We start from the raw sequence: 999,994 nt of genomic DNA, 5'->3' as shown, positions 1-999,994 counted from the left end.
CGACGGGTCGCTGCCGCTCTCTGCTGCCGTCGCCGCTCTCTGCGCCCCGGGCCTCGGTACCGCCTCCTCCCGGGCTGCCGCAGCTACCGCCGCCATCCTCCGGCTCACACTGCAGCTCGCGGGTGAGTGGGAGGCGCCCGCCCAGACTCCGCCGGGGCCACCTACCCTCCTCCCCCAGCCACCCAGCTGTTATTAACGGAGAAAGAGGAAAAACGGGTGGCGCGTGAGGGGAGGATGGAAGAGGAGAGGGAGGGGCGGCGCGCGCTTCCCGGCAACCGTCGCCGCACTCCCCCCTGCGAAGGAGGGGCGGAAGGGGGGAGGTTCTGGGCCACAAAGGTGGGGGTGCCCAGTGGGGGAGGAGGTTCCCCGGCCCTCGCACCGGAAGGCCGAGGAGCAGCGCGACTCCAAAGTGCACCCGGACTCGAGTGTTTGGGTCGCAGGCGGTGGCCCCACCCCCGCCCCCTCGCACCGCCCCGCGGATTGGCTTCCGCCGGCTGCGCCCCGCCTCTCCCGGCCGTGGCCTTCCCGCCCTGGCCCCGCCTCGCCAAGGTACAGCGGTGTGGTAGGTGCCGCCACCCGTGGACCCGGTGATGGACAGGTCCTCTGCCCCGCCTCCTCTTCCAGGGCGCGCCCCCTCCTCCACGGCGGGGCCTAAGCCGATTGGAGGGACGGAGCCCCTCGGGGCGCCAACCAAAAGGCGGCCCCTCCTCTCGCACGTGGCCTCGGGACCCTGGATTAGATCGAGTCTCCCAACTTCTGGTTTCCCCAGCTGGGGCTGAGAATGGCTGTGTCCTGGGTCCTGACCCTCCAGTTTGGGTGGGTGTTAACTTGCTGGTTGGTGTTACTCGGAGTGTGTTTTTTAAATAAAACAGAAGCTCAGCAATGTTGATGATAAAAGACTTAAGAAACGCAGAAACATAAGTAACAAAGAAGGCAGAAGTCAACTCTATCTTAATTAGACTTACCCATAAAACTGACCGTGGAGGAAGCGCAGTTGGAAGAACTAAAGATAATGCAGCCTGACCTTCAGTTGTGAGGCAAAAAGCGTGGGGGCAGAGAAATCACCTGATTTAGGAGATCTGGGGTCTCGGTCTGGGATGGATCAGAACTAAATTACGGTGCAATGAGCAAACTTTACCTTTCTGGACTTTAGTTTCCTGACCTAGGGCACCGACAGCTTTCAAATCCTGTAATTTCTCTAGGGGCACCTGGCTGGCTCAGTCAGTTGAGCTTGAGACTCCATCTCTGGGTTGGTGAATTCAAGCCCCACTTTGGGTGTAGAGATTACTTAATTAAATAATAAAAATAATAATAAAATCCTGTAATTTCTCTAAAGTGGAAGGTAGCAAAATTCTCATCGGTTCGTTTCTAAGTGTGATAGAGTATCTCGGTATCAGAGCATGGTCTGGATATACATTGTGAAAGTTCCTGAAGTGTCCACTCTGTGAAAATAATAGCAGCTGGTATTTTTGTACGAACTCCAAAAATAAATACCATCTTTTTTCCACGTTTGTAATGTCATTTATGTAATGATTTTCATCATTCAAGTATGAGAATTAAATTTTCAAAAAAAAGTAAAGAATATATGTATAGATATAGATGTATTGTGTGTATATATAAACATCTCAGAATGTATTTGTATGTATATGTTTATCAGTGGATTAGTGTGTGTGTGTGTGTGTATATATATATATAAATGGAAAAACAAATCTACTCAATGCGAACCTAAAAATTCTTTCATCCTGTTTATGGGCTTACTGAAACCATTGGTCACTTGGTAAGCAGAGAAAAATCTGAAAGGTTGAAGTGTTAACCAGAATGACAAGTTCTCATTCAAGAAGGTATTTAGTGATTTGATCTGATTTAACTTTTATTGAATGAGGCCTTCGGTGTAAAACTCTGGTTCAGCAGGAATATAGAAAAGCAACACACTATTATTTTTAAAAAAGGAATAAAGGACTTTTGCAAGTCTCTGAGGAGCTAACAATTGGTAAGTTAAAGGATTTCACAGTCCTCATTAGATACGAATTTTTTTTTCTCATTAGATATGAATTTTAAAAGTTTAGGTTACTATAATATGGAGCAAATGCCTTTCAGTAGTTAAAGCTATTAAATGAAAAGATTAATGATAAAAACTGTATGGCTCTTAGTCATCTTCAGATTTAATTACATTTTGCTTCATCACATCCAAACTTAGTTTTATTTTTAAATCATTTTTACTCGGATGGTAATTACACCTTAAAGCACTCAACATTTATTCCTAACTAGGAAAAAGAAATCCCCTGATAGCAACAGGCTTCTAACATTCACATCATCGACAACAGCTGGAATTTTACTTACGTCTGAACAATTGTTTGATTTATGTCCCTTCCTCACCAGACTAAATTCCCTGAGAGCATGGAAGGCGTATGTCTTGTTTTAGTTTTAGTTTTAGTTTTTGTTTTTTGCTTACCATTGGCAGTGCTTGGCACACAGTAGCCTCTAGGTAAGTATTTGTTGAATAACAAATACTTGAGTGGCCAGAAAGTCATTTATAGGCTGAATGTTGGACATAGGAGAATAGAAATTGAAGCTGATTATGAAGCTCATAAAATATGTGTTTTGTGTTAGTTGGTGTCAGGCGAAGCATTCGTCAAGACAAGCTAAGCTACACAGTGGAATCCAACTGCTAAACTTGAGGGCCATGATGCTGGGAAACCCCTTTGTGAGCTCACCTGGTCTGCTCTCTCATCTCCCTTCATACGGTTCCCCATCTGGGTGGCAATCTTGGGTTTCTCTTCAAGTGGTGGCTCAGGGACCCAGGCTCTTATGCAGTAGCTAAGCAGGCTCCCAGAATGCTCAGAGAGCCCTTCTCTAAATCCAGTGTACCTGACTGGCCAAAGCAAAAGGGCAGACATTGAGAGAAGTTTCAGCCAAATGTGGAAAGGTTTGCATTCCTTCTCCCCAGTATCCATGCTGGCAGACATCGGTCACATGTTCTAACTCAACTGGAAAGGGGTCAGGAAATGTGGTCTTATGTGTATACCCAGGGGGAAAAAAGGAAATATTTTGTCAAGCACATAGCAAGCATATCTTTGCCACACACAAGAACAGTTGCCTGTCAGATATCTAAGCTAGATATTAAATCTTAATGAAACACTATACAATAAAAGTTAAGTTAGATGAAAAATTTCTAGTGACAGTTACTATTATCAAGCCATCAAAATGTGGTAAAGAAAAACAAATTTTTTGTGTGCATGCAGATCAGCTAAATTCTATCTACTTTAAATTGTGTTTCTAGAAATACCATCTAACAGAACTCTTAATTTAGCCATGTAGATCAGTGATCCTCAAAGAACAGGCTCCAGATTAACAGTATCTGCATTGCCTGGGATCTTGTCAGAAAGACAGATTATGGGGTGTCTGGGTGGCCCAGTGGGTTAAGCCTCTGCCTTTAACTCGGGTCCTGATCTCAGGGTCTTGGGATGGAGCTCCGCACTGGGCTCTCTGCTCAGCAGGGAGCGTGCTTCCCCCCTCTCTCTGCCTGCCTCTCTGCCTACTTGTGATCCCTGTCTCTGTCAAATAAAATCTTTAAAAAAAAAAAAAAGGAAAGAAAGATTATCAGACCCCCACCCCAGACCTACTGAATCAAAAAGTGCTTGAATAAGCCCTCTACAGGGTTCTGATGCCCACTAATGTTTGAAAAACACTGATCTAGATAATCACTGGTTAGTTTAAAAAAAGAATACCATATTAAGATGTGATCATCATTTTTGATTAAATGTCCTCTCCATATGGATGTCCCCTGTGACCCCACTCCGATCACACCACCACAGACTAACTTCAGCATTCCCACTAAGTGTTATATTAATGCTTCCTTCTCAGCATTGATCATCCTGTTGATCTTGCTTGTTTGTCACTAAACAGTGCGGTCCAAGAGAGGCTTCACATCCATCCTATACCCCGGCCTAACACAGTGCTGACACCTCTGATGGACAAGAAATGATCTGTGAATGAATAAATGAATGAATGAATGAATGAATATTCCTACATGATTGTTTCTTGAAGGTCACGCATGACCTTATACTTATCCTCCTTGACATCTCCTATGTGGCATATGCCTTCTCCCCCTTTTCTCTCTGGGTAGGCCTTTTTGATTCTTTCCCCATGAGGACTCTGGAGTTAGAAAACCTTGGCTTGTAATGCTCTTTCCTTGGCCCTCTTCCTTCCCTCCTCACTCTCTCTCCAAACAGGAATCCACATTAAGCTGTCAATGTGTTTTATCATCAACCAAACAGATCTGGCTTCACATAAAATTTGTCTCTTCTTATTATACCCTACCAGTTCTTAAAAAATTCAAAGTGCTGTTTCATTTAAATCAGTACACATGGGTGTACATCCAAATCTAGAGCTGAAACAAGTTTTTTTTTAATTTTATTTATTTATTTGACAGAGAGAGATTACAAGTAGGCAGAGAGACAGGCAGAGAGAGAGAGAGGAGGAAGCAGGCTCCCTGCTGAGCAGAGAGCCCGATGCGGGACTTGATCCCAGGACCCTGAGATCATGACCTGAGCTAAAGGCAGCGGTTTAACCCACTGAGCCACCCAGGTGGCCCATTGAAACAAGTTTTATGAGCTCATAACCCATGCAACATGGGATGTACTCCACTTCCCCTTGTATTCCATTTCACTTTTGTGAAATGCTGGTCACTGCCTACTGAATTGATTTTACAACCCACTAATGGGTTGTAATCTGCAGTTTGACTACCGATGGTCTGAATCAGTGCTTTGACGCTTCAGTGCACCAAAGAATCATCTGCAGATCTTGTTTTTTTAATTATTTTTATTAACATATAATGTATTATTAGCCCCAGGGGTACAAGTCTGTGAATCATCAGGTTTACATACTTCACAGCACCCACCATAGAACATATGTCCCAATGTCCATCACCCAACCACCATGTCCCTACCCCTCCCACCGCCCAGCAACCCTCAGTTTTGCGAGATTAAGACTCTCTTATGATCTGTTGGAGATCTTGTTAAAGCAAACAGCCAGGCCCGACCCTTCATGATTCTCACTCCATAGATCAGGATCTGACCTTGAAAATTTGCATTATAAACTGCCCAGCGACCCTGGTGCCACAAGACCGCAGATGGTATTTGGAGAAGCACTGTTCTAAATGACATTTTCCCCTACACAATCAGAACTGTTCTTTTTCATGACCTCGTGACTCTTAAGTAACAGAGCCCCAGCTCTTTAAAATTTCTATCTATGAAGCTTTTTCAGATGCTCTATTTTTCTTCTTCCTCACATGATTATGTGGTGATAGTATGAGCCATGACTTCTGGGGTTCGAAGTTAGTTTGAGTTGTTAGAGCACTGCACAGTGACAACATGGGTAGCCGGAAACCTACACTGGAGCAGGTAAGTTAGTTGTGGGCTTGTCAGTAAGAATACCTGTCTGATGGGGCACCTAGCTGGCTTAGCTGGTAGAGCCTGTGCTATAGAGATTACTTAGAAAAATAAAAATCTTAAAGAAAAAAAAAAAAAAGGCCAAAAAAAATTTGACTGATGGGTTTGCTGTTACCCAGTTTGGATTTCAGTTGAGTCTCTTCCCTTTGGCACTTACTCTTTTGCATGCTTCTCTTCCCTCTCTTGCCCATTCCTTTTATTTATTATTTGTTTATTTTTAAAATTTTATTTATTTGACAGAGAGTAAGCACAAGTAGGCAGAGTGGCAGGCAGAGAGAGAGGGAGAAGCTGGCTCCCCACTGAGCAGAGAGCCGGATGCGGGGCTCGATCCCAGGACCCTGGGATCATGACCTGAGCCAAAGGCAGCCGCTTAACTGACTGAGCCACCCATGCACCCCCTACTCTTTTTATTTTATTTTATTTTATTTTAATTAAGTAAAACCTTAACATTTTAATTCCCATACAGTTAACATACAGTGCTGTATTAGTTTCAAGTACAACACAGTGATTCAACAATTCCATACATTACTCAGTGCTCATCAGGACCAGTGCCTTCCTTAATCCCCATCACCTATTTCGCTCATGCCTTACCCACCTCTCCTCTGGTGACCATCAGCTTGTTCTCTATAGTTAAGAGTCTGTTTCTTGGCTTCTCTCTCTCTCCCTCTCTCTCTCTCTTTCTATCTGGTTGTCTCTCTCTATTTTTCCTTTGCTCATTTGTTTCTTCAATTCCTACATATGAGTGAAATATGGTATTTGTCTTTCTCTGACTAATTTCATTTAGCGTTATACTCTCTAGCTCCATCCAGGTTGCAGCAAATGTCTTGCCTGCTCTTCTTATTTAAAAAAAATATATATATTTTTTAAAGATTTTATTTATTTATCAGAGTGAGAGGGGGAGAGAGCGAGCATAGGCAGACAGAATGGCAGGCAGAGGGAGAAGCAGGCTCCCTGCCGAGCAAGGAGCCCAATGTGGGACTCGATCCCAGGACGGTGGGATCATGACCTGAGCCGAAGGCAGCTGCTTAACCAACTGAGCCACCCAGGCGTCCCCCCAAAAATTTTTTAATAAGTAAATTCTACACCTGATATGGGGCTTGAACTCACAACCCCAAAATCTACAGTCATATGCTCTACCAACTGAGCCAGCCAGGTGCCCCTGACTTGCCCACTCTTTTAAAGCTGGCAGGGAAGAAGACCTAACACCCCATTTGTCCTCTCAGTAGGCCCCACAGCCTCCCAATAGGGTTCACAGTGCGGTCGGCACCAGACCTACACTTTTTGCAAAAGTCTCTGCCATCCCATGTTTCTTCTCATTATAGGATGTAAAAGATGACAATGGTTTTACACCCCCCCCCTTTTTTAGAGTTATACATTACCCAGTCTCTTTACCAAACTATAGGACTATTTGTATAATTATCTATTTTTTTTTAAAGATTTTATTTATTTATTTGACAGACAGAGATCACAAGTAAGCAGAGAGGCAGGCAGAGAGAGAGGGGGAAGCAGGTTCCCCGCCGAGCAGAGAGCCCGATGTGGGACTCGATCCCAGGACTCTGAGATCATGACCCGAGCTAAAGGCAGAGGCTTAATCCACTGAGCCACCCAGGCATCCCATAATTATCTATTTTTAAATAGGCCTTTTTCCTATTATTATATTTCCTTTCTTTAAAGAAATAAATGGACCATCTTAAATTTACCTTTTTAAAAAAAATTTTTTTAAAGATTTTATTTATTTATTTGAGAGAGAAAGGACAAACAGAAGGGACAGAGGGAGAGCAAGAAGCAGACTCCCCACTGAATGGGGAGCCCGAGGCAGAGCTCAATCCCAGGACCCTGAGATCAAACGCTTACCAAACAGAGCCACCCAGGTGACCCTAAAATTTATCTTAATATATCCTACAGAAAACCCTGTTTAGGATTTTAGTGGAGATTAGAAACTTATATCTTACATTCTTTTTTTTTTTTAAAGATTTTATTTATTTATTTGGCAGACAGAGATCACAGGTTGACAGAGAGGTGGGCAGAGAGAAAGGAGGAAGCAGGCTCCCCGCTGAGCAAAGAGCCTGACTTGGGGCTCGATCCTAGGACCCTGGGATCATGACCTGAGCCGAAGGCAGAGGCCCCAACCCACTGAGCCACCCAGGCGCCCCGTATCTTCCATTCTAATACCAAAGTTAGTTTAGAAAAATATTTAGGGATCACATTCTTGGGTAATTTTTCAGGGAATATCCATAATTTGTATAATGCCTTTAACACACTCTTACTTTTCTATCATGAGTAAGCCAAATTCTCTCTTCCCTCTACTCTCATGGACCTTTTAATCAATCATGCCTATTTTCCAAAGGATGGAGCCAATCGCTACCAGATTATAAGCACACCATGAAGTGGGTTAGCTCGAGCCAGGGTTAGGCCCTGGCTCTATCTAGTACTGGCTGTGGGATTTAGGGCAGATGGCTTAACCTGACTAAACTTGTTTCCTCTGTAAAATGCAGAGGATCATAAGAGCAGCCTCACAGAAGAGTTGTGAGTCTCAGATGACTCAGTCTATTTGAAAATGTTTGGAATGTGTTAATAGATACGTGAATTTTTATCTCACTGTCATTAGCTCTAGCAGGTTGTACTAATTTGCATACGATCTCTCGCACGTTGAGATATTGTAAGTATACTAATATTCACTGGAACTTATTTTACTACTTTGTGTAATTTTAATGCATTATTGACACTTAAGGCTTTATGGGTAATAACTGTTTAGTAGTAATTTACTAATAAGTACGTACATGACTAATCTTGACACTAAGACTTGTCATGTTAACAAACCTACATCTTTCCACCATGTGACAAATGGTTGTACATGCATATATATCTCTATGAAATTTAAAAAGAAATCATCATTGAGAGACCAGGGATTAACTATTTGAAATCTCTAACATTTAAATCTTTTTTTTTTTTTTTTTTTATTCTAGAGGGCAGTTAAATTACACGTTCACTAAGGAGACTTCAGGGTTCTGAATAGGACTGAATGTCTTATAAAAGCATTTCATGTTAATCAGTTGGTGACCAGATCCCTAAGCTATGTTAAACATAGATTCTGAATCATTTTCCTCTCTAAGTACAGCTTGAGACACAATGTCAGCCCCTATTTTTATTATCTAAAAATAACTTAATTCTTCCTTATCAAAATGGCATAGAGCAGTAATCAGAGATTAAATATTTATATGATGCTCTACTCTCCATCCACTTTGGCTTGCAAATGATATTTTTTAAAAAATCATTAGAAGCCCTTATTTTAAAACCCTTCATACAAAACAACCACAACTCATGCCGCTTTTCCTCCATTATGAAGAAATTGCTTGGGCTCCATACATAGTGTTTAAAAAGGAATCCCTGATCTTTATTAGGGACTTACTGTTGGAAAAAAAAAATATATATATATAGATAGATAGATAGATAGATAGATATCTATCTATATATATATAAAACATTGAGCAGAAAGGTGTGACCTGGGATCAGCACCAAGGGAATCTTGCTGGCCTACTGAAGTGAAGAAGAGCTTGGAGAAAAAATAGCTCTCTGCTACATAATGCATGGGACTCCGCCTCCAATGCATACGCCCTCTCATCCCTACTTCCTACCACTGCTTTAAATCACTATGGTTATACATGAATGATTAAAAAGTCTTATAAGACATCTTCCCTTACCCCCTCCTCCCACCACAGGTGGCCAAGAGCCCTTGTAAAAGGCCTTCCCCAGTAAAGGCAAGCTCCTTATTTTGGGCCTAAATTGCATAAGGCCCCCGAGTGTGGAAATTCTGTTTCTATTTTGTTTTTAATTCTCTACAGTGGCTGCTTGTAGAGCTCCCAGACAGTCTGTGCACAGAAGACATTCAGTAGCTGCTGGGGATCATGAGGGACAGCAGTGATAAGGCAGGTTCTGAATTACTACTGACTTAACAGGCTGTCGTGGCCACCGTTAAGCATGTGTGAATCACATTTGCTTTGGCCACAGGAGTCCATGCCCTAGGTGGCCTCTTCCCTTGGAGTTGCTACCAACTGATCTATGCTCCCAGGGTTGGCCAGGTTGGAAAGGGTAAGCTCATAATTGCAGGTCTAACTTTTCTGGGCCGCATGTGGAACACAAGAGCAACAAGACCCACCATTGAGCCTGCCCCACCCTCCGTTTCCCAGAAGCCAGATGGGCTCTCTGGGATACAGGTCTAAACAGGGCAGGTATTAGTACCTAGCCCTAGAACTGGGTCATCCCTGGTGCCTGGAGACATCAAGATACCTTGGGACCCATACTGGAGATCTCTTCATTCCTTAAACCAAAAGTCACTGGAAATCAGTCACAGTTTGGATCTCGTGGTTAACACGAGGCAGGCCAAGTTCAACCAAACAGGGTCCCTGCCTCCAGAAACCTTACAGCTTATAGTCAGGGGACACAGATACAAATGATGAGACGGTTCGAGGACAGTGCAGTAAATGCATGCTGGAGCGGAGTGCAGGGATGGGGGCTGGGTGAAGGACAAGAATGAGTTTCCAGAAGTGGTACCAAGCAGAGTCTTGAGAGAGAGAGAGAGAGTTGACTTACACAGCCACAGGTGTTCCTGGCTGAGGGGTCCAGGGAGAGCTTTGAGCTTCAAAAGCACTGCATGGAGTTCCTTCCAGCTGAAATGAAGAGTAGGAGGCTGGAAGGTGAGCTAATAACCCAGAAAAGTAGGTTGAGGCAGAGTCTAATAGGCTTGGTGTGCTGGGCTAAGAGGTTGGAATCATTCCAGAAGGCAAAAGGAACCTCACAAACAGGGAAGCAGCATGGTTGTATTTACAGTTTAGAAAGATAACTCAGGAAGTATTTTGGAGGATTTATTGATAGGAGGGACAAAAACAGAGTACAGTAGAAGACTGATGAGCCTGCTGATGTAGGGCAGATTCAAAAGCTATTAAGAGAGGAGCCTCCACAGCTCATGCAGACCAATTGGAGGTTGTACAACACTGAGAAGAAACAGTCAGGGATGACAGGGAAGCTTTCTGGTTCCTGCTAGCACTAGGTGGGAAATGTGGGGGAAAGATCAAGTTTGAGAAGGAGGGAGACCAAGTCAGCTTTGCAAGGTAGGACGAACCAGCCTTGAGGTCGTGGCAAGGCATGGGGCTCAGCTCTGTTGCCTTCAGATGCCCAATCCCATGTGGAATGTGCATGGGGGTATAAATGGGTTATTTCAGTCAGGTTCCTCAGAATCCTGGATTTCATCCTACACAACGCTCGTTAGTACTGGAGCCCTGTCTCCTGCCCTCTCTGTGTGTTCTCCCTGTGCTAACTGGGTGCCATTCCCAGGAGAGACATCCTGAAAATGAGGGGGAAGGAGGGGTCACAAGGGGCAGAAGAACTTGGGCTGTGCAGTCAGATTGGAGGGTGACCAAATATTAATGCTGGGTGTGGCAAATTTATTTTTCTACATTGTTAACATTCCATGAGCAAAGGAAATTTGGGGCTTGTTATTTTCCAACATAGTCTACGGTACAAACAGTGGTTTCCTATTACACTAAATAGGCTGTTAAAAAGTTCGTTATCTCAAACACTGCATCATATATTCTTTTTAAAATGATGACTATGTTAGGCAGAAAAATGCCCCCCCTAAAGATGTCCATGCCCTCATCCCTGGAGCCGGTGAGTACCTTACCTTACACGGCAAAAGGGACTTTGTGGGTGTGAAAAAATGAAGGAGCTTGAGATAGGGAGATTGTCCTGGATTATCTGAGTGGGCCTGATGTAATTACATACAATGAACGAGGAAGGAGAAGAGGCAGAGGCAGAGAAGGTGGAGGGTGGTAGGAAGAGGACCTGACTGGCCAGTGTTCACTTTGAAGACAGAAAGGGGCTGCAAGCCAAGGAATGCGAGTGGCTTCTAGAAACAGGAAAAGGCAAGGAAATGGATCCTCTCCAAGAGCTTTGAAGGCAGGGCACAGACCTGCTGACATAATGATTTAAACCCAGTTAGACCCATTTTTGGATTTCCAACCTCTATCTAGAACTCTTAAGATAATAGGTTTGTGCAGTTTTAAGCAACAAAGCTTGAGGTAACTAGTGATAGCAGCACAAGGAAAGGGATACAATGGCTGTTCTTTTAGACTCCAGAAGCCCCCTGACTACAAGCTGCCTCAAAACCAGGAAAAAATCGAATAAACGTGACCCTGAAATCCTTAAATGCTTATGTGGCTAATCATACATATTTTTTTCTTGGCTCCCTGCCCACTCTTAGCCATGGTAGCATAGGCTGTTGTGTCCTGGGGCCGGGCAATACAGGTACCCATGGCAGCATGCTGCTTCTACTTATTTTATTGTCTTTTTAAGATTTTATTTTTATGTAAGAAGGGCGCAGGTGGGGGGCCAGAGCAGAAGGAGAAGGACAAGCAGACTCTGGGCTGAACTGGGAGCCTGTTGTGGTGCTTGATCTCCCGACCCTGAAATCACGATCCTGAGATCATGACCTGAGTTGAAATCAAGAGTCTGTCACTTAACCGACTGAGCCACCCAGGCACTCCCCCCATGCTGCTTTTAAAGGACCCTACGTGGAACACAGCCCCGACTTCCCGTTACCTATCTCAACACAGCCTTGCAGACCCGCACCTAAATGCAAGCACTGAGATTAGATGGTCACGGTACTAAAAAGAGCAGCCCCGGATTCAGGGTTTTGTGTTTTAAAATACACAAGGAGAACTCGAGGAAGGTCCCTGCGTGAAGTCTGGTCCATCTCCCGCGGAGGAGAGAAGGTGGCCGCTGGGAAAGTCCACACTGACATCTAGTGATACAAAGCTGCACTGCCAAAGGCTGGAAACCCGAAGCCGTTTCCATCAGTGGGCTCCTCATTTCCGAGATGTGTCACCCCCCAGAGGGCTCAAGGCCCATTGCAGACAAGGGGATTCCAGCCGCCCTGAGGCCGGGTTAGGGGAGGGGGCAAGGCAGGTCAGGCATCTTTACACTTCCATGCAGGGGAGCAAAGTTTAGCCACTTGACACTTTGAGCTCTTAATTTTTGGGAAATGATTATTTCCATACATTGTAAAGCTAAAGATTTTACCTCAAAAAGCCTATCTGTGCTTCCAGTGGTTAGACACTTGAATCCCAAATGCGTTTCTAAGAGCACTTAAGTTTTCTAGGTTCACTGAACAGTTCTTTTGTCGGTGATGTCCTGAGCAAGAAATAACCTGCTTCGGGGATGGAACAAGAAGAGCAGGGGTGCTCTTCTTTGCCCTGAGAACTTTATCTGCATTCGGTTTTTATCAACTCTAAAGCCAAAAGCATGGAAGAAATGGCAAAGGATGCCTCTTCCATTTTCCCACTTTCCTTTGATGCGCATGGTAAAAATAAGTCAACAGATAAGATTTCTATTTCTTTCCTTAATGGGGGCAAAATTAGAAGCAAGGCTGGATTTTGAAGGCTGGTGCGCTAACCCAGGTGAAAGATGATGAGCGAGTTGTCCAACAATATGAATGTACTTAATGAGCTCTATAGTTAAAAATGTTCAAAATGATAAATTTTATGTACATTTTACCAGAATTAAAAAAAAAATAATGAGAGGTTGATTGAGTAACTGATTCAGTATCAGTAACGGTGGGAATGAAGAAGATTCAACAGGTCTAATCAAATGATTAGATGCAGATACATTTTCATATCATTCTCATGGACAAAACGTGCACATTAAGTACGGATGAACAAATATTAACTTCTAGCGCACTAGTGTCTGAAATACTGTTACAACCTTCTCGTTGAAACAAACAGACCTGAACATTATGAAATAATCAGATTTTACAACGATGTGTGTTTTTTCATGCATGTAGAGTATTCTCTTTTGTGACATGTTAATATCAAGCTTCAAGCAAATCATGCAGATGGGAAAATCAAACATGCTGCTCTAAAAACACACAGATTTAGCAGAGAAAAAGGCAAAAGAGAACAAAGGTACAGAGGTATCTTCTGATTCAGTTTTGACTGTCAAAAAGATGAGATGTAAAAGCATTACCAGAATTCAGTTGCTTCCTTGAGGTGAGGGAAAAAGGAAAAGATAAACAGGAAGGAACTTCATATATGACTTGTGCAAACAACAGATTCATAGATTTGGAAAAGATGATTTGTTACTTTTCAGAATTTGCAATATACTGGAATTGTGATTCACTGAAATTCTAGGGAGGAGTTAGAAAAGATCTTTAATTCCTTCAGTAAAACATAACATTTCAACTAAATGTTCAGATGTACATATATCTGGTTTCTCCAGCAATCTTTTTAACAGATGGCATACTACTAATAAATGTTGTTATTTCTTCATCCCTACTCCCCACCAATGAGTGGATTAAGAAGTGAAAAATACTGCCAAAACCAGTAATTAATGAGGGGAATGAAAGCTATGATTAGGATTTTATTTTAAAACTGTAGGTTTTTTTCTACTAAATTAAAATTAATTGATAATAACTGATGGGTTTCAGTAGGAAAAGAATTTACTCTGTAGCTTACGAAGAACTTAAAATGTACCACTCCCCCCAAAATTTACTTAAAGCCCCACCATACAGAAAATTTACTTTGTTTGATACACACAGACTTCAGAGAAACAAGAGTTTTGGAAAGCCAGGCCATTTCCTCTAAGATTTTGTTAACTTATTATTGGGGCGGGGAAGAGCAAGTGTCAGTAACCTTCAGTGACCAGTATTAGAATGAATGTGACTTACAGTCAAATTTGAAATGGTGATGGCTTGATAAATTGAGTAATTGAAACTGTCCTGTTTTTCACATTTAGTGTAATCAGGTTAATGGCTTTTATATAATTTTCCAAACTACTTAATGGATATATTTTAAAAAGATTTTATTTATTTATTTGAGGGGAGGGAGAGGGAGTGAGAGCACGAGAGAGAGAATGAGTGGGGGAGGGCAGAAGGAGAGGAAGAGGGACAAGTGGACTCCCCCTGCCCACAGCAGAGCTCAATCTCAGGACCCCAAGGTCATGACCTGAGCCAAAGTCAGACACTCAACTCACCGAGCCACCCAGGCGCCTCTTAATGGATGTTTTATTATTTAAAATAATTATCTTTCTAGTCAGACAAAATATAAAGATTCCAGATTTTCTGGATTCTTGTAACGATTTGTATCTGTTAGAGCAGGAAGAAGTTTCTATCTGTTGGAGCTGTAATTCTAGGCATTGATCAGACCAATGCCTATCTGCGATGATATATTCATAGAGATATAAGAAAAATTAGGACAGGACACCTGGGTGGCTCAGTCGTTAAGCGTCTGCCTTCGTCTCAGGTCATGATCCCAGGGTCCTGGAATCAAGCCCTGCATCCGGCTCTCTGCTTGGCCCGGAGCCTGCTTCTCCCTCTCACATTCCTCCTGCTTATGTACCCTCTCTCGCTGTGTCTCTCTGTCAAATAAATAAATAAAATCTTAAAAAAAAAAAAAAAAGAAACAAGAAAAATTAGGACAATGCAATAGTCGTTTTAAAAGAAAATCTATATGAAGCTAAATGTCTTCAAACAGTATGGTGATCCCTAAAAAATTTGAACATACAATTACTATATGACCCACCAAGTCCCACCTCTGGGTATATAGCCAAAAGAATAAAAAATACAGATACTGTATACCCATGTTCATAGCACCATTTTTCACAATAGTCAAAAGGTAGAAGCAACCTGTGTCCATCCTTGGATGATATATTAACATTGTATATACATACACTGGAATATTATTCAGACTTCAAAAGGAAAGAAATTCTGATACAGGCTACAACAGGAATGAAACTTGAGGATATTATAGGAAGGGAAATAAGCCAGTTGCAAATAGACAAATACTGTATGATTCCACTTGTATAAGGTTAACTAAAGTAGTAGCCAAATTCATAGAGACAGACCATAGAATGATGGGGCTGTGAGGAGGAGAGATGGTGAGTTGCTAATGGATAAAGAATTTCAGTTTTGTAAGAGGAAGAGTTTGGGAGATTGAATGCTGTTACCACTATGAACTCTACCTCAAATAAATAATGGCTAGGTAATACATTCTATGTTATGTATATTTACCATAATTAAAATTTTCTTTAAAGTTTCTTAGAGCTAAATGTATTCAATTTACAAGACTTTCCTTTATGTCCTTTCTATCCATCCTTATGATGATTGTAGATGTCAGTAGTTTGGGGGATTTGTTTTTTGTTTTGTTTTGTTTTTGTTTACTTCCTTACTTGATACAATAAACATTTGCATCCAAATATTGATTCCTAAACTGTTTGAATTTTTACTGGCCTGTGAAACCTAAAAGATGGGGAACCGTTGCTCAAGAGATCCATGGTTCTTACCTTTGTTTTTCCTGCCTGCCCCAATGCACTGGTGTGGATGATACACTTCCATCAACCAGAGCCTCCATAGGGCTTATTGTCTGGGGGAATTTGGGCCCCAAAGGGGCAGTAGGCATATCAGAATGGCTGGCAGTCACATATACTAGGCAAAGGCCCCATGAAGTTCTAATAGGGCTCTCTCCCCCTTCTAGGTTGCATTGACTCCTCCCCGAACCTAGCTAAACTGAGAATTCTTGCTCAGTAATATTCAGACATCTAGAATATTTAGTGGGGCTAGAGAGTACTTGGGCTCTTTATTTGCCTTCTCTACAGGGCTGCTTTAACCTCCCAGAAAATGGGTAGGACTTCCAGGGAAGGCAAATCCTTCTGAAATCTCCAACCAATACTATATATATATATATATAGAAGACTTTATTTATTTCTAACACTAGTCCTTCGCATGAATTTGAATACATTTTTCCTTACTCTCCCAGGCTAAGTTGTTTAGATATTCTGGCTCATTGTATCCTCAAGGAAAAATTGAAGTGATTAATTCAGGTCTTTCAAACTGCAGGTTATAACCCATTAATGGGGCAGGAGACAAATTCAGTTAAGCATGACCAGTATTTTTTTCTCTCTCTCTAATGAAAGAGAAATATATTGAAAGACTAGACAATATCACAGTGCATCACACAGAGTGAAGATAAACACTATTTCATGAAAATTTATATATATATTCTGGACTGAGACATAAAATGTTTCTCCTAAATAGAGCCATAGTCAAAAAGGTTAGAAAACCACTGGATTCATTAAATAATCTCTATAATCTATGATAGCTTAAAATTCTATCAACTCTCACTTTCATAGTGAACACCAAATTCTTCCTTCACTTCCACACCAGCTCCACCCCCCTCAACAAATCCTAGAGTTCCTATTTATCCTTGAGACGAATGTGGTGTCCTGTGAGCAATTTGCCTTGATTCCTTCATGCAGACTTAGATGTTGGGCCCTCCTCTGGGTCTCTCCTGGCTCTGGGATAATGATTGTCATCATGCTTATTCTACTCTATTGTAACTGTTTGCACATCTCCCCAGCAAACTGTGCCTACATTTAGTGAGGTCTGTTGCACGTAAGAGAAATGAGCGAAGGAAGGAACCCACAGCTGTATTTGCTTAAAAGAGTGATTCTCAGACCCATGATCCCATCAGAATCCCTGGGGAAGCTTTTTAAAAGCCCAGTACTCATACCACACCCAGACAATTAAACAGAATCACTGTCAGTGGAGCCTGAGCATCCGGGCTCTTCAAAGCTCCCCAGGGAGTCCAGCATGCAGGCAGGGCTGAGACCCACTGGACCTGGGGAATCTCATTACAATGCAGATCCTGATTCCCTCCATCTGGAGTGGGATTCAAGACTCTTTCTCTCTACTTCCTTCCTTCCTTTCTTTCTCCTAACTTTCTAGCCCTGTCTTCTTCCACTCTGTGCACCTGCCATCCCCCAAACATACAGACCGTCCCAAGCAGTTTCCCACCTTGTCCTCACTGTCCATGCTATTCGCCCTTCCTGAACGTCTTTTCCATTTGCCACTTATCAACTCCTCCTTAACCTTCACTGCCCAGCCAAAATGGCACCTCTTCCGGGAAACATCATATGCTGTTACCCTCAGCTCCACCCGTCAGAGCCTGCCTCTCCCCATCCCCCAGACCCCAGCCTGGGATCCTGCCGTGATTTGTTCCAACTATGAACTATGGGTTCTACTTTGAATTTGGTGCAACACCTGGCCCACTGCAGGTCTTCCAAGTGTTCTGAAAGAGAGGATTTAAAGAAGCATGATGCCAGGAGCATTTTCTCTGGCTCTGATTAGAATGAAGAGCTTTTATCTTCCATAGGGGACTTGCTAGAGAAAATCCAACATGTCAGATCCAAGCCCATTTCTTCATCTATAAAGTAATATAGAGAATAATTGCTGCTGCCCAAACCTACCCATGTGAACCCAGTAGGGTGATAAAAACAAGTCCTGCTGTTGAAGTGTAACATGTTGAAATAAAGAGGGAGATGAGCCTTCCATCTCCCTTCATCTGGCTCTCAGCCTAGGGCCTGTGGAGAGTGGGGGCAGGAGAAAATTCTGAGATTTGGCAGATGGCTAAAGGAGAATGTGCCTATGGGAGGTCAGAATGATTCATCCTGACTCGAATGAAACTAATCTGGAGAATAACCATTTATTGATCATGTACACATGTCAATTACTGTGCTACAAATTTTCCATGCCATTTCTTTATGTAAAGCCACCCTTGTAAGATGGATATTATGATTTCCCATTTTACATTTGAGGAATCTGAAGCTCAACGAGGTTAAGTTACTTGCCAAGGGCACAAAGCTAGTAAGTGAAGCCAGTACACATAATCTTAATATTAGCAATGCACATGTATGTGCCTGGGTCTTTAGGGAGCATGCTGCTTGGACCTTACAACTGCCTTCTGAGTTAACATACTCCATTATCAGATGGGAAAACCTTTAAGCAAATAGCCCAAGGTCACATGGCTGGTAAGAAATGGTGCCAGGCAATTTGCTCCAGAAACCTCACGCCTGGCCACTACCTTCGCTGTCTTTCAGGTCTGTTTGGTTTTATTATCTCGACTTCTATGCTGTCTGCTTCTCCCTCTCCTTCTATGGCTCCCCCTACATGTGCTCTCTCTGTCAAATAAATAAATAAATAAAATATTAAAAAATAAATTGGTTAAAAATTGAGATACAGTTCACAACCATAAAATTTGCCCTTTTAAAGTATTAAGAAAAGTCTTTTGGGGCACCTGGGTGGCTCAGTCAGTTAAAGCCTCTGCCTTCGGTTCAGGTCATGATCCTGGGATGGAGCCCCGCATTGGGCTCTCTGCTCGGCAGGGAGCCTGCTTCCCCCTCTCTCTCTGCCTGACTCTCTGCCTACTTGTGATCTCTGTCTGTCAAATAAAGAAATTTAAAAAAACTTAAAAAAAGAAAACCCCCTTTTTCCCTGCTCCTGGTCTGCTTCTGGAAAACACTCAGCCACTTTCTGTCTCTGTGGATTTGCCTGTTCTGGACACTTTATATAAACAGGAATCACAGAATATGTGACTTCTTGAATCTGGCTTCTTTCACTGAGCTTGATATCTTCAAGTTTCATCCATTTTGTAGCATTTAATACCACTTCAGTGCTTTTTATGGTTGAATAAGATTCCATTGTATGGATATATATATCTATATCTATATCTACATACATATGTAGATACAAGATACAGATATATATAAAACACATTTTGTTAATCAGTTGATGACATCTGGGTTGTTTTCACCTTTTGGGTATTATAAATAATGCGGCTATGAGCTACACCCTTTTGTGTGACACATGTTTTCAATTCTCTTAGGTATGTATCTAGAAATAGAATTTCTGGGTCTCACAATTACTCTCTAATTTTTTTGTTTGTTTAGTTCTTATTTCATAATCATGAACTTAACTCTGCAATCCAGCTAGATGTGACGGGAGGAAGGAAAATATGAAACCCGTAGAACAGCAGCAAGAGCACAAAGATTATAGGATATTTGGAGCAGGTAGGGGTGAGGGGGTACTCTCCTGAGCTGCAGAAGGAATGGTCTGGTAGTTAAGATAAAACGGAAGTCAGGTTTATTGGATTTGACCACAGTTAGCAATTGTGATCTTTTTTTTTTTTTTTTTTTTTTTTTAAGATTTTATTTATTTGACAGAGAGAGACACAGCAAGAGAAGGAGCACAAGCAGGGGGAGTGGTAGAGGAGGAAGCCTGTTTTCCCACAGAGCAGGAAACCCAATGTGGGGCTTGATCCCAGGATTCTGGGATCATGACCTGAGCTGAAAGCAGACATTTAACAACTGAGCCACCCAGGTGCCCTGAAAATATCATAAAATTTACAAACCTTTAGTTGGACTGAAAGAAGAAGAAGTTTACAAAAATCAGGACATTACTATCAGTCTCACAGGGAGTGCTTATGAACAACGGTAGACCACAATATAGATCAATTGGATCTTATCAAAACTAAAAATGTGCTTCAAAGGAGATGATTACAGTGGAAAGACAACCATGGAATGGGAGAAAATATTTGGAGATCCTGTGTCCTGGGAGACCTGCTCTCCAGGATACAAAAAATCCTTTTACAACTCAATGATAAGGCAAATAACCCAATTGCCCTCAGGGCCCAAGATTCATTCATCTTTGGTCTTACACACAGATCATGAATATTCGTTAAGTACACTTCTTTTAATAGACTTTTTCACTGTTTATAACAGCTAAGCTGTGGAGGCTTACAACACTGATATGCGGAAGTATTAGACACTGTGATGTCCTAACCGGGCCACAACCAAGTTACATCCAGATACAAGCCAAGACATCAAGATTTGGGGCTTGGAAAACACACTCTCGGCAAAATCACTTAAAGCCGCCATCACTCTGGACAAGGAAAAGCACTTCAAGCTCTGCTCCCGTGATTGTGAAAGTGAGACCCAGGGGACCTGGGAAAAATTCAGCTTCTTTATCTCTTGTTTGCTAACCACGTGTTCACACCAGGCTAGAAGTAAACAGCCTGAAGAAAGTGAAAGCAGGGAGACTGCCTCCGCACTGAGCTGCTGTAGCCCCTTCTCCTCCCAGTCATGGTTGGCCCCGGGGGGAAAGCACAGTCTAGAGACTCAGACCCTGGCAGCCTGGCTTCCACCTCACCACTCCAGAAAGTTCCAAAATGACAGATGCTCTCCTGTCCAGAATGATGTCAGTCTTCATTGCGCTCTACCTGTTTGAGGGTCTTGAGGGAGCGGACTGGTCCTCATTGCCCAAAACTGCTCCTTCTCTCACCTCCTGGGGCACTCTCTCTCCTGGTTTTCCTTCAACTGTGCTGACTCCATCTTACTTCTCTGGGCTCCCTTCTCCCACCAGCCCCTTGCAAGTGTACCCTAGGTTTCATATTTAATATTTTCTCCCTCCCTATCAGCTCTCCCTTGATAATTTTCAGCAACTTCTTCCTAGTATCATTCTTCTATAATAACCCAATTTCTGCTTATAATCTCCACCTGCAAGCTCCACACCTGGAGCCCTAACTGCTCACAGGGCACTGACATTGACAGCAAGACCTAGCAAGTATTTCCAACTCAATGTGTCTCCCCAAACCTGTTCCTCCTCTTGTCTTCCTTAGTCCTCATATCACCTCGCCTGGAAATGCCAAGTCATTAAATATTCTCTCTCTCTCTCTGTCCCCATACTTTCAGTCCACTATCTCTCTCTCTTTTTTAAAGATTTTACTTATTTATTTGTCAGAGTGAGCACAAGCAGAGAGAGCAGCAGGAAGATGGAGAAGCAGGCTCCCCACTGAGCAAGGAGCCCTGTGTGGGGCTCCATCACAGGACACTGGAATCATGACCTGAGCCAAAAGCAGACGCTTAACCATCTAAGTCACCCAGGTGCCCCATTATCTCAATTAAAAAAAAAAAAAAAAAAAAAAAAAAGACTTCATTAACACCATTAGGCTCTTGACCTCACCATTTTCTCCCAATTTATCTTATCAGTTTACTGCCTTCCCCATACAGATTGGTTGTCTCTACCTTTAGCTCTAGTATTCCCTCTGTCTAGACTGATGTCCTTTTCCCCACCTTGTTTGCTAGAGTAACTCCTATTCATCCTGCAAAACCACAGGCACTGCTTTCCTGCAGAAAGCCTTCCTGAACCCTCCAGAGTTCATTACTTCTTCCTTTGTATCCTCTCTGTCCCTCGTACACTCTTCTAGTATTTATCACACAGCTCTCATTTTTGTTTAGGAAATGAGCTCTTTGAGAGCAGGAATTGTATCTTAAAGATCATTGCCTCTAGGAGCCTAGAACAAATAGTTGCGATTAAGTAAAGGTTTATTGAATTGTAGTTCAAGTCCAAACTCTATTTCATGCTACATATGGCATAGGTAATAGTTTTTGTTTTGTTTCAAAAAGCAAGGAAGAGATGGGTTCTTCATCAGACAGTCTTTGGATTTATTGCTACAAAATGATTCCAACTAATTTTTCCCCAAGGATTTCAAAAGGGCTAAGATAACCTCAGCACTGAATCTCAACATTACAGGCATGCAAAGCACCATCTTACCAAGGGACTCTTTCTGGAAGGGCTGTCTTTATGCTGGGCCAGCAGGCATAGGCTTCACAGGTGAAACTTCTTCATAAAGGCAGCGACCAAAGAAAAATTAATTTCTGCTTTCACATTGTGCTTGTGGGATCTAGATGATTCTATGGAGCTGCTGCTAATATTTCGGTTCTTGTCAACTGACCTAGGAGAAACACACTGAAATTGATCCACACCAGCCCTCAGACCCATTTGTATAGGTCGCAGCAAAGATGAATTCTTGCCAAAATAAATGAGTGAAGAGCGCGTGCTCACTGAGCTGCATCCAAGATATAGTAATATTGTTTGTCTGAGATGTCCTCACTGTTCCTGGATAAAAACAGGGCAAATCTTAAAGCCCTGGCTCACTAGTAAGTAGCCGGACCCCTCCTAAGGTTGCATGTGGAATAACCAACATCACAGATACACTCCCCCGCCCCCCCATGTCAGCTTGACCCTCAGCCCCTTTTCCCCCTAGCCATTTTGACCATGAAAATACCTGGATGTTTGGGACTTCTCAGCAAATGCAAAGCTTACAAAGCTAACAGAGGTTTGGAAACACAGCCTGTCTGCAGGCAGTGAGAGAGGAGGTGGGTACTGGGGATAAAGGATAAAACAGGTTTCGGTTTTAAATGAGAGGAAACCACATTGTACCAAGACACGACAAAGACTCTGTGGAAGGCTAGTAAAAGATCCCCTGGAGAACAGATCTGCATGAGATGGCAGGAGAGGTTGTGTGTGTGTGTGTGTGTGTGTGTGTGTGCATGCGCACGCGCGCGTGCACCTGTGTGCTTACACAAGTAAGTGGGGTGAAAGGGGGTAAGAGTGTGTGAAGTGGGGTGAGAAAGATAGGGAAAAGAGAAGTGGGGGTAGGAGGATAGGGGATGAGAGAGAAGGCTCCTGTCATCTCAGGGAGCCAGCTGACTTCCCGCCATGTCAAGGGGCCATGCTTGCTGCTTGCTCCTTCTCCCTGTATGTGACCTTGTGAAAGGGAGTGAGTGAGTGGAGACAGTCCCAGGGGATCTCTAAAATGGAGACTGTTGGGCCTGAACTTGCCTCTCGCTACCTTTGAACCAGCTGGCCATCATGGGAAAGCAGATATAATAAAATGGGTGCATTCCAATGGATTTGAGTTGAAATGGAGTCGTCAGTCTACAAGGATCTTACTGTGCTGCGATGCCATGGTTCTCCATGATGAGCAGCAGGGCACTGGGGAACCTGGCAGGACTGACTGGCCAACTAGGTGCAGTGGTTCTCTAGCGGGCAGCCTTAATAGCCTGCCTTTTCTGAGGGACTGCTTGCCTAAGGCTGGTTAAGAGTAAGAGATGCAGACTGGATGAGAGGCCTCTTACAAGTTCCTTGAACTCCCAGTTTCAGGCTTATTACTGCACATGAGAATATCTAAAAAACCATCTCTGGCAGATAACAGGCCCTAAGCTGGGATTATTAAAAATGAGGTTTAGGAAGGAACCAGGTACAGTTAGGGCCGTTATGAGGACTAGGTCCAAGCAATTGGACATAACTTGATAGAAGACCCGTTTATAAGACAAATCTCCCTACCATGAAAAACCTGATTTTTAAAAGAATTTTATTTATTTGAGAGAGAGTACAGAAGTGGAGGAGAGGGACAGAGGGACAGAGGGAGAGGGAGAAGCAGACTCTCCACTGAACGAGGAGTCGGATATGGGGTTTGATCCCAGGACCCTGGGATCATGACCCCAAAGGCAGATGCTTAACCAGCTGAGCCACCCTGACATCCCCAATACTCTGACTTCTCGGGCCAGGTCATAAGAATGTCATGTGCTTAAAAAAAAAAAAAAAAAAGAAAGAAAGTCACGCTCTCCAACCTCATCCTTTTGAACCCCACTCACCATGCTGTCTGGAGGTCCACGCAGAGGACCACATGGAGAAGAACAGAGGCCCACTGCTCACAGCAAGTAGTCAGCCCAAGTGTGGCCACTGGGAGTGAGCCATATTGAAACTGGACCCTCTAGCCCCAGCTGAACTTCCTTTGCTTACTCTTCTCACAAAACTGAAACTAATTGTCCCCCTTCAGCCCTGACAAAATTATAGCTTTGTGAGCAAGTAAATTTTTACTGTTGTTTTAAGACAACAAGTTTGGGGGTGGTGTGTTAGACAGCCATTGATAACAGATACACGGCTTCATCACTACCACAAGGGAGACTCAATGCCTTTTTAACTTCTCTCTGGCATCCAACTGCTTTTCTCTCTCTGGGCCTCAGCTTTAGGGTCTGCCAAGAAAGTTCTGCAAGATTCAGTTAATCACTATCTTCCCTGCTGGCCCTTCTGTAGATAAACCGGCTTTCCCTCTGCAGCTCTCTGCCCCTGGCCCAGCTGCAGTCAGCCAGAAAGGTCACTGGGTAAGAGACCCATAGAAGAGAACCATAGGAATGGCTGGCACTTGAAGGCCTATCCTAGGCAGTTTAGGTCTTACTTAATATACATGTTTAGATACTGATCTTTTTTTTCTCCTTTAACTTTATAAGTCTTTGCAATGTTAACAGACACTTAACACAGCTTATAAAAATGATAGATTACTTCTCATTGATACATTATAATCTACTGAATCATTACCTTGGTGAACATTTAAGCTGTTTTTTAGCAATTCCCTTTCCTTTTTTCTTTTTCTTTCTTTCTTTCTTTCTTTCTTTCTTTTTCTTTCTAAGTAATGATGCAGTGAACATCTTTTCATATAAAGCTTTGTCTCCCTAAGAAAAATATATCTCCATGAATGAAAATGTAACATCAAAAGGATGAGTGTTTTTCAAGCCTCTTAAAATGTATTGCCAAATGATGTCTAGAAAGTTCAAATCCATTTATCTGCCTGCTAATGGTGTATAACTTAAACTATACCACATCCTGGCCAGCAGTGAGAATAACATTGTTTAAAAAATTATTATTTCAATGGTTTGAAAATGGCATTGAATCTTAACTCTGATCTGCACTTCTTTCATTAATGAAGTTGAACATTTTCTTCAAATGTGTATGTACCTCTTAAATTTCTTTTTCAGTGAGTTGTCAATATATATACATGAAGGTTCCTTCTCTGGGGCCTAGGAATGTTAATATAATTTAAACATATTTGCCCCAAGATTTTATCTCTTCTCCTCTCTCTATGGTGCCCCTCATTCTTCTTTTCCTTAATGTTTCATTGTGGTGTTTTTAACTATGATCTTTCTTGTTTTTTAATTTTCTGTAGCCCATCTTAAGGGATTCTAAGAAGAAACATTTTGTTCAACCCGGTTGGAATTTAGAGATCTCAGTTTAAAACTTTAACCATCCGCGAAGTGAAATCTCAGGGTTCAGCTGGCCTATCTCCCCTTGGACTGCATCATCAAATCTAGCACTGTGTCCTGTTGGATTATTTCAGGTTACATGTACATAAGAATCCAAAATTTTACTTTATTATTTTTTCTTTCCTTTTTTATTAGTCAGGGTTGTCTACAGAAACAGAACCTATAAGAACTATCTTTCTTTCCTTCTTTCCTTCCCTCCTCTCTCTCATCTACCTACCCGCCCACCTACCTACCAAGAGATTTATTGTAAGGAACTGGCTCACATGATTATGGAAACTGGTAAGTCTCAAGATCTCCATTTGGCAAGCTGGAGACTTGGGGCTGCTGATGGCAGTTCTAGTCCAAGTCTGAAGGCCTGAGAACCAGAAGAGCTAATGGCGTAGTTCCAGCCTGAATGCCAGTAGGCTTGACCAGCAGGAAAAGCCAGTGTTTCCGTTTGAATCCAAAGACAGCAAAAGACCAATGACCCAGCTTAAAGTCAATTAGGCAAGAGGAATTTCTTCTTCCTTGGGGGAGGATCAGCCTTTTTGTTCCAGCCAGTCCTTCAACTGATTGGATGAGGCCCACCCACATTAGGGAGGGCCATCTGCTTCACTCAGTCTACTGATTTAAACCTTAATGCATCCAGAAACAACCTCAAAGGCATGTGGAGAGTAACATTTGACCAAATACTTGAGCACACACTGAGGCCTAGTCAAGTTACACATAAAGTTAGCTATCATGCCTTCGAAAAAGTATATAAAAAAACCCATTAAGATAGCTATTATCAAAAAAGGAAGGAGGAACAAAAGGAGGAGGAGGAGAAAGAAAATAGTAATCTGTCTTTGAAGAGATTAGAGCTGTGGCCTATCCCTGGTCTGGAATGCAAAGTGGCAGCTGCTTTGGGCTCAACAGTATTGTGGTTCCTCAAAAACTTCCCAGAATTACTGTAGGATCCAGCAGTCCCACTTCTAGGTGTATACCCCAAAAGAATTGAATGCAGGGACTCAGATACTTGCGTGCCCACATTTATAGCAGCACTATCCTCAATAGCAAGTGAAAACAAACCAAGTGTCCATCAATAGATGAATGAATTTTATTTTATTTTATTTTTTATGTAATCTCTACACCCAACGTGGCACTTGAACTCACCACCCAGAGATAAAGAGTTGCATGCTCTACTGACTGAGCAAGCTAGGCACCCCAAGAGATGGACAAACTTTTGAAAAGCCCTAGAAAGGAATGAGATTCTGCTACACACTAGGCCATGGATGAACCCTAGAAATATGATAAATGAAATAAGCCAGACACAAAAGGGTAAATACTTAATCTCTCTGTGACCCAGTTTCCTCAATGATAGGTTAAGGATTATAATAGCACTAGTACCTTCCTCATAGGGCGGTTATTGTAGTTGAATGCATGTTAGGGGCCTGTGATATGTGTTTGCCACTATTGTTGCTGTTATTGATTATTCATTTAAGTAAGTAATTGAGGAAAGGGCTCCTGCTTTCTAGTGCTTATAGTAAATGATATTGATAATGGCTAACACTTAAATGAACACTTACTATGTTCCAGACACTGTGCTAGGTTACCTGGCATACATTGCCATTGGCTCTTCTCATTGAATGCCATGAAGTACGAACTATTATTACTCCCATTTTACAGCTGACAAAACTGAGGCTTAGAGAGATTCCAAAACTAGCCCAAGGTCACATTGCCAATATGTGGTGGGTTAGGATTTGGGGTCAGATGTGTTAGGATTTGAGGTCTATGTTACACTGATAACTCGACAAGCAGAAGTGTCTCAACATCACTTAACAGAATATAGGTTAAACAGCCCCAACTATCTTCCCCCATCCTAATGCTGTTTCCTCCCTGTATTTTTGCACCCAGTTAGTTCCTCAATGGCATTTTTCTACGATTAGCATTAGCAGTCAAACCACTCACTGTTTTTTTTTTTTTTCTCAAACTGCAAAATACTGATTTTTAAGATCACAATGATTTTTAAGATCTTTGCTCTCAACCCATATCATGGTTAATTTTACATGTCAACTTGACTGAATTAAGGGGTGCCCAGATAGCTGGTACAACATTATTTCTCCATGTGTCTGTGAGGGTGTTTCTGGAAGAGATTAGTATTTGTATCAGTAGACCAAGAAGATTGCCTTCACCACGCCAGTGGGCATCCTTCTATCCACTGAGGAACAGAATTGGACCAAAAGTCAAGGGAGGGAGGATTTGCTGTCTCTGCTTGAGCTGGGAAATCCATCTTCCCCTGCCCTAGCCTAATAGTGCTCCTGGTTCTGCAGTTTTCACACCTGGACTGAGTTATACCACTGTCTTTCCTCATTCTCCAGCTTGCAGACACAGCTTATGGGACTTCTCAGCCTTCAGATTCTCTACTTCTTAGAATATTCCCTCATACATATCCTATTGATTCTGTTTCTCTGGTGAATCTTGACTCAACCACCCCAGTACCACAAGCACACCAAACCAACCAACCAACCAACAAAACCCCCAAAAAGGCAAAGCACAAAACTTTGAGACCAAACTGTAAGGCAAACCTTTGGTGTTAGAAACTTTGGTCATTGGCAGTGAGTTGAGCGTCTAACTCTTGATTTCGGCTTAGGTCATGATCTCATGGTGGTGAGATAGAGCCTCCTGTCAGGCTCTGTGCTCAGCAGGGAGCCTGCTTGAGGTTCTTTCTTCCTCTCCTGCTGCCCCCTTCTTCCCCCAAATAAATAAATAAATCTTAAAAGAAAAAAAAGAAACTTTGGTTATTTACACTACCAAAGACTGGTGTATTCCAATGAAAACACACCTTCTAGAAATCTTGTAACAAGATTATTTAATATTTAAGGATGTTTGATTTTTATTTAAAAAAAAAAAAAAAAGGCCAAAAGCCAGGCTGTGGGCTGTGATAAGGAAGTGAGAGGAGTGCCTTACCAGTATCATTTCCTTTCCATTCAGCTGGACATAACTGGGGACATCAACACCAGGAAGGGATGCAGATGTTTCCAGAGAGCTCAGTTGTGGCGGAAGGTGCTGGTGGACTCCTGGCCATAATTCATTCATAATTCATATTCATCTACCATGTCTTCTGTGTAAAGCCCTATGGCAGATGTCATAAATCCTGCCACAGTCATGATGTACTCCAGGGGATCTGAGGGGGACAGTTGGTTCCAGGGCACGAGACAATCTGATGCACTCTGGACATCTGTGGCAAGCAGCATCAGTGACTACACAGGGAAAGCGATCTTACGGGGATTTCCCTGTTCAGAGTTTTTAGAGACATATGCTGAGTGGCATTTACTGCTCATTAGCCCAGATACCTCTGAGAGAGTCTGTGGAAACTACTATAAATCTCTTCTTCGAGCAGCATGCTGATAGCTATGTATATTCATGAGGACAAAGAAAAATCTCATACGTGTTTCTGAAGGGAGACATCAGCAAAAAGCCGGACAGTTCAAAACATAGCTGCCTGTCAGCTAGAGCCCAGCTAACGAGCATGCGACACACACACAACCCTTCTTGAGCCCTTGGCAGACATCAGTCATCAGTCACAGGAGAAGATCACTACTGAGATCATGATCTCTGAATCAGGTTCAGCTTCTGGCTCCAGGAGCCACTCCCTCTGCTTCAGCCCCAATTCTCCTAAAGAGAGTGCCAACCCAGTTAGTTGGGGACAGTGGGCGAAGTATTTTTACTTTGTGTTCCCTGCTCCTCCTCCCGCCACCTTGCCTCAGGTTCTAGCTCTCCTTTTTCAAGGCACCCTTTATGCCCTTCACTCTTGGTGACCCTCCATGGTCACAACTTGTCCAAGAGGCACTAGCACAGTTTCAGAGACATTTAGTATATTTAACAACGGGTGTGGCTCAGGTGCTGATCAACCAAAATGACCCCCTGCCCATGAACAACCATGAGGCTAGCCCTACACGTGGTACACGTCACCTTGGAGAAGCATGGCAGCCAGCCAGAACGCTGGCATTTTCAGGCAGCTTTTGAAAGATATCCTGACTTGTGTACTCAATAAAAACAGAACTGTCTAGAAATTCCAAAGGACTTCTGAATTAGTGCGACTGCTTAGTCCAGATTTATGGCCTTGTTGATTGGGTGCAGCACATTTCTTGTCCTTAGGACGAGAATGCTGAGGCCGTCCTCTTCTTGGACCTTTAGCATTCCTTGGTTACCACCCCTCCCCCACCTCAGCCCTCTGTAATTCTCCACAGCCAAGGAGTCTGCTCTTTGACCCATTTTTTTATGTTGAAACATGCCCAGAAAATGCTGGGTGCTTTGTGGAGGTTCTTGTAGTCCCCTCTCAGCATTTAGGAAAAAGAGATGCTGTCCTTTATTTCTGTCAGTTGAGAAGAAAAATAATAAAGAAGAAAACCTCCATCTAGTAAGTGAATAATTATAACCCCCTTGGATGAACTGTACCTTAGAAATGTTTCTCGGTGTATGCTCCTTGACTCTTCAGCCTGTACTTAGTATCCTGGTTTGTTTGTTAAAATGTTGATTCTAGGACCCCACTTCAGACCAGCTGAAGGAGAAACCTTCATGCAGGAGGGCCAGAACTCTACATTTTTAACTAAGGTCTGCAAACCCAAGGCTTCGAGATTTTTGGTCGCTCGGTCCAAAGACTTGCCTTTTTCTTGAACCCATATCTTCACAATGAAGTTGATAAAATTTGGAACATTTTCTTTTGTTGTCTTCATAGTAGAATTCAACCATGGATAAAACAAGGAATCAGATATGGAGATCAACACTGGCCTGCGTGTCACTGAATACAAAGCCAATTGCTGGTTGCTGCCATGGAGGGCAAATGAATCATTTGTTTTTAATGTCATGAAATCCAGCCAACATGGGTAATTCTTATCGACAGAGGGGGAATCAAGGATGGTCAAATCAGAGAGAATCAAGATGGTCCAAAAGAAAAGATAACCCAGAATCCACTTAGTGCTGGGGTACACTCAAAGACACCCTGTGACTTGGGCACTTGGTCTCACTTGGTGCCTGGCTTTGGGACACCTTCAGATTCTGTCACTCACTCTACAGACAGGAAATAGTCTTCAATTGATATCCAAAGTATATCCACCCAAAACAGACTCTTAACTATAAAGAACAAACTGACAGCACTGGGGAGGTGGGTGGGGAGATAAGTGAAATAGGTAAGGGGATTAAGAACACACTTATCTTTTTTTTTGTTGTTTTTAAAAGATTTTATTTATTTGAGAGAGAGAAAGCACAAGTGGGGGTGGGGAGAGGAGAAGGGCAGACCAGGAGGAGAAGGAGACTCCCTGCTGAGCAAGTAGCTGGACTTGACCCCACCCCAGGACCCTGGGATCAGGACCTGAGCCAAAGGCAGACACTTAACCAATGAGTAACCCAGGCGCTGCAAGAGTGCACTCATCTTGATGAGCACTATACTCTGATGAGTACAGAATTGCTGGATCACTGTATTATATACCTGAAACTAACATAACACTGTATATTAATTATACTGCAATTAAGAACAAGCATATTCTAGATTAATATATGTATCTTGTGGTTTTATTGTGGAAATGAAGCTAGTGAGGTAAAAAGACAATGGACTTTGGACTCAGACAAACTAAGTTCAAATTCAGATGCTGCTGGTTAACAGCTTGGGACCCTGATCAAGTGACTCGTCTTCTCTGAGCTTCAGATGTCACCTATTTTAAGTGGGCACAATACCTCCTCATAGAGTTACTAAGAAGATGTAATGCAATAATGGAAATGGAAGCACCAAACACAGTTTCTGACACACAGTTTACGCTCAGTAAATGTTACCATCCTTCCACTGAAGAAGCTAGGTAAATTTCCAAAGCTTAGTATTATCTCTGCTGGCCAAAGTAAGTTAATCATTGATGGACAAAACCGGGTCACAGAAGATCCAAGAAACAATAACAGGATTGTCCTTCAGCTCCATTTTTCCAAGCAGACTTTAAATCTATGGATGAGTACATTTTATGGATATATTAAAAACACCAATTTAATGCAAAAAATAAGAAGGAAATGTCCTCAGAGGAACAGCTGGCGATAATCTGTCCTTTCACACTTGCACACAGACACCCAATATGTTCTTCTGTATTTCTCTCATGGACTATAGATCGGACCCAATAGGACTTGGTTCTTGGGGGAGCCACCATTCTAGAAGTAACACCAAATCTGTCTTCTCATGACACAGTACTCCGTGAGTTAGCACCTTGCTCTAGAAATCTGTGGCACCCAGTAACAAAAGTGCCACAAATCCCTGACAAGGCTGCATTGTTGCGCTGCCTTGAGGTCACACCTCTCCATGGAATCGGCATGACCACAGTCACTATTTCCAACAGCCTTTGCCAAATCCCTTGGGATATAAGTAGAGGCAGGTACCCTTTCCATTTCACACGTGAAAAAGTTAAGACATAAAGGGGTTTGATGAGTTTTCTAATTCACATTTAGCCCTGAGAACAGGACGTGAAATCTATTTTAAAGCTGGAACAAATGTCCAGAGACCCAAGGGCAATCCCTCAGTCTTACGCACTCTGCAGGCGGGACAAATGGAACAAGTGGGACAGTAATCTGTCAGCATCAATCTGGGCAGCAAAAATGGCAGTAATGCCTTTTTGTATTCCCCAAAATAAGTATACTCCATAAGCCAATTGTTGAAAGAAAAGTTAACATGTGAGAGAACATGAATATTTATTTAGCGAATATAACAAAATTTTAGGAGCTGTCAAAATCACAAACATCACAAAATCTTAAAAAATATTCTTTGTGTATTATATAATACTGACATACTTCTATACTCTCCCCTTATTATTATTATTATTTTACAAGGGAGGGATTTGGGCAATACTGACGTCAGAAGAGTTGCGTTTTGTTGTGCCTGAGTTTTCGCGTCTGAGAGACCACCAAGGAGCCAAGCACTGATGCAATCACACGAGGGTTTATTTGACAAGCTTAAGCTTGGGCCCAAGTACAACTGACACAGCGGAGCAGGGACTTGGACCCCAAGCTTAGTTAAGGCAGGGGTATTTATGGGTTCCTGTTACTAAAGCAGGGTGGGGATTTCTGGAACGAAAGCAGGGTGGGGGGCTCTGAATTACAGCAGGGTGGGGCTTACTAAAGTAAAGTAGAGGGAAGTTCAGCCCTTGGGCACAGGGGTCTGAGATGGCTGCCAGAGCTAAGATGGCTGTACTTACGCTAAAGCTAAACCTGAGGTGGGATGGCCTTAATTTTCTCGGCCTCTCCACATTTAAATCAAGTTGTTCCTGTGTTCATTGAAGAGTGATATGGAACAGGGGGAGGTAATTTGTTGATAGAGGAAGAAAACCAAGGTCAAAGAGGCCGAGTGATGGGAGGTGGGGGGGATAGGGGAGATGGGGGTCTGCTAACGGGTTTACCAAGAGACAGGAGCAAGTCTTAATCTGATGTTCCTACCATTGTGCTTCATGTTCTAAGGGCTAGAGTACCAATCTGTTTGCCTAAATGAAAAGTAAAATGCTTTGGATTTATATAAAGAAAGTTTCACGGTGAGTCAAAGGCTTCCTGTTGACAAATAGTTGCCACCAAGCTGGTACATTTGAGGGTAGGATATTTGCTGCTGGTGGTGTCTCTCCAGCAAGAGCCAGGGAAGCACAGCAGATAGAGGTGAGAGGCAGGTCTTAGCTGTTCAAAAACATCTCTCTCCCATCAGCCTGTGCCCAGACATTTCCACCAGTTGTCTCGTCTTTGGGTTAAGACAGAGCTTTCATTCATTTGCTCGTCCATGCACTGAAGCCCTGTGTGGGATGTGTGGTGGTACAGAGCCCTCATAGAGTTCGTCATAGACTGGGAGAGATGGACAGGGAAGGGTTACAAACTGGTTGTCCTCCGTGGGGGTGATCTAAGAAGGAAAAGAGAAGAGCAAGGCCTCAGTTGGGAAGAGGGACTCTGAAGCGAGCCTGAAGGGTGGGAAGGAGTTAACTGAGGGCTGAGTGCGGGGGGAACTCTTCTGGGCCTTGGCAGCAGCACTGGCCATAGGCCAATGCCCAGGGCAGTTGAGAGCTTAGTGAGTTCCAGGAATAGTCCTTGAGGCTAAAGCAAATCATGTGAGAGGCCAAGTGGTAGAACTGAAATGGAGACTATAGTTGGGTCTGGGATCTTGATAATTCAAGACTGTTGCCTTACATGTCACAAAAGAAGCCACTGGATAAGTTGGGAACCAATGAACGTTATCAGGTTGGCTAGCTCAGTGAGAAAGTGACAAAGGACAGTCAGATCTGATGAGAGCCAGAGAAGGTCTGCTCTGGGAGGGACCCTCAGGAAGGAGCTCCATCCCACCATGTAGGTCAAGGCATTGGGTAGAGGTGGGTACAACAGGGGGCAGGAAAACTGACGGGGTGTCAGACCTCACCCAATGGCACCCCTGAGTCACTCCCTGACCTGTGGGCCTTGCTAAGCTTGCCTAATCAATCACACACCTGCACCAGGCCTGGCTCTGAGGTTGAATGAGAGCCACAGCATCTTGGAGCTAAAAGGACCAGGGTGATTGTGTGGTTCGGGTCATTCATTTTACAGCTTACAATTCTACAGCCCAATTCAGTTGAAGTGAAAGCCCAGAGAGGAGAGTGCAATCTGAGGGCGCTTCCCGAGTCCCACACCCTGTGCTGCCCCACCAGCCTGAGCCTTGTTCCTGAGCTTCTCCATACAGTCTGGATCAGCTCCCAGTGAAAATGGGTCATACACAATCCGAGGATAAGGGTACAAGTCATACTTGTTGGAATAAACGACTTCTGTGCATCCGAGCTTCCTGTAGTTTCTTTTCTAGGTACCATCGATTGAAAACTAGAGCAGACAACTTCAGTCCCACACTCCCATGAACTGGCGACTCATCCAGAGTCTTCTGAAGAATTGCTGTTTTGCCAGAGAAAAATGTTTTGGGTAGAGAATATTTACGGGAATGAAGTACACAAAATGCATCATTTGCCCATCAGAGAAGCTGAGTATGATCTGAAATGGGTTTCTATTGATAGAATTTATTATTGATAAGTTAAATACCTTGAGATCTACAGCATGTTCATTTAAGGAGTAGAAGAACAGACGAAGGTAGATAAAGGGGCAAATAATAGATTATTCCACTTCCTGACATTACATTGAAGAAAAACCCAATATTAAAAAAAATTTTTTAAAGATTTTATTTATTTATTTGACAGAGATCACAAGTAGGCAGAGAGGCAGGCAGAGAGAGAGAGAGGAGGAATCAAGCTCCCCGCTGAGCAGAGAGTCCGATGAGGGGCTCGATTCCAGGACCCCAGGGTCATGACCTGAGCCGAAGGCAGAGGCTTTAACTTACTAAACCACCCAGGCTCCCCTAATGTTAGAATTTTTAACATTGGGAAGCCTGAGTGGCTCAATTGGTTAAGTGTCTGCCTTTGGCTCAGGTCATGATCCTGGGTTCCTGGGGTTGAGCCCCACATCAGGCTCCTTGCTCATCAGGGAGCCTGCTTCTCCCTCTTCCTCTGCCTGCTGCTCTCCTTGCTTGTGCTCTCTCTCTCTCTCCCTCTCTCTGACAAATAAATAAATAAATAAATAAAATCTTAAAAAAAATTTTTTTTAATGTCAGGGTCCAACTCTCAGTTTTGGCTCAGGTCATAATCTCAGAGTTGTGGGATTGACTCCCGCGTCCAGCTCTGGGAGTCTCCTTGAGATTCTCTTCCTTCCTCTTCCCCTCCCCCACAAATAAATAAATCTTTTTAAAAAAGAATTTTTTAATGTCAAAACAAAGGACATGATCAATAACAACAGGATGGCAAGAATTAGTAAAATTAAAATTTTTGGCTCTGACTGTGTCTTTTAGAATTCTAAAGAACACCAGAAGGAGAAGGCATAAAAAGCATTTCCCTGAGAATATATGAATATACAGTGGGTGCGTGTGTGTTTGTGTGTGTGTGTGGGCACGCTGCCAATACATGAGCACAGGGCCATTTCCATGGCAACAGGGGAAAAAAAGTATGCCTTGCCATGAAGCAATCTTCCTAGATTCAGACACACTTAGAAAGATCCACGTACTGAAAGCTGTGGAAGAGATATTTTGAAATCAAAAGAAATACTATGCTAATATTCTTTGAGATGACCCCCAGGAGGTCAGGCTGGCATCCCTGCCTCCCCAGCCGTTCTCATGTGCTGGACCTGTCAGCCACCTCCAAGCAGAATCTGGGATATATTTTTAAACACATGGCACTCCATTTCCCCAAATCCAGCTTAGCTACAACATCCATCATGGTACCATCTACTGTAGCCCTTTTGAGTTCTCAAACCTGGCTGTGGAATAGAACAAAGATCTTATAGTCATTGTTGCTGAGAGCAAACTCACAGGTTCCTGTCTTATTAACGGTTTGTCACTAATTCCTCTGTTTGTGTGTGTGTGTGTAGTAATAGGAAGAGGGATACAAAGAATCATTACGAGGGTTTTTTTTTTTTAATCTGACTCTCCTGTTTTTTAAGATTTTATTTATTTGAGAGAAAGAGAGAGAGAGCGAGCGCCAGCATGAGTGGGATGAGGGGCAGAGAGATAAGCAGGTTCCCTGCCAAGCAGAGAGCCCTACTTGAGGCTCAATCCTGGGACTCCAGGATTATGACCTGAGCCAAAGGCAGATGTTCAACCAACTGAACCACCCAGGCTTCCCGGTCATCGGGTTTTTAAAAATGTGAGAAATTTGGCTGTATATCCAAAGTTCTTATAGCCATAGTCCTTGGTCTAGAATGTCTGACTTCCTTTCAAGATGGTTAAAAAGTAAGGGAACCTTAGTTTTCAGCCCTCCATTTTTATTCTTGGACATAGGGTTCACAAACTTTTCTTTTTCTTCTGATCTTACCTTTGAGTGTAAACAAAATTCAACATAAGAAAAAAATTGTCCGTTTGCCTTAAGTGAGCAAGCTAATGTCTGAGGCTCTGCCCAGCCAGGGGTGAGCTCTTAGCTTTCCCTCACAGATTTCTGGCAGCGCCTCCTTACTGAGCACCCCCCCTTTTTTTCTCTGATTAATTCTCACAAAGAATAATTGTGTTGTTTACTTACTTCATTTTCTTGTCTGTTGGTGGCTAGACCTTCCAAAAATAGTGGTCCTCATTAAATAAGAATGCTCTGAATATTTAAACATATTTGGAAGAGAATATGCCTCGACATTTATCCATAGTAGTTTTCTGATGGGAAACTTGAGTCATGCTTTCTTAACCTACAGTCTGATACTGGCTGTACAGTTTGCCCCCCACCCCCGGCAAAGCAGGAGAATAGGGATCTTCTAGGCTAGTTCCTGATGCTCAGAATTGAACCCAGCATCAGAACCCACTTTCTGGAGTGAGCTCCACTAAGAGTAATATTTTCTTAATAGGAGACCATTAAAGCATTTAATTGAGCAGAAAGCAAGATCTTCATTCAACTGTGACTATTAAAGATGGTAGGAACCTCAATAAAGAACAACATCGGGCTGAATTAGAAGACCGATCACTGGGTACACAAAGGTGAATGAGACAGCAGCGTGCCGACATGGAGGAGTCAACCAGAAAATATTGCTGGGGCTCATCCCCTACCCACACTCACTTGTGACATGAGATGGAGGGATGATCCCACAGCAGAACACTTCCTCTGCCTCATTCCCAGGGGATAAAAACACCAAGTCGAGGATGACTGCCTTCCTCACTATGTACAACTCACCTTCCTCTCCCGAGATAGGGATGCTCAGTACATCTGGCCACTTTTGTTTTCCAAGTTAGTATCTTAGAGATGAAACCTATAAGAAAAGTGAGGCCCAATCTCCTCTGAATTCTCAAAATCACAAGATGTTATAGTCCTAGGAATCAGGAACAGTTCACTAATAAGTGCATTCTTTTGCTTCCTATTCTCCTTTTATTTGAATTTCCCAGTGGATTAAAATAGTTAAGAGCTCAGCTTGGGAAACAAAGGAGAAACGGTTCCTAAAACACCGTCACTCTCTCTGCGGACTGCACTCATGGCACCATCACGAGGAGAAAGTCATAAATGACGTGGCTTTGCCAGCCAGACTGGCTACTTTGCATGAATACATTGACTTCAATGATATAAGGAACAAAAACAAAGACTTTATTATGTTCTGTAGGTTTACCATTTGGTACTTTCTGTTGGGTCATTAGGAGTGTAGTTCATTCCTAGCTGGCACTGTGGCTCAGTGCTTTTAAGTTGCCACTCAGGATCCCTGTGCTCTAGTCCTCTGTTATGAAAACAACTCTCTTTTCACCAGGTTTCAGATGGTCTAACGACTTGGTAGCCCTGCAGTGGGGCTCTGTGTCCAAAGCATGTGCAGAATCAGACCTCTGCTCGCCACTGCCAGCCGAATCCGCACATACTCTTACCTGATCACTGCAGTAGCCTCCCAGCCCGTCTCTCTGCCTCCACCCTTGCCCCCTTAGAATCCATTCTCAAACAGCAACCAGGGTGGTCCAGAAGTCGGAACAGGCTGTTCTTCTGCTCAGAGCTTGGCAGGCTTTCCACCTCACTCAAAGCGAAAGTCAGGCTGTACCATTGCTTAGGAGGCCCACCGTGACTTGGTTCCGCATTATACTGGGACACATCTCCTTTTGCTTTCCACGGTGCTCACTGCTGTGGCCACACGGCCTTCTTGCTGTTTGTTGAACACACCACACGTTTCCTGTTCCCTCTGCCTGAAATGCTCTTCCCCGTAAAAAGGCACGATTACTTCTCTCCCTTTCATGTTTATAGTTGAATGTCACCTTCTCAAGCACACCTCCCCCACCACCTTATTCACAAGTATATCCCGCCTCTTCACCGCCCTCCAGCACTCCTGGTCCCCTTGCCTGTGCCCTGAAGTTTCTTTTTCCCATAGAGCTGATCCCTTTTAATATATCACACGGTCTCCTTGAGCGTATCTTGTTTACTGGCTGCCTGCCCCACGAGGATGTAAGCTCCAGGAAGGGAGAGAGCTTTGTTCACCACGAAGCACAAAGAAGGAAAGGCCTGGCACACAGTGGGAACTCAGGAAATTTCTGCTGAATAGCCTCTAGAGCTATTTTTGACACACAGTGGGCCCTGCATAGTCACTTCTCATCTGCAAATTAGAGATGCTAACAGTCCCTCCCTGATGAGGTGCTTGTGGAAATTAAATGCGAAAATTCACAGCGTAACTCCCACAATGCTCAATACACCCGAGTCAGCAGTATTACGAAGTCATCTTCTTTTACTCCTCTTCCCCAGGACTGCAACTTCCAAGTCCCTTCGGATTCCCGGGAAGCAAAAACATACAGCTCCTCAGGTGAAAACACTTCGTAAGCCAGACGCCCGTCTGCCGATGTTAGGGATTCTGATGCCCAGAAGAATGGGCACCTAGCTGGATAGGCAAGCAGTGGTCAGTGACCGCCACCAACTCTCCGAAGTTTGATGGCAATTAGAGAAAGGTCTTAAGTCTTGGGGAAAAAATTACCCTGGCTCCCGTCAGTTGCTAGGATCCTTTCTGTGGCAGAGCCCCTTCCTTGGGGCAGCACAGAACAGAGGATTCCCCAGGACTGTATCTCAAAGCCCTCCTCTTTCCCATCCCTCCTCCTCTCCCAGGCTGCCAGAACCTTCCCTTGCAGGGAAAGCACATCCGTATTGCTATTGCGAGGAGTGAAATTTGCAGTCTGCCCTACCAGGTGGTTTCTGCCCCTGGGCTGTTACTATTCTCAAAGCATTAAACTGTCTGCAAGTCGGTTATTTACAGAGCCTCTCTCTTCCCAGAGCTGCTGATACGTGGCACACTTTCTCTCATCTGTCCCACCGAGACCCTTTGTTTGCTGACAGCCGCTGGCTTTCCTGGGCTCTTACCTCACCTGGCCCAGCCCTCTCCAAGCCCTAGAAGAAAGAGCCCTCACCCGACACACCAGGGATGAAAGACGATTTCTGCTCGGAGCTAGCAACCTTTCTCTGAGGTGGCATCACACCGAGACAGAAAAAGAAAGGCGCTGTTTCTTTCTCTAACTGGCTTTGTCTGAGGAGAAGTCGGTCTTTCAGACAGACTCCGGACACATTGCCACGGAGTTTTCCTCCCAGAGAAAGCATCTCCTAATTGGACAAAAGAGAGAAAGGAGCCAGCTGCTGTTTTCATGATTATTTAAATACCTATCCGCAGTCCAAAATGTCTCTTTGTTTCATTACCGTTGAAATGTGATTGCCATTACATTTTCTACTGGCCTCCTCTCCACGTAAACTTGGCGGGGGGGTGGGGGTGGGGGGGCAGGGAGAAAGAAATTCGTAAGGCACCCGTTCGGTTTCTCGATGTATTGTTTGCATCTAGACCTCAGCAGCCTGGAAATAGCCCAGCCTGGAATGTCAAACTGACAACGCTGTCTGTTTTCCTCCCCGCAAAATATCACTTTTAACACATCCATAAAGGCAAGCCAGATTGTGTGGGACCCAGGTTTCAGTAAAAAAAGACGGGAGGCTTGCTGGTTCAGTGGTGGGCAGCGGACATTAAGGAAAACTGCTTCTGGGAGGGTTCAGTTTAGAAAAGATTAAAAGAATTCATGAACGTGAAAAAAATTTTGTTCCAACCCTCTCTGCTGACAGTTGATGCTTGTGCCGGGGGCTGAGTATTATACACAATGATGTGTGCAGCATTTCACAGTTTTCAAACATTTCTCCCCCTACCCCGTATATGGTGGGACACTCCCAAGGACCCTGTGAGGGAGGTGAGGGCCAGTGTCTTATCCTCGTCCTATGGAGGAGGAAACTGGGTCTCCTAATGAGGGAAACTCACAAATGGTCACAGAACAGCAACCCACCCCCCTCCCCAGCACTGCAACCCCGCCCAGGGACTATTTCTACCTTGTGTTGGTGGCAGGTTTCTTCTTATCCCTTGAAGCCTGAATGAAACATCTCCCCTTCTCTGCAGCTTTTCCTGCTCCCTTCTGCTTGCCCCCACGCCACCCCCCCCAAAACTGCGAATTGATGTAACCAGTATCAGTGAGCAATCATCCTGCATGTCCCAAGCAGAGATGTGCTCTCTCCGGCCAGCCACGGGTCCTGTGGCAAGGAGTTTGCGGTCCATCTAGTAATAATGTCATATCTAACTCCTGGGGTCCCTGAGGGCTGTGAGAAATAGTATCCCCCTCTACTGGCCAAATTCCACACTCCCTGAGAAATAAATCAAAGAGTAACAGCAGATGATGCCCAACATGTATCATCTTTTCTTATGGACAAAAATGAAGTAGGAGAATGTGGCTCCGTGGGAGGGCTCTTGGGGGGTCCGTCACCTGAAACTCCAAACTGGCTGGCTCTCCCTCTACTGATTTGGTTGCAGAGCTGGCCTGGGAGGGTCTCCCCCCAGGGCCTCAGGATGGGCAGGAGCCTGCCCTGGAGCTCGGCTTCTTGCAAGGGGGGGCTCTCAAGGGGCAACAAGAGCTAAGCAGAGGATCCCACACCCAGTTGCTCTCCCGGATTTACCACTCCAGAGCAGATTGGGAAGCGAGAGGGCAGGTAAAGAGCATAATTCAGGGCAAAATCTCTGCTCAAGGGAGGCAGAGAAGGGGATGGGGTCCCTGTCTTAACTTTAATCTAACTTGTGCTCTCTCTGTGGGCTCGAACTCAGAACCAGAATGTGGAGAGGCTCCTGTTCTCCCAGCAGAGCTGGCTGTGGCTCCCTTGCATGGGGTCACGACCTCTGGGATGGCCCCTGCTGTGTGCTCCCCGTGTGTCTGTCTCCTCCATATCCTGAGAGATTCCACTGAGAGACCTTTTCTCTGGGCTACACCCAGTGCAAGGCCTGGCATTAAAGACAAGGCCCCATTAAAGCTTACTGAATGCACATCAACACGGTGACTCATCCCAGGCCACCCGAGAAGAAGGCCAGAGCCACACCCCTGACTCGTGGCCTGGTTCCCTTTTCGCCCTATGCTTTCTCAACGGTAGCTACACGGTGACACATAACCTCTCTTCCCCAGCCCAGACGGTAGGTGTCCATTCACAGCTCTCTCAGGAGCCTCCCCGGTGTAATCTGAAATCGGCCCCCACACATGGAGGGCAGAGAGGGACCAAAGAAAGAGGCAGGCCACTCTGGGTTGCAGGTGGCAGTTTTAACAAGCAAAGGGAACTCACATAGGAGGCTTGTCCTGGGTGGCGGCAAGGTGAATGACTCTCCGCACCTCCCCCGCCAGATCTTGAAAGTTTATATGGAGGCTTTAATTAGGTGCAGTCACGTGGACCAGGCAGGTGTTCTCAATACCACATCGTGGTCTTTGTGCTCCCGGAGGAGCCTCTGGGAGCGGGAAAGGCAAGCAAGCGGAAGTCATGTTCCCAGGACCAGGGAGGAGGCAAGGAGCCTCTGGGTCCGGCTTAGGGGCCGGTGGGCAATCATATCTTTGTGATGACATTTCCCGTCAGTGGGGGAGGGAGTAATAACACTAATAACAGCCAGTGCTTATGAGCGCCCCGCTGTGCCGCAGGCTCCCTGGCATTTGCACACACATACCTTGAGCTGGGTGCTAATGTACTCTCATCCTATGGGTGAGAAAACTCAAGCTCAGAGAGGTTGAGACACCAGCCCAGGGCCACACAGCTAGTAGTAACTCTCATTCAGTGATGTGCTCCCAGCCCTCACAGAATATGTTCAAGAATGTAATGAAAACAAAGCAACCCCAAGACTAAAAATTTGCCTACAGAAATATCAGGGATGTTCTCCATCATCCATCTCCACACAATGGTGGTACAGAGCTCCTCAAGGCTGGTCTGAAAAGCAGTACCAGCTATGACAGTCAAGAGCAGAATGGAGAGTAAACTTTGAAACCTTGACGGGTTTGGCAGCTTGACGGGGCTGCTGGTCCATGGGATCTTCACGGGCCTCATGGAGTAGGCTTCTTTCACGGAGCAGGGTGAGGCCATTTGGATATGAACTCCCACAATGAGTCACAAATGGCCTGAACTGTCTACTCATATTTGACTGTAAATTTTTTTAAAAGTTGCTTCTTTATCACCGTTTGCAAAGCCCCAACATCGTAGTGCTACTTTGGTTAGCTTGGGAGTGGATGAGAGAAAGAAAGTAGTGAGACAATAGCCAGGAGACTTCTGTCCAGTTCTCTTTGCTGATCATCAGGGTGACCCCTGGACAGCTTCCCCTCGGGCAGCTGTGAAGTGAGGGGCTTGGGTTAGAGCCTCTAGGAGGCCCCTCCTGTGCAGTGTCCTATTAAGCATGTTTGCTACCAGAGCAGATCTTTCTTTCTTTCTTTCTTTTTTTTTTTAGAATTTTAAAATTTTGTATTTATTGAGAGAGCATTCTTTTACATTTATATTCTATTATGCATGGGCATTTACACAGCAAAAGTAGGAAGAAGGAAAGAAGGAAGGAAAGAAAGAGAGAAAGAGAGAGGAAGGGAAGGAAGGAAGGAAGAAAAAAAAATTGGTTCAAGTATTTCTAAAATTTCCTATGCTGAGCCACCCCTAGTTCAGTATCCCTCCCTTCCATCTGCCCGGTATTACTGTTCTTCCTTCCGTCAAGGCTGTCATCTCTGCAGCATGGCTTAAAGACTGTGTCACCGTTGTCCCCAGGATTTTCTTCCATGCTGCTGCTGGTATAGCCGCACAGGCTCTGCAGTGACAATACATCACGACTACCACCCAGCCAGTGACGATGGGGACACACAATCTGACTTCAGCTAGATTGAGATATGAATAAAAATGTATCAATGTAGTTTGCTCACTATTCTTTGCCTTCTCCCATCTTTGCTGATAGCAGCACCAGGGCGGCAAAACCTGATCGAATCAGAGCAAATTTCTTTCTTTCTTTCTTTTTTTTTTTTTTTGGAGAGGGTGCCTGAGCTCTTGTGAGGGAGGTGGGGAGATGGAGACTCTAAAGCAGCCTCCATGCCCAGCACAGAGTCAGACATGGGGCTCAATCCCAGGACCCTGAGATCATGACTGGAGCTGAAATCAAGAGTCTGACACTTAACCAACTGAGCCACCCAGTCACCCATGAGAGCAAATCATTTTTTTTTAAAAAAATATTTTATTTATTTATTTGACACAGAGAAAGAGAGACCACAAGCAGGGGGAGAGGCAGAGGGAGAAGCAGGCTTCCTGCTGAGCAAGGAGCCCAATGTGGGGCTCCATCCTGGGATCACAACTTGAGCCAAAGGCAGACTCTTAAAGCGTAAGCCACCCAGGTACCCCTAGAGAGAGCAAATCATTTTTAATATCCTCCTCTATATAACAAAATGATTTTTAGCAATAATCCTATAGTCATCAGAAATTAGCACTCTCTCCTTGATCTGCTTTTAAATTTTAAAAACAAATACAAATTTAAAAGAACAATTTGACTTTAAAAGTTCCCTCCACTGTGGTGAGACATATCATGTATGAATGAAAATTTGCATCTGCCAAACAAAAATATCACACCTCTCAGTTCACAGTCTGTTAGCTGTTTTAATTTTCAATCCAAATAGAATTCCCAGAAATTGCACAGAATTGAAGTAACTCCAGCTCCCTTTCTTTGTCTCCAGAGGCCCTGAGATCTCACTGTTGACTCACCCATGGTTTACACGAAAGGCAGGGAAGGACTGGGGGCGGGCTGGTGGTTTGCAGACAATTTGAAGGGGGCTCTCGGGATCCCAAACAGCTAGGGCCGGAGTTGCGGGTGGGCATCAGAGCTGGGAATTCACCAGCGCAACACCATATTTATTCAAGGATCAGTAATAAAAACGCAGTCATGTGGAACTTGCTTATCTAATAGTAAAACTCCGCAGTAACTGTGGCCGTCCTCTAGAACTTGGGCAACATGTTGGGGTCTCAGGAGCCTGCTGGATCACTGACATTGTCTAGAAATGTTGGCCCCTGGTGATAATAAAGAGAAAATAAATTTTTAATTTTACTTGGGTTTTTTAAATAATTATTTTTTAAAAAATTCTCTATAGACAATGTACCCTCTTATTGCTTGAATCCAGGGCAGACCACCCTATCCCACTCTCACGCCTTACTATTTTTTTTTTTTTGAAGGTTTTATTTATTTATTTGACAGAGATCACAAGTAGGCAGAGAGGCAGGCAGAGAGAGGGGGGGGAAGCAGGATCCCTGCGGAGCAGAGAGCCTGATGTGGGGCTCGATCCCAGGACATGGGGATTGTGACCTGAGGGAAGGCAGAGGCTTTAACCCACCACTTTAACCCACCCAGGCGCTCCTCGGCGACTTACTCTTGATATGCTGCTGCTTCTGGCTTATTTTAGGGGATTGAAGACTACTTGGTTGGAAAGAGCTTTGACCACAAGGCCCTGACACTTCCAGTTCAATAGGTTTTAGTTCTGGGCCAAGAGAGAAAAAAGTGCGATTAATTAATAATAGTCAACACTTACTGCCTGTCTGCTTTGTGCCAGGTCCTATCTTTGGTTTCCTTCCAAGTACAGTTTATGAGATATGTTCTATTATTTCTACTTCCAAAGAGGGGAACTGAAGCTTAGAGAGACCGCCCAAGTTCCCCAAGGTCACACAGCAAGTAAGTGGTAGAGAATGAGTCTGGGCCCAACAGCCTGACCTAGGGCCCAGACTCGTGCTCTTGACCTTTAAACTCTACTGCCTCCTACCATGCACCCATCAAGCAAAAGACACCACACCACAGTGGAACACTAATCATTTTGGGGTATCTCTTTGGGACCAACAACTAGAAACACACTATCTTATTTAATCATCACAACAGCCCTGCAAGGAAGTATCTTGTGCGCCTTTGTACCCAGCATGACAATGACATTCAGCACGTTAATTGCTTTTGATTACAGAGTAAATGATGGAGCTGGTATTCAAGCCCTTCTGTGCTTTCTTTGTTTAGCTCACACTTGCTTCCTAAGGCACCCAATGCTCTCTGGTACATTGAACCAGAAATATACAGGCACACACACAATATGAGAATATCCCCATGCATAAGGACAAGGTGCTGGCAATCTAGTTGGAGGGCGAGGAACTTGACTTCCTAGCCTGCCTTGCAGCTAGGGTGGCACAGTCCAGGCCAGTGAGAGGTTAAGGGGAAGTCTGCTGGTGAGGGTGGGTGGGCTCTAGGAAGGCTTTTGCTCTCCTAATAAAAGGGACAAACTCAGCAGTTGGGGACGTCCTTTCATTCTTTCTTCCCTGAACACAGATCTGCAGCAGCCATTTTGGAACCATGAGGTACAAGCCAAAGGAAGCGCAAAGACAGCTGCCCTCATAGCACAGAGCGCCTGAACCAATACCACTGACCACCTGTCTCTACTTCTTGTGGGAGAAAAGCTCATAGTTATTTCAGCTGCTTCTTCTTCTTCTTCTTCTTCTTCTTCTTCTTCTTCTTCTTCTTCTTCTTCTTCTTTTTTTTAAAGATTTTATTTATTCATTTGACAGACAGAGAACACAAGTAGGCAGAGAGGCAGGCAGAGAGAGAGGAGGAAGCAGGCTCCCCGCTGAGCAGAGAGCCCGAGGCGGGGCTTGATCCCAGGACCCTGGTATCATGACCTGAGCCAAAGGCAGAGGCTTTAACCCACTGAGCCACCCAGGCGCCCCTATTTCAGCTTCTTTTAACCCCGTATTCTGTCACTTGCAGCCCGATATAACCCTAGCTGTTTTGGAAAGAAGTGAGTGGCCTCCCTTTCCTTATACCTGAGAGGTAAGCCTTTGATTTCTGTGCCTATTTGAACTGATTTTTCACCCTCGCCTTAAGAAAGACGGTATCCTGAATGTAATTTGAGATACCTTAAGAGTGCCTAACTGGCTCAGTTGGTAGAGCATGCGACTGTCTGTCTTGAGGTCATGGATTCAATCCCCACATTGTGGGTAGTAGTAGTTACTTAAAAACAAACAAACAAACAAACAAACAAACAAAAAACACATATCTTAAGGGCATCTGGTTGGCTCATGTCATGATCCCAGGGTCCTGGGATCAAACCCCACATGGGGCTCCCTGCTCAATGGGGAGCCTTCTTCTCCCTCTCCCTCTGCTTCACCCCTCCCTCCCTCCCACTCATGCTCTCTCTCTCTCTCTCTCAAATAAATAAATCATAGACATAAAAAAGAAAAATCATAAACATAAAAAAATGTCTTTTGGAAAAAAAAGACATCTTAGGGATGCCTGGGTGGCTCAGTTGGTTAAATGTCTGTCTTTGGCACAGGTCATGATCCTAGGGTCCTAGGATTGAGCCCTGCATCGGGCTCCCTGCTCAGTGGGGATCCTGCTTCTTCCTCTGCCTGCTCCCTTCCCTGCTTGGGCTCTCTCTCTCTCTCTCTCTCTCACTCTCTCTCTGTGACAAATAAGTAAATAAAATCTTTAAAAAATAAATAAATAAAATAAGAAAGAAATCTTGGTGCTGTGGGTATGACACTCTAAGTATCTCCTATGCCTGCTGCCCCTTCCGAGAGCAAGAATCGGTGGTTCTTCATGAATGAGTCCCATGATTTGGACCCTGATTCTCTAGCCAAAGCTGAGTTGACCCTGACTCTTGGAACTTCCCCGCAAGCACCCACCTGCAGGTCAGCAAGTGGCCCATGGGGGGCGTGGTATGCGAGCCCTCCAGCAAAGGTACTGTGTAGCTGCTGACCTACGCACCTATGAAACGGAAGTTGTGTTATGCGAGGCAGAAGCCATTAAGCAAGATGATCACAGACAACCAGCTACTACGAAGCAATGTGAATCAGGAACACATAGGAACCAAGAGGTAGTGAGAAGGAAAGTCAAAAAGTTATAGGGTAACAAGAGGAGAACCCTAACTATGGCACAGCCTTCAAGGTGGGAAGCCACCAATGGCTGCTAGTAAGGGAGTGGGAAGATGCAGGGTCTTTCCCCTGCTGACCTTCTAAAGCTCCGTGCATCATGGGAGCTGTTAGGATTGCTGACAGATCACTGACCATACTCCATGGCTGGTGAGGCTATGTCCTGTAGCTGACCTCCCCTATTTTTTTTTTTTTTTTTTTAAGATTTTATTTATTTATCAGAGAGAGAGAGGGGGAGAAAGCGAGCACAGGCAGAGAGAATGGCAGGCAGAGGCAGAGGGAGAAGCAGGCTCCCTGCTGAGCAAGGAGCCCGATGTGGGACTCGATCCCAGGATGCTGGGATCATGACCTGAGCCGAAGGCAGCTGCTTAACCAACTGAGCCACCCAGGCGTCCCTGACCTCCCCTATTTTGACAGAGCTAAAATAACCCTCCAGGAAGTCTGAAAGAGCTTAACCGATGTGTTGGCAACTCAGACCTCGGACCTCATCACCAGACCTCGGAGCGTGTTACACATACACCCGTGGTGCCCGGGGATTATAGGCAGGACGCCTGTGGGTCACATGTGGGCTGAGGGCCTGTGTTCCTTAGTCTCCAGTTACCTTAAGATGTGTGTGCTCAGGTCTTTAGACGGTGTGTGTGCGTGCTTAGGATCAGTCAGCCCCTACCCCGCTCTGATCCTGAGAGCTGCCCTACTTCACACACTTACATCACCTGCTTGACTCCCCTGGAGGCTCGTGAGTGGCAACTTCTGGCTGACGAGGCAGAGGGGTCACTCACACTGCCCAGAGGCTCTATGCGGCCCCCTTCCCCCTGCATCCGGAGACCTGTGTTCTCTAGGCAGGACAGGAAGCCGCTGCTTTCCCAGAATCTTCCTGGCTTCTAAGGAGAGAACGAGAGACCACGTGACTGGGCGTGGGCCTGTTGCCAGCCCCGCAGACCACAGAGCTGGCATCTTCTGTCACTTCATCAGCCACTCGCTTCTCTACCACAGTTTGTAACTCCTGTCGCCACTTCTAATCACATCCAGCACCACTTATCACGGCGGCTCTCATCTCTCCTGGCCTTCTGGGGCTTTCATCATGGCTGTCTTACAGGGTGTCCATGGGGTTGACCTTTGTGGTCTGAACCAATTAGTGGGTGCTTTTCCTTCAGCCCAGCGGGCCACAAATCCTGGCCCTGTGTGGTCCCACGGATGGTGGCTCCGCTTTGGGTGCTGGTGAGCTGGCCCTAGGGGGCTGTGCTTTACCATGCATCAGAGCCGTGACTGTTGTCTCAATGGCTTCTTGAGTCTAGAGGGATTCCAGGAGCCTGAGGGATCCAGAAAATGGGGGTAGTGCAGAGGCAGGACTCATCTCTGGAAATAACAGCCTGGGGAAGTGTTGGCAGGAGAGAGTACGGGAGACTGGTATCTGAGGTGGTCAACATGTTTTCCTCTCGGTGTGGGTTACTGCAGACAATGCAAGCATCACAAAGAACACCCCAGACTGCTGATGAGGCAGCCCAGGAGGAAGGTAGGGGATGGTGCACGGCCTGGCATCTGCACACAGGAGTGTGTTTGTGTGTCCATGTGCGGCTGTGCACGCTTACACGTGCATGTGTCTGTGTCTGTGTATGGGGACTAGTGCTGGGGAGCTGTGGAAAATCAAGTGAGGCAGGAAACAATCATGCAGGGTCTTAAAAGGTAGAGAAATCCATTGAGGATCACTGTAGTGGGTCGTTTTGAGCCACTGAAGGGGAGAGGGAATCAGGCCCAGATACCCACCTATGTGGTGACCCAGAGGCAAAGCAAGGAAATCATCCCAGGAGACTCAGAAGGAGATTCTGAGAAGCCTGGATCGTTGGCTCAATTTGAAGGAGCAAGTGGAGGAAGCCGTCAATGTTGATGCCAAAGTTTTGAGCTCAGGGGCATATTGGCACCGACCACAGAATGGAAAGTTTGAGAGAGCTGAAGAGAGAGAACAAATTCTGTTTTAGAAGTGACATTTCATCCTTCGGAAAGAGACCTTCCTTCCTCCTTTATTTACTTGGATGACTGAGTGGTTGCCGGAACAGCTTTGCTTCCGTCTGGAGGGTGATGGAGAAACCTGGGGAACAAGGACAGGCCTCTGTCTTACCCTCGTCTCCAGGTTTCTCAGCCAATAAGACAGCAGGACCAGAAGTTTCCACGAGACATCCACTGGCTGGTGGTCTCTCCGTGACAGCTCTGAACAGAATGAGATAGACATCAACCAGTTAGTCCAAGAGAGGAGCTCAGAAGCTCATTACTTGATATGACTTCAGAGGAACACCCACATTCTTTTGCTGACAAGCAGGCAGGAGCTGGATTTGGCCTCATCAGCACATTGGCAGGGAGCCATGCTGTTAAATGGAAACTGACCCATCACAGGAACAAAAGTGAAGGGCAAGTGATCATTCCACTCCACATTCCTTGCCATACACCCCATCCCTGCCCTCTGTATTCAGAACACTTTAAAACTTAACGTAGTGAGACCCCTTCATTGTTGGGAGGCTGTTTAAATTTCAGCTGGGAGTTTAGAAAACTTTCTGGATCCCAGGGTTCTAAATGGGGGCTTCCGTGGTGGGCAGTCATGCCCTTGAGTTTCAAACTGGCTGTGCATTTTAGGGCACAGATCCACAGCTGTCTACTGGGCCTGTATAATCCCCAATGTTAGCAGGTAAACCTTACTGTAACAAGACCACGGAGTTCATTCAGGAACAGTTAGCTTTTCTCTGCTGCCAGGCATTCTGGAAGTCTTAGATGGTCCCCATGGCATCCAGCTCAGTGAGCAGCTGTTTCATGCACTGTTTCGTGCACACAGAGCTAACCTGGAGCACCGGCTTTGCTTCTACCAGCAGCTCTAACCTGGGAAAACAAACTCACCTTTTTGAGTCTTGGTCTCCTTATCAGTAAAATGGGTGTTCTAATGCCTAGTTCAGAGTGTTGCTGTGATAAATACATTATATGTAAAGGATGTGTTAGTTATCCACTGCTGCATAACAAATTACCTCAAAAGGTAGTGGCTTCAAGCAACAATAAGCATTCCTTGTCTCCTAGTTTCTGTGGGTCAGGAATTTAGGAGTGGTTCTGGAGCTGGGTGGTTCTGGATGGAATTTTCTCAGACAGTTCAGCTGGATGGCAACTAGAACTGTAGTCATATGATGGTTAGAGCGGAGCTAGAGGAACTGCTTCGATTGCATTAGGCGGATAAGCTGGCACTTGGCAGGAGGTCTTGGCTCCTCTCCCTGAGGGCCTCTCTATAGGACGGCTTCTGTGTCCTTGGTGCATGGTGCTAGCTTCCCCCAGAGCAATCCAGCCAAGAGACCAAAGCAGAGGTTGCAATGACCTTTTATGACTTAGCCCCAGGAGTCGCATTTTGCCACCTCCCCTGTAGGCTATGGGTCACACGGGTCAGCTCTGATTCAGTATGGGAAGGGCCTCTACCAGCACATGCCTCCCAGGAAGCAAGGATCGCAGAGGGCTGCCTTAAAAGCTGGCGACCACAAGAGCTTACACAGCTCCTAGCTAAATTGCAGCTCCTAAGAGGATTATGATCCTCTGCTTGATATCCATTGCTCAAGAAAGAATGCTTCCTTTCCTTTGGCTCAGAAGAGCTGAGCATTGCGTTTCTACTCTCACATCTAGTGGCCCTCCAGTGCCATCCTTGGTGAAATCAGGAAGGGCAGCACCCCATGGCCCCCCCCAAGAGGGACCCTTAAAGATAAAACTCAGAAACATCGGCCTCTTCTTTTTCCTTCCCCATTTATATAATCAGAGTCCCTCACAGCACAGTCTTGATTTCTCTGATGATTTGAAAGCTGCAGCCAGTCGTGATCCGCGGGACGTAAGCAACTGCTGCAGCAGGAAAGATGCTGACTTGCACTTCCTGCTCCAGCTCCGCTAGGCAGAAAGCAGTGACCCATGTCACCCCTGAGACAAGAACAGGGGCTGTGCTAGAAACGGAAGTGTGCTGTTAAGGGGCAACTAAAGGAGTATTTATCAGCAGCAGCCCCAACTACCTGATAACCCTAAGCCACATATCACGGGGATTTTCCCTACATCCTTACAGCTGGCGTTACACATTCGGGGAGGCTCTGGTTGGCTGGTGATAGAATGGATGAGGACACCTCAGTGACAGAAGCTACCAGCTGTTTCCCAATGCCAGTTCTTCTTGGCTTCCACAGTTAGAGAAGCAATCTAGAGAGAACCCTCAATCATGAGCTGGGAGCAAGATATGCCAGAATGAAAATTATGTGGATTAGGCTCCCTTGACAAAGTTCTGTCTGATGGGATGTAAATGGAGGTCATATATGCAACTTCTGAAGAGGGAGCATGTATGTCTTCTCTTAATCTTTCCTTCTTGCTGGAATTTTGATGAAACTACTGGAGCCCCAGGACGTATTTTGGACCATGAGGTGACCTTGGGAACAGAAGTCACTTGTGGCAGAGCAAAAACATAGAAGAAACTTGGGTCCTTCATACCATAGAGCTCTCTTCCAAACTGGGCTGCCCGCCCAGAATATTAGAAAGAAACTTTTCATTAAAAAAAAAAAAAAAAAGGGGGCACCTGGGTGGCTCAGTGGGTTAAAGCCTCTGCCTTCGGCTCAGGTCATGATCTCAGGGGCCTGGGATCAAGCCCCACATCGGGCTCTCTGCTCAGCGGGGAGCCTGCTTCCCTTCCTCTCTCTCTGCCTACTTGTGATCTCTGTCTGTCAAATAAATAAAATCTTAAAAAAAATAAAAGAGTATTTGGCCTTAAAAAATTATATATATATAAAAAAATATATATATATCCTTTTTTTGTTGTTGTTACTTTATAACAAACCTAACCTCAACCAGCACAGCTTCCTATAGCAATGGCCATTAGTACAGTCCTTGCACATGATCTGCCACCAGACATGCATTTCCCTGCTGCAGAAAGTCTGCAGAAATCCAAGTAGGAACAGGATAAACCATCATTCATAGTTTCATGCAACATTTATTGAGCTCCATCTATTAGAGGCATGGCACCATGAGGGCTTCAAATGAATGGGTCTCAGTCCATGGAGCTCAACTACCAAAGTACATGGAGGAGGTCAAGCAGTTGTATACTCAGTTTGTTGTGAGTTTCTCCTCTATGCTGGGCCCTGTTACCACCACTTTGTTTTTTCATGCGTTTGCCCTTCAATTCTGTCTTTCATTCATTCAGCATTTACTCTAGGAGGAACTTGCACACATCCAGCATGGGGACAAGTGCTGGAATCACACTGATGCACTGAAGCAGAGGCGGTAGGTGTCCCTGTGAAGTTAGGAGTGGAGGGTGACACAGAGACAGGTGGGTATACTTTGGATTCCTTTGCCTCTAAAAAACTAAAATTGTGGGGCGCCTGGGTGGCTCAGTGGTTTAAAGCCTCTGCCTTTGGCTCCAGTCATGATCCCGGTGTCCTGGGATCGAGCCCTGCATCGGGTTCTCTGCTCAGCAGGGAGCCTGCTTCCTCCTCTCCCTGCCTGCCTCTCTGCCTACTTGTGATCTCTGTCTGTCAAATAAATAAATAAAATCTTTAAAAAAAAAAAACCTAAAATTGTAATAACATTTCTTATTTCAAATATGAGATCTATTCAATAAATGAACCAAAGAAAATAATCACATATAGTATAGGAACAAATATTACCAACATTTTGCCATTTTTCAAAATATAAATATACTTATATATCTTAATATAAATATATATATATATATATATATATATATATTTTACATTGGATTACTTTTTTTTCCTGATTTGTTTCACTTAATATTATATTGTGGCCATTTCAGCATGACAGTAAATATACTCCTATAGCAATATTTTGAGAGGTCCCACTGGACAGAGCTATGTAATTTCTGTAGTCCCCTAATGCTAGACATATAGGCAGGCCTTAGTTTTCACTATTATAAAGAGCTGCTATAATGGGTATTCCTATAACTAAAACTTTTATATACCTATGATTATTTCCTTGAAATAACTTCTTAAAAGTAGAATTGCTAGACTAAAATGTACATATAATTCTAAGAGTTTGGGTACAAATCTAACTGAACTTTAAGTGGTTAGGCAAATCCAGTCTCCTCCTAGCAGGCCAAGAGTTCCCCTGATTTTTTTTTTTATTTTTTTTTTTAATATAAGGACTTTGAGAGGACTCCCGTAACTTGATGAATCACATCTTCACATGAATCATTTTTCAGACTGTGTTCCTCCCCAGAGGAAAGAGCAGAGCCCCTGAAGAAGGCAGGAATCTGGCAAAGGGAACAGAGACATGGGCCAGGCCTGGAAACAGCAGCCTTAGCAGAAATCCTGCTCCAAGATGGGGCATGCCTGACACCTGCAGAATGTGCTTGGACCTGATAGAGATGCTCACTCCCAAGCAGAAGGCTCCAGTTCAACTTCCTGGTCCTGCTGGAGCAGTTCCCTCTGGTGAGGACGGCACCACTTTCCTCCCCTTCTCTGAGTTCATCTTCTCTCCCCTGTCCTGCTCACCCTCATTCTTCGCCATCTGATTATTATTTTCCAAAACAAAAAGAGCGTTACTGGATTTTCTATTTATAAAATGATATAAACCCTTTGAAGTGATTTTAAAGACCTCTAGAAAAGGAGAAAGAAAAAAATAAAAATCACCTCCAAATTTTGCTCTCTAGTGATACAACCACTGTTAATACATAGCTGAACATCCTTCCAGACGTCTCTCTGCATTATCTGATGCCTCGCGATTAGGGTTTAATCTTACCACAAATTTATGAGATGGGCAGCATTACCTTTCTTTTATAATTATGGGATCTGAAGTGTTAGACACATCAAGCTACTTGCTCAAGTTTATAGAACTGGTATGTGGGGAACTGGGATTTGACCTGACTCCTACTTACCCCAAAGCCTGGAAGTCTCAACCATTGTACAATTTCTCCAACTCTCCTGTTTTCCTCTTGCTGTAATACTTATTTGTGTAAATGGAGTCCCCTTACTTTCTTTTTTCTTTCACTCCAAAAGTGCTATGGGCAAAGATGTTGAGGCAGTGGGCTGTAAAGTTTAACCCTTAAGTGACTGCTTATTGAATCTGTGACTTAGGCCTCCTTAACCTCAGGCGATATTCCCCATCAGTAAAATGAGGATTCTCATACCTAACTTAAGGAGTGGTTAGGAGCATGGAACCACACCACGTATATAAAACACCTGCCATGCGGTCAACTCATTAAATAGCAATTCCCATTACCTTTGCGGGGAGAAATACGGATCACCATTTGAATGGCAGTTCATGATGATATTGTGGGGATGTAGTAAGATGTATTGGACACACATTAAATATGATCTTGTCTTGACAGGCATTATCTACCTTTGACCATTGTCTGGCTTGTCACTAACGGGCATCCCAACACATTCATCTTTGCACACTTGTCCAGTTGTCTCCTATGGATAAATTCCTAAAAGAAGAATGGGATCAAAGTGGATGGATAAGACGAGTTGACCTTGTAGCTGCGTTGTGCCCACTTACTTCAAGAGGGGGGTTCTTTGTGTGGGGAAATGGTTGCAGAGCAGTCTCCCCTCTGGTTTCTTGTTCTATCTTCTCTGCTGCCTGTGAGAGGCAGGGCACTTTCTGGAGACCTCTACCACCCAAATAACTCTGCTACAACTCTTCCTTCCTTCCTTCTCTGCTGCCTGTGAGAGGCAGGGCACTTTCTGGAGACCTCTACCACCCAAATAACTCTGCTACAACTCTTCCTTCCTTCCTTCCTTTCAGAGCCACCCAGACACCCCTTCTTCTCAAGCCCCAGACTGACATTTCCTATGTAAGTATTAAATATGCCTTTGTTCTCTCATGTTTGCAAATACTATGGAAAACTAAATACTTTTCTTTTGATTTTCACAGGCATTGCTGATCTCCTTGTGATACTGTTTATAAACATTTATTTTAGCGAGAGGAAGAGAGTGAGTGTACCGGAGGTGGGGGCTGGGGGGTGGGGAGTGGGGGGGGTGGCCCGCAGAGGGCAGCCTCCCCAGCGAGCCCAGAGCCCAAGGCGGGGCTGGATCTTCTGACCCTCAGATCAAGAGTTGGTCTCTCAATCAGACTGCATCACCCTGGTGCCCAGGACGTGTGACATTTTTAAAGAAGCCTGCACCTCAAAACCAGACTGGGTGAGTCAGAAGTGATGGGGAGTACCCAGGGCATTTGGGATGATTGGAAGTTGGATACTTGTGGATTTCCCTGTCTGTCCACAGCCCCACCCTCTGCTTCCCTGAAAAAACTTTCGGGCCACAGAAACTCAGCTCCTCCCATCTTAGATTTCGTCTACATCGGAGAGATATAAAGAGGTTCCAATTTTTTTTTTTAAATTCAGTTTTACTCTAAATTTCTCAAGGAAAGGAGCCAGGCAGGACTCCAGTTGGGGTGAAGCCGTAATCAGATCACCTGGATTCTCTGCCTCCAGAGAGACTGGGCTTTTCCAACAGTACGGTCCCCAGAGTTTCCGGTTTGGAGTTAAGCCCCTGGGACAATGCGTCACAGCGAAGCCCACCACACAGTTAGGCAGAGGACAGCCCTCTCTCTCTCTCTTTTTCAGTGTAGTTGCATCTGCGGTTTGTGTCAATTACAATAAGGCTCAAGCCATCCCACCTCGCAGCCAAACATTAACAAGGAGACAAGGAGGTAAGGTGGCAAGTCCATATTATTTTCATTTTTACACGTTGAAAAACTTTCAGAAATGCCGTGTAAGCTGTAACGGAAATCCCCACCATCCCTAACATTTCACCAGATTCAGAGTTTGCCAACTTCAGTGGAAAAGAGCAATGCATCGGGAAACCTGTGCTGGTCCCAGCGCTGGACGCTGGGCTGGGACAGTTCACTGGGCTCTGTTGTCCCCTCCCTCCCGATGGCCACATTACAAGCATTCTGCACCTAACTCTTGGAGTTCCCGCTGTAAGAACTGAAGTCCCAGGAACTTATCAGGGCAGGCCTGGTTTATCTGAATTGCCTGAGAAGATCTAAAAGGGAGGGGAAAGACTGATTTCCTTCAGCTCGCTGCTCGCATCATCCTCCTGAGCAGACACCATGCTAATTCTTCTTTGTCCAAGAAAACCAATCAGCATTTAAGTCCCGCCCCGCTCTCGCTCCAGCTCTGAAGTACCTCAGGGGAAGAAGATTCTATCCCACCCAGGTAATTCACTCCCCAGGTCAGAAATCCTCATTATCTGGGAGTTGTTTTCAAAGTCTACCCAGAGCCCCCTGCACTGCCAAGTGAATTAATTGCCTCTTATTTTGATCTCAGAGGAGATAAGGATTATCTCCTTCACCCTGGCCTGACCTTAAAGGCTGTTTAGATTCTTCCCCTACTGCTGTGTTTTCTTTTTTCTCTCCCGGGTGAAGGAAAAGCAAGAATTTACTGTAGATGCTGTTTAGAGGAATGTCCAGACTTTATCTTCTGTGCAGTTTAAAGATGATCCTGCAAGAACAGAGGTCTCAGAATGAGGCTGAGGATGGGCTCCTTGATGAGGGGAGTATTTGCCTGTTGCTGAAAAAGCCACAGACCACAAGGGCTCTTCCTGACGTTGATCACTGAATTGCCATCTAGTGCCCAGGAAAGAACCCGCGGAAGGCAGACAGGGGAAAACAGCGTTTCAGAGACAGTCACAGAGGCATCAGACCAGAGCTCTGAAAGGTCTCTTGCCACTATCCCAGCAGGGTTAGGGACTGAGCAATGCTCTGTGTTCCAGAATCTTCCTTTGAGAATGCTCTAATGGTCCTCAGCAAACAAGACTCAGGGATATATAGTACCACCCTCTGTATTTACAGAAAGAAAAATGCAAACATGCTCTTCTTCCTTTTTGCATCTACATGAATGAACTCTTTATCAAAGCTCAGGGTGGTTTTTTCCCGGTGAGGCTATATTATTGAAATAAGTTCTAGCACTGTGATTTCTACAGTGAGACATCTATTTTTGCTTTCCAGAACAGAAGGACTGCTTTCCATAAGGTGGGCCATTTTGAGTTTGAGGAGAAAATGGTGGGTTGGGAGACAGGCATGGGAAATTGCCACCTTCAAAGTCTAAGTTGGCATACACCAAGGACTTCCACAGCTCAGAAGCCCACTGGCCTCTAATCACTGCCGTAGAAATGCTTTCATTGTGGCTATTGTATATGAGGGCGAGTCCCCAAGCCCAGAGTCCCTGGCAAAGTCTTGGAATGCAGCCCACCTTCAGCTATGCCAGCCCTTCAGCACGTGGTCTTGGGCACTGGATCTGGGCACTAGGCCTGCTCTTGACATTAGTGGGGCCCAGAGCAACAGCACGACTGGAAGCCCCCAACACTCAGCCTGCCCTACCCCTTTTCCCACCCCTGGTTCCATCTTGCACTGACGCTCCAACCATGCCCTCACAAAAGGCTGCCTTCAGCCACAACCCAGGTCAATCAAAGAGCAGCCCATTGTTAGGAGGATGGATCTAGGGAAGAGATCCACAGAAACCTTGCAAATTATGTTCTAACGCTGCAGGCCATTCTGAGAGTCTGGATAACCAGAGCATGTTCTAGAATAGGGTTGGGAGTATGACTTCCAGGTGGCACATCCTCTTGGCCCCCCTGGTCTCTTTGCTCCACGGAGGAGGTACTGAGGCAGAGACGGTCTGAATAGGGCCTTCTAAAACTCACTGTACTTGCAAACTGTAGGCAAATTGCTTACACCATCTCTGACTCAAAGCCCCTATCTGTTAAATGGAAATAATAATAACACTTCTCTCACAGGCTGTTGTGAGCACTGGAACATTAGCAAATTCATACAAAGCACTTAGAACAGTGAGGGCTCTTAGGGAGCACTCGGTAAGTGACAGACTGTGTTCTAAGCAGGAAACCACACACCCCACAACGACATTCACATCCAGTCCCATTGAAATACTCTCACGGTGGCCTAGTTGCCACACACAGTACTCTAGACCAACTCCGTTCAATAGAAATATGATGCAAGTAAATAAGGAATTTTGAATTTCCTAGTAGTTGCCTTAAAAAAACAAGAAGAAATGGGCAAAATTAATCTTACAATATATTAAATTTAACCTGCTCTAAGATATTATCATTTCAACATGGAACCACAATGAAAGTTACTACTGAGATCTTTTATATTCTTTTTTTTCATAATAAAGCCTCAAAATTGTGTGTATCTTATACTCACAGCAGATGACAACTCGGACTGGCCATGTTTCACGTGCCCAGTAGCCACACGTGGCTCCCGGTCACCTTACTAGACCTGGAACTCTAGATCCTTGCTACTCCAAGCATGGCCTGCTAACCAGCTCCATTTGGGGGGCTCATTAGAAATGCAGAATCTTGGGGCCCTGGGTGGCTCAGTGGATTAAGCCTCTGCCTTCGGCCTAGGTCATGATCTTAGGGTCTTGGGATTGAGCCCCACATCGGGCTCTCTGTTCACCAGGGAGCCTGCTTCTCTCTCTCTCTCTGCCTACTTGTGATCTCTCTGTCAAATAAATAAATAAAATCTTAAAAAAAAAAAAAAAAGAAATAGTAATGCAGAATCTCACACCCCAGCCAGGCCCACCGAATGCAGATCTGCGTTTCACCCATACCCCCACGTGGTCTGCGTGCACAGTCAAGTTCGCATGGTTTTGCTGGTGAAAACAAACTGGGAGCTCATGGAGAACAGAAAGGGATTCTCCCCTCTTACCTTTCCTTCTTCGTGCCTCTTTTTCCCTGTGGCTTTCCAGCCCTGGCTCCCTCTGGGAGACCCCTCCAGAGAGCTTTAAAAATACGATACCTGGACTCAGCTCCAGAGATCTTGATTTAATTGGTCCACGGAGGAGCCCGGGCAGCAGGCTGAGTTAAAGAAGTTCCACAGGTGATACTAATACACAGCCTGGGCAGAGAGTCAGTCACAGGCTAGTCCAACACCCAACACTGGCCTCCTTCAGTCCTGCCACGTCATGGGGTAAATATGCCTGAGATTCTATCCTTGAGGGCTTCGCGGCAAGGCGGGTCGAGTAATGCAGCTTGTATAAACAGCCACAGCTCTGTAAAATGGCACAGGTAGTCCTCATTGTCCCACAGACTCCCAGGGATCCATGCCATATGTGAGAATAGTATCCCTCTGAGAAGCGAAGGCATGAATTCGCCCGCTGCTGTCCATTCCTCGCTACACCTGCTAGCTTAGCTAATTCCCCCAGCGTGACTGAAACCGGGGGGGGGGGGGATTGGGCATACACAATTCGTACATTTATTAAATAACTAACTGTCCTAATAAAAGTGCCCATGTTCAACATATGGATATTGTTTGGTCCCTTCCAGGAAACAGTTGTTTATTGATAAATAAACACATAGTTACTGAATCCCTACTGTGCCCGATCTAATGGGGCTGCAAAAATGTTTCCACATGGCAGAGACTACCTTCGAGGACCTCGTCACCTTGTGGGGACGGGGACAATCAAGTCCCATCTGTCCTTCAACTTTCTCCATCTGTAAAACTGGAAATAAAAGCTATAATCTTTATTCCCAGTACTTAGGATTAGCATTTTTTTAACCTTGAGAATTATGCTAGCTTCCTCAAGCCACCCAGTTTCTTCTCGCCAAAAAAAAAAAGCTTTCTGATGAGGCATAAATAAATGTAATTTTAAATCACTGGGGCCCAACTTGATAACGTTTCCCCACTGTTTTGGCATCCTGTATATTTACCATAATAATGAAACGGCCACAGACAGGAAACATTTTTCAGCATGTAAATCATGAACATGGAAAAGGAAGGCTTCCTGGTACTCTATTTCCTTCCAGAATGTGGGGGAGTGGGGAGCGGATGTGCACCTGTTCCCACGCTTCCATTTTCTTGGTGGGGGCTCAGGGAAAGGCAGACGAGGAGAGCAGAAGGGCAAAGGATCCCAGCTGCAACACAGCACACCATCACCTGTTCCTTGATGTCCCCCGCCCAGACGGCACTCCGGCATTCTTACTGTCACAGTGTGACTGCAGCTTGCAAAATCTATTTCGTAAAGCAGAGTCAAAAGACAGTGAGAAAGGCTAAGGGTAAGGAGGGAAATAGGAGAGACGATGGCTCTGAAAGGCTGCTGAGGGTACATGCAAGGACCGGTGAGACCCAAAAGACAGCCGAGGGAAGCCAGGTGCCTCATAAGCTGCCGAGGACCTATATTTTCTCTGGGAGCCCCTCGGCTGCCCCCACTGGAAACTGATGGGCTTTCTGCCCAAAGCAAGGAGTCTCATTTAAAGGACAAACCGATTTGACAGCACACCGGCCATTCTGTCGTGTTGCACTGAGTTTTTGCACGGCCACCTTCAGGAACCTTTTAACAGACGCCAGGTGGACAGCTGACAACCAAAGAGCCTCCCCTACAGAACCCATGGCTGGAGCTGGATGCAATTGGGGCCCTCCTGCAGCCTCTTCACCAAGCCCTCTGGCTCTAGCACGCAGCCAGGTGACAGGGACCCGGCAGGTGCCTCTGGGGCTCTGGCTTGCAATCGTTTATCACAGATCTGCTGCCCACACTTCACTCTGGGAATGCAGACAGCAGCTTGGCCCCTGAGATTGTAAATGCTGGCCTGTCATCGGCCGTCTTTCTGTGCTTATCATCAGGAGGGGCAGAGCTGACTTGCTAAATGGAGGTGGGCAGCCACACCGGGCAGTCTGGGAGCTGGCCGCCTGGCCGTGGTGTAGGCACACAGAGCTTGCTGAGCTGGGGTGTTTTAGAAGAAGGTGGCAGAAAAGGGAAATGGGAAGAGAGGGACTAAGAAGGAAGTCATTATGAAATAGAATCTGTCTGGGTTTGGAAGCCTGCGTGACAGCTCCAGGTAGAGAGGGAGCGAGCCTGTTATTAGGGCTGACAAACACAAAGGTGCCACATCACTCCAGGCAGCGCCGCTGTCCCCCCTCTAAAGCCCAGGGCAAGTGTTCCTGCATCAGGAGTGGCCCACGCAACCACAGAGAGATGAGGACAGACGCAGGATCTGCACTGTCAAGAGCGTGAGCTGAAGAGGCCTGACACGTCAGAACTGAATGAATGCAAAATGAAAGGATCAGGACGTTCATTATAAAGAAAATACAGCAACATAGCAGGAAATGTCGACAAATAAAGGAGAGAAAAAAAAAAAAAAAGAAAGAGAAAGAAAAGGAGAAAAGCTGCGGTATTCTACTTCGCTAATGAAGGCATGTTCATCTTGCAAAAGCTTTTCTAGCCTTGGCTACACATACACATTTTTACGAAATTTTCAGCGTGCTCTGAATTTCATACTGCTTTTCCCATTCGTCCTTGTCCATAAACACTTCCCAGTGTTCCTTCCTTTTCTTCTTATCAGTGGTAATTGCTATAGAAGATTCCACCTAATGGATATGCCCTAATTTACCAAAATATTCCTCCATTCTGTAAGTAGATGGCTCTCTGTTTAAAAATAGCTTTATTGAGGTATAATGGGTACATGATAAATTGTATAAGATTAAAGGGTACAGTTTGATAAGTTGGATGCATGTATCACCTGTGAAACCATCACCACAATCAATACAGAAATACATGTCTCTGCCCCCGAAGTTTCCTCCTGCCCCTTGGCAATGTCTGCCTCCCGTCTGAGTCATTTCTGTGTGATAGACTGTTATTCCGGTAGTTCTCAGTGCCTCTTATTTTCATATCCTGAGGTAGTCCGTCTCCTAGAATCTGGATGATCCTGTGATCTGTTTTGAACAATAGAATGTGGTGAAACTGACACCATGCTATGCTCATATCTAAGCCTTAGAATATACCAGCGATTCACGTTCTTGCGCACTTGAGATGTTTCTTCTCGGAACCCAGCCACCACACCGTGGGGGAAGCTCAAGCAACCACGTAGAGCAGATATCTGGTCTACCAATAACCAGGCCTTTGGTCCCTCTGGGCATACCGGTGCTCCAGTCCACACGACAGGAAGCATGGTAGCCCAGCTGTTGTAATAAATGATACATTATTGTAGTTTTGGCGCCAAGTTTGGAGTGACTCAGTTACACAATTGCCAGGAATTAAAACAGGCTGAGAACATTAGGGATTCTTGTTGGAATAGGCTCCCATTCTCTGAGAATGCCATGAGTTCAAGAGAGGTGAGGCAGGATTGTTCTCCAGCTCCATGTCACTCTCCAGTGATTACCTAGTTATTGCCTTCTTTACAGCTAAACTTGGCAATGGGCTTACATTTACTGTCCATCCTTCCTCACTTGGAGTTCACACCTAGAACTGAGTTTTCCATCTTATCACCCCTTGAAAATGCTCTCCCTGGGGTCAGCAAGGACCTCATGGTTGCTTCACCAAGCCACTGCTTTTCAGCCCTCACCTTATCTGACTTAGCAGCTGCATTTCTCTGCTAATCTGTGATTTGTCTTTTCCCTATGTGCACCGGATAGGATAAATATCGATTCAGCCACATTTAAGAGACCTAAAGGAATAGTTGCTTAGAAACTGTAGGATTTGGGGGCACCTGGGTGGCTCAGTGGGTTAAAGCCTCTGCCTTCAGCTCAGGTCACGATCCCAGAGTCCTGGGATCTAGCCCCGCATCAGGCTCTCTGCTCGGCAGGGAACCTGCCTCCTCCTCTCTCTCTGCCTGCCTCTCTGCCTACTTGTGATCTGTCTGTCAAATAAATAAATAAAATCTTTAAAAAAAAAACTGTAGGATTTTATTTCACTTTCATGCAAACACTGGACTCAGCATTTTGGCTCTGCTCTGAGACATTGTCAGAGGCCCAGGTTCTTTCCATCTTCTTGCTCCAAAATTCCTGGCTGTTTCACCTGTGTGCGTGGTCCAAGATGGCTCTTCACAACTGCTTCATTCCACCACTGGAAAAGGGGAAAATACAGAGGGGAGAACATGCCCCTTCTCTTTGGGTGAATCACCTATAGTTGCAAACAGCAATTTTTTTTTTTTAAGATTTTCACTTATTTATTTAACAGAGAGAGCAGAAGGCAGAGGGAGAGGGGAGCTCAGGACCCTGGGATCACGACCCGAGCCCCAGGCAGATGCCCAACCAACTGAGCCACTCAGGCGCCCACAAACAGCACTTCTATTGGGATCCTATTAACCTGAACATAGTCACGTGGTCATACCTAGCTACAATGGAGGCTGGGAGACGTAGACTTTTTTTTAAAGGATTTTATTTATTTATATGAGAGAAAGGGAGACAGAGTGAGAGAGAGCAAGAGAGAGCACAAGTGGGCTGAAGGGCAGAGGGAAAAGCAGACTCCCTGTCAAACAGGGAGCCAGATATAGGACTCAATCCCAGGACCCCGGAGTCATGAGCTGAGCAGAAGGCAGTTGCTTAACTGACTGAGCCACTCAGGCGCCTTTTTTTTTTTTCTTAAGATTTATTTATTCATTTTAGAGAGAGAGAGCACAAGGAGAAGGGACAGGGGGAGAGGGAGAGAGAAACTCAAGCAGACTCCACACTGAGCATGGAGCCTGATGTGGGGCTCAATCTCACAACCCTGAGATCATGACTTGAGCAGAAACCAAGAGTGGGATACCCAACCAACTGTGCAACTCAGTCATCCCTGAGAAATGTAGTCTTTTAGCTGGATGGCCATGAATCCTGTCAAAAATTCTACCACCATGGAAGAGAGAACAGATGTTGGGTCAACTAGCTTTCTGCCATACCCCTCTATGTGACTACTAAACCCAGTTTTCTTCTGTGTATTTAGGGACATATGATTTTTTTTTTAAAGATGGGATCATATCATATATGTGTTTTGGTAATCAGATCCCTCCCATTAGTGTATCATAAGAGTCTGTGTCAATAAATATACTCAAACAACATGACTTTTCATGTTGGATGGTAGATTCTCATAGGTATATGCCATAACACCCTTTATTAACCATTTAGGTCATCTCAGTTTGTCCTTTATGAGTAATATTAGGATGAAAATTCTTGTGACTTCCTTAAAATCAATTCCCTGATTTGGAAATGCTGGACCCAAAATTATTTTTAATATATATTCTCCTCCAGACATGGCTTTTCTTTAGTCTAATGCTCAATTTTTCAACAAGCCAGATTCAAGTGAAAGCCTTTTGTTAATTCAATTGATTCGATTTTTCTACCTTATTGAGGTATAATAACATATAATGAACTGCATCTTCTTAAAGTGTACACTCCTATGCCTCTTAATAGGAATACACACCTGTGAAGTCATTACCACTATCAAGACATAGAACATTTCCATCACCACTGAAAGTCTCCCCATGTTCCCTGTGGTACTTTCTTCCTCCACCCCAGGTACAGCATGCTGATCTGTCTTTTGTCACCACACACATTACTTACGTTTTCCAGAATTTTATATAAATGGCATTGTATAATCTGTACCCTTTTGCTTCTGGCTTCTTTGACTCAGCGTAGTGATAGTATAGATATCAGTAGTTTGTTCCTTTTTACTGTGAGCAGTGTTCCATTTCATAGATATGCCCTATTTTGTTTATCCATTCACCCACTGATGGACATTTACATCTTTGCCAGGTTTTAGTTCATATGAATAAAGCTGCTCTGAACATTTGTGTCCTCGTCTTTATGTGAGCATAGGTTTTTACTTCTCTTGTGCGACTACCTAGAAATGGAATGACAAGGTCACACAGCAAGTGCCTATTGAATTTTTCGAATTTTAAAAATATTTATTGATTAAATAGACTTTTTTAGAGCAGTTTTAGCAAAATTGAACAGAAAGAACCGAGCATTCTCATAGAACTCTACAGCCACACACCCACAGCCTCCCCCAAGATCAACATCCCTCCCTGGAGCGGTATATTTGTTGTAATTGATGAGCCTCCACTGATAGACCATTATCAACCAAAGTCTATCATTTACCCTATAGGTCATTCATAGTGGTGTACAGTCTATGAATTTTGACAAATGTATAATCCTATGTAGCCACTACTGTCCTATAAGAATCATTTCAGTGCCCTAAAAGTTCTCTGTGCTTTGCCTCTTTGCCCACCCCCCTCCCCACTCGCCTCTGACAATCACTGATCTTTTTACTGTCTCTACAGTTTTGCCTTTCCCAAAATCTCATATAGTTGGAGTTAGGCAGTATATACCTTATTCAGATTGGTTTCCTTCACTTAGTGATATGCCAGTAAGCTTCCTCCAGGTCTTTTCACAGCTTGATAACTCCTTCCTTTTCAGCACTGAATACTATTCCGTGGTCCGGATGTACCGCTGTTCATATATCCCCTCGCCTACTGAAAGACTTTTGGTTGCTTCCAAGTTTTGGCTACTACTGATAAAGAGGCCACAAAGATCTGTGTGCAGTGTCTGTCGTTTGATTTACAACCAAGGAGCACAACTGCTGGATCATATGGTAAGAGTATATTTAGTTGTGTAGGAAACTGCCAAGTGACCTTTTTTTTTTTTTTTTAAGGATTTTATTTATTTATTTGAGAGAGAGAGAGAGAGAGAGAAAGCACAAGCAGAGGGAGAGGCAGAGACAGAGAGAGAGACAAGCAATCTCTCTGGAGCAGAGAGTCCGACACAGGGCTCCATCCCAGGACCCTGGATCATAACCTAATCCAAAGGCAGATGCGTAACTGACTGAGCCCCCTCAGGCACCCTGCCAAGTGACCTTCTAAGATGGCTGTACCATTCTGCATTCTCCACAGCAGCAAACGGGAGTCCTGTTGCTCCACTCTTCACCAGGCAGCTGGTGTGGTCAGGGTCCTGGATTTTGGCCATTCTCACAGGTGTGCAGTGGTACCTTGCTTTGATTTGCAATTCCTTAATGACAAAAGATGTGGAGTATCTCTTCCTATGTTTACTGGCCATCTATATGTGTTCTTTGGGGCAGTGTCTTTTCAGGTTTTTCTGCTCAGTTTTTAATCAGGTTGTTTGTTTTCTTATTTTTTGAATTTTAAGAGTTCTTTGTATAAAAGTCCCTTTATCATCAGACATGTCTTTTGCAAATAGAACTGGGAGAAATCCCAGTTCTGGAGCTTGTCTTTTTAGTCTCTTAACAGTGTCTTTTGAAGAGTACAACTTTCTAATTTCCATAAGGTCCCGATGCGGGACTCCATACCAGGACGCTGGGATCATGACCTGAGTCGAAGGCAGCCGCTTAATGACTGAGCCTCCCAGGCGTCCCAGCTTCCAGATTTTAAAGAGAAGCTGGAAGGGCAGATTTTTATGGTTAATGTCTCAATTCTCTTTTAATACCAGCTAACTGAAAAAAATGAGTCCTGAGGGTCAGATGAGACCTGTCAAGGGCCACGCACAGCCTGCAGTCTTCCAGTTCACAACGTCTAGACTAGAGAATGGTTGGACGCAAGTTGAACCATCACACAGCATATGGTGGGTCAGGAATGCCAAGCTCAAAAGAACCACATCCTAGAAACTAGTATTTCAAGAAGCGGAATTAATTTTGGCAAAATAACATCATTAATCACACCGATCCATTTTAATTTCGTTGGGTCTTTTTAATTTGTAACCTTGCCTTTGGTTTTATATTTGTAAAGAATATATTTTTCAATATTTAGAAAGTGTCCTAATTAAAGTAATTCAGATCAACGGTGGGAATCTATAAGGTATCATTATTCTCAAGTCTGAGAAATCATGTCCAATCTTATCTAATCTTCAAATAAATCCTTAGGACTATGTATTATTATTTCTATTTTATAGATGAGAAAACTGAGACTTGAAGAGTTTCGGTGAGCTGCCCAAACTCACACAACTAGAATTGGAATTTGAACCCAGGCAGGGCTGTCTCCAAAGCCCATGACTTCAATGCTGACTCCCTAATTAACAGTGCTATATTTGTGAACAGTGTGTGTCTCTTCCACTTGAGTCCTCTTACCTTGATTTTGACCTTCCATTGCATTCTGCCCAACCAAATCTACACACCCTCAGAGTTTAGGGGTCCATGACCAGGAGAGGGGTCAAGACTTGAGCATCTGGGATTTGGGTCTTGGAGGGACCTAGAATTCCGAAGGCTTGGGAGGAATCTGGGATCAGAGCAGTTATCAACAACCTCTCAGTCTTCTTGGGTTTTATGGCCTTCGAATCTAATCACCATTTACAGTCCTGTTTTTATGGGTAAATATCATGAAAGTGCCGACAAACATTTGGAACCAACTGAATATAATCTAAACTGCTTATGTTCATATCAAGTCTGTTTGCTGAGAAGGTGATGTTTGTGTTCCTTATGAGTGGGTTAGCGTTCTCTCTGTCTGGCGTCCCACACTGTCTCCCAGCTCTGTCTGCCACTTCAGGAAGGGCCTGGAATCAGAAAGGATTAGTGGAGGCTCATCAGCACACGTGGGCAGTGGGACCGGAAAGACATGCCTGGCTAAGACATGAAACACTGCACAAGAAGAACCAGGAAGGAAATGCCATGAAATGTTAGTAGTGGCTGTCTCGAGGCTGGTAGCATTATGGGAGATTTACACCTGCTTCTTTATACTTTTCTACAACATCAATCCATTGTACTGCTGTTGAGAAGAAGAAAAATTATTTGGGGATGAAAGGAAAGGCACGATGACAGAACTCACTCCCGGCAGCAGGGAAGGAGCGCTCTTGCCGCACACAGCCATCTGTTACGTTTTCCTAAGTGTCCCCCAGTGTAAGAAGACAATAGGAGTCACAGATTGGATTTGGAGTAAAATTTGGACAATTGTGACGGCTGGAAGTGTTCCAAGGCACTTGTTAAAGATGTAGGCAGCGACATACTTCTTTGTTTCTTCTCCGTTGACTCCTCTCCATCTGAGCATTTATTCCTCCCTCCTCCCCCACCAAGCCTAGGCTCCCTCCCCGCTGCTGCCCCTGGCATGGGCTCTATACCTTTGTGGAGCTCTTCTCTAAGCCATAGGTGGCCAGAGCGTGAGCATCTGGGCCCCTCTTCGCTGACACAGGCCCTGCCTTGAAACCCTCTGCTGCAGTCAGTGGCTCCTCCCCTGAGTGTTAACGTAACTTTCCATTTAGGGGCCCACACCCCCCGATCCCCAAGATCTCAACCACCTGTTAGTACTCAGGCTGCAACCCCTCCCAGGCCTTCAAAGCCCCCATCTCACACTCTCAGGCTCCACCTGCTCCCTCCCACCCTTCTCAACTTTGGGTAACTCCCAGTCTTCCCTAGAAGGGTCCAGAATGATGAAATAGAGACCTGGGTGGGGTTGTCTTTTCCGCAACTTTTAAAACACAGAAAAGTCAATCATTCTCCATGGGACAGGTGGGCACAGAACTGAAGAACAGAAGCCTGGCTCTTTGCTGTGAAGGAAAGGGAGGGAAGTGTTTTATTCTTTTCCTCAGGAGTCCAAAGCAGCAAAATAAACCCCTAAATGTGTGTTACATGCGAACAAAATATGCAACTCAAGAAATTACTCCAACTGGGCACCTGGGTGGCTCAGTGGGTTAAGCCTGTGCCTTTAGCTCAGGTCATGATCTCAGGGTCCTGGGATCGAGGCCCGCATCGGGCTCGCTGCTCGGTGGGGAGCCTGCTTCCCCCTCTCTCTCTGCCTGCCTCTCTGCCTGCTTGTGATCTCTCTATATATAAAATAAATAAATAAATAAATCTTAAAAAAAAAAAAAAAAGAAAAGAAATTACTCCAACTACCAGGTGTGGGAGGGTGGGGAACTGCGAAGGGACCGTCCCCTCCTCCCAATGTACTCTCCAATGCTGCGTCCCTTCCACCGTTTTAACTGTGGTGGAATGCACATAAAATCACATTTACTGGGATGTCTGGGTGGCTCAGTGGGTTAAGCAGCTGCCTTCAGCTCAGGTCATGATCCCAGGGTCCTGGGATCAAGTCCCACAACGGGCTCCTTGCTCGGCAGGGAGCCTGCTTCTCCCTCTGCCTTTGCCTGCCTCTCTGTCTACCTGTGCTCGCTCACTCTCTCTCCCTCTGTCTCTGACAAATAAATAAATAAATTCTTAAAAAACAAACAAACAAAAACCCATCACATTTACTGTCTTCGTGTTAAAATGACGGTTCAGCAGCATGAAGCACATTCACATGGCCCAGCAACCGTTCACCAAAACTTTTTCATCTTCCCAACTGAATCTTTTGACCCATTAAACACTAACTCCCCATTTCTGCCTCCCCACAGCCTTTGGCCACCACCCTGCCACTGTTTGTCTCTATAACTTCAACTACCCTAAGTACTTCATAAAAGGGGAACTGTACAGTATTTGTCCTTTTGTGACTGGCTTATTTCATTTACAGGATGTTCTCAACATTCATCAGTGTTGCAGCATGGGTCAGAATGTCCTTCCTTTTTTAAGGCTGAATAGTATTCCACTGTACGTGTGTATCATATTTGGTTTGTCCATGTTTATCCATCAGCGGACATGGGATGCTTCCACCTTTTGGCTATTGTGAAAAATGCTGCTATGAATATTGAAATACAAATATCACTTCCAGTCTGTTTTCCGTTCTTTCTGCTTCAACAGCTTTTTCGAAGGTCCTATATGGACACAGCGGTTGTTAAGTCTATGTTGAAGATCATAGGGTAAAATTAATAGCAAGACACGGAGAAGCTGGCCCAAGTGGGACTTCTTTTGATGCTCACACCTCTGCTGACAGCAGCAGCCCAGTGAGCTTGCTCTGCCTCTGCCGTGAATTTCTCAGTGATTCTTCCAGGTAAATCACTGAAGGTAAGCAAATAAGAACACCAAGGAAAGATAACAAGCATTGGGGGCTTTCAATCTGTCCAGAAGTGGACTCAGGTGCCTTTTCCCAAACTTAAGTAATCTTGATGGATTCCTTTCTGAAAGTCAAGTCTTGACTAGGTGAGTCTCCGGGTCCCAGGCTGCCTCTCTGGCTTGTCACCATCTGAGCAGTGTGACCTCCATGAGAACAGGAGGAAAACCCACTGAGGCAGGGAAAAAGACACTAGCTATCTTTATGCCTTGGCTACTCCACCTCGAAGAGGGACATGACTTCAGTAAATGTCTCCAGACTTTTTTATCCCCCTCCCCCTTTTTTTAAATTAGCTCAGTCTGAAAACAAAACCAAAAACAACGTAAGTTCTTTTTGGTCAAACCAAATCATTATAACATTTTGAATAGCCTCAGCATTAACAAAAAACGAGACCAAGTTTGCTTTCATTTTTGTTTTTAAAGAACCAAATCGGGCGTCTGAAATCTGAAGGATTTAACTCACTGCAACCGTGCACAGGGGTTTCTGGACGGAGCTTTGCTTGGCACCAAACAACCAGGGCAAAGGGAGGGGGAGGGGATCTTGGAGCCAGACTGTAACATAGTTGCCACTTGGGAGGTCAGGTTAAAAGTTAGTTCAACTGGAATGTAAAAGATTACTTTCATATGAAGATAAACAGGAACATAGAAAGGAGGACAAAATTTCCATTCAGAAGATGAAGAGGCAACTGAAACTTGAAGCGAATCAGCTGGGTCATGAGCCCCAGGACTTGGGGATATGCATGCACTCTTGTTTGCACTTCTGGAAACTTCACTGAAAAACATTTGAGAAGGTACTAGATAGCCTTGACCCCTCTCTCAATGTCATGACTTCTCAGCTTCATTCATTTCAGTGTTAGCCAGTATGGTGGCCCATCACAAGCAAGCTCCAAATCGCCGTGATTCAACACAAAAAGGTTTACATTCTTGCTCACATCACATTCCAGTGAAGTGTGGTGTGGTATGACAGACTCTGCTCCATGTTGTCACTCAGTGACCCAGGCTCCTTCCATCTTGTGGCTCTGTTGTCTCCTAGGGTTTTCGAGTCCTCTGCTGGGTTCTCTACATCCAGCCAGCAGATCAACGAAGAGAGAGGGTGTGGAGGATCTCACAGAAGCTTTTGGGAGCCCGGCCTGGAAGTGGTATCCATCGCTCTACCCACATTTCATTGGCCAAGACTAGTCACATGGTCCCTACATGCAAGGGGGCTGGGAGATGTCATCTGGCAGTGCCCACAGGAGGAGCAGAGCATACAGATAATTGGCAGGACCAGCAGCTTCTATCTCGAATGAACTGGTTCATAGCTAGAGCATATAATGGCCCATTCACAAATCTACATCAGGTTCCTGGGCACTCTGTGGTTGTTTGTCACAGGCTCCTGTTCTCAAAGCTGCCAGGCCTCACAGGGGCCGTTTTCTGCATTGGGGGGAAAGCAGCCCTTCTCCTGTTCTGTGACATACATTTCACTGGGGCAGTGGGGAGAGGACTTAGCAGCTTTGCTGGGACATCCTGCCCTCACCCTCCACCTTACAATCTCACATATTGCAGATCTCTTTAGAAGAACAACTTCTCTAGCTTTTGTTGCTAATCTCTTAGAAGGGCTTCTCTCTTAGAAGGGCTCCCAGACTGTCTGAGGAACCAAAGAAAGGCACAGTCACTTGCATCCTGTCCCCTCACAAGGAACTCTCCAACACCAGGCACCACTTCTCTCTTGCAGTCAAATGCAGAGATTCCAGGCCACTTAAATCAACCAAAGATTTGGGTGCATCTGCTTCAGCACGCCGCCTTACAAACCAGGACAGGTCTGCAGTGCCTTGTTGAGGCTTAATTAGTCACCGAATTAATTATCTGTTATTTCCTCCGGTACAGATGGAGAAAAAAAATGAACGTCTGTGCGTGTGGCAAAATCAGAGAAGGTGGATTATAACTCTGAGACAGCATCCAGAGTAGCCTAAGCTTCAGGGCCGCACCATGATGGCTGCAGCCATTAGGAGCTGAGAACAAGGCAGGCTTGGCTCAGAGGACCAACGGGAAAGTGTGATCTTAGGGACATTCTTTAGGAATAAGCAGCCAGCCTGCTGATAGACGCCATGTGTCAGAGTCCTTGGCAAGGGCAATGCTATTGAATCTGAAGTTGTGTGGGCTTCTTTGAAAATACTGGTGTCAATCCAAGTCTTTTATTGCCACTGCATTTTGGTTTCCTTTTCTCTCTTATGTTTATATTTCTTATTGCCCACCCTAGTCCTGAATGGTTTACCTGCCACTTCACATACCAGCGACACAGATATTTTTAACCATAGTGAGGTCACATCCTAACATTATTAATAGCCCTTTTGTTAATTTTGAGTGAGAGGAAAAATTCTCCAGTTCTTTGTTTAGATCTTGATTGGATTTGAGTAGAAAAGTCATTTTTTTTTCTCCTTTAATAGTTATTAACCATCATATCATGCTGACATTTCTCTGGGGGCTTCAAATGATTTTGACAGAGTAGAGGATGGAGGGAACATCTACCCCCAGTTTTTCCCTCTTTCTCTCCTTGGCCTCTTATGGTCTTCCTTCCACACCACTTCTTCCAAAAGAAAGCTACCTCATGGGTTAGTCAAAGTTCACAATGGACCATTTCTGAAACACTGCCTAGAGTCTGCCTTCTTGCTCCATGGCAAATCTGTCATCCAGCAGTTTGTCCCTTTTCCTCACCTGTATAATGAAGCGTATGATTTATTACAAACTTGGACCAAGGCCGAATTTCTGTTCATGAAACCCTGTCGTCTTTGGATGAACTGTACTGTTTAAGGGCCAAGATTACAAGAAAACTCTGGCCTAGCAGCTCACAATGGTGGAAATTAGGAAATGCAGAAGAACTTTCTTCGACAGTGAACAGAAACATTTAGAACACCTAGCTTCTGAGCTGTTGTAGAGATGGCCTCCTTTTGTTCACAGTGCTAACATTTCCAAGCCTGGATCCTCATATATTTATTGAACGACTCGTCTTGAGATCAGTCCAATGCTCTTATTTCAGATCTGTCAAAATACTCCCTCTTCCAAGAAGTTCACTAAAATTAAGTGGAAGTGAAGTAATGATCTTCCTTCCTTCTTCTGCTGCCTTGGAACAGCCTCTCCTCTCACAGCACCAAAACTGGAACCAGCTATTTACTTCATCTCCAGATGGGTTCCTTTATCTATAAATGCATTACTGTAACATTTCCTAGAACACAAATGGCTGAAGACATCAGATAAAGCTGGCATAGGAGATATTTAAGAATAGAGACTTTGCCTTAGTCAACCTCATGTGTTCTATATAGCGCCCACTACCTGTAGGTGCTAAGCAATAGGTGGGTGAGTGAATTTAATAATAAATATGCCACTGGTTTTATCACCCCGAAAGACACCGAGATGCTTTGTATGCTCTCTACCATGTTTCCGGGTTATTGAAGACTATGCTTGTGTCTCAAAAAAGAAAGTATAGGGTGCCTATGTGGCTCAGTCGGTTAAGCGTCTGACTCTTGATTTGGGCTCAGGTCATGATCTCAGGGTCATGTGATCGAGCCCCGCATTGGGCTCCCTCCGTGCTGGACGTGGAGCCTGCTTAAGATTTTCTCTCTTTCTTCCTCTGCCCCTCCCTCCAAAAAAAAAAGGTATAAATAAAAGAAACAACTTGGACCTTGGGGACAGAGTCACAAAGCCAGACACATGAGCAGTGGCAATGATCCAGCCATTGATTTCTCCATATCTGGACATTTATGGGAATGATGAAATGCTGCCTTGACAGTGACTCCAAATTGATAGTGATTCCAAAGTGACTTAGTCACTTAGCTTCTACAAGGTAATCTTGTCTTCTAACCCCAAACCACAACGGTCAGAGCCACAGAACAAAATACCATAACAAGAGAAGTGCTCACAGCCACAGCATTTCTGAAAGCGTGTCCCACCCAGCCACAGTCTCAGGAGCTATCTGTGCCAGAAAGTGCTGGGGGGGGGGGGTCGGCAAGTGAATTGGCCAATATCACTATGCCCCCATCTCTGGCATTACAATGTACACTTGCATGTTAAAGACTCTGGGAAGTGGGTCTGCTAAATAGATTTGATCACAGAAACTTATTTTCATATAACATATGTCACTTTTGCACAGAACCCACTTTAAGAAAGACATTACCTCCTGAAGTTTCACTGATAGTGTTTTCATCCAGGTGGAGCATGGATCTGCAACCTGCAGTGTGTTTGTGCCAGAAATGGCATGCAAGGTCATTGGCTCCCAACACATTTTCCCTTATTTTACTGAAAGGTGACCCTGACCATCTGCCATAGGAGTTACATGTAGCTATATGCCCTGCAAGCAAGGCTTGGCAGGTAGACCAGAAAGACCTGAAAGTGGGTAACTTGATTGCATAGCCTTGCAGAGGCTGGCACCATGGGGTAGAGCTACTAGCCCCCAGCTTGGGTTTCACTCCTAGAGATGCAGTAATGTTTTGTTGGTCAGGGATAGAGTCGTGGCTGGTCACGTGGCTGCCCAGGAAACATATTTGACACTTAGGTCAGTGGCAGATCAGAGACCGGCATATTTCCTATGAATATTAGATTTGAGGGCATGTTCATGGAATGTGCTATTACTTTGAAATAGGTCTGCAGCCTAGCAGCCCAAGTGTGGAAATGTGCATAATATTTCTCTGCAAAATTAAAATAGTCTCAGGGGTTATTCAGGCTCTCATGGCAAAAATATGTACCACAAATTGGTACATGAGACAGGTTTCCTAATCTTGACTGCAGGAAGCTACAGCGCCCTATTCAATCATGGCATTGTGGTTTTCCTGGAGCTCTAGGGCCAGACCAAAGGGTTCTCTGTTGTGTTTCTCCCCTCCCCTCTGTCCCTCTATGGTGTGTCCCTTGCCCATTGGTCAGCCTAACACCCACCTTGCTTCAGAGATGGAGACTCTGCAAAAAGCTGAGATACTTGAAGAAGTCAGTTCTGGGCCTTTGATTGTCGAAAGCCCAAGTCTCAGGAGTAACAAGAAAAACCCAGGGTGTGAAAAATAGATTTGGAAGAAAAACTGATGAGGGGACATGGTTTACTCTCCTGATCCCCACTCCCTCATCCAAACTGGAGTTTTCCCAGTGGGAGAAGGAGAACAGATTGGAAGGAGTGGGAGGCAGCTGATGGGTCTTGGAGGCATGCTGTGCCCTGCTTTCTACTCCACACTGAGATTTAAAGAAGGCAAGGGAAGATGGAAGGATCTGGAAGGTGGGGGAGATTGGAGCGTGGAGATTTATGGAAGTGGCAAAATGGCAGAGAAGATGACTGCAAGCTTTACCAACCTCTCTGTGAGGGCCAGCAGTCCACCAGGTACCCAAGAGTGGCACTAAACTCCCACAGAGAGCAGGGACGGGAGGGAACACGGGGTAAGTCAGTGGTGAATCAACAACCAGAACATTAGACACGTGGACACAGGCACAGCTGGGACCCCTTAGGACCATATCAGCACCCTAGGGGTGAGGAGAAGAGACTATGGAAGGAGTTCAAACCTCTGACAATGTCACTGGGCCAGGCTGCTATTCCAGCATAAACTGTCATGTGACAAAGAAATCAACTCTCTCATTTAAGAGACTGTGATTTAGCCTGGCCTGTACTTGGAGAGCAGACTGGAGGGAGTGCCGCTGATGGCAGACAGACACAAGGGCACTGAGGAGGAAGCTGGCTAAGTGTATGGAAATGGACTGGGAGGCTGAGGGAGATGCCCAGGGTTAGCCAAGGGCCCAAGAGAATGCGCTCATCCATGCCTCCCTTCTTCTGTCTTTCACAATGGCATCCGGCACATTCTGGGGAAGGTTTTCTGCCTGTCTGCACTATTAGCCAAAACTCCTGCTTGTCAATGAAGAAAACCCCACCTTCAATGAACTAAAACAAAAAAGGGAATGTGTCAGTTTGTGTAACTGCAAAGTAAGACATCCATCCATCTCCGATGAGGTACTGCCGGGCCCAGGTGCTCAAGTCCTATAATCACACTCTTGCTCTGACTCTCTCTTGCCCGTGTTAAGAGTTTCTGTGAAATTCAATCTCCACTAACCCATCCCCCTGCTCCCTGACAGCAGATGGGGCTGAAACACCCCCCCCAACCCTCTAAACTCTGGGTCCTTCTGGTGATCGGCGCCATCTGAGCCTCCCTAGGGGCTACACCTGAAGTCACCTCACTGGCATAAAGTCACGTGTGATGGAAAGGAGCTCGTTATGAAACACAAAAGGCAGCCCCGTGATGAAGTTCCAAGGGTTTTGGAAACTCAACACAAGGAACCAGAGACGAAGGCCAAATACATGTCTTACCACACCACAAGAAGACCACGTTCGCGGCTGTATCCTATGCCTAGCACGATGGCTGGCCCAGTGCGCAAGTGGTCAGCATCTGCTTAGCGCAGGAGTGAGCTAACCAATGAATACATATTTCCTCTGACGTGTAGGATAAGCTTCCCTAGGAGCTGGGACGCCAGAGGCGAGCCACTTGGATAATTAATTGGAGCCCCTTAGATAATTAAAAATGGCTTGTGCCAGTCTTCTGGGAGAGCCCTGGGTGGATTTGGAAGTGTGTCTCTCCTCTCCACAAGAGAAGTAGGCTTTTGGTTGGCTCTCTGAATGGCTAGTCTTAATGCACTCCATGGGAAGCAGCTCTCTATAGGACAAAAGGGACAAAGGCCACCTTGTTTCCAGTTTCCAGGCCAGGTCTTCCCTCCTCCTCCTCCTGGGCAAGGGAGCCTCGGAAGGGGCTTCAAAGAGCTTGGGCTGGAACAGCTACAGGAACCTCTCTGAAGCAGACTCCTAGTAAATTAGCCACTGGAGAAAGACACCTGAACCCACCAGGAAAGCAGTCACATGACATTGCATAGTCCCAGTACTGAAGAGAACATTTATCCCCTGAAAAACAGATTCCCAGAATTATTAAAGTAGAAGGTAATCAATATAATTCCAGCTAGAGAATTCCTTTCAGGAGGTTGGGGGATGGGGGACAAATAACCCTATGAATGATTCTGTTCAGACAACTTCCCATCTGTTGTCTAAATTAAAAATAAAATAAAATAAAAAATAAAATATAGGCATGTTATTTCTGCTACTGCCATCCCAAAAGGCATGACAACCACCATAAATAAGAAACCTGAATCTTATTTCATTGACATTAATGTTCAAAGGATCATAAGTCAAAGCAGTATTCAAAGTATATGTAATTTGAATATATTTCCATCAAATAATGCAAATGCAAATGAAGGTGAAAAAACATGAAACACTTGAAAACATTCACATTTTCAGAGATGTCTTCTAAACATTAGAAATTTATCTTTAAAATGAAAAGGCAAAATATAACATATACTATGTGAATGCCAAAAGTTTCAATCAAAATTATTTCAATAAAATCACTTCAGAAAAATAAAACTGTTCAGGATTCTAGTGTTCCACGTCCATCAAGTTGCTAATGTAAGGATGCATCACATTTTACTCATGTTATATCAAGATCTATATAAACGAAAATCGTTTAAATGTAATATGGGCTAATGTGGCAAAATGTTCCCCAGTTGCCATGTGCATCTGCTGTAAATACCGTGCCAATCTGTGAAAACCCCCAGACCCAGAACCAGGAATTGAAACTCAAAGAGAAACAAGGATGCCCGGCTCCACCAGGAACTGGCCCTGGATTATGCAACAGCCTACTGCATCTATGCTCACTGAGAGGAAGGGCTTGACGCCTTGATCCCTTTGCCATTTCGGTTAGCTCAGTACTTATGCGCCTCTAATCCTCCCTGCTCTCCAAAGGCCTCTGTGCCCACCTGAGTCAGGAAGAGTAGAAGCCCTAAACCTTCCTGGCATCCAGATGTGGTCTTTTTTTGTGGACACAGTGCAGATGTGGAAGTCTGGGGTCTGAGACAGGATGGGGGGATGTTTGCAGGTATGGGTCGCACTCTGCCAGGTGCTGATCGGATTCCCAGGGAGAGAAGGCCCTAGTGCTCTTCAGTACATCTGTTTTTGTGTAGTTTGTGATACTGGGGCCCTCAAAAGCAGGGGTGGGCAAACCTTCTCTGTCTAGGGCCAGAGAGTAAATATTTTTGGCTTGGGTCTTTACTGAGATTACTCAAGTCTGCCATCACAATACAAAAACAGCCAAAGAGAGTTCGTAAATGAATGAGCGTGACTGTGTTCTAATAAAACGTTTTTGACCCAAACAGCCTGGATTTGGTCCAGTTTGCAGTCCTTTCTAACTAACACACGGGATTCTGAGCAGTGCCTCTCTTGTCTGGATCTAAAGGCAGCCTGACTGTTCCAGTCCCACAGTCTCAAGAATTTAAGCAGTCCTAAAGCAGAAGATTCTTTTTTTTTTTTTTTTTAAATTATTTCTTTATTTGACAGACACAAGTGGGCAGGCAGAGAGAGAGAGAGAGGAGGGAAGCAAGCTCCCCGCCGAGCAGAGAGCCCGACATGGGGCTCGGTCCTAGGACCCTGGGATCATGACCTGAGCCAAGGGCAGAGGTTTAACATACTGAGCCACCCAGGGCCCCAGCAGGGGATTCTTAAGAAATACGAAACCTTTGTGATCATCAGCTAAACCCACCTGGATTTTTATAGCCCCATGAAAGTGCTGGCCATGTAGCCATGTGACCTTGGGCAGGTCATTAAACCCCTCCCTCTCAGCTTCGTTCCTTCATCTGTAAAGTGATCAACTTGCACCATTCACCCTCTCAGAGCACCATGGAGGAGAAGGTCAAAACAACAGGGATGAGTAACACTTGGCAAAGTGTGTTGCAGTTTTCGAACTTTTTTTTGACCCTTATAAGACTCTTAGGAGGTCGTCAGTCCCAACCCCATTTTTACACGTATAGAAACTATGGGGCAAAGAGTATGTAAGTAACTTGCTAACGGACCCTCCCATAGAACCAGCAGAAACCAGATCTCAAAATCAAACATCTTCATTCCCAAGGTAGGGCCACTTTTGCCCCAACTCTGTGGGATCTCCATGTATATATTCAGTGCTATGTGAAACCAGTGCTGTTGGAAATATATATTTTTTTCATCTTAGACCATTGACTCTCTGGATTATAATTCTCCTAATATTTAAAACTTATTATCGACACTAGATGCTCTGTCACAATGTCCATGACACAGTTGAGTTATTACTGAACAAACACCATTTATACCTATATCTTGGGTTGTGCCAATAGGAACAGAAAACATGCCAATTTTATTTTCTCCCCATATGGGCTTTTTCACTGGGTTGCCAATGAGCGAGCTCATTGCCAATTCAGCGGTGATTATACAAGCCTTGCTTCCTCTATTAGCTTCCCCCCAAATGACTCTCACCTGCACAGGTGTCGTATGCCTGTGAGAAAAACATTCACGAAGCTCCTCCCCCAAACGGGGTTCTCCATTAGGCCTGATGCTGCCTCATTTACTCACCGGGGTTGCTTCCTGAGTGGTACACCCTTTGGGATTCTTCATTCCAAGCTAAAGTCCAGTCTCTTTCATTGGAATTACTGTTTGTCACATAGCTTTTGAAACTGGGCTGTTTGACTTCCAATGTCTGCAGATGCTTCATAGTTTACCTGTTTTTGTGCTAAGGGGCCATAATAAGATTTATGCCCATCCCTTATTAAACATTTGATTCTTTCTGACATTTTCAATCCCACGAGCTCTATACTCACATTTAACTGTTCCCTCACAATGGCTGCCCTTTCTCATACAGACTTGACAATTTTCATCTTATGGAGCTCCGCTCCACAGTAGCCACAGATCACATATGGTCATGAAAGTTTAAATTAGTTCGATTTGAAAATTTACTTTCTCTAGCCAAATTTCATTGTGCCAATGGCTATACTATCCTGGGCAGTACAGATATAGGCCTTTTTAATTATTGTAGAATGTTCTACTGAATGTTCTAGCGCTGTATGATGGATTTAGAAACTAATTTGGACAAACTTCATAACTGGTACAGATCCATTTGAAAACTTCTCTTGACCCACCTACTTTCTTCTTTTAAACCGCCCAGACTAACACTAAGACCAAGACTCTGGGAATCTCAGGGACCGACTGCTGATGACATATCATGTACTGTGCGTTGAACAAAGCCCTCACTATATACTCTCTCATTGAATCTTTATAATATGTTCATGGTGTTATCAAGATTTATTAGGAAACTGAGGCCCAGGGCCACATAGTAAGAGGCAGATTGGAGAGCTGACCGATGTCTTTCTGGTTTTAGAGCTCGAGTTCTCAAAAGCTCAGTGATACCAACTCCTCACCCTCATCTTCCTCTGCTCTCTACCCTGATGTGGGCCTGGCTAGGCAATCTAGGGATGGGGCCAAGGCCAAACGTCATGCTGGAGGGTGCCCCGCCAAAATCTAGGGCAGAGCAGGACATCAGCAGGCAGCATGAGGGTATCTGGGCTGGGGAGATGAGCCCAGGCTAATTTTATGTCAAAACGGAGGTAATGTCTTTATGACACAAGTACCGAGGCTTTTTACAACTGGCTACCTTTCCACTGGAGACACCCAAATAAGAAAAATCCCTAGTGAATCTTCTAGGATCAGTGAGTAAAATTTGACATTAACCAAAAGAACCGAATGTGTGGGGTGCTTCTTCTCATTACTCTTTTTCATTTTTTTTCTTTCTGAAAACACTTATTTCCTTGCACGGGCCCCAGGTGCCAGCTATCACCACAGTCTGTGTTTCACACATTTTCTCCCGGCCAGCGCTAGGAGAAGACTGGCCACGGCCACCCATTCCAAACAGTCCTTATGTCTGCCCTGAATGCTAACTTCCTACTTTGAAGCTTACATTTCATTTTGGTTTTAATGCAAACCAATATGCAGATGAGAGAGCCAGAAATTGTGTCTCTGGGAGGCAGCCTGGAGGTTTTCTTGAGCTCACTGTGAAAACCGTGTTTCACAACAGTCATGAATTTCTTATTAGCCTTTCTTTCCCAGCATTCCTTCTTCCCTTATACTTTTTCTTTCTTTCACATGATTCTTTGAAATTTGGCAGGCTAGCTATCAGGATTACTTATGCTATTACTTTTTTTTTTTAATAGGTCATAACTTTGCTGGAGTGAGCAAATCCAAATTGGGATAAGTTACAAAGAGTGTCCTCCCAAATAAGGCCCAGGATGCATAGCACATTTTCTTGCAATCAGTGTTACATGATCTCCAGGATTGGATGTGGCCTCCTCAAGTCTACTCTAGAAGGAAGGGTCCTGGATGACAGAATGAAGAACTGCAGAAACCTGCCTCCCAGAACCATGGTCTCTTGGACCTAAATATGGTGTTCCAGCTCCAATAATGAGACCATTCATTAAGCATCCACCTGGCAAATCAGACACATTGGGTAATTAGCAGTAATGAGTAAGAACACAAGAGCAGACCAGTTTAAAAACCCTCTGCCTATTAGTCACATTTGCAAGTTACCAATTACCAAATGCTAGCCAAATTTTGTCCATACTCAAGAATTCAAAAAAGATCTATTGAGAAGGCAGACTTTTGAGATCATGATGTCAGAGCTGGGCTGAACTGCATGGGTGAGTCAGAATGGAAATTAGTCACTAGGTCAACAGACAGAGTGAATAATATAAGATAATAAGAGTTGGAAGAGTCAGAACCAACGGGCTGAGACATAAAAGAATCATATGGCCAAAGCTAAATTTCAAGATTTCAAGACTTGGACAAAATAGTTACTAGACTTAATAATGCTGAGTGAGCTGTAGGTTCTGAGAATCACAGACCATGCCTCTTTTTACTTCCTGCTGTATCCCCAGCACCAAGTAGGACCCAGCATATTCAGTAAATTTTTGTAAATGAATGAAGTAATTAATCAATCAAGTGAACTTTGTCCTCTTTTGTCACCATACACCTCTCTTGGTCAAATATCTCCAGGATATCCTGAGAAGTTGGTAGCATTCCAGGTGCCTCAGGTGCCTGTGGTCTATTCTTCAAGCATTCCTGTTTTTTGTTTCATTTTTCTGCTTGCCCTCAAACCTCAAAGTATGCTGGAACCCTCCCTCTCAGAACCAGTTCATTTCATGAACTCCTTTGTACTGGGTCAATGAGTGAAAATAAATATATGGCAATAAGTGTGCCCATCCCCTCCTTATAGAACATTTTAATTTTAATGTTATGGTGAAGAGTAAGGACTTTGGAATCACACCTGGACTGGAATCGTCCACTCAATAGCTTTAAGACCTTGAGCAAGTTATTTAGATTCTCTAAGCCTTCATTTCCTCATCTATAAGTGGGGGTTATAAATAGCACAATCCCTACCTCACAGCCTACTTAGGAGCAGGAAGTAATACTATGCAAGTAAAGTGCCTAGCACAGTGCCTGTCCCATGGAAAGTGCACATGAAATCAGTGGGTTCTCCAAGCGTTGTCCCCAGACTCCGGCATCAGCATCCCAAGGAGCTGGTCACAACTGCAAATTCTCAGTCCCAGCCCAAAACAACGGAGTCAGAAACTCTGGGTGTGGGGCTCAATAACGTCTGTTTTAACAAGATTTCCAGGTGATTCTGACACAAGCTGACGTTTGAGAACCACCATGGTAAATGTCAGCAATAAATTATAATAATAATGTATTATATAACATTTAACATTTGTATTATAATGCACTGACATGACTAGTACTTTGACAGGGGCCATGTAAAATACTGCAGAGCAGTCATTTTCAAAGTCCCGGGAAGCTTAGGGAGATATGTGGGAGGCCGCCTCTGAGTCTCCAGGGACAGGTCACGGGCAAAGATCTAGGCTGTCCCCAGCCCTGCTCTGGCAAGGAACTTCACTTAATCAGCTTCATATACTTCGGTACCATCCACATTAAGTTTGCTGGACAAAAGGGTTCTGTTCTGAAATAAATCTGGAAAATCACCACCTCACCCCAAGTACCAATGGAAATCTGGCCAGCTATGGGGGAGATTCAGGGGACAAGGAGACTTTCCCCAGGCCTGTCACCCCATGGGGCAGAGACATTAAGTAAACACGTCCAAGGTCACCCGGCTAGTGCGGCTGGGACTAGAAGCCAGATCACCTGATACTGAGATTTATTCTCAATCTCCAAGAATGGCTGCTGGTCACGCTTGAGCAGATAACCTCGCCATGCAGGGCAATCACCTATGGGGGTACCGGGTGACCTCTGCAGGGACATTCAGATGATATTCTCGGGCTCCCCAGTAGAAGGCAGCTCGCCTATACTCCACCACATGCTTAGCACCAAGCCCAGGCCAACTGATCCGTTTCTTTCGAAATGAGTCACAGTCACAACAAATCAGAAAGTCCCCATTCAGAGGGGCTTTTCCCTTTTTGCTAAATCAGACAGGCAGGGAAGATGAAGTCAGCATACCCGGCATGCAGGGGTGGTGAGCTGAGAGTCTGAAGCTGAGTCCCAGTCTACTCCTTTAGACCTTGGTCAACTGCCTAACTGGCCAAACTTGCTACTTATTCTCCAAGGCAGACTTTGAAACTGAACTGGATGATATTGAGAGATCTTCATGCTCCCTGGAAGGGTAAATTAGATAAATATTTTGTCACTAACTGCAGTATTACTTATTCATTTATTACCCCATCCTACAATTGTTTAAGAAGCCCTTACTAGGTGGCAGATATCCTGCTAGGTATTGAGGCCACAGCTGTAAAGACAACATACCTGGTCCCCGCAATCACGGAGCCTGCAGTTGGGTGGGGACGGGAAGTTGCTGTTCATGGTACTGCACCGATCCCACAGAAGTACTGTTGTTAAGTATTTATGAGGTGCTCAGCACAGTACTAAGTGCTACACACCAATTATCTCACTGAATTCTCTCAACAGTCCGACGAAGTAGGAAGAATGATCTCCACATTACTGAAGAGGAAACTGGGGCTCAGAAATTTAAGGAGCTTGCCAAAGTGGAGGCCATGGCCACTGAGTGGCAGGATCTGATTTATAAGCCACACCCTTAGCCTCTATATCATAGATATGCGTATATGTATGTCCATATACAAGGAATATCTTTTGTTCGAGTGCCTGGAAGAATATCCATATATAGTGAGTTCTTTTTCTTTCTTTCTTTCCTTTTTTTTTTTTTTTTAAGTGATCTCTATGCCCAACATGTGCCTCAGACTCATGACTCCAAGATCAAGAGCTACATGCTCTCCCCACCAGGCCAGCCAGGAGTGAGTTCTTATAAAAGAACTTAGAGCCTTATAGTGAGTTCTTAATAAAGTGTTATTAATTAAATATACCCATCTAGGTCAAACTAGAGACAGAGGTCCCAGATGAGGAGATGAATAGGGGTGGTGGAAACCAAGTGACCCATTCTAGGGGACAGCGGCAATGGCGAGAGAGCCCCACCCAGCAGCAGCTTTAGAAGTAGGTGTGGGAGCAGAGGGGTGTGTGACTGTCATACGGGCTGCCAAGGAGCCACTGTGCGGCACACTGTCCCTGTCGGAAGTTTTCAGGGAGCGGCCGTATTGGTGGGGGAGCTGGGCAGAGAGGGCAGACACTAACCATCTCTCCCAGCTGTCACCACTGAGACCATGCTTGTCCTTCGGGGGCTGACTCAACACCCAGACTGAAACCTGTATGCACCAAGTGGCTTGGAAGAAGACGGCTCACAGAGAAGGCTGAGGATACAGGGCATACAGAGATTGTTTATCAGTGGTCTGAGGGTTCAGGACTGATTTGGAAGGGACCAACAATTGGATCAGCCATCTTTATAAGAGGGCACCACGTGCTCCTCTCTGCACGCCTTAAGCTACTCAGCTTTAAATTACACTTGGTTTCCGATAAGTATATTGATTTGAAACTCCCATTTCTCGCTTATTAAAATCAGGTTACACAGGTATCACTGACTGAGAGTTTCTAGTTGGTGGAGTCACACGTGCAAAGGGATGTTCGCATGACCTTTTTGTTCAGACCAAAGCAGGGAACAACCGTCAGGACCCAAGCGTGCAGAGGAAGAAGAACCCAAACATCAGGGGTTCACAGATCTGAGCCGCAACCTCAGGTGCTACTTCCTGCGGCGGCCTGACTCACATGTTCCCCAGCGATCCCCTTCCTGCCATGCTCCCTCCCCTTGGGTGTGGGCTGGCCTAGCAACTTTCTTCTTGGCAAGAGGAGAGAGCAAAGGCGATGGGATGCCACTTCTGAGGTTAGAAGAGATGACAGGCTCTGTCCTGCTAGAAGATTTATCGTGCCTGATGAAGGAAGCAGCCACATCGTACAGGCTCCCACGACAAGGAGCAGAGACTAGCCTCCAGCCCACAGCCAGCAAGGAGGCCCTCAGACCAACAGCTTTAGGCAACTGCATTCTGTCAACAACCACTGAGGATCTTGGAAGCAGATACTTGTCTGCTTGAGCTTTTGGGTGGAACCCCAGCCCTGGCTGATACTGATTGTAGCACAGGAGACCCCCTGAAGCAGAGGACCCCTTGAGGATGCACCCGGGTCTGGAAGCACGGGAACCGTGAAATAGTCCACATATGCTGTTTAAATGGCTAAGTCTGTGGCAATTTGTCACACAGCAATAGAATGTTAAGACACTTCTCTGGGGGGATTTGGACAGGTTATCTCCCCTCTTTAAACTTCAATTTTTTTTTTCTCATCTGTCAAGATGGCTGGGTTAAAAATAATAAAATAATGATGATTGATGATGATGATGATGATGATGATGATATGGCTGCCTTTGGGGAATTAAAGGAGAAACTGCAAAAAAAAAAAGTGCAAATCAGTGTTGACATCTGAGAGGGAAAAGCATCTGGGCTCTGCCTCAGCTGCATCTGGAGGACAGAGGTAAGAGCTGCGCAGGGAGTTTCTAAGTGGGAAGAGTGGGTGGGAAGGGCTTCCCTGCAGCTATGAAGCTTGGAGCTTGGGGAGCTAAAGCAGGATGTCAAGTGAAGGCAAAGTTGGGGACTCCAGAGACCAGCAAAAGAGTTCAACCAGACAGAGCCAGAGGTTTGAAGGAAAAGCAGGAAGCAGTGCTAACATGAAGACAGAGGGAGCCTTTCATAAGATGCCTGTGATGCCAGTGAGTGGGAAGAAGTAGTTAAGACACGGCAAGTGTTTAAATGCATAGCTGAAGTCAACTTGTGTGAAGGACAATGGAATCCAGGGCTTGGGTGCCCATTACCGTTGGGTCTGAGTGCCATCCCCTTATTGATGGAACTCCTCTCCACACCGCCTATAAATGCCAGGGGACTCCTCCTCGAATGTGATTCCCAAGCCCCCCACACATGAGACTCCTCTAGCTGACTGCCCGCTCAGCATCTCCCCTGGGATAACGGAGGGCATCTGAGATTTGACATGCCCAGATCTGAACTCCTGATTTCCAACTCTTCCTCAGAGCCCTGCTACATTGCTGCACGCCCATTTCAGTCCTGCTCTCTCCACTTTCTAGTGAACAGCGATGACCTCACATTGCATATTATAAAAGAGGCAAAAATCTAGATTTAACTTAAAAAAGTGAAAATTGGACATCTTCCTCCCTCCGTCCTGCTGTCCTCACTCCTCTCCCATCACATACATTCAAACTGTTTCTGCATCAGAATCTACAAGGCTACCTGTGGTCACCTGCCTGTGGCTTACTACCTTTCTGCAGCTGCCCAGCTAGACCCTTTCCTTCCCTTTTTAAAAAGAGAATATTACAAGCGATACCATAATGAACACCCATATCCATAGGCACAAGTATTTCTTCAGGACAGATTCCTTGAAGTGGGACTGCAAAGTCAAAGGGTTTACACAGAAAACATGTGGTGGAGACTGACAAACGATCCTTTAATGTGGTTGACACTCCCGCCACTGGTGAGTGACAGGGACTCTGTGTCCAGTGCTGGACGTTATCAATCTTTCGAAGACTTTCCAAGAAGGAACTCTTGTCTTAACTTACAGTTTCCCGATAACCAGAGCCTGAATACATTTTCAGGTGTTTATTGGCCATTTGTATTCGTTCTTCAGGGCATGGCCTCTCTACCATTCTGGGCTTGTTTTTCTATGGATTATTTATCCCAAATTACTAATGAAAGATCTGAGGACTGGAGAAAGTAAGTAGGTTGGCTTTAAGTCTCACAACTAGTAAGTGGCTGGGCTGGACTTGAGCTTGGCTTTGTCTCTCAAAAGGGCACATTCTCAACCACCAGGTCGCTTAGTCTGCTTCTTGGCTATGGTCAAGTTTAACGGATGATTGAAAGCCTGAAGGCTTCATGAGGACAGGAGTGTCACTCACTTGCAGACGGGTGGCCCTTCCTACTTCTGCCCGAAACTGGCTTGCTGTATGTGGCAGTTCCCAGGAGGTCCCCCGGGGAGGCTGTGGGGCTGCCTGGGTGACCACTGTGCCTGCTAGCCCAATATGGCCCTAGCCGCCCACTCTGCCACATTTAGCAATTACATTGCCCCTAAAGACACAGGCGGCCAGAAATGACAACCGCTGGCTTACTGCCATTTCCTCACTTAAGCCAACTGGAGCTAGACCATCCTTGGCTTTGGGTGCAATTCATTCTCCAAAACCCAAATCCAAGACGACTCTGGACCTGGCAGGGGTTCAGCTGCAAACGCGGAGAGCGAATGCATCAGCAGCTGCTGTCAAGGCCGCTGACACCATGCCAGGGCCACCAGGCCATTGTTTGTGGCAGAACAACGCCTTCTTTTGGTGGAGGAGGTTTGAAGCCCTGCCTTCCAGTATCTCAGCCGACTTCTCAGCGAGCCGGGAGCACCTCGGTGCCAGAGGAATGAATGCCTTCCCTAGAAACAGAAGTCCTCTGCAGGGTTGCTACGGGCTGACACCCTTAACAGGGTCCACACCACATTTATCCATCCTGCACAGGACCAGCTGCAGGCGTGGTGGGAAAGATAAGCTTGGCAGAGGGTGGGCAGAGGACCCCAGAGCCTGTGGCTGTCACCTACCAGTACCCGGGCGACCCCTCCTGAAGTGGGCTGCTATTACTGTCACGGGGAAACCAGGCAGCTTAGGAGTTTTTTTGACTGGCCAGTCCATGAACCGGATTTTTCAATCACTCTAGACTCATTGAGCCTCTTTAACCGGGATTCCAGGTGTGTCTTTGCGCACACATCACAGCGACTTTGGTGTTCCTTGAAGTCAACACAGATACTGCTGGACGAGAACAACGGGTGGAACCTGGTCCCAATGAGAACTCTGTTCTGCCACCCAGTGGCCCGACTTTGAGAAGGTGTCAGAGCTCGAATGCAACCCTCTCAGGGCAAAACCCCTGTCTCCATCTTTGAAAAGAGCAGGGAAACGACACTCAGTCTTCTGTGGGGTCTGAAGCAGAAGGCTCAGGTCTGTAGCCCGCTTGAAGGGCCCATGAGAGAGCAAGGCAGGCCTGTCATGGGAAGAATGTCAGAGCAGTCATGAGAAGGGAGATGGGAGGAGTAGGAAAGGCACCGGATGGAATTAAATGATGGGAAAAGAAAAATGGAAGCGAGAAACAAATAAGGTACAGCAAGGACACTGAGTCTCAAAGGCTGTTTGTGCCAATGACTTTCCTAGAATTAGTGGCCCGGCCCTGGTCGACAGGTCCTGTGAGGCCTTCACGGACCCACCCCATCTCCTTGGCGATTATGAAATCGTGGGGTCTAAGGGACGGTGGTGAGTACTTCTGGTAGATTTTTTTTTTTTAAAGACAGTGTTGGAAAAAGAAACCCTAGAGTTCCAGGGTTCCTGTGACTCTGAAAACGGGCGTTGGGGGGGTGGTTTCCACATGTGTTATTCTAGATGCAGAAACGTAGGTGACTTTATTCTAGAAACTGAGTGGGCTCCCTTGAGACTCGTATGGGGAGACTTCATCTCCAACGTGATGGTATTTGGAGGTGAGGTCTTTGGAACAGATTAGGTCGTGAGAGCAGAGCCCTCCTGAATGGGATTGGTGTGCTTACAGAAGACTCCAGAGAGCTCCCTCAACGCTTCTGCCATGTGAGGATATAAGAACCCAGAATCAGATCCTCACTAGACACTGAAGCTGCTGGTGCCTTGATCTTGGATCTCCAGAACTGTGAGAAAGAAATCTCCATTTTTTATAAGGCGCTCGGTCTATGGTATTCTGTCACAGAAGCCCAAATTCATTAAGACATTATGTTCTTTCCAGATTTTTTCTTCTGATTCATTTCTAGTTTCATACCGTTGTGGCTGGAAAAGTTACACGGTATGATTTCAATCTTCTCGAATATGATGATTAAGACTCTTTGGTGCGCCTGGGTGGCTCAGTGCCTTCGGCTCAGGTCATGATCTCAGGATCCTGGGATGGAGTCCCGCACCGAGCTCTCTGCTCAGCAGGGAGCCTGCCTCCTCCTCTCTCTCTCTCTCTTTCTGCCTGCCCCTCTGCCTACTTGTGATCTCTCTGCCAAATAAATAAATAAAATATTTTTAAAAAAAGAAAGTCTCTTTGACAGAGCAATGTCATACTGATTTCTCACCACTGCCTAGGAGGTCCATAGGGCATTTTTCTACTCCCAGGTTATCCTGCCGGAATGGGACAGTTTCTGAGTCTTCTTGGAGATGGTGTATAGGCATGCAGCCTTGGAAAGCACCAGAAAGTGGGTATCTTGCATCTTGATCAGCCTCTATCCTTGGTTAGAAATCGTGCAGAAAGCTTATGTTCTTGCTTTCCCACCAGGATGTGTCTATGGTTGCATCTGCTTTCTGACTTTCCTGTCTACTGATGACACTTCTTTGAAGGTTATTCAGGGATCATGGGGTTAGGGGCTCAGACACCTGTGACATCTACCCACTCCTGTTTCCATTCTCCAGGAAAATGCAGAGGTTTTGGAGATTTACCAACAACATTACCAACTCTTGAACACAAATTATTTCCCTGAGATCTAGGGACAAAGGCAGGTCCCCAAGACTCCTGTCTTGGGGGTTGTGTACCTCCATGCTTGCCACTCAATATATGAACGACTAAGAGCAGGTCAATCTCAGGGCAAAGCAGTCTCCCTATGTTCCTGAAAGGGTAGCATTTCTTTCTTGCCCCCATACCTAATTCATTCATTCATTCATTCATTCCACAAAGGCTTCATGAGAGCTTTCTACATGCCAGGACTGTGCTGAGCACAGGGAATGTAATGGAGAGCAGGATAGACAACAGCTTTGCCCTCATGTAGCTTATCGCCCAATGGGGCTGATAGGCAATAAATAAGTAAACTAAGAAATGAGAAGATAATGGCATACTTAAACAATGAAGTCTCCTGCCTTCTGTCCTCTCCTGAGAAGGATTACCTTCAGTTGACCAGCCTTATGGTACATTTATATCATGGAAAGTGTAGTTGAACTTCAAGGCGGGGGGCGGGGCTCTGATTCTTAACCATACTTGTCTCTTTACAATACTCCCATTTCTTTGCTGTGGGGCTGACAGCTGTGCAGAGGGCAGTGTAATCGTTTTTATCTGTAATAAAGCACTGTTGCCAAATACAACTTGGCCTCTGCCCATTATTGTTCCCTAAATGCCACAGAAGCAGCATGACGCCTTGTGACAAGAGACGAAGGCTTTGCAATCAGACTGAACTGGCTTCTATTCCTGGCTCCGCCACCACGTGAGCTTAGAGGAGTGGCTTTTTCCTCCAAGTCATGAGATTTTAATGGAGACAAATCTGTGGCATCTCTGTTCGGATTTTCTCTTTGTGGAATAAGATGTATTAGGACCACGAAAGGATTTTGCCCGGCACCTGGCAGCCAGGAACCGCCTGGTAGGTCCTGGCTCCGTCTTAATTCAGTGAATGATTCCTAGCCTGGAGGCCAGCTCAACCTCAGGGTTTCTCAAAGTGCGGTCCATGGACTCCCTGAGACAGCACCACCTGGAGTATTTGTCAACACACTCCTGTATGTGTCCATCAGAACCTGCGCATTTCACAGACTTGCCACTTAAGAGCCTGAAGTCGGAGACTGGCTCATCTACAGCTCTGACTGGTGGCCTAGGCTTTTGTTACTTTGAGGGTCAAGAGATCACTTTTTAATGGTCAACTCCAAGCATAATAGCTTTCACAATGTGGAGGCACCTGACGCACATGTCTTCAGTGAGGTACTTTCTGGATGGGAAAGGAGACTTCAGATCCCCCAGAACCTTGAGCCTTCCTGCTCTGGCCAAATCACCCCCACTCAGCGCGGTGCGGATCACCCCAGGGAGCCACCCACCACATTTCAGGAAGATGGCGAGTTCCAGCCTTTGCCATTTCTGGACAGATGGGTATGACAGGTAGGCCCTCCTGAAGCCTGTTCCAGAAGGGGCTGACAAGCCTCTCTGGGCTGAACACACGGGAAACATGTCAGGCTCACAAACAGGGTTAGAGGGTGACCTTGGGGAAGACTGGATGAAAGGTTATTCTGAGCCTGTCACACACAGGAACATCTAACTTTTTGGACTCGAGCTCCTCAGGAGAGTGGCTGGATTAAAAGATAAATAAAAACTGAAGGCCAGCTGTCACCAGGGCAGCACCCCCACACCCTGGCCTCAGCACCTCGTACCAGGAGCCTCAGGGCCAACGGTGGCAGACAGGGGCACGAAAATGGCCACCTTCATGGACACCATCTGGGCCTATCCCCAGGGAGTGGCAACCCAGCGTGTACTTGAAGCTCTGCAGGCTTAGCAGGAATGGCTGGGAGTTACAGCCAGAAAGGAGAACAGCGGGCGCCACTGAAGACAGGCTCTGGAAACATACAGGAGGCATTCCAAAGAACAGCCCAGAATAAGTGGGAGGAACCTCAGAAGGGCTGGGAATCCCTGAAGTCGGCATCAGCGCCTGAGAAAAGAGAATTTGTCTGTAGTCGTGATTCTCTGCTCAGCCCAGGCTGGTGCGGTTTGGGGAAAATGGGTGACATCAGTACAAGTGCAGAGGTTGGGAAACAAGATTAGTCACCCTGCCCAAGAGGATGAATTCCCTCATTTCTGCCTCCTTGTGACATCACTGTTCCAGAGGGCAGCACACTGTGGTGCCAGATGAAAAGTTCGATTTCGAGCTTGTTCACAAAAGTGCCATTGTCTTAAGACAGACCCAGAGATGGTGGTCATTGTGTTTCCCAGCAGCTGCTTGGCCCCGCTCCACATCTGGAACCCTCTCTCTCAGCCACAGGCAGGACCCTCCGCCCTGGGGCGAGGTGGGGAGACGGACTCCCAGAAGCCCCAGCATACCTGATACAGTGTCTGTTTTGTCAAAATCCTACCCGGACTCACCCACGCTAGCTTCCAAATGTGATTTTCACGAGCACGTGGCCCATTTTGTGTGTGTTCCTCCAGAGCTGAGGAGGACGGGGTCAGAGCAGGGTTTGAAGGACAGCTCGCGCAGTAGGCTTTCACGCATCCTGCAGAGGGCCCACCCCGGCTCTGAAGACAGCAGACTCCGTGGATGGATTTGACGAGTTCGTTAGCACTGAGTTAGAGCATGCTGTTGGCTTGCGTTTGGATGAGATGATTTTTCAAAAGCTTGAAGGCTACTTAGAAGATGCTTCCCACCCACCCTGAGGAGAGCCCTGGTGTTTGTTTCCAGCATGACGAGGGCTTTACCCCAAACCAGTCCTGTCGTCACCATTAACCCTTCTTCTACCCAGTTACGAGAGTGTGTTAGGAGCTGGCTGGAGTCAGAAAGAAAGAGTCTTCAAAAGAAGGGGCAATCAAGAGATCAGGACAGTTTAGCTCCATCACAAATTACAGCCCAGCTTGTCAGCCATGGCACTTGTTTGAACAACACCGTACAAGCGAGCAGGTGAATGGCACAGGCTAGGCAGCGGTCGTGTTTCATACACAGGTTGTCCTCTTAGTATGACTTGAAAGCTAAGGCCACTTGCAAGTACAAAGGACATGCTTCTGAAGACAGTGTTGCCTAGTAAGAACATGATCATACCCCCATATTAAATATAGATGGACTGCAAATTACCAAGAGCTCAATGTCAGGCGAGGTGGGGGAGAAGTGAACGGAGGGGGGTGGGTGGGGGCAGAGGCAGACCCCCACACAGCCCTCACGGGGTTGCACCCAATGAAGGGCGCATTTTACTTGAAATCCTATCGCAGTGTGAGATTTGGGGTGCAGCTGTCCCTCACATCCTCTCTAGTTATTAGATTTACGTTTCTGATAATAGGGAACACTGGAGTCAGAAACTGGGTCAACTCTGACAGTTCCCAGACCCGTTTTAAAGTTGATTCTCCACAACAGTTTGTATTTTTATCGCCCCTCACAATCCAAGGCCCAAAGTGGCCCCTAAAAATTCTGAGCAGAAGAAAGTACAGATTTAAAAGACCAAGGCCATATGGGAAGGAAGAGCCAGATCCAGAAAACCAGCTTGTCTTCGTTACCCTGTGACACAGTGCCCTTCTCTTTCTAAACCCATGCAGCCTCGTGTGCCTTGGCGAATTGATCTGTTTTAAGGATTTTTAAAAAATTAACTTATTTATTTGAGTGAGGGGGGACAGCAAGTACAAACAAGGCGGGGGCAGAGGGAGAGAAAGAGAGAATCTCCAGCAGACTCGACACTGAGCACAGAGCCGGACGCAGGTCTAGATCCCCTGATCCTGAGATCACGACCTGAGCCAAAACCGAGAGCTGGACACTTAACGACTGAGCCATCCAGATGTCCCTAAGGAGACCCACCTTTTCTGCTTTCCTTCCTTTCATCTGTGCATCATTTGGAAAATGCAGAAGCACTCCTCCTGGGGTATAGCATGCTCTCCCTGCAGCCACTCACCCACGAGGCCACACTGGCATGCCAAGACCACAGGTCCCCATCACAAGGGATCGATGTGATGACACCTGGGATCTCAGAACCAGGGAAAACAGGCTGAGCACCCGCGTTTCTTATGGGTTCTGACCTGGCCGGCTCTTCTCTTCCTGTGCCCGTGGAGGAAACGCATCTCAACAAGCCAACGAGCTTCAAAGCAAATTGATTTTGCCTTTGAAATGTGTTCTTTGATTGCCAGGCATTCCTTCTGTGCAAAACGGTGCTAAGACAAGCAGCAGTGGCAGGGGTGGAAGGGGCATATGCTACGGGCTTGGCATGGAGACTAGGGCTGGAGGGGGGGCTAGAAGCGTGCTGGGATGGCTTCAGGAGATACACAGAAGCTCGTGTCTCCAGTACGTGGTGGTGACTCGACTGACCAGTGTCAGATAGGAGGGAATGAGGAGAACTTTCTCCCTGCTCTCAGGTCCTGGCCTGAATACAGAGTGAATTGTACTCCTGGCTATTTCAGGGTAAGCTTGGGTGGAAGACCCTTCACGACCAGGAGTCTGTCATAGCCTGTTTTCTTAGTGGAGAAGTCTGTAATGGCCTCATAAAGGGCTGTTCGGGGGCAAGACCTAGGAAGAAGGGCACAGAAGGGGTGGGGGGCACACAGATTATTTCCACAGCCTCACCCTGCCTGGAGACTCTCTCATTTTACCAACAAACCTGTTGCTCCAGTTCTTCCGATCACCGATCACCTTCAGATCTTTGCAAGGACACGGATACTGGAAAAAAACGTATCAGTTATCATCCGAATCTGCTCGGCATGCCCAACCAGATCCTGGGCAAGGCAGAGACCTGCTGAACCGTTTTCTTGAATCTGTCCCTGGCACAGTAACCAGGCAGACGAATCGCCTTCATTGCACAGTGTTCAAGGGCAGGTCCCTGCTGTGCTGAACAAAAAGAGCCAGAGGCTTCACTGAAAGAAAGACCAACTCTGAGGATCCTATTCCCAGCAGAGTCGTTTACAAGGGCTCTGAAGCCAAAGCGCTCGGTTCGAATCCCAGCTCCCACACGGACTAGCGGTGTGATCTCCTGAATGTTGCTTAGCTTTTGTGTGCCTCAGTTTCCTCATCTGGAAAGGGGGCTATCAATTGTAACATCCACCTCACGTTGGAAGATGTGAGGAGTTAAAAGGAACTTAGTATCATGACGGGCACTTAGAAGGGGCTTTATGAAAATTTGTTAAAATAGGGTTTGTAGGTAATGGCATACACCCCAGGACATATTCAGCACAGTGGGCTTCATGACGAGATGAAGAGTCATCGGGCTGTTCTACACTTGCACAGAATATCACCGATCCTGGGGAGCAGGGTACCTTGGGCCTGGCCCACACCTATCAGTATCAAAAAGTGCCATTTTGAAATCTAATGATAGGCAGTGAGAAAGCTGTTAAGTTGCTAAGTGTTCAGATGTTCTTTGGGGGAGTCTGGTCTCCATTGTGCTTGTGACATGTGGCTTGCCCTTTCCACCAATGTCCCTTTTCAGCAAGTGGGTCCCAGCTCTGTCAAGTCACCCAGCAAAGTACGGTTGTCAACGCTGTCTGTCAGGTGGATTAGGCTGAACTCAATAGACAGGAATGATAAAACCCCTGAGCAGGAGAGACAGAGGGGAGGAAAGGCTTTCCTGTTCCTTGCTAGGCTAAAGAGAAACCCAGGGGCATCTCAGGGAGCCCCTGGCCTGCAGCAGTCCATGCAGCCTGAGCTGCTGCCACGTACTCCCACCGCTTCTCACGCACTGGGGCACCCCAGCCCCGGGAGGGTCCCACCAGTTTTTAGGGACTCCCAACAACCTGTTATGGCTGGATCTCCTACATATACTCAAACCCTTCCTTACCCAGCCCTGATCTGGGAGCCTCAGGACATCCGATGTGGGTGCCAAGCAGAAACCCGGGATCCCGGCACTGCCCACGGCATCCTGAAGTTTGATTGGAAGCTGCAGGGCTTGGCAGAGCCTGCTGGCTGGTAATAAGAAAGGCCCAGGCTGCCTAGGAACAGAAGAGCCTCTCCCCTTGCTCGAAGCAAAATGCAACGTGTGGTCCATCTCCTCTCTGGCATCTCCCCAGCCTTTCTCCAGGGAAGCTAAAGGCTAGGCTTCATCGATTGGTCAATAAGTCGTGTTTATTGAGCTGACAGTGTGTGCATACTAGGGTGTGGGAGCGGTAGAGGAAGATGGATGAGAAGGGGGGAAAAAAAACCCCAGAAACCCAAGACAAATGTTAGGATTTTCTATAAAGGTTAAGGACCCTACGCCTTCTCTCTCACGCACAGCCGGGCAGCTCACCCTCCTTCCTTCCCCTTGCTGGTGGCCTGCCGGCCCTCCTCTCCCAAAGGTTGCACCAAGAAATGGGCACTGGGATGACCCAGAACTAGAAAGCCCTTCTTTATGCAGTGCTGACCTCTAGAGGCTTCCAATTAAAAAGCATCCCAAAGGACCAACTTATTTTTACTGCTGGTTTCTCCATCTGTGCAGTTACCACATTTTCCTAGAAAACAAGAAGAAAATGTCTCTGGCTCCCTTAAATGTTACCTAACAGGAAATGCCTACCTCATTCTTAGGCTGCCTAACTACATCTCCCAGATTTATTATAAATGTCAATGTTTTCTGCTCCCAGAGGGGAAAAAAGGTGGGTCAGAGATAAGCAAAGTATTTCAAAGTTACTTTCCTACTGTGGCTCTGAGAGGAAAAGGACCCTGCCAGCTACGTCGGGAGGCATTTCTTAAGTTTCCAAAGTAACGGGTGGCCAGGCCCACTGCAGGGAAAGGAATGTTCGCTCACCCCAATTCGGAAGGGCATCAGGCAAAACTATGTGCCAGTCCCCCAAGACCCTGCATACAGGCACAAACCCGCTCACCCTAACCCCGGCACAGGATCCCAGCACTGGGTAGCGGCTATAGTTTCGTTTACTCTGTCTGACTTCAACCCCTTCGTGCCCACGATGAACACTAGAAACAATGATGCATCCCACCTGACCTGACTCTCCTATGGAAACAAAATTCATTTCTAAAGGAGATGAGATTGGTTGTAATATTCCTAAGCAAAACACCCCAGAGCTTCCTATTTTGTTATAGCTCTTTATTCCGTAACACTGATCACAAAGAGAAGTATAGGAAGTACAAAGAGATGTATGGTAGAAAGTACTCTGGGATGTCCGCATTTGGCTTAATATCCACCCACTATTTTGTCTGGGGCTTTTATTTCTAAAAGGGATCCTAGGGAAGATGGGATCAAAATCAGAAATAGTTTTGCCAATGTCAGCTGCCCAGCCCTGGTTTCGTGAGACAGAATTTTCCTTATAAACTTTGTTTTCCACCCTCTCTAACCCCACTAGCCAAGACAAGATACATTCCCACAATGCTAGTGCCTGGAGGGGACTTGGAAATGAGAGCGTACTCTGATTTTTACAGATGAGCGAACAAAGGTCGGGGGTGGGGAGAGCTGACATGCCAACGGCCACGCAGTGGTCAGGGAGGACACTGGGCTAGAATCATTTTCCCCAGCCAACAGATTCCAGAGTGATTCACTGCAAACGGGAAAATGTGGGTCTTTCTAACACCAGTCCCAGCACTTAGATAAAGGAGGCATGCTACATTTTATGAAGGTTATCTGTGCAAGGGATCAAATAACAGTAAAAAAGAAATACCCCCAGAAGAATGGCTTCGTCTGTGGAAGACCACGTCCCCACCCCACTGAAGCCAGAATCTTTGATGAGGGGGGCTCAGGCTTGCACACAGCCCACCACTCAGGTCCAATCTCTGACGAGAGCCTTGTCCCGAACCAAGAACCCCACCAATGAAGTTAGTGAGAGCGTGCGCGCGTGTGTGCACACACACACACACCCCTCTCCCTGCATCTGCTAAGGCAAACTCAAATCTCATCTCACAATCTCTGGAGACCTATTCATTTGGGGGAAAGAAGCTAGTTCTTAATCAAATAATAGGATTTACCACCTGATTTAGCCTTCAGATGCCACTGTTCACTGAAGAATAATCACCAGGAGGACAGTCATCGGGAAACAGTGTCCTGTTGTCACAGAGCTACCACAGCTTTCTAATTGGTGCCACAAAGTGCCTGTGGTGTCTCACCATGAGAGAAAAATCAGGGTCCTCATATATGCCCCTCAAGTACTGGCTTGAAGGAAAGCTGGAAAATCACTCACTACCAGCCACATCAACAGATACATCATGTCTTAAATTACTCACCCCTGAACCATGCCAGTGGTTTCCGTAATGACCTCCTTTCTCGCTCCCACCCCACCTGCCCCCCGGCTGCCCCCAGCAACCCCAGCCCCAACATCACCAACCACAGACCTGGCTGGTGATCCTCATTCTCTGTCCCTCCTTTCCCATGAGGTGTCCTCTGGACCAAACACCATGGAGGGAGTAAAAAAGAGGCAAACATCACCAGATTTGGAAGGCTCTTTAATAGCAAGCGTATGGTAATTACATTGGTAGATGAGGTCCTCACTCCCCGGGGAGGGAGGACGGAGCAGATGTGGACAGGGCTCACTTTCGGGCTTACACTGCTTGAGGCTTCTAGAACAAAGGGTAACAAGTCTTTTTGGCAACCCATTTCACAGTTTTGTCATTTACAAGAGATTTCTTGGAAAAGAAATATAAAGGCGAAGAAAACATACACACCCTGCAGGAAACATTTTTGCCTAAGGAAAAAAGAACCCCCAAACTGTTCCTTGATTTTGCTTCTCATGTAGATGGCTAAACTCTGCTCTCCTAGCCAAACGAAGACTGGCTCACAGATCATTCCCGATCTTCCCCGAGAACGGACAATTTGCTTTCTCCTCTAAAAAGGGGACAGGACTGTTGTATCTTTACCCACCTTGCTATCAGAAGGTACTCAGAGTGAAAAAACAACGCTTAAGAAACAAAAGCGATACAGAAGAACGAACCAGGGAAAGGCAGCTGTACAAAGAACAGACTATCTGCTTTCTCGGTGGGACTGAGTAACTTGAATACAGTTCTCAGTAAATGAAGTGTTTATTTTTACGTGGCCTGGCACACACTTTCGACAGCTTGGGTCTATTCAGCCACACAGTGCTGTAAAGAAGGTTTCTAACGTGTGATGCTCACAGTCCTCTATTTTTGTAATACAAATTTAAATAAAAATATCGACGACACCATCTTATGTAACAGTTTACCCAGGGGAACGTGAGCTATAGACATTTACCACGGACCCCACGTTGCCATGGACACCAGAGGCTACGGGCAGCCTGGCAAGTTTTAGATATTCTGAATAACATCTAAAAGGCTTCAGCCTTTCAGGTCATACCTGGTGTCACAAAACCAAGATAACTTGTTGGGTCTTTGTGGAAGAGGATTCATGTTTCATACCAAAAAAAAAAAAAAAAAAAATTGGGCTTCTCTGGTAATCTAAAGACTAAGTAATAGGCAGTGGCCCCTCTGTGGGGTTGACAGTCCTTCTAGGGAAGAAGGATCTGTGATGCACTTGAGTTTTAATTTTGTTATTTCCTCAACCCTGAAAAGTGGAGTAGGCGGGCTCTGCCCTCCAGCCCCTGGGGGCATTCCTGACCCATGGCCTCCTCCACACTGAGAGCAAGATCAAGTCCGGTTCACCTGCTGCCTGCCAGGTGATTGGAGCCTGCACATGTGGTTGCACTCTGGAAAGACAGGGTTCTCTGGCTAACAGCTGGTTTACTGAGGAAAACTCCACCATCTTTGTGGGACACCTGCTGTCTCCTTGGCTGCCGGGCATTTGCAAAGCTGCAAATCCATTCCCAACACAGGTCTTGCCTCTCAACACGCAGGCGGTTCCTTCGAGAATAGCTAGCTCCTAGTGGGATAGCCCTAAAAACAGTTTTCCTGTACCGTGCACAATACCTGTCTTCCAGCTTTTTCTTTATTATTATTATTTTTTTAAAGAATTAGACACTAACTCTCCCGTCCTTTCTCATCTCCTCCCACTGCAGATTAAGTCCTGCCTATTCCTCTCTGCCTCTTGAACCATGGAAAATCAGGTTTGTTCATATCCGTTTCCCAACTTGTGAATTTTAATATGCAAGGGAGATTTCTAAAATATAAATTCCAATGATGCTGGGAAGCGCAGCTCCCCGAGGTCCATACACTTTGTGCTCTTATGAGACAGACACAATCTTTAGAGATGTCATTGTGCTGAAGGAAAGGTTGCTATTTGTATGTGAAAAATGACAGTAGCTATGAGAGGAGAGAAATTTTTCACTTAAGGACCCTGGAAACCTAAATCTGGCACCAAGACGGGAGGATTCCTAAATAAGAGACTCTCATGTTCTAGTCATATAAAAAAAATCCAAAACACACAAAAAAACCCCAAAGTCCTATATGCTGCTATGAGCCTGTGAGGCATGAGTGTAACTGAGCCAGAGTGTGGCAGGCGTTGTGGGGGGGGGGGGGGTCCTACCTCCCTGCCTGGCTCCCTAACTCATTCTCTGGTTTCCCAAAGTGTGCTCAGTGTGACTGTCAGGCAGAGCCAGTGACTAGGTGGCCATAAGAAATATGTCTCTGTGATTCACTCAAACCCAGCATCAAGGTTTGGTAAGGTTATCACAGGCAGGATTTCACAGCTGGCCCACAGTGATCAATAAGCCATCAATCATCCTCTCCCCACAAAGTTCACACACACTCACATGCTCACGTGCTCACACACACACACACACACAGTCTCTCTCTTCTTTCTCTCTCCTGGACAACATGGCAAAAAGTCAAAGTATTCCTCTTTCACCCTCTCCTTGCTCTTCTTCATGCAAAATTTCCTCTCTCAGTTAAGTTAAACTCATTCCACTTCCAAAGCCGCAGTCTGTCGGGGCACAAGGGAAAGCCACGCCTTCAGCCGACAGAGCCTACACATTTGGGACAAGTACGTTTCTGTATCTCTGGGCCTGTGTCCTCCATCTAAGGGACCGGAAGTCATCAGCCCCTCAGACACTCATAGAACATCAGAAACCTATTCTAAGGTAGTCCTTGGCCAGCATTCTCAGGACAGCATCTCCGCAAGATCCAAAATGTATTTCTTTCTCCTTTCCCTAAAAGTGTCCTTGCCCATTGCTCTTAGCACACATACATACCATAAGGCAGTTAGGGAATGACAGTGGTGAAAGCAGAAGGGCAAACAGCCCTTCTTTCAGGCGAGTCAGGGGACTTGCCCAAGGTCACGTGGTCCCTGTTAGAGCCAGGGCTAGAATCCAGGTCTCTCTTCTAACTCCCGGGTCCATGCTCTTCCCACCGCACCAAACTAACTCTTCTTAAGTGTTTATCTGTTTGTGAAAGTCAGGAATTCATCTAACCACAGAACCTCTTCCTTAGCAAAGACGGCCGCCTGCCTTGCTGGCTGTCAGGGGGCGCTCTGCACCACGCGAGCTCTGACGCCACATGCACACCCCGGACTGTAAACCCGCAGCCGTGGGAGCCAGCACAGGCACATGCAGCAGCAAGGGCAGCTGGGGAGGGGCACAGTCAGAAAAAGGGAAGTTTTGGAGGAAACGGTTCCATCTGCTAATGCCTTCTGGGGTTTTGCCATGAAAATAAGTGACACACAGTACTGTTATTCTCAATTCCTGGGGCAGAACAAAGAGGAGATTTCTCCTCAGCCCACTGAATGGCTGAGTTGATCTCAGTTCTGTGTTTATAAATAGAACATTAACATAATAATACCAAAATGCATTTGGTCAAAGCCTAAACGCTTTTTCATAAAATACATTTTATATTAATGTCCATTCCATTCGCAAACATATGTAAATTGAGCTGCTAAGCCTCTATGTGTAAAATTCCAGTTTACCTTCCAATGGAGGAAGCTAGTCAAGATTCTTCACCTCAGTCAGTGGCAGAAGTCATTCTTTTAGCCTATTGTGTTAAAACAGAGGGTTACCAAACCCCAGCGCTATCTACAGAATGCAGCTCACAACTGCCTGCGCCCAGGTACTTAGTCAATGGGAAGACAGGCAAGGACAGAGCACAGAACATGTTCACCCACTGGAGGAAACATCAAGGTTTGTGCTGGGAATAGGCTACTCGGAAGGAAATTCATTTCACGTGAAATTAATCTTCCATACGCTTTTCCAAGAACAGAAAAAATGTGGGTACTGAAGCATGGAGGGAAACTGCTGTAGGGTTTTCCCCGTGACTTAAAACTGCAGTACCCTGTTCTACCACTAGCAGCCGCACTCTTCATGGCACCAGTCAATCAAACAGAAAATGGTGATAGAATCAGGTTAATACTGACAGGCCTGAGGCTATAGAAATAGACTCCTGGAAGCTCTGTGCTCGCTGCTGCTGCTTTTTTGTTGTTGTTGTTTTTTTTTTTTTTAAGTTCCAAACTATGACAACCTAACAGCCATGTGTGTGCATGTTAATAACATTTCCACCCCAGATGCTATGTTTGGTCAAGGGTTGTGAAAGAGGCATTCTGCTTTGAGAGATCCAGAAGGGTCCAAGAAAATGAATACTTTAAATAATTCCACGTAAGCATTACAAAGGATTTCCCCTGTAAGTATTTGTTGGCTAAGTGACAGCAGTGTTTCCAATTATTAAGTAGCTGTTTCTGGGAGTTGTCTTAGTATTTTGATCATTGAAACTTCCCATCTGAACCAAGCTAACCCACGACTGAAAGAGTCCCAATTTGATATCACTTTAAAAATTCACTTCTGTTAGGTCCGTCCAAGGACTTGATTATAGTTTTTTAAATAAATTATACAGTGGGATCCTTTTCTTGACCTTTTCTTTTTTAAGGAATAAAAGACAAATTAAGAAAGTAAAGAAAGATTCCATTATAAGTTTAAAAAAACTGTTTATCCTGGTTTATTTCCCCCATTAAATTTATCTATGGCTTCAAAGTTTAAGTGGCACTTGGATTCTGAATGTTTTCATGATTTAACAAGTTGCCATCTGGTTATAAAGACAGAATGTGAATGTTTCACTTCATATGTGGGACGGTTTATAGATATTTTAAAGAAATCAATCATTTATGTCACCCCATTGATATTTTCGACTATTAGATTTTAAAAGTGGCTTTGGAATTAGCATGTTTTAAAATAACTGAACATGCAAGTAATGCTTATACCAACCATGAACCCGCTGCTATCTATCCAGGTAACTCAGTAATGGCAGAACGCTTCAACAAAGGCTTCTCTGCCTCTCTTCCCTTCTTCGTCCAAAGCTAAGTGATTATCCTTTTCTGCTCTTGTATTTGCATTTGTGCAGTTTAATGACTAGATATTAAAATTCATGCTTTATAAGCAAATTCCTTCACTTATGGACACACTTAAAAAGTACATAAAAAGTGCAGACTGCATTTCTTCTCTGTCATGCTTTCCCTCAATAATGTCACCTGTGAGGACTCAAAACATATCCTTAATGCATTCAGAGTTCTCCACATTCGAGTCAGCAAATGGTAGTTCTTCAACACAAACTCAAGAGAGAACAGTCAGCCACAAAATGGACTCTAAATTCAAAATGGCAAAGGCTACCAAGACAACCCCATAAAAACCCACTGAAACGGGAGTAAAATTCAGGTCACTTCTGAGCAAAGCTCATCCCAGATATTTTGCGGTCAATAAAAAGGTACTTAGTTTGAATTTGGATGCTGGGAGTCAGACGTCCTGTTTCGAAGTGCTAATGCAAAAAATGCTAACCCAGGAGCACGCGACCCCACCTCAGGTACCAGGGGGTCCACTCTCCTCAGGTGGGAGCCCTCGGAAGGTTACTGCTGACTGACTCCCATTTGGGGGTGGTCCGCCTCTGGCTCCTCCTCTTCCACGTCTGCACTGTACTCTTCAAACGCATCATCGTCAGCATCCGGAAGCCCCAGTAACTAGAGGAGAGAGGAGAGTACAGTGTGAGCGCCAAATGGCCCAGGGGCAGGAAGAGAACCAAAGACATCTGATCCAAATTCATCAACATTTAACAGGACTCAGCACAGCAGCTACAGATTTCCCACTGGAGTCAACCATCCCTACAACCATGTTTATGAACATACTGGAAGGAAATGTCAGTCCTTCAATGGACTGGAGCCCAAAGGGCTAGGTTTTATTGGGGATCCTGGAGACTCTCTACTTCTAAGTATCAAAACATGGCACCACACACAACCAATGGAGAATAATATCGTATACACACACACACACACACACACCCCTGGATGTCAGCCATAATTCAATGAACATGCTGACTATTCCATCAAGACATAAAAAATCTACCCCCTCTATATTTTCTTTCCAAAAACCAAGTGCTGCTAGTATTTATAATGCACCTGTAAAAATGTAAAAAAGCTACTGAAAATTTTAATTTTCTTTCGTTAAATTATGGTGCATCTGTAAGATGGGATCTTATATACCTACTTAAAATAGTATTTTGAGTGACTTGATACAGAAACATGTACCTAAGTGTAAAAAGAGCATGGTGAAAATTGCATTTTCATTATGATACAGATTTTATTAAAGTTTATCCACAACTCCATGGCAAAAAAGACTTTGAATGAAATACATCCAAATTTTAAGAGTATTGTTTCAGGCAGTGTGGTTATGGGTAAGTTTTTTCCTTTTTATCTTTTTGCATTTTCCAAAGGCTCTATCATTATCTTTGGGGATATTCACAATAAATACCCAGGAAACATCTTTTCAAAGTACTGAATGGTCTTTGCTTGGAAACTAAGTGTCGTTTGCTGGGCCTGATCAGTATGAAAGAAAAGCCTTGGTGCTGGCAGGGAGCGGAGGCCTTGGCCACTCCTGGGCCCTGCCTGTGATCATCGTGCTTCTGTCCCACAGCTCCTCCCTCAGATTTAGTCTCCCGTGGCCATGACGTTCTCACATGGTGGCCCTGACGTTCTCACATGTTGGCCCTCTCGACTGGTCACTTTCAGGCAACTTGGCTGAATGGTGCCGGGATCCTAGCTAACTGGATGAAGCCACTACAGTAAGATGGACCATTCGGTTTGCTTTGCATTGCCTCCCTAATGCCCTGCGACCCTTCCCCTTCTTCCCATCCCAAATGCTGACAGGAGGAAACAGTAAGTCCCAGTCGAAAAAATGCTTTTCCAGTGAAGTTCTCCGACCCCAACTCCTGAGGGTCTCACAGAGCCCTGTGAACACACTCTGGACAAGATCATCTGCCAGGCCCTTGGTCATATTCTATGTGGGGCCTGGCAAGCCGGGCGTGACCAGCTGTAGACACACAAGCTTTCTCCTTTGAGCCCAGAGCACTGCAGCTGTCTCAACGGGCCACCACTGACTTGGAGGGGTGGGGCGAGAGAAGCACGTCTCCGCTATCCTGGAGTGGAGCGATCTGTGGAGCTATCTCGTGTATGCTTGGGGGAAGAGAGAAGCCCGTTTCTCCTCCTGCTGTCACCCTCTCACATAGCGGAACAAGCCCAAGATAACATTCGCCTCTAAAGAGAGAGAAAAGATGGCTACAGCGAACACAGATGGCAAGTATTTTGATGTCCCATTTTTTAGTTGAAGAGCTGCTTGGTGACACAGCGAGGTGAAAGTGTCAAATGAATGATGATATTTCAATTGCTGATAGAACAGAAATATCACGAGGTGCCTGGGTGGCTCAGTGGGTTAAAGCCTCTGCCTTCAGCTCAGGTCATGATCCTGGGGTCCTGCGATCGAGCCCCACATCGGACTCTCTCAGCGAGGAGCCTGCTTCCTCCTCTCTCTGCCTGCCTCTCTGCCTACTTGTGATCTCTGTCAGTCAAATAAATAAGAATCTTAAAAAAAAAAAAAACAAAAAAACAAAAACAGAAATATCATTGCCCCTACCAAGAACCTTAGAATTACCTAGATGCCAACAAAGGACACATTAATTCAAACAATAAATGTGACTCCTCACTGCACTAAGGGATACCCCTTAAAAGAGGAACAGCCAGTGGGTTCTCTCTCATTTAACAGATCTGACTGGTAGCCACTGCCTGGATTCCAAGGCTCAGTGGGAAAGACTGGTCAATTCGCCATGTGTCCATGGGTAAAGAAGGCACAGTCGAGGCACACATCTACACGTTTGCCATCTTGTCCTAAAGACACACACCACTGGTTATTCTTTTTCATAATACACTTGAGTGAATTACTGTTCACTCAGTAATTCAAACCCAGGCCCCAACCATAGGTACCCCTCAACACCCTTCCTCTCCTTGGCTTAGGGTGGTCTGTAGAAGAGGTTCCGGTGAGCCATGACCACTTCTCTTCCCCTTTCTCCTCTACCTAGCTCCCTGCCTTCCCTTTGACGAGAATCCAAAGCACATAGTTTTAGGTCTAGAGCATCTGCACAGGTGAGGCCTTTCCCTGGGATGTGACTTGTAGAACTGCTCACTCCCGACCCTTCCAGGAGGAAGAAAGAACATTAGCAGTTCTGACAGGCCTTCCCGACTTTCCAGGCACCCTTAATGCCGGGTCTACAGAGTCACTGAGAGGCTGTGCAGAAAAGGCACTGGACCCGGCATCCAGAAGCCAGGGCTCTAGTTGGGGACCGAGCCTCAGCATCCCTCTCTGTAAACTGGAGACCACGACACCTGCTCTATGTCCAGAGAAACTATGGAGATGAAATGAGAAATTGGGGCGTCCGGGTGGCTCAGTCGTTAGGCAGCTGCCTTTGGCTCAGGTCATGATCCCAGGGTCCTGTGATCGAGCCCCACATCGGGCTCCCTGCTCAGCAGGAAGCTTGCTTCTTCCTCTCCCACTCCCCCTGCTTGTGTTCCCTCTCTCTCTGTATCTCTCCCTGTCAAATAAATAAGTAAAATCTTTAAAAAAAAAAAAAAAAAAGAAAAAAACGAGAAAGTGAATGTTCCATGGGTGGCAAGTTGCAGAGCCTTATGTGAATTCGTGAGGTTAGATCCTGTTACCTTGGCTTCTCATTTTAAAATCCAGCAGTTCAGTTATTCAAGGGGACATGGTCTCCAGACCCTGCTTCTCCCTCTCCCTTCAGCTGTGCTTGATGTGGGACCAGCTCACTGTTAATCAGTATGACAAGAAGCAGGAAGAGAAGGAACTGAATTCCATTAGCCTCCTCACTTCATTCTCACACTCACAGTCAGCATGCCATTCCACAAAGCAATCTGGTCCTACTTCAGATTTAATAATGACAGTTAATATTGGTTACGTGACTATGTGTGAGGTACAGGGTTGGGCAGCCTTACATATATGAATTCTGTTAGTCCTCATTATAGCTGTCTGGGGTAGGTAATATCCTCCTATTACAGATAAGACCTAGAGGGGCTGAGTAAGTTGCACAGAGTCACCTAGTAAGTGTCAGAGTCAGAATTCAAACCCAGGCCATCAGATCACAGACAACAACATAAACTCCAGGCACCCAGGAGACTCCCTTCCAGCTGTCAGTGCTGCTCCTACAACTGGAAGCTTCAATATCTTCTACTGAGTAATACACCTTTTAAAAAATTCAACATTTATGAGTATATACAATTGGAAAAAGCACAGAGGAGAACAGGAAAAGCACTAGAACTATAATTTGCTTGGGATTGCAAAGAATACCATACAGAAAAGTAATAGTCCAGCATTCCCACCTCTGTCTCTAGTCGCATCTATGGCATGTTAAATCAACATTTAACTTCCAGATCTGTTTTTTGTTTGTCTTTGTTAAGTAGGCTCCACACCCAGTGTGGAGCCCAACATGGGGCTTGAACTCACAACCCTGAGATCAAAACCTGAGCTGAGATCAAGAGTCTGATGCTTGGGATGCCTGGGTGGCTCAGTAGGTTAAAGCCTCTGCCTTCAGCTCAGGTCATGGTCCCAGGGTCCTGGGATCAAGCCCCACGTCGGGCTTTCTGCTCAGGGGGGAGCCTGCTTCCCCGCCCCCTGCCTGCCTCTCTTCCTACTTGTGATCTCTGTCTGTCAAATAAATAAATAAAAATCTTAAAAAAAAAAAAAAGAGTCAGATACTTAACCAACTGAGCCACCCAGGTTCCCCTGGATCCAAATTTTTAACAGTCAAGAAGACATGCCAAATACAGGAATACAAACAGACTGGTAAGGACCCTGGGGTTCTTGCTTTTACGGGTGTGTATACGTTCCTTTTTTTTTTTTTTTTAAGATTTTATTTATTTATTTGACAGATCACAAGTAGGCAGAGAGGCAGGCAGAGGGGAGCAGGTTCCCTGCTGAGCAGAGAGCCCGATGCGGGGCTCAATCCCAGGACCCCAAGATCATGACCTGAGCCAAAGGCAGAGGCTTTAACCCTCTGAGCCACTCAGGTGCCCTGTGTATACGTTCTTATAAAGAAAGGGATACAGACCAAGAAATCTTATCTTGATACATTTAAATTAAATTGCTTTAACAGTCATAATCATTAATTCTGTTTGGTAAAATTTTTTCATTTGACCAGAAAAAAAAATTTTTATGCTAACCCTGAACAATAGTGTTGGCATTTCCAGGGGTTTGCTGTGCAAGAAGCTGCCTCTGGGCAACCCACAGTTTCACATAGGAACTTCTGGGACCCACCCACCTAAACAGGGTTGTACTTGAAGGGCAGAAATGCTAACACTTAAGCATTAAAGTTTCTTAGACCCAGGAGAGTATCAGTGATCTTCAGACTCAATCCAGGTCCTTTAGAAAGTGGGGTAAACTAGCTGAGGACAGATTTGGTTGGGATTTCCCATCTGCTGTCTCCAAAGGTGGCTCTCGTTCAGCATAGGGGGCTAGACTGTGTCTGTGGAAGAAAGGGAGAGGACATCTCTGCCTTGGAGGACACAGTCAATTAGCTAGGGGGCTTTTAGCAGGTGTCTTGTGGCTTCAGAGGTCCCTGGAAGCTCCTTCCAAAGGACTCCTTGGAGCACTTTACTGTAGGTGTGAGTCACCCAGAGATCTACTTACAATGTGGATTCTGATTCAGCTGGTCTCGGGTGGGACCAGAGATTCTGCATTTCTAAAAAGCTCCCCGGTGATGGAGATACTACTGGTCCAAAAACCATACTCTGAGTATTAAGTATTACCCTAAAGCTTTGGGGAACTTGCCACTGTTTACCTTAATGATCAATGACGCTGGGGGTACCAACAAACCTATAAGATTCTGGCCAGTCTGAAAAAAAGGAGAAAAAAGGGGTAGGTGGCAAGACAGAGATAAGACCCAAATGGGTAAGAGGCATAGGTACTCTCCTACCTTTGGGGGTCATCATATTTCCTAAAAAATACACACATTTGAAATTTCATACATGAGCAGAAAACAAAAGCTATGATAAGCTTGTCAACATTCAATGTCTTTTATTAAAACCCACAGGAGGACATAATCTTTTCTTATCAGACTTTCTGACCCACAGGTGGATTCTTTCTCCTCTCCCAGGGCCTTAACCAGACGATAAGAGTAGAAGCCAAGAACTGGACTTCTTCTGGGTCACAAAGGCCTTTTCTGTGGGGTTTAATCCCTCGCTCCTCACCCATTAGCCATAAACTGAAAATACGGATTTTGCTCAGGCCTGCAAGCTAGAGCTAGGGGAATTTCGCTGGTAGAAGCATCTCTGCTTTTTGAAATAAAAAACACGGAGTTGGAACGGCAACCTCAGGGAGGGGACCAGGGGTCAAAGAGAGCGAGAAAACCTGGGGAACCATGAGCTCTAACTCCAGGAAGGGCCATCAAAGCAACATCAACCCAACAGGACACAATGATGTCATAACAACAGATGCCTCGCGACCCTAAGGTCCACAGCGCTGGTAAGAGGAGGAGGAGTAATAGCCCAGGATAAAATAAAATAAAATAAAATAAAATAAAATAAAATAAAGCTTTGAGAGAAGCTGAAAGGGCAATGATAAGGTTTGACTTCACAGCTAAATTGGAAACGGTGAGCTCTTTTCTTGTGAACTGTTGTTGTTGTTTTGTTTTGTTTTTTTTAACCAGAGGAAGCCTGTCAGCTGTCAGTAAATAAGATATGAAAACACGGAGGAAAAAAACAAATGGCATGATCACCATTATTTAGATCCATCACCACTATTTTATTATCTACCTCAATCATCTGATGACCAGCAACTGTCAACCAAGGGCCACTGAAACAAGAAAAATAGAAGACTCCAGCATTTCTCCAATTAGCATTTATCAAGGCCCTTGATGGGTGTCTCTGAGGCCATTACTGGTTGCCGGACAGGGAGAAACCTGCCCGCTCACGGATGCCCATGCCAGCCTGCTTGGCGCTGTCATTTGCATATGGGTACTGTTTGGATAGGACATTCCAGTAGGGAAGTGGCCCAAGCCGGGAGGCCCCTGGAGGAGGAGCCGAAGGTGTGTCCCTCTGGGAAGGACGCTTCCCGCTGCATCCAGAGTCATGAATTCACCCAGGGAGCCAGAAATGGAGACGAACCTCAGCAGTGGGAACAGGCTTTGACGGTCCTTGATGTTCTTAGTCTGCTTCTGAAGCTCCACGTGAACCCTCCAGAGAGCAGAACAGGCATGACCTCCATTTTAAAGATGGGGACACTGAGGTCAAGCGACCTGCTAGAGGCCACAAAGGCAGGGGAGCCTGACAGCCCAGGGTAGAGCTGAGCCACCTCCCCCATCCCAGGGGGCATCTCTGAAGACTCGGAGCCACGGGGCCATGAGGAGCCCTTCTGGACTTCCTTCTTGGCCAGCTCTCCATCCCTCCTTGCCCATCTGGATCCTGCCATGTCTCCAGGTTTTACCTTCTCAGGAAGCCACTGCCTGGCACTTTGTTCCTCAGTGAGCCCACTCTCATCTGATATCCCCAGCCCTTCTTACACAGTGCGTAGACAATATAGGTTTGAAAAAAAAAAAATACAACACAGTTTCTGATGATGTCTTCTGTGACAACATTGAAAATCGAGGGACTACAGAAAAGAAAAAAAGTAAGAGCCATAACCCTATCGCCCAGAGGCTCTTTGCTCATAGGCCCCTCTAGGGGATGGGGGGGTGTTCCGTCCTCCCTGCGGAACCAGCTTCTACCCAGTGAGGTGCATGGTTACTGAAAGGATGTTTAGTATTTTGCCAAGACCAATGCTGATGAACTTATGCCTAGAATACCCCAATAAGACTTCCTCAAAAATCCCTTATCTTAGCTGGATGCTTCTGTTGAAATCATGTGCTGAAATCACATGTTGATAGCACGCGTTGAAATCACTTAGCAATTGTTTTCTCTCTCCAACAGAAATCTGAGAGTCCTGCAAAGGTTTCACTGAATCCTGCTTACTTCTCAATGGTGTTTTGCCTCGTGTCCTCACCCCATCCATATCCCTGCCAGCATTTATTTACTCAGTGCCCGTCCTGTGTAACATGTTGTACTAAGTACCCCACAAGAACCATATCACTTGATCCTCATAGATCCCTGAAGTAATATCATTAATAAACAGAGAAGTAACTTGGCTAAGGTCACACAGCCAGCACGTTCCTCAGTGGCCTACCCACAAAGCATGGGTTTCTCAACATGTAGTATCCTGAACCTACATAACCGGGTAGAGTCCATAAACAACACTCCGCGGTACGTGGTCACTAACATCCTCTTAGGAAATATTTCCCCAAAGTGGAGTAAGCACAGCAGGGAATGGAACTCCTTTGCTTGTTCTGCCCAGTATCTAGGAGACTGTCTGGATCGAAATAAGTGCTCTACCTTGTGACACATATGTTTTCATGACTATCTCTCCTACCAGCAAGTCAGCTCCTCGAGGGCGAGAGCTGGACACTGTATCCTGCTCCTCACTCTCCAAAGTTGTGTTTGGCAAACAGCAAATGATCAATATATTTTGTTGAAAATGTGACGAAGAAATAGAGAGAAAACAGGAGGAGTGAGATGGAGAAAACGAAAAAAATTTTTTGCTTTTCAGATCCAGAACAGATTTCTTGATGTGCTGGGGGAGGACTCTATGATACTGCCGGTTTTGGTGGTGGGGGACACACATGAGAGAAGGGGGACAAGCCCTGTGTGCAAAGTTGGGCTAGTCCTTGGACTGGGTCTTCTTCTTTAAAAAAAAAATTTATTTGAGAAAGAGAAAGAGAGAAGCAGGCTTCCCGTTGAGCAGGGAGCTGGATGCAGTACTCAGTCCCAGGACCTGAGCCAAAGGCAGCCACTTAATAAACTGAGCCACCCAGGGGCCTTGCTGTGTCTTATTTCTAAACGCAAAGCTCCTTTACAGGAAACTGATAAATAGCAACCGTGGGAAGGACCACATCTGTGAGTGGAGGGGAGAAGAGAAAGTTTCCTGTGGACATCCAGTAGCCCCTCGGTATAGTACATCACTCTCCTCGAATCACCCAACCTGGGACATGTCCTGGCTGATGGAAACCCAAAGCCCTGCATGTACTTCCTTTCCCTGATCCTGAGAAGGTACCTCCCACCTGCCTCTCCTTGAGGGGCAAAAAAGCCCAGGCACACATCAACTTTCCCACCAAAGGGGCGCTGTGCCAGGGCTTCCTCTCCTTGGAAGCACAGCCCTGCCTAGGATGTCAGGCTCTGCTTTAAAAGGGGACCCTGGAAGTCCGACATCAGATCAGGTCTGTGTGTCTCTGGGACACGCAGCAGCAAAATCAAAGAAAATGTTCAAATGACCCACTTGCATTCAGCTGCGCACCTGGATTTTCTTGGACCACATTTGTTTCTTTCCCTTTACAAGTGGCTGGCTGCCTGGTTGCCAAGATGCGGCCAGGTCTTCCTGGTAAAGAAAAACAGTAAAACGAGTTCTGGCGGGAGCTCGCCTTCTCCGGTGAGGCCAATTCTGCAGGAATTGTGTTTGTCATCCAGGAGAAGGGGCGCAGGAAGAAAACCAGGCGGCAGGCCACGAATGTAAGCCCTGTGAGAACACCAGCTGCATAGTGAATTTCACTGGCGAACAGATTTGTGGGATTTTTTTTTTTTTTTGGATTATTTATTTATTTATTTATTTGACAGAGAGAAATCACAAGTAGATGGAGAGGCAGGCAGAGAGAGAGGGAAGCAGGCTCCCTGCTGAGCAGAGAGCCCGATGCGGGACTCAATCCCAGGACCCTGAGACCATGACCTGAGCCGAAGGCAGTGGGCTTAACCCACTGAGCCACCCAGGCGCCCCTGTGGGTTTTTTTTTTTAGCTAATACTTGAGGGGGTCAAAATTTTTTTTTAATATTTTATTTATTTATTTGAGAGAGAGAGTGAGCAAGAGGGAGAAGGAGAGAGAATCTGAAGCCGAAACTCCTCTGAGTGCAGAGCCTGACCCCGCGAGGCTCCACCTCAAGGACAACAAGATCATGACCTGAGCCAAAGTCAAGTGGGATGCTTCATCGACTGAGCCAGCGAGGCACCCCTGGCGGGGGGGTTAATTTTTTAGAACATTTGACTACTTTCATATCTCTGCTTGGATGTCTAATAGGCATTTCTGACACTGGCATGCCAAACCAAGCTCCTGGTAGTATTGGTCATCTGCCCAATACAGCCTCCCCCTCCTCAGTAAAGGACAGCGCCATTCCCTTCACTGCAGGGGCAACGAACTCTGGTTGCCCTTGCCTTCTTTTTCTCCCTCCCCACTGTGGTCCGCCAGCAAGCCCAGAAGCGGACCCCTTCATTCCGCCATCGCTGTGACCCTCATCCTCTCACCTGTGTGACCCAACGGCCTCTGCCCTGGTCCTCCTGATCCCAGGAGGAGGAGGTCTTAACTGGTCAGGGAGGAGCTTTTCAAAATGTGAAGTTAGATACATCTGTGTTTTGGGGTTTTTTTGTTTGTTTGTTTTTAGATTTTATTTCTTTATTTGAGAGGAAAGGGAGCAGAGGAAAGGGCAGAGGGAGAAAGAGAAGCAGGCTCCCTGCTTGATCAAGGAGCCTGATGCGGGACTCGATCCCAGGACCCTGAGATCATGACCTGAGGCAAAGGCAGAGGCTTAACCCACTGAGCCACCCAGTCGGATCCTTCTGCACTCAAACTCCTCCGACGGCTCCCCATCACACCGGAGGAAAACCCAAACCCTTCTGTGCCCCACAAACTCCTGAACTTCCTTAGGTTCCTCTCTCGCTCCTCCCCAGCACCCCTCCACTTGTGCCACATCTGCCCCTCCTTGCTCCCTGACACTGATAGTCTCCTCCCCACCCCCTCCCACCCCCTTCCTGGCCTTTGTATTTGCTGTTGTCTCTACCTGGAAAGCTCTTCCCTGGATCTCCTCCTGATTCACACCTCAAGTTGTACTCAAATGTGAACTTAGTGAAGCTTCCTCTGGTTTCCTAATAAAAAATTCCGGTACCTCTGACACTTCTTACTTCCTTACCCTGACTTATCTATTTTTTTTCTCCTTGGCACTTATCACTAATACTTGATGTGCCGGACTTATCTACCTTGTCCCCACCCCGTCCACCACCACTAGAATATAAAGATAAGATTTCCATCTGTTGGAATTAAGTGTTAGGAAAAGCGTAGCCGGGTACTCGTAATATAAACAGAATGAATGAGGGATAGATCAGTACTTTGCAGTCATGAGTCTGTTCTGAATGAGCCAAGCAGGCTTAGAAAATTAAGTAGGAAAAAACGAATTGGCTGGACAAATGAAACAGATCAGAGAGAGTGAGAAAAGCTACTGAACTTCTATTCCTTGCAGTGGTGGATTGAGTGACTGGGACCAACTCTTCCTCAGAGAACTGAAAGTGCTGGATTAAATGTGAAAAATGCCTTCTTAAATATACTGAAGATGAAGAATCTTGAGAGGTAAACATAAAAAGCTGCTTTTGTCCTGAGGGCATCTGTTGACCTAGAAAGAAACAGCTAGAAACTTTATTGTGTTCCTGGCCTACTCTAAGAGCTCGGGGGACCAAAGTCAAACCCAACGTCTTCCAAAGGAGCAAGACCGTGATAAGCGATCCCCACTTGCAACTGAGATCCCAAAGACCTCTTACTGTCTGTTTGTATCCCTCCAAAATTCACGTGTTAAAATCCTAACCCTTGAGGAGACAGTATTAGGAGGTGGGGTCTTTGGGAGGTGATTAGGTCATGAATGTGGAGCCCACATGAATGGGATTGGTGCTCTTATGAAACAAGCCCCAGAGACCTCTCCTCCTTCCACCATGTGAGGTTACAGCGATAAAACAGCTGTCCATGAAGTGGGCCCTTCCTAGACACCTAATCGACTGTCACCTTGATCTTGGACTGCCTAGCCTCCACACCTGTGAGAAATCAATGTCTGTTGTTTAGAAGCTATTCAGTCTTTTATATTTTGTTACAGCAGCCTGAATGGACTAAGACAGCTCTCAGGACGAGGGTGAACGAGACGAAAGCAGATGTGCAGGCTGGCTTTTCATGATCTGGAGAATTCTAAGAACCATCAGTCTTAAATTGTTTGCAGGTGGTCTCAGGCTGATAGGCCCTCTGGAGCCCCAGCAGAAACAAATCAAAGTCCTCTCTGGAAGAAGTTACCATCATCTCAGGCCTCGATTCACTCCTAAATACCCATTTTCAAATACTGTAACCAGCACACAGAGATAATCCAATACACAAAGAAACCAGATACCAAGAATGAGAGCCGGTTGAAACAAAAGATAACAAAACAAGACTTACACACCTTAAAATATGGGAACGTCAGACATAGTCTCTTACACAACCATGCAATCGTGCCCACTTTGCTCAGAGCCCTGAAGGGCGAGCTTGAAAACAACAACAGAGAAGTAGATGCTCTTTTAAAAGATCTTAAAAAAATTCTAGAGCAAACATCATTGAAGGTGTAGAGAATTTATGGTGGACAGGGAACAGAACTCGGTGTGGGGGAGTGTCCTGACACCGGCCATGTGACTTCACCTTCCAGTAAAGATAAAGGGAAACAGGGAATCTTCAAAATAGGGGTGAGCAATTACTTTACCTGTTTTTCAACTAGAATGAAGACGAACTGCCAGCTCGCCCCGGATAGACAGATTCCTAAATCCTACATTGGGGCGTCAGAGGCGGTGGGGTGGGGGGTGGTGGGCAGAAAGCAAGCTCTCTAACAGAGAGTTTTTAAAAGAGAAAAGAATACAACCAGGATCCAATTTCATCCCTCTCCGTACCCACAGACACGGAGGCATGTCCCACGTATAGCCTTCCAACAGCTCCCCAGATAGAGGCCTCACTACCGTAAGAGAACCCCCACTGTGCTCCCAAGCATTCTGGCCTTACGTCTACCGGACAAAAGCAGGAATACTCAGAGGTCTCGTCAAGGCTCTGTCTGTTCCCCACCCTGTCAGAGATTCTCAACTCAAGTGATGCTAGAAATAACCATCATTCCTCCAGCAAACAGCTGTGTCACATCCCGTCTCCCCACTCCCTCCCCGCCCTCTCCCTCCTTCCACTAGCTGCTATCTTTAAGCCACAAAGCAGACCGAGAAAAACAATTAGTCACCCCAGGTTTTGCCCACTTTCCCCAGCATCCCTGTCCTCCCCAGCACAATCACAGCAGAAAACACGGTGGCTTTGCAAGCCAGGCAGGCACCTACAGGTCTGAAAGACTTGAAGACTTTTTCCAAGACTTCGTGAAGCGTCTTCTTGCCGCAGGAGGAGATGTAATCCTGGGCTAGCTGCAAGAAAGGCAGGCAGTCCTCGCTCTCGCTCCACACGTGCTACGTGCCCACAGGCGGGGCAGGGGGCGGAAGGAGAAAACAAAGACACACAGTCATTACCCTCGGTGTGAAATTCAAAAAGCCCAAAAGATTTTTTTTTTTTTTTTTTTAATGACATAAATTTGAAGGCCTCTGTTTCCCAGTAAAATTCCAACATTCATTCTCGATTTGCTTGTGTTGAAGGGGATGAGAAAATGCCTACCCCATAGAAAATCCCTGGGCTTTCCATCCATAATCTCACCTGCTTGGTGCGTCAGTGGATCTGTTCAGCCATAGCAAAAAAAAAAAAAAAAAAAAAAAAAAAAAAAAAAAAAAAAAGGCAGTGGAATCGCTAGTCCCCCACCCACGATTTCCACAGTCCTCCTTCTCAAGAGCTGGGTAAGGAGGGTTTTAAAGCAGCAGGGAGGAAAACCCGAGAGCCTGCCTGATCTTTAGATTTGCCTTCAGCTGTAGCTGAAAGATTAATTAAGCATAGTTTGTAACCACTAACTCGCAACAAGATATTCTTTACCCAGATGAGCCTGTGAGCAGGGGTGATGGTATATTTACTTCAAGACGAAATGAATTAAAACAGAATCAAACAAAAATGAAATGAATTTAGACGAAGACCCAGAAGAGCCATCGCCAGGTCACTGGGAATCAAAGGCTTTCTGAAAGCTACAAATGCCCCAAGAGGACATTGCTTCCCAATGGTGACATGCACCAAGAGGAGGCTGGTTTCAGGGTTTACTTTTTTCTCAAGGCTAGACAAGGTTTGGTGGGGTTTTTGTTTTGTTTTGTTTTGTTTTCCTGTGTGAGGGTATCTGTTTTAGCACCTCTTGAAGACTAGAGGAGACTCTCCCACATATATTCAAGGATCTGGAATAAGCCCAAGAAACAGGCTTGAGGGAATCCAAGTGCAGAAGCCCCCTGCTCTGTGTACCTGAGCTCAGGAGAGGCACTGGGCTACCAGGATAACATCAGGGTACCTGACCAAGAGTCCCTGTTTAGACGGGACAGATCCATGGCAGTACCCCATTGGTGGAAAAGCAAAGGGATGTGGGAGAGAGGAAGACATCTGGCCAATTAAAGCAAGAAGCAGCAACCAGGCAGCAGGAGAGAAGATGTTTTTGGAGAAATACTCCACATCAAGAACTTTGCTTCTTGGAAGCAAAAGCTTTGCTTCCTTCCATTAATACAATAATTAGGGCATCACCCCAGAAACTTCTATGTCAATCACTCGAGAAACATACATATTTCACCTCCTTCCTTCTCATTGCAGCATTTCTAAGAATGGGACCTAAACAGACTTTACATACCACTCAGATCCAAGAGACTTAACTAGGTGCTAATGGGCCCTCTTTCCGCCCCAATTATCTGTATTTAGTTGATGTAAAGGTCCATTTCTGACACCCACCGCTCTAATTCCAGAAGACTTCTGGAAGAACTTCTGCCCCAATGTAACGAAGAGAACTTCTAAATTCTCTAAATTTAGACAATAGCTCAAACACAATTCCTATTCATTAGAAACCCTTATAGTTGTTGAGCCACTGAAATGCCATTTAAGGAATAGTCTCTTACATTGCACAAAAGGGTAATAGTACAAAGTGCTTTTAGATCTGTTATCACACTTGATTCTCAAGCAGCAGGGACTCAGCAAGAACAATAAAGCCCGGCTTTCACATAAGTCTGCTCAGCACCCGTTTTCAGGCTCACATTTTTAAAAGTTCCAGCATGTTTCCAATTCTTACCCAGCTGAAAGATGGGATTAATATCTAGCACTGCACGAGAGAAAACTTCAATCCTGCCTTTCTTAGACTTGTAGAGATTAGAGAAAAAGTAAAAAGTTTCTCGGGCGCCTGGGTGGCTCAGAGGGTTAAGCCTCTGCCTTCGGCTCAGGTCATGATCTCAGGGTCCTGGGATCGAGTCCCCCATCGGGCTCTCTGCTCAGCGGGGAGACTGCTTCTTCCTCTCTCTCTCTCTGCCTGCCTCTCTGCCTACTTGTGATCTCTGTCTGTCAAATAAATAAATAAAATCTTTAAAAAAAAAAAAAAAAAAAAGTTTCTTAAGTGCCCAGCACAGTGCTGGGCTTTCCACCTACCCTGAGCTGAAGGGCAAGCACTCAGCAAATGAGACCCCCATGGTGACTTCACGGAGCACAGTACCCAAGGCAACCCGAGTTCTTGTTCATTCAGAAGTACAAGAACCTTGGGTATCTACTTTTGAAAACACATTTGGGCATTAAATTACAAAGTAAACTAAGGAAAGTTTATCACTCAGGCAACAGATGTGCATCGTATCCTCTACTGCGGAAATGAGACAGGTTCTCCACGTGTTTCTAAGGCATTCCTAACCTCGTGAGGAGAGTGTTCAGGCCACAATTTTCATTACTCCACTTCTGGAGTTGTTGATTTATGAATAGATTTTAGAGCAGGAACACTTACCACCTGCTAAAGGACCTTCTGTTCAGTCTGAGTCTCCTTCATTTGGTTGTCTAACTCTCGGTCACGTTGGTTTTGTGGTTTTGTGGTTTTGTGGGGCAGGAATGCCTGCCCCGATGATAACATGAAGGTGTGTGGGGTTTGGAATCAGACCCACTTGGGTGCCCGTGGCCACTTAAAGGACCTCCCCGATTTAATGCTAATTGTTTCGTACCCACCGTAGCTCATCACAAAAAGTATTCTGGTTTCTTTCTTTCTTTTTTTTTTTTTTTTTAATTATTTATTTATTTATTTGACAGAGAGAGATCACAAGTAGACAGAGAGGCAGGCAGAGAGAGAGAGGAGGAAGCAGGCTCCCTGCTGAGCAGAGAGCCCAATGCAGGACTTGATCCCAGGGTCCTGAGATCATGACCTGAGCCGAAGGCAGCGGCTTAACCCACTGAGCCACCCAGGCGCCCTGGTTTATTTCTTGAAATTGTTTCCTTCCAAAACGAATCAAGGCAGTCACTAAAGATCCATAAAAGACAAGGTAAGGGTCCGTAGTTGAGAAAATAAGGACAGAGGGAAAACAACGGAAGGAAAAGAATATAAAACCAAGTGAGGTAAACAGGCTTGGCCACTTGCTGAGGATGGGGACACAGACAGCCTCTCCAGCCTTCCACAGGCCTGTGCAGAGAAGGAAGTTCCATCAGCAGCCCGAGGCAGTGTCCCAGGATAAAACAGATGAGTTCTGCAGAACCAACAGGCAACAGGCTGAGGGTACAACGGTAATATCTTAGTGATGAGGGAGCAGGAGGCTGGCTGAGGACAAAGCAAAAGCTGGCGCCTTGCACCCCCTCTTCACCCGCTCCCCTCCATATGTGTAGCATTCCTCAGGCACCCCTGACTGCCATAAAACGATAAATAGTTAACTTGCAGGGATCGCAATCCTGCAGAAAAGGAATCTCCCTTGCTCTACAGATGTCCTAGAGACCTAAACAGGGAGGTTACCTTATCAACAGCACAAATTTCCAGAGGCAAATAACTCTCGGTTCCTGAAGCCCTAATGCCTCCCTCCCACCATAAACTGGAGGAGACTGAGGTAGAAGGGAATGTAAATGACAGCAGGATCATAATACCCCACCAAGAATCTCCCAACTATCTTGATGTTAATGCCTGACCTAAAGACGACATTGATCAAGCCATAAGGGCAAGGACTCCTCCCGGCACCTTGTAGGCCCTCCCTAACATGTGAGAACTCTATTGAAACCTCCCATTCCTTCACCACCTCCCCCCAACCGTGGGGTATATAACATGCCCACCTTCACAACCCAGGGCAGCAGCTCTTCCTGCCCACGGGTCCTGTCCCCGTGCTTTAATAAACCACCATTTTGCACCAACGACGTCTTAAGAATTCTTTCTTTAGTCATCGGCTCCGAACCTCCTCACCCCACCGAACCTGACTTAGGTTCTGGGGCCCGTTCCCAAACCAGGAGAGGGCCGACAGAATGTCTGGTGGCCAGGCTGATGCTCTTGAAAGCAGATTCTGGGGTCTAGTCTTAAAACAATGATAAATGGGTGATTGAAGAGCCACAGTCCTGCACCACCAGGCGTGTCCATAACGACTCCGGCTTGGAAATTCAACCAAACAGCCGCTTTTGGCCACGAAGAAATGGTAGCAGGGGCCATAGAACCTGTGGCTTTGAACAATGTAAAATAAATAAAAATAAAAATAAAAATCCTGCAAATAAAAATCCTGCTACAGAATGTACTGACATTCCCACCATGCAGTGAGGGCTAAGGCACCTTATAATAGGAGGAATGCCAAGGGAAGGATTCTGAAGGAGAGGACAGCAGTGGTCCTCAAAAGCTTCCATAAGCACCACAATACCTTCCCTTCTCATCCCCCAACTTATACACATACAAATGCTGGGGGTAGGGCCGAAAATCTACATTTCCAAAAGGCTTCCAGGTGATACTCATGCTTCTGGCTTTGGGCCCACACTTTGAGAACCACAACCAGAACTGAACTTTGACGAATCATATTTAGGGGCGGGGGATGAAAATTCCTGGCAAGAGCTTTATTTATTTATTTATTTATTGAGAGTTTTGATTTTAAAAAGGGCAGCTGCAGCTCTTCTTTCTGTCATTAAGTTGGACCACAGCTTATCATCAAAGTTTGTCCAGCCAAAGATATTGAGAACCATAGCATCTGCACACAGGAAAATGAGCACCTTTCTGTTTCCTATAGTAAAGATGAGAACATCCAGCTCATCCCAAAATGGTCTTAGACCAGTATGGTAATTCAATCCTACAAATATCTTTTTGACCACAGTCTGGGTGCTCTGACCATTCTAATGCTTGTGGGCAGGGTGCTTGGCTTCCTGGTGCTTAGGCGGGGGAGGGGGGGTGCTGGGGAGCAAAGAACACAGCTGCTTCTCCTCCCTGGACTCAGTTACTTGAGTCAAAGGTCATTGCCAGGGTCCTCCCTCCCACTATAGTACTGCCATGTGGGGTTTCTGCCATCATCAGTACCGGAAAGTCTATTTTGAGTTAGTGTGGCTTACCCCCAAACCGACTGCTGTCCCTTGAAGAGATGCTACAGGAGAAAAGCTACATGCCATCTCACACCACCCAACACACTTCTGCACAGGGAAGAGTGGGGCTGGCCATACCTATGACCTGCTCTTTGTGCCAACCATGGATACATTTTAGCAAGGAGGAAACTGAGGTTCAGAGAGGTTGAGCAACTTATCTGTGGTCAAACAGAGCAGGGGCAAAGCCAAGATATCCATGGAGGTGACCACATCTTCGACCTGAGCCTCAGCTCCTTCATGAGTCATAGAAAATAATAATATAGTATGGTTATCTACTAAGATTATAGGGGATCACCTGTAGACAGCCTCTCATTTAGCAGGAGCCCAGAGTGCTTCTTCCATCTGTTGAAATTCCTATTAGCATAACTTCACTGTCCTCAGGGTGACCACTTCACAAATATGCTAAGGACATACCCTTTCCCCTAAAGAATCTCTGTATGAATAATGCACAGCCATTGTGGAAAGCCTTACAGTTACCATGACCCCTCATTTAACCCCCACAATAATAATATAGGTACGATTATCTCCACTTGATGTAGGAGGAAATGGAGGGTGGAGTTTAAACTGGACAAGAAGGTGCTTTTTCTCCATTGTCCCATCACACGAGGTGATGCAATCTCATTTAGACAAGCTCTATTAGGTTGTTACTTGGTCACGTGGTTAAGAACAGAGACACGCCTAGAACAAAAATGGGGAAAATATATAGAGCTATATGTATACACACATGTATAAAATTAAATCACATGGTCCTTCTATAAATAGAGCCTTTTTTTCTTTAATAGTGTGACAACTGCTATCTTTGTGTTCATATTGAGGAGGGAATAAACTGCACAAAATCTTAGATCCAAACATGTTTTTGATGGGTTGGCAGGGAAAAAAATAGGACAATAAGGCAGCCCTCCCTTTCTCCAATCATGAGCACCCAGGCGCCAGGGAGCCGTGAGCCAGTACTCCTGGTTTAGAGCTGCTTTCTCCTGGCCTAGGACAAGGAGGGGAAGCAGCTGAGGTTGCCATGCCCAGGAGAGCACGCACACGAGCCCCTCTGTCTGGCTGGTCCCTTAGTGGATGCCAGCACCCCTCTCCTCCAGCTTGATGAAGCCCTCAGGACCTTCTGTGTTGGCAGAAGGGAGTGTGCCACCTGTCTGCGAGCTCTCGGTCCCTCCCTGTCAGACCTGTAGAGCCAGGCAGGGTTGGCTCTGTCCCTGATCACCCAATAAAGAGGGCGAAGGCAGCTTCATTTTCTTTCAGGAGCTGACCTTGTGCACTGTCCACAGAGACAGGCCTGAATCAGGGCAGCAGTGTGGAAGGGGATGGTATGAACAGGATGGCCTGTGAGATGAGAAGGGGAAACAGGAGCTGCCAAAGTGGAAGGAAAGTAAAGGGAAGCCCTGTTCCCCAGACCCTCTGGAGCTCTTGGCTTGACACTCTTCGTGGTGCAAATGACAGGCCTCTGGGCTTGAGCTCGAGTCCTGGCTATCATTTCTCAGTGGCATTATCCTGGACAAAATTCCTTCAACGGAGACTCGGTTTCCTCACCTAAAAAACGGGTATCATACCTAACTCATAGACTTTTTGCAATAAGAAGCCACCCTTGAACCTGCAGTCTGAATTGGATCTCTGGCTGTCACTCCTGGGATGCTATGTTTCCAGTATAGGGCTAGGGTTCAAGTGGCTCTACTATTTATTAGCTGTGGAAAAGTCAGTACACCTTGCTGTGTGTCAGTTTCTTCCTCTGTAAAATGGAGAAAATCACAGAGATGACCTTGCAGTATTACTAAGATTAAATAAGCACATATACACAAAGTACCTACTGCCTACATAAAAGTAGTACGGTGTCTGACACATAGTAATGGCACATAAGTGGTAATTACTGTTCTTTGAAGCCATCATTCTTAAAATTTAACATCTGCCTTCTTCACTATCATTCATTCCGAGCACCTATCATGGGTCTGACACTACACCAAGTTCTGGGATACAGTGACAAATAAGACAGACAAGGCCAATACTCTTAAGAACCTTAGAGCCTCATGGGGCCGGCAGAAAATAAATAAGAGAGTATCAAGTACTAATGAGTGCTATGACTTGAATAAAAGAGGGTGAGATGAAAGAATATGTGGTCAGGAAGGCTTTTCCCAGGCCTGAATGGCATAAAGGAGCTAGCCATGCAAAGATGTGGAGGAACAGTGTTCTGGGCAGAGTGGACAGCAAATGCAAAGGTCCTGAGGCAAGAATGAATGCAGCATGTCTGAGACCCAGAAAAGTCAGTGTGGCACAAACACAGTAAGCAAGGAAGAAGAATGGTCTAATAGTTGATCAGAAAGGTGGCAGAAGACAGATTGTGTGGGGGTTTGAAGCCATGGCAAGGGCTCAGGTTCTATGGTCAAAGTTATAGGAATTCAGTTTAGGTGAGATGGAGAGTCATAGGTCATGACCTGGATTATATTTTAAAAAGACCCAGACTGATTTCTATGTCCAGACGGCCAGAGAGTCACTAATAGCGCCACCCCTATTTGGGGCACTGTTCTAAACAAGCCTGCTGGGAACTAATGTCATCATTCCCCTGTTTAAGGATGTGGAAATCATGGCATGAAGGGATTAAAGAACTCACCCCAATACACACAGTTAGACATGGGAGCTGGGGGGGGGGGTTGACCCAGAAGCCTGGGCACCCCGACCAATGTGCCACACTGCCTCTTAGATGGGGAGAATGGCCCCAAGAAAGTGAGGGCAGAGATACTATTTACCTTCTAGGTAGCCCTGGCCTGATTCAAAGTAAGCCTCAATAACTGTTTGATGAGGGGCGCCTGGGTGACTCAGTGGGTTAAAGCCTCTGCCTTTGACTCAGGTCATGATCCCAGGGTCCTGGGATCGAGCTTCCTCCTCTCTCTCTGCCTCCTTGTGATCTCTATCTGTCAAATAAATAAATAAAATCTTTAAAAAAAAAATGTTTGATGAATAAATGAATGAGCGAATGAGTCACGTGAAAACACTTTGTAAATTGAGAAATGCTATGTAAATATTTTGTTAATAAACCCTTTGGGTTACGGGAGTTCCATTCATCTCAAATTTCTTCTAATGCTTAAAAGGATTTTCCTGGGGAAAGGAAAAGGACGGAGGTAGGACACTCACTTCATGCCTGAGTCCCTTTAACAAGAGGCAAAGGGCAGCTTGACAAACCTGGCCTGCGAAAGATCTGAGGAGAGATCTGGGCCAAGGAAACTCTGGTGGTTGGCATGTTGTCCATCATGGCCTCCAGAAACTTAAAGAATGTTCCAGTCTACCCAAGAAATTACTTTTTCCTTCCATCCACTTTCTTCCTTACCTATTTGATTTAATTGTTAGAGAGTGAACATGTTTAAGCATTTTACTCACACAGGTGGGAAAACATTTAATATTATGATTGCCTTGAAAAATTGTGATATACATAATGTTTCTCAACCATGGTTCTCCATGGAGTAATTCCTTTGGGAATCTCCTGCAGTTCTAGCAAGAAGGCTGTGTGGAGCTCTCCCCCATAACATCCAGAACCTTGAGTGATCTTGCTCTCTCACACAGTAAGGAGCTGGAAAGGCCACTGGCAGACTAGGGTTGGAAGGGATTCCCAAACTCTTAACGAGGCAGCCAGTTGGACACTGGTGCCCTTTCCAGTAGAACCCTGGGGTTTTCTCACATGTTTGCAATGGAGTAAATCCCTTTTTAATGATCTCTCATTTTCCCCAACAACAAATAACAATATTTTAACTGCAGTTAGCCCTGTTCTTACCTATATTTAGAGTTTACTTGCTCTTCACAAGTCCTCACGATGGAGGTGTTCTGATTAACCTCATTTTACAGGCGAGAAAATTGAGACTCTTAAAAAAGAAAGACAAGCTCTAAACTCGGGGGACGCCCAGGTCTCTGAAGGGCCTTTGCTGTTGCAAAGAGATGATTAGGTGTTTGATCTGTGGATCCCCTGGGTGCTGGTATCATGCCCATTTTTTTGATGTGTAAACTGAGCTCCCAGAAGGCATTTGACCAGAGTCACACAGGCAGAACTAAAATCTGGCTGTCACCCAAGGCCATCTCTCTTCTAGTATCGCACTTTGGGGCCCAGGTGTGTTCTTCTCCGAGGGGATATGGGGCGGGGGGGGGGGGTGCGGGGAGGGGCAGGGGCACGCCTTCCCGGCAAGCTGCACACAAGCCTTCACCACTCAGGTGCCAAAGAAGGGGATCGGGCTGTCTCTCTAACTCCACCACGAACTTGCCACGGGGTGCAGGGGCACCTTTGTCTCGCCCCACCTGAGGAGCCAGCGCCAGGCCGCGCCTCGGCGCCGCCCCACCTCGGTCCGCAGGGGTGGCGGCAGCGCCAGCTCCAGGCTCCAGCCGGCGACCACACGGTAACCCGAGCCCACAGCCGCCTCCATCTTACATTTGGGGACCATTATTTTTTCCCCCGCCCTTAAAAACACTTCATGGAGCGCCATCCTCGCCCATCCTCCGCACTTCCCACCCCAACTCCCCTGTCCGCCACATCTTAAACTGCCAGCCCCAAGATCCCAAGTGGGCGCAGGATACAAAGTGGAAGATGTGGACACCGCAGTTCCAGGTCCCGGTCCCTTCCAGCTCGGGGCGGGAGTGGGCTGGGATAAGGGGGATTTCCCCTCATCTGGAAAAGCCTGGGGGATGGGGGTGCTTCCCCAGGGCCTCGGCCGCCGCCTCCGCCAGACGGAACGCGCTCGGGCCCCGCACACCTCGCTGGAAGCTCACACAGGAGCAATGGAAGCACAGGAGGAGTGTTGGGAGGGATAGGCGTGCCCGCGCGCGCGCGTGAGTGTGTGTGTGTGTGTGTGTGCACGCGCGCGCGCACGCGCGTGTGCATTTTTAAGATCCGGGGTGTAATTCCGCAAAGAAGGTCCAGAAGATGGGGCATCGCTAGCGTGGACAGAGGCTTTGTGTCCAAACCCGCAGCGCAAGGGATCACACGGGGGCTGGGGCTCTCCCGGGCCGGCGCGGTGACTCGAGGAGTTGTGTCTGCGCATCGGGAGGAGAACGGGATTCCTCACCCCGACGGGACGCCCGGGTGGAGGAAGCTCGAGACTCCGGGCCCTGTGGGACAGTCCGTGCGCCCCGGCCCGGGCTGGTGAGCGGCGGGGACGCTCGGCAGAAGCTCCCAGCCAAGCATCAAGCACGGGCCGCAGGGTCGCGTCCCCGAAACAGCCCGCCCCAGTCCGGCTCCCCGGTCCTAAGGGCGCCCCTGCCCGCCTCCCTCCGCCCCTCCCGCCCCTGCAGAGCTGACACCGCCGCGCTGGGCCGGTTACGCCCCCACCCCGCGCCCACAGCCTCCCCGGCGTGCGGCAGCTCGGGCGCAGGGAGGCGGCCGCGCGTCCACTCCCGCGCGCTGCAGCCGTCCCTCCCCCGGCACTCACAAAATTGTCCCCGCAGCCGTTGTCCGGACACAGCACGTAAAAGGAGACGCCAGGGTCGGCGTAGAAATCCATCCTGCGCTCGGTCTCCTCTGTGGCGATGAGCTCGAAGGGCGTGTTGGAGCACCATTTCTCCGCAACGTCAGCCAGCTGCTGGAAATCCATCCTGGCCCGCCGCGCCCGCCGCTCGCTCAGCCTCCTCGCGCGCTGCCCGCCTCCCGCTCCCTCCGCCGCCCGCCCGCCCTCCTCTCTCCTCGGGCGCCCTCCTCCCGGGCGGCCAGCGCGCGGCTCCGCGGGCTCTCGGGCAGGCGGCGGGGCCGGGCGGCGCGGCTCCCTCCGGTCCCGGGGCTCCTCCCGGCGGGGACTGTTTACATGCTGTGTGTACGGGGTGGGCGGCGGCCTGGACCGCGCGGCGCCGCGCCCGGCTCCTCCCCGACCCGCCTCCCAGCCCGCCCCTCTCGGGCGGCGCGGTTTGCTGCGGGCGGACGGGCGGGGCGGGGCGGACTCCTCGGTTTGCCCCCACCACCTTTTTTCTTTCTTTCTTTCTTTCTTTCTTTTCTTTCTTTCTTTTTTTTATAAGCGAACCCAGAGCATCGGAGCATCCCGGAGTCCTCCGGAGCCCGGGACCACCCCGTCCCGTGACATCACGCGCCCCAGCCAATCACTGGAGGCTGAGACCCGCGCCGCGGTCCACTAGCCGGGTGACGTCACAGCGCGGACCCGAAATCCGCGACTTTCCAGTTTACAGTGAAGCTGGCAAAGCTCGTAGTCCTGTCTAGCGTTTATTCTTAGTTAGAAGGCCTCGTTGGGAAAAGTGTTTTTTTGAATGCCATTTAAGTGCAGGGGACGCCCACAGAATTGCAAATAACTTGTACCTTGTCTGAGGCTGGCGATGGAGGAGTTGAGAAAATCTAAGGGAAACGGAGCTTTTCTTTTTCGGAAATCAAAGCTCCCTCCTCCGATCGATGTAAAAAAAGATTATCCTAAATACATTTACTAGCCACTGATATAAGTATCCATTTTTTTAAAAGACTTTATTTATTTATTTGACAGACAGGGATCACAAGTAGGCAGAGAGGCAGGCAGAGAGAGAGGAGGAAGCCGACTCCCTGCTTGAGCAGAGAGCCCGATGCGGGGTTCGATCCCAGGACCCTGGGATCATGACCTGAGCCGAAGGCAGAGGCTTTAACCCACTGAGCCACCCAGGCGCTCCATGCCAGGCACCCCATGAGTATCCATTTGAAAGGAAGATGAAAGGTTTGGGGCGGGGGGGGGGGGAGAGTGTTCTTTTTTCTTTCTTTTTGTGCATGACCATAAAGCTGAATATTTCTTAGAAATAAGTCTCATAATTATTAACATTTAGATCATATTGTATAACTTAAAATGACCAACTAGTTTGGAAAGGAGAAAGTACATTTTAAAACAAGTGTACACAACCCCATGATTGCACCTGTTGAATGCTCACTAGTTGCCAGGAATGGGATAGGCATTGCCGGATTGCAAAAAATGCATTGGAAGAGCCCTCGCCCATAGGAACTGAATGCCTACTAGCAGAGACATGTTAAATAGCATTCATTCTACAAACATTCGATCAGCTTTTGTCTTTAAAGTTGATCTTTTGAACTGGGCACTGTGCTAGCCCTAGGGATATAAATATGAACAAAGTGTAGTTCCACCCTGAAAGGGATGACAGGCTAGCCAAGGGAAGCTCAGGACACCATCAAGCCTCTGAACACACCCTTTACTCAATAGAATGGGTGTGATTCTAGAAAATTGGTCTATTGCACATTTCAGGGATATGGATTCTTTTCCCCTTGATTTCCCTTACTAAATCACAGCTGCACAATGTCCACACCAGCCAACTATGGAAAGAGCCCAGATGTCCATCAACAGATAACAGATGAATGAATAAAGATGTGCTGTGCATATATATATATATATATATATATATATGAATAATATGCGGCCATGAAAAAATGAAACCTTGCCATTTGCACAAATATGGATGGAACTAAAGGGTGTTATGTTAAGTGAAGTAAGTCGTTCAGAGAAACACAGTTACCATATGATCTCACTGATATGTGGAATTTGAGAAACAAGACAGAGGAGCATAGGGGAAGAAAGGAAAAAAACGAAACAAAACCAGAAAGGGAGACAAACCATAAGAGACTCTTAATCTCAGGAAATAAAACGAGGGTTGCTGAAACGGAGTGGGTGGGAGAGACGGGCTGACTGGGCAATGGACATTGGGAAGGGTATGTACTATGGTGAGGGCTGTGAATTGTGTAAGACTGATGATTCACAGACCTGTACCCCTGAAACAAGTAATACATTATATAAAATAAATAAATAAATAATTTAAAAATGAAAATAAATAAATCACAGCTACATTCCCACACTGAAAGTAGAAACTCCCCTTAATCTTTTCGTAGAGGCAGAGGGCAGGATGGTGATCAGCACAAAGGCATTCTCAGCACTACCTTTTATCTTTTCCCTGATGGGAGCGCGTCTTCACCTGTAAGTTAATGCTCCCATGTAACCATTTCCTGACTTCAGAATTTCCCAATTCCTTTAAAACAATTTAGTTTAATGAACATTTATGGATCATCTATTGGGTACCACATACATGAGGCCCAATTTTTGCCACCAAGGAACTTACAGACTATAAAGTAGGCAGGGTTCTAAGTTGATCCCCAAGCTCCATGCCTGCTTAATATACACGTACCTTCTCCCAATTATTCAAACACTAATCTAGGTATTGCTGTGAGGGATTTTACAGATGTAAATAAGATTTCAAATCAATTGACCTTAAGATAGGGAGATTGTCCTTAGTGGGCCTGGCCTAATCAGGGGAGACATTAAAAGGGACTGGGCTTTTCCTGAAGAGAGATTCGAAGCATAAGGTAGATTCATCATCGGGAGATTCTCCACTAATGATGCTGGAGAAGGAAGGGGCCATCTGGCAAGCCAAATCCAGGAGCTGAGAGCAAACCCTGACCAACAGTCAGCAAGGAAATGAGACTTCACTCTTACGACTTCAAGAAACTCAATTCTGCCAATAACCTCAATGAGTTTGAAAGCTGGGTTCCTGCAGTCTCCAGAGGAGAAGTCAGCCTGACTGATACCATGATGTAAGCCTTGAGAGACCGTGAGCAGAGAATTCAGTTAGGTAGTGGCTTTGCCCGAAGTCCTGACTTAACAGACTTGTAAGCTAATAAATGGCAGCTTCTTAAGTTGTTTAATTTGCTATGTAGCATTAGAAAACGAATACACAAGACAATGGAGGAGGCACCTGAATAAAAAAAATTCAATATGCTCTTGTAAATGTTACAGAGTGTTGCTTGTTTTCCCTCATGTTTCTTAATACGGGCACCTCAGGATAAAGCAAGCTTCTGGTTCTGCCATTGAAAGCATTATATGCATTAGTCTGAAAGTTCCCAAAATGAAAAGATTCCTTAAATTTGAGTCTAAAATATATAGACTACAGGGCGCCTAGATGGCTCAGTCTGTTAAGCCTCTGCCTTCAGATCAGGTCATGATCCCAGGGTCCAGGGATTGAGCCCGGTGTGGTTCTCCCTGCTCAGCTGGGTATCTGTTTCCCCCTCTGCTACTCCCCCTGCTCATGCTCTCATGCGGTCTCTCTCTCTCTCTCTCTCTCTCACGCACACACAAAAATAAATAGATAAAATCTTTAAAAAAGATCTTTAAAAAAGATTTTATCTATTTATTTGACAGAGAGAGAGGGAGACAGCGAGAACAGGAACACAAGCAGGGGGAGTAGAAGGAAAGCAGGCTTCCAGCTGAGCAGGGAGCCAGATGCAGGGCTCGATCCCAGGACCCCAGGATCATGACCGGAGCCAAAGGCAGACACTTAATGACTGAGCCACCCAGGCACCCCTAAATAAATAAAATCTTTAAAAACATATATATAAAGTACATAGCTTTTCATGGAAAGGAAGGAATTTTAAAAATGTGTTTTTAAATCTATCTATAAAGTTTGTTATAAGTGATGGATGACCATAATTACAAAGTCATATTTATGTAACAAATATTTTTTGTCAGAAGATGAAAAATTCTCACGATGGAAAAATAGCATTCTCAGTGTAAAACAATTGCTTAATGAATTGAACACTGTTGGTTTCCTTAGAAAGTCATTGAGTGAGGGCACCTGGCTGGTTCAATCAGTGGAGCATGTGACTTGATCTTGCGGTTGTGAGTTCAAGCTCCACAGTGTGCATAGAGCTTATTTTAAAAAGAAAGAAAGAGAGAGAGAGAGAGAGAGAGAGAGAGAAAGAAAGCAAGAGAAAGGCACTGAGTTAAAGAGCAGAAACTTTGGAATTCTGGATTGATTCCCCCTGAGATTTTAAGTTTTATGGACATTTGCAACCTACTTAACTGCCTGGAGCCTCAATTTTCTCTTCTGAAAAATGGGGAATAGTGACAAAAGTATGTAAACCCCTTGTTCCAGAACGTGGCACACAGGAAGAACTCAGTAAATGCCATTATTACTTTAACTCTGCTTCTGGAAGAGGATTTGTAGGAAGATTGGTTGATGAATTTTTAAAAAGATTTTATTTATTTATCTGAGAGAGATAGAGCATGAGCATGGCGGAGGGGTAGAAGGAGAAGAAGAAGCAGACTCCCCGCAGAACAGGGAGCCTGACACAGGACTTGAACTCACAACCTTGAGATTGTACTGAGCCAAAATCAAGAGTCTGATGTTTAACCAAGCCACCCAGGTGGCCCTGGCTGATGAATTTTCAAAGTAAAATTCAGGAGTGACATGAGAGTGAGAAGCTAGTGAATACTGGTCATAGATGAAGGAAAACCTTATTCTTTCCAAGCACTTAGAACAGAATTTCTCAATAGCATCACTATGGGTATTTGGAGCTGGATAATTCTTTCTCATGGACAGTGGCCTTCTGTGTCATACAATATTCAGCAGCATCCCTGGCCTCTATCCGGAGATGCCAGCAACTTCTCCCCCACAGACCACCCCACCCCCAGCCTATGATAACCGAAAATGCCTCCAGACATCACCAAATGTTTCCTGGAGGGCACAACTGCCCCTTTTTGAGAACTACTGATTTAGAGAGGAACGTTTTGCACAAGGCTGAAGCAAGCATTATTATTAACTAACAGAAGGGGTGTGCATATAAAGCAGTGGAAATCAGTTCTGGAAGGTGCACCTACACAAGTCGCTTAAACCTCAGTTTCCCTCAACCAACTTGGAAAGTCAGTTGCTTGGACAGGAAGATGATAAATCACTCTGCTCCGTCCCGTCCCGACAGAGTCCTGGGAGGCCTCCCGTGTGGGGGTGTATTCACGCTCCAGGTACAGGACCGTGGTCTTTCCGGAACTCCAGCCAGATCTTTCATTAGGGCCTCGTGAAGCCCCCTCATTGTTCTCCCTCTAGAAACAGAAGGAAGGTGAAGAAAGCATATCCCCATTGGTGGGTGGAGAGTTGTGTAGCGCTCACTGCATGCAGATAAATGTTTCTCTTCTTTACGTGGAGCTTAGAGTTCAGCTTCAATCTCTGAACCCCTGTTTGTCTTTGGGAGATGTGTGCTGGTAAGACGAGAAGGCTTATGCAAACCCCATGCTGGCTGGAGGTCTCAGGAACCCAATCTGGAGTTGCCAAGCACACCCTAGATTCTCCTGCTCAAGCAGACTCTTCCACCTACCCCTGTTCTAAATCTTCTGTGGCTTTTACTCTAGTGTGAGTAAGGCTGACTTTGCCATATAATTCTACCTTCTCTTTCCTCCCGCAGTGTAAGTCCATTTAATGAGCCCTCCCCGCTAGCAAATATGCTTCATCCACTCAGCCTTTGGTTCTATGCTATAAGGAATCAGGCAGAGAGGGGAATGGGGCTGGTTGCCCATGTACCCTGGGAGCCCACGGTAGTCTCAGGGTATCCAGAGGAACAGTCGACCCCAAGGGCCAGAGGTGGTGGTCAGTAGACAAATGTGTGTGTGTCACCGCTGTAATGTGGGGGAGGTAAAGGAGCCCAGGATCTGGAAAAGCAACATCTGAGAGGGGGACACAGGAAGGATGAACTTATCCCCAATCTCTCCCAAGACACTCAGGAAAAGGGACACCTGGGCAGCAGGGTAGGGAGGAAGGAGGGTAGACATATGTGGGCCAAAGTCTGTTTCATTGCAACTAGAGTTTGAAAAAAAAAAAAAATTAAATTGGAAGATCACCCAAAATTAAAAATCTACATAAATGAGTCATTGTGACCCAAATATCCTGTCAGGCTCAGGAGAAAGATTTCTTCTAGCATTCCTGCCCTCTGGCCAGAAAAATTCATTCCAAATTTTTTTCTGAATCTGTCAATCTTAAATGTTTACCAAATCACGTTTTTTGTTGTTGTTGTTGTTCCTCTAAAAAGTGTGCATCTAAAATTTGAGGAAGCTCTGGGTCACACAATTTGGCTACATTTGCCTTCAGAACAAGTCTATCTGATCAAACTCACCTGGTAGATATTTTCCTTTATATATGTCAAAGAAGCAAATAGTTTGAGGTTATTTTTTAAGTTTTTTTCCCCCAAAACTTTCGATTTCAATACAAAACAAAAGAATTCAATATTCTATGTCGTTCAATCATTCCCCACCTTGCCCTTACCTTTAACTAAAATGTTTTCTCATACCCCCTATTTCTAAGCATTTGTGTTTTTCTTCAGTAAAACACACAGAACTTCCTTTTTGGCAATATCTCACTGGTGCTGCTGAGGGAGAAACACAGACTTTAAGGTGGCAAGACAGTTATTTTAACATTTTTCTCTTCTCCCTCTCTGATAAAGATTGTAGTTCTACTTCTATTTTGTCTGTTGAAGCTTGTTAGGACCCGTTAGATTAGATTATCTTCTACAGAGGGGTCCCAAGACCATTACTCCAGAGGTCCTATGAGGGTGTGGATTTCCTCTGGGAAAAGGCATGTATCCAGGTAATTTGCTAAGCCAGAAGCTGTTATCATCTTATCAGCAGACAGATCTCTTAGGAGATACAATGATCGGATGATGATCGCACGGTGCGCTGTGGCCCAGCCTGGCCTGGGAGGATGTGTGTGTCCTCAGCTACGATGCAGGGAAAGTAGCTGTTAAACAGAACGCCGCTGAGATCCATGATGCAGTGGAAAGTTTTGGGTGATCTCACTTCGTCACACATTACTATTTCATCTAGAAAATACATGGTTTGCGTTAGATGATTCCAGGTCTGAGAGTCTATAACTGCGTTTCATTAATTCAGAAAGAGTCAAGGTCTATTCTTTTGTTTTGGGACTCAGAACAAGATAGAGAAGTAGGTTCTAGCAAGCAGTCTTAGTCAATGGTCTTCTGTTCATCAATAACAGAAACTCATTCATACTAGTTTAGGCAACAGAATAAAATGTCAAGAGAACTTTGATAAAAATCCAGAGAATCCCACAGAACCCAAGGGCAGGAGTGTATCTCATGATAGCCCAGAACCAGGAACTGGAAAGCTACCAGGAACTATTAATTTCTCTCTTCCTCCCCAACCCACCACCTTCCTCCCTGCACAAGCAGGGGAGCAGGGGAGCAGCAAGGCAGAGGGAGAAGTAGGCTCCCCACTGAGCAAGGAGTCTGATGTGGGATTTGATCTCAGCACCCTGAACTCACGACCTGAGCTGAAGGCAGACACTTAACCGACTGAGCCACTCAGGAATCCTGATCCCTTCTTCTCTTTAAACGTTCACTTCTCCACTTCTGACATGTGGATGAGAATGGCTTTCCATGATTACTGCTTAGCACTTTCCATAACCCGCATTCACATGAAAGACAATCATTCATCTCCGAATGCCCACTGCAGTCTGCTTGCTTCACCTGGGGTCGGGTGTCCATTCATGGCCAGCAAAGTGGGGTTATCAATCACAGACAGGGTTGTCTCACGGAGACAGAGATACTCTCAATGAAAGGGGGTTATTGAGCTGGGAAGACACTCCCCAAAAGTATCTATTTCAACAGTCAGGGTAATTTTTTTTTTATACAGACAAGTGCAGGAAACAACCACTAAGAAAGAAGAACTTGACAAGAAATAACAAGTGTTGGTGCGGATGTGGAGAGAAGGGATGTGCGCATGCGTTGGTAGGAATGTAAATTGGTGCGGCCACCATGGAAAACAGTATGGAGGTTCCTTCAAAATTAAAAAGAGAACTGCCCTATGTACCTGGGTGGCTCAGTTGGTTAAGTGTCTGCCTTCAGCTGAGGTTATGATCCCAGAACCCTGGGATTGAGCCCCATGTGGGAGTCCCTGCTTAGGAGAGAGTCTGATTCTCCCTCCCCTTCTGCTGCTCCCCCTGCTTGTGCTCTCTTGCTTTCTCTGTCAAATAAATAAGTAAATAAAAACTTTAAAAAGAGAGAGAGAGAACATCCCTATGATCCAGCAATTCCACTTTTGAGTATTTATCGGAAAAGAAAAAAGCCCACCAAACACTAACTTGAAAAGCTACCTGCACCTCCATGTTCATTGCAGCGTTATCTATAATAGCCAGGAAGGCATGGAAGGAAACTGTGTCCCTTGATGGATGAATAGATAAAGAAGATGTGGTATATTATTCAGCCATAAAAAAAAAAAAGAAAATCTTGTCATTTGTGACAACATGGATAGTCCTTGCAGGCATTATGCTAAGTGAAATAAGTCATATAGAAAACGACAAATTCCATATGATCTCACTTATATGTGGAATCAATACCCCCTCCCCAAAACTGAACTCGTAGAGAACAGATCGGTGTTAGTCTGAGGCAGGGGCGGGGAAGTGGGTGAAATGGGTGAAGGTGATCAGAAGTGCAAACTTCCAGGGGCCCTGGAAGGGCTCAGTCCGCTGGGTGTCTGGGTCTGGATTTCCGCTCAGGTCATGATCTTAGGTGGTGGGATCAAGCCTCATGTCAGGGTTTGTGTTCAGCATGGAGTCTGCTTGTCTCTCTCTGCTCCTCCTCCCAGTCTCTCTCTAACTCTAAAATAAATAAGTAAATAAACAAATAAATAAAATCTTTAAAAAAAAAGGCAGTACAAACTTGCAGTTATGAAATAATTAGGTGCTGGGGATACAATGTACAACATGGTGACTACAATTAATAATACTGTATATTGTACACTTGAAAGTTGCTAAAACAATAGATCTTAAAGTTCTCATCACAAAAAAATTTGTAACTATGTGTGGTGATAGATGTTAACTAGACATACTGTGATGATCATTTTGCAATACATCCAAATATCAAATCATTATGTTATGTACTTGAAATTAATATAAGGTGATCTATCACTTATACCTTAATAATAAAAAAGAAGAAAAAAAAAGAACTTCCTAACTATAAAGCTTATAGGTAGATGAACATGATTAAACAATCTTCTTGGAGGGGGTGGGTTCACAGAGTATAAGAAACTGAACATGAGTCATAATTATAGCATTAAAAAAAACACAGTGGGAAGTGCAACCCAAAGTATTAACACATAAATAGTTTTAGGGTCTTGTAAGATTTATGTATATTTTTGGCAATGACATTACTGATATATCAACATATGGATCTGGTGGTATTTCTTTTCTGAACTCAATTAGAATAAGCAGGTGCACCAATTTCCAACAGCAGCTCCAGGCTCACATTTTCTGATTCTACCTCCTAGAAGAAAGACCATCTGATAGAATCCCCAGGGAGAACCACAAGGCATTTGACATTGACTTTCTCATCCCTGGTCATAGCTTTTACATTTCTCAATACAAAAATATAAATGTATATATTATGTATATAAAGAAATAAATCTGGACATTTCATGGAAATAGAATCAGAGAACATGTGGTCTTTTGTAGATAGCTTTTCTCAATTAGTACAGCATTTTTGTCCATGTTGTATCATGTATCCATACTACATGATTTTTTATGGCTGAATAATATTCCATAGTATACATAAATAAAACCATGTTTTGTTTATCGATTCCTCAGCCGATGGACATTTGGGATGTTTCCAGCTGTTATCTATTGTGAATAGTGGTGCTCTGGATATCTGTATGTGAGGGCACCTGGGTGGCTCAGTTAGTTAGGCATCTGCCTTCGGCTTGGGTCATAATCCTGGGGTTCAGGGATTGAGTTCCACATCCCAGGCTCCCTGCTCAGCGGAAAGCCTGCTTCTCTCTCACTCTGCCTGCTGTCCCCCCTGCCTGTGCTCTCCGACCCCCTCTCTCTCGTCAAATAAATGAATAAAAATCTTTTTAAAAAATATCCGTATGTGAGCTCTTATTTGAGCCCCTGTTTTCAGTTTTTTTGGGTGTGTACCTGGGTTGGGAGTGGAATTGCTGGGTCACATGGTAATCCTATGTTTAACTTATTAAGGAACTGCCAGACTATTTTCCACAGCGGCTGTACCGTTTTATACTCTCACCAGCAACGTATGAGGGTTCCAATTTCTCTACATCCTTGCCAATACTTATTACCCCCTCCCTTTTTTTTGAGTATAGTCATTCTAGTGAGTAAGAAGAGGTATCCATTGTGGTTTTGATTTGCGTTTCCCTATTACTTAGGTTCTTAGGGTTTTTTTGTTTTGTTTTGTTTTGTTTTGTTTTGTTTTGTTTTAATTGCACAGAGAAAAATGTTTGTTCTCAGAGGCATGGACTATTATCTTAGAGGTTTAAGAGTCTCAGAGTTGAGAATACAGTAGGTGATTAATCATTGCCTGTTGACAAACCTTTCATTCGGCAAACATTCACAAAGAGAGCCTGAGCTCTGTGTATCTGCTCAGCACCCATCAAAAAGAGTTATATTTAGCTTCAGGAGGTCAGCAGCTCAGAGCACATTCTAAAGGCTGTGAAAACAGGCCGGGAAGCTGGGAAATTCACACCTCACTGAGGAGCTGCAACGGAAGCTTTAGAACCTCTCTGATCCGTTGCACCAAATGGCTGCTGAACATGGGTTACAGTTAAAACAGGTATCTGCTGCTGTTTTCATCCCTCTTTTCATTTTTAATCAAATGGGTCTTGGCAGAAGCCTCTTAAGGCAGATGGGCGCCCACTTCCCAGAAGTGTTTGGTAGATAAATGCAAGCGGAACACTCCATGATGATAAGACTTCTGCTGTAACTGAAGGGTTGGGTACTCTCGTTAATGAGACTTTTAGTCCTGAGCAGTTACGACGTGCAAGACACTGTCCCATGCAGTTTATTAATAGCTGGGAATGTAATGCACAGCTCCCAGATGTCTTCTCAATCTTACTGACAGCCTTTCCCCCATTGTTGCCCTGGCGGTGTCTCGGTTCGCAGCTGAACTCTGCAACTGACCAGCGAGCAGATTTAACCTCAGTGAGCATCAGTTCCCTTATCTATAAACAGAAATAAAATGTCCATCTCCCAGGGCTGTTTTCAGGAGCGGCTAAGATAATCTGGTTAACGTACTGCAGTGGCCAGTACATGAAGAGAACACGTTGGTTCCCTTTGCCTTCTCTAGAAGTAGGGATGTTACGGATATTCTTCCTCTTATTTTATAGATGGGGAATGTGAGATATGAGCCTCACAGTGAATGAGAAGTCATCATCTTTTGGGGTGCCTTCTCAGCTCCCAACCATCTCTGGCTCCCCGGGGACTGAGGTCTGAATCAGGGTGATGGATCCCGTCAGTCATCCCTGTACTACTGGCCACTGCCCCTTGGGTCACTATTGATTGAATTGAGGGAGACAGACATGGGGCCAAAGTGGGCCATTCAGGTTCTTGTGCAAGAATTTGGAATTGAGACCAAGAGACATAAAGTTAGAGTCTCTATGTGACTAGAACCACCACATAATTTAAGATCAAGAGGCCACTGTATTCTGGCATATAGACGAGAGTATTGGAGACTGCTGATGCTCAAAGAGACAAGAAGGAAGTAGATATGCAGAGAGAGGCAGAATGGGAGCTGAGAAAGGACCTTGATGACTTGCCAGTTCCCATTTCTAGCCCTTTCTGAGTCCAGGTCACACTTGCCCCTTGAATTCCACGAGACGCCCACATGCATGCTTATCATCAATTCCCTCATTTTGCTCCTCAATGTTTGGGGGACAAGACTTTCATAGCTCACAAACTCAATGCACAAGCGATTGAACTTTATTTTCCTGTCACACAATTCCGTTTGAGCCCTCATTCCACCTGCTGGCAGAAAAGCAATCAGGAAGCTCCAGGTAGGCTCAGGCATTTGGGCATTTTCCATGCCTTTTCGCTTTCACTCAATTCAGGATCTTGTCACACATTTCTGGCTCTCCGTATTGTCACACCCCGGCTTCAGGGGAAGCATTTAGTCTGTGCCCATCCGGCTGGAGAGAGGTGTGGCTGAGACGTGATGAATTCCAGTCTTCCCCGCTCCCCCGCTCCCCATGTCCTGGCAGGCAGCCCTCTACCCACCTTCTTCTGTATGACCCCCCTCCACAGCTCTTCGGCCACTGACAGACGTTTTTGTGCCCCTTTTAGGAACTCACCAGCATTGGAGTCTTTTGCATATATATATATATTTTTTTTTAAATAAAAAGGTATTTTTTTACTTAAGTTTGGGCAATCTTTAATATGCAATTATTATTCTAAGTTCTTTCTAATATCTTGTTTACCACAAAGACTTTGTACACTGGTCTTTTTAGGGGACAGCATTTTGAAACCAGAAATGCTTTTTTCCCCCCTCATAAATCCTGGCTGTTGAAAATCAAACGTGTTGGGTTTTAAAACTACTGTTTCTACTGTAAATACTACAAATCTAACTTAGAACTAATTTAAGTTTTAAGAAGCTAATTTGGAACTGAAATCCATTTAGCGGGGACACGGCATAGAAGTGACTGAACTGGGGAGGGCCCAGGAAATGCTTATTTCTTCCTGCTGCATGAGTCTCAGTTGATTTCTTGATTGCTGGGAGGTGGAAACCCCAATCTCCCAAGAATGCTTTCCATCCTTTGACCCCGCCTGCCCCTTAGGACTTTCTCCTCATGTGCAGCCTGCCTTCCACAATCATGTCAGCTGGGGCATACATGCCAGGACGGCGGATGGAAAGGCTCCGCCAAACTTAGACCTGCATTTGCAAGGCCAAGTGGAACACAAGGCCGGGTCTCCCGAAACCAGAGTACTTTTGGAAGGAGAGGACAGGAATGGCATTCCATCAAGCATACTTGTCATTCCCCAACTTTGGGTTCAGGTCATCATTATACCCTGGCCCAGGGAGAGTCTGGCTAGTAATAAACAGCAACTGCGTTGGGGAGCCGCTTCGGACATTCCAGCCTTCACTGAGAGTAATTTCAACAGGAAACTTAGAAGGGGGGAGCTTCTAAGACTGGATGGCAACAAATATATTCAAATATAACTAGTTATTCAGAAGAGTCAAGGAAAATCAGTTCTGCGGGAGAGGTACGTTACCTTGCTTTAAATGCAAAGCATTTGTCAGTGGCATAAAGTGAATTAGGATTATAGGGCTCTTAAAGTAGGGATCCCGGTTTTCATTTCTAGGTGGAAGGCTATAAAAAAGTAAGTTTAGTGAATTTTAATGATATAATAAAAATATAATGCAATACCAGGTGAAAAAAAAGTAATAAACAGATGGACACATTTGACTATAGCTATGTAATATGAACATACGCACATATACATATATATCTATGTATATCTAACCACATGTGTTACATAGTGGTCACTCCTACATGATGGTATTATGAGTAGCTTACATTTTCCTCCTAACACTTTTTTTTTTTTTAAGATTTTATTTATTTATTTGAGAGAGAGAGAGAGAGAGAGAAAACTTAAGTGGGGTGGGTGAGGGGCAGAAGGAGCAGCAGACCCCCTGCTGAGCTGGGAGACTGATGCAGGACTTGATCCCAGGACCCTGAGATCATGAGCTGAGCTCAAGGCAGATGTTTAACTGACCGAGCCACCCAGCGCCCCTCTTCCTAACACTTTTATATATATGTCATTGATTTTTTATTATTCTTAGAAAATTAGGATTAACATCATATTTTTTGAAAGAGTGAAATGAAACTTCCAATTCTCATAAGATAAGATGAGAGGGGAAAAAAAAAATCTAAAAACTCTCCTGACACATTGGCTAGAAATGCTTGCTACCATACAGCAAACATTATTTGAAATGTGTGAATGAATTGGCAAGAGAGAAAGGAAGGCCATGCATATCAGCAACAAAGAGGAAAGCAAGGGCTAGGGTATGAGACGCTGCTGCAGGTGGTGCCGGGTGCAGGGTCCCTGAATAAAGCAGAGCAAAACAGCTCTTGGGAATACACCCCCTGTGGCCTGAGTTTTGGGTGTATCCCAAAACTGTAAACATGAGCTCACAAGCAATAATGGTGAGATGCAGAAGAAAATACCCTCCATAAGAGTCAGCAGAAACAATACATAACACACACCCACACACATGTATGTATGTATGCTCTCACTTCATTAAGTTAGTTATTAAGATAGGCTCTCAAATATCAGACACAAAACCCCAAACACAAGCTGTTCACACGAGACACACTTAAAATCTAATGACTCAGAAAGACTGAAAATAATGGAATGGCAGAAAAATTAGACCATAAATACATATTTTTTTAAAGATTTTATTTTATTTATTTGACAGAGAGAGATCACAAGTAGGCAGAGAGGCAGAGAGAGAGAGGAGGAAGCAGGCTCCCTGCTGAGCATAGAGCCCGATGCGGGACTCGATCCCAGGACCCTGAGATCATGACCTGAGCCGAAGGCAGCGGCTTAACCCACTGAGCCACCCAGGCGCCCCCATAAATACACATTTTTAAATGTGTAGCAGCACATGATCCAGTAGCCACAGCAGAAGCCAGAAGACAGTAAATTACGTAATTATGTTGATATCTGAGAAAAAAGATGACAATTTAAAAATTTTTAGGGGTAAGAAGATGCAAAATGAAAACACGACGAATTTTCCAGAAATACTCAAACATTCCCCTGTTCTAGGCACCAAATCACATAGCATAATTGCAAGACTGAGAAAGTAAAACAGACAAAGTCACACTCAGAATGTGGCAGACAAAAACAGAATAGGGAAGATCTGAACAACATAATTTACCTCACTCAGTGTGTACCAGAAAAGCTAAGGTGTTCTGGCTATAATGTACTACCATTTGAAATTAGCTAATGAAAAAATAACCCCTCAAAAAACACAAAAACTCATTTCTAAGGAGTTCATGCATCAAAGAAGAACCCTTAATGGAAGTGAGTCTGTACTCAGTATCAAAAGACAACGACAACAATACAGAGTCAAGCATATGGGATGGAGTCAAAGTAGGACTTGAGTTATTCACGGCCTTAACTGCATGTTAGAAAAGAAGAAAGCCTGGAAAACAGTAAGAGAAGTGTCCATTTTCCAATTATAAAACAAATATGGCAAACCCAGGAAAAGTAGAAGCTGGGAAATAATGCATAAATTCATATAGAAATAAATATAGGAATTAATAAGGTAGAAAACTAAGAAGGAAGAAGCAATAGAGAAAAACCACAAGACTAAAAAAAAAAAAAAAAAGTGAAAATAAGATGACCTAGAATAGCCAGAAATATCTTGAAAAAGAGTGAAATTGGAGGACTTAGACTTTCCAACCTCAAAATCTACGACAAAGCAACAGAAATCAAGACAGTGTGGCATTAATAAACTGTTACATTAATGGTTAACTGAATTTTGGCAAACATGCCAAGAAAACTTAATGGGGAATGAATAGTCTTTTCTACAAATGGTGCCGGGACAACTAGATATCCAAAAGCAAAAGGATGAAATTGGACCCCTGTCTCACATCATATATAAAAATTAACTCAAAATGGATTATACGTCTAAAACTATAATACCTTTAGAAGGAAACACAGGAGTAAATCTTCATGATCTTAGATACAATTAAAAAAGCCCAAGGAATAAAATAAAAAATTTGCTCAATTGGACTTCATCAGAATTAAAAAAAAATGTATGCTTCAAATTATATCATCAAAAAAGTGAAAAGACAACCCACAGACTATGAGAAAATATTTAAAACTCAGATACCTGAGGCGCCTGGATGGCTCAGTGGGTTAAGCCTCTGCCTTCGGCTCAGGTCATGATCTCATGGTCCTGGGATTGAGATCCGGATCTGGCTCTCTGCTCGGCAGGGAGCCTGCTTCCCCCCCACCCCCTGCCTGCCTGCCTCTCTGCTTAGTTGTGATCTCTCTCTCTGTGTCAAGTAGATAAATAAAATATTTAAAAAAAAAAAAAAAGCAATTCAGATATCTGAAAAGGGACTTGTATCCAGAATATACAAAGAACTCTTACAACTCAATAATATGAAAACAAATAACTCAAAAAATTGGGTAAAGGATTTGAATAAGACATTTCTCTTTTGAAGACCCACAAATGGCCAATAATCACTTGGTCAGGAGCTCAACATCATTAGTCATTAGGGAAATGCACATCAAAACCACAAGATACCACTTCACACCCATGAAAATATCTATAATAAAAATAAATATAATATAAATATAAATAAAAATAATATAATAAAAAGAAGACATCCAGGTAGTAACAAGTCCTGGTGAGAATGTGGAGAAATGTGAACCCTCACACACTGGTGGATTTAAAAAATGGTGAGACCACTTTAGGAAACAGTTTGACAGTTCCTCAAAATGTTAAACATGGAGTTACCATAGGACCAAACAGCTCTGCTCCTAGGTATACACCCAAGAGAAATGAAAACGTATGTGCCACACAAAGATGGGTACATGAATATTCACAGCAGCTTTATTCATAATAGCCCCAAATGGAAACAATCCAAATGTCCAACCACTGATGAATGGGCCAACAAAATGTATATCAATGCAACAGAATACTTCTCAGCAATAAAGCAGAATGAGATATTGACTTTCACTACAATACAGATGAACCTCAAGAACAGACTGTCAAAGACGCCAGTCATAAAAGACCGCAAAGTATATGATTCCATTTATACAAAAAGCCCAATATAGTAAAATTCATAGAGACAGAAAGCAGATCAGTGGTTGCCCAGGGTTGGAGGAGAGAGGAATGGGTAATGACTGCTTAGTGGGTACAGGGCTTCTTTTTTGGGGTGATGCATATGTTCTAAAGTTAGACTATGGTCGGGATGGTACAACTTTGTAAATATGATAAAAACCATTGAACTGTACACTTTAAATGGGTAAATTTTATGGTGTGTAAATTTTACCCAATACAATTGCATTTTGAAAAATTAAGTCAGATGACATTAAATGCAATGTGGTATTCCAGTTTGGGTCTTGGAACAGAAAAGAGGCATTAGTGAAAAAACTTGTAAAAGTCTGAATAATGTTTGTACTGTAATTAATAGCGTTGTACTAAGGTAATTGTACTGATGTTAAGTTCTTACCAAATGTTCATGGTTAGGTGAGTGGCTAACGTTAGGGAAGATGAGTTGAAGGTTAAACAGGAACTCTGGATTATCTCTGCAACTTTTCTGTAAATCTTAAATTACTCTAGAAGAAAAGTTAAAGACCCCCCCCCCCCATGGCAAACCTTTAGTGTACTTGATTCAGTGAGGCAGAGAGAAAGAGAGGAAGGGAGTGAGGAGGCACAGATAAACAATTAGAACTGACACATGGGATATAAATCACAAAACAGTGGAGATGTGATACCAAGGACATTACGTACCAATGCTGTGCAAGGTAGGTTCCTTCACGGTCACCACCTATCAGGTATCTGGTCTCAGGATGAATTCCACAATGTGACACAGTTTGAGATAAGGAACAGACTCTGTTGGGGGGAAATGACAACACAAGGGCCAGCAAGACAGACAAGGTATGTGGGTCCTCCTGTCACGGTAAGGAGTCATGTCAGGACCTGGGTGATGAGCTTGTCCATGGGAGGCAAACAGACTGCTCAGCAGAGTGACATTTAAAACAGTTGCTGAGAAAAACAGTTGCCCAGCACCTGGAGACCTGGGGGTGGGTGCTGTGGGAAGCCAAAGGAAGGGGGTGCCTCGTCCTGTGGGTAGCTGAATTTGGGTGCAGCCTCTCCCTCTAGGAGAAGGCAGGACCAGGACGAACCAGCTTCTTGTCCGGTCTACCCAGAACAAGCTCTCAGGGTCATTTGTGCACAATTCTACCTGATATTCCTAATCAGTAACTTGACAACACTCAAAAAATGCAGTTTTAAGAAAAATGTAACTTAATAAAACCATTCAAGAAGAAACAGAATTTCAGTTACATTTTAACTGGAATCAGAAGTTTTAAAATCCACCTACTTCCCTCAAAAAAAGAAAAAGAAAGGAAGGAAGGAAGGAAAAAAGAAAGAAAGAAAGAAAAGAAGGAAAGTAAGTAAAGAAAGAAGGAAAGAGAAAATAAAACCCATTAAGCTTAGAAGATTTTACCAGTCAGACCCAAACTTCAAAGGACATTTAATCATTATCTTAAACAAACTGTTCCAGTGAATTTAAAATGAGGGAACACTGCCCACTTCATTCTATGAAGTAAAAATAATCCTAATGGCAAAATTAGATAAGGACAGATTGAGAAACTAATTATTACAGGCTAATCTCACTTCTAAACAGAGATGCAAAAATCCTAAATAAAAACCTTAGTCAACTGAATCCAGAAATGCCTATTAAATAAAAATACATCATTACTAAGTTGGATTCATCCTAGGAATGCACAGATGGCTCAAATTAGAAAGTTTATTAGTGAGATTTACCATATTAACTGGTTAAAGGAGAAAACCATATGGTTATCTCAATAAATGTTGAAAACCTTTTAATAATATGGAACACTTTCATAATTAATATTCATAGCAAACTAGAAAAGGAGCTTCCTTAGCCTGGTAAATGGTAGCTACCAAAATTATAGCAATTTTCAAAATTATATAGCAAAAATCATATATAATAGTGAAATGTTGAAAGTATTCCCTTGGCTATCAGGGACACAATGATTTGTTCTACCATCACTTCTATTCAACATTGTACCAGAGTATTTCACTAGTGTGATAAGACAAGAAAAAGGAAATAAAAGCTATAAAGATTGGAAAGGAAACAATTTGAAAATAAAAAGAATCTACAAACTACTAGAAATAAGAGTTTATCAAGGTTGCTGACTGTAAAGCAGATATGTAAAATCAGCTATATTGCTATTCACCAGCAACACAAATTATAAAATGTGATTTTTTAATTTTATTTTTTAAAGATTTTAAAAAATATTTTATTTATTTATTTGACACACAGAGAGAGATCACAAGTAGGCAGAGAGGTAGGCAGAGAGAGGGGGAAGCAGGCTCCCTGCTGAGCAGAGAACCCGATGCGGGACTCGATCCCAGGACCCTGGGATCATGACCTGAGCCGAAGGCGGAGGCTCAACCCACCCAGCCACCCAGGCACCTTAAAATGTGACTTTTAAAAGAGATACATTTTTCAAGACAACAATAAAGTATAAGGTACCTAGGAATAAATATAACAAGAGATGTACAAGACTTTTATAAATAAAACTATAAAACTTTACTGAGGAATATTATAGAATAGCTAAACAGATGAAAATATAAACCATATTACTGATGGGGAGATGCAATTTTATAATAAGAGTAACAACTTGTCAACCCCTAAATTGGTCTAATAAATTTAGTATAATTATAGTAAACATTCCAACAAGGTATGTTTGAGAATGTGACAAGATGGTCCATAAATTCATACAGAAAATTAAAGGGTGAAAAATAATAAAAACTCTTTTTAAGAGAAAACACAAGAGGTGTGTGAGTGGAATGGAGGAAACGGATTCCAAACAGATAGCAATTTCTTTAAATAATAGTGCGGTATTGGCCCAGACAGAGACAATTAGGCAAATGGAATGGAACAGAGTCTAGAATTAAACTCATTTACATATGGCAGTAGTGGCATTTTACTTATAGGAAAAGGATAGCCCTAACGGTGCTGAGACAAGTGGCTGTCCACAAAGAAAAGACAAAATTAATCCACTGCATACACAAATAACTTCCAGACGGTTTAAAGACCTAAGGGTGAAAATGTATAAAATTATTGGGAAAAATATCACATGACATTTTAGTGACATTTGCATACAGAATTATTTTCTAGGCCAAACTAAATGTCCAAACCAAACCAAATTAGGGCAACAAGCCCTAATCATAAAGGAAACACTGATACATTTGATTATATTAAAACTAAAAACTTGTTTTATAACGAAAGTCATGAGATACAAAGTGAAAAGACAAGCCACTATCCAAGAGAAGATATTTACTGCTCATATAACCAGTATAATTAGAATTCAAAAGAAAAGCAACAATCCAAGAGAAAAATGATGACCAGTATCAATATCAGCGATACCCAGAGGGAAAACCCTGAATGGCCATGAACATAAGAGACCATGCTCACCACCACCCCCTTTTTACAGATTGATTGACTAAGATTTTATTTATTTCTTTGAGAGAAACGCAGGGAGGGAGGGAACACAAGCAGGGGGAATGGGAGGGGGAGCTTTCCCCGCTGAGCGGGGAGCCTGATGTGGGACTCGATCTCAGGACTCTGAGATCTTGACCTGGGCTGAAGGCAGACGCTCAACAACTGAACCACCCAGGTGCCACAGATAGTTAGTTAGTTGACAGCTAGGGGAGGGGCAGAAGGAGAAGGAGAGAATTCTCAAGCTGACTGGGTGTGGAGGGTGGAGGCCCGATATGGGGCTCACTCCCAGAACCATGAGATCATGGCCTGAGCTGAAACCAAGATGCTCAATCGACTGAGCCACCCAGGGGCTGAGTCACCCCCCTTTATTAATCCAGTTTGTATTTTCTCATTTGTGAGTTACCTGGTCAGATCCTTTGTAACTTTCCCTATGGTGTTTGTGTATTTCCTAACTGATATGTGGGAATACTTTGTTTTGAACTCCCTGTTTTGATCTGGCTACTCTACCTTGCAGTGTTGGCCCTGCTGTTTTTAACACTGTTAAAAACATGATTTTTACTTAATTTTTAAAATATGAACCTGGTTTACATACATTTATAATCAGTGCTTTTGTGTCATAAGAAATCTTGTATATCCCAAATTCACAAAGATATTGCCCTACGTTTCCTTGTAGAACCTTTAGACTTTTTACATTTATACTTACTTGATTATATGATCTACTTCGAATTATTTTTTACGGGTCCAGGTTCATTTATTCCCCATACAGATAGACATTTTTTCCTGTCAGCCTTTTGCTTAAAGATCTTCCTTTCACCACTGAATTACTTTGGTATTTTGACCGAAAATTATTTGACTGTATAATTAAAAATAATATTTTTTTGAACTCTCTCTTGTTCACGGATGTATATACCATACCATCTTGATTACTACATCTTTATAGAAAATCATGTAATTAGCTAATGTAAGTCCTCCAACCTGTTAACTTCCAAGATTGTTCGGTTATTCTAGGTCCTTAACATTTTCATATAAATATTAGGATTAGTTCATCACTTTCTACAAAATCCTACAGTGTTTTTTTTCTCCTAACAGTTTTGAGATAAAAACCAATTTACCAATTTAAAGTGTACAAGTTTAAAATGAAAGTATACAATCCAAATTATACAATTCACAAGAGATTTTTGACATATTACTTTATTTTTTTTTAATTTTGTCCAACTAATTTTTTTTATTATGTTATGTTAGTCACCATACAGTACATTGTTAGTTTTTGATGTAGTGTTCCATGATTCATTATCTGCGTATAATGCCCAGTGTTCCATGCAATACATGCCCTCCTTAATACCCATCTACCTTATTAATTTTTAAAGATGTGTAAAATAAATGTAACAGACTTGCCATTTTAATAGTTTTTAAGTAAACAATCAGCAGCATTAAGTACATTCACAACATAGTATGTACATCATCAATATCTAATTCTGGAGCATTTTCATCACCCTGAACAGAAATTCTCTAGCTGGTATGCAGTAACTCTCCATTTTTCCTCCTCCCAGACCATGGTAGTTTCTAATGGACTTTAACTCTCTATGAATTTGCTTATTCTAGATATTTCAAGTAAGTGTAACCATACAGTGTACATTCTTTGTATCTGGATTCTTTCTTCTTCTTCTTTTTTAAGATTTTATTTATTTTTTGACAGGGAGAGTGAGAAAGCACAGGGGGTGCAGTAGAAGGAGAGGAAACCAAGCAAGAAGGCTGCTGAGCCAAGATTCATCCCTGTGATAGGCTATCTCAGAACATCTTTTCTTTTTTATAGCTGAATAATCCACTCTTTTCATAGACATGCATTTTGTTTATCAATGGATCTGTTGATAGACACCTGGGTTACTTCTACGTTTTGGCTATTGTGAATAATCTGCAGTAAATATTGGCATATGAGTGCCTCTTCAAGGCCCTGCTTTCAACTCCCTTGGGTCTATGCTGGAGAGTAGAACTGCGGGGTCTTACCGCAGTTCTATGTTTAGCATTGGAGAAACTGCCAAGCTGTTTCCATAGTAGCTGCTCCGGTTTACATTTCCACCAGCATCGTACAGGTTCCAGTGTCTCGTATTCTCGCCAACACTTGTTATTTTCTGTTTTGTTTATCACGATCATCCTTCTAGTAGGTGTGAAGGGGGATCTCATGGTTGCTTCGATTCGCTTTTCTCTAATGACTAATGATGTGGAGCATCTTTTCATGGGCTTAACAGCCATTGTACACCTTCTTTGGAGAATTTCTCTTCTATTTTTAAATTGGATTATTAGTCCTTTTTGTTGTTGAGTTAGTGTTCTTTGTATTTTCTGGATATGAGTCCCTTGTCAGCTATAGGAATTATAAATATTTTCTCCCATTCTATAGTTTTTTTTTTCACTTTCTTGTCAATGTCTTTGACATACAAAAGTTTTAGATTTTGATGAAGCCCAATTTATCTCTTTGTTCTTTTGTTGCTTGTGCCTTTGGTATCATCCATGTGCTGGTATTTTTACTGGGATTGCATGGAATTTTTAGATGAATTTTGGAATAAATGACATTGTGATACTATGATTTAGAAAAAATTTATATTTGGTCTTCTGTTTCTGGCACAGAGATAATAAAGTCCATGGAATTTCCTAAAATTTAAGAGTGATACTGGCATTTTAATAACAAACTCCTTTCAACCATGCCTGATTTTATCTTAATGAGAGGACTTTGGGAAAGCACTTAAGGACAGGGGCTCCCTGCCAGGAGGCCAACTCCGTGTTAGAAGGCTGGAACTTTCAGTCCCTGCCCCTGATCTCCAGAAAGGCAAGAGGGGGTGGAGATGGAGTTCAATTACCAATGGCCAATGATTTCATCAGTGACAAAGCTCCATAAAAGACCCAAAAGGATGGGGTTCAGAGACCTTTTGCACTGAACACAAGGGAGTGCTGGGAGACGGTGCACTTGGAGAGGACACGGCAATCTTTGCACCAACCTGTGTACTTTGCCCTATGCTTCACTTCCACCTGGCTCTTCCCAAATGGTATCCTTTTATAATAAGCTGTTTAGTGTAAGCAGATGTTTCTCGAAGTTCTGTGACTCACTCTAGCAAACTAGTTAAACTCAAGAGGAAGGTTGTGGGAACCTCTGAGCTACAGCTGGACAGGTAATACAACCCAGACTTGTGAGTGCATCTGAAGGGGGTTTGGCAGTCCTATAGGACTGAGCCCTTACCTGGTGGAAACTGATGCTTCCTGTGGGTAGATAGTAGCAAAATTGAATTGTAGGACACCCAACTGCTGTTAGAGAATTGCTTGGTGGAGTGAAAAAAACAATAAACCAAAATATCAGAGACTTCCTATCGTTAGCAGATGTTCTAACCCAGGAACACGTTATACCTTTAAAAATTTTATTTGAGGTCTTAGATAGGTCTTATAATTTTCAGTGTAGGGGTTTGGTACAAATTTTATAAAATTTATTCCTGATTATCTTATAGATTTCATAATATATTAAATGGTATTATTTTTTACATTGCATTTTCTGTTTTTTGCTAGTATGTAGAAATAGAATTTCTTTTTCTGTACTGATCTTGTGTCCTACAAGCATCCTAAGTTTGGCTATTAACTCTACTAGTCTTTTTAGAGTTAGGGTTTTCTACATATATCACTTGCAGATGAAAGGCTTCATTTCTTCCTTTCCGAGCTGTATATGTTTTCTTTTCTTTCCTTACTGTATTGCTAGGAACTCAACTTCAATCATGACTAGGAGTGGTGTGCTGACCGCAAACATCCCTACCTTGTTCCTGATCTTGCCGCAAAGCCTTCCTTACCATATCCTTAGGTATAATGCCACCTAGTGTTACAAGTTGAATTGTGTCCCTCCAAAGGAGAGTTAAATTCTAATTCCTGGTACCTGTGAATGGGATTTCATTTGGAAATAGAGTCTTTGCAGATACACAAGCAAGTTAAGATGAGGTCATACAGAATAAGGGTGGGCCCTAAATCCAATGACTGGTGTTCTTACAAGGAGAGGGATTTGGAGACACAGGGAACAGACAGCCATGTGAAGATAGAAGTAGACATCGGAGTTACACTGCCACAAGCCAGGGCACTCCAAGGACCGCGGACAAGTATCCGAAGCCAGCAAGAGGTAAAGAACGAGTCTTCCCTAGAGCCTGGAGAGGGAGCATGGCCCACCTAAACCCTTGATTTGGGGCATCTAGCCTCCAGAACGGAGAGAAAAGTGACTGCCCTCTCAAGCTGCTATGTTTGTGGTGACTTGATACTGCTCTAGGGTAATGAATACACCTCATTTTGTAGCTGTGCGTGAACTTTTGGTTTTGCTGTCTCGTCATTCTGTTCTTACGTGGGAGTTCGGAGACTGAACTATTCTACTCCCATCTTCCCAGAATCTTTCTTCAAATCAGGGCCTTTAAATGGTTTAGGGTCCAGCCCATGGGCTCAACTTGGCGGATGTCCCACGTGTACTTGAAAAGAATGTGTATTCTGCAAACAGATGCTGTGTTCGGCACACATCCATAAGGTGAGTTTTGGCCAATAGTGTTTGTCTGGTCTCCAATCACTCACTCGCAACCAAAAGAATGCGAACTGACACACCATTCCTAGTCCCCAACTTCACGGCCAACCTCTCTAGGAAGCCTTTGTCCTATGCCCTCATCTAAAAAAGACGTACTTCTTGCCTTGGGCTCCTAAAGTCTTTTATTTATTTATTTATTTATTTCTTTTTAGTAAGCTCTATGCCCAACAGGGGCTTGAACTCACAACCCCTAGGTCAAGAGTCACACGCTCTACGGATGGAGCCGGCCAGGCGCCCTGTTTACACTGCTTGTGGAGCGTATATTATGTTCTTTTTTATGGCATAGTTATTCAAGAACACATCTTATCTCCATTCCTAGATTACAAATTCCTGGACAGCAGGACGTGGATCTGAGTCATGCCTGTCTGCAAGGCACCTATCACAATGCCTGCATACCCTGGGTATTCATTTGCTTGTAGCATTTTGGTTTTTTGCCCAGGCATGGAAACGCTTCTGCAGACATAAGTCAGTTTTACGATGTGGGGCCTGGCAGGGAGCTGTATGATTAGACAGAGATCGCTGTTTTGGTGTCTGATTAAGTACCTTATTTTCTAAAATGCAAGATTTTAAAAATAATATTCTTTTACTGGAAACTTCCTCTCCTGCTAATCCTGAATAAGATCAAATCAAATCAACAAAAAGGAACTTAAAAGAAGAAGCCTGAAGTGCAATATAAGTGATGGTGCTGATGAACAGTTTAAAGTTGTCCCTCCGGAGGACGTAATTTCCTCAGTGTCCAGGGGCATCTGGCGTGACCTTAGAAGGAAAAACGGACCTTCTCGAACCACTCCACCATCATCTCTGAACCAGAACTCGCCAGCACAGTGCCCTGTACTAGAAATACACTCTCCTCCACAACGCTCCTGACAACACCATCTCAGTTTTACAGATGAGGAAACCAGACTCAAGAGGCTAGATGGTTCTCTCAGATTCACTATCTGACATTCCTCATACAGTCCTGGGTAGTACAGAAGTATTCGTCACTCTCATTGGTATTTAGGAAGAGGGGAAAGCCTAACAGAAACCAGAGCCTCAACCGGCGTCCTGGTGCTGCAGCCGTACCAAATCCTTCGGACCGGATCGGACCCCCAGGCTGCCCCTGTTTTAGCATGATGCTCAATTTTCTTCTCTTAAACACAAAAGAACACATCCATATGTTCTGTGGAGGTGGAATGCTTCGGGAGAGAAGAATGGTTATCTGGCCAAAGGCAAAGGTCTCGGATTTATTTAAGTTTCTCAAGCTGGGGTGCCTGGGTGGCTCAGTGGGGAGCCTGTTTCTTCCACTCTCTCTGCCTACTTGTGATCTCTGTCTGTCGAATAAATAAACAAAAATCTTTAATTAAAAAAAAAAGAGTTTCTCGGGGCGCCTGGGTGGCTCAGTAGGTTAAGCCGCTGCATTTGGCTCAGGTCATGATCGCAGGGTCCTGGGATCGAGCCCCGCATCGGGCTCTCTGCTCAGCCGGGAGCCTGCTTCCTTCTCTCTCTCTCTGCCTGCCTCTCTGCCTGCTTGTGATCTCTCTCTGTCAAATAAGTAAATTAAAAAAAATCTTTAAAAAAAAAAAAGAGTTTCTCAAGCTTCTCTCAATTACAAGTGACAGAGGTTAATTCTAATTTGGGGAGGTGTTATTTGTTGGCTGGCCTCAGGCACAGTCTGATCCAGCACCCCACATTCTCTTTTGCTCTTGCTCTCCGCCATCTCTCTGCCATCTCTCAGCTCTGTTGCCCTCATCTCCTCCCAGTGCAGACCTCCTCCCAGCCCAGGGAGGGCAGGCTGGGGATGAGTCATTCTCGTGCTATCCCAGTTCGTAACCCGAGGGAAAAGGGACTGTCTTCATCAGTCTGGGCTGCTATTACCAAATGCCACAATCTGCGCGGCTCCAACAACAGACGTTTATTGATGCCAGCGCTGGAGGCCCAAGGTCGGGGTGCCACATGGCCCCTCTGCTGGCCTGGCCTAGCTCTACTGCCTAGCAATTTCACTCGGGTGGGGAAGGGGCTGACATTTTATGTCCAGACTCACAGAGGCACAAAGATAGAAACCGCTCAGCTCCTCTGATGGACTGCAGCCAAGGCATGTGCAGAATTCCTACGTTGCTGACACTTTCTGGCTTTCTCTCGTGAGAGTTACTGTCAGCCGCTCCAAATGGTCTTTTTCCATCTTCTCATTTGTTTCAGATGTACTGGGCGAGTCACTGGGTATCATCCTGGTGGTTAGTTTTTCCGGTTAGCCCCAAAAGAACACAACACTTACGAGTTGCATAAAACGGGAGTTTTAGATGAGTAAGATCTTGGTGTGCCTAAAGGGATAGCGGCTCATGAGTGAAAAATAACCCGTGCAAAAAAAGGAAGTGTGGTGAGATTGAGTTAAAAACTTAAAGTTATCTTGTTGGGCGTTATGAAGTAAATGTCATTACAAGGAGCAGCATACACCAGGCGTCCGTCTACACTACACAGTGCTTTTAAACTTGTCTTAAAAATACTTCCCCTTTATTTTAAAATAAAAAGCATGGTTCTCAAATAAAAATCAAGCAATATAATAAAGGACAAAAAGAGAGTAAAACAAAATCAATACCCAGCTAACAATAATCATCATGGAGTATATTTAGTTGGATATCATTTCTGACTTATTTTTTTACACAGATAGAAATAAAAGGATACAGGATCTTTTTATAAATACAGATGTATGCTCATTTTAATTTATCATGTTTATTTCTAATTACATTTATTTAAAAGAATAGCACTCAGCTAATTGGCTTGCATTTAAGACAAGAAACCAAAGTAAACTGAAGCAATTACTAAATTTAAATTTTTCCCCCAACAGCTATTTAAAAATCTATTCAAGCTTATTTTTTTTAAAGGTTACCAACAAAGAGATTAGTCGTATTTTTTCTTTTTTTAGACAGTATCAACTCTCTGCTATGAAAATAAGAGATTGACACTTATACTTCCCTTCGCCACCCCCAATTTATTATATTATTAGTTATACTATTATTTTTAAATTTTAGTTTATTAGTTATATTATATTATATTATATTATCAAGGCTTTTAATATGTGCAACCTGTATCATTCCCAGTTTGGTCTTGGTTCTTTATACAAATTCAGTGCTCACCACCAGCCTTTTTGCTACAAGCTCCTCCATTATTGAGTTATTTGGTTAGACTCTATCAAAAGGTTTCTTTAAGAAAGGTTTGCGGGGGATACCTGGGTGGATCAGTCAGTTAAGCATTTGCTTTCTGCTCCAGTCATGATCCCAATGATCCTAACCAAGGTCCTGGGATCGAGTCCCCCATCAGGCTCCATGCTCAGTGTGGAGCCTGCTTCTCCCTCTGCCTCTCCCTGAGTTCATGCTCGCTTGTGCACTCTCTCTTTCTCAAAAAAAAAAAAAAAAAAAAAGGGCTCACAGATGTTGTATTCCCTGAGCTCTTGTGTGCCTGAGTACTTGACATTGTATTTGACAACTTGGCTGGTGACCACATACTTAGTCACTCTTTTTCCTACTTAGAATTTTGGAGACACTTCTCTGTTACCTCTGGCACTGAATCTTGTGGTAAGAAGTTTAACACCCTTTGATGACTTGCTTTTTCAATTTTTTTCATTTTCTTCCATTCTTGAAGTTCATTAACTCCATCAGGTTATGTTTTGGAATCAAGGGCTTTCTGTCAGGTTTCCTAGAATACAGGACACTTTTTCAATCTGAAGACTCATTCCTTCATTTCAGGAGAACTTTCCTGAATTCTTTCAGTACTTTCTTCATGCCTTTTCTTGGTCACCAATTATGCATATACATGCTAGAGTAGCTTTGTCTTCCTACAATTATCCTCTCAAGAATTATTTTGGTCTTTGCAGCCCTCTCAAGCCTTTTCCCCTTTGTTTTCCCGTTTGCAACCATGCTTCTTGCTATTTCTAATTCACTTATTTGTTCTAGAATAGTGGTATTTTGGCCAAGTTGTTTTCTTAGCTCTGCAGTCTGCCTTTTTATATCATTCTGCTGTTTAATCAGCTCATATATCAGATCTTGTCTTATTGAATTCATGTTCTTTTGAATTCTTTTGAGAACACAGTACACCTGTAGGAACTTTTGTTTTTTAGGTTAGTTTTTCTTCCCAGTTGGTTTCATCTGTTCCCCCTACCACTCCTTTTGCTGGCTGTGTATTTATGTAGTCACCGGGTCGTTTTATTTACATTTGCTCACATGTAAGGTAGTAGCTCTGTTCAGACCACTCGTTTGCTTTGGTATACTGTTGGCATATTTCCATCTGTTGGCACACTTCCCATCTTATCTGACAACGATTTCTCTTCTGTGGGCTTCTGTTCTGTGTCCTTACTGGCATGAATGATAATCAAAGTCCTTAACAGCTGGCATGACACAGACAGTGAGCAAGCAGAACAGAGGTTAGCCACAGCTCTGGGGCAAGGGCCCCCTGAAGGCTCCGTAGTGGGCCATGTGTTAGTTCTTCAGTTGCCAGATTGCAAGGGGGTCTGGAGTTGGGGGGCTTCTTGTGAGAGGGGCTGCGGTGGCCAGAGCAGCGTGAAACACTTCAGGTAGTGGTCATTCCCCTCCTAGTATGGAAGTATGTTGATATTTTAATGACCAGGGCAGCCCACCAGGGTGGACCAGCCAAACCAACCTGCTTATCTGTGTCTGTGTCTGTATGAGGGAGAAGGGACGAGCTGTGAATACACATTTTTGTTGGGGGGATTGGACTCTGCTTTGTCTTCTGATACTAGCTTCAAGTCCTATCCCAGGGTAAATTCCGTATGGTGAGGAGGCAATCTACTGTATCACGGGACAGGAGACCATTGGGGTGTGGTTTTTTTCTCTTAATTCAGGGACGGGCTGCTTGTTCCTATCCTTTGTTTCACCCATCTTTCTCCAGCAACACCCCCTCCTCCCAACACATACACACACACATACACACATACACACACATACACGCCAGGCCCTCTCAGAGAAAGGAAGAGAGGTCTACTCATCCTGACCCAACTCTCCAATCAGTTTCTTTTCAAAATCTGAGATTTTAATGAGAATTCTAGATTTTGCAAATTCCCCCAATGGGGGTGGCAGGATTGGGAGCTCTTTTCATTCTTGCCAGGAAATCTGGTCTTTTTCTTTGGTGGTTGTCTTTTGAAGTTTAGGGCTTAATGACAAGGTTGGGTTCCTTCTGCTGGTGAAAAAAATATATATATATTTTATATATATATATATTTTCACCAGCAGAAGGAACAGAAAAAAAAAATATATATATATATATATATATTTTTCAAACTGATTTTCACCTTTAAAACTTCTTACTTATTTTGGTAGTTCATTTTGTCAGGTTCTAGGGGATAGAGATTCTGTGATGTGGCCTTAAAAAAAACCCAAAGCACAATTTTATTAATTTTTAAAAAGATTTAAAAAATTTTTTTAAGGCACCTGGGTACTCAGTTGGTTAAGCATCTAACTCTTGATTTTGGCTCAGGTCATGATCTCAGGGTCATGCAATTGAGCCCAGCGTTGGACTCTCTGTTCAGCAGGGAGTCTGCTCCAGATTCTTTCTCTCCCTCTTACTCTGCCCCTCCCCACTCTCAATCTAAAATAAATAAATAAATCTTTAAATTTTTTAAATCTAGGCTCCATGCCCAACATGGGGCTTAAACTCAGGGCTCTGAGATTAAGAGTTACATGCCCTACTGAGTGAGCCAGCCAGGTACCCCCACAAAGCACAATTTTAAACGTCTAAACCAGCAGCTCTGGGTTCTCAGTCTGGGCTGCAAATCAGAACACTGGGGAGATTTTACCAATACAAGTGACAAGCTGCATTTCAGAGCCAGATTAAAGTGATCAGGAGAAGCTTAGACATTGGTATTTTTTATTTTTTATTTTTTAATTTTCTAGTGATTTACTTAAACATACAAGCAAAGCTGAAAACCATGAGCTGGACTTTGCCTTCTAATTGTTCATAATTTGATACACATAAGCACCATTCAAAAAACATTTTTTTATCGGTATTAACAGAGGCAAAATGTAAAAACCACAAATTATTTATTCTCTGAGTGGTGAGGCACTCAGAGTATTTTTTGAGTAGCAAAGGAAGCAGGAAAGAAGAGATGTGCGTGGTTTTGCTTCAAATATTTTTTATCTAGCTGGATAATGGAACTAACACATCTGAAGGAACCAGGGAACACCCTGTGAGTTAATGCCCAACCTCTAAGACAGTTTTAGAATCCTCCCATGGGGAAGGCAGGCACTGGCGGGTGCTGGTGCTCTGACTTGGACAAGGTGAAGTTCATGATTTAGTGAGTAAGGGGCTACAACCAATAAGCAAAAACAGACATCAAAAAATTAGTCTAATTCCCCTGGAGTCATGCTTCCCATCCCTAAGCTCTAATTCATGCAGTATTGTTTACAAATATAGGAGGTGAAGAGGTGAAACTGATGGCTGGGATTTATTGTGTGGGGTAGTTTCTGAGGAGAGGTTCAGTCTGGGCTTTGAGGAAGGGCCCAGGGGAAAGGCACTCAAAGTTCAGGAACCTGAACCATGGCATGGAGTTATAGTTTTCAGATTTGGAAGGCAGTGGTAGATCAGTTGAAAGATCACCAAATTCAGAGGTCAAGGCTGTAGCCTTGGAGGCTGAGACAGGTCTTCATAACCAAGTAGGTGGAGAGAGTGGATTTGAGCAGGAGCTTGGGGCGTCAGAATTTCATGCCCAAGACTGGCATTACAGTGACACTACTGACTTAAATGGCAACGAAGTTTGGACCTGGGCTTTCAGAGGAAGGTAGGACATTCAAGGGTGGAAGATCAGGAGGCATGGGGTTCTTGTGGAGATAAGACCACAGCCCGGGTGAGTGACCTACACCTGAAGTGTAATTTAAGGATTGTCTACAAGGAAGCTGCTTGCTGGAGATGAATACATTTAGCATGTTTTCAGGAAAGGAAGTGAGAGCCAGGTCTCAATCAGGAGGAACCAGGCAGAAAGTCACCCCACGTGTCCCCGTGATTCACAAAACCCAGGGAAAGACTTGGTCAGTGACATGTAATGGTCAGGGGAAAGGTCGGGGGAATGTTGAACCCTGAAGCAAGATCTGACTTTTAAAACATCTAAAAACGTTATGACAACTTAGACTGTCAAATCAAAGCGAAAAGCCCTAAAAATTGGCCACACAGTGTTAGCAATGGTGTGACAATTCTGTACTCTGAAAAAGGAGATGTGATTCCCCAGCAAACTGCCCAAATGTGGTTTGTGTCCCCAGTGCTCTGATGTCAGACCATACGCACTCATCAATTCTCTATCCACCCAAACCACCCTGCTCCAAAGGCGGCATTTCATCTCCACTTTGTGCCTCTGGAAAGAAGGATGGTGACGGTGAGGGTCAGGGTGTGTGTGTGTGTGTGTGTGTGCGCATGAAAATGCACATACACATGTGACGTGTGCTTGTATAAAAGGTCTCAGACAGCTGATGGACACATGCGAATGTAAGAATAAATTAAAATATCACCTTTAGGATGGTACCAGTCCTAATTGCTCTTTTGGTTTCTCCATCACGGCCACTAAGCACAGATTTTCCAGGTGAACCCATGTTATTGCAGAACATTAGATCAGGCAGAAAATGCACCAGTATTCAGGTTCTAGAATGGCAAGCAGAAGAGGTGGCCTCTCTGTACATGGTCCCTCACGATCATGAGGCTGCTCTACTCTCCTACCCACTGGAACTCAGGACAGTCAAGCGTGGTCCCTTTTTGAACACACTTTGGTTCAACCTCCAGGAAGCTTCTCTTTTCATGGCTCCCAAGTACTCCAGAGTGGGGAGCTGAATGTGCTGCTCCTGGTAGATGGAGTGAAGGCAGGAGAGTGAGCAGGTCCTCCCACAGCCATCTCTGGCAGCACGGATGTTTAAGATTTCTAAGAACAAAGCCATTACAAAAAAGCTCCTAGAGTTCTGTGGGGGAACGTATCTATAACTTAGAACAAGCAGAGCTCGTACAGACTGCCTTCAGGTACGGACAGGCACTCACATTTTATACAGCAAGGAGGACAGTGGTGGTGGTTCTTCAATGAATGTCACTTTGTTTTTTCTTTAAGATTTGCCCATATTGGGTGTGGAACAAAGACACAGATGCTCATTATAATGACTGTTTCAAAGGACAGAAGCCCACCAGAGGCAGTGTAAGCAAAAGGGTTGGGGGCTGTGAGGTAAAGGTCCAGGTTTCCCCAGGGAAGGAATTGCAGGGCAGGAAACAGGCCTCCAGAAAGGAAAGCTGGCCTTCAGAGAAAGTCTGTGAGTGTCCTGGAGACTACACAGTTCCTCAGTGGGACCTGCTTCTCTTGCATGTGGCTCAAAATGGCCACTCCAGCCGACTTCTTGGGCTCAAGCACCTACCACACTTCACTTCTTCACTTTCTCCCCTTCCTTTCATCCGGTTTCCTCCACATCTAATTGTCTCGGCTCATGTATTTAAAGAGGTGGCCGGAGAGAAGGCCTCATGTGGGCGATACACGGGTGGACAGGGCAGCACCCCAATTCCAGCCACGCAGATCTATCTGCAGGTATCTTAACACCCACCGACAAGCACACAAGACAGAAAAAAACCCAACAGGTTCAACCCTACTTTGGCATCAAGTGATTTAGGCCCCAAAGTACCAACTACTGAATGTAAAATTAATCACAAAACCACGCAAATGTTATGTATAACAAATTCATCTTTCTCATCAACTGCATTTGTGGTTTCTCTGAAAACAGTTAAACCAGACCAAAGAACACAGCCACCATGAAAGGAGCTAGTCTTTCTAGAATAGGAACGTCCATGGCAATGCCATTAGTGGTCTTTTTGTGTTTCAAAATTAATTTTTGTTTAGGTTCCAACCAGCTTTTTAAAAAGATTTATTTATTTGAGTTACAGAGAAAGACAGAGAGAGAGAGAGAGAGAGAGAGAGAGAGAGATAGCAAGCAAGAGTGGGGGGAGGGGCAGAGGAGAGAAAATCCAAGCAGATTTCTGTTGCACAGAGCCTGACACGGGGCTTGATCCACAATCCTGAGATCATGACCTGAGCCGAAACCAAGAGTTGGACACTTAACTGACTGAGCCACCTAAGCGCTCAGTTTTAACCAGTTTTATATAGATTTTGGAGCAAGGCGGCTTGAGTTTGTAGCCTGATTCTCCTCCCTAACAGCTGTGGGGTCTTAGGCAAGGGGCTTCCCTCAGTCGGCACCTGAGTCTTCTCATCTATGATTTGAGGATAAAAACAGGACTGGCCTTACAGAGTGAGTAGGACGATTAAGTGTGTTAATATTGTAAAGGGCTTAAAATGACGCCCAGCAAACAGTATGCGTTCCACAAATGATACTTATCATTGGCGTATTCAATTAAGCAGAAATGCACACAAATGTCTTTAAGAGAAGCACTTGATAAAATACTTTAAAAATAAGTTTATTATAACTAACGAATATAAAATCTGACAGATGTTTTCAAATATTTTTGCCAAAAAAGTAAAACCCTCCCCACAAGATATAGAGTAAGGACTCGGACAGAGTTTTACATGAAAATTAAACATGAAATTCTCATTCACTGGTTGGTCCCCAATGGCTCCAATACATTATTCTAAATAAAAGCCCATTAAAATTAACAAACCAACAAACTACTTGACACTTGCTTTCTACTGTCATTATGCTGCTCATTCAAAATGCTTTAGGACAAGGACAGTTAACACAGACTGCATGTGACAGGTATTCAAAGTGCACAGATCTATGAGACCACAAACACTCGCGATAAGAATACTGGGGTTGGAATTCAACACTGACTTACAAAATTAATCCAAGGAAATCTATGTACATTGTAGCCTTTGGCATCTGGTCTAATGTTTTTCTTCTTTATAGAGACATCATTTTGTCCAATCTACTAACCAGATTAAGTCAACCTTAAATGCATGTCTCATCTGACACAGATTGTCCACAGCCAATTTCACGTGAGGTAGTTGGGCTGTTTACTGACATTCTAGTGAAACTGTCATGACACTAGGGACTCAGACACCAAACATGCCACGACACTGGCTCATTAGCCTTCTGGAAGCGACAGAATACTTCTATCACCCTTCTTGTCATCCCTGAATCCACACACACCTTTGGAGAGATACATACACAGGAGTCTGTGACCTCATCCGTTTTGCAAGGGGTGCCAGCCATCCCAGGGTAGTTGCTGTTTATAAAGTTCAGGGAAGAAACACTGACCACACTTTAAAACCTATGTACTAGAAAGAATGGTGCTTAAAACAAGCAGGATCTCTTTCTTGGGTTCTCATATAGCTTAGCAGAAAACACCTATTCATTCTGAAAGAGAAGTGATTAAAAAGCCATTAAAAACCAGAAAAATCTTGCAAACTTTTGCATTACAGAGTCGTAGTTTTTTTTTTTTGTTGTTGTTGTTCCTTTTAATGAAAGGCTATATAAAAACAGTGGGGGAGAAAGATCAATGCATGCGTCAACCATACCGCCACTGATCACTGAACCATGCCCTGGAGTGCCTTAGTGCAGCAGTGCAACAAGAAATCATGCAAATGGTCTCTGTACACACGACTACTGGCTGTGACGGGAGGGGACCAGGAGTGTTTACAGAGATGGTCTGGTGAACAGTATGTTCGTGGAATTGTTGAATGATCCCTAACAACCTTGTAATTGATAAGCAGTCTTAAAATACTGTTAGACAGCTACTGAATATCTTTTTATGTCATTATTATGAAAGCCCTGAGTAAGCAACTGCAGGTTACAAAGGGACGTCCAGAAGCAGAACGTATTTCCAAATAAAGCCCTCTATAGACACCTCACACGGACAGATTTACCATACACGCTGATGCTGATGTACAGACCATGCCACATCACAGAGAGCATCTGATGTCAGGCCCTCTACGACCAATCACATCAGTTAAGCTCACAGAATGATAGCATAAAATATACTTTACTTACAAATTCTAAATCTAAAAATGTAAAAAAGGTTGGTCATCTACCTTAAAAACAAAAACAAAAACACACATACACACAAAACATCAGAATAGGAAGCTGAAGAGTTGTAAAACCCAGGACTAAAACCAGAAGCAACTGATTTTAATCAATGATTCAGAAATGCACCATTAAGTAACCAACTGCTTGTGGGATGTAGTCGTTTAAATAGAAAAAACCATAAAAATAATTTTCTTTCTGAAAGTCGCCTCACATCACCTTATATTGTTCGTGACCGTCTGACTCACTGCTTAAATGACGTTTCTTCACATATATGACTTTCATCATCAGACTAAGTCTCCTTAATACGATGCCTCTTACTTAAGAAATACTGATTCCTACCATGCATTTTTCTTAGTTAAAAGCACTGTTGCGAAATGTAAAGTTGAAAGCACTAACTTTTGGGACATCTACATACGTCCAATTAAGAGTTAAAAAGAGAAGCCCAAATACTTTCCCAGCAGCGCTCAATGGAGGAGAGGGCATTTGCCGCACATGGTGCTACCTGCTTCCCAGCTACGTGTGGGAACGGAGGGTCTTTAGAGAAGCTCCCGAAGTCCAAGAGAGGAACAGAACCCGCACTTACTGACACCTCACCCTGGGCTAGGTCTGTACTGGGTGCCCCGCATACATGTTTGGGGATGCTGCGGGGGGGCTGGGGTGGAATAGCTAAGACGGGGCATGGATTTGGTGCTCGGATCTGGTGCTTGGAGGGGGCTCTGCAGGCAATCTTTCATAAGAGAAAACAGGGGAGGGAAGCAATGAGGCTGAATTCTGGAGTTCAGATACCCCTTTGTGTGCAAACTGACATTTGAGGAAGCTTTATGTTCAGAATGACATGCAAAGAATGATGACAAGGTGCCCCAAGCCACCACTTACACATCCTAATGAACACTGCCTTTCCAAGTCCAGTCCGTGGGGACGGAGATGTTCCACATCCTGAGAGCCCTGCTTCCAGAACCCCCTACAGGGCCGAATCAAGAGCTGACGAGAGAACCATCTCCACCTCAGAGTCATAAGTTGGTTTTGCCCCCAAAAGGTATCCCTCTCACTTAACATTTTTCATCAGGATTAGCTATCTATAACAAATCAAATTTACTTTCAAAGGACAAAAAACTTGCCATCGCTGAAAGGATTTTTGTTCCACTGGACAACTACACGTCGATCCCTCCTACATGTAAAGTCTGGCTTCTCCTGTGGGAAGAAGTGCGCATATGATGAAATTATGTCTTTGCAAGCACTTTGTAAGGATTATCCAAATGTTACTTATTAGCTTCTACTAATTCCTAGAAGACAAATTAACCTTTTTCTTCCAGATCTCTCTAAAGGTTACTCTAAAAAAGGACTCCTAAAAATGTTCCGAGGAACGAAAGCAAGGTGATTCCTCTGTCCACAGGCAGACTAGTGTTTTCATCTCCTCTCACTGTCTTGGGGGAAGAAAGCTGAGATGTTCCAGAAACCTTGGAGGATCATGCAGAAAAGGTCTTAACTATCTTTTCTCTTTGTTCCCATCTTAGGCGATACTGCAGATTAGTACTTGAACTAGAAGCTAATGCCATAGCTCCAGGAGGAAGCTCTGACTGTGCCAAACTTCAGGCCAAGTTGAATTTATCACCTGTATATCACCTAATCTAAGCTGTTATTTAGGACTCTCCAAGCTTTATACCTCTCAGGCAAACTGAACACACTCCAGCGAGGAATGTACCTATCAAAAACCTTTCTATAGGGGTGGGAAAAGAGGGAGTACAAAATATAACCTATTCAAGTTATTGAAGCTACCCTGATCTGGGTTCCCAAGGATCCTAGATAATACTAAACTCTTCTTCCCCAGAAAACGGAAGTCTATAAACCAAGGCAGTACCTAAATACATGTAAAAGGATGATGCCGAGCAGCTTGCTTTCTGTGTGTACCGGGAGCCTCGGTGGCCAATCTGCAGTGGTTTTGTGTGCCTGCCCCTTTTCTAAGAGCCCACAGAGTTTACTTGAGGTGATGGGGGGGCAGGATGTCTCCTGGGGACATCCTCTCCCAACAGTATAATGCCTAAAGTGTCCTCATTCAAGGTTCAAGCAAAGACTGGCTGTTTTTTTTCTTTTTTTCCTTTTAGAAGGCTAGGTCAAGGACAGGAAGTCTGAGTTATCCTCTAGTTCTGCCATCATACTCACACTAATCAGAGGATATCCACACTAACTACTCGTGGGAGTGGGGGGAAATGACATACCCCCCTCAGCAGTTGTCAACAGCAAGTGCTAAAATACAAAAGAATCAATATTATTTTAGCACTGTTTTCCCCAGCCTTAAAACATTCATTTTTCTAAGTTTAAGCATTTTCCAAAGGTCCTTAGTGAGTGGAGTACCTGTTTCATTAACCCGAGCTAAGTGAATGCCAATTTGTTTAAGGACAAACAAAAGACAAAATCAAAACCCCTCTCTATGTCAGTCTTTGCCTAAAGAGTGGGTTCTCTTTGCCCTAGGAAAAGTATCATCTTAGGGGCTGCTCAGGTAGCATTCACCTGCGTCCTTTGAAGGAACTCTGGGGCACTACCTCCTGCTGGAACTTTTCCTCTAGCTACTAGAAGGAAGCAGCCCCCGGTGGGGAAGCCACCGTGACTTCCCACCCATGCCCACTCTTGGCACCTTGGCCTACTAGAGATTCCTGGTATCACACACTTTTCAGGAGAATGCCTACCCAGGGTTGCTGGATCCAAGTTTAAATCCCACCTTTAAATCTGGACACAGTCCCAAAGCTTTTGAGATTGATGAGCAACTGTCTTAGGCTTGCTGTGTGCTACTGGCGGCTATACCAGGATTGATCATTTTGCACATTCGGAACTGTGGTCTCTGAATCTGATGCCGAAGCCTGCTAGCTGGGCGCTGAGACCAGTTCAATCAAGAAAACTGTGAGCAAACTTGCTCCATTTCTCGCTCTCCCTTTAACTATTGTATTTCAATGGAAATACAATTTCCATTTTTGGGGGAAAAAGGGACCTATCATTTAGTTCATGTGGAAGATGGGGAGTCCTGTGAACTAGAATTTAAACTAGAATTTAATCTTGGGGTTCTTCAACCCTGGGTGCAAAAGAATCACTATATTTTATTCAAATGCAGATTCCTAAGTCCCACCCCCGCTACTCTGGTCCTTCAGGTGGGGGTAAAGCCTGGAAATTTGCTTTCTTTTTTTTGAATTTTTAAATTTTTTTATAAACATATAATGATGGGGAATTTGCTTTTTGAAGAAGCATGTGATTTTGATGCAGAGGTGGTCCAGATCACACTCTGGAGTGACCCGCATCCCTCAACTTCCCAACCTTACTTCTGAAATGGACAATAAGCTTGGATGTCAGTTTCACTGTAATGTCCAAGTCAGATGATGCCTGGGAAAGCACGCTGGCAAAGCACTGAATAGGGGTCATCTCGGGTGACAAGCTGCGTCACTGCCATGCTGTCCTCCACCGTGGGGTTGGGTATAGGAGCTGCAGTCTCCCCTCAGATAAATAGGGATGGCGCTCCTTGTATCTTCCTCCTCCCATATGGACAGGCCCACACCAGTGCCGCGAACACCTGGACGACACAGGCTCTTCTTGCTGACAGAACCATGAAGAAGAGGATTCTCTGAATGTCTAGGAATACCAGACTCCACATTTCAATAGCTTCCACAAAGTGACTTAGCTTCCCCCCAGTTTTTAGTCTAAGTTGACTGAAGCACTGGCTATGTGTTGTAGTCCTTGATACAGTATTTGCTCATTTTCAGCTTGGGTTTGGGAGGCCCATTAGAACTAAAGGGTAAAAATAAAACACAATACCAACAAATTAATTTGTTAAATCTGCTCTTACACTTGCTGTTCAAGTCTAATATAACAGCTATGATTTGGTTTCCAGGAGGCCCTTTGAACTGAAATATATAGCACCTTGATTTTTAAACACACAAAAGACATATGCATTTAAAAAAATTATATATAAAAGCACTAGGCTTTGCCTCCTCTCCATCCCGAGGAAGGGGTTGGAGAGAGCTGAAGCTGCTGCTGGAAATTAAGCAGGGCAACAAAACACTTTAGCAGACTTTATTCCCTGAAGTTAGGAGGCGGCGCGGTCCTGCAGACGTCATACCACCTCGTCAGACTCCAGTCCGTGGACCTCGTATAAAGTGTCCAGGATCGCCAGCTGCTTTTCCATGGCGGGGAGGTAGAGGCTGAGGTCCCTCTGCATCCCAACACTGAAGGCTGCTTTCTGGTGGTCGCCTTCCTTTATGGTTAATGCGGCGACAAAGTCTTCATAGGATGGAGCTGCCCTCAGAGCTAACTGCAAAAGAGCTGCCCATGAGAATCTCGCTGCATGGCTCTCGCTATCGCCCAAGTGCACACATGCACACACACTCACACGTACACAGAGAGAGCACAGCAAGAGTAAAACAGCAGGAATACACCTTCCAATCCATGCATATTTCAAACACCAACACAACCGATTCTAAGGCTGGAAGAAGCAAGCGTATACTTGGGCCATCCTGGGGATGAACGACGCCAACAAATCAGGGAATGCTGAGAGAAAAAAGAGTTTGAGAAAAGCCCCCTCTTCATGCATGGTGTGATCCAGACTATTCTCTTTGCGTCCTCAGAATCCACCTGCATACATGTTGCTCCCACAGTCGTGTTCCCACGTGGCCAGGCTTCCTGGGCATCTCATTTGTGTCCCTCCTCCAGATAGACTTCTTTGCCTATCTCTCTTTCTCCCTGCATGGATAATATTTCCTCTGCACCCTTGAATCTTCTAAAACGGAAGGGAGCTCACATTTGTTGTTTGCCAGTGCACCAATGCTATGGCATATTTGGCCCCAGTTAATGTATAGAAGGACCCTGTGCAGTTGATATCCCCCTTTTACAGATGAACATTATACAGCTAATGACTGTCAGGACCAGGATCTGAACTTAGGAGCGACTCTGTGTTTTTCCACCACGTTGCCACACCAACCCACTTCCCTGATGGAACGACTCCTAGACTCTGGATAGCTCTCTTCCCTTTGTAGGCCAGCTCTCCCCTAAGCCTGCCCAAATCTGCTATCTGGGATCCACCGGACTGGCGCTGCTGACAGTGCTGGAGACTATGGAATCTTGAATTAATTACTCCACACTCTTTCTTAAGCTTCCTTATTCTTTAAAAGTCTTTGAGAATCGAGCCACACCCCCTTTTTGCAGCTGGAGAGTGCCTGGCATGATCTGGCAGTGGTCAAAGCACAGGCTTGGATGAAGGAGACCTGGACTTGAATCCCAAACTTTTGCCATGTTAGCCTGAGAAATTTAAACAAGCTCCTTAACCTCTTAAAACCTCCATTTCCTCATCTGTAGAAAGGGTTGGTATCAATTTTCTTATTTGAAAGATTAATGGAATATGTATCACATATTCAGCCCACTTTATGATATGTACCAAATACTCAAATAATGGCAGAAGTACACGGGAGAGAGCAGAGAATGAAAGGAAGGCGATTATGTAAAGAATAATATGACAAAATTTCCTAGAACTGAAGGATATCAGTCTTCAGATTTAAAGACCTACCCAGTGCTCAGCAAAATGAATGATAAAGACTAAAAGGAGAATATCATGAAATTTTAGAATGTAGCGATAAAGATCCTGGAAGCAGCCAGAAGGTGATTTGGGGGCAGTTTATATACAATGGAACAGGAACTAGAATGTCATTAGAGTCTACGGTAGCAACAGTAGAAGCTAAAGGACAACAGAGGAATGCCTTCAAAATTGAAAGAAAATTATTATTAACCTAGAATTCTTTTTTTTTTTTTTTAAGATTTTATTTATTTATTTGACAGAGAGAGATCACAAGTAGGCAGAGAGAGAGAGGAGGAAGCAGGCTCCCTGCTAAGCAGAGAGCCCGATGCGGGACTCGATCCCAGGACCCCGAGATCATGACCTGAGCCAAAGGCAGTGGCTTAACCCACTGAGCCACCCAGGCGCCCCTTAACCTAGAATTCTATACAAACCAAAGCATCACTCTAGAAAAGTGCAGAATAAAGACATTTTCAGGTATGTAAGAACTCAGAAGTTTAGCTCCCTTGTACCACTTCTAGGAAGCAACTAGAAGACACAACTAAAACAAGGGAGAGGATCAAGAAATAGGAAAGTAATAGAGCCTGGGAAGTTAGTGTGAGATAGAGATTCAGCACAGGAAAACTTGTAAAGGAGAGCTTAATGCATAGCAGTACAACAGGCCTGAAGAGCTAATTAAGATTGGCATTGAGTTTAGAAAGTTCTGGAAGGGAAGTCTTCAAGAAAAAAAAAAAAGCAACACAGATAACATTATACATCTATGGCATCTATGGGTTCCGAATGATGGTGATTTGAGAGATTTGATAACGCAGAGGAAAATACAAAACCTGTATAGGAAAAAAAGGCCCATAGAATTTTGGCTCATCTTCATCATGTTAACTTGTGATGTAATTACATTGAGAAGGTAGAGCCAGGGGAAGGGAGATAGTGATAGTGAGGTCAAAGAAAGCTAAATTCTAATAATAACAGAAAGTCAATCTTAATGACTAAAATGGGTAAGGCCAAAAAGAACAGCAAACATTGTTAGGATTTTGGAGGTACTGGAGAAACAGTCACAGTAGTTGAAAGTGGCAGCCTCGTTGGAGTGAATCTGGGAAGGTATGGACAGAAGGTAGGGACAGCTATTTTTTGTTAAAACCTTTTTGAGCTTTTTGATTAAAAAAACAAATTAAGCTCTCTGCACATGTATTTAGGTACAATATAATCTGTGAAAAGTTTTCTCAAAAAGTATTTCTCAAAGGTTCCTAGGGGTCTGTGATGTAGCCAAGTCTACTTGGGAACCAGTGATTGAACTCAACTGAGGAGGAAACCAAAAAGGTCAAACGACAAATGGTTAGGACGCATGCCAGAGTTAGAGCCTGGCCTGGGCTTCCATCCTGTGCACTGCAACCGTCCTGTGAATTACAACGGCCTGAAGATAAAAGTTCACTTTTTGGCTGGTAAATGACTCAAATTCCTGGAGTGAAAAAGATGTTTCCCTGAGCAACTGAAAGCAGTTAATGACTCTGCCCCCTGCTGATCACTTAGCACACTGGGAAACAGTATACTTTCTACAGTAGGAATGGCTTGCAGAATAACAGGAGAGGGGCTGGAAGGGCCAATCTAGCTCTTCTGTGAATATGGCTGTTGGCAAATGCTCAACCTAATCTATTTTCTTAGAAACCAGCAACTATTAAAAATTATTGGCAATAATATCAAGAGCCTTCAGAATGTTCTTCCTTTTTAACTTTCGGTTAAAGTTTCTTTGTCTATGACAGGGTAAGTAAGAGAACACACTTTGCAACTATGAGATTACTAATCGTACGTAAAGCACTTAAAACACAGCTGGTGCATGGTAAGTGCTCAAAATTCTAAGTTCTAATAGTTCTTGGTATTAGACATAACAATTCCACTTCTAGGAACCTATTTTTAGGAAATAAAGAGTTTTAGTAAAAAATGCATGTAAATGGATGCTGTTGTATTTGTAACAACAGACTTGGAAACAGCTTAAACTTCTAGCACAGAGGCCTGGCAAATAAATCATGGTACCTCCATACTAGGGAAATATTATCCAGTCACTAAAAATAATGATTTTCCAAGACGTTATGGCATTTAAAAATGGCCCATGATAGAATCTTTAAGTGGGGGGAAAATAATACAAAATTGTACTACGAGGTAAATATAAAAAAAGTACATACACATACAGAGTATGCAAAATAATTTTACAAATGTAACATGTAGGTATAAAAATATAAACACCTATAAAGAGATATATATTTAGATAAATATATAAAATTAAATAGAACAATATTAAAAGAATATGTCAATATATATAAAAATAAAAGCTAAGAAGGTAAAACACAAAAATGTTTAAAATGGTTATTATGGAGTGGTGAGACTATGGACATTTTAATTTTTTCTTTTATTCGTCCATGATTTCTATATTTTTTAAATGAGTTTACATTACTATATACTGGGGAAAATGCTATGAATTGAAAAGTCCTCTTAGAGACTCTTAAGGAAATAAACTCTTTAGGAAATAAAGAGTTTTAGTAAAAACTCTACACTTGCATTCTTGTAGGCAACATCTCTTGGATCATTACTATTTGAGGATTAAACTCTGACTTCTAGACCACAACAACAGCTACAACACCACATTTAAGTTTCTTGTGAATAGGGCCAGCCAAGCGGCAGCTCTGGTGAGGATTCTGACTGGCGCACGGAAGGCAAGTGTGACACTCTGCAGCTTCTTCTGCGCTGGCTCTGGCTGAGTGAGCGCCGGGGTGTGGAGCTAGTCATTGCCATGCCCTCAAAACACATCTCATGTCACTACAACTTACTTCTTCCACTGTCAATTCTTCCCCCGTTCTTTACCTATCCCCTAATAAATCATAACCTAAACAGTTCTCACTGCAGGCAAATAATGTCTCTTATCCTTTAAATTAGTGAAAGACATGTGCAAGGTTATTTCTACCTTATGACTGGCCACAGAACACTCACCTTGGGCGGTGTTTGCTAGTGTCCGCTACACAAGGCTCTACCTTTTCACAGCTGTACCTAAGGCTGACCTCTCCTGAGATGCTGGGAGAATCACAGAGCATTACTGCTGGCATAAAGGTGCCCTCTACGCCTGGTAAAAAAAAGCAGGCTAACTGTTTTGTGCAGGGGATACTTATGCCCAGGTGTGTGTCTTCTTAGGTCAACATGCTGGGAAGGAAGGAGGAGCAGGGTAACAGGAGCCAAAACAGGTGGAAGACAAACACATTCAACAATGAAACAAACAAACAAACAAAAAACTGAGTAAGAAGAGGTTTCAAAGAAGCCCTGGCTGCTGGCATGCCCAGTTGAGTTAATATTCAAAACCAAAATTTGACTAAGTGGAAGACAAAATCAATTTAAAACCCGAGAATTAACAGGACCAAATACAACGGGCAGCAGAGGGAGCTATGAGCTTGAAGGCACCACACGGGCCTCCCATCACTGCAGAATTTTCGGCAGCTTCCTGCTTATCTCTGCACTGATCAGAGAGGCAAACATAATCTTTGAAAGTCACAGGAGCTGGCCAGGGAAAAGCTTGCTTGCTAACAGTCTTTTCCAGTCTAAACATTTTTTATTGCCAACATTTCCATACAACAAAGACCTTCAGACTTAAATAGGCAACACTGTGTTCTTATTCTTGAAAACAAAGCAAAAGAAACGCCATGCACACGAAACAAACAAAACATCTTGCTGGGACCATCAGAACACTGGAAGGCAGGAGGATTACTTACCGCAAAAACTCCTCGAACCACCCAGCCGTGGTGTTGCCGTAATGTTTTACCATATGCGTTATCTTGAAAAGAAGAAAAACTCCATGAGCCCCGATTTCACCAGAATCTGATGTGCTATTTGTAGCACCTCCTTCCTCAAGTACATGGTAGCATGATCCTACTGGTACTACGAGCTGACGAGAAAAGTCTAATTAATAGATTATGTCCCCCCATTTTTTTTTTTAAAAGAAAAACAGACAATTCCACTCTTACCTTGTGTAAATGTATCTGTACTTCAGTTTATTACCACAGTGGGAAAAATTCCCTCCATATAAAAAAATGAGGGAAGAAATTTGGAGAAAAATACACTATAAGAATATAAAAATGCAGGTCTCTAAATGTCCATCCCTTAGCTGTCCTCTTGGTTTTCTTCTTTGTAACCTGATCTGAGTCTCTTCAATTCTAACATCCTATTCCAGGATGTCAAATGCTTGTCTTCGATGTCCCTGTGACCCTGGATATACAGTATTAAACCAAGAAACCTTTAAAACTACTGTCGAAAGAACAGCTTAAAGTTACTAAGCTAGTTGTAAAGTACTTGGTGAGACCTATTAATGTAACTCATTCATATTCTAGACTTTAAAGATAAAAACCTATAATTTTTGTTCCAATGTGTTTTAAAATGAGATTCAAAAACTGGCATATAGTAATTTTAATTACAAAAAAAAAATCTCAAGAACAAAATAACTGCATTTTATGCAAGGGATGTGTTCCTAAAGACTTTGAATAACACATGCAAAATTCAAAACCAATTTTTCCATAGGAAGAAATGCATTTTCTGGAGGCACAGATCTATATCACCACAGTGTACTTGTATCAATGCTCCATTTCTTTTCTTTTCTTTTTTTTTTTTTTTAAGATTTTGTTATAGAGAGAGCACAAGCAGGCAGAGTGGCAGGCAGAGGCAGAGAGAGAGAGAAGCAGGCTCCCTGCTGGACAAGGAGCCCGATGTGGGACTCGATCGATCCCAGGATGTCCAGATCATGACCCAAGCGGAAGGCAGCAGCTTAACCAACTGAGCCACCCAGGTGTCCCAATGCTCCATTTCATTTCTAAGTGGCACCTCCAGTGTTTACAGAGTGCTCATTCCTAAGTAATAACATAGGATATCACAGGGGTCATTTAACCTTCTTCATGCTTTATCACCTCTAAACTTTATTCCGGGGGTGCCTGGGTGGCTCAATCGGTTAAGCATCTGCCTTTGGCTCATGTCATGATCTCAGGGTCCTGGGATTGAACCCTGTGTTGGGTTCCCTGCTCAGTGGAAAGCCTTCTTCCCCCTCTCCATTTGCCTGCCTCCCCTGCTTATGTTCTCCCCCTGCCCTGTCAAAAAAATAATCTTTAAAAAAAAAAATTTATTCCGAACAAGATTTTCATGTCCTAGTTTTAGCACCAGTACAAGTGCCGCCACCATTCAATCAATGCTTAAGTGACATTATAATAGGATATGGAAATATTTCATATGATCACAAGAGCAGATGTTAAGATAATGGAAAAACAGACACCAAACCACAGCCACAAGTTTATGCAGTTAACAACAGTGAGGCTGACAGAATACTGCCGAAGGATGTCAGGTATCTGCATTTTATTGGCCTTGTGGCTGCAGCTTGAACACACTTTACAATTTACTCAAGCCCTCTAGCTTTTCTTATTCCCTCTAGCTAATTCTTGTTAAACTTTTCTTTTTAAAATTTGGATGAGGCTTTATTAATACTTTTAGCTTACCCCACTATCAATTGTACATAATTCAACTTTGCACAAAATATAATCTGTATTTTGTATAAAAGAAGACTACACATTTGAAATATAACAGATTTCTTTCGTTATCTAAGGTTTTAGGAATAGATGGAGATGCCAGCATCCAATAAGTTCAAGTATGGAGAAGACTCTTACAGACAGCCTAAAAGAGAGTTCAATTTCATTTTTTCTTAGGACAAAGCTCAAGGTTCAATTTCATATTTTCTTAGGAGAACAGTCTGAATAGACTTAGGGTGTGCTCATAATGTAAGTCGTCTAATGTTAAAATTTATCTGGTTGTCTAAGGGGAAAGATGGTATTAGGGACACTTAGGTGGTATAAGACCTTAGTGAAGAAAGGGTTGCCGGCCCACTAAGTGTACAGTGCAGATGGGCAGAAAATAGTAAGCACAGCCTCTGAGGTAAATCAGGAAGATGATCAGCTTTCCACCCATCCTTTCCAAGAAGCCATTTGGGCTGGCAACACACTGTACAGGTCATGGGTGCTCACTCATGAAGTGAGCCACAGAGATAAGATAGTGGGAATACTTTGTATTTCTTGTGATCTTTATCCAGGTGAAGTATTAAATGACATTTTAAATAAATAGATGGAATTCAATGACTTTAAAATCTGCTGGCGGACCTTCATGATGGAATGAGGGTCTATCACACACCCCATACTGTGCAAGGCAGGGGAGACCCTTGAGTGATTTAAAATCAGTCAGTCCACTGCCCTCAGGAAGCTCCTGGGCTTATAAGAGCCAGCCACTTAACAAAGTGGCGTTCTGTAAATGGATAACTGCTAGAGTAACAATGTGTATACAGTGCTTTCTGCAGGAATAAAACGACAGAAAGGAACCTAGCTTGCAGACATGCGGACAAAGAAGTCTCAAAGGCTGGGTAGGGCAGGGAGAAGGGTGGTGGCTGGGGCTACAGCCAGCAAGCACCAAGGAGCTGGGAGAGACGGGGGCATGCAGAGCAATGGGGAGTAGCTCACTGGGGCTGGGGCCAAGTGGTGAGGACCTTCATATGCCATGCCAAGGATTCTGAAATCCCTTCTGGAGACCCAGTGATATTTCTAAAAAATATAATACTTAACTGTTTTTTTCCTAATTTCACAAGTAATGCATGCTCATTGTTCAAAGTAAGGAAAACACAAAAAGGAGGGAACTAAAGAAACCTATAATCATGCCTCCTAGAGAGAGCCACAGTAGGCATTCTGGGGTTATATTCTCTTAGTCTTTTTTCCTCCACAGACTGTATCATGATCTAGCAGTCACGATCATTCTGACTGGGAACTGTGGTAGAAGTTCGGTATGCAGCAAATGCAGCCTTCTGGGTTCCTCAGTCCTCAGCTCCAAAGCATTCCTGGCTGGACACTCTGCCTCTTTACAAAGGCTCTGGATCCAGTGCTATTCCAGCCGCAGGACTCTACACTTTTCCTACACGTTGCTCTTTAAATTCACCTTTCAAAAAAGCCCAGAAACCCTTCTCTATGCCACCTTTTTTGGGAGAGCAGGAAAACGAAGGTGCTGTGAGTCTCAATAAGGCAGGCAGTCTGGTCTATGGAAGGGAGAATGTTTGTTCAGCAGCATGATCTGTGTCCTCCTGCCTGACCCTCCCAGAGGAAGCAGCCATTCCTTGCTGGGCCTGCACCTTGTCAGGGAAGAGTTTCGCCACGGTACAAAATGTGGGCCAACAAGTCTAACAGAAGAGGGAATCATTCAAGAAAATTTGCGCTGGGTCCTGACCCAGGTCCAGGAAGACCCCTCTTAATATTTAAAACCAACAAACGAGAGAAAACTCCTTAAAAACAAAAACAAAAACAAAACCACAAAAAAACGCAATTTGCCAGAAGTCCTTAGCTGACTCCTACAGCTTCAAATATCCCTGCCACATGAGGCTGCATTAAAATAAAATGAAGTCTAAGTGTGACCTATTTTAGTTACCTAGAGAAGATTAGATAATGAAATATATAAATCTTCAATGTAATATCCATTCTTACCATAATGCATGTTCTATAATCTGGAAGTATTTTTGGCCTCTGAAAGACATAAATGATTCCCTTCTCCCAGATCTTTGAGATGTGTCAGTTCCTTAGAGACTGAATCGAAATTTCTGAGTAGGAAGCTTGACAATCACCCTGCTCAATTCTCTTCCTTTTATAAAAGTAGAAACAGAAGACCCAGAGAGATGGTGACTTGGCTAAGGTCACAAAGCTAAAAACAATGAGAACCTGGGGTATTCTTTTCACATTAACCCATTCTAAAAAACCAATATTTACTCTTTGTGAGACAAAATAACAAAAAGGAAAAATGTCCCTTTTCCAGCAAGAATTAGAACCTTATTCTGTTAATGGAAACAACAGAAATGTGATTTCTTTATTGGTAACTCAGAAATGTGTTGACTGAGGTATATATGTATGTATGTATGTATGTATAAAAAAATTCTATTTTTAAGTAATCTCTACACCCAATGTGGGGCTAGAACCTACAACCCTGAGATCAAGAGTCACCTGCTCCACTGACTGAGCCAGCCAGGTGCCCCAGATATTTGCTGAGGTAGTTAGGGATTGATTATGCCTAAACCTGTTACAGTAAGTGAGAGAGAACAACTTTTCCATTACTGTTGATAGATAACTGTTCTCTCCAGGAACTGCATATATGACAGTGTTTCTCTATTGTCAATCTGTAATTGGTAAGAATCTGTCAAGTCACTTCAGGTTGTAGAGAAGACAAAGGAGAGATACAAATCTAAAAGAGAACTTAGGAAGTAGGTAAGCCTTAAGCAGGGAAAGGTGGAATCAGTCATTCACTGAGTTTATGAGATGATAATCACCTCAGCTCTTAATAAGCTATGCAGTCAGTCCTTGGCAAGAATTAGGAACCAGGAGAGGTTTGAAAGTGAATAAATATGAAAAATAATACTGGGTGAAAAATAATGTATGTAATGTTACACCAAGTATTTAAAAGTTTAAAGTATGTAGTACACTCCTAGATGCTATTTGTAGGTACATAAATGTATAGTAAAAGTATAAAAACGTGTATAATATAATAAAAAGCAAATTCAGGGTGAAGATCTTCTCTAGAGAATGGAAGGAGTAACGGGGTTAAGGGTGGTACATGGGTACAGTATTGAATTGTTTTACATATTTGGTCAAGTGGTAGATATTTGTTCAATGTGTGAAATATTTGTAATAAAACAACCAAAAAATCAACAACAACAACAAAAAAACTGAGCTAGCTAGGAAAGTACTGAATTCTTTAATAGTGACTAAGCTTCAGGTAAAATGAATTTTACGAAGAAAAGCCAAATCAATAAATCAATAACCAATGGACAGAAGTGAAGCAAGTACCCAGAGATGCCCTTTGCTAACTTTAGGCATTATCAAGATAAAAACATGTATTAGAAACCAAGTCTACCATTCAAGAAAGGCACATGTTGTGAATAGTTTAGGAGAGGGACTGACTTGATTCCTCTTCCACAGTATTTTCAGAATAACTAGACAAGTTATGATTTGTTTGTAAATATCAGGTCATGAGTTCTGACTTTAGCTCTCTACACAGCTCTCTTTGTCTTGGAAAGCTTTTTATATTAAATACATTTAACTGAGCATCTTATGATAAATTTTCCCATTTTGTGCTAGAGATCTTGGTTGGGTGAGTGTATGCTTACTGACACTGAGTAGAAAGTGCAGAGTGTGTAACACTAAGTACCGTGGTATATGAAAGGCCAGAGCAACTTTTCTGCCATCTGCTTACACAGAGGCTTTCCAAAAGTTCTTTCTGATGTGGCATCAGCTATAGGGTAGACCATTCAACATATCGGCCTTGTGGACCTAACTCTTCCCTCAGAATAAACTTTAGAGAATGCCATAGGACATTTAAGCGTTCACAGAAGCTCTTGACATGAGACCACTCAAAACAGTCCACTCTGACCATCATGATGGAAAATCCAAGTGATAGTTCAAATGCGAAAGGGGACAGTACATAAGGCTTCTTTCCAGATGCTGGAAAAACTCATTCTAGGTCACAGAACTTCAGTAATACAATGAATAAACCTATACTCTCCAGAGAGTTAATAGATGTCAAGGTTTCCATTGTGTCATTTAGGATTTTTTAAAAAAAGATTTTATTTATTTGACATAGATCACAAGTAGGTGGAGAGGCAGGAAGAGAGAGGAAGAAGCAGGCTCCTCGCTGAGCAGAGAGCCCAGTGAGGGGTTCGATCCCAGAACCCTGGGATCATGACCTAAGCCAAAGGTAGAGGCTTTAACCCACTGAACCACCCAGGCGCCCCTCATATAGGAATTTTTATATAACACCTGTCATTTTCAAGGCCACTAAGATAATATAAGTTTTATGAACATTTACCTCAAAACCTTTCTTAAGCAGTATTTTTAAATTTGGGAGGGCTAGTCAAGTTTTATCCTTAATTTATCCCCATTATCTGGTTTCTAAGTTAGGAAAATTTTTGTCACTGGAGAACTAGCTAATTGTCATGAAAAGGAGGCAAAATGAACTGATGCTGTGGCACTAATCTCAGTGCTTTTATTCCAGTTTATTCATTAGTCACTCAGAAGAATCAAAATTCCCAAATAATCAAAATGTAGCCTAGTGACAGGTTGGCTTCAACGTCCTTGCTCTATTGGCTGGGTGCCAAACCTTGACCTGGATTAAAATCACCTAAAACTTGCTAACATGGATGCTATGTCCCATCTCCAGGGAGTTTTTAGCCTCAGGTGCTGGGTGGGGCCTGGCAGCCTCTATTTCTAGTAAGCTTGCAGGTAACAACGGATGTTCTCCTTGGACCATTTTGAGAACCACTGTTCTTGAGATATAAGGAAGGTATCTATCCTCTCTAGACCTTAGTTTACTCACTGTCAAAAGGAGTATTTGGAAGATTAAATGAAATGTCACTCAAGAACCCAGTGTCATTGCTACACTGGGTGCTCTATAAATGGTAGTTGCTATTACAGTAACTCAAATTCAATTTTAGAACCTAAAACATGCAAGCTATTTGCCTTTATAAATATAGGTATAAACCCTTTCTTTTACCTACATTCCTAAACTCCCTCATTTTAGACAAGGTATCAGTTCTACTTATAAAAGCTATGACTTCAAAACGAGAAGAGAAGCTGTTGACCCAGAGAAATCTACATAGAGGAGCCTATGGGCTTTAAGTAGTTAATGTGTAAATATTTCTTATAAAGCTGTATTTGTTTGCACAGAGCTTGCTGTGTCCACAACTGGAGGGGGGGGGTGGTTAGGAGAACTTTTCTCTACACTGAACAGCAGCAGGAAATTCGCGACCCCTACAAGCAAAACTATGATTTAAGTCATGAAAACTTCTAAAATAATCCTGAACATCAGGATGAAACTCTCAAGTTTACAGTCCCTGTTTCCCTCCCATTGAAAATAGTGCTGAAGGGGGAAGAGAGAGAAGGAAAAGCTGAGACTGACTGTGCTTATTGTGATTTCGAAGCAGCATTTCCCCTTCTAGTCTCCTCTCTTCAGAAGGGTCCAGACTCCAAATCAAGCAAAAAGAAGATGAGAAAAAAGACAGAATTAGGAGCAGAGCTATGGCAGAAAGGGGATATCCTTAATTTCCTCCCTAGCTCCAGGGCTAAGCTTTCCTTTTTCACTTGTGTGTCCAGTAAGCAGCTGGTTCTATTCTGCCTCCACTCCAGGGGAGGGGTGAAGGATGTCAGCAGTCGCAGCCAGCTTGGGCCCTCACACAGACAGCCGTAACAGAGCAGAGCCCACCAGGCACACTGCTGAGTCCCAGAGCTTCTGTATTTCCTGGGGGTAAAGGAGCCTTCCTCCCTGTGTGACATTTCTCTAAGAACTTAATATGGAGAGAAATGTCTGGTTTGACCCCAGAGCTTTGTAAACTTCTCAATTCTAATTTGGGACCAATAAGCTCCATTTTCTGACCAGTTATCAACTTCTTATGTCAGGATAATGAAAATATAAACAAGAGAAGCTAACTTCTTCTTTTTTTTTTTTTAAAAAAATTTTATTTATTTATTTGACAGAGAGAGATCACAAGTAGGCAGAGAGGCAGGCAGAGAGAGAGAGGAGGAAGCAGGCTCCCCACTGAGCAGAGAGCCCGATGTGGGACTCGATCCCAGGACCCTGAGATCATGACCTGAGCCGAAGGCAGTGGCTTAACCCACTGAGCCACCCAGGCGCCCAAGAGAAGCTAACTTCTATTAAGTATTTATTATGTACCACTTTACTAATCTTTTTATGTGCATGAACCTATTTAATCTTTACAACAATGTTTTTAGGAAAACGGTATCATCATTCCCATTGTGTAGATGAGGAAACCAGAAACAGAAAGGGTAAGCAAGCTGCTTAAGGGCACAATGCTATCAATGGTGGAATCCAGAGAGCCCAAGATCTTAATCAGTCCACAAGTCATACAGTTCCATGATACTGATTAGGGGGCATGAATAATTACAGTGGAAATACTTCGAGTACAGAAATCAGGACATGTGGGAAGAGTACAACAGACTGTCCTAGAAATTCAGGGATGTATGAGAAGTCCAAAAAATACACAGCCCAGGGATGGTGTTGAAGACCTTTTGTGGGAGAAAGGAGGACTTTTTTTTTTAAGAGTCTATTTATTTGACAGAAAGAGAGATTCTGTGAGAGCATAATCAGGCAAGCAGGAGGAGCAGTAGCGGCAAGGAGAAGCAGATTCCTCACTGAGCAGAGTATGATGTGGGGCTCAGTCCCACTGAGCTGAAGGCAGACACTTAACTGACTGAGCTGCCCTGGGGCCTCAAAATGAAGAGTCTTGGGGCAGGGGGCTCAAAGTGACTCTGCTTCAGATCTTTTGTGGCCTTAGCATCTATTTTAATCTCTATGAATTTTGGATTCCTAACCTGCAAAAATGGACTGACATAAGGATTAAGTCGTCTAAATTCTTCATAAAGTGTTACAGAAAAAAGTTTTTATTGTTTCACAGCATACTGGCAAGTTTCTAGATAGGAAGGCCTAAAAAAGTCACATGGGGGCAGAATCCCTCAGGACTCATGGCTCAGAGGGAAGATTAACAGAAGGAACCAACAAAATGCTGCCGTGAATACTAGCTCCCTTTCCACAACAGAAGCATCTAATTCATTCATTTCATTATTTATAATCATGGCTATTTAGAGCTTGCGATGTCCTTCTCTACATCACAATAATATAGGACTTCAAAGTAATATGGAATTTCAATACCCACTCCTTATCCCTCATGCCTCAAGGCCCATGCTGGGAGAATTTCTTCTGGATGAAGAGTGAGAATTCAGCCATTCTATCAAGAGGACTATGAGGATGTTCCCAAGCTAATGTTTTCCAAAACTGATCTGACAGATCCAGGTACCTACCCACACCAGTGTTTACTAAGCACCTTACAGGGTTTCAGTCCCTGCATTATAAGATGCTGGAGATACAGAATGACCTCTGACCAAGGCCTTCATCCTGGTTTCAGCTCTACTGCTACAAACATGAGGCATTTGAGGAGTACATGATGATGACAACCACGACCCCCCCTTTATCTGACTCCAGAGCAAATTCCTAGGGTTCCCCAAAACCTACCTGTTAAGGTCTCTAAAACTAGCTTCTCTTGGGACATTGATTTTGGAGAACTGCACTGTATTTGAAGATTAATTTAGGAAGAGCTCACTTCTTAAAAATATAAGGCTTTCCTATTAAGAGATGGCTCTCCATTAATTTAGCTCTTCTTCAAGATATACTGATTTTTAATAAGTTAGATCTACATTACGAGGTCACAATCTCATAAGATTTTTTTTTTTAACGGAGCATATAAGAAACAAACAATAATAATAAAAAAGAAAAGAAACAAAATCCACCTCAGAGAAGCAGAAATTTCCTCTATACCCCGCCTCCTCCTCTAGGGGTCTCCATTCCATTTTGATGATTCAATGGAATCATCAAAATGTAAAGGATACTTACTCAAGGCTGTCTGGATATCCTTTTCTCCGTTTTTCACTTCTGTCAAAAATCCCTTCAAAAATTTGAGACCTCTAAAACAAAAAAGAGGAAGAAATATTTTCAAAGTTCACTTATATTGAATGGGAATAAAGAAATGGCAGATGTCAGTGTCCTCCTCAATATCTCGAATATAGCAGCAAACAGGTCAAGTCACATGGAATTCTTTTCTGACTTTCTTCCCCGTCATTTCCTTTTAGTTTACTCTACACCCTTCTCATCTGATCTACCTAAACAGTGGTTTCCAAAAAGTGGTCCTGGGACCAGTGGGAACTTGCTGGAAATGCTAGTTTTGAGGTCCCACTCCAGACTTACTGAGTCAGAAAGTCTGAGTCTGGAGTGGAGCAATCTGTATTCTTAAGAAAGCCCTTCAGGTGACTGGATGCTATCAAAGTTTGTGATCCACTGATTTAAAGAGAACCAGTCAATTCTATCATCCTTTAAGATTCCTATGTTACATATACTATTAATATTAACGGTGTTCATCAGAAGGGAGGAAAAGAAAGAGTTGGCGTTCTATTCATCAGGCCTTCTAGAGAAGGTTACTGGGTTGGATCCTCCACTCAGAAGTACTCTTTGTATAACAGAACACTTTTTGCTGGTAGCATTTCGACTGAGCTGGATTTCAACTGTGGCCCCATCCCAGCTGCCTCACCTCTTTAGCCACAAGAGGGCTTCTGTAGCTGAGTTCCTAACCTGGGCTACGTCAGCCTCCACTTCATGCAGCACTATCTTCTGGAGGGTGGTGAACTCTTCCTTGTTGGTTATGTACTTCTGATTTACTTTCTGCAGGAAAAGCAGGGAAACGATCTAAGTTAAAAATGCTAAAGCTATCAAGTAAACCAATATAGTATTGAGACTGATAAGCTTGTCAAACAGGCTTTAAGAAATCAAAATGAATTAAGTCTCTATTATTTTTCCTTATGTTTCAAGGTAATGTGTTCTTGTTTGAGAATTTTTAGGAGGCTTAGGCTAGCATTAAAGTCTCAAAGCTTTAAAATACTGTTTTTAAAGCATTTTTTTCTGCCTAAGAACTTTTCTCACAGCTGACCTATACTTTTCATCATGACTATAAAACTCAACAATCACAAGTGTTTCTGAATGAGGTCTCATGCACTACTCCCTCCAAATGTATGGTCTCCATAGAGACATGCTAGTATATTCACCTTAATATTTCCAACAAGATCCATTTTAACAGGAGCAAACACCGTAGGGCCAAGTTTGTCTAGAAGAAAAGATTGAAAACATCTTTGAAAAAGCAATTTCCTTAAGTGGCAAATATATACATATATATATTTTAAAAGATTTATTTATTTGTCAGAGAGAGAGCAAGCAAGCACAAGCAGGCAGAGCGGTAGGCAGAGGCAGAGGGAGAAGCAGGCTCCCTGCTGAGAAAGGAGTCTGATGCGGGACTCGATCCCAGGACCCTGGGATCATGACCTGAGCCGAGGGCAGCCGCTTAACCAACTGCGCTACCCAGGCGTCCCTAAGGGCAAATATTTTTATAAAAACAAAAAATTTAGCATGCTTTTCTTCCCAAAACTTTTATCTTTTTATTTTTAAATCATTTTCCAAACACAAGCTTCAAGGACTTCTAAGATATGGTCATCACAAAATACTAGATTTCAAAGACTCAGTATCAAAAAAAGAATGCAAACTATTTCATTAATGGTTCCTTTATACTGATTAATATTGAAATGATATTCTGTATATATTAGATTATATAAAATGTATTATTGAAATTAGTTTTAAAAATAGTTTTATCTGCTTTGTTTTACTAGTTGATGGGCCTGCTAGAAAATTTAAATTCACATATGTTCAAAAATTTAAATTCATATATGTTCAAATATTTCTGTGGGACAAGAAAAACTAAAAATATAGCAAAGTGGTATAGCTAAAAAGCCAGAAGAGAAAAAATAATGGAATTCTAAACAATACTTGATTGATTGGGGAAAAAAGGCAGGGGGAAGGTAGGAACAAATATAGGTAGCTAAAAACCTAAAACAGGAAATAAAATAGAATAAAAAATAATTGATTAAATGGCTAGAATTTAAGAAAAATAAAAAAGGAACAAAGAACAGATAGGACAAATAGAAAATAAATAGCAAGATGGTAGAAACAAATAGCAAGATAACAGATGTAAATTCATTCAAACAATGTAATTCACTATATACAAAAGTACAGGAAGAGGGGGGTGGGGTTATGGACCTTGGGGAGGGTATGTGCTATGGTGAGTGCGGTGAAGTGTAATCCTGGCGATTCACAGACCTGTATCCCTGGGGCTAGTAATACCTTATATGTTTATAAAAATTTTTTTTTTAAAAAGTACAGGGGAAAAAACCCCACAATCTCAATAATGCTGAAAATGTATTTCATGAAATTAACTCACTCATGATTATAAAAAACTACTCAGACACAAAAGTCAGCTCTATCTGTATGCTATCAACAAACAATTGGAAAAATAAATATTCTTTATATAGCATCAAGAGTCCTAAGATTTTAAAATGTATCCCTAACAAAAATTGTGCATGACCTCTGGTACGGGAAACAAAGGCAGAAGAAAAATTATTAAATATCCTTACTACCTAGAGCCCACTGAAAGTCCTTACAACAGGCTGAATGACAGTCCTCTAGGGACTCATTAGCCTCAGCCTCCAAAAGGCAATCCTAGCCAGAATCTGCCCCCACCTCATCCCACCATCCCACCCCGCCCCAACAGGATCCTGTAAGTCTATTTTAACAAATAAAATTTCCTTTGGAAACTTCCTTTATCTCTAAGTCCCCAAGATCCATGTTAGCAGTCATTCCCCAAGCATATCTCACCAGTATACATCTATCTGAAGGGTCTCATGGCTAAGGGATTATTAGATGGCAAAAATTGACATTTTCCCAAGAACAGCTAGCCCCCTCAAGGTTCCGGAAACCTTGCTGCCAAAATTCCTTTGAGATTTATGCTATCCCTAACCCCCTCCCAACTTGAAAGTATATAATGGGCCACTTTTCATGACCCCACTGCAGCTCTTTCTGCCCACAGGTTCTGTCCCTGTGCTTTAACAAAACCACCAAAGACATCTCAAGAATTCATTCTTAGGCATGGGCTTCAAAGCCTAACATCTTTCCTATATCAATCTCTACACTAAGAACTATACAAAACACTGAAAATAAAGAAGACATAGGTAAATAGATACAGCATGCTTTAGGAATAGAAGACTCAAAATCGTTCAAGATGTAAACTTCCTCCTAATTGGTTTACCGATTCAATATAATCTTAATCAAAATCCCAGTATTTTTAAAGTAGAAATTAGAAAGCTAAAAGTTATATGGACATGCAAAGGACCAACAACTGCCAAAATCTTGAAAAAGAACAACAAAATTGTAAGACTTACATTATCTGATTTCAAGCTTTTTTATAATGGCACAGTAAGACAATGTAAGTATTACCATAAAAAAATAAGCAGACCACTGGGACAGGAAACAGTCCAGAAACAGACCCACACCTAAAAGATCCACTGATTTTCAACAAAGTGGCCAAAATAATATAAAAGGGAATTTTTTTTTTTTTTAAAGAAATGTTCTCTGATCAACCAGACAGCATAAGGGAAAAAAAAATCTCAAACCTTACCTCACATTAATTCCAAGATGTATAAATGTAAACATAAAATCAAGACTAAAGGGAATAGAAAACACATGAGAATATCTTCATGACCTTGGGTGTAAACTCAGATTTCTTAGGGCACCAAAAGTACTAACTATGAAAGAAAGAAAATAGATACATGAATTTCATGAAAATGAAAAGCTGCTCTTCAACGACATCAAGAAAAGAAAGTCATAGCTTAGGGAAAATATTCATAATGCATATGTGTAGACATATGGAATGCTTTTGAGAATATATAGTGAATGCTTACAACTCAATACAAAGAACACTAACCAACTTGAAAAAATGGGTTAAAGATTTGAAAAGACTTCACAATGAGGGAGACAGCAATGGCCGATAATTACATTAAGAAGTGTTCAACATCATTAGTCATTGAGAAAGTGTAGAGACCAAGAGCACCCCAAGGTGGGCCACTTGAACATGAAGATTATTTTGAGTTAACAGCAATCAAATCCCAGCAGATTCAGGAAAAATTCTTTACCTTCCCTTTGACTGCTTAAATTTACATTGGAAAGGAAAGCCTGTCCCAGGAAGAATGCAATTAACAGATTTCTCTTTACTTAAGAAACTTATGTGCATAACTGGGCAGCCTTCGTTTTCCAATGTCCTCTTATCTTCCTAATGGTTTTCCTCCCCTTTGTACCTCCACTCTCAGGCCCCTAACCCTTTCCTTTGGGCAGGAAGTCATATAAGCCTCATGTTCCCTGTCTTTGTAATTTCATGTTTGTGTGGATTCTCCATATGTATGGAATTAAATTTGATTTTCTCCTGTTATTCTGTCTCATGTCAAAGTGATTCTTGGTCCAGCCAGAGGACCCTGAGACAGAGTAAATTTCTTCCTCCCCAAGACAAGTTAAAACCGCAATGATACCACTAAACACTCAGAGGAATAGCCAGACCAAAAACCTCAATACCACCAAGTGTTAGTGAAGATGAGAAGCAACCAGAATATTCATACATTGCTGTTGGAACTGTATGACTGTGTAACCACTTTTTATAAAGTTAAACAGATGAACCCAATGAATTGGCAATTCTACTCCTAGGTATTTACTCAAGATATGAAAAAATATGCCGGCAGACACAAAAATAATCAGAGCAATTTCACTGGTAAAAGCCCCAAATAAGAAACTACCCAAATGTCCAGCCATCAATAGAAGAATGAATAAACAAATTACACATTCATTTAATAGAATACTATTCTGCAATAAAAAGGAATGAACTACAGATACATGTAACAATAAGGATGAAAACATTACACTGAGAGAAAAACACAGATGAAAAAGAGTAGATAATATGGTTATGATTCTCTTATATGGACTTTAGAAAATGCAAAACTAATCTATGGTGACAGAAATCAGTAAAATAGTTGCCTTGGGCTGGGTGATAGTCACGGGTTGACTGGCACAGGGAACATTCTGGTGTGATGAAAACATTTTATATCTTGATAGGGAAATGGATTACATGGGCGTATATGTGTTTATCAAACATTACTGAATCATAATACTTAAGTTCTACGTAAGTTATATCTCAATTTCAAAAAAAGATGTAAAATTTCAAAAAAATGAATTAAAAAAAGATGCATAGCTAAGTAGGTCATAAAACAAATTTGAACACATTAGTGATGCCTGGTTCTACTGACTCTATATTTCAACTTAAATTTATACATATAATTTTTAAATCTTTGAAAAAATGTTTTAACTGTATCATTATACTAATGGATTTGAAGGTCTGTGCTGCAACTACTTTTTTTTTAAAGTATAATTTCTCAAAAACAAAATTCCCTTTTTTCCTTATACTACTCTGTGGCCAATACTTAATCATTAGTAGGAATAAAAAGCAAATATGCAATAATGCTCAAAGCCAAACAGTTTTAACTACATATGGCTAGTGATATGGAGAGGTAGCCAAGAAGGGTCATTTCACTCTATATATAGTTCAGAATATTTCTGCTACAAAATAACAGCAGTGGGACAGATTCTACAGACTAATGAATTTAAGACAAATGCAGTACTCTTACCTAATACTGGAACCACAGCATAACATGACTCCAAGAATGCTTCTGTGGGAATGCCACTGTCTTCCAGAAGTTCGATGTCACTAAAGCTAAACAATTTGGTGATACAAAAGGAGAAAGATCGAAAATATAACATTAATACTCTCTGCAGTTCAGAGGTAGTCATGAAAATAGTTGCCCATCTAAAGAGCAAGTCGTTTGGCCTGATTTCAGTGATTGTTCTTCTAGTATATTATGGTCCAATAAAATCATTTTCCAGAGATAATCTACCAAAGCAAGCTAAAATGTGTTCAGGATATAGTCTCACAATCCAATTCCTCACTGCTTCAGAAAGGTAAAGCAGATACTAACCTCTGTTCTGTTAAAGACTATGCCATCACCTGAAAGGAACACCACCCTGATTTTCTAGAAGGGAAGCTGGTATCCAATTGTCACTGATTTTAGAAAGTATCGAATACCTGGTATTCATGGTACTAAAAAAAGTTGGGATGATTTCTTGGCCTTCTTCCCAGTGGGATTCCGGAGAGCTACTGGAGGAGCTGGAAGCAGGCTGTGCTAAGCGGCTATCATGATTCGCCAGGCTGTCCTCTCCTTCTTCCTTCATGATCTCACCTTGGACTGCGCATAGAAAATACCCATTACGAAACTACTACTTATATATTACAAAATTAATATATATTCCTTGTTGAATATTTCTAAAACACAGAAAAGCTTACAGAAATAAAAATCGGTGAAATGCTACATACACACACAAACAAAATTGGGTTTAAATATATGTAGGTTTGTGTCCTGTTTTCACTCAACAGTTTATCAGGAATATTCTCATTATCATTCAATACTTTTAAAATGTGATTTTAATGACCATATATATTGCATCAAGCTCATGTGGAGGGCACTTAGGTGGTTTCTAAAATTTTAGTGTTATACAGTCGATCCTCATTATCAGCATATTCTGTATTTGTGAATTTGCCTTCTCATAATATTTTATTTGTAATCCTAAAAATCAATGCTTGTGGCACGTTTACAGTCATTTCTAGACATGTGTAGATGGTGAACATTTGAGTCGCCTGACATACATGCTTCCAGCTAAGGTCAAACAAGGTAACAATCTGTCTTCTTGCTTGGTTCTTATACTATACACAACTGTGTTTATGTAGGGTGATGCTTTGTGCATTTTGTTATTGATTTTGCTGTTTACAGGTGCCTTCAAGTGTAGTGCTGTCTAATGTTTCTTTTTTTTTTTTTTTAAAGATTTTATTTATTTGACAGAGAGAGACACGGAGAGAGGGAACATAAGCAGGAGGAGTGGGAGAGGAAGAAGCAGGCTTCCTGCTGAGCAGGGAACCCAATGTGGGGCTCAACCCCAGAACCCTGGGATCATGACCTGAGCCAAAGGCAGATGCTTAATGACTGAGCCACACAGGTACCCCATGTCTACTCTTTCTAAATGTAAGAAGGCTGTGATGTGCCTTATGGAGAAAACACATGTGTCAGGTATTTTTCATTCAGGCACAAGTTATCAATGCTAATGAATCAACAGTACATATCAAATAAGGTATACATATTAAATAAGGTATCTTTAAACAGAAACACACATAAAACAAGTCTATATACTGATAAGTCGACCAAATTGTGAACAACAATTTGTAGGAACCAAACTCTGTTTTTCCCCTAGAAGCAATGGTTCAGTATTTGCTAATTCAGTGTCTGTAGTAACTTTATAGAACACAATCACGAATAATGAGAATCAATTGTAATGTCATAAAGAATATCCCTGTCCACAGATATTTGTCCTTAACTTGACTAGTCCCTGGAGACAAATTCCTAGAAGTAAGATTATTGGTCAAATAACAGTACTGTTTCCACAGAAATTCTCCTATCTTTATTATTTATTCAAGGGATAAGACTCCTTGCCTCAGATTAACAGCTATGAAATGCATCTTCTTTTCCCACAACTCATATGGAAAAAACAGGGTCTTTTATTTCAGGGGAGATGAGCAAGAAACTTGTTTAAAATTTTATTTTCAAAATATATATTAAACACTTAAACATAAATAAAAGCTTACTATGGTTGTCTTGGACTGATCTGAAGCTGGTTTTAGTGGTTAGAGTCAATGGAATTAGCAAATTTGAAAGGCTGGCATTTTCAACCACAAGCTATTATCTGAAATGTGGGACTCTGGCTTGATGGACAGAGAAGGCTGGGTGAAAACCTGATGGGTGGCTGGTGAATTCTGCCATCCTCTGGCCTCACTAGAAACCAGCAGAGCAACCTAAACTGACACACCTTTATACTCTGTTAAGTCTGACATCATAGTTTACATTCAAAGGATCTTGAACTTAGAGTAGAAGGCCAGTGAAGCACTCATATTTTCTACAAAGTCAGCACAGACAGCTGTTGCTCACTGCAGCCCACAGACATCACAGATAAGAACAGTGAGTGGGAAAAACCCTCCTCATTCTGCCTTTTCGACACTGGGTTGGATGGGATGGCACAACGTGGTCAAGTGAGCCGTGTTATCAAGCTAATGTCTGCCTTCGGATCTACTAGTATATTCTCTTGAGGCCAATCCCTGTCAAGTGTCACATCATGGATAAACAATCAAACTCCCAAGATCAATGGTTTGAGTTTAATCGCTTGCTTCAGACCTCACTTCTGTTTTTACCTGTTATATTATCATCTGTATTTTCTTCACTTGATATGCTGCAATCTATCTCTGCAGGTTTTAAATATAAGGAGCTTTTATTTTTCATTAGGATTTCTTCATCAGCATTTATTTCCATATGTAAAGATCCATTTTCACAACTGTTCAACTCCATTTGCCTGAAAATTTTTTATAAGGAGAAAAACCAAAAAGTCCAATTATTTCATCTTCCATAGACTGCCTATGTAGAGCTTACTCGGAGAAAGGCTGGAGGGGTTCACAAGCATCAACTCCTTCTAAGAGTGATTAAAAACCAGTATTGTTGCATCAGTCAAACCTCTCAGGCTTCTGCCTCCCAGATGTGTATCTGGCCCATCTCCCAACTGAGATTCTGCAATCAAAGAGCCATTCCTGGCTTCTCATGGACCCTCAGGTGACTCTGACTTCCTGCTCCCCACCAGCAACAGGAAAAAGTCATTGACAGCTCTTTAGTTTTCAATCAGCTTTCTATATGGATACATTTAACATTTTTCTCACTTTCCTCAGCTTCTCCCTGGGAAGTTTTTCTCTCTCTTTAGCTTTCATACTCACTAGCCACTCCTACGTGTTTGCCTACCAGTTAAATGTCTAGAAGCTACATGCTTTGGTTAGGGGAGAATACGCCCCACCAAGTATGTCTGACAGAAAAAGCCCAGGAGGACACAGGATACCTCCTGAGGATCTGTTGCTCTTCAGGGTTAACAGAAAAGGCTCTTTTAACATGCAAGTGGAACAGCTAATTCTGTTGAAGGAATAATCACATCTTCTAAGTGATTAGATCCAACCAAATTAGAACAAAAATATTTTCGCCTAATAAAAACAAAGGGAAAGGATCCAAGCTCTATGGTGACTCCAGGAAAAGCATTTTTTCCCTAAAGAAATTCCATATTTCAACTTACCAATTTAAAATGTAGGTGTTTACTAAGGAACTATCATGAGAAAAACGTCTACAATTTTTTCTAGTAGAAATTCTTCTAGTAGAAATTTTTCTAGTAGAACAAAGTAAAAATGTTAACCAAACTAGAACAATCCTTATACTAAAGCAAACAATAACATACAAAGAGAGTTGAAACGTTAAATAGTAATTTGAAAGGACAAATATATGGAGTATGTCAAAATATAGGAATGGTTATATAAAATACTAACTGAATATAGACCCCGAATAATAGGAACACAACTATGTAAATGTGTATTTTTTTCTAAAACTGAAGGGGCAATTAGAGGAAGAACTAGTTTAGATTTCGATATTAAGTTGTTGTTCTTTTTTAAACTGTAAGGCAACCTAACATTTTTATTTTTAAATAAAACAAAATAGTACTGTCTTTTCTGGATAAAAGCACATTGAAGTCGATGTCCGGCTCCTCCCAACCCGCAGCACACTAGAGCGATTAAAAGTTACTAAGGTGCTGGGCAGGCCCAACCTTACCGGGGTGGTGGGGGCGGATGCAAACATCTTCCCAGGTAGTCTATGCTGAGTGAAAGGTCTGCACTGCTTCAAGATCACCCTCAAGAGGGAAATCAGATACTGTTTCCTTCTGGTATTATCTCAAATGATGATCAAAATATTTTTTTTAAACAAACAATAAAAAATTATTTGTTTTTAGAAAGAAGAGAAACCAAAAGAGTTACTGTACCTTTCCAATGAGTTATGAATCGGTATAATAGGATGTTTCATCTTTAAAAGAAGCGAAAAAAAAAAAAAAAAAAAAGAAAGCTTCGTGTTAAACTTCAACAGAGCATATTTAAAGTTTCATCATATATCAAAGTGGTAAATATGACCATAATATAACTGCCCGACTCAACAGGAACAATTTCTCCCAAAAGAAGGGAGTCATTAATCTCAATCAGTACTTCGTATTTTTTCCAATAAGTGTACCCACATTTCTAAGGAAAAGGAAGATGGCTCTTCTGAAGGATCTAATTGCTATAGCCAAACCCCTGCTGGTTGGCTTTCTCATAATTTTAGTTATATTCTTTAAAGATGATGATGCATTGTCTCAAACACTAAAAGTATAAACAGTATGGAGGTTCCTACCCTTAAGGTAATTTCAATAAGAATAACCCTAAAATAGGGGTATGCATAGAGGTGTTCCTAGGGAGGGGAAATTAAATACTGAAGGATGGGGAAGGGCTAACGAGGGGAAGATAAATGAGAACAGCATGCTTGGCACTGGGAAATGGTGTGAAGATGTCAGGGGAGCCGTATGCAGTTAGTATGTTAAGCCAGGTAATGACAGAGTAAGAGGCTGGGGCTCTGGAATTTTTGACATTAACCTTTGGCAATGAAGGAGGCACTGAGAGGTTTAGGTAAAGTGGTCCAGTTTACACTTCATGAACAGAAATACCACTGGCTGCAGGGTTAGGCTAAAAGTAGCTAGTTAGAAGGTCACCACAAATCTTGGCAAGATTCACAGGACAAGGAGGATGAAAAGAGACTAGCTACATCGAAGACAGGTTTAGGTGATAAAACTGCTACAAATTAATGGATACGGAGGACTGAGGGCAGAAATTTTTAAGTGGACCTCAAGGGAAGGTCACTAAAAAATGTCTTTCTCAATCACCAAAGGGTGATGATTAACATGGTTCATTACATCACTTTTTAACTTCTAAGCTTTTCATTATGTCCTGTGCTGCCAAGCTGAGCTGGCTTTACCTTGTTGGACTTGAGCACGGCCAGCTGTGGTGAACCTGGGGGAGTGCGATAGAGGAGCTCAGAGGTGAAGGCCGCGTTTGCTATCTGCATGCATTCTTCCAAAGTCTTCAGAAAAGTATTGCAGGTGGATTTCAGCAGAGTTCCCACATCGATTCCTTCCTATGGAACAAGAGAGAAAGACTCCTTTACCTTACCAAAAAAGAAAGAGCCTGATGTCCGTAGAGGTTTTTATCCACCGTGTAGTAATAATGTACCCAGCTATTTTGCTGGACAAATATGTACATCATTTACAAAAGGAAAATACTGAGTCCACTTTATCTACTAACATGAAATAGGGAATCACATGGACCAAAGATCAGTGGAATCAATGGAAAAATGTCTCCCATTGCCTGAGTAAAAATTAGGTTCTAGAATAGAAGAATTAGAAACCATAAGTCATTCATCATTTACTTTCAGAATGGGTTTTTGGCTTTTGGTACAGATGACTTAAAGAGCTTTTAGCAACTGGAATATCTAATCACCTTTTTGAATATCTAATCACCTTTTCTCCCATTATTTTACTTGTTCAGGGTGTTTTTCCTCTAAATATTGATATTAATAAGTTGTTCAGGAAACTGAGGTCACACCCTGACTACAGAGTACAGTAAACACATCTTAATGGTATAAATGAAACAAGACTGGGCCCAAGATGGAGTTGTTCATGCTAAGCCTCACATCAGCAAACAGTATGGAGGTTCCTCAAAAAGTTGAAAATAGAACTACCCTATGACCCAGCAATTGCACTATTGAGTATTTACTCTAAAGATACAATTGTACTGACCTGAAGGGGCACGTGCACCTGAATGTTTGTAGCAACAATGTCCACAATAGCCAAACTATGGAAAGAACCTAGATGTCCATCAACAGATGAATGGATAAAGAAGACATAATATGAATGTATGTATGCATGTGTGTATCTATCTATCTAGATAGATAGATAAATATAGATACAACATACATATATACATACAACGGAATACTATACAGCCATCAAAAAATGAAATATTGCCATCTGCAATGACATGGATGGAACTAGAGGGTCTTTATGCTAAGTGAAGTAAGTCGATCAGAGAGAGACAATTATCCTATGCTCTCACTGATATGAGGAATTTGAGAAACGAGACAGAGGATCATAGGGGAAAGGAGGGAAAAAATGAGACAAGATGAAACCAGAGAGGAAGATGAACCATAAGAGATTCTTAATCTCAGGAAACAAACTGAGGGTTGCTGGGGTGTTGGGGTGGTTGGGTTATGGACACTGGGGAGGGTATGTGCTATGGTGAGTGCTGTGAATTGTGTGAGACTGATGATTCACAGACCTGTACCCCTGAAGCAAATAATACATAATATGTTAATTTTAAAAATTTGCTGTGTTCCCATTTTCCCTTCCCCATTAGGCCAGGGCTCTACTGTGATATGACTGACATGGGGGGCTAATTTTTGGAGTGGAGGAAGCTGGTGGGGGAGCTCTCCTGCCTACTGCAGGATGTGAAGCAACATCCTAGCCTCCCTACACTAGATGCCAATAGCACTCCTTCAGTCATGTTGACCAAAATATGTCTCCAAATGCTGCAAATTTGTCCTAAGGGGCAAAACTGCTCTGAACTGTAAGCATCCCAAGAGCAGGACTGAAAGGTTTTTTTGGTATCCCTCTCCTCCTGCCTCCCACCACACTGTCTTGTACACAACAGGCAGTTGTTAGAATGACTAAGAAAGCCCAAATGGAAGTGAATGAAAGTGAGTTAAATCATCCTTACAAGAAAATCTGAAAGCATATAACCATCAGCAACATAATACTCTTCTACTAAAACCATTAACTAGAATCTATCAATTCTTCATTTTGTAAGCATTGTTGTTCAGATTATAACTACTCTGAGAGTAGAGAGAGACCTCCGTGGGTAGTACGAACCATTCAACACACAGCCTAACACCAGATAGATCTTTGAATACATTAGGATGAGTAAATGACAATTTATAAATAAACATTAAAAATTGTAATCCTTACTGACAATGGGCAGAAAAAAAAGCTGTGTCTCCATCTTTGAAAGCTCTAGTCTATACTAAAGTACAGTTACTATGGTCACCAAGAAAACCCTTTTACAGGAGTGCCTGGCTGGCTTAGTCCACAGAGCATGCAATTCTTTTTTTTTTTTTTTTAATATTTTATTTATTTATTTGACAGACAGAGATCACAAGTAGGCAGAGAGGCAGGCAGAGAGAGAGGAGGAAGCAGGCTCCCTGCTGAGCAGAGAGCCCAATGTGGGGCTCGATCTCAGGACCCTGGGATCATAACCTGAGCTGAAGGCAGAGGCTTAACCCACTGAGCCACCCAGGCGCCCCAGCATGCAATTCTTGATCTCTGGGTGGTGAGTTCAAGCTCCATGTTGGGTATAGAACTTATTTTCAAAATAAATAAATAAATAAAATAAAATCTTGTTACAGTCTCATCAAAGATGACAGGTACACATTACTGACAGACATGATGTTGGTATGTTGGTATGTTAGTAGCCACACCTATAGAAGTAGCTGTGCTAGACAGGTAAAGCTGTATTAATAAAGTGATGCAAAGTGGGGAAAAACATATTTTAGTACATCAGCTAGGCTAGTGGCACCAATGTTAAAGGTTCCAAATGTTACCAACTAATTAATCCTGACTTCATTCCATGAAGGAAAAGTATATGCTTCCATATGCTGAAATGCACACATTTCTTCTCTTTGTTGAATTTTATTACTTTTTTCCTCTGAAAAATAGTAAGTTCTAAAATAGTCAAGGGCTGTGTGAGAGTAATCAATACCTGTAAGCAACATCTGATGCTACTTTTCCTGTCACTAAGACGAGTAGTATTTTACCTCAGAATTGGATACACCAGTTGTGGTCGCTTCTTTTGTTTTATCCACTTGCTGAACAAGGAGGTCACAGTACAGTCTCAGTTCCGACATTTTGGTTTTCAAGTTTTCAGTGTTTTCAGCAAACTCTAAATAATAAAATGATGATAATATAATTATCAGGATGAATGAGTAATTGACTAGTGAGCATACCATAGAGTAGAAGTTATAACCTTATGTAAAGTCAGATGTTTATGGTATGGGTTACAGGTAAAATAAATATGAAGATAATGGGGGCAAGAAAAACAGAAAAAGGAGATGTCTGGTCTTTTGTAATCTATATTATTTCTTGGGCTAACACACTGAATGATCACTAGTATAGGAAGAAGGATATAGCATACTTTTCAAACCCTCGTGTCAGAACTGGTAGCAGAGTCAAGGGTTCATCTGCTGCACAGTTTTCACTATCTGTAAAATGGGGTCATAGCTATCTACCTGTTAACAGTACCCAAAACTGGGAAACTGCTCTGTAACGTGCAATTATCACTAATAAGATGGCTTGCTGATTCACAGAACTGGTCCAGCACGCCACCCATCAACTTGCGCTGCCAGCGCACCTGCTGCTCTCTCATTAGCACAGCGCTCCAGCTACTCTGGCGCTGAGGGCTCAGAGAGTCATTATCACTTCTGTTTTTCTCCCCATGAAAAAGCTACACGTTACAACCTGATCTGAGTCAAAGCTGACAGTGTCTAGAATATGCTTCCAATTTAGCATTAGAAAACAACCAAGGAAGAGGCCATTTTCCTGTGTCTACTTGAAGAGTTAAGCACACCTACCACACCTGTCATGAGAAAGAGGCCCCTGTCCCCTGCCAATCTCTTCGGGGACAGGGGCTGGGAAGGTGACGCTAGGGCTCAGGCAGTAAGCCCTGGCACTTACCCCCCCCCCCCTCAACTTGTCCCCACAGAAAGTTGTGCCAGGGTTCTCCGGAGACCTAATGATGTTGAGTTAATGAGCGTTAAGCAGTAGCAACCTAACAATTAAGTATCCATCCCACCTCAGGGAAGAAAGTGCCCTGCTCCGAGGCTTGTTTACCAAAGATCAACTTTGTGCCAGACTGGGTACTAAACAGGTTCATATCATTACTAAACCTCATGGCAGCCCTTCTAACCCTGGTTATTACCTCTTTTTAAAATATAAGGAAGCTGAGGATTAGAGAGATTAAGTAACCTACGCCAAGAACAAAAAGCCAGAAACTTACAAAGCCATGATTTGAATCCAGTTGTGTCTGGCTCCAAAGCCTGTGCTCTCTCTAGTATGATATGCTAAGAGAGAAGAGTCAGATACAAGCTGTGGTTTAAATTCCAGAGGTACATGGCATTTGCAAGATACAAAAAGCTGGCTACATGGTCAGAAGCAAGATAACAAATATGAGAACCCAGAGATGCCAGAGGAGATTCCCAAGGTTTCCAGACCAGAGCACAATCGATACTTACCTTTTTCCTTCTGGGTCCTACTGTCAGTCAAGCAAGCCTTGGCTGACCCCAAGGCTACTAGCCACCGCTGTCTCTCAGCCACACTTCTGGCCTTCAGGTAGAAATACTGCTCCCCAGGGATTATCAGGTCCATGCGTGTATTATCTACGGAATGAACTGGGAGCAAGGCAGAGGGAGGTCAGAAACCTAGAAGAGCCCTATCTGGGTAGCCTCCACCCCACCCAAATTCTTGAGCTCAACTGGTACAAGTCAATTCTAGTTAGCACTTACCACCTCCCCTAGTTTATTTATCTCTTCTTTGATGCCTCTGCTGCTGAAGACGAAAAGCCCTGGCTGGCTCCAACATATCACTAAGACTAAAAAAGAAGCACTCAACTCTCCTTATCAGAATAGAGACAGAATCTCTCTTTGGCTTTTGTGTATAAAGTAATAGCACTCTGAGGCCAAAAAGGTTTGCATGCCAGCAAGTAAGGGTGCGCCTCTGTATCTTCTTGGATTTACTGGAAAGCAATCAAGAACACAATTATTTTTCCTTTTCTACTGTCCTTCACAAGTTGGAACAAAAGTGTGAGACCTTTGGGAGAAGAAATAAGCAAACCACACTCTCACCTCCCATCTGGCTGCAAAATACCCTTCTCATTTGTTTCTCTTCTAATCTGTTTCAGAGCCACATCTTCTTAGCATGGCTCAAGACGTCTGCAAACCAAGAAGTAAAGGCTATTTGCAGGTCTGTATCTGTTTGCTTGTTTTAAGTATGTAGCGGTGGTGAGAGGGTGTGTGCGCATGCGTCCTGATCTAAACACAGAAGCATTTGATGCTGCAGTAAAAAAACTAACTAAACTATGCACATAGTTGCTGGTTTTAGGTGAGCAAGTGATTAAAAAATGAGCACGAGATATGTGGTAAAGTACATTGCTCTCATTTATTTTGACTACTTCTTCAACAACCTCCTTGTAAAAACTGGCTGCAGTTTTAGGTCTTATTTGCAAGTCTTTCTTTGGGACATAGCACTATGTATCTTTGTACCATAAGAACGTCAGAGAGAGAGACACGCAGAGGCCAGTGCTTTTTTATTTTATGGGAGAAAGAAAAAGAATACCTGCAAATGTCTTGGTTTCTCACCTTGAATTTCACAGACCGCCATTTGGATGCTTCCTTTGCAACCTTTCCAGGCATCTTCAGGAGAATCATAGTAGGATAATATCCCCCCACAGAGAAGGAACCACCGAGGCTGCCAACCTGCAAATAGAAGCAAGAGCCTGGTCTCAGTTACTGCCTACCTGGGAGCTGCCTCCCAGGACACAACAATGGGACCTGACAAAGGGAGGCTGGGTCCCAGCTCCTCCAAGGAGCTTAAATTCCAGAGGAAAGTCTAAGGGAAAGAAGTAGCTTAGTAAATTACCTGTATGCATGATCCCATTTTTTAATTAAAAACAAACACCCACAGGGGCATATATTTTTAGTCACTTAATATAATAGTAGAAGTCTGCAAGGATCAGGAACATAGTGATGATTCTCTAGTTAACAGGATTATTGGTGATTTTTATTTCCTTTACCTTTAATATGGTACTAATAATCACCAGTTTTTAATTTTTTTAAGATAAAAGATTATTGTTTCCTGAACATTGTTATCACACTCTTGCTCTCTTCTCCTCTGGTTAAGAAAAATTAACCCCCCCCCCCAAAAAAAAAGAAAAAAGAAAACTTCGAAATGAGGCAAAACATCGCACTGCTCTGAAAGAGGACTTCAACCACCTCCATTTTGACCCTAGTCTCCGCTTCCTGATAAGTTCTTCTCACCACTTATGTCTTAACAGAGGCAAAGCATTCCCTGATAGGAACTGAAACTACCCCCTCAAGCATTAAAACCACTGTCCTGACTTCAGCAAGACCGTGCACAATTAACCCTAAGACAGTGATCGACCTGACCTTTACTGCCCAGCGTACATACCCACTGACATTTGTCCCACATTTTCCTTATCTAAACCCAGGAGTGAATTGTGTAAGACTGATGAATCACAGACCTGTGCCCATGAAGCAAATAATATATTATATGTTAATAAAAATAAATAAATTTAAAAAATAAATAAAATTAAAAAAACAAAAGAATAACTCAAGAGTACTTTCAGCACTCTGGAGACTGTCCTAGAGACGTCAGTCTGCTGACTTGTTAGTGTTGGTCTCACTGAAATACATTATTTTCTTGTTTCACCACCACTCAGTCTGTCTTTGGAATCTGTCAGCAGCGAATGGCTGAAGCTGGTCTGTGTGGGCTCCCCACTGAGTCCAGGGCTCTTGCACTATGCCCCGGCTACAGCCCTTTCAATGTCACAGAGTTACAGAGTGCTAATAAGCCTGTGTGTAGGGGCATCTGAGCCCTAGGAGAAGATAACTTTGACTTAATACTTAATATTGATCCACTGAAATGAAATAATCTTAAAACAATTCAATTTACTTTGGAGAATTTCAGGGGACAAACCATATTCGGTTGAAATATACATCTTATCTAGTGCTGTTAGCCAATCTATATTCTAGACACACCAAACTTATTTTCTGTATTCTTGCTTCTGGGCTACTGCCTGAGCTCAATCTTCTTTTCTAAAATGTCATCTCTGACTATTTCTGCATAAGCCTTGTCACAGTCCTCAGTCAGATATATATTTTTCTTTCTCAGAAATGCTATAGCCCTTTAGGGATACATTTTTCTGATGAGACTCTTCTGCGGCTGAGGCAGACAGAGAGGAGGCCTGTAGGAGCTTTGAGCACAACCCTAAGGGCTGCTTAGGTATAGATATCTGATGCCTGATTCACACAAATCAAGAAGCTTAAGACCCAAGAAGAGCTGTCCTTCAGTCCCGGTCAGAAGGCAGGGAAAGACCAAAGTCCCAGCGTAGTCAGGCAGGAGGAGTTTCCTCTTTCTTTTTTTTTTTTAAAGATTTTATTTATTTATTTGACAGACAGAGATCACAAGTAGGCAGAGAGGCAGGCAGAGAGAGAGAAGCAGGCTCCCTGCTGAGCAGAGAGCCCGACTCGGGGCTCGATCCCAGGACTCTGGGATCGTGACCTGAGCCGAAGGCAGAGGCTTTAACCCACTGAGCCACCCAGGTGCCCCGAGTTTCCTCTTTCTTAGCCTTTGTATTCTGTATAGGTCTCTGACTGATTGGATGAGACTCACTCATATCAGGAAAGGCAATCTACCAATTCAAATGCCAATCCCATCCAGAAATACCCTCATAAACACACTCAGAAAGATGTCTGGCCAAATGTCTAGGCACCCCAGGGTGCAGGAAAACTGACACAGAAAATTAATCATACACCATCAATTTTAAGACATGCCATTATTTTATGTAATGCAAGAAAAAAATACCTGCCCATTAAGTAATGACATGGTGCTGATTCTAAGATGCTTCCCAACTTCAGTTGTTAAAATGTGAAAAAATATCTACAAATTGAAAAAATGTGGCCCTAAACTAGGTTTATCTTCCAGTAATCTGAAAAAAGTTAAACAGCCCCCCCCCCCCATACACACATGAGAAGCACAGCTGCAGTTAAGTCTTGAAAGTAGCTGGTAAACTGTAATAGCAACTGAAACACCACCTTCCCTGTAATAGGTTCTACATTTACCTAGAAGTTATAATTATACCAGGGGAAGTTCTACATATCATTATTTTATCCTATAGTTTGTAACTATAAAAACCATGACCAGGAATAACTTTTCTTTAAAGCATAAAGTTACTGGATTTTTCAGAAAGTACATTAAAAGACCACAGAGGTCTCATTCTCATTATATGAAATTTACAGGCAGGGAAATGGAGAGTCTGGAGTGGGACTGGGACACGCAGATACAGCTCACTAATAACTATATGAGAAAAGAGGCAAGAATGAAGAGGCCATCAATCCATTTCCTGTTTTAAATTAATTTGCGGTTACCTTGACTGATGTCATAGTTAATTTTATGTGTCAACTTGGTGGGCTGAGGGGTGCCCAGGCAGCTGATAAAATGCTGTTTCTGGTTCTGTCTGTGAGGGTATCAGTGGCAGAGATTAGCATCTGCATCAGTAGACTGTGTAAAGACTGCCCTCACCATTGCAGGCGGGCACCATCCAAGCCACCGAGGGCCTGAGTAGAACAAAAGGCAGAAAAATGGAGAATTTGTTCTCTCTTTGTGCTGAGACATCCATCTTCTCCTGCCTTAGGACACCGATGCTCCTGGTTCTCTGGATTATAGACCCAGATCAGGATTTATACCATCCACCACTCCAATTCTCAGGCCCTTGAACTCACACTGAACTTGCATCACCAGCTTTCCTAATTCTCCAGCCTGCCTAGAGCAGATCATGGGACTTCTCATACATGACTGCCAGAGCTCCTCGGATCAAACCCTTCATGTATGATATATGCACACATACATATACATGTATGCATGTAATACCTATGCAATTCTGTACCTATTGGATCTGTTTTTCTAGAAAACCCTCACTAACATACTTGGAAATGATAAAATATTCAAGGTAACAAAAAAGCAGATGAAAACTGTGGGTGTAACAGGTCCCTGCTCTCTTAGATTACCATTAGATTAATCTTCCTGTCCAACCCCCACTGCTTTTTTAAGCCATTCTCTATTGGAGATGGAATGTGGTATCAGCCAAACTCCTCACTTGGAAGGATTAGACAAGAAACTTCAATGAGCAGAGAAAAGTTTTAGCTTATATAAGCTACCCCTGCCAAGGATGGGGTAGGGGAATAAAAGTACTTAAATGCCAATTTCACACACTTCACATTATCCTGGATTATTTCACTACAGAAGGCATAGTGGATATTTATTTTTGGCAACCGGCACATTTCTGTTACTGAAAATCTCCTTCTCCATACTCTATCCACGTAGTTGGGTGGGGCTGACCAGCTCCAGAGGGGACATGTGATTCAGGCTTAAATGGCACTTCACATCCCCTGTCCTCAATGATACACTCTGCAACAGACAAGTGAACCCAAGATAAACTTGGGACTATTGCTGGGTCTGGACAAAGGCAGAAAGAAATGGAGACTCTTTTTCCTTTGGTCTTGAAGATGTTTGCCTGGAGCAGCCACCAGTCATTCTGCCATCACCAGAGATCTAAACATGATTCACATATGAAGGGAATCGGTGTAGGAGGATTTGAGGGAAGCAGGAAAAGGATGCAAATCTGGACTGACATTCACAATAAGGCCATGTTATAACCATAGATAAGATATCCACTGAACTTTTCAGTTAAGTGAGATTTTTTTTTTAAGTGAGCCAATAAATATCTTTTTTTCCCCTTCAAGTCTGAGTTGGTTTTTTCCCTAAATAAAAGATTATTAAATATCACATGAATCAACTTCACTAAATGTAGAAAAAGCAAAAGCACTTGACAAAATCTAACACCCTTTCATAACAAAAACTGAAGCAACTAGGAACAGAAGAGAACTTCATCCTGATAAAGCCACCCCCCCCTGGCAAAAAACCCCAAAAAGGCAAAACCCCAAACCCCAAAACCCCAAACTAGAGCCAGTCATACTTAATGACAAAAGACTGGATGCTTTTCCAGAGACAACATATGGATGCTTCCTCTCGCCACTTCTATTCGACATTATTGGAGGTTCTAGCCAGGGCAATTAGGGTTCAAAATGAAATAAAAGCAATTCAGACTGGAAAGGAAGAAGCAAATCCACCTTTATTTGCAGACACTCTTGTATATTTCAAAACAAAACAAAGCATAAACCTAAGGAGTCCAATAAAAAAGACTATTAAAATAAGTTTAGCAAAGTTGCAAGATAGAAGACCACTATACAGGTTATCAATTGTATTTGTATACAGTTGCAATGAACTGAAAATGAAAGTAGACAGTTCCTTTTATAATAACATCAAAGAGAAAAAGATACCTAGGAATAAACTCAACAAAAGAAGTATAAAACTTATACTCTAAAAAATTTAAAACATTATTCAAAGAAATTGAAAATCTGAATATCATTATTCCCAAACTGTTACCAGCTTGTTCTTTTCTCACATAGTGCAATGTCTGTCTATACTTAATTGACAGAAACTGTTTGCAAAATTCACTTTTTTCAGCTCAACTAATTGTTCAACAATATATATATTTTCAACGAGCATAATTTTCTTGATAAAAATGTACATATATTTTGATCTAAAATAGCAGAGCTCATGTTAATTTATACTATATTTTCTTCCTTTTTTATTTCACAACTACATTTTTAAATCCGAATTTCTAGAGATGTTCTTATTCCTTTAAAGATCCGAACCAAAAAGTGATTATTTGTGAGTCATACTCATGTCTAAAAAATACTGTAGCTTTCTTTTTTTTACTCAGTACCCTTGTGACAAGTAACTCATCCAAACATTTCACTAAAGGAAAAAAAAAAAAAAAAGGGTACTCCATTAAAAAGGCACTTTACTTCCTTTTTCCCCCAACCAAGGTTTTATTTTTAAGTAATCTCCATCCCCAGCACAGGGCTTGAACGCACAACCTTAAGATCAAGAGTCACATGCTCTGACTGAGCCAGCCAGGCACCCTGACACTTAAATTCTTAAAAATATTTTAAAATTTACATGTAGTGAAATTTCTTCTTTGGTTAACAGTTCTGAGTTTCAATAAATGCATAATTTTTGAACAACCACCAAAATAAAGATACAGAAAGGGTGCCTGGGTGGCTCAGTTGGTTAAGCAACTGTCTTTGGCTCAGGTTATGATCCCGGAGTCCCAGAATCCAGTCCTGCATTGGGCTCCCAGCTTCACAGGGAGCCAGCTTCTCCCTTTGACCTTCTCCCATCTCATGCTCTCTCTCACTATCTCTCTCTCTCTCTTTCAAGTAAATAAATAAAATCTTAAAAAGAAATTAAAAATTAAAAAAAATAAAGATACAGTTAAATTCCATTATCCTCCCCTTAAAATTCCCTTATGCTGCTCCTCTGAGGTCAAGCCCTCTTCCCACATTTTATCCCTGGCCAACCACTGTTGTGTCCTCATTTTAAGTTGAAACTATTTCACAATTTTCTTGGGAGACTTCCTCTTTGACCTACAGGTTACTCAGAAGTATACTGTTTAATTTCCTAACATTTGGGGATTTCCCACATCTTTCTGTCACTGATTTTTAGTTTATTTCTGTTAAAGAAAGGGCATTCTTTTCAATCGGGCACAGTTTCTACTGTAGCCCAGAACATGACTGATCTTAGTGAATGTCCCACATGCATTTGAACAACAACAACAAAAATGCAGCAGGGGTGCCTGGGTGGCACAGTGGGTGGAGTGTCTGCCTTCAGCTGGTGTCATGGTCCCAAGGTCCTGGGATCCAGCCCCAGGTTTGGCTCCCGGCTCAGAGGGTTGGCTGCTTCTCCCTCTGCCCCTCCCCCTGCTCATGCTCACTTTCTCTATCAAATATATAAATAAATCTTTTTACAAAGGGAAAAAAGTACAGTATTCAGCTGCTGTTTGAAGGATTACTCTACAAACGTCAGTTAGGTCAAATTGGTGGAGAGCGTTCAGATCTTCTGTATCTTTGGATGATTTACTGTCTACTTGTTCTATGGATTACTAAGAGAAGAATGTTGAAGTTTCCAAAGATAATTGTGGATTTACTTTTCCTTTCAGTTATACCAATTTTTTTTTTTTCTGTGCTTAAGACTGGATAATTTCTTGACTTATCCTCAGGCTCACTGTTTCTTTTCTGTGCCATCTATATTCTACTGAGCCCATCTACTGATTGATTTTTAAAAATTATATTATACTTTTTAGTTCTAAAATGTCCATTTAGTCCTTTTCAGTATTTTATAATTCTCTGCTAAGAACCTATACCTTTCCATTTGTTTCAAGAGTATTCACCTTTACCATGGTGGTGGTTTTGCTTCCCTACCCGGTCTGCTTGCTATTATTTACTTTTCAGAGTTCTCAGATAGTTGCGCGAGTATGTTGCTTTGTTTTAAGTTGTACTCAGTGGGAAAGAGGCTACAGTGAGCTTACTCCATCTTAGCCCAATAATAACACTCTTAAACAGGACTAGTAGGAAACCCACTAAGTGAAATGTCAACCTCATGCTAAGGTACTACACTCTGCCTATAAACCCACCATAGTTTCTTCAGAACTTCTACCAATTAGGTGTTATGGGAAACCAAAAGTTTACAGTATTATCGCCTAACAGGAAAAAATTAAATAAAAAAAAATAACGTTGCAAACTTCTCAAAATACATAATGAAATGCTGCTTATAGAAAAGCAGGAAAACAAAAGAAGGGGCTATTTAAATCTCTTAACGAAAATTAAGCTAAGGGGCGCCTGGGTGGCTCAGTCAGTTAAGCACCTGTTTTCGACTCAGGTCATGATCCCAGGGTCCTGGGACCCAGCCCCATATCTGGCTCCCTGCTCAGTGGGGAGTCGACATCCTCTTCCTCTGCCTCTGCTCTCTCTCTTGTTCACTACTCTCAAATACATAAAATTTTTAAAAAAGAAAAAAAAGGAAATTAAGCTAAGTATAAAGAAAAAAAATTAATGAAAGGTGCTTTTTCATCAACCATAAGAGGTAAACACTAGTGACCATAATCAAACAGGAACAGAAAAGAAGCAAAAAGACTGAATGCATCTTTCAGCTTTAATTTCCTTTTCTACAGAATTACAGAATGAGTCTAACAATCTCTTTCAGCTTTCAAAACCCATAAACCTCTATCTTAAGTCAAAGTAATAGGAAAGTCAATTCTTTTACAGAATCTACTTCAAGAGAATTAGCTAATGTCAAGAAAATAAAGGGAGACGAAATGTCTTTATAGGAGTAACAATCTTTCTGAAATGGTGAGTCAAGACTTAATTTATTCACCATAAATTATGGTTGCTGTATTCATAACCCATACATATTATATGATGGTTACAATACAGTATATTAGGGATGTTCTATAGATATGTTAAAGGTGAGAAAACCTATTATCATTTTTACATTGAAGGAAAGCAGCTACTAACCCCTGACCTCTACAGTTTTGGTGTTTTCCATGTCCAATGGTGGGTGCTCAGACATATTCCACCTCATCAGAACCCTCCCCCCAAACTTGGCTTCCCTCTGGGAGCTTCAGACTGGACAGTGGATAACAAAGCTGTGGGCTCCTCTGCCAGGTCAGTCATAAGACTTTGTTGCAGCTGGGAAGAAGGGAAGAGACATCCCTAATAGTAAAGAAAATAACCAAGCATTAACTAAATTATAGGTTCCTCAATTTACCATTAATTAATTCACAAAGCATTTTTTGAGCACTTATAATTTGCCAAGCTTAGAGATTTAGAGAAAAGAAGATCTCAGACTTCAAAGAGTAATAGTCTACTGGGGAGTCAGGCATGCAGATGGTAAGGAGCCTGTAATTACAGTATATCATACAAATGATATTCTCTTCTGTTGAGCCTGCTGTAAGTTACCTCTGCTGTGTGCTTTGGGCTATGGAACCGTGTATTTGTTATATTTACTTGTTCTAGGCAATGCTTCTGATACATGTCCTACCATCACCTTAATCAAGAAAATAGGAAACTGGTTCAAGTTCAGACTCATAACATCTAGATGTGTCATCTTGAGCATATTACTTAATTCCTCTGGGCATTATTTTCCCATTTATAAATGAAAGAGGTGGACTAAACAGAATAGCTAAGGTTTAACATGTCATCTTTCTTCTGACTATAATGTCACTTTTAACAAACCCAGCATCCTCTTACTATCCTAGCTCCACATCTGAGGGCCACTTCTGCCCCATCCTTCCAGTTCAGTCTCTAAGTCTTTCCCAGCTGCCCTCATTTTCACTCTTGGCTTCAACATTATACCATGCCCATGCTGAGGCATATGGCATAAAATCATGGGAAGGACATGAAGTCAGGCAGACCTGGCTCAAGATTTATTTGCTGTGCAAATTCTTTTTTTTTTTTTTTTTTTTTTTTAAGATTTACTTATTTGAGGGAGAGAGAGAGAGAGAGAAACCTGAGCAGACTTCTTGCTGAGTGCAGAGCTGGACACTGCTCAATCTCATGACCCTTAGATCAGATCTGAGCCGAAATCAAGAGCTGAACACCCAACCAACTATGCCACTCAGGTGCCCTATACTGTGTGATTCTAAGTTAATTATTTATCGTAAAAGCCTTGGTTTATTAATCTGTGAAATGGAGGATACTGCCTCCCTTTTCCTCTTCCATCATCATCTTGTCCTGTATTTCAGCTTTCCCTCCTTCCTTATTATGTTTTAGCCAGCTAAATCTTCCTTATGTACTGTTTTTACCTGTTCTTCCCTCCTATTGAGAAACTCCAAGTAACTCCCTACCAATTAAAAACTATCAGGGTTGATTTGGCTTAACCCAACAACACCCCAGTATTTCCTCCTGCTCTCAGGACAGAACTCTCCTTTTTAGTACTGCTGGTTTCCTTACTGAGAGTCACTTCTGTTCCCTCGCCTTTCCCTGCTGCCCAGGTCAATTCCACCCACCTGTTGGTCCCACCTCTTCCATGAAGTCTTCCCTGACCACTTCTGAAAAAGGATTCCTACATTTTCCTTTCTATTCCCATCCCCTTCCGCCTTCCCTCCCTCCCCCATGCCTTTCTTTCTTCCTCCCTCCCTTCTTTTTAGGATTCCTACATTTTTCTTAACAAAGGTATGCCTATTTCCTTGGACCAGTTTTATACCTTACTCATATTCTTTCTTCCCTGTATCATTTCTGGCTGCTTACATGGGTCTCAGAAGATGGAGGGCTGGTCTCCATCCAAGCTGCATATAATGGCCAGAAGAGGCAGAAAAGCAAAAGGACATGTGTGATGTCAACTTGGACAACCAAAGACTTTAACATTCCAGCCTGTCAAGGTTGCCCCAAATTTGCCTTTAAAATTCCAGTATAGACACAGGCTGATAGTTAACAGCTAACTACACCTAGGGATCAGTGATATGCAATGTGGTTCTTCTAGGCCTGTCAAGCCACAGCCTTGAAACAACTATGTAAAGGTTTAAGGGTCAAAATCATGAATTTAGAAGGGCATTTTTCATAGTTAAGAGGGATATCCACTAGACTATGATCTCCTTGAGAACAGATCATGTCTTATTCAAAACAGTATCCCTAACATACACACAGGGTCTAGTAAGAAGCTGATACTTACTGTTTCATTCATTCTTAGTGAATGAATGATTGGCTGACTGGGGGCTAGTAGACTGTGTTAAAAAGTAGATTGTTGAAACCATTCCTCAGGTATTTAAAAACCAAGACAGAGCTATCCTTGCCTTGGATTACACAAGAACAATTCTACCTAAAGGGCATGGAATAGATTCTCAAGCAAATGATATTTTGTTTCCTCTCTGGCTAACACTTGAAGTCAGCCATTTTTCCATCTCTCCTGGTACTGTTATACCCTCCACAAACTTGAAAACAGATCTAAGGAGAGAAACGCCCAAGCACCATGGAATTTTTCTTGGACTTACCCTCCCCATTGTCTCATTCATCTGTCTTATGTACAACAGAGCTCCATTGCATGTTTTGTCTGTCTCAAATCTATTCCTAATGGAATTCAACTATCTTTTGCTCAATTCTGAATAAGATGGAAGTAATGGTAACAGGAAATGGCAGAGATTAAACGCTGAGAGTATAGTCTGAGAAAAATGGTCCCCAAACCTCTTCAGTCTACAGACATAAGATTCCACAGTCATATACTCCTAACATCCCCAGCTACATCACACATGAGAATCAAGGGAAAGACTGGTACTGCTTTTGATGGAGTGCCAATGAGGCAATGGTCTGACATGTCTTATGTTCCTTACCAGATTATTAATTTTTGCTAGAAGCAAAAGTACAGTAATACACAAAATTACTTGATCTGTAATCAGCATTCATTCAAAAGAATGACAGTCATAGGACTACAGAGTCAATTCCATCAATTTCAAGATTCTGAGGGTTCATTTGAATATCTTCCTTTATAAATTATACCACTCCCAACTCCCAAAAGAAGGATTTAAAGAATTCAGGATACAAATATTCTCAGAAGCCATGAGGAGCCAGAGTTTGCACACAGATAAAATTAACAACTGAATTTTTCTGGCATCATTAATCAAACAGTTGTCAAATTAACCTAACAGCAAGCAAACTATGTACCAGGCAGGTTCATATAATGTTACCCATCTCATCTTCATAATAGACCTAGTATGGCTATTATTCTTGCTGTCATCTTAAAACTGAGGCTCAGGGAGATTAAGTAACTTACTCAAGGTGTCAGCACTAGTAAGTAGCCAAGCGGAACTTTGAATTCAGGCCTTTCCAACTTCAAACCTTTGCATTTAAAACATTCAAATATACTGGCCCATGATCCCATCACTGAAATTATGAAAAAAGAGTTGAACACTGGATATGACAGAGAATGTGAAGGATAAAGGGGACCCTTGACTCTCATACCATACACAAAATGGACCACAGACCTAAATGTAGGAGCTCAAACTATAAAAACTTAGGAAAAAAACAGGAGTAAATCTTCATGACTTTGGGTTAAGTTAGGCAATCGTTTCTTAAGATACGACAGTAAAAGCACAAGCAATAAAAGCAAAAAACTGATAAACTGGGCATCAAAATTAAAAACTTTTGTGCTGTAAATGATACCATTAAGAAAGTGAGGGGCGCCTGGGTGGCTCAGTGGGTTAAGCCGCTGCCTTCGGCTCAGGTCATGATCTCAGGGTCCTGGGATTGAGTCCCGCATCGGGCTCTCTGCTCAGCAGGGAGCCTGTTTCCCTCTCTCTCTCTCTCTGCCTGCCTCTCCATCTACTTGTGATTTCTCTCTGTCAAATAAATAAATAAAATCTTAAAAAAAAAAAAAAAAAAAAAAAAAAAAAAAAAGAAAGTGAGAGGTAGGGGCGCCTGGGTGGCTCAGTGGGTTAAAGCCTCTGCTTTCGGCTCAGGTCATGATCCCGGGGTCCTGGGATAGAGCCCCACATTGGGCTCTCTGCTCAGCAGGGAGCCTGCTTCCTCCTCTCTCTCTGCCTGCCTCTCTACCTACTTGTGATCTCTGTCAAATAAATAAATAAAATCTTTAAAAAAGAAAGTGAGAGGTAAACTACAGAACAGGAAAAATACTTGCAAGTCATATATTTGATAAGGAACCTGTATTACAATTCTATAATAACAAAATAACTCTGTCAACAAATGGGCAAAGGCAGTAAATAGACATTTCTCCAAAGAAGATAGACAAATGGCTCATAAGCACATGAAAAGATGATCAACTTCCTTAGTCATCAGAGAAACAGAAATCAAAACCACAATGAGATACCACTTCACACTCACTGGAATGGGTAAGATAAAAATGGTAGATAATAATGAATGTTGATGAGAATGTGGAAAGATAGAAACATTCTTTCATTACTGTTAAGAATGTAAAATAGAACAGCCAGTTTGGTAAAGAGCTTGGTAGTTCCCCCAAACTATTCAGCGGAGTTACTGTATGACCCAGCAATTGGACTCCTAGGTTTATAATTCAGGAGAAATGAAAACATGTCCGCATAAAAACTTGACACAAATATTCACAGCACCTTTACTCATAATAATCAAAACAAATAGAGCAACTGAAATTTTGAATTGATGAACAGATAAACAAAACAATGGTATATTAGTACATTGGAATATTATTTGTAATAAAAAGAAATGAAGTACTGATGCATGTTATACATTCATAAGCCCCCCCCCCAAAAGAAGTCAGTCACAAAAGACCATATAATATATGGTTCCCTTTATATGAAACATTTAGAATACACAAGTTTACACAGACATAAGATTAGTGGTTGTCAAAGAGAAGAAGGGGTGGGGTGGGAATGGTTGCTAACTGGGTTTCTTTTGGGGATAATGCAAATGTTTCAAAATTGTGGTGATGGTTGCACTTTGTAAATGCACTAAAAACTATTAACAAGTATACTTTAAATCATGAAATTTACGGTAAGTGAATCATCATCTCAATAAAAATGTTAAAACAACAACAAAAAAATGCTGACCAGTGGTTATGAGACCCTGAGAATCTTACTCTGGATCACTCACATTCTAGAGGTCCTCTTGGCACTGTCTATACAGCACAGACATATATGGGCAAGAGTAACCTTCCTCCACCTGGGTTTGGGAGGTAGTAAGCAAAATTATAGCACCTCCTCAGACAAACATCTGGTCAGCATGATGCAAGTTTTTGTTATTTTTGGAAGGCAGTACTGCGATATGCTTGTGCCCTAACCTGCTGGTTGGGCCCATGAAGTCTGTAGTGGATAGTGCTCAGGGCAGCAGTGTTCCTGTTTGCTGAGTGAGCAGGAAAGGGACCTAAAACTGCAAAGCAGAATGCTCACAGCACAGCTCAGAAAATTTCCTTGTGACAAAACATATGCACAACGCTGAGCAAAGTCTTCCTCACTCCTGAGCTCCTCTCTTCCTCCTACCCCCAAATTGAGTCTGCTATTCTAGGTCAACATACTTTAAATATAGGTGCATTATGAATCAGCTAGAATTATATAATGATCAAGCAGGAAGGACCTTTCAAAGTATTATGTAATGGAGCAATGACTCTGAAGCCACTTACTAACTGTGTGACCTTGGGCCAGTTCCTTCACCTTTCTGTGTCTCAGTATCTTCATCTGGAAAATGGGAATAATAAAGGCAACTGCTCCTTAAAATTGCCATGGAGATTAAATGAGTTATCCATGTAAAATGTTTAGAATAATGCCTGGACCGTTACTGAGTCTTTTACTATTTTTATAATGTTTAACTGGTAAATCTCATCATTTTTACAGAGGAAGATGCTAAGCTCAGAATGGAAAAGCGACTCTGAAGCTGGCAGTGACAGAGCTGGTATCAGCGGACTCCTCAACTAGAGCTCTATTGTAGAGCATCCATTTACAACCGAGCATATATAATATTCCTTGACCAACTTTTAGGGCTTGAAAGATACAAATAACAAACATACAATGCTTAGCTCTGCATCTCACACAGTACAGGTGTTTGTGAAATGTCTGATCCATTTCCTCTTTATTCCAGGTTTAATCTAATAGTTGAAGAGAGGACTTGACACTAAATCCCAGGAAGTCCAATGTTCTGATGCTTAAAAAGTGGAATGGTTTAGGGCTGTTGAAGAAGAAAATACACAAAAGCTCTCACTTTCTCTCTCTTCTTCTTCTTCTTTTTTTTTCATTTTCCTTTTAAGGAGCACGGGGTACCTGAATATAATACCTAGCATACTAGGAAAAGGGACTGCTTCTATTTCTGTAGTTTAGCACTATACTCATGCAAACAATTTAGATGTTATTCTCAGGGCTTGATGATGCTTCCAACTTCCAGTAATTGATACCTACCAGTTTATTTCAAGAGGCAAGAGAAACTCATAAAATACAGTATTTAGCAAAATACAATAAATGCAATCAAAGTAAGCTTTTAAACAATCCTCTCATCATCTCTCTCTCTTTCCCACACTCCAACCACTCCACAGTGTTCAAACCAGTGTAAGAAGCCCTGCAGGGGCCTATGGAGCTTCCTAGAGACTCCTGCAGCCTTGCTGGAACCTCAGTCTCACTCTAAACTCTGCAGCTTTCTGGGTCTTCTTTCCTTTCCTCACTTGCCTGTCTCTATGCTGCTTTGGGGCCTCCATACGGACATTCCCTATAGCTAAAAATTCTTCGCAACCTCCAGTTGCAGCTCTGCCTTGGCCTTGCTAACTAGCTTCTATTTATCCTTCAGGCTCTGCTTGTGTTTTTTCTTCAGAGAAGCCTTCACCAATGTCACAGACTAGCTTTTCTCCTTCACATTTCCCCAAATCACACACGCTTGGAACATGCTTCTAAGTACTTATTCAACGAATGTCTTTCTTGCCCCTAGACTATAAGCTCAAGGAAGGCTGGGATTGTGTCTCTTCCTCAATGTTGCTTGCCCTGTGGTTAACACAGTGCCCAGGACACCGCAGGTGCTGAATGAAATTAACAATGTCCTCCAAGTAGTCAAAGGATCAGCGAATAAACTGATTTCTTAACTGGTCCACTCAACTTTGACAAAAGGTTTCCATATCAAGCTGTGGGCATGACAAAATTACACAAGCAGCTTTGATTTAGAGAAAAATTTAGAATGAACAAAAACTGGAGTTCGGATTATATGTATTTTAAAATTACTACATGCAAAACCTTAAGACAAAATATTACTTTTAAAAACCAGCTTCATGGGGTGCCTGTGTGGTTCAGGTCATGATCCCAGGGTCCTGGAATAAAGCCCTGTGTCGCACCCCATGCCAGGCTTCCTGCTCAGTAGGTAGCCTGCTTCTCTCTCTCCTGCTCCCTTTGCTTGTGCGCTCTCTCTATCAAATGAATGAACAGAATCTTAAAAAACAACAACAACAACAGTCACACTATGCTCTTTTGGGATACTAACTCACATAGGAGGGTGGAAGAAACAAGAATGCATTTGTTCCTCCTAGGCTATACTGCTCCTTTCTGAAGTAAATTGCTGTCCTGATGAAAGACAATGTGCTGAAACATAACTATAAGTATACTCAGGAAAAGTACCCAGCGGTGTGATGGGGTTCTATGAACAGTGTGACCACAATGAGGAGACACCTGATTCAAGGGAACAAGCAGCATGATATAAGGACAGTTGCCTTTGGCAATGGCTCCAGCCCCCTTTTTTTAGGGCTTCACCCTGGCACAGAATGTGCTTGGGGCAGGAAAAAAAAAAAAAAAAAAAGGCTTTTCCAACAGGACAGATGGTATAAGCATCACATGATAAAGATTCCAAAAGATTCTTCTAGAGGAATTTCAATTTATTGAAGGATACATAACAACAGTGGAGAGGGGGTGGTAAAAATGGCATTTCACAACAGGAAGCAGGTACTGTACCCAGAGATTAACCTTTCCATATAAATGAGGAGAGGAAGAAAGGTGAAGCAAAAAAAAAAAAAAAAAAAAAAGGGGGGGGGGAGGTGGGGTGGGGAGAGGAGGTAGAAGAAAAGAAAGATGAGTATTCAGGATGAAAGAAAAAAAGTTAAAAAGCAAGTGTGATGGAAAGGAGTGAAAAACCAGGAACTAAAATTACTCTAGGACATAAGAGCTATATATCTCAGGAATTGGAGATACTTCAAAGGAAAATTACCTGATCAAGCATGTTCCCTTTAGCTTACAAGAGTGTTAACCAGCACTGGACATTCACCAAAGCCCAGCCATGAGTTATTCACATCTAGTTTAATCCTCTGACATCAAAGAAAGTCCTCAAAAGCAAAGGGAAGATCTTCTAACACTTCTCCTCAATCAGCCTCTACTAATGATTATTCGAAAAATAAACAGGACTCACTCCTAACCATAGTTTGCATAAGGAAGAGATTCTGGGTACACCCAACAGGTGCACTTTTGGCTGGGCTATGTAACCTCATCAAAGTCATTATGCCAACTGATCCTCCCAGACACATCAGTCCTTAAACCACCCCAGAGCATCAGCACATTACAACGTTTAAAAACTGTTCTATCAAAGAACGGGTGGGACAATATATCTCTCCCACTATAAGATATACAGGGAATACTTTTGGTTTCAAATACAGTGCTACAAAAATTAATAAGTGTCCAGCTCATTTTCCACAACAAAGTTCAGTTCCCAAAAGGTGAGTAACACAAGTTTCCAGCAAGCAGAAGGCTTTTACTAAACATTGGTTGTACAAATGGGGGGGGGGGGGAAAGCTAGTTCTGAATCATATTCACAGTTGGAGAATAGTTATGACCTTCCAAGATACGAAATTAAGTACTTCCACACATGGGAAAGGGGGCGGGGTACTATTTTTAAGCCATTCTGCTCAGCAGTGCAACAAAACAGTTGCTACGGTTTCATTATGGTAATTTGTGAGTCTGTAAAACAAAAAGAATGCTCAGTGAGAAAAGCAAAAACCGTGTACCTACTTTGGAGCGTTCGAACTGTTGAGATGGAACTCTTGATACCTTGGTCCGCCCAGCTGACTCCGAAGGTGACAAAAAGAAAGTGTTTGCACTGGGGACTTTGTTTGAAAAAAGGACCTTTTACCTCCGGAATTCCAGCTCACCTTCGGCATTCATTTGAAACCTTCCAACCTATCTGCTGGCCGGGCGAGACCAGCTCGTTGGCCAGAATTCGACAGACTCCCAGAAGACCCCACTGCGGAAGGCAGCGGCCCCCTCCCGCTGACACCTCCTGCCTTTCAAGTCACCCCAAAACTCAGTATTTCATAGCTTCTCCTGAAGCGAAAGGGCAGCCAAGGCCCTCATCGAGCCCCAACAGAGGTCTGTATCCGAAGAGCATGGGTGACACGGTCCTGTGAGAATACCTTTGGGTAAATACTCCCGGGCCATGCAGGCCTCTCTGGTTTCAGGAGGGACCATGACCCCGACCCCCAGGACTCGCGTCCCGACGCCACCCTCCGGCTGCTCAAACAAAGGACCCGGCGTCTAGCGCGTCCCCCACTCACCGCTCAGATAGTTGGTCCACTTGTACAGCACCCCCTCCATGGCGCCCCAGGCCCCTTGGTCCCCGCCGCGCCAGGGCCGTTTCCCCTCGCCCGCCGGCACCTCACTGCCCCAAGCCCCAGGAAGCGAGGAGCACCGGCAGCAGGGCCATAGCCCAGCGCTGCCGAGCCGCCGACTCCCGGCGCCCGGGCCCGGTGCGGGGACGCCTGGCCAGTCTCTCACATCCTCGGCCCGGGGGCGGGGTCACTGCGGCTGCCTCGGCACGGAGGAAGCGGCTGGCCAGGGGGCCCGCGCGGTAGAGCCGGCGCACTGACCACGAGGAGGCCAAGGCACCCTGTGGGCCCGAGTGGTGGCTGCAGCCTCCAAGTTGCAGCTAGCTAGGCAGCGGGTCGCAGGCGGTGCAACCGCAAGCTACCTGAGTCCCCGACCCGCCGGGCCCGGGGCCCGCTTGCGCATGCCCAGGGCGCCGTCCGTGCGCACGTTCCCAAAATCCACTCCGGAGTTTGGCAGCAACCGCGGCGGCGGCGGCGGCAGGGCTGACGTAGCGGGAGGGGCAGGCAGGGAAATTGAGTCCTGGGAGGCGGGATTGGGAGTAAGCGAAGGGTCTGAGGATCCGAAGGATCAGTGTGGCATACAATCATGTTAACGGTACCATAGATTGGGAAGAACCCACCACTCTGTATTTGGGGGTCAATGTGACCCCTTGGGGTGCCTCCTGCGTTCTACTTCCCAGGGTCCAATTCTTATCTCAAGGGTAATTAATCCCACAAAATCGACCTAGCCAGCAATAGAGCCTACAGAGTTGCTGGGAATTTCACAATAGGATACTGTGAGGCTAGTAAACATGTTGTTTAAACCCTAAGGCCTCGCTGCTGGAAGTGTGATCCACGGACAGCGGCATTGGTGGCACCTACGAGTCTGTCAAAACCGCAGGATCTCACCCCCAGCCCAGGACTCCTGAGTCGACATCTGCATTTTAAACAAGATTCTCCGGGGGATTCCTAAGCATATTAAAGTGTGAGAAATTACTGTGCTAAGGATATTTGTCCAGGGAAAATGTTAACAACAGATTAAGTGGAAAGAGCAGAGTACGAAACAAAGTGTACAATCTGGTCCAAATTATTTTAGGTTTATGTCAGGGAAGCATGCACCAAAAATGTTAAGGTGATTATTTGTAGATGGTGGCGCTATAGACGATCTTTTTTTCTCTCTTTTTCTTTAGCATAAGATTGCCAGATTTAGCATGTAAAATACAGAATGGATTCGTTATTTTCTGAAATTCATATTTAATTCGACTCCTGTATTTTAACCGGAAAAGCTACTTTCGTGTTTTCCAGTCTCTTCCAAATCGACCATAACGAACATGTTTTGCTTTTGAAACTAGGCTAAAAAGGTAAAACAAGTAATTTTAAGCTAAAATAAGCCCATGTACTTCATCACCGTGATGACTGTTTCTTTTTTAAAGTGGAGGTCTGCGCCTCCTTATCCACGCTAGAAGCTATCATTGACCCTCTACACTACGGTTACCACTTTGTGATAAATATTAGCAGCCATAACAGTACGCGGCGTTGTAGAACTCAACGGATCGGGTTTGAGGGCGGAGCTCAACTGCTTTGAGGCGGAACAACTTTAAACGGGACCTTAACCTCTCCCAGCCCAGATATACTTATCATTCAACTGGGATTAAAGAACCTGCTTTACCCGCAGTGCTGTGAGGTGTGTACGCACGGGAACGCAACGCGCTCTGCGAACCCTACAGAACTATTAAAGTCTTTATCGTCTATACCGTAAATTAAATAATCACATTAGCAGGAGGGTGGAATCCTGGGGGCGGCCTCTCAGCATCTGCGAGAGTAAACTAGTGTTTCCGGAAACCGCTAACCTTTCACCCGGCCCAGTACTCTTCCCAGGAAGCTGAGCCCGCATATTTTACAGATGTAAATCGGCCGGAGGCGTTTCCGGTTAGCCCCGCGCGTCTCCGGGTCCCCAGAAGTCCGACATTGTGAAATTCTTTAATCCGCCGAACTCTAGGACCACTCCCTGCGGTTCGCAGCCAGACCCGCGGACAGCTCCGCCCAGCTGTAATTGTTGCAGCATCATTGGTTTGAGGGTCTCCAGCGGACAGCACCGTAAGCCAATGGGAAGTCGTCTTTCTCCGGCGGCCGAGGTATGTGAGCCAGTTAGACCCGGGTTTGGAGTTTAACTCTTTAGAGATGGGTTCGCCGTGCGTGGGAAAGTTGTAGTGAATGTGCCACGTCTGCTAGGATCGGGGAATAATGAACGTGCCAGAGGCCGTTGTCCTTACGCCTTCAACTATATTCCTAGCTCTATGAAGTGGGGGGTCCTTTCTCTGTTTTTGTGGGAACTTCTTTCCAGCTCCAGCAACATGAGGCTTTTCTTGTGCAACGCGGTGTTGACGCTGTTGGTCACTTCTTTGAGCGGGGCTCTGATCCCTGAACCAGAAGTGAAAATTGAAGTGCTCCAGAAACCTTTCATCTGCCATCGCAAGACCAAAGGGGGGGATTTGATGTTGGTCCACTATGAAGGTTACTTAGAAAAGGATGGCTCCTTATTTCACTCCACGTAAGTAATTGTACCCTGAAGGCGAAGTAGTGAAGAACCCACCCACCTATGCCAGACCTCGGGCAGGAGAGGTAGCCTGCACCAAGTTTTCACCTCTCTTACAAAAAAAAAAAAATAATAATAAAAAAAAAATAGGCAATATATTATTTCCTTCTTTGGGAAAGGAAATTGTTTAACCACAATCTTATATAACGGGGCCTGTGAAGTTCTTATTGGAAACGTGGTAAGGATAAGGGGTTAATTTTTTATTATAAAAATTCGCGCTAGAATCTTTGAAATACTGCAGAAATATCTAGATGTATAGTTAGGCGGTACATAGAAAAAAAAAAAAAGGAATTCATATTTTTCATACTTCATTCCCGAGAGAAAAAGGTCTCAATTCCATTTTTTATTTGGTGTAAGTGAAATTTACTTAAAACTTTACACAGCGACTTCATGAGACGTATACACAATCATTTATTTGCTTGTTGTAGGGTATGCTAATCCAGTCCATTGGTCTATTTAATCTTTGTACTTACAGATAACATTTTGGTCAACGCACAGTACCATGATTTGTTTCATTATTTGTTTCTTTCTAGAAATTCAAAGACTTCATTGATGGGTGTGGGTGTGGTTATGGAAGATTAATCCAATACCTACAGTGAAGGATTTTCAGGTGGTTACACTATCATTATTTCTGTTCTATAAACAAAGAAATTGCAACATGGAAAAGTTTTACAAGTGTACTGATTTCTAATTAAGCATTGATTCTCTTCATTCCATTCCAAAAGTGTTTATTGAGCATTTCTTTTATGTTAGGCCTTATGCTTGATACTAGGGAGATTAAAAAATTTTTGCTTCTCCATCCTTGTCCATTCATTAATCTGTCCATCTAACAAACCCTTGTTGAGTGCCCACAAGTCAGGCCTTGAGGATGCAAAGATGATTAAGAGTGGATCCTTGTCCTTCAGCAGAACATCATCTACAGAGGGGAGGAAGACAAGTCAGTAACTCATGCTATATAGTACAGAATGTTCAGATGTTCACAAGGCATAATGGAGCCTTATTTATGATCTGAGATGTGGACAAAGAGAAAGACTTTTCAGAGACCATAATTGAGATGGGCCTTGAAAGATGGGTGGAAGATTCCTTCCGGTGGAGAATGGGGGCAGAGAGGACATGCCAGGTAGAGAATGGCATGAACTAAAGAAGTGTAACTTTGTGGCCTTTCCTGGATCTGATTTTTGATAACCTGCCATCATTGAGCATTCAGTCCTGGTCTGTCTTTAGAGAAGTGAATGGCACCCTTCTTTGAACTCTGTTAGCCCTTCTAAAACTTTCAAAACAGTGGCTTGCCATAGAATTTGCAACACCTCTGTCTTCTCATCCACAAAGCCAATACCACAGTGAATGTTAAACAATATTAAGGTTTGTGTTTTAAATTTTCTATCACATGTTTATTTTTAGTTCGATGTTGACACAGCCTGATTTCTTTCAGGTCTCAGAACTTATGTGGACTTTGATGGTAGCCATAAGACATTATTTAGCAGTTTGCCACTAAAGTTATAGTATCTGATGAGGGGACTGTTGTCATGTGGCTTCAGTGTAAATGGTCAGGAACTGCTCACCCGGAGCATTGTGACCATCAAATGGTCCACCGTAAAGCACATTTGCCATTTCTAGAACGATGGCCTTGTGGTAAATAGTTTAAATCCTTTAGCTGTGAAAATAAATGTGTTCAAACTGTAGTCAGTGCTGGGTGGCAGATTGTTTTCTTCCTACTTTATTCTTTTCTAGCCTTCCAAGTGTTCTACCGTTGGCAGTTTGTTTCTTTAGTAATAGGGGGAAATTAAGGAAAAGAGGAAGTAATGGCCTTTACCTGGATTTAGTAACTAACCTTGGTGCCCATGAAACCTAGCAGCGTCGTTTCTTGTTCTCACCTCTAAGATATCTTTGAGAACACTTTCCTTATTACACTGAAGGGAGCTATTTGGGGCTCAGGTCCTGCTCAGCCCACAAGCCCCCTAGCAGCTTGCCAGCTGGTTTCTTAGGCTGGCCTCTCTCCAGCTCATAAGCCAGGATACTTTGACTATTTCATTCTCCCTCAGTCTTTGAGGGACCACTCCTCCAGGCTTCCCTGCAGAGCCCCACAGAAGATGCCTGCGGCCAGCGTCTAGGGGTTCAGGGTTGAAGAACAGCCTTTTCCATCTATCAGAGCCATCACCAGGGTGTACATCAGGACAGTTTGTGGGTAAGCTGTAAGGTGCTGTGCTCCTGACTCTCCAGTGTCCATGTGGGTATGAACCCATGTGTCTTGGCAGTAAATTCTCCTTAGCTTCTCATCTTCCTTCCCCAACTCTCCCATTTTCCATTATTTTTCCCTCTTCTGCCCCCTTACAATTTTCCTGGGACAGCATCCCTGTGGTTAAGACCTTGAACTTTGGAGTTGGATTATATACTGGCACACTTCAGTTTCTTCCTCTGTACAATGGTCAGGTGGGAGGGGGAATAATGGTACTTACTTCCTATGGTCATTGTTAGAGTTAAAAGAAGCAAAGCATTTAGGGTAATACCTGGTACACAAAAAAATCACAAATAGTTATTAACTGTTTTATTATTATTCCCTCTGCCCTTCTCTATCTGAGTCAATTGTGTGAAATTTGTATCAAGAAATATGGGCAGTGAATTACAAAATTGACTTGGTTTTTGTGTATGTATATAACTGTTTTTGTTAATTTCCAAATTTAATCACTTATGGGTAGAAAAAATATATACCAGCAATAAAGTTTCTAAACAGTTCTAATGTGTTGTTGTTGTTGTTGTTTTCTGTTGTAGTCACAAACATAACAATGGTCAGCCCATTTGGTTTACCTTGGGCATCTTGGAGGCTCTCAAAGGTTGGGACCAGGGCCTGAAGGGAATGTGTGTAGGAGAGAAGAGAAAGCTCACCATTCCTCCTGCCCTGGGCTATGGAAAAGAAGGAAAAGGTAATAACAATTCTCCTTTATACTATAGCATTGGAGTTCTTCTCTGGATTAGAAGACCAAAATCAAAGTAACTACTATATGGGGTTTTTTTCCCCCCTAAAAGTAAGTAGAGGATGTGTATTTTTTTTGGAAGTGTGATTGTGTCTTGATTATCATTTGAAATGGTCAAATTAAAGCCATTATATCTTAATAGTCAATTGAGTTAATGATAAAAAGTTCTGGAACCTTCAACTCTATCATTAACAATTAACCACCATATTAACCCAAAGAATGGTTTGTTTGTTTTTTAAAATTATGGCACAGTACCCATAACGTAATGTTTACTCTTTTAACCATTTTTTAAGTGTACAGGTCAGTGACACTATGAACATTCACATGGTTGTACAAGCATCACCACTATCCACTTCCAAAACTTTTTCATTCTCTCCAGCTGAAACTCATCAACTTATTTTGACAATGCAAAAAGAAAGATTATTCAACAGACATGTTTTGATGAGTTGAACATGTAAAATGTAGATGGTTAAGGTATTGAATGAGGGTTAGATGTGGACTGCTGGTGACTTACAACTGAAGTTTTATACAACAAAGGTTTTTTGGGTTTTTTTGGAAGTTGTTTTCACTCTTGTTTTAAAGTTGTTTTGTAACTTTTTAAACATTCATTTATAAAAACTAATGGAGTACGGGAGCACCTGGGTGGCTCAGTGGGTTAAGCCTCTGCCTTTGGCTCAGGTCATGATCTCAGGGTCCTGGGATTGAGCCTTGCATCAGGCTCTCTGCTCAGTGGAGAGCCTGCTTCCCTCTCTCTCTCTCTTTCTACCTGCCTCTCTGCCTACTTCTGATATCTCTCTCTCTCTGTCAAATAAATAAAATCTTTTAAAAAAAAAGAAAATGAATGGAGTGACATAGAATGAGTTTAATAAAACAGAAACAAATGGGCTAGCTTATTCCAGGAGATTTTGTGCTAGTTTGTTGCCGGGCAGGCATGCACGCTCATGGTTGGTGTGGGAAGCCGTGCGGCTTTCCAAAAGGCTATTTACAAGAGGCCAGACGATGTTTTCTGTATAGGATATGCACATGTCCCGTATTTCCTCTCTAGTTTTTTTTTTTTTTTTTTTGACAAACAGAGATAGGCAGAGAGGTTTGGCAGAACTTCCTTTTTTTTCTTTTTAAGATTTTTTTTTTTAATTTATTTATCCTATCTAGTTTAACCTAAGGAAATAATCAGGTGTCAGGAGAAAGATTCATGAACAGTGATGTCCAGTACTACATTGTTTCTAATAGCAAAAATACCTGGAAACAACTTCAGTGGATAATGGGAAGGCTTTAGCTAAATAAAATAGGGCCCAGCTATTTAAAAATGGCATTTCAAAGATTAAAATATATATATATATCCAAGTGTGTATGATATAATGTTATATGTAAAAGTGGAAAGTAAAGCTATAGTATATGCAAGAGTAAGTATTAGGAAAAAGTATATACACATATACAGTGAATCACAAGGAAATAATTAAGAATGGTGACCGTGGATGTCTGGGAATTATTTTTGTTTCTGGTTCTGTTTCTTCCAAATTGCCTACAATGGGAATGTATTATATAATGAAGGAAAAAAAATGTTTTTAATGATTTTTATTTATTTATTTGAAAGATCAGAAGTAGTCAGAGAGGCAGGCAGAGAGAGAGAGAGGAGGAAGCAGGCTCCCTGCTGAGCAGTGAGCCCGATGTGGGGCTCGATCCCAGGACCCTGAGACCATGACCTGAGCCAAAGGCAAAGGCTTTAACCCACTGAGCCACCCAGGCGCCCCAGGAAAAAAAAATTTTTTAAAGGACTTATCTGTTTTAGGGAGAGAGAGAGTACACATGCATGAATGAGTAGGGGGAGGGGCAGAGGGAGAGAATCTCAAGCAGACTGCCGGCGGAGCATGGAGCCCTCCCCAGGAGTTGATCTCATGCCCCAGGAGATCATGACCTGAGCCAAAACCAAGAATGAGACTCTTAGTGGACTGAACCACCCAGGTGCCCACCCCCATCCCCCAAATAATATTGAGCAGTCATCAGATCCAAACAGGGAACCACTCTAATTCTATAGAATCAGATTTTATAGAATCACTGTGATTCTACAGACTGCACAGTATCCTTAGGTCTAAGCTTAACCATTCACAAAGTGAGAATCCTAGCCCCAGTTTCCTGAGAAGAAAGTAAGTGCCATCTGTGAAGCATTGTATGTTCTAAAATGGAACTTGCTATATAAATCTTATGCACAGAATGGGATTTACTAACCAAATTCAATTCTTATTTTAATAATCTCTTTAGAGAAGAAAATCAAATATCTAGAAAATGTTTCTCTGATGTTCAGATGTATTCTATTACCTTCCCGCTGTATCTTTATTGTCTCACCTTTAATGTAGAGGTAGTATTAGTCCATTATTCTTCCTCCATACTGTCTTTAACTCAATTTTACTTTATAACAGGTAGAGATCTAAATTTGAGTCATTTCCTCCAAACTGAGAGCCGTGAAACTAACTGTGCTAATATGTTTTTAACACTAATTTTGTCGTCCTTTGGTACCATGTTTGCATGCCTCTGGAAAGACACCAGTTTTTTCAACGACCTAGTATATGCCCCTTCTCTGTCTAGATCTGGAATGGTAAGCTTGGGCACACAGTGTAAGTTTTGTTCTCTTTAATACTTAACAAACGATCTTTCATAAAAATATGTGGGATTTGGGTGGGTGAGTGGAGGGGAATTAAGAAATATTTGTAATGTTTACCCAGACCTGTATGTTAAATATAGTTGTAAGGAAATAAGTTGAAAAAAATTGTTTGTATTTCCCAGAAAGTTTTTTTTTTTTTTTTTAAAGGTCCCTGGGAATTTAACAAAGCTCTTTTCATTTTTAAAGATTTTTATCTCCCTTCTCAGAAATCTGTTTTAATTTCTTCTCTAATGAAATTTCTTCAAAATAGGTATAATGTTTTATATCAGAGGGGATGTTGCCTAACTTTCTGAAATTGTTGAAACTTTCTGTATTGTTTTTAAGCCTGTAGGAGAATTCTGTCTTATTAATATATACTGACAGTTCACTATTTACCAAGTATTATGCTAAATATTTTGCATGGATTTATCTTCCTTCATCCTCCTGACAGATTCTGCATTTTTCAGATGAGGAAATAGGCTTAAACCAGGGCCGGAGTAAGCTTTAATACCAGCTAGTGTGACACCAGTTCTCACTCAGCTAGATACTGCCTCCCAGTGGTCAAAATGGCAGGACGGTATATTCTAGGTCAGGACTTTTGATGACCCTCAAATTAGTAAATCACTTGTACTATAATTAACTCTGAATTATCTAAAGCCCTTTAAGTCATTCTTGCATGTAATACGTAATATATTAATTATATTTGAAACAATACCAGGCCACTGGGTATATCTGTACGTATGTGTATGTTTGTGTGCACAACACAATTTGTAATTGCAAAGTCAGAAACAGACTGCTTTTGATCTACTACTTTGGATTATTCCTTCTCTATTCTATTTACTTGAGTAAAATATAATTATAAAATAATTTATGTGTGATAATGTTAGGAAGGCTCTTCATTTAATTCAATCAAAAGAATATTTTTCAGTGTCATAAGTTTTCTGTCATAAAAACTCTGAGGTTGTTTAAATAAAAGTTAACCTCCCTCTCTTCTCATGTCAGGTAAAATTCCCCCAGAGAGTACACTGATATTCAACATCGATCTCCTGGAGATTCGGAATGGACCAAGATCCCATGAGTCATTCCAAGAAATGGATCTTAATGATGACTGGAAACTCTCTAAAGCTGAGGTGATCTTTCCTTCCTCATATTCCTTTCTTTCTTTGTTTCTTTCTTTCTTCTCACATTTTAAAAAATATATTTTTAATGAAAATTTATTTTTACTTGGATAAAATATTTACAAGCTTTTAAAAAATACTAATGCTTTGAATGTTGGCGCTTTTTTTAAAAATAGGAAATCCTTTTCTGTGCATGTGGACATTTCAGGGATGACAGCTCCTCTGGTAAAGGGTCCAGGAAGCAATACAGTGGTTGGGGAGGGTTTGAATCAGGCAGACCCAGTGAGAGTCCCCGTTCCACCACTCAGAGCAACAACAGAATCACAGATCCCCCGAGTTACATTTCCTCACCTGAAAATATTTACTTCTAACAGCTATTTATGGATTAAAGGCAATAATGTATAGGAAAGTACCTTCTTGCCTTCTTATTCTCGAAACAATACTGGGAAGTAGGGAGGATAGGAATAAGCCTCACTGAAAATCTGAAGACCGGAGTGCATAGGCATTAATGACTGACCCAGGGCTGTGCAGAGAAGGGGAAATCCTTGTTTTGGAGAGAAATATATTGAGACTTAGGAAACATCATTCATTCTTTTGGCCCCACCTGCCCTCATCCATACCATATTTAAGGTTCACTGTCTCTTGCCCTCACCCTGAGTTTTTGAAAGATCCATTTTGCTAAGACAATTCCCATTTTGGAATTGCTATATAAGAAACATAGATGTCATGAGAAATATCTCATGTTGATGGTTTCTGTTTAGAACTGTAAACTGGCTGTTAAATGTACTTGTAATTTCCTAGCAATTAACTGCAAACAACCCACATGCTGTTTTGTTCTGGTTCACACCTGGAAGAATCAGACCTTTCTCAGCCCCCTCTTAATCCTGATATCTGAGTAAGGAGAAAGCAAGAAGTCTTCTAACATTTATTTGGGCTTTTGCAGCCATTTTTACACATACCTGTCTTGGTCTGGCAGCTGTGGGGAAAGAAGTGGAGGTAGACATCTGCTCTGTGTTTTTCTGCTTGCCCATGTTCTCCATCTTCCCTTGGCTGGTCAGAAATCAGGTCCCTTTTTATGTTTTGATCAATTTCCCTCTAATGGCCAGGAAATGATTAAGTCTTAAATAAGTACGGTTGTTAGGAACTCACAGAGTCATGAGCTACAGTAACTCAATTTATAACATATCATATTATTACCAGTCATAGGACTTTTTGATGTCCAAGATAAATTTTAGTTACCTTTCATTAAAAAAAAATCTTAACTATGCTGTGAAGTGTGTAAACCTCGCGATTCACAGACCTGTACCCCTGGGGCTAAAAATACGTTGTATGTTTATAAAAAAATTTAAAAATTTAGAAAAAAAAATGGTGAAAACAATCTTAAGTATACAACACATTCACATGGTTCAAAAAAAAATCAATCCAATTAAAAAAGGTGTTTAATAGGAAGTCTTTCTCCCACCCACATCCTATTCTACTGTGTGATCTTTCCCCTTCTGCATGCAGTTTTATTGGGTTCTAATGTATCTTTCTAGTGTTTATGCAAATACAAACAAACATGAATACATTTTCCTATTTCCCCTTTTCTTACACAAAAAGTAACATGATATACATAATATTTGGCATCTTATTTTATTTGCAGTGAATCCTAGAGATATATTCTATATTAATCCATGTAGCTTTACTAATCCTTTTTTTTTTTTTTGCAACTTCATTAAATCTCCTGAATCTTAAAAGTAAATGTATGTCATATGTTTATATATTGGCCGTAAGGGGGGAAGGATTTGAAATTACTTATCTAACAGAAGGAGTCCTAGAGATCTGATGAAAAATGAAAATGCAGGTTGAACTGCATTATGGTGAATCTAGTGAGTAATTAAGAGCGGCATTATGTTTATATCCTTAAATGTCTGAACGAGAGTGGAAAATTTTAATCTAAGCACTCATAAAGCTGGATTTTGCTTTAATTTCTGAGATTGGAAGGTCATAAGGCATGATCATAGTCAGGTCCACAACATGTACTATTAGCAAACACTTACTTAAATTAAAAATGCTGTTAGGAGTGGGGGAGGCAAGTGGGGGATGGGTGAAATAACTGAAGGGGGTTAAAAATACACTTACCGTGATGAGCACTGAGTGATGTATAGAATTATTGAATCACTCACTATATTGTACATCTGAAACTAAGTAACACTGTATGTTATACTGGATTTTTTGTAAATAATAATTTTTTTAAAAAAATTCTAAAAAATAACTTTAAAAAATGTCCTTTAATCTTTAATCCTTTAATCATATTTTAGTAGAAATATCTGTAATTCTGACCCTAGTTAGAAAATGAGATCTGGATAATTCAATGGAGTGAAAGACCACAGCCTTTCAAATGCTTGGCTTTATTTAGACTCTGATTAAGAATAGATAATATGCTTTCACTGGGTGTTTTTCAGATAATATAAGCCTTATTTTTGCCTCTGAACAATATTCTGTGTCTCTACTGTAACACTATAGCAACAGTTTTTAAGGGGAGAAAATTCCTTATAATTCTTTTACTGTCATTAGAAATATATGGTAGCTGTTCAGTCATTGTTATATTTAATCAAATGAACTACCAGTCCACTCTGTGATATTAACTGGATTGATGTGGGTATCTTATGAATTAGAATTATTAATGAGACCCATTATTTTGTAGGTGAAAGTGTATTTAAAGAAGGAGTTTGAAAAGCATGGTGCAGTGGTGAATGAAAGTCATCATGATGTTTTGGTGGAGGATATTTTTGATAAAGAAGATGAAGACAAAGATGGATTTATATCTGCCAGAGAATTTACATATAAACATGATGAGTTATAGAGATACATGTGCCCATTTTATATGGCATGCATCCTTAAAGACAGGACAATCATTTTTTCTTTAAAAGTCTTACTTTTTATAATGTGCTGTTCTTGTTCTGTTTTTTATTTTTATATATTTTTCTGACTATTATTCGAAGAAGCCCTTAAGATTCCTAAGTGCCTATTTCTTTCTGGTGAGTTATTGGGAAGAAAAAATTAATTTGTCTTTAATAGAAGACTTCTGGACCATTTTCCACTTTCACACATGAAGCCTTCTGTTTTACTTATTTACTTGTAATTTTAAAATAGCGCAGCTGGGAGCATGTCCAACATAAGACCAGGTTGTAGCACGAATTAGCTCCCCCATCTACTTCCCTCTATTTTCTCCAAGTTAGACACTAACATTTGAAAAGCCATGTGCAGTATCCAGGGCTTACTATTTTCACGTTATAATGAAACAGTGTGTCTGTGACTGCCTTTGAGTCTGCTTAAGCAAAGAGGAAATGGTTGTTGAGCTGGCCTTGTTAGTAGTTACTGCTCTACTGAGGAGATGTGCAATGCTGAAGTGAGTAACAAAGTTAATGTATACATTGAAACCTTCTACGCAGGATTTAGCTGTATAAGGTTCCATTCCTATAGACTGATAACCTATAATAGTTGGTAGGACAAATTATTTATGTCTGGTTCTTTGTATTAATGTGTCAAAATTTTGTAACTGAGGAAGAGTATGTTTAGTTAGTGTTTAGTTTTTAAGTCTAGCCAATGACCTTTCCTGATTTACTAATGAATAAAATCTGTAACTAGTGTATTATACTACAATAACATTATATCATGAGGGAAATTTATTTCCCTCCTGATATTTCCCATTTCTGCTTACAAAAATATGACACACTCCCACAGCAGCTACTAGTGCATAGAAATCTGTCCTGGGTCAAAAAATGGATGATTTTCTAATTTTACCTGAAACTAGCTTTTATTCTTATTACTTTGAAAAAGCCTCCAAATCTTCATTTACTAAGAATAGTTCTTTATCGTTTATAATGTGATCTCAAGTGCATTGTTGTCTTTGATTTTAGTTGTTCTGAAGCCTATGAACAAAGCTGGTGGATCTTAGTGTACCTATTTAATAGATGAGGAAGTTATTCTTCGAGGAGATCGGTTGTTTTGCCTGAGGTCTACAGCTAACTTGTGCATCAAGATTGCAGTCCCCAAGTTCAGTATCTTATATTGCCCTCCTTTGACTTCACTGGGCCTCATTTTCTCTTCAATTTGTACTCCCAACAGTTGGTGCTGTTTTTTGTCTTTGGGTCCTTATCCTTTGAAGATGGTTTACTGGCTGTTTTGGGTGCTTTTGAATTCTCCCTCTAATTTAGAACTGGCTCTGGGTTCATTGTTGGGGTTAGCACTGAATTGCCTCAAAAACCCTGTACTGTGAGAGGGTCGAGATATGTGTCTTAGTTCTTTCATTCTTGTTTACCTCTAGGGTTTTTGTTTGTTTGTTTGTTTTAGAGAATTATAAATAATTATTATATCATATACAGGCTATTTTCACTAGTTGTATATTGCATTTTCCTCACTAAAACATAAAGGTCTTGGGAAGAGCATATATAACACCTTTCTCTGATGAAATCAGCTATATGTAGAAAACTCTTAAATTGTCACCGCGGTTTTCCTCAACCTGGAGAAGTTAGGAACCACAGTACTGAAAGCCTTATGCTGTGTTCATTGGGAAGGAATGAGTTTGTCAAGGGGTGCTACTTGTATAGACATTATTGGTTGAGCAGGAAAAGTAAAAATAATTTTCATTATTTGGGCAGTGTATTTCTTTATCTCATGTGAATTTACATTTATTCCCGTTTAAATATGTAGTCACAAGTATGAAATGAAAACATACAAATAAGTTACGATGCTTTTAAGTATCTGCCTTTGGTTTAGCTGCAACTTTGTGTCTTTCCATTCACTGGAATAATCAGACATGAATGGCAAACTCACTTATAATATAATTTGACTCATTAGTATTGCTAGATGTGTCCTATTTAAATTTATATGACTATGTTATATTTTCAAAATAAACTTTATTTGGGGAATAATTGGTTTTGGGAAAAATTCTTCAAGTACCTGTTTCCTCAGCAGCTTTACTGATGTTCCTAACTATTGTTCTAGGGTTTTCTGTTTGTTTTTAAATTGTGTTATGTTAGTCACCATACAGTACATCATTAGTTTTTGATGTAGTGTTCCATGATTCATTGTTAGCATATAACACACAGTGCTCCATGCAATCTCTGCCCTCCTTATATCCATCACTAGACTCACCCATCCCCCTGCCCCCCCCCCCCGAAATCTTCAGGTTGCTTCCTGGAGTCCATAGTCTCTCATGGTTTGTCTCCCACTCTGATTTCTCCTTCTTCATTTTTCCCTTCTCCTAATGTCCTCCATGCTATTCCATATGTTCCACAAATAAGTGAAATCGTATGATAAGTGACTTTCTCTGTTTGACTTATTTCACTTAGCAAAGTCTCCTCCAGTCCCATCCACATTGTTGCAAAACTTGGGAATTCATCCTTTCTGATGGCTGAGTAATACTCAGTTGTGTATGTGGACCACATCTTTATCCATTCATCTGTTGAAGGGCATCTTGGCTCTTTTCACATTTTGGCTATTGTGGACACTGCTGCTATGAACATTGGGATGCATATGGCCCTTCTTTTCACTACATCTGTATCTTTGGAGTAAATAACCAACAGTACAATTGCTGGGTCATAGGGTAGCTCTATTTTTAATTTTTTGAGAAAATTCCACACTGTTTTTTTTTTTCCAAAGTGGCTGCACCAATTTGCATTCCCACCAACAGCTTAAGAGGGTTCCCTTTTCTCTACAATTTCTCCAACATTTGTTGTTTCTTGCCCTGTTGATTTTTGCCATTCAGACTGGTGTAAGGTGGTATCTCAGTGTGGTTTTGATTTGAATTTCCCTGATGGCTAATGATGATGAACGTTTTTTCATGTTGTCTGCTAGTCATTTGTATGTTTTTGGAGAAGTGTCTGCTCATGTCTGCCTATTTTTTTGACTTGATTATCTGCTCTTTGGGTGTTGAGTTTGAGAAGTTCTTTATAGATCTTGGATATCAGCCCTTTTTCTGTAGTGAATATTTGAAGATGTTTGCAAATATCTTCTCCTATTTTCTGGGTTGCCTCTTTGTTTTCTTGACTGTTTCCTTTGATTTTTATGTTGAAACTAGATGGGGAGGATGGACAAGTTGTTGTAGGAGAGCGTGACACTTTGAATGTGCCTCTGATTATGTATTCTGTTTAGATATATTTATAAGGAAAGCTGTGTTTCCTTTTAAATTGTTTTGAAATAGGGGCACCTGGGTGGCTCAGTAGGTTGAGCCTCTGCCTTTGGCTCAGGTCATGATCTCAGGGTCCTGGGATCAAGCCCCACCTGGGGCTCTCTGCTTGGCGAGGAGCCTGCTCCCCTCCACCCCCCGCCTGCCTCTCTGCCTACTTGTGTTCCCTCTCTCTCTGTCAAATAAATAAATAAAATCTTTTTTTTTTAAATTTTTTATTTTTTATAAACATGTATTTTTATCCCCAGAGGTACAGGTCTGTGAATCACCAGGTTTACACACTTCACAGCACTCACCAAAGCACATACCCTCCCCAATGTCCATAATCCCACCCTCCTTCTCCCAACCCCCCTCCCCCAAGCAACCCTCAGTTTGTTTTGTGAGATTAAGACTCACTTATGGTTTGTCTCCCTCCCAATCCCATCTTGTTTCATTGATTCTTCTCCTACCCACTTAAGCCCCCATGTTGCATCACCACTTCCTCATATCAGGGAGATCATATGACAGTTGTCTTTCTCAGCTTGACTTATTTCGCTAAGCATGATACGCTCTAGTTCCATCCATGTTGTCGCAAATGGCAAGATTTCATTTCTTTTGATGGCTGCATAGTAGTCCATTGTGTATATACACCACATCTTCTTTATCCATTCATCTGTTGATGGACATCTAGGTTCTTTCCATAGTTTGGCTATTGCGGACAATAAATAAAATCTTTAAAAAAATAAATAGTTTTGAAATAAGCATTTAATATTGAGTATTACAGGCAGTAGTTATTAGTGAATATTTGTTACTGGAGAAAGTGTGTGTGTTGGGTTTTGTTTAGTTGTTCGGTTTTGGTGGTAGTTATCACTATTGTTTTGGTTTGGGATTTTATTTTGTCAGAGAAGGACATTATAATTGATGCCCAGAGAGTAAATGAGCACTATAAAAATACATTATGTAATTAAATGAAATGCTGGGTTGCCATAAAAATAATAAGAAAATGATTTCTGATTTAGATGGGGAATTAGCCATTTGAATCTTCACTTGTGGAAATGAATTTGTACTCATTCATGATTTATAGGATATTCTGTACATCTATAATGCTCTTAAGATTTCAGCATGCTATCTGTCCCCACTGAATTGAGTGTATGGGTGATTTCTCAGTGTTGTTTGGAAATTGCAAGAGGAGAAGAAGGGACTTGGTGGAGTGTTTGGGAGAGTCTCTCACCTTTCTATTAAAAAAAATAAATTATCATTGTAATAGTTACCCTGAGAAAAAATAACAAGGAACTTATTTTCAAGAGATGCAGAAGCACTTGCCCAAAGAGGTTATTTTGTTTTGTTTTCGTTTCTTACCCACTTTTTTTTAATTGAAATTTAAAATGTCAAACATGATTATACATTCATATGCCCATTTGAAAACATGAAAATTATAGTACTTCTCTTAATATTTGTAGCATTCTTTTTAGTAAAATTTGCATAATCCCTTTAGTACAATGAAATCCATACATTCTTATATCTGGTTTTGGAGTCTTTCTTGGAAAGTAAATTCTTTTCTGTCTTTAAAATGTTGTTTTGGGAATACCTCAGTGGCTCATTTGGTTAAGCGGCTGCCTTCGACTTTCAGGTCATGATTTCAGGGTCCTGGGATCAAGTCCCACATCGCGTTACTTGCTCATTAGGGAACCTGCTTCTCTCTCTGCCTGCTCTGCCTGCCACTCCCCCTGCTTGTGCTCTCTCTCTCTCCCTCTGACAAATAAATAAATAAAATCTTTTAAAAGAATTGTTTTGCTTTGGGGCTCGGGGTGGCTTAAGTGTCAGACTCTTGATTTCGGCTCAGGTCAAGATCTCTGGATCAAGTCCTGGTCTTGGGACTCCCTGCCCAGTGGGGAGTCTGCTTGAGATTCTCTCCCTCTGCCTCCCTCACCTCCACCTCATGCTCTTGTACTCTTGCTCTAAATTTAAAAATCTGGAAAAAAATATTGTTTTGCCTTTGCTTTTAGCCCTGCCTCTGCTACCTCCAGCTCCAGGCTGACAGCATAGAAAGACCCTTACGAACCTTGGTTTCATAGTTCCACCCTCAAATACAAGGAGAGGTATGCTCTGGTTCCCAAATGTTGCGGAAATGTAGCATTCATTCAAATTTAGTGTACACCAGAATTGCATGTAATATGTGTTAAAAAGCCAGATTCCTAAACCCTTTCCCAGAGGTTCTGATTAATCCTTGGATTGGGCCCATGAATCTGCATTTTAACCCACTTTCTAGATGATACTGATACTGGTGGCCTAAGAATCTTAATTTGAGAGACGATTAACTATTTCCCTGCCCTTGAATATATAGTCTCTGATATTTTTCTCTTAATAGTCTTTTTTTTTTTTTTTTTGGTCTTCTGTAAAATGTTGGTCACTGGGGCAACTAATTCTGCCTAAAACTGAACATACAGTCGGGGCGCCTGGGTGGCTCAGTGGGTTAAGCCGCTGCCTTCGGCTCAGGTCATGATCTCAGTGTCCTGGGATCAAGTCCCGCATCGGGCTCTCTACTCAGCGGGGAGCCTGCTTCCCCCCCACCCCCTTCTGCTTGCCTTTCTGTCTACTTGTGATCTCTCTCTGTCAAATAAATAAACAAAATCTTAAAAAAAAAAAGAAAAAAAAAACTGAACATATAGTCAAAAGGGTAAGTTGTATGGAGATAGTATTTCCTCCAGAGTTGGAAATTTTTTTATGACTCTGAATTCTTACAGCAAAAAGTTAGATCATTAGTAAATATGTTTTTGTGAACATCTTTCCTACTAGAAGAGAGGAAAGAGTCCCAGACTTTCCAAATTATTGTTCTATATTATTTTTTCAGAATTATCTATAGCCTATCCCTTGAGAAGAATATATATGGTCAAGAGATATAGGAAAAAGTAAAACTATTCTCTTAAAAATATAAATATATGTGTATGTATGTGTGTTTAGGTGTAGTGTATAAACTATGTGCTGTGTATAATATATACATATAAAGAAATTATATATACTATATACATACATAAGCATATATGTATATATACAGTTTTGTATCAAAGATAGTAATTGACATGCTCTCTCTAGTACATGATTTCCCCGCTCTGAAGACTTGCCTTGACCATGCAGCTAAAATTCCATTTGGTCAGTTTGGAATCTTTCTGTGCTTTGCCTGCATTTCTATATTTCTCTTATAATTTAGGTAAAATTTCCTAATAGTTCTCCATATAAAACCAACAGTAATTTTTTTAATCCCTTCAGCTTTGGTTTACTAAAGTGATGAAGTGACTCATTTTGATATACGTAGGTCATTGTTGAGGAAAAGAAACAAATACAAACATTTGGAAGATTCGAGAGATCTGTAACACCTAGCGTACTCTCCACAGATTCTTTTGTTTACCCGTGCTCTGTGTTCTTGTACCACTAATAAAGCCTCTGGCATAAAATGGATGACTTCAGTGAGTACGAGTCAGCTGATCATTTACAAAGCCAATCTAAGTGCCTAGGAGCTAGACTCACATTAGTTTTATTTTATGATCTAAACACAAATTGCATGAGATATTTGCTGAGGTTTTACTCTAAAAATCTAAAGTGAATGCTGTCCCCTTGGTCTGTAGTAACAGCTAAACTATATCCCACTTGGGGATTTCTGGGAATTTACAAGTCATTTCTTTAATTTAAAATTCCACACTGCTATAGGATAAAAGTAATTTCCTGTCCAATAAACAGTTGCAGTAGAAACAGGGCCACACACGATGCGAATTGAGGCATTGAGGGACAGTTCTTATTATCATAAAAAATGAAGTAAGGGTAAGGAGACCCTTTGGACCTTAATTCCAATTTCTTAGAGCACTTTCTCACTCATTTGTTGGACTTCCTCTGCCCGAGTGTGTTTTATGTCAATATAACTGATTATAATTTTACCTCTGGGCAGGAGACTAAGTATTATAACATTCAACCACATACTGGTGGTTTTTCCCTTGTTATGATCATATCTCCTTGAATTGCTGTGCAGCTATTTTGTACAGACCACATTTTGCATGAGACAGTTTAGATTTTTTTAAGTTTAAGATTTTTTTAAGCTCTTAAGTTAGGAGCTAAATTAAATGGGTAATATACTTTCTAGAATAACCATGAAGAGGACTAGTATAAATACAGGAAATGTGCCTTAAAATAAGAAACATTTTACCTGCAGGAAAATAGAGAAGAGCAAAAAGGATCTTTCCATGAAATCCCTATTTCAATTGTCAAATTTCCCCACAGCATAATTATTCTCTCCTGTTTTTCCACATATTGTATTGGCTAAATTTTATTCATTTATTTGACAGAAAAAGATCACAAGTAGGCAGAGAGAGAGGAGGAAGCAGGCCCCCTGTTGAGGAGAGAGCCCCATGTGGGACTCGATCCCACGACCCTAAGACCATGACCTGAGCCAAAGGCAAAGGCTTTAACTCACTGAGTCACCCAGGTGCCCCTTGGCTAAATTTTATAAGATAAATAATCTTTTATGAAGCGTCATGTGCCTTTGTTTTTCTTTCCACATGCATGAGTATTCAAGGTTTTCTGTGTTACAATTTTTAAGAAAATAAGGCAGCCTACTAAGTTAACTGATTTTTACTCTCATTAAGACTGAACAGTAAATCACCTCTGCTCCTTGAACTCCTTTTTCCTAACGTTATTACTATGGCAATAATTCTTCAAAAGTATTCATTCACTCTCTGTCATTGACCTATTTCTTCTGAGCTGGGCAATGTGCAATGGTTGTCTTTTTTTTTTTTTTTTAGGTAGGGTACTTTTTAAAAATTAAAATTAATATGTAACAGTAATTTTTTTACAGTTCAATAAATTTTAGTGCTCTCGGGGTTGTGCAACCATCACAATTAATTTTACAAAAGCTTTTAAAGTAATTTTTGAATTCAGTGCTTGAACTCAACGACCCTGAGTTCAAGACCTGAGTTGAGATCAAGAGTTAGACATTTACAAACTGAGCCCCCCAGGAGCTCCCATCACAATTAATTTTCGAACTTTTTTTTTTACTAAAAAGAAATCCCCCCCCCAACTCCTTAAGCGACTACCAAACTACTTTATCTATTTGCCTATTCTAGAAATTTCCTAATAATTCTTAAAGCTCAATTCTTTCTTTATATTCACAGTAAAGAAAAACTGACAATCTGAGAAATCCTTACAGTAAACCATTCTAGCTATCTAATTACAAATTCAAAAGGCTTGATGGATCATTTAAATTCTAAAAATAAATAGATTTTAATACTTAAGATCTCTTGGGGTTGCCAATACTCAATATGGGCAGTAATTCTGTAAATTGATTTAAGGGCATTCTAAAGGTTTGTTTCTATGGTAACCAAATTCAGAACACTAACCTCTTAAAGATGGTTGTCATAGGATTAAGGCAGGTGGCTGACTAATCTTAACTGGTGCTTTTCTTTCTCCTTTTTCCATGGCTTTTCTCTCAGCTTCTTTGGTTCTCATAAGATTACATACAAAGCAATTACACAGGCTTTCTTACCCATTTGTGAGTGTCTCATTCACATAATACTGTCTGCTGTTCATCCCCATGAGATCTGCCCAGTGACAGATCTTTTTCTCCCTGCTGCAATTATACACTAAAAGAAGCACTAAGTGGAAAATATCTCCATGAGTAATGTGTTAAAGGCATTTCTCAATTACTCATGTACTTCGGCTCCTCATAATCATTGCCCAGGGTAGAGTTCTTTAGACAGCAGTTCTGCTTTAAAAAAAAAAAAAAAAGGCAACATTGTTATCAATAATTTTTTTTTTAAGAATTTATTTATTTATTTATTTGACAGACAGAGATCACAAGTAGGCAGAGAGGCAGACAGAGAGAGAGAGAAGAGGAAGCAGGCTCTCCACGGAGCAGACAGCCCGATGCGGGGCTCGATCCCAGGACCCTGGGATCATGACCTGAGCCGAAGGCAGAGGCTTTAACCCACTGAGCCACCCAGGCGCCCCAATAATTTTTTTTTTAATGGTCTCTGTTTGGATAACCCTCATTTATGATCATCTTTCACATTTGTTCACAGTTCCCAGTATGCTAGATCAACAGATTTATCTGTGCAGAACACTTAGGTCACTCTGACAGGAGCATAGCATATATGCATATATTACCTTTATACTTAATTAATTTCCTCCCTTGCCTCTGTCTTCTGAGAGGAGAGCCTATGACATACCTTTTACATCTTTGTAGCAAAAATGCAGTTCCTGGTACAGGTGTTCCATAAATGACTCTTGTTAAATTAGGCATGTTGAAGAACTTCTATAAGTAAACTATGCATTTATAGTTTATAAAATAATGGGCTTAGTTGATTCTATATCAGTACATTTGGTTCCTTACAGGCAGTAAGATCAGTGTTCCTGGACTTCCAAAGTTGCCCATGAGGGAAAATTGCTATGAGACTTGCTGTCCTATTGTAAGCAACTAGAAACCTGGAACGAAGCACACGAGACAACTTGGGTCAGACACTGGACAGCAGGCATAACAGGACTGTTTCTCAAGAGAAAGGAAACAAATGAGATGAGTCCAACAATTACCTCAGCTTTCTGCTTGGAGGCAATTCCTGAACCATGCACAGCAAAGAGAAGGGAAACAAAACAGAGCCCAGTTGTCTTGTGGGGCTGAGGAAACGGAGATCAGAGTTCAGGAAGGTCAAAGCAGTTAGAGTTTGTAGGGTAGGGTTCTGTAGAAAACTAGCTGGAAAAGAAATTCAGAAATCTTCATTTTAGTCATTGATTGAATACCAGTCTCTGCTTGCAGCAGAGGGATCTCCACAAGGTTGAGGAAAGAATAACCATTGGGGGGGCGCCTGGGTGGCTCAGTGGGTTAGGCCGCTGCCTTCGGCTCAGGTCGTGGTCCCGGGGTCCTGGGATCGAGTCCCGCATCGGGCTCTCTGCTCGGCAGGGAGCCTGCTTCCCTCTCTCTCTCTCTCTCTGCCTGCCTCTCTGCCTGCTTGTGATCTCTCTCTGTCAAATAAATAAATAAAATCTTTAATAAAAAAAAAAAAAAAAAGAATAACCATTGGGAACTGGGCCTCCACAACTTTCAGATCTAACACAAAACTGGGACTTGTTCACGTTTCTACCAGCTGGGATCACGTTATGGATCCCATGGAACATTTTATTAGAGCCCCCGTGTGAGTCATACCTTGGTCGAAGGGCTGTAGTAGTCCTAGAGTTAAAGCTACCCTAGACCTGTCCTAAATAGTTTATAAACAAGCCCTAAACGGGCCAAGCTCATCCTTTTTTTTTTTTTTTTTTTTTTAAGATTTTATTTATTTATTTGACAGACAGAGATCACAAGTAGGCAGAGGCAGGCAGAGAGAGAGAGAGAGAGAGAGAGAGGAGGAAGCAGGCTCCCTGCTGCGCAGAGAGTCTGATGCGGGGCTCGATTCCAGGACCCTGGGATCATGACCTGAGCTGAAGGTAGAGGCTTTAACCCACTGAGCCACCCACGCACCCCTATACCTGAAATTATATTATTTGAAGGTAGATAGTGCAAGGTTTAAGATGCATATTGTAAATCCTAGAGTTATCCAAAGTAAAATTCACAGTATGATTAATAAATCTACAATGGATATAAAATGGAGTGCTAAAAAAACCCTCAAGTCTTCAAAAGAAGGCAAATAAAAAGTGAAAAAGAGGCAGAGAAGTAAAGAACAGATGGAACAAATGGAAGCATCAAGATGTTATATTTATAACCCACCATGTTGATATTTCCATTAAAAATCAATGGTTTGAACCAGATTTTCTCAATGTCAGGACTATTGACATTTAGGGCCAGATAACTCTTGGTGTGGGAGGCTGGGCTTTGTGTCCTAGGGTGTTAATAGCGTTTCTCACCTCCGTGCACTAGGTACCAGGAGAGACCTCCCCTACCTCTGCCATTTTGACAACCAAAACTATCTCCAGACATTGCCAAATGTCAAGAGCTGCTGCTCTAAACACTCTAACTAAAACACAAAGAGTGTCTGAATGAAAAGCAGGATCCAATTATATTTGGTCTTAAAAAAAAAAAGACAACAGGCACCTGGGTGGCTCAGTGGGTTAAAGCCTCTGCCTTTGGCTCAGGTCATGATCTCAGGGTCCTGGGATCGAGCCCCTGCATCGGGCTCCCTGCTCAGTGGGGAGCCTGCTTCTCCCTCTCTCTCTGCCGACTTGTGATCTATCTCTCTCTGTGTCAAAACAAAACCAAAACCAAAAACAAAACAGAAAACCAAAGACCTACACTAACATAAAGGGAGAAATAGGTTCAAAGTAAAAGGATGTTTTCCATGGTTGGCCTATTTGCACCTTGCAACAATATGGTCCTTTTGTGCTTGAAGAGTGTCTGACCACTGTTCCATCCTGCAGTATTCCACTGATCCCCTCAGTCTTCTCCCACTGTCCATTCACTCATGTGGCAAACCACAAGCACAGGGGTAACATTCAAAAGACATGAAAGAAAAGTCTCCTTTCCTCCCCTGAATTCTGTCACCCAATTCTTCCTGGTGCCATTTATTATTACAGTTTTTTCTGTATTCTTCCAAAGATATGCCATGCATTTGCAAATATGAGTATGGTCTTGTTTTTTTCTCCACGAATGGTAACACACACAGGATTCTGTCCCCTCACCTCCCTTAGTATGGGTTGGGAATCTTTCATATCAGTACACAGAGATAGAGCTTCCCCATTTTAAAATTTTTATAGGTGAATAACATTCCATTGTAATGATATGTAGCAATATATTTAACGGTTCTTTATTTTTTATTATTACTTTTTTATGCTTTTAAAGATTTTTATTTATTTATGACAGAGAGCAAGAGAGGGAACACAAGTACAGGGAAGCTGGAGAGGGAGAAGCAGGATCCTTGACAAGCAGGATATGGGGCTCTATCCCAGGGCGCTGGGATCATGACCTGAGCCAGAGGCAGATGCTTAACGACTGAGCCACCTAGGCACTCCTTAATGGTCCTTTATTGATGGACATTGGCTTCCAGTCTTCATTAGCACAAATAATGTAGCAATGGATGACCTTGTACTCACATCACTTCACACCTCTATCAGTATATACATAGGATAAATTACAGAAGTGGAATCCGTGGATCAAAGATTATATATTTATTTGTTATTTGGGGACATAATGCAAAATTGTCCCCTGTGGAGGCTATAAAATTTTTTACTTTTGCTAATCTGATAGATGGAAAATGCTACCTTGTATATTTGATTAACAGCTAAGTGAACCGGAATATCTTTTCATGTGCCTGAGTGGTACTGAGTTTGTTTTCTTGTGAACTACCTCTTCATATCCTTTGAGTTGGGCTTTTCTCCTCAGTTTGTTAGAGGTAGAATCTGTGATCTGGTAACAGATGGTCATGTCCTGATCAATGACCTTGATGCCAGCATCAACACACCTGTCACCTGTCTGCGTATTTATTAACCCAAGGTATGGAATCTTGGCTTTGCTATTTGCTGTGTAATCTTGGGCGAAGTTCTTAACCTCTTTTGGCTTCAATGTCTAAATATCCAGCATAGGGTCCCTCTTAGCAACATGGTGCAGGACAGCACCTTTAAAACCAGGGAGTCGGCTTGGACCTGGGAGTCCACGACGTTCAGGAAACGTTTTTCCCGCGGGGAAATTTTGCTTAGGCACTGAGGCCGCACGTAGCAACCCCACTGCGGAGTTCCGGAGTGCGCGCGGCGGGAGTGCGGCCTGTCTCCGTATAGCCCGAGTTCTCGCTTTCGAGAGAGCAGAAATCCCGGCCGTAACCAAGAACTTGAAATCGAGCCAAGAGCGAGCCACTTTTTGCGGCGACAGCCGCCCTCGCAGCCGGGCCCCTGCTCCCAAGCACCCTCCCCTACCGCCCGAGCGCGGCGCTGCAGCCCCGGCGCCCAGACGCGGCGGGTGCGGCGCGGCCCCGGGGCCCGGGTTAGGGAGGCGGGGGTGGGCCCCGCGGTCACGTGATCCGGGCCAGCTGTGCGCAGGGGGCGGCGGGCTCCAGCGCCCAGAGTCTGTGGAGGGGGAAGCGCCCGACGGCCGCCTCCGCCACTGCAGCTACAGCCGCCGATGTCGCCGCAGTAATCGCCGCCGCGGCAGCACCCGCACCCTCGGCGGCCGCAGCATCAGCACCGCAGAGCCGAGCCCGGAGCCCGCCGCCCGGCAGGTGAGCCGGGGCGGGCACGGCTGGGAGCGCGGGGCGTCTGCCGCCGCTTCTCCTCGAGCGTTTCAGCCGCGTCCGCCATCGTCGTCCCCTGTGCCTCGCTGCCGGCCCCTGTCCCTTCGAACCCGCGGGTAGCCAGAGCCCGGGCTGAAACCCGGCGGGTGGTGGCAGGCAAGCTGGGGACTCTGGGGGGATGGGGGGATGGGGATGTGGCCTCGGGCCGGGTGCGGATGACTCGAGCTAGTAGGTTGAGGGGGCGCAGGACAGGGACGCCCCACCCCAGGCGCGGGCACTGCCGCCGGGTTTGACTCTGTCTCCCCGCTCTACACCCCAACCCCATCCTTTACTCTGACCTCCGGGTGCTTTTTCTGTGTTTCCATTAACTAGCAGCCAAGTTGCTGCTCCGCTGGGGTGTGTGCCTGTGAACCCCCACCCCTCCACCTCTTGGGCTGTTCCCGGGGTTCGCAGCTCGCTCGATGGTGGCAGCGTTGGTGGCGGAGTGGGCCTGGCACCTTCCCGGGAGGTAGCGCACCTGCTACCCGGGTAGCGCGAACATGGCTGCCTGGTGGGGCCCGCTGTCCTTGACCTGGCTCTGCGCCCACGTCCATCCGGTTTGCGATCGCTAATCGTGTCCAGGGGACTGCCCTCCCCTTAACGGCTGTTACTGTCGTCTGAGCGGGCTGCAGGACTTGACACGACATCCCCCGCCCCTAGCCACACTCGGTTCTTTGGAGTTGGGGGTGGGGTGTCAGGACAGGTACGCCGTGGCGCCAGGATAGCATTTCTGCTACGAAATAGCTGGTCAGCCCTCGGTTCGCTTGTTGGTCTGGGCGCTGATTATTTGGCGACATCATTGCTGAGGTCTGAGACTGGTGGGGTCTGCAAAACAGGGGGAAGGCTTCAACTTTTAGAGAATTGACGAGCACTCGGATTTAGGGGTTTAAAATGTCCATTAAACCCAAGTGCATCTAAGGAAACTGTTATTTACTGACTCAAAACTGACTTGGTAGGGTTTTCCATATGGGCTTTCTGGATTTGCTGTTTAATTCTGACTTGCAATTTAGTCTTGAATTAGACTTGTGTCCAGCTTCCCCAGCTGTGTGTGTGTGGGTGTGTGCAACTGTGTTCCCAGCCTGACCAGAAGATGCCATGGGTTGCAGAGGAAATCTATGTTAATTCAAAATGGCAGCATGAAAAAGTCGGGCCAGGCGGAAGCCGTTGAGACCACAGCTCACATCAGCTGCCCCGACTTAAGCCTTGGTGAGGATATAGGCTGCTGGGAAGGCTCTTCTGGGTGTTGCTGCAGCTGGTCCTAAGGGGTAGGGAGTGATTCTTGCAGCAGGCTAGATTTTAAGGGGGCAGCAGGGTCATGGGGAGGTGAAGTGGGAAGTTTGGGGAGCTGTAATTATCTTCTCTAACTTATTGAAAGCTGGTGCAAAGACCTAATTAGAATTCTCTGTGATTTTGAGCTAATTTTTCTCCAGGCTCAACTATGGACAATTTATGTGGCTGCTTATGTCTGTTTGATGCATAACTCACTTCTGTTTATTTTATACCTACCAGTGGATCTTCAAAGGGTTGAGTGTCTAGTGTAAACATCACCCAAGAACGATACATAACAATTACCAGGTATTTAGAGCAAGTTCAATGAAAGACCTGATACAGCTCCATGATCAAGCACCCAGGCATCAGAGAATGATAAATTCTTGAAAGGTGACTCATTTTAGGATTTTTTTTTTAAAACAGTTTTTCCTTGTGGTTTCACTGCTGTGCTGCCAGCCATCTTCTCATTTAGGAAGAATGGGATGCATGAGGAGGCAAGTGTTTCAGGGATAATGGGAATAGAGGAAGATTAGTGCTTCGGTCAGGAATGGCGATCTGGAAGCACTCTGCTGTCAACCAACCGTCTTTTTACAGCCCTGGAGGCTGAAGCCAGCAGGGTGACTGGGCTGCACCCAAGGTCAGATAGCTGGCTGGCAACTGGCAGTGAGGATCGAAATCCAGGTCTCGTAACTGCCCAGGTCAGGGTTCTACATGCCACATTTCACAGCCTAGGGAAAAAGGGACGGACCTGTCATTACTAGGATGGCAAGCAGAGCAATTCAAAAGCAAACTGTAACATGAATATAAAAATCAATGGATATTTAAAGTGAGTGACTACATCTTAGTTTCCAAATTCAAAACCATTTAACTTTAAAAAAATATTTTAATTTATTTGAGAGAGAGCGAGCATGTGCACAAACAGAGGGAATAGCAGAGGGAGAGGGAGATGGAGGCCCCCCACTGAGCAAGGTGCCCGATGTAGGGCTCTATCCTGCTGGGGTCATGACCGGAGCTGAAGACAGATGCTTAACCCACTGAACCACCCAGGCATCCCAAAACCATTTAACTTATTAAGTTCTGTGCACCTTATCTCCACATTTTCCAGTGACTAGACTGCTTATATAGTTAAGCACCAAAAACATAATTTTACTCCTATTCTTTAAAGTGAGACATGCATTCTTGGATTAAGAAATGTGTGGCTCGTGTTTGTGGAGAATCATTGGGTCAACTTCTTTTTAAAAGAAACCAAAGTGGGATATATAATAGCTTTTGAGTATGTCGAATTTTAAGTAAAATGTGAACGAGACTGTTTTAAAATAACTTTGAAGCAGCACTGCATACAGAGGCTTTTTCTAGAATTTGAATTTGATTTCTCTTGGTCATATACCAGTAACCAAAGATCTACTAAAGCCAGATTGGAAAGTGTAAATGGGTTAATATTTGCATGGAAGTGATGAGGATACAAAATATTTCTTCTGTGCATTACATTTCTTCAGGCCAATGATCTATAGAAGAAGTTGCACAGGTTGCAGGGAAGAGGGAGGATAATTCACAGTGGAGAAGTGGATGGGAGCTAGGTATGGATGATTATGTGCAAAGGAAGACAGATGATGCCACACGTGCTGTTTAAAAAAGCAGGAGCTTACCTTAGAGCCTGAATTGAAGATTTACTCACTTAATCCCCCTGACATGCCAAAGATACTTAAAATCACAAGGTTTGGAGATTCTTGAACATGAGCAATTTGTGTTTGTTGAAGAAGAATAATTCAGTTATTTTTTAAAAAGTCATGCATGGGGTGCCTGGGTGGCTCAGTGGGTTAAAGCCTCTGCCTTCAGCTCAGGTCATGATCTCAGGGTCCTGGGATGGAGCCCCTGAGTCAGGCTCTCTGCTCAGCAGGAAGCCTGCTTCTTCTTTTCTCTCTCTGCCTGCCTCTCTGCCTACTTGTGATCTCTGTCTGTCAAATAAATAAATAAAATCTTAAAAAAAAAAAAAGTCACACATGATCTCTTTATCCAGCAGTAATTGAAGCCATTTTCATTGGAATGACAGCCTAGGTCTGTGCTGTCCAATTCAATAGCCAGTAGTCATTATCCACATGTGGCTCTTGAGCCCTTGAAATGTGGCTAGTCCACACAGATGTGTGAACTACACCCCAGATTTCAAAATTTGTATAAAAAAAGAATTTATGTCATTAATAATTTGTGTGTTGATTATATATTGCGGTAATATTTTAGATATATCCAGTTCAAGTAAACTATATTATTAACAATAGTTTCACCAGTTTCTCTTTTTTTAGATGTGGCTTCTAGAAAACATAAGATTACACGATGTGATTTGCATCTGTCTTGCATTAGCAGAAAGCGGAGTTTGGTTAGGGTGTGTGGTACTGTGCACAGAACTGTGTGTATAAGGAGAGAGATACTTGGATAGAAGAGGGAGGGAGATTATGAAGAGGGAGTGCGTGGGGACCCTAGGGAGTTGGAGAGCATGAATATGAAGTACCTGGGGGCTGCTGAGTTATGAGAGTTCTGAGGTGGAAAAAGCAGAGCGTGCAGTGGTCCAGGGTTTGGACTGGTTGGAACTGTGACTGGTAGGGTTTGTGGTGGTGGGACAGGAACCAGGGTGGTGGAAAGGCAGCGTGGACACAACTACATGTCACACTGGAAAGTGACTTCCACATCTGAGATGGCTGGTTTCACAAACATATCTAGCACATCAAAATGAGGTGAACACATCTCATTCACAGTCCAAGCTCTGGTTCTGCCTCTAATTAGGGGGTGTGACCTTGAGCCAGTCACTCATCAAGATGCTTCTCAGTCTCCTTTTATTTATTTTTTTTTAAGATTTAAAAAAAAAATTATTTATTCGCGCGAGAGAGTGAAAGGGCACAATCAGGGGGCAGACGCAGAGGGAGAGGGAGAAGCAGACTCCCTGCTGAGCAGAGAGCCCCACGTGGGGCTTGATCCCAGGACTCCAGGATCATGACCTGAGCCGAAGGCAGACACTTTACTGACTGAGCCACCCAAGTGCCCCTCAGTCTCCTTTTTAAAATGGGGTGAATGACAACTGTCCCCTGACTTGCTGGGTGGTTTCTGTGGGATGAGATATGACATATTAAAACACAAAGATTTATTAGAACTTACATTACTTTATTACAACACTACACACTGAGATCACTTTTACGTATGCACGTGTGCATAAGATGACAACAACGACAAGAAGACCAGCCTTCCTCTGGTTCTACCAATATGTGTTCTAAAAATTAAAAATTTTGAGTAACAATATTTGGAGGGGGGAGATTAGGAGTGAGTTGGTGATCTGCACAGATTTCTCCCCTGCTTTCCCCATCCCAAATAATTAATTATCCTAACAACATTTACTGTTCAGTACATCCTTTCACCTTGCTTTCAAATTCAGCTTTCATCATATGCTAATTTCCTACATTATATGAGTATATTTCAGTAATGTCTGCTCTGTCAATCTGTCTGTTCTTGTGTCAGTCTTGAACGGTTGTAATTATTAAAACTTCCTAACATGGTTTAATACCGTGTGGGGCTAGTTTTTCCTCATTAGTTTTCATTTATGAAACTTCTTGGCTTGTCCCACATCCTTTCTAGATGAGCTTCAGGGTCGTTTTTGGTCATGGTTGTATCCAAGATTGATGACTGCCCAGTGACTCCATGGATTACTGTAGGGAAGACTGACACCTCCATATAGTATTGGATCTTCCCAGCAAAACGCAGGCATCTCTCCCTGCTCTTCATATCTTCTCTTGTGTCCCCATAAACCCTTACCGTTTCCTCGACTGAGGATTTGTACATCTCTCTCTGGTAAACTTATCTGAAAGTGGGCAGAAGCCAAGCCCTATAAAGAAAACTACAGAACTCCAAGGATGGGCTCAGAGCCCATACCAACAGGGACGCTTCGTACTTTGGATAGCAGGTAGAGTCTGGGTGCTTGGGGCATTCTAGAGTCTGGGTTCTCTCTCTGCTATGTTCTAGTTATATGATTCCGGACAAGACTTAACCACTCTTGATCTCAATTTTCTCACCCTTAAAAAGCGGATAATAAGGGGCGCCTGGATGGCTCAGTTGGTTAAGCATCTGACTTCCAGCTCAGGTCATGATCTCAGGATCCTGGGATCCAGTCCTGTGTCAGGCTCCATGCTCAGTGGGGAGTCTGCTTCTCCCTCTCCCTCTGCCCCCTCCGTGCTCATGTGCATGCTCTCTCAGTCTCTCTCTTTCAAATAAATGAATAAAATATTTTAAACAAGGGGGATAGTAACACCTTGTGAAGTGGTCATTGTGAGGATTAAGTTATTTTATTATTTATATATTTAATATATTTACATGTATTGCTTAGCATGTTACTAAGCACATAGTGAATGCTTCATACTCAATAGTAATATGTAAGATTGTAATATTTTATGTGTTTTATATTATTACATGTAATAATATAAGATTCTGTGATTTTCATTATTTTAGTTACTCCTGGTTAAATGAATATGTAAAGCCAGTATCATTTTTGGATCATAGGTCCTCAGAGGCTCTGGAAACATTTTGCCAAGTTTTTAAAAAGTTTAATGGAACTTGGGAAAGAAATGGTTGGAAGAGCCAAGAAATGTGGAAGATAGTTATTGGGGGTGAGGTAGGATCTATACTTGCTTTATCTCCAAGGTAGATCAGCCACAGCCCTCTAGCACATTGTCCCTGCCCTGTGCCAGGGACAGGCACATCCTTTCCCATCATTCTGTGGGTCTCTTCTATCCTCACTGTCATCCTTACCTCTAGTCTGTGCCTTATTCGGAACAGTCTTTTCAGCAACTCTAAAGGATGGTTACAGAGCTTTTGTAGTGGGAGGGATGGCTAAGATGACATGTCCTGTTCCCATTGGGACAGAAGAGCAACCTGCTATCCAAGAAGGCAGGAGTGATGTAGGCGTTAATCACACCCTCCTCTACAAGCTCCCACATCGTCAGCCCAGTCTGGGATGGTGGTGAGCTGAACTGGGTGGAGTGTCAGGTTACTCAGTCAAGGTGACCGGGAGGGGAGGGAGCTGAGGGCCAACCAGCTTGAGTCTCACCTGAAGCAGAGAGAGGTTAATGTTCCCTTCTGTCCTTAATAGTTAGCCTAAATCTCCCAGTGCTTACTATAACCCCCTCAAGTGAGCTACATATCCTTGAAAGCTCCTATAAGGATTTCTAATCATTATTTTAAGTTAGGTCGCTGCCCTTCTCTCTTGGTTGTGTTCATGAGCACCTCTTCTAGGTGATAAAGACCTTGAAAACATCGTTTTAGTTTCATTTTCCTCCGGATTGAACAAGGTGCTTGTAGGTGGTTAGGGGCTCAAAGTACATTTTCGTAATTCATTTGACTTCTTAAAATTCTAATTAAAATAATGTAATGATCAGAGGCTCCTCTGAATATCTCTTTCTCCTCTCAAAGTAAAACCTTAGTGTATTTTTAAAATTGCATTTAGAAGTGCCCTAGTGACCTAAAAGAATTAAATGAAATCTTAAAATGTCTTTCTTAAGCACTAAAGCAACAGATTTTTTTAAATAATTAAAAGCCCAATAAAGTAATATGAGCTTTCTATAAATCTAAAATGACATAACTAGATAAAGTAAAATTTAAAGCTTCTATCTCTGTATCCTGTCCTTACTTTCACTGCCTATTCTGTTAGATAGTAATCCATTAGTCCTTCTAGGTTCTTCTCTCCCTCTCTCTCTCTCTTCCTCCCTTTTGTATATACTTATATTTACATAAATGTATGTGTGCACATACATATATGTATATACAAATATACATGTATATATTCACATATACAAATACAGGTTTGTTTGTTTTATAATAAATGGGATACATTTTCTGAAGGCAAAACACAGCAAATGGCCCTAGCATTAATGGGTATTTACAAAGGAGTTTTTAGATCAAATTTTGCTAGATATAATAAAGTTATCCCCTGGTTACCAACAAGATTTAAGTCTTACTACTTTGTTTCTTCTGTAGGAAATGAATAGTTGGCCAGTTTTTTACAGAGACAGAATGTAAATCACCATTTTAAGAATGATTGAGAAGAGTTTTTGAAATCCCACTTTGTAGAGTTAACAGGTACATATCAAATCACATTAATGGGAAAAGATGAGACTAGACAATGCATTATTTAGATGGGAGAAGAAAACAGATGGTGGGAGTAGGAAGGTCATGATTCAAAGCAACCTTGCCAAATTAGTGGACACAATGGCAGCAATGTCAGAAATGAGAAAAGAAGGAAATGAAAGGACCCTAGATGTGGCTTGCTTAGCAGTTTCAAGATCGTTCCCACAGATAATGCTTTTGGTAGCTAATCACATACCTGCCTATCTCAAACACATTCTTCCAGAACAAGTTAAAGGAGCAAGCCTTGAGTGTTTGTCTATTCCGTATATGCTATATATATATTATCTCATTTAATCCCCATACTATTTCCTGGTGAATATCATGGCTACACTTCATAGATGAAAGAATAAGTGGAGGAGCTGTACATGGAATTGGGACGTGTCTGATTTTTCCTTAAAAAGCTATAATGTAACCTCTTAGAGTAACTTAACTGCACAGTCTAACCTATATCATTAATGTGATACAAGTCATTTTCTTTCTTTGTGTTACTATGAAAGACGGAAAATGTCTTCCCATATGCCATGTACTGGAAAACATCTTCCTTACAATGAACTTGATCTGACTATATTGTTCTAATTTGGCAAGCTCCAGTGGAAAATTAATCTTGTTTGTGCTATTTATCTAGTCTTTCCTGCCATTAAAAAAATTGTTATAGCCATAAGAAATGGACGCTATTCAACTAATCTTTCCTTTTTCCTTCACTCTAAAATCCCTAAAAAGACATTTCTTTTTTCTGGCTCAAATTCTGATTTTCTATCCAAGGCAGAGGAGTCAGGATAGTCGCCAGTCTCGCAGCCTGAGTTTTTTTGGTAAGTGGTACCATATTTTAAATACCAGGAGTGAAGGACAGGCCACTTGGTGTGGTAGAGTTTTTGCAGATGGTCCTTGAATTCATGTGTCCCAACCTTGAACGTACACAAATAATGAGCCATATGTATCTGCACTACTGTTTTTCAAGTAGTATAGGATTCTCTTGCCATTTAGTACATACAAATTCATTGGAAGTATTACCAAAGCCAACTACAATGACTGTTATTTGGGGGTTTCCATGAAAAAATTCTTGACATCTGTAAGTTGGAACACATCATATTACAATATTTTGTGTTATAGAGAAATTCCGGAGTGATTTGAAGAATACTTTTGTGAAGTGACCATTTACCACGTATTCAATGAATAAATTCAGGTTTTGATACACAATATTCTATTTGACTATATATAAAAAACTCTACATTTCCTTAGCTGTTAGTTTGTCACATGAATGATTACGTTGGACATTTTGCTTTATTCATATTTCTCAATGTGACCATTGATTTGGCCCAAATGTAAAATGAGTTCATTTGCCATGACCATACAGTTCTCCTCAATTCCTGGGTCTCTGCCCTAGTGAGAGACTGTGTTTATTATCTGCGGTGAGTTAGGGTAGTAGATTATTTGATTACAACTCTTCCTTTTCTTCCTTCCTTCCTTCCTTTCTTTCTTTTTAAATATTTTCATTATAAATTCTGTACTCTCCTGTGGGAAATTTGAAAATACCTGAATATATGGAGGTTAAGAAATTGTGATTCTGCAACTCAGGAGATACTACAGCTCTTATAAATTTTGTTGCATTTGCTTATGATCTTTTTGCTTCATCTATTTAGATAACATACATCATTCGAATGGTACCATATTTAATTTGTATGACCTCTTTTCATTTCAACAGGTTGATTCTGTTTGTTTGTTTATTTATTTATTTTAAAGAGTCCCATGCAGACACTGCACTGAGCTCAGAGTCTGAGGCAGGGCTCGGTGCAGGGCTCGATTCCATGACTCTCATGGGATCATGACCCAAGGTGAAACCAACAGTTTGTCACCCAACCAACTGAGCCACCCAGACACCCCAATTCTGTGTGTTTATATATTTTCCGGCTTTCCGTGTTATGTACAGATAGCCAATGACGTATCACATGTTTGTTTTGCTTTGTTTTATTTTTTTGACTCATGATAATCTAAATGGCTGTATTTTGGGGGAGGCGAATGAAGCAGCAGTGGCCCATTAAATTATCAGGGGTTATGATGAAATTGAATAGTCATTCATTATCTGGAATTTTGGTTTTACAATTTTTATTTATTTAAAATCGTGAGCTGGGGCAGCAACAGTGGAAGATAATCTCTTTTTTTTTTTTTAAAAGATTTATTTATTTATTATTTGAGAGAGAGAGGGAGAGAGAGAACAGGGGGCAGGGTGGGAAGAGAGGCAGAGGGAGTGAGGGTCTCCATGCCCAGTGAAGAGCTTGACACAGGGTCCAATCCCACAACCCCAGCAGAAAACAAGAGTCTGATGCCCAACTGACTGCTCCAACCAGCCGCCCTGAAAGAATCTCCAGCAGACTCCATGCCCAGCGTGGAGCCCAATACCAGGCTCAGTCTCATGACTCTGAGATCGTGACCTGAGCCAAAACCAAGAGTCAGACCCTTACCTGAGTGAGCCACCCAGGCACTCTGGTTTTGAATTTTTAAATAGACACTCTTTTCATTTCTTGTAGCTAATAACCTTTATTAGCAGTATTTTTGGGATGAATAACAACTAACTTTGTGATCATCTCAATCATTAAGAAAAAAAGTATACAAGAGGATATTTCTTAGCCATTTTACTGATTTAAGAATATTCAGCTACTCGAAATATTTAACTCTTCTTTTTTTCCTGTCTCAAATTCTCACTTTCTATCCAAGGCAGAGGAGTCATAATAGTTGCTTATCTTGCATTTGTTCAACGAAGAACATTTTTTTTTAAAGGTATTTTTAAAGAGTTGGATGAAACTTGACTTCTTTAAAGTAGTAAAAAATGCAAGACATTGAAATAACAATTAACAACCCAAATCTTCCTCATTATCATGCACTCTGATTTCCCTGTGTTAAAGCTAGAGACCAAGAAAGCATATCCTCCTCCTCCACCATTTGTCTTATTAGGGAAAAGAAAACCCTGCTTTCTCCAGTTAATCAGGGATGGGTTTCACCCACCTTTGTCCTGAGGGCAGAGAGAATTCAGCGGTATTCAATTAAAATTAAATGGTTTCCTTAAAAATAGAATTGAGAAAGAAGACAGAAAGTTGATGGCCTTTGAGGCTGGTGGATGCCTTATGGGGGTTTATTGTCCTGTTATGTGTGTGCTGCAAATTTTCAGAGTCAGAGCCAGGCAGAAAAAAATGAGTAATGCTTCTGAAGAGCGAAGAAGGTAAATCATCTGCACCAGTGGGTATCACACACCGGTGTGAACTGACTGCATCAGAATCCCCTGGGCACTCGTTAGAGATCTCCTGCCTGTAATCCCAGCCTCGATCTGCTGAACAGAATCTACAGGGAGGGTGTGTCTAGCAATCTGCCATTGTAACAAACTTCCGAGATGATTTTGATGCGTGGTCAAATATGAATCCCACGGACTGAACCACAGCATGGGAACACCTTGGCAAAATGGGATTTTCCTGCTCTTTTTCTCTCATTGAAGGTAAAATATAGCTATGTCCCTTCCCCTTCCTTTATTCAACAAACGTTTTTTGAGGTCTTATTATGTGCCAGCTTGTGTGCTAGATGCCAGGGAAATAAGGGCTTATGCAAGAGTTCTTGCCTTCATGGGAATTACAGGCTGATGAGCAGAGGCAGACATCTTGAAATTTGAAGGAAAGAGGTACAGCAGGGTGGCGGGAACCACGGGCTCACCTTTTCCCCCATTGCACAAATACACCAACCCAAACTAAGATCCTTCTCCATCCCTTTCCCCAAAAGTCTTTTCTCAGAGAGGTTATCTGAGTCCCAGACAAGTTACAAATAATAACTCTAGAAAATAGCAGGGAGCCTGCTTCCTCCACTCTCTCTTTCTCTCTCTCTCTTCCTGCCTCTCTGCCTGCTTGTGATCTCTTTCTCTGTCACATAAATAAGTAGAATCTTAAAAAAAAGAAAAAGAAAATATTCCCTGTATTTGATCAGTCTAGTGCTGTTTCTAACCCCCCCTTTTTTTTTAAGATTTTATTTATTTATTTGACAGAGATCACAAGTAGCCAGAGAGGCAGGCAGAGAGGGAGGGAAAGCAGGCTCCCCGCTGAGCGGAGAGCCCGATGCGGGGCTCCATCCCAGGACCTTGAGGTCATGACCTGAGCTGAAGGCAGAAGCTTAACCTACTGAGCCACCCAGGCGCCCCTGTTTCTAACCTTAAAAGAAATTTGAACATCTCATCATGTGCTGTGCTCTATTTTATTTATTTTTTTAAAGATTTATTATTTAATTTTATAGGAAGAGAGAGAGTGTGTGATCAGGGGGAGGGGCAGAGAGTCTCCAGCAGACTCCCCACTGAGTGCAGAGCCCAACGGGAGCTCTATCTCAGGACCTGAGATCATGACCTGAGCTGAAATCAAAAGTTGGGCTCTTAACCAACTGACCCACCCAGGCACTCCTCCTGTGCTTTGCTTTAAAACGTTATTTATTGTAGAAAATGACAAGCATATCCGGTATAGAACAGTATATTAAACCACTTGTGTACCCATTACTCACCTTCAGCCATTTTTATTACATAGCCAAACTTGTCTCATCTGAACTTCCACTGTTTCTTCCCACCCTGGATTACTTTTATTGTGTCATTTCACATGGAAATATTCCAGCATGTATCTCTAAAAGATACGTGCTCTTTTTTCAGACATAGCTACAATGTCTGAGTATCTAAAACAAGAATTCCTTAATATCATCGAATATTCAATCAGTGTTCACATTTCCTCAGTTGTCTCATAAAGTTTTTGCACCATTTATTTAAATCAGGACCCAAATAAATTCAATTAAGTGCTACTAGTTGATAGATCTCTTCAGTAACTTTGTCTCTTACTCTTTCTTCCCTTGCAGTTTTTGTTGTCGTTTTTGAAGAAATCAGATTTGTCCTATAGTTTCTCTAGTTCTTCTAGACTTTCTGGCTTGCCTCCCTCTGGTGTCATTTGCATTCTCTGTAAACCGGTGGTTAAGATCTGGATGTTCTCATTGCAGTGCAATTCCTTACATTTTAGTTACACTTTGGACCGTGTGTCTGATTTGTCAGCGTAAACCGTTGGCGATAAAGGGTGAGAAAGCCATAGTAGGGATTGGCATTATGGTGGCAAACCATCACCAGTGAGTAAGAGGGAGGAAAGTACATGTTTATTTATCGCCCACTGTATACAGCCACGGGGCCTGGTGCTTTCCATATGCTCTCCCATAAACGCAAGTTCTATGTTGTGTATACGGGATTAGTTCCATTTTCTCATGTGGAAACTCTGGAGCAGAGAGTTCAGAATCTGCCTGTCTCTTGCAGTTGGTGGGTAGAGTCAGGATATGAGCAAGGAAGGGTCTGTTTGTCTTAAAGTGTATCCTTCTCTTGCCTCTGTACCCATGGGGCTTCAGGGCCACGTAGGCATGGTAAATGAGTACAGCTGATCCAACGTGGAAAAAAGAAAGAATGAAAAAAGCAATAGCCCTAGGGTGAGGCTAGGAGTCACTGTCTTTGGTGTCTGAGGCAAGGGGTGGAGAGGACTGTGGGGAGGATCCCCTGCTGAGCTCCAGTCTTGACGGCCTGCAGGAATGTGGACCCAGGGTTGCCAGTTTTCTGAAGGCAAGTATCTGAATTTCTGTGAAAAAGCTCTAGATCCAAAAATGTTAGCTGCTAGTTCAGATTTTTAGAAAATGCTATCGAGGACAACATCGTGGGCCACACTAAGCCAACGTGCAGCCTGCCGTCCCCGTCCCACCACATGCTGCTGGGAGGTACGTCAGCTGAAGATTGGGCTGATGACCAAGGCAGCTAACTGTCACAGGGAGGTGTTGGCCCTGAAATTAGAGAAAGGGCCAAGGCATCAAGTGACAATGAACAAAATCTTCAAAAGGTGACAGAACATTGAGATATGTCAAGGAAAAAGCCAGTTTCTGAAGTCTGAACAGATCAGACCTTGATTGACAAAGGAACAGCCCTCCTCAACGGCCTTTTCTCATCCTCACGAGGACCTATGAGTCCTTACTGTGTCCCGGATGGGGACTGAACACTTTATACGAATCCGCAAGTTTCAGCTCATTTTCACCTCACTGCGGCTCGTTGTTATCCTGTCATAGAAAGGTGACAGGAGTATGAGATTCAAACCTAGGTTGACTTCAAAACTGCTTATTTACTTAGTGCCCTGTGTGGTCTTTCTCCTGTGAAATAGTTCCTTGTTCAAGGCATTGAGTATTAGAAACTGGAATTCCCTGGCTGTGGGCTCTATCTTGAACTTTTCAACCACTTTCTTCCAGGCAGAGCTTGCTGAACCTTTCATTGGTTTCGGTTAGCATTTACATCCAATTTCTAGTTCGATAATTCCTTTCCCAAACACCTTATTTATTCTCTACAATCCCAGCAGTAGATCCACAACAGAAAAGCCAATTCATAAGTGCCTCTCCTTTGTCCTGTTTTCACTTCAGCAGAAACGTCAATAATCAAATGAATTTATCAATAAAGAGTATAATAAAATAATATCTCCCTGGCTTTTTTGGAGGCTGGTAATTCACAGAACCCGGATTTATGTTTACCCAGTCTGCTCGGTCAGCCTGGGAGCTCGCAGAGTAAGGAAGCTTGCTGGACTTTTGGGTTTCATTTTTGTGTGCAAGTAAAAGCACTTTGTCACCATTCCTTGCGTGACAGTTAATAAGCCTCTCGCTTAGAGAGACAGTCCTTTGCTTCCTCTCAGGCAATTTAAGGCTTTCTTCTCACTGGGTAAGGTGGCTGATGAAGGCCAGCCGCTCCGGGGCTGCTCTGAGACAGAGGGGGCATGGGCAGTTTGGCAGTCAGGCGAAGAAAAGCGTCCTCGGCTCTCGGCTGGGGCGCAGAGCATTCGTGCCCTGCAGCAACAACTCACTGGGCTTGAGGACAAAGACCTTTTCTCACTTGCAGCTTCCTCCCTCCTTGTCTAGACATTCTGTAGGTGGTCTCCTAGTTACAGGGGTGCCGTGCTCCAGCCCTGCACGCCTGCACCCCGCCCACGGTCCCCAGCCCCGAGCGGGAAAATGAGCCCCTGTGCAGGGAACCCCAGGGACGCTCAAGCATCTCGTTCTCAGGAGGAGCCGTGACGCCCCAAAGAAGCTTGATAAGGAGGACAGTGGTGGTTAGACCCAGCTCTGGGGGACGTCACCCCAGCAGTCGGCAGCATCCCTGAAGCTGTGGGGTTACGGGTCTGCTGCCTCTAGCCATATGGGGCTATTTAGTTAAAAAAAATTTTTGAGTGTGGTGAAATTCCCATAACATAAATTTCCCATCTTCATGACACTTTTTAAGTGCACGGTTTAGTCGTGTTAAGTATATTCGCATTGTTGTGCATCCAACCTCCAGAACTCTTTTGGCTTGCAGAGCTGAAATTCTGTCCCTATTAAACAACGACGCCCCATTCCCACCCCGCCTTCCCCCCTCCCTGGCAACTACCTTTCTACTTTCTGTCTCTGTGAATGTGACTCTTCTAGGAGCCTCTTACAAGTGAGATTATACAGTATTTGTTTTGTGTGGTTGGCTTGTTTCACTTAGTATAATGTTGGCTATTTAATTTTAAATTAATTAAAAATTCAGCTCCCGGTGCACTTAGCCATATTTGAAGTGCTCAGTAGCCCCATTTGGCTAGTGGCCACTGTATTAGATGGCACAAATGCAGAACATCCCAGAAATTTCTCCTGGACAGGGCACATCTAAGGGAAGCCGGGCAGCTTATACAGAGACGTGGCTGGAGCTGGGGGCTGAGAGAAGGCAAGTACCAGCTAGATGAGCCATTCCTGATGGTGAATAATCTGACTCCTTTTCTCCACCACAGAAACAATACCAGCTACCTGATGTTTTAATAAGTGCCACTCGCATCCTTCTCCCAGTCTCCAGTCTTCTAGCAGCATAGAGCGTGAGAAATAATCCAGTTTGAGAAAATATACAGTACAGGTCACAGACAAATGTACTTGAAAATATTCTTAGCAAGTACATCTTAGGAAATGCCTGTCAGTTTAACCGTCAATGGGAGTTGAATCGGAGTGTTTCATTAATGGGAACTATTAGTTTATCGCTAACTTGGCAAGAATCCTAATTGGTATTTATCACAAAGAAGTCTTATTCAGTAGACCTACCCTTTAAGCTGTTGCTTTTAAAGATTTTTGCTTGAGACCCACAGTAAGAGAAATGTCGTATCTCAACCCAGTGCCTGCACTCCCTTATATGTTTATATATGTATACCCAAACTTAAAGTTCCTTTAATTTTTTTTTTAAAGATTTTATTTATTTATTTGACAGAGAGCGCACACAGTGGTGGGGGGTGGGCAGCAGGCAGAGGGAGAGGGAGAAGTAGGCTCACAGAGCAGGAAGCCTGATGCGGGGCTCAATCCCAGGACTCTGGGATCATGACCTGAGCCGAAGGCAGATACTCAACTACTGAGCCACCCAGGTGCCCCAAATTAAAGTTTCTTGTAACAACACTTACTCGTATTAAGTGTGATGCATATATTTTATTTAAAAAATGCTTGCTGGGGCACCTGGGTGGCTCAGTGGGTTAAGCCTCTGCCTTTGGCTCAGGTCATGATCTCAGGGTCCTGGGATCGAGCCCCACACATTGGGATCTCTGCTCAGCAGTATGCCTGCTTCCTCCTCTCTCTCTCTGCCTGCCTCTCTGCCTGTTTGTGATCTCTGTCAAATAAATAAATAAAATCTTAAAAAAGAATGCTTGCCTATTTAAAAAGCGCTGATCCTATCCACTAAATTGATTTCATAACCCTCAAAAGGGCCACAACATGCTGTTTAGAAAACACAACTTTAAATACACTTAGGTTCCATTTCAAGCCTGGTTTGTAATGCTGTTCCCCATCCCCTCTTCAGGTCCCCATGACTCAGAAAATGGTTTACAAATTGCATCTTAAAACAAGCAAGTTTTGTTTTGTTTTTTAAACTTTTTTTTTTTTTTTTAAAGATTTTACTTATTTATTTGTCAGAGGGAGAGTGAGAAAGCGAGCACAGGCAGGCAGAGGCAGAGGGAAAAGCAGGCTCCCTGCTGAGCAGGGAGCCCTATGTGGGACTCGATCCCAGGATGCTGGGATCACGCCTGAGCCGAAGGCAGCTGCTTAACCAACTGAGCCACCCAGGCATCCCTGTTTTGTTTTTTGTTTTTGTTTTTTTGTTTGTTTTTTGCTTAACATTTTATTTATTTGAGAGAGAGAGAGAGTGCAGGAGGGAGCACGAGCAGAGGGAGTGGGAGAAGCAGGCCCACCCTCTGAGCTGGGGCCCAGGACCCCTGGATCATGACCTGAGCTGAAGGCACATGCTTAACTGACTGAGCCACCCAGGCACTCTAAAACAAGCAAGTTTTTAAAAAAGCCATCATGGCTTTACTTCTGAGTGAGTTCTGTCTACTCATTTTAATGCTGGTTTAAGTAGAGAGTATTATGATAGAAAAGTCCATTATCAAATGGCAGACTGTGCTTTCCAAAGCTAAATATAAATGATGAACACTTTTTCAGGCAATAAGTTTCTATTTAGCATGTGCGATTGGGAGTTCATTGAATTTTAGCTTACTTTTCTTTGTGGAGGAGAGTATCACATCACAATACTATATAAGGTAACTGAGGGAAAAGGAGAAAAAAAGTCTTAGTTTCTTGTGTCATGCATGAAGAATTTAATAATTTATAAAAATCTTGTAAACAAAGATTTCCAAATGTATGCTTTATAAAGTATATAGATGAGTCAACTTGTCAGATTTTTTTTTTCTTTTGTAGTGTAACTATTTGGTATATTAACGAGTATTTTGACAATAACAGAAACACAGAGCAGTTTCCCTAAATCATTTTCAGAAGCATTTCATCTCAGGGTCAGGGGAGAATTTACTTCTGGAAGGGCCTATTTTTCTTTTTACTTTAACAGAGGAGATAGTGCTATTAAGAGGCCTTGAAGGAAAATTTATGTACTCCTTGAACAGCTCTGAATTAGGCAGGTGGTAGAAAAAAGTAGAAGAAAGTATCAGAGAATAAATGTAAATAATGCTGAATAAAAAAATTTCATCCTTAGGAGTTGGGGGATGGGCATAATGGCTGAAAGTGGCCCAAAGGCACAAACTTCCAGTGACAAAATAAGTGGGGTTAGTGATTGGGTCATGGACATTGGGGAGGGTATGTGCTATGGTGAGTGCTGTGAAATGTGTAAGCCTGACAATTCACAGACCCGTACCCCTGGGGCAAATAATACATTATATGTTAATAAAAATAATTAAAAAAAAAGTCCTGGGGATGTCAGGTACAGCATGGTGACTATAGTTAATAATACTGTATTGTGTATTTGAAATTGCTAAGGGAGTAGATCTGAAAAGTTCTGATCACAAGCAAAAACATTCCTTGACCAGTGTGGTGACAGATGTTAACTAGACTTACTGTGGTGATCATTTTGCCGCATATCCAAATACTGAATTGTTATGTTGTGTACCTGAAGCTAATATGATGTATGTCAATTATACCTCAATAGCAAATGGCATCATAACTGTAAATCATAAGGATTTGCCAGTTTTGAAACTTTAGATGTATCAAGACATAGAATTAGAGCGAAAGTGTTTTCTTTAAAATAAAATTCGAGGGGCCTGGCTGGCCCAGTTGGTTGAGTGTCTGACTCTTGATTTCGGCTAAGGTCATGATCTCAGCCGGGGAGTCTGTTTGAGGATTCTGTTTCTCCTTCTCCTTCTGCCCATCCTCTCTCTCTGCCAAATAAATAAATAAATAAATATATCTTTGAAGAAATAATAAGGGGCACCTGGGTGGCTCAGTGGGTTAAAGCCTCTGCCTTCAGCTCAGGTCATGATCCCAGGGTCCTGGGATCGAGCCCCACAATGGGCTCTCTGCTTGGTAGGGGGCCTGCTTCTCTTCCTCTCTCTCTGCCTGCCTCTCTGCCTACTTGTGATCTCTCTGTCAAATAAATAAATAAAATATTTAAAAAAAAAAGAAAAAAATAATAAAATAAAATTCCCGGATTGGTACTAACCACTGGGTTTATTTTTGAAAAATCATTTTTGTGTTTGTGTTAAGTATAAATACTTGTAGAGAAATTGGAAATTAAAGGAAAATATGAAAAGATCAGAAAGAATTACATGGTCAGGCTACCACTGTTCATATTATATACACTAACTGTACTTTAATAGCTGTATGGAGCTAGTGGCCACCATATTGGACAGTGGAGATAGAACATTTGAACATTTCCATCAAGGTAGAAAGTTCTTTGGGAGTCACTGCTCTAGAGAGTGGAAGAGGATCCAGCTAAGTCATCTCTGAGGCTAGTCAGTGTGTAGAATGGTAGTCGAGGAAAAATGCACAATTGTTCTTGGCTAGTTTTCTGCTGGATATGTTACACAGTTTGCTGGTTACTTTAGCATTAAAAAAAATAGACAGGGGCACCTGGGTGGCTCAGTGGTTAAGGCCTCTGCCTTCGGCTCAGGTCATGATCTCAGGGTCCTGGGATGGAGCCCCACATTGGGCTCTCTGCTCAGTGAGGGGCCTGCTTCCCTTCCTCTCTCTCTGCCTGCCTCTCTGCCTACTTGTGATCTCTGTCTGTCAAATAGATAAATAAAATCTTAAAAAAATAAAGTAAAATAAAATAGACATTAAAATTCTGTTCCCTTCTTGTATTCCTGGTCTTTCACCAGATGTAGTGGAAAAGACAGCCTCTCTGGGCCCACATACCCCTGGGCTTCTGTCGCCTATATCCAGATCACGATCACGTGATTCCTATGACTTGCTAACCAAGCAGATGTCCTGGCTGAAGAATAGAATAGGTGCTCATAAATGCAGAGTGGATTGCTACTATTTTTAAGGGCCAAGTAAGGTAAGGTTGTGCTCTTAGATGAGACACCAGCTCTTTTGAAATGACCCAGTGATGGAGAAGGAAGGGAGGTCCTATCACGCGTGGCAGGCAAACAAACACAGGTGAATGTACCCTTTCTCCACCTTCTCATCTGGGTTTTCACTTTATTTGGCTCAGCCAGCAATTCTTCCCACCCTCAAATTCTGGGAACACACTATTAATGCATTTTATCTTATAATTATTCTAGGTCTTTCTTACACATACAAAGTCTTGGTTGATTGCTGCCTACCCCTCAAGTCTGAAGATAATGCCGTTTTTGTTGAACTAGGAAAGGATAAAGGGAGAAGGAACTGGAGTTTCTTTATCTTCCTGCCTTTTCTTTCTCACAAAGGGGCGGGGGGGGGATTTTCTGCACTAGAAGGGGAATGATTTTCAGAGCTCTGAGCTCCCATGCTTCTCAGTACCCTCAGAGGGGCCTGCCCTGCACAATGTGTGTGTGTATGTGAGTGTGTATGTGTGTGTGTGTGTGTGTGTGTGTGTACAGGGACAGACTAATGTGAAACAGCCTGGATGCAGACTTAGCAATAGGGTCTCTCACAAAGAAGGTTCCAAACTCAGAAAGTGACTGACTCTGTGACTTGATAGCTGCTCCAGTTATGCATGAGATGGTTTTGGTTGGCCTGCCCTGTAGAAATGTTGAGATGCAGCTCTGTTTGAACAATCAAAACCCAAATAAAATATCTTACACTCATGCAGCCTCCACAGTTTGCCAAATCTGTTCTCAAGCATTACGTCATTGGATGATGAACTTATGGGCTGGGACCAGACATTTGCAGAAGAGAAAACCTAGGCCCAGAGAGGTAACGTGACTTGGCCGAGGTCACACAGTAGTGGGTGGTGCGGCTGAGTTTTGAATCCCAGGGGACTTTGCTGAGGACATTGCTTTCCTTCTGACTCATATTTTGGGATCGTAAAATAAAACACACCTAAGTCGGATAATGGGTGACACAAATATGATAGTGTAAAATATAATGTTTGTTGAGTGCCCATAATAGGAGGTTAAGAAAGGGGCTGCATAGTTGGGTGTCTGGGCCCTGCCCTCAGGGATCTTTACTTGAAACATTTGAAGCAGTACATTTACTAGCAATAAATACATATCACCCCAGAACAAACTGGATGCTTTAGGGCAATGGATGCTGAGAAAATGACAGAGTCCGTTATAGAAGGCGTCCTGAAAGAAAAGAGTTTTGAATCAGACCCTGAAGGATGTGCACAGACTAAGGGGAGGGCATTCTAGCCGGATACAGAGGCATGGTTGGGTTCAGTTTTAAGAAAGAAGAAAAGAGCACTTGTTTATTATTTTTTGAAAATTTGCCCTGCAGAAGACCTTGCATACAGCTGGGTTTAGAGGGGTGTACAAAAGAGACATGGCCCCCCCACTTCATATAACTTAGACTTTGGGGGGAAAGACCAAGCATTGATTGTTGGTAATAAAATAATTACATAAGTATTTCAGATTAAGATTTGCTATAAACGAAAAAGGTAGAATTCTATGAACGCATACAGTACAGTGATGTAAATTCCACTGACATTTGAGCTGGTACGTGAGGGAGTGGAAGTTAAGTAGAAAAAATAGTTTTGGTATAGGGAACAAAGGGAGGAGTGCTCAGAGAGGAGTGAAGCATGTGCAAAGGCCCTGGGAGGATCAGAGGGGCTGGAAAAAGGCCTCGGTGCTGGCGTTGAGAGAGCAGAATGGTGAGTGGTGAGTGGCGGGAGGTGAGGCTGGGGAGGAGGCACAGGCTGAATCAATTTTGGTCTTTATTTTAATAACTGTGGGAAACCCCTGAAGGAATTTAAGCATAGTGACAAGACTGACATGGTCAAATTTTCTTCTAAAAAGATCGCTTTGGTTGCTGTGTGCCAATGTTTTGGAGGGGAATACTAGAGGTTATGCAGTAACCCCTTAAGAGACTATTATGGGGATCCAGTCTAGACATGGCTGGCTGGTGCAGAGTGGTGGTAGTGGAGATGGGGAGAAGGGGCGAGTTTCCAAAGGGATTTAGAAGAGCAAGTTTACAGGTGGAATTTGGTGATATGCTAGGTAATAGAGAAGCAGGTGATAAGGATGGTTTTTGAGTTTCGGATGTTTGGGAAGAAGAAGAAATCAGCTTTGGGTATCAGGAAGGCATTTGGGTCTTCGGGTCTGGAGCTCAAGGAAAGAATGGGTTGGGATTGACTGGAGGTTCCGGGCACATGAGTGACCAATGGGTATGGATGAGCTTTCCCAGAGAGAAAGGAGCATGAAATGAGGAGAGAGGAATACAGCAGTGAGGAAGCTCATTGGCCAGGTCAAAGAGAACGAGTCAGCCCAGCAGCACTGGAAAGGTTGGAGGAGAACCAAGAGATCCCTGAGCATCGTGTCATTGAGGTGGAGTAAAAATATATAAAATAGGGGGTGTATCTGTCACTTTGTTTCTAGACCCATTTCCTCATCACAACCCCCAAATCCATTAGGTGCAAGCCACACAACTCTAGATCCAAGACACTTGCATTGGGCAATGTTACAAGTGTAGCTATTTATTTTTCCATTACTGAGACAGATTGCAGTCTGTCTGCGGGGAACAATAACCTCCTTTCCTTTCTCTTACGTCGTTGCGCTTTTGGCTGTCCCTGACTGCAGCTTGTTGCAAATCTGAGCTTGTTTAATCCCATGGAGTACTAAACACTATCTGGTCTCAGTGGCTGTGTTAATTCTACTGTGCGCGCCCAACTTCATGTGCCAGCTGGGATCCCTTAATGAGCGAGCTGCACACAGTTCAATGTGAAAACTATTTTCGCTGGTGCAATGTGTTTGAAGAACTCACTCCTGGAATGTTCTACGTCACAACTGCTTCCAGGCCATCCCTGGCATTCTCTCTCTTTGCAGGATGGCTGTTGCTCCTCCGAGTTACTGTTTTGTGGCCTTCCCACCACGTGCTAAGGACGGGCTGGTGGTGTTTGGGAAAAATTCAGCTCGGCCCAGGGATGAAGTACAGGAGGTTATGTATTTTTCGGCTGCTGATCATGAACCCGGGAGCAAGGTTGAGGTAAGTCCCGTGTTAGAGTCTCTCATTGGTGCTCATTCCCTTCCTCCGGCTTGGCTCAGTGCACCTTTCCTTAACTGGGCTCACTGGTCAGAACTGCCATGTCGGTTCTGTGATTCCTGATCCCACGCAAGTTTGTTCGTGGCCTTAAAAAACAGCATCACACGGGGACTAATACTACATTCGTGGCTATAGCCCTTCTTTTATAAGTAAGTAAAATATTTACATGGTTTCAAAGTCAAATGTATAAAATAAGGTGTATTCATAGAAGTCTGGTATCTTTCTTTGTCTCATTTACTCTACTTATTTTTTTCCTTTTTCTTGAAAGTTTTTTTGGTTTGTCCTTCCATTTAAAAAATTACCTGCGCATGTAAGAAACTACACACACAAACATACACACACATGCCCCTTTATCCCATATGTTTTTCTTTCTTGGATGAATGGTAGCACACCGTGTACGCTTTTCTCCACTTTTCTTTTTTCACCTTAAAACATATCTTAGAGAGGGTGCCTGGGTGGCTCAGTGGGTTAAGCCGCTGCCTTCGGCTCGGGTCTTGATCTCAGGGTCCTGGGATCGAGTCCCGCATCGGGCTCTCTGCTCAGCAGGGAGCCTGCTTCCCCTCTCTCTCTCTCTGCCTGCCTCTCCATCTACTTGTGATTTCTCTCTGTCAAATAAATAAATAAAATCTTAAAAAAAAAAAAACATATCTTAGAGATCACCCCATGTGGTAAACAGAGGTCCTATTCCTCATTCCTCACTTAGAGCTATACAGAGCGTTCCATTCTATGGATGTATCATGGTTTAGTCCCAGGTTGCTGGACATCTGGGTGGTTTTTCCAGTCTTTTGTTATTGCAGATATGTTGTTGTATTTTGGAGGGGCTGATAGCCTGGTGTATCGGTCACAATATCTGGTCTTGGTTTATGTATTGTATCATGGTAGAAGACTATCCATCAATTCCTATTTTGAGTGCTTAAAAATCTTTGTCGGTCCTTCACTGGGATATCCCAATTGTTGGATCCCAATAGTGGGATTGTTGGGTCACAGAGTAAGTAAGTGTGTAATTTTTTTGGACTTTATCTGATTTGCTTGCACAGATGGTGTCCTTCTGCATTTCTGCTAGCGATGGAACAATGCCTGTTTCTCCATATTCCTGGAGTGTACCGTCAAACTTTCACCATGCCTGATGTCAATTTTAAAGTCTGCTACTTTACTAAATTCTTTCATTGGTTGTTTCAGCTTTTATCATTTATTCTCTTGGGTTTTCCAGGTTTATTGTTATCAATGCCTACAAACAGAGGCAGTCTGTTCTTACGTGTCTGGTTTCTTATCTGATTGGCTGATAGCTTGGATTCAGTGTTAATATTTAGTGACGATAGTGGTTTTCTTTGTCTTTTCCTGACCTGAGTGGGGCAACCTCTAGTGATTCTCTAGTCACTCAGACATTGGCTTTAGGACTGAGCTTTGCATAGTTTTATTGTGTTAACAAGTATACATCAAAATTTTTATTTTTAGTGGTTAAAAAAACCCTCAAGGATAGGTGTTAAATTTTGTTGAAGGCCCCCCCCTCAGTGATACAGAGATAATCACTGGATTTTTTTTCTTTCAGTTTATCTGATAAATTGAACTATTTTTGCATTCATAGAATAAACGTCTTGGTTATGGTGTATTCATTTGTGTGTGTGTTTCAATGGTTGTTGTTTGTTAAAGGATGAAGAATGTAGAGAAAAAAACTAAAGGGGCAGGTAAATTGATGAGCTCTTTCCACTGACCTAAACCTCTACTCATTGGCATTCTATGCGTTCAAGATAAACTTATTTTTTTCTGGTAATTGTGCTAGGTTTTAAAAGGTATTCATCAATGTGTGTTTTATTTTCCTATCTGAATCTTTAACTGTTTCAAACCTTTAAAGGCAACAAAGCAGCACCAGAGAGCAACAGAACTCTGTTAGGAGTGGCTGTGTTAGGTGGATGGAGCAGAGGCGGGGACGCGGCTGGCAACACGGGAGCGTGACTTGGGGTATGGATTGTGTGCGGTTGGGGCAGTGACAGCCTGTCTCTCACAGGACTTTCTCAGAACTGCTCTCCTCTTGTGCTAAGCCCCTAAACTTCTGGACTTTTCTTTCGTACAGGCAGAGAAGAGTGCTAGGTTTTCTGATGATCGTGCTAGGTTTTATTTTATTTTATTTATTAAATGTTGCAATGCCTAAATATATTTTTTAAAGACTTTATTTATTTATTTATTTGAGAGAGAGAGAGAGAGAGAGCGAGCGCACAAGCAGGGGGAGCGACAGGCAGAGGGAGAGGGAGAAGCAGACTCTCCACTAAGCAGACAACCCGATGCGGGGCTTGATGCCAGGACCCTGGGATCATGACCCGAGTCAAAGGCAGATGTCTAACCAACTGAGCCACCCACGTGCCCGATCACACTAGTTTTTAAGTGGGTTTTCATTCATTCATGTTTCCATGTCCATGTTGCTTGGATTTGAATGTTTCTCCCTTCCTGGAGCCGAGTGCACTGGGCATAAATGAAGTTTGCAGGTCTGAGTTATTTTGACTTCCCCTGTCTGTCTTCCCTCAATGTTCCTTTTTCTCAAAGAGTCATACCAACTGAAACAACACTTTGATTTTCCCGTGGGCAGATTTAATTTCCCAAAGATAGCTGCACCAAAACCCATCCTACACGTACTTTGTACAGTGTGATGAACATGCCTCGGTGGGGAGGTGAGGGTCATGAACTTAGGTGAGGGCTTACGTTTGCTCTGACCAGCGTAGCCTGGTGGAAGTGATGCCATGTGACCTCCAGGGCTGAGCCATTGAAGCATTGGGCATGGAGTCTCTCAATCTTGGGGTCTGGCCCTAAGCATCCAGGAGCTATGGTGAAGGGAGCCCAAACCAGCCCACGTAGGAAGAACACAGGGAGGGGTCCACATGGAGAGGAACCGAAGTCCCTCAACCAACAGCCAGTGTCAACCCACAGCCAACCGCCAGATGTTTGAGTGAATGGCCCTTCAGACAATTCCAGGCCTCGGACACTGTGGAGTAGAGACATGCCGTCCCTGTGGCGCCCTGTCCAAACTCCTGCTCCTTTGAATTCATGAGATAATAAATGGTTGATTTACACCACTAAATCTTGGGGTCACTTGTTAGTAGCCATAGTAACCACAGTATCACACAAAAGCCATTTATAAATATGTCTGAAATAGATATTTTAGAAAAATATGTTTAATTTTGGGAGGGATAGGCTAAAAAACCCAGTATTTTCCTTTCACGGGTACAATCAGGTTAGAAAGTAGACTAGATTCCTTTCCCTTGTTAATGCATGGTATGTAATCACTCACCTACGCTGGAAGTTCAATGACGTCCCCTTGCATAAACAAGTGCAGTTTGATCCATACCAGAATTCGTTTCCAAGACAACCTGACCTCCTTTCTGAGCTGCCAACCTGTGTTTGGAGCTGCCTCTGTACATTTCCGCATCCGTATTCTGCAGGTAATAAAATAACATCACAGGTCAGAAACCAAATTCATTTTCCCCATCTTATTCCTCTTCCTCTGTCAGACCCTTGTCTGCCACATAGTTTAATCTAGAGACTAGAGGGAAACTCTGACCCTCATTTTCCCATGCATCCCTAGATGCTTGGGGACGGCTGCCACCAAGTCCTATTGCTTCCGGTCCTGTGTTCACATCTCCTCCCTAGGATCCCTGATCATTCAGATCCACCCCCATCTCCCTTCCGCTGTCATCTGCTTATTGGTCCCTGGCTCTCCTTTTCATAGATCCTTCAGACTGTGAGGTCACCAGGATTTTCAGAGCACAACTCTGTCACTGCATTGTTTAAAAACGGTTGTGTTTACAGGATCAGAGTCTGGGCTGATTTGTATGCCATTCAGAACTCTTCCTGGCTGGCACTGGGCTCCCTTTCCCTTTCTCTTCTTTAAAATTGATAGGCTTCACTTTTCTTTTTAAGCACAGTTTTATGTTTACAGAAAAATGAACAGAAAGTACAGAGAGTTCCCATATAACCCTGGGAAAGCTGGGGCCCCCCTCAGCTTTCCCTGTTATTAACATGTTAGGTTAGTGTGATACATTTGTTATAATCCATGAGCCAACATTGATAACATTTATTATTAACTAAAGTCCATCTTTTACATTCTGTTTTGCTTTTGGTGTTGTGTATTTTAATGGGTTTTGTCAGATGTATGTGATGACACCTATCCACCATTATAGCATCATACACAGTACTTCCTCTGCCCTAAAAATCCTCTGTGCTCCTCCTCTTTATTTATCTCTTCCTAATCCCTGGCAACCAGTCGTCTTTGCACTGTCTCTAGAGTATTTTGCCTTTTCCAGAATGTCACGTAGTTAGAATCCTGGTGTGTAGCCTTTTCCGACTGGATTCTTTCACTTAGTAGTTATGTTTTCAGAGTTCATCCAGACCTTTTCTGGGTTGGCCGTGCATTTCCTTTTAGTGCTGAAAACTATCCCATGGTCTGGATGAACCATGGTCTAGTTTTCTGTTCATCTATTAAAGGACATCTTAATTGCTTCCAAGATTTGGCAATTATGAACAAATTTGTTATAAATATTTGTGTGCAGGTTTTTGGGTTTTTTTACTTTTTTTTTTTTCGGTTTGTTGTTTTGTCTTGTTTTGTTTTTTAGCCCTTCTTCCCTCCTGTATGCAAGTCTTTGTATGGACCTAGTTTTTAACTAAAAAATAAAGTTACTTTTTAATGTAATTTAACATTTTGAATAGGTAACATGTTCATATGGTTCAAAGATTAGTGATATTAAAAAGGTTAACTGTGACTTTCTACCCCTTATTACCAGTCACTCTGATTTCCATCCCATATAGCCCTTCTTATTAATTTCTTACACATCCTTCCAGTGTCTTGTGCAAATGCAAGCAAATATGAATATTTAGCCTTATTTTCTTACTTTTTTCATGAAGGTAGCACAGAATATATATTATTCTGAAACTGATTTTTTAAAAAAAATTTTATTAACATATAACATATTATTTGTTTTAGGAGTACGGGTCTGTGATTCATTAGTCGTACACAATTCACAGTGCTCACCATAGCACATACCCTCCCCAATGCCCATCGCCCAGCCACCCCATCCCTCTCACCCCGACACCCCAGCAACCCTCAAGTTGTTTCCTGAGATTAAGAGTCTCTTAATGGTTCATCTCCCTCTCCGGTTTTGTCTTGTGAAACTTGATTTTTTAAGTATAAAATTCCAAACTCACAAAAAAGGTCTATAGCTTTGTTTAATAATATTTTTTAAAGATTTTTCTACATCTGTACACAGAGATTGTTCTTCTTCTTATTATTATTTCTTTTAACAGATGCGTAGTTGTCCATTGTGGAGCTATCCCATAACTTTTCAGTCAGTCCTCTGCTGGTAGACACTGGGACTGTTTGCTAGTCCAGAAAGTCAGCCACGAAGAACCTTGAACATGAGTCATCCTGCCCATGTCCATGTATAGTCGCTAGATACACGTCCAATAAAGTTCTTGTACTAATTGCCCTCCATAAGAGTTGTACAGTTTCTGGCTTACTTTTCTATCCTCATTCTTAGTTTTTCTGTTCCAGCTTGTACCGTAGGCTCCAGCCACACTAGAGCTCATCATTTCTTGAACAAATAACACACTTTTGTATTTCTCTGTGCTTTTACTCATTCTGTCCTTTGCTAAGAAGGTCCTTCTTCTCCCCTCTTCTCATCTGCTTGGTAGACTCAGGCATCTTTCAAAGCCCGAATACCAATATTCCCACCTCCCTCTGGCCTGCCCTCGTCGTCTTCCTCCTCCTCCTCCTCCTTCTTCTTCTTCTTTTTTTTTTTTTTTAAGATCTTTTCATTTATTTTAGAGAGAGAGAATAAGAGTGTGAGTGGGGGGAGAGATAAAGGGGGAAAATCTTCAAGCAGACTCCGCACTGAGTGTGGACCCTGACTTGGGGCTCCATCTGATGACCCATAAGATCATGACCTGAGCCAAAACCAAGAGTCACATGCTTAACTGACTGAGCCACCCAGGTGCCCCAGCCCGCCCTCCTTCTATGAACATGTAGTACTATATGCATGTTCTGCCATTATAAATCAGTGGAAATTTTTAGTTGCCTGAAACCAGTGGAAAGAGTCTGGCCCCAGACACAGGGTTCCTGGCTTCCTGTCTTGCCTTCTGCATTTCCTGTATTTTGGGTCTTTGAGCCTCTTTCGGACTCAGTTTATGCAATTGCCAGATAGGGATCATAAAACCCACTGTGTCTGCCTTATAGAGTGTTTTGTGAAACACATGGGAACCAACATTTAAAAGTACTTTGTAAACTCTAAGGAGAACATCGGGAAGAGTTCTTTTTCTTTTCTTTTCTTTTTTCTTTTTCTCTTAAGAATTAACTAGGGTTGAGAGATTCTGTGACCCCACGTCTGAGATCCCAAACTCCTGTCTGTAGCATATGGTTCTAAATTTGCTTTTCAAATGTACTCTTACTCCTTTAGTTCCCTTATAGTTGTACCTATAACTTTCCCAAGTACAGAATGATGGGTTCTTTTCCATAGCTAGGCTTATGAGCCCTAACAACTATCATGTAACTTTCACAAAAGCTCTCCTTAGCATATGGAAATTATTTTTCTAAACTATGAAGAGTGAGAATTTTTCATAAAATCCCATCTATTTCTTAGCCATTTCACGACATTTCAAGCTTACATATTCTACAGTTTCCCTAGAAACCTCATACTTGAGTTCTGAGGTTCCAGGAATTCATTTTCTGGGAATAACTCTGTACTAAAAGTCATCCTGATGACTCATCTGCTGACCTGCCCCCCCCCCCCTTCTAGTTGGCCCATCCTTCCAGGAAGTCTTCCCTTCCAAGTCATCCACTCACCCACCCCTTCCTCTTCCTTCCGTCTGTCCATCGATCCTCCATTCTACAGCAAGTTCTCTTTGCTTGAAGGTTGAAGGATGAGAAATCGGGTTCCTTAACAGAATCCCCCAGTTTCTAAAATTACACTCCTCAGTTTCATTTTGCTGCACAGTTGGAAGATGGCTGCATTTTATTTTATGTTCTTTAGTTTTTCTCTTGTGGATTCTGAGTTTTTTTGTTTTTGTTTATTTGGTTATTTGTTTTTAACAAAATCACTCTTGGATGAGGAGTAGGATAGATAAAATGTATATCCATTTGTGAAAGGCCCTTTGTCCTCTCTGAGGATGCCGTAACCCTGTGCATCACAGAACTCTTCTCGACTCTTCCTCAAACCCTGCTCCTTCCTATAGATAGGAGTGTTGAGGTGGATAATTTCCTGGATTATGATGTTCCATGAGTGCATGGTGTGTGTACGTGTGTGTGTACGTGTGCATGCCTGTGGATGGGTATGTGTATCTATTCTTATATGGATGACTTTTCTAGTTAAGAAACAAGGGATCCAACATTAGAAGACTGTTCGAGAAAACAATGAATTTCAGTTAAAGTTGATATGATTTATACTTGGTGCCCGAGAAGAATTCTATCCCAATTGGTGGAGACACAATTCTTTTATTCTTTTAATTTAAATTCAAGTTAGTTAACATACAGTGTCACATTGGTTTCAGGAATAGAATGTAGTGAGTCATCACTTCCATACAATACTCAGTGCTCATCCCAACACATGTCCTCCTTAGTGCCCATCCCCCATCTCGCCCATCCCCCATCCCCCATCCTCCGCTCTCCAGCAACTCTCAGCTGAGACAGAATTCTTGTAGCCAAGTCAGATTTGACACATAATGCTTTTAAAAAGTCTCTTGTTATTATATAATAAACCTCATCTCCATTTTACCCCTTTCTTTAAAGTTTAAAGTCTTCATTGTTTCCTTTTTTTGGGGGGAAAATGAATTTTACTTTATTTATATTTTCCTCCATCTGAAGTTCTGTATGAGTTCAGTATCTCCAGGTACAACTTTCAGAGTTTGGGACAGGCTGTTGGTAGCTCACTTCCTTTTTCTTCCTGGATAAGAGTACTTGTAGGAAGAATAGAAAACTACCCATTAATGAGAGTCAGTAACATTGTTAGTGACTTGGTCCAGATGGCAGCTTTATTTGTGGTTTGTGGGATGGACATGTGTTTTGCAGGGGAGAGCGTCTGAATTTGAAATTCTGAAGATTCTCCTATACAGTCGGAGAGCACAGGTTGTTCTGGAATCAGAGAGAGCTGAGCAAAGATCCGTGCCAAGGGCAGAGACTGCGTGCCGGTCTTCCTCTCTGCTCTCTTTGGCCCCAGGAGTCTCCAGCCCTCACCTCAGGCAAGCATGGCTCAGCAGGGACCTTCCTTCTGTGTCCCCTTTTCCTGTTTCCGACCCCAGGCCTTGGCACGCCCGTTCTCAAAGATATTGTGGCTTCAGGGAAATAAAAAGCAGCTCTTCTAAAATGTGGCTGACTTTTTTTTTTTTTTTTTTTCCTTTGTCTCTTTTTGGAGTCATAATGAACCTTAAGGGCACATTTTCAAAAACCAGTCAAGTAGCAGGCAAGACACTGGGGTAAAAAAGACAAAAACAAACCTCCCAAAACCACCGTGATAATTAGAAATGCTGCCTTAGAGTTGCAAATTTCCTAAAACTAAAAATATTCCTCTAAAGCGTCCCATTTTCCCTGCCTTCTCCCCCTCCCCCAAGCAGCACCCTAGGAAGTCTGGCTGACTCATCAGCTCATTTCAGAGCAGTTTTCACTGGTGGTGCCAGGGTTGTGCTCACCATCTGAGTACAGTAGGAAGCACAATGGCTGCATTTCATTAATTGAAACGTCTATTGTGTGTCTCTGTTCCCCTTTCCCTGGGTGATCTCCAGAAAGTGTGCACGCTGGAATGTGCCGAGGGTAGGCAACAGCGTGAAGCTGATTTTGCTTTTTGTTTTCAACACAATCACGCAAAATAAGAAAGGGCTTGCTCTGCAGAAGAATCGTCTTTTGTCTCTGTCTTGAGGGCTTTGTGAAGGCTCATCTTTGCTACCTTCCAACCTAGCATCGGTCCCCAGGAGCCGCCTGAGAAAGTGACAGGCTCTGTGCAGGTGGCACCTTTAAAACCTCGCTGACATTTAGAAACGTGCCTCACGACGCGGCCCACGCTGGACATTCTTAGGTTGTTATGTGGCCTTGGCACCCAGAAGTTGTGCTAGCTGAGAGATTTGTTTTATTAAAGAGGGTTGGGAGTGGCCAAAGGGCAGCATGACGGTTTGCTCATCTCTCTTTGCAGACCACTTTTTTTTCCTTTTAAAGATTTTATTTATTTATTTATCAGAGCGACACAGAGAAAGAGGGAAGACAAGCAGGGGGAGTGGCAGGCAGAGGGAGAAGCAGGCTTCCCGCTGAGCAAGGAGCCCAATGCAGGACTCAATCCCAGGACCCCGGGATCGTGACCTGAGCTGAAGGCAAATGCCTAACGACTGAGCCCCCCAGGCACCCCTCTCTGCAGGCCTGCAGAGAGCTTCAGGCCTCCAAACAGCTTCATCACCAAAGCTGAGGCCAGAACCATTCCTTGAAAGACCTCTTGAGTGGTGAACATATTCTTTTTTCTTTTTGTTTTCTACTAGAAATCTGGATAGAATTCTGACTTGAAGCAAAATTGTTTTTGTCACACTGAAAGAAGATTTCAGGTGCTGTTTGGATTTTTTTTTTCCTGGTGAGACCTTCTCTGTTGCCTCAAATCGCACGTACTGTCCGCCTCATTAATGAATTAATGATGTGACGACTGTGAAGGTCGGTGAATTTTATTTAAAAAAGAAGTGACTGCCTGCAGAGTTCAGGTTCTAGATGGCTGACTTTATAAACTTTGGCTAATTACATCTTCTGTAAATGTTTCCTATTTATGAGGTTTGCTCCCAGACTGGGATTTTAGATAACCAATCTATACAAGACAAGCATGACGGCTTTGACCTGGGTGTGATTAGTCACATCTCAAACACAATGGAGTGGGTGTGAATTACAGCCACAGAAGGGTCCTTGTTAAGCCCAGGCTGCTGCAGTCCACGACAGAGATGCCCTAAGGGGTGTGTGTTTTGCTCACTGAGGCTTTGGTGCATCTCCCATCTCCCCATCTCCCTGCCCCCCTGCTCTGTAGCATATGAGGGGGATCTGGTGCCTTGGCTTTCAGCCCAGTGTTTAGGAGGAGCTGATTTGGCCCATCTGGCTTCTTGGGCATCTCCTTTCTTCCTCCTCATTCTGAGTTTGGCCAAAAAGTGTCAAGTTGGCTGCAAATATTTTGAACTCCTATGAAGACCATATGGTCTTTTGGATTCAATTTTCAACATTTTTATCAGTCAATACTTACTGAGCTCTTGCAGTCCTGTTACCCAACGCTGCTGCAGTAGCTTCCCTGAGCGTCACAGAGGAGGGTGCCCTTGGACTATGAACACACCTTTGACATCCCCATCTCTCTCTCTCCTCTCTGGCTCTTACCTCTTTCTGGAATACCTTGATTTCTAGCCCATTTTAAAAGATCAACTCAGATGTCACCCACTTGATAAAGCCTCTGCCCACTTGGGGTAATTTCCCTCTTTCTTTTGAACCTGTACTGTGTCCCTCTGATCTTTGTTACTCACTTATTCCTTCATTCACCCCTTCATTCATTCTTTCAAAAAAAGATCTACTGATGCCTCGCATGTACCAGATTTCAGATATGTCAGTGAACTAAACCACAGAGCTATCTCCCTGCCCTTATGGAGCTTATCTTGTACTTGGGGGAGATAACATAATACACAGTATATGCAGTACATAAGTCAGTTATGCAGTATTTTGGAAAGGGGAAAGTGGAATGGAATGTGAAAAAGGGAAAGCAGGATCAGGTTGATCAGATGTCCAAGGTGGGGGGAGGGGGAAGATGCAGTGTATGTTAGGTAGACAGGCCTTGGTGACAGCTACTGAGATTGGCCTGGTGGCCATGGTAATTTGCATGTGTACCTTCTCCTTTCCCAACTGAAAGCACAGGAATTGGGCATCCTCAACTGCCTTATCTGCCAGCAGCACTTGGCACATAGTGCCGTGTGTGTGTGTGTGTGTGTGTGGTGCTCTGTAAATGGTAAAATGGAAATGAACATGTAAACATGAATTTGAAGACAAATAAGGAAACCCTGTCTATTTTTTTAAAAGATTTTACTTATTTGTTTATTTGAAAGAGTGAGACAGAGACAGAGAGAGGGTGAGGGGTGAGGGAAGGACCAGAAGGGAAGGAGGTGGAAGGAGGAGAGAACCTCAAGCAGATTTCCTGCTGAGCCTGGAGCGCCATGTGGGGCTCAGTCTTAGGACCCTGAAATCACAACTTGCACCGAAACCAAGTCAGGTGCTTAACCAGCAGAGCCCCTCAGGTGCCCCCAATAAACCCATTCTTATTTTCACTTCCTTCCTGCCCTTAAAAAACCCTTTATGATAAATCTATACTTAGAATCTTAAGGGGCACCTGGGTGGCTCAGTCGGTTAAGCTTCTGCCTTTGGCTCAGGACATGATCTCAGGGTCCTGGGATGGAGTCCCATGTCAGGCTCCCTACTCAGTGGGGAGCCTGCTTCTTCCTCTCCCTTTGCCCCTCCCCCTGCTTGTGCATGTGCGCTCTCTCAAATACATAAATAAAATCTTTTAAAAAAAATCTTAAATTCCTTCTATATTTACTCATTCTTTTCAAGACAGAATTTGTCACTGGAGCTCAGTGAGCACAGGGCTTTTGGAAAACATTGGTCAAATGCCTGAACTGCTTTTTACATGAAAAAACACAATTATAAGATGTCAATTTCAATTGCAAATTAGAAGAGCACAGAGGACCATAGTTTTTTTCCTGCTTTGGCTAGGTTTTTGCTCTAACAGAATTGTTTTTCAAAGTAAACAACTTTTGGGAACTGAATAGGGGAAAACATTTCAAGAGTGTATTTTATTATCAATTTGCCATGAAAAACTCAAGCGTCTCTTGACAGCCTCTGGATTTAATTAGCTGTAAGTTTACCAATATTTATCAAGTGAAAGAACATTATCCCAGTGCAAAGCAACACCTCATATGAATTATGAGGACATGTGTGTCGCCTGATCAATGAGTGTGCAATGCCACACGCGTTTCAGCTCTTACCTGATGTTCAGAGATTATGGAAAATCAACGCAGAATCACTTTCCAGGCTGCACTCAGTCAGTGTAACTGGGTCTCAAATCAGAAAAAGATCTAGGGCCATGTTGAACTGAGGCTTTTGTGCCCAATTTAAAAGGTAAATGCTTGCTGCTGCTGCTCTCCCCTGAGAGCCAAAGAGCTCCGTCTAATTTAGAGCCCTGAATTCCGTGCTGTGTCTACCTAGAGTAGACCTAGACTGATAGAACGCCAGAGTCAGGAGGCCCCTTGGGGTAACCTAGCTTAGTGGCTTTCCAATTTCCCCCAAGGAGCTCTCCCATGGGCCCAGTGTGCAGAGGCAGAGGGAAGAACCAGCAGGCCAGGCTCTGAGTGAGCTGGTCTCACATCCCATCTTCCATTTGCCTCAACACACTTAGATTGTTTTTATGCTTCAATGTAAGAATTTGTGTGAAACCAGGCTTCTGAGGCTAAAGATCATTTGATCTAGAGTAGCTCACTCATTTTCCAGGTAGAGACATGGCAGCCTGGAGAAGGTAAGATAGACCACGCCAAGGGGTGTGTCTTGCAGTCCTGACAACAGTAGAAACATGCCTTTCTTGGACTGTCTCCTTTTGGGTTCACTGCACAGGCTTAGTGTGTGAATCAAATGAGACAGACAGGGAAGCACAGCATATAAAAGCACACTTAATGCATTAGTTAATATAAAATACTATCATCATGTTCCCTTTTCTACCCCTAGAGCAGCTGTGGAGGTTGTCAAACTTGGTTCCAGGGAGCACTCGGTATCATTGCCAGGGACATAAGAACTCCTGTTCTTCAGGCAACACATTTTCCCTTTAATCCACTTTCTATGTCAGCCCTCCAGGTCAAGTGTCTCCTATAGGAGGGTGCTATAACTTTAAGGAAGTTTGAAAACCACTGATCCAGAAGGATTTTTGTCTCTGAGCATAAATAACTATATGTGTTTCAAATGCTGGTGCCCTCTGTGCCTACTGAAATGACCGGGCAGAATATTCGGGGCAGATGTTGGCTGAATGCCTGGTTCAAGAAGATGAGAGCCCTGTGGATCAGCTGGGCTTGAACCAGAGACGGACATCTGATCAGTGAAACTGCAACTCGCTAGAGACACCTCTGAGCTACATTAAGACTTGGGGTGTTTTTGAAGTCTGGTGTTCCTGAGGCCTTTCATTTTTTTTGGGGGGGGGGTGTCTGTTTGTAACTCATGTGGTGGTTCACTGTAAGTTCCAGGGTGGAAACTAAGCAGATCCTGGCAGGTGATGGTCCTTTTTTTCCTGTCTTCATTTTTCAGTGCACTTACATTTCAATCGACCAAGTCCCCAGGACCCATGCCATCGTGATAAGCAGACCTGCTTGGCTTTGGGGGGCAGAAATGGGAGCCAACGAGCATGGTGTGTGCATAGCCAATGAAGCCATCAATGCCAGAGAACCAGCCGCTGAGACAGAAGCCTTCTTGGGGATGGATCTGGTCAGGTACTACAAGACGATTCTTTGAAACACCTGCTCGAACAGGCAGGGAAAGGGGATAGGGTTTCTTTCCTCTAAAAATCATATTTGTAACACAAGCCTCCCAAAGAAGACCTGTACCTTTTTTGTTTGTTTGTTTAAAGATTTTATTTATTTATTTATTTGACAGAGAGAGAGAGAGAACGCGCGTGCACACACACAAGTAGGCAGAGAGGCAGGCGGGGGTGGGGGGGAAGCAGGCTCCCAGCTAAGCAGGAAGCCCGACACAGGGCTCCATCTCAAGACCCTGGGATCATGAACTGACCCGAAGGCAGATGCTTAACTAACTGAGCCATCCAGGTGCCCTGACGTGTGCCTTTTGATATGAAGTTCAAGGTGTTAGAAAAAAAAGAGTAGATTACAATGGAATATTAGTAAGTAATAAAAACCAACCATTTTCTACATGCTTGAATTTTGAAAACATTATACTAAGTGAAAGAAGCCAGACACAAAAGGTTGCATATGGTATGATTGCATTTACATGAGATGTCCAGAAGAGGCAAATTCATAGTAGTGGAAGGTAGATGAGTGGTTGCCTGGGGTTGGGATGGGAAAATGGGGAGTGATTCCTAATGGATATGAGGCTTCTGTGTGGGCTGTGGAAAATTTCCTGAATTTAGATTGCGGTGATAATTGCACAACTTTGCAAAGACCCTAAAAATCACTGAACTGAATTTTTTTAAGTGGGCGAAGTTTATGGTTTATGGTTTGAAATACATCTAAAATACAGGAAAGAAGGAAGGAATCATATAAAATACCTGATATAAAGGAAAAAAGGAGAGCGCCATGGCCCTCCCGGCCCTTTTCATCTCCGTCATCTGTTTTCCTTTCGCTGCTCTGCCAGCTGCTGTGTAACGGGGAAGCAGATGCTGATGGGGACCTTTGCTCGCTTCCCCTTGTGCCACGAGCCTGTCCTGTGGGCCTGTCCTGCAGTGGCCTGTTCCAAAGGGTTGTGGGCCTGGGTTGTGGGCCTGTCCTGCAGGGTTGTGGGCCTGTCCTGCAGTGGCTGATCAATGACTGAATGACCAAAGGCGAGAGAGAGAGGAATGACATTCTGAAACGACTTTCCTTTTTTCTGAGACAGTGACATGCAACAGAATCATGACCGAGTTGAAAGAATATTGGGGTGGGAGCCAGGGGCCTTGATTTTCAGTGTGAATGTACCGAGTGGTAACACGTCTCTGGGCCACATTTGTTTGAAGGGAGGCCTTAGATGGGTTGACCTCTCAAGAACCTTCCCAAACCAACATTCTGTATAAAGGACTAGAGGTTTGACCCTTAGTAGGTTGTGTAGGGAGAACGTGCACATTTACGCCGAGACCTCTGTGGTCTGTAGCTCCCACCAACCCATGGCCAGATCTGTTCACCTTCCAGGGAAGGGCCCTGGGGGCTTGACACACCTGTGTGAGTCATGGGCCTCAAGCAGGGATTCTTCCAAGGACTTGCCATAAAACAAGAATTTGAATTTGGGAGGAGCTAACTCCAAGACCCAGAAAAAACCCGGACCAAGCACATGCCTTTGGAGGATCTGGATTGTACCGAAGGTAGATGTCGGAGCGAGACTTGAACTTTGGCCCGGTAAATTGCATCCCTTTGCCTGCCCCGGTCATGCCCCTAAGGAGGTGGAGCAGCCAGTGTGGAAGTAGGCATGGGGGCCAGAGAGAGGCTGTTCTCGTTCTGAATCACACAAACCTGCCCCATCTACGAGGCCATCTAGACCACCTGAAAGGCTTTGGAACAGGTGTCTTGACATCGAGTGACTTGGGGCCCTAGACCGCTGTAGCCCTAGTGTGTCCACCCGTCATTGGAGCCGGATGGTGTGTAACCCTGTGGCTACTGGCAGTCCGTGGAGCAGGCTGTCCTGTCCTCGCCCCGTGGCACTGCGGCGAGGTGGGAATGGCCAGGCGGACAGAGGAGTATCGTTTCCTGTGGTCCTGGCACAGGGAGAGGAGTGTGAGAGCAGAGTTGTGTCTGTGGATGGGTGTCGAGGTCCTGCCGCAGACGCTGGGCACAGAGGGCGTGGAAGTCAGCGTGGGAGGGCAAGCGCTGTACTGGGAGTCTCAGTGTGGAACACAGCAGGCAGCACAGCGGGAGAGTGAGCTAGACCTGCACAAGAGAAATCACAAGTTCCGGAGGCGGGGTGCCCCTGGCGAGGTGTCACATGGTGCTCACACATGTTTGTCTGGGCAAATCGGAGCCCCATACAAGCCCCGGGGACAGGCTTCTGCTTGGAATGCATGCATGGGGCCGTGTGACCAGAGGCTCCAAGGACCTGTGGAGGGAGGAGGGGGACCCTCCTGGGAAATAGCTTGGACAGACCTATAGAGGTGCTCATAACACACTTACTTGCTCTGGATCCCCAAAAGCAGATGACTGCTTGCTTGCTTCTGCCTTTCCTCTTCGGAGAAGATGGCACTGACCAACAGAAAAGTCTACTTAATTCCATCTTCTGGTGAGGTTATTTTTGGTCACTCTCCCAAGATGTTAGGGACCAGCTTTGCAAATCAGTGGCTTGTTACCAAGTCTTCCTACATACACTAAAATTGAGAAATGACCAATGAATTGATCACAATGATCTGATGGTGAAAATAAGCCTGTTACAAGAATGCATCCGTAGCATCATCTGTTCCTCTCCCTGGCAGCACAGGGAACATCCCTTCAGAAAGAAGCAAGCCGGGTGAATTTCAATAACGACCGGTGTGTGGGCGGTTCACCGAGAGCTGGCTGTCGCTGCCGTCCTAGCATGCGCCGCAGCCTCTGCCCCAAGGTTCTCGCACTCCCGCCCCCAGAATGACAACGTGGAGGAAAAGATGGACAAATAGACATGTACTGAGCACGTATCGTATGTCATCCTCTTTCCAATCAGCCTGAGAGGGATGTACTGCCCGTTTGACTTGGCAAAGGAGAAGACCAGGTTTCAGAAAGGTTAGGTTATCGAAGGTCGTGCTGCCAGTGGGTGGCCGGACCGGACCTGGAAGACATGCCCTCTCTCTGAGTCACTGCTTTTCTGCCAGAGGGGGCTGCCTTTCCAACGGACCCCCCAGCTCCTTGGTTGTGCTTGTATTTTCACATTCATTACCTCATAAACCTGTCCCACGGGCAACCCGAGGATATAGGTACTTACTTTTTTATAGGGGACATAAATTTGAGCTCAATACAGTATGCATCTGGCCCAGGTTGCGCAGAAGACAGTATCCGTGCCCTCTTTAGGGGGCCAATTAATTGGAAGGGCTAGGAGGAGACTGCTGTCTGATTTCAGAAGAAGGATGTACTTTTTGATAAGTGAAGCCCTAAGCCACACCAGCAGAGGGAGGCCGATAGGGTGGAGGAGAGATATGTTGAAAAGCATCCATGTCCTAACCAGGCACCATACCTAGTGAGATCTCTCAGGAAATTATAGGCACCGAGGACAGTGGCTGGTCATGGAACACTTCTGTCACTAAGCCACATACCTGGTGTAGAATAGCACAGATCAGGGCTGCCCTAGGCAGCGCTATCCCCCCCCCCCCCACCTTTTTTTTTTTTTTTAAGATTTTATTTATTTATTTGACAGAGATTACAAGCAGGCAGAGAGGCAGGCAGAGAGGCAGGGGGAAGCAGGCTCCCTGCTGAGCAGAGAGCCCGATTCGGGGCTTGATCCCAGAACCCTGAGACCATGACCTGAGCTGAAGGCAGAGGCTTTAACCCACTGAGCCACCCAGTCGTCCCCAGGGCTATCCTTTTGCCCAAAGGCAGGAGGGAGGATAAGCCACAGAAAGGGGGTCTTGATAAGGCTGGAGCTGAGCTGCCTAGCTCCAGGGGAGCCAGAGTTAGAAAGGAAACAGAGAGGAGGCTGAGCTGCCCTTCACAAGGCAGAAACCACTGGGTTCCTGACTCTTCTGTCTGTGTGGGAGGGGGGTGCCCAAAGACAGAAAACACCTCCATGATTTGAAACCAAACGTGGGAGAGATGTATTCTGAGTTCAAGTGCCCTGCATCTACATCTCAGCCCATGGATGGAACATGTTTACGCACGTTGGCCGGCTTCCTCGCTCGGCTTTGGCCTGGTCTTTGGTTGCCGTGGTAACAACCACATGCTAGGAAAGGACTGAGGTACACTTCTGGTTTTCTTCCTCCAGGCTTGGTTTAGAAAGAGGGACGACAGCTAAAGAAGCCTTAGATGTCATCGTAGCCTTGTTGGAAGAACACGGACAAGGTGGGAATTACTATGAAGACGCAGACTCCTGCCACAGCTTCCAAAGCGCATATCTGATCGTGGATCGCGAGGAGGCCTGGGTGCTGGAGACCGTGGGGAAGTACTGGGCTGCGGAGCAGATTGCAGGTGAGCCCGCGTGGATGGGCCGGCCGAGGCGGGCACTGCCGGATGTGCAGGAATCCTGCTGCTGGTGCCCACCCTCTCTGTGCTGGACCTTCTCTCTGGGCTCTGCTTCTAGAGATGAGCCTGGGGTGTGGGGACATCAGCACTTGGGAAACACACCCTTGACATTTCTTATTTTCTATTTGCTTTCTGGGCAGGACCCAATTTTGACTACCAGCAGTTCCGTGACCCAAAGGGTTACTCTGACTTTGTCAAAGGAATGGTGATTTTCCCAGTCCGTTCAGTCAGCGAACCACTACGACAGGGAGCTGCCCCTCGTCACCCCCAGTCCTGTAGCTCCTTGCACTTGGAATGTTCCTCTGAAAGAGGAATTTGGATCTGTGTGGGGACCGTTGACTGCCTCTGGGCCAACAAGCTCTTTTCTCCGTGAGACAGTGTTTCTAGAAGAGCAGAGGACTAGGGAATGCACCCGGAAGGATGCATTCAGTTATTGCTCCACGCTCCCTGTAGCATTTATCTTGAGTTGGTTCTGAGGGAGATGTTAGAGGGGGTGTGGTTGTCCTTTCTCATCACTTAGCAGCCTCACACTGGGGACCAGATGGGGTCCCAGAAAGGGCTATAGGGTTTCCAAGAGGACCAAGGAGTTCGAGGAGAGAATTGGCCAGTGAAGCCCCACTGACATTCCTTAGGACTGAATGACAAGTACGTGGACTGTGAGCTGCCATTCCCTGACACAGCTGGTAGGTCGTAACACTCTCTCGTATTGGACCTAGACTTGGTCTATGTATTTTTTTCTCGACTGAATTTGTAGGGAAGTCTCTTCAGGTTTCTCAGAATTGATGATGGGGATGATAGGGATGAAACCGGTTTTCCATCTCTGCCTTAGGGGGGATTGGAGCCAAATCTGACCTGAGTTAGAAGCAGAAGCTCTACTGTAATAGTTGGGAATTAAGCCCATTGTTTTCCATGACCGCCGTCAGTGTGGGGATCAGGGTTGCCATGGGCGACAGGCATGTTGTGTCCTGTGTGAGGCTGGCTTGTCGTGCTTGCCTGGAGGAGGAAGGCGTCTTCTCATACTCACAAGGGTGTCGTATGAGCTGACGGCACCCTTGCAACGATGTCAGGGGGTTCCCCCACCCCCACGTGCCCAGCACACACCCACGTGTGCCTGCTGCCCTACTCCTGCGGTCCTCACAGGACTGATGCAGCCTGTGTGGGCCACCGTATCACCAAGCCTCCTGCTGGGCAAGAGCTTAACACTCCTTTACCAAAAATTTCTCCTAGGACGAAGCCTTACTATCAAATGGCTCCATCCAGAGGGCTAGCGGTCCATGCTAAGGAAGTAGTCCTTGATTGCTTTTTAGTAGAACTTAAAACTTTTTGATCTATACCTGCCTTTCAAAAGCTTCATTGCCCTTCAAGATACAGCTTAAAAATATCCATCTCCTCAAAATGAGTGATGTCTTTCCCCAACTATTGTAATAAAGCCCCAGCCATTCCTTGGACTCTTTCCTTGGGCATGATTTCATGTCCTCACTCCCTGCAGGAGGGTACCAAGAGTAGGATCTCCTCAGTCTGGTCCCTGAATGCTCCCATCCCCGAAAGCAAACATCTATTATAAATCAGTCCTTGAGGGACATACTGTCTGTAGACAAGATTTTTTTGTCTTGTAAGACAAAAAAAATCTTAAAAATCTTGTGCACAAGATTTTTTTTTTTGATAGCTTAGTGTGAAGAATGCCAAAATCACTTATTTAGGCCAGAGCTACTTTTTATTTTTAATTTTTTAAAGTGGTTTTATTCTTGTGTTGTCCTCTGGAAAGATGAACGGCAAAAGGCCAGTGCCCGTCACCTAGGAATACTTGCTCTAGAAGAATTAGTCAGTGAAGCAGAACATGCTGGAGAACTGAGTCCAGTACTGACCTTGTCTCTCGGATCTGGTTCTCAGGCAGTCATGGCTTTATTGCGGCCCATGGCTTGAGCTCTTTCCCTCTACTTCATTGTCCAAAAATGTAGAAGATCAGCATGCTCCCTGGAAGTAGCAAATATGGAGGGCCTTTCTGCACTATAGCTCATAACCTTTTAGGGTTCTGGAGAGCATTTTGAAGCTTGAAGGCCAAGTCAACCTCAGGGTATTTGAGGTTGAGGCTTTGGAGGAGCCAGAGTGAGCCTGCCAGCAGCTGAGAGGATTTCTGGCCTTGCCTTCCCGCCGAGTGTACTCAGAGTGCCGGTCTTTCTGATTCGAGACTTCTTTAGTCACACTTATATTCTTATGAGAAAAAATTCTCGTAGATCTCCCACACCCATATGTACACGGACACATCCATATGCGTGTGCGCGTGCACACACACACACACACCCCTACTGATATACTCCAAGACACATGTTGACAGGTGCATTCCACTATTTTAGAATAATTCATTATCAGTGCCACTGTGGTTTTCTAATAAATATTGGCACCCCAAAAAATAAAAAGCTGAATGAAGAAGTATCATATTTGTATTTTCCAAAAATGATGTATTTGGGCAGAGGGTGGAGGTGTAGAGGTTTCCTTCAAGTAGAAAAAGGTTAAATTGGGAAGGGAAATCTCTATATTTGCGACATTCATAAGTCTTGTTAGTAGTGCTGTGTCTCTTTAAGAAACCTTAGTAATAAATGCTCGGGGCTCATTTAGCCATAATGAGGGCTTCACCTGTTTCCTTTTGAATGTGAATTGTAGATCAAGTGACTGTTGCTCATTTAAAATGTGGTAATGCCCGGTCACTGGTCAAAACTTCTGGGAGGTCTCCTTAAAAGAGGACAAAGGTTTGTGTGTTTCTCTCTCAAAAATAGAGTCTCTTCCTTTCTGGAGTTAAAGTTGAGTTGCAGAGAAGGGATTCCCTGTAAATTTCCATTTTTTGATTAAGTCTTTGCAAGCCTATTTCCAGCTAAAGAGGCTTTGTACTCTCTACAGAGGGAGTGAAGTGCATTTGCAATCAGCTTTCACTCACCACTAAGATCGATGCGGAGCACCCTGAACTCCGGAGTTACGCTCAGAGTCAAGGCTGGTGGACGGGAGAGGATGAGTTCAATTTTTCCAAAGTTTTTTCTTCAGCTGAAGACCATCTAGACTGCTGTGCAGGCAAAGACAGCATAGAAAAGAAAGAAGGTGAGTTAGTGTATCCCGTGTGATTCTCCCTCTCATACCTGTTGTCTTGCAGCTATTGTGGAGAACGTGTCTGATTTTAGGAGAGTGAGCAAAGAGGAGGAGATGAGAATAGACCCTATCCATAGAGACCGACCTGTGCTGACGGCCCTGAGGAGCCGACAGGATGACGACGTGTATCTCCCGTTGTAGGATGCTTCCTCAGCCGTGCTAAGTGCTTCTCCTTCTGACATTCTTTCTCCATTTCCATTGGTGTCTTTGTACTTGTCTTTATGATACTTAGTATAGCCTTCCTTCTACCTCAGCCTTTGTGGATTTGCCTTATTGTCTTCTGTGTTTTCTGCTCTCATTAGCCTGCTGGGCCTTGAGGGCGGGGCACTGTCCTTGACTCATCATGGGATCCCCTTGTGGTGCCCATTATGGTTTTTTGCTCCAAGAACATTTATTGATTTGAACTGTTTACCTGAATTCTCTTCCCGAACCCTCTGTCTTCCCTCCCTTTACTGACTCCGGCAGAATCCCAAATTAGGTAAATGTAGTGACTGGGTAACTTGTTACTTTGGTGCCTTCCAAAGAAAACCACCGTGGCCACATTTTGCATTTGCCAGTGACACATGTGTTTTGTAAGGTAAACCTGTGATCATTTAGAACAGGGGTTGGCAGATTATGATATGTTGGTGGCCAGAATTTTGTAAATAAAGTGTTATTGGAACACAGCCATGTGCACTTACTTTAGAGATTGTCGAGGGCTGTTTCCATGCTGTAGTGGTGCAGTTGAACACTAAGTTACCACAGGGATGCTGTGACCCATAAGTCTGAAATATTTACCATCTGGCTCTTTAAGAAAAGTTTGCTGATCCTCAGTATAGAAGAACACTTCAAGGACTTTTGCTATGGAGCTTAATTAATGGATTTAGCGTAGGAAAGTAAGAAAGTACCCATTTAAAAATGGGAACTTAAAAAAAACCTCTAAAAGTTAAAAAGAAAACAAGTTTGATAAAAGTATATAATGCCGCATGTGACCAAAACATCACACCTAAGTCTGATGAAGCCTCTGGATCTAAGTACAGGGATGGGGAAGCATTAAATAACACCAGGGGATGCCATCTGCAAAGTTCAGACTCTGGGAAATTCTACAGGAGAAATGGCCCAACAAATACAATGCAAGGGAGTAAAATGAGAGGCAGAGATTGAAAGAGATTTGATACATTACCAACCAATTGGATTTTGATTTAAAGCAAGAAACTCATTTATGAGGCGATGAGAACCTTTGAATACTGGGTAGTTGAAGAAATCAAGGCTTTTACTGTTAATATTTTTAGGTATGACATATTACAAATAGAAACTTACAAAGACTTCTACTTACAAATGTAGAAGAAAGGCTGTACTAAGTATCATAAAGACAAGTACAAAGAAACCAATGTCTGAAGGAGAAAGAACATCAGAAGGAGAAGCACTTCCCATGGTTGAGGAAGCATCCTAACTTATAAAGACAGAGTTTTGTTAGGGAAGTTTAAGACATTTTCCCTTTGTGATGCTTTGAATCCATCCTTGTGAACAGAGACTGTAAGAATAGTTTTAATGCTGGTGCAACCACTCTGGAAAACAGCATGGAGGTTCCTCAAAATGTTGAAAATAGAACTGCCCTATGACCCAGTAATTGCACTACTGGGTATTTACCCTAAAGATAAAAACATAGTGATCCGAAGGGGCACGTGCACCCGAATGTTTATAGCAGCAATGTCCACAATAGCCAAACTATGGAAAGAACCTAGATGTCCATCAACAGATGAATGGATCAAGAAGATGTGGTATATATACACAATGGAATACTATGCAGCCATCAAAAGAAATGAAATCTTGCCATTTGCGACAACGTGGATGGAACTAGAGTGTATCATGCTTAGTGAAATAAGTCAAGCGGAGAAAGACAACTATCATATGATCTCCCTGATATGAGGAAGTGGTGATGCAACATGGGGGCTTAAGTGGGTAGGAGAAGAATAAAGGAAACAAGATGGGATTGGGAGGGAGACAAACCATAAGTGACTCTTAATCTCACAAAACAAACTGAGGGTTGCTGGGGAGAGGGGGGTTGAGAGAAGGGGGTGGGGTTATGGACATTGGGGAGGGTATGTGCTTTGGTGAGTGCTGTGAAGTGTGTAAACCTGGTGATTCACAGACCTGTACCCCTGGGGATAAAAATTTATGTTTATGAAAAATAAAAAATTTTAAAAAAAAGAATAGTTTTAATGAATTTTAATCCGAGAGAGAAAATGTAAAGCTGGGGTCCTGTGGAGTCAAGGAATTGTTGACACATTAAATTAAAGTCAGAGCCGATAGTCAAAATGGCTCTGAATATTCTGGATACTTCTGTATGTGACTCTCTCCCATTTCAGAGAGGACGTTCTCCAAATATCGCATTGACTCTTACCAGCAAGAGTGTACCAGAGGGCTTGCTTAGTGGAGTGTGTGTAGACTGCATGTACCTTCCTATAGATAATCATTCTATTGTGTACTACACTTGTTGAGGAATTGCTAAGTGCTCCAACAAAGAGACTTCAAAATAATATGGCTTAAAGAAAATGGAAACTTATTTTTCTCTCATGGTCTAGATGTATATGGAGAGTCCAGGGCTGGTGGGTTGTTCTGCCTGAACACAGGACTTCTATCTGTGGTCCACTTGCAGGCGTGTCCTAGGCAGCAACAACAGGAGGGGAAAAAAAGGACAAGCCATCCTTTTTATGGGTGTGACAGGGAAGTTGCCCATGTCATTTCATCTCCCATTGGTCATATTGGTCTTGTGGTCACACGTAGCTGCAAGGGAAGTTGGGAAATGTAGTTTGTAGCTGGGTAGTTGTGTTCCCAGCTATCCATCCAAGGGTTCTGTTACTAAAGCAGAAAAGGAATGAATGGAATTTGGTTAACAACCTGCCACTATTACAGTTTCTCTCTTTCTGTTGTCTCTTTCTTTTTTTTCTTTACAGAAAGTATCACTGTGCAGACTATGATTGACATCTTACGGGACAAAGCCAGTGGCGTCTGTATAGACTCTGAGTCTTTCCTTACCACAGCCAGCGTAGTGTCCGTTCTGCCTCAGAACAGAAGCTTGCCGTGCATTCACTACTTCACTGGGACCCCAGATCCTTCCAGGTTTGTCTGAGACACAGTCGTGTTGGCAGGAATTGTGCTCTTCCCTTGAAAGCTCATCCAATAAGTGTACACTGCGTTCCTGTACCTCCCCTTCTGTAGCTGAGTCACATTTTTCCATCGTGGTCCAATGTGGCCAATGCAGCACAAAGAACTTTGACTAAGGGAAGCTCTCGGCTTTAGTCACATCATTTTTTTTTTTTTTTAAAGTATGCTCTGTGCCCAGCATGGAGCTCAAACTCATGACCGTGAGATCAAGACCCGTGCTGAAATCAAGAGTCAGACGCTTAACTGACTGAGCCACCCAAGTGCTTGCTCTTAGTCACATCATGTTTATGACATTCATGGAGTCAAATTGTTTTAAATTCAGCGAGTATGTATTGAGTTAATACCATGGGCCAAGTGTTGTGCTGTATCTGAGGGATGTAAACATAAATAACCATACAGTGAGACAGATGCAGAAATGCCCAAGATTCAGCAAAGCAATCATGTCCTATAAGTTAGAGGACAAAATGGTCCAGAGGCATGTAGATGGAAGCAATGTCAAGTGCACCAGCTACTTCCTTAAGACATGATGTTTCAGGGAGATGCTTTCTGCCCATATACTTAGCAAAGGGGTTGTACTACTCAGTGTTTAAGAATACAGTGTCTGAGTAGATTGTCAGGATTTTGATTTCCATGTGTCTCACTTGGTAGCTGGTAAGTTACTTAACCTCTGTAAGCTTTAGTGTCTGTACTGTGTAATGAGGATAATACTGGCTCCTACTTTGTATGCTTCTTGGGAGGATTAAATGAGATAATCCAGGTAAATACACAGTAGGTTTAACTTCTCTTTATTAAAACTATTTCTGATTTGCCAGGCACACAGCAGCTCCATTCCCTGGTCATGTTCAGTCACATATACCACAAGTCATATCATCAGTGGCTTAGTTAGACACAACCATCTAATGGTGTCTAATTCTGTTCATTATCAGCATTTTTTTGAAATTCTGTTTTTGAAAAATACAGGTGCCTTGACCCAAACCTATTGTATCAGAATCTTTAAGGTGGGCTTAGGAATCTATCAACTAAGACTGATCCTCAGCCTGGAAAACTCTAGAAGACTTTCTGTTCCAGTAGTTTCACTGGTAATGTTTAGGGGGTTCCATTGGCTGAAAACCATCATTACTATTTGAATATTGGGTGTCAAATCTTTGACTGCTACCAAGAGGTCTGTAGCTGTTCAGTTTCATTCCTTCCAGCTGAACATATTTATTCTTCTCCTATTGTTTCAGGAATATAAGACAGTGACGGTGTCTATCTAGGGACTTTTTCTTAAATGACTCAGGGGAAAAGCCCGGTACCTCTCTTGACCCTCTGGCCTTACTTCTTTACTTTTTTATTTTTTTGTGTTTAGAGAAAGAGAAAGAAAGCATGTGCGCAAGTAGGGTGGGGGGAAGGGCACAGCATAGGGAGAGAGAGAATCTTAGGCAGGTTCCACACCCAGCATAGAGCCCAACTCGGGACTCAATCTCAGGACCTTGAGATCGTGACCTGAACTGAGATCAAGAGTCGGACACTTAATGGACCGAGCCACCCAAGCACCCCTCAGCCTTAACTTTAAACTACTGCCAATATCATCAAATCCTTCTGGCCGGAGCTGACTATTAAATTCAGTATAAGCTATTCTTAGTTTTTCATTCATTCATTTATTCATTCATTCACTGAGACTTATTAAGCACCTACTGTGTACAAAATATCATGCTTGTTGGGTCCAAGGGATGAAGTATGTACAAGGCAACAGGTGGTTTGGAGGCGATGATGAAGGAGCCGACCTCACGGAGGAAGGATCCCTTTTGAGTGCCAGGCATTGCGGGAAGAGGAAGAATCTGTGAGGTGCAAAAAGCAGGAATGGCATTTTGGGCAGAGGGAACATGTGCAAATGCAGAGAGCCCTGAAGCAGTGTCCAGTGGAGGCTGAGTTTCCTTCTCTCCTCCACCCTGACTCCTCCAGTAAAGGAGCCCGGCCGCCCTCATGTAGCCCCTCTTCCGGACTCTGGCTGTGAGCCTCCACTCCACAGGGTTCCACCCAGCCCCCCAGGATGCACTCCTGTTTGATCCCAGCTGCCTCCTTTTGATCTTACCTCCCAGGGCTCGAAGCTTGGTCTTATGGATGACCCCGTTCTCGCCCCCTTTGTGGTCCACCAGCTGTGGGCGCGTCCTTCCTCCCCGTCATCTGGACTTCTGCTCATGGACTCTGACTTCGCTTGCCCCCAGCACTGGGGGCTCAGCCTCCTCTTGAGAACACTCTCTGCTGGCTCACAGGGGTACACATGCGCATGTAGAGCCCTACTTTCAAGTGACGGGAGTGCTCTGCCAATGCATTTCGACATATTCATTAGGAAGCAGGAGCCTTTGAGGGAGTGGGTTGAACCGAAGAAAGCCTGTACCACCCCTTTTGCTTCTGATGTCTCAGGCACCTGCTCCAAGTGTGCTTAGAAGACAGGGCTCTGTGAGGCCGGGATGCTGATACAAAGAAATGCTGTTTCGCAGAGTGAAGTACACGACCTTGTACAATTCTAAAACCAGGCTGGGAAATAGCCTTTTCATACTGAATATGGAAAATTTCAAGTAATTTTAGAAGAAAATTATTCACGGTTAAATTAATTGAAAAGACCTTTGAGAAGATGAAGGACTTTCCGGAAGACATTCGTTTTTATCTTCCAGGGCTAAGTGAGCAGCATTTCTTACTGCGACCGTGAGAACTGTCACACATTCAACATTTCCATGTGTCTCCGTAATTGGGCATGCTTAACATTTTGTATTTTGTCAGCAGGAAGCATAATTACCTACTCTTAGGCTTTTAGGTGGTAAATCGGGGAAATTTTAGCTGGCTTCTGCTGACGCTGAATGCATGAGAGAGATGTTTTCAGGAAATTATTTCAGAGCAGGGGGGTGGCAAACGATGATGATCCAAGAACAAGACTCTTTCTTGATCCCGCCCAATTAATGTGTGGATCCAAAGGACGTGATCTGACTGTTCTGTCTGCTTCAGCACTTCTCTGCCCTTTGCTCACCGCGTTCATTACCGATCTTTCTCTTGAAATAACTTGTTCTTGCATTCTCTTTTCCTCTTTCTCCTTCCCTCCTAGCGTGTAGTAGGTATTATGCAAGTTTGAGAGCTGGATGGAGATGCAGGAGTCAGAGATTGGGAAATACAGGGAGATGCCAGAGACCTTTTGTTAATTTTACTGAGCAGGCAGATTCCGTAATAGTAATATTCTGCTGAATCCGCCGGTGACTCGGTCACCGACATCGTGACACCGACTGGCATTAGTGCTCCGGTTCTGACCTTTGCAAGCCTTGGCGGAAGCTGACACTTGCCAAAACTTCAGCGACATGAAGAATTGGGAGAAGGAAAGAGTAGAGAAGTCCCTTAGCACTTTGAGACTGTGACCTTCGGAGTCCCACAGGGTGCTGGAGCCGGCGAGAGCTGATTATGTGCCTCTCTTGCCAACCCCTGTGCTCAGTGACATCACACTGGGAACTTGCCGTGGGTCACACCGCAGAAACTGGCAGACCTCATGAGTCAGAGCTTATGTGTTTCAGATGAAGCTGTCCTACTGGCACATCACCAAGAGGCCCCCACCTCTGAGAAAGCCCACAAATACTCAATGTATAGGATGGATAAACCAAGAGGGAGAGGACCCTGAAAAATGTTCCATTTTAAATATTAGAAGGCTCTTTCCCAACCCATTTCTCTAATTGTAAAACCTAGAAAACAGAGAATAGAGAATTTCTAGGAAAACAGGGTTTTGACCTTGTTTAGCTAATGGCAAAGAGCTGGGGAGATGCAAAGGACCTGGGGTGTGTGTGTACGTGTGTGTGCGTGTGTGCGCACACACACGCACGCGCATTTTCTCCTCTTCTCCCAGTGTGCCAAGCTTGAGAGGCTAAATTGGATTAACTGAGACTGTCTCATCTGGTTAATTCAAATGTAGCAACGAGTGGCACTTCTTTGTTGGTGGAGATAACACCGTGAGCCATGGACACGCCAGCCTCTGTAAGTACAGCTCTGGTCCCGTGCAGGGCACAGACGCCCACAGAGCTGAGGGCCCCATGTACAATAGCAAACCTCCCATCCCATTTCATCCTGAATCTGTCCAGCACCATCTCTCTCCTCTCTCCTACCCTACAATTTTGACTTCAGAACCTTCCAGAGCGTCTGGATCCAGCCCGAAGCTTGTCCCATGCTCCAAAAGTACTAGTTCTCTTCCCTCTAAATAGAAAGGCTCTTCACTGATAGGTTCTGCTCTCAGCCAGATGTGGCTGTGACTGTGTGATTAAAGTGACTCACAGTAAAATGTCAGAGTGACCTATGCAGAGGGACACCTGCAATTGAGAGAAAACTGGCTATTCTGGGTTCTTCTGAACTTGCTTGAAAGTTTAATAGATTCATCTGAGCAGAAGCCTGTGCTGCTCCCCTGCTCTGTTCCAGACTCCCCTCAGCGGATCTGCTGGGGATTCTGGGGCCCTGAGTAAGCCTGGCTTAGTCACTAAGGGACTTCCTGCACCTTCAGTGAGGACAGAGCCGTGGTTGAGGTCAGAAGTGCTAGCTGGCCGCTGATAATAAAATTCCAAATCCCAAAGCACAAAAAGGGTGTCATTTTTCTGACAATGTGTATAAAAAACCAATAGAAGGCTGTAATATTGAGAAGTAGTGGGGAAAAACTGACCTCTGCTTTGGACATCTGAATTTAGTTCTCCATTTGCCACTTTGGACCAAGCACTTAGCTGCTAGGAGCCTCAGTCTTTTCATCTGTAAAATGGGATGGGAATTTTTGTCCTGCCTTATTCATTGCTGTATCCCGAGCACCTAGAACAGGGATCTGTTGCTCAGTCATCACTCAACATGTATTTCCTGATGAGTGAATGGATAAATAGGAGTAGCAGGAGAACTGAAGGCAAGCACTTTGAGAATTATGATACACTATAAAATGGTAGGGGATTTCATGGTAATTTTGTTTTCCTTCCAAATGAGAAAACAAATGAAAGGAAGACAGATTTTTTTTTTTTTTTACACTGGCTCAGTGCATCAATCATGAGGTTTTGGAAGACAGAAAGGACAGATATGGCAAAGATTCCTCTAGGGGAGTGTGTTTCTTGGCTGTGGCTCCAAGTGTCTCCAAGGCTAACATTCTGCAGACCTCTGAGCCAGACTGTGGAAGCCGTGCTGTGCTTCTTGTCATCAGACCTGAGATTTGTCTCAGGGAGAGCTGATGGTTGTGGTGACGTGGTTTCTTTTGTGCTGCTCATGGCTTCTTTTGCTTCATTGTCTCTCCTGAGGCTGGATTGTCTCTCAGAGTAGCTCAGCCAGCTTTAAACTTCCTCATTGACCAGCTGCTGGGCTGCCTTTTGCTACTGGAAGCACTTTCCCCTTCTGGTCCTATTAGCTTGTGTTCCTGTCACAGCGCACCATGGAGGGGCTGAGTGACCAGGGTAAATTCCAGGATTGATGGCTTCTCTGAAACCAAAGACAGAGCAGAACCAGCTTTCTGGATCCCCCTCAGCTGTGTCCCACATCAGAGCCAACCCTGGGACACCCTGGGAGAGCTCCAAAGTGCGACAAAGTGTGCCCTGCCCTGTCCGGGTGGCCTAGGAGGGGTGGTGCCTTATGACCCCGGGGACAGTTTTAGCTTTGCCATTGGCTGTGACCTTGGTCAAGTCTTTTACTTTCTGGGCCAATAATGAACATAGATTCGATCAGGTGGCATTTGAAAAGCTACCATTTGAACTTGAAGTGTGGGAAAGTGCCAGAGATACTCCTCACCTATTTGGAAGTTTAGTGTGATTTTCTCTGAGGCTTGGCAAGAAATCAGAAGGTTTGGGGACCACTGAGTTATCCACATTCTGCTTTTTTTGGATACCTAGCCACAAATATTCAAGCCTGAGTTATAATTCCAACATTCTGACTTAAATAAATATTAGTACTATTGTCATCTGTCATCAGCAGTAATTTTTATCCAATCTCATCCACGGGGTCACTGTGCCAGAGTGGCCTTGAAATGAAGAGTCAAGTCAAGCCTTGCCAGAGGCCAGGCCTGGGGCCAGCCCCATCGCCCAGTGTTAGCCCGTGGAGGTCACAGCTCTGACCCTTTCTGGCCAGCGACCCTGTGGCTGAAACGATGTGCACTGCACAGGCTTCGGACTGTGTGGCGGGAGCTCAGACCCCGCCTCCCATACAGACGAGACCCTGCCCACCCAGGAGGCTGCAGCTGAACGTCTGTTGGAGGACAGTGTGCTGCACACGGACTTTTCAGGAGCCCGGCTTGCTCTTAGCCCTGAAGGGTGGGGTGCTTGCCTTCTGTGGGTGGGAGGGTCGGACCCATGTACGTCCAAGAGGTTGGAGGAGGTGCCCGTTGGCGGTTTGCCAGCCCTCTGTGCAGGGTAGCCCCGCTGCGTCCTGGGCAGCCTTGGCCCAGTGGAAGTAGGCCAGCCCACATACTGTGTGCTTCCAGGAGAAGGGGCTGAGGATGGGTCTAGTCTCCTGTAAATGTTCGCATCCCCTGCAGACAGCAAGGTGCCTGGCACCCATCCCTAGTCAGCACCATCCACTCTACCAGCTGGGAGCATGAAGGTCTCACTGCTTTTAATTCTCACATTAACTTAGCCGGAGCCCAGTCTTGCAGAGTGACTTCTGGCTCTTTCTTCCTCTCCTGAGCCTCCTTCCCTCGATAACCCCAGGGAACCAATCTAAGAGGTCAGTTCTCATTACAGATTTTCCCCACTATCTGCAAGTTCACTTTACCCCACTTCACTTGTATGAAAGATGGACGTTAGTATGGTACCTGTTTTCACTACACACAAGAAATCCCGAGAGGATTTTTGCTGTTACAAAATGGTAATTGCTTCTTCGCCTTATGCCGTTTTGGCTTACGAGAGCTTTCCGAGGAACGTTCTCCCTTCAGGAATGTTCTGCTTTCAAGCAGCTGGGGAAACCTCGCTGGGCTCCTCAGACCTGGTATGTCAGGAGTCCCCTGGGTGCCTTCTTCACATGCAGGTTCTGATCCAGCAGGAGGGGGCTGGGGCTGTAGGGGGCTGTTGATGCCTCCCATCTAAGGACACAATTTGGGTAGCCAGGGTCATTGTTTCTGGTTCTTTTCTTATTATGACACACCTGGAAATGTTTGTGGGGCACACTGGCAAGGCTGCTGTGGCCACCTCAGGCCCAGCCACCTCAGGGCCCAGGGGTCAATATCCCAGCTCACTGCTCCCCCACCTGAGGCATGGAATGGCTGAGGGGCACTGGCTGAGAGGAGAGAAAAGAACCCAAATCTGACCAGTACGCGTGGGAGTCTGGATGTAGTCTTCTCTGTCTTCTTGTTATTCCAGGTGCTGCCCCATGTGCGGCTACATGCAAGCCACCCTTGGGGTCCAGGAGCACTGCCGTCGTTCAGCACTGTTTTCTCTGGGTGCAGAGAGAGGAGAAGAGGGCTCTCTCCCTGTGTTACACTCCCATGTGCTCTCCACACTCCCTGTTGGCTTGGGATCCCAGGATGCAGTTTTTTAGAAACGTGGCTCTTTTGGGGTGTGTGTGTGTATGTGTGTACATGTGCTCAGGTATGCACAGATACATGTGCATGCACATGCATGTGCTCACCCACACAGCCGTTTTCCTTAAGGTGCACCATCGTGGCAGAGAGCTGAAGGAGTTCTTGCATTAGTCACCTCCTATGCCCAGAGCTCCTCTTTCACACAACTGGGCTTCTGTTTCTCTGTAGTGTGTCTGGGGACTCTGGGAACCTTTGTGTCATCTGCCAATAGGTTACCTTAAAAAAAAAAAAAAGAGATGGGTTCTCAGACCCTTCCTTTCCAGGAGGCCACTTTCAGCAAGCTGTGGTAGAGAAAGGCAGACCTCTCCCAGTGCCAATAGATGGCCCATGGCACCCTTTCCTCTGGACACTAAGTGTCTGTTTGCCTTGCTTTACATAACTAAAAGGGGCCTCTCAAATGGTTTTCCCAGAACAAAGCAAGTCTGTTTTGATGTCTCCTTGCTGTTAATAGGAGAATTTGCAGCTGGTAAATGACAGTTTTACTAAAATATTTACTAAAATATGCAGTGGTGTCTCTGTCTTGGCACCCACCCACCACCCACCGCCCACCACGAGCTGGCTCAGGCAGTGTTTGCTGAGCGGAAGGACAGTCTGGTGTCTTCAAGCCTCAAGTTCAGTTTGGCTAAAGCACCCCTCCTTTCTCTCCAGGTCCATATTCAAGCCTTTCATCTTTGTTGATGATGTGAAACTTGTCCCCAAAGCACAGTCTCCTTGTTTTGGGGACAATGACCCTGCCAAAAAGGAGCCTCGGTTCCTGGAGAAGCCAGACCGCCGGCATGAGCTGTACAAGGCCCACGAGTGGGCACGTGCTGTCATCGAAAGTGACCAGGTGAGCCTGGCGCCAAGCCTGTGGAGGGGGCGTGGTCTGCAAAAGGGGAGACAGGGGAGCAGTTATGGAACTCATCACTTTCCTCCTCACCAGCTTGCCTTCTTTCAGAAATCCAGGTACCCAAGGCCCTTCCTAGAAGCCTGCTGTTAATTTTTCCAGCCAGTCTCTTGAATCCAAATGAAACAAAGCCTTTACTTCTGATGTTGTTCCAGAACTCAGTGGGCTTGGAATATCCCTCTTTCATTTACTGTTTACCTAGGAATAACAGAAATATGTGGTCCTAGTAGGGATAACTGCTTTTCTGCTGTCTAAAAATCTTTCTGTACTTTTGGGGGTACAGAGTTGTACAAGATGGCAAAACTTTACTTAAAGGTACAGTCATATGTTGTTTTAAAAAAAAAAGGTAACTCTGAGAAACTTCTGGAAATGGATGGTGGTCATGGGTGTTCAACAGTGCAAATATCCTTATGCCACTGACCTTGTACACTTAAACATGGCTAAAACAGAAAATTTTAGGTTATGTATATTTTACTATAATTTTAAAAAGTTTTAAAAAAAGATTCCCAAATTCCAAGTTTTTAAAAAAAGTTATTCTTCTTGTGCAGCTTCCCACACCCATCTTGGCCCAAGCTTTGGTAAATGAAGTCACAAGACATCAATTCAAACAAGACACACACTGTATTTGCCCACGGCAGCCATTCGTGACAGATCATGTATAACCCCCAAGCCTCTGTTTTGCTGAAGGGGAGGGGAAGGAACATGGTCGTTAAATGCCCACTGGCCTCCCATGCATGTGTTTAACAACTTAGAACAGGTCCAGATTGTCCTGAAGAAAGGGACACCTTGTAGACAAATGGGTACCTGCCTTTGTGTGGACTGGGGGAGCTTATTTTCTCCTTCCTAGCTTGGCGGACTCTGTGAAAAGCATAGAAAGAAGGGCAACATCAACAGTAAATCCAGGGAAATCCAGAAAGAATCTCAGAGAAGGGCAGCCTTGCTACTCCTAGAGTTTGCTTTTCCATGCCACAGAAACAACCATTTGGACGTGTCAAAGTCACGGTGTTTTCACATCTGCCTTCCCTGCCAAACGTGTCCCTGGAAGCATGAGCGCGGCCACCTCACCGCGCTGGGCTTTGCTCAGAGCGGTCCACCTCGCTTCCCAACTGTGCATGTTTTCTAGGGAGGATAGCAAGCCCCGAATAAAAACGCCACTTGGTGGTTTTTGAATGTTTGGCAACTGGAAGGCAGAGGGAGAAAGGGCTGTGTGTTTGAGCTAGTCTGCATAAAATGTCAAAGAGTTGAGATTGATGAGGTTGGGTGGGCTTTGACATGGAGAAATGACCACTGGTTTGTGTCAAAGCCTTGTTAGGAAGTGGTGGATGGGTGGTGACGGCAGCTTCTCCATTCTGGGACAAATTGGGCCCATGAAAGCTTCTCACGGTCATCCGCCGTGAGTGAGTGGAAGAAGAGATCTCCCCACCTCAGAATGAAAGTAAGTTGGGATGTGTGGAACACGTTTGTTCGCTGATCCATGTATTCATTCTACAAACGGCTCTTGGGAATGTCTACTGTGTCCCAGGCAGTGGAGCATAGTGATGAGCTCAGTTCTCACTCCCAGGAGATCGTGGGCTAATGGGGCATGCAGGCAAGTTGACAGACCTAACAAGACAGGAAAAGAACAGCCATGACTGAGTAAAGGCATTGACAGAGAGCCCAGAGGAAAGGTTCAGAGAGGCCTGGAGATGGGTACAAGTTGACCAAGTGCTGAGGAAGAGCAGAGTGGAGTGTCATGGGTTGGAAGAGCATAGTTAATTCAGTCTGGCTGAAGGGAAGGAGACATGAGGGCCATGGTAGGAGGGGAGGCAAGAGAGAGCTATGTATGTTACAAAAGGCCTTTCCTGAGTGTCTCCTGAGAGCCTGGATTTTGACCTGAAAGCAGCGAGGAGTTAAGGATGCCAAGGGGAGAAGTACCATAACCGACCTGGCATTCTAGAATGGTCCCTGTAGCAGTTGTGGGGAAACAGATTGAACGGGGTTGGGGGGCCTCTGGGAGGCTTTCTTGTCCGCTGTAGTGACCCGCGCTATTTCCGTCCTTCCTCAGGAGCAAGGTCGCCAGCTGAGAAAGACCATGCTGGAACTAGAGAAGCAAGGCCTGGAGGCCATGGAAGAAATCCTGACCGGCTCTGACCCCCTGGACCCCAGCGAAGTGGGGGATCTTTTCTATGACTGTGTTGACACTGAGATTAAGTTCTTTAAGTGAAGTAAGCATTCCGAATATTTCCCCTTCTTATTTAAATGTTCCCACCTTACTAAATTACCAGCAAAACAAACCACTCTCCTGTGTGAGTAAAATGAGACAGTTCAGATGTGTTAAAGTCACACTCTTGCATTCTGCCCGAAGCTCAGCAGTGACCCCTTCCCCTACCACGTAGCTTCCCTTCTTTTGCAATGTAACGCGTCTCCATCTGCCTGTCGTCCGACTGTATGACTGCTTGTGCACTTCCAGCCGCTCTGGTTGCCTCTCAGTGACAGTGGACACATTAGCCTTCTCGTGGAGGACGAGGGTTCATCAGGCCTCAGGAGGGGGCTGCACAGCGCTTAAGTGTGCGGGAAAAGCAAAATCTTTTGAAGTCTTATTCTTCCTTCCAGTACTGATTTCTTCCAGGTTGACAGAAGGCACAGGGCTCTTCTGTGTGTGCTTGAGGGAGTAGCTTCCAGGCTTCCCGTCCCATGAGTGAATGCCTGTCATGCAGACTGTCCCCACATGAGGGGACCAAACCACTGGCGAGGAACAAAGGGAGCCCTTCTGTGGTCCCAGCTCATCCTGATTCCCAGGATCGTACTAGAGTCTCTACACCATGCTTGTGTGCGGGCCACCTGCAGACAGCCCGTGTGTGCGGGATAGCTGGTTAGTGGAGTCAGGAGTGCCCACGGGAGAGACTCCGAGGCAGCCGCATGGTGGCATATCCCCGCATCACCACGTGGCTCTCCCTGCCCAGCGGCGTGCCCACCCCTTGGATGTGGCTTTGGGTGCAGTGATTTCGGGCCCGAGGATGGCCATCTACTTCAGGATTAATTCAGTGGCCCCAGGGCATAGTTCCACCCCACAAAGCTGTGGATTTCCCCAGCTGGCAGGGGAAAGAAAAGGAGAAACTCTTGACTGTCTAGATTTCAGCTAAAGTAGCTGGAATCTGAGCAGCGATGACATTATCTCCGCAGAGACTTGAATTAAACTGATTTGTTTCCATCGTCGCATTCACACGGAGGATTTGACTTACCACCAGAGCATAGAAGAAGAGCGTGTGAGGAGGACCAGATGGGCTCCACACTGGGAAGACAGAGGGCAAGGAGGTGACAGATGGTTGCAGAAGCATTTCGCCGTGGGGTAGCGATCCAACCCCCAGCCTTCCTGCCCAGCTCGCTCTAGCCCACAAAGCCACGTAGGAGGCAGCTGGCTCTCTCTGGCCCTTCCTGCTAGTGCTTGCAGCTGCTCTCGGAAGGTAGCTGAAGTGGGCAGGTGCGGCGTGGGGGGACTTCGCTCTGGCCATCGATACTCTCGAGCGCTGTGAGATGCTTGGGGGGCAGAGATGATGGATAGACGGGGGAGCAGGTGTAGCCACTAGTGGAAGGACAGCAGTTCCTTTACTCCGGCCTCCCCCATGCCAATGGGGCCCATTCACACTTCATCACTGGTAGGAACTGGCAAGTGGAAATACTGAGAGTGTTTTTACTCTTCAAAGTGACCTAGGGTTAGTGACTCTGCGCTGACCACGGTGCATGGTAGGCTGTGTGGGCTGGAAGGGACATGGTCCCACACACAGATGTGGGCACAGAGGGCCACGGGTCTTACCAGAACACATCTTGGGCTACCAACTTCCCTTGAAGAGTGTGGGTGTCAGAGCGCCACGAGCTTTTGGTCCAGCAGTTTTGTGAATTCTGGTTGTAAAATCGTAAACAATGAGTGGTAGATGGTGGGGAGGATGTTTGGCCTGAGAGAGTAAACACAGCCGTTCATGGTGGCTTGTGGTAGCTGAATCTCATCCAGGGCTTTCCCTGTCGATGAATGCAGGGCCTTCTCTTAGAGGGAGCAGCCACCCTCAGTGCATCTGTTTACGGATGCTAAGGCAGGGGATGGGGAGGCTTGGCGGGGGAGGAAGGGTGACAGAGGTACCTTGCCTCTCCTAAGTCCCCCTGCTTAGTGGCTATTTAAGAAGAGCCACCGTAAAATTTCACCACATGGTTTCAGTTCCACCTGTTATAGAAATACTTGATCAGATCAGAGATACCCACCGTGATTCAGGGTTTTACCAAAAGAAGTCTAGTGAGATGGCTTCCCTTATTATGGGCTAAGCAAAGGTCATGGATAACCCATCCAGACTGTGTGTTCCCTAGCCACTGTGAAGTGGGAAATACAATGGCTACTTCTGTTAGGGGACGTTTGGCCAGCATCTCAAAGTAGGGCCAACCCAAAATGAAAATTGTCTTGGCGAACACTGTACGTCACAATTGTGATGCTCCTGTCTTACCACCAGGGGGCGTGGCAGCCCGCCATGGCACAGCTTGGCAGAAGTTCAATGGGGCTGGGATGCTTCCCTCTGGCGCTGTCGGGATCTGTGTACAGTCAAACCCCCAGTAATAGTAGTAGATGAATCTTTGTGCCTTGGGGGTTGTGGGGAAAAACAAGAGAGTAAGGAGTCTGCAGATGCGCCTGGACTCACTTTTTGTGACTTTTATCTACTTAGGTCAACTGCTTAAAATATGTTGTTGAATTTTGGGCAGGTTGTTGGTGAGATGTTTCTTTTTAAATGCTCCTAACAGACTCTGCTTTTGAAAAATGCTTATCACTACGTAGATGATTTCTTGACCAGGGATTGCTTTTCTAAAGGCAGTGTGGGGAAATGAATATGCAAGATAACTATGAAAGCAATGTTTAAAGGTCGGTGTGTAAATAGCTTCCTGAAATACCATTTGTGTATCCATTAAGACTTGGATGGGGGAGCTGTGCATGCTTTGTGCAGAAAGAAGACATGGCCACGATGGAATTTTTCCCCTATCCCCATGCCCCATAACCAAACATAAGCTATTTCGTCTTGTCTAGTAGATGGGATTTACCATAGATGAAGACACCCCTTATCCCCTCGGGGGGAAAGAGGCTACAGTAAAAGTAAATTAGCAAAGCAGAATAGTACTCTTAATTCTTGGGAGGCTGGTTTGGAATTCTAGGTAGAATAAGGATGTACTTGAAATTACGGTGATTCCTTAGTGCCCAGTAACATAAGACACAGTGTTACCATTAAGAAGAGTCTTTCTTACAAGCTAACAGAGCAGGTATATGCATATTAGATATTAGCAGTGAAGTTCCTTCACTATTGGGTGAATCATTAGGTATAAAAAATAATTGCCAATCAGGCAAACCATTTCGCTCCCTAACTTACATCATCCCGCATTGGTACAGGTGTTACACCACCCTGGCTGGCCCAGCAGGGAAACCAGGTGGGACCAATGTGCCCGCTAGGAAACCATGAACTGCATTCTCAGCTAAAGAACAGTCAGGTCATTTGTAAGGGAGGTCTTCAACTGAGCTCTCAGCTATAGGAAGGAAGCACATGGAAGAACGAGGGAGGAGAGACACCCCCCCCCCCCAGATGACTATTCTTGTATGGGGGGGAGGAGTGGCGGGTCACAAGCACGTGCTATCCCAGCACCACCCTGTGCATCCCCATGGTGGTGACATTTCATCCTGCACAGTCCCAAGTCCCAGCTCTCCTCCTATGGCTTGTGTCAAGTGTGCTTTATCAGACTGACTTCAAACATTCCGAAATGTCACATGCAGATTTCTCATGGGAATGAATAGGTACATGTTTGCAATCATGTTGTGAGAAGTTAAATGTGTGAGCTGGAAAATGCTATTGGCAGGGAATAATAAAAAAAGAAAAATCTTTGTGTTTCCTGCAGTGGGAACTGACCATGTAGTCTTAACAGCCTTTTGTACAAACACCTATGAACCAGATAACTTCCCTCTCCAGTGCTTGCCCTTGGAATTGTCTCTGAATACATCAAGCATACAATAAAAGAAAAAACAAAAAACACTCAAATGAATGTCCTTGTGTTTCATGAATAAATGTGGACATCAGTCACAAAATAGAAAATGTACGAATGGGGAATATATTTTTCTGACTGGCATCTTCAGAAAACCCAGTCAGCTCAGCATTTCCAACGTGGTGTACCATTCTGTGGATAAGTCACTCTTAAAAATAAATACCAAAGCACAGTGAGAGACCACTTCACACCCATCAGAATGGTTACTATCAAAAAGCAGAAAATAACAGTGTCGGTGAGGCTGTGGAGACACTGGAGCCCTTGTACAGTGTTGGTGGGAGTGGAAAATGGTGCGGCTGATATGGAAAACGGTATGGCCGTGCCTCACAAAAGTTGAAAAGATAGAATTAGCATATAACCCAGAAATTCCGCTTCTGAGTAGATGCCCAAAAGAACCGAAAGCAAGGCCTCAGAGATGTTTGTACACCCCTGTTGATAGCAACATTATTCTCAATAGCCAAAAGGTGCAAACAACCCAAGTGTCCATTGATGTTATTCTGAGGGAAATAAGCCAGGATCCAGAAGACAAATATTGTCTGATCCCACTTACATGAGGTCCCAAGAGTAGTTAAGCTCCTAGAACCCCGGGAAGTGGAATGGTGGTTGCCAGGGGCTGGGAGAATGGGGAATGAGGAGTTGTTGTCAAGGCAGTAGAGTTTTAGTTTTGCAAGCTGGTGAAAGAATTCTGGAGCTTGGCTGCGCAATCCTGTGAAGGTACGTAACAATACTCAGCATGGTCATGATGGTGAATTTATGTCACGCATCTTATACCACAAACAGAAACCACACTAGAAACGGAAGTCCTGATTGCCAGAACATCGGTGCCATCTACGCCAAGCATCTTTATATGAAAGCCATGGCACTGCTACTAACTAACTTCACTGACGAGAAAGGCTAGCTGTTCCCACTCCCATGACCTAGAAATGCCACACTGCTTCCATGATTCGGTCTCCACGGTGACAGGCAAAAGATAACTGAGTAGTATCTTGTTCATGAAGATAGGACTTTGTCCTTGGTACAACTGACTGATGTCAAGGTCAGAGAAGACGACCGCCCCATTTACATGACCAGGAACAGCTAGCTCTTTAAACCTTATTTCCAACTCTTTTTTCAGAAACATAACATTCTCCCACAAAGCTCCACCGTGACCACACGTTTGTTTGCTGGGGCTGCTATCATCAAATACCACAGAGTGCTTGGCTCAAACCCCAGGAATGGATCGTCTCACAGTTCTGGAGGCGAGAAGTCAAAAAACAAGGTGTCTGCGAGGTTGGGTCCCTCTGAGGGCTGTGGGGAAGAATCTGTCGTACGCTTCTCCACCAGCTCCTGGTGGTTTGCTGGCCTGCAGCTTCACCCCATCTCTGTCTTCATCTTCACATAGCATCACTGTGTCTGTGACCAAATCTCCCTTCTTACAAGGACACCAGGCTGACTGGATTAGGGCCCACCCCACTGCATATGGCCTCCCCTTAACCAATTACATCTTCAACAACTTTATTCCCAAAGAAAGTTACAATCTGAGATGTGGAGTTAGGACTTCCACATACGAGTTTTTGGAAGACATAATTCAGTCTGTAACAGAGCAGCTTTGTGAAGGATGTGCAAATCCCTGGGGCCTGGTGTGAGCATTTGGAACTCACTCCTGCAAGTCATAGGTACAGCCCTGCTCATGGAGCTGCTTCCCTCACCCTCGTAGCTGCCACCTCTGCCCCGCATCACTCCATCAGCGGTTCCTAAAAGTATGGCTCCTTCACCTCCGTAGTCTGTGGCTTTGACCTTCATCACCCCCTTCATGGATTATCTTGGGCCTCTGCTTTTCTTCTCCACTCAGAATGGCCCTTTTGGTAGGGAAAGAGCTTCTCTCTACCTCTGCTAATAAGAGCGGCAGATAAAACAAATCGGGTCCTTCACTCATTAGGAGGACTACAAAAACCAGTGTGTGGCAGCGAACTTTGAAATGAGTTTCTAGATGAGACTTATTTCTGGAACGTCTATGAATTTTAATTACTGTTCTCTCCTTGCTATCCAGCAGCAGAGCCAGTCAGGGGGGTGCTCTGAGCCGCTCTGTAACAGTTGAAGTGGAATGCCAGGGTACAGCCAAGGGGAGCTGTCTGGGACTCAGCTGAAATGAGCAAACTTGTACCCTAGAGTGCGGGGTGTGCTCATCCCTGCATCTGTGGGGACCCAAGAGTGAAGGGCTTCTTTAGGGCTTATGTCACTACATCTTGACCACTATATGCTTAGGTCCATATTTGTGTCCCTGTTTTACACATGAGGAAACTGAGGCACACGCTGGTTATGTAATTTACATCCCCAAACTTGTAAGAGGCCAAATAGATTATGTTTGACTCTAAGCCAGCTGACCCAGTAGGTGAACGTCATCTCCCCTGCACCACATACCAAAGAGGCCACCTGAAAATACTAGAATGGTGATTGAGGATACTGCCCCATACAGATGTTTTGAGGGGTTCGCTAAGTTGGGGCAGGTGCTCAGTGCACTTGAGATCAAAAGCTGTTCCATTTTAACACAAATTAGAGGCATTCTATAAGCAATACTCTGCCCATTTTCTATGAATAAAACAATACAGTGTTACCTATTTTTTTTAAGAAAATGCATTTCAGACATATTTTCCCTTGGATTTCCCTCGATACCCATCAGTTTAGTTTAGCTACAAAAACCAGGAACATATTATTATTAAATATTTATTTATTTGGCAGAGTAAGAGAGCAGGAGCAGGGGGAAGAGAGGGAGAAGGTGAAGCAGACTCCCCGCTGAGCAGAGAGCCTGGATGTGGGGCTTGATCCCAGGACCCTGGGATCATGACCTGAGTGGAAGGCAGATGCGTAACCATCTGAGCCACTCAGGGGCCTCAAAACTAGGAAAACATTATACAGGTTAGTTAGAAATGTCAGCTCAGAAAAGAAAGGCCTCGTTTCAAACACAGTGTGTCACAGCTGGCATTGGGCTCTGTGTGAGTACCCTTCATGTCCCATCCTTTTTTTTTTTTTTTAAGATTTTATTTTATTTGACACAGGGAGGGGGGCAGAGGGAGAAGCAGACTCCCCACTGAGCAGGGAGACTGATGTGGGGCTCCATCCCAGGACCCTGGGATCATGACCCGAGCCGAAAGCAGACGCTTAACCGAGTCACCCAGGCGCCCCCGTGTCCCATCCTTCTTAGAAGCCCTTTTAACCCTGAAAAATGGTTGGCTTAGGTCAGTTCTCGTGACCCTCGATGGGTTTTAACGAGGACACGGGCAGAAGCATTTCCACTTATTAAAGTTTATTGGATACAAAGAAATGAGTCTGCAGAGGGCACATCAATAAATATAAAATACATATGAAACACGGGGGAGCCACAGACGACGGGGTCAGTGAGAACACTGGAGAGTGGCAAGAGCTCTGGAACTCGTTGGCTCTGCGTGAGTTTATGGTCAAGGGGCTTGAGGTCTGTCCTGCCAGCGGACGCGCTGAATTCAGTGACGGGTCTCGAGGAGAGATAGGAGGCCAGATTCCTGAGATGTCTCCCTAGCTGCAGTTTCTGGTTTCTGCCCCTCCCTCCCCTCTGTCCTTGATAGGTTTTGTTTTTAACTTCTATCCCAGGGGTGTGGAACGTGAATGCATAAACACCTCATGGGGCAGCCAGTCTCCACGGAAGGTGGACTTGCCTTTGTCTTGGGCTTTCTTCATCATGATAATTAAAACCCTTGTAATTATTTTCCTACAGCTGGGAGGGAGATGGAGCGGGTCCCGTTATAATAAAGAAATCCCGACCTTTTGGAAACCTTCCAGAACCAATAAAACCAATCAGCTATGCCCAGAGCTGCTGACCTGCAAAAAGCTGCTTTTCCAATTGGGTTAGCAGTGATAATTTGGCATGACTGATTCCCCAGAGAAGGGCACTTGACCTTGCTCAGCGGCTCCTCTCTGGAATGAGAAAGCACAACAATGTAGGATGCCATCTTAGTCTTTAGACAACAGCAAAGTGTACGCAGTCACGTTTGCCCAAACCCTCCTAACCGGCTACCTGTTCTGGATGGTTTGGTCTGGGCACGGTGTCCTTCAGGTCTGAGCACATGAGTGGGTTGTTCCAAAGGACACTTGTTTTTCCACCGCTCTTTCCGCACCCGCCCCCCCCTTTTCCTTTAATCTGCACCTATTTTGAGCACAGACCTGGGGTCAGTCTGTTTCATTCTATTTTATCTCCTTCCCTTCTTACAGCTTCCTCCAAGGACGGGGGGCATCTGGGGTTAGGTGCAAGCAAACACACACTTCCACTTCCTTGCCAGCTCCAGAAAAAGGGTGTGAGAACAGCAGCCAGAGCCGTTCCCGACCAGTTCCATATTCCGGGGTGGCTGGCCTTGGGCACTTCTCCCCGACAGAGAAGTGCGCCCCCCACAGGGCAGGGGGAGCTCTCAGACCCATCAGGCCCTCTTTAGTTTGGAAGGGAGCTGCGTTTGCCGGGCGGGGGCTGCCAGGCTTCCTAAGCACAGGAGTGAGGCACCAGGTCAGTGAGGCAGATACTTGGCCAAGAGGCTTCTATCTACACGTCCTCATGTCCTAGTTTCCGTGAAAATCCCACTCTTGGGGAGAACAAACAAACAACCATCTCTGAGATAGAATATGCAATTGACTATAGTAATGAGTTATATAGGTTTCTAACTTGCAGAAAAAAAAAATACCTAAGTCTCATGAATCTCGCCTTACCCTAGAAGCCAGGAAGGAGTTGGGAACTTAGGCGGACATGAGGAAAGCCAGGGGCACGTGGGAACCGGGGGCACTGTAAACAGGAAGGGCGTTGGCTACTTGTAGGAGCTTTCTGTTACAAAAGGGCCCTGTGCTTGGCATCGGAGGGGCCAAGCCCACTCTTGCCTTCCTTTTGGGTCATATTTACATGAGGCAGAAAAAAAAAAAATCCCTGTACTACAAAACGGAAGCGAGACATGGCATCTCGTTCCCCGAAGGCTGTGTGGCCTTATCTGGGCGTGGGGACACACTGCTCTCTCTGAGCTGCAGTGTTTATAAGGCATTACTGGGTTTGATTTTGCAGTGTGTGTGTGAGGAGAATATAGAATCATGTCGATAAGAAGCTGCTGTGGGGACTATGACTTTGGGACTACTTGCAAACGAGGAAATCTTCTAAAGATGGTTCAGAATCTAGGAAGGGCCAGCCCACACGCATTATTTACAGTCATGGAATGGACACCACGGGGTGGGGACAGGGTGCTATCGGTGTGATGGATGAATGCCAAGATGCATCCTTGGAAAATGGAGAAACATAATACGGGTGTGGTTTTTTAAAATTATGCAAATAAGAGCTGTCATACTGATTTAAAGCCTGTGCAAACCACGTATTTACAATAAATAAATGCTCCACTCAGAGCTTGCATGTTAAATGAATTGCAACTTAAGTATGGTGAGGCCAGACACGTTCTCCTGGGGAAGCCCATCTGGCGATGTGGACCCCCAGGCGGCTCACAGGACATTGGCTTCCTCTGTCTTCTCACCGGAGTGTCTTTAGTGATAACTGTGGAAAGACAGGAACATTACCAGGGGGATCTGGAAGACTACACACACACACACACACACACACACACACACACCCCTGTGCGGCTGGGCACCACAGCCTTCCTGCATTCATATGAGGCTGCCAGGGTCTAAGGGTCCCGTCAGATGCAAGGGGCTGATTTTGACCCAGGGGTTTTGGGTGGGAAAGGGATGAAATGGGACAAAGAGTTGATGGCGTCTCAAGACGTACCGCCATCTTGGAAATAGACATAAGACCAAACACCAGCATGTGACAGAAACTCAAGAAAAACTAAGAACTTGCTGGAGATCCCAAGACAAGGCAAAGGTAAAGACAAAGGGCCCCAGGCCTTCAGATTTCCAGCCCAGGACTCCCACCCATGCACAGATCACTTGGGTCTCTCTGTCGTAGAAGAAGAGTGCCCCCTGGGGGGCAGTTTATCATGTCTAGAACCCTGTGAGCTTTCTGGGCGACTGCTTTTTGTCTCGCTGACGTGACTACTACCTCCCAGAGCGGATGCCTGTTAATTCTGTATATAGTCTCCCTGTTTTCTTTTGCCCTGTGCTTATCTATTTCTCCCTTAACTGCAATCAGACGGCCGTTTTGAGCCTTTGATCGTCTGCATGATTATCACAGTTCTTAGCTCAGCTGTGGTTAGAAAAGGTGGTGCTCGTCCTCCTGCAAGGAACTCATCCCCATGTCCAGGGCCTTGTTCCCTTCTCACATCCCTTGCTGTGCTGTTCCAGGGGGCTGCAGGAGGACCCAGCTGAATGGCAGGCCACCCCCTTTGCCACATAGAACTCTGAAACAGGAGGAGGCCAGGGTACAACTAAGGGCCTTTATTTATTTTTTAAAAAGATTTTATTTATTTATTTGACAGAGATCACAAGTAGACAGAGAGGCAGGCAGAGAGAGGAGGAAGCAGGCTTCCCTGCCAAGCAGAGAGCCCAATGCAGGGCTCGGTCCCAGGACTCTGGGATCATGACCTGAGTGGAAGGCAGAGGCTTTAACCCACTGAGCCACCCAGGCGCCCCAACTAAGGGCCTTTAAAGATGAGATCCTGTCGTGAGCAGATGTCATCTCGGCCTGGGGTTAGGAGACCGTCTGTCCAAGCTGCCTTGTGTGAGAAGGAGGACATTTTTTCCAAGACTGTCTTATCCCACAAGAACCCGTCTGGTTCCCCTCCCAGCTTCCTCTAGCCACCAGGACTTGAATCGTGACTACATTTGGCCAAAGGAAATGATCGCGTTGATGGGAGAAAAACCCCCACGGGGGCCGTGAGATACCCTGTATTCCATAGACAAGACAGAACCCTGACTCATGCTTGGTGCACATTGCAGAGTAGTATCTGATCCAGCCTCCCCAGCCACTGTGACCAGGGAAGAGGAAGCGGCGAGGGAGTGGGGTGACCCCTAAAGTAGGGCTCCAAAGGGCTTCTGGGTGGCCAGCCTTGCTTCTGGAGGTGGGGGGCTTCCCCAGAAGCCTCTTCAGAGTTTTCCCTCTTCAGAGTTTGAAACTGTACGCATTTCACTCTAGCTGGAAACAAAGGTACACCAAAGGGCTTTCCCCAAGGACAAAAGAATCTGAGCAAAGTATGTAAAGCTTTAGGGACAAAGCACACTCTCTCAGCATTTCTGGGCTCCCTGAGAAGAACTCCTGCTGTTACGTTCAGAGACCTGAGGAGGTGTTACCTGAGAATTTCTGCCTTTGATGTCATCTGAGCTCTGCCCTGTGGCCTCCGTGGGCAGCCAGGGACCAGGCGTGCGGCCTGAAAGAAACAGGAAGGATCTCAGCTGTCTATTGGCCCAGGAACCACTGCGTGCTTCGCTGAGAAACTCAGACTCTGCTGGCGCTCAGAGCAACAGCAGAGGGACGGAGGGTACCAGGAGCCGGTCAGCCTGAAACCTCCAGGCTCCTCCCCGCCCTAGGCTGAGTGTTTCCACCCACTGCTTCCATGGCCCAGCCTGGATGCAAAAGCATCTCATCCAGTCTGCTGGAAGGGGAACAGGTTGTCGCCTACATGCACGTGACAGCTTCTTAGCTCAGAACAAGCCACCATTTCCAGAATCGCTCATTTGGCCAGTACGCACTGTGTGCCAAGCACTGTGTGCCAAGCACCGTGCTAGGGTTGGTTAAAAAAGGGAATAAAAGGTAATTATATGCTGAATAAATCATGCTTTCTTCTAGGAGCTTGGATTTTTTCTTGAGCTCATTCTCTAAAATGTATTTTGCTTAAATGTCACACAAGTTACATTTAAATATATTCTCATAATGAAGGGGTCAAAGAATATAGAGGGAGACAATAGGGAATAAAACACCCGAGCAACCCCAAATGCCTCTTCTTTGCCTAATCCCTGTTTCTATCCCAGAGTCCCCACTACTCGAAGCTTGCTGTTTATCCCTCAGAGCAGCCTGAGTGACCCCAGCTGCGGCCTCCCGGCACACGGATGCCCCTCTGCCCCGGTGCTGAGCACAGCAGCCAGATACGAAAGCCTTCTCTGAACTGCGAGGCTTAGAGAAGAAAGTCTGTGCCAGGACTGAAGGCGCAGAGGCCTGAGGGCCAAGCTGGCTTCCAGGTTTATTTTTTCTCATTTGTCAACCAAGCCAGTCTGTGCCTTTATCCAGGCCCAGAGATACTCCATATCAGAGAAAAAGAAATCCATTCTGCAGCCGACCAGCGGGAGGACAGACACTGCAGAACCTGGAGAAGGACTGGAGAGGATTCCCAGATGTGGCTGGCCGCTCGAGCCGGGTCGGAGAGCCAGCCTTGCAGCGCGATGCCTGGCCTAGGGAGGTGGGTTAGAACAGACTGGACTCCTAGGAGAAGCAGATCTGACCGGCAGCTCTGGGCCAGCATGGTCTCTCCAAGCTAAGGGCTACGTGGCACCGGGTGGAGAGGAAGCAAGCTGGGGTGCACAGAGCACTGGACACGGAGCAGAGAACTTTAGCCCGAGCCCCAGCTTTTTTTGAATCTAAATTCAATTAACAAATATACAGTACATCATTAGCATCTGACAGATTGTCCAATAATTCATCAGTTGCATATAACTGCGAGTGCCCAGTGCTCATCACATCCCATGCCCTCCTTAATGCCCATCACGCTGTTGCTCCACCACCCCCCAACGTCCCCTTCTGCAGCCCTTGGTTTGTTTCCCAGAGTCCAGAGTCTCTCATGGTTTATCTTCCTCTCTGATTTCTTCCCATACAGTTTTCCCTCCCTTCCCTTATGATCTACACTATTCCTTGTATTTCACATATGAGGGAAACCATATGATAATGGTCTTTCTCTGATTGACTTACTTCACTTAGTATAACACCCACCGGAGCTCCAGCTTCGCCACCAGCTGTGACCAGGGGCGGCCATCCTATTTCTGCCCCGGTTGCTTCAGCTGTATATGAAAGAACTGGGCGGGTGGGGACAACCTTCCGTTCTAACCCTGGGGGCCTCTCACAGTCTCTAACCAAAGGAAATGACAGGTTTCACTGCAAATGATAATTCTAGCATCTGCCAGACCTAGATGTTAGAAGGTGCATATCTGGCCTTTCCTCTCCTCCCCGACTGTCATGTCTTAGTTGAGGCTGGTATGAGCCTTGCTCACCACTCCTTCCAGACCACATCCCGCTTGTACAGAACTCAGCAGGGTCACCCCGTGTACCAGAGGGCCACGTTTCTCCTCCACAAGTACTCAGACCAGGCGCTGGCCAGAGTCTCCCTCCTAATAATTTGGAAATTTTAGAATTTTAAAATTAGTTTTAATGATTATTAAAAGTAATATGTATTTGTTACAGAAAACTTGGACAAAATCGTGAAGCCTAAGGAAAATTAAAATCACCCATTCTTCTATCATTGAGCTCACTTCAATGGATGAGCTTCTAGCCTCTTTTCTATTTGGTCAACGTCTCTCCCTTTCCCTTTCCATATAGATTTGCAAAGTCATTTCCTTGTTTAAATTAAATTTTAGTTCTATTTTATGTACTTTTAGTGTGCTGGGTGTTTTGCTTTTACTTCTCAAAGTTGTGTTTGCATTTTCTCATGTCACTGAATATTCAACAACACTCCTTGGGATGCATGGGATTCTATCCTGTGGCTCTCAATGTATTTAACCCCATTGTTGGAGATCTGTGCTGTTTTCCAGTTTTTTTATTCTGTAAATGGTTTTGCAATGTATGTATGTTTGGAGAGTCTCATCAATTTTCTTTTTAGAGAGAGAGCACATGCTTGTGCATGAGCTGGGGGGTGGGCAGAGGGAGAGGGAGAGAAGCAATCCCAAGCAGGCTGAGTGCAAATCTCAGATCAAAGATCCTGACTTGAACCAAAACCAAAAGCCAGACACTCAACTGACTGAGCCACCCAGGCACCCCGACTTTCTTGTCTATTAATTCAACAAATATTTATCAAGTGTCTGTGTGTCTGGCCCCATTCTGGGAGCTGGCGATAGACCCCAGTGCATAAAAATTGATTTCATCCCTTCCCTTCTGGGTCTTACCTGGTACTGGGGGAAACACACAGGACACAGGTGAATATATAATATGTCAGGAAGTGATAAATGCTTTGAGGAAAGTGAGAAAGCAGAGTGTAGAGAACAGAAGTCATGTGGCAGGAAGGGCTGCTACTCAATAAAGACTGGTCAGAGTAGAACTTTCCGATAAAATGCCATCAGACCAAAGACCCACAGGACACAGCGAGTGAGTCTAATGGACATCTGGGGAAAGTGTCCCACAGAAGGAACAGCAAGTGCAAAGAGCCCAGAGCCCAGAGGTGGGAGTGTGTTCGGAATGTTTTACAAGGTGTAGGTGGTCTGTGCTGTTGGGGCAAAAGGAGGTTTTGTAGGGAGTGGGGCTGGGTGTGTGGGCACTTCAGGTGGGTCTTAGGAGCCATGGGGTTGGATTTCTAATTGACATCCCCTTTCGTCGTCAAAGAATATTCCATCGCATAGCTGTACCTTTTGTTTATCCATTCATCAGTGGATGGACACTGGATGTTTCTACCTTCTGGCTATTGCCAAGAGTGCTGCTGGGAATATCTGTGCGTGAACTCTTGTTTGAACCCCGTTTTCAATCCTTCTGGGTGTATACCCAGGAGCGGAATTGCTGGATCCTATGGTAATTCTACAATTGACTTACTGAGGAATATAACACATTTTTAAAACAACTAAAAAATTAGGTAAAATCATCCTATCAAAGAAAGAAAACCACTAATATGGGCAGGGTGGAGACAGTGAAGAGGACAAGTGGAAAAGCCATGCACGAGGGTGTTTGTGTGCTGTGTGCGGGTGTCAGGAGCAGAGAGAGAAAGTGAGCAAGCGGTTGGAGACGAAGCCAGAGCTGCTACGAGACAGCATGAGAACACACTCATCCCACAGAACCAACACCGTCTCCCAGATCACGAACTCCAGTCTCGGGGAACCAGGTCAGTGGGGAGCAGGAGGAAAACTGTGCGAAGAAATGGAATCAGACAGGCATGAACTGTATCAGACTCATACTAATAGAATTACCAAGGTTCTACCCTACGGTTCACAGGGAGGGCAGGAACATGCCAGTGTAATGGTGCTCGGAAGCCAAAGGAGGATTTCCAGTCGGCCAATGCTGCATTATTCTAAAGCTGTATTTTATTTCTGAAATCGCAAATACTCTTCCTGGTCTGTAGGATGTCAGTTCACTTAGCAGGTTTTCTTTTTCTTTACGTTTCTTTAAACTGCATTTTCCTGAGCATCCAGTTATTTTTGTGTGTATATAGCCCTAATGTGGCCATTTCTCTGTGATGAGAGGAAGTACAGATGGTCAGCTGCGCCCTCCTGGTGAGCTGTACGAGGCACAGCCTTGTTTCCATTCCCAGGGAAGGGACCAGGCACCATGGGCTCAAAAAGCAGCAAACTATTGAATTTACCACATCTGAAGGTTGAAGGACTGCCAAGCACAGTACTGAGAAAGAAGTGAGATTTTGGAGAATCTGCTTTTCTGGAATGGTTTAGTGCCAAGATTAGCAAAATAGGGCAAGCAGACCAAATCTAGAAGGCTCCTGTTTTTTGGTTTTTGTTTTTTTAAAAGATTTTATTTATTTATTTGACAGACAGAGATCACGAGTAGGCAGAGAGGCAGGCAGGGGGGGGGGGAAGCAGGCTCCCTGCTGAGCAGAGAGCCCGATGGAGCTCAATCCCAGGACTCTGGGATCATGACCTGAGCTGGAGGCAGAGGCTGTAACCCACTGAGCCACCCAGGTACCCTGAAGCACCTGTTTTTTGTAAATAAAGTTTTACTGGAAGACAGCCATGCCCATTCATTTTTGTATCATCAATGGCAACTTTCTGGTCAAAACAGCGCAACCAAATAGTTGTGACTGAGACCAAATGGCCCACAGAGCTTCAAATTATGTCGTTTCTGGCCTCTGGTTTAGGGTCATGGTCAGTAACCAAAAAGCCTCCAGGGGCCAGTTGTCACATTCACTGTCTGGGTGTAGCAGAGAACGGTGGGATTTGTGGCATGAACATGGCCAGTTAACAAACACCTGCTTGGGGAAAGGAATGAGCCTTGCAGGAGTGTGACCATATGGAGTCTGTCTCTGGCCCTCCGTCTCATGCTGCTCCTCTCTCCTTCCTCTCTGTCTCTTAGTTCACAGCAGCAGTGTTTGCACATTATTTTAAAAGCACACAAGGTCACTTCTCTCTAAGTGTACAATCCCAGCAGAAAAAGACCTGCCCAGGCTGATTTCAAGAGGATCTGTGAGCTGAGCAGGGAGCAGGTGCACGCTCCCTGATCTGCCTGCAGGGGGATGAACCCTGGAGGAGGGACGTCGCCAAAGTCTGGTTCATGGTCTTGGGCTATCCCAGGACCCAGACGATCTTCCATGCTAGTCCACAGATGTCTGAGACCGGGGGCCTGACTCCCGTTGGAGCGTGGGAATCAGCTTTCCTTATTACTCCATGCTGTTGTCTCTGTCCGCTCTTGCCAGCCCCTGCCCAACTGCGTTGGCTCAGCACTGGACCAGAACTAATAGGCAGCTTCGCTGTGTGCTCAACACTTTCCACTTTGCTTTCCTTTGCTTCCTGTTTTCCTAAAGTACTTGCTTCCCTGCCCTTTGGGGCCTGAGGGTTACGCCAGCCTCTGCCTCTTCCACTCTTAGGGGGACTAAGGAGGTAAGCAGAGTGAAGGCCTCTACTTGGAGGCTGGCCACATGATGAAATATGGAGAAGTCAGGCTCTTATCAGCCTGAGACTTTCGTCCTTGGCTGGACACTGCGATCACCTGGCAGTTCTCAAAAATACTGCCACGTGGGTCCCCTCCTGCATTTTTGATTTAGTGGGTCTCGGTGCAGCCTGGCCTTTGGGATTTTTAAAAGCTCTGTAGGTCATTTTAATGTGTATTCAAGGTTGAGAACCACTGACCTAAGGACATTCTTCATTTCACAGTCTGCCAGAATTCTGAACACTCATTTAGAATGTTCTCTGGGTATTAATACGAAACTCCTGTCTCCCATTTTGCTGTTGTCTTGGGGTGGTTAGCAACTTTATCAAAAACTCTGGGAGGGGAGGGATAAGCGGTAAACCCAGGCACTCAAATCCAAAGCCAAACAATTCACTCTGGAGTTCTGTAGAAAACTCCTAAAGAATCACTGGGGCCAGGACAAGTAAGTGTTCAGATCCTTCCAGAAGCAGGAATAGCACTGTATTCTCCCAGTAGTACGGTGAAATCATAACATCATCCTTTAGGCAGCCTGTGGTCCATCAATGCATACTAAGCATTTAATTCTGGAGGGTCAGGGAAAACCAACAGGCTTCCCAAGTGGTACTTACTTCTGGGGATCTTGCTGGGGTAAATCTTCTGGCATGGTTTATATTCATCTGGAGGAGGAAAGTCTTCCATGGTATGGAACGTGAATTTAGATTCAAAGTCATCTGCACACGTGGAAAATAGAAAAATTACTCTGGTTATCATGATGAACTTGAAAATTTCCAGGAGCACACAAGTTTGCCTGCCCAGTTCAAGGGCTTTAGTGGTTGAGCCATTCCTCCTTAGGAATACTCATCTATCACCTCTCAATTTTTACTGCTTAGGGGAATCGGAAAAGTGAAATCAACAGACTCTCCCTATCATCCACCCCACCTTGCTTTGACCAATATTTTACGGAAACTTCTAAAGGGAGAAATCATGAGCTATCCAGGGTCCAGAATCAGAGGTGAGGAACGTGACAGCAACAAGGGACCTGCAGAGTGCCTGGGACCTGCAGCTACTCCTGAGCCCCTGGTGAAGGCTTTTTTTGGGAGGGGTGAGCAGATTAAAAGTCCTCAGCTTGGCTGGTGGGAAGGAGCATGGCTAATGTCCAGTGGGGGACCTGGAACTCCCCAAAGCAAACAGGATTTTCCCTGAGTCCCTGATTGTAAGAAGAGAGGAGACTTGTGGCCCTTTTATTAGTTGGGTCCCTGCTTTGTGACCTAGGCTTTGGGTCTGACCCTAGAGAACTTTCCTTCCTCTCTCCGTATTCTAGCCCTAACCGTCCCTCTGTCTGGTGGGTCTTCTACTCATCCCTTCACCTTTTCCAGACCCCTCCATTCCTTCTATTGTCATCCAATAGGCGTGGATTTCTCCACGGAGACAGACAAGACCCACACATATACAGTCTGAATGTTGGTTTTCTTCTGTCTTTCTCATCGCAATCAGAAAGTTAGAGGATGAGTTCTGGAGCCTCCCAGAAAGCCTCAAGAGAAATCTTTAACACAACTTGCCGGCTGTTTTGCCCTGGAGGGAGCTCCCTGCTCTTGCGAAGCACACACCCTGACATGCTGGGCTGGCACACTCCCTCCAAGGGCCAAGGGAAACCACTCCCACACGGGCAGCCGGCGCAGCACAAGGTGACCCCACTCACCGAGGATATGCAGGCTTCCGTTGCGCAGTTGACCTGCCGGCTGCTGTGCTGGGGTCCAGGCTGGGGCCTGTTGGCTTCTGCTTGAAAGCTCTGTGGTGGGTGATCTCGCAGGGGGTGCTGGGGGTGGATTTAGCTTCCCCCCGCTGGTCCCTTAGAGAAAAGATGCCAGTGTATTCAGTTACAGGACCGGGGACAGCAGATGCTATAACCTCCTGGGGGAGGGAGGTAATGTACTGAGGTCCCGGGATGTCACAGGATCTGGTGACTAAAAGGGCTGCCTCTGGGGCTACGCTGCTTGGGACTGCATTCCAGCTCTCCTGCTGGAGTAATGACAACTCTTTGTGGCTCTGTGTCCTCATCTGTAAAACAGGGATCACAGTACACATGCCTCCTTGGGGGTGCTGAGAGGGCTGAATGAGTGAAGTCAAGTGGCATGTAGCAGGTTCAGTAAATGTTAGCTGCTGTGACAAGAAGGACGATGACGGCCACCTTCAGGATCAGAAGGCACAGCCAAAGGAGGGGAACCACTGCAGAGTCCGAAGAAAGGGAAGGGCCATCTGTAGGTGAAGTGTATGTGTGTGGGGGGGGTGGAGGGTGAGACGAACAGGCTGTGGGCTGACTCCTGTCCCCAAGGTTCTGCTTGGGGGGGCGGGCGTTCCCTGCCTTGCACACCTTCTCTTCTCCCTGTAGTCAGCCTAAATCCACCCCACGTACCACAAAACTGCCACCATGACAACCTCCTTCTCTCTCCTCACCCGCCTGAATCTGAGGCACTGTCTTCTCCCCGCCCCATGAACACTTCAGAATCATGGGCAGCTCACCAGTGTGAACGCTGGCCCTTGTGGTGACCAGTCAGTTCAAAAGAGAATACCTCGGACCTTATCTCTGTGACCAACAGCCTCAAAAATATTCTTGCCCTTTGTACCAGGAATCCCTTTTGAGGCACCTGTCCATTCAAAATATCCAAAAGGTGGACGACAATTGCTACAAAAGTGTTTCCTCCAATATTAGTCACAATAACAAAAAAGAGAATCAACTAAATAGTAGAAATCTGGTAAATACTGATAATCAGTTTAATATACTTATGAACAAGCTTTAACTTGATGAGACTGCTTATAATGTAATGTTAAATTAAAACAGCATAGAATATTATATATTCAAAATTGTATTAATTTTGTAAATCTGTAGATACTTCCGGGGGGGGGGGAGGAAGGGACAAGTTGTCACCTGACTATGACAGCTTTTATTTCTGGGTGACATTACTGTCGGTGATTTCAATTTCTTTCTATTTGCTCTATAGGGAGCCCGTGCTATTTTTAATTTGAGCAAATACATTTAAGAAACCTTCTGCATGAAAAGATTTTCTTAAAGACTGAAGAATATATGTGCATGTGTGTGTGTTGGTGTGTGTGTGTGTGGATCGCTGTGTTTGTGGGCACGTGTGGATGGGTGTGTATGTGGGTATACTTTCTATTCAAAAGGACACAAGGCCAATGAAGCCTCCTTGCCAGGTGGAAATCAGTTGTGGGCATGCATGCTCAATCCAAAATCCCCTCTACTAGGTATGTGAAGGAATTATTTTCAATATTTGGCTCAAAATATGGACCCTTAGTTTTCTCGAGTCAGCACGAGAACTGCCAAAAGGAAGACAGAATGTGAATCCAGTCTGCCGAGGGCCAGTGCCAACAGTGGGTAGGAGCCAGGCTGTAGAAACTCCGGCAAAAACGACACCAGACACCTGGTTCTGGAAACAGACCGCACCCACAGCCCCCTCAGGCTGGAAATTTGGGTCTATGAAGGGTGAGAGTAAGAAGAAATAACGCTTCTCTAGAGTTCAGTGTTGCCAGGCCCTGCTCCAACAATCACAAGAGGTGGGAACTATTGCTGGCCCCATTTTACAGATGAGGAGAAGGAAGCCCAGAGAGGCTAAGGGATTTCCCAGGGTCACACAGCTAGTAACTGCAAGGTGATCAAAGCCAGAGTGCCCGGCCTGGGTCTGTGTGATCTTGGACAAGCCTTTCAGCCTCGCTCCCCCTTGGTTTCCTGTCCCTAACATGAACACAACATAAAGTCCCATACAACAAGTATGACTGTGCTCCATGAGGGGCACTGATAGCTCAGTTCTAAAACAAATTCCAAGAGTTAAGACATCTCAAGGTTTCCCAAGTGGGTCTGCCTTAGGAGCAAGGCTCTAGCTGTGTCCCTAGCACCTTCTTAATCACTGGCGAGGGCTGAGTGGTCCTCTGCTACGGCCACCCTGGGCCCGAAGACTGGTGCTTACCTGGGCCTCGGCCGGGCCTCTTCTTCTGCAGGAATGGCTGCGATCCTGGAGGGGCTGGCGGTGTCGGCAAGGCCTGCGCACTGGACTTGGGGGGCTGGGCCTGGAAGCCGGGGGACTTGGGGGGCGGGAGGAGTGGAGCCTCACTGTTATTGTTAGCTCCTGGCAAAGGAGGAGCAGGCACAGACGACCTCGGGGTACAGGAGGCATAAAGAGGGGGTGGGGGTGGTGGAGGCGGTGGGGCGGGAGGCTCCCGAACATCTTGGGTGGGGCTGGCAGCATCTGCACTGAGCCCCGGATACCCACAAGGGGGGAGGAGAGGGAGTGGGGGTGGGATGGGCGGCAGGTGCAAGGGGGCTAGCTGAGGCTTCAAGGCCTTGTCACTGAGAACAGAGGTCAGCGGGGGTTGGGGTGGGGTAGGAGGGAGGGGTGGGGGTGGGGGCGGCGGAGGAGGGGGAGGTGCAGAGGGGAGAGGGGGAGCAACCCCTGGGGTGTTCCCTTTGGTGGGCAGGCCAGGCGGGGACACCAGTGGAGCTTTGGTGGGGGAGGAAGGGGGCAGGGGTGGGGGTAGGGGTGGAGGAGGTGGGGGTAGGGTGGGAGGCGGTGGGGCAGGCATGCTGGGGCGAGGAGGGACTGTCCTGGAGGTGCCATGAGTCTCTGAGGCATTGCCTAGCCTGGGAGATGCAGGGGGGTTAAGTGGGCCACCAAGAGCTTTCGTGGGCAGCCGGGGAGAAGGTGCTCGGGAGCCAGGGGCCTGCCCTATCTTGCCACCTGGAAGGAAAACAAGTTTTGAGTCAGCTCAGAGACAGAGGAAGGAGAAACCCAAGTTTGTAGGCAGTGAAGACAGACACACACCATCCAGCATGATGTCCGTGAACTGTGTGGTGGGCGTTGTCATCCTGCAGGGTCAACCGGAAGCCTCAGGGGCAGCACCTGCCACAGCCCAGCTCAGGCCACCAGGCTGTGCTGCAGGACCAGCTTTCCTGTTCCATCCCACCTCTGCCCTCACCTGCCAAGGGCCCAGGAGTCTCCCAACCCAGAGCACAGGACTGTTCTGGCCTCCTTCGGCCTTCCTCATTACAACACCACCCTCACACTCATTCACCACTACCCACTAGTCAGTGCAGTTGGGGACCCAGTCCTACATCCTAGTTTGGACCTTCAGGTGTACCAACAAGAGGTTCCTTGCTAGGGAGGCTTTCCTCATGTCCAGCATGGTGTGAGCATTTGTTTTCTGCAGCAAGATCAGAAGATGAATCATTCCTTGAATGTATAAGGTCACTCAGAAGACAGTGGGAACTGACTTGGGGATCCAGATCCAATGACCTTGAACCTCCCAGTTCCATGGCCTCTGGAAGTTGCAAAAGACATGCCCATTTGCAACAGGCTCTCTGTCTCCTGGTCTCCTGGGTCTCCTCAACTCACAGATCCACAAACCCCAACTTGAAAAATAGGGCTCTTGGGAACTCACAATGGCACACTCCTCACAGCGATGTGTGTTTGGTGTGCTTCAGGGAAAGCTGGGCAGAGGTGCACCCTAGGAGGGCCTTGCCACTCTTTGCACAAAGCCCTTGCACCGTACTGCACTCTTTCCCCCACATCCATCTCTCGCCGTGGAGAAGGATGTTCCCTTCTTCGTTTACTAAAGCATGGAAGGTCTGCGATCCCTGCTTAAATGTGTCTTTAGAGCATCACCATCTGCTCAGGAGGCACGCTAAAATACTCCTTCCAAACAGATACCCTGCTCTCCCGTATGGAATTCCGGGGAATCCGTCTTTTCTTATCCTTGCACCCTTGTATTTTATTACCCTGATGAAAACATGTGCAGAACACGTGAAAAGATGGTTGCTTCTCCCACCTACAGCTTCCTGGGTGTTGCAGAATAAAAACCATGAATTTCAAATCAGGTTAGAAACCCCAGCGTCTGGTGGCAGTTCTGAGCTATTCAGTCGATGAGTCTCCAGTTGTGTTTACCCAACCAGGTCAAGATCGTACCCCAAAGGGCTTGATACCAAAAGCCAGGCGATCAAAGAGAGGTGTGGCAGAGGGGACGCTGGAGCTGAAACTCAGTGGGCCGAAAGGCAGCACGTGGCCTTCCACAGGGATGCCCCCCACCCCGACCCTGCCGTCAATGAGGGGACAGTTACCTGGGCAGCACTACTCATTACAGGTCTCGATACCAAACGGCGGCTCTGGGGGCAGGGTGGTGATGTCCCCATTCCTCTGTTGAGGGTTTTCTTTGGGGCCATTCCAGAAGAGATAATGTCTTCATACCAATGCCTCCACCCTGTCTGACATCACTGATCCCCTTGGGGTCTAAGGCAGGCACTGCTGTAACGGCTGGCAGACCATGATCAGAAGGGAAGGCCCCCACCTGGCCTTGCCAAGGATGGGATCTACCACCCACAATGCTAATGCTAGACATTTCATGGGAGGTCTAGGGTGGGTCAGGCTCAGAGATTCCTGCCTCCAAGTCTGCTTCCACAGCACACAGAGATGGAGAGGGAGGACCAAAGCAGTCCCTAACAAGGTGAGGCCTCCCTATATGCCTACTCTCCCCATGAATTTAAAAGGGCTAATAAGTTCAAGGAGCATAATCAGCCCCTGAGTAACCAATGCAGGCTTTGGAAATGACTGAGGACACCAAGGGCCCAAGATCCCAAAGCTCTTAGAACGAGTCAGTTAAAAGTACAGAAGCTTCTGTTCACTAAGCAGCCAAGCAAATGAGAAGTGGGCAAACTTATTTTTATCATGACATGAACAGCGGAGGCAAGGCAGGCACAAATCCTCACTCGGCTTCTGCTCAGGCCCACTCCAGGATGAAGCACAGAGCAGGCAGCACGCACTGTAGGTGAGACCCACAGACACAGGAACTAACAGTGTCAAGTGCAGGCCAGGAAAGCGGGTAGCACGGGGCCAGTAGAGAGCCAAGGGAAGGAAGGAGGAGGCTTTCCTTTATCACATAAATGCTACCCCCAGAAATCCAACCTGGAAAACAAAAGGAGACCACAAAGAGGATGGGGAAAGGCCAGCTTGAGTGCATCAAGAGCCTGGGGTCATCAAAAGATGAAAGATGTGTATGTTCCTTTAATCTGGGTATGTTTCCAGAAGACCTTAGATGGCATGGAAGTCTCATTATACATCCCATCGAGCCCAGTTCCTCATCCTATCTTATCTTTTTACTTTTTAGTTTTTTAAAAAAGATTTATTTATTTGGGAGAGAGAGAATGAACTGGGGAAGGGACAAAAGGGGAGGGAGAGGGAGAAACACCCCCCCCCCCCCCCGCCATGAGCAGGCAGCCCAATGTCTGGCTGATACCAGGACCCTGGGATCATGACCTGAGCCGAAGTTAGATGCTTAACCAACTGAACCATCCAGGTGCCCCCTATTTTTTTTTTTTTAAGATTTTATTTTTATTTATTTGACAGAGAGAAATCACAAGTAGGCAGAGAGGCAGGCAGAGAGAGAGAGAGGAGGAAGCAGGCTCCCTGCTGAGCAGAGAGCCCGATGTGGGACTCGATCCCAGGACCCTGAGATCATGACCTGAGCGGCTGACCTGACCTAAGGCAGCGGCTTAACCCACTGAGCCACCCAGGCGCCCCAGGGGCCCCCGATCTTATTTTAATGATCACTCCCTCAGAACTCTAAGCCAGGACCACATTATGACTTTTGAAGACATTTTATAGGTGCATTGCTATAAAGACAAATACAATCTTTGTCTCTAAAAGTTCATGGCTGGTTTTTTAAAAACCATGGTTTTTGGTTGATTTTAAAAGATATCCAAACATTTTCATGGGCTATCAAAAGTACTGTAAGCACCATACTCTGTTTTCTTGACCTGATGGCCCTAAGCAGCCATGCTACCCACTCCCACATTCCATTCAACAAATATTTACTGAGCATCTACTATGCATCTGGCATTTTAAGGCAGTAAAAAAAAAAACATATTTTCTGCCTTCACGGAGCTTACCTTTAGAGGGAGAAGACAGAAATAAACAAATAAACCAGTAAATATACAATATGTCAGATGGTGATCAGTAATATAAGAAAACTAAAGGTAGAGGGTATATGGAGTAAGGCGGTGAGGCTGGTATTTTATATGGGTTGACAAATAAAGCCTCACTGATACATTGATCAGGTGCCACTTGAGCAGAGACCTGAAGGAAAGGAGAGCATGAGTCATGAAGACACCTGAGGAAGAGTGTCCTGATCAAGGGAGCAATCAGTGTAAGGGCCCTGTGGCAGCAACATGCCTGGCGTGTACGAGAACAGCGAGAGGGCCATGCAGCTGGAAGGGAGGGTGTGTGCTAGCAAGAATGGTAGACAGTAATGTGAGAGAGGTAGCAAAGGTCAAAGTCCTCTTCTTGAATGAGCAGGGGGCTGATGGAAGGGTTCTCTCAGAGAGGACAGCCACGGTCTGTTTTACTCTGACATGCTACCCACCCCATACATCTGTTTATTGGCTCTGTCCTTGAGCTACCATCCTGTAGCAGGCATCATCAGCCACTGCATTATGGGTTTCCATTTCCTCTACAGAAATTAATCCTTGTTTAACAGAGTGGTTCAAGCATCAGACACCTGTGTCCTAGTGTTGACAGGTAGGAATAGAGATGAGCTGGCTTCTTTGGCTGGTCTCTGTTAAAACTGACTGGGGACTATTTCTCCTATGTGTACTTTTATGAAGAGAAACTAGTGGACAGTTTCTACATAATAATATATATAATATAATACAACTTATATGTATAATAATTATAACATATAATATATCATATATAATAATTATAATACATAATAGAATTATGTATTTATTAATATACATTAATTATATAAAATAATATATCGTGTATAATTATAATATATAATAATATAATATATAATACATTATATTATATGATGTTTATTTGATACCACTCAGGAATTTTGAAAAAGAAGGCACTGGGAAATGCCAACCCTCTTTGCTAAACCTTTAGCAAAAAAGAAGAAAGGCAATGGCCTCTGAGAAGGTTCAAATTGGATCTGAAAGCATCCTAGAGCCCTTATCTTTGCTGGACTTTGTCAGTAGGTAACAAAAGCAAATGCATCCCATTGTGACAAACAACCACAGAGCCCACTGAAAAGGTTGGCAAACCCCAGGCCAGAAGATTCTATACCAGCAACGTTTGGGGCTTGATATTCCCTGATTAATGCAATTCTCGGAGCTTATTCCTGCTTGTTGGCTAAAGAGAACAATAATAGGAAAAACACTTCTATCATACAAAATTAATAAGTAATTGCCCAATTTTAATGCAATGCTTTCAAAATACATGATACCCATAACACACAAATGACTGCAGTAGACTGCCTGAGGAAACGGCCTTGATTTTCCACTCACTCCTGATTCTATGATCTTTAAAATGTGATTATGCAGACCTTCCATCCAGAAGTGAAGTGTCTTTCCCCACCCTTGTTTCTGGGCTGGTCCTGTGGCTTGGACGAGAGGGTGTTCTAGGAAGCAATATTGTGGCAACTTCAAGACTAAGCCTTAAGAGACTTTGTATACCCTACCACCAACAGGAAAAACAATCCCAAATATTCTGCCAGACACTGAGAGACCATATGGATGTGTTAGGCCAGTCATCTCTGCTGAGGCATGAAAGATTTAAGAAATATAAATTAGCAAAAGCCACCTTACCCACTTACCAGAGGGAGCCCAGGTGAGCCCATCCTAAACTGCCAACCAGAGAACTATAAGCCAGATACATGGTTGTATAAGGTCCCTAAGTTTTAGGCTATTTGGTTATACAGCAACACCTAACTGAGAACAATGCCTGATACGTTATGGTGATATCACTAAGATTTTTCTGAAGGGCTTTATACCTTTGGTCTATACTTTGCAATGGGGGCCCCAATCACACCATTACTAAGCACTACACACAGTGGCAAGTCATTCTTCAATTATTACAATGGGATGATTTAAACAGGATGATGATTTACAAGATCCCTTGAGAACAATGCTTTGGGTAATTCCAGGTTAGGCTCCCAAACCATGATCTCCAGCTATGCAACTTTCTCTTAAAAACATGCCACAATCCTCATGGCTCAGGACGGTTGCCCGGCCGATTTTACGTGTCAAGGACAGAAAGATCACCAGGTAGTCGGTCTGAATTCTCCCTTACCTGCCACATCCCTCTGGCCGGCTGGTCTCAGCACAGGAAAGCCGCCAGCAAACAGATCTCCCAGGCTTGGGGGTGTGCTTCCACCTCGAGAGTTTGCAGACCCTCCTCCTTCTTTGTTAGTTCCTTTAGAGCCTTTCAGAGAAGAGGCAAGTAGATGAGGACTTCTGAGCAGAGCGGAGCAGCCTGGTCTCAGTCCGGGCCGTGATCCAACAGCACCCAGGGAGCCTTCCTGGCCTCCCACCTCCAGCCCTTCCCTCCTAGTGGGCATCTTTCCCAAACCCCTCTGCCTGGTTACCCCGCAGACTCCTGGTGTTCACACCTGTCTACTACTCTCTCTGGATTCACCCAGGAACTGACCATTGGTAGCCGAGCGCCCTGGAAAATGACCCAAACGAAGGGACCTAAATGCTGCCATTCCACTGATGCCTGAGGGGGAACTGGCAGCACCTTCCAAATGTGAGCACCCAAACGTTGTAGGTGTAGCACCAGCTCTATTTTCAACTCGACTGCTGTGGGAGGACCAGACAGAGAAAACCCATGGATTTAGTTCAGTCAGTAATTGTAACTTCTCGTCCACAGAGTGTGGCCCAGGACTACAAGCAGGAAGGGAAGGTCTGCAATGATTGATGCTTTGGCATTTTCCTTCTCGATCTCACCAGTTCTTACTCCCTGAGCCCTGCACCCTTCCCTGCATCTTTCTTCTTGTGAAACCCTCGGGGAGAGGTGTCCGTAATGCCAGCCTTCCAGATGTCTGTGATGACCAACTCCATGCAACGAGAAAGTATTCGGCTTAGACAAGAATGCCTAGCAAGAAATGTTCACAGCCTGGGGCTAACTTGCACAGAGGTATCAGGGCACCGTGCCCACTGGAGGATGAATGTGTTCAGATTATTCTGAGTATTTATATATATTACCTATCGACGGGAATTATTAGGGAATGAGTGTTCCAATCAGATGGGTTTATCTGGTAATAGGGCTTCACCAATCAGTGGGTCTCCTGGAAACTGATTTTATTGCAATTGTTGAACATACTTCTTAAAGTAACTTATCTATCCTTGTATATGAAAACATATAATTACAGACACTAGATACAATTACATTTTTAGGACTATCTTTGAGAATTACCATCATGTGCATCATTGAAAACTATATGAAGACATAACAAGAGATGACATTGATAAATAATTCTGCATAAGTTATTTCAACCTTCAGCAATCGTGACCAAAAAAAAAAAAAAAGAAAAAAGAAAGAAAAAGCAATTATCACTACCTCCCGCATTTTGTAGCTGAGTGGACTGAATCTCAGAGAAATTCCCAGATACACCTGGTAGCAAACTCAGGACTCAGTCTGTGGACATCCTTTTTCCTTGCGAACATAATTTGGCACACTTTAATGTTGAGACTTTAATTTTTCTCTCTTTGAGGACTAGGTGGACGCAGGGTCAGTGACCTTTAGAGGGTATCTCACCATGGATGAACACAGACTGGAATATTCGGACGATGGAATAGTCATCGACAGTAAGAAGGTGCACGCTACAGCTTGGATGAACTTGGAAAACATTATGCTAAGTGAAGGAGCCAGTCCCCCAAGGCCACCTATCGTATGATTCTATTCACATCAATATCCCAAAGACACAAACCCACGGAGACACACAGTAGACTGAGCAGCTGCCGGGGACTGGCGGAATGGTGAGTGACATGTCATGGGCGTGGCGTCTCCTTCCGGGTGATGAAAATGTTCTGAAACTAGACTGAGGTGATAGCTGTACAAATGCCACCGAAATGGACCCTTAAAATGGCTAAGGTGGTGAATTTCATATTATGTGTATTTTTTTTATTAAAATTTTTTTTAAAGATTTTATTCATTTGACACACAGAGAGAGATCACAAGCAGGCAGAGAAGCAGGCAGAGAGAAGCAGGATCCCCACCAAGGAGAAAGCCTGACGCGGGGCTCGATCCCAGGACCCTGAGATCACGACCTGAGTCAAAGGCAGAGGCTGAACCCACACCGAGCCACCCAGGCGCCCCATCATATTATGTGTATTTTGTCACCATTAAAAGAAACAGTTATCCCACCATGGTTTTACTTGTTTGTTTAGCATCTGAATAGTGGTAGAAGATAGACTCTAAACCATCTGCAGACCTGGAAAGGGAGCTCTGACTCTCACCCACGTGGCCTGTACATTGTGCAAGTCTGCGATGGCCCAAAGTGCGTCCTGGGTAGCAAGTGTGGCCCCTGGCCTGAGCAAGCCAGAGGTGCCTGGCTGAGGCCCACGTGGCCTGCCCTTGATGCACGTCAGGCCCGGCCCAGCTGCTCACTTACTCTCAATCTGTGGGGCACTGCGGTCATTGATCTGCGTGACTTTCCGTAGGCGAGTTCCTTGCTGGATATCAGCCAACAGGGCACTCCGACCTTTGGGGTCCGCCTTTCTCAAGTTGGAAGTGTCTGTACCTACCTGTAAGGGAATAAGAGGGATTTGATTATAACCGCATATAATACCATAATCTGCTTTTTGCTAGTCCAACTTCCTCGTGTCCACTCCCTTTTCCCTACAAAAGTCTTTCAATGTGTAGAGCTCCTTGGGGCTCTTTTCTATCTGCTGGATGGGATGCTGGCTGATATCATGAATCACTGGATAAAATCAGATCTTTAAAATTTGCTCAGTCGAATATTGTTTTTGAACACTTCTGCCGTAGCTTGGGATGACACGGCAGGGGTGTCCATGGGCTCGCGGAAACAGGGAGCACCAGAAAGAACAAACATAGGTTGGTGGCAAATAAGGGCAGGGGTCGGACTGTATGGAGAGACACAGCCTGGAGGAAACACAGAAGGTCTGCACCATGTGCACGGAGTCCTGGTTCAACAGTTCTCGGAGCCAGAATACTTTTTAGCACCTGCTGTATGGGAGGTACCATGTGTCTTTGGCTTTCAGCTGAAATACCAAGATTTCAGAAGCTTTTTCTAACCCTCCAGTCTAAGTAAGCCCCCCCCTCCCACCCCGTGTTCTCTCTTAGGGTACCATCTTCTTTTTCCCTCTGCCATTTCTATCATCTTGTATAAACGTCTATGTATCTTTCCTTGTGGAAAATGGCCATTCTTGGTTATGAATTTAAGGTTTGCCACTCCCCCCACCCCACCACCGACCAGGACTCTGTATCAGGAGAAAGATCTTGTTCGTTTTGTTCACAAAGGCATTTCTAGGGAGTGTAACAGGATCAGTCTGCAGATAACGCCTATCTGCAATGACGGCCAGACGAAGATGGGTGAGTGAACCAGACCCCGGATATCCAGATACGCTGGCCTTGCCTATAGGGGCACATGTGTGTGTCAGGACGGTAGGACCCACGTGCATGGAATGGAGCCACTACAGAATGCAGCACATGACGTAAGTCCTACAGAGAGGAAGGCCACGGAGACTTCAGAAACAGCCATACCCGTCAGGCCACAAGGAAGATACGAAGCTTTAAGACGGTCCTTGAAGTATAGATAGGCTTTACAAATCCTTGCTGTAGCCATTTCCTGTTCAGCAAAGAACAATTCAGCTGTGTTGATGACATAGTCAAAGACCACAGGGTCACAGACTAGAAGCAAGGGCAGCTGCGGTTTTAGCTCCAATGTCCTGAACGTGCATTTTCAGACTGACTTTACCATTCTGGTGAGGCATCTTCCGAGAGCGTTGAAGGGCACACGCTTCAAAGCTGGGTTCTTGTTGCCGGGAAACAAGGTTTTTCAGCCCATGAGGGGAGGGGCTCGTGGGTCACACAGAGCAATAAGCAAAGCAACACAATCCAAGTGATACACGTTTTTTAGAATGCATTGTTAATGCACATGTACAACAGGGAATTTCTCATACAACATGCTTTTAAAGGGTCTCTATAGAAACCATTAATATCAAGAAATCATTTTAAACTGCAAAGTTTTAAGATCTTGAAAGTCTCTCATTTTATTTATAAGTAGTTAATGACAAGAAAAAAGAGCCAACAGAAATATCATGACCCTAGTCGAGAGGGTATGAACATTTTTGCAAAAATCTAGCATTACAATCTCAGACATGTGTTAGGGTCAGGGATTGGGGGGGGGGCAGAGTGCTTTGTCTCTTTCTTCCTAGTTACAAGGTAAATCACCCACTGAATTATGATGATGGTCTTGGCCCAACTCAGGGGACAGACTTGGGGAAGGCAAAGGTTAGAATGGCGTGTCCTTCTGCTTAAAGAAGCCGCTGGACCCATGAACACACCTTATAGCCGATAATCCTGGGGTGGGAGTGAGCCATCCCATCTCACTTAAACTTGACTATTTATTACCCAAATGTATCCCCTATTCCCCAACCTTGCCCATCCCAAGCTTTTCAGGTGAGGGCTATGAAGAAGGCTCTCTATGTCCTCGGAATAATTATTCTAAGTTGAGTATCTACTTAGCCCAGTCCTCAATAGGTTCTTGATGACTCTACATTACAGATTTGTTGATAAGCATCTTCCAAATCAGCAGGAAGATACGGCGTGTCATACCATGCGTACACGTTGGAGTTCAATTGGCTGGACTAAATGGAATATTCTTCCTCCGACTTCTTGGGAGTCCTTTCCTGCTGCACTGTCTGCCCTGATGACTTTCCACTAGAGGGCTCTCCCTCCCCTGATATTGAGATGGTCAAACCTCTGCTGTGAGGTCAAGAACCAGGAACCTCGGGGGCTAGGGTGACCCTAGAGATTTAGGCTTAACGGATTTTGTGCAAAAGGACATCTAAGGACATATTCGTTTGCACACTGAAAACGATTACACAGTGAGCGTCATTTCTACTCCACCTGCAATATATTTTTTTTTAACAATCCACACATAATTTGCTTTCTTAAAAAACCCCAAGAAGTCTTGTTACTGTGGTTACAGGATACAGAAACAGAAAAGAGATTTCCAGATATTCACTTGTTCTTTTATTCTATGCAAATACTGGTTACTAGCAACTTCACTGAAAGTATAGTCGACAGAGAGAAGGCCACTCCTGGACACTTTTCCTGTGGTACTACATCCACCAAACTTGCCTCCCTCACCGCGCATGCACGCGCACGTGTGCAAACACACACACACACACTCAGGAAACTGAAACATTGCTTCAGGTTTGTTTTTGTTCTTTCTCAACATTGCTGTTGAGTGCGACAATCTGTTAAGTTCCGCATAAACCTTTTGTGGACTCAGTTTCCCCACAGGGAGCTCCAGACAGAACGGTGTGGATCCTGAAAAGATGAAAATAGCAGAATAACAATGCAAATGAGCCCACCCTGAGCCATCCAAAGGCTGAAGAACTGAAGTGAACCAGTAAAGACAAAAACTGTTAGAACTGACAGTTCTCACAGAGCCAAGGGTGGTGAAGTGTCTGTTCTCCATCTTGATAAACCAGAAACGCTTTTGCATGTCCCTTCGTCATCCCAGAAGATGAGTTGATCTGGTTTCAGTGTGGTTGGGGGCTGTGTGTGTGTGTGGGGGGGTGGCAGTCCAGCCCAGAAAAATGCGCGTCCTGCTGTTTGTCACACTGTCACCATATGCTGGCCATTCCTGCATCTGTTTGAGTCATACTGATTTCTGTGAGAAACACTAATAAAAAAAAAAAAAATCCAGCCAGTTAATCCAAATCCAGCAGGTTGTTTGTCTCAAGGATGATCTAAACCCCATCATCTTCATACAATTTCAGCTTTGCAGCTTCCGAAAAGGTACATTCTCCACTACAGCTGTTAAACCTAAATTTAGTTCTCAGGTTTCCAGGCACACAGCCTGCTCACTCCCTTGGCCCTCAGCCCACTCTTCCACCCTTGGGGGCCGACAGCTCTCAGCGGCCAGGGTACTTGGATTTCGGGACCAAACCTGAACCCCCAGGCCAGCCTGACTAGCACTGCCTCCCCCTGCCACTACCATCTTGCCGGAAGAGAACACAGAGAGCCTGGGATCCGGAAGACAGACGTGAAATATCTCCAGAGAAATCTGACGCTGTGTTCCCTACACCCCAAATGTGCTGCTGAAGGGAAGGCTGTTCCAGAATGAAGGGTACCGGGAACTAACAGTGTTAGGTCTCATTTTTAGAAATCCAAATATGCAATTAAAATCCACAGCAAAAAGAACGGACCCTGTAACCTTCTTTTCTATAGCCTGGTTTCCTGAACAACTGCAGGCAGACCGTGACGTTCCCTAAAGTACCAGCCGCCTCCCACAGTGCCACTTCCCATTCCGGGAGGGTGACAACGGCACCACAGGTCCGAAACGGAGCCACCTGCTCCTCCAAGACGGCAAACCAAGACTTAATTATAGTTTCCTCCCTCCCAGGAATGTGACCTTTACCCAGTCAATCCGAGTTGACCCCAGTTCTATGATCCCTGCCCTTCACCTTATCTAAAATAGTCTTTTCTTTTACGACTTCCCTCTCCCACCCCCCCTTTCTCCCTTTATTTATTTATTTTTTTAAGATTTTATTTATCTATTTGAGAGAGAGCACGAACAGGAGGAGGGGGCAGAGGTGCCCAAAAAAACCAGCCAGGTGCCTCAACTGGAAGGTGTTTAAAGGCAGTAAGGGCTTGAGGGTGGGGCGGGGGCGGGGGCAGGGGCGCCTGGATGGCTCAGTCCGTTGAGTGTCTGCCTTTGGCTCAGGTCATGATCTCAGGATCCTGGGATCGAGTCTTGTGTCTTCTGGCTCCCTGCTCAACAGGGAGCCTGCTTCTCCCTCAGTCCCTTCCCCTGCTTTCTCTCTCGCTCTCTCTGTCAAGTAAATAAATAAAAATCTTAAAACAGGGGCGCCTGGTAGCTCAGTGGGTTAAGCCGCTGCCTTCAGCTCAGGTCATGATCTTGGGGTCCTGGGATCGAGTCCCATGTCGGGCTCTCTGCTCAGCAGGGACTCTGCTTCTCTCTCTCTCTCTCTCTCTGCCTGCCTCTCTGTCTACTTGTGATCTCTCTGTTCAATAAATAAATAAATAAATCTTTAAAAAAAAAATCTTAAAACAAAAAAATCCCTTCCATATGGTACGACTCCTCAGACCTCCCTTCCGTTTGCTAGATGGGACGGTCTTGAATCCTGAATTGTTGAGTACAGTCAATTAGATCTTTAAGTTTACCCAGCTGGATTCTGTGTTTTAACAAAAGGCAAAGAAGCATCAGGGCCTTTCCGTTGGAACTCTGGGTGTGTCTGTTCCCATCCTCTGCATCCTCAGAGAAATGACTCCTCTGGAATAACTGGCTACTGGGCGCCTCCAGCCCAGGGGCCTGCAGGCCTTCTCCGACCCTCCCTCATCCCCACTCCCTACAGCTGCTCAATCACAAACTCCTATCGATTCTTCTTGAGCGATTTCTTCAGAATCTGGCTCCTCTTCTCCATCCCTGCAATGCTGACTTCATGCAGGCGGTGGGGTTCGACGCCGGCTGCCTCCAGATATGCCACCTTGGCATGTTGGTAATTTTGAATTAAAACTACATAAGAAAGAGCCAATGCAAGGACACTGACTATCCTTTGTTCCCCTGTGAGTGGGAAAGAAGTTTCCCACGTGAAAAGTAACCCCCTTGTACTAGGAGGAAAGGAGACATTCTTAGCCCCAGAGATAGGAATTCCAAGGCCAAGAGGGTTGTATAAACAAACCTTGTTACTCCTTTGCTAATTTACTACCCCAAGTCCAAACTTCTTTGTATTCTCCATACTTTAATTTATTTTATTTTATTTTACTTTATTTAATTTTATTTTATTATTTTATTTTATTTTTGAGAGAGAGAGAGAGAGCACGCACGGGGTGGGGCAAAGGGGGGAAAGGGAGAGGAAGAAAGAGAATTTTAAGGGTCTCACAACCCTGAGATTATGACCTGGGCTGAAATCGAGTGCCAGCCACTTAACCAACTGAGCCACCCAGGCATCAGCGTCTTGTCAACTTTTTACAAATACACTGTTTCTTTGTCTAAAAGGTCTAAAAGCTGCCTGCTTTGGTCACTTCTTTGACTCTCCTATGTCTACGAGTTCCTATGCATACAAAACACATTTTTCTCATGTTACTCTGTCTTATGTCAATTTAATTATCAAAGAACCTAGAGAGGGAAAAAGGGAAAATGACCCTCCCCTCCCCCCACCGGCCAGCATCACCTTGGGATCCCGTCACCTGGCCTTCATGCCTCCTGTCTTCCTGCTTTCCTCCACTCGGCTCTCAGGATGACCTGAGTAAGGGCCACGTTACTTGTCATGTCCCTCCCCACCGTAAAACTTTCCACTGGCTCCCAGCGCCTCAGGAGCAAGTTCAAATCCCTTCACATTGTGCAAGGCTCTCCATTTCTCAGGCACTCCACACTTGAGCTCACTTCTGGACCTTAGCTGGAGCTAATCTCTTCTGCTCCTTTTACACTTATCTTTGGGATCCGACCTCCGATCCCTGACGTCCGGGTGAAGAGCCCCTTTTTGTTCCTCGAGCAACACGTTCGCCCTCAGCAGAGCACCTGCCACCCAGACGCGTCACTCTGCTCAAAACTTGCAATGTTTTTCCCTCTCACTTGGGATAAAAAATTCAAAGCCCTCACTCATGCGATCTGCTAGGCTTAACTGCACTTCTGTATGCTATCCTGAGTTTACCTACCAATGCCAGCATTTTTCTGTCCACACCAGTGTTTTCAAGCAGTTCCACTGTCTAGCAATCCCTCCCTAACTGCAAGCTGTGCTTGTGGTACTTGTTTTGAGCAATTCTGAGAATTTTGATTTTAATATGAATTCCAAGGCCCTTCAGTAGGGAATAATCAGATGGAAACGGAAGCATATAGGCTGGGAATGGAAAGACAGCAATAAAGAAATGCGGAGAAAGAGGAATCTGAAGGATGTACAAACAGTGCCCATGGGTGGGTTGTAGAGGCAGGGATTAGATTTAACTCTGCTGGAGCCATGAATTTTAGAAGGCAGTCAATTTATGGATTGTGGATTGGATATTGGACAAAAACACACCTTTAAATTCATGTCATAGTTATTTTATCTGCATCATAGCTAAATGAATTTGTAAGTAGTTCACAGGAATTGCTAGAGAGAGGAGCCCTGAAAAGAGGGCCAAGAGAAATCAGTAGAACAATCTTAATTATTGGTTATTAGTATTGGTTATTAATATGTCTCAGTCATATATAAGATCTGAGTGTTGATTCTGTGCCACTGGATTAGGAGCTGGGGATACAGTATGGGCAAGACTGTGAGGATCCTGTTCTCAGGAAGCATATCTACGTGTGTGTGTTTACGTGTGTGCATGTGTATATAGGTACACATGTGTGTGTAGACACATCTTGCACATCTGTACATATACATACACAGAGATCCTCTGCTATCGGAAAGTTCAAGTTACTTCACCTTTGCAAAATAACTACATGAGCGCCAATTTTTACTAAATACAAGAAACCAGAAAAGGCTTTTTGCTTTTTCAAGAAAAGCGAAAATTATTTTGGCAGAGAGCCTCACGGAGGCAGCCAGGACCAGGAGAGCCCAGCTCCTCACCCAGAAGGACGCTTAGCATCTTAGCATCAAGCTGCCTAGCTTAGAATTGTGTCTGTGGGCACCTGTGCTTTGTCCCGATTTATTCTGTGCACGTGTTAGGAAGATGTGTCCTAAGGTACCAGAAGAGCCTGGGAGACGTTATAGTTTGGGTCTGGAAATGTTCCGAAGTGGTTCTGTATAAATTGATGGTAATTGCTTCCTCAATGTACTTTTTTTTTTTTTTTTAAATGTTTTATTTATTTATTTGACAGAGAGAAATCACAAGTAGATGGAGAGGCAGGTAGAGAGAGAGAGAGAGAGAAGGAAGCAGGCTCCCTGCTGAGCAGAAAGCCCGATGCGGGACCCTGAGATCATGACCTGAGCCGAAGGCAGCGGCTTAACCCACTGAGCCACCCAGGCGCCCCTCAATGTACGTTTTGACTTACAAAAGTCTTCATGGGAACTCTACCGCCAGAGAGCGGGGTAAACCGCATTCCGTGTAATTTATTTTCTGGACCTGAGCCTCGGAACTGGTCTCCACAACTAGGACCCCAATCTATCTTCAAGTCTGCCTCAGACAACTGTGTTGAAGGCACCTGCTGTCTGACTCCCCTCAGAATGATTCGGGGATTCTCCATCCTGGACCGAACCAAGGAATCTAGCCACACTTTCCCAAAGAAGCTTTCAACCTTATTTTGTATTTCTTGATGAGTTAAAACCGTTCTGGATTCCTCCCGCGTTTCTTTTCTCCTTCCAAGCCTGTGCTCATGCTTCTGCCTCTTCTGGGAAGGCTTCCCTGGCCCCAGCCCTGCCTACCTGCTCAAACTTTTACTTCTCTTTTAAGCTCTACATAAAAAACGGTTTTCTTCATGAAATCTTTTTTTTTTCTTTTGAACTTCTTCAAATTAATTTTTTCCTTATATGAGCCACACACCTCCTCGAAAGCACACTGTAATTCTTTACAGCACTGCCAGGTCTTTCAAATATTCAAGTTTTTTTTTTTTTAAAGATTTTATTTATTTATTTGAGAGAGTATGAGCAAGGAGAAGGTCAGAAAGAGAAGCAGACTCCCCGTGGAGCTGGGAGCCCGATGTGGGACTCGATCCCGGGACTCTGGGATCATGACCTGAGCCAAAGACAGTCGTCCAACCAACTGAGCCACCCAGGTGTCCCTCAAATATTCAAGTTTTTATAGGCTTTTCTCTACCCTCATTTCTTTCTTTCTTTATCTTGATTCTGGGATTCCAGTCATATGACGTTCTGGAAGAGGCAAAACTAGAGACCAGGTAAACCTATCAGGCTTTCTTTGGAGCAGGGAGGGTCAATCGGTCAAACACTTTCCAGGATACTTTGATGACAGGCAAAGGCCATTAAGCATTTGTCAAAAGCCATTAAACTTTATAGAATAAACAGTAAACCATACGCATGCAAATAAAAATAATCATTTAGGAAGTTGCTAGATCCCAGGGAAGAATGCAGAACATGACAGAATTATCAAACCTGTGTTACAAATAAATGAAAATCTTACTGCACCCTGTGTCAAAAAAAGACACTGCTACATGTAAATTTATATATAAATGAGTCAAAACCTTTAAGAATCAAAGCAAAGGAATTGCATAATAAATCCTGGACTCTATATGATCCTGTCATTTCCCACAGAGGTACTGGCTAACAATTCTGAAACTGCTCTCCAGGTCTTCTGCCCTCCTGGAATTGGACAATTCACAGGTAACAAAGGGACAAAGAGGAGCTACAAGGCATCTCATTGTTGGAGTAGGAGATTAAGGATTAGCAAGAAGAAAAAGTCCAAAGGTCCAGATGAACATGCAGCCATCAGGAGGCGCAGGACCTAGTTCCCTCTGGATGGAGGGTTGCCAGAGTTTGCACTGAGGGTTGGGTAAAAACTCAAGTCTCAGAATTCCCTGTAATAGTGCTGATGGGAGTGCTCGCCTGGTGATTGTCTCTTTCCTCCAAGCCAGGTCAACAATCCTGGAGTTAAAAAATAAAAACATCCAGCTCCAGAGTTCCTGCCACATCCTGCTAAGCCCTTCAGGTCCCAGGTACAGTTCTGGCAACTCCAGAAATCTGGGGTCCATGTCGCGGCTACACTGACAGACATCTGTTCCAGCGACTGTAGAACGCTGCTATAAAACTCGTTCAACCTCCTCACCTGGACCTCTCATGTTTGGTCACAGAAGTACAAGGCTTGAGTTCCAGGTGCTTCCCCCACCTCCTTTACCCTGAGGAAAGCATCCTATCGCCACACTCTTTAAAGAGTCTTTTGAGCTATACCCAGATTTAATTACAAAAGCACTAAAACATCAACCATCATTTCTCTGGAAAGTGAGAACATTTGTCTCTGCCGTTTCCCCTTAATTTTGAGTGGAAATTCTGAACATGCAAAAGCTAAGCCATTCTGCTTTTAATAACCACATACCTAGCTTAAAAAAAACAAAACTGTATGAGCAATCTATCAGTGTTTTATTAAAATGAACTCGTGTAAACCCTAGACCCGGTATCTCTGACATCTGTCTGCTCCGACAAAACATGCAGGCGTGGGAAGAGAAGCTGCTGCCTTCAAGGTTATGCCACAGCCCCGACTCCTCAAGCTGTCTTCACACTTTTTTACCTCTCGTCACCCTGTCCCTAGAGATGGGAGTTCAATTCAGCACCCTTCTCTTTTTCAACGATGCCAGTATTCCCAGGCTTTTAAGACTAAAATTTAAATGAGGAGAAAACTTGATTTTAAAACCTATACTCAACCTGGAGAGGATAACCTTGTAAGCAAAAAACAAACAAACAAAACAAAAAGAGAGACCAGCATTGTGAGTCAAGGACATGGCACTAGGCATTGTTAATAAATAAAACATAGTTTGAACAGTGTCTCAAAAACTGGTTGAGGTTTCATATTTTCCATTTTGTTTTTAGACAAAAAGTACTACCAAGAAGACTCGTGCTCTCAATCCCCAGATTAATCTGCAAACTAATGAAATAATGCTACTATCAACCACAGCATCACTGTTTCTGTTAAAGGCTTTGTCTCACTTACCGAAGCCCACACCTAGTATTCATTCCTCTTTTCCATCTGAAATGACCAACTTTTCCTGAGACTTGGCTCCTTCTTTCTACTCTGCAATGCACACAAGTGATTCTGGAGCCTAGGTCCAGAGGCTGCGACACGCAAAGGCTGACAACGATGATGACAGCAATAAGACAAAGAGACGGGAAGGCATTCATGTGTGTCAGGCACTGTTCCAAGTTCTTGATGTGTCTTAGCTCCTACAGAAGGCACCTGAACAACCAGCCCCGTGATGGAGGCACTAGTTGTGAGTATTATGTCCACATTACAGATGAGCTGCAGAGGGGAAATGTGCTGTTCACTGCTAGTGAAGGGAGAGCAGAAAGGAGAGGCCAGGCAAGTCAGGGTCCCTCTGTCATCGTGCTGGGCAGCCTCTTGGTAATGACATCACCTGGGAAAACAGTGCCAGTGAAAACCTAGGAATACAGAGCCAGTCCGCAGCTGGGTGGGAGAGCGGTCTGATGATCCTCTGGTCTGGGACCGTGGTAAGTGTTGCTTCACAAAGAGTGTAACAGCCAGAGCACGAAGGAGGGGGCAGCGAAGGGGTATCAGAAGGAAAAGGAAGGGAGGGTGTTGCTGCGGAGAAGGCTGGGGCCCGAGGAGCTAAGTGCTAGCTAGGCATTTGCCAGAGCCAGCAAGGACAGCCAGAGCTGAATGATGGACTCTGAGACCAGTCTGATTACTGGCTCAAATGTGAGCCAGCAGCCGCCTTGGCAAGAGGACGACTGAAAGCACTTAAAATGGAAACTGCAGAGAGTAACTCTAGCTCTGAGGCTGATACCCTCAACTGTAAACAGCTTGCACCTGAAACTCCCTCGTCAGGTGACATGGAACCTCCCACGAGGCGACCATGACGGCCCACCTCTTTTTTTCCAAGGGTCAGCCCCCTATTCTCCTTTTACACCGCCCTGCTGGCTGCAGGCACAAGGCAGGGTTTTCAGCCTATGGCCTCCCTTTGTGGACTCTGAAATAGATCAGGATTTTTGAAAATTGCTCAACCAGGAAAGGACTCAAAAGTAACAAAAATAACCAAGAGGGGGAAATTCCAAAATTTCTAGAAAGCTCAAGATGTTCCCAAAGTGTTCTACCTGTTACGGATGATAATGTAAATGGATCTAGACTTTCTTTTCTTGTGGTCACTCTTCTAGGTCCCTTGCATGGAGAGGCCAGTGGAAGCCTCTGGATCTGAGTGTGGGTTAGATCCTACGAAGTTACCAAAAGAATCTTACATCTGGATCTGGTGATATTCTCATCATTTCAGAACCTGCTTCCCCACCTCTCTGGTTGGCCCCTAGGATGCCAGACCTGGGTATTCCGTGTATGTGCTCTTATCTCTGTCGCCGCCCTGGGACCTCACTTGAGTTCTGGGCCCTGTTGATGAAAAGGGGAAAGTCCTATCTGGCAATTGGATGATGCAGATGGGCAGGACCCAACCAGCTGAGGGCTGGAACAGAACAAAAAGGCAGAGGAGGGCCAGTGTGCCCTGTGCTTGAGCTGAGACATCCATCTTCTCCCGCCCTTGGACACTGGCACTCCTGGTTCTCAGGCCTTTGAATTCAGAATGAATTAGACCACCAGCTTCACTGGTTCTCCAGCCTGCAGAGGGGAAATTGTGACTTTCAGTCTCCATCACCACATAAGCCAATCTCTATGATGAATCTCCTGAAAAATATATCTTACTGATTAAAAAATACATATCTCCTATTGGTTCTGTTTCTCTAGAGAACCCTGACAAATACACAAGGTGATGACCAAAGGAAGTACAAATAATGCCATTAATATAAAAAATAAAGAGGAGGGCAGGGAAGGGGAAGTGGGTAATAGAAGGGAGTTAAATCCTCATGTCTCACAGCAGTTAAGTCAATAGATGACTTCTCAATGTAACAGATAAATGAGCATGTTGGTATATTATTTAGAGATTTTTTTTTTCAGCTCAGGCCCACTGGCTTGCAATTTTATTTTTGTTATGCAACTCTTAGGTAGCCAAGCTAAATACATATATTTAATTATATCAAAGGATCCAGTTAAGCTATAATCTCTAAGCCATGTTACAGGTCATAAATAGGACAAAGACGTCCTCACTGTAAACTGTAAATATCTGTTCAGAGCATCATGTAAGATTAGCTGTAATTATGCTGCTCTTCATTAAATTTAGAAGTCTATGAACCACTAGAGATTGTAATTTAAACTCAACACATCGCAAACAGACTACTTCCCCACGCCACTAAAATGCTCAAACTATACTTAGACTCACTCCACTGCTCTTCTGTGAGCATCAGTTTTCGGCTCTAGCTCATTTTTTTAAACCATGGGCATGTATTAGTTTGATGGGCCCACTGGGCTGCTCACCCAGTGTTGATTCCTGTTCATTTGCAGAACAAATGGGGGCAACAAGTGACCATCCTTGTCCACTGCCCCAGGGTCTCTCTGACCCCTCATCACTTTATGGCCCTACAGTGAGTCTTTTACAACACGAGTAAATCTGAACACCCAGGAGCAATCATTTCTGTCATTTCTTCTAAGAAGGAAGGCTGACCTTTCCCTCAGCCTCAGCTGAGTTGTGAACTGTCTACTGTGGATGTATGCAAGGCCTTCACGGAGTAAGATGAGTGGGACAGGAGGCACTGCTGGCAAAGATGTGAACATGAACATGAGCTGGGAAGAAGAAACCACTCTGAGTTACAACTCCCATGGGACCTATGGAAACATCCCCCTCTCATTTCAGCAGCCACGCTGAGCTCGCCCCAATACTGCATGGCTGAGTCCCTGCGAAGCACTCCAGGCATTCTCTCTCCAATCCCATCACCCCCTCCTCTACCAACCAGAAAACCTTCCCCAAACACCGTTTTCATCAGTCCCTCCTCTGGTTAAGAACATGTAGTGGTTCTGCTGGCTTAAATACACCTTCTCCACCATGTACTTTCTGAAAACCCTCATGGGTCTTTCTTTCACCTGCCCAATGTTTGCCTAAAGCAGCCCTATAATTCCACATATCTACAGTTTACAAGACTCTCTCTATTATGACATGTGGGCTTCCAAGCAACCCTGAGGGCTAAGTGTGAATGTCTTCCTTTTTCACCACTTAAACCCTCTACCCAGTGACTGCTGTATGCCAGGAATTCAATTTGTAGTTGTTTGACTTTCCTCACTCTAAAGCACAACATTGTGGTCTAAGACTTTCTACAAAGATAGCCTCAGGTTGCTGCTCTTTCGGGAATGGTATCTAAAATGAATAAACAATAAGCAAACAGTATCTAAAATAAATACATGACAATCAGAACATGGCAGAAATATGACACTAATAGGTCAAGAAAAAGAAAAAAAAAGAAATTAGTCAAGAAGGCAGAATGAAGACTATTTGGTCTTCACTCCCTATCTTCTTTCTTATATATATATTTTAAACCTCTTTTGTAAAATTCTATTTCTTTGATTCAGAAAAAATTTGTTACATTTAGATGTATATGAATGAAAAGCCAAATGTAAGTAAATATAGGAAATCATCTTCACGCCATAATCTGCAAGAAAAGTATACAACTTTCTTGTTCTTCTAGCTTTGTCAGAAGGAGGCTTAGTGCTCTCACTCATTCAACAGAAAAAAAAAAAAAATCACGGAGCAACTCCTCTGGGCAGTAACAGAGCAAAGGGGAAGCCAGATACTTCCATATATTACTAGCTGGTTAAGACTCAGAAACATGCCAGGAGAGCAGAAACACCCAGGATCTACTCCAACCTGCCTCTGGGCCTTGCTGGCACTTTGCAACATAGGTAACTTCAGAACATGCTGAAGTTTGTGGTCTAAGGCATATGCTTCTGCTGCAGAACATCTCTATGCAAGGATTCCACAGGCACCTTAAACTCAACACCTCCAAAACAAACTCATCCTTTCTTCATATCATGCATCTCCTCCCCAAGCGTGTGCATGCATGCACACCTGCTCACACACACGCTCACACCTGCACTCCTCTGATATGAATCTCGTGATGTGGATCTCAGCACTACCCTTTGAGTCATGCAGGCTCAATGCCAACTTCCTATATTACACTCTTGATATTCTGTCATTGGTCAAATTTGCCTATTATCAGCTTTACTTGCGGGATATATCTAATTCCCGCTGCCCCTTCTGGGCCCACCACCACATTTTGTGTTCCTTCTTTGCTTCCCATCCCACACCACTTAAACCATGGCTCCATTCTTAACAACACGAGGAGGTCAACCTTCAGGTGGGCAGGTGGAGGTAGGAAGTCTGAGAGCTACCTGATGGGCCTCCTGTTTCTGAAATCTCCACTCCCTAGTTAAACTTTCATGTGGTTTCTCTAATTTGCTTTACATACAGATGAGACAACCACAGAATTTGGACAAAACTCACTAGGCATGGTGTTCGAGGCTGTCCAGAATCTGACCACCTTCCATGTTTCCACCACCCATCCCACACGTTTTCTATACTGTCTATACCCGCCCGGTTCCCCATTCCCTGTACTGGTCATGCCCTTGGCATCTCAGTGTCAGTACCCATGCATTCTCTAGGCAGGTTCTGCTCTTCTCCTTCAAGTCTGCCAACCAAAGTCACATTTCATCTTCCAAGGCCTAGCTATGAAGCCTCCCACAGGCTTCATAGCCTTCATAGCCTTCATTTTAACTCAGAATTTCAACTCTTATCCACTTATTGTACAATAGCCTCACATTTTGGAAGTTTAACCTAGATAAGCATATATCATCTGGGGGTTGCTAAGCCCTGGAGATTGAGAGGAGGCTGGCTCAGAGTCTTTCTTGATGCCCAAAGCCTCCCAAAGCTTTCTGCAAGCTCAGGGGAAGTTATGTCTCATGGGACATATGCTTCCATGTTCCTTCTTTCACACATCTTGTTCTGCTCTCCTCCTTATGGTCTCAAGAAACACAAGCCGTAGCCTTCTGGGAGCCTTTCCCTTCTTCCTCCACGCCCCTCAGGGAAACCCCTAAACACTTACACAAACCATTCATGAGCACAGGAGACTTTATTGAAATGTGGGTGGAGAACAGGAGGGCTTTCCATTCCAAGAGCCAACAACACCTCCACGCTGAGCACTGGGGCATCCCTGGCCCTCGAATGGCCTTTGCTCGTCACACCACAGGAGGATTCCATCTGGCCCAGAATCCCCTTAGTCACATTCCTCAAACCAGCATTCTGGCCCCTTCCCCCATCTCCCTTCTGAACTCTCTTTTCCCCGTGCCCAGCTACTTAGGCATGAAGCAAATCCTTCTCCTTGCTTTGTGTGGCACAGTGTAGCCATTCTTATTTTTTGACTCATTCCTGCTTTCAAGTCCCACTCTCCCTGTCAACCCCTCCACAGTCTGTCAGGATATGTTCCCCAGAAAGGTCTCGCCTCGGGAAGAATTCTGGCGCCCGTTGCTGAGATTCTATATTTCACGTCTTGACATACATCTGTCTTCCCCAAGTAAGTTCCATGAGGCAGAAATGATATCTCCGTCAACTGTTCTAGTGCTCAGCACAATGTCTTCTATATAACAAACACCGCGAATATTCACTAAAGTAAAATTAGTTCTTTAATGTGAAAATTAGGTATCAGTTCTTTTTTCACAGAATTTTTTTTTTTTCATGAGAATCACAGAAGGCCCCCATTTGAGCACATGAAATGTGATTCACACAGCATATTCTTATTAGTGACACTCCTTGTGTATTTTTAATAAAATGGGGCCACCTCAAACCCTCCCTTAAAAATACAGTAGCACCTGTTTAACAGAACACCAGGAATTCTAGAGGCCAGCAGAAATAAATCGCAGGTCATGACAGCTGCAGTGAATCGAAATGAGATGTAGGCTTTCATTTTGCTTAATAACTGTCAAAAGTCTTCATGGCAATTATGACAGGGAAAGACTTTTGCATAAACTGAACAGACTTAGCATCTGAGGGAATGAATTGTAACAGAATAAAGGGGGAGGGCTATTTTTAGTTCACTTCTCTCAACTGTATTTTTGTCTTACACCTCCTAAAATTAGGCCTCCTCATGGAGGCCATATGTAATCAGAACGATGTAGGCTGTGGCAGCAATTGCTCCTGCAAGCTGAGACAGATCTCCAACCACTGTCCTTCCTTTGCACTGAAGGCTCTCAGCCTCCTTGGCATCTTGGGGACGTCAACCCTGCACCTTAAGGAAGGGGCTACACCCCGGATTGAGGAAAAGCCATTTAAAGACCACCAACCTACAGGCTCCCAGGCCAAGGACCGTTCAGATGACAAAGTATCTGGAAGTCACAGGACTACTAAGGAACAACATACCAATACAGTCAACAAACATCAAATAAACACCTTTGATATGCCCGCTACAACTCTGATGTCAAGCACATTTAATTCCATTTTAGCAACCAAAAATTCTTATAAAGGCAGAAAATATGTAAGACCCTGTAAAATATTAATACGTGAACATTTTTTTAATCACATTTAGAAAAATGCTACTAATCTTTGGTTATTCTGTTCATTTTAAGTAGCCATACTTTCTAAGAGATAGTTTTAAAGATGATGAATCTTTAACAAAACCCAGAATTTAAGTCTTGATGAAAAATCTGCTGTTGACATCGGGGAGGCTGTGCGTGTGCAAAGGAAGGAAGTATAAGGGAATTCTCTGTACTTTCCACTCAGTTTCACTCTGAACCTAAAAATACTTTAAAAAAAATAAAAAGTCAGTGGGGCACCTGGGTGGCTCAGTGAGTTAAACCTCTGCCTTCGGCTCAGGTCATGATCTCAGGGTCCTGGGATCGAGCCCCACATTGGGCTCTCTGCTCAGCAGGGAACCTTGCTTCCCCCTCTGTCTCTCTGCCTGCCTTTCTGCCTACTTGTGATCCCTCTCGCTCGAAAAAAAAAGAAAAAAAAAAGAAAGTCAGTTAAAAATAAACCACATATTACACAGATACATTTCAGATTCCAATGTTTAAATGGAACGATTTTAAGGAAAAATCATAATATTAAAGGACTCTAGGCATCAAGGGAAGGGGTGAGGTCAAGGAGTGGTGAAGCCCCAAATACCATTAACGCCAACAGCTGGTCCCCAAGTTGGAGGTCTGGAAAGGGTGTTTTAGGTGGTTGCCTGCACAGAGCTCTTGAATTTTTTTGTTAACAAGTGAATTAACTGTTCAACCAAAAAAGAAAAACAAACAAACCATCGATGCCTACTACTATGAAAGGGGTTTAGGAAAAGTTCGTGGAGGCAGAATTTTAAACAATGGCGGTGTCGACTTTTTTGTGGAATGAGGTAGAACACAGTGAAATAAAAATCAAGAAAAATAAACTCATTTACTTCTATTTTTCTCAAATTGGAAAAAATCGGTGCCATAATCCTTTTTGAAAGAGCAACACTTTGGTTGAGCTTCTGAAGTGCTGGATCATGAGGGAGCAAAGTTTAATTGTACTATGTTACAGAGCCAGGGCAAAAGGGAAGGGAGGGCGGTGCCTAGGGTGCACAATGAGAAGAAGCAGAAGTTCCTGGAGTGAGTGCCCTGGCACTCCCGCTCTGTCATCCACTTGGTGAGCAAGGCAGCCATGTTAGCCCAAACCCTTAATGAAGAAGGCCGGTCATCACTCAGTTCTGGCTCAACCACACTCCCTACCCTTTGCTGTCATGAATACATAGTCCTCCATATTCTTACCTTTGCATGTGTCTTATCTAAGGGTGAAGACCAATGGGCTTCACTGATTTAGGAATCACAGAGCCTAGCATAATGATTTGCAAACAAACAAACAAACAAACAAAACCCAAAATACCAAACCACCCAAAACGAACAAACAAATTAAAAAAACAGACATTAGAGTCAATATGCCTATTGACTGGGAGGTTTTAACATTTACTAATGAAATGTAACAAAAGTAAAAAAAAAAAAAAAAAAAAATTCCTCAAATCTTACGCTGCCCCCGAGGTTCCTACAGACCTGTATCCTGAGCCAGTACTGTTCTGTACAAGGGTATGATCCATTTTTCTATGAGGAGCCGGTGATCCAGCAAGGCAAACTCAACACGAATAAGTAAGAACAACAAAAAGCAAATCAGAATATCTAGGCCGATCATGACCTTATTTCACTGGTTTTTAGAAGTATTATACTTCTTCGAATGTTAACATAGAAGGAAACAAAAGTTATTAAGTGTGGCCAACACTTAGGGAGAAGGAAATTATGCAGTTCGTAAGGCTGGATAAGGGAGATAATATAACAGAGGAGACATTGTGGAGGAATGACCAAAGGTGGAAAGGAAAATATGTGTAAGCGCTCCTGCACCTATGAATGCAGGTGGAGAGCATGTGCGGTGGGTTTACAGGGGAAAACGACATAAGGAAAGCCTGGGAGGGAGTTATCTTGATCTAGCTAAAGCCCCATGCAGGTACATGCCTGTATATATGAGAAACACAGAAAAGGATACAGATTCACAGACAAAGACACAGTTGCCAGATAAAATACAGGGTGCCCAGTCAAATGTGAATTTCAGATAAACAACAAAAAAATGTAAGTATCTCCATATTTGCTCCCTGCTTATACTAGAACAATAATTTTAGTTGTAGAATAGCTATGTAATTGAAATTCAAGTTTATCTTGGTGTCTTGTACTTTCTCTTTGCTCACTCTGGCGACAGTCATAAAGTGACAACAGAGGGAAGGTAGAGTGAGAAAACGGAAAGGAGAAAGAGAGAGGGAAAGTAAGATGATTGTTTAAAAAAATATTAACTTTCGCTTCTTGTGGTTTCTCAGGTACTATTAAACAACTGAAGTCATTTGGCACTTTTGCAAGGCCAGGTCTACACGAGAACCTCCCACCGCTTACCCTGGGGTCTAGCCATGCACCTAACCAACCCTCCACACCACCCCCCGGCCATTGCCGCAAGAATTGGCTGGGACCAAGCGGTCCTGGGAGGGAGCCAGCAGCCGCTGTGCAGCGAGCAGGCAGAGAGATCTGCTCCGTGATGCTGGAAGACCGTCCCATAATGGATGCTAAAACGATCTAAGATTGCACGGAATAGACACAACTCTCGATCTGGGCTTCCAGGAACAGAAGCTATCTGTCGGTCCGTGGATTCTGAAATGCACGACTCCTGCTGCAACCTCAGCAGTTCAGCTCATTCGTAGCAAAGGCTATAGAGGAAGGTCGTAGGGGTAGAAGACCCCTTCTAGTCAAAGATTCTGTGTGCTTCTCAACAGTAGACAGCGTAAGACAAAACAGAGAAGCAAGAACAAACCCAACCAAAACAACAACAACAAAAGCACAAAAATTTGGGGTCAAGGAGGTGCACTTGCAGTGGCGGTTGACGAAACAAGCAGCAGATTCTGTCTGGGGCTGGCTGACCCTGGAACCAGATTTGCCCCCCGGGGGGCCCATTCCGGAGTCGTGGTGGAGTGGCCGCACAGGGGTGTCACTGAGTTGGAGGAGCCCTGAGAGGTCTCTGCGCGACCTATGAATGAAGGCACTGTGTCTTCCTTTGCTAGGGCTGCCACCAGAGTCCCACAGCCTGGCAATTTATTAAACAACAGAAATGTATTTCCTCACAGCTCTGAGGCTAGCAGTCTGAGATCAAGGTGTGGGCAGAGTTGGTTTCCTCAGAGACCCCTCTCCTCCCTCTCTGTGTCCTGATCGCCTCTTCTTTTTTTTTAAAGATTTTATTTATTTATTTGACAGAGAGACCACAAGTAGGCAGAGGGGCAGGCAGAAAGAGAGAAGAAGAAGCAGGCTCCCCACTGAGCAGAGAGCCCGATGCGGAGCCCGATCCCAGGACCCTGGGATCACGACCCTAGCCAAAGGCAGAGGCTTTAACCCACTCAGCCCCTCCTGATCGCCTCTTATAAAGACACCAGTTCCACTGGCTTAGGGCCCACCCTGACGACCTCATTTAACCTTCCTTTTCCCTTTAAGGACCCTAGGAGTTAAGTTCTGATGTACTGGCCATTAGGGCTTCAATATATGAATTAGAGGGAGACACAATTCAGCCCCTAGCAGGCCAAAACCGTGACCTGGTGTCTATGCTGTGCGACTGTAACCCACCTCCCACTTCTGGGTACTTCCAACCTCGGCTTAGGTCAGTTCTGCCTCAGGGTCCTCGACACACCACAGCGGGTCTGAGTTCCTCATACCTAAAACAGGACCCCCCCCCCCCCCGTTTGACCCTGACCCATTTTAACAGTGCGTCAGGGTCAAAGAGATTTAAAATTAGTCCACCTGTTTGCCACACGGTGTTATCCATAACGACACAATACCAGTAATTACCGGCAGATGTTAACACCGCACGTTGGAATGCTCCACTCCATCTCCTAGCTTCCAATGTCATCCCACTGAGGATTAAAGAACCAAGCCACAGCTGAAAATTCTTTTGAGGGCCTCAGAATAGTGTTCTACAAATACAAAGAAAATTCTGGGAGGAGTAGATCTCTGGTTCAACATTTTACATTCTTTTTATGCTGATGTCACCACCAGCAGGTGGCTTGCCTGGGTAACATGAGCTTCGGTGTCACCAGTGAGCCCCTGGGAGGGTGCGCTCTCATTCACCCAACACCCATTTCCGGAGCAGCTCCCAAGGCCAGGCACTACCCTTGGCATTGCCTGCTCTGCGAAGGGGAAGGCCGGCTCGACCTCCCTCCTTAGGGAGTTTCTCAATGCAGGGTGAAGACAGGCGATCAACAAATTGTCTCAAGGGCCGTGGTGTTTAAGCTTGGTAAGATGCTTCCCAGACATGAGTGCAGGAGAAAATGTGAACTTTCATTTTATAATGAGTTCACATGAATCCTACAGCCAGGGAAATGCTAGTGACAGGAAAAAGAGCATCCACATGCACAATAACAAGACCAACCAACACTCGTAGGGCTGTTCTTCGCTGCTAATAAGCACTTTACGTGTAATTCATTTAGTCCTTGCATCAGCCATTAGGAAGCAGATGGTATTTTAATAGAGAACAAAACAAAGGCACAGAAAGTTTAAGTAAATTGCTCAAGGCCACTGAGTTTCCAGGACAGGAGTACAGGAGGGCTGCGCTGGAAACTTCACCACTATGCTGTGTTACCTCTAAAGAAAGGGCTACACTAGTCAGGCAAAGGTCCCTGTGGAAATGGAAATGTGAGAAGCACCATCAGAGAAGGCATTCAGCCAGTGTTGTTTTCGGGCCTCCTAACCCTGGCTGCCTGGGACTTTTAGGGGATGTCCCAGCCACCTCTGTCATCACCGCAGCCCTGGGGGCCACATGGTGTAAGAGACAGCATGCAGATGAAGGAGTGCCGAGACTCCATGAGCTGTGTGACTCTGAGCAAGTACTTATCCTCTCTGGGCCTCAGCTCTTCCTCCATGAATTGGCGAGGACAATAGCAGAGGCTGCTGTGTCCCCACACCTCCCTGCTTGGCTTGACTTGGCTCATCGGCTGACACCACACGGCCCCCCACATGCTAACTGCTGGTTGGTCTCTACTAGGGGAGTTCCCTGGATGGGCCTGCACTCCCCTGCTGGACTGCCCAAAGTGCCAGAGTGTGACAAGGGTGGGTGGACAAAGCCGCCAACCCCTCGCCCCTCACAGCACAATCCATGCAGATTCTAAGTCTCTCAGGGGTCTCCTGCAGGATGAAGTCCCACGTTCCCACACCCTCTTCACTTGCTTTCCTCTCTCCTCTATTCTGCTTCCTCACTCTCTTGCTGGGGCTTCCAGGAATCACCTCCCCCAAATAAACTACTTGCTCCCAGGCCCGTGTCTCCAGGTCTACTTCTAGGGAAACCAAAATTAGACAATGCTGATGAAAGATCCAATGAGGTTCTATGAGAAGTTGTTAAATGGTCAAGCTCTTTCCAGTAGGATTACTATTTTGAGAAATAATACAGAAGTACGATTATAATTGCCATGGAAAAGCTTCCATGCCCGATGATTATGGATGCACCCCCTTTTTTTCCAAGCTTGTCCTCAAAACCTGTAACTTGGCCATCATGATGGGTCTGCGTCAGAAACTCCAACTACATCTGGCAGCATACAGAGCCAGAGGTTTGGTGGAATGCACGGATTCCTCGTAAAGATGGGTAAAGGAGCCCGCTGCCAGGGAGCGGACAATATACAATATACAATATACAATATACAATATACAATGCAAGAAGTTCCAGCAGGTCAGAGGGGCCCTGAGGGTGAGTGCTCTGAACATCAAAGCAGAGAATAAGGAACTGGGTGCTGGTGATTCTTGCTGGTCTCGGTGTTCCTGGGGTCTGGGCCTTAAAGGAACACAATGCGGAACAGTGTATCCTAATATAGTTGTTCATTTCACCTAAAAACTGAACTAAGGGAGGGTGTGCTTTTGTGTGAGCTTCGAGTTTTCATAGGAAATCTCATTGGTTCCTCACATCCGCCGCAGGACACAGGTCCCCTTTATCTCCCCATGGCCAGCCTCTCCCAGTATTGCACTGGAGAATCCAGCCTTTGAAGAATATGTTTAAAGACTCAGAAGAGCCTTTCTCTTTAGGCATTACCTAGCAACAATGAAAACGAAATGAAACAAATTCTCGACAAAGCCAAATGAAATAAAATCAATAGGGAGCCACTCCACCTCTCTCGGTGTAAGGACTGTCCCCATTGTGCAGCCTGAGAGGTGAAGGGCTGGGAAGCCCCAGATGACACAGAGGGCAGAGGTGAGGCAGATGTGTTGGGCTCCTGCAGCCCCTGCCCAAGGCCAGCCCAACCAGCGCCAACCTCTGGCTGGTCTCACCAACACACCTCTCGGTGCCAAAGAGCGGCAGGAAGGAACGCCATTGAATTTCATCAAGTTCCCTCAGCCTTCCATGTCAGTCACTTGACTACTATTCTTATCCAAGCCAAACAGTCCAAGCCCAGCCCTGTTACTAATGGAAAATGTATGTGCCTTGAACACAAAATCTTAGTGTTTGTGTTAACATAAAAATCAGTGGAAGGAGGGGGTGCTTTTGTGTGGCCCTAGCAAGGAGAAGCAGCCATGGTTTTTCCTAGGTGAGGGTCAGGAATTGATGATTCAAGGAAGTATTTGGTCAAAAATAGGGAAGAGGAGGTTGGGCTAAAGTGATACCACCAAGAAGGGAAAGAGGAACTGATGTGTGAGTTTGCATGCTCCTAAGAAATTACTGGAATGGAAATGGGAACACCAGTATGCCCAGAGGAAAATTCTGGACACCAGGAAATGATCGTCACATCTTGCTCCGTAGGCACCAGGGGACAGGAAAATCGCCTATCTCTGCCTCCTGGCCCCCACTCTCAGGATCCTCCTGAGGGCAGCCTTTCCGGGCAAGACAGGTAAGGCTCCTGGACCAAATGCCCCCAAAAGTGGGACTGACAACAAAGCAGCTGACATGGGAGGGTTTGCATCCTCATGGCAAGCAGCGTGAAAGCCAGTGAGACCATGATCTAACCCAGTCTGTGGGGGAATGGCGTCAAGGTGCTACCCCTCACAGAAAGGCACATCTGCCTGTGTCAGGCACTGGGCTGAGGTTTTCAAACCGTCATTCCCATTAATCCCTTTACCACCCCATAGAGCAGTAGTATTTCCATTTTGCAGGTGAGGAAACTGAGATCCAAAAGGATTTGCTCGGGTTCCATTAGCCACTAAGCTTGGGGTCAGGTCCATCTGACAGGGAAGCCTACAGCCTTCTCCTCCATGCTCAGGTGTCCTCCCACTCCTGGGGACAGTACCTGTGTGTCTAGAGAGCACAGTGCTCTCTGTATCCCCCACCACCCCACCGTGGAATCACCCCTACCCCCTCCTAACTCTAGCTTTCCACAGTTATTCTCAGGGGAGGGGGAGAGGGGGGAGGGGGGAAGAAGGGCTTATGCTCCCCTAGGTAAGTCCAAACCTGGCCTTTGAGGAGATGAGCCAAGACATGCCACATTTCAGTAGGTCTTTTCTCCTCAGCAACTGGCTTGTTTTTGTGTTAAATCCTTTCTGTGGATATGGTAAGCACTTTTGGTATACATTTTTAGCAATAGTTATGAACTAATGGCAAAAAAAAGGGAGCTCACCTACCAGTCCTCACCGGTGTTTTTGCATGAGGGGTCCCTGAACTAAATGAATGGGTTTTACTGGGTCCCTTTGTTCTGTGTGCCAAGCCATGAGGGGCAGCTGCACTCCCCTCTTGTCACAGATCTGACCCCCAGCACGACTGTCCCTTCTCTTCTCCTAGTCAAACCAATGGTAGTTTCTAAAAAATGTGACAGTCTGCAATGCTCGAAGGGCAAAAGTCTGTATTTCACAGTTGTGAGGTTTAAATAAGTCCCTGGATGCCTGTGATCTGACTTCTTGGGAAGCCTGGTTCACCTGCTCGTGGACCCACGCAGTTTTTTTTAATTTTGTTTTTGTTTTTTAAGCCATAACACATTTTCCAAGTTACCTCCACACCCTAAGTTTTTGCTTCAGAGCTGGTTTTAAAGTTTTCAAGTTCCTCTCCCCACCCCACCCTCCAGAATCCTTCAGCAACACAATAACAAGCAGCACACAGTCAGAAAGGGGACAAGGCTGAAGGTGAAAATTCTTATCTGGGTGGGGCGACCTTGATGCCGAGGAGGGCTGCTGGCTGGGAAAGTTCTGCCTTAGCAATTCCCACGATGTCCTCTCTGCTTTGTCTGAGGAGAAAACAGCTAGCGGTGTCCTCATACCAAGGCACAGGACAGTAAAGGCAACAGTGTCACAAATCAATATTTGTAATCTGGTGCTCCTACCAGGGCTCCAGGTTGATTTAAATAAAAAGTAGCAAGGGAGACAGGGATGCCCAGCTCGCTGCTTCTATGACACTCCCCTTCAGAGTCCTTCCTATCAGTGCTCAGTCAGAGGAGGGAAAAACCAAAACATTCCATAACTCAGTGATTACAGATAGTATGTCTGCTGCAGGCAAGTGGCCATAAAAACCTTAACATTCATCTCTGGAAAAACAGGAGTCAGACTATATGACGGCAGAGGGGGAGCAGCACAGAATTTTAAACAGACGTTCTGTGCCTACATGGTTTTTATTTTTCTTAATTAAAAAGCATATAATAGGGGCTTTTGTGTGGCTCAGTCAGTTAAGCATCTGCCTTCAGCTCAGGTCATGATTCCAGGGTCCTGGGATCAAGCCCCACATCGGGCTCCCTGTTCAGCAGGGACACTGCTTCTCCCTCTGCCTGCCGCTCCCCCTGCTTGTGCTCTGTCTCTGACAAATATATAAATAAAATCCTTAAAAATAAAATAAAATAAAAAATAAAAAGCATATAATGGTTGGTCTCAATTATTCATTTGAATTAGGGAAAGCGTGCAACATAATACCCTCTTTGGGGGTGCTAAACTTACACCTCTATTTTGCATAATTTTGTTGATGTTAACAATTTTTTAATCATGGAAAATTAACATAGTGGAGTAGTATAATTAAAAAAAAATTTTTTAAGATTTTATTTATTTATTTGACAGAGAGAGCGATCACAAGTAGGCAGAGAGGCAGGCAGAGAGAGAGAGGAGGAAGCAGGCTCCCTGCTGAGCAGAGAGCCCAATGCGGGACTTGATCCCAGGACCCTGAGATCATGACCTGAGCAGAAGGCAGAGGCTTAACCCACTGAGCCACCCAGGCATCCCAAAAGTGGAGTAGTATAATGAGGCCCCATGTAGTGCTCCAGCTTCCACAATTATCCACGCACAGCCAATCCTGTTCTACCTTTACCCCGACCTGCTTTTCTCCTCATATGTTATATGAAAAACATATATCCTGGGCAATGGCAACATGGCAGACCTGGAGGCCTTTGCTTAGGCCATCTGTGCCATCCAGGCGCTGGGCTCCAGTGTGAACGGGGTGTTCTACTGCCTGAAGGATGGTATGCAGAACAAGGAGAGGCTGGAGGGTTGGGAGAGGGCCTTCACTGCACAATGAACTGGGACCGCAATGAGCTAGAATGTCTGAGCAATTTGGTAAGCAAGTCATCTGAGAACGATCTCTTTGTAACAGTGGGCTGTGAAGCCTGAATCCTGTGTGGGACAAAACTCCTCTCTAGTCAACTCCTTCAAGCATATAAATGGTCAAACCGGTTGCAGTCCCATGCAGGTCTGGCATCTGGCCTTTTGAATCAACAGTCCTTGAAATGCTCTGCTAACCAGATAGGAGTATCTGAGACCAAAAGCCAAGCCCAAGACTCTTGTGTTACCACCTCAATTTGTTGATGATGTGATCAGTTGCCCTGACAGGATATTTCCTGAAATGTCCATCCACTTATCCAGACCCAATCACACATCAGCAATGCTTCCAATATTTGAAATTTTTCATAATGAAATGTTGAACAAATACCTATGCTGAAGACATGCTGCACCCCCAAGGAAAAAAACACCACGAAACAGAAGAAAACTGCCTCATATGGCACACCAAACTAGTTTTAATGTCTTCAAGCATTTGGGGTAAAAGACTTTTCTAAAAGTCCTTGAATCAGAAATTAAGGACAGAAATGAAATGAAAAGGATTTAGTATACTCTAAAAAACTTGGAAGAAAATGATAAAACTGTTGCAGAAATTAAGACTAAATTTCAAGATGTCTGAGGAAGAAGATATTCACATGAAGTTTAGTAGAGAACACTGGGGAAAGGCAGGGAAACAACCGGAATAATGACAGACACTAACACAGAGAAGCAGAACAAGTCAGAAGGGACGTTGTTGAAGTGAGACGCAGGCAAAGAAGAAACAACATGCATATAATCAGAGCCTGAGGAGAAGAAAAATGAAAGAACAGAACAAATGGTCTCACTATGTAAGACTGTAAGAAAAATTTCTAAGTTAAAGAAGGGCTGAATCTGTACATCGAAAGGGCTTGCCAGATGCTTGGGAAAATTGACCAGGGACAGTCAAATCTAAGATACATTCTAGTACGCTAGCAGACTTCAAAGACAGAGAAAAAAAAAATTCTCAAAGTTTCTAAGCAAAAAAAAAAAAAAAAAAAAAATCTAATAACTTACATTGCAAAAGAAATAGAGTGGCATCAGATGTCTCAAAAACAATACATAAAGCAAAGCAGTGATGGAGAGGTATTTTCAAGGAAAGCATGAATCAAGGATATATGTGTCTTTCAAGCAGCAAGGCCCAGAAAAACCACTTTAAACCATTTTAAACATACAAGAATTCTCAGCCTATCAGCCCATCTTTTGGAATCTGACAGAAGGTGGGCTCCATCCACCCAAGAACTAAGGGGGGAGCCTGAGCCTAAGGACTGACAGTGAGCATGCGATGTGTTCAATGGTTGATGCAAGACTGTGTGTGTATGGGACAGAGGAGCAAGGAAGGACACAATTAAGAATTGATAAACAAGAGGCTATCTAAGAAAAGTGGAAGTCTATGGGCATTAACATGTACAGGTACAAAGGTGAGCCTGAGAACAGAAATGGAAGCCTTCCTGAATATAGCCCATCAATCAATAATGGAGTGAGCAAGCAAAGACCACTTCACTCAGAGAAGGAAGCCTTGGAAAGACAGTGCACGCGATAACGATACAATTACATGACTAAGTTGAGACCGTATGTATCAGTAACTGTGAATGAATTTAATGCAGTCATTAAAAGATGCTTTTCAGTTGATATTAAAGTTCATATGGAAGAGAGGATAGGAACACACCAAAAAAGAACTTGTTTCTTGGGCATTAAAACATATTCTAAATCTTCCCTAATTAAAACTGGTATTGGCTTATCCTTAGACAAACAGGCTCATGGAATAAAATAGGCAAGAGGCAGACTCAAGTACATATGAAACTTTAGCATAAGATAAGGGTAGCATCTCAAATTGATAGGGCCTTAGTCTTAGAAAGGAAAAAAGCCTTTATGTAGCCAAAAACTTCATCGTATAGTCAAGGCAACCAACATTCTGGGAGAAAATATTTAAAACATGTATCATAGCTAACATCCCCAAGATCATTTTTTAAATCTTAAAAACAAAGGGGAAAAGACTTAAAATGGCGTAGAACATGAGGGACAACTCATGTCCCCTCAAAAAGATGTAAAAATGGTACTTACACAGGAAGAGATGTTCATCCTTACCCATCAGTACAGAAATGCAAATTAAAACTGTACTGAGGTACCATTTCTCACTACCAGACTAGCAAAAATTTAAAAAAGTATCACATCGCAACACATTCTGTTGGTGAGCCCATAAGCAAACCCACACCACCATACGTTGCTGGTGGGAATGCAGAGCGCTGTCCCCACTGTGGAGGGACTTTGGCAATGGCTAATACAACTGTATGTGCGTTGAAACACCCAGCAGTGCTACTCCAGGAAGTTACGCCACTCACATACCTCCTACAGTACAAACATGCACGTCTGCGTGCTTGTGAACTGCAGCTTGTTTGTAATTGGAAAACCCTGGAAGTGACCTTCATGCCTTAGCAGAGGAGAGGGACTGCATAAATTAGGGCACAGTCACACCATGGGGCCACGCCATTCCCGTTCTCATCTTTAAAAAAGAACGCAGAAGACCTCTATGACTCCTATGAAGTGATTTCCAGGACATATTCTTGGGAGAAAAAAAGCAAAGTGCTAGAGTGTTCTTAAATATGCTTCCTTCTTGGTAAGAGAGAGGATATCAAATAACTGTCATCTGCTTGTCGCTAAGGGGAAACACACAGGAAAGATAAACCTGCAGCAAAGAAATTGTGGAGAGGGAGGTGTGTAGGCAGAGAGTAGATCGGATGTGTGTGGGACAGGGTACATGTCTCTGAATATACCTTTTGTATAGTTCTGACTTTCAGAACCATGTTAATGTTTCATATCATAAATAATCATTTATGTAATCATGCATGATTCTAGGATAAAGTTTGTAAAAGAAAAAAATATATATCCCACATTGTATGATATCAGAGAGCTCTTAAAAATGCAACAATAGCATTTTTAAGTAAAATTAACTATAACTTCTTTACATCAGTGTTCAAATTCTCCTGGTCAGTAGAACTTTGTTTTATTTTATTATTTTTTTAAAGATTTATTTATTTTATTTTAGAAAGAGGGAGAGAGAATGTGCTCGTGCACGTGAGCAAGGGGAGGGCAGAGGGAGAGAAGCAGACTCCCCACTGAGCATGGAGCCCAAATGCAGGGGCTTCATCCCAGGACCCTGAGATCATGACTTGAGCTGAAATCAAGAGTTGGATACTTAACCAGCTGAGCCACTCCATCAATAGTTTTAAATGAAAGTCAGGGCCAGGTAGAGATAGAGACCAAGCCGTAACATTTGAGTCACAGCCTCCTGCAGCTGCTACAAGGCCCAAAGAACTTCTTAACATCTTTCTTTGCTGTAGACAGGAGCTCAGAGCCAGCCAGGTGATCTAGAATTCTTGCATGAACATCACCGTTAAATCTTCTAAGGAAACGTGTGCCTTCCTCCCAGTAGCCCTTTAGTCTTCGACTGCCCAGCAGCTTGTAAAGTGACAAACCAAACAGCAGCTGAGAAAATAAAGCCTCCTCTACACGTTTACGATGTCTATACCGGGCCGCCATTCCACCAGAGCGGGTTCTAAAGGACACTCCCACATCTCCACTGACTCCTCGCCCACAGCCCTAGTCCCAATTCCAGGTATTTCCCGCTACACCCATGGACTCTGGCCACTCAACTCATCAGGAGGCATAGAAGAGGAGGGAAGTCCAACCATTCACCTCCTTGGAATTATGCTACAGAAGCAGATACTGGCATGGTGGGGACTAGAACCCAGGAAAACCCAGAAATGGTCAACTCTGCCCTCTGTTTTTGGATGACTTTCAGACCACTGGCCTAACCCCCCAGTTGAGATAACTTAGGCCTCTGACCTTGATCTTCACTTCTGGGGTCTGACTTCCTGCCCCACACTGGCCACAGGGGCCTTTGCCTTCAAGCTACCAGCCCCAGATCTGATTACTTGCCCAGCTGTTCTCTGATCCCTGAAATAACAGTAGCTACCACTGACAAGCAGGCACACAGGAAGCAACAGCTTCTATCAATATCCTATTCGATCCTACAATAACCCCATGATTTGTGTATTCAACGCAAATTTGCTAAATGCCCACTCCATGCCAGCAACGGCTCAGGGGTTGAGGAGGCACTGCAAGCAAAACAGACAAAAATGGAGTTTCCACTCTCAGGGCAGTGTGCTGGAGGAAGTAGTGATCATTTTCCCATGTGCAGAAAGAAACCTGAAGCCCAGAGTTATCAAGGAATTTGCTTGACATCATATAGTTACTAAGTAGCACAGCAGGGATTCAGTTTTCAATCTGTATCATTCTAAAGCCCACATGTTTTGTTTTGTTTTCTTTTCTTTTTTTCTTCTTCTTCTTTTTTTTTTTTTTTTTAACACACCGCTGTATCATCCAATGATCCCTACTAACCTGACAGCTTGGCTCAATGAGTGTCGAACAGAGGCTGAACAACACAAACATGTTTTCACAGCTTCTGTTTTAAATACTGTCTGTGGTACAGGTGCTATCCTGCTTTCACCAGCTGGAAAATACATTCACACGCCTCTGCGGTGAACAGACCTTATTAAAATGGAAATCTATTGCTATCCTGCACAAAACAGGTACACCATGTTGCCTTCCTAGAGTTTATGCGCGTTTATATAAAGAAAAGGGGCAAGGTCTATTCTCTTCGAAAACAATAACACATTGGAATGGGTAAAGTTGTGCCAAAGGCCTTTTTAGGACTTTTCGAATAATACCTGGGTGCTCACTTATGCTATCTTCTGACAGAACTGCATTTGTTTTATAAAGTACTCTTAATGAAATTTGAATGCGCGGATGCTGATCTGACACAATATAGAACATGTCTTGGTTTTCAAGGCTTAAACAGGTGTAAGAATGTAAAGTAATGGCTGGTTAGCTCCCAGTGGGTTTACTTTATGAATAATATCTATGCTAAACTCACTAGTTGGGGAAGTAACTAGGTACTAAGCTCCTACTAGGTGCCTAGTACCAACCTAGGCACAGACTCCCTGTATCAAAGTCACTCACTGACCGCTCACTGGCCCCATGGTCCTTTCGGTCATCGACTTGTCTGTTCCAGGGAGATCTCAAAGCATTAGCAAGACACAGCTGGTGCCTGATGCTCAGAGAAGCAAGCTTAGGAGAATGAAAGGTGACTAATCCAGAGCACCTTGAGGGCTCTTGAAAGATGAGCCTTTGAGGATCCCAGATGCAAGAAATGCAGGAAATATATAATGAAGGAGCAACTCAAGGTGCAAATTCTGGGCTGGTAATAACCCATTGTACTCTCGGTGCTATCAACAACTGAGCAGTGATCAATGACAAGCCCAGGCTTCTCTGCATTTTGGTCTGGAACTCTTCAGAGGCAGAGACTGGGTAAGTCTGCACAGTAAAAGGTCCGTAAATTTGCACGATGGCTCGGTCAAGGTGAAGGGCATGGTCTGCGGTCACTGAGCTCAGAGGCATTTACAGTCCCCATGGTGTGCCCAGTGTTGCAGGCAGCAGAGACCCCCAAGCAGTTAGACCACGAGTGAGCATGTACAGAACGCAGTTTTGTTTTACATAGTTCGGATCATACTACTTCTCTGAAGCCTCTTTTTTCAAGCCATGCTACCTACCTATTCATTACATGTTCTAGGAAACATGACTTTTACTGGCTGCCAGCACCCTGCTGGAAAGATGTGCTTGCGGGTCCTGCGAGCACCCCTGCCCTCTTGAGGCTTTCTCTACCTAGTCAGGGCTGGATGCCTACCTGCCAGCAATCACCAGACGCTGGTAGTTTTTGCCTTTTATGGCAAGAAAGGAAAGAGCAGTTTGCAGGCAAAGGGTCCACGGCCCCAAGCCACAGCGGTGCTCCGAAGTACAGCAGTGTAATATGAAAAGAACCCTGGTGTAGGGACAATGGTCCCCTTGCAATTTTCTAGGAATTGTTAGGGACACTGTAATTTAAAAAGATTTCAAAGGCAAAGAACCAGCAGACTTGGGTGTACAATAAATCCCTGGTTAGTAACTGCTAAAGAGTATGGCTGAGGCTTTTGAGAATCGCCCTTTGGCCTCAAACCCCATGGTACCTTCCCCTCCTTATCCCTCAGCTCAGACGCTGCATAAGTACCTTACGCTCCTGGGCTCCTATGAAATTTGATAAAAGCCTTTAACAAGAGCTTGCAGGCTCTCTAACCAAGTCCTAGGCATTATTAGACCATAATCGCTGCCTCCAGCCCATCCCTACAAGCCTTTTCCTTTTTGTTTGCACCACCCCTCCCACCGCACTGCTGGGAAAAAAGAAACACATTTCAATACCACCCAGAACGGCCCTTTGCAAGGATGACTGGCAGGTCCTGCCACACCTCTCTTGCTTACAGACCCAGAGAATCTGTTGCAAAGACTGGCTCTCTTTTTCACTGAAGCAGGGTTACTGCTTGTGGGTGCACACGGGCAAGAGAGAGGAAATCAAGTTTTTAAAATTACTGGGAGACAATGGTGCAGTTTTGCAAACTGTTCAGCGGCAACCAAATGTCCATTTAATTCCCTCCTAATAGCTTGGCCTAATGCAAAAGCCTTCTTCTCCCGGTGGTCACTGTCAATTCTGGGTAAGTGTTCCCAATCCCTTATTAAGTAACACTAATTAAAGCAACAGAGTGTCAGGAGACTCTGAGTGACAGCGTTTACGATTTTTTACGCCTCTCATTATTCCAAATGTACCAGTGAACATGCAAATGACCTTTTCCAGAATATAGGGTAATATGCAATTCCACTAAGCCCCTTCCACTTAATGCCCCTCAACTCTGCATTTTTTTTAACCACAGCAAACACAAAACTCTGAAAAAGGATCTCATGGGACTTCAGATACCACTCCACTTTCCAAATTTTCTTTCTTAGCCTTATATATTTTTCTATACCACGTAAGCTCCTGCATCCTAGAGATGGTGGGAACACCGCCCAATATAAGCCACAACTGATAATTCCTGATGCTGGAGAGCCTACCTCGCCGATAAACTATGCAATCCTTAGACTATGAGGAGAAAAATTATCTCACGGAGTTTCCTGAAGGCAAACAAAGATTATGCAAGTGGTAAGGATGGAACAAAAGAGTGAGGGGCCACAGTATGCTTCTCATTGTAACTTTCCCTCACTTAGCATTTTATTAAACACAACCCCTAGGAACAGGCAGGGAGAAATATGTGGCACCATGGTATTTTCCTATTTAGAGTTTTGTTTTTTGTGGTAAATAAACGATTGTTAATCCAGTTTCTCTTTTGTTTTTAAATAATAAGATATGACTTCTCTTTGGGGCACTGTTTCCTCCTTAGGCTTTTCAAGCTTGAAGCACAACATTACAAAATAATGCTGCAAAAATTTATAAACCTACTTCTTCAATAAACACCCACATTGTGGACATGTCCCTACCATTAGGCTTTGCCTGGGCAACCCGACTCCAATGAGTTAATCTGTTGGTCAGAGACATATGTATTTCCTTCTTCTTGGGTAGATAGTTTTATGGGATTGCGGCCAGTAAAGGCCCTCAAGGAGTTTATTCTCTTATCTTGGACACTACCAAAGGGTCCAGGTAGATATGAAAACAAAAGTTCAGTAAAAGTCTGCTGCATTTCAAAAAATCAGATGCATTATATTTTCTTTAGATTTTTAAAAACTACATCCTATAAGCAGAGCAACAATAATAATTTCATTGTAAGTGGATCAATTCACCATGCAGGCAGTTTTGATACTGTTACCAGATTTTGGAGGGCTAAGACAAAGCCTTAGCACTCAAAAGACAGGGGAATAAGGGGCAAGAAAAGGGGAACAAGATGGCAAAGGCTGTTTGGCTTTTTTTTTTTTTTTTTAAGAGAGGGAGAGAGAGAGATGTGGGGGAGGGGCAGAGGGAGAGACAGAATCCCAAGCAGACTCCACGCCCAGCACAGAGCCTGACATGGGGCTCCATCTCACCACCCTGAGATCACGACCACTAAGCCCCTTCCACTTAATGCCCCTCAACTCTGCATTTTTTTTAACCACAGCAAACACAAATTAGAATTAACAGTTGTATGCTTCACTGACTGAGCCACCCAGGCGCCCCACGTCTGGCCTTTAACGAAAGCCTACTTCAAAATTTTAGCAAGCCCCTTCTGCCCGTCTCCCCAGTTCCACATTCATGTTCTTGGAAAAAGAAAACTTGCACATCAGACAAGAGGAGATGAGGACAGAAGGGACAGGCAGGGGAAAGGTGCGAGGTGGGAGGAAGAAACCAAGAAACTTTCAGCCCTGGTCTGATCCCCAGATCTGCCAGAGCTAAGCTGAAGCCTGACAGGATGCTTTCTATCACAAGGGATCACACATAACACACACAGTGCCTCCTCCTTGCAAAGGTTCCATACGGTACCACTTGCCACACTGCTCCATGAGCCCAGCTGTGTGAAGTCCTGAACAGTGGTTAGGAAGTTTAGCTCCGTTCCTTAACCCTTCATTCTTGCATGTTCACTCATTCATTCAGTCAGTGCGGTGCCTGGGTATGGGTGATGTGGGCACACAGCACTAAAAGACCACAAAACACACACTCTGGTCCCCAGTCAGATAAAAATAAAACTAAAGCCTAGTAACTGCTATGAAGGAGGGGTTTAAAAATGTGTTAGAAATGCCAGTAGGAGGCTGCCTGGGTGGCTCAGTGGGTTAAGCCTCTGCCTTCAGCTCAGGTCATGATCTCAGGGTCCTGGAATCGAGTCCCGCATTGGGCTCTCTGCTAGGCAGGGGGCCTGCTTCCTCCTCTCGGAGCACCAGAGGTCTCAAAGGTGGCATGGGCGACAGTTAAGAGAAGGATGGGAAGTCCTGCAAAGGGATGCAGGGGAGGGACCAGGTCTGAGGTGGGCGTATCAACATCTCTGGGTGCTGGGGACCGAAGGAAGGCGGAATGAAGCCAGCTGGCTTGGGGGACAAGGGCTGGCAAACTTTTTCTGTAAAGGGCCAGGGAGTAAATATTTTCAGCACGGGGGGCCAAGAGGCAAAATCATCGATGTGATATAATAACAACAAAACAAAACAAAAAAGACACCACGTGTCCACAAAGCTTTTATCGATGAAGTCCAAAATATAATAATAAAAAAATAATAATAATTGAGTATAATTCTAAAAATACAGGCTGACTAGTGAGAAAATGAAATTATCTTGGGAGCGGATAACAAGTTATTTAATTGGTGTTCCACCACTGTAGCATTAAGGCAGCCACAGACAAGATAAACGGAAGAGCGTGGCTACGGTCCAATAAAAGCCAACTTATGAGCCGATAATCAAATTTCACATCATTTTCATGTGCCATTAAGTATTTTTCTTTGAACTTTTCTCAACCATTTGAAAAAGTAAAAAGCATTCTTAGCTTGCAGGCTGTACAAAATATGAAGCATGGATCTGCCTCTTGTTTGCCAACCTCTGTTGCAGAAGATCCCACATGTGGACATGTCTCCCTGCTTGCTCAGAGTTACATTCATTTTGGGCAGGAGATTTTTACAGGGCGATGTTATATATTTCTTATTGCATCACAGCAAAATGGGGGAGGGGAGGTAAAACATTGACCAAGTGTAGAATTATTTTTGTTTACTATGAACTTCAGTATCTTTAAAGGAAAAGAACTGCCTGATGAAATTTAAAATTTTATTATCAGCACTCAAAATTCTCTTCTGATCTTTGCTACATATGTATATTATATAGTTGATCTCATTATGCACAAAATGTGCACTGTTTTTAATCCATCATTCCATATCTGCTTTCCATAATCAGCACAGTTATAAATATAATTTTTAATTAACTCTATGACATAATGCAATTTTTAATTAACAGCATGACTTCATAAACTTCATTTCGTTCTCATCAACCATTTAAGATCTAATTTTTCACTAGAATAAGCAGCATTGCTGTGAACATCCTTGTATACATTTGTTTTGGTTTCTTTAGGGTTAAATTCATAAGTCAGCCTCAAAAATAAAACTACTGGAAAACCAGAGGAAAAAGCATGATACATTTAGATTTTCATTGTTCTCTATTAGAGAACATTCCAGAAAGACTCATTCCACATATACCGAGTCCCAGGTATTTGAGTGTCACCAGCACTGTTTAAAAGGGCTTATTTCCCCAAATCTCCAACAACATGGGTTTTGATAAGTTTATTTATGCTGGCAACGTTTACAGTGTTGCGGTATCTGAGTTATTATAAATGGCATGTCCTTGGTGCTGACATGTCTCTGCAAGGGCCCCATGACAGTCCCATGTATATTTCCTTTACTTGCAAACTTCATCTCCTCTATCCCTTGTGGGATCAGATTTAGCAAAGGAACTCCAATACTGACTGCTATTCTTTCTACATTGGCTGGAGAGCTTTTATTTTTTTTTATTTTTATTTTTTTTAAAGATTTTATTTATTTATCAGAGAGAGAGGGGGAGAGAGCGAGCACAGGCAGACAGAATGGCAGACAGAGGCAGAGGGAGAAGCAGGCTCCCTGCCGAGCAAGGAGCCCGATGCGGGACTCGATCCCAGGACACTGGGATCATGACCTGAGCCGAAGGCAGCTGCTTAACCAACTGAGCCACCCAGGTGTCCCAGAGCTTTTAGAAATAATTCACATTATGTGTTTTCTTTCCACTTTCCTCAAGGGCAAGAGCCAAGTTTCAGGCAGGTCTGTGTCCCTAGCACATCTGATACGGTCAGCGTGCAAAGCTAACACCATGGAGGGGGAGGCAAGCATGCCCTCATCCTCTCCAGGGGAGGAAGGCAGGCGAGGCTCTCTCTATTCCTGGCTTCTGCTGACTTGGTTCATATCATCCCGAGGCAGCGCTGCCTCTGCATGTCACTTCAACACGGCATTTGTGTCTTTCATTTTCCACCAGAAACAGGAGCTGTGGTCAGTGCTAGACCTGGCTCTCTGCCGTGGCCAGTGGAGGGCAGGCTGAGGGGGAAGGAGAGCTCTAGGTTTCCATCAGAAGAAAGGTTCATTGTCAGCATTAAGCACACATATTCTTCTAAGATAAGAGGGGCATGACTGCACCCCTAGGGAAGATCTGGCAAAATCTAGAGACATTTTTGATGGGCACAATTGGGGGGCGCTACTGGCATCTAGAAGGTAGAGGCCAGGGGCGTTCCTACACATCTTACAATGCACAGAACAGCCCTCCACGACAAAAAACGATCCGGCCCTAAATATCAGTGGGGTCAAGGTTAAGAAATCTCTGTTCTAAAGCGAAGTAGCTGCCCTCTGTGCCTCTTCTAAACCCAAACTTAAACGTTAGAAGAGTATCCAGTAATACAAACTGGAATGGACTGACTTCAGTCTTGTGTAGACGGGGAAATTTCGTCTGAGATGTATGTTTCACTGCGGCATTTCATTGGACACTTGGCCTGTGTGGACCCAGAACTAGGCTTCCCAAGCCCAAGCAATGTGACCTCCACCAACAGCGCACACGGGAAGCGGACCCCCTGGCACCCCTCACTGACTGCGCACCTCCCTACGCCTCTCACCTGAGGTTCTCAACATTTAAAACCTTCTGCTCAAAGGTGTTCAAAGCAGCTTATTCTCAGCAGTAAACCAGACCGAAAGAAAACAGGGCTTACCGGAGGCGCTGGCGGTGGGGGAGGGGGAGGAGCCCCCAGGGGCGGGGGAGGTGGAGGCAGAGGAGGAGGAGGTGGCGGAGGTGGCACTGGCATAGGTCACAGCGTTGGTGGCTCTTGCTTCTGAAAGGTCCCAGGAGAGTGGTTTCTGCCCTGAAAGGGAGAAAATAGTTTTAAATTTGGTTGTCTTTATTCCTGCACCGGTATTCCCCGTCATGCAGACACGTGCATTTCATGGATAGCTTCCTTTTTTCACTTGTCCATTCAGTCATTTTTGCTCTCATTCATTCTTTCAGTAACTACTGAAGGCCCCCCCTGTAGGCAGGCCATTGCCTCAAGTACTAGGAACAAAAAGCAGCAGCTAGATTTGGGTGCCTGGGTGGCTCAGTTGGTTAAGGGTCTGTCTCCCACTCAGGTCATGATCCCGGGGTCCTGGGAGATCTGCTTCTCTCTCTCCCACTGCCCCTCCCCTCTGCTCATGCTCTAGCTTGCTCTCTCTCTTTCAAATAAATAAATAAAATCTTTTAAAAAAGTATCTAGATTTTAGAACTAGGTGATAAAACTGATAAAATTTAGTTATTTATATCTCAATATAAATAGTATGTCAAGGGGGACACTTCATTCCATCACGATTTTTCCAAATAACTGCATTCTACCTCCTTAGGGTTAAACGTTCAGTTTTATCATTTCTGAGGCAATTTAAAAATATTCTGTGCCTACTTCCATTTTCCTAAGTAGAGCAAACGGAATGAAATCTAACCTTTCTGAATGTCACAGGCTCAACGTTACTCACGACGCCAGCCTTGAACAACACTTACAAAGCGCATTAATCATTTTCTTGCTTCCTTCTCTTCAGTTTCAGCTCTCACTTTTCTTGCCATGGCTGTGTTGTTGTTTCTGTACAATTTGATATTTGCTACATAGAGAGCTTTGGAGTATTTAATTCTGCAAATATGGTTATGTTTTGAACAGTTAATATTACAGGACTTGTGATCTCCAAATAAATGTGGTCTTTCTCTGTGGAGCGTGTGTGTGCATGTGTGTGCGTGTGTCTTAGAATCCACATCAAGACACAATGAAAAAGCTTAAAATGTGTACTAAAGAAAATCCCCACAGTTTACAAGAATGAGGAAAACATACATAAAAATCTCACAATTTAAGTGGAAACAGAAATAAACATCAGACAGGCAGGGGTGGTTTTGTGTTCCTTCTGTCTCTGTAATTAGTGGAAGGCCAGACCAAGGGCTATGCCCATTTCTTTAGCTTTAAACTCCTGAGGCATTTGTATTATTCCATGATAATATTCTTATCTCTTAGAGGCAAAAAGCAATTATGTAACCTGGTACTTTGTTCTTAACCCAGTCCCCCGGATTTTGCCTACTTCAAACATGCTCTCTTTACCTTTGTGGATAGTGGCTGCCATGTGACCGGCTAATCACATTAATTTCCTCTAAGGTCAGTAGTTTAATCCCAATTTTATAGGTACGAAAAATGACATTCAGAGATATTAAGTACTTTCCCCCAAATCCCACACAGTTACTAATGGGTGGACTTGGGATTGGAACCTATGCTTATCAGGCTTTAAAGTCCAGCCTCTTGGGGTGCCTGGGTGGCTCAGTGGGTTAAAGCCTCTGCCTTCAGCTCAGGTCATGATCCCAGGGTCCTGGGATCGAGCCCTGTGTTGGGCTCTCTGGTCAGCGGGGAGCCTGCTTCCTCCTTTCTCACTGCCTGCCTCTCTGCCTACTTGAGATCTCTGTCAAATAAATAAATAAAATCTTAAAAAAATAAAATAAAGTCCAGCCTCTTCTCAACTTGATTTTTTTGTGTGTGGTAAAATGTGCATAGTAGAAAATTTATTATTTTCATAATTTTAAACTGTACAATTCAGTGGCATCAAGAACATCCACAATGTTGTGCAATCATCCCATCATCTCCAGAATTTTTCATCATGCCAAACAGTACCCATTAAATAATAACTTCCCATTCCTCCTTCCCCTAGTCCCTGGTAACTTCTAATCTACTTTATATTCCTGTGAATTTGCCTATTTTAGGTACCTTAAATACAGTATTTGTCCTTTTGTGTCTGGCTTGTCTTCAAGTTTCATTCACTTTGTACCATGTGCCAGAATTTCCTTCCTTAATTGTAAATATACACCACATTTTGTTTATTTGTTCATCTGCTGATGATACTTGGGTTGCTTTCACCTTTTGGGTACTGTGACTATGACTATGAACACTGGTATATGAGTATGTCTTCAAGACTCTGCTTTCAGTTCTTCCGGGCATATACCTAGGAGTGGGATTTCTGGATCATCTGATATTATCCTATTTTCAGCAGGGCTAAGAGCTCCTTGAAATTGTACAAAAATTTAAAGTGGTGGGGCACCTGGGTGGGAGTCTGCTTCAGATTCTCGATCTCCCTCTTCCTCTGCTCCTCCTCCCGCTCATGTGCTCACATTCTCTCACTCACATAAGTAAATCCTTTAGAAAAATGTAAAATGGTATAAGATATCCATGTAAGTTCAACTTTCATGTAGAAAGAGTCCATGATAGTTTTCATTAGAGTTCCAAAGAGGTTCATGAGCTGATAACTGGAGAAGACCACAATTTTCTTATAAAGTATTCCCCTCAAAGTTATTAGCACCTATGAAATTTTGTGTCATTGTTTCTTTCCTTGATAGTAAAACAGGAACACAAAGACTAAAAAAAAAAAGTAATGCTCATCAGAGTCCAGAGAATAAAACTACACTAAAATTGAGTAGGGGTGGTAGTAGATACTACTAGGTAGTGTCAATGTTATTTTATTATACAATAAAATAAATTGCATGTATTAGACAATAACATAGAGTCAGATAAAGTTGGCATTTTACTGGCTGAATTCTAAAGCAAGTTGGATGTGAGCCCACGTTTAGTTGGAAAAAACCTGAATGATGAGTTATTTGTATTTTAACAATTTCTTTCATAAAAGGCACTGGGTATATCTTTTTGTGATCCTTAATTTAGTGGCAGAATAACTTCAGTCAGAACTTTACAATAGGGATTAAAAGGTTGCCTGAAGTATCACAGAACAAGAGAAAACACAAAGGTCTCATTATATGAGGATTACATCTTTTAAGCAAGAGAGAGGAGAGGAGACAGCTGCTTCCCTTGGTGAAGAACTGGAAAGGGACTAGGAAAGTAACTTTAGAGACTTAAATGTCACTTACCTAAGGGTTTTGCCATTGATCTAAGGAAAAATGACCACAGGAAGTAATTAAGGAGAACTGTGGCAGAACGATTCCAGTAACCCCTCAGCATACAGCTGGATTATACTTCCCAGTGTCCTGCGTAGTTAGATGTGACTTTGGGACTGAGCTCTGGCCAACAGAATGAAGGCGTGATGTCTTCCACGTGTAGGCTGGCCCATAAAGACCTTCTACCCACAGCTTTACTCTCTTCCCCCATCCACTGGCTAGAAGGAAAGGTCCAATGTGTGGGCTCAGCCACGAAATGTAAAGAATCTGGATTCCTGACTCACCCCTTTAAGGCCATCTGCCAAACACGCGACTGGACTTTACAAAAAAAATAAATAAATAAACTACCGTGTTAAGTCAGGGAGAATTTGAAGTTAATGTATTACAGCCACTAATTTTGAAGCTGCCCAATACAGGAACTCAATAGAATATCACCAATTCTCATTGTTTGTGGTAGTTATATTCTATAAAGTTGCCACAGACCCCGAGTTAGCAAACACTGAGCCACTGCTTTTCACAGAAACACAGGGTCAGATCCCTCTGGACATCTAGTCACAAGACTTCTGTGACTCACTAATATAAAATCTTGTTTTATGTGTGTTCCCACTTAAAGACACCTTATTTAATATATGTTGTTGGTACATTAACTTGACCTCATGCCAACAGCATTATACCTCATGCCCGGATGAAGGTTCTCTAACACCCTTTTTCTCTCATGTCACAGCCTTTTGGTGCTCAACATTGGATAGAATGTCAGCATTATATTTGGGAGGGGCTGTTTAAAACAGCGAACTCACCAACAGTCAGCACAAAAATATGAAGAACATGACACTAAACAGAATGTGTAAAGAACACAGGTTCACGGTGTGAGAGCTGGAACAAGATGGCAGAGTCCCGCCTCGCTCCACCGCAGCTGGGAATGCACGTGTGCACGGGGTGACTCCAGTTTCTCCCCACTCTGTGCCTTTCCTCCACCAACCGTGACAGTGCCCGTGATTACTGACTTTGGGGTTGCAAACAGAGTTCAGTGAGTAGGTGATTAGCAAACTATGGAATCTGTAAATAATGAGGACTGACTCTATAACTTTTTGAACCCCCTAGATGGGCTCAGCACTGCATTAGGTACTTATAATACGTGTTCTGTTTAATGCCCTCAATGACTCTATGGTAGACAGTGGCATTTCCTATGAAGGAGAACCACATTTTGTCTCAGAGACTTTACCTTGTTTCTACCCAATTTCATAAAGAGTACCAGAGATGAGTTAAACCTCTGCCCTCTCTGATCCAAAACCTCATTTCTTTGTTCTAATAACTTGGTATCATTCAGGTTATAATACTTCTCCGCTTCCAGTTGGCAAAAATTTTTAAGTATTTCTGAGACTCTCATGTGAAAGGGACCTCATACCGGTAATTTTTCCACTTGCTCCTCCTGAACCGAGGCATCCTGGCTGCCCATTTAATTTTTATCTTGAGGAATCTGAGAGGAATTAGGTGCCACTGGGCTTGTGTGTCACTGAACTCACCAGAACGATTTTTCAAACTCTAGGAGTAAAGGATGTTTTTACATGCGGGACATGATGGCTGTGAAGGCTTTTTCTTGACAGGTAAAATAATTAAGCAATTACCTAGAAAAGTATTTGTTAAAATCTGACAGTTAAGAATGCAGAGCTCCAGGAAGTCACAGGCTGTACCCATAAGCTCTTTGAAGCTTTGTGCTCTCCCAACACACTTAAAACTGTTATTTTGCTCTGTAATGTATTTTAAAAAAAAAAAATGCCTAGGATTTAAAAAAAAAAAAAAAAAGCCAGATTTTCAAAGGCTTTTTTATATTTTCTCCTGACTCAGGAAGTAACTCTGAAAAACAGCATTAGATGCAGGTTGGATACCCAGGCAGCCTTAGAAGGTGTGGAGGACAACAGAACTAATGCCACTTCCACATGCACGGCGGACAGGGCTGATCTTTGCATTAGACAGACCCGCGTCCTACTTGTGCCTCTGCTTTTCCCAGCTGCACACCCTTGGTTAAGTCACTTAGTCTCAGGGGGTCTCGTTTTCTTTATCTGTAAACGATCTATAATGCTTAACTCTTAGTTTGTCATCAAAACCGAAACAAAGACTGTACATGAAGAGTATTATTACAGAGGTGGTGACACACAGCGGACACGTTCACTGGAAGCTATATTTATCTTCCTCACACCACCACCTGCATCACCACAAATAACTACAATAAAAGGTGGGGTAGGACACATGCCCCAGGAGGGCTATGGAGCGCTAAGGAATATCAATTCCAGCACGAGGAGAGCGGGGGAAGGAGGGTTGTAAATAAATGTTTGGTAGAAGCTCCCGCATTCTTGAGCAGGTAAAAAGGTGGCTACAGGAGGCCATTCTAGCTAGACAGAGTAGCACATAAGCAGAGATACAGAAGTGGGAGAACACAAGCAGCCTGGGAGGCTCTGCCTGTATGGGGAAGGGAGAAAAAGGCGAGAGTCACAGAGGGGCTGAAATGACACTACGCTATTCTGCAAGTGTCTCTTCCCTCAGGGACAGGTGGACATCTATCCCGTTGTGGCTATCCACCAGCTTTTGAACATTTTCCCTATGCCTGAGGAATTTCCCACAGGACTCCTCCCTCCCTCAGCAGGAAGCCAGGAGCTCCTTTACCCAGCATCCCTTGCAGGCAGGGAGCTGATCTGTGACCACTGAGTCAGAGGCGAGGAAACAGTGGATGGGCAAGGTGTGGAGGGGCCCTGGCTCAAGGAGTGACAGCCTGTGAGGGTCTGCGGCGGGAGGTTCCCCCTGCAGTGGGAATCCAAGCCCAGTATTGGCCCCATCCTCCCAATTTTCCCCCCAAAGCCCCAAATCCAGATTTTTGTGGGAAGTCCAGTTTGGGCATGTGGGTAACTAATTCAAAAGCGTTTTTAAAAATCAGCGGGCCAGCAGAACATCCCTGCAGGTCACACAGGGTCCGCAAACTGCCATAGTGTGACCCCTTCCTTCCCCACCTGATCCAGAATAAACGTAGACCAGGCTCGCCCATCTTGTGAATATAAAAAGTTCTATAGGTATATACACCAACTGAGCTTTTTCTGAGAGAAATCATTTATGGTAAACAATTTTACACACTACTTGCTTTTGTCAAAACCATACACTCCCTTTTTTCCCCCCAATAGTGGTTCATCAGATTACAGTTGTTCACAAGTAGAATATGTGCCTATTTTAAAAATACAAGCAAGAAGGATTACTGCCACTATATGACAAAAGCTGCTTTTGCTGGTTCTTAAAATACATTTCAATAGGAATCAGAAAATAAAGTTCTCTGGGCACTCATAACTTCTGTTTTGTCACTGTCCCACTGAGTCTCTTATTTCTGTGGCTATGAGATGGGGGAGGCGAGCAGAGATTTCTCACCTCTGAACTTTTAATAAAGGCAAAGGAGCCCCAGGCGACAGACAACCCCGTTGCTCACATTATGGTCTCAGCAGGGTTCTACAGATCAGTCATTTCTTTCTCAAAGGGGCCTTGTGGCCAGGAAATCACAACCCATAAGCCCATGAGCATACAAGGCACAAATAAAACGCCTCTCAAAAAACACGTGGCAAAGTTGCCAAAGCCATAAGGAAAATAATAAAGACAATTTTTAAAAAAACCTGTCCTTCCTCATTGTGTGATGATGAGTGAATTCTTTGGGCATTGCCTTCTCCTGGGACTTCCCACCTCTAAGATCTCACATCCCACACACCGCCTCTCCCAGTGTTAACTTCCCTTGGACTAGGCCAAAGTTGATCCCCTCACTGGTATGTATCCTCAGTGCTATACAAGTCCTGGAAAGCAAGTTGGGCGAGTAAGCAGGAAAGCAAGGGACAAAGGGAGGGGAGGTAAAAAGCACAGGATAAAAAAAGTCCTTGACCATTTGCATTCTAGAGAACAGTAGAACAAGCTAGCTCTGATATAGCCGTTCGTAAGGATCGGATCCTGTTCGTAGGACTTTTTGTATATTAACCCATTTAAGCTCTGCAACAGCCCAATCAGATAGATAGTACTATTGCCCCCGTTCTGCAGAAGAGAAAACTGAAGGGCAAAAATGTTATGAAATCTACCCAAAGTCACAAAATGAATTAGTGGAGGAGCTGGCATTCAAACTTGGGATGTCTGGCTCCGGAGTCCATGCTCTCGAGCACCATGCTAACTGCAGTCACTTAAAAATACATGGCTTTTACTTTGGAAACTATATGGAGGTTCCTTAAAAAGTTGGAAACTGGGGCGCCTGGATGGCTCAGTCAATTAAACGTCTGCCTTCAACTCAGGTCATGATCCCAGGGTTATCAGATTGAACCCTGTGTTGGGTTCTTTAACAATTTTATTTATTTATTTATTTGACTGAGATAGAAAAAGAGAGAGAGAGAGCACTAGTAGGCAGAGCAGCAGGCAGGAGAAGTAGGCTTCTTGCTGATCAGAGAGCCCAATATGGGGCTATACACACACGTGCACAGGAATATTACACACACACAAACACACACACACACACAGAGGAATATTACTCAGCCATCAAAAAGAATGGGATCCTACCATTTGCAGCAACGTGGATAGAACTAGAGGGTATTATGCTAAGTGAAATAAGTCAGTCAGAGAAACACAGATACCATATGATTTCACCCATGTGGAATTTAAGAAACAAAAGAGATGAATATGGGGAAGGAAAGGAAAAATAAAATCAGATAAAAACAGAGAGGGAGGCAAACCATAAGAGATGCTGAACTCTAGGAAACAAACTGAGGGCTGCTGGAGGGGGGTGGGTGGAGGGATGAGGGTAATTGGGTGATGGGCATTAAGGAGGGCACTCGATGTAATGAGCTCTGGGTTTTATATGCAAGTGAGGAATCACTAAATTCTACCCCAGTAACTAATAATATAGTAGGCTGAATTTACATTAATTAAATTAAATTAAATTAAATTAAATAATAAAAAAACCACATGGCTTTTATATTTTCTGTCACATTCACATACCAGCTGGACTTAATTTTAATTAAACACATTTATTTTACAAAAGGAACTTTAAATCATTGCTATAAATGGAAAAACAATATCATCTGCCATAAATAGAAGGTAGTAACAAAAATGAACGCAATAATTATTAAAATAAAATTCGATCTAAATACCATCTAAACTCATTTCAGGTTTCCCTAGTGATAACTAAACCTTTGTGCTTTGGGAAACAGTGATCTAGATGCTTCCCAGACTTAAATGGTGAATGAATCATGGTGGAGGTGGGGGGTATGGATCTTGAGAAAACGTAGATTCTGATTAAGTAGTCTGAATGGAGCCTGAGATTCTCCCAGGTGAGACCAACTGCTGGTCTGGGGACCACACTTTGAGTAGTTCTAAAATGTGGAAATATGTAAGAAAGGTACAATGTCCACCCCAGACCTCCAAATTAGAATCTTTGGGAGAATCTTATCAACAAGTGATTTTTATGCCCACTAAGTTTGAAAAGCTTGTTGCAGAATATCTAGGATGCTGAAACTCTCTGTCCCACACTATTGGAAGTTGTGTCTTTACTATTTTAGTAGGCTCCTTTTCTATAAACTCATTTAACTTCAGCAGGCTGGATCCATGAAAACGGCATATTGCACTTAAAACCGGAGCTGATACACAATCGTGAAAGGGAAACCAGGCTGAGTGCCCATTTACCTCTTGCCTAGGTGACGGGAAGGATTTCTAACACCTGTGAACCCCCACCTTGATGACAGCAGCTCTTTTTTTTTTTTTTTTTTTTTTTTTAAGATTTTATTTACTTATTTGACACACAGAGAGAGAGATCACACGTAGGCAGAGAGGCAGGCAGAGAGACAGGGGGAAGCAGGCTCCCTGCTGAGCAGAGAGCCCGATGTGGGACTCAATCCCAGGACCCTGGGATCATGACCTGAACTGACAGCAGAGGCTTTAACCCACTGAGCCACCCAGGTGCCCCGCAGACAGCAGCTCTTGAAGCTGCATCTATGCAGCCCTGATCAGGCATTGTAGTTAATTATCTGGTGAAATGCTGAAAGGATTAATGCAGTCTTGCCCATGTTGAGTTCTAAAATGAAGACACACTTAAACCACAATGAAACATAGCAAGTCATGCCTCTAATGAGCTCATAAATTGGTTTCCTTTTATAAGACTCTTACTGAAACGCAAATTTGTTCCCAGATCATTCATCCAACTTGTTATGATATTTGGACAGTATTTGGTGATTTGGTGATGGGGGAAAAAATGGAGCTATTGATAATATTTATCATTGACTCAGGTATTTACATTATAGCTAAATGTCATGAAAATCATTATGTGTGCAGTTCCCAAGGGTGAAGGGAGAAAATATTGATTTCCAGTCCCTTTCTTTTTTCTTTTCTTTTTTCTTTTTTTTTTTTTTTGCTGCCATTGAAAGAGCTAAAAGAAGAACAAGGCTTATTAAAAATACATGATATTAATCACACATTTATAAGTAAGCCTCATTTTATATAACAGCTATGCTTCTGAAAAATAGCATCTCTAATTTTGGAAAATTGAGGTATGCTTTAAGTATACAAAAGGAGTTTATTATGCAATGGAAACCCATAATCGATAAACCCAAAATTCATTACACTGAGTGAAAGAAGCCAGTCGCAAAAGGCCACATACTGTATGGTCCCTTTATATGAAAATCCAGATAGGTAAATCCACAGAAGTAAAAAGAAGTAAAAAGCTGGGGGTTGTCAGGGCTGAGAATACAGAAGAGCAGGAGCGACTGCTAATGGATTTCTTTTTGGGGTGATGAAAATGTTCTGAAATTAGATGATGGTGATGGTTGTGCGGTCCTGAATATTCCAAAAACCACTGAACTGCACAATTTAAGACAGTGTATTTTATGGTATCTGAATTATACTCCAAGAAGGCTGTTGTTACAAAAAACAATTTGTGCCACATGGTTAATTTCGGGCAAAACAGAATACAGGGCAAAAAATATTAAGAGAAATATACGGTGCTGTGGAAACATGAATTAATTGCTTCCATGGGTAAAAGACATGTAAAAAGCATAAGGGACCTCTTTAGCAGGCCTTCCATGGTTAAGGGAATGAGGACAGTACGAGCAAAGCTTTGGGGTGTGTGGCAGCCGCTCACAGCCAACATGTCACAGAGCCAGGTTGTCAAGCAATTCGAGCTTTATTCTGTAGGGCTTCTGAAGACAGAAAAGATGTTAGATGTTAGATGTTAGATACAGCATCCTAGGGGCCACGTGTGGAAAATGAATTAGAGTGAGAAGCAGCAAATACATAGACCACATGAGCAAGGGTGGGTATTTATTAAATTTTTATTGAATTAGAATCACAGTAAGAGGGATAGAACCAAGAATATTAGTTTGGATATCTGGAATGGGGGAGAAGAATCAGGCCAGGATAACCCCAGTGCTCCCTGAGAAGCTAAGTAAGGCGGATGGGAGAAAGTGTGTGTATGGTGGGGAATGGCATAGACAGGCAGGGAGAAGTGGGTTTAATCTGAAGCGTATGAGGTGCTTTTGGCAAATGGAGATTCAGATCTGAAATTTAGGGATGAATCGGGACTGGTGGTAGTGATTCAGGAATCTTTACATAGGCAGTTGGGTATGTTTCATTCTCTCAGCCTAACTGTTATGAAGATTTTAAAACACTGAGTTGCCTTCTATAATTTCTAATTTAGTCAGGGACATGACTAATAATGGCAGTCAGTGAGGTGGCTGATCCTGCTAATTGCCTATTCAATAATCATTCCCTCTTCTTCCTCATAGCAAAATCCCTAATTTGTGGGTGGGAGGTGGTGCTTGCAATTTACCCAGCTAAAAATATTTGCTTTCTCAGACTTCCTTATATTTCGAGCAACTTTGTGACATCATCTTGGCCAATGAGATATAGGAGGAAATAGCTAGGGAGGGCATCACTTTCTGAATAAAAAGGTGGGATACAGCAGCCATCTTGTGACCATGAGGCAACCAGATGTAATATGAAGTCCTATAGGCTAAGGATGGTGAATCAGGAAGATGGGGAGCATTGTTTGAGCTCCTGCATCAGCCCTGAACTGCCTTTCTTCGGAGTCTAGTCTGGTTCTATAAGATAAACTTGCATCTGTTTAAGCCAGTTCTGACGTGTATGTTGTTTTATTTTGTTTGTTTGTTTTGGTAGCCGAATGCAATCTTAACTGACACAAGTCACATTTGAACTAATATATATATTAGTGTTATTGTAAATGTTAGTATTATATTACTATATAACTTACATATAGTGAGATGACAAAAACATGACCATTTCAATTACTAAAAAGAAAGTCTAAAAACAAAGTATTTTTTTTTTAAGTTTTTATTTACTTGAAGAGAGAGAGAATGAGTGAGAGAGAGAGAGAGCAGGGGAAGGGGAGGAAGAGGGAGAGGCATACTCCTTACTGAGCAGGATGCTGACATGTGGCTTGATCCCTAGGATTCCAGGATCATGACCTGAGCTGAAGGCAGATGGTCAACCGACTGAGCCACCCAGTCACCCCCAAAATATTTACTCTTATTGCCAAGAAGTACTGAAAGCATTAAGGGATTTAAGAGGTAGTATAGAGCATTGGATCTTTCTTTTTCCAAACAGTGTGATAAAATCTGGGGATAATATGGGACTACCGTATTAAGAAAATTCATGAATATACACTCTATTAATGAGCATATGTGCACAAAACTTCCTTCTGGATGAGGTAAACTGAGCTGGCATATTTAAATGGCTTTAGCTAAAATGAATGTTCTTAAAGATGGGATTGTTCACATGATTCTCCCAAGAATTATAATCTGTGGAAGAAAGAATCTTTCTACTCCCCCAGGCCCTCGGTAAACATAGCTAAGAAAATAGCATGTCCTCAAACCACAGCATGCTGGCCCTTCACAGAAGAGCTTTGGCTGGACTGTGCTCTGGGATTATGTCTCCAGAACCGCAGTCCATAATGTTCTAGGAAACATTTATTATTGCCTTCTACCACAAAACTTCCATTGTCTTCACGGCAGGGACCATGTGGAACACTTAGATCTCTATGGCAACAGTGATTGCTTTGAAGACCTGCCAGGAGAAAGTTGTCCCAGGTTTTAGGACCCGGAAAAGCTGTGCAACTGATCTGTTTTTATCTCATGCGCACTGTGGATCAAGTAACTATTTGTGTTTTCCTCTTTGTTTTGGCTACTGGGAAGCTCTGACAAATTTTTAATCCTCTCTCCAGAAACTACACAAGGCTTTATAATAAACTCATCTCTAGAAACCACCTATACCTTATAAAATAGCCTTATTCTCTAAATTACCTCTGATTTTATCTGGCTTTCCAATGTGTGTGTTCTCGCTACCCTGGTTTCATTCTCTATTAATTTTGTTTGCCACTTATTTTTGTAATCTCCTCAAATGCTTAATGGACTAGGAAATATTTAAGGCAAACAACTTTTAAAAGCATCAGATAATAGCAGCTACTTTATTGACCATTGCTATGAAGAAGGCACCATGCTCAGCATGGACCCTATCTTAAGTTATTTACCTTCAATATGAAATAAGTACTATTATTATGCCCATTTTACATATAAGAAAAACGAGGCACAAAGAAATTATCTGTCCAAGGTCACACAACAAATAAATGATGATTCAAGCCCAGGTATTCTGAATGACAAAATTTCTAGAAAAAAAGAGATAATAATATTGAATTTCTAAAAGAAGCAGAGGCCTTCTGATTTTACAGGCTGAGCTTAACATTCTTCAGCTTTAAAGGAGAAACTTTAAAGTTTCAAATACATCTGCCCCAAATTTAATATGTCTTGTCTATAAAGTCATGCCCCATGATCCATAGCAACATAGGGGAATGAGACAATAAAAGTCAAAAGGGCACATAAGTTTTGCTTTTAGAACCTAGAGATTTTCATTCATTCACTCCCTTGTTCATGCAATACTCATCATGAACCATGCATGGTCAGGTTCTGGGAACAGAGATGAAATAGACAAGCACCTGCCCTTCAGGAGCTCAGCTGTAATAAGCGAGAGTCAGGGAGGCAAAGGGTACCTGGGTTTATAAATGGGCTGATAGTGGACCAGAGCAAGGTGTGACATGACCATTCTATGACCAGATTAGCCCTTGGTCTCTACGTCACAGCGGATAACGGGAGTAAGAAGAATCAGCTTCTTTGTATGGCTATTGCGATGCTTTCGTACATAGAAAGCTTAGTCTACGCTGGCATGTACTATGTATTTAGTACATGCTAGCCCTTAGCTCCTAAGGCACAGTGGACAGCGGCCCGGGCATCTTGCTTTGTCACACACACATACTCATATGGACACATGTTCTCAAAAGTTCAAGAACTGAGGCCATCTACTCCTCTGAGCTTCTCCCTAGGAGCTGACGAACTCACAATACATAAGCACTCTTTTCTGGAAGACACCATCTCCGATTCAGTGTCTTGTTGGAACAGATCACCCACGCACGGTGACACTTCGAGTTGCACTTGAAAATCTTCCATGGAACCTGGTCCACCCAATGCCTGCTCGGCATTTTCCCCACATTTGCTCTGCTTCGCTCTGTCTGTCAGCATGGCACGTAACTACACGATTCCCCTGCTGCGTAACGGGTCAGGTTCCCTCTTGAACAGGTCGCAGGAAAGACCGAAGTAGAATTGCAAAACGGGAGTCTCAAGTGCGTTATTGGCTGAAGCCGGTAAGAAACCATATGGGCTGCACCTGCCCAGCAACCGTGGGGAACGGGACGTCTCTTCAGTTTCATGCAGTGGCTAAATAAGAAGTAACTGATCGTTTTCTCACCATTCCTAACTCATATTTAATAGTTCCCTCTCAAAGTTTGTTTTGTCATGCCATCAGCGAAGTCAGTCAAACATTACGATTCCTTTCTAAAATATTCCAGCAGCCAGATGGCAGGAACGCTACTGTGACAAGGCAAAACTCGCCTAAAGATAACTTCATGATGCAGAATCATGCTTGATGGCACTTGGTTAAGCAGATTCACCCAGAGACACCTCTTTGGTTGCCCCACTTAACCCACGCTCTTTACACCAAAACTTTATAATTCCAGGAATAAGGCAAACATCCAACACTGCAATAGGAAACAGGCTGGTAAAACAAACACATTTCTACTTCTCTAAGGTCTGAATTTTAGGCAGAAATATAAAATCACTAGAAGACCACACATTAGAATAAGGTCTCTCTCTAGAAACAATGTTACTATACTTTAAAGTGTCAAATACTGTCTGCCCCAAATTTAATGTATATTTACAACACATTGGCTTGAAAACAACTTTTCTTCCTCTGCTGAGTTATTTCTGTAGAGTGTGTGCTTTTTTTGTTGTTTTTGTGTCTACTTAAGAGTTAAGGAAAGTGTCTTTATAAATTCTAGGATGTAGGAAAGTTGACTGATCCCTGGTGAAAATTCTACTATGTGTTCTCCTCTAGAGTTAATTATATTTTGGTTTCTCATACCTTTGCTAGGTTAAATTATTCAGTGGTGTGTGTGTGTGTTTGAGTAACCACAAAATCACAACCTGTTCTATACGGTTTCTGAACAATAAATCTAAAAAGAGCGTTGGCAGGCTAGGCCAGCTGGCTTTCTCCTGTTTCTAAAACTGTATGTTCTTAGACACACACGCTTCCTCCATTCCTTCTGCTGCTGGCTAACTTCAGACAAAATCTGTGACAAAATCTCATACACACAATTATATGAAAACAACAGAGACTCCTGGAAAGGAACAAAAAGGGGGCAGGGCAGGAAGCCAAACTTCAAGTCTCGTGCCTTTGCTTCAGGTGATCGAAAATTGTCTGTTTACGGTGGTAGGTACAGAATTTGAAGTCTGTGTACTTGGGTTCTTAACCCTGGCTCCTCCCGGTAAGGCATAAATGGGCTTTTAAAAGTGTATGACTTTTTATTTGCTCATCCGTAAAACTGGCAGAATAACAGTATCTCCCTTAAAGAACTGTGACTTGCCTGAGGTGATATTCATACAGGCATTTGGTAAAGCCCTCTGCAGTGTACATTTCCTTTCCTGTTATTTCTCAACTTTCTTTTGTTCTCCGTCCCCCCTCCCCCCTTTTTTTTGTGGTTTTTAAATGTACCTCTAAAATGCACTGCCTGGAAAACTGGACTAATCTGTGTGCTACCACAGTGAGTGGATTTTTAGCATTAAATTTTTATTTACTTTTTTATCAAGGTAACGCATAAGTCAAGTGCACAAATCTCAAGGGAATGACTTCATAAATATCTATAGGTATACACCTGTGGATCACTGGTAAGGCAAGGGAAGGAGGATTTCCAACACCCCAGAAAGCCCACTCATGCCCTGTCCTGGTCATTACAAGGCCCAGAGGCAACCCCACTTCTAACCTGTATTGCCATCATTAGCTTTGCCTAAAGTTACGAAAATAAACAAACAAAAACCAGCTCAGGGAAGGTTGGGGTCCCAGTGATGACTACTATGTCTGACCAAAAGAAATGTATTTCCAACCCGCCTTCTGAAACGATAAAAGATTTTGATAATAAGGACAGGGGCATTAACTAAATCACACAGGTCATGTAGAACAAGGGCCTCATTTTGTAGCTAATGACACTCCTGGAGGCAAAGTGACAGCCCAACTTCCTGCTACAAAGTAACTCTGCTTCCAAATACAAAAACATCCCGAATATGAGGGATGCTGCCGGGGGCATCCCAGCGAGCCGGGAACAGCTCTCGGGGGCCTCTCCCGGTAGAACTTTCCAGGGAGCAGCGTACACTCGGTCCCCACGCGGCTCCAGCTCCCGCTGCAGGCACACCCACGCGGCTGGCACGCCACGCTCAGAAGGCACTGTTCCTGCGAGGCTGTGCCTGCCTGCCCACAGGGCAGGGCTTGTCCCTCACACCGGCTTTCCAAGTGCCGGCTCCCGCAACCCTGCTCCCCTCCGCCTCTGGGGGCCTGGGGGGAGAGGCAGTCTCTGCCACCTTCTCTGACTCCTTCAGGGGACTTTAAAGCCCACGTGGGGCCAATTCTAAATCTCTGGAGCACAGCCAGTTTAGTGATCTTGGGGCCTGGAGATGAGCACTGGGAGGGGAGTCCTGAGACCTGTCAGGTCCCAGCTAGGTCGCCACGCACGAGCCGTGTGACCTTGGGCAAGTCACTTTACACCTCCGGGACTGGCTTCTGTATCCCCAAAGCCATCTCCAGCCCTGCCATGTCCTTAGTGCTTCTTTACTTCGCCCCAGCTCTTCCTGAGTCTGCCCCCTCCTCACCGAGACCCCAGCCTTTTGTTCGGGGGTGGGGCAAGCGGGAAAGAGAGAAAGGGAGAGCTCGGTGAAGCCCAGGCCAGGCAGCCTGGGCGCGCCAGGGGCCGCTCACTGGACAGTCGGGTCAGGAGAAGTCACCAGGCAACCCCACGGTGACCTCGTTCCCTCCGCGGTCCCGTTACGGCCGGGCTTGGAGGGCGCTACCCGGAGGGCGGCGGGCGGCTGGGGGCGGGGATTCCCGGGCACACGAGCGCGCGCGCGCGCGGCAACACTATCCGGTCCACTCCGTCCCGGGACCGGCTCGAGCGGCCGCTGCCCCAGCACGTCACCCCACCATCCCCAGCCCGGTACGGACCCGGACGCGGTCGCGCACCGCTACCTGCAGCTAGGTAGGACTCAGGCTCCGGACGACGTCCCTGCCGCCGCCTCCAGGCTCGGGGCTCTGTCCCGCAGCTCGAGTGCTCCAGGCGCCGCCGCCGCCGAGGCCACGCTGCGCTCGGTGCCGCTGCTCTCGGTGCCACTGAGCTCGGTGTCACTGCGCTCGGTGCGCCCAGCTCCCTTGCAGCCGCCTGCTCTGGGGCTGCCGGGACGCGGAGGCGGGGCCCTCGCCCCACCTGCTCCGCGGGCTCCTGCCCCTGTCGCCGCCGCCCAGAGCGCAAGGACGCGGCCGGGCGGGCGGGGCGGCTCTGGAGGCCGGGGGCGGGTCCCAGCGGCAGGGGCGCGCCTCTCCTGGTGCGCGTCCAGAGTCCCAGCCGCGGAGAGAGGGGGCCTAAGGCCCCGCCACGCTGGGGACATGCCACTGCTCCACCAATTCACTCCAAGACATCTGGAACCCTTCTTATGCTCCAGGAGGAATAATAAGCTGTGGTGACAAAAGAGAGAACAAAAATCACCTTCTGCCCTCTCAGAGTTCACGGTCTAGAAAGGGAAACTAATGGGCAAGTACAGTCCAGAACCAAGAGGGTGTGGTCGTGGAGGTGGTGCCAATCCAGGCTTGGGGGAGGTCAGTGAAATCTTCTTCAGGAGGTGATGCCCAAGAGACGTCATCTAACTGAAAAATGAGCATGAATTAGCCAGGTGAAGGAGGTCCTGGAGGTAGACTGTCCTGGAGGTAGACTGTCCCAGGAGGAGCCTAAGGGGAAAGGAAGTGGACTGTGTTTGAAAACTGAAATGTGTGAGCCGGAAGAACTTGGTGCGGCCAGCACACGCCCATCATACTTCATGTTCAGGCCCCCTGGAAGATGCAGAAAGTTTGTGTCTAAGGCTGGGTGTGTCCCCTTAGGTGCAGTGCTCCTTTGGTGAGGATCTCCTACCTCCCAATGTCCTGGACCTTCCTACTGGTGGAGGAGCAAAGAGGATACTCACGGACTCTTCCGCTCAGCCCTGCAGTGTTTGAACATCTGCTAGAAGCCAGCCCTCTGCAGGGTCTTTGAGGTATGCTGGTGAGGGAGGCAGGGTCTCTAACACTAAGGGAACTACTGGGCTGGAGCAGAGAAGAGACCTGTGCTCAGGGTTGTGCCAAGGCCACGTATGAAGTGCAGGGGAACACAGGGAAAGAAGCAGTTAATACCAGCAGGAAGGATCTCACACATGGGTTGCAACCCGTCTTCAGGTTCAGATTGTGTAGGAGCTGCTGTCAAAGTATGTTCCCACGCAGCCCTTAGCTGGTTTCTTAATTACCCATGTTCATAGCAAGGATAAATAATTCACTCCGGATGTCTTTCACTCCTGGATTGTCAAGAACATGGATTTCCGTTGGATTTAGGTGAAAAAGGGCATATGTGTAGTCAGTGGAAAACAGTGACGTACTTGCTTCCTGCCTATTTGTGCTGTGTTCCTCCTGCCTTTCTTCCTTTTGAAGCCATAAAATGATCATGGGTATTAAATGTGAAAAACTTTGCTCAATCTAAAATTCAAAAACAATTTTGTTCAGGTGAACACTACTTAAAAAAAAAAATCCCTGAAACATAACCAGACAAGACACTCTCCTCCAAATCCCTAATGCTTATTCTCATTGAACACATAACAACTAGAATTCTAATCTTTCAAAAAAGGAAGAAAAGATAAATTACCAGAGAAGACATTTCCATAAGGCCAGAGAGCTCCCATCAGGGCTTCGGCTGAGCGGCCCAAGCAGGAGTTAGTTGAATGGATAGGCTGCTGGCTCTGTCATTCCATTTTCCATGTTCCTCATGGCTGAACACAAATGGGATGTCTAGGGATGCTGTAACCAGGTGACAACCAAGAGACAGTGAACATGAAGCCACAAGACCAATATGACTAGGATGACTGAGTGAAAAAGAGCCTGGCATTGTTGGGCATTCCAGGCAATGCCAGCAACAGCCCCTCACTGAACATCTTGCCATGTGAGAAAAATAGTCCCCATTTGTTTAAGCCACTAGGCTGGGTTTTCTGTTCCTTGCAGCCAAACGGACTCCTAATGGTTATAGTGACCTGGTGACGGGCAAATGTCTCTTCTCCCATAGCTCGCAAATGTCTGAAAAAGCTCACTTTCATACCCTCTCCTTGTAAACATGTATTTCCAGCTGCTATGACTTCCTGAGCTCGTCAGGAGAAAGGTGCTAGAGAAATCATAAATGTTTTATACATGTTTCCACATCAATTCTTCAAGTGTTTATGAGCAGCTATTAGATGGTGATAATGTACTGGTTCTTGGGGTGCAAAGATGAATTCACAGCTTTGCCTCCAGGGAGCAAACAGCTTAGAGGAGGACATGAGCTTGCAAATAGAGTTTTACAGTTCCTTACCAGAGAGGAGATTGCCTTGGACAGAGAGGTAGTACAGGAGAAGAAATGATGAGCTCTGTGTGGTGTGGGGAAGGAAGGAGATAGCAGTACCTGAGCTGGGCTTCCATGGGGACTGGAGTTTTCCCTGTCAGAAATTGGAGAAGGGAGGCCACTTCAGAGAGAGAATGTCTGACAGAGCTCCGCAGTTCGGGAGCCTCCAATTCCACATGTCTGAGACCACACTCAGGGTCTTCCTCCCAAACCTATCCTGTTCTCCGTGTTGCCCATCTGCCCACATGACCACCTGGCCCACCCAGTAACTTCCTCAGCTGCCTTTCCCTCATTACTCCTTCCCAAGATGGATTTCGTCTCTTGGGTCTGGCTGGTTTTTCCTCTCCCCAGTGCTCCCATAAGCAGCTTCCCAGCTGATCACTGTGCAGCACTCTGTTTCTCTCTTCCAGACTTTTCCACAGTGTGGCCAGAGAGATCGTATTGAAACCCAAAGCTGATCTTATTAACCCCCATTATTTGTAGTTTAGTGACTTCCCTTTGCTTGGATCGTAACAACAAAGATCCTGAGCTTTTTTGGAAAGCCCTCACTGTCTCCAGCATGACTTGCTCAGGCCTCTCCCCCGACCTCTTTTCTATAGGCATGCAGGCCTGCTTTCAGATCCTTGAGCAGGGAACATTCTTTCTTGTCACAGGCCCTATACATATGCTGTTTATTCTTTGTAGAGAACATCACCCAAATGAACTCCTCTTCATTTCTCAGAGCTCAACCAAACTTCTCCGAGGTCTTGACTAGGTCAACTTCTCCTATTATAAGCTCTCATGATCCTGTGTAACTTTCTTTTGCAGCATTCATTACAGTTTTAACGATGCCATTAAACAGCCATACTGTCCCAAAAGGCGACAAGGAGATAGTTCACTATCTTGGATGCAGTTAAATTCCTTCATACTGCCTCCACAAACTCTGCTGTTCCAGAGGGTGCTGCAAACACAAAAAGGCTGAGATATACCATCCTCATTTGTGGAGTGAAAGAGAGGAAGGTCAAGGTGTATACTGAGCAGGCAGAGAAAGAGGAGCCAGCCCACAAAGGAGATGGGGGGAGAAGGGAGAGGGCAGGGAAGGAGCCCAGAGCAAGAGGCCACAGAAACCAGGCAGAGAGAAGACATGGTCAGAAGTACATACTGCATGGAAGTCACATTCAAGGGCCAAAACATGTGACAAGGGGGGCGGTCATGAGTTACCCTCGTAACTACAAGTTCAGTGCACTGGTCCTAGAGGGAAGCCTGATTTAGTGGACTGAAATACAGAAAAAACTGGAGAAGTGTAGACCACACTTCCAGTTTTTTTCAGAAATCTTGAGCAAGAAGAGGAGGAGAGAGATGGGATCATACCTACAAGAGGAGAAAGAGTCAGGGAGGGTAGAGACCCTACCATGTTGTAGGTTAAAAGAACCAGTAGAGAAAAGGGTCTCGAGATTTAGGAAAGAGAGGGAATTGGAAATGGAGCCAGGAATTCTCTGAAATACTTTCTCAGACCTAATCTTTGAGAAACTGAGAAGGGATTTGCTGAACAATATTTCGCAAAGTTTTCAAAACTATTGATCCCTCTAAGTAAATATATAAAATAACATAAAAAAGTCTTCATCTCAGAGAGATTAACGTGGAGTCAAGGTTGCATCAACTATCTGTATGATGTTCACTAGCTTGTCAGATCCCCCAAATATTAATTCTTATTAATTAATTAAATCTTATTAATTAATACTGCAAAACAAGTATAATAATTTCTGCCATGCTTCAGAGTCATTATCAGAATACCAAGAGGTGAAGTCTATGAGATTCATAAAATTGAAAGCACTTTGTTTCACTACTAAGGGCCACAGGAATGGAAGGAACTTTGCCTCTTTACCTGTACCACATCTGAAATTAATCTGCCCTTATTGGAAACACCAACAAGAAGAAATTATTATTTAAAATGAACGATGTTACTGATAACTGTTCTTAGTTTTACAAACTCTCCCATGATATTTGAGTAGTTCCCTCTATCCCAGCTTACATCCCTGTACACTGTGGGCGAGGGAGGCAGTCAATGTGGTGTAGGAGGGGCGTGATGGAGTCCCTGTGAGTCCGCTCCTCACTTCCTTCTGGGTCTGTCACACTGCTAAGAAGATTAGCTTTTCTTCACCTCTTGTTTCTTGACTCTTCCATAGCCAGGATGGTCCATTATCTACAAGGCAAACTCCACTTTCAGCTTCTTTGTTGAAATTGTCATTCAGGTTCCAGTGGTTACAATGTACCAAGGGCTTTCCCCAGTGTTATCACAATGTTCATCCAAAGAAGCTGAGGGTGTGGTCGCCATATTTGAGATGTTGACATGGAAACGCAGTAGGTAATGGGATCGTGAGAGTCTCTGGGTTGGTAGGGAGTAGAACTGTGAAAGGAAGTGAATCCTGTGCCACAGGACTCTTGTCTCACTGCCCAGCCCAGTGCCTGGTGTAGAGCAGATTCGGTGAACTCATGCCTATAGCAATTGACTCATCACCATCTCTGCGTGGTTGTGCCAGTGCAACCTCCATCCTGATAAGAGCTATCCTGTCATACTAGAAGCCCTTTAAAGTGGAATTTATCCTCCTTCTAGATCACTGGTTTCTGTTAATGGCACTATAACTCACCAATTCTCTCAAGCCAAAACCCTGGTTCATCCTAACCTTCTCCTTGACTTCCACCACCACCCCCTGATCCATCACAAAACCCTGTCTATGCTGCCTCTCAGACACCTTCTTTAACAGGCCTGGTCTCCTGCCATCATCTCCAAACTGGTGTCTCTGGCTCCAGTGTTCTTCCCGTTCCTCCCAACTGTTCTCTACCCTGTATCCATAGTGATTTTTCTAAAGGGAAATTTAATCATCTAATTCGCCTGCTCAAAATCCCTCATTTGCTCTTATTTGATCTCAAGAGAAGGCCTAGATAACTTAGTGTTGCCTGCAAAGCCTCCTCCAAGATTTGTCCCTCCCATATGATTTTCCACTCCTTGTCTTCCCTTCTGTGTTACGCTGTGCCCTGGCTATCCCAAAGGACTTGGGACCCCTTGGATTCACCATATGTGCTCCCGACTCTGCCTTCACCAAGCCATTTCTTTGTCTTGGAATACCTTTTCCCACTTTGCTACATAGAGAACTCCTCTTCGTTCTTTAATATCAGTGCCCACTTACTTTAGAAAAGCCTTCTGAACCTTCAGTGTAGGGGCCCCACTTCTGAATATCTAGCACTTTCTCCATCTGCACTCCAGCACTGAGATCATGGTGTCATAGCTCTTGGTTACATCTTTAAGGGCAGAAATAGTCTCCAATACCACCAGCACCTAACACATTAAGCGTCATATAATACGTCAGTTCTCAATAAATTTGTCATTGATTAATTAGTTTTCAAAAAATATCTAGCCTTCTTTTTCTCATCTGTCCAGGGAATTTTCTGCACCAGAAAGATAAGAGCTTAGAGGTGATAAGTCAGCTGAAGTGGATGTTTTATTTCTGTCCTGGTGAGAAAGGACTCTATTTGGCCCTCATGGTGTGACAATATGAAGCAGGTTGGAACAGAGTGATAGGATAAGAAAGACAGTTTCAGAGCAATTCCTGAGTCAGAGCTCAACTCTGTAGTTTTGTTACTTTGTTGGAAATGGTACAAACTTCTGAACAACAGCCACACATTTCAAATGTTCAAGCAAAAAAGTAGTCCAAGATGAAATAAACATGTTATAATTTTCCTGCCATTTTGGGCTGATTGCATTCGTATTGCCTAAATAGAGACACCCTGTTCTCAAGGATGATTAAGAATCAACTGTTCTCCAAAGTCCTGGAATTCTGCATGTTCAGATGGTAACAAGAGGCTGACATGTGACACAGTATTAAACTGTCACTTAATGGCAACGAAGGAGAGGGACTGCTTCTCTAACTGAAAGTTCAGTCACCCAGTTGACACAGTCAGGCCTTGGCAGGTCAGTTCTCCAAAAAAGAAACCTTAGTCTTCCTCCTTCTGCATCTATAAGGTAACAAGTTCAGATATCGGATTAGCTGTGTTTCCCTGTCATTTAAAAGACTGATATTCCTGTTTTTTTTCCAGTGCTGGTAAATTTGATCTGAGATAACAAAAGGCCGAAGGAAGATATAATGTCACGCAGAAAGAGAGAATAGCTCACTTTTCTAAGGGCCTTCCTTGCCTATCAGCTTTCTACTGCTTAGTAAGAATAAAACTCTACCTTCTGAAAACTTTTGAAAAGAGATGCTTCTTCAAATCAAAGTTCATCTTAATCAGCCTGAAATATTTATCCTTCTTGGCTATTCAAGCAAATAGTCAGGAAGCCCTTGGTGAAGGTGGAGAAAGGCACTTTGCTGGAAAAGTCTGCTGAAGAACAGAACCCCAGCAGGGAAGCCAGATTATGATATCCAAGGCCATGTGGCCCACCCCAGAAAAAGTCCATAGGAACTTCAGGGTGTAACTATCAGTACTTCTCCACACATCCAACCTGAATGATATTATAATATAGAAGATGCATGCAGATGGGAAATGTGCTAGAAGTTCCTTTTGCCTTAAACAGAAAAAAAAAAAAGATTCCTATTCAAGTTTCATTTTATTTTTAATGATAAAGTAATGTATGCTCTTGGCTTCATATGTTAAAAATTTAGAAAACACAGGCAATCACATTCGCAAATAACCCATAATCTAGAATACAGATAAAGAGAGGTAATATTTGTATGTATTTCTCTGAAACACAAAAACCCATTCATATAATATAGCATATGTACACACAAATGTTCTGCTTTTTTCACTTAGTTTTACCTCATGGGTGAATTTCCTTGTCATTACATACACTGTCCAGTGTAGGGACCCAGGCATCTGAAGCTTGGTTGAGGTTCACTCCTCATTTGATGGGTCCACATGACTCGTGTGGGCAGCTGGGTTTCAAAATCCAGTGTTTATCCGGAGTGAGATTAAGGGCTTGCTGCCTTTAATGTATGAAAGTCTGCATCTGTAAAATAAAAAGACACATCCCGAGGAGTGAAATCACAAGGGAGCCAAGAGAGGAAAGGTACAGAATTCAGGTATGGCAGAATCAAACCATCCTTTCTCCTGCGTGTGGGCAGCACAGAATCAAGAAGAGAGGCTTAACATGGCTTTCATTTTGCTCACCCCATCAAACACACCTTAAAGGCCCATTAATAGTCTTCCAGTTTTTTATCTCCAAGGAGAGAAAAACCTCCCGGGATCCTTCAACCAACTCCTCTTTCCAAGAGAATGAAAGGGAACATCCCGGTCCTTGGGCGGTGTAAACACAGCACACACACATTCTTTTGTCCTGATCAGCTCAAGAAAATGCTTTAGCTGGAGTTCTCAGTGAAAAATTTGCACAGTGAGTTTTCAAATAATACTCATCTTTGCAGAGATGTGATGTTAGCTGTCTCCTTTCTCCATTCAGTTTGACAGATTCTTTCCCTCCACGGTTTATCTCATTAACATTTCTTGGCTTTTTTTTTTTTTTTAAATCAATAGTTAAACAGTTAAGCTAAGGACGTAGGAATTTAACAGTTTGGTATTTGAGAAACCATTCCTGTGAATCTTTTGTTCTAAAGCCTTCAAATTTATTCAATGAAACATGGACAGAAATGCTGTGTGTGTGTGCGCGTGCGTGCGTGCATGTGTGCAGTGTTGACCTTCCTGAACAAAATGGCACTTTGATTTTTAGAATCCATAGGATTAGTTGATAGAGGTATTGAGTTCCTAGTAAAGATAAATAAATTCAGATTAATCTGCTATTTCATTTAATATTGTATTTCTCAATAATTCCAATGAAGGACACCGCTGAGTAGTTTGGATAATTTAGCAAAAGGACAATGACTTGGTTAGTTGTTTTCATATTTTGAAAACTTATTTTATTAAATCAAAGTGATAATGCAGATAAGTTTAAAAATAGTGCTGAAAAGCTTATAAAAAAGAATTTTCTTACTCCAATTTCCTTCTTCTACAGAAGCAACTACTCCCAACTCTTTCAGATTTTTCTTTTTTTAATCTGTGTCCATATTTTAGTAATATGCATTATGCGTTCTTACTCAATCAATCTGTTTTAGACATGACCATCTCACTTCTGTAACAGTGGATAAGGATTTAGCTTTTTATAATTGCTTCTTTTTTTGGATTTGTTTTTAGTTTTCTTCAAATCTATTGCTAAGTTTTCTTACACCTCCCATAGGTTCTCAGTAAAAATTTCAGATAATCTATCCATTCCACTCTCTTCCTCCAAACTGGGCTGGCTGTGCCTCCCACCTGCTAACCAGCTGCCCTCCTGGGAATTTCCCGGTACTTGGAATCCACATTTTTTTCCTCTCTCAGCTTCTTGTCTGGCACACGCTTTAGTGGTTGAGACTTTCCACACTTGATTGTTAGTTGTGGCAGGTTTGGAACTCTAGGATGAACATTGTGTTCCTCAAAATGTTGATGGCATTTCTCCACGGTCTTCCAGCTCCAGTGGTATGGTTGACAAGTCCATTGCAGTTGCTAGCCCCAATCCTTTGATTTTGAATTTACCTTAGATCTTCTCTTTATCCAGTAATCTGAAATCTTATGATGGGCCTTGGCCTAGTTCTATACATTTTATATATATATATATAAAATGTATTATATCTATATCTATATATATATATATATTTATATCATTTATTACATATATATTTTTTAAGTAATCTCGAAACCCAAGGCGGGGCTTGAACTCAGGACCCCAAGATCAAGAGTCAGATGCTGTACCTACTGAACCAGCCAGGCTCCTCCTAGATTTAACTGTATTTTTAAATTCTCACTCATTATGCTTGGTAATTGCTAGTTCATCAATATGGAGAGATCTCTTTGTACTAGTCTTGAGTAATTCCTCCTTAAAAAAAAAAAGGAGATTTGTTTATTTATTTGAGAGAGAAACAGAGGAGGGGGAGAGGAACAGAGAGAGGGAGAGAGAGAATCCTCAAGCAGATTCCCCACTGAGCAGGAGCCTGATGCATGGCTCCATCCCAGGACCCTGAGATCATGATGTGAGCTGAAACCAAGAGTTGGGTGCTTAACTGCTTAACCGACTGTGACACCCAGGCACCCCTGAATAATTTTCTCCTGTCCATTTTCTCTATTTATCCTTGATAGGCTTCTTATTAATCAGAAGCTGGACCCTGTACTAAGGACTGCCAGTTGCCTACCTAAATATTTGTATCCTCTCCTTCCATAGTAGGACAATACTTACTGGTTGGCTGTGGTAAAGTACCTAGTTAAAAGAACACATTTCCTAGATTCCTTTGTAGCTGGATGAGACCAAGTTAATAAATTCTGGCCAATGAGATACCAGTGAAAAGCTTCAGTATAGGATTTATTGGAACACTGCTTTTGGAGCTGACTTAGACAAGAAGAGTACCCTTTGTCCCTCCTGGCTTCCTCTTTCCTGATGTTGGAATGCAGATTTTATGACCAGAGCTCCAGCAGCTGTCTTGGATCATGATGTGTATTTGAGGATAGATGCCAGATGCTGAAAGTGGCAGAGTAAGAAGATAGGAGTCTCTCTGGAGCCATCATACCACCCTCAGAGAGAATAAATCTTTGCACATTTAACCACTAACATTTTACATTTTCTGTTAAATGTAGCCAAACCTAATCTTATCTGATACAGACCTTTTGGATTGATATTCTGATTTTAATATTTTTTTTTCTCTCTCTCTCTTTTTGGTTAAACTTTCTTGGAGTCTTACTTGAAATTTTTTTTTTATAAATTTGACTTTCCTTTTTTAAAAATTTTCAATTTTTAATTTTCTTTCCTTTTCTGTGATCTTATTTAATGGATGCAACGTCTTCTGTTATCTCTGCATTTGGGGGAAGGTTTCTTCTGCTTTTTGGACTGTTTCTGCTGTCTTCAAATCCTTTTGCTGCTTGCTTGAATCTCTCTTTTTCATGTTAGAAGCTTTCCTCAAATATCAGGTGATCTTTAGTTGTCAGATCCTGTTTTAGAAGTTCACCTCTAATTAGAAGCTCCATGTTCATGGATGAGGCTTGCTGACTCATGGGTTCCCTTGCAGGTGGTCAGGAAGAAGGAAACCTATCCACCGGATGATCTCCAGCCTTTGAAGCTAGGTCTATGTGTATTGAATTCTTCCAAAGAAAGATCTTCTAACCTCCTGTGTGAGGATTATAAACCTGGCTGTGGAAATTCTGGGGTCTGAGTAGGAGAAGGGAATGTTGCTCTTCAGTATGCAGATTTACATATTATCCTACAGTTTTCAGTCCCTTACCATCTCCCCTATCCTCCATGGGGTCTATTGTCTCAGGACTGAAATGTCTCTGGTTGGCTTTCTTAGTTATTAAAAAAATTGAATCTTGTTACTGCCCTCTCTCCTGATTTGCCTCTGGAAGTTAGTGAACAATGACTTACCATTAAATACCCAGAGTGTACCTGGTAGGTAAAATGCAGACAGCTTTTTTCTCCTCTCCTAGTACAAAGCCAGAAAATAAGAAGAAAGGGATGGAGACTCACAGAAAAAGGCACTTGTGCCATCCCTCCATCTGCCATTGGTACATGCCAGATGGGTTGAAGGCAGGTTGTCTTTTTTTCTTCTTCTGAATAACTATTGTCTCAACAATTCCTCTGCTCGCCTGCTGGCTCTATTTATTTATATTTTATTTATTTATTTGACACAGAGAGAGAGAGAGAGATCACAAGCAGGGAGAGAGGCAGGCAGAGAGAAAGGGGAAAGCAGGCTTCCTGCTGAGCAGAGAGCCTGATGTGGGGCTCGATTCCAGGACCCTGAGATCATGACCTGAGCTGACCCAGGACCCTAAGATCATGACCCGAGCTGAAGGCAAAGGCTTAACCCACTGAGCCACCCAGACACCCCTATTTATTTATTTACTGATTTGGTGAGTTGACAGTGAAGGATGGGGAAAACTAACTTCTTATTCCACATTCCATGTGATGAATGCTGTTGACTTTTGCAGTTGCAGCCAGACTGCACTGTATCTGCTGATAAAAGGCGTCATGATACAGTGATTTTCAAGCTCATGGAAATGTGAATTAGGGTAAAATGATAATAAGAATGAAAACAATAATAAGAATAGTTAATTTAGTGCTGGACACTATCTCCTTTAAACATTATAACGGTACTGTGCAGTACACATTTTTATCACCTCCATTTGTCAAGTGAGAAGAAGGAGGAATAATGGGGTTGAGTCACCTGTCCCAAGTTATACCGTGGACAGTGGAGGATCTGGAATTCATAAATAGATGTGTTTGGCTTCACGCTTAACGGTAGTGTAAATATGCTGTAATGTGTTTTCTTTTTCATTCTTTTTTTCTTTATTTTTTTTAGTGTCAGACATTAAATATGTGGTATATATTTTTCTTGATTATTTTCCTTACGCATTTGCTAATCCTTACATATTTTGAAATTGGGATACAATTTTATCCTAACTTTGATTTAAAATAAATTAGCTGTAGTTTGTAATGACTACCCAGAAATTTATTCATTGATTAAATAGTGATAGCTCACCACCTCTGTGCAGGGGAATGTGCTGTCTCCAGGTGGGATAAACCTTCCGGGACCCTTCCTCTCCTTGTCTTTAAGTGTTTAATAGTTTATAGACATGCAGTGAGAGGATTCCCCCTGTTAAAGAGTAAAACTAACTATCATGCTCTTGGTTTGAGCTTTTAAAAAGTCTTAAAAATACGAAAGAATCTTAAGACAAGTTTAAGACCATATCTGGCTGATCCTCTTTAATGGATCAGCACATGTAGAATTCAATGTCAAAGCCTAAAATTTGGTCCTTGTCTTAATTTGCAGTACCTCCATGAACCTAGCTTTCCCCATTTAGACAATAAGGGTAATAATAAAAGCTAGCTCATGTATAGCTATGGTAAAGAACTGAGAGACTATCCATGAAATATAGGGAAAAAAAGGTCTTTGTGTTAATTAGGTTATTGAATTAGTGGCATGTGAAAATTCTAAGCAGGTGAGAAGGCAAAAACTAATTCGCTGACCAAACCAATAGTCACCCTTTGCCCTTTCTAAAGTGCAAGTGCTCACTTAGGATCGAAACTTCTAGGATTCTATCTTAATAGCACACTGATGGTTGTTTGGGGGGGGGGGGATGTTGATTTGCAAATAATAATTCACACACGGTATGAGCTCAGCTGCTTTAGGAAGTTGAGACCAATGAGTCTGGGAGGTTTGTCTACTCCTCATCCCCTCCCCTTGCAGGAGGAAGGGTTTGAAGTTCACCGGCAGGCGAGGGGCAGAGGAGAAATAAGACAGGCAACCCAGTAAAGAGTTAGGATTACCCTATGTCTCTTTTCTTAAGGAAATAGCGTATGGGAAGAGAAGGGAAAAGCTGGACAGAGCAGCTGCCTCAGGGCTGTCCAGTGGGTTGGATTGTCATGACCCCAGCACAAATTGGTCGGACACATTATTGAAATTGTCCAGAAACTTCACCAGGTTGAAAAATCAGTGAATGCAAAAACCCTTGGATAATGTCAGGTTTGATATAACTCAAAAGGCAAAATGTGTGTGTGGGGGGGTGTTGCAAAACAAAGCCCTGTTCGAGCTCAGAATGTCCATTTATTGCATTCTGCTGGAGGAGCCATATTTTTTCTCATGGAAATTATCCAGGAGAAAAACAGAGAAAGACAGAGGTAGCAGATGAAAATCTGGATTGTGTCCTCATGTGGATTCAAGAAAGAAAATGTTCCCTGAGACTAAGCTTCAAATGCTGCCAAATTTGGTGTCCTCCATCCCTCAGACTGGAGCATCTGCTGTGCTGTGTGGGTATAAAGTGTGTCCCGGTGTCCTTGGTCGGACCTACAAGATCACAAGAACCTGCCTGCACCCTCTTGCATGAAGATGACCGAGTCTGACCTTCCTCTTTCTTCCTGGGAGTCTTATTCTCCTCCTTCTGAGGACCTTGGCAAAGGCTCCTGCTCTGCCATACATCTTTATTTTGCTAATATCACTGCTTGGCTGCCCTCAGAAGATGGAATCATGGTTTATTTTCAGTTTGTGTAATGACAGGACTCACTGTTTTCCACCACGCAGGTTTCTGGGAGCTTTTAAAGAAATCGTTATAGGTTAAATAACCAGAGGCAGAGGCCTTAATGCATTCTTGTTGGCAGCTGCCCTTTCTCTAGTCCAGAAACCAAGCAGCTCCCTCTCTCCTTCACGATAAATACATTTCAGTATATTTTCTGTGCGGTCCAATAATGTCAGACTTTTTAAAAGCCCTGAGAAAGGAGAGGGGGGAAAGAATCAATCTTTGCACTAAAATTGAGAACTTTTCAGATTTAATAAACTTAGACAGAAGGTGACATCTCATTAGTCCATGAAAAATCTCTTTCCTTTCTCTTTAAGGGGGGATTGCCCAGGGAAAGAGCCCTAAAAAAGCTTAGTGGCCTGGCCTAGGGAAGCCCCACCCCTAAAAAGCAGGCCCCACTCCTCTAGATCAGCACAATAGCTTCAGAAAGGGTCTTGGAAGCTCCCCGAGGGACCCTCTTTCTGGGTGAACTCAGGGGAAAAAAACATGGGTCTTGGAACCACAAGCTCTGAGTTCATGGCCTGGTGGCCACCTACTCACTACTATAGGATCTTGGACAAGTAGCTTGACCTTTGGGAAAGTCTTCTCCTTATCTGGAGTTCAGGGTTACCACAGTGGTTAACACCTATAAGACTGGGTACCAAGCATGATGGCATTTATAAGGACACATGTGTGTAGCAGGTACCTAATTAATGACCACAGTTATTGCTATGATTGTTGCCATATTATTTAACTGCCCACTCAGCAAATCCATCTGGTTGTTTCTTAAGTTTCTCAAATGGGACTTGTCCAAAATAGAACTCACAAGTCCCACCCCTTCCACAGTATCTCCCCAAAATGGTCCACCTTAGCGTTCTCTACTCCCAGCAAAGGGTAACCGCCATCCCACAAGGGGCCTGGAATTATCTTTGACCCCTCTTTCCTTTACCCCCTACCATGAATCCAAATCAACCCCAGTTCTGCCTTCAAATGTTACCCCAATTGCCATAACTTTTCCTATCTCCACTGCTACTCCCAGGGTCTGAACCACCATCATCTCCCACCTAGATGCCTGTAGCATCCTCCCAACTGGCCTTCCTGCTTCCATGCTTGGCCTTCCTACCTCCATGCTTGGCCTTCCTACAGTCCATTCTTTGGGGAGCTGCAAAGCAGTCTTTTTTTAAAAAAAAGGTAAAACAGATCAGTTCACACACCTGTGTAAAACCCTCCAGTGCCTTCCATCCTCTTCCAAAGCCCACAGACCCCTACGCACTCTGGCCTTCCTATTCTCTCCAACTTCATCTCCTAAATCCTGGTTCATTATGCCCAAATCATAGTCACACATCAGGTTTATTTGCATCTCAGGGACTTTGCACATGCTATTTCCACATGCTGTCTGAAGCACCCCACTCCACTCCCAATCTTTGCATAGTGGCCTGACTCTTATTATTGAGGACTCTGCTCAAATATTATGTCGTCAAAGAAGCTCTTCTGATGTATTTGAAATTACTAGGGTCATTCTTCATTCACTCCTTATATGTACCACTTTAAAAATATTTTCATGGTGTTTATTATGGAGATAATAAAAAAGGGTTATGGATAAAATAAATTTATCTATGTTTTAAAAATATATATATATCTGTTCTACTATGGAAGTTCATCACCTAGAATAGTGATTCAAATATTTGTTGAATGAATGCATGAATGAATGAATGAATGAAAGCATTATTGATGCTTTCATCACTTATCTCCTTCTGTGGCCTTATGTACATGTACGTTGGTTCACTGTGACACATTCTTATTTCCTGCCCACTGTTTTTCCTTTTGGTCTCATGACTACCAACTGAGTAACCAACTGGCAATGTGTTAAGAGCAGGGGTTGGAGGTGTGGGGAGGTGAAATTCCTAAAATAAGATGTGGTTCTTCTAATGGGGGTTTTTCTTGTCTTACCATTTTGTAGCATTAATGGTGAACATTTGAGACTCTCAGGCTGTGGGGAAGATGTCTGGTCTGTGACCTCCTAAATCCTACCTTCTATCAACAAGGAGTGGGTGGTGAAGGAGAGCTAGTTCTACTCCTGTTTAATAAACTAGACTCCTCCGTTCCCCCAAAGAATTCCTTGAAACAATTGACAGTGACACACAATTGTGTGATTTTTTTTCCTCAAGTGGAAAGCCTATGGCTTTGCCAACTTTTATTGGCATACATTCCTCTACCTGACTTTTGGACACAAAACCAAAAGAGTATTCCCCCTCTCTCTCTGCCTGCCTCTCTGCCTACTTGTGATCGCTCTCTCTCTGTGTCAAATAAATAAATAAAACCTTAAAAAAATAATTATTTAAAAAAAAAAGAGTGGCAGGATAGTAAACCTCTTCTAGACCAGCACTTTGTAGAGCACTGTTTTTTTTTAAAAGATTTTATTTATTTATTTGACAGAGAGAAATCACAAGTAGGCAGAGAGGCAGGCAGAGAGAGAGGAGGAAGCAGGCTCCCTGATGAGCAGAGAGCCCGATGCGGGACTCGATCCCAGGACCCTGAGATCATGACCTGAGCCGAAGGCAGCGGCTTAACCCACTGAGCCACCCAGGCGCCCCTGTAGAGCACTGTTTTAAGGGCATTAACAAAAAAGATAATAACAAATCTGAACAAACAACCAGATGCTCCTACTTCCAACTATCCAAGGGCTCATACTTCAGCTAAAACAGTACAAGTTTCCATCTGCCTGACCCAGTGGTTGGCAGCCTGTGTGATGTGGTGACGAGAGTCTGGACACTGGAGTTAGGCCTGGCTTTCATCCTGGATCTGTCTTTTCATAAACCTCTTTGAACTCAGTCCTCTCATCTGTAGACAGAGATGCTAAGAGCAACTGCCTAGGAGCTAATGAGCTAGCTTATTTAAATAAACCCAATCCCTGATGTACAGAAGCCACTCAAAAAGTATTACTTCCTTTTTACCTCACTGTGATAAAGGAGAGCGTTTGCTAGGAGAGCTTTTGTCTTCAAGTAACAGAAGACCAATTAGGGAGACTTAAAACTTAGCGGTTTATTTTTCTCACAAAACAGGAAGTCAGAGGTGGGCAGTTGCCTCCTATTAATTCAACAGTTTAATGTCATTAAGGCCGATGTCTCTGCATTTCTCTTGGCCTTTTCTTTTTGCTCATAATGTGACTACTGCACTTCTACTATCACATTTGTGTTCCAGGAAGGAAGAAGGAAGTAGAAGGAAAAGAAAGGTAGAAGGGCAAAGGGCCGTGAGCCCTTTTACCAGGAAGGCAGCCATTTTTAAAAAACTGTACCACCCAGAGGTTTGCTTACATCTCATTGGCTGAACTGTGGCAGATGGCCATCTCTAGACCAATCACAGGCCAGGGAGAATGAAGTTATCATGACTGATGTCGATCTATTGCTGAGTATTTTCTGGAGCAGAATCAGGGTTCTGCATTCAGAAAAGGAGTGGGGTGGTGATAGTGGAAAACAACTACTGAGTAGGCAGTAAGTGGTATCTGCCACACAGAAGGAGAAGAAGGAGAACCCATCCATATAATTCCAATGAGAACAAAACAAACTTCCATTTTGTACTGCAAGTTCCAATTACTGATGGAGATCAGCAGCATTTATGACACTGAAAAAAATTACTGAGAACCTCAGGGATAAATTTTCTAGGAATGGGCTTACATGCAAATCTATCCTTCCTTTGACCACTTGAATTAAATACATGAAAGCATTTAGTGGCCCAAATATCAGGCTCCATCCAGAAAAAGGATTCCCATGAACTTTAGTGCACTATGCAGTAGATTTAAAGAAAATTGTGATTAGCCTGGATTTAAACATTCACCCTAAAACTGCATCATTAACTTCAAGCATAGAAATGTTCACAGGTTGTGAAAGAAGCCTGTGATCCAGTATTCCCCAACTGTTCTTGGAAAATGATGCCATTGGCTAAATGAGAAATGCATGGAACTGTGAACAGTGTTAAGTTGAAAAGGCTATAGAGGGAGGACTGGGTGTCAGAAGGGGGAGCAGGAATGAGGCACCAGGAACATTAACAGAGTTACTGAGCAATGGTGAGAAGAAGGATCAAGGATAATTTACTCAATAAGATGATAAACACAAGCATTCATGCTTAATGAGGAATAATTACAGTAGAAGAATACATTTAGGTCTACAGTAAGCCTGAATGTCTTTTGACAAAACCTTGTCAGCATGAGAAAGGCCTATATAGGCAAGCATTTTGCAGCAATAGGAAGTAAATCTTTGAAACTGCTGCTAATTTCTTTGTTTATCCCCCTGAAGTAATAAAACACTGTTGGAACTGGGGGTGGGGTATGGAGGAGGTGATGGTGAGAGAGGAACCACATCAACAGTCCCAGACCTAGAGATCCAAGCCCAAGGGTAAGAGAGAAAGAAACATGTAACAAAGAGAGGAGAACTATGGAAAGGCCAGCTAGAGTCCTCAAGAGCACCAACCAGGAGATAAGGGTGGCCTCAAGTGTAAGAGAGATCTGCTCTTCATCTTCCCAGGTCACAATTACCTTATTTTTATCCCTACCACTAGGTGTCTTCCATCTCAGGAGTCCCCATCTTCATAGGGGTCACCCTTAAAGATGTTTGAAGCAATATACATTCCCACGAGGAGGATATGGGCATTCTAGTTGCTCCACTTCCTCTCCCACACTCAGTCTTTTATTCTAGCCATTCTGGTGGCTGAGGAGTGGTGTATTGCTGCCATTTTAACTTCCATTTCACTGCTGACTAGTGATGTTGAACACCTCTTCACACATACACTGGACATTTGGGAATTTTCCTTTATGAAGTGCTTGTTCCAGACTTTCGATCACTTAAACTTTTGGTCTTGCCTTTTAAAACTTAATTCGTAGTAGTCTTTGATCGTCATGGGAGGGGAGTTCTTTGTCAGATACATGAACTGCAAATATATATCTTCTCTCACTTCACAGTTAGCCTCTTATCTCTCTCTCTGTCTTTGAAAAATTTTATTTATTCATTTGACAAAGAGAGAGCACAAGAAGGGGGATTGGCAGAGGCAGAGGGAGAAGCAGACTCTCCACTGAGTCTGCTCAGGGAGCCTGATGTGGGACTCAATCCCAGGACCCTGGGATCATGAGCTGAGTCAAAGGCAGACACTTAACTAACTGAGCCACTCAGGAGCCCTTGCCTCTTATCTCTTAATGGAGTCTTTTGAGACAGAAAGGTCTTACTTCTAAAGAGAAATATTTCTATAATTTTTTTCTTTTATGATTAGTTCTCTTTATGCTCTGTTCAATAAATCTTTGCATTTGTTGAAGGTCATGAGGATGGTCTCTGATTTCTTCTAGAAGCTTCATTGGTTTTGCTTTCATTTTAAGTCTGTGGTTGGCCTCAAATTGTCTCATTTAATCATCGCAAGCTCTCTTTCTAGTAATACCTGGCACATGATTTAGAGCACACTGAAATCCTTTAATTCCAAGAATTACAGTGCCTTTTTCAAGCTGAGATAGGAAGGGAGTCTATGTCTATTTATGTCATCTGGGCAGGGCTTCAGAAGTGCTCTAGACAGGTTTCAAGGCTCACACTAATGCACAGACAGCATCCTTCCTGCATTTCCACCCACAGTGTGAGGTCAGAACATGTTCACAAAAGTACCAGTAGCAGATGGGAATGGAAATAAACAGCTAGTCATTATGCATCTTGAAGCCTTGACCTTTTGATTTTAAGTATTTTAAAAACACTTCAGAGTAGAAATACAATTGTCCCGAGTTGCATTTTTTACCAAGGACTTCAAATTGTGCTTATAAGCAAACTTCTCAGGCTCCTTGGGCTTCTTCATCTCCTTGATGCCCCAGAGGACAGTCTTACTATGGGGGTGTTTTCCTTAGGATGTGGTAGAAGGTGTGCTTTCCTATCAGGGAAGGCAGACAACCCTTCTTGACAACTGGTCAGCATCCATGGTGACCAGGGATGAGACCTCTCTTACTTAGACCCAGACACATGGATCTCCCTTATTCTGAGAAAGAACCATCCCTTTTAGAAGACTCTTCTGCATTCCAAGGTAGAGTGGTACCTTTCTCCAACATTTATTGCATGCCTGCTTCCTGGAAGTCACCTTCACATGCTTTGTTCCATTAGGTCCTTGCTACAAGCCCGTGAGGTAAGTAGTAGTACTTCAGAGAGGTTAAGTAATGTGCCCAAATTCACAGTCCTAAAGATAGCAGAGGTGGCATGTTCTGAATGTTCTTTGTACTCCTTTGCACTAAACGATGCTACCCCTGGTTTCTGTACAATTTCACCAGCACTAGTCTTTCTTAATATGCTTCTCTTAGGTGATGTCTTAGGTAAGGCTGCCATAACAGAATGGCTTAAACAACAATTTTTTCTCACAGACTTGTGTCTGGGAGTCCCATGATCAGGTTGCCCACATAGTTGGATTCACTATGTCTCCTCTTTTGGGTTGCAGACGCTGACTTTTCTTTGTATCTTCAAATGGGTTGGGGAAAGAGAGCTCCCTTCATTCCCTTAGAAGGCCACCAACCCCATCAAGGACCCTACCGCCATGGCCTCATCTAAACCTAACTACCTCCCAAAGGCCCCACCTCCCAAAAACTACCACACTGAAGCTGAATTAATTTTGGGAGGACACATAACATCTGGATAGTTTTGAATCTAGGGTCCCCTTTTCAGGCTTTTGTGAAACCTTGGAATTTTAAGGAGATGGTGTTTCTTATACCATTATATGCACAAAGGCCCTCCCTTTCATCAGGTTCCAATGATCAGAAGTTCCCACCGAATAAAAAAAAGTCACAGTGTTGGAGGATCATAAAGCGGGAGCCCCTGAGGTGGCCTTGCTGGTCGTCAGGCGTGGGCAGCCCAGCTTAGTGGTGGGAGCACGTGGTGCCCTCCTTAGCTCCTCAGGCTTTGTGAACGTGACAGCCATCCTGTTTTTGCTGTTTGTGAACTCCAAGAGACTTCCCAGTGCTCTGTAATATCCCTAAAATGAAACAATATGTTTTCTTTTCTCTTGTGATTATAGGGAAGAAGAATAATGTTCATAATAAATAATCAAGGCCCCTTGTAAATCATATATACAGTACAGAATGTTCTTCCAAGCTTTTTTTCCCCCTAATTCTCTTCCCACGTTTCTCCTCTTTGTGTTGTGCTCACATCCCACGGCAGTGAGCAGCCTTCAGGCTGGTTACAGATTGTTGTAGACGTTATTATCATAATCGCAGAATCTCTGGGTGGCAAGAAGCACATGCTGTGTTTGTTTAGTGAGAAGTCTCCAATAACGAGAACTATAGTGAGGTTTATTCAGCTGAAGCTGTTATGGGTCAGAGAGAAAAGAAACACAAAGGGGAAAGGGAGAGGGGACAAGTGAGGAGAAAGGGAGGGCAGAGAGAGGGGGAATAAGCGGCGGGTGGAGAAGGATGAGGCAGCAGCTGGGATTGTAGATTGTTTTTGCAAATGCAAGGCTTTTCATAGGTCTATCAGGTGGTTCCAGGAGGGGACAGATCTGCTTTGGAGGCAGCCCCATACATGGCAGAGAGGAAAACAGAACTGGTGTCTGTGATACGGAGTCAGGTGTTATGTTGAGTTTGCTTAGGTTAGCAGCATTGGCTGGGAAGCTTGTGAAGAATGCAGAATCACAGGCTCCACCCAAAACTACTGAAACAGAGTCTTTATGTTAACAAGATCTCTGCAGTGATCCATAAGTACATTTAAGGTTGAGAAACATTAACCCAGGGGACACTTAGGCAGGTGGCAGAGGGGCTGATAACGTGGGTTATAGTGAGACACCAAGAGTCATTCCTGGAAGAAGCCAGTGACCAAAATGATTGGATGACTGGTAAACAAGGGCAGTGCAGCAGAGTGATTAGGAAGAGTTCAAATCCCAGCCCTGCCACTTACCACCTGGGTGACCTTGGACAGTGACTTAAACTCTGTTAGCAAACCATAGACTCCAAATGGAGTCACTTATGCTAAGCCCCATGTCAGCAACTCAAGACTTACTATGTAACCTAATTGCAATTTCAGCCCCTCCCAGGGATGTGACCTTTAGCCAATGGAGAATTACCTGATCAGCACTAGTGAGGTAATCTACATGATAAACCTCTACCCTTTCCACAAAGGAAGGTGACCTTACCTGAAATGTTCCTTTCTTCTGTTTATGACTTCCCTGTCCCAGCTCCTTCCTAAGGTTAAACCTTCCTTTTTGTACAGTTGTTCAGATCTTCCTTCTATTTGCTAGATGTGTGGCTGCTGGATTCATGAATTGATTCAAGAGAGCCAGTCAGATATTTATACTTACTCAGTTGAATTTTGTTTTTGAACAACTCTTTGGGCTGCAGGACTTCATCTTTAAAACAGTGACAACAATTGCCTCTCTATCAGAGGGTGGTTATAAGGAAAATTGAGTTTACATATATGAAGTCTTAGAACTTTTCCTGGATGTATAGTTACAATAGTTGTTGTTATCATTATTATTATTATCCAGTTATGTACCTGGCTTCAGCAAGTACACTGAGAGTGAAGAACTTAGAAGCAGGAAATGCAGTTTCAAATTTCAGAGAGTCAGATCAAGCTGGGAAGAGAGCAGAGGCAGTTGTCTCTGGAACTTTCCCCAGTACAAAAACAGCTGATTTCATCCCTGGGTAAGCTGCTCTCCTGTTTACTAAGGGCACTAATAATAACCAGCCCTTGCATCTGTTCCACATATCACCTCCCCACCTCCCCCTTTCCTGCTCACAGAATGCTATCCATGCATATCTCCTCTTCTCCTCCTTCTTGGCTATTGGCACAGGCTCAGGTTGAGTGTGCCCTGAATAGGAGGGCAGTTGGATAAACAGGAAAACATGTGATCCAAATCCAGGGGTCAAGGGAATTCTTGGTTCTGTCCTTAGACTGCAGGCATATCTGTCAAACCACCACTCACTGGCATTACTCACCTGCATTGACCATCTTTGTAGTAAGAGGAGAATAACATCTGTTGTGAGCATTGGCACTCCCTGACATTGGCCTGAGTGCAGATGATCACCTGGCTTCTGCTTCCTGCAGCTCTCAGTCTTGAGTTTACAAATATGTAAAGGGATGGACAACTTTTCCAAAGTCGTTGGCTCTGGGAAGTTGAATTGGCTTTGTTAGCTTGAGAATGAGGCAAGTATCTCAAAAAATTTACCTCCTTTCCTCCATTATTCTAACTATAATGGGTTAACAAGGACCTCTATTACAGTGTCAATACCAAAGTAATTGTTAAAATTTGTAAGTAATTTCTCCTTTATTATGAATTACTATAACTAGATAAGTTCTCATCCACTATCAATAACATGAATGGAGGAGCAATGTTCTTGGATGGAGTGGGTGGGAGGAAGAAATTAGGATGGTTTTGTAGAGTAGGGAACTCTCTACATGGGGAAGGTTGGGAGGGTAGCCAGGAAATCAAGAGCTTTCAGAAATGGGAAGAATATTAGAAAGAAGGAAGGAGAAGGTGGAATACAGGTCACAAAATGAAATGGGACGACACCAGTGAAAATCTTGATGCCTTTGGAACTGGCCAATTGTTGGTGGAAACAACCACCTGAACGTAAAGTTGGTCCTTGAACAATACAGAGGTTGGGGCATTGACCCCAACTTGTGCAGTTGAAAATTTATGTATAACCTCTGACTTCACTATAACTTAACTACTGTGGATCAGAAGCCTAACCAGTAACATAAACAGTTGATTAACACATATTTTGCATGTTATATAAGTTATTCTGTACTTTTACAATAAAGTCAGCTATAGAAGAGAGAATGTTATTAAGAACATCCTAAGGAAGAGAAAGTACATTTAGAGTACTGTACTGTATTTATTTTTTAAAATCCATGTATAAGTGGACCCATACAGTTCAAACCTGTGTTGTTCAATGGTCAGCTATAATTGCAAATCATCTCCTGGGCTGCTTGGGCATTTATGATATGAAGTGCTGATGTTTTGCTTGCAGAATAAACTCAAGATATTTCGCTGGATACCCACAGTCCTCCCCAGCTGAGTGGAACTCAACTTTATGTTCATCACCCACCACTGCCCTGTATGAGATCTCCCTTAAATTAAGTACGTTCTGCCTCCACGTGGTGAACAGGTTTCTTTCCCGGCCTGAAGTGCCTCCTCCTGTCCTCTTCGCACAGTCACACCTGCCCACGCTTTAAGGCTTAGCAAAAGCTCTGTCTTCCATGAGGCCATTCCTTTCACATGGCTCACAGAGAACTCTCCTCCAATAATCTTACAATAATTGCTTACTGTTGAAACTCCCCCCCAATTTGGTGGCATTTATTGCTTTGTATTAATCACCTTTTACTTAAGAAAAGAGGGTGATTTTCTCCCCATTAATATGTGCTCTGTTGATTGTAAAAAATTTGGAAAACATTAAAAAGCCAGAAAACAGAAATCATATAGAAACTGTTAAATTCTGGAATTCTTCCTCCCACCCATTTTTCTCTTTATACATTTTCTTTTACTTAGTTAATATTGTGGACATATGTAAATTGTTCTGATTTTTGTAAAAGTAATGTCCACCTTCAATGAAAATAAAAAATGCTCACTCAAAAAATACAGAAAAGTAGAAAAAAAGAAAATTCAGATCTCCTGGATTCCCAATATATAGAAATTATCTCTCCTTATATTTATATATATTTCTTTATAGTCTTTTTCCTATATAACTTTACATGGCTAAGAGCATGTTGTCAAGATCATATTTATGTATTTTAAATTCCAGTTGACCCAGGAATTTTGACAGATCCTGATGTTCTGAAGAGAGATCTAGTGAGTAGTATCTATCCCTGGAAAGTTTATTAAATTTCCTAACTAAAAAAAAAAAAAAAAAAAAAAAAAAAAAAAAAGAATTCTCAGAATCATTTAAAATAAGATTTAAGGATCCAAGTGTCATTATTAAAATTGCTCAGCCATAAAAATGTCCATTATGTTGTTCCATGTAAGTCTGGTTTTATAAAGTGGAGGTGGCAGGGGGGAGACTTCTTGTTAAGTATTTCTTCTGGCATAGTGTTCCAACCAAGTTAAAAACTTAGCCATTGTTAGCAAGTTCTGGAAGAACAACAGCAGTTATTGTTTCAAATAGTCATCAAGTCAAGAGAGTTCATCTGATTGGTTGGGTGTAGATTATGGCTCAAGAAGCATTACACTGGGGAAGGAAGAGAGGAATACAGTGACTAGTTAATTAAAAGAACACAGGAAACTTTATCCTGATACTGCAGGATCCACTTGGAAATGCATAATTCAACTATATTCCTGAGGTTGGCATGAAAACTGAATAAGGAGAGATATTTTTATCCTTTCAAACTGCAATTTTCCCATTGTTGTTATGCTAATCTTTATTATCTCTGATTCAGCCCAGGTTTATCTTTAAATAATTATTTCCAGAAATAGTATAGAAGAGGTAGGTCTTATAAGTAGTTGAACAGCTATTCATTCATTCATTTACTTATTCATTCATTCAAAATATTTGTTTAGGTCACCACATGGGAGCACTCTGCTATGCATTGGTGCTATATAGGCACGCACTTTCTGGGGAAAAGATATGGGTCAGTAACCTGCAACAAAATGCTGTGTTCTGAAAGACATACAGGGTCCTACAGAATTACATGGGGTACCATCTAACCTGACTTATAGGCTCAAGCGAGCTTCCTCAAAGAAGGAATATCTAAGTAGAGACCAGAAGTGAAGAGAAACTAGCCAGAAATCCTGTGCAAAGATGGGAGAGAGCACAGTGTGTTTGGACACTTGAAAAGAACAAGGGCAGAATGCAGAGCGAGCAGGAAAGAGGCAAGAGAAGTATCTAGGGAGGAAGGCTGGTGCTAGATCCTGCAGGTTTGATAGGCCAAGAAAAAGTGTTTAGATACTCCTTAAAGAATATTACGGAGTCCTTGAAAGTTTCCTGGTGAGAAAAGAGCCTAGTGGCATTGATGGATGGATGAAGGAAAGGCAAGAGTAAGGAGCGAGACAGTCTAACCGGCCGCGCTAGTATCTAGGTGGGAATTGATGGTTACCTGAACTAAGGAGGAGGAACTGGGGATAAAGGAAAAAACATGGGTTCATTGGAATGTAGAAGTGACACAGCTTGGTATTTGAATATGAGGCATGAGGAAGGGGAAGGAAGCAAAAAAGCTTTTCTGATGTTTTGTCTGGAAATAGTTATATGGTAATGCCATTCATGAAAGAGAAACACAGAGAAGGGTTGCATTTTGAGGGGAAATGATGAGTTCCATTTACCAATGTTGACTTCAAAATGCTTCTGGAAAAGTCTTTGTGTTGCTTGGCTATAAAATTTGATAGTTACCAAACTTTTTCTTCACAAAATTTAATAAACATCATACCATTAGCTTCATGAATTGAGAATTGCAAATAAATTAAAGTTACCCTTCTTTAAAAAAAAAAAAAAAAGTAAACCTTCTTTCCATTACCTATTTACTTATTTTTAGGTTTTTCCCCCCCCTACCTGGAAACTTGTAGGACTTTAAGTCATGAGAATATGTCAAGGTGGTCAGGACCCACTATGAACTCCTATGTGGGAACTTGAGATGAATGTGGTATAATAGCATATACATTAGACCAGCTCACAGCTGGTGAATGAACTTCACAAAGCTGGGTGCAGGGGCCAATGCAGGTGTGAAGAGCCCTCTGGGCATGTTAGAACTTTTGAGTCTCTATATCTAATCACTTTCCTCCTTTTTTCATACCCATCTTGACCCTATTGTGTGGCTTGACAGTTGGGGTTGCCTGGTTTGGGAACAGCTTCATGGATGTGAACTTGAGTGCTTTCTGCCCCTGTGAAGTCATCTCAAGGTTATTGCCACAAGGCAGGCAACTCTGACAGTTTGTGTTGAGTTTTCTGTACTTCTGTCATGCTCTTCCTCTGTGATGTGGACATGGCTATGACATAAGCACATGTAGCAGATCCCCTCTTCTCTCTGTAGGTCTGTGAAGGTAGCCTGATAACAAAATGATGCCTCCCTGTTCCCATGGAGCTTTTCTTGAGGAAAAGTTCAGACGGTCTGGATCAACTGAGAGGTTTGGAAGTGAACATGTCTGACTCAGGAAGATGGTGGGACTAGAGGGTGAATTGTTTTTCTTCCATTCCATTCCAGATCTGGGTAGGAAATGGAGAACAGCCTTCCATGGGTGTCTCAGGCAATAGTATATTGTGTAGACCTATCTCTAAATCATCCCTAACGTGGACTGGATAGGAAGGATTTTATCGATATTCTACTCCCTCAGACAATGGTACAGGAATCGATTCAACCTAGCAGTTGTACAACTGGTTACCCTGACCTTAGACAATCATGTTCTTATCCCTGGGGTAGATAATGTTAATGTCAGATGGATGCAGGTGGTCCACCTTGAACCAGACTCAGGTTGGCACTGTATGATGTCAAGACTGGTTTCTCTTTCTCTGTGAGGTGGGTAAGCCTGCTTTTTCCTTGAACTAATACTGCTTGTTCCCTACGAATTAGATATGACATGTTGCAAGGCCCCAAGCCCCAATGGCAACAGCAACATCCTCAGCCTATGATATCAATGTCAAGAACTCTCTGGGGATGATAAGAACAGTTTTAACCATTTTGCCCACGCTTGCCTTCCAATTACATGGTACAGCGTCTTCCAGTCACCCTAGAAAGATATTGCCAATAATATAGCCATTGTTTGTTCTAGATTATTTGTTTTAGAAGCCTGTCTAGTAAATCTGTAGTACTAGAGGCAGTAAAGGAAATTTAAAGACAGACCTTAGGGCTGGAAAAGGCTCAATTCTTTACCCCATTCTTCTGAGAAATTTTTTACTATAATCAGACAAACAATAAAAATATTTCCTAGAGAAATCTTATTTCTCCTATTTACTTTCTATGTAAAGTTTGATTTTAACAATGCATTACTATAATTTCCATAACAATGCTCTACTTTTCAGTCTCTGAAAATATTCACAGATTTAATTTTCTTAACCATGCAACTCCACAACTTAGCCAAATCTTGCTCCAGAAGCCCATGTGCTGTGTATAATCGGATGTGAAAGAATTTAATGACATGTCCGTTTAACGCACTGTGACTCAGTTGAACATAATCATAGGATTATATTCCATTTAGGTGGCTAATTTAAACTTTGTCAACTTTTGGAAAACTAGTTTAACTTCTGTCCCTCAGTCAGGAGCAGTTCTATGCAAAGTTGTATTTCAATGTTGGTTGTTCCTGAGCTGTCAGAAAAATAGACACTTTATGGTCTAAAAATAAATATAATAAGTTTCCTTATTCAAAAATGGCAGAACAGATTTTATACAACTGTTCCACCGAAACACAGCATGTCACTGGGTTTGGAAAATTTCAACATCTAGAATAATAACATGGAAACTTCTGGGCATGAAATCAAGAGCTAGAGTGGATATTACTTCCCTTCTTTCCCTGTGAAAAGAGAGACAACACTAGCCTTGTGTGCTGGCAGAGAGAGGAGCAAACATACAGTGTTTCTGCTTCCACATAGGACCCAAAACAAAAAGCAAAAAAGCCCTCAGGAATGCAAGAATGATAGGTTGGTAAAGTTTTCCTTGGCCACTCCCCAGGCTTATCAAGAAGGGCTTCTTTCCACCACCAAACAGGCGCTCACTTGCTATCACTCTTTGGCTTATTAGACCAGTGTTTCCTGAAGAGTGTTCCAGGAATTAACTAGCTCTAAAGGATAAGTATTATTTGGACAATGGGTTTCAGGGTAAAAAAAAATAAAATCCAGGAATACTGATTTACATAAGTCTTCATTGGTTTATTTACTTGAGGACTCTGAATATATTGGTTGACATGCAAGGTGAGTCCCCAAGAGGCAGCTTGAGAATGCAGTTTAGGACTCCATTTTCTAATAACGTAGGGAACCAGACATCCTAAAAACCTTTTCTTCACAAAACACCTAGAACTTCCAGGTAAAATATATAAGTAAAATGCACAGCTGTGTAAAATTAGGGAAATCCTCAGGGACAAAAATACAAAGGAAAATCCAGGCCAGTAAGCAAGTGTTAAAGCCACAGGTGAACTGGAAGCATTTTCCAATCCTGGAAACCCAGCACTCTTGAGTTTTAACAACTGCAGGAGAGACCCAAGTTAGAACCAAGACACTTCCATTAAGCTTGGATCATCATATGTTTACTCTGCTGGATGAAAGGAAAACTAGAAAATATCCATTAAAGAAAAGGGAGATGACAAGGGTTACTTCTATCTTGGGCTATATTATTTATGTGGGGAAAAGTCTCACATTATAGTTCAGAATAACAGATTCTCTTTATCATCTGAGAAATCACAAGGTAAAAAAATTAACTTATTATAGTTTCAGATTATGATGCTCTAGTGCTCCATGAACAGGAAAACAAATCTCCTTTCTGGAGGCACTCATTCTCCACCCAAGCCCTTAGGTATTTCCATAGATGAAGTCCACAGGACATGAGTTCAAAATCTACAATTACAGAACATGTAAAGAAATAAACCATTATGAGTTTGCAGAAACAATTAACTTCATAATTTTATCTCCAAGGATTTCAGATATTAGAATGATTGGATATGAAAGTATTTAAATTATTTAAATAAAGGAAAGGGGGAACAAAAACACGAAGAATAAGATGTGTTTATGAAGGAATAGGTAGATTTGAAAAAGAAGTAGCTAGAATTTGTAGAAATAAAAGCATCATTATTGAAATTAAAATTCAATGTTCAGATTAAGTAGAAGATAAGATATTGTTAAAAACAGAATTTGTAAACCAGAAGGTAAATCTGAAGAAATTATTCAGATAGCAGCATAGTGAGATAAATATGGAAAGTTTAAAAGAAACAGAAATTGGGGTACCTGGATGGCTCAGTGGGTTAAATCCTCTGCCTTCAGCTCAGGCCATGATCCCAGGGTCCTGAGATTGAGCCCTGCATCAGGTTCTCTGCTCAGCAGGGAGCCTGCTTCCCCCTCTCCCCCAACCCCCCACTGCTCTCTGACTACCTCTCTGTCTACTTGTGATCTCTGTCAAATAAATAAATAAAATCTAAAAAAAAATTAAAAAATGAAAGAAACAGAAGTTGTGCCGATGTTACTATGTCTAATAGGAGTTCCAGAAGGAAAGAATAGGGAGAGAAGAGATAATATGTACATAGATAATGGCAGGAAATAGTATGGAATTTATAGAGGACATAAATTATTAGGTTTAGGAATCATAATGAATCCAAAGTATAATTAGTAAAAATAAATTCATATCTAAACCTATTGTAACAGGATAAACAATAAAAATTATCTTGTCAGTGATAAAAGACAGATTACATACAGAGGAATGTCTGTCACTAATGGCACGATAGCAGATTTCTTAGTCACAACACCACAGCTGGAAAACAGTGGAATGCTGAATGGAATCCTGGGAGAAAGTAACCATCCAGAATTGAGGACTGTCCTCAATCAGACTATCTTCTAAGATAGAGGTAAAAGGAAGACATTTCCAGACACACAAACAGTGAGAATTTGCCACCAAAAGATTTCACTAAAGGGAACCTTAAGTTATTTTTCACAAAAAGGGTGTCCTGATCCCAGAGGAAAGGTCTCAGATTTAAGAAGGAATGGTGAGCGAGGAAATTGGTTTAAAAGGGGATAAATCTAAATAAATTTTTGTGTATATAGTTAATATTTGAAATATGCATTTATTTCATAGATAATAGTATATGTGTTGTACTCTATGTAATATTACATATAATATACGTAATAATATTATTACATAGATAATAAAAAGAACCAAAATATTAGAAAAGAATAATCTCTAAACTGGGATGGAGATGATTGGAGTTGAAGGGAATGCAGAGTTTCCCCCATGTATCTGAGCACAGATCTGTAATTTGCAAGCATCTTGTGGGTTTTTATTGCCAGGAAATGTTGTGTTTGGCTTGGCATCTACGGCTCAATAGAAGCAATTCTCTTCACATCTTGGGTCTTGTTGGGCTAGATAGGGCTGCTGTGAGGAAGCCTAGCAGCACGTATGTTTACAGTGGGCAGATGTAGGGGAGCCAGATAAAACACAGGACACCCGGTTAAGTTTGAATTCCAAATAAACAACAAATAAAAGATAATCACCATTTATCTGAAATTCAAATTTAACTGGATATCCTGTCTTTCCATTCACCGAAAACAGCCACTGTCAGCTGATGAAGAGATTGGGCAAGCAGGTGGGCTAAGCCGTGATGGAGGTGAGGACATAGTCCTCAGGGTACCTGTACTTCTAAGTCACGAAAGAACCAAGGCAGAAGAAGCTGGTCACATTAGTAGGCTCTTAGCTGATCTTCACAGATGAAGCAGATTGCGCCGTGAACTGTCATCTCAGATCACCTTTGGTGGTTTTCACGCTCTGCTGCCAAGAAAGGGGGGATGAAAAGGGCTGAAGAAGTGAGCAAATCCCCAGTCCATTCCCAGAGAGCCTTGTTACATGACCTGGGCAGAGGGCTTTCTCTGAAGCAGATCCAAATGTTATAAATAGGAGTAGGCCATTCGTTATAACCTTCCAGGAGCTCTTTCCATGAACAAGAACTTTGGAACCATGGTGTGTTGATAATGGTGAGCGCCGATTAGTACTTACTGTGGACCAGGTTCTGAACAAAGCGCTTTGTACATATTAACTCTTAATATTTATGGTTGCTCCCATGTGGTGGGTGCTGTTTTATTATTACACCCGATTGACAGATATGGATACTGAGATTAGAGGTTAGCATCTTCCCTAAGTTGCACCAAGTAAGTGACAGAGTCAGAATTTCACCCCTGGCAATGTGTCTCTAGAGCTATGTTCTTTACCAGCTGTACTGTCTGTCTGTATGACTGACTGCTCAGAAACCATCTGATCTGAAACGCTGGACAAGATGTTGGTAAGGGTGGCTGGCATATGCAGGAGCTAAACTTGAAGGTCCTGTCTGGCTACATCTCCTCCTTGCTGTGTTTCTGCATGTCTAGTGGTAGGAAGGTCGTATCGGTATTATCTCTCTGATTTCCAAGCCCATGTTTCTCAGAAAGTAGATTGTAAGGATGCATTGTGTATTTACAGTGCCCTTTTAATTTACTAAGTACTTGTTGCTAACATTAAGGAAGTGGCAGAGTCAGGATAGAGCTTTACCTGAAGTCTATATGTCCTGCATCGACTATCTTGTAGAATGTTATGGGTGCAGAACACCTTGCCAATGGCACAGAACTAGGGTGAATATCTACTGGTTCTGCCTGCCTGGTGTCTGCCCACCCCCCCACCCCCATCTGTAATAGCTTGCTGGTTTGGCTTTGGGAAACTTTCCTACTGGAAATGGTGTTCTTGGAACTGTCTGTCAAGGTGCTAATCTTTTGTCATAGGAACCCAAATAGGACCTCTTACGGTGGATTTGAATCTTGAGAGAAGGATTGTAGGATCTCAGAATGGTAGACATATGTCTAAGGTGGTTTCCTGAGGAGTTTCTGGGTCCTTGATCCTTACAGGCACCCTGGTTTCTGTCTTTTCTGAGGCCACTGCTTTTCCTTGGGTTCTGTGACCCACTCCATGTGTTTCAAATAGTTATTTTCTTAACCACATTGGTTTCTATTGCTTGTAAATAAACAACTAGAACAGGTACAAGTGCTATATAAATGTAGATGATGATGATGATGATGATACATTGATGTGAGCCACTTCATTTTTTTTCCTAGTTGTCTTACACATTACAGAATATGCTAAGAACTTCTCCCAGAGTCAAGACTTGGGTGAGTCAAGGTTAATACCCTGGGGGCAGTCTTGAAGGAGGCACTCACTCTCAGGTTTGGGCAAATGCAGGACAGGCACCCAGGGAAAGTTTTTCCCTTAAGGCCCAAGGGAAGCACTTACTTCTGCATTAAAGCAGACCAGTCATATAATGCAGGCACTGTAGATGAGGGTCAAACACTTAGGAAACCTTCCGTGAGCTGTCCTCGCCTCCGGTTTGTACAGATTGTTCCTTGGAGAGGGAGGAGCAAACACTATACCATATAGATTTCTGATAGGAGAGTCTTGGGAATTTCTTTTTAAAGCTTAATATATCCATTAAGAATGTTCGTCAGGAGACTGGTTCTTAACTCTGGCTGCGCATTGGAATCATCCAGAGAAACCTTATAAAATGTCCAATGATTGGTCCTACCATCCAGAAAATTCAGCTCATTTCGCTTAGGGAATGTCCAGTGAATCAGTTTCCAGGTGATTCTAACATGCGGTCGGAACCACAGCTCTAAGTGTGTTATATCATAAGGATCTACTGGAAGTGTGGACCTAGGGCCTTAAAAGAAGCCCTGGAGCCATAGGGATGAGGGCAGTTGAAGAGTTTATTTCTACACACAGAATTAAACATCTGGTTCTTCTCTTACTTGCTGTATGACTTGGGCAAATTAATTCATTTTCCAATCTATAAAATAAGTTTAATGTTGGTACCGAACCTGATGGTATTGGTGTGGGGAATGAGTGAGGTACTATATGTAAGGAAGTGAGCACTGTGCCCTCTGTCGCAAGTGCTCAAAAATGTTAGCCATCCATTTCATCATGGTCACCCCTATGGTTAAGTGAGCTTGGACCGCTCCCCAAAAAGACACCGAGATTCTCTTGTATTTCTGGCCACTCAGGAGGTAAAGAGTACCCCTTCAGACAGGTGCCTTGGAGATGTGCAGCGTTATGTGGCTGCAGACAATATTTGCCTCATTTCCTGGAGCATACCGTGGCTTCTCCTGCTTCTTGACCTGAGTCCAGAGACCAGCCACCCAGTTCTACATAATGGGACAGGAAGTGGGGGCTAGTGGGGATATTCTTGGTCCAGTCTAGCTCCCTTTGGGCTCTGAGGCCAGCTTTTTTTCTCTGATTTTGTGTTCTTAATTTAGATCTTGAAGCTTGGCCCTTGAAACCCTGGAGGATATCAATGTAAACTCACCCCTCTCTGAAATTTTGCACACGGGAAAGGGGAAGAGAGAGTCACAAAAATTCATGGAATGCCAGGCTTACACAGGCTTATCACTGGAATGGGTGGAGTAGTCATTGCAGATGTAAAAGCTGAGACACTTCTGTGTGAACACTATTGAGTACCTGCTATATCCCAGGTATTGCACGTTTCGTCCCCTTTGATCTCATTTCCTCAACAACACCCTACGAATTGAAAACTATCATTATTTCCATTTTGAATATCAAAATCTCAGGACCTCATCCAAGTCCACTCAGCTAATAAGCAGGAGAGCTGGGATGAGAACTAAGGAAGCTTCATTCTGGAACTCTGTTAACCCATGGTGCTCTGTCAGCTTCTAGCCCTAAGGCACATGCTTCGTCATTCCTCCTTAGGGAATGCTTGCTTGCTTGGTATGTGGTCAGGACAGGAAGAGGGAAAACCAGACCTGAATGATTCACTGCTATTGGCCCATGAGGAAAGCACCATGCTTTGTGCTCAGTGATGGTGGCTGGAGAGAGAGCAAGGAAGCATAGAGACGGAGTGTACCAAGTTTAACATGGTCCCCGTTTAAAGAAAATTACCTTATTTGAAAACATTTAGTTAAATCATTGTTCTTGTATGCATCCAAAAAAACAAACAAACAAAAAACCCCGCTCAACAAACACTGCAGAGAGGTCCCACTGTTGGCTCAGCATCAGGGGTGCTGGATTCTAATCTGAAACTGGACTCTTGGGGTTGAACTTCAACCTCCTTGCCAGTGCTGAGCAACTTGGTGGAAGTTGCAGAACCTCTCTGTGCCTCAGCTGCCTCACTGATAAAAGCAAAAGGGATGTATCAGTAGTACTTCCTTCAGGTTGATATGAGGATTTTATGAGTGAATATATGCAAATACCTCAGAAGAGTGACTAGCTTACTGGAAGGGTGCGACAATCATAAATTGTGATCGGTTTATGTTTTTGCTGCTGAGGCTACATGGTAAGAGTGCCTGACCTCCAGAAGTTCAGTCTAGTGCTGGAGGAAAATGAGTAACTATAATGGGTGTAGTGTGTGGGAGGGTTGGCAGGGTGGGGGGCACACCTAACCCGTTCTGGGTGTGTGCATGCTGGAGGCAGTTAGCCTAGGTTTTCCAGAAGCATGGATATCTGGGCTACAAGTCTTGCAGGACAGGAAGTTGGAGGGGAGGTGCAGTGATCCAGGCAGGAGCTGAGAGAAAGCATTTCACATCTGTAGGGTGGCCAGATTTAGCAACTAAAAATACAGAATGCCCCATTTAATTTGAATTTCAGATAAACAGCCAGGAGCCCTTTAGAATAAGTGTGTGCCGTGCAATATTTTTAGCATAAGTATGTCCCAAATATGGTATAACAAGAAGAAACATTCGTTGTTCATCTAAAATTCAAACTTAGCTGGGCAATCTGTATTTTACCAGTTAATTGTGTCCACCCACATGTAGGGAGATGAAGGTGTTTCCAAGTAGCTGGCCCTGAGGGAGGGAAGAAAAAGTGGATAAGGGGGGGAGGCAAGCAGGAGCCAGATTATGGGAGGTCTTGTATCCAGAGCCCAGGAATGCAAGAGCACCAGGCCCTGGGGTCCCAGACACACCAGGTTCAACCACTCACTGATGACAAAATCTAAAGACAGAGAAATGAGAGGTGGTGAAACGAAGAAGGAATTAATTTCAGTGAGGCTGACACGGGCAGAGAGGGGACTAGCGTCTTAAAGACTGTCTCCAAAGTGCTGAAAACATTTCCAGGTCTGTATAAGGAGCATTATTTTATATAAGGAAATATATTTTTATGTAAGGAAACTATTTCCAGGTTTGTACAAGGAAAAGGTTCTTGGGTTCATGCAGGTGGACGTACAGGTCAGCAGATCATTGTCTTGGAGTCAGTCGGGCCGAGTCTTGCTGACTCAGGGCAGTCCTTATTGCTTGAGGGGATAGTTTCCATTCCCCTCAAGAGATGTTTTGCCTGAAGGGTCTTTTGCCCAAGTGAAGAGATAAGCAGGGAAAGAAGAACTTAATCAGTTACAAAGTGGGACTGGAGTCATGTTGGGGGTGATCGAAGTCCTCTCTCAATCTCCGGCCGTGTGAGGGGTTTGGATTTTACCTTGAAATGGATGAGGAACCTGGGAGAGCATACCGCCGGTATGTGAGATCACAAGCCAGTGGTGCTGAGCACATTATTAAGCACAGGGAGGGGAGTATTTGTATCAAGGGATGTGTAATAAACTCCGCTCCAACTTAGCATCTTAAAACAATACACATTTACTATGTCACATTTCCCATGGGTTAGGAATTCGGAAGTGGCTTAGGTGGCTTTGGCCCAGGGATTCTGATGAGGCTGTAGTCCAATGGCCACCAGGGTTGCATCATCCAAAGGCTTTCTTAGGGCTGAAGGATTTGCTTTCCAAGGTGGCTCACTCCATGGCTAAGCCACTGCTGGCTGTTGGCAGGAGAGTTCCGTGTGTTGAAACAAGGACCCTCCATGGGATTGCATGAGCCTGTCACAGCATGGCAGCTGGCTCGGTGATCCAAGACACAGCGAGGTGGAAGCCACGTGTCTTTTGTGACCTTAATTGTACAAGTCACAATATCCTAGAGGGTACGCAGATCAGCCCTGCTGGAGGCCAGAGGGCACTAAGGATATACAAGTAAAGCAGGCAGGGATCACTGGGGCCACCCTGGAGACCAGCTACAAGTGGGTAGTGTGGATGGTGAGGTCTATGGCTTTGCAGATGGAGGACAACGATGGAAGCATGTAATTGTGAAGAAAGTCTTGGAGGAGCAGGGAGATGGGAGGAGAGGGGAGAGAAAGGAAGGAAGGACTGTTGGAGCTCACAGCAGAGCATAACCAAAGCCATCACAGGAGAAACTAAACATGCCTCCAGCATATCTGCTGGATATGCTCCAAAAATGGCTTCTCGTTCTTCAGGGAGAACCCTAAGAAAAAGCATATAAACTGGAGGATGAGAGGGCAGTACCCCGAAGTCCTAGTTTCCTGTGCTCAAGATTGAGTTCCCAGGGACGCCTGGGTGGCTCAGTTGGTTGGACGACTGCCTTCGGCTCAGGTCATGATCCTGGATTCCCGGGATCGAGTCCCGCATCGGGCTCCCAGCTCCGTGGGGAGTCTGCTTCTCTCTCTGACCTTCTCCTCACTCATGCTCTCTCTCACTGTCTCTCTCTCAAATAAATAAATAAAATATTAAAAAAAAAAAAAAGACTGAGTTCCCAGTGTGAAACAGGAAGTTAACATGTGTAAGGAGAAAAAAGTGGTTATTACTTAAGGGAACATAATCACATATGGTTTTAGTACTAATAGATGGGGAGAAACCATGGAAGTAATGTATCTATTTATCTGTATTTGTGTATGTTACATTTATGGCTCTTTCTAAACATGTATATACATAATTTAAATAAACAAATATATTTATTAACATTAAATATATTTACAAATATGTATTTATATAAAAACATAAGCAGCTATTATATATACACATATAAATAAAATTATGTATATGTTTAGGAGGAGCCATAAATTTACTAACATACAGATATTTTAACAGTTTTCCTTTAGGAAGAAATTTCTGATAGAAAGTAATCTGTAGGAAGAGTGCCCTCTGCTGCCACTTGCACAAAATAGATTTTTCTGTCTGTCAATACCAAGAAAAACATGTTAAAAAGACTCTTAGGTTATCTGGCTGCTGTCTGTAACAAAAAATAAAATCACATTAAAAACATAAAAATATAGTGGAATAAATAACACATTTGTCTCTTCAAATATATTTAAGATTTTTTCCTGTGTTTTAGAAAGCCACGTTACTACATCTTTCAATTTGCCTTTATTTTTTCAGTGGTTAACTGTAATACACATATAATTGGGAAACAGAGACTTGGGATAATGTTGCAATGTGCAATTAGGAGCATTTCTTCCAAACTCAACTAAATAAAGTAAACCCCTCTTTAGATGCACACATCCGTAGGTCAGGGTCATGATTACCCCATCAAGAACTCCTCCCAGTGGCAGGAGGAAATGGCTTTATTTGTTCCAGAGCACCCAGGAAAAGTAAAGGTGCTGACCTTTACAACCAGCTCTGCTAGCTATTTCTGAGGACAGTAGTCAGGGGGTGGGGTGGGGAGGGTGACCACTCAATGCCCTACATCTCTATGCCATCAATGACTCAAAACAATCAAGGAGGCATTCGCTTGACATTCTGTATTAAGCTGTACATGAAATGGATTGGTCCCAGAACCTGACTGCCCACCCGTACCTGACCCATCTCAGCAAACTAAATATACACCTGAGTGGCAACATTCCCCTAGGTGTCAGCCGGGAAACATCTATCCCTTCCATGGATGCATCCCTGCTTGTATCTCTGTAGTTTGCAGATTCCTTGGCTCGGTTTTGTGGCTTCTAGATCCATCTTTGAGTTCTCCCACTTTTCTGATTTATCACTGTTGGCTCACTTGCTTAATTTAGGACTTTGAAGGGATTTCTTGATTTTGAAATATTTGCAACTTCACACAGGAGACACTCTCTTGGCCAGCTTCACCCCAGCCTCCTAGCTAAGAAAAGGGGATTAAACATCACCAAATGCTTGGGAAAGTTTTTATCTCCTCTAAACCCCTTGTCATCTCTAAATTGAGAACAATAAAAGAATTCACATTTTCAAGTTTTTGGGAGAATGATAGCTGGTAGAGTACCTGGGATAAATATAAATTGTTATAATATATAATAAAATAATTACTATGAGTTGGGATTGAAAAATTTCAAGCAGAAAAAAACATTAGTAGATGGGCATCTGGTGGCTATGACCAGGGAGGAAGTTTAAAAATCAAGGAAAGACATTTTGTCCATGATAAACTAATTTTGCAAATACATAAAAATAAGTCTGGAGTGGGGAAGTTATAGTTTATAGCTTACTTTTCTTCTTCCTTTATTTTTAAAAATTTCTCTAGTGAAAATATAATACTTTTATAAAGGAAAAATGTGAAATTTTAATGTTAAAAAATCCACTGTCATTTCCCTTTTCATGAACTTCACTTACACAATTAACACATGATTTTATTTTCAATCCAAAATTTAAACATTGGTGATAAGACTAAAATTTGTCATGGACACAGACACAAACACTCTGCTGCCACACCAAATTCAGTCACTTCCCAGAGGTTACTACAGCTATGAGTTTTGTGTGTGCCCTTCTAGATATCTCCCTATCTATTTACATGTGACTGGCTCATTGCTTAAGAACAATTTGTGACATGATCCAACATCCTTTATTTTTCCTCCCATTATCCTTTTAGAATCTGTTCAGGGAGAGTAATCATTTCTTGCTGTTGGATGGAAAACAGGGCCATTCTCAAGATGCTTCTGATCAGTCAGGTCATAGACACTTCTATATTCATGGTATTGTAAAACAAAAGGTCACTTTGGAAATTTTAAATATCCAGTGTAAAGTATACAACAAACATCTGTCAAAGAAAGGAACATTTGAAGTTCAATAGGAGTAGAACTCTAGAGAAGTGATTTTCAGTATTGGCTGCATAGTGGGATCATCTGAGAAGTTTTTAAAAATCCCAGAGTCTTTGATGTAATTGACCTGGAACTCCCTTGGGCTTCAGGATTTTTTAAATCTCCTCCCATGGGCTACCTTTGGGAACCACTGCTCTAGATCCAACATCCAATTTACAGAAAATACAGAAGACAGAAGAACATGGTAAACAACACCATGGGGATGTGAGCAGCAATAACCAGACCACAGGAAATCCAGAGGACAAAGACCCAGTTTCTTTACAAAGTATTGTAAAGAAAAAAGAAGGCAGGGAGGAGAGAGAAACCTATAGGTTAAGAGTGACTTAGAAGAAATAACAACTCATTGCTATGTAGAGATCTTTTTGGCTACTCAGGTGAATAAAGAAAATATATGAAAATTTTAATACAACAAATGGAGAAAGTTGAACATTTAGTAAATAATGGATATTATGGGATTTTTTAAAAATTTTGAGAATATGATAATGATATGTTGGTTATAGAATAAAATAAAAATGTTTTATTTTTAAAAAGAGCTTTTATTTTCCAGGGATACATGTTAAAATATCTCTGGGTGAAATGCTACAACATCTGGGATTTACTTTAGAATAATCTGGGGAAGGGGGAGCTGGGGAACTTGTATATTAAAAAAAAAAAAAATACTGGCCATGAGTTGATAATTGTTGAATTTGGGCAATGGGTACATAGGGAATTGATTATTCTATTCTCTTTACTTTTTGTATGCTTGAAAGTTTCCAGGATAGGAAGTTTTTTAAAAAAAATGTGTGGTCTAAGATATCAATCAACATTTTAATTCTCCTTCAAAGATAGGGCCTCTTTTCCCCACTAGAGCTTGTAGTTAGGTAGTGACTGTCTGCTTTGGGGGAATGATGTATCCTGCATCCTGCTCCTTGCTGCCTACCTCCCCCCATCCCCCTTTAGCTGTTGCCTTCCAAGGTCAAGGCAGAAGAGAGAAAGTGAGAATGGGTGTGGGGGGTGTGGTTAGACAGTTTTCACGTACTGGGGTGTCTTGGACTCTTTCCCTGGTTGATCTAAAACAGATTATTCATGGCTTGGTCAATTTCCTTGTGTTGTAGTTTAAATCCCCCCCCTCAATATATTGAAGTACTAACTCTCAGTCTGGGGATGCTCCTCTTCTGCTGCAAATGTGTTGGATCCCCTGGGCTGCCTGCTCCAGTTGGGATTCCCAAGAGGCCATCTAACTGGGGACGTCAGTCCTCTGTGGCTGTCCTGGCCCAAAGAAGACTTCTCCCATCCTCTAGCTCTCATGTGCTGAAAGAGGTGGTCTTTCTCAGTGCAGTGGTGCTCTCTGGCTCTGACACAAAGCACTAAACCAGCCATTGTCCACCCTGTAGATTTTCTGGGGGAAGAGTCAGGCCCCATCCATTCTGTCCCTTCCACAACTTAACAAAGCTTTCCCTTGGAGTCCCTCTTGTTAGACCTGAATGGAAGGTAAAAGGAATTCTCCTCTCTCTTAGAAATCTTTCCTGAAGACATCTCAGGATGTCTTTCCCATCACTCTAACCTCTTTTTATACCCTTCATCTGTCTGAGGGGGTCATCTGCACCCAGAAATTTGTGCAGAACATTTCTTGTTCATATGGGTTTGTCTCTTGGTCATTCCAGCAGCTAAATTATGCACCCAGAACAATTTCTACAGTATGTCCTCAAGATCCTTCAATGACAATACAGATCATCCTATCTTACTTTTTGAAAAATGTTATGTTTAATTTTCCTAGGAAGGCTTTTCCATAGTTTGGTCAGTCATTATTCTGGTGATGAATATTATTTTACTTCTAAGTATTGCACTGCTATACACGATCTGAAATCAAATCCTCATGCATATGCCATTGTGCACATGTGCAGGTATTTCTCTGGGCTAGAAAAATATAGGTGGGATTACTGAGTCATGAGCTACATGCCTGAAAATGTTTAAATGGTCCTGTCGAAAGCTGTGTAATGTGGTAGCTTTACCTCCCTTCCCTCCCTCTGGTGGTGTTTTAGGGAACTCATTTACCCTCTTTCACCAAAGTATTCTTCTTCCTCCCGGTGTAACACATCCGTGGTTGTGGATTTGTATGAATATCCATCAACCAACGGGCTTAATGAGTTCCTTCACCTGACTACACAGTCAACTGACATTCAGCATTCCATCCCTCCTCATTTAGCCCATTTTCCAGTAGAGTGGAAATTAGAAAGCTTTTAAAACAAATTACATTTTGGGGCATCTGGATGGCTTAGTTGGTTAAGCATCCTATTCTTGATTTTGGCTCAGGTCATGAGCTCAGGGTGGTGAGGTCAAACCCTGTGTCAAGCTCTGTGCTCAGCAGAGAGTCTGCTTGAGGATTCACCCTCTGTCTTCCTCTGCCCCTCCCCCTGCTCTCTCTCTCTCTCTCTCAAATAAATAAGTAAATCTTAAAAAAAAAAAAAAAACTACATTTTTATACTTCCCTATGGGTAAGGTTCTGGGTGCAAGTCAGGTCTTGCCAGTGAGATGCATTCATTAGAAATTTAAAGATGGAAATGAGGTTGAGGCTCCTTCTTGTTGCTTTTGGGGCTGTTGGTGATGTCCCATGTGGTTCTAGAATGTAGTGTTTTCTTCCTTCCGGAAGTGGTCCAGTCCAATCTCCAGATTTGTGGATGGTGAGAGTACCAGTGACTTCTGGATACGAGCTACTTGATTCTGGATCTCAGCCACAATGACAGTTTCTTGGACCCCAAATTTCCAGCAGCAGCCTCTTGATTTTCCACCTGCCTGGTTGGGACAGACATGAAAGCTTTCCTGGATGGTCAGTTCCACATGGTTCTGGGTGTCATTCTTGGAGAACTAGCCTACAGCACAGTCTTCCAGTCCTTCCACCAATTTCCGAAGCACCTGATTCCTTGTATTAAATCACGTTCTGCGTAAAATCCTTAGGGTGGTCTCTACTTCTTGCAGTTGGGTTCTTGCTGAAACGTGCTTGCTACATGACATCTGAGTTTACTTCTCAGTTACAAGCAATGGTCCTGGTAACCACGTTGACGGCCTCACCTTCCTTGTTAGTAGGCCAGGTTGTGAAACTCTGGGTATTCAGTACAATGGAATCCCCCAAAAAGTATTTAGCTAAGCCTAAGCTCGTGGACTAACAGGTAAAAGACACATTATCATGTCATGCCTGAAAGAGCCTCAGATATCAGTTTTATGTCCTGTGTTCGGCTCTTGGCTCTGCCCCTTACCAGCCAAATGACCTTCATTAAATCCCTTATGCCTTTTGGGACTAAGTGTTCTGGATTCTAAAATGAAGGTTTGCAGACAGCTTTTAAGGCCATTTTAGCTCAGACTCTATGGTCTTATGAAAGCATTACATAAACCTTAATGTGGAGTGGTTATCTGTTGAATAGCATCAGAGCCCACTAAGTATTAAATGTCTTGCCAATCACACATTTACTTCTCTTGCACCTTGTTCTGTCAGTCTTTGGCACTAAGCTTTCTCTCTTCTGTGTGCTTTCTTTTGTTTCATCTTCCATTAATAGTAAATTGACATAAAATGGCAGTTCCAGAGAATTAGAGGTGTTGCTATGGAAACAGCCTTGATTCATTGAAGTAAACATTGAGCTGTTGATGCTATTCTCTGAGGTGCTAGTGAAAAGGAACACAGAATTAATGTTAGAGTAAGAATGACATTTTGTCTTTAGAGACAGTGGGCCACACTCTGAAGTCTTCATCTGAAGGTGTGTATAGCAAAGACTCAGATTTACCTCAGGTCTAAGGATGCTTCCTGACTCAGCGGCTGACTTGACGGAGCCAGACTGGCAGCGGGTGCTGGTCTTGTCCCCCCGCATCCCACTTACAAAGGAATCTCGGAACGCAGTGTGAATAGTATAAAATAAAAATACCTCTCCTTCAGACTCATTGGTTGTGACTCAGACTTCTCTTTTGGGGTACGGTGGGGTAAATGAAAATTTATTTCTTCCCCTTAAACTATTTCATTTACTTTCAGAACAAAGATCTTTTATTGTTGACCTTCTCTTTCTCCCTTCCTTCTTTCCTTCCTTCCTTCCTTCCCTCCCCCTCCCTCCTTCCTTCCCCACTTCCTTTCCTCCTCCCTCTTCCCTTATTTCCCTCCCTTCCTCCTTCCCCCTTCCTTCCTCCATCCTTCCTTCTTTCATTCCTCCCTCCCTCCCTTTTTCTTTCTTTTCCTTTCCTTTCCTTTTCTTTTCTTTCCTTTTTCTATCTCCTTCCTTTTTTCTTTCCTTCCCCTTTCTCTCATTTTACTGAGGTTTAATGTACATATAATAACATTTACTCACTTTACGAATACTATTTGATAAGTTTCTATCACTGTATACAGTCATTCAAATTCCACCCAAACCAGAACAGTTCCATCATTCTGAAACATTCCCTCTTGTCCCTCTGCAGTGTTCCCTCCACCCTGATCCCCGGTTCCAGACAACCATGAACTTGCTTTCTCTCCCCATAGTTTTACCTTTAGTAGAATTTCACCTAAATGGAATCGGACAGTATGTCGTCTTTCATGTTTGGCTTCTTTCACCTAAAATAGTATTTGTGATAGTCATCTATGTGGTTGTATATATCAGTCCATTCCTTTTCTTTGGTGTATAATATTATACAATATGTTTATTGATAGGTCCCCCAATAATGGGTCCATGATCAAAGGAGCGAGACTGATACAAAGTGAAGGTCAAGCAAAGCTTTATTTCGCACCAAGCATGGAGAATCAAACCAACTGGTCAGGGCCGTCTCTCTCTCTTTTTTTTTTTTTTTAAAGGTTTTATTTATTTATTTGACAGACAGAGATCCCAAGTAGGCAGAGAGAGAGAGAGAGAAGCAGACTCCCTGCTGAGCAGAGCCCGATGCGGGGCTTGATCCCAGGACTCTGAGATAATGACCTGAGCTGAAGGCAGAGGCTTTAACCCACTGAGCCACCCAGGTGCCCCATCAGGGTTGTCTCTTAAAATGAGGCGACCACCCCCAGCCTCACAGACTAACTTTTATAGAGCAAAGGCCACGCGGTTGAGCCTGGCCACACACAGGTGGGCAATGAGATTGTAACACACAGAGAAAGCTGCACAGTCATGCTAGGTCACACACGGGAGGCCAGTTGAATTTCCATTTACCCTAGTAGATATTTGAACTAGCCTATCACCTTGGTCAGAATTGGTGCCCAAAAGACGGGGCCCACTCTCCTTGGTAGCTAGGGAGACAGTATGCGCCCCCCACTGATCGGATGTCTCCACCTGGCCTGACCTGCCCTTGTATCTGGGCTTTGCTACCTGGGACTGGTATCCCTGACTTGCTTTTAAGTCCTCGGGAGGGGCAGGGTCAATCTAAGTTTACTGCATAAACAACAAAATGACTCCCTCTGGCTAAGTAGCCCCTTGCATTTATACCACTGTTTGTTTATTCACTTACTAGCAGATAGAGATTTGGGCTGTTTTCAGTTTCTGGCTATTGTAAATAATGCTGTTACACACAAATCTTTGTGTGGACACATGTCATTATTTCTCTTGGGTAACTGCTTCACAGTAAGAATGCTGGGTTGCATGGTGAGTATACAGATTTTCTTTCTTTCTTTTTTTTTTTTTTTCAAGATTTTTATTTATTTATTTGACAGACAGAGATCACAAGTAGGCAGAGAGGCAGGCAGAGAGAGAGACGGGTGGGGGGGGGGGAAGCAGGCTCCCCGCTGAGCAGAGAGCACAATGCGGGGCTCGATCCCAGGACCCCGAGTTCATGACCTGAGCCGAAGGCAGAGGCTTTAACCCACTGAGCCACCCAGGTACCCCGTGTACAGATTTTCTTAACTTTATAAGAAACTGCCATACTGTCTTCAAAATGTGTGATTTTTGCATTCCCACCAGCAAGGTAGGAGAGCGAGTTCCATATCCTTGACAACAGTGTGGATCATGTCTCAATTTCTTTACTTCTGTCAATGTGGACAAGCACAAGTTTGTGGACCACACTTTAAGCGGGACTGCTCCTAGCCCTACACAGGAATATGTATGTCCATGATCCCAAATGCAGTTTGAAAAACAGAGAGGCACTGGTTATCCCTGACCAGAATAACAGGATCCATGCAAAGCTCCCCCAGGTCAAGAAAATGAAAATGATGCAAGTCTTGTCCTACAGGGTCTTATGGATTCTTTTAATGCCAACCCTGGGGTATACTTTTTTTTTTTTTTCTTTTGAGAAACACTTTAAATTTTCTTTCTTTTCTAAGTAATGGAGAAGAAACATATCTATTTTTTAAAATAAATCCTAATCTAGCTTCAGCATGTCTTGTGGTCTTGGCAGCAAGGCCATTAGCATCATTTCTGGCCTCTTTACCAGGGTTTTGATTGACCTTGGAGGAGCCAGATTATTATGTGTGGATGAACAGTCAGATTCCGGAACAGAGGCAGGGATACAGGTACTAAACGGGGGTGGATGGAGTCACAGACAGGCAACTTGAGCCAGAGCGGGTGTGTGTGTGTGTGTGTGTGTGTGTGTGTGTGTGTGTGTCAAGTTGAGCCCTAATGAGGAGCTATGGAGGATAGAACATTGCCTGAGGGAGGAGCTGAAGCAACTTTTCTAACTCAGGTTAAGTTTCTTAACATTTGGTAGGAGGAAGAAGGAAATACACCATTGGTCTGAAATGCCAGAAGCCTGCTGGCTGTTTTGTTTCCTGCCCCTTTAGAAGGTAAGTTTGAGTCACCATACAGACGGGGTGGGGGGGTAGTCAGGTGGCACACAGTTGTATGTGTAGGTTTAAATCTGGACCCAACAGCACCAAAGGCAGGTTGATTCAGCTGTTTATTTGTGACTGAAGAGAGTATTAGAGTAAAATATTCAGAAATGGATTAAACATACTTATCTCTAATGAGGTATAGAGGGTGGGTTAGCCCCCAGTGGGGCTGTTTTGCTAAATAGTGCAGAAGGAATTCCACTGAAAGATTAATTCACTGAGGAAGAGTGTGCTACTCTCAGAATAAAAGTAGCCATAAAGTATGGAGATCCTGCTGAGACAAAGCTGCGGATGTTGCTCACAGGTTATTTTTGGCGACGTGTTTTGGAATGAGGTACAATTACTTAAGACACAGAAAGAATTAGAACTGCATTAAAACAGAGCACACATTTTTTTTTTTTCTCACAAAATAAAAAGTTTAGGGAAAGTTTATGGTGAAGAGTTTTTGGGTAAGAGAAGGTTGTGGGAAATGAAACATATTCTCATTTTGATTTGAAACTTCTCTTTTTTCCTCTTTGCTGTAATCCATTACAATTGCTGCAGGGATTATAATGGACTTATCTTTTGAGTAAAAATGCCAGATTTTTTTAAAAAATCCAAGCTTACAGATAGTGAGGCAAAAGCGCTGTAAGATGCTTTACATATTTTATATACATTACAAATTTATGCCATCATCCATGGGTTGCTAAGTCTGAAGTCTTCCTTAAGGGGTTGATTCCAGTGAAATGAATAATTTAAGTAGGAAAATAATTACTAGACCTTGGGTTAAGAAGGCTGCGAGCCAGCAAGATCCCCGATTTATCACCACCTCTCTCTCAGTATGCACACTTTCTAAAACGATTTGTGAAGTCAGTTGTAAATTACAACTGCCTCGGGGATTAAACCCATCGGTCAGTTCTCTGACTCGCTCTAGAGAAGTTTCGTTAACTAAGTGTTTAAGAGGCTCCTGATCAGGATGCTTAAGGAAGTTTTCAGGCATCCCACGGCTACAGAGATAATGGGGACTTCACGGGTGAGAGTTGGCAATGACCTCCTCAGCACCGAGACAGCTCTGCAAGGCAGTGAAGAAGACCCTCTTACACCAGACCAACTCCTCTCTCTCTCTCTCTACTTGTATGGCAGGACTGCAATTTCAGCAATGCATCCAGAAGAGGAGGAGTGGGAGCTGTGGTTCACTGCAGTTGGTGGGGAGGGGAGTAGGGGGTTGGAAAACAGGCGAGAAACCAGGGAAGGCGAGTGAAGTGGTAGTCACTGGAGATTTTAATTCCCGTGTACTACTTTTAGCAAACAATGAACTACAAACTGCCTCAAATTATTCTGGAAGAATGAACCTTCTAACTTGTTCAACAATTAAGTAGCAGATCTTAGTGGATGTCATATTTAGTATCTCAATAGTTGGTTAGCCATTTGGGAAAAGGAATAACTTAGATCCTCATGTCATACCTCAAAATAAATTCCAGATGAACTGAAGAATTAGATGTAAATGATTAAGTTACAAAGTAAAGAATTCAGTAACAGATCAGCTGAGTTTGGAATGGGGAAGGACTTTTCAGCTACAAAAAAATCAATGGAAAAATATTTAAAAAGTAAAATTTGTAATAGATTTGACCACATAAAATACATATTACTCTCTATGCATATCTGACAACAAACAAAATAAAAATATAAAATTGGGTGAATATTTACAAAATTATTTTAGAGGTGAGCTCATTGTTCTCATGAAGAACCCCTCCCCCTAAATTAAATTAAAATGAACAAAGGTCATGAAAAGGTAATTCATATATTTAACATTTTATGAAAATAGCAAGTAATATACTAATATGCCCAGTCTCCTTAGGAACTAACCAAACCTAATGAAAACAAGATTGTTTCTTTTTAATTATTAAATGGCAAAGAGTTGTTAAAAAGACAAGACAAACCTAACTTGATAAAGACCCTCTAATCCTTGGATAGAGCAGTTTGGGGTATTTTTCAAATTTTACTTTGCTTCAGTAAATTTTCCTCTGTATACTAATGAACTAGTCAGAGAATAAGGATTTATATATCAATGTATTTATTTATATATGTATTTATACATATTTATTTATATATGTATTTATATATGAATTTATATATTCAATGTATTTATCAAATGTATTTATTCATTAATTTAACAAAAGTTTGAAATGGGGGGTTGAAAAGCTCCCATGCCCCTTCACGTAGAGATCTTACCTAAATTATAGTATAGCCAGAAAAATACTATCATTTAGCTATTTATTTCTTAACATAATTATTGATTTATAATTTTCCAAAATGTAGTAGTTGAAGCTATAATTAGCAACATGAGGAATATTCACAGAGAACAATGAGCTTTTTGAGGTGTGACAAATACTTTATTGCAAAATGAAAACAGTTTATTTTTTCTGATCATAAAAATAAAATAAAAAATTAAAATAATTTTTTAAAAATTAAAATTTATTAATTTTTTTAAAAGATTTTATTTATTTATTTGACAGACAGAGATCACAAGTAGGCAGAGAGGCAGGCGGAAGAGAGGGGGAAGCAGGCTCCCCACTGAGCAGAGAGCCCGACGTGGGGCTCGATCCCAGGACCCCAAGATCATGATCTGAGCTGAAGGCAGAAGCTTTCACTCACTGAGCCATCCAGGCGCCCCTGAATTTATTTTTTTATCATTCAAGATATTTATAGACATCTTTCCAAGTCAAAATTATACAACCCAATCATCTTTTGTAATGATTGCACAGTATTCTATTACGTATTTGTCCCATAATGTAGTTAACTATTTTTCCATTGATGGATATATTATATATTTATTTATTTAGTTAGTTTCTTTCTTTCTTTCTCCTTTCTTTTTCTTTTATTAATATATAGTGTATTAGTTGCCCCAAGGTATAGGTCTGTGAATCATTGGGTTTACACATTTCACAGTACTCACTATAGCGCACATACCCTTCCCAATGTCCATCACCCACCCACCCTATCGCTCCCCCCATCCCCAGCAACCCTCAGTTTGTTTCCTGAGATTAAGAGTCTCTTACGGTTTGTCTCCCTTCCCAGTCCCATCTTGTTTCATTTTTCCCTCCCTTCCCCCAACAACCCTCCACCCTGCTTCTCAAATTCCTCATAAGAGAGATCATACGATAATTGTCTTTCTGTGATTGACTTATTTCACTCAGCATAATACCTTCTAGTTCCAAGATTTTGGGGTTTTTGATGGCTGCGCAGTATTTCATTATATATATATATATATATATATATATATATATATATATAAAGAAGATGTGATATATATATATCACATCTTCTTTATCCATTCATCTGTTTATGAACATCTAGATTCTTTCCACAGTTTGGCTATGCATAGCAGCAATTCTATGTTTATAGCATTTGGGTGCATGTGTCATTTCGGTTCACTACATTTGTATCTTTAGGGTAAATATCCAGTAGTGCAATCGCTGGATCATAGGGTAGCTCCATTTTCAACTTTTTGAGGAACCTCCATACTGTTTTCCAGAGTGGAGGCACCAGCTAGTATTTCCACCAACAGTGTAGGAGGGTTCCCATTTCTCCACACCCTTGCCAACATCTGCTGTTTCCTGACTGATTAATTTTAGCCATTCTGACTGGTGTGAGGTGGTATCTCACTGTGGTTTCAATTTGTATTTCCCTGATGCCGAGTGATGTTGAGCATTTTTTGTGTATCTGTTGGCCATTTGGATGTCTTCTTTGCAGAAATATCTGTTCATGTCCTCTGCCCATTTCTTGATTGGATTATTTGTCTTTGGGTGTTGAGTTTGATAGTTCTTTATTAATTTTGAATACTAGCTATTTATCTGATATGTCATTTGCAAATATCATCTCCTATTCTGTTGGTTGTCTTTTGGTTTTGTTCAATGTTTCCTTTGCTGTGCAAAAGCTTTTGATCTAGATGAAGTCCCAGTAGTTCATTTTTGCCCTTGCTTTCCTTGCATTTGGTGATGTTTCTAGAAAGAAGTTGCTGTGGCTGAGGTCAAAGAGGTTGCTGCCAGTGTTCTCCTCTAGGATTTTGATGGATTCCTGTCTCACACTGAGGTCCTTCATCCATGTAGAGTCTGTGGTGTAAGGAAATGGTCCCACTTCATTCTTCTGCATGTGACTGTCCAATTTTCCCAACACCGTTTGTTGAATAGATTGTCTTTTTTCCACTGGACATTCTTTCCTGCTTTGTTGAAGATTAGTTGACCATGGAATTGAGCATCCATTTCTGGGCTCTCTATTTTATTCCATTGATCTTTGTGTCTGTTTTTGTGCCAGTACCATACTGTCTTGATGATTACAGCTTTGTTGTAGAGCTTGAAGTCTGGAATTGTGAAGCCACCAGCTTTGGTTTTCCTTTTCAACATTCCTCTGGCTATTTGGGGTCTTTTCTGATTCCATATAAATTTTAGGACTATTTGTTCCATTTCTTTGAAAAAGTTGATGGTATTTTGATAGAGATTACATTAAACCTGTAGACTGGTCTAGGTAGCATAGACATTTTCACAATATTTGTTCTTCCAATCCATGAGCATGGAACATTTTTCCATTCCTTTGTGCCTTCCTCAATTTCTTTCATGAGTATAGTTTTCTGAGTACAGATTCTTTGCTTCTTTGGTTAGATTTATTCCTAGGTATCTTATTGTTTTGAATTGTAAATGGGATCAACTTCATTTCTCTTTCTTCAGCCTTGTTGTTGGTGTATAGAAATGCAACTGATTTCTATGGATTGATTTTTCTATCCTCACACCTTACTGAATTCCTGTATGAGTTCTAGCAGTTTTGGAGTGGAGTCTTTTAGGTTTTCCACATAAAGTGTCATATCATTTGCAAAGAGTGAGTGAGTGACTTCTTTGCTGATTCAAATGGCTTTTATTTCTTTTTGTTGTCTGATTGCTGAGGCTAGGACTTCTAGTACTATGCTGAATAGCAGGGGTGGTAATGGACATCCCTGCCGTGTTCCTGACCTTAGCAGAAAAGCTCTCAGTTTTTCCCCATTGAGAATGATATTCACTGTGGGGTTTTCATAGATGGATTTGATGACATTGAGGTATGTAGCCTCTATGCATACACTGTGAAGAGTTTTGATCAAGAAAGCATGTTGTACTTTGTCAAATGCTTTCTCAGCATCTATGAGAGTATCATATGGTTATTGTTCTTTCTTTTATTAATGTATTGTATCACATTGATTGATTTGCAGATGTTGAACCAACCTTGCAGCCCAGGAATAAATCCCACTTGGTCGTAGTGAATAATTCTTTTAATGTACTGTTGGATCCTCTTGGCTAGTATTGTGGTGAGAATGTTTGCATCCATGTTCATCAGGGATATTGTATTGTAATTCTTTTTGATGGGGTCTTTGTCTGGTTTTGGGATCAAGGTAATGCTGGCCTCATAAAATAAGATTGGAAGTTTTCCTTCTATTTCTTTTCTTTTTTCTTTCTTTCTTTTTTTTTTTTTTTTTTTTTTTTTTTTTTTTTTTTGTTGAAACATTTTCAAGAGAATAGGTATTAATTCTACTTTAAATGTTTGGTAGAATTCCCCTGGGAAGCCATCTGGCCCTGGGCTCTTGTTTGTTGGAAGATTTTTGATGACTGCTTCAATCTCCTTACTGGTTATGGGCCTATTCAGGTTTTCTATTTATTCCTGGTTCAGTTTTGGTAGTTTATGTCTCTAGGAATGCATCCATTTCTTCCAGGTTGTCAAATGTGCTGGCATGTAGTTGCTCGTAAATGTTGTTATAAGTGTTTGTATTTCTTTGGTGTTGGTTGTGATCTCTCCTTTTTCATTCATGATTTTATCAATTTAGGTCCTTTTTCTTCTCTTTTTGATAAGTCCAATATACCTTCTGCCCCTCTTTCTCTTTCTACGTCTTCTGGGATCCCAATTATTCGAATATTATTTCATCTTATGGTACCAGTTATCTCTTGTATTCTCCCCTCGTGGTACAGTAGTTTATCTCTCTTTTTCTCAGCTTCTTTTATTCTTCATCGTTTGGTCTTCTATATCACTAATTCTGTCTTCTGCTTCATTTATCCTAGCAGTAAGAACCTCCATTTTTGATTGGACCTCATTAATAGCTTTTAAAATTTCAACTTGGTTAGATTTTCATTCCTTTATTTCTCCAGAAAGGGATTCACTCATATCTTCTATGCTTTTTTCAAGCTCAGCTATCATTTTTATAATTGTCATTCTGAACTCTAGTTCTGACATCTTACTAATGTCTGTATTGATTAGGTCTCTAGCTATTGGTACTCCCTCTTGTTCTTTTTTTGAAGTGCGTTTTTCTGCCTTATCATTTTATCAGATAACACTAGATGAATGAGAGAACAAAATACTAAAAGGATAGCAATGGCCCCAGAAAAATACACACTAACCGAGTTGGAAGAGACCTGAAATTGGGGGTGGGGGGTGAAGAAAGGAGGAAAAAATTTTATATATATGGCTGATGAATAGAACAGAGCCACACAATTGATTTTGGGTGTACTTTGGACTGTTAGAAGAAACTGCCTCACAAAAATTTAATGAAAAAAAAAACTCATATATATACAAAAATAAGGGTAAACACAATGAAGGGATGGAATATGACTGTAAAGATGCAAATTTAAAAGGATTCTAAAAAAGGAATTGATAAGAAGTTGGTTGAAAAAAGGAAACAAACAAAAAAGGTGGGGGAAGAATGTGATCAGGTTGGAGACTAGAACAAAGCCATGCACTAGATTTAGGGTGTATTTTGATCCGTTAGAAGACACTGTATCCCAGAATCTTAAATAGAGAAACCTATACACATATAAAAAATAATGTTATATACAATGAAGGGATAGAATATAACAATGAAAATTTAAAAAGATTTTTTAAAAGGTATTGATAAGGTAGTTTAACAAGGTTAAAATAGGAAAGAGGAAAAAATTTTAAAAATAGAATAAGAAAAAATAAAATTAAAAAAATTTAACTTTGAAAGACTAAAGAATCATGGGAAAAAAGCCATGAATTCTGTGTGTTGCCTTCCCCTAGCTCTGAAGTGCTGCAGTTCTCACTGATCAGTGAACTTGGTCTTGGCTTGATGTTCTTGCTGATCTTCTGGGGGAGGGGTCTGTTGCCATGATTCTCAAATATCTTTGCCGGGGGCGGAACTGCACCACCCTTGCTAGGGGCTAGGCTAAGTAATCTGCTCGGGTTCACTCGCGGGAGGTTTTGTTCCCTGAATGCTTTCCGTAGAGCTCTGGAGGACAGGAAACAAAGATGGCAGCCTCCCAATTTCCAGCCAGTTGGTGCCGAGAGCTCAGGGCCCCAGTCCTCAGTGCGCCCTCAGAGAAAAGCAGTCAGTCCCTTCCATCTCCCTGGTCTCTGGTCACGCTCTGTGCTCACCCCGCCTGTGAGTGTGCATTTCTATCTCTGGTGCATGGCCCTGTGTGGAGTGTCCAAACCCAGCAGATTCCTGCAGTGCACTCCCGCACCTCTCCTCCTGAAGGAGGAAGGTGAGTCTCCCAGATCTGCCACTTGTGGGGTCCCTGTTCAAAGAACTATGGTCTGACTGTGCATCGGATCACAGTTTAAGGTTATTCTGAGCTGAGAGCCCACTTCTCATCTCTGCCTCTGTAGCCAGCTTCCCCACTCTGATACCTGGGGCCTCTGCCACACTCAGACACCCCCAGTCTTATTGTGACCCCGCAGGTCCTGAGACCACACTGTCTCTAGAGGGCTCCAGACCCTCCTTAGCCTCTGGAGTGATGTCCCTCAGTGGAGCCGACTTCTAAAAGTTCTGATTTTGTGCTCCACCACTTGTTGGGAGCCAGCCCCTCCTGCTATGGTCTGTCTTCCCATATGTTGGCTTAGATTTACTTCTCCACACATCCTGCCTTCCAGAGTGGGGTCGCTTTTCTGTTTCTAGAATTGCTGCTCTACTTCTCTTCAATCTCCTGTTGAGTTTCTAGGTGTTCAGAATGGTTTGATAACTATCTAGCTGAACTCCTGGGACCCAACGATACCCAGGTCTCCTACTCCTCTGCCATCTTGCTCCTCCCCCTTTTCCACTGATGGATACATATATTTTAAAGATTTATTTGTTTGAGAGAGAGAGAAAGAGAACAAGCATGCACATGAAGGGGGACAGGCAGAGCAAGAGGGAGAGAATCTCAAACAGACTTCCTACTGAGCAAGGGCTCCATGCAGGGCTCCATCTTGTGTCCCTAAGCCAAAATCAAAAGTTGACATGCAACTGACTGAGCCACTGAGGTCCCCTTTTGAGAGATATTTTTATCAACTAGACAGAGCCAGACAAACACAGCTGTGAGTTTGTTTTTAGGGGAGATCCTCTGTCCTCATGGGTGTCTGTTTTCTTACAGTACAAAGACGAGTATACCTTGCATATAGGTAATAAGCTTTCGGAACACAGGCACAAAGCCCTCTGGGTGACACCCAACTCGGCTGGGAGTTGCCTGACATCACCAACCATAAGCTTTCAGCAACCTTAAAGAAACAGGTTTCAAGCTGCTAGAGGAAAGGGAGCCCTTGTTACTTCCAGAAGCTGAATTGCCTGGTCCCAGTGAGCCCACTCTGGGCAACCTGAGCTCAGGGTCACTGACCAGAGAATCCTGCCTGTCCCTTCCCATAGGGACATTGTCCTGAAGATTCTGAGGAAGGTGTCACCTCTAATAAAGATGTATTTCTGGAAAAATTTAAAACCACTGAAGGGTCACTCCTGAGGCTGGAGGGCTGAACTTGCCTTTTTTCTTTCTTTCTGGTCTGGAGTTCAGTTGCAAGGAACTCCATCAGGCTTGACTCAGCCTAATTTGCAAATTACTTCCTGCAAAATTCCACATTGCATGTTGGAAGCTTACCTTTAACTCTTACTTTCCCATTGCATTTCTGCTATTCAATCCCGGCTCTTCCCAGCTCCTGCCTAGGATGCCTAACTAGGGAGTGTGGGGCATAAGGCAGAAATGCACAAAGGAAAGCACAGGGACATTAAAAAAAATTTCTTTTGTATGGCATCCACACAAAATTCCACATCCTTCAAATAATAAATTTGTAAGATATTTTTCAGTAATTGCTATTGTTATAAAGCACTTAAGTGACAGTTGGATTATCTAAAACTAACCTCAAATACAACTTCTAAGTTCACTCTGCTTACAAAATATGATGGCGTGCCTGAGTGGCTCAGTCAGTTAAGTGTCTGCCTTCAGCTTGAGTCATGAGCTCAGGGTCCTGGGATGGAGCCCCACATCAGGATCCTTGCTTAGTGGGGAGCCTGCTTCTCTCTCTGCCTGTCACTCCTCCCTTCATGCTCTCTCTCGCCCTCCAATAAATAAATGAAATCTTTGGAAAAAAAATAATGGCTTCCCAAGGCCTACAATGTAAAGGACTGATCTCTTATCGGGCATGGTAAAGAGACTATAATCTGACCCAACTACCTCCCTCTCCTCATTCTCCACCATCCCTTATTGCATTTCCCTCCCTTGGTTCATATTTTATCACTTTGTGATTCAGCTGAAGTTTCTGCCTTTGTCTAGAGTAAGGGCTTGTCCACCCTGACCACTCATGAACATCACATGGAGAACACTGAAAAAAAATTTACTTATTTATATTTCAAATTTTTAAATTTTTAATTGATCTTAGATTTATGGAAGAGTTATGGAGATAGGACATGAAGTTCTTGTATGCCCTTCACTAGCTCCCCCAGTGTTAACATCTTATGTTACTACAGTACATTTATCAAAACTAAAAAGTCAACATAGACTCATTAGTAACTCAATACAGACTTCATTTGGAATTTGCCCGTTTTCTACTAATGGCCTTTGTCTGTTCAAAGATCCAAAATAGGAAATCACATCGTATTTATGCAACATGTCTCCCTGGTCTCCTCCAATCTGCAAAAACTTGTCTTTGTTTTTTTTGGAGCCTGACACTTGGAAAGAGCACTAGCCAGGTATTTTGTAGAAAGTTCCTCTGGCTTGTTTGATATTTTCTCATCATTCAACTGGGGTTGTGGACTTAGGGAAGACTAACACAGAGGTTGTGTGTCCTTCTTGTTGCTTCATATCAGGGGACATGTGATAGCAATATGACTTATTTCTGGTGATGTTAACCTTGATCGCCCAGTCAAGGTGATGCCGCCAGCTTCCTCCACTGTATAGTCACTGTTTTTCTCTCTCTGTACATATTAGTCAAAGAGTCACTAAGTCCAGCCTCCATCCACAGGAAGGGAATTAAGCCTCAGTCCATAGAGGGAAAAATACATGAAAAATGTGAACATAAATTAAAACTACCACAATAAGAAATATTTTGAGGGATTACTTTGAGGATATTCAAATATCCAGTTTTCCCCACTGATTTCAACATCTATCTGTGGGTCTTACCCCCAGCAATTGTTACTCTGGTGTTCTCCAAGTAATTTTCTGTATTTCTCATTTCTTTTGTATTTATTAACTGGACTTTTTTATGCAAGGAAGATTTTCCCTTTCTCCCTCCTTATTTAATTATTCACTCGTATTTATCCATATATTAGGGCATAAACTAATACTATCTTTATTTTGTTGCTCAAATTATTCCAGCTGTGGCCTCTGGGGGCGCCTTCAGGCTGGTCCCTTTGTTCTTTGGACATGCTCCCCTCACCCTCCACACCCACTTTTTTTTTTTTATACAACACTTTCTTATTCAGGTGCTACAAATATGCTCCGGGTTTATCTTGTATTTTCCCCACTTCAGGATTTAGAATTCATCATTTCTCTGGGGAGCTTGTTTCCTTTTATTGGAGAATGGCGTTTAGAACCTAAGGTCCTTTGTTAGGTGTGTTCATTATTACTGGGGTGTCCTGGCTTCTAGGCCCTCTCAATGGACAGATCTAGAAAATGGATGCATAATAACCCAAGAATACACACGTACCTATATTTCTGTGTGTTTCTATCTAAATATAGGAAAATAAACACAAATTCACACTAATATCTTCAACTCTAATTCAGCACCACAAGCTTCATTTTACCCTTCCCTAGGGAACTTTTTTTTTTTCATTTTCTTAAACATTTTTATTGACACATAAAATGGATATGAAAAGTGTACAAATCTTACAAATCTCAATGAATTTTCAAAAAGTGAACACACTAATGTAACTGTGGGGAACATTTTTAAATGTCCTTGTCTGGGCCCCAACCCAAGCCAATTAAATCAGAAACCCTAGAGATCCTGCCGCCAGTGGTTTTTTTGTTTTTGTTTTTGCTTTTGTTTTTTAAACTCTCCAGGTAATTTTACTGTTCAAAGAGGATTGGCAACTATTGACCTATTGACCCTAACTATTGAAAGTGGTCTTTCTCAGTGTATCCTTTTGATTAGGGTCTATTCAATGACCTAGTGCCTCTATTCAGCCTTCCCTCATCCCCAAGCCATTATCTCCTTCCCCCAACCCCTGCTTATGTCATTGCTTTGTTCTAGTATGTGGTCTTAGACCTTCCCTTATTGACTGTACTTACCTCTTTAGATGTTGGTCTTATTCAACAGTCAGTGAGCCCCCCAATAGCAGGGAAGTCTCATTATATGCTCCCCATCATAATTATCAGACCAAGAGAAAAAATATTGGTGTCACCAGCCCTATGGCAGCCCATGCACAGGTCAACTTCACTCCTGGACCTTTCTCAGAGACCAAACGGAGTTAGGGAGAAGGGCTGGAGTATCTAGTGATTCTGCTGGGGAGGGACTGGAATGGGAAGAAGCTCAAAATCAGGGATATGATTATAAGAGTAAGTCACACCCTCTGAATTATCTGCCCAGTCCTGTATGACCTGGGAAGCTGGGTTTACAGAAGTAAGAAGTATGCACAGGTGTGAAAATCGAGAAGAGCATAGAGAAATATGAAGAATCATTATATTAAGGAGAAAGAGCTCAATGTATATTCTTGTAGTGGTAAGGTTATACAACTCTTTTGATGAGAAATACTATTTTTTTTGGGGGGGGGTAAAAGTTTCAACATCTAATCCCAGTGAAAGAAATGTGTAATGAAACTATCAGAAGTGGATCAACAACATCCTATTGTATCTCTAGGAGTCAAGGAAGGAGGGACTAGTGGGCAGATAAAGGAATAACTTTAAAATGAGTGATTGATGTATTCAAGTTATTAGTTTAAAAGGGATCAGTTATCAAAGGAAACATAATTGAATAGAAAATGAGGATAATGAAAGAGTTCACCATGAATACGGTTCAAGGTCTTGCATATTTAGGAAAATGAGTGGTGTTACTCCAACTGCTTCTGAGGCCATGGTTGCCAGAACCAAATCAGAATCGAAACGGGGAAGGAAGTGCGTCCATTGTACATTTCTAAAAACAGAACAACGTATTACGGATGACACTTGAATTAGTTTGTTATTGGTGATACTGGCAGCAGAATTTTAATCGAAATTGACACAGACACTTCCCTCACAGCCCAGGCTTTCAGCACAGGAGTTACTAGATAAATATTTATGGAATGACTGGCAAGGAATTTCTCTCAAGATTAGGGAAACTTGTAATGGTAGTTGAGTGGGGTAGGAGGTTGTCTTGAGGATTCCTCCCATGTACTTTCTCCTCTTTCAGTCTTGTTCTCTTTACCTGATTCCTAGTGCCTGCATTGCCCCAGTGGAAAACCATTTGACTTCATAAGCAAAGGGAGTTTTTGAAAATTTAAAGAGATCTTTAGGAGAAAGGCAACATTTAACCTGAAGGAAGGAACAGTCAGCAGGAGGTCATCAAGCATGGGTAGAAGGTTAGCAGGAGATGTTTCTTGGGGAGGGGTCTTTCCTGTAATCATGCCATGTTATATATGCCCACCACCCCCAATGCCAACTTAGTTCTTGAAGTGGAGTCCAAGAAAAGTTCAAAGTGGCATGCACTGACATGGGGATACATTCAGGAGCAATTGAGACACACATACATTGCAGGATGTCTCGCTTGAATTGTTGATAGAAATCTCCCACTGGAAATGCAAGATTTCTTCAGAACTTATGTTTGTAACTAAACCTTTGTGCTTATAAGCCATCCCCTGGATAGATATATTTGAAAGAATAATATAAAAAAAGACAAAAAGCAAGGACCTTTTCAGGAATCTCCTATTTTTTTGCATGTTTAATGAGTGTTCTTTTGTGGGAATTTAGTAGCACACCGAGGTTAGGGGCTGTATGGGATTTATCTCAGATTTCCTCATCTTTCACATGGTACCTGGTACAGAACAAACTGTAGTTGAATGAATTTTTAATATTTAGGATCCTAGAAGCAGGTTTTAAGTGAGGACTGAGTTAGATATCCTTTTTTTCACATATCAGGGAACTGAGACCCAGAAAGAATAACTCGCTTGCTTGAAACTATTGGAAAATCAATGACAGCACTAAGAGCTAAATGCATAATTTCTACTCCTGGTCATTCACTCATAGGAAGTGATTAGGCTGATTTTCCTTTCCGACAGGCTTGGGTCACACCCCGGGCCAACTTTTCTGTTATGCACAATGCCCACAGCTCACAACACTTTTAGGGGCCCACCAAAAAGTTTTAATCTCCTTTAGGATCTAAAGAAAATCTATGAACTAAAATTTAAAATTTGAATTAAATTTAAATTTAATATTAATTTAAAATTTTAAAAACAATTTAAATAAAAGAAATTTTAAAATCTGAAGAAAAAAGTTACATTGACATGGTAATAAAATATCATCTTTAACAACTTTTTTTAAAAAAAAAAAGATTTTATTCATTTGTCAGAGAGAGAGAGAGCATAAGCAGGGGAGTGGCAGGCAGAGGGAGAAATGGGCTCCCCACTGAGCAGAGAGCCCGATATGGGACTTCATCTCATGACCTTCGGCATCATGAACTGAGCCGAAGGCAGATGCCTAACTGACTGAGCCACCCAGGCATCCCATCTTTAACAACTTTTTAATGGAGGAGGGAGCCCACGAGAGTCATAACATGGCTCTGATGGCAGCTCCCTCCTACCTTGGAGACTGATCCTAAGGCCCACTAATGTTTAGAGGGACCAGCCAAGAAGATGGAAATAAAACACCTTAATTCATAGTGCTCTCAATTCATAAGTCTTAAGGGATAAATGAACACATGGAAAGTACTTAGAAAAAACACCTAGGAAGTGCTTAGTAAATGATAGCCTTATTTATTTATTTATTTATTTATCAACCAGATCACTTAAAGATATGAGTGAAACATAAAAGTAGTATTTAATTACTTGTTTCATTAATTATACAAATATATATAAGTGACCACTGTGTGCTAATCATTGATCTGGGTACTTAGGAAATGGCAGTGACAAAATGGACAAAATTCTTTGTCGTCTAGTGAGATGAGGGCAGGAGGGACAATCGAAAAAATAAATAAGTTAAATATATAGTCTGTCAGATGGAGATGAGACCCACAACTGAAAATAAAGTGCCAAGGGCAGGGATAAGGTGGAACCATCTTAAATATTATGTTCTGGGAGGCATAACTGATGTAGTGACATTTGAAGGTGAGGGAGAAGAGCAAATGGGGAAACAGAATTTCTGGCAGAGGGAACAGCAAGTGCAAAGGCCCTGTGGTGGAATCCTGCTTGGCATGCCCAAGGAGCCAGCATGAGTGCATGAGTGCACGGGAGGAACCACAGGCTAGGAGGTCAGTGTGGAGGCACTGCAGATCATGTGGGACATTATAATCATTTTCAAGACTTCAGCTTTGGTTTCCAGTGGAAAAGGAGTCAGTGGAGGCTGCATTGACCTCCATCCTCTAACATTTTATAAGAGTTTTTGCCAGATGTCAAACTGTCCCATGAGCATACTCTGAAGCAGAACACTAGTTATATTCAACGTCTCTAAAAGCCAGAGAGTAGGATTTGGAATGACTTGGCCTTAGGAATTTGAAAATGCATTCATTTCCCCTATTCCACGAACGTTTATTGGTCACAGGACGTAAATGTGTATCACAACACTGATACACATTAACAACACCAAGACTAAATGTTTAGTATTTACATAAGAGTTACAGTTCCGTGTCCTGGTTTAATGTTAATTTAAAGAAGTCCAGCCCACACAGGAATTCCAGTGGCCTCATTTTACAGATGAGGAAATGTTAGGCGCCTTCCCCAAGGTCAGATCCTGCAGAAAGTGGTGCTAGTATTTTCTTTGCTATCAAGGGGTCTACAGAGCATGGGATACCTGCTGTTTTCACTTTGTCCCTCCATCAGCACCAGATACAGTGCTGGGTAAAATAATATTGTTCAACTACAAAAGTGCAGGCAGATTCTCATGATATTCTTCTGTTAAAAAAAAAAAAAGGTGAATAAGCCAGCCTCTCCTTCTTCCCTTTGCCTGTATCAAATGCAGGAAGTGGTCTCTGTAGAAATTCAATGCCATTGTCCCTGGCACAGGGACCCATTCAGCTGCATGGGTTGGTGCAACTCAAGGAGCATCCCAGGCCATCGGCAGCATCACGGAGAAGCTGGTCAGTCTGGGACAGGGGATTTAATTCACTGGCTTCATTTGTTAAATCTTGAAAATGACAAGATTCGAATAAATGATCTCAGATCTCTTTCAGTTTGGGAACCTCATGATTCTGATGGGATAGTGGCTGGAGATTTTGTGCACACAGGAGACACAGATGAAGGAAAATGTGCCCCTTCATTTTTGTTTTATTTTCAAGGTGGCTAAAGCTGGTACTAGAAATGCAAGTAGCCAGTGTCTTCTGACCCTTCCAAAAATCTCTTTTTCTCTTTCTAATTAACCTCTCTCCTTTTTAATGTCCTGTTTTCTCTGATTCGCAGTCAACTTGGGGTTTCTATAAACTTCTCAAAGGCTGGGGTCAAACTTTCTTTTAAATTGTTGGGGGGAGGGCATGGGAAGCAAAAAGAAGAAGAAAAGCTCTTGTTTCCACGCACAGCTGCACGGAGCAGCACCTGTCCCAATCTGGACAAAGCAAATTGAAAAGGGGAAAGGAGTTCTCACCGCCTGGGAGAAAACAGAAACGGCAAATCACAGAGGCTTCCCTTTGGCCAACCTCACCATTGTGTTTCCCCCTCTTTGCCGTCCTCCCAAGGGCTGGACACCCGACACTCACGCGGAGGTTCTCATGACATTGACAGTGTTGTGGGAAGCCACGTCCACTCCCCGGGGGGTTTTCTACTGTGTTCCCACAGACTGTCCGTCCTGCATGCAGACAGAGTAAGGGAACAGCGGGTGCCAGGTGACATGCCTGTCTCAGAGACCCCCAAGTGGCCAGGCCTGGCCAGCCAGACTGTGAAACACAGAGGCAGCCTTGCACACAGAGACTTTAAGCCTCTGGCCTCATTATTATGCAACTAGGGCGCCGCCCTGCCCTCTCCTCAGGAGACTGTTGGTCAAGTAAGGCTGGAAGAATGGATGTCATGGGCCTTGGCTCTCTTCTTGTTTCTCCGTTCCCCTTTGTCTTTCTCAGCTCTCTCTCTCTCCCCAGTATTTCCCATCCTCTTCTGTTAACTACTTTCCTCTCCTCTCCTCTTTCCTTCCTTCCTAACTACTCAGGTGGGAGACACCTCTCCATTCCCCTCGTCTCCCACCTGTTTCTGTTATTCCTCTTCTCTTTCTATCTCTCTCTCTCGCTGCCACTTCTGCATGTGGAGGCAAAAGTTGCTCAAGGACTTCCCGACCAGCTGGTGACATACCAGGTGTTCAGGTAGATGCACCTGTCTCCGTGCGTCCTCAACGTAAACAAGCAGTGGTCATTGCCTAGAGGATGAGGGGAAGTGGAGGGCATTTTCTTTCTGTTCATTCCCGCAAACACTTTTTTTTCAGACTTCGATGAGTTGGTTGGATTGTTGTCTTTGGATTCCCTCTCTCACTTTGTGATACTTTAGTGAGAAATTGGAGTGCTTTGTTTCAAATATCATAATTAATCTGAAATGAGGCACTGCAGGATCATTAATAAATCAGGACTGAATTTCACAGGACCCACTAACCTCCGTTTCATTATATGCCAAAAGTCCTCTCAGAGACTCTTCTCATCACTCGGGTAGGAGTCCTGGAAAACTTGGAGCCCCAAAGAAGTTCATCTACAAGGGCTTTTCACACAACCAACAGTGAATCTCCATTCCAAACAAACAAACAAACAAACAAACAAAAAAACAAAACCAAGGTGCTCTGCTCTTGATGATAACAAGAGAAGTCTTCCCCCCCAAAGTGGGAGAAGGGACAATCATAAATATATACCGAGAACCTTGCAGGGCTGGTATGTGTGATGCCAGTGGAGACAAAGAAGGCCCTTGAGCAACCATGATGGCACCTTTCAACTCTGTGTCAAAGGTGACACAAAAAAGTGTTGCTTTGCAACTCAGGCCAGTCCCCTGGACCAGTGAATGTCAGGGTTAGTTCAACGACCACTGTGACCTTGGACTCCACCAACACATCTGGAGGAAGGTCTTCTGAGGCTACCTTCAGTTCTGTTTCTGTGGATTTCCATGAGAGGATTCTGCTGTTTAAATGTAATAAACTTCAATGATATTACATCAAAAACAGCTCCCAATTTGATTTTGGTCAGTTATTTTGTAGGAAATGTGGACATTTAATGGAACTTAGTAGTCTCAACACGATGCTGGAGGTGGTGCATTGTTTTTATTGTTGATGAAAAAATGAACTCAACACAATTGTGGGAACTGAAGTGTAAACACACTTCCCTTCTGAAAACTGAAGAATTAGGGGAGGCATAGTCTTAATAGTAACAGAAGTGGATCTTATAAATTCTATCAGTCTTGACTATGGAAACAGAAAGCCACCTATCTAAAATGTGTGTTACTGTTCAACTTTATGAAATTTTCCTCTTCCAAACTAAAGATATACTAAATCAAAAATTCTAACCTAAACTCTAAACTAAGAAAAACCAATAAAACAACCCTGCCCCCAACAACTAAACTAGAAAGTCCACTCAAAATCATGATAAAGTCAATGTCACTGCTACTAAATTCTTATGTCTGAATCCTGTAAACCACATCTGTGTGGATTTGTGGTTTCCTTGGGGTGTGTTATGGAAAGGGTATTGGCTTTGGTGTGGGACAGGTGAGGATTAGGGTCCCAGTCCCAGTTGGTGCTTAATCCCTTGGAGCCTCATTCAGAGAGATTATACCACCTCCAACACAAAGTTGTGAGGATTAAACAAGACAATGACAAACATTATCTTGCCCAGCACCGTATGGGCTGCACAGCAAGTGAGCATTACCTTAATCTTCTCGACCCCCTTCTGCCCTTGATACTGGGGAGAAACTTGGGCACTAGATCGATCATACTCCAGCAAACCAGCAGGTGGCACTCATTTAGAGACTCCCGCAGCAGCCACTTGAAAGCTCCTGGGAATTCACCAGCATCACACTTCCTCAATGTTTACTTGACACTGGGAGAAGGAAAGGGGAAGTGAGTTAATATTTGACTAAAAAGGGGAGGGCTTTATTTTTGTCTCTTATGTTGAAGCCAAGAGATCCGTCCTTTCCTCTGTAAACCAAGAAGATTTAAGGGCTGCGTCCATGCAGCTGGTGAATGTTCCTGGCTGCCCAGTTTCTGAATGCCAGAGATACATAAAACTGGGCAGAGGCTGGCACCACACCCATTTACCTTCTGTCTGTCAAAGGTGTCTTCTCCCTGACTTGCAAAAGTAGGATAAGGGGGAACATAGCTCAGGGCTACTGAGAAGTTTGGAGTATGGGCGAAGTTATCCATCACTGAGGTTTTCCACTCTGACATTCAGGGAGAAGCTGTTCATGGGACAGTAGCACTTTTTAGGCTCTGGTTAATTCTTCAAGATAGGGAACTGTTTGTCACTGGGAGGTGTCAGGCACACATTAAATACTGACCTGTCCAGATGCCGGGGATGGGTGGGGTAGGGGTCCTGCGCTGAGCAAGAGGGTCTCCCAGATGACCCTTAGAGTCCTTTCTGATGTTGCCTTGTTTCTCAAAAACAAGAAAAACAGGACTAGCTGTAGCCAGCTGCCTAGACTTCCTTACCCACATCCCTCCCACTTTGTCTGAATCTGGGGCTGCAGGAAGGCATAGGGAAGGAGGCAGCAACCATTTAAGGCAAGATGTAAACATTCCTGCTTCTGACCTCCACATTGGCAAATTTCACCTCCTCTGTGTTAGAGTGGGAGAGGGGAGGAGGGCTTGGCATTTACTGCTTGGTCCACAGAGGGGGAAAAACTAAAGGGGAGCCAAACTGGCAACTTGCCACTTAGAGAATGTGAATGTAACTAAATATTTGCAATTGACTCAGTCTAAGAGCATGAAGTACCTATTCTCCTGAGGTTGGGGGGAAACATGCCTCACTGTTCCAGTGCATGAATAATCAAAGTGCTTCTTTCCTTCCCTGTTATCCTCACCATTATCCTGATGTTATTATTTTAGTGCATGCTAATTTTTGCGAAAGACTGCTTAGTTGTCAATAACACATTTTCTAAAGTATTTGTTAAGGAGCTTGAAGACAAACTGTCTGGGTTTGAGTATTAGCCTAGTGGCCTGGGTAACGGACTTTGATAATCTCCACAAACCTCAGGTCCTCCATCTGTTGGATGGAGCCAAGTTATTTTCATGCTTCACAGAGCACCTGTAAGAAGTAGATGAGATAAAAGACTCAGTCCGGGGTGCGCCTAGGTGGCCCAGTGGGTTAAGCCTCTGCCTTCTGCTCAGGTCATGATCTCAGGGTACTGGGATCCAGCCCCAAATTGGGAATCTCTGCTCAGCAGGGAGTCTTCTTCCCCCCCTACCCGTCCGCCTCTCTGCCTACTTGTGATCTCTCTCTCTCTGTCAAATTAAAAAAAAAAAAAAGAATTGCTATGGTGCTGAGTTAGTTGGAGGCTAAAGGGCACCCAAGAAGTGAAGAAAGAGCTGCTATCTCATAGCAAGAGTAAGCAGCAAAACCCAGGCATGTAAATCTGCTTTGCAACCACCATATGCTTGTCTACCACAATATCTGAGTCAGTTGGAACTAATAACAAACAGCAAACTTACTCAGACTACCAGATTAATAATCTTTAGAGAAAAATGAACAAATTTTAAGTCCATTTTTGCATTAGTTCCAACAATAAAATGCAGTCTTATATTAACCGTTTTCAAACAATGTTTGTGCATTGACTTGGAAAGTGAGTTCTTGGTTTTCATCTTCTGGTCCAACCAAAGATAGCTTTCAGAAAATACTTGCTGGTGGCCAACCTCCAAATGGTTTTCTGTTATTCAGATTTACTAATAAAGATATTTCCCATGTTGTCTAGATAAGTAGGACCCATTTTACTTTTAATGTGCAGAAATTTTTTCACTATTAAAATGTTTCACTGGACTCCCATGTCACATGTATGGTTTTTGGCTTCCCAGTGACTGTGTTTCCTTTCACACAAGCATTTCTTCCCCAGTTTTGGCATGTGTGCTTAGAGGAGGTGATGAGACTTAGCAAAGGCAGGCTAAAATCCCATTCCTCTGGTCGAAATGACTGGCCAAATCAGCTCTTCATAGCATGGAGGCAGTAGGGGGCCTTTGTGGGACATCATGACAAAGATTCCTACTGCCTTCCATGGGACTAGGTGTTGAGAGATGACAGCCTGAAGCTCTGAATCCCCTCTCAGCCTTACAAAGGAGCCACTGTGTAGAAGCTGAGGCAAGACACAAAGAAAGTCTGGTTCCTGGTGGCATCATTGGCGCCATCTCTGTCCCTAGACTTTTCACTTAAGTGGGACAATAACTTTTTCCTGTGTTAATCCAATTGGAGTTAGAGTTCCTACTGCTCACCACCAAGAAATCAATGCTTACCACATGGCATTATTGTGTAAATGAATGGGATAATCCAGGGGGAATCATTTAGTAGAACAGTGTCTGGCATTGGGCCACACAGTGTGTCTATCTGTTTCCACCAGCAGCGGCAGCCCCAAGGGTCACTAACATGGTGTACTGGGAAGCTCAAGGCATGTGTCATGAACAGTTTGGTGGTTTGGGAAGGGCAGAGAAACATGGAGAAGAGGAAGAGAAAGAAATGAGAATTTCAGGTAGTGGGAGTAAAGATAGGAATGTATAATGCATATTTGATGCACACCAAAAAGACCAGCCAATGGGATGGGCACTCATGGTGGGGAAAATGGAGATCAGTCATCCTGGCTGGAGTCTGGATGATGTCAGGTCTTAAGCTAAAGAGCTTGGGCTTTGTCCTATAAGATATAGAGAGGTAGTAACCACCTGATTTGACTTGACAAATCAGCATGAATCTGACAAATCCCTACTTGTAGTCAAAGATGGAGCATGGAGGCCATTTCCAACCGAGAGAGCAAAGGACTCTGCCAAAGCAGGGCCAAGGGGTGGAAAGAAGGGCAGCAGAGGGCGTGGGTGTTCAGCATCATGTACTCAGCTCTTCTGTTCTTGACCTCTTCCTTGCAGGGGATGAAATACCAGCCTCCGAGCACCAGATGCCTATTAGTCTTTGTCGCTGAGCAAGAAGAATAGAGAGTCCATGGTATTCACTTTGTTTGGCCTGCCAGGTGATTATCAGTTTTCTGCTTCTGCTCCCTCACCACACCCTCTGAGTCACCCTGTGTGCTATAGGTGTGTGCTTCTTTACTGAGTTTTATAAGACATTTATTTTTATCCTGCACATGTCTCATTTTAAATAGTGGACTCAATTTATATGGCTTTCGTTGACTTCTTCTGAGACTGGAAAGTAGTCCTGGTAGAACATTGTTCCCTAAATGCAAAGAAGAATGAGCCGATGAGCTGTTAACATGACACACAGATTTTATGGAAATGTCAAAGGTAGAAAAGAGCAAGGGGTTACTTTTCACAACTATTCACATGGGACCGTGGGATAAGCCCCCCGTGAGAGCCAAGGGGCCTGAATTCTAGTCTTGGTTGTTTCACTAACAATCTTGTGGCCTTGGACCTGAGGCCTTTCTGTCCCTAAGTTTTCTCACCCATAAAATGAGATGGTTTTACCCTGGGGAGCTCCCAGCCATATAATGCTCAGCATCTGTGTTGACGGCCAACAAATGAGTGCAGTTCTGTAATAGGATAAGGCAGAGCAAAAAACTTTGCTCTGTGTATAATCCAAGCCGTTGTCGCCTGGTTCCTTCTCTTGGTCTGCTGCAAAGTAGTATGAACAGGACAAACTACCTTACTCTTAGGAAGGGTGACATATCACTCTCTTATTGGACCTGTAGACAAAATGGAGCCCCCATTACAGATTTTTGCCATAACTAAGTAGGAGTACAGTTTAAGGAGCCTTGTTAGTACCCTGGAAGGGAGCCATGAGGTGTCACGGTTAGAACAGCTCAAATTTCCACTCCACACGCACCAGGCAGGCTGGCCAACCCTGGGAAGACCCTTAACTTGCTTGAGCCTTTGTTTCTTTATGTGTAACTGCAGATAATAATGCAAACTAATACAAACCTGTTGGATATATCTTGAGGATTAAGTGATATAATGTGTTTAACACATGCCATGGACCTAGCAAGGGCTCAGTAATTGGTAGCTATGAGAATAGTGGTAAAAACTCCTCAGTTCCCACATTATTTTTTGCAGACTTAGTTCCTCAGCTGTGGAGCTAGATCAAAATGCTTACAGCTCCCATAACCTCCACTCAAAATAGCTAATCAGGAACTTAACTGATCCATGCAACACACTGTATTGGGCCCTTGGTGTGTAGCTGGGCCTGACATTTTCTGTAATACCTAACTTGGCACGTACAAAAGATATTTATGTCAACTTCTCTTTTTCTCACGCAGTTTGTTTTCTTCATATATTCTGTTCCCATACTTCATATCATAGGCTATTTCAATGATCACCAAAATTTATCTCTCTCACTTAATGGCAGTTTCTTTTTCCATGAAGAAAAACAACTAAGAAGGTCATTTCAACCAGAAATGCTGGGTGTCCATTAGTGAATAGTAGACATCAAAGTCACAGGGATGGGAGCGCTGGACAATCCCCCAGTGCATTCAGTAGCTGTGTTAGTGCTCCCACACACCAGCCTAGCAGCAGACAATTCCCATTTGTGCCTCAGTCAAATGATAGTTCTCTATGTGTCGTGTGTCATTGGGGTCAGCTGAAGAAAGACTGAAACTACCAATATTTAGTCTGTGACTGCTAGGTCCATGGATGCCAATGCACGTGGAAGCTGCTGGGGCTAGGGGTTGGGGTTGAGGTACAGGACAGATACAAGAAAGTCAGATGAGGGGATGATCAGTTGACTTTCAAAACAAAGGAAGAGAGCTGTGGATTTAAAATCCCTAGAAATCCTTGACACCACCTTGCTCCATTACTCTTTAAAACTTAGGAAATGACCATCCTGAAGTATCTACTTAAGTTCTTTCATTTGTCCCATCCTTCAACTAAATAAATTTGGTACCCAGACCAAAAGAAAAAAAAAAAAAAAAAAGAACGAACAAATGAGCTTAGAAAATGACCCCAAACCAAGCATACTAGTCTCACTATTGCCAGAATGACAGAAATATACACTAACTACAAGGCTCTTAGAGCTCTGCTCTTTGGGAAAGTAAACAAGCAAACTTAAAATGAAGCAGGAAGTTTCTTTGGGTAGTGTCCCATCTCTTTGCCCTCCAACTCAAGGAAAACAATCTTAATCAAGAAGAAACTCAGGCAGCCATCTCTCTGTTGCACAATTATTAGGGGGTGAGCGACAGCAAAAGTCAAGATAAGGTCAGATAGCCAGAAAGGCAGAAGTGCCGGGAAAGGAAAATACATAGGATGTGTGAGAAATTTGGCAGGGACTATGAACATCAACCATCATCCAAAATACTACCTCCTCTGTACTGTTAATGTTGTTTTAGAAAATTTTCTTTCTTCTGTGTCATTTTATATTGAGTCTCTTAGAAGCAGTAACAGTGATTGCATTTTAAAACTCAAACTAATAGTTTTTGTCAGGAAGCCTGGGTGGCTGAGTCCCTTAAGCATCTGACTCTTGATTTTGGCTCAGGTCATGATCTCAGGGTCATGAGACTAAGCCCTGCATGGGGCTCTGTGCTGGGTGTGGAGTCTGCTTAAGATTCTCTCTCTCCCTTTGTCACCTGCACTCTCTCTCTTTCTTAAAAAAAATTTTCAAACTGGGGCACCTGGCTGGCTCAGTGGATTAAGCCTCTGCCTTTGGCTCAGGTCATGATCTCAGGGTCCTAGGATTGAGCCCCGAATTGGGCTCTCTGCTTGGTGGGAAGCCTGCTTCCCCCCGCCACAACCCCTCGCCTGCCTCTCTGTCTACTTGTGATCTCTCTCTCTCTGTCAAATAAATAAATAAAATCTTTAAAAAAATTTTCAAACTAGCAGTTTTTGTTATTTCTTGTAGAAATCTAATTCATTTATATTTGTTGTTGCAATTATCCAAGTTTCTTTTATTTCTATCATACTGTTTTATGCTTTTCTTTAATACTTCTTTGTTCCTTATGGTCATTTTACTATACAAACTATATCTTGTTTTTATCTACTCTAGCATCTTTGGGTTTTAGCAATTACAGCAGTATTACTTAATTTATATCTCTTGAATTACTAACTTCCTTACTGAAATGGAGCTTTTTGACACTGACTCTATCAAGACATGCTATTTCTTTACCATTTTATCTCATCTTATCTTCTTCTCCATTAGGTTTTATTTGTTCATATATACTGGTAATTCAAACCTAAGATGTTGTTATTAAATTATCTCTTAATTATATATCTTCTTTATGAAGAATTGATTTAGGCTTTTGTGTTTGTAACAAATTTGTACAATGACTATGTGGATTCAGTCATATATTTCATGGGTTGCAAAGGTCACCACTAACTTATTTTTTTTTTTAAGATTTTATTTATTTATTTGACAGAGAGAAATCACAGGTAGGCAGAGAGGCAGGCAGAGAGGGGGAAGCAGGCTCCCTGCTGAGCAGAGAGTCTGAGGCAGGGCTCAATTCCAGGACCCTGGGATCATGACCTGAGCCAAAGGCAGAGGCCCAACCCACTGAGCCACCCAGATGCCCCACCACACACCTCTTCATATTAAGAGTTTCTATTCTTGAGTTCTCAATTGGTGATCTCTCATAGCATCATTTTTAAAGGAATTGTTTCAGTTGAGACCTTTTCTGAATTCTTGCATACCTATTGTTTTCCAGATCAATGACAGCTTGTCTAGATACATATATATATTTTTAACTCACAACCTCAAAATCCTAGGAATGCATGTACACACATCAGTATAGAATGAAAAAACTAAAAGTGTCTCGTATTCCTGTAGTCTGGAAATAAACATAGCTAATTGGTTGCTATGATTTCCTTCAAATAGTTTTCTTGCATATATTAGCATTATTACTAATGCAATACTTTTTTCTTTTTTACAAAAATGGGTTTATAGAAGCATCTCATTTAATTCACCTAAATGATAGTAATTTGAAATACCATCTTTTCTTTCTTGAATATTATTCAAAATACATATTCACTTAGTATACTGTTACAGTTTACTGCCATATTTTTTCTATTTTCTCAATAGTACTGTTCCCACCCTAATGAAAGCCAGCAGAGCAGATTCAATTGCACATTTTTGGCCAATGAGGGCTTATGTTCCCTATTGCAACTGCCCTTAGCCAATGAGAGTTCCACGGGTCTCTTACAGGTTGTTAGGCAACCCATGTTATTTGTGCTCCTGTGGCTTCTCTTTCTGCTATTTGTTTTGAATTCTGGAAGAAACTTTAACCTACTCTTGGCGAGCAAAGAGTTTACTGGTGCTTACCACTTACAGTAAATGCTGAAACATTTGCTGGTATCTATGGTTCTGCATCTGGCCCAAAGACACAAAAGAGGAGAATCAGGCTTCTTAGAAGTTAAAATGAAAGTGTTGAGCCTCCATGGGTACTGTTAATGACAATGGTCTAGGAAACAGAGGATAAAGATTGATAGGCAATTGGTGACTGTCGGAAGGCTTTGACACTAGGAAGGTCATCATAAGGTCATCACAAACAACAGCTTAACCTGGAAGAATTGGCCTCCAATTGCATAAACTGTAGCTGGAATCATGCAACTATTTCAAAGACTTTAAGGAGCAGGGAGAAGCAATTGCCAGTGTTGAATATAAGAATGTCACCCCCTGTGCACAGGGTTACAATGACCCGCATAACTGGCTAATTCAGTGGGAGCTCCCATTTTCAGAAACTAATCAGTCCCCCATGCTAAACACCATAAGTGTATGGAGTAAAAAGTATTTTGTAGTATCATTTTAACTTTTAACCTTATAAAGCATCAATACCTCCTGGACATATTTCATGTTGGCATGTGTATAATCTTAGAATCTATAGCATTTTTTCCAAAGACTCCATAATATTTCTTTGTATTAACTTACTACAATTTATTGAATTAATCCTCTATTAATGGACATCTGGGTTGCTTCTAGTTTCTATGTTACAAACAATACTGCAATGGTCATAATGCCCTAGAAGATGTTATTTTTGAGAATATTTATTTCTCTGTGTCCTCCTCAACATGAGGGGTTATCAAGTATTTTAAATGTTTTTCAATTTATAAGGAAAAATAATATCTTATTGTGTTTAATTTGCAGTTCTTTAATATTAATAAGTTGAGATATCTTTTCATGTTTGTAGGACATTTGCACTTCAAATTCTTTGAGCTCCTGGTTCATGGCATTTGCCTATTTTTCTTTCGGGTGTTTATAACACTAAAATCTCGGAAATAGATATATTGTCTATTACATTTAGTAAATTTCCTTTTTTTCCTTTCTTTTCTTTTTTTTAGATTTTTATTTATTTATTTGAGAGAGAGAGAGTGAGCCAGTAGAGAGGACAAGCAGGGGGAGCAGCAGAGGGAGAGGGATTCCAGGACCCCAGCATCATGACCTGAGCCAAAGGCAGACGCTTAACCAACTGAGCCACCCAGGTGAACCCGCTGAGTAAATTTCATACCAAAATATTATGTAGTAATTATGAATTATATTTTTAAAGGATTTTTAATGATGGAAACATTCATTATATGGTAAGTGAAAATAAAACAATATAAAATTGTATATATCATACTGTTTTTTTTTTTAATGCATAGACAAAAGCCTGAGGGGGTGAAAATGCACATATGTATTAATGTGATTTGAGGAGGTAAAATTACAGGTAATATTAAAACTTACTTGGTAAAGTTTAATATTTTCCAGAAATACTATAAAGCACAGTTTTTTTATGTAATCAGAATGAACAAAAATGTTGTAGTTTTGCGATTATAACTGACCTCTAACAGTTGTCCTGTTCTGTGCCTCAAGGGCACTGGTAGTCAGCCCCTGTGTTAACACAAGGGCTCCTTAAGTCAGCATGGAACAGTCTGTAAGACCACGAGGTGAGGAGAAAACAGGCAGCTGGCTGTCCCCGTAGAGTCCAGTGGGTCCATGCTGCTCTGGGGCCCTAAGAGTCCTTTGATGGCCACTGGCTGACACAAACAAAAGTGAGTCTTCTGATTTGGGTTATGGTTTATTGGTATTTGTGCATGACCAATACATATTCCTGAAGATTTCATTTTTAGGTAAGTTATGTAAAACAGGTTACCTTCTACATAAATTATTAAAGATTATTACAATTTGATAGTTACCAAGAAAAGGGGATTATGTCACGTTTCCACACATTTTCCAGCCTTTCAAATCCAAGTATGGTGCCTCAGCCCTCACTCATCTTAGACGTTCTTCGCTGGAGCTTCTGCTTGTCGCCCATCCCTTCTTGTTTGGCTCAGTGGCTCCTGATTCCCCACTGTTTCCCCCTGGCATCCTTGTCATCACCTGCGAGCTGAAGACTTCTCTCACCAGTGCCTTCCTAAATCCCCAGGGATTGCGAAGCAACGCAGCTGGCCTAACAGAATTGACTGAAGATCGGAGGTTGGCATGGGGCCTTTGCATGCTGGAAAGGAAAAAGGCAGAAGGCAGTGGGGTCTCAGCATATGACCATCACAGATACTGCCTCTCTTCCGGCCCATGTGGGCCTTTTTGCAAATCCCTGGCCTCTGCTTCCTACAAACCAGCGCCTCTTCTCCCATCTTTGCCTCTCACTGAGTCCCCACTCCTTGGTCCCCCATGCTACTTCTTACCCAGTGGAGGAAACCCCAGGAACCCACAGCACAACAAATGTGCCTCCCTGTCCAAGGAAGGTAGCTTTTTTCCATAGAGAAATTTTAGCCTTGTTCTGTCCAAACCACTCCTACCTGGGTGAAGTGTAAGCCTAAAGTCTACTAAAGCGTTTTCCCATTAAAAAAGAAAAATTACTTCCAAGGAAAAATTCTGCAGTTACTACCTAAAGTAAGGAGCATCAACAGCAAAGAGTCTTTAAAACAGTAAGGCTCTCCCACTCCCCCTCTAGAGCCCACGTGTCCTCTCATTAAGTCCTTTATTAAAGTTGCTGACACAGTGGCTGTTTACCAACCAGGATGGAAACATTTTAGTATTTTTGTAACCAACAATGTTTCAGTATTTTAATAGCTGAGGGCTTACCTGCTGCTTGTCAGCCCTGAACATAGAGATACAGAATTCTAGAATCCCTGAGTTGGGAGATATAAGCAGTCTCTAAAAAAATCTTCTGAATGATGCCTCTGGATGAGGAGCTCCTCAGAAGCGAAGACTGCCATGCCTCCCGCAGTGGCTGGCACCCTGCAGATGCTCTGTGACTGATGACCGGTTCAACAAGAGGACGAGCCAACACTCACTGCTGTTTCATTGATAGATTGGCGCCCCCTGGTCTTTTCTGGTCAAGTGTTAGGTAGCCCATTTTCATGGAAAGCAGCTGGTGATTCTGTGGATCTCTCCTATCTTTGTGCAGGAAAATGTGACTTTTAGGAATTTTACTCTTTTGTTTTTTGATAACTGTTCAGAGCAAATGTCTGGATCTCTCTTTATATTCTATCACACATATCATGTTAGATATGTCGTATATGTGTTAACATGGGTCTATTATATACATTTCTGTTCTGATTTCTATCTTCTTTCAGGTAACTGTCTTTTCCTATCACAATGCCTTAGCCTCAAAATTTTCTACTATTCTTTAGGCTATAGTCGTAGCAGAAAAGAATCACTAGCTGGGATGGGGAGGCAGAAGGTACAGCAAAACCAAGAAGAGTGTAGCACAGACAGGAGGGGCACAGAAGCCTCAGTAGAACTGAGCTCTCCTTCCCTTGGCCTTCAGCTAAGACCAGTCCTCTCTTGTGGAATCATTTACATGGACCTTGAACACCAGAGCTCTGCAGACGGTGGGGCAACTACACATGCTCTGGGGACAGGGGACAGCTGGGACAGCCTGGAGTGATTGGTGCCCAAGCCTGTTGGAGAAAGTAGTTCTGCCACAGGCTCAAGCTTATAATGACAAGGTTCTCTAGGGACGCATACCAGCTGTGCTGTACTTCAAATTAGTGGAATCTAGCATGACCGGCAAGATGTTTATTTTGTGAAACTGCCTCTGCATCTCTTTTGGGGCTGAATTTGCTATATTCTCCATGTTTAGTATGACAATGATTACTGTTGCTGTTAATGATAATGAGAACAAAATGCAAAGTCTTTCACCAAAATTATGTCTACTTCTCATGGCACTACCACGATGTGGACACTACTATTTTCATCTTACAGATGCTGATCACACAGAAAATAGGAGAGCCAGGCAATGAATAGATATAAAATATATACCCCTTCCTCTCTACATGGATTCGTGCCAAGTAACACAAGAGGCCTGCTTGCTCTTGACCGAAGGGCAAGGGCGAAACTGTAGGCTCACACTCTTCCCTCCTCCCAAGAGATAGGGGAGGTTTCCAAGTTTCCAATTTCCTTCTGTTTTCAACAAAATAGGAACCTTACTATTATCTCATTCAAGCATAACACAGAGAAGTAGGGCGGTGGTGGAAAGGCTCAAGAAAAGGTCCAGTTCTAATGCTGCCGAAATAAGAAGGATGGGAAAATTAGGGCTGCCCTCCGCATCTCCCACCCCGAACACGGGGCTACCTACATATTCAGCCTGCTGTGTAGGAATCACATGGTCTGGTTACGTTATGGAAACAACTTCGTGGTTGCAAACAGTCACAACTGCCAGCCACACTGGACTGAGCTTACTTGACCATCAGAGAAATGCCCACGTGAACACATACAGACATACATGTAGTTTATGTGTCCAGTCGGTTCTCATTATTCACAGAATCTGTATTTGTGAATCCACCTGTTTGCCCAGATTTATTTGTCCCCCCGCCCCCAGTCCATCTTTGGGGCACTTTGGCAGTCATTCATAGGTAGGCAGAGAGCAGTGAAAAACTGGAGTCCCTGATACAGTTGCACTTTCTTCCCCGCTGAGCTGAACAGGACAACATGCTGACTCCTTATTTCAGCTCTCATCTGGTCAACCAGTGTCCTTTTCATGTCTATTTAGTGCCTCCTTATGTGTTTTTTGTTGATGAATTTGCTGTTTCTAATGACCTCCAAGTATCTGAAATGCTGTCTAGTGTGCCCGAGCGTGTGTGGGACGATGACGTGCCCTCCAGAGAAAATCCATGTGTCAGGTAAGCTTCATTCAGGTGTGAGTTAATAGTGATGTTGGTCCTGAGTTCAATATTAATGAAGCAAGAATATATAGTAAATAAAATGTGTTTACACAGAATCACAGGAAAACAAGGTTATGCCCTGATCAGTTCAAGAAAGTATGCCCAGAGGCACCTAGAAACTTGCCCCTGTATTTCCCTAAGGAGGAAGGGGTCAGGATATGCCAGTCCAGCGTTCATGGTGACCTTATAGACCATAACTACTGTGACTACCAAGAACCAACTGTATGCTTATGTACCTGGTATGTATATGCATGCATGTGCGTGTGTGTGTGTGTGTGTGCACAGTGCCTTATCTGAATTCACTGAGACCCTAAAAACTTAACTCTGTAGTTTAGTGAGAAATGATACTTGGAGACAACTATTACTATACAATAAAGTACATTTTTCTTCATTAGGGCTTACTGGTCCTATAATTGATCTTTTGTTTTGCTAACACTTATTTTGATCAGCAATGATTCGATTGCGCCAGCATGATGATGTTGCTTAGCTGCTGCGAAGAGGGAGCGCCCATGGGCTATAACGGTTTGCGAGTGTTACTGCAAAAGCACTTACTTGGAATACGGACTGCATTCCGTGCAACGTTTTTACTCCAGAAATCTGTCCAAGAGTTTGTTATCTAGTTGATAAATGAACTTTTGGACATAATATTCTGTCCAAATCTCTTTGGCTGTGTCAACATCGACAGTATCCTTAACCAACAACAACTGACTGAGTGAGACCCTGTCAAAGACAAACCTGAGTCCTCCAGATCCATTCCCCTCCTGCTGCCATGAGGGAGTAAAGGTCAGTTTCATTTACCTTCCTGCCCCAGTGGCTTCCAGGAGCTTCCCAGCATCTCCCTGTTTTCCAATTTCAATGCATCTTGAATTTAAAAAAGAAATCAAGTAAAAACAAACGGTACAAACCAACGTGCTTGGTTTCTTATTTGATCATCTCTCTAATTAAATTACAAAAGCCGCCAGTGTGGTGGAAAGAACCCTGGACTGGGAAACAGGGTATCATTTCCACTGATAATGTTAATTACCTATGTTGATTAGGAAAGTGACTCGATTAGGCCTGGATCTCCTTATCTGCAAAGGTGGAGATTGTAAAATCTTCCTTTTAGGTGAATAATGCTTCTATCTGGACCCCTCACTATAATGTTGGGATTTTCCAGATCATCATGACTTTAGAAAGATTTCTATGTGCTTTAGACCCTGAGAAATGCACAAACAAGCATAACACATCATATTCAATCTGATAACTGTCTCATTCAGTCTCAGTTGGCTAAAGATGTTAGTTGTCCTCCTCGTCATCCTCAGAGATCGTAAGTATTGTTAATTTGTTAAATCATGCACTCAGTTAATATTATTGAGGCCCTACACTGCTGTAGGAACATAGAAAACAAGACATGGTCCCCATTCTTAAGCTAAACCAAGATACATGGGTGCCCAGAGTTTGAGGACTCTGTGCTTTAAGGGGGTTAATAATTCAAGACCCTATCAAATTATATTCTTTTAAAATATGCCCAACATTTTAAGCAATGAGAGAAATGTTTTTCTATTTAACTCAAATGTATAGAATTATGCATATTTTACCATATGAGAATTTGTCTGTGGCAATCTGAGTTAATTAGGTTCACATTTTTTAGTTATTCTAGAGATATTTTAGGGAGTATAAACACAACCCCTCCTCTGCCCAAGCAGCTCACCCCTGCAATTCTGTCTGGAGATTGCAGGGTTTTCTTTTTCTTTTTGGTAATCAATTATCAAATAGATTAGAAAATGTTTATTAAGTTAAAAATTTTAAGTTTAAAACATTTATTAAAATATTTACAGGTAAACTTACTATGAAGCTATCGTTTCTTTTGTTTTGGGTATCTGAATATTTACTTTATTGTTTTTTGTTATTTTTATAAGCTTTTCAACACTCTTTGTGAAATGAGATAAGGTAGAAATAAATGATTAGATTAATTAACATTGGTGGCATTTCTATGTACTAATTTAGCTAATGTTGGCTAGTCTGTTTATATTTTACCCTGACTAAAGTTGTTTCTTTTTTGGAGAGGCAAAATCTTCCAAATAGATAACTGCTAAATAAAGAATTGCACATTCCTTTTCTTAGATTTTATACTATCCCCTATATAAATCAGTGTCTGGCAAAGTAAATTGTATTTTTCCATTAGTTTACATTGTAAAGTCAAACCATTTTTATTTGTTTATAAATTTACCTTCAATTTTATTTCAAATCTTCCGTCTTTCCCCTTCATTTTTCAGCCCTTTGAAACACTGATACAAACACTTATTTCTGAGTTGAAGAATATTGTTGGCAAATCTTTTTGTAGAGTATTTTGGCAATAAACAATAATTTCTATTCGTAAGCCATCTGCTTAGTATATTTTCTTAACTTACAGTTTATTACGTTGGGACATATCTACAAATATACATCTTTGATAAGTAATGTTTCCTGGGAATATTGAAATACAGAAGTTCAGATTTTACCATAGAAACACTTTAATTGCTAAGAATGCCAGGTGTGAGAGAACAAGACCACGTGTCTATCTAATCTTACTTCATGGAATCAAATTAATAAAAAATATAATATTAATATTCAGCATGTTATTTTTTCTTGTGAAAGAAACTAAATGAGTTTTGTATAGAAATGGCTTTTTTTTAAAAGATTTTTATTTATTTATTTGATAGAGAGAGATCACAAGTAGGCAGAGAGGCAGGCAGAGAGAGAGGGGGAAGCAGGGTCCCTGCTGAGCAGAGAGCCCGATGTGGGGCTCGATCCCAGGACCCTGAGATCATGACCTGAGCTGAAGGCAGAGGATTAAACCACTGAGCCACCCAGGCACCCCTAGAAATGGCTTTTTAAAAAAGATTTTATTTATTTATTTGACAGACGGAGATCACAAGGAGTTGGAGAGTTAGGCAGAGAGAGAGAGAGAGGAGGAAGCAGGCTCCCCGCCAAGCAGAGAGCCCAATGCAGGGCTCAATCCCAGGACCCTGGGATCATGACCTGAGCCAAAGGCAGAGGCTTTAACCCACTGAGCCACCCAGGCACCCTAGAAATGGCTTTTTGATGTGTTGTTCTCATTTGATTTTGCTAATTAGGAAAAAAAAAAACCCACTATGACATTCACTATAAATCCCAAATCAACAATTCCTTTTAAAATTTATCCAGAAGGAAACTTAATGTTCTTTTCAAGTTTTTATCCCCCATAGAAACAAAATTATTTGTCTTCAGTATATTTCTAGAATTAGTCTAATGAAACAATTTTGCTGAACAGTTTAGCTGATTTTTTTTCCTGCTTCAGAGAGTCATTATTTTAAATGGAGTCCCTTAGTGGGTGTGATCTTATATTATCTTAAAACTCAATCATAATTAACTTGCCTCTCCCAACTTTATAGAAGGAGGAACGATACTTATAAGACCTTTGCCATTCAGTGTATTTCAAAGAAGAGAATTAGGGAAGATAAGGATGCCTGTTACCAGCTGTTTATCAACTAAGAATGTTTCTGTTCTTGGGATAGTTAGGGTGTGGTTGAAGTTTAAATGATTTGTTCACAGAAAGAATTTTTTAAACACATAAATTAATCTCTGACCTTTACTAGATTGAGTCAACAAGTACAAGAGAACTCCCAGGAAGTTTTTTGCTCCTCCTCAAGAATATCAGTGAATTTGGGGAGAAAATGCCATGTATACACGTGGATGTTTTTACTCGTTATTTAATGATAAGAAAGCAAAGAGATGTCATTGTATTTTGCCTTGAGTTCTATTATAACAGATGTGCTAAGAAACGTTAAATTTTGGTGAAAAAAAATGAGGGAGAATATTAAGTAGTCAAAACTATGATTTGCGACCATCAACTGTACATCATGCTTAGCGTTTTATGAAAACCATGAGTTTATTCAATCATGATAGGGACGATGATGAGAATAGCTAACATTTGTCAAGCAGCCCTTATGTGCTTGGTATTGCTGGGCTCCTGAGGTACAACAGTGCACGTATGAGGCACGGTCCATGGACTTACAGAGGTGAAGGTGTAGACAGATCAACAGTTAGGGTATGAGGTGGTGATGGGGAAGGACAGGCTGTCGTGGAAGCATAGATTGTGGGGGGGGCCTAAGGAGAAGCTGGGGGTCACACAAGACTCTCTGGATGAACTGATATCAAAAAGTATGAGTTAGCCACAAAAAAAAAAAGGTCAAGAACAGTCTCAGAAGAAAACATGAAGCATGAAGAATGTCCAAAGGGTAGGATACACAAGATGTTTTCAAAGGACTGAGAACTTTTCAATATGGAGAAACTGAGAACACAAGCATGGAGATAATGAAACGTGAGCTTGGAAAGAAAGTTTGGGCTGCTCGTCAAAGCCATGCTTAAGGACGGGAAACAAACGTGGGATCAGAGAGTATAGTGTCATGATCCGACAAGTATGTTAGATGGATTATGCTGTTACTGTGCGGAAAAATGACGGGAGGGGGCAAGACCATTGACAACAAAGGAAATTAGTCAACTTGTAGTCGTGCAGGAGAAAAGGTGATGACAGCCTGACACCAGGGGAGGGACGTGGGAGTGGATGAAATGTGATTTGATTGACAAGGCATTTAGGGTGCAGATGTGGTCAGCCTCGGTGTTAGGGTGAGGGAGGTCGAGGAAGAAAGGTATTGCCAAGTATCAGCCATTGATTTCTGGGGGTGCAAGACTGGCATTTAATAAAATTGGGAACAGAGGAGGACGAGCTGATTTTGGGGTGAGGGAAAATAGAGCATTTAGTTCTGATGTGCAGAGTTTTAGCTGGCCATTGGATATTCAAGTGAATCCAGAACTTACATATGAGGAAATGAAACTTAAGGAGGTTAATAAGTCGTTTAGGATTGCACAGATAGGATTTTAGCCCTGGATGATCTGGCTCCAGATTCCCTGTATTAATCACTACAGAACTCTTCCAGAGATGTGGGCCTTGACAATCTGTGCTCTCTTTGCTCCTTATTTGAATCTATAGAATGGTGTCAGGATACTGTGTTCTAATTCAGCTCTGCCATTAACTGCTTGACTTTGGGCAAATCTTTAATCTTTTGGGGTCACTGTCTCTAAAAGGAAGTAGTTGAGATCAGGTCCGTATTTTTCAAAGGGGTTTTGTGAGTAAGAGAGGAAGGAGGTCAGGAAAAGAGAGGCATGAACATGTTTCCCTAGAAAAGGCTTATTACCTGGAAGGATTTCTCAAACCACAAACTCTAAACTGGGTTCTTCTCCCTCCCCCTTCTGATATTCTCCCTAGCAAGGGCATCCTTTACAGTTGAGGTTCACAGTCTTGTCTTGGGTCGTGTCCTTTAGATGTGCTCAGAGAAAAAAAACACTGATAACCCAGATGATCTCACATTCCTTCATACACTCAAAGACACTTCAAAATTCTGTTATAAATCACCTTCCTTAAATTATATAAGAGAGTAGTGTTTTTGCTTGTTTTCTTGCTATGTTTTCCTTCATTCAACGTGTACTTGCTGAATACTTACTATGGACCAGATCATGTTCTAGACACTTGAGATAAAGCAGTGAATAGGGCAAAGTCCTATCCCTAGTGCACTCACATTCTGGTGGGAGAGACAGATAATAAACTAAAGATGAACAAAAATATCAGATGATGATAAGTGCTATGCAGAGAACTTCAGTAGGAGGGCTGGTGGTGATGCTCTCACAACAGTGTAAATGTGCTTAATGCCACTGAACTGTACATGTAAAAATGTTTAAAATGGTAAAGTTAATGTTATGCATATTTACCATAATTTTAAAAAATAATTTTTAAAAAATGTAAGGCAAGGTATAATGAAATGGTGTCTTTAAAATGCTAAAAGGAAAAAACTCAAAAAATAAACCAAGAAACCCCAAACCCCAGCAACCCATAACTAGACATTAGAATTCTATGTCCAGTGAAAATATTTTTCTAAAATGATGGTGTAGACGAGAAAAACTTTTCCCTTCTTTCCATCTAGGTTTTGTGGCTGATCTGATAAATTGACATGAGACAGATTAATAGGAGAAAAACAAAAATTTAATTACATATATATGAGAGTTCAAAGACATGGGACTCAAGAACAAGCCAGGCAATTGAGGCTGATACATCACGCTGAGCTAAGGAATGGGTTGGGGCCTGGGGCTTCAAAGGGGAGAAGGGTAATTCCTAGGAGGAAAAGAAGAGCAGGTGTCTAGTAATCAGATGTTTGCCCTCCTATACAGCTAGGTCATTCAGATTAAAATCTACCCCCAGCTGCCTTTTGGGGCAGCTTAAATTGTGAAATGGGGATATTGTCAAATAAATAAAAGTTGTTCCTTTCTCTTTTTTCCCTTTTTCTAGATCTCCACTTACAATTTTTATTAGAGTGGGGCTAAAGGGAATGCTGCCAGATGAAAACCCAGGCCTACAAAAAAATAATAAAAAGCATTGGAAATGGTAAATATATGTATAAATATAAAATAGCGTATTTTAAGTCAATTCTTAAGTTATTTATGGTAGATAAAAAGGTATCTACTAAGAATTTAAAGCTAAATTATGCATAATTATACATTATAAATTATGCATAATGAAAACTGAACACCTTTGTTGTAAGATCAGAACTAGTTCAAGACTGACACAAGATTCTCACCAGTCCTACTTAGCAGCATAGTAGTCAGTGTAATATATCAGTGCAATAATGCAAGGAAAAGAAATAAAACCTACATATACTGGAAAAGAAGTAAGAAAATTATTACTGCTTGCAGGAAACATGGTTTTCTACATAGTAAACTCAAAGAATGTATATTAAAAGAAATAACTCCTACAACTAATAAATGAGTTGAAAAAAGGCATAGGCTATAAGGTCAATATTTTAAAAATCAATCATATTTTAATATTCTAGCAACAATTGGAAGTCAAAATTAAAAAAAACACTTATAATGGCTACAAAAAATGAAATAGGTAGAAATATAATAAAATATTTGTATAATCTCTGTGTTAAAGACTATAAAACACTGAAGAAAGAAATCAGAGAGGAATAAAGAAGAGATATTTTGTGTTTGTTTACGGGAAGACAAAATATTAAAAGGTTAATTCTCCCCAAATTGATATATGGATTTATCACAACCACAATAAAAAGTCCCAGCAGGACTCTTTTTAGTTATTGACCATATAACTATTTATATGAAGAGTTTTGCATGTAAAACTTTGTATGAAAATTCAAAGAAACTAGAATAGACAAAATGATTTTGTGAAAGAAAAACAAGATTGGAAGGCTCATGCTGCCTGATTTTAAAACTTACTATACTTTTGTTCTGTGAAAGACACTGTTAAGACAAGCTACAGATTGGGAGAAAATATCTGTAAATCATATATCTGACAAAGAAATCATAGCCACAATATATAAATTGCTTTCAAATTTCAATAATAAGAAAGCAAACCCTGAATAGATAGGCAAATGATTTGAACAGACACATCACCAAAGAAGACATACGGAGAGTAAATAAGCACATTAAAAAGGCTCAACATTGCTAGTCATTAGGGAAACCCAAATAAAAAACACGATGAGATACCCTTACATACCTTTTAAATGTTTTTATTTATTTTTCATTTCTTTCAAATGCTTATTATTTTTTATAATTAATTATTATTTTTTCTTACCCTAGCACATACCCTCCCCAATGTCCACCACCCAGCCACCCCATCCCTTGCACCCTCCACCCCTATAGCAATCCTCAGTTTGTTTCCTGAGATTAAGAGTCTCTTATGGTTTGTCCCTTTCTCTGGTTTTATCTTGTTTCATTTCCCCCTCCCTTCCCCCTATGATCTTCTGTCTTGTTTCTCAAATTCCTCATATCAGTGGGATCATATGATAATTGTCTTTCTCCAATTGACTTATTTCACTTAGCACAATACCCTCTAGTTCCATCCACGTCATTGCAAATGGCAAGATTTTGGGATTTTTTTTGATGGCTTCATAGTATTCCATTGTATATGTATATATCACATCTTCTTTATCCATTCATCTGTTGATAGGCATCTAGGTTCTTTCCATAGTTTGGCTATTGTGGACATTGCTGCCATAAACATTTGGGTGCACATGCCCAAATTGTTTTCCAGAGTGGCTGCACCACCTTGCATTCCCACCAGCAGCGTAGGAGGGTTCCCCTTTCTCCACATCCTTGCTAACACCTATTGTCTCCTGACTGATTAATTTTAGCCATTCTGACTGGTATGAGGTGGTATCTCACTGTGGTTTCAATTTGTATTTCCCTGATGTCAAGTGAGGTTGAGCACTTTTTCATGTGTCTATTGGTAATTTGGATGTCTTCTTTGCAGAAATGTCTGTCCATGTCCTCTACCCGTTTCTTGATTGGATTATTTGTTCTTTGGGTGTTGAGTTTGATAAGTTCTTTATAGATTTTGGATACTAGCTCTTTATCTGATATGTCATTTGCAATATCTTCTCCCATTCTGTCAGTTGTCTTTGGTTTTGTTCAGTGTATCCTTTGCTCTGCAAAAGCTTTTGATCTTGAAGTCCCAATAGTTCATTTTTACCCTTGCTTCCCTTGCCTTTGGCAATGTTTCTAGGAAGAAGTTTCTGTGGCTGAGGTCAAAGAGGTTGCTGCCACTGTTCTCCTCCAGGATTTTGATGGATTCCTGTCTGACACTGAGGTCTTTCATCCATGTAAGTCTATTTTTGTGTGTGGTGTAAGGAAATGGTCCAGTTTCATTCTTCTGCTGCCCAATTTTTCCAACACCGTTTGTTGAATAGACTTTTTTCCATTGGACAAAAATTAGTCAAAGATTAGTTGACTATAGAGTTGAGCATCTATTTCTGGGCTCTCTATTGTGTTCCATTGATCTATGTATCTGTTTTTGTGCCAGTACCATACTGTCTTGATGATTACAGCTTTGTAGTAGAGCTTGAAGTCCGGAATTGTGAAGCCACCAGCTTTGGTTTTCTTTTTCAACATTCCTCTGGTTATTTGGGGTCTTTTCTGATTCCATATAAATTTTAGGACTATTTGTTCCATTTCTTTGAAAAAAGTTGATGGTATTTTGATAGAGATTGCATTAAACCTGTAGATTGGTCTAGGTAGCATAGACATTTTCACAATATTTGTTCTTCCAATCAATGATCATGGAATATTTTTCCATTTCTTTGTGTCTTCCTCAATTTCTTTCATGAATACTCTTTAGTTTTCTGAGTATAGGTTCTTTGCCTCTTTGGTTAGGTTTATTCCTTGGTATCTTATGGTTTGGGGTGCAATTGTAAATGGGATTGACTACTTAATCTCTCTTTCTTCTGTCTTCCCTTTGATGTATAGAAATGCAACTGATTTCTGTGCATCAATTTTCTATTCTGATATTTTACTGAATTCCTGTATGAGTTCTAGCAGTTTTGGAGTGGAATATTTTTGGGTTTTCCACATATGGTATCATATCATCTTCAAAGAGTGAGAGTTTGACTTCTTCTTTGCTTATGTGGATGCATTTTATTTCTTTTTCTTGTCTGATTTTTGAGGCTATGACTTCTAGTACTATATTGAATAGCAGTGGTGATAGTGGACAGCCCTGCCATGTTCCTGACCTTAGGGGAAAAGCTCTCAGTTTTTCTCCATTGAGAATGATATTTGCTGTGGGTTTTTCATATATGGCTTTGATGATATTGAGTAATGTACTCTCTATCTGTACACTGTGAAGAGTTTTGATTAAGAAAGGATGCTGTACTTTGTCAAATGCTTTTTCAGCATCTGTTGAGAGGATCATATGGTTCTTGTTCTTTCTTTTATTAATGTATTGTATCACATTGATTGGCAGATGTTGAACCAACCTTGCAGCCCAGGAATAAATCCCACTTGGTCATGGTGAATAGTCCTTTTAATGTACTGTTGGATCCTCTTGGCTAGTATTTTGTGAGAATTTTTGCATCCATGTTCATCAAGGATACTGGTCTGTAATTCTTTTTTGGTGGGCTCTTTGTCTGGTTTTGGGATCAAGATAATGCTGGCCTCATAAAATGCATTTGGAAGTTTTCCTTCCATTTCTCTTTTTTGGAAGAGTTTCAGGAGAATAGGTATTAATTCTTCTTTAAATGTTTGATAGAATACCCCTGGGAAGCTATCTGGACCTGGGCTCTTGTTTGTTGGGAGATTTTTGATGACTGCTTCAATCTTCTTACTGGTTATGGGTCTATTCAGTTTTCTATTTCTTCCTGGTTCAGTTTTGGTAGTTTATATGTCTCTAGGAATGCATCCATTTCTACCAGATTGTCAAATGTGCTGGCATATAGTTGCTCATAATATGTAATAAGTGTGTGTATTTTTTTGGTGTTAGTTGTGATTTATCTCTTTCATTCACAATTTAATTTTGTGATTCGCGTTGCTTGATTATTAATCTTTCATTCATGATTAATTCATTAATTGATTGATTAATATCATTTCTCTTTCTCTTTTTAATAATTCTCTCTTTTTAAAGTTGGCAGGGTATCAATCTTACTTCTTTCAAAGAACCAGCTCCTAGTTTCATTGATCTCTTCTACTATTCTTTTGCTTTCTATTTCATTGCTTTCTGCTTTGATCATTATTATTTCTCTTCTCCTGCTGGGTTTAAGCTTTCTTTACTCTTCTTTCTCCAGTTCCTTCAGAGGTAGGGTTAGGTTGTGTATTTGAGACCTTTCTTGTTTCTTGAGAAAGGCTTATATTGCTATATACTTTCCTCTCAAGAGTGCCTTTGCTGTATGCCAAATATTTTGAGCATTTGCATCTTCATTTTCATTTGTTTCCATGAATTTTTAAAATTCTTTAATTTCCTGGTTGACCCATTCATTCTTTAATAGGATGATACTTAGCTTCCATGTATTTGAGTTCTTTCCAACTTTCCTCTTGTGGTTGAGTTCTACTTTCAAAGTGTTATGGTCTCAAAATACGCAGGGAATGATCCCAATCTTTTGGTACCAGCCGAGACCTGATTTCTGACCCAGAATGTGATCTATTCTGGAGAATGTTCCATGTGCAGTAGGAAAGAATATGTATTCTGTTGCTTTGGGATGGAATGTTCTGAATATATCTGTGATGTCCGTCTGGTCCAGTGTGTCATTTAAGCCCTTTATTTCCTTGTTGGTCTTTTGCTTAGATGAACTGTCCATTTCATTGAGGGGGTGTTGAAGTCCCTTACTATTATTGTATTATTATCGATGTGTTTCTTTGATTTTGTTATTAATTTGTTTATCTAGTTGGCTGCTCCCATGTTAAGGGCATAGATATTTAAAATTGTTGTTTATCTTCTTGTTGGACAGACCCTTTAAGTATGTTATAGTGTCCTTCCTCATCTCTTATTATAATCTTTGGCTTAAAATCTAATTCATCTGATATAAGGATTACCACCTCAGCTTTCTTTTGATGTCCATTAGCATGATAAATTGTTTTTCACACCCTCACTTTAAATCTGGAGGTGTCTTTGGGTCTAAAATGAGTTTCTTGTAGACAGTATATCGATGGGTCTTTTTTTTTTTTAAGATTTTATTTATTTATTTGACAGACAGAGATCACAGGTATGCAGAGAAGCAGGCAGAGAGAGAAGAGGAAGCAGACTCCCCGCTGAGCAGAGAGCTTGATGTGGGACTCAATCCCAGGATCCTGAAATCATAACCTGAGCCAAAGGCAGGGGCTTAACCCACTGAGCCACCCAGGTTCCCGGTCTTTTTTTTTTTTTAAATCCATTTTGCTACCCTGTGTCTTAACTGGGGCTTTTAGTCCATTTATATTCAGGGTAATTTTTGAAAGATATGAATTCGGTGCCATTGTATTGCCTGTAACATGACTGTTACTGTATGTTTTCTCTGTTCCTTTCTGGTCTCTCTTTGATTAGAAGACCCCCTCTAGGGGTCTTCTAAGCCTGTAGGGCTGGTTTGGTGTTTACAAATTCTTTTAGTTTTTATTGTCTTGGAAGCTTTTAATCTCTCCTTCTATTTTCAATGATAGCCTAGCTGTATATAGTATTCTTGGCTGCATATTTTTCTCGTTTAGTGCTCTGAATATATCATCCCAGTCCTTTCTGGCTTGTCAAGTATCTGTGGATAGGTCTGCTGCCAGTCTAATATTTCTACCATATTGTGTTACAGACCTCTTGTCCTGAGCTGCTTTCAGGATTTTCTCTTTCTCACTGAGACTTATAAATTTTACTAGTAGATGATGGGGTGTGGACCTATTTTTATTGATTTTGAGGGGGATTCTCTGAGCGTCCTGGATTTTGGTGCTTGTTCCCTTCCCCAAATTAGGGAAGTTCTCTGCTATAATTTGTTCCAATATACCATCTGCTCCCTCTCTCTTTCTTCTGCTTCTGGGATCCCAAATATTCTAATATTGTTTCATCTTATGGTATCATTTATCTCTCAAATTATACCCTTGTGGTCCAGTAGTTGATTATCTCTCTTTTGCTCAGTTCTTTATTTTCTGTCATTTGGTCTTCTATATCATTAATTTTCTCTTCTGCTTCATTTTTTCTAGCAGTAAGAGTCTCCATTTTATACTGGACTTTGTTAATATCTTTTTAAATTTCAACTTGGTTAGATTTTCGTTCTTTTATTTCTCCAGAAAGGGATTCTCTAGTATCTTTTATGCTTTTCTCAAGTCCAGCTATCATCTTTATAATTGTCATTCTGAACTCTAGATCTGACATCTTACTAATGTTTGTAATGATTAGACCCCAGCAGTTGGTACTGCCTCTTGTTCTTTTTTTGAGGTGAGTTTTTCTGCCATGTCATTTTGTTCAGTGAAGAATAGATGAATGAGAGAACAAAATGCTAAAGGGTAACAACGACCCCAGAAAAATATACACTGACCAAATCAGAAGAGACCCAAAACTGGAGGGAGAGGAAAGAAAAAAGAAATATGATTGTGCCGGTGAGTAGGACAGAGCCACACACTTGATTGACTTTGGTGTGTTAGAAGAAATTAGCTCCCAAAATTTGAAATAAATTAAAAAAATATATATATATATTTATTTCCATCACTCATATATCTATATAGACATATAGACATATAGATATATGAGTGATGGAAATAAATACACTTCATACATATGTATATGTATATAAATATAGATATATATACATATACATATGTAAAAATACATATATATGTATTTTTACATATATAAATATGTATATAAATATATATATATATATATAAAGTGTATTTATAAAAAATCAACTTTGAAAGACTAAAGAATTATGGGGAAAAAAAGCCATGCATTCTGGTGTGCTGTGTCCCCCTAGCACTGGTTTTTTGCTGTTCTCATTGATCGGTAAACTTGGTCTTGGCTGGATGTTCTTGCTGATCTTCTGGGGGAGGGGTTTGTTGCAGTGATCCTCAAATATCTTTGCCCTAGACGGAACTGCACTGCCTTTGCCAGGGGTCGGGCTAAGTAATCTGCTCGGGTTCGCTCTCTGGAGCTTTTGTTCCCTGAATGCTTTTCCATAGAGCTCTTGAGGACGGGAATAAAAATGACTGCCTCCCAGTCTTTGCCCAGAGATGCTGAGAGTTCAGGGCCCCACTGTTCAGTGCGCCCTCAGAGAAAAGCAGTCAATCCTCCCATCTCCCTGTTCTCAAGCCACACTCCAAGCTCACCCAGCCTGTGACTGAGCATTTCTGTCTCTGGTGTATGGCCCCATTTAGAGTCTCCAAACCCAGCAGATCCCTGCTGCTCTGCTCTTCTGGCAGATGAAGGTGGGTCTCCCCAGATCTGCCACTTGTGGGGTCCCTGCTCAACTAGCTGTGGTCCGACTGTGCCTCAGATCACGATTTAAGGTAACTCCAAGCTGAGAGCTCACTCCTCAGCTTTATGTCTTCCCCTGGCTTCCCTGCTCGGATACCTGGGGGCTCTCCCACCCTCAGACACTCCTGGTCTTTCTGTGACCCCAAGGGACCCGAGACCACACTGTCTCAGCAAGGACTCCACCCCTACTCAACCTCTGGAGCGATGTCCCTCAGTGGAGCTGACTTCTTAAAGTTCTGATTTGGTGCTCCACTGCTCTACTGCTTGCCAGGAGCCGACCCCTCCCCTCCGTAGTCTATATTCCCATCACTTTGGATTCACTTCTCCGCACGTCCTACCTTCCAGAAAGTGGTCACTTTTCTGTTGCTAGAATTGCTGCTCTGCTTCTCTTCAATCTCCTGTTGAGTTTATAGGTTTCAGAATGGTTTGATAACTATCTAGCTGAACTCCTAGGACAGGATGAAATTTAGGTCTCCTAGTCCTCTTAGGTCTCCTAAGTCCTCAAATCTTAAAATGTTTAATTAAAAAAAAAGAAACTAATGATTCCAAGTCCTGGTGAGGCTGTAGAACTCTCATACATTACTGATAGGAATGAAAATGGTATAGCTACTCTGGAAAACAACTTGTTAATTCTTTGTAAAGTCAAACATACACATACCATATAATGTAGTAATTATACTCTTATGTATTTACCTTAGAGACATGAAAACTTATGCTCAGTATTCAAATTTAAAACTGTATTCAAATAATTGTGGCAGTGTGATTCATAATGACACAAAACAACCTAAATATATTTACTTTGGGTAAATGAATAAACAAACAGTTGTACATCCATTAAATGAAACACTACTGAGGAATAAAAAGGAAAGAACTACTGATACTTTCAACAACATGGATGCATTATGCCAATCAAATGTATTATGCTGAGTGAAAGAAGCAAGGCTCAAAAAGTGTTGTATGAAATTCTGAAAGGAACAACAGTGTAAGGATAGAAACAAGATTTAAGGGTGAGGGGAAGTTTTTGATTACAAAGTTTCCACAGGGGGGAATTTTTTGGAGTGAAGGAACTGTATCCTGACTGTGATGGTTGTTATAGCATGCTATAATTTCTTAAAACTTATAGAACTGTGCAGCAAAAGAGGGGGATTTTTACCTTGTGTAAATTTAAAAATGATTTTTTAAAATAATGGGAAAAGAAACAAAATGGAATTGATTCTGAAAATACTTTAAAATAATTTTTTATGTAAAAAAATTCCTAAATAAAATTCCTAAATAAAAACCCAGAGAAATTTTTAAAAACAGGGTGAGGAATTTGTGGACAGTGTCTTTTAGGGGAACACTACTTCCAGTGACCACTAGAGGCAGCACAGAGACAACTAAAACCTCTCAGGCAATCCAGACTGTAAACCGCAAAAATAATCACAATCTCCACCCCGCCTTTGGAAAACCTGGAACTGCACAATTTGCAATTCTGGGTTCCTCCCTTTGTTTCACTCACTTCTGTTAGGAGGAAGGTAGGGTGGGCAGGACAGCGTGCCACACAAGCATTTGGAGCAGTTGCTTGAACCCTGGGGCATGGAGGGCCATGCCTGGTCTCAGGAACCCCTGAATGACAGCATGGAGCGCTATAGTCACTGTAGGCTGGTGGAGGGGGCACTTTCTGGGGGAGCATGTGCCTCTGCTCAAACTTCTAACCCTCTCACTGGTGCCCACAGATTGCAACCAGAACATGAGACGAGACAGAAAATTTAAGCATCACAAACGCGAACTTGCTTAGTGTGGCAGAATGCCTGAGGGAGCCGGGAGATGCTGAGAGAGGGAAGGAGAGACTAGAGAAAGGATGAGGAGAAAGGTGAGTGTCTGAGCAGAGGCCAACTCAGCCTCACCTCATTTTTCCCTTTTGCTTTAGTTTTTCTCCTCCTCTTTCCTCTCTTCCTCTCTCTTCTCACTCTCCACGGCCAGCCCTACATGTTCCCTCCTCTCTTGGACTTTTCTGTGTCCTTCAGTCCTCTCTCTTCCTGTCTCACAGCTGGCTGAGTAACACACAGGTCCCGAATGTGGCAGAGAGCAGACCAAAGGAGAGAAGGGTCCATTTCCTGTGGCTACCATAACAAATTATCACAAGTTGGTGGCTCATAGCAGCACAGATTTATTCTGCCATAGTTGGGGAGGCCAAAAGGCTGAACTCAAATTGTTGGCAGGGCTGCACTTCCTCTGGAGGCTCTAGGAGAGAACCCTCCCTGCCCCTTCTGGCTTCTGGGGGCTCCAGGTGTTCCTTGGGTTGTGGCTGCATCTGATCTCTGCCTCCCTCTTCCTGTGGCCCTCTCCTCCTTTCCCAGTGTGCTCCTCCTCTGTGTCTCAAGGACACTATTGGATTTAGGGCCCACCTGGATAATCTAGGATGATCTCCTCTTAGGATTCTTAACTTATGAATCTGCAAGGACCCATTTTCCAAATAAGGTGTTATTCATAGATCCTGACAGTTAGGACATACCTTCCACAGGGACCACCATTCAGCCCACGATGGCTGAGATCCCGGTCATCCCGCCCTCCAGACAACATTCAGTTCTTCCGGTCTTGCTCATTCAGTAAGGCAAACACTTACTGGTGATGAATGATTACTTAGCCTTACACTAGAGTAGAACAAATGAGAAGTAAATGCAATTCATGGGTCCTGTACTTAGGGAATTGATAGTCTAATTGGAGATTTGCAATAAATCCTAAAAAAAAAAAAATTCCTACAGAAAACCAACATAACTGAAGACTGTTAGAGAATACAATCATTCAATAATGTCATGTAAAAATGTAATTAAAAGGAAACTGGTTAGAGATCCTGGAATAGCATATCTCGTGATTAAAGAATAATTAAAGCAATACCATGATCGAAAAAAATGGACAAAGGAACAGAGAGTTCACATGAAAGTATACAAATTAAATATTCCAAAAGATACTAAGCCTATTCATAATAAGAGAAATGCAAATGAAATTACTTTGATATATATGTCATTTTTTACCTATTACATAGGTAAAACCCAAAAGTTAGATAATGTTCTCTTGGCGAGGATATGGAGAAAGCGTCAGTTCATTCTTTGCTGGTGAAGTGTAAATTGATACCACCTTTATAGTTGCAGTTGGATGACATCTATAAAACTTGTCCATAAACATACTGTGGAATGCATATTCTTTGACCCAGCATGCCTACTTCCAGGATTTTATTTCACAGAAAAATTTATACAGGTACGAAATGATGTATGTTCAAATTATCCTATGTTGCATTGTCATAAAAAGCACAATATTAGAAATAACCCAGAGATTTTGCTATTAGAAATCTGGGGAATATGGCTGTCAATGAAAGGACAGAGCTCAGTCCTGAGGAAGTCCTCTTTGGGTGGGGAGTTCCCACAAGTCAAGTCCCCTCTTCAAGGCCCTTGTCCATCATTCCTCTCAAATAGCAAGCAGCTTCCATCCCAGTGAGTGTTTCTCTGCAGCACCGCTCTCTTCCTGACCTCAGTTTCTGCAGTAGTCTCCAGCATTTCATGGAAAGTGTTACAAAACCCTGTGAGGTCCATGGCAAAGAAGAAGATGGAAGCACATGCCCCCATCTACCCAGCGGCGGTTCTGGGCAGGCTGACATAAATATGCAGGGCCTGGATTCATCACAGCCCATAAAGATATTCCCTTGGGATAAAACAAAACAAAACAACAAAAACCTGATAAATGTTCAACTTGTACCCTTCGGAGGAAATACAGGTGTCTCTATATGCACACACACATACACACCCATGCACACACAGTACACATACATTCATGTACATACTTATTCACTCCAAAGTTCAGCCCATGAAAAATCAATTTGTTAGGAAAAGCCCACATCAATAGATCTGTGTTTCCAGACTGAGTCCCTCTTTCCTGGAGTAGAAAAAACAAAGTATTTGAATTCAGAAGACTATTCTCTACTCTCTACAACTTACTACCCATAAAACCTCACATGATAACTTTCTTTGCGATTCCAGTTCTCTTAAAAAAACTGGGGACAAATGTGATACCTGCCAAATCAGTAAGCTTTTGCTGCCTTATGAAACAGGCCCAAATTTAGTAGCTTACAACACTGACAACTAATTTGTGCACAGTTCTACAGGTCACCACTTTGGACTGGGATCAGCTGGGTGGTTCTGGTATATTCTAGCTACCTCCTGCATTTGCAGTCAGTGACCAGGTTGCCAGTGGTTGTTTTGGTCTCAGGTGGCCTCAGAAGATAGCTTATTTCTGGTTCATGTTGTGTGTCTCCTTCAATTAGCTATGCCAGACTTGTTTCAAGTAGGTGGCAGGTCCCAAGAAAGAGTCAAGCTCATGAGGCCCCTTGAGGCCTACTTTTGGACTGAATTGTGTTCCCCTAAATTCATATGTCGAGTCCCTAAATCCCCAGTGCAGCTACATTTGGAGATAGGAACTATAATGAAGCAATAAAGGTTAAATGAGGTCATTAAAGGAAGCCTGGTTACTCAGTTGGCTAAGCATTTGCTTTTGGCTCAGGTTATGATCCTGGGGTCCTGGGATTGAGTCCTCTGTCAGACTACCTGCTCACTGGGGAGTCTTCTTCTCCCTCTGCCTACTGTTCTCTCTCTTTTTCTTTCTCTCTCTGATAAATAAATATAAAAAATCTTTAAAAAAAATAAATAAGGTCATGAAGGAAGATCTTAATTTGATTGGACTGTGCTCCTTCCAAGAAGAAACAAAGACACCAGAGGTCTTCCTCTCTTCCCAGGACCACAGAGAGGACATATGGGACACAGTGTGAAGGTACCTATCTGCAAGCCAGGAAGTGAGATCACATCAGAAACCAACCTGATGGCACCTTGACCTTGGACTTCAGTTATCTCCAGAAGTGTGAGAAAATAAATTTCTGTTGTTTGAGCCACCCAGCTGACAGTATTTTGTTATGACAGCCTGAGCAGACCAGTACACTTGGAGTTGGTGGAATATCACTTCTACTGTATTCTGCTGCCAGAGTAAGACACTAGAGATGAGGCCAAAGGCAAAGGTTAGGAGATGGACTCCATATCCTGATGGGAGGCACTGCAAAGTCACATATCAAAGGGGTCTGGGTATAAGAATAATACTCTAACCCATCTGCCACACACCATTTTTGTATGGATTTCATGAATTTATGGATACGAAAGCACTTCCTCAGTGATATAGTCCTATATAAATGCTAACTATCCTCAGCATCTGGTCCTGCTTGGCAGCAGTTGCGACTGTTTCTTAACTACGAGGTGACGAGGTGATGTAGATGTGTCTGAGTAGTACATTTCTCCTGGGGAAGTCATTGCCTAATGAAGGAGTCCTGTAATTCTTATAACTAACCAGAGAAGTAGCCATGGTTTGGGAAAGCAAGACAGCATTTTCTAGCTTGAAAAGCCTGAAAATAAGTATTTGGATGAGTATCCCAATTAATGAGTTCAGGAACAGGAAGTTTGATGGTTGGATGAAGAGTAGAAAGGAAGGATGCAAATCAGATTGGCTTCAGTGAATTTAACCAGGCTCATCATCTCCCTGAGAGGCAAGGGCCAAAGAAGGCTGCTGAGTCAGGGAGGCAGGTGCACATGCAGACAGGCGCGTGGTATAACGTCAGACTCTCTCCCTATCAACGGTTGCTCCTGAGAGACTGCATTTGAGTTCATGAGCCCTCCTACACGATAGACTGATTGCCAAAAGAAGAGCACATCATCAGCTCCCTGCTCATGCTCTGTCCTTGCACACAACTTCAAGCAGCAATCCATTGACAGCTGTGATCAAATGAGCTAATTCTGTTGAGGTCAAAGGTTTGGCTGATGGGTGTTTCTGCTCCAACTGAGAACAAGTTGAACCATATAGCACAACCCGTCTCAGGATTCCTTATTTGGTGAGAGTAGACATGGTGCTTTGGTTCTGGGCTGGAGGCATACTGGCTCCCAGGAAGTGAATCTGTGTATCCCAAGAGGTCAAAGAGGTTGAGATCTCCTCGAAGCCTCCCCCCTCTAGCCTCCATCAAGTGCTGCTGCAGACTCTGACCTCTCCAGAGCTCTGCACCCTTGAGGAGTTAAGAGACAGAACATCACACTTTGCTGGTGGCATCTCCTGTGTATTGTCTCAAGGAGGCAGAGATATTATTCTGGAAGCAAAGGGCTCATTTGTTCAGGATTGTGAACATGCTTAACACTTTCAAGTCACTCGCAATTCCTGAGATATAATTAATTTGTCAAAATAGCCTGGATGGTTCTTGCCTGATCCAACACCAGTCTCCAAAACGATCATTGTTTGTATTACACGGTATTTCACTGAGACTATAAATGAGTACAGATTAAGACCCTATTTTCTGCTTCATCTGCAGTTTAGTTCATTGCTCGATACCTAATAGGCACATCAGATAAATAAAACAATGAATGAATTCAATAAATATTTGTGGAAGTAAGTAATTATTGAAAGGACACAACCAGGGCTTAAGTTTATAACGTATGTGAAGCACTAAAAACATCTGTGTCTTATTCATGTTTTGTCCCAAGACCTATATAGGAGTTTGCATGTAGTATGTACAAATCATGTGGATTTGTGCTGAAATTATAGATCCCTTCAATTAAATATTACATTGCAGAAATAAGACAGCTAAGTGCCCCTGCAATTGGGTAAAATTCTACCTTTTCTTCCTGAAAAGCCATAGCTCTGTGCCCCTAGAGACTGGAAAGAACTGTCTTCCTCCCTCCAAAAACTCCCTGGTGCCTGTAATCTTAGCTATGCCAGGATCATGGGTGACCGCACCCGTGTTCTTATCATGATCAACTGGGGGATGTCAGGCACTTCCTTCCAGACCTCTTATGGCTTTTGGGACCCTTATTAGACTGCAGGTCCTGCCCTGTGGCTGTTTCTGTCTCTGTCCTCCCCCGCGCCCCCCCACTGCAGTCTCTCCATCTAATTCCTGAGAATTGGCCTCAGTGTAAAAGAAACTCAGAATACATTCAAGGGTGAAGATATGAACAGCTGCCTTCAATTAAAACACACCCTTCTGCAAACTCAGACTTAGACAGATTTCCCGCCAGGGACAGAGGGCCGAGGCTCAGAGGGGTTGAAACCATCCAGGGAACTGCCAGTGAGCTACCTGAGGCCTGCCCTAAATTCCCAGCATCATCTTCTCTGCAAAAGTTGTCCCAGGTGATGTCCCCCCCTACATTTACATAGCTGGGGACAGGTTGAGTAAACCCTGTGGATGATGGGAATGAGTCTGCTTCCTTATCTTTCTCCTAGATCAGAAGTGCAGGAAGAATGGTCACTACCCAGCCTTTCGAGATATCATTGTTCACAAAGTGGTGTCCCGGAGGCACCCTAAACCATGCATAGGCATTCCTGAAATCCACCATTGCATCTAACAACCAAGCTAATTGTTTCTTCATTTTCTGACTTGACTTCCCTCATTAGGAGATCTGGCAACCCTATAAATGTATTCACTAAATAGTCCTAGGTTTAAGGTACTTCCTTGACTATAAAGATGGTGATACAGAATCCTCATCTCAGGGCCTAGACCTGTGGTTCTCTCTTTATCCCCATCTCCTGGACCCTCCCCCATGTCCTCCTGTCCTTAAGTTTTTGGAACAAGGACATAAGCGCAATTTTCTAGAATGCAGACTTCTTGGGATTCCCCTGGGGAATGGAGCCTCCACATTCCAGTTTCTCAAGAAGACCACAGCAGTAATGTCTCCAGGCCATCTCAAGCCATCATTCAGCAGGAAGAATAAAACAGGTGTTGTTACTGAAGCCTTCCTCTGGGCTGTGCAGCTTATCTGTCGGAGATGCTTCATGTGGACTTAGTTCATGTGAAAACACCGTGCAGTGGAATTGTCCCTTCCACACCCTCACAAGGAGAGCAGCGGGGAGGGACGATAACCCCACTGGAGTTGCGTTTCATGTGGCTGCTCAAGTCGTAGCTGTGGCTTCAGGAGCACTGGAATTCTGCAAAGAAAGAGCTGATCTAAAAGGGGGTTCATCAAGCTTGTGGGTTCTTGAACAACCTGATCCCCAGAAGGGTTTTCAGGCAGCTGGGAGAACAGGAGACGGGACCGGATGATAGAAGAGAGAATGTTGCTCAGTGAACTGGAAAGGGCCTGCTTCGGAGGGATGGGGGGACAGAGAGCGCAGGGGAAGGAAGGGCAGAGGCTGGACCTTGGAGGGCAGGTGCTTTAAGGCACTTTTAATTTTAGGGCACTTTTAAAAAAAATTTTTTTTCAATTTTTTTTTTTTTTCAGAAAAACAGTATTCATTATTTTTTCGCCACACCCAGTGCTCCATGCAATCTGTGCCCTCTATAATACCCACCACCTGGAATTTTAGGGCACTTTTAATCAGATTTTATCCTGAGGGTATTGTCTCATCAGAGAGTACTAAACAGAGGAAGGAGATGCTCGGTATAGCCTTTCATTTGGAAATATTTTGAAATCTTTTTAAAAAGCTTTCAACTTTTTTTTTTTTTTTTTTAAAGTTCACCCTATGGTGGGTTGGGGAACAGATCGCTGTGGGGCCGGAGTGGAGAGAGATGGCAGGTGAGAAGGCTGTGGGCTGGGCCGGGCACCAGAAATGGGGGGAAAGGGTGTTGCTTTCGCTCTGTGGCAGGAGAGATGAAGAGAGATGTTCCGATTTGAAACGTTTCTTAGAGATACAGACTAGACCGATGAACTGGGTGAAGGGAGGGGGCCGAGAATGACTTCCAGTTTTCTGGCTTCCGCAACTGGAAGGAGGAGACGGTGGATGGGCTGAGTGGCAAGTGCTCAGAGGAGACTTGCTGGCAGGAAGGGTGTGTCAACAGGACTCGGTGCTGTACAGAGTCTTTTCAGGGCTCGGTCTCCAGAGGGACCCAGTAATGGTCATACCGTTAGGCGGAAGCTCACCTCTCCTTCCCCATCATCCCTCACCCAGCCGGGGAAAAAACATTAAACATAAAGCTTCATCTCAGGGTTTTAAACACACCTACAAACTCATACACATAATGTATGCTTTAAAAATAACTGGAAGGGGACGCCTGGGTGGCTCAGTCGGTTGAGCCACTGCCTTCAGCTCTGGTCATGATCCCGGAGTCCTGGGATCAAGTCCCACATGGGGCTCCTTGCTCAGCGGGAGCCTGCTTCTCTCTCTCTCTCTCTCTCTGCTTGCCACTCTGCCCACCTGTGCTCGCTCGCTCTCTCTCTTTCTCTGACAAAGAAACAAATAAAATCTTTGAAAAAAATTAAAAAAGTAACTGGAAGAAAATACACTCAAGAGGTGCTTCCTCTGGGTTGTGGCATTATGAGAAGTTTTAATTTAGTATTTTCCAAAGGATTGGGGATGAATTTGTCTTAATAGCATGATAAGAAAAAAAAAAAAATCAGCAGAATGAAAACAGTCACTTTGAAGACTGCAACAATAACACTGGGGTTGCATCCGGCGCACAGATGTTCCTAGGAGCTGTGTTTCGGGGCAAGGAGTTCCCTGACAGTTCCCCAGAGGGAGACTCTTGAATCTTGCAGGTAGACTGAGGCTTTGCCCAGCAGGTGGTGGGCAAAGAATACGCCAAGCAGAGGGAACAGGACAAACTATTAAATATTTCATTCTAACATTAGTAATGAGCCTCGATGTTCCTGTGGAGCAGAATCACCGCAGCTGCTGGCCAGATGATGACATGGTTTTGGTAACACCATAAGGTGGGAGCCTTATCGCAGTTTATGATTCTCCTCCCTGGCTCCTGGCCTGACCCTCCCTGGCCTGACCATCAGCACTGAACAGGTGGTACCTTTGTGTTTTACAGTAAACAACGAGCATTATATGAACTAGTTTTACAACCAGCTGCCCCAAATAGCAAAATACTCACAAAGTTTTAAAGCTGGGATATGGCCTCCATCCTATCATTTTACAGAATAATAAACTGACATCAGGTTGTCAAAGACTCAATAACAAGTCAGAGAGATAACTAAGATGGAGTGTCTTGGAAAATTGTGTGGGAACTCCTTGCTGCCTGTCTTTAGGGTATGAATCGGCAGTTATATTTGTTGACTGGCACTGGAAAGAAATGAATGATCCAGGGTATTGTAACTTAAGGAAAATCCCTTCAAAAAAGGCATGAGGCGGTCCAAGCTGGGTTCCATATTCCCTACTCAATGGACAGGTCAGTCGGTGGCTCCTCTCATGGACAGAGACCTTCGTTTCTTCAACATGACTCTAGTTTTAGGTCCAGAAATATCTTTCTCACGGACAACAGTCTTGTTACACCTCTCAGAGAAAACCACTTCTTCATGGATCTTTTTTTATTGCATGAGGTTTTCTGACAACTCTGACATGATATTGATGGGTCCATAATTTTGTTCTCTGCTGTGCAGTTCGATTTGGAAGTAGGGTTGGATTCCTTGGTTTGAATATGTAGAAGGATCTCTTATGTCCTCTGTCTTATTTATCATGGTCTATAGCTGTTTCCATTTCTGTACAAATGGTCAGCTGTCCTTTGTTAGGGAAGGCTTGTGATGTTTCCTTACATCCTGTCCCCTTAGTGACAATCTTCTCTCATTGTGAGTGCTATTCTTCCCATATTCCAAATCTGCAGGACCATGTCTTGACAAGGTGGCTGTCTATGTGCTGTGGCTGCAGGATGCTGGGGAAGGCCCCTGTGCCTCCTGCCACGCCTTTCCTAGGACTCTGAGCCTAGCAGGAATGGCTGGGAGGCAAAGAGAGAGTATGGGGTGGGGGACTACAGAGAAGAGAGAAGAAGAATGATGCCTAATGAATGGCCAAGCTTATTAGTGACAAAGTTTGCCTGGCGCAGTATCCCTGTTTCTAGTCTCAGGTACATGTATGTTGACACTCAAACAGTATAAAATATCTCTTGTCCCACTTTCTACTTACCACGGAGATAAACTTGAGCTTATTCCAAGAAAGAATCTCCTACATTTTTGTATAATTATAATAAAATCCTCCATGAATCAAATAGACTTTTTAAAAAGATCAGTTTCCTTTACTGTATCTATCAGGGCAGCATTTTTTGTGTTAGTTTCTGATCTGATCTGATCTGACTTAGCTAGGGAAAAATATTATTCTCTCTCTCTTTTCCTCATAAAAAGGGTCCTGTGGTCACTGGATATTACTTCCCACTCTTTTACCTATTCCTTTCTGATTCACTTTTTATTTGAAATTCTTTCTCCTCATTTTTATTGTTTGTTTATTTGAAGGGACCAATAGTTTCCTCTGAGCATCTTGGGTAAATTACCTTTTTTTTTTTTTAAGATTTTATATATTTATTTGACAGACAGAGATCACAAGTAGGCAGAGCAGCAGAGAGAGAGAGAGAGAGGAGAGAGAAGGAAGCGGGTGCCCCACCGAGCAGAGAGCCTGATGTGGGGCTTGATGCCAGGACCAGGATCATGACCTGAGCTGAAGGCAGAGGCTTTAACCCACTGAGCCATCCAGCACCCTGGAAAATTATTTTTTTTTAAAGATTTTATTTATTTGTTTGTCAGAGAGAAAACACAGGCAGGAGGAGTGGTAGGCAGAGGGAGAAGCAGGCTCCTGAGCCTAACGCAGAACTTGATCCCAGGACCCTAGGATCATGACCCAAGTAGAAGGCAGACCCTTAACTACCTGAGCCATCCAGCTGTCCCTCAGGACTATTTCTGACAATGCTTTAGTCAGTGCTACTGTTCGTTAGGTTTATAGTTCCTTTCTAAGGATGTGGCAAAATCAGCCTTGCTGAGTTCACATTGTGTTTCGAAACACAAGAAGCAGAATGTCCTAACTGCAGACATAAAATAGAGTCTCTGCTCTTGAAATGCAAATCACAATGGGATGAACAATGTGAACAATGGACGTATGACCTTACAGAGACATTCAGGTGACCTGTGATATGAGTCACTGTTCAGCAAGGAGAGTCACAGAAGTGAAAACTACCCTGTGTATAGAATTATCATGGTTATGAAAGCATTTAGCAAACACACAACTAGATTTTTGTCCCCTTTTTCCCCGTATCGTTTGGAAGCATGGTATTAAGATTTCTTCAATGGTTTCCAAACTTTTGGGTGAAATTTCATTTGTAAGGGGGTTTAAAGAAAGCAAAAGTCTCTAATCTAATTAACTCCAAATTTAAGTCAACAGTTTCCCTTAATTTACTATAAATTATCTTGAGGTTTAAAAAATTTAAAACTGTACCCATGGTATGAGAATGTAATGAATCATCTGTAAAGCATATAAATCCCAGCAAGACACTTTGTCAAATTATCTCATCTTAACCATGATCTTTTCATCCCACCAATTCTACTCGGTTTCTGATTTCACTGAGTTGGGATTAAATCAGTGCATTCCTCCCACTGCATAATTAGCACTGCTTTAAAACTCTGTAATTACAAACCTCAACTGCAGATTGTGTATTGCACTCGCTGCCCTACCTGCCATTAGCATGGTTTTCAGTTCTTTCAGAACAGTGAGGTAAAGATGTCATGTGAGTAAGTTCCACTGATATATATGTCTGCTGTGGGCTATCTGCAGCAATTATAGACTTGGATGCGATCCCAAACAAGATACAGAACCTGGGGAAATGCCTATGTTTTGTGAATCAAAAAGAATTTTTAAGAAAAAAAATGTTTTTTTGAAACAATAAAACCATGAATGAAAGAGGTAGTGTAAAATTTTAAAATTACACAATTGCAGCTTGATCTTATAAATGGGCACAGTCCTAACCTATTGGTCCTCCTGGGAGGGGAAAAGTACTCTGGATATTTATCTACCCTAATTTTGATTACTTTCTACAAAGTGGAATCAAAATGCCTTATGAAGGTGTTCCAAAGCCTTAGTTGGCAGCTTCTGCTTGCTTTCCTCCTGGTGATCTGCCAGCCTGCAGTCCCCTCCGTACCATAAACTTCTCCAGCACATTGTCCTCTCCCTCTTCTTCCCTTTTCTTCATCAGAGTCTAGGGATGGGAGGCCCACTTAAAGCTAAATATAAAGTCTTCCTCCTCCTGGAAGCTCACACTGATGAGACTCTGGTCTCACATTCCCAGTTCTAAATACACAACAAAAAAAAGTCTTTTCATGATGAAAAAACAAACTCATATATTTTATCTTTTAATGAAAGGTGTTCATGATCCTCATATGAACAATTTCCTTTGGACTACCCTGATTGGAGCTCCTGAATGTATTATATAGAAAGGGGCAGGTTTTTGTTTCTCTCAAACTGTGTGTACACACACACACACACACACACACACACACACACACTCTGACCACTACAATTTCCTTGCTATGTATTTCTGGATGGTTATAAGTGAACTGAATTGTGGGAATGATCCCAGCGGCCCTTAACAACCACAATAACTCTCTTGTAATTTGCTGAAAGCAAGTGGTATTCATTTACTCCTTTCCTTGAAGTTCATAACAAAAGCAAATAGGTAGATTTTTGTTCAGAATCTTCAGATCAGTACATCTAAAGGCTTTGAAACCAGATAAATGCATAGGTCAGACTAAAGAAATAAGCTCTTGAAGCAAAGAGGTGGGAAAAGAAGCCAACTTTGCGCAAACTGAGAGTTCAATCCGGCTGTTAGGTAAGAATTTTCAGACAGTTGTTAGTGAGGCCAACAAGGGATACTAAAACAAATTATTACTGGCATTGTAAATTACTTTACTGTATGAAGAGGTACTGAAATAACAAAGAGAATTTAGGTGTAATTATTCAGTACTGCTCCCTCCCTTCTTCAAATTTAGTTAGTACATAGAGGTATTGGGGCCAACTGGTTCCAGCCTGGGTGTTACTAGTTCTCAGAAATGTTCTCCTCCCAGTAGCTTTCTGAGAGTAGCTGTTATGCTGTGTGGCAAATGATTAACTCTGTCACTCTGAATTTTGTATGCCTGCTTTTAAGTATGATGGACTTCAGTCTTGCAATGGAAAAAATACAAAAGTCACCTTAAGTTTTACAGCGTAACAATTTTAATAGTCCACACTAAAATAGGCAGTACAGTTTTGTAATTCCACATTAAAAGCAATCTTGTCTTACTTAAAATGCTTCTACCTAAGGTTTCCTGCCCTCTTTCGTGTAAGGTCTGTGTCTACCGAAGTACATCTAAGAAGTACATCTAAAGTGCATTAATCTGGCGTTAATTTGCTTTCCAATAGCAAGTCCTGAATCAGAGCAGGGCTTCCTGGCTTCCTCCTCTGAAGGGCTGTGCAGTCCCTGTTGGGCTGCGAACTCAGAGAAGTACCTTTCTCACTCCCCAGGTGGCCCAAGGGGTGGAGGTCACTGGAGAACTTTTGGGAAAAAATAATTATGCCAACTTCCTCTGTGGCAGGTATCTTCTCTTACCACAGAGAAATGCTCAGTGCCTCCTTGAGTCATGAAATATTGACAACTCGGTCGATTTCCAGGAAAAAGAAAATCGGGGAGGCCTTGTTTGAAATACTCTGAAGTTGGCAGGATGAGACACCAGGTACTAGGGTGAGCCAGAACTCTGGGGTTTAGAACTGGGGGTAGGGAGGAGTGGTGGGAAGAGACACAGTCCCGGAAGCGCTCTGACTACTGCGTGTCCTCCAGCGGGTCACCCGGGAAGCCCGCCTCCTCCGGGGACCTGACTCCTTCGGGGAGCAGAGTAGCGCGCACTTTCCTCTTCTCTTTAAAGCGGCCCGAGCGCGAGATCTTCAAATTGCGGCGGCTGCTGCCCGATTTCTCCCCGCACAGCTTGTCTGGCTTGTGGGGGTCGCCGGCCCCCCCGAGGAGATTGGGGTGCTGATTCTCCCGGGAGCTGCTAGTCCAGTCCGAGCTGGGCGGTGCGGGCTGCGCGGGCTCTCCGGAGGCAGCTTGCGTGGGAGGCTGCGCCCCTATCGCGGCTTCCTTGCTTTTCTTCCTGCTGTTGGTCAGCGATTTCCACCAGGGCCCCGAGCTGCCCGTGCCGCCGCTGTCGGCCATGGCCACCGGGCCGAGGGGCCCGGGGTGCGGTGGGTGGGGAAGGGCCCGCTCTCCGGGTGGGGCTGGCGGTCTCCCGGGTGGGAGCCTAGGCAGCGGCCTGTGCAGGGGGAAGCAAACAGAACTCGGTTACGGGGTTTGTCTAAGTCATGCCCCCAGCCGCACTTCCTCCGCGCGCCCCGCCCCGCAGGCGACCTGCGGGGGTCCGAGATCCCGAAGCCGAGCACCCGGAGCTGCGCCACCCTCCCAGTGTCCCGCGGCACTCTCGAGGGTGAAGGTGGACGGGTGGCCTCCAGGGCGCCACCGTCTGGTCTCCAGACAGCTTGGCACGCCCCCGCCTCATTCCTGGCCTCCCGGGCGGGTGCGGTGGTCTGCGCTCTCGGGGCGCCCCAGGGGAGGTTCCCGGGCCTCTGAATGAATCCGGCTCGAGAGGGAAGCTGGCCTTGCCCTGTCACCTTGTCTGACTGTAGAGGGATGCCCAAAGGTGACCCACTTGGCCCAGAGGGGCCTCCTCTTGGATGAGCACCTGGGAGGAGGGCGCCCGGGAGCGAGCGCATCCCTGCTCTAGGTGAGCACTGAATATCAGACCCGTCAACAGTTACGAAATTTCCCTCAGACGCTTTTTTCCCCATAGACTTCTGTCACAGGATCTTTTTCAATGTGGTTTTTCAGGGGGAACTGACATGCCAATAAGAGCGAGGGGGCAAGCTCACGGTGTTGTGTTTCTCTTAAATTCTTTTTTTTGACAGAACTTCTGCCTTGTCGCTTTCAGAGAAACATGTCTAGACTTAACTTCCCTTGAAAACCGCCATCCCACGCTTCCTTTTATTCCCCAGAGACCAATCTTACGTCTCTTGGAAGCCACCCCCAGCGGATGGTTGAGATGAGGCCAAGCGGCAAACGTCCTCGTCTCTTAGTTCTTTATTAAAATGTGCGCCGAGCCTATTTGTACCAGGCAACCCCACTTTTGAGATTTTTAGTTACAAATTAAAAATTGCTGTGTGTGTGTGTGTGTGTGTGTGTGTGTGTATTTTCCTCCCGCAGTTCCTCCCTCCAGAGAAAAACTTGCTGTGCTTCAAACAGTTGTGCTTCTCCCCAGCTTTAAAAGCAGCGCACTGGGGCGCCTGGGTGGCTCAGTGGGTTAAGCCGCTGCCTTCGGCTCAGGTCATGATCTCAGGGTCCTGGGATCGAGTCCCGCATCAGGCTCTCTGCTCAGCGGGGAGCCTGCTTCTTCCTCTCTCTCTCTGCCTGCCTCTCTGCCTACTTGTGATTTCTCTCTGTCAAATAAATAAATAAAATCTTTAAAAAAAAAAAAAAAAAGCAGCGCACTGCGGAGCGAAAAGGCTGCTTATTGTGGGCAGCGAGAATGCGGCGAGCACTTCTGTGCTGGGTCTACACGCATTAACTCCACGAATGCGCGGGATTCGCTGGTGCCGCGGAGCACTTCCAGGTTTCTCCAGGTCTCCTTCCCATCCCACGCGCCGGGCGCTCCCGGGTTTGCCGGCGCGCCGGGGAGCGAAAGTTGAGCGGTGTTTGTTGTTGGAGGCTGGGCTCCCGGAACCTCTGGGGAAGTTTGAGCGCCTACGCGAGGCGGCGCGGCAGCCTCCGAGGCAGAGACCCGGGCCCCGGCTCCTCCCCAGGACGCCCCGAGGACAAACTCGGGGTGCGACGTGAAAACAAAAGAAGATAAAACCGCCTAAAGTTCTTCCAGTAAAAAGGCACCCACTCCTTCCTGGCCCCCCCTCCCCGGCACGGTTTGCACTTGGGTTTGCAAACATCCTGCTCCCTCTATTGTACAGATCGGAGAAGCACCCCCAAGTTATTCATTGGTGGTGGTGGTGGGGTGTCCTGATGGCTGTCTTCGGTCTTCCACTCTACATTCTCTTTTCCAAGACCAACTGTGTGCGCGGAAACGCTTTGCACTAATTACGCAAGGAAAAGACTGCAAATTACAGAAATGTACGCGGAGAGTTGCGGCTCGCAATTTCTCCCCAGGAGCTGAGGGGAGCACCCCAGGTTGACACCCCGGAATGGGCTCTGTCTTGGCGGACGCAGAATCACCCTAATCGCTCACCTGTTCGGGCTTCCCAGGATCCCACGACTCCAAGTCGCCCTCACCTCCAAGAGAACGGAGGGAGTGCTCTTGGGACAACTTGGAAGCCCGGCGCAGGGTCCCTCCCGCGCAGTCTTGGGGAGGTCGGGCTTCTTTCTGGAAGGTGTGTCAGTCGAAATCTCTGCAGTCCAGCTAAGCCGATTGCTGCTGCTGCTGCTGCTGCTGCTGGTCTTCCCCGGCGCCTCCGACTTCGGCCCGCCGCAGTGGTGGCTGCAGTTCTGGGCCCGCGGCGCGTTCGGCCCGGCGAGCAGGTGCCAGGCTCACTGCCCCAGGTGAATGCCCACGCAGGCTCTCCGGGTTAGTACGCCTGTCATTCTCCCGCGCGTCCCTCTTCCCTGCTAGCGCTGCCGGGCAGCCGCGGGGAGATCGGCTGCTCGCTCTGGTGCATTGATCCTGCTTACACGTCGGTCCTCTGCACGGGAAAAGACCTCTATCTGTCCACCTGCTGGTTATTCGCCAAGTGATTCGAGAAACCAGAACTCCGGGATCAGAGGGGGAAAAGAAAAAAAAAAAAAAAAAAAAACCCAACAACAAACAACCGAGGAGGCGGCCACAGCTGCCACAGGTGCAGGTAGGAACTTGGCGTTCCCGCCCTCCAGGAGACGAGATTGGATCGGGTCGCGTACGTGACGCCGGCCTGGGGTGTCTGATTGGAGAAACGCCGCGCGGCGCCGCTCGCCGGCGGGGCTCCTTCTCAAAGAAGAAATGCTAGAAGAGATCGTAGACCGAGAGATCGCGGGTGTACGTAGGTGGGTTCCGTTGCGTAAATGTAAATGTCGCCCCCAGCTGTCCCTCTGCCCCTGCCCTGGGTTCTTTCCCCCCGCTTCCTCTCCGGTCCCTAGCCATGGCCACTCAGCTCCCAGGATTCCGGCTTGTAATTCCCAGGAGCTGTTTCATACCCAGGCAACATGTTGCCGAGTTGCAGGCACTCTTGGTTGAAAGCCGTAATGTTAACAAGTTCTCGGTGTTAACGAGCTGTTAACAAGGCGATGTTTCCAGCGTTTTCTGGGGGAGCTGACTCGTTTGGTTCTCACAGGAGCCCTAGGACGCAGGTGCTATTATTTTCCTCACTTGACAGGCGAGGAGACCCTAGAGCTGAAAGGAAAATGGTTGTTGAGAGTCGCACGGCTGGTACCAGAGCCGGCTTTGAACCCAGGAGGTCTGATCCAGCTCCCACGGTCTTCACTAGCGCCCGAGATCGCACCCTGTCAATCTTGGGCTCTTACAACGACCAAGTGAGGATGTGAATTTCCTTCCCTCAGGTCTGGAAGTCCAGTGGACAGACACTCCACCTGGGGAGTACAGATCCAGCCCTGAGCCGCTAGAGGAATTGAGCCAGTGGATTTCTACAAGGGTTCAGGGGGCTTTTTGCTCTTGGGAACGTCTGTGTACTTTTTATTGTTTGGGCAGAAAGACATTGGCATAGGTCTTTCCACTAATGAAAGCAGAGGTACTACCTGCTTTATCTTCCAGAATGTTCTTCCTTCCTTTTTTTTTTTTTTTTTTTTTAAGATTTTATTTATTTATTTGACCGAGAGAGACCACAAGTAGGCAGAGAGGCTGGCAGGGAGAGAGCGGAGGAAGCAGGCTCGCCGCTGAGCAGAGAGCCTGATCTGGGGCTCGATCTCAGGACCCTGGGATCATGACCTGAGCCAAAGGCAGAGGCTTTAACCCACTGAGCCACCCAGGCGCCCTGTTCTTTCTTTTCAAAGCCCTATTTTCATGTTCCTTCAGGTCCTGAGTAACTCCTCTAAAGGAGTGTGTATAGAGCAACTGACATCTGAGCATCTTTGTTCTGAGGACTTTTTAAAGCATAAAAATAGGGAAAGGCATGATGACTACCTCAAATAACTTACAACATAGAATTAGTGGAAAGAAATTTTTATAGAGTATTTCAATGCCTGAACTAGGATAAAATAGGAATACTTTATATCATTAATTCTTAATTTAACATTCTTGGATTTTTAAGTGATAGGCACAGCAGTGCATATTTGAAAGTGAGGCAACTTCACACATTTATTGTGATTAGTTTTAGAGAGTAAACTTTCAGAGCATGAGGACTGGAACAGATGCAGGCCACCCCCTGGGAGGGGAGGACAGGACAATCCATTCTAGTGCCATCCCATCACAGATGAAGCCATTGGATCAAGGAGGAAGGCTTAAAAAGGAGATACTTCCACAGCTTCCCTTGTAATTAAGCATAGCCATAGATCCAGTTCTGGGGCCATATGGAAGACTTCTGGAATTGTTTCTTCCCTGGATAAAGGACAGAGCCTTCTGAGAGAAGACTATCTTTTGCTATACCCTTGATTCTTACATTTAAACATAGCATGACGGTGTGATGTCTGGTGTTTCAGCAGCCATTTTGCAACAGTGAGGCAATAGGCATGGGAATAAAAAACAGCATGCTAAGGAGGATGGCATGGGAGTATGGAAAGTGTCCAGGTCTTGATGATATTGAGAAGCCCCTGAAAGAACCTTGGAACCGTCTACCTCCAGACAACTGGTTGAGTGAGGTAGTATACATTCTTATGATTTAGGCACATATTTAAATACAGTTTCCTGTTACTAGCAGCCAAAAAGTGTTCTCCTTGATACAGTCTATCAGAGAAAAAAAAAATTATGTTGTTCGAAGGTAAAAAAGAGAATATTGTCACATTTTCTTTTTCTGACCAATCTGGATAGTTCTTTATAGAAGGAGGATTTAGTGGAATGTTTAAATGATGGGAATATTTATAGAGACAGAGAATGCATCTGTAAAATAAGTCACTTTGATTGAAAGTTTGATTTATCTATCCAGTGACTAGTGGGTGACTTTTAATTTTATAGAATTTAAATATGCTTAAATTGGTCAATGCTTTTCTTAATATTTTATCTTGTCATTTTTTTTTTTCAAAATGTGTTGATGGCTTGAGTAAGGACATTTCCTTCCTTCTTCTCTCTTTCTAATTAAATTGCTTCTTTCTCAGGTGCACCTTTAAGTGCAGTAAATGATAATATTCAAAGGTGAAAGAGAATGAATTCCTAGAAGGCAATATTTGCATACTAGAAATTAAAATAAGAACTTTCAAGGTTAAACCTGGCCTTTGTAATCGTAGCAGACCTGGCATTGCCTTGGAGTCCGGGAAATTGATTATTTTCCCTTAAAGCATTTATAGTGGGACCTGAGTAATGGAAAACCTACAATGAGAAAATTTAAGAAATACAGCTGATCAAAATGCAGAAAATAAAAGTCATTTACATTCATCTCACCCAGAGCTAACCGTGGCTAAGGTCTATTCTTTTTGCCCCTATATTTGCATTTCCTCTTTTTTTTAAAAATTTTTTATTTTTTATAAACATATATTTTTATCCCCAGGGGTACAGGTCTGTGAATCACCAGGTTTAAGCATTTCCTCTTTTAATATTTTCTCTTTCCTCCCTTCCTTCATTCCTTTATTTTCTCAAGGATTTATTTATTGAGAGAGTGCGAGAGAGGATCGGGGGAGGGGCAGAGGAGGAGAGAGAGAGAGAATCTCAAGCAGACTTCCTGCTGAGTGCAAAGCCTATCTGCCTCTGTGGGGCTCCCTCTCACCACCCTGAAATCATGACCTGAGGCGAAATCAAGCGCTGGACGCTGAGCAGACTGAGACCCCAGACGGCCCCCCTTCATTCCTTTCTTTTATGGATGCTTCCATTCTTTAAAAATTAGATGCTCTTCTTTCTCTAGCTCCTTTAGGTGTGTAAGATTAGCTTGTGTTTTTGAGACTTTACCTAATTTTTTGAGAAAGGCTTGTATTACCATGTACTTCTCTCTTAGGACCACCTTTGCTGTATCCCAAAGGTTTCGAATAGTTATGTTTTCATTTTTTGTTTGTTTCCATAATTTTTTTAAATTCTTCTTTAATTTCCTGGTTGACCCATTAATTCTTTAGTAGGATTCTCTTTAACCTCCAAGTGTTTGCTTTCTTTCCAAATTTCCTCTTGTGATTGAGTTCAAGTTTCAAAGCATTGTGGTCTGAAAATATGCAGGGAATAATCCAAGTCTTTTGGTACCAGTTGAGACCTGATTTGTGACCCAGTATGTGATCTATTCTGGAGAATGTGCCATGTGCTCGAGGGAAGAATGTGTATTCTGTTGCTTTAGGATGGAATGCTCTCTGTATATCTGTTAGGTCCATCTGGTCCAGTGTGTCATTCAAAGACCTTGTTTCCTTGTTGATCTTCTGCTTAGATGATAGGTCCATTGCTGTGGGTGTTGAAATCCCCTACTGTTATTACCAATGTATTTCTTTAATTTTGTTATTAATTGGTTGCTTCCAAGTTAGGAGCATAAATATTTATAATTGTTAGATCTTCTTCTTGGATAGACCCTTTAAGTATGATTCCGTATCCCTCTTCATCCCTTACTACAGTCTTTAGTTTAAAATCTAATTTGTCTGATGTGAGGATTGCTACCCAAGCTGTAGTGATCTGAAGGCACATGCGCACCCTAATGTTTATAGCAGCAATGCACACAATAGCCAAACTGTGGAAAGAGCCCAAATGTCCATCGACAGATGAATGAATAAAGGAGATGTGGTATATATATACACAGTGGAATATTACTCAGCCATCAGAAAGGATGAATGCTTATCATTTACATCAACATGGGTGGAGCTGGAGGGTATGATGCTGAATGAAATAAAGACAATTATCATATGGTTTCACTCATACGTGGAATATAAGAAACAGTGGAGAGGCTCACAGGGGAAGGAAGGGAAAACTGAATGGGAAGAAATCAGAGAGGGAGACAAACCTTGAGAGACTATAGGAAACAAGTGGAGGTTTGTTGGAGGGGAGGTGGGTAGGGGGATGGGGTAATTGGTGATGGGCATCAAGGAGGGCAGGTGATGTGATGAGCACTGGGTGTTCTATGCAACTGATAAATTATTGAACACTACACCAGAAACTAATGACGTACTATATGTTGGCTAATTGAATTTAAGTGAAAAAAATAAAGTTAAGTCTTCTGAGTATCTAAAAAATTTTTTAAAAAAAGAAAAGAAAATTAGATGCTCATCTCCCATGGCCTGTTCCTTTCTAGTTACCAGTGTCCTGGTAATTTGATATTCCCTTTCTGTGTTTTCACATCGGCGTTGGTGGATTTAGTTTATAAACTTCAGAGAGTGGGCATTACATCTGCCTGAAGCTGGGATCCACTTGTTATAGCCTTCCGTCCTGTACCCTGTCAGGTTAACATGGAGGCGGATATAGAAGAACACAGGTTGTGAGTCAAAATCACTTTGGTTTTATACTTGACCCAAAGCAAGGCTAATTGGTACCTGGCCCCTCTCTGAAATTCAAGCAACGCCAGCTGACTCTTCCTAACGTCCCACTCTTCCTCCTACTTCATAATCTTGTTTCTCTGTATTCTTGAATACTATTGTATGCTCCTCATTTTCCTTAAAAAACTGTTTGTATGGAGAGTGAAGGCCTAAAGCAAACAAAACTTACTCTAGAAAGGATTTTCCAGGGCGCCTGAGTGGCTCAGTGGGTTAAGCCGCTACCTTCGGCTCAGGTCAAGATCTCAGGGTCCTGGGATCGAGTCCCGCATTGGGCTCTCTGCTCAGCAGGGAGTCTGCTTCCTCCTCTCTCTCTCTCTCTCTCTCTCTCTCTCTCTGCCTGCTTGTGATCTCTCTCTGTCAAATAAATAAATAAAATCTTTAAAAAAAATTTCTTAGAAAGGATTTTCCAGATTTTAGGGGCACTAGTGGACAGGACCATTTTATACTAAGTTCATGGTTTGAGGAGTTTGGGGGAAGGAAAGCAAGAGATCTATGTATGCACTTACCCTTGGTCATACCCTCTGGGGACAAATCCACCCATTATTCCCCAACCCCCTAACAGATCTTTTCTGTTCTAAAGCAACTTAATTATCCATGCAGACCTGTGGAGGACAGGAAACGTGGGTACAGCTTACTTCTAAGTTGTTTAAACCCTGAGGTTGTGGCCCTTCGGGTAAAAAACAAGAGGATCGCTCTTCTTTGGGTGAGCCCTATGCTTTTGATTCCGTCCCTCTTTTGTCATGAGGCTATCAAAACCTGAAGCTGATTTGGTGCCCAATTGTTTTCAGCAGGGGAGTTCATCCAAATAACAGCCTGCCACTGACAGGAATGGGTGTGTTTGAAATATATTATAAATTGTTTGCTTGGTGTTTGTCCCCCACGATTAGATACAATTTTCTTATTTATTTATTGTCTGACTCCCTCACTAGAGAATGAATCCCATTTTATTTAATGACCATTTATATGATGATCAGCTTACTTCCTGTGTATGAGGTATAGTTCTGTTTTATAAATATTAACTATTTTAATCCTAAAAGTTCATGTGAAATAGGCACCGTTATTATTCGTTATTATTCTAGAAAAGGTAACTGAGACACTAAGAACTTCCGTTACTTGCTCGGGGTCACCCGGCTGGTAGGTATCAGAGCCAGCATTTGACCTTGGAGAAACTGGCTTGAGAGTCCAGGAACCTCACTAATCCCTGGGCTGTGTGTTTCTCCTTGAACGCTAAGACATGTCATTAATCAATCTTCAGGATGTGACAGGCTGCCGTGCAGTAACCATTCTTAGTAGTGTTGAATGAGTGACCATCAAATGCATTAATATAAATGCTTCATAGGTTATGATATGACTGACTTATAAAAATAAATGTAATGACAATGGCAATGTAACAAACTTTCAGTCTGTTATTGCATACCATTATAGCCTGATTTTAATTCTGAGATGTGAGTAGTGTAAGTGGACCAAATTGTCTGATAGATTTTTGCTGTTCTGGTTACAAAATTGGAAAAATACTATCACGTTGCAATGCTTTGAAGGAGATGCGTGAGGTGGTGGGACAGGGATGGGGCAGAATAATGTAATACCAGAGGATGGCTACTGAGATTTTATTAAATCTTGTATTTAGGGAAGAAATGAATGATCTGGAGGACATGACATTGTGACACAAGCAAGACTCCCCGGCACATCCTGACTCAGGAAAAAAAGGTAATTCAACTTTATTGTTTGTTAGAAAATCATCAGTGTAAATAGAAATCATGTGTTACCATCCAAGGTAATGTTCTCCAGCTGGTCACCTGGTTCCAGGTCATGGCTGGGGTAAACTACTATCGGCTGTTGTTAATTTCTCTTTTCAAGGGGTTGCTTGGGTTATGCTCCATTTGCCAGGTTATATTTTTTTTTTTGTGGTCTGTGTGTCAGCTCAGTGCATCACATGCCTACCGGCAGAAGGTGGGTATCTGATGGAAGGGTAACATGAGGCAGGAAGCGAATCTTTTGGCTTCCCCATCTGCATCGAGGCCAGTGTCAAACTTACACTGTTAGAAATCTGTAAGAAATACCTACTTTTATCAGTCAGGCTGTCAGGGGAGGTCACCGAAGTTTTGGGACTCGACTCTGCTCAATGCTAACACAGGTAAATCTCACACTCTACATTCATAGTGAATGTTTAGATTTACCCATTTGATGTAATTTCGTTTACATGTGGGGAGAAATTGCTTGAACTGCAGCCCTGAACCTTTTATAACAATGGTAAGTTTAAAATTCTGACGGTGGACTTTTCACTTTATTGTGTGCTTATTCAAAAATGCATAGTATTCTTTTCACTTTTTTTTTTAATGGCAGAAGAACCCTGAGAGATAGCTACTCTAAGCCCAACAGTTTATTGTAGAAAGTTGATGCAATTTGCTCAAAGTCATGAGACTTTAGGGGGGGAGGTCATTTTGATCAGGTTTTAGTTACTCTTCCCCTAATACAGCTTTCTGCTCATATAGCTGTTTGAATCTCATATTGCCTTTTAATTAATCATTAGATCAGTAAACATTTGTTGGTTTCAGACTATTACATCAAAAGAGATCGTCATACTTTAAAAAATTCTGATGAGGTCCCTGTTTTCTGTTTCCCACTTGGAACAATGTTAAATCATATGTGGCTGTTTAAATATTAAAGCCCTATGGAATCAAAGCACTCAAAGCTCAAATTAACGCTGGGAATTGTAATTACATACATTTCTTGTGAAAAGACTTGATGGTCAGTTTGAATTACTAGCTATGTGGCTTTGGGAAAATTACTTAATATCTTTAGGCTCTGGTTTCCTTAAATATAAAGTGGGGATAATACTATCTACTTCTCTAGGTAGTTGCCAAGATTAAAGTAGACAATACATTTATTAAATTCCCTAGCACAGTGCCTAACACATAATAGGCACTCAGCAAATGTTAGTTTCTCCTTGACTAATTTCTTTCATTGGCTGTGTGGGAAAATTATGTGAACAAACTGTATAAATCAAACACTTCCAAGGGCTTTTTGAAAATAATGAGAGTCTTAGGAGAGCACTGTCGTCGTTGTTGGTTGGGGTCAAATCCCCCCCGCCCCCCCACCGCCCAGAATATGATGTTAAAATTTACTGGAGAGTATTTAATACACAACTATTTGCAATGAATCTAACTTTTTTCAGGAACACACTTAATGATGAAATCAAATCAGGCAGAAGTTTTCTGCATGTGTTTCAAGAATGCTCTTTATCCTGTCTGTACTGAAATTGCATTACCTACAGTTACAGGAGGAAGTGTGCTCAGTTAAGCTTGGAAGCAGTGTTACCAGAAAAGGATTAACAAATCATAAGACAAAATCCTTAGAAGGAAGGTCACTAGCAGACTGTGGCTAGGGCACAAGCCAAGGAATAAGTTTCACATGTGCTGCTCCATTAGTTCCTGGAATCTTGATGTACAACCTGCATCAGCGAATCGTGCCCGGAGGAGGGAAAGAATGAGAGCATCGTGTTCTCTTCTGTGTTAGACCACATGGCACTACTTCTCGTTTTTAAAAATTAGCTTTTATTTTATTTATTTTTTTTAAAGATTTCATTTATTTTATTTTATTTATTTTTTTAAAAAGATTTTATTTTATTTATTTGTCATAGAGAGAGAAGCAAGAGCAAGCACAGGTAGACAGAATGGCAGGCAGAGGCAGAGGGAGAAGCAGGCTCCCTGCCAAGCAAGGAGCCCGATGTGGGGCTCAATCCCAGGATGCTGGGATCATGACCTGAGCCGAAGGCAGCCGCTTAACCAACAGAGCCACCCAGGCATCCCAAGATTTCATTTATTTGACAGAGAGATAGTGAGAGAGAGAGAGAGAGAGAGAGAGAGAGCGCGAGCGCCAGCCCACAAGCAGGGGGAGTGGCAGGCAGAGGGAGAAGCAGGCTCTCTGCTGAGGGGGAGCCAGACCCCAGCCTCAATTCCAGGACCCTGGGATCGTGACCTGAGCTGAAGGCTGTTACTTAACCAACTGAGCCAGCCAGGGACCCCTAGCTTTTATGTTATTAAAGTAATATATGCACAGGTAGGTTAAAAGCCCAATGTTATTGAAGGCTTATAGCCAATTATTAGAGCTTCTTATCTCGTTCCTTCCTGTGGTCCCTTCTGCAACCACTTTCAACAACTTTGGCTTTTCATTCCTGGCATTAACATATCTCTGCATTTCTAAGTAATATGCGTATTGTGCTCTCTTTTGACTTAGCTATATTAGACGTTCTCTATTAATTTCCTATGATGGTATTTGAGGACTTGGTTCTCTTATCCTGGGCCTTCTGCTTCCCTCTCCTATTTTCCCACCAGAGTCATTTTACAGCCTTTGTTCAGCTGACCGTTCCATGTTTATACTATTGTGCCTGTATAAATATTGTTCAGACTAAGCATTATAGGGTGCAGATCACTGTATCTGCTTTCTTTTGTCTTTCCCTGAGGCTAATAAGGGCCCTCTTCCCCCCTTTCTTTTGGTCCTCTTTCTAGTTCTTTCTTACGTCTTCCAATGGCTTCTTGGTACGCTTTTCTTTTTTTTTTTTTTTTTTTTTTAAAGATTTTATTTATTTATCAGAGAGAGAGAGGGGGAGAGAGCAAGCACAGGCAGACAGAATGGCAGGCAGAGGCAGAGGGAGAAGCAGGCTCCCTGCTCAGCAAGGAGCCCGATGTGGGACTCGATCCCAGGACACTGGGATCATGACCTGAGCCGAAGGCAGCTGTTTAACCAACTGAGCCACCCCGGTGTCCCTTGGTACTCTTTTCTACAAGTCCAATCAAATCAATATATATTTGTTCCCTTTTGGTTTTCCCCCAAATATGGCTCCTGGACTCCTCCTTCTCCTTCCAGATGGACTGATCTCTCTCTCTCTGGCCTGCTGCACAGCCTTCTCCTAGGAATGTCTTGAGTTGGATTTCCCATTTCCTGGATTTTGAATCCCTTTCTTTCTTGCTGAACTCCCTGGTTTTGGTGACGGTCAGCTGCTGCTGCAGCAGGCATGGTGGTGGCAGTGTTCAGTATGGCTAGCTCTTCTGTCACGTGGTTCCAGTCTGGCCTCTTCATCCTCTGTGCCTTGCACACAGCTATTCTCCTGGGCCCTCCTTTGATCCTTATTCTAGAGAGTTCCTTTGTGCAAAGACACAGAGTGAAACTTGCCTTACCCACTGTGCTATAATTAATTCAAATGGATCATGGATATTTTAAAAAATATTTTATTTATTAACAGAGAGAGAACAAGTAGGCAGAGTGGCAGGCAGAGGGAGAGGGAGAAGCAGGGTCTCTGCTGAGCAGGGATCCCAATGTGGGACTCGATCCCAGGATCCTGGGTCTCTGCTGAGCAGGGATCCCAACATGGGACTCGATCCCAGGATCCTGGAATCATGACCCGAGCAGAAGGCAGCCGCCAAACTAACTGAGCCACTCTGGCATCCCTTGATCATGGATTTTAAATGTAAATGTAAATGTAAAGCTATACAACTTTTGAAATAAAATATCAAAACTCTTTGCAGCATAGGACAAGGTGAAGGATTCTTAGACACAGACACAGCTAACGTACAATCCATAAAATAAAAAATCACTAAATTGGATTTCAAAACTAAAAAAAAAACACCTTTTGTTCTGAAAAGACTCTGTTAATAGGAACTGAAAACAAACTATAGATGGGGAGAAAATATTTGCAAACCACGTATCTGACAAAGGCCTTACACTTAAAATATATAAAGGGCTCTCGAAATTCAATAGTAAAAAATCAATTACAGGGGCACCTGGGTGGCTCAGTGGGTTAAAGCCTCTGCCTTCGGCTCAGGTCATAATCCCAGGGTCCTGGGATCGAGCCCCACATCAGGCTCTCTACTCTGTGGAGAGCCTGCTTCCTCCTCTCTCTCTCTTTGCCTGCCTCTCTGCCCACTTGTGATCTGTCAAATAAATAAATTAAAAAATCTTAAAAAAAAATCAATTACAAAGTGGGCAACAGGGTGTCTGGGTGCTCAGCTGGTTTAGCATCTGACTCTTCATTTTGGCTCAGGTTATGATCTCAGAGTTGTGAGACTGAGCCCATGCTGGGCTCTGTGCTAGGCGTGGAGCCTGCATAAGAGTCTCTTTCTCTCCCTCTCCTGCTCCCCAACCCCACATGCACTCTATCTCTAACATAAATAAAATGGGCAAGGGACATGAATGGATGTTTCACTAAACTGGAGATACAGGTGACAGATGAGCACTTGAAAAGATGCACAGTGTCACTAACCATTAGTGAAATGCAAATTAGAACCACAGTGAGATATTAATAGGCACTTATCAGAATGGCTAAAATAGAAAATTTTGGCAGCACCAAATGCTGGTGAGAATGTAGAGAAATGGAATCACTTTTTTTTTTTTTTTGCATGTTTATAACAGCTTTATGGGGAATAGCCAAAAAACTGGAAACAAAGCAAATGTCCATCAATCGGGAAATGTGTAAACAAACTGTATTCTCTCCAAATATAGACTACTGCTTAACAAGAGAAGGAAGTGAACTCTTATTTTTTTTTTTTTTAAGATTTTATTTATTTATTTTTCAGAAAGAGACAGACAGAACAAGCAGGGGGAGCAGCAGGCAGGGGAAGAAGCAGGCCCCCTGCTCACCAGGGAGCACGATGTGGGACTTGATCCCAGAACCCTGAGCAGATGCTTAACTGATTGAGCCATCCAGGTGCCCTGAAATGAGCTCTTGGTACATGCTACAACTTGGACAGATCTCAGAGTAATGATGCTGAGTAAAAGAAGCCAGACCAAAAAAGTATACATACTGTATGATTTTGCTATATAAAACTCTAGGAAATGCAACTTAATATATGGGACAGAGGGGGAAAGGGACAGGGAGGGAGATGAGAGAGAGATTGAAAAAGGCCACAAGAAAACTTTTGGAGGTGATTGAATGTAAAATGGTGCAGCTGCTCTGGAAAAGTTTGGTGGTTCCTTAAAAAACTCAACATGGAAACATAAGCCAGCAGTGGCTCTCCTGGGCATTTGTCTTAGAGAAGTGAAGACATGCATTCACACACACACACCTGTAAGTGAATGTGGATACAGCTTCATTCATGGTAGCCCCAAACTGGAAACAATCTAGATGCCCTTCATTTGGGTGAGTGATAAAACTGTGGGGGAACCCCCCCCCCCCACACACACACAAAGGCTGTGGGAACTCCATCCCACGGAGTATGTATCAGCAATAAAAATGGGACAAGCTCCAGGGGTGCCTGGGTGACTCAGTTGTTGGGCGTCTGCCTTCGACTCAGGTCATAATCCCAGGGGCCTGGGATCCAGCCCCATATTGGGCTCCCTGCTTGGCAGGAAGCCTGTTTCTTCCTCTCCCACTCCCTCTGCTTGTGTTCTCTCTCTTGCTGTTTCTCTTTCTGTCAAATAAATAAATAAAATCTTTTTAAAAAATTGGACAAACTCTAGTTTTACACAACCATTTTGACGAATCTCCAGAAAATGATGCAGAGTGAAGAGAGCCAATGCCAAAATGTTACATACTGTTTGATTCCCTTTATATAACATTCTCAGAATGACAACATTATGAATCTGGAGAACAGTTATTTGTAGGGGACAGGGATGGGGAATGGGCTGTGGTGGGCATGGGTACCAAGAGACAGCAGGAAGAAGTTAGATTGTGTCTTGATTTTGGTGGTTGTTACCCAAATCTTTATACACATAGGATAAAACAGCATCCAGCTATACTCACACACATAGATATGTGAATGTGGACTTAGACACCTGTGGGAACAGAGTAGGGTCTGTAGTCTTGTCAACTGGTCATTTTCCTGGTTTGGTGATGTACTACAGTTATATAAGATGTCACCACTGGGGAAGCAGAATGAATGGTACTTCTGACTCTTTACTTGCTTCTTAACTTTTACTTATTTCAAAATAAAAAGTTTAAAAACTCAGCATCTAGTGAGGTAAAAAGCAGCACTGTCTGGTTATGCCCCAGGGCTCCTTCTCTCTCGAATCCTGTGCCAGGACTCAACTTCTCATGGGACCAGGATCCTCCAGGAGGTCCAAGTGCTGGGAAAGCTAGAACCTGAATCTAATATTTTCATTTCTCTCATGCAAGGCTATTCTCACCTTTTCCCTATAAAAATGTGCCCAGTAGCCCAATTCCAGTGGTGTGTTCTTCTAGGCCTCTACTCAAGATGCCTCTTGACTGGGTACTCAGAGAAGGGGACTCTGTTCCTGCTGATCCTTCACAGCCCGACTTCAGCCTAGTCCAGGGGATTCATGTTGGTATGTGCCCTTGCCCTTTGATCTACAGACCTGAAGGTGGAAAGGGAGGGAGCCAGGTGGATGAATAGAGTAGAAGGAAGAGCCACTGCCAAGACTCTCCAAGGCAGGAGTGTGCCTAGCATGTCTGAGTCTGAAATTCAGTGAATATAGGCATTAATAGCAGGAGAGGTGATCGGAGCCCTGAGAGGAAGCCAGAAAAGTCATGTCTATAAGCCTCATGTATCACTGTGAATACTGGCTTTTATTATGAATGACGTGGCAAACCATTGGAGGATTCTAGGCAATGTGGGGGCCAGATCTCACTTATATTTTCACAGGATCCCTCTGCTTGCTGTGTTGGGATAGACTCCTGGGAGCTAGGGGCGGGCAAGTATAGAAAAAGCTGAGTTAGGAGGTAGGTATGGACATGTAAAGCCAATAGTCTTCACCAAATTTCTGTTGGTGGTGGGAAAGAAAAATGGAGTCAAGGTTGACAGTGTCAGCTTACTTCTTCACATTGCATGAGCTAGGAGAGTTTTTAAAAACAACTATGGGGTCATCTTCTATATTTTATTTTATTAACATATAATGTATTATTTGCTTCAGGGTACAGGTCTGTGAATCATCAGTCTTACACAATTCATAGCACATACGCTCCCCAGTGTCCATAACCAGGCCATCCTATCCCTACCCTCAACCCCTGCAGCAAACCTCAGTTTGTTTCCTGAGATTAAGAGTCTCTTATGGTTTGTTTCCCTCCCCAGTCCCATCTTATTTCATTTTTTCCCTCCCTCTCCCCCACAACCCCCACTCCCGCCCTGCCTCTCAAATTCCTCATATCAGTGAGATCATATGATAATTGTCTTTCTCTGACTGACTTGTTTCACTTAGCATAATACCTTCTAGTTCCATCCACGTCATTGCAAATGGCAAGATTTCGGGATTTTTTTTGATGGCTTCATAGTATTCCATTGTATATGTATATATCACATCTTCTTTATCCATTCATCTGTTGATGGGCATCTAGGTTCTTTCCATAGTTTGGCCATTGTGGACATTGCTGCTATAAACATTTGGGTGCACATACCCCTTCAGATCACTACAATTGTATCTTTAGGGCAACCCAGTAGTGTACTTGCTGGATTGTAAGGTAGCTCTGTTTTCAACTTTTTGAGGAACCTCCATACTGTTTTCCAGAGTGGCTGCACCAGCCTGCATTCCGACCAACAGTGTAGGAAGGTTCCCCTTTCTCTGCAACCTTGCTAACACCTATCATTTTCTGACTAATTTTAGCTATTCTGACTGGTGTGAAGTGGTATCGATTTGTATTTCCCTGATGCCAAGTGATGTTGAACACTTTTTCATGTGTCTATTGGCCATCTGGATGTCTTCTTTGCAGAAATGTCTGTTCATGTCTTCTGTCCATTTCTTGATTGGATTATTTTTTCTTAGGGTGTTGAGTTTGATAAGTTCTTTATAGATTTTGGATACTAGCCATTTATCTGATATGTCATTTGCAAATATCTTCTCCCATTCTGTTGGTTGTCTTTTGGTTTTGTTCAGTGTTTCCTTTGCTGTACAAAAGCTTTTGATCTTGATGAAGTACCAATAGTTCATTCTTGCCCCTGCTTCCCTTGCCTTTGGCGATGTTTCTAGGAAGAAGTTGCTGCAGCTGAGGTCAAAGAGGTTGCTGCCTGTGTTCTCCTCCAAGATTTTAATGGATTCCTATCTCACACTGAGGTCTTTCATCCATGTAGAGTCTATTTTTGTGTGTGGTGTAAGGAAATGGTCCCATTTCATTCTTCTGCATGTGACTGTCCAATTTTCCCAACACCATTTGTTGAATAGACTGTCTTTTTTCCATTGAGTATTCTTTCCTGCTTTGTTGAAGATTAGTTGATCATAGAGTTGAGCGTCCATTTCTGGGTTCTCTATTGTGTTCCATTGATCTCTGTGCCTGTTTTTGTGCCAGTACCATACTGTCTTGATGATTACAGCTTTGTAGTAGAGCTTGAAGTCTGGAATTGTCATGTCACCAGCTTTGGTTTTCTTTTTCAACATTCTTCTGGCTATTCGGGATCTTTTCTGATTTCATGTAAATTTTAGGATTATTTGTTCCATTTCTTTGAAAAAAGTTGATGGTATTTTGATAGGGATTGCATTAAATGTCTAGATTGCTCAAGGTAGCATAGACATTTTCAAAATGTTTGTTCTTCCAATCCATGAGCATGGAACATTTTTCCATTTCTTTGTGTCTTCCTCAATTTCTTTCATGAATACTCTGTAGTTTTCTGAGTACAGATTCTTTGCCTCTTTGGTTAGATTTATTCTTAGGTATCTTATGGTTTTGGATGCAATTGTAAATGGGATTGACTCCTTCATTTCTCTTTCCTCTGCTTTGTAGTTGGTATATAGACTTGCAACTGATTTCTGTCCATTGATTTTCTATCCTGATATTTCACTGAATTCCTGTATGAGTTCTAGCAGTTTTGGAGTGGAGTCTTTTAGCTTTTCCACATAAGGTATCATATCATCTGCAGAGTGAGAGTTTAACTTCTTCTTTGCCAGTTCATATGCCTTTTATTTCTTTTTGTTGTCTGATTGCTGAGGCTAGGACTTCTAGTACTATGTTGAATAGCAGTGGTGATAGTTGACAGCCCTGCCATGTTCCTGACCTTAGGGGAAAAGCTCTCAGTTTTTCCCCATTGAGAATGATATTCACTATGGGTTTTCATAGATGACTTTCATGACATGTACCCTCTATGCATATACTGTGAAGAGTTTTGATCAAGAAAGGATGTTGTACTTTGTCAAATGCTTTTCCACCATCTATTGAGAGTATCATATGGTTGTTGTTCTGTCTTTTATTAATGTATTGTATCCCATTGATTGATTTGCAGATGTTGAACCAGCCGTGCAGCCCAGGAATAAATCCCACTTGGTCATAGTGAATAATTCTTTTAATGTACTGTTGGATCCTTTTAGCTTGTATTTTGGTGAGAATTTTTGCACCCATGTCCGTCAAAGATATTGGTCTACAGACCAGTATGTCTGGTTTTGGGATCAAGGTAATGCTGGCCTCATAAAATAAGTTTGGAAGTTTTCCTTCCATTTCTCTTTTTTGGAACAGGTTCTGGAGAATAGGTGTTAATTCTTCTTTAAATGTTTGATAGAACTTGCCTGGGAAGCTGTCTGGTCCTGGACTGTTGTTTGTTGGGAGGTTTTTTGAAGACTGCTTCAATCTCCTTACTGGTTATGCATCTGTTCAGGTTTTCTATTTATTCCTGTTTCAGTTTTGGTAGTTTATATGTCTTTAGGAATGCATCCATTTCTGCCAGATTGTCAAATGGGCTGGTGTATAGTTGCTCATAGTATGTTCTTATAATTGTTTGTATTTCTTTGGTGTTGGTTGTGATCTCTCCTTTTTCATTCATGATTTTATTAATTTGGGTCATTTCTTTTTTCTTTTTGATAAGTCTGGCCAGGGGGTTATCAGTCTTATTAATTCTTTCAAAGAACCAGCTCCAAGTTTTTTGATTTGTTCTACTGTTCTTTTGGTTTTTATTTCACTGATTTCTGCTCTGATCTTTATGGTTTCTCCTGCTGGGTTTAGGCTTTCTTTGCTGTTCTTTCAATAACTCCTTTAGGTGTAGGGTTAGATTGTATACTTGAGTCCTTTCTTGTTTCTTGAGAAAGGCTTGTATTGCTATATACTTTCCTCTCAGGACTGCCTTTGCTGTGTCCCAAAGATTTTCAACAGTTGTGTTTTCATTTTTGTTCCATGAATTTTTTTAAAAAAAATTCTTCTTTAATTTCCTGGTTGACCCATTCATTCTTTAGTAAGATGCTCTTTAGCTTCCATGTATTTGAGTCCTTTCCAATGTTTTCAAATGCTTTCAAAGCATTGTGGTCTAAAATTATGTGGGGAATGATCCCATTCTTTTGGTACCAGCTGAGACCTGATTTTTGACCCAGGATGTGATCTATTCTGGATAATGTTCTTTGTGTAGTAGGGAAGAATGTGTATTCTGTTGCTTTGGGATGGGATATTCTGAATACATCTGTGATGTCCATCTGGTCCATTGTCATTTGAAGCCTTTATTTCCTTGTTGATCTTTTGCTTAGATGACATGTTAATTTCAGTGAGGGGACTGTTGAAGTCCCCACTATTATTGTATTATTATTGATGTGTTTCTTTTATTTTGTTATTAATTGGTTTATATAGTTGTGTGCTCCCATGTTAGGTGCATAGATACTTAAAATCGTTATATTTTCTTGTTAGACAGACCCTTCAAGTATGATATAGTGTCCTTCCTCATCTGTTATTATAGTCTTTGGCTTAAAAATCTAATTTATCTGATATAAGGATAGCCACTCCAGCTTTCTTTGGATGTCCATTAGCATGATAAATTGTTTTCCACCTCGTCACTTTAAATCTGGAGGTGTCTTCGGGTTTAAAATGAGTTTCTTGCAGACAACAAGATTTTGTTTGTTTGTTTTGTTTTTTATCCACTCTGATAAAAGTGTCATAAGTGGGGCATTTAGCCCATTTCATTAAGGGTAGTGATTGAAAGATATGAATTTAGTGCCATTGTGTTGCCTGTAACATGACTGTTACTGTATATTGTCTCTTTTCCTTTCTGGTCTGTGTTACTCTTAGTCTCTCTCTTTGCTTAGAGAACCACTTTCAATATTTCTTGTAAGGCTGGTTTGGTGTTTGCAAGTTCTTTTAGTTTTTCTTTGTCCTGGAAGCTTTTTATCTCTTCTTCTATTTTCAATGACAGCCTAGCTGGATATAGTATTCTTGGCTGCATGTTCTTCTCATTTCATGCTCTGAATATATCATCCTAGTCCTTTCTGGCCTTCCAGGTCTCTTTGGATAGGTCTGTTGCCAATCTAATATTTCTACCATTGTAGGTTACAGACCTCTTGTCCTGAGCTGCTTTCAGGATTTTCTCTTTGTCTCTAGACTTGTAAGTTTTACTATTAGATGGCAGGGTATTGACCTATTTTTATTGATTTGGAAGGAGGCTCTCTGTGCCTCTTGGATTTTGATGCTTGTTCCCTTCCCCAAAATAGGGAAATTCTCTGCTATAATTTGTTCCAATATACCTTCTGTCCCCCCTTTTTTCTTCTCCTAGGATCCCAGTTATTCTATTATTGTTTCATCTTATATCACTTACCCCTTTAATTCTCCCCTCACAGTCCAGTAGTTGTTTCTCTCTTTTTCTCAGCTTCTTTATTCTCCATTTATTTGGTCTTCTATATCACTAATTCTGTCTTCTGCCTCTTTTATCCTAGCAGTAAGAACCTCCATTTTTTATTGGACCTCATTAATAGTTTTTTTTTTATTTCAACTTGGTTAGATTTTCATTCTTTTATTTCTCCACAAAGGGATTCCCTAGTATCTTCTATGCTTTTTTCAAGTCCAGCTATCATCTTTATAATTGTCATTCTGAACTCTAGTTCTGACATCTTACTAATGTTTGTAATGATTAGGTCCCCAGCAGTCGCTACTGCCTCTTGTTCTTTTTTTTTTTTTTTTGAGGTGAGTTTTTCTGCCTTGTCATTTTGTCCAGAGAGAATAGATGAATGAGAAAACAAAATGCTAAAAGGATAACAACAATTCCAGAAAAATATACACTAACCAAATCAGAAGAGACCCAAAACCGAGGGGAAAAGAAAGGAACAAAGAAATATGATTAGGCTAGTGAATAAAGCAGAGTAATGATTTTGGGTGTATTTTGGGTGTATTTTGGTCTGTTAGAAGAAACTGCATCCCAAAATTAAAAAAAAAAAAACTATCTATTGATGGGTAAACACAATAAAGGGATCGAATATAACTATAAAGATGAACATTTAAAAAGATTTTTAAAAAGGTATTGACAAGATAAGCAGTTGATTGAAAGAAAAAAATAAAAAGGAGAGAATGTGATCAGGGTAGAGACTAGAAGAAAGCCATATGCTAGATTTAGGGTATATTTTGGTCTGTTAGAAGAAACTGTATCCCAAAATTTTAAAGAAAGAAAAATTTATATGTATACAAATAATAATGTTAAATAAAATGAAGGGATAGAATAGGACTATAAAAATGAAAACTAAAAAAGATTTTTAAAAAAGTATTGGTAAGATAAAATAGTTAAAATAAGTTAAAATAGGAAAGAGGAAACATACAAAAAATAGGGAAAAATATAAAAACTTTAAAACTTTAAAAATTTAACTTTGAAAGACTAAGGAATCATGGGGAAATGGCCATGCATTCTGTGTGCTGTGTTCCCCTAGCACAGGTGTTTTGCAGTTCTCATTCATTAGTGAACTTGGTCTTGGCTGGATGTTCTTGCTGATCTTCTGGGGGAGGGGCCTATTGCAGTGATTCTCAAGTGTCTTTGTTCAAGGGCAAATGTCTTTGCACCACCCTTATCAGGGGCCAGGCTAAGTAATCTGCTCAGTTCCCTCTCGGGAGCTTTTGTTCCCTGAACGCTTTCCATACAGCTTTGGAGGATGGGAATGAAAATGGTGACCTCCCAATCTCCAATCCCAGAGGTGCTGAGAGCCCAGGGCCCTACTCTTCAGTGCACCCTCAGAGAAAAGCAGTCAGTCCTCCTATCTCCCTGGTCTCTGGCCATGCTCCTTGCGGTTGACTGAGCATTTCTGTCTTTGGCATGGGGCCCCATTTGGAGTCTCCAAACCCAGCAGATTCCTGCAGCGCTCTCCCATGCAGCTCCTCCCAAAGGAGGAAGGAGGGGTCTCCCGGGATCTGCTACTTATGGGGTTCTTCCTTGAAGAGCAGTGGCCCGACTGTGCCTCAGATCACAGTTTAATGTAATCTTGAGCTGAGTGCCCCCTTCTTGGCCCCATCTCTGCAGCAGCTTACCTGCTGTGATACCTGGGGGCTCTGCCACACTTAGGCACTCCTGGTCTTTTTTGTGACCCCAAGGGACCCGAGACCACACTGTCCCCCCGCCCCACCTCGCTTAGCCTTGGAGCGACATCCCTCATTGGAGCAGACTTCTAAAAGTTCTGATTTTGTTCTCTGCTGCTCTACCGCTTGCTGGCAGCGGGCTCCTTCCCCCCATCTATCTTCCTGTATATCGCCTCACTTCTCTGCGTGTCCTACCTTCTGGAAAGTGGTCGCTTTTCTGTTCCTAGAATTGCTGCTCTGCTTCTGTTTGATCTCCTGTTGAGTTTGTAGGTATTCATAATTTTTTGATAACTATCTGCCTGAACTCTTGGGACCCAATGATCTTTGGGTCTCCTACTCCTCTGTCATATAATACTCTCCTCCTCCCTTGTATTTTCTTTCATTATTCAATATTGAGAACTTTTCCATGTCAGCATACTGGGAGCCATTTCCAAGTTAATAACTTTAGAAACATATTCTTCTTTTTTGTTGTTGTTTTTTTAAAGATTTTATTTATTTGAGAGAGTGAGAGAGAGCATAAGAGGGGAGAAGGTCAGAGGAAGAAGCAGACTCCCCATGGAGCTGGGAGCCTGACACAGGACTCGATCTGGGGACTCTAGGATCATGACCTGAGCTGAAGGCAGTTGCTTAACCAACTGAGCCACCCAGGCACTCAGAAACATATTATTCTTAATTATTGAGCAGTATCCATTAGGTAGCCATCCCATGAGTGACTTAACAAATCCACTATTGATAGGCATTATATTTTTCAGTTTTTTTCTGAAATGGTGAATTCTGGTAAAAATTGACTGATCTGATAACCTTTGGTGGTAGATAATAATCTATCAGGTGAATCTGCACTTCTTTTTTTACAGCTAGGTAGTCTATTTTAAACTGCCTAAATATTTATTTTCAAAATCTACTTTTTCTGATCATCAGAGTAAGATGTCTTTATTTAAAAAGATATATGTTACAGGATTTTGAATGAGACTTTTCTTTTTGTTACCAAGTTTCAACCAAGGTTCCTAAGACTGAGAACAATAGATGATAGCCCAAAGGTTCAGAGAATTCTAAGAGTAAGAAAATTTTTTGTGACCCTTAGTTTAGCACCCACCTTGCAAGGGTGATATTTAAGGGAATATAGTGGAGTGAGCAAGATTTTTAAAGCAAGCAAGGTTTTTAAAATTAAAATTCAATTATTTAACTTATAGTGTATTATAGTGTTTCAGAGGTAGAGGTCAGTGATTCATCAGTCTTGTATAATACCCAGTGTTCATTACATCATGTGCCCCCCTTAATGTCTATCACCAGTTACCCCATCCCCCACCCCTCCACTCCAGCAACTCTCAGTTTGTTTCCTATGATTAAAAGTCCATTGTGGTTTGTCTGCCTCTCTGATTCTGTCTTGTTTTATTTTTCCTTCCCTTCCCCTATGCTCCTCTGTTTTGTTTCTTAAATTCCACATATAAGTAAAATCATATGGTCATTGTCTTTCCCTGATTGACTTATTTCACTTAGCATATAACCCTCTAGTTCCATCCACATCATTGCAAATGGAAAGATTTCTTTTTTTTTTTTTTTTTTTTTGATGGCTGAATAATATTCATACATGGGGGCTTAAGTGGGTAGGAGAAGAATCAATAAAACAAGATGGGATTGGGAGGGAGACAAACCATAAGTGACTCTTAATCTCACAAAACAAACTGAGGGTTGCTGGGGGGAGGGGGTTTGGGAGAAGGGGGTGGGATTATGGACATTGGGGAGGGTATGTGCTTTGGTGAGTGCTGTGAAGTGTGTAAACCTGGTGATTCACAGACCTGTACCCCTGGGGATAAAAATATATGTTTATAAAAAAATAAAAAATTAATATATATATATGAATATTATATATATATATTACTTTATCTATTCATTTGTTGTTGGACATCTGGGCTCTTTCTATAGTTTGGCTATGGTGGACGTTGCTGCTATAAACATTCTGGTGCACGTGCCCCTTTGGATCACTACATTTGTGTCCTGTAGTGCGATTGCTGGGTCATAGGGTAGCTCTACTTTCCACTTTTTGAGGAACCTCCATACTGTTTTCCAGAGTGGCTACGCCAGTTTGCATTTCCACCTGCAGTGTAAGAGGGTTCCCCTTTCTCCACATCCTCGCCAACATTTGTCATTTTCTGACTTCTTACTTTTGCCATTCTGACTGGCGTGCAGTGGTATCTCATTGGGGTTTTGATTTGTATTTCCCCGAGAAGCAAGAAGCTTAATAGGATTTCTTTTTAGAAGAGAATTTTTGAGTACTATGGGACTGTTCTTTGATGAAGGAAAGCCTAAGCCTGGGGGAGTTTCACAGAATCCTGCTGACAGCTTAGTGTATGTCTCCTAGAGTTTGGGGACTTCAAATGACCTGATTGATGCTATAGGTAAAAAGAGAGTACTATGGTGAGGGGAATGATCTGCTCTCTACCAAATGATGTGGAAGAGGTACATTCATTACTATGGGCCAAGTGGGATCCCAGGAAGGCTTAGACATACAAGGGATCTGACCCAGGCTCAGTGAGCCAAGCAGAGACAGATGTTGGGAGGTCAAGAGGTCCTTTGGAAGCCAGTGCTGTGCAGAGAGTTCAATGAATCCTGTAGGAGGAAGCAGTACTGTGTGAGGGAACCACTAGGAGATTTCCACCGGAACAGTCAGATAGGAGGAACTTGGGACCCCAGTGAGTATGGAGCTACCTTACTAGCCCTCTAGCTTCCACCTGGAATTTTAAATGGCAGAGAAATAAACTTCTGTCTTGTTTAATCCATTGTAATTTGGGTTCTCTGCTACTTGTAGCTGAAACTAAAACTACTTACCTTACCAATCCTATTCAAATACGTTCAGAGAAAAAGAGAAGAATGAAGAATGCTATGTCACTTTCCTTATGAGACAAAGAGTTGAATAAAGACTGTTCAAGCAAAGACAATTATAGACTAATTTCAATTTTACATGTAAACTTGATGTAAACTTCTGAAAGAAAAGTGAGCTAATGCACAGTTCTTTAAAGCACCATATTAAATGTATATGATTATATAAAATTTTCCTACAATTATATAGGTAACTTCTATGCAAGACTATATGGAGGACCCTCGATAAGTTAAAAATATAAAGTATCTTGTCATCTGCGAAGAGAGAGTTTGGCTTCTTCATTGCCAATTTGAATACCTTTTGTTTCTCTTTTTTGTCTGATTGCTGTTGCTAGGACTTCTAATACTGTGTTGAATAAGAGTGGTGAGAGTGGGCATCCTTGTGTTCCTGATCTCAAAGGGAAGGCTGTCAGCTTTTTCCCATTGAGGATGATATTTGCTGTGGGTTTTTCATAGATAGATTTTATTAAGTTTAGGAATGTTCCCTTTATCCCTATACTTTGAAGCATTTTAATCAGGAACAATTGCTGTATCTTGTCAAATGCTTTTTCTGCATCAGTTGAGAGGACTATGTGGTTCTACTCTCTTCTCTTAATGATTTGTTCTATCACATTGACTGATTTGCAAATGTTGAACCTCCCTTGCATCCAGGAGATAAATCCCTCCTGGTCATGGTGGGTAATCTTATTTTTACTTTTTTTTTAAAGATTTTATTTATTTATTTAACAGAGAGAGATCACAAGTAGGCAGAGAGGCAGGGAGAGAGAAAGGTTCCCTGAGGAGCAGAGAGCCCGATGCGGGGCTCGATCCCAGGACTCTGGGATCATGACCTGAACCGAAGGCAGAGGCTTTAACCCACTGAGCCTACCCAGGTGCCCCAGTGGATAATCTTTTTAATGTACTTTTGGATCCTATTAGCTAGGATCTTGTTGAGAATCTTGGCATCCATCTTTATCAGATATATTGGTCTGAAATTCTCCTTTTTGGTGGGGTCTTTGCTTGGTTTGGGGATCAAGGTAATGCTGGCTTTATAAAAAGAGTCTGGAAGTTTTCCTTCTGCTTCAGTTTTTGGAAACAGCTTCAGGAGAATAGGTGTTATTTCTTCTTTGAAAGTTTTGGTAGAATTCCCCAGGGAATCCATCAGATCGTGGGCTCTTGTTTTTTGGGAGGTTTTCAAAACCTCTTGTTTTTTGGGAGTGGTGCTTTTATATGATATATATAATCACTGCTTCAATATCTTTACTACATATTGGTCTATTCAGGTTGTCAGTTTCTTCCTGGTTCAGTTTTGGAAGTTTATAGTTTTCTAGGAATGCATCCATTTCATCTAGGTTGCTTAACTTATTGGCATATAACTGTTGATAATAATTTCTGACGATTGTTTCTATTTCCTTGGTGTTAGTTGTGATCTCTCCCTTTTCATTCATAATTTTAATAATTTGGGTCTTCTCTTTCTTCTTTTGGATTAGTTTGGCCAGTGGTTTATGGATCTTATTGATTCTTTCAAAAAGCCAGCTTCTAATTTCATTGATGTGTTCTACTGTATCTCTAATTTCTATCTCATTGATCTATGCTCTAATCTTGATTATTTCCCTTCTTGTGTGTGGAGTTGGCTTAATTTGTTGTTGATTCTCCAGTTCTTTAAGGTGTAAAGACAGCTGGTGTATTCTGGATTTTTCAGTTTTTTTTGAGGGAGGCTTGGATGGCTATGTATTTCCCCTTTAGGGCCACCTTTGCTGTAGCCCATAGGCTTTGGAGCAAAGTATCTTCATTCTCATTGGTTTCCATGAATTGTTTAAGTTCTTTTTTGATTTCCTGGTTGATCCAAGCATTCTTTTTTTTTTTTTTTTTTTTGAAGATTTTATTTATTTATTTGTCAGAGAGAACACAAGCAGGCTGAGTGGCAGGCAGAGGCAGAGAGAGAAGCAGGCTCCTAACTGAGTAAGGAGCCTGATGTGGGACTTGATCCCAGGACCCTGGGATTACGACCTGAGTTGAAGGCAGTGGCTTAACCAACTGAGCCACCCAGGCGTCCCTGATCCAAGCATTCTTAAGCAGCGTGGTCTTTAGCTTCCAGGTGTTTGAATTCCTTCCAAACTTTTTCTTGTGGTTGAGTTCCAGTTTAGAATTACCATATGATCCAGTGATTCCATTACTATTTACCTAAAGAATACAAAAACACTAATTCAAAAGGACACATGCACCCCTATGTTTATTGCAACATTATTTACAATAGCCAAATTATGGAAGCAGCCCAAGTATCCCTTGATAAATGAATGGATAAAGAAGATGTGAGATATACACACAATGGAATATTACTCAGCCATAAAAAGGAATAAAATCTTGCCATTTGCAACATGGGTGGGCTTGGAGCTTGTAATTTAAGTGAAATAAGTTTGTCAGAGAAAGACAAATACCATATGATTTCATATGTGAAATTTAAGAAAAAAAACAAGCCAAGAAAGAAGGGAAAAACAAAAAACCAGACTCAAGGATAGAGAAGAAACTATTACCAGAGGGGAGGGGAGTGGGTGTGATGGGTGTGAAATAGGGGAAGGGGTTAAAGAGGACTGAGTCATGTAGAGAATTGTTGAATCACTATGTTGTAGTGATTTTTTATTCTGAATTTTAAAATTCTTCTGATGCAATGCCAATGTGGTCGATGTGAAGATTTTGGAGAGCTGAGGGGTGGAGTCCTGGAAGTGTTCTTCAGGGACGTTGGCTGTGGGCAGTAGATCATATGCTGGCCAGTCTTAGCAGAAGCGATCTGTTACAGGGCACTGGATAGCTCATTGAATCTTAGGGATTATTTTATTTGTTGACAGATAGCATTCAGGGCCAGAGTGTTGGTGATGGTCTGTGGCTAAAGTAGGGCAAGAAGCAGTGTTGGCTGGCATGCCAAGGGATTTGGATGGTTATAGAGGGAGAATGGGCAGAGGAGCTGAGCAAAGGATGAGGGTGAGGTGTGGTCCCAGCAGCTGAGAGAGGGGGGTTTGAGATGTAGGGAGTGGTCCATTGTGCCAGCAACTTAGAAGCCTAGTACGTGGAAATCTGATGCCGCAGGGCAGTGGGTGGGGCTCTAGGGAGAGCTCCCCGAGGGTCTGGGGAGGGGGTGGCACCAGCAGCAGAGCCAGACCTAGTGGTGTGAAGGTGTGTGAGGGCAGCTGCACACCTGCTCCCACGCCATCTGGCCCCAGCAAAAGCCCTGTGAGGTTGGTGGGGCAGGCATAAGTTTTCATGTTTCAAAGGGAAGAAACCTGAGGCTCAGAAATGTTAAAAGCCTTGATCTGTGACCAAGCCAGGCCTTGTGGCTCTAAATCCAGTGCTCTCACAGGGTGACCACTGCATCCCACCACGGGCCAGGTGTGGCCCGGCTTTAAAAACTCATCAGGCCGTGATTGGTTAAATTCCTTAACTCTAATTTGCTAGGCAGCAGTAAGTGATGGCACCCGAGAGCATGAAGAACGAAGAAGCATTCTCATAAGAGTACCCCAAATCTGTTGAGTTTTTAGACAATCATTTGTTTGCTTACTCCGTGCCCTAGATACTCTAGGGAGTGCTGTATGGAGATTATCTGAAGCTCACCAGCTTCATGGAATAGGGCCAATAGTAGTGCATTATGGGGACAAAGAAACAGGCTCAAGAAGTAAAATAACTTGCCCTAAGTTACACTATGGGAAGTGGTAGAGCTTGGATGTAACATCTGGGTCAGGGACCTAGCCCCTGACCTCCTCTAGTCCACCTTGCTCTGGATCCTAGCCAAAGAGAGCCAATTCTTGCTGTATAACCCACAGTTAAATACTTGGTTTTCCAACTCTCCAAACTGAATTATTTTGACGATCATTCCTAATGGATAGAAGAGAGAATATGGTAAACATGAGGTGAGCTAAGGAAAACAAATTCAAGGTAAGCTTCAACAATGGAAAGTTTCCCATATTGGTCAGATCTCCAAATGGTGGACAAGAGTCAATCAAAATGCATTTTCAGATTCTCCTGCTTCTAGAATCATCCCCTCCCTCCAATGCACCAAAATACTATAGGACATTTGAGTATTTGCAGAAGGATTCTGCCATTAATTTTGAAAAGATTTGAGCATCTACTGTATGCTAGGCCCAGTGCCAGTTAGGGGCTGGGATGGAGTGGTGAGCAGAGTGGACCAGATTCCTGCCCTCAGGAAGCCTCTAGCTGAGACGGTATTTTATTAGAGTTGGTTCTATGGGTATGGGGGTGAGGCCCAGGGGACATTGGTTTGTGGGGGTGTGGAAGGTCCTCTGGGGCTTATGAGAGTTCAAACAACATCCCCAATGCTGCAAAACTGTTGCCCCCTTTTTGTTAACAAACCATGATTTGCTTCATGTATCCAAACCTGAGAGAGGGTGGGTACCCAGTTCAGGTGAAACCATGGTTGTTTCAAACCTGGCCTTCTTCAATTTATCCTCCATGGTATCACCTGGGGGACCTGTTAAAAACAGACTGTCAGGGCGCCTAGGTGGCTCAGTGGGTTGAGCCGCTGCCTTCGGCTCAGGTCATGATCTCAGGGTCCTGGGATCGAGTCCCACATCGGGCTCTCTGCTCAGCGGGGAACCTGCTTCCTCCTCTCTCTCTCTCTGCCTGCCTCTCTGCCTACTTGTGATCTCTCTCTGTCATGTAAATAAATAAAAAATCTTTAAAAACAAAAACAAAAACAGACTGTCAGACCCCAGCCCCAGATTCAACGAGTCAGGCCTGAGAAGTGGTATTTTTTAACAAGTCCCGGGTCCTGGTGCTGCTGGCCAGGGGACTCCACCTTGCAAAACACGAATCTACACTAATCAGGGTGATCTCTTCTTTCTTCCTAGTTCCTGGCTTCATCACGAGCATGGGATGCACTTCTGGCCAATGAGTTGTAAAGGGATGTTTGTTGGGGGAAAGGTTTTCTGGCTGTCAAGTGGGACACATAGGATCCACAGTTAGAGAAAGACCTGGTGCTGCTTGTTCTTGCGGCTGCCTGCTGGTAGGCATGTCTACCAGAGCTTGAGGGTTGAAATGCTACTAAACCGAGCACGGTGCAGTAGAGGACAGATAGCACCAGCCTTGAAGATGCCTTACATTTGGATGCTTGTTGAGACCATTACTGTCCATACTGTTCAAGCCCTGTGCATCCGAGTTTTAGGTTATGTGTGGCAGACACTTTACTGACTGGTGAACTGAGTACTTCTTATGGGTTAGTGACGTTCTCCTTATTATCAGAAGGAAGTCACCCACGCCCAAGAAGCGGTCCCTACGCGCTATCGGTAGTAGGTTGATCTTGCCATGACTGTTCCTGAGGTGAGGCAAGGAGGGCAATCAGTTTGACCGATCCCAGAGTCACAAACTCATTGGCCCATAAAGACCTCATGGGTTTTAGCAGTGACCCCTCGGAAAGTAACCCTCACCTTCTCCCAATCATGTACACACACACACACACAGGCATGAGTGCACCTGCTTTTTTTCTGATTTGGTCTCTGGCCCCGAATTCTTGACTTGATGAGGTCTGTTTTCATATCGCCACAGGTCTTCTGTGCATGGACTTTGGGGTCTTAATGTCTTTCCTTGATGGGCTCTTTGGCCTACACCTCTGATTCTTGCAGCCCCCTGTCGCCCCTGACGGGGATGTCTGGCTCTATCCCATGCCTCGTATCCTCCAACCCTGCCAATTAATGAACCAATGTGGGCTTGCCTCACCTGACAAGGGATTGGTTTTGGAAGGGTGGTCCTGTGTATGTAGGACAATAAACAATTTGTACATTGCTGTACAGCTTATACGGAGGCTTCTGTTTTCACCTTTGAGATCTTGATGGATCTTTAGAAGCACTCTGATAGGGAGGGGAAAGCAGATATGCTCATTTTCAGGTTAGGGAACTAGAACCAAACCAAGATTATACCCATTTTACAGATTAGGACATTGAAAAAGCCAGGTTTGGTTAACTGGAGTGACCAAAAATCTGTTCCAGTCATACTCTGTTCTCTTTAAGAAGATTTTGAAGCATACAGTTTTTTGGGAAAGTATGTCAAGGTAGTAATTTTTTGGCAGCAATGAAAAATGTGCTCCTGTAGATGATTTACCATAGATATGAGGTGCACAAGCCTACAGAAAGAGAGCATCATCGCTTTTTCTGATGATAGGTTTTATTTTCATTCTTCACCCCCCCATTCACTCCTTAAGGCTCAGCAAGCTGCCTTTCACCGCATCATCCCATTGAAAAGCTCCTGTTAAGTTATGGGGGACTCCTAGGTTGCCATATCCAAAAGGGACTCATCACCTCTCACCTTGCAACAGCATATGACCCAGCGTCCCCTCCATCCCTGAAGTTCTGTCTTCGCTGTGTTCATCTTACACTCCACACTTTCTCCCTCTTTGACCTTTCCTGACCTTCCTTGCAAGGCTCTCTAACTTTGCCTGTTCCCCGGACTTTGTTCTTACCCAGGGTCCTACTATTGGTCCTTTCTACTTCACCTGTCCATATAGTCTGACCGTGTCATACCTACCAGCATATCCCTCTTTCTTGAGCTCCAAAACCACCTGTCCAACCGCCTACTAGACATTTCCATGTCGGTGAACCATTAGCACCATAATGCTTCCTGCAAACCCCACCCATGATTTTCCCCTGCTGAACCTACTCCCCTCCCCATATTCTCTTATCTTCCTAAATATTTGCTTAGTTGCAAGAAACAGGGAGGCATCATTTGTGACTCTACTTCAATTCTGGCATCAAATCAGTAAGTCCTAACAACCTCTTAAATCTCTCTCATATCCATGACTCTTCTCCATCCCTCCTCTGGGGAGCCAAGTTCATGTGGGCATTGCCTCTAACAGTTTCCCGATTCCTTCTATGGTGCCAGTCTTCAGTCTTCTGGTCTACCCTCCCTGTGTCACCAGACAGACCTTCCTGAGTTTGACTTGTGCTTGGCTTGCAAGGTTCTTTATTTCCTGGCACATTCCTGCTTCTTTAATCTCACTTCCCCTCCTCTTCCCTTATACTTCACGTTCTAGTTAAACACAGCTCTGTGGTTCTCCAAGTTTCCCATGCTTCCACGTGTTTATGGTTGGCACCTGCTCTGTCCTCTGCCCAGGGAAGCCAGGGAAGGTCTCGGCAGGGAGGTGAACATGGAGTTGAGACTTGCAGCCTGTGCAGGAAGGTGTGTGACCAGCACGTGGATCCAGGGCTCCCGGTCTTAGGGAATGTGTACTTCAGTGGGAGACAGATGAACCCACAGTCACAGCACTTTGGGATAAGTGCTGGGTGAGGTCCCTGAGTATGATACCATCTTTTCAACTAAACTTCGAAAAGAAAAATGACTGTGGCTCATTTGCATTTACAAAAAAAGCTAAGTCCTCCAGAGCACGAGGTTGAACGTGGTGCCTCCCATGTAACCAAGTAAATCTAAGTGGGACAAAGACATGGATTAGGACATTGTGCAACAGAGCTGAAGACAAGGAAGAGAGGCTTTCTGAATGGCACTCATGAGACTCTTTATTGGAATGCATCAGAACAGACCTCATTTGCTCCCTTCTCTTTCTCTTTCCTGAATGTTGGTGCTCCCCAGAACTCTGAACCGGGACTCTCACCTAGTTCTCTGTTCTGTGTCCTTGAGTCCTTACATTCAACCCCATGGTTGTCCCCTCCCAGAGCCCTATCTCTAGCCGTGGTCTGCCAGTGCAATTGCTCATGAAACATTTGTGCTTAGACGTTTCACAGCGACCTCGGTTTCACCGTGTCCAAAATGGCCCTCACCATCTTCCCTCCCCCCCCCTCCTTGAGACCACCAACTCCTCTTTCTCTCTTCTTTTCAGTAAATATTATGCAGTTGTCAAATTAAGCCACCGGGGAATCATCCTTGATTCTTTAATCCAATCTATAACCAAACTTTTTCAATTCTGCCTCCTTACTATGACTCCATTCTAGCTGACTTTGCCTTGCTACCCCCGATGCAGGCTACGTCACCGCAGTCCTTTATGACAAGGAGAACATCTCACTGCCTCTACCCTTACTACCTTCATCTGCTCAAATGTTCTCCATGGATCCACAACCAAGTAAGTGATCTTTTAAAATTGTAAACTAGATTGTGTCATCTGTCCCATATAACCCATTAAGGCTAGTGCAACGTGGTACCCTGGATGGTATCCCAGGACAGAAGAGGATATTGGTAGAAAACCCATAAAATCTGAATGACTTCTGGAATTTAGTTTTTAATGTGCCAGTATTGGTTTCTTAGTTTTGATAAATGTACCACAGTTATATAAGATGTTACCATTAGTGGAGGATGGGTGAGGAGGACACACGAACTCTTTTTAGTATCTTTGCAACTTTTCTGTAAATGTAAAACCATTCCAAAATTTAGTTTATTAAAAAAAAATTTGGGGGGCACTTGGGTGGCTCAGTTGGTTAAGTGTCTGACTCTTGATTTTGGGCTCAGATCATGATCTCAGGGTCATGGGATTGAGCCCTTTGTTTGAGATTCAGCAGGGAGTATGTTTGAGATTCTTCCTGTACCATTCCCGCCCCCCCCCACCCCGGCCAGGTGCTCTTTCTTTCTCTCTCTCTCAGATAAGTAGATAAATCTTAAAAATTAGCGGCACTCATTCTCCTGATGCTAGAGTCCCAAACCCTCAACACAAAGAGTTCCTCTCTCTAGTCAGTCTAAATTGAGTTCTTCTAGTGAGATAAGTCTCTTCCTGGCTTCCAAGTATTCACAGTGTTTGGCCCCTTAATAAATGCCTGATAAATACTGGTTGAAAATCAATGAACATTACAGTTTTAAAATCAAAAGGTTAATTATAAATTTGGGATTGATAGGTCTTGGGAGATTCATAAGCTGAGTTTGGTTTTCAGTAGGAATCAGGACACTCCAGACAACCCGTGAGCTGTTTGTGACCCGCGGCTCTCCTATGCTCTTACCTTCCGCCCTCTGCCCTTCCAGCCTGCTGTCCTCGAAATTCAGCAGCAGCCCCCTCCCATTGTGGAGACCAGGTGCCCATTTATGTTAATAGGAGAAAGAAAAGTCTTTTCCTCCTGTCCTTAGGACTGTCTTCTCCCACCCACTCTGCTCCTGTGGGCCTCCCACAACCCACTTGGAGACAATTTAACAGTGCGTTTCTGGAAACAATGCTGCCTCCTTTCAGGTCTTGACTACTAGTGTTATTCCAATGGTAGGAATTTCAACCCAGGTAAGAGGAGCCATGTCAGGCTGCCAGATGGTAGGGGAGATAGACCTGGGTGAGCAGGTTTCAGACTAAAGCAAGGGAGAAGGGATCAGGTGTTGTAATCACATTCGAGAAAAGGAGTCAGGTGACCCTCGTTATGTATTCTAGAACCCTGTCATAATATCCCTTTTTATTACTTGAACTTGGATTTAACCTGGGACAAGCCCTTCTCTTCTCATGCTTCTGCCTTCCCTACCCCCATTATATATTTTCCCCTGTTATCACTCTTAATAAGAAATAACTATTACTAATTACTTTAGATTAACACTTCATCTAAGATGTTACAACCAGAATATTTTCCCCAGTTTTTCAGATGAGCAAACTCTTTCCCATGGTCATCTGTGCTAATCACTGCGGGATCTGGGATTTGAACTCAAGTCTTTCTGGCTATAAAACTCTTGTTCTCCTCTGCTGCCAATGACCTAGAGGGATTTGCTCTAAACACTGCGTCTCTTAATGAAAAAAACATAAATGCAGCAGGACTTAGTGAAGGGGGAGCATTAGAATCCTAATTCAAGCAGTCTCTCCAGAGGGAAGCTGGAGGAGGATTGGGCAGCAAGGTGGGGACTCTGTGGGATGTTTGTTTCCTCGTGATGTTTTGGTGATGATAGAAACCCTACTGCCAAAACCCATGTGGGAACAATGTTTTAAATACTCTCCCCCTAGAGCCCTCTGCCACTCCCCAACAGCAGTTTTCTTTGCACGCTCCAAGATATGATAGACAGAAGAATTTAATACATTTAATGCTTTTCCTTCCATTTACACTATCATAAATTACAAAGTATTATTCACTTCACAAAATAAAACCATTTTCAGATAATTTTTTGACAGTATCAAGAAGTACATAAGCTACAACCAACAAATCTGTACACTTGGGAGGGACAATAATAGCAGGGACCCAGCAGAACCATTGTGATCCCCCCGTGTGCCAACGGAGTCCGTCCGCATAGCCCGTGGAACTGTCCAGGACGATTGCACTGCCCTCCTCCTTTTAGCTCACTCACCACACAGTGATTCTCTTCTGGTCACTCCAAAACAAGACTAGCCAGTAAGTACATGGATCATCTCAGACAATCAGAGGAAAAGACATTGTAGTTGGATTTCAAAGAAAATTTTTTTTAAATTTACAGTTTTTGATGCTTTAAATATTTTACCTATATTACCAAATATAGAGATCTTGCTGTGAAAAAGCTCATGCTAAGCTAAATTTATAATGAAGATGAAACTATTGTGATCAAATCATATTAAATTATCCCTACAGAGCTACTTTTATCGAGGAACAAATATTTGTAAAAATCAAACTTATTCATTCTTACTTTTTAAAAATAAGCTTGTTTATAAAAAAAAAGGGGGGGGGAAATCAGCACAACTTGCCATTAATTGGTTAGTCCCAAGGACTGGCCTGAAAAGGACATAGGGAAAGTGCTAACTTTTTACGTGGCCCAGATTCAACCAGTATTCTCACGTCATTACATGTAAAGTGACCACATTCTGCATGTTCTAGGATATACACACATAACAGGGAGGAAAGACTCTGACCAATGCCAAAACATACTTTGGGATTTCACGAAATTCTCATGGAAAGAAAATCTGTGGATGTTTCAGACCGTCCTACAACTGCTAAAAACATATACTGTACGACTACAAAGATGCCAGTGCTTAACAGCAAAACCTATCAAAAGCAGGGACACAGGTGGCCGGTGAACTTCCATTGCAAAGCACTGATAAGGACAGAGGTATGTCAAGATAATACTGCATTCACGGTAAACTTTTTCAGGGATCACAGCAAGAAGCAGGACAAGGTGCACAGGGTCATAATCAATGCACTGCATTGAGTTCTATTTGCTGAAATAAAGTAACATTCTTGCAGCTAAAATAAAAATACATTTTACAATATAAGTTTCATTTAACATTTAACATAGAATTGTCTTTTTGTAAGTGGAAAATGTATAACTGTATCAAGTACCTCTATGAATTAAATTCCCTTTTATTACTGATAAGACTGAAGCTTAAAGAGCTACCTTTTTTTTTTTTTTTTAAATAAGTTAAAGATTTATTAATCACTCTTCCAGCAAAACAGACATCTGTAGGAGGCACAGCAAAGACCCACGACAGGGCCTTTGTTCACTCTCACCCCTGCTGTCCTCACATGGAGGCGGCGAGTGTCTATGAGACACAGAAGCCGACTTGACAGTCCACTGTGGTCCAGGAAATTCCGTCACTTGCAACAAATCAAGGGTAAGAAGTGTTTTTATTCCTTTTTAGCCTTATCAGCAAGATGGGGCTGGGGCCATTCGTCTCATTTCCCTGATGGGGATTAAAACAAAACATCTTCATTTTCTATTAAAATCTGCACAATCAGCTTTTGGTACCGCATGTCATGGAGGGTGGTGAGGGTGCTGTCCTCGGGGGACCTCATCAGCGTGGGTCCAAACACGATCCCCAGATTTTCAGCATTCATGAGATTGTCCTTTTCATTCAGTGTCACCCTGCAAAACAGACACATCCACAGAGCTGTTACAGATTCTGGATGAATTTATATACTGGTTAAATACATGTATGCTCCCCCAAATTTCTCTGGTTTGGGAAGTTATAAAAGACGATTGAGAATCAGAATTCTAGAAAAGTATTTTTAAAAAAGGTAATTTTGGGGGGTTGTCTGGTTGGCTTAGTTGGTTAAACATCTGACTCAATTTTGGCTCTGCTCAGGACCGAGCCCCACTTCGGGCTCAGCACTCAGAGAAAGCATGGGAGAGCATGCTTAGACTCCATGCTTTCTCAGATAAATAAATCTTTTTAAAAAAGGTAACGTTCTGACTTTTTTTTTTTTTTTTTTTTTTTTAAGATTGTTGACATTGCCTTCAGCCAGTGGAAGTAAATGACTTAGTGAATCTGGTAAGAAAATCAGTCCTTCTTAATAAATGTGGACATGTGATTAGAGGGTACTGGTTGAAAGGGGCAGCCAATTCCTAGCTGGCCCACAGTTCATACACATTTCAGGCTAGGCTTGTATGGAAGTCTCTTCTTTCCTGTAGTTGCTTCCTGCTGGTCTGTATGCTCCCAAGCAGGGATGCTGATGGCAGATCTCCGGTCTGCTGGCAGGGCTCATGTCAGCGGAGGAAGGTCACTGCAGGATGGGGCTGCCATGAGCGTAGGAATAGCCAGACCGCTATCACGGGACAGGGGAATGGCTGGAATGTGGCCAGACAGGAAAGCAGTTGGACATTATTTCTAGTTCCCACAGGATGAGGTCTGGAGCAGTAATTATTGTTGGAATTGAAAAGCATCATTTCAACATCCAGATGAGAACAGCAAAGCCTTCAAGAATAAAAGTCCAATTCCAGAGTTGGCTTCGTACCTTCCTAGTGGGATAAAATTACAGTCTCCTAGATTCTTGTTTTCAGGAATTGAGGTTTTTTGGATGTTCGTAGTAGAACTAAAAGACAATAGGATTAAAACCTGTTTAGGTTCCACACAGAAGGCCATCCTTTTGTTTCTATTCTCTTGGAGCTAATTAAATTGGCCACTTAGTATTTTTTTAGGAAGGCCCATGAGCTTGCATTATTTTCATGTTGCAAAGCTAAGGAGACAGGAAAGAGGACTACTCTCCACTGTCAGCTTGCTCCCATCTCCTCATTAAGTCAGGCACCATGCCTGGTCAAACAAGACAGTTAGCAAACCCTCCATCATAAAAATACTAAATTATTGGCATTAAAGATTCAACTGGGACATATCAGCATTTTTCCTAAAAATTATACTTTGCCTTCCAAACTATAACAATTAGAACTAATTTCTCTCTAAAGAAATTATGGCTAGCTAAAAGCCAGGCTGGCATTCATAGTCTATTACTTATCCAAAAATTGTTCAAACTCTTAAATTCAAGAGAGTAATCAAAATGAAAACCTTCTGAGCTCAATGTTATTATATCTCTGATCACTGTGAATATGAGCAACAATATGTTTAAGATTTAAAAAAACAAAACAAAACTGAGAGTTTATACAGTATTCTCAACTTGCTTCCTTTCACTTTTGAATGGGTCTGTAAATTAATCAGTGCAGACAATTTTTGGTTCATTTCATCTAAGAGTGGGCTACTGCTGTGTGTCTTTCTGAAACACAGAAGAAGGCCCACAGAAAGGCTCTGATCCCTCCAACATCTCAAAGAACAACTCACTGACCTCATTATACATGTACAGTGAAGGAAAGAGATCCACAGCTGGGTCAATGAGTCTGGAACCAGAGGCTCCAGTGTCCTTCAAATCTCCAAACATCTCCACCCATCTCGTGTGCTGTCACACAGCCCGGAGTGGAGCTCTCTCTGGTTGGTACCCTCTGAGATGCCTCACCGTGATCCCTGCTTCCTGTAAGTCATACTCCTATGTGATCCCTTCCCATAAGGGATGGGCCGGACCTAGGGACTTACTTCTAACAGACAGAAGATAGCGAAAGCAACTGGATGTCGCTCCTGAGGTTAGGTTGCAGAAAGAGTGTAGATTTTGTCTTAGATGCTCTTGCCTACTTGTTCTGAAGGATGCCCGCTGCCATTTTGTGAGCCGCCCAAGGGGAGATCCACATGGCAGGGAACTGTGGGTGGCTTCCAGCAAACAGTCGGCAAGAGAATGAGGCCTCCGGTCATGCAGCCTCCAAGGAACTGAATCCAGTTCATGTGTGAGCTTGGAAGCTCATGCTCCCCTAGTTGAGCCTTTAGAAGAGATGACAGCCTGGCCATCACCTCCACACAGCCTCAGTGGAGGCCTTGACCCAAAGGCAGCCAGATAAGCCACACCTGGGTTCCTGATCACAGAGACTGTGAGATAATCTGCATTTTTAAAGCCTCCAATCTGGGGGGGGGGCGGCAATTTGTTAGTTGGTGATAGGTCACCAATCCATCCAGAAAACCAAGGGATCAGGACGGGAATGTGCCTGCCCAGACGCAAGGTAGGTTCAGGAGTCTGGAACTAGAAAGAGCAGAAGGAGGAAGAACAGAACACGGAGTACAGGGCTTGTGTAGGGAGCATATGCTGACCTGGACGGAGTGTGGACCAATGGTGAAGGCTGAGCATGGGCTCTTGACCAGACTGCCTGGATATCAAGCCTGGCTCCAGCTTACCTCTTCAGAGCAGGTATTTTACCTCCTTTAAACATCAGCAATCTCCTCTGTAACCCGAGGCCCTTAAACATACCCACCTCACAGAGATAAGCCCGTAAAGTGGGGGGTTCCCCTCCAGTTACGGAGTCAGGGTTCTAACAGTTACAAATGGGGCTGGCCTAGCAAAGGCAGCAGAGTTCATTTTACAGAAGAGCCTGTCCCCTCAGTGGGTGAGGGAGGAAGGTTGGGAGCTCCTCCTAAGGCATTCACTGTCCAAGGCAGACAGGGTTTACAGAGGATGTGTCAAGGAGCTGTTGGCTTACTTCTTGAGATGGATCATCAGATATCGGAGGGTTTCATAGTGGGCCGGCGGCAGCAGCATCAGCACGTCATGGACGGCTTCCAACCTCTCATCTGCATTGGAGATTTCTGGGAAGAGCCCACAGAAGCAGTTAGTGCAGTGCTAGAACATCAAAGTTTTCAGAGAAGTAAAAAGAAGTTTGGTTTGTTCTGGTGACAGGTGGAAGGGAAGTCTAGTGAGTTCACGCAATTTTAGGTAACATTTCACTTAAATTATATCAAAGCATTTGTATCTTGTCTGATTCCAGTAAGGGTTGGAGGTTGGGAACCACACATGTGTTGAACACCCAGTGGGTGGGTGAAAGGAAGCTGGGCCTGGTCCTTGCCCCCCAGGAATCTATAGTCCTGGAGATGTTTGCAGGTGGCACAGATGGCTTTGCTCATCTTCTGAATGCTGGACTTGCTTGAAATCTCAATATCATGAGCTTTAATTTAAACTGGACCATACTTTGTAGGGTTCTCCTACAGCTGTCTGACAGCCTTTTCCTGCAAGGCTCCCATGACTGAATGCACTTTATGACACAAGGGGGCTAGCCCACCGGTGCAGCTTGCATTGATGGCGCCGTTCATCAAAGTGTTGGCATGTTTAACTGTGCTGTACAGTCTGGGTTAGGAAGCAAATACTAGGCATGTTCACAAACAGAGGAAACATGCATGCTTTTGCTTTTTAGGGCTCTGATTGGTATTAGCAGTCATTCAAGGAACACTCCCCCTCCATTTCTGCTGGGGCAAAGGGTGCTGGGCTGCCAGAACCTTCTTCACCCAGGACCACCAGGACCCAGGAGAGAAGGCTCTTACCAGGAAGAGGGGCCATGGCTCATCAGGAAAGTGCATCTTGCACTAATCCCAGCCTGCCCACATTTGTCCCCATTGGGCATCTTATTATTATACTTACCTTTGAGGAATTTCTTATGAAAAAGATCTTTAAAGGGTGCTTGTTTGCTATGTCATGCATTCCAGCATCTACTCTGCCCTTCCTTCCTATGTTCCTGGGCAAAGTGCAGCACCGCTTCCCACTCCCTGCCCCCTATCTCCCACCCTAATATGGTCCTCTCTCCTGACACCAGTCAACCCAAGTACCAAACACTAATGAACAACCATGGGCTGAAGGAAGACCAATGATGATGATGTTCGGTTCCTGTCCCTGAGTGCTCAGCTCTCAGACGCTAGCTTTCCTACTCATAAGCCGCCTCATCAAGTAGATGAGTAGATGGAGAACATTATGGAGTGGTCCTGGTATAGCACGTGCCATGGTATTATCAGTTGTGAACATCAGTGAGCAAAGCTTGGGGTCTAACTTTAATCGATTAGCAATGAGAGTGTGCTTAATGGATGAAAGTAGCTAATCTATATAGTCCTCATTGGAGAAAATCTGCTTGTTTACACCAGACTCATTATTGTTTTTGATATATAACAGAGTAGCCCCAGCTGGGCCAGTTCCAGCAGAGAAGAGACGAAATGGAGAGAGAACTGCCTGGCGCCAAGCTTCAGCCGCATGGAGGTAGCTTGGGACTTGTTCAACTCAGCTGGTGAACTAGGCCTGGTTTTCTAGTAACTGTACCATTGTGCCCTCACTTGGCAAAGCGAGTGCTCATGGAATAAACAGTCCTGAGTTTTAATTTTCTTGAAGTTAAAAGCATTCTACTTTGCACTTTGGTACAAATAAAAGGTTAGTTCTCAATACTTACTCGCTGCTTCGATAAATTTGGGATAGGTGTCATAGGTGATAACAGGAATGGGTAGGTCTCTGAAGTAAAGTTTAAGGGCTCCAGTGATGATGTTTATGTCTGGATAGATGTTGGCAGATATATCTGCCTTTTCACCGTCTGAAAAACAATCAATGATCCAATTCCCAATTAGGATCTATTTTGTCAAGTTAAAGAAAAAACAAAAATCCAATAGTGCCTGCAATGTGCCCATACTAGTCCCAGCTGACTACTCTTGCAATAACACCAACGTGCAGGAAGTAACAAAAACAGGTTTGGAGAGAGGGATTTTGGGGTCTGAGGGTAAGTGTAGCCAAAAAGGTAGTGAAATTGACTTATTGTAGTTATTTGGGCCCAGCCTCTGGTAATTTGCTAGGACAAAACTTAGCATAGTGATTCATATTCTAGACACAAACATTCATAAGAGAATAATCATCTCATCTGAAATAATAATAAAAAAAATCAAGCTTTAAATAGCCGCACCAGCATTCTTCGAATTTGAACATCACACACACATAATTGCTGAATGTCTTCAGTTTCTATTTTCTGTCACAGGCTCACTGACATTTCTCTTATCTTGGTTCTCTCTCTTCTGTCCCTAGGACTTTAATCTGGGAAACTCCAATCTTCCCTCATGTATGGATAATGATCTATTCTAATCATGTTTGCAATCATTCTGAAGACATTTTTTGACTTTTTGTTTTACCATTAGTAAAAATCAGTCCAATTTAACTGTCGCAGACTATACATTTTTTGGATAAGAAAGTTTCAATCATATCGAGATGATTAGCAGTTACTTTTACATGGAGAATTGAAGGAAAGCACAAATGTCTCAGCAGATTTGGTGCTGAGGATAAAAACCTGGCGTCCAGAAAGCAGTGAGCATGGCAGATGGGTCACCCCATCCCATTATTTACATATTTAACAAATATCTATTGAGACTCTACCCTGTGGCAGGCACTGTTAAGCACTGGTAAGTCAAAGAAGAAAAGACATTCTCCCTTCAAAGAGCCCTAGTCATTCTGGGAGTCAGGCAGGCAACTCCATAGTTCTAAGGAAATGGGAAGCTTGCTAGGCTGGAAACATGAAAACATGGTAGGGGGAGTGGACACAGGAAAGGACAATGGGGCTCTTAGGTCGGCTTGAGGATGAATGACAGAAGAAAGACTTCAGTGGACACTAATAGGTAAGTGTTTTCCAGGTAGATATGAATTTTAGAAGAATGTGAGCCAAGGGAAGGTGTTCATGAAAACAGGGAAGGTGTATTTGAGTATAGCTGAGGCACAAAGCAGCTGTGCCAAGGTCAGGGCCAAGGAACAGACCATGAGCCTGAAAAGACAGGGTGACCAGATCATCCCAGACCTTGTCTAGTGTTCTCCAGAGTGAAGGTTCTATCTAGTAGGCTAGGGGTTCCAACACTTGACGGGATTTACTACCATTATTTGGACCATTCAATAGAAATACTAGAAAGAAACACTAACTTGGAAAGATATGTAAATCCCCATGTTCACTGCAGCATTAGTCACAAAAGCCAAGACATGGAAACAACCTAAATGTTCACTGATGGATGAACATAGAGGAGATGCAGTATATAAATACATATAATGGAATATTATTCAGCCATAAAAAGGAGTGAAATCTTGCCATTTGTGGCAACATGGAGGGACCTTGATGGAATTATGCTAAATGAAATAAGTCCGGGGCAGCAAAAGACAAATACCGTATGATCTCTTTTATACATGGAATCTAAAACAAAACAATAAAACCAAGCTCACAGATAGAAAGAACAGGTTGGTGGTTGCAGGAGAAAAGCAGGGAGGGGTGGGAAACATGGATGAACTGTTTTTTGTTTAAATGAATTGAATAAAAATTAATAAAGACATACAGATTCTTGGGCTCGCTTAACTTTCTGAATGAGTCCCCAGGGTGGGTCTTGGCAATCTGTACTTTTAATGAGCTCTCAAGTTCTTTGACCTAAGAGATAGTATGGCCTACGGAGCGTTTGTCACAGTTGTAAATAACAAAAGGTGTCACCTTCTAAACTTCCACTGGTGTCCCCTGTTTCAGTGCTGGACATACCCCCATCCTATCTTTGGAGTTTTGGGGGAAGGAAAGGAGGCACTGAGATCCTTAGGTAGGGGTACAGAAGGACACTCTGGGACCATGTAGACCAACCATAAATGTTGGGCAACCAAATCAATCATGATGGTACCAAAGGCTGGCTTCCCATTCACCATTCAAGAAGTATTTTAAACTCACTTCCCCTTGTGGTCACTTATCCATAACTTTTAAGGGAACACCTTCCCCAGAAAGGCAGAGGGCTATGTGATTTGTAAACCATCATTCCTTGGCTTCCTGAGGAACAGCTCTGAAACCCATTCCCACTATGAATAATATCTGGTTCCAAGAGAAAGCACACTAAGGACAGGTCCTCTGACCTTTGAAAGAGCACAAGCCCACCTCTGTCAAAGGCCATTTTGACATCTTCGATGTGTTCAGTGAACCCGGAGACTCTGTAAAGGCCTTCTGACTTCAATCCTGTTGAAAAAAGAGACAGACTTTAGCTTTCTGAAACATCTACAAGGGACTCTAATTTCATATTTACATTGTGAGCTATCAGGAAACGAACAAATAGAGTCAGTACTCTTGTATATTACACACGCTCATGTCAGAAGCCGGGCTTGTCCATCTCCGTTTCCAGGCACGTCTGTCTTCATTTGCTTGTGCTGCAATGGAGACCTCAGGGATCTGGTCGTCTTCCTGCCCAGCTTTGCACAGTGAGCCCGTTTAAGATTCTCATTGACCACGGTCTCCTGCTTCCTTGTTTGTCAGATAGCTGGATGAGATTTTACTGCTTCAGGCAGCAACCTGGCTCTTTCTCAGCATCCTCTTAGCCCACGTGTCACACTGTGTGCAGCACGGTGCTAGAAACACACACGTACATGGATGCTTGCATATTATCCTGATTTTATTGAAATGATCTAAATTTTATAGCCTTTTCTGTTTAGTCATAAATAGGATAATATGTTCAATGTTTAAATATGACTGATTTAATTATTATACCTTGAAATATCATAAAGAGGGGAAAATAAAAATTTAGTGATGATTCTGGGAATTCGATCCCTGTATATCTGGGCTAAGAAGAGGTTGTGGTTTCTGCTCAAATAGATCTTATTGATTTGTTAAGATGTCCTAAGGCCGGTTCAGGTCCGAAACGCATCAGAAGGGATAAAGGGTCAGACTGTAGACGTTCCAAGTCCGAAACAAGCTGCTATCAAACTCCAGTTATGGTAAGAACGTGTGCACAGAGAGCTTGTACAACTGGCCTGCATAAATCCTGCCGCTCTTCCTCCTGGGACAGAGACCTTCACAGATCTCGGTTGTCTTCCACTGAGCCGCACTCAGTCTCAGAACTCATCTCAGTATAGTTGCCCAGGCTGCCAACATTGATCCACTGGCCCAGCTCACCAGAGGAGACCGGGTGTCATCGTCTTCTAGTTGGCGGTCCACGTGAACCTGCCATAGTGGTCCTGCCATAGAGGTCCTGCCTCACTATGGGCGTGACCTGCACACAACACAGGCAAGGCACGCAGGAGCACAGTGTGGTGAACACTAATCCTGCCTGTTTGTGGAAGGGTCCATGAGAAAGATTTTCTGGAACAGTGATCTTTGAAGGGAGTCATGAAGGATGGGCTAGAGTTTGCCAGAGCAGCAGAGGCTTCCAGCTCTCCTTGAAAAATCAGCTCTCCCCTTCCTCAGCTGCAATGGAACCTCCGATTTGCTGAGCAACATCCATGGCTGTGGCCAGTCCATTCTGGCGAATGTAAAGAGAGCAGAATTGATGTGCGTGGCGCTGGGGTTGTAGACTTGAAGAGGAAAAGCACGCCCTTCTGCCCTTGGTTGGAATGCAGAGGGGCTGGCAATGACCCTTTGGGAGCATGCAGATGAAGGCAGCTCTCGAGGATGGCGGAGCAACAAGCTGCAGGCCTGGGTTCCTGCCCTTGGGGAGCTGCTCACCTCGCCCTAGACTGCTCCCAGGGCCCGGACCGGTACTGGAGAGAGACAGATTTCTATCTTGTTGGAGACACTATTGTTTGGGGGTCTCTGTGCCAGCAATGAAGCTGGCAGACGGACACATTCAGAGGTGGAGTTAGGATAGGTGGTAATTCCAAGAAAAGGCAGAAGGAATAACATAGGCCAAGAGTCCTGTATGTTGGGCCCCGTGCAAGGCTGTTTATATGAATCAGCTCTTCTTAACCCTGGCAGCCACCTTATGACTGATTCCATTCACTTTATGGGAGAGGAAACATATTCAAATGGAGCAGGTAACTTGGCCGAGGTCACGCCACAGCGAGTGTGAGACCAGGCTGGGAGTCTCACTCCAAGTCCGTGATCTTTTCATTCTGCCACACCATGCAGAAACAAATGACCATGAAAGAGCCTTTGCAGAACAGTAAGGGATTTGCCAGGGATAAAGATGAGGTAAGACTTTGGCAGAAGCGGCAATGAAGCTGGGGACGGGAGTCATGTGAATTTCTTCCAGCCCATTCTCTGATTCTGCTCCCATGTGCAGGATGCTGAGGCCTGCGGCTCCAGTCCCTTTGCTCTGAGTCCCCCGGAACACATTCCTGCTCTGGGCTCTTCTAGCTCTTGTGCTTGGCGAGCTTCGTGCTGTGCTTCCCCTGGACATGGTGGGTAACTGCGCCGGAGTTTTCAGTCGCATCTGATGAGGATCAGCATGGGACGGTCCCAGCTTCTCCAGGGAGGCTGAGGTCCTGAGTGGAGGCTCTAGAGGGACTGATGATCTGACCCCAAATTGCAGAGCCCTCTAAGCAGTAGGACCCAGGGATAGTTTTCCCAGCTCCTCACCCAGAGTCAGGGCACCGCTTCTCAACTCTTACCCAGCTCAGCCCCTGCAGCAATACCTTCCCCAGATCCCAAAGCAGCCACTAAACTCCGACAGGCCCAGGAATCAAAAGGCAGCTGGCACTTACAGTTTGAGATGAAATTAGCAAGTCTTAAGGAAACAGAAGAGCTCTAGTTTTCATCCTGCACGGAAGAGGGAATGGTTTCCTATCTCTAAAAGGCTTGGAGTCATGAGCTTATAATGCCCTCTTTTGTTTTGTTTTGGAAAGAATGGAATAGTTAGCCAGTGTATAAATATCTGTGGAATAATTTACACCAGTTTGGACACAATAATGGACACTGACTACAGCAGGGCACCTACACAGCAAAAATGGTTAAAGCCTCTGGGCTTTACATGGTCCAGTTATCGAAGTTCTATTCAGCCATCCAACTTCTTCCCAACCAGACTCAATCCAACACATCACTGAACATTTTGATACTGAAGGGCAGCCAGACAAAGCACACAGCAAAGAAAGAGGACTCAAGAATACTAGGAAGAGCCTTCTTATTGAAATGTTTCTATTTTTCTGCGGCTACTACTACTTTTTTTTTTTTTTTTTTTGAGAAGTTTGTAGACTTTCTTTAATGAATGCTTTAATATTTTTGAACGAAATAAAAGGTCAGTCATAGAGTTTTTGAGCCAAGGGAACTTAGTTCAATATTTAATCTCTTGTATTTTCTAACTTTTAAAAAAATATATTTATTTATTGGGGCTCCTAGATGGCTCAGTTGGTTGCACTGCCAACTCTTATTTTGCCTGTCATGGTCTCGGGCTCCTGGGATGGAGCTCTGCATCAGGCACAGAATTCCATGCTTGGCATGGAATCGGCTTCAGGATTCTCGCTCTCCCTCTGCCCCTCCCTGCTTGCTTGTTCCCTCCCTCTCTCAAGTGAATAAATAAATCTTTTTAAAAAAGATTTATTACCTGGCGATTCACAGACCTGTACCCCTGGGGATAAAAATATATGTTTATAAAAAATAAAAAATTTTTTAAAAAGATTTATTTAGTTATGTACTTGTGTGAGAGAGAGAAAGCATGTGGTGGGGAGGAGGAGAGGGAGAGAGAGCATCTCAAGTAGACCTCCTACTGAGTGAAGCCCGGTGCAGGGCTTGATCCCACATTCCCAAGATCACGACTTGAGCTGAAATCAAGAATCTGATGCTTACTCTTAAAATTAAGTGACTGAGCCACTCAGGCGCCCCTCTTCTGTGCCTTCTTGATTTTTCATTGCACAGATCTTTCTAATCTCTTAACTCTCTTTGAAAGAAACAGAACCAATCCTAGCAGTGAATTTCTCTATGGTAGAAAATGTATGTGTTGATCAGCAGTTTCTTTATCTTATATAATAGGATCACTTTTTAAGACTCAATTCAAACCTCATCTCTGCCATAAATGTTTCCTGAATTGTCCTTGAAGCACATTGAAATGTCTTCCTCTGTGACTCCATCGTGTTTTGAATATACACACCCATAACATTTATTTATTTTACTTATCACCTCTGATTCTGCATTTCTGGAAGGTAAGAACTGTGACTTTTGTATCCTCAATGTGTAGCAGGTAATAAATTCTTAAACTTGTGTTGGCTGCATATATGCAAGGTTTAGGTACACAACAGAACCTGATGTAGTTGCCTGGATTTTGTGTGTGTGTGTGTTTGTGCTGGGTCAGAATGTTTCCCCAACATCAATAGTGGAGAGAGAGAGTCAATTTTACAATTGTAAGAAAGTTTCCTTGACAATAGTAAAAACAAACAATAAAAACAAAGTCACTAAAATAAGGAGTCTTTTCCAAACCTCTTGCTTCAATCTCCCGTATGCATATGTCTACCACCATGGGTCTCTGAGTGTTGTGAGCCTTTACAAGTGTTGTGAGGTCACAGCAGTACACCTTCTTGATCCTCTTGAGATCTGGCTGACAGTCATTGGGAACGTGCTTGGAACACTGTTTGTGTACGTTCAGTCCACAGTCTGTAAACAAAGAAGCCACGTTAGCCTCACCGGCCCTTTTGTCAAAGCCCGACCCAAATTATATGTTACCAAAAGTAAAAGTGGAAACACCCAAAGGTTTGCTGTATCTTTCTGGAACATCTATCCCATTTAGAGGTAATACTCTTAACAAGTATGAGTATGAATCCATCTTTACTCACAAAGCTTAAATAATTCCATTTTTTCTCATTTAGCCTTTTTTGTTGCTGGACCATAAGAATAGAACATTTCACTGAGATAGTTTTGGTGCTTTGCTAGGTTGTTTGTAGGGGTTTCCCCCCTCTCTTTTGGGACTTGGAAACTTTGGGTCCACATGTGGATGTCTGGGTTTAGAATCCCAGAGCTAGTCTTGGCTAATAAAGGGTACTTAGGACTTTTGCTAGGTTGTTTTTCTAAGGCCATGGATTCTCCTTTAGTGGAAGACATGATTACTCTCTCTGTAGGAATCTTTAATTTTTGATCTGAGGGACCCGTGACCATTGGTATCTTCTTCCCTTTTCCTGAAGAGCTGCCCATGGTTTCCAGTACCTTCCCCTTGTTGGGCAGTTTGGGTGGACAATTTCTCTTTCTACTTGCATTACTTTGACACCCGTGAGTGGAAATAATGTCTTACTAGATACTGGAGTACCTGAGAGTTTATAATTTAGAACAATGCCATGTAATGTGATGATTACAGTAATTATTTATAAAGCTCATATCAAGATCCAAAGCTAAAAAGGTATTTTTAAGTTCAATGAACACATTAAAAGCCTTGTTAGTGGTTGGTATTCACTGACATTGAATTTCTCTAACAATAACAAGACAGTCTAGATTCTGGAAAATAAAAATATAATGCTGAAGTTGTTCAAAGAATGTGCTAATAAAAACAAGTTTATATGTTTATATATTATATATATATATGTGTTTATATATATATATATATGGTACACATATAATATCATAATTACCTATTTAGAAAAAAGCACTTAAACACACCAATGATTTGAGAAAATCTAAACTTTTATAAAATCATCAAAAATTATTTTTAAAAATCATTACGTCATTTTTTAAAATTAATTTTTTAAAAATTTCTTTTCAGTGTACCAGAATTCATCGTCTATGTACCACACACAGTGCTCCACGCAATCCGTGCCCTCCATAATACCCACCACCAGGCTCACTCAACCTCCCACCCCCCTGTCCCTTCAAAACCCTCAGATTGTTTTTCCAGAGTCCACAGTCTCTCATGGTTCATCTCCCCCTCCAATTTCCCTCAACTCCCTTCTCCTCTCCATCTCCCCATGTCCTCCGTGTTATTCCTTATGCTCCACAAATAAGTGAAACCATATGATAATTGAATCATTACATCATTTTCATGTAATTTTTAGACTGAGTTCTGTCTACCCTCCTTCCAAAGGAAAAAAACCAATTCCAAATCATATTAGCTTTATCAACATGAGAAATTCAACAAAGCTCAAGTAAACTTCAATAGTATTTTCATAGATCAATTTGTAGTTGTGAATTTGGGCCAACTGAACCAAATAGAACGGATTTGTTTTCTTCCTTGGATCCTCCTTTGTAAGATAAGGATGATAACAGGATCTACTCCTGGGATTATCATAAGGATCAGCTAAATTCATCTCTCTAAACTCTGAAGTGTGGTGAAAGCTACATGCGAGTAAAATAAAAGAAACAGCAAATATGTGAGAAAATACAAGGGCACCCGGCCAGCTATTCTGTTATTTCATTAGTAAGCTTTACTACGTTCTTATAAACTTCCTTTAAAACTATTTTTTAAAGTTGTGATCAAATATACATAACACAAAATTTACCATTTTTACTGTTTCTAAGTGTACACAGTGGCATTAAGTAGCAGAGGCATTAAGTACCTTCATGTTGTGTGCAACTGTGACCACCATTCATCTCCAGAACCTTACCCTCCCCAAACTGAAAATCTACCTATTAAACAATAACTCCCAAGACCCTCACAACCACATTCTACTTTCTATTTCTATGCATTTGACTACTGTAGATACCTCATGTAAGTGGAATCATTAGCATATGTCCTTTTGTGACTGGCTTATTTCACTTAGCATGATGTCCGTAAGGTTCATTAACATTACAGGATATGACAGGATTTCCTTCCTCTTTAAGGCTGGGTGATATCCCATTGTATTGATATACTACATTTTGTTTATCCGTCGATGGACACTCTGATGGCTTCTACCTTTTGGTATTGTGAATAATGCTGTTATAAACACAGGTGTACAAATATCTGTTTGAGTGCTTGCTTTCAGTTCTTTGGGTATAGATCCAGAAGTGGAATTAGGTGATAATTGCATTTTAAATTTCCTTATAAACTTCAATTTAAGATTAAGATCTGAAGCAACAGTGGATTTCTGTAGAGTTAAATACTGGCATTTCATTAAAGTTAGGATGTTTTGTAATATATAAAAATATTCAGTATTTGCAAACTACTACAATTCCATATGCTAAAAATAAGGTCTAGTTCAAATCAAAAATAGTTAAAATATATAAAATACCGAGAGTTGAGAGGGAGTGATGGTTATTCTTAACCTTTAATGACCAAGTTTCAATTTTCCTGCTGCTCGGAGGAAATAGGAGGCCAAAATTGGCCACTGGAGAATATTAACATTATGACCTCAGAATATATTTTATTAAAAAACAAACAAAACAACAACAGAAAAAAACAAGAGCCTTTTTACCCGGGGAAGTTGCTATTCACAGCTAATCCAAACTCCAGACTTTTGTTCTCATATATCGACTTTAGACTGATTTACTACTCAAATAGGATAATACTAGCAATTAAGATATTTCTGGTAGGTATAATCTGGACAGCCCGAATTAATGACCACTGGATGATTCAGATAGTCTACCGCTTAACACAGTGGTTGAGCCTTGAGGTGCGTTGTAACTCCCAGGTGAGTAAGTCTTTTGTGTTAATTAGGGTATCTGGAACATTCCTGGAGAGGCTGCCTCTGAGCCTGTTTGCTGCTTGTCTCCTGGATCTGTAATGTAATGGGGGCACGTGGCCTTAAATCACATAGACAAGCACTACTTGACCCATCCTGGTACCACCTCTGGTGATTGCTGTATCCACACTGTAGAAGCTAAGGTAGCCCCTTCTGAGCAGAGAAAGAATTTAAGGTCCCACAGTCCTGTGAACTCAAATGGGCAGTATGGCCAAGGAACTTATCTTAATGTAGTATCATTAGCTTATTTTAAATGCTTCCTAAAAATTATTTAAAAAAAAAAAAAATCATACCCTAGTAGCAAGGAAGAAATCAGTCATGGTGTTGGTGGAAACCCAATCGGTATACTATGGGCGGCTATTCTTGCTGCTGGCAGGACTGCCTGCCAGAAAAAGTGTGGCGAGGTGAATTCCGCCCAGTTAAACATGAGTTTGGCAATTCTTTGCTCTTTTATTAGCTGTATTTTAATAAGATGGGCTATGTGCTGTTAGCACTGGGTGTGGGCATCTAGTTCTAGGTGGAAAAATACCTAAGGTTTCAAAGTGCTTTGAAAATATGCGATATCCAATCAAGGTCTCTAGTTGCATACCTAATCTGATAGCAGAAAAATTCTGAGCATGGGTTCTGGAGCTGAATCAATTTTCTACCACGTACTATGTGGCCAAGAGCGATTAATGACAGCCTCTAAGCCTCAGTTTCTTCATCTGTTCAGTGGGAAGAGTAATTGCATCTCTTTAAGGTTTGTTGGTGAGACTAAATGGCATGATGGATAGAAAGCACTTAGCTCAATGCCTGGTGTGTGGGAAAGGTTCACCAGTATTTCTGTTTTCATGCCTTGCCTTTTGTAGTAAAGTGGGGATAAAAAAGAAATGTGGTTTTTCTATCTTTGCCATTCCATTGAAATTGATTTCTTTCTTTTTTTTTTTTTTTTTTTAAGGACCACTGCCTCTTTTGGGTGGTGGGTAGGTGTGTAAGGAAATATACTTGGATTTTTTTTTCTCTTCTTGCATAAACATGATATTCCCTTTCATTCCAGCAGACACCTAGAACAGTCTCTCCATTAAGCAGAGAGAGGACTTGAACCTTTGAGCTAATCTGGATCTGTTTCCCAACTCTGGAGAAATGATCTCCAGCTCAACATTATGTCACTTTATATAAATGGAAAAGGATGAAGAAAAGTCTGTGTCTACCTGAGCACCGAACCCCTTGGGCGATGAGCCCCCACATGAAGTTGGCACAGTATTCACACCAGTGCGGGCCTCGGAATGTGTGGACCTGTGATCCAAAAAGAAGAAAAATGTCAGAAAATTCAGTTATATGAAGGCAGGTGGCCTTGGACATGAAACACGTAGATGATATCAAGAAATGAAGACTTTAGTGGGAGTGAGCATCCCTCACTGGGCCTTTTTCTTCCAGGGGATGGAGTTACAAACAGACCAGAGAAAACGGAGATATGCTTTGATGTCTGAAAATCCTCTACCAATTCACTGTGCCCCAGGCCAGAGTCACAAAGGAATGTGGAACAGCAGTAAGATTATAGGGCCATGCCGTCAGCTAAGGAATGAGACTCTCACCACCCAAAACAAGGCACAGTGCAGACGAACCCAAGATAGCCTGGGCCAGTCACCATAACCTGCATTTAGTTCTGCAAGTTCTGGAAGGCAGGACTCAATTATTGCATCCTTTTGACCAAAGTTGCTCCATGTGTAGAATATCCAGACAGGTATAAATAAGACATGATAATGGGAAAATTAGAAGGTTCCAAAGCTTTGAGCCACTTCCAAAAAAACCCAAACAAAAAACAAACAAAAAACAAATAAACCTAAAACCAAAAAAATTGGCATTAAAAAAAAAAAAAATGAGGGAGTTGGCTGAAATGAAAGCTACTGATAGGGTGTACAGAATTGCCTTCCCCAGAGACAGGGTCCAGATTCAGCACTACGGGTGTGGCCTATGAGTGCGTAACTTGAAAGTCCTCTCTGATTGGAATGCGTAACTTGAAAGTCCTCTCTGATTGGCCCAGTTGTGAATCTCATTGGTTGGTGCCCCAGCCAGTTAAATATTCTGAATATCATGAAGTAAGGATGGTTTTATCGTTAATTATTCAGGTATAGGTCCTCTTGTGATTGGACCATGTATTAAGTCATGATTTAAAACAAAAACAAAACAAAACAAAGTACATGTTCTCTAGCACCACTGAGCTTCAAGACACAGAACTAGGGGATTCCTTGAAAGCAAATGTGGCCAGTGTAAGCCAAAAACCACCACAGGCAGTCTACTCGGAGACATACAAACCCATGTGAAAATGTTTTGAATTTTTACAAAATTAAAATATTATGAGACATTACTAAGAACTTTCAAAGTTTAAAGCCTCCATTAACTAGTAAAAGAAATACAGAAAATAATATCTTTTTTAAAAGACTGGGAGGCCAGTCTGCTTTTATTTTTTAATTTTAATTTTTAAAATTTAAATTCAATTAATTAACATACAGTGTGTATTTTTAGTTTCAGAGGTAATGTTCAATGACTCAGTATGCTAAATTTGGTTAACACAAAAAAATATGAGAATGGCAACTATGGGTACAATTTGGGAAGATGCTCATCAGAGCTCTACTTAAAAAAGCATTACTTCGAGGTCTTTCTTTATGTACACATGCCACTAATTGTATATATGTAAAGGGGCAAACCAAACAGATCTGGTTTCCTCCTCCTGGAACTTACAGATTTGCAAAGGCAAACAGAGTGAGCAAGTTAAAAAATTAAACTTGAAATTAAATTTAAATTAAAATTAAATCACGACCATGGTTTCTGTGCAACAAAACTAAGTTTTGGTATTTTAGTTTTTCACATGCAAAGTGTCCAGTATACTATTTCTGCTTTGAAAAACAATGGGGGAAAAAACAACCTCTCAGAATTATTTTTACTAATAAAGGGTAATTACGCTGTAAGGAAATGGCACTAAGATATAACAAAGCCTCCTCATCGGAATGCAGAGAATCTATCCCAGGGAGCACATGTACTCACACAGAGCCAAGATGCCATGGTTCATTTAGAGGCCCCCTCAGATTAAACATGGTCTCTAAAGAATCCCTCAGGAAGGGGTTCTATTGGCAGATGAAGATTTTCTAAATTTAGTAATCAAAGGTTTCTTAGTATTATTTTACTAGAAAGGCTCTAAAGGGACGGTGCTGGTTAATTATGGCAACAAAGTTGATGGCTAATATATTATTGAAATTGCAAGATCAATAAAATAAAATCATACGAGGGCTATAAAAGAAAAAATGTTTGTTACTAGAGAGACTTAAGAGTCTCTCGATGTTATCTATAGTGGTCAGAAAAGCTTCTCTTGGAAAGTGACCTCTTGAAGGAGAGGAAGGGCCAGTCTGGTAGGGGCAAGGTTGGAGAGCATTCCAGGCAGAAGGAGTCTACAGAGGTCCTGCAGGAGCCAAAGAATTTGGTGTGACTGAGGAATGAGGCCAGTGAGGGCCAGAACACCAGAATGAGGGGAGGGACCTGGCTGAGGTTGAAGGTAGGAAAGGGCCTTGAAGGTTTTATTAATGAGCATAGATTTTCTTTTAAGAAGCTCTTAAGGATTTTAAGTAGGAAGACGGTTAAAAAAAAAAAAAAAGATATTCTGACCTCTGGCCACCATGTTGAAAACAGATGGGAGAGTATTCATAGTGAAAGAGATTCAGAATCTAGTTGGTAGTTTCTAGTTGAGAAAGGATAGAGGCCAAGATCAGGGTGCTGGAGTTGGAAATGGGAAATAGAAAGATTTAAGGCATATTTTAAAGACAGAATTCATAAGACTTTATAATAGAATAAATATGGATCTTTGAGGGAGACAGGAATGAAGAATGACTTCTAGATTCTAGCTTTAAAACCAAGTGGATGGTGATGACATTTGCTGAGATAAGGAAGATACTTTTGGGAGAAGAAATTCAAGAATTGAGCTCTGGCCAGTTTAAACTTAAATGTGTTGATCTCAAGCAGGAATTCACACATAATTCAATAGCTCAGAGGAGGAGAGAGGGCTGGATGTATACATGTGGCTACCCCTGACAAATAAATGGTACTTTAAAATGTGTAAATGGATAAAAACTATTAGGCACAGAGGGTAGGAAATGAAGAAAATAGAGCTCAACCCAAGTCCTCTGTGCTCCAACAATTAGAAGAAAGAGAGTCAAGTGCTTCAGAAGCGAAAAGGTGAAGAGTATTTTAGGGGAGAAGTAGTCAACCATGTTCAATTCTGGGAAGAGGTCCCGTTAAATGAGGACTGAACACTGATTCAGACACATGAAGTTATTAGTACCCCTGGCAAGAGTAGTCTCTTTGGATCGGTGAGGACGAAAGTCATACTTAAGTGACATGAAGAATAATTGGGGGGCAGGGAAGTGTAGAAATGTGGATGCAAATTTGTTAAGAAGTTTGGTTATGACGTCCAACAGAGCAACAAAATAGCTCCAGGGAGATACAGAGATATGGGAGAATTTTATTTTTTAAATAAAAGATGGGAGACATTAGGGCATGTTCACTTGTGGATGGAATTGATGTAATATGTACAAGAGACTGGAAATGAAGAAGCGAAGGAATGAGGAGTGATGATCTTGAAAAGCTGATATGCTGGGCTTTGGGTCATATATGGAATATTCAAAAAGAGGAACAGTTGAGATCTTTCTAGAATTAGTAAAATCACATTTTCAGATTCAGAAAAGCTAAGTGAGTTTCAATTCTGGTAAACTGAAAAATTATCTAAACTATATAGATTATATAGAAACAGCAGAATACCAAAAGTCAAGCAAAATCCTTAAAAACAAACAAACAAAAACCCCAAACCAAAAAGAACCACAATAGGTTATTTTTACAAAAGCATGGCAATTTTGATGAAAACAGTTCTCTTCAAAAGGAAGCTTGTAGATTATGGAAAAATTACATCAAAGTGCTCAGAGATTACTGCCAACCTAACTTCTATACCCAGCTAATTATCATTCAAGAGTGAGGATGAAGCAAAGATATTTTCCAGACAAATGGCAAGAGTGTTTACTCACAGATCCTTGCTCAGAGAAATACAATGGGATATATATGTCTGTAGGAAGCATTCTGAACCTAGTGGGAAAGAACAGGATTCAAGAAGCCATGGTGGGCTAGAAATTAGCAACAGAGGTTGATCTAATCAAGCTCTGTCTGCATAAAACACTGACAAGATGACTAATTTCAGGGGGCTTAAAAACAAACTGAAAAAAATGGCATGGAAGATTGGAGGGGCTTAAAAATGTTAAAGCAGGGCGCCTGGGTGGCTCAGTTGGTTGAGCAACTGCCTTCGGCTCAGGTCACGGTCCTGGAGTCCCCGGATCGAGTCCCACACTGGGCTCCCAGCTCTATGGGGAGTCTGCTTCTCCCTCTGACCTTCTCACCTCTCATGTTCTCTCTCACTGTCTCTCTCTCAAATAAATAAATAAAATCTTTAAAAAAAAAGTTAAAGCATTCTACGGTTCTCATCATTTGGGGTATGTAAGTAGAGTTGCTAATTAAGGAAGATTTTGAGTTAATGACATATGTATTAGAATTTTGTGTATATGCATAAAGGGTGGGATGGAACCTATAAAATGTGTAAAGGAAAAAGAAATAAAGATTTGATGAAGCCAATAAAAAGCAAGAAATAAGGAACAAAGCCATAAAAAAAGCACAGTAAATACGGGGCGGTGGGGGGGGGATCCTTATTCAATTCTAATCACAACACATATCAATGGTCCTAACATCAAATAAAAGACAGAAATTTTCAGATATTCAAAAACCCTTGCAAGAAATACACTCAAAACATAATGTAATAGAAATGTTGAAAGTGAAGGGCTAGAAACAACATACATAGCAAATGCTAGCCAACAGAAACCCCAAATAAATATCTTGATATAAAAAATATATTTTCTAGGGGCGCCTGGGTGGCTCAGTGGGTTAAAGTCTCTGCCTTCGGCTCAGGTCATGATCCCAGGGTCCTGGGATTGACTCCGCATCGGGCTCTCTGCTCAGCGGGGAGCCTGCTTCCCCATCTCTCTCTGCCTGCCTCTCTGCCTAGTTGTGACCTCTGTCTGTCAAATAAATAAATAAATAAATAAATAAATAAATAAATAAATAAATTTTTCTTTATTAGTGAAAAAGATGGTCATTACAGGGACGCCTGGGTGGCTCAGTTGGTTAAGCAGCTGCCTTCGGCTCAGGTCATGATCCCAGCGTCCTGGGATCGAGTCCCGCATCGGGCTCCTTGCTCAGCAGGGAGCCTGCTTCTCCCTCTGCCTACCATTCTGTCCGCCTCTACTCGCTCTCTCTCCCTCTCTCTCTCTGACAAATAAATAAATAAAATCTTTAAAAAAAAAAAAAAGATGGTCATTACATAATAATTAAATATTTAATTTTACCCTAAAGATATAATAATCCTGAGGTACTGGCATGGCTTAGTCATTAAGCATCTGCTCTCTGCTCAGGTCACGATCCCCAGGGTCCTGGGATCAAGCCCTGCATGGGGCTCCCTGATCACCAGGAAGCCTGCTTCACCCTCTCCCATTCCCCCTGCTTGTGTTCCCTCTCTTACTGTGTCTCTTTCTGTCAAATAAATAAAGTCTTTAAAAAAAGATAATAGGGCGCCTGGGTGGCTCAGTAGGTTAAGCCGCTGCCTTCGGCTCAGGTCATGATCTCAGGGTCCTGGGATCGAGTCCCGCATCGGGCTCTGCTTAGCAGGGAGCCTGCTTCCTTCTCTCTCTCTGCCTGCCTCTCAGTGTACTTGTAATTTCTCTTTGTGAAATAAATAAATAAAATCTTTAAAAAAAAAAAAAAGATAATAATCCTGAGCTGTTATGTACATGACAAAAATATAAAATATGGACTTCTCAAAAAATATAAAGCAAAAATGGAAAGAATTACAAGGACAGATTTACAAATCCATAATCATAACAATTTTAATATCTATTCACAGAAATTAATAGATCAAATAGATAAAAGTTAATATACTGGCTATAAAAAGGACCTCATACACAACAAGTCATAGCATAGGCACTCTTTAAAAACAACGCATGAAATGTTTACGCAACCTGACCACAAACCAAGTCTCAACATATAGTCTGATACACTAGAGACCATATTCTGACTATTCAATTTAATTTAATTTTGTTTATTTATTTAATTTTATTTAATTCAATAAAATCAAAGACCTATAGTAAACACCCAAACCCCAGCATATTTGGAGATTTAAAATAATTCTCCAAATTCAGCAAAGAAAAAAATCTTAATAAAAATATTTGGAATCAAAAGACAAATAAAACATTCCTTATGGGGTACAGAAACTTTAAATGCATATATTAAAAATTAAGGTTGAACATTAAAAAATATACTATTTAGGAAGCTAGAAAAATAACAAAGTGAGACAAAAAATAATAAGATTATTACAGAATATAATGACATAGAAAGAAAAGATAAGAAAAAAAACCCTAAAAGGTAATTTTAAAATATTTCTAAAATAGGCAAAACTTGGGCAAGATTGATCAAGAAAAACATAAGTGATAAAGAGAACCTAATGCAAATTCAGTTAAGATAGGAAATACAAATCTAGAAAATACTATCTTTCTACTAACAAAGTTGTAAGTTGTATGACATGGATAATTTTCTTAAAGATTAGCAGTTATAAAAACGACCCCAAATAATATAGAAACTACATTCAATTATATTCATTAAGTAATTGCATCTGTAGTAAAAATTTTATCCTCAAACAGTTAAAGGTCACAAATGATTTTCTTAAGTTTTAGCAAATCTTTTTTTTTAAAAGATTTTATTTATTTGACAGACAGAGATCACAAGTAGGCAGAAAAGCAGGCAGAGAGAGGGGGGAAGCAGGCTCCCTGCTAAGCAGAGAGCCTGATGTGGGGCTTAATCCTAGGACCCTGAGATTGTGACCTGAGCTGAAGGCAGAGCGCCCCAAGTTTTATCAAATCTTTAACAAACAAATCATCTCTAAATGATAGACTATTCTAGATTGGAGGAGAAAAAAAGAAGGTCCAGAATTCACTTTATGAATATAATTTTGACTCAGAAACTATACAAGGATATGAAAGTAGGATTATAGGTCAATTTCATTATGACCATAAATGTAAAAATCCTAAAAAAAAATCCTACTGAATGTATCAATATTATTTTAAAATGTCATGACCAAGTGGGTTTATTTCAGGACTTTAAGGTAGATAACACATCACTAATATTCACAATAACAATTGAGAGAGAAAACACATAATCATTTCAGAAATTAGAACACCAACAATCAATAAAATTCAACATCCATTCATAATAGCACTGAGCAAACCAGGAATAGAGGGAACTCTCCTAAAAATAGATGATTAAAGTTATCTCTGATACGCACATAATAGTCCTCACATTTAAAAGTGAAAGAGTAAGAATAATTTCAAGTCAGCAAAAAGATGGTCTATGAATGCTTCTCTTGAGCATTATATCCTGCAGAGTTTAGCCAGTATAATAAAACAAGACAAAGAGATATATAATTGAAAGAAGAAACAGGCCATCAAGTTTGCTTGATATAAGAGCAATACGAAGAAATCAGCAGCATTACTATAAATAAGCAATAACACATTTTACTGAACAATAAAATTAAAGACTTCATTTACAACAAAATCTAAAATAATTAGAAAATAACAAAGACATTAAGGACATAAATAAAAAGATATTCTACATTTGTGTGTAGCAATGCTCAATATTATAATTATGTCAATTATCTTTCAAATAAATCTACAAATCTAATACAATTTCAATCAAAATCTCCATGGTGTTTTTCACAAAACCTGGCAAGATGGCCCTAAAATCCATATGGAAGAATAAAGCCAAAAGACTTGCCATAATAATTTTGAATAAGGAGAAGAATGTAGGAAAACACATCTGAGCATATATCAAGACTTCTATAGTTACAAAAAATTAAAACATTACAGGATGGGCAAACAGACCAGTAGCACACAGTAGAAAGGTCAGAACTAAATCACACCTAGGTGGAGAGCTGGTTTAGCTCAGAAGTGGCATTAGAGATAAGTAGGAAAAGGATATCAGAGAGATGATTTATTTCCTATTTCTTCCTCCTGTCCACCCACTCATTATTCACTCATTTATTCCATACTTACATGCTGATTGCCTACTTTGAACCTGGCACTGTACTAGTCCTTAGATATACAAAGTTAAATACATCTAAGGAGCACGGGCCTCCCTGGAACTCATCTACAAGAATCAACAGACAACATAAATAATTATCCTATGGAAGTATAATAGAGATTTTAATCCATTCTTTCTGGGAAGTCTGTGGAAAATGATAGCTGAACAGAGTTTTGAAGGATGGATAGAAGTTCACCAGACTGGGAAAGATGGAGTATGGTGGGGGAGTAGTGTTGACCGGGGTGATAGATAACTTAGGGAGGACATTCCAAAAAGAGGAAACAGACTAGCCAAAGGCCAATGAGGGTGGGTTTGGATTTTTTTTCTTTTTTAAAGATTTTATTTATTTATTTAAGAGAGAGACAGTGAGCGAGAATATGAGCGAGGAGAAAGTCAGAGGGAGAAGCAGACTCCCCATGGAGCTGGGAGCCTGATATGGGACTCGATCCTGGGACTCCAGGATCATGGCCTGAGCCGAAGGCAGTCGTCCAACCAACTGAGCCACCCAGGCACCCTGGGTTTGGATTTTGAAAGACATTCTTTCCTTGCAGGTCATGCAAAAAAGGAGTGATGAATTTTTTTTTTTTTTTTCCTGGATCATCTCCAGTGGATAAGAAATCAGATGGGAAGTATCTCTATACTTTTGGGTAAAAATGAAAATACAATATTTAGAAGTTTGGTGACTAGCTATAATGTTTACATAGACAAAACAGAAACTAGCCTACTGAATGTTTCAGGAAAAATACAAGATATGCTAGCCATAGATTTTCTAAAATTTCACTTTTGGCAGATATCTAAAAAAATAATTATGCACATCAAAATTGCATTTCATGGTTATTAGTCCTGCCCATATTTCCTAACATCCTTTCTCATTGATAGATCCCCACTGCCTTCCATCTCATTTCTCCATTCAAACAAATGCAGACAGACATTTTTTTGAATAGCAAATAACTTCTGTGTCCCCACAAATACACATTCCCACAGAAATAAAACAAAATGGGGACTGAGGGGAACATAAAGTTAGTTAAACATTATTTTAGGCCCACTGCCTAATTTCCTCTTTGGGATGGGCCATTGTTTATCTTCATGGCTGATATATTGTTCAAGTTTCTTTCGGGTCCACAAGGACAATCTCTAAACAGTAGGCTCTATGTAATGTTGAGGTCACTCTCTGAACGTATTTTATTTGGGGTTGAGTTATGATGGCTACTCTCCCAGTGAAATAACCCCTATCTTGAAAAATCACTGATCAGCTTTTTCCATTCTGTGAAGTTTATTGATTTTCAAGAATATCTTTTCAGAAAAAAAAAAAAAAAAGAACACTTTGCAAACTTAAGGGCAAGTAACTAAAATACCCTAGACAGGAAGAAAATACCCCAGACAGGAAGAATGTCTGTCCAAGACCATTATACTGGGCCTGGTCTGCCTGGAATTCCAAAACCACACCAAACAGAAAAAGATGATATTACAGGAGATAAGGTATGTTTGACAAATAGCCCAGGAATGGCCACTTAGTGAAAACAAGAGCCAGGGTTGTCCAGAAAAATCTCAGGCGTTTCGGGAGTCTCCCCTGACTTGACTCTGAATGAGCAGGATGTTGTTGGTCTCACATCTGCTGAGTCTGGAAGGCGGTATTCCCTGGTGGCTTCATAACAAGTATGTTTTGATGGGTCTGTGTAGACACCATCCAAGCGTGTAATCGGCTCAGACCACGTTCTAGACTGCAAGGAAAAGGCCGTGTGATTTGTGATGCCTGACCCTTGAGAACTGTTGCTTTTCCGTGTCAGGATACATCCAGGTTTCTGAACGTGGGCGCTATGACCATTTGGGGCTGGATAGGAGTTTACCAGGCTGGGAAAGATGGAGTTTGGTGGCTGGATTTGGTGGCCCCATTTGGGGCTGGGTAAATCTTTGTCATTGTAGGACATCTAGCAGCACCCCTGGCGTCTCCCCACTAGATGCCAGCAGCACCTCTCGGCTGGCACAACCAGAAATGTCTCCACACAGTGCCAAATGTGCCCCTGGGTGGGGGGCAAAGTGACCCCGATTGAAAGCCACTGGTATACACTAAAACCCTATCACCTCAGTTGGTCATTTTTATTATTCATATTAATGATATAAATAAATAGGAGAACTTTGTTTTACTTTGATTTGAAAAGGACTCTTTGGGTCAAAGGTAGGTTTGTCTTAGTTGCTTTAGATGCACAGAAGAGGAGGGCCAGAAGTGGCTCGAGTCACTGCCAGCTACAAGTCATTGGGTTTGGGGTGCAGGTGGCCATTGCCCAGAGTTAGCCCCAGAGCTGGAGGGCAGGTAGTTTGTCTCTGGCTCCCTCGAGGGGTCAGAAATGCTGGGCCCCCTGCCAAGCTCAGCCACGGGTCTTTCCGGTCATCTACTGCTTTTGCCAGAATCATGTGACACTGAACTCCTGAGAAATTAGGTTAAACTCCAGACTTTTCCCTCTTGCAAGATCAGATGAAATACTGACCTTGAAGTGAACCTTTTCAGATGGGAGCGGAACAGCTGAGGGGAATCGCTCCGTCAGGGACGGGCGACTGGGCTGCCCTGAGAGGCCTCCTTAGCAGATGTTGCCAGAGAGGTGGGTTTCTCCATCGGGGCACCACTCACTCCCAGATCTGTCTACTCGGCAGCTGCCCTATGACCTTTAAAATAGGACTCGATGTCTAAAATGGACTGCCATGAAGCTTTATGGGAATCTTCCCACTGCATAAAGTGATCAATTCTTGTGCTGACTTCCTATCGGGTTTATGAGGGTATGAGCCCTGACCTTCCTCTGACACTTCCCTGCCCCCGCAAACCCTCCAGGGCTCCTCCATCATCGAGTGCACTCTTCCTCAACCCCGGCCCTGCTGACGTGGGGGCTGGGAGCTCTTTGTCCTGGGGCCTGGGCCGGGCATCGTGGGATGTTCAGCACCATCTCTGACTTCTCCTAGAAACCCCAGGAGCACATCCCAGTTGTGAAGATCAGACATGTCTCTAGATGCTGCCAGATGTCCCCGGGGTAGGGGGTGGGGGTGGGGCAAAACCAGTCCACTTGAAAGCCGCCCTGTAGAAGAAGGGCTCACATTCTTATGTCCCCACAGGCTTTCTTGTACCTGGTAGTGCCTGGCTCATAACTGGCCCTCAGTCCAAATTTGCTAAATTAAAAAAAAAAAAAAGTCTGTCTAAATAACTATTTATTCCTATATAACTAAATAACTATTCCTACTCCCAGAACTTTGAAAAATACCCAGCTTCTATGGACAGGGATCACTGGTGCTTTTATTTTTCTAATCGCACAACACAAAAGGAATATTTCTCTGGACTTAACATGCCAGAATCAGTCATTTAGTCATTTAGAATAGCCCCTTTCGATTATACATCCTTTGGAATAAAACAAAATATAAAATTAGGAACAGCTAAGCACTTGCTGTGGGTCAGGCTCGTTAGTACATGGTATACCTTTAAGAAGCAGCTTGACCAAGCCACTTGCCCCGTGTGTGGCCTAAGCCAGGAGTCCCTCTTGGGTTTGCTGTCAAAATCTATCCTCTTTCACCAGGCTCTGCTGCTGGAAAGACAGACAAAAGAGTGGGGAAAAGTGGGCTAACACACTTTTAGGAGGTTAAGGAGGATGAGGGAAAGAGAAGGGGTTTGCGTATGGAAAGCGAAAATGTCTGTTCCAAAGCAAATGCCCACTGGACTGATACGAACGCGAAAAGCCATGACAGGCAGAGAAACTGGAAATGGGCCACATCACCTGGACTGGGCGGCGGTGGTGCGGTTGCACATGGACAAGTGTCCTGGTCCTAGCTCCAGGGCACACTCAGCCTCCTGGACTTCCAGTCCTGGTGCCCAGGATCTCATGGGGCAGGTAGGCATGCACAGAAGGAGCATGCTGCATGAGCATGCTTGGACATATGGTGTATATGGGAAGAGGGTCTACAGAGAGTAGAGGACATAATAGGGGATGTTGAGAAACCATTTTGCTTACATCCAGACCAGGCCACTTTTGAGAGTCACCACACCAGAAGTGGAGACAAGAAAGGTAAGCCTGGGCCTGTGTCTTTTCTGCTAGCCCCATGTGTGAGGCACTGGGTAGCCCTGTCCAGCCACACCTGCTGGCCAGATGCTGGCCTGGCACACCTTGATACGATTCATCTCTCTGGCACAGTCTGCTGACCCTGGCAAGGGCCCAGAGCTGGAAGGACTTGAGCACAGCAATGAGCCATGGCTGAGGGCAGGCTGTAGGGTTGGGTGGGGGTGAGGAGACCCTCTTAGGTAGTTAGGGCTATGCCATGTCTGCTGCATGTGCTTTCAACCAATATCATGGATAGCCTGCTCTGGGCCAGGCCCTGTTCTGGACATGGGGCTATCTGCAGGACAACAGACACAAATCCCTTCTCCCAGCCCCAGAGGGAATGTTTCCAGCCAGTAAAGGGAAAGCCAGCACCCAAAAGTAAATATGGACCATGCCAATGGTCAGTGCTATAGAGAAAAGTCAAGCTGGTAGGAGACTGGAGAAGAGAGGGGAGGGGAATAGGAAGGAGATGGATGGGACAGATGGGGAAGGGACAGGGAGAGGGAGAGGTGATGGGGAATGGGGGTAAAGTGGGGGTTGGGTGGTTTGCCCTTCAGTTTTTAGAACTTCCTGGAGCTCCACTCTCCATCCATATTCCATATAAGGAGAGAGAAGGGTCCTGCAAGGCCTGGGTGGAGGGAGAGAATTCAGTAGAAGGAAGGAGTGATGTACATGCACATGTACACGGGGAGGGTTGAGCCCCCGAGTAGGCAAAAATGCCCAGGGTCGTCAGTCTGCTTCCATCCGGCCCACCCTACACAAGAAGTGAGCACCTCTTTCCCTGACAGTCTCTTCCTGGCACCCCATTCACTTCTGGCTCATTTCTGACTCCAGGTTTTCGCTCATGTCATTGGCATTGCCCAAAAGCTCTTGTATTTTTCTATCGGATGCAGTTAATGAGTGAGGAAGAAACAGATGATAGCAAAAAAAAAAAAAAAAAAAAAAAAAAAAAGGAAGATCATGAGGAAGTAAGGGTAGAAAATAAATACGGAGACAAAGAAAGCTCAACACAAAAGCACAAGAGATGAGAGAGACAAAAAGATGAATAGCAAAAAAATAATCGAAGCTAACTTTACTGGGTGCCACAGACTATAAGCAATTTATGTGTATTCATTAAACCTTACAACACTCCCATCCTACAGATAAGGAAACTGAGGCTGTGAGAACTAAGCTCTTCATCCACGGTCAAACTGTAGCCAGGAGGACCCAGTTGGCCACGACATTATGTCATCACTGTGCAAAGTGGGGAAGGAAGGAAGGACAGTTATCCAGTTTGATGGGGCTCTGGAGTTCATTAGCCTGCAGATGTTGAAGCTTAGCCACAGGTGTTGTTAGGGTAGATGAGCTCAAAGAGAGCTCTTCCATCCACAGGAAAGTGTCTCTTTCAGTCAGCTGGATAAATAGAGATGCAGATGTAAAAGGAGTTAAATAAAGGAGTGTATTTTCTGGGTATTAGAGAGCTTTCCTTTCAGAGAGGATCCTGTCAACTTCATATTTTTTTCAACAAATACCTCCTGATTCCCAGTATGTGGAAGTAATCCCAGAGAATTTAGGATTTAAATGAGCAACAGCTGCATCTGCACACAGTGTTGAAAAGTATGCAATTATTGCAGGAGATGAAGCGTAACTTCAATTTGCTTCCCAAAGTTCTTGTTCCCAGAGCTAACTTTTGTCTTTTCCTTTTCCTAAACATGGCTTTGTTTAGAAAGTGGGACAGCAGATAGGCACTCAGGCACAATGCCGGGGACAGCTTTCTGGAAGAAGGGAGCGTAAGTTCCCAACCTGTGTAGGGGCGGGAGTTTCTATTCATTCCTCTTGAAGTTCCTGGGTAGAGCCAGGAGACTGCTTTTTACCTGGGGAAGTAGTCCTTAATAGGGCAGAAAATCCTGTTGTAGGGTGAGGCATTTAGACCTGCTGACAGATTGGAATCTCTCAGAGGAGCCCTTAGGCAAGAGTGTAGACCAGGCTTATTGAGGCTTTATGTGCTGATAATCATGTAAATGAGATTAGTTGTCCTTTTTAATGAACACTTACTTTATGCCCTACATAGTACTCTCAAATAATAACCTAAATTACAAATCAAGAGAGTTTCTGAATAAAGCCTATTAGATGTCAGCATAAAGAGCAAATCTGTGTTTTAGGTCTTAATTTTATACTAATTCCAAGCAGATGGCAAGGGGCCTTCGGTAAGTGTTTTCTTTGTTTGGTTAATTCAGTGGTGTGTTCCTGAAAACCCACTGCTCTATTTATAGCACTGACTAGCTTTTAGAAGATTCCTCTAAGGACCAGGCAAAACTCCCACTTAAAATTAGTTGGGGGTGGGGAGAGGTCTGAATGCGGGTGGCAGGGGCGAGGAAGGACAGAGGGAACCGCCCCCTCCTGGCCCTGCCACTCACTCTTAAGGACAGTGACACGAGCAGTACCATTGAGAGCCATAATCAAGGGACACAGAGACTCAAGGATCTGCTGTGTCTCAAAGAGGTCTATTTAAAACACGGAAGAGAAATGCTCTGTCTGGCTTGTGTATTTTCCTCTAACAACTTGTCTGCTCTCTGCCCTTTCTTGTCTCAATAGCTGTGGATAGCTGTGTTAGAAGAGATCACACCAAATAAATAGCGACTTTTCAAGCAAACAGTGAAAAAGCTGTTGATGGAGCCTAGTGATAAGTAATTAGAACAGATCGTGTGTTAACAACAGCACTATTCAAGAAAATGAGTTTCAAAAGATCTTTAGGTTTCAAATGTCTTTGATTCGTCTCGGAGATTAAAAATGCCAAAGTCTGTTCTGGAAGGATCAGTCCACTGAATATGCGTGTGTGTTTTGCCCAAGAGCTCAGAGACAGTACACAGAGGGAGAAGCTACCCCCATAAGAAAGCATATCTCAGTAAGGGCATAATTCCAATTGCATCTTAAAGCCGGAAGAGTTGGAATTTTCAAGAGGAAGGACAAGAATTTGTAAGTCCAAGAAGACTCCTCCTCCCAATCTATGGTGGCACATCCACAGGGTGCAAAGAATCAGGGTTTCCACCCAAAGTTAGAAAAACACTTTAAGGCAAAAAAAATTAGTAAGGGTAAATAGAGAAAACAGGAAAAAAAAAAAAGGCTTTCAGTGCCACCAGTCAGACCTGTCACTCTTCAGCAATGGGAGAAAGATCAAGAGCCTTGGCATCGAAGAGATCTATATAATACAATTCTTCACCCTCATGCTAAATACGGAGGGCTGGGTAATTCCATTCCTCAGCTCAGTTATAGGATGCAAATGCCTGGGCCACTGGCTTTCTAAAAACAGCAGCAGGGCAAACAGACCCAACTGACACAAATGAATATTGAATAGACCCATGTTTGTCCTTAAAAAGAACTGGAAAACAACAGAATAAAAGAGGTTTCCCAGGTCACCTCTGACAAAGGGCTTTCTACTTCCAACAGTTACTTAGGCTACAGGTCCTAAAGGAAGCGAGTTTAAAAAAAAAAAAAAAAAAAAAAAAGGCAGCAATTCACCATTTGCTGCCCCTGCCTCTTTTCTTCCTGGATCCTTCATCTCCACTCTTTCCATCTTCCAAATGGTCAGCCCACTTGCTGGGGCAAAACCTCGAAATCCATCTTATCTCTCCTCCACTCAACAACATCCCTGCCCGGGCAATTTGGCATCAGAACCTCCTCCAGCCCTTCCTGGAACACTCACTAGGTCAAAGGAAATGGGCCGTGATTGCCGACGGCAGGCCGTTTTTACAAGCGCTAGTCCAAAACGAGGACAGCAGTGTTTCCAACTTATAAACACACATGGGAATAGCCGCTAAGACTCCCACCAGCTCTCCGAATCTTTCTGTTTGGTCTGCTGAGCAGGATCAAGGCTGAGCCGGGAGGGAGCTTGGCCAGGCTGCCGGGGTGACCCCCCCATCCCTGCGCCCGGAGCACAAACAAAAGCTCCTGGATGGTATCTCCTGCCATCACTTGCTTTCACAGCTGTCTACACATAAACCAAAGGGGTTAGCATCCCCGAAAACAAAGACGAAACACAGACTGTGAAATGGGCAACTGTTTTCTGTTGCTCAAAAACAGCAATATTCTTTAGGGCTCCTCTGAGTGGAAAAGTACTGCTCGACGTCCACCGGCCAGAAGCGCCCGCCCTGCCGCAGACAGGGCACGCTCTGGGTTGGTTCGCTGGACGGCGATACGAAGAGGAAATGGGCCCAGGGCTCCAGAGCTAAGTGACCACACCAGACAGGGGTTTCTAGGCGTCAGCATGGAGCCAGCTGCTGTCTGGGGTCTCGGGTTTGATACAAGGCAACTGTGTTCGGAGGGTGATGCGCCTAGCTAGTGCAAAGCCAAGGAATCTGCCTTCTTGCTACTTCACAGTCAAAGACGGGATGGCAACCATCAACCGTCCCTCTCCACCTGCCCTTGAAGAACGGAAAAAAGAGCGCCGTGGCTTGCTTACCTTAAAGTTGTGGGTCTTCTCGTAGTTGAAGTGGTTGTCGTTGTGCGTGAGGGCGGCCCTTCGGACCAGGGACGAGATCTGTGAACAGGCAAAGAGTTTGAGAGGGGGCCACAGGAAACCGCCTCGGACTCCCACCTTCACCCCCAAGGCCACGGCCAGCAGCTCCTGGCGCTTCCTGCCTGGCTTTGGCTTCCGAACCACTGCACACTTTTTCTCGTTTTCCAGCCAGCGTTCCTCGGAGAACATGGTGCCGGGAGCCCACATCTTCCTCGTTTCCCCTGTGAGGGCTCTGCGCTGGCAGGTTTTGTGAACCGCGGCTAATGTTAGGCAGATCTGAGGCAGCTGCGTCCTGTCTGCAGAGGCCTCCGGCATGTGACCTGGGAGGGCTGGTTGGAGTGATGGAGGGGGCTCTGCCTCTGAATAAGGACGGGGCTGTTTCGTGCTATTTCTTGGGGCCGACGTGTGCCTGAAACAATAGCACACATTCATGGGCACAGCAGTCCCCCCAAGCTGTATCCCGGCGCCGCTGAGGACGAAGGAGGGGGGTCGGGGGGAGGGCAGGGGCAGGCAGCTTTATTCCTCCTGCCGCAGGAGGACCTCTTGTGCTTGCTTGCTTGCACATTTCACACACGCACACACACACGCACACACACCCCCAACTAGTTCTGACGTTCAAAGCCTGGGGCTGCATCCAATGATTTTGGGGGCTCTGAACCCCATCCTGGGCTGAACTCAAGCAGATTAAACCTTTAGACCCTGATGATTATTTAATCTCATGGGGATAAAGCCTGCCTCTCTTAAAAAAAAAAAAAAAAAAAAAACCTGCCCTAGTTCTTGAAGCTTAATTTTTATTCTTATGCATGCATTAAATTAGAGCAGTCTGAACACTGAGTGGGGCACAGGGAAAGAGCATGGCATTTTAGCTCTGAGTTCTATAGCCAGAGTTTCAACACTGGGAGGATGTCTTGCTCTGAGACACTCCCTAGTCTCCCTTCTCGCCTCCAACTTTCAAATCCCTGCACACACATTGACAAGACAATGTTCCTCAACTAAAACCCAAACATCAAAGTTGCCTTTATTTTAAATATGACACCTTCAGCGTTCATTCTGTCAGCGTCCAAGCCTGATGCTTCCCTGATGTTCTTAAAAGCCTCATCTATTTGAAGATCTCCTTTGAGACCAAAGTTTTTGGACCCAAGTCTTGTCACAGTTTCGGGACTAGCCCTGATCCATGGATGAGGTTTAAGGCAGCACATGGTGGTCAGTAAAATCCATGCTCTTGGAGCTGGGAAGCAAGGAGGCTGTGGGTAGCTGGACCATTACACAGACGCACGGTCCACGGATGCCTTCCTGGCCTCAGTAGACACAGGGCCCCCCATTCCAGCCCCTGCAAACAGCCTTATGAAGAAGAATGCAAGGTCGGTGCTTTCCAGGAATTCTTGATTCCTGATGATTACCTCATTCTACCTTGGTTCAGAAGTGCATCCTTCCAGGTGACCCTTGTTACCATCAGTGATGAGAGGAGCCATTCCCCCCCCCCCTTTTTTTGAGAAGGGGAGCCAGGAGGGGTCAGAGGGAGAGGGTGAGAGTATCTTAAGCAGATACCACACCCCCCACGGAGCCCGATGCAGGGCTGGATCTCATGACCTTGAGATCGTGACCTGAGCCGAAACCAAGAGTCAGATGATTAACTGACTGAGCCACGCAGGCACCCCTGAGAGCCAACTTTTATACTGAGCTCTTAAGTACAATCACCTGTACCAGATGACATTTAGAATGTGTTAAATGCAGCTACTCATTTACTTTTCAGCTCATGTGTATGAGAAACAAGACTTTCACCCCCATTTTTTGGATGAAGAGATTGAGGCACCAAGCAAAGGCGCAGCAAGTTGTCCAAGGACAGGCCATGGGCTTAAATGGCACAGGCCAGGACTCGAACCCCAAATATCTGTGTCCAGCACCTGTGTTTCTCAACACCAAGTCCTGGCCTAAGTAAGCCAAGTTGGTCCCTAGTGTGCCATCGTGCCCTACTTTATCTGAAATACCCGTTAGATCCGCCCCCCTTCCCACTCTTGCCACACGGTATCTCCACACATGCTGTACACACAAAGGCCTGATGTTCTCCTTAGTCGGTTATACCTGCTCAGAAAAGGCCAGTGACTCTCTACAGCCTGACCATGCTGTGGAATTGCGGGCCCTTCATGAGCTTTTCTCAATCAACCCAGCTCATCTCTTTGCCAGCACTCCCCTCACAAATATTACAAACCCTCTTCTCTGATGCACCCTTCACCTCAGTAGCCGGCTCCATCCTCTAGCACATTCCAGGATCATGTGATATATAGACACGCTCAACAACTTTCTAACTCAGATGCTACTCTCTCCAAAAAGTCTTCTCCCCACTCCCTGCCAGAGGCCAACTCTCTCCTCCAAAATCCCATAGGGGTTTTCCCCAATTTTTCTGATTGCACTTGTCCCTTTCTATCTTGTATTAGATTTATGCCTGTCCCTGCCCTAATGAGAAGTCACTCTGACAGCCTCTATGTCCAATTCACATCAGTTTCCCCTTCATGAGCATCTAATAAAATCCCTTGCCACAGTAGGCACTGAATAAATGTAAGTCACCAGGAGAAGCTGAACCTCTGGGAAGCGAGCATTGCGGAGGAAGCTGTGCAAAGGTGACTTAGGGTTGGGGTCTCCTGTCCATTCTATGAGCTCCCATCACCATGCGGTAGCTTCTAGGGACCTAAACCTCCAGGGATCTGCCTTCCTGGTGGGTCCTGCCAGATTCTTCCTTCCCTTGGCCCAACCACAAAGGACATCTGCTTTTCAGGGGGGTTGAGTAGAAGCAATGATGTATCTTTGAAAGGCTTGTAATCCTTAGCCTAAAGGCAGAAAGACAGAAGGAATAGGATCCCTTCCCAAACCTTCACTGCTAGCCAGTCCACAGGAACCTTTTTTTGACGGTGAACCATTCTGTGTAAAGTAGATTCTGTGAACTAAACTAGGCTAATTATATGGATGTATGGTTTTTAGAATCTAGTAACACAACTATTTAAAGAGAAAGTGGGCAAAAAGGGTCTCCTTTTCCTTTTGGTATATAGCTGGTTGAAGACAAGGAAATCTAGTATTTTCCCTTTTGTTTGTGCCTTTACTTACAAGTAATTTTTACTTCTATGTGTGACAGTGGTTTCTTTTTCAAACATTTGTTCCTTAGAATTCACCCAGACACAGGGCACATTCAGACATGTGAAGGAACCACACACTGGTCACTTAAGATGTATCTTGACAAGGAACCAGAAGGGCTGGCGTTTGAGCAAGCACTATTGTGAGCCGTGTGGATGACCCCAGATCACCCTCTTACTACAGGAAAAATGATTACAAATGTCTCTTGGTCAAATTTCCCTCTTAAAGAACTCCACCACACAGAGCTCTTTACCCAGGCATCTCAAGGACAACGCCTTGGTTTCTTTTATGTCCCCCACAGTGACTGATACGTGTTCTCTATACACGGTAGACATTTCGTACTTTGGCCGACAGTCGTTTCTAACACAAATTTCTGTCTGACTTATTTTTGTACACACATTCATGGAGCATGAAGACACATTTCCCTACATGCTCTGCTTCAGTCAGGGATTCTCCACCTTGAAACTACTGACATTTGGGACCAGAAGATTATTTGCCCAGGGAGGCTGTCCTGTGCATGGTAGGACATTTGGTGGTATTTCTTGCCTCTACTAGCTGATGCCATCAGAACCCCCAACTGTAGTAATCCAGACTCTTTCCAGACATTGCCAAGTTTCTCTTCTGGGGCAAGACTGCCCACAGCAGAGAATACCTGGGTTAAATTAATAACACACGTCTTTATAGCACTGCTGCCTTTGTGCCGAGTATTGTACTAAGTACTTTACATGCACTGACTCATTTACGATTTATAGGGTGGGTACTGTTATAATTATCCCCACTTTACACATGAGGAAGTGGGAACTGGGAGTCTAAGTGACTTCCCCAAGGTCACATAGCTGGTAAGTGGTATAGCTGAGATTAGAACACAGGTACAACTAACTAGAGCTGGATTTTTTTTTTTTTTTTTTGCTAAGAATAAGTTTATTTTTGATTGTGATTAAATACACATAACATAAAATTTACCATTTGAAGGGCACCTGGGTGGCTCAGGAGGTTGAGCCTCTGCCTTCGGCTCAGGTCATGATTTTAGTATCCTGGGATTGAGCCTTGCTCAGCAGGGAGCCTGCTACCCCACACCCCCCCCACCCCCGCCTGCCTTGCTGCCTGCTTGTAATCTCTCTCGGTGTCAAATAAATAAAATCTTTTTTTAAAGATTTACCCTTTGAACCATTTTAAAGTGTATAATTCAGCCATTCAGCGGCATTAAGTACATTCACAATGCTCCGGAATCATTACTGCTATCCAGAACATTCCCTTCACCCACAATGAGACCCCGCATTCAGTAAGCAGTCCTGCCCCATTCCCCTCTCCTTCTAGCCCCTGGCAGCCACCACTCTGCTCTCTATCTCCATGGATTTCCTGGGTCTGAATATTTCATGTAAGTGGAATCATACAACATATGGTCCTCTGTGACGGGCTTCTTTCACTTAGTAAACTGTTTCCTATGTTCATCCATGCTATAGCATGTCTCACTACTTCACTGATTTTTATTGCTGAATAATAACCCATTGAATGGACATAATACATTTCACTGATGTACATTTGTACTGTTTCCACCTTTTGGCTATTGTGAGTAGTGCTAACAAGTTTCTGTTTGAACATCTATTTTCAGTTCTTTTGGAGATACAATAAATCTATGCTTCTAATCACCCTGGAAATGGCTTCATTCAAATGGTGTCCACATTTAAAAATATCCAGTGTTTAAAGGTCCAAATTACTCTCTTCCCTGCTGTTAACCATTAGCAACTCCTGGTTTCCCTGGTCTGTTTTTTTTAAAGAGGAGACTTTTGTTTACCCTGAGACGGCTTTCAGAGCAGGCACCACTTAAGATACTTCTGGAAGTAGGTGGGGCTATAAATAAATAGTGAAATTAACTCACCACTTCCTTTTTCCTTTTTATAAATAAGGGTTTGGGTTCTGTTTTTTATGGCCTCTCACTATTCTTCTTTCTGTGATGAGGATCCCTGAATCCAAGAAAGAATCAGGTGACACGAAGGCCGGGGAAGGTTGTCAGATGAGGACAAGGGGGCGAGGGTGGGGGTCAGGGGGCAGAAAGATGTGGGAAAACTGAAGCCTGCTGGGATGCCGGTGTGCGTGCAAAGTGCCCCGAGAGAAGGACGGTGGGAGAAAAAAAGTCCGTGCTGACTTTAGGGACCTAGCATCAGAAGCCCATCAGGGACCTCAGAAGTTCATCCAGCCAAGGGCCCCTCTTCACCTGGCTCAGACAGCCTCACCTGTCAGGACCATGACATTCTGCCTTATTCGTACCGATTTCTAGAAAAGGTGATTTATCATCAACCTGACATTCTTCCACAGACTTCAAGTAAATTCCATTCTGCATTTTAAAGAAGGTTCATTGAAAATGTCATGATCTGCCCCTGAAAAATCTCTCCCGACTATTCCAGCCCCAGCTCTTAGGTTTCTGGGGCACGCTCTCGCCTCTTTGTCCTTTGAGTCTGAGCCCCCTTAGGGGGTGACAGCCTGAGCTATATACCCTGCCTGCAAATACTGCATCTGTTGGCAGCTGCTGCCTCGTGGAAGTATAGGAACTGAAAATCACTACTGCCCAGGCTGGCGGGCTTGTCCTTAGGAGAGCTCTCAGAGAGACTGCGCTGTTTGGATGAGGTAGCTCCTCTCTGGGGAAAATAGTTGGCAATGTATCAAATGTCTTCTGTGCATTGACCCAAAGATTCTATTTCTAGGATTCTCTTAAGAAGGTTTTCAGACATGGGGCGCCTGGATGGCTTAGTTAAGTGTCTGACTTGATTTTGGCTCAGGTCATGGTCTCAGGGTTGTGAGATGGAGCCCCGAGTCAGGCTCCACACTGGATGTGAAGTCAGCTTGAGATTCTCTCTCTCTCTCTCTCCCTCTGCCCCTCCTCTGCTTTCTTTCTCTCTCTCTCTCTAAAAAATAAAAGGTCTTCAGATGAAGTAGATAGAAAAGATACATAGATTAAGATATATTCATCATAACAATAATATTGAGAAATGAGGAATATCTTACACATCCAAAAGAGGGGAGAGGTTAAATTACGGTGTAAACATGTAATCGAATATTATATAAAATAACAAAATGATTAAAATAACTTTTGTAAAGATTTTATTTATTTGACAGAGATCACAAGTAGGCAGAGAGGCAGGGAGAGAGAGAGAGAGAGAGAGAGAGAGAGAAAGAGAGAGGAGGAAGCAGGCTCCCTACTGAGCAGAGAGCCCCATGTGGGGCTCAATCCAGGACCCTGGGATCATGACCTGAGCCAAGCCACTCGGCACCCCCATTAAAATAACTTTCAATGGTGAAGGGATATGCTCCTGATATAATGTTCGTAAGAAGCAGGCTCTTGAACCATATATGGTATGATTCCCACTTTTGTTAATCAGATGACCCAGAAAACATCAGAACCTACCAGAACTTCACCAACACACCAAACTGTTGGAGATAAGCAACAGTCATCTCTGGGTTAAATAATTATAATAGACATTTATTTTCTTCTTTATTCTTTTCTGTACTTTCTGAGTTTCCTACAATGATTACATTCTATGTCCATCATATAAAAATGTGGACTTTGTAAAAGTACATCATAAAAACTTTGTTCGATTTAGTGGGCCTAGCTAATAAATCCTTAACATCAAAGACAACCTTTGAGCCCAACCCATCCTGCCTGCTGTTTTTACAGGTGAGAACTGAGAGTCAGAGAAGTTCATGATCTGCGCCCCCTCCACTCCCACCCCAGCACGGGGCTGTTCGACAACTAGATCTAGAATTGGATCCAAGCCCCGGGTTCTCTTGCCTGTGACCCTTCTGCGGCTGATGCCTCTCACGCTGGGGCCAGTCTCGGAACCCCAGAAGGCTTGTGCAAACACAGACTGCTGGGCCCCAGCCCTAGTACTTCTGACTTAGTGCGAGATCATTCCTAAGAATCTGCCCCTCTCACAGGTTTCCAGGTGATGCTGATGTTGGTTCCACACTTTGAGGACCCGTTTTGTGTATTCCACTGTATCAATGGGTCTCACCCAGCCTTGATGAAGTTTAGAATCACCTGGGAACAAACAAAAGCCATGCTCGAGCTCCATCTATGACCAATTAAATCCAGATTTCTGAGAATGGACCCAACACTTAAAAAAAAAAAATCCTCCAGCAGATTCTAATGCACTCCTAGCATTGAAAGCTGCTGTACTGATCTCAAGTGTTTCAATGGAGGGCAAGTGTTAGAGAAGACGGAGGTAGCCAAGTGCTAAATGCTATTGAACAGCCTCCCCTCCCACAAACGAATCGATACTTTTTCAAACACAAAATGCGACCCTGTTTCTACGCCGCCCCACCCCCACCCACCTCCCATTGTGCTACTTAAAACCTCCATGGATTCTTAAGCTAAAAGCAAAGCTCCATACCAGGGCCTCCAGGGACCTGTGTCAGCTCCTGCCCTCGCCAGCCTTGCCTCCCATCCCTTTCTTTCTGTCATCTTGAGAATTGATAACCACAAATTATTAGTATGCTTTTAAAATGATTGTCCACATGACCCCTTCTAGACTGCTAGCTTTATGATATCAGGCACTGTGTGTGCTCTCAGCACGAAAGGGACCCCAGGGTCATACCTTGTACCTGGCACAAAGCAGGCTTTTACTAAATTTTACTGAAAGAATGAATGAATGAATGTCTATGTCTATAAATTATCTTGAGGTCAAAGGACCACTGTAGAGGCTAGTCATCATCACTACCTATTTATCTAGTCAATTCACTCTTATGGGTCTCTGATACAGAATCCAGGGGCCATGCACTTCGGGTTTCTTTTTGATGAAGCTGTCAGATCTCTCCTGTCACAGGCTGGGGCCCTGGAAACAGGGAGAACCTGCAGGGTCAGGGCCTAAGGGAGGTTTGACCCCGGAATAATATTTTTAAAAGTAGCATCATATATTTGTGGGGTACCATATATCTTTCCTCTATAAAGAAGATAGTATGGGTGTCATTATTCTCACTTCATTTAAGAAAACTGAGGTTCTAATAGGCATGTCCAGGGGAAGAGAATCTTGATCTTGTGTCTTGATTTCCTTCCCATGGGAATCCCTGATGCTTGACTCGTAGCTAATCAGCTCCATTAAATCCTGCCCAAAGACAATCAGTAAAATGCTGCAGGCATTCAGTCAGCTTGAAATGAAAAATATATACACACGCACACATATGCATATGAATACATATAAAGATAAATATATACACACACATACATATGTGGGACTGGTGGATGGATATGAAGCAAGCATGATGATTTTTGCTGGGGGATTCTAGATCTCTATTCTTGTAGACAAGTGAAAAAAACAAGGAGTTTTAAGTGAAATAAGCCCACACTCCTGAATGATCATCAAAGGGTTGGTTTGCTTGTACTGATGCCACTCAACCCAGCCTAACTGATCCCACGTACTCTGAACACTCCTGGTGCCAGATACATCGTCCTTGCTCCTTCTCAGACCCGCCCCCATAGTGTTGGCTATACTCTCTGCTTGGGGTCTATAGTCCTGAAAGAGGAGGGAGACAACACAAGGGTGTGGCGCTCCTCCCCGTGACTGTTGCAGAAGGGAGAGGGAGCGGCTTGGGCCTCTGCCTTCTCTCCTGCCCACGTGCGGCTCCGAGCTGCAGAAGCCTGGCTTCGGCTGAGTCCATCAAAGCACTGGGGATGGAAAGTTGCCCTGGCTGACTCCTGAAACTGCCAGGGACCCCCCAAACTGCCACGCTTGGCTCATAGGAGAATGGGGCCTTTCTTTCTGATGGCCCAACACGCCCAGCTGCCACTTCAATTGTTCTCCAGGGACAGATGGCCACTCTCGATGTGAGAGACACGAGAGGGCTGAAGGACCAGCTCGCTTCCCTTTCACGTCCCATTCCCCTTCATCTACAGCAGCCAGCGTTCACCCCACCCTGGGGCGCGTGTGGGGTCTCTAGAAGGGACCCAGGCACCTTGTTTGGAAGCAAACAAATAATTGGATCCCTCTGGGGCCGACCGAGTGTGTAATGTCGTCCTCGCCCTTCTCCCGGCATCACTTCTCCAGCTGTGTGACGGGGCCGGAAGGCAACGGTTTGGGCCGATGGCTGCTGTCTCTCACAGACAGCTCGGGTGCGGACACCAAAATTCTTCTGTGTTAAAGAGGGACTCCCTAGGCTGTGTCAAGCATCTCACACATTCCAAAACATAGCTCTCGCTGCTTTGTTTTTGTGCCGTTTTTAAGAGACGGAAAAGTAGAGTTCTCTATCAGTATAGTCATCCGTTTGTTTAGGCAAGAACTTGAAGACCCTTGGATTTCTTAAATGCCAAGGTTAAGATGGTCTGGCAGGGTTATTTGTGAGAGAATGGAGCATGTGTTGGATCACATGCCTTAAAATTGCTTTGGGATATTTTAGGTAACCTTTTGTAAAACTAAGACCTGCGGAAACAAGACACATTTCAAGGGAGAAGCTGCTATTACGAAGTTCCCAGCGATTATTTCCCGTCTCTTCTCATATGCCACATCCATTTCTTTTTGTTTGTATTTCCTTGCTGTCAGGTACCTTCTTCCCACTTGGGGCCAAAGAAGTAGGTGCCCAAAATGATTGCCTGACGGGTTTTATTACAAAAGTCGAAGATGCTCCTGTGCTGGCTTACAGCGCCCAGCTGCAGAGTGGAAACTGTGTCTCCTCTGACCCTCTCCCTGCCGCTGTCGCTCACATAGCTAAGCCTCAGAAAGGGCCGCCAGAGGCTCTAGGATTGCCGAGTTACATTTTCTCCTCATACCGCAGCCTGGCAATTCGCAGAGCAGAGCGTGCCAAATAGAGCCTCAAGCTGCTTCTCTACCATGTTCTCTGGTAAGCAATTGGAGAAAGGCGCACCTTGGTCGAAAGAAAAAAAAAAAAAATCAAACGGACTGGCTGTTTTCTGCTTGCAAACTCTCCTATGTTGCAATGGACAGAGACTCCAGTTAAATGGCTTTACAAAATTTCACAAAAAATATCTCAAATGCCCTACTGGGCCCTTCCCGCAAGCCATCACCCAGACAGAATCGTCTCTGACGTCATTCACAGCTGTGCAGCTGAAGGAGCCCAATATAGCTCCTGGGGCTATTTATGAACCCAGCGCTTCTGGAACACGGTCACCAGCAGACTCCAAATGTGAATCTCAGTTTATTTCTGGTCTTCTGGGTGAGGGGTGACTGGGAACTTCATCTTCCACAATTGGTCCTCATATGTGTGTGTTGGCCAACCTTATGCCAAGTATATGATCCTGCCGCACCTTCCAAGATGGAATGCCCTTCTACCAGTCCCCATGGGCTCTGGGAGGGCATCCTGTCAGCCTGATGCCTAAGCACCAGTGTTCCAGAGGGAAACCTCCACATGAAATGACCTCCTCTACTTCGACCTCAGCTGTTTTAATGCAGTATAATTGTACTTGAAATGTTTTTTAGTTTTTCCCTTCCTTCCTACCATCTTTCCTTCCTTCCTTCTTTCCACAAAAATTTATTAAACACTAATTATATTTCAGACCCTGTTTAACATCAACGGGATTGAGTAGTGAACAACTGACAAAAATCTCCGTTCTCTTGGAGAGCAGACATAAACAAAACTATTGAGTACGTTACAGATTATTCTAGGAAGGGATAAGTACTCTAAAGAAACAATAAAGTGAGAATATAGGCTAGAAATGGAGGGTACAACTTAAAGCAGGAAGGTCAGGAGAGGCCTCACTGAAAAGGTGACATTTGGAAGACTGGCAGGAGGTGATAGGGTGAGCCAGGCTGATATTTGAAGGAAGCGCCTTCCAGGCAGAGGGTATGGCCAGTGCAAAGGCCCTGAGACAGGAGTGAGGTTGGCATGTTCAGGAAATACCAAAGATGAAGGGTGGCTAGAGTAGCGTGTACTCGGAGGTGAGGCGAGACACGCAGAGCCTTGCAGGAGAGAGGAAGGACTCCTGCTTTCACACTGAGTGAGGTCAGCAGCCACTGCAGGACCCTGCGTGGATCTGCGGTATGAGCTGAAAAGCATTGTATGTGAAGCCTGCAGTATGCTCCCCACCACTTAAAACTCACAAAATATATTAGAATGAGATCAGCAACAAAATAGAAAAAACGAGTCGTAACAACTGTGGAGCACAGACTGCGCCAGGCACATTCACCGCTGCCTCATTTGGTGTGTCTCATGACGTGGCTATTATCCCCATTTCATTAATGAGGAAACCGAAGCTAAGAGCTTAGGCTCTCACTATTCAAGCTTGTACAACAATAAGTGGATGTGAACCAAGGGTCAGCGGCTCCGTAATTCCTATTCCTATTCCTAAATTTCACGTGATTCTCTCTCCACATTATTTGTCCCCCAGGAGGATGTAATGTCCCGAGAAAGGATTTTCTGCATCTATATTTTCTAATTTCCTTGGAAAAAAGAACGATCAAGAGCACTCAACTGTGGTTTCTAAATAAGTGAACGTGTCTGGTCTCGTCCAATCTTCCCATTTTACCAACAGCAGAATGGCAAGTTCGCTGTCCAGGTTCACGCAGCCAGTTAGCTGTGGAACCAGGACAAAATCCAGGTCTGTGGACGGCAGGTTCAATCTCTTTCCACTGTGTAACACCAGATCTGGTCAATATGCATGCTCTCCTAGGCTGTACGAGCTAAACCACACACACTAAAAAGCATATCAAACATAGGCAGGAAATTGCCAGACAATATACATTTTTAAAATCAACTTAGAAAGCCTATGTGCATCAAGAGTTTCAAAATATTAATATCTTTAAGGTTCTATAACTCAATTTCTAAGAATCTAGTCTAAGGAAATGATCCTAAATACAGAATGGCTTTCATAGCATTATTTCTAATATTAAAAATGGAATGTATTGTGTATAGCCTAACTTTAGGAAATAGCTAAATAAGTATCACACTCAAGCAACAATCTAGAAGGATGTGTATGAAGAATATACAGTAACATGTCTATAATGTGCTATGTAGAAAAGGGAGGATACCAAATTATAATTGTACTGTTTTCAAATGTATTTAAAAATACAAATATATATATGGAAATCGGTGCAAGGAAATAGACCAGTGTCTATATTTTCTTTATCTTTCAAAATTCCTTTAACTATATTAGCTTTAAGATTGGAATGAGAGAAAAAAGCAAACTTTTGCTACAGAGAAACAACATTTTCTTTTTCCAGTTTCATCAGTTTCATTTTGTACAAGGAGGTCTTTACCTTAGTGAAAAAATGAGGTACGTTTTAAACAAGATTAGAACTGGATGAATATAAAGTTTGAGAGTCTTCTGTGGACCTCATAGCTATATTTAAAGAAATTCTCAAATGTGCATAATAAGTGTTTAACATTATTGGAAATGAAAACTCTTCATCTAACAGGTATTAAGGAAGGATTCACTCACTGTGGAGCCTAAAACATGCCATTTAATGGCCTTTATTGATATGAATTAAAATCTTCCCCAAATACTCAAGAACATTATTCCATAAAAACACACAATTTAGGTTAAATCTCTGAAGAGATTTTTGACCTTGAGCCAAGAGCAATAAAAGTTTCAAAATAAAAGTACTGTTTCTTTCACAGATATTATTGTTGGTTAACAGCCAGGCACAAAAGGAATAAAGACTCAATATGGTTGTATCACACAGATTTTCTCTAAATAAATTCATTTAAACCCAGAAAATTACATCCTAACATGTATAATAGAGCTATAAGAATCTAGATTTTGTAATATATCAATCATGATTTGAGATAGAGGAAATTTTTTCTGAGATATCTGAAAATTTTACTAGTCTAACTTTTTTTTTACTTCAGTCTTATAAGCTCCATTTAAAAAATTTTTATCAATAACTATGGGGCGCCTTGGTGGATCAGTGGGTTGAGCCTCTGTCTTCGGCTCAGGTCATGGTCTTAGGGTCCTGGGATCGAGTCCCATTTTGGGCTCTCTGCTCAGTGGGGAGCCTGATTCACCTCTTCTCTCTCTGCCTGCCTCTCTGCCTACTTGTGATCTCTCTCTGTCAAATAAATAAATAAAATCTTTAAAAAATTTTTTATCAATAACTAAAGGTTTTCCTTCATCTCCTGTAGAGTGTTAAGAAGCTAACACTGTCATTGGTAATGTGCTATTTCAGTTGAAAATACTGTGTTGCTGTGTGCTTATTAAGCCCCATGACTATAGAAATGGCAAATAAACTCTAAAAACGGTGAAATGTTTTTGTTTGATAAGAATTCCTTTTTATTTGAACTCTGGGCTCAAATTCCTGTTCCAAACCTTCTCAGCCAGGTGACCTTATGCCAAGTCACTAAACTTTTTTGTGCCTCATTTCCTTAAACATAAAATGTAGATAATAATAGTAGGTACCTCAGAGATGATTAAATGCGCAATTTAAGTTGTAAGCTGTAAATCGCTCAGATCTATGTCTGGCGTCATTTTATATGTATGCATGCATATATAATTTAATGAATAAATTAACTTTAATGATTATGCAGGTGATGCTTTCAAAGTAAGGCCTAATCTTAGAAAGGTGTTGACATCTGAGTATAACTAAAACTACCTTTATGTGTATGGCAAAAAAATCATTTTCTGACCCACCACAGTGAAAAAAACACATGGTCATATTAATTTGACCAAATCACAAGAGAGCTAAGCATAAACTGAAAGTATTTTGATCACCAAGGGCAGTTCTTTGGTGGCATATGGTGGAGGGAGTACGAGGTGGTGTTGAAGATGGGTAAATGCTGCGAAAACAGGCTTGTATCTCGAAATATTTTGATATCTGAGGGAAAATGGTGCGAAGGGTATATTTTAGGAGGTGAATGTATAGTAAGCAAACAGCATGGAAGAAGAAATTAGAGCTTGTATTGGTCCTGGGATAGGAATATGACTGGAAGTTTGGTCCTGGGCTCCGGTGTTGCCCCCAGGAAGGTGGCTTCTGGACTCCTGTGGAATGAGGTGACCAGCAGCCGGGCAGCCTGTGAGCCTATGAACGGGTTCACCATTTTCTCTCTTGACTTCCTCACTTTGTACCTATGACAGGGTGTTGGCAGCAGATGGAGCTCCTTGTTCCCGTGACATAATAGACTTTTTTGAGAGCTGTGGAGCAGAGGGCACTGTTCTAAAAACACCCCCTCAGCGACTCTCAGGAGTCACCATGCCTCCCTCGGTATGTTATGAGTGACCATTTTCAAAGACAGTCATGCCAAGTCCTGCTGTGAGGGTTTAGACTTACGCCTACTTCCCGGTTGTTCTTTGACTACTCGTAGGACTGAAGCTTAAGTTGTGCTGAGCCCCTTCTCTCCATCTTCTTGGGGTTCAGACTGGCATTCCTTATCATGTGGTACCTCCAGATGCTCTATGTTTAAAGCTTGGAAAACTTTGACATGGATCCCTTTCTTAGAGCTTTACTATTCACGTTATGGTTTAAAAGGATCAGCATTTTTCCAAACACAGGTGTAGCCACATAAGGCCGATGAGTCTCTAGTAGGACTAGTGTCTGAGAAATGGAATCTCCGGACTTTTCTGAGATTCAAACTCGTGTACAGAGTTTGCAGTACCCCGAACACAACAAAGGCTCGGGAAATGTTGATTTCCATGATGATGATTATGATCATTATCAACAACTGTGATTATTATTAATAATTTTGGATTAGCTATGCTTACTGTTAATAACACTACTCTTTAAATAAACTCAGTTAGTGACCCTGCATCTTCAATGATGCACACAACAGAAGACCAGTAATGATTTTGCCCACTGGCCCTGGGTGACACAGTAGGAGTACAGATGGTCATTACATGTCCTTTCTCATCCACATGATGAGCCATTCAGGGCAGTGGCTGAGGAAACACGAGAAGAGTAAGCATAGGTTGACTGGCCAGAGCCGATGGCTGATGAGCTAAAGTGCACTCCCAGGACATCAGTTCCAGGCAGGCAGCGCAGGAAGCAAGTGCCACCACTGCTGAGCACTCATTCTCGGGTCTGTGTCCCAGCAGAACCTGGACCCAACATGCTGGTTCTCATGGGCCCCTAAGAGTCGCCGTGATGTCTCAATGGACAGAGCCCAGGGTGTCCTCAGAATCCCCACATTCCACATCTTGGCCTCTCAGCTCCCTGCCAGTAAGTCTGAAGTCCCAAGATCTCTGGGCCATGACACAAGGTCCAGGCATCCACCCATCCTGTTTGTGAAACCCCTAGAGGGATAAGGACAGTCTTTTAGCCCCAAATGACATGTCCTAATCAATATGAATCCATAGGAAACTGCCCTCCTGCCTGTTTTCCTGTATCCTTCTAAAAATGGTTACCTCTGGCAAAAGCCCCCCCAAACCAACTACCAGGACCCTATGAGGAAGGAGTACATATGGAGTGGGCAGAAGCTTGGAGGGTGTCACAGCTTTGGGCTTGCTTGCCTGGTTGCAGGCAGTGTTACATATGGTGCTAAGTTTTATGCATAATGAGTTTGTATTCCAGTTGCTCTGTACAAATAAATGTGGAACAATTGGTATTTTTTTTTCTATCCTGAGAAAAACACTGTTTCAAGGACAGTATTAAAATAGGTTAGATGAGTGGGAATTAATAGACACACGGATGTTTTAGTGAATATGGAAAATAAATTATTTCTATATTGTAGGATAATAGAAATATATAATTACAATGTATTCTAAGTATGTATCAGACACCACTTTAGACACTTCACCTCCTCTCTCTCCCATCCAACCACCCATCCACCCACCTACCCATATACCTATCTAGCCAGATTCATCCTTTGATCCATCCTTCCTTCCATCCATCCATCTATCCGCCCAACTAAACAAACCAATTAACCAACAAGTCCATCAAATAATCAACCAACATGAAGTGAATACTCCGAAGTGTTAGGTTCTGGGCACCCAAAGTCAAAATCAGATTTAGTCCTTGTTCTCACTTAAGGTAGTTCAACGACTAAGAGAAGTGTTTACAGCCCAGGAACTTGTACATGAGCAGGGTGATGCTTTTCATCACGGCTGTATTCACACCTGGAAGTTCCTCTCCTTCTAGGCCTACTTCTTAGTCTTGACTAATCTCCATGGTTGGCATTGTCCTAAGAATACAAACCCTTATTGCCTGAAAATAAAGAAATTCTTCTGCTAAGTCTAGAACTTCAAATTCTGGCTTGTATAAGCATACGCATAAAGCCCCAGGAGGCTGGGGCCACAGCTGTAAACCTGGACCTGCTCATAATATCCTCCATCCCACCTGACATCTCCTCCTTCCCCACTCACCTTGCTAAGTCCTGTTCATCCCTTCAACCTCCCCTGGGCCATGCATCACTTTCTCCAGAAAGCTCTTCTTTGTGTCTGAGCTCAGACCGTTCTTCCTGTAACTGGTTTTCTTTTGGCACTGTTTGATCCTAAGTCCTACATGTCTGTCTTGCTCATTGCTGTACTCCTTTAGCACATCATCTGTCTGTATAGCGTTCAATAAATACTTCTGAATGAATAAATGGATGAATAAGTAAACTGAGAGCAGGTTCTTGGGAGAGACATAGTTGATAGGCTGCTTAGAACATAGAGTTTCCCCTGCAGTGTATTACTTTGGCCAAGAATAGAGCGGAGTCGTATGGTTTTAGTTACTCTATATGAGAACAGAATGGAATGACAAAAATTTATTCTATAGCACAAGGTAGAGTAAATCATTTTCATAAGATGAAACAATGCAGTGAGATGAAATCGGTTCTTGTTTCTGCTGAGCAGCTATTAGAGAAACCCTCTCATCTTACAGATGAGGAAACCAAGGCCCAGAGAAGTGGAGGAGTCTGTCCTAGGTTCCCAAGAAAGTTGGTAGCAAAATAGGACCACAAAACGAAGCTTCTGGAGTCCCAATCCACAGTTCCTTCTGCTTCATTTCCCTGTCGTTAGCAGCCATTTGCTGGCTACCATGGTCAGGGAACGACCCTGTCCAAAGTAGCTACATCTGGAAAGGTTTTGGAATCTAAGAATTACTGATGCTCTAACAAGAAGTCCTGAGGCCAAGATGATTTAAAATACATCACTACTGACCTTAAGAAAATCACACTGTGACATTTGGCGCTATGGAACATCACTCCAGAGCTTCCCTTAGGCTTAAAATATGAAAAGGAAAATAACAAGAGCATCTTGACATTTTTGAGAGATTCTGGTCCAAATCAACATTTCCGGTGCTCCTCCAGGAGGCACACAACTGGGGTACAAACCCTCCATGCGGCAGTGCTGGGCCAAAGATTGAACTGGATCATTTCTCTTCATATGGGCAAGAAAGGTCATAATGAAGAGAATCACTGCTATTAATTAGCAAACACTTCGAAGGTGTAGGAGAGTAAGCACATAAGATTGACAGGAAAAGGCACATAGGTGAGGGTCCCTGGGTGGCTCAGTCAGTTGAGTATCTGACTCGTGATTTTGGTTTGGGTTGTGACGTCAGGGTTCTGGGATTGAGCCCTTCATCCGGCTCCACAGTCAGCAGGGAGTCTACTTGAGGATTCTCTCTCTCCCTCTCCCTCTGTGCCACCCCACCATGCTTGCACACTTTCTCTCTCTCTCTCTAATAAATACATAGATCTAGGAAGGAAGGAAGGAAGGAAGGAAGGAAGGAAGGAAGGAAGGAAGGAAGGAGCGGGCACATATTCATCTGTTCATAAGACTGAGAAGCTGAAGAGCATTTTCAACATTTTCTTCCCTGAAGTTGTGATGATGTCAAGAAGGATACTGGTAATCAAAGATTACACTCCCAGAAACACCGTGCTCTCTACTTGACACACTGGTACTTCACTACCCATGAGGTAGATCCATGGGGAAACTGAGGCTCAGAGGATAAATCATTTGCTCAGCCCCACAGCAAATAATGAACAGACCTGGCTTCTGAGACCAAGATTGGTCTGGCTTGTGTGCCCTTATCTTCAACCCTTACGGGATTTTTATACTTTTCTTAAAAAAAAATTAGTCACTTGGAAGTTGGTAAACATGTTTTAGTTTAATGTGGATGAGAGGAACTCCCCGGACTCTTTCTTCACTTCTTCCCCTCTCTCCCCCATTTCTGGCCTTGTAAAACCATCCTTTCCTGTTTTTGCAGTGAGCATAGAGATCTCTTTAAATCACTCTATCTGAGGAGCGTTCTGGAAGCAGGAAGCCACAGATCATAAAGATCAGACGCTTACCCTTATTACACAAGACAGCTTTTTGTCTTTCAAATTGGTACTTGCCCCAAATCTCCCTGCTGGGTTTAAAACGAAGCCTAAGAAGTTCCCAGCACAGGGCGTGGCACATAATAGGTGTTCCCAAAATATCGGCTGGATCGGAATTTGCCCTCGGAGTTCCATTGTTACAATAGGGTAAAGTAGCCCTGGAGGAAGCGCAACCTGTCCCCAGGAGCTGTTCTGAGGGTATGTGAGGCACGGGCGTTAGGAATGGCTAGGCCAGTAAGGCAGTGGTTCCCAAACTCTGCTCAGGGAGCTTTAAAAATTCCGAGGTCTCTTGGCCACCCTAGCTCAGTTAAATCAGAATGTCTGGGGGCAGAGGCTAGGCATCAGCATTTAAAAAAAAAAAAAATGCCTGAGTGGTTCTATTGTGCCTGTGCCAAGGAAAATTTGCTTCAGAAAACACTAAGGGTTGTAGTGGAATTGAGGCTACTGGTTTGGAAAAGGGGCAACTGTACCTGATTTGCCTTAGTGGTAGAGAGAGGAGCAGAGGGAAGATGTTGACATGTGGGTGCAAATTTCATTTGCCTCGTGTCTTCGACTGTGTGGCGGCTTCCTTCTCCTTTTCCTTTCTTCCTCTCCTTCTCCTTTCTCTCCTCCTGGTCTTTTCCTCTGGCTGCTGCCCCACTGACTGCTTGGTTTCTACTTGTAACAGTCAAATCTAAGAATGCCAGATGCGGGATATGCATGCTTCTAGGGGCTCCTCCAATGCTGCCTGTGCGTTTCCTGGAGGTTTGTTCCTGCTTTTGCTCTGGACAGCTGAGAGCTTGGCACGCAGGGGAGGGGAGGAAGGGTGAGCCGAACTGCAGGGTGACGTCACACCTGACTAACAGGTATACATGGCGGTCCCGCAGAGCTGTGGGCTGCTTACTAAGGTGGGGTCTGCTCCCTGAATTGGCTGACTGACCTCAGAACTGAATTCTTTGTTCCCTCTCCAAAGCACAATCAGCCAGATGTTTTGCGTCCTGAGGCAATGGGGGCCTTTCCAGCTGATCCACAAGGTGGGCTCAGCTCACAAAGGGCTGGGTCTGTGCGGAGAGGACTGGCCAGGACCACCTTGGGTTGATTTCTCTAGGGTGACAGTTCCCCTTTCAATGGAAAGCAGAAAATGAAAGCTCCAAATTACAAAGGAAACCAGATGAGGGGGAAGTGCAGTCAGAGAAAGGGAATTAGTACCACGTGAAAAAGAAGTGAGGATAAAAAAACACACAAGGAAGAAATGCGACAATTCTTTCAAAAAGCCTTCAAGTCTTTGGAAAGACATGTGAGAATTTATTTATTTATTTATTTATTAAATTGCAATGTGTGGACCTGAGCCTTTCGGAGCCCTCTGAGGGGGAGAACCTGACTCCCCATCCACCACATTGCTGGCAAGGAGCATCGCTATGGGGACAGACGCAAGATTCCTGGGAAAATCTGAAACCACATTAAAGGGAACAGGGAACTGGTCTCTCCCAGTTTACTGTAACTTAATTCAAGAGCAGGAGAGACTTTTTTGTGAAAGAATCACTGTCCACTTCAAGGCGACAGAGTTCTTAACTGGTTGAATTTCACCAGCATGTCCTCTGGGCCTTACACCTGTCTGTTCCTGAATTCTGATATTTAGTCACACCCCTGGAGCATTACACAAAGAACTCTGCAGGTGAGACAGGCCAAGGGGAAGGCCACAGCAAAATGACTTACCTTCTTGGGTGTATTTGCCAGACTAAAGCACATCCTTTCATTTCCAAGTGTATGAGAGAAACTAAGACTTTTGATAGGGAACCTTTGATAAAGATTTTGATTTCATTGAAAAGTCTCTTGCTTATGACACATGCACTTGTTTTTTTCATCCTGACCGCTACGATGTTGGCCAAGTAACCTGATACCTTAGGGCCTCCACTTCCTTACTTTCAAAATGAGGACTTAGCCAAGACCATACTTTTCATCTTCAGATGTTCAAAAGAAATTAACATTAGCACTAGTTCTACAGATGCCCTTGAAGAGTTAAAAACTAGGGATGGGGGTGAGACAAGTAACCAGATAATTATATAATACGAAGCCATGGGAGAACAGAGATGGGGCAGCTAACATCAGAATCCTATGTGATGCATATGGGTGTGTGTGTGTGTGTGTGTGTGTGTGTGTGTGTGTTGTGTGTGTGAGTGTGTGATACCATTGGCTACAGAGGCATTCCTAGTAAACTCATTATTTAGTAGTGTAGTTTACCTCACAATTTAGAGACTCAAATAGAACCAATACATCCCACTACTTCTAGAATCTTCACCATCTAAAAATAAATGGAGACTTATGCTTCCATTTTATCCAGCAAAGACCCCTAATCATAGTCTGTGGGAATAAGCACCCCTTGTTTCTGGGTATCATGGGGAAGTGAAGTTAAACATGAATGAAAAAATGTGCACTGTTTTTTGGGACATATAATACAGGAGGCCGGACTCTCAAAGGTTAACAACAGTGGATCTATGAATAGAACACACTAAATTTGTTAATTAAAAAAAAAAAAAGTGGTCAATTGCCATTGTAACATTACTACCATTTGTTTGTAAGTTTTAGGTAGAGTAATGTGTAATTTTTAAAATACGTGCTGATTCATGAGCAGAGGCTACGGAGCCATGGGCTAGCATCACATTAGAGTAGCTCCAAAGGCCGGGTCCCCGAGGAGAGCTGCACAATGCATCAAAGTCGGGGTGTCCTGATCCCGGGGCCACCCAGCTGACTTCCCACATCCTCAGTTGAAACCATGCACCGCCCTGTGGGGAAGTCCGAGCACTTCAAAACCTGCCCCTTTCCACACTTCATTTCTCCTCATAATTACTTCTTGTGTTGCCCTCCCAATACTCATTTAAATGCCAAATAAAGGGAGAGAGTTCTCCAAGGTGAGAGACTCCCGGCTGTAACCTGGAGCTACCTCAGAGTGAAAATTAAAATCAATTATACCCCATGCGGGTATAATTATAGTAACTTAATGAGTAGGAATGTGAAATGATCGTCTTCTGGGAAACAAATAGACTTTGTGATGTGAATGAGTGTGACACACACGCCTCATTCCTTGTCAGATCTTCCTACCGTTTGGTTCTGCGTTTGCAGTCAGGTGGGTCTGTGGGAACGGGAAGAGCTTAGAGAAGGTCCCCGGTGCCAAGGAGGCTGGGACGGGCTTTCTCCAAGGAGGCGACGGGCCCATTATTACTTAGCTTAGACAGAGGAGGCTGCCAGGGCTGGGCATGCAGCAGCTTCCAGGGTATGTCTATGTGATTCGACAGGAGGGCGCTGTGCTGTCATTGGTGAGGCCAGAGAGGGATGGGCAGCCTGCAGCAGGCCCATGGCCAGCCCAGGAGGTACCCCAACAGTGGCACTGGCTGCTGTCCCTGCTTTGCTGGAGGTCTTGGAGCCCATCGCCACATCTCATGCTCCTGAGCCAGACCATCACTAGCACTAGGATCCGCCGGGGTGGCTATTCCACAGCCCAGAGTAATCACAACATACTAGGATTGAAAATGTTCAGATGTGCCCTTAAGGAGCCCAAAGTCTGCCAAATATTCTGGAGCATGAGGTATGCCTGCCTTGCCTTTGTATGACTGTGGCATGAGTGAGTCGGCTTGGGTTGTAGAAGGCTCCCCGAGGATCTTCCAGCTCCCTGTCATTCTGGAGAAATGGGGGGGGGGGGGGAGCGCTGCTGTGGAGCACCGTCTACAACACTGTAAGTACATTGCACTGAGTCTGTACCCTCCCTTGGCCCCTACCTTGTCCACATTCTGGAAATCACCTAACCAGTGTTTGGCCCCTGTGGACCATCCAAGAACATATATTTCTGGCCCCCTTCTCAAATCTGTAAATCAGAGTAGAGGTAGGGGAAAGGAGGCAGGAATCGACATTTTAAACAAACATGCCTCATGATGATCATGCCCAGTAAGGTTGAGACTCGCACCCCTGGAGTGTGCACAGTCACCTGCTAGCTCGAGGCATGCATGGCCACAGGGGAGCTTCACTGCTCCCAGAGGGTTTACTCTCAGTGCAGAAGGGCCCTTCTTCTGTCCCTCTATCCTTTGCTCCTGCCTCCTCTCTCTTTGGTGCCCTATAGTCTAGGCGAGGCGCTATGGTGCGGCTACAGGAAATGAAAGATGAGTAAGACATGGCCTTGACTTCAAGGATCAAAGGTTTGATTGAGTTGAGGATACACCATCTGAACAATCAGTCACAAAATACTACGGTATAAGTTGTAATAAAGGCAGGTGCAAAGAGTTCCATAAGCAAGGTAGACAAAGTCTTAAATTTAGAAGGAAGATGAGAGGCACTCCAAGACCAAGGTCAGAAAAGTTTTCAAAGAGGGAGTGACATTGAGAAGGACCTTGAAGGAAGAGCCAGAATTTGTTAGATTGAGAAAAAAGAAAAAGGCATTTAAAAAGCATACAACCAGAGTCACATGAGTCAGAAAAATATCTGGGGACAAGTCTGGTATGGCTCCCCAATAGTCATTAGTACGATAGAGTTTTATTATGATGGGTTTTTATTCTATCCTGAGATCTGCAGAATGGGTCCATTCTTCTGAAGATCCTTCCCAGCTACCCCAAAGTTTAGTTGAGATGGGAAAATGTTCAGTGGTCTTGCTTTGGGCACATGACTGCCCTTGCTTCTCTTAATGCAGGGTGAAATGGGGGGGTGGGGTGAGCAGAGAAAGGCTAGGGCAGCATGTAGTCAGGGAAACCCATGAAATCTGGCTCCCATGTGGGCTGGGGGTGAACCACAGACCTCAGACAAGGTGTCAGGTTATCTTCTATTCTCTCCAGGGTGAAACACATTGTTTGGATCCAACGGCTATTGAATGACACTTGACACCCCCCCCCCCCACCTCCCTCACCCCTGTTCCTGCCACTTGCTCACCACAGGCATGGTTTAGCTGAATGTTTGAGCTTTTAAAAATAATACTTGTAAGATGGATATCAGAAAGCAGACTAGGAACAATGGTCCCCATTCAAAAACTGGAATCCCACAGTTCCTGCAGTGATGGGAAGAGCCACACACAGATACTAAAAAGGAAGTAAGGAATCTATGTTTTCATTCTGGTTTTGCCACCAGTTGGCCGGGTGACTGTGGGCAAGTCTTCTCCCTTTCTGTATGTCCTCAAATGTGAAGTTTCTAGATGATCTCCAAGGCCCTATCTCGCTTTAAATTTATGATTCTACCAGATTATTTTTCAAAACTGCAGTCTCTAATTGGCATTAGTATTATTATTACCAATTCTGCCTTACCAACCAGATACTGAGAATTTGTACAAAGCACTCCTGGGACATCGTGAAGACAGCCATTAGGTTTCTGCTTCTTATCATGTCTTATAATGCTGTAATTAAATTATAGTCTATTTTAGTGTTTGTGGTGGTGTGCCAGAACTGGCTCAAAATGTGTGGATCTCTTCCTAGCTTGACTCAGTGATATCATGTTGGAAGCTTAAAATCAGCCATGGTAGGAGTAGGAACCCAACACAAACAGGCAAATATCAGGATTCCTTCTTCTCTCCCAGAGGGAGAATATTCCTGGTGGTTAAACCTCTAGCAGCATAACACAGGTTATGGTGTTTCCAAAAGAATCCATAAAATTACTTTGTAGAAATCAAATAATATTTTAAGTGGCTGTTTGGATCATGATTTTCATAATTTTTTAAAAGCTGGCCATTTAAAAAATACACTGAAGGTTTTTTTTTTTTTAAAGTCAGAATTGTTAACATATAATTTACATGCAGTAAAATTCACTCATTAGAAGTACACAGTTCTGTGAATTTTGACCAATGGGTATAGTTATGTACCCATCAGCATATAGTAACTGTCCTGTTGGAAGTTGGCAAAGCCATATGACTTCCTTTGGCCAGCAAAATGGAACGAGTGATGGGCATCCCTTTCAGACAGAAGCTGGAAGCAGCAATCATAGAAAAAGGATAGTATTGGGCATACACTCTGACGCGTATGGAACGTGAGTAAGAAATAAATGTTTGATGCTTTAAGCCATTGATATTTGGGGATTATTTGTTAATATGTACTAACGTAGACCATTCCCACTGAGAAACAGTGACAACAGTGTGAATGACAAGGCAGGTAAATTTAGCTGGCTAAAAAAAAATCTCTCTTATCATACTGTGCAGAGTCCTTCTTGAAAAAAGATCTCAAACTACCTACTCTAGTTTCATTTCCAGATGTTCCCTTCCAGTATTCTATTCATCCTGAGTATTTGAAATTCCTTAAATATATTACTATTACCTCTACCACTTACTGAGCATCTACTACGTGCCACACACTGTTTTCAACCTTTCGTGGTTGTCTCATCGGAAGGACGACATCTTTGCTCCCTATTTCCTCTACTTAGCATGATCATCTCCCTTTTCTGTGTCTGAAAACATCCTACCTACCCTTTATGATACACTTGGAATGTCATCTCCTTTTTCAAGTGTCCCTAGCCCTCTCTCTGATGTTGGTCCTCTGATAAGCTCCCAGAGCATTTTGCGCAGAATGTATCCTGTGCTATTATTATTTGACTCCTTTGGTGGCTCCCTCACCCTGTCACCACAGTTAGACTTGGCACCTGCTGGCATGCTTATAGACGGTGGGATTTCAGCCCAGGATGGAAACAGTGAGTAAGGACAACATTCTGGGTGGGCAGGGAACCTAAGTTTAACTTAAAGAAATGAGCTGTGACTGGATTTTAGACCAAAGGCCCATGTCTCTTAAAATGGTACAGAATCCTCTTAAAATAGTTCATTAATGGAAGGATTTGGATTTCGTGTGTGTAGACCCTGATCTCTCCATCAAATCTAAACTGACCACCCATAGAGTCTGACATGACCTGGTGAGGTTTCCACATTGGGGTTGGTTAGCAGGATGGTCTCTGTTTCTCCAATGTCAAGGTGCTCCTGTCATTGAAGCAGGATGTTTGAAAAAGCCTCTAGGGGGCTCAGGTGAAAGAGCTTCGTGGGTGGGATTCTAACTCTCTCTCACAGCTGGAGAGGCCATGCCCAAGCTCCTCTTCCCATGGGACATGTGGCATCCTCCCTCTGGGGTAACATTTCTTGGGTCCTAAGTTCCCCCGGGTGCCGAGAGCTTGTGTTTCCAGATAATTCCTGTAAACAGCTGGCACCCAAATCCAGACTGCCTGGTGCCAAAGTTGTTTCATTATCTCCCCACTAACAAAACTGCTCTCACACTTGCCCCACAAAAAGGGAGATAAACAGGGCCTATGGTCCTCCCCCTGGAACACAAATCCAGCCCACAGAAGCAGTCTCAGGGGGCCCTTCCATCCTCTCTGATCTGGCTGACCCTGGCTTTCAGTTTCTTCTTTTCCTGTAAAGCCTATTCCCAGGTCTAACTTATATCATGTGCTGTTGTGGAATTCATCCCTAGCCTTGGTGGGTGACAGCTGGCACCTCGGGATGGACACATCTTGCAAAACAATACCCCTCCAAAAATGGAATGACAGCGTCCACAACCAGCTAGTGTCTTACTATTTGCAAACCGTGACCAGATGTATGAATTCGTCATCCCCTTGTGCTCATCATGGGAGCCAGACATGGCTTGATCCTCCCTATTTCAGAGGTGAGGACCTGAGGTTGAGAGGGCATGAAGTCTTGCCTTAGGTCACACAGCAAACAGGCAATGGACTCAGTTTGAGAACCAAGGTTTTCCAACTTCACACCTCACTGCTCTTGGTCCCTGTTGATGCAATGAATGTGACCCCCAGGGCCATCTACTCTTTCACTCTTCCTGTAAAAATGTTTCACAGTATTGACAGTTCAGCTTTATATTGAATTACGTCTACACAGGACAGCATGTGTAGCCAACCGTGGCCCGTCTTGCAGAGAAAGAGGAAATACCTTTCTCCCTCAACAAAGACTGAACAAATAACACTTCCAGAAAAACCCCAAAAGAAGTCCACAGGGTAAGGTTTCTGGGTGCCATCTGATCTAGCTGATGAAAACTCAGCCACCACAGAGGCACAGAGTTGTTTTCAAAGACAAAGGAAGCAGGAGAGAATAGTATAGCACAGGGGGAGTGAACAGGGGGACCAAGGTGAGGAAAATGAGGGGCAAAATTTCAGGGGCAGTCACTCTCAAGTGCTGATGTTACATCTGCGAGGGAGCACTTCCTTCAGTTTTGTGCCCTGCCCCCCACCCTTGCCTCACCCAAGTCCCAGCCTGGGTGTACCAAGTCTCCTCATCCCAGAGCTAAAAGTCTGTCAGATCCTGAGGGGGCAATATTGGAGGCTGATTCTCCAGGATGAGATCAGAAGCAAACTAGAAATAACACTGTCTTGCCCAGACAGGACCAGCTCTATGATGGGTAGGCCCAGTGCAAAATGAAAATATATACCTCTTTTTCAAAAATGATGAAGAATTTCACGAAGGTGACAGCAGAACATTAAACCAAGTGAGGGCCTCACATCCATGAAGCTAGTCCTGTGCCCACATGTCCTACCTAACAGTCCGGCTGTCCCCCCACAAGAGACGGGGCCCTCCTGGTGAGGGTTCCTCCTTTAGCCAGATTCAGTTATGTGCGCACACCAGTTGCCTAGGAGATGACCCCTAAGAAATCTATGGAGGTATCTTATCAGTAGCCAGTGAAATTGTACCCAGATGGGATATGGAAGCCCTGAGTCCTGGGTGTGGTCCTAGCTCAGACACTAACTAGGTTATAAGACCCTGGGCCAATCACAGAATGCCTTTATACCTAGGTTTCCCCCTTTGGGTTGGCTTATAACTTTGAACTTTCTGGCTATGGACTCCCAGGGATTCATGATTACTCTATGTGCTTGGAGAATTACCTGTATTTAGAATAACTACAGCTCCTCTCAAAGTATTTGTCTCTTCTTCCTACAAACGACCATTTTAAAAGGAGATAAATATGTTGTAGGTAATAAAAACATGAATTCGTTCAAAAACTTTGAATTAACAATAGCTCTTTTTCAACTGTGCCATTTTTTCAATCAGTGGATTTTTTTAAAGATTTTATTTATTTCTTTGAGAGAGCTAGAGAGTGAGCAAGGGGGAGAGGGACAGAGAATCTGAAGCAGACTCCAAGCTAAGCTCTGAGCTGGACACAAGGCTCAATCCCACTACTGCTTTTTTTTTTTTTTTTTTAAATGATTTTATTTACTTATTTGAGAGAGAGGGAGCGTTAATCACTGGATTTTTTTTTTTTTTTTAAAGCACTAAGAGGTAATTCTGGAATCTTCAGAAGTAACTGTACTGATCTCACCATGAACTGGTAACAAATGGATCTCAGACACCTGTCTGCCTACCACACTTTTTAAAAAAGATTTTATTTATTGATTTGAGAGAGTGTGTGAGCATGCATGAGTGGAAGTGGTGGTGGGGGGTAGAGGGAGAAGCAGACTACCTGATGAGTAGGAGCCCAATGTGGGGCTCAATCCTGGAATCCTGGAATCCTGACCTGAGCCAAAGGCAGACACTTAACAAACTGAGCTAGCCAGGCACCCCACCACACTTTAATCAGGGTATTACTCTGGGGTCTTGGTACAATTACAAGCTCACAATTAATCTAGAACCTTATCTGCCTTGATTTCATTTATGTACTGAGTAACTTTACTGAGAACCTACCGTGTTCTGGGCATTGTTCTCAGAATTGGGGACACAGTGAACATAATAGACAAAAATCTCTTTCCTTATGGAAATTATGTTGTTTTGAGGGAGAGACAGACATTAAACAAGTAAGTAAATATATGTAAATATATACAAATAAATATGTTAATTGCAAATTATGTTCATATTTCATATATAGAAATATATGATATATATTTGTTATAAATATATTTATGTTAAACATATGCTTATATATTGTATTAATTTATTATATATTTATATATATTTAATAAAATTTATGTAAATAAAATATATACATTTATAAATATATAAAATAACTATAAATATAAACCTATAAAATAAAGAAGAGAGGGGGATGGCTGAGCCATGAATCTCTACCCAGTTATCTAAAGCGGCTTCCTTTTCTTCCTCAGTGGCTTCCTTTTCTTCCAGGCCATCTTTTTGCTGATTCTGCTTTGGTCTTTTCTCTCTAACCCCAGTTCAGCGACTTGTATGATTAATCATGTGCCTCTAGTTGCATGGAAAAGAAAAAGTGGGGGGCCTACTGCTCCTCTGTCTCTCTGGTTTATTATAGTACACCAAGTAATAAATTATGCACACACTGTTTGTTTGATTAATTCATCTGTATTAGCTTTCTGTGGCCACTGTAACACATGACTACAGGTTTGGTGGCTTAAAGCAATGCCAGTTTATTCTCTCACAGTTCTGGAGGCCAGAGTCTGACATCAGTTCCTCTGGGCTGAAATCGGGGACTGTGCTTCCTTTAGAGCCTTTAGGAGAGAAGCTATTCCTTGCCTTTTCCAGCTTCTGGGGGTTGCTGACATGCCTCAGTTTGGGGCTGCACCATTCCAGCTTCTTCAGATCTTCCCGTGCTCCATCTTCATACTGACTTCCCCTCTGCGCCTGTCTGTACATTCCCTTCTGCCTCTCTCACAGAAAGACATTTGTGTGGTACTCAAGGTCCATCTGCATAATCCAGAATAATCTCATCTCTAGATCCTTCATTTAATGATGCCTACAAAGATGCTTTGCCAAATTAAGATAACATTTACAGGTTGCAGAGATGGAGCCCCGCTATCTTTGTGGCCCCCTTATTTCACCTGCCACAACATCCTTAACCACCCACGCACACTCTGCACCCTCCCGCAGGGTTTCAAGGGCGGGGAGACCTGCTGGGTGCTAACAGGTGCGCTGCAAACAGATGAAACGAACCTTCCTATTTGCCTTAAAGATCTTCATCAAACAAAAGTAAAATATACACCCTAAATGTCTTTATCTTCTTCTTTTTTTAAAGATTTATTTATTTATCTGAGCGAGAGAGCAGGGGGAGGAGTGGAGGGAAAGGGAGAAGGAGAGACTCTCAAGCAGACTCCCTGCTGAGCTCAGAGCCTGATGTGGGACTCAGTCCCACAACCCATGAGATCATGACCTGAGCCCACACTAAGAGTCAGACACGCAAACAATTGTGCCCCCCAGGCACTCCTACACCTTAAATTTCTTAAACTTCTACCATATCCCCTGAGAAAGATTCTGGAAGTCACTTCATAAAACTAACTGGAATACTGACTAACCATAAATTGAGCTTGGCCCTCAATCCTTTTTTCTGGAGGAAGAGAAAAGGAAGTGATATCAGCATGTCCCAAGAGTGGTTTTCTTTGGAGTGGGATAAACACTAGGTTACAACCCACCGGAGTCCTTTTCTTGTTGCTTGGCCTTTGTCCAGACAGTTGCACAGACTTGGGAACGTCTGTGTTCCCACCCTTTGTAGTACAGCTGGAGCTTTCCCTGTACCCAGTGTTGGTTCATCTGTGCCTCCCAGTGCCTCCCAGTGCTGTCCATCACAACCAGTGTTCATTTGGGCTAACTGGGTGTCCAGTACTATGTTCAACACGTTGCAGAGCTCCATAAGTGATTTGGAATGAATGTGAGTAGTCTCATCCTTTCCTAGGCCAAGGGCCACACACTGCAAAGTGCCCGTGGTAAGTGCATTAGGATTTGCAAACCATTTGGTCTCTGTCCTGTCAGGAGTATTTAACTCTGCCATTGTAGGATGAACATAGCCACCGTCTATACTGGAATCATAGTCTATACAGCTGGGTGTTGCTGTGTTCCAGTAAAACTTTATTTATGAGACAAAGTTTATTTATTCCTGCTCTAGGCCCAAAGAACAGATTCTTATTCCCATCATAAGAAGTTGAACCACTTCTACTGGTTTAAGGACAACTTCAACTTTGCTTTCCATTATTACCTCTCTAAACCAGGTTTCCTGACACTTAGATGATTTTTCAGACACTCACTGAGTTAATGTAATTCTAATAAAACTTAGTTTTTTTTAGAGACCCTATTTTTCCTATTGTTCTTAAGTTGTCTCCTGAACTCCTTGTATTAAATAAGGGGGTATAATTTCATCTTTCCCATCTGGGTTTATTCTGCTAAGCTTGTTACCACAAAAAACCACATATTTTTGCAAAGTTGTTAAGTGTCTCTTGTAGTACAAAGCTCCCATGGCTGGATTTCAGTGTTAACTTCCAGGGCCCAGATCGATTTGTAAATCAGAAAAAAGTACTATAAAACATAGTACTCCCCAGTACTTCATCAAACCTAGCATTTCTGATTTACAAATCACCAGTCCAGGCCCTGTGCCAGAAGTGAGGACTGATTCCTGCCCTCCAGAAGTTTATAGTCAGGTTGGTTACTACAGAAGTTAGAGGGCAATTATAATTATATTTATATAATCTATATTTATATATAATGCTATATATAAACATAACGTAAATTGTATAATTATAAATTACATAACGTGTTACATATAAAATATATAATTATCTGTAATTTGCAGAGTCATAAAAATGGCTAAGGTGGGGGCACCTGGGTGGCTCAGTGGGTTAAAGCCTCTGCCTTCGGCTCAGATCATGGTCCCAGGGTCCTGGGATTGAGCCCCACATCAGGCTCTCTGCTCGGCAGGGAGCCTGCTTTCCCCCTCTCTCTCTGTCTGCCTCTCTGCCTACTTGTGATCTCTGTCTGTCAAATAAATAAAAATTTTTTAAAAAATGGCTAAGGTGGGGGCGGGTGTAGCGTGCTCCAGGAGCCCAGAAACCTCCTTGACTTCCCCAAACAAAGGATGGGTCACCTGAGACCTGAAGGATGGGACTGATTCCTGCCCTCCAGAAGTTTATAGTCAGGTTGGTAACTACAGAAGTTAGAGGGCAATTATAATTATATTTATATAATCTATATTTATATATAATGCTATATGTGCAGCCAGCAGAGAGGAAAAATACACTACATGGTATTAACAGAGAGCCAGCCAGCGAGAGTGAGTCCAGCACAGTGTTTCAGGCTGAGGGAACAGGTTCTGCGAAGACTTGGAGGTGAATTAGAGGGTGACTCAGCACATAAGGATGACTGGAAGTTAGAAGGTCAAGGAGTGAGGCAGCCATGCTTAGAGCATGCACAATCTGACAGGCTACCCAAGGCAGATGGGTTCGCATCTAGAAGTCTGGAGTGGGGGAGCTGGTGAAGGATAGCTTGAAGCAGAGGAGGGGTATGGTAAGATATATAAATGCGAAGGTACAAACTAATTAAAATAATCATGGTAAAGCTGTTGCTTTCTTCTCTAAGAGAGTTTAAAAGTCCTCTCAGGGGGCTTGCCCTAGATCATGTCTGACCTATAACTCCAACAACGTGCTTCCTAGGAATCATTTCTTAGCACCAAAATCAAAGGGCCTAATTGGAGCATGCTAATTGTGAATTTCTAGGAGGATCAGAAGCTGTTGATATTTCACGGAGGACAAAAAAAAAAAAAAAAAAAAAGAAATCCCAGAAAGTTTAGAAAACAAGGAAAAAGTCAGAATCCCGTCCTTTAATAAAATAAGGTATCAGATGCTTATAAGTAAAAAGTCCAGAACTCAGATATTAACATTGTATATCAAATAGCCATATCCCTGAAATATAAAGCTACTTATTCAGAGTCAAGGTCATTAACCACTGGATCGGGTTAATGGGGAGGTTTCTGAAATTCCCTGCTTGCAGTGTTTCTCAAAACCGCTTGCCAGTAAGAATTGTCTGCCAAGCTTTGAGAAATACAGATCTTGGGCCTCATTCTAGACCAAATGAACCAGGACCTCTGAAGATAAAGTCCCACATTTTTACAAAGTTCCCCAGGTGATTTTAATGTATAGTCAGGGCTGAGTTATTGTTCACTTGTTTGCTTTTTAAAATATGTCAGCTTTAATTAGGTGTAACTGACATATAATAAACTGCACATATTTAAAGTATATAATTTTAACAATTTTCACTTTTCATTCATATCACCAATCAAGACAATACACCCAGGAAACTACCATTACTTTTAAGAAAATGAACATTATCTATCACCCTAAAATTTCCATGTGTTCCTTGATAATCCCTCCCTCATACCACTGGTTTTGAGCAATTTTTAAAACATATTTTACGAAGTAATCTCTACACCCAACATGGGGCTTGAACCTACAATCCCAAGATCAAGAGTCACATACTGCTCTGACTGGGCCAGCCAGGCACCCTGGTTTTGAGCAATTTGATTATGATGTGCCTTGGTGTAGATTTTGGTGCTTGGGTTTGTTGAGACTCTTGGACCCCTGGGTTTACAGTTTTCATCAAATTTGGAAAATTTATGAACATTCTTTTTTTTTTTTTAAGATTTTTTATTCGTTTACTTGAGAGAGAGAATGAGAAAGAGAGCACAATAAGGGGAGGGTCAGAGAGAGAAGCAGACGCCCTGCTGAGCAGGGAGCCTGATACGGAACTCGATCCCAGGACTCCAGGATCTTGACTTGAGTTGAAGGCAGTCGCCCAACCAACTGAGCCACCCAGGCGCCCCTGACCATTATTTCTTTAAAGATTCTTTTCTGTCTTCCCTTTCTATTTCTTTAAGAATTCCAATTACATGTATATTAGACTACTTGAAGTTGCCCTACACATAAAGCATTTATTCCATTTTCTAAAAAAAAAAAAAATATATTTTTGGACAGTTTGTATTTGTCTTTAATTTCTCTAGTTTTTTCTTCCACAATTTCTAGTCTTCTGTTAATACCATGTAGTGTATTTTTCCTTTCAAGCATTGCAGTGTTCATATCTAAAAGTTTGATTTGGATCTATTTTATGTGCCCCATTTCTCTACTTAACTTTTTGAGTATATGGAATATAGTTTGAATACAGTTGTCATGCCCATTTTAAGGTTCTTATCTGTTCACTTCAATGTCTCTGATAGTTTTGGATTGATAAGTCTCTTCATTATGGGTCATGTTTTCCTGCCTCTTCCTGTATTTGTCATCCTTTACTGGACATGCATTTTGAATTTTACTTTCTGGGTGCTGGATATTTTAGTATTCCTATAAGTGCTCTTTAGCTTTGCTCCTGGGCATAGTTAAGTTGCTTGGAAAGAGTTTTGTCCTTTTATGTCTTGCTTTCATGATTTGCTAGGTCCATCTGGTGCAGGGCTCAGCCTAGGGCTGATTATGCCCCACTCCTGAGGTAGGAAACGCTGAGTACCCAACTCAATGGTCCATGAATTATGAGACTTTCCATTCTGGCTGGTGGAAAGAGCCACTATCCCTGGCCCAGTGTGAGCCTTGGCCTTGGCTAGTCTCCTCACATGCACACCCTGATACTGCTCTATCTGCCCACTGATCCTACACCAGAGACCCAGATCTCTAGCTTTCTCCTCGTGCAGCTCTCTCACTGCCCTTACTTGGCCCTGTGAGCTCAGCTCCTCCCTCTCCCTGGACTTTCAGCTCCACTCCTCATCTCAGAGAGTCCTCTGGGTTCTGCCTGAGCCTCTCCTCCTTGTACCATTGCCTGGGAACTCTCTTCAGGCAGTAAGCTGGGACAATTGTAGGGTTCACCTTATTTGTTTTCAAACACTGTCCTCTGTTGTCTGATGCTTAGTGTCTTAAAAACCCCTGATATCTATCTATCTATCTATCATCTATCTAATCTATCTACCCATCCATCTATGACTGTTTTAGGTGTGAAGAGAAATCCAATTCTTATTACTCTTATCTTGGCCTGAAGGTTAATCTAGAATAGTGAGTCTTAACCCTTGGGTATATACTGAAATCACTTTGACAGCTTAAAAAACTCCTCTTGTTTCTGTCCTTAACCAAAAATGCAGATGTAACTGGTTGGGGTATGATGTGGCATCTGGGTTTTTAGAAGCTTCCAGCTGATGCTATAGTGTTTCCATAATTAGTTTATTCCCCATATTTTCTAGTCTAAAAACAATACATGGCAGATTTTACCAAAGATTAGGTGGACAGAGGCAGCATTTTTAAAGCACCACGTCCCAAACCACTCAGAACTGTATATTGGACATCCGTGTTCTTTGAAGGTCCTGAGTCATTCTCATTGGCCTTGACACCCCTATGAGGCCCTACCTCTCGCTCTGCTCTCACCCCCCAACACTCCAGGCACTCAAACTCTCTTTCTCTACGCATAATGATCCAAAACAATTATATTATATCTCCAAAAAAACCTTTAAGATACTTTTTCTACTTGGCCTTTTTCCTTTTCTGACCATTCCCTGACTACGTGCTCTTTCATAGCGTGGTCTTTCATTCATGACCTATCAAGGTATTTTCCTAAACAAAAGTTTATCTATCCAGGAGGGAAATTATGCTAAGCTCCTTAGCAAGAAGAAGCCACTGTGTCTGTTATGGTTTTAAATGGTATAAGTGCTGGGTGAATGAAAATAATAGATGTCTGTGTAAGGTCAGGTTACGGATGCCCAGCAAATGTTTTTAAAATTTATATTTTCCAGTTTGCATACAGTGAAAATGTAATATTCAAATTCTTTCACAAGAAAAAAATAAAATTTATTTTTGAATTTATATTAATTTTAAAGGATACAGCAAATACATTATTTCTGTTTATATAAACATTGGAAAGAGATAGTATGCCCATGTGGTGGACTGTAAAAATGTTTATTATTAGTTTTTTTTAAAGATTTTATTTATTTATTTGACATAGAAAAAGAGGTCACAAGTAGGCAGACAGGCAGGTAGAGAGAGGGGGGAAATGGGCTCCCTGCTGAGCAGAGAACCCAATGCAGGGCTCCATCCCAGGACCCTGGGATCATGACATGAGCTGAAGGCAGAGGCTTTAACCCACTGAGCCACCCAGGTGCCCCAATTAGCTTTTTTGTTTATCTGTATTTCCTACTCATTACTCAGTGAGCAAATATTACATAACAATAGGATCAAAGAGTAAGCCTTGCTATTATTAATTTTAACAAAACAACAATCTGAAATTGAAGCTTAGATTAGATGTACTTTTCAGATTTAAAAAAAAAAAAAAAAAGGTTGGGATTGGGATATAAGCATCTGAAACCCTGGTTATTTACTCTCAGTGTGTATTGACAGCCCAATATGTAGAAACCTATCCCGGTGCATGTCCACATGAAATAAAGTAGCTTACTCAAATACTCGCCTTCTACCCACTGAAGAGAGAATAATAATCTTTAGAAGCTTGTTGATTTGTGCAGATACAATTGGTTAACAAGTTTGGGGACAAATGCTATTCTCCATAGTTTCTCTCTCTGGGGAACCTGGATATGTCCTCGGTGTGTATCTTACATAATCTGTACCACGCACAACCCTTCCGAGCACATAAGACCAAATGCCACCCAGAGTCAGAAACAGAGTTGACTCTCCTTTCCTAGGGTTAGGCTGCCCCTCTCAGAGTCAACTGGGGGATGGATACTGGCTATGATGAAACTCTGAAGCCAAACTCTTCCACAAATGCTTATTGAGTCTTTAATAAGGCTCAGCCATTAAGCAGCCGCCTTCGGCTCGGATCATGATCCCAAGGTCCTGGGATCGAGCCCCGTATGGGGCTCCCTGCTCAACAGAGGGCCAGCTTCGCCCTCACCCACTCCCCCTGCCTGTATTCCCTCTCTTACTGTCTCTCTCTCTGTGTCAAATAAATAAATAATCTTAAAAATTTTTTACAGCTTTTTTTAACCAATGCTCAAATATAATCTCTAAAATTGAATATTTAAACATAATATTCAAATATAATCCCAGGTATATAAAAGCTAATTTACCCATTTTAAGAAGTATGAATAAATAGTGGGGTCCTTCACAGGCTGCTTGGACTTCCTGTTCAAAGACACAGTAAGGTCAGGGGCATCCCTGGACCCAGCAGCTTCAGCATTGTTGAGAGCTGGTTAGAGATGGAGAATCTTGCACTCAGAGAAGATGCACCAAATCAGAATCTGTCCTTTCAGGAGATTCCCAGGACTAGGAAGAATAAGAAAGTCTGAGGTCCACCACCCTAGTATTCTGTGGTTTCCATCCCAAGCCTCATTCCTCAGCTTGGCACACATGCTGCTCTTCCAATACAGATGCTACATTTTTTAGGGCAAGCAGAACCTAGTGAGAGAGAATCACTTCATTCCACACCTTAGTTAATGTGCTGGACTGATGAACTCTAGCCTAGAATGAAACAACCCAATGTTTAGCCCTCACCATGATCCAAAACATGAAAATATGTGGTAGATTCTTCCCGTAGGATTTAGAGAAGTGTGCATGAGTTCTCTCTTGGCTTAATGGCTTCCTTAGGTGTTACATGGGGTCTATCCATTCAGCTTTGAGGAAGGTAAATTTTCTGAAGTCCTAGACCAGTGGTTCCTAACCTTTGCCTGCAGTAGAGTCACCTGGAGGATGGAACATACTGATTGCTGGACTGATTTAGTAGGCTGTGGGGGTGGGGGTGAGAAGAGTATTTGCCTCTCTAATACGTTCACAGGCAATGCTGATGTTGTTCATCCTTGGACCACATATTGGACATTAATCTCTTCTCCTAGACCATATACTTTTGGTTTCTTTCATGTGGTTCTCAGAAAAAATTGATTGGACAGATGGACCAGCATATAGATATATTTTCTGGTTTCTATTATTCATTCTCTCATTATAGTTTGCTTATATATTTTCCAAGTACTGTAAATGGCAATTTTCCCAAGGGTGAGAGCTATGTCTTTAGGCCCATTTTGGTTAAATTGCATCCTCTGCAAAAGATATGTCCACTCCTCTACTTGTGATTGTGACTTTATTTGGAAATAGGGTCTTTGCAGATGTCACCAAGTTAAGATGAGGACGTTCTAGGTTAGGTCAGGTCCTAATGTAATGACTGGTGTCCTTACCAGGAGAGGAAGAGTTGAACAGACCAGCACACCAGGTGAAAGGCATTCGAGGACGGAAGCAGAGATTGGAGTGATGTGTCCAAAAGCCATGGAAGGTTAGTTAAGGATTGCTGGAAACCACCAGAATCTGGCAAGGGGAAAGGAAAGATCCTGCCCTAGGTCCTTCAGAGAGAGCATAACCCTGCAAACACCTTGGCATGGACTTTTAACCTTCAGAATTGAGAAAATAAATTTCTGAGAGTGAGGGAAGCAGACTCCCTGCTGAGTGTGGAACCAGAGGAAGGTCTTGATCTCATGACATGAGTCAAAGTCGAGAGTTAGACACCTAATCGACTGAGCCACCAGGCGCTCCAAGGATGAAGACATTTAAAAAGAAGGTTAAACTACATAGACTTCTCTGGTGTGGCATAAAACTCTAACCACTTAATCTACCTAAGTACACTTCTCATTTTACCAGAAAAAAGAGTGTCAGATTTGAAAAAGAGAAAAGACAGGTAAGAGGAAACATTCTCCGTATTCAATTAATGCTTGCTGCACACACACAGGACAGGCTACTCAGTTTATCTCTTTTAGTTGTTGGGGGTAAGAGAGAGGTACTACATCTAGGTTTGTCCAGGATACTTTTGGTTTACTCCTGTAACTTATGTCTCATTTCACTCTAAGAAGTCTGGGTATACACTGAATAGTCACCCTAGTATAAATGATCATTTACTGTCAACACAAGGAAAACAACTGGGTACTTCCTGCATCCATGACTTTCATTCCTGCCAAAGCCTTCAGGTCCATCTTTCCCAATTCTACCCATCTTCCTTACCTCATTTCACTTGCAAGACTCCTAAGGCCCTTCTTGGATTTCCAGACTTTATTTGGAACCACAAAGCATAAGTCAACTGTAGCCTGAGTATTACTTTTTTGTATACATATCACTTTTGCCAATCCAAATATACTTAAACAAACAAACAAACAAAAAAAACCCACCTCTATGGGATGCAGCACCGTGCATTCACCACTAAAGGTACATGGCAAATATTTGCTGACTTACACACTAAATAGAAGAAATGGTACTAAATAAAACATGTCTTCCAGTAAGAGTTGTTTCTCTGATGGAAAAAATTATATTGGTGCAAAAGCTGCAATTCTTTTTGGAAACCATTTTCTGGAAGGTCTTTTTATATACTAGGAGTTACAGAGCTGTCAGCCAATGGGGGAATGTCAGAGCTACAGCCTCCCACTTGTCAGCTCTGATTCCACACAGGCCTTTTTCTTCTGGTTGCAGCAGCCAAATTATAGCTCACGAGAAAAACATAATTATATTCCAAAAGGCCAGGGATAGCAGCTGAAAATACCCTAACCACGAACAAAACAACAACAAGAGATAAATGATTACCCATGATGCAAAGCTAATCCAAAATATTCCCAGGACTGTTATAGCTTGATTTTATGTTTTTTGTCTCCTGTTCTCCAATTTAAAAATATTAATTAAGTTAATTTAAGGTAATTAAAAATAAATTAAAATATTAATTAAGTATTGGTCTGGTTGACTGATAGGTACAGATAAATCTATCATATTTCCATATGTATTTACTAACAGTATTGGTTCCTTCCAGTACATACACATACACACACCCTCACACCCACATTCACACCTGCCCCATTTCTTCTGATAGACTTCCCAATTAAAGAGTAGAATGAATTTATCAATCACATTTGCATACACAAGGATCTTGGCAAAATTCTTGCTGACCTCTATACTAGGTAAGGTATCATGTTGTAATTATACCCAAGTTCTGTGGTGGTGAGAGTTCAAACAATTTCATGTACCCAGAACACAAAAGAAAAACAGGAGACAATAGCTCTGAGGAACAAAAGACACTATACTTCTGACTGAGAGGGTAAGTAAAATGTAGATTTCTGAGTTACAGTCTTTTAGTCAGCTAACCCGAAAAGCTTCGTTTCTTTCCGGGTTACCCTGGCCAATAGACTAGACAATGAATTTATGGGGAGAAAGCAGTGGTGGTTAGTTCATAGCTGACAACACAAGGTGAACAGCAAACACTTGCTAGCCTGGGGCTGTTTGCTGAAGGAACTTGCCTCCCTACAGAACTCCAATAGCCTTTGAGATATCAGAATATTGCAGCAAAACATGTTATTCATGCTTCTGGGTGATGTTATCACTGGACATTTCTCCTTAGGAATAAATATGGGATTTCCAAGTAGGGCACATGACCTGGAGGCAGAGAGTCAAAGGAACCAGTGAAAACCAGCTCACAACTCTTCTGCCCCACATGCACACCAGCAGGATAAGAAGATAGAAGATTGTTGAAGAGTAGGAAAGAATTCATGAGGAGATACTCTGACTAATGCAGCTGGGAGTCCTACTCCTGAATCGCATAGGAATGGAGGGTGTCTGACTGGTATTGATGCAAGCTGAGCCATATCAATGTGAGACCCTGTGGCTCTGGGCCCTCAGGGTGAGATTAGAGGAAGGTGTCAGGGAAGAAATAATATTTCTATTCCACTCAGGGCAACCAGAGATAAATGTTACCTGTGCACCAGAGGTGGGTCACAGAGTAGAGGGTTACCTAGGAGTTTTTCAATTTCAGGCCATCTGGATCATCTGGAAGTTTAAGGGAACTTAGAGAGTTGTTGGTAAAGGGGACAGCTGGAAAAGCAGAGACTGAGGGGGAGTGGCCCCTGGAGACACTTGTGCATGGCTAAGGTAGACCTTTGACCATTTCCTCTTATTGCCCCATAGTTAATGGTCCTAGTTCTTGACTGTTGGCCTGGTAAAACTATGACTACTCCTCTGTCCCCACCCTGTTTACACTCTCTTCTTAACTTTCTGGTTTAGAAGATGAGTTATATGGTCACTTGTGCATTACTCATGTTGCAATAGCTGCAGTGGGGTGGGGGGGACCAGTGGGGCAACTTCCTAAGAGGTTCCTCTTGGGTTCTTCCCATAAATGCACCTACCAGTTTCTATGGGTGTGAAGGGTTCTTATGACAGGACCACCAAGTAAGAGCTCTCCCACATCTCCTCATTCTTACCCTATGGGCGGTGATCTGGGAAAGAGTGCAGAAGGAGGGGAGCAGATCACAACCTTTTGCCTGGCAAAGAGCATCCTCTCTGCCAGCCATGGCTTGGGGGGCAAGAGACTTACCTCTCTATAAAATTAGGATTCTCTACTATTATTCAGGACTGGGAATTCTAGTTATTAAAGCAAGACTGTGTTTGGAGATTGAAAGGGATGGTAGGGCTTTTTACCAGCTGGGAGTGGTTAGAAACCTCAGGGGGCATGGCAGCCATAATCTCAGGAATGGCAGGAAAATGTTCCCAACTATAAAAATGCTAGCTGGGCAGCTGTCCTTGGCTCATCTTCTGTGAGCTGGGCTGGTTCCACACACAGGCACACTTAGGCTGGCTCCCCTCTGGGGCAGATCCTCTTGATTTTCTGCCTGACAGCAGCTTTCTCCACTTCTCACTTGCCAATACGACCCTGATTTGGTATAGCGAGCAATGTGTCTGAATCCAGGGAACTGATCAAGACTGGTCCAAGCCAGTTTCAGCATCTTGTTTCCTTTCTATGGGAGGGCCTGGGCCCTGAACTGGTTGGTGAGACAGGATGGAAAGCAGTGCTAAGAAGAGGTTTCTCTTTTAAAAGGAAGACAGGAGAAGTTTCTTTTTGCTATCACCTCCCCTTCCCTCAGCTTTGGACACTGTCGTGTGATGCCTGACAGAACAGTGATCTTGTTATGCACTTGCTGACCAATTTGAGAAGGAAAGCCATGAGCTGAGGTTGGCAGAAGAGAAATAAAAAGATCTTGGGTCCAAGATGAAACCATCGGTCCCAACCCATCCTAAAACCACCTACTCTGGGGACACCTGGCTGGCTCAGATGGTTGGACGACTGCCTTCGGCTCAGGTCATGATCCCGGAGTCCCAGGATCGAGTCCCGCATCGGGCTCCCAGCTCCACGGGGAGTCTGCTTCTCTCCCTGACCTTCTCCTCGCTCATGCTCTCTCTCCCTGTCTCTCTCTCAAATAGATAAATAAAATCTTAAAAAAAAAAAACAAAAAAAAACCACCTACTCTGGCCTTTCCACTAAGGAAACATAAATGTCTTAAAGGTTTAAATCTGTTAGCTGAACTCTGTTATCAACAAAAAATTGCTGCCTTCAAACACTAAGAAAATATTAAAATATATGTCTGATGCAATGCTTGCTTCTTTCTAAGCACAACGGAAGTGGCTTCATAAAGGGGAGAATCCCAAAGTAGATTTACTTTCTCCTAGGAATAGCATGCTTACATTCCTTCCTAAGGTCTTATACCTCCAATAAGTTGTAGCACAGACAACATATGAAAGCAGAGATGCATCTGCAAAACGTCAAGCAACATGCCAACTATGTAAGGGCCTCTAATACATGATAATGTTCACATACATCACAAAATCATGCTCTAATGTTACATGGGAATTTATAAATTTATATGAAATATAAACACCCAAATTTCATCTAGTCACAACAGATTTCAAAATCAAATTTCCACCTTACAATGTTGACTAAACCTACGCTCGTACTCACCCAAGTCTTGCTCTTAAAGATACAGCCCGACAGAACTCAACCACACACTCCAGTCCCCTGAACTCTGAGATAGGTGGGTGCATGTGTGTAATCCCTGCTTTGCTCCAAAAAGTGTGAGATGGCTGATCCATGAGGTAGGTTGTCAACGGTCATCACTTTCTCTATTTACAAAGTAGATTTTGTGGAAGTGGTGTAAGGTATCAAAGCAAAACCCAAACCAAACTAAAAACAAACCAAACCAAACCAAGCCAAAAGAACCTCTCCGTCTAGCTCCGGCTGTCCCTCACTGTGGGTTTCCAAAGAGATCAGAAGTGTTTACAGAACATTCCATTGTTATTGTTTAATCACCTGATTGGGTTTGGTTCTGAAGAGACGGATATCTCTTCTTTTTGCTTCTCTGGCGAAGTGCATATGCATTGCTGATGAAGATAAATCTCTGCCAACTTCTACACGGCAGAGGCAAAACATGGGTTCATGTTACAATTCCGAATTTTTTTGAAGTCGTCTCAGTATGTTTAGCCAAATATTGTCGCTCTTGGAAAACACCAGACAAGATGCTTATGAGTCATCACATAAGGCAAGATTCAATAAGCCCTTGATAACAATCAAATACGGTAAAGACCGTTGAGGTCTTTACCAAGCCCATTTCTGCCTTCTCTTGAGCCATAGTCAGTTACATTTCTCAGCCTCTCTTTAGTTGGTGTGGCCATGCATTTGAGTTCCAGCTAATGAAAGAAGAGTGGAGATAATATGCTGCTCCCAGGACCGGCCTGTAGACACCTCCCAGCATGATCCTCTAAGCTCTTTGTGCCACCCGAACGGAAGATTCTCCTATGATCTATATCCACTGGATCTCAAAATTTGGTCCCAGAACTCCTTTACACTTGTAACATTTATTTTGGAACTCCAAATCTTTCATTTCTATGGGTTACACCTATAGAAACTTACAAAGAAACTTTTAGAATCTTAATCCATTAAAAAATAAGAACATAAACATTATAAATACTAAATACCTTAAAGGTTGGTATAAACAATGTTTTTATGAGAATTAACCATATTGACCCCCTCCAAAAAAATCTAGTGACAAAAGTGGCATTTTTGTAACTCTCTTTAGTGTCTAACTTAATAGAAGACAGCTGGATTCTCACATGCGCTTCTATATTCCATCTGTTACGTTGTTTTGGTTGGAGAACACACAAAAAAATCCAGACCTTCCCAGATAAACAGCTGGCAAAGAGGGGACCTTGTGGAAATAGTCTGAAATGGTCTCAGGGACTGCAGGGTCCTTAGTTTTGAGACCCAGTGATTTAGAGAGAGACAGAGCCCCGGGACATAAGGAGTCTCGGCTCCTGAATAACCATATGAAAGGCTGCCCAACCAGAAATACCCCCACCAAACCATAATGCAAGTGATAAATGAGCTTTGGTTGCATGAAGCCACTAAGATTTGGAGATTTATGTGTTACAAAAGCTCGCAATTATTCTAATGAGAACAATAACACATGCGGCAGTAGTACTGAGCCAAGCTTTGTTGAACATATTCGAACCTCTAACAGTCCTACGAAGTGGTTGCTTTTACCATCTACATGCTGGAGGTGAGGTTTCTGAGACACCAAGGCGTAAAGGGAATTATACAAAGTCCTACATTTAGAAAACAAGTCCAGCTCCAGAGTTCACCACTCTGCCTACTACCCTCATCTAAGCATTTCCTGGCACCATCTTCCAACTCATACTCCAGACAAGTGACCCAGACAAGCATAACACATAGGTACTTACATTAATGACTTGCTTGCTTGAAATAGAATATGGAGAGCAGCTAGCCTTCGATTGTTCAGAAAAGATGAGAGGTAATCGGAAATGAACAAGTGAAAGGAATTCCTGAATACTCTAGAGGAGGTGCAATGGCCAAGGGTGTGGTAGGCAGAATTTTAGATGGCCTCATGACCTTGTCCCTTGGGATCACTTTCTCAATGATATTACATGGTATTGGGTTGCATGATTATGTTATATGGACGAAGGGATTTTTGCAGATATGATTAAGGGCCCTACTTTATTAACTTTAAGATAAAGAATTTATTTGGATGGATAATCATGGTCCTTTAAAAGCAGAATATCTTCTCTGTCTGGCAGCAGAAGGAAAAGTCAGGAAGATGCAAAGGATGACAAAGACGATGTTTCATTGATGGATCTGAAGATGGAGGAAGGAATGAAGGTGGTCTCTAGCAGCACAGACCACACCCCACCACATGCCAAGCAAAGGATGTAAGAATTTCACACCCGCAACTGCAAGGGACTGAATTCAGCCAACAACTTGAATGAGTCTAGGAGCAAATTCTTCCCCAGGGCCTTCAGAAAAGAGCCCCAGTTATCCACACCCCATGCGGGCTTTGCAACACTCTTAGGGAACCTGGTAAGTCTGTACTTCTGACTTACAGAATTGTGAGTTGATAGATGAATGTTTTAAGCTGCTAATTTTACGGTAATTTGTTACCAACCAGTACAAAAGTAATAGAGCAACTCAAGGGAGATTGTATCTGTCTCAAGGTATTTGCTTTGCAAGAGCCTCTATTCCTAGCAACAAGGGACAAATAATCGTAAGTACCAGCAGTTTTTCCCACAAAAATAAAAGTAAATTTAAAAAAAAAAACCCAAACCACATATTTCCTTATAAATATTTTCAATCTACCACTGGCAACTTTAAAACTTGTAATCCATAGTAGTTTATTATTATAAGCTGCAGAAAAATGAAGACTTTTTTAAAGCAACGTTTCTGATGTACAAATTTTAAGGTCGTATAACCCATTAACCTCTCTCATAGTCTGCTCTTTTTTTAAAAAAAAAAACAGATTTTATTAATTTATTTGCCAGAGAGAGTCAGAGAGAGAGAGAGAACACAAGCAGAGGGGAGGGGCAGAGGCAGAAGGAGCCCCTCTCATGGTTCCACTCTTACAAAGAAGTCTTAGAAAATCCCAGAATTAAATACCACACTTGGGCACAGACCTGTAAAATGTGTGCAGCAGATTCTCAGGGCTTTTATATATATATATATATATATATTATATATAATATATATATTTATGTATAAATATATAAATAAATTTATATATAAATATATAAAAACAAGTTTATATACATAAATATATTTATTTTTTATCTCAGTACAAACTAAGTTTTTTCAAGGGAGACATATAGATATATTTGAAAGTAAAGTATATTTGAAAGTAAACTATTTGGGGCACCTGGGTGGCTCAGGTAGGGGTTTTTTAGTACTCCATTTTATATCCATTATAGATTTATTAATCATACTGTGTGTTTTACTTTGGATAACTCTAGGATTTACAATATGCATCTTAAACCTAGCACTATCTACCTTCAAATAATATAATTTCAGGTATAGGGGCGCGTAGGTGGCTCAGTGGGTTAAAGCCTCTGCCTTCAGTTCAGGTCATGATCCCAGGGTCCTGGGATTGAGCCCTGTGTTGGGTTCCCTGCTCAGGGGGGAGTCTGCTTCTCCTCCCTGCTCCTGCTCCCTGCTTGTGCTCTCTCTCTATTTCATAAACAAATAAAATCTAAACAAAAAAGGTAAACTATTTAGGAACAATTATTTTTTAATTTTTATATCTTGCTCTTTCTTTAAAAAAAAAAAAAACAAAACAAAAACAAAAAAAACCTTCCTTACCATAAGATAAGAAGTAGAAAAAATAAGATTAAACTTAGGGGAAAGGTTTGACTTCCCACTAAGATCACAAGATCACAAGGTCATAAGGTCACAAGGTCCTATGATTCCCCAGAAGATGGATCTGAGACTCCGAGAAGCTAAAGAAGATTCCTAGGACCCATAAGATGAAAGAAAACCAGCTTCTGAGAAGATGAAGGATTTTCTCAGTTTTCCAAGAGAAATTCCTTTTATGGGCTATAAAACTCAATATAGGTTGGGGTCTACTACAGCAATAAGAAAGTCCCCAAACCTCAGCTGCTTGTATCAGCAAAGACCTACTTCTCATTCAGGCTGCATGTCTTCTGTTATAGTTTAGTTGGGAGCTCTGCTCCATGTCTCATTTTTTGGGGACTGAGGTTGGCAGCAGCCACCATCTCAGACATTGCTGGTTACTGTAACAGGAGGAAAGAGCACTCCGGAGGGTCTTGAACCAGCAGACAACACCATGATCCGGAAATGATATCCATCATTTCCTGTTATAGGTCACTGGCCTGGAGAGCCAGATGGCCCTACCTAACCCGGAGGGGGGGGCATGTTGTACCTCCTGTCATTGCCTGAAAGGGGCATGAGCAAACAATAGCTTGTGTGGGTCCTAGTGACTAGCATAGGGTTCATTATAAAGTGGGTGACTGTGTACATACCACAACTCACAGGGAGTAAGTGTCCTATGACCTTTTCTTATAAACTCTTCGCATCATGCAAAGGATAGTTAGGTAAATATGAACCTGGGGCGGCCAATGTCATAAGGTCCCGGAGGCAGCTTTGTCAGTCTTGGTTATTGCGAAGGCAGAATCCTCCAGGAATGGGCCTCCAGTGGCCAGGGACGTAAAGTGGACGAGGGACGCTGGCTCCAGGACCAAACTGTTTGAACTGCAAAAATGTCTTCTTTTGGGAGGGAAGGGGGAGGAGCTTGTAACTTTCAGTGATTTTATTGCCCTAAGAGGCTGTTAACCTTGGACTACTAGATATTTTGAGTTTCTTCTTTTTCAAGGAGAAAAACTGGAAATCCGGTTCATTTGTAAAATCTCCAAAATGAAGATATTTTTGAAAACAATGTGCAAACCAGTCAAAACATGTCTGTCAGCCAGATGTGGCTTAGGGATTGCCAATTCATGGGGAAATTCGATGTGGCTGACTACTCACAGAGCCACTATGTGTGACAGTCCACTGAGCAGAAGGGAGTGCTGATGTCCCCTTGGGAGAAGGCCACGGCAGGGGAAGTGAGGGGCAAACGCCACCTCATTGTTGCAATCCCTACTGAGGATGTCTTGGTGCTATTGGAAGCAAACGCCTACTCAAGACACCCTATGGGTGCAGGAGATCCTGAACTCCACCATGGGACTTGCCTGTATTTCTTTACTACTGTGTCTCCACAATCTTGAAGGGGGTCCAGCAAATGGAAGGTGCTTGATAAACTAGATTAAAGGAACGTGGGAGGTTGCATGGGATTGATTTAAAACCTATTTCTGCAGAAGGAGAACATGTGTGATGCCATTTTTCACGCAGGGACAAAAACTAATTGTTTTTCTTCCCTACTTAGGACATTCTGCCCAACTCTAAATTGCTTACTTTGAATTTGAATGGAATCTTCCATGCTAAACACAAGAACTATAACCACATGGCACATTTCCCCCCTATAAGAATGATTTCTGTAGCAGCAAATTTAGCCACCTCACACTGTCCCCAAGTAGCCCAGCGTGGGTGAGAGGCCACAGACTGTCCCTTCCCGTGCAGCTGCAAGGGGCAAGGACGTGGCACTGGGAGGGGGTCAATTGGGAGAGAACTGGCAGCCGAGCCAAGAAGCAGGTGGCTGCAAATGGGGTGTGGACCACAAACTCGTCATCACATGGGAGTCTCCGTGGAAGCTGGCACAGAGAAATGACAACGCTTGAGGTCCATAGAAAGAGGAAGTAGCCTTGCAAAGAAGAGAGAGGGAACGCCTGAACTGACAAAGACTAAGGCATCACTGTTAGGAAGAAGGGAAGCTTGAGATGGAAATGAAATTCAATGAAAAGGAAGGCAGAGTGATTACGTTCCCCCTCCAGTAGGTAGCCTGAAGATTTGAGGGTGTAAGATTGTTGCGGGAAGCAAGCTGCGGGGGAGCATGAGGTACGGAAAGTTTACAGGGAAGCACTCTCAGGATCACTTCCTGTGGAGGACGGAAGAAAGCCGGACTGGGCAGGGGAGACACGAGCTGCTGCAATGCAGTCTCAAGAAGAACCTCACGGACCCAGGAAGCTCTGAGGTGGGGCTGGTCCTTCACGGTTGTCCTGAATTGAAGCAAGGAAAACTGAGGTCCATCCCTTCACGTCGCTAGGTCACTGGGCATGGGCTGTCCCCAAAGGGCTTTGGAAAAAACCTCTTTCATCAGCAGGGGCTTCTGCCAGGAACACACTTGCAACTGGGGAATGAGGCCTTTGGTCTTGATAAGGGATGTGGGCAGTGCATTACAGCGCTGTAACACCCACCAGTTATCAAGTGAAATAACTGTGGACAGTGTGGCCGTCCCTGGGTCGGTACGTGATTGGCATAAAATACATACCAGAATGATTGCTTTCTTCTCTCCCCTTTGCATGACAAAGTTCTATGACTCTGGGAATTAAGGCATTCCCTTGGTGCTCCCATTTCAATAGCAAGATCTTGTCCATAACATTTTGTTTAATACTCTGAGAGCTGGAGACTTATATGGATGGGCCAGTGTCAGGAACGTTGCCTGCAGCCGATGGAAGAAGGAAGTGGAAAGCACAAGGCAAACATGTAGAAAGGAACCCAAGCTGTGAGTTGCAAAGTAGACCCTTGACCGTGGGGACGTGGTATCCATTTTTTATTTCCTTTTCCCAACCCGTGTTCTCAGGACATGGGTCTTGAGAGATGTTTGGCATTGAAAAGGTGCTCTGGGCAATTCAGGGCCGGAACCACTCATCCTCTGATCCTTCTTGGAGATTCCTGACCTACACACCCCTCTGGAGAGGTCGTGCCCAAGAGACACGTATTCATCTGGGTAAAACAGAAGTGTTTGACCACAGCGAATAACTTTAACAGCTCATGGACATGCCATTTGATCCCAAAGCATTTATGTGTAAAACAAGTGGTTTACTAACAAATTGTTTTTCCTGAGTAAATATTCCTTTTTGGAAACATCAGTAACCATGTGAAGCATCCTGCCTGCCTCAGAGTCTTTTTGAATCTGTGGAGGACAGTTTCTGCTGGGACTATTTCCCTAACAATGAAGACTCAGTTCCATTTAGCCAGAGTGGAGAGAGGCCATCTTGTAGACGTGAGAATGACTTTAAAATTTGAGCTTAACCATGTAGGAAATATCACCCAGAGACTTCTTTTCTTTCTTTCTTCTTCTTTTTTTTTTTTTTTTAACTAAGGTTCTAGAATTGCCTTCTACACTAGGAGTCCAGAGGCTGGAGTTTATGGCGGTTGGGGCACCTGGATGCACTTCACATACATGTCCCCGAAGGGGGCACTTGGGCTATGAGAGGCTCCATGACACGCCCCTGGGGCCACACAGACCCAAGGAACAGATCCAGCCCTGACCAGGGCTGTGCGGCGCCTCAGCCCCGGCCCCTGACGGCACCACTCCGCCCCCCGCCTTCACACCACACTATTCTTTGAAAAATAGATCAATAACAAGGAAAAGGTTAAAATCATGATTAAAATAAAATTCGCAAACCTCCTGCTGAAGGAAAAGCCACCTAAAAAATCTTCACTTGGGAAATGAACACAAATATTATAGGAACCCTGACCTTCAGGACCTGTTGAGTCAAACAAAACCGAGAATAGCTATTTCAAAGGAGAACTCCACACATTTTTCTGTAATAGGAGGGACTTCTATTCCATATGGGGCATGAACATATTTTCCTACTGAGCAGTCTCCATGTTAAGAGTCATCAGGCATTTGGCTGAAAGCTCTGTGTTCTGCTTGTCCGACAGCATTTCAGCTGCAAACGCTGTCTGCCGACTTTCTTGATGTCCTTTAGGTCTTCCCTTCTGAAAGCAAAGAACAGAACACTGGCCGGTTTTCAAAGAGCTGTTTTCTTCTTCGTGCGGTTGTGGCAAGGATGTGGTGCTCCTGGACAAATCGCGGGCCCACCGCTGGACACTGCTGCTGGGATGACCCTTCCCAGCACCTGCCCAGGTGCACTGGCCTCACGGGCCGGCACCCGCCTTCAGAGACCCTCGCTCGCCTTCTGTTCACCCACATCTCGCAGCACTTTTCCCTCTGGCTTCCTCCACAAACTGCTCTTTGTAACTTTTAGGTCACCTTCTCGGAGCTAGAAGATTCTCATCAAAACCAGCCACTTTGGAGCAGAGGAAATAAAGCTGGAGGAGGCCTGGTTACTAAGGAATCTCGCTCACCCCAACATTCACTCATCTGACTCGTGGTTAGGATGGCAGGAGCACCGCTATCTGAATCCCACCGATTTTCAACCAGTGGCCTCAGCTCCTTCTTTGCACAAACACTTTTACCAGCTCTGCCTTGAATTTTACTTCTTTCTAGAGCCTTTCCTCTGGTGATATTTCTAAGAGGCAGTAAAAGTGTCTGAAGACAGGAAAACAGGGGGATTTATAACTTGGGGGTCTGGCTTGCATAGACAAAAAATCTCCTGAACAACCCAGCAGCGCTGACTGTGCTGGGGGAGGGGGGTCTCGGGTTGGCTGTGGGGCAGTCAACAACTCCTGCATGAGGGAAATGAACCTCTGAACGTACGGGAAACATGCTGGACCCGTCTGCTTCTGTCGATTGAGTTTTACTCCAGTCACAGGCTCAGGACATGGTGCTGGCTCCAGAATGGGGGCGGGGGGCGTGTTTCAGACTTTCTAGCAACCAGTGAACAAACAAGCCCTGAAGGTGTCTGACCCCAAGTGATCTGGGGTTTCTCTCTCTCTCTCTCTCTCTCTCACACACACACACACACACACAGGAATGGTGCAACAGTCACCAGTTCCTAGAAAATGTAAAAAGATCTGCCACCTAGTGCCAACTGAACACTATTACTCTGATCAATCATCCTGTCTGACCCTTCAGAACTTACGAATGAATATTCAGCGTGTTAACTATGTACTGGGCAAGTATAGCTTTCTATAGTTAGTAGGATCCAAGCACTCATATTAAATAGATATCTGTTCCAGGGCACCTGGTGGCTTAGTCGATTAAGCATCCAACTCTTGATTTCGGTTCAGGTCATGATCTCAGCTTTGTGGGATCGAGACCCGTGTCAGGCTCTACATTCAGCACAGGGTCTGCTTGGCCCTCTCCTCCCCTCTGCTCACTCTCTCATGTTCTCCTGCTCTAAAATAAAGAAAGAAATTCTTAAAAAAAATAGGTATCAGTTCGAGCCACATGAAATCACCTTATCTACGGGAGAAGAATGATCAAATATCAACAGTTTCATATGGTTCAGCCTAAATCATTTCTAGGTTTCTACCAAATAGATTTTCCTTTAGTTTTTTGTTTTTCTTTTCAGATTTTGCTTATTTATTTGACAGACAGAGATCACAAGTAGGCAGAGAGGCAGGTGGCGGGGGTGGGGGTGGGGGGAAGCAGGCTTCCACTGAGCAGAGAGCCCGATGAGGGGCTCGACGCCAGGACCCTGAGATCATGACCCAAGCAAAAGACAGAGGTTTAACCCACTGAGCCACCCAGGTGCCCTAATCCTTTAGTTTTTAAAATCACAGGAAAAATGTTATACGAGCAGTGAGCAATGTGGGAAGAGTCCTTCCATCCTTCCTCCTCTTCCTTTCCCTCGACACTCAGTGGGCAGCAAGTACGAAAGTCCATTTGCTGCAGTGAGTCCTGCAAGGTGGCCGAACTGTGGAAGGTGCATCCCTTTGAAGTCTCCGAACAGAGCAAGGGAGACCAACACCGAGCATTCACAGCAGAATACAGCCGGGGCTCCTTAGAAGATGTGGGTAGGATCCAGATGATAGGGAGGCAGGGAAGGGTAGGGGGTTGAGGAGCAGGAGCGTGCCAAGGGAAGTGGGAGAGGCCCTTCCTCAGTTGAGGGCTGGCTCTGTGCCAGCACCGCGCAAGGTCAGAAGGGAAGAAAGCAGGCTGGGATGAAAATCGCAGGGATGGCAGGGGGCACAGGCAGGGTTCAGAAGAGGGAGCACGTTGCTGGCTGGGCCACTCAGGGAGAGCAATGTCACGGTGGCTGGAATGTGCATGGGGTGTTTGGAGATCTCTATGAAGGAAGAAACACGAGGCTAGTGCTGTAATCATCCTCACATGAGGACACAGGGAGTTTAAGTGACTTGCCAAGGGCCATACGACCAGCCACTGGTCTGGAGCCCCAGCTCCTTAACCACCAGGTTGCACCTGCTGCAAAGAGATGCCCTTCAGAGGCCACTAGGGAGAATATCATAATAGATGAAAACAGGTCACATGATCGCAACGGGGGATACCTGCTTATATTCTAGGAGGGGAGGAATAAAGAGCACACACACACACACACACACACACACACTATATTAGATAATATTTAACTATATATACAACATAAAATATTAATATATAATAATACACATAAGATATTAATATATAGTAAAATATTATATGTAATATAAATACATTAATATATAATAATATATAATATACAAAGAAACTCTGGGACTAGGGCAACATGATAATTAATAATATATAATAGATAATTATTATCTGCCTAATAATTATATATGTTATTAATCAACTATCACATTGCCCTAGTCCCAGAATTGCCTTATCTAGTTAATCACAGTCCTGCTATACTGATTAGACCAGTGGCTTCTGGGTGTGGTCCCTCATCTCCTGGCAAGCTGGGCCCCAGCCCAGACTTACTGTGTCTGCTCTCATGGAGGGGGGGCCTGGAAATCTGTGTATTAACCAACTTTGCAGGGGATTTTCATGTACAATAAAAGCTGAGAACCATTGGATTAGAGAAAACATGATTAGCAGCCTGAACACTGCTGACCTCTTTTTACCCCATTTCTAGCTGAACGTTCTCATTGAGCTGGTAGAAAAACCTTTGCTCTCTTAAGTAATACCATTTCCATTTTAATATCCTGTAAACTCTTTAATTAGTTGGTAAATTTTTTGTGGGTATTAAAGGTCAGGACTTGTGAAGTCCAGGTTAATGAGTATTTTTATTTTATTACCAAATTCAATATTGATTGTTTTTAAAGTCTACAGCATTTAAAGAAACATACACATTTTCTTTCTTTCTTTGCTCGGGGACAGTGGAATGAGCGATGACTACAAACACACTCATTCATTTGACAAACATTTATTTGGAGTGTGTTGAAGAGCTGTGGGCAAAGGGCTTTGGAGAAGAGAGGGTCAGGTCTTGAACAGACAAGCCCTTTGAGCCAGTGCAGCTCTGTGGGTCCCAATTTATGTGCAAAAGTGTGGTAAGGGGTTTCTAGTTTTCACCTCGAACGCCAAACCTGGAGAAACTTGTGAGAAACCATTTACCACACTTGGGCTTTCTGAAATCAGAAGAGTAAGAAAATCTTTAGTTTGAGTCTTGGTGCTGCCATTGAAAAATGGAAAATGCTGGCTTCTAAAGACTTGCCAACAGCTACTGCCCAAAGCTGCTGGCTTCGGAAACTGAAGCTGCAGATGTGCACAGATCACCACATCTGTTCTTCTGCTGCCCTCTCTCCCCTCCAACCCAGCTGCCATGCTGACCCATGTCAAGTCATCGTTCACCAACTCACCACTCTGGCAGCTCCTCAAGCTTTCAGGCATAACACCCACACTTCTCAGCCTGCCTTTGTGTCCCTTCTCAGACTCACCCAGCTTATCAGCCTCCCTTCCCCTACCTGACCCTCTTGTCTGCCAAGCTATATTCCTTCCTGTTCTAGAAGGTCCTTCTCTCCTAGGCACGGGCCTGCCTTCCTTTGGGATTCCATTAGAGCTATTTTGGCTTCAGGAAACAGGAACTCTACACAAACCAGCAGTACAACAAAAAGAAAGGGAAATGCACTGGGCATAGACCAAGGCTGGAATTGTTCAAATGACCCACTTCAGAAGGAGAACATGCCTCTTCCCTAATTGCTCTGGCAGAGAGACCTAGGGCCTCCTTACTGTGCCCGCAATACTGGCCCATCCTGAGCTAGCCCTTGTCAGTGTGATTGGCCAGCTATGAGCTTGCAAGTCAGGAGATGCTTCAGCTTGGTCTAGGAAAGACAGGTAAGCATTCCCTAAGTCGAGGCAGGAGGCTGGATGAGAGGAGGCGAGGAACGTTGCCAAGGGGAAGAAGCTGAAGGGTGTGAAAGCAGCTGGTTTGCTCGGAAAATGATAATGGCGGAGCAGCGGCAGCCTCTTGGACCCAGCACGGGATAGAAAGCAGATGAGGGCAAGATGTGCGCATGCACACGCTGGGGGCCGGGGTAAGGGGACAAGGTCATAAAAGGCCACCCTGGGGAATTCACTCTCAGGGAGCCAGGAGCTCTCAAAGAAGCTCATGGGTCAGGACCCACAGGGCTTGTGTCCCGGCTCACAAGCTGAGTGGTCATGAATAAGCGACTCCAGCCACCCGGGTTTCTGTCCCCCAGAATGGCTGTGAGGACAGAATACAGCCAACGCAAAGCGCCCCACCGCCCTGGTCCTTGGCAGAGCCTCGGTGAATGCGGGTGTTTCTTCCTCAGCTCGCCCGTTGGTTTCTACATTGAACTCGCCAGAGGAGGGCAAATCCAATTCATTACAAGGTCCATGTATACGGCTCTACGCTCCCACAGGTCGGCTGCTGTTTCAAAGCCACCACAGAGGGGGACCCGAGTCCCACCTTACTTCCCGAGGTTCACAAGCTAACTGTGGTTTCAGCTTCCTCTCACCCAGATTTCTCCCAGGAGGACTGGAAGAAGCGAGATGTTTGCAGCTGAAAACGTGCATTTCATAGTCACTCTGGGATTTAGTGAAGGTCAACAGAGCTTTTCCATATTGCCAAACCCTTTCCAACTCTCAGAGCTCTAGGCCGGAGATGCACATGGGGTGTTCGTTTAGAAATCGCCCAGGTAGGCATGTTTTTCTGTAACGAGCCCTTGTCTTCTTCAGGAACTCCCTCAGCCAGACATATTTCTTCATAAGAACAAATTAGTCAGGACCAAAAGATGATGAGACTCATCCACAGAGAGAACGGAGAACTTCTGTGTGAGGAGGGAAACAATCCCCAACATCATGCTTTGTTTAGAAGCTTTAAAATTAGACCCAAATCGTATCGGTTTCCTTTGTCGTGTGGTAGAGTGGAAAGGACAGGAGTCTTGTCAAACCAGCCACGTGGTAGTTACTGGGAACTAGTTCTGTGACAGGCAAGTTTCTAGTTTTCTGCCCGTGGCCCACTCACCGGACCCCCTCCAACCCTTAGGTTTCTTGCTTCTTCCTGATAGAAGAGTAGAGAGCCCAAGACTTAAAGGTTGTTAGGAAGCTGAGTGAAACGATTTCCATTTATAAAGGTTAAAAATGATGCCATGCTTGATTAATGTAGAGTTGTTGTTTTTGTGGCTGTAACTGTAACTTTCCTAAAATCATTCAAGGATTAAAAACAGTAGAAATCACTTATGTCACGGATAGTGTTACATGTTATTCATACGCACTGCGATACAACGGAACTGCCCTCACTGGTGAAGGCATGTTGGGACATGCTCAGCTCCCTAATTCCCTGTCGTATTCCCGACTCTCAGTTGGAGAGTTAACTAAGGATCTGTTGCAAGTGACAGCGAACTGACTTCTTACTTGTTTTTTTTTTTTTTTTTAAAGCTGCCAAGTCACATGAGAACTGTAAAAATTGCATCTGGAAACTTTAACTTACTCTTTTGATGGCTGGGCCTCATTAGCTTCATTAATAGAGACTAGGTACAAAGTGAAATATTAACTTTCTGGAAACTTCTAAGTGCTTATGTATGAGGAGAGACAAGACCAACTGGGAAATTTATAAATTGTCATCATAAAACCCAGCCAGACATTTCATTATTGAAAAATGAGTAATGCCTGCTCTGCAACCTATTCCAGAGGCAATGAAAACAAATAGTCCAAGATGTAGCCTTGACCATTTCATTTCCATTAATGTCAATGGAAATTATTCAGGAAACAAAATCCTTCCTCTTCCCCACAGCTGGGAAAAACCCCACAAACTATTAGAGACCAAGCTTTTAATTCATAAATACTACAGATAATATGTTGACTTTTTGCTGCAGGTTTCCAGCTTACAGCATCTGTTTTACTGGTAACCTGTGGTGGGGATGGGGTGGGGCTAGGCAGAAGCTCATGTTCAACAGGGGCCAGATCCAACACTCCAGCTAGAGCTGTTTCTTTCCATTTTGTTAACACACACACACACACACACACACACACACACGAACTTCATGGCTAAATCATGAATAGATAAAAATCCAGTTTATGAGAATTCACTAGAACTCTTTAACAATTTGCCTTAGATGCAGATAATTATGAAGAAGTCAACAGGCGACAAGAGAAGGGTTTTGGGTTATGGGGTTATTTCCCATGTCCACCTGGTAATCCAGGTACTACATTCCTACTCATTTCAGTCAACATTAGACCTAGTTCCCCTTTCCAATGTAACACCATCATGTTAAAGAAGAATAGTGTGGATTGTCTGGTTAGAATTAAAATGGGCCTGAATTTGAAGACTGGAGCTTTCACTTTCTTAATAAGGTGGGCAGTCAGTGCAGGATAGAAGAGTGTGGGGGGCCCCGAGGAGGGTGGTAGGAGTTAGAGTTCTTCTGGCTATAAAGACAGTAGACATCTAACCTCAACCCAAACATTCCCATCCCCACAGCTAAGAAGCTCTACGGGAATTAGACGACTCATACAACGGACATGACTGAAATACCCAGCAGAGGGTGGCAGGCTCTGGGGGCAGCTCTGGTAGAGGCACAGACCAAGTTCTGAGGACTCCGTGTCTCTTCCTTTCCAGCTCTGTTTTCTCAGCATCAGAGGGAAGACTTCAGCCACTCAGACTCTACTTCCTGCTGAATCCAACTAACAGGAAAAAAGCACATTTGACCTTCTTTCTGAAACTCACAGTGAAAGTCTAATCGTTTCAGTGGCTCTGACTTGATCACATGTCCACTTTTGAACCCACCCCAGTAGCCAGGGAAATGGGACCCCTCAGAGCAGCCTTGAATGACAAGCCCACCTCTGGGCTAGGGACTAGGTCTGATGGCACCAGAAGCACAGAACTTGAGAGTGGGCGGGGAGCTGGCTCTGGGTGCGGTTTCCCAAAGAGAAGTCATAGGTTCTAGGTGGCACAGATGAGAGCAACTCACCAAGGGGGTGTAGGTGAGGAGACTGCTAAATCTTGATTAGAGAGACGGAAAGGTGGCAGAAGGAGAAGCACTGCAAGAGAAGGAAAGTAGTGGAATTCCCTAAAGTTGTGTCTTATCCCACCAGCATTCATTGTCACTGTGTCACCTCGAGCTTTGGGCTCATTTCTCATCTCTGCAGGGAAGAGAATAAGACTGGGTCCATGGCTCTTTATTGGGACAACACATCAGAATTACCCGGAGAGTGGCTTCGAATGACACAGGCCCAGGGTCAGTTTTGCTGCCCACCCCAGTGAAAGCCAATGGGAGGAGCTCTGAGGTCACACCGAGGGCAAAGACTGAAGTAACGGAAGGTGGACAGCGGTCCTAGGGGACAGCTTCATTTACTGCCCACAGTCAAAGGTGATGAAAATGGCATACTGACTCCCACAAACACCGGCCTAGAGACATCCAAATATAAACTTCCCTAAAAGGTGTGCTTTTAATCCACCAGAATTCTGCCAGCAGAAGTAGTTCTCAAAGTGTGAGGGACCTCAAGAGACTATCAGATGGTCCGTGTGGTCAAACTATTTTTACTCATTGTCCTGTCCACGGATAGACTTTGCAATTAGCCTTTAAGAAACTACCATTCGTTAAGTTTTGGTCTATTTTTTTAAAAAATCACCATCACTGGGACCATTTCTACATCTCAGCGTCTCAAGCTAGCAGAGCTGCCCATCTGCTTACACAGAGAATGAGCACGCATTACATAAAGGACAGACACTGGCCATTGCATAGCCTGATCTGTGCTATAAAACCCGAGGAAGTGGGAATGATTCAGTGGATTCATTGCTGAAAATGTGTTCTTGTTCATTACTCCCACATCTGGTTAGTGTGGTCCTTCAAGATGGTCACGAGCAGGTAATTCTCCTCTTAGCCACTAGATGGCACTGCTTACATAAAAATACTTTAGCAAGGGCTGCCTCTCCAACCATTTTCTAGATTTAGGTGGGGATGAATAAAGAGGGTTTGGTGCACCTTATTCTGACAAATTCTGACTATATTAGGATAACTCTCCTTTTTGTTTCTGTAAATTTCTATTTTGAGATCACTGATAATGCGGGACTGGCAGAAGGAGAAGCTTTCTGATAAAAGATACATTCAGTGGATTTAGTTATTTTTCTAAAGCAAAGGGTTCTCAGCTTTGGCGGCAGATCAGAATCACCTGGAGCATCTAAAATCCAGATGCGGGGCCTTATGCCAGTAGTTAAATCTGATTTTCTGGGGGTGTGGCCCAGGCATTGGTATTTTTGAAAACACCCCAATAAATTGTAGTGGGCAGCCAAGGTTGAGAATCATAGTCCTACAAACTTTGCCATTAAAAAACTACCAGTATTTGTCCTATAAAGAAGAAGCATTGATTTTTCCCTGTCCCTTCATTTAATTCTTTTAATCTTATTCCAGCTGATTTCTCTCGTCTAATGATATCGAAAAAAAAAAAACAGGAAAAAAGTAGCAAAGCAAACCTCTGATCCACCGGAGTTCACCACCTTAACAAATGTTCTCATGGAGGACTTTCTAGTGCGGGTCAAGGTAGAGAATGAATCGCAACATCTAAATTAGGGCCTAGGAGGGGCATGAGAGCAGGTGGTACAGGTTATCACTAAGAAAATGCGCCAAGTACCTGGTAACCTTTAATTCCTGTCTCACATTTCATCTTACCACGGGATGAGAACTTTAGGATCACCTAGGGGACCTTAAAAATAGAGATGCCTGAATTTCACTGGCAGGAGGCCTTGATTTAAGAAGTCAGGAGAGGGGTGCCTGGGTGGCTCAGTCGGTTAAGCCTCTGCGTTTGGTTCAGGTCATGATCCCAGGGTCCTGGGATTGAGCCCGGCATACATCCGGCTCTTTGCTCAGCAGGGAGCCTGCTTCCCTTCCTTTCTCTCTGCCTGCCTCTCTGCCTACTTGTGATCTCTGTCAAATAAATAAATAAAATCTTAAAAAAAAGAAGAAGAAGAAGAAGTCAGGAGAGGCCAAAGATGGGGTTTTTGTTTTTTGTTTTTTGTTTTTAATTTTTTTAAGCTCCCAGGGTGATTCTAAGTTGCAGCTGGTTTGAGAACGACTAACCTAGCAAAATCAACTATTTTTCAGATTGCAAGATAAATCCCACCCCATTAGGGGATTCTGATGGAAAATAAGGCTCCTTAAAACCTGTTTTCATGAGCAAATGTAATCTAAGTTCAAATCCATTCTTATAACATTATATGCCATTCCTTTTTATGACTCTGTGTATGCAAGGTAGGAAGAGTCATTACTGTGCCTGTCACTTTTACTAGCTAAGTCATGCTCATCTCCATTTATCCTTGACTGCTGAGAAAAGACTGATTATGTCAGTTACAGATTATTTCCAAGGGACCTCCTGTTGGGGCAAATCTACAGGTTTTCCAGACCCTGGAAATATGAGCAGATTGTTCTCGGTTCCTTGATGTTTTCTACATTAACAATTCAGGCTCTTACCTTGGCAAATGAAAGCAGCCCCTCTGCTTGGTGAAGTTTTATGAGCCCAGAACCAAGATCCTTCCCGTAATGGCATAGCTGAGGAGCCCATCCAGGAAAAGGGGCTACCTCGTTATCTTGCATTAATGCCAATTACAGCATCTGATCTTGAACTTTATGTAGTAATTAGAATGGTGCTAACATAGTGACCAATGCAATTGGTCTGCATTCACTCCTTGCATTGGTTCTTCTCTGCCACATTCTACTACCTTCCCTCAATTCATTCTCTGCCCTGCTTTTACTGATGGTGGGAAGACTGACTCATGTGGTCTGTATCCCCAGCTCTTTTACTCCCCGGTTCCTGGTTGAGTTTTCGCAATGGAAGGTATAGGCAGGAGATCAAAGGCTAGAGGACAGAGAAGTTGGGTTACTTCTTCCCTATCTCTCCCTTTTGGTAGTATCACAGGTCAGTGGCTGCATGGCTATACCCTTGACTGACTGTGGGAGTCCTTCCTGTGCAGCCCTCCACTATGTGAATCTCTCTTCTGTGCAAGCCCCCATCCCATGGGAGCTCCCTTCTGTGTGGAAGCCCCTTCCTATGGGAGTTCCCCTCCTGTGGGAATGCCCCTTTTGTGGGAACCCTCTTATCACGTAAGCCCCCTTTTGGGCAAGCCTCCGCTTCTGTGGGAGCCCTTTACTTGTGGAAGCCCCCCTCTTATGGAAGACTCCATTCCAGCTCTCATCAGACACCAGTAACCCAGCACCTTCTGCAGGTCCCTTCATCCCTGGGGAGGTAACTAAACACTTCCTGCCATTGCCAGGCCCTGGGATAAATCCCTTATTAATCAAATTCTCTTTAAAATCCCAGCAAACATGTCTTCCATTTCCTGCTGGATTCTGATTGCTGAGACACCTTCTAGACTAACTATAATCATAGTTCATTTTCCACTTTTCAGTCATTCACATAGAAGTCCTGAGGTATAACTTGTGTTCCTCAAAGAGTTTAACTTTAAGAGAACTTCTAAGTTGTAGGGAACTTTAAAGTCTTTTTTTTTTTTTGCCTATCCAAGCCTTCATGACCTTTGGGTGTCTTTGAAATACGCCAAGACTAATGAGCTAGGTGCCTCAGCTTCCTGTGGTGTAAAACAAAGGGGCCGCACAAAATGGTCTCTAAGACCCTCCTCCTCCAGGCGCTACTCTTGCCACTCCAAGAGTGAAATTAGCCCAGGGAGGAAGGAGCTGGCCAGAGGAAGGGCGAGGAGAGGGGGGATGTGTGATACCCACACATCTTGGTGTATTTGACATGCATGTTCCTCCAGGTGAGTGTGATGCGGTCTGCTCCATTTTAACGTGAGCCATCTGCTGTTCAATGGGTGGTGTGTCCTCTGCTGAGCACTACGTGGGCCAGGATTTAGAGCAGGGGAGTGAACCGCAGGGTGACCTGGGCCTCGGACAGGTCGACTGCTTGGGGAGGAGAGGCCTCCAAACAGTGGGTGCATGATGGAGCCCCCCTAGGGCTCCCTCACACACAGACTGAGGTGTCCCCCATCTCCCAAGGGTCCCTGACTCAGCAGTGCTGGGTGAGCCTGAGTAGGGGTGCTTCTCATCAGTCTCCTGGGTGCTGTCGATGCTGCTGGTCCCTGAGGGCCCTACTTTGAGAACCACTGGTCTCATCTACTCCTGAGGATACAGCATGTTAAATTATCATGGAGATTATGTGCAAAGCCTGGGGGTGGTTTTGTGGTGGGAGATTCTTTGAGAGTGTGTGAAGGAGGGTGAGCCCCAGTAGGTTTTACCAGAGAGGCTGTGCGGGATGCTAAAGGATGGACAGGAGCCAACAGACACAGGCCTGGGGGAGGGGAAGTGAGAGCACAGGAATATCTGCGGAGGGCAGGCCTGTAAGGAAGGCCAGCAAGGGGGAGACAGGCTCAGAGAGGCAGGCCCGGGCCATAGTGGGCATTTCCATTCGTTTTTTTTTGTTTTTTTTTTTTTACTGTCCCTCACAACTGTCTACCCCAGGGATTGCTGCCGATCTTGCCTTCTGACAAGGCAGCCCCTTAGCAACTGTCCTCACTGTGCACCTCTTACTTTCTGTCTAGGGCTTCTCTGATAGGACTGTTGGGGATGCCCATGGGCATCCACCTGGCTCTCCACATGTACAGTCTGGTATGTGAGGGACTTAACAGCTCACAAGCACCCCTTACCCAACAGAGGATAGAAGAAAGGAAGTGGTAGATAAACAGTGCCCTCCCCCCACAGACACACAGTTCCTCTTAGGAGCAATTCTGCATGGCTTCTCAGAAGATGCCCAACTCAATAACATCCATTCTTACTGGGTGGTCTTCTCATCTGTTTCCTTCTCCAGACCTCTCCTTCCTACTCGTTAGAATGCCTTCAAAAATTACCCATGTACCAAACCCTTGTCTCAGGCTCTACTTCCAGGCTCAGACAAGCTATAAACATCCTGTAGAGGAATTTGGATTTTGTCCTACAGACAAAGAAAATCACGTTTCTAAGATGAAAACAACAAAAGCAAGAGCAACTCTCCGATGAACAAAAAGTCATGAAGGGCCTTTCAACACTTAGGTACCACTGTGAGACTGGAGGGGAGAGCCATTCAGTCTCAGCTCAACTGAATTGTGAGGCTTCTGTCAGCGACACCTGGAGATCTGTTCCCTGGTGTGGCTATGACCTCCTGCTCCAGGGCCGGGTCGGAAAATGTAGCGTCCTTGCTGGGCCAAGATCTCTGGCAGGCTACCTGGTTCTTAGTGTTGAAACAACAAAATAAACAATGAGAGGCTCACTCTGGATGTGAAGAAGATAATTATTTCAAAAAGGAAAAAAAAAGGTGGATTGAGGTCGAGGAGAGAGTGCTCCTGTCTGAAACAGCTCATCTGCAGAGGAAGACGTCCTAACCAGGCGCAGAGTCCTTCAATCAGGAAAAGGTCACTCTCCTGGGTTCACAGGAAGACAAGCAGAAATCAAAGAGGGCTTCCCTGGCGCTGTAGGAGAGCAAGAGGAATCTGGAAGCTGGTCTTCACAGCTTAAGAAAGCAGAGATGGGGTGGGGTGAGGGGCATGGAAAATGTGGGGAGGGCTGGGCAGGCTCCCAGGGGAGCAGTGCCAGTGAGGAAGCGACAGCCAACCATTTCCAGGGATAGTCACATCAAAGTCTTCACGTGGTGATTTTGGTCCTTTACCCTCTTCTGGTCCCAGCCTTAAAGTCTGCTACACACAGACTCTTTGCTAGGCATCCAAGGGAGAGATGAAGGGAAAGAGGAGCTATCAGGATGGGGAGGGGGACCCATGCAAAGAGGTGGGAAAACCAGCCTGAACCCAGAGGCAGGACTTGCTTGCTTCCTCTCTGTATGTGTGTGCGTGATGCCTTGAGCACAGAAGAGGTTTTACTCAGGGTTTGCTCTGGCATATGTGAATTTAAAACCTAACGCATTCTTTTTTTTTCTTGTGTAATTTTTTGAATAGAATGCCGCAGTTACTGTGGTTCAAAATTCAAACAGTATGAAATAGCAGGGAAGAATCTGGTCCCCACCCTTATTTCCCAGATAATCTCCCCCACCCCCAACCCACTCGCCAGGCAACCAGTGATACTACTAGCTCTTGTAAACTTCAAGGGACAGCTTATGATTTTGCGGGAAAAACATACGCAAAAATGTTTTTCTTCTGGTTCACACAAATGAAACCACAAATACACATTATATTGTAAGTTGTTTTTGGCATTTAATGACTCTGGATAATCATTCCCATATCAGTGCGGACGGGGATTCTTATTCTTTTCTGTGGTTGCATGGTATGCCTTCACTTGGGTGCGCCCTAATTCATTGAAACAGCCTCCAACCGTGGGTATTTTAGGCTATTTTCTAATTTTTGCTGTTAGAAAAAATAGTGAAATGAATGAACTGGTAAGATATATTCTAAACTCTGTTTTCCCTATAGCAAGGATATGGATGGTTTTTCTCTAGTAAAACGTAAATGCAGTTTAATTATAGGCAAGCCGAATTTATCGAATAAACCTGTGCCATGGAAAACACTATTGTCATATATGTCTGATTCAGCAGAGTATCCTTCCTAAGAAAGCTTAGTTAGTACAGCTAGTAATAGCGGTGTTTTTTAAAAAACAGATGATGGAAATATTGAGTGATTCTTAGCAACAACTGACTGAGTGTGGGGAGAACCAGGGGTATTTGCTTAAAGCAGTAAGGGCTATGAGAACAGAACGGGGCCTCTCAGCTCTGTAGGTTTAGGAAGGTCTGAACTCGGGGCTCAGAAACCTGGGTTTGGTTCCTTACTCTGCCACAGTGAACTGGGGACAATGATTCCTGCTCTATGGACCTGGCAAAGTTGCTCTGAAGAAAAAATGGGGAATTACCTCACACATGCGAATTCTGTAAATTATAAATGCCTGAAGCAATGCTAAATCCTACTGCTCAGATGCTGGTTTTGGAGGACAGTAGATAATCCATCTATGGGATCAATTCTGAAATAAGTTCCAAAAAGAGAAATTACACAGGGCATGACCATTTTAATTAAATGCACCAAAATGGGTGGCCCTTATGTATCATAAAGTTTTAAAAATCAATTGAAGAATCAGAAAAGAAAAAGGTTGCTATTGGCTAACTACCCCAACTTTTTTTTTTTTTTGGTACCCTCCCCACCTCCCTTCCTCATCTACAGTTATTAAAATCAAGTTCACTGCTAACCACCTCGACAGGAGATAAATCTGGAAACCACTCAGATCTGATGGGGTAGGTAATATCTTTATGCCAATTAACACTGATAATATTCTGGGATTTTGAGGTACTACCGTCTCTCTGGATTCATTTGGAAATGATCAATAAAATAAATGGGCGAACAAAGTTTAAGTAGTTTGGAAAATGAAATGCCAGGCTGTCTGGATTGAGAATTATTAGGAAATCTACCCATTTCACTCATTAAAACCTCCACGATGCGCCATTATCAAATCAGACAGGTGCCCTTGGGCACTTCTCAGTCAATCCATTCAAGTTTCTGCTACCTTTTTTCTAGTCTCTGCCGCCATGGCAACAGTCCACTGACCTGCCCTTCAGGGAAATAGAATTTCTGGCAAGACTGAGACTTTTAATAATTCTACTTGTCAACACAGGTCAGAGAGGAAGAGATGGATTTGTACCAAGTTACTTAACAAACTCGCTGACAAAATGAGCGACCTCCAGCAAATGACTAGACCTAGCGTTCAGAATGTCCCCCAGGAAAGCCAAACATTGCATCATTAGTGTCCTAGAAAATCCACACCACCAACACCTGTCCATCAAATCCTTCCCGGAGTGTGGACTTCTATCAATGTTTTTTTATTTACCTTTTCCTAGAAAGGTAAAAGTGTCCTGGGAAGCTCACCTAAAGTGATTATTAATCTGATTGTTAATTTCCACCAAATTTTAATTTTTAATAACTACATTCAAAACGATCTACAACAAAGGGCATGTTTTTGTCCTGCAAGTTTCCTTATGGGAATATCATCTAGAAATACCAGTTTTTTGCAGTCGGACTTCCCTCTTGGCGAAGGACAAGGCTCTAGAAATATCAGTTCAGTACCCAGAATCTAAACTCTCATCCCAGACATATAAGAGGTACTCTTTCAACTTGTCTCTCTTTCTGGAAATGTTCTAGTGTGTTGCCTGCCGTTGTAACAGGTTGCCTTTTGGGTGGCATTACTCTCTGACTCAGAAATACAAACACTGCTTCAGAGATTTATTTTACAATTCATCTTCTGATCTGTCATGGCTGGGAAGGTCAGCTTCCAGATTTTCTATTCTAAATTACTTTTGAACAGATTTTACAAACAGCCTAAGGAATGGCTTTTGCCTAGACAGGAACAAATTCTGAAAGTTGGAGATCATGCCCCCTCCCTCCCTCTTGGTAAAATGTAAACAATCAGAAAACCCACCATTTCCCAAATCAATTATTTGTAAAAGAATGACAGGTGCCCTGGAGACACTGGAGTTATAAAAGAGAAAATGGCAAATAATTTTTTCATGGGCCAGCTGCTCAGCTGAGGTGATTTTCGGGAAGGTTCTCCTAGGCTCTAAAATCCAATCAGCAAATCAATTAAGATCAAGCCCATCTCTGCCAACAGGACTGCGCTGCTTGCGTCTGCCCTCCTCCTTGTTCCAGTGATTTCTGGCGTGTCCCTGTCCCAAAGCCAAGGGAGCCAACCTGAGGTTCCTTTGCTTTATGCTCACACTGGACAACAGGGGAGGATGGGGGCACTGTTCCGGTTGAATTAAGGATTAGTGATCACCAGAAGGAGCATTGCCCACCATTCTGCAACCCCCCCCCCCCCCATTTATCTGTCCCAGGTCTAAGCTTGCCTTCAACATTGGGCTCAGTGGGGGCTGGCCGGTAGGACTGGCTGTCACTTTCTTTCAGCGGAAAACACATAGGACCAGGCAAAGCAGATGGTTCCTAAAGGGGCACATCCAAAGAATCTGCTAGCAAACTGTGGTGGTGCTTTCCAATAAACAGCAACTTACTGGAGAGGAAAATCAGGTCTCCCCCACCGCATCCGGCCACCACCCATGCAGCCTGAACACTGCCCACTTAGGAGTTTCTAATCCTCAGTGAGGCAAAGGAGAGCCTGTCTTTTAAGCCTCCCAGAGAGAGTCATTCTCCCCGATAAAGCTCTGTCAGTAAAAGCTGCTATCTAGGTAAGACCCCCTTCAGGAAGGCTGACCGTGCTCCACACATGGTCACTCAGTCCTAAGAGGAGCAGAGACAAAAGCCGTGTACTTGCATAGCTAGGTGGACCCAGAGACGGCCGGTAAGGCCTCAGATGGAATTAAAACCAAGGACTATTTTCATCATAAAACATTAATTAAGTGTTTTTTCTCAAACTCCAAATAAACCCACAAATAATCATGTGTGAAGCCCTAACCTGACTCTATGAGTTTGAGCAAATCAATTCACACTTCCGGGCCTCAGTTGAGCCGGAAGATTTCTTTATTTTTATTTTTATTTTTATTTTTAAGATTTTATTTATTTATTTGACAGAGAGAAATCACAAGTAGATGGAGAGGCAGGCAGAGAGAGAGAGGGAAGCAGGCTCCCTGCCGAGCAGAAAGCCCGATGCGGGACTCGATCCCAGGACCCTGAGATCATGACCTGAGCTGAAGGCAGCAGCTTAACCCACTGAGCCACCCAGACGCCCAAGCCGGAAAATTTCTAAGATCCCTCCTAGCAGAATATTCTAGATTCCTTTGGGAGTGGGTGGGTCTCTTCCAACATTCTGGCCAATCACATACATACTTAACCAAGCAGTTATTCAGCGTAAATTAAAAGCAGAGACCATTTCTGTCACGCGTGTAGCTTACCTTTTCAACTGTTGTGTGTTCTTCATTTGTAACGCTTGTTTTTCTTGATTCATTTTTCGACCTGCTCAGCCTCCTGGATACTTTTTCTCTGAGTAGAGTGGCATATCCAATGTGTTCATAAATGGGGTTTGTTGTCATTTTGGAAATGTATTCAGAAGCTTTTGTTTCTATGTACAGTGTTATCAAGCCATCTGTGACCAGATCGTGAATCGATTCAAACCTCTTCTCGCCCACAAAGTGTTTTCCATCATAGAAGAGCCTGTAGTTTAAAGTCTGGTTTCCAAACCTGCCGCCAAGAGAAGAAGAAATCACAACAGTGTTAAAAGTAAGAACATGGAAGAAAGGTAGTAGGTGACACTTTTTGAGTTCATATTGTATGCCAGGAACTGAACTAGGCACCTGGGATGATTTTACCCTCCCTGTATTTAATTATCATAGACAGTTTGAGACAGGTGGAATAATTATCCTTGTTTTGTGGCTAAGAAAGCTGAGATCTGGAGAAATCAGGTACCCCTGGAGAGAGGCAGGAATCCTAGAAATCAGTAAGGCTGCTGAGTCCTTATCATTCTCATTTGTAAAGGTGAGAGGGTAGAGCCTGGTTTACAAATACTTTACTTTTAAATTCCCTTGATGAAAACTACTCCCTCTACCTGCCAGTTGCCTCTGTAGGGGAAGCTACCATCACTCGCCCAGATGTCCCCTTATTATGACATCTTTGACCGCCACCAGTGGAGCACCTCGTGGCTACCACAGAAAGGAGATGAGGGGAGCTGGGCAAAACTCCCTTCTGTGGCTGCAGCCACCAGGTTCCCAGGGATCTAATCTATAAGGGCCTCCCCCTTTAGACTGGCCGCACCCTCTTGGCCTTGGTCCTATATTTCACAGCCTTTGCTTGGTTCCCCACTGGGATGGCCTGGCCTGCTGCTGGAGGGCTGGGGGGATAGGAAAAGATTTTGCATACCTCGAGTGCTTACTAACTTTTAAAGTACTTCCTTATAATGACATCATCTAAGATGTGTTCAAGCCATCCCTGGGTGCAACTTGGGAAGCAACCTTCTACAGCCACAGTGTTGAGATGACACATGGAATATGCCATTGCAGGCTTGCCTGGGAAGTGTTTCCATTAATATTATTCTTTCTATGGAAAAAAGGTCTTTCTAATTCCAAAGAGTTCATACACGAACTTTCAGAAGACACTTTGATTCTGGGATTGGAAGCTCTCCCCAAACCTTATGGGACTGCAATAAAGATCAAATGGCACCAAATATTTGATCAAGTTTAGGAAAATGCAGAAAATGCAATGCTTTTCTGGTGCTGTGATTTCCATTCTTGGGATTTTGTGATAAAAGACTCATGAGGACTCTGCTCCCATGGCTTGCTGGCTTGGAGTGCCACGACTGCTGTTGGGAGTCAGCGTGACCCTTGGGTCAACGTTGAACCCCGGGAGAATCCATGGACAAACTCCACATCAGTCGAAGGCATACATATGCAATGTGAGGTAAAGACTTTTGACAAGGGCTCCCAGGAACTAAGTGAGGCCGAGGCATTGCTCCTCAGCTGGCTCAGATATAGGCAGAAGTGACTATAGGAGCACTAACTTTCCAGATAATTCTCCAGTTTACTGTATGTGCATAAAAAGAGCCTCAGTGTCCATCCTATTGATAATATCAGTGGCCTAGGAAGTGTATAAACCTCTAATATGCTAGTGGTACTCTGTAAACAAAGCAAAAATAAAAAATAAGTAGGGGGAAATGGGGAGGGACTGGATAATGAGTACAGAGTTTTTGGTTGGGATGACAAAAAAATCCTGCCAAGCCCCAGTGAAGATGGATGCCCAGCATTGCCAGTGTATTTAATGCCACTGAAATGCACACTTAAAAATGGTTAAGATGGTAAATTTCATGTTACATATATTTTACGGCAATCAAAACGTGCGAAAAAAGTTAAGTAAGGCCACTTATAGAGCAGTAGCAACAATGGATGGAATCAAGTTCACCTTAGAGCTAACGTGTAGCATCCTGGCTGGCGTTGGCTTTCTCTGAGAATGTAGGCACCCTCCACGCCTCCGAGAAGCTCATCTGCCTGCTCCCGGGAGATGATCCCATGAAACCTGAGGAGAGACAGACCATCTTTGTTCTCAGCACACCACAAAGTACACACCACGAAGAGCTAGGCTAACAAAGATGGCGGGGCCACCCAGAGCTGACTGTATCCCACTGGGATGAAGAGGGGAGTAGCTACCATATATCTTAAAGATGCAGTTGGAACCGTTTCTCAGCAAGCACCCAAACATATGAGAAGTGTTCAGGTAGGCAAAAGAGAAAGAACACCTGGAGACCAGGCGGAGACCAAGTCTAGCTGGCCTTTTGCTCTTGTCTTTGGTCTCAAGTTGAAAGCGAAAGTCAAAACAAAAAGTCAGATTATGGCTCCTTCTTTAACCATGGGGAATAACAAAAGAGCAATTACCAATTTAGCTCTCAGCTCAAACAGAGAAACTATGTATCCGGATTGCTAATGAACACTATTGATTATCAACGTGCTTTCTTCAGGTACAGGGTGTTGTTAATTTCAGAGGCTCATTCTCTGGAAACAATAGTCAGCTATAATCAACACTCTTCCGTTCCTTTTAATGTTGAGAGCAATCGCTTAGGGATATGCTTGAAAAAAAAATGTATCTATTGTTATTTTTTAAAGATCACATTTATTATTTTTTTCTGCAATTTTAAAAATAATACACAGGTATGTAGAAAACACAGCACACGGCATATGTGGGAAGAACGCAGGCTTGCCCATGACTGCTTCACTCTGGAGGCCTACGGAGTGGACAGTGATTCCTGGGGAACCTTCTCTGTTGTCTTGAAGCAAAGACAGCTCTTCCCCTACCACCACTTGTGAGAGATTTGATCAATCCATGTTTGGATTGGTGGGGAAGGTGGCGGAGCTGGGGTGAGGTGTGAGGCCACTGCTGTGGGACCCAAGGTTTTTGGGAGGGGGGACAACACCCTCTTCCCAGGATTACCCACGCTTGAAGATCTTTGGGGGAATAACCAGAGAAGAAGTTTTTCTGGACAAAGAATCCCTTCACCTTCCTGGAAAGGGGGCGAGAGGGTAGGAGTTGGCTAGACAAATTTTGGACTTCTCCCCCAAGAATGTGAAAATGAAGTGAGGACAAATGTAGTATGATAATAGCTTAGGGGAAAAACAGCTATTGCATATTTATTTCCTAATTCCCTTCTGTCCCTCTTAACAAGTAGACCTTATAAACTGAAGCTTTTGTCTTAGGGGAGAGAGGCCAGAAGAAGCTGCAGCTTTGAGTTCCACAATCAATTCTCACAAGTCTAACGCCATGATAGGGTGAGAGAAGGAGGTTTTCTGCTTTCCAAATTTTGGTTTTAAATCTCAAGAGCCAACACGTGGGGACCTTGGAGCAGCACTTTTCTGCAGTGAGGACAGATGTGACACACAAGCAACCTGTCTGCCCCCAAAAGAGATCGGGGTCCCCAGTTCTTGCAGGAGGGGTACTGGGAGGAAATGGGGCAGAGCTCAGACTCAGGACTGGAACCGATGGATCCCAGATGAATGTATGGGGATTCTGGAGCCAGAGCAGACATGTTTGGGGCTTTGTCTGGATGTGTAGCCACTGAACCCCGGGAACCTGTGGGAACACCTCCTACGCAGTACGAGCTGGGCTGGACTGACGGCCTGGGCAGAGAGACCTGAGGGAGCCTCGCAGGCACGGGGCCGGGGGACGTGTGTGGGGAGAGGATGTGTGTGAGTGTGTTTATGAGACAGAGCATGTGTATGAGTGTGTGTAAGAGGAAGCATGTGTGTGAGTGTGTTTATGAGACAGAGAGAGTTTGTGTATGTATGAGTCTGTGTGTATGAGAGAGACAGAGCATGTGTATGAGTGTGTATGAGAGGGAGCATGTGTGTGAGAGTGTGTGTGCATGAGAGAGAAATGTGTGCTGTGTGTGTGTGCGTGTGTATGAGTATGTGTGAGAGAGAATGTGTGTGTGTGTGTGTGCGCGCATGCGCGTGTGTGTGTGTGTGTGGTGACAGGGACATGGTAGGAGGCAGAAGGGGCACCAGGCATTGGAAAGTTACCCACACTGGAGTCAGAGCTGGTGCCACGAGAGGTTGGAGGAGGGTGCTGTCCAGGACACAAGCTGACCGTGGGCCAGGGCAAGGGAGGGGATGACCACAGCAGGACAGAGGCACACGCAGTGAAGGACACAGGGACATGACACCCTTGCCTCAGGTCACTGTTGCGGGGGAAAGACACCCCAAAAAGGCAGGTACCCTGAAAACAGCTCAGCCTAATTCCCTCAACACGGTATAGCTGATAGCCAGCAGCAGACATAAAGCGTCAAGAACCAAGTTGAACTCAATTGTTCAAAAGAAGAAAATTACAGTTCTGTGAATCTAGCTCGCAGCTCATCACCCCCTTTATGCATGGGTTTAAAACTATCTGTGATATATATATATCTTATGATCCCCTTTTTGTAGAAAGAAAGGATGCATTGAAAAACACCGGAAGGGATGGGAGGACCGGGGAAAGTTAGCAATGATTTTTTTCATGGTGAGCTGAGGATGTTCTCCACCTTCTCTACCTATATATTTTCTAATTTTCCCCAATTAGCAGGTATTAATTTATCACATTGTAAGAAAAAAAGTAATACCGATGCACAGTGGGAAAATTAAAAAGTTAAAAGGCACATAAGAGGTAAAAATGTAAACATGAGAGTAAAAACTCTCTTCCCCTAAAGGTATCCATTGTCAACAGTTTCTTGTGAATCCTACTAGGAGAAAAAAAAAATTCATTTATGTTTCCTGAAGAGAGCATTTATTCTTTTTCAAATGGAACAAAAAGCCTTTTATTTCTAAAAAAAAAAAAAAAAAGAAAGAAAAAAAAAGAAAGAAAGAAACACAGAATCTGAAGTTTCTAAGCTAATTTCCCTCTAATGCAAAATGGTCCTTTTTCTGTGGTTAAGAAAATGTTCCTTTGCTGTCCTCTCACTATGTAGTTTGTATGGACTGGGGGTTGGAAAATGATAACTAAAAGGTCATTCAACAAAATTTTGATGCAGCAAAGAAAATGCACAATACAGTTCCTTTTGGAAATCACGTGCAAAAGTGTCCCATTTGGAAGGCTTTCCTTTCTCTTTTTCTTTATTAATTGTGTTCTCTGTGAGCAGAAATTCCAATGAGGACACTGAAGGAAAAAGCATCCTAACTAGCGAGGTTAGAAGTTAGGGACGTGGGGATGGCCGAGAGCAGGGGTCGGCGCTCCGGGGCAGAATGTATTCCAGGGTCCTGGCTGAATTCCCAAGGCTAGAAAGCAAAGTTCAGAAATGCAGCCATGGCCATTAGGAAGTCACTGCTGGGCTGGGACACAGGAGAGGGTCATTCATCAGGAAGATGAGGCTCTGATGGGGAAGGGAATAGAGGAAGAAGGTTTGGGTTGGCTAGGAGAGCATGGGACATGGATTTGAAAGAGACTGTGGCTCGTCAGCCCTCCAGGTTGGACGTGGGAAGGAAGGGATGTGCACCTGACCCCCGTGTGTGTTGTTCTGCCTGTGTTTTGTAAGCTACGCCACCACAGCCTGATACTGAGAACACTTTCTACAGCATGAATATTTGCTTTACGGTAGGTTTCTGAGAAAGTAAGACAAAACAAGAGTTGAAATTAAGTGGGAAATGAGAGGAAGTAATCATTACGGTATTGAGGCAATTTGGCTAATCTATCCAATTCAAGAGAAAACATTATTTTGGTTTTATGAGACTGCGGGGAAACGGGGTGACTTCCTCTTATTGCATTTACTGAGTATGAAAAGTAAGGAATTCAGCCACGTGGGTTACAATCTTTGAAACTAAATGTTTATACAGCATCAAGGTGGAAAGTAAAATAAAATACTAACAGAGCCTCAGTCATGGAAAAGGCTGCCTTACGTTTCAAATACTTGCCAGGCGCTCAGTGGCCGCTTTACTGGAGAAAACTATAGCAGGAAGTATGTCCCCCCACATTCATGGAAGCCAAGCACCTGAGTCTTAAAAAGAAAATTCAATACAAAGGGGTCTGATTGCATTTATCCTTATTATTAAACGCTTGCACAATAGATATTTGATGAAGACTATATATTAGAAGATTTTTAATATTTAATATTTAAATGACATAAAAATGACTACTTATTACATTATTAAAACAAAGAATAGCATGATACATACTCTCTTCCATAATATTTTGGTCTGTTCTCCACCTATATTAAAAAAAAGAGAAAAATATTAATAATGCATTTGAATTCAAATCAGAGAGATAAAAATGCTATTCAAATGAACATAGCTAATCTATAGCTAATACCCCAAATCTGAGATCCATGAAGACACAGAGTAAGCCAACACATGCTTCTGTCTTGGATAGGATGATGTAGGATCATCGTATTTCTCTAATCATGAGGCTCATTCTCCACCTAAACCCAATCATCCAATAAAAGAATTTTCAAATGAAACAAAGGAAAATATTAAGAAATTTATAAAGATATTATAAGACATCATCCTGAAAAATAAAATGAATAAAACTTAAGCACTGATTTCAGTCTTCTTCCAACTGTTACATTATGTATTATAATAAAAATAAGAAATGCACCCAGATTTCAAGTTTCATTTGGTCTCTTTCCAGATAAAATCGATATCCTTATTTTTAAACAAATGGTGAATGGTCTGAAATTCACTTGACAGCAGAGGTACAAAACACAGAGGACAACATTCACGACTTGACTAAAAATCATAAGCATCCCAGAAAATATTTTTCAATCACATTTTGAGCTTGGGGATTATCATGTTGGATTTTTATCATATATATATGATAATCTACTTTCATAAGAACTTTGTTTTGTGTTCGTGGTGTTAGAATTGGTAAGAAATTAACATGAATTCTCATGCTCAGCTTTTGTTCTTCTAACTTAACTCCAGGGACACTGAGAATATAGTGGACCCCCATTGAGTTATGGATTCTCATTGAGGGTTACAGCAGCAAGCTTATGTTTATTTACTAGAGTAAATGGGGGTCTGGCAGCCATTTCGTTTATAGTCATTTCTGTCCACAGTTAAATGGGCAGTTCTCTCAGCAGGACTCACAAACACAGTGGTGGAATTTTAAGGTACTGGGCAGTTTCCTGGCTCCCTCCACTCTCCAAAGTATGCTGAGGACCTAAGAGGATGGTCAAGAACCCTGAAGCAGAGGAAAAGGCTCAGAAAGGGGGAGTCGAGGAACATATTCACAGGCCTGCCTTGGACAAGCCTCACTGGCTTAAAACTCATCATCTAGACACATCTGAATATATGTTCACTCTTCTGTGCATTTTACACTTGAAAAGCACTGAACCAAGAGGGGGCATTCATAACTCTTTATCTTCAAGGTTTGAAGTCTGCTCAGTGTCATTTACAAAGGAAGATCTAAATAGTATCATTACTAGAAGCACAAAGTATGTAAAAGACATCTCTTTATCTGATGTGTTTCATCACTCTACATGCTGGTAAGCTTTTTAATAGGAATCGAATATTTTGCCATGTATATCATTCTCTTAGCTTTCAAAGTTCTTTCTTACTTTTATGATACTGTAGATATGTGTCTGCAACACCAACATGCCACAGAACAAATTTAAACTAGAAAAGTCAGTAGAAGTAAATAATAAATGATGGGTAAGATAGCTCTCCAATCTTTGAAAGTCAATAATCTATTTCTTTGAAATGATTACCTATATATAAAGACAACTTTATCTCTATCTTTTTGGCTGAGCCATAAAACACACTTGCAAATCTAGGAGAAGCTCCCAGCCCCATTCCCCGCTTCTCTCCTCTTATCTCCCTGAAAGGGAAGAATAATTCATCTGACTTCCCAGATGGACAGCATGGAAGATAGAACTTACTACTAACTCCTGGTGTACAAGTAAGTAGTTAATGAATGTTGAATTTGACTCCCAAGAAGACAACAGATTGCTTTCAGTTCATTAATCAATCATAAAAATATGCGCCATGCTTACGATGTTCAGGGCTCCGTTTTCAGCCCTGTCGTCGTTAATGAAACAATAAACCCACAGGTGTGGAGAGGAAGATCTGAGGCACTCAGGAGTGTTCTGAATTTGGAGCAGGAGGAAACCAACTTGAGAAATCTAACATAGGCCCCCAAATAGAAAAGTCAGTATTTATGGTGCCTTGAGGAGTACCAAGTAAGATTCTGTCTAGAGGACAGTTCAAGATGATATAGTCGTCCTTGCTAAAGTGAGAGAGATAGGGGCTGGGATTAAAGCAACCAAAAACAAACAAAATCCTATTCTTTTCCTAAACTTTTTGCTCACAGGGCTCTAAACATAGTCTCTCTCTCCATACTTCACTAAGCTTTTAACCAGTCAGGAGCTTAAATTAAGTTATATGGCCCTAGAAAAATCATAGAACATCCATATGTTTTCAAGGAGGCTAATATTGGATCCTTGATCCAGACAAGCTGAGTGTCAGGGCTCCCAGAAATAAAGGACCTGACTAGACAGACTGGTAACCTCTACACTGTGACCCAGCGATGCCCAGAGAAAGCCTGACTCTGTGCCCGGGTATGGCTCTGTGTCAGCCACCAGCAGAATCAGGACCAACCTGTAAAATGTGGATTGATTAAAGAAGACATAGCACTGAATTTCAGTTTCCAGTTGTACGAGATTCTCTTCAGTGAGCAAGACAGAAGACAGTTGACAAATAAAAAGAAAGGCAGCTCAGAAGCTCTTCTCCCATTCTCACTGAAAATTCTCTTTGTTAAAATAAATCAAGAACTTGATAAAAAAATAGAGGGCTAACTTAGGGAGTCACATGGATTCAGCAAGGGAAAAAAACATAACAAATCCCAAACATGAAAGAAGGTTGGTTCTGGAGCATTCCTGCCACTGATTATCTCAGGAAAAGAGCTGGAGTTGGACAGCCCATCACTTTGGTGAACCTGGTCACCATGGAGAAGACTAATAGAAACGGGATCTGCAATACTTGCTCTTGGGATTTAGTGCTCCAACTCTACGAACTGGAAGAAGCCCATCATTTTAAGAAAACAAAACAAAACAAACAACCCAATAACTTGTAGATATATTGCTGAGCCCTAAAATACTAGATCCTTAGATGATTTATCTGGTTCAGAAAGGAATACCTCTCTTTACGGAAGAACACCAAACAGATGATCAGTGCACAAACACATGAAATGGGTCTTCCTGAAGCACAGATGAATTCGGTATATGCGGTGTAACCATGCAGATTCTTTTTAATAATATAATTGAAGATTTTATTCTGCATAAGCATCATGTAAGGGAGAACAGTTCCCCCCAAGGTAGGCCATACTTGCCACTGATGCCAGTGTTGACCAGAACATTTTGGAATTTCTCTTTTGGAACTTTCTTATTTTTTCATAATTGAAACTTTTTAAAAAACATCTTATTTATTTATTTGACATATAGAGATCACAAGTAGTCAGAGAGGCAGGCAGAGAGGGGATGGGGGGAAGCAGGCTCCCTGCTGAGCAGAGAGCCCAATGCGGGGCTGGATTCCAGGATCCTGAGGTCATGACCTGAGCTGAAGGCAGAGGCTTTAACCCACTGAGCCACCCAGGTGCCCCTTTTGGAATTTTCTTAAGGCTTACCATGTTTTCTCTTGAATATCCTTACAGCTGTCTCTCTCTCTCTTTTAATTTAAGAATTTTTATTTATTTATTTTAGAGCGAGTGAGTGAGAGCAAGAGAGAGAACATGAATGGGGATGGGGGGAAGAGCAGAGGGAGAAGGAGAAGCAGACTCCCCGCAGAGCGGGGAGCCCAATGCAGGCCTTGATCCCGGGTCCCTCCCTGGGATCATGACCTGAGCCAAAGGCAGCCGCCTAACAGACTGAGCCACCCAGGTGCCCCTACAGTTGTCTTTCTCAAAGTCTGGTCATTCAAAACAGAAACTTCAGAATACTTATTAAAGATTACAGATTAGGAATCTACTACTACTCCTTCCTTCAGACCAACTGAACCAGAATTACTGAGGGGACTGCTGTGGTGTGTTATTTGATAAAGTCCCTAGATAATATTTAAGTGCATACTAAAGTCAGAATCACCAGTATATGGAAACAATATATCTGTTTTTTCAGTTGAGAGTGGCTGTTATTGCAGCTAACAGGAAGAAGTTATTCAGAGCCAAATTCAGTAAAAAGGGAACTAGGAAATACATATCCAACTAGGAAATACATATGAGACAAAAAAGAGGCATAATCCTTAGATAATAAAATCTGCACTACGTTCTGTCCTGAAGATATTTTACAAGAGACATTCCCAACATGCTCTGAGCAATGGGACCTCAGCAGAAATAAAACACAACTTCCCAAGATGATGGATTGGAATGAGACCACACTCACATAACACACGTGTTAAAGTAAAATCTATTTTATGACTTTATAGTCACACCTCAGATATATTGCCAGTACTGTGACTACTGAAAATGGTTTTAGTCCTGTCTAGTCCTGTTCACGCCCTCCACACACCATGTACCTACTTATCTACAGCCAATGCAAATGTTACGGCTTCCTGCTAAGGGTCTCATCAGCCCACATTCATCCTATGCTACAATCAAACAGAGTTACTCATGGTTCCATAATTTGCTCTCTCCAATATGTCTTCTGTTTTCCATATGTTCTTATTTTAAGATCCTGAGCTCCCTTTTAATAAAATAGGGGCAGATCACATGCAAGTTGGAAGGGCAGGCTCTAGACTCAGGCTGTCTGGCTTTGATGCCAAATCTGTGTATCCATAAGCAATTACTTATCTCTGTTCCTTGTTTTTCTCATCTTTAAAATGGGTATGATAATAAAAGTGGCTCACCTGCCTCACTGAGTGGTTGTAATAATTTAATGAGTAAATGCGTTACAAGCTACATGCTTGGCCGTGGCTGGGACACAGAGCAGTTCAATGATTAATAGCTATTTCTGGTATCCAGAAAGAGCCTTCCTGCACAAGAAGAAAAGTTAGGCCAGTCTTTTTTTTTTTTTTTTTTTAATTATTTATTTTTAAATTTTTAATTTAAGTAGAATTAACATACACAGTTACATTAGGCCCATTCTTCACTGTGCTCTCTTAGCTCTTTTTATATTTTAAATACATACTTGCCCATTTCTTCTCTACTTTATGAGTTTTTCAAAGCAGCAATTTTGGCCTGCATCATCACGACATTCCCAGGATTTTGCCTCTGGTCTGGCACAGAAAGAGTGTAGTTCTTTGAATTTGATCCTCTCTTAAAAACGTGTCAAACAAAAGAGCCTATATCCCATTATTTTAAATAGAAAAAAGTAATTTATTCAAAAGTACTGATTTCTCAAATATTACTTAAATGCCTTTCAATAACTATATAACAACCTGATAAGGATTTTTGCCTACTATAAAATATTTAAAGCCCAATTCCATAATTGTTTAACACTTAAGGGAGTAATTAACAGGTATATTGGTGTGTATCCACTGCTGAAGAGAATAGGAAGGAACCTCATTATCCTATACTGAGCAGGTACTATTAAAAAAATAGACTATCTAGGTTAGACCCGCATTGGCAGTGCTCCCTGGTATCTGGCCTCAACAAATACCAAAGGGCTAATCCCTCGGGGGAAAAGTGGGGAGAATTATGGATATCATGTGCAATGTGCTTAAACACAAAACCAGGTCAATCAGGACAACAGAGATACTCGAGAAGTCCCCTTCCGCCTCCTAGATCCCTGCTCCTCATAGTGTAATCCTAGGACCAGCAGCACTGGCCTCACCTTGGATCTAGTTAGAAATGCAGCATCTGCATTTTGGAAGGGGAGTCATGTGCACAGGAAAGTCTGAGAAGCTGCTGTGCACTGGAGAACTCATTGTAGCAGATGAGAACTTGTTAATAGCACGTTTTTAGCCGGGAGAATGATTTTGGCTAAAACTTTCTGTTGAGTTATTGCAGCAGATACTCCGATAGCGAGTGTTTGGAGAGCAAAGGATGCCTGTGCTCATTACATGTTTGCAGAATGAGGCAGAGACTCTGAAGGCAGAGGCCTGGTGTCAATTCAATTGCTGTGTGACCCTGAGTAGGTTATTAAACTGCTTTGCATCTCATTTTCCTCAATTTCCAATAAAACCGGAGTTATAAAAATGTACTATTTTAAAAAGCTCAGATGAGATAATGCCTGTAAAGAACTGTAGGGCTGGGAACATTGTGGTAACAGGTTAGCATTTACGCAGTGCCTACCCTGGGCCAAGCAACTGTCTTTACGCTTTTACATGTGTATCTCATTGAAGTCCCCCAACAACCCTATGAGGTAAGTGAGTGCTATTATTTTGCAGGCAGCTGCTAAATAACCAGCCTGAGGTCACGGAGATAGTAAGGGGCTTCAGACCCAGCACAGACACCTTGAATGACCGTGATTCTCAGCTTCCTTGGAGTATATACAACCAATGCTGATGCCTTTGTGGGCCGGCACACAGTTCTCCACTTTGGATAGATAGTAGATTACCTGAATTGTCCTTAACTGTACTCTGCCAGGATTGAACACTCTAAAATCTCTTTGGAAAGAACCGGGTTCTGTCAATGAGTTAACGAACGAGAATTCGTCATAAATTTGCCGACATGTAGTGATACTTTGGGTCTCTCAACTATTCCCCTGTAATTTAAAATTTTCTGTATTCCCAGCTACCTGGTTTGTTTTCCAATTTATTCTTCTAATTTTAAGGAGTAATTCTCAGCATTTTGCAAAGCTTGAGAGAACAGTAGGGTGACAGCTGCATGGTGAGAGACAGGAAGCATAATCCTTAAATGAGTTTTCTTTATAGTCAGATTATCATTGCCTAGATAAACACAAGTTCTTTTATATTCAACACAAAGACATTTAAAGGATATTGTGAGTCCTCTGTAAACAAGGTTTCCAATTATTGAGAAAACAAAGCTTTTATAATCCCTCAGCAGCTGGTATATGTTAAGTTTTTACTTAATAGAAATAATTTTAAAACCCAATTTAGCAACCTCCTACTCGGGGCAGTTAGACTGCTGAATTTTTTGAGATACAGATCAAGTTCAGAAGAAAAGGCTTTGATGGGGGGATTTATATTGGTGATATTGGGCAATTTTATCCAGAAAAAAATAAATATGGGTAATTCCCTAATTAAAAATCAAAGTTCCCTATTGAAAAGGACAGAAAGAAAATGTGAGTACTGAGATTTATACTCGTGTAGTCAAAGTGCATAGTATAGAATGAAAATTGAGCAAACTTTAAAATCTCCTGTTTCTTTTCATCTAGAATTGAAGGCCTTCTTTCTCCTTATGGCATTACTTTAAGGCTTCTAGAATTCTGATGGGGCACTGGTGGGGCAAATTTTTTCCTGTCTTGATTTCAATGTGTTGTAAAAATATCTACTGGCCGGTCTTTCTGTAATAAACTTCCTTAAAAGGTTACCAATGGCTTTCCAAAGTTCTGTAAGTAGATCCAAGTCAAGCACTTTAATAACCTGGCATAAATATTCCGCTAATTTATAGACATACACAGTATATGAGATTGGGGTGCTCGGGACCAGAGCAGTTCCCATCATTTGGTTTGTTTTCTGTCTCTCTTTTTTTCCTTCAGATTTTTCCAGGAGTTGTGATGTAAAAATCGGTGATAATGTTAGAACAAATAAGAAGCAAAAGAACTTTCTTAGACAAGGGGTTCTCAACTGGGAGGGTGGGTGATGTTTTTGTTCCCCAGTGGATATCTGGCAATGTCTGGAGATAGTTTTGATTGTCATGAGTGAAGGGTACTACAGGCACATAGTGGGTAGAGTCCAGGGGTGTTGGTAAAATCCTGCCTGAACAGAATAGCCCTCACCCCCTCCTACAACAAAGAATTTTCCTAGCCAGAACATTCATGGTGACGAGCCTGAGAAACCCTGTTTTAGACAAAAAGGAACTTTAAAACCTTGAGCATTCCCAAGAAAGGTTATTCAAAAAAATTTGTTGGACCAAAATATAAACAAGCAATCAATACTTTAAAAACATCAAGTGAATTAAAAGGAAGATAAGAGGAGATATTTACTTATGAGAACACTAATCATTTTTATAACAGTAGTTCTTAAGAAAAGACTGACACTTCCAACTACTCAGAGAAATAGCTCAGGTAAATACTAAACTGAATGGACCAATATCTTAGTAAGATAAAGAAGGAAACTCCCCTTCCCCTTTGGAAATATTGTAAACAGCATGAAATACAGAAAACATTAAGAAAAAAATTTATTTCTTGGGAGTAACCATCCATGCTACGCATACATGTGAACTAATGTTTAAATCCCTTACTGCTATGGGGTTTCATGCCTCACAGCATGTTCCTTTGAAACTCTGCCCTGATCACTGGGTTGGAAACAAAACTCGCACCACACATGGATCCCTCGGTCACAGAGGAACTCTGCCCCAGGGAGCTGAATGGCTGGCTGTCCAATGCCTCAGTGGTGTCCTGAAGTTTCATTATATAAGCAACCATACAAAATATTCATCATAAAAGACGAGGGTGAATTACCCAAAGTAGCTGTGTTTGGATTTGAAAAATAACGGCAGGGCAACAACAACCAGACACACACATTCAAATATCCCACCTTGCACATTAGCCCTTTGTACCCAGCTATGGCCTTGTTCAGGTTCAGACCTACTGACACTGACTTAGGGCCTGGGGGGATCAGAGGAGGAGCTTTAGTATGTGTGCTACAGTTGTCCCAAAAGGCAAGTCACACAACAATTGATAGTCCCTTTTTGCAGATGAGGAGAGAAAAGCCCATATGGCTGGATCTCCTCTCCAAACCACCATACGATAGATGCCAAAGTCCAGTCTTTTTTTTTTTTTTTTTTACACCAAAAGAAGGGGAATTGTCCAGGGGACAACAGAGGTGATGCACTCACCTTGATTCTGCTAAAAAAAATAAGTAGGTTAACCCCCAAACTGTTAGACTCCTAAAAGTGCCCATTCTGGAGACTTGCATAAGCTTGACTGTTAGGAGCAGATCTTTTATCACATGTCAGGGCCAACTGCCTTTACTCTTCATCCCTCTGAATGGTACCACCAGAGAACCATCTACCTAGTGCCCAAGCTTGAAACTGACATCCCAGAATCCTTCCTCTCTCCCAGTCCCATGTGTACTATACCACTAAATCCTGCCCATGGTATGGAATTCCTTACTCTTGAAATGGTCTCTTTCTTTCCATGTCCATTGTGCTATCTATTCACCCGAACCATTGAAATAGTCTTCTTACAGGTTTTTCTGTCTATGCTTTTACTACCTCCAATCTGTCTTTCAGACTAAAGTCAGAAAATGCAAATCTCATCAAGTTCTCTGCTCAGAATTCTTCACTGGCTCCCCATTGCCAAGCAGTCAAACCCACACAACTCAGTGAGTCCATCCCAAACCGCTCTGCTTAAAAGTGGCACCTCTTCACTTTGGCATACTCCTTTTCTCTTTTCTAATCATTTTTCCCATGACACTTGTCTTCATCTGAGATACTATGTATTTTACTTGCGTGTTTATTGCCAATCTTTCTCTTTTAAGTGCAAACTACACAAGGATAGAAACTTTTATGTTTTGCTTATTGCTATTATCCCCAGAGTCTAGAACAGAGCTAACACGTGCTCGTTTGTTGAATGAATAAATGAATGGCAGACAGGATTTCCCCAGCATGGTCTAGCTTGTGTATCTAAACTATGACCTGGAGCAACACACACACTCTTGCCCTCCACATCCTTCTTCCCCAATTCTTCACATTCCTGCCACAGAGATTCTTCTGGTTTCTGAAACACATCCTGTTTGGTCATACATTCCGATCATTCTTTGGACAGGATATTTCCTCTGCTTGGAATTCTAATACTTGCTCTCCAACCCTTCTATGCTTTAACCTGACAAAATCTCACTGATCTTAAAAATAAGAGGGAAACTGTCTTTCTACACCATTCAGGGTTCATCACAATACATGTACTCTTGATCCCCTTCCTCTCTTTCGCCTATCTGCCACCCACCTCTCCTCTGGCAGCCACCAGTTTTCTATATTTAATAGTATTTGCTTGTTTGTTTTGTTTATTAAATTCCACATATGAGTGAAATCATACATTATCTGTCTCTCTGACTGACTTATTTCTCTTATCATTACACCTCCTAGATCCATCCACATTGTTGCAAATGGTAAGATTTCATTCTTTCTATGGCTGAGTAACATTCCATTGTGTATATACACCACATCTTTTTTATCCATTCATCAGTCGATGGGCACTTGGGCTGCTTCAATCTTGGTTATTGTAAATAATGCTGCAATAAATACATGGGTACATGTATCTTTTCAGATTAGTGTTTTTACCTACTTTGAGTAAATACCGAGTAGTGGAATTCCTGGATTGTATGGTAATTCTAATTTTAATTTTTTGAGGAACCTCCATTCTGCTTTTCACAGTGACTACACCAGGTTGCATTCCCACCAATAGTGGATGAGGATTCCTTTTTCTCCATATCCTTGGCAATGCTTGTTATTTCCTGTGTGATACACACACACGCACACACACACACACACACACACACACACACACAATGTCTCTATTATAGACACACAGTGGAGTATTAGTCATAAAAAAGAATGGGATCTTGCCATTTGCGACAATAACCTAGAGGGTACTTTGTTAGATAAGTCAGACAGAGAAAGACAAATACTACAGGATTTCACTTACGTGTGGAATCTATAAAACAAGAAAAAAATGAATAAACAAAAAGCAGAAACTGATCCGCAAATACAGAGAACAAGCTGATGGTTGCCAGAGGTGGGGAGATGGATAATGTGGGTGAAGGGGAGTGGGAGATACCGGCTTCTGGTTACGAAGGATAACTCATGGGGATAAAGGTAAAGCACAGGGAATGCAGGCGATTGTATTATAACAGTGCTGTATGGTAAAAGATGGTATCTACATTCGTGGTGAGCATAGCATAGTGTATGAACTTGTTGAGTCACTGTATTATACATCTGAAACTAATGTAACATAGTATGTTAACTCTACTTCAATAAAAATAAATAAGTGAATAAATAAACAAATGTAAAATAAATAAATAAGAGGTAAAATGCTGCCATCTTGGATAAGTCTTTCCTGGCTGCCTCTAACCAGCCTAGGTATTGTTTCCTATCCTCCCTTTGAGCTAAAGGTCCGAGTGAGGGCCATAATCTTAGTGGAATTGGGATTGTTGGTCTTTATGACCTCTAGAAGTGAGCTCTTTGAGGGAAAGGCTCCTGTCTTTTTCTGTTGCGTTGGGACCCAACAGGGTATCTTGCACAGAGCTCTGCTTCAATGGAAGTAATTGACTGCAAGACAGCTCTGCTGGGGTTGATTCTCATGCATGCAACAGTACAATAGTTATAATTGCTAATAGTTATTAAGAACTTTTATTGTGCCAAGACATTATCATAAGCACTTTCTTTACATATATTAACTCATTCAATCCTTATGACTATCCAGTAAGTAAGATCTATTACAGCCATTTCCAAAGGATGAATTGAGAAGCAGAATAGAAAAGCAGACTATATTATCCTGGGGATTGGACCTCCAGCCATCACAATCTATTGCCTGGAAGTGCATCAGTCCTGTTTCCTGGATCCCTAGAGAAGTCCTGCTTCACACATCCTTCTCAAAGCCCTTTGTTAAGCTCTCCCTCTATTAAGGTAATTTATTCATATCCTTCCAACTCCTCCCATACCCTATCCTTTTTTCCCTCTAAATTAAGGCAGAAATGATTTCTATTGCTTACAACAGAATCCTAAGTGATATTCCTATTAAATACCAATCTCCAAGGCTGGAGCCGGGGTGGCTGTAAGGTTTACCGAGCTCCACAGGGCATTCTGACACACAATCAGTATTGGGAAGCACAAATTTGGGCAGCAGTTCCAAAACATGGAGAGGATGAATACCTTCCTGGAAGCTTCTATATTGGTTTCTATATCAATTCTCTCTAAAAGAAGACTTCTATATTGATTTTGACCCAGTCTACATGGATTTTGATCCAGTCTATGTGGATTTTCTCACTGTAGGCTTCCAAGAACACCCAGAAGTCTACCCATGGATGGTACTCATCTTTCTAGCTGGCCCAGAGCATCTTCCCAATAGCTGATTTTGCCCCAGTCCTCCTTGCTACATCTTCCCTGGCACTCCTTTCTTGGCTTTCTATGTTGGCCCCTACCACCCACCCTGAGCCATCCTTGTGTGGACAACCCAATTAGGTATACTGCTCTGACTTTTCCCTAGCACTGTTGGCTAGGACTTTGTATTCATCCTCTGGCATCCTGAAGCCACAGCTCCACATAAAATGGCTCTTTCCCCCAGTCAAGCCAAATCCCATGGAGGTCAGCCATATTGGCCAGACTGGCTGGCTGGCCTCCCACCAGGGCAGGAGAATCAAACATGATGGGTCCATCTGTCCATCGTCCTGATACTTCCTACAGACCAACACTGTATTTTTAAAAAATCTATTAAAGGAGAATCAAAATTCAGGACTTAATTATGGATAGAAATTTTAGGTTAACATCTCACCTCGTATTCTTTTTGCTTCAAAATACATTTTCCCCCTTCCTTTTGTCTTTGGTGCAGATGAAAACCTAAAACTATTCTCTATAGGATAAGGTTTCCACTATTAAAAGCCATCTCCATGTCACCTAATTGCTTGTTCTTCCTCCCACTAAATAATTCTTGTTCTTTTAACTTTTTAAAATAGATCTTATTTCCAATGCTTAATTCGTCTTCATTATTCTTCTTGGAACTCTTTTTAAATTCTCCAAATACCTCTTAGGTTCAAAAAGCTTGAAGTACCCAATAGAATTGAATCAAATCAAGGAAAACTTAATGCTTCTATTAAATTTCTAGGGGGAAAAAAGACTGGGTGAGTATATTCATTTAATTCCTCATTCTTATTAGTAAACTCCTTTCAGAACTAAATAGTGTTTGGATTAAGTGGTCCTATATGTCCTTTGGAAAAGGCAAAGAATGCCCATCATTCTCTTTCTTCTCCTCGTTTTTTTTTTTTTTTTCTCACTCTCTCCTTCTAGAGTAAATATATTTAAATGTAAGTATTCAGTATAAGTATTCAAATGCATGTGTTCCAACTGATGAATAAAATTAATACACCTGAAAGGCGGACAGAAATAAGGAGGTGGTAGAAATGAAAGACTGTCTAGCAAAATGTCTTCAATCGTTTTTGCATTATAATCTTTCTTTGGAGCTGTTATACATTTTATTCCTTCTTAATCATCTCTCCCAAATGGGATTTTAGTACTATAGATAGACTATATATCTGTTTGTGTTCTATATGTGGATCTGTGCTTACACGGTAGAAGAGTGTACTCCCTTAAGAACGGATGTTCCCCCCTCACCCTTGGGGTTAATATCACCCTAACTGAGAACTCATTGTCTGATGGGATCAGTGGGGCCTTCAGAATGCTTTTAACATTTGTTCTCCCTACAGGCAGGTAGAATATGCATCTTGGCCTCCTTCTTATAGACAAGAAAGCTGCAGTTCAGAGTGGTAAATTAGCTTGCTCACAGTCCTACCCAGGGCTAACAGCAGATTTAGGAAACACACTCACTGATTTCAGGTCCAAAACTCATGCCTCTATATGGTGATGATGCCATAAAATCTGGAAGTCTGTTCTCTATTATTTTAAAAAACTGCCTAATTAAGCATTTCTGAAAGAGGCACCCCCCCTCTAAAATAATTCCCCATATGGTAATAAATAAGAGTGAAAGTGCCTTATTAATAAATATCCTTGCTTTTGAATTCTTTTTCTGGTGAATTAGTCCATGTTACAAATCCTTGAGCTAGCTTTATGGTGCTTCCAGCAGCCCTGCCATGAGACACGCTCGGGCTGTTCAGGGCTGTGCACTCAAGACATTGTTTTTGTTCCCTGGGCCAGGGCCCATCCAGCCATTGCTCTTCTTGCACAAACAATCTTTGTTTTTGCTTCTTGACCTTTTATTATGACAATGTTCATACAGAAAAACTGAAACCTTTTACAGCAAACACTCATACACACTACTTAGGTTCTGTAATACCTGCTGTACATGCTTTATGACCTACTTATTTATTCATCCCTCTCTCTACCCATTAATTCAACTTTTTTAGGGGATGTATTTCCTAGTAAGCTGCAGACATAGCCCTCTTTCCCCCAAATGCATCAGCATGCAAATCATTCATCAGAATTCAGTAACATATAGGCTCTTCACAGGTGGGTAATACCAGCTTTGTTCTTGAACTTAAAGAATGCAAGTTTGTTTACAGGTTCAGGAGGCATTCCTGGACCAACAGATTCGACCTACCTCTTTAATTTCCTGCTTATGGAGTGGGCCACCTTTTCTAACAGGCTACCATGCCTTGATGGGAGAAGAGTGACCACAAGAAAGCTAGTGAAAGAGAACCTACCTGCTTATTGCTTACTGCCTTGGCCTTGTCCGTCACTTCACACGTGTTAGACATGAAAGCCAAAATGTTTCTTAAAATGACTGGGGGATCAAATTCATCCTGAATAACAGGCCTAAAATTCCCTCTCTTCTGCTAACATCTCTATAGTGCTTGGGAGATGGTAGAAATTAAAGACCAGTGCTTTCCATATGTAAATGCCAGGCACTGTTCAGTGTTTTACATATATTAACTCACTCTTCCAAGCTACTTACAGTGCAAGACTAGGGCCTGGCAAACTTTTTTTGGCAAGGCCTAAATAGTCAAAACTTTAGCCTTTAAGGACCATAGTAGTTGAAACTGTCTGTTTCAAGTACGCAGCTTGCCATGGGAGCATGAAAGCAGCCATAGACCATATGTAAAGGAATAAGCACTGCTGAGTTCCAGTGAAACTTGATTTACCAAAATCATCAACAGGCTCTAGTTTGCCCATGTCGCCACTACACTAACAAGTGTTAGAGTCTGTTCTTTACAATCGGTGTCAGGACATCTTGTTGTTAGCTCAAAACTCAGAGCCTGTCAATGCCTCCAAGGCCTTTTTGTTTAATGGTGGGTCAAATCATCTCATTGTATTTATGTCCTTGTATCTCTTACTGTACTGCAAAGAGAGAATCATTAACTTTTAAGCTATGAGATACTGGTGCCAACTTAAAGATCGAACTGAACTAAAGCAGAAAACAGTTGAAGTATGCTGTTCAAAAGACTACGACTCAAACCTTAAGGGATCTGACCTGCATCCTTGAAATGAAAGGTATTGTGGAAGCATCGTTAAGCATGGTCTTTGAGATGTCATGGAACCCTGAGGACCACAAGAGCAAAGGGACAAACCAGAAAAGTGTAATTACAGACTTGGTAGAAATACCCAGGGAGATAGGAGAACGATTCATCAAATAATCGATGTGTAATTACCTAGAAGGACACAAGGTGCTGGATGGCAACCAATATGCCTTTGTCTGGCTGTGCCAAGGCTATTCAATTTCCTTCCAAGTGAATGGGGAGATGACACTGGCTATGTAAATAAGGAGGAAGAAAGAGATACCATCACTAAAGTAAAGCTGGCTATTGTGTCCAACAAGACAGGGAGGTGCTATGTACTTAGAGCTAATGTCAAATGACGCTGTGATTTGTTAAAGGACACAGCCAAAGGTGATGGATTACCAATGGCTCAGTGTCAGCCTGGAGAAGACGAGGGGAGTAGTAGATTAAAGCAAGGAGGTTGGGCCCGGAAAGTACCAGCCCTGGACTGACCTTTATTAGAAAACTAGCCACCTACAATCCTGAATTGAGAAATGATCATGAAGCACACAGAGAATCTACTGAGGAAAGAGACTATTGCCTTGGTATACAGAACTATAATTCAAAGTATTCCTGACATAATGATAATGGATTTGGTATGTTCATTAATGCAAATGTCCATTAAAAGGAAGAGTAAACTATCAAGGATTTGTGCATAGTCACAAGATAAGGTAAACATCTAAAAAGAGCTAGAGCTCATAATAATATGTATGGCATATGAACAAACATGAGTTATGAATCATATTAGAATGGAATTTAACTATTTTTAATTGTAACACAACACAACATAACACAACACTAAGAAATATAGCCAACTGGGGGTGGGTGGGTGGGTGGGTGTAGGAAACCAGGCTAAATTAAGCACTGACCATACTCGTACAAGGATTCATATTTGGCCTCTGCAACATTCCCGGGTATGGGAAAGCTAGACATAGCAAAGAAAGGCAAAAGAAAAATATTTTTAAAGGGTGGAAAATAACATTCAGGAGGAAGTACATCTAGACAACAAAAGAAGGCTATGGGGTGACTTGGCATCTCCTTTGAAGTCCGCAAAGAGTCTAGCACAGTGCTAGGCAAACAGGAAGCATCATCAGGGCACAAAGCATCCTGATTCTTCCATCCTAGAGCACAGGGAAGGGAGTAGGACATAGAAAACAGAGGGTCCTCACACCTGACTGAGCATGAGGATGAACTCCAGGACTTGCTAAAAACAGAGATTTCTGGGCCCCATCTTTGAGTTTGCAATTCAGAAGGTCTGGGATAAGCGAGGGAATCTGCATCTCTTTCTTTCTTTCTTTCTCTCTCTCTTTCTTTCTTTCTTTTTCTTTTTTTAAAAAGATTTTATTTATTTATTTGAGAGAGAGAGAGGGATCACAAGCAGGTGGGAGGGTAAGAGGGAGAAGCAGACTCCCTGCTGAGCAAGGAGCCTGACTCAGGACTCTATCCCAGGACTCTGGGATCATGACCTGAGCTTAAGACAGACGCTCAACCAACTGAGCCACCCAGGCATGCAGAATCTGCATTTCTGACAAGTTCCCAAATGATGCTGTTGCTGCTAGCCCTGAGACCATAGCTGAGAAGCACTGGGTTAGAAGGCCAGTCGGAGGTTTGGTCTGAGTTTGACTCAGACTCCGCCCCTCTTGTGCTACTGTCTCATCTCCTCTTGGAATTCCCATGAAGGATGACATGTGTAAAACTCCAGCCCAGAACGCAGGGCACAGCAAACCCTCCAAGGGTGTTAATTCTCATTCCTATGAAAAGCCTGACAATAAGCAAATAATTCGGCAGTATCCTTTAGGGTAGTCCCATTAAAACTGGCATGGTTGGAAATGATACCATCCACACTTTTCTGATGGGAAGTAGAGTCAAGTCTACAAATCTGTTTCAAAGGTCTCACTGCTTGGTTAGCCAGGCTGTACTACCCGAGGAGACGAGGCTTGACCCGGGCGAAGTGTGGTTTAACCTTTATCAGCATTATATCTCACTTAATGTTTAACCAGGTGAGTAAATGTGAAACATGTCTTTAAAACCTCACTAGGGCACCCAGAGCTTTGTACCTAGCTCCCCTTCCCAGAGAAGCCTGGCCACCGTTGAAATTTTGCTGGATCTAACCTCTGAGTCACAGAGCAGGCAAACAGCAGGCTGCTCTCGATAGCAAACGCTGCGGAAGTGAGCCATTTGCTTCCTGTTTGGAAGTGTAAGGTTGGCCCCACAAAAGCCAGCACCTCATAACCACTGTGCCCCAGAGTCAGGACCGCCCCACCCCACCCCCCTTCACGGGGGAATGATGAATCTTGGGTTATGGCTGTCACAGGTCAGGTAAGTCACAGTGTTTACCTAGCACTGTGCTAGGTAAGTGTAAGAGAACATGTGGTGTAATCCCTGATGCTCTTGGTTGTTCTTTTCTTCCTAAAGCAACGAACAACACATGTAGTATTTCACCTCAAGTAATTCTGTAAAGGCATACACATTTTTGAGTTTGATTTTCAGAAATAAAAATCACCCAGAAGGATCAAGGCAGCTTCTCAAGAAATTTTACTTATTATCACTATTTAATCTCCCCATTCATTTTCCTTACTCGGTTTTAAGAAGAAACCTTCCACTTTTGCCTCAATTTATGCTTCAGCGTATATACTGTTCTTTGGTGGCTCTCTCCAGTTCAGCCCACCTGTCCCCTTGGCTCGGAGCTCCTGAGTCTCTGAATTCTGTAACAGCTTGTCCTCAGGAACCCCTTATCCTTTGTTCACGGTATCACTTGGAAATAACTAAATATTTATAAGGGCAAACCTGCAGGGTCTACATTACATTAGAAGAAGTTCAAAGTACTCTAAAGAGAGTGACTTCTTTTTTGGAGGGCTAAGTATTTGGGCAGTACTTGTCAATAAGATTTTTTTTTTTGTTTAAAGAAGCATAAAACTCTTGGTTCTGTATTTGGAAAAAATTAAAATTCACCTGTCTAAAATTTTTTTCTAACATGAGTTTTATTAGAAGATTCTCCCCCTTGACTATGGTAGGCCTACAACCAAAGCAAGTCAAGCTCACATGAAATCACATTGAGAAAAAAGCCTGACTGCATTATAGAGTGAGCTGAAAGCCTAAGAGAAATATGATGGAAAAAGCCCTTTATTCTAGGTTGTGTCAGTGTGAAGGGGCAGGGGAGAAGGAGATCGGTGGAGAAATTCTAGGATAAAAAAACGGAAATATTTCTTACCAAGGAAGAAATAGCCTCCTGATTACTACACATAAAGCCAATTAAAAAGTAATGGGATTGATTTTTGTTTGTGGCTTACAAGATCAATCTCATTACTTTAGAGACAGACCTTGTCCAAATGTCTTGAATCAGTAGTTTTCTTGTTCCCCCAAATGTACATAGGTTTAAAAACATTTATTATCAATGAATAAAATAAGAAAAGGAGGGGGGATTGAAGAATAGTAGAAAATCCCCTCTGAGTTCACTTGAAATCTGATTTGAAATGTACTGAGTTAGTTGAGACTGACATGGTTAATCAATGTGGCTTGTTAAGATCTTCCAGATATGCCTAGACAAGATAAATGCCTCAAGCTACAAGACTGTAAGACTGCGAAACCTAGGGATGGTGAATCAAAATTTTAAAAGTGTAATCATAAAGTGAAATCTTTTTGTAGGCTTAAAAGAATAGTTTTTATAAGTAAAGGAAGAAGAAAGTGAAATGGACAGATATTTAAGGATACCTTAAAAAAAAGAGAGAGAGAAAATGGGGCATTTAAAGTGATATTTAAAAAGTGAATACAATTCACTAGAAGCCAAAATAAGGTGTTACTGCAATTTACGATAGGCCACCGTCCTCTATACTTGGCTTAATTTCTGACGATCAAGAACAAAAAGCTGGTTTTGGTGAATGCTGGAAACCTCAGTTCTACAATTCACTTTCGCATTTCAAAAAACCAAAACTTTCCAAAATATATTGTTCTATGGTGAGAGAGAGGAAGTGAAGTTGCATAAAAGGGAGAACAATTTGAAATAATTGTATATAGTTTTATTTCCCGTTTTTGAAATTGCTTTTTATATCGAAATTCACTCCAGCAATTTCAAAAAAGACAAATGACACCAAATCATTTAGTCACAAAAGAATTTCTACTTATTGTGTATTCTTTAGGTAATTCTAGTGGAACTCGACTTTAAATTAGTCATGCAAGTAAATCTCGACATTCTGGCCTTTTGCAAAGGCCAAAAGAAATTTAGAATATTCCAGGAAAAAAAATATTAGTCTGTATTTAAGTAAGAACCTTAACCACTGCCAAAAGTCTAAGTCACTACCCTAATAACAGCATTGGGTAAATCTGATATGCTATTAGCAATAGTTTGAGAATTCTAAGTTCCTTATGTTAGCAGTCTCTATTTTTTAAAAATAATTTTACCATATATTTACTGATTGCCCACTGCTGCTTGGCACTAGGTTCAATGCTAGGGAAGGCCATGCAGTTATGACTGGTGAAGTTTCTGGAACTTGTATTCCCCTGGAGGGAGATGTATAGGTGACAAGCAAACAACTAAATGTGGGAGAAATTATATTAGGTAGTGTATTAGGTACTACAAACAAAATAAACAGGATGACATGACAAAGAGCTGATGGTTGGAAGATATTATTTATTTATTTGCTTGTTTGTTTGTTTGTTTGTATTTTTTTTAAAGATTTTATTTATTTATTTGACAGAGAGAGATCACAAGTAGGCAGAGAGGCAGGCAGACAGAGAGAGGGAAGCAGGCTCCCTGCTGAGCAGAGAGCCTGATGTTGGGCTCGATCCCAGGATCCCGAGATCATGACCTGAGCTGAAGGCAGAGGCTTAACCCACTGAGCCACCCAGGTGCCCCAGTTTGTTTGTTTATTTTCTACCATTCAGACTGTGTCCTCCTCCTCTTACTCCCCCAGAGGAGGAGAAAAGCAATCATTCGATGGCAATGGGCAGTTGTGGAAAGAAGCCCTCAAGTCAGCTTCACGCTCAGAAGAGAGCACTGCTCACCGTGGAGATGCTAATTTTTATGGGGTTCGGGGAAGGCTTTGTTATTAGGTGTCCTTTGGTCTGAAACCTGGACATGCAGAAAACACTGGAGAATTCCAGGGAAAGAGCAGATCTGAAGATTCTACAAGAGCAACGCTGTGGTTTGTTTGATGAATGGGAGCAGAGGCTGGTGGGGCTGTGCTCTGAGAAGAACGATACAGACAGGGAAGTGACAGACAAAGGAGCCCCCATCATGGCTCACTGGCAGAGCAAGAAGTTTTGCTTTTATTCTAAGAGTGACAGGAAGCTGTTAAAGCTGTTAGATTCATATTTAATAATGTTGGCTCCTGTTTGGTGAATGGTGTGTGTGTGTGTGTGTGTGTGTTGTGTGCATGCGCACGTGCGCGGATGTGGGCTGCAGGGAGAGTGCCAGTGGTGGAAATGGGGAGATGAGGCAGGAGGCAGTTGACCAGCAACAATCCAAGCAAGAAATGAGCAGAACCCAAACCACATGGCTGTCGTGGAGAAGGAGGAAGTAGGCAAGTGCAAGTGCAAGACACAGTTGGAGGTAAATCTGACAATCACTAGAGAAAAGGGTGAGGGCAGGAAGGGAGGGGTCCAGGTCCCTGAAGTTAGGTGCCAATTAATGGAGTGGGGGGTCCAGTTCTATTTTGAATGTTAAGTTACAGGTGGTGTGGGATGTTCACTTGAAGAGGTCAAGTAGGCAGATGGAGCAAGATGTCGGGTCCAGGGAGAGGGTTTAGCTAGAGGTACACATTTGGGGGTCAACAGTCACAGGTCCTGCCAGACTACCCAGGCACAGATTCGGTAATTAATGAATTGCTTACGAAATGACTGACTGAGAATTGTCAGACGGGCAAGAGAGAATTTTGCTACTGGAAGATGTTTTGAATTTCTTGGCAAGGAGTGCTCAGGAAATGCTAGCAGAGCGCCAGGTGCTGTGGCTACTCGATAAATATTAATTTACAGAGATGAATCTCAAGAAAGCAATGAACTGTTATTTCACGAACTGACCATGCCTGGCTTGATTGGCACCAGGGCTGTTATTCAACTGCTTGTACCCTCTGTTCCTCATCCTCAACATCTTTTCTCCTGGAGATTTAATTCCTGACCCAGGCATCTTGCTTTGTTGTTGATCCTTTTTGGCTCTCGCATTCAGAGAACACCATCATTGTTCTGAGTCCATCCTGATGAGCATCTCAGAGCCTCCCCTTCGCAGGTTTCTGAATCTGCCTTGAATCATGAACTCTGAGTACCTATTATGTGCCAAGCACTCTTCTACACACTTGACACATATATGTCATTTACAGCACTCTGTCAAGTAGATACCGGCCCTTGGAGTAGAGGAGACCTTCACCTCCCTGAGAAAGTGAGTGCTTGGCTTTAAGATAGGTAAGTTAGAAAGTGGGAGAGCGCGAGTTCAGAACAGGTCCAGCTGACCCTGTAGCTGGGCTCCCCTGCCTGGGTTGACAAAGCTCATTGAATTTTGCCTGCTGAATCAGGCTGTCCCCTCAAGCCACCTAATTCCCCAGCAAAGTCTATTAGGTGGTTGGTATCTGTTGATAGCTAGCCAACGTTCAAGCCATGCTGGCCTGTGTCCTTCCCTTTGAGCAACAGTGTTCCATATCTCTGTAACAGCACTCACCTGGTGTCCTCCTGTGGGTCCTTATCACATTCAGTGGGAAGACCCTAACCTGAGAGGGGCCCCTAGCCTGGGAGGTTATCAGTCATCAGAGAAACAAAAGAGATGGGGTATGTGAGTGACACAGCTATGCAGGCTGGCCGGCGACAGGACGGCTGGGAGCAGAGAGGCTGCAGACTAAGAAGGAGGGTACCGGGGATGTGGATAGAAGGAAAGCGTGGACACTTAAAAGCTGGCTAAGGGGTAAGACAACAAACACCAAAAAAAGCATTTACTCGTGGTTCAAAAGAAATAGCCCGTACGGCATTATGTAATGCGTTGATAGAGCTTCAGTCTCTCTGGCCACATATGCCAACTGAGGGCTTCCTAACTTCATTAGGCACACCCCCCGGGCAGGCAGGTGTGGTACAAGGCAGAGACATCTGCTCAAACAAGGCCTGTAGCAGAAGCAGCGGTTTCGAGGCATCCAAGAGGAGGCTGTGCCTTCCCTTGAAGGAGGCCAAGTCCAGGGAGGCCAAGCCACGCAGGCAGGAATTCCTCCCAGTGAACACAGCACTGGAAGATGAAGGGAGCTGAACCTGCTCCTGCTGGCACCCATCTAAAGGGCACCTGTTCCGCCAACACACGAGGCTCTTTATCGCCTGACACCTGCCTGGCTGGCTGGGCCCCATGCCGCCTGCAGAGGCAATGGAGCTGGTGAATATCCATTTCGTGTGAGGTTTCCTAGTAGAAATGGGATGTGGAATTTCTAGAGGCCAGTAACGTAGGAGTCCAGCATCAACCGGATCCCTACCCATGAATCAAACCAACAAAGGTGAAAAGTTGGTTACAAAGACAGACAAGAGGGAGACAAAGCTACACATGCACTATGTTCTTTAGTTCTACTAGATGGGGATGGCTTGTGGCACGTGGCTCTGCTTTGCTAAGATGTCTGTGGCATTGCCTTCCGATGCAAGGGCAACAGTAAAGAGATTTGTGGTCCCTTCAGATCCCCCTGGATGTCTGAGGAGTTTCAGCTGAACCCTATGAAGTGCTTCTGTGAAGCCAACCTACATCTACCCATCTCCACTGCCAACATTCTGTCTGGCTTAGAGGACAAGCGACACGGTGCCAAAGATTTTGAGAAGTAAAGAAGTGCACCCTCTCTCTTACATGTACAAACACGTACACAGGTGTGCACACGCAGAGCTAAAATAGTAGCTCTATCTTTAATTACATACATCACGATTTTGTTCTCTTTTAAGGTGACACTCAAAAGTATCAATTGCCTCATTCTTTGCTGTATTCCTAACACCTAGACCAAAGTCAAAACACAGTAGGCTTTCCATATATACTTGTTGAATAAATGAACAAATGGCTATTTACTGTCCCCCTACGTTTTAAATTCTGGTACCCAACTTTGCCTGGAAACTTTTTATTAATGGCCCTAGGAAAAGTCCTTAGTGATGTTCTAGTTTTACAAACATTCTTTTCCCAGAGACATTTGAATTCCCTTAACTTCCTGCATGGGCTTTATTTTTTCTCTTGGAGAAATACTAGATGTAAAATAGTATTAAAAGAATTTTTTGTTTAAAGATTTACTTAAGGGAGTGAGAGCATGAGCGTGTACAGAGCAGTGGGGGTGGGGGGGCAGGCAGAGGGAGAGACTCTCAAGTGGACTCCATACTGAGTGTGGACCACCATGCAGGGCTCAGTCTCACAACCCTGAGATCATGACCTGAGCTGAAACAGAGTTGGATGCTTAACTGACTGAGCTATACAGATGCCCCAGGATTGAAAGAATTTTTAAAAAAGATTTTATTTATTTATTTGACAGAAAGAGATCACAAATCGGCAAGGGTGGTGGGGGAGCAGGCTCCCTGCTGAGCAGAGATCCAGATGCAGGGCTGTATCCCAGGACCCCGAGATTATGACCTTAACTGAAGGCAGAGGCTTAACCGACTGAACCACCCAGGCGCCCCTAAAATAATTTTTAACAATTTATTTCTTACATATCCCCTTACTCTATTCCAAACATCTTATTAAACATTTTGTCTTTATCCTATTCTTTCCTTATTTAGATATTACTGAATAACCAAAGGACAAAAGTCATCAGGGTTGGTGGCAGAACAAGATAAAACTACCAGATAAGGAGTGGACCTCATCCTGGATTTTTCCTTAGGGATCAGATGGTTTCTTTTCTCAAGCAATATTTTTGGGATAGGAATGTCTACTCTGTGTCAATATTCAGATTACTTGATGAATTTCAGTGACTTTCAACAGAAGTAAACTTTTCTATAGAAACATTTATTACACAGTGATAAGTTGTCTCTGGGTGTGGGCATGTGTGTATCTTTGAGGAGGCAGGTTCAAAACCAGATTCCCGTCAAGTCTGGTAGCCAGAAAGTACTGATGTTCAAGGCTGAATCTCAAGAGGGTTGCAGTTGGAGCCTTTTCCTCCTGGTAAAGCAGATGTGACACTTTAAAAGGCATCTGCTACTCTATATTTAATCTAAGTCAAAATATAAAAAATAAGCAAGGACCCAAGGACCTTTGTTTGAAGGATGTTAGTTTGACTATTACAGAAACTGATGGGCATAAAAATAGAAAATAGAGCCTTAGTCCTGTCTTTCAATCTTGCCAGCATCCCAGATGATAAGAGAACTGATTAGTGAGGGACTACTGGGGAAAGTTCTCTGGGCTGGTAAGCATTTTTATGAGTCAATATATTTTTAAGCTCATCTCCAAGAATTAATAAACAGTCACTTTTCTCATAGGGAATTTTTTTTTTAATGTCAAGTAAATGTGAAAGGGCATAAAGGTGTGTTAAATATAAGTGTTGAGAGTACCCAGATATTTATTATTCTGTGTTCTCTCTGTTGGAAGCATTCCATAAGAAAAAAATGATGACAGAATCAAAACAGCAGAAACAAGGAAAACAACCAAAATACGTGTGTGTGTGCGGGGGGTGGGGGGTGTTAGAGAAGGAGGCTTAATTGCCTCTGCAATGTTTAAAAACATGAGACCTCTGATTTGAAGTGAGTTGGTGAATATTTTTAAAAGTCATTCCAAAGTATAGATGATTCAAGCATTAAATCTGGTGACACACGAACAAACGTTAATGCAAACCAACTCCCAGGAAACCCAAAAGCCCTCCGATACCAACACAGCACTGAAAATTCATCATATTTAACAAGGTGTGTCAGAAATAGCTGAGTACTGACCTCCCCAGCACAAATGATCCTCTTGGGACGAGGGGCCTCTTGCTGTAACTGATATACTGCCAAAAGAAAGAAAGAAAGAAAAAGATAATTATGATTAGAAAACTACCACACATACCAAGATGTCTTCAAATAGTCCCACCTAAGTGCCTCTGAAGAACAGCAAAAATTTCAAATAAAAAAAAACAAAGAGGATACAGGCACAGCTTTAGACTGAATAAAGTCAGCTCATTTATATGGAAATTAGTTACCATGCATGTAAACTGGCAAAATTGATTTTTTTATTCTTTTACAAGGCCAATTTAGTTTCATAATTGTTACTGGCATTGTTCATTTTATGGCTTTCTTGGAAGGTAGGATTAAAATTCTTTGGACTATTTTGGAATTCTACCTGCCAGGACCAAAGCAGTAAGACCATTAAAGAGGATTCCTGAATTGAAATGCTCATGTCTCCTGATAAATCAGGAAAGACTGGTGTTAGCAGAGGGGTGCCATTTTCTGAAATGTTACAGTTATGTACCAAGACACCGCTGATTGTGTGAGTGAGGGAAACCCCAAGCCCTTGCTCTTTTCATGAGTTCCATTTTTTGGTGCCTATCACCATGCATTCTCATCTCTGTGACTGGATCCCACCCACTGGCATTCCTCTTTCTTGGGCCCCTTAATATCTTAACTCTCTTATATCCTGCTTTTTAAAAAAAATTTTTTAAAAGATTTTATTTGTTTGACACAGAGAAAGAGAGAGACAGAGAGAGCGAGCGCACAAGCAGGGGTAGCAGCAGAGAGAGAGGGATAAGCAGGCTTCCCACTGAGCAGGGAGCCCAATGCAGGGCTCGATCCCAGGAATGCCCAACCAACTGAGCCACCCAGGAGCCCCTTTTAACCTGCTTTAAAGACAGACTTTCAGGCCTGGACATAGAGGTAATTGTATATAAAAATAAAATTTATTGGCCTATTATGTGTGCTTTTTGGGACTCCAACGAGTGATTTTCTACTGCTCAGCTAGTCTGGTTATTTCTCTTAGAGGTAAGCCAACCTATGCTGGTACCTGTGAGTTCTACCTCTTTGAAAACCAAGCTGATGTTATCTTTACCATCTTGAAGAAAGAAGAATTCACTTAAGATGGCATAAATCTGTGAAAAGTTAAAATTCAATCATATAAAATATTTCTAGTAAAGATAGTAACATAAGCAAAAATTTCTGATTCATTTTAGGTCTAAAAATAAAAAATAATGAAGTGAAATACATATGGTCATGTAGAAACAGGGCTGGAAATGATGGGATGTATTTCGTAAGTATAGCTTCTCAATGCCTTAGCTCAACATGGTTATTTTCTTACCTAATTAAGTGTAAACTGCCCAGCTTCCACACAGAGGAGAAACCATCTAATCCTCTTGTAGATGTTTTAATGTGCCACATTTCTAAGTTGGGTTGCCCACACTAATGACGATGCCTGTTCCACTTTAGAATAATTGTACCCACGTATGGCAGGTAGAGACAGAGAAGGCTTCTTGTCAAAGAGGAAACACGAGGAAGAATTGGCCAAAGAAAGAGAAACAATTGTGGGTGTCCCACCAACCATCCCAATAGTGCCCATGCTCTCCTTAAATCAGGAGAGAGGCTGCATGGAACCCTTTCAACCTCTTGAATCAGTCCCAACATCTATTAACTGCTTTTCCTTAGTGTTGCTATTAAGGACTGTCATGAGACCCAAAAAAACCAGCTCCTAAAATTGCAGAGTGTTCCAGACAAGGTGAATTACAGAACTCACATCCAGAGAATCCTGCCCCCCCTCTTCTCTTCCCATCACCAATGCCTCGTGAAGCAACAGTTATATGTGGGGGTAGGCTGGACGTCATTTTTAATGCCTCCCTTGGAGGTGACAAAGGAAGTACACGTGTTATAAGACAGAAGCATTTGTTGCTAAGTGTGCCTTTGCAATTCATATCAGCAAATATTTGAACATCTGCTACACACCAGTTACCACAGTCAGCATTATGTGGAGGCTTTTATGATGAATAGAGAGAAAGGGGGAAGAGAAGAGAACTAGTGTATCGAGTGCCTGTCGTGTGCCAGGAATAATATTTTATTGAATCTTCAGGAGAATGCAGGAAAAGAATGTTGTGTTATTATCATTCTTATTTTTTAGATGAGGAAACAAGTACAGGAAAGTTAAATATCTGCTCTGAGGCATCCACGCATCCTTTTGAGTCCAGAGCCCTCCTTATTTTTCTGTGCCTCAGGGCCTTTGCCCTTGCTATTGCCTCCACTTGGATTGCTCTTTCCCAAGAGAGCCATGTGGCTCCCTCTCTTCCTTTATTCAGGGCTTCCCTGACACTGTCTTATGTTTCTTCACAGTACTCATCACTATCAACATATTTTGTTTATTTTGTGTTCATCTCCCTTGGCCAAAGTGTAAGCTTTTTGAGGACAGGGGCTTTGTTAGATCCACTGTGGCACTTTCAGCACCTAGAACAGTGCTTGGCACAGGGTAGATGCTTGATTCCGTATCTGGTGAACAAATGGACCATATCCAATGACTCATGGGTCACAAACCATGTCTTCAAGGAGATTCTGACCCAATGAGAGAGACTTGTGTAGAGAAACAAAACCAGGATGGACCAAATGTTTTAATGAAGGGGAGAGGAGAAAGTGGTTCTTTTTATTCAGGTGGCCAGATAGCTTCCCAAGGGGAGAAGCATAGATCTCTTCTTGAAGCATAGAGGGTTTTCTGCACATAGAGAGGAGAAGGCAGTTCCAGGTGAAGACAGAGCCCCAACAGGGAAAGAGGGTGGTATGTTTATTGATCAGTAAGGGTCCAGCATGGTTGTTCCATCAAGATGGGCAGATGTAGGACGAGGTCACAGAAAGCTAAATCCTGCAGCTCATGCCCAAGGAGCATGGATGATCTTCTGTCTGCAGGGAGGAGGCGGTGACATTTTTTGAGCAGGGAGATGACACGATCTAGTCTGTTTCAGAATAATAATAAGGATAAGACTATTCAGAATAACAGAAGCTGCCATTTTGTGGAAACCTACTATGTGCCAAACACCTTATCTACATCTTCTCATTTAATCTTTCTGACAAACTTCCAGGGTATCTATTATTCTGCCCTGACTAATAAAAGTAGTGGAGATGCCAAGCTTTGAAGAAGCTCAAGGTCATACAAATAACACGATGAAATCGAGGTTGAAAGCCTGATTTCCCAGATTCCAAGGTGTGTATTTTTCAGCCTTCCAGTAGTTCCCTAAATGACTTGCCAGAGTTCCCACTCAGGCAGCTGAGAGGTCCTGTGTGGGACTGGGCTGCTCGCTGGCAGTGTTCACTCGGACAGTCTGATGAAAAGCCCTCCAATATTTTTTTTTTTTATAAAGCTCTATGGAGATTCTAATGCTCAGCAGCCAGAAGTGGGGCCATTGTGCTTTGCCTCGCTGAAGGAAGGATCAAGGGAGGAACCTTGGAGGCAGGGAACCAGGAGAGAACAGTATTTTAGTTGTACATCAAGGAGATGTTAAGACAACACTGGTGGCAACGTGGATAAGAAGGTGAGTTGGTTGTGGAGGAGAGGACAGGGCTCAATGAAAGATGAATGGAGGGAAGGATCTTGAAACAATGAGAGATGGAGAAGCCATAAACAATCAAAGAGGATCCAGGTGAAGGAACATTCTGGACAGGCTAAAGTCCATTGCTGCATCCTCTGAGGACTCTCTCAGGTTTAGTAAAGAGCAACGCCATCATTCGCTAGCCTCAGAAACAGTCTGATCCGGGGCAACTTTGAGGGGGTCCCTCGAAGCCTCTCGAGCCAGAGACGCCAGGTCTCCTTCCTTGTCCGTGGGCAGCACACATCATCGACTGACTGCCATTTCTCAGTGAGCAGGTCTCAGGAACCGATCTGTTTGCTGCAGCTCTAAGCAACAGCATTTGGCAACTAGGCACAGAAGCTGTTGACCATCTGGATTATGTGTCTCCATAAAGATAATGAGACAGCAACCAACGGCAATGGTAGCCATATAAAAAAATGGGCCCTAAATCCTATCTTAGCTTCGAGTGAGAGTCTCAGTCCCTCCTTTTCCAGGTTAGCTATAACAAAACCACTGTCCACGGGGAAAAAAAAAAAAAACCCTCTGAGGCACATTTAATACAAACTGGAACATGTCACATAATCCGAAAGTGTTACTTCTTGAGTTTTTGTTGTTGTTTTTGTTCAACAAACATATTTCACAAGCAAAATGCAATATTCTATGTCACTTCTTGGGGGGTTCTGTGGGCTAAGAGGTGATAGGATGGAATTTGCTGCTGTAGCAATGTTCCAAATGTGTTCCAGGCACTCCCCAGCCCTGGTTGCTCTAGAGCACACGATTAATTCTTAGCACTGGAATGAGCTGTTGGGCAGAGGGTATGGTCACTGGGGAATGTGGAGGTAGAGGAGCTCTTGCTCCCCAAGCAACCTGAAGCACACTGAGAAGCCCAGAGCTCATGGAAAGAAGGTTTTATTTTGTTTTCAAGAAGAAAACTGGGTGCACTCTCCTCTGACGATAATCAGCTCCTCTTCCTGTGGATGCCAAGTGAAAGCTCGTTGCCTGGGTGATGCGGGAGCTCAGTCCACACCCACAGTTCCTGAAAGACCCTTTAGGAATGGCCTCTTCAGCCACTTCTTTCTAAAGAGGGGCATGCACACCCCGGAGCCCAAGCCAGCCATTGGACTGTGACACTGAGCCAGTACCCCCAGTTCACCGCCCATGTCTTTCCAGTCTTCATGGGAAAAGCTCTTGGGTGTGAGTGAGAATTAGTAAGTGTTTTGGAGGTCTTCTCCCCTGAACCCCACCTCCCACCTTCTCACTAACAGAGTGTCCAGTCTTAATGGGGACTGATTCTCCTCTTGTCTAATGGCACTGTGAAAAACCGAAGTGTGAGGCCATGTAGCCTCAAGATGGTGGGTTTCAGGTGTAAGTGTGCAGAAGAAACACCTATAGCATGTGATAAATTGGAGATCCCCCCCCCCCATTTTTCTGATTCAGAAATCTTGGGGGATGGGGCTAAGGATTTGTTATTATAAATATTCCCCCCAATGATTCTGATTCAGGGGGTCAGTGGAGAAGGGTTTTGAGGTTCTGAACTCCTCTCTAGAAAAACAGGCACAAGTTGTGACTGCTTGACCTACTGTCTGGGAAGGTCTCCTGGAAGGGCCATCGGCCCCAGCATCTCTGTTTAATTGGCACTTGGCCTCTTAGAAAAGAAAAGCTTGCAGAGTATACCGAGGGTGGCTGACTTGTAAACTTCTCTGCTTAGGGCATACAGTTCATACAATTCTGGTTTAAAGTTTCGAATATGGCTTTATTTATTTATTTATTTATTTAAGTGAACTTGAAGATAGCTTTTCTTTTACAATATTGAAACCAAAACTTTTTTGATGACTTCATCAATGTTTGGGGGTTTAGTCTTGAATATTAAGTACTAGCTGCAGATATATGATTTGGGGGGGCAAGATTATTCTTTTGGAAACAGCCCAGTGAGTGACAGCATTCGGCTCTAAGAAAGGGAGGGGACCAGAGAATTCAGGGAGTTGAAGAACCTCATGTGCTGTCGTGGCGCTCGGAGTCAAACCCCGGACTTATCCATCTCTTTGGCCTCACGACTCTAAACACAGTGTTTGGCTTGGCAAAAACTTAGTATGTATTTGCTGAATGAGTGGTGAACGAATGAATGAAAAGTCTACCTTAAATAAAATAGGAAGAGAGCTGATTTTAAGGTTCCTATTCCTCTATATATGTTTTTAAGATTTTATTTATTTATTTGAGAGAGAGCATGAGTGAGGAGAAGGTCAGAGGGAGAAGCAGACTCCCTGTGAAGCCGGGAACCCGACACGAGACTCAATCCCAGGACTCAGGGATCATGACCTAAGCCGAAGGCAGTCGTCCAATCAGCTGAGCCACCCAGGCATCCCTTCCTCTACATTTCTAAGCCAGACATTTGTAGTTGCCTCCCCAATGTCCATTTCCATCTTCCCTATTCCAACAGTTCTCAAAATTTTCCAGTTCCATATCTTATATAGGGTTGGATCCTGATTGGTTCAGGGTGGCAGCATATCACAACCCTTGGACCACAATGTTGGAGTTAGCAAGGGATAAGATCAGTCAGCCCTGAGACTCAGTTCTAACACTTTGCTTAAACGATCAGGAAAGTAAACTGTCGATACTGGTAATCAAGAACATTGTAATTAACATTAAACCCGAGAAAACCACTATTTAAAGTAGATTATCATCAAGCAGACTAATTTTCTTTCAGGAATAATCATAATTGGGATTCATGCCTCACAACTAGAATCTGATATCAAATAAGTCAAAGTTATGTCCAATAACAGGCAATAAAAGATAAGACATACCTAGACCCTTCTATAAAAATTCAAAATCATAATTCTCAGAATCAAGTCCTATAATATGGTAAAAATGTACTGCCTCCAGCAAATATATGAGAGATTTCAAAGTACCAAATAATCACTAAAGTTTGAAAAAAAAAAAGCATGTGATGGAAAAATGTGGCTTCCATAAATGATACGTTAATGAGCTTGACATCAATATCTAAAATTGTCTTTCAAAGGATGGCTTGTGAACATTTCAAAGACAAGAGCTTGCTGAGTCCTGAGGTTCAAAATGGATTTAACAACCAGTTATTTCAAATAAAGCAAATTTCATACTCTGAAATTTTTTGGATGTTCAGTTCAGGAAAATCCTAGTTTTAGTATATTTGGATTTTAAAAAGTATCTCATGAAGCTTGGCAAGACCCTAAGATTCCTTCTCATATTAATCCTCCAAGATCCTATACAAATTTAAACATCTTCTATAAAGACTTCTCTAATCCCAGGAGGTGGATGAATGCTATATTATTACTAAAAATCCATTTGCATTTTAAATTAACTGGTTTATATCTGTCTCCCTTACAAAACTATAAACTGGAGGAAAGTATGGATCACAAGTTAGTCATTTTCGACTCCTAATACTTATGCTCTAAAGACCAAATGAAAGGATGACCATCTTGGGAATAAGAGAGTAGCATGATCTTGGGAATAATATGGTCAGGTGAATTTTTAGGTGGCCCAGCACTGAAACTCAAATAATTTAGTGGTGCAGGACAGCCAAAAGAGAGTTCTTTCTCAGATGCTCTGAATGCCTTTAGGCAATGTGGTTTTGATGCCATGAATGGAACATCTGGTGGCATACTCCCTTCAGTTTTGGAATTAGGCATCACCAGAGGTCCTCAAATACAGTCAGGATGACACTTAGTCAGATGTAATAAAGAGTAATTTCATAAATGCTAATCAGTTTGTATTAAATGGCATTAACTATCCCTTCTGTGTCTGAAGTTTTATGATTTTAGAGCAAATTAAACACACGCGCACACACACACAACTTGGTGAGACCCCCAAATCAAACTTAAAACCAATACACAAGCGTGAAATTGACATTGTAAACATGTAATTAGCCATTTGTTTCCTACCTTCCTCAGGACACAGAAGCCCTTTTAAGAGATATATTGGGTGGCCCAAGGCCTCTTAGCGAAAGGCAAAATGAATCTGAGCCAATGCCATCTTTTTGCTTCAGTAGAGCTCTCTGCGGTGGCACTCACTCAACAAATATTTATTGGCTATTTAATGTACGCAAGGCTGTGTGCAAAGTGGTGTGCAAAGCACAGTGAGTCATTGAACACCCAAGCCTCTCACTATGGATATTTTGTTGATTTACTGTCAGAGCTCTTCACACTCCATTAGGAAACAAACAAACAAAAACATCCAATTACTAAGTCATTAGCGCTGCCTTTTAAAATGGAAGATCAGAATGCAGAACATTAGATTGGAAGGGCCCTCAGAGACCCAGCACAACCCCTTTATTTCACAGATGGAAGAACAGACTCGTGTAATAAGAATGAGGTTCTTCTATATATGCTGACGTGGGAAGATAAAAGCAAAGTATTTGTGAAGTGAAATAAGCAAGTTGAAGGACACCAAGTACTGCATAAACCCCCCTTTTTTTTTTATTATCAAAAGGGCACAACTGCAAAAATACCTTCATATAACGCATGTGTCTTTTGAACACTTGGAAGGCTATGCCTTCCAAAACTGACAGAGGTCAGCCCTGGGTAAGCAGGACACAGATGCGGAATCCAGGATGGGGGCTGGTTGGTCAACCCTGAAACATTTCACTCTCAGCTTTGTGTATTTTGTAATGTTTCTCTTGTATGAAGCTTTGTATTGCTTTTATAACACATATGTACATGAGCGAGTATAGGTATATATGCGTGTCTGTGTGAATATATATATTTATGTATACAATTTTAAGTGGAGGGCCAAATGAGTGGCTCAGTCGGTTAAGCATTCAACTCTTGGTTTCAGCTCAGGTCATGACCTCACAGTTCCTGGGACTGAGCCCCATGTAGGGCTCTATGCTCCGTTGGAAGTCCACCTGGGGATTCTGTCCCTCTACCGCCCCCTCCCCCCATTTGCACTGGTGTGCATGCTCTCTCTCTCTCTCTCTCTCTCTCTCTCAAATAAATAAATAAATAAATCTTTTAAAAAATTTAAGTGGAAGGAAAAACGTCTTGAAAACTTGCAGGCTGTGGATCAGGCTTGCTTCTGGGTTCCACTCTGCATGCCAGTCCAATGCACTCAGAGATGCAGACCATATGTCAAGTTACTGAACCTCCCTGAGCTGTGGTTTCCTTGTATGTGGCCACCGTCGCTTAGGGCTGCGGTGAGAATTTGAGAGCTCAGACACACAGCTGGCACAGCGGCTGGCACGGGGCAGGTCTCACGGGTGGGAGAAACAATGGTAACATCGATAACGATGGTACTAATTACTCTTATGATTGCTGTCCAAACCCAGAGCCTGAACAAGAACACGTGTCCCCTGGCTGTCAGCACAGCGGGTTTCCCACCTACCCCACTCCTTCCCTCTCTTGCTCTTAGAGAATGACTTAGGCAAATGATAGTAAGGAAAGAGAAAATGAGCGTGACGTGATGACAACTGCCTGCCTTCATGAAGTGAGCTGAATTGCTGACTGATGACCAGTTAGGATCTGTATCTAAGGTGCCACCCGTAATGACCATATGTTAGTCTTTGCTATCTATTAATATTTTCTGTGGCCAATGCATATGATATTACAGCTATAGGATGATCAGCTAAGAATGTAATTCACTGGAGGTCACACATTCACCCTTGCTGACCAGCTCTGCAAAAAAGAAAAGACCAACTGCAAACCAAGAGGCGAGGAGTCAGAATGTCTCTTTTTTGCTAAGCATTCCTGAAGTGGGTCACAGGCAGCCTGCTCTTGGGGGTCCCAGCCAGGGGAAAAGGCTGTGTGGTCCGCTCTGTCTCAAATCTCTTCTTAGTCAAAAAAGAAAGATTTGGGTTTGCAGTGCCTTGATGTGGGATTGCTTGAGTGCATTAAATCAATGGCAAGAGTTGTTCAAAAGGCAGGCCGACAGAAGACCTCTGAGGAGAGTCTCGTTTCAAATACTCACAGTATGATTTCCATATTGGAGGCTGGTATTCTTCAGCATCTAGAATAAAAAAGAAAAGAAATCAGTCTGTCAGCCTCAACGTCAAACTGTCAACATGTGTGTTCTTTGGAGGAACAACAGTCTGTCAGCAGTACTTGCGTTCTGGTCCCCGGGGGCCCTCTCTGCTCATTTATGGGACAGTTCCAGCCAGGAGGGAGGAAATACGCATGGCAACCCTCACAGACCCAACACCACTCTCTTCAGATCACTTACCGTGACAGAAATCAATTGCTTAACCATTTTCATAGAGCCCAGTAAATCAAAAAAGATTTTTAAAGCAATTAACTTGATTGTACCCTCCAGTAATCCTTTCAAATGGTATTTACTTAACTTGGCATAATAAACATATAATTTATCTCACAGTTTCCCATCAGACCTTTAGCCCATTTATTAAGACTTGAGGGCAAGACATAAAGTGGCAAGTATGTAATATTAAATCTGGGAAGTTGTGCAACTCCACCAACTGAACTCCTACAATGACTGGGTCTGACAGCAGAGACACCGATGATTCATTTGGAATCGCATTATCTCCTTGAATTTACTCCAGTGTGTGACTTAGGAAACTTCTAGAACACCTCTCAGCAATCAGAAGTGTCAGAGTGAAAGAGTGAGAACAAAATGGAGAGGACGAAATTGTTATTCATCAATCTAGAAAACAGACAATGGGAGAAAATCTGCTTGTTCGGTCGATTCAACAATCCCAGTGCTGACAGCTGAATTTATAATTCCGACGGAGTTATTAGAGCTGTCCTGAGCTTGTAGCATAAGGCCTTGGTAAAACGTACTGTAGTTTGTACAGCCAGAGGGGACAATCCTTTCCCTCTGGATATCACAGAATGCTGAGCTGGGGGAACCATAAGAGTTCTCTAATTCAGCACCTTTATATGAGGGAACTGTTTTCATCACCCTGCACCCCCAAAGCATCAGACAGCTATCCTCCCACCTGCCCCGTGTCCTGATGCTACTGTCACATACCACTTTTGTGCCAAGGACTAGATCTTCTCTGACCTCTTGCGCCGAGATAGTTTGAGAATTTTTCCCCTCCTGAGAAACAAATATGCTGTTTGTATAAAAACTAACACAAGAGTGGTGAACTTCCCCCAAATCCTACTTAATTATAGCTGTGTAGCTTAAATTAAATTCTTTCACAATTAATGTCTTGCTCTCTGGGGTCCACCGATCACAGAGGTAACTAAATGCCTCCAAATATAGTTTCATTCAAATAACTCCATACTCTTAGGTCTGTATTGTCGGGAACCTACCAATGCATAAACACCCAAACACATGCACACACAAATACAGTGTGTTAATGATGGTTTGCGTTGTTATTCAAACTTAGTTTGCCAATAAAAGTGAAATTCCTTATAGTTCTGCCAAAGTAGAATAGTTTCTTCCAACTGTGAGCTTTTAACCCAAACAAGCCACTAATTTCACCCTATATATGACATAAACCAGTTTTAATGAATTAACAGGAGTATTTGTTTATAGAAAGCATTCAAATAAAATAAATCAAGTTGCCAAGTCCAGAAAAATCAGGTCTTGTATGTTAACATGTTGATGGCACTTTCAAAAATATTTTTCAAAGAGAAAGATACACACACACAAACCAGACTGCACAGAAATGCAAATACCTGAGATGTCATCTAAACAAAGCTATAATGTCTTATTATTTTGGATGAGATTTGTTCTGGCGAGCATAATCCCCAGACCCAAGTCGTGTTCAAGAATGGTCAGTACCAGGGCACCTGGGTGGCTCAGTGGGTTAAGCCTCTGCCTTCGGGTCAGGTCATGATCTCAGGGTCCTGGGATCGAGCCCCGCATCGGCCTCTCTGCGGAGAGACTGCTTCCCCCCATCTCTCTGCCTGCCTCTCTGCCTACTTGTGACTGCTCTCTCTGTCAAATAAATAAATAAAATCTTAAAAAAAAAAATAAAAAAAAGAATGGTCAGTATCTAGAGTGCAATTCTCGGCACATTGATGGAAGGTTCCCGAAGAGAAGAAGCAGTCTTCTTTACACAGGTTTTAAATGGAGCTCAGATGCTCCTCTTGGCTCTCCTAAGGTCTTCTGTCATTTTTTAAAAGATTTATTTATTTTTCTGAGAGAGAGAGGGCAGGGGTAGGGGCATCAGAAGAGGGAATGAGAGAATCTCGAGCAGACTCACGGCTGAGCATGGAGCCTGCCGATGTGAGACTCGATCCCACCAACTGTGATGATGACCTCAGCCGAAATCAAGAGTTGGATGCTTAACTGACTGAGCCAATGATGTGCCCGGAAGGCCTTTTTTTTCTTTTAAGATTTTATTTATTTATTTGACAGACAGAGATCACAGGTAGGCAGAGAGGCAGGCAGAGAGAGAGGAGGAAGCAGGCTCCCTGCGGAGCAGAGCCCGATGTGCGGCTTGATCCCAGGACCCTGGGATCATGACCTGAGCCGAAGGCAGAGGCTTTAACCCACTGAGCCACCCAGGCGCCCCCAAAAGGTCTTCTTAACTGAAGTCAGAAGTTTAGATTAAAGGATCTCTTCCTCCCTGTCCATTACAGTACTGTTGTTTTGTGGAAAAACAACAACAACAACAACAACAACAACAACAAGAATTTTGTTTCATCTGAAACACTGGCCCCTGACTTTATAATTTTCATTTAGGCTTCCCTGTATGCTACAGAAATAATTCACCCCTTTTTAGTTGCTCCTTGTTAGTAATATTACACAGAGGTGAAAAAGGCCGCCTAGAGAGACTGGAGATCATGCTTCCCTGCTTAAAATTCTGTAGTGTCTTCCTTCTACATTTGGAATAAGATATACAAACCTCTTACTGTGGCCCACAAGGTGCTGTGTCATCTAGTCCCCACCGGCCTCTTTGACTTCTTTGCAGACATCTTGTCCTTTTACACATACCCAGACATGCTAACTCTCTCTCTCTGTTCCTAGAACAAGCCAAGCTCTCCCACGCCCCCGGCCATCACCCTTGTGGAGGGCCCACTGCGTCTCTGCATGGCTGACTTGCTCCATTATGTTGGGCTCGGCTCACATGTCACCCCCCGGGGCCTTCCCTGACAGTCTTGTGTAAAGCAGCCTTCCCCCAGCTCTGGTCACTCTCCTTCATAGCGTTTGTTGCCGTCTGAAATTATTGATCTGTTGGCTTGTTATCACAGGGCTCATCCCGCTATTAGCCAAACTCCATATAAACAGGCATTTTGCCTCATTCCCTTGTGCATCTGCAGCCCTCACAAGGATGCCTGGCATGTAACGGGCACCCAAAAAGCCTGCGTTAAGTAAGGAAACTCTCAAAGTTCAAATTTCACCTCTGATCAATGACCGGCTGAATAACTCGAAGCTGGTTACTTACCTTCAAGAGCCTCCCGCTACTCATCTTTATAAAACAGAAGAAATAAAAGTGCCTACCTCCCAAACTATCTCTTAGGTCACTGTGGGAATTAAAGGAGATACCAGATTTCAAGTTCTTGGGACAGCGCCTGGCCAATGCCGAGTTCTCAGTGTAGCCCCACTCATGCCCTCATTGTGTTGTTGTCAGTGTTATATCAGCCTGTCCTGGTTCTCTGCAGGTAGTCTCCTGCCCCTAGACCACAGCCTCGACTCTCTCTCTTCTTACCCTGGATCTGGGGCCTGTAATTAAGTTCCAGGGCTGTTGTCATGGAAGGTTTTTCTCTCCTATTAAAGAATTCAAAGTGAGAGGCCATTTGTCATGCTTCAGTGGAACAACTATAATTACCTTGGTCTTAGAGACATGTTTCACAAACCACTAAAGCACAGTTAGGAGACCTCGGTCAAGACACAAGGCACAAAATATTTTTAATATGTTGAAATGCGTCTTTAGCTGCCTCCAACCCTACCCCACCCACGTGCACATTTGCCCCAAGTTCACATAATACTTTTCAAAGCTCTACTTCACACTTGGATAGCCTGACACTTTTTTTAATCCCCCCCCCCCTAAACCGGGAATAGGTTTTCTAGGTCATTTGGTTCACCATCCTCATTTGGCAAATGAGGAAAATGAAACACAGAAGCGATCAAGTGGCTTTCTCAAGGTTATAGAGCAAGAGCAAGGCCCAAGTGAGAGGACAGCCACAAGCTCTGTCTTCCAAGTTTCTGACACATCAGCCATCCTGGCCAGACACATTCACCCCATTTACATGTATTGAATCAGGAAAAAAAATATGTTGCATAACAGGTTTGTTACTTTGACTCTTGTAAAGCTTGAAAGACTAAATAAAGAAAAGGGGGGAAAAAAGAGCTGTATGAAAGATTGACCTCAAATCGAAGGGTGGGCAGCATTCCATCTGTGTACAGAACCCCATCAAAGAATTACAGTGAGGGGGGTGTAAGGTACCAGAACTTTGACACCATAAAGCTTAATACTTGTGGAAACTGTATTATTATGTTAAATGTCTTAGAGAAATGAGTACGATGCAGAAGGAAGGGGGAGGACGTAGAAGGGAAGAAGCTCCGTGTTTTAAGAAAACAAAAAACAAAAAACTATCACTGAACCCAGAAGACAGTTACACACTTTTGGAAAAAAACAAAAAGGGTCAAAAAGACTTAGAAAATATATTGCTTAAAAATATTGACTAATTGGCATCGGAACTTTTTAAAAAAGTGTGTAAACTCTTGGACTTGGCGATTCTATCCAAGGGAATTTAGCCTAAGGCTGTACATGAACACGTACAGGTAAATACATGAACAAGGTGTTCATTGCTGCTTTGTGGACAACAGTGGATCTAACTGTTCAGAAAGAGGAAGTGGTTAAATAAATTATCCTATAATAGAGATGTGAAAAGAATGGTGTGGGTCAGAGTTTCGTGGTCAACAACATGACCTCTGGAGCTAGACTATCTAGGTTCAAAACCTAGTTCTGTCATTTACCAGCGGATTGATCTTAGCCGATTTATCTCATCTCTCTGTGCCTCAATTTTTCTTATCTACAAAATGGGAGTAAGAATACTGCCCAACCTACAGCATGTTGTGAGGAGAGCATGGGCTAATATGTATGAAGTACTTAGTCTGGTGCCTGGAATGCAGTAAACTCCATGCTTGCTATCATTCTCTCTCTTTAACGACATGGGCAAATATTTATGGTAACATTGAGTAGTAAATCAGGTTACAAAACAGTCTATTAAATATAGTCCCAGTTTCAGAAAAAAGATATGCACTTAGAAATGATCTATAAGACTATAAACCCAATTATTAACAGTAGCTATACTTGATAGTGAAAATACAGGTGATTTCTACTTTTCATTTGCTCACCTGCATTTTCTAATTTTCAGATCATATTGTTTGTGTAAAAATTTAAATAAATGAGAAATAAATTCATTGGAATGCTAGGTTGTTTCTCTATCTCTTTTTTTAAGATTTTATTTTTAGGGCAGCCTGGGTGGCTCCACTGGTTAAGTCTTGGACTCTTGGTTTTGTTTCAGGTTGTGATCTCATGGGTCATGATCTCACACGTCCTGATATCAAGCCCCATGTCAGGCTCCCACTGGGCTGGGAGTCTGCGCTTTGCCCTACTCAACTGCATGTCCTCTCTGTCTTTCAGATCAATCAACCAATCAATCAATCACCACCCTGGAAATAAAGTAGAAGAAAAAGACCCAACCAAAATAATCCTTACAATAACACAGGTAGCGTATAGAGTTTTAGTTCAGGAAGAGTTAAGAGGGAAGGTGAAAGAAAAGACACAAGGGCTTCTGTAGCAAAAGGTCATGTCCAATCCCCTTGGCCCTCTTTTAAAAATTTTGTGAAATCAACATTAATGAGCAATTTTAAGCAGGCTGGGAAGCAGAGATCTCCTCTCATTAAAGAGGGGGTGGAGGGAGAGGGAAAAAAAGATGTAATGCTTAGAAAATGATCAAAATCTTAAAAAAGTAGATCCTAAGACCACTTGCATGAAATAATCTATAAAGAATCCAAACATATTAAACAAAAAGCAAAGCAAAGAAAAGCTGGTTAAAGGGGCCTGCGTGCTAAGACTTTAAAGTCATCTCAAAAACCTTCTGTGCTGAAGTAACTCACCCTGAGAAGACGCATTGCCATCCTGAACTCTCGGGGAAGGAAGAAGAATTGCAGTGTCAAGGCATGGAAAGCTTCTCCATGGCTGAGGCCCAAGGAGAGGACAACAGGGGCCATGGAGAGCATGCACCATAAAAACTCATCTTTCTCGATCAAAAGCATCACAAAAATAACTTACCATCTCTACTGTTTGTACTGAACTTAAAAAGGAATACACACCTACTGTGGAGAAACAGAAAAATTCCAACAATTGAAAAATGTCTATCTTAGAAAGCCGCCTACCTCAGAAAAAAACACCATTGATCGATTTATGTGACTCTGCCTAAATCTGGCTTATAAATGGCTGGAATAAAAATTTTTTTAAATGGTCTTCCATCACATACTTTGTTCTGCAATTTGCTTTTGAATTTCATGATATTCCTTTGGCATCTTCCCACATCAGTATGCAGAGATCTGTACTGGCATTATTATTATTATTATTATTATTATATATATATTTTTTACATGTGGCTTGGTATTCTACTCCATGAGTAATACCCAAATGAATTTGATTCCTTTATAACAGTTTCCAAAGGATGAACATTTAGGCTACTTTTAATTTTCCATTACTAAGAACAAAGCTGCAATGATATGTTAAATCCTGAGTAAGGGTCTTTATATTTTTTGTTTCAAAAGCTGTTAAAATAGCCTTCCACATGGCACCAGGGCAGCTCAGTTGGTTAAGTGTCAGACTCTTGGTTTCGGCTCAGGTCATGATCTCAGGGTCATGAGATCAAGGCCAGTGCTGGGCTCCGTGCTCAACTTGGAGTCTGTTTGAAATTCTCTCTCGCTCTCCCTCTGCCATTCCCCCTGCTCTTTCTCTCTCTCTTGCTCTCTTTTGTAAGTAAATTTTAAAAACTGGCCTTCCAAAGTTGTATCAGTTGGAACTCTCAGCAACGTGTGAACGAATGCCTGTATCCCCATACCTTCACCAACACTGGCTATCACCAATATACGTTTTAATTTTTGTACATTTAAGACTCAGTGAGAAAATACACAGATAAGCCTAAGTGTGCCTTTGCAGGAAAGCAAATGGAAGCCTGGAACGTTCCTCAGAGTGAACCTGTGGAAACATATGGCCATGGAGTGAGGTGGAAACACATTAATCCCATTCATTTTGGTAGCTGCAGTTGGAAGGCTCTATTCTTCCAGGCCTCTTCAGCTCCAGAAATACGTTGACTTGATGCAATCACCTGAGGAGCAAGTGTAAAGGAATCTGGGGACTGATTAATGAAGAAAATTTAGAGAATGCCATGTGCTACACTCGAGTAAGTGACAACTAAGTAGGAAGCCCTTGTAAACCTCAAGAAGAGCCAGATTCCTTTGGTGGGCTCAGTGGCGTGTGACTAGATCAACAGAAAAACACATGTGGGGCCTCTGGAAAACGCGAGCAGTCAAAGATTCACCAATTTAGAGAATGTTCTCCCAGGAATGTTGGAGAGGACCCATCCTTAAGAATCCTTCAAGCAAAGCTGCATAAATTACTATATGGGGGCGGAGGGGGCATCACTGGGAATAGAGGGCCATCCCCTCGTCCAGAAGGGCCAGGTCTCAGCTGTTGTTCTTGATTTCTTGATATACACATCTGTAAATAGGCTACAGGTACGGAGCATCTTCTGGGGAAGTTGGGTGGAAAACAGCTTTCTCTATCAGACATGGGACAGCCTCACAATGAGATCAACAGTATTTGCTGGGTGATTAGCTTAATGGGCCCAGAAAGGGTTGGGATCCAAATGAAATTGAGCAATGATAGGATGAGCAGGATGCCACATTTGTGCCCACATTTCAAAATGCCCCCAACAGTCACATCATGCCCAAAAGCTTGAGTCTTCAGAACTTCTGTGGAAGCCAGAGCATGTAGCCTGTGGCTGTGGTCTTGTCAGGCCATTGTGGCCAAACAGGGCCACACCTGAGCTGCGTGATGACCTGGAGATCTTCCTAACTGGAAATGTGGAGGAGCTGTCTTTCAGATAGCTTTCTCGTTGTCACACTGTCTAGGGAATACAGAAACAAGTGTTCTAATGCTTGGCACCTCTACAGGCTCCCTGCACTCCCCTGAGAAATTGGACATCCAGGTATTCACTTTGAAAACTGCTTGCCTGGGCAAAGAAGGAAGGCCTGGTCTGCATCTCACTGTGGATTGTACGTCAGGGATTTTTGTCACTGATTTAGTCCTACTTGCAGAGAATAATTAATAAGACAAATTCTTAAAACTAAAAGAAAGTAGTAAGTTAATTTAATAAAATTCCAGACACTTGGCTGGGCTCCAAGGACAAGGCTAAGCTGAGATTTTTCTGAAGATGATGAAGCTACTGAGGGCCTTGGGCTGGAGTCTGTGGTCACTAGAGGGCACTGGGGCCACGTGGAGCTTCAGTTCTGGGCCAATGTTCTCTATGCAGAGCATGGTGAGTGTCTTTCATTCAACAGGTATTTACTGAATACAAACAGTGAGCCAGACCCTGGGGACACCTCAGTGAATGAGGCAAGTAGGCTTCTGGAGCTCTGCGGGATCTGGCCCCTGGCCACCTCTCCCTGGTCATTGTTTCTCTCTTCTCTGGCTCACTACACCTCAGCCACTCTGGCCTTTCTTTCCGTCCTCGAAACCATCAAGATCATTGCCCTCTTAGAGATCTCACACAGTTTCTTCCCTCTGATTTCCACATGGCCAGCCTAATTATCATCTGGATCTCAGCTTCAATGTCTGGCTCCTTGGAGATGTCTTCCTGGACCATCTTATCTAAAGCTGTCTTTCAGATAGCCTCTGGTTCTTTGCAGAGTCTTTTTACCATCTGAACCATTTTTACTATGTGCTTACTTCTTTCTTTGTTTAGACAGACAGTACTATGAGAGCAAGAGGCTCATTTCTCTTGTTCTCTGATGCCTGGGTCACCATTAGCCTATTGAGTACCTTTTGTGAATTAGAAAAAGGCACCCCTTTCAAGCAGGCTTGGCGATAGCTTGGCAGCTGGATGGCACCTTTGTGTGAGAAGATGCTTCTTCTGGGAGGCAGAGCCCTGAGCCAGAGCACATGGCCTGGTGATGGGAGTCTAAGCTGGGTTCAGCCCCAACTCATCTCGGCTGGGCATAGACAGCACAACAGGAATGGCCCTAAATGTTGTATCCCAAGGTATACAGATGCTCAATAAACAGTGGATGAGTGAAAGACAGACATTGTTCCCTGACTCAAAACTCACATTCCATTAAGGGATACAAACAAATAGAGGCAATCCTCCAGCAAGAGGTTGTATAGGAGGAGTGTCTATGGCAGAAGCTCCCAACCTTTGGCAGCTGATTGGGGCTAGGACAGTAAGGCCCTTCCCATGCCTTGGCCAATATCCATGGCCTTGAGCATCCCTGTTTAGAGCTCCTTCAAGAGTAGTCCCAGGGCAGTAGAGTTTAACTATCAAGGCTTATGGGCTTCAAAGACTGAGAGAAGCATAACTAACTGTCAGTACCATAGCAAATTACACCTAGTCCAGGAGATGCTGTTTTGACCAGACATCTACTATAGGAGCCAATGGCAAGGAGTTTCTTTGTGAACAAATGGGCTCATGGAGTATGATTCACAGACCAAGGAATGGCCTGGAAGGACCAGAGGCAAAACAGAACATGGCATGGACAGCTAGAAGTGGTTCAGTCTGTTAGCAGAAACACAGGGACTATGGGGTGTGTGTGTGTCTGTCTGTGTGTCTGTGTCTGTGTGTTTCTGTGTATATATGTAGGGTTCAGAGTAGCTAGGAATTAGAGAGATAAACGTGCCAGGTAATTAAGGGTTCTTAAAACCATGCTAAGGGCTTACCTCTGTTTTAGAGGGAAAGGGAAATAAAAGCAGGAAGGACACAGCACCTAATTTGTACTTTCAGAAGATGACTCCAGTTACAGTGTGACACAGGACTGGGCAAAGAGAAGACGGAAGGGAGGGAAGATAAGGGGGGAAATGAGGGAGCTGGGCAGGTGACACTAGTGGTCGAAATTCGAGTGGTGACAAGGGAGATGGAGAAAATGGGGTGATTCAAAAGGTGTTGAGAAGGTAGACTCCACAGGACTTGGTGATGATCTGGTTGTGGACAGAGAAGGAAAAGAGAGAAGAATCACACTGGTCTTGAGCAGAAGAAGACAAATGGTTTTGGCATAAGCAACTGGACGGAGAGTGATGCCATTCACAGAAATAGGGCAGACCAGAGCAGAAGCAGGCCTGGCAGATGGCGACGCACTTGGCTTTTTCCTGTTGGAAAGAGATGCCCATGGGACAGCCAAGTGAACGAATCTAGGAGGCTTGGAGTTCAGAAGAGAGAACTGAGCTGGTGATCTAGAAATGGAAGCCCCAACATGCTGCTATGGCCATTCAAGTAGATGACGTGACCTCGGATACACATTCAGAGTGAGGACTGAAGGCACTTTACAGACCCCCACGGAGCACCAACAGTTAAAGCTTGAGAGGAAGAGGGGACTGACCAGAGACCAGAGAGATAAGGGGAAAAGCCACAAGATGGGCTGACATCAAAGGCAAGACCAGGGACACTTAGAAAGGGAGAAGTGGCCAGTCATGTCGGAAGGTGTTTAAGCAAGATAAGCATAAGGACCCACTGCTTCAGCAACAAGGGGGTTTTGGAGGACCGTGCAATGCAGTGTGGGTGGGTGCAATGGGGTAAGTGAATGTGAGTGTTAAATAGAATTTGTGAGTATGCACAGCTCTTCTGGGAGGTATGGCCGTGAGGTGGAGGTGAATAGCTCCCTCCAGTAAGGGGCCGGGCGGAGGGCCGGGGAAGTGAAAGACACAGGAGCTGTAGTTTGAGTATCATTGGATATCACCATCATTTACTTCTTGCCAAACCACTTGCTTATCCCAGGCCATCTTCTCCCTTGGTGCCCTCTCTCCCTACTTCCTTGCCCAAAGTTTCTACAAAATGCAGGTTCCTCCAGGCAGGATGGAGCAGCTTTCTTAGTGGCTAATTTCCTCCTTTATCATTCCTCCTCTGCTATTTCTTTAGAGACCACCGCACACCCACTACCTCCTTTCAGCCTAGAGGCCTGTCTCTCCTCCCACAACCCCTGCCCCCACATTCTCCCTTCCAGCATCTGCCTGCCTCTTTACAAATTCTTTTCATCAGAGGAATTTCTTCTTGGCCATATTATACTCAGAGTCAAAGAGAGGAAGGCCTAGTGCAGAGACAGAAGAGGAAGAAAGGTCTTCTACCAACCCTGGAAAGGAATCTTTAAGTGCCTGGTACATTCCAGATTCTGAGGTGGGTCCTGTATATGCCTTCTCTCACATCTTCACAATTTTCCTCAATCATCTCTCCACACGTTCCCCATCTATCTACTCACCCACCCATCTATCCATCCATCCTTTCAGCAAACACTTCTGTACCAGGCGCTGTGTTGCAGGATGAGGACGCCGCCATTAGCAAGGCAAGCCCAGTCCCTGTTTCGGGGGTGCCTTCAGTCCAGCACGGAAGGCAAACGTTAAACAAGTCATTAAAGTAAACTATGGAAAGCGGTATAATAGAGAAAACCTCCACACTCTCAGTTTCCTGGGTGATGTGCCATGCTCCCCCATGAGTCTTAGTTCTCTCATTTGGAAAGACAGAGATTGGGCTAGAAAGCCCTCCAGGGCCTCCTGGTGGACAGCCCCAGGACTCCCTACGTTCTCAGTCATGAAGCAGCTGCCATGTTGCCACCCTGGCTTCTCTGATCAGAGCTGTTCAGTTGACGTGGAGGTCAAAATCTAAATCCCAAGGAAACTAGAGGACCCTTCATGTGCCACGGAACAAACCCTTCACATGCCTTATATAAGTGGTGAGGAATAGTCTAGAGAAGCTCTGCTTTATGCCCCAATATACCAGCTTAGTGGGGGAGGGGGGCTCCTTCTCCACTCCTGGCCTGGGAAGGTCCCTCAGCAAGTGAACCCTTGGCCTCTATCCGGGCCTGTATTGTGTCCTGGGGAGATGGAAGTGATTTATCTCTTGGCTTTGTGCCAGTGCTTGGGAGCACTCCCTGGCAGGTGGAGGGCTGCCTCGCAGGTGTTCTGGCTCTGTGGCACCTGGGGACAGGTAAGCCTGCTAAATGCTGGGGTTCCGTGGTTAGCAGGTCAACCAGCTAACGAGCCTCCTGTCTGCCCTTGGTAATAGAGGTGACATTTTAGCCCATGTCTATTTTTTTTTTCTGCTCGTTTACAAGAGGACTGCTAGATAATGGGCCTCGAGCAACCTGCAACGGAAGGCAGGCTCCATTTTCCTAATGAGCAGACCTCCCCAAAAGTTTCTGAATATTTGCCCTTGTAGAGATAGCAATGAAATTATCAGGTGTTTACTTGTAATATTTAATTCATTCATTTGATTACACATGCATATTTAAAATCAGGTACAATACGATCCACCAATTTAGCAATACTGCTTTTCATCAGTTTGCGTTTTGTGGAACAATTCAAATTTTCCACATGGATCTTTGGCACTTTGTGAGTCACCTAAATGTTTTTTCCCAAAGCACATCATACGGTTTTCTCATTAGCCTTTTCAGAGTAAAAACTGTGAAAGTCCATGCAGGCTGCTGCCCCTGGACAGCTTCTTGGCCCTGCCACACGCTCACGTGACATGCGAGCAGCTCGCTGGCTTTCCATTCGTCCTGCAGGTGGTCTCCATGGCACACCCACAGAGTCTCGCTGCCTTTTAAAGTAATCTTTAAAAAGTCTGTGGTTGGAAAATAGGAAGGTGCTAACAGGAATGAGGTGACAGTTCTGGAAATCTCTCTAAGAAGTTACAATTGAAAGCCAGCACCGTGGGGCCAGGGCCCAAGCCTTCCCTGGAAGAAACTGTTCCAGGAGGAGAGCTGGGCTCTGAGGGTCAAGAGGGCCAGGGAGATCTACTTTTCACTGTATACCCTTTTATATCCATGGGATTAGCAAGAAAAAGAAAAATCTTTTAAAAGGTTTATGTACAATTACATTTAACATCCGTAATTGTGAGTGTATCTGGGGCAAATTTCTTAGCCTCCTTTTTATTTTATTTCATTTTTTAAAAAGATTTTTGTTTATTTATTTCCCAGAGAGAGAGAGAGCAAGCACAGGCAGAGTGGCAGGCAGAGGCAGAGGGAGAAGCAGGCTCCCACTCCCCCAGCAAGGAGCCCGATGTGGGACTCGATCCTAGGACGCTGGGATCATGACCTGAGCCGAAGGCAGCCACTCAACCAACTGAGCCACCCAGGCATCACTTAGCCTCCTTTTTTAAAAAGGATTTCATTAGGTGACCTCTATAAGGGGGTAAAACTATCATTGATTATGGTAATTTCAGGTCTGTATGTCTTTTCCAGACAGTAGGTAGGTGTTCAAAATAAAGGAATTGAGAAACCCTACAATACAAGAGATTTGGTATAAAATAAAATTTCAGATGACACTCTCCTTTCTGAGAGATAATTTTGGGGCTATATCATAAACATAGACATAGATGTTTTAACCACTATTGAAAGGTTTTCTTTACACTATGTTCTTGCATGTTTCATGTATGGCCTTATTTTATATTCATAACAAGTTTGTAAAATAGATATTATTAGTCTCATTGTATTGGTGAATAAACAGAACCACGAGGATGACCAGAGTCACAGGGTTAAAGGTAGTAGAACTGAATAGTCATACCTAGGTCTGTTCAGCTTTTTCCACTACAGAGTCCTGCTTCTCTTACTGAGCCCTGCTACATTCTGATCCTTCATAAATATTGTTAACATAGGATTCCCCAACAGCACTGAAAGATGGGCGTTACTATCCCATTTTACGGATAATGGAATCTGAGGACCAAAGGAGGGCTGTATCTTGCCCAAAGTCGGCCAACTTCTCTGTACCGCATAAAAAGAATACAATGTGCTCCCAGTGGTCATCTTGGGAAGGCTGACCTACCTATTTCACAAGAATTAAATACATTCTATTCGCAGTGTTAAACCTGTTTACTTAGGTCTAAGATTCTATTAATTCTGCCTTCATGTATAACTAGTGGAAACTCTACGTATTCCTGTCAGCCAAACAAAAATAGATGAGGCCCAGTCAGGTTGTCTCTCGGGGCTGTAGCTGGGTTGACTGATACTTGAAGCCTCCTGAGAACCGGAACTTCAAGCTTTGCTTTTCTCCTGGGTCTCAGCGCTCTGTAGTTTTTTATCACTTGCTTTAAAAGCAACGTCTAACAGAGAAAATATTTCTACAGATCCCAAACACACACACACGCACACACACGCACACGCATACACACCCCACGTCAGACATCTCACCAGCCACACCACAAAGCAACAGACACAATGCAGGAAGTGCAACAGCGGTGCACAGAAAGGAGAAACCAGAGCGAACTCTCCATCATCGAACCCATCCTTCCCGACCTGCAAGAGGCTGATTTCGAGCCCACCATCAAGCTCTGCGAGCATGTGCACTTATCCTGTGTAAGCCAAGGGCCTGAGCCAACGGGGGCAGGAAGGCTTTCTTCCTGCCCCCGCTGAGCCAAGGCGGGTGACTGCCTGGGCGGGGCGACAAGGAAAGGGTTAAGAATAAGACAAACAACAAGTGTTCCCCGGGAGCTCTGAAGGAGAAAGTGTTTACATGACATAACAGAGCAAGAAGAATAGAACCCCCCTTCCTGTGCCCTGCTGTTATCTTCGCCTTGCTTGTCTTCATAGCACTTGGGACAGCGGTACCGCACGCTGGCGGGAGAGTCATATCCTCTGGCTGTTTGCACAGTGGCACATTTGTCTTCCTAATCACAGTATATGAAAGTTCCTGCTTCTACTACCAGAATCAGAAACCAAATATTAAAACAAATCTTTCCTTAATATTATCCTCCTGTCCAAGGCTGTCTGTACTTGCCGCCTCTGTTTATCTACTTCCAGCAGCCTTGTCCTAAGGAGGGATTGTCTATTTGCACACGTGTGGCTTTATAAAAGATCATCTGTCAATTCGCTAATGTGTCTGGGTAGCACACATTTACCGGGCACTGTGTTCCCGGGCCCAGGTTAGGTGCTGGGTATGTGTAAATGAGTAAGACAAATTTCTTTCCCTCTAGCAGCCCCCACTTTTAGATGGAAGAGAATGGAATGGTGTCTAGAGGAAGGATGTGTGCAGGTGCCAACAGGAAGGAAGAGCCAGGCTCTTGGCAGCGGGGAGTGAAGGTGATGAGGAGGACTTCACAGGGAAGACCATGCTGGAGCTGGGCAGTGAGGGATGAGTAGGAGTTTGCCGGACTCTGAATTATGTGGAAGGCAAGGAAGGTAGAGATAAAAGGGAACAGTTGGGATATTGGTTTCACCTCAGGCCTCCTGAGAAGGAAGGAAACTTCTTGGCTCATACGGTGAGTGTTTCTGACCAAAGAATGTTTTCTAAAGAAGGCTAGTTAATCATTTCCACAGGAAGTTTGTGCCTTAACAAAAGCCATCTTTCCCTGCCTGTCATGCAAAGGCTACTTTCAATCTGTGAAGGGGCAAGGAAAGGGTCACAGGAAGATTCTTCAAAGACAACCTGTCTCTCTTATTCTTCTAGGTCTAGCACTCTCACTGCTCCTGGCAGAACCCCTACCATGATTACTCCAAACGAGCGTCCTCTGGCTTTCAGTGGAATGAAACTGAGGTGTGAGTCCCAGTGAAAAGTCACCCTAGGATCTCCCAACCCCAGTGCTCCCCTGCAGCCTTACTCTCTTTAACGCCTCCCAAAGCAGAGCTTTGTACACACCAGGTGCTCGGTTCACACTTGTTTGTGTGACCAAGTGCCCACTATCAAAGTAGAGGGGGAAAAAAAATCAGTCTCCTTAAGGACGGCTATTCTAGCCGTCAGGACTGCATTTGCAGCGCAAGTTTCAAGCGAGGCAAATCATCTCCACTGTTCACAGTGCCCATGTGACCTGTCACAACCTGGCTGCCGGGATTGAAAAGGTAAACAACTGGGCATACTGGAAGCCTCCTCCCCAGCCGGGATTTGGGAAGGAGGGCTTTACCTGCCTCTGATCTGGACCATAACTAGTGCCGCTAGGGTTTGACAGTCCAAACTCAAAAAATGGGAGAAGGAGAGAGCAAAGAAATCAGCCAGAAACGACTAGATTTGGAGGCCCTAATTAAGCAGGGAAAGATCCTTTATCTCCAGTGCGCGGGTCCAAACAGTTGGTGGAGCTTCCCAAGTCCAGGGACTGGTATCCTCCTGAAGGAGGCGGGTGTTGCTATGAGCGCTAACAGACCACTTATTCCAAGCTGGTAATAATTTGCTAGGTGGAGAGGCTCAGCCTTCAGCTGGAGCTGTTTGTAGATTTTTCATATGCAACCTTTGGTTTCTTAGGAATTGGTTCTATTTTCAGAATTCATCTGTTACATTGTAATAGGCTTTCCTCTGTGCCACTGTAGTGACAGAGGACCCTGGAGCGACTCCATTGTTCCACTCTGGTGAGCACCACTGCACTGAATAGATAATAGAGGAAAGAAGGCATACTCTCTGATCTTGACCACCACTGAGAGTTTTACTATGGAATTTTAGATACCTTTCTTTTTTTTTTTTTTTTTTTTTTTTTAGATACCTTTCTAAATGCAGTTAATATCACCAATATTTTCAAAGCTATTACACTCACAGTATGCTAAAAAGGTATCCACTGATTAAGAGAACTTATCTTTCATACCCATTAAATGACGCAAGGTGTCAATACTGTCTTTTCAACCCAATACAAACAGTATGTATACAGGTCCCCCTGTGCATGGGCTTCCTGGGCGTCCACAAAGAGCCACATTTCTGAGTTTGACTTTCTCACTCTACTCTAGTCCTTTGACCTTAATCTCTACTCTTAAGAGACAGATATGTGACAAGCATGAAATCCAATGGACATTTTCTAAAACCATTTCTTTCCCAACAGAATTACAAGAATGTTCCTAATTCCTCCCCATTGTAGCTTTGTGATGTCAACTGCCGTAACTCAATCAATCAGAATTTTCTACACTCATCTTGTATGGTGACATAGTCATTATGAGATGGAGTATCTTCATCATACGGCTTTTTAGACATGTTTGGAATCTTAGAGCAGGGTGGTCAAATCTACTGTCAAAGTCCAGGTAATCTTCAAAATGTCAAAAACTGCTAGCCCCTGAGCACATCATCATCGAGTCCTTTCTCACTGGCTCACACACGCTCATCTCATCCTCGACTCTTACCCATTACTGCTAAAAATCTAGGTCTTTCTGCTCCAAAGGCACTGTGTCTGCTGTTGCTGGCTTGCAGGTGGGTTGGGGAGGGCGGGGCGGGTAGAAGGGGAGGGGATATAAATTGGAAAACCAGAAAGAAGTCTAGAGCTGGAGAAGAAATCAGCCAGGAAAATGCTAGTGGTAGGAATAGAACATGTTCAGTATGAAACCATGCCATGGTTTCATAAATTTAGAGCAAAATTCTGCTTCTAATTCCCAAATCTGCTAGTGCCATTATGTTCGTCCAGCTTGCTTCCAGTTTTTATTTTAAAAACTGCAAATATAATGGAAAGCCAGCTCACTTAGAGGACCCAATTCCATCTTTAGATTCTTCTACTGCATTCTTTGTTTCTCAGGAGGCTCCAATTTCTTTTTGATCTGCTCTGAAGGGCTTGTATCTCTCCCACTGATCTTGTCATTGCTTCTCTCAAGAGTGGTCATTTTCTCAGAATGAGGTTCTGAGCAGGGCCCTGGCACTTCTTTCAACAGCAGCCCCAGCATGAAGCCATGGAGGCTGTGGGCTCAGAACAGAGAGGGTCGGGACCCGGTGGGGGAAGCCAGGGAGGAATGTGGACACACAGCTTGGGTCGGCTTGCCCAGGTCTGGCGTTGCTCTGCACAGCCCTGGCCCAGCCCTGACCAGGCAGGAACCTAGCATGCATCCTTCCATAGTTACTTTCTCCGCTCCCTACTTTCTACCACCATCTAAGAGAAAAGAAAGCCCCTCACTCAGCGCTAAGGACGGAGGAGAGAGTGGGTGTTTCCAGCTGATGGCAGCCCATGCTTCCTTTTAATAAACACAGATACCTCATGCCCTTCCTCGCCCACATTCTGACTCCTGGTGCAGAAGAAAGGACATCTTCCAGGCCAGCATTGCAAGCCAAGATTGAACTTTCCTCTCTGTAACTTGGATTAGCAGCTAGCAAGCTGTATTTCTTGAGTGCTGACTACGTCCCAGGCCAAGAACTTGACAAATACATTTTCCTCAGCCCTCCAAGAACATGGAATAGGCATGATCATTATTACTACTTAAAAAATATGCAAAGAGGCCCTCGGAGAAATTTGCCCCAGATTGCCCAGCTGGCAAGAGGCCAAGCTGGGGTCTCAGCTGGAGAGTCTCACTCCCTTGCAAGCATTCCTAACTATTACTCCATGTGGCTCTTTCTTCACTTTCTCTTCTTTTTAAAAAAAATTTTTTTAGATTTTATTTATTTGACAGAGAGAGATCACAAGTAGGCTGAGAGACAGGCAGAGAGAGATGGGGAAGCAGGCTCCCTGCTGAGCAGAGAGCCCGATGCCGGGCTCGATCCCAGGACCCTGAGATCATGACATGAGCCAAAGGCAGAGGCTTAACCCACTGAGCCACCCAGGCACCCTCACTTTCTCCTTTTAATGGCTCTAAGTCGTATTGTACCAGTCATAATTTTTTCAGCTCACACAAACCAACTCTTCACCCCGATTCTGGTTTCTTAAGGAGACACATCCCTTGCACTCCCTTGCATTCCCTATCCCTTAGCTGATCCCATGAAAAATCACTGGGTTAGCAACCCCGATTTTGAAGGGAAGACAGACTCTCTCCCAGGAGTGGTCCCTGTGTCTCCCAGGAGACTTCTCAGTGTGTGTACGTGTGGGAGAGATTAGGTTCTAAGAACTCCATTACCCAGACTCTCTTGCCTCTGACTTCTAACTGGGTTTAGCTAATGGGAGTCTTAGATAGGAAGTGGGGAAAAGGGAGAAGAGGGAAGCTGGGGTATTTATTCCGGTTCTCTCCCTGTTCTGGTGCTGCACTGTAACCAGCAGATACGGCCCCCCATGACAAGGACCACTGTCCTGGCTCTTCTCCTTGTGGTTCTTGCTCCCCTCCTCAGGCTCAGGTAACACAGTTTCCTCTGGTTAACCCTTCAGACCCTGGAGCCCTCCCAGCTCCCCCTTGCTGGCAATTCCTGGGGGCTTCAGAATCTCTTGGCTCTCTTGGCCTGCCTACACTTCTGTGAACAAGTCCCTTCATCAGCTTCTCTTCAACATGTAGCCCATTATGCCTTCTGTCCCTTGCCAGGATCCTGCCAGATATCTTTCAGCATCCCCTAGACTAGAGGAAAAGTTAAAATACTGTGAAACAAGACCTAAATAGGACTAAAGTCTTTATTTTCTGAAGAGCCTTTTGATTCACTTTTCATAGAGTCAAATAGGTTGCCCAAAGGTGGGGAGGGAGCTTGGCTCTTCTTCCAGAGTCCATACCTCTGTTCCACATGGCAGTGGAGGGAGAATTTCAAATTCATAGGCCAAAACAGTAAGTTCACTTCCCATTGCAGCATTTAAATGTTGGTGGGTTAAATTTAGAAAATGAATAAACATTCACTGCATTAGGAACTGCATAATTTCACATCTGTAATGAACTTCCCATGCCATACCATATACCACTCTAAAGGAACTCTGTGTAAGGAAGCTCTCATCTGAGCTCTTGAACACCATCACCAACACTCCCCCCTCCCCTTTACTCTCTCTCTTTTTTAAAAGATTTTATTTATTTATTTATTTGCCAGAGAGAGAGAGAGAGAGCACACAAGCACTCAGAGTGGCAGGGAGAGGCAGAGAGAGAAGCAGGCTCCCCACTGAGCAAGGAGCCTGATGTAGGACTCGATCCCAGGACCCTAGGATCATGACCTGAGCCGAAGGCAGTGGCTTGAGTCACCCAGGCACCCCTCTCCTTTACTCTTTTGTGATGTATTCTGAGCATAAGCAATGCCTCAAAGTTTAGGGGGCTATTTTTCTTTATATAATATGCATGCCATGAGCCTACAATTATGGGGTTTCTAAGAACTTAAATGATAGGTCCCAGATACTAAATTGACTCCTTTGTTTTTCATACACACACAAAGAAAGGCACACACACGCACACACACACACACACACCATCCAAGAACACGAGTTTGTCTCCTGAAGGTCAATTAGGGACCAAAATTAAATTCTAAAAACAAGTTTCAGAAAGGCCAACTTCATTAACCCTTTATTAATTATAATAAATAAATGAAACATCCGCCTAAAAGGAGGCATTCTGTGTTCTCCAATCATGGAAGATTCTCAGAAAAGTAACAACAATTCCCAATTACTCTCACACAGAGATGACCCAGTCTGACCCCGTGCACTGCAAAGTTCATTCATTTATGTAACACTGGTTCAAATCAGGCTTTTCAGGTATAATACTCAAACTACTTTATACCTCCAGCGCCCATGACTGAAGAATTTTACTATAGACCCCTGTGCTGAATAAAGCCGGGGTCATTTTTGGAAAGAGACTGGCAAACATACTACGTTTCAAGATGAATCTCTGATATGAGAAGAGAATGAGGTGGAGCTCCCTATTTTAATAGGAAATGGGTCCATTGATTAAAGTTGATTAAAGACATAAATCTGGTTATAACTGCCTAAGAAGCTACTGATTCAGACACCTTGAGAAATAAAGAAATATGGAGTGTGATGCTTGCCTTCAAGAAGTTTATAGTCTGGTCAGGTTAAGACACAAAGAGAATTAGCCCCCCATGGAAATAGGCACTGAAGGAGGAGAGGTGAATAGTCCGGACAGTGAGGGCTCTGGGAGTTCAAAAAGAGAGGAACCACAGAAAACCGCCAACCAATGCCTAGAGAAAAATATTCACTTCCCGAAGAACAACAGTTCCTGTTCTAAAAATGGCAAGAGGAAGTTTTAAATTACCTAATTCCATCAAATAACACGTTTTCTTTATTGCAGAGGTCTGATGACTAAACACTGTCATATTAAAATGCTTTAGGATCATCCAAACAATGATTAAATGCACTTATTTCTTGATAAGTTTCTGCAGATTAAATACACACTATGCATTATTACCAAGCCCACAGGAAGTACACACAATGGGCGAATAGGCAGCCTTTAGTGAAGTGAGGGAAGTAAAATTATATTCTCTTTCCTCATCACATTTCTATTGATCTTCTTAGAGCCATTTCAGAAATGTTGCAAACAAATAATTTATACCCGAGAAGAAAAGACAAGCCCTGAAAAGACAGGTGATCAGAGAAATGAGAAAAGATTTCTGGCCAGATCATCTTCAATTATGAGGGGCAGACGTTCCCCGTGGCTGACCATTTTTCTTGCCTTATCTAAGGCTTAATGCCAGTGTGGACGGACAATCAGGAGGAGTGAAACTCTTCCCTTCTGGGTGCTGTCAACCCTCATAATTTGCAATCCACGCTACCATTTCACTGTAGTGCTTAGCAAATTCCCATTAAACTTGGTGGAAAGAGAAGCAATTCTTCGGTTTAGCCTGTGCTTTTCAAGGAAAGCAGAGTCTCTTTGTCCCTTACAGGGAATCAGTTGTCCAATCCATTTTGACTATTTGAACTTGAAAAGAAAACACTTTGGTCTGCGGTGAATAACCCCAGGCTAGTGGTGGAGTTAGACCAACTTCTAAAAGGATTCCATGTGATCCTTCTAAGTGCAAACATGATTTCCTAGGTAATTCATAATTAGTTAATGGTGCCCTGAATGATTTTGGGCTGTTGTAAGCACGATTACTATCTTTTGAAGAATTCAGAGATGTTTCTTGAGAAATGACAGCACTGTTAGCTTCATTGCAAAACTTTTCTTTCCATTAGCAGATGGTTGAATTTCTCATTTCCAATTATGAAAACATGTTTCAACTTGTTATTTTAGGCTATTGTAAGCATTTGACCTCCAGCATAAGGCATGAGGAGAAACAAGACTGTTTACTTGAGACTTGGTTTATAAATTAATGAGTTGATGCAGGGTCCGGATGATCTCTGTTCTGCTGCTCTTTTTTTTTTTTTTTTTTTAAGCTCAATAACTGTACAATTTAAAAATGTCAGGAAATGGTAATAGAAGGGTGGAGGCTTTCCCCTGCCCAGTAATTATGTTCCAATATTAAAGTTATAACACACAAAATTAAAACTATGGTTAGTTAATTTTTAAAGCTTTCCTTCGTGCCACGCTGTTGGCATAAAAACCACTTTTATACACATATCTCTGCTCATCTATTTTCATTTGTATCCTCCATATAGACTCAGCCCAGAGTCTGGAGCCCAAACTCTCCAAAGACATGCTTTTGCTGTGTCTCCATCTGGGTCTTTTTTGGCCAGTTATCTGCTTAAGATTAAAGGGGGAAAAAGAAAAAAAAAAGGTTTTACACTAGAGTAAAACAGACTAGCTCCCAGTCTTGTAATCTAGGCTAAACTGAGTGTATACATAGGAGAAGCCGTCTTGCCTAAAAAAGGAAGTATTTGCCTAAGTTGAATAAAGAATGACCATGTAGAAAAGATCATTCAGACTTCTCAGATTCTAAATAGGGAAAGGAGCGTCACTGCTAAAAGGATGAACAGAAATGAAAATATTGTGCAAGAACTGTCTTTATAGAACTGCACTTGGACTCTGAAAGAACCCACACCACCATAGGTAACCGCCACCTCTGTGCCCAAGGTGTCTCTTTCAGCTTTCTGTTCCAAACTTCTGTAGAACCCATGTCTGACAATCAATCAAACATCACACTGTAGAGAGGTTCTTTTCTCAGAAGGTCCTAATGTATTAAACCTTTTTTTTTTTTTTAATCCACTTTTTCTGGAAGGTTGAAGGAAGCACACACATAAACAGAAAAATTTCGGCCTAAAGAACGAATTTTTAAAAAGCGCAAATACCAAGCTTCTTAATTCACTTTAAACTTTACAATTCAGGAAAGAAATGTTAAATGTGTCAAGTTGTAGGCGGCACTTGGGCCATAAACTGGTTATTATCCTCCAGTATTTATACGGTGCTCCAGGTGCCTCACAACCACTAATTACACAATTCACTGGCTATCCCAATAAGAGAGTGAGGCATCATTAACCATATTTTACAGGCAAAGAATCGGGAGTTAAGGGGTGGGACTGGGCTTATAGACTGAACAGAAGGTACGAAAGGAATCTGAGACTTCGAATCTCTCAGTCCAAGCAAACATCTTGTACAGTCTCATCTAAAAATACCATAGAGGTAAATATTGGTATAGATTTAGAACTTTTACTCCAACTGCGAGAAAACCAGAAGCTTCACTACTCTTGAGAGTCAAAACCAAAGTCACAGAAGTTGGTCCAAAGCAGTGGTTCTCCCAGGCTAGCAAGGATTGGAGACTCTAGAACGGCTTATTCACACAGAATTCTGAGCTCCACCTCTGGCTTTTTGGGTCTGGGCTGAGCCCTTGAGAATCTGCAATTCTGAAATGTTCTAGAGTGCTGCTGATATTGGCCATCTGAGAACTCTCTTCTATAGAATTGGCCTTTTACCTCAGGTCTAAGCATTTTCCCATACACCTTGACTCATCCCCCTCCCCAGGTATTATGTTCTGATTGACAACCTGCCCCCCAGCCTTGGCCTTCTTTTCAGCCTCCTTATCCCTAGGCTTACTCAGCATGTCCCATAGACAGAAACAAGGTTACATAACATGGTGATTAAGAGCCTCTGTTCTGATAGTTATCAGGTTGACTCTCTTCAGCTCAAGTTTTAGTACCTCCATTGTGGCATATGTAAAATGCAGACAAAAATGACATGTGCCCCGTAAGTTTAATTTAAGGGTTAATTATCCACTAAAGCACCGAATGCCTGAAACGGAACAAGAGCTCATTAAGTATGATCGTTATTATCATTACATATTTATCCAACAACCATTTGTTGAATATCTACTATGCAGGGTAATGGTGATGTAAAGACAACAAGTCCTTATCCCTGGTCACTAGGAATTTAATATCTAATTTTCGAGATAGATGGAGGCTCCAGGGTCATCTATGATATTATATGGACGTGTACTTGGACGTGTACTAAGATAAGGTCCATGAGTAGGCAAAAACAAACAAACAACAAAGCAGCAACAATGATCTGATGAAAGCTTATGCAGAAAACCAACAGGCAAACAGAATTGTTCTAGTTGAAGAGGGAAGGGGAGGGACAGAAAGTCCCCCTTCACCACCTCTATTCCACTTCTTCCCAGGCTTCCATGAGTCCTGCTCACTTATTCAGAAAACCACAGAACTAGCCATTCCTCTCTCCTTAAAACTGAGGAAACAAAGATCCAGAGAGGTGACAGAACTTGTATTTAGGAAATAGAGCCAACTATAGTGAAAAAAAGGCAGGATTCGATTAGGAAAACATATCATAGAATCATGCTTGGAATGAACTTCCAGATGAATTTCAGTTCATCCAACTTTCTCATTTTATAGATAAGGCTGTAGATTCTCTGAGCCTATTTCGGAGCAGGTCATAGGAATATGGCCCAGGTTTCCTAACTCCTAATCCACGTATCTTTCTCCAACATCTCTTCTCCCTTTAGTTCTTGCAAACAATACTCTACGAGTGGGCCATCCCCCACAAATGAAGCAGGATCAGGTTCTTGCCCATTCAGTGGCACCAGGTTAAGAGCCTCAGGAAGGGAGAATGTTTCAGCCCAGCCAAGAAGAGACAGTTAAGGGTGCCTTCCCCTAAAACCCACCCTCACTCCTGAAAATGCACTGGCTGAGTTAGCTTGGCCGAGACCTTCCTCAGAGATGTTTGCATTTCAATAAGGGTCACTTTAAAGACTCCAAGTAGCATTTAAAAGAATGTGGTGAGGCTTAGAATCAGATGAACATCAAAGAACACTTAGGTCATCTCCCTGGCATCCCTGGTGTGATGCTGATGGATGTCATAAAGAGACACAGTTCCTTTCCTGGCTGCCATTGTCTTCCCTGCCAGGGAGAACAGACTTTGCACTGCAAAGGATAAAAATAAAGCAAAAAGGGAACACCCATGTGATATATTGGATAGAAGAACACCTAACTGCTGAAAATGAATTCAAATCTCATACCTGAACCAGCAGTACTGTTGGCTCAGAGGAAATCTGTAAATGGGATGGGCAACCTGTTGAGAGAGTCCTTTGAGGAAGACAGCATCCAGGAGAGTGGGGCCAGAAGCAAGGAATTAGGCAAATGTCTCCATATTTTTAAGAGATAAAAAGAACATTCTCCAAGATTGAGCTGGAAATTGATCCCAGAAATTATAAATGGGATGGATTGCAATTGATCATGGTGGTGTCACAGAAAGCAACCCAGTCTCATTAAGAACAACTCAAGTCTTTCTCTGCTTGACTTATTTCACTAAGCATGATACGCTCTAGTTCCATCCATGTTGTCGCAAATGGCAAGATTTCATTTCTTTTGATGGCTGCATAGTATTCCATTGTGTATATATAGCAACATGGGGGCTTAAGTGGGTAGGAGAAGAATCAATGAAACAAGATGGGATTGGGAGGGAGACAAACCATAAGTGACTCTTAATCTCACAAAACAAACTGAGGGTTGCTGGGGGGAGGGGGTTTGGAAGAAGGGGGTGGGATTATGGACATTGGGGAGGGTATGTCCTTTGGTGAGTGCTGTGAAGTGTGTAAACCTGGTGATTCACAGACCTGTACCCCTGGGGATAAAAATATATGTTTATAAAAAATAAAAAATTTAAAAAAAAAAAGTGAAGATGAGAAATAAGACAATTTTCTGAAACATTCCATTAAACATTATCTTCTGCTTTTACACAGCTTAGCTCATCCTGGTAACAGAAATATCATTAAAAAGCATTGTTTAGGGCACCTGGGTAGCTCAGTTGGTTAAGCATCCAACTCAGGATTTTAGCTTAGGTCATGATCTTATGGGTCATGGAATCAAGGCAACGTGGGGGGCTTTGTGCTGGGCAGGGGTCTACTTGAAATTCTCTCTGTCTCCCTTTGCCTCTCTGCCCCTCCTCCACCACAAATAAATAAATAAATCTTTTTAAAAAATTAAAAAAAAAAAAAAGAACAACTCAAGTCATTGTAATCCCAGTCGTTTCTTTCCAAAATGAACTCGTAAGTCTGGGGTATGAGAAAAAATGAAGTAGGTAAGAGGGACTTTCACAAAACATTTGGACAAGGTTACAAAACACAGGACAGAGACTAGTGCAATTAGGCAGATTAATAACTTGATTATTGACAATTACAAAGGGCCCAAGATAGTTGATAAGAAGTATTTCTTGGACTTATCCCAGGCAATATTTTTACTTAAAGGTTTAAGTAAAAACGAGAGCTTTCTTATCAAAACTGTCCACTTAAAGGAGATCTAGTTATATGTCACTATATTTATAAGAAGTATGTCCTTAATTCTTTCTGGAATAAAGATCCAGAAGCTTGAATTATGGCAAAATGTGGGTTTAAAAAGATCTCAATAGCCCAATACCAAATTCAATAAAATTTAATTTAAGAGGGATAAATGTAACTTTTTGCCAAGAATTTTAAAAAAAAAATTGGGGCACCCGGGTGGCTCAGTTTGTTTAGCAACCACCTTCGGCTCAGGTCATGATCCTGGAGCCCCGGGATCGAATCCCACATCAGGCTCCCTGCTCGGCCGAGAGTCTACTTCTCCTCTGACTTCTCCCCTCTTATGCTCTCTCCTCTCAAATAAATGAATAAAATCTTTAAAAAAAAATTACCAATGTTGGGAGAAACAATCTAGTACATACAATATAGACACAGAGATTACAACTGGTGTAACTTCAGTAGCTGTGATAGTATAACAGAGTGACCAGGAAACTCTGATCTTAGGTTGTGCTGATGTAAAAGTGGCCATCGGCTTCGGTCAGACTATGTGGAGCAATGCATGTAGTTCTGGGGGCTGCATTGTACAATATTAAGGAAGAACCGGACTATGTCCAGGGAGCAATCAGTAGAAGGAGAGGATTCAAACCCTCACAATGTAAGACATGACTGAAGGGAGCGGAGTTAGCCCTGTCTCTGAGCGAGCATGCTGTATGTCTTCAAACAGCTTATGGGCCAGATACACAAGTGTTCTGTGCAGTTCAGGTTGCTCTTCAATGCCAATGCACGGAAGCACTTTCTAACGGTCTCCAGTGGCTGTGCAGTGAGGGAGTGTGCTCCACACCAGAGGAGATTTTCAGGCCCGGGGAACGCTACATCCCAAATGGGGACACACCCATCCTTGAACATCAGGCTGGTTCTGACTTGGGTAGTGTTAACTTGACTATATTTGCAGTAAATGCTCTCTTTCTGGAATAAAGCCTTGGGACTTCATCCTACCAGCTGAAAGACCTACTTCTCTGAGCCACAGAACTGTATCAAAATCCCAATAAAGCCAGTTTAATGATATGTTGGGATTATACAGACCTTTCATCTATGGAGCTCAGGGCATTTTCACACCAATTACTGCCTTTTATCTTCACAATACTCCCACCAGGTGAGGAGGAGGAGAAAGCAGGTTTCATTTTGTTCATTTCGTAGCCAGGGAAGCTTGTGGAGATTTGGCAAGGGCTCTTCCATCGGGATGGGAATGTGAAATTTGGAATTTGTAATCTCGTTCTTTACCAACCTCTTATTTTAATGAGTAAAAGCTACATTCTACCTTTCTGCAGGACATTTGAAAGCAACAGCGAATAGGGACTGGCTTGGAACTTTTGGTTCCAGGAAAGCGGGGGCGCACTGGCAGAGACAAGCAGAGCTGTTCAAAAGCAGCGTGAGGAAAGCCATTTGACCGTTATTAGTGGTGAATTACAAGAAAAAGAGGGCTTGGATAGGACTCCTCTCCTTACTTTACCTCATTTTCTTCCATTATCTGAGGGGTTGATAATTCTCTTGGATGGAGGGCAGTTCCAAAAATGGCTTTTAGCTTCACAGGGCTTCAGACCGCCCTGTGTTGTGCTTCCACTGTGGTATTTAACACAGTATGCCTTAAATTAGATCGGCAAATGCTTCTCTGACTAATCCCTACGATCTGTAAAGGGAAGTGTTAATTCTTCCTTGTCCTTGCATCAGGAGGTAAAGAAGAAGGGGTAGGAGCAGAGTCTCTGAAGCTAGACTGCCTAGATTCAAATTCCCTCTCTATCGCCTATGAGCTGCGTGTTTTGTGCAAGTCCGTCAACTGTGTGGTGCCTGGTTCCCTGTCTACAAAATGGGGCTCCTAAGAGTAACTTCTCCCTCACAGGAGAGCTGTGGGAATACATGAGCTTGTCTGGGAGGGCTTGGTCCTGGGGTGTGCTTCAAGTGTTGGCCTCCAGGATGACTGCTCTGTCTGTAAGCTACAGGGCACTGGAAGCCTTCACCTCGGTGGTCAAAACCAGTGTAACCTCCATTTGCCAGCCATAGGATCCTGGGCCGTCGACACCAGAGAGCAATAATAGGAAAGCATTCATAAATGAAATGCACTGATAACCCGGAAGTCTAATTTCTGCCCCCCAATTCCCACTATTTTCCACCACAAAGCTTTGCATCAGAACTGCTAATAATCTGGAAGGACCTTCCCTAGGCTGTTGTGTAAAAGAGATAATGGTGTTTTGAGGGAATGTCATTTTAAAGCAAGTTTTAAAAGAAGCCACATTCAGGGCACCTGGGTGGCTCAGCTGGTTAAGCATCGGGCTCTTGGTTTTGGCTCAAGACATGGTCTCAGGGTATGGACACTGAGCCCTGCAATTGGTTCTGCCCTCAGTGGGAAGTCTCCTTCTCTCCTACTCTCTTCTGCCTGCTTACATGCTTTCTTTCTCTAAAATCAATAAATCAATTTTTTAAAAAAATGCCACTTTCTGCCACGAGAGAGAAATTTACCCCATTGCTCCCAGCACTAGGTGTAATTTTCAGTGATTTAGATTCTGAAGTTTGAGAACAAGTAAAGACAGGACCAATGTGGTCTCCACGCAGCAACAGATGCACCCTTAAAAACAGGATGTGAGCAAAAGGAAGAAGGTATACACTGGAAGGCTGGAGGGAGGGACCACGTGATGACCACCCGACAGAACTGCCTTCCTCGGCTTACAAGGAGCAATTCACAGAGCACTGGAAAAAAGAGAAAGCCATGGAGAAGGACAGAACCCCAGGGAAATGCGCATCTACGTGTAACAAGACTGTTCTGATAACAGGTTAAAATCTGGGAACCTTCATTAACATTATTATTCCGATGAGGGTCTGGTGTAGACATTCCCAAGGAAAGTTGCTAGAAGTTGCTCTGTTGGTGTTGATGTTTCTTTAATGTTTACTTGGCTTTTGCAATTTCTTTTTTTTTTTTTTTAGAAAAAAATTTTTTTAAGATTTTCTTCATTATTTGACAGAGATAGAGAGAGAGAGCACAAGTAGGCACAGAGGCAGACAGAGGGAGAGGGAGAAGCAGGCTCTTCACTGAGCAGGGAGCCAGATGCGGGGCTCCATCCCAGGACCCTGGGATCATGACCTTACCTGGAGGCAGCTGCTTAACCAACTGAGCCACTCAGGTGCCTCTGCTTTTGCTCTTTCAATAAAGAGAACAATTTCTCATCAAGTTGCAGGAAATGTACAGTCGTGAGTCTGAGGATGCCAGCCGGCCAAAAACTGCCTTGGCAAACTTTTGTGCTGTCCTCGTTGTTCAAAACAGCAGGGTTCTGTCACCCCTGGTTAGCAGTCTGTCTAAGCCCCAGTGGAGAAGAGTGACAGATGGATATCTTCCCTGGAGGCAGGAAGTGCAAAATTCAGAAGCCACAATTTGGTGACGCTGGGACTCCAATCTCCAGCCTGGAAAGTCGTGTTGTCCATTGGCGTGGTGACGAAGAGCCACATTTCCCGGCTGACAGATGAGTCATGATGCCAGTGCAACTCTATCACTTTCTGGCTGTACCACCTCAGGCATATTGTTTAACTTCTCCACACTTGCATGACTTCTTCTTTAATAGAGCAATCTATAGGACCTACCCCAGGGGGACTGGGAGGGTTCAGTGGTGTAAAGTGCAGAGCCCAGTTCTTTACTAAATAATTGATGATCGCCATTCTATCCATCAATCCTCCTCTTTATCCTCTCGTGGAGAGTCACAAAAATAACCAAAGATAGGGGCCGGTTAGGTCAGGGGAGAGGAGGTTGCACAAAGGAGCTGGGCATTGCAACACTGGTTCATTCACCCTGGAAAATCAAGATGTGACAGAGGGCTTGGTGCCACTCGGTTCCAGAGTAAACAAATGCCCAGATGAGCCATCGCCCTGTACGAAACCCCCAACACTGCAATATTGTGAACAGACAGCTTCAGGCACTCATGGGAGCTGGAGAGAAATGCAAAAAATGAGTAGTTTTGTGGAAATGCAGACAAGCTCAGCTCTCGACCTAGCATCGCAACCCATGCTAGAATACTGCTGTCTCTCAGGTTTCTCAAAAGAACCCCTGGTGTTGATCAGAAGTATCTCACGTCAGGTTGAAATCAACAATTTTGGCCATTCTGTTATGTCTGAATCGTGCTGGCCAGAATGTTAAACCAGAGTGTGTCTGGGAAGGCACCAGAACACTGGTGCTACCATGCCCAGCACCAGAGAATACAAAGAACTCCTTCATGCTAGTATGAAAATGAGGCGGAGCTGGATTTCTGCTAGATAGCTGACCTCCGCCTCCACCCTGACTCTCTACATTATTTAGCCAAGAAAGGTGGGCTAAGAATGAAGGCTCAAATGCTTTTCTTCTTGTGGGTGATTCCATTAAAACATCTTATGCACAAAGAACTATGCAGAGCTCCTAAGAAGTACCTAGGAGATGACGGCACTGAATGAATTTTAAAGTTTGCTGATTTCACACACGCAGTTCCCTGTTTATGCACTTAACTATTTCCTGTTCCGGTGTTATGCATCCTGCTTCCCTCTTGGCTCCCCTCTGTCTACCTCTCTTCTGTGTATCTGAGGGGAACAGCAGCCTCCCAAGTAGCCAAAGCACTGACAACATGCCAGTTTGTGGTCAGCTCAGATCTGGGACCACGTTAATGGGCCAGGGGCTAGACAGCAGCAGCGGGCACCCGTGAATGGCCCTGCCATCCACAAGAGTCAGGCCAGATAAATTGATGAAAAAATGAAATTTTTCCTTTCTATTTCACGAGATGATGAGATTCTTCTGGTAGTAGGCCCAAACTATTATGTCACTTGCAGCGTTCATTGAAAGGTAATAGTTATTTATTACCATGGAGAATCTGTTAAATTATCAGGATTATGAATTACATACAGGATGCTTCACTGAACTAGTATAACTTTCTGGGCTTAATAAATTTGTAAGCACCAAGGGGAATAAAAAAAAAAAAAAAAAAAGAATCTGGATGGCTAGGGGAGTTACCCCAGGCACAAAAAGCAGGTGAAAGAATGTTTCTCTTGGGTTTCTAACTGTGCCCTTTTCTTTTCTCACTGCACGTCTTCCCAGCCTGGTCTCAACCACTACCCTTGGCTGCTATGAATTCCGCATGGCTGTCTCTAGCCCAGGTCTCTTGACCATGCCCCAGGACAGGAGTCAGCAAACTTTTCCTACAAAAGGCTAGAGAGAAAATGTTTTAGGTTTTGTGGGTCACATGGTCTCCTGTCTCTGATGCACCTCCTCAACTCTGCCTTTCTAGTGTGGAGGCAGCCCTAGACAATATGTAAACCAATGAGCATGGCAGTATTCCAATAAAACTTTATTTGCAAAAACAAAGAGAGGGCAGGCTTTGGTCTGCGCAGCCCTAGTTTGCCAAGCCTTGCTCTCAGCTCCCACTGCTGATTAGGTACTTCCATCCGCAAATCCCATAGCTCCCTCAACACCCAGCATCTGAAGGCTAGACACATTCTCTTCTGCCCCTTGTCAGCTGTAAATATACCATGAACACTCATGCGCTAACGCTAGGACATCATCCCACTTTCCCTACCCTGGGATCTCACAATCAAGCACAAATTCTCTTAACTCTAACTTTTACTACGTCCTCTCCAATTATGTGTTCCTTGAAGCACATCTTACTCATGTTTGTGACTACCTCTCCCTTCTATTGCCTAATCTAATGTCTGGCACGTGGAAAAGGCTGCCAAGGACATTTACTGAATGACTGAATGAACTGAGATAACAATTCTAGAACAATGTTTCTTCAACTTTGAGGTCGGTATATACCACCTGGAGACTTTGTTCTGCAGGTTCTGATTCAGTAGGCCTTGGAGGAGGCCTGGGGGGTCTGCATTCCTGTCTCATTCCCAGGATGCTGAGTATTGCTTGTCCTTGGACCACACTTAGACTAGCAAGATTCTAGGAAATACCCTTTGGTCCCAAAGAGGCATGAACAAAGAGACTTCTTTCCCAATTTTGATGCATTTGTTGGTTTACTTCCACGATCATTTCATTAAATCATTACCTGCACCTATGCAAAACTCTAGAGAAATTAATAAAACAGTTAATGAGACCAAGTGACTTTTAAATTTGCAGTTTACCCACATTTCCATTTCTATGCGTCCTACTATTTGCTGCTTCAATTACTGCCTCCTTCCCTATTTATTCCTATCCCTTAGTGCCCACTTAATTTAAACATAACTGTGCTCATTATCTGTGTAGTGGTCCTTCCATAGCTGCTCTGCCAATGCAAGGCTTTCTTATCAAGATGTGTTACTTATCATGATTGTGCAAATGTCTTAAACAAATTATTATTGTTTGGAAATTCAAAAGAACAGTCTGTTTTCCCAGAACTCTAGTACAATGACCAAATCGAAACCCATTTTCAGGCTACCTACACCCCTTTTATAGCAACAAAACATTTTTTTATCAGCAAAGCAAATAATTGCTTACCAAGCCCCAGGGACCACATGATTGTTCCCCTCCCCCACCAAATTCCCCTCACTGCCCCCCACCCAAAAGAAAAAGAAGAAGTAGAATATACTGAGGCTATCTGGAGGGACTCCATATTCCAAGAAAGCTGAGCTATTTGCTCTGGCAAGTTAAAAGTATAATCCCAACATTGTGGCAAAAATCACATTTCTCTGTGTGAGTTCAGTAAAGTTAGCACACTGGGGATGGCAGCCCTGGTGTAAAGATGTCATGGGTTCATAGCATGTGGGCTAGTTTAACCAAGTAATCTCAGCATTTTGGATAATTACATCTCCTCTGACAGTGTCTAAGGATATTGGATTGTGTCAGAAAATAGATATCAGTGAGTGTGTGGTTCTAACTAGGCTTTTTCACTATCCCTACTAAATTGTAGTAAAATGCACTGTAATCAAGTCACAGTACGTAAATTGTACTCTCTCTTTATTTATTCCCAATGAAGAGAATCAAATTGGGCTTCCCTGAAATTAGAGAAGAAAATGATCATAAAAGTATGGCAGTTTTATAAATGTTAAACAAGGTATTATATCCGTGTCTTCGTCCGTTCAGGCAGCTCTAACAAAATGCTACCGATTGGGTAGTTTATAAACAACAGAAATTTATTCTTCATAGTTCTGGAGGCTAGAAGTCCCAGATCAGGGTGCCAGCAAGTGAGGGTCATAGACTTCTTGCTATGTCCTAACAAGGGTGAAAGGGGATGAGGGAGCTCTGTAGGATCTCTTCTTCAAGGACATTAATCCCATTCATGAAGTTACCACCTTCCTGACCTAATCACCTCCCAAAGGCCCCACCTGCTAGTACCATCACATTGGTGTTAGGACTCCAACAGGTGAATTTGGGGGGAGACACATACATTCAGAACATAGAAACCTGATTTCATCATGCATTATGTATATACCAAAAATTCCTATTTTCTAAAACCTGAATGACCAGAAAGTGCAAATAAAATATGTTCAGTAGTAATTGGTTTTCATACCGACAACTCTAGGGAGTTGAAAGATATTGGAAAATCCTCTTGGTTATCAGAGAAACATTAAGAGTTAGCGGAATTCCAGAGCTCAAAGAGACTGGGGGCTCCAACAGTCCAATTTGCACTTGTGACACTGTGTCCTGAATCCAGAGGGGGAATACCTTTTTCCAGCAAATGGGTGACAAGATAAGGTTTAGAACCGTTTTCCAGTATTCCCCCCACGAATGGCTTTGCGCAGTATTGACTGAATGGTGTTATCTATCATAATCTTTTAAATGCTCACATTTGTAGAAAGTTCACAATTCATATATGGTCTTCCCTATCTACAATTTCAACACCCATCTTGATGTTTCAGAAGTCCTTTCTTGCTTAACCTCTTCATTTTTGGCATTCTGACTTTTTTTTTTTTTTTTTTGAATCATCTGTCTCCCCCAGTAGAAGGGAAGATTCCTAAGGATGAAGACTTACTTCTTTTATTCACTGCTATATCACCTAGAGTACTGTCCAGAGGTCAATAAATATTGGTTGAATGGAAAGGAATGAATCATGTATAATAACCCTCAAACCTATCACTGCATTATCAGAATATCCCATTTTTATGTCATCTATTTGACATTTTTCCAGAACCACTGATGTGCTAGGCCTTTTACAAGGCTGAAGTGAACCTCAGAATAACAGGTTTATTTTATTCATTCAGGGATCTTAATTTAAAGTGATCCCATTATTGTAACCTCCTAATGCAATGTCATTGCTTATCAGCTTAATTCTGTAGCCTGTACATATACATTACTCCCAGAAGGAATCATTTTCACCTTCAGCCCGCAGTTAGGACTCTAATGATTTGGCAATCTGCTTCATGCAGGAGAAAAACTGCAGTTTGGGGGCTAGCCTGCCAAAGCCAGGAAAGATGGAGCAGATCAAAATAAGCGGGCTCTGCCAGGCAATTTTGACATATTCTCTCTCTCTCTCTCTCAGATACGCCCGTTAAAAAGTAAAGCATTTCAGAACTACGGGAGGATCCTTCAATTGGAAGCACACTTGGTCGCCAGTATCTCGTCTACTGTACATGTTTGTGAGGCAATCAGAAAGGCAGAAATTCACATATCGCTTTGTTTTCTAGGAATACTATGAAAATCTCAATTCCATAAGAATTTGGGAAATTGTACGTTTTCACGGTTGGATGCTAAATTACCATAAGTTCAACTCTTCTGAATTGAGAATGCTGGTATTTAAAATTGGGATTCACTCTGAGAGATTTGGTGGCACTTAGAACTATCATACCCATGTAAGCCCACAATGTCGGTTTAATCAAGTGACACTTTATGGTGGGGATGCCTGGAATTCTTCCATCTCAGGACAGTTTCTAAGAATGCAGAGAAATAAAGGGCCATAACATCTTAATTACTCATCCTTCAATGCAAGGGCAGATAATTTTAAAAATTGTTTCTGGCTTTAGAGTCCTACCTACCCTTCTTGTTTCGCCTTAAATGGTCATCTCAAAGGCTCTCCCTCCCGCCTAACATGAATTCCCACTTCTTAGAATTTTCAGTCAATTAATATTCTGTGCCTATCTTGTTCCCCAGACCATATCAACATCTCCATGGGGACAAGCACCACACTGTATTCATCTTCATTAGCCCGCTTGGCTCTCAGCTCAGGGATACTGTATTTAGTAATCACTGGGCAACATTTGTTGAAGGTGAATTATTAGAATTTTGTTGTTGCTGATGTAACTTTCCAACTACTCTTCACAGGTTAATATTTTTTTAAGTTGTATTTTATTTTTAATTGTGTTAAAATACACATGGCCTGAATTTTATCCTCTTAGCCATTTTTAAGTATACAGCTCAGAAGTGTTAGGTACCTTCCCATTCTTGTGCAACAAATCTCAGAATTATTTCCATCTTGGAAAACTAGAACTCTATACCTATGAGACAACAACTCCCCATTTCCCCTTTTCCCCAGCCCTCAGCAACGACCATTCTACGTTATGTATGTGTGAATCGGACTACCTAGGTACCTTGTATAAGTGCAACAGTACAGTGTTTGTCTTTTGGGAGCTGGCCTATTTAGCGTAATGTCTTTGAATGCATTCATGTTATTGCATGTGTTAGAATATCCTTCCTTTAAAGGGTACACAGTATTATTGTATGTATAGAACACCTTTTGTTTATCAGTTCCTCTGTCTGTAGACCCGTGGATTGCTTCCACCTTGGGGTTATTGTGAATACTGCTCTTATGAACATGGCTGTACAAGTATCTCTTTGAGCTCCTGCTTTCAGCTCTTTTGGATATATACTCAGAAATGCAACTGCTGGATCCTATCGCCTGTGGATAATATTACCATCAGTTTATATATTATATAGTTTATAAAATTAACATTACTTTACATATTAGTTTCTATATATATAATTTATATTTATATATTATATGTTAGTTTATATATTAATAGGTACTAGGGAAAGAAGATGGGCAAGAAGGATTCTCAGAAGATGTTGGGCAGAATAACTATAATCAAACAGAATGGCACCCCTTGGACCAAATGTTGAGACACTGTGACTCTGAGGAGCTCTTGCTTTGTGTATAATTTCTAAAAATGATGAACACCCACAGAGAGTTATGTCCCATAAACTACCTTAAGACCCCCACTGTGCCCTAGTGGAAATAAGCATATAGATATGAAGAGCCAGAGGGGAGAGATCAAGAATCAGGTACCAACAAAAGTTTCTGCGAGAAATGTTCCCAAGTGGGGCATTGTAGGAATGAATGATTTTGTGTTCAGGAGGCTTAATCTTTGCTTCCTGGCTTGGCTCAGTACGATGGTCCAGAAGACCACACTTTCCTAAATGCATGCTTTCCCAGACTGTAACCTTGCCTAAATGATGGGCCATCCCAGCTTAGCAGTCCGTAGAGCGCTCAGCAGAACCCTACAAGAGACAGTGGGGCCTCAGGTGGGGCATTTTTCTGAGAGTGAGCTGACACCACTGGGAGCACAGCCAGCAAATCACTCACCCCTCCTACTTTGTGAAGATTTTCTTACTATTCCACAGTCCCTCTATTGCATGGGAATCCTTCCAGCTTGGGTTCACAGGCACTAACTCAGAGGCTTAGATCATGGGTATTTCTCCACCAACCCTTCATAAGATGTGACAATTTGTTCCTGGGGCAAAACCTGATTGCAAGCATTAGCCCAGCAACTGAACGGATGTCAGGAAAGCCGAGGAGCATGAGGGCTGAGGTTTTGGCCTTGGCAGTGAGCAGGTCACTAGTGACCTGTGAGCTGATTTCATGAGGCTCACGTCTAGCTGTAAATGGTAGAAATGAGGATCAAGTCTTTGGAATGGAGTTTGACAAAAAGAATATCTGCAAAAGTTATGGATCCGGAAATCTGGACTGTCCAATTATTCAAGATACAGGGAAACTGTTGATAAATGCAGGAGCTTTCTGTGGTCATGCTATGGCTGTCAGAATTTAACATAGGATCTAAGGAATGAGTAATTTCCATTTGTGGAGAACGGAGTGTGGGGAGGGAAAAATGAAGAAATAGCATGTTTTGGTGGTACATTTGTAAGTTAGTGTTTTGCAAGTATAATAGGTTATTCTTATTCCTGTAAGGCTCCATTTGTTTTTAAAATAATGACATTATTTGGGAATAGTCTGAGCTCTGAAATACCTCAATTACATTTTAAAAACGGAACCCCAGAAAAATGCATTCTTCAAGCAAGGGAAGAACATTTTTTTTTTTTCCAGAATTCTCTCTATATAAGGTGGTGAGCACCGTGCTATAGACATGTTCTTTAGAGACAATTAATCCCATTGAAGCTCTACTTTGTTATTAATAAAATGGAAATAATCTCTACTTTGTGAGGTTACTCTAACTGCTAAGCTAGCCTCTCTTCTTTCTTCTGCTCCGAGAAGGAAATCTACTGCCGTTGGTGACACAAGTTTTGATCAGATTAATTCTTCACCATGTTTACCCTTCAGGTTGAAAAAGAAAATCACGTTTTCTGTATGAGATTTGATCCACTGTTCAAAAATACAAATTTGGCAAGGTAGAGAAAAAAGGAAGGGAAGGAGGAAGGCGGGGAGGAAGGGAGGAAGCAGCAGGGGGCAATGAGACAGTTTCACAAGAGAATGAAGGCAGAAAGCAGAAAAAGTGAAAATGATGAGCAAGAAAGAAGAACATAAAGAAATGAAAGAAACATGATATTTTCAGATATGCACTGAAGTTTCAAAAACGGTGTTTCAAAGCATCCAGAAGCATCGGGCTGTCATGATTTGTCCACTGACAGATCACTTATATTTGGGTGCAGAGCTCTGATATGACAAAGGAAGGACTTGTATTCATATCTGGTACTGTAGTTGTCCCAAATTACACCCCCAATTTAACATGTAATCTAGTGAAACATAGTTCTAGAAGAACTAAAAATGTCATGTAAATAACTCCTGAATCACTTAACCAACTTGCCCTTGACATTTTCACTGGAGTCTAAGTCAACCTCCATCCCCCACTGAAGGCAGAATCTTGATCTATTTTGTTGTCTATGTATTTCAGTGCTTAAAACAAGGCTTGGCATACGATAGAAGTTCGATACACATTTGTTGCATAAATGGTCCTTCAATCAGTATTTATTATGAGATCACTATAGGCCAGCCCTGGGCTTAGCATCAAAGAAGTAAAGATACATTTAGAACATGATAAAAGCTTTTGCACAGCAAAGGAAACCATGAGCAAAACAGAAAGTAACCTGTTAAATGCAAGAAGATATTTGCAAATGATATATCCATTAAGGGGTTAATATCCAAAATACATTAAAAAACGTATACAACTCAACACCAAAACACCCCAAATAATCCAATTTAAAATGGGCAGAGGAGCTAAAGAGACATTTTTTTCAAAACATATTTGCAGATGGCCAACAGACACACGAAAAGATGGTCAACATCACTCATCACCAGGGAAATATAAATCAAAACCATAATGAGATATCTATCACCTTCCACATGTCAGAATGGCTAAAATTAAATTAAAGAAAAAGAAACTCACAAGAAATAACGTATGTTGGAGAGGACATAGAGAAAAAGGAGCCCTCACGCACTGTTGCCATGCGGACTGGTGCAGCCACTACGGATAACAGTTTGGAGGGTCCTCAAAAAATTAAAAAGAGAACTATCATATGACCTAGCAATCCCACTCCTGAGTATTTACCCAAAGGAAATGAAAACACTAATTTGAAAAGGTACATGCACCCCTATGTTTCCTGCAGCATTATTTACAATGGCTAAGATAGGGAAGGAGCCCAAGTGTCCACTGATAGATGCATGGATAAAGATCTCTCTCTCTCTCTCTCTCTCACACACACACACACACAGGACTATTACTCAGCCATAAAGAAAAAAAATGAGATCTTGCCACTTTCAACAACACGGATGGACCCAGAGAAAATAATAGTAAGCAAAATAGGTCAGACAGAAAAAGGCAAATACTACATGCTTTCACTTATATATGCAATTAAGAAACAAAACAAATGAACAGACCAAGAAAGAACAAGCAATAAAAGAGAAAGAAAAATATCATATCTTAAATATAAAGAACAAAGTGATGGTTGTCGGGGGGTGGGGGTCAGTGGAGGGTGGGGATGGCTGAAGTAGATAAAAGGGAGTAAGAGGATCCTTATCTTGCTGAGCACTGAGTAATTAAAAAAATTTAAAATTGGGACATCTGCCTGGCTCAGCTGGTGGAGCACGTGACTCTTGATCTCGTGGTTGTAACTTCAAGCCCCATGTTGGGCATAGAGTTTACTTTAAAAAAGTAAAAAATAAAATAAACCTAATAAAAGATGGTTCCCGCCTCCACAATGTGGTAGGGGGAGAGAGACATGTGAAAAACATAAGCACGAAAAGCAGCAGCACATAAATACCATAAGCATAGAGATGCTAGAGCTGCATTACCCAGACTTTCTTGCCAGTTTCTACCTGCGATGCCTTGGACATGTCCCTCCATCTCTCTGAGCCTCAGTGTTCTCATCTGTAGAAGCTCTAACTCGCATGGGGATGACATGTGGACGGCAGAAATTACGATGGGGGATGTGCAAAGTACCTGATACAAAATAAATGCCAAGGCGTGCAGTTGAAGACATAGTAACAGTGATAAAGGGGGCAGTGGGAAGCTTTGGGATATGACTGTGGCCTTGAGAACGGTGATGGTTTTACCCCATACACACATCCTGAGTCTTCAAGCGGTATACATTAAACACATACAGCTTTCTGCATTCATCGCACCTGAGTAAACTGGTTTGTAAAAAAGAAAAGACATGCAGTAGACATTTAAAATGCCAGAACAAAGAAAGGGGGCTTAAAGAAGGGTCGATTCTGGAAACAAAGGTGGACACTGTCAGGAAAGACCCCCAGCCAACACCTGCCCTCTGGGCAAGGTCTCCTAACATGGCTCCCCATTTGCCAAGTTGTCAGGGGACAGGGTAGCACAGTCCACAGTCCAGCTCTGCCTGGTAGCGAGTAGTCCCATCCCATCAGAAGATGACCCAGGGCTCAAGTAAGTCAATGGCCCTGGCAAAGTGATGCAGGCGGTGGAGACCAGAGATGCAAAGGAGCCGAAGCCACACCAGACCCGGGGAGCTTCCATCATTGGTTCCATGTGGGCAGGAGGGAAAAGGGAGGGAAAAAGTGGAGGATGAGGCTGGGGGATAGATACAGAAATCAGGCTCTTGGACTATTTTTTAATCACACTTCAATGACTCATTCTGTTCTTTAGCCTTCCTTCAATAGTCATTTTTAGAAACAAGTATTTATTGGGGGAGTTAGTCGTCTAATTTGTGAAACAACATTTTAGATTATTATGTTCTCGTTCAACAAAGATACCTGTCCATTACAGGAGATTTAAAGAATACCATTGGGCACTAAGAATAAAACTTCGCCTCATATCCCATTACTACATTAACTGCCCTGTTTTGATCTTTATCCTTCTCATTGTTTATATAGTATACATTTTAAAAGTTTTTAATTGCAAAAATGAGATCATATGGTGTCCGCTGCTTTATAGCCTGATTTTAAAAAATTAAATGTGAACACGATTACATGTCATTTAATATTCTTCTACATGATCAATTTTAACGATCTGCAAGTATTACATGGATATATCATAATTTACTTTTATGTACTCCCTTATGTGAACACTTAAGTTGCTTCCATTTTTTTCTATTACCAAACATTCCTGTCGATGCATCTTTGCACACATCCTTGATTTTAGTGTTCATTTCATGTATTTCATCTGCACAATAATGTCAGAATAAGGGAAGGAAAGTGAAGTAAACACATAGAGTTGTTGATGATACTCTTTGCAGGAATTACTCCAATCACAAGTCCCTCCTCCCTGGAAATGCCATGTGCCTGCTCCACATGGGCTGGAATGGAGTGGGTGAATCCCATCAGAAGTAGGGAGTGTCTTGCTTGGCCTGTGATTCCAGGAATCAGCACTCAAGCCCCTCAGTGCTACGTTCCCAGAGCCCGGCCAGTTGGGAGCCATACCAAGGCCAGGGCAGTGTCAACGAGCCAGGCAAGGTGGGCTTCCCCCATGTCCCCCTCCAGGAGACAGGTGATAGCCTAGCCTTCACAGCAAAGGAGCTAAGCAAGACACATCACCCCTCCTTACAGCCCTGCAAAGATCGCAGGAGGGGTAGCCTTGGACTGGGCATTCTGCCTTTTGGCCAAATACCCCAGTACATGCTAAGCCAAGAAAGGACAGTGACAGTGGGAAGGAAAAGGAGGAGCAAAATAAGAAAACTCTGTCATCTGAGATGGCATGATTCCGTCCCCTAGGCCACTAGAAATATACTGATAGAAGCAGGGGGGAGGTGAGCACATTGTTTGGCTTTTGGGAGTAGAGAAGGGGCAGGCAACTTAGGAGGGTACCTGAGGGGGAGGGGCTTGCACCCCACTCAGATATATAAAAGTGGAATAAGCCAACAGGAAAAAAATTTAAAAAGAGAAAAAGAGCACTGCTCCTCTCCAGACTGCTCATCTGGAGAACTGAACTAAGCTAAACTGAGCTAACACCAAAAGAACAGTGCCATTCCAAACTCTTTTTGAATCCTGATACAAAGTCTACTATTTTTAGCTTAAAGAGGGATTTCAGTTGCTTTTTAAAATTTATTATTGTAAAAGACTATGGCCTATTAATTCTGTCTTTGCTCTAATAGTAGATACCCTCCAGATAAGGTCTCTGGTTTTTAATCCTTCATTTGTTCGATCACTGACTGACCATTCATCACACAGTGATGAACTGTAATTGATTGGTAATTCACTCTGCAGGACATGGCATTGCCAGGTATTGAGTGTATGGTCCCGAGCAGAACGGACCCCTGTGATCATGTAGCTGTGGGCTTGTGCAGAGAACACAACTGACAGAGAGGCAAATAAATTATAAAGATTTTATTTATTTATTTGACAGACAGAGATCACAAGTAGGCAGAGAGGCAGGCAGAGAGAGAGGAGGAAGCAGGCTCCCTGCTGAGCAGAAAGCCCAATGCGGGACTCGATCCCAGGACCCTGAGATCATGACCTGAGCCGAAGGCAGCGGCTTAACCCACTGAGCCACCCAGGCGCCCCATAAATTTTTTTTTTTAAAGATTTTATTTATTTATTTGACAGACAGAGATCACAAGTAGGCAGAGAGGCAGGCAGAGAGAGAGGAGGGGAAGCAGGCTCCCTGCTGAGCAGAGAGGCCGATGCAGGGCTTGAACCCACAACCCTGGGATCATGACCTGAGCTGAAAGCAGAGGCTTTAACCCACTGAGCCACCCAGGGACCCCGAGGCAAATAAATTATTGTAGATAAAGTGCTATAGAGGAAATAAAGAAAGTACCATCATGAGACTAACAAGGCAGACCTGCTTAGGTAGCTACAGAAAGCATCTCTGAGAAGGGGCACACTAGGACTGTTAGTCACCCAATTAGTGGATTTTCCTTCTGGGCACACAGGAAGACTACATGCCCAGCCCCTTGCATCAGAGGGGGGCCATGTGGAATGTGGGTGTGTGCAATGCTTTCCACTTTTCCAGGCCTGGCCTAAACAATCCTCCACGTGTTCCTTATTTCTCACCAGAAAGCAGGTCATTCTACAGAGGATTCCCAGAAAGCCCAGGGGTTGGAGGGGGTCACATAATGGAATGGTTTGGTGGCCATGGGGCACAAGCTCCCATTCTTACTTCTGATTTACACACACATCAACCACAATGGCCTATGACCTGAAGGCAAATAAATTCTATTTTTTAAGCCACTAAGATTTAGCGTTGTAAGTGATTAACTATTCTGAATAAGAGAGGAGGCAAGGTTACACTAAGACCTAAAGGGTATGCAGAAATCAACTGTTGGGGAGACCTTCAGGGCAGAAGAAGCAGCATGAACCAAGGGCCAAGGCAGGAAACCCGTGGAACTGACAGAAAGTTGGAAGGGTTGGAGCCAGGTAAGCCAAAAAGTAACATGAGGAAAGGCTGCAGTGACAGAAGGGGCAGGTGACACAGAGACCTATAGACAATGCTAAGAAGTTTGCATTCCTTCTACTTTCTCCATATTTTACAACTCTGCCAATACAGTTATTTATGCCAGCGTATCCAGTAGATACTATTCAATGACTTATTTAAAATGATCAAAATCCAGAAAGATACATCACTAAGTGTATTAGTTTCCTTTTGCTGCTATAACAAATCACCACAAACTTAATGGGCTTAAAATAACCCAAATTAATTGCCATATGGTTCTGGAGGTCAGAAGTTCAAAATGGCACTCACTGGGTTAAAATCAAGGTGTCTACAGGGCTGGGTTCCTTCTGGAGCTCTAGGGAGGAATCTGTTTTCTTGCCTTTTCCAGCTTCTAGAAGCCAACTACATTCCTTGGCTCATGATCTCTTCCTCTATCTTCAGAAGCCAACTTGATAGCATCCTCAAGTCTCTCTGTGACCCTGTATCTCTTGTTTCCCCATTGTCACAAGTTCCAAGGATGAGGATGGGGACATCTTTGGGGGCTGTTATTTTGCCCACCACACTAGAAATGCCATTATTCAGCTATAAACTGAAGTCAACCAAACCATAGTGAGGAACTGTGTAACTCATAGACTCCTCTTATTATTTCTCCCCAAACTGAATATTTTACAAGATTTTATTTCCAAAACAAAGTTATAATGTAATTACTTATACACAGTGATTGTCATGTAGATTTTTTAAATTATATTTTTCAAAAATATATAAAAGGAGGTTGTGGGGGTTACCTGGGTGGCTCAGTCGGTTAAGCATCTGACTCTTGATTTTTGGCTCAGGTCATGATTTCAGGGTTGTGAGATGGAGTCCCACTTCTGGCTTCATTCTGGGCATGGAGACTGCTTAAGATATTCTCTCTCTCTCTCTTTCTCTCTCTCGCGCTCCCCCACCCCAGCTCCTGTGCACTCACTCTCTCCTACTTCATCCCACTTCCACCCCACTCTTTCTCTCTCTTGAGAAAAAAAAAGGGGGTTCCAGACCTCTAAAAATATTTGAAGTGATCCTGAGTTGGGGGCCACTAGACTTACAGAAAATTAGGCTCCTCACGTCGCAATTTCCTGGGTCTGGGCAAAAGATTTAACAGAAGGGGAAACAATGAACAGGGATAAGGTGTATCTGGGTTATACCCCTTTTGTTTTCCCTAAAAGTTTGGGGGCTACTCTTTAAAAATGTCATCACAATAAAATTATATTTTTAATACTAAAGAGGCTTGGACATAACCCATCACATCTAAAACACAGAGGACTAATTATTACACACACTTCACACCTCTGGAGGGAAATGCTCATTATTGTGTTAGAGGACAGGAATCTGGCAACTCGGCAGAATGCAAATGACCCAGAGCAATTCCACTTGAGCTCGCTTGATTACATTCCCATGTTGTCCCTCAAGGATGCTAACAAAGCTACTGGGACAGGAGGGACTTTGTAGTGGTTCTTATGTATCGATTCTACTGGATTAAGTGGTCTGCTACAACATTTAAATAATAAGAAAAACACTTGAAAAATCACCCTGGACACCAGATTCCCTGGGCATTTGCTCTTGGGGTAAATCTGTCACAGCACCAGGATGCTGTGATTTATGTAACAACTGCTCTACCACTTTCTTTCTTTTTTCAGCTCTGGGATCTTCCTTTCCCTACAACCTCCCTGAGGCCACACCCACCTTCTAGGCGGTCCGCCATCTGCAGTGATGCATTCTGGAGGGATTTTAGTCTTCCCATCACTACCCTCTTCTTCTATAGGTTTTGCTTTGCGGATCCTCTTTACCGTTTATTAAACGGGTTACTTAATCAAAACACTCTCCTTTCTTCATGATGCCAGGACTTCCATTTTCAGGAGATACTATCATTAACTTCCCAGGAAATGTTTACATTTGTTTAAATTGACTATGGTTTTTAAGCCCGAAACACCCTCCCAGGAACCTGATAAAACAAGATGACACTTTCAGATCTGATGCCTAAGACACAGCTAGTTTAGGGACCACAGATTTGCTAGCTCACACTGTGTGCTACCAATGATGCCAATGAATTCACACACACTAGCTTTCACACCCTAAGAAGCCTTCCTAAGAAGGCCTAACTCACAAAGGAACCAAAGGCCAATCACAGCACTCAGAACACTCTGAGATATTTGCTTGACACTGATTCTACATTTTGCCCACTAGATGTGAGCACTCTAGACATGGAACACAGAAATCTGAGACACAAATGAGATTCAAGTAAGTATGTATATTTAAAGGTTTGGTGGAGGGTAAGGGAGCAGTGGAAGGAAAAAAAGGAGACAGAGATCCTAGGAGAGGAAGGCAATAAATAGAAAACAAAGGGGCGCCTGGGTGGCTCAGCGGGTTAATCCTCTGCCTTCTGCTCAGGTCACGATCTCAGGGTCCTGGGATCGAGCCCCGCTTTGGGCTCTCTACTCAGTGGGTAGCTTGCTTTCCCCTCTTTTCTCTCTGCCTGCCTGCGTACTTGTGATCTCTCTTTCTCTCTCTGTCAAATAAATAAATAAGATCTTTAAAAAAAAAAAAAAAAAAGAATAGGAAAAGGAGAAGGAAGGGGGAAATGAAGACAAGTCAAGAGAGATCCCTGTTACATAGCTGGGCTTTCTTATTCAGAAAAATACAATTTGGGCCTGATGTGTTCCTTTCTGGTAGTCGGTAGTAAACTTTATCAGACTTTTCATTCTCTGCAATGCAAACGAGGCAGCTAACTGTACAATTGCTTTGATTACTTGGTCTCTAAAAATTAGCCAGCTATTGACTCAACTTTCCTTTTTATCATGCCTCCAAGATTAAACAAATGCAAAAATTTTTTAACAAATCACAAGCTTTGTGATAAATCAGGGTAAGTGCCAGAACTATTGCGAAACTATTTTGTTTTCAGATAAAAACAAAATTCATCTTTGTCATCGAGGAGACTCTCCATACTGAAATCCTGGGCAAACACAAGCATGAACTTAAGTGTGGAGAATCTGAACAGCAGATAAAGGGTTGTTCTTTCTAAGCCATTTCTATGCCTAGCACCTAAAACAGGATGGCCTGACATAGCAAAGGCTCAAAAATACGTTGTCAGACATGGCTGTTTTATATCTTTTTGAAGCCTTGATATATGTAGCTACCGTTTGAACCAGTAACATTCATGAGCTATCTGTCCCTTAAATGTATTCTGTTAGGTTAACTCTTCCCCTGCCTTGAAAGACATTTAGGGCAAATCTCATGTCTTCAGATTACATTTAGATAATAAGAACTCTGTCCACATGAAGTGGAGTAATTAGCATGCTCAGTCCAATGAAATATTTTGAACTTGATTCAAAGATAGAGCTCCCTGCCTTCCAGGCTCGCTCTGTTTCTGGCTACTTGCCTGAGGTGGGAGAAATCTATCCCATCACTTGCCCTTTGATACTTCCTCCTCCATCTTTCCAGGTGCCCTTTCAGACTAGGATGGGAGGAGAGGAGGGGTGGGAGAGGTCTTACTCAATTCACATCATTAAAAGAAGGCTTAGGTGCTCTCCCAGCAAGGATTTAAAGCGTACTCTTCTCGGGCAGTGATTGCATGTGTTCTCTCCTAAAATCACTGGGGAGCTCTCACCTGTAATAAATGCTGGTTGCTTAGGGCTCCTTCCCCGGCCACTGGAAATCTGGAGGCTCACCCTCCTTTTGATGTCATTTTACCCTCCATGCGACTCTTCTGGACGAACATCTCTGAGCCTCCGTTGCATCTGCTTCATGGGAAACATCCTTTGCCCTGACAAATGTCTGATACCCAATGCGCCCTCAGGGTGACAAATTGAGAGCAACCTGACCTTTAGACCTCCTGGAGTGAGACAGGTCCCAGTCCACTGTGTTCCCCAAAATGCAGAGGACACTTATTAAACCCTCCAAGAGGCCCAGTTGAAGCTATTCTCCCTGTGCTTGAGAAAAGGGGTGGGCTCGCTCCACAGCTTTTCAGAGAGGGTGAGATTTGGAGCACCGTGTGTGGTTTGCTTCAAAATTCTAACTCTCCACCTTGTTGCACCCCCAGATGTGCATGAGAAGTCAAGAGTTATAAAGCCCCCATGTGTCCTTTGCTTTTTCTCTTCCACGTGGTGGTCTTGCCCAAATCTTGAAATGGCACATTTACTATACTGGGTGCTCAGCCAACACCAAGATTCACATAGTTCCTTTTGGGGGCACCTGGGTGGCTCAGTCAGTTAAGTGCCTGCCTTCGGCTCAGGTCGTGATCTCAGGGTTCTGGGATCGAGCACATCGGGCTCCCTGCTTAGTGGGGAGCCTGCCCCTCCCTCTCCCTCTGCTGCTCCCCTGCTTGTGCTCTCTCTCTTTCTGTCAAATAAATAAATAAAAATCTTTTTTAAAAAATAAAAAATAAAATAGTTCTCTTCTCACAATGTATTATTCAAAAACAGTCCATTTTATACTAAAATTTGAATATCTAGATTTCCAAAGTAGACTAATCAAGACAATGATTGTTCACTTGATTGCATTTTATAGTTTTTTATGTGGTTTGGGTAGGAGGTGGCTCTCTCCACAAATCACAGCTTGGAGAAACCTCTCTGGATGTGTTTTTTACTTGCTCCCTCTGTCATTTTTGGTTTCTTAGCTCTCAGCTACGGCCCATATCATCTCAGTCTCCTGGGAATATCACAGGATCAGGTTTCAGTCATCTGCAAAGTTGGATTGGTTCACTATTTATGTCCTCTACTTTCTCCATGAACTTCTGTGAAACTGTGAAATTGAGCTATTTGAGTTAGGAGCCTATTTTTAGGAACTAACCCCAGTGGCTTTTTGTGTGTTTGTTTTGTATGCTGTCCCTGCAGCCACTGACCCTTGCCCATTCCGTCAGCTAGGACTACTGCTTTTATGACTTTACAGAGAAGAGATGACACAGCATAATGGCAGAAAACAAAGAAATGGATTATTTTCTATTTCAAAATCTTGGGCCCCGGAATTGGCTGAAGATTTGGCAGGATGAGTATTAAGTAAACAAAGACTTTGTTCAAGTCCCAGAGGCCAGGGAAGGCTAACAGACCAGTGGCTAGTGGTAGAAAGGTATCAGAGAATAGGGGTCATTAAGAAGCAGCCACGAACCCCACCCATCTCTAGGCAGAGCCCTTCGAGGAGCAGATAAGGGAACCCTTCTTGTAGAACTATGGAGAATGAGGCCAGGAACACTGTACCTGCCTGTCCTGGCACAGTCTGAAGGAGGAGGAGATGCCAAGGTGGAGATGTGTGTGTGCTGTGTTAGGATAAGGGTTAGGCCTCATCAGTTCTGAGTTTGATCTGGAGCTCTGCTCTAAAAAGGAGGTCCATTTTTTGATTCAGTTGGGATCAAGGGGAGCACCCGTAGAAGACTCACTCCCTGAGGGGGGCTCTCAGATGCTCCTGGCCTTTTTGTGGTGTCCTGCACTCCAGAAACTCCAGACCCTGCCCAGAACTCCCCTCATCCTGGCTCTGAAAGCACAACATGGCACATGGGAAAGGGCTGCAGATCTGGACCTGGGGAGTGAACACGAGCTTAGCCAGGTGACCCATCTCATCTTACCTACAGTATATGAATGGTACAACTTGCCCGACTTCATCGAAACAACTACAGTAGAATGAGAATGGTCTGGAGTCTTTGTTTGTTTGTTTAAGAATTTATTTATTCATGAGAGAGAGAGAGAGAGAGAGCAGGAGGCAGGGTGGGGGAGAGGGAGAGAATCTGAAGCGGACTCCACACTGAGTGCAGAGGCAACATGAGGCTTGATACAAGACAGCAAGATCATGACCTGCGCAGAAACCAAGAATAGGACACTTAATGACAGAGCCACCCAGGCGCCCCGGTCTTAAGTATATACACTGCTTGAAAGAAGTACTTATTACCACCATGACTACAGATTTGTCTTTTCCTTTCTCTTCAAGTAAGTCAAACAAATTTTCTGTCTAGGGCACAAATAAAATCTCAAACTTAAAAATACATTTCCACTATCTTTCTTGAAACGAACACCTCAGCTAGAGGGGAGCAGGCCGCTTTGAGGGCTGGGAGGTGAAGCCCTATCGTATCCCCCTGTAGCACCGAAAGTTTATGAGACGCGTTTCCGCTTGTGGACAGAGGCAAAGCTGAGGAGCCCTGAGGAAGGGCTGGCAATCAGGCTGGAGGACGTCTAGAGTAAGGTCACCAGCCTCTTCCAAATTGGCCACTGCAACTGTACTTGTCTAAGAGAGTTAGATACAGGAGTATAGTGTAGCAGAGAGCCATTTTTTTTTAATGATGAAATGTACATAACAAATTCACCACCTTCAGTATTTTTAAGTGCATGTTCAGAGCCATTAAGAATATTCATATGGTCATGCAACCATCACGGCCATCCACCTCCAGGACTTTTTAATCACCCCACACTGAAGCTTGTGCCCATTAAACAAGAACTTCCCATTCCCTCCAGCCTCTGGCAATCACTCTCCCACTTTCTGTCTCTATGAACTTGGCTACTCTATGTCATTATATAAGTGGAATCACACAGTATTTGTCTTTCTGTGTTTGGCTTACATCACTTAGCCTAATGTCTTTAACATTCATCCATGTTGTAGCATGTATCAGAATTCCATTCCTTTATAAAGGTTGCATAGTACTCCAGTGTGTGACTCTGTGTGTGTGTGCACGCGCATGTGTGTGCTACATTTTGCTCATCCATCCATCCATTGATAATGGGTTCTTTCCAACTTCTGACTATCGTGAATCATGTTGTTATGAAAGTGGGTGTGCAAATAGCTTTTCAAGTTCTTTCTTTCAATTCTTTTGGGTAGCAGAGAGTAATTTTAAAATGTAATTTTAGAGGAAAGTAGAAGAAAACTAGTACCTGCTAGAAAAACCTAAAATAATGAAATTTACCTTTCTAAGGATTCAAAAAGGAAGCCATTGTTAGGATTTTCAGAGCTCATGTTATAAAAGCTTTTCTCACTACAAAACTTTTGAGAAAAATGACAAAGAACTTTTTAGACTCTATTTATTAGAGGACTATGCAAAAGTCAGGAATTAATTATTTTCATAATTGCCAAATTTTATACCTGTCATTTATATATTTAATGTTTAGATTATAGCTTTAATTACCAAAATTGACTAAGAGAACATGGAAATATATTCATTCAATTTCTTAGAATATTTTGGTTGGAGCTAACGTCATACATACATAAATAAACATTCTGAAAATACTTCATGTGGTTACATGTAGCTCTAAGAGAATATTATGCTTTACATGATAACTTTATTCCTGTGTTTTAGCAAATACCTACAAGTAAATCTAATTTAAATGGGTGAAAACAAGGCATTTACTATTTAAAGACTCCCTAAAGAAAAGCTTTTGAGGGTGCCTGGGTGGCTCAGTGGGTTGAGCCGCTGCCTTCGGCTCAGGTCATGATCTCGGGGTCCTGGGATCGAGTCCCGCATCGGGCTCTCTGCTCAGCAGGGAGCCTGCTTCCCTCTATCTCTCTCTCTCTGCCTGCCTCTCCATCTACTTGTAATCTCTCTCTGTCAAATAAATAAATAAAATCTTAAAAAAAAAAAAAGAAAGAAAAGCTTTTGAAAAATACAATTTTTGTTATTCAAATGATCACCTGTTAACTTATCTACTTCAGAATATCATGTTCTGGTACTTTCTGAAAAAGAGAAACTCTTCCAGTCTGAAAAATGAGTCACCACTTTCTTTTTATAAAACTTTACCAATTGGGCTCTTCATATTATTTTGTTGGCTCAAAGTACTATGCTGTATCTTTGGCTATTTTGAGCACACTTAAAAGTAGAAAAGAGCATCATTCAACATTGAGAAAGAATGTAAAAGGACAATATTTTCCCAAGATTGTCCATGCAGAAGCCAGCTGTCAACGGCCCAGGGAGACACTGCATGCTTTAATGAATTGTCTCACCTTCTCCTTACCGCCTCTCACCAACTCACTTTAGTTTCTTCTATTTCATTAATGGCCAATTCCTATCTCTTCTCTTTTCAGGATATTTCTGGCCTTACTCTCTTCTCTTCTGTCTGAAATGCCCTAGTTCAATAAATCCCTGACTTTTGTTTAGTGTGTTGTCTCCAGACTCTCTCATCATTTGCCACTGCTTCTGTTCTCAAGTCCACACTCCTCCGCTTGACACGGAAGACCTTCTATAATCTGACCCTGATCTTATTTCCTAGTCTGACTTGTGCTCTTATCTCTCATGCACTCTCATAAAATATTTCATTATTTCAGTAATGAAATATATTCCTTCTGGGTTCCCGCCGGTTCCTGCCTCCAGATCTTCGCTCCATGCTATTTTCTCTGTCTTCCCTCTTTCTCCTTCCTGGAGAACTCAGGCTCTCATGTGTATTCTCATGGGGAGTTACTGATTTGTCTCTTAAGATGCTTGTCCCTTTCTACTACACGTGTCAGTTCTCTGTGTTTATATCTCAGTCCCTCATGCCTCCTATCCAATAAAAGTTCAGGAATGATCATGGGATACCAAGCAGTATCAGTAACCTTGTTTCATAATTGTATTACTCTTATGAACAGTCAGAGTTTTGAGTTATGTGCAATAATAGTAGAATAATACACAGAGGACATGTTGTGCTTTCCAAATCTATTACCTATTATCACAAGACTTCTGAAAGAGGTGACATCTCCAATCTTCATTTGACATATGAGCAAGCAAAGATCTAGGAAAAACCAGTGCTGCTGTATCAGCTGAATAGGAATTTCTGAAGGTGCTAGAAAAACATAGCACATTCACAAAAATGAAGCTCAGCCTGACCACGCACCCTTTGCTCTAGTCTCCAAAACAGCATTACCTAGGAACTCAGGAATGTCTTGATTTATGAGGATCATCAAGATTAACAAAACTTCAGATGAGACATAAGAGTGTGTTCTCTCATGAAAATAGAAATTGACTTGGATTACTTACTAGTAATGTTCTCTAGGATAGATTCTCCTTTTTACTTTTATTTTTTAAAAGACTTTTTAAAATTTATTTGAGAGAGAGAGAACATGAGCAGGAGGAGGGACAGCGGGAGAAACACCCCTACTAAGCAGGAAAGCCTAATGAGGGGCTCAATCCCAGGACTCTGGGATCATGACCTGAGCCGAAGGCAGCCACCCAACTGACTGAGGCCCCCAGGTGCCCCCAGATTCTCCTTTTTAATCCAGAGTAGCCATTAGCAGGTATCTGCTTGGATTTGCCTTGACCCAAGTGCAAATCTCACCTCCAGCCAAGCTCCCATCATTGAGGTAACTGTACAAAGAATCGGGCTAGTGACAAAGTATCCCAAAGAGTGTGTACCTGTTATAAGTCACTCTTTGCCACCCCCTCACCCACCACTGGCAAGGCAATTCATAGGAAGTTCATTGAATATCTGGCTTCCATTAAGCCTCTTTGAACTGCTAAACAGATTTGGAGCATTTTACCTCTTTTGTCCATCATTTTTTCAATGGAGTACACATATGCCATTAGAAAGGAGTGTTTTTCAAAAGTATACAATGGAAAGGAACCCAGCCCTGTAGCATGCAAATACCCTGGTCAAAGCCAGCAGAGTCTGTTAGGCAAATCCTCTCTTGGAGGTACCCTTAATACTCTTCGGTGTGTCCAACATCTCTCTGTTTTACCCCCTAGCACTCAGCAACATACAAACTCTTTACCCAGAACACTGGGGATCCTTACATATAGAGCATTTTAGTATATGTTTAATAAAATACATTTGATATATCTAGATTTTTTAAAAGATGATTAAACATAAACCTTCCCTTTTTGGAGTAATCCTGGCTGTGAGCTTCTCAGCCCTTGCCCTTGTTTTCTGCAACACAGATGATTTCTAGCATGTGGTGCCCATGGAAAGCTCAGCCAAGATCATGCCATTTTCCCCTCCTCTGGGACCCAATGCCCAACAGCTCAGACATCAGTGAGGCCTCCCACAAGACCCTGTTGGCTCAAGGCCCTTTGTTAATTTGCCTAATCCTTTTTGCTGGCAAAGGCAGTAATGCCACTGAGTCCAGATCTGCATTAGTCAATAATCTGCTTCTCAGGTGTTCATTTCTCTTGCTCTCACTAATAGATATGAAGAAATGGGAGACAGGCTCAACAGCCAAGTGTCCTGGGCTTTAGCTATGCTGAAGGTAAAAGCATTGGTAGAAAAGCCTTAATAACCATGAGTGGATGATCTTGTGGCTTTATGTACCTTTCTAGACTCCTGAGATTTAATGTTGGGTAGTTTCTGCTAAAGAATTGCCATAGTATTCTCTCAGACCCTCAGACTAGCATTTCAGAAAAGCAGAAGTTAAACTCCAGCTCCAGGTTGTCAAAGATCTTATGTCAGTTGCTTAACCTGCTTCTTCCTCTGCCAAACAAGACCTCCATTGGCCTCTGTCTATAGGCGCATCTGCGGGCCCCTGGACAAGCCATGGTGCTGGGCAAGAAGGACGGTTATGCCCTGGATTAAGCAGGAGGCTTTGTTGTGGTGCACAGGTGCTTTCTCTTTATAATGTCTAAGTAGACACAAAACAGGAAGAAAAGGAAAATAACCAGCAGGAGGGGAATTTGTAAGAATGAACTTTTATCTGATAAGAAAAGGGATTGTGTCCATCTTACTACAGTTATAATTATATTGAGTGTCTTCCCTGTCCAAGGCACTTTGTAGGTGCTAAAAACACCTACAAACACAATCCCTGACCTCAGTGTGTTTACATTAGGTGTGTATGTCTTTGGGCATGTCTGTGTGTTGCGACTATATGTATGTGTATATGTGTCCATGCATGTGGGTGTGGGGTCACAGCTAAATTGAGGTATACTGCAGCTTCCTATTCTAAGGAGCATGGTCTACATGGGGAGTCCAGGCTGACGGGCAAGGATCTGGAAAAGCTTCACAGAGAAGTCTGTGTGTGTGCTGGGCCTGGACAGGAATAGAACGTCAGCAAGCAGAAACAGAGGAGAAGGGATCTGGGAAAAAAGAAAAAAAAAATACATGAGAAAAGGCAGGGAGTGGAAATAGTGTACCATGTGACCACGGATAGCAGTGTGCTGATGTGTACAGATTATGTCAGCTGGACCCCTGTGAGGCCTTTACCAGGCTGGGAGGCACCAAAGATAGGCAGGAGGGGTCCTCTACTTCTCTGGCAGTCTCTCAACCTATACTTAAAACACCTCTGAATCAAAATGAGCCGCATAAAGGCAAACTCTCAGCTGTTTCTCTGATTCTGCCCTTGTCCTTCAGTTTAGCAAAAAATGGCACTTTCTTGTGCTTATAAGACAGACTCTAAGGATTATACTTGGAATTTAGAGTTCTGAGGAAGTGTTTCTGTGTACACAGGAAGGCTGGCAAAACAAGAAAGGCATTCCACCTCCCTTGTTTTTCCCAACTCATTTAACTATAAGAAAACCAGGAATCCTTTAAACTCCTATAAGGTATAAGTCTCAAGTGGTTCTACCATAGTATTTCTCAAAGTACAGCTAAAACTAAAGAGAACATTCACCATTCATTCATTCTTTCCTTCATTCAATGACTAGTTACTGAACACCCACCATGCGCCAGGCAGCTGGTCTAAGCATTGGGGATACAGTAGAGAACACAGTAGGTAGCCCTCCCACCCTGCCCCACCATGGAGCTCAGGGGCTAGTTGGTGGAGACTGAGTGTAAATGAACCAAGCAAGTCAAAGAGGAAGCTGGATGAGGAGAGACACTAGGAAGATAAGGGGCAGGGAAATAACATAGGTAGTGCTGATGACATGTAAGCTGATACTTGGAGGCACAGGGGTAGAGAGTCATGCAGGGATCTATGAGAAGAGCTTCTGTGGCAGGAGGAACAGCAATGCCAAAACCCTGAAATGCACCTGAGGTGGCTGAGGACGCCAGGATGCCTAAAGATGGACGAGGGAAGGAGACGGTAGTGAGACGTAAGGGCAAAGACAGCAGCAGCAATCAGGAGGCTGGAGCATGAGGACAAGTAGGAGAGTGCAGATTGTGGAAGCAACTATAGGATAATATTTTATGGTGGAGGAAGTGGGTGATCAATATTAGTAGATACCGCGTAGAGGTCAAGTAAGGTGAGGGCTGAGAATGGACTCTTAAAGTCAACGCTGTGGCGGTGGTTGGTGACCCTGACTAGAAAGGATGAGGTGGAGGGATGGAGCAAAAAAAGCCTGACTGCAGGGAATTCAGTGGAGAAAGGGAGGGAAAGAACAGACTACAAAGCGTTTTGCTGAAAAGGGAGCAGAGGAATGAGTGGTCACTGGATGAAGAAATGCTGCCAAGAAAAGTTGTTTTAATATGAAGATCTCTGGGTGCCTGGATGGCTCAGTTGGTTAAGCAGCTGCCTTCAGCTCAGGTCATGATTCTGGAGTCCCCAGATCAAGTCTCACTTCAGGCTCCCTGCTCAGCGGGGCATCTGCTTCTCCCTCTGACCCTCTCCCTTCTCATGCACTCTCTGTCACCCTCTCTCTCAAATAAATAAATTTTAAAAATTAAAAATATATATAGGGAACTCATACAACCCAATAGCAAAAAGGCAAATAATGTGATTTAAAAATGAGCAAAGGACCTGAATAGACACTTTTCCGAGGAAGAAATGCAAATGGCCGATAGGTGCATGATAATGTGCTCCACATCACTCAGAATCAGGGAAATGCAAATCCAAACCACAATGAGATACCACCGCACACCTGTTGGAAGGACTATTACCAAAAAGATAAGAGAACAAGCAGTGGTAAGGATGTGGAGAAAAGGGGATCCTTGTGCACAGTTGGTGGGAATGCAAATTGGTACAGTCACTATGGAAAACAGGATGGAGGTTCCTAAAAAATTTAAAAATAGAACTACCATATGATCCAGCAATCCGACATCTGGGTATCTATCCAAAGGAAATGAAATCACTATCTCAAAGAGATGTCTGTACCCCATATTCATTATAGCCTTATTCAAAGTAACCAAGATATGGAAACAACTGAAATGTTCCCCAGTGGATGAATGGGTAGAGAAATTGTGATATTCGGTCATAAAGAAGGAAATCCTATTATTCACAATAACGTGAATAAACTTTGAAGGCATTATGCTAATTGAGATAAGTGAGAGAAATAAAAGTACTTCTTGATACTATTTATATATGAAATCTAAAAAAAGTTGAGCTCATAGAAATATATACAGCATGGTAACTATAGTTATAATACCATATTATATACTTGCAGTTTATTAAGAGACTAGATCTTAAATGTTCTCATTGGCATAGCAAAAAAAAAAAAAAAAAAAAAAAAACCACAAAGGTAGCCATGTTAGGAATGGATCCATTAATCTTATTGGGGTAATCATATATATGATGATATATATGATAATCTTATCCCAATAAGATTACATATTGGAGAGATAGATAGATATCTCCAATCATCACGTTGTATACCTTAAACTTACACAATGTCATTTGTCAATATATCTAAATAAAGCTGAAGGTGGTGTAGTAAAATTTAAAAAAAAAGGTTTTTTATGATTGATCCTTTTTGTTTTGTCCTTTTTTTTAAGTGAGAGAAATAACAGCTTGTTAGTAGGCTGATAGGAATGGATCCAGTAGAGTACAAAATTGATGATGCTGGAGAGAGAAGGGAAATAGTTGGAGAGGGAGACTCTAGTGGACAAGTGAATGGGATGACCTCAGGCAGCAACAGAGATAGTTCATGAATTGGAGAAAGAGAGAAGGTGAAACAGCCGGGCACCAGAGCAGGGATGCAGACAAGTGCCTGGAGCTCACAGAGATCCTCTTCCGACAGCTCCATGGGGACTTCCAAGGGACTGCACAGGGGGCTCGTGGTAGAAAAGGAAGACAAGTGTGGGTCAAGCAGGGCCTGGGTGCTGACCCTGATGAAGAGGGGGTGTGACATGATCTGATCTGCATTTTGGAAGCTCCCAATGGCATGTGGGTTCTGTAGGGAGACAAAGATGGAAACAGAGCAGCAACTAGTTAGGTGGTTATAGCAATAACCCAGGATGAAGACGAGATGTCTGTGGGATTTTCTTTGCAGACCACAGTGGTAGCAACAGAAGTGGTAGCAACAGATCAGATTCTGAATATATTTTGACTCCAGGTGAGTATGGAAAATTCAGTGAAATACAGGGTATTTTATTGTTTTGCACCCAAAGGAATACAACAAAACCAAGAGCTGTTATTACAACATTTAAGCCAAAAAGCAGTCACATTTCAGCTGCTTCTACTGACAATAATCCAGTTTTTAACTAGCAAAGACTATTCCAGAACTGTGGCAATGTCAGAAAGTGAGGCGAGTAAACATATAAAAATCTGTTGGTATTACAAAGCATTGTAGAAATTGAAGCTGTAGTTAAAAACAAGGCATCTGTATCTGGTCCAATAAGCCAATTGTCAGGAATGAGTCAATAAATCACAAAACTAGTGTGAAAAATATTTCAAGCTCTCTAAGATCAAAGAACGGATAGTAAAATATTAACTTGATGTCCTTTTAACTTTCTTTTTTCAATATTTATTAGTGTTTGACCTCCCTTGAAATGAGAGTTCCATTATAAGCTCTTTTGATAAATGGACTGAAAGGTTGCTCCAAGTACGCCATCGTCACTCAGTATTTTCTATTCTCCAGTGAAAACACTACGATTCTGCATTTTACAGTAACTGTCTTCAGCATATCAAAAACATGCATCTCCAGAGTAAAAGGGGAAAAAAAACATGCATCTCTACTCAACACAGAGAACTAAGAGGATTTCCTTTTCTCTCTCTCCTCTGCCACTGGTAATTACAATTACAGATATTCTTACAGATGAAGTTGGAACACACACATTTACATAGCATGGTAAAAGTGTTGCTACAAAAAAAGTCCATTCCTGTCATTCATGAGGTCTACTTTAAACATATTTAATCTAACATTTAGGGCTTGAAACAACCAAAATAAACGAGGAGCCCAATTCCCTTTTTCAAATTTAAAGCAAACTTCCTAGAGAGTAGAGGGCAGAGAACCCTCTCTCTTCTTGCCCTATGTCAGGTTGGGTTTAAGAAGCATTTACCATTTTTGTCACCCAGATGTTTTTTATCATCCTAATAGGCATAAAAGGCAGATTTCTATAGGGATCACGGCAACTTTTGACCAAATAATTACACTTCTGGAACTTAATATTAAAGAAACAGATGCATAGAGATTAAGCTGCAAAATCCTAAAATTTGTAGGGATCCACAGAAGACCTTGAATAGTCAAAGCAATATTGAAAAAGAAAAACAAAACTGGAGGTATCATAATTCTAAACTTCAAGTTATATTACAAAGCCATAGTAATTAAACCAGTATGGTAGTAGCATAAAAATAGACACATAAGTCAATGGATTAGAACTGAAAACCCAGAAATAAACCCATGATTTTATAGTCAATCTTCAACAAAGGAGGAATAAATGTATAAAGGGAAAAAGACAGTCTTTTCAACAAATGATCTTGGGAAAACTGGAAAGCCACATGCAAAACAATGAAACTGAACCACTTTCTTCCATCATACACAAAAAATAAATTCAAACTGGAGTAAAGACCTGAATGTGAGACCTGAAACCTTTATAAAAATCCTAGGAGACAGCATAAGCAGAAATCTCTCTGACATTGGTCATAGCAACAGTTTTCTAGATATGTCTCAGGAGGCAAGGGAAACAAAAGCAACAATAAGTTATTGGGACTACATCAGAATAAAAAGTTTCAGCAGAATGAAGGAAATAATCGACCAAACCCAAAGGCAACCTACACAACAGGAGAAGGTATTTGCAAATGACATATTCAATAAAGGCTTAGTATCTAAAATATCCAAAGAACGTAACTCAATAGCCAAAAACAATCTAATTAAAAATAAGCAGAAGACACAAACAGACACTTCTTCAAAGAAGACATATAGACAACCAAGAGGCATGTGAAAAGATGGTCAACATCACTCATCATCAGGGAAATGGAAATCAAAACTACAATGAGACATCACCTCACACCTGTCAGAATGGCTAAAATCAAAAATACAAGAAACAACAAATGTTAGCAAGAATGTGGCAAAAAAGGAACCCTCTTGCACTGCTGTTGGAAATGCAGACTGGTACAGCCATAGTGGAAAACAATAATCCAGGAATTACACTACTGGGTATTTACTTGAAAAATACAAAAACACTAATTCAAAGGGATACATGCACCCATAGGTTTATTGAAGCACTATTTATAACAGCCAAACTGTGGAAGTAGCTCAAGGTTATGTCAACAGATGGATGGATAAAAAAGAAGTTATACACACACACACACACACACACACGAATGGTGCATATATATATATATATATATATATATATATATATATATGAACTGTGCATAACCATTAAAAATGACATCAGATACTTAAGATATAGAAATACATTCACAGTGGATTTAGAAATAAAATTAAATATAAATGGTCTGGCCACATTTTTGTAAGAAGAAAATATATGTTTACATGTATATATGTATATAGTAGGAAATTAGAAACATAAACATCAAAAGATTTATGTGACTGTTTCTAAACACAGGATTTTTAAGGAGCCTGTCCTTTTGGCTCATCGATACTTTGTTCTAGTTTTCCATAAGCATCCTTTTATTAATAGTGTAACTGGAAATGTATCAGTAAAAGTTACTTAACATTATTCACAGTGGCACTCAAGTCTCATAAGCTGGGCCAAATGCACCCCTATGGCTCCTAACCTTGCTTGCTTTCTAGACATGTGGTTATGTTCATGTTTAAGCCCTAATGTGGCCCGGAGATGGCCTTCTTCCATAGATCTCTGACAATCTGCTCACACTCAGGCCGACTACATTCTTCAGGCATCCAGGGCAAGGAAATGGGGAGCAGCAGCAGATTCTAATACTCACAGAACCACAAAGAATGAGGCTTTATAAGCTTCAGAAGAAATACGTCATAATTTTGGCTTCCTTCACATGAAAGCAAAGGAATGGTCCAGCAATCAAGTGCAGCCAGCACATCTATGGGAGTTAGAAGGTGGAGACACATCGGGGAGATAAGAAAGCCCCAGAAAGTGAACATGAACTCCGTGCATATTTGGCGGGATGGGCCTTGTGCTATAAAACAGCAAAGCACAGCTAGGGAAATATTTCAAGAATAAGACCCCGTTAGGCCTACGCAATTTCCAAAGATTCCTTTAAATTAAGAATGAAGTCCCCCAAGAGCTAAATTCTAATACCTTGAACTTCAAACAAACTGCTTTAAAAGCAACACTAGAAACATCAAATAGAAAGTAGATTAAGTGTATGCTCCATCTGCAAGAGCTTGCTTACCACAAACTCAATTATTTGTTCCAAAATGAGATCCCAGTTTGTTTGGACTTACTGATAGGCTTATCCTGATGAATGAGAATGACAGATCTAAGAGGAGAAAGCTTCTGTTTCTTGGTTACACTGGAAACCACAACTCCAGGTAAATGCATAAACAGGTAGCTATGGTTTGCAAAACAAAACAACCCTTTGCAAAACAAATCAGTGCATATCTAGAGATGAAGTCAACCCCAGTACAGACTTTTATCTTTCAGGCCATCTATTTGAATATAGAAAACACCAGTGTATATTTGTTTATGGAAACAGGTCCCAACTCCCACAGCGCCCCTGCCTAGGGATAATGTTTATTCCAAATAAGTACATTCCCTCTGTTCAGTTCTATGGTTTGCTTGTATCCGATTTTGGCCTATTTTTCAGCTCTGAGCAGAGGGCAGAAGCATGTGTGCCTTGCTCCCCGGTTAGTGCACTCATGCCTACCTCCGTCATGCTGGCCTTTGAGAAGCTGCCAGCAACCCCTTCTCGGAGACATCTGTTGCCTTGCTTTAAGCAAGGCGCTTCCGAAGCACGTGATGGGGCCGTGCAGAAGCACAGAGTGCCCCCTCCAACAAGAGGCGTCTGTCCACCTCCCCTCTCCCCTGTCATTTCCTCCTCTAGCCTCGGCCTCAACAAGTGGCCGAGCCTCACACAAGCTGTCAGGGACAGATGCTATGTGAAAAGAGGAAATTGGACTCAAAGATGCTACAGCTTTTTTAATTAAGTCCAACCTAAAAGCCAAATAGTGAGGCATGAAATGAATACTTACAAACAAGCACCACATTTCAAAAAACAAATGCACTGGTTCAGGTTAGCAGGCAACTTCTTAGCTCTCTCAAATGTCTTATTGTTCCTCATTCGGTGCATAGAAGATTTTCACGTCTGCAGCGGACAGTTTGTTTTGCACTGGTACGTGGGTATCCTGCGTTTTCTTTTGTCATTTCCTTGCTCCACTGTTCCTGGGCTAGGTGAGTTGGCGGGACCAAGGGTGTCCATGCACAGCCAAATGTTCACTCACGTCTATCTATTCATCACTAACCTCCTTGCTCCCTCGCTCCGCAAACACCAACCGGTGCCCACTACATGTCAGGCCTGGCTTCCCGTTCTACAAAAAAGGAAGAATAACATTCTGGCTTTCCTTTTCCCAGCTCCCTGAGATAATTCTAGTCATTTGCTTTGTCTCCATTTTCTCTGGTTTACTATTTGTTTTCTATTCTGGTTCCTTATTGTTTCTCTCTGCAAACTGCCTGCTAATTAAAGGGGACTAGAGGCCCAGGGTCTCTGTTATAATTCTCAGCTTACATTGCCAAGATCCTTGCTGATTATTAAGGTGGGTGAGGATTCAGGAAGAAGAACACAGGGAGTTTTAGAGAGAAGAAAGTAGGAAAAAGAAAAAAAAAAAACAGAAAATAAAAAACAAAGCCCTTCAGACACAGAAGGAAAATAGAGAAGACAAACCTTAGGACATACCTTAGAAATTCTATAGTAATCACAAAATATAGATGAGCCTCATTAAGATTTATTATTTTTCTAATTTCCTTTCCATCATTTCAACCACAGAGAAAGAAATATATTATTTAAGGCACTTGAGAAAGTTTTCATATATTGCAAAATCAGTAAGTGGCCAGGGTTGGGGGTGGGGAGAACCTCAGGCATCATCTCACCTGCTTTACAGACCAGGAAACCAGGGAGAAGGCCTTATCCAGGACCAAACAGCAGGGGACTGGCTGAGACCAAGTTGGAGTCCCAGGCTTTCTGATCTTCTCCCCTTTCTATTTGCAGCCCCAGCCAACTCTTGCCCCAATTCAGTGTTTTCTATCATATTAATGTTACAGAACACTGCATGAGTTGCAGGAGAAAGTAGAAAAATGCATATGCTTGTTAGGGAAATCTAATGATAATGTTCAGAGTTTTCCTAGAAAATCATGACCTGATGTATTTTTTAAAGAATTTCTGCAAAGGGGGTTCTTGCATGGCTTAGTCTGTCGAGCCTCTGACTCTTGATTTTGGTTTGGGTCATGAGCTCTCGGTCCCGGCATCTAGCCCCATGTGGGCTCTCCGCTCAGCCCAGAGTCTGCTTGTCTCCCTCTCCCTCCTCTCCTCTCCCTTCGCTCTCTTTCTCTCTCTCTCATAAATAAATAAATCTTTAAAAAATAATTTCTGAAAAATAAATGTCAAACAAACACAACTGAGAAAATGGCAAGGAGGAGGAATTGACTTATTTCAAGGTCATACTCATCACTGGTAACAGTCAGAAAAGCACTGTCTGACTTTGGATTATTTTTATCCTAGTTTTATTAAGGAAGACAGGATGTAAAAGTGAATAAGAATTTGATTTCACTGGATCTAGTAGTTAGAACCCTTTGGGTTAAGAGACAGAAAAGGTAGCCCAAGATGGCAGATGCAAAACAAAGAATATATTGTTTTAGGAACCGAAACATCCAGAGGTAGGAATCACTTCAGGCATGGCTTGGCGCAGAATTCAGATGGTGATTAACACTTGCGTGGTCCATGCTGGGTACTGCTCTCAGTGTTCCACATGACTCACCTAGCTTCACAACAACTCTGTGAGTAGCTATTACAATGATTCCCACTTTATAGGTGAAGAACCTGAGGCACGGAGACTAACTTGTCCTGAGTGGCCGCATTAGTAGATGGCAGAACGATTCAAACCCAAGCAATCTTGCTCCAGAGTCTGGATCTCCATCACTGCCTCCTCCTATCCCGGAATCCGGTTCTGCCCTCTCATCTCTGCTGCCTGTGTTCCATTATTTCTGAGCTTCTACCCTCCTAGAAGCAAGATAGCTTGAAACGGCTTGAGCCTCAAAAGCTGACAGTCCCAAGGTCCAGCCCAAAAGGCCAAGGATTTCTTTTTCCTATATCCCGACAAAAGTCTCCCTGCATCTCCCTGGCTCAAGTCAAACATGAGAGCTAATACTAATGCTCCAACTGGCCAGTCCTGGGTTCCCGATCTCCATGGAGTAGAAGGCAGAGACAACTCCACCAAAAAAACATGGACAGAAAGTGGAGACTCCCCCAAACAGCCCCAGAGAAACTGAAAGAATTATCGGAGATGGTGGATGGATACAGGCTGGAAGAAACAGCTGGTGAACACCGTGCTGTAAAATGTCACCACAAGAATTGAAACACTTTGCTTTCAATTATCCAATAGGAGCTCCTGGTCTTCAGGAATTATGGGTACTCCGTAAGACCCATGGCAACCTTCATTTTTACAAAGGAAAAATGTATATGAAAAAAGTCGACCAAGATGGGACAATCATGGTATATGTAAAATCATGGACTTGGACTACCTCTGCCAGGCCCATTCACATCAGTTCTAGGATTCTTCAATGAATCCATGGAATCTCTTTAGGCTGGATATGGGAGCTGGTCCATCCCCAGATCTCACATGGAGCACAGGCTGTTCCCAGTGCTGCTGAGAACCATAGCATGTTTTAGAAGGCAGGTCAGCTTCTCACCTTTCACATAAAGCAGAGGTGGTGGAGAAAGGGCAGAAGGACAGGGGAAAGAAAGGTGATACTCCGTAAGACACCTGCTTTTACCTGTGCCCCGTGGAAACGACCACCATACTCAGGCCGGTTTCTTCATGTCCCTCGCCACCCCATCCCTACAGGCAGCCCTTGCCTGTACCTGTGCACCCTCCCACATATCCTGATTGTCACACCAGAGCCCCTCGTCTACCTCTCACCATCAAACACTTAGGAATTGCTGCTGCCCTGAAGCCTCAATCCATTAGGCACCCAAATTCCACTCTCCTCCTCTAAATCATCTCTATCTTTTCCTTTGGGAGTCTGAGTGGAAACAAAGAAAACAAAGAAAAGCAATAGAGATTGTCGTTGTGGGAGGAGATTTTTATCTACTGGGGACCAAACCACGGTGGGTGCATGTGATGTCCAACCTAGAACCAAAGCTACGAAGGGTTTGTGAGCATTCTCTAAAAGTGTTCATGACCTCCTAGCTCCGAGGTCAGAGAACAAGACTTAACACCCTGTACCTGAACTCCAGGAAATATTTCACTGTGTTTCTGAGGGTGCCTTTATGAGCTGGACGACTGCCAGGAGATGAAACGATTAGTTGGATTTGCGACTATGTGAAGGACCTGGGCACTGGAAGTGGGCCATCAAAAGGGTGCCAGAGGCTCTGACTTCAGCCCTGTTAGGTTCCAGAATTCTGTCAATAACCCCAGGAGGATATTTATGGCACACTGATCAAATAATTGAGAGTGGAGTGGATGCTGGGAAGAAGAGCAATCGTGTTGGATGACATAATCAGGATCGAGTCAGATACGTACCAGACTCCTGATGAGACAGAGTAGTGATGAATGATAAGCCTGTATTGGGGTTAAAATAAACATGTACAAGTTCATGACTGTGGAGACACACCTTGGCAGGTTTGTGTGTGAAAAAAGGAGTCTTGGTTGACTTTGCTTGTGGTATGAGTCAACACTACATGGTGGTTACCAAAAAATCTAATACGGTCTAATGCTATCCTGATGGGAAGAGAACATCTGGACTGTGGCTTGTGTTGGCCATGCTATATTTTATGTGAAGCAGACCACACCAGGAGTTTTGTGCTTAGTCCCTGCCATACTCAAAGAGAAAAACAGGGACAACCTGAAATTCAGTAGGAATTCAGGGGTGACTGTTACGGTGACAAGAACTAGAAACTCTGTGAGAGCATGTGGATGCTCTGCCTGGAAAAGAGAAGGCTTGTGTGAAATATGAGAACGATCTTGAGGGATATGATAAGCAGTCTTGGGAAAGAAGGGATCCATTTGATCTCTGTATCGCCGATGGCCGGACACAGAACAACAGTGGGAATGACAGGTGTCCTAGAGGACCTGTGGCACCTGGACTGGCCTAATCTCAAATATTCCCATTCAGTCTTGAAGTTCCAGGAAGTAATGATTTTGAGATGTGACTTCTTTAAAAGGCATACTGGAGTGGTGGGGACACATGTGCACTCTGCAGCCAGAATCTGAGGTTCAAATCCCAGTGTCCTAGTTTTCTATTGCTGCACAACAAATCAACACACACTTAGTGGCTTAAAACAACAGGTACCTACTAGATCACAGTTTCTGTAGGACAGAAGTGCAGGCAGATCCTAACTGGGCCTTCTCCTCAGAGTTGTGCAAGGCTGAAATCAAGATGTCAGCTGGAGTAGGCATCTTTCTCAAGCACAGGGTCCTCCTCCAAACAGCCAGAACTCATTCCCCTGAGGTTGATGACGGAGTTCCTCGTTTCCTGGGGAGCCATTGGCCAAGGGCCATTCTTAGCTTCTAAGGCCATTCTGATTGTGTCTTGCCACGTGATCCCCTGCATAGACTTTCAAAACACGGCTATTGTCTTCTTCAAGATCAGCAGAAGAATCACTTGCTTCCAGGGTAGGCCTGGACCCTCTCATAATACACTCTCCTGATTAGGTCAGGCCCACACTGGGACTCTCTTGATTCATTCAAAATCAGCTAATGAAGGGCCATACTTGTATCTTCAAAATCACTTTCTCCTTGCCTTATAATCAGGAGAGTGAAAATCTGCCATCTTTACCAGTCCTGTCCCCAGTAAGAGAAGAAACTTAGGGTACCATCCTAGAGTTCTGCTAATCACATGCTGCTTTTCCACTCATAGATTCAGATCTCAAGCGAGTGGCTCAGCCTCTCTGTAACTCAGTTACTTTAACCATCAAGCAGGGATAAGGACTTCTCAAGAGGTTGCTGGGAGGCTTAAACGAGTTAACTCCACAAAGCGCTTGGAACATAGCCTGGCCAGGAATGCGCGGGATCCTTAGGAACGCCTCAATCCACAGGCAGTCAGATGTCCTGTGGTCACTGTGCTGGCGGGCAGGGGCAGTTTCACGGAGAGCTGGCTTCTGTGTTCTGTCCTGCCGGCCAGCTTTTCTCTTTGCTGCCCCTCTCCCCATTTGGCTGTAATCTCTTCTGCTGCTTGGGATGTCCACCACCTGCTGTTATCCTTCCTTTTCTCCGTGCTTCCCCCTCTCCTCACCATGAGTCTTTTTCTTCTTTCTCTGTTGCTTCCCTCATTATTCTCATTTTTTTTTTAACACTGGCAAGATTTGCTATTATTAGCCCTAAAAATAAGACTATGTCTTCAGATCAGCTAACATTCTGTCATGTGGTCTACATGACATTCGCTCTTTTTGTTAGCATTCATGATGCCTAAGCCCTAAAAATTGGGTGTTTTTTCTTTTGTTTTGATTTGATATTGTTTCAGATTCCTGAAGTTATTAAATTTTGACTTATTTTCCCTTTAGGTTAAAAATTCTCCTTTACCAAGCAGATAAATCAGAAAATAATGTTTTACCTTTCAAAACAATTCAGCATCAGAACTTCCTTCTCATAGAAAAATCCCTCAGTACAGTTAAAACATTATTCATTTGGTAACAATTCATTTTCAAAAACAATTTTCAGGAACCCTTCTATTGCACAAAGCGAATCACTCCTGGTTTGCAATCTAGTTTGCCGATGAAAACTATAATGGGAGGCTAGCAGAGGGAAAAGGCATAGCAATTTCAGTCTGCCAAAGTCAACATAAACAGCCAACACAGCTGTGGCTGTCTGCAGTCTTGAAAAATACAATACTTGTAAAATACAATACATGCACAAATACGGCACATAGTGGGTACTCAGTAGAACCTTTCTGAGTTGAACTGAGATGTCTCCATAAGCGACAACCACGAATCCAACTAATTAGTGTTCCTTCTTCTACCGATTCCTAACTTCCAACATGAAGAGTTTTCAAAACAAACAGAAGAACCAGGGGTAATGAATATGGTTCCACGCAGATGGTTTGTACGGACAAATGAGCTGACATGCTCTATCTTACATCTTCAGTACTCAGTGAAAACCAGGTGAGGTCATAGCTCCCTTTCCAACCAGTTCGATCATGCCACTGAGAGTCAACACGACTGTCTCCAAGCTGCTTATGCAGGAGGCCGGGAGGGAGTCCAGAGGGTCCCCGCCACTCCAGCCACCCCAGTGCTCAGGCAGCAGAAAGGGGAGGTGCCCCTCTGATAGTCAGCATTCCCAGTCATCATTCCCAGGGCAGGGCACGGTTCATGAACCAGGAGCTGACAGTGGGAAGAGGCACTGGCCCCAGGGCCATCTCTGAACTCAGAGGAGATAAGGACATAGAGGCGCCCTCTATGTAAATTCACCCCATAAATATCTCTTAGAGGCTCTGGGTGGATAAGGCTCTGAGAGATCGATCTTTGGGTGTAACTGTTACTGTTTTCCATGAAAACACCTGTTTCCAAATTTGTTGCCGAATGTCTGCCTTTGCTGAGCTGTAAGGAATAAAGGATAGTGACCAGGTCTCCTCCCAATGCCCAGCAGAGTGTCTTCCACTCAGTAGAATATTTGTTCAATTAATTAACGAAGGAACAAATGAACAGAGTCTTGCATCCTAAGTGTAGGAGTAATGGCAAGGTTCCCAGGGTATTCAAAACACACTGTAGCTCCTCGACTGGTGCCATCTTATTCGAGTTCCAGGTGTAATAGGTCCCTACACTCTAATCAACCCTATCCGGTTCATAACTGATCCACCTAGGGAGCTTGTCTGCTCTGCCGGCTCTTCCTCCACGCGGTTCCTTAAAACCTGCTGTTCCTTGGACTTCTGCTTTAGACTTGTTCTCTTCCCTTCCCCCCTCTCTCACACTCTCCTTCACTTCCATGGATGTAGTTCTCACCTGTGTATCACTGTCACCTCCAACCCTGACCACCCAAAGGCAATGGGAAACCCCAGTGGCACGTTCTTCGAATTCAACAGCCCCCAGCCCGAGCTCATTACCTTCTCCGCCCCTCGAAAGCACTCCCTCTTCTTCTATATTTTTAATCATGAAAAACCCGTCCTCACTCACCTTCATTATCCAATCAACTCTGTCTCCTCAGAGGAATCATCCTTTCCATCCTGGCTTCCACGTTCTTCGCTGAGAACCTCTTTATCTTTACAATAGCCGCATAAGAGGGCCTCTGCTGCCTCTCCAGCCCCGCGCTCTGATTCGGGATTCCCGCGGCTGCCCGAAGACCCTTCTAAAACAGAAACCGATTGCATATACCTCCACTTAAAAGCCTTTTATTAAAATACAAGCCATCTTAATGTTCCTCCAGAGATTGCAGGATTCTTGTCTACCAACATTAAACAATCCCAGAGAAAGTTCTTCAAATATGGACATGGGAGCCACCCAGTGAAATGGAAGGCTTGCCCTGGAACCCTAGGGAAAAACTCCTTACAAAGGCAACACCACCCAGACAGCTTCCTAGTGCCTCACTCAGAAATACTCAGGCAGCCCAGAATCATGGATGAGATGTGATGAGACCCTGCAGCATGAGTGTGAGACCACGAAAAATATACTAAAGACACAGAAATAATGTACGAAACAAGGAATTTGGGGAATCATGTTAATAATTCACTCAACAAACATTTTGAAGACTTTTAATGAAGGCTTACATCATGCTGAGCTTTATATTGTCAGTTAAATTAGTGGAAAACAACTGAAGTAGGTCACACACACACACACACACACACAGTCTTTTTGGCTCCTGTCACCTGGTAAAGCTTGAACTCTCAGACTGGTTTACTCCTCCCTTTGCCACTTTCCAGACTCAACTCCTACACTATTCTAAGAACCACACACTCCTGTCACACAACCACACCCCATATCTGGGACTTGTGGGTCCCTCTGCCCACAACGCCTTTCCTCCTATTTTCCAGCTTATTTAACCAACTCACCTCTCACCTCCAGGGAGACACTTTCCCTCAAACCTCAGACTTCCAACCTCTCACCCCCACAGAGCTGTGTCACGCTTATATCACAGAACTTCTGATGTGGTTTGTAGTTTTTCTTTTATATGATGGTCTCTCTCTAGTTACTACCTGAGCCTTATCCTGTATCCCTGACACATGGAACAAATTAGGATCTCAATAAAATTTGTTGGACAAATGCATTCTGATGTCTAGACAATTAACTTGTAGACACTTCGTGCACATGTAATGTTAATGTCTTAGGTGCCTTCACCATTAATTGTTTTCTTTCAGCCTGGCATGTTTGTGGTGTCTGTGTACCCCATTACCAAGGACAGCTGACATATGAGGGAAGATAAGGAAGGCATGCTTTGGTTTTGATATTTTTATGAGGTTGGGACACAATTTCAATCACCACAAGCAATTCACCAGCTTTATTTTCCTGCTGCCCTTTTGACTTCGTAAATAATTACCATCCACAATTTCAAGAATACTATATTAATATTCCATAAAAAAAGTTAATTGATAGACTGAATTCTTCAGGCGAAAATGATGCTATTACTCAAGCTACAAGCACAAGGCAGACATGGAAGGTCAGTTGGAAAGAGAAAGAAGGGGTCTCTGGATGAGGAGAGCTGGGGGCCAGACCTTCCCGGGGGCTGCTCTGGATGGAGCCAAGCCAAGGGGACAGCCAACAAGGGGAGGCGTGTTCATACAGGGGCAGTCCTCCTATCAAACAGGTGTTAGCCTCACAGATCCGGCTAATCTTCCTAATTACTGCAGACCTGGCCTCCAGCCAAGATCAAGGGCGGGGTGGGGGGGGACTGGGGGGTAGGCAGGGGGATGCTTTTGACTCCTCATGGGGAAGGGATAGCAAGCCAGAAAGGACCCCCGCCAAACAGGTGATGGTTCATGGCAGAATTTCAGACCCCAGGGGGAGGGGCAGTGTAGAGGGGAATTAAAGTCCTCCACAAAAAAGAGGCCACTGTCAAAGCTCAGCCATAGACAGTGGGCCAACACCACTGAGCCTGCAGGAAGGCAGTGGACTAGAGGGAATGGGGGTGCTCTGGAAGGGGGGGGGCTCTCCCAAGACACCGCAGACACCAGATCCTTGGAAGCAAGATGAATTCTAATCTCACTGCGATGGGCAGAATCAACTAACGAGCTGCCTGATTTGATCAGTTTGTTGGCAAAGTGGGGCTCACAGGCCCATTTCGGCCAGCCACCTGTTTTTGTAAATAAAGTTTTACTGGAACACAGCCCATGGCCCATGGCTGCTCTTGCTCTACGAAGGCAGAGATGAGTAGTTGTGACAGAGACCATATGGCCTTACAAGGCCTAAACTAGGTACTATCTGGCCCCTGACGGAAAAAATTTGCCAACCTCTGGTCCAGAAAATGCCCAGGCTGCCTCTCGGACCACCTGCAGTCAGAATCTCTGGTGGCAAGTTTGAGGCATGAATACTTTCCAAAGCTTCTCAAGTTACTTCAGTGAGCAGCAAGGTTGCAAACCCCTCGTCCAGCCTGATGCCACAACTCGGAGAAGCACCTAACAAGTCACAGAGTCAGATCCCCTCTCAGCTGAGTAAGTCATAGGGAAGGGGGCTGCAGGGCTTGAACTTTGTGGAAAGCAAGCCCTCATGTGTCACTCACTCTGTCAAGCCCTCACTCTGTCACTCGCCAGCTCTCTGACCTACCTAACTCAACCCTCAACACCTCAGTTTCTCCATCCATAAAATGGGCACGATAATACCATCTACCCCACAGGTTGCTGGGAGGGTGGGAGGGGTGAGTGCTGGTAGAACTTTCAGCAACATGGCATAGGACTGCACCTGATAAAAGGCAGCCAGATCTGGGGATGGGCAAGACTTGGGCTGAGAGTCTAACTCCATCCTGGCTTATAGCAGCCAGAGGAACACCCAGGGCTGCCACATGTGGTGCCCAAGGAGACACTTTCATGTCAGAAGCTAAGCAACATGTTGAAGATGCTGCCAGGAAAAGCCACTGTGCACATGCAAGGACCAAAATGCCAGCCTGCCTAGGCAGGTGTGCGGCCCGGGGGAGCTTGAAGACACTCCAAGGCCAAATTCTGCACACATCTGTCCCTGTTCCTTGGGCTCCCCATTTTTGGCCCTGGCTCATATTATGGACAGAAGCGGTCTCTTTGCAAGGCTCTGGTAGGGCCCAATGAATGCTTGTTAGAGACCAAACCCCAAATCCTGCTGCTTGGATCACACATTTGTGGGTACCTGAAGTGGCCTACAGACCCCTGCCTTCTGCCCACCTTTGCATGGCTTCCATGCCAGTTTGGTTGTGATATCGGTTTGCCTCAGTCTACCGAACTCTTACCCAGGTAACTTCCATAAGCAGGACTACGGTCTCCCACACAGAGGGCTTCTCCTCTGGGCACACAGTGTAGCCTCTCGTGGTACTCCAACAGCATCTATGCCTCAACCATTCCATGGACACGTAAAGGGCCTGCATGTTACAAAATTCTCAGGGCTCCCTGCTCGGCTCATGACCTCCACTGGGCAGATAGGGTGGTCCCTTCATTTCACAAACAATAAGGCCTACGTCTTATTCAGTTAGGAACCTCTCCCATCTGATGGCCCTTCAAATGTATAACCAGAGTTCTTAGGAACCCTGGCAGGGTTTGATGGCTCTCCAAATCAGGAAATGGTAAACCATGACCTTTATCCCTGAGTCCAGGGGCTGTAGGACATCTCTTCCTGCATATTGATTTAAGACTTGAGCTAGATGGGACGCCTGGGTGGCTCAGTTGGTTGGACGACTGCCTTCGGCTCAGGTCATGATCCTGGAGTCCCGGGATCGAGTCCCGCATCGGGCTCCCAGCTCCACGGGGAGTCTGCTCCTCTCTCTGACCTTCTCCTCGCTCATGCTCTCTCTCACTGTCTCTCTCTCAAGTAAATAAATAAAATCTTAAAAAAAAAAAAAAAAAAAAAGACTTGAGCTAGAACAGGGGCGCCTGGGTGGCTCAGTGGGTTAAGCCGCTGCCTTTGGCTCAGGTCATGATCTCAGGGTCCTGGGAGAGTCCCGCATCGGGCTCTCTGCTCAGCAGGGAGCCTGCTTCCTTCTCTCTCTCTCTGCCTGCCTCTCAGTGTACTTGTAATTTCTCTCTGTCAAATAAATAAATAAAATCTTTAAAAAAAAAAAAAAAAAAAAAGACTTGAGCTAGAACAGGATCAAGCCAAGTGGCCAGTTCCAGAAAAGACTGGCCAAGACTGTCCTAAACTTAATTCATGTGTAAGGAGAGGAGGCTTAGAACCATATCAGTCCCCTACCCATGGGGCTCTGTACCTAAAATGGGCATCACATATGATGACCTAAAATAGGTGGGGGTTGAGCCATGGTTAAGGGACAGTCCCTCAACACTACTGGAAAATCCAGGAACTAGCCAGTGGGAAGGTCTCGTTATATGTGGAACATGGAGGCTAATGGCTTTCATGTACTGGGTGCTTGTAATGTGCTAAGGGATTTACTTATACGTAAATTTTATTTAATCTTTACAGCCATTCTGTGAAGACTTAGAGAATGAAGTACTTGCACAGCCACAGGCCTTTTAAATGGCAGAACCGAGATTTAAACCCAGGTCTAGCTCTAAAGATCCCACTCTAGATTCCTAGGTTATACAGCCTCTCCAGAAGGAGCTAGCTATGTCTCTGCTGTGGCTTAATCTTGTTCCACCAGTGTTGGACTGAGACAGGGAAATGATATCCATGTCCCTGAGGAGAGCCTCCAGTTAACTTGAATAAAATTGCATCTCTTTACTTGCGAAAGTTCTACCTCCCGCCTGGGGCTCAGCCCCGGATTAGACGCATATGCCTTTTTTTTTTTTTTTTTTTTTTTTTGCCCCAATAGATCTCAATGTCTCCTCAGAGCTCTTAGAGTCTTGCCTCTGATCTCCCCCATCTCAAGAATCTATTCTTGGCTGAATCCCTGGGTTATGTTTGGGCAACAGTTTATATCCCTAAGAAACAGACACCTTCTCTTTGTAAATACAGATGATAGGTAAAGCATCTTACCTTTTACCTTATCTAAGGAGGATGAAAGATCTACTAATTCTTTCACTTGCAGAGCACAACTTTGCAGCCCACTGAGACCATCTCAGGATGCAATCCCTGTCCCCCTCCTTCTGGACCTCCAGTTCTGCTACTACACTGGTAAAGGGGAGCTACACTGACTCAGGAACCAGTCTGCCTAGGTTCAATCCTGGCAGGCTACATGTGACCCAAGGGGCCCTGGATAAACCATCAACTTTGCTTTACTCACTTGCAAACTGGGAATAACAACAACACCTCCTTCAAGAAGCCTTGGTAAGAAGTAAGACAACCTATTATATGTAAAACACTTAGCTCAGTCCTGGCATAGGACAAACACTCCACAAATATTAACTGTTATTACTGGTTGAGATTATATTGCTGTATCTCCTCTGCTTGGCATTATATAGTCACTTAATCAAAATTAGCTCATTTTCAAAACACTGCAGAAAATCACGTGTTACTGCTCAAGGACTGGTATCTTACACATGGAGAAACATCCAGATAACAAAAATTGACTTGTTCTGTCAACTTCCCCCAAAATACATTACTTTTAATGTCACTTGACATTTTTCCAAGACTTGGCCTTATATTCTATAACTCATCCCTACACTAACCTGGAAGATCTACTTTGCAGATGAGAACACTGAGTTTCAGAGATGTCAAGTAATCATCATCATCATCATCATAGGAAGAAGAAGGAGAGAAGGAGACATGGTAACTAACATTTGTCTTGGGCTTCCTGTGTATTATCCAGTGCTTTAAGGAACTTCTATATATCTTGTCTTTCAATTTTCAAAACCCTATGATACCCAGAGAGGGTAAGAAACCACCTAAGGGTCAGGGCTCATGGAGAAAATGGGAAATGGATAATTCCACTTCCTTAGTGTGGTGCCTGAGTTGCACAGAGAGGTTTGATGGACGGCCAAGAACAATAATATCCGTGGGTCTCTGCTATAGGGGCACTGCTCCTATCCTGCATCTGACTCCCTCATACACACATACACACACACACATACACTCTTTCTCCACACAGGGGGAGTTTCTAACTCTCCTTCTCACTAAAAAATTCTGTGATTGTAGCTGCATCTACAGAGACCATCTCCCTGCCATTTTCGGAGAAGCCTGAGCACAGATGGGTGTGCAGTAGTCTCTCCTTATCCACCGGGGATGCGTTCTAAGACCCTTCCGTGGATGCCTGAGGCCACAGAATGTGTAAGGAGAGGAGGTTTTTCCCATACAGACCTATGTTTTTCCCATAGATCCATTACAGACCCATATAGACCTAGGTTTTTCCAATACAGACCTATGACCACGTTTGATCATGATAACAATAGCTAATCTCAACAGTATACCACTGTAACAATGTACTGTAATAAACTTGAGGGATTGTGGTCTCTCTCTTGCTCTCAAACTGCCGTATTGTGCTGTACTCACCCTTCTTGTGATGCTGTGAGAGGCTGACATGCCCATATGATGAGACGAAGGGAGGGGAAAGACGTAGGTTCTGGGACACGGAGTTAGGTTCCCACTGACCTGCTGACAATATACATCAGAAGGAGGAGCATCGCTTCTAGCCCGCAGTGTACCAGAGCTTCCTGAAACCTCCGGAAGCAAAACCACGGATAAGGGGAGGACTACTGTAGTCTTCTCAAGGGACAGAGAACACCACTGAACCTTTTCTCAGCCACATTAAATATGATGTTCCTGCTTTAGAACAACATAAAAATGTGATTTGTTTCATCTTTCGGCAGCCCGTCTGCGCTCTGCATGTTGGCTGCAGACCGCTGTGATCCACAACCCTCCCAAGGCAGGGAGAGGCTAGGCCTGAGCGAAGCCAGAGCACAGTCCCTGTAAATCATCAGTTTCCATTCACGCTCATCTTGCTAGAGTCACAGCTCTGTCGCTATCTTGATTAGTGCAGGAAAGAGGGAGTTGAGATTAAGAGAGACGATTCTGGGCGCCTGGGTGGCTCAGTTGGTTGAGCAACAGCCTTGGGCTCAGGTCATGATCCCGGACTTCCAGGATCGAGTCCCGCATCGGGCTCCCAGCTCCTTGGGGAGTCTGCTTCTCCCTCTGACCTTCTCCTCTCTCATGCTCTCTCTCACTCGTTCTCTCTCAAATAAATAAAATCTTTAAAAAAGAGAGAGAGAGAGACAATTCTGTGCTGCCCAGGAAGTACCAGATGAGTCGGTAAACTGCCCAGTTATTGGTCACTTGGAAAGCAGATTTCAGCTGCCCTGGGGTCTTGGAAACACACAGCTTGGAGAGGCCGTGGAGCAGCTGTTCCTCTCTTATAAAGCTTTCCGTGATCAGAGAGAGGAAAAACATAAGTGCTGCCCAGGCTAAGTGAAGCTCATACAATTTGAGATTCACATTTTGAAAAGCACAGAGAGGAGACTGTCTCATGCTCTGGATTATCTTGTTTGCCAGTCAATGAGCAAGAACTTGTCCAGACTGCCCAACAGGACATTCAATGTCAATCTTATTCTCACTTGCCTCTGTGATGCTTTGTGGAATGTTCACAGGCCCTGTTCAAAGGGCAAAAGATTTAAAAAGAATTATCCGCTTGGCTCACCATTACCCACTTTCTGCTAATGCAGAGATGTCATTGTAAAAGATGGCCCCATGTTAGGCACAGAAAGAGGCAAGTTTCTGGGAGTTTACACCTAGGCAACAGTTCTCAAAGGATGGTCTAGGGAACCCTGAGAGTCCCTAAGAGCATCCTGATGTCTGAGAGGTCAAAACAATTTTCCTAAAGCCACTTCGACACTGTTTGACTTGTTCAATCTCATTCTTTCTCAAGTGTACAGTAGAGTTTCCCAGAAGATACAGAACACAGGATACGGCAACAGATCAAATGCATAGGCTGAAAAGAGAATCCGATGGTCTCTCATGAGGCCAGATGCTAAAGAGATTTGCAGCAAAGTAAAACAATGACACTATTCTCACTAATTGTTCTTTGGAAACATAATTTTTTAATAAAAAAAAATTATGTTAACATACAATTGGCAGATGGCTTGAAATAAACTGAAGTTTATTTTTTCAATTTCAAAGTTTTAATTTCTAATATGGTAAATATTAATTAATGTGACCCACATAAGGTATTTGGGGCCACCAATCACTTTTAAAAGAATAACAAGCTCTTGAACCTAAAAAGTGTGAGAACCACTGACTTAGGAAGAACCTCACTATTTTTCTCTTTGGCAGAAGCCTGCCTGCCTTCCCTAGCCAAGCCTCTGTCTGCTTCAGACTCACCACCTTCTTGGTTTTGGGTGCAGGTTCTCTCCTTTGTAGCCTTATTACCTGCCTTACCCCAAATTCTTACGATTGAATTGCCTTTCTTCGGCCTATGACATGGGTCCTGGAGGTTCACAGTTGTTCATTCTCCTTGGCAAGGCAGAGAGAGTAGCCTTCCTTGGCCTCTCTGTTCTCAGTCAGGCAGTGCCCAGATGCATGTGAAAACTGACATTTGTGTCTGGCCCATGAAATCAACAAACGCTCTGACAGGGGCTAGACAGAAAGTGATGACTCGTAAGTCTTGTGACAGAGACACCCTATAGGTCGACCACATGGACCCAAGAGATCAGAGATGAGCCTGAGCCCGGGCCCCAGAGGAAGCCCCAGGTCTGTGATGGGGAACACAAAATGCCAGCCCATCACTGGGTGGGCAGGCAGAACCACCCAGATCCAGTGTCCCCTTCCAGGTGTGAAAAACACTGTGACAGAGCGAACCTGCAGGCAGAGCCATTTTCTCTGGAGGTTCCAGGGACCTCAGGACTCCCCTCACAGATGAAGCTGGAGGACTGTCTCCATCTCTGTCCTGCAAACCGCAACAAAATATTCGCCACAATCTAATCCACCTGTAAGCAATCACTGCGCTCCTCTTAGACACCTGGGTAAAGTGCTGTGGGAAGAAGTGCAAAGATTAATAAGAAATGCTCCCTCCCTGCACTCCAGGAGCAGAAAAAAATCGTTAGCAGAGCTGCTTATTAGCAGCACAATGATCAGATTTGAGTTTCAGCTCCTGTCTCTTACCTGCCCTGCTTTCTTGAGGGAATAAAAAGTGTGCAACGTGAGAAGGCAAAGCAGCCAGAGAGTGGAGAAAAAAAAGCCCTAAATAAGGCACAAGACTGGTAATCAACATCTGAAATACAAGAAATGATTCTGCCAGAGAAGCCAGTCTTTGTTGTTTCTTTACAAATGTTGTTTCTTTACCTCAAATTCAATGGTTGCCCTGGACAGAAAGCACCTGATTTCCTACCAAACTTGGAACTCCCATGTCTGACCTGGTTGTGCTCAGGTTCCCAGGCAGGATTCACCTAAGAGGCCCTTTAAAGGCACCCAGCCAGCAGGACACCCAGCCCGGAAGGCATCCGGGAGGTGGAAAGGAACTCGGAACATTCATGAATGTCAGGGTGCTTCATCTCTACAGAAGGCTCTGGAATCACAAGGGTCGGCATTAAAATGGGCTGCCTGAAGATCACCTGTCTGTCCAGCATGGCTGGGAGCGCACAACCAGGGGGCTTTCACCAGACACACCTGATCGCCAGTGGCTTGAACTTGGGCACTTGCTGTCAGAGACAGACAGGGACCTGCCACAGCCGTATTTAATGCACTCAATTCATGGGGAGGAGGAAAGCGACACAAGGAGCCTTGCTGGTGAAGCATGTCTGAAGCCATTACCCGTCTCGCTCCCTTCTCGTTCCCCTGCCTCTCACCTCCTCCAGCTCACCTCGATTGCAATCACTTCTGTTCAGCAAGGTTTTGAGGTGCTGGGAAATGTCTTACTGTAAGCATCTTCTAATCGCTTATGAAGATTATCAGGATCATGTATTCCCAACTCTTCCGCACTATGAACATCAAAAGCCCATTAACTAATGAATTACATGCTTTCAAGGATTATCTGTACCTAAAATATTAGAAAATCACTATTTCTCTCACATATGCAAAACGACATCTTTTTCTGTCAGTCACACATTCTTTCTTCCTCTCTCCCCTACTCTCTCCTTCTCTCTTTCCAGAGTCTCTCCCTCACGCGCTCTCTGCTCTACAGACACAAGTACAGTCTCTACTTATTAGCCTACGGTGCACTCAAACATTAAAAAATGATTCAGCAATTGATCACATTTTAAGCCACTTGAAAACTGTCAAAATCGGAAATGAAGACTGTAGCTCCTTCATTTCGCAAGCAGCTTCGAGGCAAGTGGGCAAGTGGGGCGGGCTTCTCTAGAAGAACGTCATGGATTCGGAGCCCAGTGCTTATGAGAACTGAAGTGGTGCGGGCCAACCAGCAAGGCAATTGGGAGGATTAAATAAAAATAATGCCCATGAAGCATGGGCCTCAGTGCCTCCCACTGCAAAGCGCTCCACAAACGATAGCTATTGTTTTTATCAGGAAGTACTTAGGACAGAGGCCATAATTCAAAAGAGGAAGAGAATCAGAAAGACAGAGGCCATCCATACCAGACATTGTTTATTAATCCATCTGTGCACTCTGCTGAAATTGGCATGACAGTGGACAAAGCATTTATATTAACTTTTCTGATTCCCCAAGACAAGCCTGTAAAGCAGGCAGGACGGGTAATATTATCCCACTTGATAAACCAGGACAGGACAGAGGGCCAGAAAGCTCTGAAGGTGGTTTTGGTGTAAGGTTTAACAGTCATTAAGTGGAAGGGACAGAAACAGGAGCCACAGGGCTCAGGGCGCTGAAAGGGAACTGTGTTCTTCATATGGCTGATACCCTCAGTCTTTCTAATTTCTGATCCTGCCTCATCTGAAAACTGGCGTCTAAAGAATTTCAGGTTAAAATGTCAAAGTCGATGCAGTAAAAAGCTAACCCCCGATTATCCAACTGCGGCCCAGTTGAGTGAATCAATATGTTTCCTCCCACCTACCAGGTCGGAGCTACCATTTCCCTTCTGGGAGCAGTGCACTCCGTATTAGGGGCAGGGACCGTGCACATGGTTATAGGAGAAAAGTCATGCGAGTGCAGGGACTTGACTCCCAGCAGCCCAGCTGCTCTGCTGCCTTCTGTGGCCACAGCCCCAATTTAGCACAGAGGATCACAGGCTGGCAGCTGTCAATTATGCAAAGCAGATTGCCTCCCCATGGCATTCCACATCTGGAGAAACCTTCCTTGGGAATCCATACAGATGTATCCATGCATTCTCACTGCTATTATTACCTTCAAAACTACCTAAAGAATATTCTCTTCCAAATGCAAAGATTAAGAGAAGTTCAAAATGCCTGGCATAGTTAGTAATTTTTATTAAAAAAAAATACTCTATAGCCAATGCGGATACCCAGGAAGACTATTTTTCAAATGGCATGAAATACAAAAGACATAAAAAACACCACTGAAAATGCTGCTACACTATCAAATAATTTATACTTCCTCCCGTGTTATCTAAAATAAATGACACTTTTGAGCCAATCGCATACATTAAATATGGATGATTTGTTTCCCCAAACCTTAATTCCAGGGTTTTAACTCAGCAAATAAAATAAAGAAGATAATTAAAATGACTTCTGTCCCATATCATGCATAGGAGAAACATGCAGGGTACAGGGAAGAGGAAGGTTTTAGCACAAAATATTCAGCCATTTCAATGGAAAAGAACCTCTCACAATACAGATCAATAGCTTGGGCTGCCTCTCTGTTTGCCCTGCCTAACTGGGGACTTTGCTATAAAATCTGATTACTGTTATCAGCAGGAAGCTGATTTGGCTGTCTTGCTTCAAGGAGAGTCATCCAAATTACAGATCAGCCAAAACACAGGCTGGGTGACGCTGGCACATGTAGATGGAATGTTCTGGAGCCTCTCCTTATCCTATGGTATGGGGAAGACTCTGTGGCCTGATCAACATAAACTGTTCATATATGCGACAAATACCAGATTCCCAGAACAGGGACACATTCACCTCCCAAGTTACGGGAAACTAGAGAAAATTCAAACGGGTACCAGTGCCTGGTTCTGGGCACTACGATCCACACCCCTCAAGGTCCTCCCTGGAGAGAAGTAGCTTGCTTTTTGCATCCTTTAAGAAACCCTTGAGAAATGTGTATTTGGTGCCTAATATGCAGAAGGTACTGTGCTGTCTTGTGGCGATACAGAGAAGTATATCCCAATGATATGCCTGCCATGGAGAAGTGCAGGGGAGGTCAGCAGGCACTCGGTGAGAAATGCCAAATGGTGCAAAGTTCTAAATGTTCCTGGAGCCGATAGGCAGGTGGTGCTTGAGCCAGGTAGGAAAGTGTCAAGCGAAGGGAGGAATTTGACCCATCTGGCGTCCTTCCTTTCAGAGATGGGCAGAACTTCAAATAGAAAATGACTCTAGCTTCTCATCTTAAAAAGAGAGAAGGGCCAATGTAGTCAATCTGCTATTTTGAAAAGCATTTATATTAACTTTTCTAATTCCCCAGAACAAGCCTGTGAAGTAAGCAGGACAGGTGATATTATCCCACTTGATAAACCAGGACCGGACAAAGGGCCAGAAAGCTCTGAAGGTGGTTTTGGTATAAGGTTTAACAGTCATTAAGCAGAAGCGACCAGAACAGGAGCCACAGGGCTCAAGGCCCTGAAAGGGAACTGTGTTCTCCATTTGGCTGACACCCTCAGTCTTTCTAATTTATGGTTACCATTTTGCAAAAAGTGATTGTCGGGGCCCGGGCTGGGTGTGAGGGATGTCACTGCTCAGAGAGGCAGAGGCTTCTGGAGGGGGTTCTGGTTCCTGTTGTTGGCTGTGTGGTCAGTAGTCTGGATAGGAAGGGATGGGAGGAAGGCGACACTCAGAACAAGCCTGTCATTCACACTGAAGATGGGAACACTTGGGAGTGAACCGGGGCTTGAAATTCTGCTCCACTCTTCCTGGCTAGGTGACCCTGGGTAAATTATAGACCTCAGTTGCTAAACCTCAACTCCCTGGACTGTGAAATGGGGCAATGCCTGTCATGGCAGGGACCTCACTAAGTAATGCATCTACACCTTGGATCACAAGACATACAAACAGTCTCTAAACCCTAGATCTCACATGACTCTTCTCACATCATCTTCCACACAGTGGAATAATGACTGGGATCACCGGTCACAGATTTTTCTGGAAAACGCCTAATTCTACAACTCTTATCTTGTTCATTCATCTGACAGGCAAGATGGCCAAACTGAGATTCAGCAGAGACATTCTTTGTATTCATAGGTAATACTATCGCCCATTTAGTATCTTATTAGATCATCCATTGTTTAGACATTTTTGATGTGAGAGGTGGTAGGACAGAGAGGAGGTGGGAAAGAACAACTTTGGAAAAAAGGAACTATTTATGGAGTCTCCCCCTCTGGCGAGTGCTCAGTGAGAATGCCCTCCTGATGGCCCAGTTTCCTAGGAAACTCAGCTTGGAGACCTCACGCTGTGAGGGTATCAGCAATTTGCTTTGTAGAAGACACACACATCTGGCAGTCATTTGGGCAATATGTCACAGAGCCAATGGCAGGCAGAATATATGAATTGAGTATTTTTGAGGTGAATCTTCACTCAAGTGGCAGTGAAGCTTTTACCATCTAAATCAGACTTTATGAGTTGCCTCAAAACTCGAGACTTTGCCTTCTGGTTTTACTCACCTGCCATGCCAAGGGCTGTCCTTTGTACTCAGTCTAGTTGGCATCAACATTCTTTATTTCCCAGTTCTTGCTCACTACACAGGGCTGTAAGATACTCCTCCCTGCATGCTAGAGAGAGGAGCTGGGCTACTGCTCTCCTCGGCCCTGAGGGACTCCCCTCAGCCCATGTCTCTTGAGAAGACTCCTGCCATCTGCACTAACATCCTTTAGATTCAGGAGTGACAAGGCAGGTAGATCTATCCTAATCAGAGAGGATTTTTATTTAATCATCTTGTCTTTGCTCTCGGAGTCCCTGTTGCCCACCCACATCTCTTAAGCAGTTTACGAAGCTCTTGTCAGTTAATTAACAGCCTGTCTAGCTCCCCAGCCAGGATCCTTAAGGAGGCCGAAGTCATACTCAGAACAGACCAAGGTTTCAGGAGGTTTATCTGTTTGGTTGGTGAGTTTGGTCAGTTTCGTCTAGAAGAACAAATGAAAGTTGTACTGTCTTCTTTGGCATCAGATTATAAATGCGCCTGTGGCCTCCTCTTTCCGGGATGAAAATGGTGGTAGTGTGTGTGTGTGGGGGGGGGGGGGGCGTTTCTTAAGCATTGTGCTTACTCTCACCTTGTGTCCCATTCACTTCATGACTTCTTTTATTTTCATTCTCTCTTGTCAAGATGGAATCTCAATTAGGTTCTGACACACATTTTTGTTAAGAGTAATGTTATTCTGCAAATCCTTTCATGTTCTATTGACAAAGAGGCCATCCTTTATAAACTGTCTGAAACCGTCAGTGGATGAAAAGAGGAACAACCAACTTCAGTCAGAAACCCTAAGACTCAAAAACTCATTGAACAAGATGAACACTAACACGTTCTATGATGTATGGCTGAAAGGAAATCAAGTGCTCAAAGAGTGCAGCATCCGGAGGAAGGTGGGTAAGGAACGCAGGTGGGAGACAAGAGTGCCCAGAGGAAGCAGGAGGACTACCCAGTCAGGAGGCAACTCAGAGCCTTCGGAAAACGTGAAGCTCGGTAAATGGATGAGTGTTCTATGGAGTCAGGTGAAGTTGAAGAAATAAGAGTTGCATTGTCGACTGTGCTGGCAAAATAGCCATGACACCTCAGGAGAGAAGGGTGGGGTATAAAATGCTGGGGCATGGGGTGGGCGTTGAGGTTCTCAAAGGAGAGTCATGATATGTTCTGTCCTAAGTGCTTCACATGTACTATCTCATTTAATTCTGTGAGGTAAGTACCAACATGACAGGTGAGGAAACTGAGGTACCGGCAGGTTAACTGACTTGCCAACGATCATGCTGATAACTGATAGTGGAGTCTGAATTAAAACCGAGGCATTCTGGCTGCAGATTCTGTGAGCTCAACCACTATACCATACTATACCACTATACCACACAAACCATAAAGAATACCATAAAGAAACCATAAAGAAAGTCCTCTGGGTAATTTCTCAATTGCTTTTTAAAATACACCCACCCCAACTCCCCAACTGGAAGTATACATATTTAGGAATTATGCTGGTTCTTACATTATAGATTACCAGATACGTGAGCTTTCTTTCTTTCTTTCTCTTTTTCTTCTTCTTCTTCTTCTTCTTTTTTTTTTTTTTCTAGGAAATACACATGGGAGTGAGTTGGGGGTAGTTATGGTCTGGTTACTATGAACTGAATTAGGCAGAGATAGGGTTTCTTCTTTTTGCCTATGTGTGGAATTCTCCATAACAGGTACTTTCCACCCTCATGGTTTCACTGTGACTGAGAGAAATAGATTTCATATCATTTCTCAATGGATTGAATTTTTGCTGAGAAACAACAAAACTTCTTTTAAAAGGGCCATGACTTATTCCATCTAAATCCAGTGGCTTTTTTTTTTTTTCTGTTAACAGTCAACTCTCTTGTCCACTTTCAAAATTTTTAAAGTATTTTTTTAAATTGTGGTCAAATATTCATATCATGAGATGCACTGTTTTAACCACACTCACACTTTCGGGCAACCATCACCGACATCCATCTCCAAAACTCTCTTCATTTTGCAAAACTAAAAACTTCACCCATTAAAATCTACTTTCTTTTTAGTAAGGAAGTTTCACCTTAATAGATGAAAATAAAAGAAACAATTATGCAAAGTAAAAAAGGGTTAGTCTGCTGAATGAAGTCAGTTCACAGAAAACAATTATCTTCAAACTATTCTCTATAGGACTGATTAAAAAAAAAAAAAATCCAGACCTTTATCACCTAAATTGACAGCCTAATCTTGATATAATTCAGTTCTCTTTAAGATGGTATAACTTGTTTTAGCTTAGTAAAGAGAAAATAGTAAAGAGAAAATATTACCCCACTGGACCCCATACCCAGGATTCTGATTCAATTGATTGCCAACATTTCTTTAAGCTTCCCTGAAAAGTCTCCAGTGCAGCCAAGGAGGATTCCTAAAGTTTAAGGGAGTGATATGGACTGAATATCAATTTGAGGCCATGGAATAAATATGCAGAAAGCAGTGGGTCTCAGCCTTCTGGGTTTTCTGAACTCAGAGACCACTTTGAGAATGTGATGAAGTTATGGATCATATCCTTGAAATACATGTCTACTTGAATAAGCTTGCAAAACTCATTGCCTATTGCAGGGGCCCATGGTCCACCTGAAGCTCACCTTCACATGCTGAGAGCAGAAGAAGCAGGGACAATAGCCAAGGAAGAAACCTTATTTGGGGAACACCAATAAATAATGAGCCAGCTGAAAGAAATAAAAAGGAACCAACCCAGGAAACTGAGAAGATGTGGGCGGAAAGGTGGAAAGAGAGCCAAATGAAGTCAAGGCCTGAGAGAATTTTGAGAGAAAAGGGTAATACAGAGTCAGATGCTATGCATGGGCCAAACAATGGTGTTGGAGATGGTTGAGAGTAAACAGCAGGACCTGTGGAACAGTCAAGCACGTTCTGCTGGAAGACTGGAGGGGGATACCATAGATGTAGAGAGGTGAGGAGGGCAGAAAGGGCAAAGGAAGTAGCCGTTAGGAGGAAACTACAAGGAGGTATGTATGTGGGAGGAGTCTCAGGACAGTGGTGGGTGCAGGGCCAGAAGGCTGAGGGTGGAAATGAGGGTACAGTGTGGTTTACACATGATTAGTGTTAGTGTGAACAGTTTCCTTCCCCAGATCTCACCTGTCTCCTTCCCACATACACCTTTCTGCTTCTGTTCCCTGGTTTTGCCTGACTTCCAGACTCCACAATATCTAGCCATCTCTTCCCTAACCCACATCTTCATCCAGTTGCCTGGATCTCAGTAATCCTACATCTGAGTGCTGTCATTGCTTTCCCAAATGTCCCCATCCCACCATTTCTTCCTTGCCCAAGCCTCATCCATACAGGATGGTGCTTTAACCCCATGACACTTCCGCTACGTTGTCCATCTTCTCTAACTATTAGAAGTGGGCCTGCCAAAGGGTTGGACTATGTTTTCCAAAAATAGCCTACACCAGTATATCCCATCCCACGTGATCTCCTACAGTGTGGTACTGATGCTCTTCACCACGAGAGGTGGGATCTAGGCCTCCTCTCCTGAATCTGAGCAGATCTCTGACTTGCATGTAATCAAAAGACTGACAGGAATAACAATGAGTAGTCATCATCAGAAAAAGACCAGGTCAGAAAAAGACGATGGAGCTTCTACCTTGTTCAATGGCAATTTTGTGCTTGCAGCCCTGAACTACCCTGTAAGAAGTCTGACTACCTAAAGGCTGCCATGCTGTGAGGAAGCCCAGTGCCAGTGAGTAAAGAGACTCTTGAATGAGTCCAGCTAAGCCTTCAAGTCTTCCTTGCTGAGGCCCCAAACATCATGGAGCAACACAAAGTTGTCCTCTCTGTCCCTTTCTGGAATTCCTAATCCACTGTGTCCATGAACCTAATAAAATGATTGCTGTTTTATGCCACTAAATTTAAGGAGGTTTTGTGGCAATAGTAGTGGCTATGTTTCTCTCCTGGACTCTTAGTGTCCTGAGAGCAGGGTCTGTAGCTGATTTTCTAGGAGTACAGTGCTGATGTGTAAAAATCAGGTGACCCAAAAGATAAAGCAACTCTCTGCTTTCTTAATGAGGAAATAAGGAAAAACGTTTTTTGTCAGTTTAAACACATGAACTTTCAAGGTTAAAATTGAAATAGTTAATTTTCCAATTATAATTAATTTACATGTGCGTATTCACAATCACACATTGTATAAGATACTTAGAAATATAGCTCTTTTTCCTTCCGATGTTTTGACACAATTTTATTAAATTCTTGATACATATCTTCGTCAACGTATCTTAGTCATTGTTAGAGTTACTCTTTGGTCATCTAACAGATTCTGAAACCCACCATCTTCACATCCTTTTACCCAGTTTGAGATAAAGCACTTTGGAATGTGTGTATGAGGCTGTCACTGGACATTTTATCCAGCGTCAATGGTGCATTTATATAACATGAGACCAGTTTTTTATTTTATTGCCCATAGATGTGTATTCATGAGCACTACAAAATAAGTGATCACCACTTTGTTGCTTTCCAAAATAATCTTAAAAGTCTTGTGTACAATCCTGTCTAATGTGCCATTCTTTGAGGGCAGAGCCCATGGAATTTACACTAAAGCTATGTAAATTTACTTCCTTTTAAAATCATTCCATTAGATGACCTCTGGAGCATCCAATGCTGGTACTTCTTTTAGGTAATTTCAAGCTAATGTGTCCTGCCCTAAAAATGTTTGTTGTTTTAAGTAAGTAAGTGAGCTCTAATTCTAGTTACAACAAGACTTTGCAAGGACTCATCCACCATATATTGGGTAGATACCCTGGAACATGTATATGAAATGGAAAAATAATTCTTGTGGTCTTTAGGGAGATGGCGCTCAGGGAGGATTTTCAGGTTATAAGAGGGCAAATCTGAAGATAGAGGCCTGTTGAGAGGAAATCATGTTACTTCAGGGGAGAGATAATGAGGATACTCGTAACTGTTTTCAGTAGGTTTGGAAAGGATGAGAAAGGCACTAGCAAAGGCAGAAGTGATAGAGCTTGGCCAAGTTGGGGAGGCAGTGTATACAGTGAAAATACCACCTCTATAATGTGAAGTTCCTGAGTTCAAACCCAGGCCTGTCATTAAATAGGCTGTGTGACCCTGACCAAGTTACTAAGCCTCTCTGAGCTTCAGTTTCTTTCATTAGTTGTCAGAAGAATAATATAAGATCATATCATGAAACATAGAAAAAATATGTAAAAAGACAGCTGACTGGAGTGTTTCTGAACATACTTTATCAAGAACATCTATTAATCTATTATGACTGATAACTGACTGGATGGGGTGTTTGGGAGTGAGGAATCGTTACTTCCTACAGAATAATAGTAATAATAATAATGTCCTCTTACAACAGGTCATCCCTGATGTCTGCTTTAAAAAAAAAATCATGTCTTAAACTTTTTTTCCCCATAAGTGTCAAAGTTGTTAGAAAACAATAGAATACAATTAACGGGATATTATTTCTAAATGGCATTCTTAAAAATCTGTAAATTACATTTCATGGAAAGAAACGCAATGAGTGGGACAAAGGATCTCTTTTCCCCTGACTCTGCTATTGGGAGAAACCACCACATACATCACCAAATAAAACAAGTCTGGTGTCCAAAATTACCAGGCTGAAAAATCACACTGCTGAATAAAATGTTCATCTGAAACAAAAGTCTAAACTCTTGAAGGTCAGAAGCAATCAGAGGGGAGCCTTGAGATATGGAGCCAGCAAGTGGATAAGCTTCTTATAAGGAAACCTGGTTGACAGAGCAGAATCCAGGGCTGCACCATGGGCGCTTAGATGCTGATTCCACCCCATGGCCATGCCTTCCCCAGGCTTCCCCTCCTCACTTCAAAGTGCCCTCACTCGTGGCAGAAAGAATTTTCTAAAGCATAGTTCTGGTATCCCTTCCTGGATGGTTACTCAGTTCCACCAAGTCAAGCATGAAAAGACTGCCAGTGAGGGAAAGCAAAATTAATTATACTTTATACATTATAAAAGAAATAATTTCATTAAATAAAGTACTTAAAGGTACTTGGGCAGCAGCACACAATATCCTTGTTCTTCCCCACTTGTGCATATCTTAACAGATTTCTCCCTATTCAGGCACTCCTGGGTAGACTCAGTCGGTTAAGTGTCTGACTTCAGTGCAGGTCATGATTTCAGCGTCTTGGAATTGAGCCTAGCATCAAGACTTCATTGGGCCCTGCATCAGGCTCCCTGCTCAGCAGGAAGTTTCCTTGTCCCTACCCACCATTCATTCTCTCCGTCTCTCTCTCAAATAAATAAATAAATAAAATATTTTTTAAAAAGACCTCTCCATACTCATATACAGACATCTTCCTTCTCTCTCTCTTTTTACAGCTACATGATGCCTCACTGTGTGCTATACCACAGTCTATTCAACTGGTTCCCCACTGCTGGACACTGGGGTGTTTCGAGCCTTCTGGGGTTCCAATAAAACCCAGGCAATAAGCCGACACCCGTGTTGTCATAGGGCCCCACAGACGGAGGTGGGTTTGCTCGGTACTTCTGCTAGATGATGCTGGGGTCCCCTCAGCAGAGGGTGCACAGTCTCCTATACTCGTGAGTGAAATAAAATTCTGATTTCTGGGGTGCCTGGGTGGCTCAGTCATTAAGCATGTGCCTTTGGCTCAGGTCATGATCCCAGGGTCCTGGGATCGAGCTCTGCATCGAGCTCCCTGCTCAGTGGGAAGCCTGCTTCCCCCTCCTCCCATTTCCCCTGCTTGTGTTCCCTTTCTCTTCTGTCAAAAAAATAACTAAAACCTTTAAAATAAATAAATTCTGATTTCCATTTTGAATGTTTATGTTTTCCTTCTGTGTTATTTTGTGGACCTCTCTCTTTGGAAGCAGACATTAAATTTATAGAGAGGCTGATCAGAGACTATCCTCACCACGAAGGCAAAAAAAAATCAAAACACCTCATTTCATCCCTTATAAGGATCAAATTAGTAGTAGAGATAACAAGTGCACGACTGTGGAGGAGCTAGACATTCTCGGGAGACACAACTGACTTAGAAGATTTTATGGAAGAAAAGGGATTTGAGGGGGCCCTTGAAGAAAGCAGAGATGCCAGGGAAGCAGAGGAAAACCTTTAGGTTCCCAAGCAGAAAGATACATCGAGTGTGGCGAGAAGGATGAACAAGCTGGCTGTGGCAAGACACCACGTAGATGATTGAGGACAGAGCTTAGACGTGTAACCAGGACCCGAATGTGGAAAACCTTCAATTCCAATGGGCAAAGTTTGGTCCTTCTGATTTAGGATCTCTGATCTAGGCTATATGAAGTGTGAATCTACATCCTGGTTTATCCAGGACTGTTCTGGTAGGTGTCTATTGTCTTAGCACGTCTATTACTCTCAAGCATCCCAGTTCAGATGATAAAGTAATGAGTTGTCCCAGCAGTAGGGACCACTAAAAATATGTGGACAAGAGAGAGATGATGAAAGAAATATTTCAGCCAAATAAACATGAAAACTGGATACACACAGAATGGCTGGAAGGAGAGAGGCAGGTGGGAGACGACCAGGACATCACCCGGCAGGGTAGCAGGAACGCGGAAGCTGGAGGAAGGACAGTAGGTCTGACTGGTTTGGAGCAAAGATTCTTAGCCTGCCTCATTTGTCAGCTGAAGCTACTGGATTGGCTGCAAAAGGGCCCTTTCCGTTCTAACACTCCAGGGTCGGGTCGAGGAGATGATTGCTACGATCTAGGTGCAGGGCTAGTGGAAGAATGGAAAGGAAAACAAGAGGAAGGGAGGGTGAAGGACAGGGAACAGTCCGAACAGTGGAGCGTGCGTGACAAGGAGAGCAGGGCTGCTGCTGCTGATGTGAAAGGTGTGCAGACTATCGAGCTCAATTGTGACACATTGCACGAGGTCAGCTTTATACGCGCTGTATCTGAGATGACAGCCGGCTGAGGAAGTGGCGACTTACCGATACCTATAAAAGGACATCATGATGTAACCAAACCCAATGGGAACAAGGGCTGGGATGGACCACACAGAGATTTCCGGCAAATGACCTTAGTGAGGTCAGGTGGTCACTCATTCACGGTGCTCAGGTCTGGTGCAAAGACCACAAGTGAATAAACAAAGCATGGGAGTCTGAGCGTCAGACTGGGAAAGCAGTGCAGGTTTTTTGGGATTTTTAAAAATTTATTTATTCATTTTTAGGGGGGAGGGAGGCAGAGGGAGAGAATCCCCAAGCAGACTCCCCAATGAGTGCGGAGCCTGACGTGGGGCTCCATCTCATGACCCATGAGATCATGACCTGAGCGAAACCAAGCATCAGACATTTAACCAACGGAGCCACCAAGTGCCCCCAGTATAGGTTTTTAATGGCAAGGCCAGTTGGCAATTCCAGCCATTGCCAAAGGCTCTGAAGGACACTCTCTGCTTCTATTCAGAATGTCATTAAGGTAAACCTCTGCCTATACCTGCATGGCTTTGAGCCTGAGCAAGTACCTCCATCTAGTCCTTTAGCTTTGTTTCCCCAGTGACCAAAAGGATGTGCCACCAGTAGTCATTACCATGAAAGGGTCTTTGGTTAATGGAGGGTCCTACAGGTAGATTTGGGTCCAGGGGATGTCAGCTTCTCCTCACAGGCTGGAAGACTGGCTCCTGGACTATCTGAGTTCTCTTACCCTGCAGCTCATGTGTCGAGGTCTCAAAAGATCATCAAAGAACATCCTTACTAGACCAGTTTGATGCAGTTACAGTAAATGCACTTTAAAATAATTCCTTGAACAAATCATCCAAGAGCACCAGCTTCCTAGCAGAAGATACTGAGGAATGAAAAGTCTTTCCCCTCAGGCTTCCACTACTTTGTGATGAGATCAGAAGCAGATAATTAAATCGCCTAGGGCCATGTTGCTCGACATAAATTTAAAACCGCAAGGTGAGAGTTAAAATATTGTAATTGTATTTAAGCTGAAAGAATAGGAAATGGTTTTTTCCCCTCTTTGCAAATGTTTGTGTGCAAACGTTTCCTTCTTAAAAGAGAACATTTTCAACTGAAAAAGAAACACTAAAATCATGCACAGATGAGTCATGAAATTCCAGGTTTATTAGAGATAAAGTGTTCTCACATGATCACAAGATTCTGCGGTTCCGAAAAGAGATGAGTCGCCCGGAGCTTGAGGACAGATCGTCTCTCATTCACTCACCCAGCTAACATACCTGACACACCATGATGCCGAAGTCAAGTGAATGTTTTTTATATGGCATCGAAGTTCTATGTCTGGAACTAAGTGTAACCCAACAGCTAATGCTCACTGTAACAGCATGCTGAGATAGGAACAGGAAGTGCACAGAGAAGAGGAAAGAAAGATAAAACAGGGCGACTATTCAAGCCAAACTGCTCTGAGAAATGTCCACTCAAGCTGCCAGGGACTTAAATACCAAAGGAAAGGTAAATTGGATTAGATACGTTTGGAAGAGAGTTCCAGTAAGATGCTTGCTAACTTCCAATTGCATTTAATGGCATTACACGGGCTCTGCTTCTAGAAAATGATGTTTGCATACAGCACGCTGCATTTCTGGATCCTGTGCTTACGGAAGGTACACCCGAGCGAAGGGCTGAGATGTATGCAGCTTGCAAAGAAACAAATGCTGTCAGGACATCAGTCAAATCCTCCACAAGCCCTACAATAAAGAGTAAGTAAAAGGGGTGGGGGTGGATGAGGGATAAATCATGACTGGGTTTTTTGTTGGTTTGAGTTTGGGTTGTTTTGTTTTGTCTTTCCTATGAAAGATCCTTTGTGAACCTGAATCGTCCAGCTTGTCACATTGGCTGTCTACAAGATTAATTCCAGCTAATTGCTCAGCTGTCCCGCTGCCTATGTCACACAAGTCTATAAAACATGACTGAAATTGAAAAAAAAAAAAAAAAGATGAAAAGAGAAGAGGGAAAAGCACATCTCCAATCATGTTTCTATGTTCTCTTTTTTTAATCATTGAGATTATTCCTTCCAGTCTCATGACCTGGTGTTACTGACAAAACATTCTTCTCCTAGCCTTCTGATCATTCCTTCCCATAGCCCACATTTTAGGACTAGCTGGAAGGTCATACAGGCCAGGGCCACAGGAGCCACACTGTACGATGGACACCTGAGTCCCTCCCTTATCATACTTACTTTGTCATCTGGGGTCATGGATGGGGTCAGTTGGGCAGTGCGATGAGCTTGCTGGCTCTGCCTGGACCCAAAGCTCCGTGTGCTGGTGGGCAGCCAGGACAATATGCTTGCAAAGGGAAATGGACAGCACATCCCTCTCTGCACACAATCCACCCATGCATGCACATGGACAACTACTTTCACCTCTCCTCATCTCCTGACTCTCTGTGTTCCCCAGTTAGCAACCTATTGTCATGGATGTCTGTTCTGCAGGTTCTGGAGGTATGTGGGCCTAAATGCTTTGCCGTGTTCCTCTGGTCTTCCAATGCTTCCTGCACGTTGCCTCTTCCCTCTGTGACCTGCAGGCTGTGTTGCTGGGACAACTACACACGGCTGCTTAGAAGTTCTGGGTCAGATATTGTGCATTAGCTAGCACCCTGTCCAATCTCTTTTTAGCAAACTTGCCTCGACTACAGCAGCTGAGAGGCTACAAACTACATTTCCCAGGATCCCTTGCAGCTCCAGGTCTATGCGTGATGTGGACTCTGACAAGCAGACATATTCACAGGAGATTCGGAAGGAGAAAATGTGGAGCAGTGGCTGTACAGGGAAATTGGCTGCTATTATGGACCCCGTGTGTGTGATTGCCTGGGGGCTGCTATGGCAGATTCTCATGTCCACTACCTAGTAACAGCAAAGCTGAGTATGAGCAACATTAGCAAGGGAGTAACTGCCAGAACAGTCTTGGTTCTCTTGCGTTCATAATATCTTGTAATAAACCGTTCTCTGCTTAAATCTGGTACAGTAGCTTCTGTTACCTATAACTATTAACAACAATCAAAACAACTTCTTGCCCTTATCCTTTCATTTTTTTCCCTTACTGAGGACTGTCCCCACCTCATACTTACAGAAGATGCTTCAAATACATGCGCCAAAACCCTACTTGAGAAATGACAAATCTCACTAATCTTGAGTATGCCTTCTATTTGCATTAGCGCTCATGGACTGGTTCATTCATTTAACAAAGATCTGCTAAAGGATGACTTGTGTTAGGCACTGAGCCACCATGGAACCACACAATTCTTGCCTTCATGGAGACTTCCAGGAGCTTACCATCTAGTGTGAAAAGAGTAGCTACATTTATTTAGCATCTACTACGGCCAGACACTACAATTAACACCCTAAATATTAAACTCCTATAACCCTCCCCAAGAAAGCGTGAAGTGGATATTATCTTCCCTATTTTACAGACGAAGGAACTAAGGCTTCCGGAGGACAGAATTATGTATCTGGTATATATACTGCAAATGCCTTTAGGGTGGGGAAAAATTCACTAGCCGCATCTTTGAATTTTTATAGTTGAAAGAGCTCATCTATTTCCATCTTCTACCTATTCCAGAATCTCTTTTATGGCTTACTCTGCTAGGTAGCTAACCTAAATCCATGATGCCTTCCTTACAAATAGAAGACCTATTTTGTTCAAAGTAGCATTGAACTGAGCTAAAAACTTAATTTCCTGGATATCTTCACATTTCGGAGATGTCATGTGACTCCAGTTCTGGACAGTGAGAATTAATTTGAAGGCACTGAGGATTCTAGAAAATTTTCACTTGCTTCATGTGAGCTGTCCCTTCTGGATCCAACCTTCTTTATCCTGTTGGGATGAGCATGTGTGGCTAAAGGTAAGGCAGCTCACTTCAAGCACCAAAGATGAAGGATACATAAAGACAGCAGGGGCAGAAAGAGGAGCCTGGGTCCTTGGTGGCACCCTAGTGCTTTGATCCGAACTGAGGAGGTTAATTCAGGACATTTTACTGTGCGAGAATTTTGTTGGTTCATCGCTATTTGTTAAGCCACTGTGGTTGGTTTTCTGTTACTTGGACTGAAATGCATTCTCTAACTAACACACATCCTTAACACTCGGGATGCCAAAGACTCTGCTTAAATCTTTTTCCATGATGGGAAACCAACTGCCCAAAGATGTCACTTACATTTTTGGATGGCCCCGTAGAAATTAGTGTTTCCTCCCCCTAAACTGCAATTCCATCCTGTACAAGAGATAGCACTTTGGGGCTTAAGAATGGAATTTAAGACAAAAAGCGTCATACTGAATACTCTTACACAGACAATCTCAAGTAATCCTCCTATAATCCGGTGTGGTAGGTTGCATTGTACCCACTCTAGGATAGAAGATAGTGTGTATTTCAGTATATCCCTGATACGTGGCTACAGTAATCTCCTTGGGCTGCCCTAACAAAGCCATACAAATTGGCTGGCTTAGCACAAGAGAACTTCATTCTTGCATGGTTCTGGAGACTAGAAGTCTGAAATCAAGGTGGTGGGATGTCTATGTTCCCTCTGATGGCTCTGGGGAGGAAACTTGCCTTGCCTCTTCCAGCTTGGTGCTCCTTGGCTTGTGGTAGTACTGCTCTAATCTCTGCCTCCGTCTTCACACAACCTTATTGATCATCTTCTACCGTCTTATAAGAACATCAGCAACACTGGATTTAGGAACTACTTAATCCAGTATGACCCTGCCTTGCTAAACACATCTGCAAAGACCTTATTTCTAAATAAGGTCACCGTCTGAGGTTGCAGATAGACATGAATTTGAGGAGGTGGGTTGGGGTGCTATTTAACCCACTAGAGTGGCAGAGCCTTTAATCAGGGTTTTTCTTCAGCTGTTCGGGAGTTAAGGATAATGAATTTGTGTCTAAACCTGTACATATAGCACAGAGAATTCTTGAGATATAAAATTTAAAACACCTTGACAAAGCTACCAAAACAAACCACTGTCACCTCATTTTAATTGCTTAGATCTTTAAGATAAGTGTCATGCACCAAGTCTTACATTGTCTTGAATTAAATATAATTAAGTTCTACTTCCATGATGCAAACCCTACTGCGTCTAAAATTGGCTTCACTTTCATAGTTGAAAATAAACTTTCACAGTTTACACATACTGATATATTTCCCTATGTTTGAATCTTAAAAGAGTACGTGGGGAAAGAGTGAAATCTCTGTTTATTCAAACATTACTAATATGTGTGGATTGTTTTAATTTATTCTCTTATAGTCTGTATATATGTTATACAAAGTTATCTTAAAAATACTGCCTAGTGGGAGGGAGGTGAAAATAAAATAAGACAAAATCAGAGAGGGAGACGAACCATAAGAGACTCTTGACTATAGGAAACAAACTGAAGGTTGCTGGAGAAGAGTTGAGTGAGGGGGATGGGGTAACTGGATGATGGGCATTAGGGAAGGCATGTGATGTAACGACCACTGGATGTTATACACAACTGATGAATCACTAAACTCTACCTCTGAAACCAATACACTGTATCTTAATTAAATGAATTTAAATAAAAAAATACTACTTATTCCTATAACAACCCTAAAAAGTGGTCTTATCAGAGGTAGGTATTTTAAATCACAACCCCTTGCAACATAGCCTGCACAGTAGATACATAAAGAAGAAGTGGAGTCTTTTATTTAATGTTCATTCAATTTTATCATCCTTGTCTATAAAAATTAATACATAATGGAAATATTAGTAAACTGTAAGAAGTTTCAGGCATGCAGAAAAGGGGAAGGAGGAAACTTCATGGCAGGAAATGTCAAGGTTTAATGGGAATTTAGTCCCTCATCTAAAACATTTAATTATTTGTAAAGTACTTTTATACTCTTTAATAAGTCACGCTATAATTCATGCAAGTCCCATATCTTCTATACATTCCTGAAGCAGAAACCTCTGTTGGATCTGCCTGGTTCCCGGAGACATGTGCTCCTTCTGTCTATGAAGCTAACTAGGTTAATCTCCTATCTGTAACATTTTAAAATAAAAAGGAATTTTAACGCTCTTATAGAATTATCAAAGAAGTACCTTTTGCTCATTTAAAGATTAGGAAAAAAAAAAACACCTCTAATCCAATAAATCTACTATCTAATTTTGGTAATGGATATATAATTTCATTTTTGAAATACAGATGAAAGGATATTAGAAATGGGAATGTATCAATAAGGGTGTTGCTATAAAAGCTGTAAACAGCTGACTCCTCCTATTTTCCTTTCATCTCAGAGAACACCATAAAACGACGCCTCTTAACAGAAACCTGAGCTAATTGGTGTTTCTGCCAGTGAACAAAAGCAGATATAACAGAAAAAATGACTGCAGACAAACAGATCATAAGCCCATGTTATATAAGTTTACATCCGTGAAGTCTTAACATAATGTTGAGAAGCCTTATACTCTCTTCAGTATGCAAAACAATGGAAGAAAAGAATTCTTTAAATGCTTTACATGCTTTAAAAACTACAAGTCCTACTTGTTTAAATTCACATTCTTTTTTTTTTTTTTTTAAGATTATTTGTTTGTTTGTTTGTTTTTGTGAGAGAGGGAGAGAGAATGCCAGATGGAAGAAAGACAGAGGGAGAGGCCGACTTCCTGCTGAGCAGGGACTGGACGTAGGACTGGATCCCAGGACGCTAGGATCATGACCTGAGCCGAAGGGAGATGCTTAACCAACTGAGCCACTCAAGCACTCTAAATTCACATGTCTAAATTGAGGTGAAAATGCCACCACCATTCCTGTGACACTGTCCCTTCTTTTCATGTAGATACAGAATACCACGTGTGAATGTAATATCTGTGTCTTTAATTAATTGTTCAGTTGCAGAACTACCTTTTACATTAGAGCAGCTATTAAAGATAAGCTGATTTCCTGAAAGCTTCAAAATACACATGGATAAGTAAAATATACTCCCTACACTTGAGGAACTTACAATCGGACAGAGGAAAGACAAAAGGCTCAGAGCAGAAAGGCCACAGGACCAACCTACAAAAAAATCCTGTTTGGCTGCTGGGATCATGATGCTCTTCGAGGAAAGAGCCACATCTGATCTGCACACTGAAGAACCCATCAAGTTCCAGTGAAGGGAGAGGGCACCCCAGGACACAGGAAGGTAAGACAAAACCACTGGGTCGTAACCTTGGCTCATACAGTCATGTGGCCAGAGTTTGAAACATGAAGTATCCAGATTCTAGTCCCCATTTATTGGTGTGTGTCCCTCAAGGTGGAGAGCTTATATGCTCAACATGGCAGATTCCTGGGACAAAAAGATGAGAGTAGGAACCTATGAGAAATATTCAGAGCACAGGAGTCAGTCATACTCCAAGCAGAGATTGAGCCAGGAAGTGAAGTGAGAAGCAACACAGACTCCTCCATGGGCTTGAAATGCCAAGCTTAAGAGGATGGGAACCACCCAAGATCTATGGGTGGAGGAATGATATCATCAGAGCTGTGTTTCAAGCAAAGACACCTGGCAGTGGTCCCAAAGGCAGATGTGATAGGCAAAGACTCTAGGCAGGAAATGTATCACCAGGCCAGTAATGATAACTTGGGGGAAATGTAGGGCCTGCACTAAGGTCACAGCAGCAGAGCGGAGGAGGAGAAACAGATGCTAGAGAGAATGGGGGAAGCCTTGGATAGCGAGCTGGAGGCAGAACAGAGCTAGAAAATGGCAGGTGAGCGGTGTGAAGGCAGGTCTGACTGGAGGGCCCAGAGTGCAGATGGCCAGCCCAGAGCTCAGGTCTCCAGGTGGCTATCAGATGTTGCTTCCTGCTGGTATCACCACTGCCTACTCCAGGAAGGCCTCTAGGTCCTCTAGACCTCATTCTCCAAAGCTCCGCCCAGACTTGCTCCCATCACCTGCGAGAAAATCAGACCCAATGAGTGCACTTCCCTGAGATGGACACGGTCTTCCTCCTGAGCTCCAGCTCTCTGTGCCACCCTCTAGTAGCAGGCCGGTCTCTGAACTCTGCTCTCACTGGTGGGCTAGCTCACCTCGGGCATAGATGCCTGAGCAAGGCAGAGCACACACTCAGCTCCACAGGCACTAAGACTCCTCCTTCAAAATCACGGCTCCACGAAAAATGACGGCAGCCGCAAAACAAAAATAAAAAGCGTAATACTGACCACCGGAGAAGTACAAGTTGGGAGGGACCTGGGGTTTGATTCTCATTCTGCTTTGTTTTGTCTTTAATCAGAAGGCAAAGCCACGGGAAGGGAAAGCTGGCAGAGGAAACAACAGAACAGTGTCAACACTCCCGTCTCAATGGATCTGGCTGTGATGAGATGAAGGTCAAGACCGGCTAATAAAAGGTCAGGGCTTGTGATGCACCATCAGGGCCAGGAAGGCTTTTGTTTGTTCTGTTTTGTTTTCTGTAACTCAGGGTCTGGCAGTCGTTGTAAGGGAGCAAAACAAACAAGTTCTGGCCGCTGCTAGGCTCCTGTACGGGCCCTGCCCAATGCCAGGGCACTGGGGGGCTCTGTGTCCACAACGGCCCCCACAGCTGCACAGCACAGTGGCCCGCATCCTTCTGGCACGCTAAGAGCAGGAAGCAGGGCAGGCTGGCCATGGGCAGAAGACTGAAAAAGCATGTGGGCCCAGGACAAATGGGCACTTGTTCCCTGGAGGGTGTTGGGCAATGACTTTCATAAACAGCGAAGGGGGAGGAAGGAGGCCCAGCCAGCATGCCTGTGCGCCTGCGGCAGCGGGGAGAAGAGGCCTGTTCTGGCATCTTTGGGTGACTCTGCTATTGGCAGAAACATCAGCAAGACCTGAAACAGAAAACTCTAGAATTTGGGGTTCTCCCAGGACTACAGACCTGCAGTGTCCCGGCTCCAGATATGCCATCCTGCTTTCTGACCTCTCTGTACTTGCTATTCCCTCTTCCCAGAGTGCCCTCCCCGCCCCATTGGCACACAACACATTCTTAGCCTGGTGACAATTCCATTCATCTTTCAAGTGCCGGCCAACGTGTCGCCACTTCTAAGGAATCATCTCTCTAGGCACAACGGACTGCCTCTTCCTCTTGTCTCCAACGGTGTTATGGCACACCGTGATCAACACCCACGCGCGATGTGTGATACTGTACTTAAGGGAGCTGCTGTTTGGTCAGTTGTGTGTTATTTACCTTGGAATCCACAGCACTTACAAGCAGTGGCTCAATGGTCCCTGTGGAAGATGTGGCCACCACATGCCAGTCTCGCCCCTTACTCCTGAGAAGATCAATGAATATAAACTCTGCTGCTAGTGGCCTCACTTTGACCCCTCACCCCTGGATGGAGGGAAGAAGCACTGTCTTCCAGAAACCTATTCTGGTTTCGCAACTCCTAGCAAATAAGTTCCTTTAAGACTCTGTCCACTGCTCCCCACTGGCTATCTCTCACCCCTCTTGGCTGCCTGGACCAGGACCAGGAAGAAGACGAGAGAACTCTGGGAACCTCTCTGCATCTGCCCGAGGCAAGAAGTAATTCTCACCATGAAACATAAATCCCAGACGATGATCTCATCATGGGTGTCAACACAGCCTCTTCCATAAAGCAGAGAACAGTTGTTCCAATACTGGGAGAGTCTTCCTCTCTATGCCACCCAGGTCTTGCCAAGTGCTCAACAGATATTTGCTGAATGGAACAGATTTCTCTGGTCACTTTTGATTAGATGTTCTTACCTCAACTTCAGAACCTTCGTAATGAAAAAAGAGGTGAAGCTGGCATTGATCCATTCATTTTACATAAGAGTAGACAGTCCCACATTATCACAGGCCCGGCTAGAAGAGTGAGGCAGGAAAGGCTCCAAGAAGGAGTTATCGGAGACTGATGTACTTGAAGTGTGGGAAGCATTTGCACATGCTGAGAGGTGTGGAAGGAAAGAGCATTCCAAGTGGCCTGGGAGCATGAGCAAAAGCTTAAAGATGAGAAAGTAGAAAGCATGCTGAACTAACTGTCTGTCCTTGTCATATGCTCCCTTCTAAGGTGACAACAGCACAGGCTAGAATCAGCACAGGTTATGAAGCCAGTCATCCCCATACCACGTGTGTGACCTTGGGAAAGTCCCTTCAACTCTTTGGGTAAACTCTGTCAAAGTAAAATAGTAAAATAGAGGCGATAATGCCTGGCATGGTTGTTCTAAGAATTTAGGATGTATACAAGAGATGTGGTAAAGAATATGCACTAAATAAATGGAAGATACGATGAATGATGGTGATGACAATGTTGAGGATGATAAGCCAAAAGCTCCTTGAAGACAGGGACTATGTCCTCCTCTTACTTGTTCCCACTGAAGTACTTGCCATACTGTGTTGCCCAAATTCAACAGTTACTAGTGTATTGATGTAAATGAATCTCCTTGCCACGCTATTTCAATTGCTGTGCTTTGGCCTTTGTTTTGCTCTTTAAAGAAATGTTTGCTACTTTTTGTTAGCCTGATTAGACACTGAAGAGAGCCTCAGACGAGTGACTGAGACACAAATTCTGCCCACCATGAACTTGAGACAGGATCTGTAGGCAAACTGGCAGGTGCTTAGCCTGTTAGAATAGGTTGTCGAATATTAAAAGTTCTACCAGGGAGAACTGGGTGGCTCAGTGGGTTGAGCCTCTGCCTTCGGCTCAGGTCACGATCTTAGGGTCCTGGGATGGAGCCCTGCATCGGGCTCTCTGCTCAGTGGGGGACCTGCTTCTTCTTCTCCCACTCTTCCTGTTTGTATTCCCTCTCTTGCTGTGTCTCTCTCTGTCAAATAAATTAATAAAAAATTAATAAATAAAATCTTAAAAAAAATTCTACCAGGGAAAAGTTCTATGAGGCTCAGAGTTTTAAAAATGGGTAGAATTTTGATAATCAAGGGGGGAAGGTACAGACAACATGTTTAGAGAGATTATGAACAAAAGAGATCACAAGAGGAAAGTATAAAGCATGATGGATACCATGGGTATCTGGCCTGGCCAGCAATGATAGGAAATTGAAGATATGGCCTGAAAAGCAGTGTAGCGTCAGACTGAGAGAGACCTAAAGATGAAGATGAAGACTGAGGTCTCATTTCCTGAACAATGAACAGTCACAAGCAGCCTGGCATGGGATCACCGAATTTGAGACCTAGAAGTTTCAGAGTCTACTTCTCCCTGAGAGACCAAAAGGGCAAAGCCAAGGGTAAGTTAACTTGCTCAAAGTTGCACTGCTTACTTAGGGGCAGAACTGAGATGACATCACTGGTTTCTCAATTACTAGTCAGCATCTAGAACACTCACCACAGGGAGACTACAATATTTAGCGGACACACCACCATCTTCTCATCCCTCACCCAGGCAGACATTTCTAATTGATCAGGGCACTCTTTCCTATTGAATCCAGACCAGCCTCACCACCCTCAACACAGCCCTCCACTTGCTGCCAATAGGCTACACTGCTCCTAGAGGTAAGACCCACCAGCCAACAGGCTGGAGTCAGCCCTGCTATCTTAACATATGAATGCTTGCTCTAAAATTCTTACAGAGAAGAGCAGAAGTGCCCAGGGAGGGGAGTTCAGTCACTTACAAGAGTCTCTTGGTTAATGCTTTCTTCTGTGTGGGAGCTGAACTGTGTCTTCACAGTTGCAGATGTTTTGTTCCCCAGCCAAGGAGAGTGGTTAACCACGGTCACCTCTGTTCTCTATGCCACCTTCTCTCCCCAGCAGTCTCTCTTCTATGTCAAAATTACAACCAAGAAGAAGGGGAAATCCCAGACTCGGAAATGAGTGCACAAGAGCAGAAGTAAGTAAACTCACCACTTACGATATGGCGGGCCAAGGGAAAGTGGGTGTGAGGAAAGAAAATAACATATTAACCGGTAGACTTGAAATTAAGCACCATTCAATGTTTCCTTTTTAGTTTAGAAACCACCAAATAAAAATGAGGGAAAAAAATCAGGAAGTTCCCTCCTTAATGTTAACAATAGAACAATCCAGTGTGCCGTTACTCCAGGCAACTTCTTTTCAAAAAGGAGGCACTGAATGTTCAGAACCTACAGGACCCTGCTTGGTAGTTTGACTTGGGTGCACTTTTGGTGCCTAAAAATAGATTTATGAGAGCAAAGGACTACAGTTACCTTCAGACTTATTTAAGTTATGTAATTTTAGATCGAAAGGATATACTGGCAAGCACACTCACAAAAAAATGTGGGAATTTTGGACTCTCTTCCCTCGATAGCCTTGAGGCTTACTGAAATTCTTCTTGTCTCACTGTTGTAATTTGTTCCACGCCGACAAGTGATAACACCTATTTGCTCATATTTTGCAAGCAAATTTATGGAGTATTTTAAGATTCTTCTAATTCAGAATCTGTCTAGCATACACAGAGTAAAATTGTGTCACTTATAAACACAAACAAGCCTACTTTGTTACAAACGGGAATGCTGACATCTGGATTTTAAAAATAGGGAAATTGAGATATCTTCATTTAAATGTTTTTTAATCATTTTCCAAAAGATGCTCCATCGAATACCTTTCCAATGAGAAGTTCTTTTTATGTGAGTGCATTTTAAAAGATTCAACTTAGGAAACTAATTTATTATGTAACTTTCCAGGATTCTGCCTGTGACCCAAAGTGAAATGCACCTACATTAGGTGGATAACAATGATCCCAACTGCTGAAAAATGTCAGAAATTATATTTGTTCTGTGAAAAATGAGACATAAGAACAGAAGAAGAAGCAATAAAAGGTCACTTTTTTTGTTCTTTGCATTTTTCCATAGCATTAAAAAAAAAACAACTAGTGCCATTTTCTGTAATTTTCTCCCCTTATCCTATTTTTAAAAATATACTAACAACTGATATTACAATGGAATTCTGAAATAACTAAGCTTCTCCACAGAAAACACAAAATATGTCTACTTTTAAATTTTTTTAAAGATTTTATTTATTTATTTGACAAAGAGAGATCACAAGTCGGCAGAGAAGCAGGCAGAGAGAGAGGAAGGGAAGCAGGCCCCCTGCTGAGCAGAGAGCCCGATGCGGGACTCGATCCCAGGACCCTGAGATCATGACCTGAGCCGAAGGCAGCGGCTTAACCCACTGAGCCACCCAGGCACCCCTACTTTTAAATTTTTACAAATATCTCTCATGGTGATATTTATTTCCACCCTTGTTTGTTGATTACATAAGCAGAAAAGGCGTTAATGAAAATGAATTTGTTTCCCTGCACATGGCAATACCTTTAACATGCGTGGAAGGTTTGAAGTTCGTCTCAAAAAAAAAAAAAAAAAGTCATGCTAGAAAAAAACAAGCATTCACCCTGCAAACCGCAATTACTGCTTTCCTCCTAGAAATGCCATCTGCCTCTTCTGCTTTGCTCTTCTTTTCCTTTTTCTTTTTTTCAAGTAGAAAAGTCAGTGCTGCAGACTTTTTCAGACAACAGTCAAAGAATCTCACTTCTGAATTCAGCATTTAAACTTGTGCCTTTCTTTATCCAAGACACCTCTTAACTAATGCACAGTAAGAATCAAAGAGAAACTGCAATGCTTCCTGAACATAATGGAGACTTATTCCACTTAAAAAGTCTACCTACATGAACCCAGCCCTCCAAAGTTCTTGAAGAAGATTATCTGAGGTACTGAAGGACCTATTCTGTTTCCACCAAGACAGATTACTGATTGCCTCAGAAGATGTGGCGATGGGCTGCTCTATGTTATATAAACACGGAAGCGACATCAAAGCCAACAGGACACGGAACACAGCCATAGTTGCCTTTGAATGAAGACAGGGTCTCTGATCATTTGCATTCATAATTGTGATTCTCAACAGTACCAAAGAAATGCTTTTATAAAAACACAACAGCCTGATCTCTGGTTGCTGGACATTTACTGTTCACCTTCCAAAGCCTCTGATGAGAAAGACCATGACATGGCAGATGCAAGCATTATAGAAGGATAGTTAAGAATAAGAACTCTAGAGGCAGCCTGCATAGGTTCCACGCCTGTCACTTACAACTGTATGATCTTGGATAAGTCACTTAAGTACTTTGGGACCCACTACAGAATTGGGTGGTTTTGAGAATTCAGTGAATCATGGCATCTGTATATAGAGCCTTTGGGACAATTCCTTGCAAAGGAAACACCACATAAGCACGTGACATTATTATTATGTTCCATGTCTTATATGAACAGCATGAGGTCTCAAAGGAATTAATTAAAGTTACATCAGACTTTTTTTTCATGGCTTCAGATTGATAGTGGCTCTCCTCCTGACATAAATTTTGGAAGATATGGCATTTTTGTTTGTGTGCCTCTCAATCAAGAATATGCTAGTCACAGAAGTTTCTTGTGAAGATGGGAAAAGCGTGATCCCTCTTTGCTCCTCTTTGACAAGGCTTTTCAGGACTTGCAACCTGGTATTCTCTCTTACCCTGTCCTACCACACCTAGCTTTACCTATTTCCTCACATTTTAAGTTCTTGAGTGACTAGAGTTCCTTAACTCTTCCATGTTACTCTATACCTCTCAAGCCTTGCACAGACTATTTGTATTGCTTGGATGCTTCCCCCCAGTGCCTACATGACAGATTGCTCTTCATTTTTCAAAACTTGGCCCAACTATCACCACCTCCAAAAATACTTCTCTTTTTTTTTAAATTCTTCCTCTACCCCTGGACTTTGCTCTGTGCCATCTCCGTCCTGCTGCTCTTTTCACATTGCTACAATGTGTTTCTTGTCATATTTATCTCCTCAACTAGGCTGTGACTCTCTTAGGAGCAGATTGTGTTTTATCCTTTTTCTGTACACACAGTGCATAGTAAAAGAACTGGCATCTAGCAAGTATTCAACATATAATTGTTGAAAAAATATATAGTTTCTTCTACCTGTCCTGAGACTAACTTTCTCCCTCAGATTGTCATTCAGCTACTGAATGACAATAACACTGAAACTACTATTTTGCAATCTTTTCTACCATCAAGGATTTAAGACAGAGGTGTTGATTCAATAGTCTCTACCTGTCTCACCTACAATATCGGATCAATACTCATTCTGTTTTTGAAGTGAGATACAATATTACAAGGGAAGGGGATGAAGGAGAACAGGACACAAAATGTTCTTCAGAGAGGTCCTGGGGGAGGTGTTTTGTCATCCTTTCCAGAAAAGCAGGGCCCTTACGATCCAGTCTCAGGGAACAGTGTCCCTTGGTAACTCCCTAGAGTAGGTATTTCATACCCTCTGCCTGCACTGGGGGAAACCAAGATGGATGATCCAAGAGGTTCTCTCCAGCGGCCAGACCGCAAACCTAGCCAACTGGCCTGTCTAACATGCTCCTCAGTGGTAAAAGGCTGACTGCCCTGTGGATTGGATTTGGTCCTCAAATATATTTTGTTTGGCTCACAGAGTCTTGAAAAATGTGTTAGTTAACTGCCAATGTTTAAATATTAGGAGACAGCATTTAAAAAAAAAAAAAAAACTAGATTTCTGGCTTAATTTATCTTTTCTTTCTTCTTCTTCTTCTTTTTTTTTTAAAACTATAACTGGCCACAATGGGTCCTCCTCCCTAGTTAGAGGCCCCAGAGGGAGTAGAATAGTGCTGCTCTCTGTAGGCGGGGCATGTGTTCTACAGTCCACCATGCCCCCCCCTTCACTCAAGAAATTTAACTCTCTGGACACTGTGCAGCCTCCTGTGGCTACGCTCAGCAAGAAGTTCTAAACATTGATGGAAACAGATGGGAACTGGAAAAAACAGACCAGAATATGGACAGAAGCCTGGAACCAGGAGGACAAGAGCTTGATCTCTGTCACTTAGGGCAAATGTAAAGGTGCAGTGAAAAGCAGTGACAAGTGAAAGCTAGAATCAATGGTTTTTAGGAAGTGTAATAGTGAAAATTAAACTGGTATCTCTATGGTATCTCCATCCAGGACCGTTCTTTTGAATTGCAGACCATACATATATCAGCATGCCTCCTTGATAGGTCTAATGAGTACCTCAAATGAATATATCCAAATTGAACCACTGATAGTTCCTCCCAAACCTGCTCTTCCTATCGTCTTCTCCATTGCAGTTAATGCACCTTCATTTTTTCTTCTAGATGCTCAGGCCAACAACTTTGATGTTACCCCTGACTCCACATTCTTTTGTCCCCACCTCTAGTCCATCAGCAAATTCTGCTCTAGCTCTACCTTCAAAATATCCCCAGAATTCAACCCGATGTCACCAACCCCAGTGCCATCACTCTGGTTCCAGCCATCATCCCTCTCCTAGAGCATTGGAATAGTCTCCTAAATGCTGTCCCTAATTCTGCTTATGCACCTCAGTCCTTTTTCAACACAGAAGCCAAAACAATCCTATGAATATGAAAGACAGGTTACACCACTGCTCTACCCAGCACTTTCCAATGATTTCCCATTCATTTGGAGTGACACAGCCCTTGCTGTGATCTACAAGACGTCCCAAGACCTCTGAATCATACTCCATTCACACATGCCACCTTCATCTCTTACACCCTTTCCCCTCTCACTCACTCCACTCCAGCCACACTGACTTTCTTACAGTTCCTCAAATACTCCAGGCATGGTGTCCCCTCTTTGTACTTGCTGTTACTTTGTACTTGCCATTACTCGGTCTAGGAGGTTCTTCCCCCACCAGCTATCCACTAACAACCCTCCTTATTTCCTTCGGACTTCACTAAAAGGTCTCCATCTCAGAAAGGCCCTCCTGATCACCCTATCTCAAACTCAACCCTCCTCGATATTCTACATCCCCATTCTTGCCCTATTTTTCCTTCTCCAAATTTTACCTTGTTTTGTTTGCTGTCTATGACTCCAAGCTAGACTAGAAGTTCCTCAAAGACAGGAATTCAGTGTGTTTTGCTAAATACTCTAACCTCAGTGCCTAGAAGACTCTAGCACATAGTCCAATAAAAATTGGATGACTGATAAATATTTGTTGAATTAATGATTTTATATACATATATGTGTGTGTGTATATATATAATGCGCATTATATATATATATATATATATATATTTTTTTTAGATCACACTCACATATCATTCCCAGTGAAAAAAAATTTAGTAGTCTGCCTGACAACATTAAATTTGGGCATAATACACGCATTAGGCCTTAAGCCTTCACTTTAAAAAATGGTGAGTCTCTAAGTGATTAGAGATTCAAATGATTGAGTGACAGCAATTTACAGCATCATATATACAACACTGTATTGTACAAAGACCAGGTCTACACCTTTTAGATCTTGCCCGGCCCTTAGAATCACATATAAAAAACTGTGGCCAGAATTTTTCATTCACAGGATGTGGCCCCTTCCTTCGGGTCCTCATTTATTCGGGCCCTCCTTTGTCCCACTTTCCCCCGGTTCTTCTCTGGTTTTGAAAAATCCATTTGTCTGGTCCTGAGGCTTCCATCCCTGTTGCCTAACCTCCTGGCTCACAGCTGATCTCCTACCTCCAGGCGTGGCCTTGAGACCTACTTTCCTCTCTGCTTAAGCCTGGAAGGTAGATGTCCAGCAGGAAGGCACCCAGGAAAGATTTGGCAAAGGTCTTTGCTCCACTGAAACATTTCCCCCCACCCACCTTTCTTTTTTCCACCAGACTTTTGAAGATATCTGGGAAAAAAATAAGCTTCGTGATGACACCTAACAATGAGAACATAAAGTTGAAATCTTCCTAACAGCTTTAGAAAAACACATCTTGAAAAGTTATGTCATATCTGTCCAAAAAATGCCGTGTGAGGCACACTCGAAAGGCAATGGGATGAGGAGTTACTGAAACAGTCAGGAATCTGATGAGGAATTTGCAGACCTGCAAAGGCAAGGCAGGCACAGAGCCTGGAAATCTGCCGTTTCCCCATTTTCCCCACTGAGCCAAATGTGAGATAAGACATAGCTAATTCTAATCACATTAAAACATTTTATATCACACAGACTGTAATGGAAAATGGGCCATCTCGGGGGGTTATAAAGGTTTCCTGGCTCCAAAACTGGATGGGGCTGAGGTGTTAGTTTGAAGGCCTTCTGTAAAGTACTCTGGTTGCTCTGATGCTGTCATTCTTGTGGTACGCAGAATAATGGCCCCAAAGATGTCCATGTCCTAGTCCCTGGAAACTGTGAATACATTACCTTACATGGCAAAGGGGACTTTGCAGAGGTGATTAAGTTAAGGATTCTGAGACGGGAAGATTAGCCTAGATTACCAGGGTAGGACCAATAAAATCCCAAGAGTCCTTACAAAAGGAAGGGGGCTGAGGGTTGGGAGGGAGAGAAGAGGTAAGAAAGGAGGCAGAGGCCAGAGAGATGTAGGGCCATGAGTCAAGGAATGTGAGCAACCTCTAGAAGGTGGAAAAAGTAGGAAAGCAGATTCTCCCCTAGAGCTTCCAGAAGGAATGCAGCTCTGTCAACCCATTTTAAAATTATGACCTCTAGAATTCTACGAGAGTAAATGTGTGTTAGAAGCCATGAGGTTTGGGGTAATTTGCTTCAGCAGCAATAGGAAAGGAGCACAAGACTCTGCATTCGCTCCCACGTTTGTCCTTTAGCAAATCCTGGTTGAGAATGTCCCAGGCATTCATGCAACCAGGCTAAGGTCAAAGAGGTTGACGTCATTTGTGAACTCACAGCTCACCTTGTGGCAGCTCTTACTCACCTTCAAGGAGCAACCTCACCAACAGCCAGGGCTGACTCCACCAGAGATTTATGAGAAACGCTGGACACACTAGTGAGTCGTAAACGGGCTTCAAACCAAGTCTAGGGGCACACTGCTGGCCTGTGACCATCCCACTGGTCCTCTGTTGCCTACATACTCTTTACAGGCACCTTTAAAGAATACTCTGGATCTACTGGAAGGGCACTCCAAGAGGAGTGAAGGTATTATTTGCTGGCCCCTGCCGCTCTTATCAGCCTTTCTTATCTCCTAACCCCAATCCCACTCTTTGCCCTCAGGCTCATTTTGTACTTCTAACTTCCTATCCTCCTTCAGTGAAAGCTTATTTTCAAGATAAGATCTGATAAACTCATTCACTATAAGGTATACAATGACTAAGACTTTGAAACCGTACCTCCAAGGTGTTCTTAATTTTTAACAAAGATCAGAAGAAGACTGTAACCTCCAGAACAAGATCTACACCCAGCTTCTCTATCATTGGTGTCCTTCATTTCTAATACCATGCATGCCTGGTATTTAGTCAGTCTTGGATCAAGACTTACTGAATGAGTAAATGGAATCATGCTAGCTAACAAGTACCTGTGCTATCTTCCATAAATTCTAGCCCTTGCTAGGATATGGAGATAAAACCTGTTTCTATGGCTGCTCTAAAATAAACAAGACTTTCAAGATAAGACACATTAAAGGTAGCCATCACTCTCATGTTATCTTGGGTTTCAAATTACTTTTTAAAATACCCATTTAATTAGTCCTTCCTAAAAAAGGGAGAATATGAGTACAGAAGGGGCATGTGACTTGTGACTTAACATTGTCACAGTAGAGGCAAAAAGAGAATAAAGTTCTAAGCTTTCAATTTGACTGAAAAGGGAGTCCAAATGTCTAAATTACCTTCATACTCACAGAACCTTTAGCTACTCAGAAGAACCTCAGAGTAGCAGGCAGCTCTGACAGTCCAGTAGTGAACGCTCCGAGGCTCATCCCGAAAGCCACATCATTTGCCAAGTCTTAACAAATCCCATGCAAATCCAGGGTCATAACCTAGGGTCAGTGGAAGGCTTCAGGTGGTTTGCAGGCCTCAGAAATTTTATGGAAACTCTTATGTTTATGTGCATGTGAGCTATTTTACAGGAGTGAGTCTGACCGAGCAAATTCTAGAATACACTGCTTTAAGAAATGGTTCGAAAATAGAACTGCCCTATGACCCAGCAATTGCACTATTGGGCATTTACCCTAAAGATACAAACGTAGTGATCCAAAGGGGCACGTGTACTCGAATGTTTATAGCAGCAATGTCCACAATAGCCAAACTATGGAAAGAACCTAGATGTCCATCAACAGATGAATGAATCAAGAAGATGTGGTATATATACACAATGGAATACTATGCAGCCATCAAAAGAAATGAAATCTTGCCATTTGCGACAACATGGATGGAACTAGAGTGTATCATGCTTAGCGAAATAAGTCAAGCGGAGAAAGACAACTATCATATGATCTCCCTGATATGAGGAAGTGGTGATGCAACATGGGGGCTTAAGTGGGTAGGAGAAGAATAAATGAAAGAAGATGGGATTGGGAGGGAGACAAACCATAAGTGACTCTTAATCTCACAAAACAAACTGAGGGTTATTGGGGGGAAGGGGTTTGGGAGAAGGGGGTGGTATTATGGACATTGGGGAGGGTATGTGTTTTGGTGAGTGCTGTGAAGTGTGTAAACCTGGTGATTCACAGACCTGTACCCCTGGGGATAAAAATATATGTTTATAAAAAATAAAAAATTATATTAAAAAAAAATCAAAAAAAAAAAAAAAAAAGAAATGGTTCCAGCCATTACATCTTGCTAATGTACAAGTTCTTTCACTGGTGTCTTTCTTTGATGTCATTGTCTTAAACAGTTAATCTTTTCCCCCAGTCATTTGGTTACTGTATTCGTTTCCTATTGCTGCTTTAACAAATTACCATATACTTGGTCACTTAAAATAACACAGATTTGTTGCACAACAGTTTTGGTGGTCAGAAGCCTGAGATGGGTCTCAGTGGGTTAATATCAAGGTGTTGGCAGGGATGTGTTAATTGTGGAGGCCTTAAGGAAAAGATAATCCATTTCCTTGGCTCTAACAGCTTCTCAAGGCTGTCAATAGCCCTTGGCTGGTGACCCCCTTCCATCTTCAAGGCCCATGATAGCCCCCTGAGACTTCCTCACTTTAAATCTCTCTGACGCTGACTCCTTCGCCTCCTTCTTCCACATTTAAAGGATTCCTGTGGATAACTGGGCCCTCCTAGAAGATCAAGATAACTTCCCCATCCCAAAGTCCACTGACAGAAACCTTCATTCCACCTGCAGTCTCAGGTCTTCCTTGCCTTGTAACATAACATCTTCACAGGTCCCAGAGGTTAGGAGATGGGCATCTTGCCAGTATTCTGCCTACCACAGTTATTTACCACATTCCTTGAGTACCTACTTCTATTAAGAGGTTTGGTAAAGGGGGTGCCAAGGTGGCTCAGTGGGTTCCGTGTCTGCTTGGGTCATGATCTCAGGGTCCTGGGATCGAGCCCTGCGGTGAGCTCTCTGCTCAGTGGGGGTCTGCTTCTCCCTCTCCCTCTGCCCCTCACCACTGGTTGTGCTCTCTCTCTCTCTCTCTGTCTCTCAAATAAATAAATAAATAAATAATTTTTGGAAAGAAGTTCTGTAAGGGATTTTGAAGATACACTGATTTTGATCTGATGCTCGCTCTTCAGGAGACAATAGTAAGTACTATGGTGATTGCTGCCTTTGTTACGAATTTACCAAATGCCAGGCTCCTTTCTAAAGAAATTACATGACTTCCATTTAATCCTGCAACTGCTAAGGGAGTTTGGTAATTTAATCCCCACCATTTTAGAGAAAAGAAAACTGAGGCACAAAGAGATGATGTTTCTTGCCCACGTCACACACCGAGTTTGGTGACAGGAGGAGGTCTGGAACTCAAGCTCTGAATCTCTGTGATTCATGTGTTCTTTAATTGAACATTGAGAAAAATAAAGAAAAAAGGGCATTTCTAGGTAAACAAAAACAATATAAATTGCAGAAATAATGAAAACCTTCAAGCAAAAAAGGACAATGGAACTTCAGACCATATTACAGACCCATAAAGGCAATTCAATGAAAACAATCGATGAATAGTCATTGTCATCACTGTTCCCTTAAAATAATGTCCATCATAAAAATAACTGAAGTTTTCATAGGGCACATAAATAACCGTTTAGAAAGAAGCCTGCAAAATTTAATGGCACCTGCATTCAACGGACAGTCGACAAGTCTAAAATATGTGAGTGCACAGCAAGGGGACACGCGGTCAGCTCTGAAGGAAAGAGAGGGCCTCAGTCAAACCCAACACTTTGAAAAAGATGCGCTCTGTTCTCAGATGGAAATAGATATCAGGTTGTTCCTGTCGTTTGCCAGGTTTGAAACTACCAAAATGAAATTAAGCCTGCAAAATTTAAGGGTGACTGCTTCTTAGACATGGAAATTGTATCTGTTGAATGTAACTCTACAGAAAAAAAAAAAAAAAAGAAGAAGAAGAAGAGCTAGGGTATATTGTTTCTCAAAGGGAGAAGGCAGCTGTGAGTCTGGGAGAATGATTTAGGAAGGCTTCCTGGCTGTACACATAAAAGGATGAGAAGAAATCTGACCAGATGAGAATAAGAGCTGGCCACTAAACTAGAAAGAAGGTTAAGGAAATACAAAGGAATGGTGGGTTTTTTGTCTATTTTTTTTTTAGTAGCTTTTAAAGAAAGACTGAAAAAAAGAAAGAAAAGAGAAATTCCCATTTTAAAGTCCCATCTCATTCTAATTCTATAAAATGATAACAAGTTCCTGAATCTATCTATTGTCTCCCAATGTCATCATGAAATGTCCTCGGTTTACAAATCTGCTTATGAACCCCCACACTGGCCTCTCTCAGCTGCCAGGGGCAGGGGTGGGGAGGGACTCAGTAGTTCAAGTGTGCCCTTTCTGCTCCTGGCATTCACCAGGAATTCTATGATGCAGAAACAAAGACACTGGGGGGAAATTTTGCCACTGTTTGTGTAAGGAAAAGTGGCTGATGCTTCAAATGATTGACTAATATTATTAGTAATAAAAACAAATACTTACACTACAATAACCTGAAAACATACAGTAAGGAATTCAATTAGTAAGATGATCTCTGCATATAGGAATTGTGATCACACACCATGATAAGAGGTGAACAATAAGCAACATACAACCAAAAAAGGAAGTGTTGTTAGATTTAACTAAAAATGCATCATGTTCAAGAAGCAGCTAACATCTCCCTTATACCCTGCAACCAATAATCTAAAGTGCTAATGATAGTATCAGGGCTATAATTTGGTCCCCAAAGAAACATCAAAAAAGCTAAAGTAAATAAATCAGGAAACATCAACCCCCAAAAGTGCAGTAATGATTTTGTCGGGTTTTTTTGTTGTTGTTTTGTTTTTTCATATTTCCAGAGCAGGGCCCCTATGCTGTCTTTGTCCTTGGCTGAGAACAACATATTTTTATTAAGGAGGTATCTCTGTTTTTGTTGCTTAACATCCTCATTAATGACTCTGAATTTCATGTTAACACCAAATGAGAAAAGAGAATTGCACAGAGTATATTCAAAGATAGGCTCCAAAATCAAAGTAATTTGGGCAGACTACTGAATTCAGTACACCAGAAGAGACAAATGGCACGGCCAGGACACTGGGACGGGCAGGCTCTGAGTCATGCCAAAAAATACCTAAATAATATCGCCCTTTTTAGAGAAAGATGGCACCACTGAGCAGCGTCCTCCCACAAAAGCATGCACCTTTTCTCCTACTGGTGATGCGTTTTTGCCAACTTAACCCTACTTTGCTCCAGTTCTTCCGCTAACACATACCCTGTGTGCCATGGCCGAGGAACAGGGTAACAGTATTGAAATAGTGGACTGAGGGCCCACCTTGCACTGGCTCCACGTACAAACAGTGGGCTGAAGATGAGCCAGCAGATACACAACAAAGGACAGAACAACTCCCCAAAACCAGCAGTGTTGTGTCAGACACATGCAATATAGCTCGAAACTGTTACAGGCCCTCCTGCCGGGCTCATTGCAAAGCAAATGGCCATGTGGTAGACCAGAAGAGGTTTACCAGCTCCTAGCTGTGCTATCACCAGCCAGACAGCTAACCGCGCTGAGCCTCACTGCCCCTCGTCTGCAAAATGGGCTTAGTAAAAACCCCAGCTGGCCTCCCAAGATGTTCCAAGACGCAAACGGGTTAGACACCTTACTGTACTTTGTAACCGGCAAATATTATCAGAGTACAATGTCCAGTTCTAGATAAAAGAAATATCATTATGAGGAATGGAGAAGCTTTCATAGATAATCCACACACACAAAATTTCAAGGTTTGGGAATATTAAAAGGGATGGATTTCATCCTGGCAGGGGATGAGGGGAGAGACAAAAACCAGACCATTTGATAATCTTTAAATACACAAAAAGCTTTCATTGAATGGCTAAAACAAAAACAACTCAACTAAAGATTTAAAAAGAAGAAGAAAAGAAAAGAGGAACTGGGTTTACATTGTATCATGAAGGATTTAGGCAAGTTACGTTTACGAAGAATTTTTGGTTGGTAAGAGTTGGAATACAACAAGGTAATACAAATCTTCATCCCTGGTAATCTTTACTTACTGGAAAGATAATTTTCTGAGGCAAGAAAAATACAATTATTCCAGAAAATAAACAAGTGAATTTAGATCTCCTGCTAAAGCAAAGTCAGCACAATTTTCTCTATAAAGGGCCAGGGGATAAATATTATAGAGGCTCTGCTGGCCTTACCGTCACTGTCACAAATATTCAGCTCTGCTGAAATATGTGAAAGCAGCCTTAGACAATACTCAAGCTCATGGATGTGGCCAGGTTCCAGTAAAGCTGTATTTATAACAACAGGGGTAGCAGGCTGGATTGGGCCAAGAGGCTGTTGTTTTCTAATTCCTCAGCTAAAGGTTCCTTCCAGTCCTAGGACACAGCTGTAGCAAATGGTGAAATCAAGCCAAATTAAAAATACCATCATACTTATGATTGTAGCTATGTACTGAAGTGGCTGTCATTCTTCTTATCTAGATCTTAGGAATATGGTTAATTGATTTTCATAAACAGCTAAGATAATACATCATCAGTGATTTTTTTCCCTTTTTAACAAAACATAAAAACATTTACATATGTTTATGGCTGTAATATCCAGAATCTGTAATCCAAGTGTATAATGTTACAGAGTGGTGCACGAGGAAGCATATGTCATATGCCTGACTTCTTCATCTTGTCTGCCTATGGGAAGTATTTTTAGATAAGGTAAAGACATGTGTAGGAAGATACCACTTTGTCCTTTCTCTATGAGTTACTCTTTCATCGCAACCTTCCCCCTCACCCCACCGAATTCTTGTAAAGAAGAAGGAAATAGCATTCTGAGCCCAGGAGAGGTCAAGAGGGGACAGGAGTTGGTCCAACAGACGAGGGAACGTAGCAGCTCTAAGGGTTAAAGCCAGATATTAATTCCATCCTTGAGTTCATGGGCCAGAAAGGAAAGCACGTCACTCTGCTTGGCACTTAGGCCAAACTGGAACAGAGTGGGAGCAAACGGAAGAGAGGGCATGAAACCAGAGTGCAGGAAGGAGAACGGGGCTCCAGTGCCCGAGGCTCGCTCACCTGGCATCTTGCCCTGACATGTGTGGGTGGACTGGCCTCCTAGAAACCTGGGTTCATAAGAGACAAACAACCCCCTTTCCTACTGTGCCTGCAGCCAAATCATCTTGAACTTTGATCACGTCAAATTTTCTATCTTAGTTGTTTGTTTCCTGGTATTGCCCAACGGGAAGGCTGGTTTTTTTTTTTTTTTTAATCTAACAGGTGAAATGAATTAAATATTGTTGGCCTTGCTATTCTAAAGGTTTATCACACACACATATACATATATACATGTACTTTTTTGTGTGTATATGTTTTTTAAGGTAGCTTCTCTGTGAATTAGAAGCAGTGGTTTGTAGGGGCACCTGGGTGGCTCACTCAGTTAAGCACCTGACTCTTGATTTCAGCTCAGGTCACAGTCTCAGGGTCATGAGATCGAGCCCTGTGTCTGGCTCATGGTTGCTGTGGGGTCTGCTTGTCCCTGGCCCTCTGCTCCCACCTCCCAGCACACTGTCTTCTATCTCTCAAACAAATAAAAATCTTAAATAAAGAAGAAGAAGAAGAAGCAATGACTTGTAGGTACCTTAATTTTAAGCAACTTGATACCATGTTTAGCACTGAAAGAATATTTAGTGCCAAGAACTTAATCTGCTGTACAACCCGAGGCCTCAAATCCAACCATCAGCTTGATGGGTGCCAGCATCCACGGGCAAAGAAAGGTTCTGCAGGCAGGATGTATTAGTGGGAATACCCAGGATAAAACAAAGAAGGAATAAATTTCTTTTGAACTTGGACCATGGATTCTAGGCTTGTATCACTTAGCATCATTTCTTTTGCAAATGGGAGATGACAGAAGCCCCAGTTCCAATGGATTTAAACTAGAGGGGAAAAAGCTGTGGTAGCTTGAAGGTCAGTGGCCAAGCTTCAGCCACTACTGGATTCAGGTTCAGGAACCATGAATTAGGACTCAGTGTCCCATCTCTCAGCTCTGCCCCCACAGGGATGCAGCTATCCCAGGTCCCAGGGGTATGATGGCTAGATGAGCACAGTTTCAATCCAGCAAGTGAATGCCCAAGAAAACAGATGCTGGCTCCAGTGGGGTCCTGTGGCCCTTCTAGCCCAATCCTGAAAGTCTTCTCAGTGAAGCTGGACTCAGGTTACCCCCAGAAGCTTCAGACATGGACAGACTAAGATAGTTAGGGAAAAGAGGGCACCCCTAAAAAAACTGGGTGGCTCTTGCCACCAGGAGGAGGGACACTGATGGACAGGAGATAACCCCTATCAAAGAGCTCCATCTCTACGGTATAAAGAACAACTTAATGGAGTTCGGGTGGCTAATGATAGAAAAATCACTGAGTTGGGAAAGTGACTCTGAGTCAAAAGTACAAAAATGGAAGAGTTGATGGTTCTATGTGGGCTACAGTGCCCAGTAAAACATGGAGACATCTCGTCAAGAAGCTTCCTGCTCCCTGTGGGATGCTATGAGAGTGGAAGCCAATGGGGAAACAAGATGCACTGACGCTGCCAAAACAGCTATAGTCTGTGGTAATACTGAGCTAAACGCTGAGGTGGCATAGTTCCAGAATATTCTAACAAAATGGCAACATCCTGTCCCATCTCACCATAGATCTAATGACCTGAGATCAGGGAATTCTTATGATTCCTTTCATAAGCACAGAATGATAGAAACTGCCTGTCCGGACACAGTCCAACTTGCTTCTGAAAACATGAATGCCCTCTCTATATTCCACAGTTTCAAACAGGGTTTTAGGTTCTCTGTTTTGTGCGGGGGAGAAGGGGGCAGGGATAAAGACCAACTTAAGAAATTCATTTTAGGGGGAACAAAGGGAAAAACTGGATCATCCCAATCCATTTTCCAGCCTTCCAATAAAACTATCTTCTTCATGTTAATTGTTTGGGCATATATTGAGATAGTGAAAAGCAAAATTAAGATTCCCCCAGGATGATTCCAGAGAAAACCTAAAAATTCATACCATACGTAAATTGGTATGAATTTGCTTCTTATTGGTAAAAGTTGATATTCTTACTTTAATGGTATAAATTGGGTTACTGTTCAACTCACTACTCTGCTTTGCAACAGAACACAAGATCTTAATAATCATAGACCCAAGCTGACGCTCACAGTGTCACCACACATGGTAAATAAACAGGACAAAGCTCTGTGAAGTTTCCAAGGAGAAACAAAGATCGTAACTGTCTTCAAGTCAGGAAATAATGTCTATTTTTCTTTTTTAAAAATCACATTAAAAAGTGCTTCTTTTCTAGCTGACTATAAAAACCAGTGACTCATGTCTGTGTTTTCATGTCACCATGCTCTGTGGACTGGTCTATCCTTGATTTACCTAGCTTACATCATGGAAGTTTCCAAAAGTCTAAATACTCTAAGACTTTAATTCGTTCCCCCCACCCCATAATAACAGATTTCTGAAAGATCATTTTAAAATGTTAAATTTCCCTTCATTTTTCAAAGCATTTAGAATGCTACGGGCAATCAATTGAGAAAAGACAGCTCATTGTTCTATGTTTTTTCCCCACAGAGAATTTATGTCTCAAAAGATATTTTTTAAAAAGGAAAGTTATTTAATATGTCTCCCCAGCTAACCCCGAAACTGCTATTATAAATTCAAAATTCATTCTTGTACAATGTCCTTAATTATAAGATAAGTAATCTTTCTGTGTTAGTTTAATTCCATCCTATTTATCTTCTCAAGTGGAATGACACATTGCAAATACCATTTGGGGAGTTTTATTAATAAAGGCCTAATCCCATGGCTTGTAGGACATGTCTTAGAATAATGTTTTAACTACAGTAAAGCTCAGTGACTGTAACACCCACTCAATAATTATAACTGTCCCCCATGTGAGGTAAGTTGCCTTTTCCATTGTGATTAGTGGTGATTCCTCAAAATGGGTCTCGAGGAGTTCAGAGCAGATGGTGAGTTTCAGTCTCCTTCTACCCTAGCAATGTAGTGAGATTACCGGCTTTGTTGTACTTCTAGATTTTCTACATCATGGAAAATCAAGATAGAAATCAAGAGGAATGCTAATTACAGCACTAATATCCTATAGAACCTAACTCAGTTTTACAAAGAGAATCTTTGGAGGTGATGCTCTAAACATATATGTACATATCTCCATAAAGGTAGACAATCAGAAGGTACACACATACACACACACACAAAGTTTTTCATATATTGGTTTTGGTAGACTCACCTGGCAACTTAATCATAATATACAATATTGTCTTGCTTAGATCTCATATGTACATAAAAAGTCCAGCAACTACTTTACAATGAAGTTTGCATAACTGATAGCTAACATATCTTTCCAGCTAACCCGCTATGTTCAGATATAACAGGGCAATGCTATAATAAGGCTGTATCTTCCCCCCATCTTGATTTAGACAAATCTTGGATTAATTTAAATAATTCGTGAAGCATTTGATGGCAATCAGGAAAGAAGATGCAGTTCTTTTTCCATCTGTTTGAAAGCTATAAGGAGTTTGAAAAGGGCTCAGTTTCAGGGCTTCAGAGCTCTGGCTTTAGCAATTCCCTGCAACTAAAAGCAATCTTGCTGTGATTGAAAATGGAGGTGTCAACTCAGGCAGGCTACAAATTGCCAACAGAGGGAATAGCCATTTTAAATTACTTCCAAAGCCCAAATAAATTCTCCCAAATGGAAATCTGCCTTTATCCTTATTTTCTATCTCCAGGAGATGATATGTGTTTTACTCATTATGAATCATACTCTCCATTCCTTTCTACTATGGCAAAGGAGAAGGAACAAATGTACTTATAGACTATACCACATTGGGTTCTGCTTTGGACATGAGATGTATAGCAATAAGATTATCATATGAAAAATATGACTTATCATATTAAAAAAACCTTGCATTTGAATTTAACAATTATAAGATTATGTTAAACAGAACAATGAAAACACATGGAAAATACTTTGTTGACTTTAGATCTCCACATGGATTAGCTGGTATGGGCATGCCAATTGCTCTTCACAAAAATCCTTCTGGTAAACAGAGAATATAATGTCCCATAGTTCTGTAGAAACTTAAAACGTAATACAGAGATATTAAGTGACTAGGGTCACACAGTTAGAAATAGCAGACATGGCCTCTGACTTTCTCTCCTGTGATCTCGCCTCGAGCAACACAGGGTTTTTAAAAAATAAACCCTATTTGTGCATTCAACAAACGTAGAAAAAGTGTTTGTTTTGTGGCGTGTGTTCTCATCCTAACTAAGTTATGTAAATCAGTTATGTATGTAACTTAGTTAAAATTTAGTAGTATCTGATGCTGGCCTAAAAATCTATCCTTTTCAGTTACATTTACTGTGCTCACATGTAATATCACTTTATCAGAAATGGTTTCATAATTTTTCATAACTGGAACATTTCTGGGGGAAAAAGAATTAAGTTAATGATTAAGAAGGAAGGGCTTCTTAATTGGGACAGCAATTCCACCTAATTGTGCCTCTTCCAGAAAGTGGCCTTAGGATGATCTAACTTCAGAATATCCTTTGGGACTATCTCTCCTGCCATGTTTGTTGCTACTTCTGCTACTGCCATGGTTTTAACACTGGTCAAATGTAATTATTTTTCACTTGATGAAAAGCTTCCTGTTCTTGAAATAGAAAAGCACTGGTTATTACTGCCTTCAGAGTTTTAGAGAACCAAGTCAACAGAGTTTTAAGTCAACAAGAAACGGGACATGGGAGTGGTGAATATATATATCACAACTAGAGCTTTCATACACTGTTGGGTGGAAGTATAAACTGGTGAAATGACTCTGGAAAACTGTTTGGCAGTATCTTGTAGAGCTCAATATATTCACACCCCATGACTTAACAATTCCATTTATAGGCATATACTTAATAAATGATGTATGTACATGCACATACCAAAATATGCATAGCATCATCTTTTGTAGGAAGCCCAAACTGGGAACAACCCAAGTCAATCATTAGCAGAAAACCTACACAGATAGATAAATGTACAGAAATTGCAATATTGCAGAATAGTGAAAAAGAGTGAACCATGGGTAGATACATGGCTGAATTTCAATAAATAATGTTGAGTGAAAGAATCTCAAAACAAAAGAGTGTAGTGTAGAAATGAATATCATATGATGTTATGTACATAAAATTCAAAAACAGACAAGAATTAAGCTATGATGAGAACATCAGAATAGCAATTAATTTGGGGAATGGTAGCAGTAACAAATCAGTATTTCACTAGAAGGCCTAAGTAGATTCTCTATGTCTACCTGGATGATATGAGAAGGCTGGATTTTCTATTTCTCCTTTGAGTTCTGCCAATGTTTGCTTTATGTAGTTTGAAGATGCATTATTGTGGGCCTACATATTTAGGATTGATATAATCTCCTTTTGTCATTTAAAAAATGTCCCTCTTTATCTCTCATAATAATTCTTGCTTTATAATCCACTTTGAGGGACACCTGCCTGGCTCAGACAGAAGAGCATGTGACTCGATCTCCGGTTGTGAGTTTGAGTTCCACACTAGGTGTAGAGATTACTAAAAAGAAATAAATTTATAAAGTAAATATACTTTGCTATTAATATGTTGATATAAGCTTTCTTTTGGTTAGTTTTTGCATGGTATGATCTATCTCTAACCTTTTATATTCAACCCTTCTTTGTCTTTACAAAATGCCTTAAAATTTAAACTTACTACGGTTGGTTTCCTTTATCCTGCCTGACATTCTCTATCTTTTCATTGGAATGTTGAAACCACTTATATTTAATGTAATTACTAATATAGTTGCTTTTAAAGCTACCATCTTACAACTGATTTCCATCTGTTCTCTGCTCCTATATTATTTTTTCCACTTCCTTTTAAAGCATTCAAATGGTTTGAAATTTTTTTCTCCCCATTAGCATTTTAGTTCTATCCTTTTCAAATTGTTATTTTAATGGTTACACTAAAAATTACAAATCACATCCTTGATTCCTTTCAGTCTTCTTTAAATTAGTAATTTTACCTTTTCCTAAGAATGTAAGAACTCTATAGCAGTTTAACTTCATTTACCCTTGCCATCTTTTGTGTTATTTTTATTTTACTATTACAGATGTTATAAATACCACAAAAATTATCATTGTTTTTGTTGCTATAAACAATATTCATTTATATTCACATATTTGCCATTTCTGGAGTTCTTTGTTCCTCCCTGAAATTGTGTCTATTTGAGACCATTTCCTTCCTTCTGCCTGAAGACATTTTCTTAATACAGGCCTTCCATTTTCTTTACACCATTTGTAAGTATTTGAAGCTCATTTCTAATAACTCCAACATCTGGTTCATCTCCAGGTCTATTTTTATGCCTGCTTTATCTCTTGATTAATGGTCACCATTTTTGTCTCTTCACAGATGAAATAATTTAAATTTTATGACATACAACATAGATGCAATACCATATAAACTGCATTGTGTCATTTTTCTTTATGGAAGGCTGAGTTTTGTTTTGTCCAGATGTTAAATAACCTGTGGGTCACCTTGATCCTATCAAGGCATGAGTGAATCCTTATTCCCTAGGACTTCCTAGCTTTCCAAAGCCTCAAATGAATGCTGAGAGTACTCATCCAGGTCTGGCCATTCTCAAGGAGCCCAAACTCCCACATCTCTCCAGCACCCACAGCCTTTGGAATCTCCAGCCTTTTCACCAGCCTTCTCTCTGCTAGACCTTCCTGCTTTCACCCCACAACATGCACAGTTTTATGCGGTGGCCAAAGAGCCTAAAGAAATGTTTATATAGATTTAGGGCTTCTCCTCTACAACTTCTTCTTCTCTGGGACTCTGACCCTCAAATCCTTGATGCCTAATCTTTGTTTCCTCTGCCTAGAGAGACCAACGTTCTATTCGGTTTCTATTTTCCTGGATCTTTGTTTGAAAAATGCCCTCAGAGAGAAAGCCAGTGTGCATGTGGGATCTCGGAGAGAACTGTCCTACCTCTCACTCCATGATCGTATTTCTGTATTGGTTTTTTTTTTTTCTTTTAAGATTTCTTTCTTTATTTATTTGACAGACAGAGATCACAAGTAGGCTGAGATGCAGGCAGAGAGAGAGGGGGAAGCAGGTTCTGCTGAGCAGAGATCCCGATGTGGGGCTCAATCCCAGGACCCTGAGATCATGACCTGAGCCAAAAGCAGAGGCTTAACCCACTGAGCCACCCAGCACCCCTCTGTATTGGTTTTTATCCAAGGCCTGAAAGAGTTGTTTATATCCAGCTTTTACAGTTTTTTGTAACAGAAGGCTAAGTCCAGTGCCACTTAGACCACATTCCCAGGACTTTAAACATGGAAATTCTTTCATGTTTGTGTATAGATAATGTAATATTGTTTATACAATCCTTTATTTTTCAGTTAAGTTTCTAGTATAAGCATTTCCTAAGTCATCAAAAACTCTTCCCAAATTTCATTTAAGTTAGCCAAATTTCATTGCAGGGATATATTTTTCTTCACTTAATCATGGTCCTAATCACTTGTGTTATCTTATTTCCCTCTCATTTATTTAATGGCTTTTAGTAAATGCTTCCTAAACTTAAAGTACATTAAAAATACTTGGGAATCTTATTAAAACAATGATTCAGATTCAGTAGGTGTGGGGTGGGCCTGAGATTCTGCAATTCCAACAAACTTCCAGGTGGTACAGGAACCATCAGGAACCATCCTTTGTCACAGGCTCTAGGTAACTCATCATTCACAATGCTGGGGAAACACTGCGTGTTTCATTATCTTGAGAGCCTATAGGTATCACTCAGGCTTACTTCTGGGAGATTCTAATGCCTTAGGTCTTAAATGTAGTCTAGGCCACTGTTTTTCCAAAAACCATCTCTGGTGAATGAGGATGAAGAACCACCAGATCAGTCTGTGAGCCTTTAAAGGTTTTTTAGAACATGACCTTTTAACACAGATATTATGTGATTCCACCCATCCTCATGCCTACCTTCACTAAGCATAATTTACACTATCTAGTGCTTATGATTGCAGCACAAACCTAAAGGAAAAAAAAAAGGGCCAAACCAGGAGCTGAGAACAGAAGTGCTATTGTGTGGGGTGAAGGTTGGGGGGCGGTTGGGTAGAAGGGGATGTCACAATCCCACATAAGATTAAAATGGCTCAGGACCCTTCATAACTTTATAATTACTTCCAAGTCATTGTTTCACTTGAACTGTCTTCTTTTTATATGTAAGATTAAGAGGGCTAAAGCTATGGGCTAGGCCTCTTTTTATGAATATTTGAACTCCACCGTCACTTTCATGTTTTAAACAAAAGGTAAATGTCTTCTAATTGCTATGCTAGCTAGTCAGGATGATAAGCTATCCAGGGTCTACTGATGAAACTGCTTTTCTGTCAGTGCCTTCAAATCCAGGAAGAGACACATACATTCTTTCATGTGTGCATTAATTCACATTCAGGTTAAGTTATTGCATTTCAGCCTGCTGCCCAAGGGATGAAGCTGAGATGGTAAATTATCAGAAATGTATCTTTTATTCAGATATCTTTAGAAGCATGCATACAGTCTAAAGGAAATCATTCTTATTTGCTCCAAGCTCCTAGAGGAAGAACCAGAATTAAAAACAGTAAACCCAAAGGACTGTAGGGCCTTACAGACATCCTGTTACCTATATCCCAACTAAATATTTATATTCAAATGAAAAGCATTGTTAAGACTCTTTCATGTTGAAGATTAATTTTCTATTTTAATTAAAAATATCTGATTCATCACAACTTTTGAGACATTTCAGCTAATGATGCCAAATACTTTTATTTTCCCAGTGGTCCTCCCAATCCATAAATGTTACCATTGGTCCCGATTTAAGGTTTCTTTTCCATTCAGACTGAGAGACTGGTACAGAGCACTTGAGTGACCTCCAGATAGAGGGCTCCTGGAGTTAAGGAATGTCCCGTATACATATACTTAGTGAAAAACATGCTGAGTCTTACATAATTACTGTGTTGGAGAAAAGGCAAGGGTAGAGCAATAGGTCAGATAACTACTGCGGTTTGCTCTTTGCAAGGCGCAGCCTGATATAATATGAAAATAATTATACGTACAAACCAGATTTTCCAAACTGCTTATTTAGTTTTCTAGGTCAGTATAGCTGGTCATATCTCTCTGAAAGTTAAGTTTTCCAGTTGACCACAAATGGTTAGTTTACTCCCATTATTTCTGTAAAGTTCTGCATATGTTTAGAAGTTCAAGAGACTGTGATATATATTCCTCATTCTCTGAAGAGTTTCTCCCCCTAATGAGGACTGTTAGTAAACTGGGGAGAAAGAGCAGATCAAAAGCCATGCTACTGTAAAAACTTAACATCATCTTCATTACCATGTAATTAAACCTTCAGGTACATACCAATCGCTTTCAAAGGGTTTAAAACTAAATCCACTCACTAATTCGAACTTAGCATCTGCATGTTAAAATCAGTATTATGTTTCTAAGTGCAGACAGCTCTATGAGAACATGCTAATTATCCCTTTGTTCCAATTTATCCTGTCCTCAATAATTTGCACCAAAAATTTTGCAGTTTTTCTTTTATAGAGGAAAAAGTTGATGCATCGACGGGTCCTTGTGATTTCCAGGCTACGTCAGAGGTCTCAGAAATTTAAAGCACCCACTATCATAAACCAACAGAAACCTGAGCCAGTTTCCTGAGATAGAGTGTTAGGGAGAGCAGAGCCCCAAGTATGCCCTAAGCATGAACAAGGGCAGAGGGCAAAATCTCATCCAAATGATTAGCTAAAAGGTGACAAAGAAAGCACTCTTATTTGATACCAGATCTTATTTGAGTATTTCCATAAAAAAAAAAAAAAAAGATAATTTTAGGAAACATGGCCAGTGGGTTTCAAAATGGGCACATTTGTCCCATTAAGAAGAGCCAACATGAGCTACGGCTTTGGCAGGCTTCCAACCTTGTCAATTATCTCAATGCTAGTGCAGTCTTGAATCCTGATGGGACCTCCACCTACCCGAGTGTCCTCTACCAATTTCCCCAGCCTTAATTGTCTTTTCCTTCCTCTCAGATATACTGCAGAGTTTCCGTGTCTCTGGAAATTAATCACTATTTGAGAGATTAATTGGAATTTGAAGACTATTAATTGTAATTTCCTCTTCCTCTTGCTTTTTTAATTTTGAAGGAAATCTACAAGGACTCTTCCAAGCAACTAAAATGTCTTTTTAAAAAAAAGATGTTCCCGCCCCCCAAAAGAGCTGCTTCTCTGAATTTTTGATTCTACATCTTGTCACTCATCATACCTGGAGAATTACATGTAGGCTCAGCTACAAACTTCACCTGGGGATTAAAAATAATTGGTTTACATAAGTAAGATTAATTATACATAACCACTAAAATGTTAAATGATATCATTTCCAACCTCTAAAAGAACTCTTTCAGATTCAACATCAGTCACTTAAGGAAAAAGAGTAAATAATTTAAAACCAGAAGAGAAGATAGTAGTTAAAGCCTTGTCCCATAGGGTTATGGTCCTCTGAATGTGTTCATTCCCTTGAAAATTCAATCTGTCTTATGACACAAATACATACACCCACATGTCCCACATCCCACAAAGACACACACATATGCTGACACACACAGCCCTAGACAGACACAAACACACACTTGTGCACGCACACAGCAACTTGCCGACCCACCCTGGCATGTGCCTAAACACAGATATTCACACACACACACACAGACACACAGACACACACACACTGAAGACATTACTTTTCACCATAGCAAATCCTTGGAATGACATAGCAACAAGTATTTTTAATTCCTGCTTAACCAGTAGTAAATGTCTCCTGGCACAGCAAAACCATAAAACTGTAACTCAGAAGAAAAAGCCTTGGGAAACAGACTGACTCGTGTGCTGGTTTTAAAAAATGCTTCCCTCGTGGTAAGAAGTTACAACTACAGGCCTGCCTCCAGGCTAAACAAGAACCTTAATCAGGACATCCAAGAGGCCTCCTGAGACCATGACATTTCAGAAGCAGGGAGAATGAGAACCAGGAAGTGCCCCATCTAGCAGACTGTGTATGCAGGAGAGATAATGAGTGCACTGGGCAGCCTCCCATTTCCGTCTTGTTTTCAGGTTAGAGGCCAGACCAGTACCTCTGTTTGTAAGGATCCCCATGCAGAACTTCTGGCATCTTTAAGAGGGTACAAGACACTCAGAAGACAGTGGCCAGGAGGGGTAGCAACTTAAAGGAAGTGTTTCTAATTATAAATGTTTGTAACTGAGAATGACTTTAAAAGTTCTGCAAAGTGCCACAAAGTCCACATTCATGACCACACCTTGGACTGTAAATACCTTTGATGAGGGCTATGACTCCATTCATATAGTTCTTCATCCAAAAAATGCTTTTAAGAAGCTGCAAAGTGGCAGAACCTCTGCTAGTCACTGGTGATCGGAGGGTCCCTACCTTTATGGAGTGACACTGCACCAAGGACACACTCTAAGCAAGAAATACAAGGAGGCTGCTTCCTATTCCATTATGACACCAGAGCCATGCATGGCGGCCCGCATCAAATATGCACTCAATTTTTATGGAAAAAGGAAGGAGAAAGCAAGGATGAGAAGACTAAGACTCAGAATGCTGCTGTGTACCTCACCAATTTTATAGATAGAATATTTGGGTAATTAATTAGGTAAATAAGGGATACTCAACACAGCATTAGTACATACTGTATATTCAAACATAAAAATATTTATTTACCTCCATTTGAAGTTATGACTATAACATATATTTAGAAATGATCATGTTTTTAGTAATGTAGCTCATACCAAATTGGTCTCTGGTCAATAAATTGGTAGAGATTAGGGTAGATACAAAAGGAAGACAAACACCACACCCTATTGACTGAGGATAACAAACTCAAGGAATAGAAGGGACAAAAAGTGCTCTGTAAGCATTGACATTAACCTGAAGGCTTCTGTCAACAAGTCTATAATGATCCAGAAAGCTTTCCATGCTGGTAGAGATTTCCTAGAAAAGTCAGGTTTTGCAACATATGACCAAAGGAGTGATGGGCCAGAGGACTGAGGGGAGGTTATTCCAATCCTTCATTTAGAAAGGAAGTAAAACATTAACACAAATGTGAGGGCGGTTGTGTGCCAGGAACCATGTCAAACCACTGGGCGGTACAAAGATGGTGAGACCCAGGACCTTCTCTCAAGCTGCTTGCCACTGATTACTCAAGAGCCATAGAAAAGGAGCCCATATTTAAGTAGAAATGAAAGCACAAAAGGGGAACAGGATGAAAATGGACTCGTTTTTGAAAGTAAGAAAGTATTTCTTAAATAGAGACTTTGCGGGTATCTAGAAACACTATCTACAGAATCAGGAGCCAAAAAGTATGACCACAGCTTCCTTTCATTAAAACTACTTGTATTTCCCTCCTCAGAATAGTGAACACAGGCACTGCTGATCAAACTAAAAGGGAGAGTTTAGTTTGATCAGCAGTGCCTGTGTTCACTATTCTGAGGAGGGAAATAAGTGTAAGTATATGGCATGAGCATGTGCGTGTGTGTGTATGTGTTTGTGTGCACGTGTGCGCGCATGCACGGTTAAACTAATAGTAACATGGCACATATTTTTAAGAAAGCTTCCCTGTCTTTTAAGATACCAATGGAAATATTTATAGATGAAGTTATATTGGACCTGAGATTTGCTTCAAATCTCACCCAAATGATGCAGGTGAAGTTTAGAGGACACCAGGCCTGATGGAAACTGATAATTGTTGAAGTCGGTTAATGAGATGCGCATTATACTTTTCTCTTTATGTTAAATACATTTGAAATGTTCTCTAGGAAAGGTTACTTAAGATATGTATTATAGGAAAAGATGAAACTTTTAAATGATCATTCAATAAAATAGTGCTATTCAATGTAAGCTAAAAAAATAAAATAAAATAACAAAAGCCCCTTGAAAACCGTGATTAAATACGAAGATGAGGCCTCCATTGGGTGCTGGGTACGCCATAACCATGCCTTGAGCAAGGAAACACAGTCTACTACATCTAGGGGTTCTAGACCAATTTATAATCTGCTTCTCAAATAGCCAGTTGCTACCCTTTAGCAGACTCTGAAATCGATTCGAGGGCCCTTATCGGTCTTTAGATGAATAAATTCAAATGCAATAGAAAAGAAAAGATCAGAGCACATCACATGGGAAGAGAGACGCCCTGTTTGCCAGGCTTGTGTCTCTGCATGTTTGCGCTTAGTCAGCTCTCACTGTAGTAGCCAGAGTGGTTGTGTTAAAACCCAAGTCAAATCATGTCACTCTTCTCAAACCCTACAGGGACAGCTTAGCTCACTCAGTGCAAAATCCAAAGTCCTTACTATGGCCTACAAGACCCACCATGATCTGTCACCCATTGCTGCCCAGTTCTGTTGACCTCTTATTCACCCCAGCCTTATTGACCTTATTTTTGTTCCTGGAACACACCAGGCACACTCCCGCAGCCGGACATCTGGAATTGCCCTCTGTCTGGAATGCTCTTCCTCCAGAGATCTGCCAGCTGGGTGCCTCACCATCAAATGTCAGCTTTTCAGTAAGACCTTCCCTGACCACACAATGTACATTCAGGCCCCACGCCCACCCCAGTATTTCCTATTTCCCTTCCTTCTTTGTTTTTCTCCACAGAATCTATCACCGTCAAACATATTATACAAACTGTGAATTTTCTATACCATAATTACATAAAATTACGATGCACATATTGGACAGATTATACATACTCTATAACTATATGTAATCTATAGTTTCTTTTGCTTATCATCTCTCTGTACTGAGAAACTTCACAAGAAGCAGGATTTTTTGGTCTCTTTTGTTCACTGCAATAATCTAACACTTAAGACAAGTAAAAACACTCAATAAATATATGCTGAATTGTGTGTGTGCGTGCATGGTATGTGTGTATGCTGGCCTGTGATATAAAATGTATTTCTTAGTGTGAGTCGCATTCCAAAAGGCTTGTCTAATACTAACCTGGAGCACCCTTGGAAAATCTCCGGGCTTACTTAGAGACAGAGGGCTGAAATGTGAGTGCAGCACAGACCCCCAATAGTTGTAATGTCTTACACCAGGGTGCCTACTACAAATGGTGCCAGTGGGAATTGCTATGTGAACAATGTGTGTTGGGTGGGGGTGGGGGAGGCTTGTTCCCTTGGGGATCCCACCAATGCACTATAAATCGGCCAGAAGAAATAGGCAGAGTCAGAAAATCATAAAATTTTCAAGACCCTCAAGATGATCAGTTCAACCTAATAATTCTACAGTCGAGCATCAAAAAGTTACAAAATGATAATGTAATTTGCCCCAGGCCGTATGAAAAGCAAATGCTGAGCCAGAACCGCCATAGACCGGGGTCATATGGCTCCTTGTCCAGAGTGATCTTTACACACCCTGGCCTGCCATAAAAATGACAAATGGGAATCTGCTCTCCAAAAGCTGTCTGCCTGGTCTTGTTTCTTCAGAAATAACCTGAGATTCTTTCTCCAATTAGGTGCCAATCATCTATTTGTTCCACTCAAGCCTTGACAATTTGCAAGGCTCTCTGTTTTAAAAACAAAGAGCTCCTAATGATCACTATTTCTCATAAATGAAAGCTTGAAAAATTCCTTGCCATAGCAACCAGGAGTGGTTGAATTATCTACTATTATTCCCTGAATTTCTAATAAAACCAGTCCAACTTACACCAGGCCCAGGGATGTTAAAGTCAGTCAAGAATCAAAACCTTCAGGGCACCTGGGTGGCTCAGTGGGTTAAGCCTCTGCCTTCGGCTCGGGTCATGATCTCAGGGTCCTGGGATCAAGCCTGCATTGGGGTCTCTGCTCAGCAGGAAGCCTGCTTCCTCCTCTCTCTCTGCCTGCCTCTCTGTCCACTTATGATCTCTCTGTCTGTCAAATAAATAAATAAAATTTTAAAAAAGAATCAAACCCTTCAATCCTCACTGTCCAACTTTTCATCAGAGCTAAGGAATCTATCTAGAATCATTCTGTATTTTTCCATAACCATAAAACAAAGTACTTCAATTCATAAGGCACTAACCAATGAAAACAAGGCATCAGTAAAAGCTAGTCACTTTAATTTGGAAGGGAAGCAGAAACATTTTGGTCACAAAGTGAATATTACTACAGACTAAATACTTTGACCAGTTGTTTTGTTCTCAACTAGACTATAGTAAGTCCTTTGAGTGGGAGAGGCCAGGTTTCTTAAAACCCTCAGTATTTCTGTGGTGGCCTTAGAGATTCCAAAGGCTAAGGACATTTGTGACATTACTTTGCCAGACACTCTTGAATCCTCTGTCCTCCTTCACAGAACCCTGTTTTGTTCAGGTGTTCTCACCCTTTTGGAAGAGTCTAGTCCCATGCCCATTCCAGGAAGGAGGTCAGGACTAGACAGACACCATCAGGGAAACCCTAGTCTCCTTGCCAGGGATTGCCTTGCCTATAAGCATGTGCCCAAACTGTGACCCAGGAGGCAAGAGGAAGCTGGGTAGGAGAAGGGGAGATTCTGAGAAAGGTTTTCTCACTTTTCACACAGTCAGGAGAAAGAGATTACAGGTATGCCCGTTGTTCAAAAGTTTGCCTTACACCACTTCTCTTTTACAAAAGACCTACATTAACCTACATTTTCACTAACCAAAAGAAACCCAAAAAGGATTTTAGCTTTTGCAAAAAAAGAAAAAAAAAAAAAAAGAAAAGAAAGAAAGATGTGAAAAGCACAGATAGCATTCAGCATACGTTTTGCAGTGAGCAGTTATAAAGGCAGTGTGGAACCCCAGCAGCGAGCGTGGTCCCACCAAGTTCCGTCCCCAAAAACTATACTCAGCATCTAGCCAGATAGCTTTGAATGGTGTCTGTGAGCCTCTGTGTTTTATCTTGATTTATTTTGTATATATATCCATGAGCAAGATGTGTTCTAAGGTATCAAAAAATGTCAAAGAGAGGTTTATTCTTGAGTCTGGGAATGCTCACAAATCTTCCCATATAAATTAATGGTAAATGATTTTTCGCTTTATGTCATTGTGGCTTACAAAAGATTTCATAGGACATCTACTCTCTGACAGCGGGGGAAGTCTGTACTCCTTTACTCTTCCTAACTATGATGCCAGGGAGTGCTTCTCTCATCTTAACACCAAAAGGAGAGGGAAACTAAGGACAAAGGCCCTCGACCAAGAGGACAGAGCCAAGAAAATTGCAGAGAAGCCGACAGAGTCAGACGCCATAGTGTTTGGTTATCCTACGTCCCACTTCTTTTCAGGGCTTTCTGTATTTGCAGCAGAAACATCCTAACCCATACAATAATTGCACCCTGGAAAGTTCTACGGTGGAAGTGAGGAGGCATGAATGTGTTATGCATGTTGGTGTTAGCATGAGAAAAGTTGCATGACAGCACCTCTTGTTAGGGAAAGCTTGGTCTGTGGCATTCAAAAGTACAGTGCCCACCCCCCTTACCCAACAGAGGTGGGGGATACCTTCCAAGACCCTCCTCAGTGGGCGCCTAAATCCACAGAGTAATAAACCATACTGCTTTTTTCCCATACATACAAACCTACAATAAAGTTCCATTTATAAATGAGGCCCGGTAAGAGATTAAAAACAGTACCAATTAATGAAACAGAAAATTATAACAATATACTGTAATAAAAGCTATGTCAACGTGATGTCTCTCTCCAAATATTATTGCACTGTACTCACCCTTCTTCTTCCCGGGACGGTAAGAGGGGAGGACATGCGCACGGGATGGGATGACCTAAGCACGGCGGGGCCGAGTTAGGCTACCGCCAACCTCCCGCTGATGCATCAGAAAGCGGACAGACAAGCCGCTTCCTGAGTGCGGTGGATGACGGGTAAGCCAAACCGCGGTTAAAGCGGGACTGCTGTGGGAGGGGCCGGGAATGAAATCCATCCCCGCAGTGATAGGTGAGAGCAGGTGCAGAGGCCAACACCTGGCACAATATCTTGGCGGCCGTGTGCTGCTGTTGTAGGGAGCACAAGGCAGCCAGAGTTCCCCCGAGGGAGGACACGGAACAACAAATTCACTGTAGTGCATACCCACTTCCTGTCCTGGGTGCCAGGAAAAGACTAGGAATGAGACCTCAGGGAGAGGATGTTTCAGTACTTGCCTTGCCTTCGCGCTCCCATGTATAGGCATCTGTTTGTACTTTGGGGGGTGCCTATGTTTGCTGTCCCATGAGGAGTAAGAAGGACAAGATATGAACAGTTCCAAGGGGAGCCAGCCTTGCTATAAACTCCTACAGGCCATTGAAGATTGAAGGCTGCCCGTGGAAGTGGCCACACCGGGACTCTATTCCCCCCAAATGCCGATTTTTATCTCCACAAGCTCCCGGCCAGAGCCAGATCTTCCTCTAACCAGCAGAAAGTATCTTATTCTGGGAGTCACTACACTCGCAGGGAGAGGAGAGGGATTTTTCCCCACACCTGGCCCTCCAAGCCAGCAGCTACTTTTCCAAATGCTTATTGATTGGATTCATTATCCTGAACTCTATGTGGTTCTGGAAAACTTCATATTTGAAATACTCATATTTTAAATCCTATCTGATCAAACGCATGTTTCTTGTTCACGGTTAAAGTAAACACTATCAGAATATCTGAGACAATGGCACCTGTGTCATCTTTCTAACGAAGTATTTACAGTACTAAGAGTGCAGTGCTGTGATCTGACGTGATCAAAGGGTGCCCATTCTTTGATTAGAAACAACAAAAGAGCCAGCAGATGATGCCCCTGGAAACGTCTGCACGTGCATCCATCCAGTGGGGGCGTCTGGAGGCAGTCACAGAGGCATCACTGTACTATTAAACTCTGCAGTACCCAGGTTACATGGTAGGAAACTGGGTTCCTGGATGACTCGCGTTCTGCACTGACGGCATGTAAGAGTTGTGCCCAGGGCTTGAAAAGCTGTGCAAAAATCTAATTAACTAGTCATGAGAAATGCACTAATTTCTTTGTCCAGCATCAGCAGAGAAGACCTGCTGCTGGCCCTCATTCCTCAGCCAGAGGGAGGACACCAGCCTTTGGGGTCACTGGGGAAGGAGGCATTGTCGAGCTGACCCTGGGAGCCAATCACAGAGGACACGTTTCTGTGGAACCTTCTGAGGAGGTCGGGGGCTGTCAGTAGAAAGACAACTGTGGAAATAAAAATGGGAAGAGGAGGGTGTACCCCATGTGTTCTCAATGACTATGTAATGAATATCTCCTAATTATGAGTATCCATCAGGGAAAACTTGATGTATGGATCAAGTCTGCTCACTTTATAACCTTTTCCCCTTTTCAGCCTTATTCTATCAATCTTTTTTTGTCTCTTGTAAATAACGGCTTTACTGAGACAGAATTTACATACCCTACAATTCACCTGCTTAAAAGTGTGCAGTTCAATGAATTTTAGTATATTACAGAGATGTGCAACCATTACCACAGTCAGTTTCTGACAATTTCATCACCACCAAAAGGAAACCTATACTCATTAGCAGTCACTCCAGTTTCCCTCCAGTCCTCCCTACCTTAGGAAATCACTTATCTGCTTTCTGCCTCTATGATTTGCCTATTCTGGATATTTCATATGGGTGGAATCATATACTTATTGGCCTGTTGTAATTGGCTTCCTCCACATAACCTTTTCAAGGCTCACCCCTGTTGCAGCACTTGCACTGTATCGCTTTCTAAAATCTTTTCTGTAGCTCTCCCTGCTCAGCTCTAGCTTTACTACTTACACTCCTTGAGTGGTTATCCACTCCTAAAAAGTACTTGAGAACTACAAATCAAGTTTAAGAAGTGGTCCTGGTCCAGAGAAGTCCATGGGATTTTGTTGCGAGTCTCCTATTGCACCTAAGTGCAAATAATCTGTATTATGAATTTAAAAAAAAAAAAAAACCTAATGTTCTAAAAATCATTAAAGGTGTATGTCTAATGTGAACCGGTGATGATGCCCTTACAGAACTAATTTACATGTAAGAGATAAAGGAGGGGCTGTAGCAGCATTCTTATGATAGATTGTTTGGGATATAGACAAATTCATTCACTCAACAATTACTGACTGCCTCCTGCATGGGAGATACTGTTCTAGGTACTGGAGATTGGCAGTGAGCAAAATACACAGAAACATCTGTCTTTGTGAAGCCTGGGTTTTGGATTATTTCTTTAAATCGTTTAAAGAAGGAAAACCAAGGTAATAGTAAACAGGACATTCATAGTGGTTATTTTTGGAGGAAGGGAGTGAAAGAAGACAGGGGAGGGAAAGGAGAAGGGAGAAGAGGCAAGGATAAGTGATGTTCCCAGACTGAGCGACTCCCTTATGAGAGTTCTGTGTCTGTGCTTTCTAACTTCCATGTCTGTTGCAGAGATTTACTTGCATAGGTTGGCTATTACATCAAATTTAATTTTAAAAAAGAGCCACTCCTCTGGACCAGAAAGTATAAACAATGGTGTCTCTTTGGAGGAGAGATTCGTCTGGGCTAATTTAAAATGTTTATGGGAAAGTGGGTTGCACAGAGGAATCTTACACTAAGTGGAGAAATTCTAAACCCATGGGCTTACACGTCAAGGTTTTGAAAGGCTGGTGAAGAGCAAGGTAATATATTCAGAGGAGATTTTTCAGGTCTTACTAGACAATCATGAACTCTGAGTGATCATTTATCATCCAAAAAAAGGGACCAATAGAGCATCTATAGAAGAATGAAACTTCGTAGACCAGAGAGTCTTAAGTTTTGTTCACAAGTTTTCAATTGTCAAGTTTCTTTCACAAGTACTAGCCCATTTTATGGACCAGAAAATTCAGAGGGGACCAAATTACCATAGCCAGTTGGTGCTGGTATTTGGGCCAGCTTCCCACACTTGACACACAACACCACTCTTGAAGTCCAGGGTTCAAATGAACCCACAATAATTTACAAAACCCAAGAATGGATGTTAGAAATAAGTTTCAGAGAGTGAAATATAAAGCAATAAAAAGAAATACCAGTCCACTCTAGGGGTGGAAAATGGAAGGAACTCATTGCTATAAGGAGGACCACAAGCTGAAATTACATATGCTCTCAGAAACATGTCTACAAGAATTCCTGAATGACAGATTTACGTTAGATATTTATGAAAAGTAAAATGTCTGCAGGGCATCTCTTCCTTGAAAGGCTGCTGAGCGTTTTTACAAAATACCCCTTAGTGCTATTACTGGGGTTAGAACGCTGAACTAAGTAAGTACTATGGCAATTATTACATTCTTATGACAAATTACATTGTCTAATTCCAAATCATGTCTTCCATTGGTAATTGCCTAGGATTTGCTGTGGTTATGTTCCTAATCTTAATCTGGTATTATTTCAAGAGAGTTGGAAAGCCTCTGTCAATTGCTTTTTTCTCTGAGGAAGAATTAATATTTGGGAAAAAAGGCATGTGGGTTAATGTCGGTCCTTAAAACAAACATAGGGCTCTCGCGTGGATCAAGTTCAAGCCTTGGACATATTAACATCACATAGGAGAAAAAAATTCTGTGGCCCCCTGACCACGGACAGTACCTTCAACCTTGGGCAATGATCATGAGGGAGATAACAGAGAGGACACCTGGCTTGAACTAACCAGCCAGAGAGTAATAACTCATAGGGCACTTCCTGTGGGAGACACAGTAATGTTCTCTTTGCATATGAAAGTCAGCAAAATAGTGTTATTTACCCAATAAACATGGCTTAAGGGTTTCGCTGTCTGCAGGGACAAACACTATAAAATAAAATGGCTAATTTTTCTATAATAAAGTGAATTTGAATGAGCAACTTAAATCAATATTAGGCAGCCAAATTATGTGTATTAATATCAACACATCATTAGCATAATCCCAAGTGAATTTTTTCATTACTAAAAGTAATGCTAGGCTTGACTTTGCTTTTCCCTTGATATTAGCTTATATATTCTGTATTTAGTTCGGAAATAACTTTTGTTTGAAACCTAATCCACTTCTGCTTTCTGTGTATACATATACACATAGACACACACATACAGACATATATGTGTGCAACACAGACATATATCACACATAGACATGTTTTATACACATATGCATATTCATGGCAAAAGCCTTGGTATAAGCATTATCAGGTAAGAATTTCCTACTCGGGTCAGGAGAAAACTGTGTCCCTTGTTCTGTCAACTTTTCTACCCAACTTCCTAGCAATACGGGCTTTCTTCGGAGGAGGAGTGCCCATAAATCTAACAAGGAAATATGTAAAGTCTAGAATAACAGTAAAGCCTTAAAACAAAGCACAAAACCTGTATCAACAAGAATCTGATGAAGTTCCAATCTGTCCTTCTTTATTTTACTTCATGTCAAAATCTCTATACACACCCAGCAAAAATGAAGGATATCTTTCCATGTCCGGCAGTAAGACAACACAGGGACCTGCGTGTGGGGGCTGAACCGGGCCACGCTGAAGGGAGGGTGTGTTTCAGGCTGAGAGAGTGTGCAGGGCTGCAATGACGGGAGCCATGGAGCAGTGAGTGAATCAGCAGGATCTGTGTGGTGAATTCTGTTTCTCACAGCTAGAACATCCTCACTAGGGACTCCCAGACCAGGGGCTGTCCGATACAAGTATGATGTGAGCCACATCTCTAATCTTAAATATTCTAGTAGCCACGTTAAACTTTTTTTAAGATTTTATTTATTTGTTTGTTTGTTTATTTATTTATTTATTTATTTCAGAGAGTGAGAGAGAGCATGAGCAGGGACAGGGGGAGAGGAAGAAGGGGAGAGAGAATCCTAGGCAAAGACTTCACTCAGTGCGAAGCCTGACATAGGCTCGATTTCACGACCCTGAGATCATGACCTGAACTGAAATCAAGAGTCAGACGCCTAACCGACTGAGCCACCCAGGCGTGCCATCACATTAAATATTTTTAAGTAAACAGGTGAGATTAATTTTTACAGTATCTTTTCTTTAACCTAATATCTGAAGGATGTTATCATCTCAATGTATAACCCATATAACAAGGTTATTTATGAGATATTTTATGTTCTTTTTGTTTTGTACTAAGTCTTCAAACCCTGGCAGTGCATCTCCAGTCACACTGGGTGCATTTCAAGAGCTGAACAGCCCACGTGGCTACCAGATAAGGCAGTACAGTGCTCAGTCTTAAGATTCTTCGAGGTCCGACTGTTGGAGGCCAGTGCTGCAGGCACACACTTTAGTACCTGCCGTAGAAAACTGACCCTTCAAACCACACTCCCTGTTCCCTGTTCCCTTGTTGTCCCAAACATTGATCTCTTGGTGTATTTCTTAGAAGCAAAATTATTTAAGATAAAGCACTTTAGGGGCAGCTGGGTAGCTCACTCGGTTGAGCGGCTGTCTCTTAATTCTGGCTCAGCTCATGATCTCTAGGTCATGAGACTGAGCCCCATGATGGCCTCCAAGCTCACTGGGGAGTCTGCTTGAGGATTCTCTCTCTTTCTCTCGCTGTCCCTCCTCCTACTCATGCTCGCTCTCTCTCTCAAATAAATAAATCATTAAAAAAAGAAAAAGTACTTTATTTTGTTTGTGTGTAATATGTCAAATAAATAAGGAATGCAGGCTTTGTTTCCTTAAAGGACCCAGTGCTCAGACCTCAGAGAAAGTTGAGGTACACAGTCTCTGATGAGAAAAGAATTATAGATGGTGATCACCCACCCAAGTGATTCTGTGATTCACACTGCCCTAAACATATGATCTGAGTTATGTCAAAAAGGACTAAGCTGTACATGCCATGGGCCTCTGGCTATTACGTCTGAATCCAGTGGCCTCAATATCCACCTTTGTCTTTTTTTTTTTTAATATTTTATTTATTTATTTGACAGAGAGGAGAGAGAGCACAGTAGAGGGAGTAGCAGACAGAAGGAAAGGGAGAAGCAGGCTCTCTGAGCGGAGAGCCTGAATATGGGGCTCGATCCCAGGACCCTGGGATCATGACCCGAGCCAAAAGCAGACATTTAACAACTGAGCCACCCAGGAGCCCCTCCACCTTTGTCTTGACAGTTGTTTGACCCTTTAAAGATACCATCTACCTTTCTTTCCATTTGCTTGTTGCTCTTGAAGATGGTAACAGAAGTTCAAGGAGGAGGGCAGCTTCCTTTTCTTAGGAACTGTCATGTTCCTGCATCTTATTTGCATGCATTTTCTTCCAATTAAATGTGCTGAAGATTCCCAAAGCTAACTTATATTCTAAAAACCGATGGATTTGCTTTGCCCCATATGTGGGTCTTTTGCAGTAGTAAAATACTTCTAGGCGAATGGTTTGCTGATGGCCAAGTTGGTAGAAAATCTCCTTTAAATAGCATAGCTTGGATATGCCACTAGCAACCTCAGTGCACACATTCACAATTTTCTTATTTTCTTTATGATGTTTTGGAATAGATACAATTTTAAGGTCCAAACTACTTCCGGACATGGGCATTTTTCTTCCTCTCTGAGGGTGAAATTATAACTCACTGTAGAACTTTTTTCAAAAAAAGAAATGGGAGTTATCATTAGGAAAACTACAGACCATTTTTTAAAAAGCTTGAATCCAATTTGAAGACTAGAAGAGTTTATAAACATTTTAATTACTCTCCCCAACATCATCCTCCAGCTGTCATTCCACAGTCCCCCTCAAAGTTATGAAAAAAATTACTTTAAAAAAAAGTCAATTTGCAAAATTAGTGAAATATAACCTAAGCAGCATAACAAATATAGGAATGGGAGAACATTCTATCAAAGTTGCTATCTGTAGCTTAGTAATTTTACGTTAGTAATGTCCCTCTCTTAGAATCACCTTCCCTGTCTACCAGGGCTGTCTAATAGAATCTTCCACAGGATGATGGAAATGTTCTATTTGTGCATGGTCTAATATGGCAGCCAGCAACCACAGGTACTATTGAGCATTGAAATGTGCCTCATGCAACTAAGGAACTGAATTTATTTAAATTTAAATTTAAACTTGAAATTTAAACAGCTACATGTAGCTAGTGGTTACCATATTGGATAGCACAACTATCTATAATTAGGGCAGGGGCTAGGTCACTTAAATCTTTATGCCACTCTTGGCACAATATCAGCCTTGAGATCCAAGGCTCATGTAAAACACAAAGCACTTTATGACTGCTTTTTTGAAAATATTAAATAATTAAATAGAACAGCTTCCATGAAGCCAGACAAGGGAGGGGGGAAACCCAGCTGTAAGAAATTCTCTAAGGATAATGCTACTCCTTAGGATGAGCCAGAAAAGGGGATGGAGGATGATTATTCTAGAAACGTGGGTCCTAGAGGTCCATTCCAGATCTAGCTCCACAGTCAACTAGCTGAACGGCTCTGAGCAGTTCTTGGAGCTCCTCTGAACCTGATTCTCTTACTTATATAATTCTGGAATCTGCTAGAACAACCTACAAGTCCCCTCCTCCCTTGAAACCTGTAATGAAATGTAGAGTCAAACCAGATCAGAAGGAAAAAAAAAAACATTCTCAGGTAAGAAGTGTTGCATATGGTCTACCAGAACGCCTTCTGTAATTTCAGTTCCTATACTTTTCACTTAAGATAGAAGCTAACAAGTATATAGTCTTCAGGCCGAGGATTCAGAATCTGAGAGTTTCATAAGGGGATCACAAGATTTGATGAGCACACACAAAATGGAATGCTTTTAAGACTCCCGTGAAGACAGTCAACTAAATGCAAAGTAACAACTATTCTTTTTTTCTCCCCCCCGATCTTTTTCCTTTTATTTGGAAAATTTTCAAACCTTAGAAAAGTTACAAGACTAATATGATGAACACTTACATACCCCTCACACCTCATGAGACTGTTCTTAAGTACTGATATCCAGAAACCCAATCCCCCAGGGGATCTCGCTACAGACCATTCCCTTGGTAACACCTCCCAGTCCCTAACGCTAGTGAGAATAAACTTTGGTCAGGTCGGAGGTGAGTCTGGATAACCACCAAGGGTAACAAAATAAAGCACAACTGTATTACTGTATTTTCTCTGTTAACAATAAGCATGCATTTCAGCCTTAAATTTTATGTCAGACACTTTAAAAACAAGATAGAATAAAAAAATGAACCCTTCAGGTTTCAAGACGAAAAATCCTAGTCTTTGAAATGAAGGAGACATTGCTCCAATCCTAGCACCGGGAATCCAATCTCTGTGCCCCCTCTGAACCGATGCCTTTGTTTGCGAAGGGGATTCGTGGTCTACCTCAGAGAAATACCCCGAGGATTCCATGTAAACAGAGTGAGACATAAAAACCATTCAGAATTGCTAGCTGCTTTTCCAGTTTACTAAGCCTTTTCCCAAATAGTATACTTCAGGAATGACAACCGTGTGGAATGAATTCACCAGAAATCTGGTTTAAAGACAAGAGAGGGGCACCTGGGTGGCTCTGTCAGTGAAGCATCTGTCTTTGGCTCAGGTCACAATCTCAAGTCCGGATGGAGCCCTTTGACAGGTTCCCTGCTCAGTGGGGGAGCCTGCTTCTCCCTCTCCCTCTGCTGCTCCCTCTGCCTGTGCTCTCTCTCACTCTCTCTGTCAAATAAATAAATAAAATCTTAAAAACAAAATAAAACAAAACAAAAGCAGCAAGAGAACGGAAGCTCAAAGATGTTCAGGGCAGGAGGAGGTATCGGCATCTACTGAGCAGATAGGACAGCCAGGCCTACAGGAGGCCATCCTTCCATCAACCCTGTTAATGCTCACGTCAATTCTGGGAAACAGGCTGTTATACCTGCTGTTTGCCATCAGGTTTTAAAGCTCAGAAAGGCTGATTTCACCAAAGGTCACATCGTTAGCTAGTTGTAGGGCTTAGTTAAGTAAGTATCTGGTTTAAATGCCTACATTAACCATTTAGGAACTTCCGCTAAGGGTTCAAGAGTCTTGGTTAATGGTTTAAGGGTCATATTTAGGGCTTCAAGCTCTTTAAGAGCCTAGTTAAGGGTTTAGGTGCCCTGGTCAACGCCTCGGTCAAAGGTTTCAGTGTCCAGATCTTCTGACTCTGAGGTTAGGGCTCCTCCTGCAACATGTAACGAAGACACATTTTGGAACATGAGGTTTCTTGCCAGCTCAAGGATGTAGACTGCTTCTCTACATCTAGTGGATTCTGCCAGGCAAGTGGCATGTAGCCTTTCTTGAAAAAGTGTTCTCCCCAGCAGGCCCACCAAGGCAAGTGGTAGTTGGCAGCCCACACAAAATACATAGACGATGTCTCAATTCCAGGAATCTTAACCAACGTAACCTCCGACCTTGGGTGATTATATTTTAAATAAGGCTATTCACTGAACACCTTTATTAGAAAATGTCTATGGGAACTTAGGCATTGGATGATTTGAAATAACTCTTGCAATGGCTGAGGTTGGGTGACTTGGACAGGCCAAGCTACTGAAGCAAGGCAAGGCTGTAATTAGACCATGCTGTAAAGACTGTCCAAAGATTGGACCCCACAAAGGTGTTCGATTAATAATAAATGAGGAGAAAAGCAGGCTATTTGCGCAAGCAGCTGGTGGATGGCTCTCCCTGGGTACAGAGCCGCAAAGTTTTATCGTCACTTGGCAGTGCACGCATGCCAAGTCTTCAGCCTCAGATCCCAGGGAACAGACACATGGGTCTGGTTGCAGACCAGACTGCCTGTGGGACCAGCACATTCCTAACTGGATTTCCCTCTAGTGATGGAGACTTTAAATAAACCTCTGCTTTTGTTAGTAACGTTGAGACACGTGAGTTTTTTCTGTCACACCAACCAGCCTGCACCAGAGATACAGGTATCCATCTTGATCCCCTGACCAGAATCCATGCAAGCAACACAAAACCAGCTTCCATTCCCACTCAGCAAATGGAGAGAGAAGCAGGAAGCTGCTTAGAGGATTTGGAAACTAATAGTCAAGTAAGGACCAAATGCAGGGTTGATGAAAAAAAAAAATTCTAAATAGAAATCTGACCAACATAATTACATGAGAGAAAAGTAAAAAGAAGAGAAGAAAGAAAGGAAAGAAGAAAGTCATTCATTTTGTAAATTAAATGATACACATCAGGAGTCATGAAATGTGAATACATTCATAAAAGATACATGATGGGTGGGTGATAGATGGACTCTATCAATCACAGGTCTATCACTAGGTCCCTTTCTCTTTCTCTGCTTCTAACTATCTTGGCAAGAAACTTGATCTCTTGGCAGATAACTCTTTTCCAAAACATACCAACGTGACACTTCTCATGCATAGGTTTTCCAAACCCAGTGTCCGATTATTTTCACCATTGCACAAAAACAGGAGATCCCGCAGAGCAGCAGACGGCCTTCAGCAGGCTGACACCCGGGCCAAGCCCCAGGTTGCAGCTCAGAGAACACACTGTCCAGTTGAATCCCACATGGACTGGCCTCAAAAAATACCTGGTGTTTGTGTCCCCTAAAAGTTGAAATGGCAGTGTCTTTGAAAACACTTCACGGGGTTTGTGGGAAAGGTGGGGGGGGGGGGGTGGCATTTTAGCAAGAGTACACCTATCAGTGGGCCGTTGTCAAACCCGACAAGCAGGTAGTCATGCCTAAGAAAAGTCTGTCCTCTCAGATTCGTATCACTGGGTTCATCTGGGTTCCCACAAAGGAGCAGTGAAAAAATCTAGTAAGTTAAAATGAGGTGTGGGAAGGTCACCAGAATAACAGCAAAGAACAACACTCTTCATCTGAGTGAATGATTTCTTTCAGGATATTAATTTCAGCTTTGTGATTTTTTTTTTAAATTTGCAATTTTTTAGAAATCACAATTTTTTTGGTGCTTTAAAATAACAAAAATAATCAAATCATTCTGACTTTCTAGGTGATTATGAAATTAAATTACCAGTAGTTATCACTAAAACACAGGTAAAGACCTTTATTTCACACAAAATTGAATATTTCTGAATAATTCGGGGGTCCAAAAGTAGACTTCTCTGAATAACTGTTTCAACAAAGATATTCTGTTTTGTAGTATTAGATCCATGGAGTTTCTAATTACACATTGGCAGCATTATCATAGTTCAGTTTTAACCTTCTGCATCTGAGGGTATAAAAGATTTGTAAATGTCACTGGTTCTGACCATCCAATAATGAGTAATGAAAATTTCTATATATCACTTCTGGATCAAACTGGTATGACAGCAGAAAATAGCATTATTTATTTGGCCCACATTATTATTGTATAAAATCTGGGGAAATAAATCCCTCAATTCATTTAGGAATGTTCTTTTCCTAATTAAGGTTTCAATGACTTTACACATAAATACTGATTTTTACCTTTTTCCATTTGCATTGTAAAGTCTACATTGATTTCACTTCTATAATACAGTGTGTTTAATGTTCTCAAATCTTAACAACTTCTTATCCTGGGTGTCCCTTTAATATTTAATTTTTACCTTGTTCAGTTACTGGAAAACATCTCATAGCTTTTTTATTTATTACTTTACTTGAGTTGATTTCTTTTCTTTCTTTCTTTCTTTTTTTACTCTGTGAAATTACCCATTTTGCAATCACATCACTAAAATGCAAGAAGTTCTTCTTTCAATTATAAAAGCCAGTATTACCCATGATTATTAGCAAAACTATTTTGCAAATCAACCACTCTTTATTTCAGAATACAATCAAGTACCACAGGCTAGAGTAAAAAGCTTAAGGATAGCAATCTTTTTTTTTTTTTTCCATTTAAAATAATAAACGTAATCAAACCTTCCTGCCAATCTAGGTGATTGTGAAATTTAATTACTAGCAGTTATCATTAAAACAAAGCCAAAGCAATTTCTTCCACACATAATTGAATATTCCAGAAGAAAATTTCTGAACAGTTCTTGGAAAATGTATTTAAAAATTAATTTTAACCTGATTATTTCATTTGTTATGTCTCAGTTGGTAATGCAGAATAAATGACACACTTGGGTGTTGTGGTTCAACAACAGCAAGTGAGAACATATTCTCAGGAAAATCAGATAACTTTGAGTTTACTACTGAGTGAATTATCAGATCTTTACTCTCTGTGCAAACACAACCAAACCTAAATCTTCCACATCTATTCCTCTAAGAGAGGTTTAACCCATATTATTCGAGTTCACCTCTCCATATGCTACTCACTACAGAATCAACAGTTCCTTCTTTCCTGCTCAATTGCCCAAGTATGTCCTAAGGCTTCCAGGGAGCTGTTCCATCAAACCCACTGCTACTCGAATGGAAAGAAAACCTCCTACCTACATCAGCAGCACTAGTAAGTGATCTAGCTCCTCTCTGCACCATGCTGCTAATAGGTCTATAGGTATAACCATCCAGAGAAGAGATAGCACCTTCAAAATGGATCAACAGCAGATATAAGGAAGTTGAGAATTGGGCCATGGACTTCCCCACCTCTAGGCCCTTGGAGGTCTTCCCGAAATGCTCTTCCTCTTCCTGAAATGCCTTTCCTGCTATCTGGGGGAAAAAATCTCACTCATCCTTTAAGCCCCAACTCATAGGCCACCTCCACTGACTCCTGCCTACTGAAGGAATGAATCACTCTCTTCCTCACACTCTCCTCCACATAAGTCATTCTACCCAACGGGAATATAGATTACTATTTGTCGTCCGTCTCTGTGGCTGGACAGTGAGGGAAAGGATCCTAATTCATCTTTCTATTCCGAACTCTTGGGACAGTGCCCGAAACCTAAAATATACTTAATGACTGCTTATTTAATGGACCTCAGACCTCAAGATCAAATTTAACATGCAATGTAAGAGGCAAATTTTATGTGTGTTGGACTTATTTCTGTACCTAAAGTCTGAGCCATGAAATGCCTTCTATGTCATTCCTCAAAGGAGCAAAATTTATTAACACCAAACATTGACTAAGTGCCACATCCTGGGCTAACTGGTCTACACACTCTATCTCATTTAAACCACATAGCATTCCTATGAGTAAGTCCTGTTATTAACATTAGCCTTATCTACAGATGAGGACATTGAGGCTTGGAGAGTTGAGCAACTCACTCCAAATTACCCAACTGGTAAATGGGGGCAGCCAGAACTCAAGAACAATAATCCCAGAACTTCAGAACTAGAGGGGATCCTGAAAATATGTTCCTCAATCAGCCTCCTTGAAACTGACGTTTAGAAACTTACTTCTGGGCACATAATAGGCCCTATGCGGAAAAAGGTGATCAATACGTTGATAGAGTGCCCTATTTTCTCATATAATCTGGCCTTTGCCTGGGAGAACGCAGCTGCCACAACAAACAGGCTCTATTCTTTAATGCCCAACACCTCTCACAGGTGTGAATTGCTTGTGTTGTCTGAATTATTCATGATCCACACGATGGGTAAGTGTGCGTAAAAAGAGAACTACAGCTTTTTGTATTTTTCAAGACAAAGCATCTGATTAATTGGTGTATTAAGCAATATAAGTTCATAGGCCAGTCTGATCCACAACAAATAGTATACCCATGCCCACTTTTTTGAATTTTGGTGTTCACGTAATTTCCCAGTTCCCATTAGGATTTAAAACAGTGGTAACTCAAGCAGGAAGGAGACCCATCATAAGCATCTCCATCCTATCTGCAAAGCAGTTACCAACATCTAAAGCTCTTACTGAGTGGCTTCAAACCCATGTATTTTTCTGAAGCCCGAATTCAGTATTTCTATCAGGTTCCTTAAGCTACACCAAGATCTGAATGTTCAGATGCCACAGCATCTGTAATTTATGCCATCAGTAAATCTCATGAGAATACGGCCTTCTTGTCTTTTTTCCATTCTTCTTTCCTGTGGCCACCTCTCCACCCACCCAGTCCCTTTTCTAGTGGGCAGCTTTCCGAGAGGGCTAACCATATGCTAATCGTAAGCCAACATCACTGTATTTTAAATTCAATGTTAGTCAACCAAAATGAATTGAAAAGCAGCAGCAGTGGTTTGGGGGTACTAAAAATACGCTGTAACATTTGCTGAGTTCTCAGAATTAAAACCACAGGCAGTCAACTTGTTGCTGCTCTTAATAAGATATGACTGTTCTGCCCCATTGGCTGCTACTACCAGCAACTTGAACTCTATCATATGCCTAACAACACTGTGCTTTTGATTAGTTGGCAGTGATCAAGAAAGGAGGTGCCATTTCCCAGGAACTGAACCTGCCAAAAAAGATAACAGATGGCTTTCAAGGGATCACCTTGTGCCACATCATAATCGTACCTTGGTCAAACTCACCTTGCATTTATGATTAAATTAGTTACACATCTATAGATATGGCTTATTTATGACAGGCTTGCTGTCCAGTGGTCCCAACCAGGTGATTGTTCTCGGAGTTTAATGTCTGGGTGATTGTAATAAAACACACACCCACGTGCGCGCGCGCACACACACACACACACACACACCCCACACACAATAGGAATTAATACAATATTAACATATTGAGTATTTTCCTGAGGATTTCAAGACCCTCTTGACCCGGGAGGACTGTATACTACACTAAATGTCTTATCAGCTATGCCTTTAGGGTTTGTCATTAAAGTTTTCAGGGACCAGAGAGGTAGAAGAATTCTACCTAATGCATCATTCTGATTAGAAACCTGTCATACTCAGAAACCAAAGGGTCTATTTCTATTGATTCCTATTCCTTCAGGCTCATTAGCAGTTTTTTTCTCTTCAACAGACCTGTCGATCAACCATAGAAAAAGCTGAAAGAAGCCCTCCCTTTGCTCAGCCACACTTGAAAACAAAATGTATGCCCGGAAAGTAAAATTAGAGAGTATTATAAGAAAATGTCCAAGAGGCCACATAGGAAAAAAATCACACACACACACATACACACACACTTGTAAACCGGCAAATTATCAGAGGTTGGGCTCGACCTTCCTTCCTCTAACTCGCTTCAATCAGGACCAGAAACACAGAAACCCTTCATTACTTCTATCTCACACCATGCCCCAAGCTTGTGTCTCCATGGAGCTAATTTCTGAAACAAACAAAGAAAATCAAGTCTGCGAGGAGCGGGGGTTTTCTCCTCTCTTCCTTGGATTTGGGCATCCAGCCCGGCGGGCGCCGCACCGCAAGCCAGTCCCGGCACCCAGCGGCACCCTAACCTTCCGCGCCCCGCTAGCCCAGGTTCCCGCTGCGCCAGAAAGTGCGAGCCCGCCCTGCTCCTTTCGCTTCTTGCCCGCTGCTGCTCCCCAAGTCTCCAGAACCCTCGCGTTCGCACACTAAGGACGCCAGCGCTCTCCCACCTCTGCGCTGTCAGATGTCAGGCGCGGAGGTGCTGTGGGCGCCCCGGGTGCTGGCAAACCGAACCAGTGTCCCAGGGGCGCCTGCCCTCACTCCGAGAGAGGGGACAGGACGGCCACAGGTAGGCTCTACCCATCCCGGGGCGCCGGGCGAGGGCGGGGGGCGAGAGAGCCAGCGCGGCAGCCTGCGCCCGACGGGCTGAAACTCACCGGAGGACACCGAGGAGCCGGACAGGCTGGAGTTGCTGGACGCTGCCATCTCCGCGCGCTCCGCGCGTCGCTGCTGGCTCAGCCCCGGAGCGGACGCCGCCGCCGCTGCCCTAGCGCGACCGCTCGCAGCCTTCGCGGCCCCCAGCCCATGGCAAAGTCCTGGGGACGCGCAGCAAAGCACCAGCCTCCGGACTCTGCCTGCACTTCCTGCTCCACCAGATGACGCGCTGCTGCCGCCGCTATTTATTTGTGGTTTCCGTCCCTCTCGGCGCCTTTGCACGCTCTTCTCCGCGTGTCGGGGGGCTAGGTAGGAGCCGAGGGAGGCCGAGGGGCGGCGGGAGCGGACTAACCGTGCCTCCAGTCGAGCCCCAGCTGTGGTCCGCGCTCCCCCGCGCGCGGCTGGGACCACAGCGCCCGGGCGGCCCGGAGGCGCCCCGCCAGCTCCTGCACCCTCCCCTGGGCTCCTGCCTCCACAGCGGCACTTCGAGCAGCCCGGGCAGAGGCGGCGGGAGCCAGACAGACAGAGCGACCTCCCCCTTCCCCCTCCGCCCCAACTCCGCTCGCGCGCACACAAAGGAAGGAGAGGAGACGCGGGAGCTCGGGGGGCTGGTTCAGCTGCCGCGGGCTTGACAGCTTCTGCGACTGGGGCTGGAAGAGGAGGCTGAGGACTGCAGGGCGTGGGGTGCGGGGGGACGCTGGACCGGGACGCGGGACCCCGAGGTGCTGGGGAGGTCGCCGGGGGGGGGGGGCGTGGGGCAAGCGCGGCTGCGGGGCGGGCGCAGCGCTGCCCCACGGTTTGGAGGCAACCCGGGGTGGGGAGTGGGGAGAAGGTGGTGGGTCTCGCTGCCGGTGGCCAGGCTAAGGAGCGGCGAAGACAGCCGGGGTGGGGGATCCAGAGGGCGAAGGCGAGGTCACTAAGGACACGATGCTAGCTAAAAGGGGGTCTGGGATGCCAGAACGGCTCTGAAGAGCTTCTTCCACTCCGCTCCAAATTGTTCTTTGTTACTCTGGAGCTGATGGTCCCTAACCCTGCAAGGTGTGTTTTCTAAAACACTGTCAAAACACCTAGCAAGCCCATCCAGCCGCATTTAAGTACCCCCAGCCACGGACAGTGATTAATGGGTCCACTGGGCTTTTGAGGTTGCCCTTCAAAGAAATAGAGATGTTCCAAATATGTCATCAGGCCCTCACAAAGCAGGGTGTCAAGTGAAGGAGGCTGTCTGACTTCGTCTGGTAAAGGATCCTCACAAAAGACTTGGCAGCAGGTCCAACTGTGCCCTTTCAGGAAAAGGGATTGCTTAGGTGTGTGAGAGAAAGAGACTGGAGCACAAGGTGTGTACCTTCCCTCTGTATTTAAACCTAAATTAATTTCACTGGGAGGAAATATCATACGGATTTTTTTTAAAAAATCTATTTCACGCTCCCAGCAGGGTAATCGGTTCTTTCAATCCTGAAGCAACAGAAAACTGTGAAATTTGAACAGAAATTGTTAGATCAAAGGAAAACGCAAACATTAAAGGAGTGAAAGTACTCTCATTATGTAGCAAAGTGGAAAGTGTTCACATTGGGGTAGTTCAATTTTTAAAAACATGGTTAAAAGGACAGAGTCAATTTAAGAATTATCAGGAGTGACACAGGAACAGCAGATAGTCCTAGGGGGTCCACATCAACCATGCACCCAATGTACAGTGACTGATAAATGTTGAATAATCGTAATATGCACTCATGTCACATTTTCTAGTTGATTTAAACTTTTTTTTTTCTAATTCCCTTCGGGATGCCATCCTAGCACATCTTCCCAATGAGTCTCTCCCCCCCACCCCCCGAAAATACAGTTTTCTGAATAGTTGAGGGCTCATGAGCCCGCCTCAGCCACATTGAGTCTTCCTGACCCTCATCTATATGGAACCTGGAACATTCCTGCCTGGTATAGGGAGACCTGAGCACCAACCCCCCTCCCCTCAACACATACTCCTTTTTCTCTCCTTTTGTGCAATGCAGCCTTGATGCAGCCTAACCTGGAGTCCTTCAGGGATATATGCCCTGTCACAACACTAATCTCTCCATCAGAACCAACTTCCTGTTCTCCCAAAGTTCTTCTGATCAAAGGCACATCTACTTCATTAACTAGTAGCCGATGTATCCCTCCAGATCTTTAGATGGTGGACTGACTTGCCTAGGTCATGTAGTAGGGCTGACACTCTCCAGGCTTTGAAGACAAAAGACAACACAGGAATTCATACTCTGGTTCCACCAGTCACTAGTTATGTGACCATGAGCAAATCACCTACACTCAATGAGTCTCAGTTTCTCCACCTGCAACCCAAATCTTGATACTATAGGGTGTTATGAAGATTAAATAAAATCATGTGTATAAAGCCACAGTGTACCTGGCATATAGTTTGTGCTGTGATTATAAACTGTGCACCGGAAAGGCCAAATCTATGATTTGACCAACTTCTGCTTTTTCCACTACATCTGAAGATAACTAATCAGCATTTACTTGTTCCACCAGGGGAAATATCTAATCTTTGGCCCAAGGTTTATATCTTTCTTGTCCCAAATTGAGTAATACACAACAGGTTTCATTATTCACCTCTGAAGTCTTGCAAAATGATGTCAAATTCTATTTCTGTAGTCAGATGATAATATTTACCTTCCCAGAACTTTGCAGTCATTAGTTAGGGAAGGTAAAGCAGGCCTTGTGAAGTTGATAACTTTTATTATCTCAGATAGACTTGAGATAATATAAAGGGAAGGGACAAAGGGGAACTTGCTGTGAAGGTACTACTCCACAGCCACTCTGTGCTATATAAGAGTGAAATGAAACAGAGACGAACTTTTTTCCACTGGGTTCAGAGCCCAGAAGAAGGATACAAGGATACAAGGTCAACAAACATGCTTACTGAACAAAAACAAGATGACTGGGGAAGCTTCGTTTGTTGGTAAGAGATGAACCATAACTCCAAGGCCTATTATTTTGAAGAACAAATGGAGAGCTCCGGGTTCAGAACTAAAATCTGAAAGTTGATCAATAATTTAGATTGTTAAAGCCAAAACGGAATGGAGAAAACTCAGCAGGCATGATCACTCACTATCATTTTTCTTAGCTTCAGAGCCCTAAAGGCTGGCTGTTCTTCGCAAAAATGTTTATGATATCAGAAAATTAGCAGGAGGTGGCTGAAATAAGAAGTTATTTACCTTCCTCTCCCCAGCAGGCTCATGCACCTGCTTGTGGACCTGCCAAAACAGTTCTCCAAATGAAACAATAAGGATATTCGTTCCTATGTTTCACTCATTCATTCACTCATTCATTCATGGGCATTAACTCCAGCTAATGCCTATTTGTCAGTGGAAAAGCGAACACTGGTGCTGCAAAAATCTTAGGCCTCTTTGAAAAGTAGGATTTTTTTTTTAAGATATGTCTACCTTTTTTCTTCAAATATGAAAACCCTCATGGGACGAAAGGAGTTTTGTTAATAATTTGGTCTACTGAAGATTGTTAACAATTACCATTTTGTTAGCATGAAAGTTACTTTAGCATCTAAAGGCTTCCCACCTTCCCTCTCCAAATAGATTTCCTGTTCTCACCTTCACACATGTGACCCCTTCTCACTGTGCCCAGTACCACTGAGGGCTGGCAGCACTGGCCTTTTCCCGTGCTCTCCTTGCTGAGCATCTTACACTGTGAAGGAGTAGGTAGAATGCCCCTTTTTGGAAAATCTCCCCTGTTCCCAAAGCCAGAAACCAGCTTTCCTTCTATTGAATTCCTCTAGTCTTTCCCCTGTATCGCTCTATTGGCAGATGCTCTGGTTTTGTTTTGATGGTAATTTTGGAACATGTATTTTATCTCCCTACTCTATTAAAAGCTTCCTGGGGGCATGATCGCTGTCTGGCCAGCCTTTGTATTCTCTACCACGCTTTACACACGATAAGTGTGTAAATATCTGTAGATATTTGTGGAATAAGTGAGTAAACTAAGGAACTAATAAATCCATAAATGGTTTTCATGTTCGCCAAGACTTTACCTACCCATCAGTAGCTCGGACTACCAACAAGATGATGAGTAACCTATCTGGAGTACAAAAACAAGTTGATGGACATGTAATAACACTATTTTACTATGAGTAAGAAAACCCAAAATGGTGAAAATATAAGAACACAATTTTGATGGAGCAAGTGTTTGTAATCCCCACCTACCCCACCTACCTCCCCCACCCCCATCACCAGCTGTTCCAACTGATACAATTTATTGTTTACAGAGTAGCTCTTATGTTGCTGTAATTTGTTTATTTTTGCTCTACTTTTCCTTTGAAGTTTAAAAGCAGCCAAGAAAACACCACAGGGAGAAGTAGCTTTTGTGGCTGGAGCTGGGCTCCCATGTTTCAGGCACTCTGGGGTGTTTCTTTGTGAAGGTCATTCCTTTCCTCTGTGCTAAGCACAGAATGAAATATTCCTTACTTTCAAGATTAATCCAGTGGCCGGCATTCAAGGAAGAATGGTGGGGCTATTTGTCAACTAGCTTTAAATATTTTATGGCAAATACTCTACTGTACCCTGGAAATTGGTCTTTTTGCCATCAATTTCTCAACATCGATATACTCTTTGTTGTAGGAAGAAACATTTCCCTTTGTAGTTTAAGCTGTATTTCTAATACAAAGACTCCTGGTCCTGTTAAAGAGAAAACATTGGCTCTTCGGGGGTAACATCAGGCGTAACTAGAAGCAGGAGCTGAGAAACCCACCATTTCCTCAGAAGAGGTGTGCAGGCAGCCCAGGGGGGAGCTTAGCCAGCAGACAGCTCCAATGCTGCAGGTAGCAACCCAGCCTCTGAACAAAAGGAGTCCGCACCTGGGTGCAGACAAAGGGAGACTGCCTCTGCTACCCAATTCCCAATTCCCATCGCTTGCTGCTTGGGGACCCCTAGTGGCGACACACTCGCCACAAGTACAGGTGTTCTGAATCTCCTCACTGAAGTGCAGAGGGGTCCTGAGGTATCTCCCTGAGTTTCCTACTTAACCACTTAACTTGGGGGTGGAGTGATTAGACACGCACACATGCGCGCGCGCACGCACACACATACACGTACATACACATGTCACACCATCGGCTACAACCTCTTGGACTTGAAGGACACAGAGAAAGGGTGCCTGGGTGGCCCAGTGGGTTAAGCCTCTGTCTTTGGCTCAGGTCATCATCTCAGGGTCCTGGGATTGAGTCCCACATCGGGCTCTCTGCTCAGCAGGGAGCCTGCTTCCCCTCTCTCCCTGCCTGCCTCTCTGCCTACTTGCGATTTCTCTCTCTGTCAAATAAATAAGTAAAATCTTAAAAAAAAAAAAAAAAAAGATGCAGAGAAAGGGGGAGAGAGTCAAAGAAGAGAGAGCTTTTCTTTCTTTCTGAAGGGAAAAAAAAAACTTTAGAAACTCATGATAGAATGCAGAAACTCATGAAGTATGTTTTCTTCTGCACTCCTGGCTTTGTTCCCCAACATTTTAGATTACAAACCTCTTTTCTGCCTTCCATGCCATAAGAGAAATCTAGGATAAACTAAAGTGAAGAGTGCTCTAAGTCTCCTCTGCGCAAAGGTGTGTAGCACGTTTGTTGCTCATGTCAACATTTGCTTTCATAAAGGTATTCAAAGCATTTATTCTCTGCTAACTGTTCATGCATTTGTGCATTCAGTAACTGATTTAGTCATGTTTACTGAGCACTCACTATGTGTCCGAGTATAGTGGACCCAAGGAAGAAAGAGGAAAACTACCTCCTTGCCCTGGGGTATCCAACAAGATGCTCCCCATCGCCTCTTTCTGGACATTTACATCTCTGCTGGAACAGGGCTTCAAGCTATAGAAATGATCTCTAATTAGGAAGCACAGTTATTATCCATTCAGGTAACAACTTTCTTTTCAGCAGATTTTTAAAAAAATAAAACTCTAAAACCAAGTCTCAAAGTCTGTTTCTAGATAAATGGCATTTTTTTTTTCATCCACAGTTTTAGCTTGTCAGTTCAGAGAACCAAGCAGATACTCAGAATGTGCTGTGCCTTCGGCCCTCAGAAAAAGTTCTGAATCAATATTTTCGTTCCTTTCCCTGTGGCAGTTATAGATTTGATAACAAAACAGAAAAATCTTTTTAATTTTTTTTTTAAGGAGGGAGAGTAAGTGGGCACTGGAGGAAAGCTAAGAGACACAATATCTGGGTCAATCTTCTGGTATAGGGAAACATATTTTAGCCTGTGGCAACTATTCTGGATTCGTTTGTAAAATGAGGCATGAAGAAGTGATTTTGGAAAAGTTCAATGTGTATCTGTGGAGTCAGACAGTCCCTATTCCATCCTGGTTCCTCATTTATTAGCTCTGTGACCTTGAGCAATTTACTTAATGCTAGTTTCCTGAACTTTAAAATGGAGCAATAATACCTAGTTCACAGAATTTGTGAGGACCAAATGAAATAATAGATCAGTACCGTGTCTGCCACGTAGAAGCCCAGTGAGGAATTCTGGGTGTCTGTGCCCTAGAGTCAAGCATGGCGTGCTTACACCTACTTTCCCAGAGCATGCTGGGAGAACAATGGCCTGATGGAAAAGTAATTTGTATCTCTACCTACCCTTCTTGTGTTCCATCACTTGTATGAGAGTACATCAAAACATATGAGAGAGGTCTGGGCTTCACGGGTTTGTTGTTGTTGTTGTTCTGTTTTTTTGTTTTTGTTTTTTTTTTTTAAGATTTTATTTATTTATTTGAGAGAGAGAGAGAACATGAGCAGGGTGAGGGTCAGAGGGAGAAGCAGACTCCCTGCTGAGCAGGGAGCCAGATACGGGGTTTGATCCTGGGACTGACCTCAGCCAAAGGCAGACACCTCACAGACTGAGCCACCAGGTGCCCTGAGACGCCTGAGCTTATGGAGATAAATCCAGTTCAAATCCTGATTCTGCTGCATACCACCTGGGGACCTTGGACAAGGAACTTTGTTTTTCCTCTTTCTTAGTGTATTTACCTGTTAAAATGGTGATCATAATGCCTCGTATTTGTATAAAAAAACAATGTAGGAGGGTGCTAAATAATAATGTACAACAAGCACTTTTTACCTGTAACAGTTCCTAGGGAAGGAGTGGATGTTGCTAGCGGAGAGTGCTTCAGAATCTGCAGGGAGTAGTGTTTGGAATATAAAAAAGGAAAGTACACTCAGGTCCTTCCTCAATCTCTCTCTCTCACTTACACACACACACACACACACACACACACACACACACACACCACATACACACACCCCACACCAAATGGTAATATCTCACAGGACGACATTTCCCCACCAGCCTCTTTGGGTAAGAATCCTGGTAGAATGTGAAAATATAGTACAATGACAGAGGATAGGCAGGTTACTTAATCTCTCTGCCAAATCTCGCCCCTAGAAGATAAATGGAAGAAAACCCAACATTTGATGACTTGCTACTACTGCCATTACTTAAAAAAAAAAAAAAATTATTTATTTGACAGAGAGAGTGAGTGTGAATGCACATGGGAGGTGGAGGGGCAAGAGAAGAGGGAGAGGGAGAAGCAGACTCCCCGCTGAACAGAGAACCCAATGCAGGGCTTGATCCCAGGACCCTCAGATCATGACCTGAGCCAAAGTCGGACACTTAATCGATTGAGCCACCCAGGCACCTGCTGCCATTACTTTAATTCTCCATCTCAGCACTGCCACTCAGCAATACAGAAAAATCACCTGCCACCTAATAACCATTTACTGAGTGCCAGGACCAGGCTCAGGATTCCGTCTACCTTCTCGTATATTCACAACCAGCCTGAAATGAGGATCATGATTTCCATTTTCCCTTTAGGGAAACTGAGGCCAAAAACCCTGTGTTACATCTTAATCAAAATGCATGACAACGCTGGTGGTAAGTAGTATCATCCCCACTTTATTTAAGGAAACAAAAATGAGAGGGTAAATAATTTACAAGGTTCTAGGCATTAATTGGAACCCAGCTTTAGCTGATTCTTTTCAGAGTATGCTAAAAAGAAAGGAAGGAAGGAAGAAAGGAAGGAAGGAAGGAAGGAAGGAAGGAAGGAAGGAAGGAAGGAAATAAATCACTCTTTTTTTTTTTTAAAGATTTTATTTATTCGACAGAGAGAGATCACAAGTAGGCAGAGAAGCAGGCAGAGAGAGAGGAGGAAGCAGGCTCCCCGCCGAGCAGAGAGCCCGATGCAGGGCTCGATCCCAGGACCCTGGGATCATGACCTGAGCTGAAAGCGAGGCTTTAACCCACTGAGCCATCCAGGCGCCCCAATAAATCACTCTTTATCAGAGTTTTCTTTTTGCTTTTTTGGTAAATATTTTCCTGCTTGAGCATTTACTCAGGAAAGAAATGAAATCTTTAACATATATCTTCTTTGCTTTAAACACTCACGTTTTTCTATTTGAACATAGAAGGGTACTGTCCTTCCTTGTCTAAAGAATAAATCATGGGGCAGGCCAGGCTCTGGAGACTTTGCAGGGCTCGTGTTCTGACCCAAAGGGCCTGAAGAGCAAGAGGCATGGTGTTAGGAAGAATAAGAAGGTGTTTGCTCAAGTGAGGTGATTGCGGGGAGCCAAGAATGCTCCCTGATCAAGAACTCTGTCCTATCCAGCTTTCAGATACTGGAAGTTCCAAAATTAGAACTTTCACTTCTTTGACTTAAACAGTGCTATGAACACATGTTATAATCAATCACTTTGGGGGGACCTAAGACATTAAACCAAATAACTATTTTCATTTGAGTAAGTTTCCTTATCCCAAAAGCTGATTTTAACACCCACACATAGGACAGGGGTATGCAACCTTAAATACTTCTACAGAATACCTGGGGGTTATCTTAAAACACAGACTCTGATTCAGCAGATGTGAGGCAGGTCCCAAACCCTGCACTTCTAACAAGTTTCCACGGGATGCCAATGGTGCATCACCACACTTGAGCAACAAGGGACCTAGAAGAATGGTTCACAACTCTGGCTGTGCATCAGAACCACCCAGAAGGCTTTCTGAAATCCCAATGCCCAGATTGCAACACCCCAAAACAAACAAATCAGAATCCCTGTGGGTGGGAACAAACACCTGTATTTTTTTTTTTAAATTCTAGATGATTCCAATGGACTGGTAATGTTTAGAACCACTGACAGGAAAGATGGGATGGAGAGAAGAGATTATAATGACAAGGAGGTCAGTGGGGAATGGCAAATGCTAATGTTGCTCCATGATTTTGCCAAGACTGTCCCTGGTCATAAAGGAAGGAGAGAGAATCACATTCTTGTCAAGACCTTTCATAAGATCATGTGACTACAGTTATAGTGATATGAGGAAACAGAGTAGAAGTTAACATTTGCACAAAAATTTCTTAATCAGTGTGGCGCAATTTGTCTTCAAATTTTGCCCACATTATGATTTTAAAAAGATATTTCTCAATGAGTAAGCACAAACAGCATGCACTGACTTTAGGGCCACTCCCCCCAGAGCAGCCAGCTGTCAGTGAGGGAGATGTTTGCCGGCAAATCCACTCTATCATTTCTCAATCAGAAAGAAGATTAGAAATGGGATTTTCAGCTCAGATGGGGTTGAAGGGTGATATTTATGCCAGAGAAATACTTCATGCCACAGCTAAAAAAAAATTGCTTTGGGGAAAAAAAGACCCTCAACTTCTTATTTGTTATGAATATATGAAAATGAAACTCTCAGCTTGCACAGGAGGCGGTGGTATCACAGGTGAATTCAGCTGCCTTCCTCTTCCAGTGGTGTTTGCTGCACAGAGACAAAAAGTCTTTTAGCTGAGTCTTTATATCCAGAGAATTTATTCTCATCCACATCCGTTCCCATTCCTCAGGGTTGAAACCAAGAGGGTGGTGAGTGAAACAAATCAAAATGTTTAGAGCAGTTAATTCAGTTATGAAGATTAATTTGATGTGTCAACGTGATTGGACTACGGGGTGTGCAGGTATTTTTTCTTTAAGATTGTATTTATTTATTTGAGACCGAGAGACAGAGACAGTGACAGAAATAGTGACAGAGATAGTGAGAGAGAGAGAGAGCACGAGTGGGGAGGAGAGGGAGAAGCATGCTCCCAGCTGAGCAGCTGGCTATTTTTTTTTAAAGATGTTATTTATTTATTTGAGAGAGAGTGCTGAGAACAAGCAGTGGGAAGGGCAGAAGGAGAGGGAGAAGCAGACTCCTCACCCTGTAGGGAGCCCCATATGGGCTCGATCTCACCCCTGGGATCATGACCAGAGCCGAAGGCAAATGCTTAACCAGAGCTACCCAGGGACTCCAGTGTCCAGGTAATTGATACAAAATTATTCTGGGCGTTTCTGTGAGGGTTTTTTTTTTTTTTTAAATGAGGTTAAAATTTAAATCAGTAGACTGAGTAAAGAAGATTGCCTTCCCTAAGATGGGGGGGCCCCATCCAATCAGTTGAAGATCTTAACCTTGAGCTAAGACAGAACTCTTTCTGACAGCTTTCAGACTACAACATCAGCTCTTCTGTTGATTTTGAACTTGAACTGAAACACTGGCTCTTCCTGGGGCTCAAGTCTATTGGCTTTTAGACTGTAAATAAGCCATCAGCTCTTCTACATCTCTAGCTTGCTGACTCACACTGCAGATCTGGGACTTATCAGCCTCTATAAGCATGTGCCTCCATATATACAGGAATTAGCATGAGCCAATATATATTGGCATGAATACACACACACACACGTATGCATATATTTATGTCTATCTAAATACACATATCCTATTGGTTCTATTTCTTTGAAGAAGCTTAATAATGCATAAGGTAATTTTTTCACCTTTTGTACCCCTCCAGATTTTCTAATTTTTCTATAATGAGCAAATATAATCATTGATTTTTAAACAATGCATTATTAAACAAGCAACAGGAGAGCTCGTGTCCTCTTACATCACAAGCGTCTCTACTTCAGATCAATGCTGCTTTTCAAACTTCAGAACCTATAAACATTACCTGGAGATCTGTTAAGACTGGGCCCCACACTCAGAGATTCTGATTCAGGAGGTCCAGGGCTGGGAGAGAAGTGTCTGCATCTCTCCTTAGCCCCTGGGTGATGTTACTCCGAGAATCCTGCTTTGAGTGGTAAGGTCTGTGATCATTGCAAGGAAGATCACAGCGCCTTTCTAAGGGACTGTCTTTTAATCTCGTACTGTGTTCACACACCCCCAATTCAGGTGGAAAAAAAAAAATTCTGCTGTGTTTTGCAGTTGTCTTTCCATCTGGCTTTCTCATGAGATGAGAAGATTCTGGAGGGCAGCAAGGGTGTTTTGCCATTTTTGCATTTCCCTTCCCTAACCTAAGAATCTTTCCTGTAACAGAATTTTTAAAATGTCTGTAAAATCCAACTGAGTGTTTATCTTTGTTCTGGTTTCCCAAGCCATCTGAAGGTAGCAGGCTGTCCTGATTTTCTGCACAAAAGGGCAGAAGCAGAGTTAACACAATAGGATGCTGTCTGATATTGTCTTCTGCCCTGTCCAGGGAATTTAATTTTCTATAAGCCTAACTCCAATTCTCTTTGGGACAGTTGTAATGAGAACCTTAAGGCTTCCTACCCTCTTGTGACATTAAAGCCTTTCCTACTGACCATTAATGATCTTGGGGGACACTGAGTTTGCTCAATTTGTATTTCCTGACATGTGAGAACATGGAATGGTATAGACAAAATGTTTTAATGTTGAAATGGCTTTTTCAGTTCTGATCCAAATGTATGATATTGGATGAAAATATCCCAAGGTTATACACGGGTAATACTGACTGAATTTGACAAGTAGTTGACTATGATGATCTCGCAAGACTTGGGAAAAAGTCTGAGCAATATTACAACTTTCTACATTTTCATTCTGATTTGAGTCTTCACATCCCCATTCTGTTACACACAGTGTGTCATACCATAATGACTAGATTTCATTTCTTAACGATGTTTGTGATCTTATTTTATTATTTTTAGAACACTATCAAGTTCATACAGTTCTTTTAAGGAATTCAGAGAAGAAATCTTTTGCTGCTGCTAACCTTCTTCTGCCCTCCTACTTTTCAAACTGTACCATTACCTTCTCTTTTTCAGAGCTTCCTGTCATAGCCTCATAATAGAAGTTCAGCTTGTTTGCATATGCATTTGCATGTCTTCATTAAGAGGAAGACGGCGATGTGATTAATGAGTGTTATTTCTCATTTCGCAGAAGGAATATGTCTGTATTTTATATTCAAAGCACCAAAAAAAAGTCCTATGTTAGCTTAATATCAAATCACTTACTGTCTATATGTTATTTAAAATGTTTTTCTTGTAACAGTACATACTCATGCTAACTGTAAGTATGCTAGATGTGAAAGAGAGATAAGTAAATATAAAAATCACCCATATTCCCACCGGCATGCATAAATATATTAATACTGTTGCTGTTAATTCTTTCCTTGGGGGGGATTAGCAGTTTCATAGTCTGCTTTCTGCATTTTATGTTATATAGGAATATGAACATACATGTGGAAAAACCTTGTTAGGACCTATATCAAAAGCGCCTATCTTTGTATGTTAAGATTATTATAACTACTTCGGTTTTTCTATATTGTGTAATTTTTTAAATGATTACATTTACTTTTATCATTGGAGACAAAAAGAAAGCTACCTTTGGGAGTGCTGTGAAGTGTATAAACCTGGCAATTCACAGACCTGTACCCCTGGGGATAAAAATACATTATATGTTTATAAAAAATTAAAAAAATAAAAAAGAAAAAGAAAAAGAAAGTTACCTTCATTTTGGAAGGAAGTATTAAAATTTCTCCATATCATTATATAGTCTTAATGTGATGTTTAATGGCTATCTGAAATTCCATTGTATGAATCTATAATAATTTAATTCATTATTCCTCTATTGATTGAAATTTAAATTGCTCCACAGATTTTCCTTTTTGTGATTCATACTGGGATAAAAATTCTTGCACCTACATCCATGGGTGCCTTTCTTTATTTTCTTAGGCTTGACTGCTGTATGTTGAACATGGCTATGGTAGGGCCACCAGCTGTACAACCCTAGAAAGCACCAGACAGTGTATCCTACATAAAAGTTGCAAATTCAAAACAAAGTGTAAAATGGTGTCTGTGTGAATAGAGCAATGACTAGATATGGTCAAAGGCTATGAAAATATTTAAAAGCCTTGATAAAAGTTGCCAAATTGCCTTCTGGAAAAATGGTCTCAATTTATACTCATTCCCAGGACTCACCCCGCATGTATCAAAATTGAGAATTAGAAATATTTTTAAATTTAAATTTGTGAGGAAAAATGGTATCTTATTGCTGTTTTCATTTCTGTCTGATTAATAATGAGATTTAGATTTTTACTTATGGGTTAATCATTTTTTTAAAGATTTTATTCATTTATTTGAGAGTGAGTAAAAGCAAGAGAAATCACAGAGGGAGTGGGAGAAGCAGACTCACTGCCGAGCAGAGATCCCGAGGTGGGGCTCAATCCCAGGACCCCCAGATCATGACCTGGATGAAGACAGATGCTTAATGACTGAGCCACCCACACACCCCTCTTAATCATTTCTATTTCTTCTTTTGCAAATTGCCTATTCACATCTTTTGCCAAAATAAGCGTAAGTACTGAATCCCAATGACAGCACCAAGAGTTGTAGGTGTGTGCTTTTACTTATTCTCCCCAAGTACACTGCAACAATCACTTTAAGTATCTCTGTATTATAAATTAGAACTCTACGAGGTGACTGGAAGTTTTGAATCTTGCCCAGGATGTCACAACAATTGATAGGACTTGGATTTGAACACAACTCTATCTCCAGAGCCTGAGCTCTTTATCACTGGATTATAGTGCTCTTTCATTTGTATGCCAATGTTCTTATTGATTTGTCATGACTCTTTATATAGTAATTACAATAAACTTTGGTGAAATTTGTGACACAGGTATTTTTCTTGGTTTATTACTTGCCCTAACATGATGTACTATAGATTTAAGTCTTCATATTAACTTGCATGACCTCTTTGTAATATTAATGATTTGAGCTCTCTCTCAATTTTTTAAGTGTTTAAAATTTGAATCACAGTATTATTAAAATGCTTAGTGTGAAATGATATTTTCCTTTCTAATTAAAAAAAAATATTGGAGTAAAGACCAACTTCAGAGTATTAAGAATGGAACATATGTAACCACCATATGTAAATATTTGAAAATTAAACAAATGACATCATTCTTAATGAAGGTACATCTTAATCTTCAATGGTGTTTCCACTGTCTGGAGGGAAAAATAAACTGAAAATGTAAGACTAAGTAACAGAAGATCAATCAAATGCTTAACAACGTAAATTATTTTAATATTTGCAAAATAAGATGGTGATTATATTAAGTTTGTAATTCCTAAGTTAATTGGCTAGAAATAGTAAATAATTTCTCATGTGCAGTAACTCCTTAAAATCTTATAAAGTAGAAGAAAAAATAAACCTAATGAGCACAAAAACCCCACCAATTCCAGTTCTTAACTGTGCTTTGCATTTATACTATATAGACTAGCCATTAAGTATTTAATATGTTGTAATTAAAGAAATGAATGCATAGTAATTATTTCTGGTCCTTTTCTTAAGAAAAAGATTTATTTATGTATGTCAGAATAATTCTACTTGGCAAAGGATATATATGTAAAAAACTACTGAGGGGCACTTGGGTGGCTCAGTGGGTTAAAGCCTCTGCCTTCAGCTCAGGTTATGATCCCAGCGTTGGGATCAAGCCCTGCATCAGGCTCTCTGCTCAGTGGGGAGCCTGCTTCCTCCTCTCTCTGCCTGCCTCTCTGCCTACTTGTGATCACTGTCTGTCAAATAAATAAATAAAATCTTTAAAAAACAAGAAAGCTACTGAGATATTAATGTCTGCTTTGTTCTTGTTGCTGAAGGAGACTAGGGTAAGTGTGAGAATTTTTTCTTCCTACCCCATGACATCTTTATGTTGAGTCTGGGTTCCTGGGTGCCCAAATGTCCAAGTGTAGTCAAACAAGTCTTGTATGTCATTATTTCAGCCCAAAGTTTCCTAGCAGAGCATTCAGGAGTTCTGTCTCCAACAAGTCCGACTGAGAGGCTGATGCTAGGTAGGGGGAAGGCACAACTGGTCTTACCAGGGAGTGAAGAGACCAAACTTTCTCATGACTTGGGGCAGGGGTGGTGCTTCTTAAGGATGGCAAACCATGTCCACTGCAATGCAGTGCTCTTTGAGGGGACAAAACTTCCTGAAGGATCTTCTCAGATCAGTGTAAGCTATCACAAAGAGGACTCATGCCAAGGCCTGGAAAAAGAAAATGGACGTGCAACTTTCAACAGGACCCCAAGGACTCTCCGTGTATCAGCACCAGATTGGAGGATGGTCTCCTACTTCCTGACCACATGAGAAACCCCTGTGTTCAATGCAGCCCTAAGGAGTCAGGGTACCACTAAAGTATGACCGAGAGCATGGAAATCCTCATTAGCTTTGCTAAAGGGGTTCCAGAAATATTACTCAATTATTAAAAATAAAATAACATAACTACCCTTTACCCCCAGTTGTGGAATTAATAAATGTCAAGTACTCAATTACTGAATAATAACAGAGCCCCTACTATGTGCCAGGCAAAATTATAGACCCTGAGGACATAATATTGGACAAGGTCCCCACCCTCAGAAAGTTCATGCTTAAGTAGGAGATGTGATTAACTTTAAAAAGATAACTTCAATATTAAAAAAAAAATAACTACAAATAGTGAAAATATTGGAAATGAATGTTCAGATGGACATAAATTGCTTCAAGCAAATCTGTATGAGGATGTGACATTTCAGGGGAGACCTGATCTTTAACAAGTCTGGTAAAAGAAGCATCAGATCCACAGTCCTGAATCAGATATAAGCTCTGCATATTGGAGGAACAGGAAGAAGATCAGTGGGGCTGGGGCAAAATGAATGAAATGCGGAACCCAGGAAAACCAGGCCAAAAGGCTGAGCAGGCACCAGATCCTAATAGCCATAGAAGTCATAGAGATTTTCTGTTTATTTCTGGACCCAATGGGATGCCACAGAGGCTTTTAAGAAGAGGGTGACATGGTCTGATTGACCCTTTGACAAGATCACTCTGGCCACTGTGGATATAGGATAGAAAGAAAAACAAGAGGAGAAGTGGTTTGAAGGCTATTCCAATGGTTTAGAAGAAAGAGACTGTTGGTGTAAATAGAGGATGTAGCAGTGGAGATGGTGAGATCCTGGCAGACCGAAGATATATTTTGAAGGTGGAGCTGACACCACCTTGTGATGAATGGGATATGAAGGGTGAGGGAAAGAACTATCAAGATGGCTCCCACGTTTTTGGCTGAGCAGTTGAGTGGCTGGTGGTATCATTTGCTGCAATGGTGAAGGCTGAAGGAGGGATGAACTTGGTGGGGAAGTGAAATCAGGGGTTGCATTTTGGATATGTGAAGTTTAAGGTGCCTGTTAAAATTCAAGGGAGATGCCAAGTAGCATTGCTTGGCTTGGAAATAGATTTGGGTTATAAAGATGCATAGATGAGGAAATGGATGGATAGAGAGGTGGGTGCATGGTTACAGGAAAGAGGGATGGGGGCATTAAGAGAAAACTGTATGGATGATAGAAGACAGATGGATGAAGACAGTGAGACAGGAAATGAGAGAAAAAGCACATAAATCAGAAAAAGAATATGGTCTCCTAAATGGTATGAATAACTTTTTTTAAGATTTAGTTATCCACTTGAGAGAGAGTGAGCGAATGGAGGGAGGGGCAGAGAGAATCCTGAAACACATTCCCTGCTGAGCATGGACCCCCACATGGGGCCTGACACCCGGCTCGACGTCGTGCTTGATCCCAGGATCCCAAGATCATGACCTGAGCTGAAATCAAGAGTCAGCCATTCAGGGCCTCTGGGTGGCTCTGTGGGTAAAGCATCTGCCTTCAGCTCGGGTCAAGATCCCAGGGTCCTGGGACTAAGCCCCACTCGGGGCTCTCTGCTCAGCAGGGAGTCTGCTTCTCTCTCTCTTTCTGTCCCACTCCCCACTTGTGGCCTCTCTCTCTCTCAAATAAATAAATAAAATCTTCAAAAAAAAAAAAAAAAGCCAGCCGCTTAACCAACTGAGCCACCCAGGCCCCCCAATGGTATGAATATCTTTAAGCAACCCAAAGATGAGAGAGGAGCTAAGTTTTCCAGTGAATACATTTTCTTAATGTCTCTGTGCTTGAAGCAATGTACACTAAGCTAAACACAATTTGCCTTAAGGAGATAACTTTTTATATTTACCTCTTCTTTCCATGCATTTTAATTTCTTCGTGGTTTCTTCTACATTGAATTTTTCTCATCCCATTTTTCTCCCTATTCATTTGGAAGTTATAAACTATTGCTATTTGTTTTAAAATTGCCACAAACATTTATAGATACACATTTGAGTTAACAACGCCCAGTGTTAACCAAATCTTTAACTATACAAACCATCAATAGCATGGCATGAATCTGCTTTAAGTCTAGTTACCTACCTCCCTATGTTTTGCTCTTCCTTCTAGTATTTTAGCTCGATCTTTTTTTTTTCAACACAGGAAATTAGACATTATTGTTGTTGACTTACACTTATTTAAACAGAAGCATCTGATTTTCTTTGCTCATGATTCTTTCTTGTACCTTGGACTTTGCTCCAGTATTCTTTTTTCTTCTTCCTAAAGCGTATGCTTTTAAAGTTTCTTCATGAGGAATTCTTAGCAGTAATCCCTCTCGATTTTCATCTGTAAATGTCTTCATTTTGTCTTTTCTTTTGAATAAAAATTTAGGCTGTATCGAATACAAGCTGACCATTAATTTCCTTCAGCTCTTTGAACACATTTCATTGTGTTTTCACTTGTTTTCTTCCCAAAAAGGAGTCTACTATTAATCTACTTATTATTCCTTTTTTAGCTATATTCTATTCTTTGTTGCTTTTAAAAGTTATTTTTCCCTCTCTGTTCAGTGGTTGTGAAGTTTTCCTACAGTGTGTCTAGGCGGGACATTATCCCATTCAGGATTCATTGGCCTCATGAATCTGAGGAACCATGTCTTTTTTCATTTCTGAAAAATAGCTGTTAACTCTTTGAATATTACCTACTCAAAAACCTCAGTGATTTAGACATATGTTAAACCTTCCCACTCAAGGTTTCTTATCTTGTCTTTCACATTTTTCATCTGTTTCCCTGTGCCCTCTTATGGGTGATTTATCTTCCCCGTCATTGCTTTTCTCTTCCGCTGGTTATCCATCAGCTAAAGATCAATTTATCTAATTTGCTGATTATCAACTGAGTTGAACATATAATTTCAATTCTTTACTTTTTCATTTTTAGGATTTCTTTTTTTTTTTTTCTCAAGTCTCTTGGGCTGTTTTTCATAATGTCGTGTTCCTTAAACATACTTTTTGATTCTCTCCCACATTTTTTAATCGTTATGCCGAGCATTTTCTCTCTGCCCCTTCTAAATCCACTCTTCCCCGTCCTCCACTGTGCTTTGTGTCCTGACAGGTCGAGAGCTGGACTACACAAATGGGGTCCCTGTCCGGAGAGGTTCCTGCTTCTCCCTGAGTCTTAGCAGACCTTCGCTTACTCTTGTGCAAGAATTTATTGCTTCTCCCAAAGGGCAGATGGCTTCTGCTTCTATCCTTTCCCTAGGAGTAGTAAATCTTTGTCTGAATACTGATATGGGGGAAAGGGTTTGCTATCTTTCCTCCAGAGGCACGTGAATTTGCTTGTTCCCTCTTAGCAGCACTGACCACCAGAAGCCTTGCTGCTTCTTCCCCAACAGCAACCTCCTCCAGCATTTGCGCCACCAAAAGGGGGTCTTCTCCAGCCTTTTGGCCGATCCCAATCTTTCTCAAGAGCACCCAAGGGAGCTTGGGAGGGGGTAAAACTCCCCTTGTTTCTGGGTGTCTGAAGCCCCCACTTATTCTAAACTGATACACTGGTACATACTCAGCCTTGAGCAATTCGTTTTTGCTTTTGTTTTTTTTTTAAATATCTTCTCCCCCACTCTATGGCAGCTGCCTCTTCTTCCCGTGCCCTGTCAAATGCAAAACAATTTAAACAATTCATGTATCCTGACTCTTTTCAGGGTTAGGAATGGGGGTGCTTTTTTCCCTTTGCCATTCAGTTTCCTGGTTGTCTTGTGGCCTCAGCTCTTTGATGAGTTCAGGGAAGTTAGGGTTTTGCATGGTGTTCAGCATTTTCTTATTAAGATGGAAGTGACATTGTCCTGCAACTTTCTGTATCCTTAGCAAGAAACGGGATTCCTGGTGTTATTAAGAGCAGCATCACTTCCCACTTTGCAAACTCTCTGGTTTATGGGATAAGTTACATGGCCACCAAGGACAGGGCAGGAGCTCAAAGCCTGGAAGATGCCTTCAGGGGAATGCCCGCTGCAAGGTTCACGGCCGGCTCTCTAGGTTCCTGCTTTCTTATATTGCTGGCCGAAAAGGATTTCCCTTATTTTCATGTAAGCTCAAGCATGCATTTAAAAATATGGTGTTTTTTTTTTCTCTTAAAAAAAGCTATTTACCCAGCATTTTTAAGGTGATTTGTAACAGAAAGTCTCTTCTAGACAGCTAGTGAGTCATAGAGCCAGGAACAAAAGTTGAAAAAGTGTTTTATAATGTTAAAATTTTAATAACTTACTTTTTTACTTATTAACATTAATGATTCTTAAGATTGTTGATGATATGGCTGCAGAAGTAAAAAAGCAATGGTTAATGTGAAATTAATATTTTAAAAATGGAATCCATTAATGTAAAAGATTGACTTTACTAAGCTTTTCTTAAATACTCTTAAACACTCTAAAAGTTCAATTTATCTGGAGGGTGTTAACATGAATAATTTAAAATTCATTTTCCAACTGCAAGAGAAATAAAATTGATTTTGAGGGTTTTGCTGAATCCAAAAGCTTAGTTATTTTTAACAAAAATTTTGACAAATGATGAATGGATGGTTACAGGATGATGGATATACAGATGGACAGATTGATAAATAGATTATTATTATTGTATACTAATGTAAACTTTAGACACTGATCTTATCATAACCCAAAGTGAGTCTGAGTTTAGAGATCAGAGGATTGTTGAGCCAGAAAACTGACCAACTAGGTGTAACCAATGAAATAAGAGAAACCAGCCGAGTGCCTAGAGCCACCATACTACTAAAACTGCAGTGAGACTGGGTTTTGGAGAGAAGATGATTCTAAGTTTTAATGAGCTACATTAAGATGCTTCATTGAGAGGGAGGAGTCAAGATGGTGGAGAAGTAGCAGGCTGAGGCTACATCAGGTAGCAGGAGATCAGCTAGATAGCTTATCTAAAGATTGCAAACACCTACAAATCCAACAGGAGATTGAAGAGAAGAAGAACAGCAATTCTAGAAACAGAAAATCAACCACTTTCTGAAAGGTAGGACTAGTGGAGAAGTGAATCCAAAGCGATGGGAAGATAGACCCTGCGGGGAGGGGCCAGCTCTCGGCAAGCGGCGGAGCAACGGAGCACAAAATCAGGACTTTTAAAAGTCTGTTCCGCTGAGGGACATCGCTCCAGAGGCTAAACCGGGGTGAAGCCCACGTGCAGTCAGCGTGGCCTCAGGTCCCACAGGATCACAGAAGGATCGGGGGGTGTCTGAGTGTCGCAGAGCTTGCAGGTATTAGAACGAAGAAGCCGGGTACAGAGACAGAGCCGAGGAGTAAGCTCACAGGTTGGGGTTACCTTGAACTGGTCGCAGGCTCAGTGAGCTCGGAGCCCGCCGGAGCCAGGGAGATAGGAGGAAATGGGCGCCGGTCTCTGAGGGCACACTGAGGAGGGGGGCCCCAAGCTCTCGGCTCCTCCGGGCTGGAGACGGGGAAGCCACCATTTTCATTCCCGTCCTCCAGAACTCTACAGAAAGTGCTCCGGGCACAGAAGCTCTGGAAAGCAGACCCAAACGGATTACTCAGCCCGGCCCCTGGTAAGGGCGGTGCAATTCCGACTGGGGCAAAGACACTTGCAAATCACTACAACAGGCCCCTCCCCCAGAAGATCAACAAGAAATCCAGCCAGGACCAAGATCACCTACCAAGGAGTGCAGTTTCAATACCAAGGAGAGCAGTGGAATTCCAGAGAAGGAGAAAGCAAAGCACGGAACTCATGGCTTTCTCCCCATGATTTTTTAGTCTTGCAGTTAATTTAATTTTTTTTTCTTTTTCAATTCTTTTTTTCCCCTCTCTTCTTCTGATAATTTTTTTTAACTTTTACCCTTTTCCTTTTTTTAACATTTTTAACCAGTTTATCTAATATATATATTCTTTTTTTTATGTTTTTCTTTATTCGTTTTATTTTTTTTAATTGTTTCTTCTTTCCTTTTTTTTTTTCTTTCTGAACCTCTTTTTATCCCCTTTCTCCCCCCTCACGATTTGGGATCTCTTCTGATTTGGTTAAAGCATATTGTCCTGGGGTCTTTGCCACCCTTTTAGTATTTTACTTGCTCCTTCATATACTCTCATCTGGACAAAATGACAAGATGGAAAAATTCACCACAAAATAAAAGAAAAAGAGGCAGTACCGAAGGTTAGGGACCTAATCAATACAGACATTGGTAATATGTCAGAACTAGAGTTCAGAATGACGATTCTCAAGGTTCTAGCCGGGCTTGAAAAAGGCACGGAAGATATTAGAGAAACCCTCTCAGGAGATATAAAATCCCTTTCTGGAGAAATAAAAGAACTAAAATCTTAACCAAGTTGAAATTTAAAAAGCTATTAATTAGGTGGAATAAAAAATGGAGGCTCTGACTGCTAGGATAAATGAGACAGAAGAAAGAAATAGCGGTATAGAAAACCAAATGACAGAGAATAAAGAAGCCGAGCAAAAGAAAGACAGCTACTGGACCACAAGGGCAGAATTCAAGAGATAAGTGACACCATAAGACAAAACAACATGAGAATAATTGGGATTCCAGAAGAAGAAGAAAGAGAGAGGGGAGCAGAAGGTATATTGGAAAGAATTATTGGAGAGAATTTCCCCAATACGGCAAAGGGAACAAGCATCAAAATCCAGGAGGTGCAGAGAACCCCCCTCAAAATCAATAAGAATAGGTCCACACCCTGTCACCTAATAGTTAAATTTACAATCTTAGTGACAAAGAGAAAATCCTGAGAGCAGCCCGGGAAAAGAAGTCTTAACATACAATGGTAAAAATACTAGATTGGCAGCAGACTTATCCAAAGAGACCTGGCAGGCCAAAAAGAACTGGCATGATATATTCAGAGCACTAAACGAGAAAAACATGCAGCCAAGAATACTGTATCCAACTAGGCTATCATTGAAAATAGAAGGAGATATTAAAAGCTTCCAAGACAAACAAAACCTGAAAGAATTTGCAAACACCAAACCAGCCCCACAGGAAATATTGAAAGGGGTCCTCTAAGCAAAGAAAGAGCCTAAAAGTAGTAGATAAGAAAGGAACAGAGACAATACACAGTAACAGTCACCTTACAGTCAATACAATGGCACTAAATTCACATTTCTCAATAGTTACCCTGAATGTTAATGAGCTAAATGCCCCAATCAAAAGACACAGGGTATCAGAATGGATAAAAAAACAAAACCCATCTATATGTTGCCTAAAAGAAACTCATTTTAAACCCGAAGACACCTCCAGATTTAAAGTGAGGGGGTGGAAAACAATTTACCATGCTAATGGATATCAGAAGAAAGCTGGGATGGCAAACCTTAGATCAATTCGATTTTAAGCCAAAGACTATAATAAGAGATGAGGAAGGACACTATATCATACTCAAAGGATCTGTCCAACAAGAAGATCTAACAATTTTAAATATATGCACCTAATGTGGGAGCAGCCAACTATATAAACCAATTAATAACAAAATCAAAGAAACACATCAACAATAATACAATAATAGTAGGGGGCTTTAACACTCCCCTCACTGAAATGGACAGATCATCCAAGCAAAAGATCAACAAGGAAATAAAGGCCTTAAATGACACACTGGACCAGATGGACATCACAGATATATTCAGAACATTTCATCCCAAAGCAACAGAATACATATTCTTCTCTAGTGCACATGGAACATTCTCCAGAATAGATCACATCCTCGGTCCTCAATCAGGTCTCAACCGGTATCAAAAGATTGGGATCATTCCCTGCATATTTTCAGACCACAATGCTCTGAAGCTAAAACTCAATCACAAGAGGAAATTTGGAAAGAACCCAAATACATGGAGACTAAACAGCATCCTTCTAAAGAATGAATGGGTAAACCAGGAAATTAAAGAAGAATTGAAAAAATCCATGGACACAAATGATGATGAAAACACAATGGTTCAAAATCTGTGGGACACAACAAAGGCAATCCTGAGAGGAAAATATATAGCAGTACCAGCCTTTCTCAAGAAACAAGAAAGGTCTCAGGTACACAACCTAACCCTACACCTAAAGAAGCTGGAGAAAGAACAAGAAAGAAACCCTAAGCCCAGCAGGAGAAGAGAAATCATAAAGATCAGAGCAGAAATCAATGAAATAGAAACCAAAAAAACAATAGAACAAATCAACGAAACTAGGAGCTGGTTCTTTGAAAGAATTAATAAGATTGATAAACCCCTGGCCAGACTTATCAAGAAGAAAAGAGAAAGGACCCAAATAAATAAAATCATGAATGAAAGAGGAGAGATCACAACTAACACCAAAGAAATACAGACAATTATAAAAACATACTATGAGCAACTCTATACCAACAAATTTGACAATCTGGAAGAAATGGATGCATTCCTAGAGACATATAAACTACCACAACTGAACCAGGAGGAAATAGAAAGCCTGAACAGACCCATAACCAGTAAGGAGATTGAAACAGTCATCAAAAATCTCCAAACAAACAAAAGCCCAGGGCCAGACAGCTTTCTGGGGGAATTCTACCAAACATTTAAAGAACTAATTCCTATTCTCCTGAAACTGTTCCAAAAAATAGAAATGGAAGGAAAACTTCCAAACTCATTTTATGAGGACAGCATCACCTTGATCCCAAAACCAGACAAGGATCTCATCAAAAAAGAGAACTACAGACCAATATCCTTGATGAACACAGATGCGAAAATTTTCACCAAAATACTAGCCAATAAGATTCAACAGTACATTAAAAGGATTATTCACCACGACCAAGTGGGCTTTATTCCAGGGCTGCAAGGTTGGTTCAACATCTGCAAATCAATCAACGTGGTACAACACATTAATAAAAGAAAGAACAAGAACCATATGATACTCTCAATAGATACTGAAAAAGCATTTGACAAAGTACAGCATCCCTTCCTGATCAAAACTCTTCAAAGTGTAGGGATAGAGGGCACATACCTCAATATTATCAGAGCCATCTATGAAAAACCCACAGCAAATATCATTCTCAATGGAGAAAAACTGAAAGCTTTTCCGCTAAGGTCAGGAACACGGCAGGGATGTCCATTATCACCACTGCTATTCAACATAGTACTAGAAGTCTTAGCCTCAGCAATCAGACAACAAAAGGAAATTAAAGGCATCCAAATCGGCAAAGAAGTCAAACTATCACTCTTCGCAGATGATATGATACTATATGTGCAAAACCCAAAAGACTCCACTCCAAAACTGCTAGAACTTGTACAGGAATTCAGTAAAGTGTCAGGATATAAAATCAATGCACAGAAATCAGTTGCATTTCTCTACACCAGCAACAAGACAGAAGAAAGAGAAATTAAGGAGTCAATCCCATTTACAGTTGCACCCAAAACTGTAAGATACCTAGGAATAAACCTAACCAAAGAGGCTAAGAATCTATACTCAGAAAACTATAAAATACTCATGAAAGAAATTGAGGAAGACACAAAGAAATGGAAAAATGTTCCATGCTCATGGATCGGAAGAATAAATATTGTGAAAATGTCTATGCTACCTAAAGCAATATACACATTTAATGCAATTTTTATCAAAATACCATCCATTTTTTTCAAAGAAATGGAACAAATAATCCTAAAATTTATATGGAACCAGAAAAGACCTCGAATAGCCAAAGGAATATTGAACAAGAAAGCCAAAGTTGGTGGCATCACAATTCCAGACTTCAAGCTCTATCACAAAGCTGTCATTATCAAGACAGCATGGTACTGGCACAAAAACAGACACATAGATCAACGGAACAGAATAGAGAGCCCAGAAATAGACCCTCAACTCTGTGGTCAACTAATCTTTGACAAAGCAGGAAAGAATGTCCAATGGAAAAAAGATAGCCTCTTCAACAAATGGTGTTGGGAAAATTGGACAGCCACATGCAGAAAAATGAAATTGGACCATTTCCTTACACCACACACGAAAATAGACCCAAAAAGGATGAAGGACCTCAATATGAGAAAGGAATCCATCAAAATCCTTGAGAGGAACACAGGCAGAAACCTCTTCGACCTCAGCCACAGCAACATCTTCCTAGGAACATCGCCAAAGGCAAGGGAAGCAAGGGCAAAAACGAACTATTTGGATTTTATCAAGATCAAAAGCTTTTGCACAGCAAAGAAAACAGTTAACAAAACCAAAAGACAGCTGACAGAATGGGAGAAGATATTTGCAAATGACATATCAGATAAAGGACTAGTGTCTGAAATCTATAAAGAACTTAGCAAACTCAACACCCAAAGAACAAATAATCCAATCAAGAAATGGGCAGAAAACATGAACAGACATTTTTGCAAAGAAGACATCCAGATGGCCAACAGACACATGAAAAAGTGCTCCACATCACTCGGCATCAGGGAAATACAAATCAAAACCACAATGAGATATCACCTCACACCAGTCAGAATGGGTAAAATCAACAAGCCTGAAATGACAGATGCTGGCGAGGATGCAGAGAAAGGGGAACCCTCCTACACTGTTGGTGGGAATGCAAGCTGGTGCAACCACTCTGGAAAACAGCATGGAGGTTCCTCAAAATGTTGAAAATAGAACTACCCTATGACCCAGCAATTTCACGACTGGGTATTTATCCTAAAATACAAACATAGTGATCCAAAGGGGCATGTGCACCCTAATGTTTATAGCAGCAATGTCTACAATAGCCGAACTATGGAAAGAACCTAGATGTCCATCAACAGGTGAATGGATAAAGAAGATGTGGTATATATATATATATATATATATATATATATATATATATACACAATGGAATACTATGCAGCCATCAAAAGAAATGAAATCTTGCCATTTGTGACAACGTGGATGGAACTAGAGTGTATCATGCTTAGCGAAATAAGTCAAGCGGAGAAAGACAACTATCATATAATCTCCCTGATATGAGGAAGTGCAACATGGGGGCTTAAGGGCGCAGGAGAAGAATAAATGAAACAAGATGGGATTGGGAGGGAGACAAACCATAAGTGACTCTTAATCTCACAAAACAAACTGAGGGTTGCTGGGGGGAGGGGGGTTGGGAGAAGGGGGTTGGGGTTATGGACATTGGGGAGGGTATGTGCTATGGTGAGTGCTGTGAAGTGTGTAAACCTGGCAATTCACAGACATGTACCCCTGGGGATAAAAATATATTATATGTTTATAAAAAAAAAAGAAAAATGCTTCATTGAAGGACTGAATCATTGCAGGAATCCATGCCCCCTCCCCCAAAATTCTATGTACTTCTGAGTTCCATTTAGTGGCAGTATTATCCAAGTATGTTAACATGATCCAGCTGACTCTACATCTGACTGGGCTGGTGTGGCTGACGAGGTGGTCATCTCCTTCCTCTTTCATCATCAGTACTTCTGCACAGCAAGTACTCAGTTGAAGAGGACAACCTTTTCAGATAGAACTCATCATACATTACTATTAGGGACACAGACCTTGGGGGCTTTCTGCTAAATTCCATTTGTAGGTATTATAGGTGAAGGCATGCTTGAAAGCTTCAGTTACAGCTTCTTCCTTCTTAAAAATGATAGATTTGGGAGTTTATTTTTGTTATTTTTCTACCCCTTTCTGGCAAGCCAAATAAGGACCTCCCAAAGATGTCCTCATCCTCACCCCTAAAACTGATGAATATGTTAGTTTACATGGCAAAAGGGACTTTGTAGATGTGATTAAAGTTACAGATCTTGAGATGGGAAGATTATCCTGGATTATCCGAGTGTGTCCAATCTAATCAGATGAATATTTGAAAATGAAGAACCTTCCCCAGCTGTGGTGAGAGAAATCCACTGGAAGAAGCAGCACGAGAAAGTCAAAAGAAGACAGGTACTTGATCCACTGTTGTGGACTTTGAAGTTGAAAGAGACCACGAGAAGGCAAATGCAGAGGCCTCAAGAAGCTGAGAGTGACCAGGACCTATAACCAACAAGGAAATGAGGACTTTGATCCTATTGCCACGTGGAACTGAATTTGGCCAACCTGTACATGAACAAGGAAACAGACTCTTCCGTGGATCCTTGAGAAAGAATATATCCCTGTAGACACCCTGATTTCAGTCTGGTCAGAACCATATCAGACTTATCCACAGAATAATCTGTGTTGCTTAACATTAGGTTTATGATAATTTGTTACAGTGATACTGGGAAACTCACATATCTTTCTGTTTTCCTGTCTCTCATTGCCCACCTTATGCTTCACTCAGTACTGGCTCCACTCAGGTATTCTGGTGCCTTCTGGCTTCTTCTACTGGTCCAGGAAGCTCCACCACAGAGATGAACAAGGGGCTAAGCAGGACCCATCCAAGTCCCTTAGAAGTCCCATTTGGGATTGAGAGGGATGTTGAAAGAGTGTTTCTCAACTTGAGATGACAAACCAAAAGAAAGGACAGACCTGTGTAGGAAAGAACCTGCTTGAGAATAAGGATACTTCAGAAGAAAAAGAAAATAGCGAAGAGATTCTAAGGACACATTCAAGCACCTAGATCTAGGTAGATATGAAACAAATTACCTCTAGACTTTTGAGTTACCTACCTTAAAAAACAAAAACAAAGACAACCCTTTGTTTCAGTTTGTTTTTTTTTCCCTGTCACTACAGGAAGGTTGGCTGAGAAAATATTGATGGATACTTGTTGCGCTGATCATGATGGCCACAGGCAAAAGGCCTGGAACATATTAGACCTCAAATATTGGTTTCATCTTTTGGTCCTTCCCAAGGAAAACTTCATGCTCTAGGTGACTCCTCCTCTCTCCTGTCTCCTCAAACTCTGAGGATCCTAAAAGAAAGCATGTCTCCATGGAAAGCCTTACATGGCATGATAATGTGGATTAATGTGTTCATGAATTGAATTACCTTTCTCATTAAAACTATTAGGGACTGAAACTTGTGAGATCCTCTATCTCCTAAGAGTGTGTAGTGAATTTCAGGTACTGTGATATAAATATGGAGAAAACATTCTGGACTGGGTGTCCTTTTATAAGTACCCCTTAAATTATATTTCAGAAAATTATCATTCCATTCATTTAGAAGACTGGGTCCTGATTGTATAACTATACTTTAAAAAATCCAACGATCTTATAATTCTGACTGGAAAAAGATTGAAACCATTTTGTTATTCTGCACTGTTTGCAGATCCTCTTTGTTTTTCAGTCACGCTATTTGTCGTAATACATACACTGTATATGTATGTATTATGAGAATGGCCACGGGAGAGATGGGACCATATTTATATTTTCCAGATCAGAGGATGACCATCTTTAAAACAGCAATGTTGGCATTCAAACTTGCTATTGGCCTAGTCCTTTCTGGCATGCTTGCGTACGGAAAAATGAAATAGCGTTATTTGGAGATACACTGGTCATTTTCTTAATTATGTCTCATGCCTGGATTTGGCTGCAACAAGTTTTATGAATTGCTTGTCTCCTGGCAAATATTTAGTCTGTGGAATTTGATTAAATGGCATCCCATAAGGTCTTAGAACTTGTCTTCCCTGCCCACAAGTGAAAGAAATATTAAAAGTCTCTGACCTTACATTCTGTACACAAAAGACCCTTGATAAAAACCTCAGGGCTGAATGCAGGAGGATTCTGGGCAAATTCCACTCCCTCTGGGATTTCCCATCCTCTTTGCTTATTCATGACATGGTGCAGCCCAAGGGCTCAGAGCTGGCTAATGCTGTACGTTAGTCCATTATGCATGCATTATGTTCAATGATCTCCCCATAGAATAACCAAGCTCAATTAACAGGTTGTTCTTCTCACAGATCTGTCAGATCCCCTGGGTGCTCCTAAGGGCTTTTTAGTTGCCAGGAGTGTGGCAGAAAGAATGTAGTGGGGAGCCTGTGAGGTGGTGTCAGTCCGTTATTTCATGTGAAGAAGCAAAGCATGTATAATAGTAGCAGGGCTAGACGACCAAGACTCAGAAGTGGGAACCAAACCGACAGCTCATTATGAAGCACCCTTCATCTTGACTGACAGGCCTCATGAACAGTCATTTGCGAAAAGAGAAATGTGGGTTTGTATCCATTAGAGAAATGGACCAGCTGAGTCACATTGCAGTGTAAGCTGGTTTGGCCTGAGGTTAGATATTACAGAAAGTCACTCGGAAGCATTCCATGGAGCCCGCGAACAAAGGCGCTGAGAGACACATATTTGCCATGAATGGCGGTCTTTCTTCAAAATGGTCACTAAATAGGCCAAAGCCATTATAAAGTGGGGATAGGTACAGGTGGCTTAAATGAGCCATGGGTGACTAATTGGAGGAAATATGAACAATACATGATGGGAGGGGGACTAATATTTACAACAGCCAAAATTAATTAAAGGAAAGACAAATCTCTGGGATCAAACAGAGCAAATGTTTTATCAAGCATACAGATAAAAGGAACATTGGCATGAAGGGAGGAGTGATGATTAATTTCCTCTGTCAATTTGAATGGGCTCTAGGGTGCCCAGATTAAACACTGTTCCTGGGTGTTTCCGTGAGGGTGATTCCAATGAGATTAGCATTAAACTCGTGGATTCTGGGGGTGTCTACATGGCTCCATCGGTTAAGTGTCTGCCTTCGGTTCAGGTCCTGATCTCAGTGTCCTGGGATTGAGCTCTGCGTCAGGCTCCCTGATCAGTAGGGAGTCTGCTTCTCCTTTTCTGTCTGTCCCTCCCCGCTCATGCTCTCTATCTCAAATGAATAAATAAAATCTTTAAAGAATAAAAATAAACTAGTGTTTTTTGTAAAGAAGACTGTCCTCCCCAGTGTGATGTGGCATTATCCAATCTACTGAGGGCCTAAACAGAACAAAAGGGGGAAGAAGAAGAAATCTGTCCCCTTTTTATCTGCCTCGTTGCTGAACTGATAAATTCCATCTTATCTTCTTCTACCCTTGGACTGGGATTTACACCATCAGCTCCCCTGGCTTTCGGGCTTTGGACTTAGACTGGATTACACAACCAGCTTTCCTAGATCTCCAACCTGTAGATAGCAGATCCTGGGACTTCTCAGCCTCCTTAATTGCATAAGCCAATTCCTCACAACCAATCTACACATAGATCCTATGGGTTTTGTTTCTCCGAAGAATCCTGACTTACACAGAATGCATATTAAAATCTTGAAGATTCTCCATTCCCTAGGGTTGCTTTGGTAATGAAGACTGGAAAGAAATATGTCGGGTATGAAAACAAAAGAAGAGTTTCATTAGATCAGCAGTGGTCAACTGCTGAACAGAGAGTGGCCAAGACAGTACCGACTGGCCAAGGTTCAAGAGCTCCGAGAAGCCCTTCTACTCCAGAAGACTTCTTGCAGCTGTACAAATTCAGAGAATGGGCTCAGCTGGAAGTCTGGGAGTGCCAGATTAATCAAGAAGGTGAAACACAAGGATCAAAAGGACACAATTCTTAGTCCTGCCAGACAACCGTGAAAGAAGGGCAAGCAGCGTCAGAGGGAAGGGAAGAGATTTTCAGAATCCAGTGTGTCAAGCAGGCCCTGAGGAAAAGAGACAGAGCTGCAAACAATCACAGCCTTCCAAGGATATGAAACCAAAGGAGAAAAGGCAGAGAAAGCCAGTGATCCTGTGTTGGTCTTTTTCAGTTCCTCTCTCATAAACTGTCAGCTACTTAATCTTCTTTTCTTTCTTTGTGAGTGGAAGATAATATAACAGTAAAGCAGTTGCATTTATTTTTTTTTAATTAACAGAAAATCATTGTATTTAGACATTTTAATAAAAGCAGACAGAAATCGCTAATGAAGTGTTGCTTAAAATAACAATTAAAAACACCATTTTAGAGAGGTATGCAAATGAAGTTGTTAAACTCTAAGAGACACACACAGTACACTGTATATGAATAATTTACAAGAGGTAATTTGGTAAGATGATACATTTGAAGGGACTGAATGATGGGACGTTCTTTCCAGATTCTTCTATAATTGTAACACCAGTGTAGTGACTTTACCCATAGTATCACCATGTATTTTGAGTTAAGTATCTCTACAACACAACAGTGCTGAACCTACAATGCACACACTATGTAGAATAGGTATGTAACAAAGAAAACTGAAATGAGTTGAATAAGAAAAAAATCACATTTTATTCCCTATGAGATACATTTCTTCTTATAACCAATAGAATTCCCTGTGAAAATCAAGTCACAATTTGAGTTAATTTTCCTCATGATGGCTTAACAATCACCGGGAGTTTGATTTTTATCGACTAGGTTGGAACACAAAGCTGAATCTCCAAATAACAAAGAGTTCTTATCTTCAGAGACATGTAGAGGAAATTACATGATGTCTGGCATTTTCTTCAAAATCATCCACAGGTAAGGGGAATGAGTGGGGGATTACAGGTGAAACATGATTGGCTCTGAGTCAATAATTTGTGGGAACTGGGTTATGGCTACATGGGGGTCCATTATACTAGTCTCTCTATTTTTATATATGTTTGAAATATTCTAAAATAGAAAGTTCTTTTTAAGAGCAATAGGATTACAAGAAGAACCATGAATTAGGGAAAGAAATTTGAAATGAAGCTGTCCAAAGATGAGCATCCAAAATGTTTGAAGAACTTCTAAAAATTGATACATGAAAGACAAAGAAAACAATTGAAAAATAGATAAAAGCTACAATGGGCGATTCATTTTTTAATTTTTTAAAAGATTTTATTCATTTATTTGACAGAGAGACAGCGAGAGAGGGAACACGAGCAGGAGGAGTGGGAGAGGGAGAAGCAGACTCCCCATTGAGCAGGGAACCTGATGAGGGGCTTGATCCCAGGATTCTGGGATCATGACCTGAGCCGAAGGCAGCTGCCCAGTGACTGAGCCACCCAGGTGCCCCTATAATGGGCAATTTATGAAAGACTAAAAAGTGGTGAACAAAATGTTGAATGATGGTCAGTCTCCTTAAGCAAGCCCGAAAAAGCAAAATAAAACCAACCTGAGATAGTCCATACACCAAGAACAGGATCACAGGCCACCCACACCACCACCTCCGCCCCCGAGCTGCTTCTAGCTGCAATGTTTAATTTGCTTAAATAGTTACAGCACAATCAAAACACCAATCACACCTCCAGCTCAGGCAGCCTTGGGATTTTCCTTGACAACAGGAAATTCCAAAGACTACTCAGAATTCCCAGTCACTCCTGCTGATTTTACTAGCCTGGAGAATAGCAAATGTCTACTTGTGTTTCACACTGATCTGGGGCTACCACAACTCTACAAAGCCCAAATAACCCCTCAAACACATCTGCAAGATGTGTTTCTTTTGTTGTTGTTGTTGTTGTTTTATTTTTAAATATTGATGTTAAGTCTGCCTTACAACAAGTTTCAATTATCACCTCACCAGAGGTACCTGAGTCCTGTTGCCTATAAAAATGTATTCTTTCTTCCAGTGTACATCATGGAAGACCACATTACTGGACCTGTATTACAATTTCTCATTGACCTTCTCAAGAACATTTTGTTGACAATTAGTCTATAAAGAGAAAAATCTTGGGGTGCCTGGGTGGCTCAGTCAATTAAGTATCTGACTCTTGCTCAGGTCATGGTCTCATGGTCGTGAGATCAAGCCCCGCATTAGGCACTGCACTCAGTGAGCATCTGCTTGTCCCTCTTCCTCTGCTCCTCTCCCCTCTGTCTCTCTTTCAAATAAGTAAATTAATAAAATATTAAAAAAAAAAAAAAAAAAAGGAGGAGAGGAGGAGGAGACAGAGGAGGAGGAGGAGAGAAATCTTTCCCAAGTCCTCCAGGGGAATTCACCTTCCATTTCTCTGACCAGGACTGGGTTATATACTCACTTGTAGAACAATCTTTGGCGAAAAGGAGAGTAGATTTTGTGACTGACTAAGGCCAAGCGTGATTCAACGCCTGGGCACATTGCTGCCCAAATTAAACTGAGATAGCAAACAGGAAGAATGACTAAAATAAGCATGTAGTAACCTTGTCTGCCACAGAGAAGTACAGAAAAATCAAGAGGGCCAACATGAGGAAATCAGGGAAGCTTTATGCAACACTAGTCTAAATTCTGCAATGTACTCCTCAAGCCTGCCTCTCACCACTAACGTCTGGCACCGACTCTGCACACGGTGAGTGCTCAGTACACATTTTAGAAAAACTGAATATAGAAGGCGGCAAACTGAATAGGATTTACGCATGAGGAAATATTTATGAAGGCTGATACCACACTGATATTAAGAAAGCCAAAGAGAAACGATGTTCATCTCTCAGTAAAGTAGATAATAATGAAGGCTGGTTGTCTACCCTTAGACTGTGTGCTGACACACAGGGCATGTCCTGTGAGAAGAGGGTAACCACCAATCAGAAGAAGAAAAAGGGAAGTACTTCTGACAGTCCAAAGAATGACACTGGGGACAATTTATTACCTCCTTCCACAAATACTTACTGAGAACCTATTATATGTTAGGCACTGTTCTGAACACCTCTATTACATTAGTGAACAGAAATAACAAAAATTTCCTTCGACCATGAGCTTATGTTCTAGCATAATAATGAGTAGATTAGATACAAATAAGCAGGTGGTAAGTACTAGGGAAAATAAACAGATCAGGGTTAAAGGAATCAGAATCAGTAGCCCTAGGCTGGGTGCTGTGCACTAGGTAAATAGGGTGGTCAGAGACTTCTCACTGAGAAGGTAACAACTGAGCAAAATCTTGAAGAGGGTGAGGGAGAACCTTGGGAACACTTGTAGGAAGTGTTTGCCTAGGGGCGCCTGGGTGGTTCAGTGGTTAAACAGCTGCCGTTGGCTCAGGTCATGATCCCAGGGTCCTGGGATGAAGTCCTGCATTGGGTACCTTATTTGGTGGGGGAGTCTGCTTCTCTCTCTCCCTCTGCCTGCCAATCTGCCTACTTGTGCTCTCTATCTGTCAAATAAATAAATAAAATCTTAAAAAGGAAAAAAAGAGTTTGCCTAATATTAGACACTGCACTTTCCATTCTACAGAGGACTTTATTATTGGTAACTTCCCTTGTTCTAGAAACATGGGTCTCCCACCCCTTCCCTGAGATATCTCTATATTGCATGGAAGTGAGCCATTGCTTCGCTTAGAAACAAAGTTGGGGACCTCTGTATGCCTATTTCCAATGTTCCCACTGGTATGAATTTCATATGTCACTGCCATTTCACATTTGACACCAAATGTAGCACTTGTATTTGAGTAATTAAGGACAAAGGTCTTCAATTTTACTATTGCTGGTTATTATCACATTAATGTCTTTTCTAGTTAATGTTTATCTGTATAAAATATACAGGACAATGCCAGGGGAATGATCAGGACAATGCCAGGGGAATGATCAGTCCTTAACAAGTTAGCCAAACCAATGCATTATATTTAAGATTTAAGTTATAAATTCTATAAAAATTCAGAAAATACTTATGAAGTCATGATTCTACCCTGCTCAATTAAATAGGAAAGGACAACAGTCTATACATCCATGTTGGGACATTGATTGGTTTGCATGACTTTGGTAAGCTCAGTAGGCCTAAGCTTTCTTTTCTCTAGAGGGCTGGATTGCCTGAGATTGGCTTTAGTGATTGAGAGAGTAACAGATTGACTCTAAGACCCTGTGCCTAAACAGTTTCATCAAGCCGTGCAGATCCCACTTCCTGCTTCTTTGAAGGAGACATTAACCGTGGCCCAAATTGCATTTGCAAAAGAGTTGAATTAATAAGTTTGAATTTTTTTGTTCTCCAAACTGTGGAGACAGTGATCATTGGTAGTTTTGTTTCTTTAATAATGTACATCACATCCCAGTGGAACCCAGAATTAACGACAGTACATTATATGTTACAAAGTAAAATGTATTTTAAATATTCTATTTTTTTTAAAGGTTTTTATTACATCCAAAGCAACCATCAACAGGTATGGTTTTCTTTCCTTTTTTTTTTTATTTGGTTTAGATTTTATTTATTTATTTGACAGACAGAGATCACAAGTAGGCAGAGAGGCAGGCAGAGAGAGAGGGAGGAAGCAGGCTTCCCGCTGAGAAGAGAGCCCGATGCGGGGCTCAAACCCAGGACCCTGAGATCATGACCCGAGCCGAGGGCAGAGGCTTTAACCTACTAAGCCACCCAGGCACCCCAACAGGTATGGTTTTCTAATTCCATCAACCAAAGCACATCTGTCTGGAATAATTCCTCCCCCCTTCAAGACCAGGTGGGCCCTGCAGTTTCAGAATGGTGTAGGGATTTGGGGAGTAACTCTCTTTCTTAACCAGCTGTGGATCTTAGAAAGATCATTAAAGCTCTGTATCAGTTTTCTCTCCTATGGACTGAGGAAACCAAAGAGAACGATGCCCAAGGTCCAGTGCAGGTCTCAACTCTATGATTCCTGGAGAAAGAGATCCACTTACAGGAGGCTGTGGGAGACCCTTCCCAACCAGCTCTGGGAGGGCTCTGTGTGCCCTGGAGCCCCGCAGAAGAACGAAGCTCACAACTACTGAAGAGCCACCAAATGACTTAGTGGGCTTTCATATAGACGGCTAGGTTTTTTCACTTACAGCACACACCCGAGGGTAAAGCATACTTTCCAGAGGGATAATAAACACGCAGGATCTTTTGACTGCTGATTGCTGGAGGATATCTCATTTGGAAATCAGATTTAAGTCACATTCTTTGGAAGTTTTTTTTTTTTACTACCAGAGCAAAATAAAAGTCCCCAAAGGAATGTTTTTTTTTTTTTTTTTTTTTTTTTTTTTTTTTTTTTTTTGTATAATGTTTTATACTTGGAGTTTAAATCTGTTAGAATGTCAAAGTCTCTCACTAAGAGTTAAGCATCTATAAATATTTAAAATGGTGAGACCACAAGAATACTACTGATAATCTCTTTTAGGTTTGAGTAGAAACCAGAAGGAACTAGCAAAATTCCAGAGAATACTTCGATATTAAACTGTTAACTTTTTGGTCATATCTAATATCAAAGTATAGCAGAGTTGAGAGAAATGCCTAAATCGTCCATCCAAGCACCCAGTCAATTCTACGAATGAGAAAATGGATGGATCACATAGGGGATATTGAGGAGTCCCTTTTTCCTCTCTGGCAATCTTTGATAGGAATGCTGTCACATAAAGACCAGGGTACACAATAAAAGAAAGTCAACCTTTCTGCCTGAATTTTCAAGATGTAGCTACCCCTCCCCCCCACACATGCAGCGGAGCCTGACACATGACCCTGGTTTTCTATGATTATGGACAAGACATCACTTTAGATGCTTTCTTCACATTATCTTATTTAGTCGTCTCAACAGCCCAGAAAAGTAGCAGTTGTCTGTTCTGTTTTATAATGGTAGACGCTGAGGTCCCAAGATGTTATGTGTGTGCTGTAAACTGCTTTCCCTTCAAATGCCAAAGAGCATTGAAGGAAGACAGTCCCTGATCACAGCCTTCCATACATCCACTCATTTATACATCCGTTCATTTAGGAACTAATTCTATTTTTGACACATTGTCTTCTCAGGAAAGCTCCCTAGAAATCCAGCCCAAATCCCCCCTTTTTTTATTCAGTTCTTGGTGGGGATGGAAACTCTGGAAAAATAGCTCAAATGTGTCTTTGCCTCCATGATCTGATTTCCCCTCCATCTTTTCTTTTCTAGCTTAAATTATAAAATTTTCTTTCTCGTTCTCTTTGCAACCATTTCCAAATGATATTTTCCCTTTTAGGAGTAGAATTACAAGCAAGAGAGAGTCCTTTCACAGGGAAGAGTGAAACAGAAAGATTATCACGGCGTTTTTGCATTAGCACCGTGACATTTCTAATAATCTACATAGAAGAGTATTTTTTTTTTAGCATCCTCCTAAGTGCCTCTTGAAAACCTCTGTGACATACTCAATAGCTACTGACTAATTTGTTCTGGCAGAAAAATGACTTCAGTATCACTGCAAATATGTTTTCTATCACCAGATCTTATTCAGGTCATTGAGCGGCTTTTCACTGGAAGAAGGGGGTAGAATTTACCTTCAATGAAACATCATTGAGGAGAGAGGGAAATAACATTCTGACCTACACCAACATTAGCAAAATGCAAATCATAGTCAATTTTCTACGGGGTGATATTTCAATAGTTTGGGTTTCTGGAGCGGGGCATCGATCTGAATTGTTTCTTAGGCAAGGTGAACGAACAGTGCATGAAGCAGACTGTGGATAAACAACTGTGCAAAACTAACTTTAAGTAGCTTTCAGCTTCGTGACTGAGATAATGCCATTTCTCTAGGGAAGTTCTAAATATAGAGGAATAATGGAGAGCAGTTTACCACAAGCTGTGCAGCTCCCTACACCAGCAGGGGCTGGGCACTGAACGGGGGAGGACCTTAGAGTCCCAGAGCAATTTGGGGGATTGATTAAGGATGCAATAGCAATAGCAATAGACAGGTTTCAGTGGGTGTGGCAAGGTGGGGAGGGGTCGCATCTCATTTTTTTTTTCTTCCCCTGCAGAAGCCTGGGTAGCTGTAGTGTAAACTGAAGACATGGGTGATTAGGATGTTAAGTGGGAGCAAAGAAAGCTCTTCGTTATTCTTTTGGAAATAAAAAGGGATAAAACTCAGCGATCATTAAGCCTTTCACTTTCCTACAATTTGTCAGCACAGTTGGGGGCTGGCTTCCTTTCCACAGGTGAGATTATGAACTGCTGACATCAAGAAGGGGGAGTTATGGTGGCCAAAGGTGTGAAAAAGAAAATTAAGCTTGAAGGATAGCTTTTGTTTTGATGTTTGCTCTACATCCTTTCTTGTGTTCAAATTAAATGTATGGGGCTAGTGGCAGCCACAGGATTTTAAAGTTGAAAACCTACAGCAGGGCTCTCTGGACAGATCCCCAGATGCATAAAACGATCGCCAGTCTTGATAAAGAATGATGACTTCTTGGTCTTCGTCTTTAGCAACAGCCAACAGAAAGATCTGAACATTTAGTGCAATGCTCTGTGTAAGCCATGTCGGAGAGTAAGAGTCACTTTCATACTAATGAAAAGCTCCCTGGTCAAAAATCACACCAACAAATGCATATTTAATTAGAGTTCATAGACATCTAAAGAGAAAAAATTCAAAGGTTTTCTCATAGATGAACTTTATAAGCGATATCTAAGCCTCACATGGCTCAGAGCAAAATTTCAACCCAAATGAAATAAGATGAGATGAAGCTGATTATTTAACAAGATCATTGTCTTTAGATAGGATTTGACTGTGTGTGTGTGTGTGTGTGTGTGTGTGTGTGTGTTAGAACTTCATACAGATTTTGGAGGTGGCTTGGTGGTAAGAAGGCTTAGATTTATAATTTTCTAATTAAAATGTATCCTTCATATCAATTTTAGAGAAATACATAACAAGCTTAATTCATGGCATTTAATCATTGAGATTTGTTTTGACATTTTGAGAACATGGAACCTAACACTGAGATGTGATTACTTTGCCACAGATCTGCAAGGAAGGTGATGGGCTGCATGGGGATTTACAAACTGAGGAAAACAGAGACGAGTCCAGTGGGGGAAGGGAAGATAGAAAAGATCTTGAAGTCAGAAAAACTCAAGGTAAATACATGATTTTCCAGTTGGCCCCCTCTGAGGTCTAGGAATCATCTTATACACATTATCTAAACTTTTCTCCATCTCATCATCTCCTTGCTGTTCTATCCCTTGAGCCTCCTTAGATTTAAGGGGAGAAAGACAAGTTTGAGTGTAAAAATAACTCTTCTAACCAGTAGCCATAAGGTAAGTGCTTGGTGTGCGCTGTAGGATCATATGGCCTCCTCTGGACCCCTTAGTTCAGTGCTCATCACCCAGCCTTGATGGGGTGCCCCAATACTGTCTGTACACAGAAGATATTTAAGGACTGTCCTCTTCAGTTGGCCTGCATCTTATAAGAAAGCCACCACAAAGATGAGATTTGTCAACTAGTGCCCTCCAGCCCATGGCTGACCTTGCCAAACAGACAGGGTTTGGAAACAGAGAAGCAGAGTGGTGACGGCAACAATGCAATTTTTAATCTGAACCTTTTGAAAAGAATAAGGGCTTTGGTAACAGACAGGCATGCTTGAATCTAGATTCTGAAACTTAGGAGCTCTCTGACTGTGGACAAATTTGGAACATCTCTGTTTTTCAGTTACTTCTACTCTAGAATGGAGAATGTAATGACAACTGTTTAGGATTATGGTAAGGTCTAAACCAGATCAGACATGTAATATACTCAGCACGGCTTTTGGCCAATAGTAAAGGTTCAATATCTTTCTTATTTCTTTCTCTTCTCTTGTCCTTATTTTTCCTTCCAGCTTTGGGAAGAGATTTACTTTTTCGATAATCCCTTTTTCTCTTAGGCTATTAGAATGTATTTGTTTTCTCTGAAATGGTGTAAACTGAGTTTCGATAATAGCAATAGCACCTTATATATTCGTCAGGTGTGTGCTATTTTGTGATACTTGGAGTAGAACTTTTTATATTTTTGAAAAAGAATCCAATTTGAGCTCGCATTTGCTGAGTTTGGTAAGAAGTCCAAAATCAATTAGTTAGAGGGTAGGGAGGAGGCATAGAAAATACCCCCTTTTTCATTTAGGCCTAACATCTATCCTAGAGGCTGATTCCCCCCATATAAATGGGAAGGGGCCTGATCCTTAAGATTCACGATTTCCCTTGCCCTCATTTTCCTTCACTTACTCAGGGCAGCTGACTGATGCTCCTCATTTATCCACTGATATCCCGCCCCCAGCAATCTCTCCCTCAGTGTGCATCACAGCCCACAGGAAAGCTCTCAGCTTCCCCAGACTGCTCCTTGGATTGAGTCCCTCCTTGCTTCCATGCCAGTATCCCTCCATCAGAACATACGACTTGAGGGCTTCTGAAACTGAAAAACCTACCACCTCCTCCCTGAAAGTCAGTATAAGCTAGGTTATGATGTGGTGACAAACAGGCCCTGAATATTAGCAGCTTAAATCAACGAAAGCGTATTTCTTTCCAAGCGTGGGAGGCCTGGGATAAGAGTATAAAGGGAGGCCTAAATGCCATTTGTCTAAATATTTAAAAGTTATAAACAAGGTAACAAACTATTTAATGAAATACATTCTACCCTCTTACCTTGAAAAATATGTCACTATAACAATCTGGGAAACCAGATGTGAATTTAGGATTTTGAGACTCCTTGAAGTTCTATGCTGGGACATAGCTATATTCAGCTAGACAGCCTTTTAGCCTGTCCTGCCCCAGCACAGCCTAGCCTGCACATCCATGCTCTGTAAGTATGCCTCTTGCCTCCCCTCCCCCCAACCTAGTGAAGAAAGAATCTATGCAGGGTTAGAAGCAGGCTTGTAGACATGAGTGTGAGGAATTCTGAGGGCCCAGTTATCCAAACCATGGAAGCAAATTTGCAAATACAGAATCCACAAACAACAAGGATGGAGTACATTTTGTTTTGTTTACTCATTTTTTATCAAAATTCCCCGAGAGAAATGAACAAAGGGGTGCACAGAAAGGGGAAAGGTGGGGTTATAATTCTTCCAAGTACCCCTGGTGCAAAGAAGCACAGACTTGAAGAATCCAGTGTTGAGTTCTTCTAAGAAAGGGAAGGAATCATTCCTTTTCTACTCTTTTTACTGAGAGATCTCTGGGTACGCTGGAGGGGAACAAATGAAGCAAGCACAGGCGATTTACATCACATTGGTGACCACTGTGCCACACAGGACATGCACTGCATCGTTGACCACGTGCACTGACATCCCTCAACTCGCCTAGGGGTCACCACCGTCTGGGGTGAGAAGGGTGGTTGGGGTGGATGGAGTAGAGATGTCACAGTCTCCATTTTCTGATAAGGAAGCCAAGGTTGAGAGAAAGACTATAGCCAGGGACAGAGACTAGAAAAGGATGAGAGATGGGAACTGGTTCTCCATCTCAAAGTCAGGGGTGAGCCCTTTAAATCTATACAAGTCAGCTAAGCAGGAAGAGTTTAGCCTGAGCCACCATGAATAAAAGACAACATATGGTTTTAGGTAATTGCTTAAGTGTTCCTACCAAGGACTATCCTTCACCTATGTTATCTGTATTCCCTTATTTGGTGATATTACTTAATTCTTGAAGTTCTTGACAGACTCCAGAACTATATAGATACAACCAGAAAAGTCCCTTTTCTAGGTCAACTCTGCTTTGAATCATCAGCACAATATTTCATTAGTGAGTAGAGCACCTGGACTAACCACTCTTTGCATTAGAGGAAAATAAAATAAAATATGAATAAAAGAAAAAAGAAGAGATGCCACATGCCATTGCCCCTTAGTTCATTTGTTTCTGCTTAACATTTGCAAATTTTTTGCCTTCAACCAATGAACGGCCTGCTTGCTATGAGCCATGCATTGGGCTAAGAGCTCTACATGCAATTTCATTATATCCTCAGATCAGCCCTGTAGGGCTGTCTTCTTTCCATATATGAAAAGGCTAAGGCTTTAGAGAGGTTAATTAACATGGTGAAGGTCACAGAGCTAATGAGTGGGGAAGGCGGAATACAAATCCCTACCAGGCTACTCCTAAAGCCTTCTTGTGCCCTTAATCAGATACTGTACTGAGCAGAGGGGCAGGTTCATCATAATATCAATATATTCCCTTCAGGACTGCTGTGCAAATTAAAGATATGATATATAGAAAAAAAGAGCGGGGGTTGGCAAGCCATGAAGTCCTGCAAAGGTTCACTGTGATTATTTCTCATGGCTTTACACAGGGCTAGCTGTACTGTCCTTAGCGGCCAAGTCTATATTAATCCCATAATTCATCCTTAATCCACCCCAGTCTCTTCTGCCTGGCTTTCAGCATAGCCAGAGGAAAATGGAAAATATGTCTTTTGTTAAAAAGGCTTAACACCTGCTGCCAAAGGGTGCTGGATCCTCAGAGAAGAGATTGATTCACTTACAAAAGACTTGGATTAATTTGGACGTTGTTTCTCTACATAAACCAGACACAAGGAGGCAAGCAACCCAGGGAAGGATAATCATGCTGGGAGCAGAAGCACTTATTATAAATAATTACCATGTAATTAGCCACAACTTCCCTGAGTCTGTAGCCTGTAGCTAGTCTTAGGAGGTGGCCCTTCCTTACTAAGCGTAAGGAGACTGAAGCACTTCCCTAAGTTTTCAGGGCGTGCATCTGGGTCCTACAGTGGGATCCTCACCATCTGGGTCTACTTCTCAAGGCCATGGCCAAGGTGCAGAACAGCTGTGGGTCCCATCAGGTGCATCTCCTCTCCTCTCCCTTTTAAAAGCACAATGACTTCCTTTGCGAGTTTGTGAATGTGACATATCTAGCTTCTTTTCTTAAGCAGTGTGGTTTATGGTTTATGGAACAAGTTAACACACTGTGCAGGCTGTGATGTGCCTCTTTCTGGGGCACCTCTGAGCTGTGTTTTCAGATCCGTGAGGTGCCCGTGGAAGACAGGTAACAACAACACTTAAAAGGAACAATGGCAGAAGCCTTGACAAGTGCAGGGAGAGACACAGACACTTCCAAGAGAGGCGTGGTTGTCTACAAGATTAATCAATTCCCCTTGTTTTCGTTACAGGTCCACATTTATCTTGGTGGCAGCAGCTACAAATGTGAAATCAAAGCTCTGATGCTAGACAACTGGAATTGTAGGTACCTGCTAGAGATGTAAACGGGCTCCTCTCCGTGTCTTAATTGGAATGTAAGGCACACTGCGGAGCCCCGGCCATAAGTCAGGGAGGGGGATGCTTTTCCATGGTGTCCAGATACACTGAAAAACAGCGGGGGAGATAATACAATTCAGTATCTTGTGTGAGGCAGTTGAAAAGGATGACAGCCTTAGCTTGCGTGATCATCATTATTACTGTTACAGCTACCTTTTACTGAGTCCATTCTGTTTGACAGGCACATATGTGCCCTATCTCATTTCACCCTCTTAATAATACTGTGAAGGAGCTAATACTATTTTTGCCATGTAAGGACAAGAAGACTGAGGTGAAGTCACTTGCTTGAGGTCACCAGATAGCAGGTTCTAGATTTGAACCCAGGTCAGACTCATATTCTATACCCTTAGGGCTTAACAAACCAAGAGTCTTCCCAGAATATGTGGGTACAGAGAACACAAGGGCTTGGGAGAACCCTGAAATTACCAGGACTGATCGACCTGGCAGTATTTTTTCTTTTTAAAAAAATTATTTTAAGTTCAAAGTGAACATATTTTATTTTATTGTTTTTTTTTAAAAGATTGTGTTTTAAGTAATCTTTACACCCAGCATGGGTCTTGACTTAACAACTCCAAGATCAAGAGTGATAGGCTCTACCAACTGAACCAGCCAGGCACCCCAACTTGACAACCTTTTGTTTATTTGTTTGTTTTTTTTAATATATACATATATATTTATTTAAATTCAATTAATTAACATATAGTATATTAGTTTCAGATGTAGAGGTCAGTGATTCATCAGTCTTCTTTTTTTTTCGATTCATCAGTCATCTATAACACCCAGTGCTCATTATATCATGCTTGGGCAAAGTGGTCATAAGGCAACTAATATTTTTTTAAATTTTTATTTAAATTCAATTTAGCTAACATTGGGGCATCTGGGTGGTTCAGTGGGTTAAATTTAATTTAGCTAATATATAGTGTATTATTAGCTTCAGGAGTAGAATTCACTAATTCATCAGTTGCATACAGTTCTTATTACATCATGTGCCCTCCTTAATGTCCATCACCCAGTTACCCCATCCCCCAACCTGCTCCCCTCCAGCAACCTTCAGTTTGTTTCCTATGATTAAGAGTCTCTTATGATTTGTCTCCCTCTCTGATTTCGTTTTGTTTTATTTTTTTCCTTCCTTTCCCCTATGTTCCTCTGTTTTGTTTCTTAATTCCACTTCCGAGTGAAATCGTATAGTTGTCTTTCTCTGGTTGACTTATTTCACTTAGCATAATACCTTCTAGTTCCTTCTGCGTCATTGCAAATGGCAAAATTTTATTTTCTGATGGCTGAGTGATATTCCATTGTAAATATATAACACATATTCTTTATTCATTCACCTGCCCAATCTGACAATGTTAAACCTCTTCAGAAAAGTCAATCAGAGAAGAAGGTTTAACCCATTTCTTTGCAAGGCCATTCTTTTGTCCACTATTGAGTACTCAATACAAGAAAGAGGCTAAAAATATTATTTTCAGCAGTTTGATTCTCCTCTGCAAGTTCTATATGTTGACTCTTCTGTTAAGTTGATGACAACCATGGTCATTTGGGGAGAAATGTAACATTATTCAAAGTATTAGAAACATTCAGCCAACTCTGCCAAGATCAGCTAGTGAGCAGTAAAGAAAGGGGATACATTTGTCTCTCAGGAAAGTCACGTATTAAAATCTTTGTCCTGCACTGCTGACAATTGCACTTGCACAGTCTGGCTGGAAGCACGGGTGATCTCTCTTGCAGGGTGTCTTCCAAACAAAACTTGTGTACACATTCACCACATGGGTCTTTTCAGACACCAAAGTCCACTCAAGAATGGATGTTAAGAAAAACAGAGTAAGAGGGACGCCTGGGTGGCTCAGTTGGTTAAGCAGCTGCCTTCGGCTCAGGTCATGATCCCAGCGTCCTGGGATCGAGTCCCACATCGGGCTCCTTGCTTGGCAGGGAGCCTGCTTCTCCCTCTGTCTCTGCCTGCCATTCTGTCTGCCTGTGCTCGCTTGCTCTCCCTCTCTCTCTCTCTGACAAATAAATAAAATCTTTAAAAAAAAAAAAAGAAAAGAAAAGAAAAACAGAGTAAGAATTATTTAATGAAATTATATAGACTCATCATTTTGGCCATCCCATGTTTAGCTGTCCCCATAACCTCTCAGTGCATCTAAATATCTCTCACAGCTGTACCCACCTTTCCACGGGGATTCTAGTGGGTTGAATGATGTCCCCTTCAAAATTCATCCCCACTCAGGACCTCAGACTGTGACCATATTGGGAAAGAGAGTCTTTGTAGATGTAACTAGTTGCAATGCGGTCCTACTGATTAGGATGAGCCCTAAATCTAACGACTGCCATCCTTAGAAGGAAAGGAGAGGACAGGGCACCTGGGGGCTCAGTTGGTCAAGCATTGGACTCTTGGTTTTGGCTCACGTCAATCAATCTCAGGGTCATGAGATCAAACCCTAAGACTCTTTCTCCCTCTCCCTCTGCCCCTCTCCCCACTCTCTCTCTCTCTAAATAAATAAATCTTAAAAAAAAAGAAAGAAAAAGAAAAAGAGACAACATAGAAAACACAGAGAAAAAAGCCACATAAAGACGGAGACAGGCATTGGAGAGATGCAGCTACAAGGCAAGGAACATCGAGAATTCCCAGGAACTGGAAGAGGCAAAAAGTTTTCCTCCAGAGCCCATAGAAGGAGAACAGCACTGCCAACAGCTTGATTTCAGACTTCTCCAGACCTGTGAGAGAATACGTGTGTGGTGTCTTAAGCCACCTAGTTTGTGACGACTTGCTATGGCAGGTTAGGAAACTCATACAGGGACTACCACACAGAGTTGGGCCCAAGAGCTCATCATCTTTTTGTAGTGATTCTTTGTACTTTGTACTATACTCTCGTATTTGTACTATATGTCTCCGCCCATGGCGGGCACCTCTATCTACACCACTGCCCCATGTACTTTACTTTTCCAACAGAGTTCTCTTCTTCAAACTTGGATAAGCTTCCAAAGACCCCCTGAATCAGTAATTCTGATTTCCAGATTTTTCTCCTAAGGAAATAATTGGATATACATAATTATTCATAGGAGAATATTTCTTAGTGAATTAATAATATGGAAAAATTTGGAAGCCACTCAAATGACCAAATGTTGGAAATGGTTGAATAAATTATGGTAGATTCATATGGTTGAACATTATGTAGCCACTAATATTACATTCTTGAATTAACAACTTGTGAAAATAATTGGGATATAATGCTCACTGCTAAAAGCAAGATAAATAACTCCATACAATATGATTCCATTTTTTGTGTCTAACACATTTGTATAGATAAAAGATTAGACAAAAGTACATTGTATGGTTATCTCTGTGGAGTCACATCAAAAATTTTATCTGATCTTTTTTACATCCTCATATTTCTCTAATGATTGTGTATTCTGCTCAATAAAAAGAAAATAAGCAATATATACCTTGATCAAAAAAATTCAAACTTCTAGTACAGTGGTTTTCAAGCTATTTTGACCATATCTCTAAGTAATAAATACGGTAATACATTATGACTACTGTAGCTTGACTAATAATGCCCACTCCCCAAAGATGTTCACCTCCTCACCACCAGAACCTATGAATATGTTACTGTGTTATTTCACAAGGCAAAAGGAACTTCACAGGTGTGACTAAATTAAGGACTTTAAGATGACAAGATTATCCTGGACTATCTGGTGGGACAAATGTGGTTACAACAATCCTTCTAAGAGAGCCAGGAATATCAGGATGAGGAGGAGCAGATATGAAGATGGCAGCAAGAGGCTGGAGTGATGTAAGGAAGCAGCCAGGAGACAAAGAATGTGGGCAGCTTCTACAAGATGAAAAAGACGGGGAATCAGACTCTTCCCAAAAGCCTCAAGAAGGAATGCAGTTTGCTAACACCTTGATTTTTAGACTCCTGACTTCAGAACCATAAGAGAATAAATGTGTTCCTTTCAGGCATGAATTCCGTGGTAATTTGTTATGCTATCAATAGGAAACTGATACAATGACCTACCACACACACACACACACACACACACACACAAAAGTGTCACAAAGCATGACTTTCTCTGACATTTTCTCTCCTATTTTCATGGATTGATTTGTGTGCTCCAAAAAAGATACATTGAAGTCCTCACTCCCCACTCTGGGTACCTCAGAATATAGCCTTATTTGGAAAGAGGGTCTTCACAGAGGTAATGAAGTTAAAATGAGGCCATTGGTGGGGGAGTCCTAATCCAATACTGGTGTTCTCATAAAAGGTGTTCTCATAAAAGGGGGAAATAGGGACATAGAGACAGACACATGCAGAAGGAAGACAATGTGAAGAGACATGGGGACATCCTTGAAGACAGAGGCACAGATGGGAATTATGTTGCCATAAACCATGGAGCCCCTGGGACTATTAGAAGCTGGAGGAGGGAAGAAGAATCCTTCCCTTACAGGTTTCAGAGGGAGCATGGCCCTGCAGACACCTTAATTCAGACCGCCAGCCTCCAGAACCATGAAACAATAAATTTCTACTGTTTATAACCACCCAGTTATTAGTACTTTGCTATAGCCCTAGGAAACTAAGATACCCGTTCTATTCTGTTCTATCTTATTTCATTAAAAAAGTTGATTTCTCAATCTACTAATGGAATGACATCAGTCTTTGTAGCTTGACATTCGAGCTTTCCCCACTCTGATTTCTGTATCTCCGTTTTAGCCAGCTGCTAACCCAACCTGAGTACATCCAGGAGTCCTGAACAGTCAATCATTCCCAGAACACAGAATCAATTAACACGTGGTTATGTTCTTTGCTTGTGTTACTCTCTTTCTCTGCAATGTCTATTCATTTTTAATGCTCGGCTTCATGTCACCTCAGGTCACCTGGCTCCTTAGCCAGAGTCACTTGGTCCATGTTCTCTGTATGGACAGTAATTTGTATAGACCCCAGTTAGCTCTTATCATACTGCATTACGGGGTCAAGTTAAGTGGCTCCTCTCTCCAACTAACTTCAAGTTTCTAAAGAAGACCACTTCTTCTTTCTTCCTTTTTTTTTTTTTTTTTTTTTTAAATCTAAGCTTCAGTACCTAATGCCAAACCTGATATACCACAAACTCAAATATAGGGTGATTCAAATATCTCGGTGCAATTTTAAGTTATAATAACCTCAGAAGTATAAATGCCACAAGCTTACAAAATTGTCATTTGAAAGTTTACTTCTTTTGACTCTAAGTTTTAATTATTTTAATAGATGTAATTTTTTCTTTTAATTAACTTGTGCCATTTTTCACTCAGGGGAAATGAAACAAAAATTAAAACTGAAAAATGTGTTACTCAAAATTCACAAAACTGAGTAAGTGTGGTAAACTTTCAAGTGATGGTTTTGAAAGCTGCATCATTTATACCTCTGAAGTTATTAAAACTGCAATAAAACTTTGGTGACACCCCGTTTTTGAAGACATATGCTCAAGTATGATTCATCTTCTATTTACTATAAAATTCAGTTTGGTTTTCACATAAGTGGCTCCATATTGGGCAAAGGTATTCCTTGACCAGTAGCTGTCCTTGACTTAAGGTCCAAAATTTAGAGGGCCCCCTTTAGCCCTCCACTGGCTGTCTTCCACACAGAGTGAGGCATCCATGGGACTAAGGCCATTGGATGCCCTCGCAGCAAATCTATTCCTCCCCAAACCTTGTTCTGAGTGCCCAGGATTCCCCAGATTGCTTTTCCAGAAAACTGAGACTTGGTGACATTAACTAATTTGTTCCAGCTTACAAAATTAGTGCTATAGTTAGCTTAAGTTGCATAACAAACCACCCAAAATGTAAATGTCTTAAAATAACAATGAATTGTTTTTTTCTCCAGCACAGTGGACTGGCTGGGCCATTCTGCTGCTGATTTCTGCCAGGGCTGACTCATCTACTAGGCTAGTGGAGAGGCTGAGCTGGAATCCTTTGACTTCTCTTACTGGTCTCTCAGGGGGTGCTGCTCTCTCTGGAATGTTCTGTCTCCTGCGTGTGACCTCTCACTCTCCAGGAGCCATGCTGGCTTCTTGCACGGTGGTCACAAGGCAGCAGCCTCGAAACAGAAGATGCAAGGCGTTTTGATTTCTGGGATGCAACCAGCGTTTGCCCACATTCTATCAGTCAAAACCAGTCACAAGGCCAGCTCTGAGTTAATGGGACCACTGAAAACAGACTCTACCTCTTGATGGGAAGAGCCGCCAAGTCACCCGACAAAGGAGCAGGGTGGTCTTGTTTGATCATCTTTAAAAATAATGGATCAGAACTAGTAGCCAAGTAGCACAGTCAGAATTCCAAGCCAGGTGGCCTGCCCGGGGTGCTCTAAGTAACCGTCTCCGAATCACAGGACATTTGGGGACATTCCTATGTGGGAACGACTACATTCCTGTATTTTGTCTTACTTTGCGCTTGTAATCTCCTTACCTTTTTAGCCCCTGTGCCCGCCCCCCATCGCCGGTGTCTGTGTACCTGAGGGAAGTGCCCAGTACCTGAGTACAGTGCCCAGTACCTGAAGGAAGTTCAAAATACCTATCACTTACAAGAGATGTGACACTTAACCTAGGTCTCAGTTGCCCGCCTGCAGAATAGGGATAATCTTAGCACAGAACCTATCCGATTGAGATAAGGTTCCCAGGCCCTCCTGCAGAGAAAGCACCTGGCTCAGGGCTGGCCCTTGGTGAGCTCTCAGGATCAGTAGACTGGAATTGGCACTTGTGATGAATACAAGAGGGCTTTCTAAACAATGGCAGGAAAAACACCACTGGGTTTCCAGATGCAGACACCCGGGTTGCCAACACCAGGATTGCAAGCACCCGCGGAGGGGAAAGATTGCGCAGGGGGAAGATTTTTAAATAAAATGTTGAAATTCTGAGAGCAGCTTTAAAAAAGAAAGAGGGAAAATCAAAACACGCAAAGGAACAAACCCACCAGAGCTGCGCCCGCAGCCGACCTTTCTCCCTTTACTTTTCAGTATTCCCCTCTGGGTGCCTGCTTCTTCCAGGTTGGAGGCTGCCTGCGCGCGGCCGGGTCGCCAGCACGGGAGGTGGGGACCTACCTCTGGCTCCAAAGGTCTAGGTCACGTGGGCCGCGGAGAGGCGCGCTCAGAAGCCGGCGTTGGGCAGGGTAGTCGCGAGGGGCCGGGCTGCTGCACTTCTCGCCGCCTGCGCCACGGCTGCGCGGACCTGCGGGCTCGGGTGAGTGCGACGCGGCGCGCAGGGTCCTGCCTCGCGGTTGTCCCGGGACGCCGGGAGCGCCGGGCGGGTGTCTGCGGAGCCGCGGTGTGCGCAAGGCGGGAGCTAGAGCTTGGCGGGCTCGGAGTTTCCAGGTTGGGAGCCGGGGAGGCTTGGCGCTAGGCTCTAGGTGTGCCCGGCCGGGGGAACGTTCCCGAAGGCTCCTGGCACAATCCGAGGCAGTCGCACGGGGGCTTATTGCACGCCAGGAAACCTCTCGGTTCAGGGTTTTCCCCGGGGTGCGCGAAGCCTTGGGGTACCCCGTTACTCCTGATGCAAGGTGGGGACACATCCCCTGCCTCCCTCAACACGTCTTTGGGATGTTTTGATTTTGTGGGTGCTGTGGAAGAGGGGAAGGGGGAAATGCCTTCGAGTTGAGCACCCCACAGAAGAAGAATTGTCTTGATAGAGAGAAAGCAAGCACAGAAGAGAGACCTGGAATATAGGACTAGGGGAAAACGGGGGCACAGGATAGCTGGAAGCAGCTCCCTGCCAAGCAGATTCAGCCCTTACTGGGAAGTTCCTAGGAGCCAGTGGGACCCTTAGAGACAAATGGAAGCACCCAGTACCTTTTAGGACAGCTTGGTCTCACGGGAAAAAATAGGCTTTGGTGTATTTATGGATTCAAATCCCAGCAATGCATTTTGATAGTTGGTGACTTTGAGCAAAATTTTTTAGGTTTGCTAAGCCGTAGTCTCCCTATTTTAAAGACAGTTCTTTTTTCTCCTCCTCTTAAATGGACAACTAACTTTTTACTATTTCTGGTGTGAGATGAGTAAAAACAGAGATGGAAGAAAAAAAATCAACTAGGATGAATTTTGCTAACTTGAACTGTATCTTTTAAGAAAGTTGTTCAAAATAGGAATTTTTACATTTTTGGAAAAAGTAGATCACACTGGCTTTGTTGGTGTATGACAGTCTGTACAGTTGTCAAGATCCTTAGGACGATTGGGATTTCTAGATTTGTGCTCCAGGCCACTCTAAGTCCAGTGGTAACTCTTTATAATGTAATGCAAGTGTTCTTAGCAAGAAGCTGTTTCATTCTTTTTTTTGGTGGGGGGAGGGAGTTGGGTTTATTGGAAGGGCATAAGTGGTCTCATAAAATATATGGCTAGTTTATAAGCTAGCTTATAAACCAATTTATAATGGGGTTCTTCTAGACTGATTTTAGAGCCTGAGAAATAAGTGGTTTTTGACTGATAGGTGATTTAAGTAACTTAGAAGAGTGTTAAGCAAGTCCACAGGACTTGCCAGTTCACACCCCTTGAGAAAATAAAAACAAGAAGCAAACGGCATGACCGTATTTTGTTGATGACTTTGTTTTAGAAAGCATATGATGTGTCAGAGGAAAGAATCAGTGTTGACTACATTATTGGTATACACTGAAGTAAGATGAGAAGAGCTTAATTACTGCCTCAGATAACATCAGATACCCGTTTATTAGCACTGAAATTCCCGAGGTAAATTGGTAATGACCCATTAATAAGGAGTATAGTTCATTTTAAAAGGAAATGGGATTATTTCACGTTAGCATTCCCAGGGGTTTAATACTGTGGGGTTTTCGTGGGCTGAACTAAGAACATTTAAAAGAATGGAGGGCTCCTGGGTGGCTCAGTGGGTTAAGCCGCTGCCTTCGGCTCAGGTCATGATCTCGGGGTCCTGGGATCGAGTCCCGCATCGGGCTCTCTGCTCAGCAGGAGCCTGCTTCCTCCTCTCTCTCTCTCTCTGCCTGCCTCTCTGCCTACTCATGATCTCTCTCTGTCAAATAAATAAATAAAATCTTTAAAAAAATAAATAAAAGAATGGAAATAGGTAAGTTTCTCATAATTTGAAAGGTACCTTTTGAAGAATGACTCATGAATATCTACATAGATTTGGGAAAGGGTAAGCTGGTCAGAATGCTAAGAGCTGTACCTTGGCCAAAAATAGGAACGGAGTTTAAACTTTTTCTGATATTTGCAAGTTCAAAGATTTAAGCAGCAATGGACTCGGTTCACAGCACAGTGATCAGGTACTTTCATCATAAAACCCAACTAGTAAGCATAAATGAACCGAAACTACAGTATTGACATTTCTCTCCCTCGGAGATATTATAGGAATAGCCTTGTACATGAAACCATATGTTTTTCTTTTATTACTTTAAACCAGAACCTGGAAAGTTAGATGGGGAGGGGAGAGGATAACTTTAGGTCCTTTGATCAGTTGGCCTGATAGAGCAAATTCTTAGCGTCTTATCTTTCCAAATCCTTGGGAGTTACTTAACCTTTTCTACATATTCTGATTCTAATTAGTGGTTCATTTTAAACTGTTAGGGTTATTTACAGGTCGAAATATTTATGTAGGCATCCGGGGCTAGCCCTTTCTCCTTTCTCGTTTGGAACTCCATATCCCATTACTTATCTTTCAGAAAGACCACTAGAGACATCTTGGTGTAACTATATGGTTCTTTGGGGGAGTAGGTAACCCAGCTCCCAAGAGATCGATTCTTCTTTTTCTTTCTCTGCAACCTGTTCTGTTCATAGCTCAACCTTTACTTTGTCCCAGATCATTTGCAAAGTCTCCCAACTTAGCTCTCAGATGTCAGATCCTCTCCACTCTAGCCTAACACAGATGCTGGAATGAGCTTTCTAAAGCACAAGACACTCCCCTCCTTAAATGCCTTCAGTGCCTCCTGACTGCAACCAGTATGAAGTATAAACTTCCTTTTTTTTTTTTGGCCTGGATTCTGTTTCTTTTTCTTTTTTTTTTTTATTGTCTTATGTTAGTCACTGTACAGTACAGCATTTTGATATAGTGTTCCATGATTCACTGTTACCATATAATACCCAGTGTTCCATCCAATACGTGCCCTCCTTAATATCCATTACTGAAGGCTCACTGATACCCACACCCCTCTCCCTTCTAAAACACTCAGTTTGTTTCATGGAGTCCATAGTCTCTCATGGTTCGTCTCCCACTCCAATTTCCCCCGCTTCATTTTTCCCTTTCTTTTCCTAATGTCCTTTGTGCTATTACTTATGTTCCACAAATAAGTGAAACCATATGATAATTGACTTTCTCTGTTTGACTTACTTCACTCAGCATAATCTCCTCCAGTCCCATCCATGTTGATGCAGAAGTTGGGTATTCATCCTTTCTGATGGCTAAGTAATATTCTGTCGTGTATGTGGACCATATCTTCTTTATCCATTTGTCTGTTAAAGGGCATCTCAGCTCTTACTACAGTTTGGCTATTGTGGACATTGCTGCTGTGAACATTGGAGGCATATGGCCCTTCTTTTCATTACATCTGTATCTTTGGGATAAATATCCAGGAGTGAAATTGCTGGGTCACAGGGTAGCTCTATTTTTAATTTTTTGAGGAACCCCCACAGTTTTCTAAAGTGGTTGCACCAATTTGCATTCCCACCAATAGGGTAAGAGTGTTCCCCTTTCTCCACAGTTTCTCCAACATGTGTTGTTTCTTGCCTTGTCAATTTTTGTCATTCTAACTGGTGTAAGGTGGTATCTCAATGTGGTTTTGATTTGAATCTTCCTGATGGCTCTTGATGATGAACGCTTTTTCATGTATCTGTTAGTCATCTGTATGTCTTTTTTGGAGAAGTGTCTGCTCATGTCTTCTGCCCAACTTTTGACTTGTTTATCTGTTTTTTGGGTGTTGTGTTTGAGAAGTTCTTTATAGATCTTAGATATCAACTCTTTGTCTGTGGTGTCATTTGTGAATCTCTTCTCCCATTCCGTGGGTTGCCTCTTTGTTTTGTTGACTGTTTCCTTTGCTGAGCAGAAACTTTTTATGTTGATAAAGTCCCAAAAGTTCATTTTCACTTTTGGTTTCCCTTGCCTTTGGAGACATGTCTTGAAAGAAGTTGCTGTGGCCGATGTCAAAGAGGTTACTGCCTATGTTCTCCTCTAGGATTTTGATGGATTCCTATCTTACATTGTGTTCTTTCATCCATTTAGAGTTTATCTTTGTGTATGGTGTAAGAGAATGGTCCAGTTTCATTCTTCTGTACATAGCTGTCCAATTTTCCCAGCACCATTCATTGCAGAGACTGTCTTTTTTCCATTGGATATTTTTTCCTGCTTTGTCGAAGATTAGTTGACCATAGAGTTGAGGGTCCATATCTGGGCACTCTATTCTGTCTCATTGGTCTATGTGTCCGTTTTTGTGCCAGTACCATATTGTCTCGGTGTTCATAGCTTTGTAATATACCTTGAAATCAAGCAACGTGATGCCCCCAGATTTGTTTTTCTTTTTCAACATATCTTTGGTGATTCAGGGTCTTTTCTGGTTCATACAAATTTTAAGATTGTTTGTTCCAGCATTTTGAAAAATGCCATGGGTAATTTTACTGGGATGGCATTGAAAATATAGATTGCTCTGGGCAGTATAGACATTTTAACAATGTTTATTCTTCCAAACCAGGGGCATGGAATGTTTTTCCATCTTTTTGTGTCTTCTTCAATTTCTTTCATGAGTGTTTTGTAGTTCCTGAAGTAAAGATCCTTCACCTCTTTGGTTGGGTTTATTCCCAGGTATCTTATGGTTTTTGGTGCTATTGTAAATGGAATCAATTCTTTAATTTCTCTTTCCACAGTTTCATTGTTATTGTATAAGAAAGCAGCTGATTCTGTGCATTGATTTTTTATTCTGCCACATTACTGAATTGCTGTATGAGTTCTAGTAATTTGGTGATGGAGACTTGGGTGAGCATGTCACCTGCAAACAGAGTGAGTTTGACTTCTTCTTTTCCAATTTGAATACATTTTATTTCTTTTTGCTGTCTGATTGCTGTTGCTAGGACTTCTAGTATTATGTTGAACAGTAGTGGTGAGAGTGGGAATCCTTGTCGTGTTCCTGATCTCAGTGGGAAGACTCTCAGCTTTTCTCCATTGAGAATGATATCTGCTGTGGGTTTTTTATAGATGGATTTTATGAAGTTGAGGTATGTTCCTTCTATCCCTATACTCTGAAGAGGTTTAATCAGAAAAGGATGCTGTATTTTGTAAATGTTTTTTCTGCATCAGTTGAGAGGACCATGTGGTTCTAGTCTCTTCTCTTATTTATGTGTTCTATCACATTGATTGATTTGCAAATGTTGAACAACCCTTGCATCCCAGGGATAAATCCCACCTGGTCCTGATGTGTAATCCTTTTAATGTACTGTTGGATCCTCTTAGCTAGAATCTTGTTGAGAATTTTGACATCTGTATTCATCAGGAATATTGGTCTGAAATTCTCCTTTTTGATGTTTTTTTTGCCTGGTTTTGGGATCAAGGTAATGCTGGCCTCATAGAAAGAGTCTGGAAGTTTTTCTTTTGTTTCTTATTTTTTGAAACAGCTTCAGGAGAAGGGGTATTATTTCTTCGATGAATGTTTGGTAGAATTCCCCAGGGAATTCATTAGGCCCTGGACTCTTGTTTTTTGGGAGGTTCTTGATCATTGCTTCAATATTGTTATTCAGGTTGTCAATTTCTTCCTGTTTCAGTTTTGGAAGTTTATAGGTTTCCAAGAATGCATCTATTTCTTCCAGGTTGCTTAATTTATTGTCATATAGCTGTTGATAATAATTTCTGATAATTGTATTTATTTCCTTGGTGGTAGTCATCATCTCTTTCCTTGCATTCATAATTTGATTAATTGGGTCCTTTCTCTTTTCTTTTGGATAAGTCTGGACGTGGTTTATTGATCTTACTCTTTCAAAGAACCAGTTTCTAGTTTTGTTAATATGTTCTGCTGTATTTCTGGATTTTTAATTAATTAACTAATACAGCAATTAATATTGCTGTGTTTCTAATTAATTGATCTCTGCTCTAATATTAATTATTTCCCTTCTCATGCATGGGTTAGGCTTAATTCGTTGTTGATTCTCCAGATCTTTAAGGCGTAAAGACAGTTTGTATATTTGGGATTTTCTTTTCTTTTCTGTTTTGTTTTTTTTTTTTTTTTTGAGTGAGGCTTGGATGGCTATGTATTTCCCCCTTAGGACTGCCTTTGCCATATCCCTTAGGTTTTGGATTGCTACATCTTTATTCTCATTGGTTTCCATGAATTAACTAAGTTCTTCTTTGATTTCCTGATTGACCCAAACATTCTTGAGTGGGATGGTCTTTAGCTTCCAAATATTTGCATTTCTTCCAAACTTTTTCTTGTGATTGAGTTCCAGTTTCAAAGCATTGTGGTCAGAGAATATGCAGGGAATAATCTCAGTCTTTTGGTATCAGTTGAGACCTGATCTGTGACCCAGTATGTGGTCTATTCTGGAGAAAGTTTCCATGCACACTTGAGAAGAATGTGTATTCTGTTGTTTTAGGGTGGAATGTTCTGTATATATCTATGAGGTCCATCTGGTCCAGTGTGTTATTCAAAGCTCTTATTTCTTTGTTGATTTTTTGCTTAGTTGATCTGTTTTTTGCTGAGAGTGGAGTATTAAGGTCTCCTACAAATTAATGTATTATTATCAATAGTCTCTTTATTTTGATCAATGGTTGGTTTTTGTAGTTGACTACTCCCATGTTGGGAGCATAGATATTTACAACTGTTAGATCTTCTTATTGGATAGACCCTTTAAGAATGATATAGTGTCCTTCTGTACCTGAGTACAGTCTTTAGCTTAATATCTAATTTATCTGATATGAGAATCCTGCCCCAGCTTTCTTTTGAGGTCCGTTGGCAGGAAAGATTGTTCTCCATCCCTTCATTTCCAGTCTGGATGTATCTTTAGGTCCAAAATGAGTCTCTTGTAGACAGCATTTGGTGAGTCCTGTCTTTTTATCCAGTCTGCAACCCTGTGTCATTTTATGGGAGCATTTAGGCTGTTCACGTTGAGAGTGATTATTGATAGATAAGATTTTATTGTCATCATGTTGCCTGTGAAGTCTTTGTTTCTATGGATTATCTCTGTACATCTCTGTTCTGTATCACTCTTGGGGTCTTTCTTCTTTTATAGAAACCCCCCCTTAATATTTCTTGCAGCGCCGGCCTACTGGTCACATATTCTAAAAGAATAGGTCTCTGCTGGTCCTGGAAGCTTCTCACCTCTCCATCTCTTCTGAATGACAGCCTTGCTTGATAAAGCATTCTTGGCTGCATATTCTTCTTATTTAGTGCCCTGAATATGTCTTGCCAGCCCTTTATGTCTTGCCACATCTCTGTGGACAAGTCTGACGTTATTCTGATGGTCCTTTCTCTGTACATAAGGAATCTCTTCCCCCAAACTGCCCTTAAAATGGTTTCCTTGGTTCTAAGATTTGCGAGTTTTACTATTACATGTCTGGGCATTGATGTGCCCTCATTGATCTTGGGGGGTGTCCTCTCTGCCTTTAGGACACAATTGCTTGTTTCATTCCCCAGATTGGGGAAGTTCTTGGCTATGATTTGGTCAAACATATCTTCTAGTCCTCTCTCTCTGTCTCCCCACCTCCTCAGGGATCCCAGTAATTCTGACGTCAGAATGTTTCATGGCATCATTTCTCTCTCTAATTCTGTTTTCATGGATTTTAAGCTGTTTGTTCCAGGCCTCCCCCTGCTTCTTCTTTTCTATCAGTTTTTCTTCAAGACCGACAATCATTCTTCTGAATCATCTCCCCTAACTCTTAGAGTATCTAGATTAGATTGTGTCTCATTGATAGCATTTTTAGGCTCTGCCAAATCTGCTTTCACTTCTGCCCTTAACAAATCTATGTTGCCATTAATAGTTTTCCCCAGCCTGACTATTGTCTTCATAACTGCTACTCTGAAGTCTATTTCTGACATCTTGCTTATATCCATATCCATCAGAACTGCTGGAGAGGCCATTGTCTTTGGGTCTTTTCTTTGTTGGGAATTCCTCCTCCTTGTCATTCTGTTAAGTTGTGGTTGAGGGAACATACAGCTAAAAATAGTAACTACTATTCAGGCAAGGTGCACCCTGGGAAGTTTCAGAGCAATCAGAAGTCACCAGCAAAAACGGAAAAAAAAAAAAAAAAAAAAAAAAGACCCCAGCCAAAATGAGCCCCAAGAGTAAAATTTATAAAGTACAAAAACAAAACACCAACAAAAAAAGAAAAAAATAAATAAAATTAAAAAAGTGGGGTGGCGAGGTGGCGGGAAGGTTGTTATAGTCTCTCCATGTGGGTGAGGAAGGGTATTTCAGTCCTTCCTGGGTGTATCTTGTTATCTTTGTTTGAGAACTCAACTCTCCAGAGATAAAGGGAAATTAAAACTGGTATATATACAAAGGTAGTATTGAGTAGGGGAAAAAGGACTACATTGAAGCTTATATCTATATATATAAAGAAAAGGGAAAAAAAAGTATATGTATGAGAAATTTACTATGGAATGTGTTGTGTTAAATATCTGGTTGAAATGATAAGTAGGTTAAAAAAAAAAAAACAAAGAACCAAGAATCATGAGAAAGAATTTTTAAAAAGAGAGAGAAAAAAGTATCCAAGAAACATACAGGCTGTGAGCCAACACCAGGAGCTTAATATAATGTTTTCCCCTTGGTGTTGGGGTTTTGCAGTTTTATGATGCAAAATTAATTTTATTCGCTTACCTGCAGCAAAGGAGGACATATACCCAAGGGACTGGGGACATAGGACAAGACCTCTAAAAGGTTTGGCCTTATGCTGAGTGAGGCAAAGGAGGGATCAGGGAAGTGGGGGTGGGGGGATGTGGTGTTCAAGGCAGTTCAGCAACTATTACAGCAGTCTTGGTTCAGGAGGTGGGAGCAACAAAGTAGGACTGGGGATACATCGCTGGGAAAGCAGGAACTGCCCAGAACAAAGGATTGTCAGTCATTTGGCAGCTGCAGTGTGGCCTTGGGCACGTAGAAATGTTGTCACTGTTCTGTTGGGAACATTACTAGGTGATTACCAGAAGGACTGATTTTCATTTGCTCAGATTTCTTTACTCCTCCCTTCATATGCTCGAGTGCATGCACGTGCCCATACATACACACATGCACACCCATTAATGCACTCATGCTAGTTGAAGGCATGGTGAAATTGAGTAGTGGTGATGTGGGAAACAAAGGCAGAAGAAAAATTATTAAATTTGCTTGTCATCTATAGTCTATTGACACGTCCTTGAAACAGGCAAAGTGACATTCCTCTAGGGACTCAGCTGCCTCAGATTTAATACTTTGCTAAGGGCAAAAGGCAATCTGAGTCCCCCAGGGTCTTGAAAGTCTACTTTAACATACAAAAAATCCTTTGGGAACTTACTTTATCTCTACCATCCCATCGCCCCCCCCCAACCCCCGTCCCAAGGTACATGTTGGCAATCATCCCCCAAGCATATACACATGTGAAGGGTCTCATGACTCAGGCTTTATTAGACAATAATAAATGACCTTTCCTGAACAATAGCTATTCCCTCCAAGGTCCTGGAAACCTTGCTTCCAAAATTCATTAGAGATTTTTATTATCCCTAACTCTCTCCTAACTTGAAAGTATACAATGGGTCACACCTCATGACCCCGGGGCAGCTCTTTCTGCCCACATGTCCTGTACCTGTGCTTTAATAAAATCACCTTTTGCACCAAAGATGTCTCAAGAATTCTTCCTCGGCTGTCAGCTTCAAACACTAACATCTTTTCCTACATCAATGGGAGTTCTTAGTTAATGATACTACTATCTGCCGCAGCCACGTAAGTCAGATCTGGGAATCATCCTAGGTTCTGTTCTATTTCAGCATATAATATCTCCATCATTCACAAGGTCCTGCTAATGTTACCTTCAAATTATTTTTGAAGTCTGCCCCATCCACACTTTTACTATTGCCTTTACCTGATTTAGGCTTCCTCGTCTTAGTTCTGTGTTAGTATAAACTCCATTAACTGGTGTCTGTGCCTTCTCTCTTCTCATTTAAATCCATCCTCACACTATGGCCATAATATTCTTTACAAGATACAGAGCCCTCAGTAGTTTCTTCACTAGAGGATAAAGGTTCTGAACGGCTTCCAGGCTCTCTGCAGTCTGCCATCTATTGACTTCTCCTGCTCCATCTTACCTTTTATCCACTTCCTACTTTATGCTGATATCTTGCCTGTGTCTTGGTTATCTGTTGCCATGCAACAGAGTTTGTAAAGGTCTAAAACCCTGGCCCGAGAAAATAGGAAAGGCAACAGCAAATGAAGAGAGTGGGGAAATTCATATAACTAGGAGTTAAGGTCAGGGTCATGAATGGCTTAGAGATTTGCAGTGGCCCAAGCCAGTTGTGATAAGGACCTGGAGTAGGACTTGGGAGTAGTGCTAAGGAGGAGAGGGCAAATTTGAAAGACAATTAAGAGATTCAGTTGGTGATTGATTGGCTGCGGGACGGCTGCAAGGAGAGAGATAAATCAAGAAAGAATCCAGGGTTTCTAGCTTCAGTGTTTTGAGACTATTTCTCCTTTCCTTTCCTTTTCTTTCCCATTTTAATTTTTTTTTTAAATTTTTAAAGATCTAACTGATTATCAAATGATTTCTGAATTGGATCAGCGTTCCATCTAGCAAGTAGAGGGGAATCTCTGAGGCTCCATTAAAAAAAAAAAAAGGAAGGTTTTTATAGGAGGGTGGAGCGAGAAAGTTATTAGTAAAAGAAAATGATTGTTCATTTTTCTCTTAGGGGGAAAAGCAAAGGGTCTTTCATGCAGATGACCTCATCTTCCCAGGGGGAGGGGTGGAGAGGACCCCTGTGGCAGACTCATTGGTACCCATCAAAAAATTCCTGACTGACTAATGAAGACTATATTTCTGGGATAGGTTGAATCTGCAGTTTTTCTATGCATTAAGCCCTAGTTTGGGGAGTTGGCCTAAGTGATGTCATTTTCAGCCTGTGGTTTTCTTTTTTAAAATTCCCACTCCCTTTTATTATTTTTTTTTTAAGATTTTTATTTGTTTATTTATTTGACAGACAGAGACCACAAGTAGGCAGAGAGGCAGGCAGAGAGAGAGGAGGAAGCAGGCTCCCCGCCAAGCAGAGAACCCGATGTGGGGCTCAATCCTGAGATCATGACCCCGAACCAAAGGCAGAGGCTTTAACCCACTGAGCCACCCAGGTGCCCCAAATTCCCACCCTTTGTTCAGACTCTCAGTTTACCTGAGAGATATGGTTAAAATATAGGCAATTTGAGAATTGAGAATATTTGAGAATATTTCTAACAAAGACAGAAAATAGAGAAGTAGGAACATGTTTACGGAAGAAGATACTAAATTGGGTGTTTGGGTTCTTCTTGATTACTTTTGATTTTTGTCAACATAATTCACATATGTAGGTGAAAAATCCAAATCCTATTACACTTCTCACCATAAAATATTTTAGTCCTCTTCACCATCACTCCCCACCCTTCCCTTATCTGTAAGGTTTTCTCTGGCTCTTATCGGTTTCTTCTGTTATCTAACTCCAAATTTCTAAGTAATCTGCATAGTCTGTTTCTTGACTTTCTGGTTTAAGAGTTGTGTGTTTTTCTCAATTTGAGATATTTTCTATGGACTTCCTATTAATCAACGTGGGAATTTAGCACTCTTACCTGATGTCCCAACTTGCCTGCCCCCCATTCCTGTTCAAATGGCTATGGAGTATCTGGTTGTTGCTAAATCAGTGTCTGATGCTTACTTTATTATGCAAGTATGACTCACTGCTGAGCCGAGCAGTATACTCTGCATTGCCTTCCTGTACAGTTTTATATTCTCCATCAAGAGAATAACTTCCTCTTTTTGGATTGCCTAGTTTTCTGTGACATTATCAGGACTTCTTCCAAAGCTGTGGACAGAACCGTAGTATCCTTACAGATAGGATTTTTTACAAAAACCTGTGTGGTAGGCGTATTTTTTATTTTCTTGAGGATCTTTGCTCTGTCTCACTGCTCTGACCCACACTGGTGGTTCTCCAGGCACAGCTGTCATCTTGGATTTCTCTTCTGCATTAGTTCCCCTCGTCATGAAATTTCTATCTTTCCCTTTCTTGGTTTTCTTCATTGTTTTGTGGAAAATATCTACCAGTAGCTTCCTGAGTCGTGTAGTTTAAAAATTAGTTTGTTAGAAACCTTACAAGGTTCCCTTAATTTATCCTCATACTTGTTTGAAAGTTCAGCTGAGCATATAATTCTAATTTGAAAATTATTTTCCTCTTAGTATTTTGAAGGCGTGTTTTCCCAGTATCTCTTAGCTGCTATTGAAAAGTTAAATGTCATCTTGGTTCTTTTTTTTTTTTTTTAAATTTTTTTTTTTTAAATTTTTTGACAGACAAAGATCACAAGTAGCAGAGGGCAGGCAGAGAGAGAGGAAGGGAAGCAGGCTCCTCTGTGGAGCAGGGAGCCCGATGCGGGGCTCGATCCCAGGACCCTAGGATCATGACCTGAGCCGAAAGCAGAGGCTTTAACCCACTGAGCCACCCAGGCGCCCCTCATCTTGGTTCTTGATACTCTTTTGTGGTATCTCTCTTTCTCTCTCTGGAAAGTTAATGACAGTCTCTTTATTTCTGGAAACTCTTCTGCGTCATGTCATTCCTTGATCCGGGAACTTGGTGGTTCCTTTAAATCTGGGAGTTATGTCTGTACCTCTGCTAAATTTTTTTGTATTATCGCTTTGATAATTTCCTCCCTTGCATTGTACCTCTCTTCTCTTTCTAGAACCCCCATTAGTTGGATGTTGTTCTTCCAGAACCAATCTCTTAATTATCTTATCTTTTTTCTTTTTTTAAGCCCTTTTTTCTTTTAGTTATATTTTCTAGGGGATTTATGTGTCTTTGTTGTCCCACTCTTTTATCAAAATCTTGAGATTGCTCCCACCTTATTTTTAGTTTTCAGGAACAAGGTCTTGTCCTTCTTTCTCTTTTAAGAAAGAAGTATTCTAGGGCCACCTGGGTGGTTCAGGGGTTAAGCCTCTGCCTTCGGCCCAGGTCATGAGCTCAGGTTCCTGGGATCAAGCCCTGCATCTCGGGCTCTCTGCTCGGCAGGGAGCCTGCTTCCCCCCTCTCTCTGTCTGCCTCTCTGCCCACTTGTGATCACTCTCTCTGTCAAATAAACAAATAAAATCTTTAAAAATTAAAAAAAAATGAAGTATTCTGTGATTAAATTAATGTAATATCTTCTCTTACCTCCCTAAAGATATATCTGGTATATATGTATATATATGTATATACATATGTATATATATATATAGTTTTTGGAAGAATTATTCCACACCTTATATTTTTGTTTCTTCTGATTTTTTTTCAAGTAATTTCTTTTGCTTTTTCTTCCAAATTAAAGGCTTTCTTCCAATGCCCAGCACTTCTTTGAATCTAGTTTTATATTCAGTGTGAGAAACCAAGTTGCTGGTTGGAAGCTCCATTGTCTTGAAGGGATTTGCCAGCAGTTCACTGGTTCCCTAGTGTTGATTGGTGGGTTCCAAGGTACTTCACAAGTAATATTCACAAGGACAAGTAAGTCTGTATGGCATTCTTTTTTCAGTGGATTTGGGTATTCCAGAGAAAACTCCTTCATTTTCCTGCATGGGTGAGAGATAGAGGCAGAGAGGGCTCTCAGCTTTCTTAGAGCTGAGTGTTGGAGGGACCAGAGGCAATCACTATGTACACTTTCTTCCCCAACTTTTCCTATATTTCATATTCTCAAGTCTAGAGTTTCAATGGCTTAATTTTTCAAAGAATAAATTTTCTGCAGAAGGAGTCTGTTCCTCTGCTAGGGTCAGGAGGGGTCTGAGGCTCTACCCTGTGTTACAGACTCTCATCTGTCCCTCTGATTTTGGTGCCATGCTGTCCCTTGCCTCCCGCAGTGTCCTGGACTTACCATTGGCCTGTCTGTGATTTTGTGACATGAATGAGCTTGTTTCTCATTGATAATCTGCTTTCATTCTCTGCAGACTACCTGTTCACTTTCCATCTAACAGTAACAACAAAATTTTGATCTGCCATATTTTCTGTTTTCTTTGGCCATGGGATTTATTAGCATGGTTTTGTGAGGGAACAGAAATAAACAAATATGTTCAATTCACTGTGTTTTAGCAAAAGTATTAGGTTCCGTGTGGACCAGTTGAGTTTAATATATTCATGGGTCATGGGGTGAAGGTGTTCAGCAGGCAGCTGGGTAGATGAGCCTGCAGCTTCACAGAAGAGTGGCTATTTGAGTGGTGTCCCATGGAAGATCATCTTAGAGTGATGGGATCACCTTGGAGAGATGTGTGGAGAAAGATAAGCTATGGACCAAGGTTAGACTCCTGGGAAACCCTTTAAGGGGAAGGCAGGAGAAAAGGTAGCCATGAATGAAAATATTCTAGAAGACCCACGAAAGCACAGATTACAGAAGGCAAAGCATTGGTAAATTTACCAAAGTGGTAATGTCAACATATCAGAGAAGGCAATTAAGACAAAGACCTTTGAATTTGGGAATTTGAAGATCATTAATGATTGGGGCAAGACAGTATGGACAGAAGTGAGAATGCAGCAAGGAAGGGAATGAAAATTGTTTTGTTAGCTTTGTTTTGTTTTGCTTTCAGAAACTACAGAGGTAATTGTAGGCGATGTTTCCATCCCATGGCAGAAGAACCAGATCAATAAGTCTGTGGGCTCCTCTTGGATACTATGCATACTTGATTTTAAAATACTTAACGAGGGGTTTCAGTTCCACATTTATTTGTTCTTGCCAAGTAGTCCGTGACTTTGTTACCCTCTGATTACCTGTGCGAAGGTATTTGGGATGGTCTGATTTTTTTTTTTTTTAATATTTCCTTTATTTATTTGAGAGAGAAAGAACACAAGTAGTGGGGAGTGGTGGAGGGAGAAGCAGGCTCCCCGCTGACCGGGAGCCCGACACGGGCCTCCATCCCAGGACCCTGGGATCATGACCTGAGCTGGAAGTAGATGCTTAACTGATTGAGCCATCCAGGTGCCCCTGAGACAGTTAGATTTTTAAAGATCATTTCTTGTGATCAACTCTTATAGCTTTCCAGGGCTGGTGTGGGCAAGTAAGACCGTATGGAACTTCAAATTCTGAATATGTGTGTGAAGCTGATTCTGTTAGGGATGCCTTTCCTAATTACATGTATGATGAAATGTTCGCAGGATAATAGAGACAGTGAGGTGCAGTGGGAAAAAACTCCAGCCTGTTACACTCAGAATAAACCCCAAGTTCTATTCTACTGGGAGAATAGAATAAAATAGGGAGCCCTCCGGAATAGCAAACTCCTTTCCTTCCCCCTGATTTTTGTAGAAATTGAGAAGACAAGGAGCAAGGCGGGTGGAGAGTGAAATGCTATCTGTATTCCTGAGACAAGCTGTGCTGGGCTGAAACTCTTAGTTCTGGGCAAATGAATCTCCTGCGACTGAAGCCCAGCGTTGGGCAGATTTCCTCAGTCATGTAGAGGGTGGGGCCCAGACCAGGTGAAGAGAGGAGAGCATTGCTCCCCGTACAGAGCCTAGCATGCCTACGTTTATCTACCAGATAAACCTTTCCACCTCTCGCCCCAGCCTCCTGGGAGTGAGCAACAGGGTGGCCAGAGGCCAGCCTCACCGTGGATGGAAACATCAGGGCTGGGGAGAAGGGATTCTTCCAAATCACATGTTGACTTCCAACACCCAGAATGATCTGAGACCTGGCCTGACTCAGTACCACATTCCCCCTTACTTGCTGGACTCCAGCCACACTAGTTTCCATCCTCTTTGCCTCCTGTGATCGGGCCTTTGAGATCAGTTTTCCAACTAGGAGCTCTCTTCTCCCTAGATTCAAATGGAAGTCTCTCATATCCTTCAGAGCTGCTCCCATGTCGCTTTCTCAGAGGGACCCTCCCTAACCATCCCGTTGTAAAATAACATCACTCCTCGACCCATCACTCTGAAACCCTTTACCCTGCTTTCATTTTCTTGATAGCTCTCATCGGGCTCTTTCCCACTATAGGGTAAACTTCATGAAGGCAGACACTTTGTGTGTTTGGTTCTCTCTGCCTACACTGGAGTCTAGCACATAATTGGAGCTGAAGATACATAATTTGAACTTCATGGGACCACTTACATGCAGATTTTTTTTTTTTGATAAATGCAGTATAGTACTGTAAATGTATTTTTTTATTCCTTTTGATTTTCTTAATAACATTTTCATTCATGGGGTGCCTGGGTGGCTCAGCAGGCTAAAGCCTCTGCCTTCGGTTCAGGTCATGATCCCAGAGTCCTGGGATCGAGCCCCACATCGGGCGCTCCACTTGGTGGGGAGCCTGCTTCCTCCTCTCTCTCTGCCTCCCTCTCTGCCTACTTGTGATCTCTGTCTGTCAAATAAATAAATAAAATCTTTTTTAAAAATAATATTTTCTTTTCTCCAGCTTCCTTTATTGTAAGATTACACTGTATAATTCATATGATATACAAAATATGTGTTACTTGTTGATGTTATTGGAAGGCTTCCCGTCAACAGTAGATTATTAGTCATTAAATGTGGGGGGAGTCTGACTTTTCGGCTGTACGGGGGTCATATTCCTGACCTTCATGTTGTTAAAGGGTCAGCCTGTTTATTGAATTGAGTGGATGGTCTAGTGAACTTGGAGTCTGCCCCAGCTCTGCTCCATCAACATGGGCCCTGTTGAAGAGCCACTAACTACTCTGAAGACCAGATGAGACAAGCAAAGTACTAGACTTAACTAAGGGAGATAAGCAAAGTACTAGACTTAACTAAGGGAGTATTATATAATAATATGTAATGTGTAATACATAGTCATATCTCTGTTTTGTAATCAGGGAGGAGTTTCTTGTCACCTCAGGGAGTAATAGTTAAGATGACATTGCAGAATTTCCCAGAATCATCCTCATATAAAATATTCTCATCCATAGTGCCCAGTCTTACCCTTGTATTTACCACACTGTGTATCTTAATGTTTTATTTGATGAATTTAGTTACAGTAGATAGGAAAAAGGATGCCGAATCTAAAAAGAATTGGGCTAATTTATATCAGAAAAATAAAGAATTTCTCACTGGAAGATAGTGCTTTTGCTGTGAATCCTAAAGGACTGAGGGCTATAGCCACCCCTAAAAAATCATTTTCAAAACTGAAGGACATACACTAGAAATCCATTATGAAGCATTCTCTGGGCATGTGATTTTCACTGCGTTGTAGATAAACATGCCCTTAAATCACTTGCAATTTTAGCACCTGTAGGTTTTGCAAATGCCAAGAGAACCTAGTTTACCCAGAATTCTGCTTTTGTCAAAAGTTAGATGGAGGCAGGTTTTCTTATGTTATGTCATTGACACAGTGATATATTGTAAAAGATATGGACTTCAGAATCATTTAGATCTGGCTTCAAAATACAGCTTTACTGTTTATAGTAGTTAAGTGGGGGCTTGAGAAAATTATTCCAGGACTAGAGAAATTGTTCAACCTGGGACTTCGTGTCCTCATCTGGGTATGTCTTATGTAAACCTCTGGATTCAGGATCTCTCTAAGGATAGTGTCACAGTCAGATAAACACATGTTGCCCAGGGCACCTGGATGGCTCAGTGGGTTAAAGCCTCTGCCTTCAGCTCAGGTCATGATCCCAGGGTCCTGGGATTGATCCCCACCTTGGGCTCTCTGCTCCTCGGGGAGCCTGCTTTCTCCTCTCTCTCTGCCTGCCTCTCTGCCTACTTGTGATCTGTGTCTGTCAAATAAATAAAAAAACACACATAAAAAACACACTTAAAAAAACACACACACACACATACTGCCCATTAACAAATGAAAGGCTTTGAGATGTTCTGGAAACAGAAACCCTGTTTAAGTTTGTTTAACCCAAATTTTTCCAAACTTTTTTCCCTTTAAAGTCCATTAATATCGGGGCACGTGGGTGGCTCACTAGGCTAAAGCCACTGCCTTTAGCTCAGGTCATGATCTCAGGATCCTGGGATCTCTGCTCAGCGGGGAGCCTGCTTCCCCCTCTCTCTCTCTGCCTGCTGCTCTGTCTACTTGTGATCTCTCTCTCTCTCTCTCTCTTTCTCTCTCTCTCTCTCTGTCAAATAAATAAATAAAAAATCTTTTAAAAAATCCATTAATATCTTACTGAGCTAATATTTCACAAAGGGTCCTGTGAGAGATCTTGGCTTATAATAATGCCAGACATACCTCGATAAGAAATCAATTTAGCTTCTCTTTCCCATTTGATTGTTGATGGTTCACATTTTACCCCCTCCATCCTGACTCTTCCCAGAGTTTTCCCCACCTCCAGTTGGATATTGGTCCCACTATCCATGTCTTAGTTCCTAGGGCTACTATAAAAAGGACCACAAACGGGGTGGTGGGAGAGGATTTAAAACATCAGAATGTTTTAAGTAGGCTTGCCTACAAAACGTAGCTCACACGTCTCACCACTCCCCCGATACCCCTTGGCTCCAGCCTCTGCCGTCTCTCCCAGAATATTACATTGGCCTCCTGGTTCCATCCTTTTTCTCCCATAGTCCACTTGTTAGATGGCAGCCGGAGTGACCATTTCCCGTTTCACAATTCTGAGCAGATTGTATTATTCCCTAATGCTAACGAATATGAATAGAGCTAAAACTCGACCTATTTTGTTCCTGACCACCCTCTGAATTCATCATGTGCCTGCCACTTCCTTCCTCATTCACTGTGCTCCCATCAACCAACAACAAATAAAATTTAGTTGCACCTCAGGGCCTTTGCATTGTTTCCTCAAGGGGGGCTCTACCCAGAGATGTTTCCAGAACCTACATGAAGTGTTAGCCCAGCAGGAGGGCCTAGGATATACATGTTCCTCTACCATGTTTTGTTGAATAAATAAATCCACAGAATGCATGACATAAAATTTTTAGATATTACGCAATAATAAGAAGCCTTTCCTGATCAAAACCTGTTGGTTTGGGAGGGCGCCTGGGTGGCTCAGTCAGTTCTGCGTCTGCCTTCAGCTCTGGTCATGATCCCAGGGTGCTGGGGAACCTGTTCTTCGGTGCCTCTCCCCTGACTCGTACTTTCTCTCTCGCTTACTCTCTCTCAAATTTAAAAAAAAAAAAAAAATCTTTAAGAAAAATTGTTGGTTTAAGAAATACTGGGCTAAAGTTTTAACAGGTTGATTTACAGAAGAACTTCTTAGCAACATAATAATTTAATTCTGTAGGGATATAATATATTTCCAAATTTACCTGAATAAGGAGGAGGGACTCTGTCCCACATTTTGGGAGATGCTGGTATTGGGACTATAGAATAGTCTTAGAATTGGCATTAACTCTTTGCTTTACTACTTATTAGTGATGTGGACTTGGGCCAATTATATATATATATATATATATATATATATAAAATAAATTCTCTGAGGATCAGCTTCAAATCCCTAAAGTGGGATGATAACACTATCTGCCCCAGAAAGGTCAGAAATAAAAATATAAAGCAATTAGCACATTTCCTTGAATATAGAGAATGTTCAGTGATTGGTAGCTATTACTGATGAGGCCTCATAAAAATGTCTTTCTGTTTCAAAGCCGTTACTAACACTTTGGGACATGTCTTCTTCTAACTTCCCACCCCCATTCAAATTTTCCTTTTCGCTGGAGTGAGACTTTGAGGTAAAGTCAGATGATATTATTCCTCCTCTTCCTGATTCTTTTCATCGTCTACCTGCCACGTATCTCCCTTTCCTATGAGTCCAAAAATACGATGGCAGAGATGGGAATGACTGAGTCATTAGCAAGATTAGATGCCCCTGTCTGATGCCAGTGGGGTGGTCTGGGAGAAGGAGATGGGCATGTTCTCAGTGCCCCCTCAGCAGAAGGTTGCCTGTCACCTCTCACCTGGTGTGTCTGGCACTGTGTCTTTCCTGGGGAAAGAGCGCTTCGAACATCAATTTGAGACATTAAAATGATGTCCTAAGGAAAATGAGTAATGGATTCCTCAGAATAAAGACTTATTTAGTTGAAGGTTCGTTTATCTAAATGAACAAATAAAACACTGGTTTGCATGGAAATCTTTCAGCAAAACAGCTAGAATTGGTATTTAGTGGAAGGTTGCATAATAGCTCTGTTATAGGATTCAGGTGCTTGGGATACGCTTGAATAATCTCGAGATGTGCTTACATCTTTGTAGAGTAGAGGAACCACGTTCCCATACCTTTCTTTTATTGCAGAGTTCATGGAAATGTCTATTACTAGTTGGCCTGTTTTGTTTTGGGGAATTTTTTTTATTTTTTCACATTGGGAGCTACTAACCAGTTAAATATGGACAGGGGAATCCAAATAGCTATTTTATTGCAGGTACAGCATTTATTATGTGAGCAATTCCTATCTGTTGGTTGGAATAATTATCATATAAAATAGGCAAGTGGGAAGGGGAGAACAGAGAGTGGCTGTTCCTTGTCCTCATTCTGGAGTTTTTGTTTTTGATTCTTTCTTCATTGGTAGAACACACAGTTTCCGAAAAGTGGCTTTTTCAGGTTTCTTTTCCAGAAGGCTTGCATATCTGACCTGTTAATGGTTGCTTTCAAACACTAGGACAACTTGGCAGGGTTTTCCTTTTTGTCTCTTCTACTGATTATTTCAATTGGAATGGGAGTGTGATGGAAAGTAGTTTCCAGCTCATTTTTTTCAAATTAGGAATAGGAGACCACTGTGTGTGGGTAAATCTTTAGAAACCAGTTCTCTGGGGGTGGGAATCTTTGCTGATTTCTGTGGTGTAAATACTCCCACCAGGGCTTATTTCAAGGTACCAGCAAGATGTTCCTGAACACAGAGTTGGAAAGAAATGCACTGTAGCAAACCATTATGGAATTTCTCTATCAAATACAAAAACCATATCCCTGGAGTCACAGTAAAATGTAGTAAATAGTTATGAAGTGATGAGTTCTGAATATTTATTACTTAGGTTTTTAAAGAGGGCTTATTAAATGGTAAATTTAATTTTTAACAATGGCTTTGTTGAACATCGAGCTCTCAAAGCTCCTGGAAAGGTAACCACTGGTTTTAACACATTGACTGGGACCCAGAGAAGTCACTGTCACACTAAAGTTTTGATGCATGAGCTGGCAGAACCTGGATTTCTGTTTCTAAAAACCAAATTTCTCTAGGAAGATTGACTTCTTAATATTTCTCTTTATTCATTTGTCACTTTTTATTGCACATTCTAATGATCTCTGAAAAGGGCTTCAGACTGTTACAGGCTGTTAATTATCTATTGAGATAATAACAGAATATCTGAATATAATTGTAACCAAGGATGGAGTGTGGAAATCAGATTTGATGTAGAGCCATAAATAGATCCTGGCTTTGAGTCTTGGCCCTGCTACTCACCAGCGGTGTAATCTTAAGTCACTTACGTACTTCTCTGGCTCCAATTTTAGTCTCCAAGATGAAAGAATTAAGCCACATGAATCTCTAATATCTCATATCTGTCTAAAATATGATTCATTATTTAGACACATCAGTTCAACAGATATTTGCCAATACCAACTATGTGCACATTTGTCACGGACTCGATTCCAGGCAGAATTAAACACAATATAATTATAGAAATTATTATTATAACAGCATCTCACATTTATGCAGAGCTTTCTCATTTGCCAAAGAGAAAGTGTACTTTGAGTCTTGATGTTCTATGGCTCTAGGAAATCAAGACACATCCTCATAGAATGTTAGAGAAAGAAGAATGTATTCTAAAAGAACAAACAGAACCCTTATTCCTAGGAAACGCAAGAGGTCATAACCAGGTAGTAACAAGGAATAAGGAACAAGCATTTTTTTGCCATGTCTATCAGTTGCTTCATTTATCTTAACAAAAGCAAAACCGAAAACTTTTTTTTTCTAATTATAAGAGTCATTATTGTAGAAACTTTAGAAATTTTTAAAAAGTATTAGAGAAACTACCATATATCCAATATAATAGCCTATTCTTCTTTACCTAATATTTTAGTATATTTTCCAAAATATTCTTAACATTTTAATTGCTGTGTATAATTCCATCTTTTTGGTGTACAACAACTTACTTATCTTAAATTGTTTACATTGTTGACAGTTTTTATTATTCTAAGGATCACTGTGTTAAATAGCTGTTTTTATAGAAAAATACTGTACTTTGGACATAAGGTTTCCAACTAATATTTAAGGTTTAGTAAGATAATTTTAATAAATCATATGCTTTGGACCTTTAGCTTACTTAATTCTGCCAATATTGCTTTGTATTTACTTAGATTTTATGTTTCTAAACATTAGAAGGAACAGATTGCCTGAATCCTTCAATATGATATATTTGAACTGGAAATAGCATCAATATTTTCATATTATTTCATATAGACATGGTAAATTGTATGGTTAATCATTTTTTTTCACTTTCTTTGGGCAATAGCTTCTAGCACAAGGTGTTTTGTTTAGAAAGTACTCAGTAAATGTTCAATACATTACAAGATTTGAGCTAATTTAGGATAAACGAAAACATTTGAGAAGAATTTAAGAAAAAAAAGAAACAATACTTCTCCATTCATGATAATAGCTCTCATTTTCATGAAGAAAGATGACAGCCCGGCACAGTTCAGGAATTCTGATGGTTAAATGAGAATTATGAAATGAAGTATGTTGTTGCTTTAATTCACCGGCATGAGAAACCATGACTCTAATAGTTATTTGATTAAATGTTAATGAGATCTACTAAATTGACCCAACTCTTACTTTTATGTATTAGATGTATGTCAATTAAAACAAGATGAGTTTTACCTCTTTCCTCCTTTAACATCTTTGAGTCAACATCTGCTTACAAGGGAAGTGTTGTTACTGCCCTGGTTATTTAAATATTAATGACTTCCATTAAAGGGAGCTGGAGGTTTGCAACAGGAAGATGGAGAAATTAGATGGCCTGATTAGTTTCTTGCCTCCAGGAAAAAAAAAAAAAAAAAAACAACTCTTACTGGAAGAGCTTCTTCCCCTATTTTTTTTGCTTCCACAGATTTTTTTTTCCCTGAACCAGTTAGAGAGTAAGATTGTTGATTTTAAGTATTCCTTGAAAGTAGTTATGTTATTAAAACATCAGTGTAACAAGTTCACATAATTTAAAAAAATGTTTTATCAGCTCCATAGTGGTCACTACTCTTGGGATTCTTGGGACTAATTTCAGGTTTTAAATTCATTTTGTTCCTTATTATAGGCAAAACCATTTTTTAGCTACGGATTGTATTTGGTTGGGCTTGTTTACATGAAGTATGGGGAATTCTATTAAGTCAATCATGAAAGATTTGACAAGCATTGTATATTTGATCAAATTATAAGGGTAAATGTCTATCTTACTGGGGAAATGTGTCTAAAATTTGTTACAACCAGTATCTTCATGTTATGCCAGTTTGGGTTGTGATAAACACGTGGTAATAGATTTTTATATATTTTGTGTTTTTAAGATGTTTTAATGGCATGGTATTTTAAAGCACCATTTTAACAGTCCAAAGCAGGCATTATGTTCACATAATTATATACTTCTTTTTACATCCAGAAACCTGAGTGAGTAAAGTATTTATTTGTTTTGTGTACTTTACTTAAGACTTTAGAGCTAAGAATTTGGATCATGCTTAAATAGTAGTAAGGCAGAGTAATAATAGTACTGATGTAGGATCATAATTCTTAGCATTAAGGATTAAGGTGAATCAGGTGTGGCCTTTGCCCAGGGTAAAATTTAAGAGCATGCCAAAAAACTCAATAATCATGATACATAGTATTTTAATGCAATATTTGGTGGGGGGGATCAAAATTAATGCAAGAAAAAAATCCATGATAAACAAAACATCAAAATTTTAGAAAAAGTTGCAGTTCAGCCCTGCCTGTTCACCTGACTCAACTTAACCTGACCTTGGCCTTGACTGGGCTCTGCATGTCCTAGGATGAGGCATTCCTTGGAGTCAAATTTTCCTTATCTAAAATTGGTGATAATCACTTTTGATTTCCTGGTCGGGTTATTAAGATATTCAGATCAGCTGGAAACACTTGGGAAAGCCCATTGTAAATTCAAATTATATGTTTATGTACAAGTTTAGGGAAATCATATAATTTTAAGCCATTATTATTATCAGCTGAGATGAATACTCTAGACAAACATTAGATTCGAAGACCCTTAAAAAGCTGTGTTCATAAAGTTTGAGGCATAGCTCTGGAGTTTACTTATCGGGTAGCTATAGGGACAGGGACCTAAAGATAGTCCTAGGACCTCCTTCTTCCTTCTTTCTTTTTTTGTTCTCGGATGCAAAGTTTATGATTTGTAGAGAGAGAAGAGGTAATCGGAAATCTGTTTTGTTTGTTTTAAATTTTTAAAATTTCTCTGCCATGGACAACTCATATCTCCCTTTTGCTCAAGCTGTTCCACCCATCAGTGATGCCTTCCCCATCTCTCCTGCCCATTTGGGCTCCACCTGCCTTTTACGCCCTCTGCAACCTTGGTAAGGCCTTCCTGGGTTCTCTCAGTCTTCCCAATCCTCTCCCTTCCTGTGGTAAGTAACTGTCTCTACCACTCATCTGGTGATCAGTTACAGAGTCCTGTTGTCTTGAAGTTTTAGCTAATCCTGCATTGAATTTTAAAAAAATTTTTAAAAATTCAAAAGTTTATCACTTTTCAGACCACGGTTTTAGAAATAGAAATTGTCTTTCTATATTTAGAAATACAAATATAAACCTGGATAGTGCCTCCTTCTCTCTTAGACTGCCCACTTTAGGGTAAGCAAGGATTGGGTCTGTTTTATTCAGGTTGTATCCAAGGTGCTTAACACGCCCAATATACTTTTCTTTTTTTCAATATACCTATTTTTTGAATGAAATAAATGAAGGTCTTATATGTAAAAAGCCTGGGTCAATATTTACTCTTCAGAATCATTTGTCGTTTTTCTCCTAGGACTAGAGGGAATGGTTGGTGCCATGTGGAAGGTGACTGTTTTGGTGACCATGTTCATGTTCAGCCCTGGTGGTAATGGACTCTTTCACTCCATATACAAAAAAGCTCGGGTTTCCGTACCACGTAAGGGAGACGTAGGAAAGCCATTATTTCTTACTTCCTACATTGAAGCTGGAAAACTCGAAGAAGGTAAGTTTCATAAAATCAGAAAACCACTGGTAAATTTTCAACAGGTTTTTTATATTTTTTTAAGCAGTCATCTTACAGGATTCAAAATACCTTCCGGGGTTTATACTCAGTTGTTTTATTTCAAATATTATTGTTTGATGTCCTATGTTATCAGAATTTTTAGCTAAAATGAGAGTTTTTCAGGGACAGATTATCTAGTGATGGAGGCCCAACAGTTCTATTTATAAAAAAAAATTAGCATAGTGTCCGTCCACAGCTGGACACTTAATGAAGTGACTATTTTTTTTTAAAGATTTTATTTATTTATTTGACAGAGAGAGATCACAAGTAGGCAGAGAGGCAGGCAGAGGGAGAGAGGGAAGCAGGCTCCCTGCTGGGTAGAGAGCCCCATGTGGGGCTTGATCCCAGGACCCTGAGATCATGACTGGAGCTGAAGGCAGAGGCTTAACCCACTGAGCCACCCAGGCACCCCTAATGAAGTGAATATTAACCTTAGAACTTGATATATGTCAGTTACTGGTTCAAAGGATTCTACATAAACTCATGTAAGCATCTCCACAGCCCAGGGGGGAGCTGTACCCATTTGACACACAAAAACACTAAAGCAGGAAGAGATTCTGCTACTTGCCAGAGTCAGCTGGACACCAGCTGGTAGATTCAGGATTCACACCCAAACAACCTCACTCCTCTCTATGACCACAGGCATCATGTTGGGCCCCTTGGCCTGGCAATTCCCCAAACCTCCTAGGCCTCGGTTTCTTCCTTAACTAGATGGACAAATAATCACTTAGTCACGTTGCAGGGATGTTAAGAATCAGAGGAGAAAATGCACATGAAGGCTCTTTGTAACCTGTAAATTTTTTCCTAAATATTAGTGTTTGCAAGTGGTTTTTATTTAGACATTGTGGGTTTTTCTGTTACTATTAATAGGAAAGAGGTGTTATTTGGTATCATCAGAGACTGAAATTTATGGTATTTTAAGCTCTTAATGCTTCTTTATATTTAAGTAAATCACTGTGTAGATAAATTACTTAATCTTTCTGGACATCAGTAGGCTCCTGAACTATAAAATAGTATTTAGGCAGCTAGCCTGAGGTGCTATTTGTATAAGGAATCAGAGAAATGGGGTGGTAGCTGGAGGGTGCTATGGGGTCAGGAAGGGTCTTTAAGAGAGTAAGAGACCATGTGTTTGCTGATAGAAATGATCCAGGAGAGGATGGGGCAACTATTTCAGGAGTAATTACTTTTTTTTTTTTTTAAGATTGTATCTACTTATTAGAGAAAGTGAGAGCAGGTGGAGGAGCAGAGGGAGGGGGACAAGCAGACTCTACACGGGTCTACAGGGGCAGAGCCTTACATGGGTCAATCCCACAACCCTGAGATCATGCATGACCTGACCTGAAATCAAGAGTCAGATGCTTAACTGACTGAGCAACGCAGGTGCCCCAGGAGTACTTTCTTTAAGTAGATGAGCAATATGGCGGCTGGCCCATAGATGGAGGGGTTTGGTTTGAAAGACTGAAGTTTCTCTCTCATCACAGAAGGGAAAACTGAATTAATGGCTGTGAGGCTGGTAGGTTGATTGATAGCAGGAGAATTTGTGGAAGCAATACTGGATATTTTAGGGAAATAACCATTTTAAAGACCAAAATAAGCATGTGGACTCTGTTAAGAAGTTTTAAAGTAAGGCCGCTTCTCTTCATTTGAAATTTTCTCATAGCTAATAGGATATCATCATTTTTGTTTTGCTTTGTTTTGTTTTGTTTCCTTTAAAACCAACACATTCTTGTATCTTAAAGGTTGCATTTGAGTCCTGGTGACATGTCTTTTTCTGACATACATACTGACTCCATGTCTCATTATCTTTTTTCTAAGAAAAGGTGAAAAACTTTGATAATGTGGTCAGTGTACATTAGTGTATATTTGATGATGTAGTCAGAGAATGTAGTTAGTTCTTTTTTAAAAAAAGACTCATTTTTACTTGATGTGGAAAATAGTTCAGGCTCATATCACAAAACAAATATGAAGAGGCGAATAAATATCCAAATCCACCAAAATGAATCACATGCATTCATGTTGGATTCTTTAATAAGTGGAGAGTGATGACTTAGATTTTGTTCATTAACAGGAAATCAAAGGAAATAATTTAGGTTAGAGCTAAATAAGAGCTGAATACTCATAACCCACCCTACCAATCCACAGATGAGGAATTTGAGATTTTAATACCTTACATGAACTGACCAAGGAAATGCAGATAAGAGTACCAGAGATGTGTTTAGGACTCAGATTTTCTGACTTCTTCTCTGTGATATGCCTGCTACAATTTATTTTCCTTTATTTAAGACTCTTGTGTTCTCCTTCTTCTTTTTTTTAAAGATTTTACTTATTTAAGAGAGAAAAAGAGCACACGGTGGGTGGAGAAGGCAGGGGGAGAGAGAGCTGAGCAGGGAGCCTGGTGCGGGACTCGATCTCAGGACCCCGGGATCATGACGTGAGCTGAAGGCAGACACTTAACCCATTGAGCCACCCAGGTACCCCAAGACACTTGTGCTTTTCTGATGTAACCAGATGCACACACGAAACAATTAAGGAATAAAACAGTGAGTACTAAACCACTAAATTATTACATTCGAGGTAGGCATAATGGAAATTTTGAGAAGGCTATCCTATTGGTTGGTTAGTGCAGAAAACAGTAATAGTGTAGTAGTCAAAATAACAAATGACTAATATTTAATAACTATATGCCCAGGACCTAGCATAGTTTCTTTTCTTTTCTTTTAAGGATTTTATCCATCCATTTGACAGAAAGAAAGAGAGAGCACAAGCAGGGGGGCAGCATGCAGAGGGAAAAGCAGTGTCTCCACTGAACAGGGAGCCCAACATGGGGCTCGATCCCAGGACTCTGGGATCATGACCTGAGCTAATGGCAGATCCTTAACTGACTGAGCCACTCAGGCACACCGCCCCCCGCCAGCACAGGTTCTATATGTAATAGGCACTAGATAAATATTTGTACAGTTCAAGTTTTATACCCGAATATGTGCCAAATATGGGTGTTACTCACACCTTAGTTTATTTAATCCTCAGAGCAACCCTAGTGAAGAAGTTAAAGTATTGTTCCCATTTTACAGGTGAGAAAACTGAGGCCCAGAAAATTAAGTATTTTGGTCAAGGTTGTTTAAAGATAGTAAGTGACAGAGATAGAATTAAAAGCTATCTCTGCTGACTCCAGAACCCGAGGTATAAGTCTCTGTGTGACTAGATCCAGACTTGAAGCTGCTAAGTGAGATTTGGGCAGATATAGAAGGACGTGCATGTACTAAGGAAAGCAGTTCCAACCGAGACATTTGGTGAAAGTGACTGTGGTGGTGTGTCTGTATCACATCTGGAAGAACCAAGTCAAAAGCATATGAGGAAGCCCATCTGAGAAACCATCCACATCCCTCCCATTCCTGTATTTGTTGCCTAGAAGCATTTCACCATTGTGGTCACGAGCAGTACAGGAGAAAGCTCCTGGTGGGTGGGGGTAGTTTTCATCCTCTGTCCTTCTGTGCCAAGTCTGTTGGCTCACCATCGGATGAGCAACAACATCTAAAATAGTAAATCTGATATAATGTCACTTTCTAAAGTTCTGTTACACAGTCAAAATTTTTGAATGGAATTTTAAGTAGCTAATCCAAAATCTGGTACATCTGGGTATTCAAATGCAGTCCTGATAACATAATTAAAGATAATTTTATTCATCCGCTTTACTGAAAGTTCAGGAAACTCTGGACAGATGGTCCCCTCATTCCCCCAAATCCCTTTTGTTTATTGAGTCCGTCAAAACCTTAGGAACGTGAGTCTTAGTATCACAATGGAGCATTCTTGAGATAGATAGTAATTCACAAAAAGACAAGGGAAATTTTTGCTTTTTAAATCTCCCAATTAGCTGGTTTAGTTTTGTGTAATTGTAATTGCATGTTTACTTTCTCTGCAGCTAGAGGAAACCCTTAAAACAAAATGAATAAAGGAGGCAAATTTTAAAATCTTTACAGATACTGCCCTCTCACAAACTTTAAAGACTATTTTTTTTATTAGGTCTTTATTATTACTTACAGTCTGGCAGTGTCTTGTCTTGTACTGGAGTCTTTGTAAATGTGAGGTACATCCTGATTGGCTAGTTCAAGTCCTTCTTTGGTCACACTCCAAACTTTTTCAAAGTGTTAATGTCACAAACATTGGTAACTGCAGTAAATAATACGGAGGAAGTGAAATCACTTCAAAGAAAACCTTTTCCTTTTTTTAACTGTTTTGAACATTTGTATTGTGAGTCATGGTTGCAGGAAATAAGAAACTCCTAAAATCTTGGGAGTTTATTTTCCATGTTTCATCAGTAGACTTTGGAAGGATAAACCGAACATTTGAAAATATGAAATATCATTTTAGTTGAAAGATCGTTCAATTATTTTACCATGATTTTGTTAAAGGAAATTTAAAAATTGAAACGGGGTGAAACACATTTTTGTGGGCCAGGGAAACCTTCTTCTAAATTCTTAAGATTGTCATAAGGCTCCCTTCCTTAGCAGATTTTTGTAGAAATATGTTCATCTTACTGTGTTGTCAGTTTGCCAGGCTTTCGTTTATCAATTCATTCATCCGTTCACTAAATTCATTAAAAAGTGTGTATTGAATGTCTTTAAGTTCTTAAGTCAGCCTCCCTGTGGATACAAAGATAAACAAGGCAATTTCCTTGCTTTCCAGTACTCCCTGATCTAGAAGGAAAGCAGGAAATGCACCTGAGTAAGTAAAAGGGAACAGACAAACATCTTTGGAAGCCTCAGTCAAGGACGGCCGGGGGAGCACTGGAGTCATTTTCAGAGCAGGCAGTGGACCTTGTGCTCGGCTGGCCACAGAGAGATAGATTGATTCAATCATCTCTCTCCCATCTTCCATTCCCTTCAGCTACTTTCTATTACATATTTCCTTTTTCTCATTCTACTTTGACCTTCCTCATTTTTCTTTGTCTTCTTTCTCGAATCCTCTCCCACTCACTTACCTCTCTGTGATTCACATCTCAACTTATTCTCAGCCCCTCCATCTCCAATTCTCTCTCCTCCTTTTTGAGGTTCTCTGATTGGAGAATATTCATAGTTTGGGGGACAATATGTCAAAAGTGTTTTAGGTACAAAATTCCAGTTAGAAAAGAAATTAAGTCCTGGAGATATGATAATATACAGCGTAGTGACATATTAGTTAGTAGTTAGTAGTAGTTAGTAATAGTGATTAGTAGACATAGTTAACAATACCATATTGCATATTGGAAAGCTGCTAAGAGAATAGATCTTAAATACAGTTCTCATTATAAGAAAAAAAAAAATGTAACGTGTATGGGGAGGGGTGTTTACTAGACATTGTGGTGACCTCTTCACAATATATACAAATATCGAATGGTTAGGTTGTACATCTGAAACTACTATAATGTTACACATCCATTATATCTCAATTTTTAAATGGCAAAAAAAAAAAAAAGAAAGAAAGAAAGAAAGAAAAGAAACGGAAAAAAAAAAAAAGAAAGAAAAGAAAAGAAGTTTTGAAAGTCTGCCCAGCGCCAGAGGGTGATCCTTCTTCGGTCTAATGGAGAGCGGAAACAAGGAAGGGTGGAGGGAAACAAGGCTGCTGTGGGGAGGGTTGTAGCCTGGGAGGAAGGCAGGCACATACCATGTTCCCCAAACATTCCCCTTTTCCTTTTCTTCAAATGCTCCTCTCCCTTTCTTTTGTCTTTGCTTTTTTCTGGCAGAGAAAACTAAGTCTATTTGGGAAGAGCTAGAGAAGCTGGATGGAGTTATGCAGTCTTCCCTAGGGAAACCGGACTAAGCCAGAAAAAAGCAATTAGGAGAAAAAGCACCTTCACTGCAGGTGCAGTGGCCCATGGGCTAGTGATGATATTCTCTTCCCTCGCCTGTGCCCGCATTTAAAAAAAATTTATTTATTTATTTATTTATTTATTTATTTGAGAGAGAGACAGAGTGAGAGAGCATGAGAGGGGAGGTCAGAGAGAGAAGCAGACTCCCCATGGAGCTGGGAGCCTGACGTGGAACTCCATCCCAGGACTCCGGGATCACGACCTGAGCCGAAGGCAGTCGCTTAACCAACTGAGCCACCCAAGAGCCCCCTGAGCCTTCTTTTTTTTTTTTTTTTTTTTAATATTTATTTATTTATTTATTTGACAGAGAGAGAGATCAGAAGTAGGCAGAGAGAGAGAGGGAAGCAGGCTCCTCGCCGAGCAGAGAGCCCTATGCGGGGCTCGATCCCAGGACTCTGGGATCACGACCCGAGCGGAAGGCAGAGGCTCAACCCACTGAGCCACCCAGGCGCCCCCTGAACCTTCATTTTATGTGCAGCGTTCTTCATTTGATCCTTGTGGAGAGCCCAGGGTGGGGGAGGAAATCAGTATCCACACTTTGCACAAGAGGAAAGAGAGACTTGGAGAGATCAAGCAACTTGTCAGGGAGCCTGGTCAAAATTACAGACCTAGGTCTGCCCGATTGAGAAACGCTGTTCTTCCTGTTCTCCTAGCTTAGCAGGACCGTCTGGAAACTGCCGTTGAGACCCTGCCTTTGTCCTACCATCTCCTCTGCTCCCAGGTGCTCCTTGTTCCTGATGAGCAGGTGCATTTCACAGCTTAGTTGGTGTCATGGATGAATCAGGACCAAGCTTCCTGACGTTTTCCTCTCTGCCAACCTTAATATGTGTCAGATATAAATAGCTTTTCTTGAATCAGTACTTTTTACTGGGGACACTTGCTTTGTCACCACTAAGGAAACTCTCTTCACCCAGACCCCTCTTTCAGTTCCCCCTACACGCTGCCATCTCTTTCTTGTTTCTTCTCCATTCTGTTCCTGATCCCTGTTCCTGTTTCTGCTCCCCTGCCACCCATACTTTCGGACTAACTCTGTGGTCAAGCAGCAGCATAGCAGGGTGAGAGAAGGAGCAGACTCTGAAGCCTAACTGCTAGGTTTGCTTGCCTCCCAGCTCTCCTTTACGAGCTGTGATCTCCGGCAAGGTACTTACCCTCTCTGAGCTTCAGCTCATCTATAAAGTGGGGAACAATAATTACACCTATTGCATAACATAAAGCCCTCAGTACTGTTGCCTTTAAAGTGTTAGCTCTCCTATGGGCACCTGGGTGGCTCAGGAAGTTGAGCATCTGACTCTTGGTTTGGGCTCAGGTCCTGATCTCAGGGTCCTGAGATTGAGCCCTGGATCTGTAGGGCTCTGTGCTCAGCAAGGAGTCTGCATCCCTCTCTCTCTCCAACAAATAAATAAAATCTTAAAAAAAAAAGTGTTTGCTCCTTTGCTCCTAAAGTGTTTTATATACTTCTGGGTGTCCTCAAGCTATCTGAGCAGTCCCTCTTTCCCCCTCCCTGTCTTTTGTCCCTTTGGTGCCATAAAAAAGCCACAACCTCTGCCCTCTACAACCATCCTGTTGTACTATTTGGCTTCCTCTGAGTAGCCACGAGGTCAGCCTTAGTCTCACTGGCTGCCCCACCCTACCTTCCCCAGCCTTACCCGCTGCCCACATGCGTCAGCCCATTTCCTTTAATGGAAGTGGCAGGCCTTTTGCTTTCATGATAAGGAGAGTGTGGAGAATATAGGCCTTCCGGAGGCTGAGCTATATAGCTGTGTTGTTTCTCTTTCAACTGCCTCATGTTTTGGGATTGGGTGACTTCTGCCCTGGCCTTCCCAGTGGCTCAAATGTGAATACCATGATTAACTTTTTAGAGTGGAGCTTAAAAAATATAGATATACATCTTATTATAGCTCATAAACTATATTTGGGGACCAAAAAAAAAAAAAAAGTTTAAAAATGTCAGTTGTCCTTGGCTAGGTTGTGAATATCAAATATATGGAATGGACCAGGGCGGGCTGGAATTTGCTACAGTAAGCAGCTTTGTGCCAGTCCCCTGGTAGCCTTTCTTTTCACTCCATCGCAGCCCTGGCCCCTGGGAGGGAGAAGACGGGCTGAGATGGAGCTGGCTAACGTTGTATCATTTCTCTAATCCTTGGGTAAATTTGTTCTTCCACTAGGAAAAAGAAAGAGTTTGGTCGCTCCTTTCCCAGGTTTGAATGTGAAGAGTTATGCTGGCTACCTCACCGTGAATAAGACCTACAACAGCAACCTTTTCTTCTGGTTCTTCCCGGCTCAGGTAGGCGGGCAAGAGCGCCCTCATAGGACACTAACCCTCAGGGGCTGGGGTTGCTGCCCCAGGGCAGACAAGTTAGCCTACAAACAATGTACTTTAAAAAAAAATATTTTTTTTGCATCTTTTAGATTTTTTTCTAAAAATAAGTGCCAGTGACTCTGTGTGGTGTTCCTGTTTATGTGCAGGAAACAAATGTTTGCAGGGAAGGTCCAACTTTTAAATTCCTTGCAGCCTTGTGTAGAACAGTCACATTACCACCTTCTTCCTGCCGTGGTCTTCTTAAATCATTCTGTTGTCATTTTGTTCTAAAAATACCTTGGGCGAGAATGGGCGGTTGGGAGCCAATGGATGATAAGGAATGGGGAGATTCCCAAAATGCCCAGGTAATGCCCATCTAAGTTAATTGATGGTAGATTTCCATGGCTCCGCTGTCCACAGACTTTGTAGTACCAGTTCTTATTTTTGTACTCTCCCCTTCAAGCATCCAGTACCCACTGAGTAGTGTTCTGTGGGAACACAGAAGAGAGAGAACTGAATATATTCTGGTAGACTTTGTGGGGACAGGTGGGGAGGACTGCTGATCTAGGATGGAACTCTAGAACACAGATGACTCACTTTCTCAGGCTCATATACATACACAGCTGGGTATGTTCTTATACTTCACCAGTCTTGCTTAGTGCTTGGTGATGAAACACAACTCTTCAGCACGAACAAATCACTTTAGGCTAATGGGTACTGTTTGGTAGGGAGGGGCTTGTGAATATTGGTAGAGTTGCTAAGATGCTTAAATAAATTTATCGCACCACAGGATCATTTTCTATTTTTATTTTCCAAATTGGATTTGGGTTAGAAACCAGAGGAAACAAAGAAAAAGCTATCCCTAGGGAGGGTAGTATTTATATTTGCATCTGATTTGCATAGAGCAGCATTGCATATATAAAATTGTTTACTCTAGTTTAAAGCAAATTAAATTGCTTTTATTGGTACGATATTGCTTTCTTAACCATGGCCTTTGCTGAAGTGGGCCGTGTAGTTGTGGATGGGAGGAGGCACATAAGAACTGGTGAAGAATTCCAGATGCTTTTTGGTTGGCCTCATAGTAATCTTCAGGCTGTCACCCAGTGTGGGTGCGTAGAGCACAGAGTTAAAGGAGAAAACTCACACTCAAAGTTGTATGGGTACCATGTTGGGACCCAAGTGCCCTCCAGACTCCTGCTCCTGCCTCCCACTAGTGGAACCCAACTGGAAACCAGAGGGGGTGAGAGTCCAGTTCTTGGAGCTCGGTCTACCAGGGCACAGAGCAGAGGAGAGAACAGATCTTCAGAAGCAGTGATGGAAACATACAAATATCCAAGACAACTGTCTTAAACAGAATCAATATAAAGGAAGCCTAGCAATATGAGCACATTCTAACAGGTAGAAATTGTTCGTGTGTGTGTTCTTGGAATCTCTTAACTTTATGCCTTTCATAAACCACACTATGCATGTGCATTTTTGATGTTACACCTTTTAATATCATATCATTGAATACAGGCATTTGTCACGAACCCCTTTGTATTAGTTCTCTATTGCGGCTGTCCAGATTACCACAAACTTGGTGGTTTAAACGTTGCAAACTTTTATTTCATGGTTCTGCAGGTCAAAAGTCTGACATAGGCCTCACTGAGCTCAAATTAAGGTGTTGGCAGATCTATGGTCCTGCTGGAGGCTCTCAGGGAAGATCTGTTTCCTTGCCTTTTGCATTATCTAGAGGCTGCTCACACTCCTCGCCTTGTGGCTCCTTCCTCCATCTTCACAGCCTGCACTGGCAAGCAGGCTCACTCCTCACATGGCGTCACCCTGGCCGATGGCACGTTCATGTGACCTTCTCTGGCTCTTGTCCTCTGCTGCCCTCTTTTACATCTAAGGACCCTCGTGATAGCATTGGGTCTACTGGATAACCCAGGGTAATCTCCATATCATAAGGTCAGTTGACTAGTGACCCCAAATCCTGTCAGCTACCTTAATTCCTAGTCACCATGTGGCTTAACCTATTCACAGAATCTGGGGATTTGGACGTGGACCCCTTTGGAAGGAGGGCCCTGATTCTGTGCCAAATGGATACTTGAAGAATTTGTCTAGATTTGTGATTCTTGATATATTCTCTCTCAGTGAGTCTCACAGTTTATTGTGTATAAGAATTATCTCCAAATTCCCTCCAGAGACTCTGACTTGTAAAGTGGGAGAGGCCAGCAAGTTATAGAATTACCGGGTGGACTATACCTGAGAAGCCCTGGTTCCAGCCTACAGGCCACTGTCCTGTTTTTAGTGCTCCTGGACCCAAAGTGATCCACACCCCTTTATCCCGAGAAAAACATCTCCTTCAGCTAAACTGGTACACAAGGGGGTGGTGTATTGTCCCATGCACCCATCTGAGCGAGGACTGGAACATGGGCCTAATGTGGCCTATGGGGTCAGCTTTCTCCATCCTGCTCGATGTTCCTCTAAGGCCTGCTGGGGCTCCGTCTCCCCTGAGCTCTCTGACTCCCTGAACCCCGAGAAATCCCATTTCCTACTTTCTCTTCTGCTTCAGTGGCTGTTTCTGATACCAAGAAGTTCCCCATTGTCTTCTGCATGTTGAAACTCCAATAGTAATAACCCAGATTTGTGAAAACAGGAATTAATGGTGAGGGAAGTGGTCGAATGAAAACAAAACAAAGACTCAAATCATTTCTTCTCTTGCCTCTGAGCAGGGGTATGGTTTCCTCTAGAACGTGGGTGGTGCAGCAGGATTGGAAAGCCAGTCAGGGAAATGGGCTTAGATTCTGTGCCCTCTTCTGGTTGCCAGACTGACATCCGAGCTCTCACTGCATTAAACAGTGACAGGGCTGCTGGGGTTTTCCCCTGCCCCGCCTCTGCTTAATTAACTGAAGACCTACCTCTGCATCCCCTGGCCACGTGATGCTCTTTGGGGCCCAGGACTATAGCCCGAAACCTGCTCTAAGATGATCCCAGAAGACATAAACTCGAGGCTGTAGCATCAGGAAAGAAGATGCTCGAGGACAGTGTGTTCTATTGGAAGTGACAGGCTCAGCTTCAGGGGAGAAACAGGCAGGCTGAAAAGATGGTACCCTGACAACTGTCAGCATGGGGCAGCCAGGATAGACGGTTCTGAGCCCTCCTTACCCAGGGAGCCCCCAAGCAGCACTGGCATCCAGGGCCCCAGAGCAACCATTCTTGCCAAGCCCAGGGCTGTAAATAATGAAACAGGCCATTTGAGGGGAAGTAGAGAAAGCAAATGAGAAGGAAAAGCGGTGATCAGATCACCCAGACGGGGGAAGAGTTCCTTTTATTTGGCAGAAAGATTAGTTCATTTCCTGCCACGGGGAAGCAGCTGAGATTATCATCAGGAGAGAAATGACCCTTTACAAAAATTGAAGGTAGAGAAAATAAGAGATCCAGGAAGGATGCCACCTTGTCATATCCTCTGAATATTTTGGCGGGGGTGGGGGGGGATGCTGTTTCTCAAATTAGTTTTGTCTTCCTGTTATTTCTGCAAGACTCCCCTGTTATTGTGTACAGATCGGAGGGTGATGGATACTAGAGCTGGGAATTGGTGTGCAGTGGGGACACAATATGCAAGAGAAATAACAGGCATTTTTTTTCATGGGATAAGAAGTATAATGAAGCCAATAAAAATGTCACAATTTTAATGACTGTTGTTAATTGAACATTGACTATGTGCTAAGCACTGTGCATTTTCTTATTTAATCCTTACAATAACCACATGAAGAAGGAATTATTATCCTTGTTTAATAGATGAAGAGGACTATAGAGATTAAATAATTAGCCCCCAACGGCCCAACTAGAAATTGGCAGAACCTGGATTTAAAACTAGGCCTCCGATGGAGAAAGCTTTGTTCTTGATCACTGTACGTTGATCCTGAGAAAACTGGCCATGGTTTTCTCATGGTGCTAGATTGCATCATTAGCATTATATCTCTTGAGTTAGTCAAGTTTGTCTAAATCCTTGGCTTCCGTGTGCCAAATGTGAGGCTCGGATACCGTCTTGACAAAAGTTTTGAGACAAATGAGAGAATGTGGGAAAGCCTCAGATTGGCACCTGACACGTAGTAAGTAGAACTTCTATTGCTATTATCTCATTATCATCGTGTTTATCATTATTAGTTTTCCTGTTATTAATACAAATACTGAGCAGAACTAAACTGGTCACGATGTAGGAGATTAAAGAGGCAGAGACCAGGAGGTCATTCCAAATCAGAAGTCGCCGAATGCCGGCAAAGCGTGTGGATTCATTGCTACTGGGTGAAAAAATTACAAAGTGACACTGGGGTTTTCCAAATTTAAGAAGATAGAAAGGTGTAGAGATTATTCTTTTTACAATTAGAATTCTTCCCTCTGGAGAAAGATACCCTGTATTTGAATTTGTCTCGTAGATATGGGAATATAGATAATTTGTTGGATAGTCTGCCTCAAATATTACGGAACCCAAACCAGAGACCTTGAGAGTTAGGCCTATGCCCCTCTGCTAAGGGCCCCATCTTGCTCCTCAGGCCAAGAGAGTGGCTAGGATTCCTGGAATTTGAGCATCTGGTGACTGAGGAAGATCAATATCATATTGAGGAGTCAGCAAGGCTGGGACAGGGTGAGGTAGGCAGACTCCAAGAGTGACCTTGGTTTCTAGACAGGCTTCTGCCATATTGAATCAAGGCTGGCCCGAGTGAGCAATGCACTATAGAAGAAGCGATGGTGGGTGACTTCCAAGGCTACTCTCAAGGGCAGGATACTTCTGCCTTGGTCTCTTGGATCACTCACGCCGGGGGAAGCCAGAGGCCATTGGGAGGACACTGACACAACCGTGTGGGCATATCCCTAGGGAGAGAAAGTCCTCTCCCACCAGATAGCACCAACGTTGGACGATGTTCATCCATCCCAGTCAGAGGACTACAGTCCTGGCTGATACCTTAACTGTAATTTCATGAGACACTCTGAGCCAGAACCATCCAGCCAGACATCCCCAAATTCCTGACCCACCGAAAGCATGGGAGAAGGATTGATTCCTGTTATTTTAAGGCACATGCTGTATAGAATTAAATAACTACTAGAGCCTCTTCTATGTACTTCTGGGCTGTGGCTGTGATATCTTCTGACCACTGGAACTAGCTCCAAATTCTATCCTTTTACTTGCTCCAAGGTAACAGCTACAGATATTTTTTCTGCATAGCAAGCATGATATTAAGCTTTGTCAGTAGAGGGTGCTGGAGGGACACTGCAGGAGGACGTTGGCTTCTCTTCCTGTTCCCTTGTCCTGCCTTGTGCTTTCTCTTGGCCCTGCTATTCCGTCTATCAGCAGTGTGTGTGGAGGGACATCCACGAGTGCCCTGCTCTGGCTGGGCTCCTAGACCATGAAGACCCTCAGCAAGCTTATAGTCCTGGTTCTGTCCCAGTGACCACCCGGCTGCAGCTCCCTCAACATGGATGCCATATATCCCAGTACATCCTATACTTTCCAGGGAGCTGGTTCCCTAAGTTCCCTAAACCGCCTCTGGCATTACATCCCCACTTTTGCCCAGCAGTGAGTGGATGGGATGCCCATGGTGGATGGGGACCAGGACCCATACTGGAACTTGTAACACAATTAAAGGTCAAAGATATCATGTAAAAAAAACAAACAAACAAAAAACTAATTTAAAGATGGGAAAATTTAAAAATTAAAATTACTATGTGGCTTCTGTCTTTTGATTGGATCTCAATTAATAGAGCCAACCCATTCTTTATTTTAATTAATTAATTAATTAATTAATTAGAGTGACTATGTGTTTGTGGTAGGGAGTGGGGGCCGAGGAGAGGGAGAGAGAGAATCTTAAGCAAGCTCCATGCAGGGCATGGGCTTGATCTCATGACCCTGAGATCATGACTTGAGTTGAAATCAAGAGTTAGATGCTTAACCAACTGAGACACCCAGGCATCCCTAGGCAAGCCATTCTAAATCCTTCTCTCCCGCCCAGAGACACCAAAGGCAGAAAGTGGGGTCAACTGGAAAGGCATCAGGAGCCCCAGCAGCCAGTCTTTCTGTCATTGCCTTATTCTGTCCAAGACCGGAGGATTGCTCATCTCTGCTTCCTTCTGCTATTTTGGCAGATCAACGTGCTTTGTTTCTCCAGGTATCTGGAGGAAGATGGCTACCCTACAGTTTCTCGCTTTACCTGTCCTCGAACCTTGCAATCAACAGACATCAAATAGCACTTCTGCTCAGGGCAGATGTGACTGCCCTACTTGGGGTCAGGTGTTCTTTCTTAGTCCAACCAGCTAAAAGCTGAGAGTGCAGTTTCATGTGATATAAACATGGGTAATGGGAAACAGAAAGTCCATTCTTAGAGAAGGGGTGTGGTCTGAACGGATCTCTTAAAATATGTCTGCCCCAAAAGGCTGCAGACCCATTAGTCGTAGAGCAAAGATTTGGAGGTCACAGGCATGTGTCTTCGGACTTGCACAGTTTATCTTCTCTTTACTATTATTGTACTTATGGCATCAGAGAGCTGGAAAAATAGAATGTTGTTGAGACCAAACAAGAAGAAAGCAGCTAAAAATGATAAATTATGGATCATTCCATCCATAGAAGTATTCGAACTGGAGAAACTTTTATGTGCCTAATTTCACATGGAGAAGAGAGTGAGTAACTTCTCCAGCCACTTCTCTGTTTGCATCAAGAATGGGAAAGTCAGGCCTGCCTTTATCTAATAACCATCCCACACCCCACTTCATTCTAAATCCCACCTTTCTGGCAGAAGGCACCAATAGAGAAGTCATAACTACCTCATGAAGGAATGGGAGCCAAGGACAAAGGTTAGGAAGGAGAAAGGTAGAGAAGATGCTGGTGGAGTGTAAGTTGGCTCAGACTGGTGAGATGATTCCAAGCTCAAGGAGAGTCAGTGTGAGCTTGGTAGTGATGTAAGGACTCAGAACAGAAAAAGTGTTTGGGAGAGTTCGTTTTCCGTGTGACGGTGCAGGGGCAACAATCAAAGTAAAGGAAGATTTAGCAAGAAGTCAGCACCAACCACTGTAAGTAAAGCTCAAAAAACACATTAGTCTTAAGCAGGTTGTATATAAGTGTAGAACTTAAATGGTACTAGTTAGCTAGTTAACAATTCTAGTCACAAAACCAGTTGCTTTAAATAACAGAACCCTAAAAAAAATAATAATAATAAATAAATAAATAACAAAACCCTGCTTTGATTAAACCATTAGCGTAGCGCTTAAGTATCAACTGACCTGGGATCTGTGTGGCAAAATGGGAGTCCATTCAAACCTACTTGGGGGAATTTCAAGACATTTACGTGGGGTACTAATGACTTCAATTAGGACAGAACACATTACTTAAACCAAGCAAATGATCAGCCTCTGCATATAGAAGTGTGAAGGGAGCTTTAATTAATTTACTAATTGCACTTCTCATCTTAAGCAGTATCATTGATTTGGGTCTGTTAGTGGTTCAGTTGCTGTTTTCTCTTACAAAGTATGGGGTGGGTCAGGGGGAGAGTGGGGGTGGCTAGAATATGTACCTGGCCCTGGGTGTTGGCAGGCAATGTTGCCCTAATACTTGCTGAGATACCTGATGCCTTAGGGTCACTCCAGTTTGTCTTCTGTATAAAATGCAATCAAGTTACTGCAGAGTACCAAAATTGGCAAGCCTTTAGTGCCACTTCCAGGAACTCACTGCTTTCAGGGATATGTGTAAAGCTTTCTACTAACCTTCTACTAAGGTTATCTCTACCAGGAAATACAGGGGAGGGCTTGGGAGGACAGAATGGAAGGTGGGTATGGTTTGATGAGGAGCAGGGTGAAAAGGAGGACCCAGTACTATGGGACACCATCCATGGAGAGCATGTCTGCATGGGGAGAAATAGGGCAGGACGATTTGCTTTCATTAGTGTTCACATAGATTCCTTTGTGCTCACTTAGAAGCAAGGAGGAAAGAAGAAACTGGGTGTTTCTTTTTTTGTGTTTTTTGTTTTGTTTTGTTTTTAAGATTTTATTTATTTATTTGAGAGAGAGAGAGAGAGTGTGAGAGGGAACATAAGCAGGGAGAGTGGCAGAGGGAGAAATGGGCTCAATCCCAGGACCCTGGGGTTCTGATCTGAGCCAAAGACAGACGCTTGATGACTGAGCCACCCGGGGGGCCGAAACTGGGTGTTTCTAAGACTCCTTTTATGTCTAAAACGCCAAACCAAATGAATGAGTTTGACTTACTTGGACTGAGAATCGATTAAGACATAGGGTAGATATGTTCACCATCATTATGAATAAAAATTGGAACATGCTAATGTGAGACATTTTGAAACTTCCATCTGTAGGGATTCTGAAAAACTAAATAAATATCCTGCTTCCTTTGGGACTTCACATTCTGGAAGACCCTGAGGAAAGAGTGTCCAAGTTCATGAATTGGCCACCAGGGGTCACCAGGAGAATTTCAAGGGCTTCTGAGGCAAAACCCTGATTTCTTGCTCACCAACAAAAGGTGCAGGTTTGTGGGACCTGTATGCCCACACTCTTCTGTTGGTAGAGAGACTTCTCACTTAACTATGTATGACTCTCCGTGGCCTTTCTCTTATATTTAGAATTTCTTTGTCCCTTTTTTTTTTTTTTTTACAGACATCACAAGTAGGTAGAGGGGGAGGGGGAGGGAGGAGGCAGGCCCCCTGCCGAGCAGAGAGCCCGATGTGGGGCTCGATGCGGGGCTCGATGTGGGGCTGGATGCGGGGCTCGATCCCAGGACCATGGGATCATGACCCGAGCCAAAGGCAGAGGCTTTAACCCACTGAGCCACCCAGGCGCCCCTCTTTGTCCCTTCTTCATCCTCAGGTCCTACTACACTGCTTGGACCTATAAGAACATTAACAGATTTTGTTTTCTTTTTAGTTAAATGTATAAATGCTTATCAGTAGGGGATCACTCATCTTTCAGGTCTTAGCTCAAATGTTAGTCCCTCACCAGATGCCGCCTATAAGTGTTGGTCTAATGACTTTCCCTTGCTCTCTCACATTACCCACTTATTTAATTACTTACTTATTACCCATCTTCCAACCTCACTAGAGAAATAATCGGAGCTAACATTTATTTTTTTATTTTTATTTTTTTTTAAAGATTTTATTTATTTATTTGACAGAGAGAGATCACAAGTAGGCAGAGAGGCAGGCAGAGAGAGAGAGAGGAGGAAGCAGGCTCCCCGCTGAGCAGAGAGCCCGATGCGGGACTCGATCCCAGGACCCTGAGATCATGACCCGAGCCGAAGGCAGCGGCTTAACCCACTGAGCCACCCAGGTGCCCCCGGAGCTAACATTTAAATAGATGTACCAGGCACTGTTCTAAGTGCTGTGCATATATTAACTCTTTGAAACTTTACCACAGCCATATAACATAGGCATTATTATTTTCAAACAGAGGACACTGAGATGCAGAGAAGTTAAGCAACTTACCCAAGGACACACAGCTGTAAATTAAGGTAGTTAGAATTCAAACCTTGGCAGTCTGGTGCATGAATCCATGCTCTTCACCATTGAGTATCGTACTTGTCTATGAGTGGGAGCTGGTCCGCATCCCCAGCCTCCAAACAGTGCCTTTCAGTGTTGTAGGTTGTATGTGTTAATAGGTTGTGGTAAATTCAGAATGCCACACTGTTTCATAAAATGATCATATGTACTGTTATGAAAAGATTTTCGTAATATGCCAAGTGACTCTAGCAAATATAGGATATTACATATGGCCAGGTCCTATTTTCAGGAAAAAAAAAGGTATTTACACACATGGCATATATGACATCTACAAAATATTTATATATGTATGTGTTGGGGGGTTGTTAGAGAAAAATCTGGAAGATTAAGCCTCTCCATGATCATTTCTGGGGCCATGAGCAGTGGAGTAACGGGGATTTTTTTAATACCTCCTTTAAAAAACTATTAGTTAATGGGGTGCCTAGGTGGCTCAGTGGGTTGAGCCTCTGCGTTCAACTCAGGTCATGATCCCGGGGTCCTGGGATCGAGCCCCACATGGGGCTCTCTGCTCAGCGGGGAGTCTGCTTCCCTGTCTCTCTGCCTACTTGTGATTTCTGTCTGCCAAATAAATAAATAAAATCTTTAAAAAAACTATTAGTTAAGAATAAGTGCTTTTTTAAAATAACATGACAAGTTTTAAGGAAAATTTCTAAAACTTTTGGCAAAAATAAATGCCCTTTTTCTCTTGTTCCATACACTCTTGAATTATAGCTTCAAAATAATAAATACTTCGAAAGCCCTGGCCTTTGTAAATCTATAAACGAATTAGACCAATTGTTTCTTACTTCATTTGAGCTGAAGTTTTGCAATGTGGTTTTGTTCAGGATGTCTTCATTTACTTCTTTTCTTTCCTAACTTGGGGGTGGAGAGCAAGAGAGGGCTGCATTCTGACAATTGAGAACTAAAGGGATCACCCTGTGAATTAGCACATAATAACTTTATGCCAGTACTACTGATGTAGTTATTATTTTATGTATGACAACAGGATGTCATTTCATATGACAGAAGTCTATGTTCTGTGGTAAAACTAACTCTTGGGATTTTAGCACTGAATATGTAAACCTGTATTTTCCAGCATCTGACTTTTGCATTTCATTCCAAATAAGGGCAGTCAGTATTCCTTCACAGGTTAGTGGGTGTATCAAAGTAGAAAGATGTGTGCATGGCATTTTCTTGAAAAAAGGGCTTCTTTAGGGGTTGTTGAGCTCATTCACCAACTTGAGGAAAGTACATTTGAGGAGCAAGGTCAGCTGAGGTTGAAGGTGTGTGTGCTGATCGCTTATTATTGAAGCATTCCAAGAATGCAGTGTCGGGTGCTTCAAAGTTGCATAATAAAGATGTTTGGCACCGATGCGTTTGACTTCACTTTGTAGTGTGGCCTCTCAGGGTCAGACTATTTTTCTGAGAGCCCAGAGGTCCCATCATTGTGCCAGGTCACAGGAAGGGACATGAAAAGCGAGGGGGGAGGATAGGGCAGAGACCAGAGGGCCCCGGGCACCCGGGAGGACAAACTTCCTTTGCCCTCACAGATTCTCATCCCTGCTTCCACCTCAGAACCACATGGGGGGCTTTCAAAAACATCTATGCCTGCCTCACCCCAGGCCAGTTGATTTCGAATCACTGGGCTTTGGGCCTAGGCAGCAGTTTTTTTACAAAGCTTACTTTACTGGCTGGCCAAGATTGAGAACCACTGGCTCCCATGTACCACACCGTGGCTTCTAGAAGCTCCTGTGTGCATTGGGAAGGAAGTGGAGGCTGGGCGTCCATTGGCCTGGGTGGACTCCCTATATCTCACGTCCCTGGGGAGGCTGGAATGGCTCTCATTGAGATCTGTTGCTTCTCCACCTCTACCACATTCCCCTGTTGCAGGGATACAAGTGGAAGGTGGTCCTAGTGCGTGGTATTGAAGAGCAAGTTGGAGGGTCTGAGGGGAGCTAAAAATCACCGATTCAAACAAAGCCCCATGGTGGGGGTCAGGCAGGTTAGGGTGGAGCTGGTTCTATTTATTCCAGCAGAGTCTGCAGTATCTTTTCATGATGCAGTTCCTCAGGCCTGTGAGGTGGGCCTTGTTGCCATTTGATGGATAAGGAAACTGGACTGGAAGGAGCGGAGGGCCGGGATCCCACACCTGTTTTGTGGCCAAGTAGAACCAGAATCTGTGTGGCTAAAAATCCAGGGCAAACCCTTCCTCCCCCGCAGCAGCCTTAGAAAGCTGCCTATGATCATGGTATTTCCTGCTTCAAATTATACAAGTCCCTAGTTCTCTTGAATTCTTGATGGACATTTGCGACCCTTGTGGCAAGGGGTCTAACTAGTGAAAAACCAAGCAGGAAGATACCAGCCAAAGGAGCAAGGAAAAACACCCAACAACCCCTTTTTCCTCTTCTCTCATTTGTAGATCGTTTACATTAAAAGCATCTATAAATTCATAGTGTTTATTATAGAAATAGCTAACGTGTTCAGAACACGCTCTCTGTGCCACTCACTACACTTGGAAGAGTAGATTTGAGTCCTCCCATCAACCCAATGGCATAAGTACCATTATTTTTTTTCATAAGTACTGTTATTGACCCCTGTTTTACAGATGAGGAAACTGAGGTTCAGAGAGCTTACACAACTTGCTTAAAGCCACACAGCTGGTGGACAATAAAGCCCAGATTTGAATCCAGTTTGGGGCAAAGGGCTCACACACTTATCCGTTATACCAGGCTAACTCTTAGAGTTCCTATCTGAGTTCCCAGTCTGACTCTGGGCTCCTACGTTTTCTACCTGTTTGTTTAACTGTAATAATTGCTAACAATTATTGAGCCTTTATCAGACACTAGGCATTGTTCCAAGGGCTTTACAAATGTTATCTCATTTAATTCCTTGATGCTAGAGAATGGACCCCAAGGTAGCCCCCCCCCCCCCCATAGAGAGGCTCCTGTCCAGCTTACAGCTGGTCTTACCACCACCCCTCTTTCTGCAAGGTCCCCTTATCCCCTTTCTGAAGCTGCTCAAGGACTATATCAGACTTCTGGTGACTGGAGAAGAGAAATCCTTCTCCCCATCTGTTCTCACGGCTAGCACCCTGTGCTCGGCTCTTCTCCGAGGTGCTTGGCGATGGTGTCCCAGATTGCCTCCCCTTGAGTCGGTCTGCCTCTGCCCACACCTTCTCACATCGTCCATGTGGACGCACCTAGGCCACTCAGACCTTTGGATGAAGCACCATTTAGTGTCTGTGGGGCTTGGCTAAGCAAGGGGTTGCAGCATTTCCTTCTGAGCTGAAGCAGTGAGATCCTTGCTTGCTAAGCATGGCTGACTGAACATCCAATGAGCCACGACACCCAGTGAGTGCTCGCTGTCACATCCAACTGTGAGCCTCTCCGTAGCCACTTTGAGCTCCTTCCAGATGGCCCTGGAGGACTCACTGAGGACCAGCTGGCCTGTCTTCACCGCTCTCACACCCAGCTCTCTTCTGTGGTGAGGATTTTCCCCTCCCGTGTCCCTCTGCCTGTGGCGTCATTCCCTGGCTCCTCTTATGGCTGGATGGTCCTAGAACTCAGGTCTCATTCAGCTCAGGGTCTCACTGAGTCCTTCCATGATGACTTGTGTTTTAAGGAAGCACTATTCTTTTCTGCCCTCACCCTCTCTCTCTCTCTCTTTTAAAGTATTTTATTTATTTGTAAGAGAGAGAGAGAGAGAGAGCACAAGCAGGGGGAGCAGCAGGCAGAAGGGGAAGCAGGCTCCCCACTGAGCAAGGAGCCTGATGTGGGGCTCAGTCCCAGGACCCCTGACTGAGATTATGATCTGAGCTAAAGGCACCCACTGAGCCTCCCAGGCACCCCCTCACCCACTCCCTTAACATCACCTTTATTTCTTTTCTACAATTCTTAATCATCGGGTTTGTTCCTTTACTTATGATCTATATTTCCCATGAAAACGTAAGCTGGAAGAGATCAAGTGGGGTTTTATTTGTTTGTTTCACTCACTGCCCTGCTAAGTAGCTACTTCCAGCATGCTGTTCGACCCATACGAGGTGCTCAATAAATATATAAAGAAATAAGAAAAAAGAAAGAACCTCTGGCATGGAGGTTGATGGTATTGACTACTGCCAAAAGCTCATTTTTGTCATCCCAACCCTGCCAATGACCTTTTCTTTCTTACTTCTTTCCTGTCTGCTCAATCAGTTTGCACCTTGCCTGGGGTTTTGTTGCAGCTGTTTGCATTGGCTAAACTGCTCCAGGCCTGTGTACTTCTTCTCGGGTCCCTCGTGTTGAAGGAAATGGCTGCTGTCCTTGTGAATATCCTTTTAGTGAATCCAGTCAGAAAAGCCCTCTGGGCTCCCGGTGAAACGAGTAGACCGTCACTGAGGAGGAAGGATTCTTTGCTGTGCCTCTGTGGGAATATGTTGGTCCAATGCAAGTTGAAACAGCTAAAAAAAAATACAAGCATGCCCTAGGCTGTATAAAAGGGGCATACAAAGGCAAAGGTTCTATATTCGGTGGGTTTCCTGGCTCTTAGCAGGAAAAGACTGAACTGAGCCAAATAGATACTGGCATTATGCGGCAAATACTAACTCAAGGCAAGAGATGAGCAGTACTTTGCTTGTGAGGGAGAGCAGTCACTGGGGTCTGGGAAGGCTTTGGGAGATACAGGCGAGGCAGCGAACGATGCAGGATCTGGTTAAGTTTGCCTGAGTGTGTTCTTTTGCTTAGTACTCTGTGGTCACTGGCTTCTTTGACCCCTTTAGGTGGACCCCGAGGTTGCTCCAGTGGCCCTCTGGCTGCAGGGAGGGCCCGGAGGTTCATCCATGTTTGGACTCTTTGTGGAACACGGGCCTTATTTTGTCACAAGCAACCTGACCTGTAAGTATTGCGTGGACTCTGTTTTCCTATGGAGAGGTTTTCACCTGAACCTTATATCTGCTCCAGAAAAAATTTCAGGTGTGCTTGGAACCACAAGGAAAAGCATAATAGTTTTAGATGACAAAAGCATAGCTCTCTGGCGATGTCTATCTAAGAAGTAAGAGCCATCAGGGTGAGTGTCCTGGCTGGGCTGCTTTCTCCCTTGAAATTTGGGTGATAAGTTCTAAGCTATTTTCCTGCAGTCTGCTGCCGACTCAAGTAATCGGGGCTTGTGAAAACAGTTGGTTTCTATTACTCTTTGGATGAGCTCTTTTGCATGAGACCAATGGGTAGATTTATATCCCTAATTACACAGACTGAACACTGTAGGGTTCAGTTGCATAAATGATCAGCTATCCTGGAAGCAAGATGCTGTGGGTGGGGGCGGGGCCAGAGGAAGGAGTGGAGGAGCCACATCTGGCTGTCACCCCAGTTTACCTCCATCTCATTTTTTTGGGGGGGGTGGGGGAGAACGTTTACTTTTCCTGGGTCAGAATTTGGAGGGTGACCCATCCTGTGATTCAGGTATAAAAGGCATGTCTGCCAGTTCTTTTGGAGTTGTTCTCTTTGGTATTGGCCAGGAGGAAGAGGATTCAGAAGGATTAGATGTTAAGAAGGGTTGATTGGATCAGACAGATGGGTTTATATTATATATTGTTGATGAGTTTTTCCACAGAGCCAGTTGCACAGGGTCTTGTTTCCAAACTTCATCCTAGAAAAGCATGTAGAAACACTCTGGGTTCAGGAAAAGTGAAGAAGATGAGAGGAGAAGGAAAAGGTACTAGTGTCTGTTCCCCACTGTGAGAGTAGGAAGCAATGTCAGAGGGACACCGGAAGTTCATTGATAGGATGGGGACAGGTGGGCTTGTTTGGCTCCTGAGCAAAGCTGTGCCCTAGGTGGGGTGCCTTGTTGAAGACCCAGTCTCAAACCTCTTCTCTGTTTTGCTAGTGCGTCCCAGAGACTTTCCTTGGACCATCACACTTTCCATGCTTTACGTTGACAATCCAGTGAGTATCTGATGGCCTTATGAAATGTCAATGTGGGCCTCTCCTGTCTTTTTTCTTTTTATAAAATACATTTAAGAAATGGGTGGGGGGATGGAGATTTAGGGTTGTTTTTGTTTGTTTGTTTGTTTGTTTGTTTTTCTGTTTGTTTTTTTTTGTTTTTTGGGTTTTTTTTTTGTTTTTGTTTTTGTTTTGCTTTTTGAAATAGAATTTAATCTATTAAAACACATCGTTGGGATTTAGTTTTTCTAACTTAAATCTTAGTTTGGGAATTTTGCTTGCTACCTTTTCTCGTCTCATTTTTAATCTTACAAAATGTCCTGTTCAGTACATTCTACCATCCACGATAAGGGATTAATTTCTTTCCACTGATGCTATGGCTTTCCCATATTGTGGGTCATTATATAGTATTATATATAGTATTAGAATTTCTAATCTTTCCAACAGAGTTCTAGATCTAAAAAGTCAAAAACTGGTCTATCTCATTTAGCACAGTGAGCCTCATCTCCGAACAGAAGTGGAATTCTCGGAAGTTCTTCGGAAGTTGATTCCAATAAACATCAAAATAGGAGAGTAACTTTAGGGTCAGCTTCTGCTGCAGGAGTATCTTTACCCCCTAATTTCTCTGATTTCTCTCACTTCCCACATGGTTCAAAGAGAAAACAGATAAATAGGGAGAAAAAGGAAACCAACGTAGCCATTTACCCACCTTTCGCACCAAGTTTGACAGCCTCTTTCCTAGTCTATAGCTGCATGTTTATATTTCACAAGCTGAATGAAGTGTCCTGTTGCCTTGTGCGTTTTGGGAAAACAAAAACAAAAATACTTATACATCCCTTATACAAACTATTAACACAAAAATCAGTGGTAGTTTCTTCTTAATTTTACAACTTAGCTGTCTAGGAATTTCTAGGTATTAGGAAATTAGTTTAAAACTAATCTTTATTTTAAAACCTACCAACTGAAGATGAAGGGACTTAGTGGCCATGGTTCTCACCAATGAAAAATCAAAACTCTCTCTCTCTCTTTCTCTTTTATCTCTAGCCTAGAGAGTTCCTTCTTGTTAGGACAAAGCAAAGCACTCTCCAGGTTTCAGAGAGGAGACAATTTTGGTCCTTTTGATACTGTGATGGGGGCCAGGAACGGTGAATTCCTCCCCCTTAAATCAACATCTGGCAGGGTCCCCATGGTAGAAACAGGACAGCTCAGCCACTGACCCCAGGGTAGAGTTTTGTACTTTTTTTTTTTTTTTTTTAAGAGAGAGAGAGCAAGATGGAGGGGTGGTGGAGGGGCAGAGGGAGAGGGAGAGAGAGCCTTCTAAACAGACACTTCACTGAGCACAGAGCCTGACAATGGGTCTTGATCTCATGATCCTATGATCACAACCTGAGCCGAAACCAAGAGTTGGACGCTCAACCGACTGAGCCACCCAGGTGCCCCATGCTGAGATTTCATTTGGGCTTGGAGGAGGGGAAGGGGAAAAGGTGAAATGCAGCATCCTGTGAGGGTGGCTAAAGGCACACAGGCTAGAGGCAATGCAGCATCCTTCTGTGAGGGTGGCTAAAGGCACACAGGTTAGAGGCAAAAATCCAAGGTCAGAGGCTTGGCATCTGGAATAAGGTTGATTTCCTTCCTGTGGGGTGTCTCCCGGAGGGCTCTGAGGCTTGTGCTTCTGTGTCACACCTGCATATTCATTTCACCTTCAGGTGGGCACAGGCTTCAGTTTCACTGACGACCCCCAGGGATATGCAGTCAATGAGGATGATGTCGCCCGGAATTTATACAGGTAAAAGGAGACCTGGTTCCCTCTTGACCTTCTTAAGACCAAAACTGTTTCTATTTTCATAGGGAAATCCATCCAATAGTGTAAGTATTACTGATTGGTCCTTGTGGTCTAATTCTTCAGGACATTTTAAGAATACTTTCACGTGAGAAGTTCACACCTACTCACAGGCACGCACACCCATGGTCTATTTTCCCCTTTGTTAACTTATCACTGATAATTGTGCACATGGCCAGCAGAGAAGATGACAAGGAAGGCTGGAATCCTAAGGCATGATTGTAATTTTGTAAAAAATCGCCTTGAAGAAACAATAGAAACAGAGCAGAATTCTTCAAAGATTATTTTCAGACCTTTCAGCCAGATGCCCAAGAGGATTTTTGCTTGCTTTTCGTCTTGCATTTTAACTTCGCATTTGCCTGGAAACATCTTCTCAGATGCTTGCTTGCTTCTTTTGTTTCTCTCTCAGGCCTTCAAATATAGTTTTCCCCTTGCTTGTTTCTCCTTCATGACTCCCAGGCTGAAAGCTCAGCTTCCTAGCTAGTCTCTTACTTTTTTCCTTTATCTTAATAAAATTATTCGTCTACTAAAAAGAAGAAAAAAATGGAAGGAAAACAAAGTTGTAAAAAACAATGGTCAAAGTCCATATAGTTTCTTCTTTTTCTTACTCACATTCATTACAGCTATTTTTAGTACTTTTTTTTTAAGTAAGTGACTGTTCTGTTTTTCCAAGTCTGTAAATTATTACTAGAGATCAAGTCCTGAATTCTTTGAGATCACTACCATAGTGAGCAAACCCAATGAATCCCTAAAGTGAAAGTGAATCTAATAGAAGTCAGGGTTTTTTGAACTCTGACAAAAGTTTTCTGTTTTATTTTTCTTTCTCCCTGAGGCAGATGGCTGGGGGACAGAGGAAAGGGGAGCTTGGTCTTTCCTCTGGAAATAGTTCTCGCTCTCTTCCTTACTGACCCAGAAAACAATATGGTGGCTGTTTTCTACACTTTCATTTGTCCTATGTCTTCTTATTTTAACACTTCCACTCAGTTTCCGGGAGAAGGGCTAGGACCCTACACTTTTGCTTCCAGGTGCAGTGGGTCTGGGAACAAATTAGCCATATTTCCACATGGGCTCCTCCTCCTGTCCCCCTAGCTCAGGCACCTCCTGTTGCCTTAGAGAGACATGATCTTGATGACTGTCCTTAATGAGTTTACTCAAGCACCATGAGCTGTGACCGTGTGCTCTCATTTTACAGATAGGAAACCTACTTCTCGCCGCCCACCCCCCCAATTCCTCCCCGCCCCCTCAGACCCTCTTTAGGTTTAAATCTAAACAAGTTCAGTTGTTTAACTAGCAAACACCCAGAGGGCAGAGGTTCTGTGGGGAAGAAATGCTCCAGTCCCCGCCAAGCCAGAGCAGGCAACCCTGCCCTTCCTTTTCTGTCTCTCCTTCCCCTCCCCCGGAGATGGTCCCAACTTCCCGTTGACCCTCCATGTGGATATTTACTGCTGACATGTGGTACATCTCTTCTTGCATGTCATGTAAAGAGAACCTATTTCAAAGCATCCATTGTTTATAGCCATTTCAGTTCTTTTTGCTTCGGGCCCTTAGAACTGGAAAATAGCTAATCAAGGGCAGTGCAGAAAACTGATTTCAGCTGTTTCCTTTATAGTTTACACGATTTGTTTCCCTTTGTGACTACATTCTTCTCTCCAGCTCTCCAGATGGGTGTTTGGAATAAGAAGGTTGCTTTGAAACCTATAAACGGGTTACTACAGGTTTAAAGAGAGGACCTTCTTTTTCTCCCTTTGAAAACCATCTTTCTTTTTTTTTTTTTTCTCCTCCCTGAAAATTCCATTCCTTTTGACTATTAATAGTCCAAGGCTGTAAGGAGTAGATTCCTACTAAAGAGGCATTTGACATTCCCACTAAGGCTGCTTTTCTTTGTGTTTGGAAGTAAAGCTTATTTTTTATTTTTTACTAACAACATGTTTAAATATTCAATTGTTTTGGTATTTGGAATATGCTGTTGGGCCACAATGCCCCTCTGGTTTAGGTGATAAATAAATAAATAAATAAATGTACTAAAGAATACTAAATTTAGTAACTGATTTGGAGTGTACTATCTGGGGCCATTCTCCTTCTGCCAGTGTTTATCGATTGCCTGCGCTGTGCGAGATGCCCTTCCTGGTGCCGGTAACAGCGTGGTCAGCCAGCCCCATAGTCCTCATTCTGGTGCTTACACATCGAGTGGCATACCTGAAATTAGTATTTGTTTCTTAGCAGCAGATAGAAATGATAGTATCGTTCAGTTCCACCTATTGGTTTGTATAGGAAATAGTATCAGTTGCTAAACGAAGCTTCGTAACAATGACTATGACACAAATTTCGCATATTAAATGAGAACACTGTGTGAGTGGCGCAGGCAGAGCAGATCAGGGCCCAGCCATACTAGGTACGGAATGAATGGGAGGATGGCCACCCGTAGGCCGCACTTCTTGTCCCCGTGTGTATTTCAGTTGAACTGTTCGTGACTAAAGCTACCCCTTGCTTAGCTTTTGTTGGTCTGGAACTTTTGTTTAGGTTGTCTTAACCTCAGTTCTTTGGAACGTCCTGTATTTATTGTGCCTCCGACTCCATTAGACCCCACCGGATTCTCTAGTGCATTATCATTTCCATCTACTTTTCATGTCCCGAACCCACCAACTTCCCTTCTTACAAAATTTATCTGAGGAAGAATTTCTTCCTAGTCATCATCTTTTGCAAGCTCAGTTTCTTCCTGTTGTCCTTTAATGTAACTTTTTGCCACCAGGTGGCCTTTACTAACATTAAACTTATTAGACAAGGCCCTTGGCACAGGGTAGCAAGGTCAGCAAATACAATCATCTGGCAGAGGCTTGCTTCCTGGGACATCTAGCTCTTGTGCCTGAAAAAATGCGTGGCGTGCACACATGCATACACACGTGCACGCACATGTATATTACATATTACAGATTTGAGCAGCTCTCCTTCCAAAATTTGAAAATTTATGTAGGCATTATTCTAGATTTTATTTTTAAGCAAACCCTCACCATGGAATAAGGATTACACACAGTGGAGTTAAAACACAGTTAAACAAGCAAATAGCACATGTAAATCCAACTTACTAAATTTACTTTTTTTCATTCTTCACTTGCATTTAAGAAAGGCCTACCAAGGGCTTCCTAGGATTAGCCAAATATTTGTTCTGATGTTCTTGTGAAATTAAAACTTTAACTTCCTCAAGGGAAGGCCTTGCCTTGGTAATGTTAGCTAGAAAATCCTGGTGTTTTCGAGCTAGAAGCAACGGAGAGGTTAGCTCCTTGAACTAAGATTGCCAGATGAAATGTAGAACGCCCAGCTAAGTGTTCAATTCAGATAAATAATGAATAATGTTTTTATTCTAAGTGTGTGCCATGCAGTATTTGCGTCATAGTTACACCAAAGCATTATTTGTTGTGGATCTGAAATTCAAGTTTAATTGGACGTCCTATATTTTTATTTGCTAAGGCTGGCAACCTTGACAACTTTAACAGATTCTCCAAGGAAACAAGCTTTAAGCTAAAGCATAAGGCTTAATTGAGATTTACTATATTAAATTGTCTATTGCCATTCCAACTAGCAGGAAGAGAGAGAAGTAGTTTTTAGCCTAAAGGCTGGCGAGGGAAGGGTGAAAAATAAACTCCTATTTTTATCTCTGCACTGAAGCCAGCATATTGCCAGCACAAACATGGAAGCTATATAGTACAGCTTCCCAGATTTAGTTGCTACAAAAACTTTAGTTACTATAAATAATAAATACAGAAACACACCACAGCTCTACAGTGGTTTTTAATGGTGGATGTTTATGGAGCCTTTGAAAATTAAGTACAGCCAGGATCACGGCGACTATAATGACCCAGTTTTGCCTCCCTGTAACCCTTGAACTCTCTCCTCCTCCTGGTTTTGCGGGGCCTTCTTGCCTTTCATCTTTGCTGGATAGTTCATGGCTTTTAGTCCCTCAGCAGGAAGCTGGAACAAAGGCACTGCCTAGCTTCTCAGACAATGTGATCTAGGTCAGCACACTCATAGAGCATCCAAGTTTCGTAGGTTTCGTTTCGTTTTTGAAAGATTTTGGTCAAGTAGAAAGTCATTCACGAATCTACCCTTTTCTTGCTTGTTATGGAATCATTTCTTGAGTGTTTAAATCTATTTCAGTATAACTCATTGAAGTGGTGATTGGCATTCTTTAGAAAGTGTGGTTTTTTTGAGCGTAGATGCCATTGTACCGTTACTTCCAAATCTGGCCATTTGGTGGTTTTCTTGTAGACTATGGCCATTTTATAGCTTTTTTGTTCTTGGGTTATTAAAATGCTGAAATTTGGAGAACCGCATTAGAAACGCTCGGGGTTCCCCAATAGGAAGAGGTTGGTAAGCCAGTAAGGTTTTCATTAGTTCGCCACAAATCCAGGTTAACGGGGTCATAAGGTTTGTGGAACTTCCTCCAAGAAGTGCTATAATAATAGATGAAAGCTCATATCACTTTGCTCAGGGGTCCCCTCAACAGCTAGATGGTCCAGGTTGGTAACCCAGAGATGTGGAAACCTGCCTGGGGTGTTGACTCACTTTTATGGGTAAAGTAAGCTCACAATTATTTCCTAACCATCCACAGTGTGGAATGTCACATACATGACACTTCAAATACAGTGCCTACTGGATCTCACAGCCTAATAGCATCTTCATTCAGATGAGAAACCTATTGTCAAAGGGTTAGATCTGCTAGCATAGCACTAAGCTCTTCTGATGCCATGTGATTTTTTTTTTTTTATTGTTGTTCTTTTGCAGTGCATTAGTTCAATTTTTCCTGTTGTTTCCTGAATATAAAAACAATGACTTTTATGCCACTGGAGAGGTAAGTGAAAGTCATGTTTTCTTGTATGCTTCCAACATCATCAGGACTGAAATACATCATGACATTGTGATTCATGCATTCTGTCTGCAAATATACACACACACATATTAATATTGATTCATACCATATTAAAAAATTTCTGTTTAGTCCCAAAATGTTTTCCATAACATTTTTTATTATAAATCCAGGATTCCCTAAAGTTTTGTATATCACAGTGGGTTGTTTAAGGTGTCAGTCCCCTGCTTTTTACTAATGATTTTTTTTGTTTGAGAAAGACAGAGAGAGCACAGGATGGGGGGTGGTGCACAGAGGGAGAAGCAGGCTCCCCTCTGAGCAGGAAACCTGACATGGACTCACTCCCAGGATCCTGGGATCATGACCTGAGCCGAAGGCTGATACTTAATCGATTGAGCCATCCAGATGTCCTGTTCTCTGCCTTTTTGGGTGTAGTTGTCATTCAGATTGATGATTTCGAAGAGCCTAGGCCAGGTACCCTGTAGAATATCCCATTTTCTGAGTTTGATCCTTTACTCAGTGTTTAGATTCAGTGAAAAGATTTTTTTTTAAAGTACTTATTTATTAGAGAGAGAGAGAGAGAGAGAGACAGAGCGCAAGCACAGGCAGACAGAGTAGCAGGCTAGAGGCAGAGGGAGAAGCAGACTCCCTGCCAAGCAAGGAGCCTGATGTGGGACTCGACCCCAGGACGCTGGGATCATGACCTGAACTGAAGACAGCCGCTTAACCAACTGAGCCACCTAGGCGTCCCCAGTGAGAAGATTTTGGCAAGAGCATTACATCAATGATGCTGTGTCCTGTTGTATCACATCAGGAGGCACATAAAAGCTGTTTGTCTCATCATTGGCAATGATAAACTTGATTACTTGGTCCACTGATAAACTTGGTCACCTACCTCTGCACTGGAAAGGTACCTTTTTCCTTTTGAAACTAATAAATAATGTGAGACCATGTGCAAATCTGCCCCCGCCCCATATCTTTCACCCAGTAGTTTCAGCATTCATTGATGACTCCTGTTGGAATCAGTTCTTCCACTGGGGGTTATAGAATGATAGATTTGGGGGAATCTATCATTAGATAGATAGAATCTATCATTCTACAGATATCATCTAGTATTCTTCTATAGAGAAGATCTTTCCCTCCTCTTCTGTATTATTCACTTCTAAAAATCTCAGTGTGGACCCTTGGTTGGTTATTTCTGTTTGATGTGTTAAAATTTTTTGCCATTATTATGATTTCTGATTTTCATATGTCCCATATTTGTTCAGAGGGAACCCCTTCAGGCTGACTCTTGTCTTTTTTGACAGGGCCCAGCTAGTCTTTCAGCATTTCCTTGATTTTGGGCACAAATCTATGCTCTAGAATTGTCTTCTATTTTCCCTGCCCTTGCCCTGAAATCAGTCATTTCTTCAAGGAACCCTGGATCCTTTTAATGGGGGATGGGATTTAAAAACCAAGATATGAGCACTAAGTGTGCCCATTGCTATTGGGATGCCATTTCTTTTCGACTTTTTCTGTAGGCAGAATTGGGGAACAGAATGACATCATACTGATACCCAAAATTGTAATTCAACATCACAAGTTTCTTTTTTCCTTTCTCCATTCTGTGTTTGTGTACCCCTTCTCCCACATTTTGGACCATGTTTCCCAACAGCACCACTGTATTTACCTCTTGGCTGAATCCTACAACACGTGCACGGTGATTTTTGATTACTATATCAGAACCACTACTAACAAGGAAACCTCCAAGTTCCTTTCAATATGTTTTGCTATAATTACTTTTATCTTCAGACTGCATTTCTCTATAGGTTTAAAAGTTACAAGAATTAATTCTATTTTTTCCCCTAGGATGATTACATTATAATTTAATGTACAGTTAGGTTCACTTGCATAGGTTGGCTTCAGTTTTAGGGTTTGCTTTTTTTTTTTCATCCATTTAAATGTAAGCTTATTTTCAAAATGTATAACAGCCACTGTTTTGAGGACACAGAATCCCTAGGCGCTAGGTATATACAGTCGTGAACAAAAACAAAGTGATTTCCTGCCTTCGTATATTGTAGAGGTGAGGACAGTGGTAAGTGGGGAAATAAAAATGTACTACACATCAGGCATTGATAAGTGGCATGAAAAAAGATAAAGCAGGTGAGAGGGTTATAGAGTGTGGAGGAGCTATTGTGGATGAGATTGTCAGAGAAAGGCTCTCTGATATGGAGACGATTGGGTAGAGCCCATGCAGCATGTAGTAGAGCTATAGCTACAGTTAACTTGGAGAAGAGCCTTCTTGGAAAGAGGAATAGCAAACGCAAAGACTCTGAATTGAGGACAGACTTGGGGTGCTCATGGAAAAGCACGGAGCCACTGTTGAAGGATGTGAGATAAGGAGAAGCAGGCAGATCATGTAGGCCCATGACGGACTGTGGACTTTATTCTAAGTGTAATGGGAACTCGTCAAAGGGTGCTATGTTCACTGAAATAGTAGTTAGGATCCAATTCAATTCAACACATGTGTTTTGAGTGACTACCCTATCTGAGGCTTTGGACAAGTATTAGAAATTCAGTGATGAATAAGATATTAACTCTACCTTAAATCTGAAAGCCTGGCCAGAAATACAATACTGAATGAAAAGTACAATCAGAGAAGTAGCTATAAAGACAAATAGCCCAAGGAGAGTGCACACAGCTACCTCTCAATGTGGGATCCTCAGGAAGGGCCAAACAGAAGAAGGGTGACCATTAAACTGGATTTTGAATTAGGAGGAAGGATGTGTTGGTCAAGGCTGTTTTGCTTAAAAGTGACATAAACCCTGTTCAGAATGGCTTGAGTAAAACAGGAGATCAGTTGATTCATGGCTGGGTTTGGGTGCTCAAACATTGTCACCAGGAATTTGTCTCATTCTTCCTTGATCTGTTCACTTGGCTTTGCGCGTTACTGGTCTCTCTCTAAGCTACGTTTTTTCTACCGGCACCCTTGGCCCTCCACCCTACCCCAGAGGTCCAAGTATAGCCTATCAGCTCAACTTTTCTTTTCCCCATATAGTCCACCCATATTCCTGAATCTCGTGTGATCCAATTGAATCCAATGCCTGTTCTAGAACTAGTAAGGGATCAATGGCATGGACAAATAGGTTGGTAATAATGGTGCCTGGGGCCCACCCCGATGCTCTGGGTGGGGGAAGATCACAGGGGGACCTCACCTTCTGAATCACAAGGCCTGGGAGAGGGAGATGAGTAAAGAATAGGGAAGATGCTGGTGATGGCATCAGAGGAAGGGCTGGAAGGGTACTGGGCAAGCTCAAAGCACAGACGTTTTCTGTAAGGGAGTGAAGGGAAAAACATAATCTGTTTTTCCAAGGGAATGGCAAGTTACTGGAACTAGGAATTTCCTTCTTGTCCACCTGCTTTCTTTTCTTTCTGTTTGGAAGGACATTCTGACAGTTTGGCACATCATACTTCTGTCTTTTTTAAGCCAATTATTTGGTCAGAATCATTTAGGACCTCTACCAGTAATTCCCTGCCATTCCTTGACTTTCAGCCCTTTTCAGAGGCAGGTTGGGTAAAGTGGCAGGAAGCAACAATCCCATCATTTTGGAAACAACCCTGGAAAATGCCCAGTCTCTACCTCCAACAGAAGAGTGATCTGCTTACTGTGTAATTCCTGCCTCGCACATAACGTGGTGATGTCGTTAACCGTGATGTTGGGCTTTCAGCAAAGCTGCCAAATTCTGGTGAAACATTTGTCTATTTCTTGTCTGCCTGGTGGTTTCATGCATGTAATATCCAAATGTGTGTGGAAAAAGACAGTTCTTTTTCTACGTTCTTTGCTGCCAGGATGAATACTTTTAAAAAAACCTACCCCTTCCAAGTGATGAAGAAAGATGTGAACGAGGGCAGGCAGGATATGGGATAGAGATGCTGTTGCCAGGCAGCATCATCTTCATACAAACTATACAGGATACATTAAATATGGGGCCACCTCTCGTTCTAGAAGGAAGAGCGCTAAATAAAAATGCCCTGCTGGATTGTTTTATTAGAACAATGCTATGTTTTTCCAGCCCAGTTTGTCCCATCCAGTCTTTTGTTTTAAGGCTAGGAGGCAGAATGGAAAAATGGAAGGACCTCTGGGTTAATGATCAGGAGACCTGAGATTCATTGCTGGCTTTGCGTCTCTGGATAATCCCAAACAAGTTCCTTAACTTCTCTTGGCCTCTGCTTTTCATCTTACAGTCAGAAGGCTTGGTTTTTGATTAGATCACCTCCAGGGATATTTTACTTTCCTAGATGTTCAAGCATAGTTACCTAGAGGTATTTGTAAAGCATCTGTACACAATTGCAGTTTGGTGTTTTTTTTAGGATTTTATTTATTTATTCGACAGAGAGAGATCACAAGCAGGCAGAGCAGCAGGCAGAGAGTTAGAGAGGAGGAAGCAGGCTCCCTGCTGAGCACAGAGCCCGATGCGGGGCTCGATCCCAGGACCCTGAGATCATGACCTGAGCCGAAGGCAGGGGCTTAACCCACTGAGCCACCCAGGCGCCCCCACAATTGCAGTTTTAATGCAATACCTCCCATCCTTTCTACAAAAAAAAAAAAAAAAAAAAAAGTTATAAGAGATTTTTCCAGAAAGGGAAATCCTTTCTCTTTGTAACTATTAATTTCTGCACACTCTTAGGGAGGCCAACCAAATAATGGCACCGAAGTAGTAGAATCATCCTTGAAAAATAAATGGTAAACTCAAAAATGGTTTTCTGCTTTTCGATGCAAATGTACGGGACCTAAATATCCTTACCATTTGTGCACTACGAATGAGGGTTAGCGCGACGCTTGAAGGGTCTGGAGAAGCTCTTCAGCTCCCTGACTTTGGTGCAAGGGAGTCTGGAAGTAATAACAATACCTACTGCATAGGACTGTTTTGAGCATCTAATTAGATAATCCTCCTCAAATATTTAATGGAGTGATGGCTGTGGTGAGTACCCAACACATGATGACTATTACTACCATTCATGGTGAAAAGCTGCATTAATATATTTCTGCGCCAAAGCATATGGCCTAATGCACATGGACAGGGGCTGAGATATTTAAAAAGTTCTGCTCACTTGTTGATGTGGCTTTGTCTCTCCTGTTATTTTTGAAATGATTTCTATTAATTTCTTAATTTTTAAAAAAAATTTATTTAATTGAGAGAGAGAGAGAGAGAACATGAGATAGAGAGCATGAGCAGGGGGAGGGGCAGAGGGAGAGGAAGAAGCAGACTTCCTGCCTACCAGGGAGCCCACCCCCGGGGCTTGATCCCAGGACTCCCAGGACCTGACCTGAGTAGAAGGCCAATGCTTAACCAACTGAGCCATCCAGACATTCTTGAAATCTTCTTAAAAAAAAAAAAAATAGCTTTCTTTGTCTAAGAAATGATGATGGAGCTTAGAAGTTGATATTTAAAGTTCTAGATAGTAGCAAAACGTTTGGGGACTGACCCAGGCTCCTCGCCACTGCTGCGTGGACCCCAGTGAGCCCACAACCAGGCATGCTGTGGGATTCGCAAGCAGCATGATGCCGAAGGAAGAACCGCTTGTCTCTTTCCCTTCTCTCCATTTCTTCCCAGAACACCAACTGGAATTAATTTTCTCTAAAGAGAGACAAATGTGTCTGTAAATCACCCTCCTCCAGGCATGAAAAAAATGTACTTCAAAAAGAGAAACAAGCTGCATTTAATTCACATAATTAACTTTCTTTATAAGTGTTATCCTTTCCGAGCCAGTAACTATTAGTAAGATTGCCCTTGTTCTCGAGGTGCAGACACACTTCAGAATCCTCTCAAGTGTACATGGGCCCAGCTAGAAGTTATACTAAAACAGTCCTCACTGGGAGGCAGGGAGTTGGTGGGGAGAAGAGGCACTGCCCCTTGTTCTCTAAGCACGTGGCTCTGTGTGCACTCCCAGGAAAGATTTCGTGCCTATGGGTGGCTCTGGCAGTAGCCGTATGGAGAGCTCGTTCAAAATGGTGGAACACATGGTTAACACTGGGCCTCTCTTCTTGGTCAGCAGGAGGGGGCTACCCTCCTCAGCAGCAGTTTTGCAACCATGGTTAACTTGAGGGCTGAATAAAGGCAAAACTTTGAAGCTAGTTAAAAATGAGTGAGCTTAATAGGATACTTTATCTTCATCTGCATGTGTGACGTCCTGCTGGGATCATGGAGTCTGACAACCTTTATTGAAATCATCATGGTCCACTGGGTCTGGGTCGCAGGCTCCCGGTAGGTGAGAGCCATGCTTGTGTCATTTGTTTCATATGATACCAAGCACAGTATTTATTGACATAGAGCAGCTTTGTGCATGGTTGTTGCTAGATAAAATAAAAATATTGGTGATATTTCTCTCTAACCTCTTTTCATCTCTCTTCTTTCTCTGTGCGGTGTCCCATGCCCTGGGGACCATCCCTTCTACTCCCTTATTACCCGCCGCCCCCCTCGCCCCTGACTCTCAGCCTTCCTTTCTTTCCTTGGCTTTCTGGTGCTCGGGTCCTGTTTCTCTAGGCTTGCTCTGTCTCCTTCATGATTGTTCTATTTCTCTCCCCTTTTCTGACTTATCAGCACACCGTCCATTAGAAAGGATCTGCTACATTAAATTCACTCCCAACATGCTTGTATTTGAATGGAGAACAGAGCCCAAGCCATAAAAAGATAGTTGTAATAGGGGCATTTCCAGCACTGATGTACAAGCAGGAAAGAGGAGAACTCCTCTGCAGGCCTACACCATTATCGTTTTAGTCCTGGCTTGAATTTCGTAGCCAGAAGGGAGCCTTCAAGAGTCTATAGTTCCCTTGTTCTGTTTGTAGCTCTTATCTGAAAATACTGAAAGTGGACTGTATGGCAGGCATGGTGCTAGCCATGTCATGGCTACCTTCTGAAGCTTGCCCTGTTATTATTATCCCCATGATACAGCTGTGATGACTTAGGTCGGCCTTACCAAGGTCATTCGGCCAGGACTGAGACTGAAGCAGCTGGATTCCAGAGCTCAAAGACTACAGACAAGAGACTGGCTAAGGATCAGAGCCCTGCTTCTGTAGGTACTATCTAGAGCCGGGGTGCTCTGTTCTTGAGACCTCTGTCTCCAAGACCTGCCTCTTCCCAGAGAGCAGGTGCACTGTCTATAGAAGGGAGTCAACATCCCTTCCATATTTCATGAAGAATCCCTGAGAGTTAGCAACCTTATACAAACAAGAGAAGTTCCCTGTCTTTCTGGATGTTGCTGTTTTTCTGGTGAAGACTGAGATTTAATCATAAAGATTAAGCTTTGATCATTAAGTTTTATGGAGTAAATAGAAGTTTCGAGTGACATAAAGGCTTGAAGCCCATGGAATGCGGTTATTTCTTAAAGCTTGAAACTTGCTGAATTTTATTAGATGACATTCAAGCTGCTTTAATTCTTGAGCTCATGACAGGTGTCTATTTTCATTTATGGTCATCCGACCTGCCCGTTTTTCCTTTTTGACTTGAAAATGAATTTGTGGGGCGCCTGGGTGGCTCAGTGGGTCAAAGCCTCTGCCTTCGGCTCAGGTCATGATCTCAGGGTCCTGGGATCGAGCCCCACATCAGGCTCTCTGCTCTGCAGGGAGCCTGCTTCCTCCTCTCTCTCTCTGCCTGCATCTCTGCCTACTTGTGATCTCTGTCAAATAAATAAATAAAATATTTAAAAAATTTTAAAAAAATGAATTTGTGACTTAGAACTAGAAGTTTGTATCTTTTGACCACCTTGCTCCTGTTCCCCCTCCCCCCTCCAGCCTCTGCTTCTGGTAACCACAAGTCTGATCTCTTTTTGCTTGCTTTTTGTGTGTGTTTTTGGATTCCATATGTAAGTAAGATAATACACTATTTGTCTTTCTCTGACTTATTTCACTTAGTGTAATGCCTTCCAGGTCCATCTGTGTTGTCACAAATGGTAGGATATCCTCAGTTTTAATGGCTGGATAATATTCCGTTGTATGTATATACCACAACTTCTTTACTCTTATACCCGTCAGTGGACACTTAGGCTGTTTCTGTGTCTTGGCTGTTGTAAATAACACTGCTATAAAAATGGGAGGAGGGCAGCTATCTTTTCAAGACAGTGTTTTTGTTTCCTCTGGATATATTTCCAGATAGCAGAATTGCTGGATCATATGGTAGTCCTAGTTTTAAGTTTTTGAGGTTCTTCTATACTGTTCCCCATACTGGCTGTATTAGACTTTTTTTTTTTAAAGCATCTTTTCAATCCAAAGTAATATATCATTTGGAAGCCAGCGTGTGCCTTTGCATAAATACATGTCGAATAGATACAGATCAAAATGTTTTTCTTATGTCTTTTCCTAGAGATTCTGCATTTCTTTTAAGCTCATTTTCAAGAAAAATAGATGTTTAGATAAAGTCATACTCTTGTTAGAAGTCGTGTCTTTTTTTTTTTTTTAATTGCAGCGGTATGGACTAGAAATTAGATGACACACAGTCTAGAAATGTCTAGGAAATTGTAGAGATTACCACAGTGCTGAAGTTCCAGCTTTCCCCCATCATTAATTCTCTGAGCTGGCCATTTTAACGATACACCTCTTTGCTCAGAAAAAAATAATGGTGCCCACTGAACTAAGAGACTAGATGAAGTCGGGGTCCCTCTGAGTCCTGTTCTCTTGACTGCTGTGTCATCTATTACTTTTAGGCTTTTCACCAGTTTTTGTGGTTTTTCAATGTGGCTCTAAAACTCTCTTCGGAGCATATTTCCTTATTCCCTTCTGATCTCCCCCAAGAGTGGGGATGGCCCAACCAACCCTGTGTGGTTGGGGAGCGTGAGAGAACAGGGCACGGGTATGACTATCTCCAGAAGGGCAGCCCACCTTGTTCATTCAGGGGACCTGAAGGAGTCCCTACCAGCCCCAGAGTGAATTCTCTAGAGACATTCATTCCAGCTGGAGTAGTGGCTGTGGGTAGAAGGACATAGCAGAGCAAAGGGCACAGAATAACCCCAGATCGTCCACAACATGCCATTCCTGAGGTTGCCCACTCCACCTCCTCCACTTCCAGGCAGAGCTTGGGAGCTAGGGCCTGCAGGTAGGGACACTCTGTGTCCAGGTTCCGGTGTGTCTCGTTTCAGAGGCCATTACTCCTTATCCCCAAGAGAGGTTCTACGTGTTTTACCATACAAGTGTATATCTAGAAAAGCAAGGCAGAAAATGAATATCCCTGCATCTCTTTTTTTTTTTTTTAACTAAACTTTAGTAAGAAATGCAGCTGAGAAATGTAGAGTAGTTTAAACAATAGTAACAGCTAACATATGTGAAATTTCTGCAAGAAGACATTGTTTCCGTTAGAGACTTATTCTCTGACACAAAATTTTTCTTCTAGGGAAGCTGATTGAAACTTGATTTTAGATATGAAAGCTTTTGTCCTCCTTTAAAAGTAACTGGGTAGCAGGGGTGCTGTAAGTCAGCTGTGGATGTTGCGGATGTTGTGGATGTAAGAAGGGAGAGCTTCAGACGGAATACACAATTACAAGTTTCTTTAAGTCCAAGTTCATTGTGCTTTTACACATCTGGATAATTAACCAAGCATTACATTCTCTCTAGACTATTTTTACAAGTACAATATGCTCCTAACATGATTTCCATTAGGCTGTTCCAAACATCATTTAAGAACTCAGAAAGATCGCAGACGGAGATTCGAAACCACTGTTCAGCTGTGATGTGGAGACCTTTTTCTCTTGTGGGGGAAATAAAAGACTGAGAACTGAATTCTGAGATCTGTGTGATGTAAGAGGGAAAATGGAGGTTTATTGCTTCTGTAAGCCCTAGCAAATGCAGGTATATACAAACACACCCTAATATCTCTGGGCCTTCTCGTCAGAGGTGAGCTCAAAATGTGGTCACTGTGGGGAAACAAGCCATGTGGAAATGGCAGCTGGAAGCTCCTTAAATACTAGAAAGAAGTAACAAGGGCAGATGAAAATCCTGATGTGTCGATCGCTAACCTCGTTTGAATTACTATGTTAGATAAATACGTTCATCTGGCTGAGTTCCTCATTTGAGGGTCACTGCTGAATTCTAAAATAATACGTGTTCAGATCGTTTCTGGCCACAGTTTTCCTCTTTCCTTTTATAAGCGCTTTGATGCTGTTCCGAGCTTTTATGAGGCCAGGGTCTGATCCGATGGTAGAAGGTTAGTGCTAATTCATAGACTTCAGGAGTTTTCGTTGGCCAGCTGCGGCCCACATTGATGAGCACCAGCGAGAGATCAGAGAGACCACAGGGCTGAGAGCTGTGGTGGCTGCTGCTCTTGTCGTTGTTATAGACAGAACTCAGAACAAAAGAAGCAAGAGTTCATAAAAATTACAGGATTGTAATTGTTAAGTCCTAAGGGGCCGTATTGTTCATTTCTGATCCATCAGCCAGCCACACCTCAGTTCTCCCCCAAGAACGGAGGTTTCGATTCTATTTAAAATATCTCCAGAAAAGAGAAAACTGGGCAAATAGAACACTTGATTTATTGTCTGGTTGTCTTTTAAAGTGCTCGTGATGGTCAGAGAATCATTAAATTGAGAAATAAATGATCCAGGAAGAATAAACTAGTCTGATCTTGAAAAAAAAAAAAAAAAGTCTCAACAAGGAGAGCAAAAATAATTGAAATTTCATTATCATACTTCAGTGTCTGTTTTCCATAAAATAATCCTATAATTGTCTACTGTGTGACAGGCTGAGCCACTCAACCAACAGAATGATTAATGGAAACAGCAGTGAAGGATTTGTCACACTGACACAGGGCAAGGAAGTGTGTGATAGTCATTAGAAAGCAAAAATGAGATAAACATCATCGTTAGGTTAGCAGATGTGGACTGAGCATTGAGGAATCTGTTTTGGACACAGTTATAGAACTACCCATCTCACTGTCTGGTTTTCTTTAAATGGTCAGCTTAGCAAGCATGGTAGCAGATGGACCCAGGGCTGAGCCCCAGCTTGGGAGACCACAGACTCATAGCCTCCAAGACCGTTGACTCAAGTGTGGTGTGACATGAGAAATGGGAGATGGGGAGGCACGTGATTGGAATGCACAGACCCTTGTTTTTGTCATTTTAAAATATGGGAAGATAATGTTAACTTTAAATTAGTTCAGCTTAAAGCGGGGAGGTAGCCTGTTCGTAGTTGATGCTCAGAAATTGAGTAGGTGTTCCATCTTAATTTCCTGCCTGGATCTCTCCCAGATACGCATGGTGGCTGCAAGGGGGAGGGTGCCATAAAAATGTGGCTGTTGTAGCCTGAATTCGTCATCACCATCATTAGAGCCATTTAAAATACATGCCCTTCCATCTCAGTAAGAGTTAAAGAGATGTTTTATTGCCGGGTCTTATAACCAGGCAACTTGAGTGATAACATCCAATAGAGAAAAAAATGTTTAGCAGTAATGTCAGATTAGTCATTCCTTTATCAGATATGTTTTTGTGTTCCTACTGTGTGCTGGGCAAGGTACACAATGTGAGAATAATAATCCATGAAATGGCAAACTTGACTCTATCACATAGCGGTCAAGTTTTCATAATATTTTTTCAGAAGAAATGATTAGCTTTCCAAGCACAAGTTCTGTTCTTTATTCATTTTTGTGTCTTCTCAAATATCTACCGCAATGCTTTTGCCAGAAGAGTTGTCCAATAAAACATCACCAAATGAAAACTATGTAATAGATCTTTAGCAGTAAAATGCTTACTCAAGGAAATTTGTGTTTTGAGGTTCATCTTAACAAAATTGTATTTGATAAATGTTCACTTAATGTTCCTAATGGGAGAGTAAAGCACTGTTTATGCAACAAACCATGTTTCAGGCATATAAACAAACACATCTTTATATCCCTTCACTGAAGCTATAATGTGCTCATGGTTGTGGATGGATACACTGTTTTGAGTCAATACTTTGCCTAAATAATTACTGTTGCACAAGAGGGCTGCATCAATGGGGAGGTCTCAGAGATCTTGTATAAATTATGCAAATTACATTACTTTATCATACCTTGGAAGGAGTGTAGGTTTGGGAGTAGATCAGAGCCAGTTAGATTTTGACTCTGCCATTTCTCTGAGCCTCAGTGGCTTCGTATTGATATTGAAGTAATGATGTGTGCAGCGTATAATTAGGGTATGGAGTAAATGAGGGCTCATGGGCCTCCCAGCCTTTGAACTACAGACCGCTACAGAGTCTCAGAAATATTACAGAGGGTCTGCGGACTCATACATACCCACTCCATGCCTTTAGTCTACTTTGAACATATATGTGTTAGTGTTTTTCCAATCCATGTAGGCTCATTCAAGACTCATTCATTCAACAGCTGTGTACTGAGTGCTAACAAACAGCATCAGGCACAGTGGTTATACTGACCTAAAAACAGATAGCTCTGTGTTCATGGATATTCTACTCTGGTGTGGGTGGGAGACTAACAATACCCAAGAAAAATAAGTAAAAGTTTATAGGAATGTGGTAAGGATTTGATGAAAAAAGAGAGAAAGGAAATACAAAATGTTAAAAAAAAAAAAAAGGAGGGATGTTAAAATTTTGGATGGGATGGCCAAGGAAAGCATCCCTAGGTGTCACTGAAGGAAGTAAGGGAGTTAAGAATACGGCCATCTGGGAGAAGGGCATTCCAGGGGAGGGAGCAGGAATGCTGTACTCTTCCTTCCTCCTGATGGAAGGAAGAGTACAGCATGACCATGATCCAAGATGGGCTGGAGAGGAATGAGCAAGGAGGGAGCAGGGAATATCGAAGTACGAATCATGCCAATCCTTATGGCTCCGAAAAAGCACTCTGCTTTTACTCTGAGGGAGATGGGGAGTCGTCAGAGGGTTTGAGCATAGCAGTGGCAAGACCAGATTCACATTTTAGTAGACCACTATCTTGAAAATAGACTGGATGAGGGGAAGGACAAAAGCAAGGGGCCCGTTAGGTGACTGCAAGAACCCAGGCAAGAGATGACGGAACCTGGAGCAAGGCGATGAAGAGGGTGGTGTGCAAAGACCCTGGATCCTGGACCTATCTTGACAGAATAGGTAGAGTTGACAAGGCTCACTGATGGACTTCTGTGGGGTGTGAGAGAAAGAGATAAGGAATGGCACTGGGGCGCCTGGCTGGCTCAGTTGGTTAAGACCAACTGGAGAGTTGAGCAACTCACTCCAAATTACCCAACTAGTAAATGGGGGCAGCCAGAACTCAAGAACAATAATCCCAGAACTTCAGAACTAGAGGGGATCCTAAAAATATGTTCCTCAATCAGCCCCCTTGAAACTGACATTTAGAAACTTACTTCTGGGCACATAATAGGCCCTATGTGGAAAAAGGTGATCAATACGTTGATAGAGTGCCCTATTTTCTCATATAATCTGGCCTTTGCCTGGGAGAACGCAGCTGCCACAACAAACAGGCTCTATTCTTTAATGCCCAACACCTCTCACAGGTGATCTCAGCTTGGGTCTCCATCCCAGGGTCGTGCTGGGTGTGGAGCCTACTTAAAAAGGAAAGGAAAGGAAAGAAAAAGAAATGGCACCATGATTTTCTAGTTAGAACCAGTAACATTAATAGAGAGGTTGAAAGGAAGGCTTGCGGATTCAAGCTTCATTCTGAACATATGAAGTTTAACATTAGACACGCAAGAGAAGATGTCAAAAAGGTGGCTTTTTAATGTAAACAACACAAGACTAATTTTTTTAAAGATTGTATTATTTATTTATTTATTTATTTGAGAAAGAGAGTGCAGGGAGCGGGGAGTGGAGAGGCAGAAGGAAAGGGAGAGAAAGTCTCAAGCAGACTTCGTGCTGAGCGCAGAGGCCATGTGGGACTTGATCCTTTGACCCTGAGATCTCGAACTGAGCCGAAACCAAGAGTCAGATGCTCAACAGACTATGCCACCCAGGTGCCCCAATACAAAGCTATTTTTTAAATATTTCTGAATAGTAGCTTTTCTCAGCAAGGTCTAAAAGTAGAATTATAATGTTTGTGTCCGCAAAATATTTTGAAATTGTAAAAGAACCCTGTACTTGAAAAGGTTGGAGACAGAGATAATTGTCAAGTGACAATTTCAGTAGCCAATAAATGTTACTTTCCTTCTCCTCTTGCTTTAATACATGTAGATTTCAAACTGCATCATCATACAGATTTTGAAAACTTCATTTTTGCCTCGAGACTTTTTCCTTTTCAAATAAAGTTTTTAACGGAGCCTTCTGGTAAGACAAGCCCCATGGGTGGCAGATTTGTGAAGGAAATTAGACTGTTCACCTGTTTCATGTCCACCTGTCATTTTTTGGTGCACCTCCCCGGTGATTTGCATGTCACTGGCACTGTCTGGGGATGCCAGAGGAAGTGAGAGACAGAGCTCTGTGCTATTGTGGGATTTACAACATAAGGTAAAATATATGGTGGAGCTCATGTGGAAATACTGCTGTTTTATTGTTACTTTAATTAGCTTAAATACATAATGGTTATAGCACCAATTTGTAATGGTTCATTTCCACATCTACCCTTCTCAGTCGTACGCAGGGAAGTACGTGCCAGCCCTTGCACACTATATCCACGTGCTTAACCCCGTGATGAAGATGAAGATCAACCTGAAAGGAATTGCTCTCGGAGATGCGTATTCTGATCCTGAATCAGTAGGTGTCTGTCTCCTTTGTCCTTTCCATTCTGTCCTGTAAGGAGATTAAATCCCCTTTGATCCAGTGGAGGCTCCTCTGACCTTAGGGACCTGAGCTGATGGAGGGAAATAATGTTGCCCGGTTGACTCGCTAATGATTTAAAATCTTCTCATTTTTACCAGATGTTTTAAGGTGTCAACTTGTTCCGTCAGCCTCGGTTGGATGTGAGTGTGAACGTGGGGCACGCGTGCGTGTGATGTTTGTGTGTGTATTTTGTGCATGTGTGTGGTGTGTGTATGTTTGGGGTATGTGTGTGCATCGTGTGTAACGTGTGCATTGTGTGTTTGTTTGTGTGCGGGAGACTGACAAATGACAGAGGGTTACTTCACCAAGCATGTGGGCTCCCCTAACTTCGCTCTTTCTCTCCCCATGGCGTCTGCATTTCTCTTTTCTCCTCAGATCATAGGAGGCTATGCCACATTCCTGTACCACATTGGCTTGTTGGATGAGAAGCAGAGAAAGTACTTCCAGAAGCAGTGTGATGAGTGCGTGAAATACATCAAGGAGAAGAAATGGCTTCAAGCCTTTGAAGTGAGTTCTGGGGACTGCGTGGCCCTGGAGCAATGAGAACCATGTGAGCTGGGTCCTAGACGTCTTGTGGTACTGGGGCATGTTGTTGTTGTTGTTATTGTTGTTAGAGAAGGTATAGCTGGTCCGCTGTCTGAGATCAGGAGGCGGGTGAGTGTGAGCTCAAAGTGAAAGAAAGAACCATCCAGGTATCTTTGAATTTACTTTGAGTGTCTTCTAAACCTGCGATCACCTTGGAGTGTTTATCTAGCTGTGTCTCTCATTAACTGTTTTGATTTCTTTAAATGCTGCGTAGGCCCTAAAGGCATGCCCTATCACAAGGAAATCAGAAGAAAGGCAACCCAGAAAGTAGATACATATGCTTCAGCATCTGCTCGATACCCTTCAGAAGGGTGATATCCGCACACGGCATTCCAGCTGGAGACACGACCTCAGTGTGTAACAAATGTCACATATTCCTGTGTGTCGGGAACAAAGCTGAGAAAGTGTAATAATCTGAAACTTTTATAAAGAGCCATTGGTATTTGTAACTATTGTCACAATGCTCCCCTAAAATTGAATTTGAGAATCCAATAATATGGTTCTATTCCTTGCCCTTTTTATTGGGATGGAGGGAATTATTTAAAATCTGAGACTATACTGAACATTAGCGTACAAGAGTTCGAGTTTTTGGTTTGGTTTGGCTTTGCCCGTGCAGGCAAAGATTGTATACCAATGATCTCTTTTAGGTTTTGTTTGTTTGTCTGTTTGCTACCTTTAATCATAGAGCCATCGTGTTTCATTCATCAGTAAATGAGATGAGGAGTGCATTTGGAGGACTTCAGTCTTCCTGTTCTTGGGAGCCCATCCTGTACCTGTACCAGTTTTCCTAAGGGCATTGTTGTTATAAAGCCGGAGGCCTGATATGAATAGTCTTCTAGGCACTGCAGGTCTGCTGGTTCAGATCAAAACAAGAGACCCTACAAACTCAGGGAGAAAGGCGTAACAAGGTTACCCTCCATTCAACAAGCAGGGTGCCTCGCCCTGCCTGAAATCTCTGAAGCAGTGAATGCCCTTACCATCAATTCTCCCAGCAGCAAGATGTACAGCTGAAACTATCCCGTAAACCCCCCACCCGTCCCTCCAGATGCCAACAGCCTCTCCTTTCTCTGCACCAGGACACCTGGTGTGGCTGGGGAGCTTGGATTCAGAATCTCCATGCAACTGTAAATGCAAAGAAAGAGTGCTCTCACAGGGGACATGTAGGATCCCTCTTCGACGTGCAAGGACACTATTTTTGAGTCTGGTTTTAGGCTCTCTGTTGTAGTAGGCAGAAAGGGTAAAAGGATTGAACCTCTAAAATTTAAAATTAATATCAAATATTACATCATGGGAGACCCATTGGCAAGTGAGAGATTTGATGTGTTTTTGAAGAAGCATACAAGGATGAAGTGATGTCAAGAGGAAGAACATCCAATGGGCCCTAAGGGGTAAGGAAACCAAGGAAACCTAAGGAAGGATGTCCTTGCATCCTTGCATGGTGCGGCAACCCAAGCCCCCACCGGATTAACAAAACGGGGGACAAGTTCAGGTTATTTGGTGTTTTCAGAGGTAATGAGAAGATGGCCCATGAGGTCAGAGCTTTCCTAAACTAGATTCATCAGAAAACAAAGCAAAAGGCACCAAAACCCAAAACAAAAGGACAAAAAGAACAACAAACCTAGGAAGGTATGCAGTGTTTCTGTGACCATTGATCCAATATTAAGTGAAGAATTCACTTTGTTTTATTTTAAGGGAAATAGATAAGCCGATACTTAGGAAAGTAAGCCAGCAGTGGTCAAATGTGTTCCAGCGCAGGCAGTAGAAGGCTCAGAGAAATCCTGAGACCCAAGAGAGTACCGACAAAATCACAAGCCTAAATGATAAAGCCTGTTGGATGCCCTGATCCCTTAACATGATGTAGTTAATCAAAAAGCAGGAACTTGGAGCTGGAATTTTGGAGACCATCTTCTGCCTGTACACACATGCACGCATCCACATTTCACTGATGAGGGGGCTGAGGCCTGAGGGACTGCATTCAGTGGCCAAAAGCCCCATAATAGACTGTGGCAGGACTAGGACTGGAATCATCCCCCCGCCCTCCCCGATTCCTGCCCTGGTATTCTCCTGTGGTAACTCCCACACAGTCTGTAAAAATCCTGGGATAGTTAGACATTCTGCAAGATGCACAGTGGCACATCTCTGGCCCCGTAATGTCCCCCTTACCATGACAATGCTCTGGATCACAGAGTTCTTTCCGTGAAACCAGTTTTGACCAGAAACTGGATTTCACAGGTCTTGACCACCCTCGTCACTTGTTTGACAACAAATGATGTTTGACTCTTTCTGAAATCAGATCTGTTCTTAAGACTGGCATTTATATTCCCATTGGTGTTGAAGATCATTTCTAAGCATAAACAAAATGCTGCCTGTATTCAGAACTACTGCTAGCCTGTGATGTTGCCTCTGGGTGGACAAGTTAGACAAAGACACCTCCACTGAGCAGACATAGACCTGTGGATTCAGAGCTTGGCAAGTGGAGGCCACCATTGTACGAGAATAGAGATGGCTTTTTCTCTAAATGCAGCCCAAGTCTGGTTATCCAGCTCGGCAAGCAGAACTTTGATGGCTGCCCCTCCGCCAGGCACCCCCACGTACTGCACAGGGCACAGCCAGAGGCAGTGGTCCTGCGGGACCGTAGAGTTTCTAGAGCATACTTATTACTCCCTCCCCTTTCCACAATGTTGATCCTTTTCATTCTTGGCCCCTAGCCCTGTGGCCATGGTCACTTGGATAAATTAAGTTGCTTCATGTTTGGTAAAGAAAACTAATCTAATAAAATAATGGAATTTTATATTAAACCCAAAAGCATGGCCAGAAAGAGTTGAAGACTAAGAGAGTAGCAGTCCGCCCCTTGGAGAGCTAGTGTGTGTGTGGCAGGATGTGGAATATGTAGGCTGGAGAGCATAGCCTGGGCTTGAATCTCTCCTCTGACATTAGTGAGGTGTCTTTGGTGACTTAACCTCTCTGAGCCTCAGTTTTCTCACCTGTAAAACCAGGATACGATTGTCCTGAATTCTTACCATGTAAGAAAACCTAAATCACACCTGATAGCTGGTTTTGAAAATAGACCAAATGCATCTTTTTTTACAAGAGCCCCTTATGGACTCAATATTCTCATCTAAAAGCATCCCAGTGTTCTCAGTCCCTTTTCTAAGTATCCCCTTCATCTTCATGCTCTACCCAAAACCTGCTTCTCCCCTGCTGCTGTCCCTTCCCCTTTCGAGTGCAGGGACTGTGTTCTTCTTACTGACTTCATACTGCTTGGCTCCTGGGTAGAGTGGGTGTCCTCCTTGCTCCTCATTGCTGCCCTCAGATCATGTTCTGTCCTTCCAGAAGTACTGAGCTCTGACTGCCTCATCCCCACATGATCTCACCCACCACTCTTTGTCGTTACCTACCAGCCTCCAACTTTCTCCTGCTCATCCCCTGAGAATGCCTCACTGTCACTCTCTCTCAAGGGCATCGTGCTTGTCATTATTTCTAATGATCGCAGTGTCTGCATGAAGGATCATTTCAATATGTGGCCCCTCAGTTCCTAAGTCTCCTGTCTTTCGACGATCTTGTTCTCCTCTTATCTAGCTGCTCAGTCCCAAAACAAAACAAAACAATCTGACAAACACTCTACAACCTCAGATTCTCATTGCATGGTCACACTTCAAAGAACAGTTCTGCAACCCCATTGTCTTCCAGTCCATTGATCCTACGACTGAGTCATGATCCTTAACCCCTTCAGGTCTAAGTTGCTTTAATCACCCAGCTGAAACTCAAGGTCAGCCCAGCTCCTTTGGCCAAACCACCATCCAGGCTAAAAGCACTTGTTTACACCCCACGTCTATCTCTGTGCTACTATACATGACCAGAGAAGGGCACACAATCATGCTGACTGCCCTCACCTCCACTGTTGACAAGTTTTTAAAGTCAGAAGTCCCAAGGAACTTCCACTAGCTCCAAGAACCTGGGTGAATGGTCAATGATCCATATTATGGCAATCCTTCCCTACAAGGCTCATTCCTATGGTCGGGGCCTTTGAGCTCACTGTCTCCTCTGCCTGGAATGTTCTTTCCCTAGATGTCTGCATGGCTCACTTCCTTCCTTCCGGCAGGTGTTTATTCAAATGCTACCTTCTCAGGGAGACCTGTGTTTCCCCCTCTCTGCAGTGCACCTTGCTCTCAGGCATACACATGTGCCCACACATGCCATGACACTTCCTATTTTCCTTCTCCTCTTTAGTTTTCTCCTTAACACTTATCACTCTTACCATACTGCATGTTTTTCCTGTGAATACTTGCTTCTTGTCTCCCTCAAGGATATTAGGTCCAGGGAGAGGACTTATGCTCTCTTGTTCACACTGCTGTCTCCCCAGTGCCCGGGGTAGTGTCTGGCCCAGAGAAGATGTGCAATAAATGGTTGTTTGAAACGAGGAAACGATGCTGGAATAAGGAAACTGTTAAATCAATGCAATGACAAGTGCCCATGTGTTTTTACCTACCCTGATGTTTTCTTTCTCTCTCTCCTGACCTAGGTACTGGATAAACTACTAGATGGTGACTTAACAAGCAACCCTTCTTACTTCCAGAATATCACAGGATGTCCTAGTTATTATAACATATTACAGTGCAAGGTAATGACAACATTTTTAAAACTGTGATAGTGTTGGCTTAAAAATTTTGGCAAAACCAAACTTCTTCCAATTTGAGAAATACTGTAGGTAACTTTATACTGGATAAATATGTCCTAACTGTATGGCATTATTTGATCTACTAATCTTTAGGATTCCCCTGCCCCACTGACGTTGTATATGTTATAATCTGACCATCAAGAATGATATTCCAGGGGTGCCTGGGTGGCTCAGTGGGTTAAGCCGCTGCCTTCGGCTCAGGTCATGATCTCAGGGTCCTGGGATTGAGTCCCATATCGGGCTCTCTGCTCAGCCGGGAGCCTGCTTCCCTCTCTCTCTCTCTCTCTCTCTCTCTCTCTCTGCCTGCCTCTCCATCTACTTGTGATTTCTCTCTGTCAAATAAATAAATAAAATCTTTTTTAAAAAAAAAAAAAGAATGATATTCCAGATAACTCAAAACAATCTCTGATTAACATAATCCCCCTCACTACCCAGTAGAGCTTGTTATATAGAAGTTCTTTTGTCAAAGATAGAGGACAGGATTGCTCTCCCGGGTATTAGGTCCCAGAATGCCAAGCCTGTAGTGAGTTTCTTGAAAATGTCCACATTATTTGCTCTGTACTTAAGATGGCTTGGATAATCAAAACTGCCAAAGCCTTTAGGAAAATATTTGCTTTGTCTTACTTTTAACTTAAGATGGTTTCTGCACTTAGTATGGCCCTCACTTTAAGCTCTTTGGAATATTTCTCAAAATATTCAAGTAGTTTTCTTCCATAAAAGTAGGCCAAAATCAATGTCTTCTGTGCAGGATTAATCAAATAAAAAAGAAGCCAAAGTGGGTATTTGGATTTGTATCATCTTGATCTAGTGTATATGAGAATACATCTTGTTTTAAAAGTTGCCTTATTTATGAACTATTTTGTAAATAAAATATAAAGCTGGTTTCAATAGACTCTGCCAAACCTGTGGTATTGGATTTAGATTCTACCAAGAGAAAATCAGATGGTAGGCAAGAGAGAAACAGGATTTGTAATCACATTTCTTTTTCCTTTACAGAGTATTGTATTTGAAAGATTAGCAAAAAAGGAGGATGCACAAAATTATTGGTCTCAAACATTTTTATCCCTTTGTAATTTTTTAAAATGGCATTTATACCTTTTTTCTTTTAGCATGATGAATATCACAGACTTTTCACTATCACAGACTTTATGCAGTATTTTTTTTTTTTTAATGAGGCTCATGGACAACTTTTCTTTTGTCTCATGTCCTTCATAAAGTCATCTGTTTTTACACTTGGTATATTTCCCTCCTTTGATTATGGTTAGCTGATTATTTTGTACGTGTGGTTTTAATAAGCAGCAGAACATGGAAGAGAAAGCCTCGGCTTTTAATCCACCAGACCACGGCTCTGGCTTTTGTGGTCCGTTTGACTTTCGTCCCATAGAGCCTCCGACAAGGAGCAAATTGTTTTTGATAAACTCACCCCTTCCGTTCTTTCCTGTCATTGCCTCAAATGTTGTGGGTTTTTTTTTTTAAGATTTTATTTATTTTATTTGACAGAAAGAGTGAGAGAGCACAAGCAGGGGATACAGCAGAGAGGGAGGGAGAAGCAGGCAGGCAGGCTTCCCGCTGAGCAGAGAGCCTGACATGAGGCTCCATCCCAGGACCCTGGGATCATGACCTGAGTCAAAGGCAGATACTTAACTGACTGAGCCACCCAGACGCCCCTCATACGGGGTTGTTGATTGGAGTCATAGATTCTAGAAGATGAGTTACCGAGAAAGAAAAATCGAGCATTTAAGTGCAAATGGAGCATTGGCTCTGAAAGTATCAGATCATCCAGTTTTGTTATCAGTAAAATTTAAATTACCTCAGAACCCCCAAATTAAAAATCTCAAGGCGGAGACCAGTTAACAGTCATGTCTCATCTTGTTCATTATAGTTTATATTAGCAGAAATTTGCAGCTTTCCCCACAGGCTGTTCCTGCCACCCAGTCACGTTTCCTCATGTTTTTCTGATGTCCCCTTCTGCCAGGAACCTGAGGACCAAAATTACTATGGGAAATTTTTGTCCCTCCCAGAAGTGAGGCAAGCCATCCATGTGGGAAACCGGACTTTTAGTGACGGATCCGAAGTTGAAAAGTACATGCGAGAAGATACAGTAAAGTCTGTTAAGCTCTGGTTAGCTGAACTCATGAACAATTACAAGGTAAGAGAGTTACTCCAGTTACTATCTATTTCAGGAACTTTGTAGATTACCCAGAGTGGAGGTGACGTTCTCTTGTTTGTAATTCAACTTCTGCCATTCTGTTTTTACTTTGGGGTTATTTTACGAACACAAACAACAACCCCCAGACTGTTTGGTTTCTTTGAATTGTTAGTTTTCCCTCTAATTAAATAACTATCCCTTGATAGTTTCCTAAAATGAAATTCTCTTTGGCAAGTGCCACATCTCATCATTTCTTGAGAAAAGAGGTACAGCAGAGCCAAGATGGCTGGCCTTGTGGAAGCCAATTTTGCCTTATTGCTCGCTTTATAATATTAATCCCAATGAAGTCAGGGATAAATGAAATCAACTGGTTATTCCAAAAAGTGCATTTAACCTTGTAATTGTATTCATTCCTATTGCTCAGTCACAGTTTTTTTTTTTTTTTGGTATCTGCTTTAAGCCTAAAATAGTGCTAGGCTGTCAGCTTGAAACAATGAATGAGAAAGGCTCCCTGGTTTGAGGAGTATAAATTCAAGCACTTTGTTATCTGAGATGATCTGCCTGATTTGCGGTTGGAGGTACCCGAGGAAAGGGAAAAGTGTGAATGAAGCCCTGAAAATGCAAGCAGAGGGGGCATGGACCCTAGAATTCTCACTGTGAAAGAAGGACAAAGAGCAAGTGATGTAGGGAAAAGTCATCCTCTGAATTTCTTTTCTGCTACCACCATTCTCACCTCCTCTGATCTTCCTGAGCTGTTATCCTCTGTCCTTGGCCTGGTCTGTGGAGACACCATCACAGGGTAAGTGTGCTCACGATGGAGGGGACCACCACCTGAGATGGTCCACGCCCTCTATAGTTTCTGGTAGAGGCAGGAGTAATGTTTGAGATGAACAAAAACCACGGCAACCAGTAGCCTACACACCTTTGTGAATTAGAAAAAAGGCAACCTCCCCTCAGGATACTTTAGTTCCATTGGTCAAAAAATTCTAATACATTGCCTTAATTGGAATCAAACTCTTTACTACCATTTTCTGCCATGAGGAATACACATGTCTATAAGGTCTTGAGATTGTTCAGTGTGCAGCTGTTAATACTGTGCAAGGAGTCCATTGCCAAAGGTGCCCTTACTAGATTGCGTTCTGAACTATGCCAGACCTTAAAGGCCCATCTTTTGGCGCTGTCTCTAGTACACAGTTTGAGACTCTCAGTATACAACCCTTATTGGAAAAAATATCTATGGTCAGTGGCATGCAATCTATAAACCCATTATAAATTTGTAGAACTTGACGAAATACTTTCTAAGAAAGAAAGGGTCTAGCTAGATGAGGTCAGAATTTCAAGCATCCTTGTGTTTGGTTCTATCGGGGTCCTGAGTGCTTGCCTACCCAGAGCCTTCTCTGCACACTTTTTTTTTTTTTAAGATATTTTATTTATTTCAGAGAGAGTTCATGAGCAGAGGGAAGGGTATAGGGTGAAACAGACTCCCCACTGAGCAGGGAGCCCAACACAGAACCTAATTCTGGGACCCTGAGATCATGACCTTAGCCAAAGGTAGATACCTAAGCGACTGAGACACCCAGACACCCCTCTGCACACGTTTTTAAAGCATTTAACTGGTTGTCTTCTTCTCTGAGCTCTCAGACCATGTTGTCTCTACACTGTGGCCACACTTAGCACCCTGTAATATCTCTGTAGGCTGTCCATTCCAACACCAGCCTGGAGCAGATGCCAATTACAAATGAATGAATGAATGAAAAACCCATTCTATAAATTAATGCTACATCAAAAATATATCTAATAAATGTGCCCATGATTCATTAGATATTATCTACAAATTCATTAGGCCAGAAAGAGCTGAGTACTTGTGTTTTCAAAACATAAATGATGGGCTATAATTTAACATTAAAGAATACAAAGTGGGTTTGTTGTTTGTTTGTTTGTTTTTTTGAGAGGAGAGCAGATAAGGAAGTTCTGCATACATTTTTTTGTGCCCCTGGGAAATACATTTTCTCATTGTCTAAATTGCACTAGACTATGATTCTTTTCTCAGCCAAGTGAGGATAGGAAGGAACATGCAGCATACCTGATGATAAACTCTCCTGATAACTGGTTAATGACCATAGAGTATCCCCTTGGTTGGTAAAGAATATACTGATTAAAAATGATCCAGTATTTTGATATGTAAACATCTCTGTCCCTGTTCCCATGTATCTTAAACCTACCAACATGAATTCCGGTGAAATCAGAATGTTCTTTAAAGTCCAAATTAGGGGGTGCCTGTGTGGCTCAGTGGGTTAAAGCCTCTGCCTTCGGCTCAGATCATGATCCTAGAGCCCTGGGATCGGGCCCCACATTGGGCTCTCTGCTCAGCGGGGAGCCTGCTTCCTCCTCTCTCTCTCTCTCTCTCTCTCTCTCTCTCTGCCTGCCTCTCTGCCTACTTGTGATCTCTGTCTGTCAACTAAATAAAATCTTTAAAAAAAAAAAAGTTCAAGTTAGTTGTCAGGAAAAAAAGAGGATAGATTGGTGGTACAGATAAACTGTGTTTCCGTAAAGAAAGAGAACAAAGTATGCAGTCAGTCTGAGCGCCCACCAAAAAGTGGCTGCTGCAGAAACAGACTGCATATTCATTGCTACAGCTGGGGTTGCCTACAGGGCAATGATTATCTTTGGCTTGTCTGTTAACAGTGGTGAACCTCAGTGTATGAGCAATAGAATCGGAACAACCTAGGTTGTTTTAAAACATTAGTACCCTCAAAATTGTATTTATGCAAGCGTCAGTGCTAATTTGTCAGAGAAAATAGTGTACATGTTTGTACTCATAGGAACATGGACATCTTTTTCTAGTACCAGATTCATTGTAGGCAAAGTGGAGTTTCTCTGATGGGCTGAGGAAGACCTTCATCAGCTCTCAGGAGCTCAGAGAACTCTTGTGGCCCATCAGTTTCTGTGTGGGGTTCGTAGAAACATCATCCTCTTCTTGCCAGGAATGTACTCAAAAGTCATTCTCTTCCGTTAACTTCAGATGTTTGGGCAGTAAATTGAAATACATTAGCAGGTTCCAAAATCGGTAGAAGAAGAAATAATCTGTTGGACTATTAGCATTCTCATGATAAGTTGGACCACAATATTTTCAGGATTTTTAGAGTTAGCTGGGTCATAGAGCATGATGGCTGTGAGCATGGGTTCTCATCAGCTTTCTTATTTGCAAAATGCGAATAATAATAGCACTTACAGGTGAGTTCTTGTGAGGTTTAAGTGGATTACATATGTAAAAACACTTAGAATAATGAATAGCAGTTAGAAAGTGCTTGAAAATATGGGCTGTTACCAATGGTGTTCAACAAATTTTAGCAAAAGTCCTTAAGCACATGCTATATGTAGAAGTCACGTAAGAAACCTTGGAAAACACAAAAATAAGAAAAGACTTAAAACTCTTGGTTTCTGGTAGAGCATTTAAGGGGCTTAGAAGTTACCACTTGATCTGAATAACAAGTAAAAAGTTAAACTGAAAAATCGACAACTCTTCCTAGATCTGTGAGAGAAGTGAGGCCAGAGGGCAAACACCTTCTCCACAAATGGGAAAGAGGTGAGCAAATACAGAGAACCACAGCTTATCTGAGCAGAAACGTCCATAGTAACCACTACCAGAAAAACCCAAACTGTAAGTTTTTACAACAGGAAAATGAACAATCCAATTAAAAAATGGTCCAAGACATTAACACACCCAAGTCTTAAAACCTTAACCCCTCACTCAAGAAGATATACGGATGGCATCCAAGCCTCTGCCGAGTTGTTCAACATCACGTCTTCAGAGAATTGCCAATGTAAACCACGAGATGCCATTATACACTTATGAGAATGGCCAAAATCCAGAATGCTGACAACACCAGTGCTAAGAGGATATAGAGCAAAGGGAACTCTCATTCATTGCTGGTAGGAATGCAAAATATAGTATAGCCACTTGGGAAGACAATTAGGCAGTTTGTTGTTTGCTTGTTATTGTTGTTTATACAACCAAACAACTTTAACCAGATAATCCAGTCATCATATGCCTTGGTATTTACCCAAATGAATTAAAAATTCATGTCCACACAAAATCCTACACGCAGGGGTTTGTAGCAGCCCTATTCATAATTGCCAAAACTTGGAAGCAACAAGATGTCCTTTGGTAGCTGAGTGGATAAACTGTAGCACAGACAATGGACAATATTACTCAACGCTATAAAGAATGAGCTAGCGAGCTGTGCACGTGGAGGAAACAAGTGAAAGAAGTCAGTATGAAAAAGCTGCACACTATACGTTTCCCATTCTATGAGATTCTGAGAAAGACAAAACTATGGAGACAGTCAAAGGTTCAGTTGTTGCCAGGGCTTAGTGAAGAGGGTGAGGTGAATAGGCAGGGCATAGAAGATTTTTAGGGCAGCAAAACTATTCTGTATGACATTATAATGTGGATCTGTGTCATTATGCATTTGCCCAAATCCATAGTCTGTACACCATCACGAATGAGCCCTGACGTAAACTAGGGACGTTGAGTAATAACCATGTATTAGTGTAGGTTCCCATGTTGTAACAAATGTACCACTGTGGTGGGGAAAGGTGGTGGTGGGGCAGTTTGTGCATGTGTGGGGTCAGGGGACAGAATGAAACGGTCTCATTTTCTGCTCAACTTTGCTGTGTGGCTAAGCTGCCCTAAAAAGTAAAGTTCAAGAATTAAAAAACAAAAAAGACTTCATTGTCTGCCTAGTGAAAGAGATAGATACCAGGATAGTTGATAAAAGGTAGACTCAGTTTCTACTTCCCGCACAGTGATAGAGTAGAGACTGAAAGGCCCCTTCACTGAAACAGAACGAAATTCAGTTGAAATTGCAATAAATACAGTTGCCACACTTTTGACAAAAGAAGATCTCAAAGTGAGAGAAAGAAAGCAAAAACAGAGAAACAAAGATAGGGAACTGAGTTCTGCAGAGCAGAACAGTAGCACAGGGTGGCTGTAAAGACCAATGTCCTCAGCTCTGTAATTAGTGACAGGGCCTTGGGCCCAAGGAAGGTGAGTTTGCCAAGCTGAGAGCCTGGTGCCAAGCCTGGGACACATGGAGAGGCTAATTGGTCCCATGATGGTAGTGAACTCTGGTGACCAACAGAACCAAATACACAACACCTAGAGGTATTTGGGGTTTTCAGATTTTTATTAGCTAAATTCAACACAAAAGTGAGCTCGTTATCAAGAGTCATCCACTCTGCTGTTAAACAGGGCTCCCACTGCTGAGGGTAAGCAGAACCAACTACAAAAGATGTGGATGTCCAAGGCACTGCAGATCTGGAAATATGTGGGATAGAATATAAATAACTAGGTATGAAATTTTTAAACACATAGAAAAGGAGTTTAGAAATTAGCAGTAGACAGCCATCAAATATGGCTAGGCCAATTTGAAAGAAAAGCAATAAGAACTGTTAAAAATGAAAAATACAGTATATTTAAAACCCAGTGCTTGGGAATAAAGAACAGATTAGACATGGCTGCCAATAAAATTCATGGATTAGGAGAAGTTAATCAAAATGAGACATAGTAAGACAAAGATGATTTGAATGATGTAATTAGCCAGCTTGATTTAATGAGTATGTATAGATCTCTAAACATAGTATCAGCAAGTCTCAAGTATTTTCAAGAATTTGCATCATACAGCCCATATTCTCTGACCATGTATGAATTTAGAAATCAATAATAACAATATATATAAAAATATCCAAAAAATACAAATAAAAATGTAAATCCATCCAACATGTATATCAAAAAAGTTAGTTCAAAAAAGGATGAAAACCACATATATAGCAATGTTAAAAGAGAAAAACTTTTTCATCTAAATAAATGCAAAAAAGTGGATGTAATAAAATTAAAACACATTTATGCTAAAAATTTTAGCAAATTAAGAATAGTATCTTCTTCTTTTTCATTTAAGATTTTATTTATTTATTTGACACAAAAAGAGCGAGAGAGAGCACAAGCAGGGGGAACAGCAGCAGGAGAGGGAGAAGCAGATGAGGAGGGAGCCTGATGTGGAACTCGATCTCAGGACTCCAGGATCATGACCTAAGCCAAAGGCAGTTGCTTGCTTAACTGACTGAGCCACCGAGGTGCCTCACTGTATTGGTTTCCTATGGCTGCTGTAATACCATTACTACAGACTTGATGGCATAAACTACAGAAATTTATTTCCTCACAGTCCTGAAGGATAGAAATCTAATGTCACCTTCAGTGGTGTTAGTACGGCTCCGCTCCCTCTGGAGACTCTGTGGGATAATCCATTCCTTGCGACTTCCAGCTTTTGGTGGCTGTTGGCATTCTTTGGCTTGTGGCTACATCATTCCAATATCAACCTCTGTGGTCCCATGGACTTCTTTTGGTTTAGGGTCAAATATCCTTCTACCACCCCCTTATAAGGATACATGAGACTGCATTTAGGGACCTCCTAGATAATCCAGAATAAACTCCCCATTTGAAAATGCTTAATCCAATCACATCTGCAAAGTCTGTCTTCCTCCTTCCTTTGTACCTTCATTTCTTCCTTTGCTTGTTTTTTATTTGCTACAGAAGGTAACATTCACAGGTTCCAGGGATTAGGACTGGATATCCTTGGGGAGGCAGTATTACTCAGCCCAGCATACAGTATGAGACTTTCTTGACTTGATTTTAAAAAACTACGGAAAGTCCACAATAAGCATTCTTTCTGTTTCATAAGACAGAACACACATTGCTTTAAAATCAGAGTTCATTATGATGTAAACAAATAAATTTTAAAAGAATGGGGGGAATTCCAGTTACTAAATGTATAGGGAATAATGGAGTCATGATTTGACAGATAGTACAGTAATAGTAGTTTCCGGCAAGAATCACCAATGGATGCTAAATTTGGTGAGTGAGACTGTGATGAGAAATGTTATCAATGTTATCAACATAGTCCCAAAGTACTTCCCTTCAAAATATTTATGATGAAAAGAAAATTAGTAACTTTACAGTAGAGAACCCTGATCTAAGTTAACATTACCATTAATGGGACAAACCAACATTATATGCCTCTGATGTGTTATACTGAAAAGACACAATAACATGGATGTGATGTTCTTCCAAGAAGTGTCTAGCGGGAATGTGATCATGAGGAAACATCAGACAAACTCAAATTGGGGGACATTTCACAAAATAATTGCTAGTACTCGTCAAAAGGTCAAAAAGACCAAAGTATAAGAAGAAGAAAAAGAGGGAGGAGAAGGTAGTAGAAGAGGAAGAAGAAGAAAGAGGAGAGAAGGAAGGAAGGGGAGAGTAGGAAGGAAGGGAAGAAAAAAGGGTGGGAGGAAAGGAAGGGAAACTGAGGGAGAGAAAGAAGGAGGAGGGCAGAGGAGAAGGGAAAAAAGAGAAAAAAGAAAAGAAAAAAAATTTTTTAATTTAAAAAAAATTTTTTAAAAAAGAAAAAAGGGGGGAAAAACCCAACCTGAGGGATTAAGGGGACTTGAAACCTGAATATATACAATGTGTCACCTAGAACCAAAAAAAGGGGACAAATGGAATATTTTGAATGAAATCTGTAGAACAGAAAATGGTTTATATCGAGGTTAACTTTCTGGTTTTAATGATTCCATGGTGGTTATGTGAGATGTTAGTAGTTTGAAGGCTACATGAAGGGTACCCAGGAATTCTTTGTTCTATTTCTTCAGCAACTTTATTGAGGTTACAGTTCCCAGACTGCAGAATTTAAAATGAACATTTAAAATGTTCAAGTCGGGGCACCTGGGTGGCTCAGTGGGTTAAGCCGCTGCCTTCGGCTCAGGTCATGATTTCAGGGTCCTGGGATCGAGCCCCACATCGGGCTCTCTGCTCGGCAGGGAGCCTGCTTCCTCCTCTCTCTCTGCCTGCCTCTCTGCCTACTTGTGATCTCTCTCTGTCAAATAAATAAATAAAATCTTTAAAAAAATAAAATAAAATGTTCAAGTCTGTGATGTTTAAGATATTCACAAATGTTTGCAACCATTACCACTCTTTAACTTCAGAACATTTTTGTCACCTCCCAAAAAATCCCTTATCCTTTAGCAGTAACTCCCTCATTAGTAACTCACCCCCTTCCAGCCCCTCACAACGACTACTCTCCTGTTTCCATGGACATCATACATAAACGGAAGCCTACAATATGCAGCCTTTTGTAACTGGCGTCTTTCACTGAACACAGGGTTTTTAGGTCACATATCCATGCAGTGCGTATCATGACTTTGTTCCTTCTTATTGCCAAATAATATTCCGCTGTATGACTAGACCCCATTTTATTCATCCACTCATCAGTTATTCCCACTTTTTCCCTCTTATGCATCATGCTGCAATGAGCAGAAGAATGCATACAGAATAAAACAGGAAAACAGGCAAAAGTAAATAATATATTATTTTGAGATACATGTGTATGTAGTCAAACTTTTTTCAAAAGTTAGGAAATTCTAAACCTAAACCTCAGGGTAGGGGTTCTCTTGGTGCGGTGGGCAGAGGTTTGGGACAGGGGAGAAGTGTTCTGGGTGGATTTGCTGGTACTGGTCACACACTCGTTCTTAGGGTGGCTAGTGCATTTGTGAATGTCTGTGTGTAGTGTGCTTCCTAACCTACAGACGCAGAGTAATACATTCCGGGACGTATGTATAGTGTATATATATGTAGTATACATGTGTCTGTAGTGTGCACAGTTTTGAAGGAGGCAGACGGTGACGTGTGCTGTGCAGATGTAATTGACCATGTTCTGAGCAAGTGGACTGCTTAGCATGGCTGCGCCTTTACACTCACTCAGCACAGGACAGAGGTTTGCAAGGCATTATAGGGGAGACAGACAGTGATCTCTCACTGAGAATTCCATCAGTTTTTCTCACAGGGAGATGTTGATTACATAATCCAAAACAGATATTTAAATAATCTTTTTCTACCTCACTCCATAGGCCCGTTAGTGGGCAATAAATTTCCCTTGCAAATCATATTCTGTTCCAATTCCTTGATACTCATGTTAAGGTGTGTGCAGTTTCAGGTGTCAAGCTGCCTAGAATTTAAATTTTCCCTCTCACTCCCTAATCTATAAAATCTTACTTATCTCATAGAAATAAGCATAATGAGGGCAGCCATCTTACCTTCTTAGTAACCACTCTATGTAGGGCACCTAGCACCGTGTCTGATATGTAGCTGGCACCTAGTATACGTTAATGATGGAAGAATTCTCATAGCAGGGGAGGGACACCTGGGGGCCTCAGTTGGTTAAGCATCTGCCTCAGGTCATGAGCCTCGGGTCCTGAGCTCGAGTCCCTGCTTCGGGCTCCCTTCTCAGCCGGGAGCCTCCTTCTCCCTCTGCCCCTGCCCCTCCCACTACTTGTGTGTACTGGCTCATGCTCTCTCTCTGTCAAATAAATAAATAAAATATAGAATAAAAACAAAGAAACAATTGTCATGAGAAAAAGGAAGTAATGTGCAAAGACTTGACAGAGAGTAGGTGCTGCCGAAGAATAAGTTACTTCCCTGAATTTGCCCTTCTCCTACAATTCTGGAACCGCACTTCTACTCTGGCTGGGTTGGCATTGCTCCCTTAGCTTTAGAAGCACCTGGGGAGCCTCAAAAACAAAAGAAACCTAAAATCACGGCCCACTCCACCAAGTGTTCTGATTTAATTGCCTGGTATAGCTCCTAACACATAGTAGTGTGAATAAGCTTGGAAGGAAAGGAGGGGCGAAAAGGACAGCATGATAGAAAAAAAAAACAAAAAAACAAACAAACAAAAAAAACAGGTGGTTTGTTCATTTATACCATAGCTGTCTTTACAATAAACTCAGATTTGATTTTAGTAACTGCAGATAATTCATCAGTCTGATTACCATTGATTACGTTATTATGTTCCTTTCTCTTTAAGCAGGATTTTTTAAAAAACAAAAACAAATATGCTCTCATATGCTGATTATAATATGTATCTTGACTTAAAAAAAATGTGAGGGGGGCGCCTGGGTGGCTCAGCGGGTTAAGCCTCTGCCTTTGGCTCAAGTCATGGTCTCAGGGTCCTGGGATCAAGCCCCACATCGCGGGCTCTCTGCTCAGCGGGGAGTCTGCTCCCCACCCCACCCCCGCCTGCCTCTCTGCCTACTTGTCATCTCTGTCTGTCAAATAAATAAATAAAATCTTTTAAAAAATATATGGTAGGGGGTGGAAAGTGTCTCTCTAAAATCTAGGAAATGCAGGCCATACTCCCTAAGAGCTATTGGCTTTGAATAGCCTGTTCTTTGTAGAGCTCTGTGCTTAATCCTTTTCTGATAAAGACGGTATGCTATTCTTATGATGATTCTTGTTTAAAAAATTTTTTTTGAAATTTTTTTTTTGTTTTGTTGGTTTTTTTAATTTGAGAAATCTCAGGAATTTTTATTCAGGTCTGTCCTAAGCCAATACATTTTTCTGTAAACGTCACAGCGCCAGTTAAGTTTTGTTCAATTTAGTTCCCTATTTAGACCATGAGATATTTGCAGCAGGTGATGACTCTGGACCTACCTGTGCTGGGCTGCTAGGGGGTTCAGCAGTTTAAAGCAACTGCTGCAAATCACTCTTGACAGTTTGCAAAATACTGTGCAACTTGGTGAGATGCGAACTTCAATGAACACTTTCTCACCACCTAAATTAGTGGATCCTATGTCTCTTATTCACCATCACTCTCAATTACCCTGAGCAGTTATGCTGTGCCTCACCAAAACTGTCACAGTGTAGCTGATTCCCTGCCTTTATTTTGAAGGTGCTGTCATCCAAGAACATGTGCTGACCTTTAGCTGCTCACTCATAGGCAATATTGGCAAATAATGTTTTTTATTAACATATAACGTATTATTTGTTTCAGGGGCACTTGAATATGTTTTTAACTCCTTTTCTCTGTCTGGCTATAGTTCTTGCCTTCCCAAAAACATATGAGCTATATTTTCAAAGTCTAAATGTTCATGCGAGTGAGAATGTGAGTGTGTGAGTGAGTGAGTGTGTGTGTGATTGTATGTCCTGTGTGAAACCATTATTTCAACCAACAAGAGCTACAGCTCTATTCCTAAAGGCCATTTGGATCAAAAGCAAAGCCTTGTCCTTGGATTTGAAGTTGCTCCCGTTGCTAGGTCGTTAGGAAGGCCACTGCAAATTCAGGAGGTACCATCTCCAAATACCAGTTTCTACCTCCACGTGCTTGTGCTTTGAAAGGTTGAATTGCCATGGGGTAGGGCTTAGTTTGCTGTGTTTAAAAGTTCATCTTGTCAGGAAATTGTAAATTTAAAGTTACCTTTCCCTGTCCTTTCTCATCCTGCAGCTCATTAAGTTTCAACTAATTGCATCTTCAGAACTCAGGATCTTAATGTGTTTCAGCTTTACCACGGGAGCAAAATCTTAACACCCAGCTGTTGAGTTCTCGTTACTTATCCCAGGCTATCAAAAGATTTTCATTTACAAATGGGCAGTTCTTGATTAATGAATGTGCCTTAGAATTTTGAAAGGTAAATATTTCGAGTAGATCTAACTCATTTTAGTGGTCACTCTAATTGCTTGTGGCATTTTCCTTAATGACATCTTCTGATGGTAAAATGGCAATCGTGGCCAGGAAACAAGATTTGACAAATGACAATTTCTTGCATACAGGAAAGCCCAAATGCTTAAATAGGTCTGATTCTTCAACTTTTAGGTGGACTCTAAGCTTCTATCAAAGCATGATGGGAAAAGTCTGGCTTTGTTGACACTAAGCTGACGTGATCACTTTTCTTCCAAAACCCTTTGAAAAGACAATGAAGCCATTCTATGAAAAACTTCTGGGAGGAGGAAGTAGCTCCAAGTGAAGCCTAACTAAAGAGAGGGAAGCTAATCCTGGGACATTTGTTTTATGTAATCATAGCCTGTAGAAACGCAACTGCCACTTTATACGCAAATAAAAATAGTGTACATAGGAAAATCAGTGTATACTGCAGACTTCCTTATTAATTCATTTTACCTATTTCAGTTATAATCCAAGTGTAAGCAAGAGCGGCATGAATTTTTTTTATGAACTGACTTCTACTGGGCTTCTTAATTTTTTTTTTTTTGAAGATTTTATTTATTTATTTATTTGACAGACAGAGATCACAAGTAGGCAGAGAGGCTGGCAGAGAGAGAGGGGGAAGCAGGCTCCCTGCTGAGCAGAGAGCCCAGTGTGGGGCTCGATCCCAGAATCCTGGGATCATGACCTAGGCCGAAGGCAGAGGCTTAACCCACTGAGCCACCCAGGTGCCTCTGGGCTTCTTAATTTTTAAGCATTTTGATGAAGAAGGGTAAAGAGAATACCCATCAATTATAAAAGAGACTTTGATTTCACCCAAACCTGCCATGCTTCTGACATCTGTTCTTGTTTGTCCTTTCAGTTTACGTTGGGACGAAATGTTCACATGAGAAATGACACATATTTCTATTTTCTCTTACTTATTTCTTTAAGCTGTTTGAAAATATATTCTGTGTGAATTGGTTTGTTTTCAGTTTGCTTTGTCTGGGGAGCACTGTCATCATTGTGCGAGGGCTTTATTTTGTTGTCGTGTGATACTCAAAACATTAGAAGGTACACTTACGATTTATGGCAACAGAAAACGTAAACTTTCATCTGGAGTCACCAAATATGGCAGGGGGAGAGCAGTATGAGGAGCAAGATAATAATAGCGATACCATCTGCCAGGTAGGCTCTATGGCTCTCAAAATCAATGCGCTTAGAAATGCGTATTTAAATCCAGGTGCTATGAAAGCCAACTGCTGTGAATACAGACGATTATATCAGTTGAATTTATGTTGAAAAGATAAGTAGGGAAAGAGTGGGGGGAGTCGTCCTTTCCAGATCCCGTGAGGGGGTCTCTTGTGCAGTAACCTTCACCACACCGCAGTAGCTTCTCCTTCTTTCATCCTCACGTCATGGTATGACAGGAGAAGGTGCCAAACGTGGACACAAATGTCATAAAACTGGACCATGGGAAACCAGGGTGTGCCCACCACCATCCTCTGGGGAGTGGGAGGAAAATAGTAAAGGCTTAATTTTTCTTTTAATTGAAAAATAAAGGAGGGGCGCCTGCGTGGCTCAGTGGGTTAAAGCCTCTGCCTTCGGCTTAGGTCATGATCCCAGGGTCCTGGGATCGAGCCCCGTATCGGGCTCTCTGCTCAGCGGGGAGCCTGCTTCCTCCTCTCTCTCTCTCTGCCTGCCTCTCTGCCTACTTGTGATCCCTTTCTCTCTATCAATTAAATAAATAAAATCTTTTTTTAAAAAAAAGGAAATTAAAAAAACAAACAACCAACAAACAAAAATTCTGCTAATGTTTCATAGATGGATTGGCACCAGGCGCTTATGGTCTGTATGTTAGAGAGTCACATATTTGGCTGTGATGGAACCAGAATGCCCAAAGCCAGTGTTGTTTTTCTAACCTTCGCCATCATCATTTGAGCCCATTGGCCGTAGGATCTGGCTCCAGGTTCAGCACTTTTTCCACTAGAGTTTCCTCTTCTTCCATCTGAGTGTGATTTAATTCAATGGCAATTGACCTGGTTTATCGGTCTAGAAGGGGAGGCATTGTTCGCACGCTTACAGCTGCCTGAGCAAACCACTGTCGCAGCCCCCGGGGGCCCTTCCAGAGCCGTGGCGTCGCTGGGGTGGCCTGTCCTGCTCTGTCGAAGTCGCCCAGTCCTGCCCCGGCCGTGGGTCAGTCTGTGCTGTCAGCTTGATTATGAGCAACTCCCACGTCTTGTCACTGGGTAACAGTCTACACCACGGCACAGGGTTCCTGTGCTGAGTGACGTGTGATTGGATGAAAGCTGGAGCCCCTGACCTCCCGTGTCTTGACTCCCCTGTGTCTCCCTGGGCTCTGCTCGCTCTGAATATTCAAGTCTGTTTCTTCATCCTCTGCACAGTCCTTGTATTTATTACAGTGTTTTGCACAATCCCTTTGAGCTTATTCTCTGGAAAAAATAAGCAGAAAGTGCCTTACTTACCAAGCAAGGGGGAGTTATGTTTTGGGGAGAAAAACAAACAAACAAACAAACGAATTGCAAGCTCCTGGAATAACTTTGATGGAATATCACTGTTGAGAGTATGGGGCAGAGAACCTGTGTCTGACTGATACCAGATTTTTCTGTGTAGGGGAAAACCTAAAGACCATAGAGCATCAGTAAGACTTCTTTTTTTTAATTTGGTAAGGAGAGGGAGCTGTGCGACCAGGTACGTGTCTCCTCTCATGGGTACATCAACCTGGTTGGAAACTTTTCACTTATTTTGCTGCTCACCTGGGGACTGATGAAAGTGGGCGAATTAGACTTCTAGAAGTGCCTTTTCTGGTTCCTGGGTGAGTCCTTGTTTACTCTTAGTCTTATGATATAAAAGGCAAAGTAATCCTCATTTGCAGAGAACTAGAACTTTCTCACCTGGAAGGGAAGTTTGTTATGGGAGATGAGGAAGGCCAGCCAGAATCCAGAATGGGCTGCACCTTGCTGAGTGCCCTTCTCACAGGGCAGTGGAAGGCCTCCCTTCCCACTGTTCGTGTTCCTTCGGGACCTTATGAGCACTTCTTTTAAAAAAAAAAAAAAAAAGATTTTATTTATTTATTTGACAGAGAAAGAGAGAGAGGGAGAGCACAAGCCCAGGGAATGGCAGGCAGAAGGAGAGGGAGAAGCAGGCTCCTCGATGAGCAGGAAGCCCAATGAGGGCTTGATCTCAGAACCCTGGGATCATAACCTGAGCCAAAGGCAGACGCTTAACCCTGTGAGCCACCCAGGCGCCCCTTCTGAGCACTTCTAAATTGATGCCTGTTGAGGTTGCTGGGCATTTCTTCTGTGGCAAACCACACTGCTCTCTGTTGGTCCTTGGGATAGCTTCAGCAGGGAGAAGGGAGAGCAGGCACCAGCGACATTGCATAGTGTCTGGGACTCTGCTTCCCTCTTTTCCATCTCAAAATCCTTGGTGAACCCACTGAGATTTATAGCAATGCTCTTTATTTTTGAACTTGAGTGACAGTGATGTCGAGGAGCGGGGAGCTGGCAGGGGACTTGATGGCAAGGGGTTTTCTGGAGCTCCTATCTATTCCCCGAATAGTTGAGGCCGGAGGAACCACTCCCACTCCTGCACCTGGACTGTTTTCCAGCTTCCTGAGTCCAGCTGGGTGAACTGCAGATTCCTCGTCTCAGAGTGGTCGTCCTTGGAAGTTGTCCTTCTAGCAACTGTTGACAAAGGGACAGATTGTCTTTGCAGGATATACCAAACCCAAGGTATACATGGCTGCTGTCCAGTAGAAATAAAATGCAAGCCACGTATGTACTTTTAAACTTTCCACAAGGAACATTAAAAATACATAAAGAAGCAGGTGAAATTAATTTTGATAACATTTTCATTAACCCACTATACCCAAAATAGTAATCTGCATGCCATCGATATTAAGAAATTACGATATTAAGAAATTACTGAGATACTATACATTCTTTTCTTGGTAGGAAGTCATCAGGAACCAGTGCGTATCTTAGACTTACAGCACATCTCAGTTTGGACTAGCCATGTTCCAAGTGCCCACTAGCCCCGTGTGGCTGGTGGCTACTGTATTGATTAGTCCGGGTAATTACCTGTAGCCTTAATTATTATAAATTACAGTATTTTTTACTTGTTCCATGGGGCTGTTTCTTGTTGGCTGGGTCGAGTGCAAATGTATATACTCATTAATGAAGTTCACTTAATAATGTGGGAAAGGAAAGAATTGGCTCCTTGGCCTACCTTTCAGTAGAGTAATAACATTGGCAAGCACAAAGCAGTCTTCGGAGGTGACCTTTGGTGTGATCTTGAAGCTGGCATTCTGACAACCAGGAAGGACAAGTTCCTCTCTGCAGAGACTCATCTGGGAAATGGACAAGGCTGCTCCTGGGGCAGTTTCAGTTCATTAAATCCAGTTATTGTGATGAGGATCAGAGGAGACTCTTAAGAGGTTAGGGAATCAGAAATGGGCTCTGAGAGCAGACCCTGAAACAAGAAGCTGAGCAAAGACTCCCCTCGAATGGGCCCCCATGACTTTTCTATTCCAACGGGAGGAAATAAATTATTCTGGGTCATTATTAGAAGTAATTTTTTTTAAAATATTTTATTTATTTATTTGACAGAGAGAAATTACAAGTACACTGAGAGGCAGGCAGAGAGAGAGAAGGAAGCAGGCTCCCCGCTGAGCAGAGAGCCCGATGCGGGACTCGATCCCAGGACCCTGAGATCATGACCTGAGCCGAAGGCAGCGGCTTAACCCACTGAGCCACGCAGGCACCCCTAGAAGTAATTTTAAGTGTGCTATTCTAGGTAGTTAAATTTTCTTTCAAAGAGCCTTGGGTTGCAGTGATGGCTTGCTGGATCCTTGTCAAGTTGGCTTTGCTTCTCGTTCCCTTCTAAAAGCAACTGAATTATTTAGAGTTAAGTTGCAAGAAAGCAGGAATAATTTTCTTTGGCCAAAAGACATTATTTGTATAATCGCTGGGTGCTCACTCCAACTTGTTTCTCCACTTTCGTTTTTCTTTACTCGTCTTGGCATAACCAGCTGGTGGGGGAATGGCAGGCACATGGGGGTGTTTATTCTAAGTTCATTTTTCCTCTTTCTTTGTCTTCCTTTCTCCTCAAACTTGGAAGCAGAATATGCCCCTTTTGAAGAACAGCTTGGTTGCAGAAGTGACTACTGTTCATTCAATGGTTGCGTTATTTTCCCACCAGTCTCCTTTAGGCAGGCCCTGAAGATTCTGGCTTCCTGCATTACAGCCCTGTATCCCTGCAGAATCATCGGGAAGAAGTAGGGCCAAAAGAGCAAGCAGTGGGGGCGCCTGGGTGGCTCAGTGGATTAAGCCGCTGCCTTCGGCTCAGGTCATGATCTCAGGATCCTGGGATCGAGTCCCGCATCGGGCTCTCTGCTCAGCAGGGAGCCTGCTTCCCTCTATCTCCCTCTCTGCCTGCCTCTCCATCTGCTTGTGATCTCTCTCTGTCAAATAAATAAATAAAATCTTTAAAAAAAAAAAAAAAAAAGAGCAAGCAGTGGGCCACTGGGACTGAGGCATTGTCCGCGAAAGGATAACAGCTCTGCTTGCAGTCGCGAACATTTCTGGAACATTATCTTGCACAGCAGAAATTCAGTTTTTCTTTTGCAGTTGAGCTTTTGGGAAACCCTCAGGAATTACCCCAGGTTGAGGTGGATATTACTGAACTTAATTCTCTTCTGTTCAGGAGAAAGGCACCTGTGGGTCATGCTAATTGCCTCCGGCAGAAACAACTCCCCGCTACACTGGGGTTTATAATAGAAGAATGAGAAGTAAGGCAGCCAAAAGAGGAAGTGTGGAGGGCTGCTTTGTAGGAGTTTCATTGATTTAGCATCTGTGGGGAAAGCTTCTTTAAAAAAAAGGGGGGGGGGGTTGGGTTTTTTGTTTTGTTTTTTAGTGCACAGGAGAACATTCAAAACTAAGACAGCGGCCAACTGGGACCGCTGTGCAGCCTGGAATAGCGGAGGCCGCCGTTCCATCATTTCCCCAAACAGGAAACCACAAAATGTTGGAGATTAAGGTCACTAGATCATTGGGGAAAGAGCATAACTTTGTCTGCAAAGTATTATGATGGATTGTAAATGGGCCAAAATATAAGCATAAATCTTTCGTCTAAAAATGCTACAACAAAAATCCAGCCTTCTCACAAAAGCCCAGTTTGCTTTCCTGTCGTACTGAGAGACCAGAGCCCCTTTTGGCGGCATTTCAGTAATTTTCCTAATAAGTTGAGGAGTAGTTAGGAAAGCAGAGAGAAAAGCTTTGTGTGTTCTCTGTCAGTAACATGTGTGCTTCAGTTTGGGTTTAAAAAAAAAAAAAAAGCAAAGATTTAGATCAGCAAGTGGCCCTCAAGTGATTTATTTTCAGTCTTCTGCTTTTCTACTGGTGACAATGAAAATATATCAAAATCACATTCATATACCTTTCTGCCCCAAATCCCTTCTTTCAAGTATTCAGTTGTATAGCCACCATGAAAAAGTACAGATGTCTTTTTTCCCCATTGAGTATCATGTGTGATCCCCTAAATTACTTGAAGTCAGAATTTGACTCTGACGGGGGGGTAGGGGGCTGAGGGAGTTTTCAGGTGAGTCTGCAGGTAAACTGGTCTGTGGCTAGTTTGGCTTACTGTCAGTTGCTTTCTATCTGCCTGGAAAATATTTACCCTTCTGAGGTGTGTATTGTGTAAAATAAGGTTATTATCTTCTGATTCTGTTTATCAGATCTTTACTAGGGAGAGGTTATCTTGCTGAGAGAGTTATATCCATGAAAAAAAAAAAAAAAACCCTGTGTATATACATCCAGAAAAGCTTGTGGTTTAAGATGTTAAAATGACTAGATTTTATTTTTTTTTTTTTGAAGATTTTATTTATGTCTATTAAAGAGAGAGAGAGAGCAGCAGGGAGGGGCAGAGGGAGAAGCAGGGAGCTGAGTGGGGAGCCCAACGTGGGGCTCGATCCCAGGACCCCCTGAGCTGAAGGAAGACGTTTAACCCACTGAGCCACCCAGGCCTCCAATGCCTAGATTTTAGAAATACTTAAATGGAACTGACTTTTTCTTTGACCCCTCTTTTAAGAAAACTTAGAGATGAAAGAGTAAATATGCCTCTTCTCTTCTAATTATTCGCTGCTTTGGAAAGTTAAAAAAAAAAAAAATCTGGAGTGTTAGGAGGATAGGGGTCACATCTTTTCATATGTGTTCCCTGGGTGTCTAGTCCTCAGGCTTTGCATGAATATTTACTTTATTTATTCAGAAGTAGGGATTTCCCAAAAGCAGATTAAACAAGCAAGCAAACAAAACATGCTCCATATATAAGTGAGCATGTACTCTTGCCTCCAACTCAGACAAAAGGCCACTTCCCTTCCATTTTTCAATGGAAGTGAAATTCCGCTGCCTGTGGATCCAGGAAGGAAAGGAAAGGAATAGAGTTGGATTGAGACCTACTGATCTTTCCTTTTTACCAATGACAAAGACATAGATACAGAGAAATATTTTCCTCTTCTAAGAAAAACAATAGCATGAGCTCCGAGTAGAGGACAGGTGCCCTTGCACCTCTTGTGGCTGGGGGGGCAGGGGGGGAACACCGGTGAAGGGGCGGGGGCAGCCTGAAGGGGGCAGCCACTGCCCTGAGTCAGCTCAGTGTGGGTGAGTGGAAATCCAGGCCCACCGTGGTCAGATCTCCCAGAAGTTAAATGCCAGCATCTAATTGCAAAAGCAGCAGTGACAGCAAGTAGATTACAGGAAAAATCCCTGCAAACTGAACGCAGGCCTCCAGCAGCCAATTTAAAACCTCCACGTGCCACTACAAAAACGTACTGTTCAGATCATTCTTGATCCAAAGTAACCACAACACAGATAAAATCCTGCTCTTCAAGTGACAGGATACTTCTGCATCTCCCATCCCATCCGGCCCTCCCTACAATCCCAGGATATAAATATTCCACTCTACAGAGGAGAAGACTGAGGCTCAGAGTGAGTCAGTGACATACCCAAGATCATTCAGGAAGCCCAGGCCTCAGGAGCCTGAGCTGGGGATGGAGCTCAGGCCTGCTGTGTGCTTTGTCAAACCGATGAGCTCCTACAGTTGTTTAGAATTGTAACTTATTATGTTCTGTATCACAGTTGTAATTCACAAGTAACGCCTGACTTGGAGGTTGTGGAGCTCTTTGAATAGCTATGTTGAGCTCTTCCAATGTGTTGATAATAATAACAGGTGTTAGCATTCACTGAGCATTTACTATGTGCCCAAAATGCAGAGATTCACATGCATGGTGTTATGTCATCCCCCCAGGGGTCCTCTGTCCTAGATGCTTCTCTTCCACCTATTTTACAGATGAGGAACTAGAGCTCTAAGCAGACTGAGTAGTTTACAATCATCTTGCTAGTAAGTGGCAGAGTTAGGAATCGAACCTAAAATGGGTTAAATAACACCAGCCTTTTGGGGGTGTTGTGAAATCATGGATGCGCCATGCTTAGTACAGTTCCTCCAGCAGAAGAAGAATGAGAGCATTCTGCTGTTACTCAAAAAATGTCCTTTTTGGGGTGCCTGGGTGGCTCAGTGGGTTAAAGCCTCTGCTTTCGGCTCAGGTCATGGTCTCAGGGTCCTGGGATCGAGCCCCACATAGGGCTCTCTGCTCAGCAGGGAGCCTGCTTCCTCCCCTCTCTCTCTCTCTCTCTCTCTGCCTACTTGTGATCTCTGTCTGTCAAATAAATAAATAAAATCTTTTTTAAAAAATGTCCTTTTTGAAAGCGATACTCTTTTTTAAACAAATATATTTTATTTATTTATTTGACAGACAGAGATCACAAGTAGGCAGAGAGGCAGGCAGAGAGAGAGGAGGAAGCAGGCTCCCTGCTGAGCAGAGAGCCCGATGCTGGGCTCGATCCTAGGACCCTGGGATCATGACCTGAGCCAAAAGCAGAGGCTTTAACCCACTGAGCCACCCAGGGCCCCCTGAAAGCGATACTCTTTTACCATACTTTTCTATCAGTTAAGTATGGGGAAATTCCTTGCAATCTTGAATCTCATGCTTCAAAGCTAAAAGTTTCTTTACAAGGGTAATTGATAAACTCATGGTTCTGACTACCAAGAAAAGATTACTGAGATACCGTGCCCAGTGTGTGTGTGTAAAATCAGAGTGAAAGGCATGTTATTTCAAGTGTTTGAATAAATGGAGTTCAGGTTTGTCCTGGCAGGATTTCCTCCCACTGTAGGCCTATCCTGGAAGAGTGAGATTGGCAACCAGGTATTTGACAGGAATGTACCATCTACGTACTTTGAAGGCTTATTTTAGAAGAAGGGCTCTATTGAGTCTTCCAAGTCACTCTCCAGTTATCAACCTACTTGAGAAGGAGGACCTGACATGTGCTGAACTCCTAGTATGTGCCAGGCACTATTCTAGCAACTCTGAACACAGTATCCCATTTATTTTCACTACAGTGAGATGTAGGTCTTCCCATTTTCATGTCTAGAAAAGGGAATGCAGCCCATGGAGGCTAAGCCCCGTGTCCAGGGGCTCCCAATTACTGCATGCTGGGACCTGGGTGACAATGACCAATGAATGGTCATTGGTATAGAAGTTTGGATTTCATGCTTTCAGCAAGAGAAACAACCTTGCTAACTCGAAGCATAAAAAAAATTGATCAGAAGATGTGGTAGGTCACAGAATTCATGGAAAAATTGAAGACATAGATGAGGAAAGACTGGGAGCAAGGACAATTCTGGGGATCCAGGTAGGAAAGCAAATGGGCAGACTCATCAGGAAACCCTGTGTCACAATTCAAATTTTATGAAAAGAGCATTTGAGTGCCCTAGTGTAGGACAGACACTCATCCCTTGCACAGAGGAGGCAGGATATGAGATTGGCAACCTCCACTAGGGCTGGATCCATTGAGGGTGTGGGAGTCCTGTTATCAGGGGAAGCAAGAGTCAACCTAGGCAGGCCAAAGCAATAAGCAATCAACATACAGCATTGTAGAAAACTTCTCACAGAGTACAACTGACTCTACCCAGTAAATGTCAATACTTTTCACAGGAGGCCAGGCCCTGCTCAAGGCTGCAGGCCAAACACGTGTCAGGAGAGCCCCATTCTCAGGGAGCCAATGCCATGCGACAGCTGCTTCCTCAGTGGCACTCCTTACCACAGAAGTGAGGCATCTGTCACCAGCCGAATAACGACCTGGTACACATCACAGAGCCCAAGTGAGAAATGACGGAGAGATGTCACCAGACTTGGACGAAGAGACCAAGCTTGTTTCTGAACTAGAGATGTGAACTGTGTCTCACAGTCTGCCAACTCTCCGCTCCCTGAGGCTTTTGGTAGCACTAAACGTTTAGCTGTGGGGAGTCAGGAAATGCTTGTTGGTTTGAAGGAATTCAGCCCTTTTCTTAAGGAGTTCTAGGTAGGCGTTTGGAAGTCTGGGATCTCAGACACATTCTGGCACCTCGCTGTGTCACAATTTCCTTAACAGCTAAGTAGAGGCAGACATAATTCCTCTCGTCCCAGTGTCCTGAAGCAGTCAGAGAATAAAGCCGTATGTATAAGAAAGTACTTAGGAAAGTAAAATGCTCTTCTCATTTCTGCCTTTTGACCAAACAAATAAATAATGCTTATAATCCAGTCACCTCCTACCATGTCTTATAAATTATTGATTTCTGGAATGGGTTTTTAAGATCGTCCACAAGCAAACTAGTTAGGCTATTTACCTAGCTGTCATGAAAATTGAGAGCTGGTAATATTTGAGTTAATACAAATTATTCCCCAATAAAGACCCACCTTTTGCCAACCAAGGTCCCCGACATCTTAGTGTTATTATTTTACTATTTTGTCTTCATAAGCACATCCTGATTACATTTACACCCCCCCCCCCAAACCCCCTGGAAAACAGTCAAGTCAAAACAAATCATCCACATCTTAGCTGCCTTAACTGTTAGTATTTTGATGTGTTTTTTTCCCGTTTGAAGCATCTTTTCGAAACTGTTGTATTTATAGAGTACAAACAGTAGAATCACAGCCTTCATTGATTTTTTAATAAGTTATTTTTCCACGTCTAAGCAAAACCATCAATTTCACTGAGCTCACTGGTCAGATCTCCAAGTAGTCAAAGAAAAAATTCTCTAAAGGGAGTGCCCTTTGCAGTTTAACTGAGGCATCACAGCTGTCCAGGAAGGAAAGCGAGGAAACTGGGTGTTTCGGGGGAGCTGCCTGGTGTTGTCACTGCAAACCAGCTCCGTCCAGCCCGTCTTTCCCTTGTGCCTTGTTTTGTTACAGTCCCTACTGGGAAGACAAGGGTAGCTAAAAGCTGCATTCATTTCTGTCTCCGCCTCTCTGTCTTTAGATCCTGTTGCTTAAAATACCAGCAAGCCTCAGGGAGAGGTTTGCCCCAGACTGTCCCAGGGTTAGCTCGAAAGCTCTGCCTCCTGGGAAACTCCTCAGGCCAGGCCAACGGTGGGGGGATGGGGGGTGGGGGGGGGGCTCGTCACCCCTCCCCCCCAGGAAGATGTGGAGGAAATGTACACAGATCCTCCACAACTGACCAGCTCATCAGGGCTTGGGCCTTGTCCTGGAACTTCTCTGACTACCAAGCTGAGTAGCATGTGCCCTTGGGCCTCGGAACCACCCACCCCTACGCTCCACCCACCTGGTTCTTTGGCTCCCTTCACTGGATCCTGGGTATCTCTCCCACTCATCCAGCCCTAAAGGCAACTGAAATATTCCTGTCAGGGCTGATGAGAGTAAATGTGACATTTAGATAAAAATAAAAGCTCTGGAATTCTTACATTTAATGCTGGCAGCCTTAAATGCCAGCTTTGAAATCACCTCGCTTGATCATTAATCTGATTTTTCTTTCTTTCTTTCTTTTTGCATTTGACTTATGTGCCCTTTAGAAGTTAAAAACGTGTTCCTTGCTTTAAGAAGATTTTCCGTGTGCCCCCAGAAGCAGGCCTTCTACGTGTCCCATGTGCAAAATTATGCAGTTCAGCCCCACACTGCCTCGTTTCAGAGAGTTAGAGCTCTTGTTTGTGATGAGTCTTGAATAACAAGGGGCACAGCTCAGGGACGGACTGCGTTTCAATTCAGTCCAACGAACATGTACTCTAATGCTGTACAAATAAGCCCGTTTTTGTTGTAACCTGTGGATCTGCTTCCCTGAAAGATAAAAAATTCCAATCAATTTCAAAATATACGGATGATCGTCAGGTAGCTCCAAGAGACACTAAGAAAGCTGTGAGCTTCATTTAGTGGCCACAGAGTGGAAAACAACCAGATGCGCTTGTGTATTTGCTAGTTAATCAGCATCTTTTCATGGAATTCTAGAAGAGGAATTACTTTATAGATGATTATCTCTGCTAATCAGGCCTTTCTCGAACGGGGAGTGGGGGGAGGATTTAAGCCTTGTTTGCTGGTACAGATCATGTGTAATTGTTTCCATACTGTTGGCAAAACAGCTGTAGGAGTTTTGCATGGGCCATAAGTACCCAAGGTCTTTGAGGCAATTTCTTTGTATAAACAATGCAAATTTTTATTGCTAGAGTTGAGTTGAGTCTTTTAAAGAGGCTTTAAATGGAGCAGGAGTTTTCCCCTTTGGGTTTCTGCTTAGGAGAGCGGAGGTGGTGATGGTGATGGGGTAACATGAAAGATCCTGTGCTCCTGCAGCAGAGGCCCAGGGCTCTTTCATCTTGGGCTCAGTCTTGGCCCACTGCTGCTTGAGGATTTGGAGTGTGTAAAAGTCCTGGGCTGTTTAATTATGTGCAAGCCTTTTAAGAAGCCTACACCAGGAAGGCAGAGATGGAAACATGTGCAGTGAAACATTTTATATCCAATTTGAGGATTCAACCAAAGGTCTTCACTTGAGCGAAACCAGAACTTCCAAGTAGATCAAAGGTAGCATGGAGCGGAGGAAAACCTCTTTGTTGAGGGTTGACTAACAATGCCTTACAAGAATTAGTATCGTGTGAGTTGCATAAAAATAACCTGAGAAGAGTGGAAAACAAGGGAGAAAATCAATCAGATTTACACCACCTATGTTAACCAACTATATTCATGTTTTTTTAAAGTGGCATTCCGTATATGTATGGGTTTATATGCCTATGTTCTACATGCGTGATTGTGATATGTATTTGACTTTCAGCTTTCATACTTAACAGCATGCGAGTATTTTCCACGTTGCTACATGGTTGGTTCAGTGGCACATTTTAAATGGTTTTGCATGATCCCATAGGATTTCTGTTCCGTAGTTTATTTAACCCCTTCACTATGGAACTTTTGGACTGTGTTTCAGTTTTTCATTATAAGACCCAATGAATACGACTATATATATTGAGGGGGGCTTATTTTCATAAAATTCATTCCACAACCTGGAGTTATTGGGACAGAGAGTCTCCACATTTTCGAATCTTCTTGTTAAAAATGGATCATTGCTTTCCTGAAGAGTAGTGCCATTTTTACACTTCATTAGCACGGGGTGGTATCTGAATTCTTTCCCAAGCCAGCTGAATATTGCTTTATTGGTTTTGGAGAAAAGACACGAGTTGCTTCAGTGTTGTTTCTCGTATACTATCCACCATCTTTGCAAAAAAATAAAAATTATATTCTAGGAAGAAGAGACATTCCTCATTGTTGATAAGTGGCTATCGTGTCTAAGAAAAGGAGGCCTTATAAGGGGCATGGCAGACCCAGTTGCCTCCAACAAGGAACAAATCTGAGGCACCTGCTTCTCTCCATCTGCCTCAAAAAATTGTAGTTGCCACGATAAAAAACGAGTGTGGAAGGGAGAATCATATGGATTAGCAGCTCCTGAGAGAATGCCCAGCCCACCAGCTCGAAAGCCGAGTTAATGAAATGCAGTCTCCACGCAAATCCAATGGTATAGTGTTCCTCGGTTCCGCTAAGAGGTTACCACAGTCCTCTTCTTGAACATAGCTGTACCTCGAAGTGATATCCCTGGATAATACAGTACAAATGCTTTTGTAACTGAGAGAAGACTTTATGCAGGTTCCTAGGAAGGTTCGAACTTCTGGAAGAATTGCAATGGCTGAGCCAAGGCTTGTGCTGATTTCAGATTGTTGGTGTGGCCAACTGGAGGAAAATGACCCCACTCACCTGCTGGGCTGACCTCTCTGAGCACAGAATCAGAAAGCCTCCCATTACCTTTTCTCTCGTGCACACACTGTCCATACCCAGATACACATGGTGGCTTCACTTGCTGAGTCCCACATTTGCCCACACCTCGATTTCGTTTCAGGTTCTGATCTACAATGGCCAGCTGGACATCATCGTGGCAGCTTCCCTGACAGAGCGCTCTCTGATGGCCATGAAGTGGAAGGGGTCCCAGAAATACAAGCAGGCAGAGAGAAAAGTTTGGAAGATTCTTAAATCCGATAATGAAGTGGCTGGTTATGTGCGGCAGGTGGATGACTTCTTTCAGGTCTGGAGACACTTTGGGGCCTGTAGGTTTTGGGGTGGGGGGTGGATGGTGGGGTTGAAACAAAAGCTTGAACACCAGGAAGGCATGGCTAGCCCTACGCAGGGTCACACAACAGCCCAAGGGTGTCTTCTGTGGCTCTCCTCTCCACAGGGCAGAGTGCCTGAGTTCATTAAAGTACACAGTGCTTCATGGGAACCAAAACAAAAGTTTAGATATTATTCAAGAGACAAGGTAACAATCAAAAAAAGATAATACTCATCCCAAAAGACAAATCATTAATGAGAGAGTTAGTCTATTGGGGAACAGAAGGGAGCTTGAACAAATAACATGAGTTAGATTCAGTGTAATCTCTCCTGGCAAATCTGTGCTCCCATTGGGTCTCACGCATGAAGCCCCAGGACAAAATCTGTGCATCTGATGCCCCTAGTGTGACCTCCACTTCAGGGCTCAGATGTTGCTCCTAGCCATGCCTGTCCACTGTGCCTCCAGTCTGCAGGTCTCAGTCCTTCATTCAAGGGTCTTCAGGCCTTCATTGGTGACTACGTGATGATTACACCATTTACCTCCAGAAAGTTCTTGGAGAAATCAAGAATGGTTTTGCATAGTTAGTCAGGAGGAGAGATTTAAGTCTTTGGACCTGAATTTTTTTTCCTGCAGTTTTTTATTGGAGGAAACATTGGGAACTCAGTTCTGTAGTTTTGAGTATTTGGAATTACAGCATTCCAAATGCTCGAGCTTTTCATTAGGCAAATCCATGCTCCAAATAACAATTGATCTCAGAGGCATGCTACCTTGAAAGTACTTTGCTTTGGCAAAATAAATGAGAGTTCACAACAAATTCCTTAAAGGTCACTGAGTTGTGATATGCATTACTCACTTATGTTAGAAGAAAGGATGGATCAAGCAGAAATTATGGGTAGTCTAATGTATACAGGGACCCTTCCATCCCCCCCCAACCCCACCCATCATTCTAACCATGTAATAACATATACAAAATTTAAATATTGTGCAACGTTAACTACCTTGGACAAAGGAAACAGTTGAGAGACATAGTTCCGGGCTCAAGTAAAGGGAAACTCTATGTTGGAAAACTTATAATGTTATAGTTTCTAAATTGAGATAAATTATACCAACGAATTAAAAACTGGTGCTACAACAAACTAAATGAGTCAGAGCAGAAACAGTTCTGGCAGGACGCATGTGAGGTTTGAAAATAAGGCTGGGGCAGGATGGAGACAGGAGTGTCTGTTGAACTGCAGAGAGATCTGGAGAGGAGATGGTGAGTGTTGTGTCCACCCTGGGTCTTCTGTAAACGACCCAAGCAGTCTTGGATTGAGTACCAACTTGGGAATCACAATAACTGGTTAACTCTAAAGACTGATTCCAAATGATTGAAATTCCTGGACAAATGGAGCCTCTTCATTTGCAGAAGATATCCTGGACTTCATTTTTGGTATTTATTTGTGTGTTTTTAAGTAACACAAGTTATATATATATATATATATACATATATGTACACATATATGTTTGTGTGTATGTATATATATATACACACATAGAACAGAGAATATATATATGTATATATATATAGAGAGAGAATATATATACACATACATATATAGAGAACAGAGAACATATGTGTATATGCTCTCTGTTCATTATTAAGTGTATTGATTAATATAAAATATATATTGTATATATAATATATACTTAATATGATTTTTCTATTCTCCTTTTACATCCATTCTTTATTTATTTTGTCATTAAATGCATACAGCTATAGAAGTTACACTTTCCTGGCAAATTAAGTCAACATTATTCTCAGGAAGTATCCCTCTTTAAGTCTAGTAATGTTTCTTGTCCTAAAGTCTGTTTTGTTGATAGTACTATAACAATGCCAACTTCTTTTTTTTTTTTTAAGATTTTATTTATTTATTTCACAGACAAAGATCACAAGTAGAGAGGCAGGCAGAGAGGAGGAAGCAGGCTCCCCACTGAGCAGAGAGCCCAATGCGGGGCTCAATCCTAGGACCCTGAGATCATGACCTGAGCCGAAGGCAGAGGCTTAGCCCACTGAGCCACCCAGGCACCCCACGAACTTCCTTTTTGATTAATGTTTCCCTGGGACATCTTTTTCAACTCTTCGTTTTCAATTTTTCTGTATCCTTATATAGAAAGATGTGTCTCTTTTAAGTAGCATTTAATTGGGTTTTGTATATCTTTAATAGAGCCTGACAATATTTTTTTAAAATGGAATAGTCCATTTACATTTAGTGTAATTACTGATATATTGTGTTTAAATCTACTGCTTTACTATTTGTTTCTTACTCAGCTTACTTTTTTGTATTTCTCTTTTCTTTATTGTATCCTTTTGTATTACTCAAGTGTTTTATATCATTTTTGGGTTTTATTCACTCTGGAAACCTGTTAGGCTATATACTCTTTTAATCTTGTTTAATGATTATACTCAAGGGTAAATTATAAATTCTGGACTTAATCCTAATATAAATTAGAATTTTACCACTTTCCACAGAAATGCAAGAACCTTAGATCTTCCTTACAGATTCTCCTGGTTTTGTGTTATCATTAAAAACAAAACAAGGGGTGCCTGGTGGCTCAGTGGGTTAAGCCTCTGCCTTCAGCTCAGGCATGATCTCAGGGTTCTGGGATGGAGCCCTGCATTGGGCTTTCTGCTCAGCAGGGAGCCTGCTTCCCCCTCTCCCTCTGCCTGCCTCTTTGCCTACTTGTGATCTCTCTTTGTCAAATATATAAATAAAATCTTTAAAAAAAAAATCTACACACTCTTCGAACACCACACAATGTTACCTGCATCATGTTACACAGCCAGTATCATTGTGACTTACCCATAAACTGATCCATTCGATCCCCCTTCAGCCTCTTTCCCATTTCCATGCTTCCGACTGGAATTATTTTTCTTTGCTTAAAAAAAAAAAAAAACTATTTTAGTAAAGTTGTATTGGCAACAGTTTCTGGTTTTATTTGTCTGAAAATGTATTTGTGTTGCCTTTAATTGAGAAGTACATTTTTTGTGGAATTGAAGTTTAGCTGGGAAGTTATTGTCTTTTCAGTTTTGTCTTTGCCTCGGGTCATGATCCAGGGTCCTGGGATGGAGCACACCCTCAGGCTCCCTGCTCAGCGGGGAGCCTGCTTCTCCCTCTCCTCCCTGCTTGTGCACTCTGTTCCCTGCACTGCCTCAAATAATATCTTAAAAGAAAGAAAAAAGAACAGCAGTCTGTGATACCCTTATAGGATTATTGAGGGAATTCAACAAGTTAATTAGCAGAGAACAGTTCCTCATCATAGTAAACATTTGTTATTATTACCCCGAAGTGCATATAAAAATAGATATAATAAAAGGAAAATTATAAATCATCAAGATCAGGGAAAATTATTAAAAATCAAGCCTTCAGGGAATTTTAAGTATTAATGTTTAGGCTATTAAGGCTAATATAAGGTTAATAGGAGGCTATTAACATGAATGCTGAGCTGCCAGGAGCAATGGACATGTCACTTGTCCCCTGTCTGCTGCACAGCTTTGTGATGACAATACCACCAGGCACATGAGCATATCCTCTGGGTTCTCGATGGCTGTGTCTGCCGCCTGTTACTTTATGTCCCCCAGGCCAGCCTTGCAAACCACTCCAGTGCCCCGCACCACACCTGTATCTCGCTGGGCTCGGTGCATAGAACCTCTAGCTGGGGAGGCTGGGCTGTGGCTGCAGGGACAGCACACACTACCAACGTGGGGAGAAGGGATTGGCTGCCACCCCAAAACTTGGGGCGAATACCACACTAAGCCTGCTATCTCTTCTTGTGAATGCAAAACACACTGAGAGATGAAATGGCCCTCACCGGCTGCCAAAAAATGGTAACAAATGCAGCAAGGCCCACATGTGTTTGTGACGAGGAGTGTTTTACCACACGCCAAGGGATCTGTGTTTTATGTAGGGGACATTAAAATGTTGGCAGAGCTCCTGCCCACTTACGCCTCAGCGTAGGCTCGGGGGTGGCATGTGGAGATGGGGAATTATGGAGGAAAAAGAGCACCAGTGCTAAGAAAGGCATTCTCTGTGCGCCTCGGATTGAGAATCCTGTCCAAAGGTCCAGCGTCTGATAACGAAAAAACCGAACCTTAGCCACGAACTTGCCTTTCAGCACTGGACACTCAAAACAGAAACGTGAATATGTCTGCCAAAAAAAGAGAGTTCACTCTCTGCCAAACTCCACAGCTCTTAATTTAAAAATCAAAACCAGTGTAGACCCGTCTCCGAGTGGTTACCTAAAGTGTCCATTCAAAAGAATGACAGCTGTCCCTGGGGAGCAACAGGGTCGAGAGAGGGAGCCTCTCTCTCCACATATTCCCTGTCAGCTGACGCCTTGGGAAAACCCAAAGGCAGCTCCAGCCCGTCTGTGGAGATCTGCTGAAGGAGGGCTACGTGTTGCCTCTTGCTGGTTCTGGCCTAGAAGGCCATGTGCCTTTGCGATCTCTACCATTCTAAGAATTAGACACTGCCTTACTACATCACCCAGGCAAGTAGCCTTTGCTCCGTTTGTTCATCTATAAAATGCAGGGTTTGGACTGAGTTATCTGTAAGATATCTAAGAGAGATCTGAAATATTTATTTTTCATTAATGCCCAGAAGGTCTCAGTTAGCAAGCAAGATCAAACAGCTTAGTGACTTTCTGCATAGTGGGATGCGCGCGCGCGCGTGTGTGTGTGTGTGTGTGTGTGTGTGTATTGACTTAATAGCATTATGGTGCAGATCCAAGTTCTCATCCTCTTCCTCCTTGGCCGGTGATAACCCAGGGTCAACACTGTCAGGACCAACCTGTTCCTCCTTTTGGGGTCTTTCTCTATCCTTCTCTGAAAATCAGTCACTTTCTAGAGCTTAGTAGGTTAGGTGGGGAGGCCAGGTTCATCCAAAGAAGTTATGGCTTTGTCTGGGGATTTCTGATACTAATAAAAGGGCAGATGCTGAAATTAACTAAAATGAACAGAGCAAACATGGTGAGCCATGTCTCATAATGGGAGCCTGAAGAGCAGAGCACCAACAGACAGCACAGCCTGCTGGTTTCCAGTCTGGAGCCAGGAGAGAGACTGGGAAGGGTCATGGGCCATTGATGGTAGGCCAAGGGTGTGTGCTCCATTGTGTAAGCAGTGGGAGGCAGGCCACTGAATGTTTTTTTTCCCCCAATTTTTTTTATTGTAAAATACATGTAACATGAAGGTTATCATCCTGACCATTTTTTAAATTTAGTTAATTAACTAATTAATTTTTTAAAGTAGGCCACATGCGCAAAGTGGAGCTTGAACTCACAAGCCTGAGATCAAGAGTAGACAATGTTCTACCAACTGAGCAGCCAGGGGCCCCTAACCGTAACCATTTCAAAGTGTGTCATTCAGTGGCATTAAATACATCCATAATACTGGGGCACGATCACCACCGTCCGTCTCCATAGCTCTGTTCATCTTTTAAACTGAACCTATGGCCATTGACCACTAGCAGTGTTCCCCCGCCCCAGTCCCTAGCAACTGCTGTTCTACTCATTCTGCTTTCTCTTTCTATGGACTTGACTGCTCTAAGTGTCTTGGATAGATGGAAGCATACAGTGTCACCATGGAACATGTTTGTGCACCTTTTTGAAGCTGGTCTTTTGGAGGTTTAAAATGGCAGTGGTAGGATGAATTCAGGTTGGAGAGAGGTCAAGGAAGGGGATCCCAGGGAATAGGGAGTCCTGGTAGGAGCTTTCTTGGAAGGAGGTTCTCCACCTAAATCCTGAGTCCACCTTCATGATGCTCATCTCTGAGCTCCTGGAATAGGGGTTGGGGTGGGGGGATAAGCTTTGGAATGCCCAAGCTATGAGGACCGATTGCTGTTTGAGAACTGGTGGGTACTGTGGAGGCACACTGACTTAAAAGCTAAGTGTCCACAGGGAGAGCCTGGCATGCTAGTATCATACAGCACTCTCCGTGGTCAGCCACAGGAAGCCCCTCCAGCCTCCTCCTGAAGCACAATCCCTGAGCCATGATTCCACCTTGACCCTGACCTGGGCTTAGCTTGTGGGGCCCTCAGGCTGGTGGTCTGCCACACTCTCCTCAAGGGCTTCTCCCTGAGTTTCCAACAGGAACAAGACCTTCCACAAGCGGTTATGTACAGAGAAACCAAAGGCAAGCAGCCCCCCACCCTCCGAGCTTCACTGTTTTGAAGAGTTGTGACCAGGAGAAGGCAACCTGGTGTCAAGACCAGAGTATAGACTCGAGCTAGACACATCCGGTGTGAATTTCCGTTTTGGCTGTGGGCTGCTCCTGGTTCTGCAAACCCTGAGCGAGGAGGGTGTCAGGAGGGCCCGTGCTAATGGGGGCTATACCAGTTCTTCAGCATTTGTCAGCTCTCAGACCTGCCACACACTTTTTCTCCACGGTTATGGAACACTAATGATAACCCCCGTAAATTATGTGATTATATTTCCTAATTTATAAATGAGCAAAGAGAAGTTTTGCCTGAGCTCCCGGCTTCAGGCTTCAAATAATCATCATACCTGAGATTTGACAACACAAATCTCGGTCTTTCCCCTGAGCCATCGTGCCTCTCAGGACCTATGAGGACAGTGAGGTGGGAAGGGTTAGGATACTTCGTTGGCCAGACTAGGCTACATGTGTGCCCTGGGCTGTGTGTGGCGCTGGTGACAGAGGTAGGCGTGGCCAGCACATTTGGCAGTACATCCAGTCCACACAGAAAAGACTGTTTCCTAAAGGAAAGCAGAGTGCTTTCAAGAGGCAGGAGGACAGGGAAAGCGTGGTGTGCAGACAGAAAGCAGTAACAGCCCCAGCTTCCTAAGTGTGCTTTCCTAAAACTAACATTCACTTTTGTTTCTCTGACTTCCCACAACTAGAAAATAGAGAAAGGAATAACCACAGTCCTCGGAGGACAAAGGAAGGTCAGGCTGAGATTTGTATGTTTCCACGGATAATCCACAGAGGGAATGACAGAGAGCTGGCCACCTGCCTCTTTTGGAGTTCCTGCTGACTTTTTTTTTTTTTTTTCTTATTTTTAGAATTTTAAACAGCTTAGGGAGCATTCTGAACTAGTTCTGAAGGAACTAACAGTTCCAGAAAGGTCTTCATTGAGTCCTTGATTGCACTGGCAAAATCAGAGTAAGCAAAGAGCAACAAATGGATTTTTGCATTCGCCTAGTGAGATGAATGTAAAACAATATTTAATGCAGGAAAGTAACTGTTAAACAGATTTGAGATGATGATTCCCAAATACACCTGATTCCCTGGGAAAATGTTTTGGCTTTGTTATAGAGATTGTTACACTGAATCTTCACCTCTCTTCCAGCTCTGTTGCTTTCTACGAAGAGAGATAACCTGATTCATAGCTTCTTTGTCTCCATCACCTTTATCTGGGGATAGTTCTCTCTGTGTATGGGAATTGAGATGTGAGCAGAAAGCCAGAATATAGCAGTCACATCATCATCATCATAAGGATGACTTCTCTATCATCAGAGAGCTCCATGGTAGTCACAGACTGAGTTCTCCAGAAGCAGGATCCAGGTCAAGTTTGGGGTGCAAGGTGTTTATTAGGGATCAACATGTGTGAATAGACTGGGGAAGAAACAGAATAGACAGAAGAGGGAATCAAACGCTGAGGCAGGCCTGAAAAAGCTCGGCCAACCCGGCAGAGAACTCTGGAGAAACTCTTCTTCCATCAGCGTCCCTCATTGAGCCAAAATGTCCAGATCTTTAAGTGCCACCTCATTCAGTCATCACATGCAGGCTGCCCCAAGAAGGGCATCATCTTGGGGAAAGGCTGTTCTCTGTAGCTGAGGCAGCCCCCGGAGCTCCTGACAGCTGGACAAGTCCATCCTTGATCTGACAAGTCCATCAGATCCCCCTTCAAGGATGGGGATCTGATGGTACCTCTCTGTCTACCATAAAGGCCACCCAGATAATGCAGTTGGGAGCTATCAGGGTTGGCGTGGTGGGGGGTGAGAGCAGGGGCTGGTGGTTTGCCTAACACCATATAAGATTTCGTATCACTCGCTCTTTGTTGGCATAATATAAGCTTCCCCCTAAGCTCTCAATGAAATTATGTCTTCTGTCTGCATTAGAAAGATGGATCCAGCCTTGCTTTTTAATTCATATAAGATTCCAAGATGGAAACAGCAGAGTTTTCAGGAGAAAGAATGAAGAATTATCAGTAAATATTTCCCCCTTTCAGTTATATATTAACAGAATACTAATAGATCACTCCAAAACTCAGTGGCTTGACACAACAACAGTTTATTATTTCTCATCATATGTGGGTGGAATGGGCTTAACTCAGTGATTGTTCTGACTCACATGAGCTACATGAAGGCCATCCATGCAGCTGCATTCCGTGGGGAATATGGCAAAAGCTAGGACATCCGAGGTGGCCTTCTCTTCTCCAGTGCTCTCTCCATATGGCTGCAAACCATTCGGTGTCTTGGTCTGGGCTATGAAGCATGGCAGCTGGTCTCCCAAATTGAGAAGCAAAAGATGTCAGTCCTTTTAAGACCCAGGTTCAAAAGTCCCAGAATATTATTTCCATTGCATTCTTTTGGTCAAAGCCAATCACAGAGGAAGTTCACATTCCTCTTAATGGGAAGAATGGCAAAGAATTTGGTACCATTGTTAAACTTGCTACATTTTCCTAAAACAGTGTATCTATCTCCAAATATTCTTACTTTATTTGTCTGAGATAGGACCTGAGCATTAGGATATAAGCTTGTTAGGAAATTCTAATATGCATCCTATTTGGAGGAACCCAAAATTATGATTTCTTTTGCCCCTTTGTTGATGCCAGAATGGCTTTGGCTTCTAGGAACCCCATGTGGCTTATGTTTGGATAAACTTTCATTCTGATCCCTAAAGGCTGCTCTAAATCCTGACCTATTTTACTTCCTCCCAGGCCAACCAGAAACTTGAGAACATAGTTTCACTCTTAACAAACCAGCCATTGATCTGAAACATCACTTTTAGAAAAGTGTCCTCTAGTCAATAGTATCTACTGGTGGGGCTCTTATTCTGTAAAATCCTCAGCCAAAACCTTAAGCTAAATCTTAGACCTCAGTCTCTGCTGTGCATTGTTGGTTTACAAGTGGTCTTTGTTCTCTTGAAACACTGATAGACCATTGGTAATGCAGACTCCTAGAAAAACGCTTGTTATTTACTCAAAAGATTAGCTTCCTTTTCCCAGCTGACTTCTGTGCTGTACTGAAATAATGTGGTCCTCCCGGGCAAAGTCTTTAGATAGTAGCATGTCTTATGCTACTTTTCGGAAGTGATACAGCTAGATCCAGGAAGGTCTGCTATAAACATCATCCAGATCCATTCTCAGCGAAGACGGTGTCCACAAGCCATCTTGAATTTGTTTCTGGATATCAATTAATGATCAAATATTATGATAGATTGATATAATTAATATCATGTCGGCAAAAAAAAAATGCAGCTGTTTTACTGAGGAGTAACCTTAGTATTTTCATTAGGTGATTATTGGGTTCTTAAAAAAGGGTTCTTAACCTAGGGCAAGGGTCTGTGGATAGTATTCAGGGGGTCAGTGAACTTGGGGGGAAAATGCATTTTATTTTCACTAACCTCAAACTTAAATAGCTTTTCCTTCTGTTATGAATTTTTAAATTTAGCATTTCCTCCCATTATGAATGTAGGCCACAAACCACAGCTGCCTTAGCGGTATCTTTGACTCTGTCACCAATAGAAAGCAGAGATACTTTGATATCAAATACAAATGCCGTTGCAAATACCTTGAAACAGCATCACCATCACTGTTACTTTGAAATTACAGTAGTTCTCAAACCCACTGGTTGTTCTTATTGAATGTGTTTATAGAAAAGTACATATATTTTTATATCCAACTTTATTTTTTATGACTTTGTTAATTTCAATATAATGGGTTCATTTATAATCTGTAATATGTATATATAAATATATAAAATGTATTTTAAAACATTTTTCTGAGAAGTATCCATGGGTTACAGAAGACACCGTAGGGGTCCATAGCACCAAAAAGACCAAGAGCCTGTGCATTAGACAATTTGAATTATTGAAAATAATTTCTAGATCCTCCCCAACCCAAACCATAGACCGCCTTTAGCCTTTGGGGACCCCAGATTGAAAAGTTACAAATTTAGCTATCAAGTAGACTTGAATTTTCTCTCTAGTCTTATTACCTTGGCAATTCTAGCTCCTCCTCTCACCATCCTCAAGCAACGGAGTGTTGAGATTAAAAGACCGGATACTGTGCCAGACACTGCTCCAGTACTGGCTAGCTGTGTGACCTTGGGGAAGTCACTTGGCTTCTCCAAGAGGTTCTTCATCCGTGAAGTGGGGATAACATTAATACCTCTCTCTCTCATGAAGGGATTAGTTATTAGGATTCATTGAGATTATGGGTATCCGTGTATTACTTGACATTCTACGCGGCACCTAGTAAGCATGGAAGAAATATTTATTGCTGCTGCCTCTCTTAGCATTCATCTGTTTCCATAGTTTAAGATGTACTCCTCCTGTCTAACAGGATCCTTAATAGATACTATGTTTTTAGGTTAGGCCTCAACTAAATATTATTTATCAGAAAGGCCTAGAACTACAGCAATTGTTTCCAGTTGTAACTTCATAACAAAAAAACTGTCTTGGTGAGAGGCGGAGGAAACAGAGAACAAGGGGACATGTTCCACATTTTGCTACATGGTGGTCTAATAATAGTAAAGAAAAGTGGCTACATTGAGTAATGAGATGTTTCTAAAACATCAAGTCCCTTCTGGTTGAACAGTCATCTGAAACATCCCTGTTGACAACAAATGAAGCATCCAGCTTTTTTTGTTTTTGTCTTTTTTTTTTTTTTTTCCATTTACACTGAGCTTCTAATAACATATGGAAACAGGGAAGAAGAGGAATATAGGAGTTGAGAGTTAGAGAGTAAAAAACTATGCAGCAAAACAGAAACCCCAGTTGTTTGCCGAACTTTCTGCTCTTCTGCTGTCCAGCATGGAGATGTGGGTGTTTATTTTTGTTCCTAATATTTATTTTCTTATGCAGCAATCAGAGTCCCAAGGTTTAGATTCTGGCACTAGCCCTGTCTTCCTAGAGCTGCTTGCCAGGGGGGGACTTCCCATTTTTGCTTTTGTTTCCCTTTAATTGCTTCTCTGTATCCTCCCCACTTACTGTTTTAGACACATGGCCCATCTCATCAGTTCTGTGTTAGAAGAAAAGAGCATGACAGAGAACATGTTATATTTTTTTAAGATTCATTTTTTAAAATTTTGTTAGCAACTATAAGAGGTTTCTCTCTCTCTCTCTTTTTTTTAGTTAAAAATTGAATAACCAAAAAGTATGTATAGTACTTGTATGAGATAAAACAAACAATGATAAATGAACCCCTTTGTACTCACCCCTTTCTCTCATTGCCCCTGGAGGCGAACCACTGAACTGGATTTTGTTTTTATCATCCTTTTTTTTATTTCCTTAAGTAATAGTTTTACAGATATACATTTATATAAATATTTTACTTCTCATGTTTAATTTTCTATAAAAGGAATTATTCTGTATGGATTTTGTAATAACATGCTTTTGCCTCTGAGCAATGTTGAGATTTCATCCATGCTGATGGGTTCAGTTGTGCTGTTTCCTTTTTTGTTGCCATATAGTATTCCACTGCTTGATTCTGTCCCTCAGCCATTCCACCGCTGCTGGACATGTGGGTTGTTGCCAGTGTTTTGCTACCACAAATATTGCTTTTGTGAACATTCTTGCCTTCCTCGTACCCATGTCCAAGAGTTTGTCTAAGAATCATCCCTAGAAGTGGGACTGATGAGTTCATAGGGTTTGAGCATCTTCAGTTCCATCAGATCATGCCCAACTGTTTTCCAAACTGATTATAACCTTGCCAGTAATGTTTAAGAGATCAGAGTATTTCACTCTCTCACCAACTCTAGGACTTGCTTCTAGACTTTTTTCCCCGTGGAAAGGTGAAATTGAAGGGGAGGCTTAATGTCCTTTCCCATGTTGGCCATTCGTGATTTGTCTTCTTTCCCTCTTGCTGTATTTCCCATCTTCTCTGGCTGGCCTCAGATGGAAAGACTGTAGCTTCCACACAAAGCAAGCAGGTGGGATGGACGTGTCATGTCTAAGTCTTAGCACTGATTTGGTTAGGCAGATGTGTTTTTCTTTCTGAACGTCCTGTGCTGAGGTTGGCTATCAAAATATCCGGCTTAGGGGCACCTGTGCGGCTCAGTCTGTTAAATGTCTGCCTTTGGCACCGTCAGATCCCAGGGTCATGTCCATGTTGGTATCCCCACTCAGTTGGAGTCTCTTTCTTCCTTTGCCTCTGCCCGCTCCTGCTCTCTATGTCTCAGTCTCTCTCTTTTTCTCTTAATTAATTAATTAAAAAAAAATTTTTTAAATATCCAGCTGAAAAAAAAACAGGGAATTTAGTCCTCAGCACCTTTTCAGTTCAACTCACCAACAGTGGCTCAGTATAAAGAAGCAACTACTAAAACAGATTTCAGTTTATGCCTTGGATTGTAGTCAAGCCCTAGACCTAGATCAGGAGGAGAATCTGAATCTTTCCACAACACAACACAGGGACCCTCAACTTCCATCATTTTCCCACCAAAACAGCAAGGAAGTCAAGTTATTTAGCCAGGTGCTTTGCTGTGTGTCTTACCAGAAAATTAAGAAGAAGAAGAATTGGTAACTATTACTCACATCTGCTTTCTAAATCCTTCTCAGTGGGCTGATTTTATTCATTTCCTAGTGCTTGACAAAGAAACCACAAAGAACTACTTAAAGAGAAAAATACTGATTTTATATAAAGCAATAAAAAAAAATACAGCATTTTGAGGAAATTTTTAAAAAGAGGCTCCCCTACTTTATACATTCTAAAATGGGACTGTTTTTGCTTTTGTGATGTTTTAAGAAAAGTCCCAGGTTTTAGAAGATGCTATTCAAGAATGCTCTGTGTTTTAAGTTGTTGTGGTTTAAACTACTTCCTTTGACAATAGCTGGTCTTAACAAGTCCCCTTACTCTCCAATCTACTCTTCTCTCGGTGCTTTTGCCAAAACACAAGTCCGATCATGTTTTCTTGTTCGAATTCTCTCACTGACTCCCTGCTACTTCCAGAATAAAGTCTTCATTCCTTATTAGGTCCTTTCTGCTCTTCTGGCTGCCCAGAAAACTCCCATTTACCTTCAGGGATTACAATGACCTCTAAAGGGGTACCTGGCTGGCTGAGTCAGTAGAGTACGCCACTGTTGTTGGTCCCGAGTTCAAGGCCCACGTTGGGTGTAGAGATTACCTATAAATAAATAATAAATAAGTGAATAAATAAATCAAACTACCTCTAGGAAGCCCTTCTCCCAGAATACCTCATTCTGTGCATCTCTTTGTGCATGAACCACACTGGGGTTTCTCTTTCATTTAACTCTTTAATTGCTTTCCTCCCCTACTTGACACTGAGCTCCTTGAGGACAGGAATAACATCATTTATCTCTGTAGCAAACCCCCTTAGCACACTTCCCAACACTCAGTGAATGTCTGGTGAATGAAAATCAAATTGGCCCCCACCTTATACTGACACCCATCTGTGTGTGTATGTGTGTGTGTGTGTGTGTGTGTGTGTTTTAAAACCAGTACGTGGGTGGCTCAGTGGGTTAAGTGGCCACTCTTGGTTTCAGCTCAGCTCATGATCTCAAGGTTGTGGATCAAGCCCCGGGGTCAGACATCATATTCAGCGGGAGTCTCCTTGTTCATCTCCCTCTGCTCCTCCCCGCCTCTCGCAAATAAATAAATAAACAAATAAGATCTCTAAAAACAAAACAAAACTGCATTTCTCAAGGGATGCTGTGGTCGCTGACCCATCATACATACCAAAGTGTCTTCTAGGAAACAGACTAGGCGTGCTAAGATAATGAATAGTTCAAAGCAATTCCCTTCAAAGGAGAAAGGATGCATTGTTTGTGTCAGCTGAAGACGATTTCCTTCTGTGTTACACAGGAGAAGAAAGGAGAAATATTCTGGGAAATAAATTTATGGGAGGAGTTGTAGAAGTTTCATTATCTCAGGGGCTGATTAGAATGTCCCCTCCTTCAAAAAAAAAATCGACTTTTTAGCATTTGGGGTTCTTTTTCTTTAAAAAAAAAAAAAAAAAAACCCACACAGCTTGCTTCCTGAAAACAAAGGAAATAATAAACAATGGCAACTCCCAATTTTACTCTGATTATTTGCCAAGAGTCCTCTTAGTTCATGTGGTTCTATTTCATTAGAGAGGGCTGATTAGCATAAAAAGAATGCTTCTAAATTAAGCTACCCAAATATGCACTTAGTTAATACTCAGAGAGCTAATTTATTGTATTATTTAAAATATAAATTGGATAGCAAATCTATTTACTGAGGTATAACAGCTAGGCAATGATGCATAATTTTCTCTTAGCTGTTGAGTGGTTTTTAATAATCTATTGAAATTTAACAGAGAACCATTTCATTATGGGAAGTGAATAAATACTAAGAAGACTAACATTTAAAGTATTATCCACACATGGAGAATAGGTTTTAAAAATTAATGATATTTGAGGAACAAAAAGGGAATTGGGGTTTGCTTTTTAAACAGTAACATTTTGTTGTTTTAATTTGAAGTGTAACCAGATCCACAAAATTGCTTGTGGAAATGTTAAACAGAGCCCAGAAATAAACAAGGTGGAGGGTGGAGTGGGGCAGAGAAAGGGGCAGCGTGAAGGAACAAAATAAAGTTGTCTTAAGATACTGCCCCATTGTCAACTGGACCACGGGTACTATTTTTGCTTTGGACAGTCTTTGGCTTGGTAGTGAAAACTGTGTGCCTTGTTTTATTTCAACCAATGGCATCATGAAAATGTTGTGCCCAACATGAAATGTTGGCATGTCCTATGTCCTCAGTTCCTGGAACCTGGGGACATTATCAGTTCTGGAGTTCCCTGAAGCTGTGGGTCAGGAACACAGTTGAATCTAGACCCCCTCTCTGGTTAATAGCTGTCCCACGCAGACCAGCTTCAGAATGTCACAGGGGCTCTGATACAAACAGAAACATCCATGAATGTAGTGGTGTGGTCTTGAAACTCTTCCTGCCAATTACACTAGAATTTCTTTGGGGTAGGGGAGAGGCAGGAATGGAAGCAGGTAGCAGAACCTTCTCATCTTTCTGCAAATATTTGATACCTGGCCCATCTGATTTCCTGAGCCAAAATTTCAGAGAGAGAGGTTTTGGATCTTATAATTTACTGATCTGAATAGATGTTTCTTTGATTTATTTTGGGAGAGAGAAAGAATGCTCTAATGTTTCCTCTTTCCCCAAGAGAGCCAAAATGTCAGAGAACCGGGGTTGGGATGGTAAACTGGCGTGGGGGGGAGGGGAGACACTGATTTATAGTGTTTGCCAATTTCCGTGGTGTAAATACTCCCACCATGGCTGATTGCAAGCTACCAGCATGACACCACACTGAACGTGGAGTTGGGCAGCAATGTGCACAGTCCGCTCTCCTGGACCAGTTGCTGAGCTCCAGCACACAATGCTAGAGCCATTCCCCCACTGCTGTCTGCAGGAGGTAAAACTTGAGCAGGTTGGCCAGCTCTTGTCTCCCTGTTCCCCAGAAGACAATGACTCTAGGTCCTCACACTCCCAGCAGAGAGCATTTGCTGCTGTAACCCCTGCCCTCTCCTCCCAAAGAAAACTACAGACATATATTATACAGTTAAATATTGAGTTAAGAGTAATTAACAAACTGGATTTTGCTTTTTCCCTCTTTGTGGATTTTAAATATAAAGCTGGACATGGAGGAAGTAAAGTTTTGATTACTTCTTAACTGCATCAAATCCTGTGTTGCCAAGTGGGTTCTTAAAAGGGTGAAAAAGGCAGAACAGCTTTATGCCATTCTGCTAAGGCAAGTAAGGTCTTGCTTGCTTGACATTTCTGTGTGGGGAGACGGGGGTGTTTGGCATTGCAAGTGGTAAAAGCGGATGGAGGGAAAGAATGGGATGGATCATGGTGTTGGCAGGTTTAAGGGATAAAATTCACTGTAGACAGTTAAGTCAAGCATATTGACAGAAGTTTGAGCTCATATTCAATCTGCTTTCTTACTTTAATTGGACCTTTCCCGTGGGAAGGAAGAATTTATAGCATGGAAATAAAAAAAGAAGCCTGGAAGAGAAATAGTGTCCCTTGTAAACAATATAATTTTTCCTTCTAAAAAGTGTAGTACTATCTCTTATATTTATTAGTATTGTTGCTTCTGATCTTTCACAGCTCTTAAAGGGAAAAAATACTCCTTTGACAATAAAAAATGAAATAATAGTATGATGACTATTACTTGAGTGCTTAGTGTATGTCTATATGCATGTGGTGTGAGCTTATTATATATTTGTGAATTGAGTACCATCCAGTGGTTAATATGCATTTATCTCCTTGAATACATACAGAAAGTTACTCTTTTTTTAAAGATTTTATTCATTTATTTGAGGGAGAGAATAAGAGAGAGAGAGAAAGCATGAGAGAGGAGAGGGTCAGAGGAAGAAGCAGACTCCCCACTGAGCAGGGATTCCCAAAGCAGAATTCGATCACAGGACTCCAGGATGGTGACCCCAGCTGAAGGCAGTTGCCCAACCAACTGAGCCACCCAGGCACCCCAGAAAGTTAAATATTCTTAGGGCAACAAACCATCCTAGATTGCCTGGCACTTTTTCAGCTTTAGCACTGAAAATCCTGTATCCAGGAATCCCTCAGCTCAGGGAAAACTGGGACAATTTGTCACCCTAATTCTTACCTTCAGATGAGAAAACAGAAGCAGTTAAGTCCCTTTGCCAAAGTCACAGAGCTGGACTCAAACCCAGACCTCCCAAATCCTGACTTCATGCTTTTGACCACCATGCCGAATCACTTCCTACTACTGTGCTTTTAGGTTTCCAACAGCAATAATGATCAAGGGAAGAGAAGGCTATAACTTTAGTCATTCATATCAACCTTGCTGAAATTAACATATAGATTCTTGGAATTAATTGAGAAAAATTTTCCATAACTTTTTCTTTTTTTTAATCAGAGACATTCACAGAACGTTGAAACACCTAGCTGATTTAGTGAGATGAGGCTAAGAGATTTGATTGAAGGGTCTTCACCTCTCAGGCATTCATTTTGTATCTCTCTAAAAAGACGGTATATTATTTGATCAACAGATTTCTTCTAATTTAAAAGTTCCCTGATTGTCAGAAGTCTGTTTTTCATGTTGCACAGAAATGTCTGTGCTGTTGATTCTCATCCTTCTATTTTGTCTTTTCTTTTGGAGACATAATGCTTTTTCTTAAAACCAGTATGAGCTTATTGATGATACATTGTTTTATTATGTATCCTTTAATTTTATTCTTTATTTTAATTCTAGTAGAGTTAACATGCAGTGTTATATTAGTTTCAGGTGTACAATATAGTGTGATTCAACAATTTTATACAGTACTCAGTGCTCATCGTAAGTGTACTCTTTAACCCCCATCACATATTTCACCCATCCCCCCACCCACCTCCCCTCAGGTAACCACCAGTTCATTCTCAGTAGTTACGAGTCTGTTTCTTGGTTTGTCTCTCTCTTTCGTTTTTTCCCCTTTATTCCTTTGTTTCATTTCCTGAATTCCACCTATGAGTGAAATCATATGATATTTGTCTTTTTTTTTTTAAGATTTTATTTATTTGAGAGGGAGAGAGAGAGAGCTTGAGAGGGGAGGTCAGAGGGAGAAGCAGACTCCCCATGGAGCTGGGAGCCCAACGTGGGACTCGATCCTGGGGACTCCAGGATCATGACCTGAGCCGAGGGCAGTTGCTCAACCAACTGAACCACACAGGCACCTGGTATTTGTCTTTTTGACTGGCCTATTTCACTTAAATTATATTCTCTAGGTTCATCTATGCTGTTGCAAATGGCAAGAGTCCATTGTTTCTGATGACGACTAATATTTCATTGTGTGTGTGTGTGTGTGTGTGTGTGTGTGTGTGTGCGCGTGTATGTGTGTGAGTGAAGTACACACACACACATCTCCTCTAGCCATTCATCTGTCGATGGACACGAACCACTTCCATAGTTTGGCTGTTGTAAACAGTGCGGCTCTAAACATCAGGGTAATATCTGTCCTTTTAGAAACTACAGCACACATACTGACTTAAGAAAGTTGACTTCAAGTTAGTACATTTATCATTTCCCAGATGTGTGAGTACCTGACAGTACAATTTATGCCACCTTCTGTGCAACTGTCGCCTTTTTTTAAAACTTCTCTGTGGTTCATACTCCACAAGATGTTATTATTATTATTTACATTCTTTTTATTTACACATGTAAATTCTCAATTGCTCTTCATTCTCCTCCTTATTTTTGTGTATCTGTAGGGATGATCATCCTTTTTTTTTTTTTTTAAGATTTTATTTATTTATTTGTCAGAGACAGAGGGAGAGAGAGCGAGTGAGCACAGGCAGACAGAGAGGCAGGCAGAGGCAGAGGGAGAAGCAGGCTCCCTGCCGAGCAAGGATCCCGACGCGGGACTCGATCCCAGGACCCCAGGATCATGACCTGAGCCGAAGGCAGCTGCTTAACCAACTGAGCCACCCAGGCGTCCCATCCTTCTTTCTGAAGAACAATCTTCAAACGTTTCTTTACAGATCTGCTGGTATTCCTTTTTCCAGTTTTTTCCCCCCCTTGAAATACCTTTATGCAGTCATTTATGTGGGAATCCTAGGTGGCAGCTACTTCCTTTTAGAACTCAAAGGATACAGCAGCACCTGGGTGACTCTGTAATTTGAGCATTCAACTCTTAGTTTCTGCTCAGGTCATGATCTCTGGGTCATGAGGTCGAGTCCCACATTGGGCTCCACACTCAGCATGGAGGCTGCTTGAGATTCTCTCCCACTGCCCCTCCCTCTGCTCTCTCTCCCTAATAGTTAAATAAGTAAAATTTAAAAAAAAAAATACTCAAAAGATACAATTCCACTGTCTTCTAGCTTGCATTGTTTCTGTTACCTAGTCAGCTTTCTTGTTTCTTTTAAATTATTGAAAGTGCAGTTTCTTTTTCTGCCAACTTTTAGTATTTTCTTTCTGTCTCTGGTGTTAGCAGTATACCAAATTATGTGCCCAGATGTGGCTAGTTTTCTCTGGGTTTTTCCAGCTTAGGTCTATAGAACTTCTCAAAGCTGTGGCTTGACAACTTCTGTTGATTTGGGGGAGCTTTTAGTCATGATTTCTATATTTTACTATGTCTTTTGCACAATGCCTTCCTTATCTTCTAATTCTGGGACTCCAGTTAAACATAGTTAAATAATTTGTCATCCCATGGATTTTTTTTCTCTTTTCTGTGTTTTCCATAACATCTTAAATAATTTGTTCATAGTTATTTTAATTTTTTTTAAGATTTCATTTATTATTTGACAGAGAGACACAGAGAGAGGGAACACAAGCAGAGGGAGTGGGAGAAGGAGAACCAGGCTTCCCGCCAAGCAGGGAGCTCAATGCAGGGCTTGATCCCAGGACCCCTGGGATCAAGACCTGAACCAAAGGCAGATACTTAATGACTGAGCCACACAGGGGCCCTGATAGTTATTTTAAAACCTATACCCAATAACTCCAATATCTGGATTCCTGTGGTCTCTTTCTGTTGTCTGCTTTTTCCCTTGTTGTAGTCATTTGAGCTTATCTTTTGGCAACACTACTACATTTTACAGAATGCTGGGCAAAAATATAGGAAAATGATGTTATCTTCCTCCAAAAATGCTTTAATTTTTTCTGAAAGGCAGTTAACGTAGGGACAGATCAAGTGGCTTCAGTCCGGGGCTGACATGGTGATTTGGTCCTGGATTTCAGATTTGGGGAGGGTTAACCTGCTTCTGGTTTTCATTACTTCTAAGACCTTGTTTCCCATGGGTCTAAGAGAAAGCCTAAGGAGCCATGCCTCCTTGACAAGCCTGCAATTCCAAATTTTATCTTTGGTTTCTTCTGCATTTTCTTTTGTTTTTATTTTTTGGTCTCCCAAGCACTCTAAGCTCTGCTTAGCTGTTCATTCTTTTATCTGTCACTTTTTGCTGGACTTCTTGCCAAGAGAAGCTTAGAAATTGGTGAATTTCTCAAAGAGAGAAGGACAAAATGATCAGTTCACTTCTCTGTGATTCTCTTTTGTCCACACTCCTGGCCTCTCAGTTGGTTGCTTTCTGATACTTTCAAATAGCATTCCTTTTTTTAAATTCAGCTTTTAGTGTTGCGGGGGTGGGAGGAGTGGTTTGACACATGCTGTTGCTGTTGAGTCAAAGGTGGAAATCCCAAATTATGATATTGTTGCAACTGATTAGGTAAGATGGTATATCTTGAAAGCCCTGAGGGAACTAACTGTCAGGTAGCACCAAAGCTACTTATTGATAACTCTAGGGATATGTCCCACCATGATGGCTACATTTTGGTCAGCTAAAGCACCTTTCCCCCTCCTGTTCAAGAATGCTTTGCTACACTAGAAGTGCACACTGGTAACTCTCAAGTTTCCCCTATTTTGGGGAAGTTCAACCTTGATCAAAACCCAACTTTGGCTTTTGTAGGGGAAGGGGAGGTGGGGTTGTTGTTGTTACTGATTTTTTTTTTTTAATGGGTTGCCCCATTCTTTTTTAGGAGGTGGCTGCTAACAAGCTTTGGCTTATTTTTTTATTCTCATTCCCAAGTACCTTTTGTTTTTTTAGTATATTCTTTATTTGAGTGCATATTTATTCCATTTCTATGTGTGCTCAGTGTCTGAAAGCTAAAAGGTAAGATTTTATAAATATGAAATAAGATAAAAAATAATAAACTGACTTTAGTGTAAATCAGAAACTATAACAAGCAAGATTCTTTCCCTGTGTCTACATCATCATAGAGTGAAAAACAAGAACTATAAACCTATCCCATATTGTCCACCTTCCAAACCTGCCTCTTTCCTTCTTTCTCTGTTAATAGCACCACCCCTTGCAAAGCTGCCAATGTCAGAAGGCTGAAATGGGGGGGGATGTGTACATGTGCTGGGAGAACACTTGCGCTTTACCTTGCAGCTGATTAGTCCCTGATTTTATTGCTTCCACCCCAACATCCCTCTTCTCCTTCCCCTTCTCCCCATTTCTCCCAGACACCCACATCCTCTCTCACCTGAACAGCCGGCCTTCTAAGTCACCTCCCTGCCTCAGTATAATTTCCTCCAAATCAGCCCCCTCATTGTACATAACGTCATCTTTCTAGGATGCACATCTGAGCATATCACTGGCCTGCTTGAAACCCTCTTGGATACGTCTAGAATAGGCAACTCCGCAGAGACAGAAAGCAGCCTCCTGACTGCCGGGGGCACGCAGGGAGAGGAGAATAGGAAGAGACTGCTAATGGATATAGGGTTCCTTTTGGGGTGATGGAAACATTCTGCAACGAGATAGTGGTGATGGTTGCACCACACTGTGATTGTAGGAAATCCCACTGTTCAATTAAAAATGGTTAGAATGGTGATTTTAGGTTATGTGTATTTTAGCGCACACACACCCATCACCGCATCATATGGGGCATCGTATGGTCTCACTAGTAATCGTCTATTCAACCCTCCCTTTTCTTTCCTCTCTAACCCTCCATATGGGGAATGCTGTGCAGATTGTTGCTTGTTGTGGATGCTGTGTGGTTTTCACGCCCTGCTGCATTTGCAAGAGCATTTCCTCTGGGTGCCATGTGTCCCGACCCCACCCCACCCAGTACTGCTGCTGCTCCTCTAAGACCCCCACGAAGTCTCCCTGGACAAACCTACACCCACACTCCCAATGTGAATTTCCTTCTCCATCTTGTCACTGCTAATGGCACCACTGGGAGACCCTTGCTGCCCAGGTCCTTGTTTCCAGTTCCAGGGAGGATTGTATCTTTTTTTTTTTTTTTTAAGATTTTATTTATTTATTTGACAGAGATCACAAGTAGGCAGAGAGGCAGGTGGAGAGAGAGGAGAAAGGAAGAAGCAGGCTCCTCACTGAGCAGAGAGCCAATGCGGGGCTCGATCCCAGGACCCTGGGATCATAACCTGAGCTGAAGGCAGAGGCTTTAATCGACTGAGCCATCCAGGTGCCCCAGATTGTATCTTTTTCTAAAAAAAAATTAATAAATAAATAAAGTAGAATGAAGCTTTAAAGTGTTTGCATAACCCTTTTAAAATTCATGACACATCTGTGACCCTCTGGAACATCTGGAATGCATGAGTTTGGAGGTTTCAGCTCTCGTGTGGAAACATCCAACATACAGAGTTTCTGATGATGAGACCATTTCTATCCGGGGAGCCTTGAGATGAATCCTGTCACATTTAAATACAGAATCACAGACCTGTCACATTGTGTTATACACCTCTAAAAACCACGGAGTGGTTTGTGTCCTTGATTTGTGAGTGGTGAGCAGCTTGGCTATAAACAACAGGGTGGGTTTTTGTTGTTATTTTTCCCCCCACACTCACATATTTATTTGAGGTTAACATCGGTAAAATGCTGTCAATGTGCTAGGGGACATACTTTAGAATTTTGCTGTGTGTGCAAAAGACTTTGTTCCCAAATGAACTTTTCTTTCCAATCTTAATGACACCATTCATGATGTCATTTGATCATTACATATGGCAGCTCAGAACCAGACTGGCGGTGATGCAGGTTACCGAGAAGGAAAATTGTAACACCCAACCTTATCACCTCTTCTTCACCACTTGATTACTGTGGTCCTAGAATGTGTGTGTGTGTGTGTGTGTATACCAAGAAAGCGGATGATCAAGAGAAAATAGACTAAGGTGAGGCCATGAGTAGATGTCAAACAAATTTCTGTTTGTATTCTCCCATGATATAAATAGAGAATTGCCTGGTATGTCAAAGAATGGAAAAGGTTTTTCTGAACAGCAGTTGTCGGAGGGCAGTCTTTTCACCAACAGCATTAGCATCATCTTAGAATTGTTAGAAATGCAAGTTATCAGGCCCTGCCCTGGACCTTCAGTGCTGGAAGGTCTAGGGGTGAGACCCAGCATCTGTTCTAATGAGCTCAGGTGTTCTGATGCACATTCAAGTTTGAGAACCGCTGTTTTAAACAACTCCCTGAAACCAAGATTTCTTTTTTTTTTAAAGATTCTATTTACGTATTTGACACAGAGAGAGATAGAGAGCAGAGGCAGAAGGAGAAGCAGGTTCCTGCTGAGCAGGGAGCCCAATGTGGGGCTCGATCCCAGGGTCCTGGGATCATGACCTGAGTCCAAGGCAGATGCTTCACTGACTGAGCCACCCAGGTGCCCCCCGAGATTTCTTAATGCTAACATAGGAATACAGTGTTTTAGGGTAATTTGATACAAGCATTTTGACCCTGGATTTTGAATAGGGATAACTGTTGAAAGAATAATGACAGTGGCTAATATTTGTTGAGTACCATCTAGGCGCTATGCCATATGTTCCATGGACATTATTCCATGAATTGCTCCCATAATTCCCAACTATCCCAAGAGGTGATATTTTTTCTCTATTGTACAGTGAAGGCTCAGAGCAAGTAAGTGACTTGCCCAGGGTCATACAGCTTGCTGTGCCTCGAGTTGTGCTCCTGCGCTCTGAGTCTAGGCCCGGGCCATAAAGCACTATGTTACCCCCCCATTAGCTGCAGCTCTGGTCGGGGAGGCAGGATGACCGTTCGTTCGGCTCTTGGACTCAGCTTACCGCTGCTGTTCAGGAGCACTGCTGCCAGATTCATTTCCAGTGGAGGCAGCAGCTGGGTTTTGTCACAAACCCAACTTCCGTGAGTGTCCTCAGCTGAGCTGAAGTTGCACAGAATCACTCATCAGATTCCTGCCAGAGCCGGAGATTTGGATGGGAACCTACAGGAAGAGAATTGTAGCCTGGGATTGTGGGGGCAGCGAAAGTTCTTCTCTAGAGTCACATAAAGTGGCTGATATCACACATGTGTTTACTCTCAGCCTGTGGGTTTCCTGTCTACCATTTGCTTGTACGAAAATGGTAGATAGGCTCCACTGTCATGGCAGCAAGGCCCAAATGGCCATTGATGGCGTGCGGCATACACCAGGTGTTTCCAATTTTGTATGAGGGTTAAGTCCAATATCACATCTGTAATGGTGGTCCACTTCCCTCACTTGCCTCAGAGGGCTGTTGAGAGCCAGGCAAAATGTTCTATGACTAAGCCGGAAAGTTTGGTTCAAATGTAAAGAATTCTCATACAAATACTAGGATTTGAAAAAACAAAACAAAACAAAACAAAACAAAAAACACTGGTGTGTGCATCCAAAGCCAGGTCCCAGCTCATTCTCTGAGTAATAATTGTGTGACTTGGACAACCCTCCTAAGAGCTCCATATCACTCAGTCACCGAGGTTGGTATGAATGGAGCTCTCTGAAGTTAGTTGTGCAGTGTACAACTTGCGTAGCTGTGAGCTGCAAAGCAAAATTCACCTAATTGTCTTGATCCCACTTTCCTCACAGCAAGGTCATAAGATGCTGAGTGTTGGGGGTGGATTATTAATATATTAAATGCACTATGAAAATATATGTATACTTTTCTTCTGTCTCAGTTCCTTTCTGATCGAGGCAGGTAAAACTAGCTATGAAGGGCCTTGTTAAGGTGGCCTTTACCTGCTGATTTTGAGTTAGCAGCTAGAACTTACTGAATGTGATCCTTTTCCTGCCTATGTTCTCTCCCTTCATCCACTACTAACTCCTGCCCACTTTTCTGCATATGCCAGCAGACACAGCAGGCCATATCACTGTCTCCTGCAGGGGTTCTGCCAACACCGTGTCAGACACCGTGTCAGTTCTTTCCCTTTCTATTTGGAACGTTTGTTGAAACCAGAGACTTTCTGAATACAGAGACTAGTCCCCTCCACAGCCCCCCCGACCCTTCCTCCGCATTTTCCACCCCCATCGGTAGGACACCAAGCACAAGAGTCTGAACTTACCTTAACTCTAGGTATTTCAGAATACTTTATATATCTTGTTAGGTGTCACAGGTACCACTGCTATCCAAACTCAGTAAGTCCACACTTAACACAAGTGCGTTTCACTGTGTGTTAATTTTACAATTACAAAATCTGAGGGAAGTGGACTGATACCCATTTTTGACTTTAAAACGTGTCAAAAAAAAAATAGGATGGATAGTGTGAGAAAATGAGTAAAGTGCGTGTTAATGAGAGAATCAAAGTCGTAAGTCTATGAAATTCTTTCAGATTTACTCTATGTTTGAATATTCTTCATCATAAAATGTTGGGAAAAGAGAATGTTCTAATTCTGTGCTACTCAAAAAAAAATGGCCTTTTAAAAATTTGGGTGTCAAGGATTTCTTGTGTTTGTTTTTTTAATTTTTTGGAGCATCAAAATATCCCCTGTATTAATGGCCAAGACTAAGATGGCAGGTAGAGCTCAATGTAAGGGCCACGTGGCTCAGACAGAAGAGGAAGTTGGGTAGATTCCTCTCCCCAGTTGGGAGGCAGAGGTGGCCCCAGGTTAGGTCTTCACACCTCAGGGGCTCACCAGGTTAGAATAACAGACAGCACGTGCTAGCAGACAGCTCACTCCCAAAAGAAAAAAGACACTTTTCAAGTTCCATACGTGTGAAAGATGAACACAACTTTGTGTTAAGTTAAATAACCGCGCAACAATAAACCTCTCCTACCTTAAAGGGCCTATTATTAAAGCTATCAACACTTAGACAATCAGCGTATTCAAAGGCATGGATTGATAGGATATGTTCTATAGTTCATGGAAGCTCTAATAATACTTTAATCTGAACTAAAACTTTCCATTCATATAGAACATCCATTTCTCTAAAATTTTAACTTTTCTTTTTCTTCTCCAAGGTAATTGTTCGCGGTGGAGGACACATTTTACCCTATGACCAGCCTCTGAGAACTTTTGACATGATTAATCGATTCATTTTCAATAGAGGATGGGATCCTTATTGATGGATAAGCTGCTTTCCTAAAAGAAAAAACATTGCGGGGAGGGGGGGGGTGTTAATCTTTGAGAAGAAAATTTTCAAAATGGAAACTGTCATAGAAATAAGAAAATTATCTTTTTATTGCTTTAAAATGTTTCTCATCAATAAAAATTATCCTTGAAACAAGGAAGGTTCTCCTTTGGGGAAGAGATGGTTCATGACCAAATTAACTTTAAGAAAATGCTACTCGTGCATCAGAATGACCTCTTAACTTAATGGATGGGGAGAATGGATTCTGAGACTCTGTTTCAGAGAGAAGCGGATACATGGAAGGTTGAAGTTTTGAATAGGAATTTTTGATTCCTTCTAAGCGCAAAGTGCAGTAAGTGAATAAAGTTATAACAGCACCTTGCTCTGTAAATAACAAAAGCTTTTTCATCGTATACACATCTAAGTGTTTGGTAAGTGTACTGGGTAAGAGCATCTAATTATCACAGGTGCGGCCATAAGAGTGGTGGGCTCGACTTTGGAATGTGGAGAGTCGTAGCAAGAAAGGTAGCTTGGAACTCTTTGAAATAAAAATCTTTTTTTTTTTTTTTAAGATTTTATTTATTTATTTGACAGAGAAAAAGAGATCACAAGTAGGCAGAGATTCAGGAGGAAGCAGGCTCCCTGCTGAGCAGAGAATCGGATGCGGGGCTCGATCTCCTACTGAGCAGAGAATCCGATGCGGGGCTCGATCTCAGGACCCTGAGATCATGACCTGAGCTGAAGGCAGCGGCTTAATCCACTGAGCCACCCAGATGCCCCGAAATAGAAATCTTATATATAAAAGTAATAATGTACCAAGGAGATACACAGAGGTTCCTACTCTAAGAACACACCACATCTTTGTCTTTTCTTTGTTTTTTGCTTTCTCATTTTTCAGGGTGTTGGCTCATCTCAGGGGCACACATTTATCAGACAGCCTGCAGGCTGCATTACTTACCAGCCATTTTAAATTTGGGTTTTAAATCCTGTACATCTTTAAGCTAAATAAGGAACAAGCTAGTTTTGTATAATTGTCGGAATATCACAAAAATTTGACATAATCTGGCATCAAAATACATACATTTATAAATAGGCATACATTAGTAATTTTCCAACTAAAATGTCACATCTTGGTCCATCTCTCCTGTTTATGCAACATGTGCTCTCATCTCTGAAATTCCCCAGCACGTTTGGCTTTTTCAACATCATTTCTCTCTCACATTACCCCTGTATGAATTGGCTCACTGGAGAACTAAATTTGAAAAGTCAAAACCTGTTCTTGCTGCAAATATTTTGGGTTGTTTTAATTTCTCATTTTGTGCCTGATTTCATTCAAGTTTGTGATCTCCCTTTTTTTTTTTTAATAGCTATCTTTCACTGTGCCCCTGTACCACCAGACATCAAACCAAACACTGATCGAAACCATTTTAATTATTGCAGAGAAGCTAGGAGGAGTGTGCAGAGTTTTGCATATAGCCCCACCTGCCATTTAAATTGTTGCATTTGGTCCCAAAAATATGCAGTGGAAAGGGCACCAGCTGTGGTTGGGAAAGCAGGAGTTCAGTGCCCTGGGTGGCCTACATGCCCTGGACGTTTTGGGGCAAGTCACTTCACTGTCCTAGCTTCCTGAAGTCTCCAAGAAGACAGCTGGGAGAGACTTCTGACGTTCCTTTCAGTTTGTGTCTCGTTGTACTAGTATCTGTTTCACAAGGGCACCCGGACATGACATAGTCAGACATGATACATTCGATCTTCATTATTCATAGATTCCATATTTGTATCATCTACTCACTAAAACTTATTTGTAACTCCCAAATCAGTGCTTGCTCACTTGTGTGGTCATTCGTGAATGTGTGCCATGATGAAAACCATGAGTTGCCCAATATGTACATTTTCAGCTATGGCCAAACAGGTGTTCTTTTGTGGTCTGTTTAATGCCACATTTTTCTGCATTTTTGTGATTTTTGTTGATGCTTTTGCTATTTAAAAGGCTCCTAGGCACAGTGCTGAAATGCTGTCCGGAGTTCCTCAATGCAAGGGGGCTATGGTGTGCCTTATGAAGAAAGTACACCCATTAGAGAGTCTTCATTCGAGCACAAGTTACAGTGCTGTTGGCCATGAATTCAACATTAATAAAGTAACGTTATGTATTTTATAAGGTTTCTTTAAACCGAAACACACGTGGGGCATCTGGGCAGCTCAGTTCGTTAAGCACACGACTCTTGGTTTCAGCTCAGGTCATGATCTCAGCGTTGTGACACAGAGCCCTGTTTGCGGCACTGCCCTCAGCAAGGAGTCTGCTTAGGATTCTCTCTCCCTCTCCCTCTGCCCCTCCCCTCGCTCGTGCTCTCTCTCTCTCTCAAATAAATAAATAAAATCCTTAAACAGAAACACACATAAAACAAAGTTATGTACTAACTGGTAGACAAAAATCTTGTGACCAGAGGCCAGTAGGAACCACATCCTGTACTTCCCTTACAAGCAATGGTTCAGAATTCACTAATTGAGTATTTAGGGAGATGTTATAGAAGAGAACGAGAGGAAACAAAGAGATTCGACTGTATTTATGGAACACCTAGAGTAGGGACCCACACAAAATAATATAGCTCAATAAATGGAAGTTCTAGATATTGTCCTGGTTATCATCTTGCTGCCCCAGGCATAGGGCGGTGGGAAATATTGGGGGACAACCTGCCAGGTCTTCCCAGAGCAACCCTCGCTGACTCTGCTGAGGGTCCCATGGAGACTCAACTGGCAGGTATTTTACTTCAAAAGGGAGGGAGGAATAGTTTAGAGACTAAAGGAAATCAAGTTTTTTAATTTACTTGGAGAGAGTTCTTTGTGTAGAGAATCTTCGTGTGGGGTACACACCTTCCATGGAACACTCAAGACAATCCATTAAGATGCCCTCTCTTGATCCAAGCAGGAGACAGCCTGTTGTCCCATGTGGCTGCCATTACTGTGGGCAACTTCCTCACAGTGAGCGAGGTACAGGAAGGAGATGGGAGGGACCTTCTCATGGCTCTGGGTCCAGCCCATTGCCAGTTGGAACATTCATGCTTATAGGATACTATCAGTGGGATTGATTTCATAAAAAGAAAGCCTTCAACTAGCATCCTTACAGCGCTTTGCCATGCAATGGGGGATGGCCAGGTCAGCCTCAGGTACCACACTGGTCACCTCATACCAGTGTGTTTAAGGGAGCTGTAGAACCTGGGAACGAGTCATGCATTCTTTCTTCAACAAAATGGTAAGTGTTGCAGACGACCTGTCATTTTCCATCATGGCAAGTGGCTATTGTTACCACGTCACCTAGCACATTTTTAAAAAATAAACACACAAAAATATATACATATATACATACACAGAGTAAACTCACAATCTGTCCTTTCAAGGCTGAAGTGGCACTTTAACAATCAGTGAGAAAGTCACTTCTTTCCAAAAGAAATTCAACCTATGGCAAGAATATTTTGAAAACAGGTGTTTGGAAATGTTTCCATTACTTTGTTGCACATGACAAAGAACAAAAACCTTAAGTCAAGGAAAGTTTCAACAAACTCTTTGCACAAAAGATAGGATTGAAAAATGAGTTTGGGGAGTTAATAAAACTCATCTCATGAGGTATTTTTCCATTTTTGGATCTCTATATCTCCCTCTGTAAAGTGTCTTCTTCAACTCTGATGGACTTCGAAACCAAGTGTCAAAGCGAAGTTAACATAGTCAAAGTCTGGTTAGACTTTGAACTGCTGTATCACAAAAGGGTGACCCAAGATTTTTTGAATATGACAAAGTATATGCAACACACTGATCCTGTTAAAAATATTAACAGTAATGTTTTAGAAAGCAAAAGTACTTTGTACTACTAAAAATCAAATACAGCTTTCAAAAATTAAGTATGTAAAATTTCATCTTTATCATTTTAAAATTTCTATTTTGATTACTATTTTATAATGTCAATGTTATTAATACAGTAGTGGTATGATTATACTCTGTAAATGAATGAATAATTACAATTTTTGTTATGCCTCCAGCAGTTTATAAATGATGGTATGATACATAAAGATTTGGAGAGCTCTTGGGCGCCTGGGTGGCTCAGTGACTGAAGCTTCTGCCTTCGGCTCAGGTCATGATCTCAGGGTCCTGGGATCGAGCCCCAAATCAGGCTCTCTGCTTAGCAGGCTCCCTGAGCAAGGAGCTCAGGGAGCTCCTCAGCAGGTAGCCTGCTTCCCCCTCTCTCTCTCTGCCTGCCTCTCTGCCTCCTTGTGATCTCAGTCTGTAAAATAAATAAATAAAAATCTTAAAAAAAAAAAAATTTGGAGAGCGCTGTTTAAGAGGACAGAAAAAGTCTGCATTTGACAGTGGCCTTGAACTATGTACCCATTTGGCTAAGTCAAAAAAGCTAGACATGTGGGGGGCTTGGGGGGGGGGGCAACACAGTCCATTAAGAGTGGACTCTTGGTTTCAGCTCAGCTGGTGATCTTTCTTGAGCTTGGTCCCAGCAGGGAGTCTGCTGAAGCCTCTCTCTCTCTCCTCTTCTGCCCTTCCCCCCACCCTAACCCATTCATTCTCTAAAAATAAATTAATATATATTTTTTTAAAAGTACAGCACAGAACAAAACAGCATGCTTTCATTTGTAAGAGAGGAAGGAACGGAAATTAAATAAACAAATAAGAGAAGGAGGAAGGGAGGGGAAAGAAACACAGAAGTTTTGTGAACGGTAAGTGCCTCTGGAAAGAGAAGTAAGAAACTAACAACAGGAGGGGAGGAAGGACTGGTTGTCTGTGGTGGGTGTGAGGAATACTTAGGATTTTTATAAAATTTTCTGCTTGTGGTACATATATATAAATGTGTGTGTATATATAGAACTGGCCCCACAATCTCAGGGAAAGACTTGCCCTTTGGGTCATTTTGCTGTGGAGGCAGAGCCCTCAGAGAGGTCCCGATGGACTCAATCTGTTCAGCAAAATCCCAGGAGTGTTCAGGTTTCCTGGGCAGCCTGACAGGTGAGTGAGGAAGGTGCCAGAAATATATGCAAAGGGAGGGTTGGGGAAGGTAAAAGAGGGAGCCTGGCTGAGACCAGAGAAAGCTGAAATCTGCAGAACCTGGAATCAGGAACAAAGTCAGCCACTGCTCTCCCCAGCCCCCCCATGCAGAAAGCAGGGCTGCCGGGCAAGGAAGGCGTGCTGAACGCTGTGGCGGCCTTGTGCTTAGGTGGGGAGCAGAGGGTGAGTTCATTTGACCTTGGGGTTGCAATCGTGGGGAGGCAGAAAAGCACTTCTGTTGCAGTGGGCTTGACTACCAGGAGACCCATGGGGCAGGTCTGCAACGCCCAGCCTTGACCCTTGAGAAGTGGTTCCCGAATGGCAAAACAGGGGTCTGTTTGAGCTGTGCATACCTAATTCTGTGAAATCAGATGTAATAACAGCTATCCTTTCTAAGCCCCTAAAATGCACCAGAGGTTCACCAAGACATCACCAGGGAAATGGCTTCCCCCTTCCATAATGAGGTCATGCCCCTCATGGATGCAAAGAGACTGGCTGAATTTCCAAAGCCATTGGCAGGCCGGTCCAGATTCAAACCCAGGTGTCTCTCCCTCAGCTCCATCCTCTCTCCATGGAGGAGACACACTCCCTCCTGATCCCCAGCTTCTTTCTCAACTGATGAAGGTGAGTGTCAGTGACAGGTGAGGTCAGGAAGTCTGAATCCTCAAAAATTTCCTTTAGGGGTGCCCGGGTATCTCCGTTAGTTCAGCGCAGGCCTTGGACTCAGGTCATGATTTCAGGGTCCTGGCATCAAGCCCCACATCGGGTTCCCTGCTCAGCGGGGGGGGGCCTGTTTCTTCCTCTGCCTCTGCTGCTCCTCCTGATTGTGCTCCCTCCCTCTTTCTCTCTAGCTCTGTCAAATAAATAAATAAAATCTTTTAAAAATATAAAAATAAGCAAAAACGTGCTTTACTCTGAAAATTGTATAAACGAAATCCTTGGCCATATCTTGAGGCAGTATCCGCTCCACCAAAGAGGAACTAACATAAACTTAAAGTATGATTCTTTGAAAAGTACTGAGCTGTCATTTAATTATTTACTGATGTGCAGTTCTTCAACCGTCTTTTCCCTTGCCACCAAAAACAGGACAGATAAAGGCCCGACACCAAGGACAGAGCCTGTGACCAAAAGCTTGACTTGAGCCCTGATTTATTTTGGAAAGTCCAGTGTCATCTCCTTCTCTACGAATGGCAAGCCCCCCCACTCATGTGGCTGATGATAGACGGGCCGTGGCTGTGTCTGTTTTGGTGCCATTGAAACCGCTGATTCCAAAGCTCAGAAACCACTACTTGCTGAGCTCCTGATGTAAGGATGACTCGGGGAGGCCCGCCCCACGCCACCATCACACAGGAGGTGTGCGGCCCGGGGACGAGAACACGGCAACCCCCACAGATACTTACTGTTCTTGCACACTGTAATGGTTCCTGCTATTAGAATTCTGAAGATTTAAAAAACATTCAGAAAACCAACCTGGAAGGGATTGATTTTGTTGCCCCTAAGACAACAAGCCTGGAATTGAAAGCAGACTGTTGTGATGTACATCCGCTCAACCCCAAGAAAAGACATCTGCTCAATCATTTTCAAGGGATTTTTGGCAACTTCAGGAGCATGACGTGGTGCTGTCTGCATTCCCCCTGGGCCCTGTGCAATCGAGGAGGAGAGAGCAGGCCTGTGGTTGCTGTTCAGATGGATTTAACAGGAAAATTCATTGCATCTAGCCAGATCTTTGGGGGCAAATATTATTCTTTTTCTTAAACCTTTAAGTTTTAAATTGTTCATTGCAAAGATTAAGTAAATCCTCCTCTCCCCAGTCCTACACTGTACATAGTGGTGACCACTGATGACTCATCCCAGGCCAAGGGAGAGTGGGCTACCTTGAACTCAGTGCCATCAAGGCTGCACCCAATGGGGGGAGACAATTACACCCCCCCCCCCAAAAAAAAACCCCAGAGTATCGTTACTGGAAGAAAGGGGGCCTGGATGCTGGGAAGCCGAGAACCAAAAAAATGCCCACCTTATGCAGAAGTCAATACTCAGTAGAAAGATTAAAACCAGCCCCTACATTTTGACATGCAGTGGGAATACATGCTGATAATCTTCCTAAAATCCCAATGAATATTTGTAATCAAAATTTACATGCACATGTAGTTACTTTTTTTTTTTTTTTTTTAAATTTGAGAGAAAGATTGAGAGGGAGAATGAGAGAAGAGAAGGTCAGAGGGAGAAGCAGACTCCCCATGGAGCTGGGAGCCCGATGTGGGACTCAATCCCGGGACTCCGGGATCATAACCTGAGCCGAAGGCAGTTGCTTAACCAACTGAGCCACCCACGCAGCCCTCTAGTAACTTTTTTTAAAGATTTTATTTATTTATTTATTAGAGAGGGAGCAGCAGAGAGAGAGGGAGGAAGCAGGCTCCCCACTGAGCAAGGAGTCCAATGTGGGGCTCGATCCCAGAACCCTGAGATCATGACCTGAGCCGAAAGCAGACGCTTAACCAACTGAGCTATCCAGGCACCCAGCACATCTAGTAACTTTTGCTGATACTTTATTTTTATTATGTGACTCAAAGGGAGAAAGGGAAATAATAGGCTGAGAGAACCAAGGACAGGGGAGGTGGGGTTTTGTCTTAAGGGATTAGGAAAATGCAGATACCCATATCAGCATTATGAACAGAAATGCCCCTGAATCCCTGGCCCACACACGCTCACAAACTTATATTAGAATATACCCTATTAGACCTCTGTACAACAGGTCCTGGGTGGTGAAGATACTGAGACAAATTTGGCCCAATTCCCCGCCCCTGCAAATAGAGGCAAAGTGGGTGACTACTGCACATGTGACCATAATCCCAGAGCACCAAGTACTCTAACAGAGGAAAGCACAAAGCCCTTTGAGGGTGGAGAAAAGGGAGTGGCTACTTCTGGGGAGAAGGAGTTTTCCACACTGAGGGGGGTGGGGGCAGAGGTAAGGCTGGAGGGTTTCCTCAGAGGCAGAGGCCTGGAGAATAAGGGTTAAGTGCCAGGGGATGGTGAGGGTCCTGCTTCTGCCTTCTCTCCTCCCATCTGTAACCTCCCAACTCTGATAATTCAATGATTTTGTTGCAAAATCTGAGTTCTCAAATGCCTAGCCTAAACTTCTGTAAGAGAGGAAATAAAAGGACTGATTCCCATAATCAACTGATATAAACAAACCCCTAACAACCATACTTTAGTTTTCCCATCTTATGTCTGTGGAATCAGGGAAAGATCTAGAAGGCTGCCTCCGTGTAAGTCCATCCGTCAAGCGGCTTTGGTGGCAAGCAAGATGCCATTTCTTTATTAAAATCCCCGCACGCAGCATGGTAACATCTCCCAATTCCCATTTACCCAATTCCCATCTCCCCTGGGAAGAGAAACATCCTGTCAGATCATTTTGAAATGGCCCCATAGTGTGACTCACTGGAGGCAAATGCCAAAGGCTTTGGGGCAAAAATAAACAAAAGTGAAAAAATATGTGCATTCTAACAAAAAAAAAAAAAAAAAAAGGCTTAGAGTGACACTGCACTAGAAAATTGAACTTATCTTGGACAGGCCGGAGGGAATAGTGGAGAGAGATCTGACTTAGTCAAGTGAAGTAGTTTACTCAGGGTGAAATTTCACCAGCATGTACTTTCCCAGGTTACAAAGGACAGAGGAAAAGGGACCCCTGCGAAGGCACAGCTCCCTCTTATATACCCCTTCTGCCCCTGAAAATCTTCACATTTGTTAGGCTACAACCTGAACAGTTCCTTAAGCTCTAGTTTCTTACATATTGAGAAATGCAATTCTCTTTTGATCCCATAAGTAAACCAAGCTCTGTGTAGCTTCACTTCTAGAACAACCTCTTCCTTTGCTGGATGGTCAGAGAGAAGACAAAGAGGCTCCAGCCCAGGGAGCCTGCGATTCTGACCCCCCAATTCCCAATGATCGGTGATTCAGTTTTTCACTAGACACTTCTCTGCCCATGGGCCGGAATAGAGGCAAGGTTGATAGTCACATACGCAACTTGGAAACATTACAAAGATGAGAACTTGCTTAATAACCCTATGTTATTAGGATCTCCCCAGGTATGAATATTGAACTCAGGTGGTGGCTCAGTGGGTTGAGCCTCTGCCTTCAGCTCAGGTCATGATCCCAAGGTCCTGGGATCGAGCCCTG

The 999,994-nt window shown here is 42.8% G+C and overlaps 8 protein-coding genes, 5 long non-coding RNA genes and 2 pseudogenes across 24 annotated transcripts; 8 read left to right on the top strand and 7 right to left on the bottom strand.

Annotated features, from left to right (window-relative positions):
* Positions 1 to 97,638: 97,638 nt before the first annotated feature.
* On the bottom strand, positions 97,639 to 126,601 carry MTURN (maturin, neural progenitor differentiation regulator homolog). Its single transcript, XM_059171472.1, has 3 exons — positions 126,120 to 126,601; positions 115,596 to 115,718; positions 97,639 to 103,051 (listed from the first exon to the last, which is right to left on the bottom strand). The coding sequence occupies exons 1-3, from the start codon at positions 126,279 to 126,281 to the stop codon at positions 102,941 to 102,943; spliced, it is 396 nt and encodes a 131-aa protein (XP_059027455.1). The 5' UTR covers positions 126,282 to 126,601; the 3' UTR covers positions 97,639 to 102,940.
* A 30,315-nt stretch (positions 126,602 to 156,916) lies between these two features.
* Positions 156,917 to 215,414, bottom strand: PLEKHA8 (pleckstrin homology domain containing A8). Of its 2 annotated transcripts, none has more exons than XM_059171469.1 (14): positions 214,954 to 215,414; positions 197,625 to 197,741; positions 196,503 to 196,658; positions 195,030 to 195,154; positions 192,141 to 192,299; positions 191,122 to 191,162; positions 189,470 to 189,627; positions 187,262 to 187,421; positions 186,807 to 186,892; positions 182,301 to 182,359; positions 181,790 to 181,920; positions 181,099 to 181,169; positions 171,357 to 171,418; positions 156,917 to 158,891 (listed from the first exon to the last, which is right to left on the bottom strand). In XM_059171469.1, exons 1-14 carry the CDS (start codon positions 214,991 to 214,993, stop codon positions 158,766 to 158,768), a joined length of 1,491 nt encoding a protein of 496 aa, XP_059027452.1. In that variant the 5' UTR covers positions 214,994 to 215,414; the 3' UTR covers positions 156,917 to 158,765. The 2 variants fall into 2 exon arrangements, with proteins under 2 accessions (XP_059027452.1, XP_059027451.1); XM_059171468.1 differs by lacking the exon at positions 156,917 to 158,891 and adding an exon at positions 160,479 to 166,353.
* A 1,732-nt stretch (positions 215,415 to 217,146) lies between these two features.
* On the top strand, positions 217,147 to 229,223 carry FKBP14 (FKBP prolyl isomerase 14). The gene is made up of 4 exons (XM_059171471.1): positions 217,147 to 217,534; positions 220,349 to 220,500; positions 224,192 to 224,319; positions 226,994 to 229,223. Exons 1-4 carry the CDS (start codon positions 217,281 to 217,283, stop codon positions 227,150 to 227,152), a joined length of 693 nt encoding a protein of 230 aa, XP_059027454.1. The 5' UTR covers positions 217,147 to 217,280; the 3' UTR covers positions 227,153 to 229,223.
* Positions 229,224 to 240,358: 11,135 nt separating this feature from the next.
* On the top strand, positions 240,359 to 301,732 carry SCRN1 (secernin 1). 3 transcript variants are annotated; one of them, XM_059171466.1, is made up of 8 exons: positions 240,507 to 240,636; positions 262,860 to 263,019; positions 276,392 to 276,573; positions 280,724 to 280,926; positions 283,876 to 284,070; positions 287,055 to 287,220; positions 295,457 to 295,637; positions 297,739 to 301,732. In XM_059171466.1, the coding sequence occupies exons 2-8, from the start codon at positions 262,861 to 262,863 to the stop codon at positions 297,895 to 297,897; spliced, it is 1,245 nt and encodes a 414-aa protein (XP_059027449.1). In that variant the 5' UTR covers positions 240,507 to 240,636; position 262,860; the 3' UTR covers positions 297,898 to 301,732. The 3 variants fall into 3 exon arrangements, with proteins under 3 accessions (XP_059027450.1, XP_059027449.1, XP_059027448.1); XM_059171465.1 differs by lacking the exon at positions 240,507 to 240,636 and adding an exon at positions 240,686 to 240,804; XM_059171467.1 differs by lacking the exon at positions 262,860 to 263,019 and having other exon boundaries at positions 240,359 to 240,636.
* Positions 301,733 to 305,002: 3,270 nt separating this feature from the next.
* WIPF3 (WAS/WASL interacting protein family member 3) lies at positions 305,003 to 381,698 on the bottom strand. Of its 4 annotated transcripts, none has more exons than XM_059171462.1 (9): positions 381,444 to 381,694; positions 364,582 to 364,731; positions 326,881 to 327,013; positions 324,558 to 324,689; positions 318,405 to 319,172; positions 316,124 to 316,273; positions 315,054 to 315,155; positions 308,955 to 309,031; positions 307,091 to 307,263 (listed from the first exon to the last, which is right to left on the bottom strand). In XM_059171462.1, exons 2-9 carry the CDS (start codon positions 364,672 to 364,674, stop codon positions 307,240 to 307,242), a joined length of 1,479 nt encoding a protein of 492 aa, XP_059027445.1. In that variant the 5' UTR covers positions 364,675 to 364,731; positions 381,444 to 381,694; the 3' UTR covers positions 307,091 to 307,239. The 4 variants fall into 4 exon arrangements, with proteins under 4 accessions (XP_059027443.1, XP_059027442.1, XP_059027445.1 ...); XM_059171461.1 differs by lacking the exon at positions 307,091 to 307,263 and adding an exon at positions 307,332 to 308,380 and having other exon boundaries at positions 381,444 to 381,698; XM_059171460.1 differs by lacking the exon at positions 308,955 to 309,031 and having other exon boundaries at positions 305,003 to 307,263; positions 381,420 to 381,698.
* LOC131830030 (mediator of RNA polymerase II transcription subunit 27-like) lies at positions 352,795 to 353,361 on the top strand (annotated as a pseudogene).
* Positions 381,198 to 523,243, top strand: LOC131829565 (uncharacterized). 3 transcript variants are annotated; one of them, XR_009352911.1, is made up of 13 exons: positions 381,198 to 381,453; positions 382,347 to 382,498; positions 426,993 to 427,068; positions 448,497 to 448,597; positions 453,840 to 457,604; positions 458,096 to 458,429; positions 463,987 to 464,082; positions 466,216 to 466,312; positions 473,121 to 473,257; positions 476,171 to 476,292; positions 495,381 to 495,460; positions 519,766 to 519,864; positions 523,107 to 523,243. It is a non-coding gene; the product is annotated as an uncharacterized LOC131829565 (long non-coding RNA). The 3 variants fall into 3 exon arrangements; XR_009352910.1 differs by lacking the exons at positions 381,198 to 381,453; positions 382,347 to 382,498; positions 426,993 to 427,068; ... (5 more) ...; positions 473,121 to 473,257; positions 476,171 to 476,292 and adding an exon at positions 488,701 to 489,196; XR_009352912.1 differs by lacking the exons at positions 381,198 to 381,453; positions 382,347 to 382,498; positions 426,993 to 427,068; ... (5 more) ...; positions 473,121 to 473,257; positions 476,171 to 476,292 and adding an exon at positions 488,701 to 489,196 and having other exon boundaries at positions 519,766 to 519,868; positions 523,115 to 523,194.
* PRR15 (proline rich 15) lies at positions 485,347 to 488,692 on the bottom strand. Of its 2 annotated transcripts, none has more exons than XM_059171464.1 (2): positions 488,409 to 488,692; positions 485,347 to 486,434 (listed from the first exon to the last, which is right to left on the bottom strand). In XM_059171464.1, exon 2 carries the CDS (start codon positions 486,335 to 486,337, stop codon positions 485,948 to 485,950), a length of 390 nt encoding a protein of 129 aa, XP_059027447.1. In that variant the 5' UTR covers positions 486,338 to 486,434; positions 488,409 to 488,692; the 3' UTR covers positions 485,347 to 485,947. The 2 variants fall into 2 exon arrangements, with proteins under 2 accessions (XP_059027447.1, XP_059027446.1); XM_059171463.1 differs by lacking the exon at positions 488,409 to 488,692 and adding an exon at positions 486,530 to 487,389.
* Positions 521,748 to 811,863, bottom strand: CHN2 (chimerin 2). The gene is made up of 13 exons (XM_059171458.1): positions 810,962 to 811,863; positions 662,976 to 663,014; positions 653,464 to 653,519; positions 628,540 to 628,571; positions 624,311 to 624,424; positions 622,315 to 622,600; positions 555,761 to 555,838; positions 539,242 to 539,326; positions 534,888 to 535,061; positions 530,649 to 530,726; positions 528,171 to 528,308; positions 526,446 to 526,551; positions 521,748 to 523,523 (listed from the first exon to the last, which is right to left on the bottom strand). Exons 1-13 carry the CDS (start codon positions 811,008 to 811,010, stop codon positions 523,352 to 523,354), a joined length of 1,407 nt encoding a protein of 468 aa, XP_059027441.1. The 5' UTR covers positions 811,011 to 811,863; the 3' UTR covers positions 521,748 to 523,351.
* LOC131829566 (uncharacterized) lies at positions 523,879 to 528,169 on the top strand. Its single transcript, XR_009352913.1, has 2 exons — positions 523,879 to 523,929; positions 525,154 to 528,169. It is a non-coding gene; the product is annotated as an uncharacterized LOC131829566 (long non-coding RNA).
* On the bottom strand, positions 648,491 to 648,623 carry LOC131830862 (small nucleolar RNA U3; annotated as a pseudogene).
* Positions 754,350 to 756,542, top strand: LOC131829568 (uncharacterized). The gene is made up of 3 exons (XR_009352915.1): positions 754,350 to 754,635; positions 754,731 to 754,880; positions 755,795 to 756,542. It is a non-coding gene; the product is annotated as an uncharacterized LOC131829568 (long non-coding RNA).
* Positions 811,864 to 845,732: 33,869 nt separating the features above from the next.
* Positions 845,733 to 849,946, top strand: LOC131829567 (uncharacterized). Its single transcript, XR_009352914.1, has 3 exons — positions 845,733 to 846,521; positions 848,864 to 849,040; positions 849,839 to 849,946. It is a non-coding gene; the product is annotated as an uncharacterized LOC131829567 (long non-coding RNA).
* An 11,203-nt stretch (positions 849,947 to 861,149) lies between these two features.
* On the top strand, positions 861,150 to 991,346 carry CPVL (carboxypeptidase vitellogenic like). Of its 3 annotated transcripts, none has more exons than XM_059171455.1 (13): positions 861,150 to 861,304; positions 886,124 to 886,312; positions 894,383 to 894,501; positions 908,782 to 908,896; positions 909,885 to 909,943; positions 911,647 to 911,726; positions 916,560 to 916,626; positions 931,154 to 931,276; positions 931,718 to 931,849; positions 936,450 to 936,548; positions 938,581 to 938,754; positions 964,565 to 964,747; positions 990,666 to 991,346. In XM_059171455.1, the coding sequence occupies exons 2-13, from the start codon at positions 886,135 to 886,137 to the stop codon at positions 990,768 to 990,770; spliced, it is 1,434 nt and encodes a 477-aa protein (XP_059027438.1). In that variant the 5' UTR covers positions 861,150 to 861,304; positions 886,124 to 886,134; the 3' UTR covers positions 990,771 to 991,346. The 3 variants fall into 3 exon arrangements, with proteins under 3 accessions (XP_059027438.1, XP_059027439.1, XP_059027440.1); XM_059171456.1 differs by lacking the exon at positions 861,150 to 861,304 and adding an exon at positions 861,415 to 861,435; XM_059171457.1 differs by lacking the exon at positions 861,150 to 861,304 and adding an exon at positions 861,423 to 861,426.
* On the bottom strand, positions 973,040 to 990,668 carry LOC131829559 (uncharacterized). Its single transcript, XR_009352908.1, has 2 exons — positions 988,520 to 990,668; positions 973,040 to 978,109 (listed from the first exon to the last, which is right to left on the bottom strand). It is a non-coding gene; the product is annotated as an uncharacterized LOC131829559 (long non-coding RNA).
* Positions 991,347 to 999,994: the final 8,648 nt, after the last annotated feature.

The sequence above is a fragment of the Mustela lutreola genome, chromosome 4, assembly GCF_030435805.1.
Source record: "Mustela lutreola isolate mMusLut2 chromosome 4, mMusLut2.pri, whole genome shotgun sequence".
Classification (NCBI taxonomy): domain Eukaryota; kingdom Metazoa; phylum Chordata; class Mammalia; order Carnivora; family Mustelidae; genus Mustela; species Mustela lutreola.
This window is presented reverse-complemented; position numbering and strand designations above follow the sequence as displayed.

Excerpts from the sequence above, each read along its gene's own strand:
- PLEKHA8 (XM_059171468.1), bottom strand. The coding sequence starts at position 214,993 with ATGGAGGGGGTGCTGTACAAGTGGACCAACTATCTGAGCG. Across the intron at positions 192,300-195,029 it reads CTGGTGTATCCAATTCTGAG|GAAGGAATCGATGTGGGAAC; the intron begins GTAAAATACTAC and ends CTTGTTCCATAG. Across the intron at positions 189,628-191,121 it reads ATTCATAACTCATTGGAAAG|GCAAATGGAGTTGAACAGTT; the intron begins GTACAGTAACTC and ends AAAAATTTTCAG.
- PRR15 (XM_059171463.1), bottom strand. The coding sequence starts at position 486,966 with ATGGGGAAAAAAGCGTCTGAGGGAAATTTCGTAACTGTTGACGGGTCT. Across the intron at positions 486,435-486,529 it reads GGGATCTCGGACCCCCGCAG|GCCGCTGCCTAGGCTCCCAC; the intron begins GTCGCCTGCGGG and ends CCCCCTGCACAG.
- MTURN (XM_059171472.1), bottom strand. The coding sequence starts at position 126,281 with ATGGATTTCCAGCAGCTGGCTGACGTTGCGGAGAAATGGTGCTCCAAC. Across the intron at positions 115,719-126,119 it reads ACGGCTGCGGGGACAATTTT|CACGTGTGGAGCGAGAGCGA; the intron begins GTGAGTGCCGGG and ends GTGGGCACGTAG. Across the intron at positions 103,052-115,595 it reads TCTTCAAGTCTTTCAGACCT|TTACTGGGGCTTCCGGATGC; the intron begins GTAGGTGCCTGC and ends TCTCTCCTCTAG.
- CHN2 (XM_059171458.1), bottom strand. The coding sequence starts at position 811,010 with ATGGCAGCGTCCAGCAACTCCAGCCTGTCCGGCTCCTCGGTGTCCTCC. Across the intron at positions 535,062-539,241 it reads CCAAGGGGTTCGGTGCTCAG|ACTGTGGACTGAACGTACAC; the intron begins GTAGACACAGAC and ends CTTTGTTTACAG. Across the intron at positions 530,727-534,887 it reads ACGGGAGATTGAAGCAAGAG|GATTGAAGTCAGAAGGCCTT; the intron begins GTTTGGAAAAGA and ends TTTTTTCAACAG.
- WIPF3 (XM_059171460.1), bottom strand. The coding sequence starts at position 364,674 with ATGCCAGTGCCACCTCCGCCACCTCCTCCTCCTCTGCCTCCACCTCCC. Across the intron at positions 324,690-326,880 it reads CAGTGCCCCACAGATTGAGA|GCTCTAAAGGAACTAACAAA; the intron begins GTAAGTGAGCAG and ends CTTCTCTGAAAG. Across the intron at positions 315,156-316,123 it reads CGGAAGCCTGCATATCCTCG|ATGACTTTGAATCTAAATTC; the intron begins GTGAGTGGGGTC and ends CCACGTGTGCAG.
- FKBP14 (XM_059171471.1), top strand. The coding sequence starts at position 217,281 with ATGAAGTGGGGGGTCCTTTCTCTGTTTTTGTGGGAACTTCTTTCCAGC. Across the intron at positions 220,501-224,191 it reads CTATGGAAAAGAAGGAAAAG|GTAAAATTCCCCCAGAGAGT; the intron begins GTAATAACAATT and ends TTCTCATGTCAG. Across the intron at positions 224,320-226,993 it reads GGAAACTCTCTAAAGCTGAG|GTGAAAGTGTATTTAAAGAA; the intron begins GTGATCTTTCCT and ends ATTATTTTGTAG.
- CPVL (XM_059171455.1), top strand. The coding sequence starts at position 886,135 with ATGGTTGGTGCCATGTGGAAGGTGACTGTTTTGGTGACCATGTTCATG. Across the intron at positions 911,727-916,559 it reads GTCGCCCGGAATTTATACAG|TGCATTAGTTCAATTTTTCC; the intron begins GTAAAAGGAGAC and ends GTTCTTTTGCAG. Across the intron at positions 938,755-964,564 it reads AACTCATGAACAATTACAAG|GTTCTGATCTACAATGGCCA; the intron begins GTAAGAGAGTTA and ends ATTTCGTTTCAG.
- SCRN1 (XM_059171466.1), top strand. The coding sequence starts at position 262,861 with ATGGCTGTTGCTCCTCCGAGTTACTGTTTTGTGGCCTTCCCACCACGT. Across the intron at positions 284,071-287,054 it reads CAGCATAGAAAAGAAAGAAG|AAAGTATCACTGTGCAGACT; the intron begins GTGAGTTAGTGT and ends TTTTCTTTACAG. Across the intron at positions 295,638-297,738 it reads CTGTCATCGAAAGTGACCAG|GAGCAAGGTCGCCAGCTGAG; the intron begins GTGAGCCTGGCG and ends GTCCTTCCTCAG.